Source organism: Podarcis vaucheri (genome assembly GCF_965113315.1).
Source record: "Podarcis vaucheri genome assembly, chromosome: 1".
NCBI lineage: Eukaryota > Metazoa > Chordata > Lepidosauria > Squamata > Lacertidae > Podarcis > Podarcis vaucheri.
In genome coordinates this window covers 112,748,946-113,806,772 of record NC_138759.1, presented here as the reverse complement: position 1 = coordinate 113,806,772, position 1,057,827 = coordinate 112,748,946, and the positions used below count along the sequence as shown (strand labels likewise).

The 1,057,827-nt window shown below is 43.3% G+C and overlaps 12 protein-coding genes and 2 long non-coding RNA genes across 25 annotated transcripts; 7 read left to right on the top strand and 7 right to left on the bottom strand.

The window, feature by feature from the left end:
- The first annotated feature begins 20,928 nt into the window (after positions 1-20,928).
- LRP2 (LDL receptor related protein 2) lies at positions 20,929-175,202 on the top strand. Its single transcript, XM_082236526.1, is given in 81 exon segments — positions 20,929-21,132; positions 21,135-21,181; positions 21,183-21,301; positions 52,567-52,674; positions 54,465-54,587; positions 56,840-56,956; positions 63,082-63,192; positions 63,306-63,419; positions 64,528-64,644; positions 65,657-65,800; positions 66,354-66,473; positions 69,344-69,472; positions 70,605-70,774; positions 72,017-72,240; positions 73,226-73,432; positions 75,379-75,581; positions 83,746-83,886; positions 84,784-84,987; positions 86,289-86,481; positions 88,081-88,206; positions 89,129-89,259; positions 90,529-90,666; positions 90,906-91,187; positions 91,729-91,968; positions 92,790-92,909; positions 93,297-93,413; positions 94,767-95,144; positions 97,959-98,207; positions 99,595-99,806; positions 100,801-100,985; positions 102,408-102,636; positions 103,853-104,030; positions 104,932-105,060; positions 112,211-112,377; positions 113,271-113,414; positions 113,577-113,686; positions 114,290-114,467; positions 114,953-115,166; positions 116,006-116,245; positions 117,802-117,990; positions 118,776-119,696; positions 120,852-121,017; positions 121,423-121,581; positions 122,707-122,996; positions 124,677-124,880; positions 126,074-126,316; positions 129,512-129,637; positions 130,316-130,435; positions 131,324-131,455; positions 132,033-132,234; positions 134,186-134,481; positions 135,520-136,036; positions 137,204-137,356; positions 138,041-138,211; positions 140,355-140,578; positions 142,104-142,281; positions 144,733-144,929; positions 146,311-146,556; positions 147,394-147,522; positions 149,204-149,323; positions 150,188-150,304; positions 151,473-151,589; positions 152,471-152,608; positions 153,765-153,887; positions 155,087-155,215; positions 155,879-156,010; positions 156,909-157,040; positions 158,108-158,251; positions 159,006-159,171; positions 160,376-160,504; positions 161,712-161,932; positions 163,043-163,219; positions 164,824-164,943; positions 165,039-165,129; positions 166,392-166,459; positions 166,614-166,734; positions 167,712-167,841; positions 169,911-170,021; positions 171,126-171,233; positions 171,917-171,988; positions 173,676-175,202. Coding segments are annotated over 81 exon segments (14,223 nt in total). The 5' UTR covers positions 20,929-20,958; the 3' UTR covers positions 173,838-175,202.
- Positions 175,203-176,736: 1,534 nt separating this feature from the next.
- LOC309540265 (retinol dehydrogenase 5-like) lies at positions 176,737-183,137 on the bottom strand. Of its 2 annotated transcripts, none has more exons than XM_082236975.1 (5): positions 182,712-183,137; positions 180,113-180,430; positions 179,380-179,638; positions 178,368-178,531; positions 176,737-177,147 (listed from the first exon to the last, which is right to left on the bottom strand). In XM_082236975.1, the coding sequence occupies exons 1-5, from the start codon at positions 182,737-182,739 to the stop codon at positions 176,894-176,896; spliced, it is 1,023 nt and encodes a 340-aa protein (XP_082093101.1). In that variant the 5' UTR covers positions 182,740-183,137; the 3' UTR covers positions 176,737-176,893. The 2 variants fall into 2 exon arrangements, with proteins under 2 accessions (XP_082093101.1, XP_082093102.1); XM_082236976.1 differs by having other exon boundaries at positions 176,737-177,144; positions 182,712-183,135.
- Positions 183,138-192,986: 9,849 nt separating this feature from the next.
- DHRS9 (dehydrogenase/reductase 9) lies at positions 192,987-206,677 on the bottom strand. Of its 2 annotated transcripts, none has more exons than XM_082237005.1 (6): positions 206,659-206,677; positions 200,190-200,416; positions 197,576-197,927; positions 195,252-195,510; positions 194,216-194,379; positions 192,987-193,471 (listed from the first exon to the last, which is right to left on the bottom strand). In XM_082237005.1, exons 2-6 carry the CDS (start codon positions 200,196-200,198, stop codon positions 193,245-193,247), a joined length of 1,011 nt encoding a protein of 336 aa, XP_082093131.1. In that variant the 5' UTR covers positions 200,199-200,416; positions 206,659-206,677; the 3' UTR covers positions 192,987-193,244. The 2 variants fall into 2 exon arrangements, with proteins under 2 accessions (XP_082093131.1, XP_082093130.1); XM_082237004.1 differs by lacking the exon at positions 206,659-206,677 and adding an exon at positions 203,714-203,871.
- Positions 206,678-212,922: 6,245 nt separating this feature from the next.
- Positions 212,923-267,576, top strand: ABCB11 (ATP binding cassette subfamily B member 11). Its single transcript, XM_082237114.1, has 29 exons — positions 212,923-213,107; positions 216,146-216,240; positions 217,392-217,413; positions 221,176-221,229; positions 223,126-223,168; positions 223,916-224,157; positions 225,820-225,907; positions 227,042-227,175; positions 228,589-228,760; positions 229,700-229,824; positions 230,980-231,154; positions 232,605-232,718; positions 233,924-234,034; positions 234,144-234,269; positions 235,662-235,865; positions 237,102-237,272; positions 238,661-238,880; positions 246,981-247,044; positions 247,688-247,823; positions 247,964-248,128; positions 253,087-253,191; positions 253,297-253,458; positions 254,915-255,118; positions 256,968-257,209; positions 257,513-257,669; positions 261,786-261,983; positions 263,885-264,091; positions 264,571-264,717; positions 266,020-267,576. Exons 2-29 carry the CDS (start codon positions 216,165-216,167, stop codon positions 266,218-266,220), a joined length of 4,065 nt encoding a protein of 1,354 aa, XP_082093240.1. The 5' UTR covers positions 212,923-213,107; positions 216,146-216,164; the 3' UTR covers positions 266,221-267,576.
- Positions 267,577-270,365: 2,789 nt separating this feature from the next.
- On the bottom strand, positions 270,366-277,503 carry G6PC2 (glucose-6-phosphatase catalytic subunit 2). The gene is made up of 5 exons (XM_082236962.1): positions 276,807-277,503; positions 276,293-276,402; positions 274,193-274,304; positions 273,272-273,387; positions 270,366-272,363 (listed from the first exon to the last, which is right to left on the bottom strand). Exons 1-5 carry the CDS (start codon positions 277,022-277,024, stop codon positions 271,852-271,854), a joined length of 1,068 nt encoding a protein of 355 aa, XP_082093088.1. The 5' UTR covers positions 277,025-277,503; the 3' UTR covers positions 270,366-271,851.
- A 19,665-nt stretch (positions 277,504-297,168) lies between these two features.
- SPC25 (SPC25 component of NDC80 kinetochore complex) lies at positions 297,169-304,180 on the top strand. The gene is made up of 7 exons (XM_082237067.1): positions 297,169-297,372; positions 299,144-299,301; positions 299,757-299,822; positions 301,224-301,370; positions 302,045-302,140; positions 303,636-303,734; positions 303,983-304,180. The coding sequence occupies exons 2-7, from the start codon at positions 299,148-299,150 to the stop codon at positions 304,105-304,107; spliced, it is 687 nt and encodes a 228-aa protein (XP_082093193.1). The 5' UTR covers positions 297,169-297,372; positions 299,144-299,147; the 3' UTR covers positions 304,108-304,180.
- Positions 304,181-304,702: 522 nt separating this feature from the next.
- On the bottom strand, positions 304,703-336,515 carry NOSTRIN (nitric oxide synthase trafficking). Of its 2 annotated transcripts, none has more exons than XM_082236874.1 (16): positions 336,420-336,515; positions 331,505-331,590; positions 323,703-323,786; positions 322,973-323,035; positions 322,683-322,764; positions 321,838-321,900; positions 320,099-320,197; positions 319,011-319,136; positions 316,054-316,152; positions 315,050-315,175; positions 311,782-311,890; positions 309,861-309,949; positions 308,985-309,107; positions 306,933-307,047; positions 305,527-305,649; positions 304,703-305,078 (listed from the first exon to the last, which is right to left on the bottom strand). In XM_082236874.1, exons 1-16 carry the CDS (start codon positions 336,444-336,446, stop codon positions 304,927-304,929), a joined length of 1,566 nt encoding a protein of 521 aa, XP_082093000.1. In that variant the 5' UTR covers positions 336,447-336,515; the 3' UTR covers positions 304,703-304,926. The 2 variants fall into 2 exon arrangements, with proteins under 2 accessions (XP_082093000.1, XP_082093001.1); XM_082236875.1 differs by having other exon boundaries at positions 305,527-305,622.
- On the top strand, positions 334,996-341,795 carry LOC309540362. The gene is made up of 3 exons (XR_014223218.1): positions 334,996-336,311; positions 336,513-336,656; positions 341,721-341,795. It is a non-coding gene; the product is annotated as an uncharacterized lncRNA (long non-coding RNA).
- Positions 338,130-420,358, bottom strand: CERS6 (ceramide synthase 6). 2 transcript variants are annotated; one of them, XM_082236939.1, is made up of 11 exons: positions 419,884-420,358; positions 395,736-395,841; positions 393,529-393,659; positions 378,094-378,151; positions 359,328-359,378; positions 357,288-357,380; positions 354,697-354,825; positions 352,953-353,059; positions 346,425-346,581; positions 345,288-345,311; positions 338,130-344,493 (listed from the first exon to the last, which is right to left on the bottom strand). In XM_082236939.1, the coding sequence occupies exons 1-11, from the start codon at positions 420,051-420,053 to the stop codon at positions 344,332-344,334; spliced, it is 1,188 nt and encodes a 395-aa protein (XP_082093065.1). In that variant the 5' UTR covers positions 420,054-420,358; the 3' UTR covers positions 338,130-344,331. The 2 variants fall into 2 exon arrangements, with proteins under 2 accessions (XP_082093065.1, XP_082093066.1); XM_082236940.1 differs by lacking the exon at positions 345,288-345,311 and having other exon boundaries at positions 419,884-420,357.
- LOC309532142 lies at positions 389,259-391,279 on the top strand. Its single transcript, XR_014219603.1, has 2 exons — positions 389,259-389,336; positions 391,048-391,279. It is a non-coding gene; the product is annotated as an uncharacterized lncRNA (long non-coding RNA).
- Positions 420,359-456,465: 36,107 nt separating the features above from the next.
- On the top strand, positions 456,466-570,354 carry STK39 (serine/threonine kinase 39). Of its 5 annotated transcripts, none has more exons than XM_082236828.1 (18): positions 456,466-456,549; positions 505,275-505,387; positions 506,117-506,225; positions 507,189-507,330; positions 508,131-508,186; positions 512,883-512,992; positions 513,085-513,186; positions 518,012-518,145; positions 521,722-521,770; positions 521,895-521,960; positions 535,407-535,529; positions 536,028-536,060; positions 537,334-537,396; positions 538,479-538,546; positions 553,492-553,544; positions 556,464-556,532; positions 563,619-563,683; positions 568,805-570,354. In XM_082236828.1, the coding sequence occupies exons 2-18, from the start codon at positions 505,373-505,375 to the stop codon at positions 568,877-568,879; spliced, it is 1,332 nt and encodes a 443-aa protein (XP_082092954.1). In that variant the 5' UTR covers positions 456,466-456,549; positions 505,275-505,372; the 3' UTR covers positions 568,880-570,354. The 5 variants fall into 5 exon arrangements, with proteins under 5 accessions (XP_082092954.1, XP_082092950.1, XP_082092951.1 ...); XM_082236824.1 differs by lacking the exon at positions 456,466-456,549 and adding an exon at positions 462,411-463,150; XM_082236825.1 differs by lacking the exon at positions 456,466-456,549 and adding an exon at positions 463,583-463,655.
- A 3,768-nt stretch (positions 570,355-574,122) lies between these two features.
- LOC309540299 (uncharacterized protein) lies at positions 574,123-658,849 on the top strand (the record flags this gene model as incomplete). The annotated part of the gene is made up of 4 exons (XM_082237076.1): positions 574,123-574,395; positions 576,686-576,734; positions 577,872-577,921; positions 658,598-658,849. The coding sequence occupies 4 exons, from the start codon at positions 574,123-574,125 to the stop codon at positions 658,700-658,702; spliced, it is 477 nt and encodes a 158-aa protein (XP_082093202.1). The 3' UTR covers positions 658,703-658,849.
- On the bottom strand, positions 596,655-940,879 carry B3GALT1 (beta-1,3-galactosyltransferase 1). Of its 4 annotated transcripts, XM_082237024.1 has the most exons (6): positions 940,651-940,879; positions 854,673-854,816; positions 781,867-782,031; positions 741,325-741,406; positions 686,634-686,753; positions 596,655-604,763 (listed from the first exon to the last, which is right to left on the bottom strand). In XM_082237024.1, the coding sequence occupies exon 6, from the start codon at positions 604,548-604,550 to the stop codon at positions 603,570-603,572; it is 981 nt and encodes a 326-aa protein (XP_082093150.1). In that variant the 5' UTR covers positions 604,551-604,763; positions 686,634-686,753; positions 741,325-741,406; positions 781,867-782,031; positions 854,673-854,816; positions 940,651-940,879; the 3' UTR covers positions 596,655-603,569. The 4 variants fall into 4 exon arrangements, with proteins under 4 accessions (XP_082093150.1, XP_082093149.1, XP_082093148.1 ...); XM_082237023.1 differs by lacking the exon at positions 741,325-741,406 and having other exon boundaries at positions 940,618-940,879; XM_082237022.1 differs by lacking the exon at positions 741,325-741,406.
- A 30,463-nt stretch (positions 940,880-971,342) lies between these two features.
- XIRP2 (xin actin binding repeat containing 2) lies at positions 971,343-1,050,732 on the bottom strand. The gene is made up of 9 exons (XM_082236539.1): positions 1,050,601-1,050,732; positions 1,027,589-1,027,740; positions 1,016,300-1,016,425; positions 992,391-992,501; positions 990,068-990,140; positions 988,245-988,369; positions 977,415-986,874; positions 973,462-973,595; positions 971,343-971,481 (listed from the first exon to the last, which is right to left on the bottom strand). Exons 2-8 carry the CDS (start codon positions 1,027,643-1,027,645, stop codon positions 973,501-973,503), a joined length of 10,047 nt encoding a protein of 3,348 aa, XP_082092665.1. The 5' UTR covers positions 1,027,646-1,027,740; positions 1,050,601-1,050,732; the 3' UTR covers positions 971,343-971,481; positions 973,462-973,500.
- Between the last annotated feature and the right edge of the window lie 7,095 nt (positions 1,050,733-1,057,827).

Sequence of the window (1,057,827 nt, the reverse complement as noted above, 5' to 3'; positions counted from 1 at the left end):
CAGTGCTCCTCTCACTTCCATGCCACGGCCACTGCTGTTGTGCAACCTCTCTTAACTTTTGCTCTCCTACCCTGCCTTGACTTCATGCAAATCCAAGATTGTGAGGTGGCTCTACAAATACTCCAATGGGGGATGTGCGATGACATCCTTACGTTTTTGTTATATAGATTCACATGAAGTAATTCCATCCCTGACAATGAGGAAATATGCGGAAAGTAGGAATTTCTGCATCCATTTAAGTTTCTGTCATAATTCTCCAACATTCCTAACAGAGGGAGTTGGGTACGTTTAGCCTTTGAAAGAAGAGAATGAGAGGAGATATGATAGCCATCTTCAAATATCTCAAGGGCTGACACGTGGAAGATGGAGCAAACTTGCTTTCTCCTGCTCTGGAGGGCAGGACGTGAACTAAGGAATTCATTCAAGTTACAAGAAAGGAGATTCCAACTAAAAATCAGGAATAACTTTCTGACAGAGCTGTTCGACATTGGAACGGGCTCCCTTGGGAGGTTGTGGACTCTCCTTTCTTGGAGGTTATTAAACAAAAATTGGATGGCACCTGTCATGGATACTTTAGTTAAGATACCTGTATTGCAGGGGGTTGGACTAGATGACTCTCAAAGTCCCTTCCAACTCTACCATATGAGACCATAGCGCCATGAAAGACTCCATCCATTTCTTAACATCTCTGAAATGTATACATTTTATTATTTTTCCCATTTTGCTCTGTCTCTGTTTTCTTTTTCTCTCTCTTTTTTTTTTGCAAACCTGTCAAAAGGGTTCCTCTCCTTTCCTTCAGTGTTCGGAACAAATGGGATTACAAAATAACCCAGGTGGTTACGCAGTGATCCATTGGTAACTCTCCCCTTCCCAAAATGCTTTTTGCCCAGCTAAGATCACAACTGTTATCTAAGCTTAGGTGGGCGGAGAGTAAACTGCTTGTAGAAAGAAGTGGTAGTGAAATAACAGAGAGTTCTGCACTCCTCACCTCTTTTTGCTTTTAAATCAGATCCCCTCACTCCACACACACCTTCATTTTCTACTGCAACCGACACATCTAGTTTGGTCCTCTCATTTTCCACATGTGGCCACTAGGTGCCAGACTTGATTCAAATTTAGATGATTTTAAGAAGGCTCTGACTGCAGCCAAGACAAGCAGTAGTCCTTTACACTAGCTTTGAGATGTCAAGACTAGCAGCTAGCAACGCAAGCTGTTCAGGTGCTTTGCATTTTTGGATTTTCGTGTCACTCCTAAGTAAAGGTCTTCTGGGGAAACCCAGCCAGATGGGCAGGGTATAAATAATAATAATAATAATAATAATAATAATAATAATAATAATAATAATATCTGAAGAATACAGGGAGAGTAAACATTTCTATTTTCTTGGGCTCTTGAACTGTATCACATGCATGGATTGAGACTGGAACTTTTCCTACATTAGTCGGTTTGTATTTAACCTTTCAAATGCCATCCAAAGTCAGGTTACTGGTCACCAGTGTTGACATCTCAAACCCAGTGTAAAGGACTGCTTCCACCTCAGAAAGGGATAATATTAAGTGCTAGAAATCCCTCAGTTTGATATATATATAAAAATGTGCTTGCTTGGTCAGCTATGGAAACTAGGTTAGCTTGTGATTTAGGGTATATCCAAGGTGTAGCAGCTTTCTGCTTATTTCTTTTGATAAGCAACATGTCCTCTCCTAACGGATACAGCTCAGGACTGCAATACCTCAAGGACCGCCTCTCCCCATATGAACTGCCCCAGACCCTGCAGTCATCATCTGAGGCACTTCTTCACGTGCCTCCTCTACAATAGGTCCAGAGAGCAGCAACACAATAACTGGCCTTTTTGTGGTGGCTCCTCGCTTGTGAAATGCTCTCCCCAGGGAGGCTCCCCTGGCGCCTTTGTTACATATCTTTAGGTGCCCAGCAAATACATTCCTCTTCTCCCAGGCCTTTGGCTAATTTAACAACCTATGGCCTTTTAAACTGTGTGTGTGGAAGGAGTATTGTTTTGGTTTGTTACTATGGTATGTATTTTTTTGGTTTTATGTTGTAAATTGCCCTGTGATCCTCAGATGAAGGGCAGTATAGAAATTTGACAAATAATGATAATGATATTCTGAAGCAGAATTGGTTCAGAGAGGGTACAAATGCATATCAGCCAGCTTGTATTAGATGCACCTTACTTCAAAATTGCCTCAGCAAGTTAGTTATCCAGTCTCTCCAGCATAATGATGAGCCTGTGAGTCTATGATTTCTTTGGTCTTGTAATCCTTTAATTAAACTTTCAATCTATCCCCATTGAGTTATTCTTCTCCATTATCCCAATGTATCATTAGGTAACAACAAATGCCTTTTGTTTACAAGGCGTTTTTTTTCTGTAGGAATTAAGTATCACAAGAAGAAGCTCATGTCTTGTGGCACTTTTGCAGACTGGAACGTGAAGCACCGAGATTATAGGCTGCTGAAGAATGGAGAGAAATCAATGTCTGTACTTGTGTGTTTGAGCCAGAATGTCACCCTTTCCCATTTCATATAAAGTGGGAGGAAAGATTGGTAGCTCTCCATCCTTCATTTCTTCAAATTTCTTCCAGCCATGTTGTAATGAATCATAGCAGGTTATTTTAAATGTTACATTTAAAAAATATTAAAATTTCCGTCCTTGCATTTCTTCAGATCAAGAAGGAGCAACAGGTGGCCTTCCAACTGTGTCTGGACTACAGCTCCCATCAGCCAGAGCCAATATGGCCGGTGGTTATGGATAATGGGAGTTGTAGTCAAACAAAATCTGGATTGGGAAGGGGCAAACTTCCCCATCCCTGGTTTAGATATTCATGTGTGAAGACCAACATGCAATAATTATTCTAGGACTCTCCCCCACAGCATGATGGTGGTGGTCTCAGTATTGGATCCAAATTAATTTTTTAAATATATGTGCTGCAGCTGTTGTTGTTTCTCAAAGGGTATTACGTATATATCTCATTGTTTTTATAAATGCAGTTGTTCTGTGGGGGAGGTTTATTTATTGATGAATAAATAATTATCTATTTTTTTATAAAGCACCTTATTAATATGCTCCAGACCCTGTACAGAAATTTTAAAAATACAAACAAATTAGGCTTTTTATTGCCGCCAGCAGCTTTCACCAACCTTGCCCCCTCAAAATGTTTTGGACAACAACTCTCACCAGACGCAGTCAGCACTGCCATTGTAATCCAAGTGAGAGTTGTAATCCAAAATATCTGGAAGGCAGCATGTTGGAACCTGCAGGCTCACCTTTTAAAATTCACAAGATGGTGGGGAGGGGGGGAATAAGGGGAGTACAATATCAAACCAGGAGAGACTTTAAAAGTAAAGAAGGCAAGTTAAAGAATACAATAAGTTACCCAGGAATTTGGGAGAGGCTACCAAGTAAACAAAAAATCCAAGTAGATTATCCAGAGAAAACAAGCGGAGGGGAATATGAGTTTTGAATAAGTTCCTTAAGTGAGACGAAGAAAAGGCCAGCCAATTATTTCAAGGAACAGAGTTTCATACTTCAGGGGCCCCAAGGATGGAGACAAGAAATAGCAGAGGAGAAGATTAGTGTTTGATCAGCAGAGGGACAGAAGAGGAGAGCAGAGAGAAAGCAATGGAGATTATAGATAAGAAGGGGGTAAGGTCATGAAGAGATGTAAAGGTTAAGAGAAGAAATGTTTAACTTGATCCAAAGCAAGGGAGGAAACCAGTGAAGGGAAACAGGTGTATATGCTTTACCTCCAACAACATACTTGCAAATGCAATTGTGCTTCTTTGCGTGCATGGGGTGGAAGGTAGGAAGGGAGAAATTCTCCACCTGGGGAAGAATCCAAAAAAAGAGCTGGATTGTACATAAAATCATAGACTTGGAAGGGACCCTAAGGGTCATCTAGTCCAACCCCCTGCAATGCAGGAATCTCAGCTAAAGCATCCATGACAGATAGCCATCCAACCTCTGCTTAAAAACCTCCAAGTCCAGCACCTCTTGTGGGAATATCACCTAAGACACAAATACAATAAAGCAATGCTCAAATTCAAAACGTGCAAAAGTGAATGTTGCAACAGGCAATCAAAAGTCGTATATAAGAGCTGAGAGATGCAGTCTAATTCTTCTGTTTTTTATCCTTAATAAAAGCACCTTCAACAGGCTTTCGTTTTTCAGCTAATACCCTCCGCTTTGAAAAATGTGGGCTTCATACACCTCACACACTGAAAGCATCCCCTCCCTGAATCCTGGTCACTGCAGTTTATAAAGGGTGCTAGGAATTATAGCTCTGTGACAGGGTAACTACAGGTCCCAGGATTGTCTAGGGGAAGTTGTGTGCTTTAAAGTACTTTATGGTGTGCACATTCCCTAAAACTTTGCAGATGCAGTTGTAACAGGCCTCCATTGACTTATTACAAAATCCTCAGAGAGCCACAAGTTGTAGGCAGATTCTAAAAATTGAAGAGCTGGACACTGAGGGCGGGAGTCAACTGCGTTGCTGTGTGTGTGGAACAACGTCTGCTTGCACAATGGGACTTCCCGCTGCCTTCGCTCTGAGACTTCTCCAAGTGTACTTAAGGTCCCAGAACAAGTTTATAGGAAGCACAGGTAGAGGAGGGAGAGGGATATCATGTTGTGCAAGGACACTTTGTCCTCCATGTACATACCACACTTAGCACAATATTGAATTCCACTCTGGTTTCAAAATCTGACCCTGGGAACCTTCTGGAATTGACCGATTTCTACCCACGCATGTTTTTAGAAGCTGCCATTTTCTTCATTCATCTTTTCATTCATTCCTTCATTTTCAGCCTTTCGACCCTGTACTTTCCACCTCAGCGAAGCTCTCATAGAAAGGAGAGAATGGAAAGGAAGAGAAAATTAAGCTGCCAACGTCGTAATGCTGTTATACAAATCTATTGTGCCAGTGCATTTGGAATACTGTGTACAGTTCTGGCTGCCTGACCTCAAAAAGGATATTGTAGAGTCAGAAAATAAAAGAAAAGCCAAAATTATCCCTAGGAATGGAGTAACACACACACACACCCCCCGTTGAGGAAAGGTTGCTGCATTTGAGGCTTTAGAGGAAAGGTGAATTTGAAGTGGCATCCTAGAATTTTATATAATTATTCATGGCACACAGAAAGTGGATGGAGAAAGGTTTTTCTCCCCCTGTCATAACACTAGAACTAGTGGGCTTCCAATGAAGCTGAACGTTGGAAGATAAAGACGAGTTGTACTTCTTTGCACTACTCATAGTTAAACAATGAAACTCGCTCCCAAGGGGAATGGGCAAACTCATGGAGGATCAAGCTGTCAATGTCTACATAGGAAAAAAGGTAAAGGATCCTTGAATTGTTAAGTCCAGTCAAAGGCGACTATGCAGTTGTGGCGCTCATCTCTCTTTCAGGCCGAGGGATCCAGCATTTGTCCACAGACAGCTTTCCAGGTCATGTGGCCAGCAGGACTAAACCACTTCTGGTGCAACAGGACACCGTGACTGAAACCAGAGCACATGGAAATGCCGTTTACCTTCCCGCCACAGTGGTACCTATTTATCTACTTGCACTGGTGTGCTTTTGAACTGCTAGGTTGGCAGGAGCTGGGACAGAGCAATGGGAGTTCACCCTGTTGTGGGGATTCGAACCACCGACCTTCTGATCAGCAAGCCCAAGAGGCTCAATGGTTTAGACCACAGCGCATCCTGCAAGATCTACTAGCCATAATGGGGCTATGCTCTTCTTCTGAATACCAGTTGCTGGAAACTGCAAGACGGGAGAGTTCCCTTGTGCTCAGATACTGCTTGCCGGTTTCCCATAGGCACCTGCTTGGCTGCTGTGAGAACTGGATATTGGGTTAGAAGGCTCTTCTTATGTTCTGACAAGTCCAACAACATCTGGAGGGCTTCCCACCACCATGCTCCGACAGACCTGTATAAGTCTATATTTTTCTCCCCATGAACCTGCCCAGTTCCAAAAGCTCTATTCTTCTGGCAAAGCAAGGGATTCAATATACTACCGAAGGCCTTTTTTTTTTTTTAATAAATCAAAACAATCTCCAGAGAAGTTAATGCAATGGCTTCGGAGTAAGTGCAGTGTGAAAACAGAAATGGTACCTGTCTCCTTCCTGACAGTGCAGCTTTTAAGATAAGAGATTTTCTATTTATCAGCAGGTTCCCACCCACCCGGACACGATAAGCATAAAAGAACCAGACTCTCTTCTCTCAAGCACCATGTGGAGTAATCCATTAAGGGAAGGATGACCCCTACCTTCATTTAGGGAACTGAGTCACCTTTTTTTTCAGATAACAAGATCTTCCACCAGCAAATCCTGCAAAACCCAGCTTTTCCCCTGAGAAGACAACAAAAGGTTTCAGACAAATAAATGCCATTATCTCTTGCACCTTGAGATAATTAGGATGGTTTCTTAAAGGTCAACACATCCTTTTTTTATCATCCAGTTGCTGGTGCAGGGGCTGAGGTTGGGCATTTTGTGTATGTGAGATAGAAATATTAAATATGTGTCCCTCAGACAAGGACACATATTTGAAGGACATACCCATGAAGAACAATAGGCAATTTAAGCAAACAGACCTATAAACCTTCCTCTTCAAGATGGGAGAAATATCTTTCGAAACAAAGTGAGCAAGCTTCCCAATGAAATATTAACTTTTCTGCCACGGAGGCAGACATATAAGCTACGACATAAATATAGCCATTCTTTTGTGGTTAAATAGGAGCTGAGTTTACTCCCCATTAGTATTCTCATATATTTTCAGCCTCCTATGTGAGCAAATAAAAATGTGAGTATCAATCACGTGTTGTAGGCACACACAATTTCCTAAACACTTTCAAAGGCTTGCTTTACTCTAGCGGAGAGGCATGAATTAGTTGCTGATGTAATAAATTGTTTGAATGGGTTTTCCAATCTGACAAATGTTTTTTTTCTGCTGGCTCACACATTCCTAATAACTCTTTTTAAAGCAGCATCATTTTTGGGCACTTTGACAGTAGTGGATTAAAATTACCATGCTATAGTAAGTGCTGTGATAGCAGAACAGCTCTGTCGTAAATCTAAACGAGCAGATGTAAAAATATTACCCCTTTTGCTTAATGTCTTCAGCAAAGATAGAGAGTAGCGTCTTCACAAGGCCCACACAAATCTTTTGAATATCTGCTATCTAATTTGGTGCCTTCCTCAAAACGGCAACAAATTAATGAGCCCTACAGTAATTATTCATCTGCTTGATAGGAAACTAAGGCACACCCTTAATTTCCATGTCAGGATTGGGTCTCATTTAATTTGTCTGACTAGGAACAGCCCAAGGAACAGCTCCAGTTCACTACATCCATCCTTCAGTTTCAACCTTTTCTTCACAGCAGTGCTATGCCAATACTGCCCAGAATATAAGAAAAGCCTGGTAGATCAAGCCCAATGGCCCATTTAGTGCAGCAACCTGTTCTCACAGTGGCCAACCAGAAACCTATGAGATGTGCATAAACAGGACCAAAGCGCAACAACATTCTTCCTTCCTGTGGTTTCCAGCAACTGGTATAGCAGGGCCTCCCTTAAAGAGGGCACATGTTGCAGTGAGACCTGGCAACCAAACCCTGTGTTGTGGGTGGGTTGATTGAATAGCCACAACACCCAATTGGTAGGTCCCCTTGATGCTGGAGTCAATCAGGCCAATGGGACGCAAGCTAAATGGATCAAGGGACCTATATATACCTATGCACATGACCCAGAGCTTTCTCTTTCGGTGTGTGCATCAGGCTGCGCGCTTGACCTTGCTATGCCGTCGTGAGTCATCTGTCATTGGGACAGGGGCACGGCAGGAATTTTCCCCATGGTTGATTGGTTGGTGCCATTTGGGTTTCACCTGCCACGTAGCAAATCATCACAACTTGTAAGGTTGCGGACAGGCTCTGGTTCAAGTGATAGGGATGGGAGAACGCTCTCACCATCCCTATGTGAAGGGTATTCCGTTAAAGGAATCCAGGGACTCAATGGTTCGGTCAACCCCTGAGAGGGAGTTGTGCCTGTGCCTGAGTCCAGGGGGGCATTTGGGTGGTGGAGATAGCCTGTTCCTGGCTTTCTGCTTATCCAGGTGTTCACCCTAGGCTGACCTACGCTGGTGCCTTGGGTCAGTGCTGCCTGCAACAGGGCAGGGAGCTAGTCGAACCAGAGCCTATGCAACCACTCACTTGCTGTAATCAATAAAGTTGTGGCCTAAATTCTGCCAAAAACCAAACAAAATTTGAATCTTGTCTGAATTTATTTAAGGGAGAGGTTTAAAGGTCTGAACACGCAATCAGAAGGCTATGTTTGTCACGTTTGGATGAAAAAATGTGGTTTGAGACAATCCAGGAGCAGAAGTGTCAAATCTTTCCTAGGGCTGTGTGGGTGGGTTTGAGGAATGCGGGGATTTGATTAAATGATTTGTACCAGGAAGGATGCCATATGACATGAACGTTAACTTGACCCTCCAAAAGAACCATAGAGATTCATGAAGGATATGAATATTAGTTGTGGGGAACCAAATCTGGTCTTCAGATTTATCGTGCCCCTAAACCAGGGGGTCGGCAACATAAGGCTTAACCGGCCCATAGACCCCCGTCGCCTGCTCGGTTGGCTCCCGTGCACAGCGCTAAACAGGCACGGAGCAGAGCAGGGATCGCCTTCCGCGATGGTGGCCAGCTTCTCATTGGCTGCAGGAAGCTCCTGCACCCAATGGGAAGCTGCGCATGCCTCCTCTGCACCGGAAGGAGCGCCAGAAATAGTGTATGCGTATGTGCGCACTCCGGCCCACTGTGGCATCTGTGGGACTGTGAACCAGCCCAAGCCACAAAAACTTTGCCGACCCCTGCCCTAAACTTTAAGTCAGGCTTCCTCAAACTCAGCCTTCCAGATGTTTGGAGACTACAATTCCCATCATCCCTCACCACTGGTCCTGCTAGCTAAGGATCATGGGAGTTGTAGGCCAAAAACATCTGGAGGGCTGAGTTTGAGGAAGCCTGCTTTAGGTGGTGGAAGTTGCTCTAAGATTAGCTAAAGGTGGACAATATATGGAATTGCACCATTATTTACGGGTTGCACTGTTGTTTTTGATTTGTGAAAACCTTCGGAACTGCAGTGGGGCAAAGAAGCTCCTTTTCCACTATACTGTCATAGGAATGTAATGATGACTATTTTATTATTAGGCTGTCCGTCAGTATGTTTTTTATTATGTTTTTAAAACTGATGTTCTGCAATGAGTTTTTATTGTTGTACACTGCCCTGGGATCTTTTGATAAAGCGTGGTATATAAATTGTAGTAGTAGTAATAATAATAATAATAATAATAATAATAATAATAATAATAATAATAATAATAATAATTTCATAGCCTGTATAATGTGGACAGCACCTGCAACAATTACCTCTGCTGCAATAGCTGGAATATCCAAATGAACTGGACAGATAATCACTGACAGGACAGACAAGTTCATAGAATCAAGATTACACATGCTGACTTTTTTTACCATTTCCTGAATAAAATAACCATAAATCATAGTGTAATCTGAAGCCTCCGCTTCATGAACTTTGGACTATTAAAACAGATCTACTGTACCTAGTCATTAACAAAGGATTATGGGGAACAGGGCTATTTTCAATGGTGCCCCTTATAAACTGCCTGATACTTTGAGGTAGGGTTACAAAGAAATGTTAACCGCTCAGGATTAAAGTTATGCTGAATGTGGCAGAGTGGAGTGTGTGCCGCCTGTGACTTGCTTCGGCCTGGGCACTTCACGGTTCCAGCTTCTGCACCAGCAGCTCTAGAGAGGGTGTGTCTGCGTTTCTCTGCTCTTGCTCCTCATCTTAAAAGCATCTTTCCAAGTGGAGTTGCAAGTGGAGTTTCAAGCAGAGAGAATGAGGTGGAGCACGTGGTTTGCGTGAAGAGTTTGGCTTCAATCCCCGGCACCTCCTGTTATAAAGGGTCAGGCGGCAGGTACTTACAAAGCCCTCAACTGGAGACACCCTGGAAGGCTTCTGTCACTCACAGGGCACGATGCTGAGCTACGGTGCCCAACAGAACACATTACAAGATGAACAGAGGGCTTCCAACACTGTGCTGGCCTTGTAGGGCTGAAGTAGGAAACTGTGGCGATCACACAGGGTCCCCAGACGTTTCACCGCCTATTGATCCCTGTGCCACCACTTTATTTCTCGCTGCCACCACACAGGCCCTACCTGGTACAATACTGAGTCCAGCCAGGGTTAAATTGGAACATAAACTTCTGTTTATTTATTGCAGTTTAACAAGCCTGTGGTTTCATAAACGGTCTCAGTCAATTACAATCATGGGCTGCCTATCCAGACCTATAACTTCCGCTCCCTGCTCTCACTCACTAAACCACCTCTCAGATGTTTACTTGTCTTCCTAGCTCCTAACTGTTCCTGACTCAGCTTATTCCATCGCTACACTAACTCAACCTACCCACAGACTCTTTCCCAATTTGCTCCTACTCCAACCAACCACCCAACTCCCAACGAACTCTCCCTTCGCCCCTCCCAGAGCTGGTTTTATAGTCCCTCTGACTCCACCCCCTGGGTTCTGATTGGGTAATCTGTTTAACTATTTCACCTCCAGCACTCTCATATGTTAACGTCACAGAAACAATCAATATCAAGGGATGCTTCCCTTTGCCCATCTCCTACTGATTCCCCTGGGCAAGTGTCATCTCCAAATCCCAGAACCTGGGTAGAGGATCCCCTGCTTCAACTGTACATCTCCTAATTGGCGCTGCAGTGGGAAGCAAGAATCATCCATCTCTGGCGTTGTACCCTAGGATCTCCAGGGATTCCCCAAGCACAGAACAAGCGCTGGGGAGATTCCCTACTCCCTCTGCAGCCCCAGGCTTGAGAGGGAAGCCTGTCACACTGTGCTTCTCAGAAGCACAGGGCAACTCAGAGTGCTTGTTCCCCCATCCCACCAATGGCTTCATGTTCCTCCAGCAAGTGAATGTTGGAGTTATGAGCATAAGTACATACGGGAATAGCCCCTTTGTGGCTTGCTTTCTTTATCTATTTTCTGCCTAATGTTCCGGAATTCTAACTCTGTGGGAGTACAGGAGATTAGAAGGGGAACTGTTTCTGAGCTCTGGCAAACCTGGTTATTGTGATGAAAGTTTGTCGGCAGCTAATGATTGCTGTCATGGCCCGTACTTTGACTAGGTACCCGTGTCTCTGTCTGCCACCTCTCTCCTGTGAAGTGAGCTCGCAAACTGAAAGAAGAAGAAGAAGAAGAGTTTGGATTTGATATCCCGCCTTTCACTCCCCTTCAGGAGTCTCAAAGCGGCTAACATTCTCCTTTCCCTTCCTCCCCCACAACAAACACTCTGTGAGGTGAGTGGGGCTGAGAGACTTCACAGAAGTGTGACTGGCCCAAGGTCACCCAGCAGCTGCATGTGGAGGAGCGGAGACACGAACCCGGTTTCCCAGATTACGTGACTACCACTCTTAACCACTACACCACACTGGCTCACACCTGTCATGGGAAAGTGGGGCAAAACAGATGTCTCTCAAATCACACCCAAACAACAACCGCTGCACACAGAAAGAATATCGAGGGTCCTATCCAGATCTTTCACAAGAGTCACCATTTTTCTACTATAATAAAAAGGTTTTCTTTTCCTCTTTTTTTAAGTACGTGATTTCAGAATACAGCGGTACCTCAGGTTAAGTACTTAATTCGTTCCGGAGGTCCGTACTTAACCTGAAACTGTTCTTAACCTGAAGCACCACTTTAGCTAATGGGGCCTCCAGCTGCCACTGCGCCGCCGGAGCACGATTTCTGTTCTCATCCTGAAGCAAAGTTCTTAACCCGAGGTACTATTTCTAGGTTAGCAGAGTCTGTATGTAACCCGAAGAGTATGTAACCTGAGGTACGACTGTACTAACTGAATAATCATGATGAAGGATAATAATAATAATAATAACAATAATAATAATAATAATAATAATAATAATAATAATGCAACTATACCACTATAAATTGTAAGTGTCAGAAAGGTCACTTTAAGGCAGAGTGTTGTGTGGGACTGTTCAGAAATCCAACACAAATGCATTCTGCAACATTGTCAATGGCATGTTGCAGAACATATCGGGGGTGGGGGGCGACAATCTGGAGGGACCCCGCAGTAGTTTGCAACTGATACAAAAATGTACTGCTTCCTAACACCAGATGAAATGGTACTGGGTTCACAGATGTTTTATCGGCTGCTATTATTCTGCACATAAAATAAATTACTCAGAAAATACATTATAAAAGTAATTAATAGGAAAATAATACTAGCCATGCCTCAGTGCTCAAATGGACTGCAGCACAAGGCTTTGTTACACTCAGTAATCCTGAAATGGGAGAGAATGATATTACTGAGAAAATTCCCCCCGATATGTTAGCATCATTACATCATCAATATATGTGATGCTTTATAAAGTAACGTAAGCAAAACAAAACATTGTTTGGGTGGCAATTCTGTGAGTTTGCAATGGAGAGCAATAAAGCTTGGGCACTGCTGCTAATTGGCAGCAAAGCATATTGTGCATTTTTACCTGAGAGCATCTGGTCTAATCAGGGTCCCAAATGACAGTCTGCTCCAGGTTTGGGGTCCTGGCTTTTGGATAAACACTAGCCGTCTTCCGAAATATTGATCACACATTGATACAGTGCAGGATATGTGCCACACCATTTACCTTGTCCACAGTGTTGCATGCTTCACTTTGCCCTACTACCCAGGGAATAGTGCAAGGACTTCCCTGGGGCAAATTCTTGTACTATAGATGCAGGTGCCAAGGGGGAAGCTGGAGGGTGCAATGTTAGTGGGTCTAACTGGCACAGCCCCACTCCCACCTTATATCATTTATTGATTTATTGCATCTATACCCCACTTTCCCCCTCCAAGGAACTCAAAGTCCTAGTCTGACACATTAACCTCTGAAGGGAGGCTTGTAGTTTCCCCAAACCAATGTTTGCCGTGTTTGAATGAGAGAGAAAATGTGGTTTGAGACAAACAGAAGCACCAAATCTTTCCTAGGGCGTAAAGGAAAGCCCAAGGCTTGCTGCTGCTTATTCTCATAATGGCAAGGACCATTGTGCATTCCCAAAGAAAATTTGGGGGGAGAAATATGCAATGTTGTGTGGCACTGATGCTTTGCTATAGAAAAATGGATGAATAACTCTTCAGCTGCTCTGTTGCATTGTCAGGCTAATGGATGCTGCCTGTACTTTTTCTTTGAACTTTCTGTATTTAGAATCATAGGGACACAAAGCCTCATACTGAGTCAGACTGCTGTTCTGTCTAGTTCAGAACTATCAGTACTGCCTGGGATTCCAGAGAGCAGTATTTTAATTTGTACAGCCTTACCTAGGGTGCTAGTGGGCAGCTCAGTGGGTTAGAGCGTGGTGCTGGTAATGCCAAGGTTGCAGGTTCGATCCCCATGTGGGACAGCTGCATATTCCTACGTTGCAGAGGGTTGGACTAGATGATCCTCGAGGTCCCTTCCAACTCTACAATTCTATGTATTGTATTTTTCGCTCTATAGGACGCACTGTTCCCCCTCCAAAAATTAAGGGGAAATGTGTGTGCGTCCTATGGGGCGAATGCAGGTTCCTTGGCTTCAGCAATAGCAACGCGAAGCCTCCGAAGCGCAGAGGGAGCGCTCCCTCCGTGCTCCGGAGGCTTCACGTTGCTTTCCCTGAAGCCTGGAGAGTGAGAGGGGTCAGTGCGCACCAACCCCTCTTGCTCTTCAGGCTTCGAAGGTAGCCACCTGAAGCCTCCAGGTGCACTCTGGAGGCTTCAGGTTCCTTTCGCTGAAGGGTAGGTGCCCCCTCAGCTAAGGTGCAGCGCCCCTTCAGCTAAGCAGGAGGAGAAATGGAAGGGGCTCTGTTTCTCCTGCCGCTTCGCTGAAGGGGTGCTGCACAAAGAGGGGGAGAATTTCCCCCCTTGTTCTCCCCCTCTAAAACAAGGTGCGTCCCATGGTTGGATGCATCTTATAGAGCGAAAAATACAGTAATGCTGGGGATTTAACCTGGGATCTTTTGTGTCCAAAGCTGGTGTTGTACCGCTAAGTGAAGGTTTATGTTAGCGGTCAGGTAAGGTGCAAAAAAAAATGTTTCCTTTTCATAAAAGCTTTGAGTTTTCCCAAGACTTGACTGTGGATGTAGCTTATTGCAGCAAGTAACAATTATTTCCCCATTTTCATTTGTACACTTTACCTATTTAGGAAACTGGAGTTTGGCTTTTGCCGTAATTTTCTGTCCCTCTTTAATCATTTATCCTCTCTGAATTTCAAGACGCCTCTATCTCAAAAGCTTGATTCGTTTTGACACACAAAGTGAACTCTGGTCTGAATTCAAATTTTTAACCTTAGTGGCCGGGTCAAGTGTTTGATTTACCAGAAGATTGCGCAACTACTCCGAACAGGAAGGCACTATCAGCTTTTCTGATAACTAACGAAGTGCAAAAACAAACATTTCCCAAACTGGGGAAACAGTCCAAATCATTTCATATCTTCTCAGATTATCAGAAGTATCATTTCCCTTCCCGATACACTTCACTGAGGTCAGATTTTTGGCAAAGGTATTGACTCCACAGAACAATTGGGGCAATACATTTATCGGACCAATTCATGTTCACCATCGTATTAAAGGTGAAGATGCTATTAAAATAATTTGAGGTTGTTTTTTTTTTTTTAAATGACTTAAGACCCAGATTGATGTTAACTTAATGTTGAATGTTACTTCTATTTTTTTTTTTTAAGAAGTAAGAAATTGTAAGTACCATAGCCATGTATCCAATAATTTTGTAGCTGGTGTCTTCATTAAATGGATTATAGTGTGTTTTAATGTACAGGTATATATATATAATTTTTAATTTATCAAATTGTACACTGCCCTATGTCCATAGATCTCAGAGCAGTTCACAACATAAAATTACAATATAATGTTGCTTGTTCTCTCAAAGAGGTACCTTGAATCACAATTCCATCCCTGTTCCCTTCCAAGACAGGTTTATTCCAGAAGACAGGAGCTATTGGTATCTGGATAAAATCATTCCTAGAAAACCATCCTCTGACTCTTGACTGTACTAACAAGCTATTTTCATACAATCATAGAACTGTAGAATTGGAAGGGACCCTGAGGGTCATCTAATCCAATAGATGTGTTCATGTGCTGAAATAAAACTGGAACACATTTTCTGCAACTTTCTAATGCGAAAAAATGGCATTACACTTGTATGCTTATTTGATCTCTGCCAAAGAATATTTACACTGCCTTTTAATTTGCCTTTGAGTGACATGCACTCAGAGGAAGCCACACAGCACATGGCCAGAGAACATTCCATTTCCTTTCAACAGCCTGCAAAGGAGAAGGGAGAGAAATCTTTTTTCTTTTTCAACGTGGCCTTCAGATGTTGCAGAAAAGCTAGCAAGCAGGCATCACATTCCTAAACACACAGCATACTCCTCAGTGGAAAAGATATCTCTCACTGCCGTGTTTGGAATCCTGGGCACCTCTCTTGTCCTATAAAGGTAAAGTTAAAGGACCCCTGACAGTTAAGTCCAGTCGCAAACGGTTGCAGCGCTCATCTCGCTTTACAGGCCAAGGGAGCTGGCGTTTGTCTGCAGTTTTTCCGGGTCACCTAAAGACAGCCTTCCCCATTTCCCAGGTAAGATCACCAGCTCCCGCAGAGACTTCAATGGCTTTAAGTTACAAGAAAGGATATTCTGACTAAACACCAGGAAAAACTTTCTGACAGCAAGAGCTGTTTGACACCGGAACAGTCTCCCTTGGAAGATTGTGGACTCTCCTTTCTTGGAGATCTTTAAGCAGAGGTTGAATGGCACCTGTCACAGATTATTTAGTTGGGATTCCTGCATCGCAGGGGGTTGGACTAGATAACCCATCCAACTCTACAGCTCTTTGATTTTATGCGACCATACTGCCATACAATTCTATGATTCTTAACGGCGAGTCTTTCAGGACTTCAGATCTTCAATTTCCCGGGTCATGTAAAAATAATAACCCCTTCCTTAAAACCCACGTGCTCGTGCTCGTGCAAAGTGGGCAACTTGGGACTTCTCTGGCCATGCTCACCTGCCAGGTTCCATGTAGCCAACCTGTGACCATTGCAACTTTTTTTTCTGTGGGGATCAACGGGGGTGGGCAAGATTGGCTGCTGTCAATGGATTCCTGCCTCTCCCCACCCCTGATTTAGGATTTTTCTTGTTGTTGTTAAGACTCGCATTGCAGCTGCTTTGGTCTGGCCAGCTTACCCCTCCAGCCGCCTGTGCCTTGCTGTGAAACCATGACAAGAATTCCAGTGGCAACCCTGCAAGACAAAGCAAACAACAATAGCAGGGGGAATAAAGCCCTTCGGGGCAGAAAGGAATGTTTCAGGAGCTGTTGGCCTGTAGAGAATGGAGACAGGCCGGCAGGCAGAGAGAGATTTGGAGAGCCCCTCCCTCCCTCCTCCTCCCCTTCCCCTCTCAGCAGCTCTAGATCTTGTGATGGAGAGATCTGATCCCTTCTTTGTGATTCAGAGGTGCCAGGAAGCTCATTGAATATTCTGATCTGCCCCCAGTGTTTCTTGTGGCTTGACCCCGGTGCTGTGTCGTACCACTACCCAAGCAGCCCTGAACCTGCATAAATCACAACCCCTGCTGAAAACCTTGCACACTCTTGCTCTTTTTCCCTTCTTGCTTTCCCTTCTCCCTGCTCTAATGGAAACGCCTGAGAGGTTATTAGAGAGTCCTTGAGGGTGCGATCAAGGCAGAAAGAAGAGGGAGTCTGGGATTTTGAGAGACAAGGGCCCTCCAGTAAATAACCAACGGTTCCCAGCTGTCTTGACATTTGAAAGGGTATAATTTCGCATGGGCTCTTCCTTGCGTTTGGAACATCCAGCAGGGAAGTTCGATCGTGTGAACCTTCCCCCCCCCCACAAGTTAACAGCCCTGGATATGGCCCGAGAGCATAAGGAATCATAAAAAGTAATATAACCAAGTATTACTCTTTGGAGCACGTATTAGCAGAGGCATCCTATTTCGGTCAGAGTTCTCAGATTTAGGTTAAAAATGCACACACCTCAGCAATTTTTAAGGTTTCAGCAAGTTGCGTCGCTGTAAAGGCAGCATTTCTGTTGTTGATGAATAAATGTACCACTTTTTGCCAAAATTTAATGCATACCCAAATTGTGACGTTCTGTAACCCGTCTGCCCTTTATTTTCCTGGGCCAGGAGGTCTGTCTTCCACATGGTGACATCAAATTACAGTCATCTGCAACTGTTTCCTTCATAGAACAGACCTTATTCCTGTGCACTGAACTGAAGGTTTGGAGTGTCAAGCTCAGTTAACCAAAACACAAATCAAAAATTCCTAAGTTGTATATGCATTTAACCAGAAAAATTAAGGCTATTTAAATAATATTTACCATCCAAGGCTTCTGTATTTAGGTGTGCATGTAAAAAAGGAAGAGAAATAATTAACTGTCTTGTGCTTCGCTGAATATGGGCAGGTTCACACATGCGTGTTAATCACTTGATAGGCTGGAACCAGACTAGGTTAGCTGAATGAAGTTAGTAACAACTAGGTCAAGTCCTACTGATTTCAACCAGAACTAAATTCAGTTCAGTTTGATTTATTGTGTTTAGCGAGCAGCCATTACGCACATAAAAATAAAAATAACAATAATACTGCTAATAATATGTAGTGGTTTGCCTTTCTACTCCACAACCTTTACAGAATAAATCATTTCCCATTTCCCCTTTCAGTTTTATTACATGAATTTTTAAAGCCTTGGTAAGAAATTTGGATGTTCTAAAGGATATACAGTGGTACCTCGGTTTAAGTACTTAATTCGTTCCGGAGGTCTGTTCTTAACCTGAAACTGTTCTTAACCTGAAGCACCACTTTAGCTAATGGGGCCTCCTGGTGCTGCTGTGCTGCTGGAGCACAATTTCTGTTCTCATCCTGAAGCAAAGTTCTTAACCTGAAGCACTATTTCTGGGTTAGCGGAGCCTGTAACCTGAAGCGTATGTAACCTGAAGAGTATGTAACCCGAGGTTACATACCTCTCTACATCAGACAACAAAAAACAAGTCTTGGCAACAGACGCCCTTCCCTTCTGCGATCTTAACCACAGGAGAATGTAATTGTTTAAGAACTAAATTCAGCTAAGGTTAGATGCAACATTGTGACATTGCATGTATGAATGGGTCACCAAAGAAGAGCAACATGTGTCATGCTTGTGCCTGGGGCCGGCAGGTATAAAGAGCTTTATGCAATGTCTGGAGGGTGGGTGTATATAGAAAACTTGAAGCCTCAGCCGATGAGCGTGCCTTTCTTCTGCAACTAGTGGGAGGATAGGAAGAGATGGGGCAGGGAGGACAGAAAAAACACAGCAGAGTTGTGCAGAACTTTCATAATGCTGCACATAGGATAGAGCTGCCAATCAACAAGCGTACAGTAATCACGCAGAGAAGAACTCAAGATGCCTGCAGGCATGAACTAGGTTGACAGCCATAATGTAGATCTCATCCACTTGCTCATGCCAGCTGCAGTCTACGATCTACTTAATTTGAGTGTGATCTTGGAGTAATTCAATGAGTAACAAACTCCAGAGGAAAGGGTTTCTGGGCTGGAAATTAGTTTCTAGTTTTGACAGCCACCCCACACCTTGTATTAACAGGAAACACCTGAGACTCGGAAAGAATGTTTCCCATTGTGTTTGATACTCTGTGGGTGATGCACACTGTGTTGTATCCCACCCTTCCTCACGAGAGCCCAGGGTGGCTAACAAGCTCCATAAATTACAACACACAAGCACCGCTGACATTACAATTCTAAAATCACGACAACACATTACAATAGTAAAAACAGTCAGCAATAAGAGTTCAGTAAGACTATTTCCATTATGTTCTGAAGACCAGCATAAATCATTAAGATTTTAACAACTGATGGCCGTGGGGGACACAACCAAATATCCACCAAAACAGAGATTCATTTTTAATAACTGTGGTAACTACAGTTACAGATAGGTAGCCGTGTTGGTCTGCCATAGTCAAAATAAAAAAAATCATTCCAGTAGCACCTTAAAGACCAACTAAGTTAGTTCTTGGTATGAGCTTTCGTGTGCATTTCGTGTGCACTTCAGATGTATCTGAAGAAGTGTGCATGCACACGAAAGCTCATACCAAGAACTAACTTAGTTGGTCTTTAAGGTGCTACTGGAAGGATTTTTTTTATTTTGTAGTAACTACATACATTTGTTTTATTTTCATAGTAAACCAATCTGATTTAGTAGTAGTTACCAGGGTGCATGCATATTTCTGATGTGCTATATATTAAGTATGGGCCACAATCCACAATTGAGAGTTTAGAATCCTACCCTCTGGGTTGATGTATATCAGCTAAGCCTCAAAGTGTCTCACAGAGGTCTCTCTGGAAGTGCCAGGGATTGAACCTTGAACCGTCTGCAAACAAAGCACTGTTCTACCACTAAACTGCATCCCCACCCTCCACAGTAATCCCTGAAATTTTTGCAAACACCTGAGGATCACTAATGAAAAACTGTCAGTGACATGAGCATAGCCAAGGGGGGGGGGCAGTTGCCCCCATCAATAAAAACAATATAAATGTGAGGTTCTGGCACCCCCTCCACAGAAGCTTGCTCGCCCCAACAAAAATCCCGGCTACGCCCGTGGTCAGTGACACCAATTGTTGCAACAGCCTTTCACAACAATAACTTATAACTACTACAGTCCTGGAGAGCTCTTTCCTTAAAACAAGAATAACATCGGAGTACGTAATCCTATCTGTTAATGAAGATGTACATTCTGAATTCACAAGAACCAGCATTCTCCGTACTTGACTATGCAAGGATGCACATGCATTTTAGGTTTCTCAAAACTGCTTTGCTTCAGCTACCCTTTCTTCCATAGCTCTAGGGCTATTTAGTTATTCCCTATTCATCACGTTGGGGCATGTGTGTGTGCAGGGGGAGAGAGATGGAAAATGGGGAATGGGGGGGGAGGGAAGAGAGAAATGACACAGGTCACACTAGGACAATTTGGGAATAATACAGCTGGTTTGAAAATGTGCAGGTGGGCATAACAGAAGCAAATTTAGTCATGTGAAGACAATGTACGTTGGGAAAACATGTCACTGAACCCATAGATGAAGGTCCACGGAAACAATAACATTAACATAACAGTATTTTGTATGGGGTATTCGTGTTGGGGCTGTAGCACACATTTTAAGCACCCCTCTATGGCCGGCTAGTTGCCCAGCTGCCACTTGGGAACCATTTATAAAGCATTTCATACTTTTAAAGGAAAACTCTCCAATTTCTTTTTATAATTTTTAAAATTAATTTTCAACTATAATCCAATAATAGCCTCATTATAACAATACCAATTTATAATACAATCAATCATTCAAATACCAAATTCTATAATTTGGAATTATGTGAGAATTGATGGTTTTCTTTATTTCTGTGTTCCAAAACCTTACTGGTATAGTTTGAGATCCTCACCTGTAGTTTTATAAATCATTTAATGTGTCAACACAAATAAAATATTGTAGCTGTTGTATAAGGAATTATGATGATAACTGGAACGAAATTAAAACTCTCCCATTTGAAACGACCCCCCTCCAAAAAAATCTTGCCTTCACCCCCACCCTTGACAAGCTTTCTTTGAGGGGAGCAGCTCCTCGCGAAAAAGTCCCACTTGAAACTTGCTCAGTATTGTTGGGTCGTGATTCTTGCCCCACCTCGCTCCAGGGACCCTGCAGGAAGCGACTTGGAAGTTTCGCTTGCAAAGTTGCATCTCCGCGCGCCCCGGTTGCAAAGTGCAATTGAAGGGAGGGGCAAGCGCTGCCCGGGCTTCCCGGGCCTGGAGCAAATGCCTCATGCTAGTTCCGGGGCCGGCGGGTATAAAGAGCTTTATGCAATGTCTGGAGAGGGTGGGAGCGTCGAGGCCAAGCGATGCCTCAGCTGACGAGCGCGCCTTTCTTCTGCAACTAGCGGGATCGGGAAAGACAGGGCGGGCGGGGAGAGAGAGAGAGACAGGCAGACAGAGGGAGGGCAGCTTGCAGAAGCGCGCCTTCCTCGCCAAGCCCGGCCAGCTGCGTGGGCTCCCTGCAAGCATCCCCGCGCAGATGGGACCTCGACGGCGCCTGGACGGCGGAGCAGCCGCTGCCTGCCAAGTGCTCGCCTTGCTCGCTGCATGCATCCTGCAAGCTGCCTGCCAAGGTAAGCCCCCCCCCCCGCGCCTTTGCAGCTCCAGGGGGAACCCCACAACTTTTAAGTGGTTTTTTTTTAAGGGAGGGGGCAGGCAAGTTCTCTCCCTGTCTTTATGGTGGAGGGGAGATAGAGGACTGAGGGTGGGGGGGGAGGGGGCTTGCTCTCCTTTAGTTTTTTCCACCTAGCGGGTCCTCTATGGAAAATAACTTTCTCCCTCCCAACAGTGGACGCGCTTGACAAGCGACAAAGAAGCGGGCTCCAGCTTCTTCCATCGCCGAGGAGGGATTTTCCTCGCAAGCGCGCGCGCTCAAAGACGCTCCGAATTCGCACCCGGAGCCGCCCCCCGCCCCGCGCGCGCTCAGCCAGCCCGCGATTGTGTTCGCGAGTTCATCCTCTCAACAGTTTTGTAACTGTTGCGGGCCGAGCTGGTGCTAGTCGCTCGTGCGGACGGCCGTTGGTTGGCTTTGCAATTTGGGCATAGATTCATTTCAACTCTAAATCGCGCGCGCACGAGGGCCGGGAGGGTGGTTTTGTTTTTTTTGCCGCTGCAAGGTGCATCCGCTTACCATCGTCTTGCAGTGGGGTGGCTTTGGACCGGTGCGCGCGCGCGATTTTTAGTTGCAATGAAATATATACCGGTACATATACATATACAAATATATGTATGTATGTATTGGAGGGAAATTTGTGCAAATTTGTACGCTGGAGGGGTTGTGTTTGTGCGTTTCCTTTTTGCAAAGCAAAGAACGGTGCTTGTTTTTGTCCAAAGCAGAATAATAAGCCCCCTTCCCATCGGTCAGGCTCTCCCTGGCAGATTTGAAGTTGCAGGAGAGAACTTTTTCTCTGAGCTTTGCTGTTGCTAGGCAACTGCGGGAAGCATGTGACTGGCAGAGCCTTTGGCCGCATCACCACACCTCCTCCTCCTCCTCTTCATCCCCTGGTACTAATCTGACTGTTGAGGATGGAGGCGCTCTATCTCCCCCAGCCTCATTCCCACCTTGTAATGACAACCCCTTCCTCCCTGCCCCTCTCCCTCTCTGGCCTCCCGCACAAGCAAAGCGTAATTACCCTACAATTAATGAAAACCCCATTGTTGAAGCAGGATTAGGACTAGATTTATTGGGGCACATCTGTAGGCCTGGGGAGTGCCCCCTCCAGCCACCAGTGTGTGTGTGTGTGTGTGTTGATTGTGTGGGTGCATTCAAACTGTTAATCTGCTTTCTTTGCTCAACTCTTAGCCTAAGCTCCTTTGAAGGAATCAAGTAAGTAATTATACAGCAACTGCTGCTAACAGCACCCTCTTTCCGAGGGGGGGGGGAAGCAGATACCTGCAAAAGGTCCCACTGAGAAGGTCAACATGGGCAGGAAGCTAATTCCTTGCAGTTATTATTTTCATTAATGTCTGGAGCCAAGGAAGGGCTGGCATGTCTTTGAATTTTCAGGGCCCCCTCCCCTCTCCCCCTAACACTGCTGAGAGGGCATTTTCATTCCCAAACCTTACTTGTGTGGAAAATTCTGGGCTCTGAGCATTGCATCAGGCCTCAGAGACACATTTTGTAGGTTTAAGCCATGTTAATATATTATACCAAATGCAACCTTCTTGGTATGTGCATGTGTGATTGGCGGGGGGTAGTAAGTCTGTGATATTTATTGCCAGTATGGTGTAGTGGTTATAGTGCTGGATTTAGACCAATGATGATGATGATAATAATTAATAATAATAATAATAATGTAATTTATTATTTATACCCTACCCATCTGGCTGGGATTCTCCAGCTACTCTGGGTGGCTCCCAACAGAATATCAAAAACACGACAAAACATCAAACATTAAAAACTTTCCTAAACAGGGCTGCATTCACATGTCGTCTAAAAGTCAGATATTTGTTTATTTACTTGACATCTGATGGGAGGGCGTTCCACAGGGCGGGTACCACTACCGAGAAGGCCCTCTGCCTGGTTCCCTGTAACCTCACTGCTTGCAGTGAGGGAACCACCAGAAAGCCCTCAGAGCTGGACCTCAGTGTCTGGGCTGGAGTGCGGGTGGAGATGCTCCTTCAGAGGCCTGGGTTCAAATTCTTGCTCGACCACAAAGTTTGCTGTGTAAGCTAGGAACATAGGAAACATTGGTTTACGGATCTGTTCATGTTTACATGAACATGAAATGCTTACAACAGAGGTTTTCAACCTTTTTGAGTCCATGGCTCCCTTGTTCAACTGTACATTATTTCTGCGGTACCCCTGTGGGGGGTCAGTTTTGTCACCCCTTGCCTGCACAGCTGGCAGCCTCTCAAAGCTCCTGGCAACCAGCACCCCCTGGCCAGCCCCAGAGGCACCATTTGCCTGGGGAGCTTGTAGCCAGGGCTGCTGCAACAAATAGCTGTGCAAGCCTTTGGGAGGCAGAGACATGAGAGGGTGTCAGAGGAGGGAAGGAAGGAAGGAAAGAGGGACAGAGGCCAGTGTTGCCCGCAGCACCCCGACCATCATTCAAGGCACCCCATGGTGTCACAGCACACTGGTTGAAAACCACTAACATACAGCATTTATAATTTAAATATAATGGGCAAAGGTCTTAGCGTTGGGTCTTTCTCCTTTAATTTCACTTCATTGCCACCTGCTTTTTGAAAATAAGTATAGATCTTACAATATGGCTGTGGGGAAAGAGAAACAGTTCTATTTTTTAAAAAAGCATATTACAAAGGAGGACAGCCGCTGACAGTAACTTGAGTTATAAACTCAACTGGAGAACGTTCAAATTTCATGGCTATTGGGGCACCAATTAAGATCCTCCTTAACAAATGTACAGATTTTTTTTAAAAAAGCTATGAGACAATTAACGGCATATGAGAAAATAGTCATGGGAGAAAACACAATGATAAAGGGTCTGATCTCATTTATATGTAGATAAATTATAGAATCACAATTCTGTCCTCAACAAACTTTGAAAAGTTGGTGGGAATTCAAACTGGAATGGCATAGAAGAAGAGGAACAGAATAAACAATGGCCAAAAGCATCATAAAAGTTCTTTCAGCAACAACCAGGGAAAGAACTTTCAAGATTGTACACGGGATGGTATTTAACTCCTAGGCATCTATCCTATATAAAACCAAATAGCAGTCTCGTGTGCAAGATGCCCTAGTATAGCTATGTACCAACACTTTCTACTTTGGATGGGAGTGCCCTGTGTCAGGAGTGTGCCAGAGAGTAGAAAAACTTTGGAAGCATATATTTGGAGAGAGATCACTGATTATGGCACAGATAATTCCTGTGGCCCTTGGCTTGGCGTTACTCAATTTATATGGTCAGGACACGGAGCAAATCACAAATAAGGAACCATAGGCAGACTCTGGAAATCTTTACAACACAGAGCAGTAGTATAACGTTGTATGGCAGGCAGCACTGCTGGAAAAACTAACACAAAACTTAAAAGTGGCAAAAGAGAAAAAAGAAATGGGACATTTTTTGTGCAGTCTACCACAATTTTATTAATTACACAAGAACCGTATTTTTCGCACTATTGGACGCACCGGTCCATAGGACGCACCTAGATTTGGGGGGGGGGAATAAAGGCAAAAAAAAATTATTCCCCCCCCCGCCAGGCGCGGGGCTGGGGCGGGGGAAGCCCGAGCTTCCCCCTCCCCCAGAACGGGACCCAGAGCCATGCTGAAGCTGCGCGCAGCTTTGGCATCGCTCTGGGAGCTTGCGGGGCTGGGGGAGGAGGAAGCCCTCCGCCAGCCTCCAAACCATGTCGGGAGACAGCGGGATGGCGCGCTGCGCCTCTCCTGCTGTCCCCCGAGTTTGCGGGGCTGGGCCAGCCTTCTAACCAAGTCTCCCCCCGCCAGCCTTCTCCCCCCGCCAGCCTTCTAGCCAAGTCGGGGGACAGCGGCAAAGGCGCGCTGCGCCCCTGCCGCTGTCTCCCGAGTTTGCGGGGCTGGCGACGGGGAGGAGCAGGCTTCTCCCCCCGCCAGCCTTCTAGCCAAGTCGGGGGACAGCGGGAAGGGCGCGCTGCGCCCCTGCCGCTGTCCCCCGAGTTTGCGGGGCTGGGCCAGCCTTCTAACCAAGTCTCCCCCCGCCAGCCTTCTCCCCCCGCCAGCCTTCTAGCCAAGTCGGGGGACAGCGGCAAAGGCGCGCTGCGCCCCTGCCGCTGTCTCCCGAGTTTGCGGGGCTGGCGACGGGGAGGAGCAGGCTTCTCCCCCCGCCAGCCTTCTAGCCAAGTCGGGGGACAGCGGGAAGGGCGCGCTGCGCCCCTGCCGCTGTCCCCCGAGTTTGCGGGGCTGGGCCAGCCTTCTAACCAAGTCTCCCCCCGCCAGCCTTCTAGCCAAGTCGGGGGACAGCGGCAAAGGCGCGCTGCGCCCCTGCCGCTGTCTCCCGAGTTTGCGGGGCTGGCGACGGGGAGGAGCAGGCTTCTCCCCCCGCCAGCCTTCTAACCAAGTCGGGGGACAGCGGGAAGGGCGCGCTGCGCCCCTGCCGTTGTCTCCCGAGTTTGCGGGGCTGGCGACGGGGAGGAGCAGGCTTCTCCCCCCGCCAGCCTTCTAGCCAAGTCGGGGGACAGCGGCAAAGGCGCGCTGCGCCCCTGCCGCTGTCTCCCGAGTTTGCGGGGCTGGCGACGGGGAGGAGCAGGCTTCTCCCCCCGCCAGCCTTCTAGCCATGTCGGGGGACAGCGGGAAGGGCGCGCTGCGCCCCTGCCGCTGTCTCCCGAGTTTGCGGGGCTGGCGACGGGGAGGAGCAGGCTTCTCCCCCCGCCAGCCTTCTAGCCAAGTCGGGGGACAGCGGCAAAGGCGCGCTGCGCCCCTGCCGCTGTCTCCCGAGTTTGCGGGGCTGGCGACGGGGAGGAGCAGGCTTCTCCCCCCGCCAGCCTTCTAGCCAAGTCGGGGGACAGCGGGAAGGGCGCGCTGCGCCCCTGCCGCTGTCCCCCGAGTTTGCGGGGCTGGGCCAGCCTTCTAACCAAGTCTCCCCCCGCCAGCCTTCTAGCCAAGTCGGGGGACAGCGGCAAAGGCGCGCTGCGCCCCTGCCGCTGTCTCCCGAGTTTGCGGGGCTGGCGACAGGGAGGAGCAGGCTTCTCCCCCCGCCAGCCTTCTAACCAAGTCGGGGGACAGCGGCAAAGGCGCGCTGCGCCCCTGCCGCTGTCTCCCGAGTTTGCGGGGCTGGCGACGGGGAGGAGCAGGCTTCTCCCCCCGCCAGCCTTCTAACCAAGTCGGGGGACAGCGGGAATGGCGCGCTGCGCCTCTCCCGTTGTCCCCCGAGCTTGTGGGGCTGGCGGTGGGGCTCTTCTGAAGCCTGGAGAGCGAGAGGGGTCAGTGCGCACCGACCCCTCTCGCTCTCCAGGCTTCAGCGAAAGCCTGCATTCGCACCATAGGACGCACACACATTTCCCCTTCATTTTTGGAGGGGAAAAAGTGCGTCCTATAGTGCGAAAAATACGGTATATGCCAATGAGTTTAAGAGGGTCTTCTGGCGATTCTCTCACTGTGAAAAGTGAAGTTACAGGGAACCAATCAGAGAGGGCCTTTTCGGCAGTGGCACCCACCCTGCGGAATGCCCTCCTGTCAGATGTTGTAGAGATAAACAACTGCACGACTTCTGGAATACATCTGAAGGCAGCCCTGTATAGGGAAGTTTTTAATGTTTGGTGTTTTTCTGTGGCTTTATATATGTTGTAAGCTGCCCAGAGTGGCTGGGGAAACCCAGACAGATGCAGATGAGCGCGGCATAAATAATAAAATTGTTGTTGTTGCTGTTATTACTATTATTTATTATTAACTAAAGGCTATAACATTACAAATGGGACACAGGTGGCGCTGTGGGTTAAACCACAGAGCCTAGGACTTGCCAATCAGAAGGTTGGTGGTTCGAATCCCCGCAATGGGGTGAGCTCCTGTTGCATGGTCCCAGCTCCTGCCAACCTAGCGGTTTGAAAGCACGTCAAAGTGCAAGTAGATAAATAGGTACCGCTCCGGCGGGAAGGTAAATGGCGTTTCCGTGTGCTGGTCTGGTTCGCCAGAAGCTGCTTAGTCATGCTGGCCACATGACCTAGAAGCTGTCTGCGGACAAACGCCGACTCCCTCGGCCTATAGAGCAAGATGAGCGCCGCAACCCCAGAGTCGGCCACAACTGGACCTAATGGTCAGGGGTTCCTTTACTTTTACCTATAACATTACAAATTGCCAAACTGTGAACCATAGCATACCGTGCACAATCAATTATGTAAAGCAAGGGAGCCAGAGTTCATAAGTGTCACCTGCTAGCTTATACTGTACCTAGCTTAACTTCTGTTAGACCTTTGACTCTCCAGTGCAACTTATTGCAATATTCTCTCTCTGTGTGTGTGATCACGGGATACCTCAGTCAGTAGAGCCTGAGACTCTTAATCTCAGGGTCATGGGTTTAGAGCCCTGTGTTGGGTGAAAGATTCCTGCATTCAAGGGGTTAGACTAGGTGAACCTCATGGTCCTGTCCATCTCTACGATTCTATGATTCTTTCAAAGTGCCACTTTTATGTGTCACAAATCTGTTGGCGTCGCTCAAAACAAAGGGAACCATTTCTGCCTTAGTAAGCCTAATTAGCAAAGGTTTCCGAAATCGGTCTCTTTAATCCCTATAAAAAAGACAGATTAACAAGTAATGCATGCTGTCTTCCACCTGTGGCTGGCCCACATATGCAGAGTCCGTCATATGGGAACCTGTTGTCCGAGACCCCCGTGGACATCGCCTGGAATCTGACCTCCGACCTCCTTAAAGGCATTTTTTAAACCAGGCATGAGTTAGGTATGACATGCTCTGAAAAATGCTCCATTTTCAGAAGTGGGAACCATGGTGAGAATCTGGAATTCCTAATTAAATGCAAATTCCATCTGGATTCTGTCCATAAGAGCTAGTCCCTAAGTTGTCTCTCATTCATGGTTCAGAGCAGAATTCGACTCTGAGAAGTATAAACATATATAAGCTTTTGTCGTGTAGAGGCCAAGTATTGGATATTACACCATTCTGTATAACGCAAAGCAGGAAAACATTCAGCTGAATTACACATATGGCAGAGCAGTACTTGTAGTTTTTTTTTTTTACAATGAATGTAGTGTGGTGTATATACTTTACTTTATCTCCACCCCCCTTGTTAATTTGACTGTTTCTGGCCAGTTATTCAAAGATGAAAACAAAAATATGTAAAACCAAATCACTGACATGCTTACAATGTTACTTATCTGTGTTTGCCAGTCTAAAGGATACGTGTAACTAAAATAAACTGTTATTGTAACAGTTCCATCTCTTTTCTCTCTTGATCCAGTTTATAAAACGTAAGACTTTTATTTCATTTTTTCTTTTGTTTATGTTACCTACACTCATGTAGGTTGCATGCTGTTACGCAGTTTAAGTTTGTATATTTTGCAAGTGGAATATCAGTAAAAAAAAATAATTCAGTAAAAATAATAGTAGGGAGGATACATATGTATACAGAAGTCAGTTTGTGAATTAAAAGGAAAACAAAATGTTAAACTTTCAAAGAGGTTCCCGTGACCTGGTAGTTTGCAGGATGCTCAGAATGTTGTGGTGGCAATTGAGAGAGAAAGTAGTGCAGTAGTAGTAAGGAAAGAGGAAATTAGTCTGGCTCCTAACAAATTGTCTGTGGGAAGCATTGGTTGTGGTGGGGAAAGTATGTTCTTTAGAACAAATCTCTTTGTACTATGCAGGGATGTTTTAGAAGGGAGAAAAAGAACAGGGTGCCTTTTACCTTTCCTCTCTCTGGACCTTCTTCCAGAGAGTACAGTACAAAATGTAAGTACAGTACAGTAATGTAAGTACAGTACAAAAACCTCAGATTCAAGGCTGCCAGCGCTGAGTCCTCTTCAGTGAAGGTGCCAGGGAGGTAAGGGACTGGTGTGTGTGTGTGGAACCTTTGTCCCTCCCTTGCTACTGAATCTTCTCATCTCCTCCCCTCCACCCCATGCAACAGTTACACTCAGAGTAGACCCATTGAAATGAATGAACATTGCTAACACAAATCCATTAATTTCATAAAAGATAATCATTAATTTCATAAAAGATAATTGAGTACCACCCTATAAGGCTCACACAAAAATCCACTCCTCACCCCCTTCCTCAAATCAGGAAAGCTTTTGTGTTGTTCATGTTAAATAATTGGAAATCGGAAATTTGTACATTATCTACCCAGAAAGCTATCAAGAGATCTCAGTACACTAACTGCCAACTTCTGGTATACAAGATAAAAAAACAGACTGACCCATTCACAATGGCATTCCCAACAGCAATGTTAAACATTTAGCTATGCTATCCTAATTCAACAGCTGTTGTGAACTATAATTTTGAATGATCCATCTAGGCTAGAACTTCCTGACAAATTCTCGTTCAGCAGTTTTGAATGTGAGCCTCTCTTTAAAGTCATCTTGTTGAACCATGTCGACTTTCAAGTCAGCAGCAGAGTGCCCTTTAAGGGGAGACTGAAATATTCTCCTTCTGGAAGACAGAAGCTCTTAATTAAGTCATTTCAGAATTGTACCAATTTATTAGCTTGTGTTGAAACATTGGCTTGTTTTATTTATGTAGGCATCATGGCAGGCGATTGCATATGTGAACACATTGGGTGTTGATCAGGTGAATGAACCTCGTGATAGTATGGTAGATGTTGCCATATATTGTCATAGCGTTACCTGAATAAATATGGGAACAGATTCCTTCCAGTAGCACCTTAAAGACCAACTAAGTTAGTTCTTGGTATGAGCTTTCGTGTGCATGCACACTTCTTCAGATACGTATCTGAAGGTATCTGAAGAAGTGTGCATGCACACGAAAGCTCATACCAAGAACTAACCAAGAACTAACTTAGTTGGTCTTTAAGGTGCTACTGGAAGGAATTTTTTTATTTTGACTATGGCAGACCAACATGGCTACCTATCTGTATGGGAACAGAGTCTGCCTCTGAGTTTGTTCTAGAGCTTAGTTCCTGGGTTTGCATCTTTATTAAATAGTTGTAGGTGAGTAGCCATTTTAGAATAGGGGCCAGTCTGTGAATGAGAGCTGGTCTCCTCCCCAAGGCATTTGAAGGAGAAGTATCACTCTGAATGGGTTGTAGTTACATTTTGGCTGGGGCCTGTGATTGACAAGAAATGTTTTGTCAATTTCTCTTCCGGACCTGTCATAATTGTTTTCTCTTGAGCACCAGTCTGAGCTTCTCAATCAGATTCTTAACTTAATTGGGTGACTACTGCAGTTTTAAGACACCCTGTTGTTGTTCTAGCGCTAGCTCTTGTCTGATGAGCTGTAACAAATGTAGTTGTGTTGTAGAGCATGACTGTAGTTGGTGGATTGTGTGATGCACATTTGAGTTAGTTGAAAACAAGCTGATGTGTGGTGGTTAGCAGTGCTCCCCCCCCCCGAAAAATAGGTGCAAGTACTCACCATGAAGTCGTTACAGTAAGTGCCACACAACATAAAGATGTGCCCTTGACTACCCCCTGAAAAGAAAAGCACTGGTGGTTAGTAAGTTTATGGTATTAGGTGATGGTTGTCCTCATAACTGCATCATGGTGCTTGGAAAATTAACTTGCTGAATGGATTGTTCCAAGCTCAGGTTGAGGATGGGTTGAATTCTGGTGGAACCTAGATGATGGGTCTAGATCAGCGGTTCTCAACCTGTGGGTCCCCAGATGTTGTTGGATTACAACTCCCATCATCCTTGAGCTCTGGCCTTGCTAGCTAGGGGTGATGGGAGTTGTAGTTCAACAACATCTGTGGACCCACAGGTTGAGAACCACTGATCTAGATGATGCCAAGCATATCTCTGGTAAACATGAGGTACTGGGAAATGAATTGTTGGCATGGTGGAACCATGTTTGGTGCCAATTGCAATGCATTTAACTTAAAACCCTATAACCCTACTCATAAATAATGGCGGGTGAGGACACAGTGGGAAAGCATGCTATCCAGATGTGCTGTGGCAGCATCAAGGCTAGTATCCCTAGTAGCCCATCTTTGTGGGGGATGTTAGTGTACAGAACCTCGGCATCTAAGGTTGTTGGAATAGCATTCTGTGGAAGATAGTTAATGGGCTATTGTTATCTCAGGTATGCTTATCTCAGTAAATAACTAGGGATAGCAGCACACAGCTTGTAAATTAAGTCTGTAACTAAAAATCCCTACTGTGATAGTGCCAATGCCACAGACAACAAGACAGCCAGGGTTGTCTGGTTTGTATTTACTCAGATGATAGAATATCTGAATCTCTGAATGAGTAGCCACCGCTTCCAGCTGTAAACTCTTCACAGCCCTTCCTTGCATCCAAATGAGTTGAACCATAGTTTGCTTAACCTATGGGTTTGTGAACAAGCTGGAATCCAAAACAATGGTTTGATACTGGCTTGGTCATGGTTTGATAAAATTGGAAGTAGATTTCCAATTTCGTCTTCTGGTGTGGGGATATTCATGAGTCTACAACTCTTTCACATAGCAGGAAGCCATAGTTTCCAGCTCTGTTTGAACCAGCCCATTATGTTCTCTGGAGTTGTGCTGTTCCATTCTAGTATGGGAAAAAATCTATATTATAAAGGACTTTTAGTAAGCCTTGAGCCAAATAAACTACTATGCACTGGGCTATGTCCTGTACTCTTGTGGAAAATCTGTAATGGAGATTTGATTTTGATCAAGGATGAAGGATCTAACTCAACAGGGGGAAAGGATATAAATGATATTAAATGTTTAAATTTATTGTTTTGTATCCTGCTAACTTTTAGTTGTGATGTATCATTTTACTTTTTCCCAGCTTTTAGAAAATTAGATTGAATGTTGTTGTATTTTCACAGTTTTTATGTAAATGTCTTAGATTTTTTTTATATTAAGCAGCATAAAATTTTAATAAATACTACCATTTTGTGTTGAATAAATGTAGTAATTTTTACAGTTTGCTCTAATTGTAGTGATAGCTATTTTGTATTTGCTTTATTCAAGAGTATCGAGTACTAGGCTAATATTTCTGTCATTAATAGTCAGTATTGTTTAGATTTCTCCTTAATTCTTTTAAAATTGTTCAGAACATTGGTGGGTGTTAAGAATAGCAGTTCAGATTCCCTCTTACTCAAAATAAGTATAGCAAAAGGTTATAAACTATTTGTCTAATTTTATGGGGGTTTTCCCCAGAAGAAGATAAAGAAGCTGTTTGCAAGTCTTTTAATAGGTTGACAGCAAATTAAATATCATTTAACTAGAGAATCTTTATCGGTGATGTATTTTTGAATAAATGGTGCTCGGTTTTTGTACTTCCCTTAATCTTTCTTTAATAATTTACTCTTTTTCTATGTCCCAAGCAGGGAAGCGTATCAGGAATTTGCTAAGTAATCACTTAAAGTGGAGAATAGTACAAGAATAGGACAATTTCAGTTACACGTTGAAAGCAGTAACTAGATGACACCTGGTTAGACTTACGGTAAATTCCACTTTGCCAGTGGTTAAAGTTACAGCCAATTATTAAGCTGCAAAACTGAAGACAAACAGGTACTGGGCATCTAAGGAGACTTAAGCTAAGATAGACGTGCAATCTATTTAACACTTCCAGGTCCATGAAAGACTTCCCTTCTTTTATATATTGAGCTAACTAGAAATTTGAGTAACACAATTCCACTTTAATCCAGATTTACTTTCCATGTATTCTACAGGAAATTAGAACAGTCATTTGAGGGGAGACAGCAAATAGCAATACTAGTAAAGCCTTTTCTCCCTTTCCTTCTGGGCTTTGTGACCTGAAGTAGTATTGTTCTGAGCTTTCCCCTCATATTTGTCTTCTTGCAGTGTTAGGTTTTTGGCAGATCAAAGACCAACCCTGCTTGTTTTTCTTTTAGATAGTGAAGAGCTAAACCTGCTGGCCTTTAGCTCAAGGGTCCCCCCCCTTAAGTTTTTTTCCTTTTTTAAGTGCTTAAAAAGCTTAAAAAAGTAAGTGCTTACTCCTGCAAAATTCTACCAAATGCAGTGGACTAAGGAAAGCCTTTCAGAATTTGACCCCGAATCATTTGCATTACTTTAGCTGACACAACCTGAATGTAAGATTAACCCAAAGGAAACATTTATTTCTTGTCATTTAAGAAGAAACTACAGTAAGTTTTAGGATGGTTGGAGTAGTTTCCATACTGGTCTAAAGATGCATGTTAAAACGAATTAGGCATTTCTCTGGTCAGTGCCCAGATACGAGACTTCTTGGCAAACCTACATAGCCCTGAATTAAATGAAGACAGGATATACATTTAATAAATAGATTCTTCATGTGCCAGGGTGGGGAATGGGGAAGGGACAGGATTTTGTCATATAGTCATCACCTCCACAATTTTCATATTTTGCCAAACTTAGCAAAACTTCTTGCAATTTTCTTGTAAACTTAGAAGATTCTTAATAAACTACAGAATATTGGGGTGCAGGCAATGAAGAATACATAGGTTATCTCCTTGATGCAAATGTGTAGTATAGGATTTCAGCCTAAATATGTCATTTTTTAATGACATCCGCACCCTGACCTGAGCTTTACTCCCATGGCTCTCATGAGGATGTGGGATGCCCCATTGTTTTATAGAAAGCGAAAATCCAGTTATGTACACGAAGCCGCAATAGAATCTGGAATAAATTGGTACAGCCTAACCAAGTAGCTCAGGGACGCGGGTGGTGCTGTGAGTTAAACCACAGAGCCTAGGACTTGCCGATCCGAAGGTCGGCGGTTTGAATCCTCGCGACGGGGTGAGCTCCCGTTGCTCGGTCCCTGCTCCTGCCAACCTAGCAGTTCAAAAGCATGTCAAAGTGCAAGTAGATAAATAGGTACCGCTCTGGGGGGAAGGTAAATAGCGTTTCTGTGTGCTGCTCTGGTTCGCCAGAAGCGGCTTAGTCATGCTGGCCACATGACACGGAAGCTGTACGCTGGCTCCCTCGGCCAATAAAGCGAGATGAGCGCCGCAACCCCAGAGTCGGCCAATTATGGGACCTAATGGTCAGGGGTCCCTTTACCTTTACCTTTAACAAAGTAGCTCAGGACCATGTGCCTGTAGGAAATTTTGGCTTAGATGAGGGGTGAAAGGTTCTGTTGTTCTTTTTCTCATCCTGAATCCAGAACCTGGCCATTTCAGGACAGTGAAAGGCACAGAAAGAAAGGTATAGTGATTAAAGTCCTTTGGAATACAGGCAACTCCCAATTTATGCAGGGGTTACATTGCAAGGCACCACACGTCTAAATGAAATCACACATATTTGAAACACAATTGAGAAAACCTGCAAAGACCCTGTTCTGCCCTGGCCTTGTTCCACCCCTTTTCATGACATTTTTGGGTCGCTTCCGGGTTTGGCGCGATGTGTGTGTGCGCAGTCGTGCCCATATCACATGCACCTAAAACAGTTGCTGCCTGTATGAAGATGATTAAAAACACCCCTCCTTGGAAGTTGTTACTGTCAGGCACACAGTTACAGTTTTGTGAACCAGAGACAGCTGCTTTGAGATTGCCAAGTAGTCTTAGGAAGCCACTACAGGCAACCCCAGATTGGGGTGTGTGTGTTTGTGTTCCGAATCATTGCACACTTGCATGGAATTGTGCAATTGAAACACTCTGTTCTGCACCTGCCCCACCCTTTTAGGGACATATTTGATGACGTTTTCAGGTCAATTCCGGGTTCAGCACTCTGCTCATATCTGTCACGCCTAAAACAGTTTGCCTGTAGTCAGTTGATCAAGATGACACCGGCAGCTAAAGAAAACTTTGCTTAGGTTCTGCGTTGGCTTTACAGTGGTACCTAGGGTTAAGTACTTAATTCGTTCTGGAGGTCTGTTCTTAACCTGAAACTGTTCTTAACCTGAAGCACCACTTTAGCTAATGGGGCCTCCCGTTGCCACTGCGGGATTTCTGTTCTCATCCTGAAGCAAAATTCTTAACCTGAGGTACTATTTCTGGGTTAGCGGAGTCTGTAACCTGAAGTGTATGTAACCTGAAGTGTATGTAACCCGAGGTACCACTGTACTGACTATATCATAAGCCACATTTAAAGCAGATAACCATCATTGGCACTCAGTGTTTTCTCCTCACTTTTAACTCCATCATGAAGCAGCCTGGGTTACCTGAATTATAAAATATCAAGTAAGTCTTACAGTCCTGTCATGGGAATCATTTCAAGGCAGGTGATCACTGGCCTCATTCCTTTTAAAGAGCACTGGAATGTTCTCATCTAGCTTGACCACCAAAGAGAGAAGAAGACTGTTCTCTCTACTGCAAAGAATTTCAGACATTGTTGAACATTCTTCATTGTGGTTGACTGCACCTGTCTGGCCACTTTTGACATACGTTTGAGAGAAAACGTTACTATCAATTTATATCCCCCATAATTGTCAAGATGGTTTCTAAGCTATTTGCAAGTATAAAACAATTATAAAGCACACAATAGTAACATTCACAATATGTGCATGAAAATGTGTGGTATGCATATTTAAAAGGTCTGGGTCAGGGATTTTGTGGCTCATTTTTTTTTTTTATCTGGTTATGGCCATGCAAGCTTTGTTCAGTGTGTTGTATCGCAACATGACTGCAATTCTGTGGATGCTTACTCGGAAATAAGTCTCACTGTATTCAGTGGGGTTTACTCGCAGGTAGATGTGCATGGGATTGTAGCCAGAGTTAATTGGAGCATGAACAGCCAACACATTAAATTATCTTAAAATTAAAGTCTATTCCATGTGATGTGTTGATGGTGTTTCTCAGGTTTCCTAGTATGATCAAATTCTGCTTGAACAATTGAGTTCACCTTTTCACTTCATTGGTTTTCAGGTGTTTATTTTAGGGGCATAGCAACCCTAACGGCCCAGGAGTTGTTCAGAGTGGTGGAACCACCACTGCCCTCAAAAGTCCTGCCAACTTAACGCGGCTGACAGGATGGAAATGGTGGTTCTTGTCTGGTTTGGCTGTGCCAACATCAGGTTAGCGCAAGTGAAGGGTTCAGATCAAGCCTCTCTGTAGTAAATGGTTTGGCTTAGGATTCAGGAACTGCACTGTTACAGGACTTTGCGTCAACTGGTGCTAGCAGCTGCATTGCTAGTCGTGGTTCTGAAACGGGAGACGGAACGGGGTCCTCCCATCTCAGTAATATGGATTGGGTGTTAGTATTGTTGAAGATAACTTGCCCAGAGGACAGTCAATATATCAGACTCAAAAGTTAGGAGCAGTTAGTACACAAACCTTTCAATAGTTTTACCATTTTTGGAAAATCTTTTGAAATCAAATCCTTTTTGCACCTTGAGCCCAGCATAGTTCTTTCATATTAAGCTGAGGTTGGATGGCCCATCGGTGGTGGATGCTCTTTAGTTGAGATTCCTGTGTTGCAGGGGGTTGGACTGGATTGGCCCCTGGGGTTGCTTGCAACTCTACAATTCTGTGATTCTGTATTGTTTCAAGAACTCGACTTGTAAATGCCAAAGTAAGTGCCCGTCCTTTCGTTTGACTTACCATGGCCCTTTTGATGTTTTATTGGTTTTCCAGTTCTTACAAGAGACTGAAGGATTAGCGTTGTTCTGTATCTGTAAAAGAAAATGATATAGAAGTGTCATGGTATGTCTGAAATATACTCGGAGTCCTGTAGTGATTTCATACTCTTTATTGCAGCTTGTAGAACACTGGTTGAGTTGCCCCCCAAACCTCAGGCTTTTCTATACATTATTTACACAATGAGTCCCATCTGATTGGCTGATTCTGCTTCCCTCTTGGAGCCTGATTGGTCTTTTTCTGCAGGCCAATCACTCCTAATAGGCTGATTAACTTATTCCTGGAGCCTGATTGGTCTTTTCCTGCAAGGCAATCAGTTGTTGCATTCTAGGATCCTACTTGCCTATTGTTCTAGTACATAACAATGTATTTACTAGCAAAATGCAAAGAAAGCAAGATGCTTGGCAGCTTCGATTAAGTACACTGGTTTACACCTTTAGTTTGTGGGAAGGTGAGACAATATGCCTACATCAGATCCATTTGACTTAAATATACATGCATTTCACAATAATATATTGAAAGTCTCGGGGCCACAGATCTGTTGCTTGTGTTGACCAGGTTGGAAGGCATGGAAGGGGCAGAGGCGTATCTAGGGGTTGGTGAAAGCAGCCCCTGCCAGGGGTACAGACCTGCTCCCCCAAAAATCGCCTGTTGGACTATAGAGTGTATGATGTATATGTGTGGTGCAACGTGCCATCATTGTTGTGGCAAGATCAAATGTGGGAGGAGCTTCCTATCCTTCTCGCACCATAACACAAAGGTGTGTGGTAAAGCAATTTTTGGGGATGGTGGTTGGGTAATACGCTCCCTGCCAAGGGCCCAAGGTACCCTTGGTACGCCTCTGGGGGAGGGAAGAGAGAGAGAAAATGTCCCTTTGCTGTGCTAGCTCGTAGACTGGCACAGTGAAGAGGTCCCTACACATGACAGCTGCAGAGATGGCTCAGGATCCAGCGCGTTGTTTGCTGGCTGTGCCTCCCCCCTGGCACAGGGGGTGCAGTTGGCAGGGATGCTGCCACCACCAGTTTCTGCCCACCCACTGTTTGGAAACATTGGGGTGCTTCTTTCCAGGGGGGTCTTTCCTGCCAACGACAGTGGATTGGAGGTTTGGGTTGCTCTGCCTGTTTTACATATAGCAACCTTGTACATGTTTTGTACTGCCGAAAAAGCCTTGGGAGAGATGTGCAGCACTCTGTATATATTCACCGGGGTGGCAAAACAACAACACTCCGTACTTTGCAGAGTTGCTGCTGCGCCTTTGGGGGTGAAGTCAAAACTGTTGGAAGGTTGGAAGCAGATCCTTCTTCAGATTAACAGTTGTGGTATTTCACTGGAAACCTTTGGCAGCTGCCGTACTATTTGTTGAAACGCAGTCAGCCATTTTTTTTTATTCCGTAGTATTGATTTATATCAGACCTTCAAAAGTTGCAACCTGCCAAACTGAACCCAACCTACCAGCAATGTATGTTGATTGATGAAGGCGCTGTGGGGGGGGGCAGGTTTGCAAAAGCAGGAGGAGGTGTCAAATCACCTGCTCGCCACAATACGTGGGTGGTGGTCCCAAGGTGCACCGGCGACTGGATCTCTCTTATCCACCCCCACTCAGAGTACTAAACAACAGATGAATGCATTTTGACAGTTCAAATGTCTTAAGAGATTCATGTGGATACAATAGTACAAAGGTATTTACCAAGCTATTATTGGCAGATTGGTGTGAATACTTAGTGATAATATTTGATGCGAATTGTAATTAATGATCATTTTAGGTAAGGCAAAATTTTGCTGCGCTGAATGTTTGAGTCCTGCCGTCAGTATGGCAAGCAGGAAGTGCAGCAGAGGAGCTCTGATATTTTCTAGGATGCCTACCAAAAGTATAAAAATTGATTAATTGGTAGTGCTAAGAGAGGGCCATAAGTTAAATGTGACATTTGAAAACAACCTTAATGTCTGAGATGACAAATGTCTCAATCTCAGCTCGAAGTCTCACTCTTCCTCTCCCCCCTCCCCTGTGTGTGTGTGTGCTTTTGGAATTGATTCAGTATTTTTGTTAGTGCTAGGCAGTAAAATACTTAATACCTGCATAATCTAAACAAATTAACATCACATTTTAATGATAACTGAGAGAGAAGTGGTAACCACTTGGGAAGGATTGATAACTTCTGCCACTCTGGTCATCAGTGAATTGGTTCAGATAAATTTAACTGACTGATGGGTGAACAATGTTAGCTGAGATGCACAACCTTTTTGTAAAACTTCCCTAGTTTTGTAGACTTTCATTTCAGTTTGAAGATTCACATGGTTGCTTTCAATGGGTTGCATCTCAGCGTGACAATAAAATAATCTAGTTGAGATATTTGAAACCACAACAGACTCTGCTTATGAATACCGCTGTATATTTTTTTCTGGGCATTATGTATTGGCTTGCATAAAGGCCTATTCATGCATCTTTTTTTTTTTTTTGTCATTGTCAAGCATAATAGTTTTTAAAACTATTGCCCTTAGAAGTGAATGGAACAACACACTTGTCTGAAATTAGCAACAGTGCTTCTAGCCTCATGAGTGTGAATGGCTTTCTTTGTTAGCTATTCAGGTTTTGCCTCTTCCTTTCAAGTCAGCGACAGGGTGCACTTTAAATATATGTCTGGTTCCACAGTTGGAACTCCCTTCTTCTCCTGACCATGTGTGAGGGCACCAAAGAGACAGATTCTTTTCATTTCCTCTGTGCTTATGTGTTAGTGATTAATCTTGGGTTTTGAGAAGTATAGATTGGGCTGATTTCAGGACATTTTGCTTTATCTGTCAAAGGCTTCCGAAGGTAGGCACATAGGAATTTTTTTTGGCAAGCGAGGAGGTGGACATGTTGATAATGAGTAACGCTCAAGATCACACTGTGTTTCTTCAGGAAGAATTTTATCCCACCTCCGTTCTGTCTTTGAGGCCATCAAAGTTTCAGCATTGCTTGGACTATTTCCCATCCTTGTTTTGTTTGAACTAGTAACAACAAAGACAAGTATAGTTGTTTGATGGCAGCACGTCTACAAATAAATAACAACTAGCTAAGCTTTGGGAGAATCTCCATGCTGTTGAACATAGCTCCTAAGTCCCTTTTGCCACTTTTGAAGGCTATTGTGTGCAAGATGTTGAGCCAAGTCTCTGTGATCTGCTGGTGAAACAAGCTCCAGCATACCCTACCCTTGTTCCACGCATATCTCTGAATTTTGTCATTGTGCTGTAGGCTGCATGCAGAGGGCACATTTCTGTGCTAGCAGTATTCTGAGCCCCATGCCCCTTCTCTTCCTCCTGTAAAAGGGGAAAGAGGCAGGTGAACACAAGGAGGGATCTGTAGTGTAACAATTGAGTGTTAACCTTCAATATAAAACTCCTCAGCAAACTTGGTAGTAGTCCCTGGCAAGATACTTTAGCCCTCCCCAGGTATCCTAAAGCCAGGGCTTCTTTTCAGCCGGAACTCACCGGAACTCAGTTTTGGCACCTCTCAGGTTGGGTGCCATTGCCATTCTGAGAGAACAAGGGTGGCGTTCATGGTGAATTCTGGCACCTCTTTTTCTAGTAAAATAGCACTGGTTTCCTCAGTCAGGAGGGATACTGGCTCAGTCAGGGCCGCTCCTTGTATTGGGGTGGTCTATTCACCTACATTTGTAGGTGAGGAGAGCCCTTCCTCACACTGTCTGAATATGTGGGCAGTTGAAAAGTGTTTCTGCCACAGATGACAATGGAGGTAGACCAGTGGGACCAATCCTTTCAGCCATATGGGAGCGGGGTCTTTGCTAACCTCCCGTCAGTCTTTCCCGCTGTACGTCACAAGGGGGCTCTAGACTGGGGAAAACAGATGGTGTGTTGCCTTTCCGCTTCTTCCACTTGTACCTTTGCACTGGGGCTTGGTTGGTTCTTTTCTCAAGATATAGCATTTTGTTAACAGTTCAGTTCTGTCCTGCAGATTGAAGGTCCTTTTGTCCTCAAATCTATCCGTTTCTTTCCTCATTTCTCTGAAACGCTTGCATCGCTTGCCAATAACAGTGAAGTATAGGCATTGTCCGTATTTGAGCAACTATCAGCCAGTGTCTAGACCAGGGTTAGCCAACATTAAGCCCTCCACATATTATTAGATTACAAAACCCATCATCTCTGACTGTTGGCAATACTGGCTGGGGCTGATAAGAGTTGTAGTGGAGGGAGCCACACTGGCAAGCTGCAGTATAAATAGTTCTGAGCCAGCTGAACTATTTGTCTAACTTAAGTTTTGACGAAAATGAACGTGGAACAGTGAAACAATGTCTACTCAATGCACTTTGACAGTACTGTATTTATATTTGATTATGAATGAACGGACATGAAGCTCATTGAAGCACGATATTTAAATGCCTTGTGAGTGTTGATTCAGATTTAAGAAGATTTTGTGGATTTCTCAGTTGGTGAGGAGGTGTGGATCCACGACATTTTTCAGTAGTCTGGGAAGTATTGTAACAATTCCCCCATCTCCTGCAAAAGCCCGCAGGAGGGAGAAGGGACTGACTCGGCCAGTCAGTCCCTTCTTCCTCCTTGGGGAATTCCCCCACCTCATAGAAAAGCCCGCAGAAGCCGCGCACCCTTTAAAGTGTGTGCGGCTCTTGTGGGCATTTCGACCCATCTAGTGGAGCTGGCAGTGGGGGGAAGCGCTGCTTCCCCCCACCGCCAGCCTCAAAGCCGGGTCGGGGAGCAGCGCTAAGGCATCACGTGCCTTCCCGCTGCCCCCCCAGCTTGTGGGGCTGACGGTGGGGGGAAGCGCTGCTTCCCCCCCCCCCAGCCTCAAAGAGCAGACTCTTCTGGCTTCAGCGAAAGCAACGCGAAGCCTCCGGAGCACAGGCTTCGGAGGCTTCGCGTTGCTATCGCTGAAGCCAAGGAGCCTGCATTCGCCCCATAGGACGCACACACATTTCCCCTTCATTTTTGGAGGGGAAAACGTGCGTCCTATAGGGCGAAAAATACGGTAAGCTGCAACAACAAAGTGTCGGGACAATGAGTCTACCCTGCCACTCCTGCTGCTACAGGCTCTACACATCTGTGATTTGGTGAGAGCTTTCTCCCAGAAGACATTCAATCTATACAGATTTTGGCCGATTGGGGGGAAAGAGTCTACTTGCTTTAGGATGCAGCTCCACACTGGAACTTTGGTTTGGTCCCTCCTTCAAGGATCTGCTCCACAGTTTGCATTTGGTAGAACATTGCTCTGACTCTGTGATACTTCGGAAAAACTAAATGTTTAGTGGTGTGTATGATTTTCACAGTGTATGCTTCTTAATGTTATCTAGTTATTGCACTAACAGCAACACCATCATAGGGATCATCTTTATACGAACCATTTAGTTAGTTATTATCAAGGCTGATTTAAACAACAGGTTATTTTATGTGATGTTGAGGCAGGTAGGAAATTTTATATAGCCTGTCATCTCCAGTTCATCTGCTGGAATGGTAAAGATCTGGCTCTGTGTTTCTAGAAATGTTGAAATGTTGCAGTATAGTTTCAGGACTAAGTAATGTAAACTTTGTGGCATAAGAACGTGTGTCAGCCCTTTCAATGGGAAACAAATCTGAGGCCATTTGTTACATATATATCCGGAAGAAATACTTCCTTCAGGCCTCAGGAGATCATTGATGCCAATCTTTAAAATCTCATTTCCCCTTTGTATAATCCTTAGCGGAATGTGTCTTCCACACTCGGGCTCCTGTTAAAAATACACTTGGGTAGATAATAAGATTATTATACTGTGGTTATGATTTGATAGATAGAAAATAGGGTGCAGCAAAAGGAGATGAACAACAGCTTTGTAGAAAAAAAGAGGTGGGAAGTTGACAAAAATAAAAGACGAAATTGTGTTTTGACTGTACGTGTTAAAAGTGTTGAAACTTAATAAAATGCAATTGCAAAACTGTGAACGCTGGACACAGTGGGACTTACTTCCAGGTAAACTTGCATAGGATCACACAACATATGTACTTGCAGCTTGACACAGCCACTGTTGCCCCACCTCTCTGCAAATCAATCTTGCGCTACTGTACATGGTAATTTTACACAAGCATCTAATAAGCATCTAAGTTGGGCTAATGGTGAGCTTTTGGTTGTTTTAATGTTCGAGGAAGATTTGCAACAGCAATTGCATGGTAGTGGAAGAGGCTTGGTGTTCGTATATGACGATAAGCCAAGTCTGCTGGCTTATCATGGTTTTTATTGGGAGCAAACATTGTGCTAATGTGTGTTGCCCAATCTGTCCTGCTGGTGTGGGCAGGAGAAACCAGCTATGAAGCCGCAGTTACCACTGGCTTCCCATGACATCAGAACCTGAGATTGCGGTTTGTTTTCCCAGTGGATTGCTAGCTAGCCATAAACTAGGGTTTGTTGTTGGCTTGTGAATCCTGCCATGTTGGGTGAAACAGCCCATGATCGTCCGTTTGGATGTCCTAGGAAGCCATGTTCTCCCGCTTGTTCTGTGGGAGAAATGGAAGTAGGAGTCATGAGTTGCTGGGGGAGGGGTGCCACTGAAGACCTGGACCTCCAGCACTGATGTCACTGCTATGTTCTGGGCTGGGAGGGGAGCAGGGATGGTGGATGGCAACATGGGAGCAGTTAAGGTGCACCAGTGGAAGTGCTGAATTGGCTTTTCTGATGTGCCAGAACTGTGTATCTTGCTGCTGACCTAACCAGCCCTCACACCATCCTGGTATGTTGTTGTGGCAGCACAGCTGGGAAGCCAGATCCACAGTGCTGCCCCTCCCCGTCAGCCACACCTGGCAGGAATGAGGGGGCAGCATGTACCAGCATGTAGATCATTCACAGTAAACTACTGCAAGACTGCATACCTAGCTTGTCATTGTGGGAGAACTAGCTACAGTGATTTGCTTTTATAATTCTATCAGAATTGGGAGCAACCTTTGTAAAACTGACTAATTTGTTCCTAACTAAACCAGTATTGCATCTGAAGATTAATATTAGGTAAACATTTTTAAAAAAAAGCATAGCGAGAAATAAATCGTATTTTTAGCAGACTATTTTCATTTATAGCAGCGTTTAAAAATGCTAATTGAAAGTAGCACGTGAGGCTTATGAATTTCTTTTAATTCATTTACCATGTGGGCTCTTTTGAACTTCATGCCCGCAGGAGACTTTAAACTTTATTTCCTTTGAAGACAAAAAGCTTTCCTGCTTAGTTTCAGCAGATTAGAGCTCTGAATGTCTTAAATTCTGGGGTTTATGCAGAGGAATTAATAGCCATGAATCTATAGGCCTTTTATGACTGTATTAAACTGGGGGAATGGGGGAGTGGAAATAGCACGGTTTACAAACAGAGTAAGCAGTTGCCTTTGAGCTATGGAAGAGATTTGATACTGAGCTTTCCTCCCCAGTTCAGATGACTGGCATGGGCGTACCCCGTCCCCTGATCTGGATTGGACCCACAGTGAGAGAAAAAGGTGTTACAGCCCACCTATGCCCCATGTCAGGTTCCCCTCCAGACCATCCCCGCAGCTCCTGCAATTTACATTTAGAAATCAACAGCTGTGTGGACGGCATCGGGTTCAATTTGACCCTTTGAGATGATTTTTACAACCGCTGTGTGGCATTCTCCCCCTCAGCATTTCTAAAGTTTCGCTTCTGGCAAACTTATCTCTTCAACTATTTGTGATACATGAAATAGATTTCTGTTGCATTTGAACTGCCCCAGGGTCTTCACATATCCATCTTTTGCACTTTGGATAGATGTCCCCCTTTCCACCTTGCAATACAATTTACGTGGTGTCACCCATGGTAGCAGACATTAGAGCTTATTTGCAAAAATGCAATGTTTAAAATAGTTGTTTTCACTGATAATGTTGTTGTTTTATCCTTTTGTAAACCACTTCGAGGATTTGTTTTGCATTTGCAGTCAATCAGTGTATAAATGTTATGGAATAAGCAATTCAGTTGCAAGAGAGTTGCAGTTATATGTATACCACTCTACTGTTGTGGTCCTGATTTCGATTTACATTGATAAACTGTGTGCAGAGTCTTCAGATTTGCATGTACAGAGCGGTACGTTGGTTTACAAGCATTATCCGTTCCGGAGGTCTGTTTGTAAACCAAAACAGGTTGTAACCCAAGGTGTGCTTTCGCCAATGGGGCCTCCCAAAAAAAATTGTTCGTAATAAAAAAATAATGGGTTGTAATCCAAAAAAAGGTTGCAAACCGGGACACGCACTTCCGGGTTTGATGTGTTTGTAATCCAAAACGTATGCAAACCAGGGCGTCTGCAAACCAAGGTACCACTGTATTTATTTGTAGGCTAATTGCTGCTGTGACAATATATGGGAGTATCTGAGAGTTACAGGGTATCTGGGAATTGTCAGACTGAGACAGTGGTACCTCGGGTTAAGAACTTCATTTGTTCTGGAGGTCTGTTCTTAACATGAAACTGTTCTTAACCTGAAGCACCACTTTAGCTAATGGGGCCTCCTGCTGCTGCCGCACCGCCGGAGCACGATTTCTGTTCTCATCCTGAAGCAAAGTTCTTAATCCAAGGTACTATTTCTGGGTTAGCGGAGTCTGTAACCTGAAGTGTATGTAACCTGAAGCGTCTGTAACCTGAGGTACCACTGTACTCCAAATGGATCTTGTCAATCGTTTAACACCTCTTGGGTGTTAAGGTTGGCATAGGGGGTCTTCACAGCCCTCAGAGGTTGGGAGAGGTGTGTGACGGTCTAGGAGAGGGCATTCTTTGTGGTAGCCCCTAAGATGTGGATTACTGTTCCACAATGGTGCACTTGGCACCTTCATTATATAGTTTTCACTGTACGTATGCTGAAGACCCTAGCTTTTGACACCTGAGATGCATATTTTTAGGACCCACCCTATTCTTTTGACTATAAATTACTTTTAACTGATTTTAATGCTGCGTTTTTAAATGGTTATATTCCTGCTTGGGACCTCCTGGTGAAGGATGGCTAGCAATTCAATATTATTATAATTATTACGTAGAAGTTACATTTTCACAAATCACTGTGGGCACAAACATTTAGTCGTCATTGGGATGCGTGACAACGGTGGGTATTTTGTCGCTGAAGAGGACGAACCTGGTTTCCACGGGCGTTTTAAAAGTTGTGGATGTGGTGTACAAGAATTAATGACTATGAAAGAAGAAAAAATGGAGGGTGGTTTGTTGTTTAGGTTTGTGTGCATGGATGAATGATAAGACAATTAATCCATTCCACCACCACCCCTTTTCACTACTGCTGGGTTTCATTTCTTAGATTATTAAAAAAATTCAGGTAGCACAAAACAATCATGCACATAAATATGGTACCAAAGTTACATAGAATAAAACGACAATTCATCACCATTAAACAAGCAATCTTCTACCCCTAACAGTGTAGGAAAAGCTCGAGGAACCTTATTTTAAGGGATACCTTCAGTTTCAGGAATTGTGTTCTTAATCTTGAAACGGCCTCATGCTCTGGTCCATTGACTATGACAGCTCTGGTCTTCAGATATCTCTTTCATTTTTGGAATGTTGACCTGCCTCGTATTGCAACCTTCAGTGCAGGGGCAAAAGAATTCCAAAGAACTGCTAAAAAGATAAGGAAAGATCTTGTCACTTAGTTATCTTTTTGGAGAATGTATATGGCACTAGTAAGTGATTGATGCAGTCAGTGTTAGCACTGGGCTTCAAAGCCACAGGGTTTTGATGACTGGTCTGCTAGATGGAAAGGGTAAGGTGCCTTAAAGAATTCCTTTGGGCAGAAATCTTCTTTCATATCATCATCATCATTATCCAAGGAAGGTGTAGCTAAAGTATTTGAAGTCCACATGTTTGTTGTAGAGATTTGGAATATTTTATTCAACCAAATCATTGGGGTACGAAGATGCCAGATTTGTGATAAAACTCTCTTTTTTTAATTGCACCACAAATCTAAGCACACTTACTTTGAAATAGGTGGAATATTTAATCTGGTTTGGAACTCTGGTATGGGATTTTAACACTTTGTCTCCTGCTTCAGTTCTGGTCTGGATCGGTACCTTCACACCAGCAGCTTGCATTGGGGGAAAAATCTCCAACTTGAGAAAATGGAGCTTTTACCCAGCACAAATTGCAGGCAATGACAGACTTTTTTTTTTTACTTATCTATCCACAGAGTCATCCAGTGAAAGTTTTCTGAGTTACGACATGTTTGTTATACCAAGGATTGGTAAAAGTTGATAAAGGGGACTTGGTTGCCCACTCAGGTCTGGCTGTCTGAATCTGTGGTGTGTATAGTGAGGTTTGAGTACTACTTTCCTGATGTTTGGATAAGTGAATTTTCGAATAGCAAGCATTCAGATAGTGAAATCTGTTTGCATACACTTTACTCTTGCTCTTCTTAGCTGATTAAGGCAAATGGGAGAGATCTGGTTGAGTGGGAACAGAGAGGGCTAAATCCATCTTTGGAAGAAGAAGTAATGCCTTAGTTACATCCAGATGGAAAGAGTTGGCAAATGCCTTGGTCACATCTAGATTGATTTATTATTTATTATCTAGATTGATTTATTAGTAGGTCTAGAATGTAGCAGTGAGAATGGTTGTGGATGCTTGCCTACAGGATCATACAACATTTGTCCTGCAAGGGCTGTACTGGTTACCAAATTCTTTCCAGGCACAATTCAGACCCAGAAATGGCTTAGGCCTACATACTTTAAGGTTGAGATAGACTCCTGCCTGAAACCCTGACCTGGAGAGACAGTGTAAATAATACATAGCTAGATGGACCCAATGGTCTGCCCAGTAGAAGGCAACTTCCTATGTTCCTATTCTGTATGAGAATATACACTGTGAACAGGGCTGGCCCACACATGAGGCAAGATGAGACGACTGCCTCAGGTAGCAGGATTCACGGGGCATAAGATCCTGAGCTCAGTCTTTCTTCCTCCCTTGTTTCTGATGCAGATCTTCCCTTACCCATTCTTCCCTGGTGGGGAAGAGAGTGCCATTTTGGGGTCTCTCTCAGTATATCTGAAAATATACTAACAATAAAGCACAGGAACAGGAAAACCCTCCTTTTTCAACGGTCTTCCCCTCATAACTCCACAGTGCAACTTTAACCGTGCTTAGAGAAAGAAGTCCTATTGAATTCAACCCTAGAGTCGGACACGACTGGTCCATATGGGCAGGGGTACCTTTACCTTTTTTATTCCCAAGTAAGTGAGGCGAGAACTTCAGCCTTACTTTATTCATAGATACATGTTGTGGATGGTTTCAAAACAACCTTTGATTTAATTGCTTTATTGTGCATATGAAATATACTGGTAATTTCCTACAGGTATCCATCATGCCCCGTCGTTAGCCCAAAAGAAGCAGCTGTCAAAATAAATCAGTGAAAATTAGCTCATTAGTATAACTTTTTTTTTTTTTTGGCAGCCTTCAGTTGATTCCTGCCCTGCCATTTTTTAAAAGGGCTTATTAGGAAGTAAATATTGCCTGTGAAATAAGTGTCAGTAATTATTTGCCTTCTTCTTATGAGCCCAATTTCCCCCTCTTAATGCTGAGGCTGCTGTTCACCAGGTTACACTTGCAGTTACGAGTGTTCTTTGGAGTTCTGTGGATTTTGAAAGCTCGATCTGTGCATTTGGTTGCTGTTTAAATGTAACTTAAAAGGCAAAATGATAATGCTTTATACTGCTTTCAGCATGAGGGGAAGCAGATCAAAGGGGAAAGGGAGGCTGTAGCCCCACAAGGACTCTCAGCATTAATTAAAATCCCCAGTGGAATGACCCAAGCAAGCAAAAACATTGTGGGGGGGCGAAATCCCCCCATTGACCCCCTACCATGACTCTGACAATCAACATGGCAGGGAGGAGGTTCATAGCTTTCCAAATGTCACATACCAATTGGATTTGCCTTAGCTGGCACTCTTGTCTCATGGTAGGAGCAAGCACTGGGCCAAATTCTCATGATTATATTATTTGAAGGCTCAGGGCAGGCACTGATGCAATACAAAGAGGGAACCAAACGGTTAAAAGACTAATTGCTCTTTAGTGATCATAGAGATTAAGAATGAGCCCTTAATTATGTAGGAATTCTTTATTCTCCTTTGAACTCATCTCAGTCTTATAGGGCTAAACTATAGATGGCATGGCAGTAGATCCCTATGTGAAGGTATCCTAGATACATTTATAATACATACTGTCTATAAACAAGGGACATAAGCTACCTCAGAGGTTGGTTCAAAATATGAGAAAATGTTATTAATTATATTCTCAACTACCAAGGACAGATCAAGAAGGTCATCAGTTTTTGTTGTAGGGAAAATGATTTTTATCACATTGTCAATTTTTGTATTAATTTTATTTGTTTATTTGTTTTATTTATGAAAAGATTTCTGTGGTGTCTTTCGTGTGCAGCAACAAGGCAGTGTACAGAAAATAGATCAATTATGGATTATAATTGCAATGCAGATATATATCTGCACTATCTAGGTTAGTTGTACTGTACTGAAGTTTTGAGTATATCATAGGCATAAATGGCTGTGGTTGCTAAATTACCGTATTTTTCGCTCTATAACACGCACCAGACCATAACACGCACATAGTTTTTAGAGGAGGAAAACAAGAAAAAAAAAATTCTAAACGAAATAGTGGATATATGATTTTTGTGGTTCATGCTGTGGCCACAGACATGTGATCTGACAGTGAGTTTGGAGTAGCCCAATGCAAAAATCCTGAGGATCCATGTGGATCCATGCTTTGTAACCACAGAGGAGGGAAGGAAGGGGAACCATGGATCCTCTGCTCACGACTGCAACAGATCCTCCCCGCCACCCGTCGGCATTCGCTCCATAACACGCACAGACATTTCCCCTTACTTTCTAGGAGGAAAAAAGTGAGTGTTATGGTGCAAAAAATAGGGTACATTTTGACTGCAATTTATTGCTCACTAGTTCACAGGTGAAACATGTATTTAAGCCCGTTTGTGACAAAAAACCTTTAAACTATTGATTACTAGCCTTCATTTCTCACCTCAAAGGACCCTTTCCAGCTTAACGGAATACTTTTTTCTTTGTAGGTGACTACTAAGTGAATAGAAAGCATAAAATCACCCATGTGCCAGGCTGTTTTGCTTTTGTGCAATCATAGTTTGAGGCTGCAGCATTCATGGAATAAGCCAGCAGAGAAGATTACGTTTGGAAAGACTCATGCTATAATTAAGTGAATTATAGTAGGTCTGCTGATGAATTGTGCAAGCGGGCATTGCTACAACACCAACCGTGTGTAGATATGAATGGCTGGGTTTTTTATTTTTTATTTTTGGGTAATGTTAGAATGACTGTAAGGGTTACTATTATTCCATTAAGCTTTAGTAATTAATCCTGCTGTTTTTCACTTTGAAAAAACGGCAATGTTATTCTTAAATGGAATTGTGCGACACATACATTGTAGGGCAGCGTGCTTCCTAAAATCGCATTGCATACACAATACCTGTGCAGGCCTTTCCGTGCTATATTAAATGAGTAAATGCGGTGTTTCATTTGCTTGTTTTACGTACACACCATTTACTTTGTAATTTTCTTTCTTGCTTGCTTTGTTAACAGCCCAGGTTTGTTTGTTTTTTTAACTAGCCCCAAGATTCTCTCATTTGCAGGGCAGAATTCAATCAAAGGGCCAGAGATTCCAGCATGCATTTATACATTCCTTCGGGGCATTTTTTGCAAGGGAGGTTGTTGTGCTTTTAAAGGTACTTGATAAGAGACCTGCACCACCAACCCCAGACCTGCACCACCAACCACCATCATGCATTAGTCTAGAAGGTATTTGGGTGTACATGTTCCTGTACCACCCGGTACCACCATTTATCCAAGCGAAATATCTGACCATTTGTAGGATACATTATAAATCAGGATGTCACTACCAGACAATCAGATTTGAACATTCCTCACGTAAAGCCGTTTGCCTACGGTATACACCAAAGGAGTACATCACTTAGCTGTGTTTATGAGCGGTGATATGCCTGGTCTTTCTGTCGGAGCTCAGATAATCTGTTGTCTGTTTATCTCATTGTGAGTTCAAGGATTTACTGGCGTTGCCTGTTTCTCATGAGTTACTTTCTGATGAGTTGTAATTGGAAATAAGCAATTTTTTAACACTTGGTTAATAAGACGAGACAAGATTTTGTTTGGTCCGACAGACGATGAGAGAGGTTATTTTTTGCTGCTGCTTTTTGCCCTTTGAACTGTCATCCTTTCTGAAACTTCATGAAACACGACTTGATTGAACGTGTTTATAGGGAACAGCTATCCAGTTGCCTGTCATTTTCACTGCCTTGTTAATTTAGAACAAATCTCACCTACAACAGCATTGCTTACCCACTTTGTGATATTACTAAAGTATTTTCCTTCTGCCTTAGCAATAATCCAGCACACAAAACCCTTCTCAAAAAACGAATTACAGTTGTACCTCGGGTTACATACGCTTCAGGTTACAGACACTTCAGGTTACAGACTCCGCTAACCCAGAAATAGTACCTCAGGTTAAGAACTTTGCTTCAGGATGAAAACAGAAATTGTGCTCCGGCGGCACAGCGGCAGCTGGAGGCCCCATTAGCTAAAGTGGTGCTTCAGGTTAAGAACAGTTTCAGGTTAAGAACGGATCTCTGGAATGAATTAAGTACTTAACCTGAGGTACCACTGTACATCTTTTAGATTTTCACCAGTATTCTGCCCATTCCAGTTGCCAAATTTGACATCTTCTTTCCTTTCATTATGTTACTAATAGATTTTTTTAAAAAGAAACAATGCATTTCTAAAAATGGAAAGATTTCCATGGAAAAATATTTGTTTGAATTTTTTTCTACACATCACTGGATAGAACGATTTTCCATGTTGTTATACCATATAATGACAGCTTCATACCAGATAAATGGAATAGTGGTATTTTGAAATACACTGGTTGAAGGCTTCTTCTGTACCTGGATAAATGCATGTGAAGAGATAAAAATTACCAATGTTGGACTGTGCATTCCTATAGCAGCTTTACAACCATCTGTATGGACAGAGTTCAGACCAAGGAATGTCTCTCCAACCATAGAAAACCATTCCCAACCATTCCTAGATCTCCTCTCTCTGCATTATAACTGCAAGGGGATCTAAATGCATGATCCAAACACATTTCATAAATGTGACACTATATTTTAAAATAGAAGTATGTGGATTATTTGTGACAAATGGGTTCAACGCTTGCTGAAATGTTAGCTTTGTCACGGTGCTTTTTGGCTTCTTAACACAGCAGTAATGGGCGTCATTATTAAAAAAATACGAGCAGGTAGATAACTTCTGCTTTGGTGTTTACATGGTTTGACTTGTGGCTGTCTTGTGTGAAATCACATTGGTCTACTATTGAAAGCAGAATTCGGCCGTTTTATGTGTGGCGGGGCATTCTGTAAGACTGTGTTTGAAGATAGCCATATTGTCTACAGTCATACCTCATGTTATGTCCGATTCATGTTACGTTCTTTCAGGTTATGTCCCGCGGCGACCCAGAAGTACCAGAAAGGGTTACTTCCGGGTTTCGCTGCTCCCGCATGCGCAGACGTGCAAAATGACATCATGTGCATGCGCAGAAGCGGCTAATCGCAACCCACATGTGCACAGACGCACTGCTGCGGGTTGCGTTCTTTTCATGTTGCGAACGGGCCTCCAGAACAGATCCCGTTCCCAACCAGAGGTACCACTGTACTTGCTGTTTGATACAAAAGTAAGGACACAAGCTGTATTGCTTGCTTTCAGGGTGTGAAAGTGGACAGTTTCGTTGTGGAAATGGACGCTGTATCCCCGCCGACTGGAGATGTGATGGAGCAAGGGACTGTTCGGATGACTCCGATGAAGCTGGCTGCCGTAAGTGAAATTAAGCTCATTCAAAACGTGTGTGTACCCATGCCCTGTGCTAAAAAATAAAATAAAATCTAGCCGTTGCTATTAGTGTAATGGCCACTAGCTTAGATGATTTAGAAAAAGAAGATGAATTCACGCAGGATAGATCTACCAGTGACTGTTAAGCCACAATAATTAAATGATTTTTTTCCTGCCCAGAGACTGTTGTTCTTGTGTTCTGCTTGTGTATAGTCAGGTCTAGTCAGGCTAGTCATGTTTAGAAGCAGCATGGTGGACCAGGTAGACCTTTGGTCTGACCCAGCAAGGCTGTTTTTACGTTTGTGTGGAAGGCACTTTAACCACCCCTACCCTTGTAGCCTCTCAGACTTTCCGCCTTCTTCCATCATGTGGCATAGTGAACATTGCCGCACTTCTACAATTATGCTGAGAATTGCAAGGAAGCAGAGAGCGCTTACTGAATGGCTGGAGACTATGGAGGACCTCAGCACGATGTTTGTAGAGGAGCTGCATAGAAATTGGAAATGTAGAACCTTATTTGGATTGGTGGCTGGTTGCGGAGTCTCTCAGATGTCTAATAAATGGACTCTACAATTGCCCCATGATGTCATCATACAGCTTTATAGATTTGATTTAAGTGATTTTATTCAGCTTGTGGCCTGAAGCTGGTGGCTTGACATGCCTCCAGTTGGGCTGAGATAAGGGGGGAAGACTATTAATTCAAGGAGTAAAACAGTAAATGGAATTTGTCATGTTAGAGTACTGGTTGATAAGTGCTTCTATATAAAAGTCAACACCCACATGGGAGCATCCTCCTCCTCCTTGTCTCTCTCTCTCTCTTATTTCAGAGAACTGGGGGTGCTGAGGGAGGAAGAGGAGCCCTTGTTTCCTTAACCCTAGTGGGATGACAGATAAAAGCTATGTAATGGAATAGCCATAACTCCAATTTGTAAGAGGTAGCTGTGGACTGGACAGCAGAGCTGTTGGGAGAGGGAGGAGAGATAGCTTCATCTGAGATGCAAAGATGTGAGTCTTCTGTTTATTGGCAGAACTTAGAAGTTTCGAGCTAAGACTTTATCCAAATAAATGTAACCATGTTTACCCTCCAGTCAGTAGAGTTATCTGATCTTATAATGGATGTCTAGGTCTTATTGTGAGGTCTGTTGACTGGTTGAATCAACTGAGTGATTAAGTCTGTTATATATGTTTCCTTCTGGGTCTGTTTTGCTTTGGCTTTCTCTTACAGTCTCCTGTGTCTCTTGGATTATGAAACGTTGTCAGCAATGAGGGCTAGGTGGTAACATGAAGTGTTAATTGAGAAGAGGTGCAATATGAAGTCAGTTAAAGTCAGAATAAGACAGGCATAGTGAATGTGGAGGTATTTAAGGTTTAAGGGAATTGGTATTCTTAGGACTCTCTGGAACTGGGTATTCCAGGACTCTGGGACACACATCTGTTGACTATGATGTCTGCTCCCTCATGCACCTGTTTGACTTACGTATGTTGACATTGACAGCGTGGCTGTATTTCCTTATTAGAGATCACCACTGGTTTATAAGATAAACTGAGGATAAAACTGGAGAACTTCGTCAGAGGCAAATTAAAGTTTTTGTCTCTGTTACTGTGACATTGGAAAGGTGTCTTCCAGTCTAGCCCAGCCAAATGGCATGACAAAGCTAGCATACTTGCACCAAGAGCATATTGTTAAGACTTGAAGCCATTTTAGTAGCTAAATCTCTTTATTTACCTAACATCCAAGCTGGTGGTTTCAAACATTATTTGCTTACCCTCACTAGCACATCCCACCTGTGACGGAAATCAATTTCAGTGCCACAGCGACGGAGAGTGCATTCCTCTGCCATGGGTATGTGATGATGAAGAAGACTGTGAAGATGGCTCTGATGAACGTCAACAATGTCGTAAGTTATGAACTAGCAGTGACTCCTATAGCTCAGTTGTACAGCATGAATGTTTTGTATACAGAAGGTTCCATGTTGAATCCCTGTTGTCTCCCAGGTACAGCTGGGAAAGACTCCAGTCTGAACCTTGGAGAGCTCCTGCCAATCAGAGTAGACAATAGTGAACTAGATGGACTAGTGGTCCAATCTGATAGAAGGTAGCATCCTATTTTACCCATTAAGTGACCTTTCAAGCCTTTGTTGATGGGTGGGTTGTGGGTTTTTATCTTTGTAAGTTGCTTTAAGACTTTCTGTGGAAAGAAGCTAACCTTTGGACTTCGTTTTAGGGACCTTAACAGTGCAACCATAAATTCAATCCAAAACTTAAGTGAAATGGGAAGAAGAGCAACTAACCTCACAAGAGTTGCTAGGATGAATTTGGATGGATAAAGAAGTGCAATTACTTGCCCTGAAGTTTAGGGTCCAGGAGGGCTTGTTGTGGGTTTATGTTCAGACAATGTTCAAATTTTGCCTGTGCTCATGTTATTTACGGGAATTGCTAAGCCAACCCAAATTCTGCTCAGATACTCACTTTCTGGGAACTAATTTCCCCAGTTGTGCTGCAGATCAAGATTTGGACTATTGACCAAGGATAAGACTTTCAGATTATTATTATTTTTAGCACGCTCTAGAAGAGAAAGACAAGCTCACCTTGTTCTTTGTCCTCATCACCCTTTGACTAGGGGCTAATGCCACAAATAGTTACACATCTACTAAGGAATCAGTAAAGGGCAAAATCCAGGCATTTCTAAGCCATCACTGGACTAAATCATGACACTTGCTTTAGTTTTGCACGTCTACACATTAACTCAAGACCTTTGGGAAGTGGCTGTAAAGCAAAGTCCTGCTTCTGTTTTCGAGTCATTTTCAGGAAGATGCACTTGTTGCTTGCTGTGTGTGGTCACCTAACTATTGTACTAGAGAGCAAGCCACACTTTGGACACTCGCAAAAGGTAGCCCAGTGTTACTCTTTCCATCCACCCACAGAACCTTAAGCGTTAAAAGTGACCTCAAAGACAGTCTAGTCCAACCTTCTTGTGATACAGGAAACCTACTGTTACAGCAGTATCTCTCTCACCTGGCCATTGCACCACAGTGAACAGGGGTTGTTCATTCTTCTCCTTCAGGCTGATGTTTAGCGGGTTCCTATGACTGAAGGGGGACACAGGTGGCATTGTGGGTTAAACCACAGAGCCTAGGGCTTGCTGATCAGAAGGTTGGCGGTTCAAATCCCCACAACGGGGTGAGCTCCCGTTGCTCCATCCCAACTCCTGCCAACCTAGCAGTTCACAAGCATGAAGTGCAAGTAGATAAATAGGTACTGCTCTGGCAGGAAGGTAAACGGCGTTTCCGTGCGCTGCTCTGGTTCACCAGAAGCGGCTTAGTCATGCTGGCCACATGACCCGGAAGCTGTACGCCGGCTCCTTTGGCCAGTAAAGCGAGATGAGCACCGCAACCCCAGAGTCGTCTGCGACTGGACCTAACGGTCAGGGGTCCCTTTACCTTTACGACTGAAGGATATTATCAGTGATAGTTGATAAGTAATGGCCGCAGCCAACTGCACTTGGTTTGGATTTGTTCATGAGAAATATGACTGCAAATCCCTTCTACGGCTCTGAAATCTTCAAAGTGAATCCATCTGCATACAACAGAGCCATAGTGACAGCGTTGTTTTTTCCTGTTCAGTTTTTGTTCTGAGAGCGAGGACACATAATTCAAGTATTCGCAGGGCATCCTTTGCAGTAGGCATGGTGGCAGCAGGTGCTCCTCCAGCTGGTGTTTTATCTTTTGTGATAAAACTGAGGAGAGAAGTGACTGATAAGTCCTTGGACCACCTCATAAAGGAATCGAGTTTGCAAGCATAACACGAAATTGGGCGACAGTGCATCTTTGGAGGCATCCGGATTGGCACAGTTTGGAACCATCACACCAGATTTGGCAACAGTATATTCAGAGCCTTCCAAATCTGTGCTGTTTGCAATGGCTTGGTCTGCCATCTTGATCCAAAATGGCACCCAATATCAAGCGTAGATGAAAACTGCCTCTGCCACCTCAGACAGACAAACCATTTTACAAAATACATAGTAGAAAATAGAATAAAGTAAAAAAAAAAAAAAGGATACAGAGAGAGATAGGAAACAGCTTCAAACAAAAAAAGTAATATTTTTCTCTCTATATAAGTGATGCACTTCTAAGCAAACTGTGTTTTGCAGCTGGGCGAACATGCTCCAGTCAGCAGTTTACATGTACAAACGGACAGTGTATCTCAGGAGAATACAGGTGCGATCGAGTCAAAGACTGCACAGATGAAACAGACGAGAGAGGCTGCCGTGAGTACTTTTCAATCTTTAGCACTAGATTTGGTTTCATCCCTTGTCTCGCTGGCATTTTAATCAATTTGTAAGATTAAGAGGTTTGTTGATGGACAGAAATGGCCACAATATGCTTCTTGTTATCAAAATTTCATTGCAGATTCTTTCATGGATTAGTGTTGATGCTCTTATAACAGCTACATTGTTTTAAGACTTATTACCTGAATTATTGCTATGTTGTGGGGTATGGTTTGTAAGAATCTCTCTCTCCCTCTCCCCCCCCTCTCTCTCCCCCGTCCTCCCTCCCTTCTTTTTTTCTGATGCTAAACAAAGAGATAACAGCCCAAAGTTAGCATAAGCAGTTTGGTTTGGAAAAACAAGTATATGCAGAGAGGTACAGTTGGGGACACCTGCATATTAGCCAGAGGTGGGGCCCACCATATAGTGTTGACCTCTAGCTCCCATCAACTGCAACCAGCAAGGCCAGGGGTCAGGGATGATGGGAGTTGTAGTCAAGCAACATATTCTGGAGGGGCACAGTTTCCCCATCCTTGACATAATCTATGGACTTTGAATTTTGGGTGTAAAACAAACACGTCAAAGAACCCCGTTATTCAAATGAAGATCAAGTCCCTTTTATTTGGGCTACAGAAAGCGAAGTGCTTCTTTCCCAGTTTGATACAGAAATTGAGAGAAGGCACTGGGAGTCATGTAGAAGGGCTAAAGCACTAGGTGTATAGGAGCCAGAAAGTAGAGACTGTGGTTTCAGGAGCAAAACCAGCCTTCTGTGTCCGCTGTCACTGTGTAGAGTCCTTCTTGAAGGGTCCTTGTTGAATGATATTGTTGTGTAAGAAAAGGCTAATTATAACACAGGTCTGAGGCTGCCTTTTTCAAAGGGATGCTTATTGTACTTCTAAGCTACTCTCAGTTTGCTTTTCTGGCATACCTGACAGATATTGAGAGTGAATTAGTTTTGCCATGAAACAGATTGTGAGGCAGGTGCCCCCCTCCACCTGCCTAGGACATAACCACATATTGTTTTCTCCGGAAGTAGGTAACAAAATCTAGGCCAAAGTAAACATAGGGTGCTGGAACCTGTGGTTGTCAGGTGGTGAGCCACCAGCCACATCAACCTGCCATTCCTGTTTTGATACCCACTTTTGTCATGTTTGGTGATAGTATTTCATACATAGAAGATGGGGTTTGCCATGAGTTCTGCATCTGTGACAAGTGATATCCATAAAACAGCTGAAGCTAGACGTTGAAACTCATCTGTAGTGGTATTTAATATATATTTTTAGAACCACTGTGAACATATAGCCTGGCCTCAGTACTTGGGAGGGCAAGCTGGAAAAGAAAGTAGCCCTCTTCATCCCCTTAGCTCAGCATTTTCAAACCTTGGGTCTCCAGCTGGACTACAACCCCCATCATCCTCAGCCAAAGCTCAGAGATGGTGTTAGTGGTAGCCCAACAACATCAGCAGACCTAGGGCTGGGTAAGGCTGCCTTAGCCAATTCTCTACCGGATTGGAATATTCTGCAACTTTATCTATGAGGCAAAAAAAAATTGAATGGCTTGCACATGGAAAGATCGCATTTATGATGAGCCAGCAGCCTTTTATCCCTTTCATTCGCTAAAATCAATAACGTATCCAAAACGGTAAGCAGTTCAGACACAAACTGGAATAAATGGCATCCAAGAGAAGCCAGCTTGGAATTTTCCCATGTAACAGAACCACAGACAACCTCAAAGACTATGAGTATGCCAGCGGCGCTAAAGACTATGAGTATGCCAGTGGTTTAAGGAGCCAAGTACTAGGGCTGGAAAGAAGTTTCATATCTTGGCAAGTGTGGCCTTTATAGGAGAAAATAGTTTTTAATGTGCCTTTGGTAGAGGAAAACTTGATTACTTGAAAGCATGTTTTTGTTTCTTCTTTTCTCAATGATTAAGTCTCTGGGTGGATGTGTCCAAACTAACTTCTTTCCCATTGTTTCCACACCATCTATGATTTCCACCCTTTTGATTGACAAATGAGGGTCAGCCCAGCTAGTCATGACAAGAGTAGGCTAAAAAGAAACGAGCAGCAGAGAGTTTATGGGGATTACAGTGTAATTGTGGACATCTGCTTGCATCATTTGCTTATTAAACATGGGCTCTGAGTACCATGCCTTATTGCCTATTGTTCATTATGGCCCCGTGTTATCCTACGCAACAGTGTTAACCACCAGAGTGGGTATGACAAAAACAACAACAGTATTGTGTGTCGTATGTCTGTGAAACAATTTACATACGTACATTAGACCAATGGTGGAACCTTAAGGATGTTAGTTTGGACAAACCACTCTGTGTTTCCCAAAACTGTAGACAAAGGTAGTCTATAGGAACATAACTATTATTTGTGGAACTTCTGAAAGTTGCATTATGAATGGGTGCCATCTCTACTGCCTTCCTTACTACATTCTGCTTCCTGCCCTGATATTCTCATAGCCCTGTGATAAAGGTTTTTCTTCCCTCTGGTCAATAATGAATCTCCAATAATGATTTCCATTCACCATTTCCTTGAGTTCTAAGAACAATTTCTCATCAACGTGCCTTAGAGACAGTTCATTTATCCAGCAGAATTAGGCCACTGTGGTTCCCTCCAGGTGTTTTGGACTGCAGTTCTCATCAGCCCCAGCCAGCATAGACTATGGTGAGGTATGATGGGAGTTCTAGTCCAGCAGCATATAAAGGGCACCGGGTTGGCTATGCTTCAGTCAGTGGATTTAATTGAATTCTGTAGTTTTTGCTAAACTTTGTCAGTGAAGCACAAAAATTAAGGTGTAAAAGTTCAAAAGTACTCTGTTTAATTTTAAAGCCCGCTCCCAGCCAAATCAGTTAAGTGGGCCTGTCATTGCTTTAAGGTGATTAGTTTCGCACAGCAGTGTGGGAGACCCAGGGTTAATGCCTGGTCTCTGTTTAGTAATCCTTGGACCAATAAATCCTGGGATTGTTACAGAGTGGTAGACTCAGCCTTGGACTGAGGGAAGGCTTCATATCTTTCAGCAACAGTCATTACGACTAATTAAAGGGTTGGTGTTGACAAACCTTCTTAATCAACACAAGGGAGGTGCCTGTTAGTGTGGGGTCTTGAAGATAGGAGCATTGCACTGATTATGGGAAACCTAATGGCAGCGAATAGCAAAAGTGTGCTAATGTTTTGGAGGGCATACAATGTGGATAAAGTGACAAACAATATGAGCCCCTCATAGCCCTCTTTTACCACACTCTGTTCAAAGAATCTTTCATGTGGCAGGATCTTCAGCCCCGGAAAGATCTGTCTGCACAGATTTATTAATGCATCAAGGCCATTTAATAGGGTTCACTAATAGAGTAACGTACACCTCTTCTGCAAAATCCCTGTAGAAAAATGTCCCCAATGTCATGCGGCATGTGACTGCCTGTGACTAGCTTCTGTATAAAATTCTCTTGCAAAAGCCAGTGGACTGGGTTCAGCTATAATGTTCAATAGAAGTGAAGATAAATAGCAGTGCTTTGAAGTCAGAATTAAAGAATGGGACCCATGAACGAAAATACTGTCACCCAATAAAGACGAGGAGAGCTTTAAGGCAACGAGCTGCTGTTGAAACAACTCTGAAAATGAAGACATACAGAATTTGGTTTCTCCAGCAGAATCTGAAGAGCCTTTATTCTATTTGGCAATTGGCATTGCTGGAAGTAGGTTTAACTGTGTAGGAGATAAACAATGTTTCTGAATGAGGTATGATATTTAAGAGATTGGTCAAATGCACAGTGCTCTGCAGTTACAGGCAAAGTAAAATGGAACAAGCAGATCGAAGGCCACAGCCCATTTTACTGCTAATGGGATTAACAGCAAGAAAAAACTACCCATGCAAAGGCTAAGATAAACATCAGACCAGTGTTTCAGCTCCAGTCCATTTAATTAGTGTTTCTGCTTCATAAAAATAATGGTTTTCTCCACTTACATAAATGCATTGCTCTGATTTAGAATCCTGGCTTCTCTCTCAAGAACATTTCAGATAAAACCATTGTGAAGAATGTAGAAGGAAAGCACGGAAATTAGCGTGGGTATAATTGCCTTACACTTGAAAGTTTCCCTTAGTTTTATAGGAGCCATTTTTAATCCCATATTTCTTTCATGCTTTCCTATTAACAAAATGTAACCAAGCTTCAACCCTATTCCCCACCCCAGCTGAAGCTCTGAAATTCTAAAACGCCAGGTCTTTTGAAGATTGTAGCAGCTATTATTACAGTCCTGTTCAGACTTAACCTTACATGCATCCTACTAGCTCAGGAAAGCACACATTCTGCCTCCATACAAGCCAACCCTAACCTGATTTCTTGACACATGTAATTTGCCATTTTTATGGACAAGCATCTTAATGCGCCAATTATGACTTACTATTTTGCTTCTGCGCTGTGCTGCTAAACTGTAGGGAAACTGTGGTTGGGCCAACACATTTTTGCTATGTGAATCAGAACGCCAACTGATGGCCAAATAAACTATGGCTGACACATAGTGTGCTGGTGCATGCTGCTGAAATTGTCGGTGTTTTGTTCCTCCTCCTCTGCTGCTGCTGTAGATGGTCTCTAGGACCAGGCACAAATCCAAGCATCATCAATGTCAAAGGAATATGACTGCCAGCATTTTCCACTTTTGGGGCATGTTGAGCATTCCCTGTGGTTTTCATGCTGTAGTAGCTGGAGCCCTCATCTACACCAGGTTGAAGATTGGCCGAAGAATGTGTTAATGAAGCATTTCAACTGCACTGTCTACAACACCACATATACGTGCCACTGTCTCTGGAGCAGCTAACAGCTGTTACAATATTGTCAAGATTAATCCCATTAGCTCCTAATGACCAGCTGTCTCCGATGATTATCCTGCCCTGGGCTCATAAGGTTTTACTACTGTTGCTTCATTTAGACAATGATTTAGAAACACAATAGGAAACGTTGGAACAAAAAACTGCGCTTTAAAAATAAATCTGAAATAAAAGTCTTCAAATGAATTAAAATAGTAATAGTTAATGAACTATGGGAAAGATTATGGGAAAACAATGCTATCGTAGTTCTAGGTCTAGAGTTTCTGCAGCTCTGCAGTTGCAGGTACCCTTTGTTTGCAAAGCTTGAACCAGAAATAAGAAATGAATGACAACATCTGAATTCCCCCAGTCATCTGAACATGGGGAGCTGTATTTAAAGAAATTTTAAACTCATTGGTGAGAGGAGATCCTACACTGTGAGATCTTCCATTTGGTCAATCACATTTCCTTGTGGTGCTGAGAGAAGTAGGAGTGAGTGTGTGCACAAGCACTTTCCCCCAAACTCTTCCTAGGATTGTTCTGGGTAGGGCCAGACCTACCATTAGGCAGAGTGAGGTTGCTGCCTCGGGCAGCTGATTTTGAGCATTGTGAAATTTTGCTGTTCGTTAGTTAGCAGATCACTAGTTATTTAATGTATTGGTTTTCTATTTCTGCTGCCAGGGAGGAAGAGAAGTGTTTGGGTGATTTTCTGCCATAAGTTCTAGAATAACTTGACTGGCCTTGGATACCATACACCTTGACCTCAGTTTCCATTTGCTGCTCCGTCACAGACAGTGAAATGTCTTGGGTTGGTTTTGGTTCTGGGGAAGAAGTAAATGATGCCCAAGCAGACTTCATAGATTGCTTGCAGTCTTGGGAAAACTGGTGGATGATTCAAGAGCTCAGTGGCAAAGAAGGACGAAGACGGATGTTTCACAAAGCAACAATGAAAACAAAATTAAGGTTCCGCCAAGAGGGGAATAGATTAATGAACCACCAAGAGGGGAATAGATGGCCCTTTAGATTAGGCATAGGCAACCTTTGGCCCTCCATATGTTTTGGCCTACAACTCCCATCATCCCTAGCTAACAGGACCAGTGGTCAGGGATGATGGGAATTGTAGTCCAATACATCTGGAGGGATGAAGGTTGCCTATGCCTGCTTTAGATGATGATGGACCACAACTCCCAAAGATCTCTGATCATAGGCCATGGTGATTGAGGCTGACGGAAGCTGGAGTCCGTCTGCCACTGTTGCTGATGTATAGCCTAACTGCTTCCTCTGATGCATTAGAGTAAAGCATCTTTCCCCTTGCAGAGTACCCAACATGTGATCAGCTATCGTGTTCCAATGGAGCATGCTTTAATGCAAGCCAACGCTGTGATGGCAATGTGGACTGCAGAGACGCCTCTGATGAAACCAACTGCAGTAAGTACTGCATATGCACACCATGGAGGATTCAACTGATGTGCTTGGTCATAATAACCAAAATGCTGGCATTTCTTTCTAGGCCACGTTCATGTGTTTGTCCTTCTTTTCAGCTCGTGGATGTTCCAACTCCCAGTTTCAGTGTGGAAATGGAGAATGTATCCCCCGAGCCTTTGTTTGTGACCACGATGATGATTGTGGAGACAGGAGCGATGAAAACTCTTGCAGTACGTCAGTCTTCACTTGGGCTTCTTTCACTACTTTACAGCTTAGAGATAGGGAACTTGTGGCTCGTCAGTTGCTGTTGGACCACAACTCCCACCATCCTTGATAACTGGCCATGCTGGATGGAGCTGATGGGAATTTGAGTTCAACAGCATCTGGAGGGCCACAGCTTCCCCATACCTGACCTAGAGGCTGAGCTTGAATTAAGCATGAAATGTACTGTTTAGAATATTGGACAGCGTACCTGTGAGTTTTACCAGCAGTGGAGCAGGTTCACTCAAACGTGGACCATTTCAAACGTGTGTGTGTGTGTGTGTGTGTGTGTGCGCACGCGGATGTACACTGAAGATTGATGATGCCCCGCTACTGAAATCCCTAGATGGGACATATCTCTGTCAACATAGCTAAGGTCAGTAACATGGGACAAAAATTCTTCCTACTTGCTGCTTTACGGTAGGTTATAATAATAATAATAATTTATTATTTATACCCCACCCATCTGGTTGGGTTTCCCCAGCCACTCTGGGCGGCTTCCAAAAGAATATTAAAATACTGTGATACATCAAACATTAAAAGCTTCCCTAAACAGGGCTGCCTTCAGATGTCTTCTAAAAGTCTGGTAGTTGTTGTTCTCTTTGACATCTGGTGGGAGGGTATTCCATAGGGAGGGTGCCACTACCGAGAAGGCCCTCTGCCTGGTTCCCTGTAACTTGGCTTCTCGCAGAAATACTGGGGATGTTCTCCACTCTGTGCTCTTTGAAGGAAGATTTGTTTGGGGGCTGGAATGCAAGGCACCTCTGCTTCTTTCCTAAAGACAGTCTTTCTCCTGCCTTTGTAATGTCGTGGGTCCCCTCATGGTTGTGGGTCCCCTCATGGTCTGCTCTGCTCTGCTCTACTGCTTTCATCCAGTTCAGCTGTCCGTGCTCCTGCTTGCAGGCCTGGTAGAAAAGAAAGAAGTTAAGAAGGCAGCAGAAGCATTGTGCACTGAACCTTGGTGGTCTGAGCTTGCTCCAGCAAGTTGTGCACATGTCTAGAGTCCAGGGAGGTAGTGTGAAAAGTTTGGCATATGGGGAATTCTTTATTATTATTTTTTGCTGTTCTCTTCCTCAGCATATGCAACTTGTAAAGGGAATTTCTACACTTGCCCAAGCGGTCGCTGTATTCATCAGAGCTGGATATGTGATGGAGATGATGACTGTGAAGATAATGAAGATGAAATAGGATGTGGTAAGCAATGAAATAAGCTGGCTTCAAAAGTAGTGACATTTGCAAATATGACTTTTCTGCCCCTTCTGGGTGACGATTTATACAAATGCAGGTAGAAGATAACTTGCCATATTTTTGCATCCCCTTTTACATTTTTAAAGCAATATGTAGCTTTTGTTCCCAAGTTCAGTCCAGAACATTAGACTATGACGTATCAATCCTCAACTGCACTTTGGCGCTCAAGATGTAATATCAGAGGTTTAGTTTAAACTCAGGGTGCGTTAGTGGGACAATGTGGTAAGTGATGAAATCATAATATACACTTAACGGACAAGATCCTTAAAAAAAAATCTATCTGCCCCAAAACGCATAATACATGCCAGAAAGGTCTAATTCCTAGTTAGAAAGATATGTATGTGGAACCCAAGACATATTTGTCAAAATGGTGTGACCATAGGCTGTCCTAAAGCAGAAGGACATGAGGCCCTATATGCCCCTTGTTCAACCTGACAGATGTTTCTGAAATCAGTAAGAGTTCCACCATTACACACACATTCTCAGTCTTTTTAAAATTCAGCCTGTATTCTGCCATACTGTTTCCCCCCCTGAAGAAACAGAAGCCACTTCATCCATTTGATTTGTTAGATTTGCACTTAGAGCATTTTAAGTTTATGTTTCAACATACAGTGTGTGGTTATGAGTGATAACGATTTGCAAGCATGGAATATCTTACAAGCGGGCATGTCAAGGAGCTGTGATTGGAGGCAGCCATTGCCTTGTTGGCAAACCCAGGTTCATTTCTGCGTAATCTGTGAATTGGTCTCTGGAAATAATAGAAAAGTTTGTTTTCTTAAGTACCATGAAGCTGAAAGAGAGAGGCAGAAAGAAGTAAAAGATTGGCTGATGGAGGCTTTTCTAGTTATACTACAGCTCAGATAGCTAGTGACAACCCCATCCCTCAAAATAACAAATGCTTCTTCAAACCTGAAATACTATTTGATATTGTGCAATGATTTTCTCTTCTGTTCCTTAGAGAGCGGGCATCGAGATTGCTACCCTGGTGAATGGGCCTGCCCTCTGTCAGGACAGTGTATTCCAATTGGCAAAGTCTGCGATGGGACTCCGGACTGCCCAGGCAGAGAAGATGAAACAAACATAACTGCAGGCAGACACTGCAGTGAGTAAATAACACATGCAAAAGTGTATGGAATGATCAGTCTTGCCATCTAGGCAACTATGGTTCATCTCTGAGAACCTAGTATTGGAAAGAAGAAAAGGGAGGAAGGCTTTGTTTAACTTGCTTTCACAAAGTCTGGGACACCCTTCCTGATTTTTGCAATGTTTCTTCCACATAAAAGTTGGCTCAATAATTTTAAGTATGGTTTGTCTACAGAGATCAGTGGCAGTTCCCTAAGATGAATGCTTACCTGGAATCATCCAACACATAACTACTGGGGTGCGATTCCTAAGCTTGAATTGCATACTAGTAGTTATGTGTTTGACAGGGCCTGTGAACATAGCTGTTGGATGAACTCATGGTGCAAAATGGTCGCATTTCCCAAGTGATGTCTTTGCATTGTGCACACATTGGCTTATAGTTAAGGTTCCCCATTTGTTCCCTGTTTGCTGAAACAGATATTGTGTATGTGTGACAAAATACCAGTTTGCAGAACCAAGCTGCTCATACTGTGTCTTAAGGGCGATATTCAAAATGACTTTGTTTTTGGCAGACATATCTCGCTGTGCAGCGTTGAGCTGCCAGTACCGCTGTCACTCTTCCCCTTCTGGAGGAACATGCTATTGTCCTGCAGGATACATAATCAGCAGCAATGACAGCCGCACTTGCATTGGTAAGTGAAGAATGTTGAGATATTGATCGTCCATCTCTTAACTTCCTCCCCACAATTGTCATGGATGTTAAGAACTTTCAGTCTTCTAAAGCTATTGTTACTATCCATTTTTTCTTTTGTTACGGTGACCCACGGGTTCAGATTTGCTTGATATTGTAACCCATTGATAGATTGCCTGATAGCAATCATTCATGCATTTTAACTGCAAGTTTGCCTGTTTTATAACCATTATTTGACACATCTCAGCAAAACATTGTTTAACACCCCTATTAATGTGGAAGCTGTTGAGATGTTTATAATGCTTTCCAAGTTATTCATAGTTTTGTTGATGAGAATGTAAGAACACCAGTGACCATCTGATTGCAGGATATTTCTTCATAATCTATAGAAATGTTTTCCAGAAACATACAGGTACACAAACTATGTCAGATGTCGCGAAGCATGAATGATTTAAATCATTTTATTCCCAATAAAGACCATTTTGACAAGTATCAATGGGGTGGTTGAGCTTGCATTTTGCCAAATAGTAGATCAATGCATTTCTGGCGGTGTGAATTTCTGTTGGACAGGGATACTGTGTTAGTACTGGAGCTGCGCCCCATATCTGAACAGGTATTCATGGGACTTTAATGTGGGGCTTCAAATGCAGCAGAAGAAAAATGGTAGCTTGCTTTCCAATGTATGGCACAGCCCATGCTTTTCTACTTGCTTTTTTTCGCTTGTTGTGTTACTCTTGTCTTCAGTTATATATGTGGTGATGCCCCAGTGAAAGCAGTGGGCCTTCTGCATGCGTGACAAGGCAGAGTATTGCAGTGTGTGATGCTTAAAGGTGTAAGTTAGAACAATAAGGTTGTGTAATCCTCTCCATTACCTTTTGACCTAGTTCTCTTAAGGTGCATATTGACAGTACCACTTCAGACTATGGATGACGGAAGGAGGGTTGCTCAGACAGCTGAATGTTCTTCCACCATTCAGAAAACTAGCTAGCAGAGAAGAAGGGGTTCAGTCCAGTCTTCTTCCTGTCAGCCTATTTTTTCCTATGTGTGGATAATTTTGTTTGTTTGAAGGAGTATGCAAATTTGGGAGCCCCCCTATCTAAAGTGGTACAAGCCCATCCTCCCTGAGGACTAGTATCTGTTGGTTTGTTCTTCATTCTGCCTTACTCAGACTGCAAACGAAAAGCCATTCACCTGCAAAGTAATCCAATTTCAGTTGTCCTTACAGTTTTTGAGATGGAGGAGTTTAATCTTCTAATGCTGAAAGCCGAGTCCAAATTAGTGTCAATAATCTGATTCTTGCTTGCTCCTGTTATAAATGTTGTGAGATGAGAGAATAAGAGGCACGTCTGGCTTCAAGGTGATTTCTGAAATGTCAGAAGACAAAACTTAGATGATTTGCTTCATTGTTAAGATTGTAGTGCAGCTGAGAAACCCCTAATAAAAACACACAATTGTTTTTTAAAAAAATTGATTAGACCTATCCCTTCTGCTAAAGCATGATTTTGTGAAGTCTCTCGTAGCTACTGGCATTGCGGTCCCCATCATTTTAAGAAAGGTGGTTTTCACAAATCACAGAGCAAGTTAACTTTCTTGTTGTTTAGTCGTTTAGTCATGTCCGACTCTTCGTGACCCCATGGACCAGAGCACGCCAGGCATTCCTGTCTTCCACTGCCTCCCGCAGTTTGGTCAGACTCATGTTTGTAGCTTCGAGAACACTGTCCAACCATCTCGTCCTCTGTCGTCCCCTTCTCCTTGTGCCCTCCATCTTTCCCAACATCAGGGACTTTTCTAGGTAGTCTTCTCTTCTCATGAGGTGGCCAAAGTATTGGAGCCTCAGCTTCACGATCTGTCCTTCCAGTGAGCACTCAGGGCTAATTTCCTTAAGAATGGATGCGTTTGATCTTCTTGCAGTCCATGGGACTCCCAAGAGTCTCCTCCAGCACCACAATTCAAAAGCATCAATTCTTCGGCGATCAGCCTTTATGGTCCAGCTCTCACTTCCATACATCACTACTGGGAAAACCATGGCTTTAACTATACAGACCTTTGTTGGCAAGGTGATGTCTCTGCTTTTTAAGATGCTGTCTAGGTTTGCCATCACCTTTCTCCCAAGGAGCAGGCGTCTTTTAATTTCGTGACTGCTGTCACCATCTGCAGTGATCATGGAGCCCAAGAAAGTAAAATCTCTCACTGCCTCCATTTCTTCCAAGTTAACTTACATCTGATTTAGAGTTGCTGTGAGTTTTTATTGTAAAATAAGTGGTTGGGATTGGTTTGAATAAGCATTTGAGCATATAAATTGATATATCTCTTTTTCATTTTGATCAGGGTAGACTGAGCACTGAGGAGTTGTGATTGGCAAAAGGACACCCAGTTTGTTTCATGGCTGGGCAGCAAAAGCCAGTGTTTGAACTTGAAACTTGAAACCAGGGTTCAAACCCAATGTCCTACCTGTTGCATTACATGCTGCCTCATATAGTTAGTGTGTCATCTTTATTAAATGGCAGCCCACATTTTAGCCAAGGCAGCGGTTTTCCAAAGATGGGCATCAGTCTGGGGTGAGTTTAAGGAGAATGGAAACTTAATGCAACCACATAGAGGAGCTGGTTGTTGTGGTTGCTGCTGCTGTGTCCTGTGGACCCCTTACTCAAAATACTCTCAGAAGTCTTGGGTATTTTTAGATCCTAAGTTCCTGGAAAATATGGAAGAGGCATGTGTTTATAACATCTGAATCTGATGGGCATCTTTCTGTTAGTAAGGAAGCATGTGCATCTGTGTAAGATAGGACTCCTGCAAATAGGCAGGAAGAAAGTGATGAATTCTGTGGACAGAATGTGCTTGGCAATGTTTGCAACCTTGTCTGTGTCACAGACTTCGATGACTGCAAGACGTGGGGCATTTGTGACCAAGTGTGCGAAGACCGCGTTGGCCACCATCGGTGTCACTGCGCAGAAGGTTACGTCTTGGAGCATCACCGCCACTGCCGAGCCAATACCTCATGTAAGCCAGTAGCTCTGGGAGCTGATCTTTCTCCCTTGAGCGATGCTTTGAAAGCTAACATTATCTTGTCATCTCACAGGTGCTTGAAAGGAAAGCCGATTATATGCTTGTGATAAATGGAATGCCCTTGAGTGTAATGCAAGGATGCTTAAAGTTTTGCAAGGCCTCCCAGCACTTTGCTGTCACTGCCTGCACCATTTATTTACCTATTAGCCAGTTGTTGCTGGAAGACCAGGCAGCAAGTCCCCTCAGTATCCTTCACCAAGTAATGAAAACAAAGACACCCGCCCCTTCTGCCATTAAGGATTTCTAAGTGCCATTGATTTAGATGGGAGAGGTTTAAACAAGACCGTAGCTCAGTGGCCAAACTTCCATGGTTTGCATGCAGAAGGTTCCACATTCCATTATTATATCTCCAGAAAGAAATTCCAGTCTGAGCTAGATGGACCAGTTGTCCGGCTCAGTATGTGGCAGCTTTCTTAAATGTGCATTTATCTCCACAACAGAAATCGGTGATGCTTAAAGGTGCTTTAAATTGGGCAAGTTTGCACACAATGCACATATTTTTAAAGTATGAAAGTCGTCAAAGAGAAATGAATAATTTTTGCCTAGCACTTTAAATATGTGTACTAGTTCATCTTCTCCCAGAGAACGAGACCCAATTTACATGTTACACCAGTTATGTGGCTTCTTCCACAATGTGTAACCATATGGGCACTTCTGCGATATAGTTAGTTACCTGTATGAATTGGTGGTGGTGGGATTAGGTCTTGGTTGTATATTGACCTAAGAAACAATAGAAAATGAAAAATGTTCCGAATAGGGCAATGATACGAATCGCATGAATACTAGTTCATACAAGCAGATAACTGTATAGACCATTATCCAGATAATCTGGGCATCATGATCCTCTGTTTCATGTGTAAATTCGGCCTTAATATTGGGGTTGCCGTAGAGAACCAGATTCTAGAAAATGTATAGAATATGTGTGCCTGTAAGGTAATATTTTATAGGCTGGTGGTACACCCAGTTGTCACAGTTAACTGTTGGTCATTACCCACCCTTTCTGTAGTTTTCTAGCTAATGCCCAACTGCACAAGAAATGGCACATTAATGCCATCTGTTCTTTCAGCTGGAGTTGCCTCAGTTATTTTTTCTAATGGCCGTGATTTGCTGGTTGGAGATGTTCATGGACGCAGTTTTCAGACTCTAGTCCGATCCCGGAACCGTGGAGTCGCCGTCGGTGTGGACTTTCATTTTCAGCTGCGTAGAGTATTTTGGACAGATACAGTGCAAGATAAGGTAGGTTGAAATGTCGAGCAAAATGGCATTTTTGGAGCAGAGGGATCCAAGAGTAGGATGTGTTGATAACTTTTCATTTCTCGGAACAGATGCAGGGCCCTCCTTTGTTTCCCAACAAAAACGAACTTTGAGATGGTTTTATGATAATGACCGCACTTGCGAGCTATGCTCTTACATGTGATTTATCAAACAAAGCACACTATTATGCTATGGTACTATCTTGAGCAACCCTTAATATGATTGGAAATGGAGTCCAAAAACCTAATTAAGAGAAATAGTAGACATTCTTTCAAAACTGAGTGTATTTTTTCCTTTGCAATTTCTTGAAACTTGATCATTTAAAATGTGAAAGTACTGTGTTCTCTGAGGAGATAAAAATCAAATATTCCTCAAGTATATTACAGATAATTGAGCTCTAGGTAAGAAATATTGACAGTGTGTTGTGCTATGGGCCAATATTTTATTCCATTGCTTTTATGCATTGCTTATATTAAGTTCATATAATCCAAAAGGTGTATTCAGCTTCAAATCCAAATGGTTCAAGAGTAATTACTTTAAAAACATTGGGAATATGAGTTAAGAAGAACAAGTTGCTTTTTCTCTTGCCTTGCAAATGCCCTTAAAAATATTCTGCTGTCCAGTTACTAACCCCCCCCCCAAAAAAAAAAACCCCAACAACAACCTATATTTGGGAGCAGGAAGGATTTGTCTCTCAGAACAAATTGGTTAGTAGTGATGTGGAGAACATTTGCCTTCATCTGTAGCCCGTTCTCTGCATCCCCTAGATCAAGGGCTCCCAATCTGTGGTCCACAAAGTTCACTCTGATGGTCCATGACATGTCTGTGCATTTGTGGTTGAAGATGGAAGATGCACATCCATCACATTCAGTCTTCATATTGATTTTTAATTGTATTTTTCTTCTTTTGTTTTTTATATCGTGTTGTATTTTATTCTGTTCTTGTATTGAATTCTATGGAATTCCAATTGCTTTACAATAAAATACAGTATATAAGAAATAAAAGAAATATACAGTGAAATACAGTGAAAACCACACAGCATCTAATGCAGCGCAATACAATTGCTGCAACAGGCAGAAAAATAATTTAAGGGATCTGCCAGGACTCAACAAATTTCAAGTGGTCTGTGCAGACAAAAATTTGATTGCTGATGCTAGACCTGTATTCAGAGGGGGCTCTAAATTTCCAAAGACCTCACCATTGTAATTCAAACTTTACTTTCAGGTTTTTTCAGTTGGCATTGATGGCTCAGAAATCCATGAAGTTTTAAATGTTTCAGTCGACACACCTGAAAACCTAGCTGTGGACTGGATTAACAACAAGCTCTATATAGTAGAAACCAGTGTCAACAGAATTGATATGGTAAATTTGGATGGAACTAATCGAGTAACTCTTATTGCTGAAAGCTTGGGAAACCCTAGAGGAATAGCTGTCGATCCTACTGTTGGGTAAGTTATAATGCTGAATTAAACAGAATCCCTTCCATTTGTAAACTGTATAAAGTTTTTGAAATATTGTGGACGCTTGCAGAATTTCATTATTTTGCTTTACATTCCCTTGTTCACTGCTGTAACAACTGTGTTCAGGAGCAGCAGTACACGAGTCGTGATAGGAACATTTTGCTGAATCCAAGAGAAGAGGAAGAAATATGGTGCAACTCACTGTGTTTATTTCTTTGGCAGGAGATGGCAGGCGCCTTCTTAGTACTTGCTGCAGAATCAGTGCCTGGGAAAGATGGGTGTGAACATAAAAATGGAGATAGTGATAATTAGTTATCTCTCACATCAACATGCAGACCATGCATTCAAAGAACATGGCTTCCTTGAAAGAATCGTGGGGACCATAGTTTACCCTTCACAGAGATACATTTCCCACCGCTCATGAAAAAACTATAGAGTTCCCAGGATTCTTTGGAGGAAGCCATGAACTTCAAAGGTATGGTATGTATGTGACCTTACTTAGAAATGTCTTCTTACAAAGAGATTTAGTATAACTATACATATGTTGATGAAAAAGACAACTTAGTTGATATCTAGCTTGCTCAGGTTTAGAAGATCTATCCATCTGACAGACACATCCTTAAAGTTCTGTTGCTTTAGGCGATCTACATTAATCAACTGGTTGTAAGTAGATTAGGGCCTTGGTCTCTGTTTGCTGTAGTTAGTCCACTGTATAAGATGCTGGGAATAGTCTTCTCATTGCAATGATTCTGCATGGGACAGAGGGCATTACTGGGGAGCTCCTCCATGCAGTTTGAGGGACTGATGTGATAAGAATTTGCAGTGTAACATATACACTGACCCTAGTTCCTCATGTGTTCTATCGTGGCCAGTGTGCAGAACGGCTGGTCTGATGCCACAAGACTATTTCTAGTACTTCTCTGAAGACTGAGAGGCACTCAGTAGATTTTTCTTTTCTTCTTCCCTTTTATAGTTATTTATTTTTCTCAGACTGGGATAGTCTCTCTGGTGACCCGAAAGTGGAAAGAGCCTTCATGGATGGAACAAACCGCCTAGACTTGGTTAAAACAAAATTAGGCTGGCCTGCTGGGATAACTTTGGATATTGTATCGAAGAGACTTTACTGGGTGGATAGCCGGTTCGATTACATCGAAACTGTAACTTACGATGGACTGCAGAGGTGGGAAGAAGTTTTAATCAATATTTTTGGTTGTTAATTTATTTGTACTATCGCTTGTTCCAATGATAACCTTCATAACAGTTTATGAGAGTTGTGTGTTATGGATTTCCATTAAATCCACACAGGATTATAAAGCAGACGGATAAATATTTGAAACTATATTATGAAACATCTGGGTGTTTTTTTAGATATTCACCACTGTCCCTGGATCTGTGAGCAGTAAAAGGCCAGGGGTAGCTAACCTTAGATGTTCTTTGGCTGCAACTCCCATAATTCCTTACCATTAGCCATACTAGCTTGGTCTGGTGAGAGCTGTGGTCAACCAACATCTGAAGGACTCTGCTGGCAACTCCTGGGCTAAATTATTAACAGAAAAGTGGTAGGCTCTCCCTGTTTCATGCATTGATAGGAGAGAATAAGGATAAGAATATTGTGTTGATCCTTAGTATTTGTAGGAGTGCAGAAGGTTATTTCATTGCCCATGTTGCTTTGTATATTCTTGGGTAGGGGAAGGGAATGGTTTGGGGGCTTCAAATGTTGACCCTAAGATGATTGGTAGAGGAGGGGCAGGGTATCCCTCCTGGAAAAGTCAATCCCTAAATACTGTACACAACTCTGCACAACTCTGGATGCCAGGGAGTTGGCACCCACACAGCGCCTTCCATCCCATTTGCTCCTTTTGTTTACAGTGGAGAACTTAATTTTAAAGTCCTATCTTTGTTTTTCCTTGTAATCTGGACTTTTCAAGGTCATTTCCACTGTCTAGTGAACCAGGAACGCAAATAGAATACTCTCCCCCACCTTTAAGATAAAAAAGCCTGTTACTTATTGCTGCCTGGAACTTCAGATGTAACATTCCTTCCAGAGAGGAACAGTTGCTAGTTTATTAATATAAAAGTAAATGAGATGCTTCGGTATAAGCAGCATATTTAAGATAACATTAAAAAATGCACTTTTAAGCAAAAGTTTCGATTCGTTTGGATAGAGTACAGCAGCAGTTCTTCTGACACATACAGCTAAAGCACACACCCAAATGCACATTGAAAGCGCACAGCCCTCCCCTCAAGAATTCTGGGAACTGTAGTTTGGTAAGGATGTTGGGAGATTTAGCTCTGTGAGGGAAAAACTGCACTCCCCAGGATCCTTTGGGGGAAGTCACATACTTCAAACGTATGGCAGATGTGCTTTAAATGTTTGGTGTGAATCTGCTAATTGCCTTGCTTCATAATTAATGCCGCAATCAATTCCAAAGTCCATTAAGGCTATCAATAGCTACTAGTTCTGATGGTTGTGCTCGCTGTCATCAGATGTCAAGGAAATAAACTAACTATCTGACTTTTAGAAGCCACCCGAAGGCAGGACTGTATTGGGAAATTTTTAATGTCTGATCTTTTACAATTTTTAAAAATATGTGCTGTAAGCCGCCCAGGGTGGCTGGGGAAACCCAGCCAGATGGGCGGGGTATAAATAATAAAATTATTATTATTATGAAGAGTTGCTGAGAATTGTAGGCATGCAATTGTGTGCCATTGTGTGCAGGTTCTGCTTGCGGGTTCCCCATAGTCTTCTTTTTTGACACTGTGCGAACAGGATGCCTTTAATCTGATCCAGTAAAGCAGTTAAATTGGTTTTATTGGTTTGAACCCTTTAATTTCTTCCTTATTTTTTTTAAAGAAGCTCATCTAGTTGACCACCACCTTATAACCCTTCCTTGATGTCCTGTTCAGTCTTTTCAATTTTACATCGTCCCAATAGTTTTCTCCTCTATGATTTTTCTTCTTTGACCCTCAGTGCGCATATTTGTTTATGATTCCGCAAGTCAGTTGCTAAATCCCTTGTGAAGCCACCTTAACCAGAGATGGAATGTAATATTGATCTTGCCTGACTATAAGTCTTCATTTTCAGATTTTGTTAATGAAAAATAATTCTTTCTGACTCACAAACAGGAGAACAATAGCTCACGGAGGCTCCTTGATTCCTCATCCTTATGGAATAAGCCTTTTTGAACACAATGTGTATTTTACTGACTGGACAAAGATGGCGGTGATGAAAGCTAATAAATTTGAGGATTCTAACCCACAAGTTATTTATCAGTCTTCCTTGCGTCCGTATGGAGTGACAGTCTATCATGCTCTCAGGCAGCCCTATGGTAAGTCAAATGAGGGAGCCAAAGAGAAGTAGCCTCTTCAAAATGGCTGGAGGTGCGATTGGATGCCGTAGATTTGGCTATTAGTTGTGATAAATGTGTTGCATGAATGCTTGGTATGGGTGATGTTCATTCAGTGCCTTATTCCTTTGAAGCTTTCAAAGAATAAAATACAACCAAACATATGTAAGGCATGTCTGGCTAAACTGCAGCCTTACCATCGACCATGCCATCTTTGATGGATAGGACTTGGAGGCCCTTGGGCTCCCCATCTCCGACGTAACGGAATCTTTGCACTTGTAAGGGAAGAAGGAGCCCAATGGATATGACAACAGCATGCAGGACAAGGGATACTTCGTGCATCTAGCAGTTTGGGCTGTATGTGAGCTGTTCTCCTTGTTGGTTTGGTCGCATCCTTGATGTGCATGCACACTATCTGAAGAAGTGTGCATGCACACGAAAGCTCATACCAATAACAAACTTAGTTGGTCTCCAAGGTGCTACTGGAAGGAATTTATTTTATTTTGTTTCGACTACCTACCTGTAACATCACAGCATACTTATTTACGGGTTGGCAGCTGGGATATTAATTATAAGCACCCTGTCCTATCTTCCAAGTGATAAGTGTTGTTAAAGCTGGCAGTGCTGATAATCTTTTGGGAAGGTCTGTGTATGGAAATTCCCTTACAAGAGGATTTCTAGGCCTCAGCCAGCCTCTGAAGTATATTTTGGCATGGAGAGAGAGAGAAAGAGAGAGTGTATATGTGTATATATATGTGTATGTGTCAGAGCTGCCACCCAGTCCCAGCTCACATAGGACCAAGTCCGCCAGCGTTCACTTTATAAGAGTCTTTATTAAGTTACAGGTTTCATTTCCGAACTGCAGCGTGCAGCTCTACACCTTCTGCCCTAGGTCGGCGAAGACCCGTCTGAGTCCCCGCCTCTTGCACACCAGCTTAATACCCTAGCCTTGCTCCACCTCCTTCGCCTCTCCCTACGTCTCTGGGTCCTTCTGCCCCCCTGGGCCTCCTCCCTTCTACTCTCCTCTGACGCTGACCCCCCTGATCCTTCTGCCTCCTTGCGGCGGGCTTTAGGACCTGGCTCACTCTCCGGGCTGCTTACTGCTCCAGCTTCCGCTGCATTTGAACTTGGCGCGCGCGCCCAACTCTCTACTTTCCTCTTAACCGTTGCCTCGCTCTCTGAGGAGGGCGTGACCACCCCTGACTCGTGCCCTCCCTCCTGCTGACAGCCTCCGGAACCCGATGCCTGGCTACCTTCCTCCCTGCTGCTCTCAGTCTTGAGCGTGGGTCCCGACTTCCAGCTGCTGCCGCCCTCAGTTATGAGCGTGGGTCCCGACTTCCAGCTGCTACTCTCTGAATCTCCTCTGTTCCCTTCCTCCTGGGGTGTCCCCCCGGATCCCCCCCTTGCTCTGCTCACTGGGGCTCCCTTTTGGGAGTCCTCTGACTCACTGCTTAGGCTTGGAGATCTCGGGTCGTCATCATCACTCATTTTCCCTTCGGATTCCTCCCCCTCGCTCTCTGCTTCCTCCCTTCTCTGCGTCTCTGCTCCTGAACCCCTGACATCCATCCCCCCCTCGAAGCCCCCCCTTCCCCCCTCCCCGCTTTCAGGTGTGGGTGCTGGGTGCTCCATCATCACGGGAGGGAATGCCGGATACAGTTCGCTCCCCGTGGTTGGCCGCCAACTGAAGACCTCCGAGTCTTCCTCCTCGCGGTCGCCGACGTTGACCTGTTCCGCTTCCATCTCTGTACCGCCGTGCTCGAACCCAAGGTCCTCCCCAAACACGTCCATGTCAGTCTCTGCGTCGGTCGCTCGACCTGGCATCTCCAGCCACTTCCGGCGCCATTGCTCCTCCGGTCGATCGTCCCACCAATACGAGGTGTCTGACGCCGAACCCGCCGGCGATCCTTCTGGGGAACGGGTGCTCAGTGCGGGTTCCCCGTCCGAGTCGAATCCATGGAACGTGCTGGAAGAAAGTGTGGGCGTGAACAGCCAGTCGTCGAAAAAGCTCGCTGGCATGGGTCTGTGTGGGAAAAGGGCATGAAACTCGTCCTTGAGCAGGGGTTCCTCCAAAGCGTAGTCTGGCACCCAGCTATTGGCGCTGGCCCGGGTGCCCTCTCTGGCTAGGAGGTATTCGACTCCCTCTTCCCCCCATCTGGAGTCCAAAATCTCCGTGACCTCGTTGATGGGGTCTTGCTGCGTCACCCCTCGCGTCTCCGTCCGCTCCCGGAACGGACTCGGTGCCGTCCCTGGCTCCTGGAATCTGTGAGGTGCCTTGTAGGGAGTGAGCACCGACCTGTGGAACACCGGATGCATTCTGGAACCCTCCGGCAGCGCCAGTCGGAAGGCTACCGGGTTGATCTGTGCTTCGACTTGGTACGGACCAATTTGCTTGTGCCCCAACTTCTTCTTGGCTAGTGACCTGGTCGGCACTGCGTGGGCTGCCAACCAGACCCAGTCTCCCACTTGGATCTCTTCGCCAACCCGCCTGTGCTTGTCAGCTTGCACCTTGTAGGCGTGCTTAGCTAGCTCCAGCTGCCGTCTGAGTTGATCGTGTACCGCCTGCAACTCTGACGCGAACGCGTCCGCCGTCTGTGGTCCTCCGTCCCCCACTCTCTCCCGTCCCGGGAAGGTTCTGGGATTCCTCCCATTGTTGGCGAAGAACGGCGTCACCCCTGTGGACACGTGCTTCGTGTTGTTGTAAGCGAACTCGGCGAGCGGCAGGTAATCCACCCAGGTCGCAGGTTGTTGATTGGCATAGCATCTCAGGTACTGCTGCATGATGGCATTGACCCTCTCTGCTTGCCCGTTGGTCTGCGGGTGTCTTGCTGATGCCAGATCGACCTTGACATTTAGAAAACTCATCAGCTTCTGCCAGAAATTCGAGACGAACTGGCGCCCGCGGTCGGACAGGATAGACCGCGGCAGACCATGCACTTTGAACACGTGATCTATGAACAGTTTGGCGGTTTGTTCCGCCGTGGCCACCTTCGCACACGGAATGAAATGTGCCATCTTGGTGAACAAGTCCACCACCACTAGTACAGCTGTCTTGCCTCTCGAGCTGGGTAGATCCGTAACAAAGTCCAGGGCCACTCTCTCCCACGGTTCAAACGGCGTTTGCAGCGGTTCCAGCAGTCCCGCTGGTGGTTTGTGCACCGGTTTGGCCCTCTGGCAGGTGTCGCACCTCGCAACGTAGTCCGCGACTTCCCCTCTCAGTCTGGGCCACCAAAAGTCCCTTGCGACTAATTCCACCGTTTTTTCCGTGCCAAAGTGCCCGGCCGTGGGTGCGTCGTGCAGCTGCTGCAGTACCCTGGCGCGAAGTTCGTCTCCCGGCACGTAGATGGCCCCTTTACGTAAGAGCAAGCCGTCTCGTATCTGGAACTCGTCGCCCTTCGCCGTGCCCTTGTGCACCTCTGCCATCTTCGCCTGCGCGAAGGAGTCGTCCTGCAACGCCCGCCGCACCGCATCCAGGTCTACTGTGGCTGAAGCGCACGCCCACGCTGTTGGCGCGAAGATGTGCATGGCTGCCGCTGGCGTCGCCTCTTCGAGGTATTGCGGTTTGCGGGACAGTGCATCCGCCATGACGTTGGTGTCGCCTGGGACGTACTCTATTCGGAAATTGAAGTCAGCAAAGAACTCCGCCCAACGTATCTGCCTCTGGTTCAGGAACTGAGCCGTGCGCCAGTGCTCCAGATTCTTGTGATCCGTGCAGACCTGCACCGTGTGCTTGGCGCCGATCAGGAAGTGCCTCCACGCCTTGAAAGCTGCATGAATGACCAGCAACTCCCTGTCCCAGATGGTGTAGTTCTGCTCCGACTTGCTGAGCTTTCTGGAGTAGAACGCTCCCGGCCTCCAGACCCCCTGTGGGTCCCTTTGCAGCAGGACAGCTCCCACTGCTCTATCGGACGCGTCTGTCTCTACCCGCATCGGTCTGCTGGGGTCGATATGCAGCAGTTGCTCTTCCGACGCGAAGAGACGCTTGAGTGCCTGAAAGGACTGCTCCGCCTGCTCCGTCCAGATGAATTTCTTTTTCTTGGAGCTTAGCGTGTCCGTGATGGCCGCCGTCTGCATCGCGAACCCCTTGATAAACTTGCGATAGAAGTTGGCGAAGCCGACAAACCGCTGGACCTCCTTCCGGTTGCGCGGGCTCTTCCAATCCAACACCGCACGAACCTTGGCGCTGTCCATGGCTAGCCCCTTGTCCGACAACTTGTAACCCAAGAAATCCACCTCCGTCGTGTCGAACTGGCACTTCTCCAGTTTGGCGTACAGTCTATGCTGCTGCAGCCTCTTCAGCATCTCCCGAACATCTTGGTCATGGGCTTGCTGCGATTCGGAGAATATCAGGATGTCATCCAGAAAGCAGACGCACTTCTTGTAAAGGAGTCCCGCCAACACATGATGCATGAAAGCTTGGAAACAGTGAGAACCGTTTTGCAATCCAAACGGCATCACTCTGTATTCGTAGGTGCCCAGAGGCGTGAACATGGCTGTCTTCCACTCATCGCCCTCCCTCATGCGGATGAGATTGTACGCACCTCGCAGGTCCAACTTGGTGAACACGCGTCCCTTGCGCACCGTCGCTAGTAGGTCGTCAATCCTGGGCATGGGGAAATCAGAAGGCTTGGTCATCTTGTTTAAGAGGCGAAAATCCACCACCAGTCTTTTTTGGGGCGTGTCTTTCTTCTTCACGAAGAAAACAGGACTGCCCCCTACTGCCCTGGACTCCCGGATGAAACCGCGCTGCAAATTGTGATCTATGAACTGTTTGAGTTCCTGTAATTCGTCCTCAGACATGGAATACAGCTTCCCTTTCGGCAGCGTCGCCCCTGGTAGGAGGTCAATCTTGCAGTCATATTGCCTGTGCGGTGGTAGCTTGTCAGCCTCTTTCTCGCAGAAGACCTCCAGAAAGTCTGCGTATTTGTGGGGGACTGCTTGCAACGTTCCCAACTGCAGTTGTGATTCCTCCTCCTCTCCCTCCTGTCTGGGCAGGATGCAGTGTTCTGCGCAATAAGAGGAGCCGAAGATCAGCTGTCTCTGGTACCAAGCCAGTGTCGGACTGTGCCTGTCCAGCCAACTCATGCCCAACACAATGGGCGTGTCCGACAGTTGGGTGACATTAAAACTGATGACTTCCCTGTGGTTGCCAAGGCGCATCACCATCGGTGGCGTTTGCTTCACCACCTGCCCCCCTAGCAACTCTCTGCCATCCACTGTGACGACTTGCAGGGGCAGAGTGGCAGGCAGTAGCTGTATAGCGTGCTGCTCCACAAAATCCTGCGCTATAAAGTCTGCGTTGCTTCCAGAATCCACAGAAAGCGGCACTTCGATAGTGACGCCATCGGGTAGCTGGAGAGATGCTGTGAGCTGCACTACTGGTTTGGGTGGGAGGGGGTCCGTGGGTTGCAAGATCGCTGGGGACTGCTTCACTGATGCGTCTGGCTGGGCCCCAGTGCCTCTGCCTCCAGCCAGACATCGTCGTTTCCCTGCTGTGGTTCTCCTTGCTGCGTTGCTGCAGTCACCATTGCTGAGGCTGCAGTGTGCTTGTGGAGCCTCCGGGGACACTCTTTCGCCAAATGGCCTGGATCCTCGCAGATGTAACACTTCCTGTTCCCTCTAGGAGGCTTCGCTTTCACTGCTGTCGGTGCTTGGGCTCTGGCTGCTGACTGAGCCCTTGCACCTCCAACCTCCATCGGTTCCCCTCCCCCTCCAGGCGGAGGTGTGGATTGCGCACGCGCTGCTTCTCTTGGAACGAAAGAGAAACTTCTCGCTGCTTCGCGCCCTCCACGTCCTTCATCTCTGCACCATGGACGTTCTTCCAGCCTCACCCCCACAGTCAGCGCCCTTTGGACCACCTCCTGCGTGCTTCGGGGCCTCTCCCCCCTTGCAATTTCATCCTTGACCGCAGAGCTTAGACCCTCCCAGAACAGGTCTCTGACAGGGGGCGAATCCCGGTCCCACTCTAAGGCACTGACCAGCGCAAAAAAGCGGGTGTGGTACTGCCGGACGCTTGCCCTCCCTTGTTTTAGTCCATGAATCTCCCGTCGGGCAAGATCCACATCAATAGTAGACAAAAAACACGCATCCATCGCTTTGATAAAGGCATCTGCATTCTGAAGCGCCGGATCTTTATCCCTCCACAAATTGCGTAGCCACGCTTTAGCATCCCCATGCAAATGGGATAGTATGAACCCCACTTTCTCTTCCTCATCTCTAAAGTCTTTTGCCAGCAGTTGCAGTGCGCACATTACGTCTGCTCGAAAATTGGGGTACTGTTGTAAATTCCCATCGAAGTGAGCCACAAGCCCTCCTGCTCTCCGTGCCAACCCAACCCCCTCCGGTCTGGGTCCTGGCTGCCCGTGTTTAACCCATGCTTCAAACCTGGCGTGGAGATCTCTGTAGGCGGCTGCCGCATCCTCCTCCCTCTTCTTGGATGCCAGTACCTCCGCGTTCAATTGGGTAACTGCCTGTTGCAGCGCTGCAACTGTCTCTGCTTCCGTCATCTCTGCTAACCGTCGTGAGCTTGCTCCCAAACACCGATCCCCTCCTCCAGCTGCCTCTCTCTCCGCTGCGAGATATCAGGTGTCCGAAGCTTTTGAGAGACGGGTCTTACTGTCAGAGCTGCCACCCAGTCCCAGCTCACATAGGACCAAGTCCGCCAGCGTTCACTTTATAAGAGTCTTTATTAAGTTACAGGTTTCATTTCCGAACTGCAGCGTGCAGCTCTACACCTTCTGCCCTAGGTCGGCGAAGACCCGTCTGAGTCCCCGCCTCTTGCACACCAGCTTAATACCCTAGCCTTGCTCCACCTCCTTCGCCTCTCCCTACGTCTCTGGGTCCTTCTGCCCCCCTGGGCCTCCTCCCTTCTACTCTCCTCTGACGCTGACCCCCCTGATCCTTCTGCCTCCTTGCGGCGGGCTTTAGGACCTGGCTCACTCTCCGGGCTGCTTACTGCTCCAGCTTCCGCTGCATTTGAACTTGGCGCGCGCGCCCAACTCTCTACTTTCCTCTTAACCGTTGCCTCGCTCTCTGAGGAGGGCGTGACCACCCCTGACTCGTGCCCTCCCTCCTGCTGACAGCCTCCGGAACCCGATGCCTGGCTACCTTCCTCCCTGCTGCTCTCAGTCTTGAGCGTGGGTCCCGACTTCCAGCTGCTGCCGCCCTCAGTTATGAGCGTGGGTCCCGACTTCCAGCTGCTACTCTCTGAATCTCCTCTGTTCCCTTCCTCCTGGGGTGTCCCCCCGGATCCCCCCCTTGCTCTGCTCACTGGGGCTCCCTTTTGGGAGTCCTCTGACTCACTGCTTAGGCTTGGAGATCTCGGGTCGTCATCATCACTCATTTTCCCTTCGGATTCCTCCCCCTCGCTCTCTGCTTCCTCCCTTCTCTGCGTCTCTGCTCCTGAACCCCTGACAGTATGTTATATATTTCTCCGGTGAAAATAGGGACATCCTATTCCATAATAATAATCTGATTATTTATAGTCTGCCCATCTGACTGGGCGGCTTCCAACATATATAAAAACATAATAAAATATTAAACAATAAAAACTTCCCTATACAGGGCTGGTTTCAGATGTCTTCTAAAGGTTGTGTAAGTTACTTATCTCTATACCCTCCAACATTTCTCCAATGAAAATAGGGACATCCTAAGGAAAAGCGGGACATTCCAGGATCAAATCAGAAACTGGGGCAGATTCTGTAAATCTGGGACTGTCCCTGGAAAATAGGGACACTTGGAGGGTCTGGTGTGTGTGTGTGTGTGTAATTTTCTTTTCTTTATTAAGCATGCTGTTCTAAGTACTCTTACAGGGGAGAGCGGCATTTTCTTATTAGCTGGAATGAATGAATGGATGTGTTTCAGATGAATTAGGTGTGAGACAGCCTCTGATCCAAGAGGTTACGCAATTCAAGTCCCATTGTTTTCAATAGGAGAGAGGAATGCTTTTTGCTTTCCCTTTTAAATCAATGGGACTTAAATGTACTTGATATGTAGAAAGAAAAACTCAACATGAGTAGAGGAAAGCTGATATTTTGTCCCTCATGTTGTGCATGCACTTAGGTAAAAGTACCAATGAAATTAAAAACATCATGAAAACCTAACATTTGATTTAGTTTGGTAAGGCTGTAACCGTATTATTTTTTTCCAGTAAGAAACCCTTGTGGTAGCAATAATGGAGGGTGTGAGCAGATCTGTGTTCTCAGTCACAAAACAGATAATGATGGTCTTGGCTATCGTTGCAAATGCATGTTGGGCTTTGACTTGCATGCTGACGGACGACGTTGCATTGGTAAGGACTCATGCTGACTCTCTTTAAGTAATGCTTCTATGGATGGCTGTATTGCTAGCTGGCTTTTCAGATTCAGTGTGTGCAATCCTCACAGCTGCTGTGCACCATTATGTAGCAGAGTGCATGTGGGACTACTCGCATCTCCCCATAGGGGTGTTGTGCATGTTTCCTATGCTTGCCCAAAGTATTCCACATGGTGGGAACTGTTGTGTTTCCAAGATAGTCCCATATCTGCAGCCTATCCCAGTTCCTAGGCTTGCATCCACTGCATATACCGTATTTTTTGCACCATAACACTCACTTTTTTCCTCCTAAAAAGTAAGGGGAAATGTTTGTGTGTGTTATGGAGGGAATGCCTACAGGTGGCATGCCTATGGATTTTCCTCCTCTAAAAACTACGTGCGTGTTGTGGTCGGGTGCGTGTTATAGAGCGAAAAATACGGTACTTCTCATTTCAGAAATGATTTGGGCGTGTGATTGGGTTCTGTTGTGATCAAGAGCAGGCAAAGTTCCATTGCTGGGTTTAGCCCTTATTTTATTTATTTATCACATTTATATTCCACCTTTCTTCCATCACAAATCTCACAATATAGGTTTTTTAGTCAGTGTCTGATGGAGGCATTGGCCTGATGAAGGCCTGCTTAGTTTCAGCAAGTTGACAACATCATATGCCTTTAGATTGGGCACTTGTTTAAGGTTGTATACATGCTTCGTTGTAATTTTCTGTTCTTCACGTTTCATTTTTAATTGAGTTTGTCTTTTCTGGTAAATGTTCTTGCATGGATATTTTCTTCTCTCAGTTATGTTTTTAAAAGCATTAACTTCAACTATTATTTTAGGATCATTGGAGCCTTGAAGTAAGGTAGCTGATTTTTTTGGTGTTCTTTCCCTTTACAGCTGTGCAGCAGTTTCTGCTCTTCTCATCCCAACTAGCTGTTCGTGGAATCCCATTCAATCTTTCCACCCAGGAAGATGTGATCATCCCTGTGACAGGGACCCCTTCCTATTTTGTTGGGATTGACTTCTACGCCCAGGAGGATACCATCTTCTATTCTGATACCATTAAGGATATAATTTATAAACAAAAAACAGATGGGACAGGTAAGATGCAAATCTCTCTGTTTTGATTTCCTCCTCTGCCTATCTTAGCATCTTGAACTGAGCAGGAAAAAATGGATAATAATCGCTTTTGATTCCCATTGATTCAGACTACAAAGCAAAACTGCTGTTTTAAAAGAGCAAAAATAGCTCATCTCTATAGACTGTCTTATGTAATAATAATAATAATAATAATTTATTATTTGTACCCCGCCCATCTGGCTGGGTTTCCCCAGCCACTCTGGGCGGCTTCCACAGAGACCAAAAATACACTAAAATGTCACACATTAAAAACTTCCCTGAACAGGGCTGCCTTAAGATGTCTTCTGAATGTCAGGTAGTTGTTTATTGCTTTGACATCTGATGGGAGGACGTTCCACAGGGCGGGTGACACTACCGAGAAGGCCCTCTGCCTGGTTCCCTGTAACTTGGCTTCTCGCAATGAGGGAACCGCCATAGCTTCATACTGTCTGCATTGATTGGGAGCTGCTTTTCAAGGCAGGGGTCAGCAAACTTTTTCGGCAGGGGGCCGGTCCACTGTCCCTCAGACCTTGTGGGAGGCCAGACTATATTTTGAAAAAAAAAATGAACAATTTCCTATGCCCCACAAATAACCCAGAGATGCATTTTAAACAGAAGGACACATTCTACTCATGTAAAAACATGCTGATTCCCGGACCGTCTGTGGGCCGGATTTAGAAGACGATTGGGCCTCTTAGGCATGAGTAGGCAAACTAAGGCCCAGGGGACCAGATCTGGCCCAGTCGCCTTCTAAATCTAAAATATAGGCCTGAGATGTTTCCCAACTATGGTTCCTCAGTTCCTTTTAACAGGAAATAGAACCTGGGATCTTTTGCACACAGAAAATGTTTTCTACCACTGAGCTTATAGATAGGGATTCCATAGAATTCCTATGGAAATGGGAGTGGAAGTTGCCGTAATTTGCATGTTCAACCTACTTCAGGAAAGGAGCAGTATTCACTATCATTATTATTAGTCTGCAAATGGTATGCTGTAGTCTGCATTGGTTTTGATGGTGCCCTTCCACTGGAATTAATTACTGGGTAATTAGGTTAGTTCTGGCCATAGCAAATAGGTTTTAATGGAAATCAAACTGTAGCGGAACGGAAGCAGCGTTGATAGCAATGAACACATGATGAGATAGAAATCTACTGCTTACTTCCCCATCCACTGGCCACTCACTTTGGGGATTGCAGAGGGGAAGTGGTTAAACAAATAGTTAACTATCATATAACGCTTAAATAGAAAGTTCCCCATTTATGTCCATTTTATATGAACACCAGGCAGGGAAATCCTTGTAGCCAACAGAGTGGAAGGAGTTGAAGACTTGGCTTTTGATTGGATCTCCAAGAATATCTACTGGACGGACCCTCCATATAGGAGCATTAGTGTCATGAGATTGGCTGATAAATCGAGAAGAGCTATAGTTCAGAATCTGAATAACCCTCGTTCAATAGTGGTTCATCCTGTTATTGGGTAAGTGTCAGCACTCAGCTCTGTGTTCAGAAATATAACAAGGTAAAGCCCTTCTGTGATGCTGCTGTGCGATGCAGGCAGTGCATCATGTGCTAGAACGCTCTTCTGTGTCAATAGTCCCCTGTCTGGAAAGCTTGAATGCTATAGAAACGATTTCTACTGTAACCTGTTTTTCCACATGCAGGATTGCTATTAAAAATGTGGGTATTCAACCATACTGTTGCACCGCCTCCATTCTGAAGTGATACCAGGTCCGGGAGGGCTCTACCACATGATATTTCTGAAACTGTAGATTGACTCCAACTTTTCTTTTCTTTTTACTGTTTGTGTGTGTTTTAAGGGCCATGTGGTTTTGTATTTCAAAAATACTTCTTGCTGTTTTCAGTCCCGGAGCCTCCTTTTCCCATCTCAGATATCTTCCCCTTGTTCAGGCATCCCTCCCCCTCCTCCTTGTTGTCCTGGCACCAGTTACAACATCCAGAGCAAAACGCAAGGTGGTACAAAATCAACACAAAAGGGGTATTCAGCAGAATTATCTATTAAAAAACCAAGAAGCGTTTGTTCTGTGCTCTTTCTTTGGATTGGAACAGAACTCACTGCAGCGTAAGAGTTCCTGTTATCTCCACGGTGTTATCTGTATAAATAACTCTCTTGGAGGAGTGTTAGAGCATGTCTTTCACTTACCTAGTCTCTGATACTCCGTTCTGAGGGCCAAATCCCAGCCTGATGTTTTTGCTCTGTAGAGGAAAAAGAAGTTATTTCAGAATGCAAAGTCCATGCGGAGCTTATTACCATGGTTATGTGTACTGCCTCTGATGACTGGGGCTCCCTCTCCTGGCACTTGGTTACGCAGCTGGAGTCAGTTCCCATTATCTCTGGGCGAGAGGCTAATTTAAACCTTCTATGAATGCCTTGTAACTTTGATTATACTATGGAAAAACCTTCCTCCTATCTATTTCCTTATTTCCATATTGTTAACTGTTGACAGATCTGTAACAAGAAGCCATAATGTTTTTATTTATTGCTGTTTATCCATAATGGATGGGGAGGGAATGCTCCAGTTCTTAGCAATATGGCTGGCACTTGCTTCTCTATTGAGTTAAACTTTTGTTTTGGTGAAAACTGGTCACTACTACAAGTTATCCCTAGGTAATTTTTCATGGATTTTCCCTTGCAGCACACTGTACTTCCCTCCCAAAATACTCCGCAGGGTCACAGTGCCCTTTGGAACATCATGGGAAATGGCACTGTGGGGGGCATCAGGGGAAAAAGAAATAGATGAAAATTTCCTGCCAATCCCTTCCTCCAGTGTAGTCCCCCATGAAATCCGCTCAAGGGAAATCTGAATCCAATCCATTATTATCCTTTTATTTAGTGAGTGAGTGAGTGTTGAGTTGAGTTGAGTTCAGTTTGTTTTTAAATTTGTTTCCTCTATAAGCGATAGCAAGAACAAGTGTCAGAACATAGTAAGTACTATGTCTAAAAGACTGTTTTTAGTTTGGGGGTTGGGTTTTTATTGCACTGCAGGTGACAGGCCGGGGAGAAATATCAACATTTTGATGACTATTTGTAGTTTCAGTGCATTTTTATTATTTCCAGATACATATTTTGGACGGACTGGTTCCGGCCTGCTAAGATCATGAGAGCATGGAGTGATGGATCACATGCCTTGCCAATAGTGAACACAACACTTGGCTGGCCTAACGGCTTAGCTATTGATTGGAGGTAAGAAATCAAATCAAAACAAGGATTTTTAAAAGCAGATATTATGCAACCAGCAGACATTGCAGAAATAATCTTTACACTACAGCAAATGCAGCATCAAAATGACAATTTTTTCCAGAATGCCGATAGTCACGTCATTTTCTTGCAAACTACAGATGCTTTTAGTTTGTCACCAAAAGTTGAAATACTTTAGATGGTAGGGAAGTAAGTTATGAAATGCCATTCCGAACAACAGATTTAAGTTTTCAATTACGGCTGGGCTGAAAGGGTGGGAGAGGGTACCTTAGCCAAAGCTTTGATCTGTAGTGATAGGCACCTTTTTTCCAGTGTTCTCCCTGCCTCAAGGTGTGCTTTGAAAGGAGATTGAAACGGTTCACACCTCCAAAGTGAGGGCATTGCTGAGCCAGAAAGCATTGCCCTCATTCTGGATTGACTTATGCAACTGATCCAACTCTGAATGGCTGTATGGAATCAATCATTTTATTATCGTTTTATTAAATTTGTACATCGCTCTTTATCTGAAGATCTCTGGGCAGTTCACAGTATAAAAATGCAAAGTAAAACCACAAAATACATAATAAAAAACAAGAACAAAACAAACCCCAATCCCGCCTCCAACACATTTAAAAGGACATTTGTTGTGTGGGCCCCAACTGACAGGGAAGATTTCCCAGGAAGAAGCCTCATTTGAAAAGGGGAGCAGCGAAAACAGTGAGGGAACTTGTGAAAGGTGGATTCTGGAACATTTCATCCTCCTCAAAATACTAATTTTGCTCCGGATGTTTATGGTGCAGAAACCTCCATTGAGATGAATAGCAATTAGATGGGAATTATTTACAGAGGAATATACCTTCCACCTGCATGTCTCTGCAGGCAAACTACCTTTCTGTAAAAATTCAAATAAAACTCTCACTTCTTTCAGTTCTTTAAGGCTTTACTGGGTGGATGCCTTCTTTGATAAGATTGAACATAGTACCTTTGATGGGCTGGATAGGAAGACGCTGGAACGAATTAATCAGATGACACATCCGTTTGGTCTCACTATCTTTGGAGGTCAGTATCTATGTTGAGTCCACACAGCGGTCCTTAGTCTCTCACGGTATGAAAGGCTTTTGGAATATAGTAGGTTGCAATGCATTGAAATGCAGGTTTTCTTGCAAAAGGATTGTTTACAGCAGGGATGGGGAACTGGTAGCCTTGCAGGTGTTGTTGTGACTCCGACTTCCACCAGCCCCAGTCAGCATGTCCCAAAGTGTAAGGGATGGTGGGAGTTGCAGCCCAACAACATCTGGGTGGCTTCAGGTTCGCTTATCTCAGGTTTATGAGGTTTCACTTCTTCATTTGCTTTTGGAATACACATGCAAACAGAAAATGCAGATTTAAGCCTTGCATCTGACTCTCTTGACATTGCAAGTGCAGCTTTGGTCATTTTATGTCTGATTTCCAGTATGTTGTTGTTGTTGTTTGGTTGGGTTTGTTTGTTTTTAATGAGGGAAATAATGTTGGTTCTGAAACTCCGTGCTGTAAAAGCTGTTGTTGTTTCTTGCTCATATCACCAAATGTGAATGATGCCATTCACCATGGCCTCTTTCTGGAGCAAGTATGTGGAGAAATAGACTGAACCTCACATCACACATTCATCTTCATGCTGCATCACCCAACTCCCCATGTGAAATTCTACAGTGGTCCAGAGATCACTTTTGCAGTATGGATAGAAGAGAAGAAGAGTTTGGATTTGATATCCCGCTTTATCACTACCTGAAGGAGTCTCAAAGCAGCTAACATTCTCCTTTCCCTTCCTCCCCCACAACAAACACCCTGTGAGGTGAGTGGGGCTGGGAGACTTCAGAGAAGTGTGACTAGCCCAAGGTCACACAGCAGCTGCATGTGGAGGAGCGGGGAAGCGAACCAGGTTCACCAGATTACGAGACTACCGCTCTTAACCACTACACCACACTGACTCTCACTAATTCTGAGGAAGAGTTGAGGATTGACTAACACCCTAACTTCCCTAAGTGGAGATCGGCTCAATGGAACAAGGCTTTCTTGCCTCCCCCTTCTCTGTCCTGCACTTCCGGTTTGTTCCAGTTTGTTCCTTCCAGTTGGGGGAACCTCTAGAACAGCATGTGGTGGTGGTGGTGGGGCTGCAGCAGAAAAAGTGGAATCCATAAAAAACCCCACCCACCCCCACAAACACGGCTCACAGCCAGTTGGATCCAAACCAGTACATATGCCCAGTCAGCTTTGGCATGTGAGCATTCCTGTTGTTCATATATAATAATAACCTCCGTAATGTTTTGGTTTTTTGGTCGGGTGTTGCAGGTTATGCATATTTCACTGACTGGAGACTTGGCGGAATAGTTCGGGTCCGAAAGTCTGATGGAGGAGAAATGACTATTATTAGGAGGGGAATCAATAATATCATGCACGTGAAAGCATATAATGCTCAGTCTCAAATAGGTAAGCTTATCTATTGTACTTTTTCAGGGATGTATGTCGAAGCATCTTGATTTGCAGTAGCATTATCTGTTCAACTCCTTTAAACATTTTCACAGATTCCCAAGTTTTTGCCCTTCGATTTTCAACTTTTACCTTTTGTGTCTCAGGAATCTTTTCCTTCTTCGGGAAAGGGGGTGTTTTGTAAGTGTTTCCATAGTGTTGCAAATCTTCCGAATTAATTTTTCATTGTGTTTTCGAAGGCAATAACTACTGTAACAGAGCAACAAATCCAAATGGAGACTGCAGCCATTTCTGCTTCCCAGTGCCCAATTTTCAGCGGGTTTGTGGCTGCCCCTATGGAATGAAACTGAGCTCTAACCAGTTGACCTGTGTGGAAGATCCATCCAACGAGCCTCCCACTTTACAGTGTGGTTCATACTCCTTTTCCTGTGGCAATGGCAGGTGTGTACCCAGGTACTATCGATGTGATGGTGTGGATGATTGCCACGACAACAGCGATGAACAGAACTGTGGATCCCTCAGTAAGTATTGTTTGTATTCCCCCCAAATGTCACTTCTTTTGTTCAAAAATTTCTCAGTTGCAGTCCACCTATTGCAATAAATCGGAGAACATACTTTAAGCCTTCAATACCATTTATTTTATTTTTTTTAAAATAGTTTTTATTAATGATTTTTTGTGTTACAAAACAGATAAACAGGGAAAGGTGCATCTATTGTCTCCACTTTTGATCCATAGTCTTTTTGTTTACATTTAGTGAGAGACAATTTTGTCATAGACATCTTGCAGCTGGAGGAAAAGAGAGCTCGCATTCTCAGTAAAAATAAATAAATATATAAATACATAAACATACCCACACGATGCTGACACAAACCCCTACACCAGTAATAGGCAGTAGAATGAAATACCATTTATGTTCCTCAGACCTAATGAGTTTTCTCCCCCTCACCACCCCCATAATTGTGTTTTTACATTGAGTGGAACATCTTTGTGTGGTAGCCAGGAGGGCTGGTTTTGGTGGCATTATAACTCAGATCTTCTCAACGTTTTATTTTCTCGTCTAGACAATTCTTGTGCTTCGTCGGCCTTTACCTGCAGAAATGGCCAGTGCATTCCTAACCGGTGGCGATGCGATAAGCACAACGACTGTCTCGATAGTAGCGACGAGCTCCACTGCCCCACGCAGGGCCCCACTTCCTGCCCGGCAGCCTTGTTCACCTGTGACAACAGCAAGTGCATTCCCAGAATCTGGCTGTGCGATACAGACAATGACTGTGGTGACGGATCAGATGAAAGAAACTGCAGTAAGCATTCAAATAGGGAGGATACAGCGCTGTGCTTAGTCTTTCTCGGCAATCTGCTTTTCTGCAGCAACAGCACAAAACCTCTCCTGCCTTTTAAAACCCAAAGCAGTGTCCATGTGATCCCCATCCAGGCCCTGAACAGTCCCAGATAGTTTAGCTCCAGGGTACCCTAAGACCCCTCTTCAAAGTCATTGCTTTTCATTCTCTGCAGCTCAGCTTCTACGCAGCTCTGGCTACCATTGTAAGCATGCTTAGTAGGAGTAAGCCACAGGTAGGGTTGGGAATGACTCCCACCTCAAGGCCTGGGGACCCACTACAAGTGTGCATTGGCAACACTGACCTAGGCGCACCAGTGGTCTCCTAAGGCAGATTCCTATGTTGGTTCTAGACTGAACTAGTTGCACTTAACATTGAAATAGGTGGGACTTAAGTCATAATGAACTTGTCCTACTGGTTCCAGGGAGATTTTCCTTCTTAGAAAATACATTTAGGATGGTGCTGCACAGAGTGTAGCTCTGTAATATTCTGCATAGTGTGTTAATGCAAAATAGGGCTAGGGGAAAATAGGTACAGCGGTAGCTCGGTTCTCGAACGTCTCCATTGACGAGCGTTTCAGAACCTGAACACCAAAAACCCGGAAGTAAATGCTTCCATTGGAAGCCGAATAGCTTTTCTCAATTGAATTTGCAGACTGCCCTTTGTGCCTCCGTTTTCAAACATTTCGGAACTCGAACGTTCTTCCGGAACGGATTACTTTTGAGAACCAATGTACCACTGCATTCTATTAAGTTGGTGTTTTGTTTTTATGCTGTCTTGTTTAGCTTTCACAGAGACATGTGAGCCTGGTCAGTTCCAGTGTCCTGATCACAGGTGCATTGATCCATTTTATGTGTGTGATGGTGACAAGGATTGTGTAGATGGAGCGGATGAACATGATTGCAGTTAAGTATCACCTGCCTCCTCCTTCCACTTGACATTTTCATCTTCAGGGCTAGTCACACTTCTCTGAAGTCTCTCAGCCTCACTCACCTCACAGAGTGTGTGTTGTGGGGGAGGAAGGGAAAGGAGATTGATGGCCGCTTTGAGACTCCTTAGGGTAGTGATAAAGCGGGATATCAAATCCAAATTCTTCTTCTTCTTTTTCTTCTTCTTGTACTTCAGGGAAATGGGTGATGCAAGCATTCCTCCTGTTCTCTAGAATCCCCAGGGATATATATTTAGTCGTAATCACTGCCTACCATGTTCTCACTCTTAGTACAATGGCAGAAAAACTGTCCAAAAGCTTGTCACCAAGTGAAACCTGAGATAATCTTTCTTTTTTATTTTAGTTTACAACTGTAGTTCCAATGAGTTTAAATGTGCAAGTGGAGACCAGTGTATCAGCAATTATTACCAGTGTGATGGTGTCTTTGACTGCAACGATCACTCAGATGAGGCTGGTTGTCGTAAGTACAGAACTGACCCAAGACATTTGGCTGCCTGAGGCAGAACAGCAGATGCCTGTCCTCCCAAGTCAAATTACTTATTACCCAAAGTACTTGAGGGAGAAAATCCCATATACACCTCCTTTCCTCCTTGGCAGTAAAATACATCAATGATTGATTGAATAACTAGCAAATTGCTGCCCTTTAATGACATCCAAAGTATGCTGCCTGAGGCAGCTGCCTCACTCTCCATAATGACAGGACTGGTCCTGACTATAGGAACAGACAAAGTTCCCTGTTCCTAGTGAAATATTATGAAGAATTGAACACGCTGGCTGAGGACAAGATGAGTTGTCTGCAAGAACTCAGCTTGAGGCGCATAATAAAGTGACATTCTCCAATAATAACATGACATGGGTTAGATCTCACATGTCTTCTGAATCCAAATTTGAGTCAAGATTTTGTTATACTGAACTGCTTTGTGTATAGTTTTAGAAACAATTCACACATTCAAAGCAACAAGAGTTTTCCTAATGGCTTCAATGAGATGTGCATTAAATTCCTTTTTTAAAAAATACAGGAAAAAAGAAGAAATATCAACACTATGATGGCTGCAAGAGGGAACGATGTTTGAACGAATGAAAACTCTTTTCATATGACTACAAAGTATCCATACCGCTTTATATTTTTAAGTGAAAAAAATCTTAAATCAGTTTACAACCAGCATCAAAACAATCCAAGAGAACATTCCAAAATAAAATATTATAGAAGAAAACAACATACAAAATACACATTAAGAGCAACATAATTAACAGGAAACTTAAAATATCTGAAACATTTCAAGATAAAACAGTACTAAAAGGAAGTGAAATATAAAATGCACATTTAAAACAGCATGCTTAGCAAAGGAATAAAATTAGCAAGAGAAAAACGTCCCGCACTTCAGGCAAAGGCCAGGGGATAGGTGCAAGCTTTTGTATTGAAGCATATCCAAAATGTTTGGTTATATTTTTATGTAAGTAAAATTGCTGCTGTCCACAGACATTAAATGGAATGTGTACTAGTCTCTGATATCTGTGTCTGAAGAAGTGTGCATGCACACGAAAGCTTATACCCAGAACAAACTTAGTTGGCCTCTAAGGTGCTACTGGACAATTTTTTAATTTATTTCGACTGCTTCAGACCAACAGGGCTACCCACCTGAATCTAGTCTCTGCTATGCCATTCTGTCATGTCAAGGGTAGTCCTTTTGCAATTCCTCTTAATTTCCAAAAATTTGCTGCCCCTTGTGTCCAAAATGTGTGCCACAACTCTTCTTGCTTTCCCACCAATGCGTGGACTGTCTCCCACATGCTTCGTATGACTATGTTTCAGCCACGAGGCCACCTGGCATGTGCCATCAGAATGAGTTCCAGTGCCAGTCGGATGGCAACTGTATCCCTGCCAACTGGGAATGTGATGGGCACCCCGACTGCGTGGATGGCTCCGATGAGCATCATCGGTGCCCCCCCAGGACCTGCCCTCCTTCCCTTTTCCACTGTGACAATGGGAACTGCGTCTACCGTGCTTGGGTCTGTGATGGTGACAACGACTGCCGCGACATGAGTGACGAGAGAGACTGTCCCACTCAGCCTTTCCGGTGCCCCAGCTGGCAGTGGCAATGTCCTGGCCACAGCATGTGTGTAAACCTCAGCAGAGTATGTGACAATCTTGCTGACTGCCCTAACGGAGCCGATGAATCGCCCTTGTGCAGTAAGTTACTTTTTCTAAAGGGCAAATGCAGGATGGACCTGCAAGATGCCTGGACATTGGATGGGGCAGGAATATCCTAGGGAAATCCAGCCTATTCTATTTTACAGGGTCATTGTGAAAGGTAAAATGGGAACAGCTATATTTGGAATCCTGAGCTCCTTGAAGGAAGAGTGGGATACCGACATAATAAATTGTAAAATACATAAAGGTTACAATGAAGTAGAATATACTTGTTTGTAAACCTGCAACTTAACGTGGGGGTTACCTTCCAGGGATGGTGCCTAAAGCCAAAACTGAATATAGACAAAGCACATTCAGTGGCAAGTAGAATTGCCACTTTCCGTCTGCTTTTTAATTTAATTTATTATTATTTTTTGCTATGCACATAAAGTTGAATGTGGACAAGTTAAATGTGCATAAATTGTGGGCTTACTGTATATTAATTGCAATACCTGGAGCCCGCAATTGCATGTCCCCACCATAACTTTCAGGCCTTTTGCAACTGTGCAAGACTGTGAGTATGTTCCTTATTTTCGGCAGTGCTTTGGTTGAGTTTAATATGTTAAATGCGTTTCAAACTTTGCTTATATCCTCAAATACTTGTTAAATTCACTGTCTATGAGATTGGGACATAATCAGTAGTTTCTTTTAATTAAAATTAAATTTCATCTGGTCTTTAATATTTTCTGTACAATTTCTAACTTTTATCGGATAATAATCTCAAAAAATGGCAAGCGGCCAGAAGTCGTGTTTGTGATGATTACTGTCAGTGTTGATTTACTCTTAATCCTAACTTCTTTCTTTCTTTCCTCCTTTTTTTCTAATCAATGCACATTCTCAGATGAGCCTCAGCCAGGTAGGAGTCTAAAGCATACTGGATTAATATTTTGACACCAAGTTGCATTTGTTAGCTAAGGGCTTGTTTACAGAAACAGGTATTCCTGAGAAGGTTTCAAAGACTATGGATTTGGGTTTGGTTTTTTCCTGAACCGAAAAACTTTATTGAGGGTTGAGGAGGAAACTCCAGAATGTGGCAGCCATGTATTCATCCTCAATAGCTCAGGGGGCTGCATTATTTCAGATAATCTCCACTCCGCTCCCTTGGGCATCTTCAGAATTCTATGTGTGCATGCAAAGGAAGTGCTTTCACATGTGCACATGAAACCAGCTAAATTTTCAATTCTAACTATAGGCTTTTCTGCCACATCACATATCTCTGTGGGAATTCCCCCAACTTTCAGGATCATGTCGTGGGGTTTGGAGGGGCATTTAACAGGCCGAGGTAGAAAACAATCGCAGAAAACCCTTGGTATGTGTTCAGCATACCCGATCCTCTCTATCACAGCCACAGTCACTTAAAAGGGTTCAAAGGGGAGCCCAAAGTTCTGTACAGTGGAACCTCGGGTTGCAAATGTGATCCGTGCAGGAGGCACGTTCACAACCCACAGCGCCGCAGGTTGCAATTCAGCACTTCTGTGCATGCGCAAAGCGCGATTTAGCACTTCTGTGCATGTGTGAGCGCTGAAACCTGGGAGTAATCTGTTCCAGTACTTCTGGGTTTGGCGTGGTGCACAGCCTGAAGCGTCTGTAACCCAAAGTACCACTGTACTATCCATATGTTCTTGTTCTCACTTCACTTTGTCTTCAAATTGACACCTTGAGCTTGTGGGGGGATAGGAAGAAACAGCAACTCAGATTTAAGCTACACCAAACCTGTATTCTTCTCTCTGCATACCTGATTGTGTAAAAATAAGCCTCCAATTACCACAATTCCTATTTCTGGTATTAAACCATTCCTTTTTATTGTGCTAGTGGTGGGAGAGGGTGGGCAATCCAAGTTCTTTTTGAGCTTCTCGCAGCCTACATTTAGACTTCTAAATTGATCCATTTTTGTGTTGTTAAACAGTGGTGGGGAACCTGTGGTCCTCCAGATGTTGCCAGACTCCCCAACTCTCATCAGCCTCAGCCAAGATAGCTGATGGTTAGGAATGATGGGATTTGTAGTCCATCAACAACAGAAGGTCCACAGGTTCACCACCTCTGCTGTAGATTTTAGACTTTACACTAGCAGAGGGAAGTGACCTGCTAGAGTATATGAGTATGTTTGAAAGGATCATGAAGTAAAAAGCGAATTATTTTGACTTTGCATCTCATCATAACATCCAATACCATATTTATCTCAATTAGTTTGTGGGAGGTGGGGAGAACTCATATAGGCAGCAAAGTATTTGTGGTTCATTTGCGGAAACCATAGCTGGGACTTTGAAGTAATGTTTTCCTCATTATTTTATTTTTTTTTAAAGCTAGGATGGCCTTCTGTCTATCAGTTTTCTTGCTGTACCATTTGAGGATTCTGAGCACTGGCTGTTATTTTCAGATGCCTGTTAGCTGACGATACCTTTCAAAATCTTTTTTCTGCTTCTGGTACGACATGGATGGCATTTCAAGCAATGACAGCCCACAGGAAAAGCAGGCGTTCCGTGCTGGCTCTAAGTGTTAATACCTGCCAAATTGGCTCAGAATTTACCTCAAAACATGTTAGTTATATGTATACATATTAGTATACATTCCTTTTACTTACTTAGTGCACTTGTGGCCCTCTAGATATTGTTGAATTCCCAACCTCCCCAGTCAGGGAAGATGGGAGTTGGGAGTCTAACCGTAATATATGGAAGGTTCCCCAATCTCTCCTACTCCTACATAAGAGCAGGCACTGTTGCTTTGCATTTGTTACGACTCCCTTTTCTATACTTTAGGGGAGTTGAGAAGGTTTTCATACCTGCTGGTTTATGTCCCTCTCCCATTTATTTGCAGACCAGGAGAGCTGTACGGATAATAATGCCGGGTGCACACACGACTGTATCCAAGGCCCCTTTGGCGCTCAGTGTTCTTGTCCCTTTGGGTACCAGCTGGCCAACGACTCCAAAACCTGCGAAGACATCAACGAATGTGACCCTCCAGGGTTTTGCAGCCAGCACTGCCACAACGAACGAGGGTCTTCCAGGTGTTACTGTGACGAAGGTTATGTGTTGGAACCCAATGGGAGGACTTGCAAAGTAGCAGGTGAGGAAGGCAAAGATAAGTCCATAAAGACAACTGCCCATGTAGATTCCCATGTCCCTAGCTATCCTGTGGCCTTGGCAAAAGTTTGTCCACTGTTAAGTCACTTAATATGTGAAAAGAAAAGGGGTGGGGGTGGGATTGAGCTGGTGAAACTTGCAGGTGTTTCGTTTGGTTGCTCAGCGTTTTCTGTTTCAATTCAGTTGTTAAAAATTAGCAGACAGTCAGTGGTCGTATTTAAATTGGCACGCAGTCAATGGTTATATTTATTTGCACAGAATAATAATGATTTATTATTTATACCCCACCCATCTGGCTGGGCTTCCCCAGCCACTGTGGACAGCTTCCAACAAAATATTAAAATACGGTAGTGCATCAAACATTAAAAGCTTCCCTAAAGAAGGTTGCCTTCAGATGTCTTCCAAAAGTCTGGTAGTTGTTGTTCTCTTTGACATCTGGTGGGAGGGTGTTCCATAGGGAGGGCGCCACTACTGAGAAGGCCCTCTGCCTGGTTCCCTGTAGCTTGGCTTCTCGCAGTGAGGGAACCACCAGAAGGCCCTTGGCGCTGGACTTCATTGACTGGAAGCCCTCCCTCTGTGTCTCACTGTGAATTATAGCATTTCACTGGAGGGCCCCCCTAAACTCTTTCTTTCTAGATGGCAAAGAGGAACTGCTTCCAGCTGGAAAGTACTGTATACAACATTTTTATTTTTTCTTAAATTTGCATACTGCCCTATACCTGCGGGTCTCAGGGTGGAACAACCAAATACCCCCCCCCCAAAAAAAAAACATTTTAAAAGGGTATTGATGGGTACTGGTGCCTAAAGGTGTATAATGAAGGTGCCAAGCGAACCTCCCTAGGGAGAGCATTCCACAAGTGGAGAGCCACTTTCTTCATGGACAGAACATTCCCATTCCTGTTTGTGAAGCAGAGGAAGCTGTCTTATACCGAGTTAAGACTCTTTGACCCATCTAGCATAGCATTGTCTAGGCCAGGGGTAGTCAACCTTTTTATACCTACTGTCCACTAATGCATCTTTCTTGATGGTAAAATTTTCTTACTACCCACCAGTGCTCAATGAAAGGAGGATTCAGCTTGTGCTGTAGAACCCCCTACCGCCCACCTAGAATCCTGAAACGCCCACTAGTGGTCGGTAGGGACCAGGTTGACAACCCCTGGTCTAGACAACCCCTGGTCTCATGCTTTACTGACTGAGCTATCCCTTAGAGGCCTCTGTAGTATATGCTCTGCTGCTGAGTTCCTGTCACGAAATTGAGGCCACTACTAGTCCAGGGGTGGCAATTTTATGACTGGCTTTTCCTCCAGCAGGTTTTTGTTTTTTTAAAAAAAACTTTTGCAGAATTTACTTGACTTTGCCTGTTTTTGCAGAATTTGGGAATCTCCTCTTGTTGGTGGCAAGCCGTAACCAAATTGTCGTCGACAACATAACTTCCCACGCTCAGCACATTTATTCTTTGGTTCGCGATGGAAGGAACATTGTCGCAATTGATTTTGATTCGGTTACTGATCGAATCTTTTGGTCTGACACCACACAGGACAAGATTTGGACTGCCTACCAGAATGGGACAGACAGGAAAGTTGTAAGTCTCTCATGGAATGCAGACATTGGCTGCATGTCACAATTGCATGGCACCCCTGTGTGTGTGTGTCCACTTCTTCATTTGTGCCGTAGCTAACGTCTTTACAGATGTTCATGCAATGCACAGATGTTGAAATGGTGGAGCCAGCTGTTTTCATTTGTGTAATGCATGAAGGGACTTATTACCATGGCAAACGTCATTGTTTGCATTCTTTGACCCAGTGGAGTGAATAGTGCTGCACAAAGGCATGTCCTGACGCCTCCGATTTCCCCAGATGTGGGAAATTTGACATCATAATTTGTGGTAGACCCATCTCTCACAGTGCCCTGCCTTAGCGCTTGTTATGTACGTACGCTGTTGGGAAAGGGAGTAGAAAACAGAGCTCTGTTATGCACTGTGGGGATCAGCCTGCATGACTGCTAAATGTTGCAGACTGGGTAGAGGATTTACTTGTTTCATTTGATGTCTGTCCCTTGTTTCAATCCTCAAGGGTTTCATTTTCTTGATGCTTGCAAGTTTTTGAATGAATCTGTCTCTAAGGGTTTTGTACAGCAGTTTTACTTCCAGCACACTGCTGGGTAGATTCTTCCCATAATAAAGGAAACAAGCTGCACAGGGCACTATATTTCCTAGTACATAATTGATAGTACTTGTGACTTTTGTTTAACCCTTTGCTACTGCCAAGTCCTCTTGCTTCTCTTGAGCTATTAATGTACCGTTAACGTTACTCAAATACTATCCGAATATGAGAGCAGGCCAACTGCTTCCAGCCATAAGCCATTTGTTTGTAGTAGTTTTAGAACAGCAGTGAATTGTTTCATTGCAGTGAATTAGTCTCTTTGGGAACATGAGTTCCACAGCATAGCTCTCTTTTTGCTGTCAATAAGAACGAAGCTGCTCCATTTCTTTTCCATAGACAGTTCATTAATTTTCACTCATTTTGGCTGTAGCAAACTGCAAGAGCACTAACTTGTTCCTTCATGGTTTCCGGCAGGTACTTGACAGTGGTGTTACCGTAACAGAAAGCATCGCAGTGGACTGGGTAGGCCGCAATCTTTACTGGACAGACTTCGTTCTTGAGACAATCGAGGTCTCCAGACTCGATGGGAGCCACAGGACAGTGCTGATCAGTGAAAATGTAACAAACCCAAGGGGACTAGTGTTAGATCCCAGGACAGAGTAAGGTTTTCTCCTTTTTTCAAAAGGCACCTTTCGACAATGGGATGCTTGCTTCCTTGGGAAGGGCAATTTAGCAAAGAATTACTGAATGAACAAACTGTAGTGTTATATTACCATTTGCTGGTATTTGTATGAGGTGTAGTAGTCAAGCCACTTGACCACATTCCCAGAAGTTGTCGTTGAGTTCTCCCAGAAGTGTTGTCTAAAGCTTAACCCTAAGCAAAGTACGCAGATTGAAATCTGTGGGTTTTGGATCAGACTGGCCATCTTGTGCCACTTGACCACTTCCAGTTCACCCCATTGTTAAGCAGCTCCTTATACAGGGAATGTGAAACTCATAGGACATTAGGTGTAGTTCTGACTATGTTCTATGGTCCTCCTATTCCATAAGCTGTAGGAAATGGTCTGACCCAACCATGCCAGCCCAATAAATCCAACTCTTTGGCCGGCTTGGGTTAGTCATCATAACCCAAGCACTTTTTATTGTTTGCGTGGTATATTTGAAAATGCATCAGCCACTTATTTACATAAGAGATTATTTGAAGAGTTGAGGGGCTTTACGATCCTGACTTTATATATTCTCCATGAACTAGGTTGTGTTAGTTCAATTTCAGAAACAGTGGAGCATTCTGGAGAGATAGCAGCTTGCTGGGCTTCCTCCAAGAGCAGAGATGCTGTTTTGCTTCAACCTAGATGCTTTTAGATGCTTTTTTTTTTTTTTTTTTTGCTTTTTTGCTCCTTGTTTTCCATAGACAGTAAGTTTTGAGAAAAGGGGTCAAGGGACATAAGGAAACATGAGCTGAGACACCTTTCTCTGCTTGTATTTTTTTGAAAGAGTATATGCTTCTCTCTCTCTTTTTTTGCAAATGCAGGATCTTTTCCTCCTTTGAACATTTTATAAACTGAGGTTTATATATCTTTGACTCCTTTGTTTAGAAGCAGTCAGCTCCACTTCTTTCAGGTCTGGGGTTCTTGTGGAAATGTATTGGTGTCGGAACCACAGCAAGCATCTTGACGAAGTTTCGTTTAATTAATATGGTTGCTTATTACATTTCTGAAGCCCTGACGAGGCTGATTTCAAGGCTGTAACTAGGGGCAGTGTGTGATGACAAGTGTTTCTGGGTAGGGCTGTCTGAACTCTGCCCTAAAAATAGAGAAATTAGGCAGAAAATAGCCCCATTTGGGCCCCAAGGAAAGCTGGGCAGGGGACTAAGGCCAAGGGCTTGGCTTGCCTTAAGGCCACCTGAGCTCTTGGCAGAGGCAAGATTCAAACCAGGGACTTTCTGGCCCTTGGCTCTCTCTCTTAGCCATTACACTATAGCACCTTTCAATACACCAAAAGCAGCTTTTGTGAATGAGGTCCTTTGACATTTCCGACTGTACCAGTGGTTCCTGTGATCGTTAATCAGTTGTTTTCCACAGTGCTCACGTGATGTTCTGGACAGACTGGGGCCGGAATCCCCGAATCGAAAGAGCAAGCATGGATGGCACATTACGAACCACCATCGTCAGTAAGAAGATCTATTGGCCCAATGGACTTTCCATCGATTACCCAAACAAGCTGCTATATTTTGCCGACGCCTATCTTGACTACATTGATTTCTGTGATTACAATGGAAACAACAGGCGCCAGGTGGTGGCAAGTGACTTGGTATGAAAAGGGAAAAAACAAGAAAATTGGCCGGGGGCGCAGGGTGTGACCATGGATTCCTGTATGGTGCAAATGGCTTCTGTGTTCTTCTGTGGTGAGGCAGCAGGTCCCAATCTTCTGACTTTACTCCAAAACTCTTGTGTCCAAGTCCAACACCTGTCCACTGCACCATGACAGATTTCTGAAGCCATTAGCCTACAATATATTGCTTAAAAGTCACTTATTTAAAAATGTCCTGTGTCTTGCTGTCTAGTTCCTGTATGGGATGCAGTGCTTGGAGAGGAAGAACATAGGGCAACTTTGTCTTGTAGGTGTTGGCTTAAGGCTGACAAAGTCTACTGAACTTAAAAGGACTTAACACATTTGCAGAATTCAGACATCCCACCGTATCGTGATTTTTGGGACCCCAAAACATGGCTTTGATAAGAAGAGAACTATTCAATCTAAGCACAAGAGAGCAAAACTGAGGAGTGCGGCTTATATGATTTCTTTCTTTTTCTTTTCGGAATAAATTTGATTAGGGTTTACGTATAGAGAAAACTAACAAAACAGTATCAAATATTGTTTCCTCTGTTTTATCCAAACTAAGACTTTGATCTAAATACAATAAAAACATAAAGAAAAAGGAGGGGAAGAGAAAGAAATAAGGAGAAAGAGAGAAATAAAGGAAAAGAAATAGAAAAGAGGTTAAAAGAGATAGTGGGGAATAAAATCCAGAAGGTAAGGGACTCCTGATTCCTCGTCCGTCCACTATTAACAATATTCACTTTATCCCCTCCAATATAAGACCCAACAAAGCCACTTTCTATAAACAAACATCATCTTCAATCCTCAAATCCAAATGTCATTATTTCTTTTTCACTCAAAAGGTCAATGAGAGGTTTCCAATCTTTAACAAATGTTAACAATGGCTTTTCTCTGATTAAACATGTTAATTAAACATGCCAACATCTCTCAGCTAAGTCCGTTAATTTTAACAGCCATTCTTCCATTGTTGGCAAGAACGGGTCCTTCCGTCTTTGTGCATTGCATATAAAAGTCCCGCAGCCTGGAGCGACACTTAACATTATTTCTCATATTTTATCAGGTCGTGGGAGAAATTATACTTGAGAGTAGCTGTAGAGATTTCTGTGCTGTGCCACTTATTCTGGATACCAGTAACAACTGTAATAGCAACAGTGTTAAAATGAAACTGAGCCCGTTGCCCTTCTTTTAGGTGTTGCGGCATCCTCACGCGCTGACCCTTTTTGAAGATTTTGTATACTGGACGGACCAATACACCCACCGAGTACTTCGAGCCAACAAGTGGCATGGAAGAAATCAAACTGTGATGGTTTATAATATCCACCAGCCTCTGGGCATTGTTGCAGTTCATCCTGTGAAGCAGCCGGCCGGTAAGCTCAGCCAGTTACGATTTTGCAACAGAAAAGCAAAACCATCCGGTGTAAATATTAGTAGACATCAATAATATTTTGGATACTTCCAGCAATGATATTGGGCAAACTCTCCAGGGCCACAGCGCTAAAGCAGGGGTGGGAAAGAGGGTCCAGCCCCTGCAGGCCATTTTGACATGTGGGTGGGATTGTCCATCTGTCAATCCCCTGATGTCACAATGATGTCAGGTCATCTATTTATTATTTATTTTTTTAAGTACAGGCGCAGCTCCAACTGTTAGGAGACCCTTAGAAAACTACTGTTCGCAGCATTCTTTGGGGGAAGCCATGATTGTTAAAGCAGTATAAGGACACTTTGAATGATTGGTGTGGATGAGGTTCATGAGTACAAGGAGTTAAGAGAAAACAGACCTATTTAAAGGGCCTCATAAGCAGCTTTCCTTCCAAATCCCTACTGTTGTTCTAAAAGTATAGGTTTCTTTTCTTTCTTTTTTAAAAAAGGTTTTTATTAGGGTTTATAATGAAAAATGCAAAGATTATTGTCAAGTATCTTTTTTTGTCCAAACTAAAACGAGAAAGGATGGAGGGAAGGGGAAGAGATAGAGAAAAAGGAATTAAAAAATATTTAAGAGTGAGAGAGATTCTTCGTCTGTGTGCTATAGATAAACATTATTCACTCCATCCACTCGAGTATAACCTAAAAATAAAGGTTTTCAATGCAAACCAAGGTTCTGGGACATAGTACCGAGACGCCATCAATAACTAGTCTCAGCTTGATGTAAAAAGCCAGATGTGACAAACCAGTGGTCTTGCCTAATTCCCTCATTTCATATCATGCTACGCTACTGCTCTGCTTTTTTCCAATTTACCTTATCAGTGCTTTTATTTCTCTCTCTCCCAGGTATCAATTTTTGCAGCTCATCCCCCTGCAGCCACCTGTGCTTGCTTTCTGCATCGGGACCACGGTTTTATTCCTGCGCCTGCCCGTCTGGCTGGACTCTCTCTCCTGATCATGTGAACTGCATGAGAGGTGGGGTCACAGGAACTTTAGCTGGAAAGAGAAAGAAAACCACAAAACATGCCACTATCAGGGAAAGACTTCTCTAGTCCCCGTCTGGTATTTCAGCAGAGTATAGGGGAGCAAATCTCCCAGATTTTGTTGCTATCATTTCAGGAAACACTGTGCAAATGCAGTTTATAAAATTAGACCGCCAAACCTGAATCAGTAGGCATGTATTTTGAAAACATTTCAGACTTTGCCTTATGTCAGGGGATGATTAGCTGCTTGTGCTTAAAATTGTGCCCCTTCAGAGTTTGTGCGGCCCCACAAACCTCTGTGTGTGACAGAGCTCCTCAGACATGTCTGCTCTAGTCACTAGTAGAGTCTGACAGTGGCTGCCTGCGGAAGCGCTTCCAGCAAAGAAGTTCCTTAACGGAAACGCGTCTCCTGGACTCACGACGTGGCAGCTTCCGGCGAAGCATGGGTCTCCCTGCAGTTGCTTCTGACACCTCCCCGCTATTTTCGCTGGAAGTGTCTCTCACCCCTTTCTCTCCCCTGCTGTTTCCTGCCTGGGCTGCTGCGTCTCTCTCAGCATTACTGAGATCCTCCTCCAGAGACCCCTCGCTCCCCCTCCTTGTCCCTGCTTTAGCTGCTGACTCTCTCCCAGTCTCTGGGAGCCCTACCACCTCCCTTTCCTCTGATGTCAGTTCCCTGACATCCACCTCCCCTCCAGGGCCCCCTTCTCCCCCGCCCCTACTCTCTCCTCTGGGCGGTGAGGAGCTGAAACCCCGAAAAGAATCCTCTTCATCTTCAGACGTCTCGAACATTTCCCTCCATCGGTCTTCGTTCCGACTCGCTGAATCCTCCTCCACCTCGGAATCAGAGAACCCCTCCAACTCTTCTTCTTCGTCGGTGGTGGCGAAGTATTCCCTCCGGAACCTCGCCACTGGCTGGGGTTTACGAGGGAATCTCTGATGAAAAGTTTCAATCAAAACCTCGTCATCTACATCCTCTGCCCTGACCCAGGTGTTTTCCGACTCCGGCTCCCCTTCCCACATTACCAAATACTCTACTTGCTCTCCCTTCCACCTGGAATCGAGAATCTCCGCTACATGGTAGCTGTGTTCTTTTTCCTCCATAGCTGGTCCCCTATTGACCCTCCCCTCTCTGTCCCCTATATACGGTGACAGCAACGACCTGTGGAACACTGGGTGCAACTTCATGTGGTTCGGTAACCGGAGTCTGAAAGCCACTGGGTTGACCTGTTGCGTGACTTCAAATGGGCCCAGTCTTTTGGGTCTTAACTTCTTACAACCTCCTTTAAATGGTAACCCTTGGGTGGACAGCCACACCTGGTCCCCCACCCTAATGCTTTCCCCTTCCCTTCTGGTTTTGTCTGCCTGCCTCTTATATTCCTCCTTCGCCCTGTTTAAATTAAGTTGGAGCTGGCGATGGATCGCTTCCATTTCTTCAACGAACTGTTCTGCGGCTGGAACGCTCCAGTTCTCCCCTTCCCCCCCCTGGGAAGGCTCGGGGATGACACCCGTGATTAGCCAAAAAAGGGCTCATCCCCGTGGACACGTTCTCTGCATTGTTGTAGGCAAATTCTGCCAACGCCAGCTTCTCCACCCAATCATTCTCTCTGTCATTCACATAACACCTCAAATATTGCTGGAGGACACCATTAGCTCTTTCCGCCTGCCCGTTGGTTTCTGGATGACGGGCAGTAGAGAAATTCACCTCTACATGCAATAAGCTCATGAGCTTCCTCCAGAACCTGGAAGTAAATTGTTTCCCTCGGTCAGAAACCACCCTCAAGGGGGCGCCATGCAGCCTAAACACATTTTCCACAAACAATTTAGCGGTTTCTTCCGCTGTGACCGCATGTGAGCAGGCTATAAAGTGGGCCATCTTGGTTAACAGGTCTACCACAACCATAATGGCTGTTTTCCCTTTGGACCTGGGCAGATCAGTCATGAAATCTATTGCCACTGCCTCCCATGGCCTTTCCGGCGTGGGTAGTGGTTCTAATAAACCTGCCGGTGCCCGCCTCTCCCCCTTGGCTCGTTGGCATCGGTCACACCCTCTCACATATTCCCGCACATCTTCCCTGACCTTGGGCCACCAGAATTCCCTGGTAACCAGCCACATGGTTTTGTGTTGCCCAAAATGCCCTGCTGTGGGGCTATCGTGCAGTTGCTTGAGTACCTTTTCCCTCAATTCCCCTTCAGGTATGTATAACGCTCCCTTGTAGTACAACGCCCCATTTCTCTCCTCAAAACCCCCGGGTTTGTCTCCCTCCCTCCTGAGACCCCTGAGTTTGTCCTGGGCGTATTCATCCTGCACCGTTCCCTCTATCAGTTCCCTTTGCCCCACCAATGCCGCCCCACACACCCAGCGGTCCTCGGGAATGACATGGGTCTCTTCGGGTGCACCCTCTCCCTCCAAATATTCAGGTTTGCGTGAGAGAGCGTCCGCCCTAACGTTCTCCGGGCCTGGTACGTAACAAATCTCAAAGTTAAATTTGGAGAACTCCTGGGCCCATCTCAACTGCCGTTGGTTGAGCACTCGCGCAGTTCTCCAATACTCTAGATTCTTATGGTCCGTGCACACTTGCACCTTCTGTTGTGCACCAATTAGCAGGTGCCTCCATCTCCGGAAGGCCTCATGAATCGCAAGAAGTTCCCGGTCGTACACCGTGTAGTTCCTCTCAGATTTGTTCAGCTTTCGCGAAAAGAAGGCACACGGTCGCCACTCTGACCCCTCCTTCCCCGGCTGCAGAAGAAGCACCGCCCCTATGGCTCTGTCAGAAGCGTCTGTTTCGACCCTCAGCTTTTTTTGTAAATCCACATGTAGAAGTTGTTCATCAGAGGCGAAGGCCCTTTTCAGTTCCTCAAACGCTCGCTCCGCCTCCCCCGTCCAAACAAACTTCTTTTTACTGCTGAGACAGTCCGTGATGGGCGCCGTCAGGTGGGCGAAGTTTCGGATGAACTTACGATAAAAGTTTCCAAACCCTAGGAACCTCTGCACATCCTTCTTGGTCTTGGGTGTTTTCCATTCCAGCACCGCTTGAACCTTGCCGGGGTCCATGGCCAACCCCTTGTCTGACAAGCGGTACCCCAGGAATTCCACCTCCTTGGTATGAAACTGACACTTCTCCAGTTTCACCCACAGTCTGTTGGCTTGCAGCCTGCTCAACACTTCTCTGACGTCTCTCACATGTTGCTCCTCATTCTCCGAATACACCAACACGTCATCTAAGAAGGCCACGCAATTCTTGTAGAGCAAAGGCCCCAGTACGTGGTTCATGAAGGCTTGAAAACACGCGGAGCCTGCTTGTAATCCAAAAGGCATAACGAGGTATTCAAATGCCCCCAAAGGGGTGAACATGGTGGTCTTCCATTCATCCCCTTTCCTTATACGTATCAGGTTGTACGCCCCCCTTAGGTCCAGCTTTGTAAAAATCTTTCCTTTTCGCACCCTGGTCAAAATATCATCAATCCTGGGCATAGGAAAAGCCGCCGGCTCTGTCACCGCATTTAGGCGCCGAAAGTCACATACCAGCCTCGGCTTGTCCGTGTTTTTTTTATCCACAAAAAACACTGGGCTACCCCCCGCTGCCTTGGACTCTCTGATGAAGCCTCTCTTCAGGTTCTTGTCAATGAACGCTCGCAACTCCTGCATTTCCCTGTCTGACATGGCATACAACTTGCCTACAGGAAGCTGTGCTCCAGGGAGTAAATTGATCTGGCAATCAAAGGGCCTATGCGGGGGTAGTTGGTCAGCTTCCTTCTCGCTGAACACGTCGCTGAGATCAGCATACTGTGGTGGCACCTTCCCCTTCCCCATTACTTCAGTCCCTGCTAGGGTGGCTTGGGCCCCTGCTGACCCCTTTTCCCCCCTGCAGTGTTCTAAGCAATGTGCTGAACCGAAGGAAACCACTCTTTGATGCCAGCCCACCAGCGGATCATGTAAGGCTAGCCAGCTCATTCCCAAAATAATGGGAGCGCCTCCCAAGGTGGCCACATTAAACGCTATCAGTTCTGTGTGCCTTGCCACCCTCATTATCATTGGGACGGTCTGCAAGCTAACTCCTCCTCCCAACAGTTCCCTGCCATCGATCGTGGTCACCTGCAGGGGGTTGCTTAAAGGGATAGTCTGTATCTGATGTTCAGCAGCAAACTCCTTGCTCATAAAATTGCAGGAGCTGCCTGAGTCCAACAGCGCCTTTATTTTTAGGGGGTGTCCATTTTGCAGCTCTAGCGACACTTCAATCACTAGAGCAGGTCGAGGAGCTTCTGGCACGGGCACTTTCACTGCTCTTTGGCCTGGCTGCTGGCAGAGATAGCATTTCCGGGCTCCCTTTCACTCCTTCTTCGCCCCCTCACTGGGCTTAGAAACTGCGCGCGCGCGGGCTGTTCCGATTTCCATCGGCTCTGCCGGCGGGAAAGCTGGCTCAGGAATGTCTGGAATGCGTAACTCCTTCCAACGTTCCCCTCTCCCTTCCCGCCTCTCCAAGGCTCTTGCCTCCTGGCGCGCTCCAATGGTCAGCGCAGATTTGGTCAGCTGATCCATAGACACCGCCCTGGGGCTCCTGGCCAGCTCGTCTTTCACAGCTGAAGAAAGACCTTCTTCAAATAGCATCTGAATGGGTGCTGCCGATAAATCCCACCCCAATCTGTGAATCAGCATGGTAAATTCAGTCCAGTACTCACGGACAGATCTGCTTCCCTGCTTGCAAGCCATTAGCTGTCTGCGCACCACCCCTTCCTCAATATCGCTGGAAAACATGATATCCATTGCACGAAAGAATTTCATAGTGTCCTTTAGGATATCGTTGTGCGTTGCCATCGGGGGTCGAACCCAGTCCCGCGCCCCCTTCTCAAGATGCCCAATTACGAAAGCAACTCGCGATTCCTCATCAGGGAACTCATCAAACTGCACATTCAGGGCATATTGCATCTCAGTCCTAAAGGCATGGTAATCCTTGGGGTCCCCCCCAAACTTCTGCACCAATCCTGGTACCTTTCTGGGGAACTGAGTGGTTCTCCCCTTTTTGTCAGCATCCTGAGCCCTTCTCTCCTCGAGCCTCGCCGTCTGCAGCGCAAGTTGGACCTCCAGAGCTTGATACCTTTCTTCCAAGCTTGGACCAGCTCCAACCCCTGCCTCTCCGGTTCCGGCTGGGTTGCTCATGATGCTTTCTCCTGCACAGGCAGCGTACAGAGACTGTCAGACTGCTGTCAGGGGATGATTAGCTGCTTGTGCTTAAAATTGTGCCCCTTCAGAGTTTGTGCGGCCCCACAAACCTCTGTGTGTGACAGAGCTCCTCAGACATGTCTGCTCTAGTCACTAGTAGAGTCTGACAGTGGCTGCCTGCGGAAGCGCTTCCAGCAAAGAAGTTCCTTAACGGAAACGCGTCTCCTGGACTCACGACGTGGCAGCTTCCGGCGAAGCATGGGTCTCCCTGCAGTTGCTTCTGACACCTCCCCGCTATTTTCGCTGGAAGTGTCTCTCACCCCTTTCTCTCCCCTGCTGTTTCCTGCCTGGGCTGCTGCGTCTCTCTCAGCATTACTGAGATCCTCCTCCAGAGACCCCTCGCTCCCCCTCCTTGTCCCTGCTTTAGCTGCTGACTCTCTCCCAGTCTCTGGGAGCCCTACCACCTCCCTTTCCTCTGATGTCAGTTCCCTGACACCTTACATGCATTTAATATGTGTAGGAATCCACGTTTTCTAGACTTTTCTGCTATACACTGAAAACATACTGTATTATGATAAATGTTAGAGTTCAGTCAATTGGACTTGATAATGCACAAGAATACCTAACTTCCTTGGAGATGCTCTGGCAGGCCATGGGTCCTGAGACTTCAATAGGATAGATTCCCATGGGATTTGAGCATCCTTACTGGATGCTTAACACTGCAATCCTATGCCTCCATACCTGGGACTAAGCGTCTCTGGAAACAGTGGTTAGGAGCCTAAGGTTCCCTTTTCTCTGGGAGAATGAGCTTCCTCAATGGAAGAAGTGATAGAAGGACTTCTTTCCACTGATGAAAAGAACCTTTTGGATCCAGCCCAGCAGGACTCCGCTTCTGAGTTAACATGCACTGCACAGTGGTTTTAACAGAGAAGAGCAGATCTTAACAAACACAAGTATTACACATTCTCATTCAGGATTTGGAAAGAATGGGTTGGGGTGGGGTGGGCTTGACCTTTCCCCCTGCAGAGATTGATTGGGGCTGTAATCCTTGCTGACATTGTTTAGTTCAGCTTGCCAACAAGAAGCTTTCAGCAACTGTGCTGAGTCGCGTTTTGCTTGCATTGTTTTCTTTTCACCACAGTGATATTGTTTAAGTCTGCACAGCTAATTGGCGGAGCCAGGATTGCAAACCGTCACGATGACAGAAAAGCACAAAGTCCCAAGCAGCACTGTTTTCTTGTTTTTTTAATCATCGCATAGCAGTTTGGTCCATGATATGCAACCCTTGAACATTTTTGTGTTTCCCTCCTTTCACTGTGAAGCTGTTAAAACTTTTTTTTTTTTTTTTGCTCCCCATCCTCCTTTTTTTAAGCAGTAGAGCTGTGTAGTAGTACGGTGGTCCGGGTCTCTTAATATGCAAGTGGTTCAGAATTTCAGGACATTTCAGGCCTCTGTGATAGGCCACACTTTGATCTCTGAAGGGCTGTGTGGGGAGAGGAAAGTATCTGCTATTGGAGTTGACTTCGTGCTTGCAAGTCAAAAAATAGGGCAACGGCTGCTGAAACGCAGAGTAGCTGCAAAGGTGACAAAGACTTGAGTCTCTCTTGGATGCCGATTTCAAGCGGACTGCTCCAAAATGAGTGCTTTGAGGACATGGATGCCTTATAGGAAGGGACCAAAGCTCAGTGGTGGAGAGACATGCCTTTTATGTTAAAGGTTTCAGGTTTGATCCCAGGCATCTCCATTAAAATTAAATAAAAATACCTCGCAGCAGAGCTTGGAGAGCCATTGTTAGTCAGAGTCAATAATACTGGTCTGGATGCACAAATAATCTGACCTGGTATAAAACATTCTACTGTGTTCATACGTGTGTTTCAATGAGCTGAATTTCCCCCCAAAATTTAACAAGCCAGAGAATTACATTTTCTTATTTTTAGGAAATACAGTAGAGTAAAATTTTTCTGCTTGTCATGCTGTTTTGCAGTTGAAGAGCCGTTCCTTATAGCCGTAAGAGATAACATAATTTATGGCATTTCTCTGAACCCCGAGGAGAAGACCAATGATGCAATGGTTCCAATAGCAGGAGTGCAGAATGGATATGATGTTGACTTTGACGACTCGGAACAGATGATCTACTGGGTTGAAAATCCAGTAAGTAAAATGCAGTTGCTTTGTATAGCTGTTGGTTGGAAGCGCTCTGCTTTGTAAAAACTGGTGTAAGGAATTGATGCTTTAGCCCATTGATAGGCATGCTGACTTTTATCTGCAGGGCAGCCGCAAATGGCTTATTGTACTTTGCCTGTTTTGCTACCCTGTTCTTGGCAGGTAGGCAGACACCATCTTGTGAAGCAGGTCATTCATTGCAATCTATTACGAAAGCCGAATTCATTATTTGGCTTGCTTGGAAGAGCTGCCAAATGTCAGGCCTGCGATTTTTTTTTTAAAAAATATTTTATTCTTAACTGCACTTGTGACTCATATTTTTGCTGAAAGAGCCCCCTAGGGTGGCAAACTATATCAAGGTCGCATTCATGCACAATGAGTTGCATTCAGCTAAGTCGTGCTCAGAGTAGACTCACTGAAATTAACGAACCCAAATTAGATGTGTCCATGAGCTTCAGTGGGTCTACACAGAGTAGGGCTAGCATTTAAACCACATGGCTTCCCGCAAAGAATCCTGGGAACTAGTTTGTGTAGCTCTCTGAGGGGTAAACTGCGGTTCTCATGATTCTTTGCATTTGGAGCCTCCTTTTCTCTCTACCCGTGATTCTTTACATCACTGTTTAGGACTGGCACATTTATTTTCATTTATCAGACAGTAGCTGCCATCCTAAATACACTTCCTTGGGAGTTTGTGCAGTGGGACAAAATTCTATGTATAGAAAGTGTCTAATTTGAGGGCTTTATTTTATTTGGTTCTTTTTTACATTCAAGTTGTAGTAGACCCAAATATTCCTCCTTAGAGCTTGTAACACTTTACAATACCCATGTGCAAGACGTTCATGCTTTTTCTACTCTTGGCATTTGTTTTTTTCTATCTTCAGGGGGAAATTCATAGAGTGAAGTCGGATGGAACAAACAGGACAATATTTGCCCCAGCATCTATTGTTGGTTCCCCTATGGGGCTTGCTTTAGACTGGATATCTGGAAACCTGTACTACAATAACCCTGCCACACAGTCCATTGAGGTAAGCCATTATTATCTTCAGGATAACAATTTTAGGATCAAAAAATGTTTGGTTTAACACCTCAGCTAAGTTGCTTATAGGTTCACTGCTGTGCCAGCAAGTGTGCAAATTGTGATTTAAAGTGCCTTCCTTAATTTCTGTGCCATACGGTTCATTTGGTAGGTACTAACACTCCACAGAGAAGTAATTTATCGAAAAACACTAATAACCAATGATGGTACTGCTGCAGGATCTGGAAGGCCAGTTGGTATAACCTTGGATCCCATTCATGGGTAAGTTCAATAAATTGTTTCTGGCTCTGTCAAGGTTTTATATTCCTGGCTACCAGGTTTGTTTCCCAGGGAGGTCGCTTTCCTGCTTTCCTGGTCACTGGATCCCAGACTAGCTGAGACAAACCAACTCCAAAGCACAGTTTATGAAGCTGGCTTCTTTCAACTAACCATACTTAAGTTTAATCACAGTGTTGGGTTTGAACAGCACATTAACCTGAGGAAACGTCCGGTCTCTTTGTGGCCAAGAGAGGGAAGCAGAAGCCAACAAGCCTGAGGGTTACTGAGGCTCGTAATTGTTGTAGCGCTAAGCCATTTGGTTTAACATTATGTCCAAACACCATCTGTAGTAAAACACGTCATTTTGTACTAATATAAAATGAGGAGTGTTGTTATACACACTTCAATAAGAACTCCACAAAGCAATTCTATAAAGGCCTACTCAGAAGAAAGTCTGAGGCCATAGGAGCCTGCTCTTAGGTCGGTGTGCATAGGATTGCAACCAGAATGCCAAAACTCTAAATGCATACACACACACACACACATTGGTTACTGAAAACCCTCATTTCCTGCTTGCTTGATGATTGAAATAACATTACGTTGCAGGAAGCTGTATTGGACGGACCATGGAACTGACAGTGGGGTCCCAGCCAAGATTGGCAGTGCAAATATGGATGGCTCAGGTATCCAAACCCTCTTCACTGGTAATCTGGACCATGTGGAGTTTATCACCATTGATATCAAGGAACAAAAGCTGTACTGGCCAGTCACAAGCACCGGAGTGGTATGTATGCACATATAAACTTGGGTATGTTTGTGGTTCTGACTTCTGCTACTTATCACAGCCAAAGAGTTATGAGCTTTAAAACAGAAATGATGAGGTGGTTAACGTTGAGGAGGGAAGAGATGGATCCATCACAAAGTATTTAGTGTGCAGCTTCGAGTAGCTCTGGAATAAATACTGCATTGCAAATGTTTAGCAGATGATTAATTTCTAGAGTTAATAGGAATGCTTAGCAGAACAATTCTGTGAATGTCTACCCACGGAATTAAGTCCCATGGTATCCAGTGGAGCTTACACTTCTGTTTATATGATCCAAATGGTTTTTATTTGGGATGAATTTTGGGTGTTTCTGAAAACCGTTCGGTCATAACTGGAAATTTAACTGCCAGACCTAGATATACTTTAATTTCTGGCGTGGAATTCTTGTGGACAGAGATCTGACTTTGCAGTCAGTTGTAATACAGTCCATGTCCTTTGCCTCCTAGATTGAACGAGGGAACGTGGATGGCACTAATCGGATAACGCTGGTTGTTCACCTCTCTCACCCGTGGGGAGTGGCGGTCTATGGTTCTTTCCTGTACTACACTGACCGGGATTATGAGGTCATTGAGCGGGTTGACAAGTCCACAGGAGCAAACAAAGTGGTGTTGAGAGACAATGTTTCAGGACTGAAATGCCTCCGGGTGTATTATCGAGACAGTGAGTATAAGATGTCACCTGTGAGAAGGTTTCACAAATTCCTAATTTTGAATTGCTGTTGAGTTTGTTCCTCAGTGTCAAGTACAGTGCTTTAAATAATAGCTAAATAAACAAAAATCCAGAGAGAACAAGTCTTTAACTACAAGTTTTTTTTTACCTGTGCAGGTAAAAGCGTCAGATTACTGGATTGGGGTTGGGTTAGCTATCCAGATTGAGCTGGGGCATTGGAAGGAAGAAATTTTCATTTCAGCTGTACATTTATTGTTGTTTGTTGTTTATTTTAAAAGCTTTTATCAAACCAAACAAGCCAGTTTTGACTCTTGTGGAACCTTACAATTTTATTTTATTTTTAAACACCCTATCAAATCCAGTAAAGTTATCAGAGTAAAATAAAATAAGATCTCACTTTCTTAAAACATAGCAGCCTCAAGCAACACTCCTGCAGCCCACTGCGCCATGGTCACAGACCACCTGACGAGCTATGCTTCCATCTTTGTACTAAGGACAGGTAGCGAGATTTCAAAGTGGGCTTCCCTGAGAAGAGAACTCCACAATCACGGCCCTAGATTACAAATTGCCAAATATAATTCTTCTCTCATACATGTTTATTGTTAACAAGTTGGTCCATATAGTGGGAGTTTAATTCACTTGCGGCAATCTGTTGTTACTTTTGGATTTCTTTAAAAATACGTTTTCTTTTTTTACTAGTAGCTTGGGAAGGTTCTTATTTCATTTACAATCCAAGATTGTCGTCCCCATTTTTGAGACTGCTTCAGGGTGATCACGACTCGCTGTTAAATGTTGGTTCCTATGTATTCTTCTCTCTCCCTGCTTTATAGATTCTGCTGGTTCCTCAAACGGCTGCAGCAACAACCCTGGGACTTGTCAGCAACTGTGCCTGCCTGTGCCTGGTGGACGCTTCTCTTGTGCCTGTGCTACTGGGTTCCGGTTAAATCCGGACAACAGGACCTGCTCCCCTTACAGCTCCTTTGTCGTCGTTTCCATGTTGTCTGCAATTAAAGGCTTTAGCTTGGAGGCATCTGACCATTCTGAAGCCATGGTCCCCATGGCAGGAAGAGGTAGGATAAGATTACAGGAGACGAGCAAAATCCTTTTATGCTTAGTGCCATAATCTACTGTTGCAGATGGAGAATGCCTTCTGTGTCTTTCCTGTAAAACGCGTGCATTTAATGTCCTGAGACTAAAAGTCAAGTGCGCAAACCAGCTAAGCAGAAGCGTTTCGATTTAAGCCAATGTATAAATAGGCTAAAGCCACAGCGCCTAGGGCTTGCCGATCGAAAGGTCGGCGGTTCGAATCCCCGCGGCGGGGTGCGCTCCCGCTGCTCGGTCCCAGCGCCTGCCCACCTAGCAGTTCGAAAGCACCCCCGGGTGCAAGTAGATAAATAGGTACCGCTTACCAGCGGGAAGGTAAACGGCGTTCCGTGTGCGGCTCTGGCTCGCCAGAGCAGCGTTGTCACGCTGGCCACGTGACCCGGAAGTGTCTTCGGACAGCGCTGGCCCCCGGCCAATAGATGTGAGATGGGCACACAAACCCCAGAGTCTGTCAAGACTGGCCCGTTCGGGCAGGGGTACCTTTACCTTTACCTTTATAAATAGGCTAGAATCTACAAAGCCTGGAACATGGGGACAGAAGGCAGATTCAGATTCTAGTAATTGTATAGCAGAGCTACACAGGGAGACCATAACACAGGGATGATGCTGGACTCACAACTGCCTTCCTCCTTGACCATTGGCTATGCTGGTTGGGGTTGTATTCCAACAATATCTGGAGAGCCCACAGGGTCTTCCTCTCTACTGCAGCATTTTAAATGTCCTCACCAATCATATGCATAGTTTCTACACAATTTCTACGGAGGCCACAAGTATTGGAGTGGAAGTTGTCCATGTTATTGGGACAGAACACCTTGATAAGTGGTTTCAGGTGTTAAATACTCTCTGTGGAACATCACGCCAGCATGTCTGTAAAGGGTAGAAACTCAGGTGCTGACTGAACACAAGGAAGACTTCCAGAAGAGAGACCCAGGAGAGCTGGTGCACCAGGAATAACCTAGACTGAGATCTTATTAAATAGGATCTAGGCCAGTGTTTCCCAAACTTGGATCTCCAGCTCTTTTTGGACTACAGTTCCCATCATCCCTGGCTACTGGTCCTGCTAGCAAGGGATGATGGGAGTTGTAGTCCAAAACCAGCTGGAGACCCAAGTTTGGGAAACACTGGTAGATTCTACAGCCTTTTCTGGCTGTCAGCCAGGCCCTGATCTGGACAGGCATTTACACAGACTTCCCTTTCCTTCTGAGAAGCCTTGTTTGACTAGCTGGGCACTTTTCTGGTGCCTCTGGAGTTCCCGTCTGGCTCATTGTTTCTTCTGCTCTTGTATTCCTGAGGTTTTCCACCTTGTGGTCTGTGATGTAGCTGGAAGTTCAGGCAACCAGTATGGAGTCCTCTGGTGCCCATGACTGGAGTGCTGGCATCCAGAGGTTCTGCTTGAACGATGGGCTCCTCAGAGTTGTTGACAGTGTCAGGGTTCATTGGGACCTTAGCTTTTCCATTACCTAAGCAGTGCATTTTAATACAATGAATTAAACGACCTGCTTCCTTACTCATTATTTTTCAGGGAGAAACGCACTACATGTGGATGTCCACATCCCTTCTGGTTTCATTTACTGGTGTGACTTCAGCAGCAGAACTTCGTCTCAGAATGCAATACGCAAAATCAAGCCAGACGGTTCTTATTTTAGGAACGTCATCACAGATGGCATAGGACTCAATGGAATCCGTGGTATTGCAATTGATTGGGTAGCTGGTCAGTATTACTGCTGCTTAACAAACTTGTTTCTAATACTTATCTTTCAGAAGCACTTATGCCAAGAATCAAGTAACATGAAGAATAATTATAATGACCTGTTAAAGCAGGGATGGGAAACCTACAGCTTAAGGGTCAAATGTAGCCTGGCAAAGGTTTCGGTTTGACCCATGAGGCTATTTCGCCCAAACTGTGTCCTGCCCACCTGTCAAAGTTGGCCCGCAGTGGTGGGGACAAATAAGGATCCAGCCTACGGAAGAGAAGGGGGAGGGGAGCCTGAGACTCACTGGTGCTTGTTCCTGTAATGTTAAGAAATGGTTTAGCATTACATATGAATGTGGGCAATAGGAAATTCAAGTGAAACAATGTGAAATCTGTGAATCTAAGGCTGGCCCTGGAAGGATGTGGGCAGGAAGTCACAGGTATAGCTGCTTGCAACCCTTCAGGAAGAGCCAGGGAAACTGCCTTTACCATGGTTTGCTGAGTAAGGATGTAAAATTTAATCATGCAAACCACAAAGTTTGCAAATCCAGTTCAAACCCAACTGATTTGTGGGCATCCGTTGACCATGGTTTAGGTATTCAGATGTAACACCTTTTTTTAGCATGTTGGAAACTGATGTAAGAGTTTGATCCTAAAAAGTGGTTGAAATAAACACCTTGAATAAATTATGACTAAGAAAAATCTGATTAAAATCAAGAACATTACAGGACCATCCTGAAAAATTATATACTTTCTGTACTAGGTTATCATACTAGTGTTTTGTTTTATTTCATTGCACATAGGAAATCTCTATTTTACCAATGCATTCCTGACTGGGACATTTGTAGAAGTTCTTCGCTTAAATACGTCTTATCGCCGCGTTCTGCTTAAAACCACTGTGGATATGCCGAGGCATATTGTAGTCGACCCCAAAAACAGATTCCTCTTTTGGGCAGACTATGGACAGAACCCCAAAATAGAACGTGCCCTTCTTGACTGCACTAACAGGACTGTGCTGGTCTCTGAAGGCATTGTGACCCCACGTGGCTTAGCAGTAGATCACAGCAACGGATACATTTATTGGGTAGACGATTCTTTAGACATGATTGCAAGAATCCCACATGACGGTGGAGAGCCTGAGATCGTCCGCTACGGCAGCCGTTACCCAACTCCCTACGGCATTACTATTTTTGAAAATTCCATGATTTGGGTGGATAGAAACTTGAAGAAAATCTTCCAAGCCAGCAAAGAGCCAGGCAATAGCGAGCCGCCAACAGTTATAAGAGACAACATTGATTGGCTGAGGGATGTTACCATTTACAACAGCCATTATCAGTCGCTGTCGCCTGCCGACATCAACAACAACCCCTGCCTGGAGAACAACGGAGGCTGTTCTCACCTGTGCTTTGCGCTACCTGATTTGCAAGCGCCAAAATGTGGGTGTGCGTTTGGGTTCCTAGAAAGCGACGGCAAGAGGTGTTCTGTCTCGACGGACAACTACCTGATCTTTGCTTTGGAGAACGCCATTAGCAGCATCCACCTGGACCCTGAGAATCACAGCCCTCCGTTTCGTACAATGAACGTATTGAGAACTGCAGTAGCTCTGGACTACGACAGTGTGAACAACGTGATCTACTTCACTCAAAGCTCTCCTGCAGGCACAGGAAGAATCAGTTATGTTAGTATCTTCTCAGGAACGGGCAACCCCACTGTAGTGGCATCAGGTAAATATGATTAAACATCAGAAACCAGGAGTTTTATTGCAGCCTAGTCTTATAAATATTTACTCAGGTGAAAGTTCAAAGTGATCTAGAGTGATCTGGTGAACATAGTATACTTGACACTCTAAAAGCTTTTGATAAGACTCCTAAGTAAGCTTTAGAAGTCATGAGATAAGAGGACAGGTCTTCTTATGGATCAGTAACTGGTTAACTTACAGGAAGCATAAAGGTAAAAGGTACCCCTGCCCGTACGGGCCAGTCGTGTCCGACTCTAGGGTTGTGCGCTCATCTCACTTAAGAGGCCGGGAGCCAGCGCTGTCCGCAGACACTTCCGGGTCACGTGGCCAGCGTGACGAAGCTACTCTGGCGAGCCAGCACCAGCGCAGCACACGGAAACGCTGTTTACCTTCCCGCTATAAAGCGGTACCTATTTATCTACTTGCACTTAGGGGTGCTTTCGAACTGCTAGGTGGGCAGGAGCTGGGACTGAAAGATGGGAGCTCACCCCGCCGCGGGGATTCGAACTGCCGACCATGCGATTGGCAAGTCCTAGGTTTTACCCACAGTGCCACCCGCGTCCTTACAGGAAGCATAGAAGAGGAATAAATGGATAGTGTAGATCAGAGCTTTCCAAACTGTGCCGCGACACGTTAGTGTGCCGACTGCAGTGTGTAGGTGTGTCACACGAATGCTCCCCGTGCTCCTCCTGGGGCTGGAAAGGGTTAGTTGAACCTCCAGTTTGTTAGTAAAACTGAATTACTGCAATCACGAAATGATGCAAAACCGAATTACTGTGTCGCGAAATGATGCGTGTCCAAAAAATGTGTCACCAACTTGAAAAGTTTGGAAAGCTCTGGTGTAGATGATCTTGTGGTAGGGGTTAGTGTGGGGTAGCTAAATTTGGTGACGGCACCAAATTGTTTGTGGTGGTAAAAACGAGAGGGGATTACAATGAGCAGTCTTCCCAGGTACAGCAATGGGGCCTGAACTGTCAATGACTGACCAGGAAAGAGATCTGGGGGTCATGGTGAATAGCTTAACGAAAGGCCCATTGAAGACTGTTGAAGCTAGGATAAAAGCGTTTTTGGTGCATCTTATGGTGGTTTTCACGCAGGGATTTATTTGTTCCCTACATTGTTTTGCTCTCTGTGTCTTAAGATTTGGGAACTCCGGATGGCATTGCCTTTGACTGGATCAGCAACAGGCTTTATTACAGTGACTATCTAAATCAGACTATCAGTTCAATGGCTGTGAATGGCTCTAATCGCTCTGTGGTGGCCCGTGTTCCACGACCAAGGGCCATCGTCTTGGATCCTTGCCGAGGGTAAGTTATAATTTTTGTGTGATGGAAAAAGGGATGCCCATTTCTGTATAGCTGCTTGTCTCTCTGACTAGCATGAATATGGGAGTTATTTTTAAAAAATATCCAGTTCTTCTTTGTGATCTGCTCCTTTCCCAAGCATTGCTTAGGGCCTCCTTCCTTTAACTGGTGATTTTCCAACTTCCAACCTCCATCAGCTCCAGCAGGGCCAGTTGCCAAGGATGATGGGACTTGTAGTGCCTAGTCCTCCAAGCCAAGGCACAGAAGAAGATGCAATTTTATCCACCACCCCATATACACCCCTCCACTTCCTTTTCTTACTTATAGGTGTCTTGCTGTTCCAGGTGAAAATGAGTTATTTTACTGTCTCTGACTCCTTTTCCAATTGTCAACTGTATTGTCGATCAGGTACATGTACTGGACCGACTGGAGTTCCAGTCCTAAGATCGAGCGAGCCACTCTTGGAGGTAACTTCAGGACTGCCATTGTAAGCACCGACTTAGTGTGGCCAAATGGACTTACCCTTGACTATGAGGAACAGCAGCTGTATTGGGCTGATGCAAGCTTGTACGTATTTTGTGTTCCATTTGCTGCATGTTTTACTGCTAGGCTTTCTCAGCTTCTGTCAGATGTCTGCATGGGGTCCTTTAAATAATATGCAGCTGTTTATTAATTTAGAAACCGCATCCAGAGTAAATACTAATGATTCCAAGTGTTTTAGAAATGTTAATAATGCGAATTAGGGCTCGGCAATACCTGGTTTTCAACATCACGATCAGCTAAACAGCACGATATACGGATATATCACAGTCTCTGAAACAGGGATGTCACCAAGTAGAGATGATCTGGCGGCAGCTGCTACTTAGGCGTCTAAAGCGAATACATTTTTACTTACCTTTAGCACTTGTTACAGGTGTTATTCTATAGTATAGAGCAAAAGGGGCAGCAGGAATCATGAGAGAAGTGCTGAGAAGTTTTTTCCCATATCACATTTTTTTACATAGCACACAAACGTTGTGATTTGCGTTATATTGCCATGTCAAATATTATGAAACCATTGTGTGGACTACAAACCGATTTTGGATGATGTATTGATACATCACCCAGCCTTAATGTGAATGATCATGTAATGGCTATAGCAGGGGCTCCCAAACTATGGTCCATGAGCTTCATTTGGGTGATACATGGCATTGCTGTGGATTTGTGGTTGAAGGTGAGAGACAGAGCATTTAATATGAATTAAATGTTCATATGGCTTTTTTATTGCTTTTTTGTGGCTTCTCTTATTTCTTAACATTATTATAGTATTGTATTACAATTTGCAGTCTGTGGAATTTGAAGTACAAGATAGAAGAAATAAAAGAAGCCATAAAATACTTTTAAAAAATCACCCAGAATTTAGTGCAGCTCATTGCAATTCCCACAGCAGGCAGAAAAAAGCATTTAGAGAGTCTCAGCGACTTTCAAATGGTCTGTGGGGAAAAGAGATTGGAGACCACTGAATGTAGGTCGCAGGAGAGTCCTGAAACTAACCATGGATAGTTTTGCAGCATCTTAAAGACTGACAGTTTTAACAAAGACCTGGGCTGTATCTTTCAACATCCCAATGGGGTCTGTAGACACTTACAGTTGCATGGAATGTTACAGGCTCATGGTTTGTGTTCAAACACTAACATGTCCTACTTGTTTTAGGCAGAGGATTGAGCGTAGCTCCACTACGGGTGCAGATCGTGAAATTATTATTAGCATTGCCCTGTATCCATTTGCGATGACCCTCTTTGATCAGCACATTTACTGGACAGACTGGAATACCCGAAGCATTTACCGCGCCAACAAATATGACGGGTCAGATCAGATGGTTATGCTCTCGAACCTGCCCTCCAGACCAATGGATATTCACGTTTGGACCAAAAGCAAGCAACAGCAGTGCACCAATCCTTGTAATCAGTTCAGTGGCGGTTGTAGTCACATCTGTGTACCAGGTAAGATATTTCACGGTGCCTTTAATTAGAATGCACGTTGTAGCGGAGTACTGGGTTTCAGCAAAACATCCGATTGGCGGAAGGAATTGTTATTTTAAAGGCTTGCACACTAATGGAATTTTGGCTTGGACCACCTTATCACTTGGCACAAACAAAGCTAAGCCACGGCAAAACCCAACCATACCTGAGGCTGAAATAATAAACTAGACATACTGAATCAGCCCGTTTAGTATGGTATTCCCTGCTCTGACTTGCATCATCTCTCCAGCATACCAGGCAGAGATCTTTCTCATCATCTGCTACCTGGTCCTTTTAATATCCATGGAGGTGTCATGGATTGAACCTGCATACTGTCTAGCACTGAGAATAAAATCATAGAATTGTAGATTTGGAAGGTGCCCCAAGTGCCATCTCGTCCAACCCCATGAAATGCAGGAATCTCAGCTAAAGCATCCGTGACAGATGGCCATCCAACCTCTGCTTATAAACCTCCGAGGAAGGAGAGTTCACAACCTCCGGAGGGAGTCCGTTCCACTGTCAAACAGCTCTTACTGTCAGAAAGCTCTTCCTGATGTTTAGTCAGGATCTCCTTTCTTGTAACTTGGAGCCATTGGTTCAAGTCTTGCCCTGCAGAGCAGGAGAAAACAAGCTTGCTCCATCTTCCATGTAACAGCTCTTTAGATATTTGAAGATGGCTATCATAGCTTCTCCCAGTCTCCTATTTCCAGACAATACTTACTGCATTGTCAGGGGAACATGCAGCATTCACCTAGGCTGGGCACACAATACACCTTTAATTCTAGGCACTGTAGTTCATTAAGGATAGCTGGGAATTGTAACTCCGTGAGGGGTAAACTGCACTGGCCAGAATTCTTTGAGGGAAACAATATGCCTCAAAGATGCCGTGTGTGCACTGAGACTGCTGGAATGCCTCAAAGCAGTTGTAATACACCCACACAGCCGATGCAAGTCCAATGCCATGCAAGAGACCTTCCTCTTCTCATGGTGGGGCACTGGCCTTAGGAACCCACTGTGGAGAGTTAGGGGCAGGAAGGAACCATTTTTCAGGTGCACTGGGTGACAGTAGTGGGTGGGTATGAACGCAATCCTCTGTGCTTTAAAGCTCTGAGCTGCTCAAAATGTCATTGGTCTGAAGAAGTATTGACTGTTAATATGGGGATGCTGTTTTCCTCGAAATTATACTCACCATTTGTGGGTGAGAATGCCAGTGTGGTCATAAGCCCACGACATCAACATTCTTCTGTTTTTCCCCAAAATTGCCGTCTTGTGTATGTCTGCTTTGAAGCCAGTGATTAAATTCCCACTGGTTCCAAATGGAGGAGAACTCAGTTAGTGCTAAGCACAGCTGCCATGTTACGTTAAGCAGCAAAAGACCTGATGAGACCCTTCTTATATGCTGACATAAACTGTAATATTTGCAGTCCTGAAACCCCTAACTCTGCAGTGGACTCATTATCATAAAAGTGGCTTTGTACTTCACGGTACAAAGTTAATGGATGGAGTCCCTTGTGCTGTAAAGGAAGCTATGTGTGTGTGTGTGTGTGTGAGTGAGAGAGAGAGAGGGAGAGGGAGAGGGAGAGAGAGAGAACTAACATTCTGGGGAAAGTGTTATGTAGAGATGTTGGCCTGTTATCATTTTCTTGTTGTAATTAAATACAGGTCCAACTGGTGCCGAGTGTCAGTGCCCTTCTGAAGGACACTGGTATTTAGCCAATAACAACAAGCATTGTATCGTGGACAATGGCACCAGGTGTGGAGAAGGGCTCTTCACCTGTCTGAATGGCCGGTGCATCTCAGAACGCTGGAAGTGTGACAACGATAATGACTGTGGGGATGGCAGTGACGAACTGGAAAGTGTGTGTGGTAAGCACTTCAATAATCGAATCAAACTCTCACCCAGTTGCTGTTGATTTTGGGGTGGGAGGCGGAAACATTTTGGAAAAAGTTCGAGCGATAACCAATATGTGTTTGGTCAGAGAACCATTGGGCTTGTGAACAGGGCTGTGTACAAGAGCTGATATCATTCAGAATGTATTTCTTTTAGTGTAAAAGCGAACAATTAAAACACTCCTTTGGTTACTATGAAGGACATGACAGCAACGTTGAAACTAAGTTACCTTGTTCAATTTGAGCAGTGTAGAGAAAAATAACTGATTTTCAGAAGGGCTGGGAAGTATCTGCCCAATTGAGAAAAAGTCTGCATGTGTGAGACTTGGGGGTGAGAAGCGCTTTGGAGTAGAAGATGTCCTTAAATAATTCACTAGCAATTAAACATTTCTTAAGACTGTTTCTTCCTCAAAGATCTTGCAAAGTTAGGACTCTAAGCTACCGTTCCCCTCTATGAAATCCATTGGGTGCATAAATCCATCCTGGTAGGACAGTTCTCCATGCTGAGCAAGCAAGGAGGGAGAAAAAGGGGAGGGGAGGGTGCATCTGAAGACCCCTTTCTTGTAACACTCAGTTATAGAATTGGGAGTGGATCTACGAAGTGAAATGAAAGTTGTGTTTTCCATTGGCTTTTTAATGGCAACGAGGCCTTGTAACTTTAGGGCTGTGTCTTACATAGGAGCCCCAAATAAAATATTTGAGCCCCCCCCCCCAAGTTGATGGGCATTCAAATGGTGTGGTTGCACCGTGTCATGTGATTGATTATTTGGGGTGGGTCTTGATTCCTCCCCATATTTTATTCAAGTTTGCAGTCCTGCTGTCTTAGCTACAGAACTCCAATCTACTCTCTCCCTCCATGCCCTTCCATTTGAACTTCTCTCTGGCTCATTACATTTTCATTTAGGACAAAAAAGGGTTCACAGGGGTTTGAAATGTCTGGAAATTTATCATTCATGTAGAAACATAAAGAAACACATTGCCTTCTATATCTGACTGATTCAAGGTGTGTATTTTATTTTACATGCAGTCCGTTTTGCAGCCGTGTTTGCCCTGGCAGGTAAAACAAACCGAGTGCTCTGTGTTTGTGTGTATTTCTTTGATGTGTTTGTCAAGGCCTTCAGGTTCTCTTCTGTCAGTGACATTGTTTGTCGCCTCTTCTCTCCCTTCAGCTTTTCATACCTGTCAGCCAACAGCTTTCACCTGCGGCAATGGGCGGTGTGTACCCTACGCTTATCGCTGTGATCACTACAATGACTGTGGAGACAACAGTGATGAGGTGGGCTGCTTGTTCCGAACTTGTGACTCCCACACAGAATTTACTTGCAGTAATGGAAGGTGTATATCTCTTGAATACGTCTGCAATGGTGTAAACAACTGTTATGATAATGGCACGTCAGATGAGAGAAACTGCCGTAAGTTGATTACAAACTATGTATTGTCCTTTAGGAACTCACTCGTTAGGCTACAGAAGAAGAAACGTCTTCTTAAATCAATCAATCAATCAATCAATCAACCAATCAATCAATATTCTGTAGAAAAGAAGAAAGCACTTTGCAAAAACTGTATTTTTGACACAATGGCATCATTTGCATGTAACGCTAAACCAAGCTGTGACATAGCAAGAATGAGCAAATAGGTAGGTACCCAGTGAGAGAATCATGGCAGCTTCCCTTTTCTGCTGGTCCTCCTGATGCTATGCAAACCTGGGATCTGTCTTTTGCAAACTGTTGAGCTGTAAAACAAGAGCAAACCTTGGTTACAACTCATGGGTTTTTGGGAGCAGGACAAACCATGAGCTCAGGTTCGCACTTAATGCCATGCCAAACCATAGTTTCGCTCTGGCAGTATGGCAGCAGCAGGGCTCAGGGAAGAGTGAAATAGTCATGATTTTCTCCTGGGTATTTGCAAGCTTGCTTGTTCTTACTGAGCCATAGTTTGAAATAGTGTTTTGTGGAAACCAGACCACTGTCAAATTTACAAGTAACATTGAAAAACTGAATGGCTGCTGTTTGATTGTCTGTTGGCACCTGAGACTGACTGATTTATTGCATTTGCCACCATGGAACATTATGGCAAGGACTTGAATCAGTATTTCATGGTGCCATTTGTTGTGCAATTCTCGGGGCAGGAGGAGAGGGGAATTGGTTTGGTTTGGATTTTTATGTTTAAGGAATGAAAAATAAGCGTATATAATCCTAATTGCTTCCTTTTTCTGCTCTTCCTGCTGGGCCAGAGAACAAACAAATGAGGGGCTGGTTTCATGTTATTTGTGAACCAGTGACTGTGGTTTGTTTCCTAAGACAAACCATGGCAGGGAAATCAAGGACAAACTTTAAGAACAATAAGATGAGCCCTGCCAATGGGAATCTAGTCCAGCGGCTGGCCCATGGGAAACTTGTAAGAAGGAGCTGAGAGCAAGAGCTCTCTCCCAACTTCTGATTCCCAGCAACTGCTATCCAGAAACATTCTCGCCTCAGACAATGGAGGTTGGAAGCAGTGTTGCAGTGGATCACCTTGGCTTCCCAGCTGTGGGTTTGTTTGAGAGTTGTAATGAAAAGCCAGCCTCTGGTGTGCTTCCTTCGGGGCACGGCAGGAGTGGGGAGGGAGCAATTTAAGAGCTTTAGAGAAGTGCGCACCAACACTGCTTGTTCAAGCAGAATCATGTTTTAAAGTAGGCTAGTTTAATGTGACATGAACCAGGCCAGTTAAGGATAATGTGTCCCAGACTGAATTATATAGCGTATCATTAGTGCATATTTTATAACCACCCCAATTTGTTAGTTATTTGAAATTATTGGGAATGTTGGCATTTCCTCCATGGAAATGATTAATGTACCCAATGTACCTGGCCCCATAGCTTTTTTAGACCAAGTGCTTAAGATGTGGGTTTTCCTCATGTCTTCTACCTCTGGTTGGTTGCTGATGGAGCAATAGCCAGCAATGTTCCTGTAGTGCAGTGGCCCTGACGCCATCTTTGGTTGGCTGTACTGTTTGTGCATAGGACTGAAATGATCAGAGAATGAGTTTCGTGGTACTGGAGAGGGGTCTCCGGTCTTCCTTTCTCCACTTATATCGCAAGACCAGCAGAGAGAGTTTTCATCTGTGAAACCCTTGACACATATTTTCAGTAACAATTCTACTAGATGGAGGTGGAACTGTCAAAGAACAAGAGATTACACTGTCTCGTTTGCCAGAGAAACAAATAGTGCCTTGGTAGCTATGGTGGCATAAGCCAAATTTCTTGGAACCTAGAGATGAGTGGACTGATAGGAGAAAGGTGAATAAGGCCCTTGTTATGAAGCCCACCCCTTGCTAGCAGCTGTCTCTCAGGTGCATTGCAATAGTGTGCCCATTCAGTCGGAAGGAAATCCTGTTCTGTTCCATGCATGAACTTTGCAAATGATTTCTAGGATTGCAGTCTAGATAGACCCTTAAAACTTCCAACCCAAAAAGTGCAGTGTTTGGGCTAGGAGGGGTTCTCTAGGCTTTTTATTGCTGCATGCTGCCGGCCATGAAACCTTGCTGGGAGGTTGTTTGCGACTTGGTGAGTCGCAGGATAAGCCAGTCTTAACGCTAAATGCTAAACCGGGGGCTTTGTTATGATGCTGGATTAACATGAAGCAGGTGTCCCAATTGTTGCTTGGTTGTTCCAAGACATTTTTATAGAGCAGTTGGCTGTAGCTGATGGAGGAATATATGTTTTGAATCAAGAGGCAGGTGCTCTTTAGGAAGACAGAAGAACAGATTCACACATACAGCCCTGTTTAGGGAAGCTTTTAATGTTTGATGTATTGCTGTATTTTAATATTTGGTTGGAAGCTGCCCAGAGTGGCTGGGGAAGCAAAGCAAGATGGGCGGGGTATAAATAAACAACAACAACAACAACAATTTATTATTACAAGGGAAAACTGACTCAAGCCTTTACTACTCACATAACTGTTTTAAATACTTGCATTGAAAATCCATATTTAAATCTGGCAAATAATTTAGAAAGGATTGTGGTGTTTTTTTAAAATATATGTGTGTGTATAACCATTCTATACAAATATTACAGACGGATGACAATTTTTGCTAGGTTCACTTAAAGTCGTCCAGCTATGACCAAATATGCCATGTGAGTTAGTTTCTGTCTCTCATGATATGAGGCACAACCTGTCTATTCTGTCTAACAGATAGAAATCTGCTCCGTGGAGATGCAGTTTGAAAAGTGTTTTTTACCACATTTTGGATAATTCTCCTAAATGACTGCAGAAAGCAGAGAGGCAGGAAAAAGCTGCAATCATGGTTCAATAGAATGTCTATCTGATTTAAATAATGAGCATATGTCATTGGATAAAATAGTTATTTTGAACATACAGATAATAAGCATGAGCATGATATAGTTAAACTACTGCCCCTCAGAGTGAATATATTAGCTCAGTCTTGGAGAAGGCATATTAGGCGTGTCTGGGATTGATTACTGGATACATAAGGGTACCTTTCAAAATTTCATCCCAGAACAACGCTAATAGGGCTGTGTGCAATTACTTTTTGAAAAACAGAAGCATGTTATTTTTTTAAGAAATCGAAAACTCTTTAATATTTTTTTTTTTTTTTGCCCTTTAAAGCTGACCGTACTTGTCAACCTGGTTATACAAAATGTCAGAGCACAAACATATGCATTCCTCGAACATATCTTTGTGATGGGGATAATGACTGTGGAGACATGAGTGATGAGAGCCCAACTCACTGCGGTAAGCTAATGGTCCCCCCCCCCCAATTACTCTCCTCCATTTCCTTCGACTCTGGCTTGATTTCTGGTGAAAAGCCAAACATTCTTGTAGCTTCTCTTCTTTGTTTTTGCTTTTTTGGATTGCCTTCCAAAAGACACAGTTGACATGTGAAAGAGAGAGAGGGAGGGAGGGATGGCTATACTGCATTTAAATAAAAGACAGAAGCTCCTTAAATAAGAGAATCATAGACACACTTGGGATATGTAGAAATGGCGAAACTCACTGGAAGATTAAGGAATCAAGATGATAGAGTCTTTAACTTAAGAATGGAAATCATTTATTGAATTTTTTTAAAAAATTGTAAACAAATACAATCATTAGCAGGATTAACGTAAAGATGTGCAGTGAGATAAAATCAGTTTTTAATATATATGGGATAATTAATAATTAAGCTTAAACTAGGAGATTCAGTGAAGATACTATCAATTTAAGCAACCGCAGAAAGGGAGGTCGGTCGGAATGGGGTATTGAAATTTGATGTGAAACAATATCTTTTTTATTTTATGTAAAATGATAAATAATTAAGAAGAGAGAGAGAGAATCGTGGACTAAAAAGACATACAACTCCACACAGTTGGGAATCAAAATGAAAAGAATAAGACAAAACGTAGAAGTTGTGTTTTTTCTTTACCCTTGCAGTTTCGCTGACTTGCAGCAGCAGCGAGTTCCGCTGCTCCTCTGGGCGTTGCATTCCTGCTCATTGGTACTGTGATCAAGCAGTAGACTGCGCTGACGGCTCAGATGAGCCTACCTCTTGTGGTAAGTGAGAAGTTAAAAACAGAGCTGTTTGCAAAGGTATGCCCTGAGTAGAGAAGGAGATGAATTAATTGATTGGCCAATCTTACTGTCAGGTATTGGCAAGTCAAGTCCAAAGAACGAGACAGTGCTGCTCTGCACCCCCACTGCCATGCCCCTCTCCCTCAGCTTAAGAGGCAGTGGGGAGATGGAGAGGAATATTATCTACCCCTCAGCCCTGCCAACCACTAAAGGCAACTCCTTATTTACGTGGGGTTGTGTTCCGAGGCACTGTGCATTTAAGTGAAATCATGTATGTTGGGAACACCATTGAAAACACCCTCTGAACCATCTGGAAACCCTTGAAAAACCCTTCAAAACCCCAGCAGCACTTGCCAGATGCCCTCTAAACTTCCTTGCTCAAAAGCCAACTCTCTGCAGGCCTCAAAGGTCAGCGGAAAGGCTCTTGGGATTGCACTCACGTAGGCTCGTGAGATTGCTGGATGCTGTTTTGTGCCATTTTTTGCACATTCGGGGGGCCGTTTTTGCCCCTTCAAGCACCACTTCCAGATTCGTGGTGATGCGTGTGCACACAGGCACGCATGACTTGAATGTGCATAAATGGGGAGTTGCCTGTACTGGATACAAAACGTAGATCTGCCTCTTTGCACAACCAAGCTGGTGTGTGCACATTCCAAAGTAGGAGTGCCACAAGTTCCTTTTGCCTACACCACCTAATGCATCTGTTGGCTGCAGGTTTAGCTAGCATTGGCCAAGAGAAAACAATCACTTATACCTTTTGAGGTTTTAGTTTTGCCATAGTTAGTGTTACGTCTGAATGTGGCTGTCACATGGAACATGACTTTTAATGTGCTAGTAGGAATAATGCGAACACTGTTCTTCTTTTTCCAGTTTCCCCTGTGCGGAGCTGTTCAAGCGAACAGTTCAGATGTGATGATGGCAGATGTATACCAGCAACGTGGATCTGCGATGGTGATAATGACTGTGGTGACATGAGTGACGAGGACCAAAGACACAACTGTGGTAAGTACCTATCAAACAAAAAGCTTTACAGCATGCGTAGGCAAACTAAGGCCCGGGGGCCGGATCCGGCCCAATCGCCTTCTAAATCCGGCCCACGGATGGTCCAGGAATCAGTGTGTTTTTATATGAGTAAAATGTGCCCTTTTATTTAAAATGCAAAGTTGCATTTTAAATAAAAGGGCACATTCTACTCATGTAAAAACATTTGTGGGGCCTGCCTGGTGTTTTTACATGAGTAGAATGTGTGCTTTTATTAAAATGCATCTCTGGGTTATTTGTGGGACATAGGAATTTGTTCATTCCCTCCCCCCCCAAAAAAAATATAGTCCGGCCCCCCACAAGGTCTGAGGGACAGTGGACCGTCCTCCTGCTGAAAAAGTTTGCTGACCCCTGCTTTACCGTTATGACATTATAATGTTGCTTCTTTACCCCCTAGACATCTTTCTTGGCAAACGCAGGGCTGTAGAAGACTTTGGGAGGTCAAAGAGGTGTTGAGGGCCAGGGACAAGAGACTTGTGTAAATGACTAATAGGGCAAGTTTAAACCAGCTGCTGAAATATTGTGCTTTCCCCCCCAGCAAACCGCATCTGCTCAGACTCTGAGTTCACATGTGTGAACAATGCGCCCCCGCTAAGAAGGTGCATCCCTAGGGCTTGGGTCTGTGATGGTGATGCTGACTGCAGCGATGCTTATGACGAGCACCAGAACTGCACAAGGAGACCGTGCATGGCCAATGAATTCGCTTGCAGCAACGGGCTATGCATCCGTAACGCTTACAGGTTTGTTTATGATGGGTTGGGCAGTTTGGGCAAAGAAAGTACAGCTAATAGTAAAGGACCTCTGCCTGAACTTAAAAGTCTCATTTTAGTGTAGAACTCACAATGTCACCAAATACAGGTCACTTAACTCTCAGCCCCAGTGCCCTGTCATTAAGCTTGCATCTAGTGAAAAATGATGTCTACCTAAAAAAGGTAAAGGGACCCCTGACCATTAGGTCCAGTCGTGACCGACTCTGGGGTTGCGGCGCTCATCTCTCTTTATTGGCTGAGGGAGCCAGCGTACAGCTTCCAGGTCATGTGGCCAGCATGAGTAAGCCGCTTCTGGCGAACCAGAGCAGCACACGGAAATGCCGTTTACCTTCCCACCGGAGCGGTACCTATTTATCTACTTGCACTTTGACATGCTTTCACACTGCTAGGTTGGCAGGAGCAGGGACCGAACAACGGGAGCTCACCCCGTCGCGGGGGGATTCAAACCGCTGACCTTCTGATCGGCAAGCCCTAGGCTCTGTAGTTTAACCCACAGCGGCACCCGCATCCCTGATGTCTACCTACTAGGTGCCAAATGAAAACGTTCCTCTTCAACCAGGCCTTAAGGCAGAACTTTCCAAACTGTGTGTCACAACACATTAGTGTGTCGGCTGCAGTGTGTAGGTGTGTCGCACGAATGCTCCATGTGCTCCTGGAGCTGGAAAGAGTTAGTTTAACCTTTGGTTTACTAGTAAAACTGAATTACTATGTCACAAAATGATTCAAAACTGAATTATTGTGTCCAAAAAGTGTGTCACCAACTTGAAAAGTTTAGAAAACTCTGATCTAAGGCCTTTTAAATGTGTGTGCATGTCTGTGTGAGAGATGTGTGTTGTTGTTGTGTTTTTGTGTTGTGAACTGCCCTGTAATCTTCGAATGAAGGGAGGTATATAATTTAATAATAATATTAATAAACTTTTCCTCTTTCTTAAACCTATGCTGGAATGCTGGCAAAAGTCTGTGATGCTAGACCACTATTGTTTGATGCTATAACATTGATCCTAGAGCAGTGGAAGGTGGAGTTCTATGCTCACATGTGAGACAGGGAAAAATATGTCTATGGAGGAGTTTCCCTGCCTATTTGCTTGCTGTGATGAAATGCCCTGTCCAGCCCAACCAGAATACTCCTCCAGAATTTCCCTGATCAGAAGTCGCATATACTGCAGTTTTGTGTGATATTATTGCCATCCTGTTCAGCGTCTTCATTTGTCATGATCAACAGAACATTTGTGAAGCTTTCCCTGAAATCTTTTTGTATGCAATCCCTCTGAAGTGGAGCTTCTTCAATGGAATAGTTTCTCGGGTCTGTTTGAATAAGGAACAATCCTTCTGCCACGATTTTCAGATCAGGCCATTTCACCATACCAGAGCAGTGTGCAAAAGACCTCTCAAAATTCTCTACCTTATTTGCCAGCAGAGAGAATAAGGTGGACTTACTATTATACTGAATTTATACAGGGAAAGCAGACATTCTTCAATAGTTTCTCAAGGATTGTGGGGGTCACCACTAGCAGTGGCATAGCTTCTTTCCTCCCCTCCAAGTTTTAACATTCAAACTTGTTGGGAGCCTGGACAACATTTTGTTTCCTCCACAATGCCCCAGACTTAGTGTTAGTTTGAGGCATTATGGGTGGGGTTGGGGTGGGGAATGGCAGCTGCCACAGAGAAATGGTGGATAATATTCAGAGGAATATATGCAAGGAGGTATTTTTCTAGAGGAGTGTGAGCAAAGAGCAATCTGATACATTGCAACTCAGCGCTTGCAACAGATAGACTTTTCCAGTGGTTGAAGAAATGAGAGCTTCAGCTGTTGTATACTAGCATTTCCCCCCCTGGTTCGTATTAACCAGAACTTACATTTCTGCCTGGCTGGCAGTTTCCATCTGTTTTGTAACGTTCCAAAACTGGATTTCTTTTTCAGGTGCGACCGGCGTAATGACTGTGGCGACAGCAGTGACGAGAGGGGTTGCGTCTATCAGCCCTGTGCACAGTATCAGTTTACCTGTCAAAATGGCCGTTGCATCTCCAAAGCCTATATCTGCGATGGGGACAATGACTGTGGCGATGAATCAGATGAACTGGAGCACCTCTGCGCTACGCCAGAGGCAACCTGTTCTCCCCATCATTTTAAGTGTGACAATGGGAACTGCCTTGAATTGGTCAAAGTCTGTAACCGAGTGGATGACTGCTCTGATAACAGCGATGAGAAAGGGTGTGGTATGTATAGAACCTTTTTGACTTAGCCGATATTTATACAGTGTTATATATATACAGTGTTCTTGGGTTAAGAACTTAATTCGTTCTGGAGGTCCGTTCTTAACTTGAAACTGTTCTTAACCTGAGGCACCACTTTAGCTAATGGGGCCTCCCGCTGCCGCCGTGCGATTTCTGTTCTCATCCTGAAGCAAAGTTCTTAAACCGAGGTACTATTTCTGGGTTAGCGGCGTCTGTAACCTGAAGTGTATGTAACCCTAGGTACCACTGTATAGTGTTCACCTTCAACTTGAGAAATTGGGTGGTTTATCTTACCATTTAGTTAACATCCACTGTATATAATAACCCAGTGTTCTTAGAAGAGCAAATTCATACAGCAGATTCATCTTACCACATGCCCAGGAGTGATTGGTTAGGTGATCCAGGAGGCAACTCCTAGTGAAGGAGGATTGGGAAGCAGTTTGTTCTGCTTACGGTTTCCTAAAGACAAAGGTGACAGAATCTACGTATTACTGGTCCACCAGGACTGATGAGGATAGGAAACCGTTGTGTTCTGTGAAACCAACTATGACCATTCTGTGCAGCCCGGATGTTTGCTCCTGTTGTAGTTGATTCAACAGTTGATGCAATCTGTCGCTATCTATAATATAATTGTGGCACATGCAAGGTGAACATTTCCAGTGAAATCCAATGCTGCCATTGCGCTTGCGAAACAACAGAGGGAACTTGTAGTGAAAGAGGGCTGGCAAGCAGTTTTCTCTTATTCCCCCTACACCAACTTCCATGCAGTTCTGAAAGTTCACCTAACCATCTGGAGCAGATTAGTGGTATTAGTGGCATGGGGGGCTGCAGCAGGAAGAAGTAGGAAGGAATCTCTTTCCTTGGCTTGCATTAGTGGGCTTCTCTGCTAATCAAACCCATTCCAAGAGCAGAATGGCAACTCTTTAAGTGTATAAGCAGAGACCAGTGCAGAAATGCAGCTGCTGCATTATTTCTGGATGAAAGTTGAGTGATGTATTTTGTTCTGTTTTCTGGCTATAGGTATAAACGAATGTAATGACTCTTCAATCAGCGGCTGCGACCACAACTGCACAGACACCCAGACCAGTTTCTATTGCTCATGTCGTCCTGGATATCGGCTCATGTCCAATGAAAGGTCTTGTGATGACATTGACGAGTGCAGCGAGACGCCATCCGTGTGTAGCCAGATTTGTGAGAATACCATTGGCTCCTATATCTGCAAGTGCGCGCCGGGCTACATCCGGGAGCCAGATGGGAAAAGCTGCCGGCAAAATAGCGACATCTCGCCTTACCTCATCTTCAGCAACCGCTACTATTTGAGAAATCTCACGACGGATGGCCAGTCTTATTCCCTCATTTTGCAAGGACTCCGGAACGTGGTGGCGCTGGACTTCGACAGGGTGGAGAAAAGGCTGTACTGGATTGATGTGGGCAGGAAGGTCATTGAAAGAATGTTTTTCAATGGGACAAGCAAGGAAGTAATCGTTAATGATGGTGTGCCCAGTGGGGAAGGCATTGCTGTTGACTGGGTTGGCAGGTAAATCTCAGTACGTTGCAATAGTCATTGCCGAGGTGATTATTTTAATATGGACTAATGTTTCGACCCACATTCTCCAAAATTTGCCAGGCTTTCTTCTAAATGTGAGTTAGAAGGACCATTGTGGTGTAGTGGTTAGAGTGTTGTACCTGCGAGACCAGGGTTCAAATTCCTGCTCAGCCAAGAAACTCACTGGATGGCCTTGGGCCAGTCACATTCTCTCAGCTTAACCTGCCTCACAGGGTTGTTGTGAGGGTGAAATGGAGAAAAGGAGGGGGTATAAATGCACTCAGTCAACAGAGGAGGTGGGCTATGAGGGCAATCAATCAATCAAAGAAAGCCATGCATATCTCACTTGTGCCTGCTGTTCACAGTCCTTTGCATGTAGTCCTTAACGACAGCTTTGTACAGTGGTGCCCCGCAAGACGAATGCCTCGCAAGACGAAAAACTCGCTAGACAAAAGAGTTTTTCGTTTTTTGAGTCGTTCCGCAAGACAAATTTCCCTATGGGCTTGCTTCGCAAGACGAAACGTCTTGCGAGTTCTTGCGAGTTTGTTTCCTTTTTCTTAAAGCCACTAAGCCGTTAATAGCCGCTAAGCCGCTAATAGCCGTGCTTCGCAAGACGAAAAAACCGCAAGACGAAGAGACTCGCGGAATGGATTAATTTCGTCTTGTGAGGCACCGCTGTAAAGTCATCATTATTGTGATTACAGATGGCAGACTGCATCAGTAGCAGTGTGCTTGGTGGGGCTTGGGTTAAGTCTATTGTTATTAGCTTTTCCCAAGTTCCCTTGGGAAAGCAAAGTGGGTTGCCACACTGCGTCTCTCTTTCTGTCCTTTGGGTGGGGAGGGACTTATCTGCGGGATGGGGAAGAGAAGTGACCAGAGACAAGCTGATGGCTCCAGCTCTTGCTATGTCCATAGGCTAAGGTTACCAGACGTCCCCGTTTCCCGGGGACAGCCCCCATATTTACAAATCAGTCCCCTGACAAAATCCATCTATTTAGTAGGAAGTTGAAAAGTGTCCCTGGATTCATTGGAAAAAAATCTGGTAGCCTTACCATAGGCCTAAAAAGGTTGGCAACCCTTAAGGAAAAATGACTGTTGATATAAAATAAATAAAATGAGGAGGACTCTGTGTAACAGGCACCTTGTAAAATATTTCAGAAAACTCTACTGGGTGGATTCCTCCAAGGACTGCCTCTATGTGTCAGAGCTTGATGGTCGGTTCCGGAAAAAACTAGCTGATCGGTGTTTGGATCCCAACAACACCTTCTGTTTTCAGTACCCTAGAGCTATTGTTGTTCACCCCAAATATGGGTAAGCTATTTCCATGATTATTTCTTTTTAGTACAATTGTTTTATGGTATCCTGACTGCGGAAAACCATTGGGATAAAGGCTAATAAAGGCATTTTTAAAATATACGATGAGGCGCACAGATTCTGAGCCCAGCTTCGGCTGGGGAGGGCGGGATATAAATAAAATTTTATTATTATTATTATTTTATTATTATTCTGAATGCATTTAACGTACTTGCTTGGAGATCATTCTTATCTACCTCTTTCAGAGGTAAGGCTGAATGCATTATCTACTACTCGCACTGCTACTCATTTATTCTGATTTAGCAGTGCTGCAATGAAAGAGGCAAAGTTTAGAACTGAAAGAACGAAGCTGATATTCACACGAACCTGAATATTACAGAAATACATTTACATTGGGGGAAGCATATATAGCTATATGAGAAAGCCACCAAGTCTGCAGATTTGGGGAGGGGAGGAAGAGGACGTCCTGTTGTAGAAGTCTGTTCCACTCACAGAAGGGCACCACTGGATTTCACTCAATTTTACTTCTAACTAATGAAATAAAAGTATACATTACCTGATGGGTTCCCTGCCTCCTCCCACACATTGTTCCTTCCAAACCACCAGATTTTTACGTTGGTGCATGTGCTATTGCATTACAAATGAAGACTAGATTAATTTACGTTGTGTCTGTTTAACCAGGCAGGTCTATTGGACAGATTGGGCAGAACGAGCATATATTGGACGCTTGGGAATGGATGGCAAGAACAAGACCGTGATTATCTCTACCAAGTTAGAGTGGCCTAATGGACTCACCATAGATTACACCAACGACAAGCTCTACTGGGCGGATGCCCACCTAAACTACATTGAGTACGTACATAGAGAAGAATAAAGCAACTGGGTAACTCTTCATACCAAATTTTGGGGGTTGCCAAATTAGTCTGCTTCAGCTTTATTAAAGGGACACAACCATGATTACCCATTTAGAATATATGTTAGTTCAGTTGCGTCGCTGTAACAATTTATGGGCGTTTGTCACTAACATCAAAATGTTTTGGAGAGATATACTTCGGTTTATGCTTTATAACAAATATGAAAATTACGAGCAAACCGTTTTGCTTCTCTCAGAATGTCTTCATCGGTTTCGCTTCTGCGTTGCATTTCCACCCAAATCTGAAAATCTGTAGTCGGTCACCAAAGTAGTCTGTCGAGAGATTTGGTAGTTTAGCATTCTGCATTATGTCATCAATAAGAAAAGTCTGTGAATAACAGGGAAAAGATTTAAAGCTATTTAAAACATATCAAAATATAGAGGACAAACAGCAGAAAGGAATTTGGGGTGTTTAAAATTTAGCAGAAAATATAAATGTATATCAGATGTGAGGAAACTTTCACAGCCTGAGTGCTGCCTTTCTTTTTGGGCTACTTTCCAATGGTCACATGTCAGCAGAGGGTGGGGCAAGAAGCAGCAAATATTAATCCTACCTTTGTTCTGCTGGCTAGTTTCTATACATAGTCACCCCCCTCTCTCCATCCTCCATTCAAGCGAGCAAGAAGCATTAGCTGAGTTCAGAGGCATCAGACTAAAATGCTCACAGCTGGTACACAGAACAGCCAGTGAGGGGTGTGGCCTGGGAGAGTTTTGAGGGCCAGATAAATAGGCCAGAGGGGCCACACCAAGCCTCGGGGCCTGTGGTTCCCTAGCCTTGGTGTACATAGCAAATAGCTCAAGTCTATCATTTTAATTAATAATAATGATATTTTTTATTATTTGTACCCTGCCCATCTGGATGGGTTTCCCCAGCCACTCTAGTGTTTCAACAGAACACTAAAAACAGAATAAAACTTCAAACATTAAAAGCTTCCCTAAACAGGGCTGTCTTCAGATGTCTTCTGAAAGTCAGATAGTTGTTTATTTAATTATATGAATATGCTGTTTACATTCTTAATGGTGAAGAAGCCTATGGAAAGCACTCTTTGAAATCCCAAAGGCTGGGAACAGATAATATGGAAGTGTTCTTCTTTCCATCAGCAGCTATGGGAAACATGAGACTTGTGGTCTTAGGGATTGTGACTGTTATGTCCCTTATGCCAGTCTATGGGTAGGTAAAACCCATCTTTTTGGGGCCTCTGTACCCAGGGGCATGCCTGGGAACCCTTGGAAAGACAAAGAGGAAATTTCATTTCCCAGTCTCGTTTTTCTGAGGGCTCCAAGCATGCGTTCCAGCCACTTGTTTACTCGCCAAATGGCTCAATGGGAGTGGACAAGAATGGAGATCAGAGTAGCTCCTAGATCTGGCCCAGAGGAGCTAAAATCTCAAAGGCCTGCCTTCTTCCCCTCCTTCCTGTCCACTCTAGAATCCCAGGCGAGGGAGTCAAAATACTACAATTGCAGATCTGACTGGAGGCCAAGAGGTTGGAGATTGGGTTCCACCAGTGATTCTTACGCCCAATACTTCACTCAGCAACCCAATATGTGTTCATGCCCCTGATTTTTTAAAAAATATATTTAGTCACATAGACAGCGAAAGGTAAGCAACATAGAAAGTTGGAGGTGACAGGTCATTCTTTCTCTAGAGGGTAGTGAGAGGTAACTTGGGAATACAGGAAGTTGCCTTTTACCAAGTCCCTCTAGCTCGATGTTGTCTACATTGACTGGCAGTTGGCTCTCCAGAGTTTCCCTCAAGGAGTCTTTGCAAGCTCTACCAGCAGAGACCAAGGAATGAACCTTGGGACCATCTGCATGCAGATCAGATGTTCTCCCACTGAGCTACAGGCCCTTCTGAACTTGAACCTTCATCTTACTAGCATCTTCTGGAAAGAATGCTTAGGGAGGCGTTGTTTTACAACACAGGAGGTGGAACTGAGTGGAGGTAATCAGTTGTGTGAACAGAATGTCTGGGTTCCATTTGGAGACCCTTGGAAGAACATAGTTGGTTACATTTCTTTTTCACTCGCTCTGAAGCCATAGAAAAAAGTTCAGCATTACCCATGCTTGCTTTTTTCCCTGCAGGTACTCCGATTTAGATGGCCAACACCGTCACACGGTGTACGATGGGACATTACCTCACCCATTTGCAATTACCATTTTTGAGGACACCATCTACTGGACTGACTGGAACACGAGGACAGTTGAAAAGGGAAATAAGTACAATGGATCAGGCAGGGCGGTTCTGGTAAACACCACTCACAGACCTTTTGATATCCACGTCTATCACCCATACAGGCAGCCACTTGGTAAGCAATCCATTCTACTGATGTGGGTGTCTTCATTCTTATTCACGGTCTAATCCTCTGAATTCTGCATGTAACTCAGAAGTAAGGTGTGAGACAACATAGGCATTTTTCAGGGGTCTGGTTCTTGTTGAATGTTTCACCCTCATAGAATGATTTTTTTTTTTAGCATTCTCTTGGATGTAAATATTATGACTGCATTTGGATGTAATGCAAAACCATGGTTTAGCAGCACATAAATAAGCTTAACTTCTTTCTGAGCTTGTGTATACCACTTCCCTCTCCTGTTCCCACCCAGCTGAGAGGAGGAATTCAGAAGCTTTTAGTTAATCACAGTTTGCTGTTTCTAATATACTGGGATCCAGTGGCAACCGGTACTCATTGAGGAAAGGCAGGGAGACCAAGAGTAGGTGGAGCCCAGAGTCAATGATAGGTAGAACCAACTAATTTTTGTTTCGTCCCTGTCATCCCCCCTGCTGAGTTTTACAAGGGCAACATTGAAACTAAGGAGGAGGGAGCTGACAGGTAGTGACACTCCTAATTGGATGGATTGTAAGAAAGAAGGAAGGGAAGTAGGGGCAGGCTGAAGTTGGTGGTGTAGTGCCCCATCTGTCCTAATGAACCAGACTCCACTGCTAGGACCTGTGGTCAACATTAACTGTGGTTAGTTTAAACGAGCCAGCGTCATAAACCATAGTTTGAAGTTGCCTTGTTTTGAAACTGATCATCAGTAGCCACAATTCCCAGTTTGGACCAAACAGCTGACCATGGTTAACTAAAAGTAAAAACTGCTTCTTACTCACATGGGAAGGAGAGAGGGGAGAGAAGTTCTCAACTATGGTTTAGTGTTTCCCCTGAATATAGCCAATGTCATCATCTGGGAACCTTGCCTGCCCATGCACTGTTGCACTTATTCTAAAAGGGTAATTGAATTAATTAAATGTGGATGTTTCTTGTCTGTTTTGATCCCAGCAGCCCTATAACAGGGACTAGGAAAAAGCTGCTGGCAGGTTGGTTGTTGTGTTTCTGCTGATGCCGGTCCCTTGCACCTAACTTACAATACCTTGCTATACTTGGCTCAACTTCTTGTTTGACCCTGGATTTGAATCGGCAATGGTTTCTCTTGATAGCATGTTTTAAACTAAACTCCTTCATTGGGTTGAGCCTTGGCTTGCTTGACTCAAGCCCATACTTGTTCTCATGCTCTTCAGAGACCATGGGGATCTCCCCTTCCTGATAATGAAATACTGGGCACAATCCATAGTCCAACCCAGATAACATAGCCAGGGTACACCTGTCCAATAGGCCAAGATACATGTTGTAGTATTACCTTTTGGTACGTTGAATTTGTTGCAAATATGCATCAATAGGAAACAATCCCAGTATTGTTCGTGAATGCAAGTTGACATGTGCCACCAAAGATTAAAGCATTCTTTGCAATTTAAGTGGCAATAGTTTCATTTGTGGGTTGTTCTTTGCCGGGGAATAATTATATTTTCTTCCTCCCACCCCCGTCTTCTTTTGCTAGTAAGTAATCCTTGCGGGACCAACAATGGTGGTTGTTCTCATCTGTGCCTAATAAAAAGTGGTGGTTACGGTTATTCCTGTGAGTGTCCAGATAACTTCATGGTAATACAGTTTGGAAACACCGCTCACTGCCTCCCGATGTGTTCCAGCACTCAGTTCCTTTGTGCAGACAGTGAAAGGTATGCATATAAATCCCACATCATTGTTTTACTTGCTTATTTACGTCACACGTGAATATTTCCTACATATACGTGTCCTACCTCCAAGGACTCAAATATGGCATTGTTCATTGCTCGCATTTTATAGTCTTCATTTGGCTGGGAATGGGGGGCGGTGCGTAAAACTCCCAATTCAGGAATCTCATTCTACTCCATCACAATTTAGGCAGCAGTGGCTGTATATTAAGACACAAGAACAGGTGAACGAAGCCCAGAGTCTTAATGGAGATGAAGATTGCCCCGCCCCAGTAATCAGACCAATCACTTGATGAGCAGAGAAGGGGGTAATAGCCCCATCCTCAACTGATTGGTACAGAGAGAGTGTGGAGTGGCCACGCCCATCACTGGCATGTGTCCCACCCTCCCTAGGGTTGGCCAAGGCTGAACGTGGCTCTCAGGCCAAGACAGCTTAGCTATCCCCGCTATGGAGGAAGGTAGGGTACGAGGGAAGAGTGACTGACGCAAGGTCACCAGCAGAGCTTCAGGGCTGAGTGGGGATTTGTACCTGGGTGTCCCCAGTACTAGTGTGACATGCTAATCACTATGCTGCACTAGCTCTCCCAAGTCTTGGTGGCACTTGGAGGCATAGAATTGGTGAACAGAGGTAACAGACAATAATACATCACTTCTACTTCTCCAGGTTTATGCCCTGTTGCTGCACTTTGCCTTAGTACAGTGGTACCTCGGGTTAAGTACTTAATTCGTTCCGGAGGTCCGTACTTAACCTGAAACTGTTCTTAACCTGAAGCATCACTTTAGCTAATGGGGCCTCCTGCTGCTGCCGTGCCGCTGGAGCACGATTTCTGTTCTCATCCTGAAGCAAAGTTCTTAACCCGAGGTATTATTTCTGGGTTAGCGGAGTCTGTAACCTGAAGCATATGTAACCCGAGGTACCACTGTACAGTGGTACCTCTGGTTGTGAACAGGATCTGTTCCGGAGGCCCGCTCACAACCTGAAAAGAGTGCAACCTGAAGCGTCGCATCTGCGCAGGTGCGCCGTGCGATTTGGCGCTTCTGCGCATGCGCAAGCAGTGAAACCCGGAATTAACCCTTTCCAGTACTTCCGGGTCGCCATGGGACGCAACCTGAAAAGACGTAACCTGAAGCGTCTATAACATGAGGTATGACTGTACGTCCTTCCTGTTGCAGCTCCTTTGTCACACCATGGCACTGCCATGTTTAGGGAGGTTTTTAATGTTTGATGTTTCATCTTATTTTTAATAATCTGTTGGGAGCCTCCCAGAGTGGCTGGGGTATGAATGAATGAATGAATGAATGAATAAGCAAGCAAGCAAGCTTACAGCCTGCCATGCTTCTGACAGCCAGTGTGGTGTAGTGGTTAAGAGCGGTAGTCACGTAATCTGGGAAACCGGGTTCGTGTCTCCGCTCCTCCACCTGCAGCTGCTGGGTGACCTTGGGCCAGTCACACTTCTGTGAAGTCTCTCAGCCCCACTCACCTCACAGAGTGTTTGTTGTGGGGGAGGAAGGGAAAGGAGAATGTTAGCCGCTTTGAGACTCCTTAAAGGGAGTGAAAGGCGGGATATCAAATCCAAACTCTTCTCTTCTTCTTCTTCTCTATCTCTTGTCGCCGTGGCTGTGGCTGGAGAGAGAAAAATGATGGTGGAATGGCACAGTTGCTTGTTGTGCTTCTGCACTTGGTACCTTGGTTCTCAAACTTAATCTATTCTGGGAGTCTGTTCGACTCCAGAAACCGTTTGAAAACCAAGGCGTGGCTTCTCATTGGCTGCAGGAGCTTCTTGCACTCAAGCGGAAGCCGCACAGGATGTTCGGCTTCTGAAAAATATTCACAAACCGGAACACTTACTTCCGGGTTTGTGGCGTTCGGGAGCCGATTTGTTCGGCAACTAAGCCATTTGGGAACCGAGGTACCACTGTATAAGCAGCTGAGTAGTCCAATTACTTAATCATTAAAGGTGCCCCCACACCCTCCATCCCTGGGTTATCACATTCCTGATCAGAAGACTGTGTAGCTCTTTGAAGGGTGGTCCTATTCACTGAGCATTGCAGCCTTAGCAGTACTTAAGAGAAAAGTACCTGGAAGAAGGATACATGACACTGATAAATTAAAATCTCTGAAATCACCTGCAGTCTATAAATATACATGCCCATACTTGCTGATTGGCTCAAATGCAGTATTTTCTAGGACAAACTCAGTTATGTGGAAGGGGCTACTAAATGCATGCACAAAGCCTTGGGTCAAGAAAGCACACTAATTCTTTCGTGATGGGAATCACCCCAAAGGCTCTTTTGTTTACAATCCTAAGTGTTCTTGCTAGGAAGTGAGTCCCATAGAGCTCAGGTGAGACTTGCTTCCAAATAAACATGACTATAGAATATGTCAAAGGCATTGCCTCCTTGAAACAAACATTATGGCGTCTCTTTGTTTTGTAGGTGTATTCCCATATGGTGGAAATGTGATGGTCAGAGAGATTGCCGGGATGGCTCCGATGAACCACCCACATGCCCTCACAGGTACTGCCAAGTTGGGCAGTTCCAGTGTAATGATGGCAACTGTACGAGTTCCCATTACTTGTGCAACGCCCTGGCAGACTGCCCTGATGGATCAGATGAAGATCGTGTGCTTTGTGGTATGTTGCAAGTGCTAAGTCTCTAAATCAGGGGTCAGCAAAGTTTTTCAGCAGGGGGCCGGTCCACTGTCCCTCAGACCTTGTGGGGGGCTGGACCATATTTTGGAAAAAAAAATAAAAAGAACAAATTCCTGTGCCCCACAAATAACCCAGAGATGCATTTTAAATAAAAGGGCACATTCTACTCATGTGAAAACATACTGATTCCCGGACTGTCCATGGGCCAGATTTAGAAGGTGATTGGGCCGGATCCGGCCCCCGGGCCTTAGTTGGCCTACCCATGCTCTAAATTAACCTGTTACTTGGTACAAGCAATAACGGGTCTAGAAATTACTTGTTCCATGAAGAGGAAACTAGTATGGTTAAATAACCTATTAACAAGGCACTCCCTCTAACAAAGATTTTGTTGTCTTGACGTGTAGTTTATAGGGCTAGGTGATATATTGACATATTGTCCAAAAATGGTTTGAAGTCCATATTGTGATATCAGTTTCATAATTTTGATCTTGCAATATATTTTGAATCATGAAGTATGTTAGGGCTAATTTGATCAGTAGAATATGCTCACGTTATTTTGAGTTATAGTACATGTTGCATTGAGATATTTAGCGTACAGTATACTCTTATTTTGTATACAGAGTTGTGATTAATGAGGTGTGTTAGGGTTATGCAAAAATCACAATGTGGGGAAAACTGTGAAGCCAGCCACTGCTCTCGATTCCTGCAGCCCCTGTTAACTCTTGTCAGCTCAACTCTCCCCTGCCTCCTTCAGGGAGCAGCGGATCCCAAGAGCAGGTGCCTGCAAAAATCATAACTTGTGAAAAACCATTAAGCCAGCCAATACCTCTACATAGCTCCATCCTTATTTCAGATATCATGACATATCAGTATATTGTGATGTTTAGCTGGTGATATATCACGATGTTGAAAACCAGATATCACCCAGCCTTAGTAGTTTACCCAGCATATATTATCTCCATGTCAGTCTTTTCTCTGTTTATACAGTGGTACCTCAGGTTAAGAACTTAATTCGTTCTGGAGGTCCGTTTTTAACCTGAAACTGTTCTTAACCTGAAGCACCACTTTAGCTAATGGGGCCTCCTGCTGCTGCCACGCCGCTGCACAATTTCTGTTCTCATCCTGAAGCAAAGTTCTTAATCCGAGGTACTATTTCTGGGTTAGCAGTGTCTGTAACCTGAGGCGCCTGTAACCCATGGTACCACTGTATAACACTCCCATTTAGCTAAACAGCAGCATTGCTCAAAATAGGATTTGTTGTTGTTTTTTAATCCCTGCAGCAGTTTGGATAAATGAGAGTATACTGCAATTTCATTTCATTTTAAAGTAATCTTCTAATACCGCAATTACGTTTGCCTTCTAGCCAATCACCAGTGTGAGTCTCATCAGTGGCAATGCGCCAACAAGCGATGCATCCCAGAAGCCTGGCAGTGCGACCGAGAGGATGACTGTGGTGATAACTCGGATGAAGATGCTTCTCATTGTGCCAGCAGGACCTGCCCTCCAGGCCAATTTAAATGTGACAATGGCCGCTGCATCCCCCAGTCCTGGAAATGCGACGTGGACGATGACTGTGGGGATAACTCGGATGAGCCGATTCATGAATGCAGTAAGTAGAGCACAGCTTGTGTTGATTGGCTGATGGATTGCTCGTATAGCTCGTCCTTCCTCCTTAATGGAAACCAGAGTAGCTAACAAGAAGACAAATGGCAAATTGGTCAGTTGTTTCCCTAATAATAATAATGAGAAGGAAGAGGAAGAAGAAGTTTATTATTTGTTCCCTGTCCATCTGACTGGGTTGCCCCAGCCACTCTGGGTGGCTTCCAACAAATATAAAAGCATAATCAAACCTCAGACATAAAAAAAATTCCCTGTACAGGGCTGCCTTCAGTTGTCTTCTAAAACTTGCACAGTGGCACCTCAGTTCTCGAACAAAATCCGTTCCAGAAGCCCGTTCGGCTTCCGAAACATTCAAAAACCAAGGTGTGGCTTCCCATTGGTTGCAAGAGCTTCTTGCACTCAGCGGAAGCCACGTCACATGTTCGAGTTCTGAAAAACATTCGAAAACGAAAGCATTTACTTCTGTGTTTTCAATGTTCGAGAACCGAAACGTACAACAATGGAGGCATTCGGGAACCGAGGTACCCCTGTATAGTCCTTTATCTCCTTGACATCTGATGGGAGGGCGTTCCACATACCTATGACCATGGCTACCTTTTATATTTTCTGCCTCAGGCACCAAAACAAGTTTGCAATGTTATCATTTTCATTTTAAGTATAAAAGCCCTTTTGTACATTTAAATATGAATAAATCTGGGGCAAGCCATGGTGTCTGTACATTGTCTATCCCATGTAACACATTCTCTGAAATGTATTTGGCAGCGGTGTGCAGCAGCTGTCGTAAAAAGGCAAAGTATTCAAATGTTGACTCTTCCTTTTATTTCAGTGGGCCCTGCCTATCGTTGTGATAACCACACAGAATTCAGCTGTAGAACAAATTACCGTTGCATCCCGTTCTGGGCTGTATGCAATGGTCATAATGACTGCAGAGACAACAGCGATGAACAAGGCTGCGGTACGTTTTTGGCCTGCAAAATGTACCTGTAAAATCATTGTGTACTTCAGATGCTGTTCAAGTTGTGAAGCAATGACCTTGGCCAAAATTCCACGCACTTGCATTTATACCTGCTTCACAAATTAGGCCGCAAATGAAGGTGCAATGAAAACCCTGTTAGCAGCATGTCACTCGGCTTGTCATTTGATGTAACCTTGGAGGTCACTTACTATAATTACAGTCTTGGCTATACCTGATGTGAATGCCTTGAGTTATCTGAAGCAGTTTTTCGGTCACTGGGTCACACTGTGCAGGCAATTAGTGTTATCTGTACTTGTGAATGGGAAGTGTTTTCTGCATTATTACCATTGCTGTCTTTTCCTTGAACTTCATTTGAAGCATCCATGATGGCTGCACCTAGAGGTGAAAGGATGGTTAGATTTAAACTAAATAAAGATTCCTTTTAGTTAAATCAAACCATTATACCACCTCTCGTTGCATCCGTTTTGGATGCTTCAAAGGCATCAGAAGAAGGAAAAACAGTAATCATAACAATGCGGCAAAACCTTCCCTGTTAAATAGGTGTACATTCTGCTTCATAGCTGACGAGGCTCAGATATGTTTTCATGGTCAGCTTGTAACAGTTCTTAATGCTTTGTCTGGGAGACAAATTTGCTCCCCACTCACCCCATGCTTGTTAGCTGTTGCCTTCACCTGTAGTTTGAGCCTCCCGGATTTGCTGTTGCCATCATTATTTCTTCTCCTTCAGTGGTATATATTTTGCTTTTGGCAATCTTTAATGTGGTATTTGTGGATGAATGCTGCAGGTAGCTAGACACTAGCTGTATTTGCATGTCACACTAAAATATGGCTTGGTGAGAAATGCAAGAACTGGAAGGACAAGCCTCAGATTAATATGCTTCTGTTCCCGATCTCCTTTCCCTGCACTGCTAGGAGGAGGATTCTGACAGTGTTTACTTTTCGTGTTCCTGAGTCCCAGTTTGTTGTGTGGTCCAGAGATTGTGGTTTGTCTATAATTGTGGTCAGTTTAAACAGTTTAAGCCAGCCTCATAATCCAAGGTTTGAAGATGGCTTGTTTTTAAACTGAAAGTAAATAAATGCTGCTAAAGTAAGCCTTCTTGCTTCACCAGGGCAGGGGGGCAGAGGCTGAAGCTCATGGCAGCACCTTCCTCCTCTTGTGCATTTTACTAAACCATGGTTTAGTGTGACAAGAAAATGCAGCCAAAAGCTGAGTTGTGCTTGGCAATTGTTTCCAAAATCTAGGTGGTGCTCTTTACAGCTTCTCCAGCATTTTTTTTAAAAAATCATTTATTATGATAAGATGTGGTGATTGAGAGGTTTGATCAGCTGAGTATACTGAAGGTATACTCAGCCTGGAGGATGATTTTCTAATTTTGGGAAGTCAAATTATTCCACTTTGTGATAGTTATATCACACATTGCAGTGAAAAGCACTCTGTTTACCTTTTGCAAAAGCTAGACACAGGGAGAATACTTGGATTTTGGGAAGCTTTTTCTCCTCTTCCACAAAGTATATATGTTAAGAAGCCGCTTTGAAAACCTTCCTAAATTGCTTGACATTTCATTGTACCACGTCTGCTGTACCTGTTTTCATATTTGAGAATAGCATGTTAGTCTGTGCTGGTGTATTGACAAATTTGAACTGTCTATGTGTGTTGCAGAGGAGATTACTTGCAATCCTTTGGGAGATTTCCGCTGTGATAACCATCGCTGTATCCCACTGCGGTGGAAGTGTGATGGAGATAATGACTGTGGAGATGAATCTGATGAACAAAACTGCAGTAAGATATTTCCTTCCTTTCCAACTATTGATAGCCTTGCAGCCAAAGGCTGCCTGTTTGAATGGTGCATTTTGCATTAAGTTCGACATGAGGTGCATGTTAAATATTTAAAAATCTTCATGCTTGTACAGTTTTCTCAGGATTAAGGTATGAAGTTAAGTATCACTGTTGGATATTGCTTCATTGTGGGAATCTAGGATTCACCCGTAACATTTAATGGGTGCCTTTAGGTGTGCATGTGTGTGAAGTTTCACTGCTTACCTATCAGTTGTTGTTGTTTTTTAAATCCATAATATAAAATCACTCATTACAGAAATAAAACAAATGCTCCTCTAACTTAGGGTAGATATAGATATATAGTGGTTATTTCAGCCCAAACTTGTTCCCCAAACTTGTGTCTCCATCTGTTCTTGGATTACAACTCCCATCATCCCTAGCTAGCAAGACCAGTGGTCAAGGATGATGGGAATTGTACGGGGGGGACAACAGCTGGAGACCCAAATTTGGGAAACACTGTTTCAGCATATCGCTAAAAATAGCCATCCCTGTGACAAGTAATTCCCCTTGCAAAATCCATTTCACAAAATCCACCTAAGCAGTAAATAATAAATTCACCGGGCAGTCCTCAACACACTAAAGATAATGAGATGCAATGCCAAGGAGATGACATTTCCAACATTGAAACTGTTATTTTATACTCTTACATACCAGTTCTGTTAACTAGAATTCGGCAAGGATAGTTTAATCAAACCTTTAACCTGCGCTGGGAGTGGGTAAATGGGCGCAGGGCTGAGTTGCTTGTGAAACATCTTAGCATAAAAACACACCCCACGTTTCATGTATGCTGCATCTCGCTATTGCAAGGTCCCCGTGAGTGCACAGAAAGTGAATATCGGTGTGACAACCTGCACTGCATTCCTTCTCGGTGGATATGCGACCACGACAACGACTGTGAGGACAATTCAGATGAACGGGACTGTGGTGGGTATTGCAATTTGAGCATGTTTGTTTGTTTGTTTGTTTTAATCCAGCTTGTCTTTCAAGGCATGTTGCCCTCACTTTTACAAATAAAATTTCAAAACACAATTCCGTAAAAATGGGCATATAAATCATGAAAATACCACAGTTCTTTTAAAAAACAGTAATGACCAGGCAGTATGTATTTCCCTGGGGATAGAATTTGAAACATGTTGGGGTCACCACCAAAAAGCCCTGTCTGTGGGCCTAAAGGATTATGCAATAAATTTAATGTCATATTGAAAATATTGTCATGGAATTCTACTCAATTGTCATGGAATTCTACTTAATATTGATCCAGAGTAGAACTCCAATGTATAGTTAGCAGAGTGAAAACTTAAGTAGATTGCAGGAGTCTCAAAAAATGGACTAGAGGCAATTGTATTTCATCCAGCAGAGCTTTACTGCTACTGACGGCAAAAGAGCATAATGGTCACAAATCCAATACATTCAGCATTGGCACTGTCCATAAGAAATCCAGTTGCAACAGACTTAACTTACAATAACTTATAATAAGACTAAACCTTAACACTAAGCATACTATGTACAGAACACCACACCAGAAGGAAAAGAGATAGAAAGAGAAAGTGAAACTCAGGCTCCTTCTGGCCTTACTTTTATAGTCAACATGACCTTGACAGAAAAGATAACCAGTTTAAGCCAGCTGTACTCAGCCAGCATGGTGTAGTGGTTAAGAGCGGTGGACTCGTAATCTGGTGAACCGGGTTCGCTTCCCCGCTCCTCCACATGCAGCTGCTGGGTGACCTTGGGCCAGTCACACTTCTCTGAAGTCTCTCAGCCTCACTCACTTCACAGAGTGTCTGTTGTGGGGTAGGAAGGGAAAGGAGATTTTTAGCCGCTTTGAGACTCTTTAAAGGGAGTGAAAGGCAGGATAATCAAGTCCAAACTCCTCTTCTTCTCTGAAGAAATAACCCAAACATCATGAACCTTCTGCTTGTTTCTTTCACACAGAGAAGCTTCCTGAACCCTCTTGAATTCATTAGAATAGGAAAGATGTCTATACATCAGATCAATACTTTCTGCACTAAGAAATGCAAACTGACAAATATGACATTACAAAAGCACTTTTTGTAAAAGAAGCATTTTGATGCCAGTCTACTTTACTTTGTAGAACTAAGGACCTGCCACCCAGGTTATTTCCAGTGCGACAGTGGGCATTGCATTGCAGAACGTTTCCGGTGTGATGGAAGTGCCGATTGTCTGGATTTCTCTGATGAAGCAACTTGCCGTGAGTGCCTAGATCTGGGGCAGAAACTTACTGAAATGCCTTATGAACCTCTCCTTTCTGTGGGGCGGGAGAAATGAAACACCTTAGTATTTTTCTTCTTCCGTTAGAAAGATTCCAAGAAATGCTGAATGCTCTTAAGCAGAGCTTAAATAATGATACAGAGTTGTGCACAACTAAGTTATACAGTGGTACCTCTGGTTACGTACTTAATTCGTTCCAGAGGTCCGTTCTTAACCTGAAACCGTTCTTAACCTGAAGCACCACTTTAGCTAATGGGGCCTCCTGCTGCTGCCATGCCTCCGGAGCCCGATTTCTGTTCTCATCCTGAAGCAAAGTTCTTAACCCGAGGTAATATTTCTGGGTTAGCGGAGTCTGTAACCTGAACCGTATGTAACCTGAAGTGTATGTAACCCGAGGTACCACTTTATACAGATTGGACCCATTGAAATTAACATGAATGCCTAAGTCCATTAATTGAAATGGATCAGAGACCGGTAACTTGTAACTTGCTGCCTCCTAAACTGTTTTTGCTGTGCCAGCAGCACCCAAGTGACCTCCCCGGGGTGCAAGCCTGGGCAGTGTGTATGGAGATCATGGGCTATTCAGATGGCAGGACTCACCTCTTGGCCTCACTGATGTGGTCGAAAGGGAAGCAGAGCAATATGTTTGACACCAGCTTGGCTGCAGAAGTTGCCAGAAGGAGACATAACAGGCACCACCCAATCATCTTAGGGATTCCACTCTGGATTTGTGTAGTGTTTATTTACTCCTTATCCTTTTCTTCTCCCAAAGATGCCCCACAAAGCAGTGGGTACAGCTCTGCATAGTATTATGAGGACAAGTAGCTTTTGATATTACAAGAAGGCGTTTCTGTTTTCCAGCCACTCGCTATCCTAACGGCTCGTACTGCCCACGCACAATGTTTGAGTGCAGAAACCATGTATGTATTCAGCCATACTGGAAGTGTGACGGTGACGACGACTGTGGAGATGGCTCAGACGAAGAACTTAACTTATGCTGTAAGCTGGGGGGGGGGGAGAGCCTGAATCGACCCCACCTTGAACCCCGCCCCCTACAACTCTCTTAGTGCATGCCAAAGGGCTGGGCATATCCAGCAGGGTGCATTTGAAACAGAGGCTCTTGTTACCCAATTGCTGTGCAATGTCAAAAGATCCTTTTGAAATTCCCCTTGGCTTTCAGAAGCAGTTTGTTGTGTGGCATGGTGGGCTGCCCAAAGAGAAACACAAGCCTTTAGGATTCTGGCCTGTACATTTCTTACAGAAACGTCAGTGCATGTCTAAAGTCCTAACACAGCCAGTGAAATGCAGGCTTTTCCTGCACGTGAAAACTCTTGTTGCCTCTTCCTGGTTTGTCTGTTTCCCCTTTGGAAACTCAAAATGTTTCTGGGCCAGGAGAACCTCACAGAGTTTGCCTATCTTGTGACTGGTTCAGTGGGGCCAATGTGGGTGTAAAGGAACATGATTATTACATTTGGCCTTTTAGCTAGAATTCAGGGATCAGGAATGAGCTCTGGACCCGTGTATTTGTGTTAACACACATCATTTTACATTAGTCAGATGATATCAAGAGAACCAAGGGACCAAAAGAGAGATGGGAGGAACTCTGGGAGAGTGCAGGATCTTTCAGTCCTTTTGCCCTGATGAAGGCCAGCGCAACACTGGCATTGGTTTAAACATCACAATAAATCATGGCTAAAATAAACAAATGGTTTGATGTCAATGAGCAGTGTGCTGAAATTGCATGTGCTTCAGCCCTCACCTGTTCCTGCTGTTGGTACACTGCAAGGAAACAAGCCATGGCCTGGCTGGTCATGTCCGAAACTGGGCTCATAGTTTGTTTTCCCCAAATGTTGGCTGCCTCTTATGGTTTGCTTGGAGAGAAACAAACCACGAGCCTGGGTTCAGACGACACAAAAAGCCAGACGTTGCCTTCTTCCCTGGCAGTGCTCCAGGACTGCAGTTTAGGATTGCTGCGTGGCATTTTGATGATGATGATGATAATAATAATAATAATAATAATAATAATAATTTATTATTTATACCCCGCCCATCTGGCTGAGTTTCCCCAGCCACTCTTTTGATCACCTTTTAAAATAAGCTTTTATATTTGTATCCTATAAACCAAGTTAGAAATCACTGGCCTGTTTTATTTCAGTGGATATTGCGTGTGAACAACCGTTCCGTTTTCGCTGTGGGAACAACCGCTGCATCTATAGCCATGAGCTGTGCAACCAAAAGGACGACTGTGGAGATGGAAGCGATGAGAAAGAAGAGCACTGTAGGTCTATCAATGCGCATAACATTCAGGAATTAAGAGATGAATGTGCCTAATGATGATCGACAGTAATTCTAGGTTAAGGCTGCTCTTAGATCCTACTGTTTTTAATGTTTCATTCACAAACATGTTAGCTAGATAAAAAGGAACACACAGTGGCTTGTATTTTTCAAGAAATATGTCATTATTCCCCAATTACAGTGGTACCTTGGTTTAAGAACAGTGAAGTGGGTGTTTTGGTTTGTGAACTTTGCCTTGGAAGCAGAACATGTTCCGCTTCCTGTTGAGTGTAAATTGAGTCCCCCGCTGCTATGGGAAAGCACGCCTTGGTTTAAGAACGGACTTCCGGAACGAATTAAGTTTGTAAACCAAGGTACCACTGTATTCAGTACCAGTAGTATGAATATACTGTAGACCATTATAGCCATGAATGAAACATGGGTTCATCCATACTATCATTCAGTGTGGATAGTACCTCCATGAATTCTCCGTTGTCTATATGAAATTCTCCTCTAGTTCACTACTTTCTCATACTTTCCAGTCCCTCAGTGTGGGTTTTCTCATAACCTCTCATTTTCTGAATATCCCTGATATGATAAAAAAAATCTGGATCAAAGGAGGGGGAAATATGGGAAGGCAGTGATTTCAGATACAGACATTAGATGTGTGTGATATGAATAAGTAAGCTACAGGGATGCTGTTGAAGTTCTGTAAGCTGAGCTCTGAGAGAGGAACTGAAACGAAAGACAAGCTTTGACAGTGCCTGGATTCTTTAGTGGCTCAGATTAAATCTGAGCTGGGGAAGAATTGCCTGATTCTCAGGCTAACAGATGCTTTGCACAACCATGAGAGAAATACCTCCTGGATGAGCAAAGGCTTTGTAAGCCAGGGATCGGGGGTTGGGTGGGGCTTTAGCAGCCAGAGCCTGAGCACACTCTGAGCTCTGGCAGCATGCGTGCTCTTCAGCCTAACGGTAAATCAAGCCCAACTCTGGAATTTCCCTGTGAGTGTCTCTCAAGACCGGACAGGTAGCTTTAATGGTATTGGAAAGACAAAAGCTGAGATGTGTGGGGGAGCCCACCACAGGGGATTGGGCCAAGTTGCCCTAACACAGTTTGTATAACAACGTCTACAATATGCATGCTATAAAACGTGTTATATGTTTGTGTGAGGAGGTATGTGTGTGCATTATCTTCATGCAGGCAGAGAACCCACTCCTAAGCCTTGCACTACTGAGGAATTCAAATGTGGCAATGGAAACTGCATCCCACTACACTACGTATGTGATAATTATGACGATTGCGGGGACCACTTTGATGAATTAGGCTGCAGTAAGTACCACAGTAGCTTGCAGTGAGTTCAAACTGTATGTTTGTTATGGGGAGGAAAACCAATGTTGAGTTGAGAGCTTTGCGTGTGCCCGTGTTATTGGGAAACGTTGAGAAATCCTCGGGAACAGAATAAATCCTGGAATGCAAACCCAGCCTTCTTCCTCCCCCAGTCCTCTGTACTTGATACCTGATGTGCGTGCCTCCCTCGCTCCTTCCACCTTCTCATCTGTTTCCACCCCTCTTCTTTGATGTTCGCTGCAGTGATGGTCCTAAGGTAGCTGAAGGGCTGGGTGAGCCCCTTTCATCCACGACACAACTCAAAGAACATGTGAGCTAAAGCCCACATGATCCCACAGAAGAAAAGGATGCCAGCAGCATCCCTACATTACTGGCATATTTTGCTTAGGCCAGCTGTGAGGGAGGAAAGGTCCTATCGGCCTCTATTTGTAAAGAATTTTAAACCGTGGAGGAAAACAGGCCCTTGGAATGTTCCTTAATAGTTCAAAACAACAACAAAAAGTCAGCAGTTTCAAGAGATTTCAGGAGTTCAGTAGATGCATTTTGAGGATCTGAATTATTATTATTATTAAGGACCAGAGGTGAGGGAGAAATTTGTTTCAGTTTCTCATTAAAATGCAACCTATGTTTTGTTTTGTTCTTTAGATTCTGGAACGGGTAGGACCTGTGCTGAAAATATCTGTGAACACAACTGTACCAACTTAAGCGAAGGGGGATTTATATGTACCTGCAGACCTGGATACAGCCCCAGTGAACTGAACAGAAATACCTGTGATGGTACCTTTCATCCTGAAATAGATTTCTATCTCCAAATTGCTCAGCTTTAATAAACTCTCTCATCATTTTCATTATGGCACTGATAAAACATTCTGTGCCAGCTCTCTTAAGCATCTCATCACACTGAGATGTTTTGTTTATTTATGTGGAATCCTATTTTTCTCATAGCATTTAGGTGCAGGTTCCTAAAGCATTTTAGATAACTTAACCACCTTCCTGTCTTGGATCTCGTTGTTTTTCTCTCTCCCTTGTGTTGCTCTTTGGAGCCTAACCAGTTAGGGTGATACTTCTCTGTGTGATGGATTGCTGGTGTAGGTTTCCTCTTCAAACCTGTGAAGACTCATTTTCTTTGGAATGGCTACTGTAGTTTCTCACTGAAAAGCAGTGTCTGCTTGCAGAGTGCATTGGATTGGATCCAAAGAACAATGAATGGAATAAAATGTCTGTACACATACGTCTTTACAGGCTCGCACAGTATGGCTACCGCTGCTGTCATTATTCTTAATGTTGCGTTATGCACAAAAAGATAAAACATGTTCCATTCTTGTAAGCTCATAGTCTGAATATTCATAAAATGAGGAAGAGAAAAGAGGAAGGGGGAAGATAAAGGAAAGAAGAAAATTGGAATGGACCATGGTAAAAAGAAAAAAGGAAATAGAAAAGGCAAGAGAGAGAGAAAATGAGTTGAATATTGGGCAGGGATGGACCCAGAACTTGGCTGCCAGGGCTTAAAAAGAAAAGGACCTGAGCAAAGCAAGGGAGACAAGAAAGAGCGTCAAGAGAAGCTAAAGAGGCCCATTCTGGTGATAAAAAGATTGATACATTATATAGGCCTTTGCTGCGACAACAAGGCAGTTATTTTGTCATTAAGTTTATAATACTTTCTCTTTGCCTTCAGACATTGACGAGTGTGAGATCTTTGGAACATGCCCCCAGATTTGTAAGAATTCCAAAGGAAGCTACGAGTGTTTCTGTGCAGAGGGATTCAGATCTGTTGGGGATCAGCAAGGAGACCAGTGTGCTGCCAGTGGTAAGCTCAGCCAGCATTTCCATTAGAGCCAAATTAAATTAAAACTAAGCACCATGAACTGTCTTCTGAAACAAGTCTTTTTCTTTTCTTGGCCACCATGCTGCATTGCATTGTTGTCTGTTGTCTTCTGCTCGCTTCTTCCCAACTCATTTGTGTAGAATCATGATTGTAAGGCTCAGTAAAACCATTTGACTGCTGTTATGCCGCTGAATGTGAAAACAAACCAGAACTTATCTGTGACATCTTCCGTGTCCTGTCTCTTGCCCTCGCAGATAGCCTTGCACATTTCCAGAGAACAAAAGGGCTGTTCATGATGTAGCTGGTTGTCATCAAGAGAAAATTAGCTGTAGTAATTTCTCTAAAGGCAGATTATATTGATAAAAATCAAAGACACTTTGCTGACAGACTGTCATGTATGGTTCATGGACCATAAAAAATAAAATAAAATAATTGTCCAGTAGCACCTTGGAGACCAACTAATACTACTAAAATAAATAAATAAAGTTAACTGGAATTCAACTGGTGTCTAAAAGACCACAATATAGGTGGCCAGCCAGCCATTCCTCAGAGTGCATTCTACCGTCAGGACATCACCACTCAAAAAATGCCCTGTCCATAGTGCCCTGTTTTTCGAGCATCTTCGTGCCGTGTGGCAAGGTACTTTTGAAACTGAGGCAACTTTTGAAAGCTGTTTGTGTTACTGTACAGGGGACTGCTATTCTAAGATAAAATGGGTCATCCAGTTTCATTAGGTCTGCACAAGTCACTGATATAAAAACAATGTTTTGGATCTTGACACCCTTCACCTTTGAAGAAGGTTTGAAGAAACCTGCTACCAAGTATAACTAGGGGATAGCAAGGATTTAAAATCCATAGCAGGGGAAACATTGAATATTTGCAGAATAAACTCTAAATTTTACAGTCCAAAGTGGTCCAAGAGTTTCAGAATTTTTTCCCCCTTCAAAATGGAAGCAGAAACTTTGACACATCAGTTATTTACCCTGAATTCCCTCATGGAAAGAATTGCTAAACACAAGAGTGACAAAATGTATTAACTGTCTTTTCAGGTAACCCACCAATATTACTCCTGCCTGACAACATCCGCATTCGAAGGTATAATATGTCATCTGAGCAGTATTCTGATTATATTGAAAATGAGGAGCACATCCAAGCCATAGACTATCACTGGGATCCTGAGGGGATAGGCCTCAGTGAGTATATTTGCTTTCCCCCGCCCCCCGGCTATCCCTCAGCTAACTAAAAAAGAAGGTTCTTTTTTTAATCTGGCCTCAGGAACAAAAGTAATGGGTGGAATCGGATCAGCTGATAAGCGGCTTAGCGGCTTAGAAAAAGGCCCATAGGAAATTCGTTTTGCGAAGCACCACCAAAACGGAAAACTCTTTCGTCTAGCGAGTTTTCCGTCTTGCGAGGCATTCGTCTTGCAGGGCACCACTGTACTCTAATTGGGGTATGTTAGCAGGAGCTGAGGTCCACTTGTGCAACAGGACTTTATCCCCTCTCTTTCCCCTGCATGCCCCCTCCCATGCCCCCCCCAAGGCTGCGTTTCCCCCTAAGCCTCCAGAGCAGATTTAGGGGGCACAGATGCGAAGGGGAGGGATGGAAAGTCCTGTTATGTGAGCAAACCTTGTTCCACATGCACAGCAGCTTCGTTGATTAAATATTTTGAGGGGATTCAACTTCACACATAGCCATCTCCCTGTTACCTGTTTCTGAGTCTCCTCTCTGGGATATAAAGTTATTGGGTCTCTAGGACACTATGGGGTTCCCCTCATTAAAAGTGCCTGTTTTAGGTGCTAGTCAAGATTTGGGGCAATTCACTTATATTTCGCCTTATAGCTGCAACAGAAGCGCTGCATGACCTTAGGGTCCGATCTTGACCTGAGTAAATGACAAATTGTTTCTAATGGCAGAAAAAAAGGAAAGTGATCTCTGAACTTTCCACAGGTGTCATATACTACAGCATTATGGGGCGTGGTTCAGAGTTTGGTTCCATCAAACGTGCCTATATCCCCACATTTGAAAGCAGCGGAAATAATCCCGTGAAAGAAGTTGACTTGAACCTGAGATACCTGGTCAGTCCTGTTGGTTTAGCTGTGGATTGGGTTGGGAGGTAAGCGCAAAAGCTGAATAAAAATGGTTTGGAAAACCTTATTCATCTTTGAACGTATATATAAATATATGAATGTTTTTCCCCAGCCTGCTACTCACCAGATGTTGGGACTACAATACCCATCATCCTTGAGCTTTAGCAATGCAGCTTGGGGCTGATGGTAGTTGGAGTCAAAGGCCAGGCTAGAAGAGCTTGATAATAGAGTAACCTTTTTGGTTAAAAGTCCTGGACTCATTCAGAACATGTATGTCCCGACCATCAGTGCAGGTGCTCATCTAGGGTACTCTACCTGTTTTGAAAAAATGAAGGATTGATTTCTGACCTTTAGCTTCTTTTAATTATTATTAATGCCCTTTTGTCCAGTGCTAGGGAACCACTAATTAAACATTTCCCAGACCTCAGAGGTTGCCGTGTTGGGCAACCCATGAACACTTTACCAGGTGTACGGCATCAAGCATGAGAAACTTGAAGCCATGGCCAAAAGGAAGAGTCAGGAGCACAACTCTCCCCCCCCCCGCATGCATCTAAATGGCAGCATATTTGGAATTTGCCATCTTTTTTTCTTTAACCCTCCACTATGCCAAATTCACACAAAAAGGTGTCACATTAAAAAAGCAGTGACTTTTTGATGAAAAGGAAGAATCAGGAGCACACTTTACAGCTCTAGCTTAAAATCAGACACAGCTTGAATTAGCACCTCTGAGTTTTTTCCTTTGAAGTTGGGCCATTGTGACATCGGGTGATTGACAGATGAACTGGTCTGTACCCACAAAGTGGTCTGCAGGGGGGGGGAGAATCCCATCAATCAGATCCTATTGCTTTAGATCTGATATCTCTTCCAGATCTAATATCAGTTCTTTTGTGAGCTCCAGAAACCAGGTTTTGAATCCCAACAATGTAATTTAATAAGTGAAACAACTTTAGCTCATGAAGTGGGATTTCTCCATACCTACCCAAATTTGTTCCAGGGGACTGAGAGGGAAACCCGGAGCAAATAGGGGGATTAGAACAAGGGGATTTACATCTCTCACACAGCAACCATAAACTCGTGTGCATTGTATCACATTTATTTGGCATTGTCTCTGAATTTTTGGCATTTTACTACTGAATATTTTTTAAAGGCCCTTCCCATACACTGCAGTGGATGTTGACAAAATACACAGTTCATTTTTTATTTTAAAAAAAGTGATTGGATCTCAACTAGGCACCTTTACTGGACTGATTCTGGGACAAATCGAATAGAGGTGGCAAAGCTTGATGGGAGATACCGAAAGTGGCTCGTCTACTCTTCGCTGGACCAACCAGCAGCTATTGCTGTCAACCCCAAACTTGGGTAAGCATTTTGGCAGCTTAAAGCATGAATATAAACGAAAGGAGATGCTGCATGAACTGTCTAAAATATCTAATGAATAGGAAATATCTAATGCACCATAATATCTATATTCTATATGTTACCTGAAATACTTTGAATAACTAACAGAGGTTGCGATGGGCAAATGTCACAAGACTTCTCGTGGTTATTGTTATGTCACGACTGGAAGCAGAGACAGACCTCAGTAAAGTGGGGCAGATGTTTTCCCTCCCCTCTGTTGTTGGGACCCTTGTGCTGAATTCTGTTCTGCTGTTTTCTCTTTACGACTGAACTGATAAATACCTAAAGTCACTAGTTACACTCCAATTACATATAACAAGCAGTACATCAGTTCGGGGTTAACTGTGCTGCACGATAATTGTTTTAGCGCAGCTGATAGCTTTCTTATCAGCAGATGGTCGTAAAAATGGGCATAAAAAGCAAGCAGCATGCAAACAAACAAACAAAATAGGCCACAATGAACCCTTACATTGTGGGAAGGTTTCAAAAGCAAATCATCCTCATATTGATGTGCATTAGTAGCTTTTTACTTTGCCTAGGTATTGGGCTCCACTGTCTGTGCCTTGGCAAAGTCCACATAGCTTAGAAACAGCAAGCATAATTAGTGTCTGTCTGAGTTATTGGCGCCAATCTCCTCTGATGGGAGTCACTGTTATCATTTTAAAGGGAATATTTATCAATGTAAAATGAAATAGCACATTGTAAAGAAATAGTTTAACGGGGAATTATTGGTGGAAAACACAAAAGAGAGAAAAAGAGAATGGTTCTTAGAAGCAAAAAATAATTTCATGACACAGAGAGAGGCAATTGATTGGATATTTTGCTGTGAAAACCATTGTCTTGATTTTAGGTACATCGTAATCTTACTTACAAGGTTGCAGAAAGGATAAAAGAGACAAAGAAATACTGTAGAAATAATCAATAAAATGAAATGCATCAAGAACAGATAAACAGAGCCGTGTACACACAACATGAAATAAAGTTGGATAGCTACAAAAGGACTCTGGAGCATATTTCTCTGAGGGAAAAAGTGGTCAGCCATGAACTGCCAAGTTCCTACCAACTTGATTCTCATTTCATGGAGATTTCTCTCTTTTTCTGCATAGTGTTTGTGTGCTTTGCTATGTTATATCTAACCATCTAAAAATACCGATTCTGCTTTCCTCAGGCTAATGTATTGGACTGACTGGGGAAGGCAACCCAAAATCGAAAGCGCCTGGATGGATGGGCAACAGAGGCAGACATTGGTCTTTGAAGACCTTGGTTGGCCAACTGGCCTTTCAGTTGATTATTTGAACAATGACAGAATCTACTGGAGTGATATGAAGGAAAACCTAATTGAATCGATGAGATTTGATGGAACAGACAGGAAGACTGTTCTTCATGGGCGTATGTATATGAATATGGACTGAGACAATTTTAATCAAAGTTTTCCCCAAGATACTTGGAGACTAACTATGGTGGCAGATGGCTGGGGACAGGGTGGTTATTATCGATGAAGTAAGGGACTTGCACTATTACAGTTACTCAAACTGGGGACCTTGGGCCACTTTCAAGTGGCCCTCTGTGTCATAGCCAGCTCAGTGCCACCACACTTGACAACACCACTCCCTAACCATAGTGCTTTGGTTCAACCAATGCCAGTACTAATAACTTCTTGTAAAGGTGTGGCCAGGAAACAGCGAAGTTCGGGGGTGGGGGGAAGGTCTCTCCACTGAGGGAAAGTTGCCAAAGGAGGTGAGGTGTTGAAGAAAATGAGGTATTAGTAGTAGTGTAAATTGGGGATAGAAAGCAAGGGTATAAGAAGGGAAAGCTTTTCCATAAGGAGAAAGTGAATGTGAAGGGAACAAGGGAGGAGGGATGAACGAAACATGCAGTTTGCAGTGAGTGTATGGGAACAGGTCCAAGTTGAACATTGAAAGGAGAATATGAGAAGAAATGGCGGGAGATGGGTAAAACACCCCCAGAGCATATAGCAATGCCTCCAGAGCAAATGTCTGCATTTATCTTGAGGGAAGTTAAGCAGTGGAATCTCTTGCCACAAGCAAAATGCTGCAACAAATAATTCAGAAATTTTCAAAGATGGATTAGAATTCAGTAGAAAAGTATGTCGGTAATTGCCTGCAGATTATGTCAAGCTCTGCTTCTGTTTGCTACTATTTTGTTTGCCTCGGTAATTTTCAGCCAGAGTAGAAAGTTTGAGAACCCCTGCAACAGTATAGATTTGGCAAGTAGTGCAGATTCCTGTGCTCTTTTCATTTGTGAGGAAAAACCTGACGTCTTTTTGAAAGTACTTCTGGTTTACTTGTGAAATTCCCACAGGTCACTGTTATTTTGCTTCCAAAGCATACATTAATCTCCACTAGAAGGAAAGCTTAGAAAATGGCCATAATATGATGTGGAGGAAGGTATACTTTGGTTTCAAGAATGTTCGTTAGACAAACAACATTGCTCTCCTTTTGCATGTTAACTTACCTACTATTTTATTTCACTGAGAAGTTAGCAGCCCGTACAGCCTTGATGTCTTCGAGGGTCACCTATACTGGATATCTAAGGAAAGAGGGGAGGTCTGGAAAGAAGACAAATTTGGGAAAGGAGAGAAAGTAAAAATGCTGACTATAAACCCTTGGCTTACTCAAGTCCGTATCTATCACCAGCACAGATGCAATCAGTCAGGTAATGGCCAGCCTTGTATAGTGCATCATCTATGAATCTTTGCTTTTTAAAGTAGTTATATTTTATTAAGGTGATTTCAATTAAAAGAAATAAAGTGATACAGAAAAAAGAAGGAAAAGTGAGAAGGAGCAAACAACAAAGATACATATAAAAGCGAAAATATGCAGAAAAAAGCGTACATTCTTGTATACATTGGAATAGTTTTATTGCCCTAGTGCTTATGTAAATGTTAATAGCCTACAACAACTCTCCGCTCATGATATCGGTGTTTCTGAAAGCATAGAACTGGTGCTGGCCAGAGTCCTCATCGAGTGAGCTGTTGAATAAGCCTTTCTGGTTGAACTGTGAATTAAGCCTTCTTGCTTTTCCTGTTTCCACTGTACACAATTTTCTCCCCTTTGTGATATGGTGCTGTTATGGTTCTTCATGGCTCAAACGGAGAATAGGAAGGAGAGGTGGAGTTCAATAAAGGAGGGGCTATTTCCTCTGGGTGAGGCACTTCTGTTTCTCCTGTGGCCCCTGGAAAGCTGCCCACGATGGAATGTGGCCCTTCAGATGAGACAGATTCCACATGCCCAAAAGAGAAGGTTGTTACTGTCCATTTTAAGAGTTTCTGATCACCTGTCTGGGGAGAAAGGGCAAAGTGGGAATTGGCCTTTGCCCACAAAATGAATGATGGGCGTGGTTGAATACTGAGCACACATGTGCATGTGTTGGACAGAGGCTTCCCACCTTGTGCAGCACCATTTTGGAAGGGTGCTCTGCATACAAAGCTTCTCGCGATTCAATCATTAGACCAATAACTGGAAGAAAATAACAGCATCGTATTTCTTAAAACATCCAAGAAAGCTGGTTGTGAGCCAGAGAGGAAGCATGTTGTTCCCATTTTATTACTGCAATATATCATTTGTACATCATGCTCCTCTCATGGCAGAGGCAGTAATGAATTCACCTGCCTGCTTGCATCGCCCATCTCAGGCATGGACTATTTTGTAGCTGCCCTTGCCATTTGGGGCTCTGTAGGGGAGGACAGGAAATAGCATGTATTAGGAGTGTAGTTAAAACAGCAAGACACTACCTGAGGTGTATGCCATGGATAGAAATGGGGCAAAACACTGAAGGTGCTCTTCAGACACATTAATCTTGTAGTGCCTGCTTCTGTCCCAGGAGGTTGGTGCCAACTTAATTCTTCTAGGAAACTAGGCTTGCCTGGTGCTCCCTGTTCCTTTCTCTTCCCCTCTTATGCGGCCATCCTTCCCTTCCTATGAGCTTTGTAACTTAACTGCGGTTTGCATTTTGACTGCCTGTGTTTTCACTAACCACTGTTAGTGAAGTATCCGTTTCTGGTCATGGCTGCAAACGCTTGGCGCTAACTGCGAATGACAGAAACACCAGTGCAGAGATAACATGACTGATTGGTTCAAAAACTGACAGGGAGGGAGAATGTCTTTGTGAGAGGGGGAGAGACAAGTTTGCAAGTCTATGGAGCAGCACTGTGTCTTCATTGAGTTTACATATCCCCAACCTATTTCTCTTGTCTGGTTGGAAGGATCCCATTAGCTCTCCTAACAGATCTTCAGGTGTGTCTTTGTTTATCATTACAGTGTCCAATCCATGCAAGGATGTCTGCAGCCACCTCTGCTTGCTGAGACCTGGAGGATACACCTGCGCATGCCCACAAGGAGCTCGTTTTGTGGAAGGCAGTTCGACAGAGTGCGATGCAGGTAAAGAAATGGTGGAAATAATTGGAGATTGATAAGGTGCTTTATGTTTTGCAGAGTACATAAAGACTATTAACACATGCTTTCCATTTTTATAGCCATTGAATCTCCTCCTACGATGCCTCCTGCCTGTAGGTGCATGTATGGAGGGACATGCTACATTGATGAAAGTGGGCTTCCTAAATGCAAGTAAGTTTATATGGAAGGGCCAGGTGAGATTTGTAGCACATGAGGATCTGCTCTTTATAACATCACCAAAGTCTGCAAGCGAAAAGAGATGCTTGTTTCAAATTTTCCCTACCCTGCCTTTCTTCAGTATGCACTCAAGACGACTCGCGAACAATGTCACATACTCGCATCCTGCTGACACATGAACAGCATTAGTCTGATGGGCGAGCTATATGCATACATGCCGCATAGTGCTTCCTCCATGGAAGCAGGAACCCTGGTCACCCAGAGCTTCTGTTTATTTGGAATTCTATTGGGTGCCCATTAACAAAGTCCTCTGTGCAGATTCCATCACCATAGAGGGAACCCCACGCATCTATGTATTCTCAGACTGGTCCCGATCTTGCATTGGCCAGGGCGCATCATGGCCCGCATATATGTCAGTGGCCATGGGAGCAGGTCTAGTCAGTGCTTTCTTGATAGCCTGTTCAGTGCTCAAGTGTACCAAAAACCAGAATCAATGAGCATCAGCCCCACTGATAAGCTGTATCCATTGCTGGGTTGCGCCATTTCAAGCTTCAGGTGGAAGGGGTGTGTGGAATGTTTGAATGCTTCCTCATCCCACAGCACACATTCAAAACTAACACATCGGGGCGAAAGCTGTAGGGTACCCTTTTCTAGCTTTGAATTTGCATGGAGTAAATTATATGAGGGGAAGCAGTCTGAAATGGTACAGCCCAAGAACAGATACCTCACCTCAAATGAGGCTTTTGCTCATTGTAGCTCTTAAGACCTCATTCTAAAGGTGTTTGTAAAGCTGAATATCTGCTGCCTCAGAAATGAGGAAACGGCAAGCAAAGACGCTTCCTTAAAGATGGACAATTTTAAACGCAGCAAGTTTTTTATTTTTAAGAGAAAGGGTCAAAGGACAAGTTACTCAGGTGCCTGTTCCACCAATGAAAGGAATATCTCTTAAGAACAACAAAAAAGAAACACACACACTTGCGTTCAGCTGAGCCTGTAGGGGCCACTGATACTCCACTGAAACGAAATCTTCTTTAATATTTACAAAGCCGAATTTTTTCATTTGTGACTCAGCATTCCTACATGCTCATTTCCAAGTAAACAGTCAGCAGAGGTGTGTGTGCTCCCATTGAAACATGTAATTACTAAGGAATGAGTTTGAAAAACCATCCCATGCCGATGTACCTCACAGAGGGCAATAAATAGAGCCAATGTTTTAGTAGTCAATTCCAGTTAGACATCTCGCTTCCCTTTTACAGATGTCCGTATGGCTATACTGGAAATTACTGCGAAGCAGGATTGTCGAGGGGTGTGCCTCCTGGGACAAGTAAGCTTTGAACTATACTTTTATCCAGAATAACCAAGCACAGGCCTGAAAACATTTGCATGAGAGAGCCAGTCTATAAGTTATTCTTGAGGCAGTGTTGACATCTGAGTGGTATCTTCTGTATCGTTCGCTTACCCTTTGTCTTCTCTGGTAGCAGCAGTGGCCGTGTTGTTGACCATCATTCTGACTATCATCATTGGATCTCTGGCTGTGGGAGGCTTTTTAAATTACAGACGGACGGGCTCTCTCTTACCTTCGCTTCCCAAATTTCCAAGGTAGGTATTGCAAGGTCTAAATGTCTCAATATACTGTCTCAATATAAATGTCTCAATATACACATTAAAAGTGGTTCACAATGGCCTCTGCTAATAACGAGCAACAAATTCATACATGTTTCAAAGCGTCATTTTCCTGCAGCTGCAAGTCCTATATATATGCTTACCTGTAAGTCCCACCGTGTTCAGTGTGATTCACTTGCAAGAAAAATATGCTTAGAGTTGCTTTGAATTGGAGGAAGAGCAAGAATTTATTGACACTCTTAGAAACATGAAGTCACAGTAGACACAACTCTCTGTGCATTTTCTAGTTCATGTCTCTGGGATTTCAGATTTAGCTACTGATACCTTGTGAGTGCTGGACTCCAGTGCCTAGATTACTTTCCACTTGTCTCTGCATACCCATAATCAATAGCATTGTCCTTCACAAAGTCTTTGTTGAAAACTGACGGCGTCATCCAGCTGTCGCTCAACTGTTCATCCCGGATAACAAATAAAGAAGTTTTTAGTTATGTTGGCTATCTGCCATGTCTTTGTAGAGCCCTATTTGCCCTTCCAATACATACCCAGACGTTCTTCACGAGTCAGCTTATAGAAGGGACAGAGCAAGAAACATGGGTACAGGGGCTGTCTGTGTTCAAGATTGGAGGTGCCCTGTGCAGCTTTTGCAGTGAACCCATATATCTTGCCTTATCAACAAATCCACACTTTCTAGCCCTTACCCCAAGGACATATGGCTCACAGTAGAGATATGTTTAAGTGTCTCAGCTTAAGTAGCGATGGAGACTTCTGCTTGCGGTGTTAGAAATGCTTTTCTTCAAGAAATAGTTTGATTTTTCTTTTTTTAATCATATGAGTTATTATTACCACATCAGTTCCAAACAATTAAAACTTGATTTAAAAAAGACACAATGAGAAGGTAATGTTTATTAAACCATCTTCTGCTGGTTTTTTTTTTAATGTTCTTATTTTCAAAGCCTAAGCATTCTTGTAAAATCCACGGAAAATGGCAGTGGGGTAACATTCCGCCCTGGAGCTGATGTGACCATGGACATTGGTGGGTCTGGCTTTGGAGCGGAATCTGCTATTGACAGAGCAATGCAAATGGTAAGAATTCCCACCCACCCACCCACTTCCATATGAAGTGCCTCATTTTGTCCTCTCACCGTAGTATTGTGATTGGGCAACACTTTGCCTACCAAAAATGGGCATACAGTACTTTGTAAAACGAGGGTCACACTTCCAGAACAATCCTAGCTATTGGTGCACGTTTCCCCCAATCCAAACATTTAGAGAAATTTAGCTTACTCCATCCTTTTCCCCCGGGCTGAGTGTTTGCCAAGTTGCTAGGTCACGTGCCTGAGCTGAAAGAGGTTTGGAGTAGGTGTAAATCTCTCCTTGCTCCCATGTTTTCCCTGCCACACCACGTTTGGCGTAAGTAACACTGACTTGAGTTCCACCAGCTAAACCAGGGTGCAGAACTTACGCTGGCATATCTCCAGTTCAGCCAGGGTGAGAACTGAAAAGCAGCTTAGGCCCTCTGAGCCCAGAAAGCCTCAGATCCACTGGATCCAAACTGTCTCACCCTGGTGGATCTTGGATTTGAACCACCCTGTTCGCATGGAACTTCCCTTGCACGTGTTCAGTTGAAATAAATGTGTGTGTTTAAGAGCCAGTTGTGTTTTCAGAGGTGGTTGTGCTGTCTCTGAATATTATATCGAAGATCCCGTAACGATGCCAAAAATCGCACCAGGAAATTCTCTGCACGTGGAATTGTTGGGGAATGTTGTACACTGGAATGCTAGTTGATCGGGAAACTGTAGGAGGGCTTACACACACACACACACACACACACACACACACACACACACACACCACCTGACCCTAGAATACATTTCCAGACAAATATAGGATATAGTAAATATTTTTTTCACAGTACGGTTTGCTCCAGGCCACAGTGGAATTGACATTACTATCAATTGGCACTATTGAGGTTTCACATCCTAAAATGCATTGCCTTTCAGCCTCCTTGTGCAGGCTCATCTTCTGCCACTGAGAGGAAAAACAGACTTTGGCTTCCCTCTGTCCATTTCTGCTCCTTCAAAACAGGAAGGCAGCTGGCTGTGCCTTTGACAGAGAACAGTTTCATGCCCTGCCTTTTCTGCCTCATAGGCCCTGAGGAAGAGAGCTCAGTTCCCTCTTTTTCCATAGTTTTCTTGCCAGCTTTTAGACGGCACGTTTGCAGTGTTGTTATTGTTAGTTCCTTAAAATGGGGTTTTTGCTGTATTCCCCTGGGAGGTGAATATCCTCCATTGTCACATACTCATTTGAAGTTTCAGCCTACCCTTCCATATTCCAACTAAATTCCCAGTGTAAAACAAAGACTAATGCACATACCCTCCAAAAGTAGCCATTTTCCCACCATGAAAAATAAATAAATCCTCCCAGTTTTTCATTAATTAGCTGATTCTTTTGGTTTTTTTTTGAAGACTCTACAGCAAGAGAGGGAGCTTGCAGCCTTCCAGTGATTGTTGGACTCTGAAGCCCATCAGCCCCAGCCAGCACAGGATGATGGGAGTTGTAGTCCAACCATATCTGGAGGGCCACAGGTTCCCGCATCCCTGCTCTACAGTGAGGTATCTATTTGGAAATTATGGTTTTGGAGGTATTTTCTTGCAATATGTTTGATTTGTAGAACCTTGCCTTCTGTTTGGCATTTTTTAGTGACTGATGGGAAAATATTTTTATTTTTACCAGCTGAAATGATTTATGTAGCATCATCCTTCAGCCACACTTAGGAGAATTGGCTTGGTTTGATAATCTCATACACTATTCTTTTCATATGTCACTGGAAACAATAATGTATAGTAAATTCCATGCTGAGTTGAATATATTCTAGAGCATATAATGCTTATATTTTGGTTGTTTCTTTTTAAAAGAGAGAAAATATTTATCCCAGAAGAATTAAAATTACATGGAATTCTTATGTTACTGTTACATTTTGCTTTAAGAATTTATAAAATTAATGGGTGATATACAGCTATATTTTACTCAGAGGAGACCCAGTGAAATTAATGACCATGACTAAGTTGGGTTCATTAATTCCACTCTGCTTAAAACTTACTTGAAAACCACACAATATTATTTGGAAGTGAGCATCTCACTGTTGTTCTCAGAATGAAAACTTTGCTGTTGAAACTGGGAAGCAGCCAATCACATTTGAGAACCCGATGTATACGACAAAAGACGGAGGAGCTGGGGACATGAACGTAGTCCCTCCCACACAAGTAAGGGACAAACATAATAGGTGGTCTTTAATATTTCTTAGCCTGTTAACCATTTGATACTGCTTTCGCCAATCTTCCTTCTTCGGAAAGTACATCTGTAGGTTTGATGAAGTTTGAGAGCAAGGCAGGCAGCCCAAGACAGCACTAGGGCCTGCTCTGCTCAGATTGTCTGATTTCACACACACACACACACACACACACACACACTCAGCACCCAACGGACACCATCTTTTCCTGTGAGGAGAAGGAGAAAGAGAACAAAGAGGCAGGCAGAGAAGACACCAAGGGGCTCCTTCAATTAAACTGTCCCCTCCTTCCCAACCTTGGTATCCCAGAGCAAGCTGGTCAGTAAATCGCACAATTCAAAGCTGGAGTTAGTGAAACACAATCTTCACAGACTTGGCTGAGTTTCTGGCCTAGTGGAACACAGCAGCTCATGCCCTGTAGGTCCTTACTCCGTGGAATCTGTTGCCAAGACTAAAAGTCTCTACCTCCCAGCAGCCATATTTATGTCTCCTTCTCTCCAGAGTTTCTTGCAAGCAATCGGAGACTGTGCCTGTGTGCACTAATCCCACCTCCTCTCTCTTCATGCCTTTCCTGGTTCTGGGAGACCAGTGAGGAGAGGAGCTTGTCACAGCAGCAGCAGCAGCAGGAGACACCTGTGCCTCTTCACCAGCCTGACTCATATCTGCCTCTTGACCTCCCTCTTCCTATTCTCCTGCTTCAGCATTTGCCTTTGCCCCCCGATTCTTTACTTCCCTCTGCCAGAGACTCTCCCTGCTCACTAAGCCCTGTTACTTCTTCATCTTCCAACACCTCCTCCTCCCAGCCTTCTCCCTCTTCTCTCCGTGATCACTCATCATTGTCCCGCCACCACTCCCTTGGTGGTTCCTCCCCAGCTGGTTCCTCCTACCATTCCTCTGTGTCCAACCAGTCCATGACACCTGGTCAATGTTACATTTTATATTATTTGCTTTAGTATTATTTTTTTATAAAAAAACCCCACCTTGAGTGCTTTGGCAGGCAGCTAGTATATAAATGCAATAAAGAAACAAAATAGCTCGCATGTTTTTGCTGTCTTCTCAAACAGTTCTGTGTCAGCAGGTAACAGCTTCCAGCAGCGAAGGGAATGAAAACTTTGAGAATCCAGTATATGCCACGCCAGTATCTCCCAGTGCTCCTCAGCCTCCTGCAAGTACAGATGCAGCACCGGTAATAGAAGGCTGTTCCTGCAAAATATGCAAAAATATGCCTCATTCTCATATGGAGAATGAGGCATCTTGCTTAGTAGAGCCCTTGGATGTCAAGCTCGTTGTGCCATACAGCGCTTGACTCATGAATGTGGGATATCCAATCCATGCTCAGAGCCAGACCCATTGAAATCAATGGCATCAGTAACTTAAGTGCATTGATTACAATGGATCTGCTCTAATTATTGCTTCATTGGATATCAGCCAGTAATATTTGCCTTCCATGATACTGCATATAGGTAATTTAGATATGCACCAAGAATGCTTAGTTTACCAAAACTAAAGGTAGTCATCACTTGTAAATATCTGCATCTTTATGCCTGTTTATTTCTTGTCTTACACCCATTCTTGCCCTCTTGTGTTTCACTTTATGCACACTTTGATCAGGTTCAGACTTGATAACTAAAAGTTGTGCCTGTTTAACTCCGCCATGCATCTGTTTTAGTCTTTCCTCTCTCCACCTTTGCCTCAGTCTGTGCTGCAGGAACAGCGATGATCATCCTTGACATTTGGTTAAACCAGGTGCTAAATAGTCAGACTTTTTTAATTTCTTGGAATAGTTCCGTTTTTCAGCTTGTGTTTGTTGAATCACCATTGATCTAAAAATAGGTGCAAAGTTTCAAACTTCTTTTTTTACACTTCTAGGAGTCAAAGTGGAGCTTCTTTAAAAGAAAACTGAAGCAGAGTACTAACTTTGAAAATCCAATCTATTCAGAGGTAAAGTCAGTTTGCTCAAATTCATTCTTGGCAAAAAAGGAAAAAAAGAAGGGAGTGCTGGATGACACCTGTCTGTCTGTCTGTCTGTCTCTTGGTCTGTCATTATGACAGATCGATTAAAACGTAAAACTGGCATGAACCACTAAAATGCTGATGAGTGGGTAATGAACTTGGGAGACATCTATATTGCAACAGTGCTCTCACATCAGCTTTAAGATCTCAGTTCTGTCATTGATGATAACCTGGGTCTGGCACAAGGACAACCAACCTTTTCTGATTAGAAGCCATTTTTTGAAGGGCATGGACCCTTCCGTAAATGCCATGCATATGAACATGAACCTCACCATGACAGTGGTAGGATTTGGGCTCCCAGGCACATCTTCCGCTGGAATCAAGCGCTAAGAAGTAGGTCAGGTTCTCTGGGGACCTCAATTCAGCAGGGATGCCCTCTGCTGCTCTGCTCTCTTTCTCAGCAGTGTGTACTCTGGAATGTGTAAGATAGAAGAATTCTGGGCATAGCAGAAAGGATTGCTGTATGTCCTGTAAGATTGTTTGATATGAGACTACAGGCAGAGATCATTTTAGGGGGGGGCTCCGTTCCTGACTCCCATGTGCGTCGGCAGAGCTTGCATAAGTCCCCACCCCCACCCGGTTCCACTCTGTTTTTGAGCCACTTCCAGATCGGCAGCAACAAGCATGTGAATGATTTGCTCCTCAATCAGGCACATAAAGTGTTCGCTGCTGGTACATATGTACTGATCAGTTTTGTGGCAATACATTCCACAAGAGGAAGGAAGGAAGACTGGAGATTACAAAGAGTAGAATGTGCATGCGTCGATATACGAGATACATAACTTGAGCCACAAAGGAAGAGGAGAGGGAGCATGAGACGGGAATTAAAGCACTGTGGTCACTACTAGGTCTCCCTGATACACCATTCACTGCAGATGAGGAGGCCCCTCCCCAAGCTTCATTTCTCCCGCTGCACCCCCTTTCTGAAGGTCTTCAGTTTCTCTCCCCCTACCCACAAAAAGAACACTCTACCTTTCTCCTCCACAAGCTTGGAACTGCCTCTGACAACAAAGTCAGTTTCACCATCTCTTAGCCTAATCTACTTCACAGAGGTCTTGTGAGGATTAAGTGGGGAGGTGGGGAACCATGTCCACTGCCTTGAGATCCTTGGAGCAGCAGTTCTCAACCTGTGGGTCCCCAGATGTTGCTGGACTGCAACTCCCATCCCTGAGCTCTGGCCTTGCTAGCTAGGGGTGATGGGAGTTGTAGTTCAACAACATCTGGTTGAGAAAGGCTGCCTTGGAGGATAAATAAAATTCTCAATCCGCCTTCAGGACCTTAGTGCCCACCATGCTTGTGAAGCCTTTGCCACAGGCCCCTAGTTCCCATGCCCAGGTGTAACAGGGCCTGTAACTAAGTCTAAATATGTATTAGTGACTTGCTGCATGCTTCCCTGTCTCCACTGCCTCTGCTGTTTTCCCTTTGTTGAATGGTAGGTTTTAGGTTCCTCAGACCTGTTCTCTACTCCGTAAAGCACGTTAAGCAATAGATCAACACACACACAGAAAGTGTGTGTGTGTGTGTGTTGATCTATTGCTTATGTCACTAAAACTGAGGCGTCAATTGAGGAGAGCTATGTTCAGAGCATATCGTACAATACATTTTGTTGTTTCAGATGGACAAGGAACACAGGGGAGATGCTGAAAGTGTCCCTCCCCCATCTCCATCACTGCCTCAGAAGATCATTCTCAAAAGAGATCAGCCGTTAGCCTATACAGCAACTGAGGATTCGTTCAAAGACACCGCCAATCTCGTCAAAGAGGACTCTGTTGTATAACTAGCTCAAATAGGGAATAATTAGGCACACTCGTTTGCACATATATTTTTGTAAACAGAAGGAGGAAAAAAAATGGTTCACATCTCTTTATAAAGAAATATATTTAGCCTTTAGCTGGAGACATCTGTTGAAACCATGCCTTGTTGTTATTATTTTTTTTTACACATGTCAATGCCTATTTTTATGAGCAATTATCACGGTGTACTATATGTATATCTTTGCACTGACACTCTCTGAAAGTAATGTTATAAATATACTGTACATTTGTAAATTTCTGAAAGATTATCTGGATGTCGATGTTTTCGTATGAATCTATTCTGAAACTGCATCATGAGGGTTGCACCCCCTGTGTAATTAATTATACTAAATAATATAGAGGAGAAGGTGGTGGCCCTCTTCTGAGTTGCAACAACCTTCAGAGCATATATTTATAGGCAGCGCTCTGCTAAGTCTGCACTGGTGCTTCTTCTATCCATCTCTGTTTTACATACCAGAGCATATGAAAAATAGGTGCCTCTTTGTATGATACGAAACAGAACATGAACACTTTCCACAACTCTTTTCTTGGGCAACAAAAGAATTACAAGTGGCACAGAATGTTTTTCTCGGGCTAATATTTTTCCTGCTGGAAATAGAATCCTTCTTTCCCTCAGACATCATCTTTCCCTTAAGGTCCCAGTTTTATACACTGTCATTCCAAATGCCTGTAGGAAGCTGGGCTGTCCTTTACATTTTTGCTGCATCCACATTTAATTTAGCAACTTGTTTTCCTGGTCATCAATGGAAGAGTTCTATTCTCAGCTGAAGCCTCTGCAAGTCATTTGTGTATGGTTAAAACCAATTTTAGTCTGCTATCCAAAAATGCTTGATTTCTGTGCCATAGCAATATGAACAATGCTGGTACGCTTTAAAATGAGCCGTCTCCGATGTTTTTCATGTGAACATTTTTGATATTTGTCAACTATTTATTTCCTGAGCTGGGCAACAATAGAAAGGGAAACCATTTTTACTTATACAGCCTTGTACTATACATCTTGTTAGTTTTTACTACTGATCAAGACTGCTTTGTAGCCATAATTTGAACCCCTTCAGGAAAATTGTATGTGCCACTCCAGGAATAGTCTGAGCTGCCATTTAGTGTTCCTGACCTAGCTACTCAGAATAACGCCAGGCTTCAAAATTCATAACAGACTAGACTTCTTCTGTTTGGAGCGCATACACACACACACACACACACACACCTGAATTCTCACAAGTCAAGTGCTATCCCTCTTTTAATATGCTTGGTTTTATTACCTTGATACGTACTTTGATTAGAAAACTGGAAAATGCTGCTGCTGAATAAATCTAATGTGTGTTTTATCATTGCCTGTGTTATCATTGATGGACTGTAGAGCATTGAGCCACATTCTCATCTACTGGGTAGAGTTCAGAAGTCAGAAGTTCAGGAACCTGGAACAAGAAAACTCTTCAACTTAAAAAAAATCCTTATGAATGCTTTATGAAAACTTTTGTTGTTGATTAAGCAATATATAAAACTTATCAAATAAGATAAAATAAAGGTACACTGTTCAGTTCAGGTCCATGGGATTGTTAGCAGCCAAATGCAAGTAAGTAGAGATAAGTCTGTAAAGGGTGATCGTGATGGAAATGCTTTGTGGTTGAATCAAGGTGTTTTCCTCTCTTAAGGACATGGTTGTCATTTATTGTGAGACAGAGCTAGTGATTGGCCACGGTGCCCCCTCCCTGGTATTGTGGTGGCTTCAAATGCGCTTACTTAGTCCAAGCACAGAAAAGTCAATAGCCACATCCTAAATCACATAGAAGACCTATTCAGGTAGCTTTTCAGCAAACCGGTCAGTTGCAAAGCTGTATGGCATGAGGAGTAAAGGTCTGTTGCTGCCAAGAATGGAGAAGTTTGATTCAGTACATGTTTAAAGCTGAATCTATCTGATTCACACTTCCCCCAAATGATATACCAACTAAAATTGCTAGCCATTTATGTGTGTGTGTATTATTGAAAAGTGTTCAGTTTTAAAGAAATAAAGTGATGCAAAGGGGAAAAAATGAGAAAGCTAGCCTTAGAAATTTGCATGTACCTGGACTTTGTGGTTAGTTCTCCAGATGAACAATATTTATCAAAATGTATATATTATGGGAATGGCATAATATATAACAACGATGTTGTTAGTGAAAATAACATCCCAAGTGCATTATATTAGGATAAATGGCTTGCAAAAATGTAAATTAGTCAAAACGGCGTATTAAAATGTGCTTATTAGAAATTTGCACTAAAATGCTGATGAATGGGTAATAAACTTGGGAGACATCTATATTGCAACAATGCTCTTACATCAGCTTTAAGATCTCAGTTCTTTCATTCATGATAACCTGGGCCTGGCACAAGGACAAACAACCTTCTCTAATTAGAAGCCATTTCTTGAAGGGAAGTTCCATTTAGGTATCTTTCAAGGCATTTAACAGAAATCTAATTTCAATATCTCGAGCCCTGCTTGGCATTCGCACACAGTAGTGTAGAGGAAAATGTGGGATTTTCTTTTCTTGAGCTGCTGTACTGTCCTGTTGTGTGGCTTCCTCTCTTTCTGGTGAACGGAGGTAAACTTAATTGAGCTAGTTTTTAATGATTAATCAGAAAACCTTAAGCAAACAAAACCTTTATCCTGACCTTTTTCCAAGACCATTGTGCACATCAAATCATGTACTGAACCAATAATTTCCTAATAGAAAAAAATTCTAAGAAGCTCAGCATTGTAAATTCTTTGGGCTTAATTTGTGCCAAGACTCAGTCCCAGCATCTGTTTTTAATGCCAGGGCATTAAAATACGAAACAAGCAAAAATGAGCATGAGCATTTCCCTCAACACTGAGCAGTTGTATTTTATTTCATTTAGATTTGTATCTCTTCCAGCTCTACAATCCTATGATTTTGTGATTAAAAATTTCAGAGAAGTTATATTCACCAGGCAAGATAGAAGAGTCTATAAGAGCACCATGGAGACAACAGTTTGCTTCAAAACATTGGCACATTCACCTGCCTTAAACATCTATTTGATATCTTTTTGCTGGATTACTGTCGCCTGCTGGAACTGGAAAAAGCATTCTCAGCATTGCGTCAGAGAGGAACGTGGGGGCATAGGAGAGCGGGAGCCACAATAGCTTTGCATCCCATCCAACTCCATAGCGTGTCCTTGGGTACTTGGCGGTCAAGGCGTGCTCCATACACTTTGTGACCTTAGAAACATCAGGATCACACAGCCTTCTCATGGATAGCCTTTGCAGCCTTAAATCTGCTAGGAAGATAAAAGACTCCATCAAGTGAAAATCCAGATTTTTAAAGCTAAGGGAACAGAGATCAAAACACAACTGTAGTTCTAAAGCAGCAATGCAAACACTTTTCACCCCACTAGTCATGCTGCGCATAAAACCCAGCAACTCCTAATTCATTCAACAGCAGTCAAGTCTGCATAAAATACAGCATGAAACCCCATTACCTGCAGCTAACAAAATTTCTTGAGTCATCTGTGCACCTGTTTTTCTAAATGTGTCATAGAATCATAGAGTTGGAAGAGACCACAAGGGCCATCGAGTCCAACCCCCTGCCAAGCAGGAAAACCCCCTGCCAATGTCCTATGGGGTGTCTTGCTGTGCCAGTCTTGTCCTAGAGGTACCATTGTGAAGTTGCATTTTGCCAGTTTCTGTTCGTAGTAACACATTACAGTTTGGACAAGATGGGAGGACTTTCAGCACTGAAGATGCTGATTCAGTAAGACTGCTCAGCAACTTGTTAGATCTTGCCTGCCTCACAATTCACCAAGATTATTTTACACTCAGAAGGTGCCCTCCCATTTGCCTTGTCAATGCAATCCAGTTTAAAAGACTGCATATGCATATAGCAAGATATTTTGGATGTGACCTGTAATGTTTGACTATATCAGGATCTATGAGACCTCCCTAGATCCTGTGAAAGCTAGGTTGAAGAGCATAGGTGAAGTTATGGCAGGTGAAGTTATTTGCCTACCTAGTTGTATATCATCTAATTGACTCTCCAAGGTCTCAGAAAGAGGTCCTACCTACTGCCTGCTACCTGGTTCTTGTAATTGGCGATGCCAAGGATTAAACCCAGGGCCTCTGGTATGCAAAGCTCTGCACTACCACTGAGCTATGGGTTGGTCTTCCAAATAATAATCCCCCATGGTCACTTTTCTCTGCCTTCATGGAGTGTGATCTTTTGAAAACACATGTATCTCCCAATACATTTGATCAACAGCGTTCCAACTCGGGAAATGGTTCAGGGTCCCCTCCCACCCCACCCCACCCCATACCTCCCTATCGAAAACGAAGCTCTTTCCCATCACAGTCAACAAAATGATTCGAAGCTGAAAATGATACATTTTCAAAACATTAAGTTTGGTATAATGCCAAGTAATCCTTGCAGAAATCACCACATAACTGGAATAAAATGCAGGCATTCAAACCATCCCAAAGTTTTGTGCTGGACATTTGCACTTACAGTCTAGGAAGTATTTCTCCCCGTATGAGACTCTGGCCTCTGGAGTCAGCTGGTTCCACAGTCTTTGTAGGTCTCTCTCAATGGTCCCTATATTAGTTACTCCTGTCTTAAAGAATCCTGGCTCGATAATGCTCACCTTTACTCCGAAATGATGCATATCCCTCCTAAGAGAAAAAAATTAAAAACTCATCAGTTTGTGGTGGGTTTTACCAATCCAATTTATGGTGCAATCTGAAGGCTGTGGGGCTGGTGAAACTGAAGCACATGCAATGTCCTGCTGGATGTTAATAAAAAAAAATGGTGAAAGTTAGGCCCATGAGTCTTATTTGTTTGCTTATAGTTCCCTTCCCATTGGAATAAGTGGGATCAAGCTATGCCAGGCAGAGATTAAGATCACCTGTTGCTACCCAAGATCCTCTTAGCCAGAGATGTTGAGGATTGAACATGGGACCTTATGCATGTCAAGCAGACAATGCTGGCGTGTGGCTTCTCACCCAGAATGGGGTCCGGTAGGTGGAATCTGTGCCTGGGTATTGCCTCCTGCAAATCCAAGATTGTGCCACCCTTACAGGAAGCAAATGCTCCTGACTTAGCTTTTTCCATGCTGTAGCCCTGATGCATCCTCTTCCGCGGTAATCCTACAACCGGCTATTATAAATGGTGGTTATGACAAATGAGTTTTGGCCTTCCTGTTTTCATTTCCATGTGAACCCACGATTATACTTTTCAGTCGGTTCAGCCTGAGTTGCAGGCAGTCACAGATGTGATTGAACTTTCTGACAGTAAGAACAGTGGAGCAGACTCCTTCAGGAGGTGGTGAACCCTCTTTCCATTGGAGGTTTTTAAGCAGAGGTTGGGTGGTCATCTGTCCTGGGTGCTTTAGTTGAGATGCCTGCATTTCAGGGGGTTGAACTTGGTGACCCTTGGGATCCCTTCTACAACTCTACAACTCTATGACCACAGAGACAGTAGTAATCTACCATCTGTCACCCACAAGTCCACGGCAACTCACCGCAAAGTGTCAGAGAATGCCTCCACTCCCCATTTCGACACACAATAGCCACCCCCTAGAAATGCCAGGCGGCCCAGAACACTTGACACGTTGACAATCCTTCCTTTATTTTTTTTCAGGAGGGGGAGGAGCTTCAAGGTGATCCCAATCAGCCCCATTAGATTGACATCCAGGGTTTTGTAGAAATCATCCAGCTGCATCCAGTCAGTGGGGGCCATGGGTATGGATCTCCCAGCGTTATTTACCAAGCCATACAGTCCTATTTGAGTATTTTAGGAATAATTAAAAAAAATGTGAAGAAGCATGGAAAGGATATCAGAGAATGAACTGGTAATATGGGTTTGGAGACTTGTCCTGACCTCAGATTGTTACACTATATATCTATATATGAAAAATTTCTGGCTGTAATTTGTAACACTATGTATTCTTACACTAGCAGAAGTAAATGATATCACATGAACAATACTTTTACCTTGACATTTTGCACTGTGTATAATTGTGCTTTAAAAACTGGAATGAATCTAAAATGCATATACCTAGGGAAATCTGGAGCCCAGGTGCCTCAAATCAGGCTTAATGTTCAAGAAATAGCGTATGTCATTTAAACCCCACAGACGTTGTAGACCATCTGGACAAATTCTGAGCAAACCATTCTGAATGGATGCTCAATTCAGGTTGCCTCGAGGTGCCCCCTGTCTTTTGAAAGCACGGCTGTGTTCTATAGGCTGCTTACCTACGCCCTCAGTTTCTGCCCGCACAAACTCCACAGCCTTGTCAATACTGCCAGGGTCCGTTAGATCAAGCTCCACAGTTTGCAATGACAAGGAAGTGTTGGCTAGTAGCTCCTGGCTCCCTTCCTTTGAGAGACACGCAGCAATGATGCGGAATCCTTTCCGGTCGAGGTACTTAGCCAGGGCATGGCCAAAGCCACTGTCACATCCAGTGATGACAATATACTTCCCCCTCAGGCCTTCCACTTTGAGGCAGTCTCTGATGAACCAGCAAACAGCGATGGAAAGGATGACAGCCACCATCCCTATCTGTCCGCCATCTGAAACAAAATCAGGACAGCAGTGTGTGGACCTATCTGCCACAAGTGCTCGCCATTCCCGTCAACTTGGGCCCTTCACAGAGGCTTTTGTTTCCCGTTCCAGTTTCATTGAATCTTCCCGTCAGTATAAGTTGGCAGCTAGAGACTTCTGGCACAACCTGAATAGTATCCAAGAGTAACATGCTTTGGAGGAGCAGATTTCTCCACAGCAGCTTCTCAATAGTTCTCTGCTGCTTTCAAGATGGCATCTGCTCTATATTGGCCACTAACTCCCATCTGAAAAACCCTTCAACGTGAAAAAAAGGGAGCTCAGTTAGCAGTTGGGGCAGTGCCCATTATGGTGAACATTCATTAGTATTCAAGGCAATGATGAACATAGGATAGTGAATGGAGAGGGGAGGGGAGGGGAGGGAAGTTTGATGGCTCTCGAGTGATGTGGAGGACTCTGTTCTTTCTGTTACTTCCCACAATGCCATTCTGCAATGGAAACGGATCGCAACCCTGAGCAAACCGCGAACTTTGGGCTCTTTTTTGGTGAGTATAATGACCCCTCTGCTTTGTGTTTTGTATGCTGATACTGGTGCTGACAATCTATATTCTGATCTATCAGAGACTAGATTTAGCATGGTGTGAACTCTCTTTCTCTTTCTTTCTTGACTGCCTTTCACTAGCCTGACCATTGTAACAAAAATGTGTTCACAGTGTTTATTCAGCAAGTGATGCCAAGGAAGTTTTCTATCTGCACATCTTTGTATATGAAGCATGCAAAACACATGTTTGCTTGGGCAAATGAATGCTCTTAATTGTGAGGCGATGTAATGATGATATCTTGGCATGTTGTTAGAGTTACACAGGGAAGTTGTAAGCAATGAAGTCAGCAAATATAGCCAGAAACATTTACAGCAGTGCTATTTCTCTAAAAAAATCGGTGCCGGAACTCACCATGAATGCCTCCCTTATTCTTTTATAATGGCAATGACGCCCACATGAGAGGTGCCGGAACTGAGTTCCGGCTGAAAAAATGCCCTGATTTACAGTAATTATTTAAACCCTCCCAAGGTGTCATACAATTAAAATACAGTACAGTACAAAAACAATTAAAAATTAAGAGCCGGTAGAAATAAATTACAAACATTCACCCTAAAAAAATACAAAGACACAAACCATCAGCAGAACAAAACTCAAGAAGAAAGAGGCAGAAATATGTGGTCCTTCAGTGCTTCCCTAAACACTTGATGTCAGAAGTGAGAAAAACCACATTCTGAGTGGCAGATGCTAGTGCTAAGTGGGGCCAGAAAAATGCTTTACCTCAAAGCGATACCCACATTGATACTTTTGTAGAAATGCTTGATAAATTCTTTAAGGAACACCACAGGTATCTCCGCTTACCCTCCCACCAGGAAATTCTTATGCTGATGTTCACATGGGGTGTCATCAGCATAAGATACTAGTAAGGCACTGCAATTGAGTACCTATGGATCTATCTCCACGAGCTTTTTATCTCTTAAATCTCTGTCAGATAGAAAACTAATTATACCCAGCAGGCTCAAGGAGAGCACCAATTACAGCAGCCACATGAAATGCAGGCCAAAGATAAAGGGGAATTTAAATCAGGACTGCCCATTTCATGACCCACTGAGCCAGACATAGCTCACCCTGCAGCTGTTGACGGTGGTATACCAGGTCCTTGACAACCTGTCTATGCCACCCACCCCAGGCAGGCTCCCCATTATCAAGCTTTTGGTAGAATTAACTTGCTGGGTCACCAACTGAGCAGACCTGCTTTAAGTGATGGGGGAGGGAACTCAGGCAGAAACATTAAGGCACATCCATAATTGTTTTGGTAAGGATTTCAGCCCTATGTGCGCTTACTTGTGAGTAGGTCCCACTGGACTGAGGATTGCTCCCTTGAAAGAGCAAAACACTGAGCCTAAATACACTTACTTTAGGAACCACCAATGAACAAATCTCAGGGCCTGGTCTGACGATATCTGAGGCCACCACTTTCCTGAGATGACTATATAGGAAAGACATTGACATTGACATTGCCTTGGGTTCCATGGTAGAAGAGAGACTGGATATTAATGTAACAGCAGCAGCAACAACATCAATAAATTAAATAAAATGAAGATCACTATCATCATCTATACAATACTCATAGAGTGGGACCTATTTTTGATTATTTAGCCTATATATGATAGTCACCTGTCAATACACTGACTGCGATATCTTCTGAACCATTTTGCCAAGGCGTTGGTTTCATTCCGTGACTTGTACTTACACTCTGCAGAGATGTCTCTCCAGCTCATTGCAGGGTCAGAACACTCAGTTCTCGGGTTTTATGCTGGTTTCAGAATGGATGGTAGTTGGGATTTCAACTCATGAGGCTTCTCAGTAGTATCTGCACAATTACATCTTTCTGGCAGTCTAAACAAATATACAAGTATTACACTGTGATTTTCTTGCAGGCATTTACTGGCACTACTCAGGTCCTTGAGACGGTGGATATCTTAATGCCTATGACCCCAGCTGACCCTTTCACTCAGGCTTAGCCTGATTTATATCCTTGATGCGTGCTTCTCCCACCTCAGCTGCCAACAGAAGGAGTGCCAATTCAAATTAGAATAACTTTTTGAAATCTGAAAGCTGCCCCCTGCTCATTTGTGTGCAGGTCTCCTCCCTGCACTGTTCAAAGAATAAATAGATTAAGAAATGATTTGAGGTACTTGCCATCTTGTGGGTGTTATCTGCACAGCACCCAACTATTTCATTCATTATCTGGCAGGCAGGTTTTTGGACTTGAATAGTAGAACCTGGCTACCTATTTGAAAATTTGAGAAACAGCATGTGTAAGGAGGGTATCATTACTTCTCTCTTTCTCTTTGGCGATCACTTGTAGCTGAGTAAGATTGTCTTCCATAAACACAGTTTTAACAACGAGTCCATAACTGACTATGGAGGCCAATTCTGGATCTACACATCCTTCCATAGTGGGGACATTGGTTCCCAGGTGGGAGTTGATCACAGTGTGGATTTACCAAGTGTGTCTTCCTCTTATCACGTTTCTCCCTTACGTTCTGAGTTCGAGTGTCTTCAAAGCCCACGGCACCTTTGGTAAAGGCTGTTCTCCAACTGGAGTGCTCGCAGGCCAGTGTTTCCCAGTTGTCGGTGTTTATACTACATTTTTAAAGATTTGCCTTGAGACAGTCTTTAAACCTCTTTTGTTGACCACCAGCATTACACTTTCCATTTTGAAGTTCGGAATAGAGCAACTAGCTTTGGAAGCAACTAGCTTTGGAAGATGATAATCAGGCATCCGCACAACATTAATTATAGCCATGGTACCAATGGCAATTTGAAATTCTGAGTCAAACTCTCGATCTGCATGTGAAGCTCTGGATCAGAGTGGAGAATGAGTGTGGGGAAAGCTAGTTTTATTGAGTGTGTTAGGCTCTGAAATGACCAAGCAAGTATGTCTGCCTCTCTTTGAGGAAGAGGGGGAAATTGCTCCACCAGACAAGCAGAAATGCTGATAAGAAGATCTCATTAGTGTGACGTTGAATTCTTCCCATGGTGATTTACTTGTTATGAAGTAAATGTGCATATTTATCCTATCAAGTTGCTTTGTTCCCCTTTGCAGCAAAAAATAAAATAAAAATTAATTAATTTTAAAAAAAAGTGAGTGAGAATTTTGAACCAAATGGCTTGTCAAAGTGATTCATTCATTTCAGCAGGCTAGATCTAACAGCAACCTCAGGAAGTTTCGGAGTTCATTTTAATTTTGATTGTCTTTTAAATAGATAGTATATTTAGCTATGCCGTGTCTGTGCTAGTAGGCATTTTGCTGCTTTTGCAATGGTTTACAGCTACTAGCAATACAGATTTATGAATGACTTCATTTGTTAGTCAAAAGAAAACTTCCAAAACAGAATCACATCTCACCTGTGCCTGAGATAACACTCTGGTTTCTTCAGAGCTCGAAAGAAAACTCAACGGAACTGAAATGACTGAAGCAATCATGGAAATTGCTTAAGCAGAGTGTGGGCTGGTGTTGCAACATTTATTCAACAAGAACGAAAAGTCTGTCAGCTTCTCATCTATAGCAGGGATTGTGGCTCTCCAGATCTTGTGGACTACAATTCCCATCAGCACCAAAATAGTCAATGGTCAGGTGTGATGAGAGCCGTTGTCTAACAAAATCTGGAAGGTCACATCTTTCCAGCGCTATGGAAAGCAGTTCTCGAAAAGTCAGCATTTCTCAATGATTCTGTAAGTCCTATCTGATTTTAGAACTCTGTCTACAGCTTCTGGAATGTCTGTAAACAGTGCATTAAAATATTTACCTCAGGAACATTCTTACCTATGAATTTTAACATGGAAACACAAGACACTTGACAATCAAAGATATTGTGCATGTGCAGGGCTGCTAAATGGTTTAGGTTGTAATTAGTTTCAGATGAAAGATACAAGTGCAGCATGAAAGATTTGCTATGCATACTGCAAACATATATTCTATGGGCCTCGAAGTTTTTTGTAGTTTTTCATGAGTCCATCATATAATGAATGAGAGATTTATTATATAAACATACTCAATGCTGTGGGGGAATGACTAAAATTAGTGTTTAGTTACACTGCACTTTCTGTTTTGCCTTCTTATCACTGGTAGTCAAGTTTGGGTCACACCCATGAAGATTGGATCTTGAATTCATAGAATTGGCTCACATAATCAGTTGACCAGATCTTATACTCATTTATGCTCCGCCACGTAGGAATGTGACTCACCTACTGCTTGGTCTCACTTTGTAAAAATACGTCTTGTGAGGTAAGTGTCATCTTATGGCGAAGAAAGAGGTGTGTGATTTCTGTGGAACTCCCAAAGTGCTTCTGAACAGTGAAGTGGTTAGATAATTTAAGACTCTGAACAGAATGACCTTATGGAGGCCCACCTCTTTCGATGGGAATGCGTGCTAATGCACACAGCTTCAACTATCAAGGCTGCCATATTTTGAAGAGCAAAATAGAGGACACATTTGCAGACTTCTACTTTTAGCTATGTATCACTACGACAACTCTCATTTTACATACTCCTGAAAAAAAGGCATGCCCTGGAAAAAGAGGACATATGGCAAGCCTTCATGAGGAGACTCTTTTGACCAGCTGTGGGGAGACTTTGGCCCTCTAGATGTCGCAGAACTACAACTGCCATCATCCCAGGCCATTTGCCATGCTTGCTGGGGCTGATGGGAGTTGTAGTTCAGCAACATCTGGAGGGCCAAAGATTTCCCATACCTGCTTTTTATTTTTGTAAGATGCCCTTATTTCATAATGTGGGAATAATGATGCTCAGCTGAGTGGGACTTTTGCCTCAAAGTCAGGCCACAACAGCACCACTGTTTCTGGACATAGGATATTCCCAGCGACTGGGATTCAGAGGCGTAATATATCTGAGAGTAGAAGCAGCTGTTGATAACCATGTCCTCTGTCTATAAGAATTTATTATCTTTACTCAGAATAAAGAATTAGACATCTCTTGAAAACGAACAGTTCTTCACTGATTCTTTGGCTATGAACACATCACAGCTTTAAAGCACATATCCATAGTTTGTTACGGGTGCTGGGAATTATAGCTATTTGTGAGGTAAACTACAGTTCCCATGGTTCTTTGAATGTACTTTTTAAAATATAGTGTGTATTCAGCCTTCATTGTACAGATGAACAAACTTCACTAACTTGCAGTCATTAATGAAAGATAATGTCCTTTTATTCAACATTTTGTTTCAGAAAGACAGTCAGCGGGGAAAAACCTCTGCCTGTCTGTCTGTCTCTGTTGAGACCTGCATTCCCTCAGGGATAATCCATCAGGAGCCTCATGCTAATAGTGGCACAGTCAGGCTGATAATGCATAGAACCAGTGACAAAAGTGTTCTGGATTAACTAATCTAGAATAAAGGCCGCCCTGTTTTTATTTTCACCATGGCTACATCAGATTAGGCTTTCCAATCCTATGCAGGTCTCCAGAAAAGTAAGCTCCGCAAAATGTTATGGGGTTACTTTCAAAAAAATGCAACTTTTATATTGAATAATCATGTAAATAGATCTGTGTGGTATAACCAGAGTTTTTTTCAGCCAGAACTCGCCAGAACTCAGTTCCAGCACCTCTCAGGTGGGCACCATTACTATTCTAAGAGAATGAGGGAGGTGCTCATGGCGAGTTCCAGCTTGACATACGTCCGGAAAATTCCTGATGTCCTGATTTTCGGGTATAAAAATGGTGTCAGGGGGGAATTTTGCTGAAACAGAAAAATGTCAGGGAAAAACCCGTATGTATGGGAAAAGCAGTGGAAACAGCTCCAAAAGCTTAAAATCACAATTTTTTTTGGGGTGGGGGGAGGTTCCCCTTAACAATTTGGGTTTGTTCCCCAAAAAAGTTCAACAATTTTGCAGGTGTCAGGAATTTTACTTTTTGAGATATAGCAACCCTAATTCTGTTACCTCCTTTTCTAGAAAGATAGTACTGGGCATTACAAATAAACTTTTTTAAAACCACTAAGATAATGCAGTCAAATCTGGATCTAGGAGCACATGAAGTTGCTCATCTGTTCCTTTAGTGGGAACACATCCTCATCCCGAACAGGCAACTGGCACATCTCTCATCTACAGCAGTTCTTATCTTGAAAGGATTGAAACTCTGTTTATTGGCCTGCATCCAGCCCTCTGTTTCATCCAGTGCTTACATAGCCACACCTGACTCAGATATTATCGAGAAATGAAGCCGGGCGTCATCAGCATAGTGATTGGCACCTTGTCCCGAAACTCCTAATGACTGCTCTCACTGGCTTTACATAGATGGAAAAAACAACAACAACCCCAGGAGCCCTGCTGGATGAGGCCAAGTCCAGCATCCTGTACTCTCAGTAACCAACTGTTAAGTTGTGGGTGAACATATCAGACAACACAGCGATTCTTCAAACAGCTCTTGTTTATTCAGAGGCCAGAACAGAACTGAGCTGAAGGGCTCAGTCAGCCTGCTTATATAGAGCTCCAGTACAACGTTACTGTAGCAACTTTCTAAAACTATCCAATCACTGAACTTTTGATCCTTCATTTGCATAACTATCTACAGTATCCCCCCTTCTGGCCCAGGGTGAGAACTTCAGTACATAACACCAACCACTTGCTTATTGGAAGGCCACTAGCAGGGCCTGAGTGCAGCAGCACTGAGAATTTGGGGAGAGTTTGTTACTCAGTGGCACCTCATACTGCAAATACCAGGGGGCCAGGGAGCTCTCCCTCGGTGCTATTCTCTGGACATGATACTCTAGGTAGGACCAGAACCACCTTAAAACAGTGCCCCCAATATCCACCCCATTGTACTGACTCAGAAATGATGGCATGATTGATGGTGTCCAAAGCCACCAAAAGCCCAAGATGCAGCAGCAACAAGGTCTCATTTCCCCTGTCTCTTTGTCTCTGTCTGATAGAGACTGATGGGGTGGAAGAACTGGGTAGCTTTGGAAGGTGCTGGCAGGGGGGGGGAGGGTGCCATGTAAAGTGAAGCTCAAGTCACATGTGACCCCTTATAACAGGTTGCTAATCTGTGTTATGCACACATATACCTGAAAGAAAATCCCATTGAATTCAGTGAAGTTACTTCCCAGTAGACATGCATAGGACGGCGATCCTGGGGTTTAAATTTCTGAGCATAATTTTTTTTAGGAAACTTCCTTAATTCAAGAGAGTGCCAGATTCAATGCACAGATACATGCAAATAACTTCCATCCAGGGCAGTGTGAGGTCTGGGCAGTTCTCCTGTCCTATCAAACAAGGGGTTGTTACTATCAGAACTGATAGAACATAAAACCTGAAGGAGTGTCTCCACCCCTGTCCTTCAGCCTGAACACTGCAGTCCAGCTTTGAGAGCCTTCTGGCAGTTCCCTCACTACGAGAAGAGAAGTTACAGGGAATTAGACACAGGGCCTTCTCAGTAGTGGCGCCCACTCTGTGGAATGCTCTCCCATCAGATGTCAAGGAGACAAACAACTATACAACTTTCAGAAGACATCTGAAGGCAGCCCTGTATCAGGAAGTTTTTAATGTTTGACATTTTATTATGTTTTTATATGTATTGTGAGCTGCCCAGAGTGACTGGGGCAATCCAGCCAGATGGGTGGGGTATAATAAATTTATTATTATTATTATATGTGAGGAGGGATGTCTGAAATCAGGTACTTGTTTCCTTTGTATGTTCTTCAACAAGTTTTCAGTGTTGTCAGAATAGCAGAGCTTAGTGGTGATTTGCCCATGGGGAGATAACAGGCTAATGTTATTACACAACAGGATCACTAGTTACTGACTGGAGTTTTTCAAAAGAGAGGAAATGTGTGTTTGGTCATTAATCTCTAGCTGCTTTTTAAAGACTGTTTGTCTTGCCTTATACAACCCACAACACCACCAAAAGCAGACAGATGGACTAGAGTTCTTTACTCTGTGGGCAGCATAACACATTGCAAATGGGAGGTTTGTAAGTTACTTATTAACTGTGAAAAAGGACACTTGCTTTATTTTCACCAGCCTGAGCAATGGAGCTAAACCTTAGGTTTGCTTGAAAGACACTATTATTCTGAAGCCTATTCTGAAGATGCTTAAAATGATTTCCAGCAAAGGTAATAATAATAAGTAGGACTGGCCCAGGGCATTTTGGCACCTGAGGTAAACCACAAAATGGAATCCCTCCTTGCCAGGGAAGAAGGGGTGAGTGAAGATCTACATCAGGAACAAGGGGGAAATAAAGATCTACATTGGAAACTGATGCCCCTGCGGATCCTGATGCCTGAGGCGGTCTCCTCACCTTGCCTCATAGGTGGGTTGCCCCTGATAATAAGGCTATATAGGATCTAAACATAGACACATGGAAAGTGAATTGGGTGAATTCCTTGAGAATTCCCCCCAAATCTTGCTCTTTATTTCCACAGATCTGTTTCTCAAATAGAGTAATTAATGAAGTAGCCTAATAAGAATCGTTAAGTACTTTGTGTACTACATAATGTGATTTCCTGAAGGTAAGCATGAGATCTCCAACTTTGGAGCTAAACCAAAAGTGATCAGGCTTCCAGGTCACCATTAAAAGGTCATGAAACCAACCAGTGGCAAGTAAGTTCATGGGGCCATCCCATGATTATATTACACACCCTGGAACTTGTAGTTCCATCAGCCCAAGGACTTGTTTGACATGACAACTGGCTGGCCTTGATTCTCAAAACAGATCAAAAGGAAGTTTATATTAACTGGAAATTCTGTTATTCCACAAGAAACCATTGCATATCAGTGTTATAGAAACATATGGACTAATTTAAGGCTTTATTTTAGAGAGTAAATTAAACCACTCTTTATATTGGCCTGTTTTGGGATTATCCTCTCCATTTATTTTTGCAAAGGGGTTACACCAAGTGTGCTGATACCTCCCCTCTTCTGTGGGGATGGTACTGTTTTGGCCATATAAGGACAAGCACTTATAGAACGGACTTCACTATTAGTATATATAGGATGATTCCTCAGGGAGAAAGGTATGTTTATTTAAACAGCACTGAACAGTTAAGAATCACAAGCTTTTTGCATGTAAACCCACGAAAGGCTTTCATGAATGACAGAGGAAGCAAGCAAACACAATTGCCCATTGCATGGAAAGTGCAAAACGGGAAAGAAAAACATGGTTTTGCCATGCCCAAACTGAGGTAGAAATATTAACAAGACACAGAAGTAAAATTTCATAGAGCCCACTCCAAAATTCATTAGTCTGTAACCCTACTCAGAGTAAACACATTGAAATTAATAGAAATGGCTAACTTGGGTCCATTTATTTCAGTGGGTCTACTCTGTGTAGGACTAACATTGGATAAACCTATTGCGCTTCAGGCACATTACTCTGATAGTCTTCAAGTATTTATTTTATGAATGCCCTTATGTCCATTGGAAGGAACAATTATAAACATGGCAAGCTAGCGTACATTATACCACTGTGTGGGACATGTATGTTGCTTCTAACAAAACGTTACCAATATTTACAATGTACAAATAATGTAATATTGAAATACAGAACAGTATAGTTTGTAACACACAATAAATTAATGATTCCTGCACGGAAAAAACAATAATACAATACATATGATAATTCTCTGAGATGCACTAAAATGGCTATTTTAGCTTTAACAGACTCTGAACAGATGTTTTTATACTGGCTGCTATTTGAGGAGCTTTTCTCAAACAATTGAAAGTTGTCCACTCACATCGCCGTTCTGAATTTACTCTGCCTTGCAAGCTCTCCTTATGCAACACTAATTGCAGTGAGGATGCAGTTATTATTAGAATTCCTGCTCCGTGATTGCAGTCATAGGATTGTTGTCTATCACATGACGGTGTATGTTTTTACTCCACAAAGTGGGAAGTGACAGAGACAGGATGTTTGTGTTACTGTATTCCGTGAAATGGGACTATTGTCCTTTGTCCATTCTCTTTGCTGTCTGATGCTAGAGAGAGAGGGAGCCATGTTGCAGTGCTCTGTGTGTGTTTATATATAAATAAAGTAGATTAGCCAGAATGCTGAGTTGCTGAGGTCGGTTACGCAAGCTGTGAAGACTCTGCGGATCCCTAAGTGTGCCGATGTCTGTTGACATCGGTCCTGTGATGTTCTGGCAGAAGAAAGCTTTTGAAGTTCCCAAACAAATGACCGGGAGGGAGAAAACATACCAGTCGGGCATGTGACTCTACCAGGGTCCTACTCAAGCGTAGGACGAGCTCCTGACAGTTACACCCCACCCAGCTGCCCACCCACTTACCCAGATTTAGGATCAAAGCTGGAGGAGGAGGATTCACCAGTCTCAGGACTCTGCCCTTCTCTGGAATATCTAGCACCAACACCACCATAAATAGGGTGACCTGCAACCCCTTGAAGAGAAACCTGCCCCATGGTTTGAGAACTGCTGAGATCTCAGAGCAGTTCACAATATAAAAACACAAGACAAAACACAAAATGCATAATAGAAACAAGAACAACCAACCCATCCAAAAAACAATAACCCCCTCCCTGCAAGGTAAACCACCCACAGGTAAATTTTATAAGCCACACAAAGAACTGGTTTGCAGATTGGAATTCAGCCCCAAGGTCCTCTTTTTCCCCCATTGGAAAGTTGAAGACAACTGAAAGTATGTGCCTGACTGCTTACCATGCAGCAGAATCTTTATGTCTCTTACTGCTGCTCAACACTTATAAACCCTTGGATGTACCATCTACAAGGTAAAGGTAAAGGTAAAGGGACCCCTGACCATTAGGTCCAGTCATGGCTGACTCTGGGGTTACAGCGTTCATCTCGCTTTATTGGCTGAGGGAGCCGGCGTACAGCTTCCAGGTCATGTGGCCAGCATGACTAAGCCGCTTCTGGCGAACCAGAGCAGCGCACGGAAATGCCGTTTACCTTCCCGCTGGAGCGGTACCTATTTATCTACTTGCACTTTGATGTGTTTTCGAACTGCTAAGTTGGCAGGAGCAGGGACAGAGCAACGGCAGCTCACCCCATTGCGGGGATTCGAACCGCCGACCTTCTGATCGGCAATTCCTAGGCTCTGTGGTTTAACCCACAGCGTCACCCACGTCCCTATCTACAAGGTAGAAGATGCTAACTAGAAGGTGGTATTTAGCAAGTGCTCTTTCTCTCTTTCTTTTGGTGGGCAATGCATTCTGATTTATCTGGCTATGGCAGATGACTGTGGTGCCACAGTTCAAACAGCAAGTAGCTGTTTCACACCAGCATTCTGTCACACAACACACTTTCAGCCAGCACACATAACATGGGGTTGTGACCAGTTGCATTGTGTCAGTTGACACCATCTAGCCATAGCCAAATATCTCATGAGCTGCCTTCTGGAAGTGGCAACCTACCTTCCCCCCCACAAACCATGGCGTAGCGGTGGGAGAAGTAAGGATGCCTCACTCACCAGCTTTGCAAGAGTCAGGATCACTCATTGCTCATTAGGGCCGGCCCAGGACATTTGGCCACTGATTTGGGAGTCTCAGCTTGCCTCATGGGCCGGCCAGCCCAACCACTCATTTAGGAAGGAGTTGGCACACTTCTGCTATACTAGCTTCCCCATAGACCACCCTAGCCAAACAGCCTGGGGGTGGGGCATGGGATATGTGCTTCCAGTCTTCAGATACGTGAGGTAACATATTCTTCAGAAAGGAAAAATGCTCTATACATGCTCAGGGGCCCTTGGAAGCTATCCCCCCAAAAGATCTATTGCCTTTGTGAAGAAAAGAGAGCTGAAATATGCTCAGAGGCATTTAGCACTAGAAAATGTTTGTTAAGGAAAAATGGGATAAGTCGTAAGTTCCTGGGAAGTCAATAGTATTTTCTGTGGGAGGAGAAAGAGAAATGTTGGGTAGAGCTCTTAGGAGGAACTGGGCTCTGTTAACAGGTTGTAGTATTTGCAACGGGCATAATTATCTGTGTACTTTGAGAACATTCTGACAAACTGATAATTTCAAACTATTACTCGAACAATATTTGACTGGTCGATTCACTAAGATTTATTTGAGTTGGCAAATGCTAAGCCTGAGTCATCTAGATCTGCCTTCACTACCACTGGGCAAAGCAGTCCTTATGACAACTGCTCTTTAAAAAAAGGGGTAAACAAGAAAAGAGAAGCAATTATTGCCAACATCTCTGGATGCTTGATCACCTGTGAACACAGATGTATTCATCTTCATTGTTTGGTATGCACAGCTTGAAAAAGCACGAACTGGAGTTTTTCGGATGCAATTTTACACAGCATTTGGGTCAAATAGCTGAACTTTGTTCTTCATGAGTACGAAGTCCTGCACAAACGATGGCATTTTTGAAAGTGGTAGCCAAAGAATCTTAGCATCCATGCCTGCACTGTACCGGGCCTTTGGATATTTGCTCATTAAGGCATGTTCCATGCAATTCACAACCAATGAGAGGTCTGTATTCTGACACAGCTTCACTAGTTTCTCCTTCTTTACTGCATCTGCAGAGAGAATGAAACCAGGAGAGGGAGGTAAAATATATGCAGCAATAAACTTCAAGAGTCTTAATTCTGTGCACTTCTTTCTTAATTATTTGAAGTACTGTTGACGTGGAGCTACTTTTGCACTGTGCAAAGAGCATTGCCTTATTGTTACTTGCAGTTAAATAAAAAGGCTTCCTATCTCCTTTCGTTTCCTTCCATTATCCAGCTGTGCTGCAGGCAGGACATGGAAGTCTTTGGCATTGTGGGTAATCCTTGGGACGATTCCAAGGCCTGCCACTCTTCAGTCATGATGTATACTGTGGAGCATGAAGCTGAGGGAAGGAAGCAACAAAGCTTCCCTCCTTTCTACCACATGTTGCCACTACTGCATTCACCTCTGGTAAATGAAGCGAAGGATTAGGAGTGTGCTTTGACCATGGGCTGGTGGAGATGAGAGGAGGTTGAATGCTCGGAACTCTTCTCTGCCCTAGATATTGATCCGAGCCACAGAAGATCTCTTTTTAAAATTATTATTCTCATTTTTTTCAGTGAGACATATTCACTATATTAAAACAAAATCATGACATATATTGACTCAGTCACAGAGTTCTCCTATTTTTGAGGTGCCTTTTTGAGTAACCTGGAAGTTAATTTCTCAACCAGGCTTGGGTGAACTTTGATGGCATCTCTACTTCTGACTACTTCAGTATTATGTTTAGGCCCTTTCTCCATTAATACAAAACAAAGCAACTCATGGCTTACCTTCCTTTAAGTATTTTTCACCATACTGCTTTTGTATAGTTTGAGGAAGAGTGTCCCAAACAGCCATTTTTTGTCTCATGACCATGTCTCTGTCAGAAAGCCCTGTTTTAAACAGCCCTGGCTCAATGCAAGAAACATTCACTCCAAATGGTTTCATGTCCTGTCTGCAAAGAAAGTAAAATGCTGTCATCAATTTTGGTCAATAATTTGGGGGGATTTTTAGAGAAAGCGCTATGTAGATTCTGTCAGCAGCACATTATAGTTTCTGCACACAAACACAATGATCTTATAAATGAAATTTCTCAGTTTCTGTATAAAATGAGTCAAGGTCATGGGATGCCTTTGGAGTCCTTATGGTAAACCTCACGAATGCAAGAGATCCACCATGCATGTCCTCATATGAACTCCTGCCTATCTCCTTGACATTTAAACCAGATTGTATCTCTTCATTCATTTTATATTAATGGCTCCACCAGATCCCAGGGATCTGGGCCATTCTCTGCAATAACTTGGTAACTGGTTCTTGCTTCACAATTAATGCGCCCAATGCAACTCAAGAAGACATTGGGTTCAGATGTTCAGCACAGACCTTCAAATCCTTTTCATGATGTGCACTTATGTTTCAAGTAAGATATCATTTGTGAACAGACACCAGACATAACATGGGCAGGAGGAGCCCATGATTTACATCCAAATAAGTCTTATATACTAATATCTTGTGTACTATCTTGCAATGTAGGAAAAGTGGAGAAAGTGGAGTACAAAAACAGATGACCAAGAACTACATTAGTTTTTGAACGGATACATATAAGGAGCACTGTCTCATGGGTGTACCATTTCGCTGGATGACCCCCTGATTCAGGTAGCATGAGAGATAGATTTGGATGGATGTCAGTGGTGGTGAGGGCAGTGGCATGCTGGAAACAGAATTCTACTAAGCCCAGTTTTATCCCCTGCATGCAGGCACTGAACCCATGCTCAGTTTGGGTTGAATCATACATGCATTATGAAGGCCATCCATTAGCTATCACTTTACCTTAAACTGTCGGTGAATGCTTCTGCCCCATATTTGGATGGACAATAACCACCTGAGCATATTGGTAGAACACCTCCAACACTGGTTACGTTTATTATCCTTCCTTTTGCCTTCTTCACCAATGGCAGCATGTGTATAGTAACATTGATGAGGCCTATTAGATTAACATCAATCGGTGCTTTATAGTGCTCGATGGTCAGCCAGTCAGTTGGTGCTGATACTCCCATAATTCCTGCATTATTGATCAGGCCCCACAGACCTATGGGGGGGGGGGGGGGGAAAGAGATTTAAAAAAACAAATAAAAAGATAATTTATTATGTCTGAGAATGAAACTTTTTTGGAGAAATTGATTTCTGTGATTTAACATCCCCATTATCATTATTATTCAAAAGGCAGAGAATAAGATCATCATCATAATGGTATATAAATATCATTACATCTACGTAAAAACAGAAAGGTCGTAACAGTAACCCAGCTATGTTAATTGGTAGCAATTCCCAATCATGCCATTTCTTTACTCTGAACACTTTAGTCTGAGTGAGCGAGGGCTAATTCACACACGCATGCACACCACTTGACATTTCATCATGCAGAAGCTCACTGATGAATGTGTGCATTGCCATTGCTGAAAAGTATTGTAATATTATGAGGGCAATGTGAAAGCTCTGAACAGGACAATTATCTCCACACATACACGTAATTGCTCACTCACTAAAGCAATACTTCGGTCTGCATCCTGTCATATGAGGGAGCTTGTCATATAAAATAGTAAAGTGCCTCCCCAACGCAGGACATAGTTAACATCAAATCCAAATCACGAACAGCGGCTTGACCTTAAAAAGAGCAACTTTAAAGTGTTTCAAAATCAGGCAGGTATTCTTCTCGTTTTTTTGTTGGTTGGTTTATGAGAAACTAGTCTGCTCACCAGGACCATAACAAGAACCTACTGGATCAGGCCAGAATCCTGTTCTCACAGTGGCAACCCAGGTGCCCATGGGAAACCCATGGTCAGGGCCTGAACACAAAACAACACTCTCTGCCCCTGTGGTTTCCTTCAATTGGTATTCAGAAGCAGACTCCAGTGCTTTCGACAGTGGAGGGAGAATATAGTTATTGTTCTTAGTAGCCATTGACAGCCTGGTCCTCCAAGGATCTGTCCAATCCTGTTTTAAAGTCATCCAAGATGGTGGCCGTCACTGCCTCTTTGGGAGTGATTATTCTAGAGTGCTAGCGTTATGAGATTGGAGGGGGAAAAGACTTATTTATCCCCTTTCTCCATGTCATTTCATACATTCCTATCATTTTGGTATTCTACCGTCCCCCAACCCTGGAAGAATTCCTGAGGATACCCTTATTAAAAATAAGACCACCGTTTTTATTTCTACCCTGCTCCTAATAAGAGTCAAGGTTTGTGTGGCAGTGGCTAAACTAAATTACAACATTGAGTTACAACACTAAGCTTACAACAGTGAAAAGCCGTAATTTTAAAATGCCTGCAATTTCCCTGTAATCATCACCGCTTTCTCTACTGCTCACATGCTATTACACCCATACCTACTCAGAAGTAAGCCCCATTTTGTTCAACAAGCCTCTTAATAAGTTTTAGAATTTTACAGCCTCACCCACACTCTGCCACATCATTGCACAACCTACTTCAAATTTCCTTTCTATGCTTTTAAAACATGAAGGCTGTGGAAACAGGAAGGGGGGGAGAGCTCACTCTGCACAAAACAGCAGATGAAAGACTTATCAACAATTATATATACAAATAATTTCAAGTCTGGACCTAAGAGACACAGGAGGTATTCACACTTCCTCTTGCCCCACCGCTTTCCCCCAGGAAAAGCTGCTCTTTAGTGCTCAATCGGAGCAAATGGCAATTTGGGCATTCCTCCAGATTGATGCTTGCTTCGATTTAGCACTAAACAGGGGATTTTCCTGGGAAAAAGCAGGAAAACCACTTGGACCCATGCTTTCGAGGCATGGGACAAGCAGAAGTGTGGATGAGCCCTCACCCAGTGGACAGAAGCCACAATGCACGGTGATCACTTTATACCCCAAACCGTAAGTTTAATTAAAAACTTGCTTTAAGAAGGAAAGGAAAAACCTAAGAAATACCGAAACAATTCATTGGCTTTTTGTGCAGGTTAGCAGATGTGTACCTGGAGGCTATATCTTTAAGGTTGCACAGAAGCAGAAATTCTGTGCGCTAAGCCTTCCTCCTTTACAGCAGCCCCAATTCCATGCTTCTCTTAAATGTGCAGGAGCGCTCTGGGGGTCTATTTAGTAGATTTTGGGAAGAGTTCAGGTGCCCATCACCTACCTTTATCCCCTACTTCTTTCTTAACATATTCCGTAACTGATTTGATGTTCTCTGTGTTTGTCACGTCCAGTAGCACAGCGTGGAGGTGCCTGGAAGTCTCTGCTTTCAGCTCTGTGGCTCCCTGTTGAGTCTGGCAGGCAGCAATCACTTGAAACCCTTTCTTATCGAAGGTTTTGGCTGCCCGCTTTCCAAATCCAGAGTCACAGCCAGTGATGAACACATATTTCCCTACAAGGTACATATCTTTTAACTTCTGCCCTGCTCTCCATTTCCACCAGACGAAGCAGATGACAAACCACATCAACACGTAGTAAAAAAGTCCGATTTCGAGACCGCTATCTTCCATTTCCTCCTTGAAAGAGACAGAAAGACACGTTACAACAGGCACTTCCCTGCCATTAGCATCATTTCCTGACCGTGAAAATCTAAAGGAAATAAAAAGCGGGGGCAACACGGAGAGCCACTCTCACTTTCCATCACCAGCCTTTAACTTCTGTTAAAATAAGGAAAGCTTCCCTGGGGGCCAGTAAATAAAATGGTCACTTTGCATTCATCAGAGTGTGGAAGTTTTAAGTAGTTAGGAAGCGCCACAGACTTGTGGCCTCTCAGTCAGGCTGTATATGGGGAGTAAAGTCCCTTGAACGCAACAGAATCTGAAATATAGCATACAATGGGGTTGGGCTGAAAATATAGCGCTTCACATAATCTTGCCAATCCTAACAACCACTCTGTAAGGTAGGTCAATACAGTGGTACCTCGGGTTACAGACGCTTCAGGTTACATACGCTTCAGGTTACAGACTCCGCTAACCCAGAAATAGTACCTCAGGTTAAGAACTTTGCTTCAGGATGAGAACAGAAATCGTGCGGCGGCGGCGCAGTGGCAGCGGAAGGCCCCATTAGCTAAAGTGGTGCTTCAGGTTAAGAACAGTTTCAGGTTAAGAACAGACCTCCGGAACGAATTAAATACTTAACCCGAGGTACCACTGTATTATTATTATTGAATCAACAGGTTTTGAGACTGAGAAATAGTGGCCAGTGAATTAATGAAGGATGTAAGGTAAGATTTGGAGCAACTTGTGCTTATGTATTGTATGATATCTGTTCTGTTGACTACATTAGTATTAGTATTAGTGTTATCATTAACATCCTGCCTTTTTCCCTGACAGGGACTCAAGGCAGCTTACAGTAAAAATAGGAACAGTTTAAAATATAGGGGGGGGGGAATTAAATATTAATAGAATTAAAACTACACACACACACACACACACACACACATAAGGTCTATTGTTAGCTGCTCTGAGCCCGGCTTTGGCTGGAGAGGGCAGGATATAAATAATTTATTATTATTATTATTATTATTATTATTATTATTATTATTATTAACATACAGATAATTACAATGAAATTTTCATTCAGAGCAGTCAGTCCCTAAAAGCCTGTAGGATTAAGGAAGTCTTCACCTGCCAGCAGAAGGGCAGCAAGGAGGGAGCCAGCCTGGCATTTCTAGGGAGGGAGTATTTATACCCTACATTTCTTCCTTTGAACTCAAGGTATCTTATTATATGGGGCTTCCTGAACATCCCCACTCAGGCACTGGCAGGATCTAGGGATGTACAACTCTGCCAATTTCAGTTTCTCTCAGTTTCACACTTTTCCCAGTCTTAAATTCAGTTTGCCACAATGACAGTTAGCTCAGTTGGTTAGTGCATGGTGCTAACACCACCTTTGTCGCTGGTGTTTGATCCCCATATGGGCCACCGGCATATTCCTGCATTGCAGGGGACTGGACTAGAGGGTCCTTGGGGCAGTGGCGTAGCGTGGGTTGTCAACACCCGGGGCAAGGCAAGTAATTTGCGCCCCCTAACCCGTGGATTTGCGCACCCTAACCCTAACCCCCAGATGTTGCGCCCGGTGCGCCCGCCCCCCCCGCCCCCCCACGCTACGCCACTGCCTTAGGGTCCCCTCCAACACTACAATTATATATGTTTCTAACATTTCTGCATCAGTCTGTGATATTTATTTGTTTGTTTGTTTGTTTGTGGGGGAAATGCCGTTATGAAAAGTTCACCAGCTTTTTAACGTGAATTTCTCAAAATATGCACTTTTTAATGCAGTTTTGCCTAATCTATGCATCTGTTCAAGTCGCCCTCCCTCGTCTAAATGCATTTTCATGCACACTTTCCAGACCCAGCTGTGCTTAGCTCATTCTGCATGCTGGCTCCACCTTATGCCGTCAGCCTGGAACAAGCATGCCTGGAACATTTCCATGGCACCGAATTAATTACAACTATTACTTCACCCATCCTCACAACAACTCTGTGAGGCAGGACATCAGTATCATCGCATCAGAGAGAGGCAACTGAGGTTGGGAAAGAATCATTTGACCAAGGCCATCAAGAGATTTCACAGGTTAGCTCAGACTTGTGTACACCCATTTCTTGCCCTAATTCTGCAGTGCGGCTGAAGGCGTTGCTAGCTTGACTTCTTCAGTGCCATGGCTTCAGATCACTTGTACGCATAGACTTACAGCGGCATAAAGCAATCACCTGTTTCGGAGGCTGGCTGAAAACTAAAGAGTTGCAAAACAAAACAGAGTCCATCTATACATTTACCTCTGTCATGCTGGCTGTGGCTCCTTAGGGAAAGGGTGTTTCTCCTCCTATATGATCTGGCAGGATCAATATGCTGTTTGCTTATCTTCTCAGATTAGTTCCCTCTGTGTGGCAGGACTCATTTTAAAAGCAGGACATTGCACACACGATGTTGCAGAACGGAATAGGTAGATGCGGCTGTCTGTCCTCACTTCCTCCGGAATTTCACTCGCAAAGATGCAGTCAACCTATTGGTGAAATAATTACAGAACAATATAGCTGCTCTTTAGTAAGCTCGCACAGATCTGAAATAAGTTTGCAACACTTGCTACGGACTAGTATGTTATGAGCCTCTCATAACATAACAAGTACAGTGGTATCTCGGGTTACAGATGCTTCAGGTTACAGACGCCACTAACCCAGAAACAGTACCTCAGGTTAAGAATTTTGCTTCAGGATGAGAACAAAAATTGTGCTCCAGTGGCGCGGCTGCAGCAGGAGGCCCCATTAGCTAAAGTGGTGCTTCAGGTTAAGAACAGTTTCAGGTTAAGAACAGACCTCCGGAAAAAATTAAGTTCTTAACCCGAGGTACCACTGTAGTTGGGTGTTTTTTTTAATTGTATAGTTTATAACTTTCTGACATTTTTGACTGCGATTCTGGAAGAAAACCCACTGAACTCAATGGAAGCTACTTCCGAGTAGGCATGTATAGGGTTGCACTGTTAATGCTGTAAAACAAGGGCAGGAAATCTATGACCCTTCAGCTCCAGCCAGCATGAACAATGGTCTGCTATGACAGGAGTTGGGAATCCAATGACATCTGGAAGTCAGTGCAAACTATCCTGAATCCAAATTTGGCAAGGGGTGTTATAGTGCTATTTAAAATAAATAAACAAGAATTTTAAAACGACAGACAGACAGACAAACAAACAAACGTATAAATTTGTTCTACCCTGCAAGGAAAATAACCCACCAATTGTGTCATTCCCTGCAAATATTGAACATTCCATACAATTTCCACCCCCAGAACAGTTTGCATGCAGATACACAGTTACGAAAGTTGTTGATAACAGAGCAACAGTTAAAGCACACCTCCAGATACATCCCAAACGCCTGGTGAAATAAGAATGTTTTCACTTGCCTTCGCAAGGAGACCCAGGAGGAACACAGACAGACCTCTCTTGAAGTGTGTGCCTGCTACAACTTCAGAGCCGCAATTGAATAGGCTCTGTTCTTAGAAGCTTATATCCTCCCCAAGTAGCATGACATTCCTCAACTTCCGTTTGTTTCAAAATCCCCCAATTTTTTTAATCTAAAATTTATTTTAGATCATCCAGGCAGCTTTTCTCAGACAAGTAAGGTTTCTCAGCTTCATTACTTCCTCTTTTTTTAAATGGAAGAGGGATAAATGCTTCTCAGTCTCCTCTCACTTCTTCAGGGAAGGGGAAACCCTTTAAAACTCTCTGTTCTCTTTTCAAGCACACATAAGAGGAGCCTGGCTGCTGGATAAAACCAGAGACCCATCTAGTCCAGCCTTCTGTTCTCACAGCAGCCAACCAGATACCAAGACCTGAGCGCAAGAGTCCTTTTCCTGCTCACAATCCCAAGGAGCCAGTGTTCAGAGCTGTACTGCCTCTGAGACTGGACCAGTAGCCATTCATATCCTTATTCCCCACAAATCTGTCCAATCCCTTTTTACATTCACTCTGATTTGCTTACAGGCCGTATATTCACCTTCTCACCAATCAATCATTCATGCATTCCACACTGTTCAAGGCATTTCTTCATCACTTTCCTAACTGCAAAAAGTGGGGTTTTTTGCACAAGGGCAACAAAGCGTTTTAATCCACTTTAATCGCACAAACCTATTTTTTTTTTGCTATACACAAAGTACCCGTATTTCTCGCTCTATAAGACGCACCAGACCACAAGATGCACTTATTTTTTGGAGGAGGAAAACAAGAAAAAAAATATTCTGATCTCAGAAGCCAGAACAGCAAGAGGGATCGCTGTGCAGTGAAAGCAGCAATCCCTCTTGCTGTTCTGGCTTCTGTGATAGCTGTGCAGCCTGCATTCGCTCCATAAGACGCACACACATTTCCCCTTACTTTTTAGGAGGGAAAAAGTGGGTCTTATAAAGCAAAAAATACGGTACTTAACAGTCTGCAAGAGCCAGTGGAGACCAATTAGGGCTAACGGAGAACTACCTCATTAAACACCTGCCTTGAAGAACGCTTGAAGGAGCTGGGTATGTTTAGCCTGGAAAAGAGGAGACTGAGAGGAGATATGATAGCTACATTCAAATATCTTAAGGGCTGTGACATGGAAGAGGGAGTATGCTTGTTTTCTCCTGCTCTGCAGGGCAGGACTCGAACCAATGGATTAAAGTTACAAGAAAGGAGATTCTGACTCAACAGCAGGAAGAACGTTCTGACAGTAAGAGCTGTTTGACAGTGGAACAGACAAGAGGTGCTGGACTCTCCTTCCTCGGAGGCTTTTAAGCAGAGGTTGGATGGCCATCTGTCACGGATGCTTTAGCTGAGATTCCTGCACTGCAGGGGGTTGGACTAGATGACCCTTGGGGTCCCTTCCAACTCTAAGATTCTATGATCTTACAACCAATCGGGCTAGCTCTTCTTTTCATTGGCTCTGGCTTCACCTACCAGCATTTCCTTTTAAGAATCCATGTAAATTTAGGAGTTTCCCTTTTCATCTCCAAGTTTATCCTGGAATGCCCATTCAACACCCACACCTGCCAGGAATAGTGCCTCAGATCATATTCCCATAACTTAACAGTGCATGTTGAATCTGGCAGTCAAGGCACTGACCTGCATTTGCACAGGAAACTTTTTTGGAGAACAGATAAATGAGCAGAGCTCTTCCTTGGCTTATTTAGATGCTTCGGTTTTGCTTTAATTTACAATAAATCAGGTCTGAGATAAGTGGTTCGGTTAGTCTACTGCTACATTCCAATGCCTCCTTTCTGAGAATTTTCTTTTACAAATTCTGGATTACATGAAACTAATACTTTTTCAAAAAATAAAATAAAATAAAATAAAATAAAATAAAATATGAAAGCCTCTCATATTGTATTTTAAGAGCCCTCTACGTGCCATACAATTTTGGATTGGAAAGAGTGTCTCAATTGCTCTTTTCCTCTACGTGCCATACAATTTTGGATTGGAAAGAGTGTCTCAATTGCTCTTTTCCTGGTCTCACACATGCTTTTCTGTAGTTAGGGGTTTTCTTTGACCGCTCTGTAGCTTGCTGACTGAATAAAAAAGAAATTACAACTTAGCACACAGAAAGGGTGAAATAGTCTCAGAAATCCAAATGTTGTTTAAAACCAGGGTCGAGATGTACACTCGTTTCTTCCCCTCTAACAGTATCGTGACCTAGAAAGATGTGGACTTCAGTTTTCAACCCTCTCTGAGATTATGCCATGCTAATTTTTCTTGTTTGATGTCCTGATCTGAGGAAGAAGGTTGTCGTTGAGCTATGTACACTTAGAGGTGAGCTAAGGAGATGACAACAAGAATAGTCACCCTTGTGATTGTAAGGAGCTGACTGTTGGATCCACCCAGCGGTTGCTGACACAACTCCCATATTCCTTCCCTGGCAGGGCAGAGCGAGTGTAGCAGATCTAGTGCCCTTGAGGTTCCCTGGTCTCCAGCATCCAAAAGCCTGGGGCTCACATGGCAGGGCCTGGTGATGTCACAAGGCAAGCTCTAGTGATGTCACAAATCCTATGAATCCATGGAGTGAAGATCACATGCCCTTGCAAAGCAGATCACTCAAGGAAATGAGCCAACATTCCTAGAAACCAACACACCTCTCTCTCATACTCATCCTTGCGTGTGTGGGTGGGTGTGTGCGCGCGCATACACGGACACACGCACACAGCAATGCAACCCACATCTACTTTCTTCCTAGCTTTAATCTTTCATTCTAAATTGCTTCCTTCTTCCTTTCCTTTATATTCTTTTTTCTCTCTGACTCCCCTCTTCCTTGGTTCCTCTCCAAATTCTTCCATTTATGGGTGTCCACAGGCACCATTCCAGTGGGGAGTAAAACACTTGAAAGGGGGGAGAGCAGGGTAGCTTCACGCACAAAAGAAAGACAAACAGCAATTGTACGTTTTGTCCCATATCTCAGGGTCTACAAAGGCTAGAAACATACTCTGGTTTAACAAAGAATTCTGGGAATTATGGTTTACTAGTGAGAAGGGACTGCTCATCCCCTTCATGGATGCTCATGGTCCAACCCCTGTTCCCTCCCTCCCTCCTTTTCCCTGTACTACAATAATTTTTGTATACATCATTTGGCACGAGAACTGCATCACAAAATGTGGATCAGGGCACATTTCAAAAGACAGCTGTGTTTCGGCTTGCATATTGTTTTTGAAAATGTGAAGTAGGTAGGTTCGCTTTTAAATCTGAACTGAACCGAGTCCCTTCCTAATCCCCACTCCCTCCCAGGAGCCTGGAGAAAATGAACCCAACAATTTAGCAGAGCCCTACCATGTCCACCCCTTGGGCTCTTTTTCTCCTAACCTCTTGACAAAGGCTTTTTGTTGAATCAGGAGTTGTTGGGTCTCTCCGCATCCCATCCTCTTTTAAGAGGTAGAAATTCAGGGGGGTGATGCAATGATTACTTAGAAATTTAGCAAATGGGGCTTTGCCTATCAGATAGGCATTAAAGACCTGCAGGATATGTGATTTCATTAGATCATTGGGAAAAACTTTGGAAATCAGATATTAATTTCACCGCATGCATTACTATCAAAGAAAACATTATGAAGATGTTTTACAGGTGGTACCTAGCCCCTGTAAAACTGGCTAAATTTTATAAATTAACATTGAATCTGTGTTGGAGATGTAAGGTATCAGGGTGATCCTTATATCATCCCTGGTGGGGATGTGATAAAATTAAATTTTTTTGGGGGGGGGAATATACATGAGGAACTGAAAAAAATCTTTAAAACAACAATTGGTAAAAAGCTGGAAACATTCCTTTTAGGAATTATAACAAATGACATCCCCAAAGACATGAAGAGAATCTTTTTATATGCAACAGCCGCCTCAAGGTTATTGATTGCAAAAAATGGGAAATCAGAAGAAGTGCCAACACTGAAAGATTGGCAACATAATTTTTTTGAAATGATTGAATTAGCAAAAATGACGGCAACAATTAGAATGCAATATAATCAAAATCTCAAACAGGAATGGAAATGTGTAGAAGAATACATGAGCAAAAGATGCTCCAACAAGAATTTATTGATGTGTATAGACTGATTTCACAAAGTTGAGTTAAGCTAAGCTAAGCAGATATATAAGATTGAATGTTTAATTATTAAGATACAAAAATACAATCTCCATAATAAAGTTACAAAATAATAACAAGGAAGTCATGCACGGGTGGAGGGAAGACACAGGGCAAGAAATAAGAAATGGGTAAATGTTGGTACATAATGAAATGTGGAAATGTGAATTTACGAATATAATGTATATGTATTATTATCTAAAGATTTCATATATGTATTGCAGCATTAAAAAATAAAAATAAATAAAGACCTGCAGTAGACAAACCTGGTATTTAAAAGCAGCACTGCAAGGCCAGAGAGCTGGCTGAAAAAGCAGACAAAACCAGAAAAGTGGGGTGGCAAATTTCACATGTTTCCCATTGCATGAGGGAGGGAGTGTGAGGGCATGTGTGTATGTCATGGGAAAGGTGGCAACTCAAGGTCCCTATGGAATCAGAGTAGGGTTGCCAGGCAATAATTTGGAAGAATCTCCTTCCTTCCTTCCTTCCTTCCTTCCTTCCTTCCTTCCTTCCTTCCTTCCTTCCTTTTCCAACAGCATTTATAAGTATTAAAGGAAATAATAAGCAACAACAACAACAACAACAAGTAAATAATAGAGTAGACCCATTGAAACAATCGACAGGAGTCAGTCATACCCATTGATTTCATTCATAGTTTCATATAGCATGATTTAATTGTTCACAACCCAGCGAGAAGGATGGGTGGGTAGGCAGACAGACCGACATGCACATACAGTATGCTTCATCTTCTATCCTGTTAAGTGAGGCTATCCATATCAGTAAGGAGAAGTTAGAATAATTAATAACAATAATAATTACGTACCGGGTTGCCCTAAGTTCCCAAAGTACTTGCTATGCATTATCCCTGTCATTGCAATAACCCTTTGTGGTACAGCAACATTATTGTCCCTGCGTTACAAGGGACTGGGTGTCTAGGAGGCTATGGCTGACTTAAAAGCCCACAACAGCTTATGTACATTTGTTGGGGGGTTTTTTAGGTGCTACAATACTCTTTGTTGCTTTGGCTTGTATAAGGCTCCCAGGTGAGTCCATGACAGTATGGAAATTTGAACCACAGGATCACCATCTCATAACTCACACTTTTACAGCCACTACATTACACCAATTAGGAAAATGCTTGCATCCCAAATATGGAATTGGTACCTACCTACTCAGTCGAAGAAAATATGTTGGCAGGTTGGCTGTTAAAGGTGCGCCTTACAAGTACAGCTAGTCCAAAAATTTGTTGTGTTCTCTCTCTCTCTCCTTCTTCCCTTGGCAATCTTCTAAAGATGATTCCTGCACAGAACCACCTTTTGACTTTTTAAATTAAGGCATCACAATGAGTGCCTTCTGACTCAAGTCATAAACAAATTGCAGATCTTGTGAGTCACATTGTTGATTACATAAGTCATTTATGTTGTACAGGTGCATTCAGTTTGGCAGTGAGTCACACTCGTGTTTCTTCAGCTACGAAACACACAGTCCAGAGTCAAAGGTCACAGTATTGGTGTAAATGAGTAATACTTCCTTCAAGTGAATTAAATAATTTAGCCAATTATTTAAAATTACTGTATTTTAATGGCGGTGTTATATTTTTGTGAGCCACCATGGGAGTTCCATTGCAAACTGGAGGGCGGGAGAAACAAACCAAAACAAACTGGTAATCTGGATTCCACCTCCTATCAGTCTCAGTCAGCATGGCCAATGGACATCATAGGAATCATGTCCAGCAACATCTTGGGGAACACAGTAAGCCCTGCTCTGGTTGGTTATCAGGTCTGGCAAGACAAAAACCTCCTTCTGGCTGGCACCATTGGCATCCTAAACAATGCTTGTTTACATCTCTCAAGGTTAAGTCTCCCCATTTCCAACTTCATTGTAGGACACCTCTGCCATTCTAGGCAAAACATGGCATTCTAGGCCAAAGCAATTTTGCTTCCTGCAGCAATCTCTGAAGAAGCTGACTGAACTGGAAGTGGACTCTTACTTCAGCGCTGCCATTTTCTACCATAGAAGGCTGCTTAGGGTTACTGAGCAGGCCGCATAGCACTCACAGTTCTCTTCTTCAACATAGCGAATGGCGAGGGAGCTCACGAGGAAACGGCAGGAGACTGCTGCTACTAACCTCAACCCTCACACGCCACGCCACTTTGCTGAATGGTGAGACCAGTGGTTCCACAGCTACCAGCTGGTGGCCACCAAGATGAGCACCAGCAGGACTCTTGCTGCCATTTTGAAACTCTTGTAACAGCCACAAAAAAAGACATAAGGGGGATGAGTGGCACCTTTAGCCCACTAAATAGCTCCATGCTCCCCAGGTAAAAAAAATATCAGCCATCTGTTGAACTTTTGACCCACCATAGGAGCCAAATCCTAGGGGCCAAAGTCCCTTTGACCCCCCAAAAAAAACATATTTGAGGGGGCAAGCCCCCCCATGATAGGCATTGACCTTCCAATGGTGTGCACCGTGTCTTGTGGTCGATTATGTGAGGTGGGGCTTGCCTGGGACCCCCCCAAAAAAACTGTTTTGTTCAAGTTGGCACCCCTGTGACCCACCATTAGTATAAAGGTAAAGTAAAGGTACCCCTGCCCGTACGGACCAGTCGTGTCCGACTCTAGGGTTGTGCGCTCATCTCACTTAAGAGTCCGGGAGCCAGCGCTGTCCGCAGACACTTCCGGGTCACGTGGCCAGTGTGACGAAGCTGCTCTGGCAAGCCAGCACCAGCGCAGCACACGGAAACGCCGTTTACCTTCCCGCTAGAAAGCGGTACCTATTTATCTACTTGCACTTAGGGGTGCTTTCGAACTGCTAGGTGGGCAGGAGCTGGGACTGTAGACGGGAGCTCACCCTGCCGCGGGGATTCGAACCGCCGACCATACGATCGGCAAGTCCTAGGCACCGAGGTTTTACCCACAGCGCCACCCGCGTCCCTTACCATTAGTATAGAACCCTGTTAATAAGCCAGTGAGGTCTCCAATCTGAGCTAGAGGATGAATCGAATATGCAAGTTTCAACAAACATAGAACCAAACTATACTGTCCATCAGGGAACAATAATAGTACAGTCTGTCAGGAATGATAACCACATTACCCTTTTATGCTAGGAATTTTGGTTGATTCATATTCTACAATCTTTTAAATGTGTTTGTGGGAGAGGGAGGTTATTATTTTGTTTTTCTTTTAACTATTTATTTTCTGCTTTTTATCCTTTTTTTCCCTTGTGAGATCTTCGGATTAAGGGCAAAATATAAATTAGGTAAATAAATAAATTTTGTGCCCTGCAGGAAAGGCAGAAAGAGGGTTCCCTACCCCCACCCAATTCACTTAATCTTCCCCTTCTTGGAAAAACCTCACCTACTAAATTTCTAGCTGCCTTTTGGCTTTTAAAGGCATAGGAGTTCTTGCCACGGGAGCTAGGAAGAAAAGACAATTCTTTGGGTCAGTCATTATTACACAGCGAAGCTATTTCCCTTTGGTGAACATGAGGTAAATGTGTGATCAATCGTGATTCTATATTTAACTTGCAGAGTAGGGGAGAAATACTGAACAAATGAAGTAATCTTTACCTGATGCAGTAAGTGAGGAGACTGGCAGCCAGTGTACACCCTGAGAGCGATTGTTCTCTCATTTTAATACCACTCCCTTTCGAACAAATACTTTCCAACATGGTGTTCATTTCCCCTCCATATTCACCACAAGAATATAGGGTGCCGCCTTATACTGAGTCAGACCAGTATAAGCTCTATATTGTTTTCACTGACTGGCAGCAGTTCTCCAAGGTTCCAGATGAGACATTCCCTAGAGATGCCAAGGTTTGAACCTGGGACTTTCAAAGTAGATGCTCTACCAGTGAGCTACAGCACTTCCCACCAAGACACCACTGCCGTATCAGAGTATAACCTTTGCCAACTCCACGATATCATTAGTACAGATGTACCTCGGAAGTCAAATGGAACCCGTTCTGGTAGTCCATTCAACTACCAAAATGTTTGGAAACCAAAGCACAACTTCTGATTGGCTGCAGGAAGCTCCTGCAGCCAATCAGAAGCCGCGGAAGGCCCATCTGACATCTGGGTTCCAAAGAGCGTTCTCAAACTGGAACACTCACTTCCGGGCATTCAGGAACCAAAACGTCCGAGTACCAAGGCGTTTGGGATCCAAGGTACAACTGTATTAATATTTTAAAGTTTGCAGTGGTACAAAATAAAGTGAAAAAGGTGGGCGGAAGAAAGAGAAGGAATACAATACAATATATGGTAATGTAGCTATGATTCTTCTCTGCACACACAAATATTTGTTGATGAGAACTGTCATTTCTGAAGTGAGCAGGCTGATGTCAGCCCATTGCTACACGAGGTCATTTCCTAAGAATTAATTGGTTGTTGGAAGGCTGTGCTTCCTGCGTGTGTCATGTTTCCTTTTTCAAATGTCATAAAACTGTGGGAAACAGTGCAGCCGCGACTTTTGCTCTAGATCTCACAGCCTTGCAACATTTCTGAGTTGTGTAATGTGATGGGATATGGTACAGTGGTACCTCGGGTTAAGTACTTAATTCGTTCTGGAGGTCCGTTCTTAACCTGAAACTCTTCTTAACCTGAAGCACCACTTTAGCTAATGGGGCCTCCTGCTGCTGCTGCTGCGCCGCCGAAGCACGATTTCTGTTCTCATCCTGAGGCAAAGTTCTTAACCCGAGGTAATATTTCTGGGTTAGCAGAGTTTGTAACCTGAAGCGTCTGTAACCTGAAGCGTATGTAACCCGAGGTACCACTGTAGTTACAAAGTAAGTGCAGCTGCCGCTAGAGCCACTAGTTGGCGGTAGTGATAATTGGGTGATATAAGATGCCTGGTTTGTAATAGAAATGCCCACCCTGGGTAGGTGTGGTTCCCTCGACAGTTTGGTGACAGGAACTAGTTGGAACCTTAATTTTACTTAGTTTTGCTTGCTTGCTTGCTTGCTTTTCTAAAAAATGAGGTGCTGATATTCATCTGTTGATGGAAGCACCATGTGCACCAGCAGAAAATGGCTGCCATGGGTAGCCAAAAGGGAAAGAAAAGTGTTGGTACTCTGTACCAATGAGTACCACCACACACATAGCACTGCCTTTATTGTGAAGCAAGTCCAAGCTCATTTGTAAAAAGGACCCCTAACAGTTAAGTCCAGTCGCGAACGACTCTGGGGTTGTTCACTCACCTCGCTTTACAGGCCAAGGGGGCCGGGATTTGTCCGCAGACAGTTTTTCCAGGTCATAGAAACATAGAATCATAGAGTTGGAAGAGACCACAAGGGCCATCGAGTCCAACCCCCTGCCAAGCAGGAAACACCATCAGAGCACTCCTGACATATGGTTGTCAAGCCTCTGCTTAAAGACCTCCAAAGTAGGAGACTCCACCACACTCCTTGGTAGCAAATTCCACTGTCGAACAGCTCTTACTGTCAGGAAGTTCTTCCTAATGTTTAGGTGGAATCTTCTTTCTTGTAGTTTGGATCCATTGCTCCGTGTCCGCTTCTCTGGAGCAGCAGAAAACAACCTTTCTCCCTCCTCTATGTGACATCCTTTTATATATTTGAACATGGCTATCATATCACCTCTTAACCTCCTCTTCTCCAGGCTAAACATGCCCAGCTCCCTTAGCCGTTCCTCATAAGGCATCGTTTCCAGGCCTTTGACCATTTTGGTTGCCCTCCTCTGGACACGTTCCAGTTTGTCAGTGTCCTTCTTGAACTGTGGTGCCCAGAACTGGACACAGGACTCCAGGTGAGGTCTGACCAGAGCAGAATACAGTGGCACTATTACGTCCCTTGATCTAGATGCTATACTCCTATTGATGCAGCCCAGAATTGCATTGGCTTTTTTAGCTGCCGCGTCACACTGTTGGCTCATGTCAAGTTTGTGGTCAACCAAGACTCCTAGATCCTTTTCATATGTACTGCTCTCAAGCCAGGTGTCACCCATCTTGTATTTGTGCCTCTCATTTTTTTTGCCCAAGTGCAATACTTTACATTTCTCCCTGTTAAAATTCATCTTGTTTGTTTTGGCCCAGTTCTCTAATCTGTCAAGGTCGTTTTGAAGTGTGATCCTGTCCTCTGGGGTGTTAGCCACCCCTCCCAGTTTGGTGTCATCTGCAAATTTGATCAGGATGCCCTTGAGTCCATCATCCAAGTCGTTGATAAAGATGTTGAATAAGACCGGGCCCAAGACAGAACCCTGTGGCACCCCACTAGTCACTCTTCTCCAGGATGAAGAGGAACCATTGATGAGCAGAAGTGGCTTAGTCATGTGGCCAGCATGACTAAGCCACTTCTGGAGAAACCAGAGCAGCGCATGGAAACACCATTTACCTTCCCGCCAGAGAGGTACCTATTTATCTACTTGCACTTTTTGGAGTGCTTTCGAACTGCTAGGTTGGCAGGAGCTGGGTCCGAGCAACAGGAGCTCACCCTGTCAAATACCAATGTTGGAGTTTCCCTGAGTCCTGTTGCTCCCTGGCATTAGGGCAGACCCACTGCAAGTTTGCCTCACAAGGTGAGTACCCTCCCAAAACATCCATGGGATACCATAGACCACGTATGTCCCCAAAGAGGGGCAACTTTAGGACCCATTAGAATAAATTCTAAGACTTGCTCATCTAGTGTATAACTGAAGTGTGAAAGGTGGATCCCAACATGATCAGCTACACACCTGACTCTTTGATTCTGAATGCCAGTAATTAAAATTGCAGAGAAGCTGTGAATTTAATAAAAAAGATTAGAAAGATGACAGGTGAATTAAGTTGCTTAAACTGCGGTTGCACCAGCTGTTATCGGGGTCCAGTTGCATCACACACCAATGTTCAGCGATCACATGAAGGGTCACCTGTGTATTGGCAACACACGGATGATAAACATATAGCTCAGAGCTTTTGTTGTTGGCTTCTAATTGGCAATGTCTCCATTGGGGCTCCATGAGCTCCAGAAGGGGTTTCTGCTATTTACGCCAAAGAAGACCTTTTACTGCTTCCGTCAAACGTTGCTGTGGGTGGTGAACCCATAAATGACTTCTCTAGAAAGCTTTCAAAAATGCTTCTAGCCTAGGTTGAATCAAAGGGGAACTTTGTGAAGCTTTTCTGACTAGTTAGCTGCTTAGCCTCCAGCTGAGAAAGATAAAGAATGAATGTTGTGCAAATTTTGGAAAAGGAACAAAGATTTTTAGCTTCAGATTTAGAGATGGACTTTCAAAGTGATTTTTGTACCCATTCCACATACATAAGACTTCATTGTTGACCTTTAATTAAGAATTATTATAATATTGCCTTTCTGAGACTGCATAAGACATTTGTTTTTGTTTTCTGTGTAGTTTTTCAAAGATTTCTATTTTCTCATTTTGCTGTTCAGCTGTATGATAATTTTACTCAAGTTAAAATTCTACACTGAATGTCAATGAACTCTGAGGACCACTCGGTTACTGACCTTGTGTAAATAGTCTCTGACTACTTAGAGGCTTAACTCTTGATAAATGGGTTACTACATTGAAAGCTGATGGGTGTTGAAAATGGATGTACAAACTGTTGACTAATTTCACTCCATAGGATCCTTGGAGCTTGTTTCTCTGTTTCTTCCTCTTTTTACTTCAACTGGTGAGGAAAAATATATGTATTATTACAATGTTAGCTTTGGATAAAACAATAAGAACATGCACCTCAGCAACTTAAATAAATTACAAAATATACTGTGACTAGATTGTAATGGTCTTAACAGTAATTAAGGAAATAAAGGAACATTCTGTGAAAAGTGTTAAGCTAAGCTGCTTTTTTCTGAAACTCTTGTTTTACTAGGTTATAGAATAAGTAATAATTTGAAATAACTATTTCAAATACTCCTGGGCACAAGATGAATTTGCTATATTAACTGAAGAAGTTTTCAGAGTATTTTATGGCCAAACAGATATAGGAGATCCATGACTGCATGTCTTGATATTTTAAGTTTTATTTAAAAGCAGAGATGTGTGTTGGGAAGGAGGAATCTAAATTGGATTGGAACAGCAGAACTGGAATATGTTGATATCTCTTCCTTCTTGCAACAGTTTTCTGATATAATACGCTGCAGCTACTCTTTTTCCTACTGGGAACAAATATTTATTTTTGTAAGCATGAGTGTTCTTTAAAAGCCTACTTAAAGTCATTGTCTTAAACTGTTATTTTATTACAATGGTGATGATGATGTTGCTGCTGTACTTCGCTAACACAACTCAAAATTCCTATAGAAGAGCAAAGACCATTTGTTAATGGGGGGTGGTTGGGGACAGGGACAAGTCAGGTCTCTGTTTTTATGCTGATTATGAATCCTGGGGTGGCTGCTGTACCCTCAATTGAATTTTCCCTTCTGTGCAATACTTAAGTATGTTTTCGCCTATCACTTCAGGACTGAAGTTGGCTAAGTGACTTCTGCTGCGATTCTTCCTTCTACTTACCCACTTACTTCTCCCTTGTAAGAGTGCATAGAATTTAAACCTTAAAGGCACAGGAAATGTCTTAGGTCAGGGTAGCTACAGGCAGATCTGCAAGATGGTGAAACTGCTGTTACATACAGTGGTACCTCAGGTTACATACGCTTCAGCTTACATATGCTTCAGGTTACAGACTCTGCTAACCCATAAATAGTGCTTCAGGTTAAGAACTTTGCTCCAGGATGAGAACAGAAATCGTGCTTCGGCGGCGCAGCAGCAGCGGGAGGCCCCATTAGCTAAAGTGGTGCTTCAGGTTAAGAACAGTTTCAGGTTAAATATGGACCTCCGGAACGAATTAAATGCTTAACCTGAGGTACAACTGTATCTTTAGACATCAGGCCTTTGGTTTTTAATTACCGTATTTTTTGCACCATAACACTCACTTTTTTCCTCCTAGAAAGTAAGGGGAAATGTCTGTGCGTGTTATGGAGGGAATGCCTACGGGTGGCATGCCTACGGATTTTCCTCCTCTAAAAACTACGTGCGTGCTATGGTCGGGTGCGTGTTATAGAGCGAAAAATACGGTATCTATGGCCTTTTTTGTATGAGTGGGATGTTTTAATCTAGTTTTTTAAATAAAAAAATAGAATGGTCTTTTAGGTTTTTTTAATGGTAACTTTAATGTGTGTGTGTGTGTTTAAAATTTTAAAAATACTGTAAGTTGCTTTGCGTTGCCATGGCAAAAAAACCCTAATAAATTTAATAAAGAACAATGATAATAACTGTTGCACTAAGCCGCCTGCAAAAGGCCTTGATGAGGGAAGAACTGAGCAGAGGGAGTAAATATTACATTTATGCTTTACTTTCCTGCCCTGCAATCTCAGTCAAAGAGGGTTCCTAAAGTGGAAGCTAATAATGAACTGAAGAGGAATTTGACTATGAAGAACACCCAATAGATACTGGGCAAAGGAGATACAATTTTCTACAACGGCAGTTATTCGGGCAGGGCTGGCCCAAGGCAATTTTGCTACCTGAGGCAGAGCAGCAAAATACTCCCCCTTGACCTCCATTGAGTTATCTCTTCACAATTACATAAATGCCGCTACCAGGTGGTAAAAAAATAAATAAAAATGCAGTAATAAATGGGTAAAAATTTGCTGCTTTTCATGACACCCAAAATCTGTTGCCCGAGGCAGCTGCCTCCCTCTGTCACATGATAGGGGTGGCCTTATATTCAGACTATTCTGCATGAGGGGTGGAATATTCTGAGGCTTAGGTAAGGGTGCAAAGGAAGGCCTTCACTTTATTTTTCAGCAACAGCTACCCCAGGGCCCCATCAATATATTTAGACCACTACCACCTTTTAGTTATCTGGGGGGGGGGGAGGAATAGAGCTGTCTTACACTGTACAGTGGTAACTCGGGATGCAAACAGGATCTGTTCCACAGCCCCGTTCGCATCCCGAAGTGAACGTAACCCATGTCCGCATGTCTGCGCGTGCGCGGGTCACGTTTCAGCACTTCTGGGCATGCGCATGACATAATTTTGACGGTCTGCGTATGCGCACTTGGCGAAACGCAGAAGTAACGCGCTCCGTTACTTCCGGGTCGCCGTGGAGCGCAACCCAAAAATGCTTAACCTGAAGCGTATTCATCCCAAGGTATGACTGTAAACTACCAGACTGATCCTGATAGCCTTATGATGCTGTCCCCTAGCTGTTAATTCCTTGTAACTCAAAACAAGACAGCAAGCTCTAGAATCATCTAATGCACCTGCGATTTAATGTACTTGGAGTTAAAAACTGGCTGGCTAGGGTTTAAATCAGTTATTTCAACTGTACTGTATTTTGTTTTTGCTGCGGTTTTCTTTTCTTTTAAAAAAAATAGTAATTGTAACTCATATTGGAAGTTGTCAAGCTGAAGCTCAGAGTTATTTTAAGTAAGTAGGTAAGTAAATAAATAAATAAGTAAGTAAGTAAAGTGATGCTGAACCATGGACCTACTCAGATTTATTTTAAGTAGGTGGGTAAATAAGTAAGTAAGTAAGTAAGTAAGTAAGTAAGTAAGTAAGTAAGTAAAGTGGAGTTGAACCATGGACCTACTGACTTATAAGAATTTCATTTCATTTTACTCAGTAAAATCATACAAGTACAAAAGAGAGCTTTAGAAAATTGTCATTTGGTTTGCAAAGTCGGGGTACATTATTATCATTATCATCATCATTATTTAGCAGCATAAAGAGGAAGATCATGCCTGAGCCAGTTACTTTGCACAGTATTAAGAAAATCGGAGAAGACAACTATGGCTTTGAGCCGGAAGAATCACGTATGATGTTTTCCATTTTATATACCTCTTGACATGTCAGTAAATCTCTTCAAGACCCATTTGCTCATATCATCCCAAGCTCATGGGGTTTTTTTGGGGGGGTGGGGAGAAAGTATTTGCTTGCCCACTCACTATTGCTAACTTCTCCTCTTCCTCTGGTTGGAAAAGTTAACAAATTATCTGGCAAGATGTGGAAGGAGGATATGCAGCTCAAGAGAATCATCCTCTTCCCCAAGTTCCAGTGTGCAATAGACCAGTTTGCAGGGGCTGCGGTTGGTCCCAAGACTGAAATTCTCTTTTTGAGCATCTCAAGATCTTGGATGCAGAGTGTTACCTTTCTTAGCTGGAGAAGGAGGAAGAGGTAGCAGCAGAGGTGATGAGCAGGCAAGAGAGAGCAGGGCTGAAACATTGGTGTTCCCTTTACAAGAATGCCCTTCTGCTTGATCTTTTACCTTGAAAACCAAACCAGTTGAAACGTGGAGGTACAATTATAATGAAAGGAACTGTGGATTCTTGGAGAATAGGCCTGGGCATGTGGAATGGGATTAGGTCTCAGAGTTTTGAAACAGAGCAACCAGCTGCCCCATCTTGATGTGGTATTTTCTGCATTAGATTGACCCCCCCCCCCCGGTAATATCATGCTTATTATTTTATGTTGTTTCAGAGTTACTTTTTAACTTATTCCAAAGTGGAATAGGAGCCTGGATAAATACACATAAATAATAAAACACAGCGGCCATTTTAAGATAGTGGGAATTTTCCCAGTGTTTTGTAATAATAGAAGCATCTTAAAAAACAAAAAAAAGAGCCTTGTTCTGACCTTGACATACAAGCACTCCTGTGCCTGAACATAGTCAGTCTTTGGTTAGCAATGGCAATTCTGTGGGATCTTCTGCATGCAAAACATTGGCACCACTAAGTTATGTCTCTTTCCATTTCCTGAACCTGTTTTGGGAACTGGTTTGTAGAATCAGATCTCCAACATGAATCATTCCAATTTGGTCCATTTGGGATTTTTGTATGAACTCTTCGAGTTCTCTTTAATCAAACACTGCCTGTACATAATTAAAATGGCCTCGTGTGTGTGTCTAGGAGTATGGATTAATTTTCAAAGAATGCTAACTATAGGATGTATTTGTTTTCCCCACCAGATAACGGCATCTGCAAACCAGAGTAAGTAATGCAGATATTTTCAAAGTATTTGGTTACACAAGTAGGACAGGCAACAAAATGTTGCAGTTTAGCGAGTCCTTCTGTTCCGGATTTTAGTCAGCCATGCCTCATTCCATTTCCCCTCCCCTGATTTTACACCCTCCCCTTCCTTCACTGTCAAGGAGCATTCTGTGACCACTGAGCATGCTCAGACCTCATTTGACTGTTTTGCTGGTTTTGCCCCCTTCATTGAACCCCCCCCCAATATTTTTTGCACCTCTTTGGTACTTCGTGGGGGGGCGTCTCTCTCTCTCTTGAGCCTGCTGATACTTCCCCCGTTGCAAGTGGATGGTGCAGTTTTGGCTATATAAAGATCCACACTATTCATTTATTTGATGCCTAGAAAGCAGTTTTCATAATTCATTGGTGTGTTTGCAACATAGGAAATGCAGCCACTTCAATATTTTCTAATCTCTAATATTATGCAACTGGTATGAGTTAAGCAAAAATTCAGAACACAATGTGCAATAACAGAATACCAGAAGAAGGAAAATGCTACTATTTCAATCAATTCCTCTTACAATGCAGGCTGGATCTATTCACAGGTTTCATGGCATGATGTGACGATTAACAATTCCATGTGGAAATATTTTCCACTCTGGCTGCTTTCCTTAGATATGACATTGACTGACAGCCAATCAATCACTTTTGTGTGGGTTCATGGCGGTGGTCTATGCCACAACAGAATATTCTAGAATAGAATACAATATTCTTTCTGGAAAACTCTCTTACAAAAAATAAAACAAAAAACCCCAGAATTAAATACGAAGAGATTTGTACTAGGCTATAATTTGGTGAAAGCAAAACTAATATGTCTTAAAATAGAAACTTGCCTGCTGTATCACTATACAGTTGATGGAGAGAATATAGCCTTAAGCAAATTTCTGAGGAGCTGGGCTCCAGATATGCGGAAATAGAGAAAACACCAAGCCCTTAAATATGTTTTCACAGCTCAGAACCGCACTGAAACTGGTTGTCATAAAGTTTGGTGCCAGGTACACACATGAATGGGATTTAAGTTTCAAATTAAGCCTTCTGGTGAGGCGAAACTCAGAGTAGCGTGGAGATGCATTTTTACCAGAAGTATAATGTATCCTAACCATTTTAGCAATATGATCAATGCCCCTCAAAACTGAAAATTCATGTTAGTACACGTGAACTTTGTATACGAAAGGTTAATTTATGCTGAATTGGATGGTACTTCTCCCTGATATGGCCCATGCAGATAGGGATGAAGAAGCAATCGCATGCCTTCTCTGCCCACCGATCTGGTCACTTACACTAAACTATGGTTTGTGCAGATGAGGGCAAAGATGAGCATTCCAATGAGAAACCAGTAAAGATAGGACAGCTATCCTTCAGGAAAGTGTTGGCCCCATTAACTGATTTGTATAATGAGGGACACTAATACACTTCTGAGGAACTCCACAAGGTGGTGGTGTTTTATTTGGGGGGTGTTTTGCCTGTGCCTCTGTAATGCAGTGGTTTTCAACAAATGGGCCGTGGCAGCCTGAGGTACCTTGAATGATGGTCAGGGGTGCTGCGGGCAACACTGGCCTCTGTCCCTCTTTCCTTCCCTTCCTCCTCTGATGCCCTCTCGCATCTCTGCCTCCCAAAGGCTTGTACGACTGTTGCAGCAACCCTGGCTACAAGCTCTGCAGGCAAATGGTGCCACTGGGGCTGAGCAGGGGGTGCTGGTTGCCAGGAGCTGAGGTGGCCTTCAAGTAAGCAGGCAAGCGGACAAGGGATCCCAGCCAACCAGTCCACCAGCCTTTGCTGTTGGGAATGGACAGACAAGTCCCAGGTGCCTGTGTGGCAGTGTGATGAGGCATCTCTCTTTGGGGCAGCTCAGAGACTAGGGGCGGCCATGACTGCCCAGAGGATTCCGAAGCAGAAGGGAGAGGAAAAGAGGCTGAGGGAACACTCCACAAGGGAGGGTGTTCAAAAAAGGGTGAGAGGCCGCCAGCTCTGTGGGCCAGGGGTGACATAACTGGGCTCCTGAGACCCACAGAGATGCTGTAGAAAGAATGTACAGTGGTGCCTCGCAAGACGAAAAGAATCCGTTCTGTGATTCTCTTCGTCTAGCGGTTTTTTCGTCTTGCGAAGCAAGCCCATTGACGGATTAGCGGATTAGCGCTATTAGCGGCTTTTAGCGGCTTATCTGCTGATCGGATCAGCTGATAAGCGGCTTAGCGGCTTAGAAAAAGGGGGGGAAACCAGCAGGAACTCGCAAGACATTGTCGTCTTGCGAAGCAAGCCCATAGGAAATTCGTTTTGCGAAGCACTTCCAAAACGGAAAACTCTTTCGTCTAGCGAGTTTTCCGTCTTGCGAGGCATTTGTCTTGCGGGGCACCACTGTAGTTAGTCAAGGGAATTGTGGACTCAAAAAGGTTGAAAACCTCTGCTGTAATGATTTTGGGTAGAAAGGCAGCAGGAGGGAAAGGTGTTAACCATAAAGCACCCTTCTTTGGCCCCGTCCCCCCCACTCAACACCCAAAGCTGTTTTTTCCTAGGAAAAGCACAGATATCTGTAGGCATTATTCATGTGTAATTCGTGGTGGCAGCTAAGACTGTGAGGACTTGCTTGAGGCCACTCAGGGAGTACAAGAGGAACCTAGGCCTCTAAGAAGTAAATCAAACTCTCTCTCCCTTCTGAACAATACTGATTTTTCAAGTATCCACCCAGGCCGGGGAACAGGATGGTTAATGCTCTTTATACTATAGTGGACCAATTATGGGATTAGCAGGGTCTAGGAAGGGTACCATCCCCGTTATATTCTTCTCTCATTCTTATAGTCCTATGTGAAATTTTTCCTGTGGGAGTGCAGCTAGATGAAGCAATGAGGTGGAATATTAAGACACAGGATAAGACACAGCTTATGATCCTATAACCAGAACTGCCTCAAACACTCTCAGATCATGTACCTTTGAAGATCCTCTGAACCTCAGCATTAAGCCAGACAGTCCCAACCTTAAAATTAATGGTGCATTAAAGAATTCTTATTCCTTTCCTTTAAGAGTTCCGCTAACACTGCTTTCCTTGTAGAAATGGAAGAGAAATTTGATTTTGTTTGCCTTTTAATGAGATACATTCCAATTCACTCTTCCCCAACAAATACATGAACTGAAATGCAGCTATACTTGAAATTTGACCTTTCTTGAATTTTTCAATTCAGTGTACAAAAATGCACGAATTAGGGGGAAATGTCATAAAAATGAATGAATGTTAGAAAAAATAGCATGCAAAAATGCATTATATATGGGGGAAATGCTTGGGAAAATAAATACATATTTATCAAGTCAAAACTGCATACAAAAATGTGTTCATTGGGAGAAATTTGCACTAAAATGCAGGTGCATTATTTTTTACAGTCATAAATTGGTGCAGAAATGTGAAGAGAACAGCAATGGGGATGGGTTGTCCTGGGGACTAATGGTATCAGAAGGGCACAAAAATCAGACCTGTTGAAGGAATAGAGCTTTTTAGAACCTTTGTTGTAATCTACTTTTTAAGGGGGCGGATTTCAAGTCTGTTAAAAATAAAGTCCAGTTCCTTGTATTTCAAATGCCTCTTTTCAAAATGACAGTCCTGTTGTAACTGAAGCCATAACAATGTCCCAAGATGATAACATACATTTTGATAGATAAAATAAATTTGAATGGAAGTGCATGGGAATAGGCCCCTTAAGAGTACTCACATGGATATTGCCTTGCCTTTCACAGGTATTTCCATAATAAAAAGGAAACTTCTTCAAAGAACAATACAAAAGGGAACAAGTAAGTTAAGCTGGTTACTCTTCTATCAGGATAATTGCCGGGCCCATTCATTCATTCTGCTAAACTTTGCAGGAGTGACAGAGGGTGGTAAAGGAGGCAAAATCTCTGTGACAAGGTGTGCTGACAACCATCCTTCAGACAGTTTTCAAATGGAATTAGACAAATAATTCACGGAGGCTAGGGCTATTAACTGGCTGCTAGCCATAATGGTTGTAAATTGTGGCCAAGATCATGATGGGGAGGAACTGTGTGTGAGAAAGGGTTATTGCCCCCTTGTGTCCTGTTGGTGGGCTCACCAAATGTATCTAGAATCATAGAATCATAGAGTTGGAAGAGACCACAAGGGCCATCGAGTCCAACCCCCTGCCAAGCAGGAAACACCATCAGAGCACTCCTGACATATGGTTGTCAAGCCTCTGCTTAAAGACCTCCAAAGTAGGAGACTCCACCACGCTCCTTGGCAGCAAATTCCACTGTCAAACAGCTCTTACTGTCAGGAAGTTCTTCCTAATGTTTAGGTGGAATCTTCTTTCTCGTAGTTTGGATCCATTGCTCCGTGTCCGCTTCTCTGGAGCAGCAGAAAACAACCTTTCTCCCTCCTCTATGTGACATCCTTTTATATATTTGAACATGGCTATCATATCACCCCTTAAATCTGTTGGAAACTGGGTGCTGGACTAGGTCTGGCCTTTGCTCTGATCTTGTGGGGCTCTTATGTAATAAGGAAATGCAACACGTCAGTCCCGAAATGTAATAACCCAGCATGAACCTATTTCTAGAAACTCCTTCTTTACAAAGACCCCATCGTGCACTCACATACCTCACTTTCTACCTCACAAGACCCACTTCATGCCACTGTGTAAGACAGGTAATCATTTACCATGGTGTGTGTGTGTCTGTGTGTGTCTGTGTGTGTGTGTGTGTGTAACCAACAACTTAATACTTTAATCATCTGTATCATCCAGATGGATGGTGGCAATAAGATTCTTTTCCACTTCCCTTCTACCAAGTGCTATTTTTCTAGAAAAAAAGAAGTGCTGGAACTCACTATGAACACCTCCCTTGTGCTCTTATAATGGCAATGGCGCCCACCTGAGAGGGGCCGGAACTGAATTCTGGTGGGGAGCGGGCTCGGAGCCCTGCTTCTATGTAATATTTCTGCTCAAGTGCAGAAGATTCACTTCATCATTGGGCAGGGCAATACAGATTGGTGCATAATGTGTGGTAAATTCTGTCAGAATATATTGGGTGTGGGTGTTTGTTTGTGTTTTCAATGCAAGTATTGATGCCGTGCAAGTATATGGGTGGTTCAATGACAGCAATAACAAACCACAGCTTGTAACTCTTCAGGCAGCACAAATTTATCCCTCAGATTAATCTGCCAGCCTCTCCCATCTCTGCCTCATTGTTCCAAGAACCGCCTTGCCTTCTGTACTATGCTCACTCTTCTTCTTTTGGGGCCTAAGTTATGGCTGGATCTAGAATAACAAGAGTCCCCTTTAATTTGTCAAGGAAATTATATGCTATTTTTGCAAATGTTTTGTTATAACACCAGACAATATCGATTACACGAGGGGGGCTTTTGAGATATGCTCCTGTAGTCCAGCATCTGTAAAACACCACTTAGGGAACATGCCGTGAAACTGGACGTCTCAAGAGCAGTGTGTGAGTGAAAATACTGGAGAATTCTTGACTGTCTTGGATTGATTCAGTGGTGGGGGGAAGAGGCTGCTACTGGTAGGATGGAGCTGCCTTTACACATAGACTTCTTTGGCACTGTGAAGAGGTTCTTCCACTAGGCAATCCAACAAAAGGGATTTGATTCCTAGCATATCTGGGGGAAAGAATACAACTTTCATAATACAACACATTTTGCTTTCTTTCTTTTTTAAACAGGACATCAGAGAAGAATGAAATTCGAGTTGGCTTCTTTGAGTTGGTAATAAAATTGTTGCTTTTCACCACTTCATATATCTGCTGTGGTTCTATAGATCAGGGTGGTCAGATTCCCAGCTTATAGGGTCGTCATAATCGCAACTACCCATACAGCTTCTGGGTCTTGTGGCCAGCATGACTAAGCCGCTTCTGGTGAACCAGAGCAGCACACAGAAACGCCGTTTACCTTCCCATCGGAGCAGTATCTATTTATCTACTTGCACTTGACGTGCTTTCAAACTGCTAGGTGGGCAGGAGCAGGGACCGAGCAACGGCAGCTCACCCCGTCACGGGGATTCAAACTGCTGACCTTCTGATCGGCAAGTCCTAGGCTCTGTGGTTTAACCCACAGCGACCACCTGGGTGAAATCCAGTGCTATAGTACCACTCATGGAGTGGCTTTTGACTCAGAAGAGCATCTATTAATGCAAAAGAAGGGAGGTGATTTGCACTGATATCTCTCTTCCATACACAACCCTTGTGCCTTCTTCCGCACTTATCTAGAGGGTCCTACAAGGGTTCTGCAACAGATTTTCAGTTCTCAAGGGACTGTAGCAGGAAGGTGGGATCAGAAAACAACTACCATTTATTTTAGTGGCCGCCTCTGTTGGATCAAAGCCATTCTGCCAGTGAAGCAGCAGCCTTGGGTTTCAGCCAGTGTTAGTAAGAAAAACAATTGGAACATTAATATACAAAGGAGCAATGCATAATTTTTTGTGAATGCTCTTTGTCTGTTTCCCCCCACTTAAAGTTTAGATTTGCTTCTTCATCTGAGAAACTGATGATGGTTTTCGGTGGCATCTGCGCTGCTCTTCATGGAGCTGCCCAGCCAGCCATGTTGATTGTTTTTGGGGTAATGACAGACACATTTATTCAATATGATATTGAGAAGCAAGAGCTTAGTGACCCGAATAAAGGATGTGTGAATAACACTATAGTGTGGATCAACAGTTCCTATCACCAAAACGACAATAATACACCAGTGAGTTGTGGGTAAGTGAACAAGACATTTTGCATTGTGTCCGGTGCTAATACTACTCAGAGTAGCCCCACTGAAGTTAAAGAACATGACTAACTTGGGTTCATTAGTTTCATCAGGTCGACTATGGGTAGAGGCTGGACATAACCTTATAGTAATATCTCAATATTTCGATATTTATAGACCTTACAAATGAGCAAAGCATTTTATCTCCTCTGTTATTAAATGACATTGTCTGAAATCTTCTACATTCTTGCACAGAAGATAAACCAATGATACTCCAGGTCAGTTTACCAGCCTGCCTTCATATACAGTGGTACCTTGGGTTACATACGCTTCAGGTTACAGACTCCGCTAACCCAGAAATAGTACTTCAGGTTAAGAACTTTGCTTCAGGATGAGAACAGAAATCATGCTCCGGCGGCGCAGCAGCAGCGGAGGCCCCATTAGCTAAAGTGGTCTTCAGGTTAAGAACAGTTTCAGGTTAAGTACGGACCTCCGGAACGAATTAAGTACTTAACCCAAGGTACCACTGTACATGTGATTACACCACTGGGCATTGGCTCTGTAGTTTTGCAAACTCCATGTCTTAAATAATATTCCCATACCATGTCCTATCTCAGTTGAACTAATGTCATCTCCTCTCCAGAGCTGGAGGTGTTGCTACTTTGTTCATTGCCTGGCTGATAATAGCTCATTTTAATTTATACTTGCCCTACCATTGAGTCTAGCCAGCTTTGCCAACTGCTGGCTCTTACTAGAACGTGTAAAAATAGAAATTCGTCAGTCATTTTTCTAAGATTTGCTTTGTACTGCCCTGGTTCTGTAGAAGTAAAAAAAGAAAAGAAATATATATCGTTACTTTTGCATTTAGAACTATTGTGCACAATTTCAACAGGAAATCACACAAAGGTAAATGTCCTTTGGCTTCAAAAGTTGCAGCTGCAACCCACAAGTCAATAATGGTTGAGTACTTGGATTTCAGGGCCAAAGATAATTGATGTAAACTTAAGGTTGATTCACTTGTTCCACCTAAGCACCGTTTTTTGGCAGTGGTTCAAATTCAGCACTCTTACGCATGTTTACACAGAAGTAAGTCCCACTATATGGAATGGGACTTGCTTCCAGGTACATGTGCATAGATTGCATCATTAGCCTTTCACAAGGAAATAGTTTGAAACTGGATCAGTTTATGCAAATGTTGAACAATAACTAATATTCCTTCTTTGTTTTGCCCTTGTTGAATTACAAATCAACCAGTTAGCATTAAATGCTTTTAATGTTTGAGGTTTTACTGAGGTTTTATAATTTGTTGGAAGCCACCCAGAGTGGCTGAGGGAATCCATTCAGATGGGTGGCATATAAATGATATATTATTGTTATTATTAATATTAATGGAGAATATGGTGGACTTTTTTGTCAGATTGTCTGCTACTTACAGTATATATTATTTTGGAAAGTCAGTTTTTTTGTTTTCACTACAATCCCTTACTCTGCCCTCTCTGAATTCATACCCAAATATTAACTGAGGGAAAAGAACAATGGAAATAAGTTCATCTAGCTGCTAATGAAGTTACATTATTTCTGATATTAAATTTGCCTGCAGGCACATCGATTCAAGATGGACTGATTTACCAAGGTCATATATCTTCTTTAATTCTTTCTTTATCTATCAGGTTGCTGGACATTGAAATGGAAATGAGTTATTTTGCAAGTTACTATGGGGGAATAGGCTGTGCAGTGCTTGTGCTGGCATACTTCCAGGTCAGTATTATTATTTACTTCCCCATATTATTTTCCACAATAGAAAATGGTTTAATGTTGGTGGCACTCACCAGAAAAACAACAAAAAGGCAGCTAAACTCCCTTCTCCACAGTTGGGACACAGTCACAGGGCATTTCCAATTTGGGGTGCAACCACCCAGAAGGCCCTGCCCTGTGTTCCCATTTATCCCTCCCAACTTCCTGTGGACATTTGTTGACTGGAATCCTTCAACGATGGGCATTGTGAGGCAATTTTTATGCTGCTGTCTCATGGTGATGATCCAGATCCGGTTATATAGATGTCCATGTGTTTAGTAGGCCTCTGTTGTCAACATACTGGAGTAGGTTTGTAAGCCTGAGATTTCTTCCTATGCTCCATGTCATGTAGAATGCACACAAAGGGACCAAGTGTTTATTTGCCGTTTAATCATAAGAGTTAACAGAAGTGGTTTGGTTTTTTTATAGTTAGCTCCTCAATGTCAAGATCAATAATGGTAGGCAAGGATCTCTGGAGGCAGTTGTTGAGCTTGGGGGGGGGGATTACGCAGGGTTGTTGGGGGGGATTGCCGAAAATCGCTCACTCGCATGCGTCCAAAAATCTGCCTCTCAAATGTCCCCTCGCTGGCAGAAGCTGCCAATCACCCGCCAAATTACCGCAGATTCAGCCACTCAATGCCAGCCATTGATGCAGCAACCAATAACATGCCCAATAGCCGCTGACAGCCGTGGCAGCAACCAATCAAATGTCCACCCTATGCACTATCCATGTATAAGACAACCCCTACTTTTTAGCATAATTTTTAAAGAATAAAACTTATACCCAGAAAAGTACAGTATATAGTCTGCTCCTGGTTAAAGCCAGGCAATTCCCACTAATGTAACTGTGTTAACGGCTCCTGCCAGCCATTGTAGCATATATCTGTAGATGCCTGAATCAACTTATAAAGCATGTGCAGGGTTTTTATAACAGAAATAATCAATGCCAAATAAACCCAAAATTAGAATATATTTTTTCCATTTAGCTGGCTGTGCTGTCAATATTTGCATCATGGTTTCGTAGTTGCTAGATGATCACCCTCTCCCCCTTTTAACTGTGACTCTTCCTTATCTCTCATTCTTCCCTACCCCCTACAGATCAGCTTATGGGTAATCTCAGCCGCTCAACAGACACAGAAAATCAGAAAAGCCTATTTCAGGAAAATAATGAGGATGGATATAGGCTGGTTTGACTGTACATCGGTGGGGGAACTCAGTACACGTATTTCTGAGTGAGTAATCTCAGACATCCATTGGTGAATGAGGTCAGCATGTTTTTAAGACGCTGCATTCTAATGAGTAGTCTGTGCAAGGTTATGTGAGTGAAGAATAATATCTACAGTATTACTTGTACCAGACTGGGGTCTGACTCCAAAGCAGAGCTAATATTCCACTGGATTTTGCTAGTAATGTGAGAGAAAATTGGCTTGAATCTGCACTTCTTAGAACAATAAACTAGTTGAAAACAGAGCTGGCTTTCCAAATTCACACTTGTGATGCAGTTCTTCAATTAAAAATGTGTAGAAAAATGCATATATTGGGGGAAAGTGTACATTAAAAATGCACATATTAGTGAAAATCACATACACAAAATGCATTACATAAGGGAATACTGCTTGCAAAAAAATGTGTGCATTAGACAAAATTACATACAAAAATGCATGTTCACACTGAAACCACTTTGAGGTACATAAATTTAATGAAATAATAATAAGGAAACATTGATGCATTTCTGTAAGGACATTAAAAATAATCATCACAAACTGATGAGAAAGTGCTGCAAAGACCAGAAAAAATGAGAAACTAAAAAAACCAAAACTGATGGATTTGTCCATCTTTAGCAGCTGCTGAAAACAACAGGTATTAAAAGGGTAGAAGATGAAACTATTATCTCTGCTTGAAACTTCCTACAATTAGGAAACCATTACTTTGCATGTGTGTTGAGATGTCGAAAAGGCCACCATAGGCACTTAAGCAGAGATGTAGAAGCAGGTGGGAAGAAGCAGCCATGAGCCTCACAGGGAGAGGGTGGAAACACACAGATAACAAGGCAGGTGTGTCATGTAGACATTTTTCTAGCAAAAACATCTAAGGCCTTCCCTAACCTGGTACCTTCGGCATGCCTTGGACTGCATCATCCTCAGCCAGTGCAGTCGTAGTCCAAAACATCTGGAAGGCAGCCCTGTTTGCACCATCAACTAGCCTGCCATTTTTTCACAAGCTGGTGATGCTGGTGTTCTGCCTTTGTTGCTAAGTGACCCTGCCAATGCTCATTCGCTCTCCTTTTCCATGGCTGACACATAGCACAGCCAGTCTCCAAGCTTACAAGGAGAACTGGGGTGAGGAGCAGAAACACAATCACAGGTTTGTTGGCAAGTAGAGTCCAAGAGTGGGGTGGTTTGTAAGCCAAATACCTGTCCCAGAAACCCAAGAACCTACAGCCTGCCTGGAATCTAAAAGGAAAGGCTTGTTTACTTCAGACCTCAGTTCCCAAATGTCTGAACAAAGGAACGAAGAGACAGAAGCAAATGAGATAAATGGCTCTCATCAACATTTCTCCAATGTAGAAACAAATTGAATGAATATTTGGGATTGCCATGAGGGTCATATGCAACTGCTGCTTCAACTTTTTTTGTTCTCCACAGTGACGTAAATAAAATAAATGATGCTATTGCTGATCAAGTAGCAGTCTTTATCCAGCGGTTCACCACCTTTATTTGTGGATTCATGTTAGGATTTGTCAGAGGCTGGAAGCTGACCTTGGTTATTATCTCAGTCAGTCCACTACTTGGGGTTGGAGCTGCCATGATTGGCCTGGTAAGGAACAATGCCATTCGTGTCTAATTATGGCTGCTTTGTAGTCATGGAGAACTATGGCAAGATTTTAAAGTCACTGGCTGTTTAAAAACAACAACTACTCCACAGAACTCTGTCAAACCACCTACTAAGGGTTTTTTAAAATCTGTCCAATATCTATTTTTCACTGTTGTTCAGTAGTGCTGTCTGTCTTTCCTATCACCAAACTGAGAGCTTCAGTAAACCCAACTGGATTTTTGCCATTGACTTCAGAGGGATGTTCATGCAGTAATGGAAGCCACAATACCTTAGATGTTACTGGATTACAGCTGGAGTTATTGGACTACAGATATTACTACATCTCCCATCAGTCCCAAACCAGCATTGCCAGGGTTGTTTGGAGTCGTATTCCAGCAACATCTGGGGGGCATCCAGTTGGGGAATGCTTCATTAGGTAATTTTTGTTGTGCCATAAGACTCTTCCTTGGCTTTGCTGCACAAGCAAGCACGTCCAGCCCTCTGAAAGCTGACTCTGTGGAAGGCAGGCATTTAACAAACTCCCTGTCAACCTTGTCTAAACGTTCACAGAGAAATCCTCTGTGAAGCTGGAAGGCTGACAAAATCTTTGTAATAGAAATATTAGGTGTGCTGCATAACGGTTGTATGATGGCATATGCAACATCAATATTTTATATAGCTGATTCTAGAGCACAGTGGAATATGGTGATGTTGCCTAAAATGCACCTATATAATGCACTAGATAAGCCCACCTGATCTATCACATAAGCTATTTAGCACATGACTATGGGTAGGTGAAGTGAGCGAAAAAGAAAAATGAATTTGCTACATAAATGTGTCCTTTGTAAATGTAGATAACCCAGTGTGACAGCAAGGAGCTTGTACAATCCAAAGGAGAAAAACCTTCACTGCCTAAATGAATCTTCTTACTGATTGGTTTAGGCTGTGGCAAAGCTGACAGGTCGAGAATTAAAAGCTTATGCAAAAGCTGGCGCTGTGGCCGATGAAGTGCTTTCATCCATCAGAACAGTGGCTGCTTTTGGAGGGGAAAGAAAAGAAGTTGCAAGGTGGGTTCATGTATCATGACTGACTCACAGACCTGAAGAAATTTAAAAGCAACAAAGCCTATGATTTTTTAAAGCATAATATGTGCAGGAAGATGAATCCTCTCCTTTGCTGTAGCTTAGATCCACCCTGTCTATCATCCCATACAGTACACTTTCCCCCAAACTTTCTAGTACAGGCACACACACCCCACTTACATGGGGGTTATGTTCCAGGCCCCTGCACACATAAGCGAAAATTGCGTAAGTGGGGAGCATCCTCTAAAAAGCCTCTAAACCTCTGTATCCCCCCTGCTCCCCAGCTCTCTCTCTACTTCTCTCTCTCTCTCTCTCTCTTTCTCTCTCCACACAACTCTATCTCCAACTAGAGTTGAAGCTCTAGGACCAGCTGGAGGACGTGCGAAAAAGTGGCTGCTGCTGCTGCTGCGCTACCCTGCACATCAGCTGCTAGGTGGGGAAGCTGAGCAGCCTAAACAAAGCCCCGCTGTGCCTTGGGTCTCTTTGGGGCTTCCTCCGCCCTCACTGACGTTCTCTTCGGGCTCTGGAAAGGGTCTTCTTGCAAGCCACAGGGACTCTCCAGCTCGCTACCACTATTTCTAGGGATGAACGTATCATATCTATCTATCTATCTATCTATCTATCTATCTATCTATCTATCTATCTATCATCTATCTATCTATTTCCCAGCACTGCGCATATATGCAGTGACACGCCAGTCAATCATGCGTAGGTGGGTAGAATGCCTGTATTTCAATGTGATATGGGGAGGAAATAAGGTGTAGGAAGGGGAAGGGGTCCAGCACCCCTCATCCAAAAAAGTAGAAGATAGACTCCTCCCCCTTGCACTACCCACCCCTTATTCTGAATCAGACCATTGGTCCTAATTGTTCAGCATTGCCTACACTGAATGGCAGCAGATGTCTGGGGTTTCACGTGTGAGTCTCTCCCAGTCTGACCTAGAGAGGTTGGGGACCGAACTGAGCACCTTGCACATGCAAAGTGTGCACTCTGCCACTGAGCTACACCTGCACCTGCACCATGCAAGCATGCCTCTTTTGTAACTCCTTCAACACCAAACATGGCCCTTATTTAGCCCCTTTGCTGTGTTTTATTTTTCTCAAATGCACTTCTTAAATTTTCCTTTTGTTCTTTCCGCAGATATGACAAAAACTTAGTGTTTGCCCAAAACTGGGGAATTAGAAAGGGAATAATAATGGGATTTTTCACCGGTTACATCTGGTGCATCATTTTCCTGAGTTATGCGCTAGCATTTTGGTACGGCTCAAAACTTGTTCTTGAAGATGAGGAGTACTCACCTGGCACACTTATACAGGTAAGGCTTTCAGTGGTTTCCCCCGTTTTCCCCCCTCAAAGCACTTGCACTTCCAGCCACCTCATTGCTTTGAGGTGGGTGCTTTGTAAACTTTTCAGTGTAACCTTAACAGGTGGGACCTGTAGTGTAAAGCTGCAGCATACCTAGTAGGAGGTACCATATTTTTCACTCTATAGGACACACTTTTTCCCCTTCAAAAATGAAGGGGAAATGTGTGTGCGTCCTATGGAGCGAAGACGCCATAGCCCCGCGCGCGCTCTCCCAGCTGGGGAGGTGACGCGGGGCTATGGCAGGAGCCTCTACAGCCCCGTGTCACCTCCCCAGCTGGGAGAGCGTGCGTGAGGCTAAAGCAGCCCCCCGCGACCCTCTCCCGGCTGGGGAGGTGATGGCAGGAGCCTCTACAGCCCCACGTCACCTCCCCAGCTGGGAGAGCGCGCAAGGCTAAAGCAGCCCCCCATGACCCTGCCATAGCTCCGCGTCACCTCCCCAGCCGGGAGAGGGTCACGGGGGCTGCCCCTTTCCTCTGCTCCCTGACCTGCTCTTTGGGGCTGGTGGTGGGCTTCCCCCGCCAGCCCCAAAGAGCAGGTCGAAAGGAACCTGAAGCCTGGAGAGGGAGAGGGGTCAGTGCACACCCCTCTCGCTCTCCAGGCTTCCAAGGTAGCCGCCTGAACGCACCTTAAACCGCACCTTGTTTTAGAGCGGGAAAACAAGAGGGGGAAAGTTCTCCCCCTCTCTGTGCATCGCCTCCTGCCGCTTCACTGAAGGGGCGCTGGGCAGAGAGGGGGAGAATATTTTTTTCTTGTTCTCCCCCCTCTAAAACAAAGTGCGTCCTATTGTCCGGTGCGTCCTATGGTGCGAAAAATACGGTATTCTGTTCAGGGTTCCAGCTAGCCATTGTGCAGAATTCTCCTCTTCTTTTGCCACCATCCCACACATTTTTCTGTCACACCTCCCTACAGCCAGTCAGCATTCTATACTTAGCAAGCATATTCACTGGGCTGATATTTGTGTGTGAGGGGGGGTGTCCCTTGGGGTCATTTCCTCCTCTCCCCCTCCAGCTGGATGAGACCTTCCTCCTATGCACAAATGGTGTCATTTTGACTACTCAAGGATTGCCGCTCAGACAACAAATTCACTATTAGCATATAAGATATATTTCAGAGCATCCTTTAACCTTCTTTGGAACCTCCCTCTACTCATCTGAAAATTTGAAATGTTTCCCTTAGTTGAGAAAAGAAAACAATAATGCCATTTTAAATTGCGTTCCTGCCTTCAGATCTATAAATATCTTTTTTGTACCCTCCTTAATATATCACACTGGGCAAAAACATTTTTCTGCCTTCCAGAATGATTCCTTCTAATTATAATTTAATTTCTGCTCCAATGCAATTTTTAAAGCCACCCAGAAAACATAATTGTTTTCCCCCCACCCCCTTTTCTTTCTTTTCAGGTTTTTTTTGGAGTTCTGGTAGCTGCCTTAAGTCTTGGCCAAGCTTCTCCTTGCCTGGAAGCCTTTGCCACTGGCAGAGGAGCTGCAACAAATATCTTTGAGACGATAGATAAAGTGAGTAACTCAACTGGTTCAGCACCACTAGCCTGTGTTGGAGGGTGAAATAAATGAGCCTGGCATCAGCTTCAGGGCTTCTGCCAACAGCACAGATGAGAAATATTATGGTGATTAAGGGGAAAATTGATTGCAGATTAAAGCAAACCAGCACCATGCCTGTGCATTTGACAAAGAGCGCATTCGTCCAAGTGGCAGTTCTAAATGATTGCTTATGAATATTCAAAGTATCAGCAAGCTCCAATATTTATCTATTAGGAGTCAACTCTATAAGCGGCCTGATCGCCAAGACACTCAGCTCCGCAAAGTGGTTTCAGGAATTAAGCCGCTATGGTCTCCCTTGATTTATAAGGAATGAAGCGAAGCCAAAGGCTCAGATAAGGGCATTAATACATATAGTGTCACCAAAGCTTCAGGGAATGGAGAGAATGGAATAGCTAGCAAATATAACCCTTTGTAATCCCATTGGGGGCAAATAAGCTACGTCCGTAGCAGCCAGCTGTGCTCTTCTGCTTTTAGCTCTCGCATAGCAGAAAATAATGCTTACTTAACAGCTTTGATGCGCGTAATTAGAGAACGAGACGAGTGGGTCGTAGGAAAATGTGTATAATGCCTTGCACTTTTTAAAGAATATCTTTAGCAGTGCAATCCTGTGCATGGCTACTCAGATGCAAGCCTGAGTTCAATGGGATTGACTCCCAGGAAAGCCAAAGTTATTCCCCAAGCATGGTCTGGGCATGTGGTCTCTTTGCATAGCAGGCACATTGTGCCCCTTGACTCAAAGACCAGGTGAAAGGTGGACAGCACGGAACTTGGGGGTGGATGAAAACAGGCCAAAACTTTAAAGATTGCAGCAAAATGAGCAGAGTTGGCATGGCATAGGGCCAGGATCTGTTAACATCCTTAGATTTCTCATCTGAAGTCTGATTCACCATCCCAGTTCGCCTGTTGGGGAGTGCCATGGGAGTTGACCAACATCTAGGGAGGCAGTGTGGGGGCTACCCAAGAGCCAGGCATCCCATTGGGAATCTGAAATGGGTGGCTCCATCCCCAGCTAACCCCAGGCTCCGGCCAGGAGCTGGAGCAACTCCTTAAGACCCTCTTACAAGGGTCTTCCTTATGTTTGGATTCTACCCAGTGCAAAAAAGAGAGAGAAAGCAGCTTTTCTACAAGGGAAGTAGTATAACCGATTAACTCTGCCCCAGAAACCTGTTATTGACTGTATGTCAGAAGATGGCTACAAGCTGGATAAAGTCCGTGGTGAAATTGAATTCCATAATGTGACTTTCTACTACCCATCCAGGCCTGACGTAAAGGTAAGAACTTCACTTTTCTGGTTAACCATTATAGCTGCTTCCATGTACTGCTTTGAACACCAGGGAAAACACTTTTTAAACATGTGATCTTTTTCATTTTTATTTCCAGATTTTAGAAAAACTCAACATGGTTATCAAGGCAGGGGAAACAACAGCTTTTGTTGGACCCAGTGGAGCTGGAAAGAGCACCACAATACAGCTCATCCAGCGATTTTATGACCCTAGTGAAGGCATGGTGAGAGCTTTACCTAACTTCTTTGTAAGAGAGTGGTCACTTTCATTTTCATCCCTCCCCCCACCCTTTTTAATTAAAAATCCTGTAAAACGACTACACAACTTCCATTTTCATTTAAAGAATCCTGGGACATGATTCATTCCCACTGTGGGTATAGAGCAGGGGTAGGCAATCTAAGTCCTGTGGGCAGGATGCAGCCCAATCGCCTTCTCAACCTGGCCCATGGACAGTCCAGGAATTAGTGTGTTTTTACATGAGTAGAATGTGTCCTTTTATTTAAAATGCATCTCTGGGTTATTTATGGGGCCTGCCTGGTGTTTTTACATGAGTAGAATGTGTGCTTTTATTTAAAATGCATCTCTGGGTTATTTGTGGGGCATAGGAATTTGTTCATCCCCCCCAATAGATAGATAGATGATAGATGATAGATAGATAGATAGATAGATAGATAGATAGATAGATAGATAGATAGATGGATGGATAGTCTGGCCCACCACATGGCCCACCCACGGCTGAAAAGGTTGCTGACCCCTGGTATAGAGCAGGGTAAGGGGAGAAATTAGATTCAGTTTGCATTTAAAGGTGAACACACTTAATTTGCGCTTTCTGAATCAATATATGAAGTGAAATCCAGCCAGCCTTCAAAATTCACAGTTTTCTGAATTTTGCAGTGCAGTTCTCCAGCAAAGTAGCATGTACATAGAATAGGGTAAGGTAAAAAGGTAAAGGACCCCTGTATGGTTAAGTCCAGTCAAAGGCAACTATGGGGTTGTGGTGCTCATCTCGCTTTCAGGCTGAGGGAGCTGGCGTTTGTCCACAGAAAGCTTTCCGGGTCATGTAGCCAGCATGACTAAGCCGCTTCTGGTGCAACGGAACACTGTGATAGAAGCCAGAGCACATGGAAACACCACTTACCTTCCCGCCACAGCAGAACCTATTTATCTACTTGCACTGGCATACTTTCAAACTGGTAGGTTGGCAGGAGCTGGGAGCTCACTCTATCGTGTGGATTCGAACTGCCGACCTTCCAATTGGCAAGCCCAAGAGGCTCAGTGGTTTGGCTACAGTGCCACCTGCCACCCTCATAGAGTAGGGTACAAAGTGCTTAAAGACATTGATTAGTAAATATAGCATATAAAACTGCATTGTATTAGGGAAATTGCATTTCAGAAATGTGTGCATTAAGCAATATTCATGCTAAAGAACTTTCATGGGAACTTTTTTTGTCAAAAAAAATCACGTAGTAGTGTGGAAATATGAAAACTGGGAGAAACCAAAATTGACAGATTCATCTATTCCTAGTGTAAAGTCTATTCCAATATCAAATACTGAGTGACTGAACAAGTGTATTATGACTATTTATCCTGCAAACAACTTGTTGTTGTTATGTAGATTACTCTAGATGGACATGATATTCGTTCGCTTAATATTCAGTGGCTGCGTTCTTTGATTGGCATAGTTGAGCAGGAACCCGTCCTGTTTGCTACCACCATTGCAGAGAACATTCGCTATGGTCGGGAAGATGCCACTATGGAAGACATCATCAGAGCAACCAAACAAGCCAATGCCTACGACTTTATCATGGATCTGCCTGGGGTAAGGCAAGCTTCAGTTTACAATATTCAAAATCCTGATGTGACTGCATGCCTATCTAGCTTGTGACCTACAAAGTCATGCACACCTCACCAGCCACGCATTGTGGTCTTCCAGAAGTGTTTGTCTGTTTTTGTAGCCTCAGGCAGGCATTGAGAACAGAACGTTTATCACACCTTGGTGGGTTCTTATACATGGCTGGTGGTGGACCATTACTGTGTAGGTCTATCCGCAGTGTTCAAGACAATATGGACACTTGCCGTCTTCTACAGTGGCCACTATCTTTTGAAGTTTATTTGTGGTTCCTTCCTTCAAAGGAGAGAGAGAGAAAGTAGATTTTTTTTGGTGATGCCAGTGTTTATTGGCTGCAATTCCAAGGTGTGTGCCTGAGTCACTCATGCACCTACTAGGAGTTTCTTGGGTAAATTGCTTCTCAGCAGACAGTCCCCTGTTGGATTAAGACCATTATTGGTATTTCCTTTTCCTTTTTTCCTTTTCCTTTTCCTTTTCCCGGGTAATGAAGAGACCATAAAGTGATGTTTAAATGTACATGGTTGTTCTCAGTAAGTTGACTGCTAGTAGAAGAAGGATAAGGACTTTCAATGGCTGTGTTCTACCTCCACTGTCAAAGTTGCTGGGGAACACAAGTTGGGGGATGGAGGAGTGCTGTTGCATGTAGGTATTGGTTGTGGGCTTCCATAGGTACCTAGATGGCCATTATGGCCAGGTGTTCTTCTCTTCAAAGATACATATAAGAGACTTGCTTCTTCAGGTGCCTTGATATTTTTGGGGTGGGTTAGGGTATACAACACTTGTCATTCTCAAACTTATTTTGACAATTTCGAGGGGATCTAGCCATATCTCCATGGCAGAGAATATGCTTTGATTGTGTAAGCTCCACCAAAAAGACCTTAGCTAGAAAGCCAGCTGAAATTTATTGTCTGAGACCCAGGACACTCAAGAAAGATAGATAGCACCCGGTTAGGTGGATCAGACTTCTTTTCATGGTTCTATTTCATGCAGAGAGGAATAGAAGCTTGTTTTATTTCCTTAACAAAGAATTGTGTGGATGATACCTGCTTCGGGATCACATGGGGGTTTCCTGCTAGACTAGAGAGACACATGGGCTCACACCGGCACTGGGAGCACAGACAGAGGATGGGTGCAGCTCTCACCATTGAATAGGATCGAGGTAAAGACCTTTGTCACTGGTTTCATATTCCCATCCCACTGTTTTAGAAATTTGACACCCTAGTTGGAGAAGGTGGTGGTCAGATGAGTGGAGGCCAGAAGCAGCGGATTGCTATTGCTCGTGCTTTGGTTCGAAACCCCAAAATCCTGCTACTGGACATGGCTACATCAGCACTGGACAACAAAAGCGAAGCTACAGTGCAAGAGGCCCTTCATAAGGTTTGGCATATTTAATGAGTGGGCAGATGGGCAGGGGATAATAATAATAATAATAATAATTATTATTATTATTATTATTATTATTATTATTATTATTATTATTATTCAATATCATGGGGGTGGGGGTAGGAAACTTTTAAAAACACACACACCCTCTTAAGTATAATCTCCTTAATGGTAGAGATTAGTCTCTTCTCCCCTCCACAACTTTCTTTTTATAATAAGTTTACAAGATACAAAATTATGGTGAGGTGTGGTTAGGAGACCTAATGTGATATAATGATTATAGTGCCAGAGTAGGAGTGGGAATCCGATATTCAACCCCCACATTCAGGCAGTCACAATCTCTCTTGTGAGGATGAGATCAGAGTGGGGAAGAGAAAGAGGAAGGGCAGGCTAAAATCCAGTTAGCAACAACAACAACGACAGTGCTATTCAGAGCTTTGCATTTGCTCCAATGCAAAATTGGTGTTCTTGAAATGCCTTTAGGAGCAAGGCCGGGCCCCCGCTATGTGCGCTCTGGAACTTGCTGCATGTTTCCATAAGAAAATCAGTAGAGTGGATGCGAGGTTCTACAGCGTAGAACCTCACACCCTCCCATTAACCAACAAACATGCATGCAGTTTCCAGAATTGTTAGGCTTGTTAACAGTGGAAACGTGGGAAGGGAGCAGTGGCAGATCAGAAGCTCAACCTGTGGTGGGGAAGAGTTTACCCCCAAAGACTTTCACAACACAGATCTCAAAGAGCTGTTGGGAAGAGTCATGTTGGGGAATGAGATGGAAGAGGTAGTGTTTCCTGTACTGAATGGACCCATTGAAATCCATGGGCACGACTGACTGAAGTCCTTTGATCTCAGTGGGTCTGCTCTGAGTATGTCTTAGTTAAATGAAACCCACAGCTTTTAAGCTTCCAACCTTTCGTACTCATTTATATGGGAGTAGATGAGTGTTCCAATACCAGAACTGCACAGCCAGGAAGCGCACAAGCACAAAGTTTAAAAAGCGGGGGGAATTGTTCAGTAAATAGCAGGCAATGCTGGAGATGGGAGGTAGGAATGCTGCTCTTCAAACATTTGCTTGGAAATGAATATAAATATCAGTGCTGGTGTAAGACAGCTTGACGGGCACACACAGAATGTACAGATTTCTGTGTACCAGCATTCATGCCCCTCTTGCAAGCATCTCATAGGCACCTGGTTTGCAATGGTGAGTGGCCTTGATGGGCCATTAGTCTGATCCAATAGAGCTCTTTGCATGTCCTTAAACCAGTTAGGCTTCATTCCATGCTCCGTGACCGACCACACACAAAAAAGCAAAGAGACCAAAGCCTACCTGTTTTACTCATCTGTTTGCTTCACCGATATTTCCCCCCCCCCTATTGCTTTAGGCTCGCGTTGGGCGCACGGCCATCTCCATTGCTCACCGCTTGTCCTCAATCAGAACTGCTGATGTCATAATTGGCTTTGAGCATGGAAGAGCAGTGGAAAGGGGGAAACACGAGGAGCTGATGGAACGGAAAGGGGTTTATTTCACACTGGTAACTTTGCAAAGCCAAGGGGACAAGGCACTCACTGACACGCCGGTGCAAAGCAAGTACCTTATTCTGCGTTTCTGAAAACGAGGTCAAGGTTTACTAACTCAAGGAATTAATTTCCTTTTCTGTACTAACACAACTATTTCCCTATGGTCCCATGAAAAATCAGTCCTACACATAGGTACAAAACAAGCTGTGCCTTATTCCAGGGTTAGATTATTTGTGCATTTATCTCTGGGTCACTGATGCACCTCTCTCTCTTTATGTGTCGAGGTCCCCAGGACCACCCCAATAACTCACACATCTCACAGAATTTTTTGTTTAAGGTTTTTTTGGCATAATTTTGGCCACAACTTTATTAAAATACAAAAATGTGAGTGGTTGCTTAGGCATTGGTTGTGACTATCTGCACCCCCCATGGGGAACAGACTGACATTCCGCACGCCTGCGAAAGTCAGAAAAGGGGAATACACTTGGGGGTAGCGACGGAGCAGGGAACCTGCCCTCAGCCCTCCCCAAATGCAACCAGGAGCTCTTGCATGGCCCAAGCCACCTTGACAGGGTGGACAAGCAATAGTTAGCCCCCGATTCCTTTAATGGAATCCCTTGCAGCAGCAGCATTAGAGGGGCAGGCACAGCCAATCCATGCCCCTCCACCAACCAAACCATAAACCAATGCCTAACCGCAACCTTACAAGTTGTGACAATTTGCTACGCAGTAGGCAAAAACCAAATGGCCCCAGCCAATCAGCCAGATGGACAAAATTCCTACTGGGCCCCTGCCCCAAGAGCAGACGACCCCATGACAGGCATAGCAAGGTCAAAGCGAACAACCCTAAATATAGGGAGCGAACAACCCTAAATATAGAGAGGGGGGACGGGCAATCCGATGCACAGGTGAAAAGAGGAAGCCCTAGCTTCGTGCAAGGAGTTTTAGCATTTCTGGCTGTCAATCAACAAATGGCAACATTAACTTCTTCCCAACAAGAAGGGAAGCCCAATCACAACAGTGGCCAACGATCAATTAGCCCACCCCACAACTTTGGAGTGTACTGGCGGCCCCCACCGCAACACGTGCTCTCCATGAAGGAGAACACGCTTTCCCATTATGGCTACCTGTGATCCTGTTAACTGGAGATGCTGGAGTTCAAATCTGGATTCTTATGCATTCACAGCCTGTGCTCTGCTACTGAGCTATGGTCCCTGGGAGCAAGACCACTTTACTAGTGTCACATTTTGATGACCCCTCAACCAGCATTCTTTGCTGACACAAACTGAACAAGCCTTCTTGCTGTGCTGCAGTCCGTTTTTAAGAACGCTTCAGATTTCCGAAAGAGTTGTTGGAGCATGCAGAGCTGATATAACCTCAGACATCTTGGCGTTCTTCTAACTGAAAGCATCTTCTTACTACTCTGGGATACATTGTTTGGAAATATAAGGCACAGGGCCTACATAGTCTCAGGGCTGCTTCCATATATATATATATATATATATATATATATATATATATATATATGCTTTCGTAGATTTTCACGGGTACAGGAATGCAGGTTTTGGTGTCTTCGGGTGTCTTCCCGTGTAAGAGTCAGGGTGTCTGTGCGACGTTTCGACGAGGTCTCACTCGTCATCTTCAGGCTGGTGCTTTCGGCTTCTTGTTACTGGAACAGAGCAGAGTCTGGTGTTTGAGTTCCTATAAATACTGTTGAGGGGTGTGGTGTATAGCCTCCAACGTTCTGGGCAGAGAGGAAGTTCCTAGATTAGTGTGCCTTTTCTTCTTTTGTTCCTTAATTACTTGAGGGATATCTTGGGTGATTTCATGAGTGATATTCTGAATATCACTGGGTGGGTCATTAAGTGTAGATTAGTTGCTAAAGCTTTCGTGTCTTGACCTCTTGGGCTTGTGAAGAGTTTTTCTGAGAAGATGGCTGCGCTGCATTTAGTTGTGCTCTGGCTTGGCTTCGTGTATAGGGGCGAGCTATGGTTTTGTGCCTTGTGCCAGCCAGATCTGTGTAGGGATTGCAGGGGGGTGCAGCATCCGGAGGTGCCACTATAGTTTGGCTACTGGATGGAGTCTGTAATATGTCTGTGGAGAGGGTCTGGGTTTGGGTCTGGTGTGGTTGATTGGTGACGGCGTTCTGTGTGCCTCTGGTTCTGGTGTCGGTTTTTGTGGGGAGGGCTAATTTCCAGATGTCTGGCAGGCGGGACGTGTCGTCACGCTTGTTCATGTTGTGAGGGTGTTTCTCTATCTCGATGGCTTCCATGATTATTCTCTTGTGGTGATGTTCCATGTTAAAGAGCAATTTGGAATCTGCAAAATTAATTTCGTGTCCTGTTTCTTTCATGTGTTGGAAAAGAGAGGAAGTTTTTTCTTCTTTTTTGACGGCATTCTTGTGTTCTGCGATACGTGCATTTATTCGTCTGTTTGTTTGTCCAATGTACGTGGCTGGGCAGACTTTGCAGGGTATTTCATAGACCCCTTGGTTTTCCAGCTGGATTTTGTCTTTTGGGTTTCTGAGGATATTGGCTATTTTTTGGTTGGTGCAGAAGGCTGTTTTGATATTGTGTTTATGGAGGATTTTGCTGATTTTGTCTGTAGTGCCCTTGATATAAGGAAGGAGGGCCATGCCATTGTTTTCTTCTGTGTCTTGGTTTTTGGGGGGTGTTTCTTTTTGGATTAGCTTCGTAACCCTGTTTTTCTGGTATCCATTGGCGATTAACACATTTGAGAGATTCTGTAACTCAGTTGTCAAGTTGTCAAGTCGACACCAGAACCAGAGGCACACAGAACGCCGTCACCAATCAACCACACCAGACCCAAACCCAGACCCTCTCCACAGACATATTACAGACTCCATCCAGTAGCCAAACTATAGTGGCACCTCCGGATGCTGCACCCCCCTGCAATCCCTACACAGATCTGGCTGGCACAAGGCACAAAACCATAGCTCGCCCCTATACACGAAGCCAAGCCAGAGCACAACTAAATGCAGCGCAGCCATCTTCTCAGAAAAACTCTTCACAAGCCCAAGAGGTCAAGACACGAAAGCTTTAGCAACGAAAGCTTTAGCAACTAATCTACACTTAATGACCCACCCAGTGATATTCAGAATATCACTCATGAAATCACCCAAGATATCCCTCAAGTAATTAAGGAACAAAAGAAGAAAAGGCACACTAATCTAGGAACTTCCTCTCTGCCCAGAACGTTGGAGGCTATACACCACACCCCTCAACAGTATTTATAGGAACTCAAACACCAGACTCTGCTCTGTTCCAGTAACAAGAAGCCGAAAGCACCAGCCTGAAGATGACGAGTGAGACCTCGTCGAAACGTCGCACAGACACCCTGACTCTTACACGGGAAGACACCCGAAGACACCAAAACCTGCATTCCTGTACCCGTGAAAATCTACGAAAGCAAATATCTCACCTCTACGGGGAGGAAACCTTCCAGCTGACAAGAACCTACGAGAAACTAGAAATCCGAAGAGCCACCATCTTATGTGATCTCCTGTTCCTACGCAACTGCCGAGACAACAACTTAACTCCCACATGCTTCCAACTTAAATTCCACTCTAAAACCCCAGCTACCGAAAGGATCCTGAAACGAACTGAACTATCCCTAATCAGAAACGAAATACATAAGAAAAGATACCTACTAAACCAAACCAACAAAGATCTGCTCACTCTTCACCTCAAACTATGTAACAAAATCCACCCTGCACTCTGGGACAAATGCAAACAACTAGCCGTCTGGAGAGCTGAAACTGAGACCTCACATAAGACAGACAGACACACCAACAAACTCTACAAACTAGAGAAACGCCAGAAGCCCAGCCACCCTCCACAACAACCCATGAAACAAACAGTACATAACATATCAAACAGGATCCTCACCCCAACTGAAACCAAAGTACTCTCCAAAGGTTTCAACTTTGCAGTCGCCCCGAGACGCATCCCCACGGAAAACATCATATGCGGAGTCGAAGCTAGCCTGACCAAAATCGACCCAGATGAAGCCAATAAAATCAGACTTGAAGTCACCAACATCCTCTGCTCCAGCAAACCACCCAGAAGCAATTTACACAAAGAAGAACAGAAAGCACTCACCAACCTGAGGAAAGACAACAACATAATCATTCTCCCAGCAGACAAAGGCAACGCCACTGTTGTGATGAACACATCGGACTACCAAGCAAAACTATCAAATCTACTCCAAGACCCTACCTACCAACCTATAAAAACAGATCCCACCACCTATCTGGAAAAAACCACCAAATCCAAAATAAAAGCCTCTCCTATCAGTGAAGAAATCCAGCTAAGAATCATCCCCAGAGAAAAATCATCCAGATGCCCCAAACTCTACGGTCTCCCCAAGATACACAAAGAAGGAACACCACTCAGACCAATAGTCAGCTCCATAGGCTCACCTCTACAAAATCTCGCTAAATTTCTCGCTAAGCAACTTCAGCCCTATGCAGAATCCATCGCTTCACACGTTACTAACTCCTTCCAGTTCATAGAAACAATAAAGAAACAATACCTACATCCCGATGACCTACTTGTGAGCTTCGATGTTGTATCTCTCTTCACTCAAGTGCCCATTAATGAAGCCTTGACAGCCATTCAAAACAAATACAACCCCCCCAAATACATCCTGGACCTGACCAACCACTGCCTAACCAACACGTACTTCATCCACAATGGACAAAGATACAAACAGATAGAAGGAGCACCTATGGGATCACCCCTCTCACCGGTCATCGCAAATTTGTACATGGAACACTTTGAAACCAATGCTTTAGACAAGTCAGAACACAAACCCAAACTTTGGCTCAGATATGTTGACGACACCTTTGTAATTTGGCCACACGGGAAAGAAAAACTAGATAGCTTCCTCACACATCTCAACAGCCTACACCCCAAAATACAATTCACTATGGAAATAGAAGACAACAACCAACTCCCCTTTCTTGACGTCCTAATCTACAAAAAACCTGATGGCTCCCTAGGACACACTATCTACCGGAAAAACACACACACCAACCGCTACTTACATGCACAATCACACCACCACCCTGCACAAATAAACTCCGTAGCCAAGACTCTCATCTCCAGAACCAAACGCCTGGCTGACAAAGACCACTTGACAACTGAGTTACAGAATCTCTCAAATGTGTTAATCGCCAATGGATACCAGAAAAACAGGGTTACGAAGCTAATCCAAAAAGAAACACCCCCCAAAAACCAAGACACAGAAGAAAACAATGGCATGGCCCTCCTTCCTTATATCAAGGGCACTACAGACAAAATCAGCAAAATCCTCCATAAACACAATATCAAAACAGCCTTCTGCACCAACCAAAAAATAGCCAATATCCTCAGAAACCCAAAAGACAAAATCCAGCTGGAAAACCAAGGGGTCTATGAAATACCCTGCAAAGTCTGCCCAGCCACGTACATTGGACAAACAAACAGACGAATAAATGCACGTATCGCAGAACACAAGAATGCCGTCAAAAAAGAAGAAAAAACTTCCTCTCTTTTCCAACACATGAAAGAAACAGGACACGAAATTAATTTTGCAGATTCCAAATTGCTCTTTAACATGGAACATCACCACAAGAGAATAATCATGGAAGCCATCGAGATAGAGAAACACCCTCACAACATGAACAAGCGTGACGACACGTCCCGCCTGCCAGACATCTGGAAATTAGCCCTCCCCACAAAAACCGACACCAGAACCAGAGGCACACAGAACGCCGTCACCAATCAACCACACCAGACCCAAACCCAGACCCTCTCCACAGACATATTACAGACTCCATCCAGTAGCCAAACTATAGTGGCACCTCCGGATGCTGCACCCCCCTGCAATCCCTACACAGATCTGGCTGGCACAAGGCACAAAACCATAGCTCGCCCCTATACACGAAGCCAAGCCAGAGCACAACTAAATGCAGCGCAGCCATCTTCTCAGAAAAACTCTTCACAAGCCCAAGAGGTCAAGACACGAAAGCTTTAGCAACTAATCTACACTTAATGACCCACCCAGTGATATTCAGAATATCACTCATGAAATCACCCAAGATATCCCTCAAGTAATTAAGGAACAAAAGAAGAAAAGGCACACTAATCTAGGAACTTCCTCTCTGCCCAGAACGTTGGAGGCTATACACCACACCCCTCAACAGTATTTATAGGAACTCAAACACCAGACTCTGCTCTGTTCCAGTAACAAGAAGCCGAAAGCACCAGCCTGAAGATGACGAGTGAGACCTCGTCGAAACGTCGCACAGACACCCTGACTCTTACACGGGAAGACACCCGAAGACACCAAAACCTGCATATATATATATATATATATATATATATAATTAGTTTTTTAACATACCATTTTCAACAGTAATTAAACATACTTTTACATCCTATTCATTTTTTTTACTTCCATCAATCCTGTCTGAAAATTTTCCAATCTAATCTCTTAGTATGCATTTCTTATCTTCCCTATTGCATTTCAAACTCATAACCAATATCTTTATCTTTTTCTACTTTGTAACACTTCGTATATTTCTCCTTACAAAACTTCTTGTAGTCCTACTAGCATAATTTGTTGATTACAGTTGCTCTTCAAATAATTCATATACGTCTTCCAATCTACTGTAAATTTCTGGTCCCGCAGGTTTCGAATCCTTCCTGTCATTTTGTCCAATTCTGCATAGTCCATTAATTTCGTCTGCCATTCTTCTTTCATCGGAATTTCTTCTTGTTTCCATTTCTGGGCTAACAATACTCTTGCCGCAGTTGTTGCATATAAAAACAGTTTAACATCTTGTTAAAATTGTTAAGTCTCAGGGCTGCTTCCATTCCCACTGTGTTCCCTAATCACCAGTGAAGAAGAAAATTATAGCAGCCTTGAGCCATTGTCCCCTGCATTTGTGAGAATAAACTAAGGACAGAGTGCTGCGATTCACCATTTCAGAGTGTAGGAGGGGAGACTGCATGCTTGAATTCTGCTCGGAATGAAACATATCTGTATCTGTAAAATCAGTACATCAGGATAAAATGGTTATAATTTAGCTTTCATATCTTGACATTCTAGCTGTGTATTTGCAGTGATAATTTGAGGTGAGGGAATATTCGAACATGCAAGCTACCCCTTGTAGCTTGAAGTGGTAATGGTAAAGGTACCATTAGGTCCAGTCGTGACCGACTCTGGGGTTGTTCCGCTCATCTCGCTTTATTGGCTGAGGGAGCCGGCATACAGCTGGTCATGTGGCCAGCATGACTAAGCCGCTTCTGGCGAACCAGAGCAGTGCACGGAAACACTGTTTACCTTCCCGCCAGAGCGGTACCTATTTATCTACTTGCACTTTGACGTGCTTTCGAACTGCTAGGTTGGCAGGAGCAGGGACCAAGCAACGGGAGCTCACCCCGTCGCAGGGATCCGAACCACCGACCTTCTGATCGGCAAGCCCTAGGCTCTGTGGTTTAACCCACAGCACCACCCCCATCCCGCTTGAAGTGGTACACCCCAACAAAAACATGTAGCTTTTCTGCTCGCAGGTGTGCCAACTCGAATAAAATATTGGGGGGAGGGCAGGTAAGCCCCACCCCACATAATAGATCGCAAGACACAATGTATGCACACCATTTGACTGGCAATGCCTGTCTCAACTTGGGGTGGGGGGGCTTCAAATAGTTTGGGGGGGCAAAGGGACATTGACCCCTAGGAGTTGGCTCCTATGTCTGCTCGCTTCTATCCTTAGTGTGGCAGCTGCTCAAGACCTTTCATGTGCTAGTGGTCTGTGCTTTGTACATGCAAAGAGCATTGTTCTTCATAGCTTCCTTTTGCAGATCCAGTGATTGCCATACAGCTCAACATGGGGCCATAGGACCATGTGTGGACAACTGATGGGCTGCTAAAGGAGCACATCCAGGACCCTTAAAAAGCTGCTCTGCCAAATAAGTGTACTTTAAGTTAAGCTCACGCTTTTTTGAACTAAAGAGAATTGCTGTGCTTCAGGTAGACTATTTAGCAAACCACCATGAAGCAAAAACTTTCAGCCTTGTAACGGGTTTGCTTTATACACTGTAAACACATACCAAAATATAAGAATGGAATGGATGATCTCACTTTCTGATGGGCTTCTTTGGCTTTGTTTTACAGCAGCCGAACCAAATCTTGAGAAAACGCAGTCTTTCGTCAGGGGAAGTTATCGGGACAGCTTGAGGTAAGCCTTTCAGTGGGGGACAAAACACAACACAATGCAGCCTTGTAACAGCACGTTCCTGTTTTGCTTCAGGTGAGGAAAAAGGATGTAGCACCCCTAGACATATGATGATGATGATGATGATGATGATAATGATGATGATGATGATGATGATGGTAATTTATTATTTATACCCTGCCCATCTGGCTGAGTTTCCCCAGCCACTCTGGGCGCCTCCCAATATGACAGGCAGCAACCAGTTTCTTTTGGAGTTTGACCTGGCAGTTTTATTTTTTTAATGAGAATCAGCCCACTATTGAGAATGGGTATTCTATGAACTGGCAAAGGGACAGGAGCAGAAGGCTTGTTAATTAATAATAATTGATTGATTGATTGATTGATTGATTGATTGATTTTTAAGTTTTGTGCAAACAAATCGGGATGAAGGCTTAATACTGTGAGGAGCCCTTATTTGGAAGTTTCCCCTTTGAACTTAGTGGGACTTACTTCTGAGCAAACATGTCAAGCTTTGTGCCATAAATCTCAGGATATAGGTATAGTAAGTATTTCCGTAAACTATGATCGTGATAAGTAATAACGCTAGATGCAAATTCCTTAAACTGCTGTTCCTAAGACTTCACCTTTTCTCTTTATTCTTTCATAGAGCTTCCCTTCGACAGCGTTCCAGATCTCAGTTGTCAAATATAGTACCGGACCACCCAATGTCAGTTGCCCAGAACCATTCGGAGCATATCTATAGCACCGGGCAGTATGAAGAAGATGACAGTCCATTTAAGAAGGTCGTTATTTGACAAAAACATCCATTTTGTTTCCTTTCTCTGGTCCTCTTGAAAAGCTCGCTGTATAACCCTTCCTCGAAGTTTCTACTGGGCAGCACGGAAAGAAGAATATCAACATATTTGCCCGTTTTCTCTTTTAGGAGCCAACGGCTGTGAAAGTGGAAGAAGTGAAGCCTGCTAATGTTACCAGAATTCTGAAATACAATGCTCCTGAATGGCCCTACATGCTGATTGGATCCCTTGGAGCAGGCTTCAACGGGGCAGTCAACCCACTCTATGCCTTGCTTTTCAGTCAGATTCTTGGAGTAGGTCATGACCAATTTCCTCCTTCTTGTATTGAATATGGTTTTTCACTACCCTTGTATTATGCAGGACAACTGCGTGCCAACAGTGTGCCAAGCAGTCCTTATTGCTTCATTTCCAACATTTTGGCTTGGTGCTTTTAGTAGTTTTTGAACATTCGTGGTCATTTGCCCAATTCCCATGCAGAACATCAGGTTGGGGAAGGGGACTGTTGACAATTGGCTCTCCCAGCAGACCCCAAGGACCGGGCAGCGGCATTCCAGAATCTTGAGGTTCATAGGCTTCTGGGGGTGCTCTGGAATTCATTGGTGGTGGTGGGGAGAGGTCTATCTTGGGAAGGAGGGTCTTCTGTTACAATGACAGGCCCACCAACAGTTTTGTAAACTGTTGGAGAATGTATGATTGAAACTTGTGGGTTGAGTCAGTTGCAAAAAAAGACATGACTGTTTCCTCAACAGACCCATAAACACCAGTATTCTGGAGATGAGCAGGGGGGTTGGGGTCTTGCATTAAGAGCCAGTTTCATGCATTCTAGGAGGCGGACATATTTTCATATATGTAGGCACTATGGTGATAAAGGAGATATTTCAGATCTCCAAAGGGTTTCATTTTTCTTTCTCCTTTAAAGCAGTTATTTGAGCAGCAGCACTGGGGGGGGGGGGGCGTCCAGCCTTGTCTTCCATACATTTCTCGATTGAAATCACACACACACATACACACATCCTGCAATTGGCCCTGCTGGGAGTGGAGAGGAGGAGACAGGCGTAATTCAGGTACCTCTCTTCCCCCATACCTCAGTACTGTTAATTTGATTAAGCTTGGAGCATCCCTCCACCTCACACCAATGGCTACTTTCAAGAGAAACAAGTAGAAGACTCTGAGTATTGTTTGTTTGGCAAATTCCCCTGAGTTCACGGAGACATCTCCCCATAAAACTGTGCATTGGACTGCAACCTTAAATCTGAAAAGAGAAGAATAATTATATGCCCTCTTCCCCTTGATAAATTCCATGGCATCCTAGTAATCATAAATAGCTCAGTCATTAGAGCATGAAACTCTTAATCTCAGGGTCCTGGGTTCGAGTCTTACATTAGGTGAAAGATTCCTATATTGCCAGGGGTTGGGCTAGATAGCCCTCATGCTCCCTTCCAACTCTACAATTCTATGATTCTATAAAGAAGTGAGCAATATAATAAGGGTCTGCTTTTCTACATTTACAATATTCCAAAAAATACTTTATCCCTTTCCTACCTGACTGAAGTATGGAGGCATTTTATTATTAGACAGTAAACTCACAGACACAATAGCCAGTGCTGGTAGTGAATTAAATTCACCGGCACTAAAGCCACAAAGGCTTTGAAGAACCCCTTTGCATGGTTTTATCAAAACAACAAAACAGGCATGCTGACAGACTCCCATGAAGGCATTATATGCTTTTAGAAAGCAAATGCATATATTGCTCCCTTTTTGCACTGTGCATTTTATAGTCACTTAAACTCAATGTTGATCGACTTTGGGCAGCAGTATTGGGTGAAAGTTAATGCGAAGACAGCCATAATTTATTCCACTGCTCTGTTTTATTGTGAACAAAGCATCTCCTTTTGGGAGTCAGCTAATCCCATTTCCTAGAAAAAATGAAGCACATTGGCCATCTGCAGAACACCTGTGGCAGGGGTGCCCCGCCGCCATCATTGCCACTGCAGAAGCAATAAGCAGCTGTGGTTTCTGGGATCTTATAGCTCTCTTGTGAGATCTTGACAGAACCAGGAAACCACACACTGAGCAGCCCTGGCGAGCGAGGATTTGGTGGAGAGGTAGTGGGTGGCACCTTCCTGTTTCACCTTAGGTAGCAAAATGGAACACGCTCCCTCTGCCAACTGAGAGCCAGTGTGGTGTAGTGGTTAAGAGCGGTGGACTCGTAATCTGGGGAACTGGGTTCGTGTCTTCGCTCCTCCACATGCAGCTGCTGGGTGATCTTGGGCCAGTCACACTTCTTTGAAGTCTCTCAGCCCCACTCACCTCACAGAGTGTTTGTTGTGGGGGGGGAGGAAAAGGAGATTGTTAGCTGCTTTGAGACTCCTTAAGGGGAGTGAAAGGCGGGGTATCAAGTCTAAACACCTCAACTAGCCCAGCATTCTGTTTTCATAGATGCCTATAGGGAAGGACACCCACAGGATTTGAGTGCAATAGATAACTACTTGTGGTTCACAACCACGGGCATCCAGAGCATACTGCCTCTAACAATGGGGCCAGAACTTGTGTCCTGATCCATCTACTTGCTACAGACCAGTGGCGTAGCGTGGGTTGTCAGCACCCGGGGCAAGGCAAGTAATTTGCGCCCCCTAACCCGTGGATTTGCACCCCCTAACCCTAACCCCCAGATGTTGTGCCCGGTGCGGCCGGGCCCCCCTGCACACCCCACGCTACGCCACTGCTACAGACACAAGGGATGGATCTACACACAGGGCAGAAATGCTATAAATAAGTCAGAAATTAAATCTTTATAACAAAAGAAAAAAAGCTATGGGAAATTGCTTAGAATCCCCCACCACACCCCTTCTCTGGCTCAATCTGGTGTTGCATATTTATAACGCATTTAGAATGCTGTTTCTTGACTAAAGTAGCTGAGTCCAAGGTTTCCTCTACCTATAATGTTTAGCTCCAAGGCAGATCCCTTCTTTTTAAGGGGGCAAACTTGAAGACTAGAATCCAGCTGTTGTGGGAAATGCTTCTGCTCAACTTAGTTTTTATTAAAGGATTTTCATAGTTGACAAGGCTACATACAGTCTCCGTTTGCTTCTTCTAATCAGTTTGGAGTACGTAGTTACAGATTAGTTGACTTACTAAGATTTGTCCTGCATAGACAAACATCAAACGGGAACACAAGCACGTGTTTCATGACCTGGCGATAGTGTAAAAGTTAGTTAGCAAGTCTGGAAGATCAAACTTCAGAGATCAGCATTTATAGCTTGAGAGCAATTGCTTTAAAAGTTAGTGTTTAAGTCTGTTGTTGTCAACATGCCTGTGAACTGGTGGCTCAAAAAACTTGTCCGAAAGACATGGGGGGTGGGGAGGGATGGATTTAACGAGCATAAAGAATGACCCCTCTTTGAGCGCTCATACTTTTTCCTATTGGCTACTTTTCCCATTCTGCCAAAGATAACAGGTAGCTTGTTGACCTCTAAAACAAATGTCCCAAAGAGTTAACAAACAGGATCTATGCCCTCCCTTGAAGGCACACTGATTATAGTGTCTCTTAATGACACGGATGTGGGGCTTTGGGCATGTTTATAAGAAAGCAGAAAACTTCCTGTTTTTCCATTTGAGTTTTGACACACACACACATTTAGTTTTACATTTCCCAGTGAGCATGTGATTGCAGCTGACTTTATGAGGATTAGGGGAACGTTTTAAATAAATGCTTACCAAAAAAGAGGCAGTGGGACTTGCTGAGCCTTCTGCTCCTTCTCTGAAGACTTATTAGCGGATTGAAGGGCTTTTAAAACCTGACTTTTTCAGAGACTCGCTACTTGCCATTGTTCTCCTCTGGTTATTAGTCCCTTATGCCTCTTAAAAGCTGCATGGAAGATTTTTGTGAGGTTTTTCCCCCCACGTCAGTGATTTGTTTGTACTTCAGTTGGGTCCAAGTTCTCTAGTTTCTTGGTGCAGACTAATCCTTTGTTTTTGAAACCCAGGTATTAAACATAGTGCCATCAGTTATGAATAGCACACACACCATTTAAATGGGATACTTCCCTGCAGCAACTACTGAAACACAGTTTAATTTGCTGGCCTGATATTCTCAACACCTCCTTTTTCTTAATGGTTTTAATAGTGTTTTATTATAATTATGCTATTTATCGCCTCGAACTACATAAAGAAAAGTAGGGTAATTATTCTATATGAAACAAATACATTTCATTTTTTAAAAATAAATTTTATGAAAGCGTATAGAGAAAAATACAAAATTTGATACATTTCCCCATTTTTTCACCAAGCCAAGACTTTTATAGAGATACAATAAAAACACAGAAATTGGGGGGAGGGTAGAGAAATGGAGAAGGAAAAAGAAAGAAAAAACAGAAAAGAGGTTAAGAGAGATAGAAAAATAATATTCACTTTGTCTGATCCACTATAGTAGAACCAAATATATTTCAGATTAGAGAGAATGGCTTCTCCTCCTGACAGATTTGAGGCCTGGCACCACTTTATTTTTTTAGTACCAAGCTGTACTTAGGTAGAGGAAAAGTCCCTTATAAAAAAATCTATAGCCTATTGATTACATTTGGGGAAATTCAATAGTTGTTGTTGTTTAGTCGTTTAGTCGAGTCCGACTCTTCGTGACCCCATGGACCAGAGCACGCCAGGCCCTCCTGTCTTCCACTGCCTCCCGCAGTTTGGTCAAACTCATGCTGGTAGCTTCGAGAACACCATCCAACCATCTCATTCTCTGTCGTCCCCTTCTCCTTGTGCCCTCCATCTTTCCCAACATCAGGGTCTTTTCAAGGGAGTCTTCTCTTCTCATGAGGTGGTCAAAGTATTGGAGCCTCAGCTTCAGGATCTATCCTTCCAGTGCTGTACTAGGCAAAATTTGCTGGCAGCACTCCACTGAGTTCTCACACAAACAATACTCAAGGCAACTGTAAAACCAAAATGTGCTAAATCAGAGGTACCCAATACAGTGACCCCCTACAATTTACAACAGCCATGGCCACTGGCCATGCAGGCTGTCAGTTGGAGTCCAATAACATCTGCAGACTACCCATGGGCTAGATTGCATGATCCTATGATTTCCAATATCATTGCAATCATGTGACATGAATTCTGAAGTAGAGACTCTCAATTCACTGCTTAGAGATGATTATAATGAAGCCGTGTATAAATTGCCTAAATAGATAATAAAATTATACTGTTTTAGTTGGCACTTAATATTATGGCCCTTTCTTTTCTTTCCCAAAAGACCTTTTCTATCCTGGATGAAGAAGAACAAAGATTGCAGATCAACGGCATCTGCCTGCTCTTTGTATTGGTTGGAGTTATATCATTTTTTACACAGTTTTTACAGGTAAATGACCATTAAGATTGGCTGTTCCGTTTCTTTTCTTTACTCGTTTTTAGGTGCCTTGTGGCTGGCATGTCTAGACTTACACATTCTTTAAATGCATTTCAGGGATATACATTTGCAAAATCTGGTGAGCTTCTTACAAGACGGCTAAGGAAGGTTGGCTTCGAGGCCATGCTTGGTGAAGAAATTGGTTGGTTTGATGACCACAGGAACAGCCCGGGGGCTTTGACCACAAGACTAGCAACTGATGCCTCTCAGGTTCAAGGGGTAAGAGATTTTATATAAAAGTAGCTAACACAATTCAGATATTGCCACATCAGCTGGGCATCCACTCAATCAAATTGAGACAAGATAATTATTGCCATGGGTTTATTGGATAAACATGCCTCTGAAAATCCATAGAAATGAAAGCTGCTGGTAAGGTGATTTGAAGAAAAAATGGCTATTTCGCATCTTGATATTTTATTTTATTTTACACTGGAGCATCTTTTAGCATTCAACGTTCAGCCAAAAGTATATGACCTAGTTCTCACTGAAATGATAAAGCTGTGTCTCAGTTGTACCATTTCGTTCCCAAGTGTGGGCTTACATGAAGGAATGATTCTTCACAGATTAAATTCAAAGATTCCTACTCAAAAAACCAAGCACATCAGGGAACAGCCTCGGACTCTTCCCCTTAATGTTCAATTTCCCATGTACAGAGGCAATGGGGGTGTATAGCTGTTCCCTCATTTGAGCCCCCACCTGCAGTCTGAAGTGGTTGAGATACAGGCCTAAACGAGAGGGGCAGACAGCATAAATGGGAATTCCTTTCAAATCCATAATTCACACTTTGGACCCAACTTATCTTCCCATATGCCACTTCTTGGAAGGTTGCTACAAACTGGGGGAAATGAACAAAGCCCATTGCAGCCATGAGGGCGGCTTAGCCATTGCAGACCCTCTCCATGAGTGTGTTGCTGATGGGCCTGTTTTCACAATTAGGAGCGCCAGAGGTTTTTCAGTAACATAGGCAGGAAAAAGAGGTGCTTTGGCAACACATCCTTGCTCAGTCTCCTTGTTCCTGAAGGTGGGTCTAGAACACTTCAGGGAAATAGATTTCGGATAAAATTTTCTGGAGAAACTTTGTAATGGAAAGAGCTGTTTGGCAGTGGGACAGACTGCTTCAGACTGCCTTCACTGGAGGTGTTTCAACATCCTGGTTACAGGAAACCAGGCAGAGGGCCTTCTCGGTAGTGGCACCCGCCCTGTGGAATGCCCTCCCATCAGATGTCAAGGAAATAAACAACTACCAGACTTTTAGAAGACATCTGAAGGCAGCCCTGTTTAGGGAAGCTTTTAATGTTTAATAGGTTATTGTATTTTAATATTCTGTTGGAAGCTGCCCAGAGTGGCTGGGGAAACCCAGCCAGATGGGCGGGGTATAAATAATAAATTATTATTATTATTATTATTATTATTATTATTATTATTATTATTATTATCTGAATGGCTATCTATCAGAGAGGCTGCACTGCAGATCCTGCACTGAGAAGGTGGCTGTGCAACTGATTATCTCCAAAATCCCTTCTAACTCTTTGCTTGGCAATAGTAGCTGGGTGTTAAACAATAGCTCTCCTTCCTTCACAGCTTTGAGGTAGCAAAAAGTGTCCCAGTGCTTAATGTGGGAGAGTGTGTTGGTGATCTTTTTCTTCTTCCTTTTTTTCCTTTTGCTTATTTTAAGGCAACCGGCAGCCAGATAGGAATGATTGTGAACTCCGTCACCAACATTGGGGTGGCCATTGTTATTGCTTTCTACTTCAGTTGGAAGCTCAGCTTGGTCATCATCTGCTTCTTGCCATTCTTGGCTTTATCTGGTGTGGTGCAGTCTCAGATGCTAACAGGGTTTGCCTCTCAGGACAAACAAGCATTGGAAGCAACTGGGAAGGTAATGTTTAAAACAACTACAAAAAAGCACATCATTTAAGATTAAATGAGATGGTGAGTAACAATGCAATCATCCAGTGTTGTCAATGATAACAGGCATTTTGGGCTTGGCATAGCCATGTAGGGTTGAAATGTCCGCCCCCCCGCCCCCCGCTACTTGTCAAGCAGTATTTTAAAGTCTCTGTTCCTTGGAAGCCTGATTTTTCTTCTCAGAAGGGCAGTGTGACTTCAGAGGGTAAATAAAGTCTTTAGCTTCTGGTTGCAATTGGTTGGATAGAGTTGAAAGATGCACTTGGCATTGCATATATGGGCATCCAAATCACAAAGGGGGAGTGCTTTAAGTGGGCCTTGACATGTACTGGCAGCCAGTGTAACTGGTACACAATCTATCTTACATATGTCCTTAGCCTCCACAAGCAACTTCAGTTTGCACCAGCTGAGGCTTCTGAACTGTCTGCAAAAGGCAGCCCTGTGTAGAGTGTGTTACAGTAGTCTAATCCGGATGTAACCAGGACTGAATCTCCTTTCTTTCTCCAGTTAGGGATGCAGCCAGAGAATCAGCCGAAGCTGCTAAAAGTTTGATAATAGGACTGAAAGTGACAGTATAGCTACGCAGAAGAAATGGCGTAAAAGCCTACAATGAGAGAACGGTGTCTGTCCACAGCTATTACCAGCAACTTAAGAATGTGATAAAGAATAGGAGCAGAACAAGCTAAGACAAGCCATTTGTTTGTTTAGCTCTATTGTCAATGTGTACTTAAGATGCTTATGTAGACAGCATCACCCTCGCCCAGATATGAGAACCCATGCCAGGAATTTCTTCTTGCCCAATATTGGAAAAGTCACCAGTACAGTAAAAAAATAATATTAGATTAGGAAACCTGGGGTCAGGCCTTGGTCAGATTCTGAAACTAGCTGCAGTAAGAGGGCCAGAAGGCAAGAACATGGGCAAAGATATGCTAGTAGTCAGGTTCCAGTGGTAGCAGACAAGGATCAGAGAGATAGAATTCAAGGATATGATCAAAGACAGGCTGCTGGTAGAGATAGACAGGCAAGGGTTAGAGGTGGAACACAAAGTGAAAAGCAAAGTAAGTCTGTGTGGCTATTCAATGAGGTAAGTTCCTCAGACTGAGGAGATGATTTGGGTATGAGGGCCTAGAGTGTCTCCATTGGCCTGACCTTGGTAAGTTCAACTGAATCAGTTCAAAACTAGAGATTCTTAGTAAACTGGTGTGGAAACCAAACTTACACTTCAAAACTATAGATAGATACATAGACAGATGATAGATAGATAGATAGATAGATAGATAGATAGATGATAGAGATAGATGATAGATAGATAGATAGATAGATAGATAGATAGATAGGCAGGCAGGCAGGCAGGTAGGTAGGTGGGTGATAGATGAAAGATAGATAGATGATAGATAGATAGATGATAGATAGATAATAGGTAGGTAGGTAGGTAGGTAGGTAGGTGATAGATGAAAGATAGGTAGATGATAGATGATAGATGATAGATAGATAGATAGATAGATAGATAGATGATAGATAGATAGATATAGATAGATGATAGATGATAGATGATAGATAGATGATAGATAGATGATAGATAGATGATAGATAGATAGATATAGATAGATAGATAGATGATAGATAGATGATAGATAGATAGATAGATAGATAGATAGATAGATAGATAGATATAGATAGATAGATAGATAGATAGATAGATAGATAGATAGATAGATATAGATAGAGATACAGTAGCTCACCAGATGTATGGCCCATATCTCTCACACTGACATCTAATAGCTCTTTGCTACTCCTCCATTTCCTTTTCTTTTCAACAGATTTCCAATGAAGCACTTGCAAACATCAGGACTGTCGCAGGAATTGGGAAGGAGAAAAAATTTATTGAAGCATATGAGAAAGAGCTGGAAGTCCCTTACAGAGCAGCAGTCAAAAAAGCAAATGTTTATGGATTCTGCTTTGGTTTTGCACAGAGTATTCTGTTTATAGCCAATTCGGTCTCCTATCGGTATGGAGGATTTTTGGTTGACAAGGAAGGACTTCACTACAGCTATGTCTTTAGGTAAAGGAACAGAAACACACCCACACAAATTATCTTTCCCAAATAGAACCTGTTAGTTGACCGTGCATTCTCAACAGACACATTTGTGGGCATGATAAAACTGAATGACAACTCAGTGTTAAGAGGCAGTATATCTCTGGATATATAAGTTATTGGAGACCAACCATGGGGAGGGGGGGGAGGCTGTTGCCTTCCAGCCTTGCTTGACATAGTTGGCAGGCCACTGATGGAAACAGGATAGTAGACCTGCAGCTCTTCTTCCTAAGCGTCATGTAAGCTGACGTCTTTCCTTCCTGATTTCAGGGTGATTTCTGCTATTGTGACCAGTGGAACTGCATTAGGAAGAGCATCCTCCTATACGCCAAACTATGCCAAAGCAAAAATAGCTGCAGCTCGCTTTTTTCAGCTGGTGGATCGTGTTCCCCGAATCAGTGTTTACAGTGATGCTGGAGAAAAATGGGTAAGAGGAGAAATTCGTGCTATTAGAATCACATAATTGTAGCATCCGAAGGTCATCCAGTTCGCTCTTCTGTACTGGAGCAAAGAAGATTATAGTGTGTCAAGAACCTAAAATTAAAGCAACACAAGGTCTGCTTGTACCTTGAGGGCACAGAGTGTGTTTGATTAAAGAAAACTGCATTGGCTTGAACAAATAATACGTGCCCAGGGTAAGGCAATTTGGGGTCAGTTGTAGTTTGAATAAAGTTAGTGCACATACCCCAGGCACCATGAATGTGGCCCGACTTTTCATTGTACTCTCAGCTTTAGAAGAAGGAATTCTTTAAATGATGATTTCTGGTAACTCATCTGATAAATTTCTCCTCGTCTCAAGATTTATATGCTCTTTGTCTCCAGATTGTCCCTCCAGTCTTAGCCCCTTGTTAAGTCCTCCCAACATACAGTGGTACCTTGGGTTACATACGCTTCAGGTTACAGACTCTGCTAACCCAGAAATAGTGCTTCAGGTTAAGAACTTTGCTTCAGGATGAGAACAGAAATTGTGCTCCGGCGGCGCAGCAGCAGCAGGAGGCCCTATTAGCTAAAGTGGTACTTCAGGTTAAGAACAGTTTCAGGTTAAGTACGGACCTCCGGAACGAATTAAGTACTTAACCCGAGGTACCACTGTACTATTGTTCTTGCAGTCTTCTGTGAGCACTGATGTTTTGAAACTTAGACACATTTCTAAGGTCCTCAAGCCACCTTGTGAAAAATAGGTGGTGTGATTAAAACCGATTAGGAACTAAACCAACAACATAAAAAACACCAGAATTTAAAAAAAAAACAACAACAACCAGATGGTTAATATCATCAAACCTCCTGGTTTAACAGGCAGCAATTGTGGGTTTCCTTTTTCTTAGTCTGCAAAAAATGTGGTCTGTTAGGAAATCTTTCCTAGGAAGAAGGGGAAGCAGCTGTGCTTTGAGCACCCTTGTGAACCCAGTGCCAGCATAGCCATGTACCTGCTATAGCACTGGCATGGGGGGAGGGCTGAGACTCAGTGGCCGTCACAGAGCATTTGCTTCGAATGCAGACGGTTCCCAGTTCAATTCCTTCCATTTTCTGGGTATGTACCCAGTCTGGATCCCTGGAGAGTCACAGCCAGCATGCATGGACAACTCTTCAGGCCATTTAGAACTTGTGGGAAATGTTTCCACCTGAAACAAAGCCATGAACCAAGCAGCTCCACAGAATTTTACTTAGCTTCCTAGTGAAAGTTCACACCACATAATAACTCTTCAGGGGAGTAGATTATGGGCTCACCATGTTTGCCACCTGCTCACTGCAGCCATCGCACAATGACTTGAACATGTGTGAGTGAAGTATTGATTCAGCATTAAGTGGTGTCTTTCTTCAATATTAATTAAAAGTCGTATGTGAGACAAAATGTTGCAAAATGTGGAGTTCAGAATACTCTATTCCATTGCTCTTCCACCTGCTTTTCTGTCATTCCCGCCCAACCAAATCAGTCAATCAGCATTTTGTGGCTGCTGCATGTGCTCAGCCTTCTTGGGGCTATTTTTGCAGCCCCCTCCCACCCTTTTGGGGTTTTCCCCCTAAAGGTTTTTGCACTTGTGCAAACCTTAGGGCTCCCCAGAACCTACTAACACCTCCCTCTTATGTGTGTTTTTGTGTGTGATGCCATTCTAACAGCATAAGGCCTGGCTCCCACTTCCTTCCTCCCTTGGCACAAGTGGAGCAACAAGCCATGGTCCTTAGCTTAGCATACGCAAACCAGGCTTGGGGATGTGTCAAGTCACACATGCCAAAGCATGGTCTGAAGCCAAGGCTCGTTCTTGGCTTCCTGATCATGTCTTGTTTGAGAGAAAACAAACCACAGTGCCTGGACCCAGACATCAACTCTAAGCCAAGGATTCTGGCTTGTTGCTGCCACAAGAGCTAAGGGAGGAATGAAGTGTGAGATGTCTGCTCGTACATGGTAAGCAATGATGTGCAAAGCAGCCCACAGTTGGTCACTTTGATTCCACAAAAGAAAAGTGGAAGGTCTCAAAATAGTCACACACACACACACACAGAGAGAGAGAGAGAGAGAGAGAAAAGAAGAAGAAGAAGAAGAAGAAGAAGAAGAAGAAGAAGAAGAAGAAGAAGAATAGTAGTAGTAGTAGTAGTAGTAGTAGTAGTAGTAGTAGTAGTAGTAGTTTGGATTTGATATCCTGCTTTATCACTACCCGAAGGAGTCTCAAAGCAGCTAACATTCTCCTTTTCCTTCCTCCCCCACAACAAACACTCTGTGAGGTGAGTGGGGCTGAGAGACTTCAAAGAAGTGTGACTAGCCCAAGGTCACCCAGCAGCTGCATGTGGAGGAGCGGAGACACGAACCCGGTTACCCAGATTACGAGTCTTCTGCTCTTAACCACTACACCACACCAGTGAGAGAGAGAGAGAATGTGTGTGAATACAATATTTCTTGATGAAGGCAGTTTTATCAGTTGAAGAGCCTGGTATTGCCTGGTAACAGCAAACATTTTATTTTGCCCTTCAGAACTCTGTACAAGCCACAGACTGTAACACTGGGTATGTAATGGACACCTGCACGTCAGTGAATTTACTGCACCTCACTTTGTCATGGTGCAAATATGAGGAACTTAGGCAATACTTGCAGAGAAAGGTGTATTAGGAATCCTGCGCCACTTCCTTTGGCTATTGAAAGTTGGCTATTATTTAACAAATGAGGCACAAATGACTCACTAAAAAAATGCACAAAGCAGTTCATCTAGATTAATGAATTTGTAAACTGGCGGCTGTTAGAATGGTTTCACAATGTGTACAGAACGGAAACCTCAGCGATATAGCTCACCCCACAGAATGAACAATAGGAGAGAGTGGACTTGTCTTATGTTAGGCCATACAGTACAAGGAAGCTTCCCTTGATACACCAGCCTCTGTTGCTTCATTGGTTCTTCTTTTTGGTTCAGCATCTTCAGGAACCGGACGGTGCTGCTTCAGAATTATTTCAGCCATCATACACATAAAAGTAATGTGAAAACCACTTCCCTTCCTATTGCGCTAGGGGCATTACGCTAGGTTCATTCTGAGGAGTGTCCGACTCTGAAATGACATGGAATATATTTTTAAAAGTAGTGGTATTTGTGGGGGCAAGTCCCAGGCAGCAGTCCTATGCACACTTAGATGAGTAAGCCCCATTTGAACAAAGCGGGTGCTATTCAGTGTTAGTCAGAGCAGATGCGCTGAAATCAAAGGGATTAAATGACTTACGTAAGTCTGTTGCCAGTTGATCAATCAGTGCAGTTATTCAACTCAATCTCACAGGTTCAGTGTGTCTCCAGATTAATAATTTGGGTAACAGCAAACCAAAGCTCCAGGACTCAGGATTGTTAGCAGGCTTTGCCAACCTAGCGCTCTCCAAATGATTTGGACCACAACTTCCATCAGCTCCAGCAACCTGTGCAGGTTGCACACATGCTGACTCCCACTTCCTTGTGCCTAATTTGATGGGAAAGAGACTTAAAGGTCTTAGTTTACATGGAAAATGAGCAAATGGTTTACTTTTCTCAGTGATGCTGGTGCTGTGACATTGTCTCTTAGGTAAGAACCACAGGAAACAACAGAAGTTGGTAGAGGTCAGCTGCAATCATTGTCAACATGTCTTTTAAACCTTCCACACTGTACTGAACATGTTATATTTTTGCAGCCTGGGGCCTAGGTTTTTGTTTATTGCAGTGTCAATGTTGCAAATGTTGCAAATCTGATTGAAATATGCATGAGGTTATTTCCTTCTACCACAAAGTGGTAGATTTTTCTCCTTTTAACCAATGTCTTATATGTTCCCACACTAAGGTGCAACTGTCTCCTTACTCAGTGAGGTTTTGCAACATGCAAATTGATTTAGATTCCATCTGCTTATCATTTAAGAGCTACATGGCTAATTGGTTTTAAAAGTGTAATTGATCGTGACAGTTATAGGAATAGTGGTAATAGTAATCATTACTTCCATAAGAGTCATTTGTGAATTCAGTTCAACCACACGTAGAACATTCTCTCTCTCTCTCTCCCTCTCTCTCTCTCTCTCTCTCTCTCTCTCCCTTTGTATAATCAGGATAACTTTCGTGGAAGCATTGAATTCTTGAACTGCAAGTTCACATATCCCTCTCGTCCCAACGTCCAAGTGCTAAATGGTCTTTCGGTGTCTGTGAAATCTGGACAGACCCTTGCCTTTGTTGGAAGTAGTGGATGTGGCAAAAGTACCAGTGTCCAACTTCTGGAACGTTTTTATGACCCTGAGGAAGGAAGAGTGGTATGTAGCCTTCTCTGCTTTCATACATAGTAAAAGAGCGCCGAAGAGTTGTTATAAAGCAAACCCACAGTTCTCCCATCACGACCCCCTGAACCCAGCAGTTGGAGGATGCAGAAGCAGCCAGTTCTGGTTTCAGTGCATGAAGTGGTTGGATGAGAACTCCTAGGGGAACCTCCATCAGTGCTTATGGGGCCAGAGCCTGGACTCTGGTGGACATTTCTCCCTAAGGGAGCAGGTGCATCTCACTGCAAATCACCCAGCTTGCAGTGCAAGGAATACATCAGGTGGGAGGTCATGGAATAAAAGAGGAGTGCCTGTCTTCAAGCCAGAGCATTGGCCCTTTCTGGGGGTTAGAGCCAGGAGGATGCAATCTGGAAACAGAAGCATAAAAGGCTTCACTCAGTCTGCTTCCAACATCTGTTGGTGCAAACTGCTCACTCAGTGCTGTCTGTGGTCTGGTAGCTTTCGAACAGGCTTGACACTTTCCCCATGGGTTCCAGACCAAAATTGCATATACGTCTATAAAATATGTGCATAAAACTTGTGTATAAAATGTGTTATGATTGCATTCAGAAATGTGTATATTAAGAGAAATGCACACTAAAATGCCGGCAACCTCAAAAATATGATAAGATTAAGATTGTCAGAGTGCAATATAAAATTGAGAAATGTGAGTAGAAGTGATAATACGGAAAATTGTCAGACATGCTGAGGGAAGTCTAAAAGATGTAGATGATAGAAGCGGGTGTTAAATTTTGGTGGAATGTATATTGAAAATTTAATAAAAATTATATGAAAAAAATAAAAATAAAATGCTGGCAACCTCTGCCTGACGTGGGTGCCTCGCTCTACTTAATGCATAGGCTGGCTCTGCTTCTGATAAATGAAATTACACAGACATCCCTTTTTTTAAAAAAAGTAAAGAGAGGCTATGAATGTGTAAAACGTAAATTTACGTGAAACCTGTACATCTATTAGCTATGACAAACAGACATTTTTTTAACTAGGTAACCCGAGTTCCACTGAACTCATTTGTGTAACATATTTCACATGAATTTGGAGAACAATTTGCTTGGTAAATTCCATATAATAAACTTACCTTGTACCAGAATGACAGCTGATAATGAGGATGAAAGCTTGGGTGCCAAGACCCCGTGACCAAGCAGCATATAGAGTCTTTGGGTTCAAAAAGGCCACAACTTTATTGGTTACATATGTGAGGTTTTGGCATAGGCATTGGGTGAAGTTGTTTATTTAACTCCAGTCCATCTGCTGGGAGTGTATCTAAGGGTAAACTACACCACGGGGTGGGGGTGGAGGTCCTATGGCCTACATCAAATAAGGGTATCCCCCCCCCAAAGGGTCACCACTGGAGAAGTTCTATGGCTCTAGCCCCCATCTGGGTGTCGGATAGAAGCAACCCCTCAGTGGTCACCAGCTGGTTGGTCCCGCCCCCTGGGGAATCCCCATATCCAGCCTGCCTACCATTGGGCAATCCCCAGGCAGGCCTGCAGTCCTCCCAAACTGGCCTCCAGATGGCTGGCATGGGGCCGTCTCCAGGCTGCAGTGCCGCCTGACCATTTAAAGTAAGTGGACTTATTTGCATGAAATCTACCAAACAAGTGGTTCATCTAAATGCATTCAAAATAAGTTGCCCAACTGAATTCAGGCACTCTTTTATAAGGCTAGTTCTAAACAGCATTGGAATGAAGAGGTATTTCAAATATAATTTTACTTAAAGGGGTTTAAGCATTCAGCATAGATTCATGTGAAAATTATTTAAAGTTTAGTAAGTTCAGTGTAAGCTTAAGTTAAAATTTAAAGCAACTGAGGTTCCCTTACGACGGCGCCAATAGTCCATAAATAAATATTTTGTCTTTTCTGGTTTTTTTCCTGTGCAGTTGATAGATGGACATGACAGCAAGAAAGTAAATGTCCGCTTTCTGAGATCTAAAATTGGGATAGTGTCCCAGGAACCTGTGCTGTTTGGCTGTAGCATTGCTGACAATATAAAATACGGTGATAACACCAGAGAGATTTCTATGGAAGAAGTGATAGCAGCAGCTAAGAAGGCCCAGCTGCATGACTTCGTCATATCGCTTCCTGACGTAAGCATCTTTTTCTTCACTAGTGTTCAGTGTTGTGAAAGGGAACGGTGGCTAAATAAGGAATCCATGGTGTGTGAGTCACAGAATCTCAGCCATTTTCCTAGATGCAGCTATGCACATGCTATAATATGCTCCTGAACAGCAGCTCACTTTTGGACAGCCAGTGTGGTGTAGCAGCTAGAGTTGCTGGACTAAAAGCAAGGAAACCGAGGTTCAAATCCCTTCTCATCCATAAAATTCACTGGCTGACCTTGGTCCAGTCGCCATCTCTCAGTTACTTCACAGGATTACTCCCTGCCCTGAGAAAGTTTCCATATCCCAAGGGTAGTTCATATCACCAATAAAACACGAACAAGAGTTGTTTCATGCCACATTGCCTCCACAAGCAGCACCATTATTTTCTTCCAGTACTGCAGCACTGTGCATATTTCTGATGGTAAAAGGAGTTGCTTAAAATTCAGCCAATGTATGTTTTCCAGCAATACAAAACGAATGTTGGCTCTCAGGGATCGCTGCTCTCTCGTGGGCAAAAGCAGCGCATCGCTATCGCTCGAGCCATCATCCGAGATCCCAAGATCTTGCTACTGGATGAAGCAACATCTGCTCTGGATACTGAAAGTGAACAGGTAAAGAGGAGGGAGAGTAAACCACGTGGACTAAAAAACAACAACGTAGAGCAAGTAGGGCAATTCATACTTGCATATTAACCTTTTGATGACAAGTAAGTCATCCTCACAGATGAAACTTTGCTAGCAGAGCTTTCTTACCAACCTTCTTCACTGTAAATTTAGGCTTTGCTCCTTGGTTGTTGGGGCAAAGCTATTTCACCATGACTGAATCCAATACCGTATCTTAAGGCCAGCTGTGAAGGAATGGTTCTGTAGCATCAATCATGCCTCAAAGATAACAAATGAATAGGATGAAAAAGAGCTGCTCTCTCAATTGTGAATCACTGGGTGTAGAAATATTTCTTTGGTTCTTTCCTCTCCCATACATTCATGTGATGATCATGCGATGACTTTCTTAATAATTAGACTGAATGCTTGCGTGTAAAGGTAAAAAAGGACCCCTGGACTGTTAAGTCCAGTCAAAGGTGACTATGGGGTGTGGCGCTAATATCCGCTTTCAGGCCGAGGGAGCTGGTGTTTATCCGCAAACAGCTTTTCCGGGTCATGTGGCCAGCATGACTAAACCGCTTCTGGTGCACAGGACACCATGACGAGTGCCAGAGTACACGGAAATGCTGTTTGCCTTCCCACCACAGTGGTACCTATTTATCTACTTGTGCTGGTATGCTTTTGAACTGCTAGGTTGGCAGGAGCTGGGACAGAGCAATGGGAGCTCACCCCACCGTGCAGATTCAAACCTTATGATCAGCAAGCCCAAAAGGCTCAGTGGATTAGAGCACAGCGCCACTTCAGGGGAGAAAGGACTTATTTGGTTACATATATATATATTAATTACAGTGGTGCCTCGCAAGATGAAATTAATCCGTTCCGCGAGTCTCTTCGTCTAGCGGTTTGTCTTGCGAAGCAACCCTATTAGCGGCTTAGCGGATTAGCGCTATTAGCGGTTTAGCGGCTATTAAAGGCTTAGCGGCTATTAAAGGCTTAGCGGATTAGCGACTAAAAGGCTATTAAAGGCTTAGCGGCTTAGAAAAAGGGGGGGAGCGGAAAAAAATCGGAACACTTGCAAGACGTTTTCGTCTTGCAAAGCAAGCCCATAGGGAAAATCATCTTGCGAAGCAGCTCAAAAACGGAAAACCCTTTCGTCTAGCGGGTTTTCCGTCTTGCGAGGCATTCGTCTTGCGGGGCACCACTGTATGTGAATGACCAGATTAGAATGCAATTGCCAGGAGCAGCATTGAGATACTCTGCGGAAAGTTGCCTTTACTACTTTTACTTTGTCACTTTCTCCTTTGTCTTCAGACTGTGCAGGCTGCACTGGATAAAGCTAGAGAAGGCCGAACGTGCATCGTCATAGCTCACCGCCTTTCTACCATTCAGCATTCTGATATCATAGCTGTCATGTCGCAAGGAGCGATCGTTGAAAAGGGCACTCATGAAGAACTGATGGCCCAGCAAGGGGCATACTACAAACTGGTTACCACTGGGGCACCTATCAGCTGAGCTTTCACACTTACTCCATGACACAATCAATGTAATTTACTTAGGGATGTGATAAGACCAAGGATGAACATGTCAATAATCTTTATGTTACACATTCACACTGCTATTGCAAATGTGCAGGAGAAAGCGCACCACCCCCCGCTTTCCAGCTTGTGACATCAGTCATTAAACTTGCTGTGGGTACGAAGAAAGGCAACATCTACTCAAACAGTGATGCTGTTGGGAGAGTGCTCAAAACCTGTTTGGTTTTTTTTAATCAACTAAAGTTCTGCCGAAGTATTTATATGTCTGGATTATTAGGCCACATACCTGCAACACCAGTGAAGTCAACAACTGCAGATCTGCAGCCCCCGGTCCACATGGAAGCTTCCACTTGGCACTCTGGGCAAACAGTTGCATCCACTGGCATGACCTACTATTACTCATTTCACAGTTGTGATCATGGAAATATCTAAATGCAGGTGTCCACATATCCGTAAACACGAAGGAAGCATTGCAAGGTGGCTGTGTGTGTCCATCAAGAAAGGCTGTCTTACCCATGGCGCCCGTTCTGCACATGAGTGTACTGCATGTGCCACTGGAGGTTCAGCAAGTTATGAAATTATATTCACCACTGATCAAACAAGGGAGAAATTTCGCACAAAGCCAGTGCGGATCTATGTATGGATTTGCACGCTGATCCATATTGCAATCATTCCAGCACACTGAACTGTCTGGATGCATCTTGACATAGGGATGTACAGTTCCATTGCAAACCATTCAGTTCACATGGATATAAATGGATCAGGCAGGGCATGTGTTGCACCAGCAAGCTATAGGTCCTGTTATGGTAGCTTTCTCAAATGGAGAAAAAGTCAGCTGCAGTTTTTCCCTTGCTCGTTAAAAAGGCATCTGGAGCTGCCACAATGCCTTTCTCAAAACAAAGAACACTGAAAAAAACAGCTAGGGGGTGCAGGAGACTGTTCATACTGATGCTGCAGAAAGTGACAGAAAAATTACCATCAGTGCTGCTGAATCAGGAAAAGAAAACACAGGAAAAGGCAAATGCAGCCTCACTGCACTCGGTCCTTTGGGGGTAGGGAATGTTTGTTGTCATGTGTTTGCAGAAGTGAACAACCAATGCTAACTGAATATCTGAACTAGCTTTCCCCAGCCTCCAGCCACTGTGCTAGCTGGGGCTGATGGGAATTGTAGTCCAAAACCAGGTTGGGGAAGACTGGTAAGTAAAGAATCTACACTGTGTGGAAGTGGAGATACAGAAAGGAGAATTTGTATCACTACCTTCCTCCTCACTTTACCACTTGGCTACCCAGCTACTTGTGTACAGATATGTTTTCATTAAAGCAAGGGATGAAATTTTGGGTCTTTGCTGTCCTGTGTTTTCTGCTGACTAAATATCATTCTTTTAAAAAAGGATGGAAAGAAGTAACTGCATCCAGAACCATTAGGCTGAGTGAGGCGGGTGTCGTGAAAGGGCAGCAAATTGTGGTTTAATTTACTGTTGTTGTTATTACCTGGAATCAGATGTGCTCCTCTGCAGTGAGGCGTAGCTCAGGTTGGGTGCAGGACGAGGCCAGCCGGGAGCAGGCTGGATGCAGTACAAGGCAAAATTCAGGCTGGATGCAAGGCTCAGGCTGTGCTATAGCAAAACAGAGATCTGGTGTTGCTTCAGCAACAAACAAATTGGGCCCTATGCATCAGAAGCAGCTGAATCCCAATGGTTAGCTCTGCCTGCACTGGAAGGTTAAGGGAGTTTCTTCAGTTAAAGTGGCCCTGGTGGGAACATAAAAAGAGTCTGCTGGATCAGGTCCATGGCCCATCTAGTCCAAGATCCTGTTCTTACAGCAGCCATCCAGATACCTGTGGAAAGCCTGCAAGCAGGACCTAGGTACAATGACATCCTGCCCACCTCTGATTCCCAGGAACTGGTATTCAAAGGCAGTGGTCTCACTGGGGTTTCTGCAATGGAGTCTCCCAAGTCCAATCATTCTCAAGCTGGAGGGGAACTTCCTCCTGGCTCATCTGGTGGAAGCTGGCCCCGACTGCCTTCTCTGTTCTGGTTCAGAATCCTCAGCCTCATCCCCTGAAGAAGGGGATTCTGTCTCCAGGGCCATGATGGTACCCAGAGGTGGTTTGCATCCTCCTTGATGTCCCTGACAGCTGCGTGCTGCCAAGTCACAGCTGTCTTTGGCTGATTGAATGGGAAGAGCCAGGCCTATACATGACCATACTTTCTACCTTTTCATCTGGGCAATTCATGGGATTTATTATGGGCTTTCATCATCATAATGTGGAAAGGGAGTTCAAATTAGGCATCAAACAGTGACTTAGAAGTAAGGCAGCTCAAACTGATGAGTCCCAAACAAGGGCTATCCATCGTTATAGAGGTGTGATGTTCCAGAGTGTGTGTGTGTGGTTTTTTAAGGGTACGTGGTAACCCCAAATCTTAAATAAGATTTGTGGAAAAGGCCTTTTCATAAACGCAATCTGTTAATTTGGAAATATATATGCTGCCAAAAATCAATCTATTTAAAACTAGATTTCCCTCATGTAGCTGTTAGCAATTTACAGAGAGGAAACCGTTAACAGGAAAAGAATAACTGGGATTGTAGCTGGCTTGATATAAACGGTTTTCCCAAATCCCCTTGCTCTGTGTTGGAACTCTTCATGCATTGCAAATTAAGTTCACAAGGTGACATTCTAGTATCCTCCAGGCTTGTTAAGCATTGATGACTGTCACTTAACAGGAGAATGTCAGAAATGTTTGTGAAAATTACTGACATTTACACCAAGGAAAAAGGGGAAAAAATCCTTTGGCAATAGCTCAATAATATACCAGTACTTGGAGCAAATGAAGGCAGCAACATTTATAGTACAATCCTATACATGTCTACTAAAACTTAGTACCACTGGGTTCAGTGGGGTTTACCCCCCTCCCAGGAAGTGGGTATAGGATTGCTTCTTCTTGCACACACAGAAAAGAAATGAATGCCTCTTCAAATACAGTACCTACTACCATCAAAAGCAAAAGATTTTTCCTTCGCAATTAATATTTTATATTTACGGAAAATTTAATTCACTAAAGTGTATCATTCATCAGCTAAGCTTTCTTTACTCAAACACCATCCCTGCTATGATGCACTTCTCTCCCTCTGTCTCTCAAAGGGAACATGCCTTTGTGCCTCTAGAGGAGTTTTGTATTTAAAATAAAAATAAAAAGACAGAACACAAGACAGCAATATAACAATACAATTAGGTATGTGGCTTTTGTTAAAACAAAGCAAAAGCACTCTACTATGAATACAGTATTCAGAAGTGATTGTATGCTGCCTGGATAAGGCACCCTACTTTTTGCATTTGAAAAGTTTGTAGCATAATGTTATGATGCTTTACGTAAACAGCCGTGGAGCGCAAGAATGCTGATGTGAGCACAACAGTAGACATCCAGAAATGACTGAGATAAGCTGCATTGTGTGCCAATGTGTAGTTGCAGAATTACAATACAGTACACTCATATTTGCCTATTGTGAGGATATTTTTGTTGGACTACAACTCCCATCGTCCCTGACCATTGGCCATGTTGCCTGGGGCTTATGGGAGCTGGGAATCAAACATCTGGAGGGCCATCCCTGGTTTAGATTTAGTGCGTGTTTATTGTTCCAGATGCAAAATGACTTTGCCAAATGCTGGATGTGTGTGAATGATATATAGATTAATCTTTGTGACTGCCATTAATAAAGAAAATTTATTTAGCTTTGGTTCCGTCTAAACATCTACTTATGGCATGCACCCATGGTATTGCAGTGGATCTTTCCTAGCAGGAGCTGGGATGTGCTGAATTTGGGGTGCCAGTTGAATATGAAGAAATGTGGGCTTCAGGTCACACCTCTGCCATGACCTTGGTCATAGCATTATCTCTCGCATATCTGCGTCTTTCAGTTCCTCGGTCTACCAAGGTGGAAAGGCTGTGAGGCTGAACATTATGATTCCATACAAGTTGTATGTAGCACAGAGCATGCATATCAATAAATAGTTTGTCCTTTTCTAAGCTACAACTCTGTATACTTATCTAACAATGATTCAGCTGCTTTCAAGGGGTAAAAACTCCTGACCTGTTACGGTAAGTGATGCAGATATTACCAGTATTTGAATGAGAAGTTTAATGTATAAAAGATGTTTCCATTTTCATCACTAGACTGCACAGTTCAAGGCAAGGGAGGGTGCAGAAATAACATGCAAGATACAAAAACACAAGTGACATATCAGTGCAAAAATACTTGCCTTCCTGTTATGTAATAACCAACCAAGTAGTTACTTTTGCTTCACATTCTTGGAAAAATCTGAGGACAGCATTATATGCTCCAGATAAGGTGTATCATATAATAGCATAATTTTAGTAAATATTAATTACTTGTTTTCTCTATTTTCAGTGAATAAATGAGACCCAATATTGTAGAGCCTTGACATTTGGTACATGTATAGTCCAAAGCACCCCAGTTGTTACACAAAGTTGAAAATGGGACATTTGTACACAGCTCCCACAAAACAAAGGATTCAAAGAGCACCCTCAAATGGTTGAGCATCTTCCAAGCTTCCCAGAAAGCTGAAATTTTGCACATTCATTGTCCAAAACACTCCACAGTTACCTGAAAAAACTGAAAGGCTCTGAAAGGCAGAGAGTAACAGTGCAAATCCTATACATTTCTACTTGAAATCCCATTGAGTTCACTGACTCTTAAGTCCCAGCTAAGTGAGTATAGGGTTGTAGCCTCTGTGTCTTACTAAATGGGATGGGAAGATACAAGATAAAAAATATATACTCCCAAAAGGTGGTGGAAATTCTGGGTCACCTAGCAAATTGGCACATATACAGTCCACAAAACACTGATTAATAGAAAAGTCTGACAAAATGAATATATTGGGTCTGAACAGTAATAGCTTGGGTCATGACATTTACCTCAGAATAGATGTCAGCATTTCCGCAGAGAGCAAAGTAAGTCACACATGGGTCACAGAATTGCTTAAGGCTTGGATGTGAGGGAAGTGTGAGCTCACCAGAAACATAGGTAGGTGCTTGCAGAATGCAAGTTTAATTTACTAGTAACTATACAAATGTACTGGCCAATAAAGCGAGATGAGCGCCGCAACCCCAGAGTCGGCCACGACTGGACCCAATGGTCAGGGGTCCCTTTACCTTTTTATACAAATGTACACATGCCCACGCAAATACATAAAATGCAGTGCTGAGTAAAACTATACATCTCCTGGGCTGAGACAGAGGAGCAGGTAGGCGAAGCACTTTTCAGTTTCAGGGCAGAAAAAAATCCAGCATGCTTTGACTACTAGTACACACATATATACAAACTTTTCTAACTGTTGGAAGCTCAGGCAGCCATGTTATAACATTCTAATTGTCAGTATTTGGGTCTTAACCGATCATTATTTCTGGTACGAGAATCTCAGTCCTGGGTGTAAGCATCTTTTCGATTTTACATATCAGAAATATACCCACCATTGTTCGGAATGGAGAGTGAGAGAAAGTGAAATAACTGTTTTGAGTCTTCGGCCACAGAGCATCCTTGGCATCTTAAGACGTTCCAGGATCTTCCAAGGCAAACCAACCATTAATGTCTACCAAAACTTCTTTTCTGTTGGCTTCATGAGCAAGTATATGCAATACGGAACAAAGGCCACTACCGTAAGCGGTATGGCTGCACTTTTACAGAAAGAAAGGATGTAAAACAGATACTCAGTGTGGGTGGGTATCTTGATAAAATCATAGAGCTGCAGCGTGGCTAAGGATGTAGCTATGCATGACATCCTGAAACTCAGTTTATAGCCATGTTTACCTTTACAGCCCAAGATAAACATCTCAGAGTTAATGCTGAGGCCTAGCCCAAACAGGGCACCTAAGTTCCTCACCAGTCCGGCGAATGGAGTCGTGTCAATATTGATCCACTCTGGGTTGGCACACCACTTCTTTGCCTTCGGAATAGACCACAAAAGATCAATATCGATAAGCTTCAGAACCAAGTAAAAGCCGAGAGCGGAAACAAAGAGGAACACATTTGTCTGGATATATGCTTTTAAACTTGCTGTTTGGATGGCTGGGGCATGTTCAAACGCTTCAGCAACGAGCATGCCTGTGAATGAAGAAACGAGACATTAGAAGTGATGTGTTTACTTGAAACGGATATATTTCCGTGCTTAGCCAAAAAAAAAACCACACACCAGAATGAGAGTTTGGTGTGATATTTAAGGTATTGCAAAATGTATCCCTTCGTAAGACAGGCACCTTCGCTGTTCTCTTTTTGTCATCTGCTTAAAATGTTTTTGTTTAGGCAAGAGTATCCAGACATGAAGAACGCTGGCATGTGTTTAATCCTTTTGTTTACTGTTGATTTTAATCATCTTTTGAAAATTTTTAAATACCTGTTATTAACTGCCTTTAGTTACTTTTAATGTTTTACCTTTTTTAAAATCACTTAGAGGTTACACACACACACACACACACACACACACACACACCCCATCTGAATTGAAAAGGTCAGCCACAGTCACTCTGCAGTTAAGCTGAGGTGTGACCACTTGAGAAAGTCATTGCACATGCACAGATGACAACTTCTTGAATGGGTTGCAGGCATTGGGAAACCAAATAGGTCCAGCACATCAGGTGGAGACAGCCCCACCGTCACTCTGGTGTGTACCGCAATGTGGAAATGTGACTTAAAATACAGAGGAGTTTAAGTCACTAATAGGTACATAGCCTAAACTAAGTACACTTCCTGTTCACTTAAAAGTCTTCACTAGAAGCCAGCAGCTAAAGAAGTTAAAATCAGTGTGTGAAATTTAGCCTTGCTGCCACCGCTTCTTATTCCTTATCGCCTCAGAATTTTGAAAACAACTTTAACATTGACATGGACAACTGGTTAGGTACGGTATGCACTCCCACTACCCACATAATATACTTATGAACCCACTTTCCCGTAATATACAAAATCCTGTACATAGAAAATCCTGCCATAGAAAAAGAAAGCTCTGTCCTTATTACCAGCAATCACTCCAAGGATGACTTGGTGAGGGAAATGTGTTGCTATGAAGACTCTCGAGACACACACACTGATCTGAATAATCCAGAACATGCTCCACAGGAAAGACCAGGTGAGTCTGTTAAAGAAACAGTTGGAGGAAATAATAACAAAAACCAAATGAAAATTATTAGACTGTTTTCCCCCTCTCTCTTCTCAGCATCCACATCTCAGTTCAGGGCTGATCAGAGTGGATGCCACAGGGGTCAGTTGGCCTGGACCTCAAAGTCAAAGAGTCCTCAAATTTAGAAACTTGTTTTTTATTTTGGCATTTAGCATGCCACTACAGTGGTAGGTACCTCGGGTTACATATGCTTCAGGTTACAAACTCTGCTAACCCAGAAATAGTGCTTCAGGTTAAGAACTTTGCTTCAGGATGAGAACAGAAATTGTGCTCCGGCGGCACAGCAGCAGTGGAGTGGGAGGCCCCATTAGCTAAAGTGGTGCTTCAGGTTAAGAACAGTTTCAGGTTAAGTACGGACCTCCAGAACGAATTAAGTACTTAACCCGAGGTACCACTGTACCTGTTTTTTAAGTGCATCAGACCAAAAAATTATTTTATTTTGTTTTCATGTTTTGTCATTTTTAATTGTTTCATGGTGAAAGGTCTCCATAATTGGAAGCGGCATGGGCCTCTCTAGCCTTCTGTGAGGGCATGTCTTTATCATCTCACCCTCCGCTCCTCTCTCTTGAGTTCGGCATTAATGGCACATAAAGCTTTAAGTTACCAAAGGAACCGCTGCAAAATCTCCTTTGTATTGTTGCTGCTTGATCAAAAAAACAGTAACAAAAGGTGACCGAAAGCATTTTCACATTTTCACACTGCCCATCTCGTGGCAAATGTATAACATTCCTAAATGGGTGGCTTTGGGAAGAAGACTGACCTGTGCAGATTAATGGTTGATTTCCCTTTCTGCCTCACCGTGTAGCTCAGGGCTGCTGACACCATCACATACCAGACACATGATGATCCCATGGCATGTCCAGAGGGGCTTCCTGTGGGGAAATAAGAAAGGCAGTGGTAAAATTCCAAAAGGCACCAGTACATCTCCAAAGCCCATGTGTCTGTCGCAAGGCAGGGTTGTGGGCATCTAGCATTCCAAACGACTTAATTAACAATGCTGCAGTTACAGGGGGGGATCAGCAAACAGTGATCAGGAGCAGGTAAGAGGTGTCTTATAAACTTCAGATGTGCCCATAGGACTAAATTGCCTGCAGTATTCATATGCAGTTCATGCAGAGCAATTAGATGCCCAGTCTTAAGAGACATCTCCCATCAGACCAGAGAAGGAGAAATCACCCATGGAAACTAACAGCCAATGAATCTTCAAAAGCAAAGCAAAGAAAATCCCTAACCATAAAGGTAACTGATCCATACTCATGGTAGCAAAATTAGCATTCTAATCTCTAATCTATTAGAGATGGAGCTGCAGACCTTCCATGTGTCCCTATTTTCCAGGGACAATCCTGGATTTACAGAAGCCTTCCTGGTTTCTGATTTGATCCTGGAATGTCCCGCTTTTCCTTAGGACACCCCTATTTTCAGCAGAGAAATGTTGGAGGGTATGAAGTTATGCTACCCCTGAGCCAAGGAATAACTATAACTAAGTAACTATACAACCTTTATAAGACTTTTGAAGGCAGCCCTGTATAGGGAAGTTTTTCAATGTTTACTATTTAATAATGTTTTTATATATATTGGAAGCTGCCCAGAGTGGCTGGGACAACCCAGTCAGATGGGTGAGACTTAAATAATAAAAGCATATTATTATTATTATTATTATTATTATTATTATTATTATTATTATTATTATTAAATAGGACACCTCTATTTTCATCAGAGAAATGTTGGAGGGTACGGAGCTGCCAGGGTGGGACGGGACAGTTATATACAAACACCCCATCCTTACATCAATTTATTTCACTTGCATCCCGTTTGCCCTCCAACTTACACGCGAAACCCAGGTGGTTTCCCATGCGATTGGCTGATGGGGCCAGTGTTCCTTTGCTTCAGTAGTAGAACTGCATCGCATGTCTTCAGGCTAATCGCAATACCATGTGGTGCTGGTGCATGGCAGTTGCATCTGGGGAAGGGCCATAGCTCACCTGTTAGAGCATCTGCTTTCCACACAGAGGGTCCCAGGTTCCATCCCCAGCATCCAGGTGGGCTAGGAGAGACTCCCTGCCTGAAATCCTGAAGAGCCACTGCCACTCAATGTAGACAAGGCTCCACAAGACGGGCTCAGGATAAGGCAGCTTGCTATGTTCCTGTGCCTGGTAAATTGCTCACAGCTCCTTTTTGTCAAATCCATATTTCGCTGGCCTGTAGTAATACTTGGTAACATGGTATGGAAAAGCATGGTATGAAGAAACACTTCAAGCAGCTGTTCTTTGCAGCCAGACTAGATATTAATTTCTCAGGGAAATGGGTACCAAGCCACTTATGTCGCTGGTCCTAAACAGTTTTATTGGTTTCCAGCCCATCCTTATAAATGATTGACTCAGCTACCCTGTAGCTGGTGGAACAAATAGTACCTGATCTATTCATCTGCTACAATGATGGCAGATATGCAAATTTTCCTTCTCTTCCTTCTTTCTTTTCTGCAGTTAATCGTTCTTATGAAACCTACTTCTGAAGTTGAAATCTCCTACTAAGACTAGCATTTTCTACACTGCTTTTCTAGATGGGGGCAAGGATGTGAATGTTATCACAAACAGTTGAACCAGGTCTTTTCAGTTCTTCATGCTGTTTTAAATCATTCTGGGGAATTTCTTCCCTAATTTAAATCTCCCCCCCCCAAAAAAAATCGGACAGCTGGCCATTTGCAACTCCATAGTAGTGAAGACGCATACACATACACAAAATTATTCTCACATTTATTCCCCACCTTCCATCATAGAACCAAAGGCAATGTTCCCAGGCAGGCACAGACGAACCCCAGTTCTGCTTTGCAGTGGCATCCAGACCATACTCTATATCTTACCTGGTCCTGTTTCACATGTTATAGGAAACTGCTCAAGGCATGGGGTAGTTTGGTTTGGATAGATCATTGTCTCCTGGACCCACCAATATGGACGATGACCAAACAAAATCCTGCCAGAAAAGAAAGCATTATCTTCAATGGGCACACAAATCCAACACGTTATTTAGCAACATACCAGTCTCTCTTATATTAATGATTCTTGCTTGACTGCTAGATCAGTTTTACCATAATATACTGAAGCAGAAGCCTTATTTTCCTTTGTCTTGTTTAAAAGGGGGAAAGATAACTCTTCAAAGCTTATATACTACAGGTTGCATCCAACTAAGGGAACAGACCCATTGAAATTAACGAGCCTAAGTTAGTTATACACATCAGTGTTAATGGATCAACTCCGGCTAGCATTGAATTAAACCCTAAATAATTTCAGTAACCAACAGTCCCCGGAAGATTTCTCATCTCAGAAGACTGTGGATCCTGCCATTCCCAAAGTTTCCAAGGAAGCAACAAACCTTACCATTTAAATATAAGATTAAACCAATCACCGATCACTGCCACCCAGATCATTTTTGTCCCAACCACTTGATTAAGCTGGAACCAAAGAGGAAAATAAATTGAAAAAATGTTCCGAGGATCTCCGACATGTGACATGAAGTTTAGAAAGCTCTGGTATGACCTGTAATCCTTCTGCAAATGCTGAATTATGAGCACGCCATGGCTGTGGAGAAGATCCATCTTAACTTGTTAGAAACTGCACTAAGACCGAGTCCCTTGCATGAAGCAAGTTCCCTTCTGTTCTTTAGCTTCAATGGGAGAATTGAAACCATGGAAGGAGAGTAGACGAGGACATGAAAGCAGTGAACGGTAGTTGATTTTTTGCTTTTATATTGTCCGTTCCTGGAGCATGTGACTCTTGGCAAAGACACATGGCTCTCCTGGTTTTGGAAAGAGCCCCCCTCCCCTTTGTTTGCTTGCCATTTTAATGGAGGAAGAGAACTGAAGGACATGCTGATCTGCAGCAAATTGTGAGCAAAGGTGTGTGATGCTAAATACACGTCTTATGTAACCATTATATGAACAGTTGGGCCATGTTTGTCTGAATCTTTTGCACAGCTCATTTCTCTCAAGACTGGGCATTGGTCATTTGCACCCTTGATTAACTACTGCTGCTGCTGCTGCTATAAAAACCAGAAATACATGAATAATCGCTGCAGGCAGAAGCCATTAAAGCTTTGCATTTTTATTTGAAATTAAAACCTGCTTCTGTTACCATGCCCATCTCTAAGCATAGCCCAGGGCTTTTTTTTTTTCCAGCAGGAACTCACCAGAACTGAGTTTCGGTACCTCTCAGGTGGGTGCCATTGCCATTATAAGAGAAGAATGGAGGCATTCATGGTGAGTTCCTGCACCTCTTTTTCTAGAAAAATAGCACTGGTATAGCCTATTATACTTCTAAATTGCAATTGTAAACAGTAATAATACATACAGCAACAAGATCTTAAAAAGAACCATGTGCCTCCAAATAGGTTACCTTCTGTGCATTGGTCATTATGCTGGTCTAGAAAATACTGAGAAAAAGAACTACATGGTGCAATGTAAAAGAGGCCTGCTGTTAATAAATACCTGAGGTGATGCATAGCTGTCAACGTTTCCCTTTTTTTAAGGGAAATTCCCTTATTCCGAATAGGATTCCTCACAAGAAAAGGGAAAAGTTGACAGCTATGAGATGAAGGACAAGATGGCGCCTTCCACAAGGCACATATAGGAGCCAGCGGGGCTGGTAGTAGAATCTTACTCCAATACTGGGAAAGGACAGTGTTTTCCAATGCAGTTGAGGGCAACAGGCTGGCGTAGGCACTCACAGCTCTGGCTGCTCCCGGACCTCAGAATCTGCCACCTGAAGCACCTGCCTCATTCTGCCTCATTGTAGGGATGATGATGAGGAAACCTCACAGTGGGGGTGCCCATTTAAACGGCAGCACTGTACCGTTCATAATGTGTGGTCCTTTCCTTCCTTAAGGTATTAGGTTTACATGGACAACAGCAGCATTGTAACATATTTGGCCTTAGAGCAGGCTTAAGCAGGGCTTTTTCACATCTGAGCACCATTGCCATTACAGTGGTACCTCGGGTTACATACGCTTCAGGTTACAGACTCCGCTAACCCAGAAATAGTACCTTGGGTTAAGAATTTTGCTTCACGATGAGAACAGAAATTTTGCTCCGGCGGCGCAGTAGCAGCAGGAGGCCCCACTAGCTAAAGTGGTGCTTCAGGTTAAGAACAGTTTTAGGTTAAGAACAGACCTCCAAAACGAATTACGTTCTTAACCTGAGGTACCACTGTATAAGAGAACCAGGGAGGTGTTCATGGTGAGTTCCAGCACCTCTTTTTTTCTAGAAAAATAGCACTGGTTAAGCAAAGGATGCCCACCACATCTGATGTGGCAAAGTCGCAAGGAGATTGTTTGAGGTTGTGCTCGATTTCACTCGCGTACAATTAGGAACGCATCCTGATCCTGGCTGTGTGAAAATGGCTAGTATCTCTACCTAGTCAAGTATTCCTGTTCAATTCTCAAGCTTTTCACTTGACATAAATACCAATTGTCACCACAGGGTGGTGCCTGCACACAAAATACCGGTATTCCCCAGAGGAAATTAGAATGGTTTTTAAAAAAAATATGACACTACCGTATCAAAAAAATTAAAAATGTAAATGAATGAGGGAACCAGTCTAGGCTCGATTGTTTTGTTATTTTTATGGACGCATTTTTTAAATCAGTGTGCATGGTGCTCCTTGCCAATAAGATGAAAGAAAATAGGAATTAAGAAAACAATAAAAGTAAATAACCTCTTGTGGCTCTTTAATAAAAAATATGAGGGGGTGAGAAGGCGTTCTGCCAACTATATATGTTGTGTGTTTAATGGAATCATATAAAGCTATTGCGTTTGATTCACACAACAGATGGTTTCAATGGGTGAACTTAAAGGACCTTTTCTACAGGAGAGCTATTTCACGCATTTACTTTAGCAGAGATAAATGTGTTTGAAGAAGCCTTTTAGCAGATTCAAGTCCTGCAGTGTTTGATGAAGCTATGAGGAAAGGCATCAGAGAGGTAATTTGACTTCCTAATGCTCTGGGGTTGAGAAGCATTTTTGTTATGTAATTCAGATTGGCGCATCCACCTCCCCGCTCTTTGCCCCTCTCCTGATGAAGTGTGTGAGTGATGTCAAATTCAACCTTGCTCCACAAGGTGGCTCGGCCATGTTATTGTTTGCTAGCTGGCTGGCTGGATATTAATTTAACCGTGTTATTTATCACAATATATAACATACCCATATGTCTTCACTCAACCACTTGAGAAATAAATCAGCAACTGTTTAAAACAATGTAGGATCTAGTTTTATGATGCTATCTCAATCATATAATGTTTAATTTCTAGGGAGAGTTTTAAGCAAGACATTTATTTATTTAAAGTACTTAAACTCTGCTCTACTCTGCACAACTTCCATTCGGATTTAGGCTGTGTACTCATTGACATTGATTCTGGCTTCAGTGTGCTCCTGCCACTGGTGTTTGAAGCTGAGCACGCATGTAGTTATCCACAATCCATATTGTCTCCTGTAGTTCAAGAAATACTGCTGTTTGATGCATTTTCCCTCAAACCAGCTTCCATCCAATTTGAAAACGTGAAGCTTAGGTGTGTACATTTGAGACAGCTGTCGTGCATGTGCAGTTGACAACGCATGCACAGACGACAGCCTCCTTGAACAGGAGTTTGGTGAGGGAAAGCAAATTGGGTAATGTGCATTGGGTGAAGACATTTCCACCCACTCTCCGATGAATACAGCAATGTGAAAAAGCGACTTGAAAAGCAGCAAGGGGAAACAATGTTATTGCATTATTGCACAGCCTCAGTTCCACCCAGAGCCTTGTGGAAATTATTTTAGCATAAGCATCTTATTGGCAGAGTGGACTGCCTTGCCTCCCAGTCTGTTTTGGAATGTCAAGACATTGGTCTCTCTTTTTTAAAAAGAACTTTTTATTGCTTCTACAACACAAACTAATCTGTGGCATTGAATTCTTTCTAAATGAAGCTGCCCAGATGGTTAGACTCATTATTTTTTTGAGTCCTTTAAGTGCTCATCCCTGACGGTCCGACAGCTATTTGTTTTTCAGTGTTGGCCCCAACAAAGTACCAGTTGACCTTAAAAAAATTTACCCATGAGGGGGAAATGCTTTGTGCTCTCTTTAACGGATCGAGTCTTCGAAGAATCAATTTCATTTGGAGGTGAAAGGGGCTAGGCAGAGGTTTACTGGTGTCTTTGTAACCTGTGTATTTGTAAATATACAGCTATGAGCGAATAGCATTGAGGAAGGCAGAAAGTAGATTGGGACCTACTGTAGGTCTCTTGCTGATTTACAGTAGACCATGAAAGATTCCTGACTCCCAGTGGGATTTTGTATGGAAGGACTGTGAGCTCTGTTAAGCCTTGGGTACTTAATAATAATTTTTAAAAAGCAAAGCAAATTCCTGCCCTCAGAATTCTTTAATTCTTAGCATATATGGCTGTTGCACCCGACTCTACATTCGTGGATCTTGGGGTTCTGACACAAAATAAAATAGATCTCATAAGCCTGGTGTCTGCTGTCTCTTTTTACAGGTGATCAGTCAGATAAGTGCACAAGAAATGTTAGTTTCCACTGTCATCACCACGCCATTCTTTGTCCAGGGCACCCAAAGTCAACTCGCTCTGAGCAGGGAAAATGCTCTCAGATCCAGACCACTGACAAGCAGTGTGACTTCTAAGTAACTTAGACACTTTCTACACACTCCTAGAGCACCCACCTTCCCGCTTCACATGCCAGTTTATCAGGGCTGTCTTCTCTGATGGTTCTGCTCACCTGTTGGGAGTGAGAAAAGGAAGGAGGCAACTTGGCCAAGTCTAGCCTTGGCTTCTCCTTCCTTCACAGCATAAGAAGAAGTGATCAGCCTCTGACAGTGGTGCCTGTCCAGTGCAAACGCCACAACATGCACTGGGTATTGGGTTCTGAATTTTAAAACCTAGGAAGCTGCCAAATATCAGATAAGACTATTTTTTGCTTCCTTAGGGAGCAATCTGGTCTCCCCACGCCCAGCTGTGATGGGTAAAACTTATCGGTTAAGGATACTCCAATATGCTCCTTTGTTTAGTGCTTTGAAACTGTGTAACCCCAATGAATTATAATGCCAAAGTGGCAATTTATTTTGCTTTTCTCTACCAGTTTCTCATTTAAATCACTTAACTCCGGATGTGGGTCACAGCTGCAGGAGCTCCTGGGGCTGCCCATGAGGTGCCCAAGATTTGCTCCTGCATGGATATAACCAATTTAAAACTAATTAAACCAATGTAGGAGTTGCACTCTCTCTCTCTCTCTCTCTCTCTCGTGCATTCATTTGCATTTCCAATCTGAATTTTATCCACCAAGTAGCCCATTCATTTCCTTTGGCTCATCGCTCTGCTAGTCCCAGTGGTTTCCTTTAGACGTGCATGATTAAAGTAAACTTTGCCCATCTCCATATTATCCAACTTTGCTATTTCTCTCCCTTTTTGAGTTAGTAAAGACATAAATAGGATTGCAGCCTAGGGGATACAATCTCTACTAAATCTTGGTGCATTTTAATAATAATAATAATAATCAGTGCTTTTTTTCTTAAAAAAATGTTTAGGGGTACTCTCATTTTGACTCAGGGAAAATCACAATTTTATAGTTCAAATTGGGAAAAGTAAACGCAGTAAATACAATGAAACTGACCAATCACCGTGCTAGATTACAACTCCTACTTCACACATTAAACGCTCGCTTCCGTCTGAGATTCGGGAAACACCGTGACAGGAAATGAGGCCGTCATCAGGGGTAGCAACGGAACTGATGATTCACCGTGCTAGAGAAGAAACTAAAAAATTTAATGTTTTTAGCTGCTTCTCCTGTTATAGTCACAAAATGTTTAGGAGTATGCGTACCCTTGCGTCCCCCCAGAAAAAAGCACTGATGATAATGATGATGATGATGATGATGATATCAATACCACTCTTGCAATACCAATCCTTATCCTGGGAAGACTTCACCAACCTTAAAGTGGGGTGAAATGGAACTTGGAGGTGCACTGGGAGAGGTGCACTTTAGTCTGGATCCTCTGCTTGTTCAGGCGTTGATCCCACTCCTGTCACTGCAAAAGAGTTAAAACACTCTTATGGGATTCTGTGGATTCCCTTCCTGCCCCACTCTCACCTCTCACCACGACGCAGGACTCGGTAATTCATAAGCCTGTCATGGCACAGTACCAGGACCTACAAGTCCTAGCAAAGAAACAAACCACACATTTATATGGCCCGCAGAACTGTGAGAACGCAAATACACCTGGGAACTGTACCGAAAGAGTGCACTCTGCACAAGGCAACTGTCACCTGTTCTCAGGGAGTATCCAGACATTTGGTCAGTTGCCTGCTGGCCCCTGAGTCACCAAAACAAGTATGTGCAGCGTCGCGAGTACTGTGAGCGTGGACGCTTTACAACAGGGGTCAGCAAACTTTTTTAGCAGGGGGCCGCTCCACTGTCCCTCAGACCTTGTGGGGGGCCGGACTATATTTTGAAGGGGGGGGATGAACAAATTCCTATGCCCCACAAATAACCAGAGATGCATTTTAAATAAAAGGACACTTTCTACTCATGTAAAAACAGGCTGATTCCTGGACCGTCTGTGGGCCGGATTTAGAAGGCGATTGGGCTGGATCCAGCCCCCGGCCCTTAGTTTGCCTACCCATGCTTTACAGGGTCAGCCCTACTATTAGACAGAGTGAGGTGGCCATCTCAGACTCCAGGTTTTGAATGACAGTTAATTTATTATTACTCTTATTTTTATTGGCAGTAAAATCATGGGATTTTCTGCCTCAGGTGACAAAGTACTTGGCTGGCCTCAAGTATTATGCACCTTAACATTGGGTGCGGGAGACAGGGAGTCATTCCACCTCAGGCAACAAAATGGCATACCTCCCAACATTTCTCCAATGAAAATAGGGACATACGTAATAATAATTTTATTATTTATACTCTGCCCATCTTGAAAGGGACTTCAGAAATACAGACCAGGAATGAAAAAATCAGGCAGCAAAGTTTCTTAAAGAAAAAGTTTTTTTTATTTGGATTTTTGTCAGACAAAAAGCAAATAGGGTGCATTCAGGAAAATGAAGAATGCCCCCCCTCCTTGGGGGTAGCTAACTCATATACCTTCTTGCAAAGCACAGTTCAGCCCCTTGGCATCCCTTTAGCCAATGATTGACAATTTCCTATGGTCATTGATGCATATTCATTAAAGCTCAACCAATTAATAAATTGGTGTGTTCTTTCGGTTCCAAGTTGCCTATTCCACTAGGTGGCGCTACTGGCTTATAACCTATTTACCAGTTCCTGGAACTGGGCTTGAGCAGGTGTTTACTGGAACTGCGTCCTGTGGTTTTGACAGTTTCTTTCTCTGGTTAGCTACGTCCTGTTTGTCAGGGGTCGTTTCTCAGAAATGGCAAAACTGGCCAACCACAAGCTTCCTGCACCTGCAGACATCTTAACTGTGACCTACTTGCTGTTTGTAACGCTTGCTGTTTGCAAAGCAAGAGAGAGAAGAATAGTTTTAGCTGCAACAGAGAAATGGCTTTTGCAACAGAAAAATGGCTTTTAGAGGTTAAACATGGTTCTGGCCTGGCTCTCAACTGGACAGCCTGGCTTCCAATCCTTCATTCCCCCCTTTCCATCACGAAAATGCTGTGACCGGTACGGTTCTCCATTTTCGCTTGATGGACCTATAGGTACAATATCATAGAGAGCCAGGAAATGTACACTTCTGTGGATACACGGGCCTCCCTCTATGACCCTGTCAAGTCTTCAAATACCCAACACTCAGACCTGTTCAGGCTCTTGGCCACAGCCGTGGTCATGTTCAGGAAGGTGTTCTCCCTCCACCCGGTGGCCATCTGAGAGGTGAGAACCATCAGGAGGCAGGGTATGATCCACATCCTGATTCGAGGAATGTTCGGTGGCCCAGAACAAAGAACTGTACCACCAACACAGAAATACCACAGGCCAAAGGGATGGTGGCCCATGAAGGCCAGGTCATGTGGGCCTCTAACTCCTGGCCCTACTGAGGCGTGAACAGCATCTACACACAAAACGTTCCCACTCTACACAGGGAAAAGTGGCCGCCTGACACTGATACACTGCTAGGCCTCGGGAGCTATAGGGATGGCAATAGACTCTGTAAAGTTCAAAGGCTGGTCCTACTGGGTGGAGGTCACCTACGTGGTCTCTGACCAGGGCCTATGGAGGCTGAAGCCTGGGGTGGCAACCCTTATGCAGCCACAAGAATACCCTACCACATTCAAGGGTATTAGATGTGGAGTTACCAGGCCCAGTTGTTCAGGCAGTATTCTGGGATTTTTGGCAGGCTCGAGCCACCACGACAACCACAGGTGGGGCTGCAGGATTTACTGACACTTGTTCAGCAATTTCAATACGCACCTGGTTCAGGCTCCCTCCCCTGCAATATTTGCATTAAGATAGGCTCCGTCCCATGCAACACCTGGATTAAGATTAGGACCTGGTCTACCAGATGAGGTTGGTACAGTGCTCTACCCCCTGAGTGACAGTTGGTTACCCCCCCACAACAGCAAGAGCGGTCCAGAACTCGATAGATTTCGACCGTCTCTGCAACTTCCCATAGGAGCAGTACCCATGTGCGCTGGACAGTGGTGTGGAAGAGAAGCCACAGTGGGGTAGTGGGATGTTTCAATACGGCAACCTCATCAAACCCCTGTTCCCAATAGCCAATGAGCACGCCATTTCTTACCACTGGCAAGACGAACCAGTCGTAGCAGAGGTCCGCAGGCCAATAGGGTCGGTATGGCTCGGTGGGGTCAGGTCAATAGGACATAGAGCAAATCAACACAGAACATAATAGAGAAAAGGGAAAAGTCCTTGTGAAAGTCCTTGTGATGATCAGTCGTAGGATCGCGTTGCCCGTGGCCCAACGCTGTTCCCGGTAGCGTCAGACACAAGGTGATGATCAGCTGCGTGTGATGCACCCAGGGAATCACGTCAGCTACTCTCACCGCAGTTGGGATGGAGAGGAGGACGGTATACGGGCCTCGCCACTTAGGGATGAGGGGGTTGCGCTTCCACGCTGTCACCCGGCTGGAACTGGTGGACCGGCTCAGCGAGACTGCACGGTGTAGGCTCGAGGTAATACCTGGAAAGGGAAGCAAACACACACGGGGACAGGAATTGCACTTGTTCCTGAGTGATGTGATCTCCCACCCGCCCCAAACTGGCGGGGATGTCTCGGACGAAAGGGGGTGGTCTGCCATACAAAAGTTCAAAGGGTGATAGTCTCAGTCTCTTGGTTGGAGCGCTCCGAATCCGAAACAAGGTAATGGGCAGGACATCTATCCAGTGTAGTCCCGTCTCCTGGGTCAGCTTGGCCAAGTGGGTCTTCAAGGTGTGATTCATAAGTTCAGGTTTTCCCGAACTCTGGGGTCTGTAGGCTGCGTGTAGCCTTCAGTTTATCTGCAGTGCCTTGCACACTTCTTGCACACTTCATCAATGAAGGCAGGGCCATTGTCACTGCCAATACTTCTGTGGAGGCCACTGTCCAACCCGTCAGGGTGCAGACAAACACAAGCAGGTATTTGATGCCCCTAACTGGAGGTAGTTCAGTGAAGTCCACAATCAGGCTTTCCATAGGGGTAAAGGTCACGTGTTGTACACCCGGTGGGGGAAGGTGGCCTTGCCTAGGGTTGTTCTTGGCGCACAGGACACACTTTTGGGAGATAGCAGCAATTAGTTGGGATAGGTTGGGGATGTAGAGTATTCTCCCAAGGTGTGCTTTAGCAGCTGGGCTTCCTATGTGAGTAGACTCGTGGTAGTTCTTTACAATCACGCTGGCTAGATGCTGGGGCACAAAAACACGGTTGTCTGGTAGATGGAACCATCCCTCCTGGAGTGTTGCTCCTTCCTGGCGTGCCCACTGTTGTTCCTCCGGTGTGTAGCGTGGTTCCACATCGTCTGGAGTGAGTTGTGGGATGAGGGCTGCGTTGAGTGCTGGTGGAGGTTTCAAAGCTGCTTCACGAGCTGCGTTGTCTGCCTTCCGGTTGCCCCTAGTGACCATGTCCTGGCCTCTCCGATGGCCTTTGCAGTGCATCACGGCAATCTCTTCGGAACCCCATACTGCTTCCAGTAACATCTCAACTCCTGGAAGTTAGCCTTGCATCTAGTTGCCAATTGCAGGACAATGCCTTTTGCTGTTGGACTTCGCCTCAGAGTACAAACAACTCTTGGAGACTTTGGCTTTCTTAGAGCTCTTGGAACGGCTTGCCTGGCTTGCCTGGCTTGCACCCCCACTTCTGGGTGCTCTGCTGCTTGAGGAACAACTTGTAACTGCCTTCCTCTTCCCTTCTCTCAGCCTCTTTCCAGCCCACAGTCCATCACACAGATTTATTGAAGCGTAGAAACAACTTCCCAAAACAGCCTCAGCCCCCTCTGGCCTTGGTAGTTTTTCTGGGCATCCTCTAGCCCCCTCTGGGCTTTCTGGGCGTCCCACAGCCCCTTCTGGTCTGGCTGCCACTGTGGCCTGACATGCTGTCTTCAGTGGCTGCCACGCTACCCAGGGCTTCCTCCCTTGGAGTATTGGCAACAGCCAAGAATCAAGGCTGGCCCTTAAAATGGCTAGGACCCTTTGGTCTCTCTAGAACATCAGGCACGTCTGCTTCACAAGCTTCCACTGCGCCTGCAGACTTCTCAATGGGTTGGGCAAAGCCTGTTTCAGCCTGTGTATCCCTTATATTCCATAAGGGTGAGAACCGAATGGGGCACATTCACATGCATCTCCTGGCCAAACATGAACCTGTCTGCTTCTTCCACTAGTGTGACGGTGGCAGTGACAGCCCACAGACAGGGTGGCCAGCCTTTCACTGTGGAATCTAATTGCTTGATAGTCTCAAAGGCTTCTTGTTGGGCCGGTCCCCACTCAAAGGGGTCTCTTTCTCTTCCTCTGGTACTCTCATTTAGAGGTTTTGCTAAAATACTGAAGCCTAGGATCCCGATTTTGCAAAAGCCTGCTGCTCCACAACTTTAAGCTTGTCTTTTAGGGATATCACAATCTCTGCCTTTCCTTGCAGTGACCTTCTGACAATTTCTAGATGGTCAGTATGTTCAGCAAGTTGTCTGGATAAATTAGCTAAATCTTCATCCCTTCTTTTGCATTTTGTAAAGTGAGCTGGTTGTGTGAATCTTTCACTGATTTCAGCTCATTCACAAAACTTTGTTCTTTGTTTTTCTTTTAATTTTAGTAACTTGTTCAATTTCTCCTTTACAGAGATATGTTCATCAACCTGGGATTTAAGATGGTCTGTTCCCTCCTTACATTCTATTTCTGTTTCTTGCAATTTTTAGCTGATTTACTTATTTGTTCTTTAAGCAATTTAATTTGTGACTCACACTCCATGAGTTTGTTGTTTTAAGTAACATCACAAGTATTGATTGCAGAATGAAGATCTTTAACTGTTTGGCTAGTCTCTTTGTTTTGCCTAACAAATTCTTCATTCTCTTTTGTTTTACTAGCGTTTTCAATTTTTCTTTTTTTTCTCAGCCAGTTATGATTTTTATTGCATTTAACTGCTCAGAAAGTTCTGAAAGCTTTCTGCCTCCACTGTTCACACCTTTGCTTTGTACATCCTTCAGCAATTTCCCTGTCTTGCATTTCATACTCTTTGCACTTGATCTGACATTTCAGAATATTAATCTTCTCAGAATACACATTTGTATTTGAAATAATAGCAGAAATTTCTTTGTCTTCCTCCATGCCTCTGGAGGTCTTGAATTAGTTGAGACCTCTCTTCTAAATGACTTGTGTTTAATCTATTAAGTCCTTCATTTGTCTGCTCAAGATCCTGTTACATTAATTCTATAGCAGCATCCTGTTTCATGCTCTTTTCTTTTATTTTCCTCTGTTAATGCAGTAATAACTGCTTACTGTTCTGTACACTCTTCTCCATAAACACTGCACTTCTTTTGGACATCTTCCCTCTCCAAAACCTGACATGAGGGAGTGACTTTGCAATGTTCAGTCCTGCATTTCTTCAACCGGGGGGGGGGGTTGTCATCTACAACCTTCAGCCAGTTGTCTATATAGGGGATCTGGTCAGGATGTCCCCCCCCTGGTCTATGCCATAGTCTCCGCTGAATCCCTTCTTGAAGTTGTTTAACATACATTGAAGGGGAATTACTGGACCTTTCAAGCCTCCCCCCTCCCATTTTCAGTATGGCCCTATACAGCGTCCCCACACCAAACACTCACACATTCATTTCGCAACTTTTCTCGCCCAGGTGCGGTCGCCCGACTGGGAAACGGAGTACTTGTTGCTACGACCCCAGGGGAATGCCCCGGGGTAACACACATACATGCACAAAATGCCTCTCTCGCCAGACGTTGTACCATACACTAACCACCCTGTGCCCCCCCTTTCTCTCCTTCCTAATACTAAAGCGTGGGTGGTTCTCAGGGGTCAACCCTTCTACTTAATGCCACTATCCACGCTGGAGATTTGATCAGAACCTCCCTTCTCCTTAATTAAAAGGAGGATTTCCTATCCCCTCAGGGCTTGTTGCCATGTACTCACCCCAGCCGGCTGTTCTCTGCCCTGTCCTCCCAACCTCTGCTCTTCAAATCCGTTGTCCTCTGTCCCAGGATACAGCAAGAGGGTCAAGTTGCCTTCTGTCCCCCTCCGAAGAAAAGGTTCGGTGTGCACCTGGAAGCCAGGAGGTCTGTTGGCCCTCCGCCGTCACTGCCCAGAGGGCAAGGGAGCTGCCTCCTGGTCTCTGAGGACACTTAAAGTCCTTCTGATCCGAGTCACTTTTGGCACCAGAAATGAAAGGGACTTCAGAAATACAGACCAGGAATGAAAAAATCAGGCAGCAAAGTTTCTTAAAGAAAAAGTTTTTTTTATTTGGATTTTTGTCAGACAAAAAGCAAATAGGGTGCATTCAGGAAAATGAAGAATGCCCCCCCTCCTTGGGGGTAGCTAACTCATATACCTTCTTGCAAAGCACAGTTCAGCCCCTTGGCATCCCTTTAGCCAATGATTGACAATTTCCTATGGTCATTGATGCATATTCATTAAAGCTCAACCAATTAATAAATTGGTGTGTCCTTTCGGTTCCAAGTTGCCTATTCCACTAGGTGGCGCTACTGGCTTATAACCTATTTACCAGTTCCTGGAACTGGGCTTGAGCAGGTGTTTACTGGAACTGCGTCCTGTGGTTTTGACAGTTTCTTTCTCTGGTTAGCTACGTCCTGTTTGTCAGGGGTCGTTTCTCAGAAATGGCAAAACTGGCCAACCACAAGCTTCCTGCACCTGCAGACATCTTAACTGTGACCTACTTGCTGTTTGTAACGCTTGCTGTTTGCAAAGCAAGAGAGAGAAGAATAGTTTTAGCTGCAACAGAGAAATGGCTTTTGCAACAGAAAAATGGCTTTTAGAGGTTAAACATGGTTCTGGCCTGGCTCTCAACTGGACAGCCTGGCTTCCAATCCTTCAATCTGACTGGGCTGCACCAGCCACTCTGGCCGGCATCCAACATATATAAAAGCATAATAAAACATTAATCTTTTTTTTTTACTTTCCTATACAGGGCTGACTTCAGGTGTATTCTAAAGGTCGTTGGCTCCTTGGCTCGGGGGGGGGGGGTCACAGAACTCCATACCTGCCAACATTTCCCCAATGAAAATAGGGACATCGTAAGGAAAAGCGGGACATTCCAGGATCAAATTAGAAAAACTGGGGTGGCATCTGTAAATCCAGGACTGTCCCTGGAAGAAAGGGACACTGGGAGGGTCTGACTTGGGCAAGGCCTGATGGTTTAAGTGATGCAGTAGAGTTCAAATCCTTCCCCTAAGAATTCTGTCTCCTATATGCAGGTCTGCTATTCACCGGCCTATGGAGATTGCTGTATATGGAATTGCAATTCTTCGGTCCTTATTCCCCACCCACAGCCCCACTGGTGAAAAGGCTGGTGCTCCTAGGAGAGGCTCTCTCTGAAGAGAGACTTGGAGCTTTTGCTGCAGGCAGTGCTTTTCTTCTAAAAAAAATGTCTAGGGGTACTCTCATTTTCCTACTCATATTGAAATACTGCCCCCCAATGAGGCCAAACTTAGATTCACAAAATGTTTAGGGGTCGTATGCGTACCCCTGCGTACCCCCAGGAAAAAAGCACTGGCTGCACGCCACGGTGTTCTGCAGTGCTGATCAACAGTGGCCCTCCGACAATGGTTCCGGTACAAAAACGTACAACCAATTGTACTTTTGCAACGTTTTCAGTTTACAAAGGGCCTCTTCAGACTGGGGTTTTATTCTGGGTGTGTCCTGCTGTTGCCTCCATGCCCTGCTTGTGGGTTTCCAATTGGCCACTGTGGAAAATGGTCTAATCTACTGGACTGGATGGCTCCATGAATCTCCTCCAGGAGGTTCCTTTATGTTTTGAAATTCTGTTCACTCTCGATTGACATTATTTACTGGGCGGGCAGAGCGGGGGGGGGGCGGGCATGGAAATAAAGCAACAAAAAAAAGTGATAGTCCAAAGAAGAATTTTGCAAGGTTTCTAAGGCCGTGAATATCAACTAGGATTCTGAGGGGTGGCTCTAGAGGTGCAAAGCATTTCACACAGCTTGCATCTCACTGCCACCCTGCAAGAGCCTAGGATAACTGCTAGGACACTCCCAAATTTTGTCATGTATGTTCATGACAGGTGTAGTGGTTGGCAAGCTTATCTGTCATTGCTGGTCTTCTCATTGAGAAGCTCCTGATAAGCACCCAACAAGCATCTCTGGGATCTCCATACCTCAGTTTGCAAACCTTTTAACTAATGCAAGAAAATGTCCATGATTACTGTACGCATATTATCAAAGTAAACATGATGTGATAACCGAGGTCAGGTGTTGCTAAGCAAATGTTTGCAAGAAGGACAAGGCAGCAAAGCAAAATGACTTCTCTAACAGTGTTAGCTGAAGTCCACTTACCCTTGGTACACAATGTTTTTTCATTCATGGCAACAATAACATTAACTTCAGGCGTCATCAGAGATCAGGCAGCAAATTTCTTTCCCCCTCCACTTAGAGTCAGAATGGAACATTGATGATAAAATCCATCATCTAGAACGACTGGAATGAAAAATAATGATGAAGAAGATCCAAAATTCAGTTAATTTGTTTTGTTCAGAATTATCAAATTTTGATGAGCATCCATTTATCATGTGTCCCATGGAGACTTCTTGGTAAAACTGGTCTGACTGATTGCTGACCATGAGATTCCTTTTCATGCCTCACATGCAAGTTCCAAATAGTGCATCTTATAGTGCATTGTCCAGTACTGACATTTTGGACCTAATGAATATACGTGGTAGCTCCTGGGCTAGGACCAACAATCACAGCAGCATTGTGGACCTTTGTCCTGAACCTCTGACCCCTGAGTCCCACTGACAAATACAGTAGGTCACGTCCAAAGCTCAACAGCCGAGATACACAGTCCAGGGTCAATCCAAATAGGCCAAGCACAAAGTCCAATAGTCAGGAAATACAGTCCAACCCAAAGAACAGTCCTGTAGAGGTTCTAGAGCTCCAAGTCAAGGTTCATCAACATAGAAAGATAGGCAGACACAGCCCAACAGCCCTACTCCCCTTTTCGCTTTTGAGTCTTGATTGTAGCACCTGGGCTTGATAAGGCATGTGACCCTCACCTGTCCTGAAGTTCAATCCAGCTGAGGAATTCTCTCAGAACTAAGGAGCCCCACTTGGCAGGCTGTGGGCCTTTGCCTGCCTCAGCCTCCCAGAACATACTTCCCACGGCTCCCTCAGAGCCCGCCTTGTTTGTGGAGACCCCTTTGGCTCTGATGATGGGGCCTGCTGCTCTGGTCTCTGCACACTGAACCGCATCCCCTCACTGTCCCCTGTCATCCTGTGAGCACTTCCCACAAAACCACCCTCTCCCCGGCTTGCCCCAGTGGGTCCCAGTTGCAGCTACACCCCTCGCCAAGATCCTCTTTCTCCTCCCCATTGTCCTGCCTGTTTGTGACAACCTTACTGTTTGTTATGGGGTCTTGTTGAGCTGCTTGGAAAAGCATCTATTATCAGTTGTACCTTGCATCATCATCATCATCATCATGGTTGAATTTATCAGGTGAGACTGTGCTAAAGACTTAACAGGATTTCCCCACTGAGGCAGAGCTTTCTGTACTCTGTCCTTTATGAGCAGATTTGGAAAAATCTGCAAATTTTTTCATCCTTCTCCAAGAAGCAAAGAAATAAAACTCTGTCATTGTTACATAAAACAGGTGTGTTTTTTTTTAAATTGGAGATGAGCAATCCTAATAAAAGAACTGAGAATTGCTAACAAACTCTGTCAGGTGAGTGCTGGCTCCTTTTTGTGTTCTGTAGATACATTTTCGTCAATGGGAAAATAATAAAGCCGGGAGGAAGCCATTGCTGCATTTCAAATGCAGTCTCTAATCAGCACCTGCACAGACGGAGAAGACACGCTGGCAGCCTGCTAGACAACAGGTAAAAATAGAAGAATGCAATATAATTCACTGGATCTAAAAAGGCCAGGGAAACACAAAAGCTCTTTGGAGAGCGATGCTAAAGATCAACGCATGCGGCACAGAACTATTTTTGCAACAGGTAAATGAATGGATTCAGCTCTTCCTGCTGCACACAGCACTCATTAGGAAACAACAAACAGCGATTTAAAAAGCAAGAGGATGATGTGTTCCCAAACTCAAGGCAGGTGACATGAAAGAAATATTCAGCCTACAAGTACTGAAGAAGAACCAATTGCAGAGCACACAGTCTATTATTATAAAAGCTGTTTTATTGTAGCAGTTCAGCTAGCAGTCTGATTCTTTGCTCTTTATCCCATTCTGGCCCAGAATTTATGAGAGGTGCAAAATAGCCATCTCACAGTGAACTACTACTCAGAAGTAAACTCCATTTTGTTGGCACTTGCAGCCTAAGGGAGTGAGTCCTTGCAGCTTTAATGACATATATAGAGGTTGTGAAATGGAAAAGAAATATCTACGCTTGCATTAAATTTAACGAAAGGGAAATGAAAATCAATGCTAACCTAATTTATTTATTGTTAGACATTCTGTGGACAGATGGTTTTAAAAAGATTTTCTCTCTGTCTGCAAAAACAGGATTTCAGAACAACATGTTGACAAGGCAGGGAGAAAATACCCTAGTGTGCCGAGTTTTGTACAACCAGAAGTGCATCCCTATTTCCTTTCTGTGCTGAATATTTAATGGAAAGCTTAGAAAAACACTTTATTATATTGGGGATTACCACCTTACAAATACTATATATAATTTTGAAATACGTTTTATGGGCTCATTAACTGTGTACTCCATATGCTGCTAAATTAGCTTCTAAAATCTATGCCATCTACCAACTGTCTTGTAACTTACGGTATATTTTGGGGTTCTGCAAACCCAAACATAATATCAAAGGCAATTCTTCCTGAACCAACTGTTCTTCTACTGTGGAGATTCCCCAACATTATTACAAATAACCTATGGGATAACGAGCCTATTATAACCAGCATGCTTAAGTCTAAGGGATTAAGACATAGAGTAAGCTGTACTGCCAGGTTTAGCTCACTTTGGGATAGACTAGGTCAGGCTTCCTCAACCTCGGCCCTCCAGATGTTTTGAGACTACAATTCCCATCATCCCTGACCACTGGTCCTGCTGGCTAGGGATCATGGGAGTTGTAGGCAAAAAACATCTGGAGGGCCGAGGTTGAGGAATCCTGGACTAGGCAATTAAGCCCTTATTCCCCTTCAGTCTACCAGAGAAGTTCAAGTTGTGAGGAGGGCTCAGCTGGTTGCTGCAGCTCAGACCGCATGGCTCTAAAACGCTGCTCTTGAGTTCCTAAACCAATAATTTAGGAACTTTCACCACTGTAACTAAGCCAAGTTTTACTGTCCCGAACTCTCCAGGAAAGCACATGAATTTGACCTTTGGTGAGTTTGCAAGTAAACCTTTTTTAACTCACCAAACGTGGTCATTTTCTGGGAGGAACTTGGGAAGGAACTTGGAAGGGCATACAGTGGTACCTCGGGTTACATACGCTTCAGGTTACAGACTCTGCTAACCCAGAAATAGTACCTCAGATTAAGAACTTTGCTTCAGGATGAGAACAGAAATCGTGCTCCGGCGGCGCCAGCAGGAGGCCCCATTAGCTAAAGTGGTGCTTCAGGTTAAGAACAGTTTCAGGTTAAGAACGGACCTCCAGACCACAACCTCACGTATTATGTGATCAGTCTTCACTGAAACAGCATCTGTACAGTCCTTGTATTATCTCTATTACACGTTTGTTATGTACTGAGTTGAATAGGATCCAAAAGGCAGCAGTCTGATTGGTCCAAGAACAATAGGATTCAGAATGCAGCAGTCTGATTGGTCCTAGAACAATAGGATTCAGACTGCAGCAGTCTGATTGGTCCACAGGAGCCACCCAATCTAGTTCCAGGTGGAAGGGAATCCGCAACCTGATTGGCCTGCAGGAGAATCCCGGAATTAGCCAATCACGTGGGGCCCATTGTGTAAATAATGTATATAAGTCAGACATTCTGGGGGAACTCCATTCCTCCTCACCACTATGAGCTGAATAAAGAGCATGAAATCCACACTCGACTCTGTGTATATTGCAATGTTTGTTTTTTATATGTAAAATTCTCTGCAAACAAAAAGCAAAAACCATGGTTGCCCGTACCAGTTGCAAAGGTTCAGAAAAAGGAAACCCAAGTGACCAAGGGGTGGAGCAGATTATAAGTAACATTCAGGGCTTTTTTGTTTAGAGAAAGGGTAGGAGAAGACATGATAAGAGGTGCAGAAAATTATTCCTGGTGTGGAGATAACGGACAGAGAGGTTCACCCCCTCTCCTTTTCATAGTACAAAGCTTGAGGACACCTATGTTGCAAGATCCGAGATAGATAAAGTATTTAATCACACTCTGTATAGTTCATAGAATCATAGAGTTGGAAGAGACCACAAGGGCCATCGAGTCCAACCCCCTGCCAAGCAGGAAACACCATCAGAGCACTCCTGACATATGGTTGTCAAGCCTCTGCTTAAAGACCTCCAAAGTAGGAGACTCCACCACACTCCTTGGCAGCAAATTCCACTGTCGAACAGCTCTTACTGTCAGGAAGTTCTTCCTAATGTTTAGGTGGAATCTTCTTTCTTGTAGTTTGGATCCATTGCTCCGTGTCCGCTTCTCTGGAGCAGCAGAAAACAACCTTTCTCCCTCCTCTATGTGACATCCTTTTATATATTTGAACATGGCTATCATATCACCCCTTAACCTCCTCTTCTCCAGGCTAAACATGTCCAGCTCCCTTAGCCGTTCCTCATAAGGCATCGTTTCCAGGCCTTTGACCATTTTGGTTGCCCTCCTCTGGAAACGTTCCAGTTTGTCAGTGTCCTTCTTGAACTGTGGTGCCCAGAACTGGACACAGTATTCCAGGTGAGGTCTGACCAGAGCAGAATACAGTTCCACTATTACTTCCCTTGATCTAGACGCTATACTCCTATTGATGCAGCCCAGAATTGCATTGGCTTTTTTAGCTGCTGCGTCACACTGTTGACTCATGTCAACTTTGTGGTCAACTTGTTAAACTAGTTAAACTATAGAATCTGCTTTCCAAAGATAAGTGAGGGCTGCCAATTTGGATGGTTTTAAGAGCATTAGATATATTCATGGAGAATAAGGTTATCAATGGCTACTAACCACAATGGTTAAGTTCTGCTTCCACTGTTGAAGGCAGTATGCTCCTGAAACCACAGGGAGGGGAGAAGGGCTCTTGTGGTCAAATCCTGCTTGTGGTTTTCCCACACGCATCTGGTTGACCTCTGTGAGAACAGAAAGAGAAGGGCCTTTGGCCTGATGCAGCAGGGGCACATCTTAGATGCCACCCTTTATTTCCCCTTTGCCTAGGTAGGGCTCCGGACTCCAGTGCACTTACAAGATTCAGGATTCTTAGCCATGACTGTTACCATGACACAAGAGCTTTAAATATAGGTTCAGTCCCTGGGATCTCCAGTTAAAAGGTGTGTTTGTGTGTTTCAGTGTCAGTCAAGTCAGGTAGCATCCTTGGAGAGCCACTACCAGGCTATTGGGTTGTTGTTTTTATTTTTGTTAGGTATTTTGTGGTTTTATATCTTGATTTTATTCTGTGAACTGCCCTGAGACCCCTGGGTATAGAGCGGTATATAAATTCAATAAATAGTAGAAGAAGATAGCACTAGCCTATAATTTTATTACTATTATTTTTATTACCTATTACATTTCTATACCTCCACTCTTCCCAGTTTACAGTTTACAATATCAACACACAATAATACACAATATATGAACAACTAGTCTGGAGCTTGGCATAGTTGGGTGGCATCGGTCCTGGATGCGTTAGTTGAGATTTCCCTGCATTGCAGGGGGTTGGACTGGATGACCTTTGGGGATCCCTTCCAACTCTCTGATTCGGTGGCAAGGTAGCACCCCCTGCGGGAAGCAGGATCAGAGAGGCCGCTCGTGATCTGAGAGCAGTCAGAGTATAATTAGGGGACGTGTTGGGCGCTTTAACCCGCTCTCGTCGTTGAGAGAAAACCGAACTACAATTCCCACCATGCAAATCGTCACCCGTCATCTCTTTGGCCAATAGCGAAGAGAGAACCTGACGTCACCGGTGACTTCAATGCACGCGGACCAATCGCTGGGTCCGTTGTGCGGCGCACGCTGAGCGCGAAGGAGGAAAGCGGCCGTTGGCCGTTGGCGGCGGGCGCGAAGGCGACGCGCGTTTTGAACAAAGCGGCGGCAGAGCTGAGCGAGTCGGGAGGCCGCGCGCGGGGCGTGCGTTGAGTCGCAGCCCCGCTCCGAGAACAAGGCGACCTGGACACGGACCCTTGTTCGCAGCCGGGAGACAGGCTCCGGTTTGCAGCCGCGGCGTCCCTTGGTATGGGGGGGGGGAGGAGGACTCGTCTATTGTTATATAAATATGTAGTGTGTGTGTGTGTGTGTGTGTGTGTGTGTGTACACATGCGTATGTGTACATGCGTATGTGTGTACACACATATAATGGTGTGTATAGATAGTGAGTGGATATTATGTGAATGTGTGTCTGTACATGTGTGTACGTATATGCAGTGTATGTATATGTGTAGTGTGTGTGTATATATAGTGTGTGGATCTATACAGTATAGTATATCTGTGTGTGTGTTTGTTTATATATGTAGTGTGTGTGTGTGTGTGTGTGTGTGTATAGATAGATATAGATATAGCGTGTGGCTATGTATAGTATATATGTTTTTGAGTGGTGTGTATATAGGGGGTGGGCGCACACACACACACACACACACTTATGCACACACACAGAGAGAATTCAGTTCTTGCCAGGCAAAGTAGAACCTTTTTTTTTTTTAAAAAAGAATCTCCTGATTTTTTTCATGTTAAATAGTCTATCTCCATACTTAGGGGCCTGGGGAGCCCCTTACGATCCCTGCTTAGAATCATAGAGTTGTAGATTTGGAAGGGACTCCAATGATTAAAAACTTATTAGAGAGGCATCGTCCTTAACGTCGTGAGGGCCTCATTTTCAGGAAGATTCTTGAAAGAAAGAAAGGAAGAAAGTGGCCGGTCAGAAAGCAGGACTGGCTTTTTATTTACTCCGCCAACTAGATTTCAAAGAATCATAGAACTGTAGGGTTGAAAGGGACCTCAGATGTAATCTAGTCCAACCCCGTGTAGTGCCGGAATGTTTTAGCCTGAACCCACAGCCCTGAGATTCAGAATCTAATGCTCTACCAACTGGGCTATCCTGAGGGTGAACAGTTTCATCTCTTCTTACATATGGTTTGATTTTGCTACTGGATTTCTTCCCCTGGAAAGCTTCTTTGGCCTCACACCCCTTTTTTAAAATGGTAAAGCTGGCAACACCTGGATGGAGTTGGGCAGCTTGTCTTGTGTGAGGGGAGGGATTTACACTTCCCTTGAAGGTGAGCTGTAGTTGAAGGGAGCATCTGCACCCAAACATTGCCAATGGCGGTGCAAGGAGTATCAGTGGCCAAGCTAGTTTGTCTGCTGCGATCATATTCCTGGGGAAACTTGAGCTAGTAAGTCATGCTCTGACTCCTTCCAAGCTGAATTATTAGCACTGTAAGTAAGGTAGCTTTTAAAGATGGTTTGGAAACTCCGTTTGGCACAGGATGCTGCATATTGCAGCAATTCTGTACTGGTAACATATTTTGGGTTTGGGACTTGTCTATGCGAAGGGCTGCCTGCTCATACAAAACCTTATAACAGAAAATCAGGCCCTGCAGTCTCACCCATCACTAAGAGGCAGTTACCAAGAGCAAGGCTTTCTTGGCAGTTGATGAAACTCACTCCCACTAAAAATTTATTTGGCTCCATCATTATTTAGTATTTAAAGAATTAAGTTGTATTCATTTTGAAGGGTTATGTGTATGTTAGGATTAATTTTATATGTTTTGTCATGTTGAGAATTACATAGGGTCTTGTGCAAGCTTTTATGGCTAATGATAGCATTCAGTTGTAAACAGCCCAACACTTATTCTGATACCTAGATTTTTGCCCTTTAAAATCTAAATGACTTGGATACGTGGGATTTTTCAATAAGCAATTATTTTACGTTTGCCCAGGAAATCAGCAAGCCTGTCTTGGAGAAGCCTGGAGAAACTTCTGGTGACTATACCATAATCTATTTTTAGAATCATGGCCCAGGAAAAAGGTGATGATGAACTGGCAAAACTTGCAGAACACATGAAGGAATTATGGACTAAGTTCAAAACCACTTGTAGCAATGAGAAGATTGACCAGACACTGAGGCTGAGTGATTTATGCATGGAGTCTTTATGCAAACTTTCAGGTACAATTTTATATGGATTATTGCTATTAAATTATTGTTAATTGACACTTCCTACCACGGAGGCAAAGGTGCTCTACACAGAAACAGTTTCCTATGTGCAAGGGATGCTAAACTGCAATTCTGAGAAAATGGTGTTCTTTAAAACATTTGTGGAATGCAGGACACACCCTAGTAGCAGTCCCCTTCCATGGCTGAGAAGCTGTTGGGAGGGAGGCTGGTGGGGGAGAAAGAAAAGACAAATTGGGTCCCATGTCATCCCATCTCCTGCACTTGTCTCTCAGCAATGTTGGGTTGGGGAGGCATATCTGGGTATAAATAAAATTTGGTGAGGGCCAAGACTTTCAGCATAGATTATCAGCAAAAGTTATCTGTTTTGTATACATTGTTTATAAACCAGCACAAATGTTTCAGGAGTGGGCTGGCAAATAACTGTTTTGTTTTGTTTTTAATTACAGATAAATGGTCGAACAGATTAATAGATGGGGACAAGATGATCACTAAATTTCATGAGTACACAGATGGTAGAGTATGAGTTGTTCATGAAATATTTTTGCATGGGTACATACCTTCTTGTCTCCCCTTTTCTGCAACCCCCACCCTGTACACAAACTAACTTGATGCCATCTTCTTCCTAAGCACCCTTTTCACCTTCTGCCCAATAATGAAGCAAATAGCCCCTCCTATTCTGAAGTCACTGTCATACTCTTTCACTTCACAATCATGGCCATGCTGCCCACTCCCTCCTTTTTTGCGAACTCCCTTTGCACTCCCCCATTTTCATCTTCACCTCCCTTTCCCTCCCTCCTTTTCTCAGCTCTTGCTTGCACTGAGACTGCCCCCATTTCCATGCCTCTTCCTCCCTCCAATTCTATAGCCCTCTTACGTTTGCAGACAAATCTTACTGTATCTTTAAGGTGTATAGAAATCTTAGAGCGAGCCTGTCACTTAGCTTGTTTAGTTAGAGACAGTTAAATAATGGATGTTGAAAAGATATGAGTGCTTGCTTGTTAATAAAATACCTGTTCTAAATGGCTACATGGAATCTGGAACTTAATGTAGAAGACAACACATAGTACTAGGAGTCAAACAATATTTGAAGCAGCTAAGGAATGGAAGATGGAGAGGTTTAAGTAGAGCAGGGATAAAGCAACACTAAGGGGGGGATAGGGAGTGGCAGTTTTGAACCATGGCTGAGGTTTGAGTAGAGCGAGCGAAGGTGGGGGACATGGGAAAATGTGGTGGTTGAAAACAAGGTTTGAATATAGTGAGAAGGGAGTTGAGAAATGCTTTGTTGTGTTAGCCTATAGATATTGGCTTCCAGAGATGGCCCAGCCATTAAGCAGGGTGAGCCCACGGCCTCAGGTGTCACTCTTGCAGGTACCCTGCTTTGCCCCTCTGCCAGCAGCAGAGAAGCACTGCCATCAGTGCCAATTTTGGATAAGATCACATCCATTTTATGCGAGATCTCACCTCAAATCAGTGAGATATTGTCTGAAAAAAGCACCATCGCTTCTCTGCCATGGCAAATATGGCAAATATGGCAGGGCGTGCAGTGTAACAGCAGGGCAGGTTGCCACTTTCCGTTTTGCCTCAAGCGGCAAAATAGGATGTGCTGCCTCTGTTTCTAAAATCTAAGCACCCTAAAATCTAAAATCAAACTGTTGTTCTGTTACTAAAGATTAATCAGCAGACTTTGCATTTATGGGATAAGAGGACAGGTCCTTGTCTGGATTAGAAACTTGTTAATGAGCATAAAGCTGATTATAGGAATAAGTGGACAGTTCTCACAATGGTAGTATATAAGAGGTGGGGTCTGCCAATTATTAATATCGGTAGCAATGCTTTTCAACTTGTTTGTAAATTATCAGGAATATGGGGTGAGCAGTGAGCAAAGTTTTCCAAGTTCTCCCTGTTGCTTGTAGAAGCCTGTCAGAAGAACAAATCCATTGAGGAAAAACAAGAGAAATTATCCGAAGTACTTGCTGGCCTTAAGGATGGCAGAAAGGAAGAGGCAGACTTGATGGCTACTATTCAAGAGCTCAGAGAAGAATTGATCATAAAAAGTAAAAGTAAGTCACAATCAAAATGGTGATAATGAATTCTAGTTCTGGAGAGATTGGAAAATGCCATACTATTTGAGAAATGTGTGGCAAAGGGCCACATCACGTTAGTTTAACTCCATGAAGATGATTTCCCCATAGTGAAATGTGTACTAAAATGTATGATATATTTGCCTGTGATTTATAAAAATCTGGCAGCTTAGCAAGTGTCACTTCTGAATAAATGCATTAAAATATGACACTTTTAGGAGCTTTACATGTGTGTTACATTTAGGGCAATAGAAAGGACTATGAATGCAATCCTTGGCATACTTCTGAGTAGATATACATAGGATTATATAGTAAGGCTTGCTTTCTAACTTGGGAAGCAAAATGACCCATCAAAATACCTTAATATAAAAAAACAAAACATTGGTGGGAAAGATGTGTTCATATTAAAGTATTCAGTTGAGTAGGAACAAGCCACATCAAGAAAATGAAATTTTGATGGTGCAGGTGGCTCATTAAATAGTATATATATATATATATTTTAAAGCATGGATTAACTCCTCATTTGTAGAATTCAAACGAGGCAGCAAACAAGAGAGGCCTATTTGATAGGTTTATCAAAGTTTTTTTAAAAATACAACTTTAGGTTAATGATGAAAAAAAGCACACTGCGTCTTATTTTGTTTAAATCTCAGTTAAAAGCAAGCCCCCAGAAGAAATCATGGAAAGACTTCATAAGTCTGAAAAACTATTTAAAGAGCGGCTTGGATTAGAAATACGCAAAACTGGTGGTAAGACCGATGTGTTCATTTCTATAATTTCAGGGTGTGACTAGTATTGTTTTGCTGTAGCAGAATTAATCCATTAACTGCCCAATAAAAAGTGCAACAAGTGTGAACTTGAATAGAAACAGTTTCCCATGCAAGTCTGCCCTACCACCTGTACAAAAGGCTGCTGTAAAGGAGAAAGCCATTTCCTCCAGCATATACTCGTGTGCTGCAAGTTCATTGTCTAATGGATAATTGGTGCTGATAGTTCCGGTCTTTTCTGGGTCCTATATAGATGAGTGAGAAGCAGCCACCACAACTGTTCAGTGCTGTCAGTAATCTCATTTTACAGGGGCAGCAGGGAAAAGAGGATTTTGCAATAATGGCAACAAACAGGTTGCTTTTTTGTTCACAAACCAGCTTTTCGAGATGGAACACCCTTGCATTACATCATGTGTGATTACGCTATCCGTTTTCTAAGTACCTAAACCAAAATGATGCATGCTTCTTTGGGGGGGGCGGGTTCATGTTGCCTATCCAATCAATTATCACAATCTTGGATTGTTTTACTTGCGTACAGTGGTGCCTCGCAAGACAAAAAACTCGCTAGACGCAAGGGTTTTTTGTTTTTTGAGCTGCTTCGCAAGACGATTTTCCCTATGGGCTTGCTTCACAAGACGGAAACGTCTTGCAAGTTTGTTTCCTTTTTCTTAACACCGTTAATACAGTTGTGACTTGACTTCGAGGAGCAACTCATAGAACGCGGTGTGGTAGCCTTTTTTGAGGTTTTTAAAGACTTTGGTGATTTTTGAAGCTTTTCCAAAACTTTCCCGACACCGTGCTTCACAAGACGAAAAAAATCGCAAAGCGAGAAAACTCGTGGAACGAATTAATTTCGTCTTGCGAGGCACCACTGTACTTCCATAAGGAAGAGGCCAGAAATTGGGGTTATTGTACACATTCTCTCTTCCCTTCCAAATGCACTTTTGATTGAGCAATATACTGTGCTAGGAATATGGAAAACGGGTAGGATGGTGGCATTATATAGATGATAATGATATAAGTCATCAGGGCGATATCAGTCATCAGAATAGGAATCCTATTCACTGAAGATAATAAGGCCTCTGCTCATGGAAAGGGCTCGAAATGATTTTTACTAGTTTGCCCTGCAGCCTCCTCTACCAACTCTCATGTGGTTTGAGGCTCCCTCTCACTTGGAGTGGGGGGAAGGAATTCATGAAACTTTCATTTCTTCATTCTGTGAACAGAAGCATCCCATGAGCAGAACTCCATCCGTGGATCTCTGAATCCAGCCACCTAATATTCAGAGCGTAATTTGAACAAAATAGGATGGCTGGTGCTCTCTAGACTGAGCAGATACATTTCTATGTAATGTGAATCCTTTAACTGGTAAAAATACAGTAGCAGTTTAAGACTTAGTAAAATGTTGCAGGGACATGAAACGCATGCAAATGAATGTTACCTGACACACTTAACAAAATATTGTTTTTGCCTTCAGCAACTCATTTGCAGTTTATATTCCGTTGTGTTGACCACAAAGATCTTGAGAAACCATACATACTTACCCTTACCATAAATGAAGAGGGAGCTTATGAAGGTATGCTTAAAGTTTCTGAGTACTGTTGCATTTCATAGTGGAACTGTTTTCTATAAATCTAATCTCAGATCATCATTCTCTCTCCACACACTGTAAAAAGGCATTAGCGTTTAGCTTCTGCTTTTAAAAATCATCTAATCTTTGCAGCAAGAACTGTTAACTCCAGTATATTAAGATTCACTAACTTCATAGTTTGGATAAAGTAGCAACTTATGCAACAACTTATGTTTTTCCCTATTTTCTCCTAGTGATTTCTTGTTTTCCTCCTCTGGACTGTATAGAAGAACTGCAGCAAAAAGTGAGGGAAACCAGCAATTTTTCTGCATTTATTGCTAACGTCAGGAAAGCCTTCATCGCTTTGACTTATAAATGATATGTTGTTATATATGTAAATCTGTCTGGATATCTTGTCTGTTTAAATAAAAGAAAGTAGGCATTTATCGTAACTATTTGACCTTCAGATAGAGTTTGAGTTGCACATGGGCTATGCTGCCTCTGCTTTTCATTAAGACAGATCAGATCCTGGGCTCCTCAGATTTGAACAGGGTTGCATTTGCAGATCAAAAAGTTTTGCTTGATTTAGTAGCACTAGTTTCTAGGTTACCAGCCCCCCCCCCCCCGCCCAGGCAGGGCAGATGTCATTTCCCCCTAAAGCCTTCTGTTTCATTCAGAGCTGCCCATGGAATGTGGGCACATAAAACTCAGTCTCTCAACAAGGTATAGTAAATGTCTGCTTTCACTGTATAACTCTTACAAAAAAAAAAAAAAAATTCCTGCCCAGTACAAGCTAACACCAGTCCCATTAAATGACAAATATCAATATCGTGGTTCCTTAACAATGCAATCCTATACATGTCTACTCAGAAGTAAGCTTCAATGAGTGCAATGTGATTTACTTGCAGTGAACTGTGTATAGCATTGCAACTTTAGTGCTGGTATCACTGCTTTAAAAAAAAGGTAAGAAGGAATTTGGTATTACAATTGTTTTTAATTATTTACGATAATGACAATAATTTAACGAATGAAAGTTGAGTTTTATATAATGCCTTTCAATATTTTATTTAGAACATGAAAAAGTTCTAAACAAAGAAAGAGCAGGCACTTAGAGAAGCTTGAATTGATGTCTTGTCAAAGTGAATAAATCCATATTGTTAGTTGCACTTGCAGTCTGTCCCAGTTGTGGTTTTTCAGTTTAAAAAGACGTTTCGTCATCTTCATTGAGGCTCCTGGTGGTAGAGGGAATTAATTCTTCCACATATGTAGCAGGGAAAATACCTATTTTCCCATTGAGAGAGCCATACCACCATCCATCCTCTTCCTTCTGGTGAATTTCAATAACATCACCTAATAAAGGAATGTGCATAGTGTTACTTTAACTTTCTTGGTCAAATAAACCAGATCTTAGGGGCAGTTCACACAAGTTTCTTAAGGAAGCTACATGGCTTTAGAAAGTACTTTGTCTCTATCATCCTTCAAAAGAACAGAAGGGTTTCTCTGTGGAGACCAAACCAGATAAACCATTCTTGAGTATGGCTTGTGCTTTTAAGTGTTCTTCCATATGTATGCTTAGAGCCAAACTAGATGGAGAGTGGGCAGGTTTTAGTCCTTCCCCCAGGAGTTTATTTCAGCATAAAGTTAAAACTCTACCCCTGGCTTTGTAGCCAGAAATGCTACAAGCTAGTCCCTCTGTTGGCCACTGAGAACAGGATGTTGGAGTAGATGGGCTTTGGGTCTGATCCAGTGGGGCTTTTCTCTTACATTGAGATTAGAGGAGGGGAAATGTTACCGTTACCTTTATTCAAGCAGAGCTCGTCCTCCCTTTCAGCGTGGTAATCATATAAAGCTGTACAAGTTCCATACACGGAATCACCATTCTCTGGTGGTAGAGCTGTTGGCTTTGAATTGCTAACAGTTACTGGAAAGTTGGGACAAAAGTGATAATATTTATGGCAGCTATAACAAATACAGTCTTGTGGTAATAACTAGCTCTTTTAAAACCCAGTTATAGCTCCTGAATTACCGTATTTTTTGCTCTATAAGACTTTTTCCCTCCTAAAAAGTAAGGGGAAATGTGTGTGCGTCTTATGGAGCGAATGCAGGCTGCGCAGCTATCCCAGAAGCCAGAACAGCAAGAGGGATTGCTGCTTTCACTGCATAGCGATCCCTCTTGCTGTTCTGGCTTCTGAGATCAAAATTTTTTTTTTCTTGTTTTCCTCCTCCAAGAACTAGGTGCTTCTTGTGGTCTGGTGCGTCTTATAGAGCGAAAAATACGGTACTTTTTTGAGATGGAGAGATTTGAAAACAGCTTGGATCTGAAGGGCCAGGTGTATTTTGTTCCATTTTAGGTATGTTGACCCCTTTTAAATTATTTAAGAAAACTGATGTTTGATTATAGTTTCCATTTTGGCCTGGCAGTTGTACTGCTGTTTTCCTTTTTTGCAGGGAAAATTATTTGCTTCTGGACAGAAAAAGTACCATACTGTATAGCTGTATGTGCGTATTTCTAGAACCTGACAGCCCCATTTCCCACCATCATGATAAATTTGAAGAACTGGAGGGTGGCAGGCACTCAGAAGATGCAGAGCCTCACCACGGAGGAACGGGGAAGAATAATCCTATTATTATTCTTTAGAAGACATTTGAAGGAAGCCCTGTATAGGGAAGCCTTTTAATGTTTTATTATGTCAGATGGGTGGGGTACAAATAATAAAATCATCATTATCATCATTACTAACACAGTATTTGAGCCCCCAGAAGGCTTAGCTGCTTTTTATGTTTTTAATTTGTACCAAAACAGTGAGCGACATCTTACTAGCTAGAAACCTTTCACTTGCTCCTCAGCTTTCTACTGTTACAGTGGTACCTCGGTTTTCAAACGTAATCCATTCTGGAAGGCTGTTCTGAGTTCTGAAACGTTTGAAAACCAAAAACTCAATAGCCAACAGCTAGGCCTCAGAATCTTGCACTCAGCGGAAGTTGTGTGGCATGTTCAACTTCTGAGGCATGTTCAAAAACTGAAGCATTTACTTTCAGGTTTACAGTGTTCCAAAACCGAAATGTTCGTCAACGGAGACGTTAAAAAACCGAGGTACTACTGCACCAGAATGGCAGCCATTTTGCCAACTACTGTATGTGATTATGAGAGAGAAGAGAACCCTAGACTTCACATGCTGATCCTGCAATGGATTGTGTCCTTACCTGGTGGACAACTCCTGTTAATTCCTTCTTCACTGGTGGCCCCTGTGCTCAAAGTTTGCTTAAAATGTTTCTTCTTAACAGGGAGGGTGATTGCCACAGAGTGATGCACACAGTCCTAACAGTTTTGAGGGAAAGAAAAAAGCATTGTTAACAGGAGAAATGCTAAAAATTGAATTGTTTTGGGCAAAAGTACTGTACCTAAAGGCACGTGAAAATAAATATACTTGAACAACGCAGGGTGCAGTTTGCACATAATGCTAAGCCAAACTATAGCTAAGTGTAAACATGTAAGCATTTGCATACTCTGAACAAATTTTGGCTATTTCACTCATCCCCAATTGCTAAGATATGATTTGATAGTCTCCCCCTCCATATGTTATGGTGGTTACTGCAGAGAAACCCCAGACAAACAGTCATAAATTCTTACATGAAGCAGCTTTCCACAAAATTCTGTTCATAATAAGTCTGCATCTTTACAAGTAACACTAATAAACTATATCCCTTATCACTTTTGAAGTTGCCAGTAGTACACGTGAAAAGGATCTAGGGGTCTTTGTAGACCACAAGCTTAACATGAGTCAACCGTGTGATGCAACAGCTAAATAAATAAATAATGCCAATGCTATTCTAGGCTGCATAAACAAGTATAGTGTCCTGATCAAGGGAAGTAATAGTCCCTCTATATTTTGCCTTGGTCAGACTACTGTGTCTAGTTCTGGACACCCCAGTTTAAACAGAATATTGACAAGCTAGAATGTGTGCAAAGGAGGGTGACCAAGATGATCAAGGGTCTGGAAACCAAGCCTTATGAGGAATGGTTGAAGGAGCTGGGTATGTTTAGCCTGGTAAAGAGAAGAGAGAGGAGATATGATAGCTATCTTCAAATATCTCAAGGGCTGTCACATGGAAGAGGGAACAAACTTGTTTTCTGCTCCAGAGGGTAGGACCTGAACCAATGGATTGAAGTGACAAGAAAGGAGATTCCAACTAAACATCAGGAATAACATTCTGACAGAGTTCAACAGTGGAATAGACTGCCCTGAGAGGAAGTGGTCTCTCCTTTCTTGAAGGTTTTAAAGCAGAGGTTGAATGACCATCTATCATGTTTGATCTAGTTGACATTCCTGCATTGCAAGGGGTTGGACTAGACCAGTGGTGGCCAAACTTGGCCCTCCAGCTGTTTTTGGACTACAACTCCCATCATCCCTAGCTAACAAGTTTGGCCATAGCTGGACTAGACCCTCAGGATCCCTTTCATTCTATGATTCTAAGTCTTTATAACCAGACACTTAAAGTTCAAGATACAAGATAACTAAAGTGCCGTATTTTTTGCCCTATAGGACGCACTTTTCCCCCTCCAAAAATGAAGGGGAAATGTGTGTGCGTCCTATGGGGCGAATGCAGGCCCTCTCGCTCTCCAAGCTTCAGGAAGCCTTGGGAGCCTCCAAACCAGGTCGGGGGGAGCGGGAAGGCGCCTTCCCGCTGTCTCCCGACCCGATCTGGAGGCTGGCGACGGGGAGAAGCGCGCTTCTCCCTGTCGCCAGCCCCACAAGCTGGGGGACAGCGGGGAGGTGGAGCGCCGCCATCCCATTGTTCCCCGACCTGGTTTGGGCTCCAAGCAGATATCCGCAAGGCGTGGGAGCCCGGTCTCCCAAGGCTTGCAGAGAGCTGCCTGTTCTGGGGTCGGGGGAAGCTCAGGCCTGGGGGGAAAATATTTTTTTTTCTTTATTCCCCCCCCCCGCCAAAAAAAACTAGGTGCGTCCTATGGGGCAAAAAATATGGTACTTTGAAGAGTAAGTAAAAGCTTTTGTTTAGCTGTATTGTAATAATAATAATAATAATAATAATAATAATAATAATAATAATAATAATAATAATAATAATAATCTTTCCCAAATGTATGCTGGTCCCACTAATGGCAGGTAAAAGGACCAGGATGTACAGAAGGCTGTAATAGTTTGTGGGCTTGGGCTGTAAACACATATCCTGCAAATTAGCCTCACACATGTTCCCTAAAAGTGCTTTGACATAGGCCACAACCCTTCATAGTACCTTTTCCTTCCATTTGGAAATGCAGTTCCTGGGTTCAACTGGTTTGGGCATCTGCTCAATTTCTGCAAGCACAGTCGCCAGCTTGAAGTGGTTTGCATGCAGAAGGATAACTTTCAGAGATGTCTAGTAATACATATAGTTTTTTAAAAAATAAAAATACTGTTAGTAAAATGATATTTTGCTTCATGTTGATTTCAGGTGGGGGCAGGAGTTGACCCTAGGGATGGGTGAATCTCAATTTCGATTTCCCTTCGTTTCCCCTTTTTTCCAATCTATGTTCAGTTGAGTTCTCCACATTTTCACACGTTTGCACGTTTTTCCTAATACACTCATGTTTGTATGCAAGTTTGCCTGTTAAAAGATATTTTTTGCAAAGCAATTCTCCCAATATAATTATTTTTTGTATATTGTTTTCAGTAATATATGAATTTGTAGGCACACTTTATCCTACTTATATGAATTTTTGTACACATGATTTGGTTGCATTTCCATAATTTACAGATGTGAATTTTGAAGGATGGATGTGTTTTGGTTTACATCCTGTTTTGGAAAATGCAGATTACATAGGTTCACCTTTAAATGCAAACTGAAACAAATTTCTGTACCATCACTAGTTGACACACACACACACAATCAGACTTCCAGTTTAATATGTACTACAATACTTCTCTTATTGTCTCTTGTCCTAAAATAAATCACACCCAATTTGGCAGGTTATTCTATTCCAAACCTGCCCAGTTGATTTTCTAGTGATTGTTTGAGGCATGGGCATTAGATATTAGTGAAAGCTGGATTTGAAATGAACAAATTAAGCCCAGGCAGGCATTAAAAAGATGGTATAAAACTAATTTACAGATTACAGTCAAAAAATGTTACCTCATCAAGCTGCTCAGTGATATCATTCTGATTCTTTGCATCTGAGAACTGTGGAGATTCCGTATAAGCGTTAAGCATTCGTTCCAGGCCTTTAAAAAGAATATTGAAGGAATAACCATTTATAAAAGATTAAACAATCTGTACTATAGTGTTTTTCCCCCCACACACAGAACATTTACTAATCTTTCATGCATATGTCTCTGGAAAACAAATGCTTCATAAAATGTTTCTGGAAATCAACTGTAAAGCGTTATAGTGCCATTAGAAAACTCCCAGGACATATTTATTTATATTAAAAAATTAAGAGCTACTTTTTGGCTCAATAGGCCACAAAGTGGTGTACAATCATATTGTGATAAAGCAGACAAGGTAATAAAAGACGCAGCAATAGCAGTCATCTGGAGGACCCAAGATGATCAACTGTTCAAGGAGAACAAATTAACCTAAATTAAATACTGCCTTTATTAACTTTCAAAATGGCAAGAAGGAAGAGGCTAGCCAACCTGGACTATTAAGTGGGCAATTCCTCTGTTAGCTAAGGGTGACTCGTGCATTTATTGTTTGCTTTCATTTGCTCGCTATCCACCACGGAAGATGCAACAGGTTGCCAGTTGTTTCCAAACCAATTCAAGTGTTTTAAACCCTAAATGGCTTAGGCCCCAAATATACAAAATACCATCTCCATCCCTACTGGCCCTTTTTGTTAAAACACATCAGAAGTATGAGGAATGACAGCCTGAGAAGGCTTTTTCTGTGGCAGCTCCAAAATTATATACAGTCGTACCTTGGAAGCCAAACGGAATCCGTTCTGGAAGTCCATTTGACTTCCAAAACGTTAGACTCCCAAGGCAAGGCTTCTGATTGGCTGCAGGACCTTCCTGCAGCCAATTGGAAGCCGCAGAAGCCCTGCCGGACGTTCAGCTTCCAAAAGTATGGGATGTAAGAATCAGGGTGTGGCCTCTCCTGAAGTAGAAAAGAATCACAGGCTGGTGATCATCTTGTCTCTCGATGCCATCTTAACAACAGCACTACTAAGATGCACCCTTGGCTCTGGGCCAAGAGAAGAAAAGGGGGGCTTTCTCTCATAAGGAGATAGTCACCACATTTAAACTATGTTATAACCTTTTAAGTCTGCCTTCTGGGAACCTTTGTGTGAACAGATGATTACTTGTGAATGTTTTATACTTTACAGAAGACGGTGTAGCGTCTAATTTTAGGAGAGATTAAATGGGGGAAATACCCGGAAATATTTACAGAGACTCTAACGAGTCTGAGCAAGCTATCTGCTGTGCGTGTGTTTAAAAAAGGGGAATGTTAACTCTGCTGATTTTGTTGAACTTGTAAAGACAAGTTGGGATAGGATATCTTAGACAATATATCCTCCCCCGCATCCCTAAACATTCCCACATTCAGAAGCTAAAGTGTTTGTCAACCAAGGTACGACTGTACCTCCCCACAGAGGTGCATCTAGCATCTTCATTGTACAGCTCTCACATTGGGCTAAAGAGATCTCTTTCCCCTGCCCTTTGAAAATTAAGCTGTTTTGTGGAACCATCCCATACCGTTTTGTACACTGCACTGTTCTATTTGGAACGCTCTTGTGTGCGTTATAATTGTAATGGTTTTATCTGTTCTTATAACTGTATATTCTGTTATTCTAACTCCACCCCGGAATCTTATGCTGAAGGGCAGGTAAGAAGTTTTATAAATAAGTATAGGTAAATAAGCTGTGTGCTGAAGGGCTAATAATGCACATAGCTTCCTTACACATTTGTCTTCAATTCCAGGGGTATTAATAAGGAAAGGTTTTAGTCTATCGATCTATGGACTCTTGTCTAGGCCAGTTTCCTCTAGAAGCAATGTCAAGGATTGAATGATAACACCCAATATATCAAGGCATACAGGCGACATTTCAAGGCACCTGCTTTGTCTTGTAACGCCTTCTCCAAGTCCTTTTGAACACGTAGCACTTTGGCTTTGATGGAAGCCTGTCTCCTCTCTTTTTCGATGAGGCTCGTAGCATCTTCCTCCTTTTTGCAGGAAAATAAACCCACGTTTTAGACATGCAGTTCAGATGGAAAAGAAAAAATGCATCCAAGCAGGAAGATGTTTATTAGAAGTGCAGAAGAACAATGAAGCCTGAATTTGGTATTACTCTAAACTCAAGCACACATTGAGTGTTGACACTGGCACAGTCTGCACAAATCAAGTTCAAGTGACAACACGGTTGACTTCACCGTGGCTTCATGCACTACAAAATGTTTAAAAAAGCAATACTGATGGACATAGCTCAGTTGGTAGAGCATACAACTCTGATTTAAAAAAGCAATACTGATGGACATAGCTTAGTTGGTAGAGCATACAACTCTTAATTTCAGGGTTGTGGGCTTGAGCCACAAGTTGGGCAAAAGATTCCTGCACTGCAGGGAGCTGGAATACATGGTCCCTTGTGATCCTTTCCAACTCTACAATTCTCTGATTCTAAGGCAAGGCAGCGATCCATCAAAGCACTTAGACCCCGAGAGCATTTTCTTAGAAAAGGAAGGTGAATGTCCTATCAGCCAGAATTTATGGGTCTCATGGTATTCTGGCAATCACAGGTGAAGGCAGTAGAGATTAGCAAGCACTAAACTAACCTGTATATTCTGTCCAAGACTCTAGTTTTCTGAGAGGGCCACTTAGAGGTGGTAAACGGTAGAAGACCAGACCCAACATCTTTCTAAAGTAGACTTATTGGGATGTTCTGTTGCCCACAGGCATCAAGTGTCCTGCACTCAATCTTTTTGCCCTCCATATTAGCAACTGGGGCAAGCTGGTCCCACTTAGAATATTACAGATTTGCCCTGGGGCTTTCAATTCCTGATCCCTACTCAAGTCTCCAGGCCTCAAGCAATGCAGTTAGAATAAATCAAATAGTGTTATTTAGTCAATATTGTATTGTGCTAAATAATTATTCTCAATATGAAATAATTTGATTGCACGCATGCAGCAATATTATGAGTCGCTCGGCAAATCACCATTTCTAGTAACAGAACTATGTGTGGTAGCATACAAATGTTCCTTTTGCAGAACTTCCTTTCTCTTTATCTTGAAATGTTAGTTTTATGGTGCAACAAAGCAAGGGTGGTACATCAGAAGAAGCAGACACTCTGAAATTATGCACAAGCATGGATGTTATCAGAAAGATGATTTGAAAGAAGGTTCGTTAAAAATCAGTGAAACGTTTAACATATCTCTGATTCTGTCTGGTCCCCAAAACTAATGAACAGGGTAATTACCTTGGAATTCTGATGCTTGCCCAGTGTGTGTGTGTGTGTGTGTGTGTGTACGTGTACATGTGAACACAGCCCTATAGTTTCCCCTGCAAAGTCTTAACACACAAAAAATTGAAAAATGTTCCCAGCTCAGTTGAATAATAATAGTTACAGGCAATAAGCTTATCCAGATCCATTATTTGGATACTCCAGTTCTGCTTATCATATTGTGCTTTTGCAATGCATAAGCATAATTGCTGTGCCAATAAAAGCTTGTGATTAAGTGGCATGCAAAGCGACAGTGCTGAAAAAGCAGCTCTCTGTTGCTATTGTATTATAGCTTAGTAATTGCATGATGTTGGATTCCCCCATACAGACAGTCACAGGAGAAAGTATAATAGTCAAGAAGGCACCCGCTGTGGCTTTTGGCCCTGTGGACCCTAGTTTCTGATTTATGTCAACTGCTTCCTCTGTGTGGATAAAGCAATGGCAGCACCCGTTGATTTGTGATCAGTCCTTTGTGAAGCAAAAACAGCAGTGGCGCCAAAATCTTACAAGCCCTTTTAAGGATCTTGAATGTGGCTTGGCTGCTTCAGATGCTCTACAATTGGGGTGTTAATTTAGAACTTGCATTATGAGCTGAACATGGTTGCAATGGCATTTATTGCAAGAGAGAACAAAACAGAGTTCAGGTAATCACCAACCTATTTGCAACCTGCAAATCAATATTTTCATAGTATCTGTTTATTAATACACAAACCACTTCTCAATGTTTTGTCCCACTCTTGCAACACACTACTGATTTTTACAAGATGTGGGCCATGGGTAAAGCCTGAATATTCCATGTGTGCTCAGTCACGGTAAAATGCACGTACCATGGTTTATTCATATGTAATGTTAGCATGCCAGCATAGGACCTTGAGAAGCTGCCCTGTACTAGGTCAGAGCATAGGACGATCTAGCTCAGTTTTGCCCACAAATGATTGGCTGAGGGTGTCCAGGTTTGCAAACAGGGGACATTCTCATCCCTAGCTGGAGATGCCAGAAATTGAACCTGTGCAATACAGAATGCTCTACCACTGGACTACAGGGCCAGCATGCCCATCTGGGCCACCAAAGTACTGGTGTGCTAATCATACACTTGAACAGGCCAACACACATGGTAAGAGCAGTCCTAAGGAACAGAAGAGGCTGGAGGTAGGCAGATGGGGGCAATCTTGAGAAATGGGATCACGGATGGCAAGAAATCTATTCAGCTCCCATATTGATTGCTTCCCTCTTTTACTTTCTGCCAAATTGGTACCTGTCATTCACCCTGACAGGGAAAGTGAAGTGCCGCAGTTAGGCACTGGTGAAATCAGAGCAAAACCTGCCTACTACTGGGTAGCTGGCTCTCAGTTTTATAGTTTACACAGAATGCACCAAGAGGCATGCCATTACACTTCCTCCAGAGGTTCCTACAGCTGTCAGTAGTACTGGGCGATATTTTGCTTTCAACATCATGATATAGCATTGGCTAAACATTGCGATATACTGATATGTTACGATGTCTGAAATAAGGATGGAGCTACGTAGAGGCACTGGCTGGCTTCAGTTTTTACTGCATTGTGGTTTTTGCTGGCCACTGCTCTTGTGGTTCGCTGCTCCCTGAAGGAGGCGGGGGAGAGCTGAGCCAGCAGAGCTAACGGGCTGCAGGAATCAAGCATTGGTTGGTTCCATGCTTTTTCCTACATTGTGATTTTTGCATAGCACACACACAAACATCCTTATTCACGATACATTGCCAGGTCAAAAACTATGAAACTGATATCTCGATATGGACTTCAAACTGGGTTTGAAAGATATATCGATAAATCGCCCAGCCCTAGCAGGCAGTTCCTATTGCCATACAAACATTGCCCGTCATGATGACAAGCATCTCAGTAGTGCACTTACATAATAGTCTGTTAATAACAGCTCCAGCTTGGTCTCTGTAGCAGGCATGGACATTTCTTCTCCTAACATCTGTGTGTCCTTGTGTGCATCCACTTCACTGACCGCATCATGAAGCCTTGTGTGGCACTAGAATCAGGACAAACAAGATTCGATATGAAAAGAAGTTCTAATAGTATTTAGATGGAAGTGAACAGTGCTTGGAATGAATTAGTCCCACTGAACAAAGTTCACTAACTAGTTCAAAAATCTCTGAACTACACCTGAAAGTAGTACTTGTAAATGTCAGGTGTTCTAAAGGTGAATAAAGTTCAGTTTGGGGATAGAACTTTGAATGATTTATAGTTCATCTTCATGTTCATTACTTTTGCCCTTGCCATCCCCCAGCAGGAGGCCCAGAGGTTGATTTAAAAAAATCAACTAAACATTTCTAAAGAAAGTTGCAAAGCTAAATGTGGCAGAAACGGTCTAAGGCTTATTAGGCTGTTGCTAAAGACACTAAGTCAGTCACTGTTGCTAAGGAATCAGAAAAAATGTGAGGCATTTCCTGCACCTGTTCCTGCACCTGTACTTCTTGCTGCAAGCTATTCAGGTTAGAAGAGAGAAATGCCTCACATTCCTTCTTTCGGATTCCTTAGCAACAGTGATGCTTTGTGCCTCTAACAGCTGTGTAGGTGGCAGAAATAAAACAGAGTAAGTCTTCTAGTATGGAAATACAATTATGGGGAAAGTTTAACCTGCTTACGTTCTGTCTGTCAGACATCTTATTACTTGTGTGTGGCCTCCGATTTGCTTTTGGACTTTGGTTCAGCATACTGGCTGGTAACATTCTGAATGCTGAAAAAATGTATGCCAAGGATGAACTTTTTATGAACTAAAAGGTTCATTTGAATGAACTGGAACTGAACCAGTTCATTTTGCAAAACAACGTTCTTGAACTGGAAACAGTTCCTTTTTAAAAACCAACTTTCTAACCACTGGAGGTAAAAAATCGTAATATTACATACCGCGATTAGGTTCTGTGCCAAACTGGAAAGATGCTGGCTGTAACAATTTAATGTATTGCACAGAAGATGCAGTCGCTCCTTTTCGAGTTCTAGGATGCTCTGTTTAAAGGAAGGGAGGAAGCCATTACCACACAAAATGGGCAATCTGCAAGGATTAGATTGGTCTGCTGCACACAGAGCCACCAGAGGAACCCCGTCCCCAATCCAGACTATGCAAAAATAGCTCCTGCAAATGAGAACCTGCCACATCCCAAGACAATCTGCTCCACTGCTGAACAGCATTACCAATAGGAAGTGTTCCTAATATGTCCCCCGAAACCTGCCCTGCAATTTCCATCCATGGTTTCTAGTCATGCTAGAATTATTATTTGGAGCACAATTTCTGTTCTCATCCTGAAGCAAAGTTCTTAACCCGAGGTACTATTTCTGGGTTAGCGGAGTCTGTAACCTGAAGTGTATGTAACCCGAGGTACCACTGTACTATCAACCTAGGTAAAGGTAAAGGACCCTTGGATGGTTAAGTCCAGTCAAAGGCGAATATGGGGTTGCGGCACTCATCTTGCTTTCAGGTCGAGGGAGCCGGAGTTTGTCCACAGACAGCTTTCAGGTCACATGGCCAGCATAACTAAACTGCTTCTGGCACAACGGAACACTGTGACGGAAGCCAGAGTGCACTGAAACACCATTTACCTTCTCTCTGCAGTGATACCTATTTATCTACTTGCACTGGCATGCTTTCGAACTGCTAGGTTGGCAGGAGCTGGGAAAGAGCAATGGGGGCTCACCCCGTCGCGGGGATTCAAACTGCCAACCTTCTGATCGGCAAGCCCAAGAAACTCAGTGGTTTAGACCACAGCGCCACCCGCGTCCCTACTATCAACCTACTCATTACATCACACAGGTACTTAGGACCCCTGTGAGTGGAAAGGGTGCACCCAAACAGCCATAGGCACACATGTGAAGCACATGATTCTCCCTCCACTGAAATCAACCGGGTTTAAAAGTGTTTTGCTTTGGCTGCATTGCACCCTTCGTCTCTTTTATGTTGGTGTTCCTTTAGCTGAAGAATGCTAAAAGGCTTGGAGCAGAACTCAGCATGTGATTAAAAATACAGTAACTCTGTGGAGGTGGTGATGCTTAACAGCATTTAATTAAATTTCTGCTTCTAGAAAAGAAATGATTGAGTATGAAATTTACGGCCAATCTGTTGATGCTGGTGCTTTTTTGGGGGGTGGGAGGGTGTTTCCTTAAAAAGCCTCTTTGATGAATTACATTTCATTACGTTTCAAGTCAGATTATAACGTTGTCTATGACAAACCAGATGTTGTGGCTTTGTTGGATCTACAGATTTTGCCATGGGGGGTAAACGTCCACACTGACCCCATGGGTCACATTCAATGACGCTTCTGAGCCTCTCTCCCAAGCCGTGTCATAGTCCTGGCAGTGAGTGCTGTTTTCCACCCCCAGGCAACACATTAGGCCAAAGTACAGCTGAGCACAACACAGCAGCAAAAATGACCAGGGATCACCAGCAATGAGGCTGGGATCTCCTCTCTAAGAGCCCAAACGTTTGCTACTTCATAAGCTTGGCTTAGGTGCAAACTGGGGCTCTGTGTGAGCCTCCACCCTTTTGAGATGGGTGAGAATCAAGCAACTTCAAGGCTAGATTAAATTGCTTGGTGTGCTGGTGCCAAAGGGATATCTTCCCTTAAGAAACTAGGAAATAGAAGCAGCCCCAGAGAAGCAAGGGAAACCCAGCCACATAGGCGGGACATAAATAACAAAATCAAAATCATCATCATCATCATCAAGCAATTCCAGTGGATGTTGCGGGACTGACTTTCTTATTCCCTGGGACGATTTGCTATGCTAGCATTTGCTCGTTCGTTTGAAAAATGTCTGTACAGGGGGGAGAGAAAGGGTTAAAATGTAAACCAATAGGAAAGCCAGAGGCGGAGCCAACCTGTATATAAAAGGGCTTAGCCCGAGGTTTGAGTTAGTTGTTGGTGGGCAGTTGGTTGGTTTTAGTGGGTTGGTTGGTTGGTTGGGAAAGGCAGTTGGAAAAGCAGTTGGCAGGTAATAGAGAGACAGTTAGTGCAGTGGGTTCTTGTGTGAGGGGAGGTAGAAGAGATAGAGACAGGATAAAACAAGACTAAGAAAGCAAAGAGTAACAAGGTTTGGAATGCGGTTAAAGTTTGTTTGTGTCTGAAATAAACTACACTCTTCTTTGTTAATTTGAGGACCTGACTGAGACTAAGTGATTTGCCAGGGAGGACCTGGTTGGTGGCAGCGGATTAGTGGTGTACGGGTCAATAGTCTGTGAGACGACCGGGGGCTCCATACGAACGCCATAATCATCATCATCATCATCATCATCAAGCAACTCCAGTGGATGTTGCAGGACTGACTTTTTTATTCCCTGAGACAATTTGCTATGCTAGCATGGGGTGACAAATGCATGCACAAACATATGAAGCTATGTCATTCTGAGGATATGCCAAGTCAGCAGTGCTCTGGGGTTTTATACAGCCTTCTCTGGAGAGATGCCAGAGATGGAATCTTGGACATACCTCCGAGTTCTGGTCTGATTCACCTGGGGTCGTCTATTCTAACTGGCTCCAGCCTGAGGCCTTTCTAGTTGTAGAGTTGGGGAACTCGACCTGGAACCGTCCGGCTTGCAGAACATGTGCTCAAATCTTGAGCTGCATTTTGATCTGCAGCTCCTCCCTTTAATGTTTATAACTTCAAAGAGTAGTCCTCTGCTCCCAGGACCTTGATTCCCACCCACCCCCTTTCCCTTCTCGAACACACAGCTGTAGTACCTCACTGTTCTCACTGAATTGCAAATCAAAATAAAAAATGGATGGCAGTGCAGAAATGAGGCTTGTTTATATTCAAGGGGAAGTGTCAGAATGAAAATGTACAACAGCACAAGAAAAGAACCTCAAACGACTTGCCTGGTGGCAATTTTCTAAAGTGCTTTCCCATTTCAACCTAGTTTTACAGGCGGCTAGATTCTTGTCATAGTAATCTTCATCGTCCTTTCCCAGTTTCGTTGCAGATTTTTCCAGGTTTCTGAGCAACTGAAATGAAAATATAAATGCAAGTTGTTTAAAAAAAGAGAAAGATGATTGACTTCTCTCACCAGAGGCATTGTTCTCATAGCCGTGTTGGCAGGGGCAAATTATCTTCTATTTATGCACCTGTGAGGTCAGGAGAGGTAAGGCCAACAGCTTAACAGCGTGCTATGTGCATGACAACATGCAGAAAACTGTGTTTTGTGTGTAGCAAATCATGAGTCTTTGCTTCACAATGCTGAAAGTCACCCTCTCCCCTCAAAGACACCTAATAGATTTGACTCTTGTCATTTTATCTAGCAGCCTGGCAGGACCAATGCTTCAGAAAAGTAGGCTGTTAATATTGTTACTACTTTTATAGCCCAACGTTCAATTCAAGAACCTCACACATGGCTCTTGTCCACCATTTTATCCTCATAATAACCCTATGAGATAAGCTAGGGAGAGAGATAGTAACTGACCCAAGGTCATGTACGGAGCTTCACCATCAAGCGTGGATTTGATTGGGGAAGAAGAAAGGAGGGAGGATAGTGAAAAGAAGTGGTAAACTTATATTCTTATAATTAATGTTTCAGTATGTTTTTATATACGTATGTTGGAAGCCATCCAGAGTGGTCGGGGCTACCCTGTCAGATGGGTGGGGTACTATATTATTATGATTATTATTTAAAAAATTGGATGTCCCAATTTTCATCAGAGAAATGTTGGGAGTGTATGGAATCTGGGCCTCTCTGGACGTAGTCCAGCCCTCTAACCACGCCACCACACTGTCTTCATGATTTGTCAACTACCTTAGCTTCTACTGTGGAGGAGATTGCACTGCATCATGTGACCTAATGCTCTTGGCCCAGGGGACACTGGGAATTTTCCTGGGGACACCCATTCTCTTACACACAACCCACATGGTTGCAGGCAGGTGATCTGGCTGTGTAGAAACCCAAGAGGCAAGCGCCTGTCTGAAGATTTACCTTCCTTTTGGTCTTTGGTGAAGCCAGCGCTTGGGAGCTCTCTGTTTCGCGGAAGAGCGCTTCGTGGTTCTTGGTTAGCTCCTTTAATTTCTTCTTGGCCTGCCACCAAACACACAGAAATCAACTGGGATGTGAGGGGTTGAAGGAAACTGCATATTTTTCAAGCTGAGCTGGGGATCGGACTGAGTAGGGATCTCTCATAGACAATTTATTATTTGATGTCGTGATTATTGTTCTCTGCCCAGACTCGTCTTTCACTGACGGAAGGGGTTAGGGCGCGACTCTGACAGTGGGTAAGATGTCATTGTCTTGGAATGGCGAGCGCGGCTGAAATATACTCAGAGTCACAAAGTGATTTCATGCTCTTTATTCAGCTCATAGTGGTGAGGAGGAATGAATTAAAGTCCCCTCAAAGTATCTGCTTTATATACATTATTTACACAATGGGCTGCACATGATTGGCTAATTCCAGAATTCTACTGTAAGCCAATCAGGTTGTGGATTCACTTCTATCTGGAGCAGGATTGGGTGGTTCCTGCCAACCAATCATACTGCTGCATTGTTCTAGGACCAATCAGACTGCTGCATTCTGAATCCTATTGTTCTAGGACCAATCAGACTGCTGCAGTTTGGATCCTATTCAACTCAGTACATAACAGCGGTGTATGGTGCAAAGGAGATATCATCAGGCAGAGGACAAGTGAGGACTTCTCATTATGCTGCATTCAGTTACTAGCTGCTCTTGAACACATAAATGAAGCCTTGTGTTTGTAAGCTCCACAAATGGTGTTGATCTAAAGACCTCCACTGAGCTTCAGTTGCAGCAAACTGATCTGCACAGGCTCACCCACAGCAACCTGGGCTGGAATTCCTGGGAAGTATGTATCTTCTTCACCTGTGTCACAGAGGTCACATCCACACCACGCATGGCTTCCTCCCAAAGAATCCTGGGAATTGTAGTTCCCTCCTCACAGAACTACAATTCCAGGCACTCCACCCCCCAAACTGAAGTTCTCAGGATTCTTTGGGGGAAGCCATGTGCATCCACAGAGTGGATGCGACCAGAAACTACTTGCAAACATGTACACACAATCATTTTTAACTTTGTTGACCTGGTCTGGAACAGCAAAGATGGGCACCACAGATCTATACAGTTTCAAATGCCTGCAAGCGAAATTTTGGGTGCTGGATACCTTTGTAGTTGATAGAAACACAGGAAGGTGCCTTGCACCAGAAAAACGGTACACAGCTTTGTTGTTCCATTGGGAGTGAGGGGAAGGAAAGTTCTATAGCCAAGTAGAAAAACAATTTGGGGTTTTTTTTGGCATGCAAAAGGACCCATCTTCAATCATGGTAGGACAACTAAAGATTCATTTGTGAAGCTCTGGAGAGCCACTGCCAGTCAGTGTAGACAATATAGAGTTAGATGGACCAGTGGCTAGTGTAAGGAAGCTTCCTATGCTCCATTGAGCCTATAGATCATATCCTTTGCTGTTTAAGGCTCATACAGATGATACCACATGGGGCTGCCTTTCCTCTCCATAGATGGTTTTTCAAACTCCCTCTATATCTGCATTCTAGCATAGCTAACCAATGCCTTTTATTTCAAACCATGGTACATAATCTAATCAAACACTTCTTAGCCCCCTTCGCGTAGCTGAATTCAACGGGACGCGGAAGAGTTTCCTGGGGTTGATCTTGACTTGGTACCTTTGCAACGACGAAAAATGGAAACTTGCCTTTATTTGTTGGCGCCAGTTGCCGGTCACCAGGTCTGCTGCCTTCGCAACTGTATTATCTAGCTTATGGAAGAGAAACACAATGACATTTGAGAAGCATATCATTGCTTGCTTGCTTGCTTGCTTATTTATTTATTTGATTTCTCCTCTGTCCTTAACCATAACATCCCCGGGGAGGCTACAACCATAAAATGTACAATTATATAAAAAAACAAACAACCATGAGACATCGTAGTGCAAAAAACAATTAAAAGCAGTTACCTATATAAAAATAAATGCAAACACTTGAAAGACAATTCCATATATAAAAATGGTTCTAGTGCAGATACATGTACAGTAGAGATCTTAACTTGTTGAAAGAGAAAGGTCTTTCAACAGAGATAGTTCCTGCCTAATATGTAACAGGAGGGAAATCCAAAGGTCTGGAATGGATCTTCTATTAAGATGGTATCCTGCAGAGCAAAGTGATGGATTGGGTATATGAGGGGTGAGACAATATGGCTTTGTTCCATTATCAATGTACAGCCTAAGAAAATCTAGCCAGATTGGGCCTTTTAAAGAAAGTCAGAATCTAAAGATTTTAAAGGAAATATATATATTTAGCGCAAGTGGACAATAATATTAGCATCACACCAGATTGGTAAGAGGCCCTTTGCAAAACCAAATCCTCATAGACTTAGGTTGTGATCCTGCTCCTGCTGACGCAACCAGAAGCCACCAGCAATCAGAAGCCATTGACTTTAACGATGCAGCCTTACTTAGAAACAGAACTTTGTGCATTATGCATCATCACCTGCACAGACATTGCACCAGATCATCAGAAAAGCAAGGTTATTTGAACTCACTGCTTTTTTCCTCTTCTCATGCTCCTCCAGGACGTGATTTGTTGGACTTATAGCTTCCATCTGAATGGCTTTGCCAAGTTTCCTGGGCACAGAACATAAAACATATACACCTGCTGCATTAACATTTGCCTTCCGAAAAATTATTTGCTAGACAACCGCCGAGGGAAATGCAGTAAATATTCTCCATGCAATCCCAGAGTAGGCAATAAAAACTGCCATGTTGATTGTACAGGTTTTAAAACCCTCCCAGCTCTCAGTGGACTTTGAATAATGGACCAGACTGTACTTACTTGTGCAAATCGGAGGCAGATTTCATCCCTTCAGAAACACATTGCCAAGCACTGCAAATATAACTGAATGGAGACCAAACAAAAAAAAAGGGGGGGAGGAAAAAGGAAATATAGTATACACATTTATTCTTACTTCAACACGTCTGCTAAAAATCTGGTCTCAGACACAATACATTTTAACAGTTCTGCATGGAGATCTACATAGGATGCCATTTTGTGCAACTAACTGGGGATCAAACTCAATCCACAACGGTTGTTTTGCAAGAGGAATTGCAGCTGTTCGGCAAGCCACTGTCACCTTAAAAACACAGAAGATGACTTTAAACTTGTGCCAGTCATTTTAGAGAAAAGACAAACCTGGGAACAGCTGCCCCATTCTATTAGATGTTGGGGATTCCACTGACCTCCCCCCGCAACACCCCATTCTATTGTTGAGAATGTGGCAGCAACATGTGTGTGGCAGCATCCCCTCAATACATATGCCTAGCTCAGAAGGCAGCATACTGTAAGTATGGCTGCCAGGAAGGCAGACCTTTTGCTGAGCAAGGGGTTTCCATTGTTGGGCACAGAAGGGCAAAGGACCAGGTGCACTTCTGGAGCTCCATCTGCCATAGGAAGCAATGGGAGCCCCATGTACGCCCAGGGCTCTAGACTACGACTTTCCATGACAAAGGAAAAAGAAAACCCTATCGGAGCAACTGGGTTCTAGGTGGGAACTGATGTCACTTACCTGACCTTCATTTTGCCCAACGCTTTGGTGAGCTTGTGGGCCAGTTTATCTAGCCCTTTGCCATATGTGATCTCCAAATCAGCCCTGCCAACAAGGAAACCAGAGGTCATGATGCAAGCAGCTCCTTGTATCTCGACAGCAATGATCTGTCATTTTGGAAGTATATTCTTACTCTTCCATGCTGACCCACAATTCACGTCACTCAGCAGTGCCACAACCACTCCTAAGTGCTCTGCTAATGCACCATCATGAATCAGTTATGTCCTGTTTGCCTTCAACATTCATGTAATTTACCCAAGAAAATTGTTTAGCAATACTCAGCCACTCTTGCTGGCTTTTATTAGAATTTGATTTATCAATCGATGCTCTTCAAATGAGGGGTGTGGCAGGGCATGGATAGCAGAGAAACCGGAGGACAAGGCCTGACATGTAATGAAAAACAATGAGCTCAAATGACAAGCTTTCCAATTCTCTGGTGCAAAATGGTGCATTAAGGTGAAATGTGTGCACAAGTGAATCTGTTTTCTGCACTGGTTCATACATGTACTGTACCTAAATCGACTTCTTGCACATCATTTAATAGCATGCAATTAAATGTTCAAACTGACTTCACTTAAGTGCATTGTCTTTTGAGGTGAAATGAACATTGTATTTGTGCACTGCCTAATCTGCAATGGCTCATTCACACATACACCATGCGAGCAATAACACTGGTCACCAACACAGTGCCTGTGGGCACCAGTGAGCCCACCAGTACCTTGTGCGATGCCCTCAAAAAGGTCTCAGTAAATCTCCCTTCAAAAATCCACAATACACATGAGACTGTTTGCTCTTCCTGCTCCGCTCCTGCTTGCCCCAAGTCTCCTTAAACATGCCCACATTTGACTGAAGGTAATAATTTGATTACTTCCATCCCTTCTGTTCTGAAGGAAGTGGCGCAAATAGCTTTTCTCTGGGAGTGTGGCGATGACTGATGTAGGTGCTTCCTTGGCTCCCATTGACCGAGGGATGGCATGCTCACACCATTTTGTGGTCCTATTTTCCACCTCTTTAGATGCGGCAGCCATTTTGTGTTTAAGCCACATCCCCACTGCAGCCATTTTGTGGCTGGCACCCAAGGCACTTTCTCAAAATTCCGAAAAGGTTGGAGACCCCAGCATTAATCAAAGGGGCACCAAATAAATATTCGGGGAGGCAACCATCGCTTGGTAGACCGCACACTTCATAGGCAGAAGTTTCCATTCTTTTCATTGCCATGCAAAAGAATCAGAACAGCTGATGATGCTTATATGTTCACAAGGTAAATTTATCACCCACCGACGTGATTTAATGTAGTTCATCTCATGACAAATGTCATATTTTATTATCCAAGTAGCATGGAAGTAATGATGATATCCCAAGCTTGTAAAAAAGGAAGAGAATTGAGGGGTTTTTGTGTGTGCCCGAATTTCACTTGTCCTACTGCATAAGTGGTAAAGCATTTCATCACATTTAGAAAAGAATTACTTTCAAAAAGGTGTCTCCTAGAAAGGGGAGCCTTGAGGTTTAAGATGCAAGGCAAATCTTCTATGGAATGGCAATTTCTCTTTGGAATGCACAGCTAATGAAATCCTTGCTCTCTACTCAGAATATCTGACAGTAAAATGAATTAGGTTTTCAGGATGAAATAACAAGTTAGAGCTAAAAGCCTTCCTCCCAGCCTTCCCCCTTGGGTGAAATGTGTCTTAGTAAATCTTCCGAAACTCTGTTTGTGACTTTACAAAATCAATAGCAATTGCAGGAACAATATGACTGCTAAATCGGGGCACGATCCAGCAAAAAAAGGCAACCTGGTGAATCAAGTTGGTCATCTTAGTAGAGGCAAGGTCACCAGTCATACGCGCAGGATGTGGCTTTTGGCAATCCAATCAATGAAATCCAAAATTAATGCAATATTGTGGCCCTTGGGAGAGGAGCCTGTTGTTCAAATCTAGGCCTAATCGGACCTAGACTAGATGACTACAACCACCTGTCTCCACGAAAGAGAATCCTTTATCTCTGACCTACATGACCTATCTATATCAGGTACAGGAAATAGGGATGACACCTCCATGATCCAATTGAAGGAATGAAGGACAGGTGACCCCATCTAGGCCCGAAGTCCCCCCCCCCAAAGCAGGCTCAAAGCTTCTCAAAGCTTTTCAAAATCATTTTTCTCAGCAGCTAAAATGCATTAGCTAAGCATCAGAAACATTTCGCTCTGCTGTAACAAAGGTCGCTTCTCAGGCTATAGTTGACCTTGCCAAACAGTATATTTGACTTGCAACTTTCTTTCCGGGAACTATGCCAGAACAAGAGATTGAAACATATCTGAACACTCTGAAACACCCTCACCCCCTTCCTGGGAAGAGCCCAAAAATGGTCCCAAGACAGGGGAGCTTTCTGTTCATGCTCAGAGGAACTCATGGGGCAGGACTCTGGAAGGAGGAGGAGAAAGGGGGAGGGAACTGGAAGGGGTATATATGTTTGTGCACATGATTGTGAACCCGTGCATGCTTTTTGTGAACTATCACACTTGCTCCTTCTACCAGTTCATGGATGGTAGAAATAAAAGCCTTTTCTCCGAAACTATTCCTTGAGTGTCTGTTGACTCCCACTTCCCTTTCCCGGGCGCAATATTTTTCCCACCCAAGGGCAAAGCCTCATAAGGCTACACAATCAATGCTGGAATTTCCTTTGAGGCTTTTGTTTATGAGAGTGCAAAAACTCCAGGCTTCAAAGCAACAATATTTCTGGCTTCAGGATCTGGTTACTCAGTTCCACTATGAAATCATTTGCTGGATCACTTGTATGCATTCTGGCTCCCCAGATCCACCCTGTTGAGCATCACTTCACTGAAAATCACTTTGATGCACATCACTCTACTGAATTGTTTAGTTAACCAGAGCTCAGGGGTTTGCCTCCCCTACTTTCCCCTTTCTGTCTCTGGACCCTTGCCTGCCGAAGGTCCCCCCTCTTGCTTACAGGTGGCTCCACTGCAACTCCACTGCAACTGTCAGAACCAGTGCAAAGGTCTACTCTGGCTGGATCTAGACACACCAAAAAAAGAGTTGCAGTTAAATGCGTTGCAAACTTTGTATGGAACTCCACAGTGTGATCTAGTGTCACAGTGTTAGAATGCATGTAAAGCAAATGCATTTTCTTTGCCAATGTAGCTGAGTCCTCTGATTAGGTTTACATAACCAAACGTGTGTCAGAACTGCAGGCAGACGCATAGATCACAAACTGAACATTTCAATGAATGGGAAACTCCAGAAAGGCATCAGAGGAAGCCACTGTTGTTCAAGCCAAGTAGGGCTATGGAAGTTCAAGCCAAGTGTGATCCTGTTAGAGGAATCTCTAGTGGTTCCCGCCAAATATCCTCTCCACTGCAGTTGCCATGCAGGTGAATTTCTCCAAATTAACCAATGTGCATAATGGACTGGGTAAGCGCAAGCCTAATGAATCCCTGGAACTTCTTCCTTATAAAATGCAAATAGATAGCCCTGTTTAAGGATGACCTGGTCATAGGGCAGTGACAGTACGGTAACCTCCAGCAAACTCCTTTTCACAGTAACTGGGTGAAGCCTACATTTATGTTTTCCTGTGAAACAGCCTTCCCCTTTCTGCATAAGGAACATCCCAACCACCCGGCCATGAGTTCTAACTGCACAGAGACCTTGGGGGGACATTCTGCCACAAGGAGTTAGGAAATGTGTGTTGATATGTTTGCAGTGACCCAGTACCTGAGTTAATTAACACTTAATGTCCTGTCCACCCAGCCCTGTCCTTAATGAGATTACCCTCTGCGTTAAGAGCTAAGGTCCATATGAGGGACTCTTTCCTATAACTGGGCACCTCTCAGTCTGCACTGCATTTAAGTTATTTGGGATCATCCAGTAGACTGCTCCACACCACTCTTTTTCAAGGGTGCTGCTCCAACACTTCGGATGTCATCAGGAGCAAAATATCACCATCCCCACTCACTACTCTTGCCTCTTCCCCCTTCCCAGCCATGTCTGTTGCTTTTATTTTGGGTTTGTTGGGACTCTTGTGGGAGGCAAAAGCCAGTGTTGCTCCAGAAGCACAGGTCTTATATATATATATATATATATATATGCAGGTTTTGGTGTCTTCGGGTGTCTTCCCGTGTAAGAGTCGGGGTGTCTGTGCGACGTTTTGACGAGGTCTCACTCGTCATCTTCAGGCTGGTGCTTTCGGCTTCTTGTTACTGGAACAGAGCAGAATCTGGTGTTTGAGTTCCTATAAATACTGTTGAGGGGTGTGGTGTATAGCCTCCAACGTTCTGGGCAGAGAGGAAGTTCCTAGATTAGTGTGCCTTTTCTTCTTTTGTTCCTTAATTACTTGAGGGATATCTTGAGTGATTTCATGAGTGATATTCTGAATACCACTGGGTGGGTCATTAAGTGTAGATTAGTTGCTAAAGCTTTCGTGTCTTGACCTCTTGAGCTTGTGAAGAGTTTTTCTGAGAAGATGGCTGTGCTGCATTTAGTTGTGCTCTGGCTTGGCTTCGTGTATAGGGGCGAGCTGTGGTTTTGTGCCTTGTGCCAGCCAGATCTGTGTAGGGATTGCAGGGGGGTGCAGCATCCGGAGGTGCCACTATAGTTTGGCTACTGGATGGAGTCTGTAATATGTCTGTGGAGAGGGTCTGGGTTTGGGTCTGGTGTGGTTGATTGGTGACGGCGTTCTGTGTGCCTCTGGTTCTGGTGTCGGTTTTTGTGGGGAGGGCTAATTTCCAGATGTCTGGCAGGCGGGACGTGTCGTCACGCTTGTTCATGTTGTGAGGGTGTTTCTCTATCTCGATGGCTTCCATGATTATTCTCTTGTGGTGATGTTCCATGTTAAAGAGCAATTTGGAATCTGCAAAATTAATTTCGTGTCCTGTTTCTTTCATGTGTTGGAAAAGAGAGGAAGTTTTTTCTTCTTTTTTGACGGCATTCTTGTGTTCTGCGATACGTGCATTTATTCGTCTGTTTGTTTGTCCAATGTACGTGGCTGGGCAGACTTTGCAGGGTATTTCATAGACCCCTTGGTTTTCCAGCTGGATTTTGTCTTTTGGGTTTCTGAGGATATTGGCTATTTTTTGGTTGGTGCAGAAGGCTGTTTTGATATTGTGTTTATGGAGGATTTTGCTGATTTTGTCTGTAGTGCCCTTGATATAAGGAAGGAGGGCCATGCCATTGTTTTCTTCTGTGTCTTGGTTTTTGGGGGGTGTTTCTTTTTGGATTAGCTTCGTAACCCTGTTTTTCTGGTATCCATTGGCAAACCCTGCAAAGTCTGCCCAGCCACGTACATTGGACAAAGAAACAGACGAATAAATGCACGTATCGCAGAACACAAGAATGCCGTCAAAAAAGAAGAAAAAACTTCCTCTCTTTTCCAACACATGAAAGAAACAGGACACGAAATTAATTTTGCAGATTCCAAATTGCTCTTTAACATGGAACATCACCACAAGAGAATAATCATGGAAGCCATCGAGATAGAGAAACACCCTCACAACATGAACAAGCGTGACGGCACGTCCCGCCTGCCAGACATCTGGAAATTAGCCCTCCCCACAAAAACCGACACCAGAACCAGAGGCACACAGAACGCCGTCACCAATCAACCACACCAGACCCAAACCCAGACCCTCTCCACAGACATATTACAGACTCCATCCAGTAGCCAAACTATAGTGGCACCTCCGGATGCTGCACCCCCCTGCAATCCCTACACAGATCTGGCTGGCACAAGGCACAAAACCACAGCTCGCCCCTATACACGAAGCCAAGCCAGAGCACAACTAAATGCAGCACAGCCATCTTCTCAGAAAAACTCTTCACAAGCTCAAGAGGTCAAGACACGAAAGCTTTAGCAACTAATCTACACTTAATGACCCACCCAGTGGTATTCAGAATATCACTCATGAAATCACTCAAGATATCCCTCAAGTAATTAAGGAACAAAAGAAGAAAAGGCACACTAATCTAGGAACTTCCTCTCTGCCCAGAACGTTGGAGGCTATACACCACACCCCTCAACAGTATTTATAGGAACTCAAACACCAGATTCTGCTCTGTTCCAGTAACAAGAAGCCGAAAGCACCAGCCTGAAGATGACGAGTGAGACCTCGTCAAAACGTCGCACAGACACCCCGACTCTTACACGGGAAGACACCCGAAGACACCAAAACCTGCATTCCTGTACCCGTGAAAATCTACGAAAGCATATATATATATATATATATATATATATATATATATATATATATATAACCATATTTGCTGCATTCAAGGGAATCCACGGTAGAATTGGACTTTACACAATCTATGAAGGCTTGCATGCTTTGTTGTTGTTGTTGTTTAGTCGTTTAGTCGTGTCCAACTCTTCGTGACCCCATGGACCAGAGCACGCCAGGCACTTCTGTCTTCCACTGCCTCCTGCAGTTTGGTCAAACTCATGCTGGTAGCTTCGAGAACACTGTCCAACCATCTCGGCCTCTTTTGTCCCCTTCTCCTTGTGCCCTCCATCTTTCCCACATCAGGGTCTTTTCCAGGGAGTCTTCTCTTCTCATGAGGTGGCCAAAGTATTGGAGCCTCAGCTTCACAATGTCCTTCCAGTGAACACCGCGTTTCCGGACGGCCCTGGGCAGCCGGGCGGCGGATAACTGCTTCTTGCGCAGCCTTCCCTGCACAAGATGAGGTGATCCCCGACAGATGAGGTGATCAGGCACTCCCATTTCTTTAAGAACTTGCCATAGTTTGCTGTAGTTGACACAGTCAAAGGCTTTTGCATAGTCAATGAAGCAGTAGAAGATGTCTTTCTGGAACTCTCTAGCTTTCTCCATGATCCAGTGCATGTTTGCAATTTGGTCTCTGGTTCCTCTGCCTCTTCTAAATCCAGCTTGCACTTCTGGGAGTTCTCGGTCCACATACTGCTTGAGCCTTCCTTGTAGAATTTTAAGCATAACCTTGCATGCTTTAGGTCAAAGCAAAAAGTTCACACCTAACATTAAACTATGGTTTCGTGTCATGGGGATGAGCTGCAGCGAGCCTTGGGCTTGCAAACTCCTCACTCCCCACTTCTCACTGGGGTAGCTTGAAGGGGAACAGCAGCTTCTTCTGTTTTAGATTAACCACAGTTTAGGGTTTGGACAGCATGCTAAAGTCCTGTTAATATTAACAGTGGTTTGTTGAAACGTACTATGGCTTCATGCTGGCTTGTTTAAACAAACTATAATTATGGTTACCACAGTTTACCTGGTTCAGATGACATAGCAACCTGTGCTTAACCAAAAAGGGGGAAAGCTTTCAAATTCCTCTATGTGGCTGTCCTGAAGGAGGAGGCACATAAACCCAAGGTTCCCCTACACTACTTGTCTCAACCATGAAAAAACCATGGTTTAGGGTTACATCCCACTGAGCTCATCATCAGGCCAAAGGAAGAAAATCCACGTACTGTATATGCTACCTTGAAGCTGGTCCTTGCTATTAGACCTTTTCTCCACTCCCCTTCTTCACATTCCAGCAGCCACCCTAGTAATTACTGGATGAGCAAGTTATATTTCAAGTGGCATCAGACCAAGCCTTATAGAAACTGTTCAGACATGCAGGGAGGAAATGATAAGCAGCCTTGTATTATAGAAGTCTGTTCCGGAGAACAATAACTCTCTCCCCGCTCCCTCCGCCAGCACACACATACCATTTGGAGAAAATAATTTGCCATCTGAGCAAACAAGGGAGATTGAAGTCTACCAGGCTGAGGGGACACATACATACCTCTGCTGAAGAATAGACATGAGTTGCTTGCAGAAATTATCTCCATTTTTGGAAAATCTTTTCAGATCTTGATATGCCCTGTCATACTGAAAACACAAGATACAGACTTGTTTACAGGCTTTAAGGTTTGGGCAACATTTCAGGTCTGCACTCGTTCTGCCTGGCACACAGGAAAAGAAAAGAGTAGCAAGCAGGTGTGCAGCTTGTGCGGGAAGAGAATGAGTATTCGCAGTAGCAAAGGTTTTCTTTTCCTTTTCCATCACTGAAGGGGGCATGCAAAGTGATTGCATACTTTTAAGCCAGAAAACCAGCTGTTGATAATGTACAAGGTCCTTAGGTACTCCTGTATTATTACTATTACTGTTATCATTACTTAGACAACAGGTAGAAGTTCCTGGTGGGTGGATTGCAACGTCTCTCTGAAATCTAGCCAAAATCTCCACCCAACAGAAATGATATCCACACACAGGGAGGAGACCTTTACAAAATCAACAGAGTTTCTGTAGCACCCACACATCTGCACACCCTCTCTGGCATTGAGAGATCTCACACGGCTTAAATAGAACGATTCTCAGGGTTCGTTTTGTTTCCCATTCCCAATTCCATCACCCCATGCAAACATTGTGCCAAATCAAAGCCCATATGGAAGTGTTTCCATTATAACGCACTCACAGGTCTGAAAAAGAAATAATGGTGATAACCTGTGCTACTCTCCTTTCACATTAAAGGCCCTCCTCCTGCCAATTTGGGGAAAGGCCAGTGTATGGAGGGTGGATGGGGCTGTGGCTCAGTCTTAGCTTTGCATCCAGAAGATTCCATGGTCAGTCCCTGGCATTTCCAGGTAGGGCTAGAAGAAAGGACTCCTGCTGGAAGCCTTGAAAGCTCCTGTGTTATCAATCTTGAGTTAGAAGGACCCATGGGCCCAGTAGAAAGGAGCTTCCTATTTGGTGTGCTAGGTTTCCTCACTTGCACAAAGCATTCCTGGGAACTCCAGCTTGCTCATTCAGATCTCTCTGCGAGCCAATGCCCAGTTTGTGATTAGGCAAGTCACTATTTTGAAGAAGCTCCTCTGCAACGCGATGCTCCCCTTTCTCTTGGCAAGCCAGAAGTGGAAGGTCACTCTCCCAATGCTGCTATGCACTGCCTCCTTTAATATACTTTCACCGAGCATTTTAAAAAAGGAGGCTATCCACAAAAACGTGGCTGGAGATGCTCTCTGCCTCAGATGCAAGTGTTTTGCAAAGGGTGGAGGAGACGCAGGGAGGAAGGGGTCGGGATTTTGCAAGAAAAGGCTCTTTTTTTGTTCGAGGGAAGCACCGCACCTCCTGACATAGTCCTTTGTGAAAAGCATGCTCTGTGACAATTCAGCACAGACCCATTCATTATACCAGTAGAGTTCAACATTCGCAACCGTTACTGCATATAGCCTGCTATTTTATTATTATATTAATAGATCACTGGTTTCATTCAACATAGTGCTAAGGTGAACATTCCGGCAGTGTGAGGATTTTTCCTTGCATGACAGAACCATTTCCTTCCTGCAGTCCTGGCATTCCCGCTAAATGTGTTCTGGGTTCCCCCTCAACAAGCTTCCTCAGCAGATGTGGGGATGGCAAAGGGCATGCGCATAGTAAGAGGAGACGTGGGGAGAACATACCTTCCAACATTTCTCCAATGAAAATAGGGACGTCAATAATAATAATAATAATAATAATAATAATAATAATAATAATAAACCCTGCCCATCTGACTGGGTTGCCCCAGCCACTCTGGGCAGCTTCCAACATAAAAAAACCATAATAAAACAATTCAGAACTTCCTTCGACAGAGCTGCCTTCAGATGTCTTCTAAAGGTTGTATAGTTACTTATCTCCTTGGCTCAGGGTTCGCAAAACTGCATATCTCTTCCTACCCCCACCCCCAATGAATATAAAGGTAAAGGTAAAGGTACCCCTGCCCGAACGGGCCAGTCTTGACAGACTGTGGGGTTTGTGCGCCCATCTCACATCTATTGGCCGGGGGCCAGCGCTGTCCGGGGACACTTCCGGGTCACGTGGCCAGCGTGACATCGCTGCTCTGGCGAGCCAGCGCAGCACACGGAACGCCGTTTACTTTCCCGCTGGTAAGCGGTACCTATTTATCTACTTGCCCCCGGGGGTGCTTTCGAACTGCTAGGTGGGCAGGCGCTGGGACCGAGCAGCGGGAGCGCACCCCGCCGCGGGGATTTGAACCGCCGACCTTTCGATCGGCAAGCCCTAGGCGTTGAGGCTTTAGCCCACAGCGCCACCCGCGTCCCCCAATGAATATAGGGGCATCCTAAAGAAAAGCAGGACATTCTGGGATCAAATCAGAAACTGAGACGGCTTCTGTAAATCTGGGACTGTCCCTGGAAAATAGGGACACTTGGAGGGTCCCGGAGAATCGCCTTGGGCTCATCTTACATGCAGAAACTCATGAAGACAGTTTTCTGAGAATGGATGACCCATATGCCCATCAACCATACCATGCCACAATGAAATGTTTAAATATTTCTTTGATTGCCCTTGAATCTTCCTGCCACACTTGCCATCCTCTCCTGCCATGCCAGTGTGGTGCACCACACCCTTTGAGGACCAGTGTGCCAGCGCATAGAGTTTGTTGACCACCACCCTATATTAATTTTAGTATAGCTATGAGAAATACTGCACCATGCCTTTCCTCCCAAAGTGACCAAAGACAGAGCTAATGCCTGCTATAAAATATTATTATTGCTTTCATTAGTTACAATTGTCATGCTGGTAAAAGCCTACAACGAGGGATCTTTACCCTGCAATTGATTACTAGGCATTATGGTAGCATTTCTCTTTTCTAGAGATTTTTTAAAATAAAAATGTCAAACCCAAAGAAGATTTTGCAGAAGAAACTTCTGCTGGCTGGCTCCCAGTTCTCCTGCTGTGCAAGATGCAGCTTGCTAGAAGCAGCAGCCATATTAATATTTTATATCGGATGTTAAATCTTTGCAAGGCATCGGCACTCACTGACGAAGCTGAGCTGTACAAAACAACAGCACTTGGAGCAATCCCCCCCCCCCCGGCGTACACACATAATGGATGCACAGCAAGTCTGGAACTGCAAGCGGTCCTGCCATCTCTTAACAGAGGTAAAGGAAACAAAATGCTTGCTCGAATCCTTGGTAGATGTTGGAGGATCAACATGCGCAAGGCATCCAGTGGCCACGTGAACATTATCCCCAGGGTGGTGTGCGGTTAGCTGGTTTGTTTTTGAATGCAGCTGTACGGAAGTGCGGCTCTTGGGGGCGGGACTGGCCGCAGTGGGGAATTGTGCTCCTCTCCAGTGGTGTAGAATGGGGAGCACCGGGGCAGTTGCAAAATTGTTAAGGGTGCCAAATTTCAACACCCAGTGCTGCCTCAATAGAGCTTCCATTCCTGGGCTCCAGACAACGGATCAACTCTTCTCTTCTTAGCTCTGCAGCTGAGATCTCCCAGGTGATGTGGATGCCGTTGGGCAGTTGAATGTGCATGCATACTCCGTCTGTTTCCCTCCTTCCCACCCACCCCCTCAGCATGGCCCCGGGCTCAGGCACCCCACACTATGCCACTGCTCCTTTCTCTAATTGCATGCTGTGTTCCTGATCAAAACCATCCTCCCTGCGCAGTTTTCCTCCCCTCAATCTTCTGTTTAGTCAGGAGCAGATCCCATTGCGTTCCAGTGGGGCTCACTCCCAAGAAAGTGTGTTTACGATTGCAGCCCTGAACTTACAGTTATACATCTTGTCTATATCCCTGTGTCTCCCCAGACAGTTCAGAGGAGACAATTTCATGTGACTTTATGTCCTTATTTTTGATAATTCACGTTGATGGAGCATAGGGCCACTGATTCTCAGGGTCGTGTGTTCGAGCCCCATGTTAGGCAAAAAGACTCCTGCATTGCAGAGGGGTTGGACTAGATGGCCCTTGGGGTCCCTTCCAACTTAACAATTCTATTATTCTTCTTTCTCAGCTTCTCACATCCATTTTTGGATACCTCTTCTAAGTTCTCCCCAGTTTTCTGTTGCGTATTTATCCACCTTTCCCTTCAAACTAGCTTTTCCTCTAAGAAACGCCCCCGTTTTATCCTCACATCAGCCCTGCAAAGTAATGACTGGCTCACGGTAACCCAGCAAGATTCACAACCAAAGGATGATTTAAACTTGCTTCAGGGAAGTGTGTGTTACTTGGCCCACTTCTCTGTTCCAATCTACGTTACAGCTTCCGAACCAAACTCAAGGAAACCATTCAAATGATCAGGCATCACATATATGGCTTAAGCCTAACATCTGAGTAGAGATAATCAGCAACAGGAGGCCTTGGGGCCAAACGACAAGCTGCCTAGCTTTGCAAGAGGTGGGGTGGGGTGGGGGAGTTGTGGCTCTGGCAACATCACATGCCCACAATCCTCTCCCAGGGCAGGGTGGGGATGCAACAACCAATATATAAAATTGCCCTGCTGCAAAATAGCAGAAACAGCAACTTAACCCCACCCAGCAGCTCTCTCTGCCTTCCAGTTTCTAACCAGGATACGACGAGACTCCTGCCACCTTCGAAACTCAGTTAGGTCAGTCCAGCATCCTTGGCTACTCTTCCAGCTTTGCTAGGCCTCTGTCCAGAAAGCCAGTGCCACATCCGCGAGGCTGGGAAGAGGAATCTTGAAGAAGCAATTGGGGTGTATGCGTGTCACATTGCCAGCAAAGCACTTTGGAAGATCAATGTCACAGCTCAAGGGCAGGCAGAAAAATCAGTCCCTCTCTCCGATGTAGACCACCAGCCAGGTATTCTTCAGTGGCTGTGAATGATTTCATTGTGGCCCACAAGCCCCACATATACTAAGCTGAGAGAGAGAAGGGGGTGGGCTATGAATGAAATAAGAGGTTACTCACTGTGCAGCCTTCCAGTGGGTTCTTCATTCTGAACTGCCAGATTCTGTTCTCGTATTTCTGCCTCTGCCCTAACTTGTCCACTTGGAATTCTAGGAGGCTGAAAGTTCCATGGCAATCAAGCCGGTGTGTCAGCCAAGCAGCTAATTAAGGGACTAACCCTGCAGCTGATTTCATCCCAGCTACTTCCTGCTAATGCAAACAAGATCCACAGCCCCTCAAACGATCGCGTACAGCAAGGTGACCAACAACTGTTATGGACCCTTGCCTTGTTTTTCTGTTAATGCATTTACAAAATGTTTTGAAATTCTTTATGAATTAATTAATAATAAACCAGGCTTAACTTTTAGCAAATGTTTTGCTACTTGGGTTTGACTGGTCATCTGTACCACATTGTTAGGGTTGTCATACATCTGGAATTCCCAAGTGGAACTAGCAGCTGGGAGGAAGTTTGGGGAAATGGTGATTTTGAGATTGATTCCTAAGAAAAGCCCAACAACTTTGTGTTCCATTTCCCCAAAAAAGCTTAACAAATTTTGTGTCCTGAATTTTACTTATAGAAATACGGCAACCCTATAACTGCACGAATGGGACACAGTTGAGCTAGGGCCAGCTGCCTATCTTAGGCTGAACTACCTTGTACACCTGTTGTGTGGATCAAAGGGAATGAGGGTTTTTTTTGGGTGGGGACTCTCTAAGTGTGTTGAGAGAAGGGTGCTATCAACTTTTTTTTTTTTTTTTTGCTTTTTCTCTTGTTTCTTGAACATTAGGTCAAAGTCTCTCCCTCCAGCTCCAAAGCTTCTCACCCTGCCAAAACAAAAGATCAGTTTCGCCTTTCTGCAGAATGGGTGCAAGAATCACACAAGTTCCAGCCACGGGTGGATTTAAGGGGAAGAGTGTCTGCAACAGTGCCTGCTCTCATAGGAGAAACCTAGATTGCCACAGAGGGAGAATCAGGGCCAAGACATTTTTGCTGCCCGAGACAAAAAGCGAGAAAATAGCTTTTCTGCCACTGCCGCCGCCTCCACCACCACGACCGGAAGCGACAGGAGGCAGCCTGGGGATGCCCTGGTGCACTGAAGGCAGTGGGGGAGAAAAAAGGAGGTCAGAGAGGAGTGGGAAGTGGCGGCGGCAGCAGCCCTGTTCTTACCAGGTGACAACCATGAGTGACAAGCGAAAGAGGACCTGCTGTTCCATGTTCAGTTCCTGGCATCTCCAGGGTCTCAGGAAGCAGGGGATGTGAAAAGCTTTGGCCTTAGATGCCGGAGAGCAACTTCCCGTCGGAGTAGACCAGTGTTTTTCAACCTTTTTTGGGCAAAGGCACACTTGTTTCATGAAAAAAATCACGAGGCACACCACCACTGTGTGCGGAGAGGGAGATGTCAGAGCCCCCCTGCTCTCTAAGGGGAATCGGATGAGAGCGGACCGCCTGTCCGCTCTCATCCGATCCCATCCGATATGATCCCCACCCAGGATGGATGGAAAATAGGGTGGACACAGTCCGGCGCCCGCCTAGTGGGCGAAAATTTGACTTTAAAAAAAAATCTTTTGATTTTTTCAAATTTTCCCACGGCACACCAGGCAACATCTTGCGGCACACTAGTGTGCCACGGAACAGTGGTTGAAAAACACTGGAGTAGACAATGGGGAGATGTAAACAGACAAGTAGTATAAGGCTATGCACACACACTGCAAAGAAGGCAAGTAAAGAGGCCTAATACTTTAGTGTTTATTATGAAAGTGTTTTCAAATCAAAATTCACAATATTGATTGGATCCAAATATTCCAGGAAGGATTTTAATTTTTCATATTTAAAAGGGGGGAGGGGAGAAAAGAAACCCAGAAGCAAAATCCAAGGCTAAAACACAGTGCTGTATTTCTGACAGTGAAATATACCAGTAAGTTATAGTTCAAAGAGTTCCTCAAACTGTTGGATTGTCTTGAAAACACAGGTGGAAAATTGCACCATTTTGTCCTGACCTGACCTGCTGAAAGTAACCACCATGCAGAGCACACAAATGTGGCTACTGTTTTCAGTATTTAGAAATTTGCAGGGAAATAGAAAAACACTCTCTTGTGTATCAAACCAGTGTGTACCGTTCTTCTTTGAGAGGATTCTCATTACCAGTGGTCCTAGTCAACCTACACATCACTAAAGCCCTAGGCTAAAATTAAGGCCGAAATAAATACACATACCCCCTCCTGCCCTCCATTAAAGTAAGTGGAGGCTATTTCCTAAGTGTATAACTTTATACAAGCAGATCAGTTGCTTCAGTTTCTCTGTCATTACAACTGGAACTTCCTTGTAAGGAAAAATGTGCTAAGTAACTTTTCAATAAATAAACAAATAAATACCAAGACAACTATTTTTAAAAGGAGAAGCTAAAAAATATGGGCAGTTTTTAGCAACGTCCCAGTAGAATCCAAACAAACCAAATCACACTCAAGTCATGCCTAAGTGCAATCAGAGGATTTTTGAAGTTTTGATTTGTGATTTCAAGGCAACTCCATTTATTAAACACTGTGGGTTTTGAGTATTTTGGTCATTCTCACAGTGGCCTACAGAACTGTTGTAATTTTATTATTTGACAAGAGGATTCAGTAATGAATACGGGAGGAAATATAACACCAGGAAGCCTTTAAACAAAAATAAAAATAGAACAATTGGGAGGAGGGAGCAAATAAAGAAATCCCATCTTCTTCTCATTTGTGAGAATTACAGAAAGCCGAAATTAATAGTGTATGAGTTTGGGGAGATGAGAAATATGGACTTCAATAGCCCTATATTCAGAACCCTCTACCACACACTGCAAAAGGGAATGGCAGAAGAAGAATGTCGACCTGAACCACCAGAATACTGTGTAACCTATGCCTTAATATGTACAATGTAAAGACATTCAAAACAAGCTGGCATTGGGTTACACAACTATCTGCCCATAGTTTATTGCAAAATACAGCACGCTCACACCTATGCACGCACGCACGCAGGCACACACAATAATTTTATTGTTTGTTGCAACACGCTCCGTTCCAGTAGCAGAATGACTTGAAAGGAAAGGTGCATTAATTGATAAAAGAACCACCATGATCACTCCATGGCTTGATATTGTCACTTTTTTGATTATGTGTGAAGATTGGCAATTACCCTCCTTTCCCTACAGTCCCAAATCTAGGCTTTCGGGGTTTATATGCTCATTAGTTCCTTGCAAGTTACAACATGCCAGCCGTTAAGGAAGAAACCAGCTTCACTGAATGACAGCAGGAAGGGGGGAGAATGTGCTGTGCAAATGCTTCCTAGGGGAAGCTAAGATTTCTTTGCACACTGTTTCCTCTCGTTTAGCAACCCATCTGCAATATCTCCTCCATAAACAAACTCTGGGCTAGTTCACAGAGGGTACTGGCACGCAGACCCTGGAAGTGGCAGGGTACAGGGGGTGAGCTTGGGACTCATGTTCCTTTCTCTCCCTTGTATACAGCAGGGATAGCTGGCATGTTGCCCTACAGCTGTTGCTGCATTCCCCGTTCCCTTCAGCCCAGCATGGCCAGTCACCAGGGATGATGGGAAATGTAGTCCTGAAGCATCTCAAAGATACCACTCTTGGCAATTCTTGTATAGGGAGCTTAAATATCAGCTAGGGTTTAGACATGCAGTCATCTATGCAACCCCCACTGAAGTGTGCAGCCAAAAAAAAAAGGATGCACAGATAATGCACACAGGCCCAAGATCACATTCAAGGTTCTGCACGCAGAGGGGGGGAAAGCATAAATGAATCCCAGGCTGAACCCGCATCCTGCCAGATTTGCGGCCTACATGCCGGGTCTTCTGTGAACCAGGCCTCGGATATAAACATACACAAAGAGGTGGGTGGGAGAATGGAAAGTAACTGCCCAAGAAATGAAGTCATGTGTTGAACAAAGTCAAAAATGGCAACGAGCATACGTGTATATTTCTTTTTGGCATTTTTTAAATCTGACACTCTACAGTCGGGATGGAGAGTGCAAATCAAACCCCACACTTCCATCCTCAAGTGGATATATATGTTGAAGATACCTGGTCTTCACTCATTTGTCCCACTTTAAAAATATACATAAAAACACACTTTTTTGTTTTTTAAAAAAGTGTGTTTCATGCCAATACTTAACTGAGGAAATGCACACAATAATAGATCTTACTCCACTACCCCAAGAGCTGGCTAATAAAAAAGTTCAGTCTAGCTAATGGCTACTAACTTCCACACACCGTCTTTTCTTCATTTTTGTCGCTACGCTACACATTTCGGTCACTGCATCTTTTACTCTACTGCTAAAAGAGACCAAACCAAAGAGCTTTTTTTTTTCTTCTAACAAGAGCTTGTTTACACAAGACAATTTTGATAATACTAATCCAGGAAACTGAATACCGGTTTGTTTCTAGAAGGGCTTCCTGTGATTGATTACATGTTTTCTCTCTTCCTGGATCCAGTTGCACTTGGCATACACCATAGTGAGAGGCTAACGTTGAACCTACGGGCCTACAAAGCGTATTCTCCCTAATTTCAATCCATTTAAGTGAATGGGGAAGCCCTCTTTGCATCGACAGCATCAAAGCATCTAGATCCTTGGTGTTTAAGATTGAGCTGTAATGAAGCCATTTTGTAAGCCAGCTAACTTCACAGCGTGCTGTGTAACAGTTTTCTGGTTGCCTGAGGCAAGGTTCAGGAGCTTTCTTCCCCTTAACCTGATTACCGTGCATTTCACTGCAACAGTGTGAGCTTATAGAAGCTGATGATGGCAGCTGTTGGTTCTACATGCCCTCCAAAAGCAAAGCTTCCACATTCTGGGGAAACCAGACATCTGTCCAAAACTCCTGCCTAAGCAACGCCATAGAGCATTTTGAAAGTCCCAGCCTCCCAATCTGTGTTTGTTGTAAAACTAACCAAAAAACTGAATATAAACTATTGATGCATCCACTTTGCCTTACTATGACAGCGCTTCACATCCAATGCCCATGCAGATTCTCTTTATTCAAGTTCTATGCTGCACAGAGGACTCAAAACTGAGATGCACCGGATTATTAGTTATGAGAAACTTAAGAGCCAACCCACAATGACTCTTAAATGACAGCATGGAAAGAGAGATTCTAGTGGCAACTAATATTCAATATCCATAGCGCTTCTGATATTGTTTTATATCCCTCCACTCTAATATACTTCCTGTTCTTCAGCTCTCGAGTTACTTTTACAACATTCACTTTATGGGCACCCTTAATTTGTGTTTTGCATGTTGGCACATGTCACATAACCTTTTTTTTTTTGTATTTTGCAGAGAAACTGATTTTTCCACTGGGTCCTGATGGGCTGAAGTGACACTGTTGAAATATCAACACACGCAACATGAATGAACATAACACAGATATGGAATCTAACTTGTTGCGTCGAGATTTACGAGACCAATCCAGCACACCTCAACCCACTAGGGAACAGCTATTAACCCAAAACATGTTCTGTGGGGTTGGCTTCAAAAATGGCCGCATGAATTGTGATGAAAAATAACCTTTCCTCTGCAAAGAACAACCACCTTTCCATTCTCTCATGTATAGAATAAAGCCAGAGTATAATAAATACTGTATGGCTTGAGCAAATGTTAAGGGTGATTTGGTTGCCGGAGATGTGCAAAAAGGATTTATGGCTCAAAATAATTTCTGGTGGGAGGCAGGGCTCTTATGATTCCAAGCAATTGCTTATTGCTTCTTTCCATCTTTCCCTGCATGTAGTTCTTTGGCATACATGTTACCTCTGTGCCCAACACCAACAGAAAACAAAAATGGCACACAGAAAAGAGAAGTTGTCTCCTTTAGCCGAAACTGGCTTTACTAAGCACAGAAATAATGTGAAAGAAAAGTCGTTTTATCTAAGGATCTTATGGGAAACAAGGAAACCTCTACTGCAGAGAGATGAAGAGTGGGGGGAAGGATTTAACTCTTGTTATTCTTGCTGATTTCCTTTAAGAACATATCAATAGCTACAGGTAAATCTTTATCAGTAAATCAACAGGCTTAGAGTTACTGCCAGCTGTATTTCTCTAGTAATTAAGAAGAGCCTTGGATGCTTGTTGCTGATTCATACAGGGGTACATCTAGCCATCAGTTTTCCATGTTCCTGGGTTGCGCTCAATGGCGCCAACAGTTGCAAGTGTTGTGGGCTAAGAAAGAGAGAAAAGACTGCTATGAGACTCGTACAACCATCAAAGTTCCCTTGGGGACTCTTCTGTGGTGTGGCACAGGACGAGTATTAGGTAAACTGTCCTCTCACAAGTAAGTTGAGGAAGTGGGAAGAAACAGGGCACTCTCTTCTCTTAAAATCAGAGCCACCTAGCCACACCATCTACCAAGAACACAACCTCATACCAAGCAGAAGAACACAACCTCATACCAAGCAGGGTTGATGGACTGTGTCCTCGTTGAATCCCGAATGAACTGCCTAATATTTATTTTAAGTGTAGGCAAAAGCTTTCTAGCAGGCACTTAAAAGAAACCTCAGGCAGTAGAACAGGGATGGAAAACCTCTAGATGTTGTTGGACTCCATCAGCCCCAGCCAGAGCTGGCAAAGGTCAGGGATGATGTCCAACGATAATCAGAGCGCCCCAGGTTCCCCATCTGAGCAATAAGGCCTAATTGTCACAAGAAGTATGCGAGGAAGTATAACTGTGTCTGGACTGTACCACTTCAGGGCAAAAGGGGGTGGCACACGTGATTTAATGCAAACAATTCCCTGACTGACAGGAGAACGGCTTTAAGCTTGAACATCCTCAACCTATCCCATGACTTCTAGTTTCTATGCACATGGAATATATTTGTATGGCAAAAGTATTCAGTCAACTTAGTCCCCAATTGCTGTATACAATTGCTGTATACAACTTAGTCCCCAGTTGCTGGTACAGTCCAGACACAGGCTGCCAATGCACCATGCAGATATCTTCCCAATGTCTTGTATCTACTTTACTCCCAGTAAGCAATTCTTTTCTGCCTCTATTCTTCTTGTTGCTGGTTCTAAATATGATCCAAGTCCAACTTTTGTATACATGACTATGCGCTCAAGTAAGCATCTTTCCTCTGAAACTAAACAAAAGGCATCTCCATAAATTTTTAAAAATCAAACTGGGGGTTAAAACTGCAAGGCCGTAAGACTTGAGCTGTTCCTACCTGATGTAAACATAGTTTGGGCATTTGCACAAACAGTGAGCTTTGATCTAATTTGCCACCAATCTTGTAAAAGACAGCTAAAATCCCATCTTACAATAGTTTCATATGGACTGGCTCCATTACAGGCAGTTTAGAAATACTAATGCACCATTTTAAAACTCCTCTCTAGGGTGAGGGGAGCGACCACTGTGTTTGTAAAGTCAGCATCCTTCGGCACAAAAACAGCAAATTAAAACAAAAGCAACCTAGAACTAAAGAGGAACTTTTATAAAGGTTTGTTGTAATGCTAGATACTGGGCTAGAGAAATGAAGCACGGAAACGTACCTTAAAACTTGGCAATCCCTGGCCCTGATGTGAAGTCTGAAAGAGAATCTTGCTCCCTTTCATCCACAAGTCACCCCCAAATAAGATCTAAAATAAATAATCATCAAAGCCTACAGAAGAAAGTACTGCTCCCATCTGGTCATGTATATATAACTATATACATACAGCATGCCTACATAAAGAACATGGTGTGGCGCTGTCAATCACAAACAGGAAACACAGCAGTACGCTATCAGAAGCTTTAAATACTCCATGTGTTTTGTTTTTCTCTGATGTTGAGAAACAAAAAAGAATAAGGGAAGGAAGAAAAGACAAAACGAAACGAAAAACAAAACCCCGCATTCACAACCGATTGACTTCCAGTAGCAAACAGTTCGCCTTGTTCGTGTATTCGTGTTTAATCCAGGGATTAGTGTTCCTCGGCGGAGTTGCCCCCAGTGAGATACCCGTTTGTTCCGTTCGTTCCGCTCGTCCCATTGGTGGTGGCTGAGCTGTGGGAGGTCTTTGAATGAGGAGCTGTGGTGGGCTCTTCGTCTGAACTAGACTCAATGTCACTTCGGTCATCCTTCGCCTGCAAAAACAAAACAAAAAAACGGGTGTGAAAAAGGGGGAGGGGAGGTAACGTATTGGAGGTTATTTCATAACGGAAATTAAATCAACCCTCCCCTTGTTCACACACCCCAAATCCGAAGTTAAACATAACCTATCAAGCTTCTATCTAGCCTTTACTCTTAAAGCTTTTCATCTGTGTGCTTTCGAGTGTTGCACACAATAGTATGGTGGGGAATAACTGCGTCTGCCCTGTCTCATATAAAGTGAGGTTTTGTTGTTTTAACATTGAAGGAGGGCCACATGGGTGAGGGGACCTAAATCACCTTCCCCCCCCCGCCCCCATCTTATCTCCCTACATGCTATCGGTTCAAGCCTTTCTTCTTCCAGCCCAGCTCACTTCTGGTCTTGGAAGCAGGATGTGAGGAGGTAGAGAAAGGAAGTGGAGGTGCAGGGAGGTGGATTTGATATCCCGCCTTTCACTCCCCTTCAGGAGTCTCAAAGCGGCTAACAATCTCCTTTCCCTTCCTCCCCCACAACAAACACTCTGTGAGGTGAGTGGGGCTGGGAGACTTCAAAGAAGTGTGACTAGCCCAAGGTCATTTCCCATGTTTAAACAAACTGATACATATCTCTCTTTCACTCCTGAGAACATGCTCAATACCTTTGGGCTTGGAAGCCCTTAACAAGTGTGCATTTTAAGCAGAGTGGCTGTGCAGAAAGACAACCACTGAGGAAACAAGGAGAGAAGATGCAATAATAATAATAATAATGTTTGCGTGGCATGTGTGTTCATTTTCCCTCAGGGAAACTTACATGCAAAGGGTTCCACTTCCCAGCCTTCAAAGGCAGCAGAAAGAAAATAATTAAGAAGGTTAAGAAAGAAGACACATATTGTTTGGTGTTAAACAAGTGACTTCTGCTAGGACGGAAGAGAACAAAATGCAGTTCTGAGAGAACAGACAGAGAACTACCAGAATCACTGAAGGCTCAACTCCATTGAAGGCCACATTCTCTGACACAGTAGCACCCTGTTACTGTCTATACAGACTACAATGCAATACTATGGGGTTGCAGAGGAAGCTCTGAATTCCAGAGGCCTAGCGTGAAAGCTCAGGGCTGCTTTGCACATTGCAGTTTTAAGGTGTACCTATGGGTAGGGACGCGAGTGGCGCTGTGGTCTAAACCACAGAGGCTAGGGCTTGCCGATCGGAAGGTCGGCAGTTCAAATCCCCACGACGGGGTGAGCTCCCGTTGCTTGGTCCCAGCTCCTGCCAACCTAGCAGTTCGAAAGCACGTCAAAGTGCAAGTAGATAAATAGGAACCACTCCGGCGGGAAGGTAAACGGCGTTTCCGTGCGCTGCTCTGGTTCGCCAGAAGTGGCTTAGTCATGCTGGCCACATGACCTGGAAGCTGTACACCGGCTCCCTCGGCGAGTAAAGCGAGATGAGCGCCGCAACCCTAATGGTCAGGGGTCCCTTTACCTTTACGAAACCCTTTAGAAAAAATGCAATGTATGGAAGCAAGCAAACCCATGTTTGCAAGTGCATAGATCATACAAATGTGTTTGCCAGTGAACTGGAACTGATAGCAGCTTCCGGACAAGTTTACCTTTGAAGTGGAAGATGCAAATTTCCTGCCAATATCATGTGTTTGTGGCCTTGAGAAGTATAGCAAACAGCTTCTCTGGTTACAGTAAACAAGTTCCATAGATGAGCCAAGGTAAGCCTAAGTGGAACAGCTGCCCTGAATCAGCAGCCCATGCTCAATTCAACTGAATGCTCAGACAGTCAATATTAAACATCCAGTTTCAAGACCTGATGTGTCTTCTGGAAGGGAGCGACAAGTTTTTGCCATGGATTGATAAAGTCAAGTGACTTGAGGGAACTGTGCTAGTTGGGAAAAAAACATTACACACTAGAAAGCAGAAGACAGTTTTTGTTTTTTCCTTACCTTGCCTTTCAAAATTGCTTTATAGGCAGCCTTTACTATTAGATAGGACCAAAAACAGTGGAGAACTTGAAGTACCAGAAGTAAAATGATAAAGATCGTCAAGGAAGGAAAGCCACCAACTGCTTCGGGCAGTTCAAATATTGCTGTGTTCAATACCCTGGAGAAAAGAGAAAATGGCAAGTCAATATAAAACAAGAGAGAGATGGTTCATTTCTCAACAATGCTTCCCACCCCTACTGGTGTCATTTTGAATGTAATATCAGAGCATGAAAACTGGTCACTCAATGATCTCCAATATGAACAAGCTCTGGAATGCTTTAAAATCAATACATCTGCATCATGGCTTCCCAAAGTGGTTGATACTGACCTCCTGGGGTCAGTGGAACTGTGCATGAGGTGAATAAAGACTCTGGGGTCAATAGGGGGTCAAAAAGGGACTGGGATTTAAAATAGGTTTGTGAGACTGGGGGGTGGGGGGAATAATTAGGAACTATGAGTTTCAGAAATAAAAGGCATGCGCTTCCTTTGCCAATGAGGAGCCTCTGTATTTAATAAGATGCCTCCACAACACAACAGTACTCTCAGACCACACTGTTTCGTTGCTAAAAGAAACTGTATACAGGTGCAGAGTTTCACCTTTTAAACAATTATTTTTATAGCATCAAAGTAATAATTCCAACACCTCCCACAAAGATATAAAAAGGAAGCTGTCATCTGGAAAACTTCAAGCTTTTATTGAGCTACAACCCCACCTGCTGCCCCGACTTATTCATGTGCTTGTTAAAAGCCGTAATTCTCATTAGAATGCTATTATTTTCACTCGTTTTACTTCCTTACTCCTTACATGTTATGATTCCTAGTAATGGTTACTAATGACTGATAAGTGTTGATTGCATATTATTTCTTGACTTTATTTCATTTACATCCCTAAGAATTTGGGTCAGTGTCAATGACACCTTTATAAGCTCATCAATGGGTCAAAATGAGCCCTGAAATTTGAGAAACCCTGTTTCATGGGAGGCAAGTCTACACACTGCTTTGCTTTCCCAGTGACTCCCATTGTATTTTATTTATGTTCCTCCTTTCTTCTATGATGGAACTCAAGGTGAGCTTCCAAGGCAGTCTTCCCAAACAAGACACTCACCTTAGCCATCTCTGCTTATTTATTCGTTGTTTCACCTCTGAATTATCAACCCGGGACATTCAATCTGAATGAACTAATGTATTCATCTAAAATGCTTACCAGTGCTGTTTCCATTGGACTGGTTCCTGCATATTAAAAGCCCTGCATCAACGCTAGCATATCATGTGACTTGAAGTAGTACTGATCAGTTCCCGTAATCTCATTTTGGTGTGAATGATATATGACCCGTTGAATCCCCAAATGGACTAATCAATAATTAACAGAACATCAGCATATTGAAGATTGTACAAGCTATTCTAGGGCTCAACTGATATCAAGTTATCTAATAGAAAAATGAATGATGACTAGCAACCCTATTGTTTTATAATCTTCCAACTTTTTGTGAGGTGGGAGAGACATAGATGTATATATTGGTGAACTGGTATATGAAATGTGCGTGTTTCATATTACATTCTTCTCTCCCACCCCCACTCTGCATTCTTACCTAATGAATAAACCACCACTCTGATTTGATGCTTTTGACTATTATTCCAGTGGACTGAATCATAATAGAAACTAGTTTAGGTAGTTAGACAAAGATTGCTAGTGCTGCTGACACTCCATGACACTTAGACTAATCCATTTTATGACCCTGGGCTATGCTAATAATACTGTTATAAGCATTTGATTACTTAGTTTTAAAGGAAATTTAAATACACTATATAAAATGAAATGTTTATTTTTTGTAATAAATCATTGTTGTTCAATGATAAAGACACACCTGGCTCTCATAGGTTCTGCAGTAAACATTTAGTAAGTTTGACTAAAGGGGGGGGGGACTAATATGGATGATAGCTCACTGAATTAATATTTTCTACAGGGGTTGGGCTTTTGCAGCAAATATAACAGAGAGCTTTGTGGCATCTTAAAGACCAAGAGATTTATAATTCCATGAAAGCTTATGTCATAATAAATTGGTATTTATTGATATACAAGACTCTTGGCTGAATTACAGATGTAGTAGACTGAATTTAACCACTAGATGGCATGTTTAGCAAGTTAACGTCAACTGTTTATATGGCATTGGGCTTGTGTCAGTGAATCTTCCGACATACATTGGCTTGGAATGCCGTGCTGTTCTGCAAACTTTTGTGGTGGAAAACTAACATAATCAGTATGGCTGGGTTTAAGCCTCACACTTGGGATGGTTGACAACTGGGGCCAGAGGCAATTAAAGTAAAGGTGCCAAGATAACTTCAGATGAAAGATGGAGAATGAGACTCATGGTAAAAAACAACAACACTCAAGTTAATCAGACAAAAGGCTCTGAAGAATCTTCTCAGTGCTTAATTTGGAGGGGGGGATGTATTCATTTACTGATTTTTGTATGTTCTTTGGGTAGTTCACAGAACAAAGAAGCCAAAAAAATGTGAGAAAGTAGCTAGGACCTGAAATGCAGAAACATCAAGTTACAGTGGGTGGTATACAAACAAGTTGAAGGGTAGGACTTGACCACAGTTATCAAACAAAGCCAATGGCTTGGCAGGGATTTGAACCAGTTTCCCATTGTCCTAATCCAGGTGGTTTGCAACTCACGACTTGGGAAATACTGACCTATAGGAACCCTGGACTGGCTACAGAGGAGTTAAGACCAGCTCCAATAAAAAAAACTGTGCATTTGGAAAAAGTTGGCATTATTCCGTTCTAAATTGATGAGAATCTGTTAGTATTATTACTTAATTTATACGCCGCTTAATGCAAAAAAAAAAAAAAAACAGATTTCCAAGAGGCTTCTGAAGTATAAAAACCATGTTTCAAAAATATCACTAAAATGCGCACTAAAACAATCCCACATAAACATCCATACTGTCATCTAGACAGAGAAGAAGATTATCAGTTGGAAAGCAGAGCCTTTCCTGACCTGCCTATTTCTCTTAGCTAACTAAGACAAAAGAGTTTATCATTCATAGCCTTGAAACAGGGATACACCTGCACATGTGTGGATGAGGTTAGCAATGGGGCTAGACAGTCCAGAAGTATGGCCTAGTAGTGGTGGGGGCAGGAGGCAGACCAATATAATTCAGACTCACAAATATGCCACAATGGGAATGGAGAGTGGCTGATGAAAGTTAGAAAACAGCAATAGGAAAACACGAAGAGTCTTCCAGCTTAAAGTATTTAACATTTCCTACGTAAGTTATCTGTGCACTCCTTGACTGAGCTAGAAGAAATCTTTCTAAACTTTTACCGCTGCAGTAACTACACAAGCCATTAACTGCACATTGCTATGGATTCTTCGCTCTCAATGGTCAGTGCACTTGCGTATTACTGATGACATTTCTCTGTTCTCTTCTGCAAAAACACGCAGAAGTGTTAAGTCAACTACAGCAATCTAAAACTAAAGCGCACACACGAACTGGCTTTCGGGTTCGCTTCTCTGTTCCTGCAGCAAGTCTGAAAGTATTTGACACAAGTACTTGCAAAATGTATGCCACAAAAGAAAGCTAACTGACAAACGCATCCTTTCATCATTTTTCAGTATGAGAGAAATTAGTTTAAGCTTAATTATCCAGCTGGACTATGCATCTGAATAGGCATTTGTAAAATTTATATGCCACTAACCTGCTCACAGGGGCTATTATAGCAGCCTGCAATAAAATTTTCTTTTGCGTTGATATGCCAGTATTTATTCCTAAACAAGCCAAAAGAGAATTTCCCAGAAAGATGGCTTTTAAACAAAGGAGAAAGATGAGGTGACAAAATGGGAACGTCCTTAGCAACTGCACAACATATACAATTTGAAGCATTAATCATTAAAATAGTGGTGCCTTCTGTTTTAGCATTCTCCACAGAAATTTAAAGTAATGACCACCTCTGAATTTCACATACTGGACAGGGTTCTATTAATTCTTATCTGCTGAAAACTAAGGGGTATATTTAGCCATCTTTTTGCATTAATTTAAAATGCATTTTTAAACCACCCCAGACATTGGATACTAGACTTACTTAAATTTAGCCCAGAAAAATAATTAATGGTGCTTCCTTAGTTTCCCCATACTCTTTAAAAATTAGTACAGTCATACCTGGGAAGTCGAACGGAATCTATTCCAGAAGTCTGTTCGACTTCCAAAACGTTCGTAAACCAAAGCGAGGCTTCCGATTGGCTGCAGGAAGCTCCTTTGGAATTGCACAAGGAAAAAAAGAAAAGAAAACCTGCCTCTACAGGGGGAGGTCATATGTAAACAAGCAGATTTTTGCAATATCTTCCTACCAAACCATTAAAAGAAGGTTTTTTAAAATTCATGCAAATGTTCAAGGATGCACGTGAATAAACTAACACTACCAAAAAGCAGTGGAAGTAACTATTGTACAGATTTCCTGGCTTATTTATTAAATCCATCTTCCTGATACCATTAAACTAGGCCAAAGCCACAGAATTGATAATGATTACATGAAATTTGTGCTCTATTGTTCCATGCTGTTGCTGCAGAGCCAGCTGGTCAGCTGAAGGCCCCCCAAACCACCTTTTGCGGTGCTCTGTTCACATGGACCGGATTAGCAATGCAACTATGATGACTTAACCAAAACAGGGTTGTTTCAACCCGATTTTGTTTGTCCTGTAGGGGCTTTTGGGGACCTTCTCTAGGAAGAGCGGAAGAGTTAACAGAGGATCCTGCACAAACACTGACAGATGAAGAGCTTGAGGAGCTGGTGAAACCATGCGCAGAAAGCGACAGTAAATAAGATGGTGATGTTGAGCACGAGGCAGCAAGCTGGGACCTGTAAAAATATTCCGAACTCTTCCGTGCAATTAAGCACATGAACAATATGACTTATATCACGGAACTGCCACCAGCTCAGAGGCAAAAGGGCAGTTGTGTTATAGGGAACCTCCAAAAATCTTGCGAAGCAGCTCCTCCTCCAGTGAGAAGGAAAACCCCACCTCCAGTGGAGAGGAGGTGGTGGGACCAGTGGATGCTAGGGAGAGCCTCAACGCCGAGGCTGAGCAAACCGGAGAGGAGGGAAGCACCCTTTTGCCAGCGCCCACTCTGCGCAGTAGGTTTCGGTGCAAGGAGGGGAGGAGAAGGCTGGGGGTCACGCGACTGTTATGCTGGGGGGGGGGGTTACAAGGTCTGCCCACTCCCAGATTCTGCTAGCGATTGAGCCGGACATGAACTTACGACGCTCTTCACTGTAAATAGTTTGCACTAAGAATAAAGCCTGGAAAAGGCAGGTCGGAGTCTTGCCTGTTTGCTCTCGAGCAACCACATCAGCACCTGACAATTTATGACTACGATCCCTCCATAAAACATACCCTGGATTACACTATGGGATTACAGACACCTCAGAGAGAGATGTTTGAAGAGGCAACAGTGGCAGGAGTGATCCTGTGAGCAAGCATTGCTGTAGGTGGTAACAATTAGCCCTCAAAGTGGGAGCATGTGATTGGGCTGGCTGGTTGCCAGAATTGATTGATTAGTAGCTTGGAGAGAGGACTCAGGAAAGCGCCCCCCTCCTTGACAATGCTGGGCTGTTAAAATTTTTTTTAATGGCTTCTTACAGGTTTTCCTTGCATTACGTGTTTGTGTGTAGCTCCCAGGAACTGACCCCATGTGTAAGTTGCAGGCTTATTGTACTTGAACTTTATTTATGGTGCACAACACGAAATGCACAGTTTAGTTGTCTACAGACTCAGATCACATTATATCATATTCCGTGGGTTCCACTATGAGATAAGCTGATTCTTTAGTGGTCCTGCCAAACTAATTCAGTATGAGAAGCAGCAGTACATAAGAAAAGCAACCATAGCCCTTGAGAATGACAGGGAAGGGGCCCTAGAGCAGCAGTTCCCCAACTCATTTGGCCTAACACTCCCTTTTTTTTGGGGGGGGGAGATACTCAGTGCCCTCCCTGAAATCCTTTAAGTGAACAAGCAGAAGGGTGTAGTCACAAATTTGCATTCTTTTATGTATCTCTGTTTCTACCTATGCCCCACAACACAGTAAAAGAAAGATGCTGTTGTAAATAGGCAGGCAAACTGTAACCCAGTTTCCAAGCCTGGGTGAAGCCCAAAAGGGTTTACCCAAGCCTGGGAAAGTGGGGTCCAAGGGAGACCCAACGACGCCTGACCTGCCAGTAAGCATCATTCCACAACAGATGAAACATGTACGAATGGCTTCCCAAAATTTTCTTATCTTCTTTCTTTATGCTTCCACTGCCCCCTTATTTTTATCCAACGAGCCCCATTGCACCTGAGGCTACTATCGCCTCCCCCTTGATCGTTCCAGCATCCCCCAGGGGGCGGCATTGGCCACCTTGGGAAATGCTGCCCTAGAGGCAGGATGTGCTCTATCTAACCAGACTTAGAACCCCTGTAGTTCCATGGAAGCAGCAGATTTACTCACCATAAAGGATACAATCCAAGCCTTGTAATCATGAAAATGACAGCAAACGAGAGGAAGAGGAAATCACACAACTTTTGACACTTGCAGTAGTTTGCCATTTTGGCTGCCTATAACGAGGAAGGAACACGGGTTATTTCCTTAATAAAGTTACGTCTAAAATAATTATTGCACACAGTACCAGACAGTTAATATTCAAATGATGCATAGCATATCAGTGTGAACTCTTTAGCGCCCTTACCTCTTCTACTGATGATGCTTCACACAGCGGCCTCATTTGCATATCACACTAAACCAAACCATGGCTTAGTGTAATCACACAACTGTGCAGGTTCTGGGAGAGGAGATTATGGCTGCCTCGTTCTCCCTGGTTGTTTTGTGGAGCCAAGTCATTGCTTGGCTTCATGAGTCACCCAAACACAGGCTTGCAGTTTAGCTCTCTCCAGACCAACCCAAAGTGGTAATCATGGTTTACTACTCATGGTCTCAGTACAGGAGAGTTAAAAGAACCCCCAAAAGCCTTCTTTTCTGTGTGTTTTTTAAAAATAAAAATCAGAAAAACCTGGGGCAAATAAAAATTCAAACAATACTAAAAGCAGCAATAAAAAAGACAGGCGTTAAGGGTGCAATTCTATATACATTTACATTGGAATAAATTCCATCAAGCAATATGAGATAACCTTCTTACCAAACATGGCATGAATAGGACTGTGCTGCAGAACACAGCAGAAACAGATTTTTGAGAACTCACATTAAAAGCGATTGGGTATTCCATAGACTTGCCTGTCACGTCTCATGTGTACAAGGGACAGAAAGCAAGAGCTCTGCAGCTCACCTTGAGTGCCATGCAGGCTCACATGGGAAAAGGCAGTTCTGGAGGTAGCCTGGCCCCAAGGCTAAAACCAGCACTTTAAATTGATCCCAGAAACAAACAGGCAGCAATGAAGATGAGGAACATGGCTAGACTAATAAGCTCCAATCTTTGGACCCTAGTCTGGCTGCCACATTTTGGACTAACTAGGACACGAATAACTGAGGCCAGGTGTGTTTTCAAGGGAGGAGGCAACAGCAGGTAAATCATTCAAAGCTGATGAAAGGAAGTCTTCACTGCTGCCTGTATACCCAAGGCGCAAATAATGTCTCTGCACTGCGCACCTGCCCTTTCAGGGGTAAATATAACCATTGTCTGCAACAGGCATTATATATACACCCAGGTCTCCCAGAATAAAAGTGATGCTAGTTATATAGACCTTTGTTATGATTCAGCAACTACATAGTATGAAAAAGCATTGCCGTAGTCAGTTAAAATGTGGAGATTCTATGGACTCCCAAATCCTATATGGTTTTTTTCAATAACTCACTGAATAGCCATGTTTGACAAGTACAGTCCAACTGAAAGCTTTTTACTCAAAAGAATGTTTCACTGTGCTCACGGTGCTTAAGAAAAGCAGCACTGAGCCACCTCTGAGACAAATTTCAACAGCTAGAAGCTTTCATGGGCTTTAGCAGTGTTTCCAAAATTTGGGTCCCCAGCACCAGCTGTTTTTTAGACTACAATTTCCATCATCCCTGACTGCTGTTCTTGCTAGCTAGGGATGATGGGAGTTGTAGTCCAAAAAGAGCTGGAGACCCAAGTCCGGGAAACACTGGGCTGTAGCCTACTACTTTAAAACGTCGTTTGTTCTGGAAGAAATGTTTGGAAGACATGAAGATTTATTATGGCTAAATTTCTCTCTCTTGCTCTCACCTCCAGCACGCTGTCCACCACATCATGAAGACACATAGTTAGGATTCCCACTCGGATGAAATTGACTGTGTAGGAGAGGGTTATCAAAATGACTGCTATGATGTGATGGGTAAACATGATGGTAAAGTCCTGAGGTGGAGAGATAAACGGAGTTACAACATTTGTTCACAAATTAATTGGCTTTTCAAACATTTATTCTTACAGATATATAAAATTAAATAAATACCAGATATACAAACTCTGCGCATATATTTTATGAGAGAAGATTAGAATGCAGTCAGGAACTTAGCAGGGGCACAGGAAACGGCCTTGTGCTGCGTTAGGCCATTAATCCATCTATCTTACTATTGTCTGCAAAGAATGGCAGTCGCTCTCTGGGGTTTTAGGATGAAATTCATACAGCACCATCTGAGTCCTGATGCTCTACAGGATTGAAATATTTACAGACTGTCCAGCATACTCAAATATCGCAGTAGCGCACAATAGTAAAAAAACAAATGAGAACAGTTTTCCGAACAGAGATTTGACAGTGCCCACAATTATTATTTTTTTAGCATCCTACCAAAGGTGCACAAGGTTGGAGCCTGTCTTACTTCAAAGGGGGAGTAAAATACAGCCCATTCTAGCGACAGGCCCATTGTGATATTGCAATACTTCCATGCTGCTTTTTTCTATGTAAACTGATGTTTGTGCAAGTTCGAAGAATTATGACAGAGCCTAAAGTTGTAAAAGGATCAAAGTACTTTAATACCATACCAACACCCCCAAATTCTTTATTTGCTGCTAACTTGAAGTAGCAAGGCAGAGCTTAGCAGCAGCAGGAGGGCATCTGTTTCTTAGGACTTCCCTTGTGATGTATATGATCACAGCATTTTCAAGTATAGTAACATCTAGAAACTGCCAGGGCCTTTGCTAAAACTACATGACTGCATTTCACATGAATCCAACACATTCCTTCCCTCTCAAAAATGCAAATAAACCATTTAATTGAGGTAGCCATTTTCTAAAATCCTTTAAACTGACCTCAAAACAGCATCTCTCTCTCTCTCAAAATACCATCTGTCATCTGACCAAAACTCAGCAAACACATACATAAATTTGACTGATGTTAAAGTAATGACATTCTGGGGCAGCTATAAGCTTCTTAGGAGACCACACTCCCCACATGACTGTTTCTGTCTTCCATAAATACAATGTAGGAATGTGTAAAACAAAACAACCGCTGCCCCCCCCACTCTTGCGCATACATCAAAACACAAAGTGTGCCACTGTGAACTGGTGAAAAAAGTTCATCTACCCAGTCACATTATTTTCACAGAATGCTGAGCTGATAATACATGCTGGACTGCAGATATTGCTCATTAATCTTCAGTCAGGCAGGGATAATCTACTGGAATTTATACCCCACCAATAACTGAAAGAGGCTTTTGAACATCAGCAGTCAGTTCTATTGGAAGGTATTTTCCCGTCAGGAAATTGCTATTAGGGCAAAGAGCAGGGTAAGCACATCTCTGTGGTAGATTTCACTCTCATTCTAGGATCACACCACTGCCGGACATGATCCAACACATCTTTCCCCTCTACAAAGAATATTCCATCTCGCTACCAAATTGGCCCAGAAGGCCAAGAAGCTGGATCTCCTGCGAAAAAGACTTCTGTTTGCACAATGGACCTTCCTCCCTCTTCTCTCTGCATGCCCTCTACGCTCCCCCAAAGTGGCTACTGGAAGGTTGGCAGAAACCCCTAAAACAGCACATCATGGGAGAAGCAGGGGGATGGCATGATCAGAACAGTGTGATGTTGAATCCTCTCCGTATGTTCTGGTACAGAATTCTTCCAAAGCTTTTTGGAGAGGCTGGAGTTTGCTAGCAGATTGTAGTTTGCTAGTAAACTGTAGTTTCTGTAATCACCGTATGTTTGCGCAATGATCTAATAAATTGTCTTAAATGCTTTGACTGCTCAGAGCATTTATGTGACTGAGCAGAAGCCAACCCAAATTATTTGAATTAACTACATTCATTTGATAATTGAGTTAATAAAATGGATGATGAAAATGCTTATTCTTCTGCTCTCCAGATGTGCATCCACCATCTCTAAGCACCAGTGACGTTTGTTTATTCAAAAACATTTTCAGTTGAGGGGACTCGTTAGTTGAATCCCATGGCCCCTCCAGACGGAGTTTGGAGTCTGGTGAGAGCTGCTGGTTTTGTAAAGGGTTTCCAGGGTTTAGAGGATGTTTGCAGGCTTTCCCAATGCCGTTTCAAATGTACACAATGTCACTTAAATGTGCGGTGCCTTTGGAAAGTGGCCCCCACGTATATGGGGAGTTGCCTGTATGAACAGTGGCCAATATTGCCACACAGCACTGGAGATGTTAAAAACCATTTCAAGCTGGTTTGCAAATGTCAGCAAATGTTGCTGCCCCAAAATGCAGTTGTTATCCACCGCTGCCATCACTGCATTTAACTTTGACAGGAGTTCACAGCTAGAAACAGGTTGTTGCTAATTCAATGTACAAGCGTTCACCAAAGCGTACTTTCACAGCCTTCTTTAAAAACGGTTGCTCGTTAAAACCCACAGATTGCTCTTACCTTTCTTTTGATGTCAATGAACTGAGAAAACATTAAGGACCAATAGTACGACAGCTGAAGTATGTAGTAGTAATGCATTTCAGGCATCAGCGGCTGAAAGAAGGGGTTATAAATAAAGAGATTAAAACAGAGAAGTTAAAAACCTTCAGATCCTCACTTGAATGGCAACCTCAGGCCACTTATAGAATATTTCCTATCTGGTAAGATTTCTAGCGAGTTCCTCTCCCGCATTAAAAAAACTTACGGAGAGAAAAAACACCACCTTACCAACACTTATCCTTTTCTTCCTCTATGCGGCTCACATTGCTTCCTTGTTCTGGCCTGGTCTTCAAACACTAAACCATAGCTGAAATAAACTATTGCGTAATCTGAATGAGCTGCATGCCCATTGATCATAGAATCATAGAGTTGGAAGAGACCACAAGGGCCATCGAGTCCAACCCCCTGCCAAGCAGGAAAATTGTGAGGGCTTCCCTCCTCCAAGGCTTATGGTGTGTTTTTTTTCCTCCAAACAAACCACAAAAGCCCTGGTTTGAATGACAAAAAGCCAGACTGTAGTTTGCTTCCCACCAGCACGGCAGGAATGAAGGCGGTCCATAATAATAGTAATCGTAGTAGTAATAGTCATAATAATACCCCTCCCCACTCTGGGCGGCTTCCAGCACATATAAAAACATAATAAAACACCAAACATTAAAAACTTCCTGATACAATAATAATTTTATTATTATTGATAATAATATGAGCACAATTTCAGGAGTTTGCAGTAGTATGCCGCTCGTTCACATTCACCCATAATTTATTTTAACTATGATTTAATGTGACACATGAACCAGGCTGGCATTGACATATTATGAATATGATGCAGGGCAAGCCTTTCTGATAAAGGGATGAGCCATGACTCTGCCTAATTCTGGAAATTAGGGCCTCCTGTATGCATTCAAATGCTCTGCACAAACCTTTTTGGCTGGAAACTTTTACTTATGTGGCTGGCTGGCACGTGCAACACTTGTCGTTTTCTATTTATGGCACACTGTGGGGAAATGGGTAGGTGAACCTACCTTTCACCAAAGCAGCTGGCCTAGTCAGACTTTGGGTCCTTTCCGACTCTAATTTCAACAGCCATCACCTTAAAACCTCTATATAAATTATTCTCCACATAATGTGCTAATTAAAGGGATGTATTTGCCTTAGTGCTGACACTGAAGCAGAGTTTTATTTATTTATGATTTGGATAAGCCAAATTTGTCCCCTACCAGCTAACGGGGATTTAAATGCTGTGCTGTACAGCAAATGTATTTCACATCACCCTTGCAAATGGATAAAGTGCCAACGTCTATGCTCATTACAGTACCTTGAAAACTGTCCAACATTTATTTTTTAAAAATAATAGAAAGCCCCTTCTCCCACCCTGCATGTTCAGATTATTTTTTGTACCCTAAAAGGTTGGGTTCGTTCCAATACCTTTCAGTATGGTTTGCCTTTCAGTCTATAATCTGCTTACACAAGTGGAACCTACAACAAAATGTTGCCTTGTGGCATCACCTCTTAATGCTTCTGTTCAGGGTTCTCTTCAGGCATGTCCTCTTTATGTTGTTGCATTCCACACACAGACACCCCCTCAGTTTGCCAGTTTCCCCCCTCAGTTGAAAAAAAAATGCAGAGTTCAGTGTTTCATAGCTTTATCCTAAAGCCTTGTTAATTAGTGATGCTGGTGAAGTTCTTTAGAACCAGGCTCAGAACCAGGGACTGGAAAAATCTGCCTCCAAGGAAGAGGAAATGATGATGATGACAAGCCCTGAATGCCTTTCTAGAGCAGAAGTTGTAGCTTCTCCCACCTGTCTTTGTCCCCCTCCCCCCAGCATTCCTCCTTATCTTCCCTCCTCATTGGCAGCGTGTAAGAAGTAGCAGCAATGAGTGGAGAAGAAAAAGAAGAGTGTTTCCCTTCTCCTCCACTTCTCCTTCCCTTCCATCCGTCCACCATCCAGATTAACAGCATCATGGTCTATTTTATACTCATTTCCATGCAATACCCATTACCTGATATGGGTATCCAGTCCAGCATAGCCGAGTGTTCCACAGCCAGGGACTCTTTAAAGAAAAAAAAAGGGGGGGGGAGAGAAGCAAACAAGTTAAATGTTGGGAAATGTTACAGAAATGCAACTAGAGTTGGTGGTAGCTTTACATTTCCCCCCACAAAGAATTTAGACGAGCGTTTTGCACAGCCTCACAATTACTTCCATTGCATTTACAGAAATGAAGTTATTCATATTATTTTGAAACCGATCATTCATGAAAGCTCTCTACAATTAGTAGCATCCTGAAAACAATAATCTGATTCTAATCAAGCTACGGATAAGATACATATTGTCCCATTTTTGCTTCCTAAATGACAATCACTACATTAGCAAAGAAAAACAAGGGGTGTGCTGCTATTGCTTGAGAATATTTTGACACATACGTACTTAACCAAAATTGCAACGATCATTTTAAAATTATTTGTTTTGAGAATGGAAGCACAAATTAAAATGTCAGTAACTGGGAACTCTTCCACAGAAAGTCAAAAATGGCAAGCTAGGTAGACATTTGAAAAGCCAGTAACTGTTTGGGCTCACTGACTAGTACCTTGGAAGTCAAACGGAATCCATTCCGGAAGTCCGTTCGACTTCCAAAATGTTCGGAAACCAAAGCGCGGTTTCTGATTGGCTGCAGGAAGCTCCTGCAGCCAATCAGAAGCCGCGAAAGCCCCGACGGACGTTCGGCTTCCAAAAATAGTTCAATCAGAAGCAACAGAAGCCCCGTTGGACGTTCAGGTTCCAAAAGAATGTTCGCAAACCAGAACAATCACTTCTAGGGTGCAGCATTTGGGAGCCAAAACGTACGAGGGCGTTCAGCAACCTAAGTATGACTGTACCTTATTTAGCAGAGCATACAAGGATGAAGGGTGGGACATGGGTGGCGCTGTGGGTTAAACCACAGTGTCTAGGACTTGCCGATCAGAAGGTCGGCAGTTCGATTCCATGCGACGGGGTGAGCTCCCGTTGCTCGGTCCCTGCTCCTGCCAACCTAGCAGTCCGAAAGCACGTCAAAGTGCAAGTAGATAAATAGGTACTGCTCTGGCAGGAAGGTAAACGGCGTTTCCGTGCGCTGCTCTGGTTCGCCAGAAGCGGCTTAGTCATGCTGGCCACATGACCCGGAAGCTGTACGCCGGCTCCCTCGGCCAATAAAGCGAGATGAGCGCCGCAACCCCAGAGTCATCCACGACTGGACCTAATGGTCAGGGGTCACTTAACCTTTACCTTTACAAGGATGAAGGCAGCCTCTCCAGCCTGTCTACACAAAACACCTCAGTTTAATGCCACTGCAGTAGATCAAGGCTCGCAACCTAAGGCCCATGGGTGACAAGTGGCCCATGGAGGTCGTTTTACCGGTCCACAAGCCACCCACACGGTGAGTCCCTGTGCATTGCAGTAAACCGGCACAGCGTAGCACGGGGACTCGCTTCTGCACCACCGGAAATCGTGTCTGCGCAAACACCGAAAATTGCAGGTGTGCGCGCTCATGCGCACCCGCAATCCAGCAAACATAGGGGGCCCTGCGGCAGTAAACCAGCCCAGGCAAGGTAAGCCTTGCTGACCCCTGACAAGATCTTGGTTGGATATAGTAATCTACAAAGAAGCCATTTTATTCTCTCAAACTCTCTCTTATGCCAATGTCTGCCAAGAATCCTGGTGCACGTCTATCCCCTCTTGATTACAGATTTGTGTGGGGTTTTTTAAAAGCAACCCTCCTAAATATTCTCCTGCGTTTGAAAGTATGGTGCAGAATTTTTCAACGTACCAATAATGTGGAAAGTGTGTACATTACCCAGCTGCCAAGGAACATTTTGCATCCATTGTCTTGTCTCATTATCTTTAGGAAGAGGCGCTAATTAAGCTCAAGCGTCTAGAAGCCCCAGAACATTAATAGCTACACATATAGCTCAAAGTAATGCTTTTATCTAGTGTGTGCCAAATAAAGGTCAGGTTTAATTTTGTGTGTGTGTGTGTGTGTGTGTGTGTGGTAAAACTGCTTAAAATTCCACCCCTTATTTTGCATTCAACACCTTTTGCAGAAAGGCAACAAAGCTCTGGGGTTGCTCCAGCTACGGCATTACTCTCTATTTTTCAGCGCTGTTATTTTTACCAAGGTTATTTGTATGTTTGATAAGGCGGAATACATAAACCATGTGCATAAAAGGGTTGATCCAACCTCTTGGTCTCTTGACATTTTCAAAATGACAATAATTTTATTCAAGTGGAGCTGCTAAAAATTAGCATGCATAGCCCACACCACATCCAAATCAATTTCAGCTTTCTTTCCAGCTTCCCTAAGTGGTGCCTGGACACTGGAATGACAGGCTAAGAAATATTTATATGAAGAAATAGTGTTAAAAGTCTGACACTTCGTTCCAATTTACTGGACCCATTCAGGTGCAGGAGCTGTAAGACAAGACTTGCCCTTTGATGTTAGTGGCAGCTCTGCATGGGCATTCCATTCCATTATATTTTTTTCACCAGTCCTCTTCTAGCAGGTGTATACATTCTAGAAAGAAGAAATTCTAAAACATCAAACACAAGGTGGTTCAAATGTACTACTTTAGACTGCATGCCTGAAAATAGGGGTGTAACCAGTTCTTGACAAATTCCTGAAGTTTTGAAACCCAACCAGAACACCAGTTTGCTAGAGGATCAGAGGCTTCACATTTCTACCATCCAAATGAAACCCCAAATCAAAATATACAGCATTGAAAAGTGTACTCATGCAGTATTTCCCCAATGTCTTTTTAAAAAGAAAAAGAAAAAATGTTGCTGAATTAAATTTATATTTTGCCCTTAATCTGAAGATCACGGGGCGGTGTACAACACAAAAACACAAATGCATAACATAGTTAAAAACATACAGTAATCCTACTCCTACACGGAATGAGAAGGGAACAACTACAAGGGTAGTTTTACACTTTATACGGCCAATATATTTCCTGTGTGTGCATTGTATTTTTAGTGACTCAGCTCAGCCACTTATTGTTATACTCTGCAGGATGCCCGTACAGTTAAGCCACTAGAAAGGTCAAACTTCCTAAGAAAATCTGAACATTCCAAACCTTAATAAAATCCACAATAAAGGATTTTGAATTTTATGACCCACTGCAGGTTACAGGAACAGTCAGGTTGGTGCTATATCAGTGGTTTAACAAGATATACACTTTAAAATTCCAGAACTTTTAATTCTGATAACCAGTCTCCTGCAAGTCTTGTTTTAAAGCTGCAGGGGGCAATCTTCTGCATGTTTGACCAAAAGTCAAACTAGCAGAGTAACTAGTCAGGTTTATCAGAACACCAACATTTTCAGACTTGCCACGTTCCACTTGTAAATTCAAAAGAACATTAGTAATCCATTTTGAAACAATGAACCAGCTATAAAAGGCAAACCTAAGCATGTTTCATCATTATTCACCTCCTCCTTCTACTTCCTGAAACCTCAATATAAAATGCAATCGCTCCAATATCCTTCTGCCCCCTCCAGAAACAAAGATTGCCCCTCCATGGCATCACAGGCTATCATTACTAACACACACACACACACACACACACACACACGGAAAGCAGAGGGTCAGTGTGCACCTCACTGTCCCTCCTCACACACACATTGTCCTGAGCTGTTGGGTTCCCCCAATCTGCAGAGGAAGAGGACTGTGTCTGAAAAACATAGAGAGTGTGTGGGTGCATGGGTGCTAAGTTGTATGCAAGCATAATATGAATGTTTACTGCTTATATGGTATGGAAGTTAAGTCCAAGAGCCTTAACCCATAGTTCCCAATCTTTTGAGTGAATTTGTAGTTCTATTACTCCTCTTTTAACTCCGATTATATTTTTAAAACATCTTTGAATTTCCATCATGCGTATCTTTCTCAAGTTCGTACTTTCTATCAGCAAGCCCATATATGTTAGAAAGTTTCCCTTATGCTAATCAGAGGATTATATATGCATTCCATTGGCGCATTTAAACAAGTATTCTTGATTACAAGAACTTCAAGTGGTTTCCTTCCTTCATCCATTCCAATTGCCAGACACCTGCATCTCGTTGACATATGTCAAATTGCTGTGGGGGAACACAAGGAAGTAGACGTGGGCCCCATAATGCAGCAGTCCAAAGCTTACCCAATTTAGGAGCTTGTAATCTGTATATATTTTGGATTAAGGTTTTAAATGCGATCCTTCCCTACCCTATTTTTCGCTCTATAAGATGCACTTTTTCCCTCCTAAAAAGTAAGAGGAAATGTGTGTGTGTCTTATGGCGCAAATGCAGGCTGCGCGGCTATCCCAGAGGCCAGAACAGCAAGAGGGATTTCTGCTTTCACTGCGCAGCGATCCCTCTTGCTGTTCTGGCTTCTGGGATTCAGAATATATTTTTTTTCTTGTTTTCCTCTTCCAAAAACTAGGTGCGTCTTATAGAGCGAAAATACTAACTTTTCCCAACACGGTTCTATAGCTGTTTCCCCAGAAACGTGCATCTGACTAATTTTGACAAGGAAATAATTTCCAACCCATTTATTCAGGAGGAACTGTTCCTATGTCCTAGAGCAGGCATGGCCAAACTTGGCCCTCCAGATGTTTTGGGACTACAACTCCCATCATCCCTAGCTAACAGGACCAGTGGTGGGAACTATAGTCCCAAAACAGCTGGAGGGCCAAGTTTGGCCATGCCTGTCCTAGAGCATACAACTGAAGCAGGATTTTGAAAATCCCTATTGACATTTCCCTTCCTTTTGGCAAGGCTCACTTGGCTTCACTCTGCCATGTTCCAGCAGTATCCAGTGTCACTACAGTATTGCACAGAGGCAAGTGAAAGGAAGGCACACTGAAGCATTCAGCAAAGGCAAAGGATGTGATGTTTTGGAAAGGGTCTCTACCCAAGCTCTGCTTCAAGCTGCATTGAGAGTTGCACTATAGCACTGCTAGGGCTGGATCTCTGGGCCCCCAAATCCCACCAAAGGACCACCCGGAGAGTGGCAGATGATGGGAGCAGCAGCAAACAGGCCCCACATCAGGTACATTTAATACAGACAGGACAAAAACGGAGGGGAAAAGTGTGATAAATCAGGACTGTGCCTCAGAAAGGGGAGAGTTAATGGGTAACAGACACAGCACGTGACATTCCTATTACGCACACCGCTCAAACCCAATGCTTGCAAAAACATTCTTTTCATATTAGTCTGTCTCTCACTCTGTGCAAAGGATTGAAATATTAATAACTTTGAGGCTCAAGTCCCCCATGTCAGCAGCCTAGACATTCTGCTGCAACCAAAAACTAGGGCAATCTATCAACATGAATGTGCAAGAATAGACAGTCTGGTAACACAGCCAAATATAGCAAAATATGAAATCATGCTCTGCTTCGGTAAGCTGAAAAGGAATGTGTTCAACAACACCCATTTGATTATTATATGCCATTTGCAAGTCCCAATCCTTATGTGGAATACTGGCAGAAATTATCTGATAAGACTGCATGAAACAAGAAGCAACAAGTACAAGATGGGAAAGAACTGGTTTGCCAGTGACAACTAACATCGATTGCACCAATGTCTCCTTCACTAACAATGCAATATAGAATTCAGCTGGAATTGTAAGTTTAACTTGAGTCAATACGAATACCATCATCGACAGGCAGGTGTTTTGAGATCACAATGCAATGTACAATTATATAAAAGCAATGCCAAGTTGACAAGTCACTCAGTGAAAAGTTAACAGTAGCTACCTAGTAGGTTATTTTCCTTGCCAGTTATATGCAAGAGGAACATACAATTCCATTAAAACAAACCTTAAATGAGTGTTTCACCTCTCCTCCCTCTCCCTGATCATTCTCTTTTCACAATCAAGTTGTGTATTTTATTTTGCTACAATCTATTGATTTATTTATTTTTTTACTGATTTTATGTTTCCTTTCCTAGGGTATAATTCAGTGCTTCTGACCCATGTGTATCATGTTTTGCTATCTTAAAACAGAATGTGGTTAATTTATTTTGAAAAACCTGTATCTTGGAAGAGATCTAATTAGGATTTTATTATTTTTAATTGATGTATTAAATTAATATCCCACCATTCTTCCCAAGGAAGTCCAGGATGGCAGTTTTACAGTACCTGAAGCCCTAATGTTCAGACAAATGCCAACACCTTTGAAGTTTCCAGGAGGACACAGGAAAAGCAGCTCAGGATATTGGAATCCACAAGAACTCTCAGGTATCAATGACTTACTGGACAAACTGGGTGAATTTAGAGGTGGTTCTCTTTCCTTGCAATCAGGATCTATATAATCTTCCAGGTAAAAGCTCCTCTCAGAATGCACTATTTTGTTTGGAACTGGGAAGAGCACATAAATCAGCTCAAAATGTTTAGGATACCAATTTCCAAATAAATAGTTTCCAAATGGCAGTACCTATGGCTCCCTCGCTTCCTTTATAACTATTTTAGCTTCCCTCCTCTAAAGTCTTCCACTTTAATAGTTGCTTGTAATTTTCAGTCATTCTTATATTACAGCACAAGCACATAACCGACAAGGTTATCTTTCATCGGTTTGTGGGTATTTACCTCCTTACAGATTTTCAATATAAACCCTGAATTAAGTGGTTCACGATTTTTGCAATTAAAATAAACCAAATTATAGATTTTGACCAAATAGCAAAACCTGTGTGTGTACTTCATCTGCTTAATTGACAACCGCAGCCTCAGCATCCAGTGACGTCAGTGGGGTATATGGGTCCTAGCTGCGCATAGGATGCAGCCTTAGGTTCCAATGCCTCTAAGTGCTCTGCTGGCAGAAGTCCCACTCAGCACAAAGGCTTTATCACTATATAGGAATGCCTTTTCCAAAAGCTCTGAATGAACAAACATTTGCTAGAATTTTAGGAACACGCAGTGTGGGTCTGCTTCGATCTACTTTTGCAAGGTGATTTCTCTGGGACTGAGGCCAATGGTTGCTGTTTGTTTGTTTTAAGCACAATAATATGACATGCAAGTAAAACGTGACTACTTACTAGCAGGCACAGAAATAATTTGCTCCAAAGCTGGTTTCAACTACCTTTTGGAAATGCATTTCTAATAATTTTTAAAAGACTCCGAGGGTTTTCTGCTGGTTCCCTCACTACGAGAAGCGAAGTTACACTGAACCAGGCAGAAGGCCTTCTGGGTATAGGCACCCTCCCTTCACATGTCAAGCAGATAAAGAACTACATTACTTTAGAAGACATCTGAAGGCAGTCCTGTATTGGGAAGTTTTTCATGTTTGGTATTTTGATATGTTTTATATAAACTGCCCGGAGTGGTTGGGGAAACCCAGCCAGATGGACCAGGTATAAATAATAAAATTATTATTATTACTGGCCACAGAAGAGTTTAAAAGGGGGACAGGTATGGAATAGATATCTTAATCACAACCTCTCTTCTCTAAACACAAGTTTAGTGTTCACCCCTCTTCTACCGCAACCTTGGCATTTAGATAAAATCCTGCCCCCCCCTTGTTCACATTTGTCCACAGTTCCATATTCTAGACATTCTGCTGTTATAATTTAAATACTACTAGAAAAGTAAGGTCAGTGTGCTAAAAGAAAAATAACGAAATCAGGGAGAAGCACTTCTCAACATGGACTCAACATTTGAGCTTCATTTGAACTTGCCTTTTCCAAAGCAAATTTTTTAGATGCTACCAGTAATAAATCAGAAGTACATGCAGTTTCTACACCACCACCACATTTCTGCACGTGAGAGGCCACATAGCCCCACAAGCGAAGTGAGTATTTATAGTTTTGTAATTATGAAGGGAAACCATTAGAAATCCATGTCATGTACTTCAAAAGAATTCAACAGTTATATGACAGCCAAAACCTGGGAAAACAACAGTGTCTTCCATACACTTTACAACATCCTGGAACACCTATACAGGGCCAAAATGTTCCAAACCGGCTCTCTCTCGCTAATGCGTCTGTGTTTAAGGACTAGTAAAAGTTTAGATTCTGAGCCTTTCCAATGAGGCTGAATAGCCATGTAAGTATTCACCACAGTGTAGATGGTTAGGCTTCACTGCATCCCTTTTCAGAATTTTTGAACTGGAGGGAGGGAGGGAGGGAGGGAGGGAGGGAGGGAGGGAGGGAGGAAGGATTCAACAAGACTTCTTAGCAAGTCATTTTCAAGCTTTATTTTTTCCTCCAGAGGAAGCAGAAACAGCTGTTCAAGTTAGTACAACTTTTGTACATGAGCAACTTCTGCCTTGGGGGGGGGATATATTCCTTGGCCCCATAGCAGTTTTTAAGTACCACGTGCCTTTGGACCAGAAATATCTGGGTCTCTGTTTTGTTTAAAATAAAACATTTGCCACATGCCGAATCCCACCCTTGTGCCATCACATTTTTCTTCAGGAGGTTTGTGTGTTGGACAGCTCCCTAATTAGCCGAAACCCTGCTCTGATGTTAACTTTTGCCATCCTTTTCTTCAGAGCAAGATTATAATTGGAAACTGGGGAACTGGCTAAAAACTACACACAAATGGGGTGATTTTGAGTGGAGAACCAGTGGAGAAAAAACTTCACACACTACTTGCCTGCTTACTTTTCCATTCCAACTCCCGCCCCATAAACGCTTCCCTCTCACATGGTTTTGAATATCCGGCAGAGTAAACACACATATTGAACTTTATACTGGGGAAGTAGCAAACAATACGTGTGTGGGGATTTGGTAGGGGGAAAGGGTTCGGCATTCCTCTTTCCCATGTTGCCGTCCAGACATGTCTCTACCCAGAGGAGTGGTTATATTATACATCACTTTTTGGCCTAAATGTCCCCGCTCCTGCAAGTGATAAACAGCATATTAATACAACAAAAATGTATTATGAAATACAATAAATCAATCAAAATATAAAACAGCAACTTATAATAATATAGGGGGACAAGACTGTAAATGAAAGGATTAAATTACCAATCGTGTATATCGACCCTTGTAGAAACTACAAACCTGAACAGATGATGAGATACATTTTCTTTCTTTCTTTTTTTAATGTATACAAACACTTGCTTTTTCTTATGGGAAAGAGGGGCCACTGGAGTTTAGTCACACATATTTGCATGTAGTGCACAGTAGGGGGTACTTGTTAAAAAGAAACGAAGCATGGTTCATTATCTGAGAGAAAAACAATTATCAAAAAGCTCTGTATCAACAAAAAGCTCTCGTTTATTAGAAACAGTTCAAAAGAGAACAGTTTAGTTATCTTACCATGCATCCTCTGTTTGTAACATTATAATGTAAAACTTGTATATTATTTAAAAAATACAGGTGTCTTCATGGTGTGTGTTCCAAGTTAATTTATTATTTGGCATTTTTCTAGATGCTGGAAAATTAAGCACTGGTGCTAAAATGGGAGGGAGGGGTGGTTGCTAGGAGAATGCTACTGATCTATTTACCAGCTATGTTTTGTAAGCAGCAGCTATATAGTGCTTATAAAAATTATCTTCACCGTGGTTCATTTCGACATGTGAGCTGCTTTGGGCACAACTGTGCCGGAAAGCGGCATAAGCATTTTATTTTGAAATTTCTTATCAATGCTTCCTATCCAAAAGAACTGCACAGCAATGAACAAAACAGAAATCAGGCACAATACTATAGAATCTCAAAGCGACGTACAGTCACATCTTCTGCGATTTAGCTTGCACAATTTCAACCACCCGTGGTTGAAGGCAGGCTGGTAGAAATTGCACAAGTTGAACCTCAGCAAGAAGGAGAATTGAAAACCCTATTTTCATGCCAGGCCTTGCTTGGGGTTGTCCAGTGTGGAAAGAGCTTTTAAGCTCTCCACTTTGCGGGGGGTGGGGTGGGGACATCAACAGTGCATCAGCTTTGGGATGCTCTCATGAGATCTCTCAGGCCAAATCAAGTTCACATGAGATCCGGCGAGGAGGCGAAAGGAGGTCGCCCCCTGGCTGCATCACAGTTTCAACAGCAAGCGGCCACACACCCCGGCTATCCCGATTGGTCAGCTGGGGGGTGTGACGCAGCCGGGAGTCCCTATGAGTTGGGCAGCATCCTTGCACCCACAACCAGGTCACTAGGAGGTCCTGGATAGCTCCCTGGGGAAGGGGAGTGGACCTTTTAAGCTCTCCACCTTCCTTGCTAAGTAAAGCCCACTTGGCGCATGTGCTATGGGAGTACGGCAGATTCTCTCTCTCTCCTTCCTTCACCCGTCAGCTGAAGAGCTGCTTTTGACACCTGAGATGTACATTTTAAGACCTGCCTTATTACTGTAGTTTAAAGTTGTTTTAAACTGTTGTTTTAAAATATTGTGTAGTATAGCATTTTAATATTAATGTTGTTTTAGCCAACCCTGGAACCTTAGGGTGAAGGGCAGGTAATAATTACAATATAGTCAAAATGACACCATCCACACATACAAGGTCTGGGAGGAACCAGGATTTCCAGAAGAACATATATATATATATATATATATATATATATATATATATATATATATATATGCAGGTTTTGGTGTCTTCGGGTGTCTTCCCGTGTAAGAGTCGGGGTGTCTGTGCGACGTTTCGACGAGGTCTCACTCGTCATCTTCAGGCTGGTGCTTTCGGCTTCTTGTTACTGGAACAGAGCAGAGTCTGGTGTTTGAGTTCCTATAAATACTGTTGAGGGGTGTGGTGTATAGCCTCCAACGTTCTGGGTAGAGAGGAAGTTCCTAGATTAGTGTGCCTTTTCTTCTTTTGTTCCTTAATTACTTGAGGGATATCTTGGGTGATTTCATGAGTGATATTCTGAATATCACTGGGTGGGTCATTAATTACTTGAGGGATATCTTGGGTGATTTCATGAGTGATATTCTGAATATCACTGGGTGGGTCATTAAGTGTAGATTAGTTGCTAAAGCTCTCGTGTCTTGACCTCTTGAGCTTGTGAAGAGTTTTTCTGAGAAGATGGCTGTGCTGCATTTAGTTGTGCTCTGGCTTGGCTTCGTGTATAGGGGCGAGTTATGGTTTTGTGCCTTGTGCCAGCCAGATCTGTGTAGGGATTGCAGGGGGGTGCAGCATCCGGAGGTGCCACTATAGTTTGGTTGCTGGATGGAGTCTGTAATATGTCTGTGGAGAGGGTCTGGGTTTGGGTCTGGTGTGGTTGATTGGTGACGGCGTTCTGTGTGCCTCTGGTTCTGGTGTCGGTTTTTGTGGGGAGGGCTACTTTCCAGATGTCTGGCAGGCGGGACGTGTCGTCACGCTTGTTCATGTTGTGAGGGTGTTTCTCTATCTCGATGGCTTCCATGATTATTCTCTTGTGGTGATGTTCCATGTTAAAGAGCAATTTGGAATCTGCAAAATTAATTTCGTGTCCTGTTTCTTTCATGTGTTGGAAAAGAGAGGAAGTTTTTTCTTCTTTTTTGACGGCATTCTTGTGTTCTGCGATACGTGCATTTATTCGTCTGTTTGTTTGTCCAATGTACGTGGCTGGGCAGACTTTGCAGGGTATTTCATAGACCCCTTGGTTTTCCAGCTGGATTTTGTCTTTTGGGTTTCTGAGGATATTGGCTATTTTTTGGTTGGTGCAGAAGGCTGTTTTGATATTGTGTTTATGGAGGATTTTGCTGATTTTGTCTGTAGTGCCCTTGATATAAGGAAGGAGGGCCATGCCATTGTTTTCTTCTGTGTCTTGGTTTTTGGGGGGTGTTTCTTTTTGGATTAGCTTCGTAACCCTGTTTTTCTGGCACAGACACCCCGACTCTTACACGGGAAGACACCCGAAGACACCAAAACCTGCATTCCTATACCCGTGAAAATCTACGAAAGCAAATATATATATATATATATATATATATATATATATATATATATATATATATATATCCCTAAGCTCCCTGCCGCTGAGCAGGCTTAGTTGGCATGGAATGCTGCCTGTGAAGGAAAATGGGAAACTCAGGGGATGGAGGAAGAACAAAATGGAAAATCCTGAAAAGGGAATGGCTGACTGAACGCTGAACAGGAACACTAAATTCTCAAGCATAGTGTTGCAGAGCCCACTTGTCTGCTGTTTTCCGAGAGGTTTCTGTGTCGTGATGAAATCCTTAACTGTGTTTCGGGCTACAGTGGTTTCTTGCTATCTTTCTTCTGACTTTCCATTTCCGCTGCAAATTTATCCTCTAAGTGTACCTGGATCCATTTGGACGTATCTAACATTTCATATCCATAGAAATCCCTACTAAAATGGGCGAGTTCTTATTTTCTAAAAATTGTTGGCTGCTAACACGTTTCTGCAATTTGCCAACATGCATGCATGACTCTACTGGTTACACTTTGCAACGCTATACAGGAGCGCCACAGATTGAACAGAAGTATTCTGCCAGATTCTGTGTAGAATATTATATAAGAAGAAACACAGCCTCATTTCAAGACAGAATTTGCTCTCCACTTCTAAATATACTTAGACGCTATTAACCTCCAATTTTTCTCTGTGACATCTTGGCAATGACAGCCCAATGTAATGTAATTACTTTATAAGATTATCTTTTGTTTCTCAAAGAAATAAATTACACCAAGGCACTTCAGCAAAGTTAAGGACTTTAACAATCTCTTTCCTTAAACACCATTTCCTTGTCATCTTTGCATAATTGGCTAATACTAGCCTCTTAAAACACAGCTTGTTGATGTCTGCAAAATCATCATCATACAATACAAGAGGGAGTGATGAACATTGGGATCACCATGGATTCCAGTCAATGAAAGGAAGGTGTGTCCTGGACTTAGCTGCTTCCCCCATTTCTATCTAAAGCAGGGCCAAGTATAATTTATCCCTTCCATTGATAGAAGTTTCCAACGTTTTCAGGTCATACTGAGGAAACTTGACAACTGGGGGGGGGGAGTAAAAATCTGTCGGGGTGTGGCCTGAGGAATCCTAGCAGGAGACAAGAATGCAGAAGCCCAAAGGAAAGTCAGAGATAAAATACTTTACAACAGACTAGAAGGACTTGGGGGGGGGGGGGATCTTACTAAAATCTTTAGCAAAACTGGTCTCAAACCACAATCTCCTTGATAGTAACCTCCCTCTCCTGATGCTCACAAAGCAAGCAGGTAATGAGATCCTTCTTCCGCTGAATCAAATGAATATTCACTACTCATTGCAACATCCCTTTGTCATGCAAAAGAAAAAAGCATCAGATTGTGCTACTCTGACATTCCTCTCTGCAAAGCTATCTAGTCTGTTGAATGTTTAAAAAGCCCTAAACTCAAGTTAATCCCCAACACAGAAAAGTGAATTACTAGGCAGAAGCGTTTTGTCCATCACAATGAATTCTGAAGTACTTCTCTGTGTCACAACCAAGCAAGTGGTGGTGTAATTATGTGCAGGGATGGTATAATGTCGGAGAAGACATGCTTGGATTAGACCTCTTTTTCCAAGCAGTGTGTGGCAAACCAAACAGAATGCAACATTGGCAAAAGCAAATGGCAAGCATAAAACCTGAATGTGTGCATGGATTTGAGAGTCACAGATCTTATTTCCAACTCTTCATAATATTGCCAAACATTTATTCAGCTATCATTATCCTCCCTCTGATAAAGTACTGATATATTTGGATAAAAACTTTAAAGAGCAGTAAGCTGGTGCATCTATCAGAAAAATCCAACATGAGATAGACTTCTTCAACCTTTGAAGCATGAGTCTACAGACCTCCCCATAAGTGTTCAGGAACAAAAGCTAGCCTTTATGGGAGAAGGAAGTTATTTTCCAAGGGTTTACAATAATTGGAAATCTCTCCTTGCTCAGAATCTAGAATTGACAAGATTAAGGGCCACTTCAGACTTTCACTAGAAGCAGCAAATGGAAGCCAGAGCAACTCATTCTCACCTCCAGATTATAGCTGAAGGGAAGAGATATTCACATCACAGGGATATATATATTCTGCCCTGCATCAGTTGAACATGTACATCCCCAAAGGGCAGGGATGGAGAACTTGTGGCCCTCCAGATGTTGATCAACTCCAGCTCCCATCAACCCCAAGCAGTGCATCCAGTGGTGATTGACGACAGGAGTTTGCTCCAAGAACATTTGGAGGGCCACAGGTTCTCCACCCCACCATAGTAAATGTAGCCCTTTTTTGGATCTGGCTCATATTGGTGGAAGAAGGAAGCATTGTTCACACTCCCTCTTGCAGCTTCTCATAAACATCTAATGTGGTCCACAGAATCTCGAATTCCGACTTCAGTCATAGGATCACGGAATTGGGTTGGAAGGGATCCTGAGGACCATGTAGTCCAACCCCTCGCAATGCAAGAATATGCAGCTGCCCCATACGGGGATCAAACCTGCAACCTTGGCTTTTGTTCTCATTTTTTTCTTCATCCCACCCTAGTGCCCCCCCAACAAAAAACACTCTTTCAAAGAAAAATGCATATTTTCTGAATTTGATGCTGCAGAATCCTAAATACAGCAGAAGCAATTAACAAAACAGTTCCCCTGCTGCATCCAAAGGCTTACTTATGGACTGATTGTACCACTGGCACAATAGATATTCTTTGCAAGAGTGCGGAGTTCATTATGTTGTATTGATTTTCATGAGTTTCTAAAATGTATTTACAACAATCAGTGAAACCCTCCAAGTGATCAACTGAATGAGGTGAATAACTCGGCGGGATACACGTCACTATTAAAAGAGCCAAGATAAAAAGCATCCATTAAGCACAGAATGGTAACAAGTCTTCCTGCTAATTTCTCAAAATGGCCTCTTTGGGCACCATGGTAACGTGCCTGGAAACTAAAAAGAGAAAAAAAGGGTTTCTAAGAATTTATCCTGTGTCAAGGACACCATTGCCAAGAGATTCTAAAATGCAGCACTTGTATTCTTTGCCTCAAAGTACAAATGTACAAGTGCTGAAACTAATTTTGGACATTAAATTGCTTTAAAAAATGCATATATGTATGCAAAAAGGTTTGATGACACCACGGTAAAATGAATAGATGAAGGCAGGTTTGAAGCCGAAAGATGTCTCAATTCCACTAAGTTACAAGTGGTGAGCCCCTGCAACAGTGGAGGAACGATGGTTTCACCCATCTAGGGATGACAGGAGATGAGTCCCAACTTCATGTGTTCCCTCTGTTACCTTATGTAGCTAATGAGTAATACAAAAATCCTATCTTGCTGGGCAGGGACCCTCCAAGGTATCTGTTAGCCCATGCAATCTTCAAAGATGCCGCAAAATACCTTTTCTAGTTATCTGCTGAACATATCATGTACCTATCATACTAATTTGACTACGCCCAAATTCAAAATTACAGGAAGGACCTTTGTATTATTTATAATGAAGCTTAATCCAGATAAGGCTAAGGCACGCTTAGTATGTGGTTCCCTAAATAGGAGTGGCAGGGTTCTACTTGTTCCCTCTGAAGAAATAGCCTGGGGATACTTCCGGATCTGCTACTGTTTCTGGAGGCACAGTGGTATGGAATGCCTTCCACTGGCTTCAGCTGATGGCCCAGCTGTGGCTGTACCTAGATGGGGTAGTCTAACTTCTTGTCCATGTTTTGGAAAGCTCCAGGTTAGATAAATGAAATATGTTATACTGAACTGTTATATGTGGGAGGTAGTTTAGAAACTGCAGCTAATACACAATGTGGGAGCCAGACTACTGAGGAGAACAAGGCAATCCTAGCATAGAATACCAATCCTGGCCCAGCTGCCTTGGTTACTGATTGGTCTCTGGGTTCAATTCAGATTTCAGCCCTGACAACTCACTTCCTTTTTTATTGTCTTATCGCTGTCCTGACTCTTAAAAATTTTGCTTCTGTCCTTTTTTTCTTTCCTTCTAATATCTTATCTAATGTGTTAAAATTAATTTTAGATGTAATTTTGGTGTAAGAGACGAAGCTTTTATATTTTTTGCTTTTCTTTGTGGTACAAGAGGTAAAAATACAGTTTAGATTTCATTACTATCTTTAGGCGCCAGGCAAAAACATTCCCCTTGCCTTTGGCTAGTTAAACAATCTATGTAGTCTTTTTAACTTGGGGGTGGGGTGGGGTGGGCGGTATTGTTTTTGTTTGTTACTATGTGATGTAGTTTTGTGTCTTTACATTGTAAAATGCCCTGTGATGCTCCGATGAAGGGCAGAATAGAGATTTTATTAATTAATAAGGAAAGGCTTGAGTAGAAAAGGGTTCGTTTTCTTACGGAATGAAGAATTACAAACAGGTTGATCTTTGCCTGACTTTTTGATTTTTCAGTCTGATCCTTGCAGAGCTATGTTGTCTGAAAGATTCAACAGATGCATAAAGCATCAAGCTTGATTTCTGAAACTTTCCTAAAACCTGGTCTCACAGCACCAATCCATGCACTGGACTCCTTCAGCTGACTGTGCTTAGTTTCACAGAATCCCACCATGTAATTGATCTTACGAATGTTTCTTGCAGTATCTGAATTAATTAACAGAACTGAAAACTCTAAGGATTCTTTTCTATCTTGTCAACTTCAGCTAGCCATCCTTGCCTGACCTCTCCCTGCCCCCACCCCGCACCTCGCCTTCTCTTCAATTCCTGTCTTGTGTTCACCTCTGATCTACAGCACTATTAAGCTACCTGAACACAGAAATTCCTTGCTCCTTAGAGCTGGCAGAGTAGCCCACTTCCAGAATCGACTCATGATAGTGATGCACATTATAATTTCAGACTGAGAAAGATCTCCACCTAAAAGCCTTGTTCAAAGAGAGAGAGATGCCGGATTAGCCCACACGTTAATTAAGATGCAAGATTCAGATCTGTATGCCTTAATGCGATTTGATATGATTTCATACCACACTGATAACAGTGTGGTACTACAACCGATACAATGTTCAAAGGCCTATTGCAAGCAACAAAATAGGTGGGTGCTGTATCGCTCCGGGCACTCTTGGATGACCCGAGATCCAACTCAGTTGCGTCAATATGACTTGCCAGCATAATTAGAGAAATTATCCATCTAGGTTATCCACTATAACTGCCAAATGGAGTATTTAAGAGCAGCATCAGAAAAACAGTGGGCTGGAGAGGACATAGTGAACACAGATAAGATCCACAGTGTTTTCGTCTGGCACTTCATTCCTTCATGATCTGGCCCATATAGGTCTTGGTATGCAGTTGGGCTGCTGTAGCTGCCAGTCAAACTGCTTCAGGGTCAGGCGGGCAGCATGAAAGCAAAGCAAAGGACATCGTACTGACACCACAAACTTCTCCTTCTGCTTCACCTGTGCTGTGCTCAGTTAGGCAACTCTAGCTCACACTTAAATAATCAGAAGTGGGTAACTGCCTCTCTCTCTCTCTCTCTATATATATATATATATATTCTAAATAAGGAGTAGCAGGTTAATGCTGGCTCTCCAGGAAAGTTCTTTGTTCAGCGGGGCTTATACTCTTGGTTAAATCCTTAGCTGTGAAGCCACTGATTTCAGTTTAGAAAAACTTAAGTTCCATTAACAGATCAACCCTTACCAGAACAGAATGAGAATGCTGCCAGGAAAGTAAACAACAAAACCTTTTGCGTTTAGCACTATGTGCTTTGGGCAAATGCACAAGTATGCAAAGCTTAGCGTCACAATTAATTCGGTCAAACAATGATCCAGCAGATTGCACAGGGCGGGCGATCTTGCCAAATGCTACTCGGAATCAACATCTGTTCACAAAATCTCTGATAGCTTGGGATACTGACAAGGGATCCAGAGTGGTAACATAACAGCATAATCATGTTTGTGTATCATGCTCCTTGTTTAATTCCACAGCTGTGAAATATGGGCAAGTTACAGTCAGTACGTTCAGTGTGGGGGGAAATTAATCTTAATATCTTCAGCCTGCTATATATGTCAAGCTGGAAATCTAGAAACAATAAAGCTTATAGAAAAACATCTGCAGCACTGAAGTAGAAATTCTGAAAGCTAAACTGTTCATGTTTTGTTTACGTCCTCTGAACAAGACAAAATCTACTCTTTAAATAAATGCCATCCTTTCCCAGATTGCTTTCAATCCTGAAAATAATGGTTCCTGAATTTTATACACACACACACACACAGCGCCATATAAGCTACCAAAGGAGCAACTTGATGCCTGATTACAGGCAAAGGGCGAACAAGAGCTGGTTCTCCCATTCATTTTGAATATACAGGAGAATATACAGGGATCCATAGTGGAATATCAAAGAGCACATTTAACATAGAATGACCAGTGAAGGCAAGTTTAAAGTATGCCAGACTGAGCAATATATTGTAAGCTTTTCATACTTCCCAAATAAAGTAGCGTGATGAATGCTCAGAAACAAGCCAATCAACCCAAACCCCACACTTGTTTTCTAAGGTTTGGAAATGTTTTTTATGATTTTTTTGACGGCCAGTTGTGGCTTAGCTATTAAATCTATGCAAATGTGATTGTCACATGTGACAAACTCTAAGTTGGGAGCCTGTCTCCAGTTCATGAGATGCTTCATTTGAGCATCCTGGTGCTAAAAATGTCTCCCACCCACGTTCTCTGGACAACCCCCCCCCCAATGGAGCGAAGCACATAAAGAGAAGCTCTTCATCCACATTATAAATAAGAGTGAGCAGCAGCTTACGCACATATCACAATTCTCTTCAGCTATTGTCTGCAATGTATTTCTAAATCACCTTATCCTGTGTCATGATATGAAGAGGCTGTGGTTCACCTCCTAGAAGATCCTTTCTCAGACACACATAATAAGAAGCACAATGGGACATTAACACTAATTTCATTATTCAAATGGGCCTTACCTTTTTCAAGAGTCTGGCTCCATAGGTGAATATATAAAGGTAAAATGTAAATCTCCACCTGCAAATAAAGTAAAATATATTTATCTTGTTAACCTTGCTTAGGTTGCCCTGAAAACCTGCTTATAGGAGAGCATATAAATGCCCCCTAAAAATTGTATTTTATGTGTCACACATCTATAAATCAATATTTGGGCCAGAACTGGAATCTGATCAAAAGTTTAATTTACCCATCACAGCCAAACAATTAAATATATACCGTATCTGAGAGCCAGATGAAGCCAAGCAAATTAAACTCAGGTTGGTCCCCCCCCCCCAGCTAAATGCAAACTGATCAAAATAATGTCCATGGTAGTTACGTTTGGCTCAGTAAAAGTGTACATTGCTGAGACAAAGGTTGCATACATGGGTCGTATACATACAGTGCATACAAAAGAATCATGGTTTCCATTTATGTTAAAGTGTGACTACCTCAATAGCCATGTTAGAAACCCAGATATATAACTTAGGCTCCTTAATGGCTCCTTAAACCAGGGTTATAGTCAGCAAAACGGAATGTCTAGTTGCAATTTTTGGACCAGACGGCTTGAAAGTCACATTATTCAATACGACTTTTTGATTCCTGAAATTCATTCTGATTGTCCAGATAAAAAATAATAGGATAGAATTCTACAGGATGTGTTGCTAGTATGTGAAAACAGTCAAGATTCAAGGGTCCCCAGGCCTGCACCTCCAGATGGTGAAGATGTCAGGTGCCATTTTGGTGCTCAGGCATCTTCACTTGACCGCAAGTGACTGACAGCCAGGTGCAAAATATGCCTACTGCCTGGCGAATTTCAAACTCTGCTCAATAGGTGAAACACAAATGCACTGGGGAAAATGAAGAGTTACCAAACAATGGGTTCTAAATATCTCAGTAAAGCTTACTGTTTCAGGGGGACAAGTAACCTCTAATAATGGACCATTTATACCAGTGGGAGACCAGTTTTGTCCAACAGTGTAAACATTTCAGAGTCAAAAGATGTGAACTGAACAGACAACAGACTGTAGATAAGCACAGACAACCACTGAATGGATTACTGCATGGAAACATAGGAAGCGACTGTATACTGAGTCAGTCTGTTGGTTCATCTAGCTCAGTATGTAAGGTTACCCTTGAAAATGGTCTGGAAGTTGCAGCTCCTGTTGATCTACCTAGCTTTCTGGCTGTCCAATGAGTATGTGTCAACACTAATTTCGTTGCTATTTGCTACAGTTGCATATAAACTACTTGGATCCCCACAGTTGAAGAGCTGGTAACCATATGATTGTTCAAAGGCGTTCTCTGCTTAAGGAAAAGTATGATGGGCAGATTAGAGCTTGTCATTACAATTTAGGATGCAAGCAAAAAAATTAGTTCAGTGTTTCATCAGTATCTGCACTGACAGTGTCCAACTGTTCTTTTCTGTTCACAAATTCTAACTGGAGTTCTGGAAGGCATCTGTTAGCCAGGAGACACACTTAGATTATATGGCATTATTTGATTGTCACAATTAGCTTGATTTCTTAAACCACCCTCAGTTTGTAGAGGTAGCTCTCACTCTGTGAGGTGAGTGGGGCTGAGAGACTTCAGAGAAGTGTGACTAGCCCAAGGTCACCCAGCAGCTGCATGTGGAGGAGCGGGAAAGCGAACCCGGTTCCCCAGATTATGAGTCTGCTGCTCTTAACCACTACACCACCCTGAGCTCCTTGGAGGAAAGATGGGATACAAATGGAATAAATAAATATTTCTTTTAATGTGACCACCCAATTATTAACTGGGGTGGCAAAGTGGAATCATATGGCACCTCTCGTAAAACACTGAATTCCGGATATAAGATGCTGCTATTGTTATTTGTTATTTGGAGACCTGAATGGCTTGGGGCCTCCCAAATACTTAAAGGGCTACTTCTCCAATAACGGACAACTAACACCTTGAGATGAACTAGCAGCTTGTTTGTGCTGCAGCCAGTAGGTGGCGGGAGAGTTTCTCCACGATGGCACCCCTTTTGCATTTTCCCTCCGCATTGCCTGTTGTTTTTACATCAAACAACCATGTGTTTTGGACCAGGACTTTCAGGGAGAGTGACCGAGGCTGAATGGTCATCAGTTCCTTTGCTCTGCTGGTGCTGTTTTCTACCGTTTTAATTGGTTGGTGATTTGCTACATCCAGAACTGATAGTCCTGGACTCCTGTGGGAGGAAACGCAATGAACAAAATAAATTCACCAAGTGGTGGATGCTTCGTCACTCGTCGGAAAGGGCTCATTTCCTGAGGCTAAGGAGCTTGGGCTCCGCAACCACCTGGATGGCAGACAGGTGAGTTCCCACCTGTTCACATGGCTCACGCCAGCTGCAGACTTAAGCAGAGATTGCCAAAGAACAGTGCAGTCTTTTAAAATAAGCCCATATTAATACTGATTATCACTATTATCACTGATAATGTCAATGTAACAAGATCTGTGACGGCAACTATCTTCTCAAAACAATGGAAGGGTAATATTAAAGAAGACCTTCTCCTTCAATTATGAATTTAAAGCACGAAGGCTAAGATCCACTGTATCACCTAAAATGCTATAAACTGCCTGCACTTGTTTCTATTTTTGCCCTCTCTGCATGACTCAGGACAGGATTCAAAATGTTCTGAAACCAACAATGTGAAAAAGCTTTAAAATTACATATTGCAAACTGCGAAGAACAAAAAGAAGTCAGCTGGCTTATCTGCAAACGGCTTTAGGGACCAGAATTGCAAGCACAAATGACATTTTAAATTACAAGTTGTAACTTCTGCAGTTACTTAACAATTTCCATAGTTGGCCAGAAAGGGAAGCAAACAAAGCAGCCAAATCTGATAAAGATTTTGTAATTTTCATAGGGCTACATATACCCATGTGGTTATTTCAGGGGATTATGGGTGGGATCACAGGCATTGGCATCTCAAAAAAAATCCACATCAAAGCAAAGAACTCTCAGCCCATGGAATTCTCAGGATCACATTACCTTTGACACAGCAGACTGGACCCACTGATGAAGTCTGCTGTGCGGAAGACAATGTATAAAATGCAAAAAAAGGAGACAAAGGGTTGCTAAACACTTGGGGTAGTATGCCGGAGCAACACAACCTGAACAATCATGCCTTCATTATGACACCATCTACTCCAGGAAAAACAAACAGGCAGAACCCGCCCCCAACCCTCTCTCTACAGCTAGTGCTTCAAACGCCAGGAGTCTTCTTTTCTTGCCAATTATTTTTATTGACATTCCATATTTTTTAACAAATTGTCACCAGGTTAATACAAATTCAATACAAATTTAAAAGTGGATTTCCCACCCACCCCAGATGCCCCCACTATTTTCCTTCCTCCGTTGCCGCTCCCAATAAAATAACTTTTCCAGCTATAATTCAAAATACATTCATCCCTTCACCTCTACACATCACCTGTTCAATTACCAATTTCTGCTATGGCTTTTATACATTGTTATAACCTGTTCTCAAAACAGTCAAGTAGAGTAAATCCTCTTCTATCTATCTGTAATAGTCGTTCATCAATTTTAAAACATTTCCTTCTGATTCCTCTTGAGTAATACTTTGCCTGAGAAAAACAGATATTGCTTCCTCCCAGACAACATACACACATTCCTCCTTAACATGGCCTTGAACATTGCTGTCTGACATGTGGCCCTAGTAATAAACAACTCAGCCTCATGGTGCAGCGTGCAGAGGGTAAAAATAAAACCCCTAGAGTTTTTTGGTATAAATGTATAATATACATTCCTCCCCCCCCCAACGCTGCCAATCTCCCAGTGTCACCCACCCTTCACATTTCGCCAAATTTAATCTTCAGTTTTACATACAACCAGCTCATTAATAAATAAACGCAATCCATATCTCTTCTTTTCTGTCTGAAAGTCTCAGAAGCTGTCAAGATGGTATACACTGTGGTCCATCCTGTCCCTTTCACTGTTCTTCTTTCCAACTTTAGGTTTCAAGCGGGTGGGCTGATGTAATCTCAACAAAATCCATATCTCCTCTCCATCCTCCTCCCTAAACTAATTAATCTTCCTGCAAGTCCATCCTGCTGACCCTCAGTTCCATTACATCCAACTCCACAGTTTATTCTCTTCTGAGTGCTTAACAGTCAATCCAGTTGTTACCAATCTTTTCTTCTTTACTATTTTTATTTCATAATACGAAGTTCTAAGGGGTGGTCAAAATCCCTCAAAATTGTTACTCTCCATCTTCTTGCAGGTAAAGCCCTTAGTTTTATACACACACACACACACACACACACATATACACACACACACACAATTGCGAAGAGGTATCTTTAAAGTCCACTCTTCCCAAAAACTTTGCATTTCATTGCTTTATGGGAGGGTAGATAACACAGATCCCGAAAAAACCATGACTTAAAGTATTGCCTCTCCTCCTTCCACCGTTCAAGAAAAGCATAAATCAGCGCCTTTCATTTGTTAGGGAAAAATCCTTCCCAATGTTTTCTCCTCCACCATAAATCAAGATCTTTTTTTTTGGGGGGGGTGCCTCTTCACTTGCCAATTATGTCCGAATTCAAGGGTACAGTGGTGCCTCGCAAGACGAAATTAATTTGTTCCGCAAGTTTTTTCGTCTAGCGAATTTTTCGTCTTGAGAAGCACGGTGTTGGAAAAGTTTTGGGAAAGTTTCAAAAATCACCAAAAACCTCAAAAAAGGCTACCACACCGCGTTCTATGAGTTGCTCCTCGAAGTCAAGTCGCAACTGTATTAACGGTGTTAAGAAAAAGGAAACAAACTTGCAAAAAACGCAAGACGTTTTCGTCTTGCAAAGCAAGCCCATAGGGAAATTCGTTTTGCGAAGCAGCTCAAAAACCGCAAAACCCATTCGTCTAGTTAGTTTTTCGTCTTGCGAGGCATTCGTCTTGCGGGGCACCACTGTATTCCACAGCTTGCCATGGTAGCTTGCTGGGGCTGTCCTTGGACAGAGCCAATGAGCCCAGCGCCCTCGCCTTTTCATCTGGGAGACGGAGATTTCCATCCCCGCTCACACACACACAAAAAGGCATTAACAGACGTCTGTGGGTTGTGCCGTTTTGATACTCTCAAAAGGTATGGGGAGACATGCCCCTTACCCCTCATTAATCTCCACCTGGGACCCCTCCCGGACGCTGGAGCACCCAAGAGGGCGATTTGCTGGGTTCACTGCAAAACAGGAAGTCCTAACGCCAGGAGTCTTGCTTCCCATACAACCTCTTAAGCAAATACTGAATATGCAAATCTTGAATAGGAAACAAGTACCGTAATATCAGGCACAAATGATATGTTCTGCAGGAAAGCTGTAAGGGGAACGTCTGGTGTCTATTTTTATTTTAATGCAACACTGGGGAGGGAACACTCCAAATTTCATCAGATCCTGCATGCAAAGGTGGGTGAACAACCACATTTCTTAAACTCTTTCTTCCCATGCAATCTAAATCCTCCCATTCTCAAAGATGCTGTCAGCTGAAGGGCGGGAGGATTAATTTTTGCATGATTGCTTAAGCATTAAAATCAGCAAGAAGGTGAAATGTCCGGGGCTTTTATCCAATGCAAAAATGGTTTTACTTTTCAAAATAATATTGGCGTGTATGATTAGAACTCTTGCTAATTGAGGTTCTCATCAATCATTGAAGTTAACTCTCTGTAAGTGAGTAATTTCATAAGAAGGGGTTTTTAAAAAAAGTATCCAGGGCTTTTTTTTAACCTTAAAATATATATTTTGGATATACTTTTTATCAAAACTTTTCAATATACAATGCATTAAAAACCAAACTAATCTAAATAAAAAGGAAGAGGAAGAAAGAGGAGAAAGGAAGGAAGGAGAAAAAATAGAGAGAGAGCCCTCTATCAGAGGTAGATCTTAATCATTATCCCACACAGGAGCTTCCTTTTCTTCTCCCAGCCTCCCACCCTGGGAGATCTTCCCTTCCCTGCCTCGCAGACAGACTCAAGTTAATTGCGGGCTTGTAAACTTTCAATAATACACGCTACTGATGTTAGGTAACCTGAGCTAGGCATTAAAACTGCTGAAACTTGAACAAGACAAATTTCACAACATGGCAGGTGTAGGGATCCACTACTCCAAACTGGTGGAATGCTCTGTCACAAGAGACTAGGGCCCTGCGGGACCTGACATCTTTCCGCAGGGCCTGCAAGACAGAGTTGTTCCACCAGGCCTTTGGTCAGGGCGCAGCCTGACTCCCTCCTCTGGCAACCTGCACAGAATTTTGCTTAATTGGTTGCCATCAATTTGATTTAATTAATTTTTATAATGAAATATTTTTAGATTTTGTGATCATTTGACTGATTATTTGATTGTTGTTAGCCGCCCTGAGCCCGGCTTCGGCTGGGGAGGGCGGGATATAAATAAAATTTATTATTATTATTATTATTACTCAAAATTGCTCATATTGCCCTTTTGATGCATGCAAGGGAAAGATACTTGTGGTTTGATCATTCATGTTATAGCAGCTTTTGGGATGTGGCTGTGTAAGCACAGTTATGGTAAGCTATTTTCCTAAACAGCTGGAACAAATGAAACCTGGTATGGTTGGGAAGAAATGCGGCCATAAAGATGTCCATTTTACTGAAACCTTTCTTCCTTTTATAGCATAGCCTCCAACATTTCTGCAATATGATTCTCATTTATCAGCTATGTTAATACTCATGGAGACACTCCTTGTCCTCCAGCGGCCCACGCAACTATGTGGTGTTGTCACAAACTATGTGGTGTTGTCACAAACAAAGATTGCCATGAAGACTGTAGGACTCAAATGATTTATTGCTGTGTTTACACTCAGCAGACCTACATTGTTTGTTGATGGTTGCGTTGCGTTCGAGACTTTATGTACTACTATGAAAATCAGTAACACTTTATATATATAAAAAAGAACAGGGAGATGCACCACTGCAAAAGGAAGGCTCTTGTTAAAATATGCAAAGTAGCAGGTAACTTATGCCAAGCAAAATCTTTCTATTGAATTATGGTGTGTGGTTGGAGACTTGACTGGCTTCCGGTTTCCTTCTTGGCTGAGGATTTTAACAGTAGCTTTAATATTTTATAGTAACAGCATCACTTGAGACCAGTGTTATCCTAAGCCAACATACTCACCATGCATCTCTGAGATCATCCGAGGAAAATTTAGTGAGGCCAAAAACCCAAGGGTTGGGGGAGGAGGGAGAAGAGATACAACACAATACATACACTACATTTTTGTAGCTGTATGCCATCAATAATATAGTACGGCTGGATAAGTAGGCCAGAAACACGCAGTTGAACAAACATGTTTCTTAAAAAATAAAATTTCATGAACCCCTCTCCAGCTGTTCCCAGCTGCCTAATTATTCTGGCCACCTGTTCAATCAAGGTCAGTTCAATGCAATTCTTTCCTAAGAGCGTATTTCTAGGAAGGGCTTTGCAAACACTAATGGATCTTGATCATCTGGAGGAAATGCAGGAAAAGTGCTCAGCAAGGAAGTACTTTGCCACGACTCAGCCATGCCTGCAAAATGCAGCATTTAAATTACAGTACAATTCTCAATTCGGAAAGCAGATTTTTAAAGAAAATAGATAGAGTTAACAGGTTATCCAATGACTGCTGCTGATCTTTGGATTTTGGTCAATTTCCCCCTCCCCCAAAATTAGCTCCAGAGAGTTATAAGTCTCTCCAAAACAAGGTGGAAAATGGCATGGCAAAGAGTGAAATGGCCATCACTAATCCTCTGCTGTTTGCAGAGGTGTCCACTGGATCAAAAGCATTTCTGTGAGTGCAAGATCACCATTTGGATAATTATAGCTTCTGCCAGGGGATTAAATTGGATTGAGTCAGGGCTTTTTCCCAGCTGGAACTTGCTGGAACTCAGTTCCGGCACCTCACAGGTGAGTGCCATTGCCATTCTAAGAGAATGAGGGAGGTGTTCATGGTGAGTTCCAGCACTTCTTTTTCTAGCAAAATAGCAGTGGATTCAGCTAATATCATTTCAGTTTTTACACTTACCATCTAGCTTTATTTTTAATGGGCTCATTGTTCTGATTTTTGATTTTTTAAAAATCACTTGGGTGGCTTTGAATTCCCCTAACTGATAAACAGCTAAAATGTAGTAAAGGTAAAAGTAAAGGGACCCCTGACCATTAGGTCTAGTCGTGGCCGACTCTGGGGTTTCGGTGCTCATCTTGCTTTATTGGCCGAGGGAGCCGGCGTACAGCTTCTGGGTCGTGTAGCCAGAGCAGCGCACAGAAACGCCGTTTACCTTCCCGCCGAAGTGGTACCTATTTATCTACTTGCACTTCATGCTTGTGAATTGCTAGGTTGGCAGGAGCAGGGACCAAGCAATGGGAGCTCACCCCGTCGCGGGGATTTGAACTGCCGACTTTCTGATCGGCAAGTGCTAGGCTCTGTGGCTTAACCCACAGCGCCACCCGCATCCCTTAAAATGTAGTAATAGTATATAAATTAGTTAAATAAATTTAATAAAGTAGATAGGTGAGCCACAAAATGTTAGTAAAATATCTAACTCGTTAACATTATGATGCTTTGCAAATCAACCATGTTTTATATCTGCTTTTCTCTACCATTTAACCAAAAAGAATTGCCTTTTGGAAGGCATGGGGAGCAGTTGTGTAGTTTTATATAAAGACATCAGCTCTTCGAAGAAATGCAGAACAACTGTTTGGAAATCACTCTGGCTGAACAACCTCTACCTCCAGGGGCACTGTATATTCCAAGTTAATTAGTCCCTGTGTCTTGCCTTCATGGGGATTAGAATGGGAGGAGAACACAACTCACCCACGAAGTAAAGATAGCCAAACAGATAATCAGATGGATTTTGCAAGTGTGCTATTTGCTTTGAGCAATTCCTCAGCAACCCTGTTGACAGGATCAGGGAAAGATTTCACTAAGCTAAGAGAAACAAAAAGTTCTTATAGCTGGATGGATGTTCAGCCGAAACTGAACAGACTGAGACCATCAAGGATGAAACTGATGGTCCAAGTCAGCACTGCATGTTTATGGCAGGATCCGATACGCACAGGATCTGATATGCAGCTGCCTTGGGGGCAGGGAGCTTTAACGGGCATAAGGAGCAACAGCACAGAATAGGGAATTTCTGAAGCCAAGGCTAAAGTGGGGAGATCTGTTGGCCCTTTGGGTTTCTTTCTTTCTCCGGTAACGATCACTGGGGCATACTGGTAGCTGTGAAATGTTTAAGCTACTTATAAATCATCCCTGTCCTTTCTAACACTTTGATGTGTTCTTTACTCAGTGCACACTGTGGCTGCAAAGCGTGTCTCAAGTATGCTTGTGGAAAAGTGTTGCCTATGATCACGTTTATACTAGACAATCTTATTAAAGAAATATTTTGGGTGGGATTCAAAAACCACATTCCAATCAGTCTGTCTACAGAAGCTTTGCTGTTTGCCAGATGGAACAATCCACCCTTCTCCTCCCTGCATGATGATGGCATTATTATTATCTTTATGAAGGTTTTACAATGCTAGAAGCTGAATATCTGCATTCTCTTATGGAACATATTCAGGAAGGTTGTTTTTGAAGGTGTTCTGATCTTCAACTTGCCAACTTATATTGTTTCATTGGTGCCACTAACACACATCACTGACTTGCCCACTAGTCAGGGCACTATGCTACTCATGTGGCTTAAAACATAAAAACATGCAACAAAATATTAGCAAAGTATAGTGTGACTGCTAAAGAAATAGAAGGCAGCCAAAGCAGTTGGCATTATTAAGTAAACAGAATTTACATTTGTGTAAAAAAAAGCCCAACATGTAGAATAAGCCACTTTAAGAGCCACACACCTATAGATCAAAAACCACTGATCCAACAACAAAAGGCAGGCTATAGATAGGAGGCCTTTAAGAAGGTAGCTAATCTCTTTCCATATGTTCCCACGGAATAGGGAGCGTGGCACAACTAATAATTTTTTCTGCCTGAAGCCACATGGCATCTCAGTTCATCAAGGTTGGGAGTAGGAGGATGGCAAAGGAGATAAGGCAAAAGTACTTATCTTTTAAGGAAAGCACAGGGCTCCAAGGAAGAGTCTTAGACGTGCTTCTCAAATAAGTCACAGAGCTATTACTGCATACCATATATAATACGTCACAGCTGCCATTTAAACTTCAAAGTATTTCCTACAGCTGAAATGAACGGTAGATTTTCTCCCACTTCCAGAAACAGCCCCCCTCCCCTGTCAAGTGATCTTCCAGAGCAATATTGTAGGAATAAAGAAAAGCCCCCACCCCACCTCCATTCAGGTGTCCAGAACTGATGCCCACTCCTGGGACAGTGCAGCAAAGAGCCCCAGATTAGACCGTGCCAACTGCAGGGCTGGCTCAGGATATAGTGAGTCCTATGCCTGCCCAGTCCTGCCCCAGAAATGCCTTGTTGTGTGGGATACCAAAAGCAGCACATTCTCAGTCCTCTGAATAACAGAGAATAAACCGAAGTCATCAAGTTTTAAGTAATCTTAAAAGCTTAGTCAAATCATTATATAAAGTTTAGGAGTCGCTTTATAAAGGGACAAAACTCTAGTAGAAGGATTCATCCAGGTTTTTTTTAGAGAAACCTAAATGAAGCCTGCAAATTGCTTCCTTTGCTTTGCAGGTCCTCTCCTCCCAGGAGCACGTTTGGCATGTCGTTCATGCAAGAGAAGCAGAATAATCATCAGATAATTTGCCTCTACCACAGTGGAGAGACTAATGGGATAAGCAAGTCACTTTCCATCTTGATATGTGCTTCTAATACAGTGGGAGTTGTGAGGGAGAATTGGTGTATTTGGGTCTGTTAATTTTCGATAAGGGCTGTAACAAAGCCACATTCTGTGCCAAGTTGGCAGAGGGAGGAGGAGAACAGGAATGTAAGCAAATAAACCTGTTCAGCCCATGAAAGAGGCTATTGCTTTCTAAGAGATGACAAACATCGTAATCAGGCAGCTTCTTCCCCCAAAAAAGGGGGGTAGGAAAAAAAAGACATGTTAAATTTTTAAAAATCTCCATAATCTTCTCTAAGACAAAATCCCAGACAATGTTAATGGCTATGCAGTGGTGACAAGCTGTTATCTGCTTCACACACTCCGTGTCATAAAGAAGTGTTAGCTGAGATAAGAGGACAGAGCAGCTTCCAGAAGACACAAGAAAAGTTTTTTTGTATATTGCAAGATAAAGGGACATCACCTGCAAGGTAAAAAAATGTAAGGTAAGGACAACACCTGCAGGAAGCTGCTAGCAGTGTATGTCCTCACCTTTTTCATCTTCTGTGGGCACTTGTTGATAAGGAACTATATGCCACTGGACTTGCATGAATGGAATTTCTCCCATTGTTTTACTTTCCCCTCTTCCCTGAACCTTTTACCTGGGGCCCAGTAACAAACCCTCCCCAAAAACCCAGAAACTAGTTGGTAAAAGAGATGTTTCCAGACCTTAGCCCCTCACGGTTGTAAGACCCCCTTAGCAAGTAACACGTGCAATTCACTCGCCGTGTATAACACATGTTTTGAAGGATTATTCTCTAAAACTGAAAAGCGGTGTCTTCTGAGCCACAACAGTTATCGGGGAGGTGAAAGAAGGTTTCGAAAACAAGGCCACGTCGGGTACAAGTTAATTATTGAAAAGACGTTCAAGAGAGCAGTGAAACGTATGGGAGGAATGGTTCATGCTTTCTCGCCTGCTTAAACATTTAGCAGCCGTGTTTACCTCTTTAGTGCAGAGAAGAGGAAAAGCAGTCATTTCCTCCAAGTGCCCTCATTAGGACCTGGCTGTTCTGTTTAGGGTGGAACACTCCAGGGATTCATCAAGGCAATTCCCCCTACCACATATAGCAGGGGTGCCCAACAGGTTGATCGCTATCTACCGGTCGATCATGCCCCCCCCCCAACTTCGGCTCATTGCCCCCCACAATAAGCTCAACAATTTTGGCTCATCCTCCCCCCCAAAAAGCTCAACAACTCTGATCAATCCAATGGGTAGATCACTGCCGGGTTTTTTTTATAGTGGGACTAGATCGCAGTCTCTTGGAAGTTGGACGTGGCTGCTATATAGTATTGAAAGATGAGAAAGCAAATGAAAGGGCATTTTCTTCCCTGGCACCTTGAGCTTATTGCAAAATTGGCTTTGCTGCCCATCAAATTCTATATAAAGTTTGGGGAACAGGGGCCAAGACAACATCAACTCTCCTCTTTTCATATGTACCATCAGTCTCTGGGGGCCTACTCCGCAATCGACTTACATGTAGTATGGCTATTCCCCAGCAATTTTGCCTCCAGATCATGTCCATAGCCTGTTTTGGGCTAGAAACACTGAGCAGGAAAACTATAGACTGGACCCAGGTGCAAATTCCTGCTTAGCCACAAAGTCTTTTCAAAGCTCAGTCTAAGCTCTCTCGGGCTTATTGTGGTGATGACTAAAACAGGAGTGAATGATTTGCAGGCCGCTGCTACCAAACTGGCCAACCTGTTGACAAAAGATTTGTAGCATAAGACACGATGTACGCAGGAAGGTGCATCGTGCTTATAAATATGCAAAATGCAGTATCTGGTAGAAGCCACAACACTGAAGCCACAGAACCATGAGAACAATTCTCATCCCAGGTGTTCTCAAAAGGGCATTCTAATGCTGCTTTGTTCTTTCTTTCTTTTTCTTTAAAAAGGTTGCACATTTGGAACTAACACAGGTCTCTGGATAGTAAGTTTCAATGCGAAACTTACTCAATTTTCAGAAGCCTAACTACATGTTATGAAAAAGGCAAATAAGTGGCCCAAAAAAATTTGACTCAAAACTTCCAATTTCTTTTCAAAATTATATGGTTCATTTCTTCATATTCTGTTACTCATAAATCAAAGTTTTTTTAAAAAAAATTAAAGTGCCATAGTGCACTTTCATTCGTTGTCTTACAGGTCACTAAGCAGGAAGCAACAACAGAGGACATGAATATTACAAAAGCCCTGAATTAGAAACTGTGTTCAACTGAAGAGACAGCTTTTCCCTACAAGGCCAAGATCACAGCAACTTAAAGGCACCTTCAGTAACCTCGGAATAATCTGAGAGGCGAGAGCTTGGCTCGAGTAGCACATTATGCTCCTGCACGTTTTATGAACCTTGGTTTTATAAATTATATATTGAATAGTTCTTTAGGTGCTTCACAACCTCATCTTATTTCTCTATCCAACTTATACATTGGATACTGCCTAAAGAGTTGTATATTATTACCTGTTTTTTCTATCTGATGAGATAATTTATAATAATTTTCTTAATACCTGAAATTCTAAAAATAAACTGGTTCGAAATCACCATTCCCTTACCTTCAACATTTATTGCACATATTCATATCCTCCCTTTCAGGACACAAATCCTTCTGTGGTAGCTTACAAGCTAGCAACCACTGCGTAGAATGAAATCACAGCAAACAATACTAACACATTAAAAACGCATTAGTCCCCTCTCCATTGAGCAGTTGATGGTACCTCGCCCTGTTGGCGTGGAGTGGAGAAGGGAATGTCTAGCTGGAAGAGGCCCTGAGGTGGACTTCATTTGCCCTCTCCCTCCTATTTTGACTGGCACCACCCCTAATGGTGGTACTGATGGTACAGCCCCTTCTCCACCCCCCAAGGCAGCATAAGAGCACCCCACTTCACCAGCAAAAATGACTGCTGCTGGCTCAGCCACCTTTCTACTTAGCAGCAGTGTCCCAATCCTATGGTGTCTGGAAGCATGGCAGGTTCAGTTAAAGCAAAATCTGCTTAAAATATTAGATCTAAGTGTTCATTCTGCCCTGATTAAACCTGCTAGCATAGAAATTTAATTCAAATTTTTGGAAAGCGATAAGAATTCAGCTGACAAATCTGAGCGCAAGGAGATCAGCTCCTGAGATTTTTAGGCAAAATAAAAGAGCTTGCTTGAAATAGACTTCAAGAAGAGAGGCATAGGGCAAATGATTTTATATATTTCCATTTTCATTTCCAGAGCTGGATTTGATCCGTTCCCCAACATATTAATAATGGGGCTACTATGGAAACTAAGCACAGGTAACAGTCTACCCAATGGTCAGCAGCCAGGAGATCTGGCAGATCAATGAAACTAGAACAAAATAATGATAGTGTAATAATAAAATTTAAGGTCTTATATATATAATAAATGTTCACAAATGTACCAACCAAGCATAGATCAGCACAGGAAGACCAACCTGAAGCCATTTTGACTCCCAAGCTAACCAAATGTTTCTCTGCAAGGAGGGAGGAGGTGAAAAAACCTTCCTTGTTACAGGAATTGGGTAATCACCATTTCAAAGGAATGGGCAGACTACCAAGAAAGGCAATCAGATAAGGCATTATCAGATAACCTAGCAAACAGGAAAAACAACAACATTCAAATTTCTGTTGTAGACCACATTTTCTGTGATATAGGTATGATGTTTGTGGGGGGTGGTCATGGGTTGCACCCCTTCTGTGATGGATGGATGGATGGATGGATGGATGGAGGGGTGGTCTTGAGCTCCAGGGCAAGGAATTTAAAATGTCTATATAAGGGCAGGCACACCTTTGTTCTGGGTCCTCCTCCTTTCCTGAGTGTGAGGGGAGCACCCTGTTGCAACAGATCAATAAAGATCAGGCTTACTAGCTGCTTTGCTTCTCAATATTCTCTGGTTGGCCTCTGTTATTTTCTCCTACCAATAGGGGACCCACGTAAGGACTCTATGCAGGCTCTTGCATGCCCCATAAGCGAAAAAGGGCAGATTTTATTTACAACAATAAGCCATTTTACATCCCTACCCCACAACTGACAACATGCTCTTGGCTGGCAGAGGCTAAAAATCACAAGCCAGGAGAGCATCCTAGGTGGGGGCAGCAGGAAACAAGTTGTTTAGTCTGGCTCCTTATAGCTGCTAAGAAGATACAGCTAAAACACAGATACAGCTAAAGCAGGTAACTGACTGGCAGTCAGGGTTTAACTACGGTAAATTCGGCCCATAGGTCTCTAATTTTACCACAATTGGCATAAGGGACACTAATTACCCTATTAAGTAGGTTCTGCTAAGATGAATCCCAGGCCACCTCAATAGCTGCAGAGCCAGCCTTGTACAATAGCTAGCACTGAGTTTGGATGCGGGGAACCAGCTAAATGACAAATCTGTTCTCCTTATAGCCTGGTTCCTTTACATAGCTAGAAATTACACCTGATTTTCTTACCTGTGTTTGAAATGATTTTGCAATCCACATGCACTGCAGTTATGAAGCAATGCTATACTATGAGAAGCAAGTGGGGAGGGAGCCTATCCTTGACTGTGGGACAAAAATAAAAAATAAGCAGCGGAGCAAAACAAAGAATCCAGTTTGCACAGAACCAAAAGGGAAAGGAGGGAGGCAGGAACAGTTCCTTACAAGCTTTCGCAGAACCTTCTCAGAGTGCTCGGCTTTTCCTGATTGCGTCTCTGTCGAAACCAGCGCTGGATACTGCGAACGTCCCAATCCAGTTGCTTGGAAAGCCCTTCAAGCCTCTTCTCGTCTGGATGCTATCAAACAAACAGGGAAAGGATCAAGAAGTCACTCCTTTACTGACAGGATAGCATAAGGTCAATTAGTAACTACAAGCTAATGACACATTCCCTCAACCTGGTTGGAGAAGATTGTTTTTGCCCATAACTAAACTTTATTTGCAGACTGTTCTTCATCAGTTAGGTAGTGATCCCAGAATATCGGAAAACATACAGTTACAAAAGCATAAAGTTAAAAGCACCATTAAAATTAAAACTGGTTCTAAACGCAGAATTATAAGTGTATTTTATAGTATAGTGTATTTTATAGTATAGTATAGTGTATTTTAAAATGGGGTTTCAGAGTTTTTAGGGGTTTTTGAATGTTTTATGTAGTTTTTCAATTTCATTGTTCTGTATGGGACAATGACAATAAATATATCTATCTAAAAAAAAAACATACTGCAAGCAGGAAGTGGCCACATTGGTTCACCCCACATATCTGGTGTTTCATTTATGTATTAAAGGTATGTGTGTGTGTGTGTGTTTTAAAGTTTGCAATAATGCTCCTAATGTAGGCAATTTTACTTGGGTATAAAGCCTATTAATATTTGTGGTGCGTTACAAACTAAGAGTGCTATTATAAAAAGCAGCTCTGACAAAGAGCTTCCAAGTTTTGTAAGCTCTTCATAAATATTCAACAGCTGCATGTAAAGAATGTTCTTAAGAGCTGAGCCGTATGTTCAGCAATATCACATGTTACAGTTGCACTCCTTTAGAATGTGCATGTATGGGGTGGGGTGGGGCGGAGCAGGTGGAAGACCCACCTGTTTAATGTTTAAACAGGGAGGAAAAACTCCTTGGCAATGCAGGTTGCGATCTTAAATATGCCAAGGTCTGCAACTGGTGCAATAAATGATAATAAAGAGTAAATGAAGGATTCTAAGTATCCTGTCTGTTTTTCTAAGGCTGTTGCACAGCAGAAAGCTTTAACTGAGCTTCTGGAGGGACACCATACATGGGCAGTGGGCTGCACTGAAGTTAAGAATTGAATCAGAATGAGATTTGCAGGTGGAATAAAGGTACCTCTGCCCGTACGGGCCAGTCGTGTCCGACTCTAGGGTTGTGCGCCCATCTCACTTAAGAGGCCGGGGGCCAGCGCTGTCCGAAGACACTTCCGGGTCACATGGCCAACGTGACAAGCTGCATCTGGCGAGCCAGAGCCGCACACGGAAACGCCGTTAACCTTCCCGCTAGTAAGCAGTCCCTATTTATCTACTTGCACCCGGGGGTGCTTTCGAACTACTAGGTTGGCAGGCGCTGGGACCGAGCAACGGGAGCGCACCCCGCCGTGGGGATTCAAACGGCCGACCTGACGATCGGCAAGTCCTAGGCGCTGAAGTTTAACCCACAGCCCCACCCGCATCCCTGCAGGTCACTAAATCTGCCAACAGGCATACAAAAAAGTATGAACGATTTCAGACCTACCTGGAAGCAAAGAATAATGAAGAACAAGAACAAAGCGTCCCTTGTGGTTTTGACATTCTGTTCAACGATAGTGCATGTACCTTGTGCATGTACCTTGTTAATATATCTAATCAGAAGCTTAACACTGTTGTTCCAATCTTGCAATCTTTCTATCTGATCAGTAATTTCAGACAAGGACAAAGGTTGCAGAAAGTTCAGCATACACACACACACATGTATATACATATACGGTATGTGTGTGTGTGTGTATATATATATGTGTGTGTGTGTATATAAACATACATATATACCATGCAACCCACATCCCAATCTTGGATCTTGGAGATGAATTGCACTGGCCCCCTTAAAACATTAATCAGTTCTTTTTTACTGCCACCTTGAGCTAGATGACTGGGTCTTGAAGCACTTTCATACAACACTCACAATGTAGCATCGCTCCAGCGCATTAAATGGTGGCCCCCAGAGCCAGACACTCCCCAGAGCACTGCTACCAAACAGTAAGCCCATCAGGAAGTCCACCAAATGGCATTTTGCCAAGGGGCCCACTCCAACCCAAGTTATTTCATATTTCATGACAAACCTATCCCTTCTCCCAAAGTAAACATTTTTTTTAGGTGCATACTGTACCTTTGTAATTGCAGTGAAGACTTTTTCAAGAATAGCATTAGGCTGAGCTTTCCGTGGTCCATTGGCCTGGACTTTTAGGCCTAAGGCACATGGCTTGGCTATAAACCTACAATGTTTTTAAAAAAAAGTAGAGGAAAAATAAGGCATTAGACACAAGTGGTCAGATAATCAAAACAGCTCGCTGCAACTCATTCACATAGCAGGAGAATGTGTTTTCCCAGTATGTCTCAACTGGCCTCCTGCCATCAAACTTATTCAGAGAGGATGAAAGCGTGTTGCAGAAGCTAAATTGTAAATAATAATTATAGAGTATTACAAAGGCTGATTGTCCACTTCTGAAGCTTTACTCCACAGATCCTTGTGTTTCTAGCTGAAGATTTAGAGAAGTAAAAAAAAACCCCGGAATATTAACCTCTGCTGCTGTTGCTTGTAACTAAAACAGAAAAGCTCACAATTACAGAGGAATTCCTGGATTACACTAATGAACAGAAGAGAGCAAGTCAAATGCTGGGTTTAAAGACAGAGAAAGCTTAACACCCAATAGGAATTTAAGCTCATTTTACAGAGAGGTGGCCCCAGAGACAAGAGCAGTTTCTCTCGTTATCAGGTCATCAAATATACAAAAAGAAAAGCATTTCCGCATTAGCAGACAATGGCAATATCCACATACCACAAGGTAGCCAAATACACACAGAGACAAAATTGTGCCAGGGCATTCCTGGGCTGCAGCAGAAATTTATCTCCCCTAATCAGGCTTCTCTTGGCTGACTGGGTATTCACTGCATCAGAACAGACTCTCTCCCTCTCCCTCTCAGTGGCAAAAGCCAAACACGGATGAATTCAACATGCATAAGCAAGGACAGTGTCTAACATAAGCTATGTTCAATTCATATCCCAAAGTAGCTAGATTAGGAAGCGACCTTCAGTTTTGCCCTGTGCCTTCAGTTGCAGAGCCTCCTACAAATATGCCAGGCCCCTATATCAGCTCCATGATGAGCAAGCAGCTGATAAAAGGCTTCTCGCATCCAACTTTTGAGTCCTACAAGTTAGGGAAAGCATATCATGTTAGCATTATTGGCTCGGGAGACTTGCCAGAGGGGTGGGATGAAATAGCTGGCAATCCATCATACAGAAGCAGCTTAGATCCAAGGGTGGGGTGAAGTCTATCACTTATTAATTAAATAATAAAACACTGTTGAGCCGCAGCCAACAAAAATCAAATCAGATATTAGAATGGAGCTGTTGACAACACTTCTGTTTATCAGTGAAGCCTGGAGGCCTCCAGTGAATGTAACGAGACTGCCGACTGGGGAGGAGGAGGCGGTTATACGCCAGCACTGGTTCCCATGATCACAACACTTTAGTCATGTTTACATCTGAGCCAGAGCTTTCTTGCACCATTGCAACTTTGGCATTCAGTGCAAAATGGCAATTAGCTGTAATTACTTATTTTATATTTCCACCCTGCACTTTGTATTTATAATCGGTGCTTTTGCTGTATTGCACAGGGCTGGAATTTTATCCTGGTTGATTAGCAGATCCACTGCTGGAAGGTGGAGATATATATTTCTGGGCGATGATGGAGAGGTGACATTCCCAGATTTTCCTTTTCTGTGCAATCTGAAATCAAACTGCATGGGCAGAGGGACAGATATTTGGAGGTGCTGGTGATCAGGTTAACTGGGATTTTGAGGCATTGTCAGTTTTGCAGGGAGCGTCTCCATGACATCATATGTTAGGTGTTAGGTAGGAGGGCATGCACTGAGGTAAATGGCCTTGTGGGCCAAATGCTGGACCTAATTAAACACACAGTCCAGAGGTCTCCCCCCCCCCCTTCACTGTCTTTGTTTCCTGTCTATATTTAGCACCAAGCTCACAGGGGCTGTCACCATAGGCTGTACTCCAGGGGAGGCTTTAATGTAAATACAGTGGTACCTTGGGTTAAGTACTTAATTCGTTCCGGAGGTCCGTACTTAACCTGAAACTGTTCTTCACCTGAAGCACCACTTTAGCTAATGAGGCCTTCTGCTGCTGCCATGCCGCCGGAGCACGATTTCTCTTCTCATCTTGAAGCAAAGTTCTTAACCTGAAGCACTATTTCTGGGTTAGTGGAGTCTGTAACCTGAAGCGTATGTAACCCGAGGTACCACTGTAGTGTATCAGTCCCAGAAGATCTCATCTGTAGTCCTAATGCCTAACACAGCACATACATAGACTTCTCCACAAACACCTATGGAAATGAAGCTCCTTCCCAAAGATAGATAGATAGATAGATAGATAGATAGATACAGTGGTACCCCGCAAGACGAATGCCTCGCAAGACGGAAAACCCGCAAGACGAAAGGGTTTTCTGTTTTGGAGGCGCTTCGCAAGACGAATTTCCCTATGGGCTTGCTTCGCAAGACGAAAGCCCATAGGGAAATCTCCGGGGACCTGTTTTAAATTGCTGGCGGCCGGGAGCGAAGCGTTCGCTGCCGACCCCCAGCATTTTAAAATCTCCCCGGGACAGCAGAGAAATTCCATGCTGGCCACATCCAAACATCAGCTAGAACCGAATGCCACTTTTTGTCACATGGCTCTCACGACTATGTGCAGTGGGTCAGACTCCTCCATTGCAACGAGTGACACAATTCACTCAGGTGTGGGTGGGTGTATAACAACAACAACAACAACAACAACAACAATTTATTATTTATACCCCGCCCATCTGGCTGAGTCTCCCCAGCCACTCTGGGCGGCTCCCAATCACATGTTAAAAACACTACAGCATTAAATATTAAAAACTTCCCTATACAGGGCTGCCTTCAGATGTCTTTTAAAGACTGCTTATTTCCTTGACATCTGAAGGGAGGGTGTTCCACAGGGTGGGCACCACTACCAAGAAGGCCCTCTGTCTGGTTCCCTGTAACCTCACTTCTCGCAATGAGGGAACCGCCAGAAGGCCCTCGGCGCTGGATCTCAGTGTCTGGGCTGAATGATGGGGGTGGAGACGCTCCTTCAGGTATACAGGTATATCCATCCATTGTTCCCAAGCATTTTCTCTGCCAAGGAATTTCAAGATTTTCTGGATTTGAGCTGTAGCAACTCTGTTTAAAAGCACCTGAGAATATCAGATAACTACAGACGCAACTAGAATGAGACCAAATGTAGCAGATACTTTCAATATTTCACCAACTCATTTGTCTTTCAGGTTGTTCCCAGGGAGATAACAAAACCTCAATGCTGCTTGTTAATGTTTTTTTGACCACTAATATGGATGCTATTGAGCAATCTAAAGTCTTCTCAGTTTTTAATTTAAATCCTCCAACTTAAAAGACTTAAGATAAATGACCCCAGTGTACTGCAACCTTCATAAGTCTTCAAGGAACTCAAAAGAAAAAATCCAATAGCTCTTTTCCATTTGACTCATTGGACACAGGACATGATCTGCTTTAAATTCTGTTTGCAACGCAAAGAGGTGAAGTTCATTACCTGCCAACTAGACAAGGGTTCCACCAAAATGTGGTCCATGGACCACCAGTGGTCCATCACCTTCATTCAGGTGGTCTGCAGAAGTGATGGCGTGGTAAGGTGGCTTTGCCTTTCTTAGAGGATTGACGCCATGGATGGATGGCAGAAAGATAGGGAAAGGCACAGAGCAAAGAGGCTGAGAAGGCAATTGAAAGGAATGGAAGGTGGGAATGAAGGATGCAGCCACAAAAAGAGGGAGGAAACTAAGAGAGGACAAGTACGGTGCATTACAATTCTGAAACAGGCAAAAAAATCAGATGGTCCACCAAGTCCGTCAGCAATTTTCAAGTGGTCCGGGGTGTGTGTGCCTGGGAACCACTGAGCTCCATGTGCAGGAGCCCATCATGTGCAATATAAGCTGTTGAACGTATTATCTCCAAGAAGGGAGATGTGTTTCATATGTGAAGGATAGTCAAGTTTAGTGTAAATACAACTCCATCACTGGGTGATGGCCATCAGCAGCCTTAAACTAACCCCCATGAAAAGAAACAACTTTGCACTTATTGCAAAGTCTGTCTGGGGTGGTTCAGGTTTGTAGATTTCAGACATAATGTGATTTCCTAAAGAGCAAAGGGATGGAAAAACAGAGGGCATGATGGGGAGAGAGTCTCTCTCATATGAAGTGGCATTTCCACTGGTATTTTGAAAAATACATGCTGTTCCTTTTCCAACAGTTTCACAGCAGATTTCCTCACATTGCCTACATTCTGCTCGCTAAAGGGCAGACTTTTGTTTTGGATTTGTAACTGAACTAATCAGGATTTTAAAATAAAAAATGAGACAGTTACCCAGAAAGAAGGTTTTTTTTTCTAAATTACTGCAGGTCACCAGATTAAGTCCAGTGTTCAAGGATATTCCCCCACCCCAACTTCTAGATATGGAAAAAAACATTTATTCAAACACACAACAGATATCACTGTGCACTTAGTCAAGTCCTTCTATAGTACTGCTTATGAAATAACTGGTAAAGTATGCCAGATATATCTGAGCAGCTTTTATATTAAATGTAGGGCAAATCACAAATGCTTGTGGATGGGGATGGCGCTTTCAAGGATTACATTTGTGGGTGGGATGAGGGTCTTAAGTGGCTCAAGCTCAGACTTCAATGGAATTGCACCCATTTATGCTAAAACGGATGGTTACAATTGTCCAAAATTACACAGTATTTCGATGTCTTCCAAGGTTTAAGTGATGCAAATGACACGTAACTGCAGACCGTCTAACCCACTAAGCTGTTAGTACTATGTACTTAATAGATACAATACACACTTTAAAAGTCCCAGCCTCCTGCTCCATAGCCTATTTTCCCCAGATGTCCATTCAATTGCTGTCCCAGGCACTCATGTTCTCACCTTCCAAAGCACTACCTCTCTTATTTCATCTCTCCTATATCTTTACTTCCCACGGCCAGCCGTTCAGACACTAAAGTTTCATATTTTACCTGCCACACTCTGAAAACAGCCTGCCTACACCCCTTTCCTTTTCATACTTGATATCCAAAAGTCACTTCCGAAACCCCCCACCTCTCAGACACACACATGCACGCATCACCTATGGTAAATAGAAAGGAGAAGGCAATCACCTATGGTTCAGCTCCCAAGCTACTATTTATGGCATTACAGGCAGACTGGATAGCAGCTTAGGGTGGCATTCAACCAACTTTTACTCGGGGTAGATCCACTGAAATTAAATGAGCCATGACTAACTGGGTTGATTAACTGCAACAGGTCTACCCTTTGCAAAGATTTGTTGAATACCACCCTCAATCTGCTTGAGAGGATTGCTTAAGAATAAAAGAGGAAGAGGGAGCATGTGTGAAAATCCTGAGGTTTTTTTGGAGAGCAAGGTCAAGATAACAATTCAGCAAGCAACTTGAACATCAGTTGCAAGCAGATAGCTAAAGATGGCCACAGCCATACCAGTGTAATTGCACTTCAGGGAACCACGTAATCTCTGTGAAAGAACAGGCTATTCATTCCATACTTGCTAGCGTTTCCAGGCTGTAAGCCACAGGAACAGTTTGCTGACTGCAGCAATGCAAGAGGTATGAATCGGAATCACCAAATCTGAAGGGGAAATTGTAGTCCTCGTCAGATGCAGAAAACAAATCATTAGCCTTCCATCCAATCTTGCCTTTCACTTCCAAGCCTACTTCCCTCTTGCATAGGGAAGCCATTTCACCTACACCGTTTACTACAACTTGTCGTATCTTGCCCCAACGAGCACAGCTGGCAGAGGCCAAAAGATGCTGAATCCCAAAACCCCTCCCAAAAGATGCTGAATCCTAAAACCCCTCCAGCAGCATGGCTAGAGGATTAGGATTGCAGCTTTGATGATGGAATTGTTTTTATCTTTGGAGTTGCTTCTACTGTATACCTAGTCAGACACGTTGAGTGTCTCTTTCGGAATAGAAAGGTGGGGCAGAAATTAGTCAACAGATACAAATGTTGTAAGCCTACATTCATAACTGTTAGAACACAATTTTAGAAAAGCACATACAGATGTATTGCAAAGTCAAAAATTAATACTTCACAGCCAGCTGGTGAACATCTGATGCAATATCTAAAAATAAATCGCTCTTTAGGCGTAAGTTTTCCAAAACAATTGGGGTGGAGAAGAAACATTTGCTCATTTGTGCTGGTCTGGATGTTAATACTTCTAATGCATTTAACTCAGCATATCAGTGCTTTATAGGAGGAATCTTGAGTATTTATTCCTTCTTTTCTTCAGTGAACATACCACTGTGCTTGTCACATAAGTGATCTGAAACTAAAGGCTAGGAGACTCATTATTTTTGCTATAGGAATGCCACCAAAGATTAATAATAATAATAATAATAATAATAATAATAATAATAATAATTTTTTATTTATATCCCACCCTTCCTGGTTCAGAATACCAGACTCAGGGCAGCTAACAACAAATTTAAAATACTTAATTGATGAAACAAAAAACAGCATAAAATACAGTACAAAACGTGAATAACAATAAATTTAGAATTCAAAAATCAATTTAGGGGGGAAATCCATCCAATAAACATTAGATGATCACCAGGGCTAGTTGGCCAAGTTAGTCCTATTTGGGCCAGTGAGGAGACCAGGGGAGAATTAGCTGTGGGATCCTAGAGCGGATAATCTTCATAAAAAGGGAAGGGGGAGGGAAGGAAGGGGCATAAAAGATCAGGCTAAGTTCAAATTGAAAGCCAGTCGGAATAGCTCTGTCTTACGGGCCCTGCGGAAGGAAGTTAAATCCAGCAGGGCCCTGGTGGAGGATAATCTGACTTCCTGACCCTCTCTGGCATCTTATTCCCCTTCCCCAGCTGCCTGGCATATCTGAACGGAGACAATGTCCATACTCCTAATGCTACATCCCCCACAGTCACAGGTAACGGGGGTAGAGTATGGATGGGGATCCCATTGCCCTTCAGATGTTACTGAACTCCCATTATCCCTATCCACTTGTCATTCTGATTGCTGCTGGAGGGAGTTGTGTCCAACATCTGGAGGCCCACAAGTGACAAGGCCCACTCTGACTTACGAGTTTCAGGACCCCAAAGGATGGTGCAAATGCTTGCAACAGTTACTCTGTGTCTGGATTCTCTTGTAAAGCAGCTTGGGGGCAACATTCATGATAGGCCCAAATGGCTATCACGCACTCCATCTCTTAAGAGTCAGTTCAGGTGTGCAATGAGCCACATGGTACCTGCCTGAAGCACAACCACACAAGACTCCTCCAAGATTCAAGCTGTTTGCATGAAGCTGCTCACTGTGCATGCAGTTCCATCAACTTTAATCACACAACAGCAAATGCACAGTGGTGGGTGGGAAGACTGGGTTTCAGGGACAACCCATATAAAACTTTATGCATCGAAAGGGAGGGAGGGTGCAGCGAAGGTCTGGCTAAAGAGAAATAAAGCAATCTGTTTTTAAAAAGATGGAACAAAAGATGCCTTTTTAAAAGTGGTGTGATGAATATGGATGCACTTGGAGCAACATAGTGGAAAGACGCAAAGCTGAAGGGCACAGAGAACTACTTGCCCTGTGGAACTGTCTCCTTACACCTGGATTCTAAGCTACCTGCATCCATGAATCAGGTCCAACATGGATGGGTGAATCCTCAGAACATTCACCATGTGCCCACTGTGACAACTATTACCTTAAACACTTGCTTAGAAGGGTAGGAAGAGAAAAACAGCATTTCACTATTCTTCTACCAAACAGAGGAACGGATTCCTACTTTGGAATTCTTCTACCTGAAGGAAAAGTGCTGGAAAAGCTATTCATGATTTTTACAATTATGACAAGACAACAGTGTGCCATACTCCCTAAATGCATATGTAATCCTTTAAGACGAATAAGAGTTAGCTTCATAATTGATACAGTAGGAAGAAGGCATATAGATTTAAGATAAATGCTCTTCCTTATACAATGGAAGTATATATATATATAGAGAGAGAGAATATTATATTTGACATTACAAGTACCTTAAAAATATGAGTCATTTCCTTGACATCTGCTATTTTGTCCCACTATCACTCCCTCTAATAGGGAACTCAAATGATGAGTGCCAATTAGAGCCAAAACGGGACTACAGAAAAAGGAACATTTTGTGTTAGTTTGAAAAGAAAAATGAAGGGAACTGGAAAGAGGAGTGGAATGTTATTACATCTTGTAACTGAGGTAGCCAATGTGGTGCCCTCTATATGTTGGACTACAACTCCCATCTGCCCCGGCCAGCAGGAACAATGGGAGTTGATGTTCCACATCTGGAGGGTGCCATGTCTTATGGTATCCTGGAGAACGGATTTACTGACTGTAACGCTGGGCAGGAGATAGGATAATTATGTAATGCAACATTCTGTTGCTGATTTCACTTGAATTCTAAAGAATCCAGGTTCAGACCTCTTGTTCGTGGCTTTTTGTGAGAAGAGGGGTAATCCACACTTTGGTAATGTGTTTTAATAAATGAATATTACGGAAGACAGAATTATTTCACGTATGGCAATGAACACAGCTGCATGAGATCTCGTTTATGAGATCCCATTGGCAATATGCTTCTTTTTTATTGATTTTTATTGATTTTTTTATTGATTTTTTATTGATTTTTATTTTTTATTGGTTTTTATTGAAAGCCATAAGTTTTCAGTATATATTTTTTAAAAAATACAGTATGGCAATTTAAAACCAACCAACATTGTGTACAGGCTAACCTATAAAACTTGTAAAGTCAGATAGGTATTGTTAATAACCACATTTTGTCAAGAAAACTTTTTTTTTTCATGGTAGCTTCTGGCAGTGTCAGAAACAGCCTTTGGAGATTTTTAGGTACAGTAATTGCTTCTGAAGTGCCTGCCTACTCAGGAAGCATTCCAAATGTATCATTTCAGTGATTTCAGCATGAAGCAAGTCTAACTTGTCTTGTGTACTTTTGTGACATCATCCCATTTGCTACATCACCCTCAATTACTAAGTAGCACTTTTCTATGTTCAAAAGTGCTCACCTCCAAATAGGTATGCATGGGATTGCAGCAAAACTCATCTGCACTTTCAAGAGTTATTGTTTAGTATCTTTGCATGTGTACAAAGAGCCAAGCAAAATTCTGTCTCCTGTGAGTCAGATAATTGTGTCAGGCAAAAACGCTATATAAGCTATATGACACAAAGCTGTGAATTATACACCTGGACTGAATAAATAACCCCACAGAAGTTATTAGCCTCCTTGGATTCTATGCTGGTACGAAAAAGAGTTGGGACACTTCCTGAGTGTGTGTGTGTGTGTGTGTGTGTGTGTGTGTGTGTCACAATAGCAATTAAAATGTAACTGGCTGTATTAGCTTTGACCCAGTTTTAATAATTATAACCAGTTATTATGCATACTTCAGCAAATATCTGAATTTCAAATTGAGAAAGTTTAAAATCTAAGAAGTCTGCCATTAGCCACAGGCGACAAGGAAATTGCATGCAGGAAAGTGATCAGGCGGATGGAGAAGGGGCAGAGTGCTCTGCGTTTCCTTGGGTGAAGAGAGGACTATAAATATGGTAAATAAATAAATAAAAAAGGTTGCTCACAGAATGCACAAGACTAGGAATCAGCAACCAATTTGAAGGTGGGCCAACCACCATCCGGGTCCTAGAGATCCAATAATGAGAACTGCTTTTCCAGACCTTCCTCTTTAAACTTTCCATTGTCTGAAATGTCAGTCAAAACATTTAACTATTCATCTCCCTTGCTCATCTTCCACTTGTAATACGTGCAGCCATAGGAACAAGTCCTTCTGTACTATTATATTAATCAATTGATTGGCTTAATTAATTATTTCAACCAATTAAAGGCAGATGTCTGGCAGTCCCTAATATAGAGCATCATAATCATGAAGCTCATCTCACTGCCTCGTGTCAGTGGTTTAATGTGGAGATTAATTACTGGGACACTCCACAGTTTGGAGTAGACACTCCTGTCTTCTGGGAACTGGCTAAAAAAAGATTAAAGGACAGTGGAATTAAATAATGATATACACAGAGTAATTATGAAGATACAGGAAATATTAGATCACAACTTCCTCCAGATATATCACCTTTATACTTTGTTATTCTTTTCTCCTTGGTTTAATGAAACAGGAAATACCGGTATTTCTAATTTGGGGTTTGACTAAGAAATCAGATGCATAGGATATGTACATTTTCCCACTAACATATAACCTCTGGACTAGACCTCAAAGACATTGTTCTGTGGACAATGTGTGAGTATGCGAGAGAGAAAGAGAATGAATACACCAATCGTCTAGCAAACAATTAGTTCATTACAGCTTATATTTCAATTGCAAAGATAGTAGGAGAGACCAAATCTGTGATGGATATTTGGCTCTGAAGTCCCTGACATATCATAGTGATGGTGAAAGTCACTCACTATAATGAACCTCTGGGAAAGACAGAGAGACAAGATGCTTTTTGTTTTACTGTGAAAAACCATCTCATGTGAATAAGTCTACCAAGAAATACTAAGTACTATAAAGACAGAGAGAGAGAGAGAGATACGTTTTAAGTTGTAGCACTCTTTCTGGTATTTCTTGCATAATTTATTTTGTGTCTGTGCATACAAAAAATGAATTTGTTCAAAAAAGCATAATCTGTACCAATAAACCAACAGATTATCGGAACCCAAATTTTAACATGACCTGTAATTGTAATTAAATTAGAATGAAAAAGGCAATAGGAAAAGAACGGTTGCAAATCCTGGAGTGTGCGCATTCACTGCTCCAGCAACACAGATGGGCATATGAAACTGAATACTGCACAATATTGCAGAATGAGAAGTAAACCCAATGTAACTGGGTAAGCGCGTGTGCACCTTGGCACAAGCACAGCTTGAAATATTCGTTCCAGCATTTGCCTAACCTATCAAATGTACACCCTAAAAATAAGATTGTGAATTTGTCTAACTGGAAATATAGCTGCATTTCAGGCATTTGATTTAAAAAAACAAACAGATTTATAACCAACTTAGTCTGCTATGTTGAACAGTTTGATAGAACTAGGTCAAATCTTTCTCTAGATTTGGCTCTGGCCAATCTCAGTCAATTCACCTATGTCTTGAGAATTTATTTCTGTTCTTTTCTTTTTAGTATTTATTCTAGACCTTGACATACATTGCTCCATGAAAAGGTAGAAAGTGGGAAGCAAAAGAAGGAACCAGATACCAGTAGTCTCTTGTCTATTTCACTAATTCTAATCTTACCAAGTCTGTTCTTAGTTCTTTTTTGTTAACAGATCAGTGACTACATCACTTAGAGAAAAGGGGCAGGGGTGGAGGGATGTCAGAAGAGAAATTGCTTTTTTAAATAGAGGTGACAAGATGATAAAACAAAAAGACAGCAGATGCCAAATAGCCAGGTGTATGGTTCTGAAAGAAAGAAAGAAAGAAAGAAAGAAAGAAAGAAAGAAAGAAAGAAAGAAACTTGCCAGCGAATCATATAGAAAATAAGATGTTACACAGATGATGAAGAAATGAATTTTCAGAGTGGAGCTTACAAGTTAAATGTAAGAGGAGGGCAGTTGCATAGTATTTGAATTATCTTTTCTTTGTTTGCTGGATGTAGGGTGGACGGAGGCGGGTCTGGAATATGTAAGGCTACCTTACCTGATTGGCTGAGCAGTTAAGAGGCTGCTTTAGCATGTGAAAAAGTCAGAGAGTTTGGTGACCCAAGCACAGAGCAAGACCCCAAGGCTAGGCTCTCCATACTCCACCATACTATGAATACTGTCACCGGTAGACATGAAGGTATGGACAAAAGTTGCAACTTGAAAGGGGAGAAAGCTGCAATTTGAAAAGGGAGGTTTTGCACTATGAATGTCCTTTTCTGGTGACAATCAGCTGCGCACACTTGCCCCATTCTTAAGTGTGCAGAGCATAATAAGAACAGAGGGGCAATGTGCTCACTCTCAGTCAAAATGCCCACAAAGTGTATACAATGGTACCTCGGGTTACAAACTTAATTCGTTCCAGGGGTCCGTTCTTAACCCTAAACCGTTCTTAACTTGAGGCGCGCTTTCACTAATGGGTCCTCCCACTGCTGCCGCACCGCTGGCACGCGATTTCCGTTCTCATCCTGGGGCAAAGTTCGCAACCCAGAACAACTACTTCCAGGTTAGTGGAGTTTGTAACTCGAAGCGTTTGTAACCCGAGGTACCACTGTAACATTGGGCTTTCCCCTTTGTGGTTCATTACATCGCTTTCCCCAGGGTTCCCAATTGCAGAGAAAGTGCCATTCACACAGGAGTTCTGCAGAGACATTCAATTGAAGGTGCATAAGTTGGGGACAGAGCATGTCACCTTGATCCTCTGATACACCCCCATGGGCATTCATTTATTTACAGGAACAGAGTCATTGCAAATTAGGGATTAGAATTTAATTCACAGGCTTGTTGAAGCTTGTTTGAAGCTCCATCTTTTAGTTTGCATCATAGCGTTGTCAGGCTGCCAGACGCAACTCCTTGAGATTTGCAAAACCAGCCACTGCCACACTCTGCTGTTCTTGTTATCATGCACTGGGCAGAAGCCTACATGTTTTAAACACATAACAAAAGAGAGAGGTTTTGTCATAAGCATGCAGGTTGTGCCACGAGAACTGCTCTCACATTGCACTGTAGTAAATTCTGCAGATTTTAGCTGGCATGTAAAGTGGATGGTGTGAGCACAAGAATAGGCTTTCAGAAATGGGAGGAGAAGGACTATAGATAAGAACGATTCACCACCCACCTTTTAGACTGCAGTGATTTATTCTACCGCACATTTCTTCTCAAACCAATATATGTCTGGATATTGTAGAACTAGGATTGGGGCTACAGTATAAACAGAAGGAGGTGGCATTTTGTTATCGCTACACTGAAAATGTTTCAGGGGGGGGGTGTCCTAGCTGCATAAAATTAGCATAACTTTTATCAACATAAGCTGGCAGATCTCATATAACCAGTAGAGCATTCTTATCACCTGGGTGAAATGCTGTGGTAATGCAATCCAAAATTATAATTCAGCCTTTAAGAAGCACCTTTAGAATTCATAAAATGTTTACAATTCAAAACAGGAGTCAACTGTTTGTTGCATACATCCTATGAAATCATTAAGCAGCTTCCTGTGGAATACGAACACAATTCTACTGTTGATTTTAGTGTGGCCCAGAGTCAGAAATCAGCACCATCAGGCATCTGTTAAGGCCCACTCTCTGGCACGTGGCTACAGCCAACTCTTGGTGCAGCTTCCACCTCCTCTGATGCTTTGACGTCCTCTACTGCCTTTCCCAAGCCTCCAAGACTGAGCATATGAGCTGCCAGTACCACCACCGCTGCCCTTCCTAACGCCTGCTGATACAGATTACGCAAACTGCAGTTGCCCAACACATGAAACTCGCGGTATATAAGCTAGGCGCCAAACGGCCATCAAACCAGGGTTTCAGTCGCCAAAATGGAATGCCTGGTTCCTATTTTGGGAGCAGACTGCTCGAAAGCCGTATTTTCCAATACGACTTTTGGGCTTCCTGAAATTCATTCTGATCATGCAGATAAAAATATCACGGACAGAATTCTACAGGATGTGTTGCTAATGTGTGAAAACAGTCAAAATCCCAGGATCCCAAGCATGCGCCTCCAGATGGTGGAGACACACACTGAAAGACAAAGCTGACCATTAAGGCTAAGAAGCCAGCAGGTTTACGCTTAGAAAGAAAGGAAGAAAAGTAGAATCTGCCTACCTTGCTCTGCTATGAAACAGCTGATCAGGGCTCACATATTTGGGGAGAGAGAAAAGAGCACATTCCATTTCTCTTCAGTCCCAGGGGCTTAACTTCCCTGTTGAAGCAGGGTTGGGCTGCCTCTTTCACCAAAGGGAACTGCTTCACTCCTGTCGCAAGACTCAGAAAATGAAAGGGTTCAAGATGCACCCAAGATCTTTCGCCTCATGACTTAGTCAAAGCTTTGGAAGTTTCCCTAACTAGTCCTTTCCTCCACTTAAAAAAAATAAATGACAATAACACCATGAGATGATATGCCCTTTGACTCCAGCTGCAAGGGATGCCAAGATAGTCTCTTCACTGGTGTCTTGCAAAGCAATCTGACAGTGGACAAAAGTTTCCTCCCTCACTTCATGGGTGGAGGGGAGCAGAGCTAACACCTGCCCATGTTCTCCCACGAAACAGCACCTGCCCATTTCCTCATGCAGAACTGCAGGCCTCCTGTGTGAAAGAGAGAGAGTTTTGCCCCACCAAACAAACCCACCCACATTACAGTTATACCTTGGGTCGAAGTAGCTTCGGGATAAGTATTTTCGGGTTGTGCGCTGCAGCGACCTGGAAGTAACGGAGCATGTTACTTCTGGGTTTCACCGCTCGCGCTTGCGCAGATGGTCAAAATGACATCACGCCCATGCGCAGAAGCGGCGAATCACAACCCGTGCACGCGCAGACACAGGTTGCGTTCGCTTCTGGATGCGAACAGGGCTCCGGAACAGATCCCGTTCACATCCAGAGCTACCACTGTATGTTGCAAACAGCCAACAACAATGCTTCGGGAAACCTCAAAGACTGCAAAGTTGTTGTTGTTTTTAAAAAGTGTCCTTAAAAAACACTTTAAAAAACAACCCAATAGAGACCAAACATGCCCATTGGGCATGGAATGCTGAGAGACCCTTTGGGGTCTGAGAACAGGGTGAGAGGAGAATACAGTGGTACCTCGGGTTAAGTACTTAATTCGTTCCAGAGGTTCGTTCTTAACCTGAAACTGTTCTTCACCTGAAGCACCAATTTAGCTAATGGGGCCTCCTGCTGCCGCCGCGCCACCACTGAACGATTTCTGTTCTCATCCTGAAGCAAAGTTCTTAACCTGAAGCACTATTTCTGGGTTAGCGGAGTCTGTAACCTGAAGCGTATGTAACCCAAGGTACCACTGTAGAACCTCCTGAAAAGGGCCACAGCTAGCAGGAACCCCACCCAGAAGTGCTCCGTGCTGCAACACTTTATTGCAGGTACCATCTGTGCTTCCAAACAGCAGCTGGGGAGCTACCAGTAGGGGATTGCTACTGTTTTCATGTCCTGTTTGTGGGTTTATTAGAGGTGTCTGGCTTGTCACTACAGGAAAAGAGTGGTGGATTAGGCAAACTGTTTGATCCAGCAGGATTGCTATGAATCATGAAGCAGTGCGACAATCACAATGGAAGAAACCCAAATACCACAAGAGTGACACAATCATGAGAGATTATGTTAGGGTGGGGTGGGGGGAGAGACAGAGGGTGCTGCAACGAAACCCATTCTCTAAGTAGTGATTTCCAACTCACCCTATGAAGAAAAGAGATATTTCCCCTCCATCCCCTCTATTGACTGTGTGAAAAGACTTATCCAGCTTTACTGAAGATCAGCCTCTCGCTCTCATCTCTGCCTTGCAGTCTTTGTTTCTGGAGCACTGCCTCTCCCATATAACTTTATCATTAAAAGGCATTTGTGAGCTGCATTCCCTTTGAAATGAGCACTTTCCGTTAAAAGCTTCTGGACTAGCTTAGTTAAGGTTCAAAGGTTAAGAGCAGGAAAAAATAAAAAAAGAAGGACCTACACCCATTATCACAAATAATTTGCTAAAGCCTCAGTAAACAGACATTAGAATCTGAATTATTTAAAGCTTGAGGGTAAACTGAAACTTACAAGACAATTCTATGAGTATTCAAAAATCAGCTCTACTCATGTCAATGAAATTATTTCTCTCTTTTTTAAAAAACAAAAACAAACCACAGGTCCCTAGCATGACAAAGAAAAAGCTATTTCATGCACCTAGGAATGTGATTTCCCCCCACCAGCCCTTCCCCAAGCTGCTGAAGCTTATAAAATATATTTGCTTTCTTTATTACATTTATATCCCAACTTTCCTCCAAGGAACTCAAAATGGCATACTTGGCCTCTCCTCCCAATTTCATTTTCACAGCAACATTGCAAGGTGGGTTAAGCTGAGACTAAATGAATGACTGGCTCAATGTTATCCAGAAAAGATCATAGCTGAGTGGGGATTTGAATCTGGTCTTACCCTGTCCCTAAAGGTAAAGGTAAAGGACCCCTGACAGTTAAGCCCAGTCACAGTCCACTCTGGGGTTGCAGCACTCATCTCGCTTTACTGGCCGAGGGAGCCGACGTTTGTCCACAGACAGTTTTTCCGAGTCATGTGGCCAGCTTCTGGCGCAACAGAACACCGAAACCAGAGCAGCGCACGGAAACGCCGTTTACCTTCCCGTTGGAGCAGTACCTATTTATCTACTTGCACTTTTGCCGTGCTTTCGAACTGCTAGGTTGGCAGGAGCTGGGACAGAGCAACAGGAGCTCACCCCTGTCCTAACCCGTGCCTAATCTCTTCATAACAACTGATAACAGTTTCATAACAGTTTGATGTCAAAATTTGTGCTTGACAACTCAGCAAAACTGGAATAAGAGGTTATCTGAGCTTCTACTCCCTTTTCCAGGCAGGCAAGCCCACAGAAAAAGCCAAGCAATTTATTTCCACAGAATTCTCGCATGCAATTAGGTATTTGTGGAAAGCAATTATCTCAAAGTGTTGTAATTGAGAGATGTAATACTGGTACTTCCATACAGAAAGCAGAGGCGAGTTCTTGACAAAATGACTAAGGGTACAATCCTCTGTATGTTAACTTTGGAGCCAGCCTCACTGAACTCAGCAGGACTTTGGGACAAACATGGATAGACAGTTACTTAAGATGTAGGAGTGTACTTTCTGTCCAAATGGCTACAACTTTGTGTTCCTACTACATTTGCATTAAGTGATTTAAGCAACTGAGGAAAGATGAAAAGCAGAATACTGAATGGAATACTATGGTGAATAATACTGAAATCTGAGGTGGTCATGAAGACACCCTGCTAAATAGGGTGAGATTAGCACCATTAGAAGCTGTATCCATTTCTGGGTCAAAAGGAGACTTGCAAATAGAGAGTAAGAAATTCTAATCCTCAAAGCAGGTTGTCAAGTGTATTGTACGTCATGGGTCTTTGGACAGACATTATTAAATCTTTGTGTAAAGCCACATGGAGTCTGATTCTACGCCTGCTTACTACATTCAATGAAACTTGCATCCAAGTTTCATAGGACTGCAAAGAAAGCAATCATTCTCATTAGATTGCTAGCTGTTGCAGTTAGGTTATAATCAGTGAATAAATGTCAACTGATATACAACTGTATTAACTATAAAAGTGAGCGACAGACATATCTCAGCGTAATAAGCAGAGATACAAGTGAGCCTTTTGTATGCCCCAGTCTGCGAACCAGCTGAAAACACTGAAAATGGACACCTTGTCTTGCATATGCACCTTCAGTCTGCAATTTTCATTACGGTATTAGCAAGGCATTTTCAAAAGAAACAATTGGCACAAGTTTGAATGAACTTATCTTGGAGGCGCTGTGGTCTAAACCACAGAGCCTGGGGCTTTGCCAATCAGAAGGTTAGTGGTTTGAATCCCCACGATGGGGTGAGCTCCCGTTGTTTGGTCCCAGCTCCTGCCAACCTATCAGTTTGAAAGCACGTCAAAGTTCAAGTAGATAAATAGGTACTGCTCCAGCAGGAAGGTAAATGGCGTTTCCGTGTGCTGCTCTGATTTCTCCATAAGTGGCTCAGTAATGCTGGCCACATGACCCGGAAAAACTGTCTGTGGACAAACGTCGGCTCCCTCGGCCTATAGAGCGAGAAGAGCGCACAACCCCAGAGCCGTCCGTAACTGGACCTAACGGTCAGGGGTACCTTTACCTTTACCTTGGTTTAACAAGTTGAGATATAAATTAGCTCTTGGCCCATAGGCCCTTCACTTCTCCCTTTGTGGCTCATCTGGGTGCAATGACAAAGTCTTCACAATTAACCATAGTTTCTATTAGGGAAGCTTTGCTTACCCACTTCAGGACAAGCCATAACCTGAAACCAATGTCAAACCATCATCCTGAAATTTTGGTTACGCGTTTATATGTAAAAAGAATGCAAACATGACTCCGCAAGAAAAAAAAATGCTTCTGATAAAAGCAAGTAAGTTAACACGATTACTTTCCTAACTTATCCTACAAAATAAAGACCCACTGTCTTAAGACACTTAAGTATCCTTTAAAGGTGGAAAGGTTGAACCTAAGAATATTATTTAGAAAGTACCATTCACAGAAAGCCACATTCTGAAAGGACTCTGAGGCAAAATTAAGGAGACAAAACCCGCTTAAGTAACTTGTGGAATATTCTTATGGAGTCAGTTAATAAGTAGACTCCAGGACCCCATTAAAAGGGTCTGTTAAATAAGACTTTGTCAACGAGGTAAAGTTTGGCACCTGCTTTGAGGCCTATTCGACAACCTGAAGTGATGTAGTCCCCTGTGTTACCTCAGCAGTCTATCAGCTTATTTAAAATCAATATTTAAGCCTAGTTCAGACAAAAGTGGTAAAACTACCCCTTCAGACCAAGGGGGGAGCCCATGGAGCTGAATGCTCCCCTGTACATAAACAAAAAGCACACTCCTATGTCTGAGAGGAGGCTGAAGAGAGAACAGGCCAGACACAGGTTTACCAGCCCAGAGAGAGCTAACTAGAGAACTCATTTTTATCTCGTGTTATTTAGCACTTCAGAATAGCTTGCTTTGTCTATGCTGTGTCTAAGATAATGCAACAAGCGTAATTCAAAGTGTAGTAAAATGATCCTCTGCATACGAAGGGCTGCCTCTGGAAAGCGTTTGGAAACTTTACTGATCCAGAATGTGGCAGCCAGGCAGTTAACTAGACTCTTCTTGGTGAAACTATTTCACTAGCAAACTTACAAGATCGTCACATGCACCCAGTTTGTCTGGGGAACAATGCAAAGGGCTGGTTTTAACCTATAGAGTCACAGTATGGGGTCAAGGTTAACAAGAGGACCACATTCTCCCATATTACCTTGACTAGCAAGTTTTCCAGGTGTCCCCACCTTTTCTGTAGGAGCCCCGAAGGTAGAATTCCCTCGCCACAATTAAATTTGTACTGTCATTACTATCTTTCTTTTATGCCAGGATAAGGCCATCCTGTTTACCTAGGTCTTTAATTGTAACTAATCTGCTTTAAATCAATACAGTATTTCACTTAATTACCTTAGGGGTTTTTTTTTTTGTTGGTATGTTTTATTGTTCTAAATTGAATTTCTATGTTGCCTTTGACATGGAATAGCAGGATAAGAATCTATTTGCATAAATAAATCTATATGGGCTTTTTATGCAAGCTTTCTCTCTCTTCCAAACCCAGCAAACAATGGTTTGTTCCCCCCCCCAAAAAAAACCCCAAACCAGATCAACATTTTGAGCACAACTTCCAAACAGTTTTGCTGGGGTGGATCTACACACACACAGAAAAAATACTATAAACAAGAAAGAAATTAAATCGTTATAACAAAAGAAAAAAACATTATGGAAAATCACATAGATTTGTTTTTTACTCTCCAGTGCCACCTGGTGCATGTTTATAATGCATTCAAAACACAGTTTTTTGACTAATGTAGCTGAGTCCATGGTCTTTCCTAATTCATAAGTTCCAAATGTTTATTTTAGAGGGCAAACTCTTGCCCAGGGGATTGGGGGGGGCATGGTGGAAAAATCTGAAAAGCATGGGTGTGAAGAAGCTGTAGACGCCTTTCCACCTTCTGTGTGTCTATTCAGAATTCCCATCTACCCAAGCTGCTTCTCATTTAAAAGTAAAATCAAAATAACAGGGAACAGAAGATGGCTGACATGCATTTGTACATCACATGTAATGAACGTATTGGGGCCAAATCTCTATGGACACTGGTGGATTTGCTTCCCTCAAGGAACTCTGGGGATTAGAGTTGTGAGAGTCTGAAAATTCTGTTAGAGACCCATATTTCCTTTGCGGGATTTTGTGGGGAGAAGCCATGACGATAAGGGGCGACAGCTGGGCCGAGGATTCACAGCATTTTTACTGACTTCATACCACTTTTCGAAGACATTCCTGGAAGTCAGCGGTCTTAGAATTGGCTAGTTAGTTCAAATAAACTACATTACCTACCGCATCACACCCCTCCCTTGTCCTTCTAAGGTTGCCAGCTCCCTATATTGCCATGATACTGACACCTCGGAGTCAAGAGACTCTTAACCTAGCATACTTATGTATCCCTGGCCTCCTCTGTCACCCTGCCAACAGTACAGAACAACCCATCTCTAGGCCACATGGTTTCCCCATGTCCTACTTTTCCATTGACTTCTTTCTTCAACTCCAATTTTTCTACCACCCATTATTCCCTTCAAATCCTTACAAACTGTTCCCTCCAATTCCAGCTTGACAGGGGGCGGCCTACTTTGTGCCCCTTCTTTAAGCCGCTCTCTCTTGACCAAACTCTGTTGTTTCCCTTTAAGCACCGTGAAGCTGTTCTCTCCTCAGTTCCCCCCTCTCCCATGCCCTTTCACCAAAAATCTCATTCTCTACCCTTCCTATGTTCCACTTCCTCAGTCCATTGCATATGGGGCCTCAGAGCACCATGTTTCCATTGAAAGGCTCTCAGGCACACAAGGCAACCCAAGGAGTGCTTTCTTCTCCCAGTTCCTGGGGGGGGGGGACACCAATTATGCAGAGATTCAAGTGTAACTGCAAGTAACTAAACCCATCCTCCATAACTCAGTGGAGTACAAGGTTTTATGAGCTGATTTTATCAAAAAACTGTTGTACTACATTTTGCCACTATGGTAGTTTACCTAAGTGAGAATTCTGCATACGTTTTTCCTGAGTTTAGGCAGGAGAAAACGGGAGCTTCTATCTCTTTATAAAAAGCAATAATGCGAACAATGTGAAAGCCACATATTGACATTGCACTATATAACGAAAGGGTAGTTATAAAGGATTCAGAAATAAATATTTGGCCTGGGTATCCTGGTAAACATATGAGGAGCATCAGGTTATCAAATTGCTCAGTGTACATCCAATTCAGGGCTCTTAAAAAAATGTGCATTGTTAAAAAAGTGTTTGTTCTTTACTGGTGAAGAATAAAAGAGATTATGGGATGTTTGAAGTAGAAGGGAAGAGCAGAATTGTGACATTCCAGATAGGGAATACCTGTGAGCAATAAAAAGCAAAATATTGTGGATGGGAAACAGCCACCTTCTGACAAAGTTTTTTGTGTTACAAACACACCAGTTTATTTTTTATTTGATTAATGTCATACTAGTGTTAGTCCTATTCCTTGGCATTAGAGTATTATCTAAACCCCAGGTGGCATGGCTTTGTTTTGTTTTTAAACTATAGTGTTATCATCCTAAAAGAAGGATCGTTTTGTTTTTAAACTATAGTGTTATCATCCTAAAGGAAGGATCGTTTTGTTTTTAAACTATAGTGTTATCATCCTAAAAGAAGGATCCTTAAGACCAAAGTTCCTTCAGAGAGTCTCCAAGACAATAGTATGTGCTTTAGGACAATCGATTGTAAAGAGCAGGGGTCTGCAACCCGCGGCTCCGGAGCCGCATGTGGCTCTTTTACACCTTTGCCGCGGCTCCGGGGCAGATACTAGCGAGGGGAGGAGGCGCATTGTGCGCCCCGACACTCCCCACTGTAGCAGGCGCTGTACTGGCTGTGACGTCGCATGGGGGCGGTGCGTGTGTTAGTCACGCATCGTCCCGACGTCACCTTCCCACCCGCTGTCAGATCGCGGCTCTGGAGATATATTTGTTTTAAATGTCGCAATGGTTTTGCGGCTCCTAGGTTTTTTTTCCTTTGGAAACTGGTCCAAGTGGCTCTTTTTGTCTTAAAGGTTGCAGACCCCTGGTAAAGAGTGTTGAGAAGGACAGTCATAGCTGCAGCTCACCCCATAAAAGAGATGAGATGACAAGGAAAAAAGAACCTGCAGCAACAAGCAGAGGGGAGCAACAGTTGCACCCCTTTCTTGGACTGATAGGAAGCCCCATTTCCACCTATCCAAATGGGCAAGTCTCTTGCAATGGAGACTGAGAACACTTGGAAGGAAAAGAGGCAATATGAAACAGGCAGCAGCATCACCATCATGCACTCCCCTACCATGGGTGTACTGAGCAGACTTACCCAGCAACACCAAGGGAGGAAAGTCAGAGCTTGTGTTGCTGAGGCTACCATGCTAAGACAGTCCTGCAGCCTAGGCAACAGTCAATAACTTTTGCTCTGTATGTCCTTCTTTTTAAAAATTCTCAAGACTTACGCGCATGCATCCATCCATCCCATAATGTGTTAATAAAAAAGAGAAGTGGATAAGGTCTGTTTCCCTCTACCCTGCCTCCATTCCATATAGAAGATCACCTTTACCACACAGGTGAAACGCAGAAGGAGTTTAAAGAACTCCACAGCAGAGGATGGAGCGATAGAGACAATTAAGTTAATTATAGACAGGTAGGTAATGTAGAAAAGGGAGGGGCACATCACCAAGCACTCCACTACACCAGGAGAAACAATAGCACTATGTCATATTTGAAAGCTTTGAGCTGTTATTTTGATAGGTCTAAAAATCAGTACAAAACAGCACTTAAAAAAACAAACTTTTTCTAAAAAGCAGGACAACAGGGAAAATGCAGGAATGTAACAGTGTGGAAAGCATATTCCTTAGAATCCAGGAGACAAAACAAGTAAACAAATGTTGTCCATCTTGGGAGAAAAGGCTAGGGCAGAGGTACTCAAAATGACCCTCCAGGAAAACTAGACATTTTTACCACACAATATCTTCACACATTGTATTAACTGACATTTAGTGTATGATCAGTTTGGGTTAGTATTATAGTGATATATTCTATGTAGATCATTATAAACACCAACCTTAAAATTTAAGAGGTGTTCTCAGTTAACTATCACAGCACTTATTATTCTGCATTTCCAAAAAAGGATTATTTTCTGTTGTGTTGTTGTCCTGTGTTTATCATGAAGGGAAACAGCTCTTCAATGGAACAACAGGGAAAGCATAAAGGAGATTGCCAACTTAACCATCAGGCTTTTTCCTGGAGCAAATAATTTTGGAGGTATAACAAAGGACTGAAAACCGATAGATTCCTAGCTTAATTAATAATCAGATTGCATTCATGAAGTGTACAGCATTTTACTGTTTTATGACACTGATTCTCTTTTACTTAAAAACCTACAAGCTATGTCACTAGTACACAAGTGACCTTTTAAAGAAATGGGGTGTTTTTCCAGTCAGGTGTTCCACACAGAATAGCGTTGTCAGAATTATTTCGACCAAGGACTTATAAACCCATGAGGTGTTCAAAATGCCGTACATGAGATCCGGAACATGAGGTAAAAGGTATGTGTACCTCTGGGTATGTGCGGAGCATTTTACCTCCTTTCACAGCTTACCTACTCACAGCTGTGCTATTAGACAGCAGTTTACAGGTCTGAGGCCTGGGCTCCAGGCAGACTTGCCTGAACCCTGCTTTCCTCATTTTAGAAATGAGGCGATTAGCCTATTTCAAGGAAGTTGGTGGAACCATCAATGTGCAGTTCCCATTTTCAAAAACAGCAACAACACTGGATTTTTCAGCAGGGTCAAGTGCATAGTCCCCCCCATCCAATCCGATACTAGCAAGTCTGGTGGTCATTAATCAATGAATTTTTGCCTTGAATGCCATCACACAGGCACGTTGCCCACCACAAAACCATCTGCATTGGTAGCATCTGAGGGAAGGAGTGACCAGGAAGGTGATCTAAAGCTTAGCTCGAAAAGCCTCTCTAATCAAAATAAAATGCCTCCTTGCCTTTTGAGTGGGCATGGTTTTGGTGTGTTGTTTTTTTTAAGTCAGTGTGGCAGCACTGGACCCATGCTACTAACATCGGACCAATGCTGGCGACCCACACACACCCCTCTTATTCTTCAGGGAAGTTTGATCCGTTCACCCCCTATAATCCCCACTCATGAGGCTGTCTGCCTACGAACTGCAAAGCCCCCTCACCACCCCCAGAGCCAACATCTCCAGAGGCGGAGAGACCCCAGTGGCCCAAATAAAACAAGCCCCACACGAGCGAGTTGGGAGCTTGTTTGCCTATGGGAAGAAGTAGAAGAGGGCAGCCCTTTCCCTGGGGGGGGGGGCTTGTGGGGCTGGAGAGAGAGAGAGAAGCATCCAGATCCCAGACCCCAGCCTCACCTTTCGAAAACCATGCGGATCATGAAGATGCAGAAGGCCAGGGGGAAGGCCAGGTAGAGGTCCTCCACTTGAGGGAAGGTGGCTTCCTCGGTGCTCTTCAGATCCGCCCAGGTGACATTGTGCGGCAGCCAGAACCTCTCGTTCCAGAACCAAGCGAGGATCCCTGCCATCTTTGCTTTGTCTGGCTCGGGCTGCTGCTGCTGCTGCTGCTGCTCCCCCACCGGCTCCCTGGCTGCCCGATGCTGCTGCTGCTGCTGCTAAGGATGCTCAGCAGCTGCCCTGCGTCGCGCGCGCGCGCCTGTGCTCGTGTGTGCGCGCGCGTGGCCGGCTTAAATAAGCTCCTGAACCCTGGAGCGGCGACAAACCGCGCTCGCTGACGCCGCTCTCGAAACGCCGCCCTGAGCAGCGGCCGAGCTGGGCCCGCCCAGCCTCCCAGCTTCTCTCGCTCGGGGCGAGGAGAGGGAGGGAAGGCCGCCTCTCTGCCTGTCACAAGGTGCTTCAGGGGACGCGCCCTCTGATTGGCTTGCAGGGGCGTCAGGCAGCGGGATGCGCGCAAACCCTCGCGCGCCCGGCGGCGCCCGAGTCTTGCCTGTCGCTGCTGGGTCTGCTTGGCGCCTGGTTTAAAGGCAGCAATTTGGTGCTTGGCTTCTCTTATCTCTCTCTCTCTCTCCATATTCATCTCTATCTATCTTATCTCTATATGCACAGACCGTTCGGCTAGGAGAGATTTTTTTGTTTATTTATTTGATTCTTGATAAGTAAGAACCTCTTTGCTGTTGTTGTCAGGTACAGAACACCCCAAATGGCTAGGCGTTGTTGGGGGAAGTATGTGGGTATGCTTACTGAGTGTGCACAGAAAAACTGCATCGGGGAAAAGAGGAATTGGAGAAGGAAGTGCTGAAAGGTTCTCAGCAAATCCAAGAAAATTTAGATTTTTTTAAAGAATAAGATAAAAATGGTGGGGTTTTTTTGGTAATTTTTCAAAATATACTCGATAATAGCAAGAAAGGTACTCCCTGTTGTTAATTTTTTCTTTAGCTTCCTAGTTTGCAAATGACTGAAGATTTTGACAGATTTTTCTGAGCACTTGGGGTCAAAAGAAAGCAATTTAAAGCAAGTGTTCCTGAGACATTTCATTCTGAATCTGCTAGAGCCAGACAGAGGATGATGACAGGTTAGTGTCCTGCCTCCCGCTGACATAAACGATGGCTCCCCCTTTGGACCCTGTGCTTATTTGTTTGAATTCCCTGAAATCCTACTATTATTGGTTTTAACATGCTCCTATGCTGCTGTTTTAATGGTTTTGCATTGTACTTTTGTCTTATTGATATTATCTTTTACGTTGTACACAGTGTATTCTTTAAAAGTACTGAGTGGTTTATAAATGGTTTTAAATAATCTACACAAGCCAAGATTCACATTGCTTGACCCTGAGGCAACAAGTTTACTAGTGCCAGCAGTCAGATTTTAACTAGAAGATATATTTTTTTCAAACCCTAAGGATTGTGAGAAGTTTATTTGGGATGTAGGGTGTGTGTTGGGATCCTCAGTGACAGATTACTTTATTTTATTTTGTTATTGCTACGTAGTACAAGTGCAGAAGCCCCCCAGGGCAAATAATAATAATAATAATAATAATAATTTATTATTTATACCCCGCCCATCTGGCTGGGCCTCCCCAGCCACTCTGGGCGGCTTCCATAAAAACCAAAAATACAATAAAATATCACACGTTAAAAACTTCCCTGAACAGGGCTGCCTTAAGATGTCTCCTGAATGTCAGATAGTTGTTTATCGCCTTGACATCTGCTGGAAGGGTGTTCCACAGGGCGGGCGCCACTACCGAGAAGGCCCTCTGCCTGGTTCCCTGTAGCTTTGCCTCTCGCAATGAGGGAACCGCCAGAAGGCCCTCGGCGCTGGACCCCAGTAGACAGTAATTTAAAACAGTAATTTAATGTTTGATGTTTTATATTTTATTGTGTTTTTAATATTCTGTTGGGAGCTGTCCAGAGTGGCTGGGGAAACCCAGCCAGATGAGCAGGGTCTAAATAAATTATTATTATTATTATTATTATTATTATTATTATTATTAAAACAAGTGTTGTTGAAACATTTCATTCTGAATCCGCTAGATAAAACCAGATGGAGGAAGATGACAGGTGGGTATTCTGCCCCCTCCCAAGATTAATTCTGGCTACACCCATGCCTGGTCTCAGACTTATCATCCGTGAAGCAGAAAAACAAAAGGGAAAACGAAATAATGAGGGGAAAGAGAGAAGAAACAAGCACACCCATGGAACAGAAGACAGATCTTCTCTTTACTACGTTTATGTGCACAACCTTTCCAGCCGAGGAGCTCAGTAGTTCTGGCCTCCCCATTTTATCCTCTCAACAACCCCACAGGGTAGGTTAGGTTAGCGGTATATAAATATTCTGATCAAGAAAGAAAGAAAGTCCCCCCCTAGGCCACCACTGGGAGCCATGAGGAAGGGGACATGAAAGTGGTTTGAAACACTGTCCTCCCTAAAGAGCCTTCCTAGTAGGAGTGTATGAGTTATACTACGTCTTGGTCCCACTCCAGGGTCAATAATTTCTACTTTTCTCCTCCCACCCTGCGTTGCTGCTTCAGAACTCCAGATTCCCCCAGGAATGTGCATTTTTGACATGACCAAATTCCACAAAAGATGGATGCAAAAAGTCATGCAACAAGTTTATGTTGTCTACCTTAAGAACCTAAGAAAAGGCCAGCATCCTGTTCTCACAGTGGCCAACTAGATGCTTGAAAGCATCACAGTGCGAGCCCCCCCCCCTCCCCGGGCCCAATTTTGACTGCCTAGGGGCCTCCACAGAGTTTAATCCGGGACTGCTCATTGCTGCCAGAAATTAAATCTTGGAACTACTACATGCAAAACATGTCTTCCAGTTATGGCACTTGCTGTTCAGTGCACAGAAGCAGCCTTCTGCATCTGCATAGCAATGCTTATTTGGGTGTCGTGGTGCGGGTGAATGCATCTTATGATACAAAGAGCACTATGACCTGTTGCCAATGACCAGAAACAGAGTAAGTCCTCTTCAGAAATTTGGTAGATGTTTTCAAGATGCAGCACTAATCTTTCCCTGCCTGGACCTATTCTGTAGTTGCAATGTATGTGCCCTGCTGCTAAACGATGAATCCTGCTTTAGATGTGCTACCAGGAGCTAAGTATAACATCTGAGAGTTCTGTTGTCCTTCAAAATGACAAGTAAGGAGAGAACTCTTTTTAAAAAAACAAAACAAAAAAACAACCCACCCTGCACACATTTTTTCAACCCTTGCAACAAAATCTGTTAAAATCACAAACAGGGATTGTTGTTTATCATGCACTGGAATGAAATAAGACTGATTTGGCATGGATCCCAAACTGCTAAAATCATTGTCCTTTTTTTATAATAACGGACTGGCATGCTGCCTACATGAGCGTCCATTGTTTTGCATTACCTGAGGCACAAACTATGAATGTAAATTTGTGACAGCAAGGTCGAAATCCTTAATATAACGGGGGCAATTGCTCAGACTTGACTGTGTTGCTTTGTGCTTCCAAAGTGACTATCTTTCAACCTCTGACAACAGGGGACACGTTTGAATATGAAAAAAAAGGTTATTCCATTTTGAAATGCACAGCAAATGTGAGTCATTCTGCCAGCGAATCAATTTTGTTGGAATATTATGCATTGTGAAACGAAAATAATAGCGATAATTTCACTGTTGCTTGCCTCAGAGATCATGACCAATGTTTTTGAGCTTCGCGGTCCCCAACTTCGCAGTTGCCCATGGATACAGATATTAAACAGCATCCTGTTAATTGCTGCCGTGTGGGAACTTTTTTGTTTTATTGTCGTGGCTGCTTGCATCACTTTCCTTCAATCCTGCCTTTTGTCTGAGTTCAAAGGGGAAGCAGAAATTCTGAATACAGATGAAGGCTAAACTGTAATTTGTAGACGTTTTATAATGCTGAACAGCTGTTTTACAAAATAAAATAAAATAAATCTGTGAGGTTCCTTGGTTCCCTCACGGGGGCCTGTCCCCAGGTGGTTTGCTCAACTACTCCACTGAGTCCAGACTTGAGATATTCAACTCAGTTTGCATTTAAATGTAAGCCTACCTAATTCACACTTCCGAAACAGTATGCAAACCAAACCAAAGCTTAGTCACCTTTCAAATTTCGCTCACTATAGGGTTGATTCGGCTGATCTGGCTGGCTAGGCGGGTGTCCCCTTCCTCCCTCACCGCTCCATATACTAGGGTGAAGTTTGTATGGAAGCAGATATATGAGTGAAAAAAGCACACAGAAATGCATTAGGGAAAGATGATTTGCGAAAAATCATATGAGGCAAAACCATAGAAAAATGTGCGTATTAGGAGGCATTTGCGATACAACGCTGATAACTTTAACTTTTTTTAAAAAAAAACTTTTTTAAAATGACAAACTGATGGAATTATGGGTTGCTGAAGACGGGGCCAATTATTTTTCAGTTTGTTTGTTTGAGGAAGCGGTGATGGGTTGTGATTGAATGGGGTGTTATTGGAAGAGAGTAATGTTGTTGAATGTTTTGTTTGTTATATGAACAAAAATCTCACTTTTTTATTCACATGAAGTGACCTATGCAAATCCAGCCAGTTTTCAAACAGTTAATACAAACATGTTCACATAGCAGAGAAGTCATCTGGCAAATTCTGCATCTTTTGAAAGGCTTTTCAAAATACAAATTTTCAGAACATTGGGCAACCATAATTTCACTGAAAACGTATCAATAAAGCATTAATAAACTCACAGCATTATTAATAAATCATGAACAGATACAAAAAAACCCAGGTTGAAAAAGCAAAAACTAGAGATAGCTGCAAAATTTGGGGGAGATATTTGCTAGGGACTCTCAGGCCTCAAAGCAAAGAGCATACGTTCCAACTTTCCTCCAATAAAAATAGGGACATCCTGTTCCATAACAACAATTTTATTATTTATACCCTGCCCACCTGACTGGGCTGCACCAGCTACTCTGGGCGGCTTCTGACATATATAAAAACATAATAAAACATTTTTTAAAAAAACTTCCCTATATGGGGCTGCCTTCAGGTGTCTTCTAAAGGTAGAATAGTGACTTATCTCCTTGGCTCAGGGGTCGCATAACTCCATACACTCCAACATTTCTCCAATGAAAATAGGGACGTCCTAAGGAAAAGCAGGACATTCCAGGATCAAATTAGAAACTGGGGTGGCTTCTGTAAATTTGGGACTGTCCCTGGAAAAAAGGGACACTGGGAGGGTCTGAAAGAGAGGAAGGGGGCTGGCCCCTAACTTTTTGTGATGACCCCATAGGCAGTTACTAGTTTTTAGAAGGCTACAAGAAACAACTTACTTTCCTAAAATTGGAGGAGTTGATGAAGGGGCTCTCAAATAAAACTGCCGCTTCCCTCCTATTTTGAGTACTGAGGACATAATATCACCCACCACTTTCACTGAGAAATCTTGCCGATATATAGAAAGATTTTGAAACAGTAATACATTTATTTCGACTCAGTAATGTTTTCTTGTCTCTGTTACTGCCCATATCCTGAAGTAAAATTATCTCATGTGTGTCGCCTTACTCTCTCAGCACAAACATACAACTGAAAGGGGCAGGGAGAGAACTACCTTCCATTTGACACCTTTTTAAAAAACGTTGTATTTGATCCTTACAGAGCCTTCTGTGAAAATCCTTTGGTAGGAAAAATATTTGTGCTTGAGAAGTCTGCCCACTGCTGGGCTAACTGAGCATCATCTAGTCTGTGGAATTATTCTGTAGTTGTGATTTATCAAAAATCTTTTCCCTGAATTTTTGTGTACCCTCTCCCCAACCCAGAAAGACAGACAGACAGATTTTTATCCCTATGTAGGGGAAACGTGTATTTTGAGATAGGTATTGGTTTGTACAATTTTTCCCTCACTGGTTTTTGGCACCTTTGAGACTGGGAAGGATTTTGGGTTTGGTTTACTGTTTGGGTTCCAGGGATAAGTGGCAGCAGGATGTGGGAAGATCCACTTGTGGGTCAAATGAAGGCTGAGTGTCTGCAGGCAATAGTGCACTGCAGGGTTGATAAATGGAGTTGGCCCCTGTATATCGGCTTAGCTTACCAGGTGGGAGGAACTGAGATATTAGGTCAGCCAGCATCCAGCCACCAAAGGTCTAGAGCATATAAATTTCTCAGATGGTGTTTGACTCCTGAGTTTCGATGTGGTCCAGAGCAAGAGTGCTCTGCGCACTAGCCAGCTGGAGTCTCTTTATTATTGTTTGCTGAAGCTCCTGGTAATAGAATGGCGAAGTAGTTTAACTTGTTCATGCTGTGCTCTTTTGCTTAAAGACTATTTCACTGCTTTGCCTGCGCTATTAATTAATAAGAACACTGAACTTCCCTCCACCTGTGCTGTTATTGCCATTGAGTCCAAACTGTACATGCACTGGTTATGTCCTGCTTGGACTACTGCAATGCACTTTACATGGAGCTACCTTTGAAGTTGACTTGGAAACTACAACCAATCAGCTAGACTGGTTACTGGGAGCAGCCGCTGGTACCATATAACACCGGTCCTAAAGGATTTACATTGGCTCCCAGGATGTTTCCGAGCACAATTCAAAGTGTAGGTGCTGACCTTTAAAGCCCTAACCGGCCTTGGTCCAGTATACTTGAAGGAGTGTCTCCACTCCTATTGTTCAGACTGGACACTGCAAGAAGTGAAATTACAGGGAACCAGGCAGAGAGCCTTCTCCATAGTGGCACCCACCCTGTGGCATGACTTTCCATCAGATGTCGAACAGATAAACGACTATACAATTTTTAGAAGACATCTGAAGGCAGCCCTGTTTAGGGAAGTTTCTAAGGTTTGATGTTTTATTATGCTTTTTATATTTGTTGGAAGCCGCCCAGAGTGGCTGAGGCAACCCAGTCAGATGGGTGGGGTACAATTATTATTATTATTATTATTATTATTATTATTATTTGCCCTGGTAGGGGAAGAAGTCTACTCAACAAGACACTGAGCTGCATCTCTCCTTGGTTAGCTCAGCACAGGTGTTTGGGCAACATTGACTCAAGTATCGAACTGGCTAACTCTGCCAGTGTCATGAGATTTGGCTGAGATTAAGGGGCCCTAATAGCTTACCTTTCCCGCCCCGACCTGGCCACAGTGATCCATGCGACGGTCACCTCCAGGCTTGACTACTGTAATTCACTCTACGTGGGGCTGCCCTTGAAGCTGTCCCAGAAACTCCAGCGGGTGCAGAATGCTGCAGTGAGGCTCCTCACAGGGTCTCTGCCATGGGAGCATATTCATCCAGTGCTTTTCCAGCTGCACTGGCTCCCGGTGGAGTACAGGGTCAGATTTAAGGTGCTGGTTTTGACCTTTAAAGCCCTTCACGGCCTAGGACCCTTGTACCTACGGGACCGCCTCTCCCAGTATGCCCCATGGAGGACCTTAAGGTCCATAAATAGCAACACCCTTGTGGTCCCGGGCCCTAAGGAAGTTAGATTGGCTTCAACCAGAGCCAGGGCCTTTTCAACACTGGCTCCGGCCTGGTGGAACGCTCTGCCTCATGAGACCAGGGCCCTGCAGGATCTGATTTCTTTCCGCAGGGCCTGTAAGACAGAGTTGTTCCGCCTGGCCTTTGGCTTGGAGCCAATTTGATTCCCTCCCTCTCTTTCTTTTTCCTTTTTCCTTTCTCCTCCTGTGATGAGGCTGCATTTTAATATTTTAATGTTGTATTTTAATCTTGTTTTTAAGTTGTATTCATTCAACTTGTTTTTATTATTGCTTGTTAGCCTTCCCGAGCCCAGCCTTGGCTGGGGAGGGCAGGGTATAAATAAAAAATGTTATTATTATTAATACATGCAGATACTGGGAGGTTGGCAGAAAGCAGCAACAGGGCTGGGACAGGTCCTGCTCATGGCACTCTGTGGTACGGGGAAACAGCTGGGAGCTCCTCAGAAGAAAGTATGCTGGCAAATTGATGAAATAAGTGCTTTTAAAGAATAGCAGGCGCTGCTGCGTTAGGCATTGGGAGGTGTGCAGGGCAAAGAGGATTTAGCAGGTGAAAGGGCTGTTACCCTGTTTGCTGTGTTAGGACATTGCAGACAGGTTAAAAGGGGTTGCATTCAGTGGTGTGCGGTCAGTGGGCTAGGGAGACAAGTCTAGTCCCCTAAATGTTCCCAGTAAATTTGGGAAGGCGGCAAGAGGGCTCCAACGTCCTGTCAGAGGCCTGGCACTTTTTTCTCAAAGGCCGGGAAGCTTCTGCCCAGCTTAGGGAGGAAGGAGCTATGCTCACGTGCACAATGTCAGGACGTCATGTGCACTTCATGTCCCCCCCCCCCATTGCCCTCGCAGCTGGAGCCTCTGACCCTAACTGTTCCCCTAAATATACGCCACTGGTTGCATGCCTGACCCTCACAGAAATCTCATTAAGTCCCGTGACTGGAGTCCTGATAACTGGAATTGGGACACCTGGGAGACTGATAATGACTTAGACTGGACTGTGTGGGATGGTGCTGCTGATGAGAAAGTATGGGCAGCTGAAGACAGATCCCTAATTAGTAATAAATCTAAGGGGCTGCCAAGTGGCAGGGAGTACTCCAGACAACTTGCATTTGTCAGGGACTACGGCCAGCAAATTTCTGAAAATGCCAATCAGGGTCAATATAAGCTTTGGAGCATGTGGTTAGTTTGCCTTTGGGGCCAGCATTGTATGCAAGTGAGGCGGGGTGGTGGTGCAAATTTTGGCATTGCACAGGGTGCCACAGGTCAACCCCTGAAGCCTTGCAGCCTGACATGCATCTCCTAGGCTAACCTACTGCCTTGAGGTGCAGCTGACGCAGATACATATTCATGCATCCTAAAAGCATCGGTACACGCAAGTCTGAAGTCCCTGGCCCAATCAGGGTTCTCAGATGTGTGCACATAGTGTTTAAAGAGGCATGTATAAAAAAAAGTGTATCATCAAACCTTTCCACATTTGCCATATGAATTGTGTAGCTGCCATAACTTAAGCCTGGGCACTTTACTAGCTTATGTTAGAAGTAGCATACTCCAAGCAAATTCAGTATCCTGCCACAGGAGGCCACTGTGGTCGGCCAATTATCATTTCTAGAGTTGCATATGATGCTGTTATGGGTCTGAGCCTTACTTTCTGTCGAATTCAGTGGAGCCGATGGTTCCTATTAACACGATGTGAGCAGGAACCGTCGCCATGAATTCCAGTAACATTGATTGACAGGTAACGGCACCAAATCGTCAACACCAAGTGAATTTACTTCCGTCACAGAAACATGCCAAAACAAAAGCTCTCTCCCAGGGAGTGGGAAAGATGAATACATAATTTGCACTTGGTACTTTGCTCCTGGAATAAAGTATGCTTAGCACAGAGACATGAAAGCTCTGTTGAAGCCATTTAAAGTAGAAGCAAATACATACGATCCTATAAGGCAGCAGAGGGGAAACCTGCAGCCTTCCTCACATTGTTGGACTCCAATTCCAGCTCTCATCAGCCCCAGCTAGGATGGCCAATGGTCATGGATGATGGGAACTGTAGTCCACCCACATCTGGAGGGCCACAGGTTCTCTGCTATAAGACTACAACATATAAACTACCTTTTCAATCAACCCTTTGGTTTAGAATGGCCTGGGTATGGCTGTGCCATAGACTTTTCATTTTCTACACATAGCAGATGGTTGTCTACCCGCTGCTTCCAGAAATAATTCCCTGCTATAGAATAGACAGATATTAATAATCAAAGAGGCACTGCACAGAGGCATAACATTAAGCAGGGACTGTTTAAGCCATGCATTTTTAAAGAGATCTCTTAGAAACATCAACTCATCCATTGCTTACAAAGTGGAGACCGTTTCCCCAAGGTGAAAAAGGTGCACTGCAAGAATAAATTAAGCCACATATTTTCCGATGGCAGAGAAACTTCTGACCCATTTAGGAGCTCCATCTACCTGTAAGCTAAACACAGAAGTGGGACAGGAGCGGTGCTGTTTTTCTAGTAAAAGAGGTGCCGGAACCCACCACGAACACCTCTCTCGTTCTCTTAGAATGGCAATGGCGCCCACCTGAGAGGTGCCGGAACGGAGTTCTAGCGAGGACTGCACCCACTGCCATTCCCACTCGTCTTCCCTGCAGCTTCCGCACAGAAAAACAGATGACGTCTGCAAAGGATTAGGGTGACACCTGCACACAATCACCTCTTTGCACATGTCATCTTGACCCTGGGAGCAGGGCCAGCGACTCAGAGGTCCCATTTCCTCCACGAGTTAAGCCTATGCAGGGAGGAAAGACCTGAGCAACCTTATAACCGCAGTGATTCCTTGAACAAACATGACGTTTGAATCTGTATGCTAGCGCTCAAAAAGTGTAAGAGTACATTTAGCTCTGTTCTGCTTGAATTAAGTTATTTGCATTTCATGTGTACCTTATTGCAAAGAGTAAACACATACATGCAATCCAGCCAGTTTGGTCTTACCCAGATTGCAGTATTATCCAGCTTTTCCAATTGGAGTTGTGGCCTTGGCACACTTAAGTGGGATGGCAACTTTTACCCTTATGGTTCTGAGTCTCTCTTTGCAAGCTGTTACTAGGGGCCAGATATTCTGGTGATAAGAGTGGCTAGAGCAACCAAGGGGTATAAATACTAAAATTATAATTATTGTTATTATTAACATCAGAGCTTTCTAAACTTTTCATGTCAGTGACGCACTGTTTAGACATGCATCATTTCATGACACAGTAATTCAGGTTTACTAGCAAACTGGAGGTTAAACTAACCCCTTTTCCGCCCCAGAAGGAGTGTGGAGAGCATTCGTACACACTGCAACCAACACACTAACATATCGTGACACACAGTTTGGAATGCTCTGAGTTACATAAATGGCCCTTACAAACTGAATGGGAGAAAAAGGGACCCTGATCTTGACCCCTGTGAGTGGAGCATGTGGTCGAGTGGGTGCACGTAGGGGAAAGCAATCTCCTAGCTAAACTGGCCCCAGTTGTAAAACGCTTTATATGCTAATAGTAACACCTTGAGCTTGGCCTGACAGCAAATCAGCAACCAGTGCAGATCTCTGAGCACAGGTGTTATATGCAGACAAGGCCTCACACCAGTCAGCATTCTGCATTCTGCATCGGCTGCAGCTTCTGGATCAAGCGTGAGGGAAGCCCCACATAGAGTTCATTGCAGTATCCAGTCTTGAAGCAACCAATGCATGAACTACTGCAGCAAGCCTTTCCCGGTCCAGCAGTGTCTGTAAAAGGCATTTCTAGCCATGGACACCACCTGACCTTCCAGTGACAAAGCCGGATCCGGAAGTACCCTCAAACTGTGAACCTGCTCCTTCAGGGGAAGTGCAACCCCATCCAGAGCAGGCAACTGACCAATTTCTCAGATACAGGGACGGCTCACCCCCAGTGACTATGTCTTGCTAGGATTCAAGTGCAGCTTGTTCTTCCTTATCCATTTCACCACTAAGTCTAGGCAACAGTCCAGGGACTGCACGTTCTCTCCTGATACAGATGTTACAGAGAAATAGAGCCAAGTGTCCTCAGCATATGGATGGCGCCTCATCCCGAAACACCTAATGACCACTCCCAATGGCTTAATGTCAATATGAGATAGCACCAAAGAGAGTTCCCTGTGGCACCCTCATAACATAGCCGCTGGGCTAAAAGGCACTCTCCTTAAGAAGAAGAAGAAGAAGAGTTTGGATTTGATATCCCGCCTTTCACTCTCTTTAAGGAGTCTCAAAGCGGCTAACATTCTCCTTTCCCTTCCTCCCCCACAACAAACACTCTGTGAGGTGAGTGAGGTTGAGAGACTTCAGAGGAGTATGACTGGCCCAAGGTCACCCAGCAGCTGCATGTGGAGAAGCGGAGACTCAAACCCGGTTCCCCAGATTACGAGACTACCGCTCTTAACCACTACACCACACTGGCTCTCTAAGGTAGGATTGGAGCCACTGTAGTACAGGGGGCCATTTCCCAGAGCCAGTCCAGGGGGATACCATGGTTAATGGTATCAAATGCCTATGAGATATCAAGAAGCAGGAGCAAGGTTAACATTCGCCTGTCTACCATTCCTTAAAGGAGCTCAGAGCGGCTTACATGCCCTCCCCTTAGTATCTTCGTAACTGTCCTGTGAAATGTGGTCAGGCTGAGAAGACTGCACTCAACCCATTGTAGTCCAGTGAACGCCGCTGGTCAGTGGCATACCGTGGGTTGCCAGCTCCCGAGGCCACGCAGGAGGTGAGTGGGAGGGAGGGAAACGGACAGAGTACGTATGTGCAATCAACTGCCTAATGGCATCCACCTGGAAGACCACAGCCACAAAGGTAAGAAGAGTTGTTCCCTTATCTGGAGAGGTCACTCCCTGGTTCTCATGGAGAAGCCGTTTTCAGTGGAGCCCAGCAACAGAAGCACACAACTGTATTGAGGCAGCACCAGGTGTTGAAATTTTGTGCCCCTTAACAATTTTGTGCTTCCCATGCCACTGTCGTTGCCAACTGGGGACTTGAAGTGGGTCTCTCAGATTTAACCCTATAGGCCAAAAGCACAGGGTTGCACGCAATCCCTGCAGTTCACTATGCACATGGACTTTACAATTCAAATAAACAAGCAGAATTAATTTATACTGGTTTGGTTAGTGACCCTTAACTAGAATTCAATTCTAAGAGCTCAGTCACTCATACAAGTTACAGCAAAGTCTACTTGTATCTCATTCCCTGTTTTCCTGTGTTGGGGCACATCTGAAAAAGTACTGCTGCGTCCATTCTACCACAACACAAAGCCGTATCTGAAACCTCCTGCCTTCATTTATTAAAGCAGAAACAGCCCGAGATGCCTGATATGTAGTCATCAATTTGAATAATGAGGTGGGTTTATTCATGAGCTTGGCTCAGTCTAGAGCTGCTGATGAACGAAACAAGAGAAGAGTCCTGAAGTAAAAAGTAAAACACTGACTTTGAATTTCTGCCCCAGACATTCTCTTCAGTTTTGTGTTTCAGGATGTGAAATAAGACTTCCTTTTGGATACTTATCATTGACTTCATGGATTGCAATAGAACTTTATGGTAACCTGAATACTGAGAGAGCAGGGATGTTGTCATTCTTTATATCAAGATATAAAATCAAAACAAAAGTTAGCAAATATGCAAACCGAGCGTTAAGATACTGAGCGTATTAAAATATTGTTGATTATTTTGTAATGTGTTTACAAAATGTGTGTTGCATGCACATATCCACAATGTTATGCCATTATAATTGCAATGAACTGGTACTAGACTGCTTAGTATACTAATGTTTTGATATGTATTCCTGTTTAGTATTTCATTTCTATACTATTCTGTCGTTTGTTGGGGCACACTTATGTAGAAAAAGCAGTAGCCAAGTTTAAATAATAAATAAAGAACAAATGAGCTTCATAGGTGAGTGGAAATTTGAACCTTGGTCTCCCAGGTCTTAGTCTGGCACCTAACCACTATTTGTTTTTGTTGTTTAGTCGTTTAGTCGTGTCCAACTCTTCGTGATCCCATGGACCAGAGCACGCCAGGCCCTCCTGTCTTCCACTGCCTCCCGCAGTTTGCTCAAACTCATGCTGGTAGCTTCGAGAACACTATCCAACCATCTCATTCTCTGTCGTCCCCTTCTCCTTGTGCCCTCCATCTTTCCCAACATCAGGGTCTTTTCCAGGGAGTCTTCTCTTCTCATGAGGTGGCAAAAGTATTGGAGCCTCAGCTTCAGGATCTGTCCTTCCAGTGAGCACTCAGGGCTGATTTCCTTCAGAATGGATAGGTTTGATCTTCTTGCAGTCCATGGGACTCTCTAGAGTCTCCTCCAGCACCATAATTCAAAAGCATCAATTCTTCGGCAATCAGCCTTCTTTATGGTCTAGCTAAACCTATAGCAATACCTAACCACTATACCAAACTGGATTTCTTTCCTCCCCACTGCATCCACTGGGGACTGCACCTTCCAAGCTTCACTAGGAGACAAGTGCACTGAACATCCATGGGATCCTCCAAAACAGATCTCTCTCTATCTGCTCCATTTCCCAGAGTTCACTGCGTTTCCTGTCCTTGTGCGGCTCAAACCCATCATTTCCATTTGTGCTTTCTCTGGTGCACCTGCAGGCCTCCAGTGCCACCTACCAGATCTGCATCACTCACTTCTCCTTATATGGCAGGATTGGGGAACTTGTGGCCTTCCAGATGTTACAGAACTACAACTATCAGCCCCAGAAAGCAGGGATAGTGGGCACTGTTGCTCAACAACATCTGGATGCCCAAAGCAGCCCATGGAAACACCGTTTACCTTCCCATTGGAGTGGTACCTATTTATCTACTTGCACTGACTTGCTTTTGAACTGCTAGGTTGGCAGGAGCAGGGACCGAGCAATGGGAGCTCACTCCATCGCGGGGATTCGAACCGCCGACCTTCTGATTGGCAAGTCCTAGGCTCTGTGGTTTAACCCACAGCGCCACCCGTGTCCCTTTTGAACTCTAACTGGGACTTAATGGTTCTTGCTAATCCACATGCCTCCATCCAAGTAATAAAAACATGGTTCAACTTTCATAAAGCATGGCATGACTCTGCACCCGAGAGCTTGAAATACCACATCTCTGGGGTAACACGTTTGCACGTGTGTTGAGTGCAACCTGTGTCGATGTGGTAACAGCTTTCAGTTGCTGCAGGATTGTCTCATACTATTGATTCCCATTGATTTCCCCATTTCTCCCATCTCTTTGTTTTCAGAAAGTATAGAAAGCTGTGCAGAGGTTGGGAGAACCATGGCTGTTGCTGAACAAGTAAGAATGAAATTAATTAAACTAATTAAATTAATATTAACTGAGTGGTCCTTTTCAATTTTTTTAAAAAAATTGAGTGGCAGCTAAGTAATGTCTGACTGCCTATAGGCAGGACTGGAAAATAAATATTTAACACAATCAAGGTGATTGAACTGTAAGTAACATCTGCCTTCTCATCAGAATTCCACTTGGTTTCAGTTAATAATGAAGGTGCTAAACTGCCAACTCGAAATATACATGTTACGATCCCATGGCAACTACTCCCATTCCGGCTAGACTGTACAGATCAGACATCTGTCCGAACGGTTAAAATCTCTACATTCCCTGACTCGTATTCTATCTCGTGTCTGGAGGACAACATTTTCCGCAGCCTCTTTGTCTTTTGCATGGAAATTAGCCAACCTTCTTTGGACTGAGCTGACCTTTCCTGCTGGAGAAGTGTATATAGTGATCATCACAGCCGTCAGAATCTGAGAGTGCCTACTTAGTAACCAGGTCCATCCCTCTCCAAAGCCAGACTGCCATTCTGCAGTCTTGGCAGGTACTTCTGCGAGGATCAACCAGTCAAGAAATTGGGGACTGTAGAAGCTGCAGAAGCCGAACGACCATATAGGAGTGGCTGCACCACTGCGTCTGTGAGAGAGTTGGCCAGATCTGGCAATCGCTGCAGATAATCACAATGCCTGCTTAAAAACAAACAAGTAATAGAATTGGGGACATTCTATGCAGAGACTCTACACAAGAGGGATGCTGCTAGTTGTGCTACTCATTGGACATTTGGCAAGTATAACAGGTTCACCTTTAGAGTTCGTCTGCACAAGACTCCAATCCAGGCAACTGCTATTAGCATAACATGCAAGTATGACATACTAATTATGCAAATGTAATGGGGGGGAATCAGCATGTCTAATTTACACATCATTCCAAACACATCATTCCATTCCATGCCTGCTCCTCCCATATTTTGAAGGCAGCAAAGAAAGTAGTTAATTTATGGCTGTTCATTATGCAGCTGATTCTGCAACAGTAGCTGGCCATGGGAATTGCCCCAGTACCAAGTAGAGAACAGGAATGAGGGGTTGCCTCTTCCATATATATTTGTATTCAGGGCTGGGTGCTGATTAATGGACTGTCAGTCCTAAGCAGACTTCTGGGGGTGGGGACGGGGATTGAACTTCTGGCAGGAGGAGCAAATCTAAGAAGGACCAAAATCGGCGCACCAACCCTTTAGTATTTCTCTTTCCTACAAAAAGACTCTCCTGTGGCATCCCATGGGATGGGATGGGGAATTGATACTTTCCATTGTTGTTCATGGTATTCCATCAGATCCAAAACTTTAATTTCACAAGGTGCTGTACAATATGCAACATAAGATTGGTAGTAACAATTTATTATGTAAATCAATTTTCCCCAACCTGATGCCCTTTATATGTTTTGGATTATAACTCCCATTAGCCACAGCCAACTTGATCCATCCTGCCAGGTGCTGATGGGTGTTGTAGTCCAAAATATCTAGAGGACACCAGGGTGGGGAAAGCTGATCCAAACAGACAGAAGAGGAAGCTGGAGTTAAAGGAAGGAAGGAAAGATAGGCACAAGCTCTTGGGACTGCTGAATTTAGAGACTGATTCCAATACAACCAAATATAGGATAACCAGAATAAAATTGTGCACTTAATGGTGCAATCCCATACTGAAGATACACCAGCTGGTGGTCCCACTAAATTTGTGGAATGCAAAGTATAGAAAGCATGCTGGCAAACATCTAAAATGTGTTGGAGTCATGGACAAGACATGAGTGTTCCTCCAGTGTTGGTACGGAATTTGTATGGTTTATTCACCTATTTACACTTTCAGTCTGCATGAAGGGAGTCCAGATCTTACAGCCTGGTAATTTAAAGAGGGCATTGTACCCCAGAACAGTGCAGCCAGCCTTCAGCCAGCCTGCCCAAGATGGATTCCAGCCTTCTTCCTGCTTCTTCTTCCCCAAACCCCTTGCTACGAGACTCCCTTTTCCTGCCACATCATACACACAGCTACCCTGGCAACCTTCCAAACCCGTCTCTGTTCACACCTCAGGGCAAGGGGGAAGGCAATTCTCTTGCATTGCCAAAGGCCCTCAATGGCCTTGTATTGTTACTTAATGGCCCTCACTTGGTCAGGTCGTTTTTTTCATAGGCTAGCCCTGGAATTCCTCTGCGGCTTGTATTCTCCCTTCATATCCCAAACAATCAAAATCCTACCATTTATTAATTTCTAGGGTTTAGGGAGTCCCGCCACCCCAAAAAAACAACTACAACACCAACTACAGAATTCACAGATCCCCCACCGCCCCTCCACCTTTAGAATGCACAAGTGGTGGCCCAAAACTTTCCTAGCCCTTACTCAGGTACAGTCAGAAGGGGAAAGCTGTAATTTAAATGTGGGCACCCCTCATAATAGATGGTATATTCTGAATAAATGGCAAGTACCAAACAGACAATACAATGTATTCCTTGTTGCGAGGATGGGAGGGTGAGACAGGACTCTGCTCGTGTCATCATCACTTCAAAATCCCTTCTGATTTTTTTCCAAAGAGTTTACATGCACAATGGTCAGCACGTGAGGTAGCATATGAAATCTAGTGATCAATGGGCCCCTAGCTCAGGATGCAATATTAAAAGCTATAAACAAAGTTACACATAATGAAGAAATGCGGCCGCAAAACGCATTCCCAAGCCCGATATCTCATTAAAAAAGGGTGACTTTATTTATGATGCAAGTGAACAGAGGTATTCAGGTTGTTATCACTTTGTACGTAGCAAGTTTCACACTTTATCCTTGCAGACAGAGCATTTCATTAAGTCATGGTTACAAAATAGATCATTCATCTACATCATCTAATTGAATTGTCTGGTTTGCCGGAAGGATATAAGTGAAGTCTGAAGAAACTGATAATACTCATGTTGTGATCAATAATGCGTGTCTCAAAAAGGTGTCTCGGGGCTGATTATGAACGCTTGGCAAAAATCAGGAAGGCCAAACTGTGACTCCAGCAAGCTTATTGAATGAAAAGGAATTGCATAGAATTGTAGAATTGGAAGGGACCCCAAGGGTCATCTAGTCCAACCCCCTGCAATGCAGGAATCTCAGCTAAAGCATCCATTACAGATGGCCATCCAACCTCGTGAGTAGGAACCTCCAAGGAAGGAGAATCCACAACTTCCTGAGGGAGACCATTGTTGGGATTTTCCATTCCACCTTTAGTTGCAGACATGGGATTGTTACGTGTCTCATGTCTGTTTACATTCCTGCACAGTTTGCTGGCGTAAGCGGAACTTCCGTTGTATGGCTTTTGTTTGGATTCTCTCTCTGAGAAGTCGGCAAGGAGAGACGACATGTTTCTTTGTCTTGATTTATGATTAATAAATCCTTAGTTCATAGTATGCATCCACAGCCTCAGCCTGTTTGTGTGGTTTACACTGCTGAATATAGTGTGCACAAGTCTGAGAGGCTTGAGTCACTGATTTATGTCGGAGCCAGAGGTCGATGGATCTTCACAGTAGCATGGCTGGAAGGAGACAATCCAACTGGGCTTTTGACCCAAGGATGCTGACAACCATTCCACTGTTGAACAAGTTCTTACTGTCAGAAAGTTCTTGCAGATGTTTGCTTGGAATCTCCTTTCTTGTAACTTGAAGTCATTGGTTCGAATCCTACTGTCCAGAGCAGGAGAAAACAAGCTTGCTTTTCATTCAAAGCAATTCCATCAGGTTTGGGAAAAGAGATCTCTCAGAACCTTGTGGGTTCCCCTAGAGACAACCTGCAAAAGATCCCTCCGCATGTTCATAGGTCTGAAGGTCAAGTTGACCATTTCAGGAACCAAAACACAGAAGCAGTGATTTCACATATACTATTATATCCCAGAAAGGAAAGAAACAGGTCAGAGTGAGAAAGAAATGGAAACCATTGCATATGAGATCAATTTTCATTTCTCTATATACCTATTATTAGCTAATTTTTTCTGCCCAACAAAGAATTAAATTCATTTTGGATGCTTCCATATAATTACAGCTATATTTTTGCTGGTCCAGCAAAAATATATGGTGTTACCTCTTTTCGATAAAGCTCTTGTGTGTAGGTTGGTAGGTAGCCATTTATTTAAAAGCATTTCTATACCACTTAATTTGTAATAACCTCTAAGCCAGCGGTTCTCAACCTGTGGTTCCCCAGATGTTGTTGGACTACAACTCCCATCATCCCTGAGCTCTGGCCTTGCTAGCTAGGGGTGATGGGAGTTGTAGTTCAACAACATCTGGGGACCCACAGGTTGAGAAAGGCTGCTCTAAGCAGTATGCAAGAAATACAACATGAAAACAACAGTATCATAAAAACAGATACAACATGAAAGACAATAAAACACAAATTCTGTTGACTAGGTTGACCTCAGTTAAAGAAGCTGAATCAGTCTTCCTGAAGATTACAGCTTCTAAAAAAAGAAGGCAAATAAATGCACGTGCGCCAACGAAGAGAGAAATAAATAATTGTAACTAGGCAGGCATTTCTTCACTGCATGATTAATGTATATAATTAACAGGTACAAGCTGTGATGATGATGTTGAATGTGCTTAGATGGATTGGGCAAATTAATTGTGGATAGACCTATCAGTGACTCTTAATCATGATGGCTGCATAGTACCGCCATGTTCAGCAGGAGTTATTGCTTTTGTGCCCATGTGACTTCCTGGAGGCATCAGATTGGACGCTTTTGAAATGAGGATGATGAACTAGAGCATGGGTAGGCAAACTAAGGCCCAGGGGCCAGATCCGGCTTTCAACACATGTGTGGCTTTCAACACATATAAAAACATAGTATAGGAGGAACTCATATTCTTAGGTTGAGATGAGAGAGTACCCTCCAACATTCCTCAGGTGAAAATAGGGACATTCTAGGACAACAGTAATTGGGTTATAAGACATAAGAAAATAAGCTGATAAAGATATTTAACTTTTGAATCACGATATATAAGAAAAGTTATGAACTGAAACAAGTTAATAAATTGCTGTCGATAAATTTTGAACTAAGAACGCAGAGAAGGGAGATGCGAGGAAGTCTTAAGATTATGGAAAGATGACTAGTTAACAACTGTATTTTATATTTTTCTTTTTTTCTTTCTTATCTACTTTCTGTCTAACTTTTTTCTATATCTATGTGGTGATGGAATTCTGTATGTTTGGTGTTTTTTCATTTCTGTGTCATGTAAAGAAAACCGCAATAAATATCTTTTTAAAAAAAAACAAAAAAGGGCAAGACATAGAAAATTCTTGGTATTTTGTTATAACATGTTTAAAATAAATGTCAAGTTCTTAAAAAAAGAAAAAGAAAATAGGGACATTCTATTCTACATCAGTATTACTGCTGGGGGGGTTCTCTCTCTCTCTCTCTCTCTCTCTCTCTGCATGTTAAGTTTTTTATTAAAGTTTTTCATGATACAGTCAACCCCTGAACTCTAACAAGGTGGGCATTATCTCTCCCTACCTCTTTTATGATTTTACTTTGTTAAAAATATAATTATAGTACTTCTCCCCCCCCCTGCAGTCTACCCATGCAAGCTAGTCCTAAATCTAACACCCTTCCTGGAGGAAGTGAGAAGAAGAAAAACTGGCCAGCCTCCAAATCAACTTTCAGCAACAGGCTCACCAAAAAAAACTCCTTTAATTCCAAAAGAGAACCCATTTTCTCCCACAGGACTTGGGGAAATAGGTCACAAAAGCAAACTCAAATTGCACCACTGGAAATGAGGAAGTTACCAGGGGGAGGGGCAAAAGCTCATAATTTATCTGTGGTACAGATGAGCCATTTATACCCATCTAAGGTCTAGCACAGCACGTTCTCTTCCTACTCCCATTTCCTCTCCCACCCACCAGACCTCTAGGGAAGTTCAGGCATGATCATACTGTAACCTGTCCCAAAGGTATGATTAAAATGATCTAAAGCAATGCATGCAAAAGCAAGCTGCAGCAGAAAAATGAAATGAAACAAACCGCAGGACTTGTTGAGTTCACCATTGAACTGTAGAATTGGAAGGGATCTCTAAAGACCATCCAGTCCAAACCCCAGCAATGCAGTGGGGAGTGAGTTCAATAGGGATTGCTCACAGGTTGCAATCCTACACTTACTTATCAAGGAAGAGGTTCCAGTGAGCTCATCAGGGCTTACCTCTGAGAAGACATGCACACAGCCTCCCGCAGAAGAAGAAGAAGAGTTTGGATTTGATATCCCACTTTATCACTACCCGAAGGAGTCTCAAAGCGGCTAACATTCTCCTTTCCCTTCCTTCCCCACAACAAACACCCTGTGAGGTGAGTGGGGCTGAGAGACTTCAGAGAAGTGTGACTGGCCCAAGGTCACCCAGCAGCTGCATGTGGAGGAGCGGAGACGCGAACCCGGTTCACCAGATTACTTAAAGAAACCATTAAACCAAATGAGGCATATACCCACCCACCTACCTACCCACCTATAATTGTAGAGTTGAAAGGGACCCAACCCCCTTCAATGTAGGAATCACAGTGAACGAAAGCAAGGTAGGAAGAAGTAGGTTGTTTCCATACAGCCCAGGTCACTCACTCTCCCTTCTTAAATTTACTATTGCTAGAATAATAAAAATTCATCATGTTTAGTGAGGCACAATTGGTCCTCTGTTCTCCTCCTTCATAACAACCCTGCAGAGTAGCACTGTAGAATGATGAATGGCCATATGGATAGCTTGGCTGGCAGGCAGGATCTGAATCAGGGCTTTCCCCATACAGCAGCTTTAACACCACCACTGCCCTTGATTTCGCTGAGCCCCCTCTGCAAAAGCTCACATGGAGGCAATTCGCTGCCCATCCCATGTTCTGCTTGCTCACTGAGGCAAGAAAGGAACACGAGTAGGACTACCCAGAGCCTTATGCACAGGCTAACGGCTTCTGGCATATCATACACAGTAGAAAAACACAGGATTCTCTTCATCGACTCCAGACAAGCTGCCCAAGGGAGGAGACTGGTGGCTGTGGCCATGGAGCAGCGATGGGGTGCTCCCTCACAGACGTCACGGTTGTCATTGTCACTTGGGACAAGCGCTGTCTCATCCTTGTCCCCCAAGCTTCGCAGTGGCAGTGCTGGTGGGGAATTGAAACATTCCAGGATCCAACCAGAAGCTGGGATGGCATTAGTAATTCCAGGACTCTTTTGGCAAAATCGGGACACTTGAAGGGTATGCTAGAGTCCCTTTTCCCAGGAACCACTTCAGCCAGCATTCCACAGCCAGCATTCATAGTCTTAGGTAAGAGGAAAGCCAACGCACCTTCTGCTCATGCTCAAGAAAGAAGACAAAATGGCGGACTGGCAACAGAAAGTGGGACCCACAGGTGAGTCCACCATTTCCCCCTCGGCAGATTTTCCCTCGGCAGTACTGTTATTGTGGGATTTCCACTCTCCATTCTTTTCTGTAATCAAATAAAACAAATTACTTTGCAGTTCATGTGAATAATCGGAAGACCCGAATGCATGGAGGCAATCTCCCTGGGTCATTTGCAAAGCAAATTAGCTGGGGTGTAGAAGAAAGATAAAGGGCTTCAGTCTTCATGGTGGCTCATATGACATATTCCATGAAAAAATAACCTTGACTTGGCACGGCCAGATCTTATGTCTATAACAACAAGAATTACTTAAAAGAAACCATTATTGAGTCTACCCACACAGAAAGTTTAAATGCGCAATTTGTTGGCAGAGGAAAGGCCAGCTAAAGCCGGTTGGGAAATGCCAGCGGTGCTACAAATCAATACAGCTGACTTCCTTGATTTATGGGGTGTGTGCATTTGTGTCAAGTGTCTGGTGCAGCATCTGAATATAGCTTATTTAATTACTCTACTTGACCTGTCTGGAAACAAACAAACAAATACTGAGTAAAAGTCTGTACAAAATCCCTCATGCAGAACTATCCTGAAATGTGTTCCTTCTGTAATTTCAAACCATCACTATCTGTCCCCGCTGAAGCTGTTTCGGTGGATTTTAAAGTTTTGATCCTATGACTCGGCAAAAAATAAATCTTTCATTTAACATTTTCTGTTGTAGCATGCATTCCTTTATGCAGGAAGTGCCAGGAGTCAGTTTGGGGGAGTTCTAAGTAAAATATAAAACTGTAAACATGTAAAACTTCTGAGTAAAACTGTGCTGATTGACCTATATGCAAGAAACTGACAAAGGAATCCCATGCATGTCTATTAAGAAGTACTCTCAGGTAACTCTTTGTATAGCAGAAGTGTGGAAGCTTTTCCATCCTGAAGGTTGCATTCCCTTCTGGGCAAATTTATGGCAACCAGATATCTTTGGACCTCAGAGCAGGCACACCAACGCTAGGGGGCAGAGGTGTCGTCATTCCCCTCAATATAGCCCCAATATTGAGTGTGAGTAGATAAATAGGTACTGCTGTGGCGGGAAGGTAAACATGCACTCTGGTTTCCATCACGGTGTCCCGTTGCACCAGAAGCAGTTTAGTCATGCTGGCCACATGACCCGGAAAGCTGTCTGTGGACAAACGCCAGCTCCCTTGGCCTAAAAGCGAGATGAGCGCTGCATCCCCTAGTCACCTTTGACTGGACTTAACCATCCAGGTGTCATTTACCTATTGCCTTTACCTATTGATGGGGCAGAGGAGGCCGAATTGCCAAGCCGAAGCACCAAAGGCAGACTCCTCCTGAGCGTGCATGGCCTTTCAAGCTGCATGGCATTGGGCAAGGCCTCCTCCCGATAGTGCGCCTCCTCCTGATGACACGCATGCAACGTCACAAGAGTGCGCAACATCACACGCACGACGCACCCCTGGGCCCCCCAAGGCAGCACCTCTGCCTCAGACCCAAAAGTGGATGGAGCACTGAATATAAATTTTAAGATAGTTTCTACACCCATGCGCACACACATAGAAGACAACTCCTAGGAACCAAGGTCCCTTCGGCTCCTCCCAATAAAATATTTGAAGGGTTTGTTGTCTGCCCCCCAGTTGATGGGCATTGCCATTCAAATGGTGTTTGTGCACTGCGTCCTGTGATCGATTATGCGGGGTGGGGCTTAACTGCCCCCTCCAATATTTTACTCCAGTTGGCACCCCTGCGTATACACCTCTCTGTCCTCCTTCTAGACAAGCAAGAGGCATTATCAGGGGTTAGCAACACATTCCAGGCAGGGAAAGCCACTCAGAAGGTGTGAAGCTGGGCATGTGAGAGGGAAGGGGTCATGGCGTAGATAGATTCCTGAGGGCCACATAGAGAGGCCTGGAAGCTCCCCCACCCTTTCCTGATATACAGGATGACACCCTTAAAGTGAACGTAAATGCCTGAGGTAGCAGTAACTACACTAGCAGAATGCAAACCGAAAACTAAAACACACACGCCTGTGTTAGCATCAAAGGTCGGTATAGAATTGCAATTGCCACTGTGAACCTAATGCTGTCAGTATGAATGAATGGCCAGGATACAATACTGGCTGACTGGGCCATTTTCAAGATATCCTCCTGCATGAATTAAAGCACCTGCCATATTCAGGTCATTCTGGTCCTGCCAGCCTTCAGCTCTGCCCTTTTTCTATCGATCACTTCTCCTTCCTGGGCAGTTATCTTCCCACAACGGCCAACATTGATGCCGAAATCCAGCATCGCCTGAGCTCTGCGAGTGCGGCTTTCTCCCAGCTGAAGTGTAGAGTGTTTGAGGACCGGGACATTCGCTGGGAAACCAAAATGCTTGTTTACAAAGCTATTGTACTACCAACCTTACTGTATGCTTGTGAAACATGGACCAATTATAAACGCCATCTCCAACTCCTCGAAAGATTCCATCAACAATGTCTCCAAAAAATCTTACACATCACTTGGGAAGACAGCGAACTAATGCCAGCGTACTGGAAGAAGCAAAGATGACCAGTGTCGAATCAATGATTCTTCAACATCTTTTTTTTTTTAAAAAAAAATAATATTAATTACTTTTCCAACAATTTAAACACAACAACAAAAAGACAATACAATACAATACAATACAAAGACACTACATAACACTAACACATTAAACTAACAAAACAAAACAAAAACCGTTTAAAACACATCAAACAATTTCAATATCTTTCATTCACTTATTTCAACGACCTCCTCACACCTCCCTTTTTGTATTCCACTTCTGTTAATTGTTTCAGCAATTCCTTTCCATCTTCCTCTGTTTTCTATCCTATAATTATCTTGACACATTCTAACCTTATTTTTTCCTTTAATACTCTATTAATCTATTTATACTTAATTCCTTATAACATTTCTACTAAAGCCATATAACTTCATTCCAACATTTTTCTAACATTCATTAATTTTACAGTATTTCTGTAAATAGTCTTTAAACTTTTTCCAGTCTTCTTCCACCGACTCTTCTCCCTGGTCTCGGATTCTGCCAGTCATTTCTGCCAGTTCCATATAGTCCATCAACTTCATCTGCCATTCTTCCCGGATGGCTAAATCTTGTGTCTTCCAATACTTCGCGATAACTATTCTTGCTGCTGTTGTTGCATACATAAAAAAAGTTCTATCCTTCTTTGGCACCATTTGGCCGACCATGCCCAGAAGAAAGGCCTCTGGTTTCTTCAGGAAGGTATATTTAAATATTTTTTTCATTTCGTTATAAATCATATCCCAGAATGTCTTAATCCTTGGGCATGTCCACCAAAGGTGGAAGAATGTACCCTGATTCTTCAACATCAACTTCGTTGGACTGGTCATGTTGTGCCAATTCCTGATGATCGTCTTCCAAAGCAACTACTCTATTCCGAACTTAAAAACGGAAAGCGTAATGCTGGTGGTCAACAAAAGGTTTAAAGACTCCCAAGGCAAATCTAAAAAAATGTAGTATAAGGATTGTGCTCTCTTCTTTTGCCACGGTACAGGCTATGAAGCGGGCAAGTGCAACCCGCATGTAGGACTTCTTCTTCTTTGGCGACCACTCGTAGCCAAGTAAGATTGTCTTCCATGAACATGGTCTTAACAGTGAGTCCGTAAGTGACTGTGGAGGCCAGTTCTGGATCCACAGGTCCTTCCACAGTGGGGACATTGGTTTCCGGGCGGGAGTTGATCATTGTGAGGGCTTGCCAAGCGTTCCTTCCTCTTAGCACGTTTCTCCCTTTCGTCCTGACTTTGAGTGTCTTCAAAGCCCATGACACCTTTGGTAAAGGCTGTTCTCCAACTGGAACCCTTGCAGGCCAGTGTTGCCCAATTGTTGGTATCTGCAGAAATGTTTCTTGTAGTTGTTTCGCAGCTGGGCGCTAGGGGGCGCCAATAAACATGAGAATGAGTTCTCAAGATGTCTGCCTAAAAAAACCTACCCTAATTTAACCTGATACGTCTTGTCTTCTGGATTCACGAAATTAGCAGGATTTACGAACGAAGCGGTTTGCACAAGGATCATAATTCATATGTGGAAGTACTACGGGTAAGAGGAAAATCCAATTTTTGAAAACCCCTTGCTATGTAAATTTTCTTCCCTCCATCCCCCAAAGGTTTTATCAAAGTTTTCACAATACTACAGTAAAATACCGTATTTTTTGCTCTATAAGACTCACTTTTTCCCTCCTAAAAAGTAAGGGGAAATGTGTGTGCGTCTTATGGACCGAATGCAGGCTGCGCAGCTATCCCAGAAGCCAGAACAGCAAGAGGGATTGCTGCTTTCACTGCACACCGATCCCTCTTGCTGTTCTGGCTTCTGAGATTCAGAATATTTTTTTTTCTTGTTTTCCTCCTCCAAAAACTAGGTGCGTCTTGTGGTCTGGTGCGTCTTATAGAGCGAAAAATACGGTAATATCTAGAACAAATAAAATCAAAAAGACAAAACGGAAAGGAAAGAGAGAAGAACAAGAAAAGATAAAGAGCAAAAAGAAGAAAAGAGGAATCATAGAGCTAAAGAACATTAAGAATAAGAGCAATAATAATAACAACAATAAAGCTGTGTAAATTGTCAAGGATTTTTGATTCCATGCAATTGGCAATATAGCTTATTAATAACAGAGGATTTTGTACACATTATTGTGGCAATGTAGCTGACATGTCCTTTCAAACAAAAGCTGAAATATACCAAATGATCATTGTTTATTGCTCTTGCCAGTGGTTCCCAAACCCCATGAGCCACCTGAAAATTGCTGAGGGTCTTGGCAGACCCCTTAATTATTTTTCTGCCTGTTGTAGCAATTGTATTGAGCTGCCCTCGATGCTGGATGACTTTAAAAAGTTTTCTTATTTCTTTTATAGTCTTTTCATAATTGCATTCTAATTGTGATACAATAAAATACAATACGGGACGCGGGTGGCGCTGTGGGCTAAAGCCTCAGCGCCTAGGGCTTGCCAATCGAAAGGTCGGCGGTTCGAATCCCCGCGGCGGGGTGTGCTCCCGCTGCTCGGTCCCAGCGCCTGCCCACCTAGCAGTTCGAAAGCACCCCCGGGTGCAAGTAGATAAATAGGTACCGCTTACCAGCGGGAAGGTAAACGGCGTTCCGTGTGCGGCTCTGGCTCGCCAGAGCAGCGTTGTCACGCTGGCCACGTGACCCGGAAGTGTCTTCGGACAGCGCTGGCCCCCGGCCAATAGATGTGAGATGGGCGCACAAACCCCAGAGTCTGTCAAGACTGGCCCGTTCGGGCAGGGGTACCTTTACCTTTACCTTTAAAATACAATACAGTGGTACCTCGGGTTACAGACGCTTCAGGTTACGTGTTTTTGGGTTGCGTACCTCGCCAAACCTGGAAGTACCGGAACGGGTTACTTCTGGGTTCCCGCGCATGCACAGAGGCACTAAATCGCGCTTTGCGCATGCGCAGACGCAGCACTGCGGGTTGCGAATCCTGCGGGTTGTGAACGTGCCTCCCGCACAGATCACATTCGCAACCCGAGGTTCCACTGTATAAGAAATAAAAAAGCCACACACCCCAATTAAAATTCAATATTGATATTTAATGCAGACATGCTACGGACGACTCAGGTGAAGTTCATGGACCATTGGTAGTTCACAGACTACAGTTTGGTAACCCCTGATTGATACCATGTGGTACCATTCAGAAGTTCTACTGGCAGGCAAAAAAGATATTGTGGGCACCTGGGCACCTGAAAGGACCAGGATGGCAAAGACAGATGTACGCACTGCTGAGCTATAAGGCAGCGTTCTGTGTTCCTGGCATGAGGGCCCAGGTTTAATCCTCAGCATAGCATTGCAGAACCTCCTAAGTTTTCCTATTTTCCAGGGACATCCCTGATTTGAAGAAGCCATCCTGGTTTCTGATTTGATCCAGGTATGTCCCACTTTTCCTTTGAATGTCCCTATGACAGCAATCCTCTATAGGGAAGTCCCCCCCCCCCAATCCCATTTCTATTGGTTTTAACATGCTTCTATGCTTCTGTTTTACTGGTTCTGCATTGTTTTATTGAAATTGTTTATTATCTTTTTACATTGTACACAGTGCAGAGATTCTTTAAAATTATCAAGTGGCTTATAAATGGTTTTAAACAAACTACATGAGCAAAGATTCACATTGACTGATCCTGCAGCAAACAGCTTACTAGACCCAGCAGACAGATTTTAACTAGAATATAATTTTTCAAACTCTAGGGATTGTAAGACGTTTATTTGGGATGTAGGGTGTGTGTTGGGATTCTCAGAGATAAATTATTTTATTTTATTTTTATAGCTATGTAGTAAAACAGGTACAGGAGCCCCGAAGGGCAAAAAGTTGGCAACCCCAGGAAGGAGCCACCGTGATTTCTCTTCTGTGTCTCCATCTTCCCCTCAGCCTCCTTCTCCTGAGGCTTTTCTCTCCTTCCCCACTCCCCCTAATAACTGCCTCTTCTCCTTCAGCCACCATGTCCTTTTGTGACATCAGAGGCAGCCTGTTGCTAATGGCAACAGCTGAGAGGCATCATCACAACCTCCCTAGGCCTGACCATTGTGGGGGCATCTTAGGAGCGAACTGTTTACCATTAAAAAATATGTACCATCCGCCCTTCATGTATACTAATATCGGGGTGGGGTGGCAGTTTCACACCACAAATGAAGGTATTTGCCCTTCCATTATCAGTCTTTGAGAAAAGAAGATAGAATAGACACTACCGCTAGATGTAGGTGGTGGTGGTGGGAATAGAAGTATAAGATGGTTTGCACTTAAGACCTGCAAGTTCTGCTCATTGCTTCAGGCTGCCCTATGTTCCCTCTTCACTGCTTTCAAGCACATTCCTGGCTTCAGAGATCCCCGGGAGAAGAACATGACAGATGTGACAAGGGGGATGGCTACCATCCCACAACATCACCCAGAAGCACCTCCACTGGCTTCTGCCTGGCAACTTCATCTGCTAACTTCTACCCTTCGCCTTGCCCACTTTCAAAACCTCCCTTCCACAGACATAAGCGTACGCCAGCCAATATTCATGAAGAAGACGCATTCACTCACCTTTTGCTCTTCGTTCATTCACGGAAGTGCCCTGGCTTCGACCTACAAATATCTGCAGGCTTCTGTCGATCAGCTTCCGAAGGTGAATTTCAACCAGCTCACATCAACAAACATCATTGCCCTGTTTCAGCCTCGCAACATCCAAATGAGAACTCCATTGGCTTTCATCCATAAATATCTGTCCAGCTTCTCCTAGGTCTACCACTAGACACCATACAGCTTGAACCATGGATATCAGCTGCCTTCAAGCAACAATTCCACACTGCAAGTGAACTTGCCTTATTATTGCTCCGTAGCATCCTATAGCCAGATGATCATCTCTGTCCATCTGTCTATTCACCTCCTCCAGGTGGAAGAAGACTGAACGTCACAGCTGTTGCTTGCTGTGTATCGTTGGGGAAGAGGAAAAGGCCCATCTTCATATCCACTCAGCTGCCATGTACTTTTCTGATGTCACAGGTGGTCTGTAGCCAGTGGCAACAGCTGGAGATGCATCATCATAATCTCTGCAGGCCTCACAATTGTGGGTACACCTCAGCAGTGACTTACTTGTGTGCTTGTTTAGTGTTAAAAATATTTGGAGACCAACCTTCATCTGTACTGATACTAGGGAGGGGCATATTATAAAACTGTTGCTGGGGACCTATTTCGGTACAAGGGGAACATTTTCATGTAGGGAACCCCCCCCCCCTTCTGGGGCTGCATGCCAGTGACTAATGGGGGTCAGAGGCAAATGGGAGTAGAGCAGCCAGGTGACTCATACCTTTGTAGCCTAGGCTCCATTCCAGCTATGCAAATCGAGAGGCTTCTATAGTCCCCCTGCCCATTTTTCAATCCACTAAATAAGAAGGATAATAAAAGTACAAGGAAATAAGGGACTACAACTGGTGAGGGGAATAATCTGAAGCAGAATCCAGTGATCTGCTCTTGATTTGTGGACTAGAGGTTCCCCACCCCATAATAAAACCCAAGGGTTATATCCAACATGAGTTGTATTCAGAGTAGACCTACTGAATCAAAAGACTTAGTAAATCCAGTGATTTCAACAGGTCTCATTTCAATGAAGTATTTGGATATCGCTCCAATAATTAAAAACAAAGCCCCACTCCATACACACACAGAGAGAGAGACACACACGTACATATATTTTGCTTCATTTTTTTAAGTTTTGCACCTTATCTGTCATGGTATTATCCCAATCATAATTTCTTTTGTTTATCCTTCCTGGAAGAGAAAGGAGAAAATATTAAAATATTAGTTTTCTCAGACTAAGACGATTAAGACTATAAAAGCTTATAAAATTTATCTAAGCTTTTATATCCTTAATTGTCCCCTGTTTGCTTATGAATTGTTATATGTGCTGAAATTAATCATGTCACCAATGTTTATTTTATCTTACTTGTTTAGACAATATTTTACACTGTATATTTATCTGATTTCCATTATTGTATTAACATCGTAATACAAATTATAATTTAAATCAACAACAGAGCCAACCCAATTAAAATAACAAAACACTATGACAAATTAATTACATTTGATTAAACATTGATTACAAATTGGACCTCACATCTTTTTCTTCAGTGTTGCAGGTGGAAAGCTGTTGCCACAACAATGAGTCATGCCCACAATCTCTGATCACGATCAGAGTGTCTTCCTTTGATGACGTTTCCCAGCACAATTCACCTTTAAAGCCCTAAATGGCTTCAGCCCTGTATACCTGAAGGAGAATTTCCACCCCCACTCCAGCCTGGACACTGAAGTCCAGCTCCAAGGGCCTTCTGGAGGTTCCCTGATTGCAAGAAGTGGGGTTACAGGGAACCAGGCAGAGGGCCTTCTCGGTAGTGGCGCCCGCCCTGCGGAATGCCCTCCCATCAGATGTCAAGGAAATAAACAACTATCTGACTTTTAGAAGACTTTGAAGGCAGCCCTGTATGGGGAAGTTTTTAATGTGTGATATTTTGCTGTGGTTTTATAATTTGCTGGAAGCTGCCCAGAGTGGCTGGGGCAACACAGTCAGATGGGTGTCATATAAATAATAAATTATTATTATTATTATTATTATTATTATTATTATTATTATTATTACCCCCGCAAACACATAGGGCTGTGGGTTGGGGCTTCAAGCAACTATACACCTTGTATCAGAACTCCAAAGTCTGTTGCTGTTGCTTGTTCTTTGAGTAAGGTTACGAGGTGGCTTTTTTTCAAACGCTTAGCTTCAGAACACAAGAAAAGCTCAGTAGCCCATCAAGTCCAGCATCCTGTTCCCACAGAAACTAACAAGATGCCATTGAGAAAGCTGCAAGGAGGACATGAGCACAACAGCACTCTCCTGTCCTGTGACTTCCCATAACTGGTATCCTGAAACACAGGGCCTCCGGCAGTGGAAGTAAACCACAACTATGCTGGCAAGTAGCTGTTGTTGCCTTGTTCCCCCTGAAATATTATTTTAGTATTTATTTATTCTATTTATTGGACTTACATACCACCCTCTGTCATAAGCTCTCAGGGCAGTTCATAAGATAAAAATGCAAGGTAAAAGCACAAATAAATAGTTAAAACAAAAGCAACAACAAAATCCCCTCTCCCCCCCAAAAAAACATTTAAAAGGCTGTAGGATATTAATCAGCCTAAGGCCAGGTTAGAGAGTTTGTGCCTGGTGCCTAAAATATCTATAATAAAGGTGCCAGGCGAACCTCCCTGGGGAGGGCATTCCACAAACAGGGAGCCACCGCAGAGAAGGCCCTGTTCTCGTATTGCCACCCTCCAGACCTCACGGGAAGGAGGCACACAAAGAAGGGCCTCTGAAGGTAAGCTTTGCTTCTGCACATGACTGTGGCATGATGGGAAGCTTTGCTTCTGCACATGATGCTACACAAACTGTTCTAATACTAAGACATTCCTTCATCATCCCAGAATGTTCAGTTCATATTGAGTTCATGAAAACATTATACTCTGACCTGTTCTTAAAGCATAGTTGACCACGTTTATCGGAATGTAATTGTTTAAGTCTTGCTATATCAATCACTAGTTATAATTTAATTAGGAGGTTTTCATGCCTGTCTAGTTCTGTGCTCCCTTTCCCAGCCTTTAATCTATTGGTGATTAATGCCAATATGTAACCTTTGCTTTGTACTTGTGTTAACCAATCAGCAATAAGCACATACGTGGCAATTGCTGTAATATTCAATAAAAGGGACTCCCCGAGACTTGCTCGGGAGATGCCTCCCACATGACACTTGCTACTCGTCTGTCGGTTATTTCAACCCAACAGGCCTCAGATGATGAACACAGAGTCGGGGGTGGTTTATATGGGGAGAGGCAGTCCTTGAGGCCTTGTTGTTGATGGATAATAATAATAATAATAATAATAATAATAATAATAATAATAATAATTTATTTATACCCCGCCCATCTGGCTGGGTTTCCCCAGCCACTCTGCGCGGCTTCCAACAAAACACTAAAATACAATAACCTATTAAACATTAAAAGCTTCCCTAAACAGGGGTGCCTTCAGATGTCTTCTAAAAGCTTGGTAGTTATTTTTCTCTTTGACATCTGATGGGAGGGCGTTCCACAGGGTGGGTGCCACTACCGAGAAGGCCCTCTGCCTGGTTCCCTGTAACTTGGCTTCTCGTAGCGAGGGAAACTCCAGAAGGCCCTCGGCGCTGGACCTCAGTGGTACATTGAGTTGAATACAAGTAGAGGGCATACAGCAAAGGTGTGCTTTTATTTTATTTTTTTAAAACAGAACTGAATGCTAATGCTGCACAATACCACACTATGAAATTATTCATGCTGTACCCTTGTTAAAACTAACGAGGTGCCCCCTGGCCAAATATACAGCCCGTTATTTTAATTGTTGTAAGCTGCTCTGAGTGATCTAAAATGCTCAGAGATGTGCGTGTGCAAATGTGCTCATACACATGGGCTGTACCTGAATGAGTGACAAAACTTCTCAGCACGAGACATTAATCTTGACCGTGATATTATCTCAAGCCTGAAAAAATGCACCAATCATCACTCTCTTCCTTTCCTCACAGAGTGACAGAAATGACTTAACGCCTGCATTTCCACACAGTTTTTTTAAAAAAACTTATCTGAGGAGTTGATGGCTTGTTCATACTCTAAAATAGGAGGGAGCCCTATTTGATTAGACATATTTAAAACAGTAGCGCACAGTGGTTTAAAAAAGAGAAGAGGCCGCCATGCAACCTTCTGTTAAGATCACTTAAAAACATTAATGAGCTGTGACTTAAAGATGCTGCCGCACTGAAATCAGTGGTATTTGGGTTGGTTTCAACTGGAGCAGAATTGCACCTGTGCAGTGTGAGCCTAAGTATACCTACTGATAAGTAAGCCCTACTTTGTGTAATGGGACTTGCTCCCTAGTCTTCGGTGTGTTACCTTTTCTCCCCCTTAACATCATGGTACACATTTACTTTGTGTTTTCAGACATGTGCTGGGTTCTCCATCCATTATCGTGGTTGCCACCCTAGACGAACAAACAGAAGCTTTTTGAGGGGTAACATATGGAAAGGCCTTTAGGTGCATGTTTCTCCAGACCATCAACACAATCTAGAAGCACCTTGAGTTGATTGTACATACTGCAGCTGCTGCACCTACGAGGATTGTTTTAGTCACTTCAGTGAGGGGACATCTCTGCCCACACAATGGAAAGTGTGTGTTGCACTGTCCACAGCGAAGTAAGTTAGGTAGTTTTTTCAGGTGGGGCATCCCAATCCAGCAAACTGCTATGTTGAGAGGACATAATATCAAAACATTAACCCAACGGGGCAAATCCATCTATATTAGTGGGAGATAAATTATAAAAACATCACTTATTTATGGCCTTCCGATTTAATATCCTACTTTGTGGTGCTGACTTCCCAGACCTAATTACACAATATAATTTACTTCTTCCTATGCAAAGTCTGTTTGTCATATGATGTACAATGTACAGAGGACAGGAGTCGAATGCAAACAGTGTTCCTCTTTCTCTTTTCTAATTGCTGAACATATACCATTCTTTAATTGCTCCATATTTTCACTTCTTTAAAGCAATGAATTTGTGAAAGGAGATTAATATGTAAGCAGTCAGTACGAACAGCATTCTTCCAGGCTTCCTTTCTCAATGGTAAAATTGGAAGGAGTAGAAGAAAGAGAATTTGAAGGTCATATAAATCCTGCACGCCAAGCAGCCAAAAGCCGTCCATAATTCTAGAATTATACAGAGCAGCAGGAGCAGCAGGAAAAGCACAAAAAGACAGTTGCTTTATAAAATATACTCTAGGTCACTCATCTTATTTTTTAAACCATTCTGTGCTAGTATGTGTGGAAACTACCCTACTGTACGAAGATAAAAACGACATTAAATGCTTCTTTCACTTTTGATTTTGGTGCTGCTCTCCACAGCTGTTCGGCCTCCAAAAGACTTCTCAGAAGGGAATATGGCCCTCTAGATGAAAAAGATTCAATACCCCTGACATACATGGAACAGGAACAATGAAACTATTACAGACGGCGAGATTAAAAGATAAAATGTTGTGGAAGTGGAGATAATCACGCATTAATCAATTACAAGAAAATATGTTGACGGTATATTACGAGGGCTCAAGATCTAGTAGAATCACACATCTAACTAACCATTGCCAATACCTTTGACTAATTTGTTTTGGCTAGCCTTCCTAACTCACAAGTGCCAGAAGTGTTTGATTACATTTTTTAAAAAAGTAAATAGATGAGTTAATAAATAATAAATAATGTTAATAAATAAATGGGACGCGGGTGGTGCTGTGGGTAAAACCTCAGTGCCTAGGACTTGCTGATCGTAAGGTCGGCGGTTCGTGTCCCCACGGCGGGGTGAGCTCCCGTCGTTCGGTCCCAGCTCCTGCCCACCTAGCAGTTCGAAAGCACCCTTAAGTGCAAGTAGATAAATAGGTACCGCTTTCTAGCGGGAAGGTAAACGGTGTTTCCATGTGCGGCACTGGTGCTGGCTCACCAGTGCAGCTTCGTCACGCTGGCCACGTGACCCAGACGTGTCTTCGGACGGCACTGGCTCACGGCCTCTAGAGCGAGATGAGCACGCAACCCTAGAGTCGGTCATGACTGGCCCTGTCGGGCAGGGGTACCTTTACCTTTAATGTTAATAAATAATACATATTTATTAACATACTTACATTGATTTTCTATCTATACAATACCTTCCAAGCAGCTATATAACTTCCATTGCAAGTGGAAATCAACACCAAAAAGTACAATGAAGCAGGGAGAACAATCAAACCAAAGAGGGTCAAAATCAAGCTCATAGGCACATTGTAATTGTAGTGTGATGTCGTGTCTCTAAAGACAGATATAAATTCGGGAAGCCAAGCGAATGAATCCCACAAGTTGCCACTGAAAAGCCCTTGTCCCGTGCATCCTATCCTATATCTCACCTGGCAGCTGAGACAAACCAGGAAATCTGAAGATCATGCTCATCTACTGTTCTATAGAGCCGGCATGTGTAGTGGTTATAGGAACTGGGAGACCAGGGTTCAAACCCCACTGGGGTGAAGCTCATTGGGTGACCTCAGGCTAGTCACTGCCTCTCAGCCTAACCTACCCCACAGGGCTGTTGTGGGGATTAAACGAAGAGGAAAAGAACCATGTACACCACCTCAAACTTCTTGGAGACAAAGGTGAGCTAGAAATACAGTAAAGCTAATTAATAAATAACAAACTGTGCCTTTTGGGTGCAGTTGGGATCTGTTCTGAATTTAATTTTGGACTGTCCCAAGCACACACCTTAGAGACATTTCCAGGGGCCTTGTACAGATGCACATTTTTGTGAACAACTGGAATTCCTGGAAAGAGAAAAGGAACTGCAAAGGGCAGCTTTCCTTCTGTCAAGGATTCTGCACTTTTAACAGCTGCATATCAGGCATCTATATTCCTGAACGGCAGCTGTCGAAGCACATTTGCAGCTGTCGGTTGTTTTGATGCCCTCAATCTGTTGTTTTTTTTTTATGTCCTGCTTCTTAAAACTATTACCTCCACCCTGGAAAAAAAGACCTCCAGTAATCCTGTCACCTGTTAATTTCTCCTCTGTGAAACACCATTCATTTAAAGCACATGGCTTTACCCAAAGAATCCTACAGAGCTACAGTTCCCAGCACCTGTAACAGACTGCAGTTCCCAGGATGCCTTGCAAAACCATGTGCTTTAAACATACGATTGTGGATGTGACCGCTGATGGTAAAGTCACAAACTAGTCATTGGCAAGGGGGGGAGGAGAGAAGGAAGGCAACGCCAGTGCTACCATAGCATAAGCCACACAGGATGTGGGTGAGTATTGCCCAATTCAAACTAAGGAGGTTTTCAATGCCTGGAAACAGCAGTGCAGAGGCAGAAAAAACAACCCTCCACCAATGTTTTCAGTACCTCAGTTGATGGCATGATAGCTTCTTTAGTCTTTAAGGTACCACAATAATACGCTGTTTTCAGACAGGGTTCTCTTGCCTGTGAAGAATTTTGGATTGCTTATGGGCATCTCTTTTTTTTTTTCAAATCCTTGCCTATGTTATGAGAAAAAAACTGCTCCTTTTCCATTATGGGGTACCCAAGAGCCCATATAGAGTCCTTTTGTAGGTTCTCTATCGGTAGGAGAAAATAACAGAGACCAACCAGAGAATATTGAGAAGCAAAGCAGCTAGTAAGCCTGATCTTTATTAAAGCTGTTGCAACAGGGTGCTCCCCGCCACACACAGGAGGGGGGGAAGGACCCCGAGTCATGCGCGCAGACCCTTATACAGTGGTACCTCGGGTTACAGACACTTCAGGTTACAGACTCTGCTAACCCAGAAATAGTACCTCGGGTTAAGAACTTTGCTTCAGGATGAGAACAGAAATCGTGCAACGGCAGCGGGAGGCCCCATTAGCTAAAGTGGTGCTTCAGGTGAAGAACAGTTTCAGGTTAAAAACAGACCTCCAGGATGAATTCTTAACCCAAGGTACCACTGTATAAGGGACGCGGGTGGCACTGTGGGTTAAACCACAGAGCCTAGGACTTGCTGATCAGAAGGTCGGCGGTTCGAATCCCCGTGACGGGGTGAGCTCCCGTTGCTCGGTCCCTGCTCCTGTCAACCTAGCAGTTTGAAAGCACGTCAAATTGCAAGTAGATAAATAGGTACCACTCCGGCGGGAAGGTAAACGGCGTTTCCGTGTGTTGCTCTGGTTCACCAGAAGTGGCTTAGTCATGCTGGCCACATGACCGGGAAGCTGTACGCTGGCTCCCTCGGCCAATAAAGCGAGATGAGCGCCGCAACCCCAGAGTCGGCCACAACTGGACCTAATGGTCCCTTTACCTTTACCACTGTATACATTTTTAATTGCCCGCCCTGGAGTCTAAGACCACCCCCAGAAATATCATACATACATCACAGAAGGGGTGTGGCCCAAGACCACCCTCTTAATATATCAGAGAAGGGCCGGAAAATTGGGTGTGTTGTTCCTTCCTGTCTGCCAGGTTACCTGATTGAATTACCTGGGCATCCTGGCCACTCTTGTTATGATAACTACTCAATTCCTGAATCCAGGTCACAGGTCCACACTTTATTCATATCTTAAATGTGTCCTTAAGACAGGATTTGTGAAAGAGACAATGGGGAGATTTCCCTTTTCCTTCGACCTTGCAGAGAAATGTTTGAGGTCATTTTGGGAGAGAAAATGGTTTCAGGACTTTTCTGTGGGGTTCAGACAGGGGGTTTACATATTTGTATGTGTTTGCTTGGTACATTTATGAACATCTATTTTATATATATATATAAGACTTTAAAATTCTTATAACATCTACACAGCAATGTTTCGAGTAGCATCTGCTTCCATCTGCATCTGCACAGCAACAAATCTATTCCATTAACTTCTTTATGGCATGCACTCCATTTGATCAGTAATCAAGTTTTTATTATTATTATTATCGTTTGTTCTGATCTGCGCTGCCATGGAGTCCGACATTATTTTGATGTAACCTTCAAAATCTGTCAGCAGCAAGCAAAATTAAAGCAGTTGCTTGTACAGTATATGGAACGTATTACATTTTTTAAAAAAAATGTTCCAAAGGACATATAGCCCCATTTACAAAGGAGGGGACCGTACCTTGGAAAACACACACATTCGAGCTTTCGGTAGCTTTGCGAAATGACAAAAGTAAGAAGACCGTGCTCTGTATCGATAAGACTAGAAATTCTGTGTTGTAGAGAAAAGCTAGAGAAAAGTTTTTTTTTTCCAATTTAAGTATACAATGGCCAACCCTTGTATACTTAAATGAAATGTTAAGAGTTAAAAAACAATGGCTGCATTTCTACAGCTGTTGCTATCTCTTCATATAACTGGGGAGACAAAACCCAGAATTTATCAAGTCTGTTTCAGGCTTTTAAATTTGCAATTTTGAAACCACTGCAGTAGCCTTGAATCATATGCGTATCTGTCAGAAGCTCAGAGAACTACGGGAGAAACCTAAGTTCCTTTGCTGTTCGTTTCACATGTTCCTACCTAAAATGTGTTGAAACGGAAGGCTATTGCCTTGATGTGTGTAAAACCCATTGCCTGTGCAAATCTGAAAAAGCAAATAAACACACTGATGTAAAATGGAAAGACTTCCCTGTTACCTCACAGGAAACTGTCTGATTCTCAACATCCCACATTTGCTCTCTTCATTCAGAGCTAGATTACAGCCACACTAATAGCTAGGCAGTGGTTTCAACATAAAATGCCGTTTCCCCTTAAAGGTTTTTTTTTTTTTTTTTGGTAAAGCACTTGCATTTAATTTTGTTTTTGAATGGGCATTTGGCATATCAAATATTTTCCTTAGTACTCTGAATGACTAGAAATGGTTTTGCCAAATCCACAGGGCAATCCTATGCATGTTTGCTCAGAATTAAACCCCACTGTGTTCAGTGGGGGCTACCCCTAAGTGTGCATGAGCCTAAAGTACCAATCCCATGTCCACTACGTCAGCCCTGCAGTGTAGGATTGCGAGGCACACCTTTTCCTGGGTTCCGAACTCGAGATGCAAAATGACTGGAGAAGACACGCCCTTGAAATTTCATGGGAAGCGTGCAATCCTTTGTACGCTTACCTGAGAGTAAGGTCCACTGAATTCACTGGGCCTTCCTTCCAACTGCACACAGAGTCATAGAATCTTACAGTTGGAAGGTACACCAGGGGTCATCTAGTCCAACCCCCCAATGCAGGAATCTCAGCTAAAGCATCTGTGACAGATGGCCATCCAAGCTCTGCTTAAAAGCCTGCAAAGAAGGAGAGCCCACCACCTCTTGTGGGAGTCTGTTCCACTGCTGAACAGCTCTTACTGTCAGAAAGTTCCCTCCCTGAATGTTTAGTTGGAATCTCCTTTCTTGTAACTTGAAGCCATTGCCTCACCTGGAGTTCTACCCAGCAGAACAGGAGAAAACAAGCATGCTCCCTCTTCCATGTCACAGCCCTTAAGTCTACATGCGTAGAATTGAGCCGTCAGAATATACAGTGGCACCTCTGGTTACAAACGGGATCCATTCCAGAGGCCTGGCCATATTCCGAAAACTTCGTAACCAGGGGTGCCTTTCTGCGCACACATGCGGTGCGATTGAGGTACCACTGTATATGACCACGTTCTATGTGCAATTGTGTAACTGATTTCTATGCTAGGAATAAACAAAGGCAGATTAGTACTAAGCTCCTAGAACTCCACAGGCATCTTATATTTTATCAATATTTTTAAACAAAGTTATACTATTGTTTTTAATTACATTTTTATTCAGGTTTCTTTTTCATTCATTACATACATCTCATACCCATAACATTTTCTATTCCTTCCTTCCTCCCTCCCCTCCTAGACTTCCCCCAACTTCCGCTTCTGGTTTGTTTCTCCTTTCACCCACCTTGCTACCTCCTAAAAGAAAAAATACTAATGGTATACTTATACAATAACATCTAACCTAAAAACATAAAAATGAAAATAAGTACAGTGGTGCCCCGCAAGACAAATGCCTCGCAAGACGGAAAACTCGCTAGACGAAAGAGTTTTCCGTTTTGGAGGTGCTTCGCAAAACGAATTTCCTATGGGCTTGCTTCGCAAGACGACAATGTCTTGCGAGTTCCTGCTGGTTTTTTTCCTCCCCCCCTTTTTCTAAGCCGCTTATCAGCTGATCCGATCAGCAGATAAGCCGCTAAAAGCACTAATCCTTCAATGGGCTTGCTTCGCAAGATGAAAAAAACGCTAGACGAAGAGAATCACAGAACGGATTCTTTTCGTCTTGCAAGGCACCACTGTACACCATATTATTTCCCTATCTTCTACACATTTTATAATACTAATGATGTGAATGTTTATTTAAATCCTGCCATCAAGTCTATACTTTCTTTGTTTCTGCAGATATAATCTAAATGGTTCCCATTCTTTTTCAAAGTCACTGTTGTCTTTTTCTCATAGTCTGTCTATCAAAAGTTATACTATTTCATGTACAGACTTCATCGCCAAATGCAGGCACACAGCAATATCTTGGTTGCTCGCGTCACGGGAAAGCTTCTCCTCTGATCCTAAAGACATGGCATTTTGTTGATATTACTCAACCATGAAGACATATGGATAGCTCAGTTGGTTAGAGCATGGTGCTGGTAATGCTAAGGTTGCAAGTTTGATCCCTGTATGGGATGGCTGACTCTACATCTGCATCTATACTGTAAGAAGTGCTTTTCTTTATTGTTTCTCATTGCCAAGCCTGTGCCTTGGATTTGGCAACGTGTTCCTGCGTTGACCCTTGTACTTCCTGCAGTGTCTGCTTCTGTATGGTCCCTATTGCGTAAAAGAAATAATAATACTGTGATAGATTCTCATCTGTGAGCATGGCTACAGCTCCTCCAGCATGTGAGCAGTGGGAAATTTTAAATTCAGGTGCCATACCAGTAATTTTCCTGAAAATCTTTATTATAGTGTATTTAGCACAGCAATGTAATCCAAGACCTGCAAATAAATTAATTTAAATGAGAGCTGGGTGGGCTGAATGGAAAGAAGATGGAATTAATGGGTGACTATAGGCAGAAAAGGTAACTTACAAGAAAATGGAATTATTGGACTGGGGGATTTTTAGGGGGAAACGAACACAGTGTGATGTGAATCATCACTTCTTGAAAGTTACGAGTAGGAATGATTCACTCAAAAAGAAAATGAGATACACCTACTCTCTGTCACATGAACAATTTTAAACAGCACTGCCACAAACTATTAAGTTTCTGAATGTTAGCACCAATAAATTTAATGGGAAAAGGTATTGTCAGAAATGTACATTTGATTTAAAAAATAGCCCAAGTGCTGTTAACAACAATCCCAGACTTTAAAAAAAGGTATTTTCACTGTTTCTTATAAAAACAGTGACATATACTGTGCAAGTTTGTGAGGCCTAGGTTTCAAACTCAGCATATACAGAGTACTGAGGCTTGTAGTATGGTTGACTGTAATATCAGTCTCAAATTTCTGCATAATGTTGGCACTGCACATCTTGCAAAATAAATGCACAATCACATACTAAATGCAAAATCTTCTTTCCATTTTATTGCTGTTCAACTGTGCAAACAATGGAGTTTGCTAACCAGGGGGTGCCCTGTGGGAAAACCCAACATTTATTGTGTATAATACATTATGTTACGCATGTTAAAATGGTCCACACGAGCCTCCTCTGCTCTGGAAAGTAACCTTGTACAGTACTGTATAAAGTACACACAGGCATCTTTCACAAGTTAAATCACCAAACCAGTGGGCAGGAACCGAGATGAAGCTTTTGTGCTTCGGTAACCTGAGAGGCAACAGTCACCCTGTAGTCCCTTTCTTGCAAACGTTTTGGATTTAAAACTCCCGGCTTTGATTATCCTTATATAACAAGAAAGCTTTTATCCGCTCCTCTGCTACCCACATTGTGTGCGGCAGTATGTTTAAAGAAGTGTATTGAATAGTAAGGGATCTGAATTGGAACAGATCAGGGCCGCATGGCAGGAAAAAAATAAATGCTTGGTTGGCTCCCCAGTTTTTGGAACCGACGAAGAGTCACAAACCGCATAAAACCACTCCTCTCACCCATCGCCTTCCTATGCAGCAGAATGCAATGCCTGCTGACTCGGAAGTAATAATAGTAACAAAAAGAAACGAAAGAAAAAACCCTGCCCGCGATGCCCAAAGAGACCTGCTCATTCCCACAACAAGGCTGTGCACTTGCTTGAGAGGAAGTCCCTCCGAACTCACTGGGACTTGCTTCCGAGTAAGCATGCACAAGAAGAGGATCGGGCCCCTTAAACGTTATTATTGCACCCATCCTCTGGGCGGAGAGGAGGAGCGTCGTTTGCAAACCTCCTTCCCGGGAGGGCTGGTTTTACCCCTCTCTCTTTTCTTTTTGAGCAACCATCCCTCCTCAATATTATTTATGGTTTGTGCCAAGCGGATCAATTCCTGCGTAGGGCTACTCCTGCTTCTAACGCGTGTAGCAGCAGCAGCAGCAGCTCAGCCTCCGCCCCCTCGGTGCGCTCCCTCCCCCGCCGCGCGGCTGGCTGGCTGGCTGGCAGGAAGGATGGGAAAGAGGGAGGGAGTGGATGAGCGAGCTGCGGATGAGGGTTAAAGGTGCTGCTGGCAGGGAAGTTTGAAGGAGGTCGCCGCCGCTTGTGCGCTCCGGCAGCATCATGGCGGAGCAGAGCGACTCGCCCGTTCACGTCCAGCAGCAGCAGGAGCAGCAGCAACAGCCGTCGCCCCAGCCGCCGCCGCCGCCGCCGCAGCAGCCCCCGCCCCAGCCCCAGCCGCCGGTGCAACAGACCCAGCCGGCGCCCGCTGCGCCGCCCCCGACCCCCGCGCCGCCCGCCGTCGGCTGGCCCATTTGCCGGGACGCCTACGAGCTGCAGGAGGTGATCGGTCAGTGGCGCGTGTAGCAGGGAGCGGCGGCTCAGGGGGAGGCGGGTGGGTGTCTGGGATGCCTCGTCAGCCGGCTTTGGGGCCTACCGGCTTTTTTTTCTTCTGAGCTTCCCCAGCCCAGAGGCTCTCATTGCGGCGGATGCGCCCGGCACTGCAGTGCCCGATGCTGCAAACTTGACTTCCTCCTGCTTCAGGCACCGGCTCTTTGCACAGCGCCGCTTTCATCTCGCTTCCTCTTGTTGCAACGTTCCGTGATCCGGGGGGAGGAGAACGGAGCCCGGCTCGTTCTAGAACGCTTAGGGCCGGCTCCCCTGCCTGCCTTCATGGAGGGGTGGGGCATCAGCACCACCTCCACTTTGCTCTCTCGATTTCTCTCCCCCACCCCCACCTCGCCTCCCCGGAGTTTTCCCTTAAGCATTGCGGCTTCTGCCGGCCTCCTAAGTTGCCATGGCACTATTTGCCTTTCTGACTCCCAACTTTCTCTCTCTCCTGTTAGTGGGGAGATGTAAGTCCACCCCGGCCGCCCTGAATCTCTCTTGTCCGCCTCCCCCACGCCCCCACCCTCCAACTCTTTCTCCAGGTGCAGCGTCACTCTTGCATCCAGAAACGTCACGTCTATCAGTTTTAGATGACAGTTTTCTGCACATTTCCCTGGCCAAGGGCTTCAGTTACCTCTCTCCCCTCCGTACCATCCGTGCCCCACCCCTTTAACATATTCTTCACTCTTTAAGTAGGTTTCTTTTGCAATGGCATAGCTATTGCTTTAAGTTTTTTTTAATGCCAGTGCCCATCTTTCTACCTTCCCCAGTTTAATAATCTGCTCGTTTGGTGTTGTTAGCACCATGTAGGTTGGGTCTGTTTCTTGTTTCTTTCACGTTCCCCGAGAAGTTAATTAAATAAGCCTGAGGGGTGGCTTGGATGCTATTCGCTGGGCATTGGTTTGCAAGTCTGGTTTATAGAGAGAGATAACAGGGCTAAAGCCTGCAAATGCAACAAAACTCCAAATCCAGGAGTGTCATTGCTTTGTGAGCTAGGCCGCATCCAGCAGTGGGGTAGGGCTGCCTCCAGTATCTCTTGCAGTTGTTTTTAATATTGATGGCCTCAGAACTGCTGAAATGGGCATTTAAAGAAAAGAAGAGAGCAGACTCTCCTTTGGGAAGTTTTGGCACCCCTCTTGTACTTGTCGAGATGTGCGTCTGTATTGCATGTGGTCCCTGAAGCCTCCTAAGGACTGCTAACAAGAGAAACCGTATCCTTTTGTCCTTTGGATTTTTTAGTCTTTTTGTCCTGCTGCCTGTCATCCTACTTCTTTCTTGGCCTTCTCACAGCCATGGCACTGAAATAGCTGAAGGATGCTGTGCAAGCAAGGTGCCTAAGCTCTCCTCTTTTCTGCTTCTGGAGCAGGGTGGTATTCTGCAGCAGTTGCACTTGTGGATTGCCAGCATCCTCATCGTCCAGGGGGAAGAACACCAGCAAAAGCACCTTGTAAAACTGTTTGTCCACTTAACATTCTTCAAGATTTTGGGGACACTTAACAGAGTTGCACTGGACTCAGCAGGGCTTACTTCTGAGTAAAGATATAGGACCATACTTTTCTGTTAACTATATGCTCCAACATTTATTGCACCAGTTTAAGTGGTTAGTTTTTTAAAGATCATCTCATTGACAGAGAACATTTCAGGGAGAATAAAATAATCTTTATTGGGGCCAGTTGATGTTCATTATGTGGCTTCCACTCAACTTTTCCTTGGAGAGGGATTTATTTTAAAAAGCAAATTAAAATGAGAATTTTTTTCTGGGTGATGGTCTGCCTTGGTTTCTGACCGGTTAGCCTTAGAGACCTTGTGTTGACACAACTTACATTGCAAATGGACACTCAGCTTTTGGAAATAGCTCAGTTGGTAGAGCATGAGACTCTTAATCTCAGGGTTGTGGATTCGAGCCCCACATTGGGCAAAATGATTCCTGCATTGCAGGGGGTTGGACTAAATGATCCACATGGTCCCTTGAAACTCTGCAATTCTGTAAATTTGTGAAATGTAAGAGCCTGCCATGTCTGGCCATGTTCTTCAGAGACTGCTGCATCATGGTAGGAGTTAAACAAGCCTCTGCAAGAAATCAGTGAATCACTTTCTTAGAGTGGTAGCCTAAGTGTATTTATTTGGAAGTAAGTTCTATTGAATTCCGTGGTAGTTGTTCCCAGTCCCATGTGCTTCGTAAATGAAGCTGTAATTTGTAACTTGTCCTCCTTTCCAAAATGCTTAATAAACTTTTTATTAAGTAAGCCAAGCAGGATAAAATCCCATTGACTTTTAAATGAATTGCAGACTTTCTTTATTTAAATCAAGGTGACTTCTTTCTCCAAGAAAACAAAATCTGAATTAAATAGGAAACTTTAGAAAATCAGTGAACAAGCATGCACATTCCTTGGCTGCCACAACAGTTAAAACATATTGGTTTGTAACAAAAATCTGGCTTTGTTGAGTTTAGGCACATGCTCTCTTGCCACATAGCCCACACACTTTTTGTGGTATAAAACTTACATTCATAGACTAGGGAGTTGTGAAATGAAGGATTTCTGTTTTGTGCTGCCATCTTAATTCTAAACAAGATTTGTTTACTAGGAAGTGAGCACCATTGAACACATGGATTGGACTGTACTTTAAGTGCCCCATGCTTTCTAGGTATAAGATCTGGTCGTGGACTAGAGACATCAAATGGCCATGCTGTTTGGAGAACAGCCTAAAGATTCATAGTTTGCACAATAACAAATACAGTACAAAAAGTTGGGTTACCAAGAGAATCAGGCTTTAACTGATTGATAGAGGGTTCTGAATTAACTTTTAAGAGAGCCAGGGTAGATTTTTAATATTTTGGGTCCTTATATTAAATCCAGACTTCTTTTAAACCAAATGCTATCCCTTTGAGTGTTGCTTAGTATAATCAAACTTTTTAAAGCAACTGTTTCTTTTTATCTTGGTCCTTTAATTCCGTACGATGACTTGTAGCTTCTTTGTATTATGTATTGCTTACAAAATGAGGAAGATGAAGGCCTAAACTAGTCGTGTGAAAATCAGCTTTGGATATGAGCTAAGCATATTCACCTTTCAAAGAAGAACAAACAGAAATAGTGCAATCTTGAACTTGTGAGAATAAACGTAACTTAAATCAAAGTTGGATCTTTTCTCAATGTTTCATAATTACCATATTTTTAATAAATATGGTAATAAATATGCTGATGTTATGATAGGCACTAGGTCTGAAAACCCTAACCGGTGCAATTAGTCGGTTCATTCATTACAACATGAGCATGTAAGATTCTTGATCTTGGCTTAGTTTGAATTCATGGATGTTCAGTACTTATGGCATTGTTATAATACATGTCTCTCTGAGTTGCATTTTTGGAAGGGTGTTCCAGATGGATCCTAATTTAACCCAGAGCAATGCTCCTTTTGAATTAACTTTTCAGATAAGTAAAAGCAGTGACAGGCCACAGAAAACCACAGTTTTATTATTGTAGTTGCAAGGTAGCTGTGCACAGAGTCTTGTAAAATGCTTGTCCTGATTAAATGTGGCTTACCTGCAAGATTGTTTTAAAAGCATGATCGGACTAGTGTAACAACTGTGATTCCTGACTGAAGCATATTTGACAGCTAAAAGTGCCAGAGGAATGGATTTTAACTTTCTCTGGTCTAATCCAGATGACACTTACCTGCTGGCTTTCTGTTTCCTTTTGTGTGATTTGCATTGCATTCATTTTCAGGTCAAGATAATGTAATCTCTGAATTGGCTCTTAAAAACTTTATACTTACAACGAGAGCATGTGGTGTGTACCCACTGCAGCAGTTAGACATACTTTATTCTAGGTCTTTAGTTTTCATTGGGGAAGCCCTCATTCTGACAATTGGCTTCAAATATCCCATTGCTGTTAATGGGTTTGAATACCTTACTGCAGTGTTTTTCAACCACTGTTCCGCGGCACACTAGTGTGCCGTGAGATGTTGCCTGGTGTGCCGCGAGATGTTGCCTGGAGGGAGGCGGGCGAGTCGGGCGGCGAGAGGCGGGGCGGCGAGGAGAGGCCGCCCAGCGCGGGGCTCTCGCCGTCTGCCTGCCTGGCTGCCTGCGAGCTCGGCGGGCAGCGCCTCCGTCCGCAGCGCCCGCCTTGCGGCTCTCATTCCCTGCCCCTGCCAAAGCTCACCCAGCCAAGCCGCGCTCTCCTTCCTGCCTCGCTTTGCTGCCTCCTCCCCCCCACCCCCAAAGCTTGGAGGTTCCCCGGCAAGGGGGAGGGAAAAAATTTGAAACTTACACTTTCGTGCGTCCCTCCCGGCGTGACGCTGCGCGCTGACATCACGGGGCTGTAATGGTGGTGTGCCTCGAGATTTTTTTCGTCAAACAAGTGTGCCTTTGCCCAAAAAAGGTTGGGAAACACTGCCTTACTGGTGCATATCTAGTAGAAGAGGACTCTGCCTTACGTTCTTTTAACAGTATTAGATAAATGGAGAATAAGGTGATCAATTGTCCACTTCTTCATACTCTCTGTTTCCTGCTACTTAACCAATTCCCAATGCACAAGAGAGCCTCCCCTCTCATTCTAGGACTAGTAAGCTTACTCAGAAGTCTTTTATGAGGTACCTCATTGAAAGCTTTTTGAATGCCTTGAGTACACAATGTCAGCTGGATCTCCTCTATCTATATACACTTGTTGACACCCTCAAAGAACTGCCATGGGCTTGGGAGGCAGGACTTGCCCTTGCAGAAGCCATGTTGACTTTGCTTTAGCAAGGCTTGTTCTTCTATATGCTTGGCTACTGTATCTTTAACTGTACTTTTTAACAGTTTTAGTTTAGAGAAAAAGTAAGAGATGACATGATAGAAGATTATAAAACTATGTCTGCCATGGAGAAAGGGGATAGAGAAAAGTCCCCCGTCCTTCCGCCATAACATTAGAATGTTTGGACACCTGGTAAGGTGAAGTGTTCAGAGGTTTAGGGCTGATAAAAGAAATTACTTCGTGCAGTGTATAATTGAACTATACGGCTCACTCCAAAAGTAGGCAGTGAGGGCTACCCAACTCGGAGGCTTTGGTTAGATAAATTCATGGAGGTTAAGGCTGACGTCTATTAGCCAGGGTCACCATGTTTCATCTCCACTGTCAAAGGACATACATGCCTCTGAATACCAGTTTCTGGGGACTACAAGGGAGCAGAATCCGGTTGTGTTTAGGTCCTTCTTAATGCTTCCCATGGGCATTGGGTTGGCCATTGTGTGAACAGGATGCTGATAAAGCTAGCCTTTGGCCTGATGAAAGAGAAACCAGAGGAGGAGGATGGATCACTGAGCCCACCACCCCATACACTCTTGAGTACTTTTTGGAAGATGCCACACACAGCTCAATAGGTTTTGTATTATATCCACCCTCTTAAAATTGGGACCCCAGTAGTCCATTTAATAGATACAAAACACAGGTTTTCTGTGTATGAAGATCTGCTGGCTTAGTTTAGTGTACGAGAACTGTCCTGGCAAAAGGGCTACCAGGCAGCATCCAAGACCCTTGGGAATCTGGTTGGGAGGTTCTGCTTTCCCTTTAGAAACCACAGGAAAGTAAGATAGCAAAGGCCTTTCCTTCTTTCATCCTTAGTGGAAGCCTTCCTTATTCCATGGACTAAGCAAAGCTGCTCCTGGCATACTGTTGTCATTGCATCAAACTTGCAGGGTTGAGCAAAGGGGTTCATAAAGTTTCAGCTAGATGTGTTTTGCCCAGCTTACCTATTGCCATAGTTTCCCACTTTTAGTAGTAGCTCTTTGTCCTGTAGTTCACTATAGTTACTTGAGGAGTTAGTGATTTTGCTTGTGGATTAAAGTGAAGCCTCCCAGGGAGCTGTTAATACAGTTAGCAGACCAGCAGGTTACTTGCAGCTTAAATAGGAGGTAACAGCATTTTTCTATTTTTAGGCTTTGGTTAAACACTCAGGAGTGACTTTAAGGGGGCGGGAAGAGTCTGTTAACTCCTGCATTCAAGATGTTGCTTCTTGGCCAGTATATCTGAATTGCTGTATATACCCTGAGCTTCAGGCTTGACAACTGGCATTGAGGTCCCAGCTTTTCAAGCAACATCTGTTTGTACACAGGCAAAAGTTCATTGTGAGTCGCTTTACTCATGCAGATAAAATTAAGCACATACCTGTGCACATACCTTTTTTCTGAGGGTGCAGTTCAGTTCAGCTTCCTGATTATGTCAGCATATTTACATGAATAAAACATACCACTCTAACAAATGTCAACTTGGTTTTACTGATTATTTTAAAAGCTGCTGTCCTTGTATGGAGTCGTTCCCCCAAGTTTGTGAGACTGCTGTACGCACAAGAACAAAGGGCTCCTATGAGAGCTATTTGAGGGTTTTTTCTTACTTCTGTTTACATGTGGCTGTTTTTGATAAGAATGCATCTCTCAGTTTTCCCTGCCAAAGGAGGATTATGTTCATTGATGAAAAATGTATGAAGATTTTCTGGAATTCTCCACTCTGTAGAAGAGGATATAGTTGTTGCTTTTCAACTGACAGAGGCATCCTGGGAAGAGATAGCTCCGGTCTGCTAATGATCCCATGAAGAAAAAGTTAAGGAGGTCTGTGCCTCTTTGCCTTAATGTAAGGACGAAACTTCCTTTGAGAATAATACAAAAGCAGGAGTTCACAACTGAAGTAAGCAGCCATGTTTGCCTGTCACACTAAACCATGGTTTAATATGATATGCAGGAGCAGTGTGCAACTCATATCTCCTTCCACATGGGGGCAGGATTTTGGAAGCTCTTGCCTCCACTTTGCCTTGTTGGTTTGTTTTAATGGTGGATTATACTGTTGTGTTGTGCGACTGTTTTTAGTCTGTTTGAATTGTATTGTGTGTATTCTGTATATTTCTTCTGTATTAATGCAAATTGCCTTGAGACCTTGTGGTAATAACGTGAACACATAAGGGAATGATAATTTGCGGTTTGTTGTGCTGTCCGGATTTTACCTTTAATTATGGTTTGTTGCAAACAAGTCTGCTTCAGACCATGGTGTCTTTTTAAACTATGGTCAGTTTTATGTCAGTGGCCATTCTGTGTCCAGATAACATGGCAAGTTGTGATCAGGGAAGAAAGGCAGAATAAACCAGTGTTTCCCAACCGGTGTTCCGCGGCACACTAGTGTGCCGCGAGACGTTGCCTGGTGTGCCGTGGGAGGGAGGCGGGCGAGCCGGGCGGCGAGAGGCGGGGCGGCGGCGGCGAGGAGAGGCCGCCCAGCGCGGGGCTCTCGCCGTCTGCCTGCCTGGCTGCCTGCGTGGCGCTGACGTCACAGGGCTGTAACGTGCCCCACATAGGCACACGCGGGGCGGCGAGCTCCCTCCCTCCCACATCCCATCACCGCTCGCTTCGGCCGGCCTACTGGGCTGTCGCAGGCGGAAGGCCTGCGCATGCGTGAGGTTTTCGCGCCTTCGGGATTCCCTTCACGCCTTCCTCCTCCCGGGTCCTTGAGAGCGCGGGAAGCGGCAGCGCGAGACCGGCGTTGAGCCTGGTAGGTATTGCGCTTGCCAAGGCAGTCATTTGGGAAATGAAAACTTGCAAAGCAAGCAACCAGTTCAATCTGAAGTACGTGTATGCTTAATATCCTGTATCTGAAACCTGTTCTGCCCCCTCCCCCACACTTGGTGCCATTTTCATCTACACATGCAGCAGAGTAATTTGACCCAGAATAGTACCAATTCAGATGGCAGATGGGAGAATGACAGTGCTGAATGCTTTCCCATGTAGAACTGTCCCTGCAAATAAAAACCTAGCATATTTGGAAGAGGGATGCTAGCCTAACCATTACCTTCTATGCTGTTACTATTTTTTTATTATTTTTTTACATAAGTAAAAAGTGACCTTTCCCCATCTGGCATGGTGGTGTGCCTCGAGATTTTTTTCATGAAACAAGTGTGCCTTTGCCCAAAAAAGGTTGGGAAACACTGGAATAAACATTTAATAAATGAAATAAAAGCTTAACAGTGGAAGCAAAAGCTTCCAAACTTCTGCTGACAGTGTGGGAAGACACAAGGAAAATATGCTAGCCCAGAGGTTTTTGTAGCTTGTTCCTAGTCATGCAGCTTGGGTATTAAACCATTTGAGAAATATGAATGTTGCCCCTATCTGCAGGCATGACCTGAATGGCAGAATGTTAGTTCGTTCATTTTGTGCTATGTACATTGTGATGGCTGACATTGCCAGTGTTTTGGTGTTGGACCACTCTGTTAAGGTCTTACAATAATAATCTAGTTTTGCAAACACTTAGTTCTCGGTTTTATTACTTTAGCCTTGCATATAGATGAGGCCCACTGTGTTCCCCTAGGCCAGTCCTTTTCAACTGGTGTGCCCTGGGGCCCTGGGGGTGCCTTGAATGATGGTCAGGGGTGCTGTGGGCAACACTGGCTTCTGTCCCTCTTTCCTTCCCTCCCTCTTCTGATGCCCTGTTGTGTGTCTGCCTCCCAAAGGCTTCCACAGCTGTTTGTTGCAGCAGCCCTGGCTACAAGCTCCTCAGGCGAAGGGGTGCCTCTGAGGGTGCTTCCCAGGCCCCTGTGGGGTGGTGGGAGGAGGCACCTCTATTTGGGGCAGAGTGGATAGCTCAGAGACCAGGGGCAGCAGCTGTGGCTGCCCAGAGGACTCCTAAGGAGAGGGGAGAGGAGAGGAGGCTGAGGGAGGGTGTTAGAGGGTGAGAGGCTGCCAGCTCTGCAGGCAAGGGGTGACATAACTTGGCTCCAGAGCCCCACAGAGGTGCCGCAGAAAGAATGCAGTTGGTCAAGGGAGCCGTGAACTCAAAAAGGTTGGAAACCTCTGCCCCAGGCTGTTGCTTTCCCCTCTTCCAGTGAGAGTCAGGGCCATGAATGGGAGAGAGAGCTGTAGATGCAGCTGCCAAAGTACTGCTAAATTACTCCAGCTATAGGAAAGTGCTAAGGAGGATAATATGGTTGTGAGAGACTGGGCAGGTACAAGTCTAGTTTTTGACTGTTGATCAGATGAGCAGGTAGTCTTGATTCCAAGCACGTTGCATGGTGGTGATATAGGTCCTGTTGCTACTACAGCTATCTCTGTTTTGAAAAATACATGTACAGTGGTACCTCTGGTTACATACTTAATTCGTTCCGGAGGTCCGTTCTTAACTTGAAACTGTTCTTTCTGGAGGTCCGTTCTTAACTTGAAACTGTTCTTAACCTGAAGCACCACTTTAGTTAATGGGGCCTCCCGCTGCCGCCGTGCCACCGCCATGTGATTTCTGTTCTCATCCTGAAGCAAAGTTCTTAACCCGAGGTACTATTTCTGGGTTAGCAGAGTCTGTAACCTGAAGCGTATGTAACCTGAAGCGTATGTAACCTGAGGTACCACTGTATGTGGGGTTGGTAGTCTGGATTAGATGGGTAAAGGAAACAGAAATATGCTCATAGTTCATAATTTTGCCTATAAATCTGCTCCAGCCTTTCTTCCTCTTTCTCAAAGGCAGGGCATTTTTGAACTCTTGATTTCCCCTTCCTCTGCAGTCCTGCATAAAGATTTACCTGAAATTGTGATGTAACACCATCTTTTTTCTTTTTAAGATGGGAGCAAATGTCTCATGAAGAAGATAGGAAGTTGCATCAGATCCAGTGATCCACCCAGCTCTGAATCATTTGCCAGTGTTTCCCAAACTTGGGTCTCCAGATGTTTTTTGGACTGCAGTTCCCATCACCCCTGAGTACTTGTCCTGCTACCTAGGGATGATGGGAGTTGTAGTCCAACAACAGCTGGAGACCCAAGTTTGGGAAACAGTGAATTATACTGTTTATACTGGGACTCCCTCACATCCATGTAGCGTTAGAAACTCAGATATATTAGCTACCATAATTGCAAAATGTTACTTAAACCTAGGTTACGGTCACCACAATAGAATGCTTAGATGCCTTTTTTTTTTTTTTTTGGCAGTGGAATTTATTTTTATTTTATTTATTTCATTTCAATACCACTTTATATTAAAAATAATAATCTCAAAGCGGTTTACAACAAATCAAAACACCAAGCAATCCAGAATTAAACAAATTTGAGCGCATGGGGAAATATTTCAGATCCTCCTGTCAGTCACAATTTGCTTTTCCCGTATTTTTTTTATCTACTTAATTTATATAACCGCCCCATAGCAGAAGTACTCTAGGAAACCAGTGTGGTGTAGGGGTTAGAGTGTCAGACTAGGACCTGGGAGATCAGGGTTCAAATCCTCACTTGGACATGAAGCTCACTGGGTGACCTTGGGCCAGTCGCAGCCTCTTAACCCACCTCACAGGGTTCTTGTAGGGATTAACTGAGGAGCAGGGTGAATCCTGTACTCTTTGGAGAAAAAGGTGGGATAGAAATGCAATAAATAAGCTCTTAGGTAAAGGGACCCCTGACTATTAGGTCCAGTCGTGACCGACTCTGGGATTGCGGCACTCATCTCGCTTTACTGGCCGAGGGAGCCAGCATACAGCTTCCAGGTCATGTGGCCAGCATGACTAAGCCGCTTCTGGAGAACCAGAGCAGCGCACGGAAACGCCGTTTACCTTCCCGCCGGAGTGGTACCTATTTAACTACTTGCAATTTGACGTGCTTTCAAACTGCTAGGTTGGCAGGAGCAGGGACCGAACAACGGGAGCTCACCCCGTTGCGGGGGGATTCGAACCGCTGACCTTCTGATTGGCAAGCCCTAGGCTCTGTGGTTTAACCCACAGTGCCACCCGTGTCCCAAATAAGCTCTTTCTTACCTGCAAAAGAAAGTTGGAGGGGCCAGCCAGATGGAGATGTCAATCACCAAACTGGCATCCAGAGATCTCCACGTGGTCCCAATTAAACCCGCGCCAGTCACAAAACTTGCCTGGCATGTGGGGGATTTCGAACCCTGCCTATGTGGAGATGATGGGGACTGAACCTGAGAAGGAGAAGGTAGAGGAACTCACCACAAAGTTTGTTTATTGTGGGCCCAGTCACAGTGCCCCCCCCTCGGGCAGTGGCTAAATGTAAGATATGATTAATAAAATCAAGCAGACAACAATCTGGATTAGAAATGGACACAATTTTATTGATTACAGATTATAGGTAGATTTTGGCTCAGGCATTGGGTACATACCTATTCCAGCCACGCCACCCAACAAAAATTATTATTATTATTATTATTATTATTATTATTATTATTATTATTATTATTAAATCTTTATTAATTTGAATTAAAAAATATCAAAATGCAACAACATTTAATGCAGACACAAAGTGAGAAAATAAAGAAGAAAGAAAATAAAAGAGAAAAAAGAGATAAAAAGCAAAAAAATACACTATACATTTCATATATGTAAATACTATATCATATTTACAAACTCACAAAAAAGAACAAAAACATTACTGTGAATTAGCTATAAAAGACTTCCAAATATTTTCATTTACTATATCTATTCTTTCCTTTATAATGCACAGTCTCAAATAAACTTAATTATTTTCATACGTCCAAACATAATATCATTTCCACCTTTTATTTACAAGAATCACTATAGTTCTGCCAGGAGATTCTTATTCTTACAATAATTGTTTAGATATTCTTTAAATATTCTTCATTCTTTATATACATTCTGTTTCTATTGATCTCTTACTCTCCCTGTCATCTTTGCTAGCTGTAGATATTTTATCATTAGGGCTTGCTACTCTGCTATTGTAGGTATTGCTTCATTTTTCCAATTTCTTTCCACTAATATTTTGCATACATGAACAATGTTTTTATATTTTTTCCTATTTCTATTGGCAGTATGCCTAGAAGGAGGGTTTCTGGTCTTTTTTTAAAATTAAGTTCAAAAATATCTTTTCATCATAAATATTGTTCCAGAAGTCTCGGATAACTGTGCAGTTCCACCACATATGCAAATAAGATCCCATCTCTTTTTCCAGCAGATAGGTGATCTATTTTTATACATTTTTGCCAATCTTGTTGGAGTAAGGTGCCATCTATATATCATCTTCATAATATTTTCCCTGAGATTATAGCACGCTATGAACTTAATGTCCTCCCTCAATAATGAATCAATAATTAATTTTTAAAAGTCAAGGGAACTTGGTTCCCCCAACTTCTTGTTCACAAAACCCCCTTCGTATGGCCAGCTGCTGAATGAGTAGCTTCCCTACCAAATACCACTAATATTATGCCACAGTTGAAATATTGCTTAGTAAAAGCCTAAACTTCTGTTCTGGCATGCTTGGTCTCAATGTCAGCCTGGACAGTGCTGGCTCTGCAAAGTTTGGCACCGGGTAACGCGGCCGGATTCTTCTTCCTGACAGCTGCATTTGTAACCAGCTGCAGTATTCCTTACTAATTATGTTGTCCGAGGAAACCACAGCCAGATGGAACTGGCTTTGGAGGGACAACTGAATATCTAGTCATATGCTGCAAGAGAGGAATCAGCTGTCCTGGGAGAACAGCCCTCCTGAGCGCACTTTAGTTTCAAGTGCGTTTACAGTTCTGCTGCAGAATAATAAGTAAGCGCAATGATAACCGAGTGTCCGCTGTGCTTTCAAGTGTTCAAAAGGGGTTCCTTACAACATCCCTGAACATAGGCCGGTGTCATCCCAATGTAGTGAACAAAGGATTTCCTTTTTTATTTTTGTTTTAAATTGAATTTTTTCAGCATAGAATCCAATTAAAAAACACTAAATAAGAATAATAAACAACAAAAAAGAGAAAGAGACGGAAAGAGAGAGGAACCCCCCCCCAAGCCCTCCATCAGAGGTGGATTTTAACCCTTGCCTCTCAGCTCTCACCTGGGGGAACAAGGGATTTTTTGATTCACCATACTCTTTTTGAGGCTACTGTGTATAGGTAGACCAACTATGTGTTGGCTACTCTGCTGCTGGGCAAGCTCTGCTCAATTTCCAGGTGCCCTTTCCCCCTTAAATAGTCTGCTGGAATGTACATTGCCTTCTCACTCCTCTGTCCTTTAGCTTGTCTCCTGCCCCCTCTTGCATGCTTTGTATGAATTTGTTTTGCCCTATGAGATATTTTTCTTAAACTTTAACCTTGGAAAATTGCTCTTGATGGGGAGGAGGTAGCTTTCTGATGGTTGTCATTTTGATTTACTGCCCATGCTACAGCCTAAGGTACCACCAGCACACGTTGCAAAAAATAAAATAAAATAAAAATACTTTATTTGCTGTACAGAAATACTGCAGAGTATTTATTTACAGTAAATAAATATTTGCTGTAAATAAATACTTATTTGCAGTATTAAATAATACTGCTAAAGTATTATTTAAATAAGTAGGTATTTACTTATTTAAATAATACTTATTTAAGTATTATAAATACTTACAATAATAAGTATTATTACTTAACAGAATTTATATTCTGCTCTTCACTGAATGTTTTCAGTCTCAGAGCGGAGAATAAAGTAATACAAATAAGCAAAGAAAAATAATACAGAAATTGCAATAATCGTATTAGCAAGCCCTGTAAGCAACAGCTCAAAAATTCAGTCATAAGGTAAGCAAGCGAAACTGCAGTAACAAAAAATTGCATTTCCAATTTAACCAAATACCTAGGTAAAAACAAACAAGACAGCTGGGATAGCTCAGTTGGTAGAGCACGAGACTCTCAATCACAGCTTTTTTGAGCCCTACATTGGGCAAAATATTCCTGCATTGCAGGTCGTTGGACCAGACGGTGTTGTGCCTTCTAATTCTACAATTCCAAGATATTCAAATAGATTAAATAACCAGTGGTCTTAGCAACAGTTCCCACCCTGTTTTTCACTTGCCATAGCCCTCTTCCTCCCTCTTCTGCCTCTCACACAAAGAAGACCCCACTCTGAGCCAATAGACCTCTGTGGCATTTGAGTAACCCAACATTTCCCCCTTCCCATCTAATCCACCCAGCCTCCCCCCACACCATGAACTGCTGCCCACAAGCATCTACAGGAAGAAACTCCAGCCCTTTATCTACAGTAGCAACAGCCATGCACAGAAAAAGGAGCGTCAACATGCCACAGCTGGTGTTTCTCTCCCTTTCCCAGTAGGGCTGCTAGATGGGTTTGCTTCCTCCTAGGGGCCAGATCTACCGAGACGAGTTGCTGTGCTCACTAGGTAGGCCTGATAGAATCATAGAAATGTACAGTTGGAAGGGACCCTAAGGATCATCTAGTCCAACCCCCTGCAAATGCAAGAACATGCAGCTGTACCTTATGGGCATCGAACCTGCAACATTGCCGTTATCAATGCCATGCTCTAATCAACTGCTCCTGACAGACATTTAGGTAAGAAGTTAGTTGTTGTTGAGTCGTGTCCAACTCTTTGTGACCCCATGGACCAGAGCACACCAGGCACTCTTGTCTTCCACTGCCTCCCGCAGTTTGGTCAAACTCATGCTGGTAGCTTCGAGAACACTGTCCAACCATCTCATCCTCTGTCGTCCCCGTCTCCTTGTGCCCTCCATCTTTCCCAGCATCAGGGTCTTTTCCAGGGAGTCGTCTCTTCTCATGAGGTGGCCAAAGTATTGGAGCCTCAGCTTCAGGACCTGTCCTTCCAGTGAGAACTCAGGGCTGATTTCCTTCAGAATGGAGAGGTTTGATCTTCTTGCAGTCCATGGGACTCTCTAGAGTCTCCTCCAGCACCATAATTCAAAAGCATCAATTCTTCGGCGATCAGACTTCTTTATGGTCCAGCTCTCACTTCCATACATCACTACTGGGTAAACCATAGCTTTAACTATATGGACCTTTGTAAGAAGTTAGTAACCATCAAAATAATTCCACAGATGATACAACATTTACTAGTCATAATACTAAAATTAAAAAACAACAGTGGGGTGTGTGTGCTCCAAATTAGAGAGTGCGGTTGAGGACTGCTTCTCATGACATTTTTCCACTTTGAGGGGGATACAGGAGTAGGACTTGTGTGCTTATTTTTTACCCTTGCACAAGCAGCAGACCAGAGCATCACTTTCCCGATTGCTGCCTTGCCTGGGGTTCATTTCAAAGCAACATTTCCACCCCTCCTCCAGATTAAAGCTGTGATTTAAGTGTCCGTACATGATTCACAGCTGATTCAAGGAGAGATCTTTGTATTTGTCGTTTGGGATGTATGTACCTGAATGCGAAACTGTCAAGGGAGAAGGAGCCCTGGAATGTAAGCAGGAGTTACTATCTCAGAACAATGTTCCTAAGGTGGTTTAAGTTTTTTAATAAGCCTTCAGTGGGTGGCATTATAGGTCGATCTATGGCAAGAAGAATAAGAGATTCACCTTCGTCTTAAGTGGGTCGTAGTTAAAGCCACAGTGTTGGCGGTGGTGATGGTAAGGGAGGCAACTGCAGAATCGGACAACAGCTACTCAAAATGCAACAAATCCAGTAGCTACTCAAAATGGCTGAACTTACTTTGAATGACACCACAGGATGACTGGCTCCATTCAGATGTTAACAAGCATGGCCAATGGGCCACGTAAATAGCTTTGATGGTAGTGCTTGATAAGTGGTCCACAGAGGACTCTTTATGTGTGGAGATGCACATGTTGTCCCTAGGAATGAATTTTCTCATGTCCAGCAAGCAAAGCCTCTTCAAACTTGATTCCGCCCCCCTTTTTTTTTGGCCAGATAGATGGTGCACTGAGAGAGATTTATCTTTTTTTTCTGTTACAGAACTGCTTTTCTTTTCAGAGGCTTCCAGGGTGCAATGGAGAATGGAGAGAGCCTGAGTGAAGACGTTAATAATTAGTTACTTGTTAATTAAGTGGCAGATCGTTATGACATCTGTAGGGTTAATATTTCCACTTTTTCTCCCCTCTGGGTATTTGACCTGATTTGAGTGCCCTGTATGCTGAATTAATATTGGTTTTATTCCAGTTGTATGATTAATACCAACTTAAATCATCTCACCAGACTAATTACATCTCAATACTCTGTGGACAGAAGCTGCTTTGTGAACTTGATGTGAATCCACAGTTTCGGGAGAGGTGTATTTAAAGTTTTAAATGATAAAATGGCCTCACTTTTGGTATATGTGTTAGGTAGAAAGGTGGGGGTATGGATTTAAGAAGGCGTCAAGGTGGTGATTATTAATCCAGAATGCGGCAGCTAGACTGGTGACTGGGAGTGGCCGCCGGGACCACATAACACCAGTCCTGAGAGATCTGCATTGGCTCCCAGTACGTTTCCGAGCACAATTCAAAGTGTTGGTGCTGACCTTTAAAGCCCTAAACGGCCTCGGTCCTGTATACCTGAAGGAGCGTCTTCACCCCCATCGTTCAGCCCTGAGGTCCAGCCACTGAGATCCAGCGCTGAAGGTCTTCTGGCGGTTCCCTCATTGTGAGAAGTGAGGTTACAGGGAACCAGACAGAGGGCCTTCTTGGTGGTGGTGCCCGCCCTGTGGAACGCCCTCCCATCAGATGTCAAGGAAATAAACAACTATCTGACTTTTAGAAGACATCTGAAGGCAGCCCTGTTTAGGGAAGTTTTTAATATTTAATGCTGTATTGTTTTTAATACTTGATTGGGAGCCACCCAGAGTGGCTGGGGAAACTCAGCCAGATGGGCGGGATATAAATAATAAATTATTATTATTATTATTATTATTATTATTATTATTATTACCCTCATGCTAGTGGTGATTTGTACCATGTGTTGGACCTCCAGATTTGCTGAGCTCCCATCAGCCCCTGCAAGCATGGTCCATGGCAAGGGATGATGGGAGTTGTAGTTCAGCAACATCTGGAGGGCCAAAGATTCCTCACACTTGCGGTAGTGAATCACTCTGTGCAGAAATACTTACATGTGCAAGAGTAGCATAAGCAGACCTTCCTCAGCTGGTAGATCTTAGGTGCTATTAAAGGTTGACAGTGTGGGAGGCACTGTTTGCTTCGTTAAAGTTCTTGCGTGTTAAGATCCCAAGACCTCCCTCAATAAATAAAGACACAATTGACACGGAATTTAGTTTAAGGCTATTGGCATAATTTTGACCACAACTTTATTGATTACAGATCATGAGTGGTTTGCTTAGGCATCAGTTCCTGACTAGTTGCACCTGACCTTAGCAGGGCAGCACTGACGCCTGGACTCCAGCAGATGTCAATAAGGGAAAACATCCTGGGAGAGCATTGGACCAGGTTCAGACTCAAGCTCACCCCAGATGCTCCCAGGGGCTCTGGCATGGCCCTAACCCTTGGAATGGGATTGGACAAAAGCAAGGCGAGCCCCTGGATTCCTTTAACGGACTACCCTAGCATTGGAGGGGCAGGCACAGCCTATCCACATCCCCTCCGCCACCATAGAACCAATGCCTAACTGCCAAACCTTACAAAGTTGTGGCGATTTGCTATGCGGCAGGCGAAACCGAAGTGGCACCAGCCAATCAGCCAAATGGGAAAATTCCTACCGGGCCCCTGTCCCAAGAACAGACGACCCTGTTGGGATACTGCCAGGGAGATAAAGTCCATCATGGCCCCAAGCCGTCTGCCGGACGTCCATCAATCTCCCGTGGTCCCGCAGTATGAGCGATTAGGGACACGAGTTTCCTTGCCACATTCCAGGGCTCGTGCACGCTCTTATCAGCAGATAATGCACAGCCAAAAGTCGCACTCAGAAGAGCATCATTTACAAGCTTTTATTCAGCATTGATCAGAACAAAGAAAGACATGACTGTTCTGCGTCAGTGTCTCCGACAGAGAGAGAAACGAAAGCAACAGAACTTAGAGTCAGTCATCCATACCCTGTATGCTCCTTTTCCGTACCCCATAGCAAGCTCATAATGAACCCTAAATATAGGGAGGGTGGGTGGGTGATCTGGTGCACCAGGCCAAAAGAGGAAGCTCAACGCAACGTGCAGCGGTATATAAAAGGCCCCTCGGTTAATGCATGGAATGCTCCCATTAGCCAGAATTACCCCAGCAACCGAGGGACCACCAATTGGGTTGTTGTGGCTATCTAGTCGCTCCCACCCACAACAGCTGTGAAGTCAGCCTTGATGATCTGACCGCAACGCGTGCTCTCTGAGAGGAAGACACAATTTCCCACGCTCCTGCTGTCAGAAAACAAGCCATGGTCTAGTTGTCATTATATCCAAACGTTGACCCATGGCTTGTTTTTTCTCCCAACAAACCATGGAAACTCAGGACAGACCTAGGCTATAGTTTGTAGTTTGTGTGGAGAGAAACAAACCATGAGCTCAGCTTCAAGGAGCATGGGAAAGTAGACTCTGGCTTGTTTCATCTGCAGTGCAACAGCAGGAACGGCGGAGAAGCATTTAAGTCATAATTCATTTTAAATTATGGTTTAATATGATGTGCACGCCAAATCGTGGTGATACTGTTGGCACTAGATGGCAGAACTGCTACAAGAAGTGTCAAATGTTATATGGGATGTGCCTTTGTTGGGTCATCAAATGTTTGATGCCATATGGTCAATAGGCTAGTGTACTATGTACGTCAGCATAAAGATAGAGGAAAGAGGATGCAAGACAGATGTTGCTAGTTATGTTGTAAAAACTGTTCCTGTGCATACTTACTCAACATTGTGCATGGGAATGCAGCATGAATAATTTAAGATGGTACATTTTTCAGTACATTTTTCTAACTCTTGAATCTTTTAATTATTCTTAACAATGTTTTTTTCTGGCTTGGAGTTACCTTATTAAGAGGCAGTGTTTTGAGTTGTACCAAAGAAACTTTTGCATTTCTTTCCTTTCCTCTTCATGCTTAACTAGTATTTTCTAGATCTCTGTTTAATAAATTAACTACTAGTTGATGAAATTTGATATCTTAGCATTCAGCTTTAAAAATCTAGGATATAAAATGTTGTATCTATTTATGGTATTGGACTATTCATAAGTAGGTGGACTATTCATAAGTAAGTCCTGTTGAGTTCAGTGGGCCTTATTCCCAGCTAAGTAAGGACAGCATTGCTGTCTTAGTCTAAAATAGTTTAATCTTGATATGATCTGGTTGTTACGGCCTCTTTGCTGTTGTCTGCAAACTTTTACAGCTATGGTGAATAGGAAGAGAAATTGTGGTTGGTTTCAGTGCTTTTCCTTTTGTAATGAATTCTCACCTTCCCTTTAGTTAATTGCTATTAAAGTTCAGATTTGCATATTATGTTTCCACACCTTGCAAAGGGGACCCTGGAAGTTTTTCATAGTTGTGGATCGTACAAGTAAGGTAGGAAAGAGATCCCTGAGCAGCAAACAAGACTGACAGATGCCCAGAAAACGTAAGGGGGCGGATTGGCCTTCAGGCAATTTATGAGATTAGAACTGCTACCTTTTCAGACTTTGCCCTCTGATCCCTGTGCAGCACGTTATAGCAAAAATATATTATTCAGCGCTGGCATGTGGGGAGACCGCATCCCATTGTCTTGGTAAGTGCTCCTATCTCCTGGCAACATCTTGCCACTGATGGCAGGAGACGGAGGACTACAGAAGCGGCCCCTTGCACCGGTGCAAACCTGTGTCAGAAAACGTGTGGGAAATGTGTCTTTCTAAAAAAGGTTTGCTGCTTACATAGAGCAAGGGCCAGCGTCCAGTAGGTGACGCCGAAAATGAACTAAGCCAGGCCTCAAGCCTGACGGGGAGTCAAGTAGGCTGCACCTTCCATCTGAGCATGCGATGTTGGGTCAGTGAGGAGGGAGGAGAACGACACTATGGGCTTTTATTAATTGCTTTGTATTCTGGGAGTCTGTTGTGGTGCTGAAAACTGATTCCCCAGCTGAGCCCTGTTTGTGCCACACCTGCTACACGAGAGTCGGCTCAGGCTGCCAAAGACTTTGCGTTTCACTTCCTGAACCGCGCGGCACCTCCATGCTTTCTGTTGCTTTTCATACACACCTGTCGGTGTGGCGGAAACCCCCCCCTCCCCACACTCACGTATTTCACGCGGAAGGTGTTAGTCTGTGCGGGGGGGGGGGAGAACGAGGTTTCTTGGTTCAAATCATTCGTTAGACAGCTCTGAGGTGTTTTTCATATTTTTAATGATAACAGATAGATTTTATCCAGACACACCCAGCGGTTCTGTTCCGTGGCCTGGATTGTATAGCAATTCACAGGCCTTGGGCTGCAGCGAATTCTGATGCATAATCTTTGTGGGGATGCTTTGCCCTCCCGGTTGCACCGCCACCATCAGTGGGGAGGGAGACATGCTCGTTAATTAGGGGAGAGGCTTTTTTTCTTCAGTTATCTACTGAGATGAGCAAAAAGAGAAAAGGGGCATAAAGGTTCTCATTTCTAGACTGTAGGCCCTTGCTGCCTTTTTTCTTCTTTTCCCTATTCTGCAAGCTATGTCAGTGAGAAAAGACAGGAGGTTTCTACTGGCAGTCAGCCTGGAAGGCTAATTAACTGGAGGAGGGGCTAGTATTTTTCCAGTACCTCTCCGGAGAGAGCTGCATTTAGTCTATTTTTTTTTCTTTAATAAAAGAAACCTTATATCAAGTTTGTTTTTCCCATAAAGCTCCTCCTCGCATTTTGCAAACAAGGCTTCATGGCACAGAAGTGAGACCCATGGATGATTATAATTTCCTGAAAAGATTTAAGTAGTAAATTTGAATATGCATTTGATCTTAATTCAGATTTCATACTCATTAAGAGTATCTGATGAACAGCTCCTGGTCTTAACTTTGCACTCTGTGTACCAGCTGCTTGTGAGTGTGTGTGCCTGATTTGTGTCTTATTACAGGAGCATTTTGTCCAAGATGTACCCATTTAGTTGCAAAGTAGATTTAAAAATAAAATAAAATATGCTCATCATTGGAATGAGTCTTAACAACTTTTTCCAATTGCCAGGCATACTTATTGTCACAGTTTTGGGAACTAGAGCTGTATGATTGCTGGGGCTGGGGTGGAAATGTCAATTTGAAACAACTTTCAGAGTTAGTTTTGTTTGCCACAACAAATCAAGACAATTTTACTGTGGCATATGCTTTTTTTTTGTACCATCAGACACAGGGAATTTAAGAATTGCCTCATGTTTTGCTGAAGTGCACTCTAGTCCATGGAAGTTAATACTATAATAAATTTGTTTGTCTTTTCAAGCAGATTTGCAGGTAGATGGGCATGTATTTTCTACATGCTAGGGAAAGAAATTTCTCTCTCTGAATACTTAAATAAACATATTGGAGCATGCCAGTTGTTGGTTCCATGGAAGCAGGTTGGCATCCTTTCTAGATGATCTGAAGGAGCACATGCTTAACACAAAAAAATATAGAATTATTTTTTTGTTTGATGTAGGTATCCTATCCTCCCCAAAGGAGGATAGACGATGACCTAGAATGGACATGTATAAAATACTAGTTTGAAGCTGTCTTAAAATGGTAAATACTATACTGGTTGGGACTGTGATGGGAATCCTAGCAACAACTGCAGGGTTCACAGGTTCTCCACCCCTGGGGTAATATAAAGAAGGGTTTGTTGCTTACACCCACAAAAATTTGTTGTTGGGTGAGGAGGGTGCCCAACTCTTGTGGGGTAGACACAGAATGCATTGGTTAACTCTTTGACACTTTAAATATTAAAGTAGAATATAAGACACTGCCTCCTCTGCGGTATATTGGGCCTGTAGATATGTCTAGAAACATAGTCTATTAGCTGTTTTACCTTAATTTATTTCTCATCTAATGCAAAATAGAGGGACTGTGATCATAATTGCTGAGATGAACTCATCCATTCCTCTCACAATTCTTAGCAAGTGTTTGAATTGCCTGGTACTTGGGTAATGATGATGAGTTCATGGTTTTTCTCCTCTTCCCCCATACTTATTATCATGTTAATTCATAGCTTCATTAACATAATTCCTCTCAAAGGTTTACTTGACCTTGTGCAGGGGTCAGCAAACTTTTTCAGCAGAGGGCTGGTCTACTGTCCCTCAGACCTTGTGGGGCCCCGAACTATTTTTTTTTTTTTGGGGGGAAATGAATGAATTTCTGTGCCCCACAAATAACCCAGAGATGCATTTTAAGTAAAAGGACACATTCTACTCACGTAAAAACATGCTGATTCCCAGACTGTCTGCGGGCCAGATTTAGAAGGCTATAGGGCCAGATCTGGCCCCTGAGCCTTCGTTTGCCTACCCATGACCTGGTGTGTCCATAACTGCTAAGGCACATTAGAACCCTCCCTGTCTTGAAAGTATTATAGGAAGACTGTAGAAAACCTCTGCTCTTCAACTGCTCCAAGGTTAAAGGCCCTGAAATACACAAGTAGTAACTTAGGACAGTTGGTTCATGCTGGAGTATAACATGACTGGAGTGTGGAGTATGGAATATCTATATTGTTCATCATAAAAAATTATCCCATGGCAATTTAAAAATAAAGACATAAAGTACAATGAGCATATAAGATAACAGTAAAACTGCAGCAGCGAAGTATTTTGTTTACTTAGGTAAAGCGTATTTCCAAATGTTGCAGGTGGGATATTGGGTTTATTTCAGTGCTTTCAAGTCTGAGCACTGGGAATGAGGTAGATATTTTGGAGTAGGGAGGCTGAATCTGTTGAAGAGTCAACTATCAAGCTTTACTCCAGGTTTGTTAACCTGAGCTAACAACTCCCAGTGAGGCGTTCCATATGTTAGTTGCATCACTGCTTCCCATACAGAGTCATTTGTGGGTCATGATATTTGCTTGTGTTATTAACACAATCACTTTATCTTTTTTATCCCAGGATGAGTCAAGAAAAGCTGTCCTTTTCAGATGATCTTGCCACCTGATTCACCCTTTGATATATAAACAGAGGTGGAAGGAGGTTGAAGCCGGTTCATGGGTGATTTTCTTGGATGAACCAGTGCATTAGTGCGAAAGATGTGTGGGACATAGAAGGGAGTGAAGTGGCTTGTTTTTCCTCGCAGTATGACATGATGGGGGATGTGGGTGTTCAGAGTTTTCAACTTGCCTGTTTCTCCTGACACCTCCTAGCAGTGATGCTTTAACATATCTGCCAGGGAAAAAATACCTCCCCAGATTTTACTGCTCCATTTACTTAGTTCGGTGTTTTGTTTTATATTCTGCCTTTCTTTCATCACAGAATGTCATGTGGGGCTCTGGATGGTCCATTCAGGCACTGATCAGGCCAAAACATGCTTGGCTTTAGTAGGGGGACTGCATTGTTAGACTTCAGAGCATAGTCTGCTATTCTTTAGTCTCTTCTTAACAGCTGCTGTTGCTTCGTATTCACTGCAACCCATTCACTGTATCTTTTAATATTAAACTGTTCAGATGGGTGAAGGATCATGGTAATTAAAATGAATATTCACAACCTGTCAAGAAACTTACCTGGACTACTGCAGAGTGTATCCAGAGGTGGATAGCTATTAGCTGTGGGCCTCTTGTGGAAGTTCACTGCCTGGCTTTTGGCCAGGCCCATAGATTGAACTTTTGTTCTAGCTGTTAGTAGCAGATGCTTCTGAACACGTGGGTCTCTGGGCTGCTTCCTCCCTCCCCAAAGCAGTTTTTTCAACATTTAAGAAGATTGACCCTGGCTGATTTTTAAAAGTACAGCTGCCATGTGGGTTGTGAGAGTTGGACGAAGCCAACCTTGAACCACAGGAGAGATCCAGAACATTTATGATCCTAGAATCATTGCACCCGGGTTGGGATCCACCTGGTGATAAAGCCAGGCCTTATGGTCTTTTTCCAGTTTGGCTCTCTGATTTTGAGGCAGATTTTGCTTTGTGTTCTGTATTTAATCCTCCCTGGTTCCCCTTGACAATGGGTGTGAGGGTTGAGGCTGGAGCACAGGAATAGTGGGCAGGATTCAACTAACGAGCCCCGTAAGTGGGAACCCTCTGCAAGGACCTCCGCTTGCGCAATGGTGCTTTCTCCTCCTCTCCCTGTGCCCCCCCCCATAATTGGCTCTGGGTGGTGTGAGAAGAGCGCATAGGGGAGGAGAGGTGGCAAGCAACAATGCTTGCACAGACAAAATGTTCGTAAAAGGATGATGTTGAATTTCACCCATTGCCCTAAGAAGCAGATTTGCAGACCATATAGCATGCTTCTTTTATACCTTGCACTGCCTCTCTTCCCCAGCCCATGGGTTTGTTCCAGATTTTATTCCCATGTCTCATCTCTCAATGGTACTGTGTTGCAAATGGATGGAAAGTCAAGCCTATAAAACAGATTGCCAAATGTGTGATTTAAACTGAACATCTGCCTTTGCTTGCCCAATCACTAACCAGAGGCTCAGAGTGATAAACTCTTAGCCACTTACGGTGTCTTTCCATCATCCACTTGGAGCGTGCAAAATGCTCAACTCCATGCGTACTTCCCCTCTCTCTTCACAAATGGTAAGTGAATCATTTTCCCGTTGCATCAAAGGTTTATGCACTCCACTGGTAGATTTCAGCGGTGAGAAATCTCCCTGTGGAGTGGAGAAAGAATGCTCAGTGGCCTCTGATGCCACCAGATGAAGTATGGAATATTTCTCTGTGTGTATATGTGTGGTGTGTGTGTGTGTGTGTGTGTGTGTGTGTGAGTGAGTGAGAGAGAGAAGATCTGAAAGACGTTAACATATCAAAGGCATATGGAATACCAGGCTTCTGTTTGTTCTGTAAAATGCAGGTGTTCTCCCTTTTCCTTTTTTCTGTTGCTGTGGTTAGCTTTGCAGGCCTCCTCCCATTTTAAAACAGAACGCAAGATAATTTTTTTTTTTACTCTGATGTTATATTTTGTGTGTTTGTGCCAAGGAGTAAGGACTTCTTTCTTTTAATCTCTTACTGAATTGTTACAACTTTATCTGTGTTCTCATCCTCCTCACCTAAAGCGGAGGAAGACAGTGACTCTGCAGGCAACTAATAATATAATGGAGTTGCTTATAAAAGGATCTCTCAAACCTTAGCGAATGCCTCAGAAGCAGTAATGCATGGGCTGTTCTTTTCCTATCACACTCCTCTTTCAGCTGGCGTGTAGGGGGACAAAATTGAGCACAAGAGGAGTGTTTGAAGGAACTGGTCTGAGCTCCACATAGCGGTACCTTATCTCTTACTCTCAAAATGGCTCATTGTCACTATGACAGTGATGGCATCTGTGTCTCTGTAACTCTTCCCACTGGTCAAAGATGGGAAGAGGCATTTCAGGTTCTCTTTTGAACCCACATACTTCTTCTGTAATTTTTTAAAAATGGAACATGGAAGAATCTCTCTAATGATCTCTCTCAGCTGCTTAACCTCAGGCCAGGCTCATTCTGTTTTTTTCCTCAGTTTCAACACACTGCGCATTGCTGCAGGCAGTGGTGTAGGTTTTCCGGAAAAGTTTTCATTGTGCAAGTTTCAGTTTATAGGATACTCTCTAGAGCGGGGCTGTCCCGAGACATTATGGCACCTGAGGCGAACCACAGAATGGTGCCCCCCCCCGGGGGGGGAGGAGAGCTACATTAGGAAGAAGGATGGGGGAATAAAGATCTACTTTGGGAACAAAGGGGGATCCAGTTAACCTTACCCAACAATTGAAGTGGGGTGGGTGTGTGGAATTGGTGAGAAAGGTGGGTGCAGAGCCCAGGAGACCCCAGACGGCAACCTCTGCATTTCCTCCCTAGAAGTAGGAGGAGACCTATTGGCCAAGATGCTGCTGTAAAGATGGCATTAGAGGGGCTGCTGTGGAAGTGGCAGATCCAGCATCCTAAGAGCACATTGCTGCCACCGCGGCAGCAGCAGTGGGCAGTGCATTGCTTGGGAGGCCAGATCTGCCCCTGTGGATCCTGCCACCTGAGGCGGTCACCTCACCTTGTTATACACCACGGGTGTAAGCGAATAGGCAATATGGAACACCCCTGCTCTGCTGAAATGAAGGACCTTGAATATGTAACCTTTTGCAACCTTCCCGTGATCTTCAGGTGAAGGGCAATATAAATATAAATACAGTGGTACCTCTTGTTAAGAGCTTAATTAGTTCCGGAGGTCTGTTCTTAACCTGAAACTGTTCTTAACCTGAAGTATCACTTTAGATAATGGGGCCTCCTGCTGCTGCCGCACTTCCAGAGCACGATTTCTGTTTTCATCCTGAAGCAAAGTTCTTAACCCGAAGCTCTATTTCTGGGTTAGCGGAGTCTGTAACCTGAAGCGTCTGTAATCTGAAGCGTCTGTAAACCGAGGTACCACTGTACAGTATAAAGAATAGAATAGAATATGCCCTCTCTTGTGGCACAGCAGTGATCCCATGTTACAGCACAGCTTGCAGCAGACAATGTCCAGCCTTACCTGCAATTCAATTGTCTTTTTAAATTTCCTGTTTGACTGAGGAAGGCGGCCAGATCGAAAGAGTGAACAACAAGAGATATCACTAGAGTGAACCAGCAGGCAGAGATGAGCTTGAAACAAGCCGTGGCTGTTTTTGTTTTCTAACCCCCCCCCAAAAAAAAAATAAAAAATTGATAAAGCAGCCTATTTAGGATTTCCATCACCCCCCATCTCCATAAGAGCAGTAACAAATGGTCTTTGTGTGCTTTAGAACTGAAAGAACAGAATGTGACGGAATCCGAGCACCGAGCTCTCCCTGCTTTTTGGAACTTCAAAGCTGCGTGCTTCTGGTGGCGGCGGATGGTTTGCAGTGCCTGTGACTTCTAGGTTCAGCGAAAGCTTTGGCTGGGTGGCCACTTAACATGCAGTATTAGGGTCTGCTGAGGACGGCGTGCCTTAGCTTCTGTTGACACATGTTTTAAGTGCAGACATTTTCCCCGCTAGAAGGGCCATGTTTGGCGAACTCTTGCGGGCGGGGAGAGGAGAATATCCCAGGATTTTTCTTGGCTCTGCTTGCTAGAGTACAGATACACATTCTCTCTTCCAGCCAGGGGCATTCCGAAGAGAGATCCATTTTTCTCGAAAGGAGAGGAACAAGGAGGACTCATCTTTAAACGGCTCTCTGCAGTGAATAGCACACAGTGTTGGGGGAACATTAACAGATGGGTATGTCTGGTAGTTGTCACCTAGCTGTGCTCATCGACTTACGAAGTTGGCTTATGCTAAGGCAGCATTCACACGGCAGTTTATTTAGTTTCCCTGACATTTCCCTGTTGCTTTGCACATTATATTTGAGCTTTCACACAATGTAAAAGCCACTTCCAGAAAAGCTAATGGAATAGAACGTAGAACAAGTTTAGCACTCATTTCTGTGCCGTTGGATTCCTGGGGAAAAAAATCACTTTGCCGCTTCCGCAACCTAGCTCAGGGTTTCCCAAACTTGGGTCTCCAGCTGTTTTTGGACTACAATTCCCATCATCCCTGACTGCTGGTCCTGCTAGCTAGGGATGATGGGAGTTGTAGTGCAACAACAGCTGGCGACCCAAGTTTAGGAAACCCTGCTCTAATGCGATGAACTCCACATGTGAGTGCAGCCCAAGTCTAAGCTATTGGTCTCTCAGTTGCGCCCAATGTTGCCCATCCCAGTTGGCAGATGTTCTCCAGGGTCTCAACACAGTGTGAGTTGTGTGTGCAAACTGCCACATCAGTTGTGCACAAGCCTTTGTGTGTGTGTATGAGAGTGGGTGCAGACAAGATGTAGCGCAGGTAAGAGGTGCATGGGTATTTGGGTGGTTAGTTTCCAGACTGGTGTAAATGCATGGCAAACCATAAAAGCAACTGTGGCCGAAGACAGGGTGAGGACCTGTAGGGCATCTGATGTTACAGGACTACAGTTCCCATCATCCCTGCCTTTTGGTCATGTTGGCTGGGGCTGATAGGAGTTGGAGTCCAGCCACGTCTTCAGTTCTGCAGGTTCTCCATGCCTGGTCTAAGAGAATTTCTTTTGCTAAGAGCATGGCTAATCTTGTGGCCACCAAAGGGGAAGTGAAAGGGAAAGAAAGGCAAGAAAGGGAAAGGATCTATGAAGAAGAAACCATCACCACTGCCCCCCCCCCCGATTGCAAATTCCCAACTTGTTTTCAGAAGCGTTTTCTTTGAGGGCGACTGTAAATGCTGATAGCTGCATAATACAATTAAGCAGAGGAATTGTTGACATCAATTATACTACAAAATCAAAAACAGGGAGCTAGCCTGTTGTCATAAGAGCCCAGTTTATTTTGTAGCTCCCTGTAGTTTTTGGACTGCTTGAATCCATCTGGATTGCTTTGATGGAACATGCAGCCCCCCAGTCTGGCCAATTTCAGTTCCTCTTTCTTTCACAGACCACAGTTTCTGGTCTGCACCCTGGTGACTTGTCTGCACAGCAGTGGTATTTTATTACAATTTGCACACCACACAGCCCTCTCTTCCGCCTGAAATGCCAGGAGTGGTTGGGTGGATTGTCTACAAAGAGTCAGCTGGCAAGGAGGAATCTTGTGCTCCTGATACCAAGAAGTAGTCTGTTTTGGGGGTCTGTAGAGGGACGCGGGTGGCGCTGTGGGTAAAACCTCGGTGCCTAGGACTTGCCGATCGTATGGTCGGCGGTTCGAATCCCCGCGGCGGGGTGAGCTCCCGTCGTTCGGTCCCAGCTCCTGCCCACCTAGGAGTTCGAAAACACTCTTAAGTGCAAGTAGATAAATAGGGACCACTTTATAGCAGGAAGGTAAACGGCGTTTCCGTGTGCTGCGCTGGTGCCGGCTCGCCAGAGCAGCTTCGTCACGCTGGCCACGTGACCCGGAAGTGCCTTCGGCCGGTACCGGCTCACGGCCTCTAGAGCGAGATGAGCACACAACCCCAGAGTCGGACAAGACTGGCCCGTACGGGCAGGGGTACCTTTACCTTATGTGAAATGGAGCCATGCATCTTGCTTCTCACTCTGTTCCTTCTCCAGTCTGGTGCCACCCTGTTGTGTTGTATGACCGCCATGCTGCCTAGGGCTGATGAGAGTCTTTGCCTGAAATATCTGGAGTTCACCAGATTGGGGAAGTCTGTGCTAGACTTCTTGCTACTTAATTGTGTAGGCAAAGCGTGGAAAGCAAATACTGTATGCAGGATGTTTACTTCTTAAGCGAAACAAAGATACTAAAGCGGACCTTCTGCCAGGATCACTGCAAGACAAACTTCAGTTGTATAAGAGTGTTCTGGTCTGTGTGCTTATTATGATCTGTACTCGTTTGGCTGTACTGCAGAAGTGGGCTGGGCAACGCTTCTCGTTTGTCAGCCTAACCCGAGGGAAAGGGTTTGGTGTGGTGAGGCAGAAATCGTAAGTTCCAGGTAAAAGAAAATGGCTGACTGGGGATGCAATTGCAAACAAAGGTGATTAGTGTTACGGTACTTCAGTCAAGACTGTGCAGCCGTATTCTTTCCATAAAATTCAAAATAAGTGAAGTGTTTGCCAGTCAGTCACTTTAGTGCCTTGGCATTCATTAGCCAGGTGGAATTATGTTCTTCATTACTACTTAACCCAGCAGTTTTGGTATAATATGGCCTGCCTAGGATGTGGGTGTTCTGGGAAACTTTTTTTTTTTGTGTGTGTGTGTGGGGGGGGATTGCACTGCTTTAAGTAGCTTGAGATCTGATCCAGTATATTCAATCTATGTTGAGTAAATTAAAACAAAAATGCTGACATATTTCAATTTTCCAGTAATTTTCAGAAGTAGTTGAACCTGAAATAGTTGATCAAGGAAAATCAGCAAATCACTTGGGCAGCAATCTTATACATTCACCTGGCAGTAATTACCACACAAACTCATGGGAACTTACTTTTGAATAGACTCGCATAGGGTCACTTTGGATTGCACTGCTAATGTGGCTTAATTCTTTATCTTCAAGCAAATTCAAAGCTTTACCTGGAAGTTCTGTTTTCATTGGAATGCAACTCTGCTAAGAAAAACAAGCCAACTTGGCTTCTTGGTTTTAAACCAGAATCTCCAGTTTGCACATGATGAAAAACCAAGAATCTGAGAAACAAAGGAAATTCTACTGAAGGTCTTCTCCTGGTTGCGTAAGAGACGAAAATGTGTGAACTACAGGCCTTACTTTGGACCCCTTCCTGCACATGCACTTAGCACTAAACCATGGTCCTACCCATATCTTCCTAGTTAATTTTAGGAAATGCCAGTTTTCCAAAGGAAAACATAGGCAGCTGACAGTGCTGCCTGTGAGATTTCGTTTCTTGGAAGTAAGAAGGTTGGATGTTTTCAGAAATATCCCTGAAAGGCCAATGCCCTCACAGACATTAGCATAGTTTCAACCCTACACAGTTTCTGCTCAGTGAGAATAGTCTTACACTTCATTAAGTACACACTTCTTAGATGCTTTGATTACAAATTTATGCCTCAAATTGGCTTTTACTAGGTGGGAGAGAATTGTGCTAGCTTATATTGAATCTCTCTTCCCTGCCTCCCCCCTTTAGCACTTTCCCTTTTAATGTGTTTTGGTTTGACTATTTCATTGCCAAGATGCAAAATAAACCCATACAAATTCCTATTTCAACATCCCTCACCTCCCCCCCCGGAGCTCTTATTTAATCTCACAAGAAAAGGGGAAATTGGAATGTATGGTTTTAGCAAAGCAAGGGGAGAATATCCAGGTTCTCCTTTTTGGCTGCAGTTTGTTCTGAGATGTCTAGCATCAGAAATGTGTGCAGTGCAAATGTCAAAATGATGTGATTAATTCTAAGACTGTTGTCAACTCTCCACTGCGGTTTATTCATCCCTCGCCTGGGGTGTTTTTGGTTCAGTTGTGTGCAATGTGGTTCGTAATCAAAGGTGGGGCAGGTGACATGCTCATTTACATTGAGAGGACATAACACCTTCAGTGTGAGCTGGCAAGAGAGCTCTTTACTCCTCTAACAAGGATCTGGAAAATGTAAAAGTTAGAATAATAAGCTGAGGGGAGGCCTTTGCTTTAATTCTCCTGTTTGGAATTCTTTGTACAGTATAGATATCCAATTAAATTTGGTGTGTTTGTTTGGGAATCAATGCCGTTTTACATTAGAAGTTGAAGATAAGCTCTCTGCCCCTTCAGTTTAAAGGATAACCCAAGAAAAGATGCATTAGAATGGAACAGTAAGTGACAGGTTTGATCTGTGGGAGGAAGCCTTGACCTTATGAACTTGCTGATCACTTTCCATGATTAGGGAATTCCAATCCAGTTTTAGCAGCAAACCATCGTACGCTGTTCTGCCCAAGTTCAACTGTGGTTTGCCACCCAGGATTGCAGATCTACCATGGTTTTTAGCAAACCATTGTTTACCAGGTTCAGATAGAATAGTAACAGTATTGTTTGCTGCTAAACCAGGATTGCATAGTTTCTCACTGAAAGCAAGGTGAAGACGAGGAAGGAGCTCATTATTCCCATGCTCCTTAGGTCTCACTGTTGTAATGCTAAAAATGGTATGTGTGTGTATATGTAGATATGTGTGTGTGTGTGTATAAATATATATGTATGTGTGTATGTATGTATGTATAAATAAATATGTGTTATGTATATGTATGTATCTATATCTATCTGTATATCTATCTTCTATCTATCTATCTATCATCTACCTACCTACCTACCTACCTACCTACCTACCTACCTACCTATCTACTATCTAGCTCCCCTCATATTATGACACAGTAGTTGGGAGGTTTCTTTAACTCTGTATTTTTAGAAAGCTAAACAGCCAAGGAATTGACAGGTAGTGAGGACAAAACGGGGCAGGTGAGAACTGCCTGTGCTTCCTTGAGGTCCTCACAGGGACACCACAGGATTAAAAATGAAATAAGTAAAACTAAGTAGATCCGTTGTATTGCAGCTGTGGGGCCTGAGGCTGAATCAGTAGCTCGCTGTAAGGCCACCTAGTGGGCTTATGGCCGAGATTACTTAAATCGGGAGCTCCAAGCTCTCTCACCCGTAGCTGCTCTGCTACAGCAGCTCTTGCCAGTTTGCTTCAGCTGTTATTGCATAATACCAGTTGTTTAGCTAAAACGTAGTTGGAGTCCATTCTTGGAAGATTAAAGTTGTTATTCAAAGGAAGCCCCTCCTGGCCATTTAATTCAGTAAATGGATTTTGAGGCCTAGCAGCTTTTGTCTTCCTTTGGCCTGGTGCACACTAAGCATCATCTCAGTTTACAGCCCCCCTCCCCCGCCCACCAAATTCTCTCGGCCTCTTTGGATCATTGCTCAGCTTGACTTGTTCGCCATTGGCAGTTGTTTGCGTTGCTTTGAAACAATTAGCAGAATGGTGAATTCCTAGGTCTGTGTGCTCTTGTGAGAAATGAATACCCGGTTTCCAGCCATGCTTCTTAGACATTTATAGGCACTGACAGCAGCAGATTTCATTGTGGCAGGCCTTGCGCTGTGGCTGAGAGGAAAAGTTAAGGAATTAATGTGAAAATTATATCCTATTCTATCCTGTCGCAATCCTCTTTCACCGAATTGGTTGAGAAGCGTAATTTGCTCAGTACCTTTTGTGAAAACCCAAGTTTTCTTCCATGGCAGAAGAATAAATCTCTTCTTGTTTTACGGTGGCTTGGATAACAAAATTGCTCGGTTACTCTGGTGTCAGACTAGCATAGGTTGCCAGGTTAGAAAAGCCACATTCCCCTCCTTTAAAAAAAGAATAAAGCTGCAGGGTATTTATTCTAAAGAGAGTCATTTTTGTTCTACATCTGCAAAGATCATTAACTTTCACAAACATTTTCTGCTAGCCTAGATCCTTTTCCTGTCCCCTCCTATATAACGGTGGTTTTCAAAATACGTTTTGGTGAATGGCAAGCTCCTCCTTTTGGAACAAGTCAGAATGTGTGAGGGTAGGAATGCAAACATTAAGCTACAATCAGGTCTCTGGTGCTTTAAATTGGCTGTATAATTGCAGTCTAGGCTCAGCTAACACTCTCTGTAGGTTGACCAGGTAGATGGGGCTGACATGGTAAAGTCTCTGCGCAATGACATCTAACTCGTGTGTGTGTGTGTGTGTGTGAGAGAGAGTCCCGTCCAATTCTTTGAAATATTTCTCTGATAGAGAAAGCCGAACAGTGACAAACAGTTTGCAAGATAGAAAGCACCTTTAGTTGCCTGGTACTCTTTTTTTTCATAGAATTCTGATCTAGCTGAATTTTGGATGCTCTCTGCACCCTATTAATATTAAATCAGCCTCAGTTCTCTTGTGGGGGAAGGTAGCCAGCTGATGCAGGTAAATGAGAAGCCGTTTGTGTGCCTCTTTCGCAGCGCCGTTGTATCCTTTTACATCTGGAGAGTATCTTCTGCAAATGCCTCGGGGATTGCACATTCTCTCTGCCAATGGATCATATGTTCTCCTGTCAATGCTACCTTCAGTTAGCCGGAAAGGAATACAGGGAGCGACTGCAGAAGTTGTCTGCAAAATAGGAACACAGTGGTGTGTGGCTGGTTTTAAAAGTCTGTGCCTACTTCCTCGTCAAGCAAAGTAGCACCAGACATTTTTGCTGACGGGTGGTGCTTTGGATTAAAACAAAAAGCCTAGGACTTGCCGGTCAGAAGGTCGGCGGTTCGAATCCCTGCGACGGGGTGAGCTCCCGTTGCTCGGACCCTGCTCCTGCCAACCTAGCAGTTCAAAAGCACATCAAAGTGCAAGTAGATAAATAGGTACCGCTCCGGCGGGAAGGTAAACAGCGTTTCTGTACGCTGCTCTAGTTCACCAGAAGCGGCTTAGTCATGCTGGCCACATGACCCGGAAGCTGTACGCTGGCTCCCTCGGCCAATAAAGCGAGATGAGCGCCACAACCCCAGAGTCGGCCACGACTGGACCTAATGGTCAGAGGTCCCTTTACCTTTACCTTTAAGGTGGTTAAAGTACATCCTGGTACCGATTGCAGTACATCCTGTCCCTGAAAGGTAGCAAGTTAACTTGTGTGTTCCTTGCACATGGGCAGTGTTGACAGTCAGTCCTTATTCCCCTCAGAGAGTTACAATTCCCAGAGTTCCCTGCAAAGAGGGATTGACTGTTAAACCACTCTGGGAATAATGGCAGCACCTGTAACAAACCGCAGCACCCAAAATTATTTGGAGGAAGCCGTGACTGTTTAAAGAATGTACCGTATTTTTCTGTGTATAACATGCCCCCATGTATAAGACTCCCCCTATTTTGGGGGACTCAAAATTAAGAAAATGGGGGGAGATTGCCCCCATGTATAAGACTACCCCCCTTTTAACATTATTTTTAGTACAAAACTAGTCTTCTACACGGAAAAGTACGGAATGTTGCTGCTTTAAATGTCCAGTTTAGTTGCAGCCTAGATGGAGAGCTGCTGGAACCCAGAGGTGATGATTTCACATAATCCCTGGTGTTTTCTGTTGGAGTTCATTGACACCTTCAGCTTTCAGCAGTGAAATGTAGAGGGCTAAAGTGATGTGCAAGCATGCATGACGCAGTTTGGGGGACTAAGTGCAGTGAGTGCGTATTTGTATCTGAAAGTTCATGTTTCGTGTTCTAGAGAAAGAATCTGAGAAGAAGATAATTTGGCTTTACTATTACTTTGAAACAAAAAGTTTGTGTAACAAACTCAACTTGACAGCTGACACCTCAATAGCCTTAAGGACCAAGTTATAGGTTACAAATAAAACACTTATATAAAGAGAGGGAGAGAGAGAGAGAGAGAGAGAGTGTAAAATAGAAATGTGAGCTGCTCATGAGAATTTTACTGTAGGAACCAGTGGCTGGTGGTGAAAGTTGAAGGTTCCCCCCTCCCCCGACTGGTTACTCCAGCAAAATTTACAGTTGCTATTAATTTTAAAAAAACTTTGGAAGTTATAAGTGCGTCACTTGTGACAATCTAGTTTTAGAAGACGTTGTGTTTGCCTTTTCAAAAAAATAATAAAAAAAATTCTCTCATCACTTGTTAAAATGATGCAGATTGGCAAAGAGATTAACTTCTGTTGTGCTCAAAACTTTCCCAGGTCTCTTCCTCCTTCTGACTTCAGCTCTTGGAAATGTTCTCAAAATAAACTCTCGGAGCTCTCCAAGTGGACAGGAGCAACTTCTACTGGCACATTTTAAGGAGATGAGCAAAACCCACCTTGAAAAAGCTGGGAAAGGCTCATGGTTTCTCTTTTCTCCCCAAATAACCTCTCCATCAGACTAAATGGACTGAGTCATCATCAAATGCATTTTTTTTACACTATACCTCTATTGCATCACTGGAGTCCTGCAAAGAAATGCTGCCTCTTAGTACTAATACTCACGAGAGGGAAGCCTAATTTTGGCCCTGGCGGTGTAAACTTCACACTTGCCTTTCTACCATCCTGTTCTGATTTACAGGGGACAAGATGTCTGGTGCATAGATGATTTTCCTCTTTCAGACTGTCTGTGCAGTTGCACCCTCAGATCACTGTGATACATTAAAGGGCCCGTGTTTTTAAAGGCCTAAAACTCAGGTTATTATAATTATGGTTTGCTCAGCCTCATACTTTTAGATGGCTTGGGCAGTTTTTGACACCAATTTGGGCCTCATCCTGAACGGTTTACCCCTTAAACTTTCCACCAGCCTTCCCTAAAACCCACTTCTTTGTAATTTTATTGTTGGTATGATTATGCGGCTGGATTAAAAAAGACAGCCCATTTTCCCCCCACTGCTACTTCAGCCTATATTTCTCACTAGGTTTTGGGAGACAGGAATAATGGTTTTTGGGATTGCATTCAATGCTGTAAAGATCTAATGCTTAAGCTGGTTCAAGCTGTGTTAATGATGGCCATGTAGGGACCACCATTTAAAAAAAAATAGAGAGAGGGAGGGAGCTGGTGAGTTCTCCTAGTTTTGGGTCTTCTTGGTAATCTGCATCATCCTAGTTAGTGGCAAGGAAGGTTTTTTTAAGCACACGGTGGGTTCTAATATCAAAAACTAAAAAGGGTTTGTGTGTGTGTCCACTTGTTTGAAGGGTAAGCCAAGAACAAAGGATAGTCTTGCTGATTGCTAGGCTGAAATTGTATAGACATGTTCTCTTCCAGGAACTTCCGTGTGAAGTGAGACTTAAATGACAGAGGCTTATGAGGCTTTCTTAACAATAACCTATTGTGGGCTATTGTTTGTATAATGATCCAATGAGTTGCCGTTTCTGATGGTGTGCCAGGGGCAATTCCTTTGTACCTTGCAAGGTGGAATATGTCGTAGTTCGGTCTTTTGCAGCACCTGCACGGTTGCTCCCCTTCCCACCTCTCCATTCCTTTTACACTAAGTTCAGCAGCTTAGAGTATGGTACTCCTCGGGCAAGTATATCATCTGTGTTCTACACCAGTGGAGCTGCTCATAAAAATAAAATTAGGGGTGTGTGTGCATATCGGCACACTCGCCACATGCCACTTAGAATTTTCCCACCTGTTAAAGCTGTCTTCTAGGGGAATGGATTTCCTCTTTTCCCTGTGACAAGTAATTTCACTCCTCCCCGCCTCCTTCCCAGTAAGAGTGCAGGTATGCTCCTTACTTTTGCAACTTTTAATGTATCCTCCCCATTGGTGTTCTGAGACCATTGTGGAACTGCTGGTTCTGGGAACTGGCTCAGTGGGCCCTTTAGCTTAGTTGGTAAAACATGAGACTCTTAAACTCAGGGTTGTGGGTTCAAACCCCCCATTGGGCAGAAGATTCATGCATTGTAGCAGGTTGGAGTAGATCGCCCTTGTGGTACCTTCCAGTTGTGCGATTCAAAGGTTCTTTGGCCTTTTGAAGCATCAGCCTAGCCTTGTAGGATGTTGCTGAAACCGATATGCTGATACAAGTCTTCTGTTATTTTCTTCTCATAAAGTTTTGTGGTTTCCTTCCCCTTCCCACACACTGCTTGTAAGTTTATGCAGTTTGCTCCTTACGTACACACATCACAGTAAATGTAAGTAGTAAGTAAGGAGGAGATACTGGAGACCAGGTTGGTGGTCACTTCCTTGTTTGATTTCCAGTAGTCCCTCTTTATACCCCCCCAAGTCTTTCCCCCCCTAATTTTAGTTGTTGCTCAAAAGCCACGAGTCCATGCCACATGGATGTAAGTATGCAGTAGGACAAAGTGAGCATTTCATACAAGGCAAAAATTAGTCAAGTAATGAAGAGTTGGGACAATGCTTAAAAACATTAAGGCCAACAACAACAAGATAATATATTAGTAGCAGGAAGCAGTCTAGGGAGGTGGTTAGACCCTAAAGGAGGATAAGGAGATTGCAGTGGTGCTGAATGAATTCTTTGCATCTGTCTTCACAGCAAAATATATAGGGCAGATCCCAGTGCCCAAACTAAACTTTTCAGGAGGTGAGTCTGGGGAACTCAGGATTTGTGAATGGATAAGCTGTGAGAATATCTTTACATTGCCAATGGTGTATAAGCTCATACCTAGAAAGAACATTAAGTGGAACAATAAATAGCAGTGAATCTTAAGAACTAAGGGTGAATAAAGAGAACCAATTTGCCACATGATTAAACTGTCACAATTAATTTATTAAACGTGTTCTGAAGCCCCCTAATATAGGCAGCCATGGCTGTTACTGTTTCCACAAGCTGTTTAGTGGAGATATTCTATTTCTCCATGCGTTTCTTCCATGTTTTGGCACCACTTCCCGATTCTTTGTCTCTGGAGCTAAACTGGCTCATTGCTGCCTTCTAATAGTACAGCAACTTGCACTGAAAGTGAAGTTTGTAAAGTACAACTGTATTCGTTTAAAATATTTAACATCCTGACGAAGTAGTTGTATGTGTGTGCATGTGGGTTGTTATTTATAAAACTACGGGAGAAAACCTTGCCATGTACTGGTTCTGTGCCTTCGTCTGCTTTGATTGCCAGTGGCAAGTTTGCAACAAGTGGACAGTGGACAGTGTGCTGTACCTTTCAGAAGCTTTAGCTGGCATGATTCGCTTTGTACCACCAAAATGCCAAGCCCAGATCCTCCACTGTTCTGAGTATTGTATTGATGAAGATTAGAAGAACAAGGCAAGGAAACTTGTGTGCTCTTGGGTTGTCTGATTATGTACTGCTGGAAGAATAAAACAACGCTCATTTATTTCATTTAGGGATATTGATGTTTCAGATGAGGTCAGTATTGCCTCCACCCCTACCCTGTAGAACAGAGCTTTCCAAGTTGTGCGTCACAGCACGTTAATGTGTTGGCCGTAGTGTGTAGGTGTGTTGTATGAACGCTTCCTGTACCCCTCCCGGGGGCTGGAAAAGGGTCCATTTAACCTCTGGTTTGCTAGTAAAACTGAATTACTGAGCCGCAAAATGATGCATGTCTAAAAATTGTGTCACCAGCATGAAAAGTTTGCCAAACTCTGCTGTAGAACCTAAGACTCTCTGAGTTATACTAGTAGTAACTCTGCCTCAACGCAGCCAGTACTTCATTCCTGCCCTTGACATGGTTGCTTCCATTCCTTCCTGCATGTGCCCCTTTTAAGGATTAATGCCTAACCCATAATCCATTGTTTAGGAAAAAGGAAGAAAACGAGAGGACAGGGAATGAAATCCATTTGTGTTGCCAGGCAAGGAAGATCTGTCTCCTATGAAGACAAGGCAGCAGTAACTATTGATGCAAGTTTCCCCAATAAAACAAAAGTGCAAGGGAATCCCTACCACTGCATCATCAAGAGTCACTCTCCTGGCTGTAATTACACAGCCGAAATGATAAGGAAGGGTTGTTCATAAGCAATAGGTCTGGCAGCCTCAGTGAGACCTGCACACGATGGTTCACAAAGTTGCAAACTTACATATGGTCCTGGCCCATTTGCATTTTGAGCCGCTCCAGTGATAGCTGTGCCCCTCTACCCTTTGATTTGGGGGTGTTCTCTTATTTCGTGAGTGCAGTTGTACCTTGGTCGTTCCAGAAGTCCATTTGACGACCAAGGCTCGGCTTCCACTTGGCTGCAGGAATTTCCTGCATGCAATTGGAAGCTGCGGAAGCCTGTTGGACATTTGGGTTCCAAAGAACATTCGCAAACCGGAACACTCACTTCCCGGTTTGCGGAATTTGGTAGCCAGAAAGTCCAAGTGCCAAGGCATTTGGGATCCAAGGCGCGACTGTATATTGCTCTGCCGAGATCCTTATTTTTGTGGGTCTTCTTCCTTGCCTGTTATATGTTTGTCCCCTAAGAGGACCAAGTGTTGCCAGCAGGATGATCCTGGTGTCTTAACACTTCCAAATTTAAAATGCTAGCATCAGAAATATATTATTGCGAATATGAACACAAGAAGAGCCCTGCTGGATCAGTGGCCCGTCTAGTCCAGCAACCTGTTCTCACAGCATCCAATTAGATACCTATGGGATGTCTGCAAGCAGGAGCTGAATGCGGCCACACTCTCCTCACCTGTGGCTTTGGGCATTCAGAAGCATACTTTCTCCAACAGCGGAGCCTTTGCTCCAGCAGTTTAATTTACATTGAAGTAAATTAATGCCAGCAGGACTTCGGCAGTTAGGAATTAGCACCGGGATCTACGAGGTATTCATAGCTGGGTGTCTGCAGTAAATTTTCTCCAGTATGCGAGCGGGGTGCGCTCTTGAATGTGTTTGCCCATTTGCACTTTAATGGGTTTTTTAAAAAAGAAATAAAACAAAAAAGACCACAGGGTGAAAAAGGGTACAACCCACTGGAGTGTGTATCAAAGCACTTGTTGCTACGTTGTGGTGTCGGTTTTGTCTGTGTATCTTGGTAATATAATTGAGTGGATATGCTGAGCTACAAGCTTTGTCTTCAAAGCGTGGCAGGGCGAAAATTGCATACAAAACATCCTACTTCTAAATAACTAAGCAAACATCAATTAACACAGAGACAATAACTTCCAGTCATGAGGTATTGTGTCAGTTCTGTTGTCCAATGGGAGGGAAGAGCGCCCTATTATTCTGGATTAGGCACGTAACTGAATTCCCATTGTAAAGCTGCGTAACAAAAGGCTCTTTATGCACACGTTGTGTTAGTTTAGGGCATGCCAGTTTTGCTGGCAGAATGAAACCTAGTGTTTGAGAAGGCCAATTGGGGTATCTCACAAGTGTGGTCTGTTCACTGAATTTGTAAAATGCAAAATAATGTATTTTTTAAAAATAAAAAAGGGGATCTTAGCAAAAACGTCAAGTGCTGATTTGTGAACCAAGCAAGGGTTACGTATAGGAGTAACAGAGTTGTATGCTGCTTTCAAAACCTTGCTTATTCACAGAAGATACTCAAGTGCTTGCAAAGTATTCCTGTTTTGCAAATTACTAGCTCGTCTCAAAGGAATCCACTCATTTTGAACCTGCCGTAGAGGATGCTTGCTTCCATGACGGATTTAACCAAGGAGCGCACGGTTCTGCTAGCTTTGGGTCCTGAATTTTTAGCTCCATCCAAAATACCACTTGGCAACCTTTGCACAAGGCTTCCATATTTCTGCACTCAGGCCAGCTTCTTATGCAATGTCTAGGGTTTCAAAGGGTCCATGTTCCCATCGGCCCTTTAGCATCTATTAAATAAACAAAAGAGCTCTTTTGCCTAATTGTCACCTCAGATGGTCCCAAATCTGAAACGTTTTTCCGTCAAGGTTGGCTTTATTCCCTAAGCTTTTTGTCTGCCATCAGTTGGGTAGGTAGGGGTGTCACTGAAACCACTGGCAAGAGAGTCCAGTGTATCTAATCAGACAAGCAGAAGTTGTGTAACTTGAAACTGAGCCCTCTTTTTTTTAGGTTCACCGAACCCTCTTTCCACAGAGCGGCTGGAAAGCTACGGGAGTTTAAAGCTTACCCAGCGAAGCTTGATCAGGGTGAACATTTTTCAGCTGAACTGTGTTAACACACTCTCTCAGAAATTATTTTCAGATGTCTGTTATTGTCACTGGGGTGCTTTAAAGAATACCCTGTTGACATCAGTGCAGCGTACATTTTCAGCCTGTAAAGGTTCTGAGTTACCACCTCCAACGCCTTAAAAAGTTGGAGGCAGGGTGGATAAAAACCAATGATTTTTATATAAATAAATAAAGCAGATTTAAAAAAAATTAAATTGGATTTTTAAAATAAAATGCTTTTGGAGGAAAAATCTTTCTAAAGATAGTTTTCTATTTAAGTTACATTATAGTCCAAAGGCTATTCATCAGGAAATAAGGATTTGTTTTAAGTTTTTCATGTGTGCTAAAGCTCAGTCAAAGTTATTTTTTTTAAAAAAAAGTTTTAACCACATCAGTCAACAAACATGGATGCATATGCTATAATGTTACTGTTTTAGTTAAATAAATTGTTTAAATTGTTAGTAAGGAAATGATTATTTTTCTCCTTCCAATAAAGTACAGCAGAAAAGTTGTCCAAATATAAACAGTTAACTTATTAAACCTCACAATAATTTCATAATTACCGGTATTTGTCTATGTATTTCTAAATAGTATAACCAAATCGGTAATTTTTGATATAACTGTAAAAACTACTCTGCAAATGTATTATTCCAAAAATAAAAACCTTCATCCCGCAAGAATACCAGCAAGAATGAATCTTTCTGTAAAAAAAAATGATTTAAATCAAGTCTTACTGACTAGTGATTTAAATTGTGATTTAAATCAAATCCACCCTGTTTGGTGATGCACAGATTATAGAGGCAGCTGGTATAGAAGGAGAACACCAGGAATAATAATAGTTTTTTACCTTCCCGTCTGTCTGGGTTTCTTCTGGGAAGTCTGCCTCCTTGTGTATCTATTATTTGCTACACTTGCTCTAGAGTTCTTAGATCCCAGCCTGACCATAACTCTGGGAAGACCTCATCTGAGGGAGGGGGCTCTGCCGAGGCCCCCAGAACCACTAGGGACCTGTGAAGAGCCTTTAGCTGCCATCACATAGCCTGAGTTTCCTAGCCCCAAAGACGCCTTCCTTGGCTCCTCTTAAGACCACACACACCTGGTTTGATCCCTTCCCTTTTGCTTCCAGGTTCATATCCAGTGGAGGCTTTGTTCACCTGGCTTCCAGAGAGGACTTTGTCACCAGGTGTCTTCTTTGGAGGAGGGAGAAGCCAGGGAAGGCCCCAGGTGTTCCCAAAAGTCTGAGAGGATGAAAACCTTCCATCTCGGCTGGGTCTTTGTTGGGCTAACAGCTCCCCATTGGGCTCCCTTCGGCACCTTTTCCTTGTCTTGTTTCCTAGGACTTGACACTGTACAAGAGTCTGCATGCAGTGCTCCTTGTGACTGCATTGCAAGTGATGGGAAGGAGGACATGATGGGCAAGATACTCTCATTGAGGATGGGCCCGAGAAGCTCCTCTGAAACCACAGTCTTTTGCAACCCGCAGTTTAAAATTTGCTGCAGCAGTAGGTAACTCTGAACCTCGTTTCTTCTGTCTCTCCCAGGTAGTGGTGCTACAGCTGTGGTCCAAGCGGCGCTATGCAAACCCAGGCAAGAACGCGTAGCAATAAAAAGGATCAACTTGGAAAAATGCCAGACCAGTATGGATGAACTGCTTGTAAGTTAAACTGAGTTGAAGGACATGTATACGTGTACATACTAGACTCCCTAGCATTTGAATGATGTTCATGAAAATCTAGTATTTTTATAACAAGGAAAAACTCTTAAAGTTGCTGCCCACCCAGAATCTTTAATCAGGTAATGGAATCAATGGCCAGTTGGCATGTTTCATCTCTGTCTTTTTATAATTCAAGAAAATTCATATTTGGGTTCAAACATTTATTCAACTTGAGGGCTATAGCTTTCTGGCCCCCTTCACGAATAATATTTGTGCACATAGGGAGATGTCCTGTGTTAGTTATATTCAGAGTAGACCCACTGAAATGAATGAATTTAAGTAAAGTTCATTACTTTCAGTGGGTCTTCTCTAAGTATAACTAACATGGCAATCACCCATATAATCTTAGTCAAGGGTAGTCAGCGTGTTGCCTTCCAGATGTTTTTGGATATCCGGCATGGCCAAAGAACAGGGATGATGCGCGTTTTGTTCCAGCAACATCTGGAGGGCATGATGTTGGCTATCCCTGATCTGAGCCATATTTTCCCACTCTGAAAGCTGCAAGTATAAGTTGCTAGTTTTTAAAAGATGTCCATTCTGCCACATAACTTAATTTCCCTAGCTCTACATAATAATGCCTCTCTTGGGTTTGAATAGCTGGAACATATCTTATAGAACATTTTTGTTTCCTTGCCAAAATATTATACTTGCATTTTGCATTACTTATAGAAAGAAATTCAAGCCATGAGTCAATGCAACCATCCCAACATAGTTACATATTATACGTCTTTTGTGGTCAAGGATGAGCTCTGGTTGGTTATGAAACTGCTAAGTGGAGGTAAGTCTCTGTAGTTTATCTAAAGTGATGCAGTGAGATATTGAGATTAACTTTAGCTAATCAAATCTGTGATCGTGAGCACCTAAATCAGTGTTTCCCAAACTTGGGTCTCCAGCTGTTTCTGGAGTACAATCCCCATCATACCTAGCTAGCAAAACCAGCAGTCAGGGATGATGGGAACTGTAGTCCAAAACCAGCTAGAGACCCAAGTTTGGAAAACACTGACCAAAATAGTGTGTTGAATTTCTTTACTTCTTTCTGTTTCCCCCCCTCCTCCGCTTCAAGGCTGCTTTTATAGTAGCATAGCTCATTATCTAAAAATATTCAATAAATCCACATCAATACTAACAATTTGGTATGTGTGGTGTAAATTTTTAAAGCTGTACAAATAGTTTTCTTTAGAAATAGGCTGCATGTTGCTACACTGACCTGTAAGAGGGTGTGTGTGTGTGTGTGTGTGTGTGTGTGTGTGTGAGAGAGAGAGAGAGAGAGAGAGAGAGAGAGAGTTTTTTTCATTTGTGAAAAGCAACACATTTTGGGGTAATTTTGGGAAACGAGTCCTGAGAAAATGAGGCAGAAGTGTTCCCTGCTCCAGAGTGAAGGCAGTGCTAAAGCCCTTATTCATGTCTTAATCTCTTACTCAGTATATCATTTGGCTCAGATCACTCCCCAGGAAGAGAGAGGGCCCTAGTTTTTAAGGGTTGTGGTGGCATATGCCCATGTTTGTGTTCGGAACTGGAGAAAAAGCATTTGGCCCACCTGAAAGCACAACCTCTATACCAAACATGTTAATGGGGTGACATTTAGCAAAGCTCTACTTGTTGGAGGTCTTTGTATGTATGTCAAGGTTGAGTTGAAAACGAAATGCTAAAGTATACATCATTAAGCTTGAATTGCAAGATGACTCCCTAAAAAGAACACTTCTCTTTTTATTCCATTATATGTATATGTATGAAAATCTAGGCTCCATGTTGGACATCATAAAGTACGTGGTCAACAGAGGAGAGCACAAGAGTGGCGTCCTTGAAGAATCAATAATAGCAACAATTCTTAAAGAGGTTTTGGAAGGCTTAGATTATCTACACAGGAACGGACAGATTCACAGGTAAAAAAAGCTAATGCACTGTGTGTATTAGTACAATTTCTCTTCCGTGATTTTCTAAAACGGCATTTACCTGCCCCTTAATTGTTAGCATGTCTAAGCGGTATGTGTAAAAACAAACCATAGAGAATAAAACAATTTAAAAATTGCCATGAAACAAGACGAACAAAAAACACTAACCTGAAATGCAAGCTGGAGTAAGAAAGTCTTTGTCATATACGTGAAGTCCAGCCAGAAGGGTGTCTGTCGAACCACTTGTTTCAGACCACAACACTGAATTGTGCCTCCTCCTTTTTGATTGGTGCCGAGAATTTGATGCTGAGAGGAACAGAGAAGGAAGAAAAATATGTGTGGCTGGGAGTACTGATGCTTCCTGGTTTCCACTTGGGTTCGCTTCCTATGTCACCTCATCTAAAGAAATTAAATGGGATGGTTGTTGGTGGAATCTTCAATCTGTTCCAACCCTTTATTTGCTATACTAGAATGGGAGCAGTTTGAAGGGCATAGCAAGTTGAGATGTGGGGGGAACTTTATATCCCGTGATCCGCAGCACTGCAGACACTTCCAGCTCGGCATGTGATTTAAAAGATAAGCTTTCAAGTGCGTGGAATAATACCCGTTTTTTGCAATCTCGTTTTAAAAGTGGCAATTTCAGTATTAACGAGAAGATCATATAATCACTGCGTTTTGAGTAGCTTTTAATTTACCCTGTGGCATGTTTCTCAACAAAAAAAATTCCGTCGAGTGTGATCATATTCTCGTTTACTTGAACTGAAATGACTCCTATTCATCCATTTTTATAGGGATTTAAAAGCTGGTAATATTCTTCTGGGGGAAGATGGCTCGGTACAAATAGCAGGTAATAATCATGATCATCAAAGCTTCAAAATGTGTATGGAGAATCTGAAATGTGCTAAGAGACCCAATTGAAGTTTTAACCTTTTTAAAATGTTACCAGGTTGAAGAGCCCTGGTGTTCATTGATGACGAGCCATAGGCTGAAGCACCCACTGTGCGCTTAGAAAATGCTTATGTGGGTTGTGAGGTTTAATTCTTGCAAGGCGTGAAGCTAATGTCAGAGCATTGGTTAAGAGTGGGAGCTGGCGAGTCCGCAGTTCAAATTTCAACACTCACAGGACCTTACTTAGAAAGCCTTAGGCAAGCCGTTGCTACGTCTTCCTTCTGCAAAACTTTATTTTTAAGATACAGTGGTACCTCAGGTTAAGAACATATTTCGTTCCGGAGGTCCGTTCTTAACCTGAAACTGTTCTTAACCTGAAGCACCACTTTAGCTAATGGGGCCTCCCACTGCTGCCACACCACCAGAGCATGACTTCTGTTCTCATCCTGAAGCAAAGTTCTTAACCGGAGGTAATATTTCTGGGTTAGCGGAGTCTGTAACCCGAAGCGTATGTAACCTGAAGCATATGTAACCTGAGGTACCACTGTACAAACAGAGAGGTGATGGATAGAAAAGGGAGACCTGGGTGGAAGACGGGTCAGAGTGGGTTTTCCTCAGGATGTGAGGCTGAGGAGGAGGGAAGCTTCTTCAGGTGAGAGAAGAGATGACACACCTCTTTGTGGATTGACGATTAAGGTATAATATTATGGTTATTATTAGTGTTACCCTCAATGTTTGTTATTTCTCTGCTTCTTTTCTTCCCTTTCTTTTCTAGTTCTTTTCTCTTTCCTTTTTAAATTTTATTTGTTCTAGGTATTATTTCACTGTAATGTGAAAACTTTAATAAAATCTTTGGGGGGGACACACACCAAACACTAGTGGGTAGTATTGACAGTTTATTTTTTAAAAATTACCGATATATCATAGTAAAGTGATTTTTTATGTACAAAATACTATGTAAGCAGAAGGATGTCCCTTAAAAACAAACACTATGGTCCATTGTTCTAACAAGCGCGGGGGGGGGGGGCGGAATCAAAACATTTTCCTTGGCCTTTTATCAAAATAGCAAGGAGACATAAATTGACAAGGCTGGAAATTTTAATTTTGTACCTCTTTTGTAGTTACTTGATGAAAGATTTTCATGAAGCTAATTCATTGTGGTCACTGATCCATCTCATGACCAGTGTTCCACAGTAAGGACAGTTTTGTATACTTTAAGCTTACATCTTGGCACAGTGCTTAGGTCTTAACAGTTGCACTAACACAGTTACGTGACTTTAAAAAAAAAACAAAAAACACATGTTCTTCATGTATTTGCATAGTTTTACTTTGCTAGACAGGCAGAGTTGTAAAGAGCTTTTGGCAAGCTGCTGGAACCCCACCTCCAGAACAATGGAAATCTTGTTGCTAGCATTTTGACCCCGGGCTCTGGGCCTTCAGCAGGTGTTGATCAACAACTTAGGGCCTTTCCCCCCCATATCCATTGGTATTGGTATGGTTTCTGGGCACAGGGGACAGTCGTACCTTGGATCCCAAACGCCCTGGAACTCAGACGTTTTGGCTCCCAAAAACCGCAAACCTGGAAGTGAGAATGGACTTCCGGAACAGATTACGTTCAACTTCCAACTTCCTGTATTGATACATCGCCCAGGACTGGTTTGAGGCTCAGAGCTCGATGGCACCTTCACCCTGCGGCATATGACGAGTGAAACCGCTTCCAAGCCCCTCCAACACCAGTACCTGGAGTGCCGAGGAAAACCCAATTTACAGTTGGACACTGGCAGCGGCAGTTTCACTCATGATATTCTGCCAAGTGAAGGTGCCATTGTGCTTTGGCCTCAAATCGCAGAGGGAGGAACCAGCTGCATTGATGAGGCGCTGGGCCCGATGCAGCTTGTTCCTGCCTCGGCTGCCCGTACCTCAGGGGAGAAGTTTAACAAATTATTATTATTATTATTATTTATTATTATTCCCCACCCATCTGGCTGGGCTTCCCCAGCCACTGTGGGTGGCTTCCAACAAAATATAAAATAAGAATATAAAATAAAACAGTAATGCATCAAACATTAAAAGCTTCCCCAAACAGGGCTGCCTTCAGATGTCTTCTAAAAGTCTGGTAGTTGTTGTTCTCTTTGACATCTGGTGGGAGGGTATTCCGTAGAGCGGGTGCCACTACCGAGAAGGCCCTCTGCCTGGTTCCCTGTAACTTGGCTTCTCGCAGTGAGGGAACCGCCAGAAGGCGCTTGGTGCTGGATCTCAGCAAAGCCCTCTGCCTCTGGCTTGCATGACCCTGAGAGACATTGGGGCTCGTTCAGCTGGGGGACAGGAGGCTTCCCCCCACCCCCAGTTGAGGGGGTTCAACAAAGCTCTGATGCTCCTCCAGACTGGGCGGTGTATTTCCGCTTCTTCTTCCCACCTTAGGAGACATTGTGATATATCAGCATATCCCAGTATTTAGCTGCTGATATATCACAATGTTGAAAACCAGGTATTGCCCAGCCCTAGTTGCTGTATTTTTCCAGATTTTTTTGGCGTGCTGCCTTTCGGCGTGTCGCCTTTTTTTAGCAAGTGCTCCAGAATAACGCACTCAGAAAATTGCTTTTCCTTCTACCATGAAAAATCTGACATGTGAAAGATCCGTAACGGATCCTCAATATTTTCATTTGTATGGCATGTGTACAAACAACATACTGGTTTCGGCGCAGAAGGGTTTGATGAGCGTGGTGTAGGAGATACCTTTTTCTTGCCGCTTCTCTCTGACTGGCGTGAGCTGTCAGTTTGCAAGATTACTTCAGAGGACAGAGATGGCAGATACAGAGACAGTGGTACTGAGTCAAAGTATTGTCCATGACAGCAGTCATTTGCCATAGCTCAGGCAGACATGTATTTCCCCTTTGGATCTCCTATATCCCCACAATACTAGATTTCCAGAATACTATCCATTAAGTCAGGCACCCCCAGACTCGGCCCTCCAGATGTTTTGGGACTACAGTTCCCATCATCTCTGACCACTGGTCCTGTTAGTTAGGCATGATGGGAGTCGTAGTCCCAAAATATCTGGAGGTCCGAGTTTCGGGGTGCCTGCATCAAATAATAATAATATAGAGCTATCCACATTCTCTTAATTCTAATACCTACTGGCCGAAATAAAGTCTTTCCTTTTTCCATGTAACCCCCTATATTTTATTTATTTTTCTATGTTCACAGACATTTGTGTGTGGTAATAACTGTATTAGTCCAGAACATGGGAGCCAACTCCTAGGGGCTGAGGTACCTTGCCCCCCTCAAAAAAATATTTGAGGGAGTGGGGCCCCCCAAGTTGATGGGCATTGCCATTCAGATGGGGTGTGTGTCGCGTCCTGTGATTATGTGGGGCTTAACTTGCCCCCCCCAATTATTTTTTTCAAGTTGGCACCCCTGGCTCAGAATAATTCTGGGAAGTTGTTTGTGGGGGTTATTGACACCTTAACAGCATTGGATAAGTGTTGGTGACTACCTCTTAAATTAATCTGTAATGACTTTATTGGTGAAAGCGATGTTTGCGGTGGTCTGCTTGTCTACCACAACACTCCATATCGTTTAATCGAGTCTTTTGTTTTCCTCCCTCTTGAACTCTTGACATTTAATATCAGGAGCAAGAACAGAGGGCTTGTCTTTAGTAAAAATTCAGAATGCCACTACTTTAAGGTGCTGTAATTTTATTCCAGGGACCAGTGAATTTGAACTGGCTGCATAAGGAGGGGCAGACGAAACAGATGCTGATAAAGGTTTCTCTGCGCTCAGGAAAAGCGAGCTGTTGTTGTTTCTTTGATCAATGTCTCACAAAGAGCATCTTGATCAAGTGGCTCTTTATTTTTCTGGAGGGTTGCATTTTTTTCCTTCCTTCATCGTATGCTAGAAAAACTCTTCTGCTCTCCTGCTGTTGTGGATATCTTTGGAGAAAACAAGGCAGTTCAGACAAAAAAGGCAAGCATGGGGCTTTGAGGATGTGGTATATCCTTGAGCACAGAACTTATAAAAAAAACCCCTTCAAAATAAGAACAGCTCCCTCGTTGTGGGCTTCCCATAAACACCTGCCTAGCCATTATAGGAAATAGCCCTTGTCGTCCAGAATTCTTTGGTCTGTTCAAGCAGCAGGACTGCTTTTATTAATTGCCTCTTTATTTACACCCACACTTAGCATCTTAATCACTTTCTCCCACAGCCCTCACATGACTGTTTAAAATTCTCCCTCTGATCTTGCAACTTCCAAAGTTACTTGAAGCAGAATATGAAATAACTGTGCAAGCAGCTCTCTGTTGAAAATTTGATGCATAGCTAAAAATAACACTCTTTAAATTCTCAATGGAGCATGTGGAAAACTGACCCAGAATGCTGCTTTGGAAGCAATAGACCTCTTGTTCATGTCCATGGGTATTGCATGCCTTAATACATAAGGACAAATATTATTTAAAGGTATGATTCACGAGGGGGAGAGGCGTCTATGCAGTTTATAGAAGTGTTATTGTTACACCTACTGAGAAAACATTTAACTTCACAGCTTCATTTAAATAGGCGTTTCATATTTTATGTAGGAATCCAAGTGGAAATAGCATAGTTACCTCAGTATAAGCTAATCAAACACTAAAAGGGTTTCCTGTCTCTTCTATTCCTAGACTTTGGCGTTAGCGCATTTTTAGCCACCGGAGGAGACGTTACTCGGAACAAAGTAAGAAAGACATTTGTTGGTACTCCATGTTGGATGGCCCCTGAAGTCATGGAACAGGTACCTGTGTGATACACCATTCACCTGGCCTTCCTCCAGTTCAGCATCTCAGCACTAAACTAACCTGTCTGTCTTATGTTTTCATGCAATAGGTGAGAGGCTATGACTTCAAGGCTGATATTTGGAGCTTTGGAATAACAGCCATTGAATTAGCAACAGGAGCTGCGCCTTACCACAAATATCCTCCGATGAAAGTAAATACAGTTCTGAAAATAAGAATGAAGTCTAATTTTGTATAAAAAGTAGCATTGCATACACGGCACTGTTGTGATTCCCCCTCCCCCCCATTTTGTTCCCCGCTAAAAGTATGAAGTGATGTTGCAAAGGGGTTTGTGTGCGCCATCTTGGAACTTAGATGTTGGGCTTACCAGATGAGACACTTAAGGGTGTTATCCTCCTCCTTCCATGTGACAAAAAAAATCCTCAGCAGTCCAGTGGTGTTCTCTTCTGTTTTGGTACAGATTGCCCAATGGAAACCATGCAGCACTATTCACAAGAGAGCTCTTGGGAGCAACACTCCATTGTGATGGACTGTTGTTCCTGTGAATAATAATAATAATAATAATAATAATTTATTATTTATACCCCGCCCATCTGGCTGGGCCTCCCCAGCCACTCTGGGCGGCTTCCATAAAAACCAAAAATACAATAAAATATCACACGTTAAAAACTTCCCTGAACAGGGCTGCCTTAAGATGTCTCCTGAATGTCAGGTAGTTGTTTATCGCCTTGACATCTGCTGGAAGGGTGTTCCACAGGGCGGGCGCCACTACCGAGAAGGCCCTCTGCCTGGTTCCCTGTAGCTTTGCTTCTCGCAGTGAGGGAACCGCCAGAAGGCCCTCGGCGCTGGACCTCAGCGTCCGGGCAGACTGATGGGGGTGGAGATGCTCCTTCAGGTATACTGGACCGAGGCCGTTTAGGGCTTTAAAGGTCAGCACCAACACTTTGAATTGTGCTCGGAAACGTACTGGGAGCCAATGCAGGTCTTTCAAGACCGGTATTATATGGTCTCGGCGGCCGCTCCCAGTCACCAGTCTAGCTGCCGCATTCTGGATTAGTTGTAGTTTCCGAGTCACCTTCAAAGGTAGCCCCACGTAGAGTGCATTGCAGTAGTCCAAGCGGGAGATAACCAGAGCATGCACCACTCTGGCGAGACAGTCCGCAGGCAGATAGGGTCTCAGCCTACGTACCAGATGGAGCTGGTAAACAGCTGCCCTGGACACAGATTTGACCTGTGCCTCCATGGACAGCTGTGAGTCCAAAATGACTCCCAGGCTGCGCACCTGGTCCTTCAGGGGCACAGTTACCCCATTCAGGACCAGGGAATCCTCCACACCTGCCCGCCTCCTGTCCCCCAAAAACAGTACTTCTGTCTTGTCAGGATTCAACCTCAATCTGTTAGCCGCCATCCATCCTCCAACCGCCTCCAGACACTCACACAGGACCTTCACCGCCTTCACTGGTTCTGATTTAAAAGAGAGGTAGAGCTGGGTATCATCCGCATACTGATGAACACCCAGCCCAAACCTCCTGATGATCTCTCCCAGCGGCCGCATGTAGATGTTGAAAAGCATGGGGGAGAGGACAGAACCCTGAGGCACCCCACAAGTGAGAGCCCAGGGGTCTGAACACTCATCCCCCACCACCACTTTCTGAACACGGCCTAGGAGGAAGGAGCGGAACCACTGTATAACAGTGCCCCCAGCTCCCAGCCCCCCAAGACGGTCCAGAAGGATGCTATGGTCGATGGTATCGAACGCCGCTGAGAGATCCAGCAGAACTAGGAAACAGCTCTCACCTTTGTCCCTAGCCCGCCGGAGATCATCAACCAGTGCGACCAAGGCAGTTTCAGTCCCATGATGAGGCCTGAATCCCGACTGGAAGGGATCCAAATGGTCCGCTTCTTCCAGGCGTGCCTGGAGTTGTTCGGCAACCGCTCGCTCAATCACCTTGCCCAAGAATGGAAGATTTGAGACTGGGCGATAATTGGCCATCGTGGCCGCATCTAAAGATGGTTTTTTAAGAAGCGGTTTAATAACCGCCTCTTTCAGCGGGTCTGGGAAGGCTCCCTCACGGTGAAGCCTTCTTTCCCACTTTAGGAGGGAATGCCACTGGCATGCTGAGGGCATCCTAGCTTCCTGTTTTGAAACAGCAGTGAAGCACTTCTTTCGTAATTAAAAAAAGAGAGAAACTCAAGCCAGGTCACCTAGATTTCTGAGAATATGCCAATCTCTCTCTCCCGCCTCTCACCTTTCATGGAGTAGCACAGGCATCCCCAAACTCGGCCCTCCAGCTATTTTGGGACTACAATTCCCATCATCCCTGACCACTGGCCCTGTTAGCTAGGGATGATGGGAGTTGCAGTCCCAAAACAGCTAGAGGGCTGAGTTTGGGGGTGCCTGGAGTAAGCAAGTTGTCCCATGGAAGGAAAGCAGGATGTCATTCTGTGGTGAATTGTCAACACAGTTTTACGATACGATACAGTAAAATCCATAAAACCCAATTATTAAAACCAAATCAAAACAATAGGGTGGGTTAGGAACCGTGAGAAAAGTAGACACCGGCGCTTTCTAGCTTGTTTTCTCTAAGGTGACTAACATAAGCTTCTTTCTGAAAAAGGATTGCCAGAATAACACGCAACACTGGCCTGTGTTGAATCCCTTGTGTGCTTAAAAGAAATCTTGTCAAGCTACCAAGTAAAATACCAGCCCTTCCTGAGCAAATCCGAAAATGTGAAGGTTGAGATATGCATTGCAAGATTGGACGGCATTGCTAGTTATTGTTGCTTGGGGCTTGTATAAGTGCCAGGTGTACTGATGTGCCAACTTGATATTTGTTTTGATTCAGGGGTCTGTTAAACATGCGTAAGTGCGTACACATGCACACACGCACTATCGCTAAGATGGCCAAAAAGGTCTGAGCAAACAGATCCGAACATTGAAAATGTCTTATAGTCAGTGTCTGCATAGCAGCTTCCTCCTAGGCTGTTGACTTGCTGAAGTCCTTCTCCTTCCTTCTTCCTTCCCTGTATCCTTTCCCCAAAGGATGTGCCAACATCAGTGATGCCAATTGCACAGCCAGTGCTAATATTGTCCCCCCCCCCCATTTTTTACTCTTTGGGTTCATGGGACTGACTGAGAATGACAAGCTTATATCAACTCGGCGCAAGCATCTTTAAGGTGTAGGTGCTTGCATGCATCTGTAAATGCTCATATGTGAATCTTTGTGGCTTTCTAATCATCCAGTTTTAATCAGAAATAAAATTTGCATATATGAAGTAATTTTTTGAGGAATTTAAAGTATTGAGTCATGTATGAATTATGTGTTAATTAAAATTATAATGCATAAGATATATATTAATCTTGCCAGTTGTAGGTATCGGGAATCTGTTCTAGGTTTCTGCTTGCAGTATTCTTGGTAATTTATACCAGGGGTGATGGACCATAGGCTAAAAAAGAAAGTGGACGACAGATACAACTTATGTTCCTTCAATATTTTATGCAATACAGAAAGAATAAGGCAGGAGTCTCTGAGGCAAAGACCCCCAGAAATACCAAAACATATGTTAGGATCATAAGTGAATTTTATTTAGGAACATAAAAGGAGCTACGAACTTACAGAAAGTGAATGTCATATTTATATAATGACATAAGAATAGTTGCCATAATATGAGCGTGTATATTTTGCAGTGGCTATTTAGATGTCCTGGACACTGCTCTTAAAAGAATGCAACCCATAGGACAAGTTTGAACAAGCTCACTCTCCTTGGCCGTGTCTGTCACAGGGCTGGAAAAACACTGCAAATTCCTAGGATCCAGTTTCACATATTCAGAAACTAACCCTTAACAGAGCTGAATATAGCAGTGTAAATTCCTAACCAAACAGGCTTAAACTTTTCGGTGCCTAAGAAACCAGATACCTGGTATGTTTTTGGTCCTGGTGTTGCAACTTCCGTGACTCTTGGCTCAGTGCTATGCTATTAAAGTGGATGACCTCTGGCCCCTCAGTTTGATAGTAACAAGAGCAGGCAGACGTTTTGAAGATGGCAGTGCCCAGTTTCGTTTTGATTTCAAAAAGAGTATGCCCGTTAGCAAGGGTGTTGTGCAAAGCCCTTAAAGGCGCCAGTGCGTAGGCTCATGACACAACTTGCACAAGTGTACAGAGTGTGTCAGACCAAATTAGGAAGGCACGGATGGCTGGGGTCTAACTTGGCACTACAGTATGTCCTGCTGCTGTGTAAGGTCTAAGGGCAGAATATTGGTCCCGGCAAAAAAGATCCAGTGCTTGGAGCCCCAGAACCACCTCCTATAGTGGGGTAGCATAGCTGACAATAATGCCAATATATTTTACACCTAGCAACCAATGTGCCCCTTGGGTTTCAGATAGTACATGGGTAAAGGTAAAGGGACCCCTGACCGTTAGGTCCAGTCGCGGACGACTCTGGGGTTGCGGCGCTCATCTCGCTTTATTGGCTGAGGGAGCTGGCGGACAGCTTCCGGGTCATGTGGCCAGCATGACTAAGCCGCTTCTGGCGAACCAGAGCAGCGCACGGAAACGCCGTTTACCTTCCCGTCGGAGCGGGAAGTACTTTGACGTGCTTTTGAACTGCTAGGTTGGCAGGAGCAGGGACTGAGCAACGGGAGCTCACCCCGCTGCAGGGATTCGAACCGCCGACCTTCTGATTGGCAAGTCCTAGGCTCTGTGGTTTAACCCACAGCGACAGCCGCTTCCCTAGTACATGGGTAGATGAGTCTAAAAAGCCTGGCACACAAATTTTCATGGCTGTACAGCGGCTACGGTGGCTCATTTTCCAGAAGTAATGTATTTAGTGTTACTCCGGAAGTGTATACTTGATTCTGGCCAAACGAGGCCTCCTCGGAGAGTTAATGCTAACTACAAGACTCTCATCATAATTTGATTTGCCTTTCATATATGTTTCTAACTGCTACCGTGACATAGTGTTTGTTTTAACCTGTTTGTCTGATACCGTTTCTCTTGTCGCCTTTGGTTTTAAAATAGGTATTAATGTTGACATTGCAAAATGACCCCCCAACATTGGAAACGGGTGTGGAAGATAAAGAAATGACAAAAAAGTACGGCAAGTCCTTTAGAAAATTAATTTCGCTGTGTCTTCAGAAAGACCCTTCTAAAAGGTATGTCTGTTTAAAAGGAAAAGAAAAGGGAGGTGGGTAGGCTAGAGTTTGCTGAAAGTTGCGCAAAGCTTCTCTGGAGTAAGGGAGAGAATAACTTTAAACTGCCTTGTTTAACAGGGTTTCTTTTGTTTAAAGGTTCATCTGAAATATATTAGGCACTGTGTTGGGTTATAAAGATGCCATTTTCATCACACTTGAGAATTTGATTCTGAGAACTTCAGGCTGTAGGAACATTGGCTATGAAGACTATATGCAGTATTTTTGCATTGGGAAGCCATGTTTCCTTTTCTTTCTTTCTTTTCATCTTTCTGAGTCTTGCTTTGGATAAACTCAGTAATTATTTGAGATGTTATTCTGAAAAAAGAGAGGGAGAGGGGAGAGCGACCAAGCATGCATGAGAGCAATCCCAGATTTTGAACAACCCAGAGCTTCAGATAACCAACCACCTCTTTCAGTCACCTTACCCAGTCCGCAGAAGCAAGCCCCCACCTCAAAAACATATTTTTCTTCTCTTTTAGGTAGCAGTGATAGTAGCAAAGGTGCCTGGTTTGAGGGAACAAATACCTCCCTTACCTCTATCCCTCACAGTTGCCTGACCTGCTGGATAATAGCATTCAGGGCTGGGTACCATATAGATCTCACAAAGGTTGCTATGATTGTTTGGCCGTCTAGTTGGGGGAAGGTGATTGGGGCAAGCAGGGTGGAGGAAGCTGGGAATTAATATTTGAGCCAGGAAAGTTTTGGGGGCTTTAAAAGCCCCCCTCTTACTTTTTTGTGTACTTTTTGTATTTTTATGTTGTGAACCTCCTTGTGATCTTTGGATGAAGGGCAGTATATATGTTCTGAACCTGCCTTTGAACAAATTCACCAGCATCACTGTTGTTATTAATTGAACGTGTATCCCTCTCTTTCTCTTGTGGCAGACACATCCACAACAAGCATGTATTTCTTAAAAATATATATATATAAAATCTAAAACAGTTTAAAGCGCTCCAGAAAACAGTTTCAGTTAAAAACAGGCAAAACAATTAACAGTTCTAAAAACCTTCTCTCATACAGTGATCTTAGGGTTGCCAGGGAGTTCAACTTATGTAAGGAATGTAGCTATAATGTGTTTGCATTTCTTAAGATCAAGGCATAAAAGAAATTTCAGTAGTTCATTTCCAGTGATCTTACTTGGGTTAATTGCAAATAAAAACGGTGAAACAAGCCACATGCCCATTCTGTTTGTTTGTTTGTTTGTTCCAGTTCAAATGGAGCAGTTGTGATCATAACTGAGAAATTTGGAGTTGCGAATGTCTGCTATAAGTTAGCCTTTTGAATTCTCCAAGATTCCCTGATTTTCTTCTCTTCTGCATCCTGTCTTCAAATTCTTTGGCCTTCCACTGTCTCTCTTATTAATTTCTTATTAATTCTCAATCTCCAGGGCATGTGCTTTGAAAGCAAAGGTTTGCCACTTGGCAGCAGATAGAAATGTGTTTAGTTATTCAGTCTGGAATGCTCTAGACAACTCATTTCTACTAAGCTGTTAACTGCGCACAAATGGCCTACTGTTTCATTGTTGGAATAAAATAAAGCAGATGAGCAGTTATCTCCTGGGAAAAGGCATCAGGACTATCCATATTTGAAAATAATAATAATAATAATAATAATAATAATAATACTACAAGTTTAATATTTTTGTTTTGCACAAGTTGTGGTTTTCCTTTTAAGTTCACAGTAGCTTGATGGATATACAGTGGTACCTCGGGTTAAGTACTTAATTCGTTCCGGAGGTCCATTCTTAACATGAAACTGTTCTTAACCTGAAGCACCACTTTAGCTAATGGGGCCTCCTGCTGCCCTCACGCCAACAGAGCACTATTTCTGTTCTCATCCTGAAGCAAAGTTCTTAACCTGAGGTACTATTTCTGGGTTAGCGGAGTCTGTAACCTGAAGCGTATGTAACCTGAAGCGTCTGTAACCCGAGGTACCACTGTATCTAGCATCTGGCATCCCACAATATGCCAACGCTTGCTGCAAAATGTTCCTGTTTTCATTTCTATTAACGGCACCATCAAAGTCCTATAGCCCTAGCTGCAGATTGAGAACTTATCTAGAACTTCCTTCCATACCTGATTGCAAACAGTGTTTGCTGCAGCTGTGGAATATTGCTGTGGATACAGAGTAAATGTGAAATCGGACTGGTATAAGGTAGAACCAGTCTTGTTTCAAAGAATATGTGCTTATGGGCAGTGAATACACACACAAAATAAGGGGTATATCAAGAGAGTCATATGTATCGGTTCAGTGAAAGGAATTGGCTAAATGCAAGGTTTCTTGGGTGATTTCATATCAAGGTTTCTTCCTTAATTTTTTAAAGTTTTACTTCACATTTGTGAAAAAGTGAAGTACTGCTGCTTTTTGAACCCACATTTTATTGGTTTTCTCAGTGTTTGCAGAACAGTTATTCCTATTCAAAGCTGCTCCCGCCCTCCTTCCCCCACTTTCCAGAGGATCACTGCATTGGGTGCTGCGCTGTAGATCAGAGGAGGCAGAGAGTGCAGTCATGGGAGACCTCAAGCATGGTTAGGTCTTACCAGATGTTGCCAGTGGTCTCATTTTCCCATTAGCAGGCAAGATCACTACACATGAGATCTACACTATTTCTGGCTGTAGTTGCTGAGCCACCAAAGTGGCTTTTATCTCTTTGGGTTGTTTTGTGAGAGGCGTCTCGAATTTCCAGTCGGTTATTTCTAGATTATAATTAATAATTTTTAAAGTATTCAAGGTGAGATGAGCCAAATGAGATTTATTAGTGCCCTCGGCCACCACCTCGAATGCTGCTGTTTATTCAGGCACGTTTAGAAGGCCTTATCTTTTTACGTATCATTTCTTAGGGGTTTTTGTTTTGCTGCCTATGTAGATCTGCTGAGGACACAATGTTTGCACTTCCCCAGTAACTATTTGCCTTTATTTTTTTTTTTAAAAAAATAAATATTGTCAGCCAACTTCAGTTTGCAAAATAAGGACTGTTTATACTGCCCTCTCTCTCTCTTTTTAAAGTACCTGTTCTTCCCTACCTAAAACAGTAAGTTGGGTTAAAATTCAAGGCAATATTTGGGTACCAAAGGACTGATAATGCATGTTTTAATAAACAATTGGAACAGATTCTCAATCCTTTTGTAATGAACTTGTTGAAAGCAGCTTTTTAAGCTGTGAGGTGAACTAGAAAATGTGAGTTTCTAGACTCTGTGGCATCTTTACATTTTTAATCTCCTATGTAGATCACAACTGTAATTGACTTTTTAAAAAAGTCATACATTTTGAAAGCTTATGTACCCCTCTCTCTCTCTTTTTGTGTGTGTGTGTGTGCGCGCACGTGCACACGCACGTGTCCAGAATGGTACATGCAATACCATTCTGAATACCTCTCTCAAAAAATATGTTTAATCACTGGAAGTTTAATGTTGGATTTTTCAACAACAGCTATCACTGCTGAATACATTAAATCATGTGTACTGAGCAGTGTTTTGAACTGTATATATTAGGAAATAGTTTTGTGTTTATACTCTAACCTAACTTTTAATCTTTCAGGCCTACAGCAGCAGAACTTTTAAAATGCAAATTCTTCCAGAAAGCAAAGGTAAAAATAATTAAGGCCACAAGTAAACTCACCCTGTCTTAATGTCAGTTGATTACTTATTTATTTATAATTTTACTTTCTTGGGGCTGCCCGGCCTTAATTATAAGCATGTTTTGCTTTGCAGACTAGAGAATACTTGATTGAAAAACTGCTTACAAAGACACCTGACATAGGACAAAGAGCCAAAAAGGTAAGGATTCTCACAATTTTTATTCCCTAAAGTGTAAGCCTCTTTGTTGGGGTGTGGCAGTAATTGCTTTGGACTGCCGGGGGTCCCAAGTTGGCCTGCAAGGCAATTTCTCCCCAAACCATGCCCACCTGTCCATTCAGGGTTCAATCCTGCTGGGATCTTCTTCACTTTCAAGTTAATGTGTATCAGCCCTCCAAGGCGCAGTGACTGTCCACTGTAATTATTTAATGCCGGATATTCAACTGCAGTTGGCAAAACAGAGTCTATAGCTGAGTGTCTTCTGTTGCGTTACTTGACCAAATACATGCTAATGTGATTAAAGCCTGGAGCTGATACTGTACTACTCTATTATTCTTAGATATTGAAAGCCAATTTCCTCTCACACAGAGATATAATTTTTTTCCATTACAAATGCATAAGATTTATCTACAATCTATATAGAGAAGCAATATTTCAGGGTGACTTTGGTCCTGTATTTTAGTACTGGAATATACAGCAGAGGGCAGCAGTGCACTTGCAAGTGTTTAATATTGGTTCAGATGAAAAGGGGGGAGAGAAACAATGGCGTTTTCCATTTTTTAAAATGTAGTAATTTGTAGTACCAATATAATTCCATTCATGTTAGAATATTTCTACCCGTTACTTTTTATTTTTTGCCCTTTGCCGACGATTGCACCAGCAACAATATAGGCTATTTAGTATTTATATAGGAGATTTACAATACACTCAATACGTTTAACGAGCGCTCCACAGTACTGCAGCAAAGCTGTCATTGTATCGGTATGAAAAATAAATGTTGGGGAGTCACTGCTGTTTATTATTAAGAACTATTCTGATAAAACCAGTCCTTGACTTCTGAGAAAAGGGCTGCTCTTCGGAAGTAGTGCCTGAGTATTTCCAGGTGCAATGTCTCAAATGCCCGAGTACAGTTTTATGACAGATTTTGCATTTTGGCCTTGATACATGTTTCTTTTTTAGGGGGCGTCCTCTGGCCCTCCAGATATTGCTGGACTCCAAACTCCCATCATCACTGACTGTTGGCCATGCTAGCTGGGACCAATGGGAGTTGGAGTCCATGCTGGCTAAGGTTGATGGGAGTTGGAGTCCCTGCTAGGGCAGATGGGAGCTGAGAGTTCAGCATAGGGCCATTATGGTGTGTTTCACCATTCCCTTCCCAGTTCATATTTACTGTATAGTCTTATGGCTAGAACTATGTACTACTTAATTGCAGTAGAAAAATAATTTTGAGATGCAGAATAGAGTGCTCTTCATTGCCCACAGTTACTTAACTCTGTTCTTCAAAGATTTAATCTGTATGGGGTAGCTCTGGGTTTATACACCTAGATTAGGTGTTAAAATTCTGAAATCAGAAATGGTGATTTTATCACCATTGATATAAAACTGAAAGCAAATGAAGAGCAGGAATTGTAGCACATTTGTATGGGTTTATCTTTCCTGTTCCCCTGATCTTGCATACTTGCTTTAAATGCCTGTGCATGCAATCCTAAATCTGCCATAGTGCTCTTTTGCTGCTGGAGAAAATTTACTGGGACATGATTATGTCCGCCACTAGAGGGGGCAGCCAGAACAGATCATTTCAGAGCCTGGTTTGAACACCATATATGTAATCTTATTTTCTTTCCCCCATTCTTCGGAACTTGATGGGAAAACTCGATTCCCTGCATGTTTTCCCTTTCAGGTTCGGCTGTTCCACTCAGACTCTTGGGCTGATTTTATCATGCATTCACAGCTACCTCTGTAAGGCATAAAGCTAGCAAGCGAATAAAGTGGATAGATGGTTAAGGGGCATTTTTATTTTATCTTAATGGGATGAAGGAGAGAGGTTCACCTGCAAACTCCCTGCTGAATGATGCATGCCTTCTTATCTGCATAGCTTGATAATGTCACAGCAATGTACTTGAAGACCTAATTATTATTATTTTTAAAAAAGTGGAGAAAGAAGATTCACAAGGCTTCTGGTTACAAATCTATATTCAGGTATTCACTTAGGCTCCCAAAATACTTGTAGCCGTGCTATACAAAGCACCAGGCTTCCAGATTATGGCTTAATGTAGAACAGGAGGAGGAAGTCCCTGCTGTTAGCCATTTCTTTTAGATCCCTTATCTTAAAAGATTAACATTGTGAATGAAACTTGCATGTCTTACCCTTGCGGCATCTGACATGTGAATATTTAAGGTGGAAAAGTAGAATACAGTGGTACCTTGGTTGTCGAACAGATTGGCTCCCTAACAAATCGGCTCCTGAACGCTGCAATCCTGAAAGTGAGTGTTCCGGTTTGTGAACATTTTCCAGAAGCCAAATGTCTGACACAGCTTCCGACTGAGTGCAGGAAGCTCCTGCAGCCAATCAGAAGCCACACCTTGGTTTTCGAACCATTTCGGGAGTTGGAACGGACTCCCGGAACCGGTTAAATTCGCAAACCAAGGTACCACTGTACATATTGCTCATTTTTTTTCAGTTAAACCTTTTTGGGCTTGTTCAATAACCCAGCCCCCCACCCCTTTGTAGCTTTGCTAGGTTGCTGCTGTGAATATTGAAAGTTTGTCAGTCAGCTGGTAAAACCTGGTTTTTCCTGATAGTTGGGAAATGTCTGGGAAGGGAGTGGTAAAATGGATGGCTTCCCAGTCAGGCAGGTCTGGAAAGATATGTGCATAAACATTGGGTTGCAAACCAACTCACTTTCTGGGTGACTCAACCCTGGAATGTTTGTTTGTTTATTTATTTAAATTTGTATCTCCCCACCCCCCCACTTCCCAAAGGAGCTGGGGCGGTTGGGAAAATCACCAAAAATGACAGAGCGATGCAATTAAAAGCAATATAATAACATAACGTTCAAAAACATTAAAACATGCCCATTGATAAACATACTGTATTTACACAACACAGGCTTGGCAGAGATTGATTCAATAACTGCTGAACTGGTGTTACCTTGAGCCAACAGTATTGTTCCGAGCGTTTTCATGACAACCACATTTAGAATTGTAGAATTGGAAGGTTGGAAGAGGGTCCATGAGGGTCATCTAGTCATCAAGGGTCATCAAGGATGAGAGGGACATTGCACATGCTACCCCTTGATGAATCATCTAGTGCAGTGTTCTCCAACCTTGGGCCTCCAGCTGTTTTTGGACTACAATTCCCATCATCCCTGACCACTCGTCTTGCTAGCTAGGGATGATGGGAGTTGTAGTCCAAAAACAGCTGGAGACCCAAGGTTGGGAAACACTGATCTAGTCTAACCCCCCAGGGCTCTTGGTTTTGTGCTGATTACTGTGTTCCTGCAGCGAATTGCTGGATTTGTTAGTCATGGATACTTTTCAGCTCGCTTGGGCCTGATGTTATGGACGGGATTCTTCGATGCAGATGCGAGATATCCTGCTTGCCCCCTTACCCAACCTGGCAGATTCCACCAAATGATACCGCATACCCACCATACATTTAAAGCACATGGCTCCCCCCCAAAAAAAAATAATCCTGTAGTTTGGTAAGGATTCCCCTGGGTTCTGTAGTTCTGTGAGTTGCAAGCTACAGTTTCCAGGATTCTTTGCGGGGGAACCATGAGCTTTAAATACACGGTTTGTACATAGCCTGAGTGAAAGGATATTAGTTTCTTCTTATTAAGAGAAGGTGTCCTACCAGAAGCTTTAAAGGAGATTGAGGTGGTGAGACTTTTGCTGAAAATGCCTTCACTAGATCCTATCTTGGCATCTAACTGTATGTAATCAGCTTAGTCACCATATCTACCCATTTTGACCAGTATAATCTGCACAGACTGGTTGTGGTTCTCCAAGGTTCTCCAGGGTCTCAAGCTGAGGTATTCACCATCACCTGAAGCCCTTTAACTGGGGCTACCAGAGACATTGGGATGCGGGTGGCGCTGCAGTCTAAACCACTGAGCCTAGGGCTTGCCAATCAGAAGGTCGGCAGTTCGAATCCCTGCGACGGGGTGAGCTCCCATTGCTCGGACCCTGCTCCTGCCCACCTAGCTGTTTGAAAGCACATCAAAGTGCAAGTAGATAAATAGGTACCTCTCCGGCGGGAAGGTAAACAGCGTTTCCGTGCACTGCTCTGGTTTCGCCAGAAGCGGCTTAGTCATGCTGGCCCCATGACCCGGAAAAGCTGTCTGCAGACAAACGCCGGCTCCCTCGGCCTGTAAAGCGAGATGAGCGCCACAACCCCAGAGCTGTTCGCGACTGGACTTAACTGTCAGGGGTCCTTTACCTTTACCTTTAGAGACACTGAACCTGGCACCTTCATACAAGTCTATGCCTTACCCCTGAGTTTCTGGTTGCTCCCCAGCGTGGGGGGGAATAATTATACTTCATTGGGGGGGTTTTGAGGCACATTTTTTCTATTGCTTTTGTTCAATTTTTCATCCCATTCTCTTGTCATGTTTTAGCAAACTTGAAGGTCCAATATTGAAGGATATAAATATACTGATTATCATCTTAGTATTAAATTAGTTATTTCAAAGACATTGTGGTTCAGTGTATAGTATAGTGGGCCTAGACTTTGACTGCAGGAGATCAGTGTTCAAATTCTGCCTCCCCTCAGACTTGCTTGTGTGGGCAAGTCACACATTTTTAATTCTCTGTCTGTAAAATGGGGCCATAAAGATATAATTGGCTAGCATAATCAAGGCAAGAGAGGAAATGACTTTTTTTTGTTTCCTTAAACATTTTAGCTTCTTCACTTGCCAACAGGACAAAAGACCGGTGTTTAAAATCTCAAATTCATTCCCCAAAGCAGGATTGCCAAGGATAGTAAAATGGCAATTCATATTTATTCTCTTTTTTATTACTTTCTCTTGCCTATACCTTTTTACGGCTATTAACAAGCAGTGTGATGTCATCAGCAAAAGTTGAAAGAACCGCTTTTAAAGCACATCTCCTTTCTCTCTATAAATTCTCCTAATTGCCTTAATTAAATGAGATGATATTCATTTTTTATAAACATCTTTTATGGTAATTAAATGTATTTAATTATAACTGAACAAATGAATATTTGATGAGTTGCTTGTAGTGCGACAATGGTTCCAATTTGCGTATACTTTAAATTGAGTTGCAGTGGCTTAAAACTGAATGAACCATGTTTCATAATCCAAAACTGCTTTTAAATCATGGAGTATTGTCAAATAATCACATTTTTCAAACCTTAACAACTAAAAATGAAATTTCTATACTAGCGGTACTGAGCAGCTATGTCAGAGTTGACAATATACATCCTTTTAATGGGGATCGAAAAATCCTAGTTGTCCAGATTTTTTGTTTTTAATGGGAAAGGTAATTTTAGCTCCTATCAGTTTTTGATTCTGGTCCAAAGATGTTTAGAACTTCTTTTTTTGTATTCATAGCTACTAAATTTGGGGAAAGCAATGTGTAGAACCATTGTTTACATCTATCTGGATTGTTACTTAAGAGTGAGATGCCTGTACAGTACAGTGGTTCCTCGGGTTAAGAACTTAATTTGTTCCGGAGTTCCGTTCTTAACCTGAAACTGTTCTTAACCTGAGGTACCACTCTAGCTAATGGGGCCTCCTGCTGCCGCTGCGCGATTTCTGTTCTCATCCTGAAGCAAAGTTCTTAACCTGAGGTACTATTTCTGGGTTAGCGGAGTCTGTAACCTGAAGCGTCTGTAACCTGAGGCACCACTGTGCTCATATCTTAGCCTGAATTTAGCATTTCCACAATCCGTTACTGAACTGAGGCATCATATATGCACCAAATTCAGAGGGTGACTCCCCCTCCCTTCCTATGAGGAACGTAAGGAAGGACAAAGGTATTGTATACAAGTACTGCAATGGAAGTGAAGAAAGGCTTGCCAAAGAACACATTCTCCAACTTGCTCAAGGCTGAAAAGAGCCCATACAGTTAGACCGAGAGCTTGCGAAACAAACGTGTCTTGTTCATTCCTGGCGGTTTGCAGTGCCTGCTGTCATTTGAGACAGTCCGTGACGGGCTACCTAATCCTAAAGGTGACCTTCGGGATCTTAGATGCACCTTCAGGTGACACTAGCTGCAGTTGTACTGCCTGCTCCGAATTAATGTCTTCTCTTTTCTCGTTAGCACAGGACTAACCTACAATGAGTTCTTAGAAATGACCTTTGTTAGAAGATTTCTGGCACCTTCTGACACAAATTGCTTGAGTAGTAGCCAGAAAAAGGGAAGAGAGAAAAAAAAGCACAAACACATCGCATCTCAGTAGAAGCTTGTGTTTTTTGTGCGGGTGGCTTGCTTTTTTGCCATTTCTGTCATTGTGGTGTCATTGTGGTGTGTGTGTTTGTGTGTGCCTACCCTCTAATTTGTCCTGCATTCTGATGTTCCAGCTGACGTTCGTATTGTCTCCTTCCACAGCTGTGGCAGTGTTGGCAGCAGCTTGCGAATTTCCCCCTCCTTCCCTGCGTGAACAGCTTTCTGTTGCACATTACCATGTGCTGAACTGCTGTTGTGTTACCTACATTTTAAATGTCAGCCGCTCTTATTCATTCTTTTTTATCACCTGCATGTTTGTCTGATTCATGTGCGCCGTGCCCTCTATATGTGTTAATTTGTCTTTCTGAGAGTGAAGGTTCCTTTTTGTTTTCTTTATGAAAGTTACAAATAAGTTTGCCTTTCCTGCTGGAAGGAACGCTTTTGTTGCAGGGAGATAATAGGACCCAAATTAGAAGCTCTTTTTTATTATTATTATTTTCCTCCTCCATCTGCCAAAGCAGTGCTAATTGTGGCACATGGTATGATGCAACTTGTGCTATTTCCAGTCCCCAAATTCCCTAAAATTCTTGATACTGGCACCCAGTTGTGCAGTGCCCTTTTCTCTCAAGTGCTGACCTTGGTGGGTTTTTGGCACCAGCTGAAAACTTATTTATTCACCCATATCCTTAATATTTATTGCTGAAGGTGAGCCCTGCCGTTGCTAGACATGCTGATTTCCCCCCTTGCTGTCTAAGGGGATAGTAGTTTGTGGTTTATAATGTGGTCTTATTACAGCGGTTCCTCGGGTTAAGTACTTAATTTGTTCCGGAGGCCCGTACTTAACCTGAAACTGTTCCGTACTTAACCTGAAACTGTTCCGTACTTAACCTGAAACTGTTCTTAACCTGAGGTACCACTTTAGCTAATGGGGCCTCCCGCGGCTGCCGCGCCACCGGAGCACGATTTCTGTTCTCATCCTGAAACAAAGTTCTTAACCTGAAGCACAATTTCTGGGTTAGAGGAGTCTGTAACCTGAAGCGTATGTAACCTGAAGCGTATGTAACCTGAGGTACCACTGTACTTTTGTGTAGTCGTTTAGTCGTGTCCGACTCTTCGTGACCCCATGGACCTGAGCACGCCAGGCACTCCTGTCTTCCACTGCCTCCCGCAGTTTGGTCAAACTCATGTTTGTAGCTTCGAGAACACTGTCCAACCATCTGGTCCTCTGTTGTCCCCTTCTCCTTGTGCCCTCCACTGTACTTAGAAAATTTATTTGATGGGGGGGGCAGGGTTCTCCAAGTGGTATAAAACTAAATTACTATGTTTTATGCATTGGGGACGAGATTCAATGAATGAGTCCTGTCAGTGGAAACCCTGTGCATGGACTTCCATGTGTGCAGTGGGGCTTTCCCCACTCTCTCCTGCTTTGTGCCCCTTAAATTCACTCTGGGGAGGAGCTGGGAAAAGACACAGGAGCAGTGCATGGAGGAAGGAGAGCAGGATCATCCCTTCCGGCAAGCCAAAATGTCTGTCCTGACAGAACAATTGACGTGGCACCATGTTGAACTCTTCCCTCTGTGCCCTGCTCTAGGATTGTATTTAATGAACAGCGGGCTAGCAGTGCCTCAAATGAATAAAAGTGAATAAAACAAAAGAAAGAATGGTTCCACAGTTCTTACTAGAGCGTCAACACCAAATCCATAATGGATCTTGCCCTAATCCCCTTTCCTCCACCTCCCAGCAGCCACTGGTGCCTTCTGCCTCGCTCTGTAGCAGCTATTATTAGCTATTGCATCGCCCGGGACCAGCTTGAGGGCCGCAGCAAGATGGCGCCTTCACCTGGCGGTATATCGCAGGTGGGGCTTGCCTGAACCTGACTCCCTCCAGTGCCCGGCGCATGGAGGGTGCAGCAAGATGCATCGCCCTGCAAGGGAGCTGAGGCAGTTTCACCCCAACGCCTCACAGCACGGGGCTGGGGCCAACGCAGCTCGTTCCTCCCTCCACTTTTTGACATTCTGATGTATCACTGTACAGTCATAGCTAAAGGTAAAGTTACACCTGACCATTAGGTCCAGTCGTGACCGACTCTGGGGTTGCAGCGCTCATCTCGCTTTATTGGCCGAGGGAGCCGGCGTACAGCTTCCGGGTCATGTGGCCAGCATGACTAAGCCGCTTCTGGCAAACCAGAGCAGCGCACGGAAACGCCGTTTACCTTCCCGCAGGAGCAGTACCTATTTATCTACTTGCACTTTGATGTGCTTTTGAACTGCTAGGTTGGCAGGAGCTGGGACCAAGCAACAGGAGCTCACCCCGTTGCGGGGATTCAAACCACCGACCTTCGGATCGGCAGGTCCTAGGCTCTGTGGTTTAACCCACAGTGCCACCCGTGACCCTCTGTACTGTCATACCTCAGGATAAATACGCTTCAGGATAAGTATTTTTGGGTTGCGCTCTGCGGAGACCCAGAAGTAATGGAGCGCGTTACTTCCGGGTTTTGCCTCGTGCATGCGCAGACAGTCAAAATGACGTCATGTGCGGAAGCAGCAAAACGCTACCTGCGCATACGCAGACGCGCTGTCGCATCTTACATTCTGTTCAGGATGTGAACAGGGCTCCGAAACGGATCCCGTTTGCACCCCGAGGTACCACTGTATCATGATCTTTGGTATCACGATGTTGAAAAGCTTGACATCACCCAGTCCTAGTGTCCATAACACCTTTTACTTAGGTTTTTCTTGGGAGACCATCTAAGTTATATATCTGATTAATTCTTGATGGTTGTTCTTTAGCTACCTTGCCAAGTTTGTTATAAAAGGGGGGGGGGGAGAAAGGCAGTAAACCCTGAAATAAAGTTCCTGTTTATAATCCTGGAAATTAAGATTAGGGCACTCATTTCCTCATCCCGCCATTTTCATGAATACTTTGAGCCTTGCCGTTTTGTATGCTGTGCTTTATTCTTCGCCCCCTGCTCCCTTCCTGTGTCTCAGTAAACCTTGGGCAATGTGAACTAATTTAATTTTAATAATTATGTCCTGGTGCATCTGCTGATTTACTGAGCATTGCTCTTAGTCATCATGTGATTTCTGAGAATAAGAAGCGTCAAGCAGCCTGGCAACCTATTATTTTGATCAAGCAGGCTGAGGCATAACACACAATCAACTAGGAGGATACTGGAAATGTACTGTAGCATCAGAAGGCCTCTCGACTTTAAATTCTGATGTGTGGCTTACATTATATTGGTACGCTTGATTGCCAGGCATATGTCCTGTCAGCAGTACATTTCTTAATAGGAATGAATCCATTTTAAATATTACATGTCATATGCACCTATTCATTTATAATGATAGAAACTTGACCAGCAAGGTCAGAATGCTATGGAAAAGCCTTTTTATCACTCTCTTGTGTTGCTGGTGGTATTCTGCCTTCACTCTTCCTTTTATAATGAATCTGTTAGAGATACAAATGCTAATGTGGAAAAAAGGAGGTGAACAGAAAAAAGCAGCTTGGAATTTTGTTTCTGCCTATAAGTTTCATATGTGCACAATCCCAATGACACTTTGAAATGTTTCATCTTGAATCTTGTGCGAGAAGAATTCTGTGTGCTTAATTCCTTCACACACACTCGCAGCAAGGAAGGTTAGGGGAAGGGATTAAGGGCCACATACTATAAATTAATTATTCTACTTAAATATTTTTTCTTTTTTCTTTTTAAGAAAAGCAATTTAAGAGCCAAAGAATTCCAAGTCTGTTTCAGGACCTTGGTGTGTTGGGGTGACAGTCTTCCCGATAAGAATCCTCTACTGTGGGTGTGAATGACATATTTGAAGGGGGGGGCATTTTCATTGGGACCATGGTGCAGAGTTAAAGGGTTAACCCGTGCACCATAGTCACAATCTGGTTTTGGCTCCCCTCCGTGTTTAAACATTAAACATTTAAAGATCTGCAAATATGATGATGCATTTAGCGTATCATCCAAGTTGCCTCTAGTTGGAAACCACAGTTTTGACCTGTACTGAGATTCTGGTGGCTCAGACATCTGTCCTGGAAACAGAAGCTGACAGGTTCATAAGCTTTGGGGGTGGGATGGGGAGAAAGATAATGGGCCAGAGTGGGAGGAAGTTGGCGCCTTCTCTTTTTCTTGCCTTGTGCGATGGAGCTGTTTTCCACAGAAAGTCCCACAGTATGGATATTTTTCTCTCAGGATAACGTTGCAGTTTTATTTCACCTACCTGGAACCAACAAGCACCCTCAACCTGCAAGTCCTCACCTTTTGCAGACCAATCTGTACAGGCATTTGGAGACCTGCATTTTAATATTACACCATAGATTTTGTACAGCGGTAGTTTTGCTGCTGTGACCTGCCCTTAGTGTCAGCATCGCCCTTGAGCCAGTGCCACCAACTGGACTCATCCACTTCAGCCCCGACTGGGCTAGGCGAGCTGGGGAGCACTTCCAGAGACCACCTTCTGCACAGGAACAGGTCAAAGTGCTGTGGACTCACAGCGTAGAGTTGTGAGCACCGGATTCACTCCCACAAGAAGACAGTCGTTGCACAGCAGAGTACAGCAGAGTCTAGCAGAGTATATAAACAACTCGGAGAGCAGCTCTGTAGAATATCTTCTTTATTCTATAACTACAACTATAATACAACTATATACAGAGCTAAATAGGTCTAAGCATAAATGAATGCTGAACCGCACTGAGTGTCTGCAGCTGCTCTTAGCAGCAACCTTATCTAAACACACAATCTCTCTCTAACACTCTTTCTCTCTCCGACACACTGACTGACTCTTTGATGTGGTGCTGGAGCAGAATAAGTAGAGAGCAGAACACACCTCCTCCTCTCTGGAGAATCAGCAGACGCCTCAGGAGATTCTTGGATATGGGAGGGGTGAAATCTCCTCACTTAGGTCAGGCTGTGACCCGAAAGCAGAAAACCAATGCCGGCTATGCCATGTCTTTGGTGTGATACCTGAAGGCTACCGGCATCCTTTCCTGGAATTGGGTCCCTGCATGAGCAATAACTGTCCTTGGAAAGCGAGACAGTACAGCAACCTGGAAGCACAAAATTGTAAATTCTGCTTTGTGAGGCTTGCTTCTGGCTTCCCTCTCCCACCCTTCTGCAGGATTGCTCTTCAATACGGAGGCCGAGACTGCTATAATAATAATAATAATAATAATAATAATAATAATTTATTATTTATACCCCGCCCATCTGGCTGGGCCTCCCCAGCCACTCTGGGCGGCTTCCATAGAAACCAAAAATGCAATAAAATATCACACGTTAAAAACTTCCCTGATATTTGTCTGGAAAGTCCAAACTCTGAGATGGGGAAAAAAGAACCTTCTGGTATAGGAATCTTCTTATCCTCTCAGTGGGGAAGATAGGAAGAGGGCCAAATCAGTTGGACAAAATGGCCGCTTTGTGAAACGTGTCTCCATATTCTTTCCCCTAGTGCAAGTGAATGTCAATGTCCCGCTGTTGGAACCCGATTGTAAAAGCCTGGATTTTCACCTGCACTTACTGGCATTTCTAAAGTAGTGATTGTGAGAGTCCTAATAGTTTGGGAATTTTAAAATATCGACCAGCCTTACATAAAAAACCCACAATACTGAACTGTACGGATTCTGCTAAAAAACAACAACACCCTATCACCCTGCTTTCCCACAAATGCAGGCCTTTAAAAGCATGAGCCTGCATTACAAAAATGCTTCCCATGTTGTCTTTTCTTAATAAAACTCATTCGATTCACTATTTTTTCCCCTTTGCGAAGTACGCTTGCCTTGTACTTTCTCAATTATTCAGCTAAGAGCAAGAGAAAGCAAACTGATCAAGGGAATGCAGACTGACTCTGTGGCAATAGGTGGACCTCACACAGAGCGAGGCTCTTTGTGCGAAACAGTAAGAAAGCTTCTGGAACGAAGTAAAAACACTCCACAGTGTATACTGACCATGCATAGGGTTTTTTGTTGTTGTTTTGAATGGTCAGTCTGTCAGTGGGCACATGATACAAATGAGCACCTGAGACTCTTAATCTCGGGGTCATGGGTTTGAGGGCCACATTGGGCAAAAGATTCCTGCATTGCAGGGGGTTGAACAAAATGACCTTCACGGTCCTGTCCAACTCTACAATTCTATAATTCTGTGATAATATTAATAATAATAATAATAATAATAATAATAATAATAATAATAATAATTTATTAAGCCACTTTGTGCGGCTTCCAAAAGAATATTAAAGTACTATAATACATCAAACATTAAAAGCTTCCCGAAACAAGGCTGCCTTCAGATGTCTTCTAAAAGCCTGGTAGTTGTTGTTCTCTTTGACATCTGAAGGGAGGGCGTTCCACAGGGAAGGCGCCACTACCGAAAAGGCCCTCTGCCTGGTTCCCTGTAACTTGGCTTCTCGCAGTGAGGGAACCGCCAGAAGGCCCTCGGCGCTGGACCTCAGCGTCCGGGCTGAACGATGGGGGTGGAGACGCTCCTTCAGATATACTGGACCAAGGCCGTTTAGGGCTTTAAAGGCCAGCACCAACACTTTGAATTGTGCTCGCAAACGTACTGGGAGCCAATGTAGGTCTTTCAAGACCGGTGTTATGTGGTCTCTGCGGCCGCTCCCAGTCACCAGTCTAGCTGCCGCGTTCTGGATTAGTTGTAGTTTCCGGGTCACCTTCAAAGGTAGCCCCACGTATACAAATGAGCACCAGCTCATCTTGCAGGACAGCTCCTACTACCACCCAGTGATCAGGCCTGTGGTTATTTTCAAGCTTGCTAGTCACCATTTACTGTTACGGAGACAAGTGTGTTCAAATTTGGTTCTTCTTCTTGAATTGTTAATATGTTCTATAGGGGTATTATTTCTTTATGATCTCTACCGTATTCTTAAAAGCCAGGCATCGTGGTTGAGTACACTGTATGAAATTGCACTTTGATAGAGGTTATTCTACTAATAATTTTGTAACCCTTTGAGAGCCCGAGGGGAAACCATTCTTTTTAAAATTATTATCATTTATTGAACGTATGATTTTTAAAATTAATATACTGCCCTTCATCCAAGGATCACAGGGTGGTTTGCAGTTACTGTTGTGAGGTATGCGTATTAAAAATAAATGCTTTAATGTTATAAGATGACCAAAGTATGCTTTAAAAAAAATGGCTAAGAGGACCAGAAAGAAAAGGCTGCGGTGTTGTTGCTTTTATATATAAGTGGTATAATGTTTTGTTTTTGTTAGGTTAGAAGAGTACCAGGTTCCAGTGGCCACCTCCACAAGACAGAAGATGGAGATTGGGAATGGAGCGATGATGAAATGGATGAGAAGAGTGAAGAAGGCAAAGCTGCATTTTCCCAAGAAAAGGTGACTTTTGGAAACTGCCCACTGTTACACACTTACGTGGAACTTGGACCTTTTGCTCGTTTTCTGAGGGCCTTTTCCATGTGTCCTCTCCAAGGGATTGTGAAAAGGGTGATGACATGAGAATGGGCCTTCTCAGTGGTGGCTCCTTGTTCTATGCAATGCTCTCCCATAGGAGACACACCTGATGCCATCACTATCTGATTTTATATGTGATCCAAAAATATTTTTATTATTTATTATTATTAAGGCCTTTGGACCTTAATCTCCTGCATATCTTTTAGTGAGTTGGGGTTGAGGTGTCTCAGTTCTTATATATATATTATTAGTGAACATTTTAGGTTATTTTTTTCTCCTGTTTTTTTTCATTTTTTATGCTTGTTTCTGTGAGTTGCTTTGGGTTCACCTTTCTGAAAAAAAAGACTAATAAATACACATAAATAATTATTATTTTGGCACTTAAAAGCATGCAACAAGTAACTCTGGATGCTTCTCTTCTAGTCACGAAGAGTAAAAGAGGAGGAGGATGCTGAGGTAAATAACTGTGCTCTTATCTCTTACGTTCTGAATAAGTGAATGGTCCTTTTTATATTTTTGTCTGTGATCACGCTAGGCATTGTTGGCATCTTAAAATATGAAGCTTTAGGCTTGTATTGTCCTCAGAATAGATAATATATGGGTGAGGTGTAGATTTCAGCTAAAAACCCTCAGCATTTATTAAACTATTTTGAAAAGGCACCACAGCAGATAAAGAACTTGGAGCATAATCTCACGCTCTAACCAACTGAGTTATCCACATAATTATACACCTCTAGAGCTTTTGCGGTTGCATTTTAAAGAAGGTTTTACTTGCTTAAATTCTGCGTGTCGCCAAAGTGGTTTGCAATCTGTCCAATTAAAACCTATCGACTCAATACAAAGCCCTTTTAAAAAAAAAAAGTCGCTCGGTTCTAAATAAAAGGAGCAAGGGAGACCAAGTGTCTACCTAAAACAATAGGTTTTATTTGCCACTGGTACCTGAAATGCATTGTGTCAAAGGAATTCCACACAACTAGTGTAGCTTCAAAAAGGAATAGGTGGAAAATGGGACAGAAGTTTAAGACTATAAGGAGCTCTCCTTATACTCTTAATGAACCCAGGATAGTTTAGGTCCATCTAAGTGAGTCTCCTGTTTCCGGCAATGGTCAACGAGATGCTACCGTTGTTGTTCCTCAGCAACTAATACTTAGAGCTTGACTGCCTCTGAACCTGTAGGATGCATCAAGCTATCATGACTAAGTATTCTTCCAGGAATCTGTCTTAATTCTCTTTAAAAGCTGCCTGTCCACCACCTCTTGTTGCGAGTTTGTTGTGTGAAGTACTTTGCTTTTGTCTGTTCTGATTAGTCTGTTGGTTCCCTAAGTTCAAGCAGTGGTGTGAAATTCCATGCAGGTGCTTAGGTTATAGTAATTGCAGACAGTGTTGTCCTTCCATTCACAGCAGGCTCTTTGATCCAGCAGAAGCTTCCATGAGTAGAGCAGGAAAGGAGGGAATGTGCACTGATTTCCTCCCTCCTGCTGTGTCTCTCCCAAATCTGCCCCACAACAGTTTGAGAGGTGGCACAGAGGTCTGGAGCTGCAGGAGAAAGGGAGCATTTGAGATTCACTTCCCTCTCTGTTCTTCTTATAGAAGCTTCTGCTGTTGCGTTGAGCCTTCTTTGAATGGGAGGGCAGCATGTTATCCATTTCTTTAAATTCTTCCTTGAACTTGTGCAATGTTGGGATACAAAAACAAGCAAATGAAATTCACCGTGCTTTCTTTTAAACAGATTTCCATGAATTCCAGCAATATCCCCGATCAAATACAGAATCTATCTATTAAAGGTTCTGAGGTACGACCACTATTAACATTACTTACGGTTTGGGTTGATGGGGTGGATTTTATGAGGTGTTTTGCACAATCAAACTAGCATGGGGTGTACGAGAGAGCACTGAGTAAGCAGCCTAAGGCTGGGTTTGGCATTCGGTGAAGTGGTTTCATGATAGCTCTCCACAACGCCAGTTTTCAACTTGCTACAGGTTTACTGTGCTACCAACTAGATTAGAAGTTATGCCATAACACATATTTTTTACCATGCGCCACAGTGATCGGTCCACATACTAACTGTGCAAAGTTAGCTGAATGTATTGGCCTTAAGCAAAATGGGCATTTGTGGTGAGAGGAGTTGAAATTGTGCCCCTGTCCAGAGTCTTCCTTCCTTTCTCTCCCTGTTCTCAGTTAGCCACAGTGATTCTTCGTTTAGAGGCCCTTAACCTCATATTTGGGATGCAGGTCCCGCTGTGGGTTAAACCACAGAGCCTAGGACTTGCCGATCAGAAGGTCGGCGGTTCGAATCCCCTTGACGGGGTGAGCTCCCGTTGATCGGTCCTTGCTCCTGCCAACCTAGCAGTTCGAAAGCATGTCAAAATGCAAGTAGATAAATAGGTACCGCTCTGGCGGGAAGGTAAACGGCGTTTCCGTGCACTGCTCTGGTTCAACAGAAGCAGCTTAGTCATGCTGGCTACATGACCCGGAAGCTGTACACTGGCTCCCTTGGCCAATAAAGCGAGATGAGCGCCACAATCCCAGAGTCAGTCACGACTGGACCTAATGGTCAGGGGTTCCTTTACCTTTACCTAACCTCATATTTTATGTGTTGGGCATATAAACAAAATGCACATTACCTGGTTTCTTACTAAATTCAATTCTACGTTAAACCAGGGGGTGGCATAGTTAATACAATGGCGTTAAACTGTGCCCTCTTAAGTGCAGGTTTGCAGTTTATTGGATTAATCTGGGAAATAGATTTAAGGTGAGTGCTCTGTTATTGTCTTGTATCCATTTTAAAGTTTGTTTTTGTAAGGTGAATTGTTTCTTCTGAAAGAGTAAGTGTGTACTACTTTCTCTTTCTCTCTCTCTCTCGTTGGAACTTAGACTCGGTCTGCTGTTAGTAATGAATTTGGTGAAGTTCCATGTGCTGTGAATCTTGTTTTAAGACTAAGGTAAGACGTTTCATCTATTTGCCTTCATAGACTTGGTGGGGTGGGGGGTCAGTGTTGTTAACTTTAATAACATTAGCAGAAACTAAGTGTTCACATAATCCTTTCTCAGTATGACCAATATGAATGGCATTCCCATGACTAATTGCTCTCTTTTAATTGCTTACTAAAAGAGAAGGGGTGGGGGTGGGGAGAGAAATAACTGAATATGACTGTAGCTCCAGGCTAAGGGTACCCTTCATTAAGTATTTTCTCTCCCCCCCCCCCCGCCTTTTTCATTCCATTGCAGGATCACAGTGAGAGATTTTTAATGAGTTTCTTTCACACTTCAGCAGTCAACCTCTGACGGAAATAAACCATGGCTGTATTACAACTCGCCTGCTCAGAACATTTTTACTGGGCAGGTTTGATCTGCAGCTGCAGGGGAAAAAATGACTGATATATTTTCAAAGAACATTTAGCCTTTTAGGAAATGATACAAATATGGTGTCAGGCTTTATAGTTTTTTTGGCAGTAGACAAAAGTTGATTTCCATTTTAAGAAAATGAGTCTGTAGTCCATTAATTGCTTCTTAACGAGCAAGTTTTTCAGAGGCCTAATTAATTTCCAGAAAACTAGCTTAACATGCTTTTCATGTAGACCTAACCTAGTTTTTCTCTTTAGCTAACCTAAAATAACTTTGGAAACTGAAACTTCTTTCGTGTTGATCTACGCCTTATTCCTTCTTTCAATGGAAGGAAGTCGTTATTTCTAATGTACTGTGGAAAGATTGAGTACTGGTCTCTTAGCTGTAGCAATGAGATTAATCAATGATACAGAAGAGCTCGCTACCACCCGTCCTCTTTGCATGTCCAAAGATCTTTCCTCTAGTTTCACATGTGATGTGGTCCTTTGCAAGTTTTCTGGAACCAGCCCAGTCGGTAGTTGCTAATATAAGGACTTCTTTTGCATTTCCCATGTACTCTGTGAAGGACGGTATTTGACATGTATTTTGACATGTATGACATGAACTCCTCATTTTGTCAATAATGCAAAAAAAAGGGGGGGGAGAGAATTTAAAAATGGAAGCAAAAGTCACTTGGGCTTTCTCTTCCTAGTCAACCTTGTGCTCCCACGCCCTGGGAGATAGGGAAAACACTGCATGTTCATGTGCTCACTTCCTCCTGACTTAAATTCTCTTTTCCCCTGATCTCAACAGGTCACCACATTTTGAAATTTTTCCTGTAGCGTGCCTATCCTGATGTCATGATGAAAAAACTTTCATTAGACATTCCAATTATGCACTATAAATGTAGGGCAGAATCCATCGTAACTCTGTGTCTCTTCTTTGTCAGTGGAAGAGTTTCTCCTTGCTCAGTGGAATATTGTCCCTGTTTTGTCCCCTCCTGTGTCCCCTGAAACATTTTCTCAGGGTTCCCTTAGCTCTTTGGAGCAAATTTGAGGAGGGTGTGGCAGGAGGAGAGGGGAAGGAAGTCCCATTGTGCAAGTGAAAATCCTTGTGCTGATGGGACACAGTAGTATACGTTATACAAAATGTACTCCCCTTGATTATAAAACAAAAATACCCTTTAAGCAGTTCTATGTATGCTTATCTGGGAGTAAGACCCATTAGATATAGAGAAACTTGATTCTGAGTAAACCTGCTTAAGATTGCTTTGTTGGTCTCTTTATTTACTCTTTTCCTCTGCCTCCATAGCAATAGTATTTTAGCAGTGCCCGAAAGAGATTTAATTTTATTGTAACTCCTTTTGTGACTATTACAGATTGTGAGACTCTGTAGAACTCTGTGTGCATTCATCTTGTAGAAGGAAAGGGCAGACAATATTTCTATTCCTGCCAAATTTACAACGGCAGTCCAAGATAAGGAGTTTTATTTTTGCTATTTCACATGTTAAAGGAAAGTGCTATAGCCAGTGTAGGAATGGCACAACCTGTTTTTGCTATTCATAGATGGGGGTTTGGTGGGATTTTTTCCCCTCCTCGTCTTTTTAAAGCCTTTGTCGTAAAACTATTTGCCATTAACAAAAGCTGTGAGAGCACAATAAGCTATAACTATTCTATAAATTGTATTCAGTCTATCTGTTGCTTTCATCAGCTCTTTCTGCATGGAGAAAAGCGCTTATATTTTGTACCCTCACAAACCCAATCTCTTGGTTTTATACGGTTTGCTTTGTAATGCGCTGCATTGAGTTGGTATTAACACGAGTTCAAGCAGCTAAAATCTAGGGTTTTTGGCTTTACCCATCTTGACTACTTTCCTCCCGAGAAATTTTGTGCCACCACCCGCTGAGCTGATAGTTAAATCAAGTCGTTGATGTGACCTAAAAAGCACATTGAAGAATTTCCACTAAGAGCTGGCTGTAGTCTGATGAGTTTTTGCCAAGGAGTAATCGAACCATTACATGTTAAACACATTCTCCTGGGAATTCCTATGCTTTTGTGATCGATCTTCACATGTACACACAAGGGCGAAGGGTGGAGAAGTGTCTTGGTGATCAAATCCCATTTTGGCTTCCCTTTTTTAAAAAACTGCTTTAAATTCTTAAATGACTAAATCTTTTCTTAAAAGCATTAGTCTTCCTTTTAAGAGGGGCAAACTTTTCTAAAGCCATTTCCTAGGCTCGTCACGAAGCAGTTCAGTATTAGTAATGCTTCTCTTACATCTGTCATTGCTGCAAAAATTGTAGGGGTTTGGTTGAATTCATGCTGGGTGCTGCAGAAAGGAAACGCTAGCAGAATTGGTGCTGTTCCACTGCGAATGGTACCCCTGTATCCCTGATCTCACCCATAAAGCCTACACTTTGTGGTTTCCAAGTATACATGAGAAGCAGTGCTCCTGAGCAGAATCCCAGCCACACTCTCTACTTGCACTCCATGTAATGTGTAAGGAGTGCTGTTGTGAAACGCAGAAACACTCTCTCCTCTGCCCTGGCTTGTGGCCATGGACTAACAATTTGATAACTGAATTATTCTGATATTTGGCAAAAGGCACAGATTTTAAACCATCTATACGGGCCTGGTGTGCCCTTAAAGCTGCTATGTTGACCATTTCTTCATATAGACATTCACATCCTGCTACCAAAAAACACTAGTAGCTAGAGAAAATTGAATTGTAGCTGCTATACTTCTGGGGTAGACATGACTTAGTGCTGCACAGCATACAGTAATTAATTGAAACACTTTACAATCTTCAAGAGCTAGTATGTCTGTTAATGGGGGGAAATATCTTTTCTTCTTGGGATCCAGGAATATTTCTAAAATATTTGATCTCCAGTTTTAATTGCTTGACTTGCCTATACTTGTTTCTTGGCATTTTGTGACAAAAATGTAATATATAGCTTGTGCCAGAGGAGGTGGTTCCCTGGACAGTTAAGTCCAGTCAAAGGCGACTACGGAGTTGCGGCACTCATCTCGCTTTTCAGGCTGAGGGAGCCAGTGTTTGTCCACAGACAGCTTTCCGGGCCATGTGGCCAGCATGACTAAACCGCTTCTGGCGCAACAAAACTGTGATGGAAGCCAGAACACACGGAAATGTCATTGACCTTCCTGCCACAGCAGTCCCTATTTATCCACTTGCACTGGTATGCGTTTGAACTTGCTAGGTTGGCAGAAGCTTGGACAAAGCAACAGGACCTCACCCCGTCATGGGGATTTGAACTGCTGACCTTCTGATTGGCAAGTCCAAAAGGCTCTATGGTTTAGACCACAGCGCCACCTGTGTCCCTTTTAACACAGAGGAGGACTCTGTGCCAAGAGCTGGTACAATGCATTTTACTGTTTTTCAAAGCATTTTAAAATTCTAGGCTTGTTTGGTATTTTCACAGATCCAGAACACTCCAGTTAGAATATAGTGATTGTTTTGGCTGTAGGAACTAAGACAGCTATTCCTAGAGTACAGTTGACAAGTTCCAAGGTTCCTTTTTAATGGCTTTAATTATCCCCCAAGTATCTGGTGTAATCTGAGTTGGACTTATTTACATAAAATAAATATAATCCAGGCCCATGCATGCATTACTTTATTTATATACTGCCTTTTTAACTATGGAAATAGTTAAGAGATAAGAGATCTGTGAACAGATCTTTGAGGGGCCAAAACTGTGTGTTTCAGCAGAGTCTGAATTGTAGCCCAAAATAACATCTCTATTTTCCCTGTAGTTTCACTTACCTGTGATACTATTGCATTCCCCTTGTCCCCATTACTGGTCATTGACCATAATGAAGAGATGGAATTGAACTGCATTTCCCCCAAGGTTTTAAACTGATCTAATAGCTGTTCACCGTGGTTTTCCAGTTTGAAGAAACTTGGAAAATATGGTTAATTCAACTATGATTTTATTGCTTGATGCATGAACCACCTGTGTGTACAGTCAAAAGGCTCATTCATATCTCAGATAATAATGGTGATTCTAAGATATGATCCTCTGAACTCTGCCCCTGAGATGCAGTTATTGGCAGTAACTGAAACGAGGGACATTTAGGATGAAACGTAAGCATAACATTCCTGTTGAAATTTGCACCATAAATGTACACTGCTTCTTTACAGCTTAATCGAAATGGTCCAAATGCAAACTCTAGAAAGTTAATTCTAATGCAAAGTTATTTTCAGTTCACTTTGATTTTACTTCTACAAAGACTTTCCCTCCACCTTGCGTTTAGGTGTATTGCATCATTTTTATCAAGGTTTCCCTGAACAGTAAAACTTAAATCAAACCATGATAACATATCTTATAGTAAAATTGACTTTGTGACACTCTATCAGTAAATCACCATCCAGAGAGACAGTGAACTCATTATAGTAGCCTTGAAATAGAAGTTGGGAGAACTGTAAAAGATTAATTTTGCATTTTCCCATCTTCCGTTCTTGGGAGCAAAACTTTTTTGAGCGTCCGAGGCTTAATATAGTAGCCTGCCCCCACAAGCGTTACCTAATAATGAGGGCTGTGCTTAACTTTTGTCAGTTATTTCCAGAATGAAAAGAAGTAAAGTAAATGCAATTATAAAAGAGGTTTGGGAGGAAAAACTGAAAGAGGAGCTGGAGCTCACAAGAGCAGTAATTTATAGCCAAATTACTGTTCCTTCCCCACTGCCGCCCCTCAGAAATGCTGTGTGTGTATATAACAATACAGAAATTTTTGATGCAGTCAGAGTAGGGGATGCTAGAGGCAGATTGGCAGTGCGAGAGAGGGATGGGCGGGGAGGAAAGAAAGAGCTGAACAGGAGGGATGGGTAATTGGAGCCGGCTCCTTTCTACTGGAGTGTTCAGCCCCTTCTTCAGCTTGCTTGCTTCTAATTTAAGGCAGCTGTCAGATGAATCCTTTACTTTAAGGCTGGATTTTTTTTTGTGGAGAGTTTTTCCCCTCAGTTGATTTTCTTACTCATGAGCTGAGGCTGGGGCCAGAGCCCCTGGGTGTTTCACATGCACATAACCATCTCGTTTCCATGATTGGAAAAATGGCTGCATTCCCATTTGACCCAAGTGCATGGCAGTGCGGATGCCCTAGGCATTACATACACACTTTGTGCACAGCTCCCACCCATGGGTACATGCAGAGAATGCCAAACAGCTTTCATAACTGATAAGGATTGCTCTCCTGCAGTGTGCAAATCCTGCCTTTCTTCCCTAATGGAACCCATTGGGTGGCATCCATCCTAGCACTCACAGTTGGCAGACTTGCCAACTCATCTGCCTTCAGACCAATTATGTTGGATTGTGGACAGACAGGTGCTCAGTAGCCTTATTGTGAGAGGAATAAGGTTACTAAGTGTGGAATATATTTTGAAACACAAGGAGGGAAGGGTCAGGATTTACTCTGTGGACAAAGGACACCCCAGTGCCAGGATATGCCGTGTGTATAGGAGATGGAAAGTCCAATAGTTTTGAGCAACTGCAAATTGGGAGTTCTCATTTGAACCTCATTAGGGAGAAGGCAATGTCTTCTATCAAATTCTTCGCTTCTATTGAAGAGACATACAGCATCACCAAGTAAAGCCACATCTTACAGCCCAAACAAGGTCTAATTCCTTAAAGGTTAGAATATGCCCATCATCTTCCCAGTGAGTCTCCAGATTCAATGCACATTAATGTTTTGTGGGTTTTCGTGTGCGAAGAAGCTCACTGGTTCAGGAGATGCAAGACTGCAATCTCTGGTTGAAACACTGGAAGCAAGTTGACTTCATAACTCCTATCAATGCTTGTGCCAATTGTTCTGAGGAATGCTGAATATTGACTTCGTTGTACCATCTTTGAACAGGCAAGCACAATGTGTGCCTGCACACATTTTCCAAGCAGAGTGATTTTAAATCTTCAAACATGGTCAAAGAGCCCTTGGAACAATGGCACTGATCTTCAGCAGACTTTGGACATACTTGAGATAGTGGTATGTTCTGATAGCTTTCATCATAACAGTCACTGGTGTTGAGAATACTTAGGCAATGACTGTGCCAAATTGGGGTGACCAGATTTAAAATGACATTTTTGAAATTAGCAGAACTAAATGATATTGAAACCAGGCGTTATGGAATCTCAGCGCTGTTGAGTAAGCCAATAACATCTACAGGCGATCTGCCACCTTCAATCACAGAGGACAGCCATCATTTTAAGTGGATAATTTAGAGAAATTAAAGTCTGGATTTTTGTAAGAGCCTAATGATGATGATGAAGAAGAGTGAGATTATTTCAACCTTTGGTGTTCTACAAGAGCTTCTGCAAATTGGGAGAAATATGAAATGGTGGGAGGGGGCAGTGATTTTTGCTTCTCGCTGTTCCCCCCACCCACCCAAAAAAATCTCCAAAGGGTTGTGGAACTGGTAGTATGTTAATATACATTTAGGTCTAGGCCTTTAAAATTTTAGGTCACGATACCATAGTCTACTGGAACAAGGTATTGGTTCAGGACCTATATGCAAAAGCAGCCATGGTTTAGTGTTATGAGCTGCAGTGAACTTTTTCACCCCAAGCCCCACATCCCTTCTGAGAAGACTTTCAAGGGCCGCGTGCTCGTTTTTTTTTTGGGGGGGGGGGGTCAACAGCCAAAGTGGGCAGAGCAATCAATGTAAATTTCATCTTTGTGCAACAGGCTAGTTTTTACACAAACTCACAGAACCCTCCATTATCCAAGCAGGCAGGCAGGGAAGAAGCATGATCAGAGTTTGTGTGCACATTCTAGCCAGGCAAAACCACTTGTGGGGTGAAACAGGGCCAATGAAGGATGTGGCCTGAGGAGAAGGGATGTACAGTGGTACCTTGGGTTAAGAACGTAATTCGTTCTGGAGGTCTGTTCTTAACCTGAAACTGTTCTTAAACCTGAAGCACCACTTTAGCTAATGGGGCCTCCCGCTGCCGCCGCTGCACGATTTCTGTTCTCATCCTGAAGCAAAGTTCTTAACCCAAGGTAAGTTCTTAACCCAAGGTTTCTGGGTTAGTGGAGTCTGTAACTTGAAGCGTATGTAACCCTAGGTACCACTGTAGCTTGCATCATCAGAGGGCCAGCTAGGGAGGCCTGGAGGTCCCCATTTGCTCTCTTGGGCCTGAGGCTCTCCACCCCTGGTCTAGCCCATGGACATGTTTGCATTGCAAAGCCTATCTTCTGGATTTGTGGTTTTATTTGTTTTGTATACTACATGCTGGGTAGCTAGAATACATAGAAATATGCTTTAAGTTCCCATCAGATATTTTCATTAGCTGCTGCTTGGGGTGTGAGGGGATCTTGCCTAATATGTGTAGCAGATAACACAGTGATTGTAAAGTAGCCACGTGGATTCATCCGCAATGTGTAGTAATGGTCTCACATTCATCACAAAAGGCATGTTGTTAGAGAACACCATCAGTTCCCTGTTGCGTGGGGATTATAAAAGAATTTTCTTTTCCTTAGGTGTGCAATTGTAAAGGCTATTCCGTTCATCCTCCTAGGTCTAACTAGAGTTAAGTATAAAACTGTGTCTTCACATTAGCATTGCAGAGAGCTGTGTGCACAGGGAGGAATTTGCGTTGGGCCTGAGGTGTTGTGGCTCCAATTGTTGATGGGTTCAATCCCAGCGGTGATTCGTTTCCAGCTGAGGGAGTGTTAACGAGTAGAGATTCATGGCAACTGCAAGCATATCTTTACATTTAATTGGTGGTTCTGTCTGTTGAGATCATGCGATCTTTCCCCCAACTTATTTTACCCAGAGCTCTTGGATAATAAAAACACAAATTGCGAATGCTGCCTCCACATAGAAAGGTAGAATTAGCCCACTGGAGAAGTTTATTGGTTTGTGTACTGTTTGGTAGTGTTCAGCAGCTAGAGGCTATGTTGTGTTTGCATTTTACAGTACTTTCCTCTTGTAGAGAGGTCAGTGTTGTGAATGGCAAGCACAAGCATTGTGCTATACTGTTATCTGAAATTCTCCCCTTTCCCCCTTTTTATGAGGAGCTGGGGAAGTGAAACGAAAGTACGCCACATCAGACATTAGCCCGGGTGCTTTTATTTCATATGCTAGATTACGGCACGTCTTAGATTGGAGACAAACAGCATCTATGCTGCCTGATAGTTTAATCTGGTGTGCATGCTCATCCCTTTATGCAACATTTGTCTGCAGCCTTTAACAGGCTTTGAGGATTTTTGAAGCACTGCCACTACAAAATACTAGAAATCTGCATGACTGGAGATGACAGTTGGAATAAGCTTGCACTTCGGTTGTGGGGTGAAATGTCTTCAGCCATACAGTCTGATCTGCAGAGTGTTTGTCCAGATGTACGTCACACTGAGTTCAGCAACACTTACCATTTTAAAGTTTAGGATTGAGGCCATGTAGCACAATCCTATGCATGCTTTGCTCCGGAGCTTACTCCTAAAGTAGATGTGCGTAGGATTGCAGCCTTGGATTGCATACATTGTATGCAACCCAAGGCACATATGTTTGCTCCAGATGCATAGTGTGGACTATGGTTGGAACCAATATTTTTCTGGAAGGAAAATGAGTGGTAATTCCAGCCACTATCAGTCCCACGAAGTTTGTGTCTAGGGAAAGATGCTCTGAATAGAGGAAGGACAGGCAGCGTGCAGAGTGCACAGGGTCAGGGTATGGAAGGAATTATGGAAGGGACAAGATAAAATGGAGGTTGGGAAAATGGACTACCCAGTAAGAAATGTTACATTCTAAATCTTTATAACAAGGAACCGAGTAAAAGTGCTGATGTACATGGGAGCCTGTCAGTTTGAAGTATGAATGTGAGTTCTAGGTATTTTTATGTGTGAGGACGCAGTCCATTTAAAAATGGGAATGAATGAGGCTGTCTATAAAAAGCGAAATGACCAAAAATCAGTAAGACTCGTGGTATTAAACTTGAATAAGGAATTATAATGCAGCGGTCTGGCAGCCAATATTTTACTATATAGATATAGAACTATGCAAGTAATTTCCTACTATATCCTTGTTGAGTGAATTATTTTAGAATGGGGCTCTTCTCTAAATAATGAATGATTAATATAAGCACTTTGCCCAAATAATTGTTATAGAACACTGCTATTCTTAAGTATGTATGGGTTTTATGTACCTTGGTTTAAATCCCATTTTTACACTCAATTTTATTCAGCTTTGTAGTGCCAGAGACATAGCAAAAGAAATATATTATTTGCTGCTCTTGCATTTCAAGTGGATTTTTAGAAGCTGGGAAGGAAAATCATGTTTGGAAAGACCAGGGAACACAATGGATCATTTATTAGGGTTTTCCTGGAGTTTTTCAAAGAATAATTGCACTATGTATTTAAGCTGCATTCAACCGGATCCAATGATACCTCTCATTGGAGGGGATTGCGAGCCAGCTTGTCTCACCTCTGAGGTCTCTAGCTGTCTGTGCAGGGGAATAAATGCTGAACAGAATCCACCGGAGTAAAATCAGCCCACTCAGGTCTGTTCCACATGGTCAATTTCCACACAAAATCTGGCAATTGACTGCATGATGTGGACCTAGATGCAATGAATTTTGGGTGAATTGCCTCTATTCCAGCATCACACCCTCTGAATGTGGGTGTCCAGGGATGTTTGGGGCGGGCACACTCCCTCACCTCTGATCCAGTCCACTAGAGATTTTCCTCCTAATTACAGGCACTCTCCTTTTTTAAAGTCATTGTTGTAAATGTCATTTATCCCATGATCAACCTGTCTCAAGGGACCAGATTAATACAAAAATGGGTGTGAACATGTTAAGTAATTTCAGTAAAAAAGTCAATATTGAGATTTGTGGCCATGGAAGGATTGTTGGGAAACAGAAGGATGGGGTTTATTGGAGGTGGGTGTAGTTGCCGAAATGGATCTTGCACACACCATTGTGCCATGTAACCCTTTGGTGGAAACTTCTGCTGTTCCGGTAGAAGTGCGACTGGCTAAGCAATCGTCGTGTCAACAAGGCACTCAGTAGCATCTAGTCAAGATAGCTCTCTGCCATCCATTGCTTATTGGCTGCATTTGACTCCCTCATAGGGCCACACATTCACTGCCCTTCCTAATGCTTGTACCAACATGTTCTGCGCACAGAGCCCAAACTTGTCTGTCTTAAAATCTGCATTCGGCTTGATCTAACCTGAAAGGAGTCTTGACCACTCTGTTGTCTGCCCCTTTTAGTGGCCTTTATCACATCCTTTGCAAGTTGTACATGGCCCGTCTTCTTAGCCACAGTGCATTGATTAGTTTCTTTGCCACAGTTTCTTCAGTTAGTTTCTTAGCCACGGTGCATTGATTAGTGGTGCCTCTTCTTGTCACTTCTTGTAACTGCTATCTCAAGGAGTACAAAAAAGAACGAAAAAGGAACTGAGAGCCAGATGAAACAAACGTCTTTACAAAACTCCTCCTGGACACAGGGAGAGATCTGGAGGTCTACAAACACTGCGATATCCTCATCCGCCAATATTCTCCCCGGTCTTGAGAGAGTAGGGATGCCACAATTCCTCCTCAATTGGGTAGGTTGGTGTGGTGTTTTGTGTTAAAACAGTGTTTATGGACTGTACCAGAGGGTCTCTGCTGTTGGACAAACAGTTTAGCTTTGGGGTTGTGCCGGAGAACGGAGAGCCTAGGAAGCAAGATCTCAAAACCCTGACTATGGGCCTTGGCAAGTCCACCTTGCATACAGAATGCATGTAGAAACACAAAGGTCAGAGATTATTGTTTCCAGGTTTGTGAAAACAGAACTTTGGGGTACCACAGATAGTATAAGTCAAGTGTTTGTGCAGGAGGTCCTAATTTCCCTGAAGCCCTAAGTAGCAAATTACAGTCAATAGTCTCTTCTCGGTGGACAGTACTGAGGATCATTTTTAATTTTTTAATTTTGCATTGTGGGATTGCACTCTGTGCTGTAAGACATTCAATTTTTTTGTTTTTAACCTTGCCGCTTTTACCTGTGTGAATGATCAATTTCGTTTTTTTCAACAGCTGAGTACCTCTCCCTCTCAATTTTTTTTTTTAAAAAAAATCACATATAAATGGTTGATGCAATTTATTAAGGTAAATCGAACTCAGTACCTTTTTGGACAGCTCAGTAACTCACGTTATACAGCTGCATGTAGACTGCTGCGCTTTCAGCATCCAAAGCCATATTTTCTTTTCTTTTTGCATATTGCATTGGCTCATACTAACAGTAGCTTCTCTCTCCGCCCCTAATATTCATAGGGACATCTGTGTGAGTCCAGATGCAAGTGAATAGATGGGGCTTTCAGCTAAAGCCCCCTCTCTCCGGCATCTTGTGAGCAGATCTGAAAAGTTCCTACTTTCCACCCTTCAAAAGAAAAGAAACCTTCTGTTTAATGGTCGGAGCTACTGAAGGCAGCAAATGAACTTTACCATTGCCTCTCACTAATCGAAACAGTTCTGCATGGTTGTTTGGCTGCATAATACTGCACTATGCAATATCCATTTGGTCTGACTAAAGAATGGGATAACAAGAAATTAATTCACCTTTTGAATCGCGCCTGCTATACTTAGCAGCTGGATACTTCTTTTGCTGCGCTCATTTTGCAAAAGTTGTATCTGTTGTCTTGCCAATCCATTTTTGTTGTTCTTGCGTGATCGTGTTTTTGTGACTGTGTGACATTTTCTTAATATGTGTTTAGCAAGTGATAATAGTTCTGAGTCATGGCTGAGCGTGCCTGGATGTTGGATTTAGTTTTCCCACAGCAAGACTTCATGGCCTGGTACACTGAAATATGAGTCTGCTTACAGTTTCCATGCTGAGGAACAGAAGAATAATGGACCGCAAAACACATTTCACTGCTATTAGCTTTTCAAGCAGATTGAGCTATTCGCCAGGAGAGGGAAAAAGTGTGCTACAGCAATTATGTTTGTATCTGGTCTTTGCCCACTTGCTGTTTCCAAAATGAGATGGCTGTCTTCTTTTTTCCTCTCCCTATGCCCCCACTTCTGTCCTCGGGCAAAGGAGATTGTTTTATTGACAAATGGGAAAGTGTCAATCAATATGAAAGTGGAAGTGCAGAATTAGCCGCATTATCAGAACATAAAGTTGTTTATGTTGTGTGTGGCACACATGTTAAACATGCTCTATCCTGCATGGGCAAGAACTCAGCGAAAATGTTAAAATAAATGATGTAATTAAATAGAAACATGTTAATGTTAACTACCTGCCCACCTTCAGGCGTATTCTAGAAGGGATTGCCAGGATTAATATCTCCTTATGTTATATGCATTCTTACATACAAAGCTGTCACAAAATCCGTGCGCTACCGAACTTCTTCTTATGGTACTAGCAAAACACCTATCACTATGAATCGAGGAGTGAAATTAGTCTCGTGCTGCTCTGGAGCTGTCTATATGCACAATACCTTTTTCTTTTTTTAGTGGAAGGTGAGGAGAGGAGGTTTTCTCTCAATGAAATGTGTCATCAGGAGCAGGACTTCAGAAACACAGGAAGTTGCTGCCTTAATCCATCTACCTCAGTATTATCTAAAGTTGACTGGCAGCAGTTCCCCCGGGGTTCAGGGAGTATGTCTCAGGTGTACCTGGACATGCCGTGGATTGAACTTTGAATTTTTTAAATGCAAAGTATGTGGTCTGCAGCTGAGCCATGGCCTTTTCAATCTTAACTGTGTGGCCTTTCTGCAATCTACGTGCCCACAGGTGTGAGGGGCAGCCATAGTAAAGGACACTGTTGGGAAGTAGCTAAACCCGGTCATCCAACTTTTGCCCAGGTGAACTGGTTTTCACTCCCCCACCCCCGAATCGTCCTGCTGATTAGTTGAATTTTACATATGTGATCTCAAGGCTGAAATCAAGTGATTCTTGCAGCCCATTCCTGAATTTTTTAAAAAATGTTTTTTTAATTTATTTATTAAATCAAGTGATTTCTTGCAGCCCATTCCTGAATTTTTTAAATGTTTTTTAATTTATTTATTAAATTTATATTCCATCCTATACCCGAGGTCTCAGGGCAGTTCACAGAACAAAATAAAAATATAAAGCCACAAAATATATAATCAAAATAAAAACAACAACCCAATAACCCCCCCCCCAAAAAACCCTCAACATTTCAAAAGGGCATAGGATGTCAATCAAATCAACCAAAGGCCTGGTTAAAAAGGAACGTTTTTGCCTGGTGCCTAAAGGTGTATAATGAAAGTGCCAGACGAACTTCCCTGGGGTGAGCATTCCACAAACGGGGAGCCACTGCAGAGAAGGCCCTTTCTCATGTTGCCACCCTCTGGACCCCACACAAAGAAGGGCCTCAAGAGATGATATCAGGGTCCGGGTAGGTTTATATGGAAAGAGGTAGTCCTTGAGGTATTGCAGTCCTGAGCCGTTTAAGGCTTTATAGGTCAAAACCAGCACTTTGAATTAGCTCGGAGACTAATTGGTAACCAGTGCAGTCAGACCAGATCGGTGTAACCTTCTTCCTCCGGTAAGCGACCTGGCCGCTGAATTCTGTACTAGCTGAAGTTTCCCAACTGTCTTCAGAGGCAACCCTACGTATTAAGTTCCCTTTACATAAGAAGGGCAGCATTTTTCAAAACAGATGTGCAGACTAATTTTGTCAGCTTTTTTGTTGAAAGCTCATCTTATAAAACTGAAAGAGAAATATAACTTAACCTGCTGACTTTAGCGTGCTTGTAAGTGCTCTACTGAGTGTTTGGGCAAGTGATAGCACTCCTCTCGTGAATTTGATTCTGTAATGCTTGTTTGTTTTCTTCCTTCTCATTTAACCTTACTCCTCTTCAGCTTAGTGATGCTGTGAAAATAAAGTCTCAAAAGAATGCCTGAAAGCTCTTGGGGCGGCACAGTGTTGTGGCTTCAGCCCCTTATGATGGTTGCCCCCACCCCCATATTTCAGCGGCAGAGTATTGAATTCGCGATGTATGAGTGGGGAGCCTTCAGCTTTCTAGATGTTCTTTGACTACCACTCCCATCATTCCTGACCATTGGCTATTCTGATGGGATTTGGAGTGCAACAACATCTGGAGGGTCACAGGTTTCCCACCTGTGCCTTAAGCATATGTATAAGCACAGTTGCACTCAGAAATAAGGGTAGAAATACGAAACAGAAACTTGGAGGAACTTGAATTGAGTTTTCTGATTGTAATCTAACCCTTTACTATTCAGGGAGAGAGTACTGAGTTATATTTATACTTCTTTTGGTGCAGAACAAAACTTACTTCTCTCTCATACTTTTTTCTTAAAAAAAATAGATGCTCATAAAACTGAATGTAAAAGTGTGTAATTTTAGATTTATTTGAAAAAAATGCAATATGGTTAAACTCCCCCCCCCCCTTTTCAGGGTTTTCCCTTGTGTTGATGCCCTTGTGCATTTGTGATGCACTTGGGGAAAGACAAGGCCATAAAACTGCAAAATACTGCCTACATATTAATAGCAACTTATTTATGAAGCTTGAATACATTTGGAATGCACAAGGCTTGCACTTCATTACATTTTGATGTGTTTACCGTGGCTCCTTTTTTTCTCCCTCCAGGAATTCCAGAAAGGAACTTAATGACATACGATTTGAGTTTACTCCAGGCAGAGGTAAGACTTTTAATTGAAATTATGCTTTTATGGCTCCAAATGGTATTTCAGAAATTGATTTCTGCTTTATAGTTTAATATAAATTAGCTCTGTGAAATCGCTTGTACCAACCAAATGTTTTATATTACGCTACTTAACTGAAACAAAACTTGTGCCAAGTGTGTAAATTTTTAGTGGCATAGTTGCGGAATGTTTTGGTTCAAGGTAGAGGATACTAAAGAGAGAAAGGGAGAGAGGGAAAGAACGAGAAAGAGAGCACTCTATCCGTCTCTCTGAAAATTAATGTAATGAAGTGCGCAGTTCAAAGCAATCCTGCTGATAACTGACCTCAGAGTTGTACAGCGTATGACTTACTGTGGCATACCAATAAGTGATGGCTATGTAAAAATTGTTAACTGCAGGGCAGAATATAAAGAGTGTGGGAGCCTTGGCAGTGAAGATTCTACTAACCGACCCCCTAGGGTACAATCTAGCAGTTTCAGTTGCAGGGAGACACTGCAGCGTTGTAGCTCTTCTCATCTCTGCAGGATGTTTCGCCTAGTGCTGACTCCTTATCGATGTGCCCCAAAGGCACCACATGGGACCATCTTGGGTACTAAGCTTCAGCACAGTTGACTTCTCATTATGAGCACATTTGCGACCCAGGGGGGGTGGGGATGAATTGGCTGCATTGTGTGCCAGGCTGCCATCTCCCAAGTGCCATTGTGGCAACCTGCCTGCATGGCACTGTTCCTGTCATCAGGATTCCTTACTTCGAGGAAGTGCAAGAAAATGGCTCTGGCATTGCGATGCACGAATCTACACTTCCTTGGATTGTTAAAAAGGGAGTCATCTTCTCGTACAGCTTTCCCCATGCTGCCTCTTGCACAATGCCACAGTTGCAGGTTGCCGGTTAAGCTGGTCAATGAAGCCCCGGGCAGTAGTGATAAGATTGTGCAAACGACGTCTCTTTGGGCCGCTGCTTCAAAGTGGGAGGGGCTGCCAAAGATGGTTCTGGCCATTTGAATCTTCTGAAAAAGTCGGGTGGGGAGGTTGCAAGTTGCTGTTCGCTAGTTCTAGGACTACTTTTGGATATTAATCGGCCTGCTGGGAAGTTTTTATGCTCACTTAATTTTATTTAATATATTTAAAATGAACTGTTACTTATAGAACTGTTAGCGCTGTAGGGAGATTGCAAGTTTGATTACCTATTAGGAGTATTTTATTTAGGCTGTTATTTTTGTAAGCTGCCTTTCATGTGGAAAATGTCGCATATACTACACTGAAACCTTTGAGGTTTTTGGTAAGAAAATTCTATTGGGGACACCAAGATACAGGGGTGTCTTTTTTGTAGTATGTTTGCTTCTAGTGCTGCTAACTTTGGGTGATAATGGCATTTGGTGGTGATATAGTAATTCAGGCCAAGATAGATACTGGCCGGGGGTTGACCCCCTTTTTTTACAAAGGTCCATACACCCCTAATGCCTATTGCTATGGTCAAGCCATTTGCAGTATTTAAGAACAGAGAACACATGTCCTTTATCACAAACCCTGGTTCTGATGAAACAAGTATGTAAAGCATGCATCTGCCTTTAAATGGTAGACAGAATTGCTGCTAGTATGCCAGCAATGCTGTGCAATGTCTGGAAACCCTGGAACATTGCATTTGTCTTCAAGTAGCAGTTTGCACATGGCAGCTCATAGAATCCTAGAATTATAGAGTTGGAGGGGACCCTGAGGATCATGTAGTCCAACCCCCTGCAATGCAGGAATAAGCAGTTGTCCCATATGGGAATCGAACCTGCAACCTTGACATGATCAGCACCACGCTCTAACCAACTGAGCTATCCAGTTTGTGTTTGCTGCATAAACTGTGGGCCTGCCTTAACAGCGTACACACTTCCAAAAGCCATCTTGATGAACTTAAACACTTTCAATATACAAAATATTACGACGGAAGGCTTTATCCAAAGCTGTTCAAGCTTAACCTTTTCAGCAAGTAAACGGTAAACTTGGACTTCATTGCCTGCACGAAAGAGAACGATGCACTCAACAGGGCTTTCCTTTTTTGAAGTTTTTGTTGCAGCAAATCTGAGGGCTGAAGACATAAGTCACTTAGGGGGGAAACATACAGCAGCGGCATGTGTTTATATGGCTGCTAGAGCTTCTGTAGTGGAAACTCTTTAAAAGACCCAGCTGTCCACATGTCTCTCTCCTTACATATCCATTTAGGGTTTATTTTTTTTTGTGGCATCAAGTGCTGCCATGTCATTGTGGTCCCAATACAGGAATACGTTACTTTTAGTTGAGATAACTAAAATGTCGTAGCATTGAAGGGTTACACAGATCTTGGAAGTCTTATACGCTACTCAGTACCTGTAGGCAGGATCGTATCCATCCTTTGCAGGGGGAGAAAGTTGTTTAGAGCGTTGTCTTTCCCCCCGCAACACTTTTACGTTGAGCCAGTTCAAACGCTTGCTTCTGAAGCTGTTGATTAATTTGGGTCTAGCTGCTCCTTGTGTCCTGAACTGAAAGCTCTTATTAAAAGTGAGGGATGGAGAAAGACCATGTGGCTCTCAGGCCCTGTTTATTTCATAGCCCCCCTTAACTTTCCCACATTCATTACAATGTGGATACCTAATTACATGGCTGAGGAGGAATTCCACTGGCTTAAACAAAGGAGCTTTATAGGATTGGTGAAGAATTAAACAATTAACCCTGTGCTTTTGAATGTGTGTAGAAAATGAGAGAACTATCAGTGGTGGAGTACATGGTGCCTCTAACAAAAATAAGTTTTGGTTTTAAGCACCCTTTGGTAATGGACGTCCATAGATTAAAATTACTTTTAAAACAAATTTCCCTGGCTTATTGATTTTTGTTTTGTCCCCCCCCCCCCAGTTTAATTATGACTAATACATATTCATTTCACGTTCCACACAGACACAGCAGATGGCGTTTCTCAAGAGCTGTTCTCTGCAGGCCTGGTTGACGGCCACGATGTAGTCATAGGTAAATCATGTTTCGTTTTGAAATTACACTATTGCTGTAACTCAGTATGGTTAAATGGATAAGGGCCCATTCACAACCTCTCTTATTCTTTGGTTTTGCACAAAAAGGACCCGTGTTATCAAAACTTCATTGACTACCATCGATTCTCAAGGGAATCCTCAGCATGATTTCTAATATAAATAAGCAATACGGTACTTCAGTGTGGTTTAACTAAGATATTTTTATTTCGCTTCAGTGATTATCTCTGCCTCCTGGTGGAATTCTTGCTTGTTTGGTAACATAAAATGTTCAGCTTCATTTGGAACTCTTCTGTATCTGTGGTGTTAGGATCTATGTGTATGCTTCTAAAAGTATGAGGTTTTCTTCTCTTCTGACCCCCCCCCAAAAAAAAACCCCACACTCCACAGCATTTCAGGCTGAGATTTTCACAGAAATAGGCCTTACAAAAGGCTCCAACATATCTTTTGGGCACCAACATCCTGTCCCTAAGAAAAATGAGGTTTCTTTATGGTTCTCATAACCTTCCAGTGTCCCCCATAGACATGAGAAGGAGATCCAGCAAATGAAAGAGAAGAGAGTGTGCAACTTCCTCTGATAAAAAGACAGGGCCTATTGGATGAACTCATTAAAGGGGGAAGATTCCCAGTGTCTGCCAAAAATGCATATAAGCTCCTTGCTTACTGGTGTGTGCTTCTTGATTTACTGACATTTCTCCTCACCAAAACAATCTTCTCAGGGGGTTTTTCCTACAGGGATTGCTGTAGAAGCTTAGTTTAGCTAAATTTATTTTTTTTAGGAAGGAACAGGTTCCATCAGTTCCCGAAGCACCCTGATTGAAAGCAACTGGTATGTTGCAATTCCACTTTTCAGCTGAAGCATGCAGAGAAGCAACCTGTAGATGATAATAATTTATTATTTATACCCCGCCCATCTGGCTGGGTTTGCCCAGCCATTCTGGGTGACTCCCAACACAATATTAAAAACACAATAAAACATCAAGCATTAAAAACTTCCCTAAACAGGGCTGCCTTCAGATGTCTTCTGAAAGTCAGATAGTTGTTTATTTCTTTGACATCTGATGGGAGGGCAGGCGCCACTACTGAGAAGGCCCTCTGTCTGGTTCCCGGTAACCTCACTTCTTGCACCAGAAGGCCCTTGGAGCTGGACCTCAGTGTCTGGGTTGAACGATGGGGGTGGAGATGCTCCTTCAGGTATACTGTGCAGAGGCCGTTTAGGGCTTTAAAGGTCAGCACCAACGCTTTGAATTGTGCCCGGAAACGTACTGGGAACCAATGTAGGTCTTTCAGGACCAGTGTCATGTGGTCTTAGCGGCCACTCCCAGTCACCAGTCAAGCTGCTACATTCTGGATTAGTTGTAGTTTCCGGGTCACCTTCAATGGTAGCCCCACGTAGAGCGCGTTGCAGTAGTCCAAGTGGGAGATAACTAGAGCATGCACCACTCTGGCGAGACAGTCTGCGGGCAGGTAGGGTCTCAGCCTGCGTACCAGATCAAAGTGCAGACAAAACTCTCAAGTTCTGTGAAAGCCTTGTGAGATTTGATCTTACAGTAGGCTTTATAGAATTGTAGAATTGGAAGGGACTCGGAGGGCCATCTGGTCCAACCCCCTGCAAGGCAGGAATCTCAACTAAAGCATCCATGACAGGTGGCCATCCAACCTCTGCATAAACACACACACACACACACACACACACCTGAAGCTACAGAAGCAGAAAGATAATGGTTTAAGATGGTAGGTGGCATTTACCTCTGCCCCTTTTTCTTCCTATTGCATCAGCCAAGAACTTCATTGAGGGAATCTGGAACAGTGTCCCATAGCACACACCAGACCTGCTGTTTGTCCTCCAAAGCCATTGGGTCATGAGTGTGCTTGCTTTTTAAGTTAGAACCTTTATTCCTGATCCTAACTTTGGTACGTGGGTGAAACGTTCATGTGTTGAGAACTAACCGGTCAGGTGAAGCCCCCTCCCCCACCACCTGTAGTCAAGTGGTTCAGTTTAGACATATGTTTTATTACTTGAGTGAGAAATTGAGCCCTCTGGTTCTAATTTAAACCTTTTTGGTGTTGACTGGCTGTCCTTCCCACCAGCGCTAGCCAGCACGGCCCAGTTCTTGGGGATGATGGTAGCTGGAGTCGTACAAACATCTGGAAGGCTACAGATTAAGCACCCCGCCTATATAAATAGGTAACGAAGATGGTAACTGCAACTGGCTTTGACAAGCTGACTGGGAAATCTCTGGTGTAAAATAAATGTAAAATATCATTGAAGGAATTTTCTCCAGTGCCCTCTTCAGCCTATGAAGTTTGTACAGCAAGCTTTGCATTTTGAATTTACTCTGAATATATATATATTTAAGATAATAGGGGGCTTATGCCTTGGTAACCAAGAGGGGTTGAAATATTATATGACATTGACTTCTGGTGAGACTTGAGTAAAGAAGAATTGTTTGTTTAGTCTTTGCGCAATGTGTTTAAAAAGAAAAGGCATAAAAGGTTAACCGAAATAGCACACTTTAACATAATTTCTCGCCATACTTCAGTCGGGTTGGTCAGACACATAAGAGTGAATTTGCTTAAGGATATGAAAGTAACAGTATTCTTTCTCTTGAAAAATCCCATAGTGACTTGCTCCATGGCATGGTTTGCCTTCGTAATGTAAAAGTCGCTTGCTTCAGTTTTATATTAAAAGAGAGATCAAAGTGTCTGCATACAGTCTCTGCCTAATTTGCAATGGCATTTGTAGTTAAAGCACAGGAGAATATTGTAAAGCTTCTGAAGACTTGCCACTTCTGCTTTCATCATTTTCCCTGCCTATTTATTTCCCCGTCTTCTACACCTCCGTCTCTTGATACATACATCTAGCTGAAGATGGAATTTAGATTTCTTTTTGCGCAGCTTTCCATCCTGCTCCTTAATGCATTGTGAATCGTTAAGATACGGGAAAGCCATGGAACAGTAACATGCATGGCCAGGGGTACAAAACACAACAGAAACCCTTTTCACAAAGCACTCTCTGTCTTAAAACTTCATGACTCAATCCTTGTTTCAGAAAGCTTTGGGTTGTGTCTTTTTTTCTTTTTCTTTTGTATTTTCTTCAGGTTGCTTCTTGGATAAAATAGTGATGTTAATTTCCCCACCTGTTCTTGATCTCCACATTGAGTGTTCCTGTCCTTCAAAACCTCGTTCACAAATCACCAGGATTCACTTTAGTTTTCCTCAGAGAGAATTTGATAATGTAACTGGGGGCTAAACTAAATTTTGGACAGCAGACCCCCTGTAACAATCTCACAGCTTTTATTTTTTAAGGAAAAGCTGCTGTAGCAGGTGACCATTTTGAGCAGTGAATCAATGCGGGAGAGAAACCATTTGACCCTTTTAGTTTTTCTGCTCAGAACTAGGATTCAAATACAGGAATGTGTGTCTGCACTTGTGCACATCAGAGGTTATTTTTAACCTTATGATGTTTCTGAGCAAAGTGTGGCTTTTCTTCTTAACAGTTAGCTGACAGTGCAATTCGCAGGGATTACTTGCAGGCGTTCCCTTGATCTGCACCTCTATCTGCCATTGCATCCTATCTCAAAACCCAAAGTAGTTTCTTCAGGGGAGATACCTTGAGTTAACAGGAATTGGTTGTCAAATAACATTTCCTGTTTTGATTAAAATATAAGGACTGAAATTTGTCAAGAGCTTCTGCTTGATCTTTCTTCAGTAGTCAGTTTCATGAAAGTGATGGTAGATGTTGACAATGGAGGCAGTGTGCCAGTATGAAGTGGCACACCTTGATTTTTAACAACCCACACAAGTACTTTATGCTGTACTGTGTATATTTTTCAAGTGTTCTCCCATGACTGCAAACCTGCCTTTTGAACCTCTCTTGTGTGTATTGACATGGAATGTAGGCTGTGGGAGAGTCTGAACCAGGGTTGTAGCGTAGGTTACCAGAGCCCGGTGCTGTCGGAGCATTGGGTGACTGGGTAACGGATGGAGTACACATGTGCATTCAACTGCCTAATGGCATCTGCGTAACCCAGGAGGTCACAGCCTTAGAGATAAGAAGAGTGATTTCCTTGTCTGGAGAGGTCACTTCCAGGTTCACATGCAGAAGCCGTTATCAATGGAGCCCACAGCTGTATTGAGGCAGCACTGGGTGTTGAAATTTTGTGTTCCTAACAATTTTGCAAGGGACGCGGGTGGCGCTGTGGGTTAAATCACAAAGCCTAGGACTTGCCGATCAGAAGGTCGGCGGTTCGAATCCCCGCGACAGGGTGAGCTCCCGTTGCTCGGTCCCTGCTCCTGCCAACCTAGCAGTTCGGAAGCACGTCAAAGTGCAAGTAGATAAATAGGTACCGCTCCGGTGGGAAGGTAAATGGCATTTCCGTGTGCTGCTCTGGTTCGCCAGAAGCGGCTTAGTCATGCTGGCCACATGACCCGGAAGCTGTACGCCGGCTCCCTCGGCCAATAAAGTGAGATGAGTGCCGCAACCCCAGAGTCGGCCACGACTGGACCTAATGGTCAGGGGTCCCTTTACCTTTAACAATTTTGCTCCCAGGGCAACCACCCCTGTGGCCCCTCCACACTACGCCACTGGTCTGAACTGTAGCCAGCACAAGAGTGTTTTGTGGCACCTTTGATGACCAGCAGATTTATTATGACATAAGATTTTGTGAGCATGGGAAAATGCACAAGGCACTTCCAGTATTGTATGGAAACTTCCTTAATCAATATCCATGGGTAATATTCAAGTAGGTTTTACTCAGAATAGACCCATTGAAATGACTGGCCCTAAGAGACATGTTCAGCATGCCTACTTTGAGTAAAACTTGGTTGACTACAAGTTCTGCATATTAGGCTCAAGCTGAAATGTTGTGAAGCTCACTCCCCCCCCCCCCCAGTTCAGCAAAGAAACTTGAACCAAGGCATTTTCATTCTGTTAGTCTCTAATCTGGGCCTACTGTGGCCCTGTTCTTTGGTGAGAGTACTGCTTTTCTTCACCTAGTGCTGCCTCAGCTGGGATCCTTCTTTTCAAGAAAACTTTGGATAAAGGCTGACTGATTGAGTTATTCTGGAAACTAGTTAATCACAAATTCAGTTCCTTCCACTCTTGCAGTGCAGCAGGTTTAATGAACCAACGACTTTCAAATGTCAAAATTAACATAGTAATGGCATCAGATCAATGCAGAAATAAGTATCTTAAAATGCTTGTCAAAGAACATGAAGTAATTTCCAATGGTTTCTTCATACTTCTAAAGCTGGCCTATACCTTGTGCTCACCACTGAAAACATGAACAGCCCAGCCTGTTGAACTCTTAAATAACTCCCAGTAATGGGCAGAAATAACAGGAGTGGGGATTGCTCACAATCAAACTCAGAGGAGAGGAGGAGCTACCGTCTTGTCTTTGTCCATTGTCTGTCTCTACTGCCTCTTTCCGGAGTGGCTAATTTTCCCAAGGATTTGGGAGGATGAGGTCTAGGGACTGTTAATTGTGAGACTTCACACCAGGAACGTTGCATCTCTATTTGTTTCATCATTATAATTTGTATTTACATATCATAAAACCCATGTGGCACAACTCACTTTTTGATAGATGCTTGAATTTATCACTGGAGGACATGGGCGGGACTAACCAGGTTTTGTTGGACTCCAGTTCCAATCATTACCAACCATCATGGCCAGTGGACAGGTATGATGGTAGTTGCACATCATTTGCCCATTTTATCATAATAAAGAGTGAAAGATTGCTTATGTAAGCACATAACTAGAAGAGAAACAGAATTACAATAAGAAATTATTGTCAACACACCGATGTTTTTCTAATAGCCAGAGAACAAAATTACTGTTTGCGTTAAAAGAAAACAAAAGGGACAGGAAGGGAGCATTGACACTTAAAAACAAACAGTGTTTGTGACTTAAGAGTATTTGACTGCATATGATCAAGCTCAGGTTGGATTGGGGTGGAGCTCATGCCGTATTTGACATGCTGCCTGAAGCATCCTGGTTGCAAAGTTTGCATCATGTTGCTGCTGTCGCATTTGCAAATACTTTTCACAAGCATGTTCAAATAAGTATATTCTTAAATGCTGTTAGGGCAGTGGTGGTGATGGTGAACTTGCCACTGGGATGCCACTTGTGATATTGTCCACTACTCTTAGAGCAGATATACATTTCTTCAAACTGACCAAGAAAAGTGCAGCCCAGGGACCATGTATTTTAGGTGTTAGAAAATGGTATCAAGACCACCCATCTTCACCTTACCAGGCAGCTGACAGCAACAGAAGGGTAATGAAGTTGGTGGTGGGGCACCAGAGGTGACAGGTGAGCTAAATTCAACTTGGTGGGTCACAAGAGATAAAATGAAAGTTTACCTCCTGGGATTAGCATTGACTAGATAAAAGCTGTAGACTCAGGAGTCAGAAGGTGCCAGCTGACTATTATTTTTCTGCTTTTAGAATATATAAAGTTCATACCTCTTCTTAGTGGGGAGAAAAACCCACACTTTCCCCTTAAAAAATAAATCTATTTCTTCTACTACTTAGCAAGAAAACCCATATAGATCTTTTTTTAAACTTGCGTTCCTACAGAAGATGATGGTCTTGTGCGTTGTGTGTTAATTACTACCCTGTTGTTTCTCCTTTTAAAGCTATAAATAATGTTCTGTTTACCCACTTAATATGCTTGGTTGAAATGGCTATTAAATTATCATAGTCTTCAGAAGTTGAGTGCAAGTGTGCAACTAATACAATATATATTTTCCCGTCTTTCTAAGTCCTGGTCCCTACAAAACAAGCTCTGCGAAAATGTTAGAACAGAAACCATATCGAGATGAAATTTTGTATTTTTCCCCCCATGAGGATCCATCTACAGAGGACAAATATTAAATTAGGACACAAGGAAACAGAGCAGGTGCTTGCCATGTATCTGTTGTATTCAAGCGAAAATTTGTGTAATTTGGGGTGCAGCTTCTTACAAGTGCGTAATTCTGCTTCTCCTGAATAAATGTATTCAATGATTAACTGTATACCATGTTGCTTTCTGTGTACTCCATTTTCTATGCTTTGTTTTCCTCAGTTGCTGCTAATTTACAAAAAATAGTAGATGATCCCAAGGCCTTGAAAACATTAACCTTTAAGCTGGTAAGTACAGTACTGTGGTCAATAAAGTAATGTAATAAATAGAAAACAATTACTGATCTTTTGAGCCAGGTCTTCTTAATTTCTAGCGCTTTATTAGCTGCCTTTCTGCACTGAACATTGACCTTTTCAACATTTTATTACCCCACACAAACTGAAATAGGAAAGCAGAAAACAGTTTTAATGGTCTCTTTTTTTGAAAAAACAAACAGTTCACTAACTGGAAAGGATAATTTGCAGAAAACAGCACTACTTAATTGCGAAGAGAAAAAAACAAACTTGGCATATGTATCCAAAGACTCAACAGCTGCTCTTGAAGTTAAGCGACTATTGATGTCTCAGGTTTATTACTTAGGAAAATAGCCAAGGCTTTCTGATTGGGACCAGCTGAACCAATGGCTCTACAGTATTTTCTATAAAGAGAGCAGAATCTGAAGTATTCTTTGTGGAGGGGACTTTCTGTTGTTTTGTGTTAACAGCGCTGTGCTTGAATTGCAATAAGCACTGCGTTGTTCCTGAGATCCAGAGTGCAGTAATAGCATGCCAGCACCACATGTTTAGTCAGATGAAATGGTGGCTTGCACTTCTTACACAGCATGCACTTAGTTGCACGGGCGCTGCTAATTCTCCATGTTCATAAACTTGCAGCTAAACGTGTCAATTCCTTCCTTGGTGCATAGTGGCTTCGATAGTAAGATAACTTAGAGGTTCATAGAAGGAAAGTTTGCCTTCCCCTCCGTCCCTCTGCAGCCACCTCAAAAAGCCTCTCCAGAGGACCCTTCTGAACAATTTGGAATGGGTTGCAAATAGCTCCTACCTGATGTGGGGCGTTTCTCCATTTGTGAGCGATTCTCCCCTTTCCCAGACCCCCACCACACCATTCGATACCGAGGAGCTAATGTTCTCTGCTCTATTTGCTAAGGGAGAGTGAAAGAAACAAGTGAGATTTATCAGCAAAACTGGAGAATTCATGGATCACTTGCCAGAAAAACGTTGTGCAGGTAAAAAGTTCCTGCTGCGGAGCCACCATTTTTAGTGATACATTTTGTAGGAGCCAAACTGGGAGACATGGATCTGAAAACTGTTTTCCTATCTTCTAATATTGTAGCTTTAACACGTATATGTCCAGTAATTTAAAATGGATCGCAGCGGTGGTTGTTCTAAAGAAGCATTCTGGTGGAGCCAATTGACTAAGATCTGTTTAGTTGTGAAAGATAACTGCGACATGTGATAGGAAGCAACTGTAGAATGGCCCAGGTGAGAGGCTGTCATACAAAGCCATCAAATCACAATAACAGTCATTTATGCCAAGGCTGTGTTTGGGAGCCATTGAACCATAGATGTAATTGGTTTGTCGGGGCTATAATGTAATATGGGTGGCATTCAGGTTTTTCAAGATAAACATGAAGCCATGATGTAGCAACAGTTGTCTTAGCGATTACATACAGTTCAGAATTTAGTGCAATTCTTAGATGTTGAAAGGGGGATTGTGGTGGAGTAGCAGCCACAGTTAAAGCTTGCAATGAGTAGATTTCAGTAAAAAGTGTTTATTATTGGATGTGCTTCTGTATTACATTCTGCACACAAAAAACCTCCTTTCAGCGCTTGGAATCAATAATGTAATTCATTTATTTGCATAAATGCAGTGCTTTTGCATTTAAAAAAGGTATTGTCTACATTGGGCTCTGAAGATAAGTGCTGCAGACACTATGGTGGGTTGCAATTTTAGATGCAAAAGAAACACAACTTACCTCATTTCTATAAGGCTTTATGGGGAAATGTATGGCCTCATTTAGGAAACAGTGCTTGGGAGGAAACTCTTCAGTTATTTATTATTTTAAAAATGGTGAGCCACGAAGCAGCAAGGAAATTACTATGCTTATACTTTATGGCCTGTTCCCAAATAAGGATTAAATAAATAAATAAATAAATAAAGCAATCCATGATTGCAATTTTACACATAACATGAATTCAAGTGCCAAAATGTTAAGGCACCATGGCTGCTGTAATCACACACATTTCGCTAACGAAAGCTAGCTGGAAGGCTCTGGGCAAGTGGGTCCAGGGAGCAATTAATGCTTCTGTGGGGAAGGCCTGGCCTGATTGAGACGGCTGTAAGGCATCTTCTCAAGAGTCCCTCCACAGATGCAGAGGTATTAGATAACAGGAGTGTGTTCGTAAGATAATTGAGAATGTGTGTGAGGGCTGGTCGACTCTGGTTGTACCTGAATGTAGTTGATTGTCTATCTAGATCAGTCTCTCTCAACTTTAGGTCCCCCAGATGATGTTGGACTACAACTCCCATCATCCCTAGCTAGCAGGACCCAGCAGTCAGGGATGATGGGATTTGTAGTCCAACGACATCTGGGAACCCAAGGTTGAAAAAGACTAACATAGACCAAGGATGGGAAACTTTTTCTGGTTGGAGGGCCAGATCTTTTATCTCCTCCTACCCCTGGAAAGTTAAAGTTGACAGTTGGGCGGAGCCACTCTTGATAGTCACCTGATGTCATAGTGATGTCAGGTGATGTGTCCCTTTGAAGCCCTGATGGTTGGGAGTTTAATGTGAACTGCAGGGCTCTCAGAACCTGCCTTGCAATTCTCCCTCTCTTTTAGGCATCCAATAAGAGACATTTGTTTCTTTAGGCAGGCTTATTGAAATAGCTGGTATAAAACCTCAGTTGTTCCCGGATTCTTTTTTTAGTTGTGAGGTGCTTTTTAAAAACTTCTTAAATTTATACAATATATGCTCTTGCTTCTTTTATCTTTTTAATGATATTTCAATGAGATAATAACAAAAAAAGTTTTGCTTTTTTTAAAGACAACAACAAAATTATATTCTGCCTGCAATAGATGAAGCCTATTCAAGAGTGGCTTAAAATGGATATATTCACAGAACGATTAGGACATGTTAACACTTGGGATCATTGACACAGGGTAGTTAATTGCAGAAGTGCTAAATTTATGTTCCTGACAAACGTATCAGTCTCTGCTGATTTAAAATGTCGGACAACTGTGGCTTATTTTTCAGCTTGCCCTCAATAGGGAGAGGGGAGTGTGTGTCTCCAAGCTGTTGTTTTAATTAGTAATATTGATTCAAAGATCTATCGCATCTTGATAAAATAAACGCGAACTTGACTTAATGAAGGTCAGCTACATTAGCCCTGTTGCATTTTCCAGGAAATTGGCTAGGGCAGGCTTGGAACAGGGGAGAAGTCCAACGCTGCATATTTAAAGGTCTTGCATTTTGAAACATAAAGAAAATAGTTTGCAGCAAGGAGCAGCCAACATAGTACCCTCAAGCTGTCATTAGTCTACAATGCCTATTGTCCCTGACAACAACAACAACAACAATTTATTATTTATACCCCTCCCATCTGGCTGGGTCCCCCCCAGCCTCTCTGGGCGCCTTCCAACAAAACACCAAAATACAATAACCTATTAAAAATTAAAAGATTCCCTAAACAGGGCTGCCTTTAGATGTCTTCTAAAAGTTTGGTAGTTATTTTTCCTCTTTGACATCTGGTGGGAGGGCGTTCCACAGGGAGGGTGCCACTATTGAGAAGGCCCTCTGCCTGGTTCCCTGTAACTTGGCTTTTCGCAGTGAGGAGACTGCCAGAAGGCCCTCGGCGCTGGACCTCAGTGTCTGGGCAGAACGATGGAGGTGGAGACGCTCCTTCAGGTATACTGGACCGAGGGAGCTTCAGTCACATTAGCTGAAGCTGTTGGGAGCTGGTGCCTTTCAAATGCTATGGGATGTATGTTGGCTATTCCTGGTTTAACTACTAAAACTTTTTCTCATAAACACACAGGTCCAACCCCCTTTTAACAGGTAGCCGCTGCCTGCTACCCATTCAGGTGTCATGATTCAATCTACATCCCCCACTCTTGTAGATACCCCTTTGGCAGTGAATATTAGCATGCAAGGGTTTTCTTAACACTTATTGGTGTTAGAAAGTAGGAATAGGAGTAGGATATACCCAGAGCTTTTTTTCAGCTGGAACTCAATTCTGGCCCCTCTCAGGTGGGCACCATTGCCATTCTAAGAGAACAAGGGAGGCATTCGTGGTGAGCTCCGGCACCTCTTTTTCTAGAAAAATAGCACTGGATATACCACGAATAAATCCTTGCTGCGATAGAGGCCAAAGGCTGCTTGGTTGAACTTAAGGCAAGAGAGATATTTTGCTCCTTGTCTGTATTAGAAGGTGTAAAAAAAAAACCATAGTTCTCACCCCCCAGTAAACTTGTTAAGATGTACAGACAAGGGTCTAATATATGCTGGAAATGCTCAGAGGTTGAGGGATCCTTTATCCATACGTGATGGCAGTGTAAACTTGCCCCAAAATTCTGGGGGATGGTTTATGACGAGCTCAAAAAATTTCTCCAGATCACATTTCCAAAACAGAAACAAAAAGCGGAAGATTTCCAATTAACGATCATTGGAGGTGAGATCCCCACAAAGGCTCATAACTTATTTCTCTATGTGACGGCAGCAGCCAGACTAGTATATGCCAGAAGTTGGAAAGGGGGAAATATACAACTAAAGAGCAATGACGGTATAAACTAAAGTAATTTGCAGAACTTGCAAATCTCACAGCCAAAATAAGAAATCAAGATGGAAAAACAAGAAGAGTGAATGGTACAGCTTTGGGGAATATTTTTTTAAAAATCCTATACTAAAATCAATCTACAAGTAAGGGTAATTCTATAAACAACAGTTAAACACAATGAAGGAATAGGGGGAGAAAACTAGGGTGGAGTAACAAACTGATATGCAGCAAGAGCTAGGTTTGTTAAGAATGCCATGGAATGTAAGGTTGGGAAGTCTGCGCAAAATTTCTGTACAATGGTAAAATGTGCATAAATAGAAAAATGGAAAATGCACAGTTGGTTTTTTTAAAGTATAATGTGCATTAAATTAAAGAGGTTATGAAGATATTATACAAGCATATAGATAGGTATGCCTCAACACATTATGGCTTGATACCTATATGTTATACTGTGTATCTGTTAGATGTAACATAATAAAGGGCTTTAAAAATGCTTGCAAAACAAACAAACCATAGTTCTCCTTACACATATTGACATTTTTGTGGGGTATCCCTCCTCCTTTTTCCCCTCCAGGCTTCTGGCTGTGATGGTACTGAGATCCCTGATGAAGTAAAACTGATTGGGTTTGCTCAGTTAAGTGTCAGCTGATGCCAATCACTTGACCCCCGGCGAAACGGTGAGATTGCGAAGAGGCCAGCTTTACATTGCAAAGGAAAATTTTCAAGCACCACACACTGAATTTCTGCTTCATTCTCTAGCAATTCACCAAGTTGGAACCCAAGCAAAAGTCCACAGCTACACTGCTTCTGCTAACATTCCAAAAGCTACTAAATGTGTCTCTAGCAATCAGTTTGGATTTCCCTGAGTAAAAAAACAAAAACAGACAGATTGGAAATGTGCTCAGGTGGCTATGTATCCATTGGTTACAAAAGGAATTTTCTATCAGAGCTATTCTTTAATTAAAATAATAATGCAGTAATAACTATTTTAGTGGATGATACCAACTCTCTTTTGTTGTATGTAGAAATGAACATAATGGTAAATGCTAGAGTTTATTAGCCAAACTTGAATTCTAGTTTTAAAACCCAACTGTGAATTTTATTTCCCCCTATATTTATGCATTATACATCCTAGGTGTAAGAAATTGATTTCTCCCTCTCCATTTCTTGATTTATGTGCTTATTGCAGTTAAACATGTTTGTTTTAAAGAGTTTCAGGTTTATCTTTGAAGTATGTGTCACTATCTCTGGTTTCCCCCGTTTTGAACTGTTGTAGGCATTTAGTTTTGGTTTTGTTTGGTTTGTGTGTCCTTTTAAAACCCGCAAGTGGATTGTCAAGAGTGTGGGAGGTGCCTTGCAGATATTAAATGTCCTAAGACTGTGCCTGAAGCTGGGTGAATCGGAGCTCATCTCATCTCTAGGCCTGCCATGTCTAGATTGCTGAGTAATGAGGAAGATTTATTGTAGCAGAGACTTGAGACAAATATGGCCTACGTTCTGCTTTGTTGGGGGAGTCTACAAGCTGAGACCTTATAAACAGTTGCCATTAAGCTAAAAAATGCCTTTACTTTGCCCATCTCTGATTTGGCTTATCTTTAAGGGATAGGAATTGTTTTATAATGATAAAACTTGAAGAGAATCTGAGCTTTACTTGAAATTCTGCAGAACACCCAGGTGGAGTGCAAATAATAAGAAAGGGCTTTGTGCAATGACTTAAAAGGTAAAAGATACAAAATTCTGTTACAAAACCTTTTAAAATACTTCAGACCGAAGTAGTCATACGCTTAACCTGTGGCATAGATATTTTGGAGCTAGTAAATGTTAGAATGATTCTCTAATCTGAAGCGTATTTTCAGAGAAATGGGTTTCTTGGATGTTATCATGTTAAACAACTTCCTTGCTAAACTTAGATAAATGGCAGCTCTCTTAACATACTGGGGGGGGGGAATGGCAAATGTGTTATTTAAGAGTTATTTATAATGCCTTGTCATAAATGTTTGAGGTGTTCTAGAACCATTTGCATACAACTCATTGTAATTCCATTCCATTCTATTGTTTACACAATGATTACTCAAAGACTGACTGCAGAGGTAAAAGGAAAATAAAAGTGTATTGCACAAATAAGTTGTTGACTTTCCTTTAAGGGTGAAGCTGCGTTGTATTAAGTCAGAATTCCAAGTAACCGTGAGAGAGGAATAAAAAATTCACCCACCCCAGGTGACTGGTTACTGTCTCCAATTGCTGTTGGTTCGGTGTATATATGGGGCCCTTCAAAATGCGCCCCACGTGTTGCACATGCTCAGTTCAAGGATGAGTCAGTCTAGCATCCTAACATTTCTTACCAACCAGAAGCAGTCTGCTTTTCTTCATCTTTATGGCGCCACCTTCATTGTTTTTGCTGCAGCAGACTTAACTCTGGAAGTTAACTCCATTTTCTTTCCATTTCCCACTTTCCTTGAGTTCATGTCATTTCTAGTTTTTTAGTAATTAGCAGTCAACCCCTGCACATGTTTAACTGGTGAGAAGCCTCTTTACTTCCATTTTTTCTTTTCTTTTTTTAGTTTTAGCTTTTCAAAAACAAAAACCACTTGTCATCACAGAACAATTGTTTAAAGCTGTTGTGTTAATAAGTACTTGGTTTTCTTTTTCAAAAGTTTTTTTGCGGGGAGGAGGCAAGGAATTCTAAAAACCCATTCCTGTGGGCAAGGAAGACCAGAAAAATGGGGGTGTTCCTCTATGGGTGAATAGAGACCATGTGCAGAATTTTTACCAGAGCCTGTACACCACCACTATAGAGTAGGTAACAGGCAGTATTCGAGAGTAATGGGGCAGAGACAAAATGCTAAAGCTATTTAAACATTGCTATGAATGAAAACAGGGTTACTGCCGACTACCTTGAAATAAGAGGAAAAGCTGTTACCTGGCACAGACAAATGATCAAGGAAGAACACAATAAGCTCAGCTGAAGTAAGAGCACGCATAGGAAATCAAACACCTATGGCTTTTTAATGAACCAGTTGACAGCTTTCTGCTGTTCAGTCTCTTCCCCCCCTTTTAAAGTAAAAAATCAGAATAGTTTAGATATGTAAGCAGTGACAAAGCACCATAAACATTGCATAAGAAGCCTCTTCACTGCAACTCTATTTATTTATTTAATTCATGTATTTATATACCGTCTTCTAAGAAAACAGAGCAGTGTACGGCAGCATAAAAAAACCTTTAAAAGGAATACAGCACAATTGTTAAAATGACTGGCTGCCCAAGACATTTTTTAAACAGTTGCCTAGGTATGTTGGCATAAGGAAGTCTTCCAAGGGTTTCCTGACAGTCAGAAGTAAAGATTCCTGCTGAATTTCTGCTAGAAGTGTTCTCCAAAGCATGGGACTGGCAACACTAAATGCCCAACTTTCTTCTGGGGCCATGGTGTAACACAAAATGGCTGCCATGTGAAAAAAGCAGAAAAAGAGACAGGACCATAAAAGAGTTGACACGCCCCCCCCCCCCATTTCTTTCACTGGGGGTAAGGTAAAGGTAAAGGTACCCCTGCCTGTACGGGCCAGTCGTGTCCAACTCTAGGGTTGTGCGCTCATCTCACTTAAGAGGCCGGGAGCCGGCGCTGTCCGAAGACACTTCCGGGTCACGTGGCCAGCGTGACGAAGCTGCAGCTGGCGCGCCAGCACCAGCGCAGCACACAGAAACGCCGTTTACCTTCCCGCTATAAAGCGGTACCTATTTATCTACTTGCACTTAGGGGTGCTTTCGAACTGCTAGGTGGGCAGGAGCTGGGACCGAACGACGGGAGCTCACCCCGCCGCGAGGATTCGAACTGCCGACCATGCGATCGGCAAGTCCTAGGCACTGAGGTTTTACCCACAGCGCCACCCGCGTCCCTGGGTTCATTGGGGGTAGGAGAAACAAATTGAGCAACCACTCCAAGAGAACAGCTATTTGCACCTCTTATTTCAGAAAGGAAGTAAACGAGGGTGTCCAGTCTTGGCATCCATTGAAACATGGGCATGTGTAAGGGGGCACATTCAAAACAGGAGAGGCCAAGCCAGTATAGATGGGAACCAAGTGGGAAGAGCAATCTCTTGTGTAGTATGGATTTCAGGTGAGATATTTACCTTATGCAAGCATCCTGTGATGTTTTGGTAGATAGCCTGGTGGTGCTTGTGGGTGCCATGTTGGAAGTCCCTGAAACAATTATCCCACAATGCTTTGCAGCACTGTGCTATAAGAAGACTTTGTTAGCCCATGGAAGAGTTCACAGTGCATCACTAATACATTTTTTTCTCCCCAAGCCTCTTTCTATTCAGCATTCCTGCAGAAATAACAGTGGTAGTCACCTGAACTCCTTACATAGTTACTATTGACAGAAGTAGAGGCCACGCTAATACCCAGAGAGCGAGCGCCTGTAATATGAAGTGAAAAGTCAACACCATCTCGGAAAAGTAAACTACAGCAGCTAATGCTCATTCATGCATTAATGATCAATGTAGAGGCGCAAAAGCTTTCAAAGGTTTTCTGAATACATAGAATGAAGCATTGGTATTGTTAAAAGCTGTTCACTTGAATACTAAAAAAGAGGAAAAATATCCAGTAAAGTTGTGTTAACATTAATTTACAAGATTTATATAACTAAGGGAAACTGACGCTGAGGTTGGAAGTGAAGATTGCTTAAACTGCAGGGGGTGGGAATGTGAAACCTTGAGGTGGCAAGATGGTTCACTTCCCAGAATGCAACACCTGAAGCCATTTTATCGAATGCTCGGTGTCTTTACTGAATTTAAATTGAGCTACAGCAGAAAGTTTGCTCAGTTTCACTTGTCAGGGGAAGAATACCCCCCACCCCACCCGGCCCCACAATTGTAAGAAACAGAAACATTTCACAATGTTGCATCTTGTTGATTTTGAGTCAGATGCGGTGGTGATTTTGTGTTCACAGACAATGTTTCTGCTCAGTTAAGACAGCTCACCTAATTTTCACATATCAGCCATCATCAGCCAGGAGCAACATTTGAAGTCCATTGGAGTTTACTGAACATCACAAGTGTACACTGAAGCACACAGGGTGTGTTTTTCTTTGACTTGTCAACAGGTAGCAAGTGCTTGTCAACAGGTAGCAAGTGACTTGTCAACAGGTAGCAAATGCTTTCCTATGTTACCGACTTGATGCTATAGCAAAAACCCAGAGGCTGAAGAAGGGTTTTGTGGGAAAGCAGTTGTCATGGACCTAATTCTTTGCAAGTGATCATGGGAAACCTCATATCACGAATTGAACAATATATGGCCTTTTAAACTCTGTTTGTGGGGTTATTGCTTTTGTTTCTTACTATGCTATATATTTTTGTGTTTTTATATTGTTAACTACTTTGTGATCCTTGGAGGAAGGACTGTATAGAAGTTGTTGTTGTTGTCGTTGTCGTCCAGTCTTGGAGTTATCGGCAGATAGTCCTCACCAGGAGCCACAGTGGGGAGAATGAAAATTGGTTTGCTTGAACTGCTAATAGCTTCAAGTATCCTGGAGGAAGGTGTGACTGGAACCCTGAGTGGGACTGATCCTGTTTCAGGGTGAGGAGGATATACTACAACATCACATTGCAGTTCCTGCATGTATAAAGCAGTATTGAAGGCTGCACAAACCCGTCCTCTCTTAAATTTATCCTGATGTTCTACATGATATGTTATTTGCACTCATGGTAGTGATATGTTAGGTGTGGTTAGGACGTCAGTTTCTGTGGGAAAATGTGCTTCCAGCCATTGACTCAGAGCGCAACCGCTGAGAATTCAGAGATTGGTCCCCCTTCCATTTGGCAAATTGCATGTGTGTCTGTTTTGCTGTTTGTACATTCTGTGAAGCTCTGATTCTGGACCACACGATTGTCACCAGAGATGATCTCCATTAAACTCGAGCCGTTGTTTTTCTCTGCTCTTTTCCAGTTGCTGGGTGTGTGTGTGTGTGTGTGTCCCACTGAGCACAATGTTTTTTTGTGTGTGGAATTCAGCGATTCAAGTGGGTCTGTGGTAATTCATGAAGCAGAAACCGAAACCCACATAGCTGGTGATAGTGAAGTATACAGCGACTTGCCTCAGAGGCATGAAGTTGAGAGCATGACAGGCAGCTGTACGAGAACGGCAGTACACAGGAGGAAAAGAGCAACATTAGTAAGCTGGCATTCCAAGGCGAGAAGGCCTTTCAAAGGCCAAATTTACATATCTCACACTGTGAAGGGGAATATCGGTGAGATCACTCTGAGTGACAATCAAAACCGAAAATGTGGACAGCGGCTCGGCTGGTTCATCGCAAGCCTGCCTCTCTAGTTCAGCTGGGTCTAATGAGCCTGTAGTGCAATTAGCGTAAAATTTGGCCCTGCTGCTTAGCATAAGAATTTAATCAGTCAAGAATGGGATAAAAGGTCAAAAGGAAACAGCCAAACACTTGTACTGCTGTGAATGCATTAGCCTTTCCTTGGTTGTGGGCTTTCTTGTCAGGGCTCCCAATTCCCCTGAGGGCACACACAGTGCCTCAGATTTTGAAAACCTTTGCCAAAATTGCATTATGTGGTCAAATAATCTGCGCGGGGCTGCCTGTTTATGCCTTTTCCATGCCTGGTATCTGCTGCTGCACAGACTGACCTGACCTCCTCACAAAGTGTCAGGCTGTGTAATAAATTTTATGTAGGAAACTAACTCCATTTGGGGGGAATAAATGAAAAGCGCAATAGCTCTGACCTGCTTCCCAACCTTTTATTTTAACTCCTAACTGCAGGGGATCTTTGGATTAGTGCTCTCATCATCCCTGATCATTGGCCGTGCTGGCTGGAAGTGATGGCAAGTGGAAGCACTACGAGAAGGCCTCATTTTTGCCCTATATAATACTTCTTCTGTGTCTATTTTGCCTTTCTTTGGAGGCATCCACAGCTCTGCAAGCAGCCCATATTCCCTCAATGTGAAGGCTATTACACTGTGAATAGCCCTAGAAGGGGCTTTTTTTTTCCAGATGGAACTTTCTGGAACTCAGTTCTGGAACCTCTCAGGTGGGCGCCATTGCCATTCTAAGCAAGAAAGGCGTTCATGGTGAGTTCCAACACTTGTTTTTCTTTCACGGCGAGTTCCATCACTTCTTTTTCTAGAAAAATAGCACAGGCCCTAGATAACCTGTGAGTTTTGCAGCTGGGCAGGGATTCATATGCAGGACTCCTTAAATCCAAATCGAGTCCTCTAACTGCTACACTATACCGCTGAGCTTTCCAAACTGTGTGTCACGACACGTTAGTGTGTCGGCTGCAGTGTGTATGTGTGCCACACAAACGCTCCTCCCAGTCTTATAAGGGGTTAGTTTAACCTCCAGTTTGCTAGTAAAACTAAATTGCTGTGTTAAGAAATGATGCATGTCTAAAAAAGTGTGTCACCAACATGAAAAGATTGGAAAGCTCTGCTATACCGGTTCTCAAATAGCATCTGCGAATGTCCCAGTTTCAGTCCTCAGCATCTCCAGGTTGGGCTGGGAATGGCCCCTGCCTAAAAACCCTGGGGATTGACAGCCATTTGGAGTAGATAATGTTGAGCTAGAGAGACCATTGGTCTGACTCAGGAAAAGGCAGTTTCATATGCAGAGCCCGATCCCTTGTGAGGAGATCTGTGTCAAAAGGTACTGGGATTCTGAAAAAGCTGCAGCTGCCCACGCATGGACTCTTAGATCACATATCCAATTTCAGCTGGAATTTCAAGGATGCTCTTGAAAGAGCAGGGAGCTTTGGCAAGGAATCTGTTTTTCTATTCTTCCATTCTCTACATTTACTGACTCTCACATAATATCCTTCATATCCTTAAGTCCTTAACTTCTGTCTAATTTTTATTTCCTCTGGGCAAGTTGAAGAACAGTTGTATGGCAAGTCTATAAAGAAAACTTGCTGCTTTGTGTTTTGTTGTTAGTTTTATGGTATTTAAATTGGTTTCTTTTTAAATGTGAGCTGCTTTGGAGGTCCATTCTGAGAGTGAAAAGTGGCATATATTTTCCAGAATGCCTTCCATCTGCTTAATGTGAAGGTGAAGCGACTGATGGACGTCAGATTAGGTTACACATATACCTAATGCCTGCTAACTGACTCACCTTCTTGCATTATCTGTTATGCATGCTTTTTTTATTTTCTGCTTGTGAAACATTTAATTGTGTTAATGTTGGCTCCCACCACATGGCTGCCCATCATTGTTCTCTAGGTGTGCAGTCTTCACCTTCTCAGAGCCAATCCTGTGAACTACCTTTAATCCAAACATGGATTTGGGGACCCTTTCTAATTTTTCAATCAGATTGGTGGTTGTGAATGATGCAGTTGTGACCCTCCTTAGATTAGACCCTACCCACCTGTTGTGTGTGCTTATAATAGCCACTTTTAAAAATCTTTTTGCCATCTTTGCTTTCTGTGATCTCTGCTTTCTCCTCCCTGGATTATAGCCACATGAACGATGCCACCCAGTTAGAGAACTTAACCCGGCAAACCAGGGTAAGGACAGATATTCAGCACTATATCTTCATTCTTCATTCTGCAGACATGTAAGAGCTACTTGTTCTTGAATTTGTGTCCATGAAAGTAGCTTTATTTTCATGCATCATTAGTTCTCTGCTAATGAACTGCAGGATTTGCCCGCCTAAGCAGGAACCGACCCCCCCCCCTTGCAACCCTGCTTTTTTCCACTAGAAAATGTCCTTTGTTTTTACTTGTCTTTCATTTACATGATGGCCCAACTGATTAGATATCCAGATTTAATGGCTGAGCACTGCGACACTCTGTAATTCATTTTGCCACTGTGAATAAACTCAACCTTACAGGGTACATAAAAACCGAGGTTTTATGGCTGTTTTTATGATTGCTGGATTGCTACTTGTCAAGCTTATATGCATAGCCAAGGCAATCAGACCTGCTCAATGAAACCAAGTTAAGTGAGAACTCCCCAATTATGGAAGGCCGGGGCAATGCTGGCTCATCATGCAGATGAGACACTGAAGAGGTTCATTCAGAAAAGCTTATGCCCCAAAGCGAGAAGTCTTCTAAACTGCTGACAGGCGGGGTTTTTTGTACAAAAAAAAGGCCACGTGTGGGTGAATTCTTGCCACCCATTATACAAACATGCCTTTGGAAATGGCATCATTCTGTTATCTCAGTAAGGTACACAGAAGGCCATTATGGCAGCTTATGTGAAGATATGGAGTTATGAGGCAATTAGATACTCCTAGACTATTTTCTGCTCATTCCTCCCCTCCACCTGTTTCCCTGTCTGCCTTACTGTTCAAACCAACATTTCCCCCTTTATCTCCTTTTGTTCTACAGTTATTAAATCCATTGAGCTTTCACTGGGGTGTGTTAGGGAGTCGGTATTACTGAGATTTGTATTAAACAATGTAGATAATATTTTATCATGCAGTCTACCACACCTCTGCACCTGGTCAGTAGTTGAATGCCCCTCACCACTTGGCAGTTTCATACAAGCTACTCATGGCTCCCTACCCCCGTTTATATATTTTGCTCATTTCCTGTGTCTATGGTTAAATGGCTCCAGAATGCAAGTCTGTTATATCTGTCCCCCTCCCTCCTCCACCAAAGAGCGTTCTTTCTTTCTGAATTCCTGGGTTTGCTTTTCAGCCTTCATTGGAGGGAAAACAATGTCCTCTTCAGAGTTAAATGGAATTAAGGTAAGTAGGGGAAACATCCTGCAGCCTTGGTTTCCATCTGAAATATTAAAAGATAATCCAGAGGTAATGAAGTGGGCTAAGCCATGATTTATAGGAGGGATTTTAAGTTATTTTAAAGATTAATAGGAAACAAACTATAAATCATCATTCCCACTTGCAAAAGCACTGTGTGGGAGTTGGGACAAATTAATGGTTCGAGGAGAAACTGAAGTGTCTTGTGTTTGTATGCTCATGTGACTGGGGGGGGAATTGAGAGAGAGAGAGCTCATGCTGGGCACAGCAATTTGGGATGCTTTGCTAAAGGAAAGCTTTGTAGCCACTTTCCTGGCTTTCAGTTGATATGCTTTTGCTTTGATGCTAAAAGCCACGTATCAGTCCCGTAATAATAACAAAGGCAGAAAACTCTGCTGTTTCCATATATAATTTTTACTTCCGCAGACTACTGCTAAGATGAATGACATACACATTTTTAAAAATGAGGGTGCTGGGCTTCTAAACTGGATGTGTGTGTATACTTGGAATGGGGAAATGGCCTGGTAAAGGGTTGGTAAAGGTAAAGGGACCCCTGACCATTAGGTCCAGTCATGACTGACTCTGGGGTTGCGGCGCTCATCTCGCTTTATTGGCCAAGGGAGCCGGATTACAGCTTCCGGGTCATCTGACCAGCATGACTAAGCTGTTTCTGGCGAACCAGAGCAGCACACGGAAACGCCATTTACCTTCCTGCTGGAGCGGCACCTATTTATCTACTTGCACATTGATGTGTTTTCGAACTGCTAGGTGGGCAGGAGCAGGGACCGAGCAACGGGAGCTCACCCCGTTGCGGGGATTCGAACCGCCAACCTTCTGATCAGCAAGTCCTAGTCTCTGTGGTTTAACCCACAGTGCCACCCGTGTAACAGGCTTGACTGACTGCCAAATCAACCTGGAAGAACTCATTCTTCCAGGGGAGTGGAAGCCATAGTCAGGGGTTGCCAATGTGCCACCCTCAGGCACACATGTATCCACAGAACAGAACAAAATAGAGTGGAATGGAACCAAACAGAACCTGAAGGCCCCCTCCAAGGCAGGTATGGATGATGGCTATGGCAGCTTGGGCTTTTTCAGTGGTGGCCCCTAATTGTGGTATGCTCTCCCCAAGGAGACTTGCCTGGTGCTGACATTATCAGCTTTTTAACACCAGGCAAAGACATTCTTGTTCTTCCAGGCTGTTTGGGTTTTTTTAGTCTGATTTTTTAGCCTGGTGTTCCATCTTTCAGTAGTGTGGGGAAATGTTCATACAGTGGTACCTTAGGTTAAGAACTTAATTAGTTCTGGAGATCCGTTCTTAACCTGAAACTGTTCTTAACCTGAGGTACCACTTTAGCTAATGGGGCCTCCCGCTGCCGCTGCGCCACAGCACGATTTCTGTTCTCATCCTGAAGCAAAGTTCTTAACCCGAGGTACTATTTCTGGGTTAGTGGAGTCTATAACCTGAAGCGTCTGTAACCCGAGGTATATCAATTATCTATATCTATGCACGCACATCTATTCTATGTTGTGTTGTTCATGGATGAACACTCATAGTATGTCTGTTTTTTTATTTTCCTGGCATTCTTGCATTTTACATCTTTGTAAGTCACTCTTAAGACTCTTGCGAAAAGCTATGAATACATTTACATAATGATGATAAATAAATAAATGCATTCAATAGAGCTTACTGCTGAGCAAATATGCACTTCACCTTTCTCAGCCTGTTTGCTCCCCTTGGTGGCCCCTGATCAACTGTTTTCACCTTTCTGAATTAGTGACATGCGTAATCCCACCCAGTTATGGATCTTCAAACTGTAAACACAACAGCACAGTATTATATTACATAACTAAGCACATTTGGCTACAAGGGGTTACACGATGATGGAAGTGAGGGCAATATAAATGAATTTGCAAATAAAAAGCTTGACTCCCAAGCAAACAACTGACTCCCGATATCCTTGAGTTGAGTTTAGGTCATAAAGGCTTTTGAAAAAATCCATTTATAAGCTATTCAATATATAAACCTGTCTCTTACTCCATTTATAAGCATATCCTAAAGGCTTGGGGGAAGTCCCAACGGGACTTATTAGGAAGCAAGTATTTTATGATTGCAAGCTTACTTTCTGATGTGCAATGAAATCATGTCCATACCATTGTGGAACTTTCTATCTGGCTCCAATGTAGCCAGCCTCCACATCACATCCTTTGCCAATGAACAGAAGCAGTGGTCACAGGAATTAGAAATCGGATCATGGTTTGGTTGCTCAGTAAGAAAGAAAACATCAAACATACTAAAACCCTATGTGAAACTTAAAAAACAACATGGCTACTGGTAGTTATGAGCCACATTGAGTTCCACCTTGATCTATCCATCTCCAGACTAGTTACCTTTGGCTATAGTCTTTGTCTGCTTGCCCCCTGCTAAACTTTCACAATGGTGTTCTACTGCCTTTTTATTCATGTCTCAGGGTATAGCTAGCTACCCCAATGATCCCCAAAGACCCAACAAGAATTATATGTATTCCCATAAAATACACAACAGTCCATAAAATAAGGCCCATTCATTTCAGAGCAGCCAAGTCCATCAGGAAAGAGAAGGGAGCCAATCTTTTCTTATTCCTTGAGTTTTCTAGAAAGTTCTGCTCATGTCTTATCTACCACATCCCCAAATGTGTGACCATAGGGAGGATCGTTAAACAGCAGCCCTGTTTTTCTGAATATAAATGGAATGAAATCCACAATTTTGCCTGAGTCAGAACAACATTAGGCATTGACAAATAGGCTGTCTGCTCTCTAGTTTTACAGCCACAGGGTGAGATTTCCTCCTGTTTCCTTATGTCTTTGCTGTAAGCACCCAGGCTTACAATATATGTCCACTAGATTTCAGCCATTAAGATCATGATAAGGTTTTCACAGCCATTTGGTTGCAATATGAATTTTTAGCATATGTGTGTGTGTGTGCATATATATATATATATATATATATATATATATATATATATATATGCAGGTTTTGGTGTCTTCGGGTGTCTTCCCGTGTAAGAGTCGGGGTGTCTGTGCGACGTTTCGACGAGGTCTCACTCGTCATCTTCAGGCTGGTGCTTTCGGCTTCTTGTTACTGGAACCAGTAACTTCTTGTTACTTGGTTCCAGTAACAAGAAGCCGAAAGCACCAGCCTGAAGATGACGAGTGAGACCTCGTCGAAACGTCGCACAGACACCCCGACTCTTACACGGGAAGACACCCGAAGACACCAAAACCTGCATTCCTGTACCCGTGAAAATCTACGAAAGCATATATATATATATATATATATATATATATATATATATGCAAATGCCTGCATATGTTAAAGCAACTGCTTGTGGCACAAAAGTGACATCAGCTGAGTGATATTAATGACAAGTTGAAATGAGGCAGGGAAGCATAGATAAAGGTGTGCCTAAAATGCTCTGTCAAATAAAAGCATAATAAATCATCCCTTTCTTCCATTCCAGAACTTCTTTATATTATTCCTATCCCACCCTGCCACTCCGTATTGTTGTTGGAATTCGTCTTTCTTGGAAGACAATGCATCTCTGGGGGTGAAGTCAAACCTCTGTGTGAGGAGCACCGAAGTGACCTCCCTGGGGCACAAACAAGCCTGGGCAGTGTGTATGGTGGCCCTGGGCTGCTTAGATGACAAGACCCCCTCTCTTGGTCTCACTGATGAGGTCCAAAGGAAAGCAAAGCAATACATTTGGCACCAGCTTGGCTGCAGGAGTTGCTGGAAGAAGGAGTACAAGATGCCATCCAACCATCTTAGGGACTCCACCCTGGATTTGTGTAGGGTTTACTCCTTAGTCTTTCTTCTCCTGAAGATGTCCTGCAAGGCAGTGGAAGTTTAGGATCTGAGTTTTGAATGGACTATCTTCCCAGGTTGATGAGCCCCTTCTGCACCTTACTTCCTTCTACAGCACATTCAGAAACCTCCTTCTAGACTGTTGGACCCACTATTGGTCTTATCTACTCAATCCACTGGAGCCATTCTTCACATGCAGGGGAAGTCCCTAACTTACCAAGGGTTTAAAACCCATTGGTTACCCTCACCTGGTTTAGCCACCCAGTCGAAGCCATTCTAGGAGCTACAGGTGACAGCTGAGTGCAGGGAGGGGACTAAAGGTGGACAAACTAGAAGCGCAATGTGTTCCCCACCAATGATACTAACCCTCCCCTAACACTCCATGCACCCCATTCCATACTGTGACCTACAGAAAAGAACCAAGCATCAGTAGCACTTTTTGCTTTTAGCCTAACAATGTCAACAGTAAAATGTGAACTAGTTTCACTCTGCATCACTTTAATGTTGAGAAGTTAAGTATCCAGTCACCATACATGGTACTCTTACAAAGTTCTGGAAGCTTCTAGACAGTTGCTCCAATGTATTTAAAAGTGGAACCCATTTTTTTCTGAGTATCAGTCATTCTTACTCCTGTCAACCTCAGAATATACACGGGAGGGTTTGAATCTGTTAACTTCATCCAGATCAGAATATGTTCATCTGTTCAGGTAAACATGAAGAGCTATAGAGCTCAAGTAATTTGGACGTCATTAAGAGACTTCAATGGGGAGAAAAGCCAAGGCACAAAGACATCTTCTGCTCTTGGGTACATTCAAGACTGAATTATTAGTGTGTTTTAAGAGTAGGTGTCTTTTTCTTATTTTAATACCTTACAGTTACAACAGCATTAACAACACAATTGTAACTTTTGTGAAGGGATTTGTGCCTTTACAATTCCTATCTGATGTATAGTTCCATTTGCAAGTTTTCCAATAGTCAGCTATTCAGTGTTTAGAACCAGTAGGCTCTCCAAATTGTGGTCTGAAGAACAGCAAATAGCAAGTATCTAACCCCCTGCCATTGTCTTTCCAAAATGGTGGCCATACCTGTGTACTTATTTCAGAACACGCACACCCCACACATTGTACACTAAATAAATAAATTGGGTACATTATAAAACTGATGGGAGAGTATTTTGATGTGATGCATGCTTGGACAAACACATCAGCATTTTGGCCCCTTCTGTGAACTATTAAATTTGGTGGTATGCACAAATGCAATAACCAAGTAAATTAAATGTGATTTGCTGGATTCCAGCAGTTATCTCATTTTCCTCTCCAGGGCATTTTCAGTTGTTAGTCCTATATGTATTTGTGACACTTTGTGAGTATCTCAGCAATAATTTCTTACTTCCATTTCCCCCTTGCTCTGAATTACAGAGCATCTATACTCACTTGGTGGTACTTAACTTTGTTTATCTGTGAGAGATGAAACTTACCTAACTTTAATCTCTGACAATTTTTTCTCCTTTTTTCTGCTACCTTATTCTCCGTAATGACCAATTTAATTTTCTCATTAGAGCCATTGTATTTTATTAGCACTCCCCAGCATTTCATTTACTAGCGCCTGTGGAGACACAAACAATCAGTATGGATTCCCTCTCAAAATTAAAACTACCCACATCTCGATAACAATCTCTACACAGATCCCCAGAGATTCCTTGCACTCCTGTGTGACTGAATTCTTCTTCTTCCTTTGAAAGTTTCCATGGCTGAGATTCAGTTGCAACCACTGTGTTGTTTATGTTCTTTTTCAAAATATTCCTCTGCTCCTTGGAAGTATGCGCCCTATGGTTCTCATCACCACTTCTAGGTTGGAAAGAAGGACTATGGACTCCCCTTCTTTGGATGTCTCCAATTTAAGCCTGGACAACGGGTGTTTTCCCTTGAATGGGAATGAGTCCCACTCAACACAGTGAGGCTTACTTATGAGTGGCTTCCAACATATATAAAAACATAACAAAAATTACACATGAAAAAGCTTCCCTATACAGAGCTGCCTTCAATTGTCTTCTAAAGGTTATACAGTTACTCATCTCCTTGACATCTAATGGGACGGTGTTTCATAGAGTGGGTGGTACTACTGAGAAGGCCCCCTCTCTGGTTCCCTGTAACCTCACTTCTCATGGTGAGGGAACGGCCAGAAGGCCCTTTGTACTGGATCTCAGTATCCAGGCTTATTCACAGCTGGTCCAGCAAAATGCTGTGATGGGTGATATCAAAAGCTGCTGAGGGATCAAGGAGAAGCAAAAGCCCCAAATGGGAAGCATACCATTAAAATAAGGGAAAATAAGATGAAATGTGAGTACAAAACTCAGGGGCTTCTGTTTTTAAAATGCACTGTAACCCATAGGAGCAATTCAGTGAATGACAAACTTTGCTGGTGTGCGTAAATTCAAATAAAATAGATTTCTGCGTGAGTGTATTGTGGTGTGTTTTTGAAAAGCTACTTGAGAACTACTAGGTACAAATGTTTACTTAGACGCCTGTCGCCGTACGTGATTATCCAGACAAGTGCTTGAGAAGAATTGCAATATGAATCACAAATAATTGTCAAGGAGCTGCCAACTATCTAAGCAGAGCCCTGCATTTGAAAGTAATGCGCAGTGATGTAGTCCAAATGGATCTGTGCTGGGAAAATTCTCTCCTGTCTCTCTTACCACTAGGTAGAATTTCAAACATGCCATTGGCACTTCTCATTCATAGCCTTGCCATGACAATGCTGGGTTTTTTTCTGGAAGCTGCAACTAGGGCAGAATGAAGGGCAGGGTTGCTAAAGGCAGTGGCTGGCCGTGTAACTGTGGACTATTGGCAATACAGTCAAACCAGCAATGCATGTTTGCTAGATAGGCACATGATAGGAGTGGAAGCTCAAAGAGTTTCCCTCTAAGTTGCTAGAGAGAACTCTGAGTGCTCTGATAGGGGGAGTATGTAGCCATATATAGTCTCCTCACCTGGCCAGGCTCTTTCCTCTTTGACCTCATTGCTGTAATGTAGAACACCTGCATGCCTGAGCTCCACAGCTCAGACACCATTTTAAATTAGACTAAAGCTTGCCTTTGTAACTGGATTACCATTTTAAGCCTGCCCGTACAAAGCTGCTGTTATCGATTACTCTTCAACAAGTATTCTGAGTGAGTAAATGCTATTTTTACCTTTGAGAAGACTGTGTGATGACTGCTTTAAGGGGGGAGAAATACCGGGAGAATCGTCTGCCTTAAAGCATCCTGGATTACTTAAACTAAAAGGCTAAAACTAGCCTATCTAAGCTTCCCCTTTAAGCTGCAAAGGGTTGCACTCTGCTCAACTCACAAACATGGGGAAGGAAGGATAATTTCTAACAAATACATTCTCTCCTACTATCTATACACATGCCAACAATAACACCATTATTAAAAGAACTGCACTGCCTGCCAGTTTGCTACCAGGCCACGTTTAAGCCCTTAACAACTTGGGACTAGCTTATGTGAAGGAACACCTTCTGCCACATAGAATCTGTCCATTCATTAAAGTCAGGGCTTTTTTACAGCCGGAACTCACTGGAACTCAGTTCTGGCACCTCCAGTGGGTGCCATTGCCATTCTAAGAGAATGAGGGAGGTGTTCATGGTGAGCTCCAGCACCTCTTTTTCTAGAAAAGTTGCACTGATTAAAGTCATCAGTTGAAGCACTCCTGACTCTGCCACACTCTGCAAAAGTTCATTTTGCAGCAAAGGGACACGGGTGGCGCTGTGGGTTAAACCACAGAGCCTAGGGCTTGCCGATCAGAAGGTCGGCGGTTCGATTCCCCGCGATGGGGTGAGCTCCCGTTGCTCGGTCCCTGCTCCTGCCAACCTAGCAGTTTGAAAGCACGTCAAAGTGCAAGTAGATAAATAGGTACCACTCCAGCGGGAAGGTAAACGGCGTTTCTGTGTGCTGCTCTGGTTCGCCAGAAGCGGCTTAGTCATGCTGGCCACATGACCCAGAAGCTGTACGCCAGTTCCCTCGGCCAATAAAGCGAGATGAGCGCCACAACCCCAGAGTCGGTCACGACTGGACCTAATGGTCAGGGGTCCCTTTACCTTTACCTTTACTGTAGGTGGAGGATCTTTCAACCTCCCCTCAGAAATAAAGTGAGTGCCAACAGTTCACTGCGTGCTAAAAACTTTCCTGTATACTGAATTGTTTGTTGTCTGTTGGCCATTTATTCTAACATCTGTGCTGACTGAGGCTGCATACACACCATGCGTTTGAAGTACATATTTAAAGCATGTATTATCCCTCACTGAGCTACAATTCCCAGCACTGCATAACTACAGTGACCAGGATTATTTTGGGGGGAAGCCATGCACCTTAATTGGGCTTTCAGTGTATGGTTTATACTCAGGCTGTTTTACTGGAATGGCTTTTATTGAAAACCACCTTGAGATGTTTTCAAAAAAGCGATTCCAGCTAACTGACTGACTGACTAAATGCCTTTTGAATTACGAGAAAGGGAGAGGTAGATATCTATCTGTATCTCTCTCTCTCTCTCTCTCCACATAATGCTGGGAAACCTTGCTACAGAGCATGATTTGGGATAACTAGCCACTGATAACCAACATGCTTAAGTCTAATTAATGCATGAAGGGGTTAGGATTATAGAATAAGCTGTCCTGCCAGGCTTAGCCAATTTCACTCCCCCTCACCTTGGGAGGAATGGCTATCAAGCTCTTTGTTCTTTCATTCCATTATGTGAACGCCTACGAATAAGGAGGTCTGAGATGGTTGCTTCAAGTTTAGACTGTGTGGCTAACAGAAGCCATCTTTGTGATTCTATACAAATGATTTAGAAACTCTAACCACTTTGGAACCTAAGTTTTACTGCCTGTGTTTTCTGACTGCTGTGTGGAAAAGCACACAAATCTGACCTTTGAAGAGTTTGTAAGCAAAACCTTTTTTAAAATTTACCAAATGTGTGGTAGAGGGGAATCTTGGAAGCAACTCAGAAGGGGGTACAGTGGTACCTCTGGTTGCGAACGGGATCTGTTCCGGAGGCCCGTTCGCAACATGAATAGAATGTAACCCGCAGCAGCGCGTCTGTGCATGCACGGGTTGCGATTCGTCGCTTCTGCACATGCGCGTGACATCATTTTGCACGTCTGCGCGAGTGGCGTAACCCGTAAGTAACCTTTCCCGGTGTTTCCGGGTCGCGGCGGGACGCAACCTGAAAAAACGTATCATGAAGCAAATGTAACATGAAGTATGACTTTATTTGAAAGGTCCAATAACCTAATTTCCATGTGTTACTTTGCTGCATATTTTGTGATTTTAAATATCTGCTGGGGTTCTCTCACCAAAGAGTACATGCACCAGACCTGGATCTTAGGCATCCAGGAAGTCTCCTTTAATTGTACCTATATTTTTCTTTAACCAAAATCCAACATAAGGTTGGACAACTTTTTGTCTGTGGAGGACTGCATCTCCTTGGGGAAAATTTGTCAGGGACTGCATGACATGTGTGGGAAGAGTCAAAGACAAGTGTGGATGGGGCTACTCCTTTTCTTCTCACTTTCTGTGATCCCCTTTCTCTGATTGTCGAGTAGGTAATTCTGTTTTTAATAAAGTTTTATTATACGTTTTATCCTTGTTCTTTTAAAAAAAGAGGAAACTGAAAAATCCCTCCTCAAAGTTTGGATTGCTTTTTAGTTTTCATTGTGCTTTTCAATCTGTAGACATCAAATAAATTACGTCTGGTGTATCATCTGCAAAAAGTCTCTTAGTAGAATCTCTGAACCATTATGTAATTTATTGAACTTAATTAACACAAGCCAATATTTTACATAAGTAATTAAATGAGTTGAAAGTGTTGCACGACTCTCCCATCTGTTGGAAGCAACAGCTAAATTGCAGTACAAATTAAAACACATAGTGTATGTCTTCCATGTGTGACTATATACCATTTTTGACTATGTGTCTATTTACATATAAATTATGCTATTGAAATGCCTCACAGTATATATATTCCTTATTGTGGCCCATTAGTTTTATTCCTGACTGTAGAAATGCTGATTCCAAGGAATATGGCGGTAAACAATAGAGCTTAAGGACCATTTAAACCAGCCTAACCTCCACCTTGACATCTGTTGAACTGTAGCTCATGGATTACTGTCGCCTTTTAAAGGTGCACCTGCCCATTGATCCTCCTGATTATATGCACCTCACATTTGCCCTCTATATTGTTTTGAAAAGCATCACTAAGCTGGTCTCATCAAACTACTCGTAAATTGTCAGATGAACTTTGGAAAATTTAGCCGTTACTGAAGAAGATTAGTATCTATCATTAAAGTACCATGGAGTCATGCCAGTTTCACTGCCCATTCAGAATAACATTTAGGGAATAGTACATTTGGTGGATTTCTCTCTCAGTGTAGAGGGCACTCAAATGTCAAGTTGTTGTTGTTTAGTCGTTCAGTCAAGTATCTATCCACTATGTTTGTGTTCTGGCCTTCCCCAAAGCAAGGTTGTCCGTCCATCTTAAAACAAAATGGAAGCTTATAAACAGTTGTACTCGTTGCTATTTTTCTAGAAAAAGAGGTGCCAGAACTCACCATGAGAATTCTCCCTTCTTCTCTTAGAATGGCAATGATGCTCACCAGAGGGATGTCAGAGTTGTGAGCTCTGGCTGAAAAAACACACCCTGTTTGTACTTCAGAATGGTCTCAAAAATATAAGAAAGCATTTCAGGCTGGAAAAATAAGAGCATTGGAAGATGAGGATCATGAAAACTAAAAAGATGGGGCATGGTGTCCAGATTCAACAATGTCACTAAACCTTGAAATACAGTGGTACCTCGGGTTACATACACTTCAGGTTACATACACTTCAGGTTACAGACTCCGCTAACCCAGAAATAGTACCTCAGATTAAGAACTTTGCTTCAGGCTGAGAACAGAAATCGTGCTCCGGCGGCACGGCGGCAGCAGGAGGCCCCATTAGCTAAAGTGGTGCTTCAGGTTGATAACAGTTTCAGGTTAAGAACGGACCTCCGGAACGCATTAAGTACTTAACCCGAGGTACCACTGTATACCTTGACACCTGCCAATATTCCCTCCTTGTTCAAGGCCAGTATTGGGATTTCGATGGAAAAACCTGTTTTCCTACATAGCAACAGCACAGGTTTGCTGCGTTCTCAGCAAGGTATATCTCAGCTTCCACTGCATCTGGATTGAGTAAACTAAATAATAATAATAATAATAATAATAATAATAATAATAATAATAATAAGCCACTCTGGGTGGCTTCCATAAAAACCAAAAATACAGTAAGATATCACACGTTAAAAACTTCCCTGAACAGGGCTGCCTTAAGATGTCTTCTGAATGTCAGGTAGTTGTTTATCACTTTGACATCTGCTGGAAGGGCGTTCCACAGGCGGGCGCCACTACCGAGAAGGCCCTCTGCCTGGTTCCCTGTAGCTTTGCTTCTCGCAATGAGGGAACTGCCAGAAGGCCCTCGGCGCTGAACCTCAGCGTCCGGGCAGAATGATGGGGGTGGAGACGCTCCTTCAGGTATACTGGGCCAAGGCCATTTAGGGCTTTAAAGGTCAGCACCAACATTTTGAAATGTGCTCGGAAACGTACTGGGAGCCAATGTAGGTCTTTCAAGACTGGTGATATGGTCTCGGCGGCCGCCCCCAATCACCAGTCTAGCTGCCGCATTCTGGATTAGTTGTAGTTTCCGAGTCACCTTCAAAGGTAGCCCCATGTAGAGTGCATTGCAGTAGTCCAAGCGGGAGATAACCAGAGCATGCACCACTCTGGCGAGACAGTCCGCAGGCAGATAGGGTCTCAGCCTACGTACCAGATGGAGCTGGTAAACAGCTGCCCTGGACACAGATTTGACCTGTGCCTCCATGGACAGCTGTGAGTCCAAAATGACTCCCAGGCTGCGCACCTGGTCCTTCAGGGGCACAGTTACCCCACTCAGGACCAGGGAATCCTCCACACCTACCCGCCTCCTGTCCCCCCAAAACAGTACTTCTGTCTTGTCAGGATTCAACCTCAATCTGTTAGCTGCCATCCATCCTCCAACCGCCTCCAGACACTCACGCAGGACCTTCACTGCCTTCACTGGTTCTGATTTAAAAGAGGGGTAGTGAAGAGGTACTATGGGCAGTGAAGAGGTACAGGGAGAACTTAGATTTAGTTCTCATCTGAAGGTGAACCTACCTAATTCTCTCTCTCTGAAACAATACACAAATTGAAAGAACAGCCATCCACAACAGGCACTTTTCTGAATTTTGCATTGCAGTTCTCCAGCCAAGCAATGTTTTCAGAAATGCACAGTCTAGGGTAAACTGCATTTTAAATGCATATGTTGGTGAAAATTGCTTTTTAAAACTGTATATTGGGCAAAATTTCATTAAAAAGGTATATTTTGGGAGAAATTTGCACTAAAATTTCCAAGAGAACTTAAAAAATAAATTCATAACCCACATAGAAATGTGGAGAACTGAATTTAAGACTGGGAAAATTAGAAATGGAGGGGAAGTGAAATGGACAGGTTTTCCATCCCTTGGTCCTGTGTTGCTCATGCTGACTGACTGATGACCCATTGTACTTCCAAGGCAGCATCTAGAGTAAAAGATATGAGTGTGGTAATTTAATCAGCTGCAACTCCTCAGAGAGCCAGTCAGAGAACAGTGACGCTGGGATGATCGAGAGGGGATCACAACTGGATTTCAAGCTGCTGTGGCAGCGAAATAAAGAAACAAAAAAAATCCATGGGGAAGGTGGACAACTCAAAGAAGGTGTACCAGACAGGGAGATAATAGCCTGCCCTCTGAACTGACCTGCACAAAACTCTATTTGTGCTTGTTAGCTCAGGTCAGGACTGGCCTCTGTGTCAGAAGCCCATTAACAAACTGGACACAGCTCAGAGGGCAACAGCCAAGAAGCCATTTCTGCTTCCTCTTTCCTTTCCAGTGGCAAGTCTTGAGTGTGGTAATATTACTCCCAGCAGGTTTTGGACCTTTTTCTTATTTTATAGCAGGGGGTGGGATGAGGGAGGCCTAGCTTTCTGCTGAGGGGATAAATCTGTAACTCTACTAATTACGGGCATGGATGCGAGTTCCCTTGGTTCAATGCTGTTGGATAATGCTGTTGTTGCTTTGCAATGTTGTGTGTGAATGAATGAATGAATGGGTGTGCATTATGTGTGGGAATGGATATATGTAGGTGTTATGTGTGGATTCTTATGAATTCTGTGGATTCTGTGTGTTGGAATGAGTGGGTGTGGGTGTGTGTATAAATGGATAAGAACTCACCTTTTCCTGTAAGGGGGAGAGTTAGAAAAATTATACACCCCACAATTCCCTTCTACGACACAGTGCCTGAAGGCAAAGGAATCCCAGGCTCATACTTCCTGCCAATCGTGGCACATCCACCATGCTTATCAAAGCATGCTGCAGACTCACACAAAGCTTTTATCCAAGGTTGCCTCTGCTTGCTGATTTAAATTCGCAGAGGAAACCTTCACGAATCCTCTGCTGCTGTTTCTACAAAATATGAACCCTCCTGAAGCAGGCAATCTGGCCCGGCATCCTGTTTCTCACAGTGGCCAATTAGATGCCATGGGGAATCAGACAAGCAGGATCTGAGTACAACAACACTTTTCCTGCATGTGATTCCTAGCAACTGGCGTTCAGAGGTATTCTGCCTCTGTATTGGAAGTTGTATATAGCTATCATGGCTAGTAGGCGTTGATAGCCTAATCCATGGGTAGGCAAACTAAGGCCCGGGGGCCGGATGCGGCCCAATTGCCTTCTCAGTCCGGCCCATGGACGGTCCAGGAATCAGCATGTTTTTACATGAGTAGAATGTGTCTTTTTCTTTAAAATGCATCTCTGGGTTATTTGTGGGGCATAGGAATTCATTAATCCCCCCCCAAAAAATATAGTCTGGCCCCCCACAAGGTCTGAGGGACAGTGGACCGGCCCCCTGCTGAAAAAGTTTGCTGACCCCTGGCCTAATCCTCTTTTAAAACAACCCAATGAGCTACAGGAAGGCTCAGGTCACTGCAAGCAGCATGGCAGTTACATAGCTGGTATAATATCGAATAAACAGACTTTTTGTTGTAAGGAAGCTAAATGTGTTTTTTAACCTTCTGCACAAGCACAAGCGGCAGCTGTGCCGACTGCCTCCACCACCTTTCTGAGTAGTCTTTTCTTCAGTTTCACAAATGTCTATTTTTAAGTCCAAAGGTTGGCAGGTATTGTTCAGGGCAAAGTTTTTCATTGCATGCATATTCTTTCGAGGCAGACATACTCTCCTGAGAGGCCTCGTTTCAGTACTTTTAAGAATTATACTGGCTTCTTGTGCAGTACTGTGGATACATTGGGAGATCTATGACAATTAACCAAATGAGAAAATAGAGTGCTTGTAATTAAGATAATCAAGCTCAGGAAAAACCCACCCTCCTAATACTAATAGCCATGCAGCTTTAAGCTGTACATTAATTAAACCCTGGATAACAGTTACAGTCACTCACAGGCAATTTGGGGGAGAGAAAAAAATACGCAAGATCTGTGGCATGGAGACAAAACTGCTGCTAAAACACATCTACTTCTTCTTTGGCGATCACTCGTAGCTGAGTAAGATATAAACACGGTTTTAACAATGAGTCTGTAAGTGACTGTGGAGGCCAGTTCTGGATCCACACGTCCTTCCACAATGGGGACATTGGTTTCTGGGTGGGAGTTGATCACAGTGTGGATTTGCCAAGCGTGACTTCCTCTTAGCACGTTTCTCCCTTGCGTCCTGAGTTCGAGTGTCTTCAAGGCCCATGACACACTGCCCCTGACTTTATCTGCAAAGGTTATTTGTCCATTTTAAGCAGTTGCCAGGATGATTTAATGTGCTTTTTGCTTAAGGTCATCTTCCTGTAAGAGCAATGAATGTGCCCAACATCTGTTTCTGATCTGCAATTCTGTTTTGAAGCCTATATATCTGGCACAATCCCAGCAGCTCCTCGTTGATCTAGAGGCTCTGATCTGCTCTTGATACGATGATAAAATACAACAGGAGATTTGTGTGAATGGTGTATGATCTCTGCTCTTTTGAATCTGCTCATCTCAAGGGAGAGCCCATTTCTCTGTTGCATCCGATCATGCTAAAACATGGCAGTACTTGCCCCAACCTGCAATGGCATCTCCATCCATGTCAAAGGACAAAAATGTGTCTGTGCTGCATAAAGATGTCCTCTCCTATGAAGTAATTGGATCACAGGGCTCTGGATATATATGGTAGTGAGCATGGGTGAAGCTACATTTGTTTGAGTATTTTGCAGCATTGGAAAGTTCCTAGTGTGTCAGATGAAATTCATCACTTTAGGAGGACTAAGATACAGAATAACTGTAAAAAATACAGGGAATAATAATAATAAATTTTATTATTTATACCCCACCCATCTGGCTGGGTTTCCCCAGCTATTCTGGGCTGCTTCCAGAAAAATATAAAAAATATATTAAAATGTCAGACATTAAAAACTTCCCAATACAGGGCTACCTTCGGATGTCTTCTAAAAGTTGTGTAGTTCTTTATCTCTTTGACATCTGATGGGAGTCATTCTTCAGAGAGGGCACCACTGCCGAGAAGGCCCTCTGCCTGGTTCCCTGTAACTTCTCACGGGGAGGGAACCGCCAGAAGGCCCTCAGAGCTGGACCTCAGTGTCTGGGCTGAATGATGGGGGTGGAGACGCTCCTTCAGGTATACTGGGCCAAGGCCATTTAGGGCTAAAGATCAGCACCAACACTTTGAACTGTGCTTGGAAACAACTGGGAATCAGTGAAGATCCTTTAGGACCTTTGTTATATGGTCCCAGCGGCTACTCCAGGACCACATGTAAAAGAAACATGTAAGATAAACATAGTGATCAGCAGAGTATATTTAATGGGTACAGCAAGCTCCAAATTCTAACAAAGATGTGCAGGTAGCCAGCAGGCGGTGCAATAAAGGGGTAAACAGGAAGCCTTGACAGTTATTTAGATATGAAGCAATTGCATTATCCATTGTTAAAAGAAGCCCCTCAAGCAGTGAGTTTATTACTGGAGAAAAAAGAAAAAGATGAGGGAAAAAAATGAAGGAAGATGGATCTTTTTGGTTTCTCTTATGAAATAAAAAGAAGAAAATAATTCAAAAGATGCTGACCAAAGGAAACGCGGATTACTTTTCTCCAGGTCTAAAGTTCATGGGAAGAGATTATCATGAGACCAAGGATGCCACTTGGGTAATGAGTTCTGCTGAGTGGGTTAGAAATAGGTGATCCATGGAGCGAGTGTCAAAAGGCAGTGTGCTGCTCAGACTGGAAGGTGCAATGCTAGAGTTTCAGTGTCCAAGTGTGCAGTGATTGTATGGGTCATGTAACTAACAGGAGCGAAGAAACATCAGTTTGCACCACTGTGATCAAGTATATGGTGCAAGAGGTGCTGCTGTACTGGAACACCTAATCTATTTTCTTGCCTCAGTAGGTGTTACCTAGAGCTATCAAAGCTTTGGTATATTAGGGCAAAAATGATGACAGGAAATCGGTACAGGGGTGGAAATTTGGGATAAATCTTGACATCGAAGATTTGTCAAGAAGTACTTAATTTGTTCCGGAGTTCCGCACTTAACTTGAAACTGTTCTTAACCTGAAGCACCACTTTAGCTAATGCTGCCTCCTGCTGCCGCCGCGCCGCCGGAGCACGATTTCTGTTCTTATCCTGAAGCAAAGTTCTTAACCTGAAGCACTATTTCTGGGTTAGCAGAGTCTGTAACCTGAAGCGTATGTAACCTGAAGCGTATGTAACCTGAGGTAGCACTGTATGGAAGTTTTAGAATGGTTTTATGCAACCGATCAGATGATTACATATATCACCAAACTTAGATGTGGCATAAATTCACCCCGCCCTGCAGAATATTGCTGTTTTGAATGAGGTCCCACTCCCTTGACAACAGTTCTGACATCCTGGTTGTCCTGATATGGGAAGCGCTGGAATACTCATTGTGTGGATGATGATGAATGAATAAATGAAAGTCAATGAATGAATACCAATGAAGGATTTATATGGGATGCTTATAAATGGCAGGCCTTTTGTGGTTGCTGTTGAGCTTGCTAGCAATGGGAGGCTGAGGATGTCAGGAAGTTCTGATCAAAGCTATATGTGCACTTGTTTTGTTTACCTGCAGCAATTATGCCACTGTGTGAGGAAACAGAAACTTGTGGATACTTAAAATGCAGTGGTATACCGGAGGAGATAGTGTTTTGTTGATGGGAAAAGAATAAGGCTCCTTGGTTTGTCTTCCATTTTTTCTCTTGAGCCAATGGGAGCAGACCAGAATGAAACAAAAGGAGTAGGTATAGAAAGACTTCTTGTCCACAAAATGAGACCAAAGATAAAGTACTGTTGATGGGGGCAGATATCCATATTGATAAAGTATTTTATTCTGTTCAACCTCATACAGAATATCCCATACACAAAATGTGCAGGTTAGCACATTTACCCTCTACTCTCAATGCAGTTATCATGGTGCAAAGGGAAGAGTCAGGCCAGATTGGCTGGCCCTGCCCCCAACATTGTGTCTTCCCCCTGTCATCTATACCAGTGGTTCCCAAACTCCCCCCACCTCCCAGCATGGACCACTTGAAGATTGCTGCAGATCTTGGTGGACCACTTAACGCTTATTCTGCCACTTGTAGAAATTCTAATTTCATAGAATCTAAAATGTAAAACAATAAAAAGCAGAACAGGAATTGAAAGGAGTAATAAAATAGAATTGAAAATCAATATACATATTCAGTGCAATGGATGTGCCATCTCCCACCTTTAACCACAAATCCACAGACACCCTGCAGAACACCTGAATGAAGCTCATGGGCCGCAGTTTGGGATTTATGCATTGGAGGAAGAAGGTCTGAGGCAGAGAGCCTGCTTTAAGTATGTTGACTCCTCTTGCAATGTAAAGCTCTGACAGTGCAGGGACCCCGCACATGTGGAGCAGGCTCTCCGTCTCACACCTTTCCCCTCCAATGCATGCAAGATGGTGAGGGCCAGGTGATGGGGCAAGGTATAACCAGCAAGTAGAACCTGTGTGGTGTAGTGGTTAAGAGCGGTAGACTTGTAATCTGGTGAACCGGGTTCGCGTCTCCGCTCTTCCACATGCAGCTGCTGGGTGACCTTGGGCTAGTCACACTTCTTTGAAGTTTCTCAGCCCCACTCACCTCACACAGTGTTTGCTGTGGGGGAGGAAGGGAAAGGAGAACGTTAGCCGCTTTGAGACTCCTTCGGGTAGTGATAAAGCAGGATATCAAATCCAAATCCAAACTCTTCTTCCCCTCACTTGTTTGAGGGTGAGCTAACATAGTACAGGGCTATGCTACTCCCAGCTCCAACAGGAAATTCTCCAAAGAACAAGAGTCAGAGCAGCTAGATAAGATGCTCTTACAACGTCCTCCCTTCTTGTGATGAACTTGTCTCCCATTCATGTAAACTTGCTTCATATTGTGCAGCTGTTGAAGCATGACCAATGGATGGTGTTTGAGTCTTGGCCAAATTCTGACCTATCTCTTTTGCCCTGGCATCCTATTCGTACTGTGAGTCAATATATTTCAGCTTCCTAAAGAGCAGATTTCACTCTTGAAGAGACCTGCTAAGTTACTATGAGAAGTGTTAACCCTGTAATTGAACTGATTTTGACCCGAATTTAGCATGGCTTACTACTAGGAGTCTTATCTGTATGCTTGCAATATATCTAGCTACAGTTCCATAGGATACATAACTTATTCAAGAAACATGAAACAACATGTTTGAGGAAAGCATTGTAGAAATGACGACTTGATACAACTTTATTTTTCCTTAATTTATTTCCTCACCCCCCCCCCCGCAATTTTTAAAAACAATCAGCAAAACAACACTCTGTCCTCCTCAGATGTGGTTATAGCTTGGCTTCGTGCTGTGTGAGTCTAGTTTACATTTCAGTAAGGAATGACAAAAAAAGAAAACTGTACAGGACACTTTCATTTTCCCCCTTCATCTTTTTTTGAACATTTATATATATGTTTATAAAAACTTGATTAGCAGCTTGGCTGGCACCCCCACAACCCCCTAGATAATACTTTTCAACTAGAAGAAATGCACTTTTAGACAATTACACTAGATAAAACAATATATACAGTTTTGACAAATAAATACATAAATACAGCCATCTGTATATAATGGTACATTTAAACTTCAGATAATGTCAACAAGTTTTCTTAGTTCATTACCTTTTTTCCTTCCTAAATTGTACTTCTCTACATGACTCTATAAAGGTTTAATCCCAATAAGGGGTCATCTAATCCACCAAATCTTAATGACTCTGGAATCCTCCAAAGTCGCCCACTAAGGAAATCTATTATTATATAGTTCTTCAGAAGATAAGACTTCTGAAAGCTTATTGGCAACATGTGCTTTGTCCATTCAAATTTCAACAAAAATCAAACATGACTTTGATTTGGATGTTGGTTGTAATTGTAAAAAAAAGAGTGGTTTGTTCAAAAGTAACGTAAGCACTTATTTTCCTCAAAGTTTTTTTTTTAAAAAACCCAGTAGTTGTTGGTTCTTTACAATCTCTCTGTGACCAAATACTTCCAAGTAACAGAACTTGTATGCAGGTTTCAGGTTCCAAAATTGGTCTCCCTTTGCTGATTTAACCCCTCCCAAATTTGCTCAAAATAATTAAGAAAAGTATAAAAAACCAGTTATTTTTAAAAACTTCTTGTACATTCAAAAATCAGGGCACTCATGCTTAAGGCTTTTGAAACACTAAGAGATAAAAAGCCTGTCGCAGCTCCATGCAGAACAAAATGTTACATTGCAAGCTGACTCTACAGACATATGCAGTGGGAAAGAGAATAAATTGATTTAAAATATATACAACACTTTCCGTGATGAATATTTACAAATCTGTCAAAGAAAAAAAAAGAGAGAGAGAGAGAGGAGAGAATGCTAAGCATAAATGCAACACTGAGGGAAATTTCAAAATCTCTTGACTTAGGAAGATCTTATTTCTTCACTGTTGAAAATGTGTTTTTCCCATAGTAATCTTGCCATTTTTAGATTTTTTCTTTAAATAGCTGCTGGATTTGAACTTAGATTGCCTTGTACTCTTTTAAAACACTGATTACATCTTGATGTATTGCTAATTGTGATTCAATACTGCATTGAAACCATATCTCTCATCTATATTCCAAGAATAATTCATACGGTAAGCCAACATACTTAGATATTTTATAGAGCCTGCCAGCTTCTCTAAGAATGTTATGTAGGATCCTATGATGTGAAATGTGCAGTTTGTCCTTCCTCCTAATGAAAGCACTCCTGTGGAGGGTTTCATCCAGCCATTCCCTCAAGCTGAGCATTTCATTTGTTTCTCCATGCCCCTGGTTTTCCATTTTTCTTGCCAACAGACATTCAATCATCTGTGGCTACTGAGGATGCTCACTGGACTCCCCTTTTTTGCCCTGTTTGTGGGTGTCTTAAATATTTTTTAAAGCTTGAGAGTTCCTTGAGATATGATACCTCCTCCTTATTTCTCAGTTTTGCCACAAATTCTGTTGAAACGTACTGAGTTTGTTACTGGAGGGATTCATGATATGGCCACAGACCAGCAGGGAACCGGTTTATATGTTACTCAGTCTATACATCCCCTGCTATTTCCGAATGATGAGTTTCCATCTGTGCACTTTAATATCTGCAAACATTCTCCATGTGACATTGTTGTCATATGGTGAGTTTTAACTCACCATGTGACAACACTGCGTCACATCTCACAGTGAATGTTTTGTTGACATTACGGTCCAAGAATGTCTCAGGCACAGGTTCAGTAACATCTCAGTCACTGTGAGTTTTCAGTCCTGTGTAATGCTGGATTGCAAATTGCTGGCCACCACTTAGTGCCTGTGTGCTAATGAGAAAGCAGCTCTCATATAAGAAAACGAATAAGCAGTGTCAGAAAAATGCTGAGGTTCTGCATAAGCTGTTAATCAAGCCGAAATACAGGAACCCTTTAACAGCCACTACAGAATGCCTTCCAGCATCTTGGTAGTAAAATGTTAGTCAATCTACCCGAAGTACCCAAAGATGAAGTGATTTATTGAAGCCGTAACTTCTTTGTGATCTGTAATGAGTTCCACTTCTTTCCTGAGACATTCTTGGGCATCAGTGCAACTGGTCATTGCTTATAACTAACGCTCACCATCACTGTCACTATTTTTTATCCTAGTTTGGGTTGTGTTACACAACCAGTAGGCACACCAACATCCAGTAGTTCCTTTACAAAATATTGAGCAAAGGTATCAGTTCTTACAGATTATTTGCACAGTACATTAAATGCATGCGGCATACTTCAAACATACTTTCTAAAATAAGTCAAACTATCTTAAAAGATAGAACAGATTTTACACTGGTATCTTTGTCCTGTAAGTATGATAAAAATCTATCTGAATGTCTCTCTTCCTGGCTAGAGAGGAGCTTTCATCGGATGATGCTGGTCTAGTGAAATGCTACTTTCCCTACTACATCCTAAAGCTGATGTATGCATCATGTGAACACATATCAGTGTCTGATATAAAAACTTCTTCTCTGCAATGTTTGACCTGTGACATACGATAGGCATTTCACACACTGAGCTATCATTTGCTATTGCAGTCATTTGGGGGCAAGTTAAAGAGAAGCCCTTTTCAAGCATTCACCATGAATGAATTAAAGTGGACACAGGCACAATCCCTGCCCTTAATGTCCTCATCCCCACAGGAAACCTTTGCACATTGAGTGTGAAGTTCAGAACGAGACTTGCAAGTACATTCAGCTGAGCATGCTTAGAAATATCTGCATGATGAGAAATCATGCATTGTTCAGATTCCCTATCAAGTGGAGATTTCTAAGCATTTATTTGCCCACTCAGTGTGGGAAAGTTGAGGTGATGTATGTGGGATGGAAACACTGAGTGAGCAAGCCTATGCACCTCCTAAATGCTGTCTCCCTCCCATGTTTCTCGGATGCCCAACTAGTCCTGAGCTTGTTGGCTGCAGCAAAATCCAGATGCATTGCTTTGAGCATATCAATTCTGAAGAAAGCCCCATCTGAGTTCAATGGGACCTACTCCCAGGCAACTGTATATAAGGTTGCAGCCTAAGTGATGACTAACTTCTGCCAGTTACTCAGCTACATGAGTAAAGAAAAAGCGCCTTGTATGTGTTATAACACTGTGACACCAGATGGCCCTGTGGAGTTCCATCTTTCGCCAATGCGATTTCCCCCTTTGAAGTGTACAATGCGTTTTTCTGAAACAATTTTTTTGATGTGTCTATATCCAGCCGATGTCCACCAAGCAGCCACAAGCGTGTGTGGACTTGCTTGCATTTTCTAGGACTGATATGGGAAGTCTCTACCAAACCGACATGCGCAGCTACCATGTGATATTAGAACAAAACACCTTTACATCTCTGATATTAGATATTTAGAATTTAAACTCTATTGATATGTTGAGATGTGCTCTGTCCATTGCCTGCACATATTCTCTTTGCCAGTAACGCCATCTAAGTTAAATGGAAATTGTTAATTACTTGGCCTGCTTTTATTTGCTGTTTGTTCAGCAGTTTTAAAATTCAGATTTATTCCCTAAATTATTTTTCAAATTTAATATAGTTATGTGTGATCAGAAGTGGGCTTATTTTTCTTTGCTGCTATTTTCAAAATTCCTAATTTGCATAGCAGGTGTTCTGTGCTGTTATACTTTTTAATGTGGATTATCACCAGCATGAATTAGATGGATATGAAACTTTTCTCTCTGCTTGGGCTAAGGAAGCAGGTGTGTGGGGTGTGTGGGGCTGGAAGTGGACATCTTCCTGGAATCTCTTGACAGAACTGCTGTACTCTGTGGCATCACACAAATGACACTAGCGTACAAGAGAAGGAGGGAAAGGAATAGGTGGTTTTTGAATGTTCAACTTGAGACACTTTTGTTAATTTCAAATCATGAGGCAATCATAATGCCACTGCCCTTTTGCTTTTTGGCAAATGCAAGGGTCAAATTTTACATGACACTGAGCCACATGCATTGTTTACTAGAGTGGGAGATGTGTTTGTGTGTGGCATGAACCTTTCCCCCTCGAATAGTATTTTAAGCTTAAGGGGGGGGAAATGACCCTCAGCTGCTTCTTCCACTGCCATGGGAAAAGCAACAGGGGATGCTGATTTTTAGGGAAAGGCATTGAATGCAACAGGGATAGAATCATGGAATGGTAGAGCTGGAAGGGACCCCAAGGGCCATCTAGTCCAACCCCCTCCAATGCAGGAATCTCAACTGAAGCATCCATGACAATCTCTGCTTAAAAACCTCCAAGGAAAGAAAGTCCACATCCTCTTGAGGGAGACCACAACCTCCACAGAGGAAGCTTCTCCTCCCATGCAGAACTTCTACCACAGATTGAAGCATCAATGGCAGGTGAAAACAACAAATGACTGAGCATCTGTAATAGATTTGCTCTAAATCTTTGAGTAGTATTCCAAGCATAAACACTTTCCTTAGTAAAAGAAGCAAAGAAAAAAATTAAATGGAACCCGTGCTGTGTAGGGGGCTTTGTAATATTTTTCTTCCACCCTTTATTTCAGAAAACATCTCCGGAGTCCAGACTATTAAATATGCATCAAAAACGTTCCAATCCCCTCAACTAAAGGAGAGCATGCTCATTAGTGTTTTAACGGACCCTGCCCCTGCTCAATCGTAACTTCTGAATTCACTTGTGGCACATAGGAAGCAGCAAGGGGGTGGGGAAAGGAGGTTGTTAACAATATTCCATTCAAACTATGTGTTGTGTATACAGAGCAAAACAAGCTGAGGATTTATCTGCTACTCTTCTAAGTGGAAAGAAATTATTGCCCATTCCAGGGGTACTAAACTGGTGCCTTTCAGATGTTGTGGACTCCAGCTCCTATCAGTTGCCAGCCAGCAGGGCCCAATGGTCAGGGATGATGGGAGTTATGGTCCACAGCAGCTGAAGGGCGCCACATTGGCTATTCCTGAACTACTCCTTCCAGAGTGCCCTGTGGTTCTGCTGTCCAGAAAAAAATTAATCAAATAGTTATGAGATGTATGAGATGGCCCATAAAAAATACTGGGAATGGTCCACAAAGTTGCTTTAGTTCAGGAGTGGGAAGGTTTTGGCAACCTTAACCACGAGCTGGTATCCAATGACACCTTGAGGAACCCAGTTTCCTTACCACCCAGCTTGAGTTGCTGGTAAATTTAGGAAAGATTTTGAGTTGAGTCCACTGCTTGATTTTGTAACAGCAATCTCTTTGTTTTTTTAATATTGGGTATCGCTGCTTTTAATTGACCTAGCGATGTGTGTGGCTTATTATTACGAAGTTGTCAATGTGTCTGTCAAATGATGATAACTGCTGGCTTCAAATCTAATTACTACTAGTGTCACTGGGAAAGGCATGCAGGGAGTAATAAACAGAAAGCCCTCCCCTTTCTATTGGTTCTCTGTGTAGCTCTTAGGCCTTTTAATTATGGGGAAAAAACTAATTATGCTTATATCTTCAGAATACAGTGCTATAATTCCTATGGGCAGCCTTTTATAATTGAAAAAGCACTTAGGCTCTTCGAAAAGCAAAGTGCCGTAACAAACGGTTTTTAACACTGAACTAGTGAAAGTGTCGGCTGAGGATTTGCTTCCCTCCCACAGCAGTTACAGATGTTTTCCAGTTAACATTACTGCGTATCCTTAATAATCATGTGATCTTTAATTCTGTGTCTAAAAATATAATAATAAAATGGAAAATCATATTTTGATAAACGAGCAAGTCACCATCTGTATGAAAACTGCAAAGTTCTAAAAGATTCCTTTTTTGCAGTTTACATACTGGAGAAATTTGCCTTTTGTAAAGAATATAATATAATGTAATGTAATGTATTTTGGCACACACTTTTTGTTCTGTATTTTAACATCATCATCATTATTGTTAGTGTATTTTGAGGCCTTATGTTGCATCTCAGTGAAGAAATTGTGCATAGTGATTTTTTTAAAAATAAAAACCCTGCACCATCCCATTTTGGGGTCTGTGTTTTAATCTCTAACAATGCATGTCTACTCAGAAGTAAGTCCAGTGGAATCCAGTAAGGCTTACTCCCAGGTAGGTGAGATTAAACACTTGCTTCCAAAGAATCCTCTGCATGGAGAGAGACTCCTGATTTTTCTACTTCTTCCAACCACAGCCCCATGTTCTGCTTCAGATCAGGAGGCCACTAGTATTTAGGGGAAGGAGAGGCTAATTTGAATAGAAGACTATAATAAAACTGCTTAGCTTTCCCCATTCAAATCCATCTCAGTGAGCATGAGCTCAAGAAAGAAAGAGCTAGGATTCTTGCTCTTTCAGACTGCTTACCCTTGCCTTAGAGGAGGGTTCCTATTCTGGAGGTGTAATAGGAATAGATTACACAGCATCTAGCAGTCATTTGTCCCCCTTATGCAGTTATGAGACTGGCCAAGACAGATGTGACCCTACCTTTTTTGACAACTGCGTTATGTGGTCTGTAAACCAGAAATCAAAGTCGTAAAGAAGAACAAAAACAAAACAAAAAATACAGAAGATCTTCTCCTCCTGAAAGTTAGCATCCCATTTTCCAATCAAAAGACATCCATTTACTCTCTACTCAATTAATTTTTTTTGTGTGTGTTTTTTTTACAAAAAGCATTTACATCTGCAAAGTGTCCTAACACCTGAGGTGCTTCTTGCTTGACATGTCATTCCAAATTCTGTGCATTTCCTCAGGTGATATCTGATGCACTGTGATAACGCGCCGGTATCTACATAGGCTGTAGGCCATCTTCCAGTGATTAAAGCCACTGTTTTGAAAAGGGTGGATGCCCAGCTTCCGCAGGCAAAGTCCCACGTACACATCTTCAAGATGAAGAAGTCTTGTGTGGAGGGAGGTTTTGTAAATCATCTCCGCTACATCCGCTGAAAAGATGTAGCCAGTGCCGGAGCAAAATGGCGGGTAGTTACTGTCAGGGTACAAGTCCCTAGGCATGTACCACTTGCTACGGACATCCCTTATCGGGCCTCCGTTGATGACGTAGCCAGTGAAGTACCTCCGCCTCGGCTTGGTATTGGGTTTTAGCAATTTGTAAATGAGGTTGTCCATATTCACGAAGATGTCGCTGTCCGTTTTCATGATGTACTTGGCTTTCGAACAAAATGTCGCCACCCACCTCATTCCCATCAACGTCTTCAGAGTCAGGTTGTGATAGGAGTCGATGAAATCCTCCACGATGATGTCATGGAAGATTTGACTTTCCTGCTCCACCATCTGATTTAACACGGGGTCTGTGTTTTTCCCCAGGAGAAAGAGAGTGGAAATCTTAATACCTTTGAAGTTGTTCTCGTCTCCCCATGTCTCCCGAATGGCTTGCCTGGCATCAAATTCTTTGTGTGTGGTGCTGATGAGAATGACCAGGAAGGGGGCATTCTTTTCGCATTTCTCCGGCTCGTTTATGAGGAAATCAAATGAGTGAGGATTGATTGGCCGAGTCCTTATATTGCCGAAGGAGACATTCTTTCTAGCTATTGAGATGGTGCGGAAACTTTTGTGGACTGTGTAGGACGAAGTGGGTCGTGTTATACTTAAGTACCACAGAGCACTTGCCCAGCAAACGACCGTCAAGACATACAAACAGGAGACTTTTGAAGCCATTGTTCCTGGAGCTCTCCTATTCAGTAGAACAAATGAATAGCCTCGCTACCTCTGGCATCTCCCACAAGGGCAGCATGTTACTTTCCAAGCCGTAAAGTTCGACGCAGAGAAGCAACTTGGAACGCATTCATGGAGCTTGGAGAAAAGCTTTAACGTCTTGAGGGGTGTTCCTTCTCCTGTGTAGTCCCCATTCCTTGTGGCAACGTGCTATTTCTGAAAAACATGAACAGAAACTGATTTTTTTTTGACAGGGGCTGGTTTATGTTGATGCTAGCAGCAAAACATTTGAAATGCTAAATGATACCAGTTGAAGGTGTTTTAAGGTTTTGTGCAGAGATAAATGAATGGTAACTATTATCAACAGGTCACGACTGCAAGGAAGCAAATAAAGCATCATTAACTTAACATGGCAAAGCAATGCAGTTCACTTGGGTACTTTGATATTTTCAATATTGCCTAGCAATTATGGTAGCCCATCTAAGATCTTCAGCAACAGGTCACAAATATCCATACCGATGTCTTTCTCTTACAACTAGTTTTGGCAACCCGCCCCGTCCCGTAATTGGCTGACCTAACATTCATCTGAACCATATGAAAAGAACCATTTATTGTAGGCTCATATAGCACAAAATATCAGCTGCCTTCTGAAGTTCAGGCAGCCCCTCACTTACCCCTCACGTTCCGAGGCATCGTATGCATTGGAAATTGCGTATAATTGAAACCCTTTGAAAAAGCCTGCAAGCACCCCACTCTGCCCGTTTAGTGATGTTTCAATGACGACCTTATGACATTTCCGGGTCACTTCTGGGTTCAGTGCAATGCACATGTAGTCATGCACATATTGTACGCACATAAATAGGGGGCTGCCTGTATTGCATATATTTATATTTGTCCTTTCCTCAGAGTTCAAGGTGACAAACATTAAAATAATCGACACTGAATAAATATAAAAAGAAACAACAAGAACATGGTTCAGCAGACAGAGAACTGATGATACCCAGTTACAAGCAATGCCTGGTCAAAGCATTTGGTCTAGGTTCTCCCCAAAAACTTGGTGCAAACTGTACAGATAAGGGCTTCAATAGCATTAAAATACAGAGACCACTAAGCAGGGCATATAAGGGAGGCTTCATCCTGCCTCCTCTCTAAGGACCTGCTTTAGGCTGGTCAAAAGCTTTCTTCCTTGGCAGCCTTTTGAACAATAAATGGTTGCCCCCTGTTAATTGTTTCTTGCCAGTTGTTTTCGAAGGTTCATCTTTTTGTATTTAACTTTGCTATACCTTTGCTCTCTCTGCTGCTTTTGTACTTTATGGCTGCTTTACTCTATTGTGGTCAAAACCTGACCCTCAAACTCAGTTCCTGTTTTAATGTATGTGAGTTGCTGCCTTGCGTTCACTGAAGAATGGCGGGGTAAAAGTGTTTGAAATAAAGAACTGGAGTACCATTTGCTACATTTGATTCTGATGGTTCTGCTGTGGGGTACCTCAGGCCACTATTAAATGCTATTTAATAGCTATATGAAGCTGCTAGAAAGAGCCAGTAGGAGATCTGGGGCAAGGTGCTACTCGTACATCGATGATGTTTAGCTCTATTTCTCCATTATATCTGAGTGAGGAGAAGCTGTCTGGGCCCTGGACTAGTGCCTGGTTGGGATGGTTTGAGGGGAAATAAGCTTAGCTTGAATCCTGGCAAGATGGAAGCACTGTGGGGAGAGTGGTTTCTGTATCAAAAAATTTGACAATTTGACAGTTGCCAACCCTGAATGGGCCACTCTTCTTTTTACACTGTGAAAAAGTTGTTGGTGCATTTTTTTTATTATTATGACAGAAACGAGATTTCTCTGTTGTGAAATACTAGAGGCTAGGGAATTTCTTTGGGGAACTTTTAAATAGTCTTAATGTTTAAAATTTCCCTTTATAGTAAATCAAGAGCCACTGTAATGAATGGGGAAATATGATTCCCAACCATATTTATCCTAGAACATAAGACTCTTCTTTATGGTTAATGCACTTACCATTTAGCACAAGACATTTTGCTTTAAAGAGATTTGAAGGCCTTTCAGGAAACGTTCAAAAACATTCTGAACAGAAATAAATCTGATTATATAGGATGTTGTTCTTGTTTTTAAAAAAACACTTAGTTCTTTTTACTACTAAATATACTTGCGTAAAAAGAGGATCATTGGCACCAGAAAAGAGTTTGGGAATTCCTTAGGCTTGTAGAAAAATTTGGAAAATCCAAAGTTTGGATCACTTTTTGGCTCCCCCCCCCCCGTTTCCCCTGAATACAAGTTATAGTATCTCCCACAGTATACAATGGAACCAGTTAATCACTGCTGCCTTATGTTAGACCCAAACCATATCTGATTCCACCCAAGTTGGTTAATTAAGCTTCTGCTGAACTTTTTCTCACTGAACTCATGGAGGCTTAAAGGTGTTTTAACACCTCTACATTTCCACTCAGATCTCCCATGATCCTCCGCAGTTCAACTAGACATGCCAGGTACTGAACCCATGGACCTTCTACCAGCGGCGTAGCGTGAGTTGTCAGCACCCGGGGCAACGCAAGTAATTTGCGCCCCCTAACCCGGGGCAAGGCAAGTAATTTGCACCCCCCTAACCCCTAACCTGCGAGTTGCCGCTGGCGCTGCCGCCCAAACGACGCCGCTTGCCCGGAGGAGGAGGGGGGCAGAGAGGTGAGGAAAATGCAACCGCCCAGCAGCTGCAGCAGCACCGGCGGAGGCGGGGCTGTGAGGAGGGGCTGCCTGGCGCGTCCTCCGCGGCGAGCGCTGAGAGCCGCTGCCTGCCGGGTGCCTTCAGCCCGGACGTGCGCACAGCTCGTCGGTTCCGCGAGACATGCGGCTCCGCTACAGCCTGCGCCCGAGGCTCTTCGGCGACTCCGGAGGCAGCGAGCGCGCCCCCCCGATGTTGCACCCGGTGCGGCCGGCACCCCTGGCACCCCCCACGCTACGCCACTGCCTTCTACTCTACCACTGAGCTTATAAGCCTTTGCATATATATTTAGGTTAGCACATCCCCCCCCCCCGATTCTGTGCCGTACTTTAAGAGTGGAATTTTTTTTTTTGGAAATTTGTTCCAGAGGCATCTAACTCTTGTATTTCCCCTCTCATTGCCTTTAAGAAATTGTTCTTGGAACTTCCACGGATTCCGTGTTGCGCGATAGGTCGCCCGTGATTACATCGATCACATTCCGCTATGGTAGTAACGTGGAAATTGCATCCTGGAGAGATTATAAACTGATGCAAATAACACATTTCACCTTCAGTTGCCATAGCCACTGTGATTATTCCTCATCACGTATGTGCCGTGCACTCCTCCAAGCTTTCTCGGCGAGCCTCCTTCCCTCTATTAAATCAACTATAGTGTTTTTCGTTTGATGGAAACTTTACCACAGCAACAGACAGGGACCCCCACCCCCATACGAGCCCTCGGCGCCTTTCTTTTTTGGGCAGGGATGTCTTTCAGTGCTATTTAATGAATTCTTCATTATCTCTGCAATACTGCTACTGACAATAATTGCCACCGGAGCCTGTTAAATTATATCGTAGTAAGGAGCTGTTTCTCTGCTCCTTGTCTTAATCTTAAGCCTATTCTTTCCTGTAGTGTTCATAAAGATGCTTGTGGCGTGGCAGCCTGGGTTGTGACTTTCAGGAGGGGTGACAATGGCCTTGGTGATATAGAAGCCTCTTGGCGGAGCAGCGCAGCTTTCAATTAATCTGTGTCAGGATGAGAGGAGCTAATACTAATATGATGGCTCAAACATCTGAAAGCATACTTACGATGTCCGGGGTGTTAGCTCACTGAACTGAATAATGAATCGGCCTCCTATAACTCAACAAGTTATCACGACAAACAATTTAAAACTTTGGCATTTACTGGGCAAATTTCTAGGAGAGCTTACACGTCAGATTATCCACACAAAATTATCCAGGTATTCCTAGTGCCTTTCACTCCAAATTCAGTTCTCCACATTTCTTTTTTTAAGTCATCAAGAAAATTCATTAGCATTTTAGCGCTAATTACCCGCGGCAATAAATTTGACAAATCCCAGCTTCCTTACTCTTGGCCATGCCATTTGTGCCATCTTATTAATTGTCATCTTATTAAAATCACTTACTTTTGATCTTGCTTCACTTACTATTTATAGTGGCACACTAACTGTTTTGGAGTTGGTTTTTTGTTTATTTTTTGCATGCTGCCATGTGATGTCATTATTCAGCAAGTATTCCAGAATAGTGTTCTTAAAAAACAACACAACCCTGCTTTTCCTTCTCTACCACAAAAAAATCTGATACTTCGAGAAAGATCTGGAATGGCTCTGTGTGTGGCATTATTCTGGTTTTTGGTGTGGAGGGGATGGGGGTTGGTGGTTGTGGTTGTGGTTTGGGGGACGCCTGTTTCATGCCACTTCTATTTGACTGGTGTGAGTTGTCAGTTTGAGAGTTCAATTCCGAGGAGACTGGTGGGAGTCAAAGTACTGCCCATGACATCAATTCTTTGGTGCAGACAAACTTTCATCAGAACAACCAGGTATGCCATACCTAAGGCAGACACATTTTCCTCTTTTAATCTCATATACTGCACACCCACATGATTAGAATTCCTGAATGCTAGGCATTAAATACGAAAAACAAACAAACAAACAAACCCCAATAAAATGGCTGTCCACAAGTGCAAACTCATAACTACAGCATTTACTGGCTGAAGGAACATGAGGGTATGTAAAGGGTGGGACTTCGGCTTTGGAACTTTTTCCAGCTTGGGCACAACTTGTCAATTGTGTGGAAAGTAAAACCCCACACTCGCTCTCTGATAACAGGGGCATGTGACCAAAGCTGCAGATACAATTTCACTCCTCAAAACATCACAACAGACAGCAGTTATACAGCGGTACCTCGGGTTACAGACGCTTCAGGTTACAGACTCCGCTAACCCAGAAATAGTACCTCGGATTAAGAACTTTGCTTCAGGATGAGAACAGAAATTGCACGGTGGCAGCGGGAGGCCCCATTAGCTAAAGTGGTACCTCATGTTAAGAACAGTTTCAGGTTAAGAATGGACCTCCAGAAGGAATTAAGTTCTTAACCCGAGGTACCACTGTATCACAATGACTGGTAAGTGCAGACAGGCCTTTCAAAAACTTTGGGTCCAAAATCAACTACAGATACTTTAAGTGTCCCTATTTTCCAGGGGCAGTCCCAGATTTTCAGAAGCCACCCTGGTTTCTGGTTTGATCCCAGAATGTCCTGCTTTTCCTTAGGACGATTCTATTTTCATCAGAGAAATGTTGGAGGGTATGCAACTATACCACTACAAATAACATCTGCAGAAGGCCCCCTTGTTTGTAAAAATAAAATAAAAAGTGGCCAACACCACTTCTCCCAAGAGCAATGCCCCACTTCATGAATATTTTACTTAATTATTTTGAAATCTGAGACAGAAAAACACACACCCATGATGTCCTTCCAAGCCACACGTAGGTGCTGGCTCCCTGCGGACCTGGGTGCCCGAGCACCCACAAAATTCCCCATGAAGTGGCTGGGCACCTAGACATTTTGGTGCCAGGGCCACTTCATGGCACCCACAGGCCCAGGCACCCACAGTTGCGGGGCCAAGCTGGCACTCCTGAAACTGCGTATTTAGTGCAACAGATAGTTTGCATTGGAGCAAAGGCTGAAATAGGGTTGAGGGCCACACACTCACACACTTTCTGGATAAGCAGAAAATTGAGCACCTAGAAGAAATGTTTTGCATCTAATACTTTGCTAGCATGGTTCCACTAGTGCAATGGGGTTCTCCTTCCACTGTGTGCCCCCAAAATCTTCTTTTGAGGGTGCACAGGGAACTGGAGGGGACAGGAAAAGAAGTTCTATTGTGTGCATGGAAGTCCCTTATGCCAATGGTCCATTCTGGTTTAGGACTAAGGAATCTACTATATATAAAGAAACAGCAATCAGAAAACCATAATAACTATTTTCATTATTAATAGAATTTCAGTTGTATTCAGTATGATGAATGCAACATTGGCAATGAGTAGAAGAATCAGACACCTTAATTTTTTTACCCATTAACTTCTATTCTTTGAAAATAATTGATCATGGAAATCATAATATCTCAATGCAGATGTCATGGAGGGCATTTAATGATGTTAATTGGCTCTCTAGACTCAGGGACAATAGAAAAATCATGTACCGTTTTGAATATCATAATCTTCAATGAATTCTGTTTGAAGCAACATACGTGACAAAATTGCTTAGAATAAAGGTCATCAGCACTGATCCTTTTCTACAGGAGACATCTTTGATTAAACTCTGTTCAATCAACAGACTCATATTCTAAAATATGTGATTAATCCATCATTTCACAACCCATTAGGATTTTCAGTCCAGACATTGTGCAGAAGGAACTGAACTCTTTGACTTTTTATGAAAATGAAACATCTGAGTTTTAGATTTATAAAGGGGAAATTGGGCAGCAATATGAATGTGCAGCAAGAATGTGTAATAATCTAAACAGGAAGGGAACCTGAAATTCTACCTTTTTGGTAACAAAAAAGAGATTGTTTTTAAAAAATGCTTTTTAAAAGAAATGATGTGTTATAGATGTAAACATTTTAAGTGCCAACAGATACGAAGCAGCAAAATATTTTATAATGTTTAAAATTGTGACGTGTAATTATAGCTTTTTATCAACATAATTCTGGAACCTACTGAAGATATATAACGCAAGGTCTCTAAACTTCCAGTTACCCACCACAAATAAAAGCAGACGTAAGCTACACAGGGAACATGCCAATCACAACATGACTGAGTGCTCTCTCTCCACCCCACCCTAATTTCTAAATAAAATTTTAATATGCTGATTCCTACCTGGAAACGATTTCTAACCTGCAAGCTGTGTTCCTTAATCATGAACGTGAACTTAGTCAGGCCGGCTATATGTGTGAATTCTGCTTGCTGGTTTCGCTGCAGCAAATGTTCAGAATGTTGGACTAGATGGGCTACTGGCCTGATCCTGCAAGATCTTTTTAAGTGAGCTCTATATGCAGAAGGGTCCACAAGGCACCACTCACTCCCCTGAGATGCACAACATTCTCATCCCTTTCCTTAACTTTTGATGGGGAGCAAACGGCCAACACTGACTCCAGTGAAAACATTGCACATTTGAGGCAACCTGAAAGTTTGCTTCGTTATTTGGTCTTTGTTCTGCCCTCTGTCACCTAAGTGTCCTCGGTTTGACTCCCAATTTCAAAAAAAGAAAAGAGAATATGGTCAGCATAGAACAGTGATGGGGATCCTGTGGATCCCACAGATGTTGGAGTATTCCACCTCCCATCAGCACCAGCTAGCATGGCTGGTGGTCAAGGATGATGGGAGCTGTAGTCCAACAACATCTGGAAGGCCACAGGGTCCCAGAAGATCAGAAAACTACAAAAACAGCAGGTAAAAGATGATTGTTGTTGTTTTGAAAGCAGCTTGAAAAGATTTAAAGGTTGGTAGAAAACAGAAATGGTCTTTTTGGCTGGTATGAAAATGACATCAAGGGCAGATGGGGAGAACATTCCTCAGGCTGGCTGACACAAGATGGCCGCCGTCTCCAGTTGCCATCTGCCTCACCTCAGGACATTCAGAGGAGAGTCTCTTGGAGTCTTCTGCCTCTTCAGTTCCAGCCATTTCCCAGTCCCAGCCTGTTTCAGTTACACTCAAGAGGGTGGTGGTAGGTGAAACACCTATATAGTTCACCCCCACTTTGAAATTGGCTGGGGTGGGTGGGTAACAGAGGTCTGGATTTTGTCCTCCTCCTCTCCTCCCATAAGCAGATGACTGACCATATCAAACCACTTCTAACAGTAGGCCTTCATGCATTAGGTCCCAACACCTGGAGCAAGTTTCTCAGTTTGGGAAAATGTATGCACGGCACCCTTGTGTTCTCGCCTGTTGGATCAGGGCACATGTCTTTAAATTGTAAGTGTTTAAAATGTAAAGCGTAAAATAGAAGTTACCAAGGGGTCTAAGGAAGAAAGTGCTACGTGAGTATTTCTGTCTCCTGTTTCCATAGCAGCGATATTAAAAAAGTCCTGCAAGCCACTCCAGAAAAAAGGTTCTTTTTTCCCAACAGAAAACTCCAAATCGTAATTCTCATTCATTGCAGAATTTTGTTCCTAGGTCTGTGTGCAGGAAATATGGTATGCTAGTTAAAAATGACACGCTTTAGGCAAAAATATGCATCTACTTAAATGCACAGCTGGCTGATTAACGAAATTTACAACCGCTGTCAGGGTAGCTGTTAAATCTAGGAACAGAAGACGGAAACTAGGTTCAGATGTGTTTAAGAGGAACAGCTATGCAAGAACGAGCTTGATGGGTCCACTTATTACTTTGAATGGGGAAGTTCTGACATCTTTGTTAAGTTCTTATTGAAAATAAGGCAGAGCTGCTCACTTTGGCAGGCCTGGAGCAAGAGGCTGTTTGTTGATGAACAGCCCAACATGCAACTGCAGAGGAGATGAAAGGAACCACAAGAACAAACTAACGGGTGGAGTTTTAGCTCCAGCCACTACCACATTCTTCTTTTGAAAGTCCGGTCAAAGAGCGGGAATTGCTCTGTAAGTTTATGTGAAGATAAACAACCTGAGTGTTCTGACTCTTCTTCCACCCATTAGATACCACAGAGGCCACGACCCCTTGTGTTTAACCAGGGTGCTGCCGCTAACCTAAATGCAAGAATGAGAGGATTCAGACTTCTTGCTCGGTCTCTTATTTCTTTCTCAGCACCATTAGAATTACCTCTAGTAGATGTTCTTGTGTTTTTATTTGAGGTGCATAAAGTTCCTGGAGTGCTGGAACCTCTGGTCAAACATGCTAGTCCAGACCTTTAATCTAATCTTATCTATCTATCTATCATCTATCTATCTATCTATCTATCTATCTATCTATCTATCTATCTATCATCTATCTATCTATATCTATCTATCTATCATCTATCATCTATCATCTATCTATCTATCTATCTATCTATCTATCTATCTATCTATCATCTGTCTGTCTGTCTGTCTGTCTATCATCTATCTATCATCTATCTATCATCTATCTATCATCTATCTATCTATCTATCTATCTATCTATCTATCTATCTATCTATCTATCTATCTATCTATCATCTATCTATCTATCTATCATCTATCTATCATCTATCTATCTATCATCTATCTATCATCTAGCTAGCTAGCTAGCTAGCTATCTAGCTATCTGTCTGTCTGTCTAATCTATCATCTTCCTTCCTTCCTTCCTTTGCATCTGCATCGTTTGATTTATTGCAATTGTTGCTCCCTGTTGAACAAAATCCCCTGGGTAATCCCATGTGCTCTGCCTTTCCATACTGTGAATTGTTTCTTTGGCAAGGTATGAAAGTGGGGTTTCTCTCCCACATCCTCATTAGGCAGCCTGCACATTATACTTGCATTTTCTCCCCCATCACACTCCCGCTAGAGGAGCATGAGCCAGGCAATCCCTGCATCCCAATCTAATTGGAGGTTTCAGAATATTCTGCACATAACCTTTTAGATCCCTAGTGGGATGAGGCAGGTGCAGTTGGGCTTAGTGCCTTTCCCCATACAAAGCAGTGTAACTATGGACTAATGGAACTGCAGGCTTCAACAGAAGAGGGATAAATTGTGCATATCTCAGAGTTTGCTTGTGCTGGAACACCAGGGAAGTATGCAGAGTACATTCCTTATAATATGGAGGTGTTACCGTTAACGTCCTATTCTTCTCCTTCACCCACATGCACACTCACTAAAGCACATGTGTGAAACTCCCCTAAACTGGCCAAGGCTACCAACGAAGGCATGACTGCCCTGAGATTTGATCCCAGCATGTTCATGTCTAGGTCTTACCCCCCTCAGCCCCAGCAACCACTTTTGGGTTTTCCCCAAATTCTTAGGATTTTCAAAGTGGGAAACTACAAACTAATTCTAGACACTTGTATGAGGCTGTGATGCTTGGTGGAACAAAACTTTTTTCAGCTGGAACTCTCCAGAACTCAGTTCCGGCACCTCTCAGGTGGGCACCATTGCCATTCTAAGAGAACAAGGGAGGTGTTCATGGTGAGTTTCATCATCTTTTCCTAGAAAAACAGCAGTGGCTAAAACTGGTGGAATGGAAGGGCAGGGAGGCCAACAGGTGGCAGGGCCAGAGCCCATCACAGGCAGAATCAGCTAATCTCTTGTTTCACCCCCATCCTCCCCACTGCTAAGTTCCAAAATGGCAACACTGAGACTAAAAAGGAGGGTATTGAAAGTCTGTGCCAGCTGCTGGACTGGGTGTAAGTAATAAGGCAGGAAGGCTAAGGGCAGACTGTGGTTGGTGAGGCAATGCTCTATTTGCCCTGACGGACCAGCCTCCCCTGGTGTCATAGAATCATAGAGTTGGAAGAGACCACAAGGGCCATCGAGTCCAACCCCCTGCCAAGCAGGAAACACCATCAGAGCACTCCTGACATATGGCTGTCAAGCATCTGCTTAAAGACCTCCAAAGAAGGAGACTCCACCACACTCCTTGGCAGCAAATTCCACTGTCGAACAGCTCTTACTGTCAGGAAGTTCTTCCAAATGTTTAGGTGGAATCTTCTTTCTTGGAGTTTGGATCCATTGCTCCGTGTCTGCTTCTCTGGAGCAGCAGAAAACAACCTTTCTCCCTCCTCTATGTGACATCCTTTTATATATTTGGTGACTTGTCAGGTGAATTGTGGTGGCAAGGCTAGTCTTGGCTGGTCCTATCAGCTATGCAAATTGAACCAAGAGAGACCTCACCACCAGCGATAGACTTACAGTGGGCACCCAATGTTAGCATGGAGCCACGTTGACTAACAACCTGTATTAATACTTGCCATGATTCCCAGCAAGCAATGTGCGGTACCTCCAATGGGAATTTCCTCTAATGTAATTTGGTTCCCTCAGGATTCCGTAATTGTCTTTTCTGAGCAGCAGTTGCTGACTTTACCTGGTGGCAGCTCTGTCCATTACTGAGCATTCATCCTGATTTGCTTGCACAAGGTTTATGCGGAGGTTAGACTCTATCCAGTCTTTATTGAGTATCCATTCTGATTTGCTTGCAGGACAGTTATAGGTGAATAAGCATTTCTCCCACACTCATTCTGATCTGCTTGTGGGGTGTTCATACATCTTTTCTTTAGGGCTTGCCCACACTTCTGCTTGTGCTGTCCTTAGAAATAGCAAATTTCCCACTTGACCCGCACTTTCTAGGAAAGGGGCCAAGTTGTTTCCCCCTTGCCCCACTCCTTTCCAAAGGAAATTGCGCTCTTTAGCAATAGATAGGAACAAATGGCAATTTGGGGGAAACCTGAACTGCTGTTTGCTCCAATTGCTCCAACAGTGGAATTTGCTGCCAAGGAGTGTGGTGGATTCTCCTTCTTTGGAGGTCTTTAAGCAGAGGCTTGACAACCATATGTCAGGAGTGCTCTGATGGTGTTTCCTGCTTGGCAGGGGGTTGGACTCGATGGCCCTTGTGGTCTCTTCCAACTCTATGATTCTATGAGTGCTAAAGAGTGGTTCCCCCTGGGGGAAAGCAATGGGAAAAGATAAAGTGTGGAGTCATTCAACCCAAACTTTTCAATGCATTTCCCCAACACTTCCCAACCACAGAATGCTTTTTTTTTTTTTTAATGGATTTGTTTTGCTAGGGAGGCAGGGCCCTTTGATCTGCTTCAAATGTGAAAACCTAAAAGTTCTGATATGTAATGGAATCTCTCCCACAAAACAGTGGTGGTGCCACAGGTCCAAGTTTGGACAACAAATGCTGTTTAATGGGGATAGCTCAGTTGGCAGAGCACAAGTCTCTTAATCTCAGGGTTGTGGGTTCAAGTCCCACGTTGGGCAAAAGATTCCTGCATTGCAGGGTGTTGGACGAGACGACCCCAATGGTCCCTTTCCAACTTTATGATTCTAGGATTGTGATGCTACTCTTTGTGTTCAGGGTTTGTTTGCTGCTATTCTTGGTTTGGTAATTTGTGTTTCTAATGGTTAGATCGCTGTCGTCTTTATGTTTGCTTTTATATTCATAAGTCGCTTGGGGAATTACCTTCCCTGGAGAAAAGCAGGGAATCTTTAGGTACTGGCCCATATTTTAATGGCCTAGGAAGGTGAGAAACAACTTTGACAGTTGTCTTTTATCAATGCAAATTTGTATTGTCTTTTACCTTCCAAGGCTTTTCAGTCCTTTGTGCAGGTGAGGAGAGTGCTATTGCACTTAGGTCCAGCTTGAGGGCCTCTCACGGGCACCTGGTTGGAGACCAGGGCTCTTACCTTCTTACCCAGCTTGCTGGTTTTTTGTTTGTTTGTTTTTTAATTCCATGGACTGCTTTTGTACTGCTCTCTTACATTACGGTGTCCTGGCGGTCTTGTTTTTATTTTAATTTGTTTTACTGTTAATGCTAACTTCCTGTAAGCTGCTTTGGGAATTTGCCGAAAGATGGGGGATAAATTAAATCAACGCATACATTGCATCCGCGACAAGAGGGGGGGAACGGCGCTGGCGTGTTGTGTCCACATTCAGAGCTGGTCCTTTAGAGACGAGGCGCAGAGCTGCCAATGCAATTTGCATCTCTCGCTTAATACTTTAATAGTGCCTTCCTTTGGGGGAAATGGCAAGGGCTTTAAAAATATTAGCTCGCTGAGCATCTCTGAGGCTGGCAGGAAAGTAATAAAATCTACTAGACCAAAATACCTCCCTTAGAGGTGGGGAAATTCAGCAGAGTGTTTTTCCTCGAGAGACATTCTCGAGGAAATGTATCGAGACAATGCATTCATACTCCATTCTGGGATGGAGTAGCCTTTCCTGAGTAATTTACTAAGCTGTGAGGGCAACCAAGAACATCCGCTCAAACAGCAGTGGCTCGGCTCTAATGATCTCAAACCCGGAGCTGCTCAGAAAGAAGCCCCCCCCCCCGTGCGTGGGCTCAATGGGGAGCCTCTCAAACTCTGAACATCTCACCTCCGCTATTCTTTGGCCTCTTTCTGTCATGCCTAGGAAGCTTCCATCACAATTTTAATCTGAGAGCTGTCTTGGAACAAAAGGTCTGTCTGCCCACCCTCCCCTGCACCTCTTGTGTCCCTTGAACCTGTTCTTTCTAACTATTCATTTCTCTGACACGAAGAGCAGCCTGAGGCAAAAGCGACACACAATTCGGCACAGCAGCTGCTAAAGCCAACTGGTATGGCAGTTCATATTGAGGCTGGGGTGGTGTTGGGAGACATTATTCAGAGTAGCACTTCTGAGTTCAGGCAGGAAAGTGAATATGTGTTTGTTTGTTTGTTTGTATGTATGTGTCAGAGAGTGTCTGTTTCATTCATATTGGAGGAAATATGAACAATATAATTACAGAATATAATTATAATTACAGAAGGAAATGCACTCTCTCTTTCCACAGTGGGTGGGACCCAGCGTTCCTGTTCTGCTACCACACAAGACTTTCACTCATGAAACAGAATTTCCCCCTAATATATACAATTTTGTACAGCTGCAGAACTTCACTGCAAAATTCAGAGACGTGCCAAAACTGGTAAGATTAATGTGTTTTGCTTTGAGGATTGGTTTGAAAAGTGTGAATTCTCATTAAACGGCAAAGGAAAGCAAAATTCGCCCCCACCCCTAACCCTGGGAGCTTTTTGGTTTCTCTGTTTTGTTTGCCCCCCCCCCCGAAAAAGTGGGGTAAGATTGCTTTACATAAACAAATAATAATTTTCAGTGTGGTCTGTTGAATGTTATGATATGCCCCACATGTATGGTAACATTAAGCCTTTTCGCACTGTTGGAAATTGTGTGGGCCTGAGTGTGGGTTAAGTCATTCATATACCACCCTTCTTCCAAACCTCACTCACATGTGTGTGTGTGTGTGTGTGTGTGTGCGCGCGTGTGCGTGCGTAAACACACACACACACACACACACACACACACACAGGATTGCAGCTTGGAAAATGAACATACTTTAAAGGGCATAATCCAAATCTCTTTCCACACATCCCCCTGGCACAAGTTCCAACAGTGTGTGGGGGAAAGCTATTATGGCTTACCACCAACTCTCTGCTATGCTTAATGTTCAAGTGGTAGTGCTCTGTGGTCTCACTAAATATATACGATGCGTAAGAAAACACCTAGAACTAGACAATTTAGCCTGGTGCTGAAAGCAAGCTGATTATTCAAACCCATTCTCATTGTAAGAGAAGTTTGTTAGAATCATAGAGTTGGAAGGGACCCTGGGGGGAATCACAACTAAAGCACCCATGACAGATGGCCACCCAACCTCTGCTTAAAAACCTCCCACGAAGGAGAGTCCACAACCTCCCAAGGGAGCGCATTTAGGATAGCACAGTTGGGTGGAATCTAGACACTTATAAAAAAACTCTGTGATAATGGTTAAAAAAACGTTTTGAAAAATATATTGAATTTGCCATAAACTCACCATCACCATCTAGTGTCGCATTTGTATAATGCACGCAAAATATTATATTTGCAGATGTACAGCTGAGTCCTTGGTTAGAGCGTGCTGCTGATAATGCCAAGGTTGCAGGTTTGGTCCCTGCATGGGATGGCTGAATATTCCTGCAACTGCAGGGGTTTGGATTAGATGTTCCCCGGGGTCCCTTCCATCACGACTGTTCTATTATTCCATCCCACTGTCAAACAGCTACTATTTTCTTTTCTTATACGATACCTTCCTTTCTGATCCTGTACAATCAACAAGAATGTTTCTTGTTGGATTTGAATTGCAACACACTGACTTTGCCCAAAAGTCTGCTGTTCTGCTAAAATAACAGGATCGCCTTATTCCAGTTCCTGGAGGAAAGTTGGCAAGTAATACAAAAGCAAGAACTGGAGAGCCTTATGCAGCTGCCATGGCTATTAAGGTTACCAGCTGGTTTGGATGTGAACCGTAATAACTTAGAAAGTGGTGGCAATGTTGACTAAGCTTTGACAGCCACAACTAGGATATGCCAGGTAAACTGATGGAAGAAAGTGTGGTGAGCAACCTGCCATTCTCCACAGCATATTAAGTAAAGGACAGAATAATAGTTGTGCTCTGCTTGATTTTATTCTGTGTACCTATTTTGAAGTTTGGGCATCCTTTCAACCCTATGCGCAGAGAGGTCAGTGAACATGCCAAATGGTGCCTGGCAATGGTGCGGGTGAGGCAAGCATCACAATCCTGCTCCCTTCTCCACTCCCTCTTACCTACTACTGAGCAAACCTGATACTACAGCATTCATTTCCTTCTTTCTCTCTGTTCCCCAAAATGCAATTTCTGGCATTCTGTATTTTTTGTTGTAAACAAATTTATGTTTTTCTGTTTGTGGCAGTGCAGTGCATATGCACTTTGTAGGAACACACCATCTGCTACTTTGTTTAACATCTAGGGAGGCAGGACAAGAGTGAGTGAGTTCACAGCACAGAAAGAAAAGTAAAAGGAGCTTATTTTTATTTTCTATGTTCAGCAGTGGGAGCGATTCCATAGCCACTCAGGAAGAGTCATGTAAGTGCCAATTGCAATCTTCTTATATAAGCTGCTAATTTAGTTCTTTTCAAACAGTTGCACATCTTGGAACATTGGAGTTTTGTAACTAGTTCGCAACTCTACTTCCACCCACTCAGAAAACAATGTTTGTGTGGTTGCTTTGTGGTTGTTGTTTTTTTAGCTTAAGGTTTGCTTCTTCCTAGAAAAGAAAAGCCCCATATTTTTTTTGCTATGTGATGATTGGCCTCATAGTTGGTTTTGTGCGAATCCCTAAAGCAATAGAACATATGACCATTAGGGCTGACCTGGAACAGCAAGAGCTGTGTCCATGACCAAAAAGCACAGTTCCTTTCAACAGTGGGCGGTACTATGGTCACAGAGATGAAGATAATGAGGATCTGATTGGCTGAGATGACCCATGTGACTCGGCCAATGCAAGAAATGTTGCCTTACAGTGACATCATCATGTAGCCATCATATTCAATATTTGAACTGAGGTCATTTAGTGGAAGAGAGCAAAGCTCTGCGAAAGAGTAAAAAGGCACTAGATGGAGAAATAGAATGAGAGACAACTCAAAGGAGGCAACATTCTCAGAAGTAAGGGAGTTTCTAGGAGACATCTCATTGAAAACGCAGCTTTTGCCCTGAAGCCCAAAACAGATGCCCACCTAGTAGTGACTGGAACAATGGGCTAAACCAAGGTTTTCTTACCTTGAAATAGTCTTTTGGGTGTCAGCACTGACATGCCCTCTAACACGTTGAGTCCCAAAATCGGGAGACACCTGTTTGTGACTTGTATGAGATCAGAGAGCCCCAAAGACACACTTTTTTCAGGGCTGTGCTTTCATGGTGCCCCAAAACACATGTTTTGGGGTGCCATGTCAGATCACAACCCTGAAAAAGCAGGGGGGTTTTCTGGGCAACATCTCAGCACAAAATCACGTGAGATCAATGACCAAAAATGACCACCATGCTCTCATGGGAAAAAACAGGATGTTCCAATTTTTTTCCAGAACACTTGCGGGGTATGCACTTAGTCCTGGCAGGTGTGTGGTACATAAATGCCTTCAGTCATGCACCTTGGAGTTAGAGGACCAGGCTTCTTGGCCAAAGTGTGTGTACATCTGGCACTTTGAGCTCTCACGCTTTCTAAAGCAACTGGAGCAGCCTGATGGCTGAGGGCTGGATCTAGAAGAGGCTCGACCACTGCATGACCCCTCTGTTGCCCACAAGGACAAGAATATGGCGAGAGGCGGAATTAGACTGGGATTCGCATCTTTCACCAATTTGCGGAGGATGACTGTTGGAAGTGGAAAGCCCCTTGTACTCCTGTGCATTTTGGAACCCCAATCTTCTGGGGTTCTAAAATGTGTGGGGAGCCTCCATTAAGGTCCTTGCTTCAGACCTCTACCCTCTAGCCCATGGAGGGCTGATAACAGGACAAAGAGGACATGCTGGAAGGAGAGGGACTTGGCCACGTACCTCTCCTGTCTCTTGTGCGCTTGCTTAATATGTGGATAATGTGAACGCCTGAACAGAGGCTGTGGATGGAGCATCGGATGGTTCTATTTGTACATCATAAAGTGCCAATCTGCTATGATAGTATTTACAATGATGTATGAACGCCTTCCATCATATAACAAGCCACTGTGATTACATTGGTTCCTCTGGCTCTCTTGGCGCCATGGAAGGCGCACACACCTTTAGAATCTCGGTAGCAGAAAGCAACAACCTTTGGCTCAGGACACAGCGAGCAGAATAATTTGGTCTGCCTTCTGAATGGCCAAGTGAAAAGAAAAGAAAAGAAAGTACAATGCAACCAATTGTTAAAGAAAACCGCTCCTAGGGCAGTACGAAGCTGTACTCAGCAGTCCTGCCTAGTCGTGTTTCTCAGGGGTTCAGTAGCTCTTGTTCTGAAAGGGCTTGAGGAAAATGTACTTGAAAAGTTATTAATGCTCCTCCAAATTGCTACCCAGCCACACAAAGTTTTCTCCTGCAATGTCATGCTGTAAATCAAATATAACACGAGAAGCTAAGTTATATTGGGAAGAAAACTTGCCAGGTGAAGATCCAGGACTACTACTTTTTTTTTAGCAGAGAAAGGAAACATGGAAAACACAGTAATATATTCTTACAGAAGTTGGGTGCCTGCCTCTCTCTCTGCTGAGCAGTGGCAAGAGCCCATGAGGTTTCCAGCACTCACCCAGGGTCTGTATCCTTTGGAGAATGGAAGACACAGCAGAGACTGTTGTGACTTTAAGAAATATGCATGGAGCGAGTCCAGATCTTACAGCATGGTCCTTTCAAGAGGGGCTTGTACCCTCACAGAAGTGCAGCCATGGAGTCCAAGGCCTCTCTCCCAGCCAGCCTGCAACCAACCTCCCCAAATATGAATCCCAGAACTTCTTCCTTCTACTTCCCAGCAACCTTTGCTTGAAACTCCCTTTTCCTGTCACCTCAAACACACACCCATCATACTGGGAACATCTGACTCCCTAGGCCAAAGGATTCTTGGATGGCCCATTAATACCTTTTGTCATGTTAATAGACTTGCTCTTCACTAAACCAGCCAGGCTGGTTTGCATAAGCCAGCCCAGGGACTCCTCTGCAGCTGGTATTTCTCCCTTCACATCCCAAATAACCAGAATCCTAGCATTTATTATTTTATAGAGTTTTGGGGGTCCCCTCTCCCAAATCTGTAACAATATAATACTCACAGAATAGATTTACCACAAAAGGTTTTCACGGTAAAGAAAAGAAAGGTCTAAGGTCTAAGGTTGACAATGGTTTCAAGTTTCATTGGAGTGGCCTGGGGCAAGTGGCTGGTTCTGCTTCATTTATTTATAAAAATGTGATTGGCATCTTACTCTGGAGAGCTGTTGTGAAAACGCTAAGGCAGGTGAGGGTAGCCAATGGGTCTCAAACCCTTGGCTGGACAGGATCTGGCAGATTGAGCAGATAATAATAATAATAATAATTTTTTATTTATACCCCGCCCTCCCCAGCCAAGGCCGGGCTCAGAGCGGCTTACAAGCAATAATAAAAACAAGATGAATGATTACAACTTAAAAACAAAAATAAAATACAACATTAAAATAATGGAACATTAAAATATTAAAATGTAGCCTCATTGCAGGAGAAGGAAAAGAAAAAAGAAAATGGGGGGGAGGGAATCAAATTGGCTCCAAGCCAAAGGCCAGGCGGAACAACTCTGTCTTACAGGCCCTGCGGAAAGAAATCAGATCCTGCAGGGCCCTGGTCTCATGAGACAGAGCGTTCCACCAAGTTGGGGCCAGTGCTGAAAAGGCCCTGGCTCTGGTTGAAGCCAATCTAACTTCCTTAGGGCCTGGGACCACTAGGGTGTTGTTATTTATGGACCTTGAGGCTCTCCGTGGGGCATACCAGGCGAGGTGGTCCCGTAGGTACGAGATGAGATCAATAGTGGGTCAAACTGTCAAGAAGGCAGTTTCTGCATGTTCTTCCCATCATTCCTCTGCATCCATCCATTCCATGACATTCCTGGTTGGAACTGGAGTCCAACAGCACCTAGGCAGCAGCCAGCTGCAGAAGGTCAGACTAGACATTTCTTTCAGGGAAGGCAATCAATCACACAAATCAGCCATCAGACTACGCAGAAAGGACCTGCCTTTAATTAGCATTGGTAACCATGCTAATAACTAAACATTAAAACTTGTCATATATTATTGGCAGACATCTCGACTGACAATTGGACTTGTTGCATTTTATAGATTAGTATTGTATATAAATAACTGGCAGATATCTCAAATGACAGACGGCTCGATTGTTTTCATAATGCTGCCCTCTTAAAACCATGTTGTGTGTAATGATACCTTTCGTTTCCCCGCAAAAAAAGTCAGTCCCCTGCAGAGCTCCGAAGTATATATAAACCCAGCAATCGAGAAATAATGCTGAATAGTAACCCCTGGCAAGTGTGAAAGAAAACCCACCAGACAAATCCAGACAAATAACATTTATCTCCGTGTGCTGTGACCCACTGTGAACAAAAAAGCAGCCGTCCACTCATGATGCTGCGTAGGCAGTTCTTTGAAATGGAAGAATGCTTGTATCCAGCACTCAGAGGTGGCATGTGCCTCCTCACGCTAGATTTGGAACTGTGCGCACAGCACTAACATGATTGACTCAATTTCCCTTCCCATCAGTGCATCAGGTTGGACTCACTTTTTCCTCTGATTCAGGTGACCATCACCAGCAGAGCTGGCAGTTCCACATAGCCGTGAGGCTGAGAAATGCAGCCAGAAACCCATATATACCTGCACATGGTATATACGGCTCAGTATACCTGAAGGAGGGGATGCGGGGCTGTGGGTTAAACCACAGAGCCTAGGACTTGCCGATCAGAAGGTCGGCTGTTTGAATCCCTGCGACAAGGTGAGCTCCCATCGCTCGGCCCCAGCTCCTGCCAACCTAGCAGTTCAAAAGCACATCAAAGTGCAAGTAGATAAATAGATACCGCTCCAGCGGGAAGGTTAACGGTGTTTCCATGCGCTGCTCTGGTTCGCCAGAAGCGGCTTAGTCATGCTGGCCACATGACTCGGAAGCTGTACGCTGGCTCCCTCAGCCGATAAAGCGAGATGAGCACCGCAACCCCAGAGTCGGCCATGACTGGACCTAATGGTCAGGGGTCCCTTTACCTTTACAATACCAGAAGGAGCGTCTCCACCCCCATCGTTCAGCCCAGACACTGAGGTCCAGCTCCAAGGGCCTTCTGGTGGTTCCCTCCCTGTGAGAAGTGAGGTTACAGAGAACCAGGCAGAGGGCCTTCTCAGTAGTGGCACCCGCCCTGTGGAATGCCCTCCCATCAGATGTCAAGGAAATAAACCTAAATCTGACGTTTAGAAGACATCTGAAGGCAGCCCTGTCTATGGAAGTTTTTAATGTTTGAGGTTTTATCATGTTTTTAATATTCTGTTGGGAGCCACCCAGAGTGGCTGGGGAAACCCAGCCAGATGGGCAGGGTATGAATGAATGAATGAATGAATGAATGAATGAATGAATAAAGACAGACAGAGAGCACAAAGGTAGATCACTTTTGCATGCCCATATTTCTGAATCATGGGGCTCAAATTTGCTTTGGAAAGCATGATGGCTAACGGTGCACCACCATTTAATTTGTGGTAGGAGGGAACTAACTGCAGCTTCTACGCAGCATCCTGAAAGCAAATTTCCTGAAGAGGGACTTGGGTTCATCTGTCTGTCTCTTTATTGGAGAAGCTAAATAGATTTGTATGCAAAATGTCATTGGCATTCCACAATGGAGATGACCGGGGGGTGGGGTGGAATCCATTCTATTCTTAGGAACAGTGGCTTAATCAGAAGCAACTGTATTCTCTTTAAAAGGCACATGTCAATATGTGGCATGTGCACTGTGGAAAAATAATTGCACAAATTAAGCGGTACTCAAGGAGAAAAATGAAACACCCCCCCCCACCCCAAAGCCTTCCAGGCCTGAAGCCCATATCTATAATGAACGGAGGCAGAAAGGTAGCACCAGATATGCAAATTATAATACATCGATTTAATATAGTTATGGGTTTGAATCCAGAGCAGCTGAGCCTCCAAAAAACACAAGGAAAAACAAAATAGAAACACAGACTGAATGCAGGATACAATTAACTCTTGGTTGACCTTGCTGCAAATAGATGCTCCCCCCCCCTTTTTTTGAGGCACTTGTGTATTTGAGAAGAACAGACCGCAATATTCCATGGTTGAAAAAGGATAGGGGCCCTCCTGTGCAGGAGTGGGTGGGACAAGAGGCAGAGTGGTATGATGTGGTGGGGGACAGAGGCAGGGCCAACATGGTCCAGAGTCAATGTGCTCTTCATGTGTTGGAATTTTTACCTGGAAGCTGGGTTCCAGTGTGGTGTAGTGGTTAAGAGCGGTAGTCACGTAATCTGGGTAACCGGGTTCGCGTCTCCGCTCCTCCACATGCAGCTGCTGGGTGACCTTGGGCCAGTCACACTTCTTTGAAGTCTCTCAGCCCCACTCACCTCACAGAGTGTTTGTTGTGGGGGAGGAAGGGAAAGGAGAATGTTAGCCGCTTTGAGACTCCTTAAAGGGAGTGAAAGGCGGGATATCAAATCCAAACTCTTCTTCTTCCCTGTCCCTACACAGGGCTCTGAATATTATGTCTTGGAGGCGTATGAAATCGGCTAGTGTTATACAGTCATACCTCAGGTTACAGCCGCTTCAGGTTGCGTTTTTTCAGGTTGCAGACCACTGAAACCCGGAATTACTGGACTGGGTTACTTCCGGGTTTCAGTGATCGTGCATGCGCAGAAGCACTAAATTGCACCTTGCGCATGTGCAGAGGCACCGAATCGCAACTCATGCATGTGCAGATGTGGGTTGCGAACGCTGCATCCCGCACGGATCACGTTTGCAACCTGAGCGTCCACTGTATAATGCTACTAATGAATGTTTTTGCACACAATTACCATATTTTTTCATGTATAACAGGCCCCCATGTATAAGACAACCTTATACCTTGGACCACAACAACAACAAAATTTGGGGGGGGGGAAATTGCCCAAAATTGGGGGGGACACAGATAGCCACAGCAAACAGTCATCTGTACAGCTCGCCGCCAAAAGACCACCTGCCCACTAAACACAACCACAGCTAATTGCACACACACCTCTATACTGCCGTAAATCAACCGCCCAATTGCCACAGCTGCAGCCAATCATCAACAGGCCTTGCCGCAGCAAACAATCACACGTCCAATCAGTGCTGCCAATCTCCTGCTGGCTGCTGCCACCAATCGCCTGTCTGCCCTCTGCTATCCGTGTATAAGATGACCTGCAATTTTTGTCTATTATTTCTAAGGAAAAAATATTGTCATATACGTGGACAAATAGGGTAGTGAGACAGGTGTCAGCCACCGGGTGTGGCAGAAGGAGACTTCCTGAAATAAGTTAATAGAATTCATCATACATTAATTATAGCTGGAATTTCCTGTCCAGGCTCTTGCAATTTATGTCTAGCCGGGAGCCTATCCCGTTTCAATATTTTGAATCTCCAGGAAGGAACACTGTCTAAGGCAGAGTTCATGCATTGCTGGAAGGCTGGATTTGATACCACTGAGCCTGCAGAGCATGTTTCAATGTGGATGGAGACAATTCTTCAGATATTTTGGCCAGGGTCCAAAGAAGAGTGACACTAGTGAGGCCAATGGGATATTACACTTGCGCTGTTCTCCAACAGTAGATTAGGCTGAATAACTGGCCCCAAGTCAGCCTGTGAGCGTGACTTGAGGGAGGATTTGAACCCGGGTCTCCTGGGTCCAAGATGGGCACTTTAGCCACTGTACCAGCCACTGGCTGTTAGACTTTGATATGGATCCGTAATATACAACAGCAGTATCTGTGACACTCACACAGTAAAACGGTCAGGGAAGGAAATAAACCTGCAGTTTAAGTGTTTAGACAATAGATCTTTCTGTTTTATTAGTTTTACATGCTAGCTTTCTTCCATACATATAAGACCCCCACAAGGCAGCGTGAAGCAGCCCCCTCTGCTGCATGAACCCCCAAAGTGACACACCTGTGGGAACGCTGGTAAAACGCAAACCTGGGTGGAATCTACATATATATATATATATATATATATATATATTGCTGTGAAAATGAATATATTGAATTTGTCATTAGCTCACAGGTGCCATCTAATGTCACATCTGTATATTGTATACATTTGTATAATAGCTGAGTCCCTGCATAACTTCAGGTGGCCTCATGTGTCTTCAGAACACACACGGGAACATTTAATGGCTACTTAACAGTGGCATGATAATAACGAACCTTGCAGGCAGATTTGGGCCTACATGTCTATATAATTTTTTTTGTTAGTCCCCCTGTATGATTTCTAATAGTTTTAAATAACATTTGTTTTTTGTTTGTTTCGGTTTTTCTTCTTCTTCTGGCAACCAGATGAATCTAGTAATTTTACAGACCACATAGCTTTTAATCACCCAGTTTCAATTTTCACGGGGCATGGAAAACAATGACTGTATTAGAATGTATAACATAGTGTAGGAAGTTGCGCATTGATTTGTGGGGTGGGGGGAGAAAAAGATATTAAAAGCCAAGCTTTGCAGCTTTTCTCTGCGATTGTCTAGGGGCCTTGGGTTATAAGCGGAAAGAGCTTAATTTTCGACAGCAGCATTGTTTGTGACAGTGTTCAAAAGCTACTTCTGTGAGGTTTCTCCTTCTACTTAGGACTCTCTTCTCTATCTTGTTCAATTATTGGCTCATAATTCCTAAGCACTATGAAAGTCATAGACTGAAGATCTTACTCAGTGAACTCGAAGTGTGCTGCATAAGCTGGAGATTTAAGGAGATTTTTTTTTTAAAAAAGCTGTTATGTACTGATGTTCTCACCCTGGGCCAGCAGGGGGATACTGTAGATAGTTATGCAAATGAAGGATCGAAAGTGACGTTATGTGATTGGATAGTTTGTATGCAAATGAAGGATAGAAAGTGATGTTCAGTGATTGGATAGTTTTAGAAAGTTGCAACAGTTACAATTGTTCTGGAGCTTTATATAAGCAGGCTGACTGAGCTCCTCAGTTAGTTCTGTTCTGGCATCTGAATAAAGAAGAGCTGTTTGAAGAATCGCTGTGTCGTCTGATATGTTCACCCACAACATAACAAAAGCCACACAAATGGATGTGGAAGAGGAACAGAATTGTAAAGAAGAAAGAAGGTGAGTTTGGTGAATGTATGGGAAGGCCTTTGGGAATGAGAAGACCATACCCTCCAACATTTCAACAATGAAAAATAGGGACATCCTATTCTATTATGAAGGGACGCGGGTGGCGCTGTGGGTTAAACCACAGAGCCTAGGACATGCCGATCAGAAGGTTGGCGGTTCAAATCCCCACGACGGGGTGAGTTTCCGTTGTTCAGTCCCAGCTCCTGCCAACCTATCAGTTTGAAAGCACGTCAAAGTGCAAGTAGATAAATAGGTACCGCTCCGGCGGGAAGGTAAACGGTGTTTCCGTGTGCTGCTCTGGTTTGCCAGAAGCAGCTTAGTCATGCTGGCCACATGACCTGGAAGCTGTACGCTGGCTCCCACGGCCAATAAAGCGAGATAAGCGCCACAATCCCAGAGTTGGCCACGACCGGACCTAATGGTCAGGAGTCCCTTTACCTTTACCTATTCTTTTATGATTGTGATTATGATTATTCCCCACCCATCTGACTGGGTTGCCCCAGACACTCTGGCTGACTTTCAACATATATAAAAACATAATAAAACATTAAGCATCAAAAATCTTCCCTATGCAGGGCTGCCTTCAGATGTCCTCTAAAGGTTGTACAGTTATTTATCTCCTGGGCTCGGGGTTGCATAACTGCATACGCTCCAACATTTCTCCAACGAAAATAGGGATGTCCTGAGGAAAACTGGGACATTCCGGGATCAAATCAGAAACTGGGGCAGCTTCTGTAAATCTGGGACTGTCCCTGGAAAACAGGGACACTTGGACGGTCTGGGACATAGGAAGATGTGGAGCAAGACCAGGACTGGTGTGAACAGTCAGATTGAGCAGTGCCAAGGGAACCAGGACTCAGGAGGGGCCCTCACTTGCTCAGTTAGAGGGATAAGGAAAAAGAAGCCCCATCCCTCACTGGTCCAACTTGTCGTCCATCCCCACCCCATCGGGCCTAGTTCCCACCCACCACAGCCAGCTTGTCAGACAGTTGGCTCCATCCTCTACATCCCTTCTTTGCCTGAGCTCTGAGTAAGATTCAAGGAACTCCTTCTTCTCAGAGTCTGGCATTTTGGGTGAGGTGGCCATTAGAACTCCTGAACTACTGCCTCAGTTTGCCTTGGTGAATAGGAAAGTTTTAAACTTAGATTTTTTTATATACAGTGGTACCTCGGGTTACATACGCTTCAGGTTACATACGCTTCAGGTTACAGGCTCCGCTAACCCAGAAATAGTGCTTCAGGTTAAGAAGTTTGCTTCAGGATGAGAACAGAAATCGGGCTTCGGCGGTGCAGCGGCAGCGGGAGGCCCCATTAGCTAAAGTGGTGCTTCAGGTTAAGAACAGTTTCAGGTTAAGTACGGACCTCTGGAACGAATGAAGTACTTAACCTGAGGTACCACTGTATATTTTTAAAAAAGCATCTCACTTTCTCCCTAATAATTAAAAAAACAGTTGGTGCCCCGAAATGTAGTTTGTACACAGAAAATGGCCGAAAACAGCCACACTACGGTGAAATTCCACATCCTGAAGGACAGGCTGCTGAGTTTTCCTTCGACACCTCTTTAAAGCCCATACTTCATTTGTATCCAGCTTGAACTTTTGCCCTGTTCCCCATCCTCAACGAATTAATAGCGATGTGCACTGCGTGTATGAAAATATATGGTTGAATCAGTATAATAAACCTGTTCTTAGTCAACTCTGGGAAATGAAGTGGTTTTAATCTTGCCTGTACATGGCCCTTAAATTAGAGTTCTAATGGGAATTAATACCTCATTAATTCCTTACAAGGATGAGCCCTGGCACTGAAAATAGATTCTAGCCCTGGCGAGTCCTGGCACAAATTAAAGCTCGGAGGGTGGCAAGGGGAAAAAAAGAAGCAAATTGAGGCTGACTTCTTCAGATGGAAGAGCGCTGGAAACGAGAACCTTTTGAAAAGATTGTAAAATAAGATTAGAGTCGAGCATGAGGAGGGCAGTCCAGCAGGAGTCCCAATTTGGCCCATGAGGCCATTTTCTCCAAGCTGCACACCCCTGTCCTACACCTGACATCACACATGACATTGCATGTGGGGCAGGTGAAGACAAAGCTCGCAGCCGAAAGTGGGGCTTGCAGATGCTGCCAACCAGCCTTTGCCTGTGTGGCTCAGTTTCAAACTGTGCAGGCAAAGGAGAATGCTTCACTTGACATCATGGTCAAAGTCAGGTGTTTGACAGGTCAGTAGCCCCAGACACCTATCAATTTGGCCCACACGGGTTGCAGACCCTCCAAGTGTCCCTATTTTCCAGGGACAGTCCTGGAATTACAGACACCATGGCAGTTTCTGATTTGAACCTGGAATGTCCCGCTTTTCCTTAGGACATCCCTATTTTTATCAGAGAAATGTTGGAGGCTATGGAGTTATGTGACCCCTGAGCTAAGGAGATAAGTAACCATACAGCCTTTAGAATACATCTGAAAGCAGCCCTGGATAGGGAAGGGTTTTTTAAAAATTTTTTTTATATATGTTGGAAGCCACCCAGAGTGGCTGGGGCAACCAAGTCAGATGCGCGGGGTACAAATAATATTTTTTTTACTATTATTATTACAGTGGTACCTCAGGATGTGAACGGGATCCATTCCAGAGCCCCATTCGCATCCTGAAGCGAACGCAACCAGCGCCTGTGTGCCTGCACAGGTCACGATTTGCCGCTTCCGCGCATGCGCTTGACGTCATTTTGAGCATCTGCGCATGAGCGAGTGGCAAAACCCAGAAGTAACGCGTCTCGTTACTTCTGGGTCACCACGGAACGCAACCCGAAAGCGCTCAACCTGAAGCGTATTCAACCCAAGGTATGACTGTATTATGGAATAGGACATCTCTATTTTCACCAGAGAAATGTTGGAGGGTATGGGGTTGGGGGGAGATCAGGATCAGGCCTGTTGGCTGGATCCAGTTCCCTACCCATGCTCTAAATTGTGTAACTTAATCCCAGTGCAAAGTTGGTTGATGCCAAAGCTGCTTTCAGACAAGCTGCACTTTTGGAGACGACAGGTGTGCTGATTCCACATACCTGGCAACCATGTGGAAAAAAACAGTGCTCTCCAGGCTGCCTTCCCAAATTGTGAGGCTCAGGAGGGGCACAGCTTGGGGCAGTGTCTGTCACACAGAGGTGATATGTTGGTTGAGCCTGTTCGAGGTACCTTCTGGTACTTCTAGTTTAATGCTTCAGCGGTAACATCTGGAAGCTGTTGTCCAGAAAGCCAGCGGCAGGAGAAGATGAAACAAACCAGGCAGTGCCTTTGACAGAGTGCGGCTTGCACATGTAACTTTCGATCACACCCTTGTGGTATTTAGTGCTCATTTTAAAAACATCATTGCATCGATGGCTGAGAGATGCAAACACGCCTAGCTATGATGAGACACAGTCCTGGTAATCCTCCTAGAAGAAAGCAATATTACACCCCAAAATGAAACCCCAAATTTTAGCTCATGCCCAGTTTTCAGCCGGGAAGCACCCTGACACAGGATGTCTGAATGCTTGGCACTGTCTTCACAGATACCAGCTGAAAATGTGGCTTGTCTCGAGTGCCCTGGCCTGGTAGCAGCAGCAGCTACATTGGGCGCCATATGTGTTTGATTACTTGCAGCGCGTTCTATGTTGGGGGAACAAAAAGCTGATCCAAGGCCTGCACAGTTACTGCAGATGGCGACACAGCAGTCATCTGTCATTAGGGGTCAGCTCAGGAGAGACTTCATGCCTGCTTTATCCCTCCATGCCCCCCAGGAGCTGGTACCACAAGTAGCAACCGTTTTAGATTACAGTTTTGACATTTAAATCTATAAATGGTTCCAATCTCCCCCTTCCCCCACCTAAATCGGCTTGCATGTCAAGTATCATCTCAGATTCTCCCACGCTGAATGGGATGATCCAACTAATCTCACAGGGAAAATAACTACACTAGTATTAAGAGATCTTTGGTTTCCAGAGTATTTATGTTCGGGTCCTAGAACAGAATGTGTTATCCGGATGCGTAAAGTTTATATAAGACAACTCCAGCCCTTTATTTTCTTCCTTCGTCCTTCTTGGTTATTATTTATAAAAATGCACAATGCATGTGATCAGAACAGTGTGGGAAGAAAGGTGCAGATTGCCTCTCTTTCATTTCCTATAGAATTACTGTAGATTCCCAGTAGTAATTCATTTATTTCGGTGCCCGCTAAATAATTTTTTTGTTTTTGTTTCAGCAAGCCTACCCAGAAATGTGACATTAACATGTCAATGTCAATGTTTTATTTTAATACACACAGTTGTTTTAAAACCGCTGATTATTATTTTTTGGTAATTTTTTAGATCAACTTCTTTTTAATATTTGCATTCATTGATATATATTTTTTAATGAGTATTGTAGATTGCTCCATGTAAACTCCTTAGAGGTTGTCGTCATCAATTACATGGTATGTACATTTTGTTAAATAAATTCTCTCTCTCTCTCTCTCTCTCTCTCTCTGTGTGTGTGTGTGTAGCACCATTTTATGGAAGTTTCTAAAAAGCTGGGTATAAATACATAAAATAAATACATAGAGTAACTTGTCAAAAAGCGCTAAAAGAAATACTTTCAAAGAAATGCCATATGATAGCGTCATTGCATTAGTGGGTGGAAGGTTAACTATTCAAAGACTACAAGATAATTGCACGGAGAGTTTAAAAAGATCACAACAGCAGGAGCAGCAAAGCTCTAGCATTCAAATGTTTGAAGACAACAAAACATTACATTTTGTAGGAGATTCTTGTACTTGGTGTTCTATCCTAACACCCCATGAGTTTTGTTTTTGAAACCGTTACTGTGCAATCCTATTTATTTATTTATTTAATTTGTTAGTCACTTTATCTTGCCCAGGACAACCCAAAGTGACATACGATCCTAAGCAAGTCTACTCTGAAGCAATCCCAATTGAGTTTGATGGAGCCAACTCCTAGGTAGAACAGCTGATTCCATTTCTCCTATTACTACACTGAACTGTTGGGCAGAGGGCATTTTGTTCAGCGCTTGCAGACTACAGCATGCAGTTGATGTCTCCTGAGTTACACAAATGCGCAGTGCATTGTATTTGTAAAGGCAACAAGTGATTCTATCCCCATTTCCCTCCTTTACTATAGCTAACAAACCTGACCCAGTACTCTTGCTGTCCCATAGCCAATGTATGTCCATCTGCACTTCGTTAGCATACATGAAACCAGAACCATCTTTTATGATGTCTTTTCATTTTGAGGGTTTTAGCGCTGCCACTTCAGTACTGAGACTGATTTCTCCCTACTACCAAGTGGTTGTGGATTATGTATTGAACCTGCACTAGGGAACCAGCTATGTTTGTGCATTTTGTAAATTTGTAAGCTGCATCACCTGCTCAGTTGATTTTTTTTTTAAAAAAACATGCTTTGCAGTAATTAATTTATTGTGACTTTGCTGTTATTTTTATTGATTATAATTTATTAATGATTTGTTATATAATTGCTGGGACTGATTTTCTGTTCAGTAATGATTTGCTGATATTTTGAGTTGATTCCCCCCCCCAGAATATTATATTTCAAGTAGATCATTAAATATGTAATTTATTTCAGTTGTTTACTTTGATAGTCATGGATGTTAACAGGATGTGTGGGCTTTGTTGTTTATTTTGTTGTTTCCATGGCTTGCAAAATGCCTTGTACATAGCAGTGTACAGTGGTACATTGGGTTACAGACGCTTCAGGTTACAGGTGCGTCAGGTTACAGACTCTGCTAACCCAGAAATAGTACCTCAGATTAAGAACTGTGCTTCAGGATGAGAACAGAAACCATGCGGTTGCAGCACGAGGCCCCCTTAGTTAAAGTGGTACCTCAGGTTAAGAACAGTTCCAGGTTAAGAACGGACCTCCAGAACGAATTAAGTTCTTAACCCGAGGTACCACTGTATAAAGCTGGCATACAAATTAAAAATGAAATGAAAAAACATACGAAACAGTAGCTCAGAAAGTTGAGATTTCCCTTGAAGCATTAGGTGATACCAATGGATTCTAACCTAATATTAGCCTTCTTAGTTTCCTCATTTTCTTCCCTAAACCTTATCAAATGTGCATGCATAATTATAATCAATGCATTCCAAATTCATTTCAACCCGTCAGCACTTTCCAAATTCATTCTAACCTGTCTGAAGTCCTTTATTTTTTCCAGTTGTGTGCTAGTTCCACTCTTGCTACAATGATTAAATTGACTATGAAATCCTGTTACTTACACTGTTGCTTACGCTTGAGTGTTTCCTTCAGCAATGCCAGCCAACCAGTCAACGGACTTAAAGGGACCTACCTACATGATGTAAGATAGCAAAAGTTGTCACCTTCCAGGGGTGTCAACTTGAATAAAATATTGGGAGCGGCAGGTAAGCCCTGCCTCACATAAGTGATTACAAGATGTGGCAATACCCATTGACTTGGGTGTGTGTGTGTTGGCCACTCAAATATTTTATTGGTGGGGCTGAAGGGATCTTGGCCCCCAGGAGTTGGCTTCCAACCAGTATTTTTTGATGACCAAGCATCCCCACGATATATGGTAATAATGAATCACCGTGACTCCCCCCCTCAGTATTTATGGTTCTAGTAGATGGTGGTAGCATAGTGGTTAAGAAACTGAGCTGCAAAAGATGAAGTATTTCACTCTACTCTATGCCATGAACCCTTAGGCATGGGAGACCAGCAAAAGTGCCTCATCGACTCTTAGCTGTGGTCCAGCCCCTGCAATATAGAGATATAATCTCGTCAGGTGGTTTGTAAATTGACAGCAATGTAATGTTGGTAGTAATGCATGGCTCAAGTACTACATGCCTGCAAAGTGGTAGTAAAGATACATTTACTTCCAGAACAATGAAAAACCAGCACTTTAAGATTACCGAGGGCCATGAGAATATGCACAAACTCTCTCGCATGCAGTGCAGACGCAACACTACTGATCTCAAACAATGATTAGATGAGACGTGAGCCATAACCTTTCCTTCCCCCTTACCTATGCAAATCTCCACTTTTCCCCCTTGTAAAAAAGAACAGCATTGTCTTCCACAGGGATGCTTCGTCTTTTTTCTAACCTCATTTCTTTCCCTGGGCAAGTCAATTGGGAGAAGAGGCTGTATTGCCATAAATCTGTGGTGTGGGGGACAGAAGCCAACACCCCACCAATGACTCTTGAGATAAGAGTGTTCTTGCTGGTGCGCACACAACATTTCCCCTCTCCCAGTCTTTCCTGGGAGCGCACACATACAAGTTCTGTGCAATTTATAGGCCTTCAACTCATAAAGCAGATGTGGGGACATCCAGATGTTGCAGGTCTACAACTCTCACCAATCCCTGGCCACTGACCATGCTTACTGGGGCTTGCCAGGAACTGTAGTTCAGCAAAACATCTGGGAGGCTAAAGTCCCCCCGTAGTTGTCATAAATGTTGGTGGAAGGATCAAGGGGCATGACCCCAATATCCCTTTTATCATGTTCACATTACACTTGGCTATGCTTGAACAGCTTATGGGAAAAGCCAATATATTTGGAAGAAAATACATCTTATTTCTTAACCATAAACCTGTGCTCTTGTTTAGTTGGAAAGCAAACCAAATGCATAATTCTTCCCAGATGTAGTTTAGCTCACAGAAAAGAAACTGTTTAGAAACTTTCAGGATAGTCTCATAAACTTTTCTGATGGATACTGCAAGCCCCTGAGATCAAGATACTTATCCAAAACCTGGGTAATTGATTTTGTCTGCAAGCTAATGCATCAGTCTTGGTGCTTATTTTTTTGCTTTTAAATTCCAGGTCACATAAGCAGTATCATCAGCAATGAATTCCTTTTCTGTCTTGGGGTGAGGTGGTGGGAACTTTCAGAGTAACTACCCAACACAATTCCCCGCCCCAAGCCAGTTAGTTACATTTTTAATCCATAACATCCTTTCCACTCTAATATTAAAATCTTTTAAATGCACAGTGGGGAGACCAGATAGGCTGGCATAGCTCTTTTAATTCTTCTCTTGCCCTGCTAACCTTGCACTTGAATCTGTAAACACTCCAAGGGCTCATTTGCTCAGCCCATTGAGGAGAGAGCGATGGGCTAAGCTTGCTTCCATGGGAAGCAAAGGCCCACGAAGATCAATCCATGCCCTTTCCATTTGGAGGCTTAGCAACATGACGCTGTTCCTCAATTCCCGTTACAGTAATTGTGGGTATAAAACAGAAACACATATTGGCCACAACACAACAGCTAATCTTAACTGTGATAAGCTTGAAACCTACTAGTTTGTCTCTAACTAATATTCACTCCCTATCCTATGTTTACTGAGATGTCTTCACTCTCAGTGTACTCAATGGGGATTACTCACAGGTAAGTGATACAGGATTGCAGCTTTAAACTTGTGGATTACCATGTGTTGTTGGTTTTTTTGAAAAGCCACATCCACAGCCTTGCTGCTCATGCCAACAAGGGGGAAGGTGGGGTGGCAGATAAATTGCTGCTCCAGCCTAAAGGGAATGCCACGTGATGCCATTGTTGAAAAGGCAATGTCCAGGAGGGAGGGGGGAGTGACAGAAACAACCACTGAACCTGCTAGAACCTGCTTTTTGAGGAACTAAGCCCCTCAAGTCTCACGGAGGACTGACCACAAGGTTTCTCCTTTCTATCAATGTCTGCCTCCTTGACTTTAGCACAGCATGCCTATGATCTTGGGTTGTTCACATGTAACTGTTTTGGGACAGTTATGCGCTCCTTTGAGTCATGCAAATTCTTTGGGTATTAATCTAATCTCATACCCTTCAACATTTCTCCGATGATGATGATGATGATGATGATGATGATGATGATAATGATAATAATAATAATAATAATAATAATAATAATAATAATAATAATAATAATTTTATTATTTAAACCCCGCTCATCTGACTGGGTTGCTCCAGGCACTCTGGGTGGCTTCCAACACATATAAAAAAATAGTAAAACTATACAGATGTCTTCTAAAGGTTGTACGGTTTCTTATCTCCTTGGCTCGGGGTTCGTATAACTCCATACCTCTAACATTTCTCTGATGAAAATGGGGACTTGTTCCATTCCCTCCAACATTTATCTGATGAAAACATGGACATCCTAAGGAAAAGCAGGACATTCCAGGATCAAATAAAAAACTGGGATGGTTTCTGTAAATCTGGGATGTCCCTGGAAAATAGGGACACTTAGAGGGCCTGTAAGCTGTGCCTTCTGCCATGACTAAATAAACTATTTGACTTTCCATCCCAGCATGTTCATTGGCTATGTTGCTCACTAATTAGTGACAGTTTGGTTGTCCATAATAAACATGCTTTATTATGGCACTTTGACCCTGAACCAAGCTACTTATTCCTCTGATGAGTTTATTTGATGAATTTACTCTGTAAACACATAACACACACACACACACACACACAGAGAGAGAGAGAGAGAGAGAGAGAGAGAGATTTGGCATGCAGGGGACTGGCAACAAGCACACATGGGGATGACATCATTGTCTCTGCACTGAAATCAATGGTGGCAGTTCATCCTTGCCCATCCCTGGAGCAATTCATACCTGCCCCTGCTGATAACGCTGTTCTCTGTGCAATTGTGCATCTGAACATGGTCAAGAGGAATTGAATGGGAGCCAATGGCATGTGTGAATTATTGATCCATTGCTTTTTTTTATCCGGGTGTTCGCTGTTAAACAAAACCTGAAGTTCAAAAGAGCCTGTGGGATGCAACTAATTCCGCACTGAAAAAAACTGGACGTGGATATATGATGTTGCTGTGTTATTTGAGCTGCCTTATTCATTCTAGGCCCACTGCTCACAATACAAAAATACCAGAGCCCTGCTAGCTGTTCCCATCCCTCTCGCACTCTGTCTTCCTGTCTCATAAAATGAATTGTCTAGTTTGCCTCCTTTGGTCTGAATAATGCCATTGCTACTGGAGCGGCTGGTGGGGGTTGGGGGGGGGAAGAGGAGAGAGACAACAGCTGCAAATCTGAGTTAATGTATGTTTATTCTTTGGGAGATAATTCTCCTCTGAAACTCTAAAACACATTCCTCCTTGATCCTGAAATGTGGCTCATGATATATGACTATGAGTATTTTTAATCAGACTAGATCTATTATTTTCTGTTTTCTCTCTCTACCCAAATGCAATGAATTTTACCACTCCTAGATGTACTTTCTCTCCCTCTCTTTACAATGTACATGTATAATAAAACCCCACATTAACTCTCAATCTCCCACCGTCACATACTCTCTTAAAAGATTGCTCCTTTGAAATGTATTTCTTTCCGCCCTAATTTCTTTCTTTCCTGCAGCCCATACCGTGCCAGAACCCCATTCTTACAAGTGCTACTGACTATTAATTAAACACAACTGATAAACATAGGCAAATATTTTGATTATGTACATATGCTAGGAGGCTGCTTCCAAAGATTTGGGTAGTTATTCTGAACCTGAACCAATATTTGAACAGCTTTCATCTCCTGCCTTCATCAGATCCTACTGAGTATATACTGTTCCTTTAGTGCCTTGGCCCCATATAATTTTTTTCCTCAGCCCCCTCTACCTGACATCCCTGCTTCTCAAATCCCCCTTGTTATCAGTCCTTCTTCACTTAGTCCCAACATGATTCCTCCCTTGCAGGGTGGAACAAAAAAATTATTTTCTGCTTCTCTCCATTGTATTTTCAGCAACTGATAGACCAGTTCCCGTTTGAAGTTAGAATGTTTGAGGACATTCTGTATCACCAACAGGGCCACCTTCTCCCACACAAACCTTCCTGTACACTGAGTTAGTCTTTGGAGACCTTTTAGCTGGGTATCTCTGCCTTCTGAGGTTAGATGGATGGGGACTGGAGAGAGGACCTTTTCAGTTGTTGCAATCTCCCTTTGGCACACTTCCCCCAGAGATGCTTTCTTCCTGCCTATCATCTTGTAAGTGCCATGCAAAGACCATTTTATTTCCCTGGGCCTTTTAAGATAGCATCTGAATTGGATTTATCATGGTGCTGACATGCTTTATACTGCTTTGGGTATTTTAATGTGTATGTAATTTTTGCTGTGATATGCTTGTTTTCTTACTTTAATAAGAAAGCCACCCTGGGAAATAGGAAAGGGTGAGATGATGATAACGATAATATATAAAAGTGACACCTTGGGCTTTTCTTCCTTGATTCCAGCTCTGTGTGAATGTAAGATTTGGAGAATATGTGTGAATGTAAGATTTAGAACAGATGGTTTGAAAAGCATTTTTATGCAACAGTTTTTAAGGATAATTTTTCCAAGGCTTGGCTTAGATGATTCCTAGCCCCTGGAAGGTTAGGGTGAATCAGTAATGCAAATATCTGTTACTGGAACTGTGGGACAAGAAATGTGGATTATTTCAGTTGGTGGTTATATCTTACAATACAGAGGGTTGTTGGGTTTTTTTGGGGAGAAAATGTCCAAAAATGATCCTAGATATAATGGGCTGGTTATTATGAATGGACCACTTGGCTATAGAACTGGAATATAAAAGAGGTTTGGAATTGGTACTAAATCTATTAATTCTGGTTTGAATAGAGTTGGGAAGTGGGTAAGAAAACCCCCCAAATGTTTTTGTCAAGTCTTTGGTTTGTGGCTGAAATGTTCAAATTAACTATTTTGTTAGGCTAAGGAGGATAATGAGTAATGATTTTCAGCTGAGATGGGAACCATTTGTTAAGTTATATGTTGGAATCTTTCTCTGTTATGCATTTCATGGCTGAAATATTTCATTTTGTTCCTTAATTGCAATGATGAATAATTTTAGATCCATACATACTGCTCAGAAAATACTGCCTACAGGTTTTCAGTGAGAATCTGAGCTGAAGGAGTATAATCTCACATTTATTTATTCAACTCCTCTGCTGTGGGAACTGGAATCCCAGAAACTAAACATCTAGAGTTTCACTGCTGCTGAAGAATCAACATGAGCTACACTTCCGACTAAAGGTCAAGACGATCAGTTTGCTACTGGCTACCAAAGGGATGGATGTACACTTAAGACGGAAGCAAGGGAATAGTTGTCTTGAGTTCCAAGTCTTGTATGCCTTTTTGTCGTGTGATCCAAATGCGGGCATCACTTACTGCCAATCACCATTTGTGTCCCAAACTCAGACACATAAAGAAGAAGAAGTGTTTGGATTTGATATCCTGCTTTATAACTACCCGAAGGAGTCACAAAGCGGCTAACATTCTCCTTTCCCTTCCTCCCCCACAACAAGGTGAGTGGGGCTGGGAGACTTCAGAGAAGTGTGACTAGCCCAAGGTCACCCAGCAGCTGCATGTGGAGGAGCGGGGAAGTGAACCCGGTTCATCAGATTATGAGACTACCGCTCTTAACCACTATACCATGCAGTTTGAAATCCTTAAGAATCTTTATAAGCACACACAATACTTCAGTGACCTGTTAAAGACGCCACATAAATATCTGTGGCAAAGCATAATTGAAGATTCCAGGACTTTAAAAACTGGACTATTGTAATGAAGGAGAAATGATGCACCGCGAAGCAAAATATCCATCTGCCATAGCAGTCTTGCATGCAATTCATTCTTTTTATGCTGTTCTACATGGAGTGCTACAAGAAACTTTACACTCCCCTGCAAACTTTACAGTGAAGATGTGGAACAGCTGTAGCTCAGTGCTAGAGCATTTGCTATGGGGGCAGAAGGTCTGGGGTGAACCCCTTGCTTGTCTGGGCAGGGCTGAGCAAGACTCCTGTCAGAAAAACCTGGGGAGTTTCTTCCAGTCAATGTAGAAAATCCTAAGCTAAATGGACCAGTAGTCTGACTCAGCTTCCTATGCTCCCATTAAAATGTCCTTTTGTTCAGCTGGTCAACCACAAAATTTGCATGTGGAATTCTAACAGCCCAGTCCTGTGCATGTTCACTCAGATGTTCTGTTGAGTTCAACTGGACTTAGTTGGCCAGGTATTAAAGGAAGGGTCTGGCAAGGAGGGGTGTGTTTGAGTTGCCAGGAAGGCAGGGTTGGTGAGGAAGGTGAACTAAGTAAAAGAATGCTTAGCATATCTTGAATCAAAAGTTCCTGAGCAAAAAAGACTTCCAGGTGCAAAAGGGTTCTTCATTTTCAGCAAAGTCTCCCTGCACCATAAATCACACCATTCCAGAGGGTTCTGCAACATGAAGGAAGAATGGAAAGTGGGTTGAACCAAGAATAGTCCTCAGAGCACTGCAGAGCTCATGGTAGATAGACAGACAGACAGATAGATAGATAGACAGACACTCACCCAACCACCTGAATGGCACAAACTAGGAATATAACACAGGGAATGTTCCTGGTCATTGTGAGCTATTGGAGAAAGACTCCCATTGATCAACTAGCCTGCTTTTGTGTTGACATTAAAATGTTTGAGAAACTTTATACCTAAGGAAGCAAACCAGACAGATGGAAAAGAGGGTTGTTTCTATATGATCTCAGATAGGATTCCACATTTTACTTTGTTCCTGTGTATCAGAATTGGATGGAACATAAATGTCCTCCTTTCAAGACCCTACAGTTCTGCAAAATGCCACAGAACCAGACTTAAAAAAATAATAATTCTGAGTTCTCACTCACAAACCAATTTGGGGACTATTGCCATTTTGCACTGCTGTTATCTGTAATGGCTACTGTTTAATTACTGCTTTATTCTCCACACAATAAACAGATAGTGACCCTCCCCCCCATTCTCAAAGTGTTTACACGGCAGTAATCCCATTGACCTTGAAGGGATTAAGCCAGAGTAAATGGTTTGAAATGTGTAGCTAGCAAAAGGTGTTTATCTCCTAGAACAACACACACACACCCCAACAAAAAAATAAAATGAAAAACAGGCAGTGAGAGAAAGCAGAGCCGAACTGATGATTTTTTTTCTTCAAAGAGAAGGGATGAGAGGCAAAACATTGCTAAGGGTCACTGACTTTCCACATTCCTTGTTGAAGTAAACTGGGGATATTTCTAGAAGGTCAGTTTCTCAGCAGGCATAAAACTGTAATGTGAGGTGGGGCAAAACACTGCCTACAATAAACTTTACTGGGTGAATTATTTAAAATGGAGACATTTTTACACTACCTCAAAGATGGTGGGAAGAGGATGCTTCTGAGAGCAGAGCTGTGTACGCATCACCAGGGATATATGGAAAAAAGAAGCAAAACTTAAGTCTTATTTGGCTTTATATATCAAGTACTAGCATCTACATTCTCTCATATTACTTCTTCTCCTCCTCTGTTTTGTCATCTGTTGCCAGAATGTAGGTACAAAACTTTATGAGTAGTGCCTTTTCTTTTTTCTCTTTCTTTTTCTCTCTCTTTCTTTAGGTTCGTGAAACTTCTGAAAGTGACTGGTTTATTCATGTATTTTATATTTAGAAGAATTTTTTAAAAATCCACCCCACTTTTCAAAGAAATCACAAAGCGCTGACCAACCTCTGACAGCATTTAAGATGACATAAGCACATGTATAAACCAGTAACTGCATGTAGAAGCAGCAGTGGGGGGGGGGGGAGGAAGAAGACCAGTGACTCCATGGTAAAAGGGGGAAAGGGGGGTGGTGGAGAGAAAGGTCTTAACTTGCTTTGAAATGGCTGCAGGATTGTTTCTTGCCAGAGGTTAATCCAAAGCATAGGGAAGGCTCTGCTTCACATAGTCCAATCCACAGAAGGTAGAATCAGAAGACATCTAAATTCTAGCCCAGCACAACACCACGGCAGGCTGTTCTGAGCTTAGCTTTGATCCCGCAGTGTGCTTTTGGCTGCAAATGTAGTTTGCAACATCCTTCATTGCATTGACAGGATTACCGTATATCCCAGTTGACTAGTAACTATAGGAGTTCTGCAGCCAGATATGTTGGTCCTTTGTTGGAAATCCACCATCACAAAAAATATAAAATAAAATAAAAATCCTACTATTCCCCCCCCCCCAGTAAGATGTCTTCTAAGACTGGAAAGCTTTTATAAACATTAATTGACTAATTATATGGTTGAATATATATGCTTTATCTTATGAAAAGAGAGAAAATGTTCATTCTGAGATACTTTCCCTACATCATACATTATTTTCTTGATGTGATTAATCCAAAATGCACCCAGCCTTTGGGTGTTTGCTATTAACACAACTGTCACAGCCTGCACTTCTAAGGCTGCAATCCCTAAATGTACTTACTAGAGGGGAGGTCCCATTGAATTTAAGGAGGTTTACATATGTGAACTCATGCCATTTTGCAATCATTTGCTATTTTAACAAATTTCCAATTTCAATTAGCATTATTTTTTTAAAAAAGTTTAGACGAACACTTTTAATACTCCCCAAAGAAACAGAAGCCCTACAACAGCGCCAATAGGTTAAATATCCCTTTGGCTCAGAGAAAAAACTCATGGTATCTTTGTAACGTTTCATTACAGTGATACCTCTGGTTAAGAACTTAATTTGTTCCGGAGGTCCGTTCTTAACCTGGAACTGTTCTTAACCTGAGGTACCACTTTAGCTAATGGGGCCACACCGAGGGAGCATGATTTCTGTTCTCACCCTAAAGCAAAGTTCATAACCCAAGGTACTGTTTCTCTGTTAGCGTGGTCTGTAACCTGAAGCATCTGTAATCTAAAGCATCTGTAACCCAAGGTACCACTGTATGTACAAAGAGACAAGCAGGGAATAGTGCAAGCAAACAGAATCCTACAGCATGCAGCACTACCACCAATCCTACTTCAGATTCTCAAGGCAATAATCTGGACCATTCACAAGCCTGAAGACTTGTAGCTAACCTAAACTCACAGCTCTTTCCCATACTCTGAAAATTCAAATTGCTTCTGGCTGTTTTTCTATCCCTTCCCTGTAAACCAACATTCTTTTCCCCCGAGGAAGGGTAGAAGATTTGCTCCAAATGCAGAAGGTCCTATATTAGATCCCCAGCATCATCAAATACAGCTGGGAATGTTTCCTATCTGAAATCATGGAGAGTCGCCACTCCTAGTCAGGGTAGAAAATTGTCTCACTCTGCATAAGGCAGCTTCTTCTGTCCCTGTTTTCTATGTAGAAATTCATCCAAGTTGGAGATAAATGCATGCTTCAAAAACTTTATGCAGCACTTTGTGCGTCTATGTCATGCCCAACTTCTTGCAGTGTAAATCTTAGCAAGAATACTCGCTGGCTGTATCCAAAAGTATTGTGTGTTTTACTTTTTATATTGTTTTATAAAGGATCCCATGTGATTCCGATAATTCTTGTACATAATTCTAACATGAGTCAAGTTTTAAATAACAAAATGCTGTGTGAATAAAATGATTTTTAAATTAAAAAAAGAAAGAAATTCATCCAAGTGAATCTGATGAATTGTGGTTTGTGAGTTCTTTGCCTACTGTGCACCAATTTCCCAATTTACTCTGTTGTTTCAGTGTCTCATTGCATCAGGATGTGAGTGCAAATCTTTGCAAAAGTTGGTTACTAAAAGCACATAGAAAAAAAAGCAACACATAATTGCTGCATCACACAACTTTCATGCAGTGCCAAACAAGTCTCACTTCCTCACAATCCACACTGAAGCACATTTCATCTAAATCAGCCCATTACCATCAAGAGAAAGATTTGGGGATTAGAATATAAGTGATTTCACATGCAAGTATACAATTCCCAGTAGTATAATGAGAGCAGAATTGGATCCCCTGGTACATATGGATAAGTTCTGTCGGTAAATAATTTCCTAGATGTTTGTGTCTTGGTCCTGAGAGAGCTTATGTCTGATGAGTCCTACTGAAATATGAATGCTTTTAATAATGAGTCTGTGAATGTGTTTGTGTGTGTAATCATTAATCAATATTAGCTCCTAGCTATTATGTTATGATCAATTGTGTGTCCTTGGATAAGGAGAAATTAAGCCAGTCACTGGTATGTATATAAAATGACAGTTTCTATTTGTGTTTCTTATTTGGAATTTCATTTCCAAACCAAGCACATAATTAACAGTTCCTTGAAAGGCTTTGGGAAAATTCTCCTTGAACCAGTGAAGGTCCAAGAGGTTTGCTGCCTGAGGCAAAGGACAAGATGCTACTCTTCCACAAAATCCCACATACAGAAGATAGTTGGACATCAATGCTGGCTGCTTCTACCACACCTGAGGTCCAGGATTAGCCACCTGAGGCAGTTGCCTGACTCCACCTAATGGTAGGGCCAGCTCTGCCTGGAACCTTATCCCACAACTGAATTATTCTCAGGCTCAATCTATATATACGTTCTGCCACAAAGGTGACTGCTTGAAGTGGAACCATATGAGTGCAGATCTGTGTGGCAAGATGGTGCCCCAGTGCCACTGCAAACTTGCTTTTCAGCGGGAAAGAGTTACCCCCCCCACCAATTGTTGCAACGATACAATCTGGTGTCATGTGGGAAGTTTTGTGGAGCCCATTCAAAAAGACCCGTTTCTAATTGGGCGGAGAGGAGGGAGAGGGAACTTCAGCATCCTATCGCACTTTCAGTGCTCACAAGAATTGTGATTAAATTTACAATTAATCCTATTTGCTAAAACGGGGTTCCCAAATTGCGGCTCATGTCTGCATTAAATAGTCATACTGATTTTCAATTGTCGTTTGATTGCTTCTTTTATTTCTTATATTGTATTTTATTGTTTTGCCATTTGAATTCCAATGCACTCACGAGTTTGGGGTGGCGGTGGCAGCTTGGGAGAGGGAATTATTCGTGATAACTTGTAGAGTTCCATTTCTACAAAGGTGTGCCAGGCACTTACATTACTTAGGACTGGGCCAGATTTTCCCCAGTCATTACTGGTATTTCAAAGGTGGAATTAATGGGGGGGGGGGGATTTCTGAAAGGCAGCGGTTTGTCCTGGATCTTAGACAAGTTAATTGAAAAATCACTTTTTGTGTGTGTATTTGTAAAAAAAGGCTCAACAGCTTTCAGGGTGTCCTGCTTTTTACTTTTTGAATTATGGCAAGCCTATATTACATAGCTTTTGACATGTGCTGAAAATGTATCTTGCTATCCTGGCCTTTGACACCTGATAAATATATTTAGGACCCACCCCATTCCCTTGATCAAAATCTGTTTTAACTTTTTTAATATTGTATTTTGAAATTATTGCACGCCCTTGAACCTCATGGTGAATGGCTGGCGAGAAATGTAATAAATAATGGTAATAGTAATATTACTGAAATTTGGACAATTATTTTGGATGCATTCCTCAAGTCAACTTATAAAACAATAGCAAAATAATAATGTAAGTTAGGCAAAAGCCATCGTCTGCCCCCACAGTACTTAGGAGTTGAAGCTGAACTGTTCAGGCACTATTGTTACTGAATAATAATGATATGCAAAGTACTAGAAAGAAATTAACAGTTAAAGCCTATTTCTCATCTGAAATATAGCAGTTAGCTGCTGGAAGAACAGCCCCCCCTTTGCCTTTGTGGAAGAAAATAAGGATGTTCAGCGTATGCATTATAAATATTCCAAATAAAGCTGTTCTTTAAATGTTACGTTAAATTGGATTTGTTTGAATAGAGTATGAATTCATTATGTTCACTGCAAGACTTCAGTTTACTTTGTGGTAATAAAGCTGAGAAATAATTGAACCAAGCTGGTATTAAACACAAGAGATCTAGAGCCATGTTTCAAGAACAAGTTTCAGATGTGAGAAGTGAAAGTTGACGTTGGGTGGGGGGAAGAGAGGGAAGAAGGCATAAAGATGTCACGACCCAAAGTTCTCCCTTTAAGAAAAAGAAAAGAAGAGTTATGCAGCCCCGTTCAAAGCTTAGCAGATGCCGCAATGCACAAATCTGAACTTGTCTAACTGTGGAATGTCCCATTCACTTTGACGGGGGGGGGGTATAGTTCGCCTATAGTTGAGTTGCCTAGTTCTGGTGGCTGCTTCTACTTGGTCTCCAGCCCTTGATTTCTGGTCCTTGCCGTCTTCATTAGGGAACTGCCTCCAGAAGAAGTGTTGGGTGGGGGGCATTTTGAGGGTGACTAAACTGCTTCTGGCACAATGAAACACTGTGACGGAAATCAGAGCACACGGAAACACTGCTTACCTTCCCGCCACAGCAGTACCTATTTATCTACTTGCATTGGCATGCTTTCGAACTGCTAGGTTGGCAGGAGCTGGGACAGAGCAATGGGAGCTCACTCTGTCGTGGGGATCCGAACCGCCAACCTTCTGATCTTCAAGCCCAAGAGGCTCAGTGGTTTAGACCACAGTGCCACCCCCCTTTTAGGTTACTCAGAGCTGGACCATAAAGAAGGCTGATTGCTGAAGAATTGATGCTTTTGAATTATGGTGCTGGAGGAGACTCTTGAGAATCCCATGGACTGCAAGAAGATCAAACCTATCCATTCTTAAGGAAATCAGCCCTAAGTGCTCACTGGAAGGACAGAGACTCCAATACTTTGGCCACCTCATAAGAAGAGAAGGCTCCCTGGAAAAGACCCTGATGTTGGGGAATATGGAGGGCACAAGGAGAAGGGGATGACAGAGGACAAGATGGTTGGACAGTGTTCTCAAAGCTACCAGCATGAGTTTGACCAAACTGAGGGAGGCAGTGGAAGACAAGAGTGCCTGGTGTGGTCTGGTCCATGGGGTCACGAAGAGAACAAATGACTAAACAACAACAATGCCATCAGCATTGGGGCTATTTTGGATGGGAAGCATTGAATACTGTTACTTGGACCATTGCTAAGCTTTATGCTCATTTTAACGTGCAATTGTAAAACCGCCTGTCAATTGTTAGCATGTTGTGATACTATAACTTCATTGGGCTGGTTTGGAGGCTTCCTCCCCCTTTTTCATAGTACAAGCGTATACCTCAAGCCTGCTGATATCTTCCTGCTTTATGTGCATTGTGCTATTTTGGTCACTGAAGCAACAGACCTCATGGTAGGACACCAGAAACAGAGGAAAGCCACTACATATCAGAGACATTTGCGCTGAGCACTATGCTACAAGGCTGAAGACAGTCACATTCCTTGAAGTCTTATAGGAACTCATGGAACATATTTGCGGAGTTGTGGACTAGCAGATTATCTCGCTGTTCTCTTAAGATATCTGTTGTGCAGCTCACACAGGTTTCCAAGTGAGACAGCCGCAAATTAAGACATGATGCATTTGTAACTCCCTGTGACACGTTATTCAGTCTTCTGCATAAGTTATGAAATAAGACAGAACAGCTCTTTATTATTTATGGAAGATCGTTGTTCATACAGAAAGCTGTAACATTTTGAAGCTGATGAGTGTTCCTGTAACTTTCTCTTTACTTCATAATGCAGCATTAAATTTTGTGGCTATTTCAGGTTTCTACAAGGCATCTTGTAGGGTAGTCATTTCATTTTGATTGTTTTATTTATTTTTGCCTTTTGGCACTGTTGGCTGGAAGTTGTGGGAGGCAAGTTTTCCCCCCTCCGGACGAGCCAGTTTTCAGACCAGTTTAGCAGGAGTGGCTCACCAGAGGTTGTTGGACCCCCAACTCCCATAATTCCCAGCCTGCATGTCCAGTAGATGGGAGTTGTAGCTGAACAACATCTGGAGGGAGGCCACAGGCTCCTCACCCCTTTTTTCAAGGGGAGCAGATGTAGGAATCATTTATAGGTCAGGCTGTTGGCAAAATAAGAGCAGGAGGAACAAATTCAAAGTTCTAAATCCATCTCATACTTCCACCTGAGTTATGAAAAGCATTCAATACGTTATATACCCAGTTAGCAGAAAATGCTACAACTGTGCATCCTTTTTGAGATCTTGTAGAATGGTTTCCTTTTGCTTGTGCATTACCAAGCATTATTAGTTTGTTGCCGTATCTACAAATACTTTTGATCTGATCAATCTCATTCTGCTGCTCTGGGTTCCTTTGGAAGGATATATTTAACAAATATATAAACAAATAAATGAGTATGTTCAACCAACAAGCCATGAAGCATGAAGGAGGTGGAGAAGGCGAAGGTAATTTAGTGAATTTGAACTGAAGGAAGGCAGGACAGAGGAGGAAAAGGCGAAATTGCGCTGAAGGAAATGGTGCAAGTTGATGAGGGAGACGGTGGTGGAAGAGATTTGGCTATGAAGGCAATGGTATTCAAAGCGATTCAAGGTGATGGTATTCAAGGTATATTGCAAAACCTGAGGAGAGGCTCTTGAATACTGCTTTGTTGGTATCTTTGGTGCTGTGAAAACCGTGTAAAGAAATGGTACCAGTCTGGCCTGCTTAGAAGGAAATTTTCCTGTTAGGCTCTGGAAACAATTCTTTCAGACTGAGCTGTTTTGTGACACTGGTTTGTCACATTTGATGTGTCTAGAGATGGAATTTTGTGTGGGGTTTCTTGCCATCCCTGCTGTATTTTCTCCTCTCTTGGGGTGCCACCAGACTGTCACTATTTTGAGGAAAGAAACCGAGCACATAAAAGCGGATTAAAGTGCCCTGTGGTTCGAGTGCAAGAAATTCACTTAAAAAGCAAACAAACCCAGACTTTTGCAGTTTGAAAAGTATGTGGGGGTGGGTGGGGCATGGGCAGTGGCGTAGCATGGGTTGTCAGCACCCGGGGCAAGGCAAGTAATTTGCGCCCCCTAACCCATGGATTTGCGCCCCCTAACCTGTGGATTTGTGCCCCCTAACTCTAACCCCCAGATGTTGCGCCCGGTGGGGCTGGCCCCCCCTGCACCCCCACGCTACGCCACTGGGCATGGGTGAACACCCCTCAAGTAAATCTGGGTGAATGCTCATTGTTTCACAACTGCCCTGCAAACAAATCATAACAAATGGACAATAAAGGCTGCTATGCTGCAGAAGCTTTGCGCCAGCAAATCAGGATGAATGCTCAATAAATAGGTGATGTGGAGGAGCCCTTGGCTGTGTGTTCCGGGGCCCAGTCAAGAAGGCCACCAAAATGTGCCCCTACCTTATAGATCTTTACGATAGAATGATTAGCAGGGCAAAGAATCATCCTGTGTTCAGATGAAGACAGGTTCAGGAAAGACTCAAAGCCATCGAGGTGATCTCATTTCACGCTACTTAAGTTAAAAGCCACCTTGCAGCCATAAAAGCAGCACAGCTTCTAATATCCTTTCCCTCCTTTCTCTAAAAGTTTATATTACAGCCTTCCCGTTGTAAATCCAACCCTTTGCCTATGTCTTCATTCTCCAGTTACTCTGATCAATATATATGAGGCATTTAGAATGAGTATTCAAGACCCCAAACTGAACCACCTCGTATGCGTTCCCAAAGCCCTACTTATTCAGTTCGGGGATTTTAATGGGTATTGCAGACCACGGGAACCCCCATTCAGAGGCAGCTGCGCTAAACTCTAATCTAAAATGGTAGGGTGACTTAAAGACACACACGCACACTCAAGCAACTGCAACTGCAACTGAGTTTCACTGCTGTTGTTTCCTCATTCCCCTTTCCTTAGGTAACTGTGCTTCCTTTGTTTGTCTCTGCCAAATGCTTAGTTCATTAATGGTGGAGAACTGCATCTGCAATACATTATACAAGGCATGAACAGGACAAATGTGAGAAATGACTCCATAAATAATGAAAATTGACATTATTACAATGTGCCAAAAAAGCAGCTAAACCAGGACTTCATCAAAGTATATCATACTAATAATGATATAATTCACAATGAATAATTTATCTGATGAATTTAGCCCCTATTTCTCTGCTGCTGTAATACTAGTAATTAGCCTGTGATTTCCCAACATCATTCAAATTTATTTGACTTTTTTGTTATGGATTGATGGCAGTTAGAGGAAAACACATCTCACAGAGCTTGACTATAGCAGCTCACTTCACTTAATTGCTGCGGACATCTGTGCTGGGATGACTCCCCTCCACACCTTCCTTTTAACTGGAAACTTCAAATCCCTGCCCCCGCTTTTTTAAAAATCTGGTCTAAGGGACCAGAGTTTATGGTGTTGATTCTCAAGTGCAAAATACAAGGAAACAAAAAGACACAAACTACTACAGTGCAATAAAAGAATATGACCTCATGAAATACAAAAGCTAACATTTGACACCAGCTTAGAGAAACTCTGTGAATAATGTAAAAGTAAGGCACACGGGTGGCGCTGTGGGTTAAACCACAGAGCCTAAGGCTTACCGATCAGAAGGTCGGCGGTTCGAATCCCCGTGACGGGGTGAGCTTCCGTTGCTCAGTCCCAGCTCCTGCCAACCTAGCAGTTCAAAAGCACGTCAAAGTGCAAGTAGATAAATAGGTACCACTCTGGCGGGAAGGTAAACGCCGTTTTCGTGCACTGCTCTGGTTTGCCAGAAGTGGCTTAGTCATGCTGGCCACATGACCCGGAAGCTATACACCGGCTCCCTCGGCCAATAAAGCGAGATGAGCGCCGCAATCCCAGAGTCGGCCATGACTGGACCTAATGGTCAGGGATCCCTTTACCTTTTAAGGCACAATTGGACATCCTTGTCAAACTCTATTCCCTCCAGATTTATTATTATTTTTTCAAGGGCAACAGTTTGTGCAGGCCTCTCTTCAACTTGGGTGGAACTGCCCTGCACAGGCTGTAATTAACTGTGGCTGATGAAGTGCTCCTGCAATCTTAGACTGCATCATATGCACCAGCAACCAGGGGCCAAGGCAGTCCACCCCCCCGATTTATTTATTTTTTGAGGGGAGTGGGCCCCCTCAATGTTCGGAGGATGTTTGGCAATGCCCCCTGGCTCTTCACCACATCAGGACATCACATCAGTTCCCTCAATCAAACTGAGAAGATGGCGCCTCTGGGCTGCATCAACAGATCCCTGCCGCATCCTGTGTGCAACCCTTGGTACCACCGATGGACAATGATCAACTGGCGTATGACCAGAGGGGGGTGACCAGGATCCCAAAGGGTCTAAAAACGAAGTCCCATGAGGAAAGTTGAAAGAGTTGAGTACAGTGGTACCTCGGGTTAAGAACTTAATTCGTTCTGGAGGTCTGTTCTTAACCTGAAACTGTTCTTCACCTGAGGTACCACTTTAGCTAATGGGTCCTTCCGCTGCTGCTGAGCCCCTGCTGCACGATTTCTGTTCTCATCCTGAAGCAAAGTTCTTAACCCGAGGTACTATTTTTGGGTTAGCAGAGTCTGTAACCTGAAGCGTCTGTAACCTGAAGTGTCTGTAACCCGAGGTACCACTGTATGTTTAATCTGGAAAAAGGGGGAGGTTAAGGAAGGACACAAGAACAGTCTCCAAGTAACTGAAGTGCTGCCATGCAAAACAGGGAGCGGGCTGTTGTTCTCAGCTGTTCCAGAAGGCAGGATTGGATCCACTGGGTGAAAATTGCACAGTAGGAGAAACTTCCTAATGGGAAGACCTGTCTGCTTCAGGATGTGGTGGGTTCTCCCTCATTGGAAATGTAATAAGCTAAGACTGGATTGCCATCTTGCACCGAGCAAGGGTCAGACTAACTGACTTCCAAGCTCTCTTGCAACTCTTAACGATTCTGTTCTCAATCGTTATTTTCCTCTTTAACTGTTTTTTTAAAAATATCTACTTCTGTTTACTCATTTTAAATAGTTTTTAAACAGCAACTTCTGCTTTAATGTCAGCTTTGTAGGTTGTCATGCACCTCGATAGGTTACATAATCCTTCAGAAAAAATCTATCTGTTTTATCTAGCAATGAGCAGCAGAGGATACAATAGCTCTGAAATCCCTTGGCATGTTCGGCAGTGTTGGCCAAATTGGCAGCTGTCAGATACATACTGTTAGGCTCAATTTACTATTCTGTTTTCATGCAAACTGACACACAGCAGGTTGCATGTCCTTTTCTGAAACATTTCTCCCAGGTGCTGGCTTCTGTGTTCCCCAAAATGCCCAAATAATTCCCTTGGGAACAGTTAGAGGGAAATATTTCAGGAATCAGTCAGAAGTAAGGGATTTCTTGCAGTATTAATGAAATGTTATAGTGCAAAACGAGAAGCAGCGTTCATGATATATGAACCTAACAAACTCCAGCATATTGAGATGCCATTTTAATAAGCATACAGAACTGCTTTACAATGCCAGATGTGCATAAGAATAGGTGTGTGTGTGGGGGGAATCAAATCTTTGTACATGACGGATAGCTTAGTTGGTAAAGCAGGAGACTTAATCTCAGGGTTGTGGGTTTGAGCCCCACGCTGGGCAAAAGATTCCTGTATTTTAGGAGATTGGAGTAGATGATCCTCGTTGTCCGTTCAAACTCTCCAATTCTGTGATTCTATCTTATGCCCAGAAGGTTTCTGAGGAAATGAAGCCTTGTTACTTTGCTACACAATGCCCCAAACCACCCAACACGTTTCCAAATGCATTTTTTTTAAATAAAAAAGAGGTACTTTTCAGCGACTATTGTCAACACCCAAGGTATCTTTCTTGCTGTACTGTTGCACCCCATCATCTGTTGCTACCCCTGGTGTAATGGTTAGAGTGTTGGACTAGGATCTGGGAGACAAGGGTTTGAATCCCCACTCAACCATGAAGCTCAATAGGTGACCTTTGGCCAGTCACCATCTCTTACCTTAACCTACCTCAGAGGGTTGTTGTGAGGATGAAATGGGGAGGAGGAGAACCACGTACAACACTTTCAGATCCTTGGAAGATAAATGAAACAAACAAACAAACTACAAACATTTGGGCCCCCAGGCACTTTGGGCTTGGGCTCCAAAGTTCAACTGTAACACCACCACTGGCTTAGGTTGTGAGACAGTAGCTCATCCATGATGACCACCCAATGGGCTTCATGGCTGAATGGAGGTCCTAGGTCTCCCTAGGCTGACATTCACAGTGGGTATACTACACTGGGTCACAACATTCACAGCACTGCTTTGTGTTTAGACTGCTGTAAGCTGCTGGTAGGAATGTTTGGTGGCGACACACTTTATCTTAATGCACAAAGCAAGTGCCACATGCCTGGAGAAGTGCCCCCCAGGTACATAAAAGGGGACACTGGCGATGAAGCAAAATGATGGGCTTAGCGGCAGCCTCTGTTTCATATGCCTGTGTCAGAACCATTCCTCTCTGCGCCAAGAGCTTTGATGGACTTTTGCATTCCTGAAGACACTCAGGGCCATTAGGAAGAAAACAAATGCCACTGTTTGCTGCTCAATGAAGCCTAACATTAAAGGCTGATGTCCGTGGTGTGTGAATCCAATTAGCAATTTGATCAATGTTCTCAGTGCGAACGGTTGATATCATACAGAGGCCCTTATTCCAGAAGCCCATTGTAAATTTAGCACAGTTCGTTACAATGCAGATGGGCACACTGTTGCAAATGTTCTCGTTATTCACTGTTTGTTTTTATTTACTATTTTAAGCAAGAAGTTTCTGTTTCTCATCAGGGGTAGCTACCAGCTTTTGTGTAAGGAAGAGAAAACCAGAAGCATCATTACTCTCAACTCGAGACAGCCCTACAGATATCTTTCTGCTGTACTGAAGAAACATTTCAGCACATCGATGTCACAGCTATCTGCTGGCATATTTATCTTGGATCAAGGAGCTTTGCTCCCTCTTCTGAAGCCCACCTCTCTCCATGTCAGAGGTACCAGACAACACAATGTTACAGCAGCAGAGACAGCTGTAGAAGGGAAGAGGGAGAAGAGGAAAGGGCAGAGGAGCCTGCACTTTTGTTAAGGCACAACAATTGGATGACCAACCTGCTGTGGATGTGTGTCCCCATTTCGGCATGCGTCGGCATCCATGTCGATTACATGTGCGGATCTTCCAGTCGCTGGACTGAGGTAGATAAATGCACAGGGCTTAGACAACCCCACAAGTTCCCCTTGAGCAACAGACTTTTCCAGAACTGCTTTGCTGGGAACCAGGCTTGGTTTGAAAACAACAAAGACTCCGGGGACTTCCGAAGGAAGGGCTTTGGCATTGTCTAATGATTTAGGCAGAGCTTTATTTCACACTTCATTTAGTTAGATGATTGGGACTGGAAATGAAGAGTAGGGGAAACGTGCCAATCTCTTTTAAATGACTTACTGTGTGTGGTTTTTATCGTCATGTCCCCTTCTGGGTTCCAGTGCAAGTTCTGGCTGTTTTGTCAGACCATCTCCTTAATTTATTATAATTAGTTGCTGCTGCTGCTGTTATTTTCCAGTTAGAAGATGTGCCTTCACTACCAGGATTGGGTATATATGTATTTTTTTAACGAGTAAGCCAATTGAACCTTGGTGGATTAGAGAAGAGAGGCTTTCATAAGATGCTTAAAAGTACAAGAGAGAGGGGTGGCAATGTACAGGCCTCTCCCCTGCTCAGCAGAAGAGGTAAAACCCACATAGGCACATAGGGTGAAGGTCTAGTTTTTCACTTTATGAGAAATCAAGTGATGCACATGTATGTGTGTACCTGTCAGGAGGTGGAGTCAGGAGCAGGTCAGCAATATGTTACAGACTGTTTGGATGCAGATGAGTGGTGCGAGGCATCAGCTGTGGATGAAGGCTCAGAGCCAGGGGACTGATGGTGGGACGATGGTGAGTGGTCAGAGGGAGAAGAGGGAGGAGACTGGGAGGAGGAGGTGTCAGAAGAGGCAGCAGGGTTTAGTGAGCAGGAAGAAGCTTGGGCAGACAGCAGCCCTGTTTCAGAGGTAGGAGAGGAAGGGGGCCAGGAGACCGAGATGACGTAGGCTGCTGAAGAATCCAGGGAGTCTCCTCCTGCTGTGACCAGCTCCCCTCTTGGCTGGTCTCCCAGAACATGCAGAGAAGTGAAAAGAGCAGAGGAGAGATTGGTTGCGAGCAGACACAGCCTCTAATTGCTTGGGGGGGAACCTTGGAGAGGAGGGGACTTAGGTAGCTGTGGGAAGGTGAGGACCTTCAGTCCTCACAACTGCCTCGTTGGGGCAAGACCTACTGAGAAGAGTTGCTTGCACTGTTTTGGTTTCTTTGAACAAAGAGCTAACTCAACAGGCACTGGGTGCTTTCTTGTTTTATTGCGAGGATATGGGAACCACATACCCACAGAGCCTCTGCTGAAAGTTGCTTGAGAATTGTTCTGCCGCTGAACTGAGTGCAGTTAGCTCAACGGTACAGCATCTGCTTTCCGTGCAGAAGGTGCCAGGTCTGTTCCCTGCACTCCTGCCTGAAAATCCTGGAGAGATGATGCCAGTCAGTGTGGACAATACTGAACCACATGGACCAATGGTCTGACATGGTACAAGGCAGCTTCCTTTGTGCCTTCTGGCTCTCATCCTCCCATGGCAGTCAATCCACACACACCACAATGACATCTTCTCCGACTCCATCCAGTCAAGAGTTTAATAATCTAGCAGGGGAGAGTAGGGTGCTGTTCATCTAATAAAAAAGGGATAATCACGAGCAGGAGTTGAAGATTACACACTCCATGAGCCTTGCTTGTTTAATCGGCAGGTTTTGTAGTGTACAATAAAGCTCGGTGCAGAGAGGCATGTAGCTTTTACCATTACTGCATTCAGGCAGGTGACTATGTAGTAAAATTTTTAAAAAGTGCACCTGCAAGGACAGCCTTGGCGAGTATAAGCAGATTAGTAGCAAAGACCTTGGTTTGCCTCCTCTCCGCTTTAAAGGAGATGTTGGAAAATGGCAGTGCTCTGCACTTGAAAGACCAAGAACCAAGTTCATGCGAGGCAATTTTATGGTCAGAAACAACGAAAGCTCTTCCAACTCTTCTTCTGCCCCCCTTTTTTTTTGCAGCGGAATAAATTCCTGGTCCAGAAGATATTAGTGAGCTTTGGCTGTGCTGAAGAATTTGAGATAAGGAAGGGAAAAGAGAAATGCTAGATCTGTATTTCCCCTTATTTTTTCCACATAGTTCCATGTTGCAACCCCTTCCCCAGCCAGGACAGTCAGTTTGCCAGATTTTGGATATGAGGCCTGCAGCTTGCATGGGTGGGCAGGACCTGTCCAGAGCCTTGAGAGGATACTTCAAGGCTACATTTTTTGAAAAAATGGCCAGTACAGAATAGTTGCACCTAGAACGAAAGACCCCCCCCAATTCTAGCCCCAGTGGTGGCTCCTCATAGTGATGGGCGTTTTTCCTGAAGTAACCATGCAACCACAATATGTCCTCATATACATTTATATAGCAATAACAACAGCTTTCTAGGGTTAGGCTTATTCTTCTTCCTCATCAGCGCTATATGTTTTGCTGTAGTCTTTACCCAAGCAGGATATATATATTTATTTTTAAAAATGTGATTCTGGAGATTCAAAAATTAATCAGGTTCTGCTTTCTTAACCACCACAGGACACTCTCTTTAATTACCTTCAGCGGAAAGCAAGTGATGATGTTGCTTAGCAACTGGAAAAGTCTCACCCTCCATACTTGGAAAAATGGCCATCCAAGCTGTGCCTAAAATGCTCTGCTCCATTGGATATATGAGATGTTTTTTGTGTGTGCTGTTCTTGCATGAGCAGAGCTCATCCCTTGTAGGACAGGGATGAATTGTACCTTTATCCATTGAAAATTCTAACACCTATATTCATACAACTCTGTAATGAAGTAGATATATCTTTATCTACTCCCACCACAAATACGTTTAGGAAATCTAGAATGAAAATCACTTGGGCTTTTCAAAACTTATAAAAAGCAGAACAATGCCTCCCTATTCTGGGTAAAGAAACGCTAGCAAATTCACTTAGATAATGCAGATGGTATCCAGAGAGAAAAGTCCTGATTGCACTTTATTGTGGAACCAGAACAAAACTGTATATAACATGAGGAGAAATAAGCATAGTTTTTGTCTTTCTTATTTCAGGCTTTGCACGTAGCAGGACAACATTCAACCAAACATACAGAGGAAAACCCCTCAGAACTACACAGCCAATCAGAACTCATGCTCCTTCAGCAAAGATCCTGCTGAACTAATCTCTTAAATAACAAAGTGAATGATCCCTGCTGTTGAACTTCCAACAAGAAATGCATAAAAAAATTCAGTAATCAATCTTACCTTGTTTTCCTACTTTTGTTAGAAAGCCTTGAAAAGGCAGTTTGGAAACAATAAACCTACAAACAACCTGGTTTTTCTTTCTTTCTTTCTACTCAAAAAGCAGCCATTTGCACGCATACCCAATCCTGTGAGAAATGGTTTCCCAAATTCACATCTCCTCCCTCTCTTCTCTATGTAATAACTCCACTCTGACATACTTATTTGTGCAGCGTTGGGGATTCATCTCAGATTCTTCCCCTTTGAAATGATGGCCCATGGATCAACTGCAAGTTGGTCATGTGACATATGATGCACTGCTAGGATATTATGGCTGTTTTATGTCTTGGCTAAATAAATTCTGCTTGGCTGATTAAGTGGCCTTCATCCTATCATGCTTGTGCCTTCTCCTCCTTTTTGAAAAAATGGAATTTGTGTGAAGGAAACTATAAATGAACACAACATAAATTCTTTATACCCTACCAGGATGAGGACTCTGATGCAGAAAGCCAAGTTACCTCTTGGGTGGATAATGCCATTGTATGGTTTTGCCATTAGGTGGCACTGGAGTTTAGTTGTGTCATGATGGAGATAGGACAGGCATAGGCAAACTCCGGCCCTCCATTTGTTTGGGACTATAATTCCCATCATCCCTAGCTAACAGGACCAGTGGTCAGGGATGATGGGAATTGTAGTTCCAAACATCTGGAGGGCCGGAGTTTGCCTAGGGCTGAGAAAGGAGTTTTCTGTTGTTTTTCTATCCATGTTTCTGGGAGATAAGAAGATTCTTGGCAAGCTTCCTCACTGTGTGTCTTCTAAGCTTCCTGTGACACTTGCCCACTATACAAAGTGTGCAAAGTTCTTTCCATTCACAGGCTTGAGAAGTGAATGAGTAAATCTGATCCTACCGTGCAGTACAGCAAATATGAGGTTTAGGCCAAGGCTGGGGTGAATAACGTCAGCACCAGTAACCCAGGTGCGCTATCCATATAAAACCTGATGGCAATCTGCTTCTGCCAAGGTCAATAGTAAAGCCACCATTGGTTTTAATGGAGGACTGCAAGCCCTGCATGTCACTTAAAACTATATGCAATATATTAAAATACTAGTGAGAGCGCTTGAAGCATAGCAAGGAAAACACACAAGCCTCTTTTAATCTAATCTACCTGATAGACCCTTTTCCTTATCTGTTCTATGATTGCTCAGTTCTCCAGAGATATTGCTGGTGTAAACCTAATTAGCATCCCTGGTCTGTTTATTTATCTTAAGTGTTTGATATAATTTGATGTGTGTATATTGATTAACTTAATGTATCTATAGAGTTTGTTTTAACCCTATTAGGAGAAAAGAAAGCGTGGGAGGAAGTTACCCAAAAAACACAAGTTTATCTCTTAAGCATTTGCTGTTAGAGCCTGGTCTACTTAATGCTATAAATTGTAAAGCACTTGCTAATTCTTGAATGAGCTAAATAATCTACAGTTCTAAATGCATATGTTGAGGATTTAAAACAAAACAAAACAGGTAAGTTGCTATAGAACAGATATATACATTCAAGTTGCAAAATATATAGCACTGGATTTTTTTTTATTTTATATTATGACCTTATCTTAATAGCTTCTTCTTATATTAATAACAAGAACATATACTATAAATATACATATGTCATAAATATGCTAACTCTGAAACTTTCTAAAACCTGGTATGCCAAGGTAAGGAATAAAACAGCTACACATAATGCAAAAAACAATGTGTATTTTAATGAGAATTAATTAAAAAGTATTAGTAATAATTCTCAATATTTTAGGGGTTTAGACTACATATATGATTTTTATGCATTCATCTCTGTATATTCCGGTGACCCAGTTAAGGTGACCACCCAGTCAACTGAATTTCCATGCTAAATAGGACACCGTTTCTGCTTAGGAACTTGGGCCAGACATTTCCAGGAGAAGCACATTGTGCTCTACAGTGGTACCTCGGGTTACATACCCTTCAGGTTACATACGCTTCAGGTTACAGACTCCGCTAACCCAGAAATAGTGCTTCAGGTTAAGAACTTTGCTTCAGGATGAGAACAGAAATCGTGCTCCGGCGGCGCAGCAGCAGCAGGAGGCCCCATTAGCTAAAGTGGTGCTTCAGGTTAAGAACAGTTTCAGGTTAAGTACGGACCTCCAGAACAAATTAGTACCGTATTTTTCGCCCTATAGGACACACTTTTCCCCCTCCAAAAATGAAAGGGAAATGTGTGTGCGTCCTATGGGGCGAATGCAGGCTTTCGCTGAAGCCTAGAGAGCGAGAGGGGTCGGTGTGCAACTACCCCTCTCGCTCTCCAGGCTTCAGGAAGCTATCTGCAAGCCGTGGGAGCCCGCGGGAGTTCCCGCCGGGCTCCCACGGATTGCAGAGAGCTGCCTGCATCCTGAAGCCAGGGGCGCGCGCCCCGGGCTTCGGGCAGATATCTGCAAGCCTGGGGAGACCGGTGCGACTTCCCGCCGGGCTCCCTAGGCTTGCGGATAGCAGCCAGTTCTGGGGGATGGGGTCGGGGGAAGCTCGGGCTTCCCCTGCCCCAGCCCCGCACCGGGGGGGGGGTAATTTTTTTTCTTTATCCCCCCCAAAAAAATAGGTGTGCCCTATGGGCCGGTGCGCCCTATGGGGTGAAAAATACGGTACTTAACCCGAGGTACCACTGTATGTCTAATGCCAAATGTACTTCATGCGTTCATGCTATCGCCGCACAAATGCAGAATCTGAACCCCTTTGTATCATGTTTATTAATGCATGCTAGAAGTATTCAGCCCGGCCATGTTCATAGTCATCAGAGGATGAGTGTGTGACAATGGCCTCCAAAGTTTATTGTGATTTTTTCGGAGCTTTGAAATTTGGTGGCGGCCTGGCTTATTTGAAAGATATAAGGTGGCAGAAGTTTGCAATTAGTCTCTGCCCCCCACATTGTTGCTAATTTTGCTGTTGCTGCAAGCAGCGGTGGAGCTGCAATTAAAAGCAGCAGCCTTGATAAATGCCCCACAGGAACCATGCTATGTCATGACTTAACATCATTCCCACAGGCATTCTTGACACACCAGTACATCTTCAGAATATATAATCAACATTTTTTCCATTGAATTAATTTTTTTAAGTGAAAGAAAAGGACCAAGTTCAGCTAAAATAATTTCAGTACTTGAAAATACTGAAATCCACCTCTCCTGTTTCCCGAACAACCACTTCCCTAGCCAAGAATCTACCATCAATAATCAGCTCCCCAACTTTAGTCAGATTATTTAATTCCCATATTCTAAAATCATCTGACCACCCCCCTGGATTGAATGTTTTATGCCACACTAACTATTGCAGACCCTCCAAGTGTCCCTATTTTCCAGGGACAGTCCCGGATTTACAGAAGCCGTCCTGGTTTCTGATTTGACCCCAGAATGTCCCACTTTTCCTTAGGATGTCCTATTTTCATTGGAGAAATGTTGGAATGTCTCTATTTTCATCAGAGAAATGGTGGAGGGTATGCTATTGATATTAATGTATATAATCTTAGATATAATTCACAATAAATCTAGATGTATGATTAATATACCTACAGGACTTGCTGCATGTTTCTATGTTAACAAATAACCCTCTTTCTGAATGGTTTTGCCCAGAAGTTTTGCTTGCGGATTTTTAAATTTTATTAAAAATACCTATTCTTGTGTTGTAGCAGCGTTTACATTTGGTAAGGCCCCATGATGTTAAAGGCTCGTTCTAGATTAATGAAGACACTCTGCTAATTAGTCAGTTCATGGGCTAAGTTTACACAATTTATGCGTTCCTTCAATCTTTTTTGTTTCTCGATGTCTTGGGAACCACAGCTTTGACGTCCAGCACCTGCCAACACTTGATTTACCATTATTATAGATTGTGTTAAGTGGAGGTTGTACAAGAAGATGATAAATGTACCAATGCGCCTTGAATTCTCAAATGGCAAAACTTCACAAAGGGCTCCCCTAACACAGAACTGTGCATTAGCTTATCTATTTATTTTGTTTTGTTTGTAGGGCTTTCTGACCCGCTCAACTTATAAGATACCAGAATCTTGTGCATCTGCAAAATAAAATACAGGGGGGAAACCAACAACAGCATGGCTGTGTCACACTGCTGGAAAAGTCTGTGTCAATGTTTTAAACACCCAAAGCATGGATGGGGAACCTTTGGCTCTCTAGATATTGATGGGCTTCAACTTCTTCAGGCTGCGTCAGGGATGATGGGAGTATATCAACAGCCAACAGGTTCCTACCCCTAGTCCTACTCATAGCACCACAGATGCTTGCTGGATACCTAAGGGAGGGATTTCCACAAAATAGTGGTGGCAATGGTAAAAGCTGTGCCCTAGGTGGTCACAAACTGTACCTCAGAAGTGTGTGGCATAGTCAAAAGCTCCTTTCCTGGGCTTGGGGCTCAAATAGGCTGGTCCCAAGTTGTTTAGGGCTTTATATACCAACATGGTTTTCCCAGTAGTGATGTATGGAAGTGAGAGCTGGACCATAAAGAAGGCTGATCGCCGAAGAATTGATGCTTTTGAATTATGGTGCTGGAGGAGACTCTTGAGAGTCCCATGGACTGCAAGAAGATCAAACCTATCCATTTTTAAGGAAATCAGCCCTGAGTGCTCACTGGAAGGACAGATCGTGAAGCTGAGGCCACCTCATGAGAAGAGAAGACTCCCTGGAAAAGACCCTGATGTTGGGAAAGATTGAGGGCAGAAGGAGAAGGGGACGAGATGGTTGGATAGTGTTCTCGAAGCTACCAGCATGAGTTTGACCAAACTGCAGGAGGCAGTGGAAGACAGGAGGGTCTGGCGTGCTCTGGTCCATGGGGTCACGAAGAGTTGGACATGACTAAATGACTAAACAACAACAAATACCAACATGAGCCTATGTGATACCATAGAGGGATGTGGGTGATGCTGTGGTCTAAATCACTGAGCCTCTTGGGCTTGCTGATCAGCAGGTTGGCAGTTTGAATCCCCACAATGGGGCTAGCTCCCGTTGCTCTGTCCCAGCTCCTGCCTACCTAGCAGTTTGAAAGTACGCTAGTGCAAGTAGATAAATAGGTACCGCTCCGGCGGGAAGGTAAATAACGTTTCTGTGTGTTCTGGCTTCTGCCATGGTTTCCCATTGCACCAGAAGTGGTTTAGTCATGCTGGCCACATGACCTGGAAAGCTGTCTGTGGACAATTACCAGCTCCCTTGGCCTGAAAACAAGATAAGCACCACAACCCCATAGTCGCCTTTGACTGGCCTTAACCGTTCAGGGGCCCTTTAACTTTTTTATGTGGTACCTTAAGCATTTTCTTGTTTTTATAGTAAGCATTATTAAATGGGCAAGACTAACTATACATTTAGCAGATAGTCGAATAAAATGATGTTACTCTCAACAGATGGGAAAAACGCTAGCTTCTGGTGATCTGATATCCACAGATAAACAAGAACAGTTTTAGACTTGAGTAACAGCACTGCCATATATGTGGGTGACTTTTGTGTAAATCCAGGGCATTAAAGATTCCTGACATGTTTCTCACTGAGATGTCAAATAACTGCAACCCCCTCCCCATTTTATTTGACAGGAAGTGACTATGTCTTTGAGAAATATGCTGGGTACCTCATCATTTAATTAATTGTGTTACTCTTTGGAAAGCAACAACGAGGTCAACTCTTGACAAGCAAACTTCTGCAACCATCCTGCTCAATGAAAATTTACTCAACATATTGGTATTCATCCACATATCTGAGACCTCCTTTTGCCTCAGTAAGGGGTTTATTATCATTTTTCTCAATGCTAAATTTCTGCGTGCTCCTGCTACAAGGAGAAGGAGGAAGGAAGGAAGGAAATGGTATGTCAGGCTGAGAGATGGCTTGTCACATTTCTGAAAGCTACATGGAGGCAGGTGAATTCATGGATCCATTTCAGATGATTAAGGTCAGCTGTTTGTCAGGGTCTCTGTTAACAGTTTGATCATAACAAACAAGTGCCTCAGCAATAACTTTAACTAGCTAAATTTTGGGAGATTTTTGTGTTCTATTTAAATAAACCAATGGCCCTTATAGCTGGCCCTTGAATTTCATGACCTGCCACCATGGGGAGGGGTGAGGGTTTAGGATGCTTCCCCTAGAGCCTTGGATATAAGCTCTCTGAACATGTCACTCTGCATTCTCAATCATAATACACATCCCTTTAATTTCAAAGTATTTAAGATGCAATCTTCATTGTCATCAAAACCTGTTGCAAGAGTTGAAATGTGACAGGTTATTGAATCATTGCTTCAAAGGAGAGCTCTCTCCCCACTGGTCTGACGCACCTCCCATACAATTATGTACCACATCCAGCAATATAGTAATATTGTTATTTTATAAAATATATTTGCATAGAGTAATAGTTTTATGTTGCCTTTGATCATTGTGCAACTGCTTACCTAGAACTAATCTGATTTCCCATAGTGTTTCTTGCTTATCTTAAACACCCTGCAACCTTTTCAAAAGACAGTCAAATAGGGCAGTTTTGCTGAGCACTAGAGATGCTTAGAAAATTCAGTATATATCAATGTCAGAACAGATATTTACTTAACCAACAGAAAGTGTTGAAGCTTGACTTAACATTATTCTTCCTGATGTAAGATGCCAAGGAGAGTATGAAATAAATGAGAAAATGTAGTGTTGTAGAACTTGGCTTTCTCTGTTCAGAGAATTTAAGCCACATTAAATACTTAACATGTTCAGAGGGATGAAATAAAATACAGTCTCTCCATAAGAATTTTTTTGAAAAGGGAGATGGAGATATACAGAAGAGCTGCTTTTTCATCTTCCCACAAGTATGCTACACCCCACATAATAAAGAGTTACATTTATACCAAGAGCATAATTACAACATTAAAGAGCTGAGCTCTAAAGAATGGCATCGTCAAGAGAGTTTCAGTGACTGCATTATACCCATTTTGCACATGGCTTTAATTAAGAACAGAAACTAAGACCGGGGCAATAAAGAAAACAAGCACATTACAAAAAAATAAATAAAATAAATTACCGTACATATTCTTAACACATTTTCCCATGGGCTTCACTGAACCAGACTCTAAAATGTCCTCTTCCAGCCCAATAATATGTTACATCCATCTCTATAATCTATCTATCCCCTGAATCTTGTGAAATGTTTATGACTATCGCTATCACTAATTTGTTTAGTGATGCTATTTTCCATGTTTCCCCAGAAATCATGTTATGGGAAAACTATTCTATGCCGCCGTCATAGTCACTTCCTAACATTCTGTCACACTCCAGTATGATTGACAGCTTGATCCTATGCAGTTTTAAGTCCCATGTATTACTGCTATGGAAAATACTCATAAACACTTTGTTTCAAGGCTTAAGAAGGCCTTCCCTGCCATTTTGTTTTGTTTTGTTTTATGGGAAGCAAGTGGAATTCAGTATTAACAGGACAGTCTTAGGCATGCTTAATCAGAAGAAAGTCCCATAAGTTCAGTGGGACTTACTCCCAAGCGAGTGTTCTTAAGACCAGGGTGTAACATGGAGGGGGGCCTACCAGAGTGATCGCCCTGGGTGCATTTTTTGGGGGAGGGGCGCTGGTCACGCCACCCTCCCTGAGCCAACCCTGTGTCACTTTGTGAGGCTGGGATCATTCCAGCCTTGCAAAGCGGCTTGGGGTTGGCATCACTCCATCATCGCTGTTGCCGTCGAGGGCTGGGCTGGTGCACGGTGGGATCCTTTCGCCCTCTGCACCTGGCCCCAACCCACAGGCCAGCCCCCACAGTGTGTGTGCACACTCTGGGCATTATTAAAGCACGCCGTGCAGCTGCTTAAGACCCAATGAAATAATTTGGAGAACGAAGGTTGGGAATGGGGTAGAGATAGACAGATCTGTCCCTTCTCAGTTTCTCATTTCCCCAGTTTGGGTTCTCACCCAGTGCCCAAACAAGCTCTCAGCAAAAATCCCAAAAGTCTCACAACAAGAACAGTTCCTAGAAACAGTGGACATCACCCTAGCATCACACTCTAGACTTGCTTTTCCAAGGTGTATGGCACTTCCTCAAGTGTCACCCAGTTCCAGATGCAGCAAGTTGGAGTATCCCAGGTGGTTCAAAGGATGGGACGAGGGGTTCCCTCCACCCCACTTTCTTCACTCTCTGTCCTCTGCTTCTCCTCCTCCTCCATCTCCAGTAGTGTTGGGGAGGAGTCTTGCCAGTCCCTCTTCTCTGCAGCATCCGTTATCCCCTTCTACACCATTCCAGAGGTTTGGGGGACTCTCCTCTCAAACAGTGTGGTAAGTGGCACTGGGGGTTACTGTGGGGATGGGAATCATTTTGGTTAAACCAACAGCCTTGTGGACAAAAGGAGACTTTCTGTCCCGTAAGGCGCTGTCTGAGCACAACCCAGGGCGTTCTTACACATGTGGCATGCACAGAAGACCAACCCTTTTAAACAGTAGCCACCTTTTCTGCCTAGCATCCTCTGTACCCACCAAAAACTGCTGAATTGCAGAATAATCTTACATTGTTAAGAGTAATTAAGTTTGTGGATCAAATTAGCCTGAAAGGCTAAGTTTAATAATGTGTCTAAGAAACATGGTTTTGAATTGGGTAATTTATTGGGATACATTATTACCAAAGTATTCCGTATGAGACGCTATATTTGTCTATATAACAAAAATAATGTGCATGCTGTTAAGTTTAAAAAGGTCTATTAAAACTACAGCGAGGGAATAAGCGTTACAAATTACTGTGCAGCCATAACAACAATAAACATTTTTGTGGCTTAAATCTGCTAATAATAACCTTGCAGAATTCAAATATGGGGTATGAGCCAAAGTCCTGTTGATGTCAGCTATTCAACTCTCTCCCATTTAAAACAACAGGACATATAAATGTACTCAGTTTTGGCTGGATTGTGTTGAGATCCCCCACTATTACTAGTAATTTAATCAGCAGCTCTGTCTTCTCCTCCCTAGCCACCAGCTTCCTAGTTTATTCAGAAACGATTCATTCATCCTCACCCCCACAGCCTGAAACAATTCTATATAATCACAATTATTAACAGAACCATGCTATTCATTCTACATCCAGTGTGGTGTTGTGTAGTGACTATAGCAAGGGGCAGGGAGTTGTGGCCCCCTATAAAGTGTCAGACAACAATTCCCATCAATCCAGACCATTGGCCATGCTGGCTGGAGCTGATGGGAGCTAGATGGGAGCTAGGGCTACAGGTTCTCACTTGACATACAGTGGTACCTCGGGTTAAGTACTTAATTTGTTCCGGAGGTCTGTACTTAACCTGAAACTGTTCTTAACCTGAAGCACCACTTTAGCTAATGGGGCCTCCTGCTACCGCCGCGCCGCCAGAGCACGATTTCTGTTCTCATCCTGAAGCAAAGTTCTTAACCTGAGGTACTATTTCTGGGTTGGCGGAGTCTGTAACCTTAAGCATATGTAACCTGAAGTGTATGTAACCCGAGGTACCACTGTATTAAGAGTGTCAGGTTGGCATCAAAGCAACTCAGGTTCACATTCCTACTTAACTAGCCTAGACTACCTTTTCAGGGTTGTTGTGAGAATAAAATGGGGGGCAGGGTGAGCATGTATACATAAATGAACTCCCTGGAGGAATCTATATGAAATAAATAAGTAAATATCCCCCTCCCGCCAAAAGTGGCAGTAGCACAAACAGATCAATCTTCATTAACCACTTCTGTGTCTTCTCCAGCCAGTCACTTCTAGCCAGTCGTTTTTTATTGGCGAAATAATGTGCAGAACATTTTGTGAATTTCCAAAAATGCTTAACATAATAATTACCATTCAGATATAAATCATACCTCTACTCTAAATTTCAATAATGTTTTCCACTGTATCATTTATGTATTTATTTCATATACAACTCACCATTTACGATGACATCTGAAGGCAATGAGCCATGTAAAATAGCACATAGAAGATTCAAAAAAGGGGGGGGGATTCATACAAAATATACAACATCCCCCCTCCTGAAATCCAAACTTGAAACACAATAAAAGTAACAAACACTTAAAAATATAGGTTATTTCTAGCACCTCTCATTTCATATTAAATAAACTGAGTCCTATCCCAAGCATACTCAGAGTACACCAGTGAAATAAGTGAACTGATTTCCATGGGGTTGTTCTGAGTAGGACATACATTGAGTTAATCACCCATTAATCTGATTTACAATCCTGATGACACTTAATACTTTCATATGTTTCATAATAAACGAGCGTTTAAAAATAAGTGACTTCGGATTTAAAACATTAATCAGGAGTATCGAGAATATGAGACCGAATGACATGAATTCTCATGTAAAAATGCCACAGTCAACATTCTATCATTTCTTACCCTGTTCTTGCCCTCTCTGACCCTCTTATTATGTTTGTTAATTTAATCATATAAACTATATCCCATATTTTTGTTACCCAGCTTTCTACTGAAGCTCTGTCCCCCCTCCCCCATTCCTGACATACAGTCTTCTAAGCTACTATTATCCAGTCTCTTCTGTAGTTGTGTCAGAGATCCCACACTCTGTGGATCCCAATAGCTGCACTGTGAAGTGGGAAGGGGGCTTTTGAGTTTTGACCCTGATGGGTCTTGCCTGTAAATTGGTGAGCTAAGAGCTCCCTGAGGACAAAGGAACTAAAAGATGGTACACATTTTCATGCGCTGAGCATATTTTTCTATGTGCATGTGAGGTGGGAATCATATTTATAAGGAGGCAGGGAAACACTGGTTGATGTCCCGTGGATGGCTCCTCAACAACAATAAAATGTCAAGGGCATGAGGACATAATTTTATTGTCAAATCTGTCTCCTATCCCCCTTGCAGAGAGACAATTCCCAGAGTGGTTTAACAATCTACCCCTCTTCCAAGGGAACTCTGAGAATTCTAGCTGTGGGAGGGCAATAGGGGCTTCCTAACATCTCTCAGAACTATTAATCAACCCAGAATTCTTTGTGGGAAGCCATGATTGTTTACAGTGGTATGAGGGCTTTCCCCCCTAGCCAGAACTCTGCCACCTCTCAGGTGGGCACTGTTGCCATTCTAAGAGAATGAGGGAGGTGTTCATGGTGAGTTCTGGCACCTCTTTTTCTAGAAAAATACTACTGAGTGGCATCATAGTGCTTTTAATGCATGGTGTGACCTAAATTCAGTGGTGGACTTGGGTATTATGGCACCCTGTGCAAAGCCAAAATTTGGTGCCGCCCCAGCCCTCATGCTGCCTTCTGAAAGGAGGGTAAAGAGGTGACCGGCTTTGGGAAGGAGACACGAGGGCTCTGGGACAGAGTCCTAGAGCTGTCTCACCTCCTCCCCAAATCTTAGAAAGCACTAACTAGGCTTTGGGAAGGAGATGAGAGGACTTTAGGACCCTGTCAGAGCCTCACACCTCCTTCTCAAAACTCCAGTGCCTCACTTACCAGGTTTTGAGACAGTGCCCCCTTGGCCCTGTGCCCAGTGAATGCTTGCCCAACCTTAAATCTGCCCCTAAGTTGCACGTCTCTGCAGTACAAAGTTCACTGTAGTGAATGTCCACCTACATATGGCAAACACTCCTACTATGTCAGCTGTTAATTGGCTATCAGTGTGCAGAATCTTGTTAAATGTCTGCCCATGCCATCCACATGGCATGAGAGAGGGTGGTGATCGGAAATGGCAGTACCATTGTACAAGATAGCAGAGAGAGGAGAAAGGTTTCCCATTTGTCGTCTCCTCCTCCTCTAAAACCTGACAAATAGCAGGGAAATTATTATTTCCCAATGTTTTTGTCAATTTTGGATAGCGGTTTGATGCAGTACCTCTCTGAGTTATTACCTTTTGCTTGACATGCGTCTGAATAAGATTCTTGCTCCTCAAATGAGACTGAATAGCCGTTTTTCATGCAAAATGCCCATGCTGACATTCAAAGAACGATTTTTGCCTATTTGTGGTCGAAATGTGCAGATACTTAAGCAGATCCTGTTATCTGGTGGTACAGCAGAAGCATTATGCTGTGATTTAGAGGGCTGAAATCTAACCAAGATGGATCGTCGGAGGCACATTAAAATGAATACTTAGCAAAAGTTTGTGATCGAAGCAGCTATATTCATTTCTCATCTGTCCTCCCCCCTGCCCCACTTAGCTTTCTGGTGTGTGTGTTTTAATTTTTTTAAAAAACACTACTGCTATACGTTATACAAATATGATAAGCAGAAATGACCTTCAATACTGAAGTGATCATTTTTTGGGGGGGATTGGGGTCAGGAGAGACACGGGCTACAGTCTTAAAGCCATAATATTGTGATGTGCATGTGGGGTTAAGAACCTTTGGAAGTTTCTACTCCATAAATGTACTGTAAATGTTGACTGCTGCTGCTAATAATAATAATAATGGGCAGAACAGTTCTATGGATTAGACTGCCCCTGACATACCCCCACCCTCCTCGACAACAGCCTCTCTGCCATTCTTCTGAAAGCACAGGGTTGGTCTCCAAATGTAAATTCCTTAAATAAGCACTTCAGAGGAACAGACAATGCACAAACCTTGCTCTTTCCTTGAATGATGTAACATTTGTGTTGTGTTTATTTCCCCCTGCATCAGAGATATGGTGATGGCAATGAGCAGATCACAAGGGGAAGGGTGCCAGAGCACATGCTTTACATAGGGATCAGTTTTCTTACATTTCCAGTCAAATCTTTCCATTTGTTTGTTTATTTATAAGAGTTTGTACTCGCCTGTTACCATAAGGTCCCAGGGCAGGTCACAATAATAGAACCATATGTTCTAAAAACAACTAAAACCGTTTCAAACTATTTTATGAAAAGATTCAGGTAATATCTATACGATACGATATCTTTATTGTCATTGTCCCTTTCGGAACAATGAAATTGAAAACTACATAAAAACTACATAAAACTACCACAAAACAACATAAAACTACATAAAAACTACATAAAACTACACAAAAACTACATAAAACATTCAAAAACCCCTAAAAACTCTTAAACCCCATTTTAAAATACACTATACTACAGAGACCCCTTATGCTGCGTTTAGAACCAGAATTGCATTAGTGTAGAAACTGTTTTTCAGGAGGCTAGTCCTGGCCTTTATAACCCTATACCTTCTTCCAGAAGGCAGAAGCTGAAAGAGATCATTTCCGGGGTGTGTACTATCATGTGCTATCTCTGCCGCTTTCTTATGGCACCTGGCAGCATAGATTTGATCCAAGTTGGGAAGAGTGCACCCAATAATTCTCTCTGCAGTCTTTACAACCCTGGATAGCATTGTTTTTTCCCTGGCCGTGCAGCTCCCAAACCACACGCACAGACCATAAGTTAGTACGCTCTCCACAGTGCAATGGTAGAATGCCATCAACAGGTCCTTTGAGAGATTGTTTTTCCAGAGGATTCTCAGAAAATATAACCTCTGCTGTGCTCTCTTCACCAGGTCTTTGCTGTTCTCTCCCCAGGTTAGGTTGTCTCTCAACTCCATTCCCAGAAATCGAAACACTGAGACCTGTTCCACGCACTTCCCCTCAATAATAAGTGGCTGAATATTCAATTTACATTTCCTAAAGTCCACAATGATCTCTTTTGTTTTCTTTAAGTTAAGCGGTAAGTTGTTTTTCCTGCACCACTCCCCCAACCGCTCAACTTCCTTCCTATAGTCCATCTCCCCCTCTCCAGCCGTAATTAAACCAACCACCGTTGTATCATCTGCGAACTTAATGATCTTATTACTGGGGTATTTGGGGGCACAGTCAGCTGTATAGAGCGTGTATAAAAGCGGGCTCAACACGCACCCCTGCGGCGTCCCCGTATTCGTGATGAGATCTGCAGAGACGTGGGAACCCAACCTGACCCTTTGGGAACGGTTTGATACAAAGTCTAATATCCACCTGCACAAACATGGTGGAAGACCCAGGTCTAATAATTTGGGCACCAATCTATGCGGAAGAATAGTATTAAATGCAGAACTAATGTCTACAAATAACAGTCTCGCGTAGTTCCCTTGCTTCTCCAAATGAGTCAGGATAGCATGTAAAGCAGTTGCCACAGCATTCTCTGTGGATCTCTTTGCCTTGTATGCAAACTGGTAAGGGTCAAGTCCCACTGGCAGACAAGATAAGATGCGCTTCCTCACCAGTTTTTCGAAACATTTCATTATAATGGGTGTCAGCGCCACAGGGCAAAAATCATTCAGACTGTCTATCTTTGATGTTTTTGGCAGGGGTATAATGGTAGCGGATTTCAGACAGGGTGGAACAGTGGCTTGGGCCAGAGACTGGTTAAAAATCTTCGTAAAGACTCCTGCCAGTTGGTCCGAACAATCTCTTAGCACCCTGCCAGCCACCCCATCCGGGCCCATAGCCTTCCTCATGTTTACCTCCTTTAATATTTGCCTCACTTCTCCCTCTTCCACCCTGGCAGCATTTCCTGTAGGTAGTGACGCCAATAGCTCTGGCATCCCTGTTGGAGTCACTGTTGGTGTCACCTCAAATCGGGCAAAGAAGGTATTCAACTCTCCCACCAAGGAAGCAGTACTCTCTACCACTGATGAATTCCTTGATTTATAACCAGTCAGATGTTGGACTCCCTGCCACATTTGTCTAGTATCATGATTTCTCAGATGGTCCTCAATTTTTCCTCTGTACTCCGCTTTTGCTTTCCTGATACCCCTCTTCAAGTTCGCTCTTTCTATGCCATACAATACCTGGTCCCCAGTTCTAAAGGCAGAATTTCTGGCCTTCAATAATCTCCTAACCTCTCCTGTCATCCAGGGCTTCCTATTCGGATACGACTTAACATACTTTTCCCTGGTGACATTTGCTGTGCAGAATCTAATATAATCCAGGACCGTTGATGTATAAGTTTCTAGATCTTGATGGTCGAAGATATTCCATCAGATACCAGGTGATGCAGAAGACCTCATTTTTGAGACTCCACAGAGATGCCGCTAGTAGATAATATTGACCAAGGTGGACATTAGCCTGAGCTGGTAGTTTCCAGTGTTTGTAAGCAGGTCCCTGTTTTCATTACTGAAAATCTGGAATGTCTGCTGAATTGGCCCACAGTCAACAGTTGGTGGGTTTAGCAAAGTATTACTCAGAGTAGACTCATTGAAATGAATGGACCTAACTTAGTCATGTTCATTAATTTCAATGAGTGTAACTCTTGAATAAAACTTAGTTGACTACCACCCAGTGTTTCTTCAGAAGAACACCGAGGCGTGCTAAAGCTTACGAAGATTGTTCCTTGGCGTTTTGCATTACGTACAAACACTCTTCTTGCTATAACCCCCCCAGTCCCTCATCACTTTCACAAACACTGTCAATATTTTGAAAAGAAGCAGCCAGGCAACTCCAAGCGAAGAAGGTATTTCTGGAGAAATGCTGATGCGGTGATACCATTCCCTGGCAATCCATTAGTATGCGGTGTGTGCCTTTTTGCTGCATGACACCTTGTCAAGAGATAGAAAAATGTCTCTTCACCCCACCCCAAATAATAACATAGATGAAATAAGCAGAGCTGGCAGGACAGGAACAATTGCATATTCCTACAGCAATTGATTAAATCAACCCCAGAATTACTGTCTCCTTAGATGTGTCTCGAACGTTGCAATCTCAGGAAAGGCATAACTGCCTAGTAGATACGCTTCGAAATGGGGGGAAAGCCAGTTATCTCTCTGATTGGCATTTCTGAGGGTGCTGAAAACGAACTCTTCCCCTGAAAACTTGCTATAATGGGCCAGACTTCCCCAAAGCAACACACAAGGGATGCATGCTAACGCCCTGTGATTTCACAGAATCAACGAATCTTAAGAGTTGGCAGTCTAGCAATGCAGGAATCTCAGCTAAAGCATCCATGACAGATGACCATCCAACCTCTGCTTAAAAACTTTCCATAAAAGAGAGTCCACCACCTCTTGTGGGAGTCCATTCCACTGCCAAACAACTCTCACTGTCAGAAAGTTTTTCCGAATGTTTAGTCGATACCTATACAGTGGTACCTCAGGTTAAGAACTTAATTTGTTCTGGAGGTCCGTTCTTAACCTGAAACTGTTCTTAACCTGAGGTACCACTTTAGCTAATGGGGCCTCCCGCTGCTGCCACCACGCGATTTCTGTTCTCATCCTGAAGCAAAGTTCTTAACCAGAGGTACTATTTCTGGGTTAGTGGAGTCTGTAACCTGAACCGTCTGTAACCTGAAGCGTCTGTAACCCGAGGTACCACTGTATTTATAATATTAGTATATCTCGCTAGTGAGTGCATCTGTATGAGTGAAAAGACCTTCCTGCCCCCCGAACCTGCATTATAATGCTTTCCTTCCTTGCCAAGCCCTACTGACACAGGGCATTATGCTGGTATCCTATGTAGCATGCATTGAGCAAGGCCATTGGTCCATCGATGCCTGCACTGATTGGTGGCAGCTCTCTGTGGCTGGAGGCATTCCTACCTAGAGACGCTGAGGATTCAACCAGAGAGACCTGATCCATGTAAAGAAGATGCTATAGCCCTTTCCAGTATACCTCCTCCACCTGTGAGGGCAACATCTCTCCAAGTGCATCGAGTAGCTTATTTACGGAGAGTGCCTATGAAGATGCAGGCCACTGTTAGAATTCCTGCTCCGTGATTGCAGTCATGGGATTTTTGTCTATCACATGACGGTATATGTTTTGACTCCGCAGAGTGGGAAGTGACAGGATGTTTGTGTTACTGTGTTCCATGAAGTGGGACTATTGTCATCCCCCCCTTTGCTGCTTGATGCTAGAGAGAGAGGGAGCCATGTTGCAGTGCTCCGTGTGTGTTTATATGTAAAAAAGTAGATTAGCCAAAATGCTGAGTTGCTGAGGTCTGTTACGCATGATGTGCAAACTCTGTGGATCCCTAAGTGTGCCGGTGTCTGTTGGCACCAGTTGCTGTGATGTCCCTCCCAGGAGGGAGAGAACATGCCAGTTGGGCATGTGTCTCTGTCAGGGTCCAACTTGAGTGTAGGCTGAGCTCCTGATAGCCACTGGGTGCTGCAGCATGAGGAGTGGGAGGCCTCAGCTTCCTCTGAAGGGCCTGAGGTGCTCCTCTGGGCCTGACATGTCCCTGATGTGCCTTGTGACTGGGCACGGGGCTGGGGAAGGAGTAAAGAGGATGACAACAGAGTCCTGTGGGAAGTTCTTTTCACTCTGCTCCTTACTTGCAGCAGTGAAAGGATTCCCCCCTACGAAACCACTTCTCACTACTCTCATTTTGTTTTCATCCCCCCCCCATTTTCAGTTAATTCACATTACATGTTAATTGCCATACACCTTCATCATTATACGTAACATGAATACAGTGGTACCTCGGGTTAAGAACTTAATTCGTTCTGGAGGTCCATTCTTAACCTGAAACTGTTCTTAACCTGAGGTACCACTTTAGCTTAATGAGGCCTCCCGCTGCTGCCGCGCTGCCGTCATGCGATTTCTGTTCTCATCCTGAGGTAAAGTTCTTAACCTGAGGTACTATTTCTGCGTTAGTGGAGTCTGTAACCTGAAGCGTCTGTAACCCGAGGTACCACTGTATATTATTTCTGCAAATTTCCCACATCTAACCCTGTAACCACCTCCCCTTATACCCAAATGCCCGTGTGACTTCCTTCACCCACATGCGTGATATCCAACTTCTTACTTAATAAAAACCTCTAATATTGTGTTCATTTTTATTCATTGCAATAGTCATTCATCTATTAAAAAAGAGAGGGAAACATAACTTCTTAACTTAATGGGTTCAGTCTATACTTCTCCAGAGATTTGTATGGTGATTTTGCAAAGGACCCCTTGAAGATCTGAGCAGGATCTGACCACAACCAAGCACTGTTTAACAATAAGTCAATTTGATGCCAACAGGAGAGATTTAAGTATGTGCTTCTCTCCATGTATTGAAGTTAATGGAACTTGACGGTGCTGAAATTTGGCTTATGTTTAGGATATTAGTCACCTGTCCTGATTATTTCTGCTCTGAATACTCCACAGGTGCTTCTACCTCCACCCTTAAGGTACATATTTCCAAACAATTCAATTTTTGTTGCAATGTAATGGCTTGGCGTTGTTGTTTTGGGACACTGCCTGGTTGGAAAGTTCACCTGAATGTCTCTTTTCAAAAAAGTTCACGCAAATTCAGTAGTTACTCTACTTGTCTTTTGATAGCTCTCTTCCCAATGGGCAACTTGTAGGGCTGAATGGATAAACAAGCATTTATTATTTGTTTATCTGCACTCTGCTTGTGAGGCTAAGTAGAGATCTTCTTACATCCTGGAAGCCTGTATTTGTTGTTCTTTGTCTGTGGACAATTGAAAACTGTATTTTAATTTATGTTTAAACCCAAGTTTGCTTTTTGAATGAAAATAGGAGCATTATCCACAGGGAAGGCTCGTGACCGACTATCAGGCAAGAATGAAGTACACACCAGATAAAGCTCCCAGCTTATACACCCTCTGGGATGAAATTATAGAAACAGATTTAGAAATAAAAGTCGTTATTTGTGCTGTGAAGTAAGCTTTTTTCTAAAAAAAAGAAGAAGGAGAAATGGAAAAAAAGATCGGTTTCTGCAGAAGAAAAGAATTTCTGCCTCCAGGATCTTATCAGCGCAGCCTTAATTTAGCAAAATCCTTCTTACGCCTAAGCCCCACATATAGTAAAAAGCAAGGAAGCTAAGCAATAGTAGGAACCTTTCTTTCCTTCCTAAAAATCCTATTTTTAGAGGAAAGCCTCCTACTGAAACAAGGTGTCGCTAAATGTTGGATGGAATATAAATCTTTTACAATGCTGCTTGCTCATTTTGATTGCTTTCTTTGATTCCCTCCAATGCTTCCTTTAATAATTTAAATTTATTTATTTATTTCTTCAGGTACCTTTTCTTGGCCAATGCTTTGAGGTTTCTTTTGGCATATTGATTTTGATCTTTGATATTGCAGCTGTTCCACAACAGCCCATGTCAAGGAGAGACAAGTATCCGATATTTACACTTTGGACCAGTGCTTAGAAAGTACATTTTTAAAAAGGAACCTGTTCCAGTTCAACTCCATCCTTTCACAAAATTAACTAGTTTCATTCTAGTTTAGTTCAAGTTCTACCCCCCCAAAATGAACTTAATTCATCTTTAATTCATTCAACAATAATGGGAGCTACATCTGAATGTGGTTTGGAAAATTCCAAACAAGTTCATCCCAAGCAAAGAGGAAATGTATCACCAAAAAAGTGGGCGAATAAGGTATGTGTACAGTTCTGGTGGTCCGTTCTTAACCTGAAACTGTTCTTAACCTGAAGCACCACTTTAGCTAATGGGGCCTCCTGCTGCTGCCGCTGTGTGATTTCTGTTCTCATCCTGAAGCAAAGTTCTTAACCCGAGGTATTATTTCTGGGTTAGCGGAGTCTGTAACCTGAACCGTCTGTAACCTGAAGCACCTGTAACCTGAGGTACCACTGTATATGCATATGGCAATTTATATGTATAGAATATGTATACAATTTTAGAAATAGTTGCCATAATGTAAAGATTTTTTGAACAAAACATACCTCATCCTAGTGTAGCAGGAAACTTGGGTTCCTGTTTGGTCTGCAACTTCTAGGCTCCACCTCTCCCTTCTCAGGATTATTCATCTTTAAAACCAAACTTGACCACCCCCGCATTTAGAAAGGCACCTGCGTAAGCCAAATTTGTCATCTTGCCATCTGCACTATTGGAAGGCAGATACAGAACTGGATTCCCCATGGCGAGTGGATCTGCCCATTGAAGAGAGGTCAAATTAAAACCGTAGGTAATGTTCTTTTCCCAGTGCAGATTTTATTCAGGTATCAGAGCCTCCTTCATAATCCCGCTTGTATGAAAAGTACCAGGGAGGATGGAGGAATATTTTTAAAGTTACTTCTTGTCTGACTGGAATCCCTATGTCACCAGAAATATAGCTAGTTTTGGTGCAACAGCCATAAGTCAAAGAAACCAAAAGACTACACGGCTCCACAAACAGTCATAATCTGACACAGCTCACAGTAAAATTCTTCTATTTTTTTTTTAAACTTTTAATGGAGTTTATATTTCCTTGGATGCATATTTTAAATCTATTGAATTAGTATATTGATTGTTAAATTCCACTTTGACCGTTTTAATGTTTACGGAAAAATGATGCTGAATTTCTGATTTCAATATGCTGGCTGTTTAGCCGTAATAATAAACATTCATATCTTTAAAACAGACAGTCCCCCAAACAGAGGACTGTAGCCTGTAAAGTAGGATACATGGCAACTATTAATTAAACAACCACTTTCTTATTTCGGTTTAAGGGAAAAGGAAAAGTCAACCTGGTTTTCAACACACTGTAAGCTTGAATAAATTCCTTAAACCTTAAAACTACTGGCCATATTCGATCCTACCACAAATAAGGATCCCTCACACGAGAAGTGACATTTAAAACTGGCTTCAGAGCTTAGGCCTGGCTGAGTGCTAGCTCCAAGTCTATTCTGTCGGGGAGCACCAAAGACAATACTATTGCTCTGAGAAAGCAGCAATGTCAACACAGCCATCAGCAAGGTATTTTGCTCCCTGAGGTGGAGCAGCAAATTCTCCCTTTCCCCCCAAAAATGAATCAAGATGGACCCAAGGTAGGTCAAGTTATTTTGGTACCTAAGGCAGAACATTCCACAAGCCTTTCTCTCGACTCCCTGGCAGTAAAAATACAATAAAGGGGCCCCTGACCATTAGGTCCAGTCGTGGCCGACTCTGGGGTTGCAGCGCTCATCTCGCTTTACTGGCCGAGGGAGCCTGCGTACAGCTTCTGGGTCATGTGGCCAGCATGACTAAGCCACGTCTGGCAAACCAGAGCAGCGCATGGAAATGCCGTTTACCTTCCCACCGGAGCAGTACCTATTTATCTACTTGCACTTTGACGTGCTTTCGAACTGCTAGGTTGGCAGGAGCAGGGACCGAGTAACGGGAGCTCACCCCATCGCGGGGATTCGAACCGCCGACCTTCTGATCGGCAAGCCCTAGGCTCTGTGGTTTAGACCACAGCGCCACCTGCATCCATGCAAAAATACAATACAATGCTTTAAATAAATGGCTGTCCTTTCATATCACCAAAACTTCACTGATGGAGGTAGCCATTTCACTCTGTCTAATGGAAGGGCCAGCATATAACTGATGCAGATGAACACAAACATCTGCATGTGCCTTCTTCATCTGCAGGGCAATACCATGTGGTCCTGACTGGAATTGCAATCATATCATACATTTAAAGAACAATGGTACCACTTTAAACAGGAATGGCTTCCCCCAAGTAATTCCAGGAGCTGTAGTTTGTTAATGGGGAGCTATAGTTTGTTAGGAGGCCCCTGTTCTTGTCACCTATCTACAGTTCCCAGAGTTCCCCATGAAGAGGGATTGATAGTTAAACCACATTTGGCTGAGGGGGGGGGAACAGGGGGCTCTTTATAACAATAATAATTTATTGTTTATACCCTGCCCATCTGGCTGGGTTCCCCCAGCCACTCTGGGCGCCTTAACAACTCTCGCCAACCTTAACAAATTACAGCTCCCTGAATTCTTTGAGGGCAGCCATGACTGTGTCAATTGGGATGATAGTGCTTTAAATGTATGGTGTCAGTGTGGCCTAGATGCATCTTCTCATATGGATGGATATGTATAGCACCACTTGGGACCAAAAGTTGCTGCGATGAGCAACTAGTTGTCTGCAACCATTGCTGGGTTAAAGCTTTTAAGTGTTTCCCTGTTAAGAATGATGGGAGAACATATGGTTGGGTGGTTTTAGCGTCTCAGTGACTGAATGTAGAGCACTGTACCCTTCAGGTAAACATCACATGGCAACGCAACCGCATTTTCCAAGCCACTACCCTCATTTCGTACTTGCAATTATACCCCTCGTTCTAATTCTGTGCAAAGGTTAACAAACGTGATCTGATGAAAACCAAGACCCGAAGCATTTTGGAGTTGTTGTTATTTAAATCTAACAATTCTGAACATGGTAAACAAAGCTCTCTTGAAATGTTGCTAATAAATCAGGATAGGAAAATTAATGGGAATTCACGAGGACTAAATCAATGCTCATCAACAGGAGCAATTTAAACCCAACCCTTTGGCTGAAGGTCCATGCAGTTTTTAAAAAGAGAGCAAAAAAGCACAAGAGAGAAGATCTGTACAAGCCATGCCAAAGTGTGAACTCTATTGGAAATCAGTGGAGATTTTGCCTACAGAACTGAGGCCAGGGTGCTAATTATGCTTACTAGGGAGTAACATGTCTTTAACAGCCAGGAGGAGGGCAAGGCTGCCCATAAGCCAACACTGAACTAGCAAAGACATCCTATTCTATCATCACCATTTTTATAACCTGCCCATCTGGCTGAGTTGTCCCAGCCACTCTGGGCGACTTCCAACATATATAAAAACATAATAAAACATTATACATTAAAAAAATCCCTGTACAGGGCTCCCTTCAGATGTGTTCTAGAGCAGGGGTCTGCAACCTTTAAGACAAAAGGAGCCACTTGGACCCGTTTCCGAAGAAAAAACATCTGGGAGCTGCAAAACCATTGCGATATTTAAAGCATGCGCGCTGCTGCCCTCCGATCTGACAGCGGGCGGGAAGGTGACGTCGGGACGGTGCGTGACTAACGCACGCACCGCCCCCACGTGACGTCACAGCCAGTACAGCACCCGCCACAGTGGGGAGTGTCGGGGCGCACAATGCGCCTCCTCCCCTCGCTAGTATCTGCCCCAGAGCCGCGGCAAAGGTGTAAAAGAGCCACATGCGGCTCCGGAGCTGAGGGTTGCAGACCCCTGTTCTGGAGGTTGTATGGTTACTGATTTCTTTGGTTCAAGGGTTACATAACATCATAGACTCCAACACTTATCTGATGGAAATAGGGAAATCCTTAGAAAAAGCAGGACATTCTATGATCAAATAAAAAACCAGGACTGCTTCTGTAAATCCGGAACTGTCCCTGGAAAAACACTTGCAGGGTCTGTAATCGATAACCCTGCCTTGCTTCCCATCCAGGTATCTGTTTGTTTCATAAAGTGTAAGACCCCTTGGGCACTCACCTGCATCAAAATTGGACTTTCTATAGGGCCTGTTGCAATGTTAGATAGCAGTCTTAGTTAGGTAGCAGGTAAGTACCTTGAACACCATGAGAAAGCAGGGCACATTAAAGCCAAGAGGACATTAACCTGAAGTGCTCCCATTCATATAGTGGGAGGATTGCGCTTGTCAAATGTTGGCAACTGCTTCTTATTTCCATCGTAATAAATACATGGTTGCAGCATTTGCTTTCAAATCCACACACTGGCAAACCACTTCTGTTGGTGGGTATGTGCGGGAGATCTTCCAGTGCAGGGCAGTGGTTAGAGGCCTGTAATGTGACCCGGGTCCAAATCCCCTCCTATCCATGAAGTTCACATGGTACCCTCGGGCCTATCACCAATGCTCAACCTCACCTACCTGACAAGACAGTGATGACATGGAGAGCCAGAGACCACTTGGAGGAAAGGGGGGGGGTATAAATACAATAATTAAATGACTAAATCTGCTACCACCAGATTCCTCTTCTGTGTTAAGAATAACTGGCAGTGGTATAACAGAGGAACATTACTCTTATCAGTGGTTACAAACAGTGCTATTTTTTGAGAAAAAGAGGTGCTGGACTTCACCACAAATGCCTCCTTTGTTCGCTTATAAAGGCAAACGTGCCCACCTGAGAGGACCCGGAACTTAGTTCCGGCTAAAAAAAAACCCTGCTTACAAATAGAGGTGTGCAACACAAAATGTGGCAGCTGAAAATTGCTGCTTTTGTGATTTGGAAAATGTGCAGAAGGATCGCGATCTCCAAGTATGCAGAGACCATTGTAATCCCAGACCTAATAAAACACCTGCCTGTCACAGTCCCTCGTCTATATTTAAACCAACAGTGCTTTATTCTTTTCTAAATTTACTTGACTGTTAAGCCATTGGCTCGGCATTTATTTTGCGCACACTTCTCAAAGAAGACATTTGATTCTGTATGGAAGTCAAATTCAAAGCAAACTTGATTGCACAGACGACACAAGCATCGATTCCCTCTGTAGCCTCAGATAAAAAAAGAGGAAGGAATATGCTAAGTATCTGAATGGGAGGCAAAGAGAACTGTAGTGGTACATCTCCCCCACCCCCTGGGAATCAAATCAACAGTGAACAACTTTCTTCCTGCTGAGGACTTTGTGGGACTTTTGCTCCCACCCAACAGGAATCAGCCAGTTCTTTACAAGTCATCTCAACTGCTTTGTGTACCCTTATCCTTCTAGCATTCCAAGTCTTATTCACTCTTTTTTTTCTTCTTCCATTGCACATTTTACTGCATACTTCCTGTTTTTGCAAACTGTCTATCTTCAAAAGCCGCTCAAACTGTTGCTACCCCCTTGTTTACACCCCTTCCCCAGTGCTCAGAGATGCATGTGCTGATTTGAGAGGACTCCTTCTGCAGTTTCACTCTATAGTTAACTCAGCAGAAGCTATGCGATAGCACAGGCAGCGGAGTGACTGTCTTTGGTCACAGAGGGCGCTCAGCTCTTCTGTGCCAAACAAAAAGCGGAGAGCCCAAGCGTGACTGCTGGCATCATTATGTTTACTTGGCAACGTATCAAGTACTTGGCAAGATTCGAATAAAAATTCCAGTGAAACTCTACAATGCTCTCTCACAAAGTTCATTCTCATGCTTTCTATAGCAGCAAAAATGCACCCAAGTTAGAAATACATAGGAACACGTAGGAAGCTGCCTTATCTCGAATCTGACCATTGCTCCACCTAGATCATTATTATCTACACTGACTTGTAGATCCTCAGGCAGAGGGCATTTCAGCCCCACCAAGAGATGCCAGGGATTTGAACCCAATACCTTCTGTATTGTAGTGGTGTAGTGGTTAAGAGCGGTAGTCACGTAATCTGGGAAACCGGGTTCGTGTCTCCGCTCCTCCACATGCAGCTGCTGGGTGACCTTGGGCCAGTCACACTTCTGTGAAGTCTCTCAGCCTCACTCACCTCACAGAGTGTTTGTTGTGGGGGAGGAAGGGAAAGGAGAATGTTAGCCGCTTTGAGACTCCTGAAGGGGAGTGAAAGGCGGGATATCAAATCCAAACTCTTCTTCTTCTTCTTCTACATGCAAAGCAGACTCTCTGCCTCTGAGCCACAATCCTTCTCCTTCACGTTCATTTATTATAACTTGCCTTTCCATTAAAAGAAGAAGCAAAAGCCACAGAAATCGTAGCCTCATAGTTAAACACAGGAAGATCTGATTATGATCCATATACTATTTAATTATACTCTGCCTTTATCTCCACTGGGCCACAAGGTACCATATGATGCCTTAGTGTTGTAAGCCCCCACTCTTGCCACGTGAACAAAATATCCACAAACTAATAATACCACAAGTTGAATTGACTGTGTTAGTTCGGTGTGGCCAATATTTTGTTTGAATGCATTCGTCCCATGGCAAGAGCTACTATCTTCCACATCAAAGAGAGAGGCCTTCATTTCAGTAGCTTGCCATGGTGTGATAAATACCAGCGCTCAACACAGGAGGGCACATTTACACAAAACATTCCCCACGTGAAACTGATATGGTACTGCTACTTTGTAGTAACTTTATCACATCACATAATACCTTCATTGCCATTACTGTTTTAGTCTTGTCAAGAACTCCACAGTACGTCGCTGAACAAAATGCATGCTAATACACGACCAAAGTGCTGTTACACTGTTAGCTTCATTCTGCTGAGAACTGTGGAGCTACTGGAGCAATGGAGCCTAAGGCCATTTTCGTAGTGGATAATAAAGGCTGGAGACAGGCATGCACAGGCCATTTTAAATAGCTGCAATGGACAGGTTGGATACAGGTGACAGGAGCGAGCCAGCAGCAAATTAAACCAAGTAAGTTGGAGTAAACTCTTTATTAGCAAAAACAAGATCTGCACAGCAGTGTCAGGCTTCATGAGCACACCTGTGGGCATCACATTGGTGACCTTCGCATAGCATCATGGAGGCAAATTGTCTGATTTACATTGGGAGCTTGGGCTTGTATCCAAGGCAGCACCAAGTAACTGTGCAAGGATTTACACTTGCCCAATGAGAATTTCCTCCTCCTCCTCTGCTGTAGGTACATTATATCCTCCCAAAATCTGCTCCAGAGGGTTGGGGGGGGCACACACATAATTTGGGGTGCATATGGGGAAATGTCCTGTGGCACAAATGTAAATCCATGGGTTGATGTGACATTTCCTGCCACTGTGTTGGATAGAAGCCTATGTGTGTGCAAATTTTTGAGATACCCTATTCACCTGTCACGGAGATCAGTATTAAAACTTTCATTGGCTTTAATGCAACTTAATTGTTGCTTTACATCTTGAGATTAGGAGGAATGATTAATATAAGCCATTCAACATTGACTTTCATTTTTAAGTAGTTCAGGCTTTTGTTATAAAATCGATAAATGGGTTGTACCGATTGAAATGCACACGTAAAGATCTTCAAAAGCACTATCCATACCTTTTAAAAGTCGTCCATGTCACTAGCGTTAATCTCCTGATGGAACTATTACTATATTTAATGGTATTACTGCAACTTTTTTTTCCTTGGTCCCATTTTCATCTTGGGAAAGTGTTTTGATGTCTAAGTTAAACTCATTGCATATTTGTAACTCTTCTTACAGCATAAAAGCTTATTTGTGTGTCAAAGGGGGAGGCGATTCATTACTTTCAATTGACAAGAATCACAGACGAGAATGCACTGCAGAAGTGTTTGATTTTGTATCTCATTTTACAGTGGCAGAAATAATCAGTTGACAAAGGGAAGGACTGTGAGGATAACCCCAGCTGTGTGCTAAATTAATTAATGCCATCACGTTTCGGAAAATACCTTGGTAATAATTAGGAATAAATTAAAATTTGATCCTGTTTGCTCTAGCACTGTAAAATGCCTAATTGTAGACAGGAATGGTAATTGTACCTTTGTGGTGGCCGCATGAGGCTCTTAAACACAATGCATAAGAGAGAATATGGTTGAGTCAAGTCCTAGTAAATCAAAAGAGACAGACGTCTAATTCCAAGGACATTCTAAGCGAAACTTCAGTTTCCAAAGAATTAACACACACTTTAAATAACTGGCTAAGTGAGATGCCACACTCTAGGATTTCACTGATTAAATAATGTTTCTTAATAAAGCACCTCGTGATAGAGAGCATACTACCAATTAACAAAGACTACATTTTAATCTAAACACGTCACATTTATATTGTGGAAATATACACAACTGGGAGAAAAACCCAAAAGGCTTACAACTAATTTCTCATGGCATATTCATGCCAAAGTTAAGTGCTTTTATAAGTTCCATTGATTTTACAGGGAGAATTGGCCATACACTTAAATCAATGGGATTCGAAAGTGCTTCACTTTGGCTAGATCACAATGTCAGCTTCTAGACTTTTATGAAAGTTCATTCCCTCTCTCCCCCCAACTTGAAGCATTCACCTAGACAAATTCACCTGCAGGAGGAACACATCCATTGCATTTGCAAGCTGCACATAGCTATACCAAGTATTCCCAAGATCACAACAGTGTAGACCGGGGGGGGGGGGGAGAACCCAACACTATCACATGTGATTACATAAGACACACAAGCCATTAAGCACAATCAAAGACGTAATCCAATTGTTTTCCATTCAGCAAAAAACAAACAAACCCCAAAACTTGTGTCAGAATGCATTCAACCAAGTAGATTGCTGTACAGAATTTAAGACCCACAGATAAATGAGTTAAGTGGCAAAGCACTTACCATATACTTGGCATCATCAAGCGAAGTTTGCCCAAAGGTCCCGAAAACATTGCCAACAGCTGATTAAAGGATGACCTGGGGTTCTTCTTTCTCCCCTTCTTTTCGTCAGAAGCGCATCATCTGGAATCAGAGCACATTTTGTTCATACTTAAACCTATCCTGCCCTGTTGTCGTTTTAAAAAGGACTGCTTGTCCATGAAATAATCAGGCTTGACAAACGGCCACCGAATGTGAGGCCGGTGCTTCTTCTTCAGAAGGCTTCTCCATGTGTGCGTGTGTGTGCGTACGTACGTAGGTGACTGATACAGGGCTTGTGTTAGGAATTTAGATTCCATTTCATGAAGCAGGATTCCAGCAGACTGAGTTAAAGAAACAGATGGGAGGAAGAGCAGGACAGATGGGTGGTGGAAGGGGGGTGGTGGAGAGAAAGCAAGCAAAAGGACCGAGGCTGAAACTGTTTTCATTACCTGTGTGTTTTGCGATTATGGAACAACCAGCATTTGGTTTATTGAAATGGGGGAGAAAATATTGGAGTTACAAAGCAGCTCTGCTTTATGGGAGATTCCATTTTAGGAGGTGCTTACTGGCACTTGGCAGTACTTTTCATTCAAGTTACAGAAATGATACTGAAGTCCTCAAAGCCAATTTCTGGGCATGATTATTGAACGGTGCACACAGCACAGTCACCAGTTTTGTTTACATATTCTGGGTTTCACCCCCCCTTTCCTAATGAAATAAAACACCAGCAGGTGTTTTGTACTCATTTGACATCTATGCCGGATCTAAGCAATGCTATCCATCTTTAGGTGCCAGATAAAGACCTGCCTTTCCCTTCAGGCCTTTGAATGTGAAGGAATTGGCTGACAGATGGCAGAGGTTTTATCTAATTGCACCAAGTTGCTTATTGTGTTTTAATGTTGCCGATTGTTTCATGTGCCTCATTGCTGTAACTGGCCCTGGGCTCACGAGAACATAAGGACAGCCCTGCTCGGATAGACCAGTAGCCCCTCTCTTATCACAGATGCCTATGGGAAACCCACAAGCAGGACCTGACCACAACACAACTCTCCACTCCAGTGGTTCCCATCAAACAGCTGCACAACAAAGGGTGGGACACAAGTCTTTCAAATGAAAATGCAACAAAATGAGGCCCTTGAGAAGGTGTGTGCCAGAGGCATATGGGGGAGGGACTTTGGATCTGTAGGATCTAAAGGCGCCCCCACATTCAATCACAGCATACCACAGATAAGGGAGATGAACTACACCAGTAGCAAATCTGAAATATTTCTCCTCCAGCTGAAAGCAACTTGAGATATATATATATATATATATATATATATATTAAGTTCAATGGAAGAGGGGGAAAGCCATTCCTGCCACCTCCTTGCTTGAGCTTAGAAAGCTACTTCACCACACACCCTAGACTTCCTCGCGATTGCTCTACATTTGAATGGTTGCAGCTACAGAGTGTTCCAGAAGCAACTGAAAATGAATGTACAGGGGAATCAGAGGGATGCGCACAAGTCCGTTCAGCCCAGTTCCACCCCCTGCTCTGCCCCTGTCTCTTTCTGCCCCCGTTCTGCCCCCTTTTGGTGCCGAAAACAGCACACAGGTCAGCGGTCGAACGCGTGCTGATTGTGCGTGATTGGGGAGGTGCCTGTCTTGCAATTTTATTGGTTATATTTCTACAAAGAACTCAAAATGGCATACATGGTTCTCCAATGGCCACATTTTATCCTCCCAACAGCTTTGTAAGGTAGGTTAGGCTGAGGGACAATGACCAGCTGAAGTGAACTTCATAGCTGGGTGGGGATTTGAACCCCGGCTTCCCAGGGCATAGTCTGATAAACTAACCACTGGACCACACTGCTTCTGAGACACTCCCTTAGCAAAATTAGAACCTTCCCCTCACCAAGAATGCAGCTAATTTCAACTGAAACAACAGTCATCATGAAAGTCATCATGGCTGTGACTCAATGTTTCATTGGCATCCCCCATGGTGCTTTGCAGCTTGAGTCCACATTTGCCAAAGGTCTTGACCCTCATGAAGTTAAGTTTGCTTTGGGACACTTAATGCATCAAAGGAGAATCCTTAGAAGTTAGACAATAATAGATCACTGTTATTCAGCATGGCATAAATTCTTCTCCTATGTTAGCTCAGATGCAAAGCCCACTAAATCCCCAGTTTCCCAGGTAAACATATGGAGAGGTCTTTATAGAAAATTAAACTGCCTTTCTTCCCTTCCTTTGCATATTTTATTAACAATTGCTGTATTAAGCTTGCATTGCACATTTCGTAATTTTCCTGTTTCCTTGCTGTCCCCTATCCCCTTACGTTGAACCACTGGTATTACTACCGTATTATGCCTTTATGCAGGTCTGTAAAACTATTCTTATGAAAAAATGTCAACAAAAGTCTTTACGAAAAGAAGTTTGCATTCAAAGGCGAATCTACCTAATTCACACTTCCCTAAACAGTATGTGAACCAAAATACAGCCATCCCTTGAAATTTGCACTTTTATGAATTTTGCAATGCTGTTTGCCAACAAAATAGCGTTGCTTAGAGAAATGCTCAGAGGAGGAGAAAGTGTGCATAAACGTGTACATTAGCATAAAACAACATACACAAATATATTCAGTATTGGGAACTTGCTTGCAAAAATATGTATGTCTGGAAAGAAATGTGTATCAAAACATGGGGAGAAATGCCCACTTTTTTAAAAAATAGATTCACAAACTTAATGCAGAAATGTGGAAAGCTGAACTTAACACTCGAAAGAAAGCAAGAAAGCAAGAAAAGAGAAACTGAAAGAAACCAAAATTGAAAGGCTCATCCATCCTTACCCTGCACCCTCCTGGAAATTCAAGCACCCTTCCTAATTTGTTCCTATTGTATTTTGTTTTAATCTGCACAGTCCTTCATGGTAGCAGCTATCAGCCCTGAGTGCTCACTGGAAGGACAGATCCTGAAGCTGAGGCTCCAATACTTTGGCCACCTCATGAGAAGAGAAGACTCCCTGGAAAAGACCCTGATGTTGGGAAAGATGGAGGGCACAAGGAGAAGGGGACGACAGAGGACGAGATGGTTGGACAGTGTTCTCGAAGCTACAAACATGAGTCTGACCAAACTGCAGGAGGCAGTGGAAGACAGGAGTACCTGGCGTGCTCTGGTCCATGGGGTCACGAAGAGTTGGACACGACTAAACAACAACAACAACAACAACAACAATGGATTCTCTGTTGTAAGGGGCAGTGGGTGCTCTGCCATCCTCCCTCCCTCCCTCCCTCCCTCAATCCTGCAACAGAGATCACCCTGCTTCAGCAAGCTGACACATGAGCAACCACTGCTTTGGACTGTAATGTTCACTTTTGTGTATGCATGTATATTGAGCCTCCTGCAGAACTACATACATGGTGTGTGTGCAAATGGCAACAATGGTGCTCACTTCTATTTTCAGTTCAGAAGCAGGTCTCCAGTGATGGTACTGGTCAGAGCGCTGTCCCAGGGATAGTGACAGGGCCCTGTTCATTGACACCCTCCTTCCAAGGATGACACGTGGCCTTTCTCATGAACCAGAAGGCACAAGGGAGACAGCCGAATGTCAGGAGGTCATATGTTTAAATGTCTCTTAAAGTGAATCCAAAGTTGAGGAGGCAGGGGGGAAGTGTAAGCCGTACTGGGAGCAAGAGAATGGATGGAATGAATCTGATGGATGACTTACAATAAATGTGTTTTTCAGGGCCTCAGGAGAATGAGCAAGGGTGAATTGATCTGTGTCTAATTGATTTAAAATCAACCTTTTTTGTGCTAGAGGAGGTAGATGAATTGATCCAATTATTAAGTGATAAAAAGTGCAAAGTCCCTGAACTGGAAGTTACTGAGAAGTCGGCTAACTTAAAGCAGGATTATCAATGAAGAGGAAAAGAAATTATCTGCAATACATTCATCTGGATATTATTATTTTTTTTAAAAAAACCTGCTGCCTTGTGGGACATCTTTGGGGGAAGAAAAGGCTAAGGAGTAAACCGTACACAAATCTGGAGTGGAGTCCCTAAGGTGGTTGGATGGCGTCTTGTATGCCTCCTTTCAGCAACTCCTGCAGGGTAAAGGTAAAGGTAAAGGTAAAGGTAAAGGGTAAAGGAACCCCTGACCATTAGGTCCAGGTACCTCAAATCTCCAATTCCTCTCTCGGTGACCTCAGAATCCTGAATTTACTGTGCTTTTAATCTAAATGGATAGTGGTGGGGGTTTGTGAAGTTGGTACTTTTAAAGCTTTTCTGAGTTTGGCCTCCTTCTTCATTTCCTCATCTTCTGAACGTATATTTCAAATTATAGGGAGCATTTCATTATGATGACCCTGTTGAATTGCTCATTTCATCCTATTTCCATCTCTGAATTGATGAATTTCATTCATCAATACTCTTTTATCCATAAAACTCTTTCCCAATCCAATTAGGCTGCAACCCTATATCCATTTGCCTGGAAACAAGTGCCAGTGAACTCAAAAGAGGATTTCTTCTGAGTGGACATGTATAGGATTGCATTGTTATACTTAGCTTTTTATTCTCTGAGAACAGGGTTTTAACTGCTTAACAGATGCTTTTCAAACATTACCTCATGAAAGCGACTCTTGGATGATTGAATATTATGCTGAAGGGTTCCCCCCTTTTCCTTTCCCCATCTTTAGGCCACAAATGAGAGGCACTTTAAGAAAAAAAATTTCCCCAGCGGTGCAGAAGAAAATCAGCAGATTTTTAGGGGCATCGGGTTCACTAGAAAAAAAATAGTGAAAGCAACTTCCTCTTGGCATCTTCTTGTAAAAAATTTCTAGAAGCTTCAAGTGGCAGCACAGTTCCAACTCGCAGCCTGGCAGCAGACTCGTTATCCCACAATGCTTTGTTACTAGGAACAACGCTAAATGTAGGGATATTGTTGAGAAAAAGATGGCCGCTTCCGCTGGCCAATGGTGGGGTCTGCCATCTTTGTTTTTGTAAAAATGTCACATTGTGAAGCATTATGGCAAAATATGGTGGCTGCTGGGCCACTGGCTGGAGCTCCACAACTGCTTAAAGTGGCGGGAAATATATATACATATATTTTCCAAGACTTCTCATAATATATGTGTGTGTATGAAAAAAAAGTGTTTCCAGTGCTGTTCCTAGGACGTCCTCTCCTGAAAATTTCCACTTAACGTTATTCCGCCCCCCTCTGTTTTCATATTCTTCTTGTTACCGTTATTACCTCTCTGTGGGATTTCTACAAGATGGTTTATGTTTCACTTCCAAACTTATATTCTATTTATGAACTTCAGCAGAGAGTGCCCGCCTTTGTGTAGTGCCCACATACAACAGGGATTTGGGGAAACTCTTCAGTTTTGGAGAATTAACAGTGAAAAACCCCTGGAATGGGGGAACCTTTCTCCACTCTGAACATAATGTTGAGATACTGAGACTGACGGCAGGAGGATGACTGACAACCAGATGTGAAGATTAGGGAAGTACAGAATGGTGTACCTGGAAAGGGAGGGAGGGAGGCAGGCAAGAGATACACAGATAAGAGTGCAGTCATTATCCTGTGACCTTCCCTGAGACCTGCAGGTATAGGGCGTTATACAAATTTAATAAATGAAAACAACAACAACAACAACAACAACAACAACATTGTGCTGGGAGAGGCATCTGCAGCAACCCTCCATATCCCTATTACAAGTTGGAGGGCTGTGCTGACACAGAGTAACTTAAAGCAGCCCTGCAATACAGTCAAGCATTAATATTGTAGGCCAGAGGTGAGACTGAGACTTGCTGTGGATTCCCAGCCCCAAACTGTCATACTTCTCAGTTTGTAGCAAAGGTCTATCAACTTAAATTCCCTGCTCAGACTCACAGATATTTTCAAAGTATAGTACATTATGGTGTTGTAATACATTCTTGTAGCCATAAAAGGATAGGAATGACTTAAAATGAAAACTGTCAGTTTACAGAGGTCCTCTGGGAACTTTTGTTTTCCTGACGTCTGCTGAATAATCCCAGTCTTGGCTCCCCCACCCCAAGTGACAGAATATATGGGCTGGAAAACACCAGCTCTCCTCAATGCTCCGTCTCAGCAAAACACTTTCCCAAGTAGTTTCTGCCAATTCATATCTATGTTTACCTCACAGAGATATCTGGGTATCAGCTGGATTGCTTTGTTCTAATGTGCAGGGATGAGACTCCCTTGAATTACTGGGCTAGTGTTTATAGACTGCTTCTTTTTTCTTAGCTTTGTAATTACAATGTTTTAGCAGCATTTTATGGTTTTAATTGTTTATATGAGCCACATGGTAAAGGTAAAAGACCCCTGGATGGTTAAGTCCAGTCAAAGGTGACTATGGGGTGTGGCACTCAAGTCACTTTAGGCCGAGGGAGCCGGCGTTTCTCCACAGACAGCTTTCTGGGTCACATGGCCAGCATGACTAAAATGCTTCAGGTGCAACACAAAGCCAGAGTGCATGGAAATGCCATTTACCTTCCCACCGCAGCGGTACCTATTTATCTACTTGCACTGGTGTGCTTTTGAACTGCTAGGTTGGCAGGAGCTGGGACAGAGCAATGGGAGCTCACCCTGTCACATGGATTCAAACTGCTGACCTTCTGATCAGCAAGCCTAAGAGGCTCAGTAGTTTAGACCACAGCGCCACCCTTAAGGAGCAATGGCCGGTGGTGGGGGGGGTGAGGTATAAGTCAGCTTTCTTCTCCCTTTTTCCTCTTAAAATGAAAAGTGAATGGCTTTCAAGAACTGCATTAATAAAAGGGAAAAAAGTAGTTCATAAAATGGCAAAGCATTCCTGCTGGATAATAACACAGGTAGAAGGAAAGGTGTAATGTTGTCAAGGGCGATGGCACATGAGTTGTCCAACTGGTGCTTGTGACACCCTCACTCATTCCCCCTCCCACACCAGCTCAATGTAAGTACTAGCTGGGGGAAAATTTGCTTTTCCTTGGCAATAAAACATTGTGCTTTTGAGTGCAGTGAAAAGGTTTCCTCGAAACAGTTCTGCCACAAACAACAACTGTACATTTATTGTGCAATAAAGCAATCATTTGGAAGTTCTGAAAAGCTATTCAGCTACTATATTGCTTGCTGACTTTCTCACCTTCCCTTACATCCATTTTTACCCTACAGCGAGGGAAGAATTAGTTTTGCTTTGTATTCATTCTTCACACATTCATTCAGTCTTCACACAAGACACACAAGTATCACTGAGTGGAAACTGGCATGTATTCGCTGTGTATACACTCGTCATGCCTTATGGGTCCTGACACGTTCGTTTCATTGCACAGACATGCTGTAGACACACATGGACAACTGCTGCTCTCCCCATGTGCACATGCTGTCAATTATTATTATTAGAATTTATATACCGCCCTATACCCAGAGTTCTCAGGTAGGTCTCAGTTAAAGTCTGCTCTCAGTATGTGATGGTGTGTTGTTGGCATCTGCCAGTCTCATCAGACAATGGAGTAGATCTTGGGGGGGGGGGTGAAGTCAAACCACTGCATTAGCAGCACCAAAGTGACCTCCCCAGGGTGTAAGCCTGGGCATTGTATATGGGACTACTGGGCTGCCCAGACAACAAGACCCTCCTCTTGGCCTCACTGTTGTGGCCCAAAGGAAAGCAGAACAATATTTTGGCACAGTTTGGTTGCAGGAGTTGCTGGCTGGAGGCATACAAGGCACCATTCAATTGTGTGTAGGGTTTACTCCTTAGCCTCTTCTTCTCCCAAAGATATCCCAGAAGAAGAAGAAGAAGAAGAAGAAGAAGAAGAAGAAAAAGAAGAAGAAGAAGAAGAAGAAGAAGAAGAAGAAGAAGAAGAAGAAGAAGAAGAAGAAGTAGTGGAGGAGGAGGAGTTTGGATTTGCTATCCTGCTTTATCACTACCCGAGGGAGTCTCAAAGCGGCTAACATTCTCCTTTCCCTTCCTCCCCCACAACAAACACTCTGTGAGGTGAGTGGGGCTGAGAGACTTCAAAGAAGTGTGACTAGCCCAAGGTCACCCAGCAGCTGCATGTGGAGGAGCCGAGACGCGAACCCGGTTCACCAGATTACGAGTCCACCGCTCTTAACCACTACACCACACTGGCAGAAAGCATATGTCAGGCAGAAGTTTCTGTCCTAGCCTTCTCCTTGATATGCCAGCTTTCTCTCTCTGTAAGGTCTTTTTCAGATGTGAAAACATTCAGACGTTCCCCCCAACATGAAGTTTGAAATTGTCTAGCTCAGCAACAGCTGCATTGTAAGAGACTCTTGACAGTGTTGCTTGACTGTTTGGGGGTGGGGGAGGAGGAAGGGGCCAAGAAAGCACCCCGTTTGATTAAACACAGCTTTGTAAGGTGGTTCTCGAACCCCCTCCTCCAAGGCATCCTCAAAGGAAAGAATTATGTATTGAATGAGAGTGGCACTTGGAAACAAAAGCAAGCCCAAGACTCCAGATACTGGAGAGATGAAACAATCTGCTTTTGCTTTCGGAGCTACGTCAGAAGGTCGCTATTCCCATGTGCTGGGATCAAGAAAAACACTGCGGCTTTGATGACTTGCCTTCAAGAGTACACCACTGAGTCAGGTCTAGAGATGGACTGGGGAGCAGAGTACTTTGCAAAATGAACCGTCATTGATTTGATTTTGTTTCGGCTGTGAATGCTACTATTCCTCAGGCATAATGACACCTAATCCCTTCCGCTGGGGATTTCTTCGCAGAACTCTCTATCTCTGCAAAACCCTTCTTACTGCTCCCCTCCCAACCTCCAAATCTCCAGCCTTTCCCGTTTCTGCATCTGAAGCGGAAAGAGATGAAGTAGCCCATATATTCAATAGGAGAATGAAGACATCCTGTTCCTTCCTTCAGACAGCAGACTGAATTTTGAAAACTGTAACCCAATGAGGTCTTTCCAAAACACTGGTAAAGTCTTCGCAGTTATTTGTAACTTAATTATAGAATGCGTTAGTCTTGTAATTCTGCTTTTAAAAAAAGAAAAGAAATCCCTGTAAGATTGTCTTTAAAGGACAAACGAGACAGTACCCAATTGCTTTCTCTGTGCCCGAGTTAAATGTATTTTCTGAAAGGTAGCTGTTATTACTGCATCACTGTGTGGCTCTTAGATCTCTGCCATACAGCAATAGTGAAATCAGATTTGCATGGGAAGAGAGCATTGGTTAATTTTTACTAATTCAAATCAAGAGAAGCATTCCTACAATTGTTGTGGGTATGCTGGAGTCCATACACCTTTTCTGCATGAAGAAAGCAACGACGAATCTTGTATTAATATAATACATAGAAAGGGTTGCATTCAATTTTACTTCGACTCAGAGTAGACCCATTAAATTAATGGACATGCCTAAGTTTAAGTCCATTGATTTCAGTGGGTCTGCTTTGAATACAACTTATACCTGTATACCTGAAGGACCATTTCCACCCTCATCATTCAGCCCAGATACTGAGGTCCAGCTCCAAAGGCCTTCTGGTGGTTCCCTCATTGTGAGATGTGAAGTTACAGGGAACCAGGTAGAACGCTTTCTCAGTAGTGGCACCCACCCTGTGAAATGCCCTCCTGGCAGATGTCAAAGAGTTCAACAACTATATAATTTTTTTGTAGACATCTGAAGGCAGCACTTTTGTCAAGCTTTTAATGTTTGTTGTTGTTGCTGCTGCTATTGTTTTCCTGTATTTTTGTTGGAAGTCCAGAGTAGTTGGGGTAGCCCAGTCAGATGAGCAGGATATAAGAAATTACTATTACTATTACTATTAGTTGGATGCAACCCATAATATTGCACAAGATTTTGTGGGCCATATCCCATTACGTGAAATATATGAAGTGGGAAGGTATGAATACCTACAATTATAAACAGAGGACAGATCCCCACTCCCAACCACAGTGCGCCCCAAAAACCAAGGAATGCCGCAGGTATCAGGTAGGTGTGCCATAAAGTGAATATTAGACCCAATCAACTGAATACTAAGACTAGTAGGTCCAATTAGTGTGGGTAGCAGCTGCTGGTAGTAAATGGGCATAGCTTGATGTACAATGTAAACCAGGAACAGCCAAGCCTGATGTCTTCCATATGTTGTGGACTAAAATTCTCATCAACCCCAGGCAGCATTGTCAATAGTCAGGGCTCATTGAAACTGTAGTCCAACAACATTTGTAGGTCGTCATGCTGGCTACCTTTGATGCAAATAAACACCTAGAGGGACAAGTACTTTCTTAGTGAGCTGCTCACTTCTCATCTTCTTGTCTAAGTTCTACATTTTAAGGTTTGATTAATGATTTTAACTTTTGGGTGGCTTAACCTTGGGATATCCCTTCATCAGATCACTATTGCAGTAGAGCGTCATAATAGAAATGGACGCACCAATTGAAGCCTAGACTTTATTTCCTCTCTCCTTCCAAGCTATTTTGAGCTACTTCAATACAGAAATGTATCTGCTTCATGTCCCAAATATTTTAAAAATATAAAACAAAAACCTTACCTATATTCTAACTTTAGCCATAAAAAAGGACTGTCAGACATCACCACCTGTTCTTGCTGTATTCTGAAATGAGGCATTCTTGGGAAAGTAAGCTTCTACCATAGTTTGCAAAGACTCATTATGAAACTTAATATCAGATTCAAATTGTAATTACCAGACTGAAACAGTCTTCGCTGATTTCTTTCCTCTCCCATCTTTCTCTCTTCCTTAATTGGGTATCGACTGATTAACTTGAAATAAGCTGATCTATAAGGACTCGAGGAGCATCTAAAAATTTGCTCCCAAATGTGGCCAGTGTTTACAATCAAACCCATCAGAGATTGCCTGATTGCCAGGAATGGCGTTACTTTATCCATTAGTAACTTTAGCAAAGCAGATAATCCATTTTTAAAAAAAGTTCTTAATTGTCGAGAAAGAGGAGGGAAATGGCAGGGAGAAACAAACAGCAAGGGAGGTGTGTGGATAAAGGCTCCAGGTCTGTAAATAATGAATGCTGCTGGTTCCATCTATTACATCAAGAGTTTTTGAGAGTCAGAGCGATGGAACAAGAGATAAGCCCTGAATGTGGGGTTGATGGATGGGATTCGAACTTGCTCAGCTTGCACTGCTCAGACATACTGAGTGCCCTCCAAGAGTTCTTTTCTAGGCTGGATAATACTCTGAGCCACGGGACCCATCAGCCCCGCCCTGTTGCCCTCATTCCATTCAGTTGCTGTATCAATGAGGACAGTGGTATGAAAGAAGGAGATTGGGAGACTGAAGTGATTGGGCAATTTAAGTGCAAGAGACTCTTGGGAACATAGTTTTCTACATGCCAGGGAGGAAAGGAAGGGGAGGGGAGGGAGGCCTCCAAGGCCTTCAGATCTCTCTCTCCACTACCCTCATTTTTGTTGCTCTAATGGCTGCCACTAGGCTAAGCCAGGTAACTGAAGGAGTAGAGTATTTGGGCAGTATTTGCGGACGCCCTGGGAAAAGGGGACAGGGAATCTTGCAAGACATTTGGAAAACCTAATGAGCTCCTGATGATGATGATGACGACAGAAGCATGGCAGGGTTGTCAAATACAAAACCAAACTATATATATATATATCTTGCACCCTGCCCAATATATTGGTAAAATTACTTGGTTTACTAAACCCAAACCCAAGTCAAAATGGAGCAGGGAGGGAGGTATCACTGAAAACCTTTTGCAATCATTAGTGCTCATAAAGAAGTCTTGGTGTTTAAAAGTCATCACCTTCATCTGTGCATTCTACTGTATACTTTAGGGAACAGTGGTATTTATGGGTCACAATCCAAAAGCAGCAATGTGTAAAAGCAAAAAAACCCCATGCTTTTCTGATGCAAAAGTTTATACTACACAATGTGTTCCTTCATCTTTAACTGGACTCGCTACAACCAGGTACCCACTCTGGAATTTTACATTATGTGCAAGGTTGTTGCATATTTTACAATGGATTTCTTTTTCTTTTTTTAAAAAAAAGAAGCTTTGAGATCTACTTATTAGATGTATATCCATCTTATTATTCCTTTATTAATGGCTTATATCCCAGTGCTCTTCCTTCCAGGTCTGATCCAGCCTGTATTGCTTTGCTTCCACATTGCAAATGCTGCAACACTGGGTCTACCATTCGCTGGGATCTATGGGAGCTTCCGCAAACCTTTACAGAGCTGGAAAACACATTCAAAACCATCTGCCATTCACAGACTAGGCACTCAAAAACACAGCTGCTATGTTGGTGTTTCGTTGGCCATTCACTGCTGAAGTTTTAATTGAAAAAAATGGGGATGTAATTTACAGAACAACATTGTGGCTTTTCACATTCACCTGCAGGGCTTATACCTGGCTCACGTGTTTGTGATCTTTACAAAATAAAAGGCTACTCTTGTCCTGTGGACTGAGAGGTTTTCTTGTCTGTCAGGTTTTCTTGCTTGCTTCTCCAAGTGTTTTTTCTGGAGGAGATCTTCTGCTGAGCTGGCATTTGCTTCTTACCGAACCAAGGTGGCTATGTACTGCCTCCAACACAGGGATATGGATTTTGCTGAATCAAAACAATTGTCTCCCTAGCTGGGTATTGTCATTACTCACCAGTGCTGTCTTTCTCTTCAGATATGTTTTTTTCTACTTCCTGGAGCAGACTATCCACGTGTCCCTATTTTCCAGGGACAGTCCCGGATTTACAGAAGCCGTCCCGGTTTCTGATTTGATCCTGGAATGTCCCAGTTTTCCTTTGGATGTCCCTATTTTCATCAGGGAAATGTTTGGAGGGTACTGAGTTAACTGACCCCCAAGCCATCTGAAGGCAGCCCTGGATAGGGAAGTTTTATAATGTTTTATTATGCTTTTATATATGTTGGAAGCTGCCCAGAGTGGCTGGGGCAACCCAGTCAGATGGGTGGGATATAAAAAGTAAAATTATTATTTAGAACATTGTTATGGAATAGGAGACCCCTATTTTCATCAGATAAATGTTGGAGGGTATGCTGGAGAGGTCTGGAGGATGTCAACATGAGCAAGGGCCTTTTCTGCAGTGGCTCTCCATTTGTGGAATGCTCTCCCCATGGAGGTTCATCTGGCGCCTTCATTATACACCTCTGGGCGCCAGGCAAAAAATGTTGATATTGCAGAGTCCTTTGCACAACGGAATGACGAACAGTACGTGCCACATGCTTAAAGTTGCTTTATTTTCAGTTCAGAGTTGAGAAATTACAAACATGCATCTTGCCTCTGCGGGAGCAGAGAAGCAACCGTCCTTCTCCTCGGAAATGAAGAACACCGAGAGAAAACAGTGAAAAACAGGAAACCAGTGTACGTCACATCCAGCTTCCCATTCCCGTGGGAAAACCCAACAGTGCTCTGACTGTGGAATGTAAACATTGTCTTGTGACAAGCACTTCGCTGCACAGTGAAGAGAGCAGAAACCAACATCCTCCCCCTTTCTGTGAACATCACTGGGCAGCGTGTTCGTACAATATCAGTACAAACCCAACTTCTGTACATAGGTACAGTGTTGATCCCTTGATACAATCTTTGACAATACATCAGCAGGAATTTCATTACCTGGCATATAGGACACCGTTACGAGTCCCTTCTGAATATGTTCCCTAGCATGTTGCACCTTCAATTGCAAGTGCGTCGTGCTTTGCTTACAACCTTCCGAATTCAGCAAAGCCAAACATGCTTTGTTGTCCTGGTAAACCTGGATTGGACATTTGACAGGAATTTTCATGTCTTTGCACAATTGCAACAACCATTCACAATCCTTAAGTGAATAAGACAGTGCATTCAGTTCAGCTTCACAAGTACTTAAGCTAATTGTTGTTTGCTTCTTGCATGACCAATCAAATAGACCCTGATTGTACATGTAGCAAACTCCAGACGTACTTTTCCTGTCTGTAGTGTCACTTCCAAAACTTGCATCTGCAAAAATCTCAAGACCACCAGACTTCTGATTGTTAAATCTCAGTCTGTAATGCATAGTGCCTTTCAAATAGCGTGCTATGTGTTTCAGAGCTTTCCAATCCTTAACAGTAGGATTGTTAACTTGTCTGCTTAGCAAATTACAGCTAACAGCAATGTCAGGTCTTGAACATCTGGCAATGAAGTTTAGCTTGCCTAGCACACTTCTGTACAGTGTAGTGTCAGAAAATGCTTCTTCAGTGTCTTCTACCTGATAACCTGTTGTCATCGGTGTGTCTACAGGGTTAGCATCCATCAGGTTTAGTTTGCTTAACACATCAGCAATTTTCCGTGACTGGTGTACTAGAATGTTACCACTTTGATCTCTTTCTATTTCCAGAGATAGGTAGTTGTTTACCTCACCAAGATCTTTCATGTCAAAGTGCTCTTTCAGTTGAGCGAGGGCATTATTATACATTGTGACATCTTTCCAAAAGAATAAAATATCATCAACATAAAACAAACAATACAGCTTCTTTTGCCCTTCCTCTTTGACAAATACACATGGATCAGCTTTCCCTTGCTGAAAACCTAGAGAAAACAATGCTTCAGTGAGTTTTGTGTGCCAGCACCGTGCACTTTGTTTGAGACTTCTTCAGAGCACAAACAAATCCCTGTTTTACCTGTACGCCATCAGGTGGAAGCATATAAAGTGATTCACCTAGAGATCCGTACAAAAACGCTGTATTCACATCATGGTGACTAATGTGTAGATTCTCCTCTGCAGCTAGCTTGAGCATAAGCCTAATGCTCTCATATCTCACAGTGGGTGAGTAGGTCTCGTGATAGTCTTCACCTGGTACCTGTGCAAAACCTCTGGCTACCAATCTGGCTTTGTGTCTGACTATCTTGCCATTTTGATCAGTCTTCGCTTTGAAGACCCATTTGCTTCCAAGCAGTTTCATTCCTGGAACTACTGGAACTAGCTCCCAAGTTTTGTTCCTTTCTAAGGAATCAAGCTCAGCCTTCATAGCGTTTAACTATGGCTCAGCTTCCTTAGAATCCAAATCCTGGATTTCTTGGAAACTTGAAGGTTCAAATACCTTCTTGGAGCTTTTAACAGCTGTTACTGCTGTCTTAGCAAATTCATCAGCAAATCTCTTTGGAGGTCTGCCTTTTGTGGCTCTTTGTGACCTGCGAATCAGCCTTTGGTCTTCAACACTTTCCTCTTCCTTCTTAGGAGAAAAGTGACCTATTGTGAACAATGGTTCTTCCAATTCCTGATCAGAGCTTTCAGAGGGTCGCATAGAGGCTTTCGCACTCTTGAAATCCTCTGAAGTATCCGATTCAGTTTCAGACTCAGAATCAGAACCTTCATCAGTGGGTGTGGGTTGTTGTTGCTTATCCTCAGTCTCATCACTGTCATCAGGATAACATTGAAAAATTCCCACATTCTCCCCCCACTTGGCATTGTACTCAACACTTCTTGTGAGTTTAATTGTCTTAGAGTCAGTCATCATTATTCTGTAAGAACCTTTCTGATAACCTAGAATGATACCATGCAAACCACGTTTGCCTAATTTGGAGCTTTGTGGTGAATGAATCCACATGTCAGAACCAAAAATTTTCATGTGTTTGATGTACGGTTTCTTGCCAAACATCTTCTCATACGGGGTACAACCAATCGCTGAAGATAACCTGCGATTGTAACTGTAAACAAAACATGAGAGAGCTTCGGCCCAATAACTCTCTGGAAGATTGGCATCATGCAGCAAGGTTTTTAAACCTTGAAGCAATGTTTGATTTGCCCTTTCGCAAAGTCCATTCTGCCATGGCGAGCGAGGACTGGACAAATCGTGTTGAATTCCTTTCTCAGTCAGAAAAGCTTCAAACTGCTGAGAAGTGAATTCTCCCCCGCGATCTGTGAAAAGAATTTTTATCTTCTTACCATGCACATTTTCCAACCAAGCACAGAATTCCTTAAACCTTGGAAAAGCCTCTGATTTCTGCTTGAGATTATACACATAAATATACCTGGAAAATGCATCAATGAGAACCATGAAGAACCTATTGCCGCCCAAAGAGGGCGATAGTGGGCCAACTAAATCAGCATGAACAATCTGGTATGGTTCTGTAGCTTGCCTACTAGACACCTTACCTTTTGCAGCCATTTTCACCTTGTTTGCTGTGCATGCTTTGCACTTCATGTGGTACCTGCAGGGTTTAATAGTCATACCTTCAACCAAGGTAGGCATTTTAGATACTGCCTCAAAATGCAAATGACCAAATTTCCTGTGAAAATCATGAATACATCCTGCATGCAAACTTTTGTTAGAACCTGCAATGCAACAAGTATCATTTTGCACAACATCATCATAATACAAAACAAACAAACGATCAACACATTCAGCATGCAATACATAATCGTCTTTCTTTGTGATGGTGCATTTCTTGTTCTTGAAGGAAACGTCAATGTTGCGTTCATTCAGCTGCATCACGCTGAGAAGATTGTGTGTGGCATCTGGAACATACAGTACATCATGTATCTCTAAGTCCAAACTGTGAAGTACAACAGTTCCGTAGCCTTGACTGGGGATCGTGTGGTCATCCGCCTGGTGAATCGCACCTTCCTGCGGTGTAAAAGACACGAACAGTCTCTTATCGTTGCACATGTGGTGGGTAGCTGCTGAATCAACAACGAAGAAAGATCTAGACGTCTTCTGGACCTTTGCCACCTTTGGAGTGAAGCGTGAGGCCATTGCCTTGTGCTGCGTTGTCCTGGACACCGGACCTTTGCCTTTGCTTTGGCCTTTTCCACGCGATGAGCTTCCGCTGCGCTGCTCTGTCTTGGCCCTGGGATATTTGCATTCCCTCTTCATATGGCCTAGACGTCCACACGAGTAGCATTTCACTGCCTTCAAAGCTTTGGCGCCCTCTGGTGGTTCCACTGCATTCTGGGATGTCGTCTGTGAAGACTCCCCCTTACCCATGCAGCTAGCACCCTGGCGATCTGCTTCATTCTGGATCACGGCAGTAACATAGGCTACTGTGAGCTGAGCAGTTGGTTGAACAGCAATCTGAGTGGCAACGGACTCCCAACTTGGTCCCAAAGAATGTAGTATCATGAAGGAATACACAGCCTCTGGAAAGTTGAGTCCTCTCTGTTGCAGCTCATGTCTCAGATTCTGCATCTCCATCAGATGTGTACGCACATCTCCACCTTCAGCAAGAGCCATATCATGCAGCTTGGCATAATAATACATTGAGGAACCAGCTTCTGTCCTCAAGTGAGCCTCTCTTAAAGTGTTCCAAATTTCTTTGGCTGTGGTCTTTCCACGCAACAGACAGAGCTCTTCTGGGGATACTATCAACGTAAGCGTCCCCCTTGCTTTGGAATCCTTAGCAGTCCATTCAGCTGTAATTGGAGCTGGGGGGTTGTCTGTAATAACATTAAACAGACCTTCTTTCCGCAGAATTGCCTCTGCATAAAGCACCCACTCCGTGTAATTTTTCTTATTGAGCTTAGGAATCCCAAAAGCATCAATCAGCTTTGCATTAGCCATTATTGCTGCTTTAATCAAGCTGCGTCACTGTACAGCAACTTCTTCCAAAAGCACTTTTAAAAAGTACTTTCGCTTTCTCAGCCATTGCCTGTATCGTGGCAAAATGGCTTTATAAGTTCAAAGTCCAGCCATAAAGTCAAAAATTATAAGCTGGCAGGCTGCCAGGCTGCTCCGGGCAGCATGAGCACATACCCTCATCAATCAAACTTGACGCGCAGAGCAGATAACGCGATCCGTTCCTCTGTACCTCTGCCGGCATTCCGACTCGACTGCTGGAGTCTTTGTTCCTCAGTTTGATTTACGTCTTTCTGGGCCCGATAACCAGAATGTTGCAGAGTCCTTTGCACAACGGAATGACGAACAGTACGTGCCACATGCTTAAAGTTGCTTTATTTTCAGTTCAGAGTTGAGAAATTACAAAAATGCATCTTGCCTCTGCGGGAGCAGAGAAGCAACCGTCCTTCTCCTCGGAAATGAAGAACACCGAGAGAAAACAGTGAAAAACAGGAAACCAGTGTACGTCACATCCAGCTTCCCATTCCCGTGGGAAAACCCAACAGTGCTCTGACTGTGGAATGTAAACATTGTCTTGTGACAAGCACTTCGCTGCACAGTGAAGAGAGCAGAAACCAACAAAAACATTCCTCTTTGACCAGGCCTTTGACTGATTGACATACAATGCCCTTTTAAAATGTGCTGGGGAGGGGAGATTATTGGGTTGTTTTTGTTTTTGTTTTTATTATGTATAGGGAGGTATACAATAGGGAGGTATATTATTTAATAATAATGCTGCAAAGCACTGAGACATGGCCCTTACCTTGTCTTTACCTTCCACTTGTGCTTCAGGTCTTAAGGGTTTGCTTGTTTGTGTTAGGGACAAAGTACCTCATTGGGACATGGGTGGCACTGTGGGTTAAACCACAGAGCCTAGGGCTTGCCAATCAGAAGGTCGGCGGTTCGAATCCTTGTAACGGGGTGAGCTCCCATTGCTCAGTCCCTGCTCCTGCCAACCTAGCAGTTCGAAAGCACATCAAAGTGCAAGTAGATAAATAGGTACCGCTCTGGCGGGAAGGTAAATGGCATTTCTGTGCGCTGCTCTGGTTCGCCAGAAGCAGCTTAGTCATGCTGGCCACATGACCTGGAAACTGTATGCCAGCTCCCTCGGCCAATAAAGCGAGATGAGCGCTGCAACCCCAGAGTCGGTCACGACTGGACCTAATGGTCAGGGGTCCCTTTACCTTTACCTCATCACACTTCATTCTCCTTCCTGTCTCCTTGGTTGTGGCATCAATGGAAGATAAAGAGAGGGCCAGAAGGCAGGAAGAAAAGCTTTTTGTGGATTTTTAAAAATTTCACTTGGGAAAAAAAATCATTCTCCCCTGCCCCAGGGATAAAAGAAAGGACAAATGCCTGTGGCTGTATTTAACAGAATTTACAATGATGTCTCAAAGCAATTCAGATCAGTTGGGGAAGTCTGAGGGGGCGAGGGAAATGGATTTAACAAAGTGATTATTAAGACAGGTGAGAAAAATGACAAGAAGTATGACCCGACCTCTCCGATACTTGAAATACCAGATTTTTCGCTCTATAAGACGCACTTAGTTTTAGAGGAGGAGAACAAGAAAAAAAATATTCTCTCCCTCTCTGTGCAGCGCCCCTTCTGTGAAGCGGCAGGAGAAACGGAGCCCCTTCTGTTTCTCCTCCCGCTTCGCTGCAGGGGCGCTGGCGCAGAGAGGGAAAGCTGCGCAGCGCCTCTCCAGCGAAGCAAAGCCAGGAGAGCAAGAGGGGTCGGTACGCACCAATCCCTCTTGCTTTCCTGACTTCAGTGAAAGCAACGCAAAGCCTCTGGAGCACAGCGGGACTCCCGCTGCTTTCGCTGAAGCCATGGAGCCTGCATTCGCTCCATAAGATGTACACAAATTTCCCCTTACTTTTTAGGAGGGGAAAAGTGCGTCTTATAGAGCGAGAAATATGGTAATAGCAAAGGGTTGAGGAAGAAGGACAAGCAAATAAAGACAGAACAGGTGGTGGAGAGAGGAGAGCTCACTAAAGAAAGAATCCAAAGGCAAAACAGAGAATTGAGGAAGAGCTCTAGCACAGCTGTAGAGCTTGTGCCTTGCATACAGAAGGTTGCAGGTTCAATCCCCGGCATCTCCAAGAAGAGTAGGGGATATGCCAGCTGTCTGCAATCCTGGAGAGCTGCTGCCAGTCAGTGTAGACAACACAGAGCTTGATGGACAAATCCTACAAGGCAGGCATCTATGCTCCTAAACAAGGAGGGGAGGCAAAGAGGTAAGGGAGAAAAGAGCAGGGCAACAAGATGCAGAATGACAAAAATGTAGAGGAAAGAAGTAGAGGACAGAAGTGGGAAGAGGGGGAAATATTAATTCACTTTTCAGGGAGCCATTTTTCTTCTAAGAACAAGGCTTCTTCTCTGTTGTATGTGCAATAAACAATGTATCATTCACAGGGAAGGGTGGCAGGTTTTTAGAGATAAGGATGAATTTCATCTCATGCACGCAATGTCAGATAGCTGGAGGCTGAAAATGTGACAGAGCCCTTCACTGTCGATATTTTGGAAGAGAAATTGTTTACCCATATTGGGTCAGCCCTCCTGCTCCACTTAACTACCTATGTAATGCAAACAGCACCCACTGTTGGAATGAAGTGAACAGGGATGCTTATTCTGGATTCACCCCCATACTTCTGTGCCCTGCCGAAGACGGTTGGCCCCAGGAATTCCAAACGGCAAGTCATTTGTAATGAAGGCAATCTCTTTTCCCTATTAGGTGAATGTCTGCGTTGACTCTGAAGGAAATACCTTAAGGAAGGATGACTGGACTTTCAAATTCAGATTTTGAGATGGCTCTCAAAACTAAATGATCTACCAGGATCAACATGGAGGAATATAACAATGATTGGATGAAATAAGCATCAATAGCACCCAATCCTCAGGCTAGATAGCACACATTCATTCACTTCTTTTGACATAATCAGAGCTAGAGAAAATGCATTGGGTTGTAGACATTGCTGCTCTGCCAGCCCAAAAGACTTCCACTTGTGCAATGAAACTTACCTCTCCTCTCCCCTCCCTTGCCCCCTCAAAATGTGCTCCAGAGGGTTGGGGGACAGGGGAAGTCCTGTTAGAATTTTGCACACATGGCATTAGATACAACCCTTAGATCTCCCTTTGGCCTCCTTGATGTTGTTAGGCCACAGCTCCTATCACCCCTCAGCATTGGTCCTATTGACCTCTGGCCATTCCTTAGCCACAGTGATTGGGGCTGGTGAGAGTAGGCAACCAACAATATCTGGAGGGTCACAGGATGCCCATTCTTGACTTAGCCTATGAACCAGTTCACACAGAAGTCTTCTAAACGAAGCCTCACATGTACTGAGTTCTCAGTGTTGAGTCGTGAGCTCTTCTTGAGAGAGAGAGAGAAAAGGACTGGTGACTTAGTAGGTTGGACTACTGTAATACTGTACATTATACATTGGGCTGCCTATGGAGACTATTCGGAAAGGGCAGATGACACAAAATTCAGCAGCCCAACTGTTGATTAGGGCAGGATGGTTGGAACATATAACACCAATGGTCATGACTGCACCCTCTAAGGCAGCGGCTCTCAACCTGTGGGTCCCCAGATGTTGTTGGACTACAACTCCCATCATCCCTGATCACTGGTCGTGCTGGCTAGGAATGATGGGAGTTGTAGTCCAACAACATCTGGGGACCCACAGGTTGAGAAACACTGTTCTAAGGGTTTCAGTGTTTGAAGGGGTCCAGTTCCTCCCTCCTCAGGTCAATTAGCCTCCTGCTTTGCTATCCCTGTGCAGAATGTGCAAAGAGACCCCTTTGCCAACTATGGTCCCTTTCCAGCAGCCTCGGTCGTTGCTGCTGCTTTTGATCAAGGCACCACTTACTCCCTGTCTGATTTCCAATTGTGCCACTCTTTGTCTCTGTAACTTTTTATCTCCTTTGATACTGCAATGACCGGTGCTGAGTATATTTTAAACAATAGCTTATCATAATATTTTACAGTCTCATTAAAACTTCCTCAAACGTCTAGCCTGCAATTTCATCTCTCTCTTTTCTAATGTGTTCCCATTTCCTAGATATTGCCTGCACAGACTGAATTTAGAGGCCAGCACGCCTCATAAAAAGGCTCGCTTCTGCTTCTCCTGCAGTCACTTCGTATTTGTTTTATCATTACGCACGGTGCGTACTGTGCATGTCATTCAGTTTTGTGGCGAGCGCCGATTCCCAAGTTAAAATGCAATTTGCAGCTATTGCACACTCCAGGCAGGGGGTACGGGAAGGAAGCCTCAAAGTAACTAGATGATCCCTCCGCAGTTCATTCTGCTTCTCGACCATTACAGGAAAAAAGCTCTTGGTAGTATTCCTGGCTGGCTGTTTTATCCAAGTCCTCGATTCCTTCCTAGGTCCAAGTCCAAAACCATTTTGTTGCAATCTGATATGGCACGGAAGGCTCTTTGAAAGTCCAACCTAATTTACTGATACAACAACAACACTTAGCCCGATATTGAGTTTTTAATTAATAAATCATTATAATTCCACAGTTGCTGCGAAGGAGAGCGAACTGCAGTGGTATGATGAAAAAGAAAGTACTTAAATCTTCATTAAAGGAAATCCGGAGACCTAATTAAAAAGCATTTGGGGATTTTTTGCCGGAGTCAGAGTTCACTGGTTATTCAATATATCCCACAAATTTGAGAAGAAAACTCAGCAGCATACCAAAGGAATAAAGCAAAGTCACTGATGCTTTCAACACACACTTAAAAAAAATAAAATTCTACCAATGGAATTCAGGAGTTGTTTACATAACTGACATTTCATTCATACCACACTGAGAAGAGTGGGGGGTTTGTAATATTTTTATCTGTAATGAACCGAGAAGGTTCATTAACTTCAAAGTATTGCTACAGTGACTTGTATACTCTGCAAATGAAATGCATATTTACAGTACAATGCATTTATCCTTTCCCCTGTTTCAAGCCATGCACTCATTGTACAGAAAACCAAGTAAACAAGTAATAGAGCTACAATTAACTTTACAGAAGACTAATTAGGTTGATTCCATTACACTATCTTCACTGAACATATTTCCTTCCGACAAAAGACATTTCCATGCAGTGAAAGAGAGAGAGAGAGAGAATATGAGCATTTGCTAGTTAAAAAGGTAATCATAGAATAATGCACTGTGCCTCTATGTTCAGCCAGATGGTAAGAACTGAATCTACTTAATTGTGAGTAACTTCACAGAATGCAACACCAGAGACTAAAGACCAATTCAGATGTTACTGGTTGTCACGTGGGGGTCTCATACTTTCCAGAGGATGACCTGCCCCCATGGGGTGAATGGTATCCATTGGCAGGCTAGCTTGCTGGGGTGGGGGGAACCTGAACAGAGTTTCAGCCATCTTATGAGAACAGTCATTTGATCAAAGAAGCCTGTTTTTTTTTCTATTCTATTAGAGCTTTTAGCAGCTGTTGAAGCTGGTAAAGAATTAAAGGAAGAATAGAAGGCTGTCCAGGAAACCAGAAGAGCTCCAAAATAGAGATGGATGCACCTGTCAATTTCGTTTTCCTTCAGTTTCCTTATTTCCCGAACTTCAGTATAAAGGTAAAGGTACCCCTGACCGCTAGGTCCAGTCGTGGACAACTTTTGGGGGCCTTTTGCAGGAAAAACAGATACTCTTCCACCAAGCTACAGCCTTTCATCAAAGAGGTACTTTGACTGAGTCAGGTGAGTAACCACTGTAGACACAACGCTTCCCAGACCTGCAGCACCAACATTTTGATATGGTTCCGTGAATCAGCTCTAACTCTCTTGTACTCCTCAAGCTTAAAAATAGAATACCTTCATCTCACCCGCCCGGAAAATCAAAATTTTAAGTCATAAAAAGGTAATTTTAAAAGGGAAACAATTATGTCCCTCTTAAGGAGCTAATTGACACCATGCTACAAGAAGGAACAAATCTCACTAAAATGTATTTCCAGAGTAAAAGGAAATGTTCTTTGCTCATCAGACCTTTGAAACCGCTAAGATTTTCCAAACACAAAGGATGCACAAGAACGAGTGCACGGGGAGGCTTCTATTCAAAGGATGGACTAGGCACAACCTTGGTTTTCCTCCATATCAGATAACACCAGCCTCTGTGCCTGTTTTAAGTATTTGATTTTCCTCTTCTGTTTAAGGCAGTCGGCTCCTGCTGGTTTCCATGACCACAGCTAGGCTGTTCATAACTCTCTTTTCAAGATCAGTTAACTTCTTACTTTAACAAACATAATTATGATCAATGACCTGTCCAATAAAAAATCCCATCAGCACTCTTCCCCAAATACAGAGATCTGGAGGCCCTCCACCCCACCAAACAAGCAATGCTGGGTTTTTTTTCCCCTTGCAGAAGGGGTTATCATCAAAACTATATATAAAAAAGCCTACATTGACTGAGCTTTCATCAATTGTTCAATTAATTAATTTTTTACCCCTGAATACATTTTGCATTTAAAGAAAACAATACAGGTTGGTTTTCAGGCTTAGTCATGCCTACAGTAGGCCCACTGAAATCTTAAATCACATTGATTTCAATGGGCCTAACTCAAAGCATGGTTAATAGTGCAATCCTAAACATGTCTATTGAGGAGCACGTCCAATGTTGAGTCCAAAGGGGTGGGAGTGGGAGTGGGGGACGCTTGGCATCATTTTTAGAAGTACGGTTCATTCTTCATTCTCTCACAGGAGAACCTCCTAAGATGACTTTTGCAGTTTATAAAAATAAAAAATAAAACAAGCAGTTGTATTAAATACAATGGTTTTTATTTAGGTAAAAAATCTACTGTCCAATTGATGAAGGTTTTTCTTTTTAATTACCATAAATGCATTGCAGTCACCTACCCATTATTTTTATTTCCATCCTCTGGTGTAAGGACTGATAAGAAACATGCTGTCCCAGTCTTTCCTATGTACTCAGAGATGCTTCCCACTGAGTTCAATGGGACCTTACTTACAAGGAAGGGTACAGAAGACTGCAGCCTTCCTGTGCCACCCTATGCATGCTTACTCAAAAGTAAGCCCCTAAAGCTGCCATCAAGACACGTACCTGGAAGCAAGCCCATTGCGCACAGTGGGACTTCCTTTCGCAGTAAACATCCACGGGATTGTGCCATTAGTTCGTGCTATTTTACATGCCACAAATCTTTCCCCCAATGATGCCTTATTTCCCTCTCTGTATTTTGATGTGATTTGGACACTTATCACTGGACATTTAGGCTTCCCCGTCACATAAAATAAATTGTCCATAGTTATGTATATGCAATCTGGCAAATAAAGCAAATCACCCACAGAAGCACATATTGTGAGCCTCATGCATACTTGATCTGAAACCAGAATTTAATAATCACAAGAGAAGAGGCATCCATTGCCTTTTACAAAAACATTAGTCACCCCAAGGTATTAATAAACTAACCAGAAAGTCTCACTGGAAATTATGCACCTAAGCATCCAAATCATTTTGCATGCATTTACAAACTCCCAACACAATCCATTTGCTTCAGTGGGATGTGCTAAACATCTAGGTACGCATCTTTTAAACAAAGCATGTAATTATACACTTCAGTTGCACTATAATTATTCCAAGCTGCTATCTCCAAAGCATGCCAGATCTGATGGCGCTAGAGGTAAAGACCAAAGGGCAGTTTCCCCTGACTGTTAACAGTGCAATTCTTCGTATGTCTACCCCAGGTGTCAGCCTCACTGGGTTCAATTGGACTTAAACTATTAAGCAAATGTGTACAGGACTGCAGCCCTCAGATCTCCACCAGATAGTTTATTAACACTTTATAGGACATCTGAAGTGGAGTGCACACTTAGATGGCAGTAAGTCCCATTGAACTCAATGGGGCTTACTTGTGAGTAGACATGCATAGGATTGCATTGCATTTCAAGTCTCACAGGTTTCAAAGGAGAGAGGTCATACTCACATCTATAACATCTAACGGGTATCTATAGCATCTAAAAGTGCTTAGCTGTCTCAGATCACCCTCTGAGTAATGAGGGAAAACATAGTGGCAGTGTATCTTGAAAATTAAGGGTGCTAATTTTCATTTATTCAAGTGGGAAAGAATTGAGCAGCTTCTTAATTCTGTGGTTGAAATTGGAAATCCTGTTCAAATATATGCAGAGGTAAGTCCTGTTGAGATCAGTGGGGGTTACTCCCACTTAAAGGAGCATAGGATCAAAGCCTTAATTAATTAAATAATAATAATAATAATAATAATAATAATAATAATAATAATAATAATTTTTTATTTATACCCTGCCCTTCCCGGTTCAGAAAACTGGGCTCAAGGTGGCTAACAACAAATTTAAAACACTTAATTGTGATACCAAAAAAAAAAAAAAACAGCATAAAATACAGTATAAAAGCATGAATAACAATAAATTCAAAGTTCCAAAATCAATTTAGGGGGAAATCCACCCAATAAACATTAGATGATCACCAGGGCTAGCTGGCTAAATTAGTCCTACTTGGGCCAGCAAGGAGGCCAGGAGAAAATTAGCTGTGGCATATCAGAGAGGGTAATCTTCATAAAAGGGGAGGGGGAGGGAAGGAAGGGGAATAAAAGATCAGGTTAAGTTCAAATTGAAAGCCAGGTGGAATAGCTCTGCCTTACAGGCCCTGCGGAAGGAAGTTAAACCCTGCAGGGCCCTGGTCTCAGGGACAGAGCATTCCACCAGGTTGAAGCCATCACTGAAAAGGCCCTGGCGGAGGATAATCTGACTTCCTTAGGGCCAGGACCCCTCTAAACTATGATTATTCATGAAGCTTAAGGTCCTCTGCGGGGCACACCAGGAGAGGCGGTCCCGTAAATACGAGGGCCCTAAGCCCCAAGCCTTAAGCAGGGCTGGCTCAAAACATTTTGGCACCTGAGGTGATACACAAAATGGCGTCGCCTCCTTGCCAGGGAAGAAGGGATGAGTGAAAAACTACATCATGAACAAGGTGGGAATAAAGATCTACATCTGGATCTGCTGCCCCATAGATCCTGCCACCTGAGGCAGTCACCTCACTTTGCCCCATGGGTGGGCTGGCCCTGGCCTGAAGTGGCTAACATAGTTTGCATTGTGTTAAATGTAAAGAAGGAAAAAATGAAGACTAAATAAAAATGGAACAGGATAAAGCAGGAAAGAGTAACGAAAAAGGGAAGTGGCAATGCCAGTTCTATAGCTTTTTATTAACTGTGAGGTTCCAGTATATGTTTTATTTTGATTTACCGTGATTTTTCTTTAGTTGCATAGTATTACGATAGTAGATCATGAAGCCAGATATACTAAACAAACTTTTGTTGCCATATTGCTTCCCTGCAATTGTTTCTGGTCTTGGATACTGCCTGACCCCCTGCAGACATTCCGCTTAGAAACTTCCAAGGAAACTTCTTTGGCTTTTTCACCGGCCATGTATTTTTATGGTCCTGTGCGTTTCAAACTGGTGATGCAATGAAGCTTTGCAAGAGGTGTAATTGAACTGCATTGCTCACTGGCTTTCTGATTGTGAAAGAACAAACTAGCCAATGAGCGCCGAAATTAAAACACAATTTCTGGACCAGCGGACCTGAAGAGAAAAACTCCTGTAAGTAAAGGGCAGCCCAGCCTTACCTTCTGTTCTGTTCGACTCTAACGAACACAAATGTCATCCCATAATTCAGATATGCCAAATAAGCTACTTATTCCGAGTATTTATGCTGCTCTGCTTTACGCTGCTCTTTCTCCCTTTCCGCACTTATTTCAGTCATTCTTTGCAACAGCACTTTGAGGTAGGCAAGGAAAGGAACACAGGAAGGTGCCTGCTGACTTTTAAAGCCCTAAATGACCTTGGCCCTGTATAACTGAAGATCCAACCCCACTGCAACCTTTTTTACGTGAGGGGTTGAATCTCCTGGAAAATAGCTGAAATGCCCTCCCTTGCCTGCCTTCCACTGGGGCAACACATTTTATGGAAAGGCAGTTTCAATTAGGTGTGTAATGCCCTGGTCTCAAGCTTACCGTCACAAGGACTGCTGTGTCACTGGCTGAAGAGCTAGACCTGGCTCACGGCTTGCTGAACCAGAGCTAACCTTCACAAGCGCCTTCCCCAGAGTCTCTATTTCCATGCCTACTCAGGAATGAAGAGAGAAACTGTGGGAAGCCACAGAAAGATGAGGCAGCACCCATCTCCAGATCAAGTGGTTGGTCTTTTTTCCTGAGAAATGGTTTAGAGCAGGGTTTCCCAAACTTGGGTCTCCAGCTGCTTTGGAACTACAAATCCCATCATCCCTGACCACTGGCTCTGCTAGCTATGGATGATGGGGGTTGTAGTCCAAAAACAGCTGGAGACCCAAGTTTGGGAAACCCTGGGTTAGAGCTTAGGAGGGGTGAACTGGAGACCAATGCTCAGAAGATCTAAGTTCACTTTTAGCCTGGGGGGGGGGAGAGGACTTGTTGCACTCAGAATTGTTCATGGTGCCCTAACTTGTCTTGCTGCCTTGTGGATGTCCTCTCAGGCCGAAGACAGGATAATCCTTAGAGAAGGGATGGGGACTCCTATCAGTCCCAGCCAGCATGGTCAAGAGTCAGGGATGGCAGGAAGTCTAACAATACGTGGAGGGCCACAGGTTCCTCACAGCTGCCCCAAAATCTATGGAGCCTCTGTCTCGGAGCAAAAGTCTGTGCATTAGTATTATTGATGGAACATAGCCTTAAAGAGCTGGCTGGGTGTTTTCTCCTAGGCCCCCATTATGTAATCGGCATTCTTTGAAGATAAACAAGCAATCTCATTGTATAAAGTCAACTTGTTATGATGTAATTTAAAATAAGGCAACTAACAAGACACTTATCCTGAGGGCACTGATATAATGTAATGTAAAATATTGGCAATATAATTTCATTCTTCCCATAAATATTTAAGAGCTTAGGGAATTTATGAATGTGTAAATTGCTATCGGTTAAAGAGAAATCCAGCCTAGGAGTTAGAAGTACAAGGATGACTTTTCTTAAAATAATAATTAAAAAAATATGCGTGGTGTTTGTGAGATTATAATTAATCTCTGCAACAATCACACCAGAGTCATGAAGCAGGATTTATATTACACTTAGTTTACATAAACAAGAATAATGCCAGAGGGAGGCATAAAACCTAACCATGATTAGAATGCCTAATACCTTGTAGATAAATCTTCCACATGTCTGATTAAAACACAGTCGTCTCCCCACCAAAAAAAGAGTAACAAGTGAAAATATTCCAAAAAATGATTGCGTCCAACACTCTGGAGAATATACATCTGATTTGACTATTCCAGCCTGTACACTGATATTGCACCTCTTGCTCCTTTACTCCATTTAGCACGGAGGAGAGTGATGAGAGTCATTTTTGGCTATCAATTGTCTGTCTGGAACAGACCAGAGACCCAACAAGCGCAGCACCTGGTTTCTGACCCTGGGCACTGGGTGCCCTTAGGATTGGCATTGCCAACCTGCTGCCCCCAGATGTTTTGAACTACACCTCTGCTGGCCCCAGCAAACCCAAAACCTCTGGAGGGCTCCAGGGTTCCACATTTTTGGCATGCAGGAAGTCCCAGGTTGCAATCCCTGGCATCTGTAGGTAGGGCTAGGAATTGCTCCTGTCTGAAAACCCTGGAGAGCTTTTGCAGTCAGTGTTGGTAATACTGAGCTTGGTGTGACTTGCTACAAGGCTGCTTCAAAGAATTATAGATTGGAAAGGACTCTGAGGGTCATCTAGTCCAACCCCCTGTAACACAGGAATCTCAACTAAAGCATCCATAAACATGACAGCTTTATAAGCTTTGTAGCCAGTAGCCAAAGGAGGTGTGCAAACATTTCTCTTTCCTTCAATCCCAAGTGCATAGTGTTATGTGCTCTGTAGTGTGTGGTTTATGGTGCTGACAAGGGACAGGCAGCAGACAATGTGCTTATTTCTGGCAGGCTATTTGTATCTTTGGGATTCCTCCTCTGGGGCTGATAAATCAGCTGGCCTTGCTCCCTCCCTATCTGATTGATCTGATCAATTGCTACCGGTGAGATCTGTGTGTCCCATTTTAGAAATTATGTTGGGCACAGGAAATCCAAACTGCAAGTCATTCATAATTCAGCAACCTCTTCTCCACATCTGATGAATGTTTGCATTGGCCCTGAGGCAAGGACGTTAGAGAACGATGCCTGGGCTTTCAGATCCAGATACTGAGATGGCTTCTATACATGCAAGAGCTGCGTAGAAGGGGAAATTTATTCTCCAACCCAGTGTTTCCTAGATGTTTTAAACTACAGCTCCCGTCATCTGTGATCATTGCCCATACTGGCTGGGACTGGTGGGAGTTGTAGTGTACACTAGTGGCCAAAACTGTGGAAACCTTTTGGGAAAAGTGTATTTCTGAGGTTTGATGGCTCATAAAACTCCCTTTTTTGGAGTAATGCCATAGAATTATATATCAATGGAATGATAATAAAGAATGTAAAAAAGTTTGTTCAATTATCTGTATTCTATCAAAAGCTATAAGCCAAATAACCAGAAAAAGGAAGCACAACTTGCTTAGGTTGATTTGCAGTAGTTTTCCTTCATTTGAATGTAGCCAATGAGAGCCAATCAGATGTCATCTTGTTTTGGCAATGATTCATTCAGGTCACAGTAGAATTCAGCTACTGGAGCTGAGAGGAGGACATTTTCCAAAAGGTTTCCACAATTTTGGCCACTAGTGTAACAACTGTGCCGTCCCATCACAGAAGAGAATTGCACCACAAGGAAATTGTGCGATACTATCAACATTTCCCTTGGCGTATCAGGAGAAGGATTTAACATTGCTTGCCATCTGAAACCTATGCTTGTAGGGTGCTAGTATGAATCTGTATATTTAGCGGTTACTCTGTAGAAAATAGTAGGATGTCACTTGGCTGACAAACAATGCACTAACTGGGTGGCTCCAAAGCTGAAACTGGTTTAGCTTAAAACCATGAGAATATCTACAGCAGACCTCCCTTTCCTGAAGAAATGCATGTCGCCTAGGTGGATGTGATGAACACACCAAACAGCCTTGCCAGCATAGTGCAACAATATATAAGAGGGAAGAATCATAGAATTGTCTCTCCTGTAGATATACATCAGAGTTGGAGAAGCTGTGGACCTCTGGATGTTGCTGCAGTACAAATCCCTGACCAGTGGCTGGGCTAATGGAAGTTGGAGTCCAACCACTTCTGGACTCCTAGATGGCAACAGGTTCCCCAGCCCTGATCTAAGTTTATACACAGGGACATGTGGACACCAGCAGTCCTTAAGGGCTTTCTTCTACCAATCTGTTTTCAGTTAGGATTCCTTACCTTTTTGGTGTAGGCTCTCTTCCCCCACCCTTAATCGCAAGAGCAAATATACCTTTCAATGACGCAGACATGAGCTAGTTAAATGTTGCGAGTCTCTCACTGTTCTAATATCTCACAGGCATGTGAATTTTTGTTGCTGCTGTTTTTTTTAAATGGCTATCGAGTCTGGAGCACCGATAGTTCTCCAAAGCTGATTAGTGCTACCTGTGTTACGAGTTCTTTATAATGTTGTCACTGCTAATTGGCTCGTTAGCACCAACAGCACACTAATTACCTCTTTTATCTAAACCTAAATTATCCAACAAGTTGTAGTGTCCTTAAAAATGCTGGATACTTAATGAAACTGCTGCAGATGGGGGTAGCTTTCGGTATAATATTATGAAAAAATATGCAGATCGTGTCTGCAGTTAAGCTCTACAGCTCCTACCTTCTAGTATTTTGATGTATAAAATGTTGTATCTTTCCTGAGCGAACATATCACCAAGTTCTTCAAAAGGATATTGTTTATTCCCTGTTGCTATTTTTATTAATCATAGCTTCTACAGCTAACGCTCTCTCTCTCTCTCTCTCTCTCTCTCTCTCTCTCTCTCTCTCTCTGTGTGTGTGTGTATGGTTATATATAACAAACAGTTGCCCTCTTTCCCACTTTGTCAAATATCAGTGACCTGATTACAGAATGGCCTCAATTTGACTTGATGTTAGTAAGAGCTGCTCAACCCCCCCCCCCTCAGTAATGGGGAAAAAAAGCTGCAGTAGGAATGTGTGAATTACAGTGTAATTCTGTACAGCAGGGGCAACCAAAGTGGAACACACTAGATATTGTTGGACACCAACTTCCATCAGTCCCAGCCATCTCTGGCCAGTGCTCAGAGATGATGGAAGTCATTGGTCAACAGTATTAACTAATACAGATTAATGGCAACATGGCTAAGTGGTTTACAAAACATAAAAACCAATTTGCACAATGTTGTTAAAATATGGAATGAAAAAACACACCCTCAATAAACCACACAATAGAATGACCCCATCAGAACATAGCCACTCATGATTAAAATATGCAATAGAACAACCCCATTAAAACTGAAGCAGGAGACTAAGGTCAAGAGATCAAGGGGAATGCCTGTGAAAACAGATGCATCTTCAAAAATTGGTGGACTGCCAATTCAGATGAGACAACACTGTTCATCCCTTGTGTGCATGTTTCTCAGAAATAAGTTTTTTTCCTAGTTCAGTGGGGTTCATCCCCAGGTAAGCGGATATAGACTTGTACTCTTAGGAAGCAGAGGATTCTCCACATTCTGCAACTCTGGGTCACAGAGCTACAAATTCTGTGGCTTTTAATAGCCAATCCCTTTTCCTTGGGAACTCTGGAAAGTGTAGCTCTGTGAGGAAATATAGGGTTTCCTAACACTCTCAGCACCTGAAACATGGTTCTTAAAAATAAACAACCAAACAAACAAACAACCGAAGGGTGCATTTATCCGTCCAAGCAATCCTGCTATTTCAAATCCTTCATCTTACTTCTAAATACCTATTTCCCATTGAGCAGAGTGCCTTCCCCTCTAAGTTCAAATGTAAAAAAAAAAGGGTCTGGTTATCCCCTCTCCCACACCTAGGCTTTTTGGGCCTTTGGAAGATGGACTTCCCTCTCCTATAGTATATTTATGTAGTAATTCTGGTACTGGAGAGGGCTCAGGGCTGACGGCATCTTGACAGCAATGGGGAAGCCATAGTGGCAATGCTCCATTTCCCCTCAGAGCCCAAGTCACCTATGGGATCACGAGCTACAGCATGAATCAGTTTGCAAGAATGAATTCCATGCAGATCTCTGCCATGAAGCAGCAGTCACTTAGCAACCACGTGAATCAACCAGTCTCTGCTGAAAAAGTTTAATATAGCTGCCTGTCTTCTGCAATGTTTTGAAAATCAATTCCGATGTGAATTTCTGTGTTGATGAACAGGTGCCAACAAGATGCTTGTCAATTAGCATGCTGTGTTTGCGGGGGAAGCTAAACCTTATTTTAAGATGGTGTTTTTCCTTCCAACGTGTGACATCTTATTTTTTTAAATAAATAAATAAATATGCAGGCATTATTCTGCACCTGAAATGTTTTCATAGTCTCCCCCTGCCTCCCCACACCTGATTGAAAAAAGGAAAGAAATTAGCATTTAAATAGCACCGTGTAGTACATTGCAGCAACAGAAGTTTTGTAAGCTGGTTAGCCCTTGTTGAAGGGTGTTACAGAATGGAAACATACAATGATGTCTGGAGAGAGAGAGAGAGAGAGAGAGAGAGGAAAAAACACACCCTGGAATTATGGTCTCTAATTTACAACTGTCTTTGTAACTGGAAGGGAACCGAAGGTGCTCAGCTGGTGATAAAAAGACCACAAATGAGAGAGAGAAAGGCTAGCTATTCAAATGTGATAAGGACCATAAGGGAAAGGGCTGTAGCTTAGTGGTCAAACACCTCCTTTGCATGCAGAAAGTCTCTGGTTCATTTCTAGGTAGGGCGAGGAAGGAATCCTGCCTAATTTGAGACTTCCATAGAATTGTAGAGTTGGAAGAGAGACCACAAGAGTCATCTAGTTCAATCCCCTGTAATACAGGAATCTTTTCCCCAACGTGGGGCTCGAACCCACAACCCTGAGATGAAAAGTCTCATGTTCTATTGACTGAGCTATCCCTCTGAGTATCCTGAATCCCTGGGAAGATGCTCTCAGGCTTTGTAGATAATATTTAGATAAAGGGAAAGAAAGGGAACAGTTTCTGGGCCTCACAGTGGGATAGAGCCAACCTTTCCCCTCCAGCCCTACAGCTCAGTAAACTAGGGGCAAAACCAGACAAAACTACACCATATGCAGCACAAAGGAGGCAGGGAACGTGTATATGAAAATAGTGAGTGTCAAAGAGCACCAATGCAGGTGTGGCCCACCAGATGTTGTTGCACTCTTATTTATCCCTGACCATTGGTCATATATGTTGAGCAACATCCGCAGGGCCAGAGATTCTCCATCCTGATCAAATGATTTGGACAAAGTCACTCCAGAGTTGCCCATCACTTTCTAAAAGCACACGCCTATAATAAGTACAATAAGTCTAGGATCAAGTACCAGGTTTCAGAACCGCCATGCACACATGGAGAAGACCATTTCCCACTTATGCCTACTGGCACTGCAGGAGAATATATGTGTGTATCCCGAGAAGAATTTCCTTTGGCCTCATCTCTGAACCTAGCAAAATTAACTGCTGCTCACGCTGCAAAGCAGAGCACGGTTTCTTAGAATGCAGCTCAGCAGGTTGGTTCTACGTAACATCCCTCAGCATTCATGCTGCCAATAAATAGCAGCCATTGAGACATTGGCGACACCATCTCTGTGACAAATTCCACCCTTTTAATCACTGTCATGACTTGGAAGTCACTGAAGGAGGAGGACAGCAAAATGTCTTGGTGAGAGGGCATAAGAAGAAGGAAGTCTCTTGAGGTGTGGCTGAGGCTTCCCAAAAAGCTAAATGTATTATTCTGGACCTTAGCACAACATGATGCTTTAATCCAAGGATGGGGAACCATTTTCCACCAGGCTGAGGGCCACATTTCCTTCTGGTGAACCTTCCAGGGGCCATGTGCAGTGGCAAAAGTAGATTAAACAATAAATATAAAGGTTTTTTCCATTTAAAATGACTTCCGAAATGTTCTGAAACCAAGGCGCGGCTTCTGATTGGCTGCAGGAGTGAAGCCAATCGGAAGCTGCGCCGGACATTCGGCTTCTGAGGCAAAATTCGCAAACCAGAATACCTACTTCCGGGTTTGCGGACTTTGAGTTCCAAGTTGTTCGTGAAATAAGCTGTTCGGAAACCAAGGTATGACTGTACTGCCATGCAAGTGTGTGCGTTTTAAAGTGTCTTTGCGGCCTACACGCCTTATAGCTCTTCCTCATCAGGCTGAGTATCCATGTTTCCAATCATGGTATTAAAATGAAGATATTAAAATGAAGTCTTCTGCCTACACATATTTCCCCCCCCCCCCCGCCCAGCAAATAACAAATGCGCTCTTAATGAAATTCATTAAGGGCAACCTAAGGGAACATTCCCAGATGGAGGAGACACTGACAGGTGTGAGGGCAGCTGGGCAGCTGTGGAACCGTGGGAAGAATGACGAGACTCGAATAAATGCTTGAATGCCTCAGGGTAAGAAGTATAAGACACGGAGACAGGCAACACCAGGAGAAAAACATTTAAAAAGTGATTTGTTTGTAAACAGCTTGCAAGATTTAATTTGGTACAATTACAACAACTAAGCCTTCTCCCAAATGGCTCCTTGTCAAAAAATGAAAGCCTGGTGGTTTTTCTCTCCTTTTTCTTTTTCATTGAACAAGTTGCATTTAAACCTAAAACTCTTAATGTACAGCAGCAGCAGAAGCAGCTTTGAGAGAAATGGTGAAACACACTGTTTTCAGCCAAACTCATACTTATAATGCTTTTCAGATGAAGAAGAGACATGCTTCTTTTTTTGTTGCCTGCTTGCTTCTCTATTGTGCTCCACCGCCAATTTTGTTGTATAGAATCCCAACCATTTCTAAATTACAGTGTGAAGAAAACAATAGCAGCATCAGAAGAATGATATAACCACTGTTATTTTTTTATTAATTTTTTAGCAATTTCTTTTCATCAAAAAGCCAGGCCCCCAGAAAAAGGCCAAAAATGAAAAAGTACTTTGAGAGTAACGGTTATTTGTCTTTATATAAAAGCCACTTCCTGTGTCCTCTCACAGCCTAGCCATGACCACAAACATAAGTTTGTGGTTATGCAGATGTTATATAAATGGAAATATGGCACTGCGCTCTGTGGGTCTCGCTGAGTTCCAGTCAACAGACTGTTATTTGGGATGGTGGGCATACCACCTGCCCCAGTCATTGGAGTTTGACATGGGTGGGGGCAAGTTTGGACCCCCTCCAATGGTATATCTGCGTGCAACCCTTTATTTTCTGCCATTGAAGTGAACGGCTGAATTGATTACAGTAATGATGTTCCTTATACTAAACAGAGCTGGAATGATGAATAATAATAATAATAATTTTATTATTTATACTCCTGCCCATCTGACTGGGATGCCCCAGCCACTCTGGGTGGCTTCCAGCATATACAAGAACATAATAAAACATTAAACATTAAGAACATCCCTATTCAGGGCTGCCTCTAGATGCCTTCGAAAGCTTGTATAGTTACTTAGCTCCTTGACATCTAATGGGAGGGTGTTCCACAAGATGGGCACCACTACTAAGAAGGTCCTCTGCCTGGTTCCCTGCAACCTCACTTCTCACTGTGAGGGAACCACCAGAAGGCCCTTGGAACTGGATCTAAGTGTCTGGGCTGAGCGATGGGGGTGGAGACACTCCTTCAGGTAGACGGGGCCAAGGCCATTTGGGGCTTTAAAGGTCAGCACCAATACTTTGGATTGTGCTCTGAAACATACTGAGGTTCAGGGGCAAAATCTAAGAGTGGCCTGTCGGAAGGAGGAAAGCCCACCATGGACAACTTGTGAGGGTGGATTCCCTCCCCCATTCTTAGTTCTGATCCCTGCAGCTCTTTATTCTGAACTCCTTAAATGCCAAAATACATTGAATGAGGTTAGAATAAAGAAAAGCAAGGACTAAACCTGACAGCAGACAGGGAAGCACATGCCACAAGCCCTCCATGAGGGATGGTCTCCAACCCCACCTTTGGCTCCCCTCTACCTGCAGGGTCTTAATCTTCACCAGTTACATGTAATGGAGGGAGGAAACATCAATGCTGCTCCCCCGTGGATTTTAATTCAAAGGGAAGCATTATGTGATTTGAAGAGTTGACATCTTCCCTGAGGCAGGTTCAACAAACCCACCAAATTCATTTCTAAGCCTAGCTCAGGAGGATCTTCCTAGCATCTCAAAATGGCAACTACTGCAAAGGGTTGCAGCCCATTGTGTGTATAAAAAAGAAAAACCCTGGAAGAAACATGGTAGCTTTTTGATATCACCCATTTATTCATTACTTCAGGGGTGGGGAGCCTAGGGGCCTCCAGATGTTGCTGGACTTCAAACCCCATCAGCTTTGGCCAGAATGGCAAGCGGTCAGGGATGATGGGTGGTGTAGTTCAAAACCTGTCCTAGTTAATCCATCATGAAATTGCCTATGTCCTAAGTTTGTCCTTAGATGCCCTGTTCTCTGGCCTGTCATTCTTAAGAGATTCAATGGAGACATGGCCTTTTCAGTGGTGGCACCAAAGATTTGGAAGGTTCTACCTTGTGAGATCTGTCAGGCTCCTTCTCTTCCTTCATTCACATGGGATTTGAAAACTCACCTATTTAAAATTCAATCAGGCTTTAACGCAAATGTTCATATGCCTATATATGTTTGTGTGTGTATCCAACAAAGTAATTCCATTAGAACAAGAACTTGTAGCTTCACAATGGAATTTCTCCTCCCTCTCTCCTTGGGCACTCCCAAAATCTGTTCTAGTTATTCCCCCACCCCTCCATAGCAGATTTGGGGAGGATGTTGATAGTTCTATTGCACAAATGGAATTGCACTAATTAAACAACTTCATTTATTACTGCCCTTGATTTTTGAACACACTTTAATTATCTGCTGATTTAAAGACTGTATTAGTCCAATGTCAATTAGTCCAATCTCTTATAATTTTAACAGCAATGGTATTTTGGTTTTAACTGTTCAAATTTATTACTGCCATTTACAAGCTGTTTTGGGTTTAATTCCTTATTTTAAAAAGCTGGATACAAATAACAATATATTTAGGGTGTGAGATCAAACAATATTTTTTAAGAGCTATGTGCAGCTACTAACTGGCCACAGTAATACTGGCAAAAGCATAAAAGAAAATATGGCAAACATCTGCTGGCCTTTTTCATGACTAATAGGACATTTCACATCACTCTTCCGAACATGCCAGGAACATGGGGGTAAACATGCCATTTACCTAATAGCTACTGGAAAACACATGGACACCATAATTCTAAACATTCAGAATAAACTGCTTAGTGAGTTTTGAGCCAAGATTTATTTTCCAAATTATCAATAAATACAGAGAAATCACTATTTGCTTAGGCACTGTTCATTAAAACAGAAAGAGGGGAAAATGTGAAATAGATTATTTATAAACTTGTTCATCTGTAACATTTGCTGTTGAGCATATCTTTAAAAGATTGAAATGTCTACCACAAAGATTTTACATTGTTTCAGCTTGACTCACACAACTACTGTCTATCTCCCTCCCAGCAATTTTGTAATTATTCTATGGGTGAGATTCATGCAATATTTAGAGTTGTCAATTAAAAACAACCCCAAATGGATCCTTAGTTGTCATATGAACCAGTGTTTCACATTGCTGTTTACACAGTGCCTGAGAATAATATATATGGATTTAGAATCCTTTCATGATGGAAATTCATGTGACTATCGTAGTTGGGATGAACACAAAAATAATCCCATGGTGGGCATGGATTGACCTTTCACCTTTTTTTTGCCTTAACTGAGTTCTGACAGCAGGCCTTGCACTACTGAAATACTGCAAATTCCAACAAATATTGACAATATGCATGCATATTTCCTGAACTGAAATACATGTATGCATGTTTGTTCATATGTGTAATCCAATGGACTTCAAGTGGAGAGTGCTGAAGCTGAGCACATCACAAAACTGTTAAGAGACTAAGCTTCAGCAAAACAGTGGCACTGAAGCCTGGTTCATGGCAATGGTATGGGACTTGATTTGCTGTGATTTCTTTCCTTGCTATCCTATGAAGAATTCAGGAACCATGTCAGCAGCGCCAATGATGTAACATTTCCCCCTATGTTATCCAAGAGCCACCTTTTGGAGGGAAGACTGTGTGTTTTGATTAGTAAAGAACCATATGACTGGCCCTGATTATGAGGTTTCTGGATGTTAGAAAATGAGTCAAAACGTCCAGATTAATTGCAGTCTTTTGGCATAAGGGAAACAAGGATCCAAACCATCAACTTTCTCAACTCACTCTCTTATAAAATTCTCCATGATTTTGAACTTGGACTGAAAATGCTTGATGGTATTGCACTGATGACCTTACAACAACATGGATCCTTAGTCATCAAATGAATGGATGTTTCAAATCTACTTTCAATCCACTGTAGATTTATTTTCTTGCATGTTCATTTATCTGCACTGATACACTAAAACAGCATGTAATGGGGAGAACCACTGATTGTTTGAAGTATTTCTAACATAGCATGTTCCCAGTCTTCATTAACTTTCTTGCTGCAACTATGATACAGTACATAGTAGAAATGCGTCTCATATTTCCTAAATCCCGAGCTTAACTTGCAATTCAAATGGCCTTGTAACATAAAGAAGCAAATAGATGCCATGGCTTTAGAAGAATACTCAATGCTTTCTCATTTACAAAATGTGAGATTTAGCTTCTGTTCAACAGCAAAGCAATCAACTTTTTCAATGGTGTATAAAGAGGATTTTTTTTTTCATATTTAAAAGTCAAAGGAAACACAAAACCTTTGCAAAGATTAGATAGTCTACAAAGATCACAGAAGTCTATGGAGAGCTTTTGAAATGCATACATCACAGAAGAGACCAATGTGTACATTTACTGAAAAGAAGATGTAAGAACCACTTTTCAAGAGAGCCGTGACTGATGATTTACCAACTGTATGCACCAAAGGAGGGGGGGAAATCAGTTTCCTCAAATGAGCTATTCTGTATTAGTTCCCCAAACTTCTCAAAGGAATATGTGCTCTAAAGCTGTATTGTGCTGTAATTTCTTCCTATTTAATGCATGAGTAGATATGTTTGTTTTTTTTTTAAAAAAAGATAATCTAATTATGCATGTATTTCTATGGTCTGATAGCTGTGTATACACGGAGGTGAAAGGGTCTGATAATTATGCGGCACTAGATGTCAGACACTCTGTATTATGGCTTTCTGTTGTCCTGGAATCAAAGAGTGTATCGTGAGGGAAAACTGGCCTGGCACACCTCAGCCTCATTCAGATCAAGCAGTGCCTCCTTTAACAGAGAATTTTCCTGACAGATAGGTCAGTAAACAGCCTGCAACTAGGCTGGATTATGTTAAAAAAAGAATTACGTTTGAACAACTGCCCCTTGCCTGGCTTCAGCTGAGCCTGAATTACCGTAGTTAACTTTTTCACTTCAGCATATTTTGGATCAGTTGGGAGCAATTTCTGTGTGAGTTAAAAAAAACAAACAACTATGAGAAAACAATGGGAGTATCCTAAAACACATGGACTATGAGGTCTCATAAAATTAGATGTCTTGGAAAAGGAGGTGTGGCCAGGATCCTCTTGCCTAGAAATGAAAGCTCAGGCTTCAAGCTTCAACCTGGAACTGCTGAACTGATCATTTTAGTCTATTCCAGCAAAACCAACACTATAAAGCACCTTAAAGATGAGCAGTTTTATTATGGCATAAGCTTTTGCGGACTAGACTCCACTTTGCTAGATTTAGTGGATTCCAGTCAACAAAACATCTCTGTAATAGATTTTCTTTAAGATTCTTTGCTGGTGTTGTTTGAACTGTCCACGGTGCTGAAGCCTACCGCAGCCAGCCTGCGTTGTGGACGATGTGTGAGAATTCCCATATATTTACCAAAAACTGAGGACCCTTTGCACTCTCGTTTGCAATTCAGGGGTGGCATTAATGGGCAGCAAAGAAGCAATTCCTAATGTGTCCAGCATGAGCGAGTGAGTGGGCTTGAATGCAGGAGATAGGGTAGATTATTTCAGCTTTGGTGAATAACATTAGCAGCATTCCAAGTTTGATTGCCACGGTGGCGCAGAAAACAGGAGGAAAATGTTGCAGATCCCAGACAATCAATTAGGAAATACTCTTCAAGCTGTGTAGGATTTATTGGCCCCAGTGACTTTAGTTTGATTTAGAATATTCCCCCCTCAAGAAAAGCAAAGCAAAACAAAACAAAACAACATACAGTACACCTAAAGAATACGGAATAAAAGAAAGAAAGGAAAGAAAATGCTGCAGACAAAATATTCTTTGAAGATTGATGCCTCCTGCTATTTTAAATAATTTAAATCAAGTCAAAACAGAGGCCCCAGGACCCTTAAGATCCTGAACAGCATTTTTTACCAAAGCACTTCTTCAGTGGAAGCAGATCCTGCCTGCACGCTATAGCATATGATGAGGGGGCCTTTGAAGTCACTGTGCCTTGGACTGCAGCTGTTCCCAATTCCGCAGAGATAACTGACAGCTGCTTTCTGTTTCTGTTTTAACTTTTTCTACTGACAGGCAGCTTCAATTAAGGGTCACAGTAAAATCAGAAACACAATTAAAATGGCCGAAACAACTGATGTTCCAATAGTTTCAGACTGGAAGAGCTGGCATTAACACACATAAAAATGAGGTGGTGTTTTTTGTTTTTAAAAATAATAATAACAACAAAATGTTCCATGGTATCTTCAGGTATATATTTTGGGCTGCCCTCCTTTACCCAGACATAGGTTTTCTGCCTTCTCCAGCTAGGGAGAATGCAGGTAATGTTTGTTCTATATATTATTGCACAACACCCAGTGTTAATCAACTTCACCATCATCAGTGATTGTCTTCTGCAGGAAAGAGAATTGTATCTTTTGGCAGAAACTAAAGAGAATATAGAAAATTGCATGACTTGAGGAAAGGAATACATCATTATCAACAACCGAAAAACGATGACAACAACATCCAGACTAAATTAGTCAAACTTAAGTTTCCTTGAAATCAATGGAAAAAAATATTATAAATTGGCTTAGGTTGCCTTTCGAACCTCATTTACTTGGGAGTAAGTCCCACTGAATCCAGTAGGGAGGGGGTTCCCAAACGGTGATCTAGATGTAACTGAACGACTGCAAGGAATCATAAAACCCACTGACAAATACCCCTTCCTCTTGGTTCATGTGGGAACCAATGACACTGCAAGCAATAGCCTCCAGAAGATCAAAAGAGACTACGAGGCTCTCGGCAGGAAATTGAAGCAACTAAATGCACAAATTGTCATCTCATCTGTCCTCCCAGTTGAACGACGTGGCCCAGGGAGAGAGGGGGAAATAGTGGAAGTGAACAGCTGGCTTCGCAAATGGTGTAAACAGGAACGGTTTGGATTCTTAGATCACGGACTGCAGTTTCTTGAAGATGGACTTCTGGCAAGTGATGGGCTGCACCTCACAACGGTTGGGAAAAATGTTTTTGCCAAAAATCTCAGAAACCTCATCAGGAGGGCTTTAAACTGACTAATGTGGGGGAGGGAGACAGTGCTCCTGAAGGTAGGAGTCTATCAATTGATGAAGATGATCATCCAAATGTCATAGACCAAATGGAGCAAACAGCATGCAGACCTAGTGGTGGGAGGAAAAAATCCTTAAATAAGAGACACGGGGGAATGATTAATGGTCTTCAATGTCTGTACACTAATGCGCAAAGCATGGGAAATAAACAAGATGAGCTTGAGCTCTTGGTACAGCAAACTAAATATGACATAATAGGCATCACTGAAACCTGGTGGGATAAGTCCCACGATTGGAATGTAATAATGGGGGGATACAATCTATTTCAGAGAAACAGACCAGACAAGAAAGGAGGAGGAGTGGCGTTATATGTCAGGGATGTGTATACCTGTGAAGAGATCCAAGATTTAGATCCTCAAAGCCAAAGTGAGAGCATTTGGGTCAAAATTAAGGGAGAGAAGAATAACAGAGACCTCATTGTGGGAGTTTACTATAGATCCCCAAGCCAAATGGAGGACATAGATGATGCCTTCCTGGAACAGATGGCCAAGCATGCAAAAGGAAGGGAGATAGTAGTAATGGGGGACTTCAATTACCCGGATATTTGTTGGACGTCAAACTCAGCCAAGAGCATAAGGTCAAACAGATTCCTCACTGGCCTTGCAGACAACTTCATTGTCCAGAAAGTGGGAGAAGCAACAAGAGGAACAGCCATTTTAGATCTGGTCCTAACCAATGTTGATGACCTGGTTAGTGGGGTAGAAGTGGAAGGATCATTAGGCGCGAGTGATCATGCTCTTCTGAAGTTTACTATACAGCGGAAAGGAGCAGCCAAGCATACTAGGACTCAATTTCTTGACTTTAAGAAAGCCGACTTCATAAAACTTAGGGAAGTGCTGGGTGAGATCCCATGGACAACAATACTAAAAGGAAAGGGAGTTCATGATGGCTGGGAGTTTGTTAAGAGGGAGATACTAAAAGCACAACGTCAGGCAATACCAATGAGACGGAAACATGGAAGGTGCCTAAAGAAGCCAGGGTGGCTATCTAAAGAACTTTTAACTGAATTAAGATTAAAAAAGGATGTGTACAAAAAATGGAAAAGGGGGGAAACCACCAAAGAGGAATTCAAACAAATAGCCAGCACGTGTAGACACAAAGTCAGAAAAGCTAAAGCACAGAATGAACTCAGGCTTGCTAGAGAGGTTAAAAGCAACAAAAAAGGCTTTTATGGGTATGTTCGTAGCAAAAGGAAGAACAAAGAAACAATGGGGTCACTCAGAGGAGAAGATGGTGAAATGCAAACAGGGGACACAGAAAGGGCTGAACTACTCAATGCCTTCTTTGCCTCAGTCTTCTCCGATAAAGAAAACAATGCCCGACCTGAAGAATTTGGAGCAAATGATTCAGCAAAGGAAACACAGCCCAGAATAACTAAGGAGATAGTACAAGAATATTTGGCTAGTTTAGATGTATTCAAGTCTCCAGGGCCAGATGAACTGCATCCAAGAGTATTAAAAGAACTGGCAGATGTGATCTCAGAACCACTGGCAGTCATCTTTGAGAATTCCTGGAGAACAGGCGAAGTCCCGGCAGACTGGAGGAGGGCAAATGTTGTCCCTATTTTCAAAAAGGGGAAAAGAGAGGACCCAAATAATTACCGCCCAGTCAGTCTGACATCAATAACAGGGAAGATTCTGGAGCAGATCATTAAGCAAACAGTCTGTGAGCACCTAGAAAGGAATGCTGTGATCACCAATAGTCAGCATGGATTTCTCAAAAATAAGTCATGTCAGACTAACCTGATCTCGTTTTTTGACAGAATTACAAGCCTGGTAGATGAAGGGAACGCAGTGGATGTAGCCTACCTTGATTTCAGCAAGGCATTTGACAAGGTGCCCCATGATATTCTTGTAAAGAAGCTGGTAAAATGCGGTCTTGACTATGCTACCACTCAGTGGATTTGTAACTGGCTGACTGACCGAACCCAAAGGGTGCTCATCAATGGTTCCTCTTCATCCTGGAGAAGAGTGACTAGTGGGGTGCCACAGGGTTCTGTCTTGGGCCCGGTCTTATTCAACATCTTTATCAACGACTTGGATGATGGACTCAAGGGCATCCTGATCAAATTTGCAGATGACACCAAACTGGGAGGGGTGGCTAACACCCCAGAGGACAGGATCACACTTCAAAACGACCTTGACAGATTAGAGAACTGGGCAAAAATAAACAAGATGAATTTTAACAGGGAGAAATGTAAAGTATTGCACTTGGGCAAAAAAAATGAGAGGCACAAATACAAGATGGGTGACACCTGGCTTGAGAGCAGTACATGTGAAAAGGATCTAGGAGTCTTGGTTGACCACAAACTTGACATGAGCCAACAGTGTGACGCGGCAGCTAAAAAAGCCAATGCAATTCTGGGCTGCATCAATAGGAGTATAGCATCTAGATCAAGGGAAGTAATAGTGCCACTGTATTCTGCTCTGGTCAGACCACACCTGGAGTACTGTGTCCAGTTCTGGGCACCACAATTCAAGAAGGACACTGACAAACTGGAACGTGTCCAGAGGAGGGCAACCAAAATGGTCAAAGGCCTGGAAACGATGCCTTATGAGGAACGGCTAAGGGAGCTGGGCATGTTTAGCCTGGAGAAGAGGAGGTTAAGGGGTGATATGATAGCCATGTTCAAATATATAAAAGGATGTCACATAGAGGAGGGAGAAAGGTTGTTTTCTGCTGCTCCGGAGAAGCGGACACGGAGCAATGGATCCAAACTACAAGAAAGAAGATTCCACCTAAACATTAGGAAGAACTTCCTGACAGTAAGAGCTGTTCAACAGTGGAATTTGCTGCCAAGGAGTGTGGTGGAGTCTCCTACTTTGGAGGTCTTTAAGCAGAGGCTTGACAACCATATGTCAGGAGTGCTCTGATGGTGTTTCCTGCTTGGCAGGGGGTTGGACTCGATGGCCCTTGTGGTCTCTTCCAACTCTATGATTCTATGATTCTATGATTCTATGATCTATGAGCTTCATTCAGGTGATTGATGGTGTGTCTGTGGATTTGTGGTTGAAGATAGGAGACTGCATATCCATTGCATTCAGCAGTGTGATTTTAACTGTATTTTTATTGCTTATTTTATTTCTTATCATTCAAACTGCAATAAAATACAGTACACAGGAAATAAAAAGCAATAAAATACAATTAAAAATTATACAGCATTGTGCATTAAAATTGCTGCAACTGGCATAAAAGTCATTAAGTGGTCTGCCAAGACCCTTAGCAATTTTCAAGTGCTCTACAGGGAGGAAAAACATTTGGGAGCCACTGCAATAGGACTACTCAGTAAATATGGTTAGGATTGCACTGTTAGTTCCCATTGAAATCAATGGAACTTGAGTTTAATTAGTTGAGGGGGCAATCCAAACACAAAATCCACTGGGATGAGTGGAGTTTGGGGACAGGTGGGTCTACAGCTGAACTGACTGATCCTGGGCTCAAGCAGAGTTATGTCAACCAAAATCCCTCATCCTGGCTCAGCCAAAGATACACAGGCACAGGTGCTCCACCCAGGCTCAGCCACCACAAGCAATGCCAGCTGAGCTGAAGACAGGATAAGTTCCAGAGAGTCGCATTCTGGAGGAGTGGCAAAGGAGTTGTGTCGTAGAGAGAGACTCCTGTTCCAAACTCCCTTCAGCTCAGTCACAGGATCTTAACAACCCAGGGGACGCTACACTGGAAGGGAAGGTGGTGTTAAATCAAACACTACCTTAAAGGCTTGCTTTTTCTCTGCCAGGCTCTGCCTGTTCCTGAATAGAGTTTGGAACACAGGAAAGTTACACTAGCGGTTTAACAACCAACCCTTCTTCACTTGGGAACTCTGGGACTTATAGCTCTGTGAGGGGTATAGGGGTCTCTTAACAACTCTCAGACCCTTTAAAAACTACACATCCCAGGATTCTTTGGGGGAAGCCATGTATGGTGTGGGTGTGACCACAGCCGTGTGAACCAACCATCTACTCTTCCCAGCAGGGGCGGAGGAAGGGGGGGTGAGGTGGGGGGTGTCGGGATCTCTGCTCAGCCAAGCTGATAAAGCTCATCTTCCTCTGGCCGAGTCCTTCAGAATCGCCTCCGACGTGATTAACGACCTGAGCCTTTGATGAGGCCTCAGGCACATTCCCATCCAGCAGAGAATCAAAGCAGCACACGGAAGTGAAAATGAGATTTATGGCTACATTGCAAAGAGTTTTATTTTCCTAACTACGCAGACAAAAAACTCTCTGTGAGAGCAGAGAGCAACTGAACAACAAAGGAACAGGAACAGGAAACCACTAACGTCACATCCGTCTCCCGTGAGACTTCCAACAGCCTGGACTGTGTGGAATGTAAACAGAGTCTTGTGACTCCAAAGCACTGCTCAGTGGCAAACAGAAACTAACAGGGGGGTGGGCCGCCCTGAGTGTCACCACTGAAGGGGTGTGTGACAAAATGCTGGGCGGCACTCACCGTGGGGCCTGCAGCACACCTGTGCCATGCGTCTCTCCTGGGAGTGACGTGGTGGCTTGGCTGCCCCAGGCTCCGCGCTGCCCCAAAGAGTCTGCTCACTGCCTCCTCCCCCCAGCTGTAGGGCGGCTGAGTGGGAGGAGGCAGGCAGACTCCTCAGAGGCCCTGCGGAGTGTCCTGCCCTGGCTGGCCCCGCCCCTGGGTACAGGGCATGCGGCTGCTCCAGGCATCCAATCGGCTTGCTCCGCCGCTGCTTCCCCAGTACATTCAGCTTGCACACTTTCTCCTTCACACATTTCCCTCTTCTCCCCTCTGGCATGGCAAATTAGTTAAATTACCCTGCACAAACCAGCCTTCCAGTGCCAAGTGTTATTTTATATACATATATTTATGTATTGGCGAAAGAAATGTTTTGATGGGTTCTTCGAAGAATTATTAAAAATGACACAAAAACTGTGGTGCTAAATGAACAAATAGACCCATTCAAGGATTGCTCAGGTCAGAATCATGACAGCGCAGTTTAATACAGCTTGAAAGGTTAATTTGTCTATTCCTTTTACTTCAGTGGTATTTTGTGGCCTTTCCCAAGCAATGATGGCCTTTTGTGTTGCAGGAGGGGAAAACAAAACAAAACAAAACAAAAACCCAGTTAGACTTGGACTTTGGAAAGAAGCACTTTATGTGTTCTTATTTTTCAACCAACCAAAAACCTTCTAAAATTAAGATAATTTTCTTCCCAGGAATGAGGGGGAAACAAGCTATCATGATTCATACTTGGGGAATTGCTCCCTGCTTTATTCTCCTGCCTTCTTTTCCTTTACAGAACACAATCTGGCCCAGGGGACAGTAAATCCTTTGATGTGATAGGAAATCACTAGCTGGCTGATCAGGTGGGATTGTCCAATCTGTAAGACAATGACTTAGGCAGATTTATTATTAAATAGTAGAAAAAAAGAGGAACAATTATAGGCCATTTCCATTAATATATCCCTGTAGGCCATAGATGTTTGCCGCTTATACTGTTCTATTGAATATCAATATCATTATAAGGAAATGACAGACATTGGTGGGGGGAAGAAACATTCGTAAACTGTGTGGCAGTGGACAAATGCTGGAAAAGATTGAAGAGGCCTTCTTGTATATTATTTAAAACGATGATTCCAGGCTTGGCATTGAGGTTCAAATATGTCTCTCCCCCCCACCCCCCACCCCGCAAAACGTGCTTTTGCTGATCCTGATTTGGAAAGCAGCCAAAATGATTCCTTCCTTGTGTCACAGCACAAGAGATTTATTACAGCAGTGGTGATGCCAGATACTGGCTGGGATCCAAAGTATTATGAAGTTACACAGGGGGCTTTTCTGCTACCCCTTTTGGCAACAGCCCTCCCCCAAAAAGCCTATCCAGAGCAGCTTTAAGGGAGTGTGAAGGACTGCAAACATGGTGGTGGAGTATTGGCAACTCTCATGCAAAGGCATGCCTTCTGTTTGTATATAGCTTGGATCCAATCCATTGTTCTTTCTTGCTGGGAGCTACAGCTATCTTGAAAGAGGATGCAAATATTGTGCTTAGCTGCAAAAAGGCTGATTAGGCTTAGGAGATGGAAGAAGAGGAGGCATGACTGATGCATACCTGGGATCACCAGATTTTTGTAACTTCCCCTTGTTTTGAAGGATATCCAGAGGACACCAGTCTTTCAAATGCACTCTCTCTTTCCCGTAGCAGTGGGAATTCTAACTATGCCTTTCACAGAGAATTGCCAGCTATGATTCTGCTCAGGATCGGCTGATATTGAAACCTTGAGAATGGATAAACACTGATAACACATTCAATCTAGGATACGAGCTACAAGAGCTACAGGAAGTCAATTTGGCTTAATTGTCACACACACACACACACACACACACACACACACACACACACGTCCCTTCCCCTGCTTATATCTTGTTAATCACGTGAAGTTGGCTTCCATTCCATAATGTTCTTATATGCTCAAGTAATAAGCCAAGGGCAATTTCATCAAAAGTGGAGATGGTGGAGCTCCAGTTGTTAGGAGCTGGACCCTCTTGGTAGTTCTACCACCCTCAGAAGCTTGTGGGTAGCAGCCTGGGAGAAGGCATTCTCTGTTATGGAATTCCCTCCCCACAGAGGTGCATCTGGTACATTCATCATGTCATTTTTGAATTAGGCTGAAGGTGCACAACTTTACCAAGGCCTTACGCACACACAAACATTCTTTTGACTGGAATCCATTTTATGGTAACTCTTTTTTATATTGTAACCCGCTCTGGGACTTCATGGTGAAGGACAGATAAGACATCTACTAGACAACAACAACAACATCATGACATTCTCAGTTTCTCTGTAATGTTCAGTCTGTCTTTCATGGAGAATTTAAATAAGCCCAAGTTTTATTTTTAGTTGTTGTTGTTGTTTAGTTGTTTAGTCGTCTCCGACTCTTCGTGACCCCATGGACCAGAGCACGCCAGGCACTCCTGTCTTCCACTGCCTCCCGCAGTTTAGTCAAACTCATGCTGGTAGCTTCGAGAACACTGTCCAACCATCTCGTCCTCTGTCGTCCCCTTCTCCTTGTTTATTTTTAGTAGGCAACCATTACTGAATGCTATATATCATCAATATTCTGACGCAGCTTTTTGAGTCTGAACATTCTTGTCTGACAGAAAGCTCCTTTAACACATAATATTACTGGGAAGAGCAGCATATGCTGTAATAGTCCATTTACATCTCCTAATGTTTTAGGAATGTGGTTTTATATCATGCAGTGCTCTAAGATCCACTGGATTAAGGTATATAGCCATAGAGTATGAGGCGCACTTAAGTTATTTATTACGTTTTGCGTTTAGAGTTCCCATGTTTACATACACTGCATATTTATTGGTGGGGAAGGGGGGAAGCACATTTCTGAGCCAGGAAATATTTTTAAGAATATTTCAACATAAAGAGATGCATGCATATGCTGTACATAGCTGTTCTAATTATATGAGGCTGGGAGAGTAATATGGTACGTCTTTGCATCTGTTTACATCAAACATACATCTGCAAATAATGTGATGCTACAAACATGACCTTTCAGTGTACAGAAAATGCCGACTATTAAAGCAGGGGCAACTTTTGCTAATGCTCATTCCTTACTTTGCCTGGCCTTTTTCATTCCTTTTCCAGTTGTGACACCTCTCTCCTTCACTGTCCAGACCTAAATTGCAAGGTTCTTGGGAGCCATGTGCAAACAACACACAGGTAGAATTTAAGAACAGGGGGCCTCTGAACACATTCTTAGCCTAGGAATTCATCATCAGTACCAGAACTGAGCTGAGCTCACAGCCCAAAGCCCACCCATGGCTAGCTTTCTTCATTTCAGCAGCCCAGTTTAGGTGGGAAAAGTCTGTTTGTTGTTGCTATTGTAAAACAATTGGGAGTCAGAACCCCTTGATTATCTATTACCCAGAGATCTACAAGTAGATCCTGATCTACCTTCTTCCCACCTCTGCTCTCCTTTCCAAAGAGCAATGGACCTGTTGGTGGTTGGGCCAGGTACAAATCAATATTGGGTTTTTTTATCCCAGGATAATTTTTGCACCAGGAATGGGGAAACTGCTATCCTCCAAATGTTATTGAATAAACTTCTCATCATCCCGGACTGCTATCCATGTTGGCTGGGTCTGATGGGAGTTGGGAGTCGTCAACAAGAACAACAACAGCTATACAGGGCTGCCTTCAGATATCTTCTAAAAGTTGTCTAGTTATTTATCTGATGGGAGACATCTTTCATGGGGGGATGCCACTACCGAGAAGGCCCTCTGCCTGGTTCCCCATAACTTCACGTTTTGCAGTGAGTGAACTGCCAGAAAGCCCTCACAGCTGGACCCTGAATGTCTGGGCTGAAGGATGGGGGTGGAGATGCTCTTTGAGGTATACAGGGCTGGGGTCATTTAAGGCTTTAAAGGTCAGTCCCAGGTCCCTCATTTCTGCTCTATACCATAACTAGGCAGCCTGTCTACAGAAATGTGTCCATAAGTAATTTCACCAAACAGAAAACTGACAAATTGAGTAAGGAGTGGAGAATCTCTTACTTATACTGTCAAATGTAAGCATTAGCAGTACATAGATCTTTTTCCTAAGAAGCAGAATGAAAGAAGAAATATGCAATATTCAGTACGATCATGCAATATTAAACATTATAGAGCTGTGGCCAAGTATAGCACTTTTATGGGTTTAAATTTTTATACCTATATCTCTCATCATTCACAATTTCCTTGGCATTTCTTAATCCCAAATTCTCATTGCCCCTCAGACACATGTAATATGTTATCAAAATATTAATAGTCCATTTCTTTCCATTACAGTCTTTCTTGGAACTCAAAGGCGTTTTCTTAGATCCAGAAGTTGTGAAATGTAGTGGGGAGCATTGCAGGTCACAAGTTCTTTTAGAGATTCAGAAATAAATCAAGCATTTGAGAAACAGGTTTATGAAACTTCCCTTGAATTCATTGCGGAACTAGAGATTGACATGCACACAACTTCTCTTTTTGCTGCCCCAAAGCGATGCAGCAGTGCCTTGAACTTCTAAGCATACAAGCTTGGTTCATACACCATCCACGCAACACAGCTGCTGTCTCACAATAACTGCATTTTATACCACTCTAATAATGTATAAAACAGCATTAGCAGCTTGTGGAGTGGGATGGAGCCAAGCTCCTAGCAGCAACATGGTTGAGGAACCTGGACAGGCCTAGGAAAGGTCTGAAGCTCAGGGAGAGAGCATCTGCTTCACCTGCAGAGGATCCCAGGTTCAATTCCTGGCAACTCCAGGCAGGGCAGGGCAGGACTCCTGTCTGAAACCTTGGAAAGCCACCGCCAGCCAATGCGGATGATACCGACCATGGTGAGAGGAGTTCCCTACCAGGACAGACTTTGCTCGTGTGCTCAAGACATTGATTCCATAAAACATATTTTGTTGCACTGTGCAAAATATGAGTAAGCCAGGGCTGAACTGATACTACCCTTGCTGGTACCTTCCCCGGGAAAATCAGAGGCTCACTATGTCAGGTTCCTATTGGAAGACTGGACAAATGCTAGAACATTAGCAGTGGCAAAGTTTTTATCGGTGGTTGCAAGAACCAATGATCCCTATACAGTGGTACCTTGGGTTAAATACTTAATTCGTTCCGGAGGTCCGTTCTTAACCTGAAACTGTTCTTAACCTGAAGCACCACTTTAGCTAATGGGGCCTCCCACTGCTGCTGCACTGCTGGAGCACAATTTCTGTTCTCATCCTGAAGCATAGTTCTGAACCTGAAACACTATCTCTGGGTTAGCAGAGTCTGTAACCTGAAGCGTATGTAACCTGAGGTACCACTGTATGCTGAACAAAATGCTTGTTTAACCTGGAGGTAGGCTGTATGAACTGTGCATTGCTTTGTAACAATTTGTTGGGTCTCTGGACCGTAATAAAGATTGTTGTTGTTGTTGATACTGACCATGGAAGAATGGTCTAAGGTAGCTTCCTGCATTGCTGTGTTTGGGATGGGGCAGGTGGCAGTATGCGCACCAGTAGAGCCAATCTGGCATTCTCATCAGCGCACCTGCCCAGTCCTGGCATCACCACCACCCTGCCCTGCCCCAGCCCTGCTCAGGTAAGGTACGGCAATGCCATTGTTGGCAGGACAACTCCAAGGTTTTGTCCCTCCACGTAGGCCAGTACTGGAAAACGGGGAAGTTTCATGGAAGGTGAAAATACCATAGGAAGTTCCTCTGTTGTGCAATCTTGTAGCACTTAAACACCACAGTTCCACATTATTCTTTCCACCATTCCACGCATTGCTCTGAACGCCACACAGAACACAGCCACAGAAGGCCCAAGATATGGGGGATCTGAAGTAAGAGTATGACAAATGGAGGGTGGCATTCAATGCAAGTTTTATTCAGAGTAGACCCATCAATACGACTCATTTAGGTTCATTAATTTCAGCGGGTCTGCTCAAATTAGCTGAAGGCCACCTGAACTCTCCACCACCAAATGGTAAAAATGTAACTAAAGATTTGACAGTTTGCTGTCCCTTCTTAGTACAGTGGTGCCTCTGGTTGTGAATGGGATCCATTCTGGAGGCCCATTTGCAACGTGAAAAGCCCACAACCTGAAGTGCCGTATCTGCGCAGGTGCGAGGCGCGATTTGGTGCTTGTGCGCATGCGCGAAGCACGATGTAATGCTACTGCACATGTGTGAGCGGCAAAACCTGAAAGTAACCCTTTCCGGCTCGCCACGGGACGTAACATGAAGCAAACGTCACATGAGGTATGACTGTACCCTCAAAAGCTACCATCTTCTACCTAAACCACAGGGTCAGCTCTGATTACCGAGACCTGAGGATTCAGCAACTATGCCCCTCAGCAGATGCCCCTATAATCCTTTAAACCACCATTTCCTTTGACACATTTCTGGCATGATGCAGCATTTGATTTGCTAATATTCATTCTGGCTTTATGTAGAACGTGAAGTACCAAAGCCTCTTGGTGTGTGTCTGTGTGTGATATTGCACAAAGGAGTCCAAAAATGTGCAACCCCTTACTGACCTGGCTGTGGGTGATTTTAAGCTTGCTTATTTTGTCCATTTCTAGAAAATCTGTTTACTATACTGGGCATTTGTTCTCTCTCTCCTTGCTAAATAATGGTTTCTATATTACTGAGAATAAATAGCACTGGGACAGCATTTCTTTCATTTCAGAATGCTTTGCTTCTCTATCTTTATACCGATCTTGTATGCATATACCACTGGAGTAAGGGAAATTAAGCTGTAAGAGGTCACAAAGCAAAATACCTTGCCTCCTTGTTGCATTTCCTCTGTGCTTCGCCCATCAGCTCTGTTCCCTCGGTGTTATCAAACAGCTCCTCATTTCTTTGTTTGTGGGTGTTCACACAGCGATGCGGAAGAGGAAGTTTTGCAATTATAACGCCACAACAAAATATTGGCAGGAGACTCAGGCAGCTGAAATGACTTCTTAAGAATCTCCTCAAGAAGGTACCCTGGAGCATCTAAGCATTCAAGGCAGCAGCATGCATTTGAAATATATATTTCATACACACAGGCTGCATGAGGGTGTATCATCAGCCGAAAGTCAGAGAGTGTCTAACAATCATGTCACTGATAGTTCAAGGCTTCTTTCTGATAAGAGGTAATCCCAGCTTATATGAAAAGGGAGCAGTGCAGCGATTCAACGAACAAATGTTGTACTTCAAACCATTAGAGGAATAATAATAGGTCTTCTTCAAAGGCTTGGCAGTTGGCATCAGGAGAAACCCGATGTGAGCTGTCCCTGCAACAAATGACTCGCATTTGGACAATGTGAAAAGTACTGACCTCCATGGAAAAGTATTGGTTTTTGAGGTGATACAGATCTCTCTGCGGGGTTAAGCAACAAGGACTGTTGTATACATGTCTAGGTAAAGTTTTCCAATTTAGCATCTCTTGAAGATGATGATTTTCCCCCTAGCACAGCTTCTGAAATAAATCTGCAACTTTTAAAATATAAAAACTGCATAGTTCTCTCTCTTTCTCTCTCTGCCCTCCCCAGTTTTCCACCTATCCAAGAATCAGACAGAGCCTCATTTGAATGTCTGCACCTCCTCCCACAATCTGCCTCAAGACTCTTCAAAGAGACTCACATGACAGCTACTAGGAGTGTGATGCCACAGGAAGGCTACTAGGAACACCATGTGCAGCATTCTGAAATGACACAGCATGGCACTGTCCTGAATGATTGCCAGTTCCCGCATCACAAAGTCTTAGAAGTAAAGGTAATCCTTAGCGACCGTAGTTTTTTCTTTTCTTTTTAACTCCACAGAAAAACAGGCAGAAGTGCCCATATTTTTCAGATGCCGTCTGTGGTGTGTCTGACCCACTGTGTGGAAGCTGATCACTCCTTGACGAGAAGCAACTTTTCATTTTACCTGCTCCACTAAAAACATGTACAATTATTGCACATGATTTGCATGATTACAAACAATATTATATCCAGTGCTATTTTTCTAGAAACTCACCATGAAGGCCTCCCTTGTTCTCTTAGAATGGCAATGGCGCTCAAGCTGAGAGGGGCCGGAACTGAGTTCCAGTGAGTTTGGGCTGGAAAAAAAAGCCCTGATTATAACTATAATATTATATGCATGTTGTACACATACACATTCTAGGTTTCCTACAGTAACCAATGCATTATCAGATATATATTACAACACATATTAGGGCATTGAAATACCTATGCATGAAAACATGTAATTTTATGCTGCAGAAATATAGTACTGCATGGGACTAGACTCTTTTGTATATATTATATATACAATATACTTTTTTGTTGCACATACCGTATTTTTTGCTCTATAAGACGCACTTTTCCCCCTCCAGAAATTAAGAGGAAATGTGTGTGTTTCTTATGGAGCGAATGCAGGCTCCATGGCTTCAGCGAAAGCAATGCGAAGCCTCCAAAGTGCAGCGGGAATGTTCCCGCTGTGCTCCGGAGGCTTCATGTTGCTTTCGCGTTGCACCAACACCTCTTCCTCTCCAAGCTTCAGGGATAGCTACCTGAAGCCTCCGGAGTGCAGCGGGAGCTCCCGCTGCGCTCCAGAGGTTTTGCGTTGCTTTTGCTGAAGCCAGGAGAGCAAGAGGGATCGTTGCACACCGATCCCTCTTGCTCTCCTGGCTTCGCTTTGCTGGAGAGGCGCTGCGCATCTTTCCCTCTCTACGCAGCGCCCCTTCAGCGAAGCGGGAAGAGAAATGGAAGGGGCTCCATTTCTCCTGCCACTTCGCTGAAGGGGTGCTGAGCAGAGAGGAAGAGAATTTTTTTTTCTTGTTCTCCCCCTCTCAAACTAGGTGCGTCCTATGGTCGGGTGCGTCCTATAGAGCGAAAAATACCGTACTTAGTTGGACTGGTTTTGTTTTGGTTTTGTTTTAAAAAGCTTGACAAAGCATAAGCAATTTGGACATAAGCAGGTCTTTGAAGCAAGATGTAATCCGATCCAGGGATTGGTCAGAACCACCAAATTCTGTGCAAAAAGTTGCATGCAAAAGAATGTGCAGTTTCTCCCATCACAGAGCTAAAATTCCCAGCATGCTTAAAAACACACAGTTCCCAAGATTCTGTGTGTTTGTGTGTGCGTGTGCACACACACACATTTTAAATGTATGTTGTGCATGCAGCTTATTATGAGGTGGAAACAGATTGCTCCCCCACCCTTATCCCCCCCCCACCCGCCCCATGCTGGTCCTGCTTCCAACTTCACAGCAAGCTGACGTCATCACAATGCCAATGGGGAAAGCAACTGTGCCACAGGGGTTTATGTTGACTGCTAACAAATGGTAACTTATCCCAGTGGGCACACATCCACGTAGATCACCAGGCTGCATTTACATGGCAGTTGACTCCATTCCCCTGTTAATTTTGGCCCTATATTTGAGCTTTCACACAATGTGAAAGTCACTTCCGGAAATATAATGGAATATACTGCCATGCTGCACCTCAAGCACAGCGATTCTACATACCTGGAAGCAGGTAATCCGTTCTTTGCAATAGGCTTCATGGGGGAATGGGGGAATTGGCCCCAGTTTCCTGTGCAGCAAGAAGCATACACCGAATACTTGCATTTTTACTGCATTTTTAAATAACAAAATAACCTTTTCCCTTAATTTGGTTTATGTGCAGCCTGACCTATGAGGTTGTATTTATGTGTGCGCTGATTGACACATATTCATTTTTTGTTTGTTTTCTCCCCTCAATCCCTCTCAGTACATATGTGGGTCCCTCAACGCTTTGGAAAGTTCTGCTGTTAATGATTATATATGAAGACATTTTTATCAGCTGTCTTCGAGTAACGTGGCAAGAGAAGGCAATCCATCAGCACTCCACTTGCGCTATCTTTCACATTAAGCAATCTGTTAAGCAGCCATTTCCATGCAGAGTAGGGTGGATTTTATTATTTCCGAGGACTGCAAATGACTTCAGAGGCTCCCAATCTGGAGCATTCGTGACGGCAGATGCAGCAATAACTGTGAAATGGCAAGGCAAATATTTTAATAATGTAAACTCCAGAGTTTCACCACGATGGGAGTACCACTCAGCAGCTAACACTTTAATAGTCTGTCCTAAGGGCAATTCAGATTTCTCTCCCCCGCCAACCCCCGGATTGTTTTGAAAGAGAAGACAACAAAGCACTTTTGCTTCCTCTCCCAGATGTACTAAGGCCAGATATAGATGTTATGGAAGAGGCTGCTTCTCGGCCTGTTTCTGACACTATTTTAAAAAAAATAAGTTTAGCTAAAAAATGTATACGCTACCTGGAAAGGAGAAGCCTTAGACCAGGGGTGTCCAACTTCCAAGAGACTGCAATCTACCACTCCCACTATAAATAAGCTGGCAGTGATCTACCCATTGGATTGGCCAAAGTTGTTGAGCTTTTTTTTGGAAGGCTGAGCCAAAGTTTTTGGTCGATCAATGGGAAGCGGGGGTCAAAGACCTATTGCTTTTTCTACAGCAGGCTCCCCACTGGGTCCCTGTCTCCAGTGTTTTAGAGCTGCCCAGTGTTTTAGAGCTTTTAGGAACACTGCAAAACAGAAGATGCTTCAGTGTCAAAAGAATTGTGTACAGCTTCTGTTACATACCATGGAACTTCATGGAAAACACAACTTAAGTCACTCCAAAAAACGGTATTGGAACCCTCAAAATCATTTGCCCATGTACAGAAAAGAATAGATCTAGCTGAAAGGCAACACTGGCCATCTGTACTGATCATGGCAACATATCCCTAATTATTATTCTTGCATAACTGTAAGATTTCTGAATAATCTTAGAAAGTTGTATCATCTTAGAAGGGGTGTGGCAGTGACTATCATGAAGGGACTCTTTTGAATTTGTCACTACATTACCATGAAGGGGGAGAAACTGTAGTGGAAGGGCACAGATGTCTTCATTTGATCCTACTTGCAGAAAGGGGTGCAGGTGGCACTGTGGTCTAAACCACTGAGCCACTTGGGCTTGCCGATCAGAAGGTTGGCGGTTCGAATCCCCGTGATGGAGTGAGCTCCCGTTGCTCTGTCCCAGCTCCTGCCAACCTAGCAGTTCAAAAGTACACAAGTGCAAGTAAATGGGTACAGCTGCGGTGGGAAGGTAAACTGTGTTTCCGTGCACTCTGGTTTCCATCATGGTGTTCCATTGTGCCAGAAGCAGTTTAGTCATGCTGGCCACATGACCCGGAAAGCTGTCTGTGGACAAACGCCGGCTCCCTCGGCCTGAAAGCGAGAGGAGCACTGCAACCCCATAGTCGCCTTTGACTGGACTTAACCGTCCAGGGGTCCTTTACCTTTTTACCTTACTCGCAGAAAGCTCAGCTCTACAAATGGGTGTGCCTGGGAGGGCACTGAACTAATCAAGGTGCCATGATAAAACCTGGAGGTAGGATGGTGACTTGTAGCCCTACTTGGAATTGATAGGAGGACAGATCTAGAAACAAAGCAAGAAATTAGGACAGCATGAGCAACGTGTGTGTGTGTGTGTGTGTGTGTGTGAGAGAGAGAGAGAGAGAGAGAGAGAGCGCATGTAAAGGACAGAAGTCAATAGACTAATAGAACTTCGACAAAAGATATGTTAAATTAGGAAGTAGGGAGAGGATAAAACTTTGCTCAAGGGGATTGAGTTTCATGTCTGAGAGAGCCTGAAGAATAAAGGCTGAGAGTTAAAATGTTGGGTACTGAGTTATAAATTAAGCAGCTCAGTGGAGTTAGGAAATTGGTTTTGACTTTGCATCTGTGGCAAGCCTCCCCAAGGCATCTGTGGGACTCTATTCCTTTGGGGCATTCTCACCAAGCAGAAGCTGGGTGAGAGGACTGATCAGGTATTCTGAGAAGCTGCTACTGCAAATGCGTAACACGGCCTGTTTTCAAAAAGAACCTCAAGGCAGCAAACAAATACAAACATCACTATGACATTCACATACATCATAATCACCATTCCAAACCCCACCATAAATCAAAATTATTAATAGTGAGAACAAAACTAGAACGAGGAATTTCAAAATAGCCACTAGAACTATCTCATCATAGAAAAACCAGAAAAAGAAAAACAGTTCAGTTTTCTTTTTAGAAAACTAACACAGGAATCTCAGTTGAAGGCCTTTTTTAAAAACCAGGTTTTCACCAGCTGCCTAAAACAGTACAGCGGTCTGATGCAGCTCCCCTGATAAGGTGCCATGGTAGAAAAGACAGCCATGAACACTTGCCTTTACATTGTCAAAAAGTTCTTCCAGATATTTAGTCAGAATCTCCCTTCTTGTAACTTGAAGCCCTTGGTTTGGCTCTTACTGTCTAGAACAGGAGAAAACAAGTTTGCTCTATTTTCTTTGTGATGCCCCTTTAGATATTTGAAGGGGACTATCGTATCTTCTCTCAGTCTCCTCTTTTCAAGGCTAAACATACCCAACTCTCTCATAAGGCTTGGTTTCCAGACCCTTGATCATCTTGGTCACCCCCCCCCCCCGCTGCACACATTACAGCTTGCCAATATCCTCCTTAAATTGTGGCACCCAGAACTGGACACAATATTCCAGATGTGGTCTGATCACCACCCTAGATGCAAATACCAACTTTTTTTTAAAAAAAAATAATTTATTACGGTCAAAGACCAGCTCACAATAAAAACAGCATTCATAAAGATAAAATATACCATCAGAGCAGATTGCAGCAATAGCTCATGAGTTAAAATTGAGATATACACATAAACCCGTACAACTGAGATTTGGGCTACCATAAAAATTGACCCTGAGGCACCCAAAAGGGAGACGTCAACATTTCCCTAGTAAGCTATTTTATTCTAGAGGATGATCTGTGCCTACAAACCTGGGCGCAGAATCTGGCTACCAGCCAGGTTTTTTCCTCGTGATCTTTGCCTAAGAGGAGAGAATTACGATTAGACTTGTCTGAAAGATCGGCGAGCCTCTTCAGCAAAGGATCAGTGGTGTCTCTGCAAATCTCAACATAAAAAGGACATCTAAAAATATATATGTTCGGGGCTTCCTATTTCCCCTAATGGGCAGGCACAAAATCTCTGTGTGTACGGGACTTTTCGAGAGAAGCCTTCCAGAACCGGTGAGGGCAAGAGTGAAAGCCCTTCTTGCGTTTCTGGATGCGATGCGAATACCAACATGAGAGTGGCACCACTGACAGGAAAACAGGGAAGGGGAGCGGGAAAATGACTACCCCTTGTTCCTTCTCTTGCATTGACTATTTGCTACCCACAACATGAAAAGAAAAAAAATGGATAACAATTGAAATACAGATCACATTTAAGGCTGCTTTGCATTCATCACATCATGACGGCAGCATCAAATGGTAATCTGCATGTGTGAATGGACAGGTTGATCATTGGTGGTCCTTCCACACTGCCTATCACCACTGCAGCGGTGCTGTTCAGCGGAGTCAGTTCACACACACAGTTGAAAATCAACCAGTGTGGAACAGTGCAGAAGCAAGTGTAGACTGACCCTGTCAGAAAAGAAGGCCAATCAGCATGGAGACAGATGCTCCGATTCTTTGTCAAAATTGCACATGATGCTTGGTTGTATCAAGTTGGAAGGCTGGCCATTATAAATTGCTGAGAATTATGTTAGGTGTTCAGTTTAATTGGACAAAAACCCATTTTCTCAGATATTTGGGTGGCATTCATTATGAGATCACCAGGACCAGAATCCCTCTCCCCCTTGCCAGTCAAATGCTAGAGTGTATTTGTTACCCAGCTTTTCACATAATATAGTAGGAGCCAGAAAATTGTCAAAAATCCCAATAGAGTTATTTATCTAACTCACACAGGAAATGGACGTGTGTCACACATCACACTTGATGAGCCATTTAAGTGAGTTATGGGGAGAGGCTGATAGATACTCCAGGAGGGCTGATAATATTCTAGCATGTATCTCTGTCACTCTTCGTTCCTTACCTTAAAGTGCATGTACTTTATTGGAACAGAAATTTTGGAACAGAAATCCATCACATCCTGAACTTACTTTTTTAATTGGAAGCAAATATCATTGAAACAAACAGTAGCTGCTTCCAAGTAAATAGGTTTAACTTGGACTGTAAGTCAGCTTCGCAAAGAGAACTTTGATAGCACAAACTTTCCTAAGTATGGGGTTTTTTTCTTTGAAAAAGAAAGGGTGTATGTGTGGTTGATTTCATTTAGACACCGAGATGCAGTATGGGTGGGTGGGTGGGTGGGTGGGGAGAGACCAAAATAGCCCAGAGTTCTGAGAGAAATCTTATCAAAAAGACAAGAATGCTCGGGGCAAACAGAACTTCCCTTTTGGGTAGGCTCCAGGTTTTGATCAAGCTATTCATCCCCTGCACTGATCGGTCTGGTCCTCCTTCACTTAAGCCAAGTGATGCAGCCCTTCCTCATCACTTTATATATGTTCTGATTCCAATCACTTTTTGAGCCAAACCACTGAAGTCTGCATGGCTTCCTTCCTTCCTCCCCCACTGCCTCTCTGTTACAAGGGCAGATTCTGCTGCCAAAGCTGGAGCAGGCAATTGATTACCAACTAGCCTTATCATGGAGCAAAAGGGCATCCCGCTGCACAGCTGGCATCAGGAAAGCAGAGTCCGCTTGTTTGGATCAGCACTACATTTCCATTTTGCCAGGACGTTGTACTACCAAGAGTATGCAGTGGAAACTGTCTGTTCAAGTCTCTTCTTCCAGGGGCAAAATCAATTTTATAGGTGTACATAAGAGCATAGCAACCAGTTACTTTTAACAGAATCAGACCATTGGTCCACCCAGCTTTGTATGTCTAGACAGACCAGCATTGGCTCTCCAGAATTTTCATATATTCCAAGCCCTACCTAGACATGCCGAGGATTGAACTTCTGCATGCAAAACAGATGTTTTATCTACCATAGAACCTTGGTCCTTTGCCCTATGTGAAAAATTCGACATTGCCTTTGTGGATTCTTTTCTGAATATACACCTGGCACCTCAAAATGTGCATCCCTCAAAGGCAGCCTGTGTATTTTGCAGTCCTCAGGTATTTACTCCCCAAATGTTAACGCTCTCCAAATGTTTGCCCATCAGTTCAGAAACGCTTGTTTGCTATTCAAAATTTGATCGCAGACCCTTTTCCGTTTTACTATTATTTATCATTTCTGCTCATTTAGGCTGCAATCCTTCACACTGTGGACACAGAAAGCAGGGCACGAAGTAGCTCACATCGAGATCTGCTGCAGCTCTTACCTTCTCTGCAAAAACCTCTGTGTGGGATGCATACCTGGTACAGTAGGCGTGCCTCAGTGCAACTTGGCAGTTAAATCTGAGTCCCACACTTACCTAAGAGTATCCAGCCAATTGCTTGTCACCAGGCAGTGACATATCCCCCCCCTGAAGATGTAGCACTGTTTATCTAAGAGGCCATTTCACACATTGCAATAGTACACTTGCCAGAGGGGTTGGGGTCGGCCAAAGGTATTGTTCCCTGAGAAGGGCAGCAGTAAGAAAAGAAGCGTTTGCCACATTCACAGTTTTAAACAATCACACAAAATAATGGCAGAAACATTACTGTCTTAATAGAAAAGCACAGTGCATGTGTTAAATAAATCAAGGCAATATTCATGCCAGTCATTTAAAACACTATGCTATTACTTTAAACCAGGCATGTCCAAAGTCTGTGTTATCTGCCCCTGTGGCAGTTTGTTTATTGGCATCAAATCCTTTAAAAAGCTCAACAACTTTGGTCGACCCTCACGCATGTTCACTTCATCAAATCTGGCCCTCTTTAAACAGTCATGGCTTTCTCCATGACTCCTGGGAATCCTGGGAACTATTGTTGGTTTAAATGTGCCTTAAAAGTGTGGGTGAATGTGGCCTACACGTTATATTCAATTCTATCTATCTATCTATCTATCTATCTATCTATCTATCTATCTATCTATCTATCATCTATCTATCATCTATCTATCTATCTATCTATCTATCTATCTATCTATCTATCTATCTATCTATTGGGTTTATATACTGCCCTATACCTGGAGGTCTCAGGGTGTTTCACAGAACAAAATCAGAATACAAAACCACAAATATATAATCAAAATAAAAACAACAACCCAATAACCCCTCCAAACCACATTTTGAAAGGGTATAGGATGTCAATCAAATCAACCAAAGGCCTGGTTAAAAAGGAATGTTTTTGCCTTGTGCCTAAATGTGTATAATGAAGGTGCCAGGTGAACTTCCCTGGGGTGAGCATTCCACAGACAGGGAGCCACTGCAGAGAAGGCCCGTTCACATCATTGTAAGTTTCTTTAAAAAGTCATTAGCATTGGCATGCAAATTTCTCCTTACACAGTTTCCCCTAATTTTTTTGCTAACTAGTTTCCCCTAACATAATGCATTTTTGTTATGCTCTTTTAATCAATATATGCATTTACATGAACACTTTGCCCTAATGGATGCATTCTCTGTGCACATGAGTTGGTTGGAGAAAATAAATGCACACAGGGGCACAATTTCTCCAAAGATACAGAATTTCGTATATTAGGTTGGAAAATCACTTTGCAAAATTCAGGGAGGTGACAAGAGAAGGATGGATGTTTTGGTTTGCAAATTGTTTTGGGGTATGTGAATTAGGTAGGTTTCCCTTTAAATGTGAACTGAATCAATTTCCTTTCCATTTATGCTCCTCCCATATTGAAGTTCAAACCTTTGCCAAGCCCCATCCATCCAGCTAATCCATTTCCCCCTTGTCCAAGATACCAGGTAACCACAATATTAACAACTTTGCTGCATCTTTTTTTAATTTACAGAAGGAAGTAGACATAGTGGTGTGTCAGAATGTCTTTTTTTTTTTAATGATGTCTTTAAAAAAAATCTTCTGAGGGACGTTCTTGTCAGCACTCAAGGTAGCCATGGGTGAAATGCCCTTTCTTATTAAATGTCACAAGATTTAATGTCATAGTATAATTGGGATGGAAGGATAATTGAACTCAGCTCAACATGTCTTTTCCCACAACCACGTTATTAATCGGCAGGAGAATTGAAATATATTACGGAAAGGCCCAAGTCTCTCAGAAATGGTTGGCAGCTGTGAGGGGGGTGGGAGGAGAAATTACAGCATTTCACTCTGAAGCCCAGACATGAAGAATTTGCAGAGAAATTTGATTTGCAAGTGGAACGTCAAACAGGAGGGGGCCTGCGACAGAAGTAGGCATTTATTCGTCAAGCATATGATTTTCAGGATATAAAATGCCCATATGCTTGATCTATAATATCTTGGTGTCAAGGCAGTCACTGCGGAATAAGCTCGAGAAAAGGTTTCAACACAAAGCTTCTATTCTCTCTCCTCCCCCCCCTTCTCATTTTCTATCTACCTTCATGTATAAAAACATGAGACAGAGGTTGAAGGGGCGGGGAAGGGGGGAATTCTCACCCAGAACTGTACAGAACCAAATGACATAATGTATTACTCAGAGTACTGTTTGCAATTAAATGCATCCATTCATCTTTCTCTCAGGGTTCTTATTGCCAGCCATCACCAAAGTGTTTGAGTGCTTTCCATGAAAAATTCATTAGGTAAGATCTGAGCGTATTTTACAGGGCTTCCATCTCTCTTTTGGAATTTGGGAAGAGACAAGGGGCTTGATAACATTTTTGCTTATGCAAGGGTTTCAAGTTAGGGCTTCACTTCAATTAATCCCACGTTGCCCTTTCTTCTCGGTGCATTTATTCAACTATGTTTTTCCCCCACTTGCTTTCCCAAGACAGCTTTGTTGTCTGGTGTGCATCACGCTGAACACCCCCCTTCCTTTAAACTTTCGGCTTCTTCCTTCCATTCATTCATGGAAATCCTTTACTTATACAAGCCAGCAGAGCTCTGTGTTTCCAGCCAGACGACATCGGCAACCTGGAGTGCTGCATCTGGACCTTGGAGAGTTTGTAAGTGGCACTTTGTGGCTGTGACGTGAAAGCTCCCAGGCTGCATGCGGAGCTGGTTCCCATGGGTGGGCCAGAACGAAAAGGAAGGGCCACAGCTCAGTGGTGGAGCATCTGATTTTCATGCTGAAGTCCCAGGTTCAAACAAGACAGTGCAGGGAATGTCCCCAGCCTGAAACCCCGGAAAGCTGCTGCCACGCAATATTGAGCTAGGTGGAGCTTCCTATGTCCCTATTGCCCAAGAGTGCTTAGCCTAAGAGTATCAATTAAAAGCTAACATGTTTAGAAGCATGCCGTATTCCGTGGGGCATATTCCCAGGTGTAAACATATCACAGGTATTCCCAATAGGCATTGCATAATGAGTAAATAACACATGAATGGCATCTTAGGAATACGTCTCACTGAATACTGTATAGGAATGGAGTCTCAGGCTGCAATTCTGCGCATTTGTCCCTGAGAGCGGGGACCATCACTGCCTTTAATAGGATAGACTTCTGAGTAAATACAAAGAATGCAGGGCCACCTGGGTTATATAGTTCCCCCCATCCCAAGTTCTGAATGGTATAATAAGAACCAGGGAGACAGATGAGTCACCTCCACAAATGCAGTTGCTATCCCTTCCATTTGTATATATCAGGGGTGTCCACCAGCAGGTCAATTGTGATCTACTGGTCGATCATGAGGTGTCCTGCAAAAAAAGCTCAACAACTTTGATGGGTAGATCAATGCCAGTTGTTTTTTTTATAGTGGGAGTAGATCGCAGTCTCTTGGAAGGTATGTATGAAGATCAACAGATCACTTGCATGTGCTAGCAGCAGCTGATTGTGAAAAGCCCTTTGGGGAAAAGCAAGCAAACTTTAAACCCCCAAACATCATGTATGAAGTTGAGTCTTGCACCCTGCTTTTTCTCCTCAGCAGCCAGTCAGCAGAGTACATTATTATTATTATTATTATTATTATTATTATTATTATTATTATTATTATTATTTCTACCACTATTATCAACCACCACCACTGTGTTCACAGCCCTTGCTCTTGGATCAAGGAGGGCAGCTGTTGGATCTCTTCATACCCAACCAGATGAGAATTATACACACAGAAGCTTCCTTTCACAAGCACTTAATTCCTAGCCAGTGTATTGAGCTGCGGTAGCAAATCTCTCCAAAGACAGCCTGATTGAAAAACAGTAGATGCTTTTCAATCTGATATATGTTTGCATGCATTTGAATATACCGTATTGGCCTGAATATAAGCCTCACTTTCCCCCCAAATTCCGACTGTGAAAAGTTGAAGTGCGGCTTATATTCGTGACCTTACGGTATGCAGCCAGGAGCGCAGGGCAGTGTGTAGTTCCCCACTCTCTCCCCCAAGATTGGGAAGGGAGCGAGGAAGGGGAAAGGCCTCTGGCGACGCAGTGTGGCACCCCCCCCCCCAGTATGCAGCCAGGAGCAGCGAGGAAAGGGGCGGCTTATATTTGGGCATTTCCCCATTTTTCCTCCCACCCCCCCAATTTTAAAGGTGCGGCTTATATTCGGGTGCAGCTTATATTCGGGCCAATATGGTATTTTCAGCTACCTGAGAATCAAAATTGGACACCCTCTCTATCTATCCCCTATGAGAAAGAAAGATGAGCACACTGGGGAACCTTGAGACACCCAGTCTTTCACTTCACATAGAATGTGATGTGAACTGTAGAGTTGGAAGGGACCCCAAGGGTCATCTAGTCTAACCCCCTGCAGTGCAGGAATCTCAGCTAAAGAATCCATGGCAGATGTCCAGCCAACCTCTGCTTAAACACCTTCAAAAGGAAGGACCATCCACAACCTTCCGAGGGAAACTGTTCCACTGTTGAATAGCTCTTGTGGTCAGAAAGTACTTCCTAATGTGAAGTTGGAATCTCCTTTCTTGTAACTTGAAGCCATTGGTTCGAGTCCTGCCCTTTACAGCAGGTTGCTATGAATGTTGTTATGAAGACAAAAGGGGGAGGAGGAAAACCATGGATTCCACTTTGAACTCCTTGGGAGAGAGGTGGGATATAGAGATAATTATGTAATAATAACTAAAATATCGTAGGCACAATGTGGATGGTGAGGGGTGAGGTTGGGGCCAGGAAGTGTAACCGCATTCCACACAATTTGCTATACCCAGGATCTGAACTCTTGCTGACAGGATAGCATCTTCCACTGTACCTGTGGATACCAAGTTAGCTGAGAAGCTGCATAGCACACACTGTCCAGTCCACCAACCATCTGCTCCCACTCTCCAGTCCCCAGCATCTCCTGCCTAAGGCAGTTTCTTCACGCTGTCTAATGGCTGGGCCGGCCCTGTGTACAAAACTTTAATCAACAGACAAATACTTCCTTCTCTCATAATGGCTGGGCAGGAAAACTCTTCCTCAGCACCTGAACATTCAAAACCAACCTGCTAGCTAAGCCAATCAATGCCAGAGGCACAATTTAGTATAGATATGAAAGGTATATCTCTAACCCTTAATTTATTTCTCTCTTTTTTCATTTGTTAGAATATGAAGGAAGTGTAGAACACAAATCTACCTTTGCTACTGTTAATTTTCTTTATTCACCACCCATAAGAAGGGGGAAATATGAACTTGTCTTCATAGCCAAAATGTCCATTAGAGTTTGTTCCATATAATTAAATGTGACCTCTTCAGATTTGTTGGATTATAGTGATCCATAAGGAAAGGATCAAGGATCAGGGATTGGGCAAAATGCACCATACTAGAACTTCTGTAGGAAAAAAATGAATAACACTTACATAAAGCCAGATGGCTCAAGCAAATAATCCCTGCCATTTACCATAATTTAAAATAATCCCCAGAGACACCAACAAACTTTGACCCTGAGGGGAAATTCCTATCCAGTCAGAAGGCATGTTTTGACGTGAGAGAAATTCTTTCCTGAGACCAAATAAAGATTTAGACTGTGGTCACATCTGCACTGTGGATTTAAAGCACTTTAGCAGTCATGGGAACTCCCAAAGAACCTTGGGAATTGGTTAAGGGTGCTGAGAGTTCTTAGGAAACTCAAATCCTCCTCACAGAGCTACAATTGCCAGAGTGGTTTAACAAATCAATCCCTCTTCCCAGACAATTCTGGGAACTGTAGCTCGGTGAGGGAAATCTCTTAACAACTCTCAGCACCCTTAACAAACCACAGTTCCCATAATATGTTGCGGGGAGCCATGACTGTAAAAATGGTATAATACTGCTTTAAATGTGGCCTTTGGGCGGAATTCAGCACCTCACTGTTCTGATCAATGCAAGTATTTCGGCTTGCCAGAAGAAACAATCCCCCTAGTCTCCCCTGCGTTGCTCTGGGGGGGGTCTTCTGTCCCCCCAAGAAAGAATTTGTGGGGTGCAGGGAGTGCACAGGGAAAGGAGGGGGGAAGCCCCACTGCACAAGCGGTAGTCCTTGTGCAGGGTTTACCGATTTCCTTCAAAATGCTAAAGTATACCTGTAATACAAACTTAAAATCTCTATGTGCATTACAAACATATCCACTTTGTACGTGGTATTATAATGGGTCCAAGTCGTTTTGTTCCCTCAGCAGGAACAACATGTGGGGCAATCCAGTCAGGGTGCATAGTACCCAAAGCCAGCCAAGTTGCCGGTATTTTCTCACCAGAGGCAGAAAAATCCCACAACCGCCTGCTGCTTGGAGGAGAACACAATGAAAATAAATTAAACAACTAACCATTTGCTGCCTTTTCATCACAACCCCAATCAGCTGCGTGAGGCTGTCTGTGTCAGGATGAAATTCCCACTGGGGTCTTCAGCACCTGCAAGTATCTTTGTGTATTTTAAGTAGCAGAGAGGTAGGGAAAGGGAGAAATCCTCAGCCACTTCATTTGGAATATTGAGCTAGATGGAGCAACATTAGGCAGCTTCCTAGGTTCCTAAGATTTTTTTTTGGGGGGGGGCATGCCCTATGCTTTTAAATGGCAAGACAGAATGGAAGGCACTTTTGATTGAGGAGATAGAAAGAGTGCACAATTTATGTCAATTTTCCACTACAGGTGCAGTTCCATGCAGGACCAGGGAGGGGCAAATCTGCCCATTTCAATTTATCATTTTTTCCCCAGTCCTAAGCTCAGTTCTTCACATTTTTGCATCAGTTTGCGCTTCCTTTAAAAAAAGATTAAGTCCTCGTGAAAATTCACCAGCATTTTATTGTGCATTTCTCCAAATATATCTTTGCATGTGCCTTTGGTCTGAAATGAACATTCTGGCAAGCAACGTTCCCTAACGCAATGCACTTTATATGTTCATTTCCTCATATATATGGCTCTTTATGCACACCCCTCCCCTGATCTACACATTTATTTATTTTTGCATGCATCATTTGCTTCCAAAAAACTGCACTGCAAAATTCAGAGAAGTGATTTTTTTTGTAGGATAGCTGCGTTTTGTTTTGCATGTTGCTTCAGGATGTATTGATTAGGTTCCCGCTAAAATGCAAACTGAACCAAATGTCTCCTCCATTCCTATTGCTCTGAGGTGGGCTCAGTTCTCAGGAATGGCTTATTTTTGAAGGGGGTTCAATGATGGGCTCCAGTGGAATGGAGGAGGAAGGCCTGCAGCTCTATGGATTCTGCCCATGGTGCACCAGTTAGCCTGTTCTAGTATATTATTTGAGAAAGGGGCATTTCTCAGTGTTAGAGAATTTGCTTTGCCTGCAGAAGAACACTGCTTCAATTCCTGACATCTCCAGGTAGCGCTGTGAGAAAGCTCTGTCTGAAATCCTTGGCATCTGCTGCCAGTCAGTGTGGACAACACTGAGTTAGATGGACTTGGTATAAGGCAACTCCCTGTATTCCTATGATCCTAGTTTATCTAACCGCATGACTGGCAAAAGGTTTCACCTTGCCTATTTTGCACCTCCCAGTTTGGTTTTCAGCATTCGATGCCTGGGAGGAAGGAGGTGGCTGTGAATGTCTTGGTGGGGGAGGCAAGTACCCTCCTGATGCCCACAGGCTGCTGTTGTCAAGTGAAACCTGTCAATCCATTTGTGACAACCCCATGCAATATCAGCAAAAAGGTATCTGTCATCCTGAATACCGGAGCGTAGCCAAGCGTGAGCGGAGTCTATAAGAACTGAGACGCCTGGAGAATCGCAGAAGAAGAGGTGATCATCCCCAGGGAATTATGCAACAATTCTTGCAGAAGAGTACACTCCTGCTTGGTGAGCAGGAGGGAAATAGCTACAGCTCTTCTTGTAAGCTCGAAAAAATGTTTCTTGGGATGTGTGGAGAAATGGCAGATTCTATTCGCCTCATAGTTTCTTCATCTGGAAAGTCAAATAAATCAATAAATGGAACCCCACCCCTATCCTGGCCAACTGATTGCAATTTGTAAACCAGCCTATACAGTGGACGCTCAGGTTGCAAACATGATCAGTGCAGGATGCATGTTCGCATCTCGCAGCATTTGCAACCCACGTCTGCGCACGTGCAGGTTGTGATTTGGCGCTTCTGCGCATGCGCAAACAGAGATTTAGTGCTTCTGCGCATGCGCGGCTGCCGAAACCCAGAAGTAACCCGTTCCAGTACTTCCGGCTTTCTGCAGTCCATAACCTGAAAAAACGCAACCTGAACCGTCTGTAACCCAAGGCATGACTGTAGTTTGTCTAGTTTTAGTGTCAAGCATATGTGGCATGCTAAGATTTAGGGTTTGATTTTTTGTTTTTGTTTTGCAGGGATCACTGGCATGATGAAGTTCCCACAGGAACGTCAACCCTACTGATTACTAGGGCTGGTTGAGCTCCACACTGAACTTGGTCTTGCAGCCACGTCTCAAACATCCCCAAACCTGATGTCACATATGATCTCACGAGTGGAGCCGGTGGGCGTTTTGGGAGGGAAACAGCTTCATGGGCCAAACTAGGATGCATGCTGGGCCAGAGCTGGCCTGTGGGCTGGAGGTTCCTCACCTCTGTTGTAAAATGTCTCTGATGTAAGCAAGATGGGCAGAGTTCTTCTGAGACCAGAGCAGTGCAGTTCCTGCTTCTGCACACTTGCATGGTCTTGCAACCCTGCTAATGGTTGATACATAGAGACCCCAGGGGGAGACGCAGAGGTGTGAAGGCAGCACAATCTCTCTCCTGTGTTTATGGAGTGCTTTTCTTCTATTTTCAAAGGCAAGCACAGGCTCCAGATTATTGTTGTTTTTGCTGTGCCCCTCGTACCCCCAGCCCCTAATCTCCACAGTGCTAAGACATTTTTTGTTCACAGTGACTGTGTGTGAGCAATGGAACGAGCTGGGGGCATTTTCAAGCTCTGTGAAATGGATGTGAAAACAGCGCTGGACATAAATTGCTTGGGAAAGAAAAAGAGACACGGATTCCGAACGCAGCTATAAAAATAAGAGTATGTTTCACTGAAATTCAGGTCAGTGCCTTCTGCTCTTCCCCCACCTCTTGCTAGAAGACACCACTGCCGCTGGCACTCTTTTACATGGTCACAAAAAATCTATTTTCTCCCAGGCTAAGAGGAGGAAATTTAATTTTGCTCCTCAGGAGATTGAACCAAGTGCAAGTGCACCAAGTAATTAACCATCGCCAACTGATGCATGTTTCCAGCATTGGAGAAGGTACTGCAAAGAGTGTGAGACAATTATCTCCTCCTTGTAAAGCTCCCAGGAGCCTCCCCCTCCTTTTCCACTGTAAGCTACAACAGGAACTGGAAAGGAGAAAGTTCAAAAACTCTGCATCCTGAAATTTTACTGACCAGCTGTATGCAAGCATCAGAAAGGCTCTGGCTCCTTTCTCTATAAGCAACATCAGCATCACCCCATCTAGAGACGTTGCGGTGGGGTGCACATCTGCCACAATTATGCTAAAGCAAAGAGCAGTACTATTTTATAAAACTGAATTATCAACTGTGGCATACATGGAGCTTGTATCTAGATTTGTGGAGCTGCACATTTACCTACTTTCTCCATAAAGCCACAGTGTTTTATATTCTCTCTGGCAGAGATGGGCAACCTCTGGATAATTTTGGAACTTCCGCTGCAATGGCCTGTTGTTCAGGGATTATAAGAGTAGCAGTCCATCAACATCTGGAGGGCCATCCCTGCTCTATGACATTTCAGCTAGGCTGCCAATCATTTGCCTGAGCTCACAGGAGGTGAACGAGAACTCCAGGAACAAAAGTCCCTGTTCAGGGAAGTTTTTAATGTGTGACATTTTAATGTATTTTTAATCTTTGTTGGAAGCCACCTAGAGTGGCTGGGGAGACCCAGCCAGATGGGTGGGGTACAAATAATAAATTATTATTATTATTATTATTATTATTATTATTATTATTATTATTATTAACAAGCTCCAAGCAACAATGGACTCAGGACAACAGTTTGTTTCACTTATTATTCCCTGGCTCAGCTGAAGAAGATACTGACCTCTCTTGGTCAGTATCTGCACAAGTGCAGCAATGGTGATGGTGAAGGACCAGGACTAGAATTGGTTTCTCTCTCTATTGCAAGGAATATCCATCTGATCTCAAAAACCTGGAGATACGACATGGAGAGGTGGTGTGTGTGTGTGTGTGTGTGCCACTTCCACCTCTGTTGATTAGCAGTACTTTACACTGATGTAGTTTTTGAATGTTCATTCCCATTACATTATTCTGAGTTTTCTATTTCTGCTGGGCCCAACAGATGAGTGTGACAGCAATTATCTGTCCCCAAGAGTAGATATTCATTGGTGAGCTAACAACCCTCTCCAACAGTGCAGTAATTACCTTTGTATAAAAGGATAATAAGCTGGTGCCATTGTCAGTCCTTTTCTGGCTAGTTATGAATATACCAGAGAGTTGGCTCTTGTAGACTGAAGGCTGTCATAGGAGGAGGACTTGCAGGGTTAAGGGGATCTGTCAGGGGAAAATTAAGGAAGGCTGTAAAATTATTTTCTCGACGCTCCTAGAAGAAAGATAAATTCTGATGTTCCTGGGAAGGAACTGTCAAGAAGCTGGAAGAAATCCATAAGGTGCCTTTGCTGGATTGCTTTGAAAACTTCTAACAACCCAGTGAAAAAGTTGAGCATTCTTGAAGCCAGTTTTCTAACACGAAAGCTATTTAGCCATCAATTGTGGCTTTTGGTGGGATGTCGCAGAGTCTGTATCCAGATGGTCAGCCTGAATGCTTAATTGGCACAATGATGAACTACCTAAAGTTAAGGGACATCCCATAAGTTGTTGCTGAAGTAAACCTGTTTATATTTTCACAGGATTATCATGTTGAACTCCAGATGCCAAACAGGTGGAAGGAGAGCAAGGAAAAATAGAGAGAGGTCTAAATACAATTACCGCAACATGAGAAAGCAAGGCAGCTACGTTAGGAAACAAGGCTAGTTAGGGACCTCTGGCTTCTTAAGACACTTTAATTGCAGCTCGGCACAGAATACTAATATCTTGCCAGATACACCATTTGTCCCATCTTATATCTGAAGAACTCATTAGGACTTCTAGTGCTCACAATGTTCATTTTTTGGCTGTGACCCAATGCAGTGATTTATTATTACTTGTGATTTACTCATGAGTTATGACACAGGATACACATGAAACACACACACACACACTGCAGGTTCCACTACCAAGGAGGCAAACTCATGGTCAGATTAGAAAGAGGGAATCACAGAAATAATGGTCTGGTTTGCACATGATGGCTTATTGGGACTGCACAGATTTACCAGTTCCAAGAGATAAGCCCATGCTCCTCTTTGGTCTTTCCTACTGTTGTGCCATGCTGAGCTAAACCAAGGTTTGGCTAAGTGTGCCATCCAAATTTAGGCTTGTGGTTCTGCTCTCCCTTGGCTAACCACAAACGGTAGCCAAGGTTTATTCTTCCCAATCCCAATAAAGCATAATTTATAAATTATGTGCAAAACAGGCCACTGCAAGAAGCTGCTGGTATGAGGTTTGCTAAATTATATTTGGATGTAATATCTGTGGAGGAACGATCAAGGGAAAACATTTCATCAGAAGGCATATTGGTCATGCAATTCTATTTGTCTCTGCTCGTAAGTAAACCCAGGATACAGGGTTGCAGCTCTATAGTACTTCCACACTTGATGTTTTAATTTGCCTCTCTTTGCTCTGTAAAAAGTGTGAGAACGCTGGCATGACAGAAGATAGCAGGATGAGGAAAGTGTGGAAAGTTATGTACCTTACAGTGGAAGAGCAATGAGTGGGCAGTGCTCACTCCACCTGGAAGCATCCTTAAGAGCCAATTTTGCAGCATAATACTAATATTAATAATAAAATCACAGGCAGAAGACTGCCTAGTTTGCATTGATCCATACTCCAAAATCCATACAGATTCTGCAGTAACATTCTCCATGTTTATTCCACCATGAACATTTTTCCACAAAGAAAAACATTCTGGAAGAATTTATCTAAGGCTGGATCTAGACACATCTAAGAAGTGTTTCAGTTAAATGCATTTTAAATTTTGTATGAGAAATCGGGTTGGCAAAAATGGAACTCCACAGCGCCATCTGGTGTCATAGAGTTAGAATGCATAAACAACACATACAGGGCGCTTTTCTTTACCAATATAGCTGAGTCCTGAGTTACATATGGAAAATGAGAGAGTTTGTGATGCAGAAAAAAAATGAGGCAACATTATCTTTACTTTTGTGTTGTTCCTTTTGCTTTTGATGAGGCATCGCTGATGGGCTCCCCATCCTGTCACTTCTTTCCTCACGGTGTCAAGAACGAACACAGGAATAATAGAGAGCCTACTTGTGCAACTCGCTTCAGAACTAAGTGGCACAGAAACAAGCAGCAACTAAAACAAGGAACGGATTCAAATTACAGGAAAAAAGATTCTGGCTAAACATCAGGAAGAACTTTCGAAGAGTAAGAGCAGTGGAATGGACTCCCTCGAAAGATGGCAGGCTCTCTTTCGCAGGAGGGTTTTCATCAGAGGCTGGATGGTCAGGGATGCTTTAGATGAGATTTCTGTGTTTTAGGGAGTTGGGCTAGATAACCCTTTGGGAGTTGGGACCTTTCCAATTCTATGGTTCTATGAATTTGAGGCTGTGGTATGTATTGCATTTTATGGTTTTAATGCTGGTTCTTATCGTTGCAGTCCTTGTGTTGTTTGCTGCGCTGCACTCCAGGCCCTGGCGGGGGAAGAGGAGTGCGGGGGGACGTACTGCCTGTAGCAGTGTGATTCTGGTGGGGTGCCATCGTGGCTGACCCACCACCCGCACTGGGTGCCATGCCCCTACGGGTGGCGTGCCACGCCCCTAGGATGCATGCCAGCCCTGCCCCCGCCTGCTCTCCGCCCCCCGGTGCTGGAGCATGAAGCTCTGCCACTGACTCCAGGTTGGAAGCAGAGTGGGATATAAAAATATGAATCAAAGAAGAAGAGCTGTTAGATCAGACCAAAGGCCCCTCTAGGTTTTAGTTTCTGTTTCCCATTGAGCAGCTGCTTGGAGTCACTGGACTCTGTTTACATTCCAGAGACCTTCCAGTCTCACGGGAAAGGAGACGGGATGTGACGTTAGTGGGTTTCCTGTTTCCTTTGTTCCTTTGTTCAGTTGCTCTCTGCTCTCACAGGGAGAGGATGTATATTTCTTTGCTCTCTGCGTAGCTAGAAAATAAAGCATAGCAATGTAGCTCATACTATCTCATCCGTCCGCATGTTGTTTTGATGCTCTGCTGGGACGACGTGCCTGAGGCCTTATCAAAGGATCAGGTTGTCAATTAATCGCCGGGAGGCAATTCTGAAGATGAGCCTTATCAGCTCGGTTGAACAGAGATTCTGACATAGGTGAGCACCCTCTTCTCCTAAAAGCCAAGCAGATGGGGTGCCTGCAAGCAAGTCACGAGAGCAACAACACTCTCCTCACTTGTGGAGCCCAACGGCTGGTATTCAGACGCACACTGCCTCTGGCAGTGGATCAGATCTATGCTCTGTCACTGTGAATGTAAAAGAGCCCACCTGGATTGGGGCAAAGGCTCATCTAAGTCCAGCATTATGTCCCCACAGTGACCAACCAAATGCTGACAGGAACTGCCAATATGGATGACTTCCTTTGTTCTCTCCTCTATATTGTGTGGCTCCTCACCACTATAGCATTAAGTGGTGCACATGAATTCCTGAATATATGCTGCATATGGCATAACTCTTGCTTTGCTCTTTTAATGCATCTCCTCCTCCCTCAGAAGCATTAGCAGAAGATGATAGAAAAGGAGCAGAGGCATTTGTTACCTTCCCGCAAGAGCACCAAAGTCCCTAATGGCAAGAAATTTACCTTTTCTTAACACTCAGGAAAAACACCTGCCACATTTCCAAGGCCAATGGTTTCCTAGGGACTAGTTCCATTAGTTAGAATGCACCTGGTAAAAATGGAGAGAGAGAGAGAGAGAGAGAGAGAGAGAGAGAGAGAGAGTTGCCAGATCCAGTTGAACACAGAGATGAACATCTCTGTCTCCCTCAACAGCATATAAATACTTCATTTTCATTCATTAGTGAAGAAAATTAAATATAAGTAATCCTTCATACACTTCGCCCACCTGCTTGCATGATAGATCAGGGCCTGAAAAACCTGAGCAAAAATTAGCAGATGGGATCTGGTAGCAATTTCCCTTTGAAAAAACATTTTTGTATCAAATACTCAAGAGCCAGAGTTGATCTGGCTCTGCAGGGCTAGCTTCTCAAAAGGAAATAGCGGGGAGCAGGCAGCAGACATGCAAGAAGGGTCCAATGGCTTCCTATAGGCATCTGGTTGGCCACTGTGGGAAATGGCAGGTAGGATGCTGAACAGGATCTGATCCAGTTGTGCTCTCAATATATTCTTAAGGGTGTGCTGCTTTGGATCACTGGCCACTCCAGATGATCTGGTTTGCCAGCATGATGCAATGTCAAAGCCATCTGCTGAAGCTTCTTCTTATTCACATACAGATGTGTTTGTGTTCTTATATTATTGGTGGCACCTGTCTGTCTTGAGAGATAATGGAGTATGACTCCGTTGGGTGGGTGTGTGTCAAACCTGGGCAGTGTGTATGGAGGTCCTGGGCTGCCCAGATGACCAGACCCCCTTTTGGCCTCACTGATGTGGTCCAAAGGAAAGCAGAGCAATACGCTGCAGGAGTTGCCGGAAGGAGGCGTACAAGGCGCCATCCAATTGTATTGTGGACTCATCTCCATATTTGTGAAAGGTTTACTCCTCAGCCTTTTCTCCTCCCAAAAATATCCCGCAAGGCAGCAGAGGTTCAGGACCAGAGTTTTCCTTGACTTAGATGGGCTACCTTCCCAGGTTAATGAGCCCCTCTGCCCCTTGCTTCCCTCGTTCAGAAACCACCTTCCTGATATTAACATTAATACAGCAAGACTACATATGGCAACCTCAATGCTTATTTTATAAGCTGACAAGACAAATTTACCAAATTCATATTTTTTTTAAAAAAAAATCCTCTGTGCACTCACTCAAAGACACAAGCAGAGCTGCCACCCAGTTAAACAAATCCTAGTTGAGTGATCATGTGATCAGTTGATCAAGTTGACTACTCAGTTAATCAGATAATTAAGATGAATGCGCAGATAACACACAAAATAGTTTTGAAGTAGAAAGCATTTATTATTAGATGCAGGCCTGTTTTGTAGCAGATATCACCGTTAAGAGGGTATGTCAAATACTTCATTTAGGATGGTGCTTGCCGCTGGCAATTTTGAAAAGTAGTAGTATTAAAGTTTTCTATATAGTCAGTATCCAAATCTCAATGAAAACAAAAGTGAAATATTCCACCACATCTGAACGACAGAAGGCTACACACTGCAGTGTCTCACATTAAGTCATTTCTGAAAAATAACAAAGGGTTTCAAAGTGTCAAAAGTGAACTCCCTGCTCAGAAACATGAATTGATACCTCAATTAAATCCATGAAATAATGCACCTGTGATCCTGAAATTATAATATCAGCCCTTTGGCTAACCCTTCAAACGAGCCTTAATTAAATACAGTGGTACCTTGGTTTTTGAATGGAATCCGTTCCAGAAGCTTCCGAAACATTCGAAAACGGAGGCGTGGCTTCCTGTTGGTTGCAAGAGCTTCTTGCACTCAGTGGAAGCCGCGTCATTCAGGTCCCAACAAAGTTCACAAACGGAAGCATTTACTTCCAGGTTTTTGGTGTTCAAGAACCGAAACGGAGGTGTTCGGGAACTGAGGTACCACTGTATATGTTCTCAAAAGGCAGCTTATATTGGTCAATAGCTAACGTTTTCAGTTTTGCTAGTTAAAACATGTCCTAAAAAACTTACTTTATCATATTCAAGTACACAGAAGTACTTGATTAGTACATTACTTTTAGTTTGCTTAAAAACTGTAGCTTGACCATTGTCCCATAAATAATATTAAAAGTCAAAATAAAAAATTCCTTCCAGTAGTACCTTAAAGACCAACTAAGTTAGTTCTTGGTATGAGCTTTCGTGTGCATGCACACTTCTTCAGATACACTGAAACAGAAGTTGCCAGACCCTTCTATATAGTGAGAAGGTGGGGAGGGGTATTACTCAGAAGGGTGGTGGGAATGGGAGATAGGCAGATAGCTGAGGTGAGCCTGTTGACGACTCTTAACGACTGTAATAGGTCTTACAGGAAAAGGCAATGGGAGAGACCTGGTCTGAACAAAGACATTGGATTCCTATCTCATTATACATGACTAAGCCATTTCTCACCCCTTGCCTTTTCCTGTAAGACCTATTACAGTCGTTAAGAGTCGTCAACACGGCTATGGCAGACCAACACGGCTACCTATCTGTAACTAATATTAAAAGGTTTCCATTGAAATAAAATCCCAATGATTTTCTAGGCTTCAGGGGTGCATCTTTCTTTTTATTGCTTCAAGGGTGTCCATTTCTTCCTGAAGTACCAATATTTTGGAGAACAGTCTGTCTGACTGTTCAGCTCTGCCGGAGGCTGAAGGAGCAGCACTCCCAAAAGCACTTGAGGAGTTTCTTCTGACTGGTTAGTGGAAGAGGGGAAGAATGTACTCTCTGTGAAAAGGAGGGAAGGCTGTACCCACTCCTAAGGGAATGTGGAAATGGGCTTTATGAGTGCAGTAAGGGCTGTGCAACTTGAAGACCTCTGGATCGGAGCCAGTGTTGCAGGATACAAATCTACCCCTCTCAGTTGGGAATCCTGGAGGAATTCAACTGCTGAGAAGTCCCGTACAAAACTTGTGGTTCTGCACCATAATAATAATAATAATAATAATAATAATAATAATAATAATAATATAATAATAATAATAATAATAATTTATTATTTATACCCCGCCCATCTGGCTGGGCCTCCCCAGCCACTCTGGGCGGCTTCCATAAAAACCAAAAATACAATAAAATATCACACGTTAAAAACTTCCCTGAACAGGACTGCCTTAAGATGTCTCCTGAATGTCAGGTAGTTGTTTATCGCTTTGACATCTGCTGGAAGGGCGTTCCACAGGGCGGGCGCCACTACCGAGAAGGCCCTCTGCCTGGTTCCCTGTAGCTTTGCTTCTCGCAATGAGGGAACCACCAGAAGGCCCTCAGCGCTGGACCTCAGCGTCCGGGCAGAATGATGGGGGTGGAGACGCTCCTTCAGGTATACTGGACCGAGGCCGTTTAGGGCTTTAAAGGTCAGCACCAACACTTTGAATTGTGCTCGGAAACGTACTGGGAGCCAATGCAGGTCTTTCAAGACCGGTGTTATATGGTCTCGGCGGCTGCTCCCAGTCACCAGTCTAGCTGCCGCATTCTGGATTAGTTGTAGTTTCCGAGTCACCTTCAAAGGTAGCCCCACGTAGAGTGCATTGCAGTAGTCCAAGCGGGAGATAACCAGAGCATGCACCACTCTGGCGAGACAGTCCGCAGGCAGATAGGGTCTCAGCCTACGTACCAGATGGAGCTGGTAAACAGCCGCCCTGGACACAGATTTAACCTGTGCCTCCATGGACAGCTGTGAGTCCAAAATGACTCCCAGGCTGCGCACCTGGTCCTTCAGGGGCACAGTTACCCCATTCAGGACCAGGGAATCCTCCACACCTGCCCGCCTCCTGTCCCCCAAAAACAGTACTTCTGTCTTGTCAGGATTCAACCTCAATCTGTTAGCCGCCATCCATCCTCCAACCGCCTCCAGACACTCACACAGGACCTTCACTGCCTTCACTGGTTCTGATTTAAAAGAGAGGTAGAGCTGGGTATCATCCGCATACTGATGAACACCCAGCCCAAACCTCCTGATGATCTCTCCCAGCGGCCGCATGTAGATGTTAAAAAGCATGGGGGAGAGGACAGAACCCTGAGGCACCCCACAAGTGAGAGCCCAGGGGTCTGAACACTCATCCCCCACCACCACTTTCTGAACACGGCCCAGGAGGAAGGAGCGGAACCACTGTATAACAGTGCCCCCAGCTCCCAGCCCCTCAAGACGGTCCAGAAGGATGCTATGGTCGATGGTATCGAACGCCGCTGAGAGATCCAGCAGAACTAGGAAACAGCTCTTACCTTTGTCCCTAGCCCGCCGGAGATCATCAACCAGTGCGACCAAGGCAGTTTCAGTCCCATGATGAGGCCTGAATCCCGACTGGAAGGGATCCAAATGGTCCGCTTCTTCCAGGCGTGCCTGGAGTTGTTCGGCAACCGCTCGCTCAATCACCTTGCCCAGGAATGGAAGATTTGAGACTGGGCGATAGTTGGCCATCGTGGCCGCATCTAAAGATGGTTTTTTAAGAAGCGGTTTAATAACCGCCTCTTTCAGCGGGTCTGGGAAGGCTCCCTCACGGAGGGAAGCATTCACCACCCCACGAAGCCCATCGCCCAGTCCTTCCCGGCTAGCTTTTATAAGCCAGGATGGGCAAGGATCCAGGAGACAGGTGGTTGGTTTCACTCGTCCAAGCAGCCTGTCCACATCCTCGGAGGTAACAGATTGGAATTGATCCCACTCAACTTGACTAGACAGAACTCTAGCACTCTCCCGCCCCGGCCCTGCTCCCACGGTGGAGTCTACTTCTTCCCGAATCTGAGCGATTTTATCTGCAAAAAACTTTGCAAAATCATTGCAGGAGAACATGTGGCCCGTACTGGGCCCTGATGTTGCAGGTGGTTCCGCTAAATTGTGAACCACCTGAAAAAGTCTCCTGCTGCTGTTTTCTGCAGATGCAATAGAGGCGGTGAAGAAATTCTTCTTCGCCGTCGCTATCGCCACTTGGTAGGCTCGACGTTGAGCTCTAACCTGTGTCCGGTCAGATTCGGAATGAGTTATCCGCCACCGGCGCTCTAGCCGTCTCAACGATTGTTTCATTGCCCTCAGATCCGTGGAAAACCACGGGGCTGTCCGGGCTCCATGCAATCGGAGAGGGCGCTTCGGAGCCAAACAGTCAATAGCCCTGGTTAACTCCACATTCCAGCGGGCCACCAGGGAATCAGCTGAAAGGCCATCAACATGGGATAAAGCATCCCCTACCACTCTCTGGAAACCATTTGGATCCATTAAGTGGCGGGGGCGGACCATCCGAATTGGTCCCACCTCCCTGCAGAGGGGATGGGTCGCAGAGAAGTCCAGTTGCACCAGGAAGTGATCTGACCATGGCACTTCTTTCGTTTCGCTTTTACTTAGTGTCAGATCACCAACATCCATAGAGGTAAACACCAGGTCCAAGGCATGTCCACGGCTATGGGTTGGGCCAGACTTATTCAGGGACAGCCCCATGGAGGCCATGCTTTCCACGAAGTCCCGAGCGGCCCCTTGTAAGGTCGTGTCGGCATGGATGTTAAAATCCCCTAGGACGACCAAGCTAGGTGTCTCCAGGAGAACATCCGCCACGACCTGAAGCAGCTCGGGCAGGGAATCCTTGGCGCAGCGGGGAGGTCGGTACACCAAAAGGAATCCTGTACTGCCCCTATTGCCCAACTTCCAGAACATGCACTCAGAAAACTGGGTCTTCCCAATAGGACGCCTGGTGCAAACTAATGACTTCCTAAAAATCACTGCAACCCCCCCTCCCCGCCCACATGACCTGGGTTGCTGTGCGTAAGAGAAACCTGGTGGACAAGCAGCGGCAAGGACAGGCCCATCTGCTTCATCCAACCAAGTCTCTGTTACACATGCCAGGTCAAATCCTCCATCCATGATCAAGTCATGGATGGCAGTGGTCTTATGAATCATTGACCTGGCATTGCACAGCAGCACCTTCAGGTCATGTGGGTATCCCTTGCTGATTCTAGTATCCATCCGGTCAGGACCAGACCCGGAGGCAGGGATAGTCCTCAGACAACGACTAAACCTGCCTCCTCTGTAATGACATGGTCTGGTCTTAGCGTAACTCCTCCTCCTGCCCGTGATCACTGAGATCGGTTGTCCCAGTGCATCCCCCCCTGTGGAACATGCCCCAGCCATTTTGTGGGCTGGGACCCACTCCCCGGCAGCCCTGACCTCTCCCCCTAAAAACAGAATAACACCTTAAACAAACAAACAAAACCAATAAAACAATACAAACAAAATAATGTAAAAATTACAAAAACATCAAAATAAAAAATAATAATTCCCCAAGCCCAACCAAACATCCATCCCACCCCCACCCCCCACATACAAAAAATCCAGAGAAAATTTTTAAAAACATTTTAAAAACACTCTGTGCCTCTCCGGCAGTAACAACTGTCCTAGTGAGGCCTGTCAGGCCCCGCCCTGGGCCAGGTGGTCAGTAGCAGGGAGGAGCAGGGCCCTCAGGCACTCACTCAGGGGAGTCCTCCTGGGCAGCAGGCCGCAAGCAGCACGCAGTTCTTTATGAGGCCCCAGGCCCCGCCCCAGGCCAGATGGTAAGTGGCAAGAGCAGGGCCCACAAGCACTCACTCAGGGGAGTCCTCCTGGGCAGCAGGCCGCAAGCAGCACGCAGTTCTTTATGAGGCCCCAGGCCCCGCCCCAGGCCAGATGGTAAGTGGCAAGAGCAGGGCCCTCAAGCACTCACTCAGGGGAGTCCTCCTGGGCAGCAGGCAGCAAGCAGCACGCAGTCCTTTATGAGGCCCCAGGCCCCGCCCCAAGCCAGATGGTAAGTGGCAAGAGCAGGGCCCTCAAGCACTCACTCAGGGGAGTCCTCCTGAAATAATAATTTCTACCCTGCCCATCTGGCTGGGTTTTCCCAGCCACTCTGGGCAGCTTTCAACAGAACATTAAAAAGAGAATAAAACTTCAAACATTAAAAACTTCCCATTTGAGACTAAGCTTGAGATCAGAACTTAACTATGCAGCGGAATCAGCACTTGCTTGAATGTTACATTGCGGCTCAACAGAGGACCTATCAAAGCATATGTTTGAATATTTATTCTGAGAGAAGACACACTTTTAAATGCATATTTTGAGATTAACATAGAAGTGGAATATGTGCAAAGGTGACATGGGCCGAAATGGACGGATTCATATATGCCTTCTTTTAGAGAGTAGGAATGTGAACTTTTGGGGTGTGTTGGTGTGCCAATCTGCAAATGGAAACCTGTTCTGCATATGTATCGTTCCTACTGGGTGAGGACACTTGTGGGTTTGAGAAAAACAGTCACAGGAAAAGAATGTATATACACATTCCACTAACATTAATTAAGCAAAAATCAATGGAAGAAAGGGACACAGGGAGATTCATAGGGATATATATATGTATATGGTTAGGAGCAAAAGAAAAATAAATGTCTAATTGACTGGGAAAGTGGTCACCAAAAATAGGCTACGGAATCTAACAAATAAAAGAGCCTTTTGTTAGTTGTTTTCTAGTCTTCAAGCTTAATGCAGAGTTTAACATTGCCGACAACCAAGACCATTTTGGAGAGAATGGCTTTGTGTTTCCACATTTTACAAGGTTAAACTGGCATTCTGAAGCCACTTAGCCCTGGCATGACTCTAACAGACATTAAAGCAGAAGAACGTTTTCCATTGTATGGTTAGACAACTGTAGACAAGTTCTGTTTCATTTCTTCAAAACAGTGCTCATTTCCTAATTAACGAAACAAAGCTATATAATTGAGACAGTCAAATTTGTCCTCTTATGTACCCCAAAGAAGCTTTACTTTAAAAGCAACAATTACATACAATTGTCTGTTTTTGTTGTTTTCTTTTAAAAGATGATGCCTACAATAATGGCATTTCTGCAGAGAAACGTATATGTGTGATTAGTGTGATTACAATACAACAATAACCCATCACTGCTAACTATTATAAAACCGTAAACTATTATTCAGTACACTATAAAATTCAAAGCCTAATTGAAAATGCTAGTTTAGCATAATTCCCACAAGCCATCATTCTTTAATATTGTGAAATGAATGAGGTTTTCGTGGAGCTATTAATTGATACTGACAAGCAATAACCACTGGAATGAAACTCCAATTATGAGAGGCAATTAATCACTTTTACTGTCATCTGTGGTGTCAAACAAAATTCAATAAAGTTCTAAACAGTAAGAAAAAAAGAGAGAGAGAAATGTATACCTCTTGTGGATGAATGCAATTCAAGCAAATCAGATAGCCTTTTGTTGAGGGAAATCATGTCAGTTCAAACATGTTATTTTTGCAGAAGTAATAGGACATTTGACTTTCTGTTGTATTCCCCAAGATTAAATTTCCATCTGATTTAGACTTGCCATAATAAGGGTTTGTTCTGAAGCAGCTGGCATTGTCATGGCATAATTAACAAGCATGGGTTTGTGGCAGATAAATCATTAACAAAAAATAATCTACGGAATCCAACTAAGTCATTTCTAAGATTCTAATTGCAGTTCTAAGATTCTAATGCTGTCCATGACTTAGTTTTGGGGCCAGGGTTGGCATAGTCTCTAATGAATATGGCTGCCAGGAGCTGCCAGGGCTCGAAATGAGAATTTTTGGTACTGTTACAGTTTCCCTGTGTGTTGAAGCATTAGAACTGTTGCTTGGAACATCTTGTTTGTAATGAACTAAACTGGGGAACTGGACTGCCCCCACCCATCAATCTAGGTCTATAAGAGACTTCCTGTTTGAGTTTGGAATTTACAACCAACATCAACAATGGGCTCCTTGGCTCTGGCAAGTTTCTGTGTATCTGTTTCCTTAGCTTTCTCTTCTAGCTCAGCCCGTTGGCTCTGACTATTGCCTACAATTCATCCTTTGCAAGAGTCAAGCACCAAACTGAGAGGCACTTCCATGAAACCATTAACCACTATATGCAACTCTTTGAAGGCCACAAGACAGTCAACTTCGCAGTGGATCAGAAAAAGAGAAATGTTGTGAGCCATTGGGCAAGTGGGGCCATCAGTTACTCACACTCTTCAGGACTCTTCCGTATAAAGATGACTAGCTGATATCAGCCCAATCAGTACCTATATTAATATAAAGCAAAAAAAAAAAAAACAAAAACAAAAAAAAAACAAACAAACCAGGCACCAAGGATATTAGATTTTGTAACGTGCCTTGGGTTCATTTTCTTGCAGAGGGGTAGGATATACCTTTAGTTGCCATTCCAGAATGAGGCTTCTGTTAAACTCCCATTTCAAATATGACTGAATCTGCTCAGTATGCTGTTGGTTGCTTCCAGCCAGAACAATTGCCAAGTTAAAATATATGAAAATATTCACAACTTGTACTCTGGCCTTCAGAGGGGAGAAGAAAGGTACATCAAATGGATTACAGAATAACACAGTATTGATCCAAGAGACTACCCACACGGCCAGGAAAATGCGCTCAGGGCAAAACCACCCATTATGCAAAGAAACCTACATCTGTCAACCTGAATTGTGGAGTGGGAGGCAGAGTGAAGATTTGTTGAGGAGAACTGTTGGATGGGAGCGGGGAATGGCAGTGTCAAATCCTTTCTGCACCTTCCAACTCTCCCCTGCAGGTGGCTCCCCCAGTTATTTCTCCATGGAGCCAGCCTTTGAGATAGGAATGGGCAAATCCGGCCATTCTGGATTTTCCCAGGTTCTCATTTTTTCAGCCAGTCCTCCACATTTCCATATCAGTTTGTGGTTGCTTTTTTTTTTAAGATCCTTATGATTTTTTTTTGGAAAATCCTTTAAAAAATAGGCATTTTAGTACAAATTTCTCCTGAAACACAGAGAGTAGTGCAAATTTCAGCTAATGTACACATTTTTGTATACAGTCTCCCCCAGTAGGATTCAATTTTGTGCATTCTTTTCACTCATAGGTGCATTTTCAAATGCTTCTTTATTTATAACCCTGGTACATGCATTCGCTTGCACATTGCTTGGCTGGAGAACTGCACTGAACAAATTCTGAAGAATGGCTGTGTTTGTGTGCTGTTTCAGAAAGCACAAATTAGCTAGCTTCAACTTGCTGGTGGAATATTTGCATGTGCCTCCTTTGATGTTGCCAATGGCTCTGGAGCATTTTCTCCACTGACCTATCCCATTCCTTTCCACCTTCACTAGCTGTGCTTGCAATTCATCAACCCCTCCCCCTCCCTGGATAGGTAAAGGGCTATTCTGCACCAAGTTTCCCAAAAGCCTTTCCTCAAGAAGCTAGGGCCAACCCTCTTTCATAGTTTTCAAAACTGACAAAAATGTACTGTACAATTCCAACATAGCTTAATAACACAGGTGCTTAAGGAGGGGTTGAGGGAAAGCCAAAAGCAGTTGAACCATCTCATCCAGCACCTTGCCAGGCCTGCTTGGAGATTCAGAAGGCATCAGATCCTTCAGATCCAGGTCAGTCCCAGGCCACCTTCCAAGCCACCCATAGCATGACCCCTTAGTACTTCTGTCGACACCAGAGCTCTGACATTAGTAGGACAAGGATGCAGGTGCTTCTATGGAAAAGAGGCACCTGACACCAGACCTCTCTTGCTTTGATGTCTTTGCGTTGTTTCTTATGACCTTGGGATGCCCGCCTGAGGACGACAGCATTGCAGAACGAGAAATGCTTTAAAGCACAACTACAAAATGCAAACAATAAAATATCTTATGATGCCATATCTCTTTTGCCACCTCCAATAATTAAGAAAAGAACATTTCCAGTAACAAACATCCTTCATTTCATCTCTGCATTTTTTCTTTTCTTTTTAATTCTCCCTTTCAACATTATCTTGGATTTTTCCTAGCCAGCCAAAGACAGATGGAACACTTTGTCCTGTCTGGTATCTAGCCCACACAATCATTCCAGCAATAAACACATTAGCACTATCAATGAAGGCCAAATTATTATATGAGCCTAAATCAATTTCTGCAACATTTTTCCAGAATTGTCTTTTCTACTATAGATGGGGTAAGGAAACAGGTGCGCCGGGACCTTCTAAGTCCATAAATTCAATCCATAAATTCTTCCTAGAGCAACTTCCTGCCTTGTGCTGGCCACCAAGAAAACTCTTAATCTTGTCTCCAGATTCTCCTGTGCTCTTGAGGTTCTCCTCAGTGTCATGATACTCAGGTCACTTCCAGGTAACCTGCTAATTGAGCATTTATCTTGATTTGTTGTGGGGAGGTTAGAAGATGTCGGCTATCTACTGAGCTTTCATCCTCCTTTGCTTGCGAGAAGGATATATTACATTGTGTCAAGCAAAGGTCACCCCATACTTCCCAAAGCATCTCCCCACGGCTTTCCATGAAGCATTAGGAGAAGAAGGTTTGCTGTGCAAGACCTCCAAATCAACTTTAATTGTGCTACCTGAATTTGCCAGTGCGTGATTCACTCCTGCCTTAAAATAGCGACAGTCTGGAAGCAGCCTCTGTTTGTGTGTCTGCTTGCTCATTCCTGCTCCAGCTCTTCCAGTCACCCAGCTGGATCCTCCTGGGGAGGAAACCTACCGGTAATTCTATCACCCACTTCCTGTCCGTCCTCTAAAGAATAAGAGTAGCTAAGCCCAAAGGAATCCTTTAATAGCTTGCGATATATGTAAATAGGTCAAGCCATTGGATCTCACACTGTTTAAAATTCCATTATCAAGAAATCATAATCGTCCTTGCAGCTCACAGTCCTTCCAATATTAGACGAAACAGTACTGAGATTCTACATCATCCCACCCCCAAAAAAACACTTGGGTTTTTTTTGGCACCTTTCTTTCCCTTTACTATGACTTCAAATGAATTGAAAAACCTTTAAGAGGAGGAGAACCCATCACACAACTAATATGCAGTACGTAATGACAATGGTTTTGTCAGCGATTAAATTAAGCAGACTTCCCATTTGACCTCAGATGCTTCCAAGCATCTGAGAGGGAGAAAAGTCTCTCTCTTGGCTGGGAGTTAAAGACTCTTGTGGCTTTACTACTTAGATGTTTTGATATAATTTGGGGTCATTACAAGACAACCAACAGGCTATAATCAAAGGAGTGAGTTCTTTTGAGCTGCTTCCAAACAAGAGTCAATATTTTCAGCAACTTTAACATAGTAGCTCCATTCCATTCCGTATATATATGATTTAAAAATTGAGTTTCTCTTGTTCAAAGGCCAACTTTGGCTGTCCACACCGAAAAACAGCAAAAGCCATTTCCAGCCTTTTCATCTTTTTTACATTTTAGCAAAGACAGTTTTATTATCAGGGTAACTGACTTTTGCCAAACACTTGGAAAATTTTAATACTGGGGAGGGGGGCGCACCACAAAGGAAATATTCAATGTGCAGCTTTCAAAGAAATGTCTGGTCTGTCAAACATCATTTTTCTCACATTCACTGAAAAATAATAGGGATGCAAATGCAGATATGCCAAACGCAACAAAACCCCAGAGCTTTAAAAGAAATCATTGTGCTCTTCTCTTAACTGGCAGACAAATTAATTTTAGTGGGATGATTCTGAAAAGTTCATGCTCCGGCAACAATTGCTTATGACATTTTAAAGAAAGGGGGTTCTCATTCCAGAAATTATTTAAAGTTGTTCAAATTCTAGTGGCTGCTAATGTAAAGAAAGCAATCAGGATGGCCATAGATTTCAACAATAGAGGGCAGCAGTTTAAAAATTAGGGCTATCCTGTTGTAAAACACACACACACACACACACACACACACACACACAGGAGTTGTATCTTCTGATGATTATTGGAGACTATTGGTGTCATGTAGAAGCACAGTGGGTATAAGGGCTATTAACTTACTTCCTATGAGATTGGGTGATACTATCCTAAGAAACTGCCTTATACCATGTCAGACTATTTGTCCATGTGGGTCAGTATTGTCTGTTTTGACTGCCAATGGCTCTCTAGAGTCTCAGAAAAAGGTTCTTTTTATAAATAAATGTAAAAGTCATTGGTATGTGTTGGTGCGGCTGTCCTATGAGTTACTTACATGCAAGCACCATATTGTAGCATTGTGCAAAGGGAAACGAGCTACATGATTGATTGCTATGGGAACGGGAACAGTGATATTTAGATTTCTGATACTAAGGTTATTACAGATATGCACATTATAACAACTAAATATGAACCATACATAAGGTATTTCTCATATAAGACATGTGTTGCCATTTTCTCTTATGCTGTCTTATGAGGGGGAACATCTGTAACAAGAGGGGTTCTATATGTGTTCAACTCACACCCAGGACACACAGACAGGCTTTGCATCAGATTTTTTTACATCCCAGATTCAGAACCTAATAAAGTAGGGCTGCCACAAGTCTGGATTTTCCCGGATATTACCAGGATTTCAAAAGCGGTATTGATGTCCAGGGGGGATTTCTGGAAGGCGGCGCTTTGTCTTGGATCTTAAGCAAGTCAATCGAAAAATCGCGGGGTTTTTGGTGTTTTTGTAAAAACAAAACCCAAACCCCCACGCTCAATAATTTTAGGGTTTACCCCAAAAAGCTCATATTTTGGGGGTCTTCCTAAAAAAAGTTCAACAACTTTTGGGGTCTCCAGGTTTTTACTCTTTGAAATATGGCAACCATAAATGAAGTGATTCAGCTCAACCCATAATTTGTCCAGAACAGGTAGAGGCAGCCCCAGATCACCCACCGACCAGGGCTGTCAAAAGGATTGATGGACTGGCATCGAGGGGAGGGGGAGCAGATATACAAGCAACCTGCATGCACCCCCACCTTCCAACGACATTTAATTAGGGGTTTAAGCCCCAATTAAACACTGTGCAATGCCCCTGAATTGGGTCAGGTCAGTCAGAGATCATTGTGGGTCAGTCTGGGGCTGCTCCAAAACACCTGATACGGGTCCAAAATTGGATTGCAGGGCCCAATGCATAGCCCTACATACTGCTTAAGTGACCAATTCAGGAGCTGATAAGGTGAGCGCTAGCCCATGAAAGCTTACAGCAAAATAAGTTTTTAGGATGGCACATGACTCACTGCTGTTTTTGTGGCAAAAGGCCAACAGGGTTACTCCTCTAGAATCTGTAGCAATAAAAGATAACCCCTGGAGAACTTAGCCTTTCTAAATAAACCAATAGTATGGTAAGAGAAACTGCCGTGCTGAGCTCCACATGAAGTGTCCCTCATAGGCTACATGCTCTGAGAACACGGGGCACATGGTGTCCTTTTCCACAGCTGGCCATGCATGCGCATCACCCGATGGTTCATAGCCAAAGTTTTCCACTGAATACACAGCAACTTTCTTCATTGCTAAAAGAACCCACTTAAATCTTTCATGCCGTGAGATGCCTTTGGAATGTGCTGCAGTATTTAAAGTCCAAACCCACAGAATTCAATTTGGTAGCGAGGGCAATTTCTCTTTTTTCCATAGCCTGCCAGTTTATTACATTGCAACAGGATTATTTTAATGCAAAACACAGAAACTTGACTAAATAGTTCACCGTCCAAGAAGGAAACGCGGCAGAAGATGAGGAGCAAATCAAATACAGTTGTTCCAGAGCTTTATTCCCAAATATTTTATAAGCCTTCAGCCTAACTCCAGCAGATGGAATGAGGACAAGTCAGGCTCTGAGCTGATTTTTGCAATAGGTAAAATACAGCCTTAAGACTACAAAACCTATGGCGCATATGAAAAACACAGCAGCGACAACAAACAAGGAGAATCTTTACTTTGCCGGGGGCTCTTTGTTAAATCTTGAGTTTCACTCCTCTGCCTCTCGGGAGCCAGCAGTGATGCTCCGTGTTCGGAAGGCAGGTGAGCAACACCAGCTTGTCCTATTGAATGCCACTGGCTTCCAAAACACGTTTTGGGCACCAATTAACTTCAAGCTGTTATTTAAAGTGTGTGACCCTTTACGTTTTAACTGTTGGCATTTGCTGCATCTGGAAATCAATGTCGACATACCCTGACATATTCTGATATCAATTAGTGGATGTGGATAAAGCATTTGCCCTTTTGTTTTTTTTGTTTTTACTCCAGGAGAATACACAGGCAAAAACTGAAATAGCTCTGTCCAGGTAGGTTCTGTCTTTGGTTCTGTATAATGTTACTATGACCACCGTTATGCACATGCCTTACATCACAGCTTTCCAAACTGTGTGTCGCGATACACACAGTGTGCCAGCTGCAGTGTGTCACTCGAATGCTCCCCGCGCTCCTCCTGGGGATGGAAAGGGGCTAGTTTAACCTCTGGTTTGCTAGTAATACTGAATTACAGTGTCACAAAATTATGCATGCTCACAAAGTGAGTCACCAACCTGAAGTTTGGAAAGCTCTGCTTACATGCATAAGAGTCCTAGATTCACTTCCAGGTATGGAGTACTGAGATTTAAGGAAGGCCATGGGGTTTCAAATAAAACAACAACAACAACACATTGGAAGGCCATGGCTCATGGGCAGAGCGCATGCTTTGCATGCAAAAACCCTCAAGTTCAACTCCTGGAATGTCTAGACACAACTGGGAAAGACCCCTGCCTGGAATCCTGAGGAGCTGCTGCAAGTCAGTGTTGACAATACTGAATTTGGTGGACCAGTGGTCTGATTTGGTATATGGCAGCTCGCTATGCTCATTTCTGTGGGTATTTGCAGGCAAAGAAGCTCGCTGTCCCTTGAGCCCTGTGACACAGTGGCACAGTGAGTGCTTCGGTTCTGTCACTGCTGCAGAAGGTCGCAAGTGGGATAATGAGATGGAACGAAGCTGCATGAAGACGGAACCCACTGTTTAAAGGCACAGTCTGAAAGTGAACCAAGAATGGATGTGGACAAACTCTTTGCCTTTTTTTAACACCAGGATAATGCACAGTCTCCCTGCTTATTTAACTTATATGCAGAATTCATCATGCGAAAGGCTGGGCTGGATGAATCCCAAACTGGAATTAAGACTGCCGGAAGAAATACCATCAACCTCAGATATGCAGATGACACAACCTTGATGGCAAAAAGTGAGGAGGAATTAAAGAACTTTTTAATGATGGTAAAAGAGGAGAGCGCAAAATATGGCCTGAAGCTCAACATCAAAAAAACTAAGATCATGGCCACTGGTCCCATCACCTCCTGGCAAATAGAAGGGGAAGAAATGGAGGCAGTGAGAGATTTTACTTTCTTGGGCTCCATGATCACTGCAGATAGTGACAGCAGTCATGAAATTAAAAGACGCCTGCTTCTTGGGAGAAAAGTGATGACAAACCTAGACAGCATCTTAAAAAGCAGAGACATCATCTTGCCGACAAAGGTCTGTATAGTTAAAGCTATGGTTTTCCCAGTAGTGTTGTATGGAAGTGAGAGCTGGACCATAAAGAAAGCTGATTGCCAAAGAATTGATACTTTTGAATTATGGTGCTGGAGGAGACTCTTGAGAGTCCCATGGACTGCAAGAAGATCAAACCTATCCATTCTTAAGGAAATCAGCCCTGAGTGCTCACTGGAAGGACAGGATCCTGAAACTGAGGCTCCAATACTTTGGCCACCTCATGAGAAGAGAAGACTCCCTGGAAAAGACCCTGATGTTGGGAAAGATTGAGGGCACAAGGAGAAGGGAACAACAGAGGATGAGATGGTTGGACAGTGTTCTCGAAGCTACCAGCATGAGTTTGACTGAACTGGTGTGCTCTGGTCCATGGGGTCATGAAGAGTCAGACATGACTAAAAGACCGAACAACAACAATGCACAGTCAAAACCAAAACCAAAATACACTAGGATCTTTAGCTAGCAGCTTTCCTTCAGGCAACTGTTTCATTTATTAAAAGCCACTTGCATTTTTAAATTAGATTTGCATTATTTTCACAGTGGATTAACCTGACACTTTGTTTTAAAAAAGAATCTGTGGGTTTTTCCACTCTTTCCTTGCTAAATCCTTCTCACTTGTCCCAATTTTGAAATAATTTAAGAATATTTTTCTTTAATCCCTTTCAGTAAATGAATTTTTGTTAATGTTAATACCACTCAGCCTGTGGACATATTTGCTACAGCTATGCATATGGAGAATCTCTTTTGGAGATTATTGGATTAACATTTTTTGGAGATTACCCTAGAAAATCTGATGCATAGTTGCGTTGCAATTGTTGAAAAGCTTGGGATTTCTCAGCTTTGATTACTTTTGATTTGTCTGAGGGGCTTTTAAATAAAATAGTTGGGAGATTTCTTCCTGTTCAGATGTTCCTAATAGGATTACATTGTCTGTTCAGCACTAGGGCCTTGAAAATCGTCCACCAAGCTCTCTGTGGTATTTCACTCCTCCCCTCTGCCGTATCTCAATTAGATATCACACTGGTGTTATCAAGGACTACAGTAGGTTAACTTCTGATTATCATTCTATTCACCTTGAAATGTTCACTTCTCTTTTAATCCTTAGCACATTCCCAGAGGAAATAATAAATAATATCACGCCATATGGCAAATGGGATCAGCTGCAACTCCATGCAGCTTGTAGCTGAGGAGTACTGCCTCTCGTAACCCAGCCATAGCTGGCATATAAAACCTGCTCCTGAATTCTCAGTAGAAGACAAAGAACTGGGCGAACCCAGTTGTGTACAGATCTCTGTACACAAAGCCAGGCAGAACTTTCTACTGTTCCTTCCCATTATGGCTCAGTCCATAACCTACTCTCCTCCAACTGAACCAACCCTCAGTCAACCTCCTCTCTAGGTGAGCAAACCTATGGACACCAACAATAGAATAATTTCCATTTTCGTCAGTGACATTTACAACTAATTCAGAATGTGGCAGCTAGACTGGTGACTGGGAGTGGCTGCCGGGACCATATAATACCGGCCTTAAGGATCTACACAGGCTCCCAGTATGTTTCTGAACACAATTCAAAGTGTCGGTGCTGACCTTTAAAGTCCTAAACGGCCTCGGCCTTGTATACCCAAAGGAGCATCTCTCAACAGATACTGTCCAGATACTGAGGTCCAGCTCTGAGGGCCTTCTGGTGGTTCCCTCACTGCGAGACGTTACAGGGAACCAGGCAGAGGGTCTTCTCAGCAGTGACGTCCTCCCTGTGGAACACCCTCCCAGCAGATTACAAAGAAATAAAGAACTACACAGCTTTTAGAAGACATCTGAAGGCAGCCCTATACTGGGAAGTTTTTAATGTTTGATGTTCTATTATGTTTCTATATGTGCTGGAAGCTGCCCAGAGAGCCAGTGTGGTGTAGTGGTTAAGAGCGGTAGTCTCGTAATCTGGTGAACTGGGTTCGCTTCCTCGCTCCTCCACATGCAGCTGCTGGGTGACCTTGGGCTAGTCACACTTCTCTGAAGTCTCTCAGCCCCACTCACCTCACAGAGTGTTTGTTGTGGGGGAGGAAGGGAAAGGAGAATGTTAGCCACTTTGAGACTCCTTTGGGTAGTGATAAAGCGGGATATTAAATCCAAACTCTTCTTCTTCTTCTTCATCAGAGTGGCTGGGGCAAGCCAGACAGATGGGTGGGGTATAAATAATAATTTTTAAATTATTATTTACCCAAGATTCAGGACAGACCAAAGAAAGTACTTCTTCACATGCCTAAATCATGGAATTTACTCTCAGAAGAGGTAGTGATTGCCACCAATGGGAAGCTATCAATGGCTCCCAGCCACAATGGCTCTGTTCTGCCTCTGAAGGCCAGTTGCCGGGAAACAGAAGTGGAGAGAGTGCCATTGTGCTCAAGTCCTCCTTGTGCGCTTTCTTTCGGTATCTGGCTGTTCACTGTGAGAATAAAATTCTGGAGTAGATGGGCCACTGGCCTAAGCCAGTAGGCTTTTCATATGTTGACGCTTAGGATTGTGTTGTATTACAACCTGATCTAGTCCTCTTTTCTGTCACTCATACCGCAAACCCTTCTCATAACATGGTCCCACCTCTCTCTCTCTCTCTTTTCGTTCAAATCCCCCAGTCTCAAATAAGTCCAAGCACATTTAACACACAACCGCTTTAACACACCCGTCTCTTGTTAACTGTTGGCCTCAGGCCTTGTTCTCACCACCCATGTTTTGGTCTTGGCACATGAAGGCTTCTCCCATAATTTGGAATCCTGCAAGATTAGGATTCTACAGCACAGAAGGAGCTTGCACACATATACTAGGTTTGCCTTTAAAGAGAGCCCTTTCCGAAGCATGAGGGGCAGTGCCAATGGGAATATGGAGGTGCATTGGGAAATACATAGAGGAGAAGACCTGAATAGAAATAGATAGATAGATAGATGATAGATAGATAGATAGATAGATAGATAGGAGACACATAATAAATTAATCTCTTGAGCATGGGGTGTGTGTTGTTGTTGCTGTTGTTTTTTCAACATTAGAGAAATGTTACACTGTTTCCGCATAATTACATTTTTCTATGCAGCTTTCTGAATTACTCACCTAACTTCTCAAGACGTCCTGTTTTTTCTGCTTCCGTTTAAAAATCTGACATTCTTGCCATTGCATCGCCACACCCATCTTGTCAATAGTTCTTCATTCTCTGCCATACTTGACTGTGTCCACCCCACTTGACATCAAAAAGAATAGGGCTGCCTGAAGCCGAACCTGTTTTTTTAAAAAAACAAAAAACAACAAGAAACAAACCAAGAGAATGACAGTTTATATCAGAAAAGCTCTTAATGACCTGTTTAGAGAGCAGACATTAAGATAATCCCAGCATGAATGAAGGAGAAAATAAAATCCAGTGGAACCTGCCTGTGAGGGGGTTGCCTTTAACTGATGGGCTGGTCAGCTGATTATCTTTTGGTGGAATGGGAGGAGTGGCTGAGAAGACAAGATGCTGTTTATTGGTTATTAGCTCAGCAGTGGTGCTAACTGTACATAATGGTCAGCAACAGCTCACAGTCTGTTGAAGTTGCAATAGGGAATAAGCTTGCAGTTTTCCCTTACTGAACATGCCTGTGTGTTGGGCACTTGAGACTAGCAGGCATCCTTCTGGAAGATTTAGGGCAGGGTAGCTTACTCCTCAAGATATTGCTGGACTACAATTCTCATTCTCCCTGACCATTGTCCAGGCTGGCTGAAGCTGATGGGAGTTGGAGTGTAATAACATCTGGATGACACCATGTTAGCCACTCATTAGTTAAGGGGAATGGAGATGGGGCAAGAAATTCTGCAGTGGGGCAAGTTCTATAGGATTTCTATCAATGTCCAAACAGAAGAGAGTAATGAATGGCCTTTGCTCTGTGGCAAGCAGTACTGAAGGAGCATCTTTCTCCACCCCCATTGTTTAGCCTGGACACTGGGATCCAGCACTGAGGGCCTTCTGGCAGTTCCCTCACTGAGAGAAGTGAAGCTACAGGGAACCAGGCAGAGGGCCTTCTTGGTTGTGGCACCCACCCTGTGGAATGCCCATCAGATGGTATACAATGAGTAAAGGTAAAGGTAAAGGACCCCTGACAGTTAAGTCCAGTCACAAATGACTCTGGGGTTGTGGCGCTCATCTCGCTTTACTGGCCAAGGGAGCCGATGTTTGTCCGCAGACAGTTTTTCCGGGTCATGTGGGCAACATGACAAGCTGCTTCTGGTGAAACCAGAGCAGCACACAGAAACACCGTTTACCTTCCCACTGGAGAGGTACCCATTTATCTACTTGCACTTTTGGGGCGTGTTTTCGAACTGCTAGGTTGGCAGGAGCAGGGACCGAGCAACGGGAGCTCACACCGTCGTGGGGATTCAAACCGCTGACCTTCCTATCAGCAAGCTCTAGACTCAGTAGTTTAGACCACAGCGCCACCCGCGTCCCTATATAATGAGTAATTATATAACATTTAGGAAACATCTGAAGGCAGCCCTGTATAGGGAAGGTTTCTAAGGCTTAAATGTTTTACTATGTTTTTATATATGCTGGAAGCTGCTCAGAGTGGCTGGGGGCAACCCAGTCAGATGGACGGGGTACAAATAATAAATTATTATTTTGAATTGCCTTAGCTCTGCATTTCTCAAAATTTGCCTAATTATCTTCCCCTTTGCCAAGTTAGACAAAGCTAAGGGATGGGACCTGCTCTCTGGAGAGTTAAGCACACTTTGGGATTGTCTCCCTTAAGACAGAATCAAGGAATTGTAGAGTTGGAAGGGGTGTCAAAGGCCATCCACTCCAATCCCTGCAATGCAGGAATCACAGCTAAAGGACCCTTGACAGATGGCCACCCAGCCTCTGTTAAAAAGCCTCCAATGGAGATGGTATCTCCATCCTGACATCAGTAGAAGGAGGAGGAGGAGGAGGAGGAGGAGGAGGAGGAGGAGGAAGAAGAAGAAGAGGAGGAGGAGGAGGAGTTTGGATTTGATATCCCGCCTTTCACTCCCTTTAAGGAGTCTCAAAGTGGCTAACATTCTCCTTTCCCTTTCTCCCCCACAACAAACACTCTGTGAGGTGAGTGGGGCTGAGAGACTTCAAAGAAGTGTGACTGGCCCAAGGTCACCCAGCAGCTGCATGTGGAGGAGCGGAGATGCGAACCCAGTTCCCCAGGTTACGAGACTACCGCTCTTAACCACTACACCACACTGGCTGGCTCAGAGGGGCCTTCTCTCACGCATGGACACATAGCAGTGGACACTACTGTTGAGCTGATTCCCAAGGAACTTGCCATCCCCTCTTGCGGCATGCTAGTTTGCTCCCTTGGCACATAGCTTGGGAAATGCCGGCTTAGCCTGCCAAGCAGAATGCAGTAGTAAGCAAGCCACTCCCAGGCATGTGCAGAACAAATGAGCTCCAATATACAAGTTTCAGGACCCGACTTCTTAAACCTCTTTTTGGAAATTGTGCCTCGGGAAGAAAGCTCATCATTGCCTGCACCACCTCAAATGCTCCACAAAGCACACACATACCCAGATTCCCAAATCAGCAAGCCACTGTTATCTGTAATGTTGCTTCTTACAGAGCACCGGGTTTAATCATGTCTTAATGCAATTTGCATTTGTGTGGGTCCGCTGTGCATTTCCTTGGAGCATGCCACATTCTATTAAAGCGTCCGGCTTCTTGCAGGGAGAATATTAAATGAAAGCAGCTCGTAATTTGCCTGGAAATGCATGTACTACACGAAAAACACACACAATGCTATCTGTGATTAGTTTGCAGAAGCCATCTGTCATCTCTGCGCGCACACGCACACACCGCCTTGCACTCAACCAAACCAAGGATGACAGAGGAACTGGGAAAGAAAAGTATATTTACTTTTGACAATGGAATCTACCAGCTTCCTTTTTTGCTATGGTTATCCAGCTTGGAGGAAAATGTGTTGGAGGGAAAGGATGTGGATTCTAATTTACAAGAGGAGAGGCATGCCTAGTCCAGACCAGCAGTCTTTTAACATCTTGAAGAAATGTGTCTGCAAAGTTCACGGCAGGCAGGTGCGCATTGAGTCTATTTACAGCTGGAAGCAAGAACCGAGATGCTTGATGAGGTTGGGTATATCAGGGAATGTGTCTTTTCGGCATCCTTTCCTGAGAGAGCAAATCATTTGCCTGTAATGAGAATACTCGTTTCGAAATTAAACGCTGCAGGTGGGGAAAAATCTTTCCTATTTATGCCCCAAAATATGTAGCGAACAAAGCCAAACAAAGAATAGTGGATACCAATCTTCAGAGTTTGGGGGCCAAAGAGGGGAAATGGGAAAAAAGGTTGGATGCATGTAGCTGTCACAAGCAAAGAGGAGGGGTGAACAGCAATCAAGCAGTGAGCAGCAATGGTTTGCTGAGCTGGTATTGTCCTGGGGGAGGAAGGGAAAGGAGAATGTTAGCCGCTTTGAGACTCCTTAAAGGGAGTGAAAGGCGGGATATCAAATCCAAAACTCTTCTTCTCTCTCTTCTGGGATTCTCAAGTCTTACTGCAACTTACTGTAGTGGTTAGAGCATGGGTAGGGAACCTTTTTCTCTGAAGGCCAGGCAGAGAGGCTTAGAGGACTAGGTTTGAATCCCTGGGTCTGAAGTTCTGTAATCTATACCACTGGGTCAGAGTGTCAGGCAAGAATCAGGGAGATCCAGGTTCAAATCCCCCCGGTCCACTGAGTGACCTTGGGCCAATCCCTATTTGACAGCCTAACTTTTCTGGCAGGATTGTTGGGAGGATTATGGGAGAGGGAGTGGATGATGTATGTTGCTCTAAGCTTGCTGTGGGAAGCGCAATATAAAAACTGGAGTAAATAAAGATATAACACCTATATATTTTTTGCATAAAACTGCCCCTCCCCCACAATATTCAGAAATGCCAGAGAAAATGGCAGCGGAGGCCAAAGGGAAATATGAAGAGCCTAACCCCAGAGTTTCAGGCAGGCGTCTTTCTAAGCCCACCTTGGGATCCCATGGTTTGAACCCAGGGCACAGCATGTGCCTTGCCACTGAACAGTGTTCTGTAGTCAGAAAGCTCCCTGTTTTCCAACAGCCACATAACAATCCTTGCCTTGCCTACTAAAGTTTGTATTTTATTTCTGGAGCACAGCCTTTGGTGGTTCCTGCTAATAATCTATTGAAATTTCCAGTCACAGAGATGAAAAGTAGGGGAGCCAACAATAGGCATTCTGCTGTTCTCATAAGGGATGTGCTTATGTACCCAAAACACACCCTTCCGTTTTTGGTGCCGGAGGATGAAAGGCAAGTTTCTTTGTTTTGCCTGGAAAGGGGAAGAGCTGCCACAGAGGGCTGGCTAACAGAAGTGGCATTCTCAATCTTAAGCCAGAACTGAATTCAAAGGTGCTGGCTTGCAACAAGGGGTTCTATCCAACTAAATCTACTCAGACGAAACCCATTTAAATGAATAGACCAAAGTAAGCTGTGAAGAACCTTTTAATGAGGGTGAAAGAGGAGAGCGCAAAATATGGTCTGAAGCTCAACATCAAAAAGACTAAGATCATGGCCACTGGTCCCATCACCTCCTGGCAAATAGAAGGGGAAGAAATGGAGGCAGTGAGAGATTTCACTTTCTTGGGCTCCATAATCACTGTAGATGGTGACAGCAGTCACGAAAATAAAAGACGCTTCTTGGGAGAAAAGCAATGACAAACCTAAAGGTAAAGGTAAAGGTACCCCTGCCCGAACGGGCCAGTCTTGACAGACTCTGGGGTTTGTGCGCCCATCTCACATCTATAGGCCGGGGGCCAGCGCTGTCCGGAGACACTTCCGGGTCACGTGGCCAGCGTGACAAAGCTGCATCTGGCGAGCCAGCGCAGCACACGGAACGCTGTTTACCTTCCCGCTGGTAAGCGGTACCTATTTATCTACTTGCACCCGGGGGTGCTTTCGAACTGCTAGGTTGGCAGGCGCTGGGACCGAGCAGCGGGAGCGCACCCCGTCACGGGGATTCGAACCGCCGACCTTTCGATCGGCAAGCCCTAGGCGCTGAGGCTTTTACCCACAGCGCCACCCGCGTCCTATGACAAACCTAGACAGCAGCTTAAAAAGCAGAGACATCGCCTTGCCGACAAAGATCTGTATAGTTAAAGGTATGGTTTTCCCAGTGGTGATGTATGGAAGTGAGAGCTGGACCATAAAGAAGGCTGATCACTGAAGAATTGATGCTTTTGAATTATGGTGCTGGAGGAGACTCTTGAGAGTCCCATGGATTGCAAGAAGATCAAACCTATCCATTCTTAAGGAAATCAGCCCTAAGTGCTCACTGGAAGGACAGATCCTGAAGCCGAGGCTCCAATACTTTGGCCACCTCATGAGAAGAGAAGGCTCCCTGGAAAAGACCCAGATGTTGGGAAAGATGGAGGGCACAAGGAAAAGGGGACGACAGAGGATGAGATGGTTTGGACAGTGTTCTCAAAGCTACAAACATGAGTTTGACCAAACTGCAGTAGGCAGTGGAAGACAGGAGTGCCTGGCGTGCTCTGGTTCATGGGGTCACGAAGAGTCAGACATGACTAAGCAACAACAACAAAGCTGTGCTCATTCATTTCAGTGAGCCTACACTGAGTAGAACTAACATTGGCTGCAACCCAGAGTGAATCTGTATTTCAAACCTGGCTGCAAATCTGCTCCCAAAAATAACTGAATTATCTCATAATGGTGAAGTGGGGATCTTAGTATGTCTCATTAGGAAAGATATTCTAACTGGGATTTTAATATACCTGCTACCTCCTTGCTTGCTTGCTTTAACCATTAATTTCTAATGGCAGACGCTTGTCAAATTAACAGTATACTAAATCTATAGGAGTATAGCATCTAGATCAAGGGAAGTAATAGTGCCACTGTATTCTGCTCTGGTCTGACCACACCTGGAGTACTGTGTCCAGTTCTGGGCACCACAGTTCAAGAAGGACACTGACAAACTGGAACGTGTCCAGAGGAGGGCAACCAAAATGGTCAAAGGCCTGGAAACGATGCCTTATGAGGAACGGCTAAGGGAGCTGGGCATGTTTAGCCTGGAGAAGAGGAGGTTAAGGGGTGATATGATAGCCATGTTCAAATATATAAAAGGATGTCACATAGAGGAGGGAGAAAGGTTGTTTTCTGCTGCTCCAGAGAAGCGGACACGGAGCAATGGATCCAAACTACAAGAAAGAAGATTCCACCTAAACATTCGGAAGAACTTCCTGACAGTAAGAGCTGTTCGACAGTGGAATTTGCTGCCAAGGAGTGTGGTGGAGTCTCCTACTTTGGAGGTCTTTAAGCAGAGGCTTGACAACCATATGTCAGGAGTGCTCTGATGGTGTTTCCTGCTTGGCAGGGGGTTGGACTCGATGGCCCTTGTGGTCTCTTCCAACTCTGATTCTATGATTCTATGATCTACGGCCTTCCTCTCATCCATCACGGTAATAATATTCTTCAGATGACTCCTATGTGTTAGCAAAGCATGACCTTCTCTGCCTGAATCTATAGAAGTGACTCTTAATCAAACTCTTCATTCCCAGGTGTTCGCTGAAAGCGTCTACTTAAAAAAAACCTATTTTCTTTCCACAGCTTCTGGGTGACGACCAGTTTTTTTCAGCACAATCCTAGGCGTGTCTACTCAGAAGTAAGCCTCATTCAGTAAGCTCAGCTGGATTTACTTCTATTTCAGGTTAAGTGCGCATGGGATTGAGGCATTATTCTGATGGTATCCTAACAAGAAAATATCCTAATTGTTGTCTGAGCTCTTGAAAGTTTATCTCCTTTTTATTGCTTTTTTAATTAATTTATAAAGATTTCTTGGTTTATAAAAGTATGTGCAATGTCTCTTTTTTCAAGTTACATTTTCTGCAGGTCAATTTCATTTGTTGAGACGTTAGTGTTACATTAGGAAGAAAAGGGGGGAAGAGGTAGAGAGGCAATGATGGGTGGCTTTGTTTCTCTTTTACTTAATGTATGTTTGGGGTTTTGTGTCGTTTCTGCAGGTTATCCTTGCCAATCGCATTGTGTACCAAAAATGATGGCTATTTAGGGGATGATTGCTCAGTATTAAGATTTATGTATGCATACACTTAAAACACTTCCTAGCTAAAAGATACCAAGGTGGGGTAAGAGAGGTGCAAATAAAACTTAAATATCAATGCAATATAAACAATACACAATATACTGGCCAGAATAGAGGGAGAGGTGGTGATGGTGGTCCACTTTTCAGGCACTGCATATACACAACTGAACACCTGAACAATGCAGGTTGCTTTGGTCATGCTCATCCTGTGAGGGTAAGGATGATGTGAAGGTACCGTATTTTTCGCTCCATAAGACACTTTTTTCCTCCTAAAAAGTAAGGGGAAATGTATTTGCGTCTTATGGAGCAAATGTGTGGTCCCTGGAGCCGAATTGCCCAGGGGCAAAAAACAGATCGTGGAGGGGGGAGGGAAAGACAGCGAACTTGCAAGGAGAGGAGACTGGAAGATTAAAGCAATGAGGAGAGAAATTAGAAGAAAAGGAGGAGCAAAAAAATGCTCCAGCTAAGGAAAAGACACTAAGGCAAACAAGAGGGAAGGGGGTATTGAAACAAAGCCACTGAACAGCTGATCGGCAAGGGATCGGGAGGGAGATAAGAGACTCTAGAGATAAAGGAGGCTGCCTGGGAGGGGGGAGGTAAAAGCACCTGGATCCTCAGGATTTTTGCATTGGGTCACCCCAAATTCTCCATCAGATTACATAGCATGTCCGTGGCTACAGCCTGCACCAAAACACACACACATCCACTGTTTCGTGGGGCCGTAATGGTGCAAAAATGTGGTTACAAAGCACGGGTCCACAGGGATCCTCAGGATTTTTGCATTGGGGTACCCCAAACTCACCGACAAATCACATATCATATTTGTGTCTACAGCATGAACCACAAAAATCATACACCCACTGTTTCGTTCAGAATATTTTTTTCTTGTTTTCCTCTTCTAAAATCTAGGTGCGTCTTATGGTCAGGTGCGTCTTATGGAGCGAAAAATACGGTGCCCTATTCCTTCTCCCTTCTCCCCCAACAGGGGATCAGCAGAGTCACATCTGAAAACTGATCATTTCTGTGGCGTGAAGGTGATTCTTAAGAGTAAAATAGTGATGTTTTGCACAGAACTCTGGGTATGCATTGCTCCCCTTGTTTCATTTTTCCTTTTTTTTGCAACAACTCAAAATTCAGCATATAAACTCATATTTTAAGAAGTTTAATGCAATAACAGCAAAACATTATGGGTCTGCCTAGATTACAATAAGAAATCACGGTCTTGAAGATAAGTTTATTCAACTCTATTGTGGGTATTTCCAATTATTCTATTTAAATTATGGTGGGCTCTCCCCCCTCCCATTTCTTTGTGTATTTCTTTCCTCTAGTCCCATGCCTCTTTTTTTATTTCATTTGCCTTTTCTACAACATCAGCTTATTTTGTGCTCTCTATCCTTTGAAGAGGTATTTATCATCATTTCAAAGTGGGGGATATTGTGATTATAGAACAAACAAGTTTGCATAAATGAGTAAATGGATCAGATTGACTCTTTATTCTTTTGCATTACATAGTTCAGTAGCCACTATTGCTTGTTCAACTTCTAAATAAATGTGTGTGCTTAAATAAACACAAGCCCATGGCAAACTTGATTTGACATTCAGGGTGCATTTCTGTAATTCTCTGTGCCAAAATCCTATCCCCAATGCCTTTGTGGTCATCTCCCACAAAAGTGGGAACGGCTTGGGGACTTTTGTGGAGTTGGGATAAATTTCTTAATTTGTGGGGGTCATGGGGTCAAATACTTCATCCGACCTCCAGTAACCCCTCGAGATTTTGTTTGCTGGCTGAAAAGTACAGTTCTATTTCAGCAGAATTTTGACTGCTGAGTATAAACAGTGGAGGTTATTTTTCACCTGTGATCTTGGCTCTTGCTACTTTTAAAAAGGATGTTAAATGCCAAGGATTTTATGTAATGCTATCGTTGTATTATTTGTATTTCAATGCGTTTTGATTTTATTTTGATTTTAGATTGTCACAAGCTGCCCTGTGTGGTGCACGTTCATTAAGAGGGTGGGGGAGAAATAGACAGATAGATAGCTATGAATTGAAAATGAAGACAATGAGAGTGAAGTAATTTGATGCATTTCCCCCCGAGATGGAAGCCCTGTGCAGATATTCTTAAAGTGGGTGCACTCACTGCATGGAGAGGGTGATTGGGATAACAATGCCAGCCCTCCTTCGTTCTCTCTGCATGGATCAGTCATTGTGCATCAGAGGCTTCATATGCAGGATTGGTGTCCTGCCAAAAGTCTGCAGACTTTTGGGTACAGGATCCAGAGCCTCCACATACTGGTTGCATGCAAAAGGTCCGATCAATGCAGGTGAATCAAGACAGGGCCCAGTTAGCAAGAACCACCTTGAATTCACAGGCCAGTCTTTTGTTATCCCAGTTTCTACACAGTACAACAGATTAAAAGAGATTGTGGGCACCCAAGTTTCAGCCATGAAGCTCCTTGATTGGTCATAGAGAAATAAAGCATGCACTTCAGAAGGCTATTGTGAGAACAAAGTAGGACAACCTCATATGTGCTGCCTGGAGCTCCCCAAAGACAGAAAACAAATGAAAGCACACCAGCAAGGAAGTGATTGAATGGATGGTTGACCTTTGCGACTGTAACTGCTCAGCTTGTATTGAATTATGAAATCACAGAGCAAGGTCTTGCAAAGAATCAAAGCAACATTCAACAAATAATGAAGAAGTGCCTCCATCATCTTTAAAAGAGATAGAATAATGTGTTGGGGAAAAGACAGGATCATTTGACCCTGCTGACTAGCCTTCCCAGACCTGGGGCCTTCAGATCTTTTGGACAACAACTCCAAAGAGTCCCAGCCAGTGATCTGGGATGGTGGGAGTTTTGGATTAAAATCATCTGGAAGGAACCAATTTGCAGAAGGCAGTTTTAAACCAAAGCAGGAGACAGGTTTTTGTTTTTTAAGGGTTTGGGATTTATTTTCTCACTTTTACTTGCAATGCTCAACAGTGCTAAGGCATTAGTGATTTTTTCCAGTGAGAAGTCACAGAAACGTTCATTTGCATTCTTTGGGTACTTCTTCTAAAGCCTGGAAAAATGAAGGAGGCACAAATGAGTCAAAGGATCTGGGTGAGGAAATTACTACGTTGAAATATGCTGATGAAACCTAATATAATTTCAGGTGTAAAAACCCTCCTTCAAGTGCTCTCCTTCATTTCGGTAAAGCTTACTCAGGAGAACCTGCCAACAGATTGTGTCCTGTGTCATTATAGCACAGGGCTACAAATGTAGTTTCCGATCATAAGGATGACTCCATGTTGGGCTGTAGAAGTTTAACACCTTTAAAACAACATCTGGAATCTAATTAGCAATTGCAGCAGAAATGGGGAAACATTAGTGTTGCCAGCTGCCTTTATTTTGCGGGACAGCTTGGATTTAAGAATCACACAGTTCCATAGGACAGAGTGGGTTAGAACTCAGAAGGCATCCCATATTTCAGAGACCATAGATCAACAGCAAGGGTGGGGAACCTGAGGCCTCAGGGCGAAATGCAGCCCTCCAAGTGTCTATCTTGCCCTTAGAATGCTCCCTAGCTCATACCAATTCTCCCCAGGCCACATCCTTGCTGCCTCTGTTTTTACCATGCTGGGATGTATCCTTGAACTCTGAGGATGCTTTTTGACTTCTTGAATGGAGGATGGAGACGGGTGTGTGAGTGTCTAGAAACTAGCGTGCTGTACAAAGGTAAACGTTTACATTTGCTGTTAACAGCCATGTGCATCTCTGGCTCTGCACACCACTGACAAGCAGCTCTTGGATGCTTGTTTAGAAGGAGATGTAGCTCTTGGGTTGAAAGAGAGTGAAAGAGCACTGGGAGATAATTTATAATGAATTGAAAAAAGTGTTTAAGAGTACTTTTCCAAAAACAAAACAAAACAAAACAAAAAACAGAGTCCTTTTTGTCGGGGATAATTCAGATGGGAATTCCCAGGTGTCAAAAAAAGCTATTTATGTATGCCACTACTGCGGCCCGTGTTTTGTTAGTCCCAAAATGGAAAATGAGTGAGGTCCCAACTAAAGAAGAATGGCAACTTAAACTGATGGAATATGCACAGCTTGCAGACTTGACTTATAGAATAAGAGAACAAGAAGAATATACGTTTAAAGAAGATTGGAAAATGTTTATTGAATATATGGTTGAAAATTGTGTACATTGAAAACATTGGCAGCTTTAAGATAAATTCAACAGTGTAAATAAGTTTTGGTGGATGTAAAAATGCAATAAATGATTTAGTTTATGTAAAATACGCAGGGATCTATGGCATGAAAACTGAACCATGGAAAGAGAAGAAGAGTCACTGATATTTTGAGGTTGTTTAAATGAATATTCTAAAATGTAAAATAGAAAAACTTAATAAAAATTGTACCAAAAAAGAAAAGAAACAATAGTTCTCACCTCACTCTACAGTGTCCCTCACTAATGAAACTTTGTTCTGTGATGCTGTAGAAGGTGCAACAAACACTGCAGGCCACAAACAGCTGCTGCAATCTTTCCCTTCGAATTGGATCATGTAAAGACAAGGGAATCTGAATGTCATTTCAAATGCCTCTGAAATCTAGAAGGAATATGGAGCAAGGATCCAAGACAAAAGCCAAATATATGGCAATATATAAATGGCAATATATAAATGCACACACACAAAAGTATGACGGCATTTGCTTCCTTGCTTCCAGTCCATGGCACAGATCAGCACCAGCCAAACCTCCCTTTGCAACAGGGGAAGGAATATAATAACTGCAATTTGTCAGAATTAGAGAAGCTGTGGGAAACACTGGGCTGAAAGTGGTGAGCGATTTTGTTGCAGTCATTGCCTGAGAGGTTGACAGACCACAAGGGAAAAGCACAGCATATTGTGGGCAGAACTATGGAACCCATCAGTTTAGGATTATTAGAAACACAACAACAAAAGCAAAGGGCAGCCTTCCCCATCCTGGTGTGTTCTAGACATTTGGGCCACCAACTATCACCAGCCCTAGCCAACATTGCCAGTCATCATCTGGAGGATACGAAGTTAGGGGAAGGCTGATTTGAGGGACAAAATCACAAGCCATTTCACTAAGCAGTCAATTTACACAAGTAGCACTTGATTGACCCTGTACAGATTGTGTGGGTTAATCTACAGGGTTGCCTAAAACTGGTGGTTAGGCATGGTGATTTATGATGACCCACCTTTTGCTGGGCTTCTCTGGGAAGGAGATTTTTGAGAAAAGAAGGTGGTACGTGAAGTTCGTGAAGTGCAAGGATGATGGGCCTATGCTATTCACTTCAACTGAAAAGAAATGGCTGAATTAGGATAGGACTTAGAAAGAAACGTTTCCCAATGTGTGTGGATTTATTTATTTATTTATTTATTTATTTATTTATTTATTTATTTAAAATCTTAATCTCTGCCTTTTATATGGCTATGTCTGAAATGAAATCTCATACTTCCAAACATAAAACGGTTGCCACAGATCAAACACCTCAGTCAAAGCTTTCACATCACCTGGATTCTGTCAAACTTAATACTTTTCAGCAGTGGCAGTTCACCTGTTAATCTGGTAGTCATCCAGAGATAATTCCTGGAGTGAAAGCTGAAATATCTAGTGATGCATGTAAACATGCAAATTAGCTATCAGTTAGATGTGTAAGCTCTTTTCCTCACCCCATCACTTATCAAAATTATTTTAACCACCTTCCACATTTCCTCTGAGCAGGGGAATCCCCCCCCCCAATTATTTTTACCACTAGGTAAAATTTCTATAGACACACAAAAAGCCCCGGAAAAAATTCCACAAATCTCAGAATAATTTTACTTTACCTCCCAATTCCTACAGATGTTTAGCTTGACTATGACTCTTCAATAGCTCACTTCAAATCTTGCCGTAGGCAACATTTGATGATAATTATAGCTGTGTTATACCCACACTCGGAGTGAACAGAAAACTTCCAGAACCAAACTTCCAACATTGTGTGTGTTATTTGAAGCCCTTGAACTGGGAGATTTTAGAAACAGGATTCAGACTTTTAAAAAATGGTTTCAATGATGGTGGGAAGAGAACAGTGATCTCCTGTTCTTCTATTGCTGAAGTGTTTTTTTGTTTTTTTAAATAGTTTTGCAGTTGTTTGTGGTGGCATCTGAATTTATTTGCAATGAACAACCGGCAGCTACCATTCCAATGTCCCTGTTGTGTTTTGGTCCAATGTTGGATCTCACAGAGTCAGTAGAGTGGCAAGGCAGAAGTTGCTGGACCATGGATAACTCTAAATAAGTAACTTACTCTGGCAAAAGTTGGGAGCAGACTGAGCCCTTTTAAGTCCCTGTCTCCAGACTATCTTTTCTAGGCTTCACCCTCTTGTAGAGAACTTCAGAGCTTTAAAGGGCCAGTCCTCTGGCCTGTAGACAGGAACCCCTCCTCTCTTTCATTGCCTCCCTCCTGGTGCACTCCATGAGCCACTAAGTTGATGACATGCAGTGGGAGGTACCCGGTCCAGGAGAAGGTGCCTGTGAGGGTCCAGGCTCTAGCCCAAGGGTTTCCCAAACTTGGGCCACAACTCCTGTCACCCCAAAACAGCTGGAGACCAAAGTTTGGGAAACCCTCCTCTAGCCCTACAGGTGCCAGTGATTCTGGGAGGTTCTTCTAGGGGCTGAACTTGACCCAGCTCCCTATCTGGTGCCTCTGCACCCTCCGATTCGGTGTCTGCATTGCTGCTGGATTCAAGGGTCATGACAGTTCCCCACTCCTGGAATTCTTTCTACCACCACCGTAAGTGGCCAATACTGACAAAACTATTCAAAAATTCTAGGGTCCTGAAATCCCCCCTTCCCTCTGTTACTGGAATTTCTGTTCCACTGATTTTTAATGCAGTCATAGTTTAGGCATGACGTGGTAAGCAATTTTTAAAAAGAAGTCTAAAACCATATTTGAGGTGGGTTTTTAGAAGGTCCTTTTCACACTTTCACCCCCTACTGCCAACATTGGTTTGTTTTTTCCCCAGAGGGGTGGGGCTGTACAAAAAATTGCCTTCAACAATCCCATCACTTGCAACGGGCTGAGGAATTCTGGGAGGTCGTATCATCAGACGTTGTTCAAAACAATGAAGGGCTAGGTTCAGCCACAGGACCTGCTAGTGGAAGTCAATGCAAGGACTTTTGCTAGCACAGTGTGTCAGGAGACCCTCTAGAATAGCATAGCGGGGAGAGGGACAAGTGCTCTATAGGGCAAGGAGAAATGCTTGCACTGATGGAGCCATCTCCTTATTTCTGCATCGAATTCCTCCTCAGATATTGTTTAAGGGAGGCTTTACACAGAAAGGCATTCCTCATATGCCAGAGTGAAGTTTAATCACCGTGAGAAGCCCGTAGAAACGTTACGCAAATAGTTAATAGTGAAAAATTTTTGTCAAAAGTGATATGTGTGCACTTAAAATGCAGCTCTTTGCTTTTTATTATTCATAAATCTCATAGCCCACCTTGTTCCATTTTACCTCCCTCAGAGAAACTCTTTAGAAAAGCAAAAGTTGAAAAAAGGACAGAATCAGCCAAAGGGAAGCCTGTGCTGGCTCTAGAGAATATTTGACATTCACATCTTTTCTCTTTGCAAAGGGGGAAAAAGTATTAACATTTTTCCAAATTACAGGTGTGAAAATTAAGTCAGCTGGAGGCATGTGTCTGAAATATGCATTATATATCTGAGAACCTTTGGAATGTTAACAGTCAACCTAGGAAATGCACAACAAAAACAAATAATAATGAGGTGATTAATGAACTAGAAAATCACCAGTAGTGGGGTACCAAGATTGCGTGGTGACCTGAATGAAAAGCGATGGCAGGTCCTAGGCCCTTATTCATTGTGGCTATGTATAAGTGAGTCACCACTTGACAAGCTTTCAGGACAGCTATTGCATTTGCCGTAGAAAGTGCCTAAATGTTTTATGCCTGAATCGTAAAATGAGTGAATGCACTTTAAATCAGAATATGAAATTTCTCTGGTGGAAGTTATTCAAATACTTATGAAATGACAAAACATTTTGGAGCAGGCAAAAAAGGAAGGAAGGAAGGAAGGAAGGAAAGAAGGTGGCTACATTTTTTGAAACCCCAATGATCTGTAAAACAGAAAACATTTAGATATAGCATACAATTGCATCTTGAGCAGAGGTTATGTTTCAGGTATGGCGTGCATGTCCCCAAAGGTGTACACCTGAACTGTCCCCATTGGAATTGTCTTGTACAATTATCCCTACCATCCAAGCAAAGGAAGAGGGCTTTTAAGCTGTATGCCCTGCTTATTGGGTTCTGGGACACTCTTGTGAGATCTTGTGGGGCCATCCAAGTTCCCACAAAAGCCTCCCAAGGCCTAGGAAGCAAGCTTGAAAGCTTACATGCTCTTTCTGCACCAGGAAAACCCAGCACAAAAGGAGCTTTTAAGATCTCCAGCTTGCGTGCAATTAATTTGCAGGAGTTCAACTGTCCATCTTTCAAAGTTGAAATTGTGCAGGTTGATCGCACCAAATTTTGAAAAAAATAACACAAGGAGTTATACAACCATACAAATGTCTTTAAGTGAAAATGGTTTCAAAACAGATTTGGGGGTTCAGAATTCCCTTCCTCCTGCCTCTCCATTTCTATATGATTCTCCCAATGTTAGGATGCATGGAAACTAATGGATGTTAGTTTATGGAAACTAACAGAAACTCAAACGACTTCAGAGTCTAGCAGGGGACACTGAGTCAAAGCCTATAGTGCCATCAGTTAAGGAGCCAGATTCCATTCCTGATCTCCCCTGTTGGAGATCAGGGGAGCCTATGGCAGAAGCTCACTGAACCAGATGCCACATGATTCCCCACAAGTTGCTCACTAGGAGCTCTCCATGGTGCTGTAGCAACCAACCACCCTTGTCTAAGGGCTCCTATGTGAGGCACAGAACAGGGCAGAAACAAATATGCCTTGAAGGCACTGTTCCTCTCTGTGCAGCAGCCATTTTAAAGGTACTGGGAGGGAATCAATGTTGCATTAAGCTGATTGCACCATCACAGCATGCATTTTGATTGCCTGGTATCACAGTCTGCTGCCCTCTCACCCCTCTGAGATTTTCTCAACCTCCTGAGTAAATGTGTGGAGGCAGCAGGACTGCACCTGTGGGAGTCTTCGTTCTTGCTTCTGCTGGTGGGGCTTGTTTGTTGAATCCTGCCCACTGTATACACGAACACTGTGTTTAATTTGGCACCACCAGCATAGAAAAGATTATGGTGGTAGCAGGGATGTGGAAGCTGCAGTATGGCCAGAGACAGGAACATCTGTTTCAGAAAGGTGAAAGCAAAATTTTTGTTGTGGGGTGTGTGTGTGTAGGACAAATGAGAAAGACTGGATGGGAACATGGGGTCAGGTACAAATTTTTGACTTACACCTTCAAAGCTAAAGCTACCTTTGATTATGCAGGTAATGGAACAAAAGACGGGATGCTATGTTATGCAAAAGGCTGAGAGCAAAGTACCGTGAGGTATCACAACCACCTGAATGCTAAACATCAAATACTGGAAAATGGTCTCCCTAGTAGAGAGAACCGCTCAGAAAAAGATGTAGGCTATTTCTTCCCTTCTTTAGCTTGCCAGTGCTTTCATCACTATTAGCTAAGAAACGGAAGGTAATCACAGAGTACCTGGTCATAAAGGTCATGAAATCACATATCATGCATCTCTATTCCCTCTGCTTTTCCAAGAAGAAAACAATACGGAGGTTACAGTCCGGTTGTTGCTACCTTGTGCCATATCAAGGACATTGAGTGAGCTGTTCATCATGACTTTGTATTCACTGTTGAATCAAAAGAGCTTTTCAGTAGGGGGCAAGGGAGAATGATCTTCAAAAGAAGTCATGTGGAAATACAACGAGCCAGGCTTTGAAGTTACCAGTACATGAGAAATGCCAAAATGAAATGTGTGTGTGTGTGTATATATATATATATATATATATATATATATATATATGTATGTATATGTATGCAGGTTTTGGTGTCTTCGGGTGTCTTCCCGTGTAAGAATCGGGGTGTCTGTGCGACGTTTCGACGAGGTCTCACTCGTCATCTTCAGGCTGGTGCTTTCGGCTTCTTGTTACTGGAACAGAGCAGAATCTGGTGTTTGGGTTCCTATAAATACTGTTGAGGGGTGTGGTGTATGGCCTCCAACGTTCTGGGCAGAGAGGAAGTTCCTAGATTAGTGTGCCTTTTCTTCTTTTGTTCCTTAATTACTTGAGGGATATCTTGAGTGATTTCATGAGTGATATTCTGAATACCACTGGGTGGGTCATTAATGACCCACCCAGTGGTATTCAGAATATCACTCATGAAATCACTCAAGATATCCCTCAAGTAATTAAGGAACAAAAGAAGAAAAGGCACACTAATCTAGGAACTTCCTCTCTGCCCAGAACGTTGGAGGCCATACACCACACCCCTCAACAGTATTTATAGGAACCCAAACACCAGATTCTGCTCTGTTCCAGTAACAAGAAGCCGAAAGCACCAGCCTGAAGATGACGAGTGAGACCTCGTCGAAACGTCGCACAGACACCCCGATTCTTACACGGGAAGACACCCGAAGACACCAAAACCTGCATTCCTGTACCCGTGAAAATCTACGAAAGCAAACATGTATATGTATATATATATATATAGCAATTTTATGAAATTAAGCAAAGTTGGTTGTTTTCCCAGTTTGAGCCAACTAAAAAGATCTCACTTCTCTGGATCAATCCCCCCCTCCTCTTTATGATGTGGTGTTACACAATGAGTTAGCAATACAGCTCAGTAATTAGATTTTTCAAAGTAGAAATATTTAGGGGAGGAAAGCGAGCTGAATATTAAACCTTCATCCCGCTTTTCAGTATGGAGCTAAAGCTTGGTCTTCTGAGGTCACCTCGAAAATAGTCCATTCTTCCCGCTGGCATCAATTTCCTAGATCAATTAAATTTAATATAGCCCATTATTCCCTGCAAAACTTCCACTCCTCCTTCTAAGCTCCTTGCTAAGAATTGTTAAATGAGGTTTTGCCTTCATCAAATCACCAAGGAGATGAGTAATAGAAAAATAAGAAAAACTAAACAAAAGCTTCCATTAAACTCGTCCTCTCAATTTTGCCTTCCTTCTTGATAACGCTATTTTATAAAGGCAGTCTGAAGCCAGGTACAAACCCTAAACATTTCAAGGGAATCCAATAGAGACTCTCCTCTGAACACTTAGCAAAACCCGAATTTGTCGCTCATGGCAAGGCTTGCCCCTTGTTCTTTGTTTCTAGGAATGGTCCTTTATCTGAATTTATTTAACAAAATTTATGTATCACTTGATTCTATAATTGAGATCTGGCTTGCTAGCATGGCTCAGCTAGAAACTAGGCCTTTATGGAAGCGGCTCCTGAACTTTGAAATGTTCGCTCTGAGACAATGATGAAACTTTGGATGATTTTTTCTTCTTATACTTGTTAGTTGTATTTACTGTTCAACATTGGTTTTATGCTCTTTGTGACCACTACTTGGGGAAAAAACAATTTATAAATATCTATTTATCCATATCTACTTTAGTAACTTTGTAACGGCAGGAGTGCAATTACATAAGAAATTGAGGGCAAATTCTGAAGTTGGCATCTTTCGAGCCCAAATCCTTATTAAACAGAAAAAGGGGAAACTATGTTTTGTTAATCTCTTTTGTGAAATTCAAATCATGTTTATACCTCAGGGAAAAGGCCAGAGGCTAAGATTGCAGGCATGAGCTTGGAGACGATTAACCTACTTTACATTGCTCTTGTTGCATTGCATTCAGTTAATCATTAATTTTTTACTGCAGTTTCTTTAACAATTAGGCAAAATCAGTGTTTATCTGCTTGCTATATTTAGAATATGAAGCTAAGCACTGTTTTCTGTTCACATTTCCAACAGGATATTTCATATGTCAAGTCCTGGAAGTTCAGTTAGCAAGCAAAACGCATAATTGTGGTTCCAGTGACTTTGACTGATGAGCTACATCTTCCTTGCTGTTAAGTCTTCTGTTAACATTCATGTTTAAGGAGTAGGTGTGGATATGAGCAGCAAATGGGTCTTCCCCCCCATTCAGCTTCACAGCCAGACAGGGATTCCCCCCCCCGCCCCGTCCAAAACCTATCTCTATGTCCTTAAATCTTTCTAATCTACTGATAACTAATATATGGGAAATGACACTTATCCTGGAGTAACCTATACAGGGTGGCCTAAGTGGAATGGAAACTATTTTCATTCTGTTTCAAATCAGGCAGCCACCGTGCTGCAGCATAAATGGGAGGGTTTCCAGTGCATGCTCAGACTACATTTAGCACAGGGAAATGTCCTATTCTTGTCGAAAAGTTGGACCATTTCCTTCTTGGCATGTTAGAAATTCTGCATGGTGCTCCTGGGGCAAAGACTACAGGATAGTACAGAGGTCATTGGCCACTAGCTCCTAACTCCCAGCCCTAGCTAGCAAAGCAAATAGTCAGGATTGTTGAAAGTTGTAGTCTAGCAGCACCTATAAGGTACCATGTTGGCTATCCCTGGGTAGTTCCTTCACTGGCAGCATTTTGTATGCAGATCAGAGCTCCACAGAGCTCTGGGTTGTGCCTAGGGCAGGGGTGTCAAACTCAAATTAATCGGGGGCCGCATCAGTAGTTTGGTCACCCTCAAAGGGCCGGTTGTATCTGTAGGACTATGTGTGAATGCATGTAAAGTGGAGGTTTGCTGTGTAGAACGGCCGGCGCCATTAGAGGGCAGACGTTCTCTGGCTTGTAGGCTGCCGCGCATGCGCTGAAGAGGCGGCTTTCTTGTGCAAAAAAAAAAAAAGCGAGAATAAAAGGTCAAGGCTGGCGGCCGCCGGTGGCTACATGGGCCACATGACGAGGTCTGGCGGGCCGGATTCGGCCCGCGGGCCTTGTGTTTGACACCTGTGGCCTAGGGTGAGTGAGTGAGGGAGGGAGGGAGGAAGGAAGGAAGGAAGGATCTGGCCCTGATCTGGCCACAGTGATCCATGCGGCGGTCACTTCCAGGCTTGATTATTGTAACTTGCTCTACGTAGGGCTGCCCTTGAGGCTGCCCTAGAAACTCCAGCGGGTGCAAAATGCCGTGGCGAGGCTCTTTACGGGGTTCTTGCAGCGGGATCACATTCATCCAGTGCTTTACCAGCTGCACTGGCTCCCGGTGGAGTACGGGGTCAGGTTTAAGGTGCTGGTTTTGACCTTTAAAGCTCTATGCGGCCTAGGACCCATGTACCTACGGGACCGCCTCTCCTGGTATGCCCCGCGGAGGACCTTAAGGTCCACAAATGACAACACCTTGGAGGTCCCAAGTCGCAAGGTGGTTAGATTGGTCTCAACTAGGGCCAGGGCCTTTTCAGTACTGGCCCTGACTTGATGGAATGCTCTATCACAAGAGACCAGGGCCCAGCGGGACTTGACATCTTTCCGCAGGGCCTGCAAGACAGCTGTTCTGCCTGGCCTTTGGTTTGGACTCATTCTGACCCTTATGTTTCCCTCCCCTTATGGTTTTGATCTATGGGCTACTTTTAAAATGAGGCTGCATTTTATATTATATTTTAACCTGTATTTTATTTTTTTTTTATTTTATTGTAATTTTACTGGTGTTAGCCGCCCTGAGCCCGGCTCTGGCTGGGGAGGGTGGGGTATAAATAAATTATTATTATTATTATTATTATTATTATTATTATTATTATTATTATTATTATTAAAAGAATCTTTATGTTTGCTTGATGTATATATTCATATGCGGTGTTGCTTTTTTCTTATATAGAATTATAGAGCTGGAAAAGTCCCCAAGAACCATCTAGTTTGACCACTTGCAATGCAGGAATCTGAACACAAAGTCCCCCATCCAACTTGAAACCATACTGGAACCTGCTTAGCCTTGTGATTATGCTAGCTGTTTTATCGCTGCACCGCATGCTACACAGATTGATCCAACCAAGGAGTAGCTCCTAAAATAGGTGTGAATTTATTTGTTGTTAAGGGTGTATGATGGGGTATTAGGGGAAGGGTGGGGGACACGTTGCACACTTTTTGGGGTAGTTTGTCCACTTTTGGTCCCCACCCTGCACTCAGCTCTCACCTAGAAGCTCCTAGAAGCTGTCAGCATGCGACAGCAGCCACACTCTGAGGAACGGCTTTGACTGCCTGGCAAAATCAGGTGAGGGTAGCTGATGGGTCTCAAACCCTCAGTGAATTAGGAACTTCCTCCGCATGCAAAGACAGGCTTTGGCAGATTGAGCAGATGAGAGAGCAAGAGTGGGTTCAACGGTCAAGAAGTTGGTTTCTGCACATGCTCTAGAGCAGCAGTTCTCAACCTGTGGGTCCCCAGATGTTGTTGGACTACAACTCCCATCATCCCTGACCACTGGTCATTCTGGCTAGGAATGATGGGAGTTGTAGTCCAACAACATCCAGGGACCCACAGTTTGAGAAACACTGCTCTAGAGGAAAGTGAGAGGCTGGTGGGTCTCGTCAACCTGGGAAGGTAGCCTATCTAGGAGAAGGAAAACTCTGATCCTAAACCTCCACTGCTTTGCAGGATATCTTCAGGAGAAGAAAAGGCTAAACCCTACACAAATTTGGAGTGCAGTCCCTAAGATGATTGGATAGTGCTTTGTATGCCTCCTTCCGGCACCTCTGGAAGCCAAGCTGGTGCCATATTTATTGCTTGGCCTTCCTTTGGACCAGCAAGGTCAGGAGGGAGATACTGCCATCTGGGCAGCCCAAGATTTCCATACAGCCCAGGATCTCCCAACTTGTGCACTTTGCTGCTGCTAACACAGCGACAGACGGATGCTGCCCAGCTTTGTAGTTATATCTGTATTTCTTGTCTGCAGTTTGTTGGAGGTAGAGTTATTAACGGCTAATCAAATTTTGGTGACTTCAAGCTCTATTAGTGTTTTTATATAGCTTTTCTATAAGAAACGCTAACTACTATATTGGCAGGGCTCCGAAAAGTGTGGGGCAAATGCAGGGGACCAGGGGAGTGACCCAGGAGAGGAGAGGAGACCAGCGATTGGAGTTTGGTGCCACCCAAGAGGCAGGAGCCAGTGCAGGGGGAGGAGGAAGAGTCAGGGCAGTCCAAGAAGGAGGAAGGCATCTAGGATGTGGCCGAAAATAAAAGGCTGTTCTGCCGACAGATGGGTCAGTAGCTTTTTTTGTCAATAAAGATTTAACTATCAAACGTAGGCCTTTCTCAGGTGTGGTAGGCCAGAACACATTCACACCAAATGTACCCATTCTTATGATTAGTCCCTCATGTGGACACAAAGATTTTTTAAAAATGGCATATTTAGTTTATGATCATCTAATGGAAACCCAGACAAAAGCAGAATATATTCTAAAGGGTTTTAGCTCTCTCTTATGGCAGATCTGATTTATAATTCATTTCTCAGTTATGAGCCTTTTGCTTTGTAAAGGAAACCTGACGATAATCCTTGGCATATGAAGCAAAGTAATAAATTGATATTGCAACATCTCCGCTGATGAGAAACAGCCCAGCTCCATTCTCATTAAAAATTAAAAGGGGACTGAGATGGGACTTTAATCTTAAGATTTTGATAATGCAAAAAAGTAAATATAAGGATAATCAAAATACTAGCTGGCATAATAAAATGCAAGGCCCCCCTCCACTCAAAAGGATTTCGGATTAATTTTTGTGAGTGTCTGGAAATAGGTATATATTTCACCTTTTTTTGAGTATATACACAAAAATTTGACTTGAACTTAGATTTTTCAAATGTTCACTATATTTGGAATGACCATTCAGGTATGCTGACAGTGTAAATAAACTACAGTCAGTCATGCATATCAAATAATGGAAAACAGATGTGGGTTTTGAATTTTGACTCTTGTTTAGATTCTGAAACCTCTGGTGGAAACTTGTAATTTGGGTAAGGGCCAAAGCGCAGTTGCAGAGTACCAGCTCTGCATGCAGAAAGTCCCAGGCTCAATCACTAGCAGTTAATGTAGACAGTATTGAATGGAACAATGGTCTGGCTCACTACAAGGCAGCTCCCCATCTTCCTAGGATGCTTGTATTCTGTAGCACTGAACGTGCTGTTGGTTATAACTGAACATGCAAGAGTATAGTTGAACTTGCTACCACCATCAAAACAATACCCTTTCCCTGGAATATTTGGCTGAACAGTGCAGTTCCACCAAAAATCTCCTGATAACTGAAAATATGCTATGCCTGCACCATTGCCATGGTTACAATATATGCTTTGTTGAGTTAGAGTTCTCTATTTGCCTAGTATCTGCTTTCTCCTGATACAATGCTGTCTCCAGCTCTTGGAAGGCTCTTGGGTTGTGGGTCTCTGTTTCCCTGGGCTTCCTTATTCCTCTGCAAGGCACTGCTGCCCCTCACACAGCTACAATTCTCAGAGTGGCTTAGCAATCGATCCCAGGGAATTCTTTATAGCTATATTTTTTCCACCAGGACTGCAGTGACAAAGGGAAGAGAGGAAGGGGGTCTTCTTTTTCTTAAAGTACTAGAATTTGGTTTGGATAAGTAAGAAGTTCACAAAAGTTTGTGGTCTGCCTTGTAATAGACTGTAAAACGGCCTCGGTCCACTCCTTGTGCAGCCAAGCTTTAAATGAATAATTGACAAAAAAACGACTGGAGCGGTTAAAAGAACTAAAGGGCCATAAATTCTTTGTTAGGAGATGATAGATTGCTTAATATGGTACATGATTAGTTTGGAAGCATGCCATGTTTATATCATAGCTGAAATCAAGGTGTAAATGAGGCCCCTTAGAGTGAGGCCAATGGCAATGATGGGTCTGTTGCGCCATGGAAAAGAAAGTTGTGCCATCTTTACAACTGTTGTAAGGAGTCTTGGCTTTGTCCAGGGCAAATTGGGGCTTTCTCACTGATACTGTTGTATTTTTGTGCAAATGCTGGAAAAAAGACCCAGTGGTTGCACCAGCAGAATGTCAACTGTGCAACCAATATTTTGCACACACCCTGATCAGCTGCCCAAACAATGGGAGCCATACATGGGAAAGGGGGGGGAGGGGAAAACACCAGAAAGCAAACAGAGGAATCTTGAACCACCAGAACTACCACTGGATCTCTCCCCTCCCCCCAATTTACAGGCAATCCCTCTGCAAATAGTAGCCTTCAGGCCTTCTTAACCACCCGGAGAGGGATGTGAAATGGAATTAGTGCTGGGAGAGAAATTAGATTCAGTTCAAATATACAGGCAAACTAAACCTAAGCTGCACTTCTAAAAACAATACATAAAACTGTGTATTGTCATTCCCCAGCCACGTAATGGGTGCAAAAATGTACACACAGGGGTAAACTGTGAAAAAGTGTGTGTGTGTGTGTGTGTGTGAAATAACATGCACCATCCATTGTATTAGTGGAAATTGCTTTGCAGAAAAAGTGAGTAGTGGGCAAAATTGAATAGAAACGTGTGTACACAAGGAGAAATTTGCACTAAAATGCGGTTGAATTTTCATGAGGTTTTTTTATAAGAATGCAGATAGATGTGGCAATGTGGAGAAATGAACCCAAGCCTAGAAAACTGAGAGAAACCAAAGTTGGCGGATTCACCCGTGGCTAGTAGGATATAGGGGGCTGCAAGAAGTGAGGAGGGAAAGAAAACAAAGATCAGTTGTGCAAGCTGTCTTCCATGCATGCAACTTTTCACACACTCTTGTTCTTTGCAGTGTCTCTATGCACCAGTTAATTAATTATACCCCTCATTTCCAAGCAAATGGCCCCCACAATGCGACTGCCCTAATCTTCCTGCAGGCCCTGGTGGACACTAACTTGCACCTTATCTGACAGCGGAAACCTTCTTTCACCCCACACCCCCGTTTTAGCTACATAATAATGCAGGCTGCTTAGTAGTAGCCTTTGAGGATTTAAAATTATAAACCGCAGGAAGATATCTCTTTGCATAAAAGAGTTGACACAATGCTTCTCTCCTGCTTTACTCTGGCATTCTATTTTATACAATTCCTAGTGGGGTGGAGCGTATATTTTTGGGGATGGGGTGGGGGGACCTCGAGCGTGTTGATCAGTCGTGCATTGTGATTTGGAAAGATTGAAAGCCTGTGTGCCTACTCAACTATAATACTATATCCCCATCGTGAATTATTACTTCTTTCCAGCAAGGAAGAATTACTATACATAATGCATATAAATAGCCTCGTGTGGAATTTTGTTGGGAACAAAGGAACGGTAAGGTATTCATGAGAAATGCTAGACTGTTCCGGTTCAGAAAGTTGCTGCGTGTTGGTCCTAGGGAACGAGAAATACAAGTGGATAACAAAGCAGCATCCCTTTTCCTAAAGTTATTGCCAAATCGTTGATACTCTGGTGTACTTACTCTGGGCACCACTTGCCTCTGAGCATCTACTGAAAAATATTTTGAGTGACCGCTTGCCCAAGCTCCCTGCTACCCGATACGTGCATTGCTGTGTTGCCAGAGAACATTCTGACTGAGGGGGCGTAGGTCTGTTTCCAAATGTGGAGCTGGCGGCCCCTTCTTGGGGGTGGTGTGGTGTCAGGGACGACTAGACACTGAGAAATGGTGGCTGGATCCTGAGCAGGGAGGCAGGGGGTTTAGAGACTGACTTGGGAGAAGGGATCAGTGATCTGGAGGAACCTGTAGCAGCTGTGAGATGAGAGTCTGAGGCAAGAGAAGCTGCAGGATTGGAGATCGAAGAACAGATGCAGGAGGAAAGAGAGAGATCAGTCAGGCTAGTGCAAAGGCAAGGGCTCCCAAACCTCCTCCTCCTCTTCCTCCTGCTCCTGCTCCCACCTCTCCTGCGCTCCACTGTCTCCCAGGACCAGGATAGGATTGAAGTGGGAGAAGCAGAAACAGGTTACAAACAAGTAAACCCTCTGCCTGCTTGTGTGCAGCACGGAGAGCATAGCTGTCAACTTTCAGATTTGAAAATAAGGGATCAACAGCCTCGAAAATAAGGGATCCCTATCCCGGGGAGCCTTGAAAGTAAGGGATCAGCAACCTCACCTGTCCTGGGGACAGTCTACGGGATATCTAACAATCCGGGATAGCAGTGGGAAGCAGCGCTGGAATAAGGGAATTTCCCGCAAAAAAAGGGAAGGTTGACAGCTATGGCAGAGAGGGGAGATACATAAGCCAAGGTCAGAGGTGGGGGCCCCTCTCTGTTGTGGCAACTGCCTCATCGGGTGTACACCCAGGAGTAGCTGAGAAACAAAGAACTGGTGGACATGCCTTTTCCTAATTTGTTAAGTGTACTTTTGACACTAAAGAGCCAAATCCTCACTCTGGACACTCCTTGCCTGACAGGTGGAGGTCAGTCCCATGGGATCCTCCTGCTCCAGCTTGTCCACTCTCCTTTCCTGGCTGATGTCCTTGTCCGTTGCTAAGGATGGAGCAGGACAAGTTGCCAGTGGCACTGCCTCCCCAGCCTCTACAGGCAAAAGGGCGAAGCCTCTGTCCACCCTCCTGGGCCAACCCCTGCCAAGGGCACCCTCCATGTCATCCTCCTTCTCTAATAGCTAATCTAACAACAGCTGCCACTCCAGCCGGTTGGGATCATTGGGTGCACAACAGAGATGGCCTGGCCTGTGCAAAATAAGAGTGGACCTATTACTTCCCACGATTTACAGAGAGGCTGTGGGTTAGAGCACTAGCTCTGCAAGCAAATCCCTTGCATTGCCAGAAATCCTGGACAGCTGCTGCCAGTCAGTTTAGACAATACTGACCTAGATGGGCCATTGGTCTGATTCAGCATAAGGCAGCTTCCTAGGATTCCTTTAAATCTGGACACAATGCAGCCTAGAACTGAGTTAGCTTTTTAGCAGCTGCAATGCACTACTGGCTCATGCTGGGCGTGTGATCAACTGAGATGCCTATATCCTTTTCATATGCTTCCAAGACACACCTCCACCATCCACTGAAACACACACACACACACACACACACACACACACACACACACACACTATATGAGGTGCCTCAGTACAGGATTTTACATTTATCTCTCTTTAATTTTATCTTGTTGGTGTGGTTCAGTGCTCCAACCTGTCAAGATGGTTTTGATCGTGTCTTCGGTGATGGTGTTAGCTATTCTTCCTAGCTTCATGCCATCTGTGAATCTGACTGGCATCCTTTCTGAGGAGGCATCATCAAAGTCATTTATAAAAACCTTATGCAACTTTTCAGATACTCTACTTGTGAAATAATACCCACTGAACCCCATGAGGCTTACTCCCAAGTAAGCTGCAGTCTGGATCCAATAAAATCAGTGCCAAACATGTAAATAAACCAAGCTATAGACTAGAATGCAGAACATAGCAAGGCTGCCCAAAGACTACTTAAGTGAACTGGAATTTGAATCCAGCTTTCAAAGAATCACTTCCAGTCTTCAGCCCACTGGACTGCACCAAGAACTAGGCAGGAGAGTGAGGAATGAGTATCCCTGGCAGACTGAGAACATGATGGAGCTCAGGGGAAGCCGACATGGACCACAACTCCCACAACCCACAATAATCTTGGAAGATGGAGCAAGCTTCTTTTCTGCTGCTTCAGAGGTAAGGACCCCTGGAGATCCCTTCCAACTCTACAATTCTATCCATGACCATTCTATCCTTGACTCTTGACCCATGTGGGCTGGTGGGAGTTGGAAACCAAAACATGTGGAAGGTACCAGGTAAATCATCCCACTTATAGACCATTTGCTAGTGAAAGGAAACTGCAAAGCTAAACCCTCCAAAACTTTGGCAGGGGAAACAGGAAGGCTGTAGGACAGGGAGCTGAAGCAGCACAGGTCCTAATGAGGCATTAGCCTTTATCCAATGTACCTGTATGGAAAGAGGTGGGATTGAAGCACCCAACCCAGGTATGTTTGTCCTAGATTATCTACACCATCGCTATGCAAATGTAAGAGAAGCGCTATTCCGTTGATGAGAAGAGGTGCAAAGAAGAGGCAGGAGTGAAATTCAAAATAATTGGTTAGTATTTTGATCTGGGAAGAAAGAGAGAAAGAGAGAGAGAGAGTTGAGTGGCCGAGGTGCAATGTAAAGGGAAAAAAAACTTCCCCCATCAAATTGAAATCCCCAGCCAAAACTTCACCCCGCGAGGATCTAGCACATTTTCATTCCTGAGCACATCTTTGTACAGGTGTTAAACAATCTCCCTTTTTAGCGCAAGAGATGGGAGATCAGAGAGGAAGCAATCATGTTGACAGGCATGCTCAGCCACAGGTGAGACTAGACCAAAATAACTTTCTTCAAATGATGTTTGTCGGTGTGCTCCTTACTTCTATTAAATTTGCATTTTATTGCCTTTAATAGCGATCCAATAACAGGCTCTCTTCTAGAAACAACAATATCAATCTGGGTTTATTATTTATGAAGCGCCTCAGAGATCTGAGGTGCTGTGCCATAATTAAGTTTTAAAAGAAGAAACTCTGCCTACGGGCTCTGCGACCTTAACAGACAAATGCAACAAGGGGAGGAGCAGGGAAGCGAGATGGAAGGGGGGCAGGGAGAGGAAGGAAAAGAGGAGATCAGAGGTTAAAACCTTGGGAGAGGGGAGCCACATTCACAGAGACCATCTAAAAATCAGCAAGGAGAGGGAGTGGTGTAAATAACAGGGACGATGAGCACCACAGAAATAGGCAGAAGAGAAGAGAAGGAAATATTAGTGACCCTTCAGCCATCATTTTTTTAGTGTGGCCTCATGATTTGTGTTCATGAGGGCAATCCCGCTATCCAGGCTGCTTGCACCCGCTAAAATGTTGGGGGCGGTCCCATGGCTGCCTTTCCAGTCAGTGCACAGCCTGTAACTTCCTGATGAATCTCCATAACTTTTTATACCGCAAATGTTCCGGGGGCTTGTTTTTGCCTCGCTTTGGCTGTGCTGTAGCCTCTCCGGGCAGCAATAATGTGATTTTGGCATTGGGGAAAGCATCTCAGAACAAGCTGAATCAGAATTAATCCACCATTAAGGCACTGTGATTGTTGTCAACATCATGCTGCTGAAGACACCCGCAATAAAACACCTGTCTGGAGAGGCTGTGTGTGAAGATGATAAGAGGGCGAATAAAGAGAAAGAAGATAAGATAAGGAAGAAAGGGCCCCAAAAGGAAAACTTCTCCCAAGACAAAAGGACCAACCTGAACAGAGAACGCTCATGTTCTACCTATGAGAGAAACGTATTGCATTTGTACAAAAATTATCCACCCTGAGTCATGTATTCAGTACTTTCTGGGACACTTCCTCCCAACTGAAATCAGACAGGCAGGTTGTTGGACTACAATTCCCATTATGCATGACCATTTGCCATGCTGAATGGGGCTGATGGGAAATAGAGTCCAACAACTTCTGGAGGGTACCACATTGGCTATCACTGAAGGATAGGATGAAGCTGAAAAAAAGGCTAACTAGAGAGAAGAGAATTGATCCACTGAGAAAAGAGACAAAGAGTAAACCATGCCGTTAAACTCCGGCTCCCATAAGCCCCCAACACTATAGTCAATGATGAGGGATGCTGAGGGTTGTGGTTCAGCATCTGGAGGTTCCCCCTCCCCTGGAATAAATCAGAACTTTGCAGGAAGTGGAGAGCAAATAATAATAATAATAATAATAATAATAATAATAATAATAATAATAATAATAGAAGAAGAAGAAAAAATATTTCTTGCAATATTGAAAAATTGAACTGAGAAGACTTTGCAGCAGTTCAAATAAAAATAGAAGAAAGTAAGATGTGGTCTAAGTGGCTTTGGCTTTGACATATATTCACTGAATTTCAAAGCATTTGTTTTTCAGGTAGAGTGTGGCCTGGTTTGCACGACACAGCAAGCCAAACTAGGGCTTACTGGAACCATGTAAATGTGTAGGACTTTGAAGATGACCTCACAGCTGCTTTGCTCCTATCTGGTCTTTTTGCTCCGGCACTGTGCTGAGCTAACCCAGGTGCTCTTCTTGTGGACTTCCATTTCTTCTGAAAGAGTGAATGCATGATAAGCAGCAAGGTTATCCTCGAAGATAGCACACCATTCACTCCTGAGGCTATTGGGTGATCCACCGTTCCTAACCATTTGGTTACGTGTGCCATTTCCTGATTTCTTCACAATCAGGTATGGTCTCAAAATAAGATTCCAGCCTCCAGAAAATGCCACACACCCCCAAGCACCATCGATGTACTATCACAGAGCAGGACTGCTTCCCTATTAATTAATTTATCCTATTAACTTCAATGGGATGAAGTGACCTCATAGTCTTGTCCATTGTGCTGCAAGGGTATAACTGAGTTTATTCGGCTTTAGTCCTGTTTATAACAAAGAATACATGGTCCCTGCGTAATGCTCCCCCCCATCTATTTCAGATGAGGCACACACAAACAAAAAAATAGGTTTAAGACTCCACTTACACAGATCATTTGAAGCACAGCTAGACAATTCAGTGGCACTTAATCTGCATTCTAAAAGATGTATGCATTTTATGACACATCACTCCTTAAAAGCATCTTAATACTTCCAGTCTTAACTGTACCATATTACTCATTTTCATTTGCCTGGGTTTTTCTTATTATTATTGTAACTCTTTTTGTTCCCCCGTTTGCATTTTTTCCCTTCTCTTCCTCTTCTTTTTTATATTTTTGCCTTTGCAGGCATTCTATCATACGGCAGCCTCAGTACCTTGCTGTTTGCTTCCACCCCTTGGGGAGAACTAAAGCAAAGTGCTCAGGACAGGTTCAAAGTAATATCTTGTCATATGGCCCTGTAGCATTACAAATGTACTGCTTGTGCAAGTCATCTCACCGCCCCACTCCCAAGTTACCCTATGCCATTAAAACAGTGAAACAGTGACCCTTTACCCTGAAAGCAAGCACAGCTACGTTTCTCCCACCTGGGACAGTGTTCACATGCTTTTCTCTCTCTGCCCCCCTTTTTTTTGGGGGGGGGGCTGAAACCATGGCTTTTATTTCCAAAGACCAGCAGAACATGCACTTTAAGAGTTTAACTGTTCTAGATTTTTATAAGACAGTCCCCTGGAGTGCTTCTAAAACAGAAAAGTTGAAGTGCATAGCTCAGAAGCAAAGCACTGTTTTGCATGAAGAAGATCCCAGTTCATAGAATCACAAAATTGTAGAATTGCAGAGCTGGAAGGGACCCCAAGCGTCACCTAATCCAACCCCCTGCAGTGAAGGAATCTCAGCTAAAGCATACCTTTTGACATCTCTAATTAGGAAGCACAAGCACTTAAGACCTTTGTAGCACTTCAATGCTCTTCCCGGGAGGTCTACCTGCTACCAACTTTATCATAATTTCAGCACTAGGTGAATATCTATTTGTTTTCCTGGGCATCTGAGCAGCACCAATAGTTGAAGGATTACCGGTATATTCCAACTATGTTTCTAACAAGGGACACGGGTGGTGCTGTGGGTTAAATCACAGAGCCTAGGGCTTGCCGATCAGAAGGTCGGCGGTTCGAATCCCCGCTACGGGGTGAGCTCCCGTTGCTCGGTCCCTGCTCCTGCCAACCTAGCAGGTCGAAACCATGTCAAAGTGCAAGTAGATAAATAGGTACCACTCCGGTGGGAAGGTAAATGGCGTTTCCGTGCGCTGCTCTGGTTCGCCAGAATGACCCTGGCCATATGACCCGGAAGCTGTATGCCGGTTCCCTCGTCCAGTAAAGCGAGATGAGCATCGCTACCCCAGAGTCAGCCATGACTGGACCTAATGGTCAGGGGTCCCTTTACCTTTATGTTTCTAACATGCCTATTTGTTTTTATTATTGCATTTTTACTGTGGGTGTAAATTGCTTCCAGACTTTACGTACTGGGAAGCAATACATTAATTTAACAAACCTAATCCTAAAATTTTGTACAGCACAGTTATTAGTGTTTGAGTGACGCAAACCTCTCTTCTTTTTGCAAATGGCATACTGAGTCCAGAAGATCTTGCTTGCAAGCCCAGTTAATGCTTTGCTATCCATGCAGGAAATATTGGATGGTATTCAACCACGTTTTACTCAGTGTTGTCCCGTTGACGTTAATAGATCCAACTGAGTCATGCCAATCAATTCCAGTGGGTCTACTTTGAGTAAAACTTAGCTGACTATTACACTAAATATGTGTCATGTACTTTTGTTACTTTCTTTTAAGGCGGCATCATATTGATAATTCAGAGTCTTCTATCCTCTTTGCCTTTTTCCACTTGGCAAGACTCCAGGACCCAGGAAAGAAAACCACTTATTGATTGCTTGTTCCTGAACGCATGACCTGGCTCTTTGTGCTACTAGATGTCACAATGCTCCTTTCACTCTAGAACACATAGTCACCCATTTCATCCTGGATTATTTACTGATGAGAACCTGAAGGTAGCACAGGATAAAATGAATGTTTTCCACCATCAGTTTTGATCAACACGCCTCCACTGCCATCATTAGCAAAAATATTTTGCAAGGTATGTTGCAAGACTGAATGGGTTGCAGCCCACTCCTGTTACAAGATTGCCTGAGATGACTGGAATTATAAATATAATGACACAAAAGTGGAGTGGAAGCCACCTAAATGGAGCTGATATCTGTAATAATTGGTACTGGCACAAATGTCAGTCCACTGCCAACCTGATATAAAGTTGCATCGGTGGCTGAATGCTGACTATTCAGTCTGCAAAGAAATTTTCTGTTCACTCTAATTAAACTGGGTAAAGAAATTCATGAGCTGTTTCTGGATCATTGCTTCTCTTACTTTAATGGAAATCAATGAAAAATAAGTAGGCTTTCTGAAGAGGAAGTGAAAGTGCATTCTCAGGCACAGGGAAAACAAAGCATGACCATTGTTCAATTGGACTGGAAGGTATCAGTATAAATACACATGATGTAGAGGATTGTTAAAAGCCACCAAACTCTGCATGGTGTTTGGGTGACATTTGAGTGACACCTATATTCGGAATACTTGGCTTTATCTTAGTTGCACGTGGCTGGCTTTTTATTTATGTATTTCTGGGACTGTAAAAAAATGAGCTGTGTCTGCAATCGTTTGAAACGAGCTCTCTCATTTAATGTTCGTTTATGCAGCTGCAGTAGTGGAAAAATAACACTCGGTGTTACATTATCCTGAGTCCAGTTCATTAATACTAAGAAAGTTAGAAGAGCCCAACTGCATTGGGCTATTGTACTCAGGTCCTGTTTCCAGGTTTCTCATCAGCATCTGGTTGCTGGATTAGATGGGCCTGTGGTCTGATCCAGAAGCGCTCTTCTTATGCAGTTAAAAATATATAACTTATTCTGAACAATAAATAATCATAACCTCAACGTGGGTCTTGCTGTCACACATTTTCATAACTTAAGTTTTATACACTTTTAAAATCCTTTCTCAGTCTTTTGTTTAACAACTACACCGCCATCAACAAATTGATTGAATGCATAAGCTGTTCTGAGCCCGCATAATAGGCTTTTTATCTATATAATTTCCCCCTGCAAGGTGTCTGCCACAGGATGCAAACCACATGAATAAAACATGGAAGTGTTGGCTTCACTGAGATGTAGACCTGCAGATTGGTGGTGGTTTAAGATATCGACACTGAATTTGTTTGCCAGTCTCATGGTAAATCTTCCTGTGGAAGAGTTGAATGTTGGGTTTCATCCTAAGCGCCTGGTGTGCCAATATTTACACACACACACATGGTCTGCCAATGTGTGAATGATACTTCATATGCTACTGTACATACATGAACCTTCAAGAGAATTTCATCTCGCAGGACATGCAACAAACTTCCAGTTGAACTAGACCTCCCAATCACATTTCTGACTTATGTGGATTGACACCTCTGTTTATTTACTTCCCGTCCCCTGCATACACACACAACTGCCTTATCATAGAATCATAGAGTTGGTAGGGACCCAAGGGTCATCTAGTCCAACCCCTTGCAATGTCTTGAAGTACTTATTTAAGCAATTCACCTTAAAGAATTCACCTGGATCAGATGTAAGAGAGAAAGGGAACTTGGTGTTAATAATAATAATAATTTATTATTTATACCTCGCCCATCTAGCTGGGTTTCCCAAGCCACTCTGGGCGGCTTCCAACTGAATATTAAAAACAATACAGCATCACACATTAAAAACTTCCCTAAACAGGGCTGTCTTCAGTTGCCTTTTAACATCTTCTGGGAGGGCATTCCACAGGGCAGGTGCCAATACCGAGAAGGCCCTCTGCCTGGTTCCCTGTAACCTCACATCTCGCAGCGAGGGAAACACCAGAAGGCCATCGGCGCTGGACTTCAGTGTCCAAGCTGGACGATGGGGGTGGAGACGCTCCTTCAGTATTCTGACAGCACCATACCCAGAGGACTCTGTCCCAAGAATGAAAAAATGGAAACGCACAGGAGCCCCACAGGACAAATCCCATGGGGTGGAGTAGGCACCTCCCAGCATCAACACTAGAGTTTGGAACCTGCCTTTTAGTCAGGATGGGAAGCGCTGTCTAAATGTCAAACCTAGCCAAGTGATTCAGAAGGGAGCCACGGTCAATGGCAACTTTTCCCAATCTGTTTTGGACTATGGCTCTCAGGATTCCTGACCATTGGCCATGCTGGCTGGGGCTGACGGGAGCTGTACTTGAAGGATGCCGGGTTGGGGAAGGTTGGTCACCAGTAGCAAAATTGGCCAAGAAATCTTTGCCGCGCTCCAGCTTCTAAAAATGTTATATAAGGACATGACTGAATTTGAGGCTACCATAGCTTTACCCCCCACCCCAACCCAGTCGGTGTAATTTACATAATATGCAAATTAAGAGAGCTAATTACACAATTTGGGTGTGCTAAATTAGCTTGCCTTATTTGCATAATTCCCAGCCAGCATTATCCCTCTTCTTACCACATGCTGAACGCAGCAGGGGAGGGAGCAATAGGAGGTCTTAAGTGTCTCTTACAGCTGCTAGAAGGAAAGGTCTACTCAAACCAGGTTTACTCTCAAGCTGTATCCATGTTTTCTGGTGACATTTTGCCCCACCTGTGTATTTCTGCCTTCACTCTCTGGCCTCAAGTCAATGTCTATGAAATTCCAGCACCTCAGATCCTGGGCTTGGTATCTCGGTTCAAAGCAGTTATTCTCCTCTATGGTGGTCCCTCAGTTATTGAACTCCAAATCCATAGAGGTGCATTTGTCTTCTAGAGAGCCAGTGTGGTGTAGTGGTTAAGAGCGGTAGTCTCGTAATCTGGGGAACTGGGTTTGAGTCTCCGCTCCTCCACATGCAGCTGCTGGGTGACCTTGGGCCAGTCATGCTTCTTTGAAGTCTCTCAGCCCCACTCACCTCACAGAGTGTTTGTTGTGGGGGAGGAAGGGAAAGGAGAATGTTAGCCGCTTTGAGACTCCTTGAAGGGAGTGAAAGGCGGGATATCAAATCCAAACTCTTCTTCTTCTTCTTCCTCTATGGTGGTCCCTCAGTTATTGAACTCCAAATCCATAGAGGTGCATTTGTCTTCTAGAGTGGCATTTTTCTCACCACCAGTTAAAAGCACACTTGCTTGAGCCTGTGAGGAAGAGTGACTCGGGCTCAGGTTTTTTTTATCCCTGGCCTCCTTTGGAGGAAGGGTGGGGTAAAAATAGAAAACTATAGAAAATTATAGTCTTCCCCATCACAAACTTGGATGCTGTGGAGGTTGACTGGAGGATGGCTCAGTCAGCAGAGCATGAGACTTTTAATCTCAGGGTCAAGACCCAAATTGGGCAAAAGACTTCTGCATTGCAGGGGGTTGGGCCATAGCTGTCAAGTGTCCCTTATTTGAAGGGACAGTCCCTTATTCCAGCGCCATGTCCCGCTGCTGTCCCTTATTGATAGATGTCCCTTAAATGATGTCCCTTAAATTTAAAAGGAAGCAGCTCCTCTTCCCTCCCTCCCTGCTGGCCAGGGAGGAGGGAGGCTCCAACTGTGTTGCTTGGCTGTGTTGCTAACCCAATAAGAGGTTCTTAAACGACTGGGGGGTGGAGCTTGCATGCCTTCTGTGTGGCTAGTTAATGCAAGCTGAGGGGGGTTTTGAATGTTGGACGCCATTTTGTTGCGCGTGCTGCTGCAAACTTTGCAGTGCAAAGCCAGGCCGGGGAGCCATCTTAAGTTGAGGCTGCATAGGCCTTGTGGTGCATGTGATTCGGATTCTATTCAGTTGAACCTCTGGTTACAAAGTTGGTTGGACAGTGTTCTCGAAGCATGAGTTTGACCAGATTGCAGGAGGACAGGAAGACTGGAGTGCCTGGAATAGGTGAGGCTGCAGGTCCCTTATTTTGTCTGCTGGCCCCTTATTTTCAAGGCTGCTGGTCCCTTATTTTCAAATCTGTAAGTTGACAGCTATGGGTTGGACTAGATGATCCTTGGGATCTCTTCCAACTCTAAAATTTTATGATCCTATATGGCTCCCCACTTGAATGTACACCGTGGCCAGGGGTTGAGTTTAAGTCTTGTTAAAACCCCCCTTTTTTTAAAAAAAGGTATACATTAGTTACAGCTTCCACACAAGCATCAGCAAGGACGCTGCCTCAATCTGAATTTACTCCTTACAGCAATCCACCAGCTTTACTAGTTACTTGAAAGCTTTCAAGTCGGCCCAGGAAATGAGAAGCCTTCATTTAATTCGGCAGACACGATGTTTTGGATGCTTGGTTGTTTGTGCCTGTAAGCCAAAGTGTTACGCTCGGTGCCTTGGTATCCAGCTAATTCCCGAATCTTGGTCGTGTTGGCAAAAAAACCCCACCTAATATAAATTATATGTTCCCAGGAGGGTCCTCTGCACATCTTCCAGCACACCCTGTGAAACTATTTTCCGGGAAGGTTTAATAGGTTATGCCACCTGACATTTTATGCTGTCAATCATCGTGCCTCGTTACAATTTATAAAGCAGCGCTCGACATGAAGGATTTTGAAGCGCTCTGCAAATTAGAGCAGTCTCCAAATGGCCCGCCATGCCAGCTGCATCTCCTTCCCACGAGCCAACCAGGCTCACCTCAGTGTCAAGTCAGCCATAGCCAGCAGGAACGCTGCAGGCTTCCTTCCAGAGCTGAAGCTCCAGCCTTTCCCCTTTCTGCCCCCCTCAGCCATATGGCTCAGAGTCAGCTACCACCATCCTGTCAGGGCCATCTCACACTTTACTGTGCTGGCATATTATCTGCTGCCCTTGCAACATTGCTTGCTGTGGGGAAATACGCAAAGTCTGAAGGGATGTGCCTCTCTATATAGTCAAAGGCCGTGTGGTTGTGGAAGGATGAGGGGAGCAGGGTTGGCCAAGACTAGGGCTGCTTTTCAACATTGTTATGCATCACCAACGAAACATCACAATGAAGGGATATATCATGATGTCTGAAAATGAGGAGAAAGGAGGACTTCAAAGCTGTTTGAACTGGCTCGGTACAGTAGCCAGCAAGCCCTCCATAGCCATTCCTCCTTTGGAGGAAAACCGGGACATTCGCAGGGAAACCAAATGCATGTTTACAAAGCTATTCTACTACCAACCGTACTGTACGCTTGTGAACCAAGGACCACTTATAAACGCCATCTCCAACTCCTTGAAAGATTGCATCTGCGGAAATTTTTATATATCACTTGGGAAGACAGGTGAACTAATGTTGGTGTACTGGATGAAGCAAATATCACCAGTGTTGAAACAATGGCTCTTCAACATCAGCTTTCTTGGACTGTTCATGTTGTTCGAATGCCTGATGATCGTCTTCCAAAGCAACTACTCTATTCCCAACTTAACAATGGAAGGCGTAATGCCGGTGGACAACAAAAGAGCTTTAAAGACACTTGCAAGGCAAAGCTAAGAAAATGTAGTGTAAACACTGACACCTGGGAAACACTGGCCTACGAGCGCTCCAGTTAGAAAATAGTCTCTACCAAGAGCTTTGAAGAAGCACTAACTCAGGACAAAAAGGAGTAACAAGCTAAGAGGAAGGCACATTTGGCAAATCCTCACCATGATCAACTCCTGCCCAGAAACCTATGTCCCCACTTTGGAAGGATGTGCAGATCCAGAATTGGCCTCCACAGTCACCTATGGGCACACTCTTAAGATCATGTTCGTGGAAGACAAATTTACTCGGCTACAAGTGATTGCCAAAGAAGAAGAAGAAGTAGTAACTGCACCAATGGGACAGCATACACCAACAGCATTGCTTCACCTTGGTACCTCTTGCCACCCCCAAGCAGACACACCAACTCCCTGACTTACCCCATGGCCTTTGCTGCCTCATGGTACACCCACTACCTCCCACTACATGGTCAATCCCGCTACCTCCATCTTTTGGGCAGGGGCTTGAGGGGAAACAAGCTACCAACACTGCCAATCCAACATGGTTCAGCCTGGAGATGAGGTAGAGGAGCCAGAACTGATACTGATCCCCATGTGCTCCCACCACAGGGACTCGCAGGACACAGTCATGTTTCCACTTCCCGGTGCCTGGCGGAAAGGAGGAAGGAGGCAGCCAACTTCCTCGGCCGGAGAAGCAATGGTGACACCTGCTGGAATTGGCAGTATATTGCCTGGCTTAAAATGGTGAAATCGTGACCATGGTGCAGCTTTTGAAACCAGTTTCAGTACATTACATTGCGTGGCTATTCCCTCCCCCACCACATGTGGATAAATGAAGACACAGGACACCAGAATTAAGGTTAATTGGGTGAAAATGGCCACAACTTTATTGATTACAGGCAAGAGAGGTATTGGCTTTAGGCATTGGCCCTACCAGACTAACCGGTCTAACCGGTGAGGGTTAAGCACCAACAGGGGGAGCCACCCGAGATGCATATCCCTAGGCGCTCCCCGAGGGGTTACCGCTCGGGGGCGCGCTTTAGGCCCTAGCCTCCGTAGGTTTCGGACGAGGCGTCGCCCCTCGGAGTCCTTTAACGAACTACCCTCCAAGCCTTGGGGGAGGTGATGGCGCTCCTCCCCCCCGATCTCATCTGCATGACAATACCCCAGCCAATGCCTACCGCCAACGCCCAGAGTTGTGACGTTTTGCTACGAGGTAGGTGAAAAAACCAAGTGGCTTCAAATTCCAGCCAATTAGCCAAATGGAAAAACTCCTACCAGGCCCCTTGCGGCGACCAGTCGAAACCCATAGCAAAGTCAAGGGCAAACCTAAAAGGGCGGGAGGGTGGGAAACTGCGTGGGAAAAGCCGGAGAAAGGGGCGAGCCAAGGGCTGCCCCGACCTTAAATGGCCCTAAAAGATCCGCCCCCGCCGCCAGCCGATTGGCTGGCAGGGCGTGGGTATGCTAATAAAGGGAATCCCCGGCTCCCGCGAGGCTGGGGCCAGCCTCGCGGGAGTGTGGGCGGGGTCGTGAGCCCGCAACCCCACCCCCTCCTGAATTTCGGTAGTGGCATTGCCCAGGCCTAGCCAAGACCCCAGGAACTGTTGCTGGTTGGAGCCAGCAGTACCAGGTTCAACCTAGGTGGCATTCACAAGACTGTTCATTCCATTTTCATGACTTCCCCCTAACTGCTAACCTCTGTGTTATATTTCAGCTTTCAGGTGATGTGAAAGCCACTTCTGGAACTATAGTGGTATATAGTGCCAGTTTAGTGCTCACTTCTGTGTTGTTTTCAGAAAAAAATCATTCTTCAAATACAGTGGTACCTTGGAACTCAAACATAATCCATTCCAGAAGACTGTTCAACTTCCAAAACATTCGAGTTCCGAGGTGCAGCTTCCGATTGGCTAACAGCTAGGGTTTTGCACAGAGAGTGATAAGCATCTCCTAATGTTTCGCAGCAACTGGCAAGCTGCCTTGGATCCCGGAGACAGAATGAAACCATCATGCTTAGGAGCCACTGATAGACTGATTCTCCATGAACTCCCCTTTAAGACTGTCCAAGTTGGTGGCCGTTGCTACATCCCGTGGAACCAATTTCCACAGTTTGACTATGCACTGTGAGAAGTAGTGATTCTTTTTGTCTGCGCTGAATCTCACACTGTTCAGCTTCACTGAATGACCCCCTAGGTTCTAGTACTAGGAGAGAGGGAGGAATTTTTTTTTTATCTATTCTTTTTCTCTGAACGGTGCATAACTCCATATACACCTCCATCGTGTCCCTTGTTTGCACATCTCCCCCCCCCTTCTAAACACTCCAATTGTTGCCATCTTCCGTCATGCAGGGAGTCTTTCCAGACCCCACGTCATTTCGCTTGCCCTTTTCCAGCTCTACAATTGCCATTCAAAAGAGAGAGACAACATTAGACTTCAGCATTCATGAACCTGGATTTATACCTCGTTCAATCTGTCAATGTTTATAGCTTTTCAGCAGCTGCCATCTGCAAAACAAGAAACACTCTTTTCTGCCACTTAAGATTTATACATTCTTGCAAAACTGGGCTTCGCTATGGTGACAAGCTATAGGTAAACAATGAACAGAGAGAGGGGGAGAAGTTGTTTTCACTCCCTGATGATGATGAGAATTGTCTGGCATGGAGAATTACACTGAGCTGTTCCAAGAATAGATGTTCCTATGATCCTCTGCCTGCCGGATGCGGTTGTCTGCAAAATGGAAAGTATCCCTGCTGCCTTCTCTTAATGCGTATTGCAGAAATGACTTGAAAAGCTTCTAAGCTGAAGTGGTGGTGGTGGTGGATTTCTTTGGCCTTCCTTATATCAGCTCCAAACAACCATTTTTTAAAGGTTTGCAGAGCTGGTTTCCTTTGGAAACCAATTTCAAAAACAGTAGTAATTTCACTATCATGCATCATGAGGATCCATATTTTTATTGCTTTGGATAACTTGGCATGGAGCAGAAGCTGCCTGGCAGATTGCCACAAAATCCTGACTGCAAAGATTTAACAGTTTTGTACTATATTTTTTTATTCTAGTTGGTATTACAAATGTCATCGCTTTTAAAAACAGCAGCACTACTGCAAACTTCCCCGAGGCAAAAAAATCAGAATGAATAATAAATAATAATAAAAAATGAAAAGATAGGCGCGCTGAAAATGTTCTAAACTGTCTAGACAGGATTGGTCAAAGGCACCATTTCCCAAACTCGGGTCTCCACCTGTTTTTGGACTACAACTCCTATCATCCCTAGCCAGCAGGACCAGTGGTCAGGGATAATGGGAACTGTAGTCCAATTAATATTGTATTTATATATTGTTGTAACCTGCTCTGTGATTTTATGATGAAAAATGGCTAAGGACCTGAAATTACTGTTATTATAACAGTACTAATATAACTGTTGAACTGTTAAGTTTATATCATATTATATTTTAATTTAATTTAATTATGGTTATGCTATTAAAACTGTTTATCCTGTGAACTGCTCCAAGCACAATGTATTTGTGGAAACTGCATTATACAAATAAATGTGACTTTGAGGCTTGTGTTTGAAATGGACCCTAGTTATTCCTAGCAGGTCTTATCTGCACTGCTAACAGAAAGAAAGAAAGAAAGAAAGAAAGAAAGAAAGAAAGAAAGAAAGAAAGAAAGAAACTTCTATGGTCCCTTATGGAAAAACTAACATGTGTTTTCATTACTTAAAAACATAGTGTTTCATATCATTTCTCTCTCCTTTTTTAAACTTCAAAGGGCTGCAAGAATGGACTCGGGGTTTTAGTTGTACTGCACATTTTGGATTCTCCATTCAAGTGTCAGGAGAGCTCTTGGCTTTCAAGTGTAGGACAAACTAAAAAGAATTGCAGTGTATCTAATTTACGTTTATTGTCAGACAGCGTCTGAAAGAAAACCAGAAGGGAAGGAACGTGATTGCAGCTGAGTGTGCTAAAATATCTCAATATGTTGAACTGCAGATGATGCAATTTCTGGTGATGTAGGGAAGGGAAGGGCAAGTGTTAATGCTTCACATTAAAGATGGAGGCGATGTACACAAGCTTCGGACTCAGATACAAAATTTGTGATCATAAATTTTCATATTATAGAAGAAACAAGGGAGCCACCATATTCTTCTTCAGCTTGGATTCAAATCTGAACCAAAGAACTACTCCAACCTTACTCCCGCCAGAGCCCTCAAGCCTTCTTCCATACACCAATCACCAACCCTCTTCCTTGTTAAAAAGTTCCAGTGAAGAATCAGTGGCTGTGGTCCTCCTGTCAATATGTGGAGAGGAAGGAAGGGAGCCCTTTGGGAACTGTTTTGGATGGAATAATTCTCAAGGGTCAGCGGAAGTGCAAGGGAAGGAAGGGTAAGACCTTTCTCAAAGAAAAGAACGGAACTGGGTAGGGAGATGTAATGCAGGGTGGGCAGTTCCTATTGTCTTAGAAAATAAGCCAAGCCATTTCCAAATTTTTGAGAAGCAGCCTGGTTTATTTTTCCAATCCAATGCAATCAGACACAAGCCCAAGGGAACTTGCCCATCCCTACTTGGTTAACACAAGGTCCTTGGTGCAATTCCCAACATATCCAGCTTTTTTTTTTTTTAAAAAAAGGACAGCACTAAACCTTGGATGGTGAAGAATGGGGAAGAGCTCCACTTAAGAAATGCGGGAGGAATAGACTACAGTCTGGGTGAACGTAGGGCTAGATGAGCCCCAAAGGTCTGGTTCAGTACAAGTCAGCATAAGAATATATCACCCAACATAGGGGTTTAACAGATGTTCAGCTATGCTTGAGAATCTTTTTTTGTTGTTGTCTCCAGTTGAAAGACTGTCATGTGTTCTATCTTCAAGGCTGCCATCTTATGCATACCTACCTAGGAGTTCGTCTCATTGAACCCACAGGTTTGCTCTGTATAACTGCTTGACGATGCAACCTTACACATGTCTACTCAAAAGTAACACCCATTGAGTTCAACAAGGTTTGTTTTCTTGTATATAGTTGCTGCCTGAAAGCTGTGCAAAATGTGAGGGTAATGGGATTAATATTATCCAATCTGCAGCTTGAAAAGCGGTTGCTTTTCTCCACCTCTGCTGTATGTATTAAATATGTAACAGGAAGAAAGACATTCTGGTTGCGGCAAGTCCTTTGCCCTCCACACTTCTACACGGGCAGGAGAAATTTGTGTGTTATGTACAGAGTTTCTATGAGAATCACTTGGCCTTTGTTAGTATGATGGAAGTCGGAAACAGCCTTAGGTATTCTACCTCTACTTGCGCAATGGCAGAAAAGGCATTTCAAAATTAACAAGGAGATGTTTGGACCTGAAGGCAAATGAAAGATGACAGCAAGAAAATGTGCATTTGAAAAAATATTTAGTGTGCCTATTCACCAAAGTTTTGTTTTGAATGTTTCTTAGGTTCTCCTCTTAGCACCTACAAACATTCATTATAATTCAGACAATTAAGTGGAGAGGAACAAGATTAACACAAAAGAAAACAAATGGTTTTTGAGTTTAGGGAAATATTGATACAGTGGTGCCCCGCAAGACGAATGTCTCGCAAGACGGAAAACTCGCTAGACGAAAGAGTTTTCCGTTTTGGAGGTGCTTCGCAAAACGAATTTCCTATGGGCTTGTTTCGCAAGACGACAATGTCTTGCGAGTTCCTGTTGGTTTTTTTTCCCTCCCCCCTTTTTCTAAGCCGCTTATCAGCTGATCCGATCAGCAGATAAGCCGCTAAAAGCCGCTAATAGCGCTAATAGCACTAATATGCTAATCCTTCAATGGGCTTGCTTTGCAAGACGAAAAAACCGCTAGACGAAGAGAATCACAGAGCGGATTCTTTTCGTATTGCGAGGCACCACTGTATTGCACATCTGTTTCTTGGAATTGAATTTTGTTTGCGGCTTTCTTAAATGTTTATGGTAGTTGCTCCAGTTTTCTTTGCCAGTCACTTAAAAAAAAACAACCTGTTTAAATGTATTTTAGTTTTCTATCATTTTAATTAACTTTAAAAGATTTTGCATTTTGCTGAGTGACTGAATATATGCATACTGATGACCACAGTTTAATTTTGTGTTTTTAAAAGATGAGTACAGATGCAGCATATTCTTGTTTGTCATTACAGTATTTTTGTTTGTTTGTTTGTGAGGGGGGTAACAGGTAACCTGGAATCTGTTAGGAAGATGAATACAGTGGTACCTTGTGTTAAGAAATTAATTCGTTCTGGAGGTCTGTTCTTAATCTGAAACTGTCCTTAACCTGAGGTACCACTTTAGCTAATGGGGCCTCCCACTGTCGCCGCACAATTTTTGCTCTCATCCTGAAGCAAAGTTCTTAACCTGAGGTACTATTTCTGGGCTAGCGGAGTCTGTAACCTGAAGCACCTGTAACCTGAAGCATCTGTAACCCGAGGTACCACTGTATTAATTTGAAATTGTCAACAAGCTAGGATGTGTTTGCCTGTTCAGTTCTTGCAATGTAAGTGTAAATAGTTTATTTTTAACAATCTTTGACCCTGCTTTATGTATTGTATTTCTTTTGCTTTTATGTTTTAGTCTCCAAATTAATGCAAAATATTAACATTTGAAATTTAATTGAATATTACAGATTTAGCTGTTAAGCTATACTCGGGAACCTTGGCTTCTCCTGGAGAAAATATCTGATGAGTTCCACTTCTCAGTTAAGAGAATTAAAAGCTAATGGTCTTCAGAAGGCAGCCAACAGGAAAGGTGCGCACACCCCTGTTCCTTTCATCACCCTCTCTTTTAGAAATTCAGCTGGTGAATGCCAACAGGAAGGACTCCAAAATGGGGTCATTGAGAAACAAGGTAAAAGTAAAGCACCCCTGGATGGTTAAGTCCAGTCAAAGGTGACTATGGGGTTGCGGCTCTCATCTCGCTTTCAGGTTGAGGGAGCTGGTGTTTGTCCATAGACAGCTTTCCGGGTCATGTGTCCAGCAGGACTAAACTGCTTCTGGTGCAAAGGGACACTGTGACGGAAGCCAGAGAGCACAGAAATGCCTTTTACCTTCCCGCCGGAGCGGTACCTATTTATCTACTTGCACTGGCATGCTTTGGAACTGCTAGGTTGGCAGGAGCTGGGACAAAGCAATGGGAGCTCACCCCGTCGCGGGAATAGGAGCCGCCTACCTTCCAATTGGCAAGCCCAAGAGGCTCAGAGGTTTAGACCACAGCGCCACCTGCATCCCTATCATTGAGAAACAAGAGGGAGGTGGTAACACATTCAAGGGAAACCCAAGTTTTGAAAAAAAGTTATAGAAATCCAAGCCCAATGAGGACTGAGGATGTTCAGTTATAGCAGGATATAGAGTATTTGTTGGGGATGGGAGGTGCTCTTCCAATGCTGAACAGGACTGGAGATGAGAAGCCTCTCACATCCTTTATGAAGTCTCATATGGGGTTGAAGAAATAGCGATGGCAGCACTTGAACAGGAAGGTCCATAAGAGAGAAGAGGTGCAGCAATAAAACTGCTAGCACATGCACAAAGCTAAGCAGGGTCCAGTATGGTTTCAAATTGGATGGGGGACTGCGAGTTGAGATTCCTGCATTGCAGGGGATTGGACTAGATGACCCTCGGTTCTGCTGACAACAGCAGCTAGAATATTATATGTGCAGAAATTGAAAGAAGAGAAGGTTCCAAGGAAGGGGAATGGCTTCTGAAATAATAATAATAATAATAATAATAATAAATTTTATTTATATCCCGCCCTCCCCAGCTGAGCCGGGCTCAGGGCGGCTAACAACAATCAAATAAACAATCAAATAATCATACATTCTAAAAATATTTCATTATAAAATTAGTTAAAATCAAATTGATGGCAACCCGATTAAGCAAAATTCTGTGCAGGTTGCCAGAGGAGGGAGTCAGGCTGCGCCCTGACCAAAGGCCTGGCGGAACAACTCTGTCTTGCAGGCCCTGCGGAAAGATGTCAGGTCCCGCAGGGCCCTAGTCTCTTGTGACAGAGCATTCCACCAGGTTGGAGCCGCAGCCGAGAAGGCCCTGGCTCTAGTTGAGGCCAGCCTAACCTCTCTGAGGCCTGGGATCTTGAGGATGTTATTATTTGCAGACCGTAGGTTTCTCTGTGGGGCATACCAGGAGAGGCGGTCCCGTAGGTACGAGGGTCCTAGGCCGTATAGGGCTTTAAAGGTTAAAACCAGCACCTTAAACCTGATCCTGTACTCCACCGGGAGCCAGTGCAGCTGGTATAGCACCGGATGAATGTGATCCCGCAGCGAAGACCCCGTAAGGAGTCTCGCCGCGGCATTCTGCACCCGCTGGAGTTTCTGGGTCAGTCTCAAGGGCAGCCCCACGTAGAGCGAGTTACAATAATCCAGTCTGGAGGTGACCGTCGCATGGATCACAGTGGCTAGGTCAGGGCGAGAGAGATAAGGGGCCAACTGCTTAGCTTGGCGGAGATGGAAAAATGCCGCCTTTGTTACAGCTGTAATCTGCGCCTCCATAGAGAGGGAGGTATCGAAGATTACACCCAAACTCTTAACGGACGGTGCTGGCACTAATTGGACTATGCAGTAAGTAATGGACTATGCAGAAATGGCAAAACCGACAGCGAAATTAAGAGATCAAAATGAGGAACTTTTTGTAGAAGAATGGAGGCCTTTTGTGGACTATTTTTTTAAAAAAAAAATACAGTCAAATGAAATCACGGGCAGGATTAGAGATTAAAAAATGACAGAATAATTGCAACAGAGAAACTTTTTGTATTAGATAAAGATTTAAGGCAGTAGGAAAGGTTTGAGTAAAAATATGGTGGAGGTGAATGTAGGAAGTCAATTTATGATTTGACTTCCCTATAATTTGAAAGGAATTGTGTAAATGTTTGGAAAAAGTTAAAAATTAAATATAGATGACCCTCAGAGTCCCCTCCAACTCTGCAATTCTATGATTGTCTGTGCTGGGTGTTTGGGAAGGATGCTGCAGAGTAAGGAATGCAGCTCAGGGATAAAACATCTCTTCTGCACGAAGACGGACCGAGGTTCAGCCCCTGGCCTCTCCAGATAGGGCTAAGAAAGACTCCTGCCTGGAACTGTGGAGAGGCACTGCCAGTCAGGCTGGATAGTACTGAGGTAGATAGACAGATGCACAAGTACAAGACAGCTTCTTATGACCTTCCTGCATAGGATCCTGCTTCATCCTTGGCATAGCAGATTCCCCAGCTGGAGCTTGTTTCCGCACACAGAGATCCGTTCCCAAAATTGGGCAACAGTGTGTTTCTTTCTCCCTTCATGCATTACCTTGGTCCCAAGACACCCCTGTCTTGTCATCAACTCCACAGCCAGAGGTCCCACCACATCCAGTTGTATTAAATTAAGTGCCACAATCGCATGTGTTAACCCCGGGCACTTCTATAAAAAGGCTGCACATGGTTTCAAGGAAGCAGCAGCAGCAGAAGCAGAGGAGCGAGCTACTAACTTGACACAAGTCCTGAGAGGTAGAGGGCTCTGTAAGAACCTAGCAGAAGAGAAGTCATGCGCTGTAACAGTTGCACTGCTAGCTTCAAACATGACAGCTTCACAAATCTTCAGAATGGTTGCCTGATGTTGCCTGAACGTTACACTTACAATCAGCCCGCAGAGAGCCATTGTCCTAGGGTCAGGTCTACCCAAGGAAACCAAATCGCTGCCATTTTGTTTCCCTTTCTAATGAAGAAGTAAAGTAAGATGTCAACAGATGTCTCCTCAAAAGTGACTCTTGCTGGAAACAAGCCACCAACAGAAGGCTTTGAGGCTGTGCAGTGCCTCATTTTATTGGGCCCCCCGAAAGGATCTCGGTCTCTAGGAGTTGGCTCCTATGTCTGTTCTTAACACTTGTGTGCTAAGTCTGACAGAAATGGTTCCCTGTAGACATCGCCAGATGTAGGGATAGTGAGAAGGTGTGACATCAGAAGTGGAGCTAGTCTGTGTGAACCTGGGAGGAATGGAACACAAGACCCATGGAACAATACAGGAAAGGAACTAGAGGAAATCTTCCCAAATATGTTGCAGTGTTCTTGAGAGGTTGAAGCATGACTCTCACCCCACATCAATTTTTAAATTATTATTTTTTTGAAGCGCAATTCAATTTTCTCTGCAAATTAACAAGAATAATTGTGGGACATGTCTATACAGTGGTACCTCTGGATGCGAACGGGATCCGTTCCGGAGGACTGTTCGCAACATGAAAAGAATGTAATCCGCAGCAGTGCGTCTGCACTTCGCCACTTCTGCGCATGTGTGTGACGTCATTTTGCGCATCTGCGCATGTGTGAGCGGCGAAACCCAGAAGTAACCCTTTCCGGTACTTCTGGGTCGCTGCGGGACATAACATGAAAGAACGTAACATGAAGCGGATGTAACATGAGGTATGACTGTATTTAAAAGTGGGTGTGTCTATCCTTATTGTATGAAGGAAGGTCTGTTTAATAAGAATGAAAATAGATTTTGCCAAAGCCTGTCCTTGAAAAGTTGAGGTCTCTAATATTATGATTTATACACCTGCTCAAAGTTGTAGACAAGACCAAAACATTAAAAAACAAACACATGCACAACAGTCCTCATGTCTCCTTGCCTGCAAATTGAAATCTTTGGTTCCTGGCTCTTTACAGCAAAATGTAACCTTCAAGTACTCCAATACATAAACAACAAACCTGCAAGCTCCCCAAAGCTACTCCCATGCCCTGTTACAGAGAATGTTCATTACAAGCCTGATCTCCCTCCAGGCCAATCTGACAAAAGGTGGGATGGCTGTGTTTCTAGCTTAGGCAACAGAGGGGAAAAAACCAAGGTGGTAAACTCCTCCTTCTACCTCCACACTGAGCGGCCTGCTTCGCACAGACTTTACGAGGCAGAAACCCGTTGTTCGCCCCTTTTAAAAAACAAGGCTCTAATTTGTGTGTCAAAAATATCCATTTGCAAGTACCACTCCTAGTGCTTTCAGACCTGCAGATAGGTGTATCAATTTAAACTCTCTCCCACGTTGTCAAATGTGCCAATTATACCAACACTGAGAAGCTACTGAACTACTCTGTCTTTTAAGCCTGTTATTACAAAGTAGCTCTCAGTGCACTAGGATGGGCTGAGCCTGGCACTTCCTCTTAGTAATAAATTAAATCCAACAGGGTTTCTTTTATCACCAGCAATCCTACATCTTCCTCCCCAAGAAGGCAATCGCTTTGCCATAGATAATTCATTAAAAAACACACACAAAAACCAAAGTCCTACAGATCCGAGATTTTTGAAAATTGGTTTGCTTGCATCACAGAAATAGTGAGAGAAACATGAAAGAGGAAATCTATTACGAGGATGGAATGATAGCTAGTCAATGCCTCAAAATTCTGTCCTGCGTAAAGGGGGGTGCATGAAACGAAGAAGCAGCCCATCAAACGCCAACGGTGGGAGGTAGAGAGCTTCCAGCTCACAAAAATCTTGGTGCAGCAGCCATATTTGCTTATCATTTCATTTCCACAGTGCAAACAGTCTTATTTCTTTATCATTTTATACTGCTTAACACCTTAGTCTCTAAGCAGTATAAAGATAAAAAGATACAGTGAAAATAAAACCAGTTGAAACTACAGTGGTACCTTTAGATAATAATAATAATAATAATAATAATAATAATAATAATAATAATAATAAATTTTATTTATATCCCGCCCTCCCCAGCCGAAGCCGGGCTCAGGGCGGCTAACAACACTAAAATAGTGCAACATTATAAAAACATCATAAGAATTAATTAAAATCAAAATTGATGGCAACCATAAACTAAAGTATTGTAAAGATTGCCAAAGGAGGGAGTCAGGCTGTGCCCTAACCAAAGGCCTGGTGGAACAGCTCTGTCTTGCAGGCCCTGCGGAAAGATGTCAAGTCCTGCAGGGCCCTTGTCTCTTGTGACAGAGCGTTCCACCAGGTTGGAGCCGCAGCCGAAAAAGCCCTGGCTCTAGTTGAGGCCAGCCTAACCTCTCTGTGGCCTGGGACCTTCAAGATGTTTTTATTTGAGGACCGTAAGTTCCTCTGTGGGGCATACCAGGAGAGGCGGTCCCGTAGATACGAGGGTCCTAGGCCGTATAGGGCTTTGAAGGTTAAAACCAGCACCTTAAACCTGATCCTGTACTCCACCGGGAGCCAGTGCAGCTGGTATAGCACCGGATGAATGTTATCCCGCAGTGAAGACCCCGTAAGGAGTCTCGCTGCGGCATTCTGCACCCGCTGGAGTTTCTGGGTCAGTCTCAAGGGCAGCCCCACGTAGAGTGAGTTACAATAATCCAGTCTGGAGGTGACCGTCGCGTGGATCACAGTGGCTAGGTCAGGGCGAGAGAGGTAAGGGGCCAACTGCTTAGCTTGGCGGAGATGAAAAAATGCCGCCTTTGTTATAGCTGCAATCTGCGCCTCCATGGAGAGGGAGGTATCGAAGATTACACCCAAACTCTTAACGGACGGTGCTGGCACTAATTGCACCCCCGCAAGAGATGGGAGTTGCCCCCTCAATCCCATATCGTCCCGTCCCAGCCAGAGGACCTCTGTCTTCGAAGGATTTAACTTCAACCGGCTCCCACGTAACCATCCAGCCACAGCTTCCAAGCATCTGATCAGTGTGTCTGGGGCCGAGTCAGGATGGCCATCCATCAACAGATAGAGTTGGGTGTCATCAGCATACTGATGGCAGCCCAGCCCAAAACTCCGGACAAGCTGGGCGAGGGGGCGCATAAAGATGTTAAAAAGCATCGGGGAGAGAATCGCACCCTGAGGCACTCCACACACCAGGGAGTGGCGGGATGACAGTTCCCCCCCAAGCGCCACCCTCTGTCCCCGACCAGAGAGAAACGAGCGCAGCCATTGAAGGACTGTGCCCTGGATCCCCACGTCGGCGAGGCGGTGGTCCAGAAGTTCGTGATCGACCATGTCGAAAGCTGCTGACAGATCTAGAAGAATCAGCAGCCCCGACCCGCCTCGACCCAGCTGTCTACGAAGATCATCTGTTAGGGCGACCAGAGCCGTCTCGGTCCCATGACCAGCGCGGAAGCCGGACTGGAATGGATCCAGAGCCGATGTTTCATCCAGAAACCTACCAAGCTGTTCAGCAACCGCTCTCTCAATCACCTTACCCAGGAATGGAAGATTCGAAACTGGGCGGTAATTGGATAGATCTAAGGGATCTAATGATGTTTTCTTTAAGAGCGGACGCACCACTGCCTCCTTCAGTTCCCCTGGGAATGTCCCGGTGCCAAGGGACAAATTGATGATATCCCCCAGGGGGGCCCGCACCTCGTCTGGACATGCTCTAATCAGCCAAGACGGGCACGGGTCGAGAGGACAAGTGGTGGGCTTTCCAGCTCGGAGGAGTCTGTCCACATCGGCTGGGGATATCCGGTCGAAGTGGTCCAATACTGGACCCGAGGACAGTCGAGGGGCCTCCAGTTCCTTTATTGTATCCAAATTGGCAGGGAGGTCATGGCGGAGCGACAGGACCTTCTCCGCAAAAAAGCTCGCAAATGCCTCACAGCTGTGTGTCGAATTGTTATTTAAATTTGGCTGTCCTTCGAGGGACGTTAAAGACCGAATTATACTAAATAATTGTGCCGGGCGAGAGCTAGCGGATGCAATGGAGGCCGAGAAGTAGGACTTCTTAGCGGCCTTCACTGCCATCTCGTAGGTTTTCATAAAAACCCTATAAGATGTTCTTGAGGCTCCGTCACGGGCACCCCGCCATACTCGCTCTAGCCGTCTGAGGTCCCGCTTCATTTTCCGGAGCTCCTCAGTAAACCAGGGAGCCCGGTTTCTGCGGGGTCGCAGAGGGCGCTTAGGTGCGATCTCATTGATGGATCCGTTCTAGATCCGTTCCGGAGCCCCGTCCGCATCTAGAAGCAAACGTAACTAGCAATGGCACGTCTGCGCGCACACACGCGCCGCTTTTTGCCACTTCTGCGCATGCGTGTGACGTCATTTTGAGCATCCGCGCGTGCGCAAGCGGCGAAACCCGGAAGTAACGCGCTCTGTTACTTCCGGGTTGCCACAGAGCGCAACCTGAACACACTCATCCCGAAGCACATTCAACCCAAGGTATGACTGCATCTGTAACATAAGGAAACTTACTTAAAACGGCTGCTGAAATGAATCCCAGTTATCCTATCTAAACTATATAAGTGATCCTATAAAAGAAATATAAAATTGTTTGCAATTTGGGCATAACAAGGGCATATCTACAGTTCCGAAATGGAGGCACCAATGGTTCACAGCAATTGCACTACTGCATGGATGTGGCCCTTCCAGAATCCCAGTGGTTCTATAAAAGCAAAAACATTTGCAAAAACAATGTGCAAATTGCTACCACAATATGGAGTTGCAGAAATCCTTGAGCACTGTTTGGCTGCCTACGTGCACAGCTTTAGTCACACTTAAGTCCTATTGATTCCAGGGTAACTTGGGATGCCTAGGAAAGTACCTTAAGGCCGGAGTAGGCAGTGGTTGTTGTTTTTGAGAGAGCTGAAAGTTGTTTGAAAGTGATGGTAATTGTGTGTGTGTCCTTGCCAGGATCACTTTTACATTGTTTTCACCATCTCACCGAATGCAACCACCTAAACGAAGGAGACAAGACAGTGGCCTACTCATGGGAACTGCAATGGCAGAGATCATAAGTGGATTCTTTGTGGAAGGATCTCTGTTAAACTAAGAGCTATATAAAAAAGAGTGTTTCCAAGTGAGGTCATCTGCCTGTCTTGTATGCCCTTCTGCAGTTCCTATTCTTTCTTAACTTGCTGGACCGAGAGCAATCAGTGGCCTTTGTTCTCTACTTATTTCTAACTACAAAATACGGCTCGCTCACTCTCCCCATTATCCTCTCTCTTTGCAATCTGGAGAGGCAAATACTTTCCCCATTTGACATTCATATTAATTCAGCTCTGCCTGAAGAATAAATTACATCTATCAACAATTACTTGCTCACCTTCCCCTAGACTACATTTTACACTTCAGTCTCATTAGTGAGCGAGAGCATGTGTGTAAAATAATTCCAGTTGGATAACCGCTTCTAGTTTGCTGCTAGCCTGCTTACAACCATTCCACGGCATTATGAAATGTTGCAGAGTATGTCAGGGCCCTTAATTGCCTCTTCTCCAATTTCTTTTTTATGATCTGAAATACACACTGCCACTCCAGCTGCATCATAGAGAGGTGTTGCAATGCTAACCAAAGACTGCCTGATAAATTCTGCTCCCAGGCTCCTCAGTCATGCTTTCTCTGCCGCCACCAATACAACTCAAAGGCATTTCCTCCTTTTCCCCCAGTCTAGCAAAGAAAAGTCACACTTGGTAGCAGCTGACCACAGCTTGCTGTAATGGAATGAACTCACTGACATAGGTCTTGGCAAAGCTCTTCTTTCTACCACCAATCTCCTGTATCTAAACCTTCCTCGTTAAACAAAAAAAGTTATTAGAAGGATCTAAGTTCCAAAGGGTAACCTTTCAGCCAACTGCCTGTTCAGCTGTTTGAATTCCAACTAGGCTGTGTTTTAATGTGCAAAAGGAGCGAAGGGGAACTTAGCACACATCAAGGCGACAGCAATTGTTTTTCCTCTTTGGCTGGCTTACATTAACCCACTGAGTCCAGTTCTCCTGAAGTTAATGGGAATTTTGTCATTGGATCAGGACTGCTATTCAGAGTCCTTTGAATTAAATGGGTGAAAAATGGGTGAGAGAATCAAACACACCGCAGTTGTCTAGGGCAACTGAAAGAGGGGAAAAAGAAGTGTCATGGCAATTCAGTAACAGAAAGGTTAGGAAAGTGGAGAATTTGTAAATGTGGGGCAGGGGGCAGAATCAGTGGCGTAGCGTGGGGGGTGCCAGGGGTGCCGGCCGCACCGGGCGCAACATGGGGGGGCGCGCATTTGGCCGGCCCTTCGCAAGACAAAAGTCCATAGGGAAATCTCCGGGACAGCGGGGCAGCGCAGCGCGTCTTCCCCACTGTCCTCGGACCTCCTCCGAAGCCTGGCGGTGGGGCAGAGAGACTGCTCCGAAGGCTTCAGAAGGCTGCTCCGAAGCCTGGCGGCGGGAGGAGGGCTCTCCACCCCACTGCCAGGCTTCGGAAGGCTGCTCCGAAGCCTGGCGGCGGGAGGAGTGGCGTAGCGTGGGGGGTGCAGGGGGGCCTGCCGCACCTGGCGCAACATCTGGGGGGGGAGGAAGAGACTCGAGTGCTAAAATCCATGGGTTAGGGGGCGCAAATTACTTGCCTTGCCCCGGGTGCTGAGAACCCACACTACGCCACTGGGCAGAATCTACTAATGTGAAATTGCTTTGATCTAGATGGTGTGGTACTGCATACCTGGGGAACAATTTCTTAAAATTCTTTGTGCGAATCGTTGAGATCAAACAGCAGTGGAATGACATGGAAAGACTTACTAGAGTCATGAGTGACTGACAGTGTGATCCTATTCCTGTAAATGCACATGGAAGACACACTGTGTTCAATGGGGCGTACACCCAAGTAAGTATGCATAGAACTGTAGCTGACTGCAGTCATACACTTACCTGTGAGTAAGCTCTTTGAATAAAGTGAGACATACCTCTGAGTAAGTACGCATAGGACCACACTGCAAATTACATACCGGGATGTGAGATAGGTTCAAATGAATGCCAAACCAAAGCAAGATGCTTTGCAGGCATTCTGGGCTTGTCTGAGTGGCATCCGCCCAATTCACCAAAGTGAGGACCTCTGAAGTGCTTTGTGGCACCTTAGCAAATCTGACATAAAAAGCCAACGTCCATACAAGCAGAAGTAATGTTTTAAAGCTTACAGTAAAAGCAAAATGCCAAGGAGAGCAGAGCAGAGAAGATGCCCGTCATTGTTACTGACAGGTCTAGCTCTCCAATCCCAATGCTTTGAGGAAGCGGTGCTGAAGCCTTCAAGAGAATACAAGGGAATGATCAGAGTCAACAACTAAGCCTGGAATCTTGTTAGTCGCCTAGCTGCTGTTGCATAGCAGACGTTGTTTTTATTTTATTTTAAAATTAGTGACTTGGAAAGAAACGTGCTTTTGCTTGTAAAATGGGGATGTATTGCACTGCAGGGGGCTGGACTAAACGACCCTTGTGGTCTCTTCCAATTCTGTGATTCTATGATATTTTCTTATCTTCATTGGTGGGGGAAACCCCAAACCTTGTTGGAAGCTCTGCTAAAGGTTTAGAAAGCTGAATAGATGTGTGTGTGTATTTGTTTGTGTGTATGTGTGTGTGTAAGGGTGTGTGTGTAGCTCACACCAATGAACAGAGTATCAGGGATTTTTGTATACAGTAGTTCTTTGGTAACAGATTTTTTGCATTCAGTGGTTCTTCCAAGCATCATAACCATCATCTTCTTAAGCAATAGGCATCTCTAATTAGCGACTACCTTCAGCTCAATTCAGAATTGGTTCAGTAGCTACCAGCTCTGAGGCTGGTGACTCCCACCAATGAAGGTTTGTATTTTTCAAAAGTCAGATTATGCGGGGGTGAAGGGGACTCAAGCTCATACATAAATTGTAATAAAGTTTAAACTAAGTACATTAATGCTCTCTTATGAGTCAGAATGTCAATTCAGTAGAGGAAGAGGCTGAGATTGCAGACATAATACACTTTTAATTGCTGTGCTTTTCCCATAGAGTTAGTTTATTATGTTCTTAATTCACATAATCCTCAGAATACTAGAGAGAATCATTCTACTTCATATACGATAATCTGTTTCCACATGGCTCTCATTTGGGCATTTTATTAAGTGGCACTTTCTGCTAGGGTAAATCTACTAAGGTGGTGGTAACCAAATCTACACACAGCCTGAAGATCAAGGGGGACCAGTCTTTAGCAGCCAGGAGATCTCCTAAAAACCTGGATGCTTTCAGGGAGGAGCAGATGACTAGTTAAAAAGGGAGCATTGACAAATGGTTCTAATAACCCTGCTGCAGTAGTCGCCGCAGTCGAATTTGTAATGCACTCAATTATATTTTGTTAGACATGCTCGTCTGGTGGCATTATTTTCCATAACACGGTCTAGTAATTTATAATAGAGATTAAATGATAGCAATCAATTATGGAATTACTCTTGCATTTTCCCCTGGACACTACTTTTCCTGCTATTATTCCAAGCCTGATTATAGTGTCTCCCCTTTTCTTTCAAGCATCCATTGCTTTGCTTTATTGTCAAGGTTCACCCACTGTCGCCACTTAATATGCAGCATAATTCTGGGGGGAGACGGTACTGCACAACAGACAAAAGCTTTTGCTTTGCACTGACATTCCATCTAATGAGGTAAAATCCTGCAGCTCTTGCTCTGGTTCTTTACTATGGCCGTCTTCAAGCATCATTACTGTGAGTTTAGAAAACTGCCATCAGTTTTTAGCCACCCTCCACCTCATAGAGTATGATCTTCTGAAGCATGATGCCCCTGTCTCGCCACACATTCTAGAACCTAGATTTTCTAGGGCTCTATAACATGTTGGGAGCTTCCATGAGTACCATGGGGAGGAGGGGGACTTCAGAAATTCATTTTTCCATTTGCGAGGGCAACAAGAATGGCAATGGAGGGGTGGAGCTCATCACTGTTTCCCTTCCTTTTGTGTTTACTAAACTTGCCGTAGGGAGGAAAGACTTGCCGAGTGTTGGGAAGACTCGCCTTAATAATTGGTTTCACCTTCAAAAATACTCAACAACTACAACTAGCTTGGTCACAAGGCTGTTTTTTTATCATTAAAAAAAATCAATCAAATTTACCCATTATACAAAATACCTTATAATATGTGTGCTTATTCCTTGAAATTATTTCTACGCTGATTCCCTACAATGAAGCATCCTCAAGGCAATAAAGCTACAATTTATTTCTTAAAAGAAGAAGTATAAGCACAACAATGAAACAGTAAGAAGCGGCAGCAATTGAAACACCATAGGCCAAATTTAGAAAATGCTTGCTGGAGTAAGATTCTTTACCACTCACCAAAAGACGGGGATTAAGCGTGCAATGCACCAAGCATACCTTCCCATCACATCAGTTTGTTATCACTGATATTCTAATGAATTACTCCTATCTTTATATCCTTTCAGTTCATCCATCAATAATCCTGTCCTTTGATACTCTTATTTACCCATGTATTTCTTATAGCAAATTGCCCAACATAGTGAGAGGGGTGTGAGTGTGTGTGTGTGTGTGTGTGTGTGTGTGTGAGTGAGAGAGAGAGAGAGAGAGAGTGCAGAGTGTGTGCGAAGAAAAATGCTACAATGGCCTTTGGGGTAGTGATGGAGAACCTGTGTCCTACCAGGTATTGCTAGACTCCAACTCTCATCATCCCTGACTATTGACCACATTGGTCATTGGAGCAGGACCTGCAACATCTGGGTGGTTGAAGGATCAACACTCCCTGCTGTGTTTTACAAACTACTTCAGAAGTCTTACCAATGAGGGTCTGAGTATTAGGGATGGGGGAGCAGACTTTGCCCTCACTAGGCCACTATCTTCTTTTGCAGGGCTTCATTCTTACACATTGGGGTGGGACGATTCATTATATGTGATAAGCCACTGGAGGGCTATAGTATTCCCACTGGGGATGTCAACTACTGAGCCCAACTACATGACCACCATCCAAATAGTAGCATTCTGTGTTCTGCTTCCTGCATGCACCAGAAAGGCTCCATCCCGATCTACTAATCTTTTCAGCCAAGAGGACCAGGGCACCTGAAAGGTCTGCAAGGTTGGAGACAGGCAAGTTCCTGAATAATTTACTCCTTGCATCCACCAGTTCTTTGCAACCTTGTGCATGGGGCTATCAGCACCCTCCTCTCCAGATACAAGGGAGGGGTACGTAGCCTTGTGCACCTTTAAGTATGCAAACCCCATCCTGTGTTGAGATTTGCAGGTAAGTATCAGCACCTGTCTAGTTTGAGTTTCAGTTCCCTTGTCATATTTTTATGTAAATGTGGGTGGGTGGGGGGACAAATTACCTGAAACCCTGTGGATGTATTACTCATTCGCTTTGTAAATGGAGGCAAAGCTATTAGAAAGAGGCTTCCAGTTCTAGCCAGCTTGCTGCTCAATTAATAGAGCAGAGTACATGTATTTAAGAGAAAAATAATGGATGCCTTCCAGCATGACGCCTGCTTCACAGCACACATGCGGAGAAAGTAGCTGAGTCAGTCTTTTAAATAAGGGGGAAGGCAAACTGTGGCCAAAAGCACCTTAGAAACAAGGTGGGATGTTCTAAATTCAACGCTAGTTTTCTTTCCCCTGGAACACAAAGAAGCACCTTTGACAGCGATCAACTCCCTGAGAAGGATTCCATTCTGACTTGAACCATAGCGACTCCAGGTTAGATGGGCCCAGCCCACAGCACTGCGGCAATACAAGTACATGCAGTTGAGTTCTAAATCAATTGGTCAGTTTTTATTAGGATAGGGACCCATGACCCCCCCACATATTGTTAGACTCCCATCATGCCAAAGATCAAGGATGATGGGAGTTGGGAGTCTGGCAACATCTGGTGGGCCACAACTTCCTCATTTCTGCACTAGGTGCTTCCAAATGCTATCTTTACCTTGTGACCATAGAATCCTTGCAGAGTTGGAAGGGGTCCTGAGTGTCATCTAGTCCAACCCCCTGCATGATAGATGGTGATCCAACCTCTGTTTAAAAACCTCCAAGGAAGGAGAGTCCACCATATCTTATGGGTGTCTGTTCCACTATCGAACAGCCCTTACTGTCAGAAGTCCTTCCTGATGCTTGGTTGGAATCTCCTTTCTTGTGACTTGAATCCATTGGTTCAGGTCCTGCCCTCTGGAGCAGGAGGAAGCAAGCTTGCTCCACCTTCCACGGGATAGCCCTGTCCATATCTGAAGATGGCTATCACATCTCCTCTCACTCTCCTCTTTTCCAGGCCAAACATACCAAACTCCCTCATCCATTCTTCATAAGGCTTGCTTTCCAGATCCTTGATCATATCGGTCACCCTTCGCTGCACATGTCCGGCTTGTCAATATCCTTCTTAAATTGTGCTGCCCGAAACAGGTCTCAGTACTCCAGGTATGGTCTGAACAAGGCAGAATAGAGTGGGGCTATTAGTTCCCTTGATCAGAACACTGTAAATGCAGTCTAGAACAGCATTAGCATTTTTTTTGCTGCTGCATCATTCTGTTGACTCATGTTAAGCTTGTGGTCTACTAAGACCCCTAGATCCTTTTCACATCTACTACTGGCAATCAAAGTGTCCCCCATCTTATATTTGCGCAGCTGGTTCCTTCTGCCCAATTGTAGGACCTTCCATTTGTACCTATTGAAATTATTTTTGTTAGTGATGCTGGTGACTATCACAGCATAAGGCCAACACTGAGGAGGATGTGAACCTATCCAGTGAAATTGAAAGGTTACATGTTGCTGGTTTTATGAAAGCTTGCATGCTTTATGATGCATATTTTGGTGGCAAAGGCACAGTAGAAGTACAGTGATACCTCGGAAGTCAAATGGAATCCGTTCTGGAAGTCCGTTCGATTTCCAAAACATTCAGAAACCAAGGCGCGGCTTCCGATTGGCTGCAGGAAGCTCCTGCAGCCAATCGGAAGCCGCGTAGGACATTCGGGTTCCGAAGAATGTTCGCAAACCAGAACACTCACTTCCACGTTTGCAGCGTTCGGGAGCCAAAACGTTCAACTCGCAAGGCGTGCGGGATCCAAGGTACTACTGTATATACATGAATCAACTTCTGTCCTCTAACTTCCTATTGTATCAATGCTGCAAAAGGGGAAGGTGCTGACACAGGCTGATTCTTAAATACCAGCTGGCTTCTGGCACATTTATTCACTAGATTTCTGAAAAATATTCTGGTACTTCTGAAACAACAGTGTTAACTCATCTGCCAAAATGATGACACACTATTGATTGCAGAAGGTTACATCTGTCTTTTCGGAAGAACTGCCGTGATGTTGACTCTGTAGCTGCCAAAAATCTGTCCTTGGGCGAGTCTTGAAAGGGCCAGAATTGTGAATATAAAAGGATGGTTCACCAGGGAGAAAGGAGATAGGATTGTAAAGTTGATATTTAGTCTTCATGTCAGTCAACTTGCCTCTTTAAATAGCAACAGAGACATTGATAATGAGTATTAGATGCCACAAAGGCTGCTTACAGACTTGGTATTTTGCGTGCAGGGTGAATTGCACACTAGCAAATTGACCTTGCATATTTAAAGTGAACTTGGCACTCTGGTGTTTTTTTATTTTTTAAAAAGCAGATTTGTTGCACAAGACTTTTTGCTGTAAGGACAGTGGCAGGAAAATTCACTGGAAAGTGTAGGGTAATAATTGCTGTACATGACATTGTATAACCTCCCCATAAACAAATCAGAATTATTGCTCAACAAACAGAAAAGGGGATGGTAACAGGTGTTGCCTGTCATGCCAGAGGAAGAAAAGTGGCACTTGCTGGGGGGGGGAGGGACCACACATTTCCCCCCCTACAACAGACCTGTTATTTGCCAATGGCCTCTCTATTGGAAAGGAACAAGAGTTTGGTTCTGTTCCCTGGGAATAAAGTGGACAGCCATTGATGTTTCCATTACTCGGGGCTGGCCTAAGACATTTTGCTGCCTGAGGAGCAAGTCAAGATGACACACAATCCATATACAGAAGCAGACTAGAGTAGAAGCTGAATCTGAATTCAGTGCTGGAAACAGGACAACATCCTTCACCACACCTGAAGAGTGCAGGTACACACCACCATCACTATCCTTTATATCCCCGCTTTTCTCCCCAAAAAGCCCAAGCTGGCAAACACACAAATGATAAAACACCTAAAAACAATTCTAATACAGACTTAGGGGGCACAGGGTAGGCCACATGGTGAACACAACTCCAACAGAGGGGAACAGCTGAAGGCGGAAACAGGAAGTGTCAGGAGCTCGTCCTACACCCTGGCAGAGACACATGCCCAACTGGCATGTTCTCTCCCTCCTGGTCAATCGTTCAGGAGCTTCAAAAGCTTTATTCAGCTCGAACATCACAGCGACTGATGCCAACGGACACTGGCACACTTAGGGATCTGCAGAGTCTGCGCAGTTTTCATGACAGACCTCAGCAACTCAGCACTTTGGCTAATCTACTTTATTTACAAATAAACACACACGGAGCACTGCAACATGGCTCCCTCTCTCTCTAGAATCAGACAAGAAATAATAAGAAAAAAGGACAATAGTCCCACTTCACAGAACACAGTAACACAAACATCCTGTCTCCATCACTTCCCACTTTGTGGAGTCAAAACATACACCGTCATGTGAAAGACAACAATCCCATGACTGCAGTCATGGAGCAGGAATTCTAACAGGAAGATGGTCCGGATGCCACTGCTCCATCGCATACTCCAAGTATCTGACGCCTGAGGCAACTTCCTCAGTCTGTCTAATGAAAGAGCCGGACCTGCAATTTCTTCATGAGTGTGCCTGAATGCAGACCATCTTGTTTACTCTGGCTGGATACTACATACTGCATACTGATTTTGAAAACTTATTTTGAACAAGATAATGCTGTGCTATTGAAACACTCTGGTTTGGGGAAACTGTTGCAATGATATGCAAGCTTAAATAAAAAATGCCTGTTGAAAATGACTTTTTGGTCACATTTCTTGCATTATTCATCAGTAACAAACTTCTGTCAGAACTGTTTTTTTAATTAAAGCATATTCTGGACTATCTTAAATGAGTTTTGAAATTAATTAGAAAATCCAGCCTCTTTATCACCTCCTGTCAGAACTATTTGCAGAAATAAGGTAATAACCAGAGTTATCTTTTTATGAAAATTTGCAAGCGTGACATAAGGATTCCATTTGCCTAATTAACACCTTGAAATAAAAAAGATAATATTTACACATGATTTATGAACAAAATCCAAATTGTTTCCAATTTATTATTGGCACACATGCAACTTGTTCTAATTAAGGAGGCCCCGTTCCACGAGAAATACCTCCGATACGTTTGTGCTGGTGATAAATCCTTGGGAACGTCTTATGCCAGTGAGGTGTTTGGGTTATTTTCCCAGGTAGGAAGACTCTTGCTGACTTTGCCTATGCAAGAATTTCAATATGTGGTTGTGGCTCACACATTCAGCTCAGGCAGCATAAATGAACTGCTGTTGCTGCAAACACAGTGACGTGGCATGCCCAAAATGCAGCACTCATATAGCAGAAGTCAAGGGCAGCAACAACAGCATTATTCCAGGCCAAGTGAACGAGCATGGGGGTGACAGGTGGGAAACCAAACACCTCCGTGTTTAGCTTTTGACGACATAAAATGCATCAATAGCCATTTTATGCCCTGCTTGAGTCGCCACCCAAGGAAAGATGAATAGCATATACTCTTAGCTAGAACTAAGTAATGAGTGTGGGACTTATTTCTCCATGCGACACCACCTTCTTTTTGTTCCAGGAAAGCTGACTTTTAGCATCAGAGCACACCTTGGGGAGAGAAGTTTGGACAAAGACAATGGACACTAATGCATACAGTACAGTACACATAGATTAAGTGTGACAGCAATGACTACTCCAAGTCCACAATGGGTTTGTGCAAATTCAACAGAAGCATGGCAGATTTCAATATTTGAAGAGCAGGAGTCAGATTTACTGGACCAGTAATACCCAAGGTAAAGTGGGCAGTATTTAAAAATAAAATAAAAATCCTGTAATATTTATAATCTGGGGTATCAGTTATTTAACCCCTAATTGTTTGTAACATTTTTACGATATCCATCCCAACGTGGAATAAACCCATCAAGATTGTAATTTAAAGGAATTTACTTCCCATACATCTCTTTTATGGTTAGAAGAATACAATTTTATATATATATATATATATATATATATATATATATATATATATATATATATCCCAGCTATGTGTTCAAGCACATTTCCTCAGCCTTGGTTCACTCTTATTTGTTCTTTTCCAGTCTCTTGATTTATACTAGATCATGTTTAGTGCCTCATTTCACTCAGGGCCAGACCTCACTTACCTTGAAAGATATGAAGATGTTCAATTTAAGCAAACAAAATATTGCTTTTGGGGTATAATAATAAATTCCAACCCAATATATTTCCTCCCAAAAATCATTCACACCTGAATAACGCAAAGCCCTGTGTGGTCCATTAGTCTACGCAAGCCAGCTTAATGTATGGAAAACACATAAGGCTGTGATATATTATAGCAGCACCATCTCTAAATGTGATGGGGAGAGTGAGATGGGGTGAAAATATTTGAAAAAGACACCTAGCATAGGCAGAAAGGAGGCCGCTGGCATAGGCATTCCTGCTATCATGACAAACAAAAACAATATATAAACTGTCACCCAAAACAAAACTCTTCATCTTTATCATATCCAAAAGTGATGCACATTGCTTTATCTAGCTTTTGAGCATGGAATGCCTTCCATTCCTTTGCAATTCAGACAACTTCAGCATTCATTTTAAAAATGTATGGCACTATCCAGCCAAAAATAATAACTTTAAAGTTTTATGAATTTCAGTGGGAGAGAGGGAGGCCTATGGCCAACTCTTCCACTAAAATCAAAGGGATTTAAGTATGACTGGATCGCAGCCATATATTTTCTCACTTCAAAATAATGATTTCAAAATAGCTCAGCTTCTCCTGATGTTTACTTATGAAGAAGTGGTTCTAAAGCAAACTGATTAGGAATTCTTCAGCGTTGAGATATTCCCCTTCTCCCACCCCAGCAATACTCGAGAGATACGAAAGATCTAGCAATGTGAAATCCATGAATACAGAGATTACTTGCCAAATACTGAGGAGTTTTAAGAGATCTTTCTCTTTCAAACTTGGTAGATGCCAAACTAAAAATCTCTTATTTATGAGTTACTCATTGCATTTTTAGCCCACCTTTCCTTCAAAGAGCTGAAGGTGACATGCTTTTTTCTCTCCTTCATTTTATCCTCAGAGTGAGAGAGTGAGTGCGTGACTGGCCTAACAAACTTCATGGCTTATTTCGGATTTGAACCCAGATCTCTCAAGTCTGCTCCACCACACTGATTCTATTACTCTATGACACTAGACTGGTATAACATGAGGTTATTGAACTTTTTGGCTGTAATCCATTCTACACACACCAACCAGAGAGAAAACTGCATTAAACAGAAAGGGGCTCAGGTCTGAATAGGCACCTTCCAATTATAGGACTCTCGCTATTCTGTTATTAAAATGAATGGAACACAGAAAAGAAAATTAAAGTAATTTTCAGTGCTCACTGTGTCAGTTATAAAAGATAGGTTTTTCCTACCTTTGTTTTTAAAATAAGTCTTTCCCTTGAACTTGTTTCCAAATCACAAATATGTTATCATGGCAGGTTTTCGATAGCGTTCAGTAGAAGTGGTTAGAAAAAGTAATAATGCTAAGAAGCTCTAAGTATCGGCATTGTTAGCAATATAAATTACTCACGTTAGTTTATTAGCTCAGAGAGATACACACATTGTGCCTGCTGAGATTTGTAACAAAATATCAATAGAAAACAAAGCACGATGGCTTCACTCCCCTAAAAGAAACAAAACTACCAGTTGGATCTGCACACACAGAGCTAATTCCTTAACCTTCCTCAGCAAATTCTCATTCTTAAGGGGCAACTGCAGGTTGAGTCATGTCATCTAAACAGCCAATTACTATTTGGGTTGAGTAAAAATTGCCCTCAGGTGATCGGGCAACGAAACACTTCTAAACGGGAAGAGAGCTGGGGTGTGTGTGCTTAATTCTTTTGGGCTTTCAGTGTATGACAGCTTTATTTCTTTAAAGCATACATGTGCCTCTATTAAGGGTAAAGACTCTCCCCAAGGTTGCTTCTGTCATAAAACACTAGCAGGCAGCATGTGATATTTTCCACAACTCTCATAGCAGTCTCACCACCAAAGGTCAGAGCTTAGAGCCACTCTTGGTTCCTGACTGTAGACCTAGGAGCCCAAAGCTCATCATGACATAGGATTCGGGACAGCAACTCCCTCCTACAAATGGGCGATATATCATGATGTTGAAAACCAGATATCTCCAGCTAAACACAGTGATATACAGTGGTACCTCGTGTTACAGACGCTTCCGGTTACAGACGCTTCAGGTTACAGACTCCGCTAACCCAGAAATAGTACCTCAGGTTAAGAACTTTGCTTCAGGATGAGAACAGTAATCGCGCCGTGCGGCACGACGCCAACAGGAGGCCCCATTAGCTAAAGTGGTACCTCAGGTTAAGAACAGATCTCCAGAATGAATTAAGTCCTTAATCCGAGGTACCACTGTACTGATATATCATGATGTCTGAAATAAGGATGGAGCTATGTAGAGACGGGAGGCAGGTGGCACTGTCGGTTAAACCACAGAGTCTAGGACTTGCCGATCAGAAGGTCGGCAGTTCAAATCCCCATGACGGGGTGAGCTCCCGTTGCTCGGTCCCTGCTCCTGCCAGCCTAGCAGTTTGAAAGCCCGTCAAAGTGCAAGTAGATAAATAGCTACCGCTCCGGCAGGAAGGTAAATGGCGTTTCCGTGCACTGCTCTGGTTCGTCAGAAGCGGCATAGTCATGCTGGCCACATGACCCGGAAGCTGCACGCCGGCTCCCTCGGCCAATAAAGCGAGATGAGTGCAGCAACCCCAGAGTCGGTCACGACTGGACCTAATGATGAGGGGTCCCTTTACCTATGTAGAGACACTGGCTGACTTCATGGTTTTTCCTGCAACGTGATTTTTGCCAGCGCCCGCTCTTGTGATTTGCTGCTCCCTGAAGGAGGCAGGCAAGAGCTGAGCCAGCAGAGTTAACAGAGGCTACAAAAGTCCAGAGAAGCATTGGCTGGCTTCGTCATTATTCCCACATTGTGATTTTTTGCGTAGAACACTGAGACACATCATGATTTGAAATACATTGCCAGGTCAAAAATTATGGAAAGTGATATAATAACATGGACTTCAACTTGGTTTGGGACGATATATCTATATTTCGCCCAGCCCTACTATACCCCTTGAGATGACACCTCCCTTGCCTCTGCTCTTCCAACTCCAGCCTCCAGCAACATGCCTGGGCTTGATTCCAAACCACTGGAGCGGGTAGGGAGTCAGAATGGACAATACTGGACTGGGTGGGCAGATAGTCTGACTCTGAACTGAGCTAAAAAATCTTCCTATGTTCCTCTCAGAACTAGAGCACTAGTTGCCTCAGGTAGTTGATTCTGGTTTTAAGACAGGACATCAAAACATCAGTTATTTTATCATATGTGTATCGTATACGTAATGTCGTATCATATACATAATGACATATTGTGTTTTACTTTGTTGGAAGCCTCCTACAGTAGCTGGGGGTACCCAGTCAGATGGACGGCATATAAATAATAAGTAAAATGTATTTTAATGCCACCGAGGGGAAAACAGGCTTGTAGGATTTTTTGCCTCAGGTATCAGATTGGAGAAGGGTCACAGGTCAGTGGGAGAGAATATGTTTTACACAGAGAAGCATCCTCTGTGGTAATCCTCACAGAACTCTAGCCCAACGGTTGCTATTGATTTGATTTGAACTGATTTTATAATGAATTGATTTTAGACTGCTGTATTATTTTATTTTTGTTAGCCGCTCTGAGCCCGGCTTCGGCTGGGGAGGGTGGGTTATAAATAAAAGATTATCATCATCATCATCATCATCATCATCGTCGTCGTCGTCGTCATCATCATTAAGATTCAACCCCCAGCATCTCCCTGGCAGGAGACCGCCTCAAATTCTGACCAATCTAGCTCAATATTTTCTGCATTGGTGGAGAACAGGTCTCCAGAATTTGGGGCAGTCCTGCCAAGCTTCCTGTGTAACAAAATAACATAGCTGGACTGGCATACTAGACACCTGACAAGTGGCGACATGTCGAGGGATGACACTGCTGTTCTGTCACACCACACCTTGCTGGCGTGGATGAAAATTTAGTATGGCGTGTCAGTATAAGTGACCAAAAAGTTGCAGTTTCATAATGCAAGAAGCAATCAGGTGTAAAATAAGCCTTGGAAACTGTGACAGACGTGCTGGCATTGTAATGAGGAAAACTAGCACAATAATCCTCACATCGAATGCAGCCACTGGAACTTCGTTCCAAGTTTATCTTCTGCATGCAAACCTGCTTCACTAGTACCAGACTTCATTCAGGAGATCCAGTGCTAGTGATGGCCACATGGACACGAACATATTCCATGTATCCAACATAAGCATGTTGCAATGAATTCCACTTTGCCTTCTCCAACTTCATTTCCTTTTGAGGGGTTTCAGTTTTGCTTTTCCTGAGCGGGAAACCTGTAATCTGGATTCAAAATGTTATTCAGGTTTTAATGAGAAATCCATGTAGTTTTTGAAACTCATGGAAGACTTCATAACAAGCAAGGGAAAGAGCTCATATTTGTGTGTTTCCGTGCAGCGAAATTCCAGTCATTGTTGGGAGTTTTTGCTCGTATTTTGTTTTACATTTCTAGTGCCACTGGGACTTTTACTAAATTAAAAGGTTTTCTAAAAATTAATTTCTCTCTTGCTAGAGCCCATAATGAATTTCACATCTGAGTTAGTACAATTATAAACATCAAAGAAAGGTCAAAGCCCACAAGTGTTCCTAATGGTACTAAAATTCTCATCTAGGAAGTGAGACTCTCGTTTTATGAACTTGCATTTATTACGCTGCCATCCTATCTACTGTATATCTCTTTCAACATCTCTCCCCACTACCAATATATTTTCACAACTGTAGACAAATGTCAAGCAACGTTATGTATTTTCTTTGGATCACTGAAATCTGCATCATATTGTAATTAATCATGTTTAAAACTATTATTTAATAATCCCTAACTGTAAAATTTGTAAGGGCTACATTACACTTATATTAAAAATATATTAAAAATTGCGGTGTGCCTTGAATACAGTGCTGTCCGTCTCCTAAACTTGTGTAGTATTTCCTTCTTGTTGATTCTGTACAATAAAGAAGCATGCTAACCTTGGAGTAAACTCCGCTGAATCCAGTGAGACATACCTCTGAGCAAATACCCTGGGGACAGTGCTCTCAGTAATGTACACACAGGTACAGGGATCCTATGCAAGAACTGTAATCAAATTCCACATAAAGCAAACTTTACCAATTTAACAGCTCTGTTACAGGTACTGTAACAGCTCTAACTCAGTCAAAATAAATAAAAATTGTCCAGTAGCACCTTCAAGACCAACTAAGTTTGTTCTGGGTATAAGCTTTCGTGTGCATGCACTTATATCCAGAACAAATTGAGTTGATCTCTAAGGTGCTACTGGACAATTTATTTATTTATTTTGCCTGTGTCAGACCACCATGGCTACCTACCTGAAGCTCTAACCCAGGCACATGAATTCCTGCTCATACTTAATGTTTTTCAAATTGCTGTCACTTCTAAACTCTCAAAAGTCTTTGTAAGCCCAACCAAGAATGCAGAGCTACTTGTGATAAGGTAAACTTATGTGTGTACATATTGGAGCTATCCAGATCAGAACAGGCGTTTTTAGAAAATAAGTCATGCACGTCTGCAACATTTCTGGATATTATGTTTGCATGGAAACTTACCTTTCCAGATAAATTGTCTAGTATGTGGTTTTGGAAGTTATTTTCAGAAGCAAAAGGTGGGATTTGCTGAATAAGCCTCATCAGTTGAAGCCCTGTGCGAGGACTTATGCCTGTGTGATAGGGTTTACAACCTCTCCTCCTCCTCCTGCACCCCCTGAAATTGGCTTTGAGTGGGTTGTGAGAATCCCTAAAACAGTTCTTCAATGTATTTTAAGGTCAATACCCAATGCAGAACTCCAAAGCAGAGAACTTTTCGATGTGGTGAAGAGACAAGCTACTGTTCAGTTAAAATAGGCTAAGAGTAAGTGAGTCTCTTTGACAATGGAATTTTCTACAGTGAAACCTTTTTCTCTCTTGCGGTCTGATAGCCTTTCTTTTGGAATACAGCAGAATGGTCATTCACTGTATGAGTTGTAAACCAAGCATCCCCCAGTTTATGCCACACCTCAGCCATGAGTTCAGTAAGTGGCCTTAAGCGAGCCATCGCCTGATCCTTACATGGCTTGATCACTTTCTAAGTGTTATTCAATATTGTTAAATATCTAGCATATGTTAAGAAAGCCACTAAGAGCACCAGAGTAGATTTTTGTCATCTTGCAGAATGGAAGCCACAAGCACAATTGTATCTGCCACTCCTAATTGAATGCCGAATGATTTCAATGAATAACAAATAAATTTTTGGACGGTTAGTAAGATATTCATAGATAAATTGCAAGCAAAGTGATTAGAAGTACCGAATTATTCACTGCAAATTACTTGCCCAACTCTTGTTAATTATCTGCAAGTAGCAATTCCTGTTCTATCATTTGCAGTCTCCTAAAAGGGAAATTAGAATCCAATGACTGGGCAAGAGGGAAAGCCAGCAAGTTTAAGAGCCTCTCAAGAAAATCAACATATTATGAAATAAATGACAGCCTAAAACATTCAGATAGCCTTGGCAAGGGCTTGGTTTCTAAGGTGTAAAGTTCCTGGATATGCCTTTTAATAATCTGTCAGTGGTAATGTGTGTGTTCATATAAAATAATGATTTATTGATGTTGTGCTGAATAGTATGGAACACTTTTTGCTACTTTGGTTTATAGTTGACATATGAATTCCATCTACTACCTTTGCCATCAGTGTATATATCTGAATCAGTAGCGTAAAAAAGATGGCACTGAATCACAATGTGCATATCTATGTATAAAATACGATGGTCGATATAATATGGATGATACGTGTAGGATATTAGATCGCCTCCCATCTCCATTTCCATATTTTACAATGCAACGCTTCTTTAGTTTTTCTTTCTTTTTGGTAATACATATAGCTATCCATCCATCTATCATTCCAGCTGCAGAATTGGGGGAGGCAGTTAGGTGATTTGGGTACTGTGCCATGTAGGAATTAGAAACTGATTCCCTGGGTAAGGTTAGAATAGTAAAAGGTAAAGGGACCCCTGACCATTAGGTCCAGCTGTGGCCGACTCTGGGGTTGCGACGCTCATCACGATTTATTGGGCGAGGGAGCCAGCGTACAGCTTCCAGGTCATGTGGCCAGCATGACTAAGCAGCTTCTGGCGGACCAGAGCAGCGCATGGAAACGACGTTTACCTTCCCGCTGGAGCGGTACCTACTTATTTACTTGCACTTGGCGTGCTTTCGAACTGCTAGGTTGGCAGGAGCAGGGACCGAGCAACGGGGTCTCACCCCGTTGTGGGGATTCGAACCGCCGACCTTCTGATCAGCAAGCCCTAGGCTCTGTGGTTTAACCTACAGTGCCACCCGCGTCCCTCCCAAGGTTAGAATAAGAGAAGGCAAATTACTCTTGATGTTACAAACATCTAACACACCTCCCCTACCTATTCCGTTTTGTAGAGAGCGTCCCCCAAAGGTCGCCATGTCTGAGACTTTTATCATCATATCTCTGATTAGATGTGGTGATTGTATATGCAAGCTGCTCTGCAATTAAGGACATGCAATGGGCAGCAATGATTCTGAGCTGCATTCTGCTGGCTATAGAGATGTCTGTGCTTTTTAATGGGGAACGTGAGTGGCAGCTAAACCAATTCTGGATAATATTATTCAGCAGCCATTTGAATCTGCATGTCTCATGTTCTATTCAGCACCATTTGGGATCGAGGACAGAGCTGAAAACACATGCAGAGGAGGATTATAGGGTGCGACTCTTGCTGAGTCATAAGCATGCCAGATTGCAAGTCTTCTTTTCTTTTCTTTTTTAAAAAGAACCTCACTGCATATAGAAATCTGGAAATTAGGACCCTCCTCCCAGACGTGTCCCCCCCCCTTGTATAGGCCTATGATGGGGTGTTGAAACATGTTATTCCTGTGCTTAGACCACAATCTGAAATGACTGGTGGGATTTTAGAGATTTTGCAATCTGCATCCCTACCACCACCAGCCTAAAATACTGGGCAGCTAAAAAAGCCTGTGTCTGCTCATTGTCAGCAGCTCAGACTTTAGGATGATAGGACAATCACTGACTCACCAAGATTTCTTGCCTCAATAAAACCGGCACTCAAAAGAGACTGACTACCAGGGAAGGAAAACAATAAAACCACAGACTGGCTGGCTGACACAACGAAAGTTCGCTTGCATGAGAGATGACATTCAGACAACTAATGTTCTAAAAGTGGGGGAGGGGAGCGACGAGATTTGGGAGTCCAGGGGTGTGCGAAAGGGGTGAAAGATGTGAGATCCAGGTGTCTGATAGTGGGATAGAACAGTGAAGAACAGAGAGATCTGAGCCTCAGCTGTGAAACGTCATCCCATCCTGGCATCCTGGCAAAGGAGATCTAAGTTGAGGATCCCACCAGAGCTTCAGAGAAGTTTCACTTTGACACTCAAAGAGATAATAAAGCAACAGCAAGAAATCCTCCCTCCCCGAGCAAATGTAAAACTGACAGTGCAAATAAAATGTATAAAGAAGTGCAAATAAACAGATTGTTTAGGAAAATTTAAGGTACAGTGGTACCTCAGGTTAAGAACGTAATTCGTTCTGGAGGTCCGTTCTTAACCTGAAACTGTCCTTAACCTGAGGTACCACTTTAGCTAATGGGGCCTCCCGCTGCCGCCGCACAATTTCTGTTCTCATCCTGAAGCAAAGTTCTTAACCCGAGGTACTATTTCTAGGTTAGCGGAGTCTGTAACCTGAAGCGTCTGTAACCTGAAGCGTCTGTAACCCAAAGTACCACTGTATATGAAGGGACAATGGTTCAGACCCATACTAGAGCTCTTGGGCGGGGGGGGGGGAAGGCTCTCCTTTCTCTACAGAACTGACCATCCCATGGTGAGACCCTTCAAGGTTGGTGCCATGAATTTTTATTTGATTCTTCCCCCCACCCCCCCAATGTCTTTTGCTATTACCTTTTAAAGTCATAGTCTGGCCTTTTGAAAACACTTAGAACCTTAATAATTAGCAAATACTTGATGTCCTTCACTTTGCTGTTGCTAAAGCAACCACCGGCTGTCTTGTGTTAGGAGAGGACAACAGTGACGGCCAGCTGGGTGGCATTTGGGCAGCTGTGACAAAACTAGAGAATTAAATCCTCCCAAATAATCTTGGGCTGCTTCAGACTTGAGGCTTGAGCTGTGAAAGGATTTCATTCCCAGGAAGCCCATAGAGGGGATCCTGGGCAGCAAAAGGAACTTCTGGATGGGTGGGCGATAGGAGGATCATTCCAGGGCAGTCCCTGTCACTCTCTCGATACTGTGGGACTCCAGCTCCCATCAGCCTCTGCCATGATGGAATGATGGGTGCATACCCTCCAACATTTCTCCAATGAAAATAGGGGTACCCCATTCCATAAAGATAAGTTTACTATTTATAACCCACACATCTTACTGGGTTGCCCCAGCCACTCTGGGGTAGCTTCAAACATATATAAAAACATAATACAACATTAACCTTTTTTATATATAACTTCCCTATACAGCTTGGGGGTTGGATAACTCCAAACCCTCCAACATTTCTCCAATAGGGACATCCTACCATACCCTCCAAGATTCCTCCGATGAAAATAAGGACATTCTAGGGGAAAGTGAGCCATTCCGGGATCAAATCAGAAACTGGGACGGCTTCTCTAAATCAGGGTCCTCCCCGGAAAATAGGGGCACTTGGAGGGTCGGTGGGAGCTACAGGCTGACCCTATGTTCTAGAGCAGCAGTTCTCAAGCTGTGGGTCCCCAGATGTTGTTGAACTACAACTCCCATCATCCCTAGCTAGCAAGGCCAGAGCTCAGGGATGATGGGAGTTGTAGTCCAACAACATCTGGGGACCCACAGCTTGAGAACCGCTGTTCTAGAGTGTAGTGGAAGGGAAATAAAAGGCAGTTTGTACCAGTACTGTACATATAGCAAGCAGGATCTCACCTCAATAAGGTCATGGATGCTTCTGATTCCCACCCTAGTCTTCTGGGATTTAAGCTGTGGGAAGAACAGGTTCAGCCTCATGGTGTGGCCCAGTGTGAAACTTCTGAGCATGTGTTTCCACTCTTAGACTGGTGATGAGTGCTCCTAGTGGGAAGGAAGGAAGGAAGAAGAAAAATACAGCATTTTATTAATGTTCTCAGCTTTTGGGAACCTGCACTTCATTATTTTTTATTTTTGCCTCTGCTCATTGTAAGCATTCCTCCTCCCTCCTTTTTAATTTTCCTGTTCTCTAATCTTCTCAATCCTCCCCATCCACTGCTTAGCACTGAACTAATCTGTACTGTCTGAGAGAGTTGATGGCCCAAAACAGAGAATTGTTGCAGGAAATGACATCATGTAAAGACTGAAAGGGAGGGAGGATTTTTTAAGAGAAAGAAAGAAAACAATTTAGGAATTTGTTTTCATTCGACTTATTAGTTACCACTTTATAGTGCATCCTTTCCCTGAATAAGTTGTCCCCACGCCCTTAGCTCAGTCTGGAAGAACTGAAAAGGGAGGGAGGATTATTGAAATTCAGAAAGCATTCCAACCTTTGAAAGAGCTTTAAATGTGAGAGGAGCTTTTATCAGCTCATGGGTGTAATTGGTTGCCTTGTAAAAGCAATGATATGGAGTGATAGGACAGCCTCAAATGCAATCCATCCATAGTAACTACAGATTATGTCTGGACTTTCTTTGGGATGCTCTGAGTAAATCTTTAACTCCGGACATTCCAAATCAGCGAGAGTACTATTACGCAGCTTGTTTCACACACAGCAATAATCTTCCTCAACCTTGTGTACCTTGTAAACCACACGGCTGCACTGGTAAATCCTCCTCTTAATCTAGGCTGGAAGTAGACCCTCTGGTTCTCACAGTTCATCTCTCTGGAGAGTCTAGCCCAGACCTTTTCCATTACTCCACAGGTGAAAGAGACATTTACGCATTCTTGCACTGAGCAGCATTGCTCCCCCCCCCCCACCATAATGTGAAAGTAGAGGGCCCTTCCCCAATCTAGCACCCTTCAGATCTTATGGGCTAGAACTCCCAACTGCTAGAGGACCTTCTCTGACTTTTATATCCTCTGGTTCCTGAACTGCAGAATGTTGGATTAGCTGGAGGTCCTTTCCAGCTCTACAATTCCATGACTTTTGAGTAGCTCAGCATCTTGTGCTGCTCTTGTTTGCTTTGCAGTGGCATATGTATATTGCTCAAGGGCCGCAATCCCTTTCGAGGGACGCATGCCAATTCTGGGGAGGGTCAGGTGAAAAATTGGGCAGGTCAATTATTGTAAGTTTTCCCTTTGCGAAGTAGGTTGGTTTCTACTCACACCCTTACATATTTCATCCTTCATCCAGGCAAGCAAAAAAGAGAGAGAGAGAGAGAGAGAGAGAGAGAGAGAGAGAGAGAATAGAATAGAATAGAATAGAATAGAATAGAATAGAATAGAATAGAATAGAATGATGATGATGATGATAAATAAATAAACATTTTTTTATTTATACCCCACCCTTCCTGGTTCAGAAAACCGGGCTCAGGGCAGCTAACAACAAATTTAAAACACTTAATTGTATGAAATACAGTATAAAAACATGAATAACAATAAAATTCAAAGTTCGGAAATCAATTTGGGGGAAATCCATCTAATAAACATTAGATTGTCACCAGGGCTAGCTGGCTGAATTAGTCCTACTTGGGCCAGTGAGGAGGCCAGGGGAGAATTAGCTGTGGGGTCTCAGAGCGGGTGATCTTCATAAAAGGGGAGGAGGAGGGAAGAGAAGGGAAATAAAAGATCAGGCTGAATTCAAATTAAAGGCCAGGCGGAATAGAATCAATGCTCAACACAAAGAAGGGTCACAGAGCAGGTGTGGCCTTAGGAGAATCTCAAGGGTCAGACAGAAAGTTCTAGAAGGCCACATTTGGCTCTGCAGCCAGGGGTCCCCCATCCCTGCTGTCTTTGTTTTATATTATTCTATGTTGCATTTTTATTTCTTTTAAAACTCATTTTGCTAAAGAACTCTTCATTCCATCAGTGAAGTGACTTTCTCTGCATCACTTTGGCACCTGTACTCTTTCAGGGGGAGGAAGAGGGGGTCATTTTCCTTACTATTCCTGTTTTGTCTACTTTTCTGGAAAGAATTTCAAAAAAATGAATTATTGTAACGAGGTTACAGACAAATGCAAATACTAATTTAAGCAACCGACGAACAAATTAAAATAATCTCTCATACTTCTTACTAGCAAATTTCCCAAAGGGCATTCCCAAAATCTCCCTCCAAATTAATACATGGTGCTAAAAATCGGGACGCATTCAAAAGCTGACATTGCATATGATCATGTTAAACGAACGCCAAGATTCAGAGCCTTATTTCCCCCTTAGTAGTGATCTTTTTCGCCTTCCACCGATGATATGCATTAACCGGCAAAGCAGGAGACAGGGTGTTTATTCTTTGAGTGGAATTATTATTCCTACTCCACCGAGGAGACATTAGTGCCAATAGATTCCCTTGAGTAATTTTCAACACACTGTATTAGGTATCACCTAATTCAGCACCCGGAAGTGCAGAAAAGCCAGCAAGTTCACACAGAGCATGCTTCTGCTGCGGCAAAGTTGCACCAGAGAAATTGCATTTGAAGCAGCTCCCAATCCCCAGCCATTACATGTGGGGAGCAGAGAGCATACATCTTTCTCCACCATCTGCAAGGCATACAGGATTCCAAGTTTTTATAACCATGGCAGCTGGCAGCAGATGTCTGGGGGGGGGGGTCGATGCTGCCCGTCCCCTAAGGAGAACATTAGCACCAAACCCGTATACACCAGTCAATTCAAATTTATTTGTACTGTAAGATTCAGATGTACAATAAACAGGGGCCTTGGGGGAGAATTCACTACGTGCAGCATAGTGGGAGAAAAAAGAAAAGGAAAAAAGAGACAGTCCAGAATCTAGGATAAAACTATTCTTGCTCTCCACTCCTCCTCCTTTAACTGAACCCATTTCAGATCAACATCCTTGTTAAGAGAAAACATTTCTCCAGAGATTGATGAATGGATGCCATATTTCAATGGATTTGTCCGAGTCCTGGGTGTTATTTAGCACGTTTATGTGTTTAGTCAATTTCTCCATCAGGGCTCTCCTGTGTGAGATGAAGATGGTCTAAACACTTTCAGTTCTATTCAATAACTTGCCTTGGCACTACAAGTAGGGAGGATATGAGTTCTTTATGAAATTATTTATGCTGCTGTTCTTTGTGAAGCATAAATACTGTTCTTCTCCAACACTGCATTCATAGCATACCTCATAGGCCTTATTTTTCTCTTGAATCTTTCTCTTGTGGTACAAAAATTCCACTCTTTAGACTGCCTGTTCTCATGGTTTCACTAAACATTTATAACTAGGGCTGTATCCAAGTTATACTCAGACCCATTGAATTTGACGGGCATTTAGCTATGTCCAGGGATTTAAATGGGTCTACTCTGAGCAGGACTAATGTTAGATACAACCTACAGACTGTGCCTATATAGTACATTCAAAAAATTCATGTCAGTTTATCTGTTCTGATCTTAATTCCCAGAAGTGTCAATTTAGCTTATTTTGCTTAAGCCATGGAAGTCCTCGGCTGCCCAGACAACAAGACCCCTCTCTTGGCCTCGTTGATGTCCCGTCGTCTCTCGAGACAGATGGATGACAGAAAGAAGGTTAAGCCATTCACCTTATTCTCTCCAGTTCTATTTGTATGCACAACTTTATTTGTACAGTCACTCCGAAAACAGGATGCTAGACTAGATGAGCTTTTCGCTTAATCCAGCAGTGTTCATTGTTCGTTGTACCCGAGAGTAAGGCACGCAATTAGATTGTGCTATTGTGGTTACCGAAGAACAAAACACTGTGATGATCATCTAGCTATGACACCTTCTGGCGTGCCAGGTGTTTAAAATATATCAGTTGCCAAGGAGAGCTAGTCTAGCTTCACAACAACCTGTTCCTGCAATCCTATAAACACTTACCTGGGAGTAAGTTCCACTGCACTCCATGGAACTTACTTCTGAGTAGGCATGCCTAGGCTTGTGCTGCATCATGGAGCCTTCTAGCTCCCCAGCACCAGCTACAGCAGTCTAGTTGCAATGTCTAGCACATGGTCCGAAGAGAATGGCCCTGCTCCCAGAGCTTTGTATCTGCTTCAGAGGGTTGTTTTGAGTTTCAATTTGCACAAAGCAAATCCCCCATTATATTGAAGAGAAATACAAGGCTACTGCTGGTGGTGGTGATGGGCAAAGGGTGGGTGGATAAGTTTTGTGATAGCTTAAGCTTCCGATCCAGAAACAACCTTTCCTGTGCTTTCCAATCACAGTGCTTTAGGGAGGAAGTAACTTGCCCAAAGTTGTTCCATTTCTATTGACTCTACTTGGCACAGCAACTTTCAGAGTTGCGGAGTTGCGGGCAGTAGTGGTTGAACATGTATGATCTTATTGCAATCCAGATCAATTCTTTCCTAAAATCCAAACCCTTGTTGTTGTTGTTCTGTTGGTTTTACTCTTGCTGTTGGTTGCTTTTAAGTCACTTATATTCTTCCCAACCCCAATCTCATTCCTGTTCTGGCCTTGGTTGCATTTGATTAAAGTTTGGCATTAAATCATTGCAGAGTTCTGTATCTGTGAGTTATAGTAGAGTATCTCTCTCTCTCTGTGTGTGTGTGTGTGTGTGTGTGTGTGTATACACTATACTATGTACAAGCAGGCCCGTGCAAAGCTTGTCTGAGGCCTGCAGCGGAAGCCCTGTCCATGAGACTCACCATTGCAGCACCGCCACCTAATCTGATCTGACGTTACACACTGGTATATAGCAATGCAAGTCCAGATTTTACTATTGAAGCCTTGCGCCATGCAGACAGACAGGCGTGGGCATTCCGCCCATGGCCATTTGACTCATTAAGTCCCCAGTTGGCTGGGAGGCACAGGGCATTCTTGGCATGACAGTGTAACTCCGTCAAGCCCCTGGCAGGGTCCCCTGACTGGCTTAACCCTCCAAGACCTGGGGGGGGCAAGTGAACCTGGCTGCACCCCCACTGCACAGGCCTGTGTACAAACACTGTATTGGTGTACCCTTTTAAATTTCAATAAAGTGTCATGCACTCCATCAAGCAGGAGCCTGGCATGGTTTGTTCTGTCCCTGCCCAAGGTAGATGTGTATTTTTGGAGGACAATCTCAATCCTCTCCCCCAAAATCAACTTTAAATGTGCCTGGTGTGTGTGTGTGTGTGTGTGCGCGCACACACACACACACACACACCCTGCACTTATTTGCCTGAAATTTGGCAGGTTTCATCACTTCGGATAGGTCTATAATGCCTGTACATTCCATGCAAATCCCATCCCATCCTCCCTCCCTCTCTCTCTCTCTCTCTCTCTCTCTCTCTCTCTCTCTCTCTCACACACACACACACACACACACACACACACTACAGCAATTTGTGGATTTCCCAACTACAGTTATTTGGGAGACATACAAAGATTTGTATTTTCTGAAGTGAGGCTCTGCTTTGAATCTAAAACATAGTGAAACAACCGTCTGAACCACTGAACCTCAATGACACACTATTTGAAGTGCTGAAGTGGGTTCTTAAGTGATTCCCCCCCCCTCCACACCCCAGCTGGAAACGCACTTATGAATTGGGGTCGCTTATTCAAGGATTCCTTCTGTTTCAGAGTATAAGCCAGTATCTGCATCAGATCTTTAAAATGTATATTATGTTTTACATAGATATCCTATACAGTGGTACCTTGGGTTAAGAACTTAATTCGTTCCAGAGGTCCGTTCTTAATCTGAAACTGTTCTTAACCTGATGCACCACTTTAGCTAATGGGGCCTCCTGCTGCTGCTGCGCCGCTGGAGCACAATTTCTGTTCTCATCCTGAAGCAAAGTTCTTAACCTGAAGCACTATTTCTGGGTTAGCGGAGTCTGTAACCTGAAGCGTATGTAACCCGAGGTACCACTGTATTATCTACCCCAAATTTCCCAGGGTTGCATTCCCCCCCCATCAGTGTGAAACTCTCTGATGTACAGGGGTTACTTGTGGACCCCCATGTACATTGGTGGGGCCTGCGTAAAGCATTCTGCCCCACCCCACCCCCGCTCCACCCTTTTAGTGATGCTTTAGTGACATTTGGGGGTCACTTCTGGGTTTGGCACTGTATGCGTACGCGCAATCACGCATCAACAGGACACTTGTAAATCGACCATCGCCTGTCTTTCATTTCTTCCATAGATGTGAAAGGATCCCACCAATTCAGGCAGGATAAGGTGACTCCCAGTGTCATTGAGGTGACAGCAAAACGTGTCTCCCATTCTTACTAAGATGGACAGAAGGGCCTAAATCTGCTTTTACCCACTAAAAAGTCTTTTTGATTTACATTGTCTAATAAAAGTCAATGGGAGCAATTGGTGAGGGCAGATGAAACCTCTGCAAGTAGGGAAGCAATAGGTCTCACCTCTTCCCTAAGGGAAGGGTAGCCACACGTTGCCCTCCCAATATTGTTGGCCTGCAGCTCTCATCTGTGCTATGGCTGTGCTTTCAGTGACTGAAGGGAGCTGCAATCCACCAGGTTATGGAGGGCACCATGCTGACTATCCCTGCATATCTTGTTGACTTTCCGGCATCTGCACACCCCTTCCAGCAGAGGAGGGTCCACTGCATCGAACACCCAGCATGACCAAGCCGCAAACACTGAACTGCCAACCTATCGTCTTCATCTCTTCCATCTCCCCCCACTCCTGCTTCTCTGTAGTGGACTTTCTTACTTCAGGCAGTGCTAACACATTACTTTGTTGAACCATCTCTACAGAATATGAGTTTCACACCGGGGTGCTCATAAATCACCCAGAGAACCCATTCAGTACAAGATACATTATAAGGAAAATTATCTTTGTAGCGACAGAGGAGAAGTTAAAATCTTGTGGGCTGCAAAGAAAATGCCAACCAGCCAGCTAAGTCACTGAAGGCCATTAAATCAGATTTTAAGTATTGTCCCACCAGGGGGAAAAATCAATCGGGGCTAAGTCCTTAACTTTATGACCTAAAGGCTTTCTAAATTATCAGCAAGTGACTTGCATAAATTGTAAGCAACACCATATAATCTACCAAGAGTGTCGCTAAATATTGCAGCTTCTTTCCCTGACTCTTCTGAGCAACATGCACAGTCGTAGGTGAAACTTATTACTAATGAAACCATAAACAAACAGGCCAAGTGACCCCAACACCAAGCCACACACTCCAGTAAGGTTTCAATGGCAGGCTATGGCTGACCATCCTCTTCCATAACTAGTGATGGGAAAGCCTGCCATGTGCTCCTGGGCCCACCAAGCCAACAGCTCTTCCCTCCTCCCCAAACAAGAATTGCATAGCTGTGAGCTATGCTGTGACGCACAGGTCATAGCCGAAAGTTTAAACTAAATGTGATCCACCTGGAGAAGGAACTGGCAAACCACTTCAATATTTTGCCAAGAAAACTCCGTGGACATAAAAAAGGAGACGCTTTGAGAAGAAAGTGAGAGTTTCCAAGGCATGCTGTGGTTCATAGGGTCACGGAGAGTTGAACACGACTAAGACGACTAAACAACAAGCAAAATGAATCATGTAAGTATTTACTACATGAGGTGCCACCATTCTGTTTCAAGTCTCAACACTCTTCTTTCAAAGGCTAGTGGGGCCTTGAGATGCACAGTGTGATGGCAATGTTCCCCATAGAGCAAAGCGTGCAAGGAGGGAGCACCAGGGCATATACAGTCATACCTCATGTTACGTTTGCTTTAGGTTGCGCGTTTTCGGGTAGCGTCCCGCGGCGACTCAGAAGTACCATAAAGTGTTACTTCTGGGTTTCGCTGCCCATGCATACGCACAAAATGACGTCACATGCATGCGCAGAAGTGACGAATCGCGACCCGCGCGTGCGGGTTGTGTTCTTTTCAGGTTGCAAACGGGCCTCCAGAACGGATCCCATTCACAAACAGAGGTACCACTGTAGCTCATTCCCACACCGGGTGACTGTTTCCACAGCTTCATTAACATGCAACCCCAAAATTCTGGATCCCCCCAAACTGATGCCAAAGCTTAGTGCCAGTTCTGTGCTGTTTTGTGCCATGAACCAAAAAACCCAACCTTGCCTGGTTGACTCCAAATAGGTGCCAAAGTTTTGTATTACGTTTGTGCCGTTGGTTTACAGTTTTGTGTCTTGGCAAACAGTAATGGCTGTCATCACCCCTGGTCTTCCCATTTTATCTAGTTGCCTGTGCATCTTATCCTGCTTTGGATGTTAAACACAGAGAAGATGTGAAACACACCATGAGGGTGACTTCACAGATCAACGTTTTTACAACCTCGTGTCCTGCTGGACTCCTGTCGGCCCTATAAAGACCAAAACATCTGTAGAGAGCCATGTTCAGGAGAGCTGTCATTGCCACAAACAAATAAGCTAAATACTGTGTGTTACTTGCTTGAAAAGCAGAACCACAACTGATAAAATGAAAATGTGGCCACTTTGAAGGCAAACTAATTCTATCGCTGTGATATTCAGTAAACTTTCATTTAGGCATTAGCGGCATTTCCTACTCACAGTATGGGACAATCTTTCCTGCCAGTAGATGTACTCAGCAATTTAAAAAATTGAGCCATCGTTGTATTTACTTCGCTGTACTGTTCGGACTGCCAAGTCTAGAGTAAGCCTAAGGCACAACCTTTGACCTGAAAGACACTTAAAAAAAAAAAAGCTGTAAGTCACAATGGTCAAGTTAAGCCATCTAAAAATTGATTCAATGTTTCTTTTTTATCACACTTGCTTTAAGGTAAGGTGAACTGAAGGCACTTAAGAGATTTTAGTTCTTGCTATTAAAAAATATTTCATTAAATGGGAACAATTATGTCTCTGGCTGATGTATGAGCTAATACTTCCAGTTGTGACCTAATTAAACGGTACTTCATGGCAAGAGTCCTGGAAAAAAAAGAAATTATTTGTACATTCACAGTTCATGTTAGAAATCTCAGGAGTTCTCATTAACTGAAAATTACAGTAGCGCAATCATCAGCGCCTTTGTCATTTGCAGCTAAAATAGTCTCTGGGAAGCTGTGAAGTATTTCAAGGTCTCTATGATTCTGTCTGAGCCACAAAAGCTAGCTGTTACAACTCTTATTTACCTTGCCGAGCGCTCATTTGCTGGAGGAGACAGAGATAGTCTGTCTTGCGGACAAGTTTGTCTCACAACAAAGCCCCACAGAAAGTGGTTAGGCTGCTTGCCACATATTTTAGAAGGCAAGTGGGTATGGAGCCAGACACAGGATGGGGAACCCCAGGCCTTGGGGCCAAATGCAGCCCTTCAGGACTGAACCCTCTGCACCACCACCACCTGTCCCTAGGACTTATCCCTCATGGTCCCTGCTTTCCAGTCTGCTTGAAACGTGTCCTTGAACTTTGATAGTGTCTGCTTGCCTGGGTAGAAAATAGAGGACAGTGTGCATGCAGAAACTACTAGTCTACTGTACAAACATATCCTTTAAATATTGCTCTCCCTACTTTTGCCTTTGGCCCTGCCCCTCACTGGCAAAAGGCACCTGGAAAGTTGCCCATAAGGAAATATGGCCCTCAATGTTGAAATTGGTTTCTCATCCATGAGCAGAGCTGGGCTGTGAGACTGGGGACTTTGGAGGCAGGCTTTTAACTATATCTAATGATAACTTTAATATTTCTTGTAAACCGCTTAGAGGTTTCATTATAGGCATTTTGCTATAAGGAATAAATAAAAAGACGGCCAGTCATGGGAAGATGAGTACGTTGAACAGCTTCCCCAGATTGCACAATGGCTCTACGTGCAATGTAAAAACACAGATTTATGGCTGCAGGTTCCATTTATTAATGAGAACATGGGTCCCCCCCCCAACCGTGTGGAATCCTGGTCCATGTTTTTGTGCCTTGAAACCTAACTCAATGTTAGGCTGGAGGAAGAGTCATACAGCTGGGTTATTCTTATGCCAATTTTGGATTCCCAGAGTTTGTTTGGTTATTATTCTTTATTTATTTTTAAAAATAAATAAATTGCTGTGAAGCGTTTGGGACAAGTTCCAGTATTTTTGGAACAGCCTTGCCACCATCTGGTACCTGTACCCACAAGGGTATTCAGCTCTTACTCAAAGAGGCAACACATTCATTAACAATTGCTTGTCTCTGCGAGGACACAGATGTGTCTGGGACCGAGCTTCATAGATTATAGCTCCAGGAGATTAATGATTCTATTTCATGTCCCTTCAATGGGCAATGGACCTCACCTCCGATTCTATGCAATGTTCGAAGCTCCAGAAGATGCCATCCTCCAGGGTAGTAGCAGCTGAATGCAGGAAAGAGGTGGCATCTGTGCATAAGGATGAAACATTGATTCAACTGAACATCTGAAACTGCCTTGGATGCAGTCAGATTATCCCTCCATCTATTTAAAACCAAGATAGCCGAAGCTGATGGGAGCAACTTCCCAAGCTCTGTCTGGTAGAAATCTTCCACAGCCCTACAATCCAAGTTCTTCTTAAAAGGAGATGTTGCCTTAGAAGGAAGCTAGAACTTTCTGTATTTAAGGTATGGACTCTGTCGCTGAGCTACAGGTTCCTCAAAGTGCAACTGACACAATATTCCAGGATTGCAAGGAATGTTGTCTCGAAAGAACCTCCATGCAGCCAACATTTCAGATATATGAATGCAGGGAAGGCACTAGGGATGTCACTAGAGTTGCAGTGCTTTAATTTCCCCTTTTCACAACATCTCTCTAAGGATAGGCAACCCCTGCCTTCAAACAGCAACACACACAATGGAAAGGAGGCAGCAGGGTGGTTGTCGGCAGTGCTGCAAATGTTTGTGGATAACAGTGAGCAATTTTGGATCAGCCCTAATGTTGATGGTAAAATCAAAGTGTGGCAATTTGCACATTCAGATTTTCTGCTGAAAATTCGTCTTAGTTCCTCAGACACACCCCTCACATCGCTTCTTTTTTATTTTCTAGTTTTTATTTTTTCTTCTTCCTACCCGCAATCCTCTGAGGTAACTTTGTCATTCAACTTCAACACTTTGATTCCACAGTCTGCAAGTACTCCTATGTCTTTTACATTTATCTCTTCTGAGATGTTTACCTAGCATAATTTTGTTTTCCCTTCTGTCTCTCTCCACACAAACACACACCTTTGCATCAGCCTGCCTGCATCCTAAAATCAGCCACAAAGCCCCTATTCAAAAGCTTAGAATCACAGAATTGTAGAGTTGGAAGGAACCAACTCTTTTGCCCAACGTGGGGTTCGAACACACAACCCTGAGATTAAGAGTCTCACGCTCTACCAACTGCGCTATGGCTTGCCACTAAACTCCAGACTTGTCCTCCCCTCTCCCTGGCTCCATCCTTATGCAATGCCCTCCCATGAGAAAGTCTGTCAGGCCCACTCCCTGACTACTTTTAAATTGGCCTTAAAGATCTGGAGACTTCTGTCCACTTTTAATTGAATAAAGTCTGCTGATTTACATCTAGTAGTAGTTTTAACTGCCACTTGTAGTTTTTGGTTTGTATTGACATAGAACACTAATGCTGATGCTCAGTTAACTGTATTTTACAATGTTTTTGTTTTACATGTGTTATTTGTAAATTGCCTTGAAAGGGGATATAACATATTTTTAAAAATAAGTAAGTAAGTGCATATGCATGAGATATTCTCTCTCTCTCTCTCTCTCTCTCTCTCTCTCTCTCTCTCTCTCATATTTTTCACCTCTGTTCAAATGCTGTTTACTCTTCCAGCCTAGTCCTTTTTTCATTCTTCTCATACAGAGGCAGATGCTATTTCTCCAGTGCCACATTCCATGCAGATTTATTCCACATTTATTTTATTTATTCAAGTTTTGCTCTTTGGAAAATGTCACTAGTGCTGCAGCAGGTAGAAATTATTTTAGTTGTTTAAAATTCATCCCTTTAATGTTTTGTATTAACATTAAATAGCTATGCAGAGTGAAAAGGGGGCACAGTGCCCTTGCTTGCAATCCAAAACAACAGAAATAAATAATTTATTTTTTAATCTTGACAACTGCATGATTTACTGTTTAAAGAGGTTTTAAAAAGAAGGATGGGGTGGGGGAATAACAAAGATTCTACCAAGGTATCATAACCATGGTGTATTTGGAATAGTTCAGCGTTAGCAGAATGAGTGAGAAGTTCAGAAAGCTCTCTCACAGGAAATGGATGTTTCTCCCCACCAGGCACCTATACAATTTGAGAGTGGAACTGGGCACACTCACCAAACAACCAGTGCTGAAACTGACCAAATATTCAAACTGACAACACAAATGTAAGTGGTATAAAGAGCAGTGGTGGACTTTGTCTCTCAATTTTCAGTGGCACCCTGTGTGACTAAAATTTGGCATGCCTCCGCCTCTCATGCTTCCCTCAAAAGCGGATACCCTAAAACAACTTCTGTGAAGAGGATTCATAAGCAAAAACATGACTGGTTGTCTGCTTTTTAAATCCAAGGTCTTTCTCCTTCAGTAACTGGGTCATTTTCTATTAAAAAAAAGTGAAGTGGTGTCTGTTGCATTAAGATGTGTTTACACATTGTGGCATTATCCACTGGTGAGGTAGGGTTGGGAGGATGTTTTCATCTTTCTGTTTGATCACTCCAATTTTAAGTGGTTGCTGGCAAGCTGTCCTACTACGGAATTTAGAAGTGCTCTTCCCTTTTTACAGATTGCTTTTCCATCCAGAAAAAACTCACCACGCTCAAGACAAAGAGCAATCGGAAAAGATAAATATCACTTAGCAGATTTACACATCTTATTTGAATAGCTTGACTTCCAGCAACCCTGTGTGAAATTATGTGTGTTTTGCATGAATCTTGACAAATCTAGGTCTGTGAAGGTATACTTTGCAAACCCAAAAGTAGGCCACCTGTAAATATTTATTACTGTTGCTACAGCCAAACAGATTTGAAAACAATCCTCATTGATGTCAACTTATCTCTTTCCAGCAAAAAAACCAAAACCCAGTCCTCAAATGAAGACGTGGATTAGTCTGCCATTTTTAAATTAACCCGCTCCAACAATAAGACATTGTAACAAATTATTCCTCTGAAATTGAGGTATTTCTAAGTTAATTGCCTCCCAGACCTTTTTATTCTCACTCCAAACCAGTTTCAGTTTATGGTATTTCCTAGCTCAGTGTGGCTTTGCTTTTATTTTTAATTAACTCTGTTGCCTTCTTTTCTTCATTGGATGTTGCAGTTGCTGTGCTGCCTTGGAAAGTAATTTTTGTGCTAGATATTCCTGCTCTCTCTCCTGCCACGGCTGTGCTCTGAGCTGCCAGAGAAGTGTGCTATGGTTATGGTACCTCTTAGCATTGTGGTGGAGTGGGAGCGCAGAACCCTTGTTTCCACAACTGTCATCCCTGGCCACTGGCCATGCTTCCTGAAGCTGATGGGAGCTGAGTTCAGCAACATCAGGAGGATCAATAAGTTCCCTCCAACTGTAGTAAAAAAAATGGTGGGGGGGAGGACCCCTGGATGGCTAAGTACAGTCAAAGGTGACTATGGGGTGTGACACTCCTCTCACTTCAGGCCGAGGGAGCTGGCGTTTGTCCACAGACAATTTTCCAGGTCAAGTGGCCGGCATGACTAAACCGCTTCTGGTGCAACGGAACAGTGTGATGGAAGCCAGAACGCACAAAAATGCCGTTTACCTTCCCGCCGCAGCAGTACCTATTTATCTACTCGCACTGGCATGCTAGGTTGGCAGGAGCTGGGACAGAGCAATGGGAGCTCACCCCATTTGTCTCAATCATTCACGATATGCAGCAACACTCCATCTTATGCAATGCGTGTTTCCCATGCTGTACAACATCAGAATATGTTTTCTCCAGCCCACGACATTCAAGGGGTAGGGAAATAAAATATATAATGTGATGCCTTGACATGGACATATCTGCACTTTTGGGGGGTAGAGATAGTCTAGTGCAGGGTTTACCAAACTTGGGTCTTCAGCTGTTTTTGGGCTACAACACCCATCATCCTTGCCAACTACTCCTGCTAGCTAGGATGATGGGAGCTGTAGTCCAACAACATCTCGAGACCCAAGTTTGGGAAACCCTGGTCTAGTGAGAATGTATTGGATGGGCCACAACATAAATGTGTTGGCATCTTTCTATCTCGGGAGTAAATGGAGGATTGCACCTTTGCTGATGAAGTCAAACTATTGAAAGGTTGCAGTGCCTCTTGTGGCTGTAGAGACTGATAGAGAAGAGACACGTTTTGTTGCAACTGGAGCAGATGAATGTTTCTGGCCGTGCTGCTGCAGATGCACCACGGCATTTCTTCTGTGTGCTTCTCCCAGTGGTCATTCCTCCACTGGTCACTGCTGTGGATACATGACCTGTCTGTCTGTCTGTCTGTCTCCAGGCACTGTGGTTGTCTGAAAGCAATTCGAACATAGCGAGGTTGATATTGGCAACCTTCCTGTCATGTTTACAGACAACTTTGTAAAGCAGAGCTGGTCTGCCAATGGGCCTGGTGCCTGAAGCCAGCTCCCCATAGAGCACATCGTTGGGGATTCTGTGAACATGACCAAGTCAGCATAGATGTAGCTGAGATAGGAGTGCAAACATGCTGGGAATGTCGGGAGAGCACATCTTTGTTTGAAACTCTGCCCTGCCATATGATAGACTAATTATGTTCCTGATAGATTGCATGTGGAAGGCATTGAGGTGTCACTCCTGACAGCTCATCTTGGTATTGGATGTTAGCATCAAATTCTCCCATATCCTTTTTGAGAGGTGAGCCATTGCTGTAGTTGCCTTGCCAATATGCTTGTCCAGCTCGGTATCAACAGAGAGGCTGCTGTTTAGGGTGGAATCCAGGTGGTAGTAGAATAGAAAGAAATGTCTATGAATTACAGGGGGGATGGGACTCACACACCAGTAAATATTTCTCTTCACAAGCCAACTTGCTACTTCCTCCCTCTAAAACCGTGAATTTTAAAAATGCTTCCCTTGTCTTCCTCAACTCTTTCATTTTGAGCAAAGTAGTAATTTGAAGGTGAACACAAGCTGTAATTTAATTTGAGATGGTGCTGTCATTAAATAATGCCACACAGTTGCCTAACAAAATCCTGTGTAAACAAAAAGTAATTCGGCAAATTGGGTAAGTGCATCAGCAACGCTAATGTAGTTGTGCTGCGTTCCTTTATAAGCAAAGTGAATAAAAGTAATAATGTTGACAGATGTTCCCTTTTTTAAAACCTTAATAGCTTATTCCAAAATACTTAAACTCTACAAAAAAAGCCATAAAACAGGACTGCAGGCTGCTGCTCATGATAGGACCTGGGATAGCTCAGACTGCAGAGCAGGAGACTTGATCTTAGGGTCATGGGTTTGAGCCCCATGTTGGGGGAAAGAGTCCTGCATTGCAGGGGTTGGACTAGATGATGCTTGTGGTCCCTTCCAACTCTGAGTCTATGATTCTGTGAGCAAGCAGCTTCCTTGCATTTGATTGGAGTAGCTACCAGCACTTTGTTGCTTAGTCGTTTAGTCGTGTCCGACCCATGGACCAGAGCATGCCAGGCACTCCTGTCTTCCGCTGCCTCCCACAGTTTGGTCAGACTCATGTTTGTAGCTTCAAGAACACTGTCCAACCATCTCACCCTCTGTCGTCCCCTTCTCCTTGTGCCCTCCATCTTTCCCAACATCAGGGTCTTTTCCAGGGAGTCTTCTCTTCTCATGAGGTGGCCAAAGTATTGGAGCCTCAGCTTCAGGATCTGTCATTCCAGTGAGCACTCAGGGCTGATTTCCTTCAGAATGGATAGGCTTGATCTTCTTGCAGTCCCTGGGACTCTCAAGAGTCTCCTCCAGCACCATAATTCAAAAGTATCAATTCTTCGGCGATCAGCCTTCTTTATGATCCATCTCTCACTTCCATACATCACTAGCTACCGGCATTATACAGGGGTAAATCTTTCTACTGACCAGCTGTTAAGCAAGAGGATTGAATCCTGCAAGGTGCTGCTTCAGGGGTGAGAAGGGGGAGAAGCCTGGCAGGAAGAAGAAAAGCTCAGGTGGGAAAGCAGCCGCCCACCCTCAACTTCTACCATGAAGATGATTGCATCTCCTTCTTCATGTCTACACATCACCCTTGACAGCCGTGAATTAATATGGACCCTGCAACCCAGCCAAGGGTATATCAACCCAACCCAACTCACATTCGGAGCCCTCCAAATCAGTCTAATCTGTTGCATTGTCTGAAACATGGAAATGTTCTATTTTCGTGTTCGCATTACTCTCTTTCCTGTTCAGTTGAAGCTATTTAATTAGGTTACTTTATACAATGTTTAGTTTAAACTGTTGAAATAGATTAGTGTATTTATATCATTTTCATACAAATACAATTTTTTGTATTTATTGATATGCTTATAGCTAATTGTTTCTAACATTTCTCAATGTTTATATTTATTGTTGCCCGTTTTACATGTTGTGAGCCACTTTGGACACAATTTTGAGCAAAGTGGCATATAAACAAACAGATGATGTCCCATTTAGCAGAATAAGCAGGCGGGCCCACAATACATAGTTCAGTTGGTTAGAGGGTGGTGCTAATAATGGTAAGGTTGCAGGTTGGATCCCCATGTGGGAACACTGCATATTCTGCATTGCAGGGGGTTGGAATAGATGAACCTCAGGGTCCCTTCGAACTCTACCATTCTGTGAGTAGTCTATGAATCTGGTGCACAGCCCTAGCAGAAACCTGGTTTTCAATGCTACCCTAGCAAGAAAGGGCCACAGTAAAGTAGAGAAGTAAAAAGATAACTCCACTAATACACTATCATTCCACACTGTATAAACACCTTATTTAAGCTGTAACTAACCACCCACTTTTCTCTGTACTGACAAGCCCGGGGTGACTAAATAGAACAACGTTTTTAACTGTAACTGCTTTTAGATGTTTTCAACTGTAATTGTTCTTAGAATGTTTCAATTGTTTTGGAATGTTTTTGCTTTCAATTGTGTATCTGTTTGCTGCCTTGGGCTCCTGTGGCAGGAAGGACAGGATATGAATTCAGTAAATGCCTCAGTGCTGTTTTACTCACTGTTTTCCATGTTGTGCACATAAATGCTTTAATCATAATAATTGTGTGTTTCTTTGCTAAATTTCCCCTACTAATCAAGGAAACGGAGACAGAGTATTGGTGTTCACCGTGATAATCTCTGCAGTACAGAACTGTCTTCACAGTTCCATTACCACACATGTTAAGGCAGGAGTTCACACACGTTGTGTGCATATGTATATAAGCAGACCAGCAAAACTGGGTCACTATTTTTGAAACTTTAATCCAACAACCCAAGGCAGGATAGCTGATTTACCAGAGTATCATGTGACTCAGTGACGTGGTCAACTGGCCTATTGAAGCCTTGGATGACTGCTTGGCTAACCTATGGAAGCCTACTGAGGGAACTTGAGTGTAGTCAAAGAAAAGGGAAGCAGAAAGGCTGAATAAGGAATATAGCCCTTTAAAAGTATAGCTGCCAAGCAGCGTTGAAACTCAGATATATAAGCTAGGCACCAAATGGCTCCTTAAACCAAGGTTACAGTCGCCAATACGGAATTGTCTAGTTGCCATTTTGGAGCAAGATGGCTCTAAAGTATTTTTCAATTGATGCACTGACTGGGATTATCAGCTAAGCATCTGGCTAGTTCAAATGACAACCTTGAGCTAGGTTAAGAACTTTGAGAACCCAAAGATGAAAAGTCACTTGATCCAGGGACAGTCCACACATATCTATATTGGCCTATGCCTACCTCTCTTTCTGAATGGCGACACGAACCATTCATAACGTAGGGATAATTCTTCTCAACTGTGAGCAGGACAAGGGACAACAATTAACTATAACATTATTCACTGCTCCTGCTCAGGCTGCACAGAAAAAGTATTTTAATTCCTGAAATTCAAATGTGCAGATAAAATATAACTGCTAGAAGTCTGCAGAATGTAGTATTAAGTGTGTAAAAACAGGCAAGATCCAATGATTCCCCAGACATGTACCTTCAGATGGCGGAGATGTCAGGAACCATCCTGGCACCCAGGCATATTCACTTGCTTGGAGGTGGCCAATAGTCAGGTGCAAAGTTGCGCCTGGCTAATTTTGAACACTGCGATTAAGTGAGGAGTCAAAGAAATCTGCTAAGCAAGCCTCACAGCGTGCTTGAAGTTGACGGAGTACTCAGAAGTCTTTGTGAAAACCACGTTCTTACACACTTTCACACAAAAGTGGTGAAAAAGAGGGGCCAGATGATTTCAGAAAAGTCATTTTTCAAAGTGTACAGCTGGCACCAAGACATTTCACTACCAGAAATGAGCTTACAGCCCCCTACACACACCTATCATACTGTGTTTCAGGGGTGATGGAAATACAGCTTAAAGGTGTAAAGGCAGAGTAGGATCAGCTTTAAAATATGCATTATCCAAATAACCTCCATGGGAAGGAAAGGTAAGATCCAGACAACACCTGTCTCATCCAGTCTTCTCTAGGCTGGAACTGCAATTCCCAGCATCCCTGGGCATCGGTTGTGCTGGCTGCAGCTGATGGGAGTTACAGTCCAGCAACAAGTGTAGGACACCAGTTTGAGGAAGGCTGCCTATAATCCTACAAGTTTTGATGGTGGCTCACCAGGCTCCTGATTAAACTGAAGCAGAGGTCATGTGGGCATTTGGGAGTCCCACGTCCCCCTGGATCTTAGCCTCTTGACACATTTCATTCTGAAGGAATACATGAACGAATGGCGGACACTGTCCAGAAATCAGCTTTATAGACTATCTGTTTCGATAAATCAAGATGCAAGAATACTGCACCAGCCAGTTGTCAAGAATGAAGAGTTGTACCTGCTAGCAGAGATGTTTTCCATTTCTTAACCATCCCGGTCCATGACAGAACTGATTGGCTTTTCGACATATTCTTCTACACACGGAGATAAAAAATGATCCCTCTTCAAATCACTATCTTTACGCCAAATTTGTTCAGGTCAGACCTGCTCAATATTGTAAATGTTTTGTCTTTTGGAAACAGAGAAGTGCATTAATCCAAAGCTACAGGGCTGTGGCGTTTATCTTTGGAGAAACGCATTTTTTCCCCTAAGCAGAATCTGCAGAAGGAGAGCATGAGAAAGAGCTTGTGTATTTGTCATAATGCAAGCACAGTGCATGGGATTTGCTCCTCCACCACGGTGTTAACCACAAACCCACATTTTGGGACTGAGATGGACGTTAAATTAATCAACTCCAATCTCCAGCTTTGTAAATGGTTAATATACAGCAATATTTTAGTAAGGTTGATAAATATGCACTATATAAAGACTGTGGTTAAGGCAATCATTTTAACTGGTTGCAAAGAGATAAGCCAAAAATTAGAAAAAGTCCAGCATGAATTGCCTCCTTTGTCTAGATGGGCCATGTTCAGATTTTTTCTAAAGCAAATGTGAGTGCTGTCCATGGAAATCAATCTGGAACTGTTGTTTGACTATGGGTAGACACTATCCTGTCCATCCTCAAGTAAACAGAAGAAGCAAGCAGATGTGTTCCTGGCAAAACAGTCAGAGCATCAATGTAAAGTCCTCTCTCCCCTAGGGGTGACGATGGTAGATTTGCTCTGGGGCAGGGCAGGGGGTAGTCAGCTGTCACTATTGCTTGGAATTCCCACTGGGTATACAGCAACCTCCATCTTTTTTGTGATGACCATCCTAACCAATCAGTACAGGTCTACCTGTGCTCACTACTACGAGGAATGACGGACCTCCTCCAGCACCTCTCAATTTAGAAATAAAACACTGATGAGCAAGAGAATCAAGTTCATTGAAACCTTGTATTTTAGAACATCATTTCCGATCGCTATGAAGTTGAGCTTACATGTGCAAAAGGAAGCTCAATGAATAGGATGACTGAGCTGGAGGAGCCACCGGCCATTGAAGCCATGCCATGCCACACTGGGCTCCACACTTGGCCTCCTTCCAATGTTGCAGGCATGATGCTGCATGCGCGCAATGCACACCAGGCTCCCTCAATCTTGGGCAGAAGTCGGCGCCTCTGGTGCTTGATAATCCCACTTGTGGTTCCAGGCAGGCAACAGAATCAGTTGGTTTTTAATCAATGGTTTACCAATCCAAACAGTAGCTGCAAAGGAGTGGTGCTGTGGTCAGTTGAAAAGAGGATAAATACAGCTATATCCGGAGGACCACATGCGTCTTGCTCTTATGCGGAGGACTGCATGAGTAAGTCATTCAAATTTTGCTCCAAGGCCCAGTTCAAGGCTTCTCGGTTGCCTGTCCTTATTCCTATCCAAGGCAGGTTACATTATTGTTTCTGCAGTACAGGAGCAGTTCATCAGTGGAACAGTCTGTCCAGATTGGTTTAGGAATCTTCCTTGGAGCTATTCAAACAAAAGCCAATGAAGAGTAAAGGCATCCATCAGGTGTGCTTTAGGTATATGTTCTGCAGCCTCAGGACCGTTGTCTACTACTAGATGAATGATGAATACCTAACATTTAAAATCTATAATCCCACAATTCAAGAAATATAGACACCTACAAGCCCTGCATACTTCAAATTAGACTGAGTGATAAATAAAGGCTAGAGCATTGTTAACAGGGACACTGGAAAGCCAGGTGGGTTGCGAGAATAGGATTTCTCCCAATGGCACTTGCCAATTGTTGGAAGTTTGGGTGCAAACTAAAAAGTTTTCTATCCAAGTTATGCATTTCCTCAGTAAACAACTTTATTATTTTCTTACCTATAAGCATATCACTGTGTGTGGTCGTAACAGGTAAAGTCTATTCTCTAAGCAAGCTTCACTAGTCAAATATTGCTCATTCTGCACAGAATCACAGAATTGTTGGAAGGGACCACGAGGATCATCTGGTCCAACCCCCTGCAAAGTAAGAATCTTTTGCCCAACATGGGGCTTGAACCCAAGACCCTGAGATTAAGAGCCTCATGCTCTACCAACTGAGCTATTTCAATGAGTAACTGACCCAGTTATCCCAATACAAAGCCTTATTTCAATCAGACTTTTCCTGATGACCTTAAATGAGTTTTTCATGTAGCGACATTAAATAGCAAACATGCTGCCCTGAAAGTAATAAAATTATAATGAAAACAATCATAAGAATATTTTCCTGTATCTTTTGACACATACACTTAAAAAAAAAGTAAAATAGAAAGGGCTTACAACTTTGGAACATTAGATTTGGGTCATGTTAAATTACACACACTTTCTGCATTTTAAAAAATTCCTTTCTCGACAACTTTACTTTTTCAACCCACTACTGCAATTCCTTTGAGGCAGAGAGGCAAAGCATAGATCTAATTATGCAAACATGAAGCAAATGTGTGGCTCACTTTTTAAAAGTGTTCTTGCATGGTCATAGTAAAGAGAGAGCGAGAGCGAGAGAAAGAAGAGAAAGGAGGATTGAAATTGTGGTTGCATAGAGGATACCATTCCTGGAGAAAAGACCTTCTACAACATCTCTCAGCAGTTCTGTTTCACAGCAATTCAATACATTAAAATGTTTGCATTTGGAGGCTACCCATGAAATGCCATCTATAAATTTGTAACATTGCAGGATTATAAATTTATAAACCTACAAATGTTGTGAATTCAATAAAGCATGGGAGAACTGTGAGGTTCTGATGTGGGAAAAGGAACCATAGCCCGGATTCAGTAACACTGCATTTCCTCAGGCAAAGCGCAAGGTGTGGAACTAAGGGATCACCACAATGCCACAAAGCTGGAAGGAAGCCTTCATGGAAAACTGCAACTTGCTTCCCAACAAATATGCACAGATAACATCAAGCTGTAAGCAGAGATGCAGGAGAATTCGGATGAAAACAGACACAGGAGCAAATTGCCAGTATTTGCTTATATGCCCCATGTCCAGAACTGAAACCTATCTAGCCAACACAATCAGGATTTGCTGTTTAACAAACAATAAGTAACTGATTACATTCCTCTCCATTTGTGCTCTGTTTTCTTTGGATTGAAACAAATGGGGTGGACTATCATAATGACAGAGCCACTTATGCAATTTACATAATTATGTTACATCATTTCATCACAGCAGACAGTGTGATGAATAATGTAGGGGTGGGTTGGCAGAAGACAAACTGCAGCAGAACAGAAAGAGCACAGCATGCGATGAATAGAGGGTGGAACAGAAAATGGTGCATGTTTACATTCCCAGGTGTAAGACCATCTTGACTGTGAGTCCTGGAAGCCCTGCTCCCTGTATTGCAGGCCTTTGCTCACCTGGACTGAGAGGACAGGGCCCAGACTGACTCCAGCTACAAAAGCTGAAGCTGCTGAAGAGACCAGAGACCATCTTCGCTGTATCTTAGCACAGACCCAGATCTTCATGCCTGAACTACCACTATTGCTACCTACCTTGAGCCACCATTGGCAGGATTGGCAGCAACAGCAGCGGACATGTTCTATGCTTATGATAACATTGTATTCTCTTGCTTATTATGCTGTTTCAAGTCTGCATTTTATATTTGACTTTCTTTAGTAATGTTTTCCTTTGAAATGTTTACAGCATTTTTTTTGTTAACTTTGATGCAATAAACGTGCCTTCTGTAGTTGGCTTCCTTTGTAACATTTTTTTTGAAATCTTTAAAATAATATTTTAGGTAAAGGTAAAGGTACCCCTGACCATTAGGTCCAGTCACAGACAACTCTGGGGTTGTGGAGCTCATCTCGCTCTATAGGTCGAGGGAGCCGGCATTTGGCCGCAGACAGCTTCTGGGTCATAGAATCATAGAATCATAGAATCATAGAGTTGGAAGAGACCACAAGGGCCATCGAGTCCAACCCCCTGCCAAGCAGGAAACACCATCAGAGCACTCCTGACATATGGTTGTCAAGCCTCTGCTTAAAGACCTCCAAAGTAGGAGACTCCACCACACTCCTTGGCAGCAAATTCCACTGTCGAACAGCTCTTACTGTCAGGAAGTTCTTCCTAATGTTTAGGTGGAATCTTCTTTCTTGTAGTTTGGATCCATTGCTCCGTGTCCGCTTCTCCGGAGCAGCAGAAAACAACCTTTCTCCCTCCTCTATGTGACATCCTTTTATATATTTGAACATGGCTATCATATCACCCCTTAACCTCCTCTTCTCCAGGCTAAACATGCCTAGCTCCCTTAGCCGTTCCTCATAAGGCATCGTTTCCAGGCCTTTGACCATTTTGGTTGCCCTCCTCTGGACACGTTCCAGTTTGTCAGTTTCCTTCTTGAATTGTGGTGCCCAGAACTGGACACAGTACTCCAGGTGTGGTCTGACCAGAGCAGAATACAGTGGCACTATTACTTCCCTTGATCTAGATGCTATACTCCTATTGATGCAGCCCAGAATTGCATTGGCTTTTTTAGCTGCCGCGTCACACTGTTGGCTCATGTCAAGTTTGTGGTCAACCAAGACTCCTAGATCCTTTTCACATGTACTGCTCTCAAGCCAGGTGTCCCCCATCTTGTATTTGTGCCTCTCATTTTTTTTGCCCAAGTGCAATACTTTACATTTCTCCCTGTTAAAATTCATCTTGTTTGTTTTTGCCCAGTTCTCTAATCTGTCAAGGTCGTTTTGAAGTGTGATCCTGTCCTCTGGGGTGTTAGCCACCCCTCCCAGTTTGGTGTCATCTGCAAATTTGATCAGGATGCCCTTGAGTCCATCATCCAAGTCGTTGATAAAGATGTTGAATAAGACCGGGCCCAAGACAGAACCCTGTGGCACCCCACTAGTCACTCTTCTCCAGGATGAAGAGGAACCATTGATGAGCACCCTTTGGGTTCGGTCAGTCAGCCAGTTACAAATCCACTGAGTGGTAGCATAGTCAAGACCGCATTTTACCAGCTTCTTTACAAGAATATCATGGGGCACCTTGTCAAATGCCTTGCTGCAATCAAGGTAGGCTACATCCACTGCGTTCCCTTCATCTACCAGGCTTGTAATTCTGTCAAAAAACGAGATCAGGTTAGTCTGACATGACTTATTTTTCAGAAATCCATGCTGACTATTGGTGATCACAGCATTCCTTTCTAGGTGCTCACAGACTGTTTGCTTAATGATCTGCTCCAGAATCTTCCCTGCTATTGATGTCAGACTGACTGGGCGGTAATTATTTGGGTCCTCTCTTTTCCCCTTTTTGAAAATAGGGACAACATTTGCCCTCCTCCAGTCTGCCGGGACTTCGCCTGTTCTCCAGGAATTCTCAAAGATGACTGCCAGTGGTTCTGAGATCACATCTGCCAGTTCTTTTAATACTCTTGGATGCAGTTCATCTGGCCCTGGAGACTTGAATACATCTAAACTAGCCAAATATTCTTGTACTATCTCCTTAGTTATTCTGGGCTGTGTTTCCTTTGCTGAATCATTTGCTCCAAATTCTTCAGGTCGGGCATTGTTTTCTTTATCAGAGAAGACTGAGGCAAAGAAGGCATTGAGTAGTTCAGCCCTTTCTGTGTCCCCTGTTTGCATTTCACCATCTTCTCCTCTGAGTGACCCCACAGTTTCTTTGTTCTTCCTTTTGCTACGAACATACCCATAAAAGCCTTTTTTGTTGCTTTTAACCTCTCTAGCAAGCCTGAGTTCATTCTGTGCTTTAGCTTTTCTGACTTTGTGTCTACATGTGCTGGCTATTTGTTTGAATTCCTCTTTGGTGGTTTCCCCCCTTTTCCATTTTTTGTACACATCCTTTTTAAATCTTAATTCAGTTAAAAGTTCTTTAGATAGCCACCCTGGCTTCTTTAGGCACCTTCCATGTTTCCGTCTCATTGGTATTGCCTGACGTTGTGCTTTTAGTATCTCCCTCTTAACAAACTCCCAGCCATCATGAACTCCCTTTCCTTTTAGTATTGTTGTCCATGGGATCTCACCCAGCACTTCCCTAAGTTTTATGAAGTCGGCTTTCTTAAAGTCAAGAAATTGAGTCCTAGTATGCTTGGCTGCTCCTTTCCGCTGTATAGTAAACTTCAGAAGAGCATGATCACTCGCGCCTAATGATCCTTCCACTTCTACCCCACTAACCAGGTCATCAACATTGGTTAGGACCAGATCTAAAATGGCTGTTCCTCTTGTTGCTTCTCCCACTTTCTGGACAATGAAGTTGTCTGCAAGGCCAGTGAGGAATCTGTTTGACCTTATGCTCTTGGCTGAGTTTGACGTCCAACAAATATCCGGGTAATTGAAGTCCCCCATTACTACTATCTCCCTTCCTTTTGCATGCTTGGCCATCTGTTCCAGGAAGGCATCATCTATGTCCTCCGTTTGGCTTGGGGATCTATAGTAAACTCCCACAATGATGTCTCTGTTATTCTTCTCTCCCTTAATTTTGACCCAAATGCTCTCACTTTGGCTTTGAGGATCTAAATCTTGGATCTCTTCACAGGTATACACATCCCTGACATATAACGCCACTCCTCCTCCTTTCTTGTCTGGTCTGTTTCTCTGAAATAGATTGTATCCCCCCATTATTACATTCCAATCGTGGGACTTATCCCACCAGGTTTCAGTGATGCCTATTATGTCATATTTAGTTTGCTGTACCAAGAGCTCAAGCTCATCTTGTTTATTTCCCATGCTTTGCGCATTAGTGTACAGACATTGAAGTCCATTAATCATTCCCCCGTGTCTCTTATTTAAGGATTTTTTCCTCCCACCACTAGGTCCGTGTGCTGTTTTCTCCATTTGGTCTATGACATTTGGATGTTCATCTTCATTAATTGATAGGCTCCTACCTTCAGGAGCACTGTCTCCCTCCCCCACATTAGTCAGTTTAAAGCCCTCCTGATGAGGTTTCTGAGATTTTTGGCAAAAACATTTTTCCCAACCGTTGTGAGGTGCAGCCCATCACTTGCCAGAAGTCCATCTTCAAGAAACTGCAGTCCGTGATCTAAGAATCCAAACCGTTCCTGTTTACACCATTTGCGAAGCCAGCTGTTCACTTCCACTATTTTCCCCTCTCTCCCTGGGCCACGTCGTTCAACTGGGAGGACAGATGAGATGACAATTTGTGCATTTAGTTGCTTCAATTTCCTGCCGAGAGCCTCGTAGTCTCTTTTGATCTTCTGGAGGCTATTGCTTGCAGTGTCATTGGTTCCCACATGAACCAAGAGGAAGGGGTATTTGTCAGTGGGTTTTATGATTCCTTGCAGTCGTTCAGTTACATCTTGGATCTTAGCCCCGGGGAGACAGCACACTTCCCGAGACATCTTGTCAGGCCCACAGATCACTGCTTCTGTTCCCCTCAGTAGGGAATCCCCTATCACCACTACACGCCTCCTCTTGGGTTTGGTCGGGGTTCTTCCGTGAGCTGTCCGTTCCAAGGTCGCCTGCACATTCCCTGAGGACTGACTTTGCTGCTCGTCTTCATATACCTGATCGACTGTAATGAGGGAGAGATCCTCAAATGGAGTCTGCTCTTCGTCTTCCATGCTAGGGGAGAGGACCTCAAAGCGATTGTGTATTTCTAAGCAATCAGAGTCAACCCTGGGCCTCCTACTTCTTTGAGTCACGTTTCTCCATATATCTGGCTCCTGTGTTGGTGAACTAGACTCCTTCTCAGGGGAGTCCCCTGTCTCCTCCTTGGTGGAGACGGTGTGCTCTGTTGCTTCCAAGAAGAGCTCCAGCTCTCTAATTCTTTGGAGCGTAGCTACACGTTCCTCCAGTTGCTGGACTTTGTCTTTTAAGAGAGCAATCAACATGCAATTGCTGCAGGTAAAGCTGCCTGCAACCTTTGGCAAGATGGCAAACATTGCGCAGGAATCGCAGGCGACTGCAGCTGTTCCCTCCCCTTCCATCTTGAGATCGTGTCGTTGGGGTTGGCTACAGAGGTCCTCCATCATAAAAAGCTTGAAGACAGGACAAATAACTTCCCCCACACAAAAAAACACCTAGATCTCCCCCCACAAACGTTTGAGACTAGCTCCCCTAAATCTAAAAGATGGATCTAACTGCGCGCGCCGCTGCCCTGCAAATTCTGATAAGCTCCTCCCACAGCTAATCCCCTGCCTCAACAGAAACCCTGCTCCCTCTGACCTTTACACAGGGAAAACAGCTAATGAGCCACAAAGAAACACACACACACAAGAAAACCCTTTTTGCTCCTTCTTCAACTGATGCCCTGCAAACTGATGTGGCCAACATGACTAAGCCACTTCTGGTAAACCAGAGCAGCGCATGGAAACGCCATTTACCTTCCCACTGGAGTGGTACCTATTTATCTACTTGCACTTGAAGTGCTTTCGAACTGCTAGGTGGGCAGGAGCTGGGTCCGAGCAACGGGAGCTCACCCCATCATAGGGATTCGAACAGCCGACCTTCTGATCGGCAAGCCCTAGGCTCTGTGGTTTAGACCACAGCGCCACTAAAATAATATTTTAGTTTCCTTTTAATTATGTTGCTTTGAATGTGTACTTTGTGTGTTCCACCCTGTGGAATGCTCTCCCATCAGATATCAAGGAGATAAATAAATACACAACTTGTGGAAGATATCTGAAGGAAGCCTTGTATAGGAAAGTTTCATTATGCTTTTATATTTGTTGGAAACCACCAAGTGTGGCTGAGGAAACCCAGTCAGATGGGCAGGGTACAACTAATAAAAGTATTATTATTATTATTGCTGCTACTACTACTTTATAGTTGACATTCTTCAGTAATGTTTTATTCTGGATAGTTTTATTTGATGTTTTAATGTGTTGTAAGCTGCTTTAAGATTTTTTCCCCAGAAAGATATAAAGTGATATAGAAATGCAAACAATAATAAGTCCACGTATCATTTGGAGACTTTATGTCTGTTGGACAGAAGCATACCAAGGGTTTGTGATTTGGCATGGAAGAGGAGCTACTGTTCAAAAGGACACTTTCATATTTCCCACGGGAGACATCCAAAACAGTGCCCTCTGGATAATCTCCAGTCACATGTTTAAGCACGCTTCGCGGCTGGGGGGGGCGCAAGGAGGCATATAACCAAAGAAAAGACACATTAGGTCACACCGTATTTTCAAAGCCTTGGGAAATTACCAGACTTAAAAAAAACCCAGAAGCATAAAAATGAATGATATTGAGTGCGCTAACAGTACGACGTTCAGTCTTCCTTAGGAAAAAAATGCCAGTGTAATGCTTCCAGGAAGATTGATTGGTCTGACTAGTAAATTTCAAAAGAAATAAAAGATTAAATTACTTTTCTGCAAAAAAAAAAAAGTGTAAAGACTTAGTGAGATCTTAGTACAGTTACAGGAAACCAAGCACTTAAACACATAAGCTATAATATATTGTTGAGAAAATAGCAAAATTCATTAGCTACTGTGACTATGAGATGTTTGCATAAAGAAAAATGAAAGAAGTTATTTGTCCAGAGAAGCAGGGTCTCTATGGCTAATTTCTTGACAGGAAATGCATGCACTATCAACATATCCTGGAGAGTTGTCCATTGATCATTGCTGGATTGGATCTTTAACTGCAGCCATTGCTCTGACCATCTGTCAATCAGTTCTGACAGTTCCAATCACCTGCTGCGAGGGCAGAAGCTGGACCTCCTCTTCCCAGAACAGGAGATCACTGCTGCCAGACCAGACACCCTATGTTTGCTGACGGCACATAAGAATCTGTTTACAGAAGCCTGTATGTCAAAACTCTATTGTGTTGAGTTGTGTGTGTGTTTTTTTTAAGCAGACTTTTTAAGAAATAAAAATCAAGAGTTAAACTTGATTTGAGACCACTATCAGCCCTGTCGCATCAGAATCAAAGGCAGCAGAACCATTATGAACAGGAATGTTAATCTCAAAAGGGAGAGTTGGAGAAATCTGAAAATAATCAGTTCTGCTGTTTAGATTTAGACACAGAGGGACAAAGTCCAGAACTACTTGGGTGTCTGGTCTTACTATTTACAGTGGTGCCCCGCAAGACGAATGCCTCGCAAGACGAAAAACTCGCAAGACGAAAGGGTTTTGCGGTTTTTGAGGTGCTTCGTAAGACAAATTTCCCTATGGGCTTGCTTCACAAGACGAAACGTCTTGCGAGTTTGTTTCCTTTTGAAGCGGGAACTGGGCTGGCAGGGAGCGAGCGAAGGAGCGATCTACCTTTTCCAGAGGGATCCTCTTCTGGAGAGGGCACAGAGGAGGTAGGGCTGGGACCCAGCGGATCTGGTTGGGTCTCTGCGCCGCTGCTGCCTCTACCTCTCTCTCTCTCCCCCCCTCCCCATGTGGCTGCTCCATTTTGCCCTAACTGCGCGAAGGCAGGAGGAGGCGGGACAAAGGAGGAGGAGGAGGCATCCACTGCGCTTGGGCCGCCGCAAAGGCGCCTTTGCGGGGGTGTGAAGAAGCCGGGAGCAGCTGCCGAGACTGTGGGGAGCCTGGCGGCGTGGCGCAAGGTAACGGGGGGAGCAAGGGAGAGTCTGCGCCGGGCGCTTCGTGCGTCCGCCCTCTGTTCCTGGGCTCGAACTTCCTTTGGCACCTCGTGGAGAGAGAGGGAGAGGAGCGGGCTGGGGCTTTGATGTGGGACGCAGTTTGGTGGAGCGAAGACGCGGCAAGGCTTGGCGACAGAGGAAGGGGGGCTGTTTTCGTGGGGAGGTGGGAGGGGGTGTCTTTGCCTCTTCCCAGCAACAGATCCTCCAGGCTGGGGAAACTCCTCCTGCTGGGGAGCGACCCGCTTTGTGCTTTGCCCGCTATCCCATTATAATACAGTACCAGGGTGCATCCGTGCTTCGCAAGACGAAAAAATCCGCAAGACGAAGAAACTCGCAGAACGGATTAATTTCGTCTTACGAGGCACCACTGTATAAGGTAACTCACTGCACCTTAAAAATAACTAAAAGCAAAATCACAAAGCCCCTCTTAAAGTTATATTAACTAAAACAGAAGCCCTAAAAAACTATGTACAAACCAGGGCCAAGGAATACCCTTTTACAGCTTCAGGTTTCACAATGAGCAGCATTAATGAATAGGTCAGTTATGTAGTTTTTCTGCCCTTATTGCACCTGCCGATCTTGGTGGCCACAGGCTCTACCTCAAAGGGTGAAATCCCTGTGGCTCATGCCCTTTGGTTCCCGCTAGAACCTCATGCATGAATTTTAGTTACCCAAGGGAAACAAGAAATGCAGAGCTTTCTGAAACAGTCCCAGGTGAAGTCAAGTCAGGCAACTGGATTCTGGGTCAGGCTTTCATATGTGGCAGAACAGCTCCCTCAGTGGAATCTATTGAAGGAGTAGGCCTATTGCAATGGAGACATCATTACATTTTACTAAGTCAGTAGGCTGAAAAGGATGATAAGGACTATTAACGCTGAAGGATGAAGACAGCTTCAAATGGCAATTTCTCTAAAGTCTTTTGAACATTTTAAGAAGTCAGCAGAGAAGCTAACTTGGAGCTGTAGGTTGGCTAGAGGTGAAGTACAAGGGGGTAAATCTTCTGAAATACGGCTTCCTTCTACTGCATATGTTAACCGCAATGGCAATGTGCTGCAACCCTCAGCCTTTCCAAGGTCTGTTTGGTTGGATTGGCTCACAATATAAATTACTGCTAGTGCCTGGTACAGACTGTATCACTGCAGACATACTGAAACTGCAGGTATCTACTGTTGAATTATTGCTTTTGTTTATTATCAAAATTCAATTAAAACATAGAAAAATGAAGAAGAGGGTTTTCCCTTCTCCCCACCAACCACTGTCTTCACCCACTGCTTTCCCTTCAGTGCTGCTTTGTGGAACTTTTCCAGAAATGAATTGCCTGTTAGTGGACTCTGTTGAAATGTCAGGAAAGTAGTTTCTCCTAGAAACAAGTTGCCACCACTTAGTTACAAGCTGATGAAATATGTTTTTTGTGCCACTGTAGATCGCATTTTTTTGTTAGAACTAGGTATAATTCAGGCCAAAGGCTTAGCTTTTAAATTTTAAAAGGAGGAGGAGGAAAAACAAAACAAAAAAGGCTAAACTGGAAGGCAGCCTGCAAGAAAAACATGAATAGAACTCATCTACTCACACTAGCCAAAAGGCGCTGTGCAGAAGTTGGGTTGGCACAAGCTGTTAGGAACCAAGAAGTGCAAAGTGCCAATAGCAAGCATAGCAGCAAGCACTTCCGTCAGAACAGAAAAGTCCAAGCTAAATACGCAACAACACAGGCTGAACAAACACACACACACACACACACACACTTTAAAAAATCTGTCAGAAACACAAGCTATGGAAATTTGTAGTTTGAGGGATTTGCAAAGTACAGTATGTCAAAGCCCACAATTTGCAAAGCACAGTATGTCAAAGCTCAGAATTTTCTTTGTGACAACATTCCTCCCTCTCCCTCTCCCTCCCTCCCTCTCTCTCTCTCATACACACACCCCATGCAATGTGAGGCAGACTAGTGGTTCATTCCTATGCTGAACAATGCAGGATCTGGTACACTCTAGGATTCCTATTGCCAACACAAAGCTGCAGTGGAAAATGGACCATAAGGGCTTCCTAAGACCAATGAAGCTGAACTCTGCAATTTGGCCACACGTGGCCTGACATGGGATGCCGCTTTAACTGCCCTGGTGCAAGTGTGTGCTTGGCTGCTACAGCTAAGGTGGCAGCAAAAGCCATAAAGCAGCAGGTGAGGATGTTATGGCTGGAAGCATTGCCCTAAGGATGAAGGAGTGCACCACTGCTTAATACTGATAATGGTCAGAAGAAGCATCATTTTCCATCTGACCTTGTCAACTAACTACAAATTGCAATCCGAGCACAAGTGTGTGTGTGTGTGGCTGTCAATCCCATCTACATCACCATTACATTCAGCGGGGGAGGAGGGGGGCTTTAAAAATCCAACACAAAAAACCCCAACATTAAAACTATAAAAACGTCGTGGTAGCTAAATAACTTGCTCTGCTGTTCCACTTGCATCAGCCAAGGAATTCTAGAGAGACAGAAACTCAACTTTAGCTCAGTAAACCACAGTTTATCAAGCCGATCTCCATTGTACCCATAAACTCCCTGCTCCTTCCCTCTCACATGCCTTAGTTAATGCAATATTTCTGGGGTATTTTTAAACACAGTTTCTTGTTGCCTCTAAACTGGGAAAGTGGATTAAGCTTCTAACAGAAGTCACGATCAGATCTGGATCCAAGTTCTCCACCATTATTATTATATATATTTTTTGCCTTTTCAGGAACCTGAGTTATCGCAGGAGATTTATGTTTAATTTTGCTTGATTTCTGTTTACTAAATGATATGTAAATTCTATCAAAGAGAGACAGCTGCCACAGCATAACTTGTTATCAGAGGAAGTGCAATTAGGAAAGTTTCAGAATGCAAGCTATCATTTACTGAGCAGTAGTTTAATCAAGTTTCACCCCCCATAACAACTCTTCAAAGAAATCTTTGTGCAAGATGAGTATGAATGAGAGCAGCAAAAAACAACCTAGGAGACTAGCAAGCAGATCATACAATATGATTAGGAGACATGGCTGCATTTGCACGTCACATTTAACCATACTTAATGTTTAATTATGGTTTAATGAAAATGAGCAGAATGCCGCTCTGTGCTGCTCAAAAGTCCCCACTTCAGTCCTCCTCCTCTCCTGGCCACTTGCCTTGGCCTGTCAAGTCATTTGAACCCAGACTCATGGCTTGTTTCCCTCAAACAAACTACAAGTGGAAAGCCAAGAACAAACTTTGATTGCTGCTCATGGTTTGTTTGGAAGGAAAAAAACCATGAGGACAGGGCCAGACTACACAACAAGCCAAGGTTTGTGGTTTGTTGCTCCCAGTGCAGTGCAGTCAGGACCAGGAGAGGGAAACCGTAATTTTTGAATAGAATGTGCACCTTGAAAATAAACCAAACAAGCATTAAGTAGGGCTTAAAGCAGCCTAGGGGGATGCGGGTGGCCCTGTGGGTTAAACCACAGAGCCTAGGACTTGCCAATCAGAAGGTCAGTGGTTCGAATCCCCGCGATCGGGTGAAGTCCCGGTGCTTGATCCCAGCTCCTGCCCACCTAGCAGTTCGAAAGCACGTCAAAGTGCAAGTAGATAAATAGGTACCACTCCGGCGGGAAGGTAAACGGCGTTTCCGTGCGCTGCTCTGGTTCACCAGAAGTGGCTTAGTCATGCTGGCCACATGACCCGGAAGCTGTACGCCGGCTCCCTTGGCCAGTAAAGCGAGATGAGCGCCGCAACCCCAGAGTCGTCCACGACTGGACCTAATGGTCAGGGGTCCCTTTACCTTTAAAGCAGCCTAGAATTTCTCAGAGCTCTGGGTCAGAAAATAAAAATGTGTAAAAGGAGAATTCAGGGCGTGCCAGTGGTGGGTCCGGACAGATTGCTGGGTCCCTGGCAGGTGTCTAACAACACTGGGTACCAACGCCAGCCCTGCACAGTTTTTTTAGGGAGTTTTAGGGAGTTACACCAACGCAGTGCAGGAATTTTGTAGATCAGGACATAATGTGGAACAATCCATGAAATGCAACAACAACTAACTTCTAACTTGTGTAGACAATATGGAACGTTTTGGGAATTTTTTCTGTCTGGGAGTATCAACAAGGGACATTGCACAATTGAAATAAAAAGTGTTCTGACTTTAATTTTCCACTCAACTGAGCAGTTATTTGGGAGATAGTTTTCAGAAATAATGCCATCTCAAAATGCAATATAAATAAGATGTTAGTGTTTATTAAATAAAACGTTACTATCCAAAAGGCCGATTCTTCTCCTTTGATGCTGCAAACTCAGCATATTTTGCAATATTCAATTTATTAAGAAAGAAATGAGCCCATTTCATCTGGGAGATTTGAAGTGTCTTTAAAACTCATTTTCCCTTTGTATTATATTTCTCCCAGGGAGGTGTGTGTGTGCCTCGACTTCAGTAAGGAAGCTGATGCATTTGATATGTCTTCAGAATAGAAACACAACATCTTCCTCTTTGATCTAGTGTGCTCAGATACCTTGTATAATAACACTGGATATTTACACCCAGATATGCTCGGTTCTTGATAGGTGTCAGTGTAATTGCACAATTCAGTACAAACACTGCTGGAGTTATTCTCTGCATAACCCAGGAACTAAAATTCACTTCTCATCTGCTTTCTCCAGAAAGTTGTGAAGAAAAGGACCTGCACATGACTTCTGTAATCCCTCTCCCATTAATAGGAGGTAATTAACTGCACTAGAGCTTCTAGGATGGCATTACTGAGGGGTTTTACAAGGAGGGATCCTGGGGGAACGGAGGTGACACTAGGACCCTGCAGATTTAGTGATTCCCAACATACCTCAATACCCACCACCAATGGGGCATGTATGTTTGAGGAAATGGGGAAGACTCCAGCAGCATTAGTGCCATCCCAATTACAGGCCCCTCTCTCTCATGTTTATGCTGCTTTGCACGGCCCCAAGCCAACTTTTGGCCAGTTTTAAGATAAAGTTCTATAAATATTTATGCATGTGCATCTCCTGCCTTGAAGTCTATCCCAGCCATCAAGGGTCCAAAGTATTCATAAAATGCAATCGAGTTGATCTGCATAGCAAATTATAACCCAACCACAAAAACAGCAGCAAAGTAAGCTTGTTGGAGGCACTGCACAACAACAACAACAACAATTATAAAAAACAAAAACAAAACCCTGATGTTCTGATTACATTCATGATTTAAAAAGCATCTCAACAGTCTAAAAATAAATGAAATATAACAGTAGTCACCAAAATAAAAAAAAAATCCTTCCAGTAGCACCTAAGAGACCAACTAAGTTTGCTATTGGTATGAGCTTTCGTGTGCATGCACACTTCTTCAGATACCAAACATGGGTAAAGGATATGAAAGCCTAGGGGGAAATGGGAAAGGCTGTGGGAGAAACAGAGCCCCCTCCGTTTTTCCTGAAACATTGGCAATCGGGGGAAACTGGGTGGTGTTGGGAACCACTTATCAAGGACTTACTTTGGTCTTTCAGACTTCCACGGCACCCTGTGCAAGCCCAAAATTCAGCACCGCCACCTCCCGCCTTCCATTCAGTTCACTACATCACCCTCTAGGCTCAGCTTCCAGTGTGGCGGAACTGCCCTAAATCTGCCCTCTGCTCTTTCGAATCATTTTCTCTTTTACAACAACATGGGAAATGTTTTATAGATTTGAAAACTGTTTTAGTTGCACTTTGCACCCTTAAAATAATTTGGGAGGCAGTATGTCGCATTAGGAAATTACATTAGGAAACGATTCCTGTATATTGTTGACGTGAACCAGTCTGTGGTCAGAGGCAGTAATCTTTCTGAATACCAGTTGCTGGAAAACGCAGGAAGGAAAGAGTGACGTTGTGTTCGAGTCCTGCTTGCGGGTTTCCCGCAGGCATCTGATTGGCCACTGTGAGAACAGGAGGCGGGACTAGGTAGGCGGGACTCTTCTCAGGTAGAGAGAAACATTCTTTTAGGCGAGTAGAAAACTGCTTCAAAGAGAGAGGGACGGTTATAGCATGTAAAAACATCCTAGTCACCTCATAGAAGTATGTGGTTTTGGGGGTGGTGGGGGTGGTTATGGATATTATTTCTTCTGTTCCTGTATAATACTGAGTATGGATATTCTTTCTAAGCCCAAATAGTTTTTTTACTTCTGTTTTCCTTCTGTGCAAATTTTCCTTCTGTTTACTACAATGTTGATGGGTTCTATTCTTAAACTCTCATTTTCCCTGTTTTCATAAATATGGAGCAGCAAGCTGTTATAACCTAACACTGAATATATTTTTAATGATCGTTTGAACAAAAGTAAAACATTCAAAATTTTAAACATAATTATTTTAGCAACTGTATGTGCTAAGTTATTCGTAATGCATTTTATGTTCTTAAGCAGTAGTTTACAACAGAGAAGAGAATAGTACTGCAGATATTTCATTTCCCCCATTTTTTTTAATTTTCAAAAAAAAATATGAGGGTGTGTGTGCCTACCTGGCTTCAAAATGTCTGAAAACTCCACATCTCTAATCTCTAATACCAACAGCAGCTGCTAGAACATTGTTGTTGTTTAGTCGTTTAGTCGTGTTCGACTCTTCGTGACCCCATTATATGCACATAAATGGAAAGAAAAGAAGGTTGCAACAAAGGAGGAATGGCTTTTGAAAGTAACGGACTATGCAGGAATTGCATAGCTCACAGAGAATGGAAGAGATCAAAATGATCAACTTTTTATAGAAGACTATTTTATGGTGGACTATTTTAAAATATATTACAGTCAAATAAAATAATGGGCAGGATTTGAGATAAAAGCAGTGGAAAAAATGATAAAATAATTATAATAGAGAAACTTTTGTAATAGATATAATGCAGAAGAAAAGATTTGAGTAAAAACACTGTGGAGGTGAGGGTAGGAAGTCAACTTACAAAACAATCTAATTATTTGATTTGAAGGTGGTTATTGTTAAAATGTTTGAAAAAAATCTAATAAAAATTACACACACACACACAAAGATATATCCATCCATAATAAATGGGCAATTACAGTGCAATCCTATATGTACCTACTCAGAAGTTAGCCCCATTGGGTTCAAAGTAGACTCTACCACATGAAAAGTTTAATACCCCAGTTATAATAACACAGCTTATCAATCAGTACTGCATGTCGGCAGAGGCCAAAATAAGAGTGTTATTTTTTGGAGGGGGGGGGTCAATATTTAGCTCGATTGACTTTCTAAGAAGCTCACTGCTTCAGTTGGCACCCTGATCTGTGAAAGTCTCTTTGAGGTTGAAAGCTTCGCATAATGTCATTGATGATCATCAGAAAGAAGTGGAATATGTCAAGTGATTAATGCCGCTAAGATGCAGAGCAGCCCCATGGCTTCAAAAGATCAGAACTGGCACTCTGCAGAAAGAAAGTTACAACTTCCTAGAAGTGGCAGATGAGAACAAGACTGGACACTGGGCAACACAACCCAGTTATCTTTTGAAGTAGATAAAAAGAACAGATATAGTTCTACATGAGGTCTAGGGCTAGATTAAAGAGGCCAACCCCCTGTTACCTTTCACGGGCCTTTTACATGTTGGCTTTAAAAAGAATTTGAACACAGTGCTTTCTAAAAACTGTATGCCTTCCAAACCAGTGCCTTTAAATTCCAGTGGCAGAGGATGTGCTATGCCCTCCTTGACCCCTGGCTCAAACCTGCATTGTCTCCCATTGAATGACCTCAAGAAGAAAGGGCATTGCTGAGATCCAGCCATATATATGCGCATCTGCCAGGTGTAAGAAGAGTGACCTGAGATGGGCAGATTCACTGACCTCAAAAGGAGCAAGCCAGTCCTTATCAAAGACTTTTTAAAAAAGTGTAGGAAACCAGAAAAATTGCACCTGCTGTTGCCCATTTGTTCAGGGTTTGGATCAACTTCACTAGATTATGAAATTACAGGGTTTCATTGCAGTTTTCTCCTTGCAGACACTCAGCCCCATAAACAGAGCTGTTTTCCTCACCTCTCTTAGAAGTAAAATGTTTTCTGAGGACAGAAAGGAATGGCAGACTTCCAAATTCTTCTTACAGATACAGAAAGCGTGAAGGTGTGTGAGAGAAAGCAGGGTGGGGGTGGACGGAAGAAAAGAAAGCAAGCCAAACATATCTGGTCAGCAAGAGCTAATGTATTATTGGAGTGGGTATTGGTTTTTATATGGGGTAAAGGTGGGGAAATAAATGTGATCAAGCTTCCAACTAGTTTTTCTCAGTATATAAACTTTTTATATATATAACCGCACAAAGGAGCATACAGTTGACTTTCTGTTACATACAGGAGTCGTAAACCTTGAGCGCTGCCCAGCCAAATTGAAAAAGATGGCTCAAATTGGGTTTCATATTTGCCACCAAGTGTATTAGAGCTACAGTGCAGGAATATTGAGCTCAATGGGGGGCTCAAACGCATGATTAAGAGTCTCATGCTCTACTGACTGAGCTGTCCCTCAGGGCTGAAGAAGTGGTGAGGAACCCTGGACCTCCAGATGTTGTTGAACACCAACTTCTATCACAGCCATCGTAGCCAATAGTCAGGGAGGATGAGAGTTGTATTTCAACATCATCTAGAACAGGGGTAGCCAAAGTGGTATCCTCCAACTATTGAGGATCACAACTCCCATTATGAGGTTGATGGGATTTGAGCTCCAAAATATGTGAAGGGTACCACATTGGCTATTCTATATCTAGACATTTTTTGACTACAACTACCACCCCACAGGTTCCTCATTCTTGGTATACATGTTCTTATATCCAAAACCTGGTTTTCTTAAAAATATTGAAAGAACCTGCTAAGCATCCAATCCGTTAGTGTGGCCTACAAAGCCTTTCTACAGTGACCTTTCCCTACTGCTGCTCTCCCCCACCCTCCCTTGACACACGTGACAAGGATATGTTGCTTGGAAAGGGGAAGGAACTAATAGTGGGGCTCAAGACAAGCTCTCTCAAGCTTGGCATTTCTGAAACTCCTCAGGGGGGGAAACTGAGCCCCACCCCCACCCCACATCCCATGATTTCTCTGCAAAAGCAAAATTAATTATGAGGTAAGCCTGAGGGAGCTCACCCATCCCTATTTATTTTTCCTCATGCCAGTGCTCTAAGCATAGTTATTTTCAGCTATGTCCATGGTAATAACTATACTGAGACAATCGCAGATCCACAAGTTGTAATTAAGGCTTGTTAGTTCCCAAGAAGCTTTTGCTGTTGCTAAACAGCAGAAATGAAGGCCCCTTTTGTTTGGCAGGAAGGAGAACATTTGCTCTTTTTTCACCTCCTGCTGCTGAGTTTGGTGTAGAGCTGAAAGCCCAAAGACAACCCTTTCCTTGCTTGGTGCTGTTTCTGGGATCCTACAGACCGGTACCCATTAGAAACCTTAACATTCCCAGAAACATAACCAGCAGATCAGCTTAGAGATGGGCACATTACCTCTTAAGGTCTTCTCTCACTTAATATTTCAGCCCACACCTAAGACAGCAATCTGGAGAAAAACAATCTGGGGATGAAAAAATGCTGAGAATTGATTGGATCCAGATGCCTGCATACATAGCAGCCAATGCTGCATATGTATAGTTCTCTGAAGAAATAGGGGTGAAATCTACCTGGCTGGTCCCCTTCCAGAATGGCACCTTTTGGCACAGCCAGTTCTTCCTCCTGAGCTCTATAACGAATACACAGAACAGTAGATGCCTATCCTGGCTGGCCATAAACAAGACAGGCCAAATGTCCCCTGGATGGAAAATGAGTATAATTTTATTGATTTATAAGAAAAAGGATAGGAAGGATCCACAAGCTATAGGTCAATTGGCTTGTTAGACATATCCTCAAAGCTATATGCGCGGCATTGCCTTCAAAAGCGATCAGACCGGTTGCAAAAACAACAGCATTATTCATGAAGAACAAATGGGATTCAGAGGAAGACACAGTACCATTGATCACTGTTTTACTCTGAACCATATTGTAAGGAAATATACTAAGAGCATTAAGAATAATCTTTATGTAGCCTTTATTGATCTTCCTGCTACATTCGACTCTATTAATCGAAACAGACTGTGGGGGCAATTTCAAATTGTTAACATCAACTCCAGACTTTTGCTATTGATCCAAGAACTATAAAGCAATACAGAAATGAGGGTCAGTGTAGGTTTAAATGGTGGCGTGGCTGATGCTTCTAAAATGTCACGAGGCATGAAGCAAGGCTGAATTCTGGCTCCCACTCTTTAACTTTTATATTAATGATTGATGCCAATGCAAACTCCCTCTCTCCAATAATTAGAAACAAAAAGATCTCAATCTTGATGTATGCAGATGATTTAGTGCTCCTCTCTCTTTCTTGACTGGGCCTCAAAAATTGCTTGGAGGTGTTCAGCACATAGTGTAACCAAGACCAAGATTGTGGGTTTGGGCAAACATAGTCCTGGGAATAAACGGAGCTTATATCAGCAAGCTACAGAACAAACTCGCTTATTTAGATATCTGGGTGTATCATTTAGTGAAACCCTCTCTGCCCATCCCATCTTGGATGGTTGCTACAATAAGGTCCCAAACCCAGACAGACTGTATTTGTGGTCAAACTCAGGTGGAATACATCACACATTATCTGTTAGCCTGCTCCTTATACAGACATCCAAGAGATCACTTTCCAAAACCTTTATTCACACATGTGCAGAAATGGTTCAATTTCTTTTCAGTGACAATAATAGCTTCGTAACACAGAGAGTAGCCCTCTATGCACTGGCTGCGAAAAACAAAAAACAAATAAATTAGGAAAAAGGAATAAATTAAAAAAATTAAAAAATTGCCCAGTAGCACCTTAGAGACCAACTAAGTTTGTTCTGGGTATAAGCTAAAAAAAAAAAAAAAAAAAAAGGAATTTGCTAAAATTGCTATAAATTGATGTGGTGATTTGGATGTTTAATCCGAAATCAAGCTGGCTTTGAGTTTGTTGGTGTCTCTGGTAACTTCTCTCTCTTACACCATGGAAGTTGGCAAATTGGATTTTTAAAAGGCAAAATAATATTAGAATTGGAGCTGTCAGATATGTACAAGGGAAACTTTTAATGCTCGGAACTTCGCAAAATCTTTTTTTATATTATGGAAATTAAATAATCAGTCAATGGCCATGGGTAATGGGAATTGTAGTCTAGGGGTAGCCAATATGGTGCTCTACAGTTGTTGCTGGACTACAGTTCCCATTATTCTTGATCATGCTGGCAGGGGCTGACAAGAACTGTAGTCCCACAAAATATCAAGGGCACCCCATCGGGTACCCCGTTGTAGTCCGATAACATCTGCAGTGTCATCTCTGGGTTAAACCGTTATAATGATTCATTATCCTTATTCAATCCTTTTGTGTTCTGTATTCAATGGGATTAAAAATTTTAATTCCCAAGCATTTCTTATTCACATTTCCTCTTATGATAAGGACTAAGAGCTTAGAAAGAGAGAGAGAGAGAGACTGAGAGGATGAAAATAGTCAGGTTGGGGGAAAATATTATGCAGCAGGCAACTGTGACTTCTTTCCTCCAGAAATGCTACAGCAACATGTTGAAAACCCAACTACCACTGCATGCACAATAAACATATGCAGCTAAGGAAGTAGTTTCAGAATACATTTTCTGAGGCAAGAAAACAGTATGGTAATCTAAGGCCACCAATCCCTACTTTGGCAGGTCTTTAGCCCTCCATGAGCTTTCTCCACACCCTATCTTTCATTAACCCCTCTTTTTTCAACTGTGCTTTATCTGCTGTTGTTTCCCCTAGCCATCTTCTGCACCTGCCTTCCTTAAGGTTGATGTAACTCTCTCCACTCTGCTACTTTCTTCAACTTCCCTATTCTAACTTCTCTGCCCCTTGGATTTCCCACCCGCTGGGATATTGCTACACTCAACTATCTAGTATTCAGGTTTGTTCCTGGGATGCCAGACATACGGACATATTTCCTCACACCTGCTTGAAGGTCCATAAAAATTCCATGATACCACAGAAGCGTAGCCCATCTCTGCCAAAGGCGAAAAACTTCAATGCCTTCATTACAATCTAGTTATAGAAGAATCCTTCCAAAGCTTATATGGACACTGACAGAGACATATCCGCACCTGTCAACCATCCTTGTATTGTGACTTTATTGAGCTTGATTTCTCATGACTCCCTCCCCCTTCCCCTCATCACTTTATGATGGATTATGGCACAGCTACCTTTGTACCAGAAAAACTGCCACCACCTGACAAACATATTCTCTTTTTATCTTTGTTTACCGCATCTTCAGATTTTGCAAGAAGACAAGCTTTAAACTTGCAAATAGTACTGAAAGACGATTCCAAAATTTAAAATGAAAATACTAATGGATACAGAATACCACCAATTTTAAAGTTAAATTATGTGAAACCACATGAATACAATGTAGAGTTGAGCATTTTGTTATCTATATCTATAATTTTCCTGATATTACTCAAGTTCTATCTCTGCATCACCAAAAAAGAATAAAACTTCCGTTAGGTTAAGAATGTCTAGGGAACACAGCAAATTTTCTCACAATGTTCCCTTACACAATCTGAAGAAAGAAAAATCAGTTTTCTTTCAATGCCTGCCTTAATATACATTGAAAGCAAAACTAAGCTGTAAACTATTTTTCGGGAATATGGTTTTTGAACTTCTTTGGCCAGCTGTGTCAAATGTTGCGAGCAAACAAAAAATAAATAGTGCCCCTTTCCGAATCTTTGTTTCTTTTTTTAAAAATGGTTTCTCACAACAAAAATGGACTTGTATGTCCCTGACCTTGTTTGGATCTCAAGCTGAGCACATGAGAGAAATCTGTACTAGCTCCCTGTGACAATTTACCATCCTCCCACCAACACTGAAAGGAAGATTCTCTGCATTGATTTTACAAAAGGGTATCTAGAAGCCCTCCTGTCACTTGTCACTCACTCTCTATCCTGTAAGAGTGATGTGAGCAAACATTTTAACCCCGTCCAACTAATGGGATATTATCTGAGAGGAAAGCAGCTTTTCCAAGATGTCTGCCTTGGAGAGCAACAGTGTGAGGGAGCCAGTGACAGCTGGATTCAGAGCCCATTAAGTGTAGTTCTGTCCCCATTTCACTCTCTGCAGAATTCGGTAGTTTAACACTTAAGACTAAGGGGTGGGGGACCAGATAACCAGAGCTACCCCCTGGACTGGTCGCAAGGAAGAAGGCAGGCAACTGGGAGCTGGCTGAGGGCAGGCTTTGGTTGGAGGAGCAGCTCCCCATTTGTCCCAATGGACCAGCCTTCACTAGTGTAAAATCAGTTTAGGACTCTGCATATGAGAGGGTGTTAGCCAGACCTCTGTCCAGCTGGCTTACTATGATCACTCTCCTTGAAAACATCCGATGAAAATTTTCCTTGAGCACTGTCTGGCTGCTAATTAACTTTCAACAGAACAGCAGAAAGTGGAGAGAGATGAGACGATGCTTAAACACTTTCAAATATCTGCAGAAGACTCTCTTGGGCCCCATTTACATTTAAAGCAGTATCATGCCACTTTAAACAGTCATGGCTTCCTCCAAAGAATCCTGGGAACGGTTGCCTTCTCAGGGTGCTGAGAGTTAAAGGTAAAGGGACCCCTGACCATTAGGTCAAGTCGTGGCCGACTCTGGGGTTGCTGGCCGAGGGAGCCAGCGTACAGCTTCTGGGTCATGTGGCCAGCATGACTAAGCCGCTTCTGGCGAACCAGAGCAGCGCACGGAAACGCTTTTTACCTTCCCGCCGGAGTGGTACCTATTTATCTACTTGCACTTTGATGTGCTTTCGAACTGCTAGGTTGGCAGGAGCAGGAACCAAGCAACGGGAGCTCACTCCATCGTGGGGATTCAAACCGCCGACCTTCTGATTGGCAAGTCCTAGGCTCTGTGGTTTAACCCACAGCACCCGCGTCCTTGAGAGTTGTTAGGAGAGCCCTATTCCCCTCACACAGAGTTACAAATGACAGCCAATCCCTCTTCCCCAAGGAACTCTGAGAATTCCCAGGTGGTTATTTTATTTCTGAGTGGGTGGAGATGCCACTTTCTGAATGGCAGTCAAGCTATGTTCCCATCCACAGTGGCCTCCCGCCATTTTAATTTACCCAATCTATGATTTCACAGATCTATAGCGTAGGGTAGGGCATGGCATTTTGGGTAAATAAGGATGGCACTGCCATTTTGGGTAAATAAGGTGGCACTGCCATTTCCTCATTGCTAAAACACTGCTTGGGGAAGAGAGTGAGTGATGACAGAAATAGATTAGATAGATGATAGATAGATAGATGATAGATAGATAGATAGATAGATGATAGATAGATAGATGATAGATAGATAGATAGATAGATAGATAGATAGCATAGCCACATTGGATGGGGTGGGTGACTGGGACCATGACAAGGATTTCCCAAAATCTGGCCCTGATCAACAAACAAGGAATGCGTTCCCTCAAAATTATATTTTAATCAACTCTATGGTCAACTGTGAAATACATGGAAATGTCTTGCCAAGCCGAACACCACTGAGCCTAGGAAGCTACTTAAAGTTGTGCCCAAAGCTGTTTACTGGTATAATGTGTAAGCAAGATTCCTAGGAACCAAGGCTCTCAATTTCTTATACCAGTGGAGTTGTAGGCCATGCAACTTTTATCCATTCAGAACCATCCTGTTACTCCTTGGGACAAGTGGACCTCAACTGATTAAACTAAACAAACACGAACATGCCAACAAACAATTACATTGCCATCTGACAACACATTTTCCTCCCAAATCATTTGCTTTTAAAAAAAATGGTATACAATAAACTGAAAAAGAATTACTCTGTTCGTCTCTAAAGTCTCAAGGGTAAAAATTTATTGGGCAGGCTTTTGCTAGCCGAACACACATCTGTTGAGCTACATCAGGTCAAATTGCACTCCACATTACCAATTTTCTCTGATTTTTTTAAAAAAATATTAGAACAGGATGCAAGCTACAACAATCTTTTGCCAGGTATTTCCAGATTTTTTTAAAAAATAATAATAAATGGGACTGAATAAGAATGAAAACTGTTTTGCAATTTCGGTAATTGTCTTTCTACCATATGGTGTATATTAAGGCAAGAAATAAGTAACCACCAGCTTAAAGCTGCATGCAACCCCTTTGGATAGTTGTTTCAGCTATATGATCTCTATGCACAGCTTAGGCCATTCACAAATCACTCAGCATCTTTATGGCAGCCGCTAAGAAGCAAATCACACACACCAAGGCTTTATATGATTACTTATCCAAGGAAGGAAGAGAAGTATGAAAAAAAATAAAAAAATAAAAATTGGTGGATGACTCTTTGGAGCCAACGTCAACTTCTGAGGCTTGATTCACACTTTGCAATGCAAACTTTTCCTCTGATGTTTGCACTGCCACAGACAGCACCGTTAAATATGAGATCATTGTTAGCAGTAGAATACCAGGTATCATGGGATGCAGGTGGCGCTGTGGGTAAAACCTCAGTGCCTAGGATTTGCCGATCATCAGGTCAGCGGTTCGAATCCCCGCGGCGGGGTGTACTCCCGTTGCTCGGTCCCAGCGCCTGCCAACCTAGCAGTTTGAAAGCACCCCCGGGTGCCAGTAGATAAATAGGGACCGCTTACTAGCGGGAAGGTAAATGGCGTTTCCGTGTGCTGTGCTGGCTCGCCAGATGCAGCTTTGTCACGCTGGCCACGTGACCCGGAAGTGTCTCCAGACAGTGCTGGCCCCCGGCCTCTTAAGTGAGATGGGTGCACAACCCCAGAGTCGGACACGACTGGCCCGTACGGGCAGGGGTACCTTTACCTTTACCTTACCAGGTATCATTCAATTGGTAACCTACGGGTTAATTCTCTTGACAGTCAGCCAACCAACCAACCAGAGGGTGATGATGGAGGTTTTGCCTAGCAATGAGTCAAGATTGCCATGATCCTTGCTGAGGTAACTTGTTGATTCTGAGGGAGTTTTGCCCAGTATGTGTAGTTGTATGTCTTCCTGCTATGTACTAGTCCTGAACTACTAAGAAATATAACTGCCCTCTGTTTATTTCTCCTCAAGTAATAGACTTTTTCAGTTTGCTCAGTGAAGTATTACCAGTTTCATTTAGTCTCTGGACTCTGGCTGCATTATTCAAGTGACTCCACTAACACTTATGTCTCACCCTAAACATGCACTGAACCAGAGTGCCCTCCACATGTTGTTGGACTAATTCTCCCATCAACCTTGACCATGCTGGAAAGGGGTGATGGGAGTTGAAGTCCAACAATATCTGCTGGGTTCCCCATTGACAAGCCATGCACTAGGGTGCAGTAATCATTCATAGCTCCCCAGCAAAAGAGCTGTTGTGTTTCCCTATTTGAATGTCTCCCATTCAGAAGTTATAGTGTTTGTCAGGTCTAGATGAGGTATTTGTTCTTATAGTGAAGAAGCGGGACCTCCTCCTCCTTGGAGTTCACAATATAATGTGGGTGATAAATCCTATCCACATATCCATCAGTGTGAAGGACCAAATCACACAATTCCCCTCCCTCTTTCTCCTGCAGCGTTAGGACTATAATGTATATGAAATGCGAATCAGTCCTCATTCATGCCCTTGATCATTTTTATAAGGCTGAAGGAAGTTCAGTGGTTGTTATCCCAGGAGAACTGATCTTATGAACAGGCTCAGAAATGGGACACAACCCAGCACAAAATGCTTGGTTTTAGCTCCTGTTCCCAAAACTCTGTATATCAAAAGTAACCAATCTTTATTCAGAGAAATAAAACTCAAACCACATGCCTTTTTAATCATCAGTGTCTTGTATTTCATCAGAAGTGTCTTGCAGGAAGGAAATAACACCAGTATAAAACAAATAAACCTCAATATTTACCTCCTCTGTTCTTGACTTGATATGTAGCTTGCACGTCTAGTGATACTTTGAGTTTCCTATTGACGTTAGAAACATTTCAAGTGAAAGAGAAACCAGTGGTTTGTCAGCATACTAATCTGATGTGAAACTAATATGAAAGGAATGCTGACAGTCTACAAAATATTTCTCTTTCCTGAATACATGACACTGTCTCCTCTAGCTCCAAATTAAAAACTGACTCAAACCAATTTTCAACAGGACTGGTGTGTAACTTTTGAAAACCATGGTACAGCTGCATTGCAATAAAGATTCTCAATTTTGGAAAATGCATACCGCTAGGTTTAAAACATAGAGGTTAGTTCACCTCAATGTCCACTCAAAACCCTACAATGTGAAATAGCCATCAAGGCATTTCTTTGCTTTATTTCACTTTGAAGGAGAAAAAAATTAAATGCATTAACATTTCTAGCATTATCCAAGTTTTAATTGTATTGGTCACTGGCAGTCAGAAACAAATGCATTTCAATTATTTAACAGAGTATTTTAATTATTTAATAAATTTCTATGCCATCCATCATAAAGAACCTCAGGGCGGCTTACACAAACAATACTTGTTATTAAAACTACAAAACACTATTGAACACAATACAACTAATTAAGATCAGTACCAAAATCCATACCAAACCTACAGCAGAAAGCAGTTGCTCATTATAAATGGACTACACTGATGACCTTGCCAGTTGCCTTCAGCTAGCATCAATCCCATACAATGTAGAGGGGCTGAACATATTGCTGATGAGAGGGAGTTCCACAGCTGGGTGCCACCACTGAAAAGGCCCTATCTCGAGTCCCCACTCATTGTATCACAGTTACTGGCAGGACCTCCAGAAGGGGCACGCCTGCAAATCTTATACGGCAGGGATAAGAAACCCTTTTCAGCCGGTGGACTGTATTCCCTTCTTATCATTCTTCCAGGGACCACATGCCACTGGTGGATGGGTCCATATCCAAAAGTAGAACAATGAATGAATATTACCCTCGTACATTAGATTAGTATCTACATACAGACCTCTCTCCACCCTTCAGCCATGCATGTGAGAAGCATTATCAGCATCCAAGTACACATTCCAGCCAGGCAAAAACACCGAAGCAGGGTGCAAATGAGGGGTAGTGACTGGTGTAGCTGAGGAGAGTCAAGAGCCAGATACAGAGGCCCACATATGGAACCCAGTTCTGAGGCTCCCCATTCATGTTATACAGTGGTACCTCGGGTTAAGTATACGGTACTTAATTCGTTCCGGAGGTCTGTTCTTAACCTGAAACTGTTCTTAACCTGAAGCACCACTTTAGCTAATGGGGCCTCCTCCTGCTGCAGCAGCAGCCTTCATCCTGAAGCAAAGTTCTTAACCTGAGGTACTATTTCTGGGTTAGCGGAGTCTGTAACCTGAAGTGTATGTAACCTGAAGTGTCTGTAACCCGAGGTACCACTGTACACCCACAAACATACCCCACACACCCCAATTCAGGCATGGTTGATACATCTCACACTCCCACACCCCACGTATTTGCCTTGATAGGATTTTCAGAATTACATTTTTCTCTACCCGCATCATTACTATTCTTCAGCCTGAGTCCGTTTCTTACACGTGAACGATGAATTCCTAGAGCTTAACCTTCTTGCCTGATGCATGCTTCGGTTAAAAGCATCTCATTTCCGCATGTTTCCACTAATCAAGGCACGTTTAACTCTGCAGCAAATTTAAGATTTTTATTTGTTGCAGAAGTGCTTCGGAATACCGATGTCAAAATGGGTGCCTTCCTCAGATGATTGACTCAGACCCTAAGCAGAAGTGATGTTAACTGCGGGTTTTTGGCACCTAATGAGCAGGTTTTTGAAAATGCAAATTGCACCCACCTACCTGCCTGATGCTATTTGTGTTTAAAGAAGCTGCACCTTAGATGTGAAGGAAGGCACCTCCATCTCATGATGCAATCCAGACTGCAGCCCCTTTTGCTTGGGAGGCAAAGCTGCACTCGTATTTTTTGCTTATGCAGTTGCTGTTTGCAGAGCACACGTATGGAATATAATGCTGGATAAAGGCAATTGTGTGTTGCAGGCGACTGGGGAGTCCAATAATCATGTCTACTGTATTGTCCCACCATGCAATATAGGAAGTGTGTGGTGCTTGAAAGGCCACTCCCCCCCCCGTACATCCATGTGCACTTCCACACCTGCCCAGATATGTAATGCACATTAACAGATTTATCTCTCCCTTAACTTGCATAGGGGAAAAGAAGAGGCTCCATCCCCAGAAACAGCTGGGGAGGAAATCTCACCACTGGTGTATATGTGCTAGTGGGGAGATATTCTCCACCAAAACCAATCATTTCTGAAGATCCAGTCCCTTCTTCTCCCCATGCAAGCTAAGGGAGGAATCGCTCTCTCAATTAACTTGCATTGGGGTAAATAGGAGGCACCCCCACTTCCCCCAGAAAGGGTTGCAGACTGCATGCAGCTACCACCACAGTCACATTCCCCAATCCCTGTGAAAGCTGAAGATCTGGATGAACAGGGCTTTTAAACTTAAGCACAGCTGTGCAGTTGTGCATTAAACATTTCCAAAGAAACTATGGCTGTCCAGTCAGAAATGTGGATAACACTAGGTTTCCCGTCTATTGGCAATGCAGGCACAGTTCCTGGAAGCAGGAGGGAGCAGAGCTCTCTGAGGTCTGAGCATCCCCAGATATGATCGGGGACAGGGACTGCTGTTGTAGTCGAGGGCGGCTGGTGTTCTTCCATGTTGGTTTTGCTTAGCTACTAGTTATTATATGATCACTGGGAGAAGTGCAGAGAGAAGAAACGACATGGGGCACTTGTAGCAGGAAAACCAGGTGCCTTCATCTGCCCCACCTACAACAAAACATGTCTCTTCTGCAGTGTTAGAAACTGAGATATGAAAGCTAGGAGCTCAATGGCACCTTAAAACTAGGTTATGGGTGCAACAATGGAATGCCTAGGCACACTTTTTTTTATAAAAAGAATACAAAGCTAATAATGAACGAGCTGCAGCTAAAATATGTTCATTTTTCATATGGTCTAGTCCTTCCCTTGCCCACCCCCCTAATATTCTTAAGAGGGTCTCTTCTCTAATATTCAGAGAGTATATGGAAGTGGGGAGGCAAAAAAAGGTCCTCCTTTCCTTCCACTCTGCAGTTTTAATCTGAAATCTTAAGTGCAGTACTGTGCTCAGAGCTCAGAAACTGCTCGCGTGAATGAAATTCCCTATTGCAAAATGCGCCTAGAACATCGGGGGTGTCGGCCACTGCTCTCCTGTATTGGTCTCTAAAGCCACACTTCTGCTGTCTCCCAAGACAGACGGATGGCAACAAGTTAATATATTTTTCTCTCTTTGTGCATATGAGTGCAGTCAGCTCATTTCAAAAATATTGAATGTGATAGTTTATAGCTTTATACTTTGCCCACTAAATAAGCTGATGTCATAATGAACATGAAATGTGGGCAACATTCATCATGCCCTCCTGACTGCCTTGGGCATTCTCACCCACCTAAAAATACTCCTGGTGTCCATCAATATAGACAGAGGCTAGATCTGAATAGCTAAAGCCTCAGCTGCCAGGGGGACACACTTGCATTGCACGGGGGGGGGGGGGGGAGCTATGATAAACAGACAACAAATCTTCCTTATCAGAGCCATCTCCACTATATGCATATAGCTGGCAGCAAAATATCTATTATTAAAATACTCACATTGCCCCCATCTAAGTAAAAGGCTTTGTTATTGTTCCTGACAGGGTTTTCTTCTCCCACACTGAGCTGTCTTAGAACTTCAGAATTAATTAAAAGGGGGGAAGAGGTTTTCATTTTAAGCAGCAACCAAGCTTGCTCTTAAAAGAAACTTTTCAAATCTGCTAAGACGACCACAGTGGAGCCACTCTCATTAGTGGTTCCATGTTCCAGCCCACAATTAAGCCCCACAGGTAAAGAGGACAAATTATCTCCAACAGATAACACACAAGCCATCCATTTCAAGCACATGACTTCCTCTCAAAGAAGCCTGGGGACTGTGGTTTACCCTTCACAGAGCTACAACTCCCAGCACCCTTAAACTACAGTTCCCAGGATTCTTTGGGGGACAGACACATGGTTTAAACGGACACTGCACACACAGCCAATATGTGAGGAGCTAACATCTTAAAAAGGCTGAGGAAAGTTCGGAAAAGAGCGAGACAGGGAGACCATAGCAACACAGAGAAAGCCAATGCATTTGTTTTGTTTATGGCATGGAGGCAGTTCTACACAGAGCAATTTAAAAATGCCTCAAGTGCATGCAAGTTATTCACTCTCACCTTGTTTTGCTGCCTTTTAACATACATCATTTAAAAATATTGTGCTTTTGGCAGCCCACCCTGTGTTGCATGTCTTGTATAACTGCCACAGATGTGCTGTCTGACAGTTCTATCAACATCTGCATTATCTTCTTATTTTAAACCAGAAGATTCAGACTTTTAAAGGCAACCGTCAGCCATAACCTGTTTCAGAGAAATTATCAGCCTCCTGTGTTTCCCATTAACACACTGCAAGCAGCTCCTAGCAACTGTAGCAAATGGAAAGAACCCACACCTCCCTCTTTTTGTTCTTTCTGCAAGGAGATTACTGTACTTAGCTCTTTTCACATTACAAGTACATGTTGCCTTGCTTCCATTATTCCGATTCACTAAACATTACTTAAAAGGGGGTAAATGTACATTTTCAAAAGATTAGGAAGTGAACAGACTTTATCTCCCTGTCTCTGTTCCCCACCCCCACCCCGCCAAGCAATTGACAGGCAGACCCACAACATAAAATCAGCAATCTGCACTCATCAGAAAACTCCAGTTTTAGTAATGGCCTTCAACGCAGTACGCGACAAAATGTGCTTTAAAGGATTCTCTAGCCTTCAGCTGGTCATAAGCAAGTCATGTTGACTTGGTTTGCGTCGCCACAGCAGCACTACCACCACTGCCAAACAAATTATGAAACGAGACCCCAGTTTGGGTTCAAGGTGGGTCCTTTCAAAGGGGACCCTACCTCCATTTGGTTTGTCCTCTCACAGCAGTGCAATTTCCATTGCACAAGGTGAAGAGGCTAATCTGCAGGCAGGAGAGAGGCTGACCTTCTGGCACAGAGAGCAAACTGTACTCAAGGAAGCTCCCTGCATGATCAACAACCCTAACCTTCCAAGCTTCTAAGTCAGGTGGGTGTCATAGTCTCGTTGCTGAGCAACAATGTGCAGAGTTCAGTTGAATGGGAGGCCAGCCATCCAGAAGAGTCTTTGAGGTGTACTTGCCTGGAGTCAGAGTCAGCATCTGAAGTCAGGTCCAGTCCTAGGGTCGGACGAAAAGCAATCCACGTGGTCAGACAGTCCAGGGGTCAGGGAATTTGATGATCATGGGGTCAAGACGAGCACCAAGATAGGACCAGGAACTACAAACGTTGTTACCAGCATCTGACTGCTGCTGGAAGCTCTGCTTAAGAAGGCTGAAGCCAGCTGGTTCTCATCAGTGCCTCCTCCTCTGGGTCCTTGAAAGCTGATCAGCTGCAGGTGGAGTCACTCCACCTTCTCCACCTTCGAGCAGCTGTTCAGCTGACTCCTGGCCCATGATAGTGGGGAACCTACACAAGTAGCAAAGGCTCCCTGCTGCCCCCTCCTCTCTCTTATTGAGAGTGCTCATTCCTTGCTAAAACAGCGCTGTGAGGAGGTTAAGGGGCTAAAAGATTTTCCACTGCTTTTACCACTCACCTGGGGGTTCCACCCCTTCTGAAAGAACGAATGCTGGCCTTTGAAGAGAATGGAAAATGGGTGTCCCTTGGCTGCCAAGACAGTTGCCACTAGCATCAGTTGTAGCAGCAGCAAAACAAGAGAAAAACCACCACTGCTAATGGCGAGCCTCATATCCAAGAAACTGTTGGAACATTTTGCTAGGGGAGGAGAAATGATTCCCATTTGTCCACTAAGAGGGTGGGGTTTCAAGAGGCCATCTGACACATCTCCGGACTTCTGTAGCATAGGAGTTGCTTGGTAACACTTTTGAATCAACTTGCAACATAAACTCAGAAATAATAATAATAATAATTTTATTATTTATATGCCACCCATATGACTGGGTTGCCCCAGCCACTCTGAGCGGCTCCCAACAAAATATTAAAACACAGTAAAACATCAACCATTAATAGGCAGTGGCAGGGGATGGGGTGGGAATGACCCTGGCTGATGTCTCCCAATCAGGAAGAGTACTAAATGCAGTGGTACCTCGGGTTAAGAACTTAACTCGTTCTGGAGGTCCGTTCTTAACCTGAAACTGTTCTTAACCAGAGGTACCACTTTAGCTAATGGGGCGTCTCACTGCTGCCGCACCGCCACCGCGCGATTTCTGTTCTCATCCTGAAGCAAAGTTCTTAACCTGAGGTACTATTTCTGGGTTAGCGGAGTATGTAACCTGAAGCGTCTGTAACCCGAGGTACCCCTGTAGCTTCCTCTGGTTGCCATGCTGTTCCCATGGACTCAGAATCCGGTCACCCAAATGAGGTGTAGAGTCAATGGGAGCACAGCTCCACCTGCTCCATCATGGGGTGAAGGACTATGGTTCTGTGGTAAAGCACATGCTCTGTGTGCAACAGGTCCCAGGTTCAAATCTGGCATCTCCAGTGAAGGCTGGGAAAGATCACTCCCTAAAACCTTGGGGAGCCCTTAGCAGTGCATGTAGATGCAACTGAACAAATGGATCAATGGTCAAACTCCATATAAGGCACTTCCCTAGAATCCCAGCTGGAAGATTTAATTAGGCTCCTGCTTAAATGTCGCAAGCTTTAGACCATGCCATTAATAAACTTTGCCCTTTATGTCTACGTTAACTTGTATTACCTGAGAACGCATAATGATGCTCACAAAGAAACGTTCATTGAAAAGTGGATAATGTTTGCAATGTACTGGAAACACCACATTCCGGGATAATGCTCACCTATAATCTTTCTTCAATTATTATAAGAATAACCTTATTTTTATTTTTTAAAAGCTGCACATTGACGTAATTAAAGTAACTTGCTCCTCCAGAAACAACCAACTTTCAGATGATAAAAAACTTACTTATCATTCTTCTGCTACCTAGGAAAAAAATAATATTGCCTTGCCATGGAATAAAGTAAATAATACAATAAAAAGTAGTAGTATGAATTTCAGGAAACTATTTTATATTTCTTCATTATGGGTTCATCCCTACAAAGATACACCTAAATGGATCCCGACTCAAAAATACTGTGTGTTAGTGAGTCTTGTTTAAAATACTTCTCTTCAGTGAACCAGACTAGTATATCTTAAGTGCAGAACCAGCGAACAGGGAAATTCAATTTGTGGGTGTGCTCCAAGGGTGGCTTACCCAGTGGAAAATGTTTTAATTGCAGCTCCAAAGTGAGAGAGTTCATTCTTAATAACTTGCATTAACTGCATCAGGGCTAGGCAATGGAGAGGAAAATATAGCAGCCTGCTCCGCCCCTTAATGACTGCAAAGATTCAAAGGTATGCTGAAATGTGGCAGCTTCCTTTCACCGCAGTACATCTACTTAGCAAAGCTCCTTCCATATATCTGCCCAATGGAGGGGAAGTGGGTCTGTCCCTCTCCAGTGTCCTCTCTCTTCCTCCCGTGCCCCCAATGACCACAGACTGAGAGGAATGGTGGTGGGGGAACTACATTTTGTGATTCGAGGACCCGTCCCCCCACCTGGGAATAATAAAGACACGTGGACACAGTATATTAGGTTAATGGGCTAGAAAAGGCCACAACTTTATTGATTACAGCATGTGAGAGGTATTGGGCTTAGGCATTGGACAACAGAAAATCTTGACTCCACCCACTCAGAGAGGGATGAGTCTAACGAGGGTTAACCACCAGTAGGGGGAACCTGTTGATGCAAATCCAACTATAAGCTCTCCCCTGATGTCACCGGGGGTCGTGCCATGGCCCCCAGCCACGCGGGGCATCGGACAGGATCCACAACCGCCAGATTCCTTTAACAGAATACCCATAAGTGAAGGGGTAGGCGATGGCCACATCCTGCCCTTCCATACACCAACAACACATTCCAATGCCTAACCGCCAATATCGGGAAAGTTGTGACGATTGCTACGAGGTAGGCGAAAAACCAAGAAGCCAGTGCCAATTTGCCAATTGCGTAAAAACACCTACCAGGCCCCCCGGGCAACCAAGGCGACCAACCATGGGTCCATAGCAAGGTCAAGCGAGAAGCGATGAACTAAAGGGAGTGGTGGGTGGGTGACTCGAAGAAATCTGGCAGCGCAATGAGGGGGAGAGCTGCCGCGGCCGCATTTGAGCAGCTAAACCCCGCCCCTGAGCTTCCCACTGATTGGAAGCCTATCCAGGGAGCGGCGAGCATCAGTGATGACGGCAAGCAGGGGCCGGAACGCTCCGGGAGGAGAGGCTTTTCTAAATGAGCAGACATCTAAGGGTAGGGACAAGAAGCACACAGATGTCTGGGACATAGCTAAGAGGTGCAGTCCCATACACACAATCATCCTAACACCCCCAGGGAGACTTACTCTATTGCGTTCAAAGCATGCAGTGCCAAGGAGTGCTGCATCCTAGAAGTTTGAAAGGAGAGAAATCTCTTTTGGAGGAACAGAAGAAATGCTGCAGCCTTCAGACCACCTCAATCCCAATTAACTTTTAAAAGATGGAAGGATGGGAAGTCACCAAGATAAATAAACAGATTTTGATGTAAACTGTATGTTACATCATCTTAAAGTAAATCAATGTAAAAGAATATTTCCAGAAAACAACAGCATAAAAATACATTGGGTGTTTCCGTATGATATTTTAAGGGTTTCCCCTAAATATTCTGCACGTAAATGGGATGGACTTGCCAACACCCTTGCAGAATGGGGGTGAACCAGACTTTAATAAGGTCTATCCATCCCTAGATACCAATTAGTTTATGGGCCAGATGGGATCGTCATTACCATATGGTTGAATAAATGAGGTAGCTTAGGTAATAAGTTGTTTCACTATGTGTGAGGAAGGTTGATTATGTTCAATAAATAGCCAAAAATAAATAGTTACCTGTTGGGGGCTATAATTTTCACACATTCTGCCCAATTTGGGCCCAAGACAGCTGAAATTGAGTGCAAAACATCCATAATTTAGTGACATAATTTTTAGAAGCAGCACTGAAAAAATGTTGGACAGTGCAAAACCTGTAAATAATACAAGGGTTGGGGGGGGAATAAATATTATTATTTAGATTTCACTTACAGACAAAATGCTACACAGGTGCTGAAGTGTGGTCTGTCTTCTGCATAACATACACCAATATACATTTAGCCTGCTAACATTGATCAGTGGCTGGTCATCTCTCTGGAGTAACATTCTTGATGTAAAACAATACTCCTCTCTGGTCATCTCTCTGGAGTAACATTCTTGGTGTAAAACAATACTCCTCTCTCCCTTCACCTCTCAACACAGTTCATTCCAATTACACAGGACTTTAATTTGGGTGGTCAGTACCATTTTGAAGGATTGAATTAGGACCTGGTTTTTTATTGTCTAATAAAATTATTTTATTATTATTATTATTTTATTCAAAGCTATAACAAAACATATTTTCCAAAAACATATCCTTATCCCCCCCCCCATTTTTCCTCCCCCACCCCCACAAAACCCATCCCCCACCCCACCCCCGACTTCCCTCAGTTCCAGTCTTTGGTTTCTCCAATAATGCTATTTTCTGCATGTTACAGAGTTGTATAGATCCTCCAACTGTTTAGCTAATTATTATCAGTAAAAAATTGTGGATGTTTATTCAAAACCTGCCAAGGAGTCCAGTTCACTTTGTTGTGTCTTCAAATACTTTGTGAAAAGTTCCCATTCATCCTTAAAGTCACAGTTATCCTTGTCCCGTAGCTTATGTGTCAATTTTGCCAGTTCTGCATAATCCACCAATTTTTCTTGCCATAATTCTTTAGTTGGGATTTCTTCAGTCTTCCATCCTTGTGCTACCAGAACTCTCACGGCTGTTGTCGCATACATGAAGATGTTTTTCAACTTTTTTGGCAGGTCTTTCCCTACAATCCCCAACAAAAATGCCTCGGGTTTTTTAACAAATGTTAAATGGAACATTTTCTTCAGTTCATTGTATATCATTTCCCTAAGTTTTTTAATTACTTTACAATCCCACCACATATGATAAAATGTTCCCTCCATTTCCTTACACTTCCAACATATGTTTGAACTAGTTTTGTACATTTTCCCTAGCTGCACTAGTGTTGTATACCATCTGTACATCATCTTCATGTAGTTCTCCTTCAATAGTGAACAATCTGTAAATTTTAAGTCAGTTTTCCATAATTTAACCCAATCCTCCATCATAATGTTGTGACCTACATCTTGTGCCCATTTAATCATAACTGATTTTACCTCTTCATCTTTCATCTCCCATTCTAATAGTATGCTATATGCGGCCTATAAAAATAAAATTATTAATCATAATAGTTCTCAGTAATGAGTAGCTTACATGGGGCAGGGAGGGAAAGGAACCTTAGGTGCACAGAACAGCAGCTCAGCATACATACTGTAATGGTAAAGGTAAAAGGTAATGGGTCCCTGGACGGTTATGTCCAGTCAGACTTGACTATGGGGTGGGGCGCTCATCTCGCTTCAGGCTGAGGGAGTCGGTGTTTGTCCGTAGACAGCTTTCTGGGTCATGTGGCCAGCATGACTAAACCACTTCTGGCACAACAAGACACTGTGATGAGTGCCAGATCACACAGAAACCCCGTTTACATTCCTGCTACAGCGGTACCTATTTATCTACTTGCACTGGTGTGCTTTTGAACTGCTAGGTTGGCAGAAGCTGGGACAGAGGAACAGGAGTGCACCCCATTGCATGGATTCGAACCGGCGATTTTCCAATCGGCAAGCCCAAGAGCAGGGGTGGACAACCTAAAATGCGGCGCAATCGCCTTCTCAATCCGGCCCGCGGATGGTCGGGGAATCATTGTGTTTTTACATGAGTAGAATGTGTCCTTTTATTTAAAATGCATGTCTGGGTTATTTGTGGGGCATAGGAATTTGTTCATTCGCTCCAAAAAAATATAGTCCAGCCCACCACATGGTCTGAGGGTCGGTGGACCAGCCCATGGCTGAAAAGGGTTGCTGACCCCTGCCCAAGAGACTCAGTGGTTTGGACCACAGCACAGTGCCAGCCACTCCCTGGTCACACTGTAATACTCAGCTATGAGCAACAAAACAGCAAAATATCTTGACAAACACAACGTATTCTACAGCCAGAGAACTGAAAATAGAAGATAACTCAATTCCATGAGAAATTGAGCACGTTGTTACTATACATTCATTCACAAATCCACAAAAACAGCAGAGCTGGAGTATGTTTTGTCCAGCATTTTAATGAAGCATAAAACCATTGTCACCATTCTCTATTTAAAAAGGGCAGGCTCAAAGTCATATTCAGCAGCTTGCTTGTCACAATGGCTTACTGTCATGCACATCAAATAACTCTTCTTACAGGTACATATAGAGGACACTCTCCTAGAGGTACAGGCATGCAATTTGTAGTAGTCCAAACTCACTTCTATCTGCTTATTCTCTTCTTCGTATTTTGCCTATTAGTGGCATGGGGCTGCCATGCTTGACAGTGTCTGGTGCCCAAATGATGCACTGGGCCAGATGTCATGCCTTGCGATTTTGTAGAAGACACAACCCTGGAAGTGTGGATGCATCATTTGTTGAGGACCAAGAAACTGAAGTTCAGTTGACCCAAGATGGAGGTTCCACTGGTGGGCAGTTTAATGAAACAGAGAGGTGGCACTCAAATTGTGTTGGAGAGGTTTAGAAAGGTCAGGTTCATGGATTGGGGTTATTCTTAGATCAGCGGTGGAGAACCTGTGGTCCTCTAGGTGACCCCAACTTGGGTCTCCAGCTGTTCTTGGACTACAATTACCATCATCCTTGACCACTGGTTAGTTAGGGATGATGAGAGCTGTAGTCCAACAGCAGCTGGAGCCCCAAATTTGGGAAACCCTGCTGTTGGTAATCTTTGATCCCAATTCCCATTGTTTTCAGGAAGCATAACCCATAGGAGGTGCCGCTTAGAAACAAGCTGAAGGACACTAGGATGGGGAAGACTACTTGATCGCATCAGAGTTGCTCAGACAATGGCTGTATGCATATAAACAAGCCCTTGCAGTCCCTTCCAGCTCTACAATACTATGATTCTAAGCAGGTGAAAACTTTTTTTTCCCTGGGTCTTTGATGACATGACTGTATTAGACAGATAGCAAATAAGTAAACTAAAACTGAATCTGATTGTGTCGTTACAGATACATTAAAAATATTACAGACATGTAGTACAAAAGTGATGTTGTCCCCATACCATAAATCTTTGCAATTATATTGACTGAGGCAGTAATGGAGCACAAAATGTGAGGGCCAACGATGCAGGATTCAGGGCCAGCTTCCGCTCTGAAGTATCCTTAGTAAAGCTCTTCTCAGTGATGCCGGTAGGCTCCCAGCCAAGAGGTTTTCCTCACAGCAGCAGTAGCAGCAAATGAACACTTTCATTTCCCACAGTGCCTGCATGACACTATGCAACGCACTGTGGGAAGATAAAACACCTCCTTGATGCTGCCACTCACAGATAAGCCTGTGGCCATCAGTCCAGGACTGGCACCAACATGGATGGACCATGCTAGGGTTCCAAGGGTGCTGGGCATGGATGCCAAGCCTGCTGCGGCCTGGCAGGAATGGCTTCTTGGGTTTCTTCCCTGGCAAAATGCAGCCTTTTTATGGAAAGAAGAACGAATAAGAAGTGCAATGGAGACTAAAGTTCCCAACTCTTGCATCGCTTCCTCACAACAGTTATTTTATAGCCTTCTTTGGGAATGGGCCACTTTCCCTTCTTCTTTAGTTCCTCTATATTTCTTACTTTTATGCAAATTTTACCCTAGATACAAAGAGAGAGATGAAAGTCCTGCATCAAGGGGAAAGCAGCTCTGTGATAATCAAGAGCAAATTATACCGAGGTGTCATTAAAATGCAGGTTGTTGTTGTTGTTTTTTTAAAAAAGAGATCCTCATTAAGACAATAGTATGCTTTCCATACTTACTATGAAAACATGCTATCAAGTAAACAGAGTGTTGTTCATTTTTTTACAGCGTGCCTAATTATTTACATCCTTTCTTTCTTTGTCTTATGTGGTTTAGATGGGCAGGTCTGCAATAAGTGGAAAGCCCCTATTAGCACTAATGAGAACTGAAGGGGAAATAGACTCCCCACCCCACAAAAAAATATATTTTAGAAGAAAAATATTTAATCATCAGTTTAATTATGCAGTGTCCTCCTTATTCTGAAAAGCCTCTTTTTCTTAAGAGCAAGGCATGGGATGGAGAACTATATCACAAAGATCTAAGCCCTTCCCTTAGAGAACTGAAAATCCCTATTTAAAAATGGGGGGGGGGCACTTGTGTTCATGTTAACATACATTAGGTTTCCAGTGAATATTTCTAACCAGAACTCATATATTTTCTCCGTCTCTACCCCATCATATCTTCCATTTCTATCAATATTTTGGCACATTTCTACATTGGTCTCCTGGTCAGATTGGATTGCAAGCTTAATTGCAATGGAATGAAGAGATTTAAGCACACAAGTAAGGACTAATGGGCTGTTTCGGATATACCGTATTTTTCGCCCCATAGGACACACTTTTCCCCCTCCAAAAATGAAGGGGAAATGTGTGTGCGTCCTAAGGGGCGAATGCAGGCTTTCGCTGAAGCCTGGAGAGCGAGAGGCATCGGTGCGCACCGACCCCTCTCACTCTCCAGGCTTCAGGAAGCTATCCGCAAGCCTTGCAAGCCCGGCGGGAGTTCCCGCGGGCTCACAAGGCTTGCGGGCAGCAGCCTGCAGCCCCGGCGAGTGTCTACAAGCCCTGTGCGCCCGGCAGGAGGTCCCGCCGGGCGCGCGAGGCTTGGGGCGGCAGCCTGCAGCTCGAAGCACGCGGAGCCCTCCAGAGGGTGCCCCGTGCTTCAGGCAGGTGTGTGCAAGGCTTGGGGCGGCAGTCGCAGCGGGGGGGATATTTTTTTTTTATTCATTCCCCCCCCCAAAAAAAAACGAGCTGCGTCCTATGGGCCAGTGCTCCCTATAGAACGAAAAATACGGTAAGTCCTGTTCTGACCGAAGTGGGGTGGGGGGGGAGGCAGAGAATGAAAATACCTTAAGGGAGCTGCATTGTGGCAGCAGACTCTTCCCACCACCTAGGCACATTCATTCAAACATGTAGAAACCCTCCTATGATATATAGCTTCTATGTGTGGGAAATCCCCATTCTAAACAAACGTGTGCTGGTTGTGGAAGGTGCCTTGCTGCTGGGATCCTGATCCCTCCTTATAAATCTCTATAATGTGAGTAACCCCAGTCGTCCCCAACTGCCTATCCCCATGCTCAAACATAATGCAGGAATCAGGCACTGACAACAATTTCAAAGAACAGGGTCGGTCCTACCATTAGATAGATGAGGCCTCTGGCCATTCCCTTCTGTTAGGGATCAGAGCTCTGTGTGCGCGCGTCACACAACCTGTCATGCAACCTGCTAAACTGACCCGCTACCTTCAGGTGCAGAAGATGAGGAGGCTAAATTGTTGGTAGCGTCAAGTAAGATTCAACTGCTAGTCCAGCCTGCTTCTGTACAATGAATAGGAAAGGGAACCTTCACCTGGGGCAGCAGAAGGTCTTGAACCAGCTCTATCTAGGAAGAGGGTGATACAATGATTCATCAGCTTTTGAGATCATCCATACATGCAGCAAGTGGACATTCAGACAGCCAATGTAGCTTGTGTGAGCAGAGGATTGCAGGAGCTGATAATGTCTTAACTGGTTTTAATATTGTATTTCCAAATGGTTGTGACCTGCTCTGGCCCCTCACAGCAAAAGGTAGGTAAGAAATCTAATACAGTGGTACCTCGGGTTACAGACACTTCAGGTTACAGATGCTTCAGGTTACAGACTCCGCTAACCCAGAAATAGTACCTCAGGTTAAGAACTTTGCTTCAGGATGAGAACAGAAATTGCGTGCCGGCGGTGCGGTGGCAGTGGGAGGCCCCATTAGCTAAAGTGGTACCTCAGGTTAAGAATAGTTCCAGGTTAAGAATGGACCTCCAGAATGAGTTAAGTTCTTAACCCGAGGTACCACTGTAAATAACAGCAGCAGCAACGGCGATTCAAATCAGGTGCACCTACTATTCTGCAAGAATTCAGGGAACTCTGCTGAGAAACTTTCCTAAGTGCATTTATATTGCTTTGCCATTCGCCGAAATTCCTCAGATGTTTTTCTTGATGAGAAACTCTCTCCCCATCCAGTTCACTTGATTTCCGCTGCAGGTAGCATTTCCATGCCAAAGCTGCTTCTTTGTGTCTTGAAGGCATTAGTACTGCATTTGTATGTGATGGATCTGAGCAAGCAAGGGGACAAGACATGGTCTCTCTTTCAACATTTATTCATTCCATTTCTAAAGTGCTTCTTAGCAAACTCCACAAACAATGTCAAATAAATAAAAGAATGACTCTTTGGTTCACCCAACTACACCAATACTAAGTAACATCTGGCCTGATGAAAAGTTCTGGAGAACTTTAAAGCTCACAGTGTATTTGTGATGTATTAATTAGTCCTAAAGGCATTATCCAACTATGGTTATTTTTTTTAGAATAAACCAAGATCCAATAAAATCAAAATACAAAACATATTTAAGACCATAATTGAAATCCAAAGTAAGAAGTGTTAAAATAAAGTAGATCAGAAACCAGCCCACACTTTCAGGATCTAATTAAGCTTTTGGGAAATCATCACTTTCTCCACTTTTGAAAAAGTTTTGCTTTTTAAAAAAGAAGAAGTAAGGCATATGAGTCATGTAGGACAAGAAATCCCACCAATTCCAAGGGCCTGTACCACTGATGAGCGATGAACTATTTTAAATTTGCACATAAAACACGCACATGTGTATTACTGCCTTTTGCCATTATGGAATTCTAACCAGTTCACTCCCAAAAACATACCTCAAGAATCAACTTTTTAAAAGAAATCTGCTTCCCAATTAGCAACAGAACAAGTCATTACTGATAATATAAGCACTTCCATAAACTGCAGATGGCAGGCATAATCTTTGAACAGACATCCCCCTTCAGTTTCACTCAAAAGCAAATGCATCTTTTGTGACATCTACATGCACCACCTAAAAAGAAAGGAGCGTGGTTTTGATCAAAACTATTGTTTTAGTCGTATGCAACTGTATGCAGCCTTAATCAAAAATTAAAATTACTTTGATTAGTTGACAAAGATTTCTTTAATTGGATGACATCCCTTATCTCTCTCTTTCTCCCAGCAATTACATTTCTTGGTATAGCCTTTCAGACCAAGCTGGCAGCAAAGTGCTGTAAATCATCCAGATAAAAAAAACAGAACCATCCAATTCTAAATCCCAACACCATTCCAAGCCTGATATTAATTAGATAAAGAAAGGTTAAAAGAACCGTGCACATTCATTCTCTGTGAATCCTGGCACTCAGGTATTCAATGGGGGGGGGGTGGACAGCAGGCAAAGGAAACAATTCTTCCCTGGCCCAAGGAAGAGGGCCAAAGGACTGAAGCAGCATCAATTTAGATTGAATAACAACAGCTAGGAAATTGAACATGTTGCCCAGAAAAGCTATGGGATCTCTTATCACTGGAGGTTTTAAGGAAGCTAGATAGAAATCTCAGCGGGATGCTTTCGGTACAGAATTTCCTCCTCTAAGCTTGGCCTGGATGATGCCTGCCAGCGTCTTATGTTTTAGCGATTCTACTGGGCTTCAATTTGCAATTCTGGCAGCAAAGGCAGTAAGCAGAAATTTCAAGCAGGGTTAGATGAAATGCTGTGAAATGGTACAGAAGACTTGTGGGTCTAGAAGCCCGACAAACCACATGAATAAATCTATCCAAGAAGCAAGGACAAGGGATTTAGCCACGAAGATTTTGCTATTAGTCATAAATCATCAAACAAACAAAAATAATTAACATTTGACAAAAGAGCAAGATACAAAGGAAAGCTCCCTTCATCAATACCATGGAGTGAGCAATATACCAGATTATAGCAGCGTCTTCTCAGAGCCCATTATTCAGCTACCCCTATTGCACAGAACGAAGCCCACTTGTTATATAGTTCAATGTGTTGGGGTTCATTTCTCTATTGCTTGAAGTCAACAGCAGAACTTTCCACTTGCTCGAAGATGAGACGTTATTGATTCCAAAGATGTACCACAGACACAAAAACTTTAATGGGGAAGTTACTGCTACATTCTGGGTCACACCATGGGAAAATGAGTTGTATTGTTCTTGGGGCAGAGTTGCAATTGGTCAATTATCTGTTTGGAGTATTGTAGCTATTTGCAAACAAAACTTGTATTTTCCATTTTTATATGAAGTTTCTGTTTTAGGACTGAAATCCAGGATGGAGGCAAGGGTGGGGTGTGCTCTTCTACTTCACCATCCTTTGTGGGCATTTTATTTTATTCTATTTTATTTTAGTCGGGCAGCAGCAATGAGAGAAAAATCAGAGGGTGAGAAAGGTTTAAACCAGCTCCTGAGCTGGTTTAAACATCTCCATTTTCCAGAAGTGTTATGCACCAAGGCAGCATTGGGTGAAAGCCATTTCCTGTTCCTCCATTCTTACGCCCCCAAACTGTCCTTGATATCCCAAACATTTGGCCCTACCAATAATGGTAAGCCACTATCAGTTGAGCCAAGACACCAGAAGTTTCACAGTAGCAGGTTGTGGCAGATCTGATATTGGAGCTCTCACTCCAACGTCAGAGTGGGAGACCTGGAATATTCTATCACGCCTATGATGCCAAGAGAACCAGGATTACGGGGCAAGTAACAAATGCAAGGAACGAAAAAACAAAAGAAGCAGCAGCATTTTGTTTTGAAATGCCTGTTTCAGAAACGTATCACTATGCTGACAGTCTTTTCTCTGGAAGCATTCAAGTTCCTGGCATTAATTCATTATCACAGAATAATATGTCTTCAAAAAAATAACAGCCACATGTTTTTAATATTACCTACTGCAATTACTCCAGGATTTTGTTTCACCGTTAATCCTGGATATGATTAAATTGCTTCGCGTGGTATCACCAGCACAAATCTTAATAATTTTTATTTAGTGGGGACTGATACAATGTATCATTATGACTTGACAATACAATTGGAAAAAGCAATTAAATTTGTAAACACGTTACTGTGCTCCACAGGAAACATTTGACCAATAAATATTTTTCAAGCAGGAATAAAAAAATTAAGTTGATAGTTCTTTGTTCAAAAAAGACCTACTAAGAGAGTTTCTCAATCTGACAATCACCAGCTTAAGTTCCAATTTAACCATTTTCATTATTTCATAGTTACCCATATAAAGGAATGCTATATCTTTTGTCCTTCTAGAACAGGGTTTCCGAAACTTGGGTCTCTCACTCATTTTTGGACTACAACACCCATCATCCCTAGCTAGCAGGACCAGTGGTCAGGGATGATGAGAATTATAGTCCAAAAACAGCTGAAGACCCAACTCTGTTCTAGAAGGTAACAAGTGATTACATGTGGTCAATTTTTACTGACAATAGCTATTCGTTCAACAGCATTTATTTAGTACCTATTTGCCCCTATCAACAGGATGGCGGCCTAACACCCTGATCCCAAGAGCACAATCAAAACCCTGGTGGTGGGAGGCAGTGTTGGGGTTTAATGGAGCAATGGAGCCACTGCAGCCCCACAACTTGCAATGGTCAGGATGGAAGGTAGCAAGGGCAGGAAAATGTTATACCTTTACTGCAACAACTTCAGAATGGAACAGCTGAGAGCCCCGAATCAGGCCTACTGCTATTTTATGGTGGCTGGTCCATCTTAGGATTCAGTCTTTGCCCAATCCAACTCCTCCCTGTCCCCACCAAACAAAAGTCACTGAACTCCAACTCCCATCAGCCAGCAGGGCCAATGGGTGGAGGACAATGGGAGTTGGGAGACCAAAACAAAAGGCTGCTATACTGCATTCTTTCTTCTTCTTTTTTGCTGCTGATAACTGTGTTCTCTTTCTCCAGCTTTTGGGCAGAACCATGTAGAAACAGGAGAAACAACAACCCAAAATGCCCTCACACTGAGAAGTTTGCATTTTGATGACGTGGTAGGTGATTTGTTTAAATACTGTATTTTTCTGTTTGTAAGACTAGCCCCCCCCCCCGAAAAAATAATGTCAAAAATTTGGGGGCGTCTTATACACAGAGACCCCCAATTTTCTTAAATTGGAGTTCCCCAAAATAGGGGGCGCCTTATACATGGGAGTGTCTTATAGACAGGAAAATACGGTAAATAAGTAACTAGCTAGCTCCTGACAATCAGAACCATGCAGCAATTCAAAGGCTTCTCCGAGCTTTCGGTGTCTCTCCTCCAAGACCTCTCTGGTTTTAGCATTTGTAATTATTAATAGCTTCAGAGAACCTGGAACGAGGTATGTGGGTAGGTGGGAGAAGACTCTACATTTGCCGATATTAATCCAGCCCTGGTTGCACTGAAGAGTGGAACTACAGTCCTGAATCCTTCAGGCAAGAAGAGGGGTGCCAGTGAGCTGGCTTCTAGTATTCAGTGAATAGAGCTCAGTCAAATGCCGTTTTGACCTGCTTATTGATATCACAGCCACAGCCACGGGGCTCCCTTATGCTCAAACAAAAGCCTCAAGTGATGCCACTGAAAGAAAGAAAACAGGGAGGGAAGCTACTTTTGAAAAGATACAGGAGCTTCTTCTCCCCACCCCACCCCCCCACTACTAAGGCTGACTTTTGGCTTTCAAGAGACTGCACAAACAATGCCTCCATCCTGGAAAAGACAGGGCAGGTTCACAGACATGCTCACAGTTGTGAAGACTATCCCTACACTATGAATGGTCCATGCCACCTTTAAGAAAAAGAGGTAGGAATAGGCTGATATACAGAGGGGGCAAGAAATGGAGGCAGTAAGAGATTTTACTTTCTTGGGCTCCATGATCACTGCAGATGGTGACAGCAGTCATGAAATTAAAAGACGCCTGTTTCTTGGGAGAAAAGCAATGACAAACCTAGACAGCATCTTAAAAAGTAGAGACATCACCTTGCCGACAAAGGTCTGCATAGTTAAAGCCATGGTTTTCCCAGTAGTGATGTATGGAAGTGAGAGCTGGACCATAAAGAAGGCTGATCGCCAAAGAATTGATGCTTTTGAATTATGGTGCTGGAGGAGACTCTTGAGAGTCCCGTGGACTGCAAGAAGATCAAACCTATCTATTCTTAAGGAAATCAGCCCTGAGTGCTCATTGGAAGGACAGATCGTGAAGCTGAGGCTCCAATACTTTGGCCACCTCATGAGAAGAGAAGACTCCCTGGAAAAGACCCTGATGTTGGGAAAGATGGAGGGCACAAGGAGAAGGGGATGACAGAGGATGAGACGGCTGGACAGTGTCCTCGAAGCTACTAACATGAGTTTGACAAAACTGGAGGAGGCAGTGGAAGACAGGAGTGCTTGGTGTGCTCTGGCCCATGGGGTCACGAAGGGTCGGACACAACTAAATGACCAAACAGCAACAACAACAACAAGTTCTTAACCTAGCTCAAGGTTGTCATCTGGTGTAGCCAGATGCTTAAGTGATAATCCCAGTCAGTCCATCATTTGAAAAATAAGGTTTTAGAGCTGTCTTTGCCCTAATATGGCAACTAGACATTCCTTTTTGGCAACTGTAGCCTTGGTTTAAGGAGCCATTTGGCACCCAGCTTATATGCCTGAGTTTCTAACACTGATTGGGGGCAATTCCGGATGTCAAATTTCTGGTGCACCATATTAAAGAGTGCTTTCCACCAGCACAAAGTCCATACTAGATATTGCCCAATGCATCTACACTTTTTAAAAAATCTTGTTTAATGATCCTTCCATGCAGCTTTTTTATTGCTTTTTTTTTTGCATGAGCAGACTTTTAACAGAATGTGGCTAATTATGTCAAGTGATAGGCAGTGATTTTATAATACAGAGACCAGCCTGCTGGGGGGCAAACGGAAGTCATCTAATTTGTTTAACTAAAGACAGAATGTTCTATGAACAGCATCACCCCCAAAGAGTTGAAAGTGCAGCCCCTTCTTCCTGCAATTCCTAATCTTTGACATTCTTCCCTGTTTAGAATTTTTATCACCCATTATTTCAATAAAGTTTCTATGGTTACAAACCTATTAGAGTTTGAGCAGTAGATGCTAGATAATCATATGAAAAATTCAAATTTTCTCCTTTCCTGGACTATGCTAGAGGCAGAAGATACCCATGTATGATGCCCCCCCCAAGTAGCCTGACAGGACATTTGAAGCAGCTCCTTAATTCTTAGACCTAAGGTGTATTGTTTACAATGGTCTAATGGATAGAGGACAGTTGGGAGTCAAATCTCCCATTGGTGGGATTTTCCCAGCATGCCTTGTGTAAGGATGAATGAATCTGTCAATTTCAATTATATCCTCTCAATTTCTTGGCATTTTAATGCTAATTTCTCTTAAAATAGACATTTTTGTACAAAGGTCTGATGAATATGCATGTTTTTTGCAAGCAATTTTCCCTAATATAATCCTTCCTTGTATGTTATTTTCATGAATGCAATGCATTTTTTGCACATCCTCTCCCCTAATAAGTTCATTTTTGTTCACAGTGGCTGGAGGCCCACATCACAAAATTCAGAGAATAGCAGATTTCAAGGGATAACCATGTTTCGGTCAGCATACTGGTTTGAAAAGTGTAAATTGGGTAGTTTCTTATTAAAATGCAGACAAAATCAATTTTCTTCCCTATTCAAAATTTATGGGTCAGCCGTGATCTCTTAACCTCACCTTCTCAGCCTTACAGAACCGGGGGTTTTTTTTGGGGGGGGAGAATGGAATCACCCCCATTGTTTGCTGCCCTCAGCAACTTAGGTGCCATCAACACTATACATTCAAAACCATTATCATATCACTTTAAACAGTTGTGATTCCTCCCCAAAGAATCATGGGGACTGCGTAGTTTGTTAAAGGTGCTGAGAGTTGTTACAGACCCTTATTTCCCTACAATTCTCAAGAGTTCCCTGGGAAGAGAGGCTGATTGTTAAACCACTTTGAGAATTGTAGCTCTAAGGAAAATATGGGTCTCTTAACAACCCTCAGCACCCTTAACAAACTACACTCCCAGGATTTCTTGGGGGAAGCCAAGCAGTATCACAGTGCTTTAAATGTATAGCACAGATGGTGGAAGGATAGGAAAGATGGTGGAAGGATAGGAAAGAAATGTGAGCAACAGCAACAGCCATAAAAATCTGTGTTGTACTGCAGGCTGCCTCTGTTGTGTTAGTTCTGTGGAAAGCTCATCCTCGAAAGGCCTCTCTTCTTTCCAAGCAGAGTTATTTCGTGCCCTGGCTCCAGGGACAAAATCATTGCTGAATGATGCCAATAATTAATATGAGTAATTGGAGAGGACCTGCGCAGGGCAGTCCTAGAGAGCCGGAGCAGTTTCAAATGCCAGACTCCTTGAGCCCTGAAGAAGACCTCACTCAGTCTCAGAGCTCCAACACCAAGATGGACTGGAAGACCGAAAGGAAGTCCCTTTACAAAGAGGAGGATACAACAGGAAAACTCTGACAGAGCTGTGACGAAGTTCCAAGGTGAGCAGAAACTAGGAGACGCGACTGAGCAAGAAAACCGTATCAACTATGAAAAGCCAATGGTTGGATCTAGAATTGCCCCTCTGTGACTAGAAGGGAATGATGGAACTGTGTTCAACACCATCTTCCATGCAGGATCCTCAATCTCCGAGTTCAACTTTTCAGGGTTGCAAAGGGAAGGAGGAATAAGCAAAAATAATTTCACTACCCCTTCCTCCATCATGAGCAGAACTCTGCTGAGGGCTAATCTGGATCTAACCTAATCTGGATCTAATCTGGATCTAAATTTATTCCCAGTCACCAGTACGGAAAGCACTCTGTTGGGGCGGGGGGAGAGTACATGCTTAGAGAACTCTGAGAAATTTAAAAATCTTTCTAAATAAAATAAATAAAAACAGATTTAAAGGGGGGGAAGGAGGTCAAGATACATCTCTTTATGGCTATACAGTGCATTTTTTTTTTTCAAATATGGAAATGTGCTTCTCAGGTTCCTCAATCAAAGCAGAGGGGTGCTTCCTTACTTATAAAATGCAGTAAATAAATCTGCAATATAATTTAATGTATTGCAGAGGACATGCGATTTGAAGGTAGAGGGAGGGAGCAAGGTGGTGCTTGCCGACCCCAATCCGTTGTGAGGAAGACCTGCTTACCATACAGCAGAAACAAAGAAGGAGCTGTGCTCAAAATCACTTCAAAAACTGTGATTGACTGGAACTGATTAAAATTCAAGCATTCCAAAAAAATAAAAAAAGGCTTCATTTTATCGGGTTGTGGCACCATCATGGATTCAAAGCATCACTCCAATCAAAGCCTAGCACTGCAGACATCCCACTCTCGCTTGGAGAACATGGGAGTCGCAATGGCCCATTTCATGTTACAATTCACAAACGTCTCTTCAAAAGAAGAACTACCCCCGCCCCCACAAAAGAAATCCCTGGGGAAAAGAAGAGAATTTTTAAAACCTTGCAGTTCTCAGGGTTTGTACCATAAATCATTTCATAAAAGCAAAAAATAACAATAAAAAAAAAACAAAATCACATCCACACCTGCTGTGTGGTGCATAATAAAAGCAGAAACCCAAAAGAAAGGCACAGAAACGAGAAGGAACACAAAAAGAAAAACTTGTTCTCAAAAGTGCCGGCTTGGGAGGATTTATCATAGCTCAGTACATTTCAGAACACAGATCCCATCTTCTGGCACCAATACTTAAAAGAGCTGAAGCTACTACTTGCACAACTATGGCTGCCTGTTTGGCATCAAGCAGAAGACAATAGCAGCAAGCCAATAAGGCATTTAAACAAAACAAAACAAAGCCTGAAAAGGGCCAAACAGCTCCCTCCAACACACTGGCAACCCAAATCAAATTCACAAGCTCTGACATGACTTCTCGTGGTTTATTAGAGCTTTAGAGAAAGCAGCTCATAAGGTGAGGAATGCGAAACTCAGGTCACTACTCCAAAACAACCCAAATATAGTAGATGCTGGGTTTCAGTCCAACTCCTCAGTATAGGCATGCTAACTTTCTTGGGGTCACAGAATATAATAGGGGCAATGGTGAGGAATGACAGCAGTTGTAGCCCAACAACATCTCCACCCCTAGTGTAGAGACAAGGAACCAGAAATACAGAACACAATTTCTGGAACTCAGGGACTGCCCAGATAACTCCACTATTATTTTAAAAGAGGCATATAATCAATACTCACATTCAACCCTTTAGGGAGTAATTGAATAAAGCCTCACAATCTTCTCTGCTTCTTTCTTAAGAAGATTTTTCTTATGCCTCTCTTTAGGGGGGTATTTGCTCTATAATAATACAACAAAATACAAAGACTCCATCAGCAGGAGAGGGGTGGTTGGGTTTTTTTTAGCAGAAAGCAGCAAGCTCCGTAGCAAAGTTCAAAAGTCTGATCTTGGATATATTTAAGGATATATGAGAGAGGGTGGAGTGGAAGAAGCATTGCATTCCAATGAGAATTTGTTGTGTTCCTTGTTTACATGTAATAATAACCATAGCAATGCCTTTTGAAAGCAAAAGAGGATGTGGGGTTTTTTTTTGGGGGGGGTGTCTTTTGATACCTAGTACATAGACCGCGGGTGGTGCTGTGGGTTAAACCACTGAGCCTAGGACTTGCTGATTAGAAGGTCGGCGGTTCGAATCCCCGCGACGGGGTGAGCTCCCATTGCTCAGTCTCTGCTCCTGCCAACCTAGCAGTTCAAAAGCACATCAAAGTGCAAGTAGATAAATAGGTACTGCTCCAGCAGGAAGGTAAACGGCGTTTCCGTGCGCTGCTCTGGTTTGCCAGAAGCAGCTTAGTCATGCTGGCCACATCACCCGGAAGCTGTACGCCAGCTCCCTCGGCCAATAAAGCGAGATGAGTGCCACAACCCCAGAGTCGGTCACGACTGGACCTAATGGTCAGGGGTCCCTTTACCTTTACCTTACATAGACCAAGTTCAGCAGAAGGAAGACTGGGATCTATCAGTGATGCTCTGGATGCTTTTCAACCAGTTGACAAGGATATTTGATTCCTAATTGGCTAACAATGGCAACATATCAGATTCCCACAGAAACCTGAGGGAAAGTCAACTGTTTGTCAGTCCTGTGTATTATCCCTACACTATGTCTTAGGTAAAGGGACGCGGGTGGCGCTGTGGGTAAAACCTCAGTGCCTACAACTTGCCGATCGCATGGTCGGCGGTTCAAATCCCCGCGGCGGGGTGAGCTCCCGTCTTTCGGTCCCAGCTCCTGCCCACCTAGCAGTTCGAAAGCACCCCTAAGTGCAAGTAGATAAATAGGTACCGCTTTCTAGCGGGAAGGTAAACGGCGTTTCCGTGTGCTGCACTGGTGCTGGCTCGCCAGAGCAGCTTCGTCACGCTGGCCACGTGACCCGGAAGTGTCTGCGGACAGCGCTGGCCCCCGGCCTCTTAAGTGAGATGAGCGCACAACCCTAGAGTCGGACACGACTGGCCCGTATGGGCAGAGGTACCTTTACCTTTTTATGTCTTAGGTACAAGCCCATGGCCATTCTCAGTGTTCCCTACCCATGCCACTGACTTCAGTGTTACATTCCAGACAATGTTGTGTCCTGTACCAGCCAGCTTAAATCTGTCAATTCAATTAGTCTTCATCTCATCTAAAGAGCAGTCAAAAATGTTTCCCGGGTGAGGATCGCTCCTCCTGCCCTGAATAACTGCTCTCTAAGCAAACCATTCATTATAAATAGACCCCATCTTCTGCGACTAAAGAAAACTAACACTTTGCCAATTGAAAGGCTTTTATGGTACAATGATATTTTAATTATATTGCAGGTGACAGTTACTTAAATGAAAAGCAGTTTCTTTGAAAGTTATCCACACTGTCACTATCTATATTCTGTTATTATTGATATAATACGATTACTTCTTCAGTATGATGCAGTTTTCGTAGTGTCAACAGAATTGCTGCTGCTTTCTGTACCCCAATTAGATATTTATATATATATATCAAGTGGTAGAGAAATGGTCTAAATCAGGCACATCCAACAGGTAGATCATGATCACTGGACGTCTGTGGTAGATCATTGGTAGATCACCGGCTCCCCCCAAAAACAGACCTTCCTCCTCTCTGAACCCCCCAAAACAGGGCTTTCCTTCCTAAAAATAGCTCAACAACTTTGACCTGAACAGTCTCACAGTCTCTTGTGAGTTGGCCACCCCTGATCTAAATAAATATTTTCTTCCTTCTCCCGCCCCTTTTGAAGACAGGACACAATACCCTAAGAAGACGACAATTGCAGATTTCCCCCATACTGTGAATATGGCTGATCTCATACGTCACACAATAAAGATACTGTAATTTCTTATAATTTGTATATTGTAATGTTTAATTGCTCAATCCACTGTTGTCATTATTGGGTGTGTTTTTTTTTTAAAGCCACACACTTTAGCAGCAATTTATGCATCTCCTCAGAAGCAAGCCCCACTGACATCAATGTCCCAGGAAAGTGTACATAGGATTGTAGTCTTTATCACTTATCACATTATCAAGTTGCCCTTGTGAAATTGGGCTGCAGGTTTCATATTTACTTATTGCTAGTATGCTGATTAACCACAAAAAACCTTTAAGTGGTTTACATAAAATATACATTAAAATTGTTGAAGAAAAACATAGTTAAAAACAAATTAACAAAAAACCCCTAAAATATAAATAACATCAGCAGTTAAAAATAGAATAAAGTCATATACTGTATTAAAAGACACGTCAACTCCACATATCTAGGTAGGTTCAGCTAAACAGAAAAGTTTTCAGTAGCCTCCAAGTACAGTGGTACCTCGGGTTACAGACGCTTCAGGTTACAGACTCCACTAACCCAGAAATAGTACCTCGGGTTAACAACTTTGCTTCAGGATGAGAACAGAAATCATGCGGCGGCAGCAGGAGGCCCCATTAGCTAAAGTGGTGCTCTAGAGGGTAAACAGGAAGCCAGCCACACATTGTCACATCAGATTAAATAAGGCTTTGGTCGACCCAAAATTCCAGCTGATACAGTATGTCTTTTTCTAGGTATGTTAGGAGGGAAAAGCCAGCATAACCTATTTGGAGCTGTCCAGGGTCCTGTTGTGCTTCATGTAAGAGAACTTTGCTCTGATTTTGCCTTCATTGACTGGGCTGGACCTGCTTGCTCTACCCTTACCTACCTATCCCTGTCCAGATAAAGGTGCAGCTGGGCCATAAGACAAAGCTGATGGAAGGCACTCCATGCTACTGAGGCCACCTGAGCCTCAAGTGACAGCAAAGAATCTAGAAGGACCCCCAGGCTATGTATCTGCTCCTTCAGAACAAGTGTAACCCCAGCAAGAGCAGGCAGCCTCCTAACCATCCAGTCTAGTGAACCACCCACTAACTGTCAGGAGCTCGTCCTACACTTGAGTAGGACCCTGGCAGAGCTATATGCGCAACTAACATGTTCTCTCCCTCCTGGTCTTTCGTTTGGGAGCTTCAAAAGCTTTCTTCTGCCCCAACATCACAGCGACCTATGCAAACAGACACCGGCACACTTAGGGATCTGCAGAGACTTCGCAGTTCACGTGACAGACCTCAGCAACTCAGCATTTTGGCTAATCTACTTTATTTACATATAAACACACATGGAGCACTGAAACATGGCTCCCTCTCTCTCTAGCATCAGACAGCAAAGATAAAAAACAAAGGACAATAGTCCCACTTCATGGAACACAGTAACACAAACATCCTGTCTCTGTCACTTCCCACTTTGTAGAGTCAAAACATACCACATCATGTGAAAGACAACAATCCCATGACTGCAATCACGGAGCAGGAATTCTAACACTAACAGTGCCTATCTGGATTGAGCATCAGTTTGTTGGCTCTCATTCAGTCCATTACCGAGGCACATCCACTTACATACTTGCAGGTGTAAAGCACAGCTGTATGTCCTCAGCATTTTGCTAACAAAATTCTGGATGTTCCAACTCAGCAGTTTCATGTAGATGTTAAACAGCATAAGGTAGGGGATAAAATCGAACTTTTGAGGAACTCTACATTGAAGGCTCCACGGGGCCAAAGAGCCCTCCCCAAGTATCATGCTCTGGGAACGACCATCCAAGAAGGACCAGAACCGCTGCAAAGTAGGGCCACCCACCTACAACTCAAACAGCCACTCCAGAAGGATACCATGGCTGGTGGTATTGAAAGCTGCTGAGAGGTCAAGGAGAATTAACAGGGACACATTTTCCCCAGATTCTCTCCCAACAGAGGTCTTCATACAGCTGGTCATCAAGCAGTTCCTGTCCCAAAACTGGGCCTAAGCCCTGTTTGAAATGGATCCAGAAAATCAGTTTCCTCCAAGAGTGCCTGGATCTGGTCCACAATCATCCGCTCAGGGATCTTGCCCAAGAAAGGGAGATTGGCAACTATATGCACACTTTCCCCATATGTATTTTTGTATGCATTTTCTATTGGATAACAGCAGCATTTGAGTAAGTTTGAACTGTGAAAGATAGAACTGTATTTCAGTTTGCGTATTGTTTCAGGAAGTGCATATCAGGTGGGCTTGCCTTAAAAAGAGAACCAAATCAGATTTCTGCCCCCAACTCTACTCTTGATAGAATACGATCTGGGCATTTCATTTTCCCCAGTACTTGGATTCTGCCATGCCTTTTCTCTCCCACCACCAGGTGCCTTTTGAAATTGTAGTAAAGCCTCTCATGTTGGGATACTGCCAGGGAGACAAAGTCCATCATGGCCCCAAGCCGTCTGCCGGACAATCCATCGATCTCCCGTAGGCACGCAGTATCAGCAATTAGCGACATGAGTTTCTAGAAAATATCTTGCCACATTCCAGAGCTCATGCACACTCTATCAGCAGATAATTCACAACAAAAGTTGCACGCAGGAGAGTATTATTTACAAGTTTTATTCAGCGTTGATCAGAACAAAGAAAAACATGACTGCCTGCATCAGTGTCTCCAGACACACAGAGAGAAAATGAAAGCAATAGGAAAACATAAACATCCTGTGAACAGGAAATGCGCAGACTCCGTGACTCACAAAGCCTGCTCCCTTTTAAGGTGGAACGGAAATATCCAACTCTACTCTTGATAGAATACGATCTGGGCATTTCATTTTCCCCAGTACTTGGATTCTGCCATGCCTTTTCTCTCCCACCACCAGGTGCCTTTTGAAATTGTAGTAAAGCCTCTCATTCAGTCAGCTTTGGGGCTCAGGGTTAAGTTGACTGAGGATGGGAATTATATTTAATGATATTCTAGCATGACAGAATTCTATTCTGTTTTGCTGTGGAGGGAAAGCAGCTGTTGCTACCTTTGGGTTGACGTTAGCTCTAAAGATAAGAAATTGGATTTTTTTTTAAGTGTCTAAAGTAAGGAAATGAAAACATAACTCTTCTCTGGTAGAAAAATAGCAAAGAACCTCAATAGGGTAGAGGGTATTCTGATTTTTATGTTAGGTGGTTTACTTTGAGGTTGATGTGTTTTGTTTTAACATGTAATTTACAAACAGGTGGGTATTTTTGATGCATTGTTTCATATTTTAAAGTAAAATTAACCACAAAAGCAACTAAGCTGAATCAACACATAACGAGACCGAAAGATGTTGATATTCACTGAAATGTTTGAAGAGTTCTGACTATTTCTTCAGTCATCACAAAGCTTACGGAATCAAAGGAGAACACAATAACTGCATGATCAACCTAATTATTCATCCTCCTTTAATTTAGTCATTTATATGGATGCCGTGTGCATGAGCCCAAATATGCTATGCCTCCAATTCTTTAGCCAAAGCAAAATCAAACATGCATTTTAAAGCACATGAATCACCACTTAGGTATCTTACTCCTGTCCATTTTATGTGCATTACTACCATTTACAAGATAATACCTTTTCCAGTTCAAATGTCACCTACACATTCCTTCAGCTAATTTAAGAGTATCCCCTTGACTTTGCCTATCCTGGAATCTAGAAACATAGGAACATAAGTAGCTGGAGAACATCCGGTCAATGGGTAAAATTAGACCCACCAGGGGTTCTAATTCAGCCTGTGGGACAATTTCCCTCAGCTATGCCCACCAACCACACACATCAGCTGTAGGGCAGGTAAAATTACTACTGCAAAAGCAACAATCAGAAACTTTGAAATAGATTCTCAGTTGTTCTTGCATTTGGTGTCTTTTAAATCTGGCCTCAGAAGCAAGCCCAGCTAGGATTGATTCCTGAGTGCAGCTGATCCCTGCCAGAAGTAGGGCTTGCAGCTGCCCCCCTAAAATTCATTCCATTCAGGAGGTCCCAACTACAAGCTCCCAAGTGGAGCTGAAAACAGCGAGCTTAAATTCAGCACCGACAGCAGGTCCTGCATTCAAGTACTCCATCATTCAAAGTTGATCCAAAATCAGCACATCTGTCATTTTGTAAATAATATTCCACACAATGGAGCTACGATTAGCAACGTGAAATAGAGGAGAGAGTAAAAGGATTTGGATTATAATAGGATAGAAGCTGCCAAATGAGCCTTTGCAAAAATTTCTGAGGCTTCTAAATGTGTTTCAGAGATGATCTTGTCTCTCTCATCTCCTCCCACTTGAGACTTTTGATGGATATAAAAATTCCATTATGTTGACCATCTTCTAATTGAACAAATCTGCAGCTGTTACAGGCTTTAGGGTACAATCCTACTCCCACTTTATACTTATTTCTGAGATGTATTGCACTGTTAAAATATGTATGTGTGTGCATATATATACACACACACAGACACACATGAAATCAAAAGGCTGGTTGATTCAATCTATTTTTGGCCCCTGTCTCTTTCATGATAATTATACACCACCCTCTGAGTGCAGAGAGGACGTCTCTATTGCATGTATCTAAGCTCCCGTGACCGTAAACGGGAATCTACTAGGGATGAATGAATTAGTGTATTTGTGGTTCATATCACTTTTGCATGCACTCACCTATAAGACTGTCCCATCCTGCATGTACATTAATTCAGCATTATTTGCTGCTTCTTTTCACACACACACAATCTACATGAAAATTCACATTTAAATTTCTAAGCACATTTTTCTCCCAGAAGATGCATTTCTAAACGTGATCATGTGGACAGAAAACATGGAGCATCCCAGAAGTGCAAAAGTTGCTGGATAACCACATTCCTATTTACACACTAGTCCAGGAGGGGTGGATCAGCAATGAAAGATTGAATCCTCCAACCATTCCTACCGCTATGGCAAAAAAAATTACTCATTTGTTGCAAGTTAGCCTAACACTCTCAACCTAGAATCAGAATGTGCTCCACAGCAGGTTTAGCACTGAAGTGGAAATGAGCCAACAAAAGGATAGCATCAACAAAAACTCTTCCTGCAAAACATCAGCAGAGGCTTGCAGAAGAATGTCATCTCACATGCTTCTTCAAACAGGCTAGAGCACAGAAACAGAAAGCAGCTTTATATACTAACCCATTGGGCTAACTAACTCAATACTGTCCACACAGACTGGAAATGGATATTTGGACAGGGTTGTTTTCCCAATCCTGTCTGACAATGTTGGGGATTGAATCTGGGAACTTCTGCATACAAGGGAGATGAACTACCACTTAGCTACATCATTTCACCTCTCAGGTTAAGCAGCACTAGCCATGGGTGACACTTGGAAAAGCCACCCACCCACTATTGCTGAAGGAAGACAGATGGGAGAATTACCACAGCCAGAGGCATCTCTCTCTCTCTCTCTCTCTCTCTCTCTCTCTCACACACACACACACACACACACACACACACACACACAAAGTCAAGGTGGATAGAATCCAAGGCTGGCCAAGTTATTATGGTGCATGGTTTATATTTTATAAGATACCACATATGGTGAGAAGAAAACAACTCTCCTAAGCATTTTAATTTCCATGGCAAAACCTCAAATGGTTTCAAAGTAAACAAATGTGTCCTTCCTTTTCAGCCCTGTGATTAAAATGTGCCCTTGATTAATCAACAAAAGCATAGTAATTGGTCTACCAATTACACCAGTAAAGACTGCAGCCTTGCTTGCTGGACATGCCTTGAATGGACAGTATTATTCCTAAGCATTCCATCCTAAAACATGCTTGCTAGCAAGTCAGCTCCATTGAAGATAATGGGACTAATTTATGGGTAAACATGCATAGAATTGGGCTGCACAGCCAGCCCTCTAAATATCTAATTATATTTTTTAGAGACATAGCCTCATAATTAGGAACAAAGACTTTCTTCCCATCCTTCCTTTCTCCCTGGCTCAGCTCAGAAGCACTGCTAAAAGACACAGCTTTAGGTAGACAATCTATTTGTAATGTCTTCCTGATTGAATATCAGCGCTTTCTTCTGTCACACTGAACTAATTGGTTTCCTGGAAAACAAATTTGCGACCCTAACTTTGCTTCCTCTGCTTCTTTGTTAAGAAATGTTCGTGTAGAAATACTGTGGAATTCCAACGGAAATGAAAAGATGTTTTCTTGCCTGTAGCAATAGAAACTGGATAAGGGGGTCAGCCATAGATGTCCATGAACGGCAGAGGTACCCAGCCTCTCCAAAATGTCAAAACCTCACTTTTAGCGCTGTTTCCCAAATTCTAGAGCGGTGGTTTTCAAATTTACAACAGGGAAAACCTTTGCCTGCCAAAGGGCCCTTTTGTATTTGTCTCTGGAGTTGACAACACACAACAGAAACTGCTCAACATTCCCCAGCCACTGGCCTTTGCAAGGGAAGATCAACAATAGCAAAGAAACAACTACTTAGGGCATCTTGTCTATCAGTTAACAAATTTTCTCATTAAGAAAGCCATAAGAAACTTCCAATGAAGTCCGGGACCCTAGAGGATATAGTTATTGATATTGATTAAAACTGTATTTGCAAAATTTAAAATTTATAATTTTTATAAATATAAATGACTACATCATCTAGGGGGTTTCCTGCAAAAAAAAACCAAACCCCAAAACTTTCTTATTAAATTAAAATCCATCATTTAGTGTAGTCCTTTAAAAAAAAATTAACAGAGGGAACACAGTTTGAAAACCATCATTATAGAAAAATAGCAATAAGAGTTGCAGACTTTTTATTGCGGTGGTAGTGTGATCCAGTTGCTTTTGTGGACCTCACTAGAAGTTCTTCTGACATTTTCTGCATCTACATGTCATTAGTAACTTCCTATGGAACTTTTCTTTACCTCTTATTTATTGCTCTCTGCATACAAAGGATTTGGGCAGTTAAAATACTGTAATCAAACTGCAACTATGGCACTCAAAATTCCCCTCTTCCCTCCTTATACACAAAGTCAACTGGAAATTCCACTGCTTCCTGAAGACAATCACATTTGCATCTGAATAAATCAACAAAAGAATCAAAATCCAAAGTTAAGAAGCCATCATAGCCTCTCTGCCTATATGGCTTTGCTATGTATGCCATATTGAATCCATTCTTTGGGGAAAGGTGGAATATAAGTCTTTAAAAATAAATAAATGCCATTGCAGCTTAGTGTATGGCTTGTAAACATAACACAGCATTTCCAGTTGGTCTTCCAGGTTGTGATGGGACAAAGGGGTGGATATGTTCTCTCAGGTATGATGAACTCAAGTCACTTAAGGCAATATGGGCCATCACCAACATTGTCAGCTAAGAGAAGATGGTAATAGAGAGACCAATTCTCTAAGCCTGGGGTGGGGGATCTGTGGCCCTCTCGACAGTACAGAACCACAACTCCTGTCATATTTGGCCATTGGCTGAGCTAGATGGGCTGGACAGAAACATCTGAAGTCCAACAACATCTGAAAGGTCAAAGGTTCCCCACCCCTGCTCTAAGAAGAATGATAAAGAATTTAGTTTGTCAAAACACACTGAAAACAATAATATACAACAGATAGGTAGCAATACTACAGTGGCATCAGTCTCCAGAACCTTCATATACTCTGTGTTTCCACTCTTTCTGGAGGTTGAGACTACTAGATGACAATTGTCCAGCTGGTCTTTTTGAGTTGTGCACTGATTTTGCAAGCCATTACATGGTTATGCATCAAAACACCTGTCTTGATGTATGTGGAGAGACTTGGATGAAGAATCCAGACCTCAGACTAGGTGGTGGTGGGAGGGCATCAGAGAAATTAGGAAAATGTTCTTCTAACCAAGATCAAAGTTCCTTCATGCAAATGAAGGATAATCTATGCATGTCCCAAAGAAAACCATCAAGTAACTTGGAAGATGTAAGGCAGCAACTGACAGATCAGTGTAGTTTCGTCTCTTGGTTGCCTTGGTAGCCCGTGGGAGGTCTGCTGAGTGCCTGAAAAATGTGCATTTATAAAAACATCATTTCAATGGGAGACATAGATGTCACCAATTAACTTTAGTTCAAGAAGAAGAGTAACTTTCCCATGTCAGTCAGATCGCAATTTTGAAGGGTTCATAAAATTACTAAATTAACAAGAAGAACACCTCTGCACTTCTTAAAAACCACTTTAGTAGTTCGACCTGTTGTATACAAACACGATATTTAAGGGCTTTGTTTTCTCCTGCTGTACCCTTGTAAGTCGCTTTATTGCTGCCAATTTCACCACTGAGATTTTAGTGCTGTGATATAATCTTTATTTGGGCAATTAAATCAGGCAGCAGGTTGGCATGTGCAAAAATGACTGTTTCATTCCATTTTTTTTAAAAGCCGAACACATACATAAATTAATTGTTTACATCCCATTCGTGCAATGAGGAAAATAAGGAAGTTTCTTTTTCAAAGAAATATAGTAGCTTGCTAATTATCCAGGCAATAGGATTCAAATATATTTTCAAAAGAAACTTATATTTCTTCTACCATTTTGAAAGGCAGAATGGAAACTGAATGCTCTTTTTGACATTTCATACTTTAATGCAAAGACAAAACACAAAAAAATATGGCAAATATGCCCTGTGGTAGTTGAGTCATTTTTATTTTTTAAAAAATAGTTATTCTGTAGTAGTGGCATTTACAGCTTTATTGTGGTTAAGTTTGTTGTATTCAACAGTTTGAACACAAAGGATTGTAATAATGTAAAAAAAAAGTTCTTGATCCATTAAAATAACAATACCATACACTGAGGAAGCAGTCCTGTGGCTGCTTACCAGGGAGTAAGCCTCAAAGAACTTGGTGTGCCTTGGTTATTTTATGTATCTGCATTGCACATGGTCTTTTAAGGGCTGGCTCCCTACTAGATCCATTTCATTTAGGGCAAAGAAATGCCCCTTTCATCAGGCCTTTGAAATGGAAGCTTTTGTGTTATGAATTACTTTAACGTTGCTTTGATTTTATTCTTATTCTTATAATATCATTCTTATTTGCACCAAGTAGTTTTCAATGCTAGTCCTACTCAGAGCAGACCCACTGAAATTAATACACATGCCTAACTTAGGCCCCTTCGTTTTAATGGGTTTACTCCAAGTAGGGCTAGCATTGTTGACAACCCATTATTTTGTAATTCCAAAACGAAATAGCTGCCCAGAGGACCAGTAGCTTAAGAGGTAAGGCAATACAATAAAAATAAGAGAGATTTCCTATATTTCTATTCAGATGAATAATTGCGCTGAAGTAAATAGGATTTCCCAAGTGAGTACGCAGGAATCAAATGAACAATGGATTGAAGCCCCAATATACAATGTAAGGCACAAGGAAAATCAGTTTGGGGGTTTCAACCTTGCCTTTTGACAAAACAGCATTTGTCTATGTCACTAAACCGCTAGGAAAAATTGACACTGACTGCACCCAGTGGTGTAGGTCAGGAAAAACTAGAATGGAAGCACTAGGTAGGAATAGAACAAACTGCACACAGCTCTCTGCAACATACCTAGCTACCAAAAAAAAAATCTTAAATAGATTTCATTAACTGCATCACATCAGTTTAACACTTTTTTAGCACCATATGACAAAAATTCATAAATCTGATAAAGTACCATTTCAGTTCTGTTTCCTGTAAATAAATATATTTTTCTCTGATAAGTGCATTGCAGGGCAGAAGATTTGTGTTTTATAGGAAAGCATTGAGTATTAAAACCTACCCTTAATATTTACAATTCAGCTATAAAAGCTTATTAGTGCAAAACACAAACATGCTGTTAATGACAACCTGATTTGACCAAAGGATTAAGTATTCTAAAGCCCACTGGTGTCAATATGTAGCTTTCATTAACTTCCCATTAGTTTTTCAACTATTATGAATGGATTTGTGCATCCAACCAAGACACAGTAACCCAGGTTGCACCATGTTTTGGAGGACTGGGAGTGTATTGTGGGTTTAAACACTCCATCCTCTTCCCCCTCCCTGATACTTCAATTACTCATCCATTTCTAAGTTGCCCTAACCACAGCTTTCTAATGTAGCATCCAGGTCTGAATCAAGTAAAACATGATTGGTGCTAACACTCAAACAAAGCACAACTTGAAACCATGGTTTGATGTCAGTTTGCAAAACATGAATTGTTAATGAATGCTAACCATGGTTTACCCAATTCAGACATCAAGGGAAAGTGTGGATAGTACAACCTGGAAACAGAGAAGAGAATTCATGTGTGTTAGAGAAGGAGGTCGCATAAGCAACATGGCACATTCCTAGACTTCTAAACTATGTGAGACTTTTCCAGAGCTAAAAATGCCAACAGGGAACCAGATGGTTTTAGCAGAACAAAATACCATCTTAAATATTTGAGCAGTCTCCCTACCATTCCACCACTGGCTTTGAATTAATCAGGCCAAGGTATCTGCAGATCACAATCCATTATTTAACAAATCATTAGAATGGTATGTAGATTAGACTCTACATCAGATGGAAGATCATAGATATGCTACACTTTCCCCAATGTGTTGGTGTTTGGCTGCTAATTACATCAGTGGCACAATGCTTCAGAAAATTTGGAAGCATTAAGCACCATAAAAAATAAAAATAAAGATCCCTCTCGTAATTATGAGGGTTAGCTACTGCTCTATTAGAGAGTTAATGTTTTGCATCATGGAGTCGTTCCTTTTTAAGAAAGATATGAGAACAACCAATGCATGCTAAGATAACAAAACACTACTAACCAACTCAGAATCTAGTGTTCTGCTGCCCAAGATTGTGCATATTTACTCAGGAGTAAGTTCCCATTGAGGTCCACGGTGCTTACTCCCTAGGAAGTGTGTACAAGATTGGAGCCAACAGAGCAACATATTAGACCACTGGATAAGCTGAAGTTTTGCTTTGTTTTATTGCTTCCAGTCTTCAAGAAGAAAGAACACATCCCAGTAAATCCAGAACTCATCTGGTGAGATCTAAGGTTTGGAAGAATTTAATACTGTGATCCTAACTACGCTTACAAAGAAGTAAGCCCCCCCCCCAACGCAACTGAACTTATTTCAGAGTAAACATGCCAAGAGCAGCACTGCACATTATTATCTGCAAGTCAAGGTCAGGGATTTTGTAATAAACTTTCTGCAACCAAAATCTCAGCCAAGTTGCTATTCTCTTTAAGTAGCTCTTGTGCATGTGTCTTTTGACCACTAGCTTGCTCTTTCTCAGTATGCACAGAGTAGCTTTTTCTGCTTCATTTCTGTATTGCTTTTACCCCTCAAAGAACCAGGAGAAGACAAACAGGCGACTGACGTGTCACTGAATTACTTCACCTTACTTCTGAGAAAAACTGCTTAATATTAGGTTGCATATCTCTAAGGAAAAAACAGGGAAAGTTCTGATGTATCTTTAAGACTTACAATGTATCATGCCAAAAGGTTTTGTGGCTACAAGCAACCCACTTTGTTATATTCAAGAGGATACATATGGCTGCAGCCACAATCCAATGCACATTTACTTGAGAGTAAACCTCACAGACTTACTTTTGTATAGGATAGCAAGCGACTTCTCGTCCATGAAACCTTATACCACAAGATCAGTTAGCTTTTCGAAAGGTGCCACAAGACCCTTTCTTCAACGTTGCTACAACAGACTAACACCATTACCTCCTCTTGGATCAATATTCATGGAGTTCTTCTTTTAAAAATAATAAGGAACAAGCAACAATGGGTCACCCCATCCACTTCCCAAAGTTGCGAGGTTCCAAATCTACCAACCCACCAGCATTAGCCATCAGCAGAGTTGGGAACAAAAAAAAAAGCCCTTTTCATTTAACGCAATTTCTGTGGGAGAATAAAATCAAACCCAGTCCCCTGCGGAGATGGTTACAAAAACAGAAGGTTAACGCTGTTTTCTTAATTGGCAATCTGTCTTTTAAAATAAATAAATAAATCCCCGCATCTTATTTGGGAGGGGAAAAAGCAAAGTAACAGCTGCCCTGACATCAATACACTTTGGAAGTCCAACAGTGCAGGCTGGCAAATAATCCGGCATCCCATTGTGGGGAACTGACAGTTCACAGCTGAGAGCCACTGGACTTCTCAACTCTCTCGCTCAGACATGAAAACAAAAGCTTGCTCTTCTCCACCAACCCCCAGCCAAACACACGCCTCCAGTAGTACTACTCTCTCACACACGGGAAAAGCTCCAGAAAAGTAGGCGAGCTGAACCCAAAGCGGGGCATCCACAGGGTGGGATCTATAGGTATTGGAACCAAGGCAGAGGTGGGCAGGGAAGGAGTTGGGCGGCTGCCTACCTGACTCACCCTAAGGTCTGAGGAGGTCGAAGCTGCTAGGAGAGATCAGTCCAGGGGCTCGCCTCCTCAACTTCGGGCATGGGCTGCGGGGCAAAGCCCGCCAGGCCACGGCTCCAGCTGAAGTTTCGCTTGCAAGAAGCAAAAAGAACCCCCAAACAAGCAAACCCTCTTGCTCTCCAGCAACCTGCGCTCCAGCAACCTTGCCAATACGCGCTTCCCCTCGCCATGCAAATCCTCTTTTAATTAGGCCAATAAAGTTCCATCTGCGGGGCTTCCTGGATGCTCCTTCGTCCTCGCGTTCCGGCTGCCGGCGAAGCCTCCTTGAAGGGCATACGAGCATCAGGGCGATGCTCCGGAGGAGGCGGCCGGGCGCCTCTGCCCCGCCAAGTGCGCCCAAGCCCTCCAGGCGCCCATGCCGCGCTCGCCCCTCGCCCAGACATCTTGCTCAACGCCCCCCAGCCCAGCCCAGCCCAGCCCAGCCCTGCCCGGGAGCGGCCGATCCCCTGCCCCGCGCCGCCCGAGTCCAGCCCTTCCAACAACGGATGCTGCGCGGGGAGATCCTGCCCCTTACGCACAGCCACAATACACACACAATACACACAACACACACCCAGAAAGAATCCTGCCCGGCGCCAAACCTCACCGGCGGGGCTCGGCTCACGTCCTTCCCTTGACTGGCGGCAGCAGCAGCAGCGCGGACGCTTCTCAGCGGAGTTCCGGCTCCCGCTCGCCGCTTTCCTGCCCGGCCGCCCATTCCGCCAGCATCCCTTCTCCCTCCGCCGCCGCCGCGCCGCCAGCCCCGCTCTCCCCGCAGCTGCACCAGCCGCCGCGGCAGCAGCAGCAGCAGCGATTCACGCCGCACGCCCAGCCAGCAATGGAACTCGGCCCTCGCCGACTGACAAGCGCCGGCAGCCAATCGGCGCCTCCTCGGGCTCCCCGGGAGAGAGGGGCGCCCACCAATGGCGGGAGGAGGGCTGCCCGCCCAGCCGCTTCCCCCGCCCACCCAGCCCCCGTGGTCGCCTCCTCGCGTTCTTCTTCTCCCCCTGCCTCAGTCGGCAGCTCGGCTTCCGGGAGAGCGGGGAGGAAGGGGCCGCCGGCTCCCGGTGGGGCTTTAGGGGTCCGCAGCGCCGAGGTGCGCCCGCCTTGCCCGAGGCTACCTTTAAGGTGGCTTCGGCCATCCCCTTCCACCTTAACCGGGGGATCGGAGGGACTCGGCGGTGGGAGGGACCCAGGGTCGAAAGAGAGGGGGCGGGGGACGAATCGGTACCAAAGGAATCACTGCTTCTTCGGGAGAATACCTTTAGAGTAAGCGTTGCACGCAAGGAAGGTGGGATTAGCATCGCGGGGGGTGGGGAGTATAGGGCAGAGCTAGCAAAATATGCCCCCATGCTGAAGGTAGGTTTGCACCTGCTGCAAGCAGAAAGTGCACCTTTCTGATGCCTTGTCCCTGGTCACTCCAGCCTTCCCCGTTCCTTTCCTCCCCAGCCCCTCTCCCCATTTCCCTTTTCTTATCTGAAAGCTGGCATCGTTGCGTTTCTAATAGGTATTTAGGAATGGGGCTGTGGGGTGAGGGAATGTAGCAGAGCCATTGGTAACAACAAAGGAGAGGTTCGTGGCCAAGGATGGAGATTGTCCCCAGCAATAGGGAGAGAACTTGTTTTTGTTTTTTGAGTTTCATGCAACATAGTCTGCTTCTCAGTCTCAAAGGCTATGTACAATTTAGCAACTTAGTCTTAGAACACAGTAAGGTTGACTTCACCCAATATGCATTGCCTGTTTGGTTTCATCTACACCTGCTACCCCCCACCCACCCCACTGGAAAACGCCTACTCTCACAGCTGGCATTTGCACATGCAGTCTCGGGTGTATACATCACAGTTTCATCATGAAGTGAATGTGCCTTATATTTTCAAATCAGATGGAAGCTGGTTTGAGGGGAAGTACATCCAACCGCTGTATTTCTCAAAAATTACAAGGCAGATACAAATTGTGGCTAATGTCATAGAGCCATAGAATTGTAGAGTTGGAAAGGACCCAACAATCCAGGAATCATAGCTACAGAATCCTGGACAGATGGCACCATAACCTCTGCTTAAAAGCTTCCAAGGATGGTGAGGCCACCACCTTCTGAGGGAGCCCATTTGACTGTCGAACAGCTCTTACTGTCAGAAACTTATTCCCAATGTTTAGTTGGAATCTCCTTTCTTGCTATTTGAATCCATTGGTTCATGTTCTACCCCTTGAAGCCTCAGCAAACAAGCTTGCTCCATCCTCCATGTGACAGCTCTTCAGATATTTGAAGATGCCTATTATATCTCCTCTCAGTCTTTTCTTTTCCAGACTAAGCATACCCAACTCCCTCAACCTTTCCTCATAAAGCTTGGTTTCCATACCCTTGATCATCTTGGTCTCCCTCCCATGCACACGTTCCAGCTTGTCAATATTCTTCTTAAAACTGTGGTGTCATGTCATATGCACATGGCTTCAAACACTATTGGCGGGGGCACCAGTAATGTGTCCAGAGCCAAATGAATGGGAGAGCCCATAACCAAATATTTATAACAATTTTGGAGTGTATACAATGTCCATGGGTTAAAAGGAAGATGAAACACATACAATGTTATGTATTTCATTGGCTTCAGAACAAAAATAACTTGGAGAGTAAAGCATGGAAGAGAATCCCGTAATCCATGTTGTCTGGTGACAATGTTAGAAAAAATCTGTTATTTGAGAACTTGTGGATTCACTTCCACACATTTGTGTGTGTTGATATGCATTCGTCTCACTTCAAGATTAGCACCCTGTATTGGGTGCATGTGTGGTGGAAGTGAACTCCAACTAAGTCATACTCAGACCCACTGAAATCAGTTATCTACTCTGAGTACAGTATGACCAGTATTGTATATTACCCAGCTGTAGCATGTCTTTGCATCCTTTACTGTGTGAATTTGGCAGTATATACTGTATATTTATAGGCACCTGTCAACCATACCACCTCAGGAGAAACATCAAAGTTTTTCTATAATGCTAAGGCACTTGTTCCATTAATATATTGGTCTTTCTGTGAGCATTTAAGCCTTTCAACAACCCTTTGAGATAGGCAGTGAGCACCATAGCCAAGTGTGGATTTCAATAGGGACAAATGTGAGGCTCTGCATTTAGGCAGGAAGAACTAGCTGCACAAATATAAGATGGGAAACATCTGGATTGCCAATAGTCCATGTGGAAAGGATCTAGAGGTCTTAGCAGACCACAAGTTTAACATGGGTCAACAGTTTGATGCAGCGGCAAAAAATATATGCTAATAATGTTCCAGACTGCATCAACAGAACTATAGTGTCCAGATCACAATACGTTTCTGAGCACAATTCAAAGTGTTGGTGTTGACCATTAAAGCCCTAAACGGCCTCAGCCCAGTATACCTGAAGGAGTGTCTCCACCCCCATTGTTCTGCCCGAATGCTGAGGTCCAGCGCCGAGGGCCTTCTGGCGGTTCCCTCATTGCGAGAAGCAAAGCTACAGGGAACCAGTCAGAGGGCCTTCTCAGTAGTGGAGCCCTCCCTGTGGAACACCCTCCAATCAGATGTCAAAGAGATAAACAACTACCTGACATTTAGAAGACATCTGAAGGCAGCCCTGTTCAGGGAAGTTTTTAATGTGTGACATTTTAATGTATTTTTAATCTTTGTTGGAAGCCGACCAGAGTGGCTGGGGAAACCCAGCCAGATGGACGGGGTACAAATAATAAATTATTATTATTATTATTATCAAGGGATGTTACAGTCCTGCTCTATTCTGCCTTGGTCAGACCACACCTGGAGAACTGTGTCTAGTTCTGGGAACCACAAGTTAAGAAAGATATTGACAAGCTGGAACATGTGCAGAGGAAGGCAGCCAATATGACCAAGAGACTGGAAATCAAGCCTTCTAAGGAACGGTTGATGGAGTTGGGCCTGGAAAACAGGAGGAGATATGATAGCCATCTTCAAATATCTGAAGGGATGTCACATGGAGGATGGAGCGAGCCTGTTTTTAACTGCTTTGGAGGCTAGGACGTGAACCAATGGATTCAAGTTACAAGAAGGGAGATTCCAAATAAGCATCAGAAAGAACTTTCTGACAGTAAGGGCTATTCAACAGTGAAAGAGACTCCTATGAGAGGTGGTAATTGAGTAGATTGGAAGTCAGACACAAAGGTGGGGTGAAGGGTTGGTGGATGGTGATGGGGAAAGGAACTATTTGTGGGATTGAGTGTAAGTATGTTTGAACATTTTTAAAGATTGTATGAAATGTATGTTTGTATGCTTGTATATGTGTATTAATGATGAATTAAAAAATAAAAATTGTGGAGAAGAAATAATAAAAAAAAGAGAGAGGTGTGGCCTCTCCTTCCTTGGAGGCTTTTAAGCAGAGGCTAATTGGCCGTCTGTCATGCATGATTTAGTTGAGATTCCTGCATTGCAGGGGGTTGGACTAGATGACTCTCAAGAACCTTTCCAACTCTATAATTCCATTATTCTATGCTTTAACATCTCAGATTCTTACACTGTGTAATTTATGACAGAAAATTATAAGTTCTCTTAAAGCCTTACAGCTTGAAACATTTTTCAGGCCTGAGGGGACTTAGGATGTTTGTGTACATAGCATGTCAATATAAAATAGCTAAAAGCCCAGCAGGAAACTGCATTTTAAACAAGTTGCCACAATGTATACTGCCGATTCTGTTTAATTCAGAATTAGTTACAAGTATCATCAATATCAACGCCACGTTGTATGTATTTTGTCAATCCACAGAGATCTGCAGCAACTGTGCAGAAATCCAAAGTGCCACAGCAAACGGAACATGAAGACACTTTTCTTCCATCTAGCAACTCAACTTACAAAAACTAAAAACAAAACCTTTCAATCTATTCAGTAAAAGCACCCCACATTTCTTCAACTGCAAAGCACTTAAAGAGCAAAGCATTGATCCCAGCGCTAATAAAATCCATGGCTGCATGTCAACATTGCTTGGGTTAATTACCCTTGGGTACCGGAGGATTAAAAACAAATGTGTGCAAAGAGATGTCTTAAAGAGAGCTAGCTAGCTTAAGAACAGCAACACACCATTCACAAATATAAGATGATCTTCATTGGCAGGAAGACAGGACTCCTGAACAGACTGACAGCAACACCAAAACATGCTAAACTTCAGCAGAAGTTGGACTTGGAAAGAAAAAGCCCAGAGGACGGCAAATGAACCCCCAGCATTATATTGGTCAGGATGCAAGTAATAAAAGCTTCCCCTCCTCCCTGCCCAAACACAATAGTGTGTTACCATCATACTCAGCCACAATAGACTCTTATCTAAAGTTATTTATTACTTAAGACAGAGCACCAGGCACTCCTCACCTCAAAATGTCAAAATCTTAGAAGATGATACAAAGCAGTGTCTCCTATACAGTTTTATGGATGGGAAGAGCTGTGAGAGAATGGCTTAGCCCAGAGTCGATGGCAGATAATAAAGATTAGCAGTATAATAACTTGTTTTTTCCTATTATGATACCGTAAGGAGAAGGGTTCAGGCCATACGCCATTGCCAAGCTTCTGTTGTGCTTTGTAGCTTCCTGAAAAATCTTTCTGCATTTTTAAAAGTCATTTTCCTGTCATGTTTTCAGATAGAACTTTAAATTATGAGGGCAGCACATTTGAAAGGCAACATAACCGGGAAGCAAATAAGCTGCACATATGTTGTGTTTTCCAAGCTTGTGATTCCTAAACCAAGATTTCAGTTGAAGGCCTCAGTGCTTTACTTGGGAGTAAGCCCCGCTGCGGACTTATTTCTGAGTAGACATGTACAATTGCACCATTAGGATATGATCTTAAAGCCACTTTCTTGGGAGTAAGTTCTACTGACCTTGGTTGGATGTCCTTCTGAGTAAATATGCACATGTGGTACTGCAGTCCTTATTTTATGCTTTTAGAGCAATATCAGAGTTTCTGTCCAGGAAGCTTGAAGATCCCTCCCTCTTTGACCAGTTCCATAATTGCATAGCTGTTTATGGGCAATATTCTGAGTGGTGCATGGTAAATGCCTTCTTGTTCCACCAGCCAAAAACAGTCACATAGATATACCATGCAAAATAAATCCTCACACTCATGTTTTCCCCATTTTTGATAAAGTCATTCTGTTCTTTTGCTTGCTCACCAAAAGACCCAAAACAAAAGAATTTTGTTAGGCATTATGAAACCGTAGGACAAACTCTGAATGTTATCTTCCCGGCAGTGGGGTGTCTTTCCTGCTTCAGTTTTCTCCAGTTTCTACAAAGGCAACCGTTGTCAAATTCACACAGCAAAGGATGCAAAAACAGATAGACAAACACAGTCATGGAGTATATTGTTGCTAGGGCAACATCAGGGCCTGCTGGAGTTGGACTGACTCCTTTCCTTCCCAGGGCCAAGGGGGTCTGGCCTGTGGCAAGGAAGAAGAGAGGAAATATGTCAAACAGTCCCCTCCTCACACAGTGCAAACTGACACTACCTGCCCTGTGAGAAGGAAGGAGAGCATGAGAGAGGCAGGGCCTGTGCCCTCTCCCCTTGCCTTTGTCAGGTGCAACTTTTACATGTGTGTGTGTGTGTGTGTGTGTATTTCCGGAAGTCTGCTTGACTTCCAAAACATTCAGAAACCAAGGTGTGGTTTCCGATTGGCTGCAGGAAGTTCGTGCAGCCGAGCCGTGGAAGCCGAGCCAGATGTTCAGGTTCCAAAGAACGTTCACAAACCAGAACACTCACTTTGTGGCGTTCAGGAGCCAAAACATTCGAGTTGCAAGGCATTTGTCAACCAAGGTACGACTGTATACATACATTCATACATACATACAGAATATTTTATTATGTTGCAAAACAAACAAAGTACATATAGCATCTCCACTTTCGATTCATAAAGTCTTGTATCATTTTTTTGTGTTAGCCTTAAGTTTACAATCTTAAAATGTTAAGTATTGCTAAGTATTTGCTTTGTCATTGCCACATTTCCCCTTTCCACTGTGAAATAGGAGGAGTTAAGAACACCTCTTTATTACTGCATCCTAAGGGGGTGATTAGAAGGGACGCAGGTGGCGCTATGGGTTAAACCACAGAGCCTAGGACTTGCCGATCATAAGGTTGGCAGTTCGAATCCCTGTGACGGGGTGAGTGCCCATTGCTCGGTCCCTGCTCCTGCCAACTTAGCAGTTCGAAAGCAAGTCTAAGTGCAAGTAGATAAATAGTTACCGCTCCAGTGGGAAGGTAAACGGCGTTTCTGTGCGCTGCTCTGGTTCGCCAGAAGCGGCTTAGTCCTGCTGGCCACATGACCTGGAAGCTGTACGCCGGTTCCCTCGGCCAATAAAGCGAGATGAGCGCAGCAACCCCAGAGTCGGTCACGACTGGACCTAATGGTCAGGGGTCCCTTTACCTTTACCTTTTTAAGGGGGTGATTTGACTGTCAGGGGTCAGCAAAAATCAGCTGCACAGCTGAATTATCACTCCTCACCTGTTTTGGATTACACCAACCTTCCACATTGCCAAATATCTTCACTTGGGAACTAATGGGGAACTTGGCAGCAAAACTAATTCCTGTAGGGAGTGGGATTTGAGGATTTATTTAGATGGTTTGAGGGAGCTGCTAAGTTGTAAATTTATTCCTTCCAGTCCTTGTCTCATTTTACTGGCTTGACCATCTGATCCCGAGATTATAGATGAAACAACCTGAAGCAAAAATTTGCAAGCTTCTGAAACTGGAGATGGTCAAGCAAAGTTCTGGGAAATGTGCCGAAAATCCCGTGGGAAAGCAGTACCATAAAAAGCAAGGGGAGTTCTGAGAAATTGAAAGCTCAGTGCTGAAAACCAATATTATGATTTTAATTCATTGTGAGGTGTGTTTTTTTAAAGGAAAAAGTCAAAAATTTTAGATATGAGTTGCAGTACATTAATCAAGGTACTTGAACTGCTTAAGCTTACAGGATTTGAAGGACTGTAAGCCAATTAATTGCGCTGAATTCTTCATTGGATTTCCAAACTTGTGTGCTTGCAATTCTTTATTTCAAGGCATTTTGAACAGTTTACACGAGCAATAGTACCTTTTTCTTCTTCAGTGCACTTGCTGTAATCATAAGGCTTCACAATAATTTTTCAGAGAGAAAGCTGACTGCACAGAGGATGGACAGCACAAGCTACAGCTCAGCATCCTTTTGACAAGTTGGGTACCACTGTATCAACTGACAACATTCTTAGTTACAAAACCTTGTGTCATTTGGAACACGACAGTGATACAAATAAGCAAGCACCAAAACATCTGGAAAGAATGATATATATGCAGGGTGGTTTAAGGAAATAGGGAGCCTGTGGTCCACATCCATCAGACAGCCGACAAGAGATGATACAAGTATGAGCTCGATATGTATGGGGCATCCCTGTGTTTGTAGATTAAGGTTGTTGCCTTCTTACAAAACACCCTTTTGCACATGTGGCTGGAAGCTCATCCCTAACAGGGATGAGGGAGCCTGTGGCCCTCAGGACATTGTTCAGCTCTCACCATGCCTGACCTTTGGCCTTACTTGCTGGGGCTGATGGGAATTGGAGTCCAACAACCTCTGGTGGGTCACAGGTTCCTCATCCAGAAGAACAATCCACATGATGTTTCCTTTAATGAGTTGCTGTTACAGGATGAGGGTAAAAGATGCCAATGGAACGTAATGCACTAAACTGTGCACAGGCTAGTGCAATGTTCCTGCAGTCACAAGGGCTCAAGCAGATATGTGTAGTTCCTCAGGAGTTTATTAACTTTGATGGAAGAGGCAGTTCCATGCACAGAAAGGAATGTGCATGTGAAGTGGCGTCATTCACTGAAACGAATGGTGACACCTGCACGCACAAGTATGGCACCCGTGTCAAAGCCTTCTTTATTGGGGCATCAAAGTCCAATGCAACCACCAGTTTTCAAAATGTGACTCTTGGGATGCTGCAGAATTGAATTAAAAACTAATTATCAGCTGTAAGTTACTCAAACCTTCAATGAATATTCAAAAGCTAGCCTACGGTATTGTATGTGAGTTAAAGCAGATATTTAGCAGTAGAAATGTTTAGTTGTCTTTAGAACATAAATATTTAAAGTCTGCAGTTTTACATATAATGTATTTTACATTTTCCCTGTGTGGGATTCATAAATCCTTCAAGCCAGGGGGGGAAAAGGGAATAATTCTGTGTTCAGTCATTTCTGAATAGCTAAGAGAAATATTTTTGTATTATCTGAAAAACGTAAACAAAAACCTTCAGCCATTCCGCTTGGACAATATTGGCCATCTCATAAATATAACCTTCAAGACTCAACATTCTGGTGCAGTTTCTTCCCATAATATAATAGCTCTGGTGCACACAGTAGCTATTTTCTTGTCCAGAAAAGCCTGCCCTCAGCCTACTCAGAATCAGTAATATGTCTAACCCAATTCATCAAAAGTGTTGGAAGATAACTAAACAGCATTTGGTTGGAATACAAAAACCATCTATCACATCTCAACAGCTGTATTGTTGCAGATTATCCCAAAAGTTCCTGCTGGAAGAATCTTGGTGGAGGCAGAGATAAAGGAAACAAACCGTTTAAAAATCACACTTTGAGGAGGGGTGTGTGTGTGGAAATCACATCAATGATATGCCTAAAATTTAATTTAGCTAGCACTTATTATCTCATTTTTTTTTTAGCTCTCCCTGTTAGTAAGAAATGCCCCACATAGGTGAACTCACTGCACAGAAAAACCGAATCAAGAACCAGGTCCTAGCTTTCAGCACTGTTGAGGCTGGATATTATTGTATTAGTAGTGCTAGATTTTACTGAGGATTTTCTGTCCATTGCTGTATTGCATTGCACTACACCTATCTGCACTATACACTTAAAGCAGTATCGTGCCACTTTAAAGTACTCATAGCTTTCCCCAAAGGATCCAGCGTTTCTTAAGGAGGCTGAGAGTTGTTAGGAGACCATTATTCCACTCACTGAGCTACGATTCCAAGAGTGCTTTAACAGTCAATCCCTCTTCCCAGGGAACTCTGGGAATTGTGCCTCTGTGAGGGGAATAGGGGGCTTCTAATGATACTGCTATGATCACAGTGGTATAGGATACTGCTCTGGTTTAAATGTACAGTGCAGATGTGGCCTGTGTTTCGTTATTGAGGTCTTTTGCTTTTTTAAAATTCTGGAACCTGAAACTGTAACTCCTCCTCCCCAGAATCAGACAGAACATATTTCTGCGAAGATGAAATCACAGTTTGGAACTGTCCCATATTCAGACTCCACCCTTTCTCCTTCCTGCTAGCGAGCAGAGGTATTTGGATCCTGGTTAATACTCCTCAGGGACCTTCGTTTTGACTTTTAGCGAAATGCTCCAGCTTTCCAAACAACCTGCCTGAGAGAGGCCTGCCAGTGTCTGGACTCCTTCCCAAAAAGTCACGCATCATCCCTGCCATGGGAAAGGGAAACAGGTTATCTTCTCATGATTATTAGCAGCAGCAATTGCCAGATTATCCCATGAAAAGCCTTTAGAAAGAAACTACAAGCAAAATTATAAATAAAATGAAAATATTAATCATGATTAAGGAAACCACTGAACAAAACTACAGATTTATGCAAGCTGAAAACTGAATGTTCTTTCCCTCGGTTAATCCAGTTCAGATTAATTTTTTGTATTAGAAAATTAATTTTTGCATTCTTGATAGCATTAATGTTCCTTGAAACAGATGGTCTGCTACTGTCTGGTGAGGGGGTGGAGAGACATATTCTAACCGGGGTGGGGGGTGGCAGTGGGGGGTGGGATGTGAAATAGCTTAACCACTCACAGATGCAAAGGAAGATTGAACAAAAGGAACAAAAGTCCATTCTGCAGTCCACTCACCTTGCTTGAGTCAGAAATTAGTTTAATTTATGGGGGGTTGTGCTATCACATGACCTCCAAATCTAGATGCATTCCATCTCCCACCATCCCTGACTTTTAGTCATGCTGGCTGAGGCAGCAATATATGGAGGGGACCACATGGTCTAGCCATGCTGTACTTGTCTGGAGAGTAAATCAAAGACAGTGCAATCCTACCTGTGTCTACTCAAAAATAAGCCCTACTAAATTCATTGGAGCTTACTCCCAGGTACGTGGGGTTAGGATTGCAGTCTTACTTCAGAGTGGACATGCATTGGCTTAAGCTATATATAGTTTAGAGCCTCATTTCCTGTACCAAATTTACAGTGCAGAAGGTCAGTGTGCTACAGTTCACAACCAGATGTACTAGATATGTACACACACAAAAGAGAACACCATGCAGCTTGCATCACTCACTGGTTCCATAATCATTCTGCACCATAGACTGAAGCCCTTTGAGCATATGCACTGTGGCAATTTCATGTGCCATTGGCCAAAGAGATGCGTGGAAACATTTTTTTTTTTTATAATAATTTTTATTGCATTTTTTCCAAATTACAGAAAGAACAAAAGAATGAACAGAATAGAAAAAAAAGAAAGAAAGAAAAGAACAGAAAATCACAACCATTTCAGGAACTTATTTCAAATTTCCATTGGACTTCCCCACATCTCCCGCATAATGCATTCTTGATAATAAAGTTATCAGCAAATTATACCCTTACTTCGTGTGTTTCTTTATATTTTCAGTTGCAATTTAAGTTTAAATCTCTTATTCTCCATTTACTCTAAAAATATAACATAATGTCATTTTTACCCATTTAAACTTTGATTCTTTCATAAATGTTGCCCAATTTCATAGATAATTAAATTTCGTTGCTGGGGCTAACATTCCAAATCATACGGCATCTTATGATTCATACAACTTATAATACTTTTGCAGATAGTCTTTAAATTTTTTCCAGTCCTCCTCCATTGCCTCTTCTCCCAGGTCTCGGATCCTTGCAGTCATCTCGGCTAGTTCCATGTAGTTCATCAATTGCGTCTGCCAATCCTCCAGTGTGGGCAAATCTTGGGTCTTCCAATGCTTGGCGATAAGAATTCTTGCTGCTGTTGTAGCATACATAAAAAAAGTTCTATCCTTTTTTAACACCTTCTGGCCGACAATGCCCAGAAGGAAGGCCTCTGGTTTCTTGGGAAAGGTGTACTTGAACACCTTTTTTAACTCGTTATAGATCATTTCCCAGAAGGCCTTCAATCTTGGACAAGTCCACCAGAGGTGAAAGAATGTCCCCTCAGCTTCCTTACATTTCCAACATTTATTATCGGACAAATGGTATATCTTAGCCAGTTTGACCGGGGTCATGTACCACCTGTATACCATTTTCATAATATTTTCTTTCAGAGCATTACATGCAGTAAATTTCATACCGGTGGTCCATAACCTCTCCCAATCTTCAGACATGATATTATAACCAATGTCCTGAGCCCATTTTATCATTGCTGATTTAACTATCTCATCCTGGGTGTTCCATTTAAGCAGCAAGTTGTACATTCTCGATAATAACTTGGTCTTTGGTTCTAGCAACTCTGTCTCAAGTTTCGATTTTTCCACCTGGAATCCTATTTTTTTATCTAGCTTAAAAACCTCATTAATTTGGGCATAGTGTAGCCAATTTTGCACCTTATCCTTTAATTTTTCAAAGCTCTGCAACCTCCAATTACCTCCAATGTTTTCTATTATTTCCCAATATTTCGGCCAGTATGCCTCCATATTGGGTGTTTTCCGAGCTTTGGCCTCTATTGGTGAAATCCACCTCGGAGTTTTGCTTTCCAATAAGTCTTTATATTTTTTCCAGACCATATATATTGCTTTTCTGACAATATGGTTTTTAAACATTCCATGTGTTTCCCCCTTGTCATACCACAAATACGCATGCCAACCTAACGAATTATTGAAGCCTTCCAGATCTAGGACATCAGTGTTTTCCAATAAAATCCAATCTTTCATCCAGCAGAAGGCCGCAGCTTCATAATATAACCTTAAGTCTGGCAGGGCAAACCCCCCTCTCTCCTTTGCATCAGTTAGTATTTTTAATGAGAAGTCTTCATGCATTTATCACAGCATTACATGCTTCTGTACATTGCTTAAGGTCAAGGTAGATAATCAAATTGATAAAGCGACCTTCAGATGCCCTTCTCTGGGTACCCCCGCCAGGTGAGCTATGACTAATGGGTATTGGGGAGATGGCCTTCTACCTTGCCTTCCACCTTCTTGACTTGCACCCACTCGGCATCCTTCTTGGATTTTAGGTGCAGACCCAGTTAAATGCCGACAACAACTACTCAGTGTTTCTACAGTACAAAGCTGTTTTAACACAAGGTGCTCTTCCTAGGAAACCCTGAAAACCTGTAGGAGAGAATGGGATAGGGCATTTACCTGACCTCCTAGCAGCAGAGTCTCTACAGCTCACCTGGACGGATAGTGGGAAGGGCAAGGAAGCAGGGAGGTCAGTGCTGTGCAAACACACCAGCAGGAGCACCATGTCAGTTGAAGTCTCCACTGCCTTGCCTCGTTCACGCTCCCTCTTGGTAAGCAGCAGGAGGTTATGTAACTACTGCTATCCTACCGTATCAACTACTACTGCTCAGAACTGAAGTTCTGGAGTGGTTAGAGTTTTTTAGGAGGTGGGGTGCAGACAAGCAAACATCTGAAGACACACCAGCTATGATCTAAGGCATTTATTTTCAGGGCAGGGAATGTTTTCCGAAATGTATTCCACTAAACGTAACAGGATGTAGGAATTCCCAGCGTTTTCACCAAACTACCATTCCCAGAAGCCCTGACAGTTAAAATGATATAAAACTGGCATAAGTAAACTGGCATAAGTTTGTATTGTAGCTGCACTGCTGCCCCCAATGAATGGATTATAGGTGCTTCTGGTGGACATTCTGACAAATGGACCACCACTGTCTCTAAATGGTACCATGACCACACTCTTGGGGGGGGGGGAGATTTCTGCATGTTTCAAAGAATCCAGCTGGTGATAACAAAAGATTGTGAATATAATTAAGTTAAACATAATGATAAAAAATTCTGAGACGGGGCTGAGTGATTTGGTGGTGAATCATGATGACACAACAACTCTATTGTTAAAATGTTGTTGATCAAGAAATATCTTTGTGGCTTCCAACCGATGGCTATTAACAGCTGTCTGTTTACCCTTGGGCTCAGCACAAAGCCATCAAAAATATGCAAATGAATTAAAAAAATGGATTTTAGAATGCAGTGTAATAGAGCACATCTCTCCTTGAACAAAAGGAGGTAAATTGGAGACAATATGAATAGGGTGGAACCAGTAGCTTGCAAACAATTTTGTGTCCTGACCAATCTAAAATGTTCATTGTCTAAAATACACCACATGGAATGCATTCCCTGGTGCCTAAGACCTGGAATAGTCCCATGTGCATGTTAGCAGATTCAGCTTAAGAAGAGGTGTTTGGATCCCCCAGTCCTACTGCGTTAGGTAACTTCATAATGCAAACCAAACCAGGGTCCATGGACAAGTGTTTGATTTGGTATTTCTCACTAACTTGGACATATCAAATGTCACTGGCTCCCAGGACATTTCCGAGCACAATTCAAAGTGTTGGTGCTAACCTTTAAATTCCTAAACAGTCTTGGCCCAGTATACCTGAAGGAGCATCTCCACCTCCATCATTCAGCCCGGACACTGAGGTCCTCCTCCGAAGGTCATCTGCTGGTTCCCTCACTGTGAGATGCAAAGTTACAGGGAACCAGGCAGAAGGCCTTCCTGGTAGTGGCACCCTCCCCGGGGGCACTTTTGGCCCACTTTTTGAAATATGGCAACCCTACAATAGCCCTTTCCTGCTCATGATCCCCCAAAATTGGTGTTCAATGCGGCTTCTGATATGGGAGGTAATATAATCACCATGAATGTTCCAATCCCTCTTTAAAGGTAAAGAGGTAAAGATACCCTGACCGTTAGGTCTAGTCGCGGACGACTGTGGGGTTGTGTGCTCATCTCGCTCTATAGGCTGAAGGAGTTGGCGTTTGTCTGCAGATGGCTTCCGGGTCATGTGGCCAGAATGACTAAGCCGCTTCTGCCAAACCAGAGCACCGCACGGAAACACCATTTACCTTCCCACCGGAGTGGTACCTATTTATCTACTTGCATTTTGATGTGCTTTTGAACTGCTAGGTGGGCAGGAGCTGGGACCGAAAACCGGGAGCTCACCCCATTGCAGGGATTGGAACTGCCGACCTTCTGATTGGCAAGCCCTAGGCTCTGTGGTTTAGACCATATCCCATTACTCCCTATATGACCATTAAAGTTCCTTTGAAGTGCTAACTACTGTCTTCCTATGCATCTTTTAGACCAGTTAAGATGCTTAAGCTCTGAAGATTCAAGACTGCTGTATTTCAAGGATCTTTGGGGATATACCCACTAATTTGGGGGATGTAGTCATGTACCCCTAATGCAGCAGGGCAGATTGGGTAAGAGGAGGAAGAACCCTAATATCTCTCTCTCTCTCTCTCTCTCTCTCTCTCTCTCACACACACACACACCCACCCCTAAACTTAGAACTGCAAGGTAAATTGGGTGGGAATAGGATCACATATGGTATGAAGTAAGGTATGTAGAAAATCGCTTAAAGTTGTGGAACACAGCAAGTACAAGTGGGATCAGGGTGTGGGAATTGTTTTCACACTTGTTCACTGCCCTGGAATCTCCTGATAAAGGACACTTTGGAAATATTTCAGCTGAATAACTAAATATATAAAGCAAACAAAGCTCAAGCTACCTGAGCAAATTAAAACAGCTGAAGGTCAATAAAGAAGGGCAATCATGGGTCTCAGAGAAGAGTTTATTCCGCAGCATTGGGGCAATGTAGTCACGTACACATTTATACATAAAGTAATTAAGAAACATGAACATGTCCTGCCACTCTGCCTTTGCCCTGGACATAGCACTCGGGTGTACATCTGATCAGATTAGTTGACGATCGAAGCCCACAGAAATTATTTCATCAGTTTGATCCTTCAATAGCCCTTACAATATAATCCTGTACACGTATACTCAGAAATAAGCCCCTTTGGCTTCAATGGGACTTACTCTCAGGTAAGTTGGTATAGAGTTGTAGCATTAGTTGAATTAATCAGAAGGTGCTTGTGATACAGAGGATGTGGAATATTCCAGCCTCTGGCATCTCCAGCTTCTCCAGATGATTGAAGGCCCCTGACATGTCATCCTGACATTGCGCACATGATGATGTGTGATGTCCTGATGTCACACTTGGAACTCTCTGAATTTTGAGGGGGCCCAGCCCCTGCAAAAAAGATCAGGGCCCAAACTGGTGCCCTTGTACCCTGGAGACGCCAGAGATTGAGCCAGGGGACTTTTACAGACTAAGCAGATGCTCCTCCACTGACCTCCAGCCTTTCTCCAAATGGTAAAATGGGGAAGAGACGATAGGAACATAGGAATACACCTTATACCAAGCCAAGCCATTGGTGCATCTGTTGACAATGACAGGAAGCAGCTCTCCAGATTTTCAGACCAGGGTGTTTTTCAGTCCTACCTGGAGATGGAACCTGCAACCTTCTGCATTCAGAGCAGAAGCTCTGTCACTGCAATAAACATCCCTCCCCCCTCCCAATATATGTACCGTAATCTCTCTCATTGGTTTTAGAAAACGCTAATTATCTGATATTGCTACAACCCTGCTTCTGAAAACCAGGTGACTTAGGTGGTGTTCCAGCTGTGCAGAGCTAAGTAAGACAGAGGCAAGAAGAATAAACGTTCAAAAATAGTGGTTTTGATCCCGAAATGTGCCAGTTCTTTGAAGTGCTAAGAATCCTCCAGGGCTAGAACTACATAATGAACAAATCAGAAGGAGACATGCCTTCATTTCGAATGGTGGCAGGCTGTTCTGTCCTGTAGCCTCTTCCAGCCCCCGAATGCCGAACCAGGCACCTAACTTTGTACTAGAAGGTGACTTTATTCCGACACGGCGCACAGTCTCTCCAGTCAGAGCATCTCCCTCTCCTGCACATTTATTTTCCTGATGGTTTCTCAGCCTTGCTTGTGGAGCCCACGTGAGCTTTATTATGTCAGGCCACCGTAAAGCACCAGTGAGCTTGACAGTGAATCATTTCATCGCAACATTAATCTGGGCTTGGGTTGTGGGTATTTGGGGGAGGGTTTGTATCTTCCTTTCTGGCTGTGCCATATGGTGCCTTAAAAAAAAACCAAAATCAGCTTCCAAGGTGTGATCGTGCACAAATTGCTGGCTTATGTGCTTCTGGGGAATAAAAGAAAAATGGGGAAAGGCTCCTGGCGATGCTGCTTCACTCCACAAGCAGGGTTCACACGGCTTCTCTTTTGTTGCACTCCGACAGCAGAGGCCACAACCAAGAGCCTTTCAAATTGTTCTCCGTTGCCTCTTTCCCAAGTATCAAAATAGCTGTGCCTGATGGCGATGGAAATCTCCTCTCACCAGCCTTCCTCACAAAGGCACAATTTGTATCTTTTTTTTTGAAAAATGAGCCCCGTACTGATGAATTATAAGCATTGACTCAGCAAGCAAAGGAAGATAGAAAACAAGAGGATGCAAAAAAAATGTGCAGGCATTAATTTCTTCCCCTTCGCTCATTGCTTCACCCTAAGCCAGGGTTAGAGGACCTGGAGAGCTCCAGATGTTGATGGACTTCGATGCTCATCAGCACCGGCGAGCATGGCCAAAGGTCAGGGATGTTGGGGATGGTAATCCAACAGAAGATCAGGAGGAAAACTGGTTTGCTGTCCCTGCCCTGGGTTGCCCAAGGCTCATAAAATAAGAATGGAATATATAATAACATCTAGCTGTTCACTGCACACTTTCCCCTCTTAACTGCTTTTATAGTATGCCTACCTTAAGGGGGTGATCCAGAGAAGACAGGGTACCCCTCATTGCAAGAAGATTTATACACTGAATATATTGTACCTGCCAAGTGCCCCAGAAATAAATGGGACATCCTGGTTTTTTGCACAAGATTGTGGTGGTCATTTTGGGTACGGTGCTCTCACTCTGCATTCTCACCCCTAAGCAGTGTTTTTTGGGGGTTGCATGAGATCTTGCCCTCCAAAAGTGCTTTTTCAGGGCAAGAGAAAGATCTGGGTCAGGTGACTCTCCCAGAAGCACGTCCTGGAAGACGTGCGCCCCAGTTTGGGGTCTGGAAGAGTTGGACAGTGTGATAGATGCAGTGCTTTTTTTCCTTAAGAAAATGTTTAGGGGTACTCTCATTTTGACTCAAGAAAACTACCATTTTATAGTTCAAACCAGGGGAAATAAATTAAGTAAATGGACAAAAGTACAAAGAGTCACAAAATGTTTAGGGGTATGCGTACCCCTGCATCCCCCCAGAAAAGCAGCACAGGATAGATACGTCCTGATGATTAGTTAGTTGGCAGGGCTTCCAATCACAGGGCACGGAGCTGGGCACAGGGCCTTTGCAGGTACTTCCAATCTGCTGGTTGGTGGTGCCTGGAAACAACCTGTTGGCCCAGTCTCTTGGTTACCTCCCCACCACCTCCACTTGACACGTACCCTCCATTTTCCCAATGAAAACAGAAATGTCCCCTCCAACATTTTTCCACTGAAAATAGGGGTGTCCTAAGGAAAAACAAAGGAAATGGGTGGCACTGTGGGTTAAACCAGAGCCTAGGACTTGCCGATTAGAAGGTCGGCAGTTCGAATCCCCACGACGAGGTGAGCTCCCGTTGCTCAGTCCCTGCTTCTGCCAACCTAGCAGTTCAAAAGCACGTCAAAATGCAAGTAGATAAATAGGTACCACTCCGGCGGGAAGGTAAATGGCATTTCGTGCACTGCTCTGGTTCGCCAGAAGCGGCTTAGTCATGCTGGCCACATCACCTGGAAGCTGTACGCTGGCTCCCTTGGCCAATATAGTGAGATGAGCGCCGCAACCCAAGAGTCGTCCGTGACTGGACCTAATGGTCAGGGGTCCCTTTACCTTTACCTTTAAGGAAAAGCAGGACATTCCAGTACAATTCAGAAACCAGAATGACTTCTGTAAATCCAGGACTGTCCCTGGAAAACAGGGATACTTAGAGGGTCTGTATATAATATGTGGCATCAGGTGTAAGGCAAGTGGGCATGGCTTGACCAAAACAGCCTTGTGGGCCAGCTGTGGAAGCCTGGGAGGCCTAAAGAGGCCGGATGGTCAGAGGTTCCTATCTGCTGCTATGTAGGTTGGAAGGAAGAGCATCCAGCAATGTTCTCCAGGCTTATGCTGTATCTTTATTCCAGGTGGAAGGGGTTGTTGAGGCCTTCACTATCAAACTGGCTAGACAAATTGCACTTAGAGGTGGCACTTTCACGCATGACACATGAAAATGTTTCTTTACTGTGTTATCACTATGCCAGAAAACCCTCCACTATTTTTCTCATGCTGGGCAGCTGTTAAAGGCATAGACAAAAAGTATGGGGGGAAAGGTAGCAACTCTAGTAGCAAAGTGCCCCATGTCCCAAGTGTGAGGGAGGGCAGAAAGTAATCTGTTACAGTGCCTTTCAATAACTTCCTGAACTTCTTGTTTGTTTGTTTTTAAAAACACCCTGCAAAACAAATGCTTCACAGCCTATTCATGATGGATTTAATTTTTAGTCACAAGTTCTGTTTATATACCTAGAAGCCATTAGCACTTATGAAATATTTCATTTAGATTATTATAATTAGACATTTGATAGTTGTTACGCATTTTTTGCTTTTGCCTGTCGTTTGCTCTGCATTTGTTTGTTGTGTGTTGTTCACAGTGGTAATTTAATATGCTTGCAACTGCATTTACCAGTTGGAAGTTAACTCCTGTGACCTAAATCTTACATAAATAATTCTGGTAATTATCCTCCATGTTGGAACAGAAGCCTTGACTGTAAATATTTATAGCTGAGATTCTGCAGAAAGTGCTTTGTGGGGTGCTAGATAAGGTTGGGCTCTAGCATGACAGGAAGAGTTTCCTTGAATGTTGCTGGGGAGGAGTTTGGAAGCTTCCATCCGTTTAACCACCTACAAGACTATCCTCTGTAGAGAACTCTCACCAAACCAGCATCCTTTCAAGGCAATCCAACCCATACTTGCCTTAAAAAAACAACCATCCCTTGCCTTCAGTTTGGTGGGGCTGGGGTAAGGTTTTTCTTGGCTCAGAGTATTTTCTTGGCTACCTCAGCCAGCCTCCAGATCCCATGAGTTGGTGGGCGGATTATGCAGCAGGATAAAAAATTCAACACCCGGTGCTGCCTTAATACAGTTGCACACTTCCGTCACTGGGTACTTTTGAAAATGGCTTCTCCATGCAAACCAAGAAGTGATCTTTCTAGACAATGGAACACCCTTCTTATCTCTGTGGCTGTGATCTCCTGAGTGATGTGGATACTGTCAAGCAGTTGAAAGCGCATGCATACTATGTCCGTTTCCCTCCCTCCCTCCCACCCCTCTGCGCAGCCCCGGGCACTGGCAACCCATGTTACACCACTGATCTAATTCCATCACCAGGGCAGGGTGTGTGTGTTTTAGGTTTTAACACATGGTAACCTCCAGGTTTGGTTGGACTACAACTCCCATGAGCCTTGATAATTGGCCATACTGGCTGGGGCTGATGGGTATTGGAGTCCCAAACACCTGGAGGGCACCAGGTTGCAGAAGGCTGCTTTGGATGAAATGAAGTAGTGATGGATTTTCTCTCTTTTGGGTGTAGGAAGGGTTTTGTCACCCAACTTCACAAAATTTCTAGGATTCAACAGCTAGGATTTATGCAAAGGGCATAAAATCATAGAATCACAGAACCGCAGGATTGGAAGGGTCCTGAAGGACTGCCTTGCAGTGAAGATGAGAAAGTTGCTATTTCCTACTAAGGACTTCCACACTCACGCTTTCCTCTCAGCCCTCCTTCCTCCCCCCTCCCAGTGGCATAGCGTGGGGGGGGTGCCAGGGGGGCCGGCCGCACCGGGCGCAACATCTGGGGGGGCGTGCTCGCTGCCTCTGGAGTCGCCGAAGAGCCTCCGGCGCAGGCTGTAGCAGAGCCCCATGTCTCGCGGAACCGGCGAGCTGTGCGCGCGCCCGGGCTGAAGGCGTCCGGCAGGCAGCGGCTCTCAGCCCCGCGCGTCAGAGCCGCGGAGGATGCGCCAGGCAGCCCCTCCTCACAGCCCCGCCTCCACCGCTGCTGCTGCAGCTGCTGGGCCATGTTGCATTTTCCTCGCCTCTCTGCCCTCCTCCTCCTCCGGGCAAGCGGCGTGGTTTGGGCGGCAGCGCCAGCGGCAACTCGCCTCAGATCGGCAGGTTAGGGGTTAGGGGGGGCGCAAATTACTTGCCTTGCCCCGGATGCTGACAACTCACGCTACGCCGCTGCCCCCTCCCCACCTTCTTGGCTGGTCTCTAGGGATCTTATCCCCCAAGGTCATCTAGCATTCATGGATCTAAGAGGAGCAAAATTCCTAGCTAGGAGAACTTTACAGTCGCCACTAAAACTTCCTGGGTCATTTTATGATGCTAATATATGTATGTGTGCTGTGGGCCATAAAGTTGGCTATGTTTCACAGAAAACACAAATACTACCAAGACAGTACAAGAGCCATCCACTTCCTTTTCGTGGCCACACATCCCAATGAAAATAAGGACACCTCAGGCAGACATTTACAGTTATGATCTATGTTCCATTTTTTATAGTTGTCAGGATGCACCTCGTTGATCATGCAAACAGCACCAATTCAGGTTGTTCCAAGCTGGCCCGGGTGCTAAGCCAACTATGTTAATGAAGCTGCAAAGGGCCTTCTCTCCCTCCCCTCCACACATTTATAAGCCCCATAAAGCCTAGTACTAGAAATGCAAAAGTCTCTTAAGGACACATCAACTCACATCCTTTGATTAGTGCAGAAGAAAACATGTCCACTCTTGGGGCCCTGTGATACACAAGTGGGTGCTCTGCCCCCTGCTAATAGGCTGGCTAGTTTTAGAAGCAGGCATTCTAACTGTTCCTTTAACAGCCGTCTGATTTGCAGCAATTAGCAGGTGACCTGGTTTAGCTTCATAGCCTGAAAAGTCCAAGCGGCTGCTATCAAGCTGCTGTTAAAACAACAGGGATTGAGACATGCCGTTTTTCCCCTTGGCTGGCTGGCAACCTTAAGTGCCGATACGGATAGAGAGATCTAGACTGTGCTGTCCCGACAGCTATGGATCAGTTGAATTGTTTACATTTTAGGGACATAGGTAGAAACATAGAAAGCAACCTTATATTGAGTCAGACGATTGGCACACCCTTCAGGATTTCTCCTATGAAAATAGTAACACTAAAGGGACCCCCCTTTAGGAGCAGGGACCGAGCAACGGGAGCTCACCCCATCATGGGGATTTGAACTGCCGACCTTGTGATTGGCAAACCCTAGGCTCTGTGGTTTAACCCACAGCGCCACCCGCGTCCCTATGAAAATAGGGACGTCTTATTCCATAACAACATCTCTACTATTTATAGCCCACCCATCTGACTGGGCTGTCCCAGCCTCTCTGGGCAGCTTTCAACATGTATAATAACATCATGAAGCATTATACATTTAAAAACTTCCCTGTACAGTGGTACCTCGGGTTACAAACACTTTGGGTTACAGACTCCGCTAACCCAGAAGCAGTACCTCAGGTTAAGAACTTTACCTCAGGATGAGAACAGAAATTGTGCAGCAGTGGCAGGAGGCCCCATCAGCTAAAGTTTTACCTCAGGTAAAGAATGGTTTCAGGTTAAGAACGGACATCCAGAATGAATTAAGTTCGTAACCAGAGGTACTACTGTACAGGACTGCCTTCAGACAGCTCGGGGGTTGAGAATAGTTTCCTACCCTCCAACATTTCTCCAATGAAAATAAGGATGTCCTAAGGAAAAGCAGGACATTCCAGGATTGAATGAGAAACTGGGACGGCTTCTGTAAACCTGTGACTGTCCCTGGTAAATAAGGGCACTTGGAGGGTCTGCATAGGTCCATCTAGCTAAGGGCTGGGGAACCCTTGGCCCTTCAGATGTTGCCGAACCACAGCTCCCATCAGCCCCAGCAAGCAAGGGCAATGGCCAGGGATGGTGGGAGTTGTAGTTCAGGAACATTTGGAGGGCCACAGATTCCCCACCCATGATATAGCTCACTATTAGCCACACTGGCCTGATTCACACTGCGCAGTCAGCCAAACTAAGGTTAGCATGAGCTTAACCACAGTTTGGACAACACAGTAAGCCGAACTTTGGCTTATCTCAGTATTGGGCAGCAAGAAAAAGCACTGGGAAGGAGCAAAGTGACTGCAAGTTCCTCTCCAGAAGTTCACAGCCTTGCACAGTCTTCACTTAGCAGATAGTGCAAGTGACGGGTAGTGGCTTTTCAGGATATCAGGCAGCAGTCTCCCCCAGCAGGAGTCTCCCCCAGCCCAATCCAGAGATGCCAAGGATTGCACTTTGGTCCTCTGCAGGTGGAACACATGCTCTGCCATTGAGCTGTGGCCCTTCTATGCAAAAGAGGAGAGGCAGTCCTGTGCCAGATGGCACCCTACATTGCAGGGCGATGAGTGCTGTGCCAGGGCTGTAAAGTGATTAAATAATGTTTGATTCTAGCCTCTTAAAGCAGTTCCTCAACAGCTGAGAAGAAAATGGTTCAGTAAATGTCCTGAACCCCTGGCTTACCTGGTGGCAAGCGCCCAGTGCAGGGTCAATCCATATGTCCAAAGTCCAAACTGAAGCACAGTCCCACAGCGATTCTACCTCATCCAAGCTGGGGTCCATCAACATGGGCACTTGAGCAGACACAGCACCTCAGCTCTGCTGCTGTTTCATAGTTTGCCTGCTGATTGTAGCACCTGAGCTTGGCTTGGCGAGGCAAGTGACCCTCACCTGTTCCAAGTCTACTCCAGCTGAGGAATCACACACTAGTGAGCCCCACCTGGCTTGCCTGCCTCTGCCTCCTAGAGTACCCTGCCTGTTGCTCCCTATGCCTCAGAGCCCTCTGTGTTCGTGGAGGCTGGGATCCCTGTGGCTCTGGTGATGGGTCTTGCTGCTCTGGTTCCTGTGCACTGACCCCCACCCCCTTGTCATCCTCTGACACTCCTTGAGTACTTCCTACACCAACCTCTCCTTGCCCATCCTCATCTTGCCCCGGTGTGTCCCAGTCCCAGCTACACCCCTCACTGGGATCCTCTTCCTCTTCTCCATTGTCCTGCCAGTCCATGACACTAAACTAAAGGCTTTCATTGTAAGAATGAGAGTCTGTTAGAAATAAAAACGCCTAGCAAATTAGAAAGCATGTAAGAACTAACATGCCACATATTGCACAAGTAATTTTAGTCATCATCCTTCATGCTAGAATTGAATCCTTAACTATAATTATTTGAACTATAATAATATAAAAAATAAACAAAGTTGTGACACAATGTAACTGAAGGTGGTGTACCGGAGAGTGACATTTTATTGCTAACATGATATTTATTTATTTTTTAATCTTGTAAGTGTGTGTTTGTGTGTATCCTAAGCAGGTATGCTTTTACTTCATATTTTCACCAACTAAAAGTAGCCCCAACTAAGGAATCAGCTGGACCAGATGCAAGTCTGCACCCTCAGTTTGTACTCACAGTTGTGAGAAGAAGAAAAAGGTCACCTGTCATTTTTTCCGTGTTGAATCTGTATTTGTTGAAGTGCCTCCATGTGGTTCTATGGCCCATCCCATGGTCACTTTCCCTCTGTCATAAATGATGACACAAACTGATACTTAAGAGGAATTTGCATGACTCTTTTCAGATGAGAACTAATGAATTGTCAAACCAACACAAGGTTGGGAGAAGGGCATAGTAAGTGGTGTGATACCACCCCCCACACTTTCTCCTCCCTCTCTCTCCCCCTCTCCTTCCCCACAAATCCCACCTGCAAATCACCTGGGCTCCCAGTTCTCTTGCTATAGTGACAAGATGGCACTAATGACAAAACACGAGTGTTGCCTTTTATACAATGATGTGTTGTGGACCACATCCAAGCCAACATATTTAGCAAACAACAATGACAACTCCAGGGAAGAGGCGTTTTACCCTTGGAATGACCACCAGTGAAAAGTAGCCCCTTTCTGTTTTGTGGGCTGTTTTGCTTCTTTATTGCAGTCTCTAGCGTCTGCAGCAAAGAGTCATTCTGAGTTAAATATGGATCTGACAAAACTGAAAATGAAACTGTCCCAGGATGGCATTTTTACAAAAGAGTTTTAGATTTTTATCTCTCTTCCACCAGATTAACTTTTCTACTTAAGAGAGGCACTGTCTTATGAGTCAGAGCAAATGTTGAAAGGTTTAATGTAGCTTTTAGTCACAGTTCCGTAGCGAGGCCACAAAATGGCCTTTCCCCTCCTGCTCAGTCTCAGCAGAGCTGACTGGATTTTTGGCAGCCCCTGATTTCAGAGGTAGCAATTCTACAGGTTTATGTATATAAAAGAACCAGGTTTGAGCTGAAAGTCCAGTTTCAAAAACCCTCATGGCAGCCTCCACCCCCTCCCCCCTTTTGGCAGATAGTCTGAAGAAAATGTGCATGTAGAGTCACCGATGATATTTCACATAAAGCAAAATTCAAAGTGAATTTTGTGGCAGGGCCTGAGGTGCAGCCAAGGAATTTCAAATTCAATAAAGCTAGTGAACCTTCCCAAGGGGCTCCTGTGCCTTCCTAGGTTGACAAAGGAATTCAATTTTTAAAAAGCTTTTTAAGAACATTAGAAGAACTCTCTCTCTCTGTTGGATCAGACCAAAGGTCACTGTAGGTTGAGGCCACCACCTTTATTTCCACCAGATGCTTGCAGAAAACCCATGTGTAGTCTGAAGGCAACATTTCGGTTTATACCCCATCTCTGCCCATGCCGATTGTATTCAGTTATCAATAGGCTCTGGATATAGACATTTCTTATAGCCACCCATCACAGACAGGCCGATGAATCTGTGACACACCATTGATCCTCCTTTCTCTTTTAAAGGCATTTGGCAGAGCAACCCAAACCCGCTTTGCGCCAGGCTGAGGGAGGGGTTGGATTCACAGAAGTGCCCCTCTGTCCAACTCTGCCAGCCCCCATTGGCCTCCCACCCACTGCTACCTGTGGATTGACTCTGGTATCGCTCTACTGAGGTGCAGCTCCACCTGCTGCCCACCAAACAAGTGGATGGAAGCAGGGCTGGCTTGAGGTACTTTGGCACCTGAGGCAAACCACAAATGGTGCCCTTCCCCCACAACCAGGGAAGATGGGCTGAGTAAAGATCAACACCTGAAACAAGGTGGGAATAAAGATCTCTATCAGGAACCAGGGAGGGAATCAAATTAACCATACCCAGTCTTGGGGATCAAAGACCATTGCAGGGGAGAAAGGGGCTGGCTTTGAATCAGAGCCCAGGAGACCCCAGAAAGTGGTCCCAGCCATTTCCTCCCTAGAGGTGGAACAAGACCAGCAGTATCCTCTTTTCACTGAAAGATTGCTGTAGAGGGAGGGGAGGGCGGCTGAAGAGGTGGTAGGGTTGGCCTCCAAGGACAGTACAGCTGATGCCTTCCTTGGAGGCAGGACCTACTGCCCCTTTGGATCTTGTTGCTTCTTTGGATCCTACTGCCTGAGACCTTTGCTTCACCTTACCTTGTGAGTGGAAGTGCATTGGATCCCTACCAGCGGAAACCCCCCAAATAGGTCCCCTTGGATCCTTGGCAAGGCCCTATTGCTGTGCAGCAATCTGCTTGCCCCTCCCACCTTATTATTATTATTTATTAAATTTTGCATACTGCCCTATACCCATAGATCTCAAGGTGCAGATGGACTGTGAAGGTGGCGGTGGTCCCAGCCCTCTGGAAAACTCCACCAGGGTGGAGTAGGTTTGGGATCGCAGCCTAAGCCATTGGCCATCACCACATTTCAATTATTATGCTCCATTATTCAAGGCCAGTTCCTGTCCTGTCAGGTAAGCTCAATTACATGTTTCTGGGAGACGAGAGAGAAGTCAATCCAGGCTTGCCATTGCTGGTAGTAGCCCATTTCCCACCACAACTCTGTGCAATCCATTCTCTGCAGGTTGTACAAGAGGACAGGAAAGTGGAATCCAAGCCACACAGGAAGAAAGTTCATTGTCTACCTTCTACCTTTCACTTTTGCTGCAGAGCAGAAAGAGAACGAGGAGAAGTCAGAGCAGCCCTAAATTGGCCAGGTCTGCTCCCCCATGATTGGTCACCATGGCTCAGGTGACCTTGCCCCTTCTTCTTTCGGAAATTCCTGTCAGCCTCTTTCAGGAAAGTGGGTAATGGTACAAACTCACCTCTGCTAAAAGATGCTTCCACATTGCTAATTTGCCTGTTTGTCCTAACAGCTCCAGGGCTCCCACAGCATGGTTCTTCCAAAGCTGCTTAGATTTGATTTCAGCATAATATTGATATTACAAAGAGCACAATCACATCCAACCCCAACCCCATTTCCCCCCAAGTTTTGCAATGGAGAGTTGCTACAGTCATTTTCTATTAGCCTGATGAGAAATACTTTCAAGAATGCCACTTCCCTGATCTCTTTGACTTCAACTTTTTTATTATTATGCTAACGGCTGCGCTGCACGGACTGGTTTGGCTTTACTTTCGCATTCTCTTTCTTTCACTCAGCGTTCTTCACTGAAATTGATGGGGATTTGGGCAAGTGATCCATGTGTCTCATTTCTGGTATGGATGAGCTGCCTCATTTTTATCTCTTTCAGGGAAGATTTAGAGTACTGCTTAAAGTTTTAGACTATTGTGCAATGAATATATATATATATATATATATATATATATATATATATATATGGAAAATCTTTTCAGGGAGCACTTTGGGCTGGTAATCATTTGTGCAATGGAATTTACACTTGCAAAGTCACACTCCCTGCCAATCACTTAGATGCAGGTCATAATACCACATTTGTTTCATCGGAGGCAAGGGTGAAGGATGCAACCTCTTTCTCAGAAACAAATAAAAATGATCAGCATCCAAAAGGCCATGTGAGATGGTTATGATCATGGCAAATCTCTGAGTAAATGTTCGATGAGTTGTATAATAGGAACAGTTCAAGGCAAAGTGCTCTCAAGTGGAGGGACTGTGCATCTTAAAAAAGAAACAACTACCCACAATTTTTTATACAGTACAGCCCTGTAACATTAATTTCTCCGGTGGAGTGAGGCTGGGCTTCTTGCTCACAGTGTGAGAAGTGGGTTTCTCCACACGAAGTGCATCTCAGTCTGTTCTCCCAAGTCCCACCCCCCCTTTTTGAAGCATCACTTAAGCTGAGTGCTTTACACAGAGCAGAATTGATAGCTCGCTGTTTTTTGCCACACCCAGCCTTGGCCAGCACTCCAGGAGCTACATGGCAGTGGGGGCCAGTGTTCCCAGAGAGGAATAGTTATGAATGTTAGGCTTCAGTTTGGTTTTCAGTGCTGCTGGACTTTATTTAATTTATTTTTTATGTTCACCACAAAGTAATTCTCTTATGCTAAAACCATTATAGTAATTTGCTATTACCAAACTTTTTCAAAAAGTGTTTGGCTTAAAAATAAACTCAAAACCTGCATTTTGTAAAGTGCTTTTTTATTATTAGGCATTGTCAACTGCTCAGTGAAGTGCTTTCATGCAAGCTCGACTACTGTTAACCTAGAAAAATCACTGCTATTCAGTACATAAAAGTCAGTCATCAAAAGTGCTACATGTTTCTAAAACTGAACCAGAGCCTGGTTTCGTTTCCAGTCACGTTGGAATATTTCAGTGAATTAACATTGGCTCACCAGCTCACTATTTCTGTAGAAGTTCTCTGAATGCACATCAGCTCAACACAAGCAAGCTGAAGTCCTATTGATTCCAATGGGAGAAACTTAGCTTACTGTTTTCTCATTGAGCTAAATGGGACTTTTAGTGTGTAAATCTGTGCAGGTAAGCCATATTGAACTTAGTAGTACTTACTTTTAAGAAAATATGCAAAGGATCTTGCTGCATACTGCTTAACTTTGGTTGGATCATGCACCTTATTTTTAGTTTTCAGGCAACATAATGTATACACTGGATTCAAAAATGTGAAGGCACATCATACCTCAACGACAAAAATGATATGTATAATGTGCAAATGCTGGATAAATGGTTTATGGTGCATTATGATGATCTATTTCAACCAAGGACTCTGATTCAATATTTCTTTTCTTAAAAAAAATGAAAAAGAAACAATGCTACTCCTACAGCTAAGAAAGCAAATGTACATACCATATCATGAAACAACAGCTCATTTACTTACAGTAATAACAGTAGGTGAAAAAATATCTTTTGAAACCTTTGTCTTCCTCTTTGAGCACACCAGGTGCATCATCTCCAAGTTTATTACAACAGATAAAGCATATATTTGAAAAAGTGCAGTAGAAGAGAATAATATTGTAGCCCGTTTTTCCAGGGATGGAGTCACACATGCACGCTCATCTCTTGAATGCAACACTAACACAATGATCTACAGCATGTGCGAAGGGACCCATCATAAGAGCTAAAACCACAGTGAGAATTTTCATACACTCAATGTCACCTCAAACTAGATACATTTCAGTTCACACCTTTAGCCAGAGCTATCAAGCATTGGGTAAACAGGAGATGCGCTTGCATGTATGAAGTAGCCCTTAAAATACATATTTTTAAAAATACAGATTATCTTTGTCTGAACAGACATGACAGATATTTCTCAGCTATACATGAATTCCAGTACACCTCCAGCAAAATAAGTGTAAATCATTGGTGAAATAGAGTACAAATAAGTGTTTTCTGGTGTGACCTCGTGGTTTAAGTGTTTACAAAAAGTTATGGCAGGTAGCCGGATGTGAAAGGTATATTTCATAAATAATGGATATATAAACGTTTAACCACAGTTAACAAATTATGCTCGGTCAATTGGACTGCATTTACTCATTATCATCATACTGTGTATTTCCTTTAAATTGATCTCCATCAGCTGGCTTCCTCATCTTGACATAATCTTCTTGAGAAGACAGAAGAGCTCTACAGCTTGAGTCCAGTGCATTTACGCTTGTATCTTTCTGCATAATTTCCTTTGCTTGACAGATATTAATACGACCATTCATATCGTCTTTTGAATGCGGTCTGGAAACAACTTTGGTTGCGCCAAAAGAGCCCAACAGACCAATGCTGTCATTGCGGGGTAAACAAAAAGTGTCTGCGTTACCGGATGAAATAGTATTTAACTTTTTAGCATGTCTGACTGCTTCCCTGGTGCCTAGTAACTCACTATCCAAAGGATATGTTGCATTAGCCACCTCCTTTAAAATGACGGCGTTGCTAGCGCGTGGTTTTTGACAACTGGCAATTTTATTATTATGTCGAATAAGACTATCTGAGGTAGTGGTAACTTTCCTTTTGATGCTTTCTTCAACGAGATTTAAAGCCTCAGTGGAGTAGCCCATGTCAGGGTCAGTTCTGCTGAGCTGTTCTGAATTTCCTGTGTCTCTCTCTAGCCTTTCAAATGCATATTCATAGGGAGCGCTCTTTGCGTGGCTCAATTCTCCTAACAGAGAGTGCATATCACCAAGATATACTTCCTGTCTCCCAATGTTATGATGCAGAAAAGCGGATGTACAACTGTTGTTGTTGTTGTTGTTGTTGTTGTTGTTGTTATTGCTGCTGTTGAAAGTGATATCCTTATTATTCGGCAATATGATGTCCTCATCTGTGTTAGTAACTGGTATAACTTCCGCAACATCAGCCTTGCTATTTCTTCTATTCATCTCCTTTTCTGTACCCTTCATAGTTGTGTTACCACATTCTTTCACATTCTTTCCACTTTCCTTCTCCTTTTCTGATTCTTCAGCTTCACTTGTTTTCCCTTGCCTAGTTTCATTTCCCCCCTTTTTGCCTATTTCGCATGTCCTTGTCATACTGGTATTTGTGGCTTCCACTCCCTGAGATGCAGGAGTAGGAAAGGGCTGGCCATTTGATTGCGAGTCAACAGTTTCACCTCTCTTTTTCTCCTTGGTTTCCCAAATATAGTCATCGCCATTTGCCAGTTGATGCTGGTTTCGGTCACCCACACATGGATTTAGACAGGTCCTGACGGCCTCTTGTTCAGGAACTTCTGGCGGCCATTTTGGTTTATTCACTTTAACCTCCTCCTCAATAGAAAATGATTTTTTGGGTGTTTCCATAGAAGGAGGCCATGTGACGTTTAGTTTCCCCCACTCTGTGTTTTGTTTTAAATTCTCACCCAAAGTTTCACGATGCCCTCGCCGCCTGCCAGAATTTGAAATTTGATCGGTTGGTTTATCTGTCTTTGAGATGGATGGATGGACTTCTTGAGCACGAACACAGCCAATGGGACCTTTCTGATCTTTGGGAATCCATAATTCTTTATGTTGCTTGTGTCCAAAACCTTCATCATAATTTCCTTTGGATTTGAAAAGTTGCTTAAAATGGGGTTTACAGTATATTTTTCCATGGAGAGAAGCGTAATTTCCCAAGCTGCCAAATCAAAGAGAAAGTGTTTTATGGCATCTATCTATCACAAATGCTCCAAGAATATCCAATTTCAGTTGACATTTTAAGTACCTATAAATAACAGTTTCTATAAATATGGCCCTAACTCATATCATTTTAGAAAAGAAATAATAAATGCATTTTATTTAATGTATTCTCAGAGATTATAGATTCGATGTATTCTAACAGATTATGTCTACTAGCAAGTGATATAACATTCACTTTCAATCTTGGTTTTATAACTTTGTTTTAAATGTGGAAATTGGTTTTTCAGGGCCATCTGCTATCTTCCTGTGCAAGAAGTAGCACAAACCATAGCAGTGTGCAGCACTAGATAGAAATTGTTCTTTGTGAGGCAGTGTGGAATAGGAGTAGGTTGAAGGTGCCTATTCTTTTGACGGATCAGTCTTCAACTCACTATTGGGTTGTGGCCTGATCCAAAGGAGGTTGCAACAGGAGCACCACCACCATGCAAATATATGGCCACAAGAAGAAGAAATGAGTCCTCACATGCATGCCTGGATACCTCAGTGGGTTAGAGGGTGGTGCTGACAATGCCAAGGTTGCAAGTTTGATCCCTGCATGGGGCAGCTACATATTCCTACATTGCAGAGGGTTGGACTAGATGATCCTCAGGGTCCAACACCACAATTCTATTGTTCTTTGTCTGGATTAAAAGTAGGCCATGGGTCTCCAAAGGCTGAAGACACCCGCTTTAGAAAAACATATTAAAAGAGACAGAGAAGAAAAATCTGTTGGTTGGGCTAGTCTGGTGTGAAAGAGTGAGAGAATTTGTTAAGAGGAGTCAGTCAAACAGTTGAGATAATCAGTCAGAAGGTATTAGGAAGGTATAGGCCAGTAAAGAAACTGAAGTTAAGATACTGACAGGAATATTATCTGAGAAACCATAAACTTGTTAATGTTTGTAAAATAAACTTGTTTATTTGGTTCACTTTTAACAACTGTCTGGACTCAGTGTTTTACCTGAGAGTAACAGGTTGGTGGCAGCGGGGAAGCAAGCACAGTGGTGGCACAGGGATCAATAGAACGTTAAACGTCCGGGGACCCTGTGTGATCGCCACCACCAAGGAACGTCAGACCTTGCATCTGATAGCCACACATCTCCCTGCGTGGTATGTGAGCCGGACATTTCATACATGACCCCCCAAGTGTGGAAAGAGGAACCACAACCCATTTGTACTTTCTGTTTGAACACTTTTCAGATAAACCAAGGTGTGTTTCAGATTCATTACACAAGTATTGATTAACTGCAGCGTACTGAAATACAGCACAGCAATGCAAGCGTGGTGAGGCTGTCCAGTCACATCACTACTATTCCTGAGAGCCAAATGGGAATGGGCAACGTGGTAGGAGAGCAGTGCAGTGTACCTCTTCTCTTTTGGTTGATCTTTGCTGCTTTTTCTTGGAATCATTTTACATGGTGTTTTTTTTAATAATCATACATAAACTGATATATTTCTTTTCTTTGTTTTTTAATTGCATGATTGTATTACTGTAAGCTGTCCTGAGGCCTTTTGTTGAAGGGTAAGTAATGAATTTTTCAACTAAATAAATATTATGAGTTCCTTGGGAAACATAGCATATTTAGTGTCCATGTGCAATATTATTTTGCAAACGTAGCAAATGGAAAATAATTTCCAGGGAACAGATCCACCCCATCATTCTTGTTGCTCTGATTCTACCTACAAGACTTACATCACACTTTGCATCCAGCTCTGACAAGTTCTAAAATATGGAGAACCGATACCCCCCCCCTTAGATGGAAATGTCCAAAGAGAAAGAGCTTAAGTGACCTGCCAAACGACCATTTCGGTGCTAGAGTTCGGCAGGAATTCCCGGTCTGTTGACTTTTGACCCACTCTCTTGGATATCACTCATATGAGAACAGATGCCGGCTATGACAGTATTTGTATGTCAACGTGTTAATTGTTCACTTCATCTTACCTTAATTTACTGCCACAATGGTGACACCGGAAACATGATTTATGAAAGGTCTGCTTGTCGGCAACCAGGCATTCCATTGGATAGACTCTCTTTTGACAAAGTAGGCACGTTTCCTTTCCCTGAAGTTGCAGTTTCTAGAAATAAATAAGACAGGGTCTCAGAGCTATTACTCATTTTTTCCCCCTTCAAGCTCTGCACCAAATGTTTTGCCACCACTAGGAAAGCTGAAATGCTTGACTCACATTGAATTAACACCTAAGATTCCAGTTTAAAGGGCCAAATAAAATCCATGTTGCATCATAACCTATACATCCTTGGGAGACTAGGCTCACCTGTTTACTTGGAAGGCACAGATTGCGGTTTAATATTCCAAGAGGAAGAGTGACTCATGCTTCCTACTTTTACATTTTCACTGTCATGTGCCAAGCAGGAGCTTGCATAGCGAAGCTGCATATTTCTGCAGCCGGAGCTCGCCCACACCTTCCCACTGGGGAGGCGATGCATATGTTCCCCCTTAGCACATATTTCAGTGGAAATGCCTGTTTTTCTTCTTTCACTGCATTGGGGATTTTCTGCAGGCAGCAGATCATACATTTTTAAAGGGTTGGCTCAACAGCATTGATCAATAGTCCAAGACATTTTGTGTTATTTACTTTGTTGAATCAGACCTGTTCTCCTTGGACAACGTGGATTATTACAGTGATGTCGATCCCTTTGTGTGTGTGTGTTTTTTTGGGGGGGGGGCTTGATGCTGTTTAGCAATGAAGTTGCTGCCAAGGTTTGCATTGCTGTGCTCTCTGCGAGGGACTGTGTTCCATCCAGGAATGGATGAAACCAGCTGACCAACTCCACAGTCCCACCACCTGCATACTGAAACTATAAACCAGGGCTGACTCACCTGTGCCCCCTCCCCCAGATGTTGTTGAATTACAACTTCCATAAGCCCCAGCTAAATTTGGCCAATGTTCAGGAATGATGGGAGTTGTAGTCCAACAACATCTGGGGGAAGGGGCACAGCTTAGACATCCTTGCTAAAAAGAAGACACCAGAATAGATGACCGCAATCTGGATTTTTTTCCTTTTCTTTTTGAATTACATTTGGCCAGAAGAAGAGAGAATGGGACTTGGAAAGAAATTTTGTTCTTGAAATACCCTATTTAGGTTGAGCTAATCTTTTGAATTATGGTACTGGAGGAGACGCTTGAGAGTCCCATGGACTGCAAGAAGAGAACAAACCTATCCATTCTGAAGGAAATCAGCCCTGAGTGCTCACTGGAAGGACAGATCCTGAAGCTGAGGCTCCAATACTTTGGCCACCTCATGAGAAGAAAAGACTCCCTGGAAAAGACCCTGATGTTGGGAAAGATGGAGGGCACAAGGAGAAGGGGACAACAAAGGACGAGATGGTTGGACAGTGTTCTCGAAGCTACCAGCATGAGTTTGACCAAACTGCGGGAGGCAGTGGAAGACAGGAGTGCCTGGCGTGCTCTGGTCCATGGGGTCACGAAGAGTCGGACATGACTAAACGACTAAACAACAACAACAATCTGTGAATATTTTACATGTGCTCCTCTATGCTTAAATGTATTGACACTGTGGGGTTTTTTTGCATTTAGACCATTCATACAGTTCTTGGTTTGCTGATTTAACTGTTTTTAGCATTATTTAATTGGAAGAGAGAGAGAGAGAGAGAAATGCCCCCAACTCTGCCAGAAAAGGTTTAGGTAAGGCGATGGTCCCATGACTCTGATTTTCCCTGGGATCAGATTATTCTGATTCGGATTGCTCTGTTATTATACTTTTGACATTGATGTATTTACTGACAGGTTGTACATATTATTGCTATGAAGCACTTTGAGCTCAACTTTGCTGTTGGAAAAGTGGCATGCAAGTAAATCAGATGAAATCCCTCACAGATGAAGCCCATCACTACTTTTATTATAGCAATTAAAATGGATTAATATGGCATCAATATCATCACCCTTTGTTTTTAGTCTCTTAGCTGTGATATAATGACCTGAAATGTTTTTATTGCTGTTATTATGACCCTGATTATATTGCTTATATTTTACAAGGTTTTTAATTCTTTTAAATCTTGTATACTACTGTGGGAAAATATTTGGAATGAAGGCTAATCATTTCTTTAAATAAATAAATATCCAGGGAGGCCAAAGAGTTGTTGGGGAGGGGAGAGAAAGGGGCAGGAAAGTCCCTTTCTATGAGCTTCTTTTTGTTTCCTATTCATGGGTTCCAAGCCCATAAGTTGGTTTCACATTTACGTATACTGTAACAGAGAGTTTGGAAATCCCAAAATCCTATAGATGTAATCACCCTAAAAAGTTCTGGTAGTGCAAGCATTTCTGGCAATGCAATTAAACTTCCCCTGTGGTGTAGTGGTTAAGAGTGGTAGTCTCGTAATCTGATGAACCGGGTTCACGTCTCCGCTCCTCCACATGCAGCTGCTGGGTGACCTTGGGCTAGTCACACTTCTCTGAAGTCTCTCAGCCCCACTCACCTCACAGAGTGTTTGTTGTGGGGGAGGAAGGCAAAGGAGAATGTTAGCCGCTTTGAGACTCCTTCGGGTAGTGATAAAGCGGGATATCAAATCCAAACTCTTCTTCTTTTCTTCCTGTTCAACCCCATGAACCACTTAAAGCTGTTCCAGATGGTTGTGGAGAAATCGGGGATGTGCAGGCAGAGAATCATAGAATCATAGAGTTGGAAGAGACCACAAGGGCCATCGAGTCCAACTCCCAAAGAGAAGAGGGAGAGGAAGTTCTGTGGTGCAGCCAAAAGTGTTTACACAAGCGGAACTATTTACCTGGATAACGTCTAGTGATTATATCCATAACTTCACCACTCCTTTTCACAATGTTTTTTTACTGCTCTTAGTGTCTTCTGTCTCACTATAACATGTATTTGCAATAGTATGAATGAAGTGTTTTCACCAAATCAGTGCAATATTATTGTGCTTCCTTTCCCTGCTCCATCAATTTGTGCCCATCCCTTGGCACAAACATCATTGAGAATGGCTTCCTATGGGAGAATCATTTTTGACAATAATACCACACTCCACAGAGTAGAACTGCAAATAAATGCAACATTTTATGATGTCTTCTTTCTCTCTGTCTGGCATTCTGAGTTTCAGCCCTAAACACACTTCTATAATTGGATCATTACCACGGAGCACATTGTAAGGGTTGGGCTATAAATCTCTTTAAAGGCCTGCACATATAAAACAAAATGAAGTTGCATTAAGGCAGGGGTAGCTAACCTGCCACTTTCCGAATGTTGATGGACTACAATATCAATCATCCCTGACCGTTGGTCATGCTGGCTAGGGATGACGGGAGTTGTAGTCCATCGACATCAGGTGGCTGGAGATAAGACACCCCTGCATTATGGGCATACTCTTCTAGGAAAAAGTCAAGCACTAGCCACTTTTTTTTAAAAAAAAATGATGGCTGCAAAATATCATATTAATTTTATACGCCAAAGATCCAAAGACCTTCATTCAATTAAGTGCAAAACAAAACAACCCACACAGGTTAGCATACTTTTAAAACTGAAGGAATCAACAAAAGTATCTTAAAACAAATGTCATAGTATGTTAATTATTTTGTTCTAATTTTAGTGCTCAGGAAAATGTCATTCCCAGAAATCAAATTTAACATTTGCCTTTTTCAACCTAAATCTAGGTTAGTCCCACACTTGGCACATATATCAAAGCACATGCCTTTGGAAAGGAAAGGGAAGGAAGAAGAAAGATTTCTGAGACACGGAGAGAGTTGGGGTAAGTGGGAGGGGAAAACACCAGCAAAGAATTGTTAGTTGGAGTTATGTAACTTCACTCTTCCAATAGACACATTAATTGCACTCCATGTTTCATTGCCATGGCGCCATACTCTTCCCAAGCTGTTAATACCTGCTTCACACGCTGCATGCTTATTTACCACTGATAAACTCTGCCTCCTCGTGGAAGCTACTTCTCACTTCTGCTTCGGCAGCATCAGACACGGTGTAGCCGAGGCTTTTGAAGACTCTCTCGCTTTCTTGCCAAGTCTTCTGAAAATTCCTTAGCAGCTCTTCTGGTGAATCAGCAGCAGAAATATCCAAGATATGCCCTGAGATGACGTCTTCATAGGTTGGCGGTGCACGCTTGAAGCCAAATCCTGACTGCATCCCATCTGCACTTCGTGATGTGGAGGTGGCAGTTCTCGATTCCACAACGGTGTTCTCAAATGTATCCATGCCGGAGGAGCATTCAGTGTGGAACTTTGCATCAAAGCACACCCTGGGTTCCAAGGGATGCTCTTTAATGGCACATTGCTTTTGCTTGCAAGGTGCGTTTTCCTTGGGTTCTCTTTGCCACTTGCCTGGAAACTTTTGGAAGCTATCTAATCTCTTCTCACTCTCTTGGGAACTTTGGCTCAATTCCTCCTTCCTAACCCTGTGCCTTTCTTCTTTTATTTTACCACTGATTACACCATTCTCAACATACTTTTTCTTTGTTTTCACCTCAGCCACTGGCTTATCATGAAGTGTTCCTAACACTACATGTATTTTATCCTCACTCTCCTTTCCCAATCTTTCAGATGCAGACGGTTCCTTCCTTATGGGAATAATCAATTCAGGGACTTCGGCCTTCTGTGCAAGACCTTGGGGACCAGTCTTGGAAACCTCAATATTCTGAGTCCTGCAGACAGAGTCCATATTTTGTCCATGTGGCTCTAAGCCTTCTGGAATGTTTCCTCCCTTTTTGGAGATGTGAGTCTTGTTTGTTTTGGAATCTTCACTAGCTTTTTTCACTGTACCAGCAGTTATTTGGGATTCATTTACGGACGACATTTTTGAAGTTAAAACATCAGATTGCCGTGCCTCAATCTTGATTTGTCGGCGGAGTGTTGCAGGAGATTTCACTATCTCTGACCTCTTCTCCACAATAGGAACTGGGGTTACTGATCGGTTTTGCGTTGCTCCTTGAGCGAGTTTTACTGTGGTGTCTTTAAGCTTGGCCAGCTGCTCAGAACGGCTTCTTGGAGGAGAGGGGGAGAGGCAGGCAGCTGGCCGCTGCACCTTAGACGTTGGTGTAGTAGACCTGGGAGGTGGTGATGGTGGAACCGGGGTACTTTCCCTTTGAACAGGAGACAAGACCTCCCTGAGAGGAGATTCAATGCATCTAGATTCAATTGTAATGTAAGTAGGTGAAGGTGCTCTCATTCTTAGGGTTGAGGGTGAAGAAGTTCTGGTTTCCGAAAACCTGTGTTCACTAACTTGCTGTTTCACCTCTCGATGTGCCCTTGTGTCTTTGATCATCTCTTTAGTCTCCTGTGATTCTTTCCTGCTTGAACCAATGCTTACTTTAGCTATCTTTTGCAATGATCCCCCAACTTTAGGAAACTCTTTTCTTGGTTTTTGGGGTTTTGTGGAATTCATGGCTGTCTGGATGGCCTCCTCAAAGGATCCAAGCATTTTGGTGGCTTGATCTTTAATCAGCGATAACTCTTCTTTCATCTTCTCAACATCATTCCCTTGTGTGAAGTAAGCTAAGTTTTGCTTCCTGTCTTGTTCTACCAACCACTCTGGAATGACATTTAAGAATGTCTGTAATGTTTTGAGCCCATTTTTATTCGGCTCAGTTTCAAACTCCTTCACTCTGGACAACACCTGCTGTACTTCCTCACGTTTCCTCAAAAACTCTAATATATCGACTGGGCTTTTCTCGTTACTCTGCAGTGATCCTCCTGGTGAAATGGATGATAATGTCTTTTTCTGTGCCAGCTCTTGTTTCATCTCTGTTGCCTTTAAAAGGCATTTTTTCTGCTGTGTGGACTTTTCCTGGGCATATTCCTTTCCTTGTAGGCTGCTAGTTTTCTGGGGCAGTTTTTTATTTTGGGCATTTGTTTCTGAAACAAATGCTTTCTCTTTCTGTGAGATAGATGCCTGTGACTCCTGATGCATATCAATTATCTTTTGCTTGACCATTTTCTCTGATTTATTGCTAACCTCGTCTTGTTTTCTTTGGATTATTACTTTCTCTTCCTTGGGGCAAGCGATGACTTGCTTCTGCTTTCTTTCCACAGCCAAGGAGACTCTTTCTTGCTTCATTTCTTCTGTCCCTATTTCTTTCCTTTGAACTAATATTTGCTTCACTTCACTTGAATCTTTCTCTCTTCCATCCTGCTTGCCTTCTGTATATTTTAGGAGTCCTTTCCCCACGTGCATCTTCTCATCAACGTTCACCTGGTTATTTGTCTTTGTGGTGCTTTGCTTTTTTCTGATAGAATTGCTTACATTGTCTTTCTGTTTCTCTTTAACTTCTTGCTTCACAGCATTCTGGAAGCTAGTTCCCTCTTGCTTTTTATGCATCTCAGACTCCTTGTGGGTTTCATATGAACTTTGTTCTAAGGTGGGAAGCTTGATGGTTCTTACATTGAAAGTAGGAGAGACCAGTTTGCTTTTAGGCATGTGCAAATGCTCCACAGTTTTCTGTTGCTCTCCTGCATGCATAGGATGTTCTTCATGGGTCTGTACCTTCTGAGAAGACACACAGTGCTTTGTTAGGCTTTCTGACTCATGCGTTGATGTTTTTTGAGTGTGTTCCTCTGCTGAGATCCTAACAATGGTTTGAGACTGTTCAGCAGCCAATACCGTTGACATAGACTGCAGTTTATTGCTTTGTGACACCACAACCTGCGCCTTTCCCTGACATTCAGGCTGAGTGGGCCGATCTGGAGCTGAGGGCAAAAGGCCTGGCAGAGGGGTTTGATCCTGTTTGTCTGGTTTTAGTACTGGCAGACAATGTTCTGGCTCTGTCTGAACTGAACTTCCCGAAGCTTCACTGTTTCTTCTCATAACCACTTTGCAAACATCTTGGGTTTGCTTCTGCTCCATCTGTTCTCTTTGCTGCCTGTATTTTTCTTCTGCGATCATTAAAGGGGTTTTGAATTTTCGCACATAAGGCTTAGGACTTGCTTGTGTCACATCTGCTGGCAGGGAAGGAGATTTGACAAGCGGGAGTGGACTTGTTCTCTTTAATGGCGAGGGCTCCAGCTTGATCACTTCCATAACTGATGCCGGCCTTCTAACCTCTTCAGCCCTTGCACAAACTCTTTCTTCTCTCTTTTCACAGCTAACAACATTCCTCGTTGTTGTGCTCTCCATGTTTTCTTCCATTATTTTTGTGGCATTGTTTTCTTGGTGCCTCTGGACAATGCTTGGGTGAACTTTGTGAGATGTTTTCTGCTGGGGTGCTTCTGACTCTTTCGTAAGTTCTATTGGAGGATGTTTCTTGGTTTGTGGGGCCTTGCCAGGCTTAACACTGGCATGAAGCTGAGTCGACTGCTGCAAAGTGTTGTCTAGACGTTTGAGGAAATGTTCTTTCCTTTGCTTTGCCTGATGAACAGCAAAGGGCTGAGGAACTGGAGATGAAGCCAAAGCCACCAATTCATGCTCATCTTCGATAGGGGGTGGAGGTGGAGGAGGAAAATGTTCATATTCGGCTTTAGCCTGTCCTATGGGGGGCGGAGGGGAAGGAAAGCTTTGTCTGTCAGAAGCCATCATGAAATGAGTCAGAGGAGGAGGAGGAGGCAGAGGAAGATCTGCTTCAGATGAAGTCACTGAGATTGGGGGTGAAGGGGGAGGGGGAGGGGGAGGCGGAGAATCAATTTCTGTCCTGTCTGGGCCTTTGGGGTTTTTGTTTGGATTCAGTGGATTTTTCACCACACCTCTGAAGTTCGATGCCGCAGCTTCCACTTTAGCTTTTCCTTGAAACTTCACTGTGGATTTTTCATTTTGCTGGATAATGTCTTGCTTCCTCTCGGCTTCTTTAAATTGGCTGTGCATTTCCTGGGTGACTCTGACTTTTTTATTGGTTTTAATATTCTGCTCTGATGCCATGGAAACCTCCGCTTGGGTCGCCTTAACATTCTTTTTCTTCTCTTGGCAAACTGCCTTTGAATACTGAGATTGTTTTCTATCTTGCTGCGCCCCTTGCACTTCAACATGACCAGTTGCTTTGGAAATCATGCCAGTTGACATGTTGACCAGCTGCTCCGCACCCCTGCGATGAGAGCTGTGCTCACGGGCCGACAATTTTGATTTTTCTTTCCTCTCCTCCTGAACGCTCATGTCAAAATATTCTTCATCTTTACATTCCTGGAACACATTCTGCTTCTTTCCAGTCATTACTTGCTTTGCAGATGGTCCAATGCCGGGTGAACTGCCTTTCCTCAGCATTCCACCTCCCTCTGACTTCTCTGTTCTTTCGCTTTTCTGAATACTGCTAGGAAGAGCAGGTTGATCAATCACATATTGATCTGCATGACTTTTTGCTTCCCTTTTCACAATGTTCTGGACTCTGACCTTATTCGTGGACTTATCCACTTTCTTGGTGACCTTGTGCTGGGAATTAGATAAGCACTTCACATTTTTCTTATCTGACTCATGTGCCTTGCTGTTCCATTTCTGAACAGAATGGATTGCTCTGGTGCCTCCAGTGAGAACGCTTGTCTCCCCAGACTTCATTCCTTCATGAAGTTCCTGGTGACATTCTTCAATATTATTTTGTGAACTTTCAGTTACATTAACTTGCTTCCTGACTAATTGCTGAGGTGGCTCATGCAGTTGCTCGGTGAGCCTCTTCATCTCTCGGCCGGTGCCTGTTTGCTGCAGCTTTGTTTTAGTTTCTGCAGAGGTTTCAAGAAAGCTCTCTACCTCCACCTGAACATCCCTCCTGACCATTTCCTCTTTGCTGACGCTCTTGAAAGACCGATGTGCTGCTTCTAAAGACCTCAGTGTGGATTCAAGGTCACCTCGAACAACCTCTTCTCTCAATACCTGGCTTTTTGTGTTTCTTGCTTTCTCCAGAGATTCAATCGCTTGCTTAATATCTCCAGGGATGACATCAGGCTTTTCTGTTTCCTTCAGCTGAGAAGCCGATTCTTTAAGGGACTTCAGAATTGCAAGGATGTCAGCTTTTATAATTTCTTCCTTCTCTGTAACAGTTGTTTGATTTATGGCCTGGCTGAGGGAATTTAAAGCTGCCTTCAAATCACCCCTTATAATTTCTTCTTTGCATACATGACAAGATGTATTTTGTGGCTCTGTTGTAAAGATTTTAACTGCATTGCACACATCTCCAGGGATTATGTCAGTTTCCTCAACTGTCCGCTGAATTTGAGACTTCTTTTTCTTAAGCAACAGTTTTGTAGCTTCAACATCACCACCGATGATTTCCTCCTCCTCCTCTTCTTGATTGTGTCTTGCAAATGTTTCGTTTTCGCCTGTCTGGAGTAGTCTCAAATAATCTAGTGCCCCAGCTTCTATGCATGTTGTAAAAAACTGAACATTTCCCCTTTCTGAATCATCTATTTTAGGTCTTTCTGATATTTCATAATTCATTGCAGAAGAGAGAAGGCTATGAATTGTACGCTTCACATCGCCACATATCACTTCTTCTTGCTCAATTTTATCACTATCCTTTTTGTGAAAGAGAGAATAGACTGTCATGTTAATATCACCTCTCTCGTTTTCCTGAATTAAAATTCCACGTTTTACAGAGCTGTCCTTACTAAACAGGTTTTTTATGGCTTGCTGTATATCACCTCTCACTACCTCTTCCTTTTCAATGTGAACATCTGTTGATCTATTCAGCAGTTGCTCTTTTGCTAAATTCACATTTCCCTTTTCATCTTCATTGACTTTAGTTTCCCTTTCAATGGGGCCTGGTTTGGACAGTAGGTTCAACATGATGTTGGCTAAATCTCCTCTGATTATCTCTTCTTTTTGTATTTCAGGAGCCTCCTGATTCATGAGTTTATATTTTGTCATTCGGACATCGCCAATTTCATCTGCTTCCAAGATGATCCCATGGGATTCTACGACTTTGTGAGAATAAAGTTCCTTTAAAGTTTCTTTCACACTTTTCCCTATGATTTCTTCCTTTTCAACTCTGCTTTCATTGAATTCATGGAAAGGAGTTGTTTCAAACAGCCACGTCGTAGTCTTTACATCTGCCTGTGGAATTTCTTCTTTATCTATTTTTGTATCGTTTTCGTCAGTTTCCTTAATGGAGTCCAGAGGCTGGTTTTCAAAAAGCCACACTGCATGCTGAACATCACCTTCTTGCACATCCTCCTTTGTTACTGTCTTGACATCTTTATACTCTGACCCCTCTCCTCTAATCTCATCCATGGTGTGTGTTTCAAATAACCAAGTAGACGTTTTGACATTGCCTTGCTGTATTTCGCTGACACTCACTGTTCTTACATACATGCCTCCTTGGCTTTCTTCAGACTCAAATAATTTCTTGTTGGCCTTCACGTTGCCACCCTGCACAGTATCGACTGTGGGTACAATGAATTTTTCCTCATCTGAAATGGTGTCCAGCGGCTGTGTTTCAAATCGGTATCTGACCGAACTAACATCTCCTTTCTGAATATCTTCCTGGGTGACAGATTTTATAACATACACATTATCTGATTTGTTTATCGATCCTAAAGGCTTTGTTTCAAACAACCACCGCGTTCCACGTACATCCCCATGAATTACTTCTTCCTTCTTCACGGTAGTCACCTCATGATAATACCCTTCTTTGTCTTGAATTGCGTAAAGTGGCTGGGTCTCAAAGAGCATTCTGTAGCTTTTCACATCCCCTTTGGCTATTTCTTCTTCACTTATGGTTTTCTTGGTGCTGACATCTACAGAAGATTCATCTTTAATCTGGTCCAAAGAAAACGTCTCAAAGATGAAACATCCTTTCCTCACATTTCCACCTTGTATGTCTGTAACAGTTTTAACTGAGGTCCTGTCTCCCTGGTGGTCTGTTATTTTGTCAATTGACTGGTTCTCAAAAAGCCAACAGCAGCGCAAAACATCCCCTTTCTGTATATCTTCACTTTGGATGGTTTTAATTTTGTTCACAACTTCCTCTGAGCTGACATTTATTGAGTCTAACGATTGATTCTCAAATTTATACCGCATGGTGGAGACATCTCCAGGCTGGATGTCAATTTCCACCACCCGCTTGAGTTCTTTCTCTTCTTCTCCTTGGATATTTTCTAGGTTTTCAGTCTCAAAAAGGAAACAAGCTGTGCGGACGTCACTTCCCTGAATGTCCTCCTGCTCCACAGTGTGAAGTTTTATGGCTGTTTCTGCTTCTTCCCTTATTGCATCAAGAGGCTGAGTTTCAAAGAGCCAGGTACAGGTCTTGACATCTCCTCTGCGGATTTCTTCACTGTCTGTCGTGACCTTCTCTTTGTCATATAGAGATTCCATTGGCTGGGTTTCAAATAACCACCTGCATGTTTTAACATTCCCCTTCACAATTTCAGTTGTCTCAGTCTGTTCTGTGCTTTCTTCATCTTCCACGTTGCTAAAGTATTTAATGGAGTCAAGGGGCTGAGTTTCAAACAGCCACTTGGCTGTTTTCACATCACCTGACTGTACTTCTTGTGAGGAGATCCCTTTGATGATCTCAATTTTTTCAATACTCTCGTCAAACTGGTCAATGGGCCTCGTCTCAAAGAGCCACCTGCAGTTCCTGACATCCCCTCTCACGACTTCCTCTTGTCGAATTGTTTTAACTTCATGATATTTGCCATGCCTATCTTGGATGGCATATAATGGAGTTGTTTCAAAAAGACCTTTGTTTAATTTTACAGCACCTCTTGTTACACCTTCCACATGGATTTTACATGAGTCGTCGTGTTTTCTGAAACGGCACATTTCAAATGCATGTTTGCAGCTGCTCACATCCCCCTTGTCAATTTCCTCCAGTCTCACAGTTCTTATGACTTCTTTCTTTTCTTCTCTAATCTGTTCAAGGGGCTTAGTCTCAAAAATCCATTTCTGATGCCTCACATCCCCTTTTTCTTCCTCAGTGGCAGCCATTTTCTGAAGCTTCCCAACATCTGGGCTGTCTTTCAGCATATCCATTGGCAGTGTTTCAAACAAGTGTTTTGTGGTATTTACGTCACCTCCGATTATTTCTTCTGTGGGTAGAGGATTTTCATCTCCACTTTCCTTTAGAGTGTCAAGAGGCTGAGTCTCAAAAAGCCAGCATTTTCTGCAGACATCAGTGCCTAGGATGACTTCTTTTTCCACCACAGTTTCTTCAGTCTCCTCCTTAATGGCATCTAAAGGCTGGGTTTCAAAGAGCCATTTTGCCCTGCCTACTTCACCTCTGACACCCTCCTCCATGGAGATTCCACGGACAACTTTGATTTCCAAGGAATCTTTGTTGATCATGTCCAAAGGCTGCGTTTCAAACATCCAGCGCACTGTCCTGACATCTCCTCTCTCAAGGTCTTCTCTGTGGACAGTTTTAATCTCTAGCATTTGGCCCAAATTGTTTCTAATAACATACATCGGTAGAGTTTCAAAATGCCTTATACTTCTCTTCACACCGCCTTTAATCTCCTGTAATTCAGATCGGAGCTGCAGCAGCTTAGTTTCATCCACTGAATAAAGTTGTCCAATGCTATCCAGATGTTGTGTTTCAAACATATACCTCACCGTTTTCACATCTCCACCAGTGATCTCCTCATCAGAGGTTTCATTGGATTCCTGGTCTTTCTCATGGTGAATTTTATTCATTGAGTCCAGTGGCTGAGTTTCAAACATCCATGCAGCTGTGCGGACATCACCTCGAGCCAATTCAGGAATTCTGTCTGCGCTTTCAGTGTTGTCTGAAGAATGTCCACCCAGAGCATCAATGGGCTGGTTTTCAAACATCCAGGTGGTATACTTAACATCCCCACCTGCAATGATTTCTTGACTGGCAATGCTTTTAACATTGTCCGGGTCAGGAGATTCATCTTTGATGGAATCCAGAGGCTGATTCTCAAAGATCCACCTCATAGATTGGACCTCTCCCTTGAGGATTTCATCCCACTCCAGATATTCCCTTTCTGGGCTCATGCACTTCTGAGGGCTGCTCTCTGTGTTTTCAAAGACGTACCTCGCCTGGCGTACATCTCTTGCAGCTGAGCTGCTTATTTCAGTGTCACTAGACACGATATCAGAAATATCATTGAAGTAATCTTTTTCCAAATTCTTTCTCAATTCTGGGTGGATGTGTTTGTACAAACGCTTTAATTCGTAAAGGTTTCGTTGCTTGGAATACAGATCTTTGGGAAGGGGCTGCTTCGATGGAGAGGGAGAGGATTCAGGGGACTGGGAAAACTCTGTCATTTCAGGTGGAGCCTGTAGTAAGTCTGGAGAAGGTGGAGGAGGAAACTCCTCTGTACTTGCATACTTGGAAGAGCAGCTATAAGCTGCAGCTGAGGCAGCAGATGTGCACTCGGTTTCCCTCGCCATATATATTCCTTGCTGTCTATTTGCAGAAGCCACTTCAGCCGAAGAGGAAAAGGCTGCAGAAGGCCAGGCCATTTCTGGATACTCATTTTCAATCTTTAGGGGACAAAATTAGTTGTTTCTTTTAAAAAACTGTTTCCTTGAATTCATTCTATATAGTTCACTCAGCCCTCCCAAGTGCTAAGCAGCAGGAGCTCAAATTTCTAATCTACCTGAGAACAAAACTAATGTCCAACAGTGTGAGTCAACATACTGGGGAAGGGCCATTGCTCAGTAGTAGAGCAGCTGCTTTTCAGGCAGAAGGTCCAAATTTCAATTCCTGGCATCTGTAGGCAGGGCTGTGAGAGTCCGCAGCCTGTTAGGCTTGAGAGCTGCTACCAGTCGGTGTAAACAATAATAGGCTAGATGGGCCTACCTGGTAGAAGGCAGCCTCCTACATTCTATGAATTAGAACTGGTGCAATTCATCCATAGCCTCCATTACTTCAACAAGGTAGTTTGTTCCGATATTATTTATCTGCACTATAGTATATACACATTCTGAGATAATCTTGATCTTGCCTGCTTTTATCTCATATTAACAGATGCAGCAGTCATAGGCCTATGCCTTCTTGTAAGAATTGTAAATAGACAGAACACAGAGCAAGGAGCCAGATAGTTTATACCCGTAAAATATCACTTATCTACACTATAGTGTGTGTGCCTTCTTCTAAGAATTGGAAATGGAATACAGAACATGCAGCCAGAGAAAAAGAATTTAACAGCACACAAAGGATATTTTAAAAAGGAAAGCTGTACCTTATAGGTGGGTGTTGATCAAAAAATACACTTAAGGATGTTAGAGAATTCCAGATTATGTCTGTAAAATTTAGACTAAACACTTGCAAGATCTTCCTGGATCTCTCCCAAACAGACCTAAATATAATTTAATATACAAACAGCACTGTCCTGTGAGTCACTATACATTGGTTTATGGGATCACGCTTAAGGAGCCCAATGTTGTTATGACGCTTTAACAGGTACATGGGAAGGTAAGGGGGGGGGGTCACAACCCCAACTCTGCTATTGGCTGCCATGCTCACAGCATCCTAAAAACTTTTTCTGTCAAAGAAAAGCCAGTGTAATCAAATCCCACTACTTCATTGCAGCAAGGACTTGGCAGGAAAAACAGTGAGCACACTCTGTCTTGCTAGCAAGTGATCAGAGGACACTCTAGCTGGAGTCACTGTTTGCCGTGACACAGTTTTAATTTGCCCCCAAACAACTGGAGCATACCCCCCCTTGCCACACACATCCCTTGTTTACGGACTTAAGATTTGCACTGGAAATATCACTTAAACGAATGTAACATGGCTATTCTGAATTTAAAGGCACTGCAACTCAGAAAAGAATGTTAACTATATGCAAAAAATGATAACAATTCAGGATTGTTTGCATGGAGATAATCCCGTTTTCGGCACCACCGACCTTGATCTGCTTTGCAGGCGTTCCACTCTCTCGGCCAGAATGGAACTGGGCTGTTTTTTCAAAGTGCTGCTTTAAGGATTGCGTAGAAATCTTTGGGATCTCCTCATCTGTAGCTGCATTGACCACTGTGATACAGAAAGAAAACGAAAAGAAAAACGAAAACTTGAATCTATATTGGCTGCATGAAAATTCATCAGCATTTTTCTGTGCGTTTCTCCCCACAGGCACATTTTTGTATGTGACCCCCCCCCCCCGAAAAAACTATATTGCATTTTTATAACATATTTTCACAAATGTATGCATTTTTATGAACAACTCCCCCTAATGGATGCATTTCATTCCCCCCCCCTCAAAGTGCAAATTTCAAAGGATGGTTTGCATTTTGGTGTGCATATTATTTGGGATGTGTGAGTTACACCCTTGTGCAAGTTAATTGAAACAAACAATGAATTTAGTAGTTTATTGTACAAAACTCACATACAAAACTAGCAGACATGACCTCTGCTATTTTTAAGCAGCATTTGAACATGGTTTGGCATGGAGTCTACTAGTTTTGAACAGTCACTGTTGATTTTCAGATCCCTGTACCACACCTGAACCAGCTTCTCCATAGTCGTACAGTCTACAGAACGGAGGCAACTTTTGCATATAGCCCACAAATTCCCAATGGGATTTACGTCTGAGGAATTCCCTGGCCAATCAAGCACCTGTATTTGCTGCTCTGTCATGAATTTCTTCACCACTTTCGATATGTGACAGGGGGCTAGGTCCTGCTGCAATATTCCAGTACCATCAGGATACCTATTTTTCAGCTCTGGAATAACCCTCTTTTATAGAACCTCAATATATTGTGGCGAGCACATCATTACTTCTATTGGCTTCCGGCTTCCGGCACCATAATGATCAACTGACTTTTCGTGTTTGTTTTGAGTACAGGATTACGAGTAAGACAAAAAACGTGCTTTGTTTCAATTAATTTGCACAAGGGTGTAGATAGTGTTGCAAACCAGAGCAACACTCCTCCATCCCTACTTCAGGAATCCCCAAAGGCTTGAGCCTTCCCAGTAGCGTGATTGGTTGGAAGATGCTACCAAAAACCACCAGGGTGGATCTGATGGGCCTCTGGGTCAAAGTCTAGCCTGGAGACTCTATGGTTCTTATTCTGCACTATTTCTCTAGCATTGATAGCAGAGAACCTTTCATAGATAGAAAGTCCTAGCCATGAGCTGGAAGCAAAGTGAACCAGAGTTTATTTGCTGAGTGACATAGCAGCACCTCTTTCACATGTCAGATCAGAGCTGATTGAACACTGCAATAACAGGGACTGCGAGCCTTTATTAATTTCTGCCTAGGTGATCAGTCCAAGGGTAATTATATCCTTTGATATTCATGACATTAAAATATCTGCTAGGGGAATTGTTACAATAATAATAGAGAAAGAAAAATTGTTTGCCTAAGCCCAGGGCACTTGTGAAGAACACTCAAGCATATATTAGGTAATTTTAAGCACACCACCATTCATATCAATGGGATGTATGAATGTGCTTAAGAGGAGATGCAAAGGCTTCTGGGCTGGAGTGAGTGTAAATAACCTTAATTATATTCTAATCTTTATGGCCACAATCCATCCAAAGTTAAGTCCCACTGATTTTGATGGATGATATTTAAGTAGGTGCTTAGTTCTCCAGTCAAAATTAATGGCACTCCCAGGACTTAATTGTGGATGGATTTTGTCTTTCATCCATATGCATACAACAGAATTTGCTGTGTGAAAGGGTAGCTATTGCTTCTTGCCTCCCAGTATATTCTCATATTTCTCTTACCTGTTTCCTCAATGCTTTGAGTGACGTTAGAAGCTCTCATAGCCTCAGACAAAGCTTGTTCACGATGAGAAACCTGCAAACACAAATACACACCACAAAATAATTAAATAAACCAAATCTCAATGAAAAATCAATATTTTAATTTGATCTATTGTATGCTTTATGCAACTCTGGGAGGAGGAGGGACAAGTGCTTTAAGGAGGGAACAGTGTGAGTCCTTCCTACACTAGAACTGATGCTCTGTAGTTATCTGTGAGTCAGAAAATCAGCAGTTAAAATTTCACCTCTGCCAAAAATTCACAAGGCAGGCAAGTTGCCATCTCTTCATCTCTTGAAATGCATTTATTTATGTATTTTATTGATGTATATACTACTATTTATAAATATGTAAGAGCAATGCTTGACAGTGCTTGAATTGGGGGGACAGAGAGGGTCCAGCCTCCCTTATTTTAGGGGTCAGTCCTCCTACATGGCTGCATCATTTGGCTAAGCTTAGTATGTTAGGGGGTGAGAGATTTCCCCCACCCCATCCCCATAATTTAAGCCCCATATAATTGGACATGCCATCATCATCATCATCATCATCTGAAAGCATTCTGTGATAATACTGGGACAATAATTTAGCCTACTATCATGGGAATTGGGCCTGCTTGTGTGTAAACCTCCAGCCGTTCCCAACTGCTTGGGGTGGTTGCGTCTTTCCCCGGCTGAGCAGCCCTTATGCGCTGCTGCTCAATCGCTGGCAGAATCCGTCAGTGGGTGTCTCCTAAATTTCCTCCAGCATAAGAATTCCTTAACGGACAACCTTCGCCTCGCCTCTCTGCGCGGAAGCCTTCTGCGCAGAGTGGGCGTGCCAAGCGGTGGTCCTCCACTCTCCTCACTGACTTCACTGGAAGAGTCTCAGAGCCTCCCCTCCGAAGTGCTCTCTGCCTCTCCCTTCTTCCTGGTGTCACCTGGACTTCTTTCCCCAGAGGACGTCCTCTCTCTTCCCTTACTCGTTCCCTCTCCTGCAGAATCTGGGAGCCTAGCCTCTCCACTCTGCTCCGATGTCAGTTCCCTGACACCTACTTTACAGGGCAGTTTCAGGGATAACTGAGACAAAGTATGTGAAGTGCTTTGAGGACTCAGTAACTTCCATTTGAATGCAGAAAAGATCAAATACACAACATCAGTGACTGAATTTGGAGCAGCTCACACAGAGCACAAACTCTGCAGCCAGTGGTTTGTTTGTTTTTTGAGGTGGTACACGCAGGGACAGTGCACACCACCTCTCCCCCCATCTTGCCACTGTTTGCCTACCCCCCTTGCTTCCCTCACACTTTTGCTGCCACCGCCTCCATTGCTGCAAATGCTTCCTGGGCTTGGGGAACAAGGCACAAGGCTCTGTCAGGATCCTGACTACCTGCTGCCTCATTCCCTAAGCCCAGGAAACACTTGCCCGGCTTTAGGAAGGATGCAGCAGCATGCTGGGATCCTGATGGAGCCTCACAGACCCTCACACCCTCATCCTGCAAACTGGACAAGCACATCCTGGGCTCAGGGAACAAGGCCCTGCCAGCATCCTGGAGCCTGAAATGAGAGGGCTCTTGGACCCTGTCAGAGCCCTCCTGCCTCCATCCCAAAGCTGAGCAAGTGCTTCCTGCGCTTAGGGAATGAGGCAAGAGTCCTGCTGGAGCCCTGCTGCCTCCTTCCCTGAGCATGGGCAGAGCGCCTCCCCCCCTTTGCCCACTTGGTTGTCCCTCCTCCAGCCATTTCTAGGCAGCGAGTACCAGCACCTTATTTTCTAGAGACTGAAAAGCACTGGGTACAGCAATACAAACTTACACATCGGTACAAGACATCTGGACCAGCAGTTCTTTAATTTCTGTAGTAAAGTGTCTATCCGGTAGGTATAGCATATTGCATACAATGTTCACTTGTTCCAGTTTAGCATGGGGCAACCCAAAGAGGAGAGACCAAAGAAGAAAGTGGAAATGGGTTTGAGGAGGAATGGGTGTGGTTAACAGGAAGGTGTCAAAGAAGGAAAGTTGTGGTGAAAGGAGGAAGGGGCAGTGTCCAATAGGATCCACTGCTCTTCTGTCGCCCAAGGCCCACACAAACCTGAAGCCTGCCCTGCCAAGTTGCAAAATTTTTGCACAAAAACTTTTATCAGTGGTACTTCAATTATTTCCTGAGACAGGTAATGGGGATGGGTAATGAGTACAGGTGCAAATCGTTCCATATAAAACCCCTCCTTGCCACCAAAGCAAGGATGGATGCCGTAAGCACCAGAAGGCAAAAGTGGCACAGGCAAAATGGTATCTCATTGCATTGATACAGTTACCTTTTCTGATTGAAAGGCTTCACGCTGAGTTGCCTTTGATGCCACCTCGTTCACCCTGGTTTCTGTGCTGCTGCTGCTTGACATTGTGGCTTGGCTTCGACTCGTCACCTTCTGAAGATGAATAGAAAATAATTCTACGTTGGCAAGTTTACAGTACACTTAAATAAACACTTTTTTAAAAAAAATTCCTTTTATTTCTTGTACACGGGCCTTTCCTCATACAGAGCCCACAGGGACTAACACCCACATTAAAAAAAACACAAGTAAAGCCACAATTGGCAATGCAACAGCATGTGGCAATCAGCGAAACAGGTTGACCAAGAGGGCCACTCCCGCGATGCTCTGAAGACCTGCAAAAATAAATGGTTCTTAAGCTGGCGCATGAATCAATACATAATGCGGGTGAGAACCAGATCTGTACTGGGAGGGAGTTCCAGAAATAGAACTGCCTCCATAATCATAAATGATTCTACGGTATATAAGAGGAAAGAGCCAGTTATTTAGTAACAGGGCATAACTCATAATATAATTGGCAAGGATAAGATAAGAAAAAAAATACTGGGATGGCTTTTGCCGTAACACACATTGTGGTTTCATTACTATAGTGCATCCAGGAGATTTCCTTTGCTAGGCTCTGTGGCATAAGATATGTATTAAAAGTAGTAGTACAGGACACAGTGACCTGGGTTTTAATGGAAGCTCTGTTGATTTAATCGTCAGATTCCTATTTACAAGCAAGTACGTGACTGGAATATATAGGAGAAAGTTCCCCAACTTGAAGATGATGTGAAGGTCTTGTTTGGAGGATGTAAATATGCGGAGCTAGGAGTCCCAGCAGTTGGGACAGAGGAAAATTTCTAGCGTTGCTAGAAATTGTTGCAGCTTAAATCCCTGATTACAAACCACAGCAACTCTTAATCTTTGCCTTCAATACAAGCTGTGCATTATGGCTCTTCAGCCCTCAGATTTCAACCCTATTCGAGCTGAACAAGGACTCCCCCCACCCACCTTTCTACCCGATTTCTGCCACAGTGGGGGCAGCTGCCACAAAGAAGAAGGTTGACCTCCCTCTTGTGCTCCTCAGGGAAGGACACCTCTGTAATTTCCTACTTGCTCCCTGGTGCTTGGGATGCTGTTACTACAGTGCTCCAGACATTGGGGGACGGAGAGTGGAAAGAGACACCTCTTTCTTCCACCACCAGTGCCAAAGAAGAGGAAGGTGAGAAAGAGCACTGTGCTGTTTGTACGAATTGCTTTGGGTTGCTAGCCTCAGCCTGAGTCAAGCCTGGAGAATTCACTCCTCACTGCCTGTTTCTCCAAGGGACAAATGAGGGAGGAGCCCATTCACATGCCGGAAACTGTAAAGTAATGAGGTCTCCAGCAAACAGCATAATGGTGGGAAGCAACATCTGCAGTGTGTGGAAATTATTATGACAATGTAGCTAGTTTTTTCAGCATGGTGGCCATATACAAGCCCAAGTTAAATTCCCATGGATTTCAAGGGGAGCATTAGCAGAAGTCAATAGGAATTAATAAGGGCTTAACTTTGGCTGGGCCATGCACAAGAGGGCTTCCATTGCATTCCCTAAACAATGGCTTAATTGGCCATTCCTGGGGTTTCTCAGCTGGTAGTTCATGAGACTCTTAATCTCAGGGTTGTGAGTTTGAGTCCCACATTGGGGGAAAGATACCTGCATTGCAGGGGGTTGGAATAAATGACCCCCATGCTCCCTTCCAACTCTACAAGTTGATGATTCTATGATCCTCCTCGGATCCATGTTATCATGGATGTTCATGCCAAATTTGAAAATCAGATGCCTGGCTCTACAGATCTGTAGGACCTGGAGCACATGGAAATAGTCAGAGATACACAAATGGTTCTGGGTGTGATGGACTGTTCAGCTCAGGTTCCCAAAGCCCTTGGGTAGGGACAATGGGTGTGGGGATGATTTTCAAAGGAAATAATCTATTTCATTGTTTGATAATTCATAGGTTCATAAATATTTCCCGATGTCCAAAGGGAAAGAGAGCATGTGAATTGCAGAATGTAAAGGTTTGAACTTTCCAACTGTTGCTTGCAACGGCAATTATGTTAAGCGGAGGCAACCATGAGGCAGAACATATCGTTCAAACTAGGTGGGAAGGAATGGTAGGAAGAATGGGCAAGATTATTTAGATGGGCCATGTCCCTCCACCCCAATAAATGTAATTGTGGAAATGCTGTTGTAAAGTGGTTTTCACATAAAAATAGTGTGCGGTTGAAAGCAAATGCGGGTCAGGGGGAGGAATCAATGCATGTCCCACAGGTAAGAATAAATGTTAAGAAGTGTTCAGGATTGATTTTTATTTTTTTTACATACAAAATTCTCTGGAGTAGATCACAGTTGAAAGGAAGCAGAAGTCAAGAAGTCTAGATGGCATCATCCACTGGCATCTCTCTCATTTTGAGATGCACCTTAAAACTACATTATATTAAGCATTTTCCTAATTATGGTTCCATTAGGGATATAACTGACAGTTCAAAGACAGCTAACAATGGTTAGTAAGTGTATGAGGGCTTGCTTTGTATTTATAGTTGAATCTTTCCTACAGCGCCAATGGGATTGTTATGTAGCTAAGTGGCTTGAGAGCTACAGGCATTCCATTTACAATTTGCCTCATCTTTCTTCCTTGCCGAGACTGAGTGATGGGCACAGCACACAATTTGCAGGGAACACAACTGGTTCTATTCTACGCGGTTCACCTACAGCTGTTGTTATCGCAGTCTGTGTGCTTTTTATGTCCAGTGCCAAAAATAAAGGCTCCTCTCTTAAGTTATAACTCCAAGTAACTTCATTGGGTAAAAGAAATGGGATGAGTTTCCAGTCTGGTCCAGGCACTCTTGAAGGAGATGGGGTTTCTGGATCCATGAAATCCTGGTTTTGGTACTTGGTCACCCTGCAGGATAACCTCTGTGGGAATTAAGGATAGAGCATGAGACTCTTAATCCAAAGTAGTGGGTTTGAGCCCCACATTGGGTGAAAAAATTCTGCATTGCAGGGCCCCTTGTGGTTCCTTCCAACTCTACAATTTTATGATTCGATTATTCTAAGACGGGGGAGTGTGACCCTGTTGATTCCCCTTGTCCGCACAGCAATGGGTGTGGTATTTCATTGTGGTGGTTCCACTCATCCAAAATGTAGCACTGGGGTTTTTTTTCTGCTTCAGGGTTCTATCTTATCCACTTTTCTGTTCATCGTCTACAAAGGACCACTGAATGGTCTTTTAATATATTACTAATTTAATACTTTACGGACTTGAAATTGAACCTGTTCACACACACACACAAATGAGAGAGAGAAATTCTTCTTCATCTGGATATAAGAAGGTCCAATTTCAGGTCTGCCAACCACGTTCTTATCCATTAAATGGAAGTTATGTGTACAACATTTTAGAGTCTTCTCATGACACATATGCCGATAAGCAAACTCTGCATTAAAGATACTAATTTTTTGTAAGACAACACCACAGGAGATGTTGGACTACGCAGCATGGGAGAATAACAGGTTCTCACCCATTTGACAATGAACCTTATTAGTAATCAGCGTTGTTTAGTTTGTGTATCTATCACTTGCAGTGACATCCTATTCATGTCCTATTCCAAACGGAGGACATAGATGATGCCTTCCTGGAACAGATGGCCAAGCATGCAAAAGGAAGGGAGATAGTAGTAATGGGGGACTTCAATTACCCGGATATTTGTTGGACGTCAAACTCAGCCAAGAGCATAAGGTCAAACAGATTCCTCACTGGCCTTGCAGACAACTTCATTGTCCAGAAAGTGGGAGAAGCAACAAGAGGAACAGCCATTTTAGACCTGGTCCTAACCAATGTTGATGACCTGGTTAGTGGGGTAGATGTGGAAGGATCATTAGGTGCGAGTGATCATGCTCTTCTGAAGTTTACTATACAGCGGACAGTAGCAGCCAAGCATACTAGGACTCAATTTCTTGACTTTAAGAAAGCCGACTTCATAAAACTTAGGGAAGTGCTGGGTGAGATCCCATGGACAGCAATACTAAAAGGAAAGGGAGTTCATGATGGCTGGGAGTTTGTTAAGACGGAGATAGTAAAAGCACAACGTCAGGCAATACCAATGAGACGAAAACATGGAAGGTGCCTAAAGAAACCAGGGTGGCTATCTAAAGAACTTTTAACTGAATTAAGATTAAAAAAGGATGTGTACAAAAAATGGAAAAGGGGGGAAACCACCAAAGAGGAATTCAAACAAATAGCCAGCACGTGTAGACACAAAGTCAGAAAAGCTAAAGCACAGAATGAACTCAGGCTTGCTAGAGAGGTTAAAAGCAACAAAAAAGGCTTTTATGGGTATGTTCGTAGGAAAAGGAAGAACAAAGAAACAGTGGGGTCACTCAGAGGAGAAGATGGTGAAATGCAAACAGGGGACACAGAAAGGGCTGAACTCCTCAATGCCTTCTTTGCCTCAGTCTTCTCCGATAAAGAAGACAATGCCCGACCTGAAGAATTTGAAGCAAATGATTCAGCAAAGGAAACACAGCCCAGAATAACTAAGGAGATAGTACAAGAATATTTGGCTAGATTAGATGTATTCAAGTCTCCAGGGCCAGATGAACTGCATCCAAGAGTATTAAAAGAACTGGCAGATGTGATCTCAGAACCACTGGCAGTCATCTTTGAGAATTCCTGGAGAACAGGCGAAGTCCCGGCAGACTGGAGGAGGGCAAATGTTGTTCCTATTTTCAAAAAGGGGAAAAGAGAGGACCCAAATAATTACCGCCCAGTCAGTCTGACATCAATAGCAGGGAAGATTCTGGAGCAGATCATTAAGCAAACAGTCTGTGAGCACCTAGAAAGGAATGCTGTGATCACCAATAGTCAGCATGGATTTCTGAAAAATAAGTCATGTCAGACTAACCTGATCTCGTTTTTTGACAGAATTACAAGCCTGGTAGATGAAGGGAACGCAGTGGATGTAGCCTACCTTGATTTCAGCAAAGCATTTGACAAGGTGCCCCATGATATTCTTGTAAAGAAGCTGGTAAAATGCGGTCTTGACTATGCTACCACTCAGTGGATTTGTAACTGGCTGACTGACCGAACCCAAAGGGTGCTCATCAATGGTTCCTCTTCATCCTGGAGAAGAGTGACTAGTGGGGTGCCACAGGGTTCTGTCTTGGGCCCGGTCTTATTCAACATCTTTATCAACGACTTGGATGATGGACTCAAGGGCATCCTGATCAAATTTGCAGATGACACCAAACTGGGAGGGGTGGCTAACACCCCAGAGGACAGGATCACACTTCAAAACGACCTTGACAGATTAGAGAACTGGGCAAAAACAAACAAGATGAATTTTAACAGGGAGAAATGTAAAGTATTGCACTTGGGCAAAAAAAATGAGAGGCACAAATACAAGATGGGGGACACCTGGCTTGAGAGCAGTACATGTGAAAAGGATCTAGGAGTCTTGGTTGACCACAAACTTGACATGAGCCAACAGTGTGACGCGGCAGCTAAAAAAGCCAATGCAATTCTGGGCTGCATCAATAGGAGTATAGCATCTAGATCAAGGGAAGTAATAGTGCCACTGTATTCTGCTCTGGTCAGACCACACCTGGAGTACTGTGTCCAGTTCTGGGCACCACAATTCAAGAAGGACACTGACAAACTGGAACGTGTCCAGAGGAGGGCAACCAAAATGGTCAAAGGCCTGGAAACGATGCCTTATGAGGAACGGCTAAGGGAGCTGGGCATGTTTAGCCTGGAGAAGAGGAGGTTAAGGGGTGATATGATAGCCATGTTCAAATATATAAAAGGATGTCACATAGAGGAGGGAGAAAGGTTGTTTTCTACTGCTCCAGAGAAGCGGACACGGAGCAATGGATCCAAACTACAAGAAAGAAGATTCCACCTAAACATTAGGAAGAACTTCCTGACAGTAAGAGCTGTTCGACAGTGGAATTTGCTGCCAAGGAGTGTGGTGGAGTCTCCTACTTTGGAGGTCTTTAAGCAGAGGCTTGACAACCATATGTCAGGAGTGCTCTGATGGTGTTTCCTGCTTGGCAGGGGGTTGGACTCGATGGCCCTTGTGGTCTCTTCCAACTCTATGATTCTATGATTCTATGATTCTATGTCTACTCAGAAGCTGGACCCACCCCCAGGGAAAATGGGTGCAGGACTGCAAGCCTCACCTACTATGCTCATCCTTTCATCTACCAGCCTTGGCCTGCTTTTGTGCAGCCCTGGCAAAGAGCTGTCAATCCCCTTCAAGCAAATCCCAAAATAGAGTGGATGAGCCCTACACGTTAGTGACCAATATTATTTGTAATCACATTCTTCGGAGAGATGTGCAGCCAGAGGTCTCTAAAGGGAATGATGATCATATTCTTCAGCAGTGACTCAGGTGCACTACCCTGGTTTTACTAGCAGTAATCCATTTTCCTGAGCTTTCTGTGCTTTTTATGATGAGCCAGACTTCATATCAGTTGATGCTCTTTGTTATGGCACAATGTCCTCTGGTCTATAAGAATTCAGCTTTATCCCTTTCCATGGAGAAGGCTGCCTGCTCTTTGTCTGAGAGTGTTTGTATCTGACAGCCAGGTTTATGCCGTATTGACGGATTGGCCTCCTTATCCTTCAAAATCAATTGAGTAGCTGCGACTGAGATGATTTTTGGCCCCTTCAAGAACAGAAGAGGTTCTTTCCAATTTCACACAGTGCAGTGGTGAACTTCTGTAGCTAAATTGCATGCTACACCCTGCCACACGCACACAAAGATACCAGGCTCTGATACAAAGATCCTGGTGTTTAGTAGTGGTCTGCATGCCTAGACACATTGTGAAGATAGTGAGAGAACAGTCCCCAACCTTCTCCAAACGATATGATCAGCACTGTCAAAACGGACAGCATCGGCCATGCATTTGGTACTATAACATGGATCCCAATGCACACTGCAGGAACCCTACATCAGTCCTTGGTACCAGATGTAAGGAAGTTTGTTTTAAAAACAAACAAGTTCAAGTTCAACATGTCTGCAAAGGAGCTAATTCTGGCTCACAGCTGTCCCTTTGCAAAACAAAGCTACTGTGCCAAAGTATAAAACATACTTAAGAAGCCTAAGAAAACATCTAAACACACACACATATGTGTGTGAATTTTGTTTCATTTATTTCCCCCAGCAATTAGGATCTTTAAACTAAAAGGCCCAAAGTGTGAATGAACTTGAAGATGAACAAGAAATCATTCAAAGTTCTGCTCCAAAAATGAACTTAATTCATGTTCAGCTCTCTTGGCAATTATGGGAACTATTTTCAGATACAGTTCAGAAATTTTTGAACTAATTCAGTGAATTTCATTGAACCAAACTAGGTCATCCCAAGGCCTGGTAAGAATTTGGCAAAAGGAACTGCAGGCATGACCCTCATTTGCACATGTGGATCCTTATCCATTAGGGCTTCAGCCCTGCACAAACAAACCAGGAGGATGCTCCATTTAATACAGTGGGACTTACATTTGAGCATACATATGCCCAGGACTGAGGTTCACCAACGTTGGGTGGTGGCATTCCATGCCAAAGAGTTTAATATTTGATGCTACAATTCTATGCAGTTCTCTCTGCAATGTTTTACAGTATACAGTGGTACCTTGGGTTACAGATGCTTTAGGTTACAGACATTTCAGGTTACAGACTCCGCTAACCCATAAATAGTACCTCGGGTTAAGAACTTTGCTTCAGGATGAGAACAGAAATCGTGCAGCGGCAGCGGAAGGCCCCATTAGCTAAAGTGGTACCTCAGGTTAAGAACAGTTTCAGGTTAAGAAGGGACCTCCAGAACGAATTAAGTTCTCAACCTGAGGTACCACTGTATTTGTTTCTGAAGAACAAGAGACATATACCAGGCAGATGATTTTTGGAGAGCAGATTACGCTTGCTTTGGTTTCCAGAACACTGGCTGCTGCTCCCATCAATGGCTGTTGCTTAAATGCCATTCAAAACTATTTCATTGTGTTCAGTAGCATTGTGTGAAGGAGACAGGAGGGGGCTTCCTAGCAGTATTTACAACCAGAGTTTGAAAGCACTTCACCACATGCTGCTTTTTTCTTTTTTTTTACTTTTACTTTTACTTAGAATTGAACACCACCCTGGTGGGAAAGTCAAATGAAAGAGCTCCATCTATCTGGCTCCTGCTAATGCATGGCTTTTTAGATCTATTTGAGTGTGCTGGTTGTGTGGGAAAGCTACACAAAAGCAGGATGGAATTACTAAGCCCTGTGTTGTGATGCCCGTTATTCTCTATGAGTTGGAGGATGAAATTTGAAATGTGTAGACTGCTCTATGCTCCCCATATGAGTTAGAACCTAGGTTTTGCAGAACAAAACTGTCCTAACTCCCTGCAGAAATAAAACTGTCCTAACTCCCCCCCTCCCCAACCCGGTCCTTTACCTAACTTATTATCTGACTTTGAACTTTGGGTTCCATTGTTTCCCTGTTCTTGTGGTAGTTTTCAATATCCACCTCAATAACTCTGATCATTCAGATGCTTGATGTCATCTTGCGCTTTCTGGTTTGTATCCCCATTCCTCAATTTTTTTACCTCTTCGGCTCACTCACAGATCATGTCAGTTTTTTCTATATTTCCATTTTCTGAGGGTCACCTTCTTTTTCTCTCATTCTTCTTTGTGCAAACCTCTTACTAGATCATCGAATTACCTTCAGCATCTGGATTTTGATGCCTTTGCCCCTGTTAGGTCCTTCGGTTGATATCTCCTGTTTATTTATTCCCTGCATCTTCTTCCAGTGTTCCTCTTTCCCTATGTAACTGCTCTTCTATATTGTTCCTGTCATCCTTCTCCTACTTTGCCTTTAGTTCCTCATTGTAGTAACTTTGGTAATGAACTTGGGCTGCTTTATAAGTTATGGGGCAAGACTAAACACATTTCTTCTCCCTGGCATAAATTAATGTACATCTCTTTTCTTCTTCCTTCTGCTCGACCTTACTATTTGCCAAAATGAATTGCTTCTTTTTCTTCTCCTCCTTGCTTTTTAACTGTTAATTTTGTGCTCTACCTTTTTTCATCCCCTCCCCACGTCTCACATCTCAGATTTTTGCTTAGTTCCCCTGCCCACCATAATAAATCAGCAGCTCCTGACTTTTCTATTTCTGTAACTTACATCTCCTGGTCCTTTATAGAACTCTTATTTCTAAACCTTCTCAACCAAATGGGTCATAGCTCATTGGCAGTGGACCTGCAGTGCATGGAGGTCCCACATTCAATCCTGGGCATCTCCAGGGCTGGAAAAGACACCTAGTCAGTATAGATAATACTGAGCTGGACAGATCATCTAAAGAAATAGCAGTGGAAGAAGGAAAGCAATGAGCAGAAGAAATAAAGGAAGCCGCTTTGCTACAAGGCAGATTCCTATGCCTCCCCCTTTGCCTCTTGATTTTCTTCTTTCTCTACTATCAGAAGATCTTTCTGGTTTTGTCCTCACCCTCACCTACATCCAGTCCTTTTTGATCCCATTTCTTCTTCTTCGCATTATATATATTGCTTTAGCTCATTTTGCTTTCTTTCTCTAACTATTCCCTCCTTGATTTCTGGTTAGTTTTATTTGACCTTTAACTCTAATTTTAATTTAAGAGCACAGAAGTGTCAACAATGGTTGATTCTTCTTCACTTGCTATTGGCTAGTTTTTCATCTTGCTTTTCGGTGGCATCCAGTGTTAGTCAAACTTAGAGAGACCCATTTAAATCAGTGGTTGTCTGTTGAATTCAGTGGGCCTACTCTGAAAATCACTAACATTGGATATCTCCCTTTGTTTCTTAATTACTTGAACAAATCTTATTTGAATTTTATCAAATACTCTTTTTGAGTCTTATCAATCAGATCTTCATGCTAACAGAACAGAAACAATGTTCTTTTCCTTAGCTAATATATCTGACTGCCCCTTGTATGCTGATCTCTTCCTGATCTCTCCTCTGCATTAAATATTATTAGTAATTCTCTTCTTCCTTCTGTTTTCAATATTGTTAATCATACTCTTCTTTCTTCCTTGCATGAGTCTAGTTTCATGGTTCTCCTCATATATTTTTTAACAACGCTTGTGTTTTTATTATTTGAAATTCCTAAAGGTTTTCATTCTTGTTGTTTACCTTCATTAGAGTTTTAGATTCTCTCATTTAGTCTTTTCATATTGATCAGCATGTTCAGGACGATATCCAGCTACTCTTTTCTATTTCTGATCTGTCTTCTTCTTTTGCCAAGCTTTTGTCATGTCTTCTTGCTGCTTCCACATGGCAGCCCGCTCATTCTTTGAAGTTAAATCTTCAAACAGAAAATAGAATATCTTATTTTTCCTGTCTCTTCTCTTCCCGTTCTTTTTGCTTCTTTGATTTATGGCTGATGTTATCAGTTGTCCTTCTCTTCGAACCAGAGATCTCAGAACCTTTTCCTTCTTTTTTCTTCAGAGACTTTATTTTCAGCTAAGCTCTGTCATTTTCGGTTGTCAAAGCCAGCTAAAATTCATTCATTTCTTTTTGTTTATTCTGTCCATCCTTTGAATCATTCTCTTATTTTCTGACACTTGGATTATTGCAGTGCTCTTTTGGTTGGTCTTCTGAATTACCCTCTTGTTGCTTTCATTTTGTCACCTGCCTTATTTTTCCTCACACAAATATGATCATGTTTCTCTGCCTTTGATTCCTCTTCAGTGGTTACCTTTTCCTTTTCACATTCAATTTATGATTCTGCAACTTGCCACAAAATGTATTCAATCTCGGACTTCCTGTTATGCAATGAACCCAGCAAGTCGCCCTCTCAGGTGCTCTGATGCCTGGGAGGGGTCACCATGGAGACTAATGGGTAAGGGGCATGTCTCCCCTATCCTTTTGAGAGTAACAAAAGGGCATGACCTGCCCATTAATGCCTTTTTGGTAACAACTGGACTGGCTGTCTGTAAAGCACTTGGAAGAGAATAAACTGTGGAGTTGGATGTAATGTAACTGAGGATTGGCAGGATGGACTGCAGGAAGATTAATTAGTTTAGGGAGGAGGATGGAGAGGAGATATGGATTTTGTTTAGATTACATCAGCCCACCCTCTTGAAGCTTGAAGTTGGAAATAAGAACAGTGAAAGGGACAGGGTGGACCACAGTGTATACCAACTTGGCGGCTTCTGAGACTTTCAGACAGAAAAGAAGAGATATGGATTGTGTGCATTTATTAATGAGCTAGTTGGATGTAAAATTGAGGATTAAATTTGACAAAATCTGAAGGGTGGGTGATGCTGGGAGATTGGGAGTATTAAAGGGGGGGATGTTTATTATATATTTTTACAAAAAAAATTCTAGGGGTTTCATTTTCACGCTCTGCACACTGCACCAGTGAGGCTGAGTTGTTGATTACTGGGGCCAGATGTCAGACAGCAATGTTCAAGGCCATGTTAAGGAGTTTGAAAATTGATGAACAACTATTATAGATAGATGAGGGTTTACTCTACTCAACTATTTTGAGGACAGGTTATAACAATGTATAAATGCCATAGCAGAAATTGGTAACTGAACAGGTGTAGAGGCGAAGGGATGAATGTATTTTGAATTATAGCTGGAAAAGTTATTTTATTGGGAGCAGCAAAGGAGGAAGGAAAATAGAGGGGACATCTGGGGTGGGTGGGAAGTCAACTTGAATTTGTATTAATTTGGTGACAATTTATTAAAAGTTATGGAAAATCAATAAAAATAATTGGCAAAAAATGTATTCATTCTCTAGATCCTGCTCACCTTCATCTCTGGTTTCTCTATATTCTACTTTCCTTCCTTTCCATTTTTCTGCTTCTTATTATTTGTCACATGCTGGACTTCTTCCTCTCATGCTTCATGCTTTTTTTCCTTTTTCTCCTTCACTATGCAACTCTTTAGCAAACGATATTTGTTAAATTAATTCTCATACTTTTGATTTTAAAATGTCTTTAGAATGCAATTCTATAATCAAATCTGAAGTTTATGCTGAAATCCTAATCCTCTTTAACTATGAGTAACCCCAATTTAATTCAATAGGTCTTATTTCTGAGTATACATGGTTTGGATGGTGTTATAAGTCCATTTGAAGTGGTGCTTGCTTCTGAGTAGAGATATATAACTGCACTGTCTTGTCTATTTCAGCTAGTTTCTTGCTGCCTTCTCTAGTGTTTAGCTTCATTTTTAGTATATTATTTCAGTATTAGCAGATTGTTTCTTACATAGATAGTAAGACCACTAGGTAAGACCTGTCTTTGGGTCAAGCAGAAAAGAGGTATCCATAATGGGTCTCCAAAATAGATAGTGTATTGCAAATTCACTAGGATGTATGTCACTGGAATACAATGGGACTGAGACCTGGGTTAAATGTGAAACAAACTCACCCATGCTGGGTTCCATGCACCTGGTGTCACACCTGTTGGCATCTACATGTGCAGCATTAGTACACAAGTGATCTGTGCCTCAGGAGTATTTTGTGCTAGCATGTTCATTATGCACACAGAACCGGTGACACTGTGTGCGCAATTCCTTTTCTTCATTTTTGCTCAGCACATTTAAACCGGGCTGTATTTTTGTAAATGCGGAATCTAATATAATCTGACAGATGGAGGCATTCACATGGCATCTTCAGTTTGCTTCCAGCGCAGCCATGATGTGCATTTTGTGGCCTTTAGCAAGTCAGCATTAGCTATCCCACCAGGATGCCATGAGGATGAAAGGAGATCATTGCAAGTGTGGCACCCTGAGTTCTTCAGAAGCCAGAATAGAAGGATTACTAATAAATATATTTATTGCAATCCAGAGATGAGTGATGTTTGCCCTTTAGCTGGACTTTGCTTTCAGTTCTGCTAGAAGCAAGTACTAACCATTATTCAGCCACTCGTTTTATGTGAAGAACTGCACATAGCTCAAAAAGCTTGCACAACTAATATACAATACCTTTGTAATTAAATGGTATCAGTGCTCAAATTACAGACAGCAGAAGAGAATCAGAGCTGAATAAAGAGGAGTCAGCCACACCTGAGGCTGCTGTACCACTCACTGGGGAATTGGACCAGGTTCACTGTGTGCTCCTACAGAAGCTTGGGCTGATGATTTGGAAGCCATGGAACCTGAGGCTGGTGGTCTGGAGTCTGCAGAGCTTAGGTCCTTAAGGGACGCTGCTAGCCCCAAGACAGATAGAGGAATCGGACCTGCCCAGCAATGCAAGGAGAACATCAGAAGGAAGGTCACAGAAAGAGTAAGTACTTGTCTTCAGGACAGAGTGCTGGCCAGAACCACAGATGCCAGGCCAAGGTGGTGGAGCCTGGGGAAGGTAGACTGAACGAAGAGATGTATTAGGTCTCGGTTCATCTCCAGTCTTCCTCAGAGCAAGTTGTTCACTTGGTGCTGCAACCACAGAACTGCCTTGCTGCCTTGGCCTCATGGGTACCCAATGAGTATGGTCAGAACCATCTTCCACTCGGACACTCAGGATGGGGTGAGTTAAAGCCAAATCAGTGTCTCGGATCCAAAATGTTCCTCCTAGTAGAATATCCACAGCAAATACCGTATTTTTTGCACCATAACACTCACTTTTTTCCTCCTAGAAAGTAAGGGGAAATGTCTGTGCGTGTTATGGAGCGAATGCCTGCGGGTGGCAGGGGGGGATCTGCTACAGTCGTGAGCAGAGGATCCATGGTTCCCCTTCCTTCCCTCCTTTGTGGTTACAAAGCATGGATCCACATGGATCCTCAGGATTTTTGCATTGGGCTACTCCAAACTCACTGTCAAATCACATGTCTGTGGCCAGAGCATGAACCACAAAAATCATATATCTACTATTTCGTTTAGAATATTTTTTTTCTTGTTTTCCTCCCCTAAAAACTACGTGCGTGTTATGGTCTGGTGCGTGTTATAGAGCGAAAAATACGGTAATTTGAATGAACGCTTACAGAGGAAATCATTCAAGGAGGATCCTGCCAGTGATCAGAAAAGAGCAAGCCTTCTTCCTTCAGCCTCCCAGATCTTACAATGTCATGGAACTGATATGCTTTCCTGGTTCGTTGCTAGCTTTCAAAAATGAAGATTTAACTTGCTTTCCACTGTTTATTGCCAAATGTTCCTTCTAGAACAAAGATCTTTTATAGTAAGACTGTACTGTGTGCTCCTACACACACACACTCTCCTGAAAGGAGAGGCAAACAGCTATTGACTTGAAAACTGCAGTATGAAAGAAAATTCACGGTAAAATCGGGTATTTTTTGCCTATTTGACTCTAATGCACAACAATAACATTAGCAGATTTTTTCCCCTAAGGAACATGGGCTCAACAATCATTATTATTTCTAACTGAGGTGATGCATGCTTCAAGTCCAATGTTTAAAATGCATCTTGATCAAGCTTCTATTGCTCTCTTTGGTACACTGCATTGAATATTGACCCAAGATACTAAAGTTAAATAAGGACAGGATGCCGTCCTGGATTTCCTTGTTACCATTAGCTACATGAATCCTGGCTTGCAATAGGGCAACACAGCAGACCTGATCTTTATATTTGCTCGGGTGGCTTAAAACAGCTTTCAAACTGGGAATGCATCACATTGATTAAAAGGAATTGAATAATTTCCTGTGACAGGCTATGGATTCCCTTAAGAGTTGTCAGAAATCTGTGGACAGAAAACCCATGCAGTTTCAGAAGGGGAAGTGAATGCATAACTTGATTAGATGAGATTTTTTGCTGGAGGCTACTCTCCCTGTCTGTCTCCCATATACCTCAAGGGATATGACTACCATATGCATTTCGATTTACACTTATTTTTAGCATTAGGTTTACTTTAAGTAAGTGAAATGCACTAAGCATAGGTAAGTACCAGTTGAGATTGCGCCCGTGAGAGTGTAGTACATTACTGACAAATCATGTTAAATCAAATGGTGAGCACCTTTTCTTTTTTTAACTAGGGGTGTGTATTATTTATGATCCTACAGAAGAGAAAGCTCCATTGGATATAAATACAGCACCATCAATGAAAGCAGCAGAAGAAAAAAAATTGAGCTCCTAAAGGATTAGGTAAAGGTAAAGGGACCCCTGACCATTAGGTCCAGTCGTGACCAACTCTGGGGTTGCGGCGCTCATCTCGCTTTATTGACCAAGGGAGCCAGTGTACAGCTTCCTGGTCATGTGACCAGCATGACTAAGTCGCTTCTGGAGAACCAGAGCAGCACACGGAAACGCCATATAATAATAATAATAATAATATCTTTATTGTCATTGCCCCCTTCAGGGACAACGAAATTACTTGACTGCTCCATAAAAACACTAATTAAACAATACAGTATAATACAGCAAGGGAGGTTAGATGACTTTCAAAGTCCGGGCTTCCCATTCAGGGCCGAGATCGCTCTGGAGAAGAAGTTGTTCTTAAGACGGCTCGTTCTTGTCTTCATCATCCTGTATCTCCGTCCCGATGGCAAGAACTCGAAGAGACAGTGACCAGGATGCGATGGATCTTTTACTATGTCCAGTGCCTTCCTATGGTACCTTGTGGCATAAATCTGCTCTAAGGTGGAGAGTGGGCAGCCAACAATGCTCTCTGCTGCCTTAACAACCCTGCACAACCCCATCCTGTCCTGAGTGGTACAGCTTCCGTACCACCTTCCCACCGGAGTGGTACTTATTTATCTACTTGCACTTTGACGTGCTTTCGAACTGCTAGGTTGGCTGGAGCAGGGCTGAGCAACGGGAGCTCACCCCGTTGCTGGGATTCGAACCACCAACCTTCTGATCGGCAAGCCCTAGGCTCTGTGGTTTAACCCACAGCACCACCCACGTCCCATCCAAAGGCCAGGAAACTCTGAGTAAATATGCAGAGGACCAAGCTCTTGTTTTTATCCAGACAGTCCCACTTTCTGCTCTGCCCTATTCTTTTAAGACCAAAAAGATAATCTCTGTTCTCTCTGTGAGTGTCTTTTGTGCCCGGAATTCCTTTTCAGCTCAGCCCAAAAGACTATGGTAGTTGTTTGTTTGTTTTTAGCCTTGCAGTACATATTGCTGCTAATAGGATTTATTTGTACAAAGCCTGCATACATAGAAGACAAAGAAGATGCCTAGAGGTCTGTGCTTGTTTTGGTTTTTGGTTTTTTTTTACAAACCTGTAGTAGGTATGCTGATTTCTTCTTCATGATGCATTTGAAAATCAAATTAAGAGTGGCGTAATTCATGGGACATTATTAATTGGGCAAAAGCTTCTTTTCAGTCTCAAGAAGTTGAAAGTTTAGTATTATACTAAACTTCTAATGCAGGGACATCCAACCAGTCAACCGCGATTGACAGGTCGATCCCCGGGTGATAGTGGATGATTGCGGGCTCACTTTCCTCTGTGGGGGAAAAATAGCATCCCCCCTGCCCCCACTCCCGCCCCCTCGGTCTTCCCTTCATTCATGCATGATTGCAAAAACAGAAGACGGAGTTATTGCTGCTGTGTTTACTACTCAGTAAGCATTTCATGGTGCGTCCCCCCCAAAAAGCAGCAGAAGTATGGCATCCCCCCCAAAAAAAAGCTCAACAACTTTGGCCTGCCTCCCTAGCTCAACAACTTTGGGTTCCCTCCCAAATGCTAGATCACTGCTAGATTTTTTTATCCGGGAGTAGATCGCAGTCTCTTGGGAGTTGGACGTCCCTGTTCTACTGCATGCACATCCTATCTCCTGCTGTAAACCAGTCCCCCCCCCAAAAAAAAACTTGGGTCTGCCCAGCTGTTTTTGAACTACAGTATTCATCATCCCTGACCACTGACCCTGCTAGCTAGGAATGATGGGAGTTGTAGTCCAAAAACAGCCAGAGACACAAGTTTGAGAAACACTGCTGTAAATACTACACAAAGAAGATGGTCTTTTCGCTTTATTGTGGGAAACCTGCCAGGTTCTCTCCCACCTCCCATCTCCACTCAAATCTAGTCCTTGGCTGAAGTATTTGGCCCAGTCATTTTCATACATTTTGAGGAGAATGTCCTCTGATGATTGGATTAATCTTTGGGGAATGGACAAATTGTTAAGAATTTTCATCGTTGACTTCAAATTCAAGGTGCTCTCAGTTTGTTCATTTCTTTTTTAAAACAACAGAAATGGCTTTCCACAGTGTAGCTGCTCAGGCTCCATTCTCGGAACAGACTGCTCTTTGGGACTAATGCTACATCATGACATGTACAATATAGTGTTCTCATACACATCACTTGGCTGGAGAAGTTACCTTCGGAGAAGTGCAAATTGTGAGAGTTGGCTGTGTTTTGATTTGCATATTGTTAAGTGTGAATCAAGCAAGTTTGCCTTTAAATGAAAACTGGATCAAATCCCCCCCCCATTCCCAGTTAAAAAGTAACATGGGAAGTAATTATTAACTACATGGAAGGGAACAGCTACTTCTGACCAGCCTGGAGAGATCAGGGAACTGCTAACATGGCATAAAGTACCTGAAGATAAAGCCCAGTATCAATAAAAACACTTTTAACACACTCTAAAAGGCTTTATTTACGCTTGTTTTGGCTGACCTCTATAACTCACTCCTGGTTTTTCTGCTGAGGCATGTTAAACTGTGGCACCAATGAAATGTACCGTGCCACAGAGAGCTGTCAGAATGGTTCATTGTATCACCATAGCTCGCAGAATTTCTGACTGTAGATATGAGATGGTCTGAGGAAATTTCATATGCAAACCTATTAAATATAGGCCTTTTGTGTTTCACACCTTTAATTATTTTGGCTTTTTTCTCCTTCAAGTTTCACCTAAATTTGCTTTCCTGTAATGGAGGGTTAGCTAACATGGTGCCCTCCATCTGTTGTTGTTGTTGTACTCCTGCTCCCTGTAGTACCAGCCAGCTTGGTTAATAGCCAGGAATGATGGTAGTTGAAGTTCAGCAATATCTGCAGAGCACCACATTGCTCACTTAAAACACAGAATTTCTATGTGGTGCACGTAAAATGTTTAAACAAAATAACCCTCTAGGATAAGGACACTTAAAGCTATCCTAGAAACAGAAAACTACCTTTAATTCCTGCCAAAATAGGAAAGTCTTTTTCAAGCACCTGAAGTTTACCAGAGAGGATGCCTACCTAATCTCAACTGGAAGGGGGTTCTATAGGATTTTGCCCCCAATACTAAATGCATAGCTTCTGGTAGTTACAGGCCATGTATCTGAACCATGGGGAAGAGGGGGGCTAACTGAGATTCCTTTCAAAGATCACAGTGGTTGGGCAGAGATATAAGGCATCAGGAGGTGCTGAAGGTATCTTGCACCCAAGGGCCTTGTACATTAAGACAAGAACCCTGAACCTGGTCCAGTATAATATGGTATAATAAGTATAATAAGTACCAGTGTTATGTGCTGACATGTTCCCATCAACAATCTAGTCTCAGCACTGGGCACCAGACAAAGCAAAAGGGTAGGCCCGTATGGAGCACATTGCAATGATCAAGCCTTGAGAGCGAATGCTCATTAAATAGCCAACTTTGTCTAATACTCCTGTAAACAAATCATGATGAAGGGTCATCTGGAAGCTGCACTAATGACATATCCAGGTTGTCACATTATCAAGACATGTGTTTCCCTGCACCTGTGCAGGGAACAATGGCTGCCTGCTGGAGGAGAGAGAGAAAATGCAGAATGTGTTGATGTCATAACACGGCCTCTTCCAGAAGAGTTTGCAACACCAGCCCTGTTACGTACTGAAGTTCTCACCCTGGGCCAGCAGGGGCATACTGTAGATAGTTATGCAAATGAAGGATCGAAAGTGATGTTCAGTGATTGGATAGTTTTAGAAAGTTGCAACAGTTACGTTGTTCTGGAGCTCTATATAAGCAGGCTGACTGAGCTCCTCAGTTCAGTTCTGTTCCAGCTGACAAATAAAGAGCTGCTTTGGAAGAATCACTGTGTCGTCTGATATGTTCGCCCACAACCTAACAAGCCCTGCCTCACACACAACCTGTATTCCCATATTAGGTATCAGTGGGTTAATTTAAGGAAGCATAGTGAAGTATTGTCAATGGCTAATTTTAAAATTCACAGGGTGATAGCCAGTTGTCAATGCATGAGTGGAATGGACTTCCCCTTCCCCTCCTCCCCTTTGGAGCTCTAACCAAGGACATCCCAAGAGGAAGAGGAAATCCTGTTGTACAAGCAGTAGCCCCCTCACACAACATTGGGTCTCACCCAGAGTTTAAAAGCAAAGCAGCCTAGATGCAAAATGGATTTGTTTACAGTACAACCACATACACACACAGAAACTCTCTCACATACATTTACTATACATTATGGTATACTCGCGGGACACGGGTGGCGCTGTGGGTAAAACCTCAGTGCCTAGGGCTTGCCGATTGCATGGTCGGCAGTTTGAATCCCTGCGGCGGGGTGAGCTCCCGCCGTTCGGTCCCAGCTCCTGCCCACCTAGCAGTTCGAAAGCACCCCAAATAGGTACCGCTTTCTAGCGGGAAGGTAAACGGCGTTTCCGTGTGCTGCGCTGGTGCTGACTTGCCAGAGCAGCTTTGTCACGGTGGCCACGTGACCCGGAAGTGTCTGCGGACAGCGCTGGCCCCCGGCCTCTTAAGTGAGATGGGCGCACAACCCTAGAGTCGGACATGACTGGCCCATACGGGCAGGGATACCTTTACCTTTACCTTTACTATGGTATACTCAGTCCCTGGTCCATACATGCCAGCTCCTAGGGGCTGAGGCTGTTTTGGCTCCCCTGGTTTTTTTAAGAGGGTCGGACTCCCTCAATGTTCAGAGGGCATTTGGCTCTGTCTCATGGCTCCTTGTGACAACATTAGGACGTCACATCAGGCCCCTCAATCAACTTGAGAAGCTGGTGCCTCTGCCCAGTCCTAGTCAAGATTCCAGGCTACTCTGAGTAATTTCAGGCTGCTTCATCCTAATGGACTTCTCTGGGAATAAGAACCAAGAACCTTAACCTTTATTTGAAACCAGGCACACAAACCCAGGCACGGACAAACACGATATGACATTTCTCTAGGGATGAAACATTTCCTAATACAGATTTTGTGTGAAAGGATTTAATCGCAATTCTCCATGTGAAAACCCGTGATTTCATTGACATGTACCTCCAGCATTAGACTCAAAACATTTTCTGGTGATGCTTTTAATTCTTTCCATATTCACAACTGGAGAAAAATCCTGCCTTCGGATACAGAGTTCTCATTTTATGTAAATAAAACCTGCTCACGTTGATACCCAAAGGCAGCTAGCTGTCTCACTGTGGACTGTAAAAGCTGGATGACATAATTGACAGTGACCTTGTGTATGAATGACCTTGATTTAAAGCACCTCGAGACCATGGAATTTTATTTATTGGTTCAGCAGAGTTTTAGACTAACGTCATTTTGTTGTTTCATAGATGAGCGCTGAGCATTAGAGTAAATGTGGCTGTTTATCAAGCCGTTACTATTTCTCAAAATGAACAGCACATAGATAGTGCAATGAGTTTCATTATACCATCCCTTACATATTCCAAAAATCATTAACTTGGCTGCAACAGTTTTTTTCCATGATATATGATAATGAAGTAATAAAATACATAAACCTCTTATCTAAACCAACATTTGGAAGCTGCGTTTATATGGCTTTGTGTAGCATCTGGGTTCCGCTGTGCCATTTTTGATCTATTTAGAGAAGCTGATTAAATTTAACACAAAGAAAACAGCAAACTCTTTCCCAAAGAGAACAGCTTAGCACAGCTCCAAGAAAAATATATGCAAAACACTCACAAATAGTTTATAATGAATTATAACCCCAAAGACGTGGTTCACATTTTCATATGTTTGGGGGCCATAGAACAGAGGTGTGTTTGGATCACTGTTCTACAATATGAGTTTTGACTGGCACTTCATTCATTTGTTTGTTTTACCTTCAGATACAGTAACCACCACAGGGACGCAGGTGACGCTGTGGTCTAAACCACTGAGCCTCTTGGGCTTGCCGATTCAGAAGGTCAGCACTTCAAGTCCCTGTGATGGGGTGAGCTCACATTGGTGAGCCAGTGTGGTGTAGTGGTTAAGAGCGGTAGTCTCGTAATCTGGGGAACCGGGTTCATGTCTCCGCTCCTCCACATGCAGCTGCTGGGTGGCCTTGGGCTAGTCACACTTCTTCGAAGTCTCTCAGCCCCACTCAACTCACAGAGTGTTTGTTGTGGGGGAGGAAGGGAAAGGAGAATGTTAGCCACTTTGAGACTCCTTCGGGTAGTGATAAAGTGGGATATCAAATCCAAATTATTCTTCTTCTTGGCTGGCCCAGCTTCTGCCAACCTAGCAGTTCAAAAGCATACCAGTGCAAGTAGATAAATCAGCGCCGCTGTGGCAGGAAGGTAAATGGCATTTCCATGCGCTCTGGCTTTTGTTGTGCCAGAAGTGGTTTAGTCATGCTAGCCACATGACTCGGAAAGCTGTCTGTAGACAAACGCCGGCTTACTCGGCCTGACTGGACTTAACCATCCAGGGGTTCTTTACCTTTACCTTACGGTAACCTTGTAAAACAGAACATTGAAAATTACCAATATTCATGTGCATCCAGGAAAATGGCCAATCAGGGAAGCAGCTCATATTACTTTTTTTGTTTAAAGCCAAGTGAACATTCCCATGTCTCATCCTCTTTCAGATGGCGATGCAGGGCCGGCGCTATCATTAGGCAGGGTGAAGGGGCTGCCTCAGGCAGTTGGTTTTGACTTGTGGGATTTTCTTTGAAAACAACTTAGCCAGCTTGGGTTCCTTATGTGCATAGGGATAGGTTTGGGGAAGCTGTTCTGTTGTTCAGTCAACAAAATGCCATGGGGCAGCCCTCTTGCAAGTTGGAGAATTTCACAGTCATCAACCTTTAATGCAAGCTCTGTAATGTTTGCTTATTCGCCAACCATATGAGTATGCAGAGTTTTATGCAAGAACTAGCGATATTTAAGGATACATTGTAAATCAATCAATCAATCAATCAATCACAAACTTCATGACAATGTTGTCAAACCCAGACCATTATACTAATGGTACTCTGTTCACTGACATTGTTTTGGAGTTACCATCCAATCTGATATGCTGAAATGTATATTGCCTTGAAGTGATGATGGTAGCCATTAACAATAATTGTTATATTTCTTATCCTGTCTCTCTACCTATATAACTCTCTGTTATATTAGTTTTTGTTGTGAACTGTCCTGAGACCTACAGGTATAGGACGGCATACAATATAAATAAACAATAAAATAAAATAAAATATTTTGTGCTTCTATCTTTTTTTATGCTGTGAACTTTTTATGCTGTATTTTTATGCTGTGAACTGCTCTGAGATCTACAAATGAAGGGTGGAATACAAATTTATTAAATACTAAATAATAGTAGGAGGGACACATTACTCTGTCCCAGCTCCTGCCCACCTAGCAGTTCGAAAGCGCGTCAAAGTGCAAGTAGATAAATAGGTTACATTCTCTGGCGGGAATGTAAACGGCGTTTCCGTGCGCTGCTCTGGTTTCGCCAGAAGCGGCTTAGTCATGCTGGCCACATGACCTGGAAGCTGTCTGTGGACAAACACCGGCTCCCTCGGCCAGTAAAGCGAGATGAGCGTGCAATCCCAGAGTTGTCCACAACTGGACCAAACAGTCAGGGGGTACCTTTACCTTTAAATAATAGCAGTAGTAGCAGGCAAGAAATATGTAGGCAGATTATTTTTTAAAGTAAGAACGATTATCTCAGCTTCCCTCAGAGGTACTTGAGGAAATCCTATCAATGGATGGCTCAGTAATCTGCACAAACAATGTTGGGTAGAAATCTGTATCCTGAGGCAAAAAGTATCATCGACAAGCTGAGAGGAGGAGGACTAGAGGGCGGGCCTTATGAATAGAAGCAGAAACATTCCCTATACAATACTGGGTGGCGGATCCTGCCTTATCAATTTTGGTTTGAGTCACACTTCACAGTCCCACCAAGTAACTGTAAGGCCAAGAGACATGATCACAGTGCTTGAAGGCTTAAAATAAAGCCATCCAGACATGTGACACTTCTCAGTATCAACCCTCACCCCCAAGAAAAAAACCCAGTTAGGACCAACAACACAATTGAGGATTGAGGATTGAGTAAACGTTTAAAACAGAAAATAGTGAAGCAGATTACAGTGTTCAGCTGCATGCACAAATCTCATTAAATTTAAAAAAAAATGGAAAGAAGAAAGGGACATGTCAAAATTAATGTGATGCTGCCACAAGACAGATGAATTACAATGTGCCTGGTGGGGGTGGGGTGGGTATATGATGGGATACTTGATGATGGGCAATAAATAACAGTAGCCGTACTGTCAATAACAATATCCGTTACACAAGCAATGCCAGCAACACTGTCAGGAAGATCGAAAGCACTTACGTTGTTTTTTTGTAAACCACCAGATTTGGCTGAGAGCATGTATGTTTAACAAAATATGAACTGCAACAGACCAAGTTTGGGTTATGGTAACATGATGAAAAGATGCAGTAAGCCCTGTTCTTAATATTGACAGTCTTTAGTTGCAATCTATACACATATAAAAAAAGTTCTAGGAATGCTTTTTCCAAAAAGCGTTTTTTAAAAATACATTGAATTTTCCATAAGCTCGCCATCTAGTGTCACATTGTGTATTGCACTTAAAACACACTTAAAACGTTTTATTTGCAGCTGTATAGCTGAGTCCTGTAAATATGAATGGGCTATCACACATTTAAAACAAAAACAAAAAACCGCCCATAAAAGTCACCTGTAAGCATACACCCTGATTTATATGAAGGTGGCTTACAAGGTCAATACATCTTGCTGTTGCTTAAAACTAGGACTACCCTCCACACAAGCACCATTGCTAATTCTACTACTTCTTACCTGTACAGATTTCTGCTGGTATTGGTACTGAGCACTCTGCGATGTGGCCGTTTCTGCTTTTTCAAATTGGTTCTTCACGCTTGCCAAGCCTCCAGGTATCCTACAAGCCTCTGTTTCTTCGAGAGCCTGGTGGGACAAATAAGGGTGGTATAGTGGTTAGAGCGTTGGATTAGGATACATGAGAGGAGGGTTCATATCCTCACCCAGCCATGAAGCTTGCCGGGTGAATTGAACCAGTCGCTGTCTCTCAACCACCATCTTACTTAACCATAGTTGCTATTCTGCCTGTTCTCCCAAATGACGCTTCTGCGTTTTGTAGGATTGTTTTTGTTTTGTTTTCCTAAAAAGTCAGTTTTTTAAAAAAGGAGTTTTAAAATATTAGAAGTGCACAAAGTGTAAGATGCGAATTATTATGCATGATGTTGTTTTTTATGCAGAAAATGCCTTTTGACACTTGTTCCTTGTATCCTGAACAGCAGCTCATTCGCATACATTTCTTAATAAGCCATGCCAAAGTTAGAAAGCAAACCTATTAGGAGGCTGCCATCAAAATCCTTAAAATATGAATGGGCTGTACATTATGAAGATTCCTACTTAGAGAAGCTTGCTGTGGTATTATTACCTCATTGATTTAAAAGATTAAAGCCATACTAACAATAAGCAGATTTCAGAATCCCCTAATCCAGAGCTTCTTCAATACCATTAACTACTTTACACTGTCAGGTGTTCAGAGACAACGAAGAGATTCTGCCGCTACACAGCTACGAATTAATCTCTTTTCAAAACCAACATGCAAAGTCTCAGAGGCCCCTTCCATAACGCAGATGGATTAGCACAATAATGCACGCTGCACTCTGTGTTTGGAAAGAACTGCATTTCAGACACTGACCCAGAGAGAGCCACAAAGTAAGTTAGAAAAGCCGAGGCTCAATGACAACTTGGAAACTGGGATTCCAGCGAGACTTTTAAAACAGTGGCGGATCCACAATGCATCTGGAAGCCACTGGCTCCTGACAACCACAATGATGACTAATCACCACCACTTAGGATCTGCCCATTACCTATCTATCTTCCTTTGTTTTCCTCTGTGCTAATAGGATCCTTTTATTTTTACCATGTAAGAGCAGGAAGCAGGAGGCAGGAAGGGAGTGTGAACCAGCAGGTAATTTTAGGACAGGGGTGGGAAACTGTGAACCCCAACTCCCCCCAGCCACAGTCACCATGGCCAATGGTCAGGAAAAACAAGAGCTGTGCTTCAAAACCATCTGGGGAGCCACAGGTTCCTCATTTCTGCTTTAGGGTAATAACCCAGATCCAAAGCTCTGCCTGGAGTTTGGGTCATGCACGTGCATGTTTGGCCTGGGGCAAGCTATAGACATCATGCACAAATGCACATGACACACTGACAATGACTGCTCTTTCTAAAGAAAAGCAGCCTGTTTGAATCTAGAAGCGTGTTTCCCAAACTTGCGCAGCCAGCTATTTTTTGGGACTACAATTCTCATCATCCCTGACCACTGGTCCTGCTAGCTAGGGACGATGGGAGTTGTAGTCTAGCAAGAGCCAGAAACACTGATCCAGAAGCCTCAGGTGACCAGGAGGTGCCTCATCCTTTCTCCATTTTTTTCCGCTGGCCATTTCCCCTTTCCTCCAAACTATCCTCAAGATCCACATGTGTATGCCAGATGTGAGGGGGGAAGGAAGATCTCGAGTAAGAAGATGGCCCATCGGAAATGGTAAAGGACACACACGGCTTCTCTGATAAAATTTGCTGCAGCTGCATTGCGTGCATTTCTGTATAACATGTCGTTTGCCCCTAAGTATAGAGATCCCATTTGTTTCTTATACATCACTGTGTTGTTCTCTAATATCCAAGTGTGAGTGGGTGAAGCATATATTTCATTCTTTGGGTGCCAGCTTGACAAATCTGCACATTTGCTTCCAGCGTTCTTATATATTAAAGCTGTGAAAAACAGATGAGCACACACTTTGCAAATCTCCAATGCGCACTTTGTTTTCCAGGAATGCAAGGGGATATATTGCCAGAGTGCATTGTGCAAGTTTGTGGGATTAAAAAAAACCACAACAACACCCAAACAAACATGTTTTGGACAGGTATGAATTCACTCAGAGACTTCATAACTCCAAGGCTAAGAAACTGCCTCCCAAAATAGCTTCAAAAACATATTGATTTTTTAAAAACAAAAACAAAAAAACACATGCTACTTTGCCACTAACATCCACAAAGAAGAAGAAGAAGAAGAAGAAGAAGAAGAAGAAGAAGAAGAAGAAGAAGAAGAAGAAGAAGAAGTGGCAGCAATGGGATACTTTTTAAATGGTATATTTGCCCACTGATATCAGAACCATCTCTACCATTAGGTAAAGTGAAGAAGCTGCCTCAGGAAGCAGAAACTTGGGTGGGGGCAGGCAGCAGCAATGAAATATTGGAAGAAACAGTTGAATATGCTACACAACGTGCCTTGAACCTTCAAGCCAGCCTGCCATCCTCTGGTGTGGTGAAGGGAAAATTAAACTAGCAGTCCAGTTGGTTTCAGTATGTGGAATGGAGAGGCAGTGGCGTAGCGTGGGGGGTGCAGGGGGGGCCGGCCGCACCGGGCGCAACATCTGGGTGCGCAAATCCACAGGTTAGGGGGCGCAAATCCACGAGTTAGGGGGTGCAAATTACTTGCCTTGCCCCGGGTGCTGACAACCCATGCTACGCCACTGTGGAGAGGGGACCATCTTGATCTTCACCTTTATTCACAACGATTTACATGTCACAAGGAGTTGACTTCCTAGGTAATATTGTTACAAAAAAGAATCTCACTCATCTCCCCCACAGCAAGTAGGGGGGAGTTGCTCCCTCCCATCTGGATCTCACCTTTTGCAGATTATTATGGAAGCACAAAAAGACACGCTTTTCTCTGTATCAGGGCTGGAAACAGCATGGGAAGAATAAGAAACCCACCGAAGGGCCAAGAACATCACGTTCAAGGGAAGCGAGTGGCAAGGAGACCATGGCAAAGAGATATGAAGAAGGGTATAGTGTCAAAAAGAAAAGAACTTAAACTAAAAATCCTAGCAACGCGTCCGTCCCCTCCCAAACAAATCAAGCAAAAATTCTGTGTCATGTTCTATCTAACCTAGTGGTACAAGTAACTTTCGTTATTGTGGTTTGCAGGGCATTAGGGCCATCCAAAGACAGATGGGAAGCAGCAACATCGTGGCAGGGGGATTGGACACCACTGCTTTGTGACAAATTACCTTGCTGACTGGACCTCATTAGAATATAGCACTCTGCCTGTTTAACTGAACACTTTGTTGCAAACTAGGAGATGGTGGAAGCAGTGACCTTGGGAAAGGCTACCTCTAGCAAAAAGAGTCACGTCTTGTCTATCGAAAGAGAAGTGAACTCTAATAAACCAGGTATGGTATTTTTAAAATGTCTTTTTAAACCACCAAAAAGTCTATAAAAACACTCTCCTGATAAGGAACTGGCAACTTCACCCCCTAGTTTGGTGGGAAACTGTTCTCAGTTTAGTGCGCAGAGCTTTCCATTAAGATTTTCCACATTAACAAAAGGCATGGAAGTTCTTGTCCTGCACGGTTTGTTAAAAATCAAACCCTGTTTATGACCTTGTGTGTCAACCCCAGACACACACTTGGGGGCTGGGCTGCTCCTTCTTCCACACACACCTCTGTTGCCTTGCACAAAATCCACATGGACCTTGTTTTCCCAACAAAGACGGCTCCCTCCTGGTTCCTGCCGAATGGCAAGCATTTTGGACTATATCAAGGGAAAGTTGAGGTGTCACACCTTACATTTAGATTTGGGGTCCTCTGTTTTGAAATGGCAATTTCACACCAGGGCACTAAATAGCCAAAGCTGCTAGGATCTGACATATTTCTTCACAACAACAACAACAACCCCAAAACACTATAGCAGCTAGCAAGTCAGTGGGGAATGTAATTTTCTTGAAATGTCCAAGTCATTTTGGGTAGCTAGTACATATATCTGATGAGCAACTAGGCATGTCCTAACAAAACAGCACCGGTTTCCAAAGGATGCAAAAGACATGAAGTTACGTTTGAAGATCTATGTTTTGGCAGAGCAAATGTGAACAGCCAGTTATATTAGCAAGCGGCCATTTCATGCATGCCTAGCGCAAGCCAGTGAATTTTCAATGATTTGTGGTGGGCAATTTTAGTCTGACACTCTTTAAGCTCTCCGATGAATGTTACTTATATAAAAGGCCACTAGCAAATATCTACTGTCTGTTCAGACATCCTGTTTGGGAGAAAGTAGCTCTAATTTCAGTGTTAAGTTTAGCTGCGTATTGAGTCCTTAAATGGCACAAAACATTCAATAGTCAGTAAATTTACAATGCAAAGGTGTGTAGAGTTCATAATACAGTTCTTGGATTTGAAGAGAGATTACAGGTTTCCATTAAATTCTCTATTTTAATTATGGAAGCAGTGTATCTCTTTCTCTCTCCAGCACAAAAACAAACTTGCAATACACATTTTCTCTGACCAAAAGTGAAATGTCAATCAACCAAGCAGCTCGAATGCAACAGTTGTCATATGACAGGTAGAAAAGGTAATAATAGTAATAATAATAATATACAATGGCCCTTTGTTGGATGATTGTTTGAGGTGTTAGAAGGCAATGAGAAGCAATTGTAGGATGGTTGATTACAGTAATTTCACTATTTCCGAACAAATGAAAAACACAAGTTACATTTGAATACTGCATTGTGTGAAGGCACTCAGAGAAATATATACATACATACACACACACACACACACACACACACACACACACACACATATATGAATGAGAGAGAATATGTTTTGTCTAATTAATGTATGAGGCCTGTTCTTCAGATAGGAAGGACAGTAGCTCAGTGGTAGAGCATTTGCGCTGCATGCAGAAATTTCCAGGTTCAATCCCTAATATCTCTACAGGTAGGTAAGGCTGGAAATGCTCACTGCCCTGAAATCCCAGAAAGCTGCTGCCAGTCAGTGTGGACAATACTGAGCTAGATGGACCAAAGGTTTGTTTCAGCATAAGGCACTTCCTATATTCCTTTGTGAGTGGCAGGAATTGGCAACCCCCTCCCAGTGGCAAGTCCTGTTCCTGTGGCTCCTGTGTACTGGACTGTGTGCATGCTTAGGGCAGAGTAGAGGCATCACGACACAATATGCAAATGACCCATAGTATCCTGCACAACACACAAAAGTACACTTCATTCACCAGCCTTCTCAGCTACATATTGCAGTGCTATGCAAAAGGAGCAAGCCGTTTTCAGCTGTGCGGGTCTAAAGAACTGCAGGGCATTTGCTACTGCTGCTTCATCATGCCCAATGGACACCTGTTGGTCATACATCACTATCAGGGATGGGGAGCATGTGGCCCATCGGATGTTGTTCAACTCCAATTCCTAGGCACCAATTCCTAGGGACCTGCTCTCTCTCCCCACCCACAATGATCAGGGAGTGGAGAAGGCCGAGTGCGGAGGCAAGCGTGGCGTGGCTTCAGTGGCTGGCTCTTCTTCCTTCTGCCGCAGAGGGGAAAGAGGGAGGAAGCAGTCCCTGGTTGGTGGCAGCGACAGGAGGAGGAAGAGGCGGCCAGCCGTCGAACCCAGCAAGGTGCGGCACAACTTCAGCGGCTCATGGTTCCTTCTCCTGCTGTTGCTGCTGCATAACAGAAAGACGGGGGAAGCAGCCCCTGGCCGGTGGCGGCAACAGCAGGAGGAGAAGGCCAAGCACAAGAGGGGAGGAGCAGCTGGCCATTGAAGCCACACTGCCACTGTGTTTGGCTCTGGTCCCTAGCTCTTCCTGGCATCCTGACGTCACATACGTGTCATCACTCCCCCCCCCCAATCTTCTGTGCAGGTTGGTGCTTCTGACAGCCAGTATGACCCATGCTCAGGGATGATAGGACTTGGAATCCAGAAAAATCTGGAGGTCCACATGTTCCCCTGCTGTAGAGTTTGGGGACTAATAATAATAATAATAATAATAATAATAATAATAATAATAATTTATTTATACCCCACCCATCTGGCTGGGTTTCCCCAGCTACTCAGGGCGGCTTCCAACAAAACACTAAAATACAATAACCTATTAAACATTAAAAGCTTCCCTAAACAGGGCTGCCTTCAGATGTCTTCTAAAAGTTTGGTAGTTATTTTTCCCTTTGACATCTGGTGGGAGGGCGTTCCACAGGGTGGGCGCCACTACCAAGAAGGCCCTCTGCCTGGTTCCCTGTAACCTGGCTTCTTGCAGCGAGGGAACCACCAGAAGGCCCTCGGCGCTGGACCTCAGTGTCTGGGCAGAATGATGGAGGTGGAGACGCTCCTTCAGATATACTGGACAAGGCCGTTTAGGGCTTTAAAGGTCAGCACCAACACTTTGAATTGTGCTCCCACCAACTAAACAGCAAGAAGTAGATTAGGCAATACCTTTAAAGTCTACACATTACCTGGGTACTTCCTCTGAGGCACTTAGTAATCCCAAGCTCTAAGTATTATACGTGGAACTTTTATTTTGATACTTGTATTCTGGCACTATTAAATGGGGCTGTCAAAAGAAGATTTGTAGTTCCTTAATTGCTTGACTTTTAAACAACCAACCGATTTTCATATTAAATTTGCATATTACCCAAACTGCCGTATGGGCGTGTTTTTAATATATCAAAGAAGACAGATTTTGTTTGCGAAAATTTAAGTGATCACTCACTGTTAGCAAGGAACGGGACCTTTAATATTTTATTGCTCATTCCTCCTTACCCAGAAACACACCGAAAGCAAAACAGCCTCAAAAATAAGTATTGTGCCATGAACTTACAGCCTCATGAATTAAAATTTGCCCCATCTCTGTTTCAAGTTACCCTCTATATATAAAGCAACTATAACAGTGCATTCCAGCGCATGACTACTCAATATTAAGTGCTTCTGAGTTCAATGGGACTTGTTCCCTGCTAAGTATGTGTGTAGCAGGGATGGAGAGCTTCTCACCAGACCTCCTCATTTGGCCCAGAAACCATGCCCATCTGCCCCAAATCCGATGTCATATGTGACATCAGGTGTGGAACAGGAACAGATGCAGCTGAATTGGCAACTGTTGTGGCCAAAATCTGTAGAAAGCAGGAATGATGTCTCTGTGCATCGGAAGTTCAATCCTGCGTGGTTCAGGTGCGTGAGAGAATTCCCTTGCATTTTCACTTTCGCTGTTTCTTTAGTGGCAGCATTGAGACCCTCCACCTCATCCCTCCCTTATTTGCTCTAGGAAGGGAGAAGTTGGAAAGCCTCTCTGGGTTGATAGGTGGTGGCAGAGCTAGTCAGGCAGCAGGGCTGCCAGCTGTAGCTGCCAGTGTCAGGTGTAGCCCCCTCCCCACAAAGCATGGGGTCTAAGAGAGGTGACCTTTCCCCACCACAACAGGGGTGTCCCTAACTGTGAGCATAGCTGCATCTTGTGCGTTGACATAAGTTTTCACATGCAGGTGAGATGGAATGGGTATACCCTAAATGGCCTCAGCCCTGTATACCTGAAGGAGCGTCTCCACCTCCATCCTTCTGCCCAGACACTGAGATCCAGCACTGAAGGCCTTCTGGTGGCCCCCTCAATGTGAGAAGTGAAGCTACAGGGAACCAGGCAGAGGGCCTTCTCGGTAGTGGCATCCACCCTGTGGAACGCCTTCCCATCAAATGTCAAGGAGATGAGTAACTATATAACCTTTAGAAGGCATCTGAAGGCAGCTCTGTATAGGAAAGCTTTTTTATGTGCAAATATTTTTTATGTTTTTATGAGTGTTGGAAACCACCAAGAGAGGCTGAAGCAACCCAGTCAGATAGGTATGATATGAATAATAAAATTATTATTATTAGTAGTAGTAGTGGTATTATGCAACATGGAGGATATGGACAAAACAAGAGCATCTGTAACACTCTGGTAATGGTGTATTACCCTATGTAAAGCAGCCAATTTTATAGAACCATGGATATGACTGCAGGCATCAAGCCTTCTGCTGGTTCCATATTTCCTGGGATTAGAGAATCCATCTTCATTACAATTCACTAATTATTTCAATGATCTTTTAACATTCCTGTTGCTTTTCTTACAACAGGAGGCAGCTGTGGCTGCAATGCAGTCATTTCAAGCAACAACAACTACTACAACAATACTAAGCTGCCGCCACCATGGGAATCTGCAGCTATTCCTACTCCTTTAACTGGTTTATCAAGTGACAAGAGTGTAAGCAGATCTCATTTCTCTGTTGACTAAGCCAATTCGAACAGATTTTATGCCTTCAGCAGCAGGAAGAAGAGAAATTGGCCAGCAGTATGATGTACACAGTACAAATTTTTATCTGTCATACCTTATATTTAACCCTAGGTAATTTTAAAAGATGCTACACAGCAGTCGTAAAGTACCATTAATGCTGGAATGTAGCTAAATAAATTCTAATCAGAGTAAACCCACTGAAACCAATGACCAAAATCAGTCCCAGCCATTGATTTCAATTAGTCTGCTCTAAATATGAGCAGTGCCATACAATTCATTGGGTGGTAAGCAATGCTAGTCCTACTCAGAGTAGACCCACTGAATTTAATATACATTACTAACTTAGGTTCATTAATTTCAGTGGGTCTTTTCTGAGCAGGACTTGGTTGAATACAACCCATTGGGCCAAATTCAACTAACAGGTCTCATTATGGCCAGCCCATACAAGGACTTCCCCCTTCTTCCCTCCCCACTGAATTGGCTGTGTGTGTGTGTAATTAAGTAAGTAGAACTGCTTACATATGGAGGAGAGGAGAGATTGTTCCATTGAGCAAGCAGGAATGCATGTGCTGACAACCATGTGTGGCAGTGTGACATTGAATCCAACCTATTGTACAGGGTGAGTCTTTTAAAAGAGGCCCTGTGGAACAGGTGTACTCTGTATCCATGGGGCCTCTTTTAAAGGACTCACCCTGTATATTAGCTTGGGTTATGTATGCATGTATTTTATTTACTGAATTTATATTCCACTTTTTTCTCCAAGGAGTTCAATGTAGCATACCCTGAGAGTAAGAGGTTTATTCTCTACCATATAGATACAGACCCGGCTTTTTCCCAGTTGGATATGCAATATGCCCCCTCCATCCAAACTGTTACTGGAGGCTGAAGCCTCTAGGGTTAGGGCTGGGAGGCAATTTTCAGCTCCATCTGAAAGATGTCTACAAGCGCAGAGCTTCATTTATCTTCACACGAGTGAATAGCAGACATTCGCTTACATAGGGAGAGTAAAGGGCTTTTTATGTTCCATTCGGCGTTCCATAAAAAAAAGTTGGACTCCTTTCTGAAGGTTGAAAATCCATCATACACACTGCTATGGATTTACTTCACACACACTTTTAAAAGATATCCTTAATTTGGGATGGCTCCCTTTGCATCATGAAACGAGATTATTCTGATATATCTGATTGACTTTTGTTTCCTTGACTTTAGGATTTGCCAAACATCGCAAAAGCAAACAGGAGTCCAGGCTCATTTTATTATGCCTTGGACGTGAATTCTCATATGCAGCTAAGCAAAGATTAATCCGTGAGCAGAAGCTTCCATTGGGAGAGCTGACGTCAGCACTTCTGAGCAGAAAGCAGGCACCCAAGTGGGAGCACAGCGGCGATCCCTCTGACCCACGTTATTATCTTTGCAGTGAGCAATTTATTTTCCTGAGCTCTCCAGGAATTAGTTACACCTTCAGAGCAAACCCCAAGAGTTTAGCTTCTAATCATTTTTGTTATCCCTCAGTAGGGCCCACAATCAGACACTTTCCTTGGACTTCCAGTTGAGGACAGGGTCAGTTCTTACCGCCTTTCAAATATGACTACCAGGTCCCTAACTCCAAAAGAGGTGCATCCACTATACATTATTTGGAAGAACTGTGGAGCTAAGTAATGGGCCTCTTAATCCCAGGATATTTTGTCAGTATTGTCGTACCTTGGAAGTTGAGTGCCTTGCTAGTCGAACGTTTTGGCTCCCGAACGTCACAAACGTTACGGTTTGACTGTTCCGGTTTGCGAACTATTTTTGGAAGCCAGACATCTGAAGGGGCTTCCGCAGTTTCCGATTGGCTGCAGGAAGCCGCGCTTTGGTTTCCGAACATTTTGGAAGTTGAATGGACTTCCGGAATGGATTCCATTCGACTTCCAAGGTACGACTGTATAACAAGCGCATTCTGTAATGGCGTGTGTGCTAGGGAGGAGCTACAGAGCCAATTCCCCAGCACCAACATCACTGATGTTTATCAGGGATAGAAGTGTGTCAGGGCAGGGTGAGGGTGAGGTTGGGACCATGCGAGTACATTGGTAGGACAATCGCTGATCACCATCAGCCAGTCCCAGCCCAACCCCATCAAGGTAAGCAGCAGCTAATTAGAGAACTCTTTTGGATTTTTGTGTGTATGTGTGGGGAAAGGAAAATGAATTAATTTGAGACATTTGGGTCTGAAGATTGGGGAAATATTGCTGAAGAGAAGGTAGAACAAGTTGGATGTCATCCTAGAGTGAGTTTTTTTGAATAATTTCTTTTATGTAACTGACAGGTAGAAAACCAGAAGTCCTTGTCATTTCTCTTTCTTTTTCTTCTTCTTTCCTTTCCTTCTTTTATCATTTTTTCTTTCTTTCTTTTTGTTTTGTTTTCCTTTGATGTCCTCTGCTCTGGGCCATTATTGGGGTCCAAGGATTAGAGACACATGAAGGTGATGGATGGTTGGGTGAAGGACATTGACTGAGTGAAAGGCAGGGAAGGGAAGACCTGCCAGAGTGAGCAAAAGGAAAGCTCCCAGGTGAGAGTTTGGAGGAGGGTCCACCACTTTCTGTGTGAGACAAGGGTTAAGATCCACCTTTGAGAGAGGACTCTGTGTTTCCTTCCTTCCTTCCTTCCTGTTTTTATTTAGATTAGTTTCTTTCATCTTACTCTATTATGAAAAAACTTTAATAAAATCTTACAGGGTGGGGGGAGTAAGCAGGGGCAATACCTCCACATGTGCTGCTATTGAAACAAGCTATGACAAATGGTCACGTTGCTCTGCTTACCTGTTTGCCTACTGGTTGTGCGAACAGCCTAAGGTGGACCAGACAGGGAAAATTGTGCCTTCTTATCACGTGACTCATGAAAGAAAGGCAGGATGGAACATTATCACTTGACAAATATTTGCTCCGAAGGGATGGTATGAAGGCAAAGAACACTGGCACACTATCGAACTAAAGGCTTAGGAGGGAAAGGTGGCTCACTTACATTCGCAGAGGAATTGCTGATCTCTACTTTGGACACGGCTGCTTGATACAAAGCCATCCTCTCCTTCAGTGAGACCACCTCCTGGGGCTCCTTGTTGCTCTGGCTAGTACCTCCTGGCTGTCCACTGGCTGATTTCTTACCACCTACGGAACCTAAAACAGAACAAAACAAGACAAGAACACAAGGGTATGAAGAAAAGGATTATTTCTGTGTGAAGTAAAGAGGAAGTGGAATGGTTTATATTTATTTATTAAAGGCTGCATTTATATACCTGTCAGGGAACTGACATCGGAGCTAGAGGCGGAGGGAAGGCTCTCAAATGATGCTGGAGAAGGGCCCAGCAGGGAGAGAGGCAGCTCCGCAGATGGGGAAGCAAATCAGCGCAACACCAGGGATATAGAGGGGCTGATGGGGGAATCGGCGAGAGGGCTCCAGGACTCTTCACCGGACACCAGCGGGGAGAGCACGGGTCCTCTGCTACCCACGCCCACCCTGCGCAGAAGACTTCCGCACAGAGAGAGTAGGAGGAGACTGGGTGTCAAACAACTTTTATGTTGGAAAAGATTTAAGAAACGCCCACTGACGGATTCTGCTAGCGACTGAGGCAGCCACAAAGTGAAGGGCTGCCCAGACTGAAAGGTTTAGCAAGGCAACAAAGCCTGGAGAGGCGGCAACTTACGCACGAACAACCCATACACATTACAATACCCTTTCCATAAACAAAAGTCACACGGGAGCTAGTTTGGATTGGATTGTGGTATAAAAGAGTAACATCCGCAACAAATGATTAAAAGCCCCTAAAACACAATTAATGAGCCATTTTAAAATCATTTTGCTTGTACCAGAGATAGGCAAAACTGCTACTTTCTTTGTTTTTTCCTTAGTGCGTAGATGCAGCTGTTTATTGTATTTAGTACAATGAGCTGATTACCTGTTATCAGATTGTTTTACCCGTTGTGACCTGCCGCTGGCTTTGTTGTTTGTTTATTTGTGATATGCTTACCGGGCTGCTTTCCTATGATGCAAGCCGGCCTTACAATGGAAATATGGGTTATAAATGTTTTAAATAAGTGTTTTTAATGCTGCATGTGGCAGCTATGAATCAACAGGAGGCACCTATTGGTTTTCCTTGCGTCGGGAACCTTTCCTTGGATTCTCAAGGGTGTTCAACGCCTACTGAATGGGAAAGTGGTATAGCGGTAACACCAGTTCCAGAAACTGGTTAAGGTTAGAAGGCTTCTTGCTAGAAAAGAGGGAAAATCTAGATAATCAGAGGATGCAGGGAAAAATAAGACCTTCTGAAGGTCTTCCTTCAGAACCCCTCCATCATAGGCTCAGGTTGTATATATGTGTGTAAATAAACCACATATCATAAAGACACCGCAGTCTCCACTGTGCCTCATTTCCAAACAAAATACAAATCCTGGGGAGCACTTGGGAATCTTGCTCTGCTCAGCTATAGCGGTGGTGTGCAACAATACAATAATGGACTGGATGAGCTTTGGGGTCCCTTCCAACTCTACAATTCTATAATTCTATGAATGTGATCTCCACAATTCAGTCTTTTACTATTAATTATTTTGCCTGCAGGACTGTGATAAATCCTTCGCAATAATTAATTATTTTGACCTCCCTTGAAGTACTGCAAAATGAAGTCACTGTGCAGGGGCTGACTACTCCCAAGCCGACAGGTTGTCCCCTTAGTTCTGTAAAACTTTTTGTGAAAACGCAAAACATAAATTACTTCCTCTATTAGCCTCACAACCAGGTCAGTAATTTTCCTTCCAACCGGCAATTAATGAAATTATTCCTGTCAAATATGTGCATTTTCTTGTCATAATATGCTTTTTTATTTGCAGCTTAATGAGCTTAACAACCATTTTATTGAGCTCTTAGCTGGGCTACAATATAACCTTTTCAGCAGAGGGGAACAGGAAACCCAGCGTTTGTAAATTTGACCAAAAAATATACCTATGTATTACACCTGTGCTTGTTGATTTCAACCATACATTCACACTTTTCCAAGCGTGCGACTGAAATGAGCAAAATCACAAAAGACTATGGAGCCAAACACCATTTAGGATCAATTTATGCACTTAATGTTCCAGAAAGAACAGCGCCATTTCCATGCGCTTTCCATTCGACTCTGTAAGCACAATCCAGCATGTGTCTTACTCAGAAATAAACCCCACTGAATTCAATGGAACTTGCTCGCAGAGCATCGGATTGCAGCCTATGAGGCTTGCAGGTGATGTCATCGTGATTTGTTACCAACACTAAAGGTAAAGGTAAAGGTACCCCTGCCTGTACGGGCCAGTCTTGACAGACTCTAGGGTTGTGCGCTCATCTCACTCTAGAGGCCGGGAGCCGGCGCCGTCCGCAGACACTTCCGGGTCACGTGGCCAGTGTGACATCGCTGCTCTGGCGAACCTGCACCAGCGCAGCACACGGAACGCCGTTTACCTTCCCGCTTTAAAGCGGTACCTATTTATCTACTTGCACTTTTAGGGGTGCTTTCGAACTGCTAGATGGGCAGGAGCTGGGACCGAACGACGGGAGCTCACCCTGCCGCAGGGATTCGAACCGCCAACCATGCGATTGGCAAGCCCTAGGCGCTGAGGATTTACCCACAGCGTGTTACCAACACTACTTTGCTTTAAAAGTCCTTGCATTTTTATTGGTGTTTGTTCCTTCCTCTTCGATCACAGTAGGGGATGTGAGGCTGGGAAATTGTTACAGGCTCTCCATGCACAGCTGATGAGATTCATGAGTTTGCTAGGATTTTCAGCGTCTCAGTCATTTTCAGCCTCACTTTATAACCCTGTCCTTCTGAAAGTTTTATTTCTTAGAACACAACTTTACAACAATAACTCCAGAGACATGGTGGGGCTTCATACAGGATGGCATGAGTTGAGACACCAGTGAGCAAGGAGGAAGGAAATCTTGGTCTCACTACCACACAAATGCTGAAAATCCACATATGCTTGAGAAGCCAGTCACACAAACGTTAGAACAGCGTTTCTCAAACTTGGGTCTCTAGCTGTTGTTGGACTACAAATCCCATCACCCCTAGCTAGCAAGACTAGTGGTTAGGGATGATTGGAGTTGTAGTCTAACAGCAGCTGAAGACCCAAGTTTGAGAAACACTGTGTTAGAGTATGCAGAAGGGTCAAGCTTTTTCTAAAGGTTGCAATAGCTTGACTTTGGGTATATACAGTAAGAATGACATGAACTCCCTCTCCCACTGGCAGTGACAGCCTATAGGACTAGTACTATAGTACTCAAAACATTTCTTGTTTTCTTGTCATTTAGTTATGCCCATTGTAGAATGTAAACTTGGTTTCATATGAGCTGTTCTATTTCCGTCTGGAAAGAGTATCCTGAAAACCTTTCAGGTTGCTCACTCACAGAGAATAGGCAATTGCATTCAAGAACAAGTAGTGCTATTTCGTTCTTTCTTATTCTCACTTCCACTTGTTATATCCAAATAGTAAGTAATGGTTGGAATTGGGAAAGGATTTCAGAGAAGCAGCTCTTCCAAGAACTACTGGTCCCGAGCACTATGCATCACCTCCAGCATCAAAGCACAAGAGTGGGAAACAAGATATTATTATTATTGCATTAATTTTGTATACTGCCCTGTACCCATCGATCTTGGCACTTCACAACATAAAATTACAATATAAAGCATTATGCCAATAAAGGTCAGTAAGGTAAAGGTAAAGGACTCCTGGATGGTTAAGTCCAGTCAAAGGAGACTATGAGGTTGTGGCGCTCATCTTGCTTTCAGGCTGAGGGAGCAGGCATTAGTCCACAGACAGCTTTCTGGGTCATATGACCAACATGACTAAGACGCTTCAGGCGCAACAGAACACCGTGACGGAAACCAGAGCGCACGGAAACGCCGTTTACCTTCCTGCCACAGTGGTATCTATTTGTCTACTTGCACTGGTGTGCTTTTGAACTGCTAGGTTGGCAGGAGCTGGGACAGAGCAACGGGAGCTCACTTCGTCATGGGGATTCGAACCACTGACCTTCTGATCAGCAAACCCAAGTGGCTCAGTGGTTTAGACCACAGCGCCACCCGCGTCCAATAACAACAATATAAAACACACAAAATACATAATAAAAACAGAATCCAGCAGGGCTTTTCTTTATGTTCTTAAGATACAAATAGATTATCTGCCCCACCCCCACCCCTTCTGGTCAAAAGTGTCATAAGACTAAATCTTGTAAATTTACGTGAACGGTGTGTCCATATACCATGAGCAGTGAATTCCTTTTCAAACTCTTGGGCTGTGTGTGGCACGTTCCCTATAATGCCTTTGTTACTATTACCAGAATACTAACTTAGTTTAGTAGCTAGAATTTGCAAGATTTTTCATTGGTTCTTAAAATAGCTTACTGATATTTCTGGGCTGATTCTTCTTCTTCTTCTTTTTATGAACAAGGGACAGAACAAAGCAATAGAGGCTAAAGCCAGACAATAGTTTCTTTCTTAGAGAGTTGAAGGTGATACAGTTAGCATTGCTCCCTGTGGTTTCCTATAAACTCGTTTCTTTTTATCCTGCTACCAGCTGTGGTGTGCCTGGATGGCAGAAGCTGCAGACAAACCTACAGCTGGAGGAAAATACACCTCTGTGCTGTTGCTGTTTTAAACGCAGCTATCTAGAAATACTGGTTTAAAGAGCAGCAGATTAATGCTTGTGCTGACTCAATGGGAAAGTTGCATGAGGCCGTTAACATGAAGTTTTGATTATACACCACATCTTTGATAAGGCTGCTATCATAAGAGGAATATAATTAGCCCTATGTCTGAATTGAAACCCAGTGGACTCAGTTACACTTCTTCTTATAATACAAGAAGATTCCTGCTGGATCAGACCAAAAGCCCCTTGAATCCAACACTCAAAATAGCTAAACATATGTCAGTAGGAAGTCCACAAGAGACTCATGAGTGTAACAGCAGAATGGAGTGTCATTACCCGCACTGGGATCCCACATCTAATTCTCCCCTGGTCTCCTCACTGGCCCAAATAGGACTAATTTAGCCAGATAGCCCTAGTGATCATCTAATGTTTATTGGATGGATTTCCCCCCTAAATTGATTTTTTGAATTCTGAATTTATTGTTATTCACGTTTTATATTGTATTTTATGCTGTTTTTTGTTGCATCAATTAAGTGTTTTAAATTTGTTCTTAGCTGCCCTGAGCCCGGTTTTCTGAACCGGGAAGGGCGGGGTATAAATAAAAAGTTATTATTATTATTAAAGAGCGGGGGCTATGGGTGGCTCACCCATCTTGGGTTCAGGCCCTGCCCACTGCTAACATGCCAGCAGAACCCCCCCCCTCAAGGAAATGCTGCAATATTGACAGAATAAATGTTCCTCAACCCTGCTTTTATGTAGTGGAGATTACATGATGGACTACAGCAGTGCAAAGTAGTCTCTGTCCTTCATTCTGCTACGGTTGGAACACAGCTGGTGCAGGGCAGTAAACCTTCCTTGTGATAAAGGGCTTTCTCCAGTGAAAATAGGGGCGTCCTGTTTAATAATAATAATAATAATAATAAAAATAAATAATAATAATTTTATTATTCATACCCTGCCCATCTGACTGGGGTGCCCCAGCCATTCTGGGCAGCCTCCAACATATAATAAAACATTAAACATTTAAAAACTTCCCTATACAGGGCTGCCTTCAGATGTCTTCTAAAGGTTGTATAGTTACTTATCATCTTGGCTGGGGAGAGGTTGCATAACTCCATTCCCTCCAACATTTCTCCAATGAAAATAGGAATGTCCTAAGGAAAAGCAGGACATTCTCAGATCAAATTAGAAACTGATATGGCTTTTGTAAATCCAGGATTGTCCCTGGAAAATAGGGACACATGGAGGTCTGTGCTTAGAAACCAGAGCAGCAAGGTCAATTTCCCCTCAGTTGGTTAATACTATGAAATAGCTGTTTCTCATGCCGTGGGGACAACACTGTGCTCTTAAAGCACATTCAGAGCACCCCCCCAAAAAAAAATAATTCTAGGAAATGTAGGTTGTTAAAGGATGCTGGGAATTGTAGCTCTGTGAGGGGTAAACTTACAGTGTCCAGAATTCTTTGAGGGAAAGAATATGTTCTGAATGTGCATTAAAGGCATTGTGTGCTAGCCACATCGGAGTGCAGTAATACTCAGAAACACACCAGCAGGTGGAGTCTTCCCCTATGGTTACTGGAGGAATATGCTGTTCTGATGGCCCGTAAAACATTACACATGTAGCAATTTCCTTTTGGCAAAGTCATGCTGATTGTTAATAAACAGCAGTCATCTGCATAGCTCTTCCCCTTTCTTCTGTATTAGGTCTAAGGAGAAGAGAATGTACTAAAAAGATAATAATTGTAAGCCCACCAAAAAAAAACACTTCCTTCGAAAATTACTGGAAGAGCATTTGCTCCAGTTGACTAGAGAGGGATCCGCTGCTGTATATTAAACAAAAATAATGTCCATTTTTAATCCGTGCTCCTGTCTTCCAGGCTGCTAGCTGTGGCGAGCCACAGCGGTGATCAAATTATAGCTCCACCACCCATCCCCAGTCTGTCCCCCTTACCCTTTTCTGAAGGCCTTCTTCAGCTATTGTTTTTAGAAGGTAACAGGTGAAAGGAGCACAATGGGGGGGCATTTAAGCAGTGTGGGAATGTGATTTTCATTAAGAGCCCCTCTACATTATCTGCTCTAACTTGAGCACTGGGTCATAGTTTTGTTTTTAAACTGCATATTCATGCAAAGTAGAGATTGTCGTTAAATGCTGGCTATGTGTGTGTGAGAGAGAGAGACAGCAAATGGGAGAGAGAGAGGAATGCAAAACAGGTGGAGCAGAACTCTGCCCAAACTCTTGCTTCCTTTGACTTACTCTGTGAAACTAATATATGCTGCTTGATCCAGGAGTACAGAGAAATGCATACGCAGCCATCTCTAGCACCTCAGAAATGTCTCCATTCACAAACAAGTACCCAGCAGTCTCTTCTGTTGGCATTTTCCCTATTCCCCTGCCAGGCTAAGAGAATCATTTATAATTGAAAGGATGCCTTAAAAGCATCACCATGAATATCTTCGCTCTTGGTGTACGCAGGGATGAAGAAAATAAGTTGTGAACATCCTCTGGCTTATTAATAATCTCTCTGTAGAGTATCAACCACCCATCTCCCCCAAGTTTACCTCATAAAAATTGCACCATTCCTGTGTGGGCAAGCTTTACGCTGCTTGGAAACTTTGATTTGGCAGCACACAAACTTCTGCGAACAGGATGTTTTCCTCTAGAAAATGGGAAGTGTTCAGCCTGCAATTCTGTATTGATGGAAATGCTGCCTTGCTATCAATTCCCACATGGTCATACTGTGCTAACCTTTGAGCATCTTGGTGGGGCGAAGGGTTAGTACAGGCAATAATGTACAGCTCTCAGGCTGAACACACTGTGTCCTGAATTCAGCCTCTTGTTACAATCTTGGGATTCCTCCACTTTCATTGATGTGTGGGCAGACAGAGGCATCCAACAAAATAGTTCCATATGTGCAAAGATTTCCACCTGCACAACAGAACTCCCCCTCCTCTTCCCATGTGCCCCCTCCAAACCCTCCCCAAATCTGGTCCAGATGGTTGAGGGAACCACAGAACAGACAGGAGGAGCACAGAAAGAGGCGAGGGAGAAGTTTCATTGCGCAACCAAGTATCCTTGAGCTAATGGAACAACTTTGTTTGATAGCACCCAGAGTGTTTGAAAGGTTCAGCAATTAGCAAATATGGAATTGCTGCAATATTCAGAGGCAAATATTGCTGGTTTTTATATTTTTGAAAGGGAAACAGCCATGATGTTCTAATAACCTTTGGTGAACCTGAAAGCTCTTTTGCATACATCATGATCTAATTTAATTTAATTAGTGCTGGGAGAAAGCCCATTGAGCAAAATATACCTTTCTTCTTACTACACATGTATAGGATTGCACTGATAGTTTGCATAAGACTTCATGTGTGCCATCTTACGACTGCAAGAATGGACAGTAGTCCGGGCCTTTTGCTTCATACCCAGTTTTCTCATTCTCTCCTCCACCGCTTTTTTAAAAGTTTTATTATATATTTGTTTAATGTCCAGCTGGATGAAGAATTGTGGGCTCAAAAGCTTGTTCACTACACTCTGTCCTTGTCGTAGGTCCTAAGGAAAGTATTATACCACTGTTGTTGTTTTTTATTCCCCCCTCCCCACTCCATAGACACACAATGGACTAACACAGCTATCTGTATTTTTTTTTTGGCATTGATTATGATTACCACCATATCTTCTCATGACTTTCTGCGACTATATTATGACATTAAATATATGAGACCCTCCAAGTGAGAGTCCCAGATTTACAGAAGCTGTCCTGGTTTCTGACTTGATCCTGGAACATCCCACATTTCCTTAGGACGTCCATATTTTCATCAGATAAATGCTGGCAGGTATGGTTACCTGGGCCAAGGTGATAAGTAACTATATAATCTTTAGAAGACAACAGCAGTCCAGTATAGGGAAGGTTTTTTTTTTTTTAAAGGTTTATGTATATGTTGGAAGCTGCCCAGAGTGGCTAGGGGAAACCTTTTAGATGGGTGGGGTATAAATAAAATTATTATGGAATAGGATGTCCCTATTTTTATCAGAGAAATGTTGAAAAGTATGAAGTAACAGGAGGATTTTGTACATTTCAACAAATTTATAAAGTGCTTATAAGTGATTAGACCATGATTATTTCTCTTGCCAACAACACACAGTCCTTCCTGTTTCATCTGCAGGTGTTGTCTGAATTCTTTCTCCCAAGCAAATGGATCTTTCACTTCCTTCATGGAAGCTGCGCAGTCAGCATTCCAACCACTTTCTGGAAATGGCCAGGAAATAGGAGTGAAGTCACTGAAGTACATTGCTCCCAGTCCCCACATTCCTGGGGTGCTCTGGAAAGATACCAAGGATCAAAAGCTACTGAAAAATTGAGGGGAAACAAGCAGGGTCACACTCTCCCCATCTTTCTCCTGATAAATGTCACCAACAAGGGTGACAAAGGCAGTTTCAGTGTTATGACCAGGTCTGAGGCCTGACTGGAAGGGACCCAAGTAATCAGCTTCCTCCAAGCATGTCCACTACCACCTTCTCAAGCATTTTGCCCCCAAAGGGGATATTTGACAATTGGCATTAGTGGTTTAGCACTTCTGGATCCGGGGAGACCTTAAGGAAGGGGGCACACCACAGTCTCCTTCTCCAGGAAAGCATTCATCACGCCCTGGACCCACCCTGTCAACCTCCTACAGCTAGTTAAAAGAAGCCAAGATGGGCAAAGGTGGTTGTCCAAATCTCTTCAAACAGCTTGTCCACATCCTCAGACTCCAATAATCATGACACTTTAAAACCACAAAAAAATTTAAATGTAGTATTTTGGAGAGGTTAGAAGAAAAGAAAACTGCTAATCAGCAGAGCACCTTAGCCCATGTGAAAGTTGCTGGAACAAGCCTAGATTATTCCATTAGTTTAGGAATGGGGTGAGTGGGAAGGTTCTTATAACAATCTACCAGGAGGTTAATTTGATTTCTATGTTGTAGATGTTCACAACGGTCTGTCGCCTTTCTTCTAAATTTCAAAATGCATTTAATCTGATGCGTCTGACATCATGTAATTTAATTTTAAAGAACTCCTCCTGAGATATATAGCAGCATCTGGTCATTTCCCAGTAGCTCAACAGGCATTTACTGTTAAGGGCATTGTAGTTGCTAAAAGAACTATTTTAGAACACTTGGAATCTGCTTCCTCTCCAATCAATATGCAGTATGCACAATTAGCAATTTCATTTACGAATGGAATAAAGGCATACAAAGGGAGAAGGAAACTCGAGACTTTTTTTGGACGTGGGCCTTCCCGCCCAAATTATGCTGCCCAAATCAATGGGCTATTGGATTTCAAAAAAAAAAAGAGGCTTGGATGCTTATTTTAGCTATGCTTTAATACATTTCTTTTCACATACTAAAATTACCTAGAAATAATAAAAATAAAAGTACCTGGTCTCATTTTACGTGCCATTGCAGAACACATATTAGTGAAATAATGGGGGAAACCCTTTGGAAGAATACATCAGTGTGCAACATAAAAAACACCCCACAAACTCCAGCTAATAAAGGCGTTTGAAGGGTGCTATGATTCATCTTTAATATGTAAATTGTGATTATGTTTTTTCCGGCATTTGTTTTCTATGCCTCATAATTGCACACACATATTAAATAATGTTGCCATACCGTTCTCCGCTTAATGAGGGGTATTTATTATTATAAATGGAACCAATGAAAATTGGATGTGTTGGACGCAAAGCAAGGATTAGAATGGATTTTGCCTCCCATCAAGTCAGTCTCTCAGCCTTATAATAACTACATCTGAATTACTCAGCTATAACTTCCAGAAAGATATGATGTCATAATCAATATAGACCGATCCATAACGAGGGCTTTGCTAGTGGAACAGGGGTACTCTCCTGCCTTAATAATTTCCTGCCTTAAGTGCTCTCATCGCAGCTTCCTTTTCTTTTCCCCCTTCATAAATTAAGCCTAGAGAAGTAACAGAATCTGACAGAAGAACTGCTGGGAAAGGGTTTATAGAGGTGGGTGCACTCAAATTGCACATAAAGTGGGACATACTGAAATATTCAACCTCATGGGTAACCCAACCTATAAGGTATGCGAGAGCCTAGAAGTGTACAGTTTAATTCAAAGGGAAGGAGAGGGGGAGCGAGAGAGCGAGACAGAGGAGTAAAAAGCAGAGAGCGTGTGTCTTATTTCTTGCCATTGAAATGTCACTGCTCCCTTTCTGACAGCCGTGCGGTTCTCAAAATCTGCCTGACTCACTCTGAAATTATTTCCCAGTGCCACAATGTTTTTTTAAGCATAGAAATCACCTTTTTTAAAAGTTGATGAATGCAAACCTGACATTCTGCACAAATGTCCCTGCAAGGACACCTGAGACTACTTGCCAGGCTAGTTGAGAGCTAACCGTTTGAGGGAGATGGGGGCACATTTGTGAGAAGCTTGTCAATTCTTGGGGCAGAGCTGACAACTGACATCTTAGAGGGAACCCAGTTTTTGTTCTCTGGCAGAGGAACAGCTTTTGTCCTTTTAAGAACCCCAAGGAAGTTGGAAGGTGCGAAGTGCAGTTTCTGATGTCACATCATGATGGCGGGTGGTGGAGATGGGAAGGCCTTTGCTCTTGCTAAATGCTTACCCAGGCATAGGCAAACTTTGGTCCTCCAGATGTTTTAGAACTACAATTCCCACCATCCCTAGCCAACAGGACCAGTGGTCAGGGATGATGGGAGTTGTAGTCCCAAAACCTCTGGAGGACTGAGTTTGCCTATGCCTGCGCTTACCTGTTTCAGATAACTTAAAAGAGACAGAAACTATGTTAGACTGTGGCCACATCTTTGAGGTTCATGAGAGCTTCACTGCCAACATCCATCCCATGAGAACCAACCAGACGCTATCATTATATCTGCAGGTGAGAACCATTTGCAATGGTCTTTGCATGGCAATGCAACAGTTGTTTCAAATGGCAGGGCTTTATGGCTGCTTTTCCTTTCTGAACAGGCTGCCCTTGACAAGCATGTTCAAGGAAAGATAAGGATTAGGAAGGAGTTGATTGGTTTTTGCCCTCACAAAAATTACCTTTCCTGTTCAGGGAAATCTATATTCTCCCTCTTCATGATGGCAGATAAACCTGAGAGCAGCTAAGGTTACCTCTTGCCCCTGCCCTCCTTTATTCTTCCCAGTTTCCCTTTTCTTTTAATTATATAGTCTTTGCCCTAGTCAACGAGCAGTTTTAAATGTGCAATCTTTCTAAGTGTGATAAATGCACAAGTGAACAAATGCATGCGGATTATTCTGTCTGGAAGAGGTACAGCTGGCCTGCACTTAAAACAACTTTGGGAGCCAACTTCAAGAGCAAAGTTCTTGTGCTCCATATATACTGTTGCAACTAAATTTTCCATTACCTAAACAGGTTTTATTTAAGGGAGGGGGGTCATGGATGATATACGCTACAACAATGAACTGCGGTTACCTAAACCAGGCATATGCAAACTCGGCCCTCCAGATGTTTTTGAGACTACAATTCCCATCATCCCTGACCACTGGTCCTGTTAGCTAGGGATGATGGGAGTTGTAGTCCCAAAACATCTGGAGGGCCGAGTTTGCCTACGCCTGACCTAAACTATTGAGAGTAATCACATGCACTTTTGTGTTGCATACCTCCCAACATTCCTCAGATGAAAATGGGGACATTTCTCACTCCCCACAACTGACCCTCCTCGGCCCCCCATTTGTGGCCCATCCGCTGCCACAGAGCGTTTCCACAACTGCAACACAAATCGAACACAGCACACACACTGTCCAGGGGAAAACCCCTTAATCCTGATTTAATTTTACTTCATTCTTTGGTAGATTTACTGAACGAAAAACAAATAAGTTTCAGAAAGGGGCAGGATTAGATGTGGGGGCACAAAGCACTTTTTAAAGAAATCAAGACTCCTTGCACTTCGCTCCACTCCCCCCACCCAAGGTGGCCTCTGCCTGCCCCTCAGAGCCAGTGTGTCACATTGGGTTGTGCCTTGATGGTAGCAGCCTCTCCTTCTCTCCACCCATTCTCTGCTACAAGCGGCCCAAAGGTGGAGGCCAACAGTGGCGGACATGGAAAGGCCATGGGATGTTCCCTCACAGCTGTTATTGCCACTGCTGGCCCTGCTCGAGACAAGTAGTGGCTCATCCTTCTCCCCGAGTTCAGTGGCAGCAAGTACTGGCAGGGAAACTAGGGACATTCCAGGATCAAATCAGGAGCCAGGATGGCTTTTGGTAATTCCAGGACCGTACCTGGAAAATAGGGACACTTGGAGGGTATGTTGCTGTGTTTTGATAGCTTTGTATCATATAAGGTGTGCTCTGCTTCACCTCTTTAAAGCCAGAGCAGAAAACATGTGCCGGGAATATCACTTAAGTAATTATCTTTGCAGCACTTATAAGGCATGAAAGAATGGGAATTAAACTCCCCTGGCAGATTAAAAATAGAAGGCTGCTTTGAACCTCTGAACCTCCTATAACACAATCAAACTTACAGCCAAAAATCCTCTGAAAGGTGCCACATGAGCAAGTGAAGATTAAAACTACAAAACTGTTTGTATGGAAAGCAAAACACGTACCTATCGGGCTTTGCGCCAATTCCGTTCCCTGCCAGAAGTTGAATGTTTCCATTATTGCAGCACAGTGAAAGGCAATATTTATTTGGGTCTGAAAACTTTACCCCACCCCACTAAACATAAAGATTTCTTTTTGACGGTGGCCAAATCGCAACAGACTTTACATTTGCTCATGTGGTTGTGAGATTAGAAAACTCAGCCTTGGACACAGTGGCCTTAGTGTGCCATTTGTCCATGGAAATTGGTGGGAAATAACACTGAGCAAATGAATCTTGGCAGGGAGTGCATATTCTCTCACCAAGTTTTCACCTTCACCTCCATAATTTAATTATGTACATAATGCATAGCGATAAGGGAAGAAATGAGCTCACGGTTAAAGGTGAACCTCCCTAATTTGCAGCTTCCAAAAAAATAAAAATACAAAAACCAAAACACTACCATCCTTTGAAACTCATGAATTTTGCATGGCACTTCTCCAGTCGAGTAATGTTACACAAATGCACATGCTGGGGCAAAGTGTGCATAAAAATGCATATGTTAGCAACCATAGCATAACAAAAATGCATTATATTAAGGAAATTGCTTTGCAAAAATGTGTATAACAGGGGGAAATGCATAGAAGCACGGGTACATTAACTCCAAAATCCTGGCTGGATCTAGACACACCAAAAAAGCATTGTAAACCTCAAAGTGGGAAATCATGTTGGTGGAAGACGGACCTCCATAGCGTCATCTGGTGTCACAGTGTTGCTACGCATATAAAACGCTTTTTCTTTGCTCATGTAGCTGAGTTTCACAATTAATTTTCATGAGGACTTAAAGAAAAAGAGGAAACTGATCAGAAACATCAGTTTTTAAAGAGTGGAAAAACGGGGAACTGAAAGAAGCAGAAATTGACAGATTTGCCCATCCCTGATAATACAAAGCATATGTTTATGCATTTATACATACTATCATAGAGCTGGAAGAGACCCTGAGGATCATCTAGTCCAGGCATAGGCAAACCTGGCCCTCCAGATGTTTAGGGACTAGAACTCCCATCATCCTTAGCTAACAGGACCAGTGGTCAGGGATGATGGGAATTGTAGTCTCAAAACATCTGGAGGGCCGAGTTTGCCTATTTCTGATCTAGTCCAACCCCCTGCAATGCAGGATATGCAGCTGTCCCATCAAACCTGCATATATACATACATATACACATGCAACCAGGGAGGAACAAGAGGCAAGGGAAGTCAACAGAAAAGCCTGCTTCATGTCCTAATCACACAAGGATTGGAAGGGGCAGAGTAGGCAGAGCACTCAGTTCCAGCACCTCTAAGGTGGGCGCCATTGCCATTCAATGAGGATGGTGCTCAAGGTGAGTTCCGGCACCTCTTTTTGTAGAAAACAGCACTGAGAGTAGGCCTTCTGTGGGATTGTGCTGATGCCTGGTTGTGCATGCTTCCAGGTCAACTAGAAATCTATGCATGCTGGTCTCCTCAGCTTAGAAAGCAATGCTCAATACTTGGGCACTGGGAGACAGGGAGCTGCACAATGCTGGGGACTGGCTGGTGCCGTAGTCCAGTGCTTCCCTTTCCAGTGCCAGATGCTCCTTCCCATAATAAACACATGACAGGAACTAGAGAGAGTGTTATGTACTGAGTTGAATAGGATCGAAAATGTAGCAGTCTGATTGGTCCGCAGGAGCCACCCAATCCGCTCCAGGTGGAAGTGAATCTGCAACCTGATTGGCCTACAGGAGAATCCCGGAATTAGCCAATCACATGGGGCCCATTGTGTAAATAATGTATATAAAGCAGAGAGTTTGGGGAAACTTCCATTCCTCGCTACTATGAGCTGAATAAAGAGCATGAAATCCACACGCGACTCTGAGTATATTTCAGAGAGGAGAGACAATGTAGAGGGAGTAACGTAAAAAGCATTCTGCATGTGAGCAAACTTAAGGAATGGTGTAGGATAGGTGACCTTTGTGTAAGTTGTTGTGTGTTTGGTGGGAGGACTGTTTCCATCAGTTTATTCATGTGAGAGGGACCTGTGTGTACCTGTAGCCCCTATCCAGGACCAGGACAAACAAAAATACAAAATTCCCTGATGATTAAATTCAGGCGCCTTCTTCATCATCAGTTAAGCTTCCCTTCAAGCACAACCTTTCTATTTAAAACTAGGATCCCCGTGAGGTCCCACACATTTAAATATGCAACCAACAATTTTAGAGCACAACTCACAGGCAGACAGAATGTGAGGAAGGCTCTCAGTATGGTGGCATTTGATGCGCAACTAGCACAGCAATCTCCCAAAATAAACCGTTTTAGGATCAGTTTTATGACAGGTCAGATTATCGGCTCAAACCAAACGTTTGTCTTTTTAAAAATCCTTTTAAGTAAAATTGACACAGCTCAATTTGGGACAGACAAGGCAATTACAACTTTCTTGGACAAATCCAGTAAGCCGAGGGAGATATTTCAAAGACGCCCTGTGGAAAATGATACGCATCCAAGGTGGGGGAGGGGTGGATGTGAGAGAAGGACCCATATAACATGGATGCTGAACAGCTTATAGCACATACCCAGGGTGAAAAAATAAATCACTTCTTTTATTTTCAGCTTTCATTATTCATAAGGTCATATTCCTTTCCCCGTTAACACAACTATTTTTAAAACTTGTGGAAAACAAAACAAAGAATGGATATGGGGCGATCTGTTCCATCTGCCTGGATGAGCAGGGAACTAAATGAATACCATAGGGCACCTGGTGTTTCCATACCGTGTTCAACGCTAACATTTCTAATTTCCCCCAATTATATATCAGGTTGGCATGACCCCAGATGACCCTAAAGCCACAGTATCTTGTAAACTTTAGCAACTTTAGCTCTTTGGACAGAGATAGCCTGAGAGCCAGTGTGGTATAGTGGTTAAGAGCGGTAGTCTCGTAATCTGGAGAACCGGGTTCGCATCCCCGCTCCTCCACATGCAGCTGCTGGGTGACCTTGGGCTAGTCACACTTCTTTGAAGTCTCTCAGCCCCACTTACCTCACAGAATGTTTGTTGTGGGGGAAGAAGGGAAAGGAGAATGTTAGCTGCTTTGAGACTCCTTAAAGGGAGTGAAAGGCGGGATATCAAATCCAAACTCTTCTTCTTCACACTCTGGTAACAACTAGCCTACCTAGACATGTCTTTTAAAATTTATTTTGTACAGTTTTAAAACCATTGGTTTCATTTATATATTTTTGTTTTTATTGAAATCTTTCATGGATATTTTATAGCATTTTACACAAACTACTTAGAGACTTTTAAATGAAACGACATTTTGCTAAATCAATCATTCAGTCTACAAGTGGGCCAAAGGTTTGCAAAAACAAACTTTTCCAATGTGTGTGAGCATGACTGTATGCGTGTGCAAAAGATTTCGAACCTCTGAATTCGGAGGCAATTTCAAGGGTGGGGAGTAAATTTTTCAGATAGCTAGTGTATGTTGACTACAGCCGTGAGCAAAGGCAGCTCCCCCAATAAGACAGCTGGGAAGATGAAGATGATGAATATCTAAACCACTTCTGTACTTCACTCAGTTACAGTTATGGTTACAGCTATGGTTGTTGCTTTCCTCCTTTGATTGATTTGTGCACTTTGTTGACTTTTTGCAGTTGTATTTTTGAAAATTAATAAACATATGGTAAAACTAATGCACACACCTGGAATAATGTCACTGCAAGTGGCACCCAAAGTACATTTTTCAGCCATTTTTTTTTTTAATGAGGAAAAGGAGATAGCCGCCATCTTTGCTTTTATCACATGTATCTAAAGTATTCTAGGTATTACCGAAAGTGCATAAAAACCCTTAAAACACCCTAGGAGCCAGTTACCTGAAGGATCACCTTTTCTCTTATACACTGGCCAGATTGCTGTGATCACCTGGAGAAGTCCTCTGTCTCACACTTATTTTATGCTCTCTTGTTTTCCATGCAAGCCAAGGCTCTCAGCAAACTGGCACCAGCAATTTGGAACACTCTTCCTATTAAATTCCAGCAGGAGCTGCTAATTCTGATATTTCATCACCTACTGAAAAACATTTTTGTTTCTCCAAGCATTTTTAGGGAATTAATTTGATTCAGTGCTAGTCATTTGTTCTGTGTTTTATAGCTTTATGGTGTTTTAATGATTTTATCGTACACTGCCTTTTTTTTTTAATGCTTTGCTGGCCTTTAAATATCCCCCACACCACCACCCCAACTGAAGACCTGTCTTCCCAATTCACCACCACCAAATGGCATAGTAAAATTGGGAATGAGTACTTTGTTGCGGCCTTAAACTAACATCCCTGTTAGAGTGCTGCAAAGTGTTGTATGCAAGGCTGCCTTTGAAGAATATCTGGAAACTTCAGTTAGGTCAAAATACAGCCAGTTTTTGGGACAATAATGCAATATGTGTAAGGTTGGTGCGGTTTCTCTACTTAGGTTTTGAAAACCTTTGTTTGTGACATTTATTTATGTCTTGAATATGGTTTTTATGGTTTTTGTGGTATTTACTTTTTTTTTAATAAAAAGAAATACAAAATACAAATTCAGTCACTAGACAATTGACTTCAACAGTCTGGAAAGAAAATATTTTGGTGTTTTAAAACCAACTAACTGGCTCCTGGTCTTTTTTATAGCACAATTCAAATCATAACAATTAGAGCTCTCTACAGATTGGCATTTGAATATCTAAAGCACTGACTTCTTGTCACATGAATTGGCCCATGCCAAGAGACATGGAGACATCATGGAGAGAGTGGTCAGATGAGCAGCAGGTGTGGGAGGAGATTGGGGAGTTGAAGGAGCCTGATGCAGAGGAAAGCCCTAGAGGAATGCTGGGAGGGCCCTTATGGCTTGGGAAGCAGAGAATTGGATTTGGGGACAGGGCTAAGCAGAAGAGTGACCCACCTCTGGGCCATCAGATACCATTAGCATAACAAGTGTGGTGGCCTTGGTGTTTGCCCCTGGCTTTCAGGGAAGATCTGGATTCAAGTTGTCCCATTGCCTCCATCTCTATCTCCAAGGATGCAGAGATGACTGCACCAGCAGGAACAGACAGTGCAAACTTTTTGTACTCATAATTATGCCCACTTGCTTGCCTGGTGCTGAGACTAGGGGGCATGTCAAGTGTTGAAACAACAACAACAACTAATAATAATAATAATAATAATAATAATAATAATACAGTCATACCTCATGTTACGTTTGCTTCAAGTTGCGCATTTTCAGGTTGTGTCCTGCTGCGACCCGGAAGTACCAGAAAGGGTTACTTCCGGGTTTCGCCGCTCACGCATGTGCAGACACGCAAAATGACATCACACGCATGCGCAGAAGCGGCGAATTGCGACCATGCATGCGAAGATGCGGGTTGCGTTCTTTTCAGGTTGCGAACGGGCCTCCGGAATGGATCCCATTCGCAACCAGAGGTACCACTGTAATAATAAATTTTTATTTGTACCCCGCCCTCCCTAGCAAGAGCTGGGCTCAGGGTGGCTAACATCATATAAATAATACAATATGCATAGAAACAAGCAATCAGTCGATTAAAATGCATCCTAAAAGTAATTCAAATAAATTAAAGTTAAAGTTAAAACTGAACTGATGACAATCCGCAGGTTAAAATTGAAAGTGGTTAATACTCGCCAGGACCAACTGTTTCCACTGAGATTATAAGGACCTGTGAGTGGTAAGTTTACACCTAGCCATATATTGTAGAGCTCTGCCATGCCTTAAGAATGTGTAGCCTGCAGCCAAGCCTTTGCTGGGACAGTGTACTGATTTTTGCAACAGAGCCTTTCATCACAAACTGATAGTTTGCAGAGGGCTTTAAAAATTAGTCAGAGAGCTGCATACAGGCCCAGAACCACACATTGCCCACCCCTGATGTATGGGTTGAGATTATCATGGCTGCAACCCTTTGACCCTGCAGTTATTGTGCATTCTCACAGCTCACTGCAGAAAAGCCATGGCAGCTTTCCCAATTCACAGGTCCCCCCACCCCCATTAAGTACTAAAGCAAGGTTTGTATCTAATGTAGCACCGAGTAACCATCCTGCCAGTGTAAGAATTTGTGTTTGTGCAGCAGGACGTCTTCTGTCCTCCGCTTGCTGTCCTCCCCATCTGCTCTGGAAGGTTAGGGGAACACCTAGAACAGATTCAGATGTTATGTACTGAAGTTCTCACCCTGGGCCAGCAGGGGGATACTGTAGATAGTTATGCAAATAAGGGTTTGAAAGTGACGTTCAGTGATTGGATAGTTTTAGAAAATTGTTACAGTTACGTTGTACTGGAGCTCTATTATAAGCAGGCTGACTGAACCCTTCAGTTCTGTTCTGTTCTGGCCTCTGAATAAACAAGAGCTGTTCGAAGAATCGCTGTGTCGCCTGATATGTTCACCCACAACTTAACAAAAAGTGTAAATCCTTGGAGTTTCTCAACACTACACTGGAAACTGTTTTCCTGTTTGTCCCTTTCCTGGATCTATTCAAAATAGTCAGGAACTACTTGTTCGTCTAATTTTAGCATCCTCCAAAGTACACATACCTTTTCATCCCTGGCTAATTTGACATTAAGTGTTTAAGTGATAAGGAGGGAAGAAAACAACATAACTTGTTTGAATGTCAGACATCGAATGATGCCAAGGCACTGCTTGATTAAACCGAAAGCTGCCGATAGACTCACAGCCCAAAATAATCTGCCCCAGGATGAACTTGAATCTGTATCTTCAGTGCAATCCTGAGGCAGCAGTCTTGAAGTTGGTTAGGACCTCAGCTGGCCTTAGAAGTTCAGAAGTAAAGATGAACCTCAGATATAACATGGATGGTCAACAATGCTAAATTTTGGGGGGCTGGCGATGGTGGTGGCAAAGAGATAAGCGCCTACTAGACAATGTGGGAACATAACTTGAAAGATATTGGGAGAGTAAGAAGAACCTAAATGAGAGGCATGTGAAAGAACTATTAGAAAAAGAAGGGGGGAACTTAATGTTAGAAGCTTGTGGTAGGTGTGGCCTGCACATATTCATTCATGTGTACATAGTCTCTCTCTCTCTCTCTCTCTCTCTCTCTCTCTCTCTCTCTCTCACACACACACACACACACACACACACACAGACAGACAGACATCCTCCCTCACACACACTTAAAAATGGGAAGAGTGCAATCCACACTCTCACATACCCTCCAACATTTCTCCAATGAAAATAGGGACATCTGTAATTATTATTCCATAGCAATAATAATAATATTTATACCCCGCCCAGCTGACTGGGTTGCCCCAGTCACTCTGGGCAGCTTCCAGCATACATAAAAAACAATAAAACATTAAGCATTTAAATTTTTTTTCCTATACAGGGCTGCTTACTTAGCTCCTTGGCTCGCGGGTCACATAACTCTATACCCTCCAACATTTCTCCGATGAAAATAAGGACATTCTAAGGAAAAGCAGGACATTCCAGGATCAAATCAGAAACCAGGATGGCTTCTGTAAATCCAGGGCTGTCCCTGGAAAATAAGGACACCTTGAAGGTCTGCTCTCAAAAGCTCTCCTTGCTGAAACAGAGAAGACTGGACCACTCCCTACTCCAGCAGGGAGAGAAAGAACTTTGAAAGTGCCGGGAGTGCTGGTGCAAGGAATTATCTCCACTGCTGATACTTTGCCTTCCTTTTTATTTCCATCATCCTGGTTTGAAAGATTCAATTTCAGGCCAGAATATCAGTGCAAAATATCAATAAGTAGAAAAGTTGTTAGATCAGTTGTCTTGAGCTATGCTTATGGTGAAAAAAAAGGACGAATTGCACAGTTGCACAGCCATTTTTCTGCAGTCATTGCACGTTGACTGTGCCATTTTGGGCTGAGCTGGCTATGTGTGTGAGCATACTAACGCCATATGCTGAAGTCAGCGTAGATATGATTTTGGAATGAAAAACAGATAACTCTTTTGGGAAGTTGTGTTGAATGCTAGGTTCAACAAGCAATAACTTCAGGTTTAATTAAACTTTGAAGTCCAAGTGGAATGCTCTTGGGGGTAAGGGAGGTAGGGAAAAGCAACCCAATGCCTATTAATACCACAAACATTTCAGTCAGAATCCCTAGATCTTCACCACAGTGCTAATTGTAATGCACTAAGCTGTTGGTTTATATTAGCGATAGAGGGACATGCCTCTTTATTTTCAGCATGTCTATTTTTATAAAGATTGCAGCTTGGTAATGGTCCTTAAATACATGCTGGAGTAATGGGGTAGGCTGTGTGAGGATTGCTTCTGAATACCTTGTGAACTTATTAGCCAACATGGCACAATTAGGAGCGGTGATCTCACTGAAGGAACAAGTCATGTGTAATCTAATACCCTATCGTATTAGCTCACCATTGAAATAAATAATTAGGAGGCAAAAGAATCAAAAACAAAGCCCCTACCTAGCATGAAATACTTGGGAGTATTACTAGCCAATCTTTCCAAAGATAAAACAACAAGAGAACATACCAGTGCAATAATTACTGTCGTGACAATGTAACCAGAAACAAATTAACACTAACCATATATGCCATTTGAAAAGTTATTGTACTCAGTGCTGTATAAAACTTCTGCTAGTTTCAGTGCTATTTTCTAAGATCTGTTCAAAACTTTTCAGACATCATACACACTATTCAAAAGCAAGCTAAAAAGATAAACTGTTTAAACTATCTGTATTTCTTATTCTTAATTACTAGTTTTGCTTCTAGGCCCCCTTCTGTGTTCTTGCCTTAAGTTGTTGAATGCATGAAGTGAGGTCCGCTCACACAACGAGACCCCCCCATCTCACCCACCTGCATACCCCCACAACCCTTAAATCTGCTCCAGGCGTTGGGGACACCCCAAGAACAGGCTCAGGGGAGCACAAGGGGAGCTCATTTTCCACCACACTGAATTCCTCTTGCATCGAATTCCACCCGGTGATTTTAAACATCCATGGCAATTTCAGTTCTCACTTCAATCCTACATTTGCACAGTGTCATAAATGCTACCTTTAGATGGTGTGCTATCTCTTCACAACAAAACCTTTGTGCCCTCCAGATGTTTTGGACATCCCCTCCTGTCAGCCCCTGACAGCAAAGGCCAGAGAATTGCGCTTCAAAACATGTGGAATGCAGCAGGTTTCAGGAAGGCTGTGTTAAATGTTATGATGTACTTGAGCTGCTATGAAAATGACGATTGCTGTTTTAATTTAAAAATGCTGATGCACTCAGGAATTAGAGAGAGAGATTTTCATGCAGCGGGTGCTATTAACTTCAATGGGGTTTGTTCAGATCAAACCAAGGTTTATGTCCAACGAAGTGGAATTGGGAGTGCAATCTTGCAGTTTGGGGTTTGATCTTCAGCTGCAATCATTATGATGAGGTGCTGAAAATGTATCCATGTGGTGTATAGCCAATATATCAAGTGTGTGTGATATTTGCGTGCACAAACCTGACCAGTCCACAGCAGCTCAGCTAGAAGTCCACACAAACTAACAAAGCAAAGCCAGTGACTGCCACAGATTGAGAGAGTGGTGTGAGATTAAAAGTATTAGCCATTTTGCTGCTGCTGTTGATTCTAAAATAACATTTAAATGCCACTTGTGTGTTCTTGCTCCCTCTCAGCCCTGTATCAATAAATGCCATGCTGTATCTATAATCTCCACATAAAACCCCTGTCTTGAGAGGGAAGCAGTTTCTGTTCACCGCTCACACAGGAATGCCTTGCTCCCAACTCACACGAACAGAGAGAATAAAGCCCAACCCACTTACCTTTCCTAACGTTCAGAACTCTGTGAGAGAACCGCAGCCTCTTTGTCACTGAAAAATCTTTATAGTCCTCTCCACACAGACTTGGTTTTGCTTGGTTTTCTTTGCAAGACAAAGTTCCCAGTCCCCTGAATACAGAGTCTAGTGGAGACCAGCTCCACTGAAACACACACCTCTCCCTTCTCTCAAGCGAGTGGATTGAGACAGCTGGTTTTATTTTAGCCCTGCAGGCAGAACATGGCACTTGGCACCTATTTTTAGGGGCTGAGGCCTGATGAGCCAGTGCCTGAGTCGACTACTAGCTCTAGGAACCTGTTAGTAAAGGCCATCTTAGAGTGTCCTTTTGTCATATCTCTATGCATGGCATAAGCACTTGTTCAGTCAATCAAAGTTTCACTTACCTAACCCTCTAGTCATTCCTCCTTAAGTGTTTTCTCCCCTATATAAAACAAGAACTCCAATTATCCTACCAAAATAGGAACAACCCCACAATGCTTTGGATTAACATTTCTACCCCTTTCCCCTTAATTTATGCATACCAAGTTATTTTTTGAGGGAATTTTTATTATTATTTTAAACTCCTATTCTACCAAATATATATATATGCTTTGGATTAGCATTTATTTAATGGAGGTTATACAACAGGTTATTTTTGTGAGGGAAATGTTTCCTTTAAACCAAGAAGTCCATATTTTTTAGGAAGTAGCACATTAAACTCTGGGGATGTGCATGAAAAAAAGCACTGGGAAAAGAGGTAGGCAGCCAGGTGAGAGCTGCGGGAGTCTGCCTTTCTTTCTAGGAATGATATGATATGCATGACATAAATGTGATAGTTAAAGAATAACTAAAAAGACTTTTTATTCTCTTTTTCCTATCTGCTTTCTGTTTTGTATTTTCTTATGAGTTTGAATTTTCATGTTTAATATGTTAAAAATAACTTTCAATAAAATTGATATTATTATTTTAAAATGAAATTGACCCTGACTGGAACATGTTTTTTTTTTTTTTTTAACCTGAGCCAAAACTCAGTCCCACAACTTGCTCAAAGTGTCAAGTTCAAAGTGAAGTAGCCATGAGTGCATTTTCCCCCCCTGGTCACCTCTGCATCACGACTCTCTATTCCCAAGCCTGTGAGGTTGATAATAGATTCACCAGTGAAACTCTGCTTACTGTGAAATATGAATTGAATTTGGAGGAAGGATCATCAGTCAAAACATCTGAGGAATGTTGATAGGGTTTTGAGAAAAGGAGTGAAGCTCCTCACAGGAATTCCACACATCCCAAAGCTGTCATCCCAAGTTTTGCCTGTACTGTATTATTGGGAGCACCCTGATCAGGTGAGACAATTGTGGAATTTGGAGGGAAGACCATTTGTGTAAGTCTAGCCAAATGTCTAGATCAGGGTGGTGGTAACAGTTTCATGCATACATACAAGTGTATCTTCTAAGTGAGAAAATGCAGCTTCTAGACAGGAGCATACATTAGTACATTTCTTTTAAGCATTGAGGATATCATGGAAAGCTTAGAGACAAACCAGTCAGAAAGTTAGACAAAATACTTTATTGTCTCTCTCTAGCAAAAACAGAGGTGACACAGGGAATGCCTGACTCCCGCAAATACAAGTAAGTCAAGTGCCACCTAGTGAGTTGACTGTATAATTACCCCTAACCACAAAGAGGGCAGCCACACTTTCCAATTCTATTGTGAAGCTAATTTTATACACAAGGAAGAATGAGTACTGAGTATTAAAATGAAACAATGGTGTGGATCCCAGGCCAGTAAATGCTTTCACTATTTTCACACAAGATGGTGACAAAGTATGCCTTTATTTGGATCCCTAAATTATCTATCACCTTTTTGTCATGTATTAGCATGATCAAGGAACATAATCCAGGGCAGGTCTAAACAAATATAGGGTGATGATTATCAGTTCTTGAATTAGCAAACCCCCCCCCCATGAATAGAGGGATCCTTTATAAAATTTAGAATTCTTGACTACCTAACTCTGCCTAAAAAGTCCTGTTGCACTGATTGATCTTGTTCTGCACACACAACAATTCCACCCTCAATATTTATTTTATTCCCCCCCCCCCAAAAAAAGTTACATACTCTGGTATATTTCCAGGATGATATATAATCATCCTATATTCAATTTAAAGTCAAGTTCTCAATAGTTCTGCACTCAACTTGTGAGTCACATCCTTGAATAAGTGAAGGAAGGTTCATTAAGGAGATGAACAGCTAATAGGAATAAGAGGCCTCTTACCAAACCTCTCACTACCCACCTTTAGTTTTCCTGGCATCTTATTCCATAAACTATGGAACAATAGAATCATAAAATTGTGGAGTTGGAAGGGACCTTAAGGGTCATCTAGTCCAACTCCTTGCAATGCAAGAACCTCAACTCTCAGGCCCCCATCCAACTTGAAACCATACTGTACCCTGATTAGCTCTGCAAATGTGCTAGTAGTTTTACTGCTGCACCACTAGGAATGGCATGGATGTCATGGAGCCAAGACACCATCTGCTTATTTATGTATGACATCTGTCTGCTGCCCCATAACTTAGAGTTCCCTGAGTCGCTTACAATACGTAAAAGAAGAAAGAAAGAAATACAAATTGATACATGCAATCATACAAAGGGTGTCAGGGAACTGCCATCAGAGGCACGGGAGAAGGAGAGGGTCTCTGATTCTGCAGGGGAAGGTCCAAGCGCTAGAGGGAGACTCAGCCGGGAGGAAGGGGAAGAGAATGAGTGTAACACCAGGGATCCAGGAGAGCAACGGGACAGGGAGGTGCAGGGGCTCCAGGACTCTTCGTTGGAGGTTAGCGAGGAGAGCCCAAGCACCCCGCTGCCCACGCCCACCCTGCGCAGGAGACTCCTGCGCAGTGAGAGGCGGAAACGATTGGGCATCAAACAACTCTTATGTTGGCAACGCTTTAAGAAACGCCCACAGACAGATTCTACGAGTGACTAAGGGCAGCCACGCTAACATGGGCTGCGTAGTCTGGAGGGTTTAACCAGGCAATCCGATGCTCAAACGGAGCAGGATTATGCACGAGTAACTCCCAACCACTACAAAGGGGTAGAGCTCTCCTTCTCATCCATTGTCTTATAGATCATCTTTGTGCTCTACCAGCTCTCTTGGGGAGCTTTTGCACATCCTTGGTTTGTTTTGAAGTGAATGCCTTCATACCCATCTTACTTTTCATTGGAGCTGCTTCCTACCAGCACTGCCTCTCTGTTAATCAATTCATAAACACAGAAGTGGGGACCCTTTCTCAGCTCAAGGGCCACATTGCAGCCTGGATAGCTCAGTTGGTTAGAGTGTGGCGCTGGTAACGCCAAGGCTGCAGGTTCAATCCCTGTATAGGACAGCTGCATATTCCTGTACTGCAGGCGTTTGGACTAGATGATCCTCAGAGTCACTTCCAACTCTACAATTCAATGATTCTACTATTCCTTTCTGAGAGCAACATACCAATGGTGGGTGAGAACAGAGGCAGAAGTGGGCGGAGAATGAAATGTGGATTTTACCTTTGTACAGTAGGCTAGCTTCTCCACACCCCACTCTATCCTCCCTCCATGCGTGATCAGAGCTCAAGGCCAGGCAAAAACACTCAAGAAGGTTGCAAAGCCAGTCTGAGTGAGTAGTGTGGCTCAGGAGGGTGTGTGGCCTAAGGACCAGTCAGGGAATCCTGGTTCCCTGTTTGGCCCCCAGATCTGAGGATGTCACACTTTGGGAAGTCTCAGCTGTTTGTCTCTCCCTCCACCCCACTTTTTTGGTAGGAAGCTTAGCAAACTTCAGTTTTGTTCCCCAATTAGTAAGCATGGATTAAAACCGTATGAACGGTAGCTAAGATTCATCAAGTAAGTTAGAGGTATGATCCAGCTGCCATCAAGCATGCAGATTGCTTCTCAGCTTTGCCTCCACTAGATATTTGGTTGAGTCAATTAAAGCAATTAAAGCCTGAAGTAATTAAGGACAGCGATCCATGCTGATTGATCACATGGCGCCTGATGGCAGCGTTTTCACACATTTATGGAAGGAGGCTGCAATTATCCTGTGAGGAACACAGACCCTGTGACCTGAGAGTGGGGGGAAAGTAGCCTTGTTTTCACTGTCTTTCACTTTTTTTACTCAAGTTTTTGTATGTTGACAGATGTACCCAGGATGGTAGGAACAGGCCCAAATGGTGAAAAAGAAAAGAAGGGGGGAAGATGATAAATCTGTTAAAGGTGGGACTTAAATCCCAGAGAGATAAAATAAGACAGAAAATACACAACACACACACACACTCATACAACTAAAATGTCTGGCAAGAGGGTTTTAAATAATAATAAATAAGAATTCTAATCTTGTTTACCAATGTGACAAGGACTGATGTGTGTACCGACATCAGCTCTCCAAATGCTTGTCAGATTTAAGGAAATACGTGTTTCTATCTGCCGCTGAAATAAATTCCCTGGAACAAGGGCATAGAATCCAAGTCCTCTAGCACACAATCTGGGATAAATGAGCAATCACTCTGGGCGTGACATTGTTATAAAGCCAACAAAAGTGCAAGGTGAACTTCGTCGATGACTATTCACATTTTTCAAATTATGTTAATCCAACAGCAGCTAGCTACTGGTACTTACTGCTGCGGTTTATCAATTACAGTTTCCATGCTCTAAACAAGTATAATTTCAAGGTTGATGGAAGCCACACTCCCACATAACTGAGGGCGTGTGCTTTTTTTCAAAAAGGAAAAGGATTAACCTTCACTTCCTCTCAACAAGCTAACAACATCCATCTCTACTAGATGAAAACGTTCAGGTTCTATTTCAACTTCGTTTCCCAGACTTCAATACATTATCTTCCTCAGCCATGATTTTGGTTAGCAGCAAACAAGATTAGCCGGGGAGGTGTGCAATTAACAGTTTGCTGACAGTATTTAAATTGCCTAAATTACAGGGTGATCCTATGATCCTTGGTATGCTGGGAAATCGCTATGCCAGGGCTGCCACAGACATAATGTCACAACCCGATAGCAAACCAATATCAAGGTCAACAGCAAAATAGCTGCAGAAACGAAAGCTAATGTGCCAATGCCAACACTCCCTCAAGCGTTCCTGGAAGCTCTGCTGCCAACCCTCAATCATGCCACTGATGCTCTCTAATTGTGCATAGAAAGTACCGGTCGGTGCACGGCAGCTGGACATTCTCATTATGCACACATGGCCTCCGCACAATGCACAAGCAACCATCAGGAATGAGAGGACAGCAATGCCCACCCTCTGCACAAACAGTCATGATGCTCCAGGAATGAGACCTGCATGGAGAATGTCAGAGTACACAGGTTCAAGCCCTACTGTGACTAACATGGTTTCGCACAAGCAGTGTCTCCGACACTGCATAAAGCACATCTGTATTGTAGCCTCTGTGCATGGAAGTCAGCATCATGCAAGGAAGAGGTGTGAGCTACATATGCAAGGAAGGATGAGAATTGCAGCAGCACTGGGAGCTGCTCAGTGGGAAAGGACAATGCAATGGGAAAATAAGAGCCATCGTTTTAACTCCCACCTAGAGCTGACGCTAGAGAGGGACTCAGGTGGTGCTGCGGGTTAAACTACAGAGCTTAGGGCTTGCTGATCAGAAGGTTGGCGGTTCAAATCCCCACGACGGGGTGAGCTCCCATTGTTTGGTCCCAGCTCCTGCCCACCTAGCAGTTCGAAAGCATGTCAAAGTGCAAGTAGATAAATAGGTACCGCTCTGGTGGGAAGGTAAACTGTGTTTCTGTGCGCTGCTCTGGTTTGCCAGAGGCAGCTTAGTCATGCTGGCCACATGACCCGGAAGCTGTAAGCCGGCTCCCTCGCCTAGTAAAGTGAGATGAGCACCACAACCCCAGAGTCGTCCGTGACTGGACCTTATGGTCAGGGATCACTTTAGGGTTGAGGGAGAAATTTGATTCCGTTCAATCTTTAGGTGAACCAACCTAATGCACACTTTTCCAAATGCATGCATGCACGCACCAAAATACATCTATTCTTCAAAATAAGAAACTGTCTGAATTTTGCAATGCACTGAATGCTCAGTGATGCATTCAAAAATGCATATACTAGGGTAATGTGTGTATGGAAAAGCAGCTATTAGTGAAAAATAGCATAGAGAAATGTGTTGTGTAAGAGCAAATTGCGGGCATATAAATTTATGCGTATATTAAGAGAAATTTCATGAGGACTTTTTTTTTAAAGCAAACTGATGGGGAAATGTGGAGAGCTGAACTTTAAAATGGTAAAAGCAGAAACTGAAAGGAACCAAAATGGACAGCTCTGCCCATCCCTAATCCCACCCCAGGGAGATGTGAGTGAAGCTTTCACAAGGCACAAACCTACCTTCCTGGAGGTCCTGCTGGGACTATTATATCCTACTCAGAGTAACTGCAAGGCAAAACTTGTGAGTCTAAGAGCTGAAAATCATCCGAAAACCTAAGGCACAGAATTCCTTCAGTTAACAGTTGCAAGAGCTCATCTAACCACTGAATAAAGTACTCTTAAACTCTGTTCTGTCTTCTGGAGTTTTATGTCAAATTGATGTGCTCCCATCCTTTTACCTCACTTTTTAAAAGATTATCTCTCTCTCCCCCCCCCATCCCCACCTTTCTCCCTTTCCTCTAAGAATCTATTCTCTTTTTTAGGGTTGTGAATGCAGTAGGGTACGCAAGTGAATTTGAAGTAATATGCTTCTACCCCACTGACTAAACAGATGTCTCCTTGCTCAACCTAAGCTTTTGGTCTGGATGCGAATTCCTGGACTTTTGAACTTCCTTTGATTCATTCTCAGGGTGGTACCCACATAAAAGATCCCTCTCGCACACAAGCTTTTTAAAGGGTTATATGTGAATCTCATGCATATGCAATCTCCTAGAGAGACGTGGAAGAGTCGGCAGTGCAGACTCAACTACACTCCTTCCTGTACGTGTCCCATCATGAAGACCTCTGGAAGGGGACTGCCTGTGAAGCGCTGGGGATGCCAAGACACTGCTGAAATAGCCACCAGTTTTATTGTGTGACAGCATCAGTTTGCAGAGTGAATTCTGATAGCATCACAGAGGAATGGGGATGGCAGTCTTTGTGCACTCACAGTGTCTTCTTTGAACGTTGCCTGGTAGACAGAGGAGCAACTGGCACAGCTTTCCTCACCATTGCATCTCCTTACTGGGTAGCATTGCACCCGCCTGGCTGCC

Bases quoted from the DNA above. Each gene is read 5' to 3' on its own strand.
- LOC309540265 (XM_082236975.1), bottom strand. From the start codon at position 182,739: ATGAGCTGGAGAGACATCTCTGCAGAGT. The intron at 180,431-182,711 runs GTAAGTACAAGT...ATTTTGTTTCAG, and splicing joins GAGAGACATCTCTGCAGAGT to ATGGCGGACAGATAGGGATG. The intron at 179,639-180,112 runs GTAAGCAGCCTA...ATACTCAAATAG, and splicing joins GGCAGAAACTGAGGGCGTAG to GACTGTATGGCTTGGTAAAT.
- DHRS9 (XM_082237005.1), bottom strand. The intron at 195,511-197,575 runs GTAGGTGATGGG...CCCCCCCCATAG, and splicing joins GAAAGAAGTAGGGGATAAAG to GTCTGTGGGGCCTGATCAAT. The intron at 193,472-194,215 runs GTAAGCCATGAG...TTCTCTCTGCAG, and splicing joins TGAAAAATACTTAAAGGAAG to ATGCAGTAAAGAAGGAGAAA.
- ABCB11 (XM_082237114.1), top strand. From the start codon at position 216,165: ATGCCTGAGCCAGTTACTTTGCACAGTATTAAGAAAATCGGAGAAGAC. The intron at 229,825-230,979 runs GTGGGTTCATGT...TTCTTTCCGCAG, and splicing joins GAAAGAAAAGAAGTTGCAAG to ATATGACAAAAACTTAGTGT. The intron at 237,273-238,660 runs GTTTGGCATATT...CTATTGCTTTAG, and splicing joins TGCAAGAGGCCCTTCATAAG to GCTCGCGTTGGGCGCACGGC.
- G6PC2 (XM_082236962.1), bottom strand. From the start codon at position 277,024: ATGGATCTTCTCCACAGCCATGGCGTGCTCATAATTCAGCATTTGCAG. The intron at 276,403-276,806 runs GTAAGGTTTGTT...CTTTTCTGGCAG, and splicing joins TTTAATCTTATATTTAAATG to GATTTTGTTTGGTCATCGTC. The intron at 274,305-276,292 runs GTAAGATATAGA...ATTTCCCCACAG, and splicing joins AACATGTGAAACAGGACCAG to GAAGCCCCTCTGGACATGCC.
- SPC25 (XM_082237067.1), top strand. From the start codon at position 299,148: ATGGCCCAGGAAAAAGGTGATGATGAACTGGCAAAACTTGCAGAACAC. The intron at 301,371-302,044 runs GTAAGTCACAAT...TTTAAATCTCAG, and splicing joins ATTGATCATAAAAAGTAAAA to TTAAAAGCAAGCCCCCAGAA. The intron at 302,141-303,635 runs GTAAGACCGATG...TTTTGCCTTCAG, and splicing joins AGAAATACGCAAAACTGGTG to CAACTCATTTGCAGTTTATA.
- NOSTRIN (XM_082236874.1), bottom strand. From the start codon at position 336,446: ATGAAGAACCCACTGGAAGGCTGCACA. The intron at 320,198-321,837 runs GCAAGTTTCCAT...GTTTGGTGGCAG, and splicing joins ACTGGCGCCAACAAATAAAG to GCCAAGAAGAAATTAAAGGA. The intron at 305,079-305,526 runs GTAACGGTAACA...TTCCTTTATTAG, and splicing joins CGAGCTCTGCTTGAATAAAG to GTGATGTTATTGAAATTCAC.
- CERS6 (XM_082236939.1), bottom strand. From the start codon at position 420,053: ATGGCAGGGATCCTCGCTTGGTTCTGGAACGAGAGGTTCTGGCTGCCG. The intron at 346,582-352,952 runs GTGAGTAAATCT...TCTTTTCTCCAG, and splicing joins CTTGGATTGTATCCTTTATG to GGTATTGAACACAGCAATAT. The intron at 345,312-346,424 runs GTAAGGAAAAAA...CTGCCTTTGAAG, and splicing joins AAGCAATTTTGAAAGGCAAG to GCTGGGAAGTGGAACCCTTT.
- STK39 (XM_082236824.1), top strand. From the start codon at position 462,925: ATGGCGGAGCAGAGCGACTCGCCCGTTCACGTCCAGCAGCAGCAGGAG. The intron at 507,331-508,130 runs GTAAAAAAAGCT...CCATTTTTATAG, and splicing joins AGGAACGGACAGATTCACAG to GGATTTAAAAGCTGGTAATA. The intron at 512,993-513,084 runs GTACCTGTGTGA...TTCATGCAATAG, and splicing joins CCCCTGAAGTCATGGAACAG to GTGAGAGGCTATGACTTCAA.
- B3GALT1 (XM_082237023.1), bottom strand. From the start codon at position 604,550: ATGGCTTCAAAAGTCTCCTGTTTGTATGTCTTGACGGTCGTTTGCTGG.
- XIRP2 (XM_082236539.1), bottom strand. From the start codon at position 1,027,645: ATGGCTTTGTATCAAGCAGCCGTGTCCAAAGTAGAGATCAGCAATTCC. The intron at 990,141-992,390 runs GTAACTGTATCA...TTGTGTTTGCAG, and splicing joins AAGCCTTTCAATCAGAAAAG to GTTTCTCATCGTGAACAAGC. The intron at 988,370-990,067 runs GTAAGAGAAATA...TCTGTATCACAG, and splicing joins TCAAAGCATTGAGGAAACAG to TGGTCAATGCAGCTACAGAT.